General features: G+C 37.8%; 6 protein-coding genes and 1 pseudogene across 6 annotated transcripts; 3 read left to right on the top strand and 4 right to left on the bottom strand.

Annotated features, from left to right (window-relative positions):
- Nucleotides 1-17,920: 17,920 nt before the first annotated feature.
- Nucleotides 17,921-19,483, bottom strand: CHRM5 (cholinergic receptor muscarinic 5). The gene has a single exon (XM_036736836.1). It carries the CDS (start codon nucleotides 19,481-19,483, stop codon nucleotides 17,921-17,923), a length of 1,563 nt encoding a protein of 520 aa, XP_036592731.1.
- A 25,396-nt stretch (nucleotides 19,484-44,879) lies between these two features.
- AVEN (apoptosis and caspase activation inhibitor) lies at nucleotides 44,880-265,870 on the top strand. Its single transcript, XM_036736676.1, has 6 exons — nucleotides 44,880-45,164; nucleotides 69,592-69,766; nucleotides 252,124-252,194; nucleotides 261,915-262,010; nucleotides 264,088-264,433; nucleotides 265,324-265,870. The coding sequence occupies exons 1-6, from the start codon at nucleotides 44,880-44,882 to the stop codon at nucleotides 265,440-265,442; spliced, it is 1,092 nt and encodes a 363-aa protein (XP_036592571.1). The 3' UTR covers nucleotides 265,443-265,870.
- A 973-nt stretch (nucleotides 265,871-266,843) lies between these two features.
- On the bottom strand, nucleotides 266,844-900,195 carry RYR3 (ryanodine receptor 3). The gene is made up of 105 exons (XM_036736677.1): nucleotides 900,184-900,195; nucleotides 899,949-900,068; nucleotides 833,393-833,500; nucleotides 798,713-798,787; nucleotides 796,558-796,636; nucleotides 789,812-789,924; nucleotides 788,615-788,714; nucleotides 786,039-786,132; nucleotides 767,110-767,184; nucleotides 764,537-764,693; nucleotides 729,589-729,762; nucleotides 726,564-726,685; nucleotides 712,329-712,497; nucleotides 711,194-711,329; nucleotides 709,167-709,262; nucleotides 700,645-700,763; nucleotides 691,965-692,098; nucleotides 690,185-690,426; nucleotides 665,930-666,122; nucleotides 627,521-627,737; nucleotides 615,767-615,871; nucleotides 606,740-606,843; nucleotides 596,292-596,375; nucleotides 594,514-594,673; nucleotides 592,016-592,163; nucleotides 590,957-591,162; nucleotides 590,166-590,340; nucleotides 574,160-574,368; nucleotides 572,527-572,702; nucleotides 571,687-571,723; nucleotides 570,480-570,643; nucleotides 565,419-565,584; nucleotides 541,601-541,687; nucleotides 540,927-541,153; nucleotides 538,844-539,642; nucleotides 537,090-537,290; nucleotides 528,639-528,741; nucleotides 524,988-525,125; nucleotides 493,107-493,380; nucleotides 491,023-491,137; nucleotides 488,137-488,266; nucleotides 486,385-486,488; nucleotides 481,928-482,063; nucleotides 474,805-474,985; nucleotides 473,249-473,360; nucleotides 469,233-469,353; nucleotides 466,880-467,049; nucleotides 456,324-456,544; nucleotides 450,927-451,017; nucleotides 448,068-448,208; nucleotides 446,388-446,551; nucleotides 437,568-437,646; nucleotides 427,302-427,391; nucleotides 426,112-426,258; nucleotides 425,106-425,168; nucleotides 423,137-423,212; nucleotides 422,897-423,020; nucleotides 418,333-418,448; nucleotides 417,691-417,758; nucleotides 412,216-412,337; nucleotides 407,617-407,666; nucleotides 407,138-407,198; nucleotides 406,027-406,265; nucleotides 404,490-404,571; nucleotides 376,478-376,608; nucleotides 368,027-368,347; nucleotides 364,436-364,676; nucleotides 349,671-349,758; nucleotides 349,468-349,560; nucleotides 345,561-345,581; nucleotides 343,519-343,533; nucleotides 340,609-340,779; nucleotides 340,117-340,176; nucleotides 334,414-334,545; nucleotides 332,095-332,207; nucleotides 330,107-330,206; nucleotides 327,414-327,520; nucleotides 326,841-326,892; nucleotides 323,374-323,427; nucleotides 321,900-321,999; nucleotides 321,594-321,673; nucleotides 320,986-321,062; nucleotides 318,986-319,059; nucleotides 318,710-318,727; nucleotides 318,201-318,281; nucleotides 317,655-317,743; nucleotides 316,713-316,841; nucleotides 315,360-315,464; nucleotides 310,813-310,894; nucleotides 308,647-309,974; nucleotides 307,904-307,962; nucleotides 306,759-306,930; nucleotides 305,268-305,354; nucleotides 300,274-300,474; nucleotides 298,914-299,044; nucleotides 283,041-283,083; nucleotides 282,387-282,514; nucleotides 281,805-281,865; nucleotides 281,154-281,300; nucleotides 279,191-279,325; nucleotides 276,501-276,657; nucleotides 275,738-275,802; nucleotides 274,890-274,990; nucleotides 268,863-268,914; nucleotides 266,844-266,962 (listed from the first exon to the last, which is right to left on the bottom strand). The coding sequence occupies exons 1-105, from the start codon at nucleotides 900,193-900,195 to the stop codon at nucleotides 266,867-266,869; spliced, it is 14,598 nt and encodes a 4,865-aa protein (XP_036592572.1). The 3' UTR covers nucleotides 266,844-266,866.
- Nucleotides 900,196-909,493: 9,298 nt separating this feature from the next.
- On the bottom strand, nucleotides 909,494-913,097 carry LOC118829805 (splicing factor 3B subunit 2-like). The gene is made up of 2 exons (XM_036736678.1): nucleotides 912,970-913,097; nucleotides 909,494-912,035 (listed from the first exon to the last, which is right to left on the bottom strand). Exons 1-2 carry the CDS (start codon nucleotides 913,095-913,097, stop codon nucleotides 909,494-909,496), a joined length of 2,670 nt encoding a protein of 889 aa, XP_036592573.1.
- A 44,448-nt stretch (nucleotides 913,098-957,545) lies between these two features.
- On the top strand, nucleotides 957,546-958,505 carry LOC118829806 (small glutamine-rich tetratricopeptide repeat-containing protein alpha-like). Its single transcript, XM_036736680.1, has one exon. It carries the CDS (start codon nucleotides 957,579-957,581, stop codon nucleotides 958,503-958,505), a length of 927 nt encoding a protein of 308 aa, XP_036592575.1. The 5' UTR covers nucleotides 957,546-957,578.
- Nucleotides 958,506-1,012,134: 53,629 nt separating this feature from the next.
- On the top strand, nucleotides 1,012,135-1,012,401 carry LOC118829807 (annotated as a pseudogene).
- Nucleotides 1,012,402-1,111,265: 98,864 nt separating this feature from the next.
- On the bottom strand, nucleotides 1,111,266-1,112,579 carry LOC118829808 (zinc finger protein 501-like). The gene has a single exon (XM_036736681.1). It carries the CDS (start codon nucleotides 1,112,577-1,112,579, stop codon nucleotides 1,111,266-1,111,268), a length of 1,314 nt encoding a protein of 437 aa, XP_036592576.1.
- Nucleotides 1,112,580-1,141,950: the final 29,371 nt, after the last annotated feature.

Below are 1,141,950 nucleotides of genomic sequence, written 5' to 3' on the forward strand. Positions count from 1 at the left end.
CACCAGGCAGAACACCGGAATGCGACAAGCAGTTTTATTGCAATGGCGTACCAGAAATCTCACACACAAATCCCACTGACCCTCTCTGGGGAGCGCCTTATATTGGGTGTTTCGGGTTGGCTCCTCCCCAGTTCCTCCCCGAGGGTGGAGCTCCTCCAGTAAGAGCCGCCCCGGTACTGAGGTGACGAAAGCCACACAGGCATTGCCACGTCAGCAGGTCCAGACTCCCTGGCGTCTCACTACCCTCTGGGGGGGCCTAGGTCCAGAGCGCCCCTAACATTTGTTCTCTACATAGGCAACTCCACTTCCTCTATGACAGGGATGAGCTTCAGATGGATGCATTGCATCTAGTATTAAGAAGGCAATAAGCATTTATTAAGTGCTTACTATGTGCCAGGTACTTATGTTAAGTGCTGAGAATACAAATACAAGTTTATGTGGTATATGGCACAGCGGACAGAGTGCTGGGCCTGGAGTCAAGAAGATTCATCTTCCTATTTTCTAATCTGGCTTCAGACACTTATTAGCTATGTGACCCTGTGCTAGCCACTTAACCAACCTTGTTTGCCCCAGTTTCCCATTCTTCCAGCTCAATGAGCAGGAGAAGGAAATGATGAACCACTCCTGTACCCTTGCCAGGAAAACCCCAAATGGGGTCAAGAAGAGTTGGACACAACTGAAAAATGACTAAACAGAAGATTTATGACTTAAAGAGGGTAATACTAAGAAAATACTTTATAAATTGGAGATGGATGTATGATTGAAAAAAGACTGTTGATTTGATAGGAGAAATTTGAAAAGTTGTGTCTTTCTAAGTAAAAGGTGAGTCGCTAAGGGTCAAGAGGCTCTTGTTTAAGCCCTTGAACCACAACTACTTTAGGAAATGGACAAGAGAAGACCCAGCAGCAGAGGAGAAAGCTGAGAATTGAAGGCACAGCAGCAATGCTGAAAAGCCGCTCCATTGGAACTGTGACAGAGGGAGTCAGTGGAGGGAAGGCTTCAGCTGAGTGATTCCCAATTAGTCAGAGAAAATTATTTCCATTAGCCAAGAGCTCCAGGAATGGCTATTATGATCACCCTTCATTCAGTTCAAAATGGCAAAAGCTTCAGAAAGGGGAAATTTTTCAAAAGGGCTTGTTGCTCTCTGCTGTTCCCTCTGACTTGAGAAGGAAAAGCAGAGGGTAATTTGCCACTGTTTTCATAACCTGGAGAGAGAGGAGCTGTGTTACTATGAGCTCCATTCTGAAGCATCCTAGGGGAGAGAATAGCTGAATGGTCTGGTCTATATCATCAAGTCTGATGAATTGTTATTCACATTAAGAGCTAACATTTTCTAAATGTCCTTAAAAGCTCCTCCATTAGACTGTAAGCTCCTTAAGGGCTTTTTAATTTTTTTTTTATTTTCACCCTCTCTTCTGTTAGCAGAATGCCTGGCACATAATTGGTGTTTAATAAATGTTTATTGATTGATTGATGGTTAATCGAATAATGGCAATACATGGCATTTATCTAGTACTTTAAAACCATTATCTCATTTTATCCTCATAAAAGCACTGAGGGGCAGATGCTATAATTATCTCCATTTTTCAGTTTTGGAAGCTGAGGTAGACAAAGATTAGATGATTTACCCAGAGTCAACTACTAAGTGTCTCAGGACAGATTTTAAATCAGGTGTTCCTGATTACCCACTTCCTTCTTTGAAAGAGCTTTAAAGGCTTCAGGGGTGGGGAACCTGTGGCCTCGATCCCACATGTGGCCCTCTAGGTCCTCGAGTGCAACCCTTTGACTGAATCCAAAGTTCACAAAACAAATTATCAGGATTGGATTCAGTTTGAATTCAGTCAAAGGGCCGAACTTGAAGGCCAAGAGGGCCACATGTGGCCTCGAGGCCACAGGTTCCCCACCCCTAGGCTAGATTCTAGTAGAGAAGAGAAGTTTCATTCAGCTGAAGAGTAGTTAAAATTAACAGTAAAGAAGTGAGCAGAGAAGCAGTTCTGTGTGGTGCAAATGTTCCTGAATGGATCAATAACATTGAAGTCTCCAATCTAGAGATGTGAGTTGCGCTAAACACATGAGTTTTACTCTCCCATGTGTTTCCATTCTAGGTTCCCATAAGTACATGATCATTCTTCACCATGGCTATTGAATGTATTGGTGGAAAAATGTGATATGTGTGTATACCCATTTATAGTGATGCATTTTATTATTTTTGTATTTGTCTTAATATATTACTCTCTATAATATAATTATTTCTTTTGCCTTATTATTCAGTAAATGGTTATGTTCAAGATCCCAAAGTATCATTCTTTGTAAGCAGCTGGTTGTGTAACTAGAACTCTTGGGGGATGAAAGGCTAGAGGTGATGAGCAGGGGAAATACATTTTTGCTCAAAATGGGTTAGGATCTTGAGAGAGTTTAAATGTAACTGTGTGGTGGTAGTCTATCTCTGAGAACTAAAACTTGCTAGTATGAGAGCAAGTTGGAGAACTGAGCCAAACTCAGAGAGAAAGTTGGGTGTTGGGTGTCACCTAGGGGAGATGTGTAAGGCCTCAAGTTTTACACAGTGTGAGTGTTGACTATACCTCATGTAATATACTTGTCTTGTTACATTTTGGGGTCATTGAAATAGACCACATTACTACAGGCATAAAGGCATGAGATGGAAGCCCAAATTTAAGGAAGAGTAAATATAACAGGTTGGCTGGAACATAGCACATGGAGGAGAGTTATGCAAAAGTGCTTGCTGAGTTCATACTTGATCCTAGAGGCCAATGGGAAGACACTAAAGATTCTTAAGTAAGATAATGTCATGGTCATATTTGTGCTTTAGGAAGATTATTTTGGTACCTGTTTGGGCTATAAGGGGAGATACTAGGAGTGGAGAGATTAATTAGAAAGCTACTAGGATAGTCCAAAGAAGAGATGATGAAAGCCTGAACAAGGGTAGTAGTAGTCATGTGAGACAGATATAAGAGATGGCATAGAATTAAAATCATTAAGACTAGGCAACTAACTGATTGGCTGTGGAAAGTGAGAGGGAAGAGTTGAATGTATCTCTGAACTTAGGAACTTGAGTAACCAGAAGGATGGTGGTGCCCTCAGCAGAAATGGGAAGTTTGGAGGAGGAGAGGGGTTTTTTTTTTGAGGAGGTAGGAGGGGATGGATAATTGAGATACTTTTGAGACATCCAAGTGGAGATGTATAGCATGTAGCTGGTTATGTGGGATTGGAGTTTGGGAGAGATTAGGGATGGAGATATTTATATCTATATCTATGACATACACACATGTATATTATATATAATATATTTATATATATATATATATTTATGTATGTATCTGGGAGTCAGCTACAGAGATAACTAAGGAGAGTAAACTGGTATTTTTTCTTTCCCACCACTGAACCTTAACCCCCTGAGCCAATTAAACATAAGAACAGTTTCAATAATTTCTCAGAAAAAAACAAACAACCCCCCCCCACCCAAACAACTTATACTACATGGAAGATATTGCTCCTATGACAGGAATAGTGTAGACAGGTTTTGAGACATAGACTAGGGCAGAAGTAGGAAGCTTATGATAGATGGCCTTTATTTTATTAGTAATATGATGCAAGGCCCTCTCCTGAAAGGAGAGGGAAAGGAGTGGTAAGAAAAAGAAAGGTTTAGAAGTTGCTATGGAGTATGGTAATTATTCAGGAAGAATAAAAGATATAGTAATGAGGGTCCAGTTGAGATTACATCACATAACTTTGTGGTGGAATTATTCAACATAGTTATGGGACTTTCTTAATTGGCCTTCAGCAACACAAGCAGGAACAAATAAGGAAGATGATAATGGGTTTGGTTTGGCAAGGCATGAGTGGAAATAGGACAGGGGAGCAAGGGATTTGAAGGCAGAAGACAGTGTATAGTGTAATTTGTTTAGGTCTTATTGTCAGTCATTTGGTGTTTTTGCAATTCCTCACTATCATAAACAACATTTATTTGAATGTATCTGCACAAATTAGTCTTTTTTTTCATTTTTAGTCATTTCCTTGGGGTATATCCTCAGAAATAGACTCATCAAGCAAAAATAGAAATAGCTTTAAAAATCTCTTGCAACATGTTGCTAGATTTTTTTTCCAGAATGACTCAAAATATTTACAAAGTCACTAGCAAAGAATAAGTGTATCTTTTTTCCTACATCCATGTCATTGGGTTTTCTAATTTTAATTTTTCTATTTTAACACTCAGAGGCTATGCCAATGAGCTTTGATAAGTCCTATCACACTGGAAGCCTTCAAGTATGGGCTCAATGATGGACTATGTCTACCATCTTAGGACCAGACTAACTTAGTGTGGAGAGAGGTTTATCACAAGGGATTGGCCTCCAGTAATTAATTTTTTGCCATAGAAATTCAAAATATAGTCGCCCATTTCCCTACCAATTCCCCTCTCTGCCTCTTAACTCCTGTAACTCTCCTTGCCCTTCCAAAAACCAGATGTACTACCCTTTGTTCCAAAGACAGTAAACTGGAGATCATTAAGTATGTGAGCCTCATATGTGGCTTGGAACTTGTTGGAAGAAATGGGAGTCCAATAATCAGGTCTGGCATAGAATGTAATGACTTTGGAGCAATTCTGAAGCCTGGCTATTGGCTTATGTAGTAGGGAAGAACATAGGAAGGAAGTACATACATTAGTATGGTGCACCAAATAACTATGTTTGTGGGAGGTGCTTAGGATGGAACTTCTGGAGTAGTAGTTTGGACTAGATGACCACTTAGGGTTCTTTTAGCTCTCAATCCTGTAACCCTATTATCTAATTGCCTTTTCAAATGAAAATGGGTAGTCCTAGTCAGAAGGAAAACTTCCCTAAATGGAGATGGAGCAAATAGTCATACATATGAACTATTATTATGTGTATGAAGCCATACAATAATAGTCAAAGATGGATTTTGTAGTTAAAGATGGACTTTGAAGGAAGTGACCAAGGTAAAGTGGGCAGAATCCTGGGGAACCCACAAAACAGATCATGGGGCACAGACCATGCTATCTCTGTGGAAATAGGTGCAAGGAAGGGGCTTGGTTGGGTGCCCATTTTGATCAAAGAAGCCTTGCTGTGTGTCCAGACCTATCTCAGTCACTGCTGCCTTTGTTCATATACTCAGATGGGCATTTATTCTTCTGGACAAATTAATGGCCTGTCCTAGTTGGTAGGTGAAAAAAAAGAGGCTGAGGTCCCTATCCTGTGAATACGGGGCCTGAGAACTCTGTCACCATTTTTCATTCCATGAAAATAAGTGTTCCCAGGTCTGAGATCAGAACTGACTGCAATGGATTTAAGCCCTCATTCTAAGAATTTCAAATGAAGAGACAGGTTAATGAATTCTAGTTACATGATTTCATTTTCAGTTACCCCCATAATTCATGTGAACTAGTGGGGTAACCTGTGTTTTTCAGGTGGCGTCAGAGGCAACTTGTAGAAGAGGCTTCATCATCATTCTTTGCCACTTGTCTTGTTGTGATTGGAAACATACCTTTAATTGATGTTTTGTGTGTTCCTAGGCTCGTGATCTCCTGCCTGAATTTGATACATGAATTTTTGATGCTGCTTCTGTTGGTGGAGGTGGTGGTGGGGCTGAAATTCATAAGGTTCTCATGCCTGTCCTAATAAGGCAGATAGATTTGGAGTGGGTTCGTTTACTCTCTGCTTACAGATTGAAAGTCTATAGACTTTGCAACAGTTTGGGGACAGGAAAGGCAGCATGATATAGCACTGGAAAACTGGATCTGGAGTCAGAAGACCTGGATTTGAATCTTGCCTCCAACAGTTACGTGGGTGAGTAACAATCTCTCTGAGCTTTTGTTTCCTTATCTATAAAGTAGGCATAATAATATCTCCAGTATCCCTCTTGCAAGGCTGTTGTGAGGACCAATTGAGATAGCGTATATAAAGTGCTTTGTAATCCTCAAAGTGCCAGTTATTATTATCATAGAATCTTGAGTAGGAAGAGACTTTTGAGGCCATTTATACTTATCCTATTTAGAAATCTTCCCTATATAATTTCTGATGGGTAGAGTCATTCTACCTCTATTCAAGCTATTCAGTGGTAGAGAACTCACTATTTAACAAAGCAAGCCATTTCATTTTTTGGATAACTCAAGTTAGAAAGTTATTTCTATTAAATCAAAATTTTCTTCCCTATAACTACCACCCATTGGGACTAATTCTGTTGCCTAGAACCACATCAAACAAATCTTATCTCTCTTCCACTGACTGTCAGATGTGTGGAGACAGCTGTTATCTCCCTGCTAAATCTTGTCTAGGCTAAACATTCCTGGTTCCTTCAATTGCTTCTCATATGACATGGTTTCAAGTTCCCTCCTTCTCCTAGTTGCCTTCTTCTGGACATGCTCTGATTTGTTGATATTCCCCTTAAAGCGTGGTACATATTACTTAATGTAATGTTCTAGATGTGGTCTAACTAGTTCAGAAAATAGTGGAACTGTTAGCTCTTTCATTTTGGATCATATATGTCTTTTACTGTAGCTAATAGTCACATTTTGCTTAGGTCAAAAGTTGAACATGATTCTTCACACATATGGTGAAAGGGGGCATGACAAAAAGGGAACCCTGGAGGAAGGGAACCTGCCATTTTTATAGGTGGACTCTCTCTTTGTGTGTCTGCCAGAGTCTAGAAGATAGGAGATAGGTTCCCCCTTTAGTGAGGGCAGCATTTCCTGTGAGGTCTAGGAATCTTCTAACAGCTGGAGCCCTTGTGGTCATTTCACCCAAGGATACTTCTACTTTGTTTTGACTCTGCCAGTGTGTAATATCAGGGATATGTTAGAGGTTCTCCTGCCTGAAGGAGCAGTATGGAGTAGATGACCTTTCAAGGTTTCTTCCAAGCCCAGCAGTCTAATTTTTGGGAAGGGAGAATTCTATTGTGGAGCCCCAGAAAAATCCATTTCCTTCCATATTCTGGATATCTCAGAGGTTGATATGAATTCCTCCAGTGGGTGGAAGGTATCCTCTGAGATGTTGTGTATCCCATTCAAACAGCTTGGCATCCCATAGTATGGTCTGTGATTGTTACTAGAAGTTGGTCTAGAGTGTGACCACTGACTGAAGATGGTGCTGAAAGGTTAGCCTTGACTTTGACTTTGTTGGGGAGGCCCTTCTGTCTGGTATATCATCAATATACATACCACGTCACCAGCTTCCTCATCCTTTACTTTACTCCTCTTCTAGCACTGCCCCACCAACATGGCCACCCAAGCAATTGTAAATTCTGAATTAAACTCAGTGATCTTCATGCCAACGAAAAATGGGGTAGGCATGAGGCCTATTTACTGAAGATGAATACGTGGCACTGTCTCCAAGTGAGCTTGCATTAAGATATGGTTATAGATTATGAGAGGCATCATGGCATAGTGGATAAATTAGTGGATTTGGAGTAAAGAAAACTTGAATTAAAATCCTGCCTCATGTACTTACTAGCTATGTGACTTTGAGCAAATCATTTAACTTCTGTGGGATTCAGTTTCTTCATCTGTAAAAGGAGAAAGTTGGGCTCAATTGCCCCAAGGTCCTTTTTAGTTCCAAATCTGTGATTTCATGATTTTTTTTTTTGGTGGGGGGAGGCAATTGGGGTTAAGTGACTTGCCCAGGTTCACACAGCTAGTAAGTGTCTGAGGTCACAATTGAACTCAGGTCTTCTTAACTCCAGAGCCAGTGTTTCTATCCACTGGATTCCATGGTCTTATGATAAAAGATGGTATTTTATATTGCTTTAAGGTTTGCAAAGTGCTTTACGTATTATCTTGTTTGACCCTCAGAACAACCCTGTGAGGTAGGTTTGATTATATTCCCATTTTATGGATGAGGAAACCGAGACTGAGGAAGGTTAAATGACTTGTCCAGTGTCACACAGCTAGCAAGTGTCTGATTTGAACTCAGGTCTTCCTTACTCCAATTCTAACATTCTATCTACTGCACCACCTAGGTGCCTCATAATCTTATAGCCTGTATTTGACAGCCAGAAATTCACTACCAAGGACAAAGACAATGTCCTCTCCATGTAGAATCTTACCAAGCTGTAATACAAGGGCATTTCCTAAGGTAGTTGGTGGCATGATTTGGTGACATGATGGTTTCCTTTGAAGTAAATGAGCTACAAAAAGGTAATTTTTGAGGGATGATGTAGTGCTACAATGCTTACCAGTTCAAGCATGTTTGACTGATAGTTAAGTCCATTCAGCCTACTTTTTTTTTGTAGCCACAATCATAGGGTCACGCTTCCAGTAAGGACAGTACTTAGAATGAGTTCTAGTATAGACCATCCCATCTCTAGTGTGATTTTGTCCTTGTTTGTTTTGGTAGGAATGTTGGAAAGACCAGGTCTTTTTTCCTATTGACGTTCTTCTGGAATGGTTCAATCACTCCTGGCAGGTCAGCTTTGTGTACATTATCATATGCACACATCCGTCTCGGAATATGAACTTAGTAGGTCAAGGATTTATTTGTACATTTGGATGCTGAGTGTGGAGTCAAGGTGTGCCTCCAATGGTGCCAAAGTAAATGCTTACTAATGACTCAGGGTTCATTGTAAGCTTTGTGAATGGAATCTCAAGGAAGGGGGCTTTTAGAAGGGAACAGTCATCAGCCCATCAACAGCCCTTTCCAGAGTGAGGTCTCCTTTTGGACATGCTAACTCTGTTCTTTTTTTGTTCTAACTTGCTTTGCATATATTTTTTGCATGTTGTCTCTCCCATTAGATGGAGGAGAGAGTTGTTTTAACAACCCAGCTAGCAGCTTCGGTGGGGGTGTAAGATCCCTCCCCCACAGCCGGCACCCAGGGGCCTGCCGGGACCCAGGAGGCTGCCGGGAAAGCACAGGTTCTTTTTATCTGCTTAAACAAGGAAAGCACGGTGAAGGGGTTGACCAGCTTACTTTAATCCAGCATTCACTTAGCATACAGACAACATTCATTTAGCTCAGGGGAAAATGCCAGCATTCAGTTAGCATTCAGTTAGTTCAGGGGAGCATACAGACAAGCATCAAGAGACAGACCAAATACAGATTCATTGACTTACTTCAGGGGAAAAAACCAGCACCCTGAGGTTCAAAACATTCATTTAGTTCGGGGGAAAAACAAACCAGCACCCCGAACCTCAAAACCAAAATACAAACAAGTTACAAATATCAACAGACAGACCCAATACAATTCATAGTTACCAACATCTGGGCTCAGCCTGAGAGCAAGGGCTGGCCCAGAGTCACGCTTGCTTGCCGCTGCTCCCACACCAACCGGAAGAGGAAAGAGAGAGCTTCAAGCTGTCCTCTCCCCTCTTATAGGGTTTTTGACATCATCAAGCGCCGCCTGAATGACCAGGGCCGATTGGTTCTTGACTTGGCCCCTCCCCCTAGTGTAGACCAGGTTCTGGAGCTAACACCTCCCCTCAGCCAGCCTCATGCCTCATCACACAGGAAGTTGTCTGCTTCCTGGCATGCTCTTTGGGCTTCCTGCCCCGGAAGAGCAAGCCACAGTGTCCAGAGGCTCAATGAGGTAAGCTGAGTCATTCAAAGAAAACAAAGGCCATTCTGGTTACAAGAGTGAGGCTAATGACTTGGCACAGCTCACCCTCACTTAAATTCTATTCACTTGCAACTCAAGACATCACGCTCCTGATGTCATTGGTCCTCAGAGAATCAATAGAGATAACTTTGTTGGTGCCAGACATTGAGGGAAAAAAGATAGGGGTTTTTTTTAACTGCCAGAGGCATGGTCCTTGGGGATCTGGTGCCAAAGAGAGTCCTTGGGTCCTGTCCCTGTGAACTGAAGGAGGAACAACAGTCTGTAAACTCCTTGAGGGCAGGGACTGTCTTTTGCCTCTGTTTGTATCCTCAGCATTTAGCACAGTGCCTGGCTGTAGTATTAATGTGATTGAAGATCTTCCCCATGCATTCAATAGGCCTCAGGTGGGCCTAGGTGGGAAGGCTTGATTATATCTTTGTTTGTAACTAGGCCTAAAGCCCCTACTTATTAGGTGCTAAGCTAATGTGAGTGTGAAGCCCTCAGGACCCTAAGGGGAATCACTTTGGCCAGAGCCAATGGTATGTGCACTGAATTCTAGTCAATCATGAATTCAGCCAATCAGAGACCTGAGTTCTAGCCAATTAGATGCCGGCTAGGACTGTATAAAAGGAGAGTGCAGAATTGAAGAGGAGCAGAATTGAAGGGGAGAAGAACTGAGAGCAGTAGAACTGAGAGGAAGACAGTGAGGCAGCAGACATCAAGAGGGCTCTGAAGAGCAGACATTGAGAGAACCAGCATCAGCAGAGCTGCAGAAGAGAGTGTTGAGCAGAGAATTAGGATTCATGAATGATTGTTTGCAGGAAGGCCCTAGCAGGGGGGAAGGTCACAGGATGACTTGGTTCCTTGCTATAATACTATGTTATAATTTGCTTGTTACTACATTGAGGTGGGCTTACTGGTTTGGGAATATAATTGCTACTATAACAAATTGGGGGTATTGGTTCTCGGATTTGATCCTCTGGAGTCTAAATAAATGTTATACTTCCTCTGCCTTCTACATGGAGAGTTTTTCATACTTCGCAATTCTAAACCATTCAGGCATGTTCGTGGTCTTCCTCAAGGTCATGAATCTTGCCTTGCCTTACTGATATACTGGCACATGCCAGGCACTTAATAAATGCTCATTGATTAACTGATGCTGGGCCCAAATCTCAGAGCATGTGTTGTTCAGATTTTTTTTTAAGAGATCTGGATATCTCACTTGATGGTACAAGGGTGAAAACTGGGCTGGTAGATGCAGCTGATCAGTGGACAAATGGGAAAGGAATTTAATTACTTTTCTTATTTTGGTATTAAGTGCTTGAGACACAAAAAGGAGGAATAGAAGGCTAGGCCAGTCAGTTTTTTAGCTTCCCAAACAATGTTTACTCAATGTTTTAGGTTTCCCTATTAAAACATTAGACTGTTTCATTTTTGTTTATGTATCCCCAGCAGTTTGCCTGATGCCTTACACACAGTTGGTGCTTTATGAATGTGTACTGAGTTGAATTAAATATGTCTGAGAAAACAGAGTACCTACATCCTCCTTCTTATTTTTAACTTTGCAAAACAGGAGGAAATCAAGGATTTTGTAAGAATAGGGTCACCTCTGTGTATATGCTGCCCAGTACAAAGGTTGGCCAACTCCATCTCTCTCCTCTCAATTAAGAACTAAATTGTTCAGTAGATGGCAACACTGGGACTAGGGAAGTAGGCTGCATAGAGTGGTGGTTAGAATGTAGAACTGATGGGGTGCTTGTGCTCTGGCCCCAGCCCTAAGATCATGTCTCTAGAAGCCATCCAATATCTTAGTAGGCCCCTGCCCTGTGAGAAAACTTTTTCTTGTTGCAGGCCTGACTTTGTAATTCCTGTATCAGAACAGACACAGGGATACTGACCCAAGGACTCTCTTTGGCACCAGATCCCCAAAGACAATGCCTCTGGCAGTTAAAAAAAAAGCCCTATCTTTTCTTCCTCAATGTCTGGCATCAACAAAGTTATCTCTGTTGACTCCCTGAGTTTTCCCATATATTCCAGTAGCCCAGCACCCAGACTACTTGCATATGTTGACCACTCCCTAATCCTGCCCCATATCACCTAATTAGCATATTTGGCATTCTTTCACAGTCCCTTCTCCATATAAGCTTTAGTATCCCCCCCATCAGGTTGCAGCTTCCCTAAGAAACCTTGCCCACTTCTATTGGCGTCACAATAAACTTTACCAGACTAGAAAACAGTTTGAGTGTGTGAATTTGTTCCAGGCAATTCTGCCTTGTATCCTGATATTCTGGGGTCCAAGTACCCCTAAACCCTATCAGCAACCCCTAAACTGCATCAGGACCGAGTGGAATGCTGAAATAGCAAAGCCCCCTCAGTGTGCCTCTCCTACCATCCACCTCCACCCTGCACCCCTTCTATATTTTTAGAAACTGTTCTGCTGAGAAAGTAGAGATAAGAAATTACATCCATAGGGAGGGAATACCATACACAGTCAATTGGGTATCTTACCCCACAGAAAAGAAGGAGGAAGAAGATTAAAAAAGGGGGGGGGACGATAAAAGGGAGGGCAGATGGGGGAGGAGGTAATCAATAACAAACACTTTCAAAGAGGGACAGGGTCAAGGGAGAAAATTCAATAAAGGGGGATGGGATAGGAAGCAGCAAAATATAGTTAGTCTTTCACAACATGAGTGTTGTGGAAGGGTTTTACATAATGATATGCATGTGGCCTATGCTGAATTGCTTGCCTTCTTAGGGAGGGTGGGTGGGGAGGGAAGAGGGGAGAGAATTTGAAACTCAAAGTTTTAAAAACAGATGTTGGAAAACAAAATAACAAAAGTTTTTGCATGCAACTAGGAAATAAGATACACAGACAATGGGGCATAGAAATTTATCTTGCCCTACAAGAAAGTAAGGGAAAAGGGGATGGAAGGGGAGTGAGGTGACAGAAGGGAGGGCTGACTGGGGAACTGGGGAACTGGGCAACCAGAATATACGCCATCTTGGAGTGGGGGGAGGGTAGAAATGGGGAGAAAATTTGTAATTCAAACTCTTGTGAAAATCAATGCTGAAAACTAAATATATTAAATAAATTAATTAAAAAAAAAAAGAAATTACTTCAGTAGACAGACACCTGCAAGGTCCTGTTTATCTAGCTTTTAATCCCTTTTTGCTGAATACTAGTTCCTGATCTCATGCTTGTCTTTTTGTTCTTTGTTCTCTGTTGCTGAGAAAACATTCTGCTTTTGGAATGTGAGCTCCAAACCCAGTCAACGGGAAGAGGAGCCAGAAGGGGGTGGGGGAACTCTGTGTTAGGGTCTGTATAACTTGCTTTGAGCTGTATGCCACACACATACATACACACACACACACACACACACACACACACACACACACCTGCTGGGGTGTGTCATTTCTCATGAGAAAGTAACAAATTCCTTTTTGACTTTTCTCAAGAATGGTTTCTGTATATTTTTAATGTGAGTAGTGGTCTCTGACCCACACAGGACTTAAAATCAGGAAGACATAGTTTCAAATCCTTCCTCAGATGCTTGCTAGCTGTGTGACTTTGGCTCTCTGTGCCACATTTTTTCAATGAAGGAGTTGGATTCAGTATAAATCTATAATTCTTTAAGGTAGACAGCAGCCTAGTCTGTCACATGGAAGAATGTGAAACAAGGGCTGTGTTTTCATCTGACTTTTTATAAATACGTCTTACTTACAGTATTAGACAATTATATTCTCCAATGCATGTCAACATTTAATGATAAACTGTATGAATTCAAATAAAAGCTCAAAGGCTTTTGTGGTCAATAATACAATGGGGGTATAATTCTTAGACTTTTCTTAGGGCACACAAATACATTATCTTGGTTCTGCAATAAGTGGTCAGATAACTCAGGTAGGGTAATAAGAGCTTTTTCCTAGAGTATTAGCATTTAGAGGGTGCTGACAACATTTACTAGCATTCAGCAGTAGAGAAAACTTGTGGTCCACTTAAGTGCTCCCCTTCTTCTGGTGGTTACACCATAGATAAGATCCTCCTCAACCTAGCCTTTTCTCCCAAACCTCATGTCCACCTTCCAAGGTCCCCCAACCCCCGGATCCATTTCATATTTGCTTCAGGGACAAAAATTGCTAGTGAGGAAATTTAATACCATTTTATATCATTTTTGTAATTTCAATAGGACCCAGAGCCTGAACTAATAAAGCAGAGGAAGAGTCTGGACCTAAGAGCTTCTTTGTTCTCTGAGTAACTCAGAAAATGCCTTTTCTTATGTCAACATGCCCAGATGGAGCATTCCTTTCTCTGTCCATGACCATTAAGGATGAGACCTTTAGCCCCGAGAAATTATCTTGAATTATGTAACTTTTTCTTATCTCAATATTTTATGGGTATATACTATGTTATGGAATGTTTATGGCAAATCAAACACAGAGATCCTGGTTGTAATTCCAATTGACACTTTGTCAACTATCTTGACTTATTGTATTTACAACCTATTCCATTAAGGAAAATCCTTGTCTTGTATCATGGTTAAACATACATGGGCATCATAAAAGTGAGGTAATACAGACATGCTGAGTCTGTTAAAGAAAAATGTATATAAGCTTTCTCATCTCTTTGTTCGTCAGTCAGACCCTTTGTCTGACCCCATGCATGCATGTCTGCTATGCTTAAGGGAATAAATAAAGTAATATGACTTTTTCTATCACCTTGCTCTGTTTGCCTCCTTTAACCAAACTTCTCAGGTGAACACTAGCTACTGCTCAGCTGGTAATGGTGGGTGGATGAGATTCTAGTAGTGAAGAAGAGGATACAGCACACATCTCAGGGAAAGGATCAGCTTTTAAGTTAATCTTGCCCTCAAAACTGCCTGCCATACCAATGAATAGGTTGAACCACTAGTAAATGATCTCTCAAGTAAGCTCATGGACACCTTTTTTTTTTAGTGCAATCATCTACTTTGTATTTGCTTGAATTTCTCTTTTTTTCTCTCTAGAACAAACATAATGGTACAGTGTAAGAAAGCAGTTAAAAAGAATCCAAACAACTCAGATTCCTTTGCTATAATTCCAGTTATTTACAGTGGATCCCTGAGATCTGGTAAACTAAATTCCAGATCTTTAGCAGCAGAGATTTAAATACAGACATCATAGTTACACTGACCCCAAACATCAGCATGTCCTTTACAAGAAAATCACAATGAGGGACAGAGCGCAGAAGCCAAGGATGTTTACAAAGTACTTGTTAAATCAAACATTGACCAAAATGACCCCCCCCCCCACCAAAAAAAAACTACCCCAAGCAATAAACTACCAAACCTGCAACCCACATAAAAACAGAAGCCAAGACATTAGCAATTAAACAACTTCTAGCAAGGGACTGGAGGAGGTGGTACATCTTTTGCATTAAATTACAAGTAGACCAGGACGTTGGGTTTGCAATACTTAAGCTCTGAATCTAATCCCCTCCCCATTCCCTGATGTTGCTTTAATGTGGTGAAGGAAGATTACTTGTTCTAATGACTCTAACAGGGCACCTGCATCAAGAAAGTCAGGTTTCCCGTTGTTGGTTACTTTTGTTCTTTTATTTTGTTCATGCAAGTCAGCAAGTGTAGGCTTGCTGCCCTTTTGTGAGAAATTCATTGAGGCACAGAAAAAGCTCTGGATATCATAGAAAGCCACAATGGGGCTTGTGTTAAGAATCGGCTCCTTAATCTCATGAAATACATACAAAAGAAGTGCCACAGTCAGGGAAAATCTGTGAAGTAAGTGGTTTGTCTTTAGGTTCTCCTGCTAGGGAACCCTCCTTCCTTCATGCACCCAGAGTTATCAAACACACTAGCTAAACTTGTGAGAGATGTGGATCAGCATTATTAGCTTCATGGTTCTTTATTCCTTCATTAGCTTTCTGAATTCTTTGTTACTTTAATATTCTTTGACATTTGGTCTTTCATTCACACCACCTCAAACACCTTTTTCCTTTAATGCTGTTCTTTGCAGAATTGCCAACTGATGTAAGAAAGGCTAGCAGAGTATAATGGACAGAGTTTTGGTTGGAAGAAGGAGGCCTGGGTTTGAATGTCACTTTTGACACTAGTACAGGTAGCAACAGGTAGCTCTTGTGATTTTCAAAAGGTGGGTTATGCTAGCTAAGGGACTTGTCATTTAATCTTTGAGTCTCAGCTTCCTCAACCTAAAATGGGAATAGTGATACTTGTGCTACCTACTTCACAGGATTATTGTGAGGAAAGCACTTTGCAAACCTTAAATCACTCTAGAAATGAGAGCTATGATTTCTGGTGTTCAGCAGGAGATGATTTAGGGATAGTTTTGGTTTGACTTTAATAGCCTTCCAGTCTTTTAATTGAAATGTGCACATTCCTATTTTCTTTCTCTTTGTTAGTATAGGTCACCCCATTAAGAGGTGGGCTTTAGTGTAAAAGGTAAATTTTGACCTTTAAATATTAAAGATAGATTAAATGGGTCCTCATCTCTATCTTCCTCTAGATTATTAATTTTAAGACATGAACTTGGATAGGGAGGGTCAGTATCATGCCTAAGGGAGGTTCAGTGGTCACCTACATGATGTAATTCTAAGGACACCAGGAAGATTCTTGCTCACCTCAAACATCTGCCTATGTAAGTATCACACGGACTGAAATTCCACTATCAAAACCTCTTTTTTTTTAGAGATATTTGTCTTCTTCCTGCATATAAACGCTGAAAGGAAGACTAATATTTAAAAGTCATCTGCACCTTGAGAACAGAGACTGTCTTTTACTCTTTTTGAGGTGGGGGGGAGTTAGTATCTCCGGAGCTTAGCAGTATTTTTGGTGCATAGTAGGCACTTAACAAATGTTTATTGATTGATTGATGTGATCTAGTTTATCACTGCTTTCAGAGAAAAGTAGTACTCTCCTTATAAAATGGACCCCAAAAGGATCCACTAGGGGAGGCACTAAAAATAAATTTTTACTTCGAAATTTTGTCTAGGACTAGACCTGTGGGAAAGATGGCAAGCAAGACATATGAAGAAAGGCTAAAAAAACTGGGATTCTTTAGTCTGAAGAAGAGAGTTGAGGGAAGGGCTAGGAATGGTCTGCACTCAGCAAAGGGATATTTTTACAACTATTCTGCATCTTCACTAAGAGAAGAATAAGAATAAATGGTCTTAAAATGTAGCAAAAAGGTAAAAGTTCAGGGAAAAATGAAACATTTCTAACAGCAAAGGATGGTCAAAAATAATAATAGTTGACATTTGTACAGCTCTTTAAAATTTGCAAAGCACTTTACATATATAATCTCTTTTGGGCCTCACAAAACCCCAGTGAAGTAGGTAATAATAATAGATATCATTATTCCTATTTTACAGCCAGGGAAACTGAAGCTTAGGGAGGTTTAGTAACTTGCCCATAGTCACACAGTTAGTGAGAATTAGGGGCAGGATTCAAACTCATGTCTTACTTACTCCAAGGCCATCCACCACATCATGTTTCTTCATCAAACAAAACTGGGATGGGCAATCAGGGGACTTTTTAATACCAAAGAAGAGACCCTTCTCTTGATATGGCAATGACCAAGGTGGAGGCTCCTGTCAGATGTAGGATTCTGATTTCTTTTTTTAAAAGCCAGTTGTGAAGAGTTGAGGACTTGTTTGGTGGATCCAAAGAAATTAGGTGTATCATGGAACTGAGATGCAAAGTTTCATTTGGAAGATAAGAACATGAAGAAATAGCACAGTGCTAGGCACATTGTGGATGCTCAATGAATACTTGATTGATTCATAAATGAAGAAATACATTCTTTTCAGCAAGTTAAACCCCACTCCTGTTTATAAGGGACACTGACTTCTACTTAATCAGATTTCACAGGTATGAGGTACTCATGATGTATACACATTGCACATAACCCTATGGAATGACCCAAAGAAGAATGGATAGTTTCCATCTGATTCCTTTCGTCTGCAGCAGATTGTCATCTTGGCTCGATGGGTGCCCCTGAAGTCAATGGTACATATCTCAAGGGGTTCCTTCTCTTCCAAATGGCTATTCACATCAATGGCCTATCTGACAGTGGCATAAATGCCTTGGCCAGCCTTCATTATGGCCAAGAGTGATCCATAGAGAGTCCCTGCAGCTGCTGGCATTCCTTCCAATGTCAAGGCAGATACCTCTGGGGCCTTTCTTCTCCTTGAGTTAGTTTTCAGGTATATAAAGTGACAGTTTGGTTTTTGAAGTGGAAGAAAGCAAAGGCTGTAGGCCCACCCATTCCAGAAGGCCCAGTCTGCAATAGCTGCCATGAGGGGAGCTGCCACTTCATAGCAGCCTGCTGTTCCCTTGCCAATACAAGCTTCTCATCCACCTTTTTTTTTCTTCCATCGGCAGAGGAGCAGCATCTTAAAAGTTTTCCTGAAAGTTTTATTGCAGAGGGCATAGCAGATGGGGTTGACAGTGCTGTTCACATAGCATAGCCAGTAGCCCAGGTGCCACAGGGTGACAGGGATGCACTTGCTACAGAAGGTAGACACCAGCACCATGATGTTATAGGGGGTCCATGTGATGATGAAAGCCAGCAGGATGGCACTAAGAGTCTGGGCCGCTTTCCTCTCTTTAACCAGGACCATTCTCTTCCTCTTGGTCATTTGGTTGCTGAGGTTGGAATCCATGCCTTTTGTGGAAGGTTCCTTGGATACAGGGACTGAGCAAGGCATGATTTTCACCTTATGACAGCCATTGTTGGTCTCTTGGGTCCCATCAGCCTTTACTACCAACCGGAATTTGTATGCCACACATTTTTGATTTTTGGGCCTACGGATGGTAGTTGGGGACAGGAAGTATTTCTGTGTTTTATAGTTATCATTCACAGGATTTTCTTTCACAAGATCTTTTTTGGTCTCTTCAACACTAAATTCCTCCTTTGGACTTTCCTTTGCCTGGCTCTTGTAGGCCATTCGGAAGACTGGGTCAGTGGTGGGTTTCTCCTCATCCTCTGAGGAGGCATAACTGCTACAAGTGGTAAGCTGTTCTTCTTTGGCCCAGTCACTGTTTGCACCAGTGGGCTGGGAAGGCTTCCCAGTGGCAGAGGTGCTTCTGCTTGAGGATGACCAGGAAGCCTGGCACCTTTCCCTTTTGGCCAAGGTCGGCTGTTGGCAGCTGAAGCAGGACTTAAGCAGAGTCTTCCGTGTGGAGTTGCTTGTCTCAAACTCAGCCACAGAAACAGAGCCCTGGAGCTCAGCTAGGTCCTTGGTGCGCTTTTCAGTTTCCCGGTAGATACGGCAATAGAGGATAGTCATGACAGACACTGGGATATAGAAGGCAGCGATGGCGGTGCCAAAGGTGATGGTGGGCTCAGAGAGGAACTGGATTTGACACTCACCTGGTGGGACTGTTCTCTCCCCAACCAAATACTGCCAGCAGAGAATAGCTGGAGCCCAAAGGATAAAGGAGATCAACCAGGCCAGACCGATCATGATCCCTGCCCGCTTTGGAGTACGCTTGGCCCTGTAGGTCAGAGGCCTAGTAATAGAGAAGTAGCGGTCAAAGCTGATCACTAGAAGGTTCATGACAGAAGCATTACTTGCCACATAGTCCAGAGCAAGCCACAGATCACAGGCCAGGCTTCCCAGAGCCCAGTGCCCCATGAGGATATAAGTGGTATAGAGGTTCATAGAGAAGATCCCAATGATTAAGTCAGCAAAAGCCAAGCTCAGAAGGTAATAGTTGTTGACTGTCTTGAGCTGGCTATTGACTTTGAAAGACAACATGACCAAGATGTTGCCTACAATGGTGCCCAGGCTTACTATGGCTGTCACTGTTGCTATAGTGATAACTTCCCACAAACTATGTCTTGACAGAGGCTGATGATTTACTGGAGTGCCATTGGCAATGGTTTCATTGGGGTAAGGATCCTTTTCCATTCTGATTGGAATTTATGTCAGGTTCTTAGGTTCTTGACAGGCGACTTCCTAGTGTCATTCATTCTCAGCTTCTCAGATGTGACTGGGGGAGGGAAGAAGGAAGAGACAGAAAGAGAAAAAGAGAGAGAGAGGAGGGAAGGGAGAGAGAGAGAGAAAAAGAGAGAGATCATTAGCTTTATTTACCCATCAACACCAAGTTTTTGCCATTCTCAACTTAATTTTTTTTATTTTGTGACCAAATTTCTGAATTACCAAAAACCTGGATGTTAAAAGTTTCATACCCTTATTCTTTCTAGGCTGGTGGTACTTAAGCATTATAGTCATGTATGGGGCTGCTGTCCTTAAGTGGTACCAGTAGAAGATGGTATAGGAGGTGAAAGAAGATAAGGAGAAAGGCAAAGGAGCAGAAGAAAGGAAAAATGAGGAGAAGAGTGAATAACAGTGAGGGAACTTCATTATATCATATAGTCTTTTAGGGCAGAAGTCATATCTTCTCAAGTTTGGGCAAAATTCCTAGAAGAGGGTTAAATCCTGACAAAATTATGGTAGATATAAAGTTTATCTTTGGTACTTTCCTGTCTCCCCTCTTCTCTGAGATCCCCTCTCTAAGTTCTCCACCCTCTAAGTGCCTATCTTGTTCTCAGCTAATTTTCTCCTATGGCTTAATACTGCTCATGTGATCTTTGCATTTCAGTAGGGGATTTTTAAAAGACTTTCTAGTTTAAGATTCAAAGGAATGAATTTCTAATGGTGGAATTTAAGACACCTTGATACTCTTACAGGCTCTATGTGTGTATGTATGTTTGTGTGTATTTTGTCAGGAGTTTTTGGCATCCTTCAAATCACAGCACCTTGGCATCAACTTGAGGCTGATCCTGGTCATGTATATGAGGGTCCTTGTGAAGTATTCTTTGATGATGAAGATGGTGTGTAATAACTGTTAAGTTGGTGAAATGTTGCATATTCATCCTGCTCCAATCTGATAGAAATTAACTTTCTATCAGATATTTCTATGTAGATGACTTATTGGTACCCATGCTCAATATCTTTAAAACTGACCAGCTCTTCTTGATTTTCCAATTTTTGTTAATTGTATTACTTTCCTCCCAGATATCCAGGTTTAAGAGCATAGGATCACAGTTTTAGAGATGGAAGGGACCTCAGAGGTCATCTAGTCTATCTCCTCATTTTATAAATAAGAAAATTGAGCTCCAAAGAGGTAAAGTGTCTTGCTTAAGGTTGTATAAATATAAGTAGCAGTAGCTACTACAGTCTTCTGACTCAAAATCTAAGATTTTTTCCATTTTCCCATGTTGCTTCCTACTATGTAAACTAGTCGAATGGAATAAACTGTGACTAAAGCTACAGAGTTGGGAAAACTTTGAGTTATTCTTGATTGCACCATCTTTTTCTGCCTATTCCTAATCAATTACCCACAAAATGTTTCTTATGCCTGCCCCTTCCTCTCCATTCCTGCTGCCACCGCTCTAACACAGGCCTCTATCAACTCATGCCTGGCTCACTGCAACAGTCTCCTAGTTGTTCACTCTGACTTCTGGTTCTTCTTCTCCGAACCTATTCTATTTGTAGTTGTTAGATTGAACTCCCCAAAACACCACTTGCATCATGTCATACCCTTACTCAAAAATATTCAGGGGTTGTTTTACTTACAGTATGAAGTTTAATCTCTACTTATGTTTTTTACTCTCTCACATTATAAGGTTTCTATCCAACCTCCTTATCTATCCAAACCCCACCCCATCCAACCTTATTTCACAGAATTACTGAATTTGAGATAAGAAAGGAACTCAGCAACCATCTAGTCCAACCCATACAGGAAAGGAGTCCTCACTAGCTGACAAGTGGTCATCTAGGCTCTGCTTGAAGACCTCCAAGGAAAGAATTCCTGACCTGTGGAGGCTGCTCATTCCACTTTTGTAGTTTTAATTGTTAGGAAGTTTTCCTTGGCATTAAGCCCAAATTGGCCTTTTTGCAAATTCTACTCCTGGTTCTACCATATAGGACCAGTTCTGCCAAACTGCTCCTCATTCTGCCATGTAGGACCAAAAAGAGCAAGTGTAAGCATCCATAGTTCTATCTAAGGATTTCCTACTGGCCCTACTCCTCATTATTGCATGAATATTTGTCATGCTCATTACTGCCCTTATACCTTCACTGTTATGCTAAACTTTGAGGGCAAAATCTAGTCTCACCTCCTCTATGAAGTCTTCCTTGATAATTCTACCTCTTACTAACCTCTCTTTTCTCTGGCTTTTTTTGTTGCTACCAATAAACCATAACATTCATATACCATAATGTGTTCAGCTGTTCTCCCATCATTGGGCACCCACTTGGATTTAAACTGGTTTTTAATTTTGTTTTTGTTAATATAACAAATGCTGGTAAAAATATTTTGGTGCAAGATCTTTTTGCCTCCGGTCTCCTTAGCTTATATATGTAGTGAGATTTCTCAGTCAAAAGATATGAACAGTTCAGGGGCTTCTGTTGCATAATTCCAAATTATTTCTCAAAACAGAGCAATTCACAACTCCTATATGTGTACACATTCCATGTATATATGCATATATGATTATAGATTATTAGAACTGGAAGAAACCCTAGAAATCAGGGCTTATGGGATCAAAGATTTAGAGATGGAAGGGACTTTAGAGGCCATCTATTCCAGCTCTATCATGTTACAGATAAGGAAACTGAGTCCCAGAGAAATAAAATTACTTTCCCAAGTTTATATAGTCAGTAGCAGAGGTGGGACTGGAATCAGGTCTCCCAATTTTCATTGTAGGTGGTGCAGTGGATAGAGCGGCAGGCCTGGAGTCAGGAAGACCCAACTTTCTGAATTCAAATCTGGCCTCAGATGTTTACTAGCTGTGTGACCCTGGGCAAGTCACTTAATCAATTATGTTCGCCTCTGTTCCTCATCTGTAAAAATTATCTGGAGAAGGAAATGGCAAACAATTCCAGTATCTTTGTGAAGAAAACCCCAAATGGAGTCATGAAGAGTCAGGCATGATGGCAAAATAACTGAACTTTCCCTCTCAAGTTGCTTACAATCCTGGAAGATGAGTTCAGATTCCCACTTATATCACTTTCTATGAGACCACGATCAAGCCATTCTTAGTTTGCTCAAATATAAAATGGATATAACAGTACCTTTAATTTTTATCTCACAGGGTTATTGTGATACTTAAATGAGGAATTTTTTTCAGAGTGCTTTGCAAACTTTAAAATGCTACATAAATGCCAGCTGTTATTAGGGATAGGGATTGACCTGTAATTCATTGGCAACATCCAGGTGAGGAAATTCCATCTACCAGTGCAGGGTAGTACCTTCTTTGAAAATTTAGCCTTAAGTCATTGAGAGGTTAAGTAGTTTGCTCAGGGTCATACAACCATTATGTATCTGAGGCAAACCTAGATATTCCTGAATCCCTGACCAGCTCTATATTCATTATACCAAACTACTTTTCTGCTATTATTGTTGTTGTTGAAGGTATGTGGTGCTGTCCATGGTAGGAGAATCCCTTTACACTCATGAAATCATAATTACAGAACATTAGCTCTGAAAGGAACCTTGGAAATCATACAGTCCAGCAAATTGGATTGATTGATTTCCAAACTTCCTTCCCGATCTAATATGCAGAACTAGTATTCTAATCAGGAAACAAAATACCAGAGTGGTGATCTGATTTGCCCAGTGTGGTAAAATGATATTGGCGGGCACTTGTACCCAGACCTACAACGACAATACATGCCACAAAATTATTTACATTTACTACCTGTGTGACTTTGGGCAAGTCATTTATCCTCCCTTGACTTCAGTTTCCTGTACTAGTAAGTGAGGGGGTTATAAAATGGGGGGGGGGGTTGGACTAGGTGACCCCCAGGATCCTTTTAGGTCTAGATGTATGATCCCATATACTTATCTGAACTCTATTTCCTCCGGCACATAGCACAGGAATCTGAACGGAGCAGGAGCTTAATAAATGTTTATCAAATTGAATAGAATTATGTTGAGTTTCTTCTGGTCTAGCTTGGTACTTGTATTGGCAACCAAAAATGGGCTCCTTAGCACTTAGTCAACAAGTGCCCTTGACTAGTTTGGCTTTTTCCCCTGAACTGAATGCTGTTTGTATGTTGGACTGGAGTAAGCTTGTCGGCCCCTTCACCTTGCTTCCCTTGCTTAAGCTGATGGAAAGAACCTGTGCTTTCCCAGTCAACCCCTTCACCTTGCTTAAGCAGATTGAAAGAACCTGTGCTTTCCCCGGCGTACCTTACACCCCCGCAGAAGCCGGATGGTTAAAAGCAGCTCCCGTTGGAGCCAGAGGCTGCTACAGCCACAGCCACAGCTGAAGCTGAAGCAGGAGCTGCCAGTAGCAGAGCTGACCTACGGGAGGAAGCTGAACAAAGACTTCAGGCCAGTGGGTAATCTTTTTACCATAGAGGGGGAAGCATGATTTTGCTTTATGCAATCATGCTTCTCTGTAGCCTCCTGGTTACTCTTTCAAGGCGTACTTATTGGGCCTGGAAGCTTTTGATCAATATATCAAAATGGGGTTGCTGGTTCATGGGTTGGTTACTGTGGAGCCTAAATATATGTTTTGATTCTTCTGCCTTCTACTTTGAGAGTTTCTTATATCCGGCGGCTCCGAACCTTTCAGACATGTTTATGATCCTCTTTGAGATTATAAACTCTGCCCTCCTAATACAGTACTCTTCCTTCCTAGCTGGTGATTCATCTTTTAAAAACTCATAATATAATTGATGGCTGCAAATTCATTTCTAGCTTGCCTGCATTAGCAGAAAAGTAATAACCATCTCATTTTTTTCCACCATTCATCTGCCACGAAAAGACCTTGCAGAGGTGATCTTTTCTGTGCCTCTAGCCTTGGCTGATTGTTTCTTTGTTGTCAGTAAACTACTGTATGCCAAATTAATTTCTTCTCTTGTTGTTTAGCATAAGGAAACATGTGACTTCTTAGGTTGTTCATAAAATTGTGTGGTGACCTGTTTTTTTTTTGAAGGAGCTTTAATGCTTTTCTGGTTTTGAAACTCTCCTCTTCACTGCCTTCTGTAAACAATTGTTGAGGAAAACTTCAGCATCTCCCACAGCCAAGGGGCATGAGGACATTTTCGTCAGAATCAGTTTATGATGTTAGGTAGGGGATGCTGATGAGCTGTTCTCTACTGAAGGACAGACCAAAGAAAAGAATCCTAAAGTTCATTTATAGGACTTACCTCAGGTATCTGGAAGAACTGAGGGAGTACGTTATTGCCTTCCCAAGAAATCTTTAAAAAAACATGGTACAGTATTCTCTGACCAACTGTAGGCCTAGTGCTGCCTGGAGGGAGAGAAAGAGAGAGAGAGAGAGAGAATGAGAATATGAATATGAATATGAATATGAATGACCTTTGGGGGTTTCTGTATGTCACAGTATTGAATTAAATAAAATGCAACCAGTATTTATTAAATGTTAATTTTGTATATAGCACTGTGCTAGGTGCTATTAGGGACATGGTATTGTTCCTGACTGTGAGAAGTGTATAATATTTCTACAATTTTAGGAAGAAAAGACATAAAAACAGAATTGGGACTTCAGTCCTATTTCTCATGTTAGAAAGTATCTATTGTTCCTAATGACAATCAGGAGTATTCTCTTTGCAGTCCTATGGGAACTAGAGTTTATAAGGATGCAAATTCAATTCAGGTCAGTTCTATTCAACAAATATTTTCAAGTACCTATTAATATAGGGCACTACGCTTTCATGTGGGGCAGCTAGGTGGCACAGTGGATAGAGCACTGGGCTTGGAATCAGGAAGACTCATCTTCCTGAGTTCAAATCTGGCCTCAGACACTTACTATCTATGTGACCCTGGGCAAATCCAACCCTGTTTGCCTCAGTTCCTCATCTGTCAAATGAGCTGGAGAAGGAAATAGCAAACCACTCCAGTATCTTTGCCAAAAAAACCCCAAATGGAGTCACAAAGAGTTGGACATGACCGAAAATGACTGAAAAACAACAAATGCTTTCATGTGGTTGTAGAGCAGGACAATTTGAAAAGAACTTCCAAAAGTTTAGATACCGTATTTTCTGGATCTTGCTTTATAAGTTGTTAGCATTATACTCATATTCACATTAGGGACATGCAATAAAGAATGTGGAGGAAGGAGGGATACTAAAATAGCAACAGAGTTTTTAAAATGATTTTATTGATTCTTTTATCTTTACGTGACAATTATTTTACACTCAACTCCCAGCTAGATTTTTACCTTGTGAAAAAATAAAAAAAATAGTTGATACAGAAATTTTATCGACAATATAGACAATATTCAGTCCTGGTAGTTTTCCACCTCTCTATCATGAAGGAGGAAGTATGTTTATTATTTTTGCCATAGGAATTTCACTGACTTTAAAAAATTAAACATTTTTTTTACTAGATCTGTGATTTCATCAGTATAAGAAAAATACAGTGAAAAGATTCTTCTTACCAATGCAGATGAATACTTCTGTTTAACTTATGGTTTAGAGTATTTTGGGGGACACTACAAGACAAAATGACTTGCCCAGGATCATAAATTTTGTGTGTGTGTGTGTGTGTGTGTGTGTGTGTGTGTGTGTGTGAGAGAGAGAGAGAGAGAGAGAGAGAGAGAGAGAGAGAGAGAGAACAATGGGTAGAGTCTTCCTAATTCTGAAGCCAACTCTCTAACAACTATACCACATTGGGTTTTCTGGGGTTTTGGAATGTCATGTGGGACTCAAGCCCATTTGCACAAGTCTCCTTTAATTGGTAGAGAATGATATCTTGATGCTCTGTGCCAGTGTGAGGATGAAGTTGGTGAGAGTTTGGGAGAAGAGAGATCCTGATCTTCTGGCTTCCAGCTTCAAGAAAGGCTACATGTTTCCAGGTTGTCTTCAAAGAACAGTTCCTATAGGGAGATAGACTTTGGGAAAAAGCCAACATGTAGAAGAGCTGGTGCCCCAATCATGTTCCTGTTCTTACCTTATGACACTAGAGACTTTGGAGAATTTCTCCATGGGTGAGGTGAAGGCTCCTTCTGTTCCTGTCTCTGTCTATATTTCTGTCTGTTTCTGTGGAGCTGAGATAGCTCAGTCCCAGTTGGAGAGCTCATGCACTCTGCTTATTGTCTGGCATAATTTAGAATCTGTATAACTTCTCTGAATTTTATTTGTTATCAGTGTGAGTAAATGGGTTTATTTGTTATCTACTATATGTGAATGGTCTTAGCATAACTGGCATTTGGTGAGAAGGAGTCAAGCCTTCGGATATATAGCTTGTAGTACTCCTTCCTAGTTAAAAGGATAGTAACTGGGAGCGCAGCTTCCACCTAAAAATATTCTCCCTAGATTAACAATATTTAGAGGGGCAGACAGATATAATTCTCACTCAGTACTCCTCTGAGGAAAGCAGAGAGGGCAGCCTTGTGGCCCCAATCTTCTATACCCTTCCTGGCAGGCATCAAACTCTCCTTTGCATATTCATTTCTAGCTGTGTGTAGAGATAGAAATATTTATATTGGATAACTCTGCAAGTGTTCTTTTCCACTAGGCTAGCAACCAGTGGGCCAGAAGCCCAAATGTATAACCACACTTTCAAATAAACCAACAGTTACTAACCTTGATTTTAAAAAATTTTGAAAAATATACTTCAATATAATTAATTTCCCTTGTAAACCTCTGTACTTTATTTTATGAATCTAAAAACATTATTCTGAAAAGGTATCTGTGACAAAAAAGATTCTGAACCCTTGATTCAGAGTGTAACAAATATTTTCTCCATTATAAATTTGTGTGAAATCCTATCTACTGCCATATCTCTATAGACTCAATACCTTTTAGACACACAATTCCATCAGCTCTAATGTTCTCAGATTCCAAAATGAATCCTGGAATGAAAGAAAAACTGGATTGTATCTTAATCACATATAGAAGCCAAATTCTTTGTTGATTTCATTTGAGTCAGACTTGTCTGAAATATACAGAAAAAGTATAGTGTGGTATAAGAATATAATGGGATATTATTGTGCCATGAGATGATGAAATGAACAATTTCAGAGGAAACTAGAGGACCTTTATGAACTGATGCATAGTGAAGTGAGCAGAACTGGTTAAACAATCTATACAATTTAGCCATTCCCCAATAAGAGGATACCATACACATACACTTAGTTCCAATTGTTAGCTACCATGAAAAGAGTGGCTAAAATGCTTTTATACAAATAAATACCTTTCCTTATTCTTTGGTTTCTTTGGAGTATATATGCTTAATAGTGGTATAACTAGGTCAAAGGGTACCAGGAGTGGGGAACCTATGACTTTAAGGCCACATGACTTTGGGGTATCTGCATGTTAGTTAGACTAGTCATGCATAAGTCCAGCATGATATTCCCTGTCTGAGCCAAAGAACACCATAGCTCAGCCTAAGCCTTCCCCAATCTTAGCTGGAAATAGAGTCTGAAACTGACCCAATCTTAACAGCTCTGAAACTCAGCCCTAACTTAGCAGAAAGAGTAGCTCTGGGGCTTTTCAAGCAGAGTTCAGAGGGGCACCAGGAACCTCAGCCAACCTTCAAGAGAAAGATCCTAGGGCAAAATCTGGTCCAAGCAGTCCCTCAAACCTGTAGTGGAAACCCAGTAGAGGACTGGCTCTTGACCTCAGCAATATGGGAGAAGGACCCTATAATAGGAGAGGTTCCAAAAAGAATAGTAACTTCACAGCAAGTCCATGTAAAGCTTCAGAGAAAAAAATGTCCTGTTCAAAGGTACCATAAGTGTAGCTGGAAGAAATGAGAGATACAGAATGAAAAAGCTAAGGAGGAAAGAATGGCAAGAAAAACTGACAAATTAAAACAGATAGCAGAAAACCTCACTCAAGGACTGAAGGCCTTGAAAATTAGTATAGGCCATACTTAAAGTGACTCAATAATTGACAGTAAGAAATATCAAAACAAAGCCAAAAGACTGGGGAAAAAATCAGAAGAAAATCTAAGAAATATGTCAAAGAGAAACAATCTTAGAATTATTGAACTATCAGGAAATTATGATCAGAAAACATCTGGATATCATATTTCAGTACATTATAAATAAAAACCACTGAGAAGTCCTAGAACCAAAGGACAAAGTGGAAATAGAAAGAATCTACTGGTCATCCAGGAAAAAAAAGAAAACTCTCAGGCCCATCATAGCCAAAGTCCAGCATCTCTAAGTAAAAGAAAAAATACTCCAAGTAGCAGAAAAAAACGAGTTTAAATACCAAGGAGTCACAATATGGACCATACAAGATTCAGTAGCTGCCACATTAAAGAAAAAGAGAGCTTGGAACATGATACCCCCAAAGACAATGGATCAAGGTTTACCATCAAGAATAACCTGTCTTGGGGACAGCTTGATGGCTCAGTGGATAGAGGACCAGCTCTGGAGTCAGGAGAACCTTAGTTCAAATTTGGCCTCAGATACTAGCCGTGTGACCCTGGGCAAGTCACTTAACATTGATTGCTGAAAGAAAAGAGGGAAGGAAGGAAGGAAACCAGGAAGGAAGGAAGAAAAGAAAGAAGGAAGGAAGGAAGAAGAAAGAAAGAAAAAGAGGAAGAAAGAAAAAGGAAGAGAAAGAAAGAATTACCTATCTTGGCAAACTATGCATAATTCTATTGAGGAAGAATCGGGCTTTAATGGAATAGAGGATTTCCAAGTACTCATAATGAAAAGGCCAGAACTCAGGGGACATTTCGAAATGGAAATATAGGCACCAAGAGAAAGGTACATATATTAGTTTAATTGAAAGGGAATATGTCTTTTTCACAGATATATTGTTTACATGTTAATACAGGGATAATTGACAAATGCCTTTTCATATCCTTAATATTTTTAAGGGTCATAGAGAAAAGTTAAAATGATGAGAGTCATGTTCTAATAGTCTTAGAAAGAGACAAAAATGGTAGGAACATGAACTATATTGGGGAGGAGAGAGAAATTACTATTGTATCATAAAGGTATACACATGAAAAGTATATAGTTAATGAGGAAGGGGTAGAACACAGGCATCTTATGAACCTCATTTCCATCTAATTCAGATAAAGGAAAATTGAACATAGACACAGATTTTAGTATATAAATACATTAAGCTCAACAAGAAAATAGAAGGGGATTGGGATAAGGAAAAAAGTAAAAACCTGCGATTTGGGGTGGTTTAAGGACAAGAACAACACAGAGAAGAAATTGACTGTTTCACTTATAAAATCACAAGTGTCAGTTGAACTCCCTTTTCTACTACCTGCTTATTTTTAAAGAGGGAAGCAGGAACAAAATTAAACATGGGTCAGTTGAGCCAATATAATAAAAGTGACAATACTACCTAAATTAATTTACTTACTCAGTGTTATACCAAATGAATATTTTATAGAACTAGAAAAAATAAAAATGAAATTCATCTGGAGGAACAAAAGGTCAAGAATCTCAAAGGTGATAGTGAATTAAGTGGAAAAGAAAAGGGATCTATCAGTAATAAATAATACTACAAAGCAGTACTCATCATATAGTACTACAAAGCAGTAAGCATTAAAACAATTTGATACTGATTTTTAAAAAGTGAGGTTGATTGGGTAGAACAAATTAGGTATATAACCTACAGAACCAAATAAGCACAGTAGTATACTATTGAAGATGCCCAGTGGGGGAAAGAAGGGCTCACTGTTTGACAAAAGTGCTAGAGAAACTGGGAAGCAGTCTGGCAGAAAATTAGGTTTAGACTCACCTCACACCATATACCAAGATAAATTCTAAATGGATATGTGATCTAGATGTACAAAGTAATACCATAAACAAATTAGAGGGGCAAGAAAGATATTATTTTTCATCTCTAAGGATAGGGGAAAAGTTCATGAATAAACAAATTGACATCAAAGATAAGATAAACATAAAGAATAAGATAAAAACCAGATATAATGAATAATTTTGATTACATAAAATTAAAATGGTTTTGCACAAACAAATCTAATGTAGTAAAAATGAGAAGGGAAACTAGGAAAAAATCTTTGCAACAATTTTATCTGATAAGATTATCATTTCCAAGATATATAAGGAACTGATTCAAATTTATGACTAAGACCCCATTTCCCAGCAGATACATAGTCAAGGAATATGAACTGGCAGTTTTCAAAGGAAGAAATCCAAGCTTTCAACAGTCACATGAAAAAAAAAGCTCCAAATCAATGACTGGAGAAATATGAATTAAAGCAACTTTGAGATTACTCAGGTCTCACATCTATCAAACTGGCAAAGATAACAAAAGAAGTAAATGACAACTATTGGAAAGGTTATAGATAAATAGGTATGCTCATGCCCTATTGCTGGAATTGTGAATTGGTTCACCCATTCTGGAAAGCAATTTGGAATTGTGCCCAGAAAGTTATGAAACTGTCTATACCAGGGTTGAGGAACCTGCAGCCTTGAGGCTACATGTGGCCCTCTAGGTCCTCAAGTGCAGTCCTTTGACTGAATCCAAATGTCACAAAACAAATCCCCTTAATAAAAGGATTTGTTCTGTAAAAGTTGGACTCAATCAAAGGCCACACCCAAGGACCTAGAAGGCCACATGTGGCCTAAAGGTCATAAGTTCCTCACTCCTGGTACCCTTTGACTTAGTTATATCACTATTAAGCATATATATTCTAAAGAAATCAAAGAATAAGGAAAAGGATCTATTTGTATAAAAGTATTTTAGCCACTCTTTTCATGGTAGCCAACAATTGGAGCTAAGTGTATCTGTACAGTATCCTCCTATTGGAGCATGGCTAAATGAATTAAGATATAAGAATATAATGGGATTTTATTGTGCCATGAGATGATGAAATGGACAATTTCAGAGGAAACTGGAAAGACCTTTATGAACCTATGCAGAGTGAAGTGAGAAGAGCTGGGTAAATGATCTATACAATAATAGTAACATCAGAGAAAAACAACTTTGAAGCATTTTAGAACCTTCTTATTGAGAAATGAAGAACTTAAAATGCAGACAGAAACACCTTTGGACCTGGCTAACTTAGCAATTTGTCTTGGAAAATTATGAATGAATATATTCATTTATTTATAAATTTGCCCAATGGAAGAATAGAGGGATTTAAAAATAAAACTGAAAATAAAAATAAAAAAATTGGCATCTATCCCAAGGAAGTCAAAGATAAGGAGAAAGCTCCTATCTATTAAAAATGTTTATGGGGCGGCTAGGTGGTACAGTGAGTAGAGCACTGGCCCTGGAGTCAGGAGGACCTGAATTCAAATCCAGCCTCAGGCACTTGACACACTTACTAGCTATATGACCTTGGGCAGGTTACTTAACCCCAATTGCCCTCCAAAAAACCCCCCAAAATGTTTATGCCAACATTGTTTGTGGTAGCAAAGAACCAAAAGCAAAGTGGGTACCCATTTATTGGGGAACCAACAAACCAATTGTGGTTTCTCAATGTAACGATACTGTTGCACAATAAGAAAAACAAAGATGAAGATTTCAGAGAAATTTGGAAAGCCTTGTATGAATTAATGCAAAACAAAATAAGTAGACCTAAGAAAACATTTACATGATGGCTGTAATAATATAAAAGAAAACAACATTGAGACATCAGAACTCTGATCAATGTCATATCCAATCTAGAGTTCAGAGGACTGGAAGAGAACCATGATTCTCACCTTTTGCCATATGGTAGATTATAGGTGTCCAATGAAGCACATATAGCATGACTTTACTATTTTGGGGGTTAACTTAACTACATTTTGTTACAAAGAAGCATTCTATGGGGCAGAGAGTTTCACTGGGAAGTGATAGCAATGTAAAAAAGCTTCAATAAAATATTAGAAAAAGAAAGATATCAGAATTGATTAATGCTATGGCTAATCTTGCCTTCAGAGGAATTGGCTATTAAGCATGCTTTTCTCTTCCATGCCAAGAGGTGGCAGAGCCTAGCTGTAAAATGGGAGATACATTGCTAGATTTAGCCAATATGTCAGTTTTGCTTATCTATATTTGTTTTGCTTATTTGTAGCCATAAGAGAAGGTTCTATTGAGGGTGAAGGGAGTAATAGGATAGTGACAGTACAGGAAGGGTGAGAGGGTGCCTGTCAGTTAAAGAATGGCTGAACAAGTTATGGTCTATGAATGTGACAGATTACTACTGTACTGTGAGAATTGATAAAACCTGGGAATACTTGTCTGAACTGATACAGAATGAAGTGAGCAGCACCAGGAGGACAGCTTATGCAATGAAAATATTGTAAAGACATTCCAGAAGAAAAGACCCAATAAAACATTTGCTTTTTTAAAAGAAACGTGAGAAAAATTGCCAACAATTTTCATCCTTACTCTCTTCAAATGCCAAGAAACATCAACAGTCTGAGATTGGCTTGTAACTATCAGAAATCAGCCTGAAAACTCTGTCTTAGTGCCTATAGGAAGAGGAAGGCTCAAAGTCATTCCCATGTAGCTTTGTCCCTTGGAAATACTTTTGCTAGGGGGGCAGTATATTGCCCTTGGTCTTATTAGTTCTTTTTTCATCAAACACAAACAGCCCATAGAATACTAGGCGTTTAGATGCTACAGGGTTTACTAGTGGGAAAACAAAATTGTTCCTACCCTCAAGATTTTTACATTCTTTATTATCATTATATGCTCCTTCTAGTAATTCCAGGTCTTCTGGGAAATGAGAAATAGGTTCTCTTTGCAAAAAGGTTAAAAATTTTTGATTTATTGAGTTTTAGATAGATGTCATCTTTTCATCTTAGTGTTAAAAGTGACCTTATAGGTCAGTTACCTTCGTTTTAACTGTTAATCTAAAGTAACTTGTGCAAACAGCTTCCTGCTGAGGAGCAAGCGATGGTTTTCTCTGGCAATTCTCTGAATATTTAGACATCAAAGAGAAATGGAAGTGTAGAGTGGAGTAATTTCAGGGTTTGGCTGTGACATGGAAGTAGCTCTGTATCTGGCCATAAAGGTGGCTGGAAGAAGTGGGGAAGTTCTCAGGGTTAGCTCATGGCATTATCATGTGGTTGACTTGCTCCTGGGCAACTGAATGGCCCAAGAACCAGCAACATGTTGGGAGAGGGAAAGAAGGAGCAGACTAGTGGCTGTAGTGTTGGATAGCAGGTTTGGCCTGGCTGTTGGCCTGGAAATATAGTCAGTGATTACCACCAGTCACAAAAGGAGGGATGGTGAACTGGAGCTTGGTGATAAAGTTCCCCCTTTTCCCTTTGACTTTGATATTAAGAAGTATTGCTAGTGCTTCTCTACAAAGGCCTCTGAGTACCTTTGTCTCTCCTTTCCTTGTGAGAGTAAAGATTCATAATAGAAGAGAGTGCAGAAAATTGGAAATTTAGATTTTACCGGAAGCAGCTGGAACTATTTGTGCTACTCAGATGTAGGTGCTATTATGCTGTACTTCTGTACATTTGCATTTTAACTTATTTGCTGAGTTCTTTCAGCATATGCTGAAAATAGAAGTGAGACTGACTATCCAAGCCACTCAGTAGCCTAGGTGGGAGCATAAATCAAGTTAGTTATGACTTATTTTTGGAATTTATTTGTCCCCAGACTCTACCTACTCATTTGGAAATGAGGTGGTAGCTAAAGTCTGGGAGATGGCCAGGTGCATTAGTGTATGCCCAGTTGAATGAGATGACCTAGCTTAAACTTAACATGCCAATTGGCGCCTTGCATAGCTAGCCATAGTATCCTGAGCAACTGCAGTGAGTTGGAAAGATAAATCATGGATTCTCCTTGGAAAAGCAAATAAAAGAATTCACAGACTTTGCCAAAGGCAAATAGAAATATAATTTCATAGGACATTTAGTGATTTTAGCTGACGGTATTCATGATGAGCATAAGCAAAAAGGCCACTGTGAAGATAATTGATAGTGTATGTATCAACACCTATTGCAGAAGGTGAAGTACAGAAATTCTATGAAGAACTTGACAAGATTTTTTAAACCATATTAATTTATATCTTATCAATTGGTGCTGTAGATTTCTTAGTTGGCATGGGGGAGAATGGGGGGAAGATGTATGTTGGTAAATATAGTTTAGAATTAAGAAATGGAGGCCAAAGACTGGTAGACCACTCAGAAATCTCATCCCTGTATATCACGAATATTTTTTTTTTCAAAAAGAGTTGGGAGATACTTATTGAACATGGTAAGCATTGAATGATATCACTAAATTGACTAAAATGAAATCGACCTGTATCTTAGCACACAGGAAACGATTGGTTATTGATGTAGGTCATTTTCTTATCAGTGGCCATGTGTAATCACATCATCCATGAGGTAGAGCAAAAGTCAAAATCAATATCAAAGTAGAGAAGGAGAAAGATGAGAATATATATATATATATAATATATACACACATACATATATACATATATGTGTGTATATATGTCTATATATGTAAACACACACCCACATATATATTATATATAAATTACAATAGCTACACTGCAACCATTTCGAACACTGTTGATTCTGACAATGTGAAACAGATATTTGTAAATATTTATTAGCTGATTATTACTATTTCTTTAAGTTTAATGGATACCAAACTCACCAAAATGAGGCCAAAATAAACTATTTTAGTCACTAAATACTTGGTTTCTTTGCCAAATGAAGAGATATAGCAACCAAGGGTAACCATGGTTTAGAACATGGCTGTCCAAAATACAGCCCGCAGGCCGCATGCGGCCCTTAGTACAATTTTATGCAGCTGCCTGTGGGTTTTAATTTTCACGAGCAAAAAAATAAAATAATGTGCATGGAATGCGTATTAGATTTTTTAATTCCATCACTAATAAATAATCTTGTTGATGTTAATTTTCTTTGGTGTTTTTAAGCAGTATTACAGACAAAACATATCATGTGGAATTTTCAATCAATCTGTGGGATGCGTTCTGTCTGTACAATGCAGACTAGTCAGCATGCACCTACCTTTATACTGTTGTATTGTCGCTTTGTTGTTTTGTGTTTGCTTTCGCGCTTCACGCCTTCGCCTGTTGTATTGATGACATGTGTTCCCCCACTTTCTATTAGCGTGCTGTATTTTTTATTCTGGGTGCGGCCCTCCAATAATTATTTTATTTTAATGCGGCCCTAAGATGACCTAAGGTTGGATAGCCCTGGTTTAGAATATTTATTTATAAAACATCAGAGAGGCTAAAGATGTTGGATAATAATGAGCAGTATCTTCTCACAAAACATTAGAAAGCAATAGAAGAGATATTGAATCTGTAGAAAGCAGCATAGATTTATATGTTACTTTATAGCTTCATATACTGTTTCATTTGAGAGACCTTTTTTGCAAAGGTGGATTTCAAGCAGAATTTTATAGGATTTGAGCAAAAATAAATAGTAAGAGGGCAGGATGTCATAGGCCTGAAAGGCAATAAATTCCTTTAAGAAAGAGTAATAGTCAACATTTTTATTTTTATCTATTTTCCACTTTTCAGTCAACAGTTTGCTGTAAAAGCTGCATTGCAGCAAATGAAATTATATGTGCAGTGGCTTTTTATCGTTAGCCTTTCCTCCAATTTCATCTTCATCTTTCTCTCTCACTAGAATTTTGACCTCTGCCCCTGGCCTTTACTAGTGAACCTCCTGGCACTTTCTTATTATGCCACAGTACTTGTACCCTGATTTGTCTTGCTTGTATTTCCATCCAGTGCTTAGCACAATACTTGACACATAATAAACACTTAATATATGCTTCACCTATCTAATTTGATATTGGTGTTGTCTTTCCAACAATCTTTGCAACATTGGTAAAGGATTGGGGGAAGGATAGAGATGATCTCCAGCTTGACAGCCTGGAGAAAAGGATGCAGTGTTCAGGAAAAAAGTTGCAATGAATTGTTCTGAGCTATTAGAAGGCACCTTTCTTTTCCAAAAATGTCACAATTTATAGTGGAAAGTCAGTCTAGTGGCAAGGTGATCCTAAGGGTACTTCATTCAACAATGTTCTCTAGACATTTAATTCATGCTCTATGTAGGCCACTATAGTAGGTAGTAATGGAGACAGAAGAGATAAATCAGACCTTGTGCTCAGAGAACTTACAGTCTCCCTTGTGAGGCGATAAGCCACAGAGTTAACTACAATCTACCATAATGCATAAGTGTAAAGAACTGTAAAATAAAAGTTTGTGTGAGGTTAAGGTTGTTATATGCAGGAAAGGTTTTATGGGCAAAGTAGCATTTGAATTAGACTTAACAGAATAGCTAAGAATTTGACAGGTGAAGAGGGAAATGGAGGAAATTTCAGGAATAGGAAACGTGAGTAAAGGCACAGGGGCTGAACATGTTGGGGTGGGAGGTATGGGAAAGATTAGATATAAGCACAGTATTTGGAGGGAAGTGATACAAAATGAGGCTGAAAAGGAAGTGTGGCACCAGATCGATAAATTCTAGGCAAAGGAGTTTGAACTTTACTTGGTAGGCAATAGTTTTTTAATTTTCTTTTTTTGTTGTTGTTGTTACGAACTTGATAAATCTCAACATTTCCATATACAAAGAACACAAAAAGAGGATTATATGAAACTATAAGTCTTTTTTTGTATAGCTTTATACTTTGAAAAAGTACATATTAACATGATAGTACTAATACTACTTTGCTTATCTATATTCCCTTCTGAAGTTCCTCTGCTCTCATGTTTTTTAAAAATGTTTCATTTATATTCTCTTTCTTTTTTTATTATCCTTAATTCTCCTTATTCTCTGTCCCCCAAATAAAAGTCCTACCATCTAACAAATAAGTATAGTTAAGCAAAACAAATTCACACAGGGTCAAGCACAAAAAATGACTTATTTTGCACCTCTAGCCTATCACTTCTCTGGTAAGAGTTGAGAAGCATTCTTTTTCATCATTTGGCTGGAATCACGATTGGTGATGGACATTCTTAAGTCTTCCACAGTTTTTCCTTTACATTATCTTGATCACCTTATAAAGTGTTCTATTGGTTCTTCTCATTACCCTGGCCTTAGTTTATACAAAATTTCCCAGTTTTCTCTGAATCTATCCCTCTTGTCATTTCTAACAATGCAATAATATTCTATTTCATTCATATACCATACATTGTTCAGGAATTCTCCAACTGATGATGGGTACCCACTTTGACTCTAGCTCTCTAAAACAACAAAAAATGCTGTTATATCTTTGTACATATTTGTCTTTTCTTCCTGTCTTTGAACTGTTTGTGGATGGTGGTATCATGGGGTTGAACTGGGATGCAGTTAGTATCTTTTTTAGGTATAGTCAATAACCATTAAGTGCCCACTATGTTCCAGGCTTGGAATCAGGAAAACATCTTTCTGAGTTAAAATCTGGACTCAGACACTTACTAGCTGTGTGATCCTGTGTGATCCAAATGGGGTCATGAAGAGTTGGACATGACTGAAAAACATCTGAACAACATGTACCAAACACTATGCTAAGTGCTGAGGATATAAATACTAAAAAGATAGTTCCTGGCCTCAAGGAGCTTACAGTCTAATTAGAGAAGATAACACACAAAAGGAGGCTGAAAAGGGCAGTCAAGGAACCCAGTGTGGGGGAATGATGGGGAAGTCCAAAGGAGTGCGGCCCAGTTGGAAATGCAGAAATGGCTGACTTGAGCATCCTCCCTTGAATGGAGGCATTGGGAAGAGCTCTTTGCCCTGCCCTCCAATCACAGGGACAGAGAGTACTGATGAGAATTAAGTACCAAGGCTAATTGGATTGTGCAGGATGATGAGGTTCCTAGGGGCATAATGTAGCTGTTCAGAGTACAGCCAAATTGCTTTTCAGAGTGGTTGGAGCAGTTCCCAAAGCTCCTCTAACAATTATTTCCTTTTTTGTCACCTTTGCCAGTCTTATGGGTGTGAGATAGAACTTCAGACTTGTTTCATTTTGTATTTCTCTGATTATTAGTGATTTGGAGTTTTTTTTTTTCAGATGTTTGCTGATAGCTTGGTTCTTCTTTGAGAAATGTCTGCTCATATACTTTATCTGTTGAGGAATGGCTCTTGTTCTAGTATATTTGTTTCTCTACATCAGGGCTGTCCAACCTTAGGTTTTTATTGAAACAAGACAATATATATTGATTTGCCATTTTAGTGAGAGCTCTGCTTGGCTTCATTTACTAAAGTATTTATGTAAATTTTTATGCTTGTAGGTGGGCCACATAAATCGCACTGCAGGCTGCATGACTGCCGGAGCCGAATTTTGGACAGCCGTGCCCCATGTATCTTGGATATCAGAACTTTATCAGAGAAATTTGCTGCAAAGATCTTCCCCAATTAACTGCTTCCCTTCTAACTGCACTGATTTTGTGAAATACTTTTTCAATTTTATATAATCAAAATTGTCTATTTAATCTTTTATGATCACCTCTGTTCCTTGTTTGGTAAAGAATTTTCTCCCATCCATAGTTGTGAAAGGCATCCCCTTTCTTTCTCTTCTAATTTGCTTACCTTTTAAATCTAGGTCATGCACCCATTTGGAGTTTATCGAGATAAGCAACAGAGATTCTTGAGCAAAGGAGTAATACTGTGATATAAACATAAGTAAGCTTAGTGTGGCAGTGGTATAAATTAGGCTGAAGAAGAGAGGACATGGAGGCAGGAATATGAAGGTATTTTAGTGGTCCAGGTGAGTGTATTGTAATAAGCACTTGTGGTAGCAATCAGGAGAGAGGAGATAGATGCAAGGAATTTTGCTGTGATAGACTTGGTAATTAATTAGATAAGAGTGGGAGGAAGGAGAGGCAAAAATCAAAGAGAACACTAATGAAATTGATATTCTTAAAATACACGTCTAAGTCAGTCCTTTGTTCAAGAAGTTTCTTCGATGACTCGGTATATAAACTTAACACGTCCAAAACTGAACTTATTGTTTCCCTACCCTTCAACCTTCCACTCTTCCTAATTTCCCTATTACTGTTGAGGGTACCATCATCCTCCTGGTCATCCAGACTTGCAACCTAAGTATCACCCTTGACTAACTCTCTGTAACTCCCCATAGCCAATTTGTTGCCAAGGCCTGTTGATTTTACCTCCATGTGTCTTGAATATACTCCTTTCTCTCCTCTGACACTGTCAACACCCTGGTCCGGGCCCTGATCACCTGATGCCTGGATCATGGCCATAGCCTGCTTGTTGGTCTCCCTGACACAAGTCTTTCCCCATTCCATCTTCCACTCAGCTGTTAAAGTGATCTTCCTCAAGTACAAGTCCAGCTATGTCATCTCCCCTTGTCCCCAACTCTATAAAGTGCTGTTGTTGCCTATCATCACCAGGATCGCATGTGAAATCTAGTTTGGCATTCAAAGCCCTTTATAACCTGCCCCTCCCCCAATCTTTTATACCTCATACCTCCCCCTCAAAACCTCCCTCCTCCCCCATGAACTTTTCAATCCAGTGATACTTGCTTCCCTGCTATTCCTCACACAAAAACCTCCACCTGCTGACTCTGGGCATTGTCACCGACTACCCCCCCACCATGCCTAAAATGTCCTCCCTCCTTGTTTCTGCTTCTTGGCTTCCATCAAGCCCCAGCTAAAACCTCCTTTTCCATGAGAAGCCTTTTTTGATCTCCCTTAATTCTAGTGCATTCCCTCTTATTTCCCATAGCTTGTTTGTATATAGTTTTCATATCGTTTCCCCCATGAGACTGTCAGCTCCTTTAGAGCAAGGACTGACTTTTGCCCTTCTTTGTATCTCTAGTGTATAATGCTGGGCCTGGAACATAGGAGGTTTCTAATAAATGTTTATTGACTATTGCATCTAGCACAACATTTAATAAGGCCCTTCACAATATGGCTCCCTCTCACCTTTCCAAACTGGCTTCTCATTCCTTTCCCTCACATATTCTATGTTCCAGATAAATTAGTATACCTACTGTTCTTCATACATGATATTCTGTGTGTTGTCCCCATTCTTTTGTATTTGCTATCCATTTTTCAGAAAGCTCTACCTCCTTAGTTCAACCTTTTGACATCCTAGATACCATCAAAACTCAAGTGCAACATCCTATATGAGGCCTTTCCCAGATGTTGGTTCTCTCCTCTCCCAATCCCCTGAAATTATTTTGTGATTATTCTAATGGATCTGTCACAGGATGTAGGTCCAAATTCTAACTTGTGCCCATCTGATTGTGAGTACATCAGTTAGCCTCTCTGGACCTTAGTTTCCTCATCTGGAAAGTGAAAGGGTTGGACTAAATGGCCTTTGAACTCTCTTCCAAGTCTAGATCTTGGATCTTGTGATCTAGAGCTGGATGTTTCTTCCAATGATGATGATTCCAGCTGACCCATGCTTGTGTAACTATGCACCTTTTATTCATATCTTTCCATTGGTTTACCATAAGAAGCACATCCAACACTCCTTGATTTCTCCTAACTTTGAAAGAATACCTGTGGATGGCAGTGGACAAGCTAGAGATAAGAGGCCATTCACTGTGAACTTCCTTTTCTTAGAAGCTAGAGGTGGTTTAGCAGAGTACTGAGCTTGGAATCAAGACCAAGTTTGAATACTTTGTCAGTTTACTAGCTACATGACTGTCAAGCCACTCAATCTCTGTCATTTATAAAATGAGGTTAATAGTATTTACTTCAAAAGGTTGTTGTGAGGATCAAATGAGAAAGTATATGGAAAAGTGCTTTGTAAATTGTAAAGAACTATACAAATCAGCAGTTATCATTGTTATTTCCTTCTCTACACCTCACAAATCCTTGATATGATCCCCACTCTCTCCTTCTTTACTCCAGTCTCTGGTGTGATGACACCTCTTGGTCAATGCTGACTCCTATAGGTGAACCCTTGATCCCATTTCTTCCATTTTTCTCTGTAAGACATTTCCATAAACACAATTTTTTCCCCAAACTCTCTCCGGATCTAGTTTCTTTCCCCATCATTTATATAGATGCCCGACCTCAAGAAAACCTTCACTAGATCCTTTCATCCCCTCAGACTATCATCCAACTATCTCCTCCCTTTCTCAGTGAAAATTCTCAGCACTTGTTAGTTTTGCTCTCCTCCTGGATACTCTCCTTTCCTGGTTCTCCTATGCATGTAACTGCTTCTTCTCAGTCTCCTGTGCGCTCTATCACTCTCCAAATGTGGGTCTACACCAAGGTTCTGTCCTAGACTCCCTTTTCTTTTCCCTGTACACTCTTCATGTACTTTGCAGTCCAATCAGATTGACCTCCTTACTGTTCTTTATACATGACTACATCTGAAGCTTTGCACTGGCTGTTCCCCATGCCTGGAATACACACCTTCCTCACCATTGCCTTTGTTGTTGTTCAGGCATGTCCAACTCTCTGTGACCCCATTTGGGGTTTTCTTGGCAAAGATACTGGAGTAGTTTGCCATTTCCTTCTCCAGCTCATTTTACAGATAAGGAAACTGAGGCAAACAGGGTTAAGTGAATTGCCCTGGTTGAACTCAGGTTCTCCTGACTCCATGGCCAGTGCTCTATCTACTGCGCCACCTAGCTGCCCCCAGAATCCTTTTAAGAATTTTAGTTCATGTACTGCTTACTACACGAAACCTTTCTTGATCCCCACCCTCCATCCAGATGGTTGTGTTCTTCCTCCAAATAACTTTGTACTTACTTTGTATATACCTATATGTGTATTTGTTCTTTTTCTCTAAGAAAATGCCAGTTCCTTGAGAGCCGGCAGTAGTTTACTTTTCTCTGTCTCCTTAGAACATATCAGAATCCCTGGCTTATATTTCTTGGCACAAAAAATGTTTTTTGAATAAGGTAGGTGATTAATAGATGTTTTAAGAGTACCTGATGGGCTACTTCAGTTCTCCAGAGGAGCTTCCCTTCACAACACCCTAATCCTAATGAGACCTAATTCTTCCACCAGGCCTTGCAACCAGTAAAGGAAGGGTTTCTTTGTTAGGTAAAACCAGCAACAGCTGACACATTGGCTAGGCAAAAGGCAGCAGCTGTTCAGGTTGCTGATTGATACCTCAGGGTTATTACCTCCCTCCCCATATAGATATTACTTTTGTGCTTATGATGCTCTCTTTTGTCTTTTGTGAGTCTGTTTTTGCGTTCAGAAATATCATTTTCTGGACATTGGATCAAATAACTACTTATTTTCTCCACCAAGTCAAACCACAATAACTCCCCCAAGTGTCATGAAGTAGAAAGAGATAAATATCAAGTCTGATAGAAAGAAGCTGGACTTGATAAATCCTAGCAATTGCGATGATGGAATGCTACAAAAATATCTGGAAAAGAGACAGCAATCTGGAATTGACCAATAAGAAAATTCAATAAAGAGACAAAACTGAGAAAATATTAAGCAGTATCCCTTAAAATTAATTTAAAATGTCAGTAATTCTCAGGAGTAACAGTTTAAGTGAACTGAAGTGAGAGTCCTGAAGCCAGTGGAAAAAAAAGTCATTGCAGTTTTGTAGATGTTGCTGTTGTTCAGTCTTTGACCTTATTTGGGGTCTTCTTGGTAAAAACACTGGAGTGGTTTGCCATTTCTTTTCTCCAGCATATTTTGCAGATGAGGAAACTGAGGCAGAGTTAAATGACTTGTTCAGGGTCACATAGCTAGTAAATGGCTGATCTGAACTCAGAAAGATGAGTCTTCTTGACTCCAGGCCCGGTATGCTATCCAGCACTACCTAGCTGTCCCAGTTTTGTAGATAGCAGGAGTTGAAAGCATAGAAAAAGCCTTATTTTGGAAGCTGAAATATAATGAAAGGAAAATGACACCTCTAGAAAAATTTTGTGTTACTATGTTGTAAAGCCTCTTCAAATTCCTGTAGGTGGAGGTGACTGAAAACTCCTTAGTCCTTAAGGGTGCAATTCTAGGGCCAATGTTCCAGGGAACACTTGCTCTAGGGAATGTCTTTTTCTCATTTTTGGTGGTCTCTTTATGTGAGTTTTGGGGAAATGTTACAAAAGTCCTGTGGATTTGGAGGGCTTAATTTAGGGAAAAACGACTTATTCCCAAGTGCCAGTGACAGGCCTAATATATGGACAGGAAAGAAGGAAAAATTTGGGAGGCAGCTTTGTAGAGTGTTAAGAGCAGGGGACTGACCAGATTTATTTTCTTTTTGCATCCCCAGCAGTTACGACAGTATTCTTTGGAACATAACTTAGTACTTAATACATACTTTTAATTTCATTAATTCACTGCTTGGAGTTAGAGGTAGAGGTACTGGGTTCAAATTCTACCTTTGCCATGTGGCTTTTTTCAAGTCATTTTATCTTCCTGGCTCTCAGGTTTCCTCATCTGTAAAATGGGGAGGTTGGTACTAAATAGGGCAGCTAGGTGGCACAGTGGATAGTTCTAGATCTGGAGTCAGTCTACAAATTTGGCCTCAGACAGTTACTAGCTGTGTGACCCTGGCTACACAAGCAAATCACTTAACCCTGTTTGCCTCAGTTTCCTCATCTGTAAAATGAGCTGGAGAAGGAAACGACAAACCACCCTAACATCTTTGCCAAGAAAACCCCCAAATGGAGTCACAGAGTTCAACACGACTAAACGACAATAGCAACATACTAAATAGTCTCTACGGTCTCAGCTCTAGAGGAGGTGAGCAAGTTGTGCCTCAATCTATGAGGCAATGAATAGAAAGAAAGGTTGAGAATGGAGGAAAAATTGCACCGATAACATTCTGAAATGTTAAAGAGAAAGGAGAAAGGAAAGAGAGGATAATGCCTAATTAACAACGGTGCATCTCCAAAGCAACCACATCACGCAGTGGTTTGCCCTGGCTTAGTGCTCTTCTTCAAACCTCCCTCACAATTCCTGACCTTTTTACCCCTCTCCTCCCCAACCACTGGTATTTCTGTACCCAGCTTTCCACCCTCTTGGTCCTCCTGCCCTGTCTCCTACTTTCCCCTGTCCCTCATTGGCATGATACCCTCAAGCCCATTTCCTGAGAACTCCTCCATCCACCAACACCTGTCTCTCTCCCTCCCAATCTGAGGGAAGGGGAAGGGGTGGAGGAGGACCCACACCTGCCTCTGGGTCCCCCTCCACCCCTACCCCTGGGGTACTGACCTCCATCGCCAAGGGCCAACATCCCCTCTCCCCGTGGAGAATCCTCCAATGCATCCCCTTCCCTTCCCTCCCCTCCCCCCAGCTCCGGGCTCCCGTCCTAGGAGGGCTGACCCCGCGGCCCCCAGTTACTAGAGGGCGGACCCCGGGTAGGCCCGCTGCGCTCCCGGCTCCGCACGCGGTCGGTCGGTTTCCGGCAGAGGCCGCGCTCTCACAGGGCGGCGGCGCCGGGAGCGGGGCGGGCCAGGCCGCCGGATCCTCTCTCCCTCCCCGCCTCCCTCTCTTCCCAGGCCTGGGCTGCGGCGGCAGCGGGGGAAGATGCAGGCGGAACGCGGGGCCCGGGGAGGCCGGGGGCGGCGGCGACCAGAGCGGGACCGGCCAGGTCAGGGTCCTGAGCCGGGGCCCGGCGCGGCCGCGAGAGGCGGCGGTGACGGAGGCGGCGGCGGCGGCGGCCGAGGCGGCTGGGACCGGAGCCGAGGCCGAGGCCGGGGCGGCCGCGGGGGCCGAGGAGGTCGGGGAGGCGGTGGCGGCGGTGCCGCACACGGGGCCCAGCGGGGCGGCCGCCGGGAGCAGCGAGGCCGGAGCACGGGGCCCAGTGATCTGGTGAGGGAGGAGCGTGTGTGTGTATATGTATGCGCGCGCCCGATTGCCTTCCCCCGCCTGGGGTCGGGATAGTGCCCGGGGTGGGTGTGCCCGCGGACCCGCCAGACAAGATAGTTTGGGATTTTGCACGTGGAATCTGTGCGCATGGGGCGTGTGTGTGTGTGTGTGTGTGTGTGTGTGTGTGTGTCTGTGTCTGTGTGTCTGTCAGTGTCAGTATGTCTGTCAGTGTCAGTGTGTGTCCGTGTCTGTGTGAGTCTTTGGGTATGACGTATGGTAGAAGGAGGGGGTGTGAGAACACGTGTTTGCCAGTCTCTGGAGGGAGAGGAATGGGGTGAAGGAAGAGCCGCTCATCCCAGGAGGGGCAGCAAACTGCCATAGATCCCGTCCTTTCAGGGATGAGACAGCGGTGGGAGGGGTAGGGATGGGCTGGGGCACTTCTGGGAGCTGGGTATGTGTGCACAGAGAGCATCGTTCATAAAGATTGTATGTCAGAGAGGGTGAGTGATGGCTTGTTTAAAATTTAGCTAGGCTGGTCCCTTGAGGACAGACTGCAGTTTGTTCCCAGCTTTAGGGGATACGGTCTGGACCTCTGCTTTGGTAGAGAGAACTCCCAAGTGAGGAAATTCCATAGAACAGCACCTGCTCTGAAATTTATATTCTTAGAGAGTTTTCTAGGGGCACTGACAGATTAGATGACTTGTAAGGGGTCTCACTGCCAGTATGTGCCAGAGATGGGTCTTAAACTGAGGTCTAACTGGCTCTGTGGCCAGCTTTTTTACTTATTATGCCAAGTTGCCTTTATATCATTTATCAGCATTCCACTCTGAAGAGATGGATCTCTTGCACAGCCTTACTTGTGGATAAATCACTATTTAAAATCATAGCAGTTTCATTTTTCTCCCTTTTTTTCCTTATTTTTCAGACCACTAGGGAAACAGGGCACAAATTGCTGATACATAAGAGTTGGAAGGTGTCTAGAGAGATACATTTTATCCACATGCCTTTGGAATCTAAATCATACTGCATAGATTCCATTCAACAAACATTTGTTAAATATCTACTGTGTGTAAGGTTTGTGCCAAGTGTTAGACTTACAAAAAAAAATAAACCCTACCTTCAAAACTTACATTCTATTGGGGGATACATGTACAGATATTAGTAAGTACAAAGTATGTGCAAGATAATACAAAATAGTGTCAAGATGAAGAATACTGAAGTGTGGGGGATAGGGATAGGAAAAGTGGCTTCTGGTTGTGTTCTGGAAAACCTAGAGATTCTCCGCTGTAGAACTGAGTTAGAGAGTGCCTTCCAGATACAGAGGACCGTTTGTAAAAAGGCAAGGAAGTGAGAGATGGAATGCCGTTAATAGCAAACAGTAGACCAGTTTCATTGGACCTCAGCATGTGTGAGGGGTAGTAATATGAGATAAAACTTGAAGTTAGTTGGGAGACAAACTATGAAGACCTTTAAATGCCAAGCAGAGGATTTATTATTTTTTACTGGAGACCATGGAGAGCTACTGATGATTTTTGAGTAGGGAGGGAAGTAACATGGTTAGATGTGAGTTTTAGGAATATCAATTTGACAGTTGTATAGAGGATAGACTGGAGAGGAGGCTGGAAGCAGGGAGATCAATAAGGAGTCTCTCTTAATTGTAGGGGAGAAGTGATGAGTTCCTGAACTAGGGTAAAGGCTGTTAATAGTTAAAATGGGGCTGATAGAAGAGCTTGATGCTGTGGAGAGTTCAAATCTTATCTTTGCCCGTCATTATGTGACCTTGAGCAAATCACTTAACTAGCTTCTCTATCTTTCATTTTCTAAATGAAGAGGTTGGACTAACTAGATGGCTTCCCTAGTTTTTTGGAGTTGAAAATCTAGAAGCCAATAATCATTGTGTCCTGGATATTTCTGCCTCTTTATCTGTAATGCTTCAATCTGATGGGCTATCAGCATATGGTAAATGCATGAAAATCTAGAAACCTTTACTGAGCTAGTTGTTGGTATATTATTAGATTTTTCTCTCACACCTAGAGAATGCAAATATCTAGAATTTATTAGGACTGAATTGCCGATGAATTTTTCCTTTTCTTTTTGATTAGTTTCATTTTGGAGGTGTAAAGAAACACTACTAGTTAAAATATATAGTATGAATAAAAATGCTATATTTAAGAATTTTTACTAAAATTTCATAACAAGGAGAGGCAGTATGGTGAAGTGAGGAAAGATCTATTTTCAGAATCACAAAGATACGATTTCCAGTTTTGCATCTGAGAGATGCAAAGAATCCCTCCTGTAAGAATCTGAGCAAGTACCTCCTCCTAGTACTCTAGGCAACTCTCAAGACAACAGGTTGCAGAATACTTGCTGTTCTGCATTGGTAGGAGCTGTGCCACAATGAAATAACAGGTCCAATTAAAAAAAATCTAAACTTAGTGTTCTGCAAATTCCAACTTTGTGAATGTTTTTTTTTTTCCTAATTATAGCTGGCACTTGGTTTTTTGCCCCAGAGGGTCCAGACAGTGGTTCCTTTTCTTTTTCTTTACCTGATCCAAGTGATAGCTATTTACTATTAATTTAATCAGATTTCTGGTTACTAAAGACCTAACTTTTTTCTTTTTGCTAAGTAGAAATTTCTTCATCATTGCAAGCCAAGTAGAAATGGATGTGCTATTAAAGGATAGTCACAGAAAACTAAGGCTCTTCATTTCATTCTCCTCTTAAGGCTTATAGAAAGTTTGGTGACATAGTTACAGGCTAAAAGAATGAGCTTAAATACAGTAGAAGAAAATTGTTTTAGCTTAGCTTAGTAACCAGTAATATCGGCACCTTATGATAAAGTTAAGAAGATGATGTTAGGCTCTTTGAGCAATGTTTGTGAAGTCAACAAGTTTCTGAAGTCAACAAGTATTTGGTAAGTGGCTCAGATTCTTTGGAAATCGAATGGGTACAAAACTTAACTAAGTAAATAGTGGATCCATAGAAGTAGAGGGGGAAGGAGGAGAGAGCAAGCATTTATTAAATACCTGTTATATGCCAAGCACTGGTCTAAGGGCTTTACACATATCCCATCTGATCCTTCCAACAACCTGGGAGGTAAGTGCTATTATTATTCCCATTTTGCAGTCAAGGAAAGGGAGGCAGTCAACTCAATTGACTTGCTCAAGGTCACACATCTAGTAAATGTCTGAGGCCAGGTTTGAAATCATGTCTCCCTGGTTCCGTGCACTATTCATTGCTCTGTTCATTGTACTACCTAGTTATTTCAAGGATCTTTTTTCCTTTACAGATGAGGAAACCAAACCCTCATGAGAATAAGTGACTTTCTCATGGTTGTACTACTAGTTTGTGTCAGAACTGAAAATGGAATGCAGGGTCTCTTGACTCTAAGTCTTGGGCTTTTTTTTTTTTTTTTTGCTACAGCATAGATGACTTTGATAAACACACACACACACACACACACACACACACACACACATGCAAATTGTAATCACTGTGAGAGGCAGTATGAATAGAGAGCTAACTCCAGAGTCAGGAAGGTGGTCTGGGTTCAAGTTCTGCCTCTGACGTATACTTAGTCTTCCATCTTAGATAAGTCATTAACCTCTTAGGTTCCCTCTTAGTTCTCAAAGACTAAAAATTGCAGAGCAGGTACCTTCCAGGAATTGTCCTGTCTTGCACATCTGCAGTCTCAAATTGCCTGTGTATGCGTTGCTTATTCACAAAGTCTAATGGGTATTGTTTGTCATCAATTAGACCTTGCTAAGTAGTTGACACTGTAGTTGTCCTGCTCAGGGCAGACAGTCTTGGTTGAGTGAGCATATTAGCGAAGTTTAACGTGGGCATGAGATTTATAAATCTGGTCCCATCAGAGTATTTTCAATCTCAGTTTGATTTTATCCTTTGTGGATTATCTGCCGAAGTTTTAGTTTCCCTTTGTCTTCCTTCTCCTATGTAGCCTGTGTTTGAGGCACTTCACTTTGATATCATTTAAACTCTGCAGACTAATCATAATATTAACCAAGTAAAATATAAGCAGAAATGTGAATTTGCTGTGGAAATTCATATATTGCATAGAGGCCTGCACTTGTAATTTCAGTGTTTTACATACATACATACATACATACATACATATGTACCTGCCTACCTACATACATACATGCACACATTCATAAATGAAAGTTGGCATCTTCTCTGAAATTTACAGTAGTCTTAGAAAGTTGCTTAGGGCCTGAGAGGTTAGGTGATTTATTCAGGGTAACACAGTCAATGTTTGTCAGAGGCTGAACTTGAACTGAGGTCTTCCTGACTCCAAAGCTACCTCTACACTATATAATGATACTTCTTATATTCTGAAACCAAGTTATCGATGATACCTGGATTATCTGTAGTTTTGTTTGCTATACTGCTCTTCTTTTCTATCTGTGTAGGTACTTGAAAGTTGACTTTAGTTTGAAGGAACATGAATAAACTATAGAGTTGTCTTAATTGTGTGCTTACTGTATACAATATATACAGTCAAATACAGTCATCTGACATATCGTTCTGTGTCTAGTTGTTGGGTATAGACTTGGAAGTTTTTCAATATACCTACCAAGAAAGTCATGTTACTCCAAAATTTTACCTAAAATGTTTAAAAAATTTTTATTCTGATGTTAAATATCCAAAAAGACTGTTTCTATATGCAAGGCATACCGCAAAAGAGGATTCTGTATGAAGCTGTCTATCTCTATTTCATACCATTTGCTTTTTTTTTTTTAAAAAGTGCATAATAAATTCCAAACTTTATTTTCAAATATGCCCTGCTTACCTCTGCTTCCTTCTGAATTTATTTTTTTCTCTTCTTGGCCATTAAAAAAATCATTTATCAGCCCTTTTCATCAGATTTCATTAGCATGGTTATTGCTAAACCTCCCCCCTGCCCCAATTAAAATCTAGAGAAAGAGTGGTAAAAAGCAAAACAAAACCCTTATAACAAATAAGTACAGTCAGACAAAATTAATTTAGACATTTGTGTATGTCTGTTTCTGGACCCTTTGTTTGGTGCTTCATTGTAGATTTTCTGAAGACATTGTTTTTGTTGCTGTAGTGATCAGAGTTTTTAAATATTTCAAAGTGTTTTTTTTTTTTTTTTTTACTGCATTGCTAATTTTGCGTAAATAATCCTGGTTCTCTTCACTTCATTTTGTATCAATTCATGCTGCCCAGGATTTTCTGAAATTGTCTCTTTCAATATATCTTTTCTTTTTAACACAGCACAGTAATATTACATTATAATCATCTGTAGCAATTAAGTCATTTCCAAATTGACCAAATGGAAACTAAAGGCACCTCTTTAGGTTCTAGTTCTTTTCTTTCCCTGCCCTTTTTATTCCCCATTCCCCAAGGTCAGGAGGTTTATTTTGCATGAGACTATTCTTTCCCCAATATTACTCTTCCCTTTAATCCTCCCTACTCTTCATTTTTGCTTATTTTCTTGTTGCGGTTGATGTATCTCTGCACCAAACTGCATGTGTGCATTTAGTCCTCCTTTGTCTGTTTCATTGAGATTCATTTGATGCCCACTCTGCCTACACTTTCCTCCAAGTTTATTTACTCTACTCACCCACTCCAGTTTTGAAAAATATCAAGTTCTGTCTGCTTCCTTTCTACGCTAGCATATTCCTTTTTTTTACCCGCCTTTATCTTTTTCCACTTAAAATGCTCAGGACAGAACCAGTCCACCCTTGTCATTTGTTTCAGTCATGTCTGACTTGCCATGACCCCATTTGGGGTTTTCTTGGCAAAGATACTGGAGTGGTTTGCCATTTCCTTCTTCAGCTCATTTTACAGATGCGGAAACTGAGGTAAACAGGGTTAAGTGATTTGCCCAGGGTCACATAGCTAGTAAGGAAAATGTATTTCTGACTCCAGGCCTACCACTTTATCCACTGTACAACCTAGCTGCCCCAATCCACCTTTAGGACCTCCATTTTTCTTATTTAATGTCCTCAATACCCTTTGAAGTCTTTAAAGTTCTGAAGAGTTGCTTTTTCCTTTCCCTTTATCAGAGTGTTAGCTCTGTATCACACTACCATTCCTTCCCATTGCTCGAATACTACCTTTACTAGATTTCTCTTTACTTGTATTCATATTTAAGAGTTCCCATTCTGCTATATTTTCATCAGATAAATACCATTAGTGATTTCTTTCATAGTTTTCTTGGATTTCATTTCTTGGATAAGGTTTGCCACTTTCTCTTCATTTTTTTCCTCTAGAGCTTTCATTTTATTTATCTCTTGCTTCATTTCTTTAGTGATTCATATAGTCATTGTAGAAAATCTATTTTTTCCTTTTGAGTCTGTGATTTCATTTGTTATGAAATGCTACTTCTTTTTGGAGATCTCTAGATCTACAATATATTTTTTATATTGGTATGGATTTTCTTTGATTTATATATTTCCCCAAATTTAGTACCTAAACTAAGGCTTTGTGCCAGGGCTAGGTTATGTCCTTTGCTGCCTTTTTGGGGCAGAGGAGGTTGTTTGCCTTGCATAGGTTCCTTGACTCTTAGAGGTTCAGAATGCTAGACTTTAGGGCCTTCTGTGTAATCTCAGGACAGCACTAGGCACCTTAGAGCCTTATTGTGTCCCCATCTGAGTGCTGCTCTGCCATAGTGGTCACTGCAACTCTTCAGGGCTTCCAAGGTTTTTACCCTGGGATTTTCTGCTCTCGTCTGGGTCTTTCTTAATGGATTACTTAGCTTATGCTGCTTCCAGACAGAGCCTTGTAGGTTATATGTGTCTCTGGGATTCATTTCTGATTTCGCTGGGAGACTGCCAGCTCATTTGCCTGTTCTGACACTGGCTTTGTTGGGTGGCCCCCTTTCCTATTGACAGTGGGCTTCTAACTAGATTTGTATAATCCGGAGGTGAAGGAAGGCATTTGCTGTGGTTTCACATCGGATTTCTTGATCATTATTCAGTCTGGTATGAATTTCAGCTTTTTGCTAGAATAGATGTGTGGGAGTAGGGCATCTCCAGTTTAGGTTTGAAGAACCTCATACCTCTGTTATATTTACAATATTTTGTTTTTTACTTTTCAGATGGTGGCTAATATGAGATATTCACTTGGAGGAATCTGGTTTGTTTTTAATAACAGAAAAATAATTGATCATAATGTATATAGTGCCAGACAACCGTTTTAGTACTTTAATTTCTAGATTCCTTATTGTATTAGTTATAATTAGCAAGTTTATATCAGTCTTTTCCATCACTAAGCATTTTTTGTCGCAGTATCAAATTTTCATTGATCCTACTAATAGCCACCAAGATGTGTATTCAGGTCTGGGTTTGACCTTGATTGATTGTGTGCCTGTGGGCAAGTCATTTACCTTTTTTTGATATTTGTCGAGCTTTAATTTCCTTATTTACAAAATGGGGATGTTAATGATACTGTACTATTTTTTTCCACAGGGTTGTTGTGAAAAAAATACCTTGTAGATTGTAAATTCTATATAAATATGTGGGATTTTGTTTTGTTTTGTCTGGACCTGTGATTTAATTGGTGTGGTAGTTTCTCTGTTAGTGGGAATCTTCAGCTTAATCATAATTTATGATTTTAGAGAGTTGCCCTGTATACTAAATGGTTAAATGACTTAACAGTGGTATCACATCTAGTATGTTTCAGAGTCAAGACTGTAGTCTAGGTCTTCCTGATTTCAAAGTTTTATATCTATTTTGCAACATTGTCACTCCGTTATTATTGAATACCTATTAGGTTCAAAGCACATTTTTAGGTACTCTGGGAGATAGAAAATAAATAAAACTCACAGGAAATTAAGATAGGCACTAATTATTGCTTCAGGAGCACACATCTCAAAGTACTTTAAAAAGATTATGATTTTCTGACAGCAAGGCTTGATGACCAATCATAATTTAGCTTTGTTTTCTTATTTATACTCTACATTTTTTGAAAGATCTTCAGAAATCTACCCAACCATTATTAAGCTGAATTCTTCCTCCACAGATTCATTTTATTTTCTACTCCTTTAGAGATTATTGAAGAGAATTGACTCCAAATGTCGTTTCTATGTCATGACTTCTAGTATTTGACACTGTTGGTGATTCCGTCTTTCTTGAAATGGGATTTTTTGTTTTGCCAAACACTTCATCTGGCTCTCCTTCTCTCTCTCCAGCTCCATTTTCTTTTCCCATTTCATAAATGTAGACATTCCTTAAGGCTGTTATCTTTACTTTGTTTTTCTCTACCCTCTCCTTTGGTGATCTCATTCACTCTCATGGCTTCACTCATCACCTCTAAGAAGCAGTCTTTTGGTGGAAAGAGCATTGTCCTAGGATTCAGGAAAACTGGATTCTATTCTGATTCTGCCACTAAGTAGCTCTGTAATCTTGGTAAAATAATTTCTTTATTGCCCCCTCTAACATTCGGTGCCAAACTCAACCTAAAATTAGGTACCAGTTCTACTGAACGGGTGCGAAACAGCTGAATCACACCACTGTACCACAACTGTTATGAGTAATTTTGCTGAAGCATAGCTCTGGTCTTGTCATTTACCAGCTTAGAAACCTGTAGTGGTTCTCCTGTGGCCCCACAAAATAGTCCAAAGAGTTCCTTGCAAAAACGACTTGTAATAGTGAATGAGCACACAGCAAACTTGTCTGCCTCATTTTCTGCCTTCCTGGCTGCATCTGGTGTGCATATGTACTATAGCAGCTGGTTCTTAGGAATTTCCGCAAGGCTCCAATGCCTTTTTCAATCAAAGCTCCTGCCAGGGTGCTACAGTACTCTTAGAGGTAAGAGGCTCAGCTAAATGCTTTATGAGACTAGTTGGAAGCTTAATATAGCAATGGAATCATAGATTCAGAGCTGGAAGTGCTAATCTCCCCATCCATTTTATAGGATCACATAGTTAGTAAATGTCTGAGGTGGGATTTGAACACAGGACCTTGTGTTCTAGCACTTTATAGTGTCAGTGCTACTGCTGTCATCTTTCATGCCTTACTCTGGCCTGCAACTTCTGGTTCTTAAGAATAAAAACATGAAATTAGAAGAGTTTCCTTTTCTCAGGGGCTATTTATATCCTCCTGTCTTGTTGGCAGAGACCATAAAATTGGAAGCAAAAGTTGGAGATCCAGTCAGGAACTGTTGCTGTAAATCTTACCACTTTTCTGTTGCTCTACTTGGGTTATACTATCATCCTACCCCTTGGTTGCCTCACAAATTCCCATCTCCAGTTATCTACATCTCTCACAGTGAACTCCTAATCTATTCCAGTGGCTTTAGTTATTACCTTTATACAGATGATTTCCAAATTTATATTTGTGTCCCCAAATCCTTTTCCTAAGTCTTCAAGTTCCAGCTATCCGCTTAGATTGTGCTTTTTTTCCTCAAAACTATTATCACCCTTAATATTTCTATTTTTGCTTTTCTAGGAACCTTGTTTCTTCTAGGAACCTTGGAGTCTATGACTTCATAGTTCTTCATTCTATAATCCATTCAATTGGTTGTCAAACCCATCATTAATCTCTTCATAATCTCTCTCACATCTGACTCTTCATCTGATTCTCATTGCATTCACCCTGGTTGAAACTTACATTCTTTCTCTTGAAGAGACAAGACTATTGTAAATGGCCTCCTAACTAGCCTTTCTACCCTTCGTCTATTCATGTTCAGTTCCTCCTTTAGAACAAGGGTTTTTAACCTGGAGTCTGTGAACTTCTTTTTAAACTATATTTTGATATAATCAATTTCCTTTGTAATCCTACATAATTTGTTTTCTGTGTTTAAAAACATTTTTTCCCTGAGAAGAGGTTTATGGGCTTCACCAGACTGCCAAAGGGGTTCATGACACAAAAAAGGTTAAGGACCCCCACTCTAGAATTTTGCCTGAGTAATCTAATGCACTGCTTAAATCATGCCACTTCTTCATTCAAAGATTTACAGTGGGCTTCTATCTAGCAAATAAAATAGGACTGATCTTGGCATTCAAGATTCTCCATATTCTGGCTCCAGCCTACCTGATCAGCCTTATCTCATTCAAATTCATATCTATCTATCTATCTATTTTATATATATACACATATGTATATGAAAAACACACACACACACACATATATATGTATATATATATATATATACGTACATACATACACACACACACACACAGAGTTTTAACTAAATTGTACTACTCTCCATGTCTTTTGTCTTCTTTCCTTCTGCTATTCTCCATGTCTAGAATGGATTCTCCTCTCCTTCACCCAGGCTCAATCTTTTGAATTTCCTTCCTTCTTTCAAGGCTTAACTCATATGCAACCTGCTCATTGAAGCTTTCCCTGGCTGGTGAAAATGGTCTCTCTTTCCTCAAATTTCTTTTGGCACTTTGCCTGGATTTGTCACTTGCATTTATCTCGTTGTCCCTTATATGCTAGTTATTTGTTCACTTATACTCCCCTTATCCCTTTCCCATCTTTAGATTGTAAGATTCTTGAGAGGAGGACTTGTATTATATTTATTTTTGTATCACCAGTGTCTGTCTCAGTACCTTGCATATAGTAGTTTATTAATACATTTTTGCTGAGTTGCAATGAAGAGGTGGAAAAATGCATGTTCAAGGTGAGTTCAGAAAATGGAGAGTAGTTCAATTTGACAGGTTTAGGAAAACATGAAAATAAGTCTGGTAAGGTCAGTTGATAACACATCATGATAAGTGGTTCTCCTTTCTGTTCCTTTATTTTCTTTCCTTCTTTTCCCTGTCTCTGTCCCCTTTTCCCTTGGATTCCCCCATTCACTTATCCTCCTGCTCTTTTTTCCTTTCTGTATCTGGTGTCCTTCTGGGTCTTCTATTCTTCTTCCCCCACTTACATTCTCTGTAGTCTCTCCTCCTAATATCTTGTTCTTCCTCATTCCTTAAAGTATTGCAATGTAGAATTGACATTTTAATATATTATATATTTTATATATTTACATATTATATATAATATACTTATATACATTTTAATATATGCTTTACTATTTGTTATATTTGCTGAATAAAGTTTCAAGATCGTTGATTTTAATTTTAAAAGTCAAATGAATTGAACATTTCATATTTCTCTTTCAAAGAAAAGCCATCTAAATTCTGTTACTTTTTAAACACTTTTATATGGCCCTTTATAAATTATTTTCCTTAGGGTCAGTGGTTATATATGAGGGTTCTTTAACCCTTGGACCTGCAAGAGCTAGGCAATTGCTGCTATTATAGGATTCCTATTCAATTTTTTGATCATTTATGAGCATATTTACATTTTAAAACCTTGTAGAAACAATACACATTTTAAATGTCTTTTAAAAATATCCATAGGAAAAAGCATTGTGAGAGTTTTTTTCTTTAGGTATTCAACAGTGGTCTCAAGTATGCTTTACAGAAGTATAAATTGCTTGAAAGGGAATGAAACATGGTGTTGACCTATCTTTCAGTAAAAAAAAGTTCAGACCAAGGAATTTGTGCAGGGTTGGCACAACTGGGAATAATGTAGTGAATATGAGTTTGTTGTTCAGTCATTTTTAGTCATGTCTGACTCTGTGACTCCATTTGGGGTTTTCTTGGCAAAGATACTGGAGTGGTTTGCCATTTCCTTCTCCAGCTTATTTTACAAATGAGGAAACTGAGGCAAACAGTTAAGTGATTTGCCCAGGGTCACATAGCTAGTAAGTGTCTGAGGCCAGATTTGAAGTCAGGAAGATGAGTCTTCCTTGCTCTAGGCCTGGCACTTCCTCTATCCCAAATGTAGCTGCGTCAAATATGAGTTAGTGTAATAAAATCATTCCTAGACACTATACTCCTTCTAGTGCTTGTTGGGTTGATAATTGAAGCAAAACCAGCAACTCAAAACACAATCTTAAAAATGAACAGCAGGTGGGGTAGTTTGACCAATCTCTTTCTTCATTCCACTGGCATTTGACTTTCATTCATACTACAGAAATTGATTTGAATTGTGAAAATATTGCAAAACTACATAGTTTAAATCACATCTAAGGGCCTTATACGACCTTGATATAAATTAATAATTCTTTCTACCTCTTGGCTTGGGATATCAATTTGGTCAGTTCCCTGGGTTGTTGAAGTTTGTGACCATATTTCACTATAACTTTCTTTTGTGCCTCTACTCCAATTGTGAAATCAAAGAATGTAAAGACTAGAAGGGCCATCTAGATCATCTCAGGGAGTGGTCTTATTTTACATATGAAAAAACTGAAGCCCATAGAGGTAAAGAGGACAGAAATTGAGCTAAGCTGCTATTAAAGCTCAAGTCTCTTGATTCCAAATCTAGTGGACTTTCCATTACATCATTCTGCCTCTTGCCTTTGTTGCTTTAATGTCACTAATCTTTCTAATGGGGAAAAGAGAAGAAAATGGAGCTAGTCTGAAACCTGAGGGTGGAAAGCACCAATGATGATAGGGTATTAGCTTTTAGATTTGTCATTATTTCTGTGAGATGAGTCAGTGTTTTTTGTCTGTCTTTATGTATGTATGTGTATTTGGACAAACTTGTAGGTACATAAGTTAGGGAGTGCTAGCAGATCGGGCACCTTCTCTGCAGTTTATAGACTTAGAAAGTTTCCTGAGAAATTAAGTGAATCGACTAGGGTCATAGAGCCAGTTTGTGTTAGAGGGAGAACCTGAATCTAAGTCTTTCCAACTCTGTGACTAGCTCTTTACTGCACTCTGCTGCTTCTGCTTGCCTTTTTGGGTCTTGTTTCTCACCACGTATGTTTATATTCATTTATTTTGTATGTATTTGTAAAGATGTGTTTTTAGAGAGGGTCCCTACTTGTGTAATCACAAATTTAGTGACGTACTTAATTCTTTTTCTTCTTAATCTTTCAGCTCTCCCCACTCGTCTGGTGTTTATTTCATTCTCCCTGTGGGGTGGTAGCCTGCTTCTATTTTTAACTATAAAAACCTCACTTGGCTTAGAGATAAAAGGCTGCCCTGTCATAGCTTCTCTCTACCCTTGATGGGAGAAATTGGCATGTTCAGTGGAGTGGGCAGGAAATGGGCTCCAAGGTTACTGCAGTTCTTTGGTTCCTGCCTTTTCCCAGAGAATGGATGGATATTATAAAGTTTGCATCACTTGGCTCACACATAGTGGGTTTTTTTTTTAAGTCTTTGGGATATAATTGTTCTTATGTATCTACCGTTAATTGCCTCCCACATTCTTTCAAACTAAGATTGTTTGTTTGCATTGTGTTTATCCCTTCCATCTCTCCCCACCCTTTGTATTGTGTTTGTACATTTCTTTAAGGAGCCTTAGTATGTATTATGAATGTTTTCAAACGGTACCTGAACCTTAGTAGGTAGGTTGGTAGGCAAAGGCTGGTACTACTTTTTTCCATCTGTGGTACAGAAAGACTAAAAGGCTCAGTGGGCAGCTGTGTATCTCAGTGGCTAGAGCATTGGGACTGGACTCAGGAAGACGAGTTCAAATCCAAATCCAGCCTTCGATACTTAGATATTTAGATAAAGAAGACTCTGGGCAAGTCACTTAACTTATGTTTGTCTCGGTCTCCTTACCTTACCAATGCCTCATAGGGCTATTGTAAGCATTAAATGAGATAATAATAATTATAAAGCACTTAGTACATTGCCTGGTATTAGTAAGTGTTACATAGCGATTAATAGCAGAACCAAGACTGGAACCCAGGCTTTGTCATTCTCAGTGTCAGTGCCAAAATGACTCCTAGCAACAGGGATGCATAACAACGGGTGATAGCTTCCTGTTGCTATGCAGTGTTGTAAATGTGAAAGTTCCTACTGTAGGGGGGCTATATTGTGTGTTGGATCCTCTGTCACGTTGGCAGGAGACACCATAGAAACTATCATATATATTTTTTGTATCTTCTACTGCGTATCTTAAACTTGGCACTGATCTGTTGTTTTTGTGAAGGAATAGTGTGTGTGTATGTATGTATGTACGTGTAATAGAAGGGCCCTAGAGCAAAATTGTTCTTTCAGTCGCTTTTCTTTAAAGTAGAAAACTATAACATTTGGGGTTTTTCTGTAGGAAAAGCAAATATTAGATCTCTATCATCTACATATTTCTTGTGTTTACGTGTGTGTGTATGAGAGGGAGAGAGAGAGAGAGAGAGAGAGAGCGCCATCAGTTACCTCTCGTCGTTTAAGTGGTGGCTTGAATTTTTAGTTTTTATTTTCCTTTTGCCCCTTCCTCTGTTTTACAGAGCACAAGATGAGCTCTTAATTTGATAATAATGTTCTTGGTAGGGATGAAGTGGTGGGGAAGGTAAAAGAGATGGGGCTTGGCATTATATTTGTTTCTCTAGGTGGTTTTCACAATGAAATGTATGTAAGTAGAACATTTCTTCCAAGACCTTGAAATGTTTCACTTACTTTCTCTGGCAGCAGGTGTTATCCTTTTATTTTTACAGTGAGAGACATTGGAAGGTGGGAAGGTTTAATGAACTGCCTATGATAGTGGCACTACCGAAAACAGTGCAGTTATCTATTCAAATTCCTTAGTCTTTGGTATGTTATGTTACATACTCTTCATGGGAAAAAAAATGAAATCACCACCTGGCTCACTTTATGTGTATGTATTTGTTGAAACCTCAACATGAGTTCCTATTTTTGGTCACATCAGCTTAATCGTGTCAGGTAGTCTTGGGTTCATAGATCATACCTGATACACAATTTACTTGCTTAAAGATAAACTATAAGTTTTATAGCCCCCCTTTAAAAGGTGCCCTGTATTTAATAAAGAAGATAACAACAAAAACATACCATTTAAGAACAAAAATAAAAGTGTCACAAAAGAGATTTTTTTTCCCTTCTATCTCTCTCTTTAGCCCAGCAGAGAAGGAGAATTCAGATACCTTGCTTTCACAGAAGCAAGTATCCAGTGACGAGTGACTCCTAAGAGGAGAATAAAAGTAAATGTGTGTATGGCTTTAGGGGAGTGAGAGATGAAGCTTTTTTTTTTCCTGGTAGTAGGTTGCAGTGACAAAGGTTTTGGCCACTCCACTTGTATTAAAGTTGCAATTATCTGAGGCAGTTGGCAAAAGAAATCCATTTGTATCAGGCAGAGTTAAAGTTGTTGGGGAGCAATATCTCATTTTTATCTGATTCAAAAAAGGTAAGTATTTTTGAAGGCTTTGGCAAAGTTATCCTTGCCATATGAAATAACTTTGGCATTTATGCTTATATTACTAATCTTTTCCAAATGTTTAAGTGGAATTGCTTGTCTATTCCAAATAGCTTTCTTTTTTCTTTTTAAAGGGAACTGTATATTCAGATAGGTGTTAAATTAGCAGCTTTTGAAATCTGTCTCCTTCTGAAAAAGGTGTGACCTAGGAAATGATAATATTGGCTTCCTTAAGGCTGTTTCATACACGTGTGATTTTGTCTTTAGCTGGAACCAGATACAGGGCTCTGATCAGTCAGGGAATCAGGAGATTAAATTTAAAAAATTCTTTTGTGGCTATGAGGGAAAATGTCACTTGTGCCCTGGGAAGGAATGGGAAAAATATTTCCATTTTTTTTTGTTCATTCATGTACTGACTAAATATTAGACCAAATATTCTGAATAATGGAAGAAGGCTGAGCTTTTGCATTATTAGCAACAGACAAAACTATGAATCAGGATGTGTCTTTTTTTTGTAATGATCTCCCTTTCAGTTGTCCTTTCCTTCCTAGGTTCCTCTTGCTGCTGCCTGATTGCTTAGGATTTTCTGTTGTGCTTTACTCTGGTGCTTCCCTGGGCAGTTCCCCAGGTTCCAGACTTTCCCCTTTTCTTCTAATTTAAATATACCTATCCTGTGTTAGTCTTTGATAATAGGCAGTGACTTTTTAATTTTTTGTTTCCAGGTAAGATATTTACATTTTAATAGGGAGACAAATACCAAAAGAATGAATCTAAGTAGGAATTTGAGCCATCATCATAGGGTTGTCTAGTTTTTTGTTTTTTTTTAGTAGATGGGTCTTATGGTGCTCTGCAAATTATTACAAATATATGACAATCTTATTCTCTTCATAATAGAAAGAGGTAGAATTTTGGACTTGAAAGGAGACTTGACTAGTTGTCATCTAACTCACCTTCTTTAATTTATGTGTGATAAACCTGAGGCTCAAAGAGATCTTTACAAGATCATATTGTAAGTTAATGGCAGAGCTGGAACTGGGCAGAACTGAAGTCTTCTGACTTGCTATTTCAGGGCTCTTTGTACAACTTCACATTGCTTTGTCCAAGGTCTGTTGACATTGTCCTCTATTACTCAAGATTTAGTTGTTATTTTAGACAATTATGGATTTGTACATTTGAACTTAGAACTCTCCTTATTAAAGTGGCATAGATTTTAATTTTGTGCTCCTTCTTCAAAGTTGGATTTGAGGAGTACTACTTCTTCTTATAAATAAAAAAATTCCAGGATTGTCTTCTGTGGAGGATAAAATGTGTCATTTAAGTTTTTTTTTTAAAAGTAGAGAAAAGAAGTTTTAGTTCTTACAGTTTATGACACTTTAAAGAAAAGCATCCTAGTCTAGATATTGGGATTTACATGCTAGGCTTCAGCAGCATGTGAACCAAGAATTAGCAGAAAAGCAGGATAGTTTTCAAAGAGGCACAGGAACTAGAGACCAGATTGCCAAAATTTGCTGGATTATGGAGAGAGCAATGAAGTTCCAGAAAAACATCTACTTATGCTTCATTCACCACACTAAGACTTTTGACTCTGTGGATCACAACAAAATGTATCAAGTCCTCAAAGAGATGGGAGTGCCAGATCATCTTACTTGTCTTCTGAGGATAGGGTACCAAAAAGCAGAGACATCACCTTCTTGATAAAGGGCTATAGTTAAAGCTATGGTTTTTCAAGTAGCAATGTTTGGCTGTGAGAATTGGACTATAAGGAAAGCTAGTGCCACAGAACTGATGCTTTTGAATTGTGGTGCTAGTGAAGACTTTTGAGAGTTCCTTGGACAGCAAGGAGATCAAATCAGTTAATACTTAAAAAAATTAATTCAGGCTATTCACTGGAAAGTCAAATACTGGAGCTGAGCCTTAAATACTTTGGCCACAGAATGAGAAAACAGGACTCATTGAAAAGACCCTGATACTGGGAAAGATTGAAGGCAAAAGGAAAAGGGGATGTCAGAGAATGGGATGGGTAGATAGTATCATAGAGACAATGAACATGAACTTGGGCAGAATTCAAGAAATAGTGGAGAATAGAAGGGTCTGGCATACTATATAGTCCATTGGGTCATGAAGAGTCAATTGAATGACTGACCAACAATTACCTAAAGTGGATATAGAGCTTTGAGAAAATCTACTCTTTTGATGAATGCTAAAAACTTCCTATCTTTTTCAGTTCTCTTTTCTTCCTTTTCCACTAATTAAACTTTCTTTTCCTTTAAGGTTGGAGTAACTTTCTAAAAGTCACTGATAAAAAGAGACACAAAAGGGAAAACAGGGTATATACACTACACATCTTTGCAGGGTATTTTTCCATTTTGAGTGAGGTTATCTCTTTGAATTCTACCTCTAAAAAGTGTATATTATTTCTTAATTGCTTGTTATTAATGAAGTTGGCCATGGTAGTGGAAAGGCAACAGTTTTTGCTCAAAAAAAAGTGTTGTCATTCTATAGATGGATAAGATAGTGAACTTCAGTCAAAGTTCTTTAAAGTGGATTCTTTCCTTGTCTGCAAACAATCTTTTTTCTTCCATTTCTTAACACATTTTCACTTCAGATCCCAAATAATGTTTTCTCAGTAATTGTGTCATTCAGTTTCTTTAGGTTTTAAAGGTGCCATCTTACTCTGATTTCTTTTATCTTCATGTAAATGTTGTCTTTGTAAATGCTCAAAGGCAGAGATATTTTTTTCTTTAATGATAAAAATTCAGCCAGCCTACAAAATAGAAAAGTCATGTTTTGTGTACAAGTCCTATTAAGGTTCATCAAAAAAGAATAGATTAAAAATATGAAAAGCATGAGGAGGTGGAAACACACACATTAAACTGTCTCAGAAGTATATGATGAACGTTGCAGTGGAAAGGCTTTTAGAAATGCCTAGTTTCCAATGAATAATTAATGATTACTTGGTGAGTGTATGAACTCTTCCACCTTCAGGTAGGATCTTGAAAGGGGAGTAATTGTGGCAGGCACATTCATTCATCAGTATAAAAATAGCAAATGAAATTAAAAGTTTATCTAATAGTCATGATCAGGTTTCTGATTTTATTATCATCCCTTTCACTTTGGTAGTGGTGGTTGTGGTGGTGTATTATATTTTATGTCACCATTTATTTGTGGGATTTTAACTGAATAAATACAATTACACTAGCTACTGGAGTTAAGACTGTACTTCCCTTTGTGATTTCTGGTTCCTTTTGTCCGTAAAAGTGAATACATGCAAAGTTTCCAACTCTGTATCAGGGCTATCCAAAATGTGGCCCATGGGCTGCATGCTGCAGCAGTGCGATTTATGTGGCCCACCTACAAGCATAGAAATTTACATAAATGCTTTAGTAAACAAAGCCGAGCTACCACAGAGCTCTCACTAAAATGGCAAATCAAAATATATTGTCTGTTGTTTCAATAAAAACCTAAGGTTGTTCAGCCCTGATTTAGACCATATATTAATGTGGCAGAAATGGAAGTACAGATTCTTATGTCAAATTAATGCAGTTATTGTGAGGTTGTTTGAGGGGAAAGAGATCTTTTGCCAGATGGCAATATTAACACCTTCATTAGCTTCAGAATAGCTTGAGCATGACTTGGACTATCTCCTCTCTGTATTATTTCCTTTTTTCTCATATTGTCTCTTCACAGCTGATCTCATCTGAATGAGCTGTTCTACTTCAGTTTAGCTGTTAAATCTCTTTTGGTATTTAAAAAAAGTTGTTCATCTACATTTGTGGAATAGTTTTTTTTTCTCTTCAGTTTCACCAAATAAGCATTTTCTTTTTTAAACTTCTCATTTAACATATGTACGTGTGTTGTAATTGTAAATGTCCTCATCATATTCTATAGTGGGAAGAACACTGGATGTGGGGTCAAAGGACTAGAATTCAAATACTGCTTGTCATATATTATCTTGGGCACTTAAGTAGATGGTCTCTAATGTGTCTTCCTACTTTAAATCTGTTATCAGGGAGGGAGGGAATAAACATTTATTAAGTGCCTGCTGTGTGCCAGGCACTGTGCTAAGTGCCTTACAAGTAGTATCTCATTTGATCTCACAATAACCCTGTGAGATTGGTGCTGTTATTCCCATTTTATAGTTAAAGAAACTGAGACAGGCAACAGTTAAGTGATATACTCAGGGTTACACAGCTAGTAAGTATCTGAGGTCAGATTTGAGCTGAGGTCTTCTTTACTCCAGGCCAAATACGATATCCGACTGTGTACCACTTAGCTTCCTTTAAAGATAGTAAATGAAATTGAAAGTTTTTCCAATAGTCATAATTATGTTTCTAACCATTTTATCATGTTTTCACTTTGGCAGCAGTGGTGATTTAGTATTATATTTTATGCCACTGTTTATTTGTGGGGTTTTAACAAAATAATTAAATACAATTATACTAGCCCTAGGAGTTATAATTGTAAGTCTACAATTCTCTTTCTGGTTTCAGGTTCCATTTTCCCCAGCAATAGAGTTGTGCCTTCCTGATGGGTCAGTGTTTGTCATTTGGGTGGGGGGGGGTGGTAGTAGTTTTATGTGTGGGATTTTCTTCTGGGAATGATGTATATATATGTAAATGGAGGACCTAGCTATGATGTATGTGGAAGAGTTCTGAAAAACTGAAGTGCTATATAGAAGTAAAAACGTGATGCTATCCAACAGTTGCTTCTAATGTGCAAGGTATTGGCATTGAGGATACAATGACTGAAAATGAAAATAATCTGTTCCCTTAAGGAGCTTATGTTTGCCAATATTGCAGAGACCAGAAGAGAGGGAAGCAGGTGATCTTTTTAGTTTCCAGTTTCAGGGTTGCTATAGTGGTATTTCCAACCATCAAAATCCAATATTCAGGCCTTTATCATAGGATTATAGATTTAAAGCAGGAAGGAAGCTTAGTGGCCCAGGCAATTCTTCTAAAACTATAAATTGTAGAACAAATGCTGATCTTCATTGGTATAGGAAGTTTCTTCACTGGCAATTCTCTATACCAGTAAAATTAAAGGTATGGTTAAAAAAGCCATCCAATTACAAATTTAACAGTTATGATTGGTTACTTTTTTAGATGATTGTCTGATCATTAAAATACTAAGTTTTAATGAAATTCTATCTAGCTATTCCAGTGGCCCTAGAATACATTTCATTTAATTTCTTTTTCCTTTGTCTCTCCTTTGATATAATCTACATTTTGTGAGGAATAGTGGGAAGTTGTTTGAAATTCGTGAATAATTGAGCCATTTCCTTCTTGGGTTAAATACAGGACAGTTCCTTTTCTCATATCTTGACACCACTAAAATGCAGAACATAAACCTTCAAGAGATAAGGGCATACATATAAATGGCAAAAATGATCCTTTGTTTTGCTATGTGTTAATAACTTATGAAGTGGCTGACCTGAATGATAATCATTTAAAAAATCCCTTGGGGGATTGTTAAGTTTTTTTTTTTAATAAAAGGAAGAAAATTAACGAATAACATTGCCTATATAACATTCTCAGATTGCCTTATTAAAATGAAACAGATTTAGTTCTATAAAGTACTGTGGTGTAGGTTATTTCTGTGATAGTTAAAACAGATCTGAGACTTCAGTGAGTATGTCTTTTCAGTGGTTCCATTGTGCAGCTCATCTAATTTTTATGTGCTGCACCCATTTTTTACGGATGAATAATTTCAGTGGAAGTTAACTGTTTACAGACTCTTTCATAGTGACTTAGAAACTTAATAAGGAGACATAATTTCAAGATAGCAGAGTGTCTCAAGGATGTCCTTATTTGAAGTATGTCCGGAATACTTAAGTAAGTAGTTGGTGTAAGATGTTTCATTTTAAGAGGACTGAATCTTTAAAAAGGAAACTCACAGGCAGAAAAGAGTGTTAAGGTGAAATTCAAAGCGAGGGAATTTCTAAAGGACAAAGTCTGCAATTTTGACTTAAGGAAATTATTCCGAGGTTTTTCTAAGGAAATTGTTTTTTTTTTTCCAAGAAAATTGAATTGGTTCTTGTAGGACAAAACAAGGATCAAAGAATTCTTTGACCTGGAACTGCCATCTGACAGTGCTGGTCCTGGGGACATTGTTGACAAAGCCTGAAAAAAAGAAGCCAGGCTAAGCTTCTGAGTGCTGGTTTAGAAACTCATTTGGCCAAAAGCGTGAGAGTAATAAGGGGAAAATAGACTTTTAATACTTAATGAGAAGGCAGAAAGGAAGAAAAAATATCAATTACACTGACTTTTGTTACAAAGTTGTAAATGCCTTAAAGGGAAGAGGGATATATGTCAGAACTATCTTGTAGGTCAAGAAGATGGTCCTTTTTTTTTTGCTTTGTTTCACTAACAAAATCTTGGAGTGTGAGAGAGACAGACCCATTTAATCCTAAAGTCCCCTTAGGGAATAGTGCTTCAACAGCCTGATACCATCACATTTTCAACCTCAGTAGCTCCTGAAATTAATCTCTTTTCCAACAAATTTTGTCCCATCTTGAGGATTTTCGTGTCTTTTTCTATTTTTCAATGTACAGGAATTCCAATACTACTCCCTACACCTACATGTTCATTTAAAGAAACACATTTAAAATTTTTCTTCTCCTTTATTGTGACATTATAAACCTCTTTTAGTAGGACTAGTTAAGCATTTGAGAGTGTGAAAAATGCTGGTATTGTCATGATTGTGGTAATTTGGGTTTCAAGTAAGTATTCCCTGCATCTTTTTCTTTAGAGAAGTCTGATGAAATGTAAGGATAGCTGATGGATTTTTTTTTTTAGCTTTGTAAAGATGAGAAAAGGGAGCCAGGACAGGGTTCACAAAGAGGGGCTAACAATGCTGTTAAGGTTGAAAAAAATTACAGAATCTGGCTCCTTAGTGACTGGCATGTTGTCTTTGCCCATAAAAAGCACTTAGTAAATGTTGGAATTTCATTGATTTGGATATTTAGTGCCTTCTTCAACAGGAGGATTTTTGTCTTATGCTCTTGGCATCTGTGGTAAATAGTTAAAAGACTATAGTGATGCTCTATTTTATAGGTGGAAAATCCTAATGATTTGTCCAAGGTCAGATGGGGTGTTTACAAATGGCAGAATGAATATAGCTAATTCTAGATTATCTGGCCTATTTTTGTCTCTAGTCTTTAATCTCTAGTCTAATTTTTTGGTTGAATTTAGATTGGTGCCATCTCTGAGCAGTCATGTTAGGGAACAGTACCTTTCATTTTCATTCTGTGTGAGAAATTGATGCAGGGCAAAGTGAAAATCACCACTTGAATTGGATAAAACCCATAGCTCAGTGGTAGGCATCTATTTATTACATCTTTCTCTAGCCTGCCTTCATCACATTGCTCCTGCTCTGCCCCCTTCCCCTTCCATTTTGGTTATTGGAAGCCTTTAGAGAGTTGCAAAACATACTTGTATTCATTACTATGCCTTGCTTAGTCACGAAGCCCAATTTGTTTTAAGTGGGCCTTTTTGTGCCATTGGATGAGATAACAGCTTGGTAGCAGATTGAACATATTAGTGTCTAGCTTGTTTAACTTAATTGGCTGCTGTTCCTTTTAAGTGCTGCAGCCAACATCCAGGTATGAAATGTTACAATTAAAATTGCCAGACTGATTTTATAATTATGATCCGAACATAATAATACCTTGTATTTGTATAACCCTTTATGGTCTTCAAAGTACTTCACATCTATTATCTCATTTGATCCCTTTCCACCCACCAGCTTAAGGCTTTTACATTTCTTATTTTGCCCATGATCTTTGGGAAATGAGCAAAACTTTAAAAAATGTGAAGTGATATTTAACAAGTATTCTCTCTTCTTCCTCCCCTCAAGTTACTGCAACTGTCTTCAGAGCTTTTTTTCATTATTTCTCATTACACTCTTGAGGAGGAGGTTAATGACAACTAGTTGTCTTTGCAGTTGAAGGGGGAGGGGGCAGGAAATGAGACACCTGTTAAGTGATTCCTAAGGTTGGATAGTGAGTCATTCAGCTGTTCAGAGCATAGACTATTATAAGCACTTGGTAAATATCAAATGATAATGATGGTAGGGGCCATTAATTTGGATCTTTTAATTCCTATCTCAGTGCTCTGATTTTCAGTATTCTGATAATTCCTTAGCCCTTTTAGCTAGTGAACCCTTTTAGCTTTGAATGAACAATTTACAAAATTTTTATTTTTCTGATTCCCCCTAGCTATGCTTGAGGCTTTGATACTTACGTAGCATCTTTTATTTATGTGTAATACCAAGTAATGGATATTTAATTTCCTGATAATATACCTTGCTGGTGTATTTCTTTAGACTCTTATTTTCCCTACATGATTTCCACTTATAAGCACTACTCCTAGTGTCCTTCCTTTTAGAAGTTTCTGCCAGTTGTTATTTATATCAACTGATTCTTGGTAGCATCTTTTGGCTCAGGGTATATTTTCTTGAATCACGGTAGACTTTCTGGTTTTTGTAGGTCTTCACGTTCTTCAAGATACTTTAGACCATTTCTTCTCTTTTTTAATGGTTGGGGGAAAGGAGAATGTTCTAGGATCGGGTATCGAGAGGACCTTATAAGGTTATCTAGTTCATCCCTTGTCTCCACATTAGCCCTTCTTACATATATCAGAATCACATCTTTCTTATAAAACTTCCAGACATGCCATGTAAAATCTCTTGGTAATCCATCCCAGTATATAAATCCCCCATATTGACAGTGATGTCTTTATTAATCCTCAAGACTGTCCTCCAAACTCCTAAATCTTCCATTTCTCTCTTAATGTTATGGGAGCGCAGATCTGGGCATGGCATTCTAGGAAGGGTCTGAGGAGGGTTAGGGATAGTGGAAGAGTCATGTTAGGGATCCCATCTACTATACTTTGTCCATCTTCAGTGTTGTAGAGTATGTCTGAAATGTAAGATGTGGAAGTGAAAGTTTATTTCTACTTCAAAGTCCCTTTATTTCAAAACAACTGCAGCTGTGTTGCTTTGAGATGAAGCAGTTATTATAAGTTTTATTAGCATAGTTTTTAGAGGCTCGGATGTTAAATGGATATTTGGTGAATACCTTTCTGAATTTTCAGTGAGAAGTGAAAATCTCTGTCAATGTATTCTCTATAATGCCTTACAGTTGAGATGTCCCAGCATATCAAACAGCTTAGTGTGTAAATTTGTTTATTCCTAATACTTTTTGGCATTACTTGTACAATAAATGTCAAAAGAAAAAAAATCAAGATTTTTTAACTTCCTGGTGCTTATTGAATTTTCTGTAATGATTACAGGTAGAAGGTGATGATGCAGAAACCTATGAAGAAGAGAACAACGAATGGGGAAATTATTCCAGAAGAAAGATTGTCTCTAACTGGGATCGATATCAAGATTTTGAGAAAGAGGCAGAAAACGAAAGTGCAGAGTCACAAAGGGGGACGGATTTCAGTGTCCTGCTTAGCTCTGCAGGTAGGAGTGCCATCTTTGTACTTATTATTTCATTTTCTGAAGGTTGGCCAGATATTTGTATTTTAAAGTGTTTTTAGTAATCAGCATTCTATAGTTGGTTTTTTTTTTTTGGTCTTACTGAGTTGTGACTAGGTTTCAAATCCCAGTGGAGGTTGATCATAGTAGTGCTGTGAAATATCTGGCTTGTTTTTCTTTTTCTCTGTGGAGGTTTTCATGGACTAATATAGTATGATTAAAATCACTCTGAGAGATGGAGGAAAAGCTTTACATGAATAGAAAGTACTGAACACATACATTGCATATGATATTAGCCTGAGAAATGAAAATAAATTTTTCTGAAGCTATAAAGAGAGAGTCTTCCTGTGTTTTGGGAGACATAATTACAAATATTTATATAGAACTACTCTCACAAGTAAGTAGCTAGCCTAAATGTTGTAACAATAATAATAATGATAAACATTGAATAGAGCTTTATGGTTGGCAAAGCCCTATATATAGCCCATATGAGGTCTGAGGATCTCCTTCTTTCAAACAAGCCTTGGTTGTTGGAATAAGGATACCTCTCCTCTAGGGATACCCATGGGGAGTTGGAGCTGATTCTCTAGTACTATTAATGTCCCCTGTCCCCTGCTCAAGATTATCAATTGAGGATCATTTTAGCCAGACTAAGTAGCCTGTAGGAAATGTTGGTATTTAATAAGTTGGTATGTTGAAAGCAGTTGGTTCAAAATACCACCACCCCCCCAAAGTGTGTGACACTTTCCCACAAGTACATACAGATTCTCGGGGAAAGTAGCCTCAAGCTTATGGAGAACATGTGGCAAAGGTATAACACATTCTGCTTTGTGGAAATATTTTTCTTGACTTTGTGCTTTATTGAAGTTCCCTTAAACATGGTGAATGTGTCCAGTTTGCCCTTGGCTTCTTATGTAGCCATTGCCATCAGCTATGAAACTGATTAGAAGGGGTTCCTTCTCAGGGGTTTTTTGGGGATGTCATACTTGCTCCAATTTCTGGAATGACTACTCACTCACTGGAACTTTAACTTTCATTGGACTAACTTGATGCCGGACCAAAAGGGTGTAACAAATTCCCGTAGACAATTGGGACAGACCTCTCTGGCATCATTTTAATACATCCATTGACTTTGTTTTTCTCACCCCATATCGTGAGGTTACTAGTTAATCAAATGCTAAATCAATAATGTGATATAAATAAATCAATAAATACAAAATAATAATACAAATAAATAAATAAATACAAATTGATCAAAATCATGTGACTTAAAATTGGAATAAATAGCTTACTGCTCAACACACGTTCTTTGTGTGTTTAATTTAATTTAATTATCTGAACATTCTCATCATCAACTTTTGGGAACTTGGTAAGTTCTCCAGCAAGTTCCCTAAAATATTATAAAATATGGAATTCATGAATTTGTGTGCTATGCTTCTGCAGTCATTATGTTAACGTTCTCTGTATTGTTCCAGTTTTAGAATATGTGTTGTCAAAAGAAAGCCATTCAATGGCTTTCAGAGACTTTTCACACTTGGTTTAAAGCAGGGGTTAACATTTTTTGCATTGTTGATCCATCCAACAGTAGAGTGAAGCCTATGGACCCTTTCTCAGAAGAATGTTTTTAAATACATAAAATAAAATACATAGGATTACAAAGGAAACCAGTTATATTGAATGGTTATCAAAACAGTAAAAAAAAAAAAAGCTCATGGACTCTAAGTTGAGAACTCCTGGTGTAAAGCCAATGATTGATTGATTGAAATATGCCCATATCTAGTGGTATGAAGGTGGGGTGGTTTCCCTCCCACCCTTGCATGTACATTATTTCATTTGACCCTAACAGTTACCTTATGAGGTAGGTGCTGTTATCTCCATTTTAAAGACAAGGAAACTGAGGTTTTTGGAGAGGTTAAGTAATTTGCCCAGGGTCACACAGTAAGTTCTTAAAGCAGGTGTATGAGCCTAGTTTGAACCTAGGATTTTTCTGACAAGTCCAATGCACTTTCCACTATGTTATGCTACCTCTCTGTAATATGTCGCCTTTCTTCAGTGTCTAAAGAAGTTGTGTAGAGGAATGGATGTAGTGCTGGGCTAGGATTCAAGAAGACCCAACTTCAGTGTATGCCTCAAACGCTTTCTGTGTGAGCTTGGGCAATCACAACCTTTCTGAGCTTAGCTGCCTTTCTTTGTAAGATTTGGATAATAATCTCTGTATTACCTACTTAACTGGATTGTCTGAGGATCACATAATATATACACAACACTTTTCAAACCTTAAAACACTATACTAAATGCCAGTTTAAAATTGTGCATATTAATGGTATAATCTATCATGTCTATCTTGACAGAGCAGAAGAATCAAAGTTGATCATTTGTGGGGCACAGACAGACTGTTTCTTATATGGACTTGTTCTTTTCCAGACTAACTTTTCTTTTTCATTTCCTACTCCTCATTTTGAGGGAAAAGATGTGGAGTTTGGGGAGAAAGAGCCAAAATAGAGATACTGGGCTAGAAGAGGTAGAATGGAAAGTCTGGGGTTTGGGAATGGGATGAGAGAGCTTGAATGTAGGAATAAGCCTCTAGAGGTCAAGTTTGAAATGAATTTTTTTTCTTTGTTATTTTTACCTTTCCCTCTCTTATCTGTCAGATCTCTGATTACCTGTAGCAGATTAAAATAATAAGCAATTGATTATTACCCCATAGTAGGGTGCCCTAGATCTTATACAGGAAATACTAATAGGAAGATACGAATAAGAAGGCAGCACACTGTAAAAAGGAGAAGATAAGAATAAAATTCAGATGATCGGAATTCAACCTGTTGTCACTAGACAAAACATAGAGTTAGGCATCAACTTAGCCTTTCTTTGCCTTCTTTGAAAATGGCTTTCACTTTTTTTCTTCTTGTCAGGAGCTGAATTCCATGTACACACCCATAAAACCCCAACAAATTTTTAAAAAGGGATGCGTGCTTGCTTCAGAGATAGCAGAAAAGAAGAGAAGTTGGAAAAATAGATTTTTCTGCTGTGCCCTTGAGAGAAGAAAATCCAAGGGCCTTAAGGACTTGGGTGGAAGAATAGATGGTAGCAGTAGGAAGAGCAGGTAGGCTGACCTCTTGTGCCTCTGGAAGAAAATAAAGGATTCATATTCTTAGACCTAAGAAATGTCTCTGAGAGATCTTGCAGAGGTTCAGTGTATCCCCTCAGGAGTATGTTCAGTTTAACAATTCAGTTCAAGCAAAGATTTATTGAGTATTACTCTGTATAAGGCTTTGTACCAAGTGTTAGGAACACAAAAAACACCTTCCCCCACCCCCAACCAGTTTCTTTTTTCAAGGAACTTGTTATGGAGAAACAAAACTGAACCTAGATAAATAAATACAAGAGATACACTAAATTAATACAAAGTAATTTCAGGGAGGGCAGTGCAGGCTGGGGATGGTAGCTGAACTGAGTATTAAAGAGAACAAGAAAGGTGTTCAAGAGGTAGAGATGTGGAGGGAGTGAATTCTGGGCATAGGTATATGGGGAAGAGTGGGGAGGCCATTTTGACAGGAACATAGAGTTTGCGAAAGGGAGTAGTATGAAGTTAGGCTGAAAAGGTAGTTGAGACTCTGCTTGTGTGGGCCTGTGTGGGATTGTGCGTCAGTTTGTAGTTTAACTTGCAGACAAAAAGGAACTGAATGCTTTTGGGAGTGACTGGCCAGAGCTTTTTGCCTTAGAAATATTATTTTGACAGCTGTGTTGGGGAAGTATTGGAGAAAGAAGAGACTGGAAGCAGGGAGACCAAATAGGAGGCTGTAACTAACTATGGAATAGGCATAAGGTTGAGAGGACCTGAATTATGGTGGCTGTGTGAGAGGAGAGCAGAGATATATGAGGTCTGTCATGGTGATAGAATCCCACTGTTTCTTCATGTGTAACAGACATCATAGAGAGAATGCCTTTAATCAGCTGTCTGCTCAGCTGGGTTGAAATACATTTTCCCCCCTGTATGCATAAAGGCCTGGAATCATGGCTGTTTTTGTAGTTTGCCTTGAAATCCTTCTATTCACTGATTAGGTTACTCCGTCTAGTGTTGCCTTGCAGGCAGATTAGGCTGTACTTGAAATATTGATTTTCCTTTTTTAATCCTTTGAGGGGTTAGAAATGATAAACCTAGAATGAACATGTTTACGAAGCCTGATAATAGTTTCAGTGCACAAAGCTGTCTCTTGGGATTATGCTATTGATATTTGTTTGCTAATGGTAAATTTATATTTCATTTTGAATATTTTGGGTAGTGGGAATTATTAATGAACGAACCTCATTTGGTTGCTATGCAGTAGACGAGGAGAAATTGAAGATAAATATGAGGGTAGGAATGGTGTAGGGGGTAACCTGTTGGAGAAGATGGGATGAAATAGGATCACTTGTGTTTGTAGAGGGGTTTGCCTTGGTAAGGAGAAAGACCACTTCATGTGGGACAAGGGTGAAGAAGGAGAGAGTGACCAAAGGCATCTGGGTGATACAGGATGAGGAAAAGGGGAGAAGAGGGAGCTCTTGGTCAGTGGCTCAGATTTTTCCAGTACAATCTGAGGCATAATCCTTAGCTGAGGTGGGGGAGTGGGGAGCCTTGGGAGCTGTGAGGAAGGTTGAAAAGAGTTGAAAGAACCACTGTGGTAAATAGGGAAGTGAATTAATTGGGAAGGTATAAAAGGGTTGCCTTGCCATAGTGAGGACCCTGTTGAAGTTATATAGCATTGATTTATAGTGAACCCAGTCAGCATGGTTTTGTGATTTTCTCCAGCTTTGTTCAGCAGCATGTGTATAGGAGCTAAGGCAATGGATGGTAGGCGCATTTCAAGGCTGAAGTTTGGGAAGACAAAATTGTGACAAGATAAGGGGCTGGCATGTCATGATTGATAAGATAGGGAGGTGGCTGCATAGGTGTCATCCTGGACTCTCTCACTCTCCATCATCCAATTTGTTGCCAAGTCCTGTAGATTTTATCTTGGAATTGTATCTTCCATATACCCCCTTCTCTCCCCTGACCCTGCTGCCATCCCCATACAGGCTCTTATTGCCTCAAACCAAGACTCTTACAGTAGCCTGTTGGTTAGTGTTGGTACCTCAAGTTTTTCCCCATCCAGTCGATCCTCTACTCAGCTATCAAAATAATCTTCCTAAAGCGCAGATTCTACCATGTTGCCTTCCCATTCAGTAAACTCTAATGGCTTGCTATCACCTCCAGGATCAAATATAATAAAATCCTCTATTTAGTCTTTAAAGTCTTTTATGACCTGTCCTCTTCCCTCCTTTTCATTTTTTTTATACCATCTTCCTCTCTACCCCAAAGTATGCTTCAGTTTAGTGACACTGGACTCCCTGCTGTTGCTTGAACAGGAAACTGACTTCTGGCTCTGGGCATTTTTCCCTGGCTGTACCTGACATGGAATGAATGCCTCCTAATCTCTGCTTCCTGGCTTCCCAGCTTCCTTGAAGTGAGAACTAAAATCCTATCTTCTAGGAGAAGCCTTTTCCAGAGCCTCTTAATGCTAATACCTTCTCAGTTGATTAGTTCCAGTTTATCTTGTTTGTATGTAGTTTGTATGTAATTGTTTTCATGTCATCTTCCCATTAGATTGTGAGTTTCTTGAGGGCAGGAAATGTCATTTGTCTTTGTATCCCCAGCACTTAGCCTAGTACCTGGCACATAACAGATGCTTTAATAAATGCTTATTGACTGACTGACTTAAGAGCTGTGAATTGTATAGTGGCAGCACATTTATTTATCTTTGATCTAAGTGTGATGGATGTTGACCATTTCTAATAAAAGTGATTATTCTAGCTCTTAATAAGAAAAAAATACCTTTAACAAGGTTCTGGTGTATAAGAAACACTACAAATAAAAGCACATCACTCAAAAGCCATCAGAAATTCTTACAAAAATAAATTTTTGTGCTTTTTTAATGTTGAAACTTTATTTTTTTGAGTAGGATAGATTTACTATCTGGGCAGAAAAGTACATATGAAGGATAACCATGAACATTTGTTGCTATTTGTATAGGTTGGGAAAAAAATCCCTTTTCTTAATTTTACTTTATATTCTGATCTTAAAAGGAGAAGAGTAATGCTTTGTGTACCTCCCTCACAGGGCTCTTGTGAGGAAAGCACTTTGTAAATCTTAAAATAGATGTGAGCTGCTATTATTTAGTGCTAGTGGGAAAACTTGGGAATAGCCAGCCAACTGTTTTAACTGTGTTTTATTTTCCATCTATTTGGAACCTAAAACATTCTATTTCTTTAAATGAATTGGTTGTTAGGATCGGATAATCGTTATTTAGAGAGATTATTTATTTTAGTATTGAAAGTCTAAATCCTGAAAATACTGTAAGTTTCTATGTGACACTTTTCTTAGTTCAGTAAACATTTTATTAAGGGCCTAATATGACCAAGACACATGTGGGAGGCTCAGTGTAGCATGGTGGGTAGAGGGCCAGTCTTGTAATCAGGTCTGGTTTCAAATACATTTCTGAAATGGTCAGCTTATTTTTTTTTAAAGGAAGGTCCCCAGAAATGTATCTCTCTAGACCTCCATGTTGCAACTGCCTCCTGGCAAACCTTGTCTCTGGGACCTTCCCATCTTCATTGATGACTCCCTCCATAGGAGTGCCATTTTAGGAATGCCTCATCTCATTCTAAACATTTAAAATTTTTTAAAATTTTTATTTTATGGTCCTTTGATATTGCTACAAGGTGTGTGCCCAGATCAAAGAAAGAGGAAAAAGACCCATGTGTACAAAAAATATCTATAGCATCTCTTTGTAGTGGCAAAGAATTGGAAACTGAAGGTTTCATCTCACTTTAGCCTCAACCCTCCAAGCTTTTTTAGGGTAGGAACTGGCTTTCTTGCTTGTGTTATCTACTCAGTACTTAGCACACTGTCTGGCATATTTAACAAATGCTCTATCCCCTCTCTCTTTCCATTTCCCTTTTTAATGCTCCAGGCAGCAGTAAGAATGTAGGTTATTTTCAGTAATCTACGGAGAAGCAGCATGGTATAGTAGACAGAGCAGTCTCCTTGGAGTAAAGAAAGAGTATCTAGTCTCAGGATTGTAGCAGGCTATTCTAAACTGATTGAGTTAAATAATTTGTTATTTGTTTTTATAACTTTTTTTTACTATTACTTTCATGTCTTAAACTATCATTTACATTACTAATAATAACTTAAACTTATATAGTGCTTTAAGTTTTACATAATTTTCTTCACAATAATCCTCTGAGATACATATTGTAAGTTTTATTATCTGTATTTTACATATGAGAAAACTGAGTTTCAAAGTGTTTAAGTAATTTGCCTGTGGTCACACAGCTTATAAGTGGCATAGCCAGATTTTGAACCCAGGTCTTCTGATGAGAAGTCTAGTGCTTTCCCACTAGTTAAACCACATTGCTTCTCTTTGGTAATTTAGGTTAATTTTTTTTTAAAAATTGTATCTTCCAGTTTGTACAAGTGCTCTTACATGTTTTCAGGACTTGCCATGAAGTCGGACCTTTTGACATTAATACCATAAACACTAATTAGCATGGAAATGCTTTTTAAATAAAAAAGTAATGAATAGGTAAACTGGTAAACCTGTAACAAAGTTGACTTCTTATTTGGTAATGCCATACATTATCTATGAGCAAAATTTAAGGCTCACCGAACTTAGCATGGTGCCTGGCACATAGTAGACACTTCAATTATCCTTCCTTCCTTCCTCCCTTCCTTCCCATCCCTCCCCTCCCCTTCCCCCATCTCTTCCTCTTTTCCTCCCTTCTTTCTTCTCTTCTCTCCCTCACCCTAATTCCTCTTTAGATTTCCCAGTTTTTATTAATTCCATCAAGTACCCAGACTCAAAACTTTGGGTTTATTTTTGACTCCAAGTTATTCTCCTCCCCCCCACTCCTTGCCCCAATCCATTTTTAATCACACAATCCTGTTGACTCCTCTCATGCTATTCTCTTTTTTCTCATTTTGATTGCTACCATCCTATCATGGGCCCTCATCACCTTAAACCTCAGATCTGAAATAATTTCTCAGCTTATCTTCATTTTCTTTTCTGATCTCTTGAGTTTCTTTCTGTTAAAAAAAAAACGAACTATGGCCTTGTGAACTACTCAAATTATTTTGCCTGTTGTCAGATTAATTTTTTACTAAAATATAGCATTGTAATTGTTAGCTCCCTCCTCAAAAAACTTTCAGTGGCTTGTTATTACTTAAAGAATAAAGTCACAGAATTTCAGAGTTGGAAGAGACTTCATTGGCCATCTAGTCCAACCCATCCTGGAAAAAAAATTCCTACTACAACCTACCCAATAAATGGTTATTCAGCCTGTGTCTGAAGACTTTCAGTGAAGGGGATTCCCATCACCTCCTGTCAGTACTACTTTTGAATAACTCTAAATGTTAGTAAAGTCTTTCCATGTCTTTGTGACTTCTATACCTTGTTCTTAGTTCTTCCCTCTGAAGTCAAACAGAACAAGTCTAATTCCTTTTTCACTTTATAGCCTTTCAGATATTTGTAGGCAGTTAGTTCTTCTCTGAGTCTTCTCTTTTTTAGGCTAAGCATCCCAAGTTACTTTACTCATATGGCATAGACTCAAGGTCCTTCACCATCCTAGTTGTCCTACTCAAGACACTCACTAGCTTATGAATATCTTCTTTAAAATGTGGTATCCAGAACTAAACACAGTATTCTACATCTGTCTGATGAGGGCAGATTTCAATGGGGACCTTATTCCTGGAAGTTTTGCCTCTTTTCATGTAGCCCAAAATGACGTTAGCTTTTTTTGCTGTCATATATTGTTAATTTATATTGAATTTGCAATCTACTGCAGCTGCCAGATATTTCTGAAACAAACTGTTTTTTTTTTCACTTTGCTTTTCCTGTCTTGTACTTGTAAAGTTGTTTGGGGTTTTTTTTTTGCACCCAGATATAAGATTAATTTGGCCCAGAATTCTGGCTTGTCAGGATCTTTTTGTATCCTAACTCTGATATCTAGCTTGTTATTTGATACCCCACCCAGCTTTGTGTCATTTGAAAGTTTGATAAGGATACCATCATTTAAATCATGGATAAAAATGTTAAAATACTACACGACCAAGCACAGATCCTTGGGATATTCTGTTGGAGATTTCTTCCCAAGTTGATATCAGATCATTAATCAATACTTTTTAAGGCCAGGAATTCAACCAGTTCTTAATCCATCTAATTGTGCTGTCATCAAGTCCACAAAATAGCATGAGAAACTTTAATAAATGGTTTTGTTGAAATTTAGAAGACATTGTGGTACAATGGGAAGGTTGCTGAATCTGGAGTTGGAGGACCTGGGTTCAAATTCGGACCCCCTGTTTGAACTTTGGCAAGTCATAGCCTCTCCAGACTTCATTCTTCTCACATGTACAGTAAAAGAATTAGACTATATGGCTTTTAAGGTCCCTTGAGCTTTCAGTCTGTAAGCCTAATGGGCTATGATGTTAGAGAAAGAAATTATATTTACATCAAATTCCTTAGGCCAGCCCTCCGTAATCTGGTCTCTTACTTATTTTTCCTGACCTTAACTTCCATTACTCTCTTAGAGGAGCTCCCTGCTGGAGTGAGACTAGCCTGGTCATTGTTGCTGTGATGTTCAGTACGTTTTTCTACCTCTACCTCTGCACACTTGTACCTCTTCTTTTGACTGGATAAAAATCTTTTCCTTCCTTGAAAGCCCAGTTCAAGTATTACCAGCAACTTCAGTTCACTGTGATATGACACCATAGTTTCCTATAACTGCAACAGTCAGAGCAATCATCTAGTCCAACCCCTTCATATTACAGATGAAGAAGCTGAGTCCCAAAGAGGCAACATGGCTTACTTAAGATTGCATACCTAGGTAACATCACAGGCCCAAAACAAAGACAGGTCTTTCGTTGCATACTTTACCGCCTTGTCTCCTGTGACTCTTAATAGTACTTATTTTCTCTTCAACATTTTCCAAATGGTGTTTTTCAAAACCCTGATGTTCTGCAGAATGTAAATTGTGGTTCTATGAGAGAATTTTGATGATGATGATAGATGGATTTTTTTAGACTAGACCTGTGATTTCACTGGTACAGGGAATTCCTAGTAGGAAACTCCCTTCACCAATGCAGATATATGGACAAAAATACTTATATGTAGTAATTTTGGGGTATGGAAATATTTGGCTTAAATTTTCTTATTTGTACTTTACAATTTCCTTGGACTCTTTCTCCTTTTTCTGAGGGTGTTTCACACCAGCATTTGATTTTTATAAAATATATATTTCAAGGCCTAAATTATTCCATAACCAAATTAATATGGGAAACGCTGATGTAACTTATTTGATACTCAAAGTGTGTTGTTTTGTTTTGTTATTTATCTTACCTTTTTATATATATTTACCCCGTTTCCTTGAGTGGATGGCAAACTTTAAGGCAGGGGTTCTTAACTGTTTTTTTGTGTCATGAATCATGTTAGCAGTCTCGCAAAACCTGTGAACCTTTTCATGGAATAATATTTTTAAATGCATGAAGTAAAATAGAATTACAAAGGAAATCAATTATATTGAAATGCAATTATCACAATGTTAAAAAACAACAAATTCATGAACCCTAAGTTAAGAACCTCTGCTTTAAAAGGCAAATATTCACCATGTCTTAAACTTTTTGGTATTCTACTTATTTGGCACAATGCCTTGTTATGTAGTGGGTGTTCAGTAAATGTTGGCTAATGGTGATAAACTTGGTTTTAAATTATAATAAACTGTTCATTAACTTAAAATATATTTTAGTTCCTCTTATTTTTTAGGGCAAACCCTTTGTAATTTTTCTTTCATGATGGTATTTTGTTAATTTCCTATTATTAAAAGTAATTTCCAGTTTACTTTTTTGATAAGGCTTAAAACATATTGATATGGTTTTATAATCCACAAGTATTTGGCTATATGCCTTTTTTGGTCAAAATACTTTTGGAAAGATCAAAACCTTAGAAGTTTTTATCATATTACTATTACTTTTGACTGTGATATTATTGGTAGTGATCACTCTCCCAGTGTGTGGGTGTGGCGTAAGAGGCCAGTATGTGATTTGGGAGTCTTTTTCCATGCTTCAGCTATCAAAAGACACTGTTTGTATCTTACACTTTTATTCTTTGCACTCTGCCCTGTGCCTTTTATTGAAAAGATTTTCCCCCACCCCCCTTTCCTTTTCCCTCTCCCACCCCCTGCACTTCTCTCTTCTTCTCTCTTTCCCCCTCAATTTGTTTACTTCTGATTTCCCAGGAGACCCTAGCATTTGATAATGTGCTCCAGTATGTTTTTAATGCATTTCTGCTACTCTTGCTTCCTCCCCGCTCCAGCACTTATAGGTTATTTTATCACAGGACATCTTTTCCTGAGAATGCCTTCAACTATTCTCCATCTACGTTCAGTTCAGTGTTCAGTTCTGGGTTGACTAGGTGATCTAATTTTTTGATGATATCATTTTGTAATTCGATATTAAGTACAGTGCTTCTCCAATTTTGGGGTCTAGTGTAGTGGTTCTCCAATTTCAGGGTCTCAGGATCCCCCTTTATGCTCTTAAAATAATTAATAAAAAATTAATATTAAAAATAAAATAATTAATAAAAAGAACTTTTATTTACCTAGGTTATATGTTGATATGTACTATATTAGAAATTAAAACATAGCTATATTATGAAAATAGTTTGACCTTGCAGACCCCCTGAAAGAGTCTCAGGGACCCTTAGGGGTTCCCATATTTTGAGAGTTACTGGTTGAGAAGTAACTGAAGTTCCTGAAGAAGTCAGATGTGTCACTTATGCAAGACCTGGTTTCAGGACTGCTTTAAAAAAATCATACTTTAATTCTGAAAAGTTCATTTTAAAAAGACCTTTAACTCTTTAATTCTCGTGGTGGATTAGGTTATATGTTGCCCCCCCCCTTAGTTTAATTAAGTAGACTGAAGTAACCTTTTTAAGTCATTTGAGTGGCATAGATAAGACTGGGACCCAAATGTTCGTTTACCTACTACTTATCACAAACAAGAATTCATATTTGAACCCTATAGTAACAAATGCAGAAAGAAGTATGTGAGAAATATATTTTGCTGTCAGAGAGATGTCTAGTCCCATCCTCTCCTTCATTCTTGGCTCTTACTAAAAGCCTTTGACTCGTTGTTATATCCATTAGATTTTTACTAATTCTAGTTAGAAAAAAATCAAGAAGGGAATGAAGTGGCAGTGCTTGATATTATCAATGCCACATCCCAAACTCCTCACTAATTCTAGTTCAGTTTAATGTATAAACATAGTGATATCTCCATTGAGGTACTTCTTTTTCTCTATATATAGATGTTTAATTGACTAAAGACTTAGTATATTCAGATAAAATCTGTATCCATCTATTTTCTTCTGACTGCCAAATTATAATAATGGTCTTCTATACTGTGTTTATATATTCTTTCTTCTAAGAGTTTGAAGTGTTTCAAACACGTTATCTCACTGGTTGTGTTTCTTTTAATGACTGATGATTTTGTGGTTGATTGTTCCACCATTAAAGATAAGGTAAGAACAGGTTTCACAAAATTTTGAAGTAGTTTAGTTTTAAAAAAAATTTATTACATGCCCACTATGTGTAAAGCATTGTTTTTGTCCCATCTGTTCCTTGTCTTTCATGAGTCCTCTTCTACCTCAGGCTTTTGTGATAATTGTAGGAAAATGGGAGTAATAAACCAATCCTTGCTAAGACAATAACTGACAATGTATTATTCCACCCAGTGTTATTTTCATTTTAACAAAGGACCTATGAAGACCAGCAGTTGAAAGAAATCAGTCTCTAATGGTAGTTCAGGGATGACAACACATTTGAAGGGGAGATATTTTTGAATGAGATGTTTTTGCCACATCAAAAACACACTGTGTCACCATCTCTCTTGCCTAGGTATATCTGTCCATTGGTAATGATATTCCTGTTTTTGTCACTGGACAACATGGAGAGGTTAGTGGGTTTTCCCAGTCACATTGTCCTTGATAGGGTTGGGAGCTGTATTTTTAAGCTGATATATATTTGAATTCAAAGTTTTTTTATTTTTGTAAATTTACTCTTTCAATTGTATATTATATTTTGGAACCATTGGAAATGAGACAATGGTTTCAGTAACCATCAAAGTTGCAAATTTACACCTTTGAACCAAAGTCCTTTTTTGCTTTTTGGAACTGAAGTGAGGAAAAATACCAGTCAGATGTTTTTTTTACTTGTAATATATGTACTATATACTCTTATACAAATATATATGTAATATATATTCTTATTATGTAAGAATCTGCTGTATGAAGAAACAGGAATTCAGAAGGCTTGGCAGAGTAAATGCATCTCTGGAGTTATGATGGTGGAATGATTTAATTTGACAAAGACAAACAAGCAAAGTATAATATATTTTCTTGGGGAGGAAAATAATCTGAGAATTACAGAACTGGAAAGAGGTGATTTATATGTTAAGATGGTAGGAAAAAAAGTCTAGTGGTCATATTGGGTATCACACTTACTATGAACTAATAATGTAGTGTTACAATGGTAATAACTAGACAAAAACCCCAGAAACCCAAAAGAAGTGCTGGTTTGTATAAAAAGTACAGAATACATGAAACAAAATTTCATTATTCATTTTACTCTACATTAGTAGGATGTCCATTAGAGCCCTGGTGTCAAAATCACAATAGAAATGGGGCCACTAAACCATACATAAGGTAAGGATCCCTGTGGATAGCATATTGATTTAGAAGACCACATATTGACATTATCTGTGTTTTATTGTATTTTTATTTATTTTATTAGGCTCTACTGAGGAGTGTTGTAGGCTTCCATGTGTGTTTGACATTTCTTCATGAGAGTATTATGGCCAGTTCTGGGCTCCATAGCTGAAGAAGTGCTGACCTGGAGGATAGGACATGGGAAACTTGAAAGATAATTAAATGTTGGAAAATAATATCTGTGAAGAAAGGTCAAAGGAGTTTGGATTATTTATCTTGGAGAAGAGAAATCTAAGAAATGACTTAATAATAGTATTTTTAGTATATGAAGGATTTTTTTTTCTTTTTAACTGCTGGTAGACTATTTGTTTTCCATCTCTAAAGGGAACAGAACAAAGGCAAATTGCAGGTTTGAAGAATTCAGATTAGCTCTAAGAAAGAATTTCCTAGTAGAGCTTTTTAATTAGATTGCCAAGGGGAGGCTATATAATCTTGATTTTTTTAATTCTTTAAAAACAGGTTTGGATCATATCTGGCTGTAATGACTTAACAGAGGTTCTGTCTAAAGGACAAGAGGATAGAGTAAATGGCCCCTCAAAGTTCTTAATTCCTGTTATCACCCTGTAATCCTCTGATCTCCAATCTCTTAATTTTACTAACTATTCTTGATAATAAAATATTATTAAGCTAGCAAATCCAGTGTTCTAAGGAGTGTTAGGTATAATTCATACATAATATGGTAATGTGGCCTAGTGTCCCTTTTTAGGGGTCCTGCTAAATAGCCTCAAGCTAATTAACTTACTACGTTCATTGTTAGTATTTGCAGCTGTTATGTATCTTGCTCATGGAAACACAGTCATTTGAATTATTCCTGGGAAGTCTAATCTTACAAAGTCAATTGAGTATGATTGACTTAATGTTATTTTAGATAAAAATAAATATGACTATTCTATTTGAGGGAGATGAATGTTCAAAAGATTACAACCCTTCCTGGGATACTATTCTTATTTGGCATTCTTTTAGGTGAAGTCAATTCATGGAAAAACCTTGAAAGAACTTACCTAGATTCATTATTGATATAAAAATTTTGGAGGGGTTCCAGAATTTGGCCCTAGATATTTTGACTATCTTAAAACGAAATTTATTCATCAAATGTTGGAGGTGTATGGCTTAAAAATTGAAGGTGTTTATGGTGAGAATTCTTGTTAGAGTAGTCAGGGTGTTAATGTTTATTCAATTCTGTAGTCAATTTATTGCTTTTTATGATCTGTTGTTGTAGTTCCTTTCAGGAAATTAAATCACAGCCCTGTGTTCTACATGTTTGCTTAGAGCTCTTAGAAGTCACTTTTTATTAGGCCTATTTGCGCTACCTTTAATCCCTTAAAGATTGCATAATGTTCATGGGACATAGCAGTTCATTATCTTTTACAAGAGTATAGTGAATATGATTATTATTTGAATCAGTCTCATAATATTCGCTACTGTTTTTGTGTGCGTATACTACTTGGGTAACTAAAATAAAGTATATTCTGCCGTATGTTTTAATTGTCTCAGTTCTTCATAAAATTCCATTACAGGTCCATAAATTGAGAACTGGGAGGGACCTTAGAGGTATCTAGTACCCGAGGTGCCAAACTCATAACCTGTGAGCCACATGGGGTCTATAAAACTCCTCCAGTCAGATTAAAATTTAATTAGAAAGACTTTAGCAAAAGAATAGAAATTTTCTAAAACATTGATGGCAAGGACCTGTTTTTATTTAATTTGACACCAATGATTTAGTTCAGTTCCCTAATTTTATAAATGAGGAAACTGATACCTAGAGGTTGTGATTTTTTTCAAGGTAGTGGCAGAGCCAGGATAGTTGATAGTGGGTCACCATGAATTTCTTGCACAGGTTTTTAATTGAAGTGAGTTCCGTTGAAAAAAGCACCAGGCTAGGAATCAGGAGACCTAGGTTACTATCCAAGCTCTTCTGTTTATTAGCTGTATAACTTTGGTAAAATCCCTTAACTGCCTGGTCCTTGTTTTTCTTATCTGTCAAATGAGGGAGTTAGCTTTGATAATCTATCAAGTTCTTACAGTTCTAATGAGCTACAAATCTGAATTCATTTAGTAGAATTTCAAACTTGTGCAGTTTATTAATTATGTCATATATTCATTCTAAGGGACAGCACTACTCCATACTTAAAGAGTTTGAGGATATTTTGTTTTGGTTTTATCTTTGCTGAATAGGTAACTTTGTCTTCCATCTTTCCCTATTGCACAGAGGCATAAGTAGGAACTTTTTTAACCTAGGGAAAAAACAGTTGAGGACCTTCTCTTATCCTCTTCATCTCTTAAACCTGGGGAGAGAATGTGCATGGGGTTGGTTGGCAGAAGATGTGGGGCCGGGGTGATCTTTCACAAACAGGAGCTCAGCTGCTTTTAGAAGAGGAAAGGCTGAAGAGAGATCTGCACCACCTGAGAACTCGAAGCAACTGAACTGCCCCATGGAAAGGGGTGGACCTCTCAAAACATCTTTCTTTCTGGGGCAAGAGGATCCTAAAGGTACCCTAGGAGCTCCAAACACAGGGGCTAGCCTTCCTCGACTAGGAGAGTTGACTGAGCAGAAGGGACACGTCAACCTCTTGGAAGCTCCAATGATAAGGTACTTGGTGGTCTGGAGAGGAGAGCTTGGCCTGACCAGGTGTTATCCTGGCTGAACAAAATATACAGGGCATCCTGCCCTCCCACCTCTATTTCCCTTGCTCCCCAGGAGCACCTTCAGAAGAGTGGCCCATTATCTCCCTTTTTCTAATGGCCTCTTACCTTCTCTCTCTAATCCTGATTGAAAAATTTGACCAAATTGTTAATACTTAAGAGATCACTACTAGTACAGTAGGAAGAATATGTGAAGTCAGGCATATAATCAGACACCTAATGTTTCTGGCATTCTCTGGCACTATATGGTTTTACCTATAGGATGTTATTTTGAACATAGACAGTGAGGTCTTATTATATATTGGGGCCCCATTTTTTCCTAAAGAAATGTCTCTTGTTTTATAATGAAAGTCAGAGGGAAAATAGTATTCTCTTAACAAAAATTCACTTTATAGTCAACTTTTCTAAAATTCTAATAGGTAGAGGTACCAAATACCTGGAGTAAAAGAGTAGCTTAATGGTGTTAGTTGTAAGTGGTAACCTATGATGTTAAATGCCATTATGCCCCTTTTCTTTGATATAATTCATTCTGATATTTCTGATATTTAGGTTTGTTTTTTTTAGTGCTTTGAGTTTCATGGAAAAGATAGTTTGTGTTCTTGTTTTTCACAGCCGCCTACTGTAAAATAAGATTACCTCATTATTTCTGCTATTGATCATTTTGACTCAGGTTTCTCATTAAACTCTTACTATTTTATATTTTCAGTAGTGTAATGGGTTCAATTTAAAATGCCATAAAATGAAACTTGCAGAACTGGGTGGGGGATGGAGTGAATATGGAGATAGAAGGAAAGTAACTCTTCACTATGTGAAAGCAAGTAGATGCCATATTTTCTATGAGGTAAAACATTATATAATGACTAAATATCCTTTGAAATTTTTTGTTTACTATTTATTGAAGTACACATTATTTTTCAGAATTATTCCTATGTAATTTACTCTTTTGTCAGCAGTTTCTAAGTGAAGTAGAGGCATTTAATATTAGCTTGGATTAGGTTTAATGAGCTTACATTTGAAAGCAAGGTAAAGCCTCAATTAATTGTTGATTTTCATCTTTGTCTCATTAATCAGAGCTTCAAAACACTTAATTTTCTCTTTTGATACTTGCTGCTTAATAGTCATGTCAATCCACTGTGTTTTGTTTTTTATGCTAAATACAAATAATTATAAAATATGAATAATTATAGTCCCATTTGAGTTATTTTTCTATTCTATTTTTATGCGCATATACGATTTTTTTCTATGAAACGTCTAGGTAGATGAGTATACTTCCTTTTCGACATGTAATTCAGTGACTTTTAAAAATGCTATCCCTCAAAACCCCATAAGCAAAAGGAATTTCTGTTAATTTTCAGTAATATTAATAATAATAATTAATAATAATAGATAATGTAATGCTTAGTGGACAAAATAAAATTTTAATGATTTAAAACAAGGTAAGATCTTTTTCTAATGATCAAAAGATGGCACGTGTTAGTTTAAGCTAGTTGAATTTGGGAAGGTATAATTGGCAGATATGTCGTTGTTTTGCTTTTAGAAAGGACCAGATTTGTATTGAGATTCTTAGAGGTCCTGTTTCTCTTCTAGGTTTGTCAGGCACAACATTGTGCCAACCAGGGCCATGAAGAGAAAAAAGGCAAAAACAATTCCCCAAACCTATTGTATCTAACTTTGGAGGATAAAGGAATTCTACCATTCTTAGGTAAAGGTATAGAAGATATCTGAATTAGTTTGAATACGTGGCATTGTACTTTTTAAAGTGGTTCTTCACTGTTTGATGATGATGAGTTCGGGATATTTCTTTCCTTTTCAGGTTTTATTTTGAAGTACCTATAGTATTTTTTGACTGCTTTCTTTTGTAGGTCCCTCATGAAAAGGTTTATTGATTTGATCTATGCATGTGAGAAAGAATGCTAGTTCTTAATCTCAGCGCCGCTTAATTTTCTTGGCTATTTGAATTGAAAATTTGCTTTAAAAGTACATATAACTTTATTATAACCACTTATAGTTTATTCTCTCCCTAATAATACTATAAAACAAACATCTGGGAACTCTGGGAAAAAAGAACAAGATTTGTTTGATTTAGTCAGTCAGTATGCTTTTATTAAGTACCTGACATAGTGGCCTTTGCTATGTGCTGGAGATATAAAGAAAGGCAAAAGACAGCCCCTGCCCTTGAGGGGCTCAAGTCTAAGAAGAGACAAGATGCAAACAAATGTATTTCTTGTTCAGTTCAGTAGTATCTGTCTCTTTGTGACCCCACAGACTGTAGCATACACACCAGTCTCTTCTGTCCTTCACTATCTCTTGAAGTATGTCCAAGTTCCTGTTCCTTGTTTCTGTGATACTAACTATTCATTTAATCCTCGGCTGTCCCCTGCTCTATTTGCTTTCAGTCTTTCCCATCATCAGGGTCTTTTCCATTGAGTCTTGTCTGTTCATTTTATGGCCAAAGAATTTAAGTTTCAGCTTCAGTATTTGACCTTCCAGTGAATAGCCCGAATTAATTTTTTTCAAGTATTGACCAATTTGATATCCTTGCTGCCCAAGGGACTGCCAAAAAGTCTTCTCCAGCACCATATTTTGAAAGCGTTAATCCTGTGGCACTCAGCTTTCCTTATAGTCCAATTCTCACAGCCATACATTGCTAATGAAAGAAGCACAGCTTTGATTGTATGGATCTTTGTCAGCAAGGTAATGTCTCTGTTTTTTAGTATGCTGTCCAGATTTGCCATAACTTTCCTCTAAAAGAGCAAGCATCTTTTAATTTCATGGCTGCAGTTGCCATCTGCACTGATCTTTGAGCCCAAGAATATAAAATCTGATGCTGCTTCCATTTCTTCTCCTCCTGTTTGCCAGGAAGTGATAGGACCAGTTGCCAGAATCTCAGGTTTTTTTTATATTAAGCTTCAAGCCAGCTTTTTCACTCTCTTCTTTCACCCTTGTCAAAGAGGCTTCTTAATTCCTCTTCATTTTCTGCTACCATAGTGGTATCATCTGCATATCTGAAATTGTTGATATTTCTCCGGGCAACCTTAATTTTAGCTTTCGATTCATCCAGTCTGGCATTTCACATGATGTACTCTGCATATAAGTTAAATAAAGCGACAACATATAGGCTTGTCACTCCTTTTTCAATCTTAAACCAATTGTTCCATGTTCAGTTCTAACTATTACTTCTTGGTCTACATACAGGTTCCTCAGAAGACAAGTAAGATGATCTTGTATTCCCTTCTCTTTGAGGACTTGCCACATTTTGTTGTATTTCACAGTCAAAAGTTTTACTGTAGTAAGGGAAGCAAAAGTAGATGGTTTTCTGGAACTCTCTTGCTTTCTCCATAAACTAGCAAACATTGGTAATTTGGTCTCTAGTTCCTTTGCCTCTTTGAAAACCGTCTTGCACTTCTGGTAATTCTTGGTTCACATATTGCTGAATCCTAGCTTGCAGAATCTTAAGCATAACCTTGTTGGTGTGTTCAGTAATTTGAACATTCTTTACTATTGCCCTTCTTTAGGGTTGGGATGTAAATTGGTCTTTTCCAATCCAGAGGCCACTGTTATGTTTTCCAAGTTTGCTTACATGTTGAGTGTAGCACTTTAACAGCATCATCATTTAGGGTTTTTAAAATAGCTCAGATGGGATTCCATCATCTCCACTAGCCTTATTATCAGCAATGCTTCCTAAGACCCTCTTGACTTCATTCATCAGGATGTCTGACTCTAGATCATCCTTCAGGATGTCTGGCTCTAGATCAGTAACCACACCATCATGATTATTAGTGATATTAAGATCTTTCTTATATAGTCCTTTTGTGTATTCTTGCCCCATCTTCTTAATCTCTTCTACTTCTGTTAAATCACTATCATTTTTGAAACAACTATATACAAGCATGTTATATACAGGATAAATAGGAAACAACAGAGGGAGGGCATTAACATTAAGATGAATTGGGAAAGGCTACCTGTAGAAGGTGGAATTTTAGTTGGGACTTAATGGAAGCCAGGAGATAGAGATGAGGAGGGAAAGCATTCCAGGCATGGAGGACAGCCAGAGAAAATGCCCAAACCCTGGAAATGCAGCATCTTATATGTGGAACAAGAGGAGGCCATTGTCTTTGGATTGAAGAGTATGGGGGTGGGATATAAGGTGTAAGAAGACTGGAAAGTTGGTGGTGGTGGGGATAGGTGAAGGGTTTTGAATACCAAACAGAGGATTTTGTATTTGCCAGCACTCTTTTTGTCCAAGTTAAAAAATTTTTTTAGTGTTAAAGAGATAACTTGTATTACTAAAAAATCCATCTGCTCTAAATTCTCCATGGAAATTCTTCGAATACTGTTGACGATTTCTAATTTTCGCTCAATTCTTTGATAGTTTCCATAGGTACCCCTTCTTACTCTTTCAAGTGACATTGGTTGCCAAGAATGACATGAAGAAAGGTTGCAGTCTGGTGTGTAGTGAAGTCTGTGAGCCAGAGGTATTGATTGATTATGATTTTAGTGTTAACTCAGCATTGATTCTCTATACATTACTCATCTTTCTGGGCCTTTTTGTTGCTAGTTACAAAATAAAGAGAATACTTATTTCCAAAAAGCTTCTGCATACTAGGACAACAGCAGAGACTGATTATTAGTGGAAAATGCTATTTTAAAAAAATAAATTATTGTTGAAGATGCATTGGTATGGATATCAGCAGAGTATAACTTGCTTTTTAGTTTCCTTTGGAGGAGTTACATGGAAGTTGACAAGTAAAAGTCACCTTATTACTTTATCCACTTTATTCCACTTTATCAACTGTAATGTTTGGCAGGGAAAAAAGGGTTATGAACATCATTATTTCTTTAAAGTTCATAAATGTGTTTCTATCCAATACAGGCACAGGCAAGGAAAATTAAGATAATAAGGTTTCCCAACTCCCATTTCTTTTCTTTTTTTTTTTTTTAGTAACATTTCCTTCCCCTCCCCTTTCTCTTTTAGGGCTTCATTCATCTTCCTTCTTCTTTGTACTGCAAAAAAGAAAGGATCCTATTTGATTTGTACTCTGATTTATACTTGCAGAAATGTTTACTTACAGTTATTTATTTGAACCTTTAGCTATAGCTGTGAAGTGAAAAGCTTTGGCTCCTATAAACATATTTTTAGGCAGTAGCAATGAATTGAGGGGCAAGAATGAGAGATTTTTTCTTGCCTCTGAAGTCATAATAAATTTTTCATAAAGTACTTGCTTTAAGCATTTTAGGATGCCTGAGAGTATTGGGTCAGAATGAATATTAGGGAATCTAGATTTTATCTTTCTCCTTTCTTACGAACTAACCCTTTCTCTCTTAATCCTCTCCCCCAAGATTCTTAAGTACTAGGGATTCTGAACCCCTTCCCAATCTTCTCTCTGCCCTTCTGTCCTTGCCTGCTTTTTCCCTACCCCTTTTAGAATTGGTGACTATGCTGCTGTTCCTTGGCAAGACAAATCCATAGCCTATGGCAGAGGTTCTGTTGCCTCAAATATTTTAATACCTAGAATACCTGATTCATAATCTCTTATCCTCTAGGTACCATTCAGAACCAGAGAGCAGAAAAGGAGAGTGAGAGAGATTGATATGGGAATACATGGAGTATAGGGCTATTTCAGAGTAAGGCCTAAGATGTTTCTTTTTAACCCAGATAAGTGTTGCCCTATTTGATTATTAAATATATATATATATATATATACACGGATGTGTGTATATGTGTTTTATATATATATATACACACACAATACACATACATATATATGCCAGTTGTAGGCACTGGAAAACTAGTAACTTAACAAAAGAAAGTGAAAAATTTAGTTGGCTGTGTAATTTATATGAACTGCTTACCATTTATGCCTAATTGACACTCAGCAAAATAATAATTACATATATCTTCTTTCATGAAAAGATTTTCCAAACAAAGTGTTTGCCATACTGATGAAATCATAGATCAGAACAACAACAAAAAAAGAAATCGTAAATGTTTGTTTGGACTAATCAATACAATAAACTCTATAAACTCTCAGCTTCGTAGTTTGTTGTAGCATAATCATCTACTTATGTAGTGTCTGTTCTCAAACATTTTGGTGCATCCACAGTCTTATTGATGAGAGTTCCTCCTTAGCTATATAGATTATTAGCATATTTTTGCAAGTCTTGTTCATGTATTTCCATAATAGAGGATTTTTCCAATGCACATTACTTATTTTAATATTTCACTGATACCAATGCAAATTTAGGTTGTCTATTGTTATCTTCTTTAGTCTTGCTACATAACTATCTCACCTCCTTTTTCTTAAAAAGTTTATTTACTTTTAGTTTTCAACATTCACTTTCATAAGTTTTAAATTTTTTCCCGCTTCCTTCCTTCCCTCCCCTCTCTCCAAGACAGCATGCAATCTGATATAAGCTCTACATATATGTTCCTATTAAACATATTTTTCCATTAGTCATGTTGTACAGAAGAATTAGAACGAATGAGAGGAACCATGAGAGAAAAAAACAAACAAACAAACAAAAAAAGAAAATCATCTGCTTCTCTCTGCTTTCAGACTCCATAGTTCTTTCTCTGAATGTGAATGGCATTTTCCATCATGAGTCCTTTGGAATAGTTTTAGGTCCTTGCATTAAGAACCTGAAAAGACCTTAATCTAAAAGGGCCAGGGTTGCCCAATGCATCCAGGGCCATTTCTAGTGATCCTGATAAATATCAGGTCACTGGACCCAGATAGCTCTGGAGGAGAAAGTGAGGCTGGTGACCTTGCACAGCCCTCCCTCACTCAAATCAAAGTCAACTGCAAGTCATGTCATCATTTCCCTGATATCATGGTCATCTTTGAGAATGAAGGACAAACACAAGGTCCTTGCATTGCTGAGAAGGGCTAAGTCTATCAAAGTCAGCCATCATACACTGTGGCTGTTACTGTGTGCAGTGTTCTCCTGGTTCGGCTCATTTCACTCAGCATCATTCCATATACGTCTTTCCAAGGTTTTCTGAAGTCCGCCTGTTCATCATTTCTTATAGCACAGTAATATTCCATTACATTCATCTACAACAACTTGTTCAGCCATTCCCCAATTAATGGGCATCCCCTCAATTTCCAGTTCGTGGCCACCACAAAAAGAGCTGCTATAAATATTTTTGTACATGTGGGTCCTTTTCCCATTTTTATGATCTCTTAGGGATACAGCCCTAGTAGTATTGCTGCCTACCTCCTTTTCTACAATGTCTTTTACACCATTTGTAATTTGTAAATCTATCTCCATTTGCCAGTATCTATTTAGACCCACCATGCATTTTTTCCATTGCCTTTTGGGCCACCTGTAGTTTTTACTTTTTCCAGATTGTGTTTCATAGCATTGGTAGCAGAATATTGATGTTAAAACAATATGGGCTTTTGAAAGGAGGAAATAGCCTGGCATTACTGAAAGCGTCATCACGATTTCCCAAATGTAATCTCATATTTGATTCTGCCCTGGTTTATTGTCCATCTGCTCATAACTTAAAAAAAATTAAGAGAGAACACTGGCTGTATGTTACATTAGTGTTGTTTATTTAAAGGGCTGTGCTGGAACATTGTTACTTAAATATAATAACATAAAATGTAGTCACTTTTAATCAGGGCTTTCTCAGCGAGGTACTTACTAGGTTTTGTCACATTGAGAAGTTCTAGTACACTAATGTAAAGGCATTTCTCTAATGTGAAACATATTAAACCAATTTAGTGTTTGTGGTCAGTTATGTAAAGAGAGCTTTTCTTTTCTGCGTAAGAATTCTTCTTTCTTGGTATGGCTCTACATGTTTGATGTCCTTGTAATTTGTCTCTACTGGGCATGATTATTAGGAAACACACTAAATTAATATAGAATAGTTTTTCATTAGCTTCTAGCTACTTCCCTTTCTCTTAATGGTGGTTTCTTATCTCCCTATCTTCTTCCTTTTAATATTTCATAAAAAGCAGCAAGAGTTGCTTACTTTTATGTCATTATTATTATTATTATTATAAAATTATTATATATTCTTGTTGAGAAATCACATAAAATGGAGGGTTTCCCCATTAGAATTTTCCTTTCATTGAAATTCAAAGAATAAAAGACTGGAAAATGTTACATTTAAAATTAATAGTTGGAGAATAATTGAAATTTTTTATTTGACCTGTAAGACTCCTTCTAGTTCAAGGTCTATTATGATGTTATATTTATGCATTTTTGTTCCTATCTTTGTAATGTCATGTAAAACCTTATTTCCTAGATCCTTACTTTCAGGTGAAAAAGAAGCTATTCTTGGTGATTTATACATGACAAACAGTTTTTTTTCTACACTATTTTGCCTTTTCACTTCCCATCCTATTCAGATCTTGGTATCTCTTTCGCTGACTTTCTATATTGTTGTTTTCTGCTTATTGTGGTGAAAAGAGGTAAAAGTGGTGAAAAGCAAAGTATATAACTACTTTAGTTTCCATTGTTGATGATTCCTGCTATGATGGTGCCTCTTGGATGCTGAGACCATGGAAAAAGAAAAGTAGCTGAGGCTAATTTTTGAGATTACCAAATTTTTTAGGATAAAAATTCTGCAGTTCATTGGGGGATGTTTACTGTTAATTTGGTGCAGTTATGTAAAAATTACAGCATTTTAATTGATTAGAGAAATGCAGATCAAAACAACTCTTAGGTACCACATCTCTCCTGTCAGAGTGGCTAACATGACAAAACAGGAAAAAGATAAATACTGGAGAAGAGGTGGGAAAATTGGAACATTATTACATTGTTGGTGGAGTTGTGAACTGATCCAGCCATTTTGGAGAGCAATTTGGAACTATGCCCAAAGGGCTATAAAAATGTGCATCCCCTTTGACCCAGCAATACCACTTCTAGGGCTGTATCCCAAAGAGATCGCACACGTGGGAAATGGACCAGTATGTATAAAAATATTCATAGCAGCTCTTTTTGTGGTGGAAATCAAGGGGATGCCCATCAATTGGGGAATGGCTAAACAAATTGTGGTATATGAATGTAATGGAATACTATTTTGCTATAAGAAATGAGGAACAGACGGACTTCATTATAACCTGGAAAGACATATATGAAGTGATGCTGAATGAGGGGAGCAGAACCATGGGGAACATTATACATGATTTCAGACACATGGTATCTGTAAGGACTAACTTGGATAGACTTGGCTCTTCTCATCAATGCAGGGTTCAAAGACAGCTCCATAAGACTCATGATGGAAAAAGGTATACACTTCCAGAGAAAGAATTATGGACTTTGAATGCAGATTGAGGCAAACTATTTCCTCCTTTTTTTTCCTTCTTTTTGGGCTTCATTTCTTCTTTCTCATGATTCATTCCATTGGTTATAGTTCTTCTTTACAACTGGACTAATATGTAAATAAATTCAATGTGAAGGTATATGTAGAACCTGTGTTGGATTATGTGCTGTCTTGGGGGGGACGGGAGAGGAGAGGGAAAGAGAGAAAATTTGGAACCCCCAAACTTGTGGAACTGAGTGTTGTAAACTAAAAATAAAAATAAATTTATAATTAAAAATTACAGCATTTTAAATACTATAAAAATTGTCTACATCTGAGACACCCCCTGCCCAATCTACAGAGGGTTTGTTCCAGTAGCCTGCTACAGTGCCATATACTCAGTAGTAGCTCTAAAATACTGATAAATTGATGACAGTAGACGAAACATAATTAGTCTGCCAAATCAAGCTAATATGCCTTCATTGGAAGGCAAAATTTCCTTATTTCTCTTTCCCATTTTGAATCATATGACTAATCAATTTGTGCAGCTCAAATCTGTAGCATTTGTTGATAGGGCTAGGGTAACAAGAAGTATGCTTGAAAATGACTTCCTGGGCATTTATATCCATTTTGTTCAGGTTGGCCAGGTTGCATTGAGAAATTTCTAGAGAACACCTGTGGTTTTTTATGGTCATGTAATGGAAGACATAAGATTACTTGTACATGTTCATTACAGTTTAAAATAGAAATTGTACATTTAAGTCAGTTGTTTTCTATTGAAATTTTGTTACCTTCCCTATGGGAACTGGCCTAAGCCTTAAGATCGTATTATTGGAAAATTTGGATATGTAAGAGAGCATCTGATTTTTCCATTTGTAGAAATAATCAAAGAATTTCAAACCTAAACATTACAGAAAAATTTAGATATGTGACCTGAAGAAAAATTGCTTGGGTCACTTCCTTAGAAAAAATGTCCTTGAAAGTCAGTGGTTTGTATTTAAAGGCTTTCATGGATTGAGGACAGGGTATAATAGGCTGAATAGAAATGCACTCACACAACCTTAAAATAAAGCATATAAATTTACAAATGCTATTGAATTTATGAAATCAAAACTCATGATAAATTTTTTTTATGAGCTAGTGAATAATAGTAGAAGAGAATTGGGAGGGGGAAGGTCATGAGTAAAGAATTTAAGTCTGACTCATCTTTAACATTTATTGGAATGTGAAGCAGATGACCTTCCTGTGGTAGCTGTGAATAAGACACAATACTTGAGATGAGGATATTTCTGAAAGCACATTCAGTAACTTAATGGGAAAGAAAATAGAATTAATTTTCTATTGTTTCCTTAATGCCATGGCTAAGTATTTTGTAGTTTGCCTTCTTACAAAATGAAGGGAAACTTTTTTTTTATTTGAATTAAAGATTTTTTAGAAACCATGTTTGGATAAAGTAGATTTCATGTATATATGCTTTAGATGATTTTATAAAGGGATGGAATACATACTTTCAACCCTCTCTTAGTATCCCTGATGATGTGTTAGCCGTAAATTACCTTTTCTTTAATGTGGTTCTGGTCCTAATGTATTCATGGCATTGTGACTTTAAGTTTTGTTATCTGTAGTATATATATGGGGGAAATAACTATTGGGAGTTAGTTTCCCTCTGAAGACAGAGAACAGTTTTGACACCTTTACTTCAGTGTATATGAAGGAATAAAGAGTTAAGATGTCACTATGAAGCAACAGGAGACCCCAAAGTGGGGAGAAGGGATGGGAAAAGAACCTAGTTTCTTTTGACTAGGACACATGTTGGAAATGCTGGTGAAACTACAACAGCCTCCTGCTCTGAAAACAGACTGTGTTTTTTTCACTGTTTCTCTGTGGCATTTCTAGGGTCTAGGAGACTGAAGGTTCTCTGTGTGAACATAGGTATTTGTAGTTTATACCTTGCACCAATAAATTATGTCTGAGATGGCAGACATTAATTCAGTTGCAGACTCTCAAAGTCTCCCATCACTCCCATGATTTTTGAAATTTATTTTTCCCTACAAAACCAAACTTCTGACCTCAGACAGACAGACAGACAGACACAATTTGATTCTTCTGTCAGTTGGTTACTGGATTGCAGACACATTTTCCCCATGTTCCCATGTCTTTTTTTTCAACATTTCAATTGATATTTGATCAACAGTATTTATTAAGTGCCTTTTAAATATGAAGAATGAAGCAATTTCAAGTCACAAGGAGCTGACATTCCCATGGAGGAGACCATATGGACAACATATAAGGACATACAAATTAAATGTAATGAAAAGTACAGAGTAGTTAAATGTAGTTTGAGAAGGGAGTGCCTAACAGTTGAGGGAATCAGAAAAGGCTTCATATATAATGTGGTGCTTTAGTTATGGCTTGAAGAAAGAGACATTTTGTGTGTAAGTAGTAAGGAGACAGTTAATTCTGGGCATGAGGTCGTAGACGATCATAGAGACGGGAGATGGAGTGTTGTGTGTGAAGAGGAAAGAAGTCTAGTTTGACTGGATTACAGAGTGCAAGAGGGGCAAGCATGTCCTAGAAAGCTGGGAAGATAGGTTGGGACTTGGTTGTATGAAGCTCTAATAGCTAAACAGAGATCATGTTTTATCCTTGGGGCAATAGGGAACCACTGGAATTTATTGAGTAGGAAAGTGTTATGGAGAATTACTTTGGCAGCAGTTTAGAGAATGGACTGAGGTGAATAGAGACTTGAGGCAGAGAGAACAGTCAGGAAACTTTCAGTGATCTAGGTGAGAGATGATGATGAACCTAAAGCCTGAAATGAGGGTACCTTATTTTTTGTGTAGACTTTTTTGCTATGGAGTAATCTGTTTTCCCTAAGGAGCTGCTGACATTATTCCTCACCTCTACCACTGGCTGTTAGTCATGTGAGAGTGGCAAATATGTGATTCTCTGCTGTGTTGTATGTTACTTCCCTGATTGCAAACCAGTATCCTGTTACTCTATTTCACATTTTCTCCTTGAGTAGAGATAATGGACGGCTTTTGATGGACACCTCCACGCTCAGATTCATTTCCCAGGCAGAAGTAAAGGGTTCAGAACATAGATATACTAATTATAAAAGTTTCCTAACCTTTTATTTTAGTCTAATCTATATGGGGAAAAATGCCCTTTTAGGCTATTGTAATGTATTCTGTTGAGATAGCTTTAAAAATTATATGGAGACTACAGCAAGTGCATTGTTGCCTGATGATTAAACCATTCTGATGTGGATGGTCTGCATGGGGTAAGATCCAAATGTTTAAACATTAAATGAAGCTAACTGCCCCTTAGATTAAAATGTTTTGAATTGGAGGAAGTTTTGTTTGCTTTTTATTTTGAAGTGATTGATAATCCTGGAACTCTAGCTATATGCATCTTATATATTCTAATACATATTTTTTTTTTGTTGTCTTTGGGCTCTTTTGCCCACCTTCAGACCTCTTTTCTAGGGAAACATCAGACCCTCAAAGATACATAGAATTTAGACGTTTTAGCTTTGTGCCCTGATGCATGCTCTTCATAACCCCTTCATGCTTATTAGACATTGTTGTAGTGTAGTGAGACTATAACTAATTCTTTGTTTAGCATACTCTTTGTCCCATGGTTGATTAATTGTGAATTCAAGTTTAGCAAACATGTGTTGGACATTGTATTGTCTAGTTTTATGTAATTCTCTTCCTTGGATATAAACATTTAACACCCACTTATGTCATAGATTCATCAGGCAAATCAATAAGAACTTTCAAATGTTTTGAGTCTTTTGAAATAAGGACACTATTTATTACCTCACGTTTTACGTTAGCTTTTACTACGACATTCCTTTGCTATGAGGAAATATGGCCATTGCTTAAGATTGGTGTCTATTTTCGGTATGAAAAATGATTTTATTTTCTTATAGGGGTTTTAGTTGTATGCCTGTTCTGCATACTTAGTCTGACAAACTGGTAGAATGCTTTTGATATGTCTTCTGTTTCCTCCTACTGCTAAAATGGGGTGTAACTGGTGGTCTTTGATTAAGCGAAGTTTAAAATGAATTGTAAAGACCTACTCAACCTACTTAGTAGCACTGTGACCTAAAATTAGGGAGTGAAGGGAGTGGTGCTGTTCACAGAACAGTCTTTTGGAATTTCCTAGTAAAGAAAGATAAGATCCTAGGGTGTGATCAGCAAATAAAAGGGGATAAGTGATTGTATTATTAATATATATGTACATGTGTATGTATGTCTTAACCAAAGTGAAATACTTTTTCCTAAATGGAAATTTAAATGAAAAAAAGGGTTTCTACCTTTTCTAGAACTTTAATTTTGTATATAATACCATCAATCTATTTTGCTAAAGTAAAATTCCTTTTTGGATACTTGCTAGTTATTTTTCTAGGTTAATTTTAATACTTGGAGCAATTGAGGTTTCGTCTTATATACCAAAGTTTAATAATTACATTACATAGCCTTTAGTCTTGTGTATCAATATATTATTGTTAGGCTATAAGTAAAACTGTTAGGCAAGTTTATTCTTGTACTTCTCAAAATTAAACCCTTGGATAGAGTTCAAGATTTATCTGTTTTATACCAAATTCTGTTCTGCTTGTTATAACAAATTTTTAACATTTCTTTTTAGAAATTATTTTTTCATTCAAATTACACTCTTCTCTGAGATCTCTTTAAGTTTCTGAGACCTTTCCATAATTAATGTTTCTATTCATCCATATTCTAGGCAGTTTGCCCCCATCCATTGAAAGTCTTAGGATGTTGTTTGATATTCATTAATGAATTAAAATCAACAGTAATTCGGACTTGAAAGCAGCAGTATTCTGTTAGAAACCTTGCTTACCTCATATGGAAAAAGAACTAGAAAAGATATTCTTTCTTATGCACACTGGGTTTTTATTGGATTGCCGAATCTCTTGGATCTAATCTATGTGGTAGAATCATAAAATAAGGAAATTTATGAAAATCGTACTAGGGACCATGGTACCATGTAACTTCAGGATGTTATAAAATTATCATAATCCTAATTGTTTGGATTAAAGAATAGTGCTAATTGCAGATAAATTGTCTTGATAAAAGTACTTAGCAAAACCACTCTTCTTGATTGACAGCTAAAGGAGAATGAAGCTATATTCATCTTCTTCCTTGCCTCATTAGACAAAATACTCAATAGTCACTTTTATTGAAGCTCCCAAATTTGCCTGGAGTGACAGGATTGTCTGTTTTCCCTACTAAAAGCACTATTTCATTGTTATTAGTATATGCTCATCTACTTTGTTAAATAAGGATAAAGAGAAAAAAGAACAGAGATCCAGACAAACTCACCACATTTGAGAAACTCACAAATCTGAGAAACCGATCATCATGGAAGGGCTACTCTGCGTATCAGTCATTCCACAAGCGTTTAAGTACCTATTGTGTGCCAGGCATTGTGCTAAATGAAATGTTGCAAAAAAAAATGAAGCTAGAAGTGTCATTAAATATTATCTTGGAATTTCTGTGGGCAGATGATATTTTTGAGGCTTATATATTGTGAGATGTTGGAGATGGAGTTGATGATGGAGAGATGTTTGATGATTTATTGAAGTATCAGAATGCTTGTAATGCTACTAAGCCTGAGAAGACACTGGTCACATACTAGTTTGCACCAGAGATAATCTACACAAAGCCTAAAATCTTTTTGCATTTGATAATAAAGAAGGAAAGCATCACTGAATTTTTATTCATTATTACATTGATCAACAAGAAATTTTTTTTAAAAATGGAAAAGAAATCCAGCATATTATTTAGAAGGTTTGAGAGTATGGCAGAAAATTCCAGACCTTTAATTTAGCAGTACTTCTTAAGCTATGACTAATCAGTGTGAAATCTGGATTTTTAAACAATTTCATTAATGTCACCTATAACTCTTACTAAATATTGTGTGGCACAAGATCATCAATAAAGAAATTATCTAATGAGGCTAGTCTACTGTAATTGAAGGGGAACACTAATAGTACGACTCTGATTGGAGGAATATATGTTAAAAATGCAATATACCCAAGCAGCTGTCATATAGTGAGCTGACATGGGAGTAATTGTAAGCAAGGGGGACAGGAAAAAAAAAGCTTTAAGCATTCTCTGAAACACAGCCTCAAGACATATGACATAACTGAGTGACTAGAAAATATGAAGCTCTGAGAAACAGTGCTGCTCTTTTTTAAGCCTGAGTTTTTCATGCCATTTGTGAATCTAGGAGGAAGTAGCAAAAAGGGAAAAGGGTAGTTTAATTAGCTAGGAACTGTAGTTAGTAATCTAGGAAGAGGCTCCATATGTGCTCAGTATGAAGAAAATATTAGTGGGTTTTTATTTTATTTTTTTATTTTTGGTCTTTTCATTCTCATCTATGCATGTGGGTTAGATTTTATTAAGTAGTGTTGTTAAAAGAGTACCATTTTATATCAAGTGTGTGTGTATATATAAAAGGAACTCTTCTTTTGTGTTCTCTCTGGATTCTGCATATCTTCAATCATTCTGGTTACCTCTCCAGTTTTGTACAGTGATTTTAAAGAGATAGCAGTACTTCCATTATGAACCCATTTCTATTTCTCTCCTTTTCAGGTTGTAGGCTTTTGATGCCATGTTGCATCTTGTTTGCATGTTGTATACTGCCATGTGCTACTTTGCCTTTAACATTTATCTCTTTGTAGAAATCTTTATCCGTTAGTGATTAGTGATAGAATAGGGATATTTTGGTGACTTTCTTGATTCCTGAAATTTATTAACTTTTATTTGTGTGAAGAAGAAAAAATATATTTTACTCATTTCTCAGCTTTGCATTTTTTCACTGCATTTAGTGGTATTTTCAACACTTTCATTTTATTATCAATTATGACTTTAATTAACATTGTTGTTTATTCTCCCTCTAGATTACTAATGAAGTAAACTGTGAAATGGTAGTTTTTATTCTTTAATCTTTGATGCTGAAAAAAGTGACAAACGTAATGAAAACATCTTACTCTAATTCAGTTGCTGTCATGCATCTGTTTAGTGTCTATGATATGACTGGAAATGATAGTGTTCATATCTTTGCTACTGCTTCTTCATACTGAAAGGATATAATCATCTATTTGCTATCACAGCTACTTCCCTGGCAACAGATTTTGATGTCACAGACCAAAATTTTTCCCTGTCAGTGGGATTAAACTAGAGAAAAGATGGAGCTTTAGGAAGAACATTCTTCCTTTTTCCTATTTAGTTACTTCCAAAAAAAAAATTAATCATAATAAGAGACAGATTAATTGCCTTACTGAAATACCTTAAAACATTAAACTGTGACCATTTTTGGCACTTGGCAAATTCATAAAAATTAGTTTTCATAATATTCGGTAGTTAAAATATTTCATAATCACAAAGATAAGCAAATGGTCTTTTTATAGTATTTAATTTTATGCTACATGATATCCAGTATAGGCTTAGTGATCCTTAGCGTGATGTCATGAATACACAAAATCAAGAGTACACTTAAACTGATTCTCATATGTTGAGCAGTGGGCCTATATGTTTTATGTGAAAAGTACATTTTTATTTGGCATTTCTCAGATTCTTTAAGTAATTAAGCCATTTCAAATGTACTACTCCATTTAAAATGAAAAAAAATTATAGTATATAGGTAATTAAGAATTGATGTTTAGGAACTTGATAATAAACAGTATTATATAAAAATCTATCAGTTATCATTTATTCTACATGTGTTATTGATTAGCATGAGATATTATCTCCCTTTCTGCAAGAAAATAAAAATGTAAGACATTTATTTTTTAAATCCCAAGCGATAACCTCAAGACTATACAAATGCTTAAAGTTCATACTATTTTATAAGAAAAACTTATCATTTATGATTATGTTCCAAGCTTCTATTACACACCTCTTAATCACTGAGACCATCCAAGAAGAGTGTTCTCATGAATAAATTCAAGTCTTTTAGGTGCTTACATAGAACTTCTTTCCTAATAGAGAGAATAGAATCCTATGAGCTGCTGTTGTCCTGCCCATTTTCAGCCTTCAGGATGTTCACTTTAAATTAAGAAGTGATATATCCAAAAATAATATGATAAATATTCTTCTTCCATGAAAGTGAACAAATAAAAGAAAGTACACAGCCCATTTGTGTGTGTATGTGTGTGTAAAGTCGTGTTATTAAACCCTGAATAATTGTTTTTTGAAGTAAAATATTGTAAGCAGAAAAAGATTGATTTCATCATGAAAGGAAGCATGAGATTTATTCAAGGTGAAGTTGACAGATTAAATAATATAGGCAGTTAATGATATCAGTTTATTTACACATTGTCACTACCAGATAAGTGATGGAGGAAATGTCACCCAGAAGTGATAGTGGGAGATGAGTGTTTCATTTACATAAAAATTGGTAAGACAATTATTAAAAGATATAGTTTTTATAGTATGAAAAATAGTTTCTTTTTTCTCCCAGTGAGGTTTAATTGTTGAATTCAGATAGATGAGAATGTTTTTTAAAACCTTCTTTGTCTCCCAGAGAAGTTGAAACTTCTTAAAATTGTGATAGAAATATTGTTAGCGGTATTTGTCAGTGACTCTATTTATAGATTTTTCAAAGCAAAGTTTGTCTACATGTAACCTTTTTTTCTGATTAGATAACAATAATAGAGAGAAAATAGTGGAAAAGAAAAGGTAGTTAAAGAGTTGAATGGAGAAGGTGCCTTTGTAAATATCAGTGGGGGTTAAAAGGAGCTCAACTTCGGTTAGTTTATATAGAAACGAGCAATCTTTTAAAATATTTCTATGAAAAGTATGTAATTTTAAAATTACATATTAAAATGGCCATATTCTTAATGTGATGGAAAACATAATTGATTGGAACTCAGAATCCAAAACTATTACCTTTGTGATCTTTAAGTTTATCTCTAGCTTTTGCTTTTCCTGAGAAAAGTGAAAGGCTCCTGTAATTCAGTGCTTTAAATTTGTAAGAGGGAAGTAATCCAATGAAATGGAAGAATGGCTCCTGTTCAGTAATTTAAAATATGGTTGCTTTTTAGACATGTACTGATGAATGATTTCTGAAATTTCTGCTTGTATTATCTAAAAGATTTCTATAGGTAAGATGTGATTTACTTTTTCACTTACCCCTATGTTTTGTAAGATAATAGAAACAGCTTAAAAATGTGAATATTCAGAGAGTTCTTTATGAAAAGGTTAATTTTTGAGGATTTTTTTGACACCCTGACTGATGGATTCAGTTATAAAAAGTATGGGGCTAAATTTTGGACAAAGACTGCAGAGTACTCCTCCTCATCTTTCCCCACCTTTGATTTAAGTATATATATTTAGTTATTTATTCCTTTTTTTTTTAACAAAGCACAAAATGTTCTATATGAAATCTGCCATATAAAATCATTGATAGGATGTTTCTAAGACTCATAGATGCTTTGACATTCTCAGTCAGTCACTTTACCCATCTTCTGATGTGAACATTTGGTCTAAAAGCTATTGAAGCATTAATGTACCCAACCTTTTTGTTGTTGCTGTTGTCTTGAACATCTAGTAGTCGTGATAAAATTGTCTTGTTTATTCTTTAGTGTATATTAGCTTTATTCTATTGGAATAGCATATCTCAGATGGTTTTTTCATGTCAGTGAGAGTGGTATATCACCCTTTTGTTAATACTTAAACCATCATACAATCAAGGATTTGCTTTCCTTGCATTAACAGAGATAGAAAAAAAAATTAATTACACTGTTATTAAATGTTCTTTGCTTTAGTGGATTGAAAATTGAAAACAAAGTTCATTGAATGCATTTGAAAAACAGCAACTGTATCATGGCTTTTGTGCATGTTAGTACGTATTTCACATTTTTTTGGCCATTGAACACAAAATGACTTGAAATATGAAGCAATAGAGACCAAGTAAACATAGGAAAAAGTAATGAAAAGGATACACTTTCAGAAAAGATATCTGCTATAAGACCATCAGTTTGTGCAGCATAGAAAATAGCAGAAGTGTTCACCTTTTTAAGCTTAAACCAGCATACTGTTGAGGGACAGTTTTCTTGAAATTTAAATCTGTTGGCTTATTTGTCAAATTAGTAGGTACATTTTAATGAGCCAAAATGAAAATGAATATTAAAAACCTAAAACTTACCTGGAAACTGTTTGTTTGAAGCTTATTTACTGGAATTCTGGATGAGTATAGGAGAGTATCACCAGGTAGGAAGCTTCTCAGTTTGAAATGCCTTCTGCACATTAGTTTTGTGCTTTCTTTTCCCACAGTGCCTCATTTTTTGCAGCTTCTTCATTTCTCTTTTTTCATTCCTGTGTATTCCCAGCTATTCTTTTGAAGCAGCAATTGGTGATCAGCAACAGTTGTGATATTCAGTTAGGATAAAATGAGAGCAACTGGAAGATGAACTTTGATTTTCTTCATCTGATTAGAGCAGTTCTTTTGACCCCAGATGATTTAGTGTTCAGAACTTATTAAAAATTCATTGAATGCTTCAGTAAGGAGAAATTCTTAGCTGATTCTATAAATGAATTATGTTACTCCAGAAAAGTTCTATCAGAATGTCCTTTTTCTCTAAATTAAAAAATAAATCCTGTGTATTTGCCCATTCAATCAAGCATTTTCCTTCCCCCCTTCTTTTGCTTTCTGTCTCAACTTTCAGTCCAGCAGCTTTTTTAAAATAGAAGATGAAGGTATCTGTTCCTCTGTCCTTCAGTTGCTTCTGTTAGTCACAGATATGAAACAGTGTTTTTTAATGGTTGGGTGAAAATCCCAAAGGATGTAGTATTTTGTCATAGCTCAGGACACTGAACATGCATGGCATCAACGACGAGCTGATATGAGCTATTCAAGCCAAGCAGCAAACTGACAGGATGACGCTTTCTACATAATAAACCCATTAATTACCTCTCCTGATGGACAGCAGCGTCTGCTGAAAGGAGGGAAAAAGAGCAAATGATAATATTAGGTTTGATAGGTGCTCTCTGTTTGAACAGCTTATCATCAAGAAATGAATGAGGAAAAAGACTGCAGCTTTAGGTTATGATCAGGTAGAATGGACAGGAGTTGTTTTGACACACAGTAAGTGACGTATTTGGAGGAGGAACGAAAGCTCTGTTCACAATTAGTTGGAATCAAAAAAGATTCAAAATACTCCTAAAAATTATTTTTCTTACATTATGACTTTTGGTTGATAGATTTTTGTTCTTGGACATTAAGACTGAGTGTTCACAGAGATTTGGCTTGTCATGTATTTTTATCACGTATTTTGCCATTTGTTTTTCTTGTCTTTTTCCTGAGAAAGTAAAAAGCCTCTAGGTTAAAAAAATCCACAATACCGCCCCCCCATTTTTTTTCCAGTCACAGCTCCTTTTCTATGAAAAAAGATACCAGGTTTCAAACGTGTTGAGTTCATTTCTTTTAGAACAAGACATTGAGTCAGTATTTTTTTTGCTATGAATATTTAACACATTTTTCATTTTAATAGTCTCCTGAATAAGTTGCTGGGTCTCTGTGTATGTATACATATGTGTATGTATGCATACATACACATATGTAAATAAAATAAGATCTGTCTATCCTTAAGTACCATTATAGATCTTACAGGTTATATGGACTAATTTTTTCCCCTGCCTATACACATGTAATAGTATGAGTCATATAGAGTCATTTAGAACTGTGCATGCATATAATAAGGTGAGTCTAAGGATGTAAACATTGACTTAGAGGTGCACTAAAACTTGTTCATGGATTAAATTAAAATTGTTTTATTTTGTGACATCTCTTAATGGCAATCTTGTCTGTTTTCTTCTATATGTGTATTTAATAAAATACTTCATATGTGCTTCTTTTAGCATGCATTACATTAGATTTTTGGGGGGCTAAATGTTGTTTTTTTGGGGATATTAACTTTGGTTTTGGAAGGATAGCTCATTTTTGTGGATTACTAATGTTTTTTCCCTGATGCCAGTTTCAGTGACATCTCACTAGGACTTAAGGCAATCATTTCTTTCCTTTTGGAACCATATATCTCATCTTTAAGCCTCAAAGGAGATCATTCTATAGTTACATTCCCTGTAATTGCTTGCCTGTATTTCCATTTAGGGTTTCCATAATTACAGAATCTCAGAGTTGGAAGAGACTTAAGAGATTATATAGATCAACTTAATATCTGAATAAGAATTCCCAATCTATAACATACCTGACTAGTTAATTCAGCAGTTGCTTAAAGACCTCAAATGAAGGAGAATTCAATACCTCCAATCATTAGGAAAAATTTCCTTACCTCAAGCCTAAATCTGCCCATCTGCCTTTTTCATCCATTACTCCCAGTTGTGCTCTCTGAGTTCAATCTTTCTGTCACATGATAGCCATTAAAATACTTTATTGTTACTATTATGTTTTTAAAATGCTTTAAAACCAGTAGAGTAACTTGTATACATATATATGTATGTGTATGTAAAATGTTTTTATATGCGTATATTTTGTTTCTATCGAAAGAGGTGAATTAAAACCATTTCATATATGGGATGTGAAGAATGTCAAAATTTTGACCCCAGAAGTCACATTTGTAGATTCAAAGTCTTCTAGTGGCTAGAGGTGTTCATAGTCCATAGAGTGCAACTCCAAGTCATAACAGGACTGATTTGTAATCTAGTCAAATGTGATGAAATGCATTCTATAGCTCCCATGCTACATTATTAAATGGAACCTTGTAGCATGGTTACCAGGTCAAACCTAGGTTGAAATGTTATGTAGTTGTACTGTGTTTTTAGGTGATGGTTACACTACATTCCATATTTGACAAGAGTCAAGAAACTTTTTGAAGGTATGATTTTTTTTTCTTACATGGAAGAGTTATATGGATGGATGGAGGAGAAGCAAAAGTGGAGTCGTTGGGAAATGGCATCAATATTGAAAAGAACATCAATAATTTCTTTTTTAAAGCAAGCAAAGCATATGTAGCAAAGCAGCTGACCTTTGCCAGTTGTCTTCTTTTTTCTCCTATTTGTGTAAAAATGGCTTAAGCAGTCACTTCATTGCAGTCATGAATGTTTATAAGTAACAGACGTGTCTTGACTGGCAGTGACATCCTCACCTAGGATAGGGGTCGGTAGAATTTGCTCACCTTGGAGATTTAAACAGGAGTGTGCCTGTTAATGTTGGCTGTGGGACTTAAATTGTCATAGTTTTTTTTTGAAGAATTACCCCTTTTTAGTTTTATTTTAATTAATTTAGTTTTAGTTTTCAACATTCATTTCCACAAGATTTTGAGTTCCAAATTTTCTTCCCATCTCTCCCCTCCCCCCACCCCAAGATGGCATGCTTTCTGATTGCCCCTTCCCTCATTCTGCCCTCCTTTCTACCACACTCCCCCCATCCCCTTCCCCTCTACTTTCTTGTAGGGCAAGACAGAGTTCTATACTGCATTGCCTGTATATCTTATTTCCCAGTTGCATGTAAAAACAATTTTTAAGATTTGTTTTTAAAACTTTGAGTTCCAAATTCTCTCCCTTCTTCCCTCCCCACCCACCCTCATTGAGAAGGCAAGCCATTTGATATAGGTTATACGTGTGTAGTTATGCAAAACACTTCCATAATAGTCATGTTGTGAAAGACTATTTCCCTCCATCCTATCCTGTCCCCCCATTTATTCTATTCTCTCTTTTGACCCTGTCCCTTTTCACAAGTGTTTGCTTCTGATTACCTCCTCCCCCAATCTACCCTCCCTTCTATAATCCACCCCTCTCTTATCCCTTTCCCCCCCTACTTTCCTGTAGGGTAGGATAGAGTTCCATATCCAATTGAGTGTGTATGTTATTCCCTCTTTAAGCCAAATCTGATGAGAGTAAGCATTCACTCATTTACTCTCAGCTCCCCCCTCTTCACCTCTACTGTAAAAGCTTTTTCTTAGCCCTTTTATGTGAGATAATTTACCCCATTCTGCCTCTCCCTTTCTCCTTCTCCCAGTAAATTCCTCTCTCATCCCTTAATTTTATTTTTTTAGATATCATCCCTTCATATTCACCTCCCCCTGTGTCCTCTGTCTATATATACATATACCCTCCAACTACCCTACTACTGAGAAAGGTCTCATGAATTACAAATATTATATTTCCATGTAGGAATGTAAACAGTTCAACTTTAATTAAAGACCCTTATGATTTCTCTTTCCTGTTTACCTTTTCATGCTTCTCTTGAGTCTCATATTTGAAAATCATATTTTCTATTCAGCTCTGGTCTTTTCATCAAGAATGCTTAAAAGTAGGGGCAGCTAGGTGGCACAGGGAATAGAGCACCAACTTGGAGTCAGGAGGACCGGAGTTCAAATCCAGACTCAGACACTTGACACTAGCTGTGTGACCTTGGGCAAATCACTTAACCCCAATTGCCCTGCCTTCCCCCCTCCAAAAAAAAGAAAAGAAAAAAAAATGCTTGAAAGTCCTCTATTTCTTTGAATATCCATTTTTTCCCCTGAAGGATTATACTCAGTTTTGATGGATAGGTGATTCTTGGTTTTAATCCCAGCTCCTTTGACTTCTGGAATATCATATTCCAAGCCCTCCAGTCCCTTAGTGTAGAACCTGCTAAATCTTGTGTTATCCTGATTGTGTTTCCAGAGTGCTTGAATTGTTTCTTCCTGGCTGCTTGAAATATTTTCTTCTTGACCTCGGAACTCTAGAATTTGGCTACAATGTTTCTAGGAGTTTTCCTTTTGAGATCCCTTTCATGAAGTGATTGGTGGATTCTTTCAATTTCTATTTCCCCGCTCTGGTACTAGAATATCAGGGCAGTTTTCCTTGATAATTTTTTGAAAGATTATGTCTAGACTATTTTTATGATCATGGCTATCAGGTAGTCCAAAGTTTTAAAAATTATCTTTCCTGGATCTATTTTCCAGGTCAGTGGTTTTTCCAATGAGATATTTCACATTATCTTCCATTTTCTCATTCCTTTGGTTCTGTTTTATAATATCCTGATTTCTCATCAAATCACTAGCTTCCACTTGCTCCAATCTAATTTTTAAAGTAGTATTTTCTTCAGTGGTCTTTTGGACCTCCTTTTCCATTTGGCTAATTCTGCCTTTCAAGGCATTCTTCTCCTCATTGGCTTTTTGGAGCTCTTTTGCCATTTGAGTTAGTCTGTTTTTTAAGGTGTTGTTTTCTTCAGTGTATTTTTCAGTATTTTTTTGGGTCTCCTTTAGCAAGTCATTGACTTGTTTTTCATGGTTTTCTCGCATCCTTCTCATTTCTCTTCCCAATTTTTCCTCTACTTTTCTAACTTGCTTTTCCAAATCCTTTTTGAGTTCTTCTATGGCCTGGGGCCAGTTCATGTTTTTCTTGGAGGCTTTTGTTGTAGGCTCTATGACTTTGTTGTCTTCTTTAGGCTGTATGTTTTGGTCTTCTTTGTCACCAAAGAAAGAATCCAAAGTCTGAGACTGAATCTGGGCGCGTTTTCGCTGCCTGGCCATATTCCCAACCAACTAACTTGAGCCTTGAGTTTTTCAGTGGGGTATGACTGCTTGTAGACTAACGAGTTCTATGTTCCACGTTTGGGGGGGAGGTGCCAGCTCTGTCAGAGCCGCACTCCTCCTTCCCCAAGAACCCCCAGTCCAGACTGGGCTTAGATCGTCAGTAGGCTGTTGCACTCCTGCTCTTATCTGCCACTTAATTCCTCCCACCAGGTGGGCCTGGAGCTGGAAGTAACAACAGCTGTAGCTGCCCCACCTCCGCTGCCCCCGGGGCTGGAAGCCGAACCATGAACTCCTTCCACTCCCGCAGCTTCTCACTAACCTTCTCCCGCAGTCTTTGGTGTTTGTGGGTCGAGGGGTCTGGTAACTGCTGCAGCTCACATATTCAGGGTGCTAGGGCCCCCTCCGCCCGGCTTCTGGTCTGGATGGTCCACTCCGCTCAGGCTGGGCTCTGCTCCACTCCGTTCCCAGCTCCGAGCTCCGTGTGGGATAGACCTCACCCAGAGACCATCCAGGCTGTCCTGGGCTGGAGCCCTGCTTCCCTCTGCTGTTCTGTAGGTTCTGCCGTTCTAGAATTCATTCAGAGCCATTTTTTATAGGTTTTTGGAGGGATTCGGGTACGGAGCTCACTCTAGTCCGTGCTTACCAGCCGCCATCTTGGCTCCGCCCCCCCCCTCCCCCATTCTAGTTTTTAAGGAATTATTTTCTTCAAAGAGCTTTTGGACCTCCTTTTCCATTTGGCCAATTCTGCTTTTTAAGACTTTGTTCTTCTCATTGGCTTTTTGGACCTCTTTTCCCATTTAGGTTAGTCTATTTTTTTAACGATGTTATTTTCTTCAGTACTTTTTTATGTCTCTATTAGCAAGCTTGGTTTTTCATGATTTTCTTGCATCACTCTCATTTCTCTTCCCAATTTTTCCTCTACTTCTTTTACTTGATTCTCAAAATCCTTTTTGAGCTCTTCCGTGGCCTGAGACAATTCCTGTTTTTCTTGGAGGCTTTTGTTGTAGGAGCTTTGACTTTGTTTTCTTCTGGTTGTATGTTTTGATCTTCTTTGTCACCAAAGTAAGATTCTATAGTCTGAGTGTTTTTATGCTGCTTGCTTATTTTCCTGGCCAAATACTTGACTTTAAAACTCTTTATTAAGATAGGACTCTGCTTCCAGTATGGAGGGTATACTGTCCCAGGCTTCAGGGGTTTTGTGCAGCTATTTTCAGAGATACCTGTAGGGGCCTGTAAACTTTCAGTTCTTCCAAGGTGGTATGATCAAAGGAGAGGTGTTTTCTCCTCTGTTGGTCTGTGCTCTGGCTGTGTGACCACAAGCACTCTTTTCTGCCTTGGAACTGTGAGGAGGATTCCCTTTCTACCACTGCAACAAGTTCTGCCATGCCAGCACTCCTCCTCACCCCAGCACTGCCACCCAAGACTGTGACCTAGATCCAAGCAGGGCAAAGCAAGAGAATCCTGCCTCAGCACCAACAAAGAGATCCTTGCAGTCTACCTCTGATCAGCCACTGGATCCCTCCACCATCTGTGGGTCAAGAGTTCCAGAAGCAGCTGCTGCCTCCACCACCGCCACCCTGGGGCTAGGATTGGGGCCGGACCTTGCTCCTCTCTCACCCAGGTCTGACAAACCTTTCCCACCAACCTTCTAAGTTGTCTTTGATGTTTGTGGGTTGAGAAGTTTGGAAATTGCCCAGCTGCCAGTGATTCAGTCCCCTGAAGCCTGCTCCAGGTTTGCTAGGGCCCTGTCTGTGACAGTGTAGGCCATACTGGACTGTGCTCTTTCCTTAGACTGGTACAACAGACCTTTCCTGTTGACATTCCAAGTTGTCTTGGGCTGGAAATTTGTTTCACTCTGACATTTTGTGGGTTCTGCTGCCCTAGAATTTGTTTAGAGTAATTTTTTACAGGTATTTTGAGGGAAAGCTCAAGCAAGCCCCTGCTTTTACTCAGTCATCTTGGCTCCGCCCCCTTGCCAAAAGAGTTTTGAAGGTGAATGGTAGAAGGCAAGTAATGGTGACCAAACTCTTGCAGTTACCCCTGTTGTTGTGCATACTAGATTTATGGTTGTCTAATGTGAGCTGAGTGCTTACAACTTGGAACCCTTACATGCATCAAACTAGGAAGGGCTATGATACAACTATATTGGCACATCTGATGAACTCTAGGTAGTGAGAAGCTGAGATGGCTATTGATGGAACCAAGACTATAGTGCCTGATGTAGTCTCCCTGAAGAGCCTATAGTACCTTATATAATACATCAAGAGTTTGGACACTAACCCATCTGGAGGTTTTTGCTAAGAGGGGAAAAACCCTGAAGCTTTTGCGAACTTCTTGGGATGAGAACTTAGCTCAGTTTTAATCTACTTCTCTCTGGGACAATGAGGAGGATCATCTGGGTTGGGAGACATTGGTATTGGGTTCACAACTGTTATTGACTTTATTATTATTATTCTGAATTTAAGAAATAAAATAAACATTTCCATAACAAAGTAGAGTAGAAAAAAGAGGATTGTATGTGAAACAGCAAATCTATTATGTACAACTTGCTTTTATTTTTAAATATATTCTAAAGTTATTATATAACTTTCTCTTTTTTCCCTTCCTTTTCTCCCCATTCACCCTAGAAGTGGATACCATTAGACACAAATGTGTGTGTGTTTACACACATATACATATGTGTGTATATATGTATCTATGTAAAACCATACTATATATACTTCTATTAGTTCTTTTGCTGGATGCAGATACATCTTTCTTCAGAGGTCCTTTCTAGTTAATTTGGGTATTTATAATAGTCAAAATGACTTAGTTGCTCAAAATTGTTCTTAAAACAAAATTACTGTTGCTGTATACAACTTTCTCTTGGTTCTACTCATTTTGCTCCTCATTATTTCATGCAAGTCTTTCCATGTTTTTCTAAAGTCATCGAGCTCTTTGGTTCTTATAGGGCAGTAGTATTCCTACACTATCATTTACTACAACTTGTTTAGCCATTCCCCAGTTAATGGGCATCCCTATAATTTCCAGTTCTTTGCCATCTTGTGTTTTAGAACATACAAGTTCTTTTCCTTTTTCCCTAATCTTCTTGGGAAACAGACTTAATAATTGCTGGACCACAATAAAATTCTTTGGGCATAATTCCAGATTGCTCTCTAAAATGGTTAGATTAATTCACAATTCCACCAACAATGAGTTAGTGTCTCAGTTTTACCACATCCCCTCCAACATCTGTCATTTACCCCTTCTGTCATTTTAGCCAATCTGTTAGGTATAAAATGATACTTCAAGGTTGTTTTAATTTGCATCTATCTAATCAATAATAATTTAGAGCATTTTTTCATATGACTATAAATTGTTTTGATTTCTTTATAAGAAAACTGCCTGTTCATATCCTTTGACGAGTTATAAATTGGGGAATGATTCATATTCTTATAGATTTGACAAAGTTCTTTACATATTTGAGATATGAGATCTTTATCTGAGAGATTGTCTGTAAAATTGCACCCCCCCCCCCCAATTTTCTGCTTTTCTTTTGATTTTGGATACTTTGGTTTCATTTGTACAAAAACCTTTCAATTTAATGTAATCAAAATTATCCATTTTACACCTCCCAATGCTCTAGGTAATATATCCACTTTGACCTTATCTTGGTAAATGGAGTAAGATAATGGTTTATGCCCAATTTTTGCTAGACTGCTTTCCAGCATTCCCAAAATTTTTTCACTCTTTTTTTTTCAAAATTTTTTTATTTAATATATTTAGTTTTCAGAATTGATTTTTCACAAGAGTTTGAATTACAAATTTTCTCCCCATTTCTACCCTCCCCCCCACTACAAGATGGCGTATATTCTGGTTGCCCTGTTCCCCAGTCAGCCCTCCCTTCTGTCGCCCCACTCCCCTCCCATCCCCTTTTCCCTTTTTTTCTTGTAGGGCAAGATAAATTTCTATAGCCCGTTGCTTGTGTATCTTATTTTCTAGTTGCATGCAAAAACTTTTTTTTTTGTTTTTGAACATCTGTTTTTAAAACTTTGAGTTCCAAATTCTCTCCCCTCTTCCCTTCCCACCCACCCTCCCTAAGAAGTCAAGCAATTCAACATAGGCCACATGCATATCATTATGCCTAACCCTTCCACAATACTCATGTTGTGAAAGACTCACTATATTTTGCCCCCCTTTATTGAATTTTCTCCCTTGACCCTGTCCCCTTTCGAAAGTGTTTGTTTTTGATTACCTCCACCCCCATCTGCCCTCCCTTCTATCATCCCCCCTTTTTTATCTTCTTCCTCCTTTTTTCCTGTGGGGTAAGTTACCCAATTGAGTATGTATGGTATTCCCTCCTCAGGTCAAATCTGATGAGAGCAAGATTCACTCATTCCCCCTCACCTGACTTCTCTTCCCTTCCTACAGAACTCCTTTTTTCTTCCCACTTCTTTGCGAGATAATTTACCCCATTCTATCTCTCCCTATCTCCCTCTCTCAATATATTCCTCTTTCATCCCTTAATTTTATTTTATTTCTTTTAGATATCTTCCCTTAATCTTCAACTCACCCTGTGCCCCCTCTCTCTATACATATATACACATACATATATACATACATACACACTCACATATACATATATACATATACATATATATATGTATATGTATATATATGTATAAATATTCCCTTCAGCTACTCTAATACTGAGGTCTCATGAATCATACACATCATCTTTCCATGTAGGAATGTAAACAAAACAGTTCAACTTTAGTAAGTCCCTTGCAATTTCTTTTTCTTGATTACCTTTTAATGCTTCTCTTGATTCTTGTGTTTGAAAGTCAAATTTTCTATTCAGCTCTGGGCTTTTCACTGAGAAAGCTTGAAAGTCCATATTTTGCCCTGGAAATTTTTTCACTCTAAGCAACAGCTGCCCAGAGTGTCTTCAAGTCACATGACACTCTTCTAGTGAGTGAGAGCCCCAGACAAAATGCCAACCTCTGAGTTTGTGTACTCTTTTTAGGGCTTGAGGGGTTCACACCTAATCAGTAAAAGGGTGTGAGCCTGAGGCTTTACACCTAGTTAGCAAGAGGGTGTGGACCTGGGGCTTTGCACCTAGTAAGGCTTAATCAAAGGCACTTTGATTACTTTAGCATTCTAAAAGAGAAAACTGCGGGGTGGGGGGGGGAGTCCCAACCTAATTACTGTAACAGTATCAGTGTCATATTTGTTTCATAAAAGGAGTTTGGTATTTGGTTATTATTCCAAATGATTTTTTTAATATTACAAGTTGATCTTTAAATGTTTAATAGAATTCACTTGTAAATCCATCTGATCCTGGTGCTTTTTTTCTTAGGATGCTTATTTATGGCCTGTTCAATTAGGTCAAATTTAGATATTCTATTTAGATGTTCTAGTTCCTCTTCTGCTAATCTGGGCAATTTATATTTTTATAAATATTTTTCTATTTGTCTTAAATTGTTAAATATATTAGCATATAATTGGACAAAGAGACTCCTTATAATTGATTTGATTACATCTTTGTTAGTGGTATATTAATCCTTTTCATTTTTAATACTAGTGATTTTATTTTCTTCCCTCTCTCTCTTCTAATCCTATAAACCAATAATTTATTTTATTGGATTTTTTCATAAAACCAACTTCTAGTTTTATTTAATTAATTGGTTTTCTTACATTCAGTTTTATTAATCTCATCTTTAATTTTTAAGATTTCCAGTTTGGTTGTGAATTTTTAGTTTGTTCTTTTTTTAGTTTTAAAAAGTGCATACCCAGTTCATTGGTCTGCTCTTTTCTGTATTTTATTGATGTAAGCATTTAGAGATAATTTTCCTATGATTACTGCTTTTGCTGTATCTCATAGATTTTGATGTGTTGTCTGATTATTGTCATTCTCTTTAATGAAATTATTTATTGCTTCTTTGTTCTTTAACTCAGTTTTTAAGATTAGGTTGTTTAATCTCCAATTAGTTTTTATTTTATGTTTCCATGGTCCCTTATTAAATATCATTTGAGAAGGGTGCATTTAATATTTGTTTTTCTGCTTTTAAATATACAGTTTTATGCCCTAATATATAGTCAGTCTTTCAAAAGATACCATGTACCACTGAGAAAAATGTGTATTCCTTTCTATTTCCATTCCATTATCTCCAGATATCTATAATATCTAGCTTATCTAAAATTCTATTCATGTCTTTGACTTCTTAGTCATTTTTTTGGTTAGATTTATTTAGTTCTAAGAGGGGAAGATTAAAGTTCCCCACAATTATAGTACTGCTTCTATTTCCACTTATAATTCATTTAGCTTTTAAAAATTTAGATGCTATAGTATTTGGTGCATATAGATTTAGTATTGATATTGCTTCATTGTCTTTGATACCTTTTATCATAATGTAGTCTCCCTGTTTGTCTCTTTTAATTAAATCTGTTTTACCTGTGACTTTGTTTGAGATCATGATTGCTATCCCTGCTTTTTTTTTCATCAGCTGAAGCATAATAAATTCTGCTCCAGCACTTTATTTTAACTCTATATGTATCTCTCATTTTTAAATGTGTTTCTTGTATATCTAGTTAGCAAAAGGGTGTGGGCCTAGGGCTTTGCACCTAGTAAGGCTTAATCAAAGGCACTTTGATTGCTTTAGCATTCTAAAAGAGAAAACCATAAAAAAAAAAAGTCCCCTCCTAATTACTGTAACGTATCAGTGTCATATTTGTTTCATGAAAGGAGTTTGATAGGATCTCTTCTTTGGTTATTATTCCAAATAACTTTTTTAATATTACAAGTTGATCTTTAAATGTTTAATAGATTTTTAATCCACTCTGCTATCCATTTCTGTTTTATGGGTGAATTCATGCCATTCACGTTCAAAGTTAAAATTACTATTTATGCATTTTCCTTCATCCTATTTTTCCTCACTATTTCCCTTCTCAGTCCCTTTTTTTACCCTATGCCTCCAGTTTACTTCTAACCACTACCTCCCTAATCCATAACCTTTTAAAGAATCCTTTCCTTATGCTCTCCCCCTTACCTTCTTATTCCTTATTCTCTACCCATCTGTATCAGCAAGGCAATAATCACAGTATAGAAGATAATTGTCAAAGTGCCTGTGTGGTTCTGTACCACAAAATATACGAGACTCTCCACATAGAAAGTAGAAGTAAACCATTTATTCAGACACCAAATAAACAGATCCCATAACCAATAAGTCCACAACATCACAGCAAAGAACCACTCCATCCCAAAACCTCTCCTCACCCCCTGCTGGGGCCTTCCCAAAAAAATCACAGCCACTACACCTCTGTTCCCTCCCTCACTTCCAACTGTAGTAACTGCTCTCTCAGCATTTCCTGTGACACAATTTCCTTTTCCTCTCAGCAGGCTCCTCCCACCACATGTGACTTAGGCTTCCTGTGACATAATGAGGTCACATGGCCTATTAATGGGTGGGAAAGATCTTCAAATCTAAATTGCTATTACATCATCCCTCTAAGAGTTCCTCTCTTATCCTCTCCCCCATTCTCCTAACTCTTAATCTACACACCCTTCTAAAAGTCCCTCCCTTATACTACCTCCTTGCCCTCTTATTTCTTTACAAATTTAGCAGACTCTTATGCCCCTCTAGTGTATATGTTGTTCCCTCTTTAATCCAGATCCAGTGAGACCAAGATTCCAGCACTACCATCCCTCCACCCCAACCTGCTTCCTATTTATTGGTTCTTCCTTTCATGCCTTATTTGTATGAGTTAATTTCTTCTTTTTTACCTTTTCCTGCCCAGTTTTGTTTTTTAGAATCACCTCATCATACTTAGCTCAGCCTCAGCCTTTCTTTCAAACTACCCAAGTAATAATGACAGCCTTAAGAACACTGGTAACATTTTCACATTTAAGGAGTAAACAGTTTGACCATATTGAGTCCCTTATAATTAGTCTTTAATGTTTACCTCATATATTTCCTGGATCTTATATGTTGAATTTTCCACTGAATTCTGGTCTTTTTGTCACAAATACTGAAAGTCTTTCAGTTTGTTAAATGTCCTTTTGTGTTGTTATTGTTGTTGTTGTTCAGGATAATACTCAGCTTTGGAGGGTAAGTCATTTTTGGTCGCAACCTCTGCTCTATTTGCTTTTCTAAATATAATGTTCCAAGACCTATGGTCTTTTAGTATAGAAGCTGCTAGGTCTTGTGTAATCCTGATTGTAGGTCTGCAGTATTTAATTTTTTCTTTCTTGTTGCTTGTAATATTTTCTCTCTGAAACTTGGCTATGATATTCCTTTAAGTTTTGGTGGATTTTTTTCTGTTTCTACTGTACCCTCTTGTTCTAGAACTTCAGGGTGATTTTCCTAAATCATTTATTGTGATATTGTATCAGGATTCTTTTTTTTTATTGTAACTTTCAGGTAGTCCAACAATTCTTATATTGTTTCTCCTCAATCTGTTCTCAAGATCAATTGTTTTTCTAATGAGATTTTTCACATTCTCTTCTTTTTTTCATTCTTTTGATTTTTGTTTTATTATTTCTTGGTGTCTCATAACATCATTTGCTTCTCCTTGCCCAGTTCCTAGTTATAAAGGAGTTATGTCCTTTCTTAAGTTCTTGCATCTCCTTTTTTAATTGATTGATTCTCTTTTCATAATTTTCTTGGAATGCTCTTATTTTTTTCCCTAATTTTTCCACGATCTCTCTTATTTGATATTTGAAGTTCTTTTTAAGTTCTTCCAGGAACTCCTTTTGGGCATGTGACCATTTGACGTTTCTCTTTGGGGTATGAGTGGCTTTTTTCCTTCACTGTCTTCCTCTGAATATGAATCCAGATCTTCTCTATCCTCATAGTAGCTGTCTATGGTCAGGTTCTTTCTCCTTTGCTTATTCATTTTTATTTATTTGTTTTTAGCAGCTTATTATTGTAATCAGGTTCTAGTCCAGAGGTGTGGGTAATGGTTCCCCAGGCCTCAGATCCTTCTTCCTGTTATTTTCTGAACCGTGTCTGGAGGCCCAACCTTAAGACACTTCTTTTACTTCTAAGCCATGGCTAGGCACCGCCCCTCTCCCCCCCAAGTCATGTTATTTCACAAATGTTCTTGCTCCCTGTAGTCTCTTCTATAGCTGCAAGCTTCAGCTCTCTCATCTGCCCTGGAATCAAAATCAGGGACTCCACTCTCCTGCAAGTGTCCACTGCTAGCAGGGTTACTGCCCCTCTGTTACTGCACTCACCTGACATGTGCTTACTCCTTGCAGTAGCTGATCTGGTCAGCAAAGCTGTGCTTGACATCCTGAGATGGGGGAGTCCTTCAGTCTTCCCCTAATCAGCCAACTGACCCCCACACTGTCCCTGATATTAAAGTTCATGAGACAAAGGCTAGCTGCTTACAGACTCAGCTGCCCCCAAGGCTTGTTTGTTGGTTTAGTGGAGTCTGCCTGGAGATGTTTGCTCCTCACTTGGGCCAGACCTCCACCCCTAGAGGTGAGTCTTTCCTGAGGTCCTCTCAAGTTGTCTTAGGAAGACAAGTACTTTACCCTGACTTGTGTTTACTTTTGCCTCTCTATGTTCACTTTGAGGCGATGTTCTATCCTGTTTGTGGAGGAAATTTGGAGAGCCTGGAATTTTCTGACCTATTTTGCCATCTTGCCAGAATCTTCCCCCTTTTCCTGCCTATTATTATTTTTTGAAAAGAAAACTTTAATCAGCATATTAGAAGTGATTCAAGACATACCCATAGACCAAATGCAAGCCCATCAAATGGGGGCTGTTTTGACCACAAAATGCTGTGACCAATATAACATAATTTTACTTCATCTTTGTCAAATCTATATTTGTTCTACCTGTTAAATATTTTAATTGTCCTTTGTCTTCAGCCTCAATCTCTCCTAAAATTGAAAGCATTTGGCTAGATCCTTTAATAGTTTTTTGTCATTCCAAGATTGAAGTTTAATGACATTCTCTAAGGTACTGTGTGTGACTTTTTGGCCTCCCTGGTCGCAACTCCTTTTGTCTCCCAAATTGTCTTGAAGTTTGAAGACAGGGACATATTTGTAGGGCATTATAGGAAAAAGTGGGATGCAGCACTGATGCTTTTTTGTGCTCATACTGTCTGTGTGAATGTAGGCAAGTTGCTTAGTCTTTCAGTGTTCTAGGCAGCTCTTTAAGACTACAAATTGAAGAGAAGGTGCCAGTCTGCATTGGTAGAGGGAGTATGCTCAGCTGGGCATTCCCTTTATGGATGAAATCATAGGTCCCATTCTTTTCCTAGTACCAAAGTTAGGGGCCCTGTACTACAATTTATATCCTCCATTTTCTACTGGTCTATTAAAACCTTGTTGTCCCTATCCTATTCATTAACTATATCATCTTTGCTATGTTTCCTGCCATTTGTTGCATTATAGCATGGCTATTGTATAGAATCCATGAGCACTTAAGGGGAGAAGAATGCTTCATAGACCACTAGGAAATGGGGATTATAGGAGGAGTGGTTCAGGGCAGTAACTTTGGGATTGGATGAGCACAAAAGCACAAGTCCATCCCTTGATGTGTTTTCCTCTATATGTTCTACAAGGTTCCTTGACCAGGGGGAATGTGTATGTTACCTTTTGTATGACATTCCCAGAGTATATGGTTCATTTGGTATTACATACTGAGTGGTTGATGTTAATTTTATGCAACCAACTGTTTTTTGAGGGGGGAGTTGCACTAAAAGGGGGAATCAAAAAGGAAAACTTTGCTTTCTTTTCTCCACTTTATGCTTTTTCTCAAGGTGTTTCCGTTTTATTTCCTCTCTGTTTTTATTTTATTACAAACTATGAATACAAATTTTTAATGTGGAGAGTCAAATCAGGTTCTCTGAAGAATTTTGTATAGGTGACTCACCACAGAGGAGTTTTGTAGGAAGCCAAGTAATGAATTTAGGGTGAGTTTTATATTCCATTCCTCCTTGTCTTAACTTGCCAGGTAGTGCAGTTCATTTCAATTTATAATGGTATATTTTTCCACAAGCAGTTAATCATGAAATTCTAAACCAGAAGTCTGCATGCTTGACCTCTTTGCTATTTTTGTGAGTAACTTTATATTCCATAGACTAGAGGTGGGAAACCTGGGGCCTAAAGATTTTTGGGTGTGGCCTTTTGACTGAGTCCAAGTTTTACAGAACAAATCCTTTTATTCAGAGAATTTGTTCTATGAAGTTTAGATTCAGCCAAAAGGCTGCACTTGAGGACCTAGAGAACCATATGTGGCCTTGAGGCTGCAGGTTCCCCACCTCTGCCATAGACTCTTTTATGTTATGTTTTTGCCTTTGCTTAATTTGATGGAAGGCTATCTAAAGGGTTATTTTTCCTTTACAGAAGTAAAAAGCCTTGTTTGTGTGAATGCTATCTTCCTTGCATCTAGAATGAGTGTGAGGTGGTATTGTTGGGGTGCTTGGGTGCTTGTGCTTGAACCCTAATTCTAACGGCCTCTGCTTGGGTGCCTGTGCCTGAACCCCAATTCCAAAACCACATCCAGTTCTGAAATCACATCTCTCCCTAGCCTCTCTGATAGTTTTTTTCTAGTTCAAGGGCGGCATGCCCTAGCAGAATACTTATTTCTGCTCCTTTCACAGTAGCCAGCTGTGCCTACCTATAAAATTTATTGGTTAGACTCCCTATGTATTGCTAATTGGCTGTGCACTGGGACATAACAATATTTACTGCCTACTGACCTTACTGATATGTATTCTAGACATAATCAAATGTATACTCCCTTATATTAATATTGACTAACAAAACATTTGATGGAAGCAACCTGGATATCTCCAGTCAGCCCTGACTGTTAGTTGACTTAGTGACCTTTCATGGTCAAAACCACACCTCCACCTAGCCCCCATCTTGGGCTATTTCCCAGTGAACTCTGGGTAATACACCTGCGCAGTGGATACAAAAAGTGTATGTTCCTTTAAGAACTAACCACTCCTTAACCACGCTTTAACCACTCCCTAATCCCACCCCAAAACAACTAATCAAGACATTTGACACGTTCCCCCCCAAAATGCCCTATATAAGATATAATTGTGTCCCCTTTTAGATTGCAGGTTCTCTAAGAAGTCTTGCCAGCTGTAAAGTGTAACAATAAACTTTTGCCAACTTGACTTAAAGATTGCTTGGGTCCATGAATTCATTCTAGACCACCTTGCCCTGGGACCTTTAGTTTGGGATTCCTGAATCCCTGGATTTTTTACCCTCAACAGTATGTTACTTCTTATTTAGATAATAACAGATGACAGATATTCTTGCAGACTAAAATATTTTCAAGATTGCCTCTTGGTGCCTGTTATGATGTGCATCTACCCCCCCTTCAGTTATATAAGGCTTAACGCCTACTTTTTTTTAGTACCCCTTACCCTTAATTTTCATTTTCAATACTTTCATTCCTGATATAAGTTCACCAAATAATTTCTGAAGCTTCTTTGGTTTTAACACTTAAATTAATGTAAGAAATAATATTTTTCAAGTACCTTGTTCAGTGTAACTTTTAATCACTAGCTAGCAGGTCACAGCCTCTTGACAGTGTATGCCATTGCTTCTTTTCCAAAATCTTTGGAGAATTATTGCTACCAGTATGAAGAAAATATGTACAAGCTATCTTGGCTATATAGGCTCTGTGGTTATGGTGTTTATTCTTTAAAAACTACTTCTTCTCCGCTCCCCTCCCCAACAATTACTTCTTGATATGGCACTTAAGATATTTATAAGCCTGAAATGAATGTGATTACTTTTTAGTTAAAACAAATAAAGAAGGAACACAGCAATTTTCTGCAGTTATTTTAAGATTTTGTAAACTTCATTGTTTTTTAAAAATGAATCAGTATCTTAAATGCAGAAAGTCTACTGAACTTTAGTGACATCTGAATCACCCAGTTACTTTGTTTTACTAGATCATATTAATTATTTTCTTGCTATGCGAGTAAAGAGCATGTTGATTCTTATTTTTTAATGGAAAAAATTACCCCTAATCGTTTCTGTACTTCTTTAGAAAGAAAACTTGTGTGTAAGACCAAGTCATTCCATAACAGAGTCACAGGGTATAAACAAAAAGTTCTCAAAAGAAGATGTACAAATAATTAACAACCACATGAATGAATGTTTCCAATCATTAATAATGAGAGAAATGCAAAACAAAATAACCTTGAGGTTTCACCTCACACTCTGCAAATTGGCAGAGATGACAAAAATGTCAGTAGTCAATGTTGGAGGGGTTATGGGAAAACAGGCATACTAATTCATTGTTGGTGGAGCTGTGAAGTGGTATAACCATTTTGAAATTATGCAAAAAAAGTGACTAAATGTCCATGCCTTTTGATCCAGGTAGTTTGTTACTGGAATTCACCAAGGAAGCCAAGGTAAGAATCCCCATATGCCCCAAAATGTTAATAGCTGCACTTTTTGTGAAAGTAAAGAATTGGAATCAAAGTTGGTGTCCCTTGATTGGGGAATATCTAAGCAAATTGTGGTACATGAATGTAATAGAATATTCATGTGGTGTAAGAAATGGTGAATGTGATGCATACAGAGAAGTATGGAAAGATCTATTTGAACTTCTGCAGAGTGAAGTAAGTAGAACAAAAACAATGTAAAAGGAAAGTATAATAAGATGCACTCAAAATCTAAAAGGAATGTTGCAGAATTATAAAGAACAAGCTTGGCTTCAGATGTGAGAGGATACTTCTAATCCACCATCCTTCTTAGAAGTGAGAGGGCCACTGGTGTTGTACAACATACATGATTTTGGGTTTTTTATTTTTGTTCCTGTACCCTGGCTTGTTTCTAGTCTCAGTACTGATCTTTCTGAGGTTTAAAGCCCTTCACCATCTGACTCCTAGCAGTTTTCCTGTTATTACATCTTCATACATTCTGCTTTTCATCAAAATTGGCCTGTTTACTGTTCCCTGAATGCATCATCCCATTTCCCACATCTGTGTCTTTGGCATAGTCTGTTGGCAGTGCCTGGAATGCTCTCCCTCTTCACCTCTCTTATCAAATACCTAGCTTACTTTAAAGCACTGCTGGGATCTCTCAGATAGGATGTGACTGGGTTGGAATGCTGCTGTGGTGTAGGAAATGATGAGGTGGTTGATTTAGAAAAACGTGGAAATACTTGGACCTATGAAGGAGGATGCTATCCACCTTCAGAGAAACTGATGACAGGTGGAAATAAGCATAGTATGGTATTACATATATGTATAATGGGTATATATGTGTATATTCATAGGTATCTTTGTATATGTATATATATATGTGCATATATACACACTATATATACATATATATATATATATATTTGTGTATATGCTTAATTGCAGCCTTCTTCGGGAAGGGTAGAGGGAAGGGAAAAATAAGATAAAAAGTGCACAGCAGAGGACAAAAGAAAACCAACAAGGAAGGAAAGAAAAGTTGGCAGCTTTGAAAACATTATGTAGTATTTATTATATAGATTTTCTTGAAATGGAAATTTATTGTTTTATATTGAAACTTGTCCTGTGGTCTGCTGTGTCCGTGGCAATTTTTTTTTCCTTTTCTTGTCTTTTTTTTAAGATTAAAATAAAAAAAACTATTTAAAAAATAAATTAAGCCTGCTGAGGGTCCATTTCCTACAGGTCTTCCTTGATTCTCTCCTTCCCTTCCCCCAAATCACTACCTGGCTACATATTGTTTTCCCCCAGTAGAACATATGCTTCTTGAGAGTAGGGACTGTTTCATTTTTCTTTGTATCTCCAAGGTCTAGCTGTACGTGGAGCGTATGGGAGACACACAATTGAATTTTCAACGCCTATTGGATGCCTTTCCCAGACCCCTTAGATAGTGGGCATTTTCTCCAAAATTACATTATATTTATTTTGTTGTTGTTTTTATTATCCTGTAGAATATAATTGAAGGCTGGCCATTTCATTTCTGTTTTTGTATCCTCAGCACCTACCTTAGAGCTTTACACATAATAGATTATTAGATAGACAATAGACAATAAATGCTTGTTGAATTGAATTCTTGAAAATGTGGCAACCTCAAAATCAGACTCCTAGAGCTGGAAAGGACCTCAGAGCTGTCTAGTCTAATGCCCTTGTTTTTACAAGTGAGGGATGAGGGATTGAAGCCCAGAGAGGTTCAGTGATGGCAGAGTTGGTCATCAAGCCTGAATCCTTTGACTCCAAATTCAGTACATTTTCTACTGTGCCATGCGGCCTCTCCAATGAAACTAGAAAAGGTCCAGAGACATTCAACTAAAACGACCAAGGATATGAGAAGACTTCCATATTATACTTCCAATTATACTTAAAAAGATTAGGTCCCTTCAGTGTGTACAGTTAAAAATTGAGAAAAGTGTTATCATTAGACTGAAATAAGAAAGGCTGTGAAATAAAGTGAACATGAATTAAGGGATAACCCTTGAATTGGATTAAATTAGATAAATTTAGGATAAATACAAGGAATTGTTATATTATGCTATAGACAAGAAACTTACAGAACATAATAAATATAAGAGCTGATATAGGAAGAAAATATAAATGACTTAAAAAGAAATGTATTAGTAAATGGAATTCATAATGGTTAATTAAATGAAGCTAAACATTTTGGTGATATATCACTTGCCACCATCAAGGACCTTTTCATATCCCTTGGTGTCATTTTTCAGACACAGAATATTGGTGTAGTTGGGATACATATCTGACTGATTCATTCTCATTCATCCTTTCAACTATTTTAAGAATAATTAACATTTTAAAGGTACTATGTAGATACTATGGGGAATAACAAAGGTGAATATGACAGAATCTCTAGCTTTCAGGAATTTCAAGTCTATTGGTAATATTAATTCAGGATACCAGAATAATTCTTATGTTCTCAAATACTTGAAAAATCTAAATGAAAATTTTATAGCATTAAATTATGATGATTAAAATACTATCTTAAGATCTTTTCAGAATTTGTATTACACATAAGATAATTAGCACTTTGAATTTCTTTTTTTGTTTATTCATTAGATTAGAGAATTACAGTGCTATGAATGACCTTAGAGATAGCCTAGTTGAATCTCTTCATTTTTTAGATTAGTAAACTGGGTGCTTAGAAATGATAAATTATTTGTTTAGTCACTTGGCTGGTCAGTTGCAGAACTGAGACTACAGGTCAGCTCACTTTCCATTACAAGTACCTTCCCTTTGAGGTTACGTCTAGTTTACCTTGTATGTAGTATGTACATAGTTGCTTTCATGTTGGCACCTGCATGATAGTGTTATCTCCTAAAAGGTAAGGACTATTTTTGCCTTCCTTTGTATTTCCAGTACTTAGCACAGTGTCTTACATACAGGAACTGCTTAATAAATTATTGTTGACTGACCTGCAACTAAATCATTGTACAGTACCACTTAGTACTAAGGCAAGTATAACATAGTAAGTAATAAGAGTTTTTTTTAGCAGAAATTTTTGCTATGTTATTCCTATAGAGAAAGCATGTAATTATCATTGAAAAACAGTGGTAGCTTAGGCTTAATTTACTTTGTGTTTTGTGCTGTTACAGTTTTAGTGATCAGTTTTAAGAATTCTATGTGATTTGTTTTTATCCATAGAAAGAACTGATAAGTTTGTGCCCTAGAAGATGAGGATAGTTCTCAGGTTATGAATGAGACATTTTTGTAATATTTCTAAAGGCAGTTGGAAGAAAGTTACACATACACACGTATTGTCATCATCATCATCTCTTTGGCCTAAGTATCCTAGTTGCCATAACAACTTGATTATGGTAGAGCATCTACTGCTGTAGTTAAGGTTGTTTCAGAGTTTCCATTAAAAGCTGCAATTTTCAGAGGTTTAAAATTCATCTACATACTCAAACAAGTGACATAAAAATCACACATCTATCTAATGAATTGTTTTTTTTCTTCTACCCAAATTTCCAAAAGACAAAGATTTCTGATTTTTATTTATGTTAAAAGATGTGTGGGTTTCTTTTCTCAAACTGTTCCCTCAACCTAAAATTCCTTTCTTTTATCTCCTTTTGAAAAGATTCATCTCCAGCAAATGCTACCTCTTGACCAAACCATCACCCTTACCGTCTTCCTCTTCTGTGTTTCCTTAGCACTTTGCTTATAGTTCTAGTATGGCAGTTATCACTTCCTTTGTAGTATAGTTATTTGTGTCTTTATCTCCTCTACTGTATTGTAAGCTCTTTAAAAGCAGAGACTGTTAAATTTATTTGTGTATCCCAAAACACATAGCAAAATACATGGCAGGCACTTAATAAATCTCTTTTGAATTGGATTATGTGGTATGTCTCTAAATATTTGTTATATCTTTTTATTCTTAGACTATAAGCTGCTGGAGGGTAGCAAGACTTAATTAGAATTAACTTCATATAATGCCAGTAAAATACCACATTCATAGACACTTGCTTCTTGAGGATGGTATTTAGAGGAAGAGGTTCAGATCAGTAAAAGAGTACAAATGATGACAAACATGTATCAACTAGACTTTTGTATCCTTACCTAAATAATCATTTAAATACACAGCTACAAGATAGGTATGAATATCTCTCAGTACCTATAGATAAGTGGTGTGGGTCTCTACCTTTCTGTTATGGGCTAGAAAAAATTCACTGCTCTTTGTTAGTCAGTTAGCAAACATTACTTATTATGTGCAAATCAGTGTGCTAAACCTTAGAGATACCAAGAAAGCAAAACAAAAACTGAAAAAACCCAAGGCAGTCTCTGTTTTCAAGGAGGATTCATTCTAATGTATGATAACACTGTAAATATTTAAATACCAGATATATACTGAGTATATAGAAGATAATCTGAAAGGGGGAGATTAGTAGCTAGGGGACCAAGAAAGGCCTCTTGTAGAATGTGAGCTTTGGGTTGTCGTGAAAGAAGCCATGGAAACTTAAAGGCAGAGGTGAGAGGACAGAACATTCCCAGACTTGGGGGACAGTTATACAAAGGCAGAGAGCTGGGAGATGGGAGTGTTCTGTTCAAGGATCTGCAAGAAGGCCAATGTACCTGGATTGTAGGGTGCTTGGAGGGGAGGTAAGAAGGTAGGAAGTCTGGGAAGATATGAAGGGGGCCAGGTTATGAAGAACTTTAAATGGCAAGCAAAGGACTTTTTATTTGATCCTGATAGGGAGCTATTGGAGCTCACTGAATGGCAACCTTTGTGATACACTGGAGTGGGGGAAAGAAGTGACACATGGAGACCACTTAGAAAACCATTGTGATAGTCCAGGCCAGAAGTAGTGAGAGTCTGAACTAGGTCTGTGGCTATGTGAGTGGAGAAAAGGGGACCTAGACTTGTTTTTCCTTTATGTACGTATAGTAGAACTGATGTAGGTTACTAAAAAGTCTTTATTGTTGTAACAGCATTTAAAAGCTAATTAGAGCATCAGGTAAAAGTTGCTGTACTTTCTTGAAGATTAATAGTCTTAATGAAAGGATGAGGGGTTGAGTTAGCAAAGTTAGGTAGGGATAAGGGCCAGATAGTTCATTGAAAAGGCACACCAGCCATTTCTGGACACATTAAAGATATTTTAGGATAAGATTTTTATACTCTTAAGTAACCACATCAATTTTGTACCCTATGTTTTATTTTACTCCCCCCCTCTTTGTCATTAAAAATCTTTTTTTTAAAGACCAATTTTTCTCTTAGGAGAAATGAAGATCTCCCCCCACCTCCAATCCCCTTTGATGCTTAGACTAAACAGATCCAGGAATACTGAATAATATCCTAGTCTTTTAAAGTGATACAGGGTTCAGCTATCAGTACTGTTCCAGTTCCTTTCTGGATTTTTTATTCACTGTTTGAGTATATTACTTAACTGTAGTCTCTCTGGATCTCAATTTTCTCATCTGTGAACTTAGAGGGTTAGTTTAGATGATTTTTAAAGTCACTCCCAACTCTAAAATTTTATTAAGCATCATATTTCTTATGTTTATTTAGGTATCTTTTAGTTCTTTAATTAAAATACATATTAGGGGGCTTATGACCTGAAATTAACAGGTTGTAAAATGTTGAGCGCTGATGTTTTCTTCTTAATCTAGAGGTGAAGCTAGTTGGAAATCATTTCAGTCTTCGCTCTTAGGCTCCTAGGGCATCAGCTTTGTAAGAATTTTCACAAGGAATCTGTTGTCTCTTGAGTAGGATAATATGCCAATTTTCATATGTAAGGAAAAATGTTGTGATTTCATAGTTTGTAGGTAGTGAAAATTGCTTTTTTACTAAGTGAATGATCAGATTTGTGGATGATGAATACTAGACATTCTTTTTGAGATACAGTCCTTGTAATAGCTGATGATGTTGCAGTGACATTTCTAGAGAACATAAAATGGTTTTTCTTCCCTCTTGGTAAGTCTTTGAATTTCATTTAATTGTAAATGTTGTTACTTTCTTGGTTAAACTTAATAGTTCTTGGATTTGGAACCTGTCTGATTTCATTACAGTATTAGTTTCCATGGCCTTGCTTTGTGTAGATTTAATTTCTTTCCCATTAAGAGTTAACTTTCTTAGCTCCATATTAAAAACAACAGTTTTCACATTTTGAAATGCCTCTTCAAGATAAAAGGCTATTCGGATTTATTTCTAAGGAAACTCAAGGGAAAGACCCTTGTCTTAAAGCAAACAAAGCTGCTTTCCACTGAGGTATGCCCTTTACATCTTTAATCTCACCAGTTAAAAACATGCATAATTCCTGTAGTTAGGGTTAGGAAGGAATAAAATAACAATGCACTTTTAAACATGTGGAGTTACTGGATTTATTGCTCTTATTTCAAAGGGTGCATATTCATTTTTGTTATGGAAAGGGAGGAAAGTTGTATAAGCAGATGACTGATTATAGTGATCAGAATTCTGCTTACACTGTAGCATAATTTCCCCAATATGTGATTAAATTTTCATTGGTCTTAATGGGTTTGCTAAATACCAGCTAGACTAAAGGACTTTCATTCATCCAGATGTAACATGTTGAACTTGGAATATGTATCAGCCACATGACAACTATGATAAAATATCACTACTTATCCAGTAACCTCACCTAAGAGGCATGGGTGATGGGCTTGTGCTCAGATCCTACCTCTGCACATATTTGTGTTGTGTCCTTAGATGAGTCACAACCTCTCACTGTCCTGAATCAGTGGTCTTCAACTTTTTTTGATTGTCTACTCCTGTCTGTAAAAATTGTTGTTCATGTATCCACAATATGTGTATGTTTACTTATACGTTACGTACATGTGCTATGTACCAGTAATTACATATGTTATAAAACCTAAACAGAAAATTTTTTTAAAGGATAAGTTAAAGGTGAAATAATAGTTGATCCTAGAGAGTCATTAGAGAGCCGCTGGAGTTTATTGAGTAGAAGAGTGACACGGTAAGACCTGTGCTTTCGGAAAAAATCACTTTGGCAGCTGAGCAGAAGCTGCATTGTCGTGAAGAGACACTTAAAGGTAGGGAGATCAATTAGGAGGCCATTGCAGCAATCTAGGTGAGGGGCGATGAGAGCCTAAACTAGGGTGGTCATGGGGCAAGTGGAGTGAAGTGGACAGCTGTGAGGGATGCTGTGGAAGTAGAAATGATTAGATTTGGTAGCTGATTGGCTGTGTGAGGTGAGTGAAAGTGAAAAGGCAGGGATGACACACAGGTCATTACACATCAAGTCCAATTGTTTTTTCATCCTAAGTTATCAAAAAAAGGTTTGAATTGTGTTTAGTGTCCTCTACATAAGAAGGTATTATAATATGTTTATTTTTTTTAACCTCTACTGCCCAATTGTGGAAAGTTTAGAATACTTTGACTTTAGAAAACTGAGTTCTGAAGTCTTTTTGTTCAGGTGGGGAAGTTCTCTGCGGGTCAAGTACTTATCTTAGCCAAATCATTCCACTTGGGATTGCCTCTTGGAATTCTTATATTGATATTCTCATAATACCAATTTATTTCTTCCCTCAGCTCTACCCCATAGAGGTGCTCATGATTACATGTTAAAATGAATGCACTTTGGAAACACTGTGGTTGTCTCTTCCTTCATTGTAAATCTTGTGGTGACTTTTAGAAAAGTATATGTCTTTAAGGGGGATCGATCCCTTGGCAACTGGCCTGGTCTGCTATCCTTCCTACCTACCTTATAAACTCTGATTTGGAAATGGTTTTGGAAGAGTGAAGCTAACAGGTTATAAGATACATTTCTATGTTTTCCTCTGTCTGCTTTTACATACTTCCTCCACCTTCAGCCCTGAAGGCTAGTGTACTTTTTCAGCTGAGGAAAACCAAACTGATTTACTTTGCTAATTGAAGGTAACATTAATCTCCTGCTGCTGTCTATGAGCATTTGTTATCTTCCCAGCCACCTTGGCACAAATTCTGAAGCTGGACCAGACAAGAAGAACTCAATACTAAAAATACACTCATTGTGTTTCCAGTCACATAAACCCACACTCATCTAGAGGTACTATGTTGTATACCCCCTTTCAGTTGTCTTTTTTTCGCATGGCAGATATTTTAGGAAATTAGTATTTGGTATTTGACTTTTTCCTATCTGCTGCCACCATCTGACAATGATGACCTGAGTTTTAGACATGAACTCTTAAAATTTCTTTCTCCTTTTAAAAAATTAATTATTTTTATAAGTATTTATTATCTCTCCCACTGCTCCCTCCTCAATTGAACAGTGATTTTTAAAAAAGAAAAATAACAAAAAATATAAGTCTGGCAAAACACATTTCTACATTGACGTGTTCAAAAATGTATGTCTCATTCTGTTTTTGATTCCTTCACCTCTCTAGGAGTAGCATGTTTCATCTTCAGTTCTCTGGACATGGCTTATCATTGCATTGATCAGAATTTTAAGTTTTTGAGAGCCATTTTTCCTTATTGTCATTTTATAATTTTTTTCCTATTCTCCTTGTTTACTTCACTTTGCATCATTTCCTGAAAGTCTTCCTAGTTTCCTTTGAAGTTGTCCATTTCATATTTTTTATGGCAAAATCATATGAATATACCATATGAATATACCATATATTTCATATACCATAATTTGTTTAGCCATTCCCCAGCAGGTAAGCACTTCCTTAGTTTCCAGATTTTGGCTGGCTACCACAAAAAGCTGCAATAAATTTTTTTACATGTATGAGTCCCTTTCCTCCTTGATCTTTTTGGGATATGGGCCTAGTAGTGGGTCAAAGGTATACATAATTTAGTGACTTCTTAGGCATAGTTTCTAGTTGCTTTCCAGAGTGGCTGGACCACTTCATAGCTCCACAACAGATCATCAATGTGCTTATCTTCCTACAGCCTCTCTAGCATTTATCATTTTCTTGTTTTGTCTTGCCAGTCTGATGGGTGTAGGTGTATCTCAGGTTCTCAGTCCTTGGTACGTTGAAACATTGTTCAAGTCGTCAATAGCTATTTTTGTAGTAAGTTTTATTGTTAAAAGTCAAACCAAGTTGTTTTCCTTGGTATTTTTACTTTCTCTAATTAATGATTTAGACCATTTTAAAATAGCTATTGATAGATTGAATTTTTTCCTTTGAAAACTGCTTGTTTATGTCCTTCAACCATTCATCTATTGCAGCATGGCTCTTATTTTTATAAATTTAAATCACGTCCTTATATATTTTAGGTATGTGATCTTTATTATAAAAAGTTGCTGTAAATTTTTTTTCCCTGTTGCCTGTTTTCCTTCTAATTTTAATTGTATTCATTTCTGCAAAAATTTTTCATATAATAAAGACTGTCCGTTTTATCTTATCTTCTGTGATCCTTTCTATCCCTTGTTTGGTCACAAATTCTATCCATAGATCTTCCTTGCTTCTTTATTTTGTCATCTTTTATGTTTGTCATGTAGCCATTTAGAGTTTAGTTTGGTATACAGTGTAAGATGTTGATCTATACCAAATTTCTGCCAAGCTGAATCCAGATACAAGCTTTTCCATTTTAAAGTTTGTCTACCTTATGCTCCTCAATATTATTCAAATTTGCATTCAAGACATTCCTTGCAGTTGTTCAGTAAATTAGTTTTTTTTTTTTAGTGCCCACGTATGCATGACATTGTATTAATCATCTGGGAGTACTTAATAAAGAACAGAGAATTCTAGCTCTTAGGGTGCCAAAGATTCTTCCCAATTGACTGATTACGTTATGGAATCATATCCTTTTGAGGGGTTTCTGCCCTTCTTCCTTCCACCCTCAGGAATGCTTTGACCCATTCAAGAATTTTTATCATTTTGTTGAATATTTTAAAAATTATTTCCTTTAGTAAAGCATTGGAAAGAAATACTATGTGCACATAGGTATGTATGTATTTTTAACATTACAATTAAATTATATCTTGAGAGTTTTTTTAGTCAATAATTGTAGACAGGTATCAAAATAGACATGTGAAATTAACATGAACATTCATTTATGAAGTGCTTAGTCTGTACAAAATGCTGCTAAGCACTGGAGGGGATACAGTGATAAAGCATATTCTTTAGTCTCATAGAACTTAAAATATGTTAGGGGATACAGTGAATATGCATATTTAATGTGAGTATATGCAGAAATGAATGCATATATTATATATGTGTATATATATACACTGTATTGGTATAGGTTTCATGTATATCTATGTATATGTGTTATATATATGTATATTCAGATATACATGTGTGTACACACACAAAGAGGTATACACAAGATACTGATACCTGTACAGTAATTAAATGAGTTGAAGACTAGGAATGGGTTTGGAGCTATCTTGGATAGATAGGAAATGGATGGGTTAACCAGAGACTGGGTTAATCAAGAAAAACTTACTGAACGAGTTCAGCATTTAACAGTTACTTAAAAGATATGTAGAGGAGGTAAGTAGGAAGTGAGAGGTTCCTTCATTCACACATGGAGCAGTTTAGGTAAATACTTAAGAGACTGAAAGAGGTCTCAATAAATATTTATTAAACTTCTACTATGTGTAAGGAATTCTTCCATGTGTGTAGGATACAAATCAAGCTGACAATTGACAAGCATTTATTAAGAACCCTTGCCCCCTTCCCTTCTCTCTCTCTCCTTCTACTTCTCCCTCTCTTGCTTTCTCTCCCTGTCTCCCTAGCTCTTGCTTCCCCTTTCTCTCACCTCACCCCTCCCCTTCCCTTACCCTCCTAGGCACTGGGAATACAAAGACAAAAGTGAAATCTTTCCCACTCTTGAGACATTTATAGACTAGCCAGGAGGAGACAACCCGTATGTAGGTATTTCCAAAATAAGTACAAGTTGATTTTGGGGAAAAGACCATAGTAACAGGAAATCAGGAGAGGCTCCATGTAGAAGAGGTGCTTGAGTTGAGCTTTGGAAGACTTCAAAGATTCTCTTTTTTTTTTTTTTTTGGCAGGGCAATTGGGATTAAGTGACTTGCCCAAGATCACACAGCTAGCAAGTGTGTCAAGTGTCTGAGGTCACATTTGAACTCAGGTCCTCCTGACTCCAGGGCTGGTGCTCTACTCACTGCGCCACCTAGCTGCCGCGACTTCAAAGCTTCTAAGAGAGGGAAGAGAGGGAAGCTTGCATTCTAGGTGTGGGGGACAGCCAGTGCAAAGGGATGGAAATGGAAATGGAAATTGTTTATGAAGAATAGTAATGAATCTGGTTTAGCTGGTCCATACAAAAAAGTATATGCAGTCTTGTGTATTGTGAAATAAGATTGGAAAGGTATTTTGGAGTCAGGTTGAAAGGGCTTTAAAGGTCAAATCAAGGAGTTTCTTTTCATCTTAGAGGCAATAGGCAGCCATTGTCATTTGTTAAGTAGGAGAGTGACATGATCAGACCTATACTTTAGGGAACACCACTTTGACAGCTGTGTGGGGAATCAGATTAGGGGAGGAGGAAAATTGGAAGTAAAGAAGCTATTTTGGAACAAAATGGCAGAGAGTTATAGCAATATGCTTGTGTGTAGTCTGTTGTGCAGAAAACCGTTTGATTTTTATAATAATCCTAATCCCTTAAGCTACAACATTGTTCCTTAAGGGCACCTTGGTTGTAGTTTATAGAAGCAGGTACAAGGGACTACAACCAAGAATGCCTACCTATAGAGGTAGCATATAGGAAATGACAGAAATGTTACCTATATGCTGGTGAACTTTCAAGGCCCTGGCATTACAAGTATTTTTGTAGATTGTAGGATCTTTGGATTACGTTTAGTGGAATGACATGGTCAAAGTAGCAGTCAGAAAGTCATTTGAAATGTTAACGTAAATAATGTATTGGAGTAGGTAGAAGTACTGAAGCTAGCCAAAATAATCGCTGGTATTTATATGGTGTTTTAAGATTTGCAGCACTTTACATAGATTGTCTCACTTGATCCTCACAATAGTCTTCTGAAGTAAGGGCTAGTTGTAGTGCCTAATGAGCCTCTACCAGCATATTTCCCTTTTCACTAGTCATAGAGAGCACAGGTCAAAGCAGACATTTACTGTAATGGCATAGTAATCACAGTAGCAACCCGAAGCTCACTGTCTCAAAAACACATAGCATCAATGACATGGATATACATAGAGCTCCCAAGTGCAGTCACACATGTAGGTAAATACAAACAACCATGGCAACCTACACTACAAGTGACATAGGGCCTCTTTAGTGTCTTCTTGTGATGTCTTCATTGGCTCTTTATAGTCTGTGGTATCTCTGCTGGTTCTCCTGGTTCTGCTTCTGGCCTAAGTATGTGTTTCTAGTGCATGATCATGTCCAGCTTTGGGCTTAGATGACATCAGTGCATTTTGGGAAAAAAACAATATTTCACACCTAAGGACCAACCAGAGTCTTATCCCTGGACTCTTCCATCTCTTCAACAAGTTCTCAGATTCAGGTGCCAGACTTTTGATTCCTGCCAGCCCCATTGGACTTTGCAGTTGGATTCTCAGCTGTATTGGATGCTGACATGTGCTTTTGCTACAGGATGCCATTTGCTGAGAGGAGGAGGAAAGAAAGAGAAATCTCTTCCTCCTCCTTTGCTGAACTCTAAAGGATCAACAAAGAAGAAAGGGGAAGAACAAACTCAAGAGCCAAAGTTTTTCCTGCTTATTTTGTGTTTTTCTTGTTTGCAGAGTAGGGCCAGCTTCCTCCTTTTATATAGATCACAAAGGGTATGATTGGTTTGCCCAGCCAATCGCTAGAAGTTCTTTGTGTTCCAGTATTTCCCTTTTGTTGTTCATTCATTTGTTGTGTCTGACTCTTCATGACCTCATTTGGGGTTTTCTTGGTATTTCCTTTTCCAGCTCATTTTACAGATGAGGAACTGAGGCAAACAGGGTTAAGTGACTTGCCCAAAGTTACACCCTTTTTACAGTTCCTAAAACCATATACCTCTCAAGTTATTAAAAGAAGCTCTTCAATCTAATTAGCAATGAACAGTGGCCCACAACCAGATAGATGTATGCTGAAATGAGCTCATACTGGCTCTCTGTTAAATTTTCAGTCTGAGTATTTATACCTTGCAAATCCACATATGCTACAGATCAGGACTTAGTTTATTTTTTGCTGATTGCTTAGATTTTGAAAAGTGATGGAGAAAATGTTAATGATGCTAATTAAACTTTATTTTGGAGAGTTGGTTGTAAAATATTTATCATTACAATACTGTCCCAATGTATTTATTATGTTACGCCATGCTATTTACAATAAGTATTATCTCTGTTTTACAGATGATAAAACTGAGACTTAATAGAGATCAAATGATTTTCCTGAGGTCACACAAGTAGTAAGTGGCAGAGCTGGGACTTGAACCCAGATCCTCTTACCCTAAAGTGAGCACTTGTTTAAAAAAATTTAAACTTTTTTTATACTTTGTTATCCAGAACTTGACAGACACTAAAATATATGAGCATTTCCATGTACATACTTCTCTAAAAACAGAGAAAGTGAATTGTATATGAAACCATAAATCTCTATGGTGTATAAATTGTTCTTTTAAAATTTATATTGCATTTAACATGTTAGTTATAAAGCTATCCTGCTTGTTTACTTCTCTCTGAGTCTCTTGCTTTTTTCTGTGTACTTTATAAAAATGCTTTATTGATGCTCATATCATATTCATTTTCTTGTTCAACTGTGGTTATTCCCCCAATTCTCTCCTGCTCAGCAGCTCTCTCTCATTATTAGTATAGTTAAGTAAAACAAATCTGCATACTCTTGATGTCCAAAAATACATGTTAGTTCTTCCTCTCTAGTCCATCTCCTCTTTGTTAAGAAGTGGGAAACTTGTTTCATTATGGGTCTTCTGGAGTCATGGTGGGTTACTCCACTGTTCTTTTCCACTGTACTTCACAAGATATTTGTATAAAAATGAGAATAAAGGAGCTAAAATGTAAATATAACACCAAAAATTGAGTAAATAGACTTCTTTAAAAAGCAAAACATTCTTTTCGAAGATAAAAGATAGTGATATGAAAATCTGTATTAACTTTGAAACATATGACTATGCACTTAGTTTCTTTTGGCTTTTGGATTCAGAGAATCATTAAAATGTATTAGCTGCTTCTGACTTTTAGATTAATTATGAAGGTAAAGAAACTTTAAAAATGGTGATGGTTTAAGGAAGCAGAAAGCCCTTTGGTACAACATTTCACAGGGCAGGTAACTCTCTTTGTGAAGGAGTGAGTTGTTGTTTGCAATGTGAATCATCTGTTACCTGAAGTTCTGACAGAAGCAGACAGATTGGTGGGACACTGGGCAATGTCTAGAATTGAGTGCGTGCACAAAAATGTCTAGAATTGTCTCCCTTATTTCTTCTTCATATTCTCTTGAGGAAGGACTTCCTGCCACTGATATAGTAGCAGAGGATGGAGAATTGCTGTGGGTAGGCTAGGGCTTTCTACCTGCTATGCAACTTGAGTGGCCATTGATTCTGGAAATTAGACTCCTTCCATGCTAGAGCTATTTCTCATCAGCCATGGAGACAGGGAGTGGGCATCTAGGGGCAGATGTGGTAGCAGATGAAGCTACCTGCTGGCAATGGAAATTGCCTGAGTCTAATTCTGTGGGGGTGATTTCAGACTGGTCTGGAGGCTCAAGCAGCCATTGGAATCAGGTGAGTTAGATCTGCCATTAATGTTGTTATTGCCAGGCTAGTGAGGAGGTTCAGAGATAGATCCACTTCACTGCCTCTCTCTTTGTTTTTTGCTTTGCTTATAGAATTGACCCTGAAATGGGTTCCCAGACATGCATCCTTTCCCCTTGAACTTTCCCACAGCCTAAGGGAGAAGGGAGGAAGAGTGTCAGCACTTTGAAAAGCCAGGATGTTTGGGAAGTATGGCTGGAGAGCCATATAGGTACACATAAAACATTTTTTTCTTGCTTACTCATTGTTAAATCACATGTCCTCTTTATATTGATTGTCTGTGTCAGTGAATGAAGAGGATTATTTGTTCTGATAAAGGGGATTCTAAATGTGGAGCAGAAGTGCCAGGGTGAGGAAGGAAGAGATGAGAGTAGTTTGAACCTTTGTAGTTTGAGTACCCTCTGGTGGCCAGTGACGATACTGTAATTGCTTTAGGAATGTCTGTTTGTGCTGGCCCCACAGTAACTCTGAGGGGTTGTTGTCTGGTTGTTGAGTGATAGTGCCACCTGGCGAACAGTTCAGATATTGCACTACCTCTTTGGATGTTTAGTAAAGTGACACCCTGCCCTTCCTGTGGACTTAAGAAAGTACATAAACCGATTTGGGCTTCTTGTACTACTGCAGTGCTTCAGGCATCAAACACTATCAATACCTGTGTCACATATGTGAATAGAAAATATTAATTCAAGAGGATCTTAGTGTTTTAATCAATGGAGATCATAATGTTCCCAGGTCATTGCCTACTTCCTACATTATGGATATTTTTTGTATTTTTGTCATTTTTTTTCTTTCACCTTCTTATGATGTTTCCACTTTTTTCTAGTGTTTTAATTGGAGTTGTAGCAAAAAAATTCTTGGCAAATTAAAGTATCTGTAATTCTTTCATCCTTGGATACAACTGTCTCGCCTCCCTTGTGATGTTGGGATCATTCATTGTTTCCTTTCCCCCTACCACATCTAATTCAGAGAAAATATATACCTAATATTCTTCTTTTTGTAAGATGGGAGCAACTTTTAGTGTCATGGGTAAAATATTATTTACCATAGTGCTTTGTATTTTGTAGATATTCAATAAATGTTGAATAAATGAATATACTTTCTGCTGCAATTAAAGGTATATGCTTTGCTTTTTATTTCACTTTTATTTTTCTTTTATTTTAAAATTTTGTTTTAAATAAGTTTTATTGATGTTTCTGTGTCTTAAATCTTCATAGTTATCCCAACTATCCTTTCCCCCTCCAAGAGTGCCATCCCATATAACAAATAGTATTTTTTAGAGAGGAAAAAAAAAAGCACAACTGATTGATGCATTGAAAAATCTGAAAATATGTGCACTGTACAATACCTGTGAACTTCCCACCTCCATGAAAATGTGGGTTGAGGGTATCTATTTATATCTCTTCAATTGAATCCTGCTTGATCATTATAATTTTAACTCACTTTTGAATTTTTGGTGTGTAGTTCTTTGCATTTACATTGTTGGAGTCATTGAATATATTGTTTTCTTGCCTTTGCATCAATTCCTATATATCTTTCCATGCTTCTCTTTACTCTTCACACACATTATTCCTTAGAGTACCATAACATTCTACTATGTTCATGTACTGCAATTTGTTTAGCTTTTCACCAATTGATGGGCATTTGCTTTATTTCCAATTCTTTGTAATCATAAAAAGTGTTACGATAAATATTATGGTGTGTATGGTGACTTACTTCATATCAATGGCTTTCTTAGGGTAAAAGCCCAGTAATGGAGTCTCTGGCTCAAAGGGTATGGATTTGAACAGTTAGCATTCTGCCATTTTTGAGATTGTACTCCAGTATTGCTTTTCTCATCTGTTTATTGACTATGAGGGCTACTCCATTTCTTCTAATGGATTCTTGCCCACAGTAATATATATATATATATATATATATATATATATATATATATATATATATGTAATGATCACCTGACTTAAATTCACCCATTCCCATCCATTTGAGTTCACTGACATCCTAGATCCCAATGTTTAATCTTTTCATTTCCTATTTGACCGTATCCAGCTTACTTTGGTTCATAGATCTTACAATCTATGTTGTAATGCAATGTTGAAAATTTCCTTTTGTCATCAGACACATCCACAGCTGAGCTTCCTTTCAGTTTTCGCCCAGCTGCTTCATTATTACTGGATCTAGTTGTAGAAGACCCCCACTTTCCCCAAGTAGCATGTTAGATACCTTCCAATCTGAGGGGCTCATCTTCCGGTGTCATATCTTTTATCATGTTAATATTAATGATGGGGTTTTCTTGGCAAAGATACAGGAGTGGTTTGCCATTTCCTTCTCCAGTGGATCACCTTTTGTCAGACTCTCCACTATGACTTTTCCATGTTGGTTAACTCTGCATGGCATAGCTCATAGTTTCATTGAGCTACAACAAGCCCTCACTACAAGGCAGTGATCCAGGATGGGTTCTTATTATTAGAGTAAGAGAATGCCCTCCCTTCAACCTGTAGCACCACGAAAAACAAAATCAACCCTAAAGAAATGAAGCAGAACAAGTGCCTATCATTTTTTTTAAGGCCTTGGGCTCTGGGGCCATTGCGTTAGGGCCATAATTGTCAAATATCTATTTTTCAAGTAACAAGCATGTTTTTTTCCCTTTCATTGAAAACCAAAATAGAAAAACAGAGCCATTGTAATAAATGTGCCTAACAAGCAAAACAAATTAACCACCTTGACTATGTCAGAAAATGCAGATCTCATACTGTGTTCTGAATCCATTATCTTTGTCTGAACGTGGATAATATATTTCACTGGTTTCCTGGAATCATGTTAGGCCATTACATTGAAGAGAATTCTTAAGTATTTCAAAGTTATGTTGTTATTATGTTGTTACTGTATATAAATTGTCTTATTTCTATTCATTTTGTCCTGTATTAGGTCATGGAAGTCCTTTCAGGTTTTTCCGAAATCATCCCTTCGTTTCTTATGGCAGAGTAATATTTTGTGATGTTCATGTGTTTTAATTGGTTCAGGCATTCCTCAGTTCATGGGTGCTACTTATTTTTATGGCATGCGTGTGCATAAGCATGTATATTTCAGCAAAAAGATTTCTTTGTTGGACTTATTTAAATGTTTGGATTTACTTAGTTGTACTGATGAACATGTAAGGAAACTTCTGTGATTGTTGTCATGTACTATTTATATCATTAAATCTTTAAATTAAATAACCTAGAACCAATTCATCTTTAGATTATGAGTTCCTTGAGATCAGGAAATATCTTTTACCTTTCTTTGTATCTCCAGGACTTAGCACAATGCTTGGTAGGTAATAGGTACCTAATAAATATTTACTGACGGATTCCAGCCTCTGCTACTGGAGTGTAAGACTAAATTCATGGAATTTATTGCACATGTTTTCTTTTCTTGTTTTATAGATGATCATTTAACACAATTCCACATTCTCTCTTATGAAGAAATTAGATATGAAAGGCAAAAGACAGGGCCATCAAAGAATTTATAATCTAATGAGGGACAAAACTTACAAACAACTATATAAAAACAAGCTATATGCAGGATAAATGGGAAATAATTAACAGAGGGAAGGAACTAGAATTAAGAGAAAATGAGAAAGGTTTCCTGTAGAAGGTGGAATTTTAGCTGGGACTTGAAGGAAGAAGCCGGGAGGCAAAGCACTCTAGTTCTGGGGACAGCGAGTGAAAGTGCCTGGAGTAGGAAATGGAATGTCTTGTTCAAGGAATTGGTAAAGAGGCCAGTGTCCTTGGATTAAAAAGTGTAAGGTGGAAGAAAACTAGAAAGGGGTGGAGGGTAGGGGTAGTTAGGAAGGGTTTTAAAGGCCAAAAAAAAAAAAAGGAATTTGTATTTGATTTGAAGATGATAGGCAATTACTGGAGTTTATTTAGTATGGTGATGACTGGCAGGGCTGCCTTTTAGGAAAATCACTTTGGCAACTGAATGGAGGATGAACTGGAGTGGGGAGACACTTGAGGTAGATAGACCACCTAGCAGGCTGTTGTAATAGTCCAGGCATAAGGTGATGAGAGCCTGTACCAGGGTAGTTGTAGTAACAGAGGAAATAGAGGTGAACTATACAGACCTTGGGAACAGATTGGATATCTAGAATTGAGGATAACAATGATAATGATAGTAATAATAAACTCTTCTGTATCACTTGTGGTATGTAATAGATACTGTCCTAAGTGCTCCCTGGGAGGTAGGTGCTACTGTTATCTCCATTTTATAGATAAGTAAACTGAGACAGACAAGACACAGTTAGTAAGCATCTGAGACTGGATTTGAATTCAAATCTGCCTGACTCCTAGCTCAGTGCTCTATCCACTGTACTACCTAGCTGCCTGTATTGACTCATAGACTGTGAGTTTGGAGGATTGAGAGAGGATGGTGGTGCCTTGATAGTAATAAAGAAGTTTGGAAGGGGAGAGTGTTTGGGGAGAAAGATAATGAGTTCGGTCTTGGACATACTGAGTTTAAGATGTCTATATGACATCCAGTTCAAGATGTCTAATAGATTGTTGTGATGTGAGACTAGAGATCAGCAAAGAAATTAGGGTTGGATAGATTTAAGAATCATCAGCATAAAGGTGATAATTAAATACATGAAAGCTGATGAAATCACCAAATAGTAGAAGTACATATCTTGTTTGTTTGTACGTAGTTCTTTGCACGTTGCTTCCTCCATTATATTGTGAACCCTTTGAGAGCAGGGACGGTTTTTCCCTTGCTTTGTATCCCAGCAGTTAGCACAGTGCCTGGCACTCCTTGTTGAAGTAGGAGTTGTATTAGGTGGCACTCTGAGGTTCTGTGATTCTGTGAAATGATGACAGTTTTGATTTCATGGAATTTTTTTAGGGAATAAGGTGAACTTTGGGTAGAATATCCCCCCCACCCCAGAGTAATATAAACTCTATAAAGGAGTGTAATGTTAATGTGATTGAAGATCCTTCCCACCCATTAATAGGCCTTACTTGGAGTCCATTGAGGGAAGCTTGATTAGGGAAGGCTTGTTTGTAGGAAGGCCCATACCTTTTGATAATTTCTAATTAGGCACTGGGTCACTAGGGTTGTGATGCTCTCTGGCTCTAAAAAGTGTATATATACTCTGAGGTTAGCATTTTGCTTTGGGGCTCACTCATGAGAAGAATGTTCATGTGATTTGGCCAGATGAGACTCAGGGTAGCTGTTACGGAGCTGCTCCCGCCTCCCCCCTGCACCCCCATTGAAAACCCAGATGTTGGTGCTTCTCTCTCTGGTAACTATGTATGTTTAATGTTGGTCAGACGGTCAGATATGTCTGTTGCTGTGCTAGTTTCTCAGACAAAAGTCCTGTCTGTTGGTCTTTATTTCTCTGTTTGTAATTTCTACTTGTAATTTCTGTTTGTATTTTCTCTGAAGTTCAGGGTGCTGACTTTTCCCCTGAACTAAGAGAATAATATATGTATTCAATTAAAGTAAGATTGTCGACCCCTTTAAAGTTGCTTTCATTTAGGAAAGCAGATCAAAGAATCTGTGCTAGCAGCCCTTCTGTGTGCTGGTGTGTAACAACAGTGCTCCTTCTGCTACTGTGGCTGTGTAAGACCGACTACACAGGAGGGCTACTAGCACAGGTTCTTTGATCTGCTTTTCTAAGGAAAGCAACTTTAAGGGGTTTACAATCTCACTTTAATTACATATACATATATCATTCACTTAGTTCAGAGGAAAAGGTCAGTATCCTGAACTTTCAGAGCAAATACAAACAGAAATTACAAGCAGAAATGATATAAACAGAGCAAAATAACACAAATCAGCAGACAGGCTTCTACCTGTCTGTACAAGTAATACATAAACAGTTACCGGAGAGAAAAGCACCAATGTCTGGGTTTTCAAAAGAGTCTCCACACCAACACTCTTCCAATGAGTATACCACCAAAACAAAATTCCAACCTCAGAGCTTATATACACTTCTCAGGGCCCTGGCGCTTAGTACCTACTTAGCAGAAGGGTGGGAGCCTGGGGCCTGGGGCTTTCTTGTTTGTAAGTAGGTCATCAAAGACTCTAGATTCAAAGACTCAGAGGCACTTGATTGCCTCAGTACTTAGAAGCATTCAAAAACAAAAGACAACAAAAAGTCCCACTTTGCTTGCCATTACATTTGAAAGGCAAGACTCATCAAAGAGACTTGACTGCTTTAGTGCTGAGAAGTACTCCTAAACAAAAAAATAAAGGCGAGAAGTCCCACCCTGCTTGGCATTACATGGTGTTATTGTTTTTACACCTCCCCAGCATCTGGAAGTAGCTTTGCTGTTACAAGGAGTTATTTGCTTCAAAGAATATTACGTTACCCTTCCATCCCTGCAACTCAAATACTTGTTGTCAAGTGGCTTTTCTTTGCTTTATGCCTCAATTTTACTGCATTTTTAATGAACAGTTACTTCCTCAGGTAAAATACTGGACTATTTCAGAACTTCTATGAGCTCAGGTATTAGTTTTCCTATAATTAAAAAAAAGTTATAAAGGTTAACACACATAAAACAAACTCTGTTTTTCCTGGTTCAACTATCTTTGTGCTTATGTGACTTTTGAATCTCAGAAATGATTTTCTTATAGTTGCTTGGCAACTATTGCTTTGCTTGCTAGTAGCATATTTCTACCTTGATGCTTTTGTGCTTAATCTAGTCACTTAGAGCTTTTTGTCCAAGTAGGATTTGTCAAACACATTTGAAATTAGGAAGCTATTAGAAAAATAGGTACAGAATTATCGTTTTTTGTTTTGTTTTTAGGGAGGAAGGCAGGGCAATTGGGGTTAAGTGACTTGCTCAAGGTCACACAGCTAGTAAGTGTGACAAGTGTCTGAGACTGGATTTGAACTCAGGTTCTTCTGACTCCAGGGCCAGTGCAGAATTATATTTTTTTTTTACTGTAATAAATCATTATTTATTTCTTTAATATTTTTAGTTTTCAGCATTAATTTCCACAAGAGTTTGAATTACAAATTTTCTCCCCATTTCTACCCTCCCCCCCACCCCAAGATGGCATGTATTCTGATTGCCCTGTTCCCCAGTCAACCCTCCCTTCTGTCACCTCACTCCCTGCCATCCCCTTTTCCCTTACTTTCTTGTAGGGCAAGATAGATTTTTATGCCCCATTGCCTGTATATCTTACTTTCTAGTTGCATGCAAAAACTTTTGTTTTTGAACATCTGCTTTTAAAACTTTGAGTTCCAAATTCTCTCCCCTCATCCCTCCCCACCCAATCTCCCTAAGAAGGCAAGCAATTCAACATAGGCCACATGTATATCATTATGCTAAACCCTTCCACAATGCTCATGTTGTGAAAGACTGACTATATTTTGCTCCTTCCTATCCTATCCCCCTGTATTCAGTTTTATCCCTTGACCCTGTCCCTTTTCAAAAGTGTTTGCTTTTGATTACCTTCTCCCCCTATCTGCCCTCCCTTCTATGATCAACCCTTTTTTATCTCCTTCCTCCTCCTTTCCTGTGGGGTAAGGTACCCAATTGAGTGTATATGTTATTCCCTCCTCAGGTCTAATCTGATGAGAGCAAGATTCACTTATTCCCCCTCATCTGCCTCCTCTTCCCTTCCAACAGAACTGCTTTTTATTGCCACTTTTATGTGAGATAATTTACCCCATTCTATCTCTCCCTTTCTCCCTCTCTCAATATATTCCTCTCTCATCCCTTAATTTGATTTTATTTTTTTTAGATGTCATCCCTTCATATTCAACTCACCCTGTGCCCTCTGTCTATATATATACATATATATACACACACACATATATACACACAAACACATTTACACACACACACACACACACACAACACACACATATATGTATATTCCCTTCAGCTACCCTAATACTGAGATCTCATGAATCATACACATCATCTTTCCATGTAGGAATGTAAACAACACAGTTCAACTTTAGTAAATCCCTTGTGATTTCTCTTTCTTGTTTACCTTTTCATGCTTCTCTTGATTCTTGTGTTTGAAAGTCAAATTTTCTATTCAGCTCTGGTCTTTTTAGTGAGAAAGCTTGAAAGTCCTCTATTTCATTGACAATCCATATCTTGCCTTGGAGCATGATACTCAGTTTTGCTGGGTAGGTGATTCTTGGTTTTAATCCTAGCTCCCCTGACCTCCAGAATATCATATTCCAAGCCCTTCGATCCCTTAATGTAGAAGCTGCTAGATCTTGTGTTATCCTGATAGTGTTTCCACAATACTCAAATTGTTTCTTTCTGGCTGTTTGCAGTGTTTTCTCCTTGATCTGGGAGCTCTAGAATTTGGTGACAATATTCCTAGGAGTTTTCTTTTGGGGATCTTTTTCAGGAGGCGATCGGTGGATTCTTTCAATTTCTATTTTGCCCTGTGGCTCAAGAATATGAGGGCAGTTCTCCTTGATAATTTCTTGAAAGATGATATCTAGGCTCTTTTTTTTGATCATGGCTTTCAGGTAGTCCAATAATTTTTAAATTCTCTCTCCTGGATCTATTTTCCAGGTCAGTGGTTTTTCCAATGAGATATTTCACATTGTCTTCGATTTTTTCATTCCTTTGGTTCTGTTTTATAATATCTTGATTTCTCATCAAGTCACTAGATTCCACTTGCTCCAGTCTCATTTTTAAGGTAGTATTTTCTTCAGTGGTCTTTTGGACCTCCTTTTCCATTTGGGTAATTCTGCCTTTCAAGGCATTCTTCTCCTCATTGGCTTTTTGGAGCTCTTTTGCCGTTTGAGTTAGTCTATTTTTTAAGGTGTTGTTTTCTTCTGTATTTTTTGGGGTCTCCTTTAGCAAGTCTGTTTTTCATGGTTTACTTGCATCAATCTCATTTCTCTTCCTAATTTTTCCTCTACTTCTCTAACTTGCTTTTCCAAATCCTTTTTGAGCTCTTCTTGGCCTGAGACCAGTTCATGTTTTTCTTGGAGGCTTTTGATGTAGGCTCTTGTACTTTGTTGACTTCTTCTGGCTGTATGTTTTGGTCTTCTTTGTCACTAAAGAAAGATTCCAAAGTCTGAGTCTGAATCTGAGTCTGTTTTCGCTGCCTGGCCATGTTCCCAGCCAATTACTTGACCCTTGAGTTTTTTGTCTGGGTAAGACTGCTTGTAGAGTAGAGAGTACTTTGTCCCAAGCTTCAGGGTCCAAGCACTGTTGTTTTCAGAGCTATTTCTACACAGCAAGCTCTGCCATACCAGCGCTCCTCCTCCCCCAAGAACTGCCAGCTGGATCGTGACTCAGATCTAAGCAGGCTCTGCACTCCTGTTCTAATCCGCCACTTAATTCCTCCCACCAGGTGGGCCTGGGCCTGGAAGCAACTGCAGCTGTAGTTCTGTCCTCAGAGCTGCACCACCTCCGCTGCCCCTGGGGCAGTGGCCTACCACAAACTCCTTTCACTATGTCCCCGCAGCTTTTCCCACTAACCTTCTCTGTTGTCTTTGGTGTTTGTGAGTTGAGAAGTCTGGTAACTGCCACAGCTAACTGATTCAGGGCGCTAGGGCCTGTTCTGCCCGGCTCCTGGTCTGGTTGGTCCAGGCGCAACCCATGCTGGGCTGTGCTCACTCTGAGCTCTGGGGGTGGGGGGGATGGGGGGGGCAGACCTTACCCAGCAACCATCCAGGCTGTCCTGGGCTGGAGCCCTGCTTCCCTCCACTATTTCATGGGTCCTGCAGCTTTAGAATTTGTTCAGAGCCATTTTTATAGGGTTTTGTAGGGACCTGGCGGGGAGCTCACACAAGTCCCTGCTTTCTAGCCACCATCTTGGCTCCGCCCCCCAGAATTATCATTTTTAAAGTGTATATTACTAGTATCTGCTATTTGTTTAGTCCATATCCATTTTAATCACAAAGAGCAATTGATTTTGGTGATGAGGTGGTATATTCATTAAAAAGAGCATGTGCTCTGTCAGTTATGAAATCTAATTAAATTGTTGATAATTACTATAATTTTTAAATCTTAAACTTTTTTATAAAAACAAATAAAATATATCTCAGTCCCTAAGCACTTAAAAAAAAACTACTTTGAATTCCTTACTAATTAATATCTTTTTGTAGTTGGTATATATATTACTGCCTGGCAGTCAGAGTAGCAGTTGGACAATATGAGTATGGATTATGTTTTGATAAAGTATTAAGGCAAGGCAGAATATAATGAAGGCTAAAAGACAGAGTGAAATTGGAAGGAATAAATCAGTCAGTATGACCTGAATGGTTTATGGACAAACCTAGTTATTTTGTAATTTTCTACTGAATAATATTTCAGAAACGAGGAAAACAAAAACAATATCAACTGTGTCTTTCCTTTTGCCCCAATGTATGTGTCTAGTTACAAAACTTCTTGCACTGATTAATCCTAGATTTTACTTTGAATTTCTTGATACTAGTAGAAGTTTCCTTTAACTTATTTTGAACACAGTCTGATATTGCTGAGAAAATTTGTAATTGAGATTGACACTTTTCAGCCAAGTGTATATATTAAATATCTTTCTTAGGTATTCTAAATATGAAATCAGCTATTATGATTGATAGAATGGCTATGTAGTTTGTATAGGATAGTTTATTAGATGACTATGCATAGCTTTAAGAAAATCAGAAGAAGCCATGTGATGTAGTGGATAGAGAGGCAGCATAGGATTCATGTCCTTTCATGACACATCCTACTTGCGTGATGAAGGCTGTTATTTAACTTATCATTTCCTTAGTCAACTCTTTAAGACTGTAATTTAACTGACAAGTTGCAGGTTTACAGGTGTGGAGAAAGATTCTATACCTAGAGTTTCCTAAAAAAAAAAAAAATTTTTTTGAGTGAGGTACCTCCATTTCAAAAAAAAGAAAAGAAAAAAAATCATATATCTGAATAATCTGAATTTATATATAACAGATAAATTCAAGTAATTACCTATTAGAGTAGATTCACTTCTAGTCAGTCAACAAGCATAAATCAACTCCTTATTATGTTCCAGGTGCTTTGCTGAGCATTGTGAGTACAAATACAAGCTAAAAGAATCAGGCCCTGTCCTGTCTGAGCTTACCGTCTAATGGAGGAAGACAGTACATTAAAGGAAACTGAAAAAGGTTGAGGAGGGGAGCTACTCACCCTGGGATGTGATAAGGAATTTTGGCTTGAAGCCTGGTGAGAAATGAATATCAAAAACTTCCAGGTTTAAACCTTTCCCCCCCAAATTCCACGGTTCATTCACAACTGGATTTTATTGAGAACAAGTAGATGTATATAACAACTTTTCAAAAATCTAAAAGCAGGATTTGCACACTTGTTCCTGGAGAAAATTATAGCAATAGTATCATATATTTACATATTGCTGTGTAGATTACAAGTAATATTCTCATAATGTTATATCATTTGAACATTACAACAGCTCTATGAGATAGGTCCAGTATTATCTATGGAATTCATTTGATGCTTAAATGGCTTGCTTGTACAGGTATTACAGCTTAATAAGTGGACCAAGCTTCAAACCCAAGTGTTGTTAAGTCTAGTTCACTTTTTATTATACTATGCTGTGAATACTAGACTTTAATAATGTTAAAGTAACTTTTAGGTAATGATAATGTCTCAGAAGAATCATTTTATGTGTTATGATAGGAATTATTTTTCCTCTCAAGACATGTGGCTAGATTTGCAATATGCATTCAAAAGTCTACTCCCTCATTTGTGGTAGCAATACACTATAGAATTAATATTTAAAATACAGTGAAGTCCACAAAGCACTACTCTGTACACGTTGGTATGCTGCTTGTGATTACAGATATTGAGAGTACTTATATTTATATTTCACTAAGTATTATCCTGCTATTGATCTTTAAATGATCTGCTACAACACTTTGGTACTTCATTAGTTCTGTGAACTGGCTTCAGGTTACAATCCATCCAATGTCTTTTCATTCTGTGAAATTATTTTCCATGTTTTCTGGTAAATTGTCTGAGATCTTTTTTCTAGGTCTTTTAACATTATCTGTTTACATGTGTGAGTGCATAATGCTAAGAGACTTAGAATGCAGCATTGTGTGGGACTCTGGCAATTCTTATTCTATACAGTAAAATACACTATAAACTCAGATGCCGTGAGATGTAATTTATTTACATTGATGCTCCTATTTTAGTCATTGTCTTTGTAGTCTTTTAATCAGTATTGGAATTTAGACATAGTTAGGAAGGATCCTGGTTGGCTATTGAACTTGGTGTTTTGGAGTTGTCGACCTGAAAGTTTGGTTAAAGGAGGCAAACAAGCTAGGTGATATGTAAATTCATATTGTTTATTCCCTTAAAGCTAGTGAGGCAAGCTTACCAGAGCATAAGTTCTGACTGTCTGAATAAAAGAATGAGAAGGCTTAAATGCATTTCAGGACAGTCCCAACTCAGCATGTCTGCATCACTCAAAATTTATGATCTCCATGTATGTTTAATCACAGTATAAGAAAGGAATTTCTTGATTGGATAGGTTGTAAATGCAATAAGATAAGAGAGTTGACAAAATGTCCATTGAAATTATGATCCAGGACATCTGTATTTTCTTTACCATTAGCATACCGTAACAGAGTATATATCCATAAAATACGGAGATAAGGAAAAGTCCCATTATTCCAAATAGTGTTTTGGGTTAAAGGTCTCATCCTTAACGGCCATCAACAGAGGAAAGAATGTTCTTAAGTCAGCCCCATCTGGGCTTGTTGACATGGGAGGAGGTATTCTCTGAGTTTGCTCAGAGAACAAAGAAGTTGTTAGGTTCAAACTTTTCCTCTGGTTGATTAGTTCAGGCTCTGGCTCCTATTGTAATTACTAAATTGATATTAAATGATTATCAAGTGATAATAGCTTCATCTTATAAATGACTAGATCAAGGCTGATCCTGAGTTATTCAGGCAGGAACTAGATCTTACTCTTTAACAGAGAGATATGAGACTGTGAGCAATTGACAAGCGAACTCATTGCTTTGGCCATTAATTATTACACTTTTTGCAAGTATGCTAAATATCTGTCCTTTGTATATAAAGATGATATCTGCTCTACTATGAATAATATAAGGCATTCTGAAGTATTTTTCTATTGGTGATAGATTCATACTGATCCAAATACTTTTGCTCGATGTTTTTTCTTTACTACATTCTTGTCGAATGGTTGTGATGAGGTTAAAGAAAAAATGATGAGGTAGGGAACCATAGGTTCTTAGGGGTGCTCGAGCCCCCAAAATACCAACACGCCAGGTCCTGCCGAATGAATTCAACTCAAGTCTTCTCATCCCAGGAAAAAAAAAGTTTATTAAAGATTCGCCATATTGGTTGTCTTAAGAAATCTCACCCCTTGTGATGCTTGTTTTCACAAGCGGGCCAGATTGATTCTGCTGAGCTGGATTGAATCTGAGTGCCTTCATGGAGGCAAGATGGATTTTATATACATAAAGATTGTGGGAGGGATTTAGGAGTGGTCAAGTAGTCTGGGGTGACTAGAGGAGGGGTTTAGGGAGGGTCTTGAGGAGGAGTCTAAGGAGGATCTTAATGGGGCTGGGGTGACTAGAGGTCAAGACTCCAGGAAACAAGAGAATGGGATTTTGATGGGATTAAGGGTGGAAAGCAGCTGGACCATTGAGGGCTAGGCTAGGTGTTATGGCCTTAGGCAAAGGCCAGATCGAGTGGGAAGATTCAAGAACACTTCAAGGGGTTCCCAGAGACTGTATCCCATCAGTTCAAGGGAATTCCTCATCAGTTGAACATGGTTAGATGTGAGATCTTCAGCAATGCAACAGCAAAGCTAACCAACTCACAAAGCACTGAGATTATTATTTTAGTTTCCTTAGGAGAGTGTAGTAGCCAGCTGAGCTGACAAGGCATAGACAATAATACATCCTTTTAAAGTCTGAAACTAAAGTTGGGGGCCAAGATGGTGAAGTAGTGAGAAATATAGGGAAGCTTTACCACTCCCCACCCCTCCCCAAGAAAAAAAATGAAACTTCTTTATATAGATCTAGAAAATGTACTATACCGAATCCTGATTGGGAAATTCAAGAAAAAGTGGCAGTCACTTTTCCAGCCCAGATTGGCATAGAGAGACAAACAGAGAAGTTTGTGGATACTAGGGACACAGAAGCTAGCCAGGTGCAGATTACTCTAGTGTAAGGAGAGGATGGACTTCAGGGCTAGATGAAGTCCCAGATCCATGTTAGGGCATCATAATCTCATGCTGTGGGTAGAAACTGGTACCAATTAACAACTTTGTCACTCCATGGTTCAAGATCAGAGATTCAGGGTGGACTGAGGCAGGGATTGGTGGGGAGGGTGGTAACCTGAACCCAATGTGGCTTTCCTGGATGCGGATCAGTCAAGGACCTTAGCCTGTGTTTTGAGAGAGGGACATGTTTAGAAGCAAGCAGCAGCCATGTGGCTTTTACTCTGGGAGCAGAGTGTAGTCTCAGTTCCAATTTCTAGTCCAGTATGAAGCCTGTAGGAATCAAGGACCAAAGTGGAGCCTGCAGTTCTGTTCCTCAGAACCAGCAGAGCTTCCCAGCATCAGTCCACTGTTGCTCAGACCCATGTCTAGAACTAGCAGAGTTCGCATCATGGGGCAGCGATCATTGTTTGCCTTGGATCAGTCTGCTTTAGTAACAAAGAAATCTTGAAAGTTCCTAGCCTGAACTGTCCCTGAGACACTATCTGAGATATACTTAGTACCTCCAAGAAAGCAACAACAGGACCAGCCTAGACCTTTCCTCCAAAAGTGCGACAGAGTTCAGCCCTAACATCAAGGCTGAAGTTAGGAAGTAGGCTGGAAGAATGAACAAACAAAAGGGAATCCCACCATAAAGAACTATTATGATTCCAGGGATGCTCAAGATACAAACTCAGAAGAGAATGACTCCAAAATGACTACAAGTAAAGACTAAGAAAAGCACAACTTCAACAAAAATTCAACTGGAATTCTGGTAAACATGAAAAATTATAAGTCAGCAGTGGTTGTGGTTGGGGTTTGTCCTTCATTCTTGAAGAGGACCATGAAATCAGGAAGATGATGACATGACTTGCAATTGAATTGGATTTAAGTGAGGGAGGGCTGTGCAAAGTCACCAGCATCACTCACTTCTCTGGAGCCATCTGGGTCTAGTGACTAGAGATATAGATTTGGAGATGGCCCAGGATTCAGTGGGAGACCTTTTTAAGTTCAGTGATTATTAGGTCTCTTTAAGGATTAGTGAGTCAAGGGATGGCCCATTTAACTAAAAAAAAAAAAAAAAAGATCAAACTGGGAGGGGAAGACCCTCTGGGTTGTTGGCTGAAAGAGAAACAATTACAATTGCATTTATGCATTCACTTTGAAGACAGCAAAAAAAACAAACAAACAAAAAAACCAGAAAAACAAACAAGAGGCTAAGTGGTGCTTGGGCAGGAGACCTATTGTTGGCCAGTCAATGAGAGCCAGAGTGAATTTGGTTTAAGGCATGGTCTTTAAGAAAGAAATCTAGCCAGTAAACCCCAAGATAACTAGGTAGGTTTTAGCCTTCAAAATTTACCGTCCTTTGGACAGAACACCCTTAGGTACGGGCATGATGCCCCATGTGCATTGAGGAGAGGAAGAGCTGAGTTGCCCAACTGGGACTGGCCAGCTGGGTCCCCATTGGGGCAGCTTGGACTACTCACAGCATGTGGTTTGTCCATCATTCTTAAAGAGGACCATGACACCAGGAAGATGATGACAGGACTTGCAATTGAATAGGATTTAAGTGAGGCAAGGCTGTACAAAGTCACCAGCCTTACTTTCTCTGTGTCCAGTGGCCAGATTTAAATCAGGATAGCCTAAGCCTGGTGTCAGGAATTTACCTGAATTTTGAATCCAGCCTCAGGTATTTACTCAGCTTTGTGATCCTAGGCATTTTGCGTAACCTCTGTGTGCCTCAGTTTCCTTAACTGTGAAATGAAGATAATAATAGCACTTGCCTCACAGGGTTTTCTAGCCTGGGAGTTCCATATACCAATGCAACCACAGATGCACTCCCTCTGTCAATAAAACAGACAGAAGATGTAGTTCTTAAAGACACTGATAATCTGGGAAGAACCAATCCACACATGAAAAAACTGAAAAAAATTTAATGCCCCCCCCCAGCAATATGTCAGATATCAAATGACCATATATTTCATGGTTTCATCTCCATCATTTTCTTTTTATGATTCTATAATCATTATTGACAGTAATTCTTCAATTACATTGGTAAATTCTTTCCATATCTGTGGTTCATCCTGACCTGGAAACCTGAACTCATGTAAATTAGATAGACACTATTAATCTATCTCTTTATTTATCTTGAGCTTTAATTGCCTCAACCATATTTTTTCCTATCCTTTTCAGTTTGGAAGTCTTTTGTTTTTTGAGAGAGAAAATTTAGGAGCAAGATAAGAGTAGCTAAACAAGAAGTGGTTAAGCAAGATAAGACAAGTAGTTTAGCACCAAAGTGATTTTCCTAAAGTGCAGGTCCCATCATGTTTAACCCCCCACCCCCAATTCTGTTGGCTCCCAATTGTCTCCATGGTAAAATACAAAATGCTCTGTTTGGGCATTCAAAGCCCTTCATAACCTAACCCCCTCCTACCTTTTCATTCTTCTTTTATCTTATTTCCTGACATGTATTCTTCAATCTAGTGACACTGGTCTCCTGGCCATTCCATGAACAAAACACTCCATTTCTTTTCTCCTGGCATTTTGTCTGGCTGTCTCCATGCTTGGAATGCTCTCCCTCCTCTGAAGTCCTACTGACTTTTCTGGCTTCAAGTCTCATCTAAAATCCGTCTTTTTCTTAGAAGCCCTTCCCTCTCCCCACTTAATTCTAGTGTCTTCACTCTGTTATTATTTCCTATTTAATCTGCATATAGCTTGCTTTTTATATAATTGTTTGCATACTGTCTCCACCATTAGATTGTAAACTCCCTGTTTTTTGTCTTTTTTGTATTCTCTGTGCCAGCACTTAGTACTTCCTTAAAAAAATGTGTCAGATAAGCATTGTCAGATAAGCATTATAGATATGATGAGGTCAGGGAAGCATATGTTCAGGCATGCTTGAGGACCCCCCCCCCCAAATACCAACACAGGTCCTGCTCGAATGAATTTGACTCAAGCCTCCTCACAGCCAAAGAAAGACAAAGTTTATTACAGATTCGCCATAATAGGTAGTCTTAAGAAATCTCCACAGATCAGAAGGATTATGGGAAGGATCTAGGGTAGTCTTGGGGTGATGGTAGGAGTGGTTTAGGGAGGGTCTTGAGGACGAGTCTGAGGATGAGCTTGATGGGGCTGGGGTGAGGTCTGACCCCAGGAACCAAGAGAATGGGATTAAGGGTGGGAAGTAGCTGAAGGATACCTGGAGATAACAAATTTGGGCGTTTTGTAGCTAGCAGCTACTGTGGCTATGTAAGACCAACAACAACCAGCACACAAAAGGCTGCTAACACAGGCTCTTTTGATCTGCTTTACTAAGGAAAGTAACTGGGTTAACAGTCTTACTTTAATCAAACATACAAATGTCATTCACTTATTTCAGGAGCCCTGAACTTAAGAGCAAATTCAAATAAATTACAGACATCAGTAGACAGACCTTGTCTGATTCAAATCTCAATTCATAGTTACCAGGGTTTGCAAGGGTGGGGGCGGCTCTTTAACAGTGGCTGCCCAGAGTCTCTTCAAGTCACAGGACACCCTTCCAGTGAGTGAGAGCCCCAAAAGTCAAACACCAACCTTGTATCTTATATACCTGTCTCAGGGCCCTGGGGCACTTGATTACCTCAGGGCTGAGAAGCACTCAAACAAAGAACAGTGAAAAATCCCATTTTGCTGGCCATTTCATTTGAAGAGCAAGAATCATTAAAGGCACTTAAGAGAAGAACAGCAAAAAGCACAGTCCTGATTACCATTACACATAGAAATTTTGATAGATCAAAGGTGGGAAATAGCCAGACAATGGAGGGCTAGGCTAGCTGAAGAGTAACCTAGAGATTTGGGCCTAGCAATAATGAAAGACTTATGGCCTCATCAAGTGGGAAGATTCAAGGAGAGTTCAAGGGGGCTTCCACAGTCTAAGCCCCATCAGATAGGTGCTGCTAAAATTGTTTTTCATTTTAAAAAATGCCATGAACACAGATATATTAATAAACTGTATTGAAGTAAGACTTAAAAAGGAAAAAAAAAAGACATTTATAGATAGCAGGTCTATTTTCATAGTATTATAAACCATTATAATACGGTTAATAATATCATAGCTCAGTGGTACACTGAATTGAGCACTAGTCCTGGAGTTAGGAAGATCTGAGTGCTAATGTGGCCTCAGACACTTACGAATTGTGTGACCCTGGGCAAGTCACTTAACCCCTCTTTACCGCAATTCCTCATCTGTAAAAATGGGGACACACTGGAGAAGGAAATGGAAAACCACTCCTGTATTTTTGCCAAGAAAACCCCATGGACTAAGTTTATGGGGTCATGTAGAGTCAGACATGACTGCACAAATCATTATAGATCAATTAAAATATGACAGGAATAAAGATTTGTACACATAAGCAATTATTTTAAAGGAATTGTGTGTTGGAAAGGACTTTTGAGTACTTTTATAGGGCTAGTGGAAATTAAATACCCTTTTCACATATATTACCATCTCATAAACCTCTAATCCCATAACAGAAGTAACTAAGTGAAGTAATTGTAAGAACTGGTTGAGAGAAGACTTAAGGAAGACAAGATAATGATTTTCCAATATTTGAAAATCTTTTATATAAAAGAGTGATTAGACTTTTTTTGCTTGGTTTGTGAGGACAAAACTAGAAGACAAATGTAGAATTACACAGGCAAATATAGTTTTGATGCAGGGAAAAATTTGATTACGATTTACTTCCAAGTGGATGTTGTAGAAGTGATTCTTTTAAATTGGGTTAGACTAGATCAGAGGTGTCAAACTCTAAGCCACCTAGAGTGAGACCAGAATCAGATTAAAATGCAATTGGAAACAGTTTAACCAAATAAATAAAAATAGAGTGCAACATAGACAATGTTAATTTTTATTTTCTAAGTCGATATGCAGCTTCAGGGATCCATTTTTATTTGTTTCTTTCCTCTTCTCTAGTCTTCCCTCTTGTCCTCCCTTCTCCCCTGCTCTTCTCATATAATAATAGCCTTGTCTGCAGGTGCTCTGTCCAAAAAAGGGTAAATTTTGATTGCCGAACCCTTCCAAAACATCTTGGGGTTTATGCTAGATTTCTTTCTTAAGAACCAAGCCTTAAGCCCACCTCACTCTGCTCAAGCCCTACCTGTTAATTGTTTAGGCCCTGATAGCTCAGAGTGAATGTAAATAGCAACTGTTTCTGTTTTGCCCAGAAACCCTGAGGGTCTTCCCCTTCCAGATTGATTTTTTTTTTGACTTGGTAAAGAGACCATTTTCTGCCTCATTTCTTACCTAGCCTTAATCACTGAATCGCCGCAGTCAAACTGAGACTTGGGAAAGAACTTAGCTTAAAAAGGCTAAGGTATCCCACTGTGTCCAGGGCTATCTCCAGTCATCCTGATCTATTTCTTGCCACTGAGCCTAGATGGCTCTGGAAGAGAAAGTAAGGCTGGTGACTTTGCACAGCCCTCTCTCACTTAAATCTAATTCATTTGCAAGTCATGGCATCACCTCCCTGATGTCATGGTCCTCTTTGAGAATGAAGGACAAAAAACAATCTATTTGAGTTAGATACCACTGGACTAGATAACCTCTGAGGAATTCTATGGTTTTAGATCCTGTAATTCTATGATAACTGATACTTCTCATAATTATTGAAGTTTGAGATGACCAACGTTCAAAAGATGTGCCACCAGGACACTAAGAAGTTATCTTATCAAATTGTTTTCTCAGTTTATTGATCTTGGAATTGGATGAGTTAACAATATTCATCATTTATCTGTTGGGCTTTAGCAAGATGGTATTTCTATTGCAGAGACAACCCAACAAAGAAAGCTAATGCCTTTTGCTACCGTTTCATTGTGTAGGCTTGGATGGAGCTCTCCATGCTGATTTCAAGCTGGAATACTACAAGTAGCACATTTGTCGATGCTTTTACTTTTGTTTTATGTTGTTCTCCCTTGACATTGTTTAAAAAAAACTGTTCTCTGGTTTCTTGGAAGAAATACTTGAGTGTCTCTTTGGCTCCTGAAGACTCTTAATTTCTTCTATTTCATTTTGTCCCTTTGCTGATAAGTAGAATGAACCTAAACAAGGAGAAAAGAAGTACTGTGGAAACATATTATCTCTCAAGCCAAATCTTCTTCTACAATAGATTCTTATACAAAAGTACATGGTAAGCACTTAATAAATACCTTTTCAAACCAGGAGAACACTACACAGTAACAGCAACATTGTGGGATGATCAACTTTGATAGATTTAGTTCTTCTCAGCAATACAATGATCTTATTAGTTACAAAAAACACTCATGATGGAAAATGCTATCCTTATCCAGAGAAAGAACTATGGAGTGTGAATGCAGATCAAAGCAGACTGTTTTTGCCTTTTTTTTGTTTTTGTTTTTTCTTTCTCCTGGTTTTTCCCAGAGATTGTTCTGATTCTTGTTTAACAACATGACCAATGTGGAAATATGTTTAATATGATTGTACATGTATAACCTATATCAGATTGCTGTCTTGGGGAGAGGAGAAGCCTAGGGAGGAAGGGAGAAAAAATTTAGGAACTCAAAATCTTATAAAAGTAAATGTTGAAAATCATCTTTATGTGTAATTGGAAAAAATAAAATGTTACTAAGTGGAAAAAAAATAACTTTTCATATTCATTTACCTTTGTTGTACTTTTCAGTTTTCTTTTTGAGTGGATAGAAGAGAATACTAATCAAATACTACTCATTATACTCAAATTCATATAGTACTCAATTGTAAAAAATGCTTTACATATGTATTACCTCATTTAATTCTGACAATGCTTCTATGAGGTAGGGTAGTGCAATTGTTATTATTCTTGGAATTTTATAAATGAAGAAATGGGTTTAGAGATATGAGTCAGGTATATTCTAGAGCTAGGACTGAAACCCCCACAAGTCCAGTGTTCCTTCTCTTATAACTACATTTATTCCAGGGAAATTGGACCAAGCTATGTATCAGTAAGGCAATAAACACATCAGTGATACTTGTGAATATGCCTATGTAGTTCTGTATCACAAAGTGTGACTCCATAAAGAAGGTAAAAGAAGTATAACATTTATTTGGACACCAGAAAATTATAACACGTAACCAAATGTTCAGCTCCCAGAGCCAGTCAGCCCACTTTATCATAACAGCAAGGAACTCAAAGCCCATATCACAGCCTGGAGCCTCGCCATCCCAAAGCCTCTCTGACCCCCTCCTGGAGTCTTCCCCAAAACAAACTCATAGTACAGCTAGGTCAGCCTGTTCAGTTCTAACAGTCACGAGGGTGGCTATTAGCATCCATTACATCTCTCTCTCTCTCTCATATCATTTCCTGTGACATAACTTCCTTTTCCTGTCAGGAAGCTCCTCCTACCACATATGTCTTAGACTGGGGAGGGGAGGTGACTTAAGCAGGTTCACATGGCCTATTAATGGGTGGGAAAGATCTTCAAATCTAAATTGCTAATACATTTGACCCCAAGATCTTTCTTATCCTTTACATAGGGCAGTGGGAATTTTGGGATAATTGGTGTCAACAGAACTTTACACAACAATATAATAGAAATAACACAAGATAAGCATATAAAACAATGTCACCATGAATGAATGGGGCTCAAAATCTTGGGTAAGGGGTGAAGGTCTCATCCTCCAAAGCTTCTTCCTGCTGAAAATGGACATAGAACTGTCCCTGCCCCAAAAGATAAAGGGTCCTATTTGAGAGGTCAGTTCTTTAGCAAGCTGGCTTCTGAAACTCAGTTGACACCAGGTCCAGGGATGACACATCACAGTCATAGACAGGTCCAGAGATGACACGTCATAGTTGTGGACAGGTCCAGAGGTGACATCCAAACACATCAGAGAGTGACATCTGGCTTAAGCCATCAGGCATCTGCAGGTGGATGGTACTAAGCCTGCAGGAAACAAATCTCACAAACAAATTCAATAGACAAAAGCCAAAAAGAAACGTGTATTCATGATAGGATACATGAGTCAAGGGTACAATTTCATAACTATTTTCTCCTGGGTAGATTACTGTTACAGTATTGTCTTTCCTATATACTATAATTTTTGCAGCCTTTAACATCGTCCGGCTTCCGTTTTACCTGTACTTTAGCTCCCAATTTTATTCTATCAGTAGAACCAAATCCTTCCTTTCCTTGGATAGTTATTTTGGAAGGAGGGTCAGTTTTCACAAGAGATATTGTTATACAAGGAATAATAATAAATTGGACTATTCTCTCATTTTTACACAACTGTACAGTTTCTTCACCTAAATTCTGGAGTGATGCAATAATTTCTCCTTAATAACTAGACTCTATCACTTCAGCCAATACATGTATTCCCTGAGCTGCTAATCCTGGTTTAGGTAATATCTGTCCAATATGACTCTTAGGGATTCTCATACGTATCCCAGTAGAGATTTTTCTTATCTCCTTTCTATCCAACCAAAAGTTTTCTAAACAGTGCAAACCCTATCTTGCTGAACCAGATATTTCTGGATACGGTGGTGGGACATCTTCCCTCACAGTCCAATACTTAGTATTTTGGATCTTATGTGTTTGCTGTTTTCTAATTTGCAGATTTGGGGTCATCATTCTGGCTAGAGGTGTACTTCCTCCTAACAGTCTGTTATTCAAACTATGTAGGGCAGTGAACAAATTATCCTTCCAATGTTGACATGAATTATTAGAACCTAACTTTCTTAACTGTTCTTTCAACAATCCATTCTTTCTATCAATTCAGATGCTTGTGGATAATATGAAATATGATATATCCACTCTGTGTTGTTCAATACACAATATCTCTTCATCTCATTACCTTTGAAATGTGACCCATTGTCACTTTGAATCTGCATTGGGGTTCCATAATATAGACTTATAATATCTAGAGTTTTACAGGTGTTTTTCTGGGTTGCATTCTTGTAAGGACAAGCCACTAGTATACCTGGATAGATGTCAACACAAGTACATATAAATTTGCATCCTTTATCTTGGAGTAGTGGTCCAGTATAGTCTATCTGCCCAATCTGGGCTGGAACTTTTCCACTTGCTATTTCTCCAGTTACTACCCGAGGAACAGTTTGTTCCTTTTCCAATCGACGTATATGACATTCCTCTGTTACTTGCTTTAACAATGAATAAGGAATACCAATACCTCAATCTTGTGCCCATCGGTGTGTGGCCTGGACCTCTAAATAGCCGGCTGTTTGGTGGACCCATTTTGCTAGTACCAGATCATCAGCTGTCAGAGTAGGGACAACATGTTCAGTAGCAATCTTTGCTAGTCAGTCATCATGTACATTGTACTCACGTTCTGGCGTAGTGAGGGGCACATGAGCGTCTACATGAAAAACTGACAAATTAGTAACCAAAGACATGTCCCAAATATCTTCCCCTAGTTCTTTGCCCCAAGCTTGTTTACCATGAATTTCTCAATTTTGGTTTTTCCACATTGGCATCCATGTAACTAACTCATTAGCTACTGCTCACAAATCAGTGAATATATGACACTGTCCTCCTTTCTCTGTTTTAATAGCTTGATGTACTGCCATAAGTTTGGCATATTGGCTACTTCCACCTATCCCTGTACTTTCCAAAGTTCTCTTAGTACATGGGTTATATAGGCTATTGCTTTCCAATGTCTTTTATGTCCCAAATATTTTGCAGTCCCATAAGTAAACCATGCATGTTTCTTCTGTTCTTCAGTCAGTCCATCGTATCCATCATTTCATTCTACCAAGGATTGTACCAAGTGTTGCCTTGGCTCAGAGGTTCTGTTATTCCCATCAGTGTCGATGCTTGTGATAGATGCATGTAGAGCAGAAACTCCATTTTTGCCTGTTTTCGATCTATTCTGCATATACCATTTCCATTTAATTATACTAGCCTCTTGCACATGTTCAATTCTGTGAGATGCTGGGGTACTCATTACCCAAGTCATAATTGGGATTCCAGGCCTCAGTATCACTTCATGGCCCGGAGTCAGTTGTTCAGTCTCTACCAAAGCCCAGTATGCAGCTAACAACTGCTTTTCAAAAGGTGTATGTTGTAATCCAGTTGAAGGTAATTTTCTTGACCAAAATCCTAAGGGTGCATTTTGGTTTTATTGTTTCTCCCATAAACTCCGGCACACAGTCATCTTGTATGGTCACTTGTAATTCCACCAGTCCACTCTGCATAGGCCATAAATACAGAGCCAATTGTATAGCAGCTTTAGCTTCCTCTGTTCAAGTCCCCAATCAAATTCATATTTTTTTCCTGGTAACTTTATATAAAGGGTTTCAAAATTTGCCCAAGATGTGGAATGTGATGCCTCCAATATCCAAACAGTCCTATGAACTTTTGTGCCTGTTTCTTATTGGTGGGGATAGGAAAATCTTGAATCTTTGGTCGAGCTTGTGGGAGAATTTCTCACAGTCCTTTATTCCATTGTATACCCCAAATTTTTACAGTGTGAGCTGGTCCTTGAATCTTTGCAGGGTTAATTTCCCATCCTTTGCTTTTTCATGTGCTCAATTAAAAGTATCAAATTCTTTTCCACTTCTTTTACATTTTCTCCCTGTATCATAATATCATTTATGTAGTGGGTAAACTGTACACCAGGTAACTTTAGTTCATTTAAATGTTCAGTCACAATCCTATGATAAATAGGCTATGCAGATATCCTTGTGGCAAGCAAGTAAAAGTATATTGTCGGCCCTGCCATGTGAAAGCAAACTGGCCCCATTGTTTGGAGTCTATTGGGATCGCTGTGTACCAAGTCCCATCATATTTCTGGATCCTTTCTATTAAGGTAACTGTATTTGGAACATCAGCAAACAAGGGTGGAGTAACTTTATTCAGTTGTCTATTATCCACTGTCATTCTCATGTTCCATCTGACTTTCGTACTGGTCATACAGGATTATTCCATCGAGTGGTTGTAGGACTAACACTCCTGCTCCAACATACTCCTTTATAGTATTGGCAATTTCATCATGCCCACCTGGCACATGATACTGCTTCAAAGTAATTACTTTAGAAGGTTCAGGTATAGTGATCGGGTCCATCTTTACTTTTCCCAACAAAACTGCATTAATTCCTATCTTCCTTACTGCAAATTGATATCTCCCCTCAGGCAGATTCAGAGTCATACCTTTCAATATTCCAGTGATATATTTGGGAATGGGTACAATGGCCACGGTATATTCTTTCTTAGACAATTGTCTAATTTTCGTCATTAGTTTCACTTGTCTGGTTGATATTTCTGCCCCTCTTAGCCCTGTGATGGTAATAGGAGTTCCATGTTTAAATTTGTCTGGGTTTCCATAAATCAAACTGGCCTCTACCCCAGTGTCTATCAGTGCCCCCAAGCACAGTGTTGAAATGCTGTCTAGTGTTCCTAAGCATAAGAAAGTTGTGATGTGCCTTACAGAGAAAATATGTGTTAGGTAAACTTTGTTCAGGCATGAGTTGTTACTATTGGCTATGAGTTCAGTGTTAAAGAATCAACAACATGGTACATCTAGAAAAAGGAAGAGAAAATTTGTCAATGTGTGCCTGAAGCCACTCTGGAAAGTACGTAAAGTAAATGTTGTTACTAGATACTCTCCAGAACCTAACCCTATATTTCTCCTAGGAACAATGATTCAATATTCACTAATTCAGTGTTTGTAGTGACTTTAGTGACTATGACTACTGTGAATGACAAGAATCAACTGTATCTTCATTTAAGCTGGATAGGAGCTCTGATCATGTCAAGCTTCTCCAAACCTCTCTGACTGGGGCACTCATCTTTTGGGGTAAGACTTTCTGTCCAGCAGTGGAGTAGGTGACAAGTTTTTGTAGGGCTGAAGTGTGGGAGAATGCAATATTTGACCCCCAGGAGAAATCAGAATGGGGTTAGAGCTGCCTGAATCAGAATTGGAATACTATTCTCCTGTTTCCTACTAACTTAAACACTAATTGATCGTACACAAAGGTGCTTAAGGGCATCTTTATTTCCTTTGATGTGAACTGTTTGACTGATTGTTCACCTTTGAGTATAGATTTTTGGTAGTTTGCAGTTTAACCTATCTTCTTAAACTGAAGTCATTTCTTTATAATCACCTAAAAAGATATCACAGTATGTAAAAATACAAATTTTCTTATATAACTAAAATGGTTCTGATGAGGCTGACTTCTGCCCAGCAACAATGAAAGCCTTGTCTAAGTCTGCCCAGTAACTACCTGTTAATAAGACAAACCTGCTTCCCTTTTCTTGTCTCCCCTTCCCTGTTGTTAAAAGTACCCAACATACCTGCTTTCCCTTCCCTGTGGTTAACTGCCCACATAGGATTATACCTACTCCTGGCTGAGTGCCCAAGATTTGTGTATAAAAGAAAGCCCCTGTCCTTCTCCAAGCTGGTAGTGCTCCTAAGGACTAGCCTGCTGTTTTTGCATCAATAAAGGAGAATATCTGCCTCTTGAATTCTTTCTGGATCATCTGACTCCTGAATCTCATCATTCTCTTCATTCTGGTGCTGAAACCAGGGACCCCTCCATGGGTTGGATCTTCTAGCCAATAGGTAGGGGTCTCTCTCTCTTTCCCTACCCTCTTCTTTGTCTGTGTTTGGATCCCTCTGAGTACCTAGATTACCTGGAGCAGTGTTGTGGGTCTCAATGACTTTTAGGCAGTCAGGTGAGATGGTTCTTGGTTTCTTGAAGGGGACACCTCTCATTTAGTCTTCTTTTCTCATTCTCTCCCTCTTTGGGATGCTGAAGAGGCAGTGAGTAGCCGAGGGATCTTTGGCATGGGACAGGATATTTCTATTCCAAAGGATTCTCCCCTAGGTTGCCTCTTAAGGCATTGGGAAAAATTTGGAAAGGATTACTTTAAGAGAGAGCATCTCATCTTTTTCTGTAATACAGCCTGGCCAAAATATAACCTAGAGGAGCAGGAAAAAGGCCTGTCATTGGCTCCCTTAATCACAATACTATTCTACAGTTACATCTTTTTTGATGGAGGGAGGGTAAATGGATGGAAGTCCCCTATGTCCAAGCCTTTATGGCTCTTTCTCAAGACCCTGACCTCTGTGATTCTTTCAAAATGCTCCTTCCATGCCCTCAATTCAGTTCTTAACTCCCCAAATTTGACAAGGCACTGAACCCCAAACATGACATTTTAGATAATCCAATCATGTACAGGATTAAATATAAACCTCCACTCACTACCCTTAAACCTCTTTTCCCTCCTATTCCAAAGCTTCATCCCAGTTTGTCCTGCCCTTACCCAGACCCTAAAGGGGCCTCTCCAAGTCCCTTAGTTTCTCTTATACCCCCCTCTTGACCACCCAGTACTAAGTCCCTCAAATACCAGTCAGGGGACCCCCTTTTTAGTGCCCCCAACCCCAACATGTCCTTCTCAATCTGTTCTGATGCTCCCTCCAAGAGAAGTCCCTGACTCCAGAGGGGATAACACCTGAGTTCATGTAGCTTTTTCAATGTCTGACCTAGCCCAAATTAAAAAGAAATTAGGCAGCTACTTGGGGGACCCCATTAAATTTACAGAGGGATTTCACTCTGTTTCCTCACAATTTGACCTAACTGTAGTGACATCAACCTTATTTATTTCTACCTCATGTTCTATTTAGGAAAAGAGAATGATTTGGGACTATACCCAGAAATATGGTGATGATCTAGCCAGGTCTGTGACTGGCTCCTGTTATTTACCTGGTCTGGTTGCCATCCCTCTAGCCAATCCTTCCTGGCACTATCTTGATAATGTGACTCAGGAGAGAAGGGATTGTATGATCACTTGCTTCCCAGAAGGCATGAAAGGTGGCCTATTTTTCTAAGCAACTTGACTCTGTTGCAGCTGCCTGGCCTTTCTGTCTTTGGGCTGTTGCAGCCACTGCCCTTCTTGTAAGTGAAGCCTCTAAACTTACCCTTGGCCAATCCCTGGAAGTTTTGACTCCTTATCAAGTCCAGTGCCTAACAAGCAGCTGTCTTACTAAATATCAAGGACTTCTGCTAGATACCGCCCCCCCCCCCCCCCCCCCCCCCCCCCCCCCGACTCTTTGTTTATGTAACACCCTGAATCCAGCTACTTTGCTTCTTGATTCCAGTGGCTCTGAGAGCCTCACCACAATTGTGAAGAGACCCTTGATTCTGTACATTCTAGCCATCCTGATCTAAAGGACACCCCTCTTGTTAATCCTGATGAAGATGGTATACTGATGGTTATAGCTTTGTGGAAGGAGGGGTGAGGAGAGCCGGTTACACAATCATCAACCTACAGGGCACTATAGAATCCAAGATTCTTCTTTGGGAACTTTTACACAAAAGGTGGAACTTATAGTGCTCACCAGAGCTTTGGAATTAGAGGAACACAAAAGGGTAAACAACTTTACAAACTCCAAATGTGCCTTCATGTTTTACATGCCCATGGTACTATTTGGAAGGAGCAGGGATTCTTGACCACAAAAAATTCCCCTGTTAAACATATGACTGAAATTCTGCACCTTCTCCGGGTACTACCCAGGTACTACACTGTCCTAAGGATGTGGCAATCATATATTGTAAAGGCCACCAGAAAGGGGAATCTGAACAGGCTGTGGGAAACTTACTGGCAGACAAGGCTGCTCGGGAATCAGCCTTGATGATACTCCGATACCTTCCACTCCTCAATATACCATTAAGTAACAACAACATCAGGCTAGTGGATTTGAACTCTCCCCTTCTGGTTAGTATAAGTCACTCTCTGGTCAGTTAGCAATCCCAGGATCCAGAATGTGGGAACTCCTTTTTGGACTCCACCAGGCTACAACACATCTAGGAAAGCATGTACTTTACAGTCTGGTGAAACCACTCTTTACTGGACCTAAAATGCTAGAAACAATTAGGCAGGTTTGCAAGGCTTGCTCTATGTGTGCCCAAGCCGACCCTGAAGGAGCAGTAAGACTCCCATTAGTCCCTTAGCCCTGTCCAAAATTGAGGGACCTTCCCCAGTGAGGATTGGCAGCTTAGATTTTATGCATATGCCACCCTGCAGAGGTTTTAAGCTTCTCTTAATGTTAATAGTCACCTTTACAAACTGGTAGAAACCTTCCCTTGTTGCACTGAAAAACCCGTGGAAGTGACTAAGGTACTTTTGAATGAGATTATTCCCAGATTTGGGCTCCCTTAATCTTTACAAAGCGATAAAGGACCAGCATTCATTTCTCATATCACTCAGGGAGTTGCTGAGGTGTTAGACATAACCAAAATGAACTATACTCTAAAAAGGACTTTGACTAAATTGACCTTAGAAGTCTGGCGGGACTGGGTACTACTTCTCCCTATAGCCCTACTTCATGTCCGCATAACTCCTCAAACAGATATCAAACTTAGTCCCTTTGAACTCATGTATGGCAGGCCCTTCTTAACTGCTGATATTCTCAGACTCAGATTAAATTTCGCCTTGGGGCCAATTTACACCTCCCCAAGCCAGATAAAACAGTTTCTATCTTCTCTCTATCAGTTAGCCCTGGAGATATGGTTTATTTAAAATTTTGGAAGCCACAGGGTACTGACCCTTTGGGAGTAAAAGGGAAGGGGCCATTCAAGGTCATTTTAACAATCCCCACCACTGTGAAGTTTAAAGGCCTCCCTTGCTGGTCACATGTATTCCAGATAAGACATGTCTCTTCTCCTATCATAGGGCAGCCTTAGCAGTACACTTGTGAACTGATCCAGGATGTGAAACTTCTCTTCAAAAGAGACAAAAGACCATCATAACCTGCCTTTGCTTGAGTGGCTGCTTTTTGGTTGCTTTGTTTTTTATTCTGCCTTTTATTCTTCTGCTTTTGGTTCTACTTGTAAAGATATTATATTCTTTCTTTTCCTATCGATTCCCACCCTGTGCTTAGAGCTAGACCTGCTTCCCTGCAACCAAGAATCTAATGCATTGATTCAAAATGGGAACTCTGTTGGACAGGGCAGAGTGTGAGACTTGTGGGTGTGTGACCATTATCCCCAGGACATGGGCTTACTTTCTACAGCCCTTTCCTTTCCCCTGAGAACTTGGCATGGACTTTGTCTTTTGAGCATTTCCCTAAGCTATAGTGATTGGTTGTTTACTTTCAAACTTGCTTTTGGTCTGGGAGTGATCCCTCCTCCACTGGAATTGACTATATGGCCCACAAAAAGATTAGGACCAACTTAGTGGGTCCAGTAGGATCAGATGGGGTGGTCCTTATCCCCCATGGACATTTGACATTCGCATCAGGTGATCCTGCCAGCTGTAGCTGTTCTTTGAACTTTACTTCTGCCACTTGGAATAATTGTTCCGCAGGTTTGCAGCTCACCAGCATTTATGAGAGCTTACCTTGGTGTAAAGTGTTGGTGCAATTTGTGTCTTCTCCTATACAGAAACTCCATCCTGAGCTCCTGGGTGCCTGGTATAGAGTTCTCCACCCTGGATTCCACTGACAGCAAGTTCAGATGTCAATTTCCCCACCCATCTGGTTCCCCTTCTTAGGAACAGCTCTAGGCCCCCCCTTTGTTTTCTCCCCATTTCTACCCTCCCCCTACCCCAAGATGGCATATATTCTGATTGCTCCTTTCCCCAGTCTGTCCTCCCTTCTGTCACCCCACTCCCCACCCCACCCCATTCCCTTTCCCCTTACTTTCTTGTAAGGCAAGATAGATTTCTATACCCTATTGCCTGTATATCTTATTTCTCAGTTGCATGTAAAGAGAGCTTTTTTTTTTTTTTTTTGAACATTTGCTTTTAGAACTTTGAGCTCCAAATTCTCTCCCTTCTTCCCTCCCCACCCACTCTCCTTGAGAGGGCAAGCAATTCAACACAGCCACATATGTATCATTATGCAAAACACTTTCACATGTTGTGAAAGACTAACTGTATTTCCCTCCATCCTATACTGTCCCCCTTTATTCAGTATTCTCTTTTAATCCTGTCCCTTTTCAAAGTGTTTGCTCTTGACTGCCTCCTCCCCCAATCTGCCCTCCCTTCTACATTCCCCCATCTTATCCCCTTCCCCCCTACTTTACTGTAGGGTAAGATACCCAACTGAGTGCATATGTTATTCCCTCCTTAAGCCAAATCTGATGAGAACAAGATTCACTCATTCCCTTTCACCTACCGCCTTTTCTCTTCCATTATAACAGCTTTTTCTTGCCACTTTTATGTGAGATAATTTATCCCATTCTATCTCTCCCTTTCTCCTTCTCCAAATATATTCCTCTCTCATCTCTCAATTTTATTTTTTTTAGATGTCATCCCTTCGTATTCAACTCATATGTATATTCCTTTCAACTACCCTAATACTGAGAAAGGTCTCATGAGTTACAAATATCATCTTTCCATGTAGGAATGTAAACAAGATGGTTCAACTTTAGTAAGTCCCTTATGATTTCTCTTTCCTGTTTATCTTTTCATGCTTCTCTTGATTCTTGTATTTGAAAGTCAAATTTTCTGTGTAGCTCTGGTCTTTTCATTGAGAATGCTTGAAAGTCCTCTATTTTATTGAAAATCCGTACAGTTGAGGAAATGGAGGTTAAATGACTTGCCCAGGGTCATATAGCTAGAAAGTATCTGAGTCTGAATTTGAACTCAGGTCTTCCTGACTGCAGGCCACTCTATCTGCTGTGCCACCTAGCTGTCTCTGGACAATACTTTTAGGCATTGTAGTTATATTTTAAATAAATCAGATACAAGTTCTTAATTGGTTCTTATACAGAAAGAGTCAGGGGGACTCATCCTAGAGCTTGTTTTCTGAATTGTGTCTACAGTCACTGTTTACTAATGATCATGTGTGATTGCCTCATATGCTTTCCCCCACAAGTCTTGCATTTTTTACACCTGGACATATTTCATTTGTCTAATTTCACCTAATAGAATATTGGTGTTACTATAAATGGTGACCACTTTGGTCTTCAGACTTGTCTGTAAAATATGAGTACAGTAATCCCCTGAGAAGCATTCTTTTTTTCCCCATTGTCCTCCTCCTTTGTAGGAGGATTATTCTGACTGGGTGGAGCTGTTTTCTCTGTTGCAAATTCGCTTTGTCTCCTGCTGTCAGAGAAGAATATTACCAGTTAGATCTGGTCTGCTGCTTGCTGCTCCATATCTGCTACAGACTAACCTTTCTATTTTGGGGGAAATTAATGAAGTAAAATATTTTTAAAATTAAATATGTGATTTTCCTGTATCCATGTTTGTTTTTAATCAGCTTAATATTGGAAATAACCAGCACAGCTTCCTCTAAGAACAATTTAGTACCTAATTTGTTTATGTAAATCATTAGGTAAAATAATGTTTGACAAATCTCTATTAATAGGTCTATAAATGAAATTAAATATTTAAATTTTAAACATTTGAGCTACATCTAAGCGATTCAGAATTCATGGTCTGATTCAGATTCCAGCTCCTGACTTACTCATTATGTATTATTTGTGTCAATCTTGTTGACAGGCCTTTTGAAAGGACAGTATTCCTAGGAAAATAGGAATACCTCATAAGGAGTGGGTGGCAGATGTAGATGCATCCTAAACAATGAAGTCTGTCTAGAGAAGAAAGGGGAATGGGGAAAAACCATGGTTATCACTGTCAGACTTCAGTATTTATAAAAATTTTATATTAGGTTTGTAGTATTTATGAAAATGATATTTGTTATTTTTCAAGTGGCGCTTCATAAAAAAGAATACTATTTTCTAAGACACAAAGGACATTACTGTAGTATTTTAGAAAGGTTTTTAATAGAGAAATTACAGAGCAAATTTAGATTTAGTAATAGTAATTATAGATTTTTTGAACTGGAAGGTATTTTAGAAATCATTTAGGCTAGTCCTTTTCATTTTACCTCTCTGAAGCCAAGAGAAATTAAGCCATTTCCTCAAGATCCAAAGCTCGTTAATAACAGAGCTGGAATAGAGTTTAAGCCTCATCTCAAGTGTAGTACTGTTTTAGTTGCACCATTCTCACCTTTATGTCTACCTTTGCATTGTTTTTACTGAAAAGTAGGGAGAAAAATTTTAATGCATTGAAGTATTATACACAAAATATTTTTGTTTTTCATGTGGAAACCTTAGTTTTTTTTCAAATATGTGTGTATGTATTTATATTTATATATAAAAATATACATATATAATATATAATGTGTGTGTATATCTATATATAAAAATGTACATATGTGTGTATATATTTCTATATAAAATATACATATATATGTGTGCGTGTATGTATAATGTATGTACACACACATACACACACATTTTCAACCAGGAGAAATCCTCCTTCTCTGCTTCCCTTCCTATCCCCTTAATCCAGGCCTGCACAACATACAGCCCACGGGCTGCTTGCATCCCACCAAAGGATTTCAGATGGGCTATGAAAAATGTAGAAGATGTAAAAGGAAGTAAAGATGTAACGAGTGCTTTGTCCATGCCCTGCTTAACCTGCCTTCCACTAGTCACAGTTGTGCCCATCATGTAACTTGGCATCTGGGTTGCCACTGTACTCTCTCATGTTTGTCACGTTTGCGGCAACAAACCATCGTCAGTCTCTCTAGTATGAGAGGAGTGAGAGTTGTATCTTTTCATTGTGTTGAACAGGGACAAAGTGCAGCCGAGTACCAACACAATTGATGACCAACACAATTGATGCCTGCTATTCGATGAGCGGCAACAATGCTTCTTCTCTTCCCTTGCTGCGAGGCTGCCCTCCAAGTTACATGAGTGTCTGGTGCTCCCTCTAAGATCAGATGCTCATCTCAGTATTCCTTTGTATGTGAGCAGTTGCTGTGATCGAGATTTTTTGGTTCTAACATTAAAGTTTTTGGGGTGATTTGTAAAAAGAAATGGAAGATCGAATCAGAACATAGATTGTTTAATCTGTAGTGGACAATAAGATACTTGTTTACTTACATGAGAGGCAAAATATTGTGCCTTGTTTGCCGAGAAATAATAGCCATTTCAAATCAAAATATCCTGACTTGAGCAAATTGGACAACAATGAAAAACAAATTAAAGCGTACAAATTGTTGAAAAATCTCAGTGGGGAACAACAGTTTTTCAAGAAAGTAAACCCAGAAAAATGAGGCAGCTACTAAAGGTTAGTTTTCAGATTTGTATAGAAATGCTGCTGGGAAGTCTTTTACTGAAGGCGACTTCATAAAGAAGTGTTTGCTGATTGCAGTTTTTGTATTATGTCCCCATAAAAAAAGTGCTTTTGAGAAATAGTTTAATCATTAATTATACCTCTACTTGGAAAGTCAGCCACTAAAAACCTATCTGTGGCCAGAAGAAGTTTAGTCTGTTTTAATTTTGGCCCCTACCTCTTGCCAAGTTGTGCAGGTCTATATATTAGGAAGGCAGAATTTATGATTTCAAAGAGAATCTCATATGTGCCTGAAAGGTTCGGAACCGCAGGATATAAGGAATTCTCTAGGCAGAAGGCAGGAGAACTAAAGCATATATTTACACTCCACAGTAACAAGCCCACAAACCCTCGTCCCCATTTTGATATTTTCATCAAAAGCTTCCAGGCCCAATAAGTCCGCCTCACAAGGGTAACCAGGAGGCCACAGAGAAGCGTGATAGTATAAGGCAAAATCGTATACATGCTTCCCCTCTACGGTAAGAAGATTACCCACTGGCCTCCAGTCCTGACTCAGCACTCCTCGCTCCACGTGGGTCAGCTCTGCTACCAGCAGCTCAGCTTCAGCTGTAGGCATCTCTGGCTCCAACCGGAAAAGGAAAAGGGATCTTCAAGCTGTCCTCTCCCTTCTTATAGAGTTTTTGACATCATCAAGCGCCGCCTGAATGACCAGGGCCAATTGGTTCTTGACTTGGCCCCTCCCCCTAGCGTAGACCAGGTTAACACACCTCCCCTCAGCCAGCCCCATGACTCATCACACAGGAAATTCTCTGATTCCTGGCATGGTCGCTGGGCTTCCTGCCCTGGAAGAGCAAGCCCCGGTGTCCAGGGAAGCTCAATGAGGTAAGCTGAGTCATTCAAAGAAAACAAAGGCCGTTCTGGTTACAGTCTACCTTAAACCTCCTCTCCCTTCCCCCCAGTTGAAGATGAAGGAAAAACAAAACCCTTGTTTTGTTACAAACATGTATACAAACTTGCATTGGCTGTGTACCTATTTAATTAATACATACATATAAGCCATTCTGTGCTCTGAGCCCCTCACCTTTCCATCAGATGGATAGCATGTTTCATTATTAATCCTCTGGAACTATGGTTTGTACTGATCAATTCCTAATTCTTTCAAAGTTATTTGTCTTGACTGTATTGCTGTCTATGTATAAATTGTTCTCCTTGTTTTGTTCACTTCACTCTGTATCAGACTCTGTCTTTACCTTCATCATTTCTTACAGCACAATAGGATTCCACCATATTCATGTACCCCAACTTCTTCAGCCATTCTTTAATTTATGGGCCCCTACTCTTATTCCCGTACTTTGCTACCTCAAAAAGAGCTATACTTATTTTTGTACTCCCTTAGAATTTATTTTGCTTAGGACTAATTCCTTCTATAATCTGCTCACCCTCTAATTCCTCTTTTCCCCTTTCCTTCCTATTTCTTTCTTGAGTGAAATGTCTTTTTGTACCTAACTGTGAGTGAGTAGGTCAGATGAGTGAGGTTCACGTGTCAGTAGCTCCTGCTACCACCTCCACCTTGTTTGTATAGATGTCAACTTGAGTGCTTTATGTGAGATAATTTCCCCCAGCCTTCTTTTCCCTCCCTCTCTAGAATATTCCTCTTCTCCCTTTACATTCTTCTTTTAAGATCATCAAGATATAACAGAACCTCTCCCAAGCCTTAAGTCTATTTAAACTCCTTCTAAGACCCCTGATAATGACTGAGTTCATAGGGGATACATATTTAATCTCTGCATATTATATTGTTAGTAGTTTATCCTTGTTTAGTTCTTTCTCATTGTTTATTGTTGCTTACTGTTTTATGGTTCTCTTAACTCCTGTGTTTAAACTTCACTGTAGCTCTGGTCTTTTCATCAGGAATGCTTAGAAGACTTTTTCCACTAAATGTGCAGATTTCCCTCCCATAGCATTATACATTGTTTTCTTTTCTTGGAGGAAGTCCAGATTAAATGACTTAACCCGGATCATGCAGCTAATAAGTGTCTGAAGCATATTTGAATTCAGGTCTCATGACTCCAGGGCCAGTGCTCTATCCTCTGTGCTGCCTTTATACTCTGTTTTCTGGGAAATTTATTCTTGGCTATACATCCATATCCCTGCCTTTTGAAATATTCTATTCCAAATTCTCCCCTCCTTTGTAGTGGTGACTGTTAAATTATGTGTAATCTTGACTCTGGCAACTTGAATTCTGGTACTTGAATTCTTTCTTTCTGCTTGCTCTTCCTTTTCCCCTCAACACATGTGCACGCGCACGCATGTGCGCGTACACACACGTTGACATGGAAACTCTGAATTTTGTTACAATGTTCGTAGGAGTTTTCATTTAGGGGTTTCTTTCAGGAGATGACCAATTGATTCCTTCTGTTTTTACTTTGGTTCTAGCATCTCTGGGCAGTTTTCTTTTAAGATTTCTTGAAATAGGATGTGTAGGCACTTGTTTTGGTCATAGCATTTAGGTAGTCTGATAATTCTTAATTTTTTTTCTCCTCAATCTGTTTCTGTATCAGTTATTTTTTTTTCTATGAGACATTTTACATTTTCTTTCATATTTTCAATCTTTTGACTTTGATTTTTCTTGTTTTGTGGAGTGATGGGCTTCTATTTGGTTCATTTTAATTTTCTGGGGGTTTGCATGAGCAAGGTTTTATACATCTTGTACGAAGTTGTTGCTTTCCTTTCCAAATCTTTCTTGAATAGCTTTCTTTTCCATTTTCTCATGCTAGCGCTCTCATTTAAAAAATATTTTAAAGTTTTTTTCAACTCTTGTTTCTTCTCTTATTGGAATTCTAATTCAATTTGTGCCAACTTGTGCTTTTCTTTGCTTTTTTGTGCTGGTTTTTTTTTGCTTGAAAATGTTTTGGAATCATTCTTTTCTTCTGAGTGTGTGCCTTGAGCATCCCTGTCACCTTATTACCTCTTTATGGTGGGCTTCTTTTTTTGTTTGCTCATTCTTTCAGCCTACTTCCTGACTTTGAACTTGATGTTAGGACTGTGTAATACTTTGCAGGGTAGCTCTTGGCTGGCCCTCTTGATACTTTCTGGTGGTATTGAGTGTTTTGTTAATTCCAGCAGGTACAATTCAGTTTGGGAACCTGCATGTTTTTGGTGTGGTCAGAATGATCTGCTATAAGGTAAAGTCTGATCACTGCCCCCTTGGTCTGAGCTCTGCAAGTTTCTGTATGTTTCTGGGTTTGGGCCTGAGCAGCTGTTGACTGCTACTGGATTCAGTCCTCTCAGCCAGCTGGGGAGCTCCCCTTTGTGCCAAAAATCTGGCTAGCAGCTTCTGTGGGGGTGTAAGATCCACCCACAGTCAGCACCCAGAAAGCTGCTGGCACGCCGGGAAAGCACAGGTTCTTTTGATCTGCTTAACCAAGGAAAGCAAGGTAAAGGGGTTGACAAGTTTACTTTAATCCAGCACACAGACAGCATTCAGTTAGTTCAGGGGAAAAAGCCAGCACCCTGAACTTCAGAACAAATGCAAACAAATTACAAGCATCAGCAGACAAGACCAAATACAGATTCATTCACTTACTTCAGGGGAAGAGACCAGCACCCTGAACTTCAGAACATTCATTTAGTTCAGGGGAAAAAACCAGCATCCTGAACTTCAGAACAAAATACAAACACAACTTCAGAACAAATACAAACAAATTACAAACATCAACAGACAGACCCAATACAATTCATAGTTACCAACACCTAGGTTCAGCCCAGGAGCTCAGAACAAGGGCTGGCCCAGAGTCACTCGCCACCGCAAAGAGCTCCAACAGAAAAGGGATCTTCAAGCTGTCTTCTCTCCTCTTATAGAGCTTTTGACATCGTCAAGCGTCATCTGAATGACCAGAGCCCAGGCTCTGGTGATTGGTTCTTGAGTTGGCCCCTCCCCTTAGGACCCTGGGAGGTTCACATCCACATAGATTAGGTTAACATCCAATAGGGCATGGCTCTGGAGTTAACACCTCCCCTTAGCCAGCCCCAGGAATTGTCACAAAGAGGTGGACTTAAACCCACGTAGTCTAAAAGCCTCTACTGTCCCAGACATGTAAACTAGGCCCTCCCTGGAGTTAGCCCTACCTTGGGCCCCACCTTAGTTGCCAATGCACACCCACTATGGTTTTACACCTAATAGGGCTCTGGGCCTGGGGCCCAGCACCTAGTAAGCCTTAATGAGACAAACTGAGCTACTCAAAGAAAACAAAGGCCATTTTGCTTACCAACACACCCTTGTTTTAAGGCACAGAACTGTAGGTACCACTTTGGTCTGGGCTTCCTCTCCTGATTATTCCTTTACAGCGGGGGAGGCAAGATGATTATAATAATACCTAACATTTGTATAGAGCTTATTATGTGCCAAGCATTGTGCTAAGCACTTTATAATGATTTCATTTAATAATAATAACATTTATGTAGCACTTCTATGTGTCAGGTACTGTGTTAAGCGCTTTACAGTTATTATCTCATTTGATCATCACAACTACCCTGGGAATAGGTGCTATTATTATCATTTAACATATGAGGAAAATGAGGCAAAAAGGTGTTATATGGCTTGCCTAGGGTCACACAACTAGTAAATATCTGAGGTCAAATTCAACCTCTTCCTCACTCTAGGCCCAGCCTTCTAACTACTATACAACCTAGCTGCCTTAGGTCTTGGTGTTTGAACTGATGCCCTACTCTGCTTCTGGGGTCTGAGCCACATTGGTGTTATTGCTGCTGGCTTTTGGACTTCTTTGTTTCTTGATACGCAACCTGGGGACTCTTTACTCTGGAATACCACCCCTTTGTGCAAGTCTCCTTCTTGGTCTGCCCTGGAGCTGTGTAACCAGGAATTGGGTAGTGGGTGACTGAGCTGTAAGTTTGCACCTATCTCCATCACAAAGCTCAGATATGGGTCTGGATGTAATGTGGTAAAGGTCTGGGATCTCTTTTTGACCTGGTGCACAGACTCTTCCTGGACTTCCAGAGGTTCATGGATGGTGTGCTTCTGACCTTATTCCATCCTCCCTATCCACAGATCTTGTTGTGTTTTCTAGTGCAGAGCTGGGCTGGATAACTGACTCACTGTGATTTTCCATTAAGATTTTTCCATTAGGATTCAGTCTAGTACATAGATCTGTTTGGAAGGGACATTATCATGCTGCTTCCTTACTCCTCCATCATCTTGGCTCCCAACATCAGTAACTATTAACTTAATATGCCTACTCTTTCATTTATTAAAAAAAATATTTATGAGAGTTATCAAAATAAAGGCATCCTTAATAAGGGTATTAATAGGGAACAAGTAAGCTTTTGCAATTGATACTCCACAATAGACCATATTTTTTTTTTTAGCCGTTTTATGACTGACTGAGAATAAAGAGAATACAAGATCACACTGTGCTTAGTTGTTTATTATGAAAAAGCATTTGGTTTGGGGGAGAAAAATGTTGCTTTACAGGCTATTTTTCCATTCATACATTAAAATTATTCAAGATTCCTTGGACATATGATATCATAAAAATGCTATTTAATGGCCCTTTTATCTTAAACATCAGGCAAGACATTAAATGGGGAAACATATACTTGCCAAAGGTGTTTCCTACTGTTTTGGAAGATATTTGAGATAGAGTTTGATTTGAAGAAGGTTTGCTTCTCTGTGGGTAGTGGGATCTTAAAGATGCTTCTGTTGGTGAATGACAGTGTACTGATTATATCAAGCCCCGTATTATTGAAAAGCTTCTTGGAAGAGTTTTGTAATAGATCAAAAGTATTTAGCCTTGCATCTGAAATTATTTGCAGTTTTTCCTGTATATATCTTGTTCTACATAGTTGTTTATATGTTGTTTTTTCTTATTAAACTTTGATCATTTTGAGAGTAGGGACCATTTTTTGCCACTTTTTTATGTACCCACAGCCCTTAGTACAGTACCCAGATCATGGTAGACAATAAACATTTATTTGCATAATGTTTAAAATTGAGCATTCCTTCTCACCCCTTCCATCTATTTAGAATTTATGCAAGGCATCTTCCATGCCAGTGGTGCGTCTCTTTGATGAGTATATGCATTTTCCCCCTGATTTACATTAATAATCAGAAGGCCATAGAATAGAGTTCTCTCTGGTTGCAGGTTGCGGGTGTCAAGCAGTGTGTGTGTGTGTGTGTGTGTGTGTGTGTGTGTGTGTGTGTGTTTTTCATTGAGTTCATTTGTGGCTTGTTCAATTTCTTTTTCTAAGGGTTATTTAAACTTTCTGTTAATCTGGGCATATTTATATTTTTGTAGATATTCATTTAATTTAATTGGTTTATTTTATTGTCATATGGTTGAGCAAAATAGCTGCTAGTAATTGTTTTTATTTCTTCATTGGTTGTGAAGTCACTTTTTTCATTTTCTAAGCGGGTAGTTTGGTTTTCTTTTTAAAAAAGTCAAATTAGTCAATAGTTCATCCATTTTATTGTTTTTTTAAAAGCTCCACTTTCTATTTATTAGTTCAACATTTTATTTTTATTTTCAATTTTACTTACCTCTCTTGATTTTGGTGTTTAATCAGAGGCTTTTAATTTGTTAATTTTACAGTTTTTTTAGTTGCATGCCTAATTTATTGATCCACTCCTTCTCTCTTTTATTGATGCAAGCGTTTAGAGATACAAATTTCTCTGAAGTACTACTTTGGCTGTATCTTGCAAATTTTGCTATGTTATGTCATTGTTGTCATCATCCTTAATGAAATTATTGTTATTATGTTTTGATTGTTACTGTGGTTTGTTTTTTAGCCCACCCATTTTTTTAGGATCAAGGTATTTACTTTTCAATTAATTTTTAATCTGTTGTTCAAATATCCTTTATTGATTGTACTTTTTATTGCATCATGATAAAACTACATTTAATATTTCTACTTTTCTTTGTGAGGTTTTTATGTACAAGTACACAGTCAATTTTTTTTGAATGCATGGCAGAGAAATATGTATTATTTCTCTCTAGTATTCTTCAGAGGTCTGTCTTCTCTAACTTCATCTCCTCTTCTTTCTTGTTCATTTTATAATAATATTTATCAAGGTCTGAGAGGGATAAATTGAAATCCCCTACTATTCTAGTTTTACTCCTTCCTCCTGTAATTCATGTAATTTTTCCTTCAAGAATTTGGGTGCTATGTCACTTGGGGTGTGTATACATATACACATATGCATTCATGTTACTGTAATTCATTGTTAGTGGTACCTTTTAGTAACATGTAGTTTCCTTATTTATCTCTTGTACATGTATATTCATATTCACACTTATTTTACTATAATTCATTGCCAGTGGTATCTTGTAGCAAAAATGTAATTTCCTTGTTTGTTTCTTTGAATTAGATCTGTTTTTGCTGTTGCTTTATCTGAGATCACATTTACTATCCCTATCTTTTTTTTTTTTTACTTCATTTTCAAGTGTGTACTTGTAAACAACATATTGTTGGATTCTGGTTTCTAATACTTCTGTCCTTTCCTGTTTTATGGGTGAGTTTAACTCATTCACATTTATAGTTATGATTGTTAACTGTGTATTTGCCTCTATCCTATTCTCTTATACTTATTCTTCACTTTCTTACCATCCCGTCTTTAAGAGTCTGTTTTGCTTCTGACCACTATCTTTTTTTTAATCTATTCTCTATTTTATTCCCCACCCTGGTTTCTCTTAACTCCTTTCCCTCCTGTTTACTTGTTGGGTGGACATTACAAAGAGACAAGTTTAGTCTTGAGGTAGGATCATTTTCCTTAGCAATTAGAACTGCCCCAAATAGGCTGTATTGGGAGTTAGTGGGTACCCTTTCACTGGAAATCTTCAAGTGTAGTGGAATTTCTTAGGGACCTAAGAGGATCGTCAATCACTTATCTGAGTGTTTGAGGTCAGGGTTGCATAACAGCAGTAAAGAGTTAAGAGTGAAGCAAGTTGCTGTTTATTCTAGCTGGCCAGGGCATATTGCAAGATAGATAGCAGTCTACTCAAGCATGACATGAGGCTCTTCGTAAAAAGATTTTTAGGGCAGCATTCATAAGCAAAACATTCAAAGTAACATTGAGTGAAACAAAGAAAAGAAAGATGACTATTCATAAAACACAGGTGGTTATACAAAAAGAATAGAATACTTACTGGAGAAAAATGTGTATTTTTAGCTATAGGAAATAGATAAGAGTGTTATCATTTGAGTGTAGCTGGTCTCAAAGGAATCTGCCAGTTGGACTAGACAGGTAAGAGAACTTTCTTAGGACTTTGAAATCTTCCACTGTTAGTAGTTAAGTTTTATGATTCCAAGAAATGGTGCTGAAGGACAGTAATTGTTGCAGTTGTGTCCTTTAGCTCACAATAAAATAGCTGAAGTGAGTGTCTGGGGTTCATTTGGGAGGTTTGAAAGAGCCTTTGTCCGCTTCTACACAAGCAAAAGCTGGATATCTACTTTTGAATATGTTGTACAGGGAATTTTTAAAAAATATGGGTTATACTAGGTGTCAGCTGAGCTCTTTTCTAACTTTGAAATGCTGTGATTCTGATTCCAGCACAGTCTTTCTCACAGTCTTTCAAGCTATTCTTGAGGACAAAATGGAGAAAAGTTTAGGAAATGGAACCAGTTAGGTGAATTTGGAACTGGTTCAGTGACTAGACCCAAAGATTAATGAGTCAACTTGGAGAGAAGCCTTTAGTGGAGAGCCCCATGGACAAATCCTTAGTACTGTACCATTAAACACAGATGAATTGATGTTATGCTTGTCAAATTGGTATTTACTTTAGTATGAGAGGGAGAATTAGCATATTGCATGACAGAAGAAAGATGCAAAAAGATCCCAATAGCATAGAACAATAAGCTGATAAAATAAGATGAAATTTAATAGGGATAAATGTTAAGTCCTGCAGTTGATATAAACAACAACAACAAAAACTCTTTTGTTGTTTCTGAACAAGTACAGTATGGGGCCAGACATCAATAATGTGCAAAATATTCAGTGAATTGTAAGATCAATATGAGTCAACAGTGTTACTTGGCAGCCCAACGAGATAATATTTTAGATTGTGTTATGGAAGTGCTGACCTTGAAGCCAGGAAGACCTGGGTTCCGGTCTTTCTCTTGACACATTTTGGGTGTGTACCCAACAATTTTTTTTTTATCTCTAAGTGCTCTTGGACAATTCTCTAATACTGTTAAGTTTCAGAGAAAATCCTGAGAGTTTCCTATACTGGTGAAATCATAAGTCCAGTTAGTCCTTATCCATATCCTTATTTCTTTAGTTTCCAGAACAAAGGAGATAAAAGCCCTGTGGTGTGTTGCCATGGTCATACCATATCTAGAGTATTGTCTTTAGTCCTGGACACCAGATTTTTGGAAGGGCATAGACAAAGTGTGAGAGGTCCTGATCAGAATGATCAGGATGATAAGAGGACTGGAGACCATGCTATAAAAGGATGATTTGAAGGGATTAGGTTTAGTTAGCCTAGAGAAGTGAAGACTTGATTGGAGATGAGGGGAGGGAGGAGCATGATAGCTGTCTAAAAACATTTGAAAAAGAAGGGTGGATGGAAGGTTGGAGTAATGGCTAGAAGTTGCATGGAAGTCAATACTGACTCCACATAAGGAAAAAAAGTAATTAACATTAGGTTCTTTGGGAGGTTGTTGGCTCCTAGTCATTAGAGATCTTCAAACAGACTCTGAGTTATCCTTTATTGGGAATATTGTGAAGAGCCCTTCTTAGATAATCTCTGAGATCCTTAGCAGTGGTAAAATTCTATAGTTCTATGCTGCCTCATTATTTTTCCTAATTCCACCTTTTAGTATAGTTCAAGTCAGAAGAGAAATTAGTCAACTAGCTCATTATGTTGGTGTTGGGTAGGCTGTTGACATAATTACCCAGATTGGTTAGGTTGATACTGGCCTCAAATTTTATCTTGTTAACGTGAGTGACTTGATGTGACCCCCATTATATCCTGAGTCAAGTCTTTGTGGATTCTGACTGTGTTATCTAACTTTAGGACATAAAGTATTCCTTTTCCTTCCCAAAGGATTAGGACTATAATGCAGAAATAAGAAGGAAGGGAGAGGAAGGTGATTTTTTTTTAGATGATGAAAAAGGTTTACATGCAGATAGTTGTTTCCTATTGAGTTTTGCATTTGGGAAATGAAGTACCTTAGAGCCAGCACAATTTTTAAATGAGTTCTTAGAGATACTTTGATGCATTCTAATCCTGATGTGTTTTGAAAAGTAATCTAAGATATTTAAGCTTAATTATTGAAACATGTTAGCCTTGGAGTATTAATTTTCATTTAGGGTTCTCAAGTCTTCTACTGAACTTTCCAAAAGGGGGAACCAAGATGGTGGCATGAAAACAGGGACTCACTTGAACTCTCCCCCCAAATCCCTCCAAACACCTGTAAAAATGACTCTAAACAAATTCTAGAGCTACAGAACCCACAAAATGACAGAGTAAAACAGGTCTCTAGCCCAAGACGGACTGGTGGTTTCTGGAAAGGGTCTATAGCACTGTGCTGGGAGTGGAGTGTAGCCCAGCATGGGTGGCGCCAGCAGAGACCAGGCCAGAGTAGACCTGACAGAGCAGGCCTCAGGGCACTGAATTACCGGTAGCTGTGACAGTTTCTAGACTTCTCAACCTACAAGTGCCAAAGACAACTGAGCAGGTCAGTGGGAAAGCTGTTGGACCTCGGTGAGAGAAGTGCCCAGTCTGGCCCCAGCCCCAGGGCAGCAGTGGCAGCAGCAGTAGCAGCAGGGGCTGCTTCCATAGCTTCAGGTCCACAGACATTGGGGGGACTCAAGCGGCTAATCAGAGCAGGAGTGCAGGGATCTCTTTGTTGGCTCTGAGGCAGCATTCTCTTGCTTTACCCCGGTTTACTGGATTGCAGTCCTGGTTGGCAGTCCTTGAGGGAGTGCTGGTGTGGCAGAGTTTGTGGTGGATGTAGAGAGGTAGTCCTCCTGGTCGTTACATGGCAGAAAGGAGTGCTTGAGATCACTCACCAACCAGAGCACAAGCCAGGAGAGGAGTACCATATTGCCTCAGAATAGAAGTAGCTCTGAAAACAAAAGTGCAAAACCTCTGAAGTTTGGGACAGAGCACTCTTCACTCTGAAAGCAGTCATACACTGACAACTCAAAAGTCAAGTAATTGGCTGGGAAAATGAGCAGGCAGCATAAAAGGACTTAGACTATAGAATCTTTCTTTGGTGACAAAGAAGATCAAAACATACAGCCAGAAGTAGTCAACAAAGTCAAAGATCCTACATCAAAAGCTTTCCAAGAAAAATATGAATTGGTCTCAGGCCATGGAAAAGCTCAAAAATGATTTGGAAAATCAAGTAAGAGAAGTAGAGGAAAAATTGGGAAGAGAAATGAGAGTAATGCAAGAAAATCATGAAAAACAAGTTAATGACTTGCTAAAGGAAACCCCCCAAAATACTGAAGAAAATAACACCTTTAAAAAATAGACTAATTCAAATGACAAAGGAGCTTCAGAAAGCCAATGAGGAGAAGAATGCCTTATTTTAGCCAAATGGAAAAAGAGGTCCAAAAGATCCCTGAAGAAAATACTGCCTTAAAAATTAGATTGGAGCAAGTGGAAGCTAGTGACTTTAGGAGAAATCGAGATATTATAAAACAGAAACAAAAGAATGAAAAAATGGAAAACAATGTGAAGTATCTCATTGGAAAAACCACCAACCTGGAGAATAGATCCAGGAGAGAGAATTTAAATTATTGGACTACCTGAAAGCCATGATCAAAAAAAGAGCCTAGACATCATCTTTCAAGAAATCATCCAGGAAAACTTCCCTGATATTCTAGAGCCAGAGGGTAAAATAGAAATTGAAAGAATCCACCTATCACCTCTTGAAAAAGATCCCAAAAAGAAAACTCCTAGGATTATTGTAACCAAATTCCAGAGTCCTCAGGTCAAGGAGAAAATATTGCAAGCAGCCAGAAAGAAACCATTTGAGTGTTTTGGAAACACAATCAGGATAACATAAGATCTAGCAGCTTCTACATTAAAGAATTGAAAGGGCTTGGAATATGATATTCTGGAGGTCAAAAGAGCTAGGATTAAAACCAAGAATCACCTACCCAGCAAAGCTGAGTATAATCCTTCAGGGCAAAATATAGACTTTCAATGAAATAGAGGACTTCTAGCATTCTTGATGGAAAAACTAGAGCTGAATAGAAAATTTGACTTTCAAATACAAGAATCAAGAGAAGCATGAAAACATAAACAGGGAAGAGAAATCATAAAGGACTTACTAAAGTTAAACTGTTTTGTTTACCTTCCTACATGGAAAGTTGATATTTGTAACTCGTGAGACTTTTCTCAGTATTAGGGTAGCTGAAGGGAATATACATACATATATATATATATATATATAGAGAGAGAGAGAGAGAGAGAGAGAAAGAGAGAGAGAGAGAGAGAGAGACAGGTACAGGGTGAGCTGAGTATGAAAGGACGATATCTAAAAAATAAAATTAAGGGGTGAGAGAAGAATATATTTGGAGAAGGAGAAAGGGAGAGATAGAATGGAGTAAATTACCTCACATAAAAGTGGCAAGAAAAAGCAGTTATATTGGAAGAGAAGAGGCAGTAGGTGAAAGGGAATGAGTGAATCTTCTCTCGTAGAATTTGGCTTAAGGAGGGAATAACATACACATTCAATTGGGTATCTTACCCTACAGGAAAGTAGGAGGGAAGGGGGGATGATAAAAAGGAGGGCAGATTGGGGGAGGAGGTAGTCAAGAGCAAACACTTTTGGAAGGGGACAGGGTCAAGGGAGAAAGTTGAATAAAGGGGGACAGGATAGGAGGGAGCAAAATATAGTCTTTCACAGCATGAGTATTGTGGAAGGGTTTTGCATAATGATACACGTGTGACCTGTGTTGAATTGCTTGTCTTCCTAGGGAGAGTGGGTGGGGAGGAAAGAGGGTAGAGAATTTGGAACTCAAAGTTTTAAAAGCAGATGTTCAAAAAAAATGGTTGTTTATTCATGCAACTGGGAAATAAGATATACAGGCAGTGGGGCATAGAAATCTATTTTGCCCTACAAGAAAGTAAGGGAAAAGGGGATGGGGGGGGAGTGGGGTGACAGAAGGGAGGGCTGACTGGGGAATGGGGCAGTCAATATATATGCCATCTTGGAGTGGGAGGGAGGGTAGAAATGGGGAGAAAATTTGTAATTCAAAATCTTGTGGAAATCAATGCTGAAAACTAAAAATATTAAGTAAATGATAAAATATTAAGAAAAAAGAACTTAGACCTTCCATACGCTAATGATTTGATAAGAACCTTACAAGTGCATAGAGTGATAGCCTCAGAGGATAAATTTCTTCCTTTCTCTTCCATCATTTCCATCTGTCATTCTGTTCCTCCCCTTCTTAAGTATTAGAAACTCACCACACATTTTGACCTAGAAGGTAAGTTCTGCTTTGTCCAGTGCTATATTCCTGAATGTAATGGTTAAAGTAGGAAGATTTGACAGAGGTGATGATGAACCTAAAGGAAAACTTAAATATATTTAAGGTTCTGTATAACACCCTATTAGCATGATAGTTGGTATTCTGGTACTTTTTGCTATTGTAAAATAAATATATCTGTGATAGAGAATAATAGTATGAATTATATAATTACTTTTGTACTACTAATGTCACATTTGATCATGTAAGATTTTTTTTTTAAAAACATGTAAGGTCAGGCGTAGAGCTATCAAAGTTTTTATTTAAGCAGTTTTTGCATATTACCACCACTCTTTCTACTACTAACAGTGATATGCTCTTATTCCTGATTGACACATGTTTGTGAAACTCATCGAATTTTCTGAAATTGTTTTAAATGTATTCTGAAAACTTATGCCTTTTTCGCTCCCTTTTTCTTCAGGGTATGGGATAATAATTTTATATGGCTCTTTGGTAGTGTCCATGTTGTTCATTTGTTTCAATTGTATCCAACTCTTCATGACCCCATTTGGGGTTTTCTTGGCAAAGATAGTAGAGTTGTTTGCCTTTTCCTTCTCCAGCTCATTTTATAGATGAGGAAACTGAGGCAAACAGGGTTAAATGATTTGCCCAGGGTCACACAGCTAGTAAGTGACTGAGGATAGATTTGAACTCAGGGAGTTGAGTCTTCCTGATTCCAGGCCTGGCATTCTCTCCTCTTAGCCACCTAGCTGCCCTTGGTGATATCTATATCTGAAAGTTAATGATCCTTTATCTCTCTCTTTTAATCTTTACAGGGCACAAGAAGGTACTTACCTACTTCTTGTGTATTGGTGAGAACCTTTTTAATCAGCTCTTCCTGTCAGGAAGCAAGAGCTGAATCTCCTACTTTTCCATTGGTCTATGAAGGACCTGTCTACATCTCTATTTGAGAGTAACATAAGAGCAAATAAGAAACAGCATTTAAGTTTCAACTCAAGTATTCTGCAAAATTTAAGTAGATGTGTCATGGGTTGGGGCAGGGAAGTAAATAAGGCAGTTTTAATGGTGCATAGTGCACAAATGCAGTAAATAGTGTTTGCTTGTGATAACTCACTAGTGAAAATGTTTAAAAATGGTGACTGAAAAGCACTGATAACATTTCCACAGAAAATAAAAGGAAAGGCTATATAGACTTTTTGTTGCTTATTTTTAGCAGTTTTTAGATTATAATTCACACTTGTGATCCAGTATAGTTTTTTTAATGCCATATCTACCTTTTTGTTGGGTCATATTTTCCCTTCTTCCAAATGTGAAGCTTAAAATGATGAGCTTCATTGTATATTTAGGGACTCTGTGTTTCCCATTTATCACCTGCTGTTTAATCTTTAGCAATAAAATTGAATTGACATTGTTAAAAGAAAATCTTTGTTTGGGCCTTGCCCTCCATAGTGAAGGAAACTTAGGTAGAGAAAGTTAAGAAGGGTTTATTAAGCACCTCAAGGCCACAAGGCATTGAGAACAGCATGACACCAAATTCAATCCTCATGCTGTTTTTATAGATGAATTTTGCAATAAGGGAAAGATAATCCTGAGAGGTGCACAGTTCTAAAATCGGTCCCAAGGTCTCTCAGCTCCTCCCTTACAGCCTTATCATAGGGAAGTGAGATGAGAAATAAGGACATGGGATGAAAGCTCATGCAGCTATGTGCCAACAATAGGTACTACAAAGGACAAGGGGATGGGATCAAAGTACATGCCACTTTTCCCTACAGACTGTCTAGCATGAACTGGGAAGACAAGCAAGACTAGAAATGCAAACAATGGGGTCACTCAGACTGACCCAGCACAAATTCCAGTAATGTTTGAAAAGGTTAGTAAAGTGTAATTAGTCATGTTAATGTATTTTTCTCATGTGTACAAATTTTCACTTAGTAGTCAAAATAGATTTTAATTTTGCATTGTTAAGAGAGATCACATGCTTTGGATTCTAAGTTCAACAACTTAATTCTGTAGACTCTTTTTGGATATATAAACTCTATTGCCAGTAATGTCAGACTCAAAATCAGATCCCTATAGTCCACATATTAACTTAGAAAGCCACAAATTTACATCGTTCATGTTTTACTGTGTTTTTATTTCTTTTGTTAAACATTTCTCAGTTACATTTCAATCTGGTTTAATCTACACTTGGGGGTTTTGCAGGTCATGAGTTTGACAGTTAGGTCCTATGCAGTACCTTTCCTGATCTTCTCAATCATAGTGCCCACTCTCCCTAACTACCTCATATTTAACTATATTATAATAATTTTGCATTTATTCTTGATATGGTTATATATGTACATGTTGGATAGAAAGTTTGCTCCTTGAGTGCAAGTACTATTTCATTTTTGCGTTTGTATCTCCAAAATCTAGCACAGTGCCTGGTATATAGCAGGTGTTTAATAAATACTTGATAATTGATTGTTAGGCCATAAGCCGTTCCAACTATAAAGAGATTATTCTAGGTGAGGCTTCCCAACCTCTCATTCCATCACTCACAAACGCTCCCCTTTTGTAAAATTTCTATTAGCTGTGCTAGAAGGAGCCAATTTTAAATGTGTGTTTCTAATCTTTTACTGTAAGTTGAAATGAAAAAGTAAAAGACACATTTTGAACATTATTCCCTTAATTTTGATGCTGAGGAAAACACTATTGGAAATAATGAAACAATCCATATTTTTAACCATGTAGAAGACCAAGAAGTACTGACTCTCAGATGTTAAGAGGAAATTTTATAGTGCCAATTTAATTTTCTTCAATCATTAAATCGAGCAACAAGCATTTATTAAGTGCCTATTATATGCCACTGTGCTGAGCTTTGGGGATACAGTTACAAAGAATGAAACAATCTCTACTTTCAGCTGGTTTCAGTTTGGGTAGGACCTAGCAGAGTTTTCATTCATTGGCATAGCCTTCAAGAAAATTACATTCACACTACAGGCTTACATTGGGGGTACTATGGGTTTAGTTGCAGGACACCACAATAAAGCAACTATCGTAATAAAGCGAGTCACGTGAATTTTTTTTTGTTTCTCAGTGCATATAAAAATTATGTTTACACTATACTATAGTCTGTTAAGTGTACAGTAGTATTATGTCTAAAAAAACACAATGTACATGCCTTAATTAAAAAATGCTTTATTGCTAAAAATGCTAGCCCATCATCTGAACCTTCAGTGTGTTGTAATCTTTTTGCTGATGGAGGGTTTTGCCTTGATATTGATGGCTGCTGACTGATCAGGGTGGTAGCTGATGAAGGTTGGGGTGGCTATGGCAATTCCTTAAATTAGACAATGGTGAAGTTTGCCACATCGATGGACTCTTCCCTTTCACTTGAACATGGCCATTATAGGGTTATTAATTGGCCTAATTTCAATATTGTTGTGTCTTACAGAATATGGAAACCTGAGGAGAGGGAGAGAGCTGGGGAATGGCTGGTCAGTGGAGCAATCAGAACATACCATACATTTGTTGATTAAGTTCACCATTTTATAGGGGTAAGGTTCCTGGTGTCCCAAAACAATTATATTAATAACATTAAAGATCACTGATTACAGACCACTCTAACAGATGTAATAATAATAAAAATTTTGAAATATTGTGAGAATTGCCAAAATGTGACACAGAGATACGATGTGAGCACATGCTGTTGGAAAAATGGCACTGATAGACTTGCTGGATGCAGGGTTGCCACAAACCTTCAATTTGTAAAAAACACAATATCTGTGTTGTGCTGTAAAGCAGAATGCAATAAAATGAAATAAGCCTGTATGCTGAAATATCTGTATAAAATTTTAGTTGGGAGAAGTAAACCCATTAAATATAGGAATAACATTTACAGTGATTTTTGAATTTGAGACAACTATCAAAAACAAGATGAAATTTGTAAAGACTAGTGTAAGTCAGTACCCTTAAGGAAAGAAGGAAACAAGCATTTGTCAAATGCTTGCTCTGTGCCAGCATTGTGGTTACAAATATCAACAAACGGAAAGATAGTGCCTGCCTTCAAGGAGTTTATATTCCAGTGAAGGATAACCATACACCAAGAAAAAGTGGACTGAAAGGGGGAAAGAAGGTAGAGGGTAGTCATGAAGGTACCTAGTGCATGGAAGTGAGAGGAATGAAGGCTGGCTTGGTCCTCTCCACTAAATGGAGGCCTTAGGAGGAATTCACCAGTGGGAGAAAGGGTGGGCTTTGCAGAGGGATGTTCCAGGTTGAAGTCATAATCATGCGTTTTGCATAATCATGTGGGGCAACAGAATTACGAGAAGAGGACAGTGTAGAATTCAGTTATTTCTTCAAGAAGTCAAGATGGGGAAGGAAGAAGCGTGTAGCTAGTGCATAGTAGCTAGGTAAGGGCCTAAGAGAGAACTGAGGGCTTGAAAGATTGGAAGTCATGGTGAGGATGAATAATAGCATTATGGGATTCTAGGGAGATGTGGAATGATAACTGATAATGATCAGACAACAGAATATCAGAGTTCATGAAAATGGAAGTATAACACTTGTGGGTGAGATTAAAAAAAAACATCTCAGTGTGAAGCTGAGATAAAGTAAGTCACGAGAAAGGAGTAAGTTGAGGAATCTGGAAAGTTAGCTTGTTTGAAGAACTTTAAACATGTATGTTGAAGTCCCTTTACATGAAGGCAGGAGTTGGGGAAGAGAGACTGTGAGCCAGGAACTGAACTTGTTGAGGAAGGAAGGACAGTGTCCTGGAGGTCAGTAGGCCACAGCCACCAGAATCTTGATTTTTTGACAAATATGTATTGGATAAACCTCAAAGGAGAAAAGGTTACAGAGTGATTGTGGTAGAAGGCAACCTGGAAGTGGCAATGGGAGAAGCAGTAATCCAGCTCCCCCTCCCTCACAATCCCAGTCCTCATAGCCCTTAACTTTGGTTTGGGGGAAATAATATATACTTAGAAAATTAAATGCAAAATTTATGCGCGGCTGTTTTTGTGAGAGCACTAATGACTAGGTCAATCAAAATATAGATTTCTTGTAGGTAGTCACTCCTGAGATTATTTTTGAAGCAAGCTTGTGATTCAAAGAGGCAGAGGTGAGGAAGCAGTACATTCCAGGCACAGATGGATGCCAAGGCATGGAACGGGAGATTGACTATTGGGAACAGCAAGGAGAGTAGTTCAGATGCAGCACAAAGTATACAAAAGATGTTAACTGAGATATTTTCATTGATTAATCTAGTATGGGGAATGCAGAAGAATATCTTCATGAGTACCATAATGTATATGAAGAATTGTTAAATGGACATGGTGTAATGGCAAGCAAAGTGGGACTATTTGTTGTCTTTTGTTTTGGAGTGCTTCTCAGCACTAAGGCAATCAAGTGCCTTTGATTGAGTTTTGCCTTAGTGCTGAGAAGCACTCCAAAACAAAACCCAGATGTTGGTGCTTCTCTCTCTCTCCCTCTCATTCTCTCTCTCTCTCTCTCTCTCTCTCTCTCTCTCTGCCTCTGTCTCTCTCTGTCTCTCTCTCTGTCTCTCTCTCTCTCGTAACTGTGTATGTATTGCTATGGTCAGACAGATAGAAGTCTGTCTGGTGATTTTTGTTACTTTGCTCTGTTTATATAATTTCCGCTTATAATTTCTGTTTGTGTTTTCTCTGAAGTTCAGGGTGCTGACTTTTCCCCCTGTACTAAGTGAATGATATATGTATCTTTAATTAAAGTAAGATTGTTAATCTCTTAAAGTTGCTTTCATTAGAAAAGCAGATCAAAGAACTTGCTCTAGCAGCTCTCCTGTGTGCTAGTGTTGTTGGTCTTACACCCTCACAGCAGCTGCTAGCAACATTGTTGTTACAAATGGATCACTTGTTCTTTCTCAGCCAAGAGGACCAAATAAGAGAAAACAGGCTTATAAATTATGTTAAGTAAGGTTAGTTAGGAAAGAACTTAGGAAAGGTCCAAGGAAGAACTTAAATTGTCAAGATGACTTAAAGACTAGAATAGCCTACCAATAGGGTTGTGAAATTTTAATTTTCAGAGGTTTTTTTTCAATAGTAATTGGAAACCATTTGTTTGAGGTAGATGATTATATATGTTGCTCCAAGGAATTAAACTGAGTATCTTATTGAGATCTCTTCTGGTAGGATGTAAGAACCATCCTTCCCTTTCTCCCATTACACTCACACACACACACACACAGACACACACATACACTCTGAGTGATTTCTGTGGCCTGGTAAAACTTTTTTCCCCCATATACTTTCTTTGGTTATGTTTTTCTCATTCCTTGTAGTTTTATAGTTTATTATTTTTTTCAATTCTTGCCCTTCTGGATATTTGAATTACACGTAATTATATTAAAACTACTTAAAGATAACTTACTGCTTAGATTTAAAAGAAGTTTATCAATCTTGTGATCAATCAGTCAAAAACATTTATTAAACACCTATGATTCAGGGACTGGGCTAAGTGCTGCAGATACCAAGACAAAAGTTCTCAAGTAGACTTCACTCTAATGAATGCAATAAGATGTACGTATTAGAGGGAGAGGGGAGAATACGTACAAAGCAGACACAAGATAATCAGTGATGGAAAGGCAATAGCAATTGTCCAGGAACAGAAAATGTCTCACCCTGAAGGTGTTGCTTTAGTTGAGTCTTGAATGAAACAAAGATTTTTTTTGAATATTTCAAAAGATAGAGGTGTGGAATGATAGCGTGTGGATTGCAGGCATTTAGGACAGCCACTGAAAAGGCACAGAAATATGAGAAAAATAGTATATAGGTCAGTATGGCTAGACCGTGGAATCGCTGGAGGGAAAGGATTTTTAAAGAGAAGGGAGAATTGAAAAGAACCAGGTTGTGAAGAAGCTTTATAGAAGTAATAGGAAGCATTGGATTCTATTGTGTAGGGGACCTACACATAAGGAATATCATTTAAGTAGCTGTACCAGAGGATGGATTTGAGTAGTTAGAGACTTGAGGCAGCAAGAACAAACAAAAATAGCTGATACTTATGTAGTGCTTTAAGTTTTGAAAAACATTTAACATATATTAGTTTATTTAATTTTTAAAGCAATCTTGTTAAACAGGTATTATTTTTACTCCATTTTACAGATGGAGAAACTGAGGCTCAAAAAGATTAAATTACTTGTACAAAGTATATCTGTGGCAGAATTTGAACTCGGGTGTTGACTCCAACTCTAGTGCTCTATTATGCTACCTTATTGTCCAGAATAGAAGTGATAAGGGCCTGAAGCAGGGTGGTGGCTGTGTAAATGGATAGAAAAGGATGAATGTGAGAGTTGTTGTTGAGATAAAAATGTCAGGATTTGACATGAATTAAATTTATGGAGTGATTTCCTACTCCATATAAGGAATTTAAGATGGCCTCAAGGTAGTGAACCTGGGTGACTGAAAGGATGGTGGCTCTGTGGAGATTAATAAGGATGTTCAGAAGAAGAGTAGGATTAGGGGAAGGATAATGGGTTCTAGGCATAATGAGTTTGAGATGGCCGTGGAACATTCAGTTCAAAATTTCCCCTAGGCTTAGTTGGTGATATGGAATAGCTTAGGGGAGAGACTAGGGCTGGTTATGTAGATCTGGAAGTCATCTTCACAGAAATAATAATTAAACCCCTGGGAGCTGATGAAATCACCAAGTAAGTGTTTATAGAGAAAAGATCACTCCGGATGTAGTCTTGGCATACGCTCATGGTTAGTGAGTATGGCCCAGATGATGATACCACAAAGTATAGAGAAGGAACAGTCTGATTGGAGGAAGAAGAAGAGAAAGCAGTGTCGTGTCTGTTGGAGAAGATAGTATCCTAGTGGAAAGTGTGGTCATCAATGTCAAATGGTACAGAAGGATGAAGACTGACAAAAAGCATTAGATTTGACAATTAAGAGATCATTGGCAACTTTGGAGATAGAGCCATTTCAGTTGAATAATGACATTGGAAGTCAGGCAACAAAGAGTTGAGAGTGACAGGGAAGGAAATGGGACTCTAAGCTGGAAGCCCTCCCTTCATCTTCCCAAAAAACTTAAACCAGCCTGAAAAAAGTCCATAAAGCACATCACCTAGGTGCATGTATTTTCAACTGGAGTAAGTTGCTCTTCTGTTGTCGCTGAAGAAAGCACAATTCCATTAATAATTGCTTTTCTCTACAATTTGCTTTCCAGAAATACCAAAAATACGCTTTTTTCACTTTGCAACATCCTATTACCTGCCTTTCCTTCTAGTCTCCATGATTTTAATAAAATCCAAATTGCTCAGTGGGTTCCTTCTCTATATCCACATCAGTATCATTAAAGCAGTTTCTCCTTTTCCTCCTCATTGGGATTGTTTTTCTTTCTCAAAATTTTATTTTTGAGAGAATGGCTTACTTACCCTGTAGAATTTCAGGCCATAGAAATCTCACCTCTTTTTTCTGACCTCCAAATCTCTAGGGTATATACGCCAAATGATAACCTGGATTTCTGCTCCTTCCCTTTCAAAACTCTATGGTGGTGTTGTCCCTTGGGTTTCTGTGAATCGTGTAATAGCAGCCAGCTTCTTCATGTTGGTAAGAATTGGGTCCAGAGTAGCTGTTCCATTCCTGTTTACTCTACTTTTTGAAGGATGAAATTATTGTTAAAGCACGTCAATAAATAATCAGTTGCAGAGAGTTTCGGAAGGCATTTGAATAATTAGAGTTCCCCATTACTATTATGTTTTGTATCTTTGTCAGACTTGTGGTCTAGTTCTCAAGCACCTTACCTGTGTTCTCTCTCTCTCTTTTTTTTCGTACCCAGATGCTTTTTTACACTCTGGTGACTATATGACTTTTGTTTTATGCTTCTATCCAACTTCATTCAAACACCCTTCCCTCTGGTTATCCTGGATTTCCTCAGTTTTAGATTGTGAACTCTTTGAGGGCAGGGACTATTTTTGCCCTTCTTTGTATCCTTAGCACTTAGCACAGTATCTGGCACATTGAAGACATTTAATAAGTGCTTATTGATTTATTTACGTGAGTATATCTTTTAAATATACAAGGCTCTTTGTTCTTTTGGATAAGGTATGTACCCTTTCAGGGCCATAGTGCATGCATGGGTCCTGTACCATCCTGTCTCACTTATGCCTATGAAGTTGCGTTTGTCTCCTTGCATAAGGATCCTTAGTCATTAACTATTTGAGCATTTGTGAGTAGACATATGAAGTCGCAGGTTTTATTGATGGTGCCTTTCTTGGATTTTGTCTCTTTCGGTTATTGGATTATCATTAAATGCCCTTTTCTTCCTATTTTGTAGCTAAATTTTGTGGTTGATAGTGTTGTACATAGATAGTTTTCACCTACCTTTTTTAAAGACTTTTTGGTTAGATAAAATGTTTAGAAATTCCTTAATAAAAATAAAAAAACCTTTTTGTTTGATATACTTTTTCTCTAGCCAAGAACATTCTTACATGTTAACCAAATTCTTTTCTCAGACACCATTTTCTTCTTCTTTATTTAGTGTTTTGATACATTTTGGTATGACAGACACTTCTCAGTAAACACCCAAACAACTTTTCCCCTGTTCTTCACCCCCTTGTCACACTCACAAACAGTATCACTTTCCAAATCTTCATCTCCCTTCCAGAACTTTGCCTGTGATTGAAAGCAGTGAGGAAAGCATTACCTATGCCTCTGAGGGTTTGGTTTTCTTGTCTGTGACTTCATCATTCTTAGTAGTACTTGCTTGCTTTCTTTCGGGAGCATCATTTTTCTCTACGTGTATCACTAAAAGTGTATGGTAGTCATTAGGATTCATAAGACTTTGGAATATCTCTGTCAAATCTTAGATACGGTCCCAGGAAGACAACTGACCTCTTAATTGTTAATACAGGGTTGACCAATAGACTCTTCTTTACCCCTCAACAGGTGCCACCATACTCTATATCATTAGCACCTTCTCTTTGGTTAGCATTTTGACAGGAAGACCCAACTTTCTTTCCTTTATGTTTCTAAATTTCTCTCTCTTTTTGTTTTTACTCCATTGTAGACTTCTTATTTATACAGAAATGCTTGCAAGAGAGATCCTAACACAAGGTATAGCATTTTAAAATTTCAAGTTTGCTTAAGATGGTGTCAGTCACTGGGACAGCTAGGTTGTACAGTAGATAAGAGTGCTGGGCCTGGAGTCAGAAAGACTCATCTTCCTGAGTTCAAATTTGGTGTCAGATACTTACTGTATGACTCTGAGCAAGTCACTTGACCCTTTTTACCTCAGTTCTTCATCTGCAAAATGAGCTAGAGAAGGAAATGGCAAACCACTCTGGTATCTTTGCCAAGAAATCCCCAAAAAGGATCACCAAGGGTTGGACATGAATGAAACAACTGAATAACAATCGTCAGTCATTGTATTTCTTGTTTCACATAGTACAGTACCTTCATTGTCTATAATTGGTGCTTAATTTTGTTTGTTCCATTTAATTTATTGTCTATACACAGTTTAATTCAAATCAATAGGTACATTTTTGGATTCCCCTAATAAGGTGGTACTTCCCCATTGAAAGAAAAGGGGGTGGGGATAGGGAATAAACATTTTTTAAGCATCTGCAATGTTCCAGGCACTGTGCTAAGTGTACAAATATTATCTCACTTGAAAGAAACACAGTTGACCAATGACTGTTGAAAGCTAGGAAAACTGATAATTTTTCCATTCTTCTGGTTATCAACTTTCCCCATTCTGTTTAAATCACTATGGCTTAATTCAAAATCTTTCTGTGAAAAGCTTTATCGTATTTTCACATACGCCTTCCCACCTCTTTCTCTTCCTTATTATTAATTCTTTATCTTTATTTTCTTTCATTTTTTGGGGGAAGTGTATGTACGTGATCTTTATCATTTTGGTCTAGTCTTAGACTACATTAATCTATATTGAATCATATAGATTATCTATAAGGAAGGGGAAGTATCTCTGATAGATGTGTCTTTAGCAGAGAAAAAAAGAAATACTTAAAAACTATACCCACTTTGTTACTGAGTTCCTGTGATTCAATTATAGATTTAATAGAGCTTTCTGAAACCTGTTGCCCTAGAAAAGAAATATGAGCTGTTTGCTTTGCTGGGCTACCATTTACCAATGAATACTACCAATAGAAAAGGAAAGTGAGAGCCTGATTTAAAGGCTAGTCTTGGCCTTGATATTTGTCTGAACTTATGTACCAGAGCCTTTTTTTTGGTGGCATAATGAAATGTCTTTGAATTTAGTTAAGGAAACCTAAACCTAAAAAAAAATACAATCATCATTTGTTAAGCATTTATTTTGTTTATTTAGTATTTTATTTTTCCCAGTTACATGTAAAAACAATTTTTAACATTTGTTTTTAATATTTTGAGTTTCAACTTCTCTCCCTTCCTCCCTCTCACCCCACCCCCTTGCCTTGAGAAGGCAAGCAGTTTTGTATAGGTAATACATGTGTAGTCATGAGAAACATATTCATAATAGTCATGTTGTGAAAGAAAACATAGACAAAAAACCCTCAGGAAAAATAAAGTAAAAAAAAAAGTATGCTTCAATCTGTAATCAGACACCATCAGTTCTTTGAGGATGGATAGCATTCTTCATCATAAGTCCTTCAGAGTTGTCTTGCTAAGAATAGCTAAGTCATTTGCAGCTGATCATCTTACAGAATTGCTGTTGCTTTGTATACAGTACGTTTCACTTTGTGTCAGTCCATGTAAATCTTTCCAGGTTTTTCTGAGAATATCCTTTTCCTCCTTTCTTAAAGTATAATGGTATTACATAATAATCACACACCACAACTTGTTCAGCTATTCTCAAATTGATGGACATCCCCTCAATTTCTAATTCTTTCCCTCCAGAAAAGAGCTGTTATAAGTATTTTTGTGCATATAGGTCCTTTAACTTTTTATTTTTTTATCTCTTTTGGGATACAGACCTAGTACTGGTATTGCTAGGTCAAAGGATATGCATGGTTTCATAGCCCTTTGGTAAGCATTTATTTTGTACAAAACACTGTGCTAGACACTAGAGGAAATACAATATTTAGATAAAATATATTCCCTGATCTTCTCAAGGAGCTTAGAATCTAGTAGGGAGATAAGATACCAGCACAGGGAGTTCTAGAGAGTCAAGAAAGCTTCTCTTTCCCTCCTCTCCCAGCTCCTGGTAGGGAAGCAGGCCCAGAGAGGTGAAGTAATTAACTATGGTCACATAGACAATAAGTAAAAAACTGAAAAATCTCTGACTCAAGTCATCTGATTCTAGGTTACCACTATTTTTTTTCCTCAACGCATGTGGGTATGTATATGATTTCACATATTACATAATAATGAAATGTTAGAGGAGACTTTAGAAAATAGTTTGTGAAAAATTGAAGGGACTTTAGGCACAAAACATAGACCACCAAAGTTGGAGGGAACTTTAGAATGTAGTATCAGAATTGTGAGGAACCAGAATACAAGATATTTCCCAGCCGATACATGGTCAAAGGATGTGAACAGGCAGTTTTTGGATGAAAAAATTAAAGCTATCTATAGTCGTATGAAAAAAAATTCTCTAAATCACTATTAGAGAAATACAAATCAAAACAACTCTGAGTACCACATCACACCTATTAGACTAGCTAACATGACAAAACAGGAACATGATAAATGTTGGAGAAGATGTGGGAAAATTGGAACACTAATGCATTGTTGGTGGAGTTGTGAACTGATCCAACCATTCTGGAGAGCAATTGGGAACTATGCCCAAAGGGCAGTAAAACTGTGCATACTCTTTAGGTATGCATTCAAAAGAGATCATAAAAAGGGGAAAAGGACCCACATGTACAAAAGTATTTATAGCAGCTCTTTTTGTGGGGGCAAAGAATTACAAATTGAGAGGATGCCCATCAATTGGGGAATGGCTGAACAAGTTGTGGTATGCAAATGTAAAGGAATAATACATTGTATTATTATTATTAAGAAATGGTGATCAGGCAGATTTCAGAAAAACCTGAAAAGACTTGCACGAACTGATGCTGAGCAAAGTGAGCAGAACCGGGAGAACATTGTACACAGTGACATCAAACTTGTGTGACTGATTTTGATAGACTTAGCTCCTCTCAGCAATGCAAGGACCTAAGACAATTCCAAAAGACTCATGATGAAAAATGCCATCTACATCCAGAGAAAGAACTATGGAATCTGAATGCAGATGGAAGCATACTATTTTCTCTTTTTTTGTTGTTTTTTGTGGTTTTTTTGTTGTGTTTTTTCTCTGTTGTTCTTATTCTTCTTTCCAACATGACTAATGTGGAAATATGTTTAATATGATTGTACATGTATAGCTTATCAGATTGCATGCCATCTTGGGGAATGGAGAAGGTAGGGAGGGGAAAAATTAGAACTCAAAATCTTATAAAAATGGATCTTGAAAACTAATGATAAATTTTAAAAAAATAAAATGAACATTCAAAAAAGGAATTGTAAAGAACCTCTGAGATGATCCTTCATTTTGCAGTGTTTTCTCTGACCCTGCTTCCACTCTTCTAGAAGCACCTCTTGCCTGGACTACTACAATAGTCAGCTTGCTGTTCCCTCTGTCTCAATTGTCTGCCCACTCCAGTCCATCCTTCAGTCCACAAAATGATCTTCTTAAAGCATAGGTTTGACGATGTCACCCTCATATTCAATAAACTCCAAAGACTCTTCATTGCCTCCAAGATAAAATACAATTCCTGTTTAGCTTTTAAAGTCCGTCATAATCTGGTCCCTTCCTACTTTTCTGCTCTTCTTGCACTACTCCTCTCCTTACTCCACTTCCTCTGAGCTCCAGTGACACTTGTCCCTTCCTGTTCTTCACATAAGACATTCCCATCTCCTGACTCTGGGCATTTTCCACTGGTTGTCCCCATGTGCCTAGAACTCTCTCCTTCCTCATCTTTGCCTCCTTACTTCCTTCAAGTCTCAGCTAAAGTCCTACTTTTTGCAAGAACCTTTCCCCTATCCTCTTTGATCTTAGTGCCTTCCCTCTGAGATTATTTCTAATTTATCTTGTACATACATTGTTTATACATAGTTGTTTGTACATTGTCTCCACCATTAGATTATGGGGTCCTTTAGAGCAGGGCCTTTTTTTTTTTCCTTTCTTTTTATCCCTTGTGCTTAGCATAGTTCCTGGCACATAATAGGTGTTTATACTCGATGACTTGAAGAAACAGAATCAGAAAGGACAAGTAATTTATTCAAAGGTAATGGTAGAGTCAAAATATCTCCCCAAAATGGGCTAGTGCTTTTTGATTTGGTTACATCTCAACAATTTCAAAAGGTGTAATAAAGGCAAAGGAGATGAGAGCTAAAAAAAAAAATCATTAGATTTTATATTAGAAGGTCATTGGTGACCTTAGAAAATACAGTTTCCATGGAATAGTGGGTTTGGGAGCCCTATTACAAGGGGCTGAGGAGGGAAACACTTGCTTTAGATGGAAGTGTATTCTTTAGGTATGTCTTAGCTTTTTAAAGGCAGGTGGTTTCAGGTCTCTGGGATCTACAGTTCCTTTCTCCACATGGGGGAAAGTGTATTTTCCAGGTAAGCCTTGGCTCTTTAATTTATTATGTGACCTTTTAGAGCTTCATTTTCCTTATTTTTAATATAAGGATTATATCTGTATTTCAAAGAGTTATATGGGGATCTCAGATAATATATATAAAAGATTTTGTAAATTGCAAAACACAGTATTCATGTTAGTAATGATTATTATTTCCTCATATCTCATTCCATTTTCAAGACTAGGTTAAAAGCTATTCCAATTGATTTTATCAAGATTTTCCCCCTTTCCGTCCATGCTTACGTGTTAACATTGTCTCCAGAAAGATATTGGTATCTTTGATGGAGCACTGTGATCATACTGGTTCTCTCATTTACATGGATACTTTGAGAATAGGCTGCAGCTGATTCATGGCATTGTCTAGGCACAGTATGCTACCCTATGTAGTTGTACCTATTGTGCCAACTTCTAGTAATTTATTTTGAAATTGTGCTGGGTAGTTTTCCATTTTTCTTGGCAGCAGTAACCATAATTTGTATTCAGGAAAGAAGATATGGCATACAAAAGCAACTGAAAATGTGAGTTTGTTGAGAATTTATATTTGATCATAATGCACTGTTAAAAAATAGTTCAAGAACAGCTAATCCTTGGGAAAATATTACTTCTGTAATATAGGCAAGGTCAATGTTTGCATGAATTTCTGCCCATAAATTAAAGTTTCTCCAGGGAAGGATTTTTCTGCAACTTGTTAACAAGTTGGTTTGTTTTTGACTATCTCTGTCTCCCCACTCTTCTCTTGTCTCCTCCCTGCCCTTTATCTCTCCCCCAATCCCTTCATCTCAGTTTTCTCCCTCCTCTCTCACCTTCGCCTTTTTCTTTTTTCCTTTCTCCCTCCACATAGAGATCAGGGCTTATGCTTTATTCGTCATTTTTGTCATGCAATTCAGATGGTCTCTTTTTTCCTTCTTGCCTTCCTACAAACATTCCCAGATCCCTCCTTTTTTTTAAATTAAAACTTATTATCTGTTTTACATGATTGCACATGTATAGCCTATATCGGATTGCTTACCATCTCAGGGAGGGAGGGAAGGATAGAATTTGGAACTCAAAACTTAAAAAAATGACCAATATTTAAAAATTGTTTTAACATGTAATTGGTGAAAAATAAAATATTATTTAAAAAAATAATAAAGAACTTATTATCCCTGCAAACTATTGTCTTATAATTTTTCCATTTTTCAAGACAAATTCCTTAGAAAGGCAATCTGTACTCACTGACTCCACTTGCTCTCCTCCCCTACTTTTTCTTAGTTTATTATCTTTATTTTAGCTCTTCATTTCTCTCCCTTAATAGTTTTGATTTTATAGGTAATCGCTTCTGCAAAACACTGCTCTTTACCCTTGTATTCTTTGCTTTCTTTTAAACTACCATTGACCTCTTCTTTTCCCAACTCTGGTTCCCTGTCACCATCTGCTCCAATCCCAAAGTCACAAAACTGTACTGAGTCCATGATAAATTCATGCTATCAAATTTCAATTGTGCCTTCACTGATACAAGGAAATCTTTTTATTCAATTCTAATTTTAACTCCCTGAAATATTCCACAGAAGCACTGTTCCAAATCTTCTCTTGTTTCATTCTGTCTCCAACTCTACTCCATTCTTCTTTCTCCTCAACAGATGGCCTCATCACCTCCTTTACTGAGATTGACTCCATCTATCATATTCTTCCCTATGTCCCTTTCTCCATGACTCAAAACTTCTCTGTCCTCAGGTATCTATCCCTGTGTCTCCAGAGTGAGGCGCCCTCCTCCTGACTAAGGCCAATTTTTCCATTTGTGTCTTTGATATCATCCCCTCATATTTCTTCTGGAGCTTGCTTTATTGATCACTGCCCTGCTTCTGTCTCCTCACCTTCAGCCTCCATCTTCAGCTTCTCCCTTTCTGTTGGCTCTTTAAATGTTCAAATCTCTCCTGTCGTAAATAACACACAGCTTTTACCAGTTTTCTCATTTAACTAATGTTCTCTGTTTGTCTTCCCTTTCACTTTTAAGCTTCCAGAAGGAGCAATCTGTTTTTGCTATCTCTACTTCATTATCCATTCATTCCCCAGCTGTCTACAGAATTGCTTTTAATACTAGTATTCAACTCAAAGTTCCCTCCAAATTCACTAGTAACTTTCTAATTGTCAAATCAGATAGACTTTTATCCATCCTTTCTTGATCTCCTTCGCCTTTTGACAATGTTGATTATATATCTGAATACTTTCTCTTTGATTTCCATGATACTGCTGTCTCTTAGGTAGCTCTCTGTCTCTGTTCTTTTTAAACCTTCTTCACTGGTCCATTCTCCTCCCAACCCATATGTGAGGATCCTTAATCTCTTTTCTTCTCTCTCTATACTTCTTTCTTGGTGATTTCATTCACATCTATTATTTCAGTGATCAGAACTCTTGGTAGATGACTTAAAAATACATGCATACACACATATACAAACATGCATACATCCATATATGTATGTATGTATACCCAACCCAGTTCTCTTCCCTCAGCTTCATTCCATTATCTCCAACTGCCTGCTGAGCATCTTTGGATATTCCACCAATACCTCAAACCAAATATATTCATCACTAAATTCATTGACTCTTAAACTTGTCCCTCCTCCCTGCTACCAGTCTATTCATGCTTGAAATATTATTGTCCTCATTAACTCTTCCCTTTCTTTTATCCTTCTTTTCCAGTTAGTCACCAGGTTCTGTTGATTCTGCCTCAAAATTGTTTACATCTGCTTCCTCTTCTTCAGTCACGCTGGCATCACAATCTTCTCTCATACTATTTCTCCTTATAATTTACCTTCTGAAACCTATTCTTCACCTGCATCATGATCTCTCATCCTCCATACCTTAGTACTTTTGCAAGCTCTATTTTTGACTACATTTTCCCCCTTTTCCAGTCTTGACTGGTCTAGTAGTTGTCCAGATCAGTTCTACACTGTCTTTTACTCTTGATTCCCATGTTCCTCTATCTTGTTTATGTTCATCCTGGGCAGTCACTAACCTTGGATTTTTGCCACAATCTACACTTCTACTCATGTGCTGCTGAAAGGAGCTGGAAGAAATTACTTTATGTAGCGGACTGAGTACACCACACATTTGTGTTATCTGACTTCAGTTAGGCCCTCATTGAAGCAAGGCAGTTCTTTTATCCCTCCCTTACTGATTCTGTATCAGATTTCTCATAGCCAAAATCAAAATAAAAGCAGATAATATGCCTTTAACAGGTCTGGGTAAGATGAAATTTTTTAAGTAAACAAGGGATAGAGGCAATTACAAAAGATATAATAGATAATTTTAATTACATGAGATAGAAAATCTATAGAAGTAAAATGAATTAATCTAATATTTTAAGGGAAAAAATATTTGTATCTAATATCTCTGATAATTGCTTGTTATCCAAGATACAACTAACAAAAGTACATAAGACCAAAAGCCATTCCCCAATAGATATGTGGTCAAAGAATATGAACACACTTTTCTTAAATGAAGAATTGCAAAAATGCACATCAAAAAAAAAAAGAAAAACATTGAGATTCACCTTACGCCCAATAAATTGTCAAAGATGACATAAGATTGGAATGGTAGGCACAGTAATGCGTTAATAGTGGAGTTATGAGTTAGTGCAACCATTTTCTAAAGCTGTTTGGAATTATGCAAGTCAAGTGACTGAAATATCTCCATACTTCGACCTGGAGATTCCATTGCTATGCATATATTTCAAGAAAGGCACTGATAAACAGAAAGTCCCTCTGTAAACTAACATTTGTAGCAGGACTTTTTGTGGTAGCAAGGAATTGGAGAAAAAGCAGATGCTCATAATTTGGGGAATGGCTAATCATATTGTACTACATGAATATGATGAAATATTACTGTGTTGTAAGAAACAGTGGGCACAATAAATACAAATAAGCATGGAAAGATTTAACATGAGCTGAAACAAAGTGAAATAAGCAGAATCAGAAAGAAAATATATACAACGTCTACAACAGCATAAATGGAAAGAATAGGAAACAGTTGTGAAATTATAAAGTATAAAATTTGGTCTCAAAGAAGAATTAGATACTGCCTCCCCCTCTTTCCCTCCCCCCTTCTCCTTCTCTTTCGGAGAGGGGAGTAGGAATAAGGGAAATCATTGGCTTGGAACATTATATATAACATCACTTATTTTTTTTAATGTGTTTATTGGTGTTTTGGTGTTATGTGGTAAAGAACTGCAAACAAAGTAGGTTCCCATCATTGAGGAATGGCTAAACAAATTACGTTAATATGGTGGAATATGATTATGCCATGAGAAGTAACAAGAGGTGGATCCTGAGAAACTTGGGAAAACTTAAATCAACTGATATAGAGGGAAGTGAGCAGAACCAGAGTAGTGTATATGAATGGCAACAATATTGAATAGGAAAGTAACTTCGAAAGGATTAAGAACTCTAATCAAGGCTGTGACCAACTACTATCCAAGAAAACTGATGATGAAACATGGTCCCCACCTCTTGGCAGGGAGGTGATGGACTAGAGGTTAAAATGAGGCATATATTTTCAGACATTGCCAATGTGTGAATTTGTGTTGCTTGGTGATACATGTAAATTCTTTAATTTGCAGGAGTAGAGTATGGAAATTGGAGTTACTGGGAGGATAGTGATGACAATGTCCTTCTCCCTCAAAAGAAAAGAGTATCAATAAAATAGTTTAAAAAATACACAGATAAGAACAGAAAAGTTCCAGATTCTCGAGGGGTTTCCTTGCCATTTGCTGCCTTTTCATCTTTCATCTTTGAGAGATGTCACTGACCATCTATTTATTGATTGTTGGCTGGCCTAGATAATATATATATAAAATGGCTCTGCAAAGTTGAAGATGCAATGGTATTCTGCTTTGTAATAGTTATCTGTATCATATTTGCCCCTCAAAATAATAAGCTTTGCTGTCTTTGGGATTGGGGGAGGGAGGGAGAAAAAATTTGGAACTCAAAATCTTATAAAAGTGAATGTTGAAAGCTATTTTTACATGTAATTGGGAAAAAATAAAATACTATTAAGTGGAAAAAATAATAAGCTTTCTGAGGGTGGGAATGGTGTTTAATTAATTTTTGTATATTTCTTAGCACCAACAGAGCAAGACTGTATTTAATAAATGTTTGTTGAATTTAGTTTAAGAAGAAACTTAATATAAAGCTAGTGATTCTTGGAGCCATTTTGAAGAGTCTATTACAGTCATGAAGTTCTTTCCCTGAAATGGTCCTGCAGAGTCAATATGGATTCACTTCCCTCAAAAAAGTATATCCCTTTAGCTGGTTGAGCCAAGTGTCTTAGGGTATAGTTCCTCTCTTTGTAGCCTTTAAAGCTTTTTTTGTTGTTTTCTTCAAGGAAGAAGAAAAGTAGCTGCGCAGGTGAAATCCAGGAAGCTAGCTGGCAGATTGACCCTCCATTTTGATCACATATGTGCAGGTTTTAGGGGAGGATGCAGTTGCTTAAAAAGATTACAAAGTCACATCACATGTGTTTGTTCAGCTTTAACAGACTCTCATATGCACGAGTAGGAAAGGTGTTGTGTTATATCAGTTAAAAAAGGAACAGACTAATAGGCTTTCACATGAGTTATTTGCTGTTTTAAAAATTGCTTTGAGTTACCCCAAACTATAAATCACTTCAACATTTGATCAACCGCAGGAATTCCAAAGAACAAGGTGCTGACAACTCATAATAAAAGAAAACAATAGGACATCACAGTGTCATGTGACATATAGATTTAATGATACAGACTTAGATCTAAGCATCTTGAGGGTAGTAAGACGGTTGTTTTCACTTTTACATTACTTCCCCTCCTTTAGCACATTGCATATAAGCTGGAAATGTTTATCAAATGAATGTTGAATAAGATGAAAAGCCTATTATGATTTGGTTAATTTGTTCTCATAGCTAACTACAAGAATATGCATGAATCATTTGAAATCATTGTAACTAAAGAATAACAGTGGCCATGAAATGCCTATTTTTATGTTTGGGTAAATAGAATAGGTTTTGAAAAAATGTTTTCATTGCTTAGAGCTTTGAGAACAGGTGCAGAAGATAATTCAAAATAGTACAAAATAAATGTCATCAGAAAGAGTAGATAGACTTCCTTTGAATACACTGACTGTAAGATTCAAAATGTACAGGAAAAAATGTATCTTTTTACTCAAATTAATCTGTAAGAATTATAATTGGGCTTTTACCAAAATTGGAAAAGATAAAATTTCTAAAAGTAATTATCTGTGAAGAAAAACATTCATGTTCTAATTTTGCCTGACTTCTATTTGCGCTAAGACTTAAGAATGTCCTTAGGAGAAAGGGGAGCGCTACAAGCTACCAAATACTAATTAGCAAAGTGATTTATTTAGTAAATTCAGCATCTCCAATGATATTTGTAAGTGAAAAGGAATGATTTTGGAATATAGAATGTAAATATGCAGAGTTCTAAGCTAAACAGTTTACTTCTACATATTAAATTTTTTAGGTTTACAAGTATGTAAATTACTATACTTTCACTTGGGTAGTGCTAAAGGTATTAATATACCTTACCTTAAAGACAGTAACTTTACCTGTATAATACTGAACAGGCTTACACAAATTATGTGTAATTATATCTGTATTATTTTCAAAAACGAGAACAGAAATGTTGATATACAAATGAAAACTATTGCAACAGATGGCTTTTTAGTCTTCCGTGAAGATAGAAGCCTTTTTATTTTAAATCAGTTTTTTTCTGCCAATGAAATCTAAGACCTTCAGACATTTATCAAATGTGGTCAGCTTTTAGCTTGAAAATTCAAATGAGCTTTTGGAAGTCAAATGTGAAATTGGGTCCCTGATGACTATTAGGACTGAGAGAAAAGGGAGATTGGAATAATTTGCTGCTTCTCTTTCTTTTCTTTTTAAAAATATCTATAAAGGTAGAAATTACACTTAATGCTTTTTCTTTGCATTAGGTTGATGCTCTGATATATTTAAGAAGAGCTAGTTGAAAATGACAACTTTTCGCAAAGGTCAAAAATTGCTCTCTGGTAAAGAAATCTAGTCTCCCATTAGGAGAATATTGGATGGCAACTTTCACCATTCGGTTTGGTTGTCTAAACTTATAAAAATGGCCTGGTTATAAAGCATAGCATTTTAATATCTTGTACCTTTTTGGTAATTGTATTAAATGTAGGTTTTCAGGTCTGATTCAATTGAATATAGATTGTTTTTTAAAAGATGGTAGCAAGTGAATTTTAATACTGATAAGGCTTAACTGAAACAATGAGACAAAAGGATGAGTGGTGTGGAAATGAAATTGGGTTATTGAAAAATACTTTTTAATGAAGGATGAATTTTTATTTTACTGCGCAAAACTAGGAGAAATACGTGGACATTATAGGGAGGTAAATGTTCAGTCACTATAAGTAAGACTGTCAGGTTTTTATATTGGGTAGGAAGTTGTATTTGATAACACTCCGACATTCCTTTTTATTCAAAGATTTCTGTGAATGGATGAAAGAATTAATGAATGAAACAAAAATTACTAAGTGCTTACTATTTGATTCAGAATGGCACTCAGCATAGAATAGCCTCATTGGGATGTTAAACAGCTAGTTGCATGATTCAATTTAGACCTAATAATTAACTTATTTTAATTGGAAAAATAAAATAGATACACTGTTTAGCATTTAGATTTTTTCTTTATATCTAAGATAAAGAGAAAAATATAAATTTTTCTGAAGAAAATTATTTTAATATTTAGCTTCAAGCTGAAACTCTTATTGGAATCCTTCCAGTCTTTAGAATTCAATAGTGTGCTGAATCTTCCATCATTCCTACTCTTAATTTAAAGGTGCAAACTCATTAAAATTACTAGGGATCATATGAAATAATGAGTGCTCTGGTGAGATTTTCAATTTTAATCTTTCATTCAAAATGCCATTTGATAATTTTCCCCAAACAAATATGAATCATAAAAACTAGTCTTGTTCCATTTGTACTACAGTAGTTTCCTTTGCCATTTTACCCTTTTTGCCATCTTTATTCCTTATGTCCTGTGACATAGGTTCACTTTCTTTAATTTGAATTATTTCTAGTGTCAATAGAAGGTCTTGGAGTTGTGCTCTAGACCAGTGATAATTACTGTGAACCCTAAGCATGGCTTTGCAGTACTTATAGGGAAAACATTATTGCAGAACCTGAGTACCATTTTGGGTTTAACCCTAATGGATTCCATCCTTATAGTCAGATATTTCACTTTGAATTATGCTAAATGCCACTCCCAACTTTTAGCTTTCTACCCAGAATTCACTTTCCTTTTCTTTTTTAAACCATTTTTATCCTTCTTTGAAAACAAATTAATGTTGTATAGCACATTGATACTTTCTAAGCCAGAATGGTCATAGCAAAATTAGGTATTCTTTTTGAAAGCCCAGGCCTCTCTTATTTGGTTTCAACAAGCATTATATACTTACTACATGCACATCCTTACCCTCAAGAAACATTATGTTCTATTCCCTCTCTAATGCCCAGTGCTAGAAAAAGTATACTGTTCCATTTTTCTTTGACTCTGGTACCCCAAAATTTGGCATGCAATTCAGGAATGGTGACAGTACTAGTGAAAGGTTTTGTTGCTACAGAGATCTTTTAGTCCTTCTCTCATACCTCTGGATCTTCAAAATATGGGTATGTCAAGAAGAAGATGGAGGCAATTGAAGTGGATTCTGGGATCTTCTTTTAAGTTTGAAAGCAAAGCCCCTAAGACTTGAGGGTGTCATTGATAAGAAGTGAAGCTGTTTTGAAAAGTTTGGCTACCCTGAATTTGAGAAACCTGTTTTCATGACTTCCCCTCTAACCTGATTGTTCCTCATATGGTCTTGTTCTCTTTATCTTCTTATCTTTTTGACTGCATTTTTTTCAATCGAGTCACATAGAAGCTCTGTCCAGAAGACACAGCCATTCAGATATTTTTAGACCTAAAGCTTTATTATTCACGAACGTGCTTTAACTGTGACTCTTACTGGCACTATATTTTCTATGAAACTGTAATGGGCTGCTATTACTGGAAAGACAAAAAAAAAGTGTTTGCTAATTTAGTGGAGCTGTATGGGGATGTCAACAGCAACAACAATCTCCCTCCCCTCTTCATCTTTGCAATCTGCTTAATGGGTGCTTGAACCTCTAAGTTTTGTTTCTCATTAAACCTGGGATCTCCATGCTATTTAGAGTGCTAACAGAGAAGCATTTTAAGAAAAAAATACCAAAATCAGTTTTACAAAACCTAATTTAATGCATACTTAATTTACTTTACTAAAGGATTCACTACAGAGTTCTTATATTCAGCTTCCCTTATATATTATGAAATGAAAATATTAACATATTTTCTACGTATTAAATGTAAACATATTTTATATGGAGATTCACTATTACATTTAAAATTGTCTCTATTTCCAAGTTTGACTTCCTCATAGTTTTTAGGAACATAGCAATTACCTAAAATGAGAGGTCATTATTATTATAACTGGCTTTGATACTATACTTGATAGTATGTAAAGCATTTTATATACATTATCTCATTTGAGTCTTATGGCAGACCTATGTTGTAGGGACGCTAGGTGATTGAATATGAATTATGGGCTAGATTTCCTTCCCTCTTTCCTTCTTCCCCTCCCTCCCTGCCTCCCTCCTTTCCTTCCAAAATTCCATGTCTCCCAAATTGCCTTCCTATAGTTACATGTGGTTGATTGTCCTTCATTCTCAAAGAGGACCAAAGTGACATCACTGTGTTGGACTCAAGGTACAGTGTGTCCGACTGCAGCTGATCAGACAGACCAATATGAGGACCCCACTGCAGGTTGGTTACAAATAGTCCACATGAACATTTGGCATGGAGATACCTCTAAATTTGTGTCTCTCATACATCTTTTGAGCTACTGCAATTCTTCCAACAATGAGTAAGAGAGAGACCCCACCCCCACCTGTGATTGTGACAGGACAGTCTGTTTCCTTTTCCTTTATTCAGATGGAGGCATCTTTGAACTCTGGAGGGATAACCTCCTCTTACCATATAATCTAGAAGATTTCAATCACCTTCTGTATGAGCAGTGGACCCCCTACCTCATAGATCTCTACTGGGATGGCATCAGCACCAGGCACTTTGTCACAGGAGAGGAGCCTAATGGCATTCAATACCACTTCTTTAGGTGGAAGTTGGGCTAGAGAGGGACTGACTTCAGCTTGAGGTATAAAGTCAGTGGTTTCAGTATTAGTTGATGATGGTCTGTTGAGAACATGATGTAAATGTTCAGCCCACCTCTTCAGGATCATGTCCTTATCACTGATCAGTGTGGCTCCATCAATGCTGAGCAGCTGAGATGCACCACAAGTCTGTGGCCTATAAATAGCCTTCAGGGCATCATAAAAGTGCTTTCGATTGTTGCTATCATTGTAAAACTGAATCTCATCTGCCTTCTTAGTGAGCCAAGAATCCTGCATCTCTCTAAGCTTTGTTTGCACTTTACTTTGGATGGAGTTAAACACTGCCTTCTTAGAGATGGTTGAACTATTCTGATGGTAAACCCTGTGGAGTTCTCATTTTTTTGTTTAGCAGCTTCTGAATTTCCCCATCATTTTCAAAGCATATGTTTGCATGTGACATCTCAGCTGGATACCACAGTGCCAGTGGGACCTCTGACACATTCTTCTGTAGGCTTTATTTTTTTGACATACAGCTTCAGCTATTTCTTGTCCTTTTAATGTTGCAAAAAAAATCCTGTTGGCCTAAATTCAGCCAACAAGGGAATATAATTGCATGACCTCATACCTGAAAATTTTCTCCCATTTTGGTTTTATTGTTGATTTGCAACAAATACAGTGCTTTTCAACCAAAGAAGAATAACTGAAGATCATGAACAGAATCCCCAGATCCAATTTTAAATATATATTGGTTGGACTATGTAATTCTAGAATTTATCCGTGTAAGCCAAAATATAGTAATAAAGAAAATGGTGACATGAATGAAAATTCCAATCCTGTCTATTTGCTATGAAATTTTAGAGTATGAATAGTGTCTCAAACCACCCATCATTGATATCTGCAATAGGAACAGACCATAAATAACAAAAACCAAAAAAACTTAATATAGTCCTCCTACCTTTCTAGTCTTCTTAAACCTTATACTACAAACTCCTTTGATCCAGTGTCACTGGTTTTGCTATTCTTTGAACAAGATTCTCCATCTCTAACAATCAGTAAACATTTAATAAGCACCTTGTACATGAGAGGTACTGTGCTAAGCACTGGGGATACAAAAAGAGGCCAAAGACAGTCCTACTCCGAAGGGGCTCACAATCTTATGGGGGAAATAACATGTAGACAAATATATGCAGACAAAGCTATATATAGCAAATAACAGGGAAGGTATTAAAATTAAGAGGGGTTGGGAAAGTCCTCCTATAAAAGATGGGATTTTAGTAGGGACTTAAAAGGAAACCAGGGAAGTCAGTAGGTGGAATTGAGGATAGAGAATTTTTTAAGCATGAGGGACAGCCAGAGAAAATGCCCAGACCCAAAAAATGGAATGCCCTGTTTGGGGAATAGCAAGGAGGCTGCTAGCCCTGGATTGAAGAGTACATGGCAGGGAGTAAGAAGTAAGAAGACTGGAAAGGTAGGAGGGGCTTAGGTTATGAATGGCCTTGAATACCAAACAAAGGATTTCATATTTGATCCTGGAGATGATAGGGAGTCATTGGAGTTTATTGAGTAGTAGGAGGGATGACATGATCAGACCTGCACTTTAGGGAAATCCCTTTGGTGGCTGAGTACAGGATAGGTTGAAGTGGGCTGAAACTTGGGGCAGGCAGAGACCCATCATCAGTCTATTGCAGTAGTCCAATGTAAGGATTTAATGAGGGCCTGCACTAGAGTGGTGGCAGTGTCTGAGGAGAGAAGGAGACATTCAAGAGATGTTGCAAAGGCAAAATTGACAGACTTTGGTAACAAATTGAAGATGGGGAGTGTGGGTGGGGGTAGTGAGAGATAGTGAAGAGTCCAGGATGACTCTTAGCTTATAAGCCTCAGGGATGGAGAGAGTGGTGTTGCCCCCTATAGTCATAGGGAAGGGGGAAATAGGAGGGGAGAAAGGCTTATAGGGGAAAAGATAATGAGTTCTGTTTTGGCCATGTTTAGTTTAAGATGTCTATTAGACATCCACCTTGAGATGTTTAAAAGGCAATTGGAGACTTGAGACTGGAAGTGAGCAGAGAAGTTAGGGCAGGTTAGGTAGATTTGAGAATCATAAGCAAAGAGATGGTAATTAAATCCATGGGAGCTAACAAGATCACCAAAAGGGAGAAGGCTCAGGATAGAACCTTGAGGGAAACCTACGGTTAGGGGCAGTAATCTGGATGAGGATCCAACAAAGGAATGGGTAGACAGGAGGAGAACTAGGAGAGAATGGTGTCCAGAAAACCTTGAGAGAAGAGCATATTAAGGAGAAGAGGGTGACCAGCAGTGTCAAGGTGATCAAAGAGTTTATCTACTGCTATAGAGAGATCAAGGAGAATGAGAATTGAGAAAAGGCCATTGGATCTGGCATCTAAGATTTCATTAAGTTTGGAGAGAGCAATTTTGATGGAATGATAAGTTTGGAGGCTGGATTGTAAGGGGTTAAGAAGCAGGCAAGAAGAGAAAAAGTGTAGGAACCTATTATAGGTGGCCTTTTTGAGGAGTTTAGACACAAAGGGCAAAAGAGATGGCAAAAGAGATAGGATTATAGGATGTTTGAAAGATCAAGTGAGGGTTTTTTTCAGGATGGAGAGGACGGATATGTTTGTAGGCAGTAAGGAAGATGCCAGTGGAAAGGGAAAAATTGAAAATAGGTAATAGAGTGGGCATGACAAAGAGGGCAGGCTGTTGGGAGGAGAGGGGATGGATTGGGGTCACTTGAACAGGTAGAGAGGTTAGCTTTGGTGAGGAGTAAGGTCACCTTATCATATGAGAAAGGGTTGAAAGAGGAGATGGTGGCGAAAGCTTCTGAATGATAGGAAATAAAGAAGAATGGGAGAAGAAGGAGCTCACTGAAAAAGACTTCAATTTTTTTTCCCCTGTAAAATATGAGGTAAGATTCTCAACTGAGAGGGTGGGGGGAGAGGGAGCCATGGGAGGTTTGATGAAGGATGAAAAAGGTTGGAAGAGCTCCCGTGGAGAGTGGGATAATGAGTTGATAAAGCGTAGAAATTCATAAGGTATAGAAGGATTGCCTAGCAGTAGTGAGGGCCCAGTTGTGGTTGTGTAATATAAATTTGTAGTGGACTCAGAATGATTATGTGATTTTCTCCATTGGGCATGATTTCTTCATTTAGCAGCCTGTGTGTAGGAGTGAAGGAGGTAAATGATGGGAATGATCCAAGTCTGAGGCTTGGCAAGGCATAATCTGCAAAATAATAAGGGCCTGGGGATTAAAGAATGGAGGACATTATAGAGTTGAATTGGTTCATTAAGGGATCATCTCCCAACTCCAGGCATTTTCACCAGGTATCCCTCATGCATGGAATGCTCTCCCTTCTCTTTTCCCCCTCCTAGCTTCTCTGGCTTCCTTCAAGTTCCAGCTAAAGTTCTGCCTTCTACAGGAAGCCTTTCTCAAGCCCTGTTAATTCTAGTACCTTCCTCTGTTGATTATTTCTTATCTATGCCACATATAGCTTTTTTGTACATAGTCTTTGCATGTTCCCGCCTCCATTTGATTGAGGTTCTCTTGGGCAGGGACTCTTGCCTTTCTTTGTATTCCCAACACTTAATACAATGTGTAACACTTAAAAATGTGCTTTAAAAATGTTTATTGACTGACTGATTTTTGAATAGGGAAGTTTTGAATAAGATCTGAAAGGGGCTTAGGTTGATAATAATACAGAAACCTTGAATGTAGCCTTCAAAAATCACTAGTTATAAATTCAAGGATGTTCAGTGGTAATACATATTTCTTTAAATGAAAAATGCAAGTTTGAATACGTCCATATAGGTGAAAATGTATAATAACTTTATTCATGCATATGCATATTGGACCTCCTGTTTAGTTCAGAGAAGAAAAAGTGGAATATTTGACAGCCTTTGACAGTTATTGCTTTTCCTAAAAGAGTAGAGTTCTGGTTTAGAGGTGGATTACAAAGAAAAATAGATTCTCTTCCATGGTAAATGCTCAGGGATTCTACATGTAAATAACTGAAGAGATAGCATGGGAGAAAGGGAAGCATTGGATGGGAAGTCAGAACATCATCTTCCCTTTGTAGGTGATTTCCTGTGTTGATTTAATCCTTTTGGGCTTCAGTTTCCTTATCTTTATTTTTTTTTTGAATTCTATATTTTAATATTTTTTAGTTTTCAGCATTGATTTCCACAAGATTTTGAGTTACAAATTTTCTCCCCATTTCTACCCTCCCTCCCACTCCAAGATGGCGTATATTCTGATTGCCCCATTCCCCAGTCAGCCCTCCCTTCTGTCACCCCCCCATCCATTTTCCCCTTATTTTCTTGTAGGGCAAGATAGATTTCTGTGCCCCGTTGCCTGTATATCTTATTTCCCAGTTGCATGCAAAAACCAACTTTTTTTTGAACATCTGCTTTTAAAACTTTGAGTTCCAAATTCTCTCCCCTCTTCCCTCCCCACCCACACTTCCTAAGAAGGCAAGCAATTCAACATAGGCCACACATGTATCATTATGCAAAACACTCCCATAGTCATGTTGTGAAAGACTAACTATATTTCCCTCCATCCTATCCTGTCCCCCTTTATTCATTTTTCTCCCTTGACGCTGTCCCTTTTCAAAAGGTTTGCTTTTGATTACTTCTCCCGCCATCTGCCCTCCATTCTATTGTCCCCCTGCCTTTTTTGTCCCCTTCCCCCTACTTTCATGTGGGGTAAGATACCCAATTGAGTGTGTATGTTATTCCCTCCTCAAGTCAAATCCGATGAGAGCAAAATTCACTCATTTCCCCTCACCTGCCCCCTCTTCCCTTCCAACCAACTGCTTTTTCTTGCCACTTTTATGTGAGAAAATTTACCCCATTCTATCTCTCCCTTTCTCCCTCTCTCATACCATAATTTGATTTTATTTTTTTCGATATCATCCCTTCATATTCAACTCACCCTGTGCCCTCTGTCTATATATATATGCATATTCCCTTCAACTACCTTAATACTGAGAAAGGTCTCATGAATTACACATGTCATCTTTCCATGTAGGAATGTAAACAAAACAGTTCAACTTTAGTAAATCCCTTATGATTTCTCTTTCTTGTTTACCTTTTCATGCTTCTCTTGATTCTTGTGTTTGAAAGTCCAGTTTTCTATTCAGCTCTGGTCTTTTCACTGAGAAAGCTTGAAAGTCCTCTATTTTATTGAAAGTCCATATTTTGCCTTGGAGCATTATACTCAGTTTTGCTGGGTAGGTGATTTTTGGTTTTAATCCTAACTCCATTGACCTCCAGAATATCATATTCCAAGCCCTTCGATCTTTTGATGTAGAAGCTGCTAGATCTTTTGTTATCCTGATTGTGTTTCCACACCACTCGAATTGTTTCTTTCTGGCTGCTTCTACTATTTTCTCCTTGATCTGGGAACTCTGGAATCTGGCGACAACATTCCTAGGAGTTTTCTTTTTGGGATCTTTTTCAGGAGGCAATCGATGGATTCTTTCAATGTCTATTTTACCCTCTGGCTGTAGAATATCAGGGCAGTTCTCCTTGATAATTTCTTGAAAGATGATATCTAGGCTCTTTTTTTGATCATGGCTTTCAGGTAGTCCAATAATTTTTAAATTCTCTCTCCTGGATATATTTTCCAGGTCAGTGGTTTTTCCAATGAGTTATTTCACATTGCCTTCCATTTTTTCATTTCTTTGGTTCTGTTTTATAATATCTTGATTTCTTCTAAAGTCACTAGCTTCTACTTGCTCCAATCCAATTTTTAAGGTAGTATTTTCTTCAGTGGTCTTTTGGACCTCTTTTTTTCATTTGGCTAATTCTGCCTTTCAAGGCATTCTTCTCCTCATTGGCTTTTTGGAGCTCTTTTGCCATTTGAGTTAGTCTATTTTTTAAGGTGTTATTTTCTTCTGTATTTTTTGGGGTCTCCTTCAGCAAGTCATTGACTTGTTTTTCATGATTTTCTTGCATCACTCTCATTTCTCTTCCTAATTTTTCCTCTACTTCTCTTACTTGATTTTCCAAATCGTTTTTTTAATTAATTTATTTATTTTTAGTTTACCACACATGGTTCTACATAGTTTTGAGTTCCAGATTTTCTCCCCTCCCTCCCCCTTCCCTCCCCAAGACAGCATGGAAGCTCATATAACTGTCCTGTATAACTTCGCATTGAATTAATTTATGCACTAGTCAAGTTGTGGAGAAGAATTTTGACCAATGGAATGAATCATGAGAAAGAAGAAACAGAACCAAAAAAAAAACAAAAACAAAAACAAAAGAGAAACAAAAAAGGCAAGCATGTAGTGCGCCTCGTTCTGTATTCAAACTTCACAGTTCTTTCTCTGGATGAAGATAGCATTCTCCATCGTGAGTCCCCTGGAGTTGTCCTTGCCCCTTAGGTTGCTGAGAAGAGCGCAGTATGTCAGGGTTGGTCCTCACGGAATCCACATATCTGTGGCTGTGCACAACGTTCTCCTGGCTCTGCTCCGCTCACTTAGCATTAGGTTGTGTAGGTTTTTCCAGGTTGTTACGAAGTGTGCATCATCCCCATCTCTTATGGCACAGTAGTATTCCATCACCTCCATATACCACATCTTGTTAAGCCATTCCCCAATTGATGGGCATCCCTTTGATTTCCAATTCTTGACTACTGCAAAAAGAGCTGCTATAAATATCCTTGTACATATGGGTCCTTTTCCCGCTTGTGTGATGTCTTTGGGATACAATCCTAGAAGTGGTATTGCTGGGTCAAAGGGTATGAACATATCTATAGCCCTTTGGGCATAGTTCCAAACTGCTCTCCAAAATGGCTGGATCAGCTCACAACTCCACCAGCAATGCAACAATGTTCCAATTTCCCCACATCCTTTCCAGCATTTATCATTTTCCTGTTTTGTTATTTTAGCCAATCTGACAGGAGAGATGTGGTATCTAAGAGTTGTTTTGATTTGCATTTCTCTAATCAGTAGTGATCCAGAGCATTTTTTCATATGCCTATAGATAGCTTTAATTTCTTCCTCTGAAAACTGCCTCTTCATATCCTTTGACCATTTCTCAATTGGGGAATGGCTTGTATTCCTATATATTTGGCTCAGTTCCCTGTATATTTTAGAAATGAGGCCTTTATCAGAGATACTAGTTGCAAAGATTTTCTCCCAATTTTCTGCTTCCCTCCTAATTCTTGTTGCATTGGCTTTTTTTGTACAAAAACATTTCAATTTGACATAATCAAAATTATCCATTTTGCATTTTGTAATGCTCTCTATCTCTTGTTGGGTCATGAATTCTTTACTTTTCCATAAATCTGATAAGTAAACTATTACTTGCTTTCCCAAATTACTTATAGCATCAGCTTTTACTCCTAAATCATGAACGCATTTTGACTTTATTTTGGTATATGGTGTAAGATATTGGTCTATGCCCAGTTTTTGCCCTACCATTTTCCAATTTTCCCAACAGTTTTTGTGAAATAGTGAATTCTTAGCCCAGAAGCTGGCCTCTTTGGGTTTATCAAAGAGTAGATTGCTAAACTTGTTCATTTCTCCTACTTGTGTACCTATCCTGTTCCACTGATTCACACCCCTGTTTCTTAACCAGTACCAGGCAGTTTTGATGACTGCTGCTGTGTAGTACAGTTTAATATCTGGTATGGCTAAGCCACCTTCTCTAGCATGTCTTTTCATTAATACCCTAGATACTCCAGACCTCTTGTTTTTCCAAATGAATTTTGTTATTATTTTGTCCAGCTCAGTAAAATAATTTTTTGGTAGTTCAATTGGTATGGCACTGAATAGATAGATTAATTTAGGTAAAATTGTCATTTTTATTATATTAGCTCGGCCTAACCATGAGCAACTGATATTTTTCCATTTATTTAGATCTGATTTTATTCGCGTGAAAAGTGTTTCATAGTTATGTTCATATAGGCCCTGGGTTTGTCTTGGCAAATAGACTCCCAAATATTTTATCGTGCCTTCAGTAACTTTGAATGGAATTTCTCTTTCTATCTCTTGCTGTTGAGCTTTGTCCGTAATGTATAGGAATGCTGAGGATTTATGTGGGTTTATTTTGTATTCTGCAACTTTGCTAAAGTTGTTTATTATTTCAAGTAGTTTTTACTTGATTCTCTAGGATTCTCTAGATAAATCATCATATCATCTGCAAAAAGTGATAATTTAGTTTCTTCTTTTCCTATTCTAATTCCTTCAATTTCCTTTTCTTCTCTTATCGCTACAGCTAACGTTTCTAGTACCAAATTGAATAACAGGGGTGATAATGGACATCCTTGTTTCACCCCTGATCTTATTGGGAATGCATCTAGCTTATCCCCATTACAAATAATGCTTGTCCATGGTTTTAGGTAGATGCTATTTATAATTTTGAGGAAGGTTCCATTTATTCCTATGCTTTCTAGTGTTTTTAATAGGAATGGGTGTTGTACTTTGTCAAAGGCTTTTTCTGCGTCTGTTGAGATGATCGTATGGTTTCTGCTAGTTTTGTTGTTGATATGGTCAATTATGCTAATAGTTTTCCTAATATTGAACCAGCCTTGCATTCCTGGAATAAATCCTACCTGGTCATAGTGTATTATTCTCGTAATGAGTTGCTGCAGTCTTTTTGCTAATGTTTTATTTAAAATTTTTGCATCAATATTCATTAGAGAAATTGGTCTATAATTTTCTTTCCCTGTTTTGACTCTATCTGGTTTGGGTATTAGTACCATATTTGTGTCATAAAAAGAATTTGGTAGGACTCCTTCTTCACCTATTTTCCCAAATAGTCTACAAAGTATTGGAATTAGTTGTTCTTTAAATGTTTGATAGAATTCACATGTAAAACCATCTGGCCCTGGAGATTTTTTCCTAGGGAGTTCATTGATGGCATGCTCAATTTCTTTTTCTGATATGGGGTTATTAAGAAATTTCACTTCCCTCTCTGTTAGCCTGGGCAGTTTATGTTTTTGTAGATATTCATCCATATCTCTAAGGTTGTCAAATTTATGGGCATACAGTTGGGCAAAATAATTCCTAATTATTGTTTTGATTTCCTCTTCATTAGAGGTCAGCCCACCCTTTTCATTTTTGATACTGGTAATTTGATTTTCTTCTTTCTTTTTTTAAATCAAATTGGCCAAAGGTTTATCAATTTTATTGGTTTTTTCGTAAAACCAGCTCTTTGTTTTATTTATTAATTCAATAGTTTTCTTGGTTTCAATTTTATTCATCTCTCCTTTGATTTTCATTATTTCTAATTTGGTGTTTAATTGGGGGTTTTCAATTTGCTCTTTTTCTAGCTTTTTCAGCTGTATGCCCAGATCATTGATCTCCTCTTTCCCTACTTTATTCATGTAGGCATTTAGGGATATAAAACTTCCCCTAAGAACTGCTTTTGCTGCATCCCATAAGTTTTGGTATGTTGTTTCATTATTGTCATTCTCTTGAATGAAATTATTAATTGTTTCTCTGATTTGTTCTTTGGCCCACTCATTCTTTAGAATTAAATTATTTAGTTTCCAATTAGTTTTTAGCTTATTTTTCCATGGTACTTTATTAAAAGTGATTCTTATTGCATCATGATCTGAAAAGGATGCATTGACTACTTCTGCTTTTCTGCACTGGATTGTGAGGTTTTTATGCCCTAGTACATGGTCAATTTTTGAGTATGTGCCATGTACTTTTGAGAAGAAAGTATATTCCCTTTTATCCTCATTCAGTTTTCTCCAGAGGTCTATCATATATGCCTTTTCTAAAATTCTGTTTACCTCCTTAACTTTTTTCTTATTTATTTTGAGGTTAGATTTATCAAGTTCAGAAAGGGGGAGGTTGAGGTCTCCCAATATTATAGTTTTGCCATCTAATTCTTCCTGTAACTCCCTTAACCTCTCCTCTAAGAATTTGTATGCCTTACCACTTGGTGCATATATGTTAAGCAATGATATTGCTTCATTGTTTATGGTGCCTTTTAGCAGGATATAATGTCCTTCCTTATCTCTTTTAATTGAATCTATCTTTACTTTTGCTTTGTCTGAGATTAGGATTGCTACACCTGCTTTTTTTACTTTAGCTGAGGCACAATATACTTTACTCCAGCCTTTTACCTTTACCCTATGTGTATCCCCCTGTTTCAAATGCGTTTCTTGTAAACAGCATATTGTAGGATTATGGTTTTTAATCCATTCTGCTATCTGCTTCTGTTTTGTGAGAATGTTCATCCCCTGCATGTTCAGGGTTATGATTTCTATCTGTGTCTTTTTCTCCATCCTAATTCCCCCTGTTTATGCTTTTATTTCTCCCTTTCCCCTTCTCCTCCTCAACAAAGTTTTGCTTTTGACCGCCGCTTTCCTCAGTTACCCTTCCCTCTTTATTCCCCTCCCTTATCTTACTGTTACCCACTTGCTACTTCTCCTCCCCCTTCTGACCACCTCCCTCCCTTTTTCCCCCCTTACCCTCCCACTTCCCGTAGGACAAGTTAGATTTCTAAACTTATCAGAGTATGTTATTCCCTTCTTGAGCTAGATCAGATGACAGTAAAGCTCAAATACTGCTCTTCTCCCTCCCTTCTTTCCCTCTACTATAATATGTTTTTGTGCCACTTCATTTGGTGTAATGTACCCTTTTCTACTACCTCCTTGCTGCTTCCCTCATAGCCCTCCCTTTATATTTCTTACTTATATTTTATATCTTTACATCAGTTAATTTATACAGGCATTCACAACCTATGTATGTCCCTTTCAGTTGTCATAATAGCTGTACCATTCACAAGAATGACTTATATATGTGTGTGTGTGTATATATATATATATATAGATATATACCTATATATCTATATATATATATCTAGATATATATAAAAGATACATCAGATGATATAATCCCACATAAAGATGTAAACAACCTTCCCTTATTGGTTAATAAGGTTTGTGGGGTTTTTCCCCCTGGTTACCTTTTTATGTCTCTCTTGAGTTTTGTATTTGGAGATCAAATTTTCCATTGAGTTCTGGCCTTTTCATCAGGAAGGTCTGGAATTCCCTTATTTCATTGAATGTCCATCGCCTTGCCTGGAAAATTATGCTTAGTTTTGCTGGGTAGTTGATCCTTGGTTGTAGTCCCAGCTCCTTTGCCCTTCAGAATATCATATTCCAATTTCTCCTGTCTTTTAATGTGGAAGCTGAGAGATCCTGCGTGATCCTGACTGTAGTTCCACGATATTTGAATTGCTTCTTTTTGGCTGCTTGCAGTATTTTCTCCTTGAGTTTATAGCTCTGAAATTTGGCTATAATATTTCTTGGTGTTTTCAGTTTGGGATCTCTTTCAGGGGGTAATCGGTGAATTCTTTCAATGATTATTTTGCCCTCTGGTTCTAGGACCTCTGGGCAGTTGTCTTTGATAATTTCTTCGAAGATACTGTCAAGGCTCTTTTTTTCATCGTGGATTTCCGGTAGACCAATAACTCTCAAATTGTCTCTCCTGGATCTATTTTCCAGGTCAGTTGTTTTGCCAATCAGATATTTCACATTTTTTTCTATTTTTTCATTCTTTACGTTTTGTTTTATTACTTCTTGGTGCCTCATAGATTCATTAGCTTCCACTTGCTCAAGTCTAATTTTTAATGAGTTAGTGTTTACATTTTGCTTTTGAGTCTCCTTTTCCAATTGGTTGATTTTGCCTCTTAGGGTATGATTTTCTCTCTCTAGATTCTGAATCTCCGTAGCCATTTCGTCAATCTTTTTTTTCCATATTTTCTTTTAGCTCCTTAATTTGGTTTTTAAAATCTTCCTTTAGCTCTTCCAGCAGTGCTTTTTCGGCTGGAGACCAGTTCATATTACCTTTTGAGGTATCTGATGTATCTACCGTATCATTACTTTCTCCTTCCATATTTGTATTTTGATCCTGCCTGTCTCCATAAAAAGAATCTATTGTCCTCGGTTTTTTTGTGGTGTTCTTCATGTTGATTTGCCTTTTGCTGGCTTTACAACGAATTTCTATCTGTGGGCCTCAGGGCTTTCTGTCCCAGCTTTCTTATTCTGGGGGTTGTGAGTCTAGAATTATAACCTTCAGTTTCCTGAGGTGTGGGGGAGGGGTCTGGCTCCCTGGAGTCTCACTCCCTGTGGGTGCTCTCCAGCACTTGCTTTTCAGAAATGGTCTCAGCTGTTTGTTGTTTGAGCTGATGTCTGGCACTTCCCCTGGGGGAGCAAGGTTACGTCTGGGCTCCTGGCGTTGACCCCTGCCGACTCTGCCCCTATGGGACTAATGAACTTCTGCTATTTGACCACTGAAGCCCCACTACTTTCTGCTCAGTTCTAGCGTTCTTCCCCCCCCCCCCCCGCCCCAGGGATTTTCTGGGTGGGGAGGGGAGGGATTAGAGCTGTTTACCTGGACATTAAGAACTCCTGGAAGTTCAAGAAGCCGCATTTAATACGTTTGGGTTGCAAACTTCTGGAGACGGTGTTTCATGGGTGGTGTTGCGCTGCCTCTCGTCGCTTCCACAGACTGCTGTCCTGTGTTGGGAGGTCTGGGGACCTCTGCCGATTTCGGGCGCCCATCTTTCTCCCAGCCCATCTCCCACGTGGATTTCCCGGCCAGCCGCTTCTGCCTTGGTCTGGAGCAGCTCCACACCGAGCACTCTCCGAGCCTACAGGTTCGTGCCTCCGGCGTTTCAGACTGTCCCGGCTCGGAAATTTGCCCCACGCAGACTGTTCGCGGTTTCTGACTCTCTCAAATCTGCTCAAATTCACTTTTTTATGGGAATCTGACAGACCTTGTGAGAGAGCTCCGGTAAGACGCTGCCTTCATGCGGCCATCTTGGCTCCGCCCCAATCTCCAAATCGTTTTTGAGCTCTTCCATGGCCTGAGACCAGTTCATGTTTTTCTTGGAGGCTTTTGATGTAGGCTCTTTGACTTTGTTGACTTCTTCTGGCTGTATGTTTTGATCTTCTTTGTCACCAAAAAAAGATTCCAAAGTCTGAGTCTGAATCTGAGTCCATTTTCACTGCCTGGCCATGTTCCCAGCCAACCACTTGACCCTTGAGTTTTTTTGTAAGGGTATGACTGCTTGTAGATTAGAGAGTACTTTGTCCCAAGCTTTAGGGTCCAAGCACTGCTGTTTTCAGAGCTATTTATACACAGCAAGCTCTGCCACACCAGTGCTCCTTCTCCCCCAAGAACTGCCAAACAGGACTGTGACCCAGATCCAAGCAGGGTCTGCACTCCCGCTCTGATCTGCCACTTAATTCCTCCCACAGGGTGGGCCTGGGGCCAGAAGCAACTGCAGCTGGAGCTCTGGAAGCAGCCCCAGAGCTGCACTACTTCTGTGCCCCTGGAGCTAGGGCCACCCAGGCACCCCTTTCATTCCCATCTAGAAGTTTTTCCACTAATCTTCTCTGTTGTCTTTGCCATTTGTGGGTTGAGAAGTCTGTTAACTGCCACAGCTCACTGATTCAGGGCCCTACCATGTGTTCTGCCTGGCTTCTGGTCTGGTTCGTCCTGGTGCAGCCCATGCTGGGCTCTGCTCCCAGCTCTGTATGATAGACTCTTCCCAGAGACCATCCAAGCTTTTCTGGGTTGGAGCCCTGCTTCCCTCTGCTATTTCATGGGTTCTGCCACTCTAGAATTTGTTCAGAGTCATTTTTCACAGGTGTTTGGAGGTACCCGGGGTAGAACTTAAGCCAGTCCCTGCTTTCCAGCTGCCATCTTGGCTCCACCCCTAGATTCCTTATCTTTAAAAGGAAGTTGGGCTAAATGGCCTCGAAGCTTCTTTCCAGCTTGAAGCATTCTTCCCAAATGCCTAGGAACCTGCTGTGGTGTTCAAATTCTGGGAATATCATGGTGAAACTGAAGTTGCTAAAAAAGTCAAAAATATTTACAGTATTTATGTATCCACACTTTGTTAACTATCCACTTTGTTATGAGGAAAAGCCTATATTACTTATCTTTTGAATTTATCATAGAATATGGTAATTGTACATCATAGTTGTGATCATAAATTTGAATAATTGTAATTAGCATTTGTATGTTGCTTTACAGTTTATGGTAACCCTGGGAAATACGTGTAACAGATATTATTACCCCATTTTATAGAGGAGGAAGCAAATTCAAATAGGTATAATTATGTGCCCAGGTTCATGTAGCTAATTAGTGACAGCCAGAACTGGAATTCAGGCATTCTGAATTTGTTTATTGTTCTTTTTGCTATAATACTTTTCTTATAATAATAACCTACATTTGCACAGGATCTCACTATTATGATATGTTTTTCACAAACATTATTTTGTTCCTTGCAATAATCAGGTGAGGTACATAGTAAGACCAATGAGTATCTTCATTTTGTAAATGAAACTGAGGTTCAAATAGGTAAAGTAATTTGCCTATGGTCACATGGTAAGTGCTAGAGCTGGGAGTTAAACCTAGGCCTTTTGACCTCAGATGTAGTATATGATAAATGGGAAAACAAGGTGCTTTCCTACATATGCACATAGGTATTTTTCCCCAATAGAGCATAAGTTTCCTGAAGGCAGAATATGTCTTAATTGTCTTTGGATCATTCTCCAAGGCTTTAGAACCAGAAAGCATCTTGGGGGTCATTTAGTCCAGCCTCTCTACCGCCCATTTTTCAGATAAGGAAACTGAGACAGAGATCATAGCATGTTCAAGGTTACCCAGTGGTAGTAAGGCACATGACTAGGATCTGAACCTGGGTGTTTTGACTTCAAAGCTCAAGTCTTTTCCATTTAAGTAGTTTGTATCTACCTTAGTGTTTAGCCCAATTGGCAGAAATGGGGAAGTCAGAAGGAAGAATTAGTTACTTGCAAAAGGTGCCACATTTTGTTTTTTGTTGTTTTTATTTTGAGGTGCTTTATGGACATTCAAGTAAAAATGTGCAACCGGAAATAATGTTATGGGGGAGTAAAAAATGGAGATCACATATTTAGGATGATTTGAGAATGCTTCATAAAAGGGCTGACATCTGAACTGGGCCTTGAATGATCAATATGATTCTTATAGGTAGAGATGTAAAGGGGTAATGTTGCAGGCCAAGGAAATAGCATGAGGCAGGACTTAGGGGCAGGAAATAGGCGTGTTTCAGTAACAGTGATTAGTGGGGTTTGATTGGAGTATAGGATTATGTAGAGGAGTAGTGAGAGATATGAGTGGGAAAATTAGTTTGGTACTACATGGCAAAGTGTCTTGACTGTCACAAAGGAAGTATATCTTTGAGGATCTGAAGAGACAATTAATATGGCAACAGTTTGTAGGATGGCTGGGGGGAAGTGGAGATTGTTAAGAGGAGAGACAGAATTTTCAGGTCTGGCATAAACCTTGGGAAAATCACTTAATCCCCAGTTTCTTCATCTGTAAAATGAGCGGGTTAGAATTCAGGGCTTCTTAAACTTTTTCCACTTGCCAACCCCTTCAGTGTTTCTTAAACCCTATATGAGATTGTGACCCACAGTTTAAGAAGTGCTAGACTAGATGGCATCTGAGGTCCTTTCCACCTCTGGCTCTTTGTTCCTGTGAGTCTATTAATTTAGAATGAAGACATTAAGGTATTGCCCCCAAACTTTGTGAGGGAGGAGCTGAGGATTAAACATAACAAGAAGGGATATGTTAAGAGCATGTGAGCTGTTCATTGTAGAAGTAGTGGTTTGGGCTTCAGGTTGGTGTTTGGAGGGCTCTTATTGCTTCTCTCTTCTTTTTTTTTTGATGGGGAAAGGGAAATTATTTGGCTCTTCTGCTTTCTTCTAATTGCTCCATGTTGGTAATCCTCTTCAATTCTCTTTTCAAGACTATTTGTTTCTTATATCCTTAGGATTACTGTTGTAGGCACAGCTCTAAAGCCATTTCGGGTTCAATATCAGGACAAAATTAGGTACTCTTAAGTCACTGAACATTTAACAAAGAAAATTTACTTTGTCTCACAACAGCAAGAATATGAAATAGGATACAGTGACATTTAGCTGCTTCTCTGGATGTAGCAGCTCCCTCTCTCACTTCTCTCCCCGCCTCCATCCCTTCCCAGGAACCCATGAAGGCAGGGAAGCTGAGGTCAATCAGGTTGGGTGTGGGGAAGAAGTAGTGTCAGGGAAGCTGTGTCAGGAAATCACTGGTCCTATCACATAAGGTAAAATATATATGACAGTTTAAAGACCATGGCTATAAGAAAAACATAAATCAAAACTAATTTCCACAGGCTTTGTGATGTCTTCTGGAGTTCACTCTAATAAGAGCTTATTGACTAACAGATTAGTTCTTCTTGGCTTAGTTATTGTGAGCCAAGCTACCAAAGGGAGGTGTAATAAAGACCATTCTATTTACAAACAGAGGATTCTATTAAAAACTCTGTCATTAAAAAAAAAAGGCTTTAGGGGACCTAATGAATAAAAGCTGAAAGACAAGCTGTCAGGAGTTGAAGGTGTTGATATGAATGTGGATTTAGTATTAAGGAAAAAGGAAACTGCTATCACTGAAAGATCTGAAAGAATAGCCACGGTGTGCTGTGAAGAAAATGATCAGAACAGTGTTGCAAAGATAAATCCTAAAGTAAAACCAATTTACAAATCCTATAAGGCAGTATGATAGCCTTGAGAATGGTAGGACCTGGGTTCCAGCCCTGCCATTGGCACAGACTGTGTGTCTATAGATAAACACTCAACCTGTCTCTGCCCCAGGTAACTCTCTGACTGCAAGTTATAGATGAGTGGTTGATCAGCAACGGTGGAGGGCATTTCCATACTGGGAATTCCAAATAACCAGGAAATAACAGGCCCACGGGGAAAAAACAAAACAAAACAAAAAACAACAAAGTTTACAAGTTTTAACCATGACTTTAAACAGCAAAGACAGAATCTTTAAGATAATGCATATTCTTGACAGTTTCAGAAAGAGGCCACAAGTATCTACTAGCACACTATATTGACTTCTTGTTTGTCCTTCATACCTGAAAACTAAATGACATCACAGTTTTGGGCTCAAGAATATGGCTGATCAATTCAATATGAGTTTGAGCTTGGAAGACTCTACCACGGGTGGGACACAAATAATCCATTTGAATATTTGGGGTGGAAATGTTTCTAGATTTGCACATCTCACATTTCCTTTGTGCTACTATGATTCTGCTTTGCTCAGAACATAGCACCCTCCTTGATATGGGCACAGTGTGCTGGTGGTGAAGAGGTTTTTGTAAATGATGATTGTAAGGGAACCATATGTTTCTAGGGGTGACTGCCGCAGCCCCAAAATACCTACACGCCAGGTCCTGCTGAAAGAATTCTACTCAAGCCTTCTCAGCCAAGGGAAAAGACAAAGTTTATTAGGGATTCACCATAATGGGCTGTCTTAAGAAATCCCCCCACCCTGTGACGCCTGTTTTCACAAGCGGGCCAGATTCAACCTACTGAATTAGATTGAATCTGAGCACCTTCATGGAGGCAAGATGGAGATTATATACACAAAGATTGTAGGAGGGATTGAGGGGTGGTCTGGGGTGACTAGAGGAGGGGTTTAGGGAGGGTCTTGAGAGGAAGTCTAAGGAGGACCAGGTGAGGTCAGAGTCCAGGAACCAAGAGAATAGAATTAAGGGCAGGAAGTTCCTGAAGGAATATCAAAGGTTGGGAAGTAACTGAAGGCATGCATATCTAAAGTAATAATAGAGGGAGAGATCTGGGCCCAATGACAATGTGAGGCTTGTGGCCCTAGGGGAAGGCCAGATCCAGCTGGAAGACTCAGGGACAGCTCAAGGGGGCTCCCAGAGACCGCACTCCAGACTCAAGGGGGTTCCCAGAGACTGTGCCCTCATCAGTGGTCCTATGCCAGCATCTCACAATCAGTACTAAAGTTCTTCAGAGAGACTTTGAGAGTGTCCTTGTACCACTTCTTCTGACCACCTTGTGAGCTCTTGGCTTGTGTGAGTTCTTTGTAAAATGGTCTTTTAGGTAAATGTATGTTTAGTATTTAGGCTACATGGCTAGCCCATTGGAGTTGAGTTCTCTGTAGTAGTTTGAATGCTTGGTAGTTCAGCTCAAGAAAGGACTTCAGGTTCTTATCTTGCCTTGTGATCTTCAGAGTCTTCCTAAGACAATTTAAATGGAAGCAGTTCAGTTTTCTTTCATGGTGCTGGTATACTGTCCAGGTTTTACAGACATACAACAATGAAGTCAGCACAAGGGCTCTGTAGACCTTCAGTTTGGCAGGCAGTCTTGTAACTCTCCTCTCCCACACTTTCCTTCAGGGCCTCCCAAACACTGAGCTAGCTCTGGCAATATGTGTGTCTCATCATCTATGTGGACATGCTATCAAGGTAAGTGAACTTATCCATAGTATTCAGAATTTCTCCATTTGCTATAAACCAACATGGATGGTGCCATGCTGGCTGATGGAGAACTTCTGTTTTCTTGGTGTTAATTGGTAGGCCAAAATTAGTAAAAACCAGCAGAGAATTGTTCCATCTTCTGTTACATCTCATCCTCAGAGGCTGCAGGAAGTGCACAGTCTATGAAGAAAAAGCCTAGTACCAACTCTCCCTCCTTTAGTCTTGGCTTATAGTCTTTTAAGTTAGTTTACTGTTAGTGTGGTAGCTGACCCTGATGCCATTTTCCTTTTCATCCTTCTTGAAGGCTTTCTTTTGTATTCGACAAAAATGATGGCCGACAACTATCTGGAGTCTAAATTGGACATGGGTTGGGAACTTGTGGCCTTTTGACTGAGTCCAAGTTTTATAGAACAAATCCTTTTATTAAGGAGATTGTTCTGTGAAGTTTGGTTTCAGTCAAAGGGCTGTACTTGAGGACCTAGAATGCCACATGTGGCCTCAAGGCCATAGGTTCCCCCAGATTAGAGGGCTTCTCAGTGGGTGAACAGCTTATTGCTGACCTGAAGGGAAAGCTGAGTCAGTACACAGTTAGCAACAGTGGCACAGAAAAGGAATGGGCAGCTTTCAGAGAGATGTACAGCACTGCATTTGCCCATCTGGGCCAGAACACTCAGAAACATCAGAATTGGTTTTATGAAAATGATGGGGAAATTCAGAAGCTGCTAAATGAAAAATGAGAACTCCACAGGGTTTACCAGCAGGATAGTTCATCCATCTCTAAGAAGGCAGTGTTTAACTCCATCCCAAGTAAAGTGCAAGCAAAGCTTAGAGAGATGTAGAATTCTTGGCTCAGTAAGAAGGCAGACGAAATTCAGTTTTACAATGATAGCAACAATCCAAAGCACTTTTATGATGCCCTGAAGGCTATTTATGGGCCATAGACCTCTGGTGCATCTCACCTGCTCAGCACTGATGGAGCCACACTGATCAGTGATAAGGACATGATCCTGAAGAGGTGGGCTGAACATTTACATCATGTTCTCAACAGACCATTATCAATCAGCGCTGAAACCATTGACTTTATACCTCAAGCTGAAGCCAGTCGCTCTCTAGCCCAACTTCCAACTAAAGAGGAGGTATTGAATGCTGTTAGGCTTCTCTCCTGTGGCAAAATGCCTGGTGCTGATTCCATCCCAGTAGAGATCTGTGAAATAGGGGGTCTACTGCTCATACAGAAGGTGATTGAAATCTTCCAGATTATATGGCAAGAGGAGGTTATCCCTCCAGAGTTCTAAGATGCCTCCATCTCTATAAAGGAAAAGGAAACAGACTGTCCTGTGACAATCACAGTGGGAGTGGGGTCTCTCTCTCTCTCTCTTAGTCATTGTTGGCAAGATTCTTGCCAGAGTCTACCTTAATAGGCTAACCCTTCATCTAAAAGATAGTCATCTACCTAAGAGCCAGTGTGGCTTCAGAAAGGCCCAAGGAATGGTTCATGTGGTGCTTGCTGCCCACTCCAGGAGAAATGCCTGGAGTAAAACAGAGTTCTGTACACAACATTCCTCAACCTGACTAAGGCCTTGATACTGTCAATTGTGAGGGCTTGTGGAAGATCTTGGCAAAATTTGGTTACCTGGAGAAGTTCCTCAGTGTTGTATGCCAGTTTCATGATGGCATGCTCACAAGGGTTCTGGATAAAGGACAATGCTCTTATGCTTTCCCAGTCACACTATATAGAACATGATATAAGATTGTACTTTTGTCTGTCTTTTTGATGTAGGATTGCAGTGTCTGGATTCCTCTCTCCCTTCCTTCCCTGTAAAGAATTAAAAAAAAGACTAACAATGAAGCATACTATCTGTCTCCAGAGAAAGAATTGATATTTTATGAATACTAACTGAAGCATGCTATTTTTCCCTTCCTCCGTCCCTTCCTTCCTTCCTTCCTTTAAGTCTTCTTGTACAAAATAACTAATATGGAAACGTTTTACAAGATTGCACATGTATAACCTATATCTGATTGCTTACCATCTCAGGGAAGAGAGAGGGAGAGAGGGATAGAATTTGGGACTCAAAACTTTTTTTAAAAAAGTTGAAAAATTGTTTTAACATGTAATTGGGAAAAAATTTTAAAAAATTTAGAAAGCACTACCTGATTGAAGTGAGAAATAGCAGATCCAAAAGATTTGAATATGCAAAACTGGGATGGGTAGAGACTGGCTTTCGAATTAGTACCCGAGTTCTACAGTAAAAATATTTTCTCTTGAGTGAAAAAAGCGAGGCTTGGGGGGGGAAAAAGGATTAATGAAAACCCAGGATATGTAAGTAAGGGTTTTACTCATCCTGTCAGATAGGCTTCTGAGTGATTTTTGATAGGGGAGAGCTGAAGTGTTGGCATTAGAGTGTATCTGTGTCATGTGTATGTACTGGTTTTATATTTGAGGCGGATGTTCTGCACTAGTATTAGGGATGTTTGTTTTGAGTTACATTTTGCAGTAGGAGTGATAGATTTACCATGATTTATTCACATTCTCTGGCCCTGTCTGTCCTTAAAAATTAAAAAAAAATTATTAATGATTTATATGTCAAGCTAACCAGTTGCATAGTGGTGGGGGTTACAGTGGAATCTGTTGTCATAGGGCAGGACTAAGTGGTTTACACTATGAATGAAAGCTGTGACTTATGTTCATTTATATGGTACTATGATCAATTAAGCTCACCAGCTATAAATATGTCTCCCATGGTTAGCATTCTTGATGTTAAAGTAGCCTTCAAAGGCAAGATAAATGTAATCAATACACTTTTTGGCAGACTTAATTTTCAGTTAATTTAACGGAGCATACAAAGACTTCAGCAAGCAGAAGTCTATGAAACAAAATGTTGTCTCAGGCTGTTTTGGTAGGAATTCCTGTCCATTCGGCTAAATATTTTTTCATCTGTAGGTATTCCACACATTTCCAAATCATATCAAAGAGGCTTTCATTGGAATTTGAGAAGCACTTGAAATTACCTAATGATATCACCTATCATTAAAAAAAAAAGGTATTAAGTTGTTGTGGAGAAAAATATCTCCTTTCTGAGGTTATGTGGTAGATGAGCGCTACCAAATAGATATTTACTCAATGTAAAAATTATGGAGGTAAAAACCTAGGTTTTATTATTATGCTTAAGCATAAATTCAGGCCTTAGAGAAAACCTGAACAATTATTAGGATTCTGACAAGGTCTCTTAGAGGAAAAATTATGTCAGATTAGCAGAGAAATAATTTATTTACATGTTATAGTCTTTTCCATTCCTCTTAGGCCCTAAAATTAAAGGATAGATTCCTAATCCCATACTTCTTCCAGTGTCATAAAAGTTGAACAAACTTATTTAAACAGTCATAATCTCATACATCCCCTAAGGAAAGAATCCTGTCAAACAAATTCTATATGTAAGCTAAGTCAGGTTACAGATTAAACTATATTTACAGAATTCACAAATAGACTGATTGAGGAGGAGGACTTACATGTTGCCAAGGAGTTAGGGATTGTTGAGATTTTTCCTCTGGCTTCTTATCTAAGGAATGCTTAAGGCTCTTAAGTAAATTTTCACATCCCATGGGACAGGTTTTGGTCAGGTGAGGTTAATATTAACCAAAAGATAAAGGAGGAATATAAAGAAATAAAAAATTCTGAGAACAAAGCTCACTCTGGATTCTTTAAGGAACCCCTAACATAAAAATTTCTAACTGTGAGGCATCATTTTCTGTAACAGATGAGTGTTGTATTGGTTTGGTGTTTGTATATGTACATATATAACTGCTGATAATTTCTACTGGAAGTTCCACTGATTTCCCGTTGAGCTTTGGATTCTTTGTAAATTACTGTATCATTTGCCTTTTATTCACGTTCTAATTTCTCCCAGTGGAGAAGAGGGACATTTAAATAGGGAGGAAATCCTGTGGAGAAGGGGCCAGTAATACCCACCAATTGAGGAACAGCTGCCATTGATGGGGCACCCTGAGGGAGACAGGAGGTGGCAAACTACTGCTGTCATGACCAAGAACTCCACTGACTCAGATAGAGACAGCTCATGATTCCTGGAAATAGTGGCACCTCCCAGACCACTGGCCCTGCTTCTAGCCCTACCCATAGCCATTGTCAAGGAGGAGGAAGAAAGCAAGCATTTAAAAGGGCTTACTGTGTGTCAGGCATTGTGCTCAGCACTTTACAAACATCCTCACAGCAAGCCTGGAAAGTTGGTACTGTCATTATCCCTATATTACAATTGGGGTAACTGATGCAGACAGAGGTTAAGTGAGTTGCTCAGAGTCATGCAGCTAGGAAGTGTCTGAGGCCAAATTTGAGTTCAGTCTTCTTGATTCCTGGTCCAGTGCTGTGTCTGTTACACCATCTAGCAACTCTTGTAGGGAAGGAACCCAACATCCTTACCAATGCCTCTTATTTAACCAAGTGCCACTGACAGTACCTTCTAATCCCCACTTTCTCTGCTTCCAGCCCAGCTCCAACAGTTATTAGCCCGATGGCTGTTTTAGCCCCTTGCCTTCTCAGCAGCTTAGCTACTGAAGACTTGGAAAAGAAAATTCTCACTCTTAAAGTTCCCAGTGGTGTAAGGATATGGTCTTTATCATTGCAAATGACATTAAGGAATGTGGAGCCAAGATGGCAGCTGGAAAGCAGGGACTTCCTTAAGCGTCCCCCCAGGTCCCTCCAAACACCTATAAAAAAAGGCTCTAAACAAATTCTAGATCTGCAGAACCCATAAAATATCAGAGGGAAGCAGGGCTCCCTCAGGACAGCCTGGATGGTCGCTGGGTAAGATCTATCGCACTGTGCCAGGAGCGGAACAGAGCAGAGCCCAGTGTGAGCCGCGCCAGCACCAACCAGACCAGGAGCTGGGCGGAACAGGCATAGTGCCCTGAATCAGTGAGCTGTGGCAGTTCCCAGGCTTCTCAACCCGAAAATGCCAAAGACAACAGAGAAGGTTAGTGGGAAAAACTGCTGGGACAGAGTGAAAGGAGTTCGCAGTAGGCCACTGCCCGGGGGCAGGAAGGGGTGGCAGGTAGAGGAGGTGGTGCAGCTCTGATGCTGCTTCTAGAGCTCCAGCTGCAGTTGCTTCCGGCCCCAGGCCCATCCTGTGGGAGGAATTAAGCTGTGGATTAGAGTGGGAGTGCAAAGCCTGCTTTGCCCTGCCTGGATCTAGGCCACAGTCCTGTTTGGCGGTTCTTGGGGGAGAAGGAGCACTGGTGTGGCAGAGCTTGCTGTGTAGAAGTAGCTCTGAAAACAGCAGCACAGACCCTCAAGCTTGGGACAAAGTACTCTCTACAAGCAGTCATACCCTGACAGAAAAACTCAAGGGTCAAGTAGTTGGCTGGGAACATGGCCAGGCAATGAAACTACACTCATATTCAGTCTCAGACTTTGAAATCTTTCTTTGGTGACAAAGAAGATCAAAACATACAGCCAGAAGAAGTCAACAAATTCAAAGAGCCTACGTCAAAAGCCTTCAAGAAAAGTATGAATTGGTCTCAGGCCATGGTAGAGCTCAAAAAGGATTTGGAAAAGCAAGTTAGAGAAGTAGAGGAAAAATTAGGAAGAGAAATGAGATTGATGCAAGTAAACCATGAAAAACAAGTCAATGACTTGCTGAAGGAGACCCCAAAAAATACAGAAGAAAATAACACCTTAAAAAATAGACTAACTCAAATGGCAAAAGAGCTCCAAAAAACCAATGAGGAGAAGAATGCCTTGAAAGGCAGAATTACCCAAATGAAAAAAAGAGGTCCGAAAGACCACTGAAGAAAATACTACCTTAAAAATTAGATTGGAGCAAGTGGAAACTAGTGACTTTAGGAGAAATCAAGGTATTATAAAACAGAACCAAAGGAATGAAAAAATGGAAGACAATGTCAAATGTCTTATTGGAAAAACCACTGACCTGGAAAATAGATCCAGGAGAGAGAATTTAAAAATTATTGGACTACCTGAAAGCCATGATCAAAAAAAGAGCCTAGATATCATCTTTCAAGAAATTATCAAGGAGAACTGCTCTGATATTCTAGAGCCAGAGGGTAAAATAGACATTGAAAGAATCCATCAATTGCCTCCTGAAAAAGATCCCCAAAAGAAAACTCCTAGGAATATTTTTGCCAAATTCCAGGGTTTCCAGATCAAGGAGAAAGTACTGCAAGCAGCCAGAAAGAAACAATTTGAGTATTGTGGAAACACAATCAGGATAATACAAGATCTAGCAGCTTCTACATTAAGGGATTGAAGGACTTGGAATATGATATTCTGGAGGTCAGTGGAGCTAGGATTAAAACCAAGAATCACCCACCTAGCAAAACTGAGTATAATGCTCCAAGGCAAAATATGGATTTTTAATAAAATAGAGAACTTTCAAGCTTTCTCAGTGAAAAGACTGGAGCTGAATAGGAAATTGGACTTTCAAACACAAGAATCAAGAGAAGCATGAAAAGGTAAACAAGAAAGAGAAATCATAAGGGATTTACTAAAGTTGAACTGTTTTGTTTATGATCCTACATGGAAAGATGATGTGTGTAATTCATGAGACCTCAGTATTAGGGTAGCTGAAGGGAATACACACACACACACACACATATATATATATATATATATATATATATATATATATAGACAGAGGGCAGAGGGTGAGTTGAATATGAAGGGATGATATCTAAAAAAATAAAATAAAATTAAGCTATGCGAGAGGAATATATTGAGAGAGGGAGAAAGGGAGAGATAGAATGGGGTAAATTATCTCACATAAAAGTGGCAAGAAAAAGCAGTTGGTTGGAAGGGAAGAGGGGGCAGGTGAGGGGGAATGAGTGAATCTTACTGTCATCGGATTCAACTTGAAGAGGGAATAACATACACACTCAATTGGGTATTTTACCCCATAGGAAAGAAAGAGGAAGGGGATAAAAAATGGGGGATGATACAAGGAAGGGCAGATAGGGGGAGGAGGTAATCAAAAGCAAACACTTTCAAGAAGGGACAGGGTTAAGGGAGAAAATTGAATAAAGGGAGACAGGATAGGAGGGAGCAAAATATAGTTCATTTTCACAACATGAGTATTGTGGAAGGGTTTTGCATAATGATACATGTGTGACCTATGTTAAATTTCTTGCCTTCTTTGGGAGGGTGGGTGGGGAGGGAAGAGGGGAGAGAATTTGGAACTCAAAGTTTTAAAAGCAGATGTTTGAAAAAAAGTTGTTTTTGCATGCAACTGGGAAATAAGATATGCAGGCAATGGGGCATAGAAATCTATCTTCCCCTACAAGGAAGTAAGGGAAAAGGGGATGGGGGGCTGACTGGGGAATGGGGTAATCAGAATATATGCCATCTTGGAGTGGGAGGGAGGGTAGAAATGGGGAGAAAATTTGTAATTCAAAATCTTGTGGAAATCAATGCTGAAAACTAAAAATATTAAAAAAATAATAAAATATTAAAAAATTTAAATAATAAAAAAACAAACCAAAAATAGAAAATGACATTAAAAGGATACATTATTGTCCTTTTTTGCTGCTTTACCATAAGAACCATGGGGCTTTCTTACCCCTTGCTGTTGAAATCCCTTAATTGCATCATCTCCTCCATTAGAATGTGAGCTTTTTGAGAGCAATAAATGCATTACATTTAAAGCCTTTGTATCCCCAGCTCTTAGCAAGGTACTTTGCACGTGGTAAATACTGAATGAAAGCTTTTTCATTCATTTATGGAATCTAGAGCCTTTAAGTTATTTTAGTTTTACAAAGTCAAAATTGTTTTAATTTGTTAGACAAGAAAGTTAATTGCCAACAGTCCTAACTAATGGCAGATTGAGTCTAGTTGTGGTGTAGGTGGCCATTTCCCATCTTGCTTCCCTAAATGTCAGAAGCAAACCAAATGTTACCAAGTCAGAAGTAACCTATGTAGCTTTAATTTTCATGGCCTCACATTGAGCAAGTGACGTGGTTTAAACTGTAGAGATGTGATTATTTCAGGATTTGCTGAGAGAATGATATTGCTGAGAGAAATGTTGTAGAATTTGTTTGAATAACCAAAACAGGAAAATTTACCAACTTTTGGAAGAGCCAAACTATTGACAAAGAGGCTGAGTATACTATATGGGAACAACTGAAACTATCTAGAAAGAAGGAGTTCCAGGCAGAATGGTGGCTAGCACTCTAGCCACCCTAGACTCATTTCTATTTGACAGTTTCTATTTTTTCTTTCTGGAACCACATATCTCCTGAGATAGATATCCATTCCTTTTTTCTGCCTTTATTACATACAAAGAAATTATCCTGGGTTAGGACTGGGGCATTACTGTTCACAGTACATCATTGCATGATAAAATTGAAAAGTATTGGATGTGGTAAATCCTTTTAACCTCCCAGAGTCTTAGTTTTTTCCTTCCTAAAATTGGTTTTGAATCCCAGCCCTTCACTACTTACCTCCTAGGGCTCTTATAAAGAATTGCTGGGATGTACATTAAAATGTTTTATAACCATAAATTGCTATGGAAATGTAAACTGAGGTGGTATAGTAATTAGAAAACTGAACTTGGAATCTTGAAGACCTAAAGTTCAAATTTTGCTTTAGACACTGCATGGCCTTGGGCGAGTCATTTAATATCTTTGTGTCTCATTTTCCTCATTTGTCAATTGGACCTATAATAATATTTACTTCATAGAGTTCTTGTAAAATTTGTATGAGATAATATTTGTAAAGTACTTTGTATGCCTTAAAGTGACAGCTAACATTTATTATTATTATTATTATTTTATTGTTTTTGTTGTTTTTACTTTTGCTGTTACTGCTGCTACCACCACTCCCTTCTGGGTGGCCTATAGTTTTTTAAACCTGGGCCATTAGGTTCCAGACAGCAAATAAAGGTACTGACTTAAAGACGCTAACAAATCAGTGAAACAGAATCTAGTTTTTCAGACATCACTAGGATGAAAGAAAAAGAAGAGAAACCCATTTGAAAAAGAAGAATTTGTCATTTTGTGAGGACTTTCCATCCCAGCTTTGGAATTTACTATGGACACTGGTGATTTGAAGTGAAAGGAACCAGAGGTGGTGTGGTACAAAGGATTGGGAGTCACACTCCAGTTTGGTCAGCTCACTTCTTTGGGCTTCATTTTTGTCAGTTGTAAAATGAGGGCATTGGACTAAATGATCTTTTTTACCTCTAAACCTATGACCTGTGATCTAAGGTTCAAATTTTGACTCTGATATTTATTTCCTGTGTGACTTTGGATTGTCAGTTCTCTCTGGGCCTTAGCTTTCTCATTAATAAAATGAAAGGGTTGGACTTGAACTTCTTTAAAGTCCCTTCTAGCTCCAAGTCATCAGACATTCTAAGTCACTTCGCTTCTCTAACCCTCAGTTTTCCTAAATATAAATGAGGATAATAATGCTTGCAGTTAATGTCTACCCTCCTGTCTCCTCCACCATAGCCTTTCTGCCCCATCCTCCTTGGCCCTACCTTTCCATTGTGCCCCCTTCAAGTCAAACTCCTCTTCCTCTCATATTCCTTCTGTCATCTGGTGTTCACTTAAACCTAACTTTCTCTTGAAGGTGCTGCTTCTCTTGGCACTCTCTCTAGGACCACCCACTCCCTTGTGCAGAAGGCAAAGAGAAAGAACTGGTGCAGTCCTTGTACTTTAATGTCACTTCTAAGTTTCCCAACAGCCACTTCTGTTTCTTACCCATCCATTTCTGTTAAGTGCAGGGAATATAAAGAAAGGCAAAACATGGTCCCTGCTCTCAAGGAGCTCATATTCTGGCAGAGCCACATTTCAGATCCACTTCTTATAATTTTAAATCCAGTGTTTTTTCTTCCATACTCTTATGCCCCTTTAATCTTTCCTCCATTGTTGCATATGTTTTCCACCAAGAGAATCACTGTTATGGGCTTTCTCCAGGTAGGCCTCTGTTAGAATGCAATGTGGCAGGGGAGACACATGAATTCACTGTAATCTATGGTCATATTAGCGTATTGTTTTTTTTGGTTTTGTTTTAATACAAGTTAACCAGGGCACAGTGGGTAAATTTTGACCATGTATGGGGCAAAGGAGACAGGACTTAGAACTTTACTCAGGTTGTTGTTGTTGTTCATCTATATCTTAAGAAGGCCTCAGCCACCAAGGATTAAATATGGTAACTGTGTAGTTCGGCAGGGTTGACATTTGAAGTTCCAAAAGGAACAAGGGGAGACTGAGAAGAAAGGTCTATGGGTATCAGAGAAAACTTGTCCTGCCTTTCAGTTTGTCTTAGGTCTATTCTCATGAACCCTGGTTTCTACAGGTTGACCTGACAAGTGAGAAGAGGAGCAAAGTTAGATGAGTCTTTAAAATTTTTTTTTTCATGTGGCTGATGTGTATGGGTTTGAAACTACAGCACAGGGGAAATAACTATATTTTGTGAATGTTACTGTAGTGGAAAGGATTTTAGAGGACAAAATGAGCTACTAAAAACCCAAAGGTAACTGGAACTATAAACCAGAAAGATAATTATAGAGTATAAATTTCTGTGTATTACCCATCGATTTCTGTTAGTGGCATTGCTTTCAGCTTTGTGTCCTCATGCCTAATATTCTGTAATATTAAAAAAAGAGTGAATCACTAAATTTCCAACATAAAACCATGTCATTATTATCTCTGTGTTATTTGCTGTAACAACAATGTTGCTAGCAGCTGATTTGGGGGTATAAGACCAATAACACCAGCATACAGGAAAGCTGCTAGCACAGGTTCTTTGATCTGCTTTTGTAAGGAAAGCAACTTTAAGGGGTTAACAATCTTACTTTAATTAAACATAAATATATCATTCACTTAGTTCAGGGGGAAAAGCCAGTACCCTGAACTTCAGAGAGAATACAAACAGAAATTACATGCAGAAATTATACAAACAGAGCAAATAAATACAAATCAACAGGCTTCTAGCTGTCTGACCAAGACATTATATACATAGTTACCAGAGATAGAAGCACCAGCATCTGGGTTTTCCAAGCCTGGGGGCTCCAATGGCTACCCAGAGTCTTCTCTGACCAAATCACATGAACATTCTTAACATGAGTAAGCCCTCAAAGCAAAATGCCAACCTCAGAGCATGTGTACCATGTTTATGGCCCTGAGGCTTAGCATCTACTTAGCAAAAGGGTGTGGGAAAGATCTTTAATCACTAGCACCACATCATATATATTGTTTCCAGTCAATGACTTGATTCAAACACAGGCAAGACTCAAAGGCACTTGATTGCCTTAGTGCTGAGAAGCACTCTAAAACAAAAGACAACAGAAAGTCCCACTTTACTTGCCATTACATTTGCTAGTACAGTAATGTGCAGTTGACTCAATTTAACATAGCTGAACTTTTAGATTTTTAGGTACCCACGTTACCTCTGGTTCTTCCCATGCTTCATTGCAATGTAGAGGTGATCCTGAATTTTTGAAGTCTATGATAGGGAAACAAACTTGGGCAGCTTGTCCAAACAGCTTTCAGTATAGCTCCTGGAACCAGTTTGTGTGTCTGTCTCCAAGTGACCTTTAAACTGAAAGTTACCTCAGAGCTTTTTCAAAAAAACAAATTCTTCCTATCTCCCTGTTCTTTACAAATATCTAGTACAAAGTTTTATATAAAATAGTAGTCCCACAATTCTAAACTCCATAGAGTTGTGTCTCCCAGTCACAGTTGGCTTGACTTTTTAAAAAATTTTTTAAAATTTCAATTTGTTATTTATTTTAAAACATTATTTTCTTTTTAAATTCTCTCTCTCCCTACCACCCTTCCCTATCCACTAAGGACAGCAATATATAAGTTATACATGTAAAATTATGAAAAATATATTTCCATATTAACCCTATTTCAAAAAGAGCAAGAAAAATTTAAAAGTGAGAAAATTATACTTCAGCTTGCATTCAGAGTTCACCAGTTCTCTCTCTCTGGAGGTGTATAGTATTTTTTTAAAAAAGCATGACTCCTTTTGAATTGTTTTGGATCACTGTCTTGATCAGAATAGCTACAGTTGATCATCATTACAACAGTGCTGTTACTGATTTCCAGGTTCTCCTCACTTCATTTTGCATCAGTTCACATAGGTCTTGCTATGTTTTCTGAAGCTACCTTTCTCGTCATTGCTTATACTATAGTAGTACTCCATTACAATTATATGCCACAGTTTGTTCAGCCATTCCCCAGCTGATGAGCATCCCCTCAATTTCTAATTTTTTACCATCACAAAATGAGCAGCTATAAATATAGATTTCTTTTTTCTTTGATCTCTTTGAGATACAGACCTAGTAGTGATATTGCTAGGGGAAAGGATATGCACAATTTTATCACCCTTTAACATAGTTCCAAATTGTTTTCCTGAATGGTTGAACCAGTTCACTATTCCACCAGTATTCATTAGTGTACCCATTTTTCCCTCATCCCCTCCAACATTTGTCATTTCTAATAAGTTTGAGATGGTACCAAGGAGGTGTTTTAATTTGTATTTCTCTAATCAGTAGTGATTTGGAACATTTTTCATATAATTATAGTTGGCTTTGATTTCTTCTATTGAAAACTGCCTGATTATAACCTTTGACAATTTATCAATTGGGGAATGGCTCTTATTTTTATAAATTTGACTCAGTTCCCTATATACTTGAAAAATTAGGCCTTTTTCAGAGAAACTTGTAAAAAATTTTGATATTACTTCATTGTTTATGGCATCTTTTAGCAAAATGTAGTTTTCCTGATTATCTCTTTTAATTAATTTTATTTTTGCTTGTCTGAGATCATGATTGCTAACCACTTCCTTTTTAACTTCAGCTGAAGCATATTAGATTCTACTTTAGCCCCTTACTTTAACTCTGTATATGTGTGTCTGTTTCAAGTGTGTCTCTTGTGAGTAACAGATTGTTGGATCCTGGTTTCTGATTTATTCTGTTATCTACTTCTGGGTGAGCTCATTCTATTCATATTCACAGTTATGATTACTGTGTATTTCCCTCCATCTCATTTTTTTCTATTACTTCCTCTCCTTCTCTTTTTATCCTGTCCCTTCTCAAAAATCTGTTTTGCTTCTAACAACTGCCTCTCTTAATCCTCCCTTCCTGTTCCCCTCCCCCCCTCTTCTATTTTCCCCTTCCTTTCTTATTTCCCTATTAGGTAAGTTATATTTCCATACACAATTGAGTGTATGTGTGTACAGACACATATATACATTTACACATAAATATGCATATATTCTTCCTTCTTTGACCTGATTTTTAATGGGAGCACAAAGTTCAAAAATTGCCCATCCCCTTTTCTCCTCCACTGTTTGTAAAAGCTCTTTGCATACCTCTTATATGTTAGAACATTTTCTCCATTCTGCCTCTCTTTCCCCTTCTCCCAGGGCATCTTTTTTTTCAGCCCTTAATTTTTCTTGGACAGCTTTCCAACATAATAGACTCATATCCATGGCCTCTATGTAAACTCATTTTAACTGCTCTAATAAAGATAAAGTTCTTAAGAGTTACATGTGTCATCTTCCCATATAGGAATGTAAATACTTTAACTTTAATGAGTCCCTTATGGTTACTCTTTTCATGTTTACCTTTTTATACTTCTCTTGGATTGTGTTTGAATATCAGATTTTCTGTTCAACTTGGGTCTTTTCATCAGAAATGCTTGAAAGTCCTCTATTTGATTAAATATTCCTTCTCTCCCCCTCCCTGAAATATTATGCTTGGTTTTGCTGGTTATTTGCTGGTAGGTTATTCATGGTTGTAATCCTAGCTCCTTTGCCTTCCAGAATATAATTTTCTAAGCCCTCTGCTCTCTTAACATGTAAGCCACAAAATTTTGTGTGATCTTGACTGTGGTTCTATGATACTTGAATTGTTTATTTCTTGCTGTTTGAAGTATTTTCCCTTTGACTTGGTAGCTCTGGAATTTGGCTATAATCCTGAGAGTTTTCATTTTGGGATCTCTTTTAGGAGGTGATCAGTAGATTTTTTTTTTTTAGTTCCTATTTTACCCTCTAGAACTAAGATATCAGAGCAGTTTTCTTTGAAAATTTCTTGAAATATGATGTCTAGATTCTTTCTTTCATCATGACTTTGAGGTAGTACAGTAATTCTTAAATTATCTCCTATTTTCTAAGTCAGTTTTTTTCCCATTGAGATATTTCACATTTTATTGTATTTTTTTTCATTCTTTTGACTTTTATTTTATTGTTTGTTGATGTCTCGTGGAGTCGTTAGCTTCCACTTACACAATTCTAATTTTTAAGGAATTATTTTCTTCAATGAGACTTTGTACCTCCTTTTCCATTTGGCCACTTCTGCTTTTTAAGAAGTTGTTCTTTTCAGTGACTTTTTGTACTACTTTTACCATTTGGCCAATTCTCTTTTTAAAGGTGTTTTCTTCAGTATTTGTTGCGTATCAAGCTGTTAATTTTTTTGTCATAACTTTCTTGCATCACTCATTTCTTTCCTCAGTTCTGTCCTCTACCACTTTTATCTCTTTCTTTAACTTCTTCAGCAATTCTTGTATGCTTTGGGTCCAATTAGCATTTTTCTTTGAGCCTTTGCTTATAGCTGTTTTTGCATTGTTGTCTTCTGAGTTTATGCCTTGGTCTTCCCTGGCATCATAATAGCCTTTTCCTGTCAAGTTCTTTTTGTTGTTGTTGTTTGCTCATTTATCTAGCTTTTTTGACTTTGAACTTTGTGTTAAAGTTGGGCTCTGCTCACTTAGTGTGAGTGAGGAGGCACTGTCTCAAGCTTCAGACCTTTTTGTGCTGCTATTTTCAGTTAGTTCTTGGCATCTGCAAGTTTTTGGTGCTTCCAAGGTGGTTTGAACCTGGGAGAGGTATGGTCACTGTTATTCTGGTCTGTGCTATGGTCTTTACCCAGGAAGGGCCCCTGGTTTCCTGCAGCCGCAAGAGCTAGTGCTATTCCCCATGATGAGTGCCCTCTATGCCTTTGTGACTAACCACTGGAACTTTTCTCCACCCTGGAACTATGTATGGTCAATAAAGTTGCCAGTCATCACCAGCTGTACCTAGTGCCAGAAGGGTCCCTTAAAATCTCTTTTTGACTAGTTGTCTGACCTCTTTACCACCTCTGGGCTGAGAACTCCTAAAGCTGCTGTTGGTGTTGCTGCATGTGTGGGCGCTAGACAGGCCTTCACCGTGGTGCCACAGACTTCTTCTGTTGACCTCTTTAAGTTTTCTTAAGCCCGAAAAATGTCTCACCTTGACTTTTTGTTGTCTTTGCCACTCCAAAATTTGATTTGAGGTTTTAAAGTTGTTTGGAGGGGAATGTTTGGAGAGTTCAGCTGAGTGTGTATCCCTAAACCACTGTCTTCACTCTGATGGTTTGACTTCTTTTTACTTTCCCTCCTTCTGCTCTCTCAATTTAATGCTTAATGACATGCTTTAAAAAATAATTAAAATCAATTTTACCTTGAGAACTTTTAAATAATTGGGTGATAAGCCTTTGAAATAAATGTTTGCTAACCTATCAGCTAACTGCATATGGTTGGTCACTTAATTTGCAATGATTCCAGCCTTTCTTCAGGATCTTCTAGTAACTTCCTGATTTGCCAGTCAGGTCTAAGTTTTTACTGACTGCTTCTCTCTCCATCCTTGAACTGCCCTGCTCAGTTCACAGGCAAATTTGTCCATGATCTCCATTGCCTAATCACTTTGCTTTCAGTTTAGAATTTTCTGGAAGAATTTTGTACTAGTCTTATCCTGAGAACAAGTAGACTGAAATAATTTACTGTACTATCAGGTTTAACACTTCAGTTTCCATCAACAGCTTTGGGAGAAATGGATGAAGTTCCAAATTCTGGAATGGCAGGTTATTATTCTCTCATAAAGCATAGAAAATTCTTATGAATACAGTTTTTACTTCAGTAGCCAGTCAAAGTCCATGGGTGTAACTCATTGATTTCTTCCATCAAATCCATGTGATGCTTTGGGAAGATGGGTACCTGCTATTGTGCTGTGCTTGATGTGGAGATCTGATGTTTTGGAACCTTTGAGGCATCACACCTGGTGGGATTCTTATTGAGCAGCAGGAAGATTGGTTTTCCTGTTTTTTGCTTACATCATCTCTGGGTTCAGTCAAGTCTTATTTTGTCAAGTTAGTAAGTTGTACAACCCTATGCACAACCAAAAGGGTGCCAAAGCATTACTGGATGTTGGCAGTGCTTTGTTTTAGGATAAATGTCAAACCAGGTGCTGTTTGTATCTAAAAAGGAAAAGAGTCCTCTTTTTTTGGTCCTTGATTCCACAATGATTCCACAAGCATTCCTTTTGCAAAACTTAGAGTTTTATAGTGGGGAGGAATTTTGGCATCTAGTAGATTGAACTATGGATGCCCTCTGGATCAACCTTCACCTTATGCAAGACAGGTGGACTTGCCATCTACCTTGACTTTCCTCACCTTAAATCATGGCATCCTGGAATGGGTACAGACAAGTCCAGAGAGAGATGGAGAAATTCTTTTTATCTAGTAGCCATTGTGGTGACAGTTGGAGCAGCAGTGCCACATACCCCTCTTTGTCCCATGGAGACAGTGGAGGACTCCATCAAAACCCAGCCCTTTCTTCGTTTGGCCTCCCATGCAAGCAGAGTTCTTTAGTGATTTCTCAAGGACTGAGCCTTCATGCTAAAGGGCAGATTTCAGAGTCTTTGAGGAAGATGGATACTGACCATAATAAAGGTGAATTGTAAAAATGGAGCTTATCAATGAGTAATCAACTGTAATTAAATTGAATAATCAACTTGAAGCATAATGGGGGTTTTTTCTTCTTATTCTTATGGTGGTCTTTTTGCATGGGGAGTCAGATTAAAGAGCTAGAACTCATCCTGTGAGGAATAGCTTTAGATAACCAGTTTTGACCATGACTACCATAATCAAACTACTGGCAATGTCCAGTGCTAAGTTCAAAGTGGACAAGTGGACCAGACAGAATGAACTTAATTTTTCTCTTCTGTTGTCCAGGTGCACGTAGGATTGAAGTTGAATGAAATAATTATACAACACTTCCTCTGCAAAAATGAAATTTTTTTCTTCCTTAATGCTTTTCTATGGTTCTTTCGTTGAAATCTCTACCTTGTGAGTTCATTCACTCACAAAGGTGGCTGTACTGGGCAGCAATTCAATTTTTCTTGCTGATACAAGGTATGGATATAAATTTTCACACCTGTCTCAGATCTGTGACTTATTTTTGTATGTTTTCCTTCCTGGAAGTAGAGTTGCTGCGTAAAAAGGATCTGGCAGTGTAAAGCTGTAGATCTTAACCAGCGTTAGAGTATGTGTGAAGGCTATTATGAGAGTCTTTAGTCTTTTTTGAGAATGGTGGAATAGGAATCCTGGCTTATACTTAATGTTGATGATTGCATTTCTCACTTTATGAAGTAGATTTATATTCCTAACTTTTATATAAATTATATTACTTTATTGAAGCTGGCTATTTAATGGAATACCATACTGAATGTTTTTTTTTTAAACAGAAAGGATACTTTAGTTGCAAATAATACTTTTCTCTGTTATCCACTTTGCAAGTTTGTATTTTCATCTTAGTCCGAACTTCCACAAATCTGTAATATCATGGAAATTGCTCCTCCCATTAATGGTATAGATTACAACCCACACATGCTTTTTCACCTGGTATGATTCCAGTGCATGTCTGACTATAATTGCACCACAAGAGGTTCACCCAATACGCAGGGGCTTTCTTAACATGACTTGGATTTTACAACACGTAGGCTGTCTTTGTCGCTTGCTCTTCCTCTATAACAGGCTCCCCTCTTTTTCTAGACATATATTTCTTTGGTGTCTTTTAAGCTTTTGTATATAGTTTCTTGGTAATATGCTACAGCCATTTTCACTATGCAATGCTCATTTGCCCTTCGACTGAATCTTGAATTTGATTCCTTGAAGGCTAATGGCATTCAATTTGTACTCATAAAGCACCACTAGGAGAATATCAGTGTTAAAAGGCCAAATTTTTGTTTCACTTGAGAAGCTCAGAGTCATTAAAAATCTATGTGTGTTTTTTTTTTCAGTGCAATTTTGGTCTGCTTTATTTTCTTATTCAGTTTTGGGCTTATTTATCTACCTAAGGTGCATGAACGTGTGTACCAGGTTTATAGATTGTTCAGTTCCATGTTATATTCTGGATAATAGGTATTATGTTGACAATATAGTATTTTCATGTTTGCAAAATACTTTAAATTGTCAATCCTTTCAGATTATTTGAGCCCCAATTATATCTAAAGCCTCCAAACTGCTTTTGCTCTATTCTAAAAATCCCCTTTTCCTGCCTTAGCAACTTCAAAGACCGGGAATATCTTTATTGTGTGTGGTGACACAAAGTCTGGCAGCCAGAGCTGTGGGCTAGAGACATTTGCATCTTTAAGTGACCCTACCTTGTCAGTTGCCTTGTGTACCTAAGAACTTCCTTTCTTTGATATGGAGATCATAAACTGCAGTTCTGAATTGTTACTTAAACCTTCTTTCTCTTGCTCAAGTTAATCAGAAGCTTACTTCTGATTCCATGATCATGTATCCTCTAGGTTCAAGGGAATAAAACTGTATGAATTTATTTATCACCTAGTCTGTTTGCCTCCTTTAACCAAACTAAAGGTCGACAACATGCATCTCATTTGCCTCAGAAAAACCCCTAGATAGAAGTATACTATTTCGATTTTATAGGTGAGGAAATGGACTTTTTCTTTCTTTCTTTTATGTGAGTAGTGTTCTCGTGAGTATTCTGCCAAACTCTCTTGAGTGGTAGATTTCATTTAGAAGACTCTGCAATGTTTCCAGGATTCCTGCAGATTATAAGTTATATGAAAACAGAACACTTCATCATCTACAGAGTTTCCCTCTTCCATTAGGATTCTGTCTGGGACATCTACCAGTATGAAAACCTCTGCCACACATTTGTTTCCTATTTTTATTCCTCATTTGATCATTGAGCAAAGGAATCTCTTTTGTTGTGAAGAAAGGAAACCAGCATTTATTAAGTGCTTACTAAATGGACACTGTACTAAATCCTGGGAATACAAATAAATACCTGGAGGGGAAAACTAGTCTTTGCCCTCAAGGGGCTTAAATTCTAATGGAAGAAGACAGCACACAAAAGGGAGTGGAAAAAGGTGAAGGAGATGAAGAAACCTAGAGGCAGGGGGAGGACCTGGTTTTGAAGTCCAGAGGTTAGTAGGGAAATGAAAGCTGGCTTGAGCCTCTGCACAGAATGGAGGCCCCAGGAATTATTTACCAGTGGGAGAAGGGGGGCAGGCCTTGTAGATGGATATGTCAAGTTGGGAAGGCTACCAGGTATGGAGGCCTCAGGTGCTGAGGGAAATTCTAGGGTGAGACATGGTTTTGAAGCCTGAAAGTAAGGAACAGGACTTTCAATAATTTTAACATATGTATGGGATACACCTTATTGAAGGAAAGCTTTTAAAAATTCCATTTTACTTTACTTAATCAATACATTTAAAAAAATAGTATGCAACCTGTAAGCACAATAGGATTCTCATTTCTTTGTACCTTTCAGTCAGGCTTGTGTATATAAAAATGTGATCTGATGTAGAATATCATTTGTCCCCTTCTCTTATTTTCATAAAAAAAAGCCCTACATACATGTAATGGGGTATTTTTCCAAATAATTTACAGAGATGAGAAGTTTAACATTTCCTGACTTTGCATTGAAGTATTAAATTAAAATGTATTACTTTAATTTGGGAGGACCTTATGATTTCTTAGTAGAATTTCTTTACTTTATCTTCTGTATCAGATGTTGACATATAAAGCTGAAATTATTGTCATAGTAGTTGTTCTGCTCATACTCAAAATAAGATGACCCGATGTCATCTTGGTTTGGGGCACTCAAATCAACTCTGCCAACACTCCTATTTGCCTTTTCAAAGAGAACCTGTAAGTCATTTTTCCATTACCTGCAACTTCTTATATCTGTTGTACCGAGAGTGAGTAAGACACACCACAGAGTATAAGTTTTAAATGAAGAATTTATTAGCTGGCGTCTGTCCCGGGGCATAAGCAGCCCAAATCAGAAGGGCCAAGAGTAGAGGTGAAGGAGACATTTATACAGAAAAATCAAGGTGCAGTGGTTAATTATCTCTTGAAACTTACATATGTTATTTTAGCAGACCCAGCAAGCCTGTGTTACCTCACTTTTATGGCCATAATACAAGAAGAGGAACTTCCTTAATGGAATAGATTGTAAATACAACAAATTAGACAGTTGTCAAAGTGTCAACTGAAATTACAACCCAGGATCTCTGTGTCCAATTTGCCATTAACATTCCACAACATTGTATAAGTTCATAAAATATCAGGATAAGGAAAAGTCACATAATTTAAGATAATGCCTGGGGCTAAGGTTTTTACCCTTAATGGCCATAGACAGACCAAGGGATGCTCCATCTGGGTTTGTTGACATGAGATAGAGACATCTCTGAGCCTACTTAGGGAAACAAAGAGACTGTTGGGTGAGGCTTTCCTTCTGGTTAATTAGTTGACATTCCTTAGAGCAGCCACGGGGCCCAGAGACATTTGCTGAACCCAAATGGCAAGATCTAAGTCCATTTTTCTTATGCAAACTGGGGTTTTTATCAGGGGCTGGGGGCAGGGTCTTCTTAGCAATAGTACCACATATCTTTTGGTCACATTTATAGTGAGAGTATCAATATTGATATGATTCAGTCTAGTAATGTGTTCACTTAGAGAAGAATTTAACTTTTAGAGCATAAGTATTTGATGGTTATAGACATTCCAAAAATTGCGATTCTTCGAATCCTGTCAAATCCTTCCCCACTACTCTGCTTTAATTACTGTGGCTTGCATAAGATTGAGGGTGATGTTGAAATTTATCACCTAGTGGCCTGCTTCTTGGTGGTGAAACTTTCTGTATTTAGCTAGGCTTGTCCTTAGACAGTAGGATCAGTCTTTGCCAAGAATGACTCAAGGCCTTTTCCATTATCACACAACTTGTAGAGATCTTTTGTAAGTTCATTGGCATAACTTTCAAGAATCTGTCACTTACATGATAAGGTTTTGGAGTAGGACTTTTGTGGTGGATCAGTCAATGAATTGTTATTGAGTACTTAGAGTGTGTTGAGCTCTGTGCTGGGCAGAGACACAGTGCTAGACACTGGTGGGGGCAGGGGTGGGGGAGGAGGGGAGGCACTGAAGAAATGTGAAGGACAACATGGTGTATTGAGAATAACAGAAGACTGGGAGACAGGCCTGGGGTTCCCTTTGGCTATCCCCATTCCACTGTAAATAAATATTTATATGTTGGATTTTTTTTTCCCTCTTCAAATGAAGTAAAACCTGGCATCCCCCCCTAGTGATAATGCACAACTCCAATCATTATCTTTCTATCTCCTACTCAAGTAGGAGGCCAAGAGGAGGGGGCAGCATATTTCTTGCTTTCTATTTCTGTACTATTTTTCTATCATCATTCTTCAAAGAAACTTCTTTGTAGTTCTTCAGAGTGATTATGCCACCATATGCTTCTCATTATTGTCAGTCATTTACCGACTTCTAGGATATCCTTTCCAATGACTCGCACCTGGCTCATAGTCTTCCTCTCTACCTTGCCCTCTGCCATTCAGTAACTTTAAAATTCTTCTTGTTGATTATTCCAACACTCTTACCTCATGGTTTCTCAGTTACTATAAATCTTTGACTGTCTCCTACTTGAGCTATCACGGGCCACACCTCAAAAATCACTGTCCTTTGAAATGACCACTTCCAACATTTTTGAACTCTGAAATTTCCTTCTTTGCTCATAATCTCTTATCTTTCCAACTCTCCAATTCTTATTGAACTTTCTCCTCCCTCTTATCAGAGACCTGTTGTTCCTTGCCCCCTTCTAGTTCACAATTTCTGTTTTTTCATTATTTGTATTCTTTACCCAAATTAACTCGATTATTTTAATGATGTGCTTGCATTGTTTATTTTCACTTTATGTGCTCACAAATTTTTCTCCAGGAGCTCAAACAAGTGCTATGGAATTTGAATTTTGGTAATGAGCCATATATTTGAATTGAATTGAATTCCACATAGTTTGACTTTGTGGAAATGTGAGTTTTGCTTTAGGGAGAGAAAAGCAATTTATTGAACTAGAGGTGTTTCTTTAGCTTTCTTAATTGGAATTATATTTTTTGTTTTGTCTGCAGGTGACTCCTTCTCACAGTTTCGTTTTGCAGAGGAAAAAGAATGGAATACTGAAGTTTCATCTCCTAAACAAGTAGGTTGGAATTTTCTCTTCATGCAGTGTTAATGTACCCAGAGAAACATACTTGCTTAAGCTGACTCTTCATGTGGAAATAATTACTAATATTAATTTAATGCCTTAAGGTATACACCCCACTTTCTTTACAACAACAAGTAATACAAATATTATATCAGTTGTATAGTGAGAAAAGTGAGGCTCAGATTGGTTGTGACTTGCCCAAGGACACAGTTAATAAATGGCAGAGCTTGGATTAAAACCAGGTCTCGCAATTCCATCTCCAGTAGTCTTTTTTATTGTATCTTGCTGCTCACATAGCAGAAAAGTACAGATTACTTCATTAACCCTGCTTCTTTTAGAGGTGCTTGAATTATTTGGACCACTAAACCAGAAGACCTCCATTGTTTTAATAATTTGAAAGTATAGATCTGATCTCAAAGAAGTTTGGGTTGATGCGTGTGAGTGGCTCTCTTTCCAATACTTTAATGTCTTTTTTTTCTATAATATTTAAAAGCATTGCCTGAATAAAAGAATTCAGTAGCTTAAAATGCACTCCATCTCTTCTTTTGCCTATAGTCTGTAGACTTATGACATAATGTTAGCACAAAATACTATTCAGTGAATGACCCCAATTCCTGATGTGTTATAATAATCCTAATAGTGTTGTGGTTTTTTTTCTGTACTGAATTTTTCTTTCAAAGAGCTCTGATAATTTGTCAAATTGGATTTTACCAAACCTCACCATATAGGCTGTTAACAGGTATTTTCCTTTCTTTCAAATGAAGACATTAAAAGAAGAAGGTACCTCAATAATGGCTACATGGAAAATTATCAGGGGCTGCTTATCTCCTACCTCTTTCATAGGCTAGATCTTATGGATTGGACAACAATGGGTCCCTGCCTAAACACCACTTAATGGTTATTTTTTGGGCCCTCCTGGCTCAGAATGAATGTAAATAATAACTTTCTCTTTTGGTCAGCAACCCTGAGGGTCTTGCCCTCCCAGTTTGATTTTTTTTTTTAATTAAAGGGGCTATCTCTTGATCACTTCTTACAGAGGCCTACTCACTGAATGGGCATTGCCTCACCCAAAGTGAGAACTTGAAAAGACCTTAGGCTAAAAGGGCCAGGGTCTCCCACTGCATCCTGGGACATCTCCAGTTATCCTGATGAATCTCTGGCCACTGGACCCAGATGGTTCTGGAGGAGACAGTGAGGCTGGTGACCTTGCACAGCCCTCCCTCACTGAACTCAGAGTCAATTGCAAGTCATGTCATCATCTCCCTGATATCATGGTCCTCTTCCAGAACAAAGGACAAACACAACAATAGTTATCTGATAATTAGTCATAGAATTTTCTAAGAGCATTAGAAGGAGTGTACTGGTTTACTCAACAGACTGAGGAACAGAGGTGAGGGCCCCAAATTCCAGCTCTATCATGCTGCAATGCTCACCTGTCATACAGGCAGGGAGAAATAGGTCATGGAAGTGATCACATAGCCCTTTGCAGAAAGAAAATACCATATCTGGTGTAGGGGGGATGATGATGAATTATTTGGCAATGGCAAGCCATGAAAGAAAGAAAAATGTCCATCATAAAAATGTGCTTCTGCATTATGGAGGCAGAGGAACATAATAAAGGGCAGAAGCTGCTAAAAATCAGTTTTTAGAACATCTGTAAACTGAAAAGAACCAAATGAAACTGATTATATTTTAATAGAAAAAGGCTGGTTACCAATGTGCAAGTCATTTTTATCAAGCACCAAAACCCTATGGATCTTGGGTACCTATTACCAAGAAGCTAAAAAACATGGCAAGGTTAGCTGTAAGTATTGATAGACATTGACTGAGACTATCAAGAATGGCTTGAATTCTTTAAGAAAATTATGCTATCCACTAGTTAGTAGATTTAGATATATTGATAGAAAATTAATTAACAGGTATGAATGATGACATATCCTCTCTTCACTACTTAACAATCTTTTGTTGCCCACCTTTCTGTACTTAATTTCATCATATATCTGGGGTCTGCATCTCTTGCGTCCTGAACCTTACCCATATTATCCTACCTCTTGACCTTTGCTCATACTGTTCACTATGCTTGGAATATCCTTCCTCTCTCTCTTTCCTTCTTGAATTCTTATGCTTCTTTCCAAGCCCAGCTGAGATACCATCACTTCCATGAAGATTTTCCTGATCTTCTTGGTTGGGAAAGACCTCTCCTTTGATTCTCACATAGACTTTGTAATGCCATTTGTAATGTGTTTGTCATATAATATTGTGTGTTATAGTTACCATTGTCTGTTATTTCCATATTAGTGTGTAAGTTTCACGAGGATACAACTGTGTCTTGTCTAAAGTTTGAACCAGTTTCTCTACCTCTTAACATAGTGTGCTGCACTTAGTAGGTACTTACAAATAAGCATTTGTGGAATTAATATGAACAATAATTCCAGAAAAAATTTGGATTATATCTGTAGTGACTCATAAATACTAAGTATGAAACTGAAGGAAGTTGAGCATAGTAAAACATTATGGCTCTGAAAGAGAAAAGGAATATGGGAAATATACAATTGACTATATACTACACTTTATGGTTAAAAATAAGATTTTTAGGACTTGATGTATAATGTCAATAATGATGGCCTCTTGGCAAGATGGAGTACATCTCACAAAAGCTTAGAGGAATATGTTTCACAGGTAGATTGGCCACCTTGAATATTATAGTCTAGGTACCCTCTTTAGTTAACTATGTCTCCACAGGATTGACCTTTCCGGAGCCTACCTCCCTGCGTGGCTAATATTCAATGGGACGGCCAGGTCAGCTCCAAATGAGGCCAGACACATATGGTTAATGGTAATCTATCTGAAGTTATTCATGGCATGCCATCCTCCAAGTGATTCTAAATTTCCAGCTGTCATTGTTCAAACCCTATTCTCTGTCTCCCACTGCCTCTTCCCTTATTCCTATCCCCATTAATCGAACCCCTCAGACCTCCCACTCTAAAGCTCTCCAGTCTTCCTACTGTGTTCTCTAGAATGGCTGTTCCATAGGTAACAGATTTGCTTTCATCTAAAACCTTTTCCTTTCCTGTCCTCTTCATCTTCTTGCACTCACTGAAACCTCTTGAAACTAGCTCCCTCCTGATAATACAGCTTCCCTGGCTAACCTTGCTAGCCCTGATGGTACTTTTGCCCATAGTCACCCTCCCTCTCCCCTCACTGGCTGTGTTTGAGGAGTTCAAACATTCCTTGTTCCATATTGCTACTCCAGGTTCTCTCTACCACCATTACTCATTAACTTCTCCATTGAATTTCATTCAATTTGTATTTATCACCCAGTCAAGATTCTGATGTTTATTATCTAATGACCTCTAGAACGCTCTCCTTCCTTCTTCACCGAGTTCACTGTGGGACTCACGGTCGTTTTCTTCTCAATTCCTGCTGTCATACTCTAGCTTACATACCGATACTTCCTCAAACACTTCCACTTCTCAATTTACTCAATTTTTGTGACATATTCCTCCATCCCATCACAGCTATACAGAAATAATTATACTTTTTTGATCTTGCCGTATCACAGGTGTTCCATGAACTCTGAAATTCCTTTATCCAACCATAAGCTGTTATTCCTTTTCTCCTTCTGCTTTGCAACTCTAAACCTTGTCTTTGTCCTTGCCTCTTTATTCTATCAAAGGTTTTGCTCTGCTAAACCCCAGCCTTGAATTACTTCCACTATCTTCTGCTGTGGCTCCTACTCATGGACTGTTGAATGAAGCTGGAGAAAATCACAAAAACATGCTATGTACACTAAAAATTAGTTAAATGGTCTCGACTGGGGCCTCAATGCAGGAAGGCAGTCTTTGTGCATCTGTCCAATTAAGTCATGATCCCATCTACCAGAATGGCTCTGCTAAACCTTGTAATCCCTCCTCAAACTTCCTATAGTTCTCCTTCCCCCTTTTTTCTCATTTGAGAGGCTTGCCTCATATTCCATTGAAAAACTTGAGGCCATTGGCTAGGAGCTCTCTCTTCTTCCCTCCTCATCCCACATCACTCAGATGCCTTCTGAGTGCTGCCTGTTTTACATAAGGAGGTAGTCCTTCTCTTTGCCAAGGCAAATCTCTATACACGAAGAGATGATCCCATACTATTCCTTCTTCTCCAGTAGACTGTCCCCTCTGTGATCCTAATTCTCTTACTGTCTCTTACAGTCTTGCTTCAGTCTCTTCCTCTGTACTGGCTGCTCTGTTCAAAGATACCAATGATCTCTTAATTGCAAAATCTAATGACCTTTTTTCCATTCCTTTTTCTTTTTGACCATTCTGCAGCCTTTGAAACTGCAGCTCTTCTCCTTCATATTGTTTTCTTTTTTAGTTCTCCTCCAGTTTTCTATCTGCCTGTCTGACTGCTCCTTCTCAGTCTCCTTTGCTGAATCTTCCACTAAATCATACCTTCTAACTGTTTGACTCTCTATCTTATGCCCTCTTTTCTCGTTCTACATTATTTTTCTTGGAGACTTCATCAACTTTCATGGATTCAATTATCATCTCTATGTAGATGATTCTCAGATTTGTTTGTTCAGTCCTAACCTCTCTCTTGACCTCTGAGAGTCTATCATGTCCAATTGTCATTCGGACAACCCTCCCCTCTTCCTCACTTTTTTATTACTGTCAAGGGTACTGTCATTCTTCTAGTCACCCAGGCTTGCAGTCATTCTCAACTCCTCATTCTCTTTCACCCCCATATGCAGTCAGTTGTCAATTCCTGTTCTATACATCCCCTTCCCTCCTTTGACCCTGCCATCACTCTGGTGCAGGCCCTTATCACTTCATGCTTGGTCTATTGCAGTAGCTTTTTGTTTGTCTACCCACCTCAGACCTCTCACCACTACCACCTACCCTCCACCCAGCTGTCAAATTGATCTTCCTAAAATACAGATACAATATCACGCCCCACACACACCCTCCATTTAGTAAACTGCGTTGAAACTCTGTTACCTCCAGGACCAAATGAAAAAAATACTCCCTTTCAGTTTTAAAATTCATGTTTGTGGTTTAAAGCCCTTCATAATCTGTCCACTTCCTACCTCTGTAGTCTTCTTCCAACTTACTCCTGTCCACATACTTGGTCATCGAGTGATCCTGGCTTCTTTGCTGTTCCTGCCCCATGACATTCTTTCTCTAGACTCTGGGCATTTCGCTTACTGTCCTCTAGGTCTGGGACTCTCCTCCTCATCTCTGCTTTTGACTTCCCAGGCATCCTTCAGGTCTCAGGTTAGGCTTCTGTAAGAAGTCTTTTCCAGTCCTCCTTAATCTCAGTGCCCCTCTCTGAGATTGCCCCCAACTTTTTCTGTATATATTTTTTGTTGATACATATTTGTTTGCATCTTTTCTCCTCATTTTGACTATGAACTCCTTGAGAGCAGGAGCTTTTTTTTTTTTGGCCTTTCTTTGTATTTTCCAGCACTTAGCATAGTGCCTTGTACATAGTTGGCATTTAAATGCTCGTTGACGTGAACATGAAGGCTTTAAACTGAAATTTTAGGAAAGGAAGAAAATGCCCAGAGAGTAACAGAGAGCATTTTATATAGCACTTTAACTTTGCAAACTGCTTTATATATGTTAAATCATTTGATCCTCATACTAATCTTTGAAGTATGTTTTCTCACAGATGATGAACTGGAGGCTAAGAGAACTTAATTACTTGTCCAAGGTCATACAGCTGGTAAATGTCTGAGGCAGGACTTTTAATTCAGGTCTTCCAGGTTTCCAGGTCTAATAGTCCATTCACTACATCACCTAATTGCCTTCAGCTATAAGAAATAGATACTATGGAAGGTAATAGGCATGACACAGAAAGAAGAATTATAATGGAGAAATTACCAATTAATTCTCAAAAAAATAACAAAAACATGAGTGGGAATTATACTTTCGATATATCAACACAGAGTAGGAGTAATGAAATCAAATTTTGATTTTAATACTAGGAGGTAAATCATAAAGAATTTTACTAAGCATAGTGTGTGCTGAGATAAGAACTGAAAGCTGAAAGAAAAAACATAAATAGACCTTGCTCTCAAGGAGCTTATATTCTAATAAATGTTGGTATCATTGAGACTTGGGTAGTCTAAGACACATGAATGTATTGTCAAAGAAGGGTATAACCTTAATCAAAAGGAACAGATCTCATAGGAGGTTGGGAAGGTAGCATTCTTTCAAAGTATATACTATTATGGAAATCTGTGAATCATGGTGGGAAGAGTTCAAGTGAGAATACCAGAAAGAGAAACAAGAGTGATAGTATTATAGAAATGTTTTCTGTAAATCAAGGATTCCTTTTTTTTCTTTTCTTTTCTATCCCTCCTGCCGCTCTACCTTATTGGGGAAAAAAAATAACAACAAATTACTTCTAATAAATATTCCTTCTGATAAATATGCTTAGTAAAGTAAAACATTCCCTCATTAGCTGTATACACACATATACATTTATGTGAATATGTGTGTATACACACGTATATATTTATGTTTTTATGTGGGTATCTCATTCTGTACCTTATAGCTTTCAATGTTGTTAAGATTTTGTTATTAAATAATTTTTTCCTGCTTCTCTCCTCATTTCATTCTTCATCATTTTATGTCTTCAAAATTGTTTGTATAATATTGATGTTTTAGGATAAATCATTCTTCTGATTCTGTTTACTTTATTCTCTATCAGTTTATATATATATGTCTTCCCATGTCTCTTGGAAATCATCTGTTCAAAGATCTAGGAAGAAATATAATCATTTTCCTCCTAATACTGGGAGGGAATACTGTCCCCTATACCACCTTTTGACCCTGAAGAGAGCAGGTTTAAACTTAAAACAGTTTCTACATATCACTTGATTCCACCAAGTTCATACTCAAATGAGGTATTGGTGACAGATGGGCCGATGTCTTAGCTAAAGGTCATGGACTTCAATATTCTTCACCTAAAATGAAAGAACAAGTGCTGACACCAAAAACCGAGGTTTGTCTCCGTGGGCCACATGTCGGCCTTGGATGGAGAGGGCTTGAGGCCTTTCCCCACTGCAGCATTTTTTCTCTTCTCTCACCTGAGTACTGTCAGCAGGAGTCAACTAAAGAGGATGAGGTCAACTAGTGTCATTTGAATATACTCCAAGTTCTAGCTGTGCAGCTACAGTGAATTACAGAAGCTTCTATTCACCACGTGGTTAGTATACTGGAACCAGTTACAGAATGTCTCTATGTGCTTCAGAATCTACATAGGATTTACATTAGTTGATTATTCTGCTAATAAGAACTGGCCAGTCCCCCATTATATCTGCTGTGCCCTCTTGGCTTCATGCCAGCTCAGGATGAGAGGGGACCTAATTTCCCATTTGTTTTGTTGTGTCTGACTCTGTCACCTCATTTGAGATTTTCTTGGCAAAGATGCTAGAGTGATTCACCCTTTCTTTCTCTAGCTTGTTTTTACAGATGAGGAAACTGAGGCAAACAGGGTTAAGTGACTTGCCCAGGGTCACACAGCTAGTAAGAATCTGAGGCCAGACTTGAATTCAGGTCTTCTTGACTCCAAGCCTGGAGCTCTCTCCACTGGCACCTACCTGCCTAATCTCTCATTATGGGTGTTTAAGAAATGTTGAATTGTATGGAGTATAAATGCTGCATTCTGAAGGAATTAGAGTAATTGGAAGGAGTCATGGAAAATAATAAACATCTAAGTGTAAACAATATCCTAGGGCTAGGCCTTGGGTTTGGCTTTGGGCCTACAAAGCAAAAACCAGAAACTAGTCCATGCCCTCAAGGAGTTCACATTCTCCTAGGTTGATAAAACATGTAAGATAATTTGCAGATGAAGATAGTACTAATAACTGAAGGAATTAGGAAATGCTTTGAATAGGAGCTTGGTTTCTGAGTTGATCCTTGAAGACAACTTTCTCAAAACAGGAAATGAAATAAATACCACAGAGCAGAAGTCATAGCAGCATATTAAAACATTTTTTGAGGGTTTCAGTACCAAGGGCACATGGGTGATGAAGACTGAGATGTATGTAACCAGATTGCTTTATTTCTTGAATTCTCAGTGCAAAACTGGCTGGGTGAATATAGGAAGTCTTATTCAGTGGACTGTTTGATATATTTGAAGGATATCCAGATTTGCTGATGAGTGTGTGGTAGAGATGGCCTTTTAAAATCATTTAAATTCTCTTCAGTATTCTCTTTTCCCTTTCCCTATACCCCAGAGATAGAGGGATTTGGGGGGAGGATAAAGAGAGAAAAGAGAGTTAAAGTAGAAATGAGAGTTTAGCAACTAGACCCATTAAGATTCTTCAAATAGGGGATTCTTGACGAGAGAGATCTGAGCAGAGGAAATTCATGATAGGTTTGATTTCTATTAATTTCTTCTGCTGACTAATTGGGGATACAGTAGAGTCCCTGCGGTGCTTTCCACTTTCCACTATATTCCATGTGTAATGTGGTACCTTTGGATGTGGATGCTTGGGGAGTCAAAGGTTCAGGATCTTTCTTGGGATGCCCATAAAATATTATTGCATAACTTAAACCAGGAATTTTCAAATATTTCTAGGGGAAAACTTGTCTTTAAAGAAGAAAAAATGATTTATTATTTCAAATTTACTCAAATTCTTTACTCTTTTTTCATCCATTGAATATCTAAATGCTTAAATATCATATGCTCAGCACTGTGCTGGGTATTATGTGGGTTACAGATACATTACAGTTAGTCTTTGCCCTTAAAGAGCTTACAGTCTAGGTAGCAAAATAAGACATACATAAAAAAGTTAGATAACAATATGAATTAATGAATGATATGACAACAGCATAAAAGATCTTCAAGGGTAGTGTATGGTAAGTACCAAAGAAACACAGTAGTTAGTGACTGCTGTGATTTCATAGGAAGGAGAAATCATGATAGAACACTTCATGGAGGAGGTAGGATTTGAGCTGGGCCATATGGAGAAGTAAGATTCAGACAGGAGTGGGGAGGGTGTTCCAAGTAGGGGCTAGAAACAAGCCTGATAGATATAGTGGGCTTATTCATCACATATATGTTTTCATTGTAATTTGACTTTGACCATTCTAATGTTTGTGGAAGACTTTTTACAGAAGGATAGGTTATACAAAGGTTCTTTCTCAGCCCCATCTATCTGCCATCCAAACCCAGCTAGGGGAAGTATATGTAATGCTTGCTTAACAAAGTAGTGACTGATGTCTGTTCCCATCCAGGACTCAGTACATCTTTATTTATAACAACTGCCTCTGTGACCCATGTGACTTTGTGGCTTGCATGCTGAAAGGTAGTCTAGATAAAAGGGAGCTTCCAATTGACTTGATGAAGTTGTCATCTGGATTGTGATTGAGCCAGTGATGCCAGGAGGTTCCTGTACAGCCAGGGACTTTTGTCAGGACTTCCCCTGCTGCTAGAAACTGGCCTTCTCTTTTTAGTACTTTTTTCCCTGTCCTCTTTAATAAAAATTTGTTTTGTTTTGTTTTGTTGTTTGCTACCATTTTGTGGTACTCATTGTCTTGTCCATATCATAATTTGGACCTAGGTTCTCCAAGGTGACAATCATGAATTTTTGGGTATGGTAGAAAATAAGGAAGAATTCAAAACAAAATCACTCATGAGTGTTTCCTGTTACCTGCTTTCCTTTTATTTTCAGAAGGTGATTATTAATCCTCATATTCATTCTGCCACTTTCTGCTACAGATATCAGCCCTTTATGTGGACTGTGAGTCACTGGTCCGAGCCCTTCAAGAAGTGCCTTTGTCACTCCGGCTGAATGTGGCTGCTGAGTTAGTCCAGGTAACACTCCTTCAAACGTACTTAGGTTTGGGGACAGAAGAGCAGGAAAAAGGGGGCTTTATCTTTGCAGCTCTCCTGCCAAGAACAAATGCCTCACGACAGTTGTTTTGAATTCACTTTAGCCATCTCTGATGCTTGATGTTTCATCGACAAGTTATTGCGTGCATCAAAAGTTATATTATCCAGAGGCTCAGGGGACAAGAGCCTGTGATCCTTCCTGCACTGCACTTTTCTTTCTTTTTCAGTTGAGGTTCTGCAGGGAATATCATCTCTGCCACTTAACAATCGGGTTTTGAGAATGAGGGAGAAGGACCACAGGATTAGGAAGAAGAGAGTCACAGACTATTTGATCTAATAAGGCTTTAGAGTTCACTTTAACCCAAAGAAAAGCAGTTATCAGCTGAAGCCAGAGCTGATAGTAATTGGGGGTTGGGCAGAGACAGGATGAAAAGACATGCAGCGCTATGCTGCAGCAGATCTGCTTTCATTTACAAGGGACCACATTTATTAAACATTGAAGCACACCTAGATGACAAAGACGTTCCCTGAGACACAAAGGAAGTTGTTTGTGTTCTTTGAAAACATAGGCAGTTGCAATGGGGAAGGTGTTAGAATAAATGTATAGCTATGAGAACAGAACTTTGGAAACTTGGTGAAAAAAGCTCTCAGAATAAAATCCCATGACTTTGAAGGGGCACTTGAATAGTGGTCATTGTGATTGGTATAGTATCAGTTACTACATATGAAGAATCAAAACAAGGAGAATGGAGGCCGATTATGGCTTCTATTTGGAACACTGGTCAACTCTTCTTTGTATCATTCATTAAATGTACTATATTCACTTTCCAATGACTTATTATGGAGGTGACATTCAATTTTTTTTAATGACATGAAGATTTATGCATAAAGACATTATTGAGTGAACACAGATGTAATAGATACATTGGACTACCAAAGGTAGATATGGCTTTTCTCATGTAAATCTTGCACAGTGCAAGTTGCAAACCCTTTCCCTGTAAGTTATTTATAGAACCCCATTCAATCTGATTCAATAGTTGAGGTGGGAGGAATGTTTTATGGATGTATGCAGTTTAGTGTGGAAAGCCTTGACTTGAGGGGAATGTTTATTTCACATGAAAAAGATTTGTTTTACTGCAAACCCAATATATGAGCCAGCAATGTGAAATGGCTGCTAAAAAAAACCCAACAAAACAAACCTGATGCTATCTCAGCCTGCATTAAAGTGTAATGTCCAGGAAAAGGTAGAGAGTAAGTCTTGTGGAGTATTCTATTTCAGTTCTGGGCACCAAGTCTGAGGAATATATACTGGAGCTCCCCCAGAGAAAGATTAGTAGGAGTGACTAACTGTTTTTTATATGACATTTCCAGATACTGATTGCATAGGGATATTTAACTTGAAGAAGAGAAGATTTAGGTGGCACATGATACTTGTTTTCAAGTATCTGGAGGGGAGGTGGATATGGGGAAGAGGCATTATTAGTCTTACTCCTGTGGATCCAGAGGGCAAAAAGTAGGACCAGTTACAGGAAAACAGAAGCTCAATTTAAGAAAGAATTTTCTAATTGTCTAAAAGTGCTATCTGTCTGAAAGCTGTCTAAAAGTGCAGTGAGTTGTTTTCTGAGATGAACACTTACAGTGATGGGAACTCAGGGTAATGGCTGTCTCACTATGAGTTGGGGAGGAGAATTTTTGTATTAGGTGGAGAGTTTTACTAGATGAGCTTTCAGATCTCACGCTTCCTAATAAGACACCATAGGTATTAAATGAATCCTAAGGCATTTTTGCACATGGATTTGCCAAACCAGTTTTGACATTTAAACAGTCTCAGCCAATTTAAAAAAGGAACCAAACTGTGTGGAAGAGTAAATGATGGGTTTTCATAGAACTAGAGAAAATGTGATTCCCCTCAGTTGCTTTTTCTACTATGCTATTTAGCTAGGAGAGTGAGGCAGCAGGCAGCCCCTCTTGTTGTGTTCCCACTTACACAAGTATAGGCTGATTCTAGGTGGTATCACAAGTTCTCTCAGTCAACTCAGTTATCTGCTTGGTTCTTAAGGCTGCAGCTCCTCTAGAGCTTCCCCAGATGAAATCAAAGAAAATGGAAGATGGCAAGGGGCTGGGTATGCAGATGAGATGGCCCTTGGGGCCAGGCTCTGATGTGATCTCTGATGCTGCCAGCCGTCCAGTGCCCACGGGTAAAGATGGACCTAGGCCATGCACTTCAGAAGCTTTTCAGAAAACCACTCCACCACTGCAGCAAACTGTCGACCACCTAGATGAAGAACTTGATCTGTTGCTAAATTTAGATGCTCCAGTAAAAGAGGAAGATAACGCTCTAACAGCTCAGACATATCAAGATACCAAAGCTAAAAAAGATGGAAAGAGGGTCCAAGAGGAAAATGGTATGCCTTTGATTTTGTTTTTTCCTTCCCCTGTTCTCTTCTGATTCCTTTATTTTGGTTTATTAGTGCAAACAGGCAGGCTTGTCCTAATTCCATCTTGCATACGTAGTCTTAATGGCATTTGATGTTGATTCAGGGTTGTATACTGATATCTATCTTTGTGCTTACATCTCTGCTTCAGTCTGAGAGCATCCTCCCCACTATAGAGATAGCCCAAATACTGTTGCAGATTTGATTATGATCTTCAACCTAAGGCTTTAAATTAAACCCCTCTATGCTTAAAAGTGTACTAGGATACATTGAGCCCCAGGCTTATCCCTTTTGTATGTAGTCTTTTTCAGCATCGGGCCTTTTAGATATGTACCTGAGCAGACCCATCACCCACATTTCTCCATTAGAACACTCTACCAGTATCTTCTGGAAACTGTTTCCCCCTCATTGCCATGGGCTTTTTGTGGACTTGTACTTTTTATTTTGTTCATATAGAAGGTAAGAAAATAATTTGTCTCGGCTACAATGAAAATAAATGGGACAGACTCCTGGGGCAGTTTCCTCTTTTTCTCATTGAGTATCAGACACCTCATTAACTTCCAGAGTTGCTTCAAGGGAAAAGGATGAGATATCATCTGGCTATTGATTCAACAAAGGGGAATTTGTGAACCTCAGTTTTAGAATTATACAACTTTAGCCTACTTAGTCCTCATTTGCTTGGATGTTCTGTTTCAGGAGGGCAGGAATGATCTGCATCAGTAAAAAATCATTTATTTATATATACATGGCATAAAAGGCACAAAAGAGGGCCAACTTGTATCATGGAACAAACTGTAGGGAAACCTTACTAATCCTCAGATACAGATTAGTGAAATGTTATATTGTTTTTATTTCCCCAGTTCCTGAAAAACTCTCTGTGACTGAAGAAAAGAGTTTGGAATCTGAGCTACCACCATGTACATCCAAAAATGTTACTGAGGAAGAGCTTGAAGATTGGCTGGACAGCATGATTTCTTAAAGAAAAAAATGCCTGCAGAGATGGAGCTGACCTGTTACTTATGGGTGGATTAAAAGAAAACTGTGAATGAGGCAATCCTTCAGGAAGAGCTATTTATAGCACACCCCCAAATCAGTTTCCAGCATGGTTATGGTAGTATGCCTCCCTCTATATTTCAGACAACAGTTGGCATAATAAATTACAGAGGCTCATTCCAGTCATTCTTTCTGGCATAGAATTCTAATAACCCAACTTTCTTAAGCAAGTGGAATGCCATCTCCTATCCCATGGGCTTCCCATCTGCTGAGTAAAATCCGGGTTCCACCTAGTCCCCAGTGTTTGTTTACAGCAAATTAGGTGCTGCTGAATAACAGGATGTGACAAGAACAAGTTATGATTGGTACCTATATGCATTTGGGAAAAATAAATTATAAATGCTGGTAAAACTACTTTTTCCTCCTCCTGGGTGTTGGGTCTTTTCTGCCTCATGTCATTTCTCTCATTTTTCATGTTATGGCCATAGGCAGAGTAAGTGGTAAATTAGATGAGGCCATACTGGGCTTTGGTTTGTAATGTTTTATTGCAGGGGCACTTCGTTTTTATTTCAGGAAAAATGCCTAAATGTAGCAGATTCACTACTTACAAAGGACCATGAAGCATTGCTTGATTTTGGCATAAGATTTAGATTTCCAGTTTCTGATACAGTACATTTCTTCTAATAACAGCTACTGACTAGCTGCTATCAACAGGATCATATAGAATGGATAACTTTCAAGTGCAGTTTCATACATTAAAATAGAAGAGCAGTACAACTAATTAATGAAACTTTCCATCTAAAACACTAACATAAAAAACTTGCATAGCTATGTCTACAGAAATTTTAAGGCACTTAATCGATATTTCAGTGTCGATAAAGTGTTGAGTTTTCTCTATTTCTTTAACTGCTTAAAGCTTTTCGAGCTGTATCCGGATACATTCACTAGCAAATACCATGGGAAAAATTGACTGTAGTTAAAACATTTTTTAAGTTCAGACCATGAGTAACAAATGGAGACATCATCACTTGATATTCAGGTTCTTTTAAAGTTTCAGATATTGTGCATTTAAGACTAAAAATCTTCTTTAGCCCTTTTGACTGTTTCCAAACCCATAAAGGGTGATGGGATGCAAAACCATGCCAGTAACCTAACTCTGTTTACAATTCGAAAGTAAGTTTTTTGACACAGATTCTTTCCTTAAGTATAGATTTTGTAAGTCTCACAGCGGAGGTCTGTTAGGCACAAAAAGCCTAATCAATTTCAGAAGTCAAAGATTTATGACAGGTTCTTGATAAAGAAGTGTTTCTCAAACATGACTGCTGAAGTGCTATACATGGGTGTGGCACAGAATTCCTTTTGTGGAGAGTTGACCGTTTATGTAGTACCTCCTTTTATCTCATTACTCAGTTATCCGAGCTGATCTTCATATTGTTTACGAAAACAGTCACCAGCTGGAAAGAAATCCCAACATCTTTCTTGGTACATCTTCCAGACATAAGATTCCTGAAATAATTTGAACAAAGGATACCTGTTTTACATTCTTGTTCCACATACGTGCATTCCATTACCTTCATTTTTCTCTCAGCTTTATTTTCTCTTTTCACTGTGGGTGAGACTTAGACATCATAGAATTTTGTTGGAACCTGACATTCATAATGGGAAAACAGGAAAGCTATACTGGCCCCCCTTATACTTTATCCCCATCACGTGTCCACTTTGATGACCCCTATGACTTTAATTCTTCTCAGATGCCCCTACCCTACATGCCTATATGTAAGAACAATGTGAACTCAGGTTTTCCTTTTTGTGCCTACACTTACCATTAAGAATCATTTTAACTCTTTGTACAATCTAAAGTGTCCCAGCTCTCCAGGAAGTGGAAGATGTTATGTGATGGCACCCTGGGCTGATGGGAGGGTATAAGTGTGGAGAACAACCTAGCTCCTTGTTTGTGTATGTGCTAGTTTCCCATGGCTTCAGACATGGGTTTGTTTTGGTTTCTTCCCATCTTTCTTCTCGGGATTCTTCCTTCACACTTAGTCACAGATGATTCTGTCAGACACAGAATTCTTTTCCTGGATGCATCTTTTTCATGCATATACACCCACCTCTTTTCTCCCTCTCATGTTTCAATTCTTCATGTGTTCTCCTTTTCTGAATTGGGACCCCTCTGTGGTTATTGTTGATGTGATACAGGTCCACAGGCACGGCCCAGCCATGTTTTATTCTCTTCCTGTTTATGGCAAGCACCTTGCCTTTGGGTCCATACCACTCCATTTTTTAGTTTTGGAACCATAATCAAATCAGCACTGCCATTAGAACTAGAAAGGGCATGCCAGTTCACTCCCCAATGATTTCACTCACCAAATAGATAGCTTCTCTCTTTTTTCCTTAATCTTAATTTTTAATTACTTTAAAATTAAATTTTATTTATTTCAGTTCCAAATTCTATCCTACCCCTTTTCCCACCCATTGGGAAGTCAAGAAAAACAAAACCCATTACAAATACATAGTCATGCAAAACAAATTTTCACATTAGCCATGGCCAAAGAAAAAGTTGTTTCAAATTGTACTCTGAGTCCTTCAGTTATCTCTCCGGAGGTGGATAGCACGTTTCATCATGAGTCCTTTGGAACTGTAGTTATTCACTATGTTGCTATCCTTACAATATTTACTGTTACTGTATAAATTGTCCAATAATCACAACTCTCCAAACCCAAACTCCTCTATGCAGACTGGCTCCCCCGCTAGAATGTAAGCTTATTTGAGTGTACTGTCTTCACCCTTTTTTGTATCATAAAGCTTAGCACAGTGGTTAACATATGAGAAGCACTTCTATAAATATTTTCTCATTCATTCAATACCTAAGTCTGTCTCTTATTCTCTCATCCAACTTTGCTCTGATTATTATGTGATCCATTTCCTGCTTGCTCTTCTCATCCCTGATCATGGGGGACAGTTCTATCCAACTCTGGTTCTGCTACTGCTCCTTAAGGCTAAAGCACAGAAGGGGCGGATGGTGCTACTGAACCCTGAAATGAATCTTATGTCCCTTACTAGAAAAAAGCATGGGGGCAGGAAAAGGAACTAGTGAGGATTAAGAAGTTAAATACGAGTGACACTTCTTATTTTAAGACTTCTCACAGGTCTTAGTTTACAGACCCACCCAATTAAAGATAAAATAACAGAGATACATTCACAAAGAGTTCATGATTGAAAGATGAGTTTAACCAAGGAGATAAATGATAAATGAACAACCAACCTTCATTTATGCTTTAAGGGAACTGAGTAGTCTTTTCCTATTCCTCAGGAAGACTCTGCATGTGTGTGTGTGTGTGTATACACACTTACATTAGCCTAAGCAGACAATGTGAATGATATTTAAAAACATAATTTCTCTCACCTGACCTGTGTGTTCTGTTTCATCTTTATTAATCAGGTACATCAGAAAGAACCTGAAATAAGAACAAGACAAGTAGAAAAACAAAGGGAAAGAATATCAGTTGAAATTCAGGAAACCAAAGTTAGCTTAAACCAGTGTGTATATTTATATGTGTGTTTCAGCATGAACCTAAAGTCTTCTTTACCTTTTCTTTATCCCTTTCACAACTAGGGTAAGGGACAGAAAGAGGTCATAAGGTCTAAGGACTCAAGAATTTATTTTCAAATGAAAAAAAAATTATTAAACCTCAAAAATCAGAGTACTCAACTTTCTTTTGAAGAATACCTGCTTTCCATTTTCTCAAACGTTAGAGGCAATATGTGAAATGGGATACTGAAGCTCAGGATAAGGTAGGGAAGGAGATAGTTCTTGACCATAAAGATATTTCTTTCATAAAGCCTTGTTTAAAGGAGGACTTGGTCATTCTGAGATCTCAGGCCTAAGGACACCAAAGCTAAGGAGGGGAGGAGCTTATGCTTGCTCCACATACAGGATATCTTTTGGGTGTGTTCCTTTCTCCATCCTGGGATGCAGCTACAGAGTTAAAACTGAGTATTAGTTTAGTCCAGCTCTCAGGGGGTCTTTCCATTTGAAAACCTTAGAACAATCAGAGATCCCAAACCCCAGGGAGACAAAGGCCCATTGAAAGGCCTATGCTTTGGGAATTCAGAGATTGGGGGATATATATTTATTCCATTTGGGAAATGGCTTCTGGTTATGTCTCATTGTCCATCATCTTGGAATGAAACTAGCAGTAAATATGAGTTCAGTTTGGAAAACCTGAACATCAGTTATTTACTGAACCAGAGGCTTAGAACCTCCCGCCACTATCACCTTGTTGTGAGTACCAGGCCTTAGAAGCTGAAGTCACCACCCTTGTATTCCTAGGGTAGGCATAGTCCCAGCTCCTGCTCCCACTTATCTCTAACTTTGGGGTTCATGTCTATTCACTGACTTCCTAACTCTCTACCATAACCCCACTGCTCCCCAGTACTTACCCTCCTCTATTCTGTAGTCCATTGTGTCTCCTAGAACTTCTGCATGACTGTTGGCAAACTATCCTTGATCCTAGATCTCTTCACCTCGTACTCTATCCCATTTTCTGGCCCTGAGGGCAATTACTTTCTTAGGAAGAACCTGCATATCTGGCCACCTTCTCCAGTGCTGGCTGCTCTTTTCCTTAATTTCTTCTGAATGGCCATTCCAAACCCATTTTCCTTTTCCAGCTCAATCTCAGCACATCACCTTATACTTTGCTAAGAACATATAGGCCATTAGTTCCTCCTTCCATACTCTGCCTCAAACAATATCTATATTGACCCAATTTACTTTCCTTCAAATGGCCCTTGTCTTTGCCATTCAACTCTAATGTTTGGCCGCTTGATCCCCTCCCCTCCCCATTTCTTCTGGCATCTTGCCCTTTTATCATTCCCTTTCTTCTTAAGTATTAGATGCTTTCCAGCTACCTGCCAGTTTTCCAAGGTCTCCCTATACATAAAACTGACTTGGTCCCACCTTTCCCTCAAATTATCATCCTATATGTCTTCTTCACTTTACAGTCAAACTCCTAGAATAATTTATGTTTGTTTTTTGTATTACCTTATCTCTCACTCATTTTGCAGTGCTTTAAAATTTGGCTTCTGACCTTACCTCTCTACTGATAATACTTTATCTCCTCTTTGGATTTTCATGGTATTGCTCTTTCTTTGTTCTCTCCTCCTAAAGGTCTGAATGTTTCTTTTCACTCTCCTTTGCTGGATCATCATCCATCTCCCAAGAAGTATAGGTCCCTCAAAGACCTATACTAGGTTTATTTCCTAGGCTCCAATTCCTTCTTTCCCTTTAGTTAATGATCTCCCAGGGTAGGAGGAGGGAAGAAGTCAGTGGGTGAGAAGAGACTGAAGATGAGACCTGAGAGAGTGATCAAGGGGACAAACTCTCAGAGGGCAGAGATGATGAGATCAAGGGCCATAGATTCAAGTATCAACTCTACTTAAATGATGTCTGAATTTCTTTCCTGAGTTTTTTTTTTAGTTCTATATTGCTGTCACATGTCTGACTAGCATCTCAAATTTATTGCCCCCTTATCCTAAACCTCGCTATTTCTTCTGGGGGCACCATCATTTTCCCAGTCAACTGGGTCTGCAACTTCAGAATCATCCTTGATTCCTCATATTTACTACCCCTCCTCCCCGTAGCCCCCCATTATTCACTCAGTTGCCAGGTCTTGCTATTCATCTCCCTTTGCCTTCTACGTACTATAAGTTTTCATCAGCTCTTGCCTGGACTATTGCAATAGGTTCCTAACTGGTCTTTTTGTTTTCAGTCTCTCTTCTTTCTAGTACATCCTTTACCTAGCTACCAAAATAATCTTGCTAAAATGAAAGTTTCAATTCTGCCGCTCCTCTGCTCAAGGACTTCACTGGCTCCCATTTACCTCTAGGAGAAGAAGCAAACTCTTAAGCCTGGCAATTAAAACTCTTCATAATCTGGCTTTATTTTACCATTCACTTATTTTACATGCCAGCCAAACTGGCCTCCTTTTATTTATACAATCTATTTCCTCTCTCCACTTAGTATCCCCCATGCCTGTAAATGCACTCCTGCCACAATTCACTTCTTTCAAGTCTCAGCTCAGGGAGCTATAGGAAGCCTTTCCTGATTTCTCATCTCCATCCAAGTTGTTCAGTGTTTTCCAATGGAAAGAATATTGGACTTGAGTAAGGAAGATCTGAGTTTAAATCTTGTGTTAGACACTTATTTGCTGTGTGACTCTGGGCAGGTCACTTCAACTCAGTCAAACTCAGTTTCCTCATCTTGTGAAATGAGAATAAATAATAGCACCTAAGTCACACAGTTGTCTGTTATGAAGATCAGTTAGATAATGTAAAAAAGTACTTTGCAGACATCAAAACAAATAAAAGTTAGCTATTATTCCTCCTGAAATGACCTTCTATTTACTTAATCTGAGCATAGGTTGCTCTCTGTGCTCAAGTACGTCTAGTTGAGTCCCAGATATTATTTTGTTTTTGCCTTTCTATCCCTAGCACCTCTTACACAATGGCTTTCATGTAGAAGCAGCTTAATAAATATGTTTGCCCTGGAGGAAATCATATCCTAGAACAGAGGTTCTTAACCTGGGGCTTGTGATTTTTTTTTTCTTTTTCATTCTGCTTTCAGTTGCAAATTGTCTTCCCCCTCCTCCACCCACTGAGAAGGCAAAAAATATAATACTTCCTACACATGTGAAATCATGAAAAACATATTTCCCCATTAGCCTTATTGTGAAAAAAGAAACCTCAAGAAAAATAAAGAGAAAAAAAACATGCTTTAATCTGCACTCAGAGCTCATTAGTTTTCTCCCTAGAGGTAGATACATTTTTCATTATGAGTCCTTTGGAATTGTTGTGGATTGCTGTATTTGATCAGAGTAGCTAAATTTTCCACAGTTGATTATCTGTGCAATTGCTATCACTGTGTATGTTGTTGTTCTGATTCTTCTCATCCTACTTTCCATCACTTTATATAAGTCTAACCAGATTTTTCTGAAACCATCCCCTTATCATTTATTACAGCACAACAGTATTCTATCACAATTATAATTGCTTAGCTATTCCCGAATTGATGGGCACCCCCTCAGTTTCTAAGTCTTTATCAACACAAAAAGAGCTGCTTTCAGTATTTTGTTTATTTTGGTCTTCTTTCATACCTTTGGGGTATTGACCTAGTAGCAGTATTGCTGAGCCAAAAAGGGTATGCACAGTTTTATGGCCATTTGAATATAGTTCCAAATTGTTCTCCAGCATGGCTGGGCTAGTTCACAACTCCACCAACAGTATATTATTAAGTGTACCTACTCTCGCACATCCCTGCCAGCATTTCTCGCTTTCCTTTTCTGTCATCTTAACCAATTTGATAGCTGTGAGGTGGTACCTCAGAGTTGTTTTAATTTGCATTTCTCTGATTTAGAACATTTTTATGAGACTATTGATAGCTTTGATTTCTTCTGAGAACTGCCTATTCATATCCTTTGACTGGGGAACAGCCTTGAGTTTTATAAATCTGGCTCAGTTACATACATATGTAAATATATATATATACACACACATACACACATGAAATGAGATCTTTATCAGAGAAACTCACTGTATATCCCTTCCCCCAACAGTTTCTTGCTTTCCTTCTCATTTTGATTGCATTGATTTTGTTTGTGCAAAACCTTTTAAATTTTATGTAATTAAAATTATCCATTTTATCTCCTGTGTTCCTCTCTATCTTTTGTTTGGTTATGAACTCTTCCTCTATTTAAAGATCTAACAGGTAATGTTTTCTGTGCTTCCATAATTTGCTTATGCTATCACCCTATATATCTAAATCATAAATCCATCTTGAGCTTATCTTGATAGATGTTGGTCTATTCCTAGTTTTTGTCAGACCACTTTCTAATTTTCCTGGCAGCTTTTGTCAAATAGTAACTTCTTGTCCCAATCACTGGAATCTTTGGGTTGATCAAACACTAGGTTACTGTGTTCATTTGCTTCAGTATGTTGTATACTTAATATGTTCAATTGATCAGTCTGTTTCTTATCCAGGACCAAAGTATTTTGATGATTACCGCTTTGTAGAATAGTTTGAGGTCGGGTCCTGTTAGGCTTTCAAATTGTGGTACTAGAAATGACTTTTGAGAGTCCCTTGGACAGCAAGGAGATCAAATTAGTCAATAGTTAAAGATATTAGTTCAGGCTATTTGTTGGAAGGTCAAATACTGAAACTTACATACTTTGGCCATACAATAAGAAGGCAGGACTCATTGGAAAAGACCCAGATGCTGGGAAAGATTGAAGGCAAAAAGGGGAGGGCAGAGGATGAGATTGGATAGACGATGTCATGGAAACAACATAGAAGGGCCTGGTGTGCTATGGTCCATAGGGTCACTAAGAGTTGGACATGACTTAACTGTTAGGCAACACTGTTGGGCAGCTTTCCTTTATATTTTTTTTCATTAATTCCCTTGATTTGATATACTTGAGCTCTTCTTCCTCCAGATGAACTTTGTTATTATTTTTTCTAACTCTATAAAGTTTTTTTTTGTAGTTTGATTGATATAGTACTGAATAAGTAAATTAATTTAGGCAGTATTGTCATTTTTATTATACTGGCTCAGCCTATGCACAAGCAATTAATATTTCTCCAATTATTTAGATCTGTCTTTATTTGTAGTGTTTTGTAAATTGTGTTCATATACTTCCTGTGTGTGTCTTGACAGGGAGACTCAAATATTTTATATTGTCTGCAGTTATTTTAAATAGAATGTCTCTATCTTTTCCTGTTGGGTTTTTTTAAACTGATAACTGTATTTTGATATCACTGATTTTCTTTACAGTCTTATCTATTTTATTTTATGCATTTAAAAGCATTATTCTGAAAGGGGGTCCACAGGTTTCATCAGACTAATAATAGGTCCATGTTACAAAAAAGGTTAAGAACCCCTGTTCCAGAGGAATGGTAGCATACATAGAAATATCTGCACTACTCTTCTCTTGTTAGTAACAATCACATCTTTCTTAGTTAGTCAGTCACCCATCTCCATCTCTATGAGAAGCCTGGGGGTTGAGGCCATTCAGTCTGAGGAAGTGAATCCCATACCAATACCCTGCCTTCATGGGGAAAAAAAAAGGTTGGTATGCCTGTGGTTGGTTGTAAGACAGCTAATCTTTTTATCAGAAATAGAGAAACAGGATTTTCAGGCAACAGAATTTTCCTTCCTTGATTTACTAGTTGTAAAAACTTGACATTCTATAATTAGCTCTTTATCATGATACTTGATTCCAGAATGCTCCATTAGAAGGTAACCTAATTGCTTAATTCTTTATACTTTTATCCCCAGAGCCAAGTACTTAGGTGCTTAATAATATTTACTGAATAATTACTACTGTTCTAGTCCAAATTCCCCTCTATAAAAATGCCACATCTAAAAAAAGTACTCACAAGTAGTTGGCTAGGTTGTGCTCTTGTAACGTATGTGTTTCAAAACCATGGGGAGTCGTATCAAAGTAGTCATTGCCAATCCCACAAATGAAACATTTAGTCTAGAGAAAAAGGAAGAGGATATAAAAATACCAGCAATGGTGGCCCTATTGATAAGTGGTCACTACACAAAATATTTCAAGGAGGCCCTAAAATATCTCTTACAAATTTTCACTGTTTGAGGTTTAGTAAACTGCTCTTAAAATATAAATACCTCCTGGAGGATTTTAACACAGTTGGGAGGAAAAGGTGCTTTGGAACACCAGGAAGCTATCAGGGTAGGCAAACCTGGGTGGGACACTGCAGGCATCCAGAAAGTAACATGAAGACTTAGAGTCAGGAGATCTAGGTTCAGATCTTTATCACTTTAATCCTGTGTTATTTTGGGCAAATCACTTAACTTCTGTAGGTCTCAGTTTCCTCATCTGTGAAATGAGAAGGGTTGGACTACATGACTTCTAAGGTTCCTCCCTGCTCTAAATGATCCTATGAGGGCACTGGAGGATGGTAGAAGAGGGCCACTTAAAAGGACACTAAAATAAGCTTTATCTCATTCATAATTGTATATAGGGTTGGTTCTGGATAGACAAAGAAGCCTACATAGTTGAACTTGAGAGAGATAACATAAGGAAGTGAGAAGCGTATGAGTCTTAAAGTCAGAGACCAGGCTTCTAGTCCTATTCTACTCCTAGCTCACCTATGTGACTCTAGGCAATTCATTTCAGCCCTCTGTGACTAGCTTATTTTTGTGATCCTTTTCAGTTCTAAAGCTCTACTCTATACTCTAAGACTGTGTTTATAAAGCATACCTCCATATCTTCTCTCACTTGTTCTTGCTGGTCTCTTAGTTCTCCAAAGGCATCGATGATCAGACCTGGGATTTTAATTATAAAAAGAATTAAAGTCCCACAAATGATGCACATGCATTAAGTTATGCCAGAGCTGAGGAAATGGTAAAGTTCTACTTCTTTTTCATCAAAGGTCTTAGGATTACTACCATAGATGGATAAGCATGAAAATTTAAAAAAAATCCATCCATGTTTTAAAAAACAGAAACCTTGTTGCTTTATAGATGAATGCTGGATATGATTCTCACTCACTTGTACTTATCATGCAATATGAATTTATATCTAGAAAACTGTCTTCCTATTCAGCAGCTACTTGGAAATACTTCCATACAAATCAGGCTGGAGGCAAGGGATAACAAGAGTTACCCTAATACAGTAGAAAAAGGAGGCAATAAAGCCTAAATTCATCACTATTAATGTCTTGACAAAGAACTTGACTTTTTTTTGACTTTTCTTGGCCTCAGCTGCCTCATTGGTTAAGTTGGAATAATCAATAATTACCAGCACTGGGGGCATAGGGATGTTTCTAAGTGACCCATCAATGACACTGAGCATCTGTGTAGAGTCTATGGATAGAGTCTATGAATAAACCTTAAATAATATAGTAACAAATTATAATACATTCACAAGCTAAGTTCTAACAACTTATCCTTTATATACATCCAAAGATACAGTCTGAGTTTTATTAGACCCTTTCCATGTTCAAAATCATTGCCAATCCTACCTTGAATGATGGCCAGTAGGATAACAATCACAAAGAAGAAGAATGTGATATCAAAGACAATCCGATACATTTCATAAGGATCACCAGCAGGGTCTTCAATTTCATCTCCAATGCCACCCCCAGCTCTTACTCCAACATACATATGGAACAGGTAACACTAGAAAAAGAAGAGGGTTTGACAGTGTAAGCTATGATGAAAAAGGAGTATTTTTAAAAACCAAAACAGGTGATGTGCATGATTAGACTAGAAGATGGCAACATTAAGGATGAGAGCTTTCAGATAAAATTCATTATTTGAGATTTAAGCACCCTATTGAAGATAGCCAGTGAAAGAAATTGAATTTTATGTATGGCTTAAGTTGTAACTTAGGTTGTGTGCCTGTGATGATATTTATTGGTGTGAAGGTTGGCCGCCGCTTTTTCCTCTACCCAGCCACTACTCATCAGAATTGTTTCCAGATGTGCCACTCAAAGAGCAGGCTGCCATAGGGCTGAAATTCCCTCCTCCTACCCCAGTGTAATCAGATCTTGGCACAATATCCACTTTTCAAAGTCTGCCAATTCTTAGCATACATTGAGATTGTGGTGAGAAAATTACTACCCCCCACCCCATATTCAGCAAGATTTAATATGCATATTGCATTGTCTTTATGTAAAAAGTAGGGAGGTTAAAATCCCCCTAGTACTAACTAACTTAGTAGCATCTAGGTGTGATGGTGTCAGTTCCTATAGTCATTCTGTTTAAAAATTAAAACTTTATGCATGGTCAAAATCCAGAACAATGTCTCAAATTTTTAAAGTATGTGGCATTCCTTAAGGAAAATTAGCCACTAGAACTAGGCATTAAGTTTCTGAAGCATGGATATCTGTCATCTTCATGCTGAAAAAGTTGATAAAACTTCTGTAGTTATTATTAGTCTTGGTGTCTACTTACTAGTCCTAGACTGGTAATGCTGTCTTTTTCTTCAGTGGTTTTTAAAAGAGAAGGAAACTAGAAAAGTTCGATTAAAAAAAAGTAAGTATGCAGTGTTCAGGATGCCCTTGACAGGTGAGGTCTAGGCCAGAACTCAATGGATACTCTGAAATTGCCACTCAGGTGATGCATGGGGTGAATGCTCTAGAATACACTCTTTGATGTTCTTGCCAATATAACACTAGTGATTCACTGCCATTAGCTACTTAAATAGTGTTGAAGTCTAGTCAGGGTTTAAAATACATTGTTTTCAGAAGCAGATCAAATATCACTTTTAGTGGTACAACAATTTTATTTTGCCATCTGCCATCTAAGACACTATCTGGTCTTGTAGAGTCTATTCAGAGGTTAAAAAAAGGTTCTATGAAAGGATTGTCTGAAGAGATTTTTATTAATTGAATTATCCATGAAGGGGTGCACAGTAATCCCATGTTTCGTTCTGAGATTACAGAGTATCAGAAAAAAATATTACAGTATAACAGTCTCATTGAGTCCATAGTTTGACTTAGGCATTTTAAAAACAACCCTTTTGCTGACTGTAATCTTCCTATTCTGTCAGCAAGGTTGCAGCGCTTTTTTTTTCCCCCTGAAGAAAACAACTCCTGCTTAAAGAGTAGCCTTGGGTTGAGAGATAGTGAGGCTCATGGAATGAAGACTGGTCTGTGACTCCATACTTGCTTTCTAAAAAGTGGTTGGCATTATAGGGGTTAGAACCTAGAATGTTGGGTGCTATAGGAAAAGACTTTTCATCTGGTCCACTGTGTCATTTGACAAATAAGAAAACCTGAAGCCTAGAAAAGTCAAGCGATTTGTCCAAGAATAACAGCGGTGAGCATAGGGCCAAGACCAAGAAGTCTTATTGCTAGTCCAGTAAGAAATGTTAAATCTCAGAGGTTAGTGAAAATAAAGATGTGATTTTTTTTTCATATCAAAATTGATAGTCCCCTCCCCCAGTAAATCTATTTAAGAACCTCCTGAGGGCCCATGGTCTCTAGCTTAAGAACTCCAAGAACTAGATCAAGCTTCAGCTTTGTAAGACCACTTTCCCCCAAGAAAGTAAGTCTCTTCAGCTACTATCTCACTTAGGACATATACTCATAATATAGGTAAGATATACTGGAGAGGCCAGCATTATTACTTAGATCACTTCCCCATAATGGGTACATCTTTTCTTCCTTGCACTTGACTTGACGACTCCAATGATCTACTACCTCCTGGCTCAATCATGGTTTTTCCTTTTTTTCCTTTTTCCTTTTTCTCCCTTTGGGGAATATACCCTGAAACCAACCATCCCACCCTTTCATGATTGTTGCTTTTGTCATGCAAAGAACTTATCGAACTTCTTTAGAATGTCTCAGTAAGCAAAAAATGCTAAAGTCAAAAGGCTGTGCCCCCGGCACCTGGAGACCCAGGACTAAAGATTGACCACATGAACTTATTGGTTAAAATGCTCCATTTCCAGAGTTGCTTTATTTTTGTAGATAAATTTGGACTAATGACTCATCAATCTGCAGTGGTCTTCTCAGTCAGAATTTGATTAGTGGTCAAAGAAAGTTATTTATAAAATTTATGTTACCAAAATTTCTTAAGACTTTTAGTAAGACTTATAATGTGTAACTCCAAGCTCCCCCAGTTGACTCTCCAAGACACCCACCCACAGACCCTTATTTTCCAGGGAGATGGTGTAACAAGGCAGAGCCTAAGACAGTTTTGTTACCGTCATCATGTCATCACATTTCATATCTGGTTCATCTTCATCTTCACTCTTATTGTAGAACTTTCGGAAGAAGTTGAAAGCCACCACAGTGTAGAGATAAACAACAACAGCCAGAAGTCCCACAGTCAGTACCAGCTGGACATGGGAGGAGAAAAGAGGAAAAGGAACTAGACTCTTTTCTATCTTAATGGTTTTTCTTATGTCTTCTCTGACTTATTTAGGCAGAGCTCAAAGACAAATAATTGTTTCTGTCCTTGAAAGAGAGGGCAAGGAAGGACCAAAAAGAAAAAGAGATGAAAATATATAGTAATGATTTGGGTAATTGGTTCTAAGGAGAGTCAGAGAGTTTGGGGGGGAGGGGGCAGGAAAAAGAGGAAAGACCCCAAAATGGGACCATAAAGTAGAGAGGCAGATGAGGAAAAAAGAATCCATATGAATGCACATAGTAGGTACTTAATGTTTACTAAATAAATACAATTGAAAACAGTTTTCTGCAAGACTTAGGAATTTTCATGGAATATTCAAAGTTCCTTGAGTCAGCACCAAACTTCCATTCTATGGACAGTGAGGAGGATTTCACTGAGAGGAAGGAATTTTAGAGATCATCAAGTTCTGAGGACCTAAAAGATGATATAAATTGCCCAAGGTCACAGAGGCCAGGAGTGACAAAACTGAACTGAACCCTTCTGTTGACTCGTACAGGTAGTGCATTAGATGGAGCACCAGATGAAGAGTCAGGAACATTTGAGTTCAAATCCTGCTTCAGAGACTTTATAGTTGTGTGACCCTGGAAAAGTCACTTGACCTCTGCCTCAGTTTCCTCATTTGTAAAAAGGAGATGATAATAGCAAGTACCTCCCTTGGCTAGGGCAGCTAGGTGATGCAGTGGATAGAGTACCAGGCCTGAAATCAAGAAGATTCATCTTCCTGAGTTCAAATCTGGCTGTGTGACCCTGGGCAAGTCACTTAACCCTGTTTGCCTCAGTTTCCTCATCTGTAAAATGTTAGAGAAGGAAAGAGCAAACCAGTCCATTATCTTTGCCAAGAAAACCCCAAATGGGGTCACATGAAGAGTTGGGCACAACTGAAACAACTGAACAACAACAAAGCTTCTTGTAGCTGTTGTGAGGAAAGAATGAGATAATATTTGCAAATATTCAAGTGCTACATTCTGTTTATCTATTTATTATTATTATTCCACGGTATCATACTGTTTTCTTATATTCCATATCTCTTTCACCTTAAACAAATGGAAAGTCTGCTCAGCCTTAGTGTGGTCCTGCCTCACTCTTCATCCTTTCTAGGGAAGCCCACAAAACTTGGAGGATTAGTGAGTTTGGATACTTAGTCACAGGTATGGAGCTGATGGAAGGAAACAAGTTAGGTGGGCGGTTGGAACAATAAATTCTCCAAATTGGCCTCTCTGAGATTTCAAAAATAAAAGCCAACCTTGGGCTTATGGGGAAATATCCAATCTCATCAAAGTTTGAGGAGCTTTGTTAGTAGAAAGTGGATATAGTGTGAAATCACATACTTCAAGAATGTTATCTGAAGGGGGAAGAAAGGGGCAGTTACGAGGTACAGTAGTTAGAACACTGACCCTGGAGTCAGGGGGACCTGGTTCAAATTTCGCCTCACACACTAGCTGTGTGATCCTGGGCAAATCATTTAACCCCAACTGCCTCCAAAAAAATGTTGTATGATAAGGTCCTGCTTTGAATGATCGTAATTGCTGACTTTTAAATAGTGTTTTCTGGTTACTTGTACTTTGCACAGATTATTTCATATTTTCTTTAGATAATTATGAGTGTTAACTGTTTTTTTAGATTGCTTATTACATTATCCCATCACCTACTCCTCTCTCATTTGAAGATACCATATTTTCTTTGCACCCCACTCTCAGGTCCTTCATTTTTCTTTCTGTTCCACATCATTATAAACCTCATTCCTTAGTAGCTCATACCTGTTTGCCATTGTGAGTTACAGAAGATAAAATTGTCCTCAGTGTCTTGAAACCCATTGCAATGTCCAGTAAGTGAGCAGCAAAGAAGAAGTTGTTGTAGTGACCAAGGATAGACATGGTTGTGTACCAGGCCAGGTATAAGAAGGACTGTGAAAAGTGTCCAATTGAAGAAAAGTTAAGTAGTACCTCAAACCCTGTAATAATTTTTCCATGTGCTGTGATAAACCTACCGGACAAAGATATTTGAATATTATCACACCTAAACTTTAGAGACGTGATGGCAATTGTCTCATCATTAAACTAAAGAACTACATGGGCACAGATTTTGAGGTTGTGTCATTAGGTCTGGGGGTTCTCTGTATGAGATACCATAAAGAATGCCAAATAAAGCAGTTTGGGGGATTAACTTTGCCTTTCCTTGTTCTGTAAACGGAGGGGGGAAGCATCCTTGGGTGGCTTTTGGGTCCACATCCTCTGATAAGAAATCCATCCAATCTTTCCAAGTACCCTTTATTCCATTATTTGGATGCCCATTACCCCAAAGGGCTTCTTGAGCTTCTGATTTGGACTTTTTAAAAGGATGATTTCTATATATGTACTCATTGGAGTAATGAGCAGAATCTTATTTTTCTTTAAGCAATTAAAACTTACATTGTCAGTAAAAACAACTCCCAGCTTCCAGATATGGTACTTCATATCGATGGAGCTCAGCCTAAAGAGGACCAAATAATTTCAAACTCATAAATGTCAAGAGTTAGGTGTTTAATGAGGAAGTTAACCTCTTTCTCCCATGTTTAATAACTGAAACACAACTCAGAGTTTTATCAAGTTATATATTTTCCTCTGGAGATGCTGAATGATTCAGTTAGAAATCCTGTACTTTCAACTGGACTTTCAAAAATTGTAATTCCTAAACACAAAGAACCTGATATCTTTAACTTTTCCAAAGCTGTTCTTATCATGGATTCCTTCCCCTCCCCACCTTTATATATCTTACACATATAATTAACCAAAGCCTTGACAGGATACCTTAAATCAGGAAGGGGGATGAAAGGGCACGTGAAACAGGTATTAAAATTACTTATTAACCATTTTTCCCCTTTGGCTCTCCTATGATTGAAAATAATTAATGGCTACACACTAATGAAAACACCACTCAACTTTGTTGGATTGGGAGAAAAAATGGTTCAGCTTTAACCAAACTTCTTTAGTTACAGATGTTCATCTAAGTACCATGACACAAGAGAAGCCTCCTCTGGTTCTGTCTGTTCAACTGGACTAAAATCCAGGGCATTTTTATCCAAACCCAGAAGTTCAGCAATACGCTCTGCTCCATAGAGGTCACCATACTTGTTGATCACCTGAAAAAGAAAGGAAGACAAAATAAGTCTGACAGTCACACATTTACCACCCACTTTCTGCTTTAAAATGAGGCAGTGGGACTGGATGATTGTGTTTCAATATCTCTTGGGATTTTATAAAGCATGGTTGAATTTTCTATGGAGTCAGGAAAGGACTCAAAATGAAAAGGGATGAAGAGAAAAAGAAACATGATGGAAAATTAAGCTTCCACAACTTTTATATGAAAAAACTGCCATATATCCCAGCTGATATTTTCCCTTTTGTGGAGAGAGTTAAGAGGTTGTTTTGCAAAAGATGACAATGACTGTAAATAAAAATATCACAATTAAGTGTAGGCACTCTTCAGAATGTGGGTGTCTAGGAACAAAGCCATCATTTTGCACATGCAGACTCATGAACACAGTTCCTTTCATGGATTACTTTTCCCAGGAGTAATGAAATCACATCAAATTCTACCAGGTAAAAAAAATATCATCTTAGATTTCCATTATGGCAAGATAATCCATCCCTACTAATAGAGCATACCTTTCTCTTTACAAACTTGTCCCAGTAGTTGCTAGGAAAAGACCTGTAGCAGAGAGAGAAAGAGAGGAGGAAGTTCTCAACATCAGGCAAACCATCTAGATTGATGAAATGACTGTAATGACCTTTCAGGGATCTTGATCTTGGCTTTTCAATTCTGGAGCCTTCTGCCTTAGAGAGCAAAGGCTTGGTTTGTGAAGGTTGCATGTTTTGAGTGACTTTTTAGGGTTTACCTCTGGTCTGTTCATTTCTCCTCTGGTAACTCTGAACTGGCTTCTGGGTTGTTTTCCTCCATTAACTCAATGGTTAAGAATAAGTCTGCAATAGACTTGAGATAAGAATAGGTGTATGCTAGATATTTAATTCTAGTAGCAAAAGGCTTGAGAGAAATCTAGAGGATCCCCTTGAGGCACTGCAATCTGTTGGCATGTGTGTGTGTGTGTGTGTGTATATATATATATATATATATATATACATGTATGTATAGGGCACTCCAGGGGGTGTCCTAAATTTGAAGTTTGAAAAAGCTAGATTCAAATCTCAGTTCTGACAAACTGCATGATCTTGAGCAAAAAGACTTTACTTCTCTAAGCCCAGTTTCTTCATCTGTCACATGGGGATGATACTTATAGAACCAATCTCAAAAGGATTTTGTGAGGAGAGTACTTTGCAAACCTTATAGTACAATGTAAATGTGAACTGTTGTTATCTCTTTCCTCAACATAACTCATGTGGGCTCTGTTGGATTAATGGAATTGGAACCCCGTCTTTGGGTGGCACTTCTTTGAGATGCTGACCCTATTTTGTCTCTCCCATGGGAGAGAAGATGCTAGCCCAAACCATGCTGAAGATGACTTTTTTTTCCTTCAGCTCACAGAGCCCACTATTTCTTTTTTTTTTAAGTTATTTTTTATTTTGTTAATTATTTCCCATTTACATGTAAGAATTTTTAACAATCTTTTTTAAAAATTTTGAGTTCCAAATTTTCTCCCTCCCTCCCGTTCATTCCCCCTCCTTGAGAAGGCAAGCAATTTGATATAGGTTATACATGTGAAGTCATGCAAAACATGTCTATATTAGCCATGTTGCAAAAGAAAACACAAAATAAAACAATAAAAATAAAGTTTTTAAAAAGTATGCTTGGGGGGGGGGCGGAGCCAAGATGGCAGCTGGTAAGCAGGAACTAGTATGAGCTCCATACCGAGTCCCTCCAAAAACCTATAAAAAATGGCTCTGAACCAATTCTAGAACGGCAGAACCCACAAAACAGCAGAGGGAAGCAGGGCTCCAGCCCAGGACAGCCTGGATGGTCTCTGGGTGAGGTCTATCCCACACGGAGCCGGGAGCTGGGAGTGGAGCGGAGCACAGCCCAGTGTGAGCAGCGCGGACCAACTAGACCAGGAGCCGGGCGGAATGTGCCCTACCACCCTGAATCAGTGAGCTGCGGCAGTTACCAGACTCCTTAACCCACAAACACCAAAGACTGCTGAGAAGGTTAGTGGGAAAAGCTGTGGGAGTAGAAAGAGTTCGCGGTTCGGCTTCCAGCCCCGGGGGCAGCGGAGGTGGGGCAGCTACGGCTGCTGCTGCTTCCGGCTCCAGGCCCACCTGGTGGGAGGAATTAAGTGGTGGATCAGAGCAGGAGTGCAACAGCCTGCTGAAGATCTAAGCCCAGTCCGGGTTGGGGGTTGGGTAAGGAGCAGTGCTGGTGTGGCAGAGCTGGCACTTCCCCTCCAAATGTGGAACATAGAACTCTCTAGTCTACAAGCAGTCATACCCCGCTGAAAAACTCAAAGGTCAAGTTAGTTGGCTGGGAATATGGCCAGGCAGCAAAATGCACCGAGATTCAGTCTCAGACTTTGCATTCTTTTTTGGTGACAAAGAAGACCAAAACATACAGCCTAAAGAAGTCAATAAAGTGCAAGAGCCTACACCAACAGCCTCCAAGAAAAACATGAACTGGTCCCAGGCCATGGAAGAGCTCAAAAAGGATTTGGAAAAGCAAGTTAGAGAAGTAGAGGAAAAATTGGGAAGAGAAATGAGAAGGATGCGAGAAAACCATGAAAAACAAGTCAATGACTTGCTAAAGGGGACCCAAAAAAATACTGAAAAATACACTGAAGGAAACAACACCTTAAAAAACAGACTAACTCAAATGGCAAAAGAGCTCCAAAAAGCCAATGAGGAGAAGAATGCCTTGAAAGGCAGAATTAGCCAAATGGAAAAGGAGGTCCAAAAGACCACTGAAGAAAATACTACTTTAAAAATTAGATTGGAAAAAAATAAAAAATAAAAAAAAAATTAGATTGGAGCAAGTGGAAGCTAGTGACTTTATGAGAAATCAAGATATTATAAAACAGAACCAAAGGAATGAGAAAATGGAAGATAATGTGAAATATCTCATTGGAAAAACCACTGACCTGGAAAGTAGATCCAGGAGAGAGAATTTAAAAATTATTGGACTACCTGAAAACCATGATCAAAAAAAGAGCCTAGATATCATCTTTCAAGAAATTATCAAGGAGAACTGCCCTGATATTCTAGAGCCACAGGGCAAAATAGAAATTGAAAGAATCCATCGATCACCTCCTCAAGTAGATCCCAAAAAGAAATCTCCTAGGAATATTGTCTCCAAATTCCAGAGCTCCCAGATCAAGGAGAAAATACTGCAAGCAGCCAGAAAGAAACAATTTGAGTATTGTGGAAACTTAATCAGAATAACCCAAGATCTGGCAACCTCTACATTAAGAGATCGAAGGGCTTAGAATACGATATTCCGGAGGTCAATGGAGCTAGGATTAAAATCTAGAATCACCTACCCAGCAAAACTGAGTATCATGCTCCAAGCAAAATATGGATTTTCAATAAAATAGAGGACTTTCAAGCTTTCTCAGTGAAAAGACCAGAACTGAATAGAAAATTTGACTTTCAAACACAAGAATCAAGAGAAGCATGAAAAGGTAATCAAGAAACAGAAATTGCAAGGGACTTACTAAAGGTGAACTGTTTTGTTGACATTCCTACATGGAAAGATGATGTGTATGATTCATAAGACCTCAGTATTAGGGTAGCTGAATGGAATATGCATACATATATGTTTATGTATATATGTGGGTGAATGTGTATGTATGTATATATCTATGTGTGTATGTATGTATACATCTATGGTGTGTGTGTGTGTGTGTGTATATATATATATATATATATATATATATATATATATATATATATAGAAAGAGAGAGAGAGAGAGAGAGAGAGAGAGAGAGAGAGAGAGAGAGCAGACACAGAGTGAATTGAAGATGAAGGGAAGATATCTAAAAGAAATAAAATCAAATTAAGGGATGAGAGAGGAACATACTGAGAGAGGGAGATAAGGAGAGATAGAATGGGATGGATTATCTCCCATAAAGGTGGCAAGAGGAAGCAGTTCTGTGGGAGAAGGGGAGAGGGCAGATGAGGGGGGAATGAGTGAACATTGCTCTCATCAGATTTGGCCTAAGGAGGGAATACCATACATACCCAATTGGGAATCTTACCCCACAGGAAAGAAGAGGGAAGAAGATAAAAAAAATGGGGGGGATGATGGAGGGGAGGGCAGATGGGGGTGGAGGTAGTCAAAAACAAACACTTTCGAAAGGGGACAGGGTCAAGGGAGAAAATTCAATAAAGCGGGATGGGTTGGGAAGGAGCAAAATATAGTTAGTCCTTCACAACATGAGTATTGTGGAAGGGTTATACATAATGATACACATGTGGCCTATGTTGAATTGCTTGACTTCTTAGGGAGGGTGGGTGGGAAGGGAAGAGGGGAGAGAATTTGGAACTCAAAGTTTTAAAAACACATGTTCAAAAACAACAAAAATGTTTTTGCATGCAACAAGAAAATAAGATACACAGGCAATGGGGCGTAAAAATTTATCTTGCCCTACAAGAAAGGAAGGGAAAAGGGGATGGGAGGGGAGTGGGGTGACAGAGGGGAGCGCTGACTGGGGAACAGGGCAACCAGAATATATGCCATCTTGGAGTGGGGGGGAGGGTGGAAATGGGGAGAAAATTTGTAATCCAAACTCTTGTGATAATCAATGCTGAAAACTAAATATGTTAAATAAATTTTAAAAAAATAAAATAAAAAGTATGCTTCAAATAGCATTCAACATTTGTCAGTTTTCTCTCTGTTGGATAGCATTGTTCATCACGGGTCCTTTGGAATTGTCTTGGATCACTGTCTTGATCAGAGTAGCTAAGTCTTTCATAGTGTTTACAGTGTTCTTCTGGTTCTGTTCACTTCACTTGGCATGAGTTCATATAAGTCTTCTCAGGTTTTTTCTGAAACTATCCCCCAGTACAATAGTTCACAATCATATGTCAAAGCTTGTTCAGCCATTCCCCAGTTGATGGACAACCCCTCAATGTCCAATTCTTTGACACCACAAGAAGAACTGCTATAAATGTTTTTGTGCAAATAGGTCCTTTACCCTTTTACTTGATCTCTTTGGGATACAGACCTGGTAGTGTTATTGATGGGCCATAATTTTATAGTCTTTTGGGCATAGTTCCAAATTGTTCTCCAGAGTGGTTGGACTAGTTCACAACTCTACCAACAGTGCATTAGTGTCCCATTTATCCCACATTCCCTCCAGCACTTGTGATTTTCTAATGTTAGATCATCTGATAGGACATCTTTGCTTCACTCCTGATCTTACTGGGAAAGCTTCAGGTTTATTACCATTGCAAATAACCCTTGTTCTTAGTTTTAATTAGATACTATTTAACATTTTTAAAAAGGCTCCAGTGATTCCAATGCTTTCTAGTGTTTTTAATAGGAATGGGTGTTATATTTTGTAAAAGGCTTTTTTTCCATTTATTAGTGTGATGATTTTAGTTTTCCTAATATTGAACCAGCCCTGCATTCCTGGTATAAATTCCACCTGCTGGTGAGTGTATGATCTTTATAATATATTGCTGTAATCTCCTTGCTAGCATTTTATTCAAAAATTTTACAGTAATATTCATGAAGGAAATTGATCTATAGTTTTCTTTCTGTGTTTTTGCTCTCTCTAGTTTAGGTGTCAAACTCATATGTTTTAAAAGGAATTTGGTAAGATCCTTCTTTACCAATTTTTTTTCAAATATGTCATATAGTATTGGGATTAATTGTTCCTAAAATGTTTAGTAGAATTCACTTGTAAATCCATCTGTTCCTAGGAATTTTTCCTTAGGGAGCTCATTGATGACTTGTTCAATTTCTTTTTCTGGGCTAGGATTATCTGAGTATTCTATTTCCTCTTCAGTTAATCTGGGCAGCTTATATTTTTGTAAATATTCATCCATTTCACTTAGATTGTCAGTTTTACTGTCATATAATTGGGCAAAATAACTCCTAAAAATTGCTTTAATTTCATCTTCCTTTGTGGTACACATTCACCCTTGTCACTCATTACTAGTGATTTAGTTTTCTTTTTTTTTTTTGTTAAATCAACCACTGGTTGATCTATTTTATTATTTTTTTTCCCTCATAAAACCAGCTCCTAGTTTTATTTAGTAGTTCAATTTTTTTTAACTTTCAGTTTTATTAATCTCTCCTTTAATTTCAAGGATTTCTATTTTGGTGTTTAATTGGGGATTTTTAATTCTTTTTTTTTTTTAGTATTTTTAGTACATGCCCAGTTCATTGATCTGTGTCTTTTCTCATTTATTAATTTACGCATTAAGAGATATCAATTTCCCCCTAAGTACTGCTTTGGCTGCATCCCACAAATTCTGGAATGTTCTCATTGTTGTATTCTTTAACAAATTATTGCTTTTCTCTATGATTTGCTCTTTGACCCACTTATTCTTTAGAATTAGATTATTTAGTTTCCAGTGGACTTTTAACCCATGCTTCCATGGTCCTTTATTGCATTATGGTCTGAAAAGGGTGCATTTAGTATTTCTGCTTTTCTGCATTTGGTTGTGAGGCTTTTATGCCCTAGTAATTCAGTTTTTCTGAAGGTGCTATGTACAGCTGAGAAAAAGGAATATTCCTTTCTATTCCAATTCAATTTTCTCCAGAGGTTTAGTGCATCTAACTTTTCTAAGATTCTGTTGATCTCCTTGATTTCTGTCTTATTTTATGGTTAGATTTATCTAGCTTTGAGAGGGGAAAGTTGAGATACCCTACTAATATAGTTCTACTGTCTATTTCTTCCTGTAACTCATTTAACTTTTCTTTTAAAAATTTAAATGGTAGATGGGGGGCGGAGCCAAGATGGTGGCTGGTAAGCACGAACTAGAGTGAGCTCCGTACCCGAGTCCCTCCAAAAACCTATAAAAAATGGCTCTGAACCAATTCTAGAACGGCAGAACCCACAGAACAGCAGAGGGAAGCAAGGCTCCAGCCCAGGACAGCCTGGATGATCTCTGGGTGAGGTCTATTCCACACGGAGTGCAGAGCGAAGCAGAGCAGAGCCCAGCCTGAGCGGTGTGGACCATCCAGACCAGAAGCTGGGCGGAGGGGGCCCTAGCGCCCTGAATATGTGAGCTGCGGCAGTTACCAGACCCCTCGACCCACAAACACCAAAGACTGAGGAGAAGGATAGTGGGAAAAGCTGTGGGAGTGGAAGGAGCTCGCGGTTTGGCTTCCAGCCCAAGGGGCAGCGGAGGTGGGGCAGCTACGGCTGCTGCTGCTTCCGGCTCCAGGCCCACCTGGTGGGTGGAATTAAGTGGCGGATCAGAGCAGGAGTGCAACAGCCTGCTGAAGATCTAAGCCCAGTCTGGACTGGGGGTTCTTGGGGAAGGAGTAGTGCGGGTCTGACAGAGCTGGCACCTCCCCCCCAAACATGGAACATAGAACTCGTTAGTCTACAAGCAGTCATACCCCACTGAAAAACTCAAGGATCAAGTTAGTTGGTTGGGAATATGGCCAGGTAGCGAAAACACGCCCAGATTCAGTCTCAGACTTTGGATTCTTTCTTTGGTGACAAAGAAGACCAAAACATACAGCCTAAAGAAGACAACAAAGTAATAGATCCTACAACAAAAGCCTCCAAGAAAAACATGAACTGGCCCCAGGCCATAGAAGAACACAAAAAGGATTTGGAAAAGCAAGTTAGAGAAGTAGAGGAAAAATTGGGAAGAGAAATGAGAAGGATGCGAGAAAACCATGAAAAACAAGTCAATGACTTGCTAAAGGGGACCCAAAAAAATACTGAAAAATACACTGAAGAAAACAACACCTTAAAAAACAGACTAACTCAAATGGCAAAAGAGCTCCAAAAAGCCAATGAGGAGAAGAATGCCTTGAAAGGCAGAATTAGCCAAATGGAAAAGGAGGTCCAAAAGACCACTGAAGAAAATACTACTTTAAAAATTAGATTGGAGCAAGTGGAAGCTAGTGACTTTATGAGAAATCAAGATATTATAAAACAGAACCAAAGGAATGAGAAAATGGAAGATAATGTGAAATATCTCCTTGGAAAAACCACTGACCTGGAAAATAGATCCAGGAGAGAGAATTTAAAAATTATTGGACTACCTGAAAACCATGATCAAAAAAAGAGCCTAGATACCATCTTTCAAGAAATTATCAAGGAGAACTGCCCTGATATTCTAGAGCCACAGGGCAAAATAGAAATTGAAAGAATCCATCGATCGCCTCCTCAAATAGATCCCAAAAAGAAATCTCCTAGGAATATTGTTGCCAAATTCCAGAGCTCCCAGATCAAGGAGAAAATACTGCAAGCAGCCAGAAAGAAACAATTTGAGTATTGTGGAAACCCAATCAGAATAACCCAGGATCTGGCAGTTTCTACATTAAGAGATCGAAGGGCTTGGAATGCGATATTCCGGAGGTAAATGGAGCTAGGATTAAAACCTAGAATCACCTACCCAGCAAAACTGAGTATCATGTTCCAAGGCAAAATATGGATTTTCAATAAAATAGAGGACTTTCAAGCTTTTCAGTGAAAAGACCAGAACTGAATAGAAAATTTGACTTTCAAACACAAGAATCAAGAGAAGCATGAAAAGGTAATCAAGAAACGGAAATTGCAAGGGACTTACTAAAGTTGAACTGTTTTGTTGTCATTCCTACATGGAAAGATGATGTGTATGATTCATGAGACCTCAGTATTAGGGTAGTTCAAGGGAATATGCATATATATATGTGTATATATATGTTTATGTATATATATATATATATATAAGTGAATGTGTATGTATGTATATATCTATGTGTATATGTATGTATGTGTATATATATGTGTGTGTTTTTATATATATATATGTATATATATGTAAAAGAGAGAGAGCAGACACAGGGTGAGTTGAAGATGAAGGGAAGATATCTAAAAGAAATAAAATGAAATTAAGGGATGAGAGAGCAACATACTGAGAGAGGGAGATAGGGAGAGATAGAATGGGGTGGATTATCTCGCATAAAGGTGGCAAGAGGAAGCAGTTCTATGGGAGGAGGGGAGACGGCAGGTGAGGGAGGAATGAGTGAACCTTGCTCTCATCAGATTTGGCCTGAGGGGGAATACCATACATACTCAGTTGGGTATCTTACCCCACAGGAAAGAAGAGGGAGGAAGATAAAAAAAAAAAAAAGGTGGGGTGATGATGGAGGGGAGGGCAGATGGGGGTGGAGGTAATCAAAACAAACACTTTGGAAAGGGGACAGGGTCAAGGGAGAAAATTCAATAAAGCGGGATGGGTTGGGAAGGAGCAAAATGTAGTTAGCCTTTCACAACATGAGTATTGTGGAAGGGTTATACATAATAATACATGTGTGGCCTAGGTTGAATTGCTCGGCTTCTTAGGGAGGGTGGGTGGGAAGGGAAGAGGGGAGAGAATTTGGAACTGAAAGTTTTAAAATCAGATGTTCAAAAACAAAAAAAGTTTTTGTATGCAACTAAAAAATAAGATACACAGGCAATGGGGCGTAGAAATTTATCTTGCCCTACAAGAAAGGAAGGGAAAAGGGGATGAGAGGGGAGGGGGCTGATAGAGGGGAGGGCTGACTGGGGAACAGGGCAACCAGAATATAAGCCATCTTGGAGTGGGGGGGAGGGTAGAAATGGGGAGAAAATTTGTAATTCAAACTGTTGTGAAAATCAATGCTGAAAACCAAATATGTTAAAAAAGATAATAATAAAAATATTGGATCAAAAAAAAAACAAAAAAAAATAAGGAAAAAAAAATTTAAATGGTATGAAATGATATTTGGTGCATACATGGTTACTATTGATACTACTGCATTGTCTATGGTACCTTTTAAGCAATATGTAGTTTCCTTGCTATTATCTCTTTTCATTAGTTGTATTTTTGCTTTTGCTTTCTGTAAGGCTACCCCTTGCCTTTTTTACTTCAGTTGAAGCACAGTAGATTCTGCTCTAGCCCCTTATTTTAGCTGTGTGTCTCTTGTATAAAACATAATGTTGGATTCTGTTTTCTAATCCATTCTGCTGTCTGCTTCTGTTTTATAAAGTGATTTCATCCCATTTACATTCATAGTTAGGATTACTAACTGTGCGTTTCTCTCCATCTTATTTTCTTCTGTTTATCCTTCTCTCTCTTTTTTAAAATTTTTTTTAAAATTTATTTTTAGTTTTCTGCATTCACTTTTATAAGATTTTGAGTTTTGAATTTTCTCCTTATCCCAGAACCAGGACTCTTTGGGTGTATCAAAAATTAGGTTACTGGGACAGCTAGGTGGCGCAGTGGGTAGAACACTGGCCCTAGAGTCAGGAGGACCTGAGTTCAAATCTGGCCTCAGACACTTGACACACTAGCTGTGTGACCTTGGACAAGTCACTTAACCCCAATCGCCCTGCCTTCCCCTCTCCAAAAACCAAAAAAAAAAAAAAAAGATTATTGTAGTCATTGACCACTACTTTAGTCATTGACTACTGCGTCTTGTGTACCTAAGCTATTCCACTGAGCCACGACTCTTTTTCTTAGCCAGTACCAAGTAGTTTTGATGATTACTGCTTTATAATACAATTTAAGATCTGGTAAGGCTAGGCCACCTTCCCTTGCACTTCTTTTAATTAATTCCATTGATATTCTGGAACTTTTGTTCTGCCAGATGAATTTTATTATTTTTTCTAGTTCTGTATAATCATTTTTTGGTAGTTTGATTGGTATGGCACTAAATAAATAAATGGGTTTAGGTAGAATTGTCATTTTTATTATATAAGCACAGTCTACTCATGAGCAACTGATGTTTTTCCAGTTATTTAGATCTGACTTTGTGTGAAAAGTGTTTTGTAATTGTGTTCATATAGTTCCTGGGTTTGTCTTGGCAGCTAGACTCCCAAATATTCTATAGTGTCTACAGTAACTTTAAATGGAATTTTTCTTTATATCTCTTGCTGTTGGGCTTTATTAGTGATGTATAGGAATGCCGAGGATTTATGTGGGTTCACCTATTTTATCCTGTCCCTCCTCTAAAGTCTGTTTTGCTTCTGACCACTGCCTTTTATCTGCCCTCTCTTTCATCACCAACACTGCCCCCCGCCTTCCTCTTATAGCTTTTCCTTCCTTCTTCCCTGTTGGGTAAGATAGATTTCTGCTACCAATTGAGCATGCATCCATACATACCTACATATTATCTGTCTTTAAACTGAGATATTATATTCCAAGCCTTACACTCCTTTAATGTAGCTGCTAAATCTTGTGTGATACTGACTGTGGTTTCATGATGAATGGCTTCTTTCTAGCTGCTTGAGGTTTTCTTGACCTGAGAGCTCTGGAATTTGGCTATAAATATTCCTGGAAGTTTTCATTTTGGGATCTCTTTCAGGTGATTGGTGGATTCTTTCATTTTCAATTTTACCCTCTGGTTCTAGGATATCAAGGGCAATTTTCCTTGATAATTCTTGATTTTCTTGTACCACTCTCATTTCTCTTCCCAGTTTTTCCTTTACTTCTCTTACTTAACTTTCAAAATCCTTTTTCAGCCATTCTATGGCCTGACACCAATTCATATTTTTCTTGGTGGCTTTGAATGTAGGAGATTTGACTTTGTTGTCTTCCTCTGGTTGTATGTTTTGATCTTCTTTGTCATCAAATATTCTATAGTCTGATTTTTTTTCTGCTGTTTGCTCATTTTCCCAATTACTTGACTTTTCAGCTCTTTGTTAAGGTAGGACTCTGCATCCAGTATGGAGGCTGTACTGTCCCAAGCTTCATGGGTTTTGTGATGCTGTTTTCAGAGATATTTCTAGGGACTTGTAAATTTTCAGTTCTTCCAAGGTTGTATGATGAAAGGAGAGGTGTTTACTCCTCTCCTAGTCTGTGCTCTGTTCTGTGAGTGACTACAAGCACTTTTTTCTGCCTTTGTACCATGAGGAGGATTCCCTCTCTACCACTGCCACAAGCTTTGCCGTGCCAGTACTCTTCCTTGCCCCAGGACCTCCACCCAGGGCTGCAACCCAGATCCAAGCAGGGCAAAGCAAGAGAATCCTGCCTCAGCACCAGCAAAGAGATCCCTGCAATCCCCCCTCTGATCAGCCATCTGATCCCCCCACCATCTGTGGGCTGAGAGCTCTGGAAGCAGTCACTGCTGATGCTCCTCAGGCCCAGGGCTGGAGCTGTGGCTGGACCTTGCTCCTCTCTCACCTTTGGTATTTGTGGGTTGATAAGTCTGGAAACCAGCACAGATGCCAGTGATTCAGTCCCCTGAGGCCTGCTCCAGGTTTGCTAGGGTCCCATCTGTGCCATCGCAGCCCACACTGGACTGTGCTTGTCTCAGATTGGTGCAACAGACCTTTTGTGTTGACCTTCCAGGTTGTCTTGAACTGGAAATTTGTTTCACTCTGTCATTTTGTGGGTTCTGCTGCTCTAGAATTTGTTTAGAGTCATTTTTATAGGTATTTGGAAGGACTTAGGGGAGAGCTCAAGCACATCCCTGCTTTTACTCTGCCATCGTGGCTCCACCCCCTGGATAATTCTTTGAAATATCATGTCTAGGCTCTTTCTTTGATCATGGCTTTCTGGTGTTCTAGCACTTTTTAAAAATTATCTCTCCTGTATTTTCCAAGTCAATTGTTTTTCCAATGAAATTTTTCACATTTTATTCTATTTCTTCATTCTTTTGATTTTGTTTTTATTGTTTGTTGATATCTCATGGAATCATTAGCTTCTTCTACTTGCCCAATTTTAATTTTTAAGGAATTATTTTCATCAGTGTTTTTTTTGCCAAGCTATTGATTGTCTTTTCATAATTTTCTTCCTTTGCTTTCTTTACTTAATTTTTCATCTAGCACTCTTATTTTATTTCAATTTTTTTTAAGATTTTCCACCTTGTGTCAAAATTCAAATTTTTTTGAGGCTTTCCTTGTTGTTGTTTTGATTTCATTGTCTACTTCTAAGTTTGTATCTTAATCTTCCCTGTAATAGTAGCTTTTTTATGCTAAGGTTCTTTTTTCATTGTTTGCTCATTTTCCCACCCTATTTCTTGATTCGGAACTTTGTGTTAATATTGGTGCTTCCTAAGTGCTGTAATCTGTGGAGAGATGTGGTCACTGCTCTCTTGGTCTGCACCCAGGCCCTTACCAATTCTTCCTTGGGACTGGAAATAATACTTTTCCTTAGGGTCCCTGATTCCTTGGGACTGAAAAAAACTAAAAGTATATTATAGTCAAAAAATTTTAAAAAGGACTTCAAAAGGTGTAGGAAAACTGACTGGTCACTTAGTTTACTATATGTAACTAAAGGAGATTTAATATCACCTTACCACAAGAAAGAGAGGGGGGGTTATACACACCTTGAGGTTCATTGGTATCTCACTTCTTCTCCAAAGGACCCAGGATAGAGATGGGGAACTTGCAGCCTCCAGACCACGTGGCCTTCTGGGTTCTCAAGTCAGCCCTTTGACTTTGCAGAATAAATCCCCTTAATAAAAGGATTGTTCTGTAAAACTTGGATTCAGTCAAAAGGCTGTACTCAAGGACCTAGAAGGCCACATATGGCCTGGAGGCTGCAGGTTCCCCACTCCTAGGATTAGTCAACAAATAGTTCCTGAATACATATACTATGTAGGGCACAACAATGGAAGTAAAGGCATGTCTATACCTTCCAGGGATGGACAGTCCAGTTGAAGGGACAAGGCTTACAACAGTTGCAGGCCTAGGGCACACTGATAAGTTTAGTCCCTCTTCCTGGGTCTATGACTTTGGTTGAAGGCCATCTAATTCATGCACTGAGTGCTAAGGAAAAGCTGCTACTGTACTTGGTTCCATGGACTTAGTCAGATTTGCTCAGCTACTTCATGATAATATTCCTTCCAATTATTCATACAGTTTACCTTGGGTTCTATCTACTTTATTAAAGAAGTTGAAGTGGGAGTTAGTCTCAGAAGCCAAAGGGAGGTTTCTCACCATCAGTTCTCAGATATGATGCTACGTACAACAAAGACAGATCTTAGATGCTAATGAATAGTTTTGTGAAGGACTACATTTCTTAGTTGTCTGTGACTGTAAGGAGGAGAGCAATCGTAATATCCTTTCCTCTTTTCTTAACCCTACAGCCTGATTTCCAACCTCATAATTCAGCTCAAACTGTGGTTTCCAAAGTTACCAACATCTCTTGAATGGCAAATCCAGTGGCCTTTTCTCATTTTACTCAGTCTCTCTTGTAGCTTTTTACCCTGCTGATCACTCTGTTCTTGATACTCTCTTCTCTCTAGGTTCTGTTGACACTGCTCTCCCCTGGTTCTCCTTCCACCCATTTGATCATTCCTTCTCAGTTTCCTTTTGCTGAGTTTTCATCCAACTCTCATGGGCATCGCCCAAAGGAAGGTGAGAAGTCTGAATGAAATACATGGTACTGTAGTTCATAAAATATGAAGTGGAAGGCTTTCCCCAACTGTTTATAGGTACAAATACCAAATACCCAAAAAAATATCCTCTTCCCAATACACATTTGTTTTGGTCCACATGCCTTTCAGAACTCAACAAACTATGACAAATCCTAATCAGAATAATAGCTATAAATTTTTTTAGATATGTAGTTCCTATCTATTGGAGAGACATTAAAGTGGTAGACATAATATTAGACTTGGAGTCAAGAGAGTTTTGACTTAAACTTTTCCTGGGATTCTTTCATAGTGCCCCTCTCCCTAAAAGTTACCTATTGTACAAACATGAAATAGGTATGAAACAGGCAGTCTTATTCTCACACAGAAAAGGGAATGCTAAATAATAAAGAATCACAGAACATTTGCAATCAGTTGAGAGACTATTGGTATCACCAGGATATTTGAAAAAAACATTTTTGGTAGACCTGCTTGTTATCTATTATCCCCCAAAGTTCTATCCTGGACCTTTTTCTCTTCTCCCTCTATACTATAGTATCCCATCAGCACCCATGAATTGAATAATCATCTTTATGCAAATGACTCATTTATTTAACCACCTCAAACTCCCTCTTAACCTCCAGACTCATCTCCAGCTGCCCATTAGACATGTCAAACTAGAAATCTCATAGGCTTCTTAAAACTTAACATATCTCAGAGTGAGTATAAGATCTTTCCCCCCCCAAACCCTTGTTTTTTCCTATTGTTACACTGTACTCCCAGTCATCTAGTTATTATCTTCAACTTCTTAATCTCCTCATCCCCACACTCAGTCAGTTGCTAAGTCTTATCATTTCTACCTTTTCTTCTGACATTGTTGCCAGCCTTATGCAGGCCCCCTATCACTTCATGCCTGGATTATTGCAATAGCCTGCTGGTGGGTCTCCTTATTTCAAGTTCCTCCCTATTCCAGTCCATCTATAATATCAATTAAGTTGGGGCTTTCTTACTGTTTTAAAATGATTAATTAAGTGTCTTCGCTCCTAAGTTTGCCCCAAATCCCTAACTACTAGGTGCTAAGCGTATGTGGGTATGAAGCTCCCAGGGTCCTAAGGGGAGGTGCTAACTCCAGAGCCAATCATAGGACCCTAAGTTCTGGTCGCTCAGATGACGTTCGATAACATCTGAAACTATAAAAAAGGGAAGACAGAGCCATTTGCTTAGGGCTCTCGCTCTTGGCTGTGTACTGATGTGGAGACTCCAGGCAGCTGTAGCTAAGAGCCCTCCAGCTCGTAAACCCCGAGGCTGGGACTTTGTTAAACTCTGGTAACTGTGTATTGGGATTTGAAACAGACAACATCTGTCTGTTGATGTTTGTAATTTGTTTGTATTTGCTCTGAAGTTCAGGGTGCTGGCTTTTTCCCCTGAACTAAGTGAATGGTATTTGTATGCTGAATTAAAGTAAGCTTGTCAACCCCTTAACGTTGCTTTCCTTATTAAAGCAGATCAAAAGAACCTGCACTTTTGAAGCTTGCTGGCAGTGTTCTTGTTGCTGGGCTTGTGTTGGTCTTTGACCCCCACAACAGCTGCTAGCTGGATTGTTGAAACACCATCCTATGATCACCTGTCAGACTGATCTTCTTAAAGTGCAGGTCTGCCCAAATCAGCCTCCTAATTAAATAAACTCCTGTGACTCCTTTCTTCTAGAATCAAATATAAATTTCTCTCCCTCCAAGTCTCATCTAAAGTCCACAAAAAAAGTCTTTCCTAATTCTCCTTAACCTTAGTGCCTTCCTCTGAGATTTAACCAAATTTATCCTGCACATATCTTGTTTGTACATAGTTTTCATGTTGTTTCTCCATTGGATTGTGTCTTCTTAAAAGCAGAGACTTTTTTTGCCTTTCCTTGTATCCCTAGCACAGATTGTGGCAAATAGTCGGTGCTTCATAAATGCTTGTTGACTTATTTCAGTACCAGCTTAGGCTAATCTAAGGAACAGAAACTCTGCCCAAATTTGTATTTATGTTCTAAAGCATGATAAAAAAGTAGCATCAGAGACTTTATTTTTTCTTTTTCCCCCTTTTATAGATAGATACTCACGGTGTATTGATGACTAGGCGATCCCATTGCCCCTTGATGTCATCTTCTGAAGGCTGCTCAGTGATATACAAACCGTCAAACTCTAACTTTCTGGCTATTTCTTTTTCCCTTTTGAACACCACCAAAGGGACCTGAAAAATTAAAGAAGATAGGAGTCAGGGAGAGAATTCCTGATCAAAGCTACTTCTCCATTCAGTTATTTCCACAATAATCCTTCAAACATCTGGGGCAGAATTTCTTCTTTTGGAATAGTGGTATGGATGGGAATTTATGATCTGCTAATACTGGGAACTTAGTTGTTAGAAATGGGCCATCCATGTGGGATCAAAGCCCAGTAAATAGCCTTTTTCAATCTTTCTGCCATACTACTCTCAAGATATTTATCTGGCTCTGGTCTATTCCTGGGAAGTTTACATTGTTTCCAGTGGTCTCAGTCAATCAACAAGCATTTATTAAGTACCTGTTATGTGTTAGGGATATAAATATAAAGGTGAAATACAAATCTCATGCCAAACTGAACTCTTTGGCCCTGTTGCCTAGACTACTGCAAGAGTCTATCAAATGGCTTCATGTCCTGAAGTCTTACTCTTCTACACAATTGCCAAGTTGACTTTTCTAAAGTTCAGGTCTAACTGTTTACTCTTATTCAGTAAACTCCAATAGCTTTATGTTATGTCTAGAAGTGCATATAAACTCCTTGGTTTAGCATTTAAAGCCCTTCAAGACCCAACCTACCTTTCCAGACTTAATACAGGCTACACTTTTTTCAAACACTCTGCCATTTAGCCATACGGAGCTTGTTATTGTTCATCATACCCCATCATTCCATTTTTCTGTCTTCCATGTCTAGTATTCACTCTGTCCTTAGCCCTACCTCTTAGACCCTTAAGTTTCCTTCAAGACTCAGTTAAGCATCACCTTCTACATGAAATTTTTCTTGATTCTTCCTGCTGCCTCAGTTAGTTCCCCCTATACTCCCAGTCACACTATATCTATTTTGTAGACCTGTTTGTTTATGCATCTCATCTCCCCCCAGTAGACTGTAAGTTCAGAGGCAGTTTCACTTTTGTCTTGGAACACTGTACTTAGCGCCATGCCCGGCACATATTTGTCACTTAATAAATGCTTGATGATTAATTACTTGAACCTTGTCAGATGTTTGATCCAGAGTTAAGTTTTGCTTTCCCTAGATTTTACCTGAAAGAAGTGATGATTTTGAGGACAGAGCACTTTGAAGGGTAGAAGAGAAGTAGAGTGTGAAGATCTCTGTTAGCCCTTTGCAGGGCAAAGAGCTTAGGTCAAACCCCCCTCTCCCATACAAAAAAGAAGAGATTCAAAGAAAAAATGGGAAGGCACATACCTTTAAGCAGTAATAGCCCACAACACACACAAAGGAGATGATGGTGTGGATGATGGCCAGAGCCCTCAGTGTTGGTGCCATGTACCCAGTGCTCTCCTGCAGGACAAAGAACACCATCCCTTCTTCCTCCTCCTCCTCTTCATTGAAGGGAGTCCACAGGTTGGAGTCCTCTGAATCATCCTCAAAGGGCTCCTCAGTTACCTAGTCCAAGATACCCCCGCCACAGACACAGACACACACACACACATACACACACACACACTTTTGAAAGTTGTAAGGAGTCTATGGTCATTAGTATTCCCAAGTTTGCCAACTAATGTGAGGACATAGTTGTAATAATGAATTAAAGTTGATTTTATATTAACAGGTTAAAATCTGATTACATTCTACTGAAATAAACATAAATGTAGCAGACAGTGTGAATTGTGTATTTTGTTTATGATTGTTGGTTTGTTTGAAAACTATGCTTGTTACCAAATAACTTGGGTTGAAAATTGTGAAAGTCTTTTGCTGGGGCCAGCCTGAACAATAAGAAAGAGTGCATTCTATTGAGGTCATGACATCATAGAGTTCTGGGTTGACATACAAGGCCGATTCATGGAGCCAAGTCAAATGCAGATGTATCAGGTACAGTGGCTCCAAGAAATCAACACAGAAATAATTTTCACTTTGGAGAGGCTATATAGGCCCCATTTGACTAGCTGTATAAAAATGTAGGGCAATAGGCCCCACACCAGAGAAGCACTTGCCTAAGCATGTATTATCTCCTCCCTAGGGTCCTTCCCACTCCCCCTGTCACTGGCATAAGAATGTAAACAGAAGAGCAATGTGGCATAAGGAAGGCCCTGCTTCCCCCACCCCATATTATTTGGCATAGTTCTAGAAAAGCTATCTTTAGAAAAAGGATGAGGGAGAAATTAAGGGTATAAATATTGGCAAAAAGGTGATAAAATTATCTTTCTTTGCAGATGATAAAATGGTTTACTTAGAAACCCTGGCGAATCATCCATGAAACTAATCAAGATTATTAATAGCTTCAATAACCTAAGCATAATTAGGTATAATTTAGGGCAAAGTTCAGTTCTAAAAACAAATATAGTAGAAAGGTTACTATTTGATAACAATAATTATGAAAACTAAAACGTTTGGGGAGAACTTAGGTTTAGACCACCATTTAACATGATAAATTAAAACAGTTATGGGACCTATATAAAAAAGACATTTTTGTAAAATCAAAGGGAAGAACACTAAAGCTTTCATAAATATTTAGGGTGAACATTCTTAACAAAAAAAGGAAAGAGGTGATCTCAAAAAATGGACAATTTTGATTGCATGAAACAAAAAAGCTTCTGTTCAAATTAATGTGGATAGAATAGGAAGAGAAACAGTTAACTGGGAAAAAACTTTGCATCCCACATCTCTAATAATTTAAAGTCTGACGTAAGCAATTGACGAAATATATAAGATCAAGAACTACTCTAATATGGATAAGTATTCAAAGGATATTGGACTTTAAAAAAACTGATGCAAATAAAAACCAACTCCCAGCTTTCATCTTGTATTCCTAAAAGTGGCAAAGATGATAAAAAGAACAGAAAAAGTCATTTTTTGTGGTGCTATGGGAAGTCAACCATTGTAGTGGGGCTAAGAATGGCCAAATCATTATGAGAAACAATTTGGAATTATATGAGAAAAGTCATTAAACTATTCACACCCTTTGACCAAATCAACTTACCACTGGGCATATACTCCAAAGACATTAAAAAAATAAGATCCCATGTGTGCTGCAATATTCATAGAAGCACTTTTTGTAGTAGCAAAGAAAAAAAAAGACATAAAGTGGGAACCACTGATTATGGAATAGATGAACAAATTGTGACATGTGAATATAATGAAATATTGTTGTGTCATTAGAAATGAAGAATTACAAGAAATGTGGGAAGACTAATGCAGAGCAAAGTAAAAGCAGAATAGTACACATAATGACTACACTCATATCGATGAAAACAACACAGAAAACAAAATGAACTTTTAACTGTAATGACCAATCTTGGTCCTAAAGAACAGATGAAGAAATACCTCTTTCCTGTTGGAAGAGAGGTGGGAGACTACAGTTACAGAATGTTGTATACACTGTCCAACATAATTGGTTTGTCCTTTGGTTTTACTTAACTTATTTCAGGGAAAGATTCCAATAAAGATGTGTTTCAGGAAATGAATATATGGTATAAAAACAAAAGGCATCAATAAAATTGAAATAAACTGAAAGGGAAGGGAAGAAAGTAAACTGCCTATGTATATTCCCCAAATGAGCTACCATAGAGAGTTATGAAAACATAGGAAGAATAGCAATTGAGAAACCTGGAAATTCACAGGAGACACAATCTAAGAAAGAAGCCAGTAAGAAAACTCAAAATGCCTGTACACAAATAGACAAAGTATGACTAACAGGAAAAGTGAACCAGAGATCCCAAGAGCAGGTAAGAGAGGATGAATACAAAAACATAGCACAATCCTGTAAGAATAATAGAAAAGAATGCTAAAGCTCAGAAGGAGCTGAAGCTGGGGGAAAAAGCTAAGGCTAATAAAAAAGGGCTTTATTGATTTTTACTATTTGGAGGAAAAGAAGGTCAAAAAGAATATAACTACTAAATGGGTGGATGGGATAAAGATAGTTTGCCTTTGTTTTTTCCACCAAGGAGAATGATCTTTGGATTGGAAAATAAAATAAATATGGGTAAGATAGATGGTAAGAAGATGGTAAGAGCATTTGAGCAGCTAGGTGGCACAGTGGAGAGAGTGCTGAGCCTGGAGTCAGGAAGACTTATCTTTGTAAGTTCAAATCTGGCCTCAGACACTTACTAGCTGTGGGACCTTGGGCAAGTCACTTAACTCCTGCCTCAGTTTCCTCATCTGTAAAATGAGCTGCAGAAGAAAATGGCAAACCACTCCAGTCTCTTTGCCAAGAAAACCCCAATGGGTCATGAAAAGCTGGATGTGACTGAAAACAACTGAACAAGAAGACAGCACTTAATTGCTTTAGATGATATTAAGTCACCGTTCAAATGAATTACAGCCTTCAGTATAGAAGTAGTGGCCGATGTGACTACTGAGCTATAGTCAATGTCTGTGGAATAAAATCGTGGAGAATGGGAGGGCAACTCCAAGACTGGAAAAAGTCAAATGTCTCAATTGTTTTTAAAAAGAGAAGAGAACGGGGTCTGAAGACTATAAGCCAGTGAACTTGACCTGAATTTTGGCTAACATTCTAGAACATTTTTAACAAGACAGTGAACACAAAGAAATAGAAGTGATGATCATTAAAAGCTGGTATGGCTTCTTCAGGAACGGGACATGCTAGACTATCCTTATTCCTTTTGTTGGCAAAGTTACTAAACTGGTGTTTCAGGAGAATATGCTGGGTTTTTTGTTTTTTTTTTTTTGAGATTGAGTTTCCTTATCTTTCCTTGGCTAGAAGTACAGTAGCCTCCCTGGGCTTTAATCTCATTACTGATCTACTGATTGGCACAGGAGGTTTGACATGTTCTGTTTCTCACCTGGGCCAGGGGTTCAACCTCTCCTGAGGCAGCCTCATGGCCCCTGATCCCAGGGGCTCACCATCTGGGTAAGGGACTTAACATGGACACTTGATTGGCTACACTCAACTGGGTTAGCTCTCTGCAGCTCAGAACTTCTGAACTCAAGTAGTTTCCCAGCTTCAGCCTCCCCATGGTAGGGATTATAGGCTTGTACTACCCTTCCTGGACTAAGGGAATGCTACAGAAACAGTTTCCTTAGGTTTTTGAGATGGAGCTGATAAAGTCTCTCATGCTGTTCTTAAAAAGAGAGAGATGTGGGCTAGATCATAATACACTTAGATTAATTCACCATTTGTTGAACCGCCATTGTTGAATCAATAGCTTGAAAGACATCTTCAGGGAAGTTCCAAAGAATCTGTGCTTGGCTCTCAGATGTTTAATATCAGTCATTCATGCCTTGGATAAATGCATTCATAATATGCTTACCAAATTTTCAAGTGACTCAAATTTGGGAAGGCTAGCAAGCATTCCCTGAGTCAGGATTCAAAATATCTAGACAGGCTAAAAAACAGTGGGCTAAGTCAAATAAAATGAAATTCATAGTAAAAACAAAGTTTTAAGCTTCATTCAAAAATCCATTTCATAAGTCCAACATTAGGGAGCTTCAGACAGATAGAAATTCATCTAAAAAAGATCTGGATTTTTAGTAGATATAACTTCAATCAGAATAAATACTGTGAATCAATATCTAAGAAAATTAATGCTATCTCAGGCTGCATTAAGATAGGCAAAGATTCCAGGAATGAGGAGGTAATAGTGGTGTTCTGTTCTAGGGACCATATTTCAGTAAGCACACATTGCTAAGTTAGAGGGTATTCAAAAGGTGGGCAACAAAGGTTGTGAAGGCCTCAAATTCATGTTATTTGAAGATCAACTGATGGAGCTGGGGATATTAAGCTTGGAGAAGAGAACATGTGGGGAGATACTGTATGTCTCTTGCATGTGAAGAGCTGTCATATGGAAGAAGGACACTCTTCTTGGCCATGGAAGGCTGAACTCAGAACAATGGACAGAAGCTGGAAAGAGGCACATTTAGGCTTAATGTGAAGAAAAAAAAACTCCCAATAGTTAGGTAATTAAGAAGTAGTGGGCTCTGAAGACCTTATTTAAAGTTTTCAAATAAGACTGGATGCCCAGTGGTCAGACATGTTATGGAAGCGATTCTTTTATAATAAAGGGATTCATTGAATGTGATGGCCAGTAAGGCCTTCCACTTCCAAACTCTATAATTCTTTAAAACCAAGTATCAGGCCCTTTGGCAAATGACACTTTTTTTTAAGAGCTGGAAGCTTTTCAAGTCGTAGAGTGCCTGGAGGAAGGTCCCTGGCATGTCTTCATGTACTCCATGGACGTATAGCAAATAAATAACCTCTGAATGAACAAAGGAAGCTTTACCTTGTAGAAGAGCAGGATGAAGTTGATGGCAAAGGCCACAAACAGAGCAAGAAATCTCAGGTTGTAGAAATTCCTGGCCAGGTAATGCTGGAAAGAAAAGGAAAATATATGAGAACAGAGGTAGGAAGATAAGGGAAGGTGAGGAGACATTTTACTCCTTTCTCATCTCTTCTATCCATTCTTTTTCTTTCTCAAAGTCATTTAAAAAATCTCACTAGGTTAAAATCTTCACTTATCTAGTCACACCTGCATGGATTACTCTTCTAGAAGTATCCTGGTCTTCCTATCCCACATAGCTTACTTTGGAGCAGCCAGAGAGTGACTTTAGACACTGTGTTTGAAGAAACCTTGCTCTGGACTTGCCCTTTTACAGGGAAGCTAAGTGTCCAAGGCTGCTGGCAGATAGTGGGTAAACATTCTGCTATAAAGTGGTCATTGCTAATGATCGTTAAATACAAAAAGTCAGGAACACTCTGCTTATGAATGAGTAATTCTTACTCCTGAGATGAAGGTTGGAGCTGCTACCCAGGGAAGCTGTTTCCCAAGCCCCAGCTCCTCTCCCAGAAGAAGCTTTGGTTGCTAGAGTCCCCACCTCTCTTCTTCCTCTCTTTATTTTCCTCCCCAGCTTAAACCCCGGGAGCATTTATCAGTATCCCTATGAGGAGCTGTGACAGCTGAAGTGTGGAATAGTAGTAGCTCAAAGCCAAAAATATCCCTGTTTCCTTTAGGGTAAGCAGGAAAAATGTGCCGCCTCGAACCTCTAGTCAGAGCTCAAAAGTACTTTCTCATCATTACAATATTATGAAAGTTAGTTGGGTTGTAGAGAACTCTATAGATCAGCTATATTATCAGCTAACTTGGTGTTAATAGGTTAGTCTATGGGTGGGGAACCTATGGCCTCGAGGCCACATGTGGCCCTCTAGGTCCTCAAGTGCAGCCCTTTGACTGACCCCAAACTTCACAGCCCGCAGGTTCCCCACCCCTGGAAGCTTCATAACATTTTTGTATAACAAAATGTATCATTCTGAGTGATAGTTTCCAAATGAAACACAACCTACAGGGGATTTCTTTCTATGTATTAAGGTTTCCCAAATACGTAGGAAAGCATTATATACGTGAGGACTATTTCCTGTCCTCCTGGAGAGAAATGAAGCCAAAAAGGCATGGAGTTCCAAAGACAAAATCAATCACCAACAAGCAGTTATTAAATGAGTATTATGTGCCAGACATGGAAAATAGCCACTTGCTATTTTTCCCTTTTCTTGCCTTTCTTCCTTCCCCAGTGCTAAAAAAGGAAAGAGATAAAATGGGAAGAAACAAAAGAGAATGAATGGGGATAGAAGGAAGAAACGGTAACCACATGGTGAAAATGAAGTAGAGGGTAAGCACTCTGTGTTCCACTGGGTACTTCGTCCCCAGAGGAATGAGGAATCCAACTGGAATCAGATTCTGAAGCAGATGTAAATTATGTGTGTTGGGAGAAGTGCTTACCAACATTTTGGTCTGATAGATTTCTAGACCTTTGAAGAAATTGGCCATGAATGCTTCAGGTCTCTCTTCCTTTTGGCCATGACGGCGCTTCTTCTTGGTCCTTTCCCCACCCAGGCTTTCTTCTTGTTGCTCCTCTTCTTTGACCTTGTCCTGCTTTTCTCCATCTTCCATACTATAAAGGGATAATAAGAAACCAACTTAGCTCAGATTAGCTAGGAATGTGACGCTCAGAAAGATCACAAATGAGAGAAAGAGACTACCCACGAAGACAATTTAGGTTAGGTAGGAAGGAGACACACAAGTAATGTCCTTAAGGACAGAAACTCTGTTTTATACATCTCTTTATCCCATACAGCACCACCCACAGTAGGAGTTCAATAAATATTCACTGAATGAATGATGAATGAGTGTTGTGGTGATATTCTGGTATAGCTTATTATTTGCTCTTTTAATTTTAGATGGTTCATCTGTGCAGTTATACTTGAGTTACACAGCCTGTTCTCAGGAATACTGGCTCAAAAATAGTCATTTTCTTTTATTTCAAGTTGTCATTTATTCTATACCTTCTTCATCCTTTTTTTTAACCCCCTCTTCTCTCATTTACTTTGCACTTAATCTAGTATTCGGTTCTCTCAAACATTTTTCTGAAGTTGCTAAGTGCTGTACACAAGATTCATTCTTGGGCTAAACCACTGGGCATGAGAAAGTTAAGAGACGTCATGAGAAGTTGAGGCCTTTACACTCCATGCAATATGATGATTATAGCTGACACGGAGGAAGATGTGCCCCAGGTTTGAATGTCTACTTTCCTGCAGCACCAATAGCCACAGTGATACTAATTTAGGTGCATTAGAAGCTTCCAAAGTTCTTATGGAAGGAAGGCGAAGAAGTTATCTAAATATTAAGGAGAGAAAGGTAAGAAGGGATTGTAGGAAGGGGGAGGGGCGAGTGTGTAAAACCAACTAGAAAATAAAAGGGGAGGTTGTAGAACAGAAGGAAATGATCAAGAGGAGAAGAAAGCCAGAGAGGTCTTCAGTCCTAGGAAAAATGCTAGTTGATTTTTCACCACTGAGCTTGGATGTGGGATGAATTTCTTGGTTATTAGCCAATACTACTTGAACAGGAAGACATCAACCAGAACTCACTCTGCCTTCTCAGATTCGGCTTTTCCTTCTCTTTCACTTTCCGTTTTCATTTCTGCTGCCTAGAGAAAGAGTAACAGTCAAACAGGATACCTTACTTTCTCCCCTTTTCTCTGGCTGGCTGGTTTTCCATACAAGTAGAAATTTTATATTAATAATAATAGCAATTGTTCACATATAAGTAAAGTCTACAGGATTTCTGAAGCACTTAACCTACATTAGCTCACCTGAAAGATATCAGCAGTATCACAAAGGTAAAAAATGAGTCATCCTCCTCTGATGAGAATGGGGTCCTGGATGTGTTAACATATCTTGAAAGCCTAAGTCAACTGTAGTAACCATGGCTTTTTAAAAGGGAGGCATCTTCTAAGTCACTGCAGATGTACTATCTCATGGCAACAAGCCTCCTTTTGTGTCTTGCTTTGTTTCAAAATTCACTCTGTCTAAATTCTGGAATTCAATTAGAACTAAATGTGGCTTCCCACCAAAGACAGGGAAGCTGGGATAGGGTTAGGGAATACAAGGTAAACACCATAAACCATGGTGCATGATGAAAGCTCTCCGGTCAGTGGGAACTTCCTATGTTTTAGGTTTCCAGGATTTTAGTATCCCGAGATCAGTGCAGTCTAAAACATAGTTGATTTATTTAACTACTGGCTTTGGTAGGGACAGTTTGTGGTGGCTAGTAGGAGGTACATTAGCACTTCTGGGGATGAAGAAAGGTAAGAGAAATGGATTATGCCTACCTGTGCTTTCCTTTTCTTCCGAACTGTGCTTTCTAATGTGGGAGGCCCATCATTTCCAATGATCTCAGAGAGATCCCCAAGGCCAGGGTCAGGACCATGCTTTGTGCTACCCTCTTTCTTTGGGTGGAGGCCAAAGAGATCTGACATGATATCTGCCTCTCCCTTCTCGCCCTTTACCAAGTGCACTAGTTCAGCTGTGATGCTCTGCTCAGTTGCTTCTGCCCTTTCTGCTTCTATAACATCATCATGGATGCCAAACTGTGTAGGGTCAGGCATGTCACCAAGGATCTTGGTTACTCTGATGTTCTTTGCTCCTTCTACCAAGCCACCCCCAAACACAGTGTTCCAGAGGATCTGAAAGATTCCCCACACAATGGTGAAGAACAGTTGGAACAATCCCACAAAAAACATCCAAAAGAAAGAGAAAAACACTTTAACCAGTTCTTTGACAGTCATTTTCTTCACCTTCCTATACTGCTTCTTGAGGTTTCTCAAACTGGCCATTTTCAGAAAACTGGCCACATTTTTCTTCACTGAGACACAGGCTGTGGCAAATGCAGAAGCAGATTCCAATGATTTGTTTTCTTCTTCATCCTCCTCAGCTTCTACTACACAAGAAAACTGTCCTTCATCCTCCTCCTCTTCGGGCCTTTCAGCTGAGTCAGATTCAGATATCTGGGACGCCAGCTGCATTTCAAAGATTGTGTCTTCACAGAAGTTTACAAATAATTCCATCTTTTCCTGTTCCCCACCTTCATTGACAACATCGAAGATAAACTGTCGTTTGGATTCTTTAACCTGGGGTTTCTCCCACTGTGTTCGGCTAGACTCACTGATCTCAAAGTAAACACGTTCGATTTTCTTGGCTCCACCCATTATCTCGATGCGCCCCAGATATGGCTCAAAGTAATTCAGGACACTTTCAGCTGGATCCAGCAAACACTGTAGGCGGGAATCATTGGGCATATGTTCTGAAAGATTGGTTAGTAACACAGCCACATTGAACCCAATGTCCTTGGCTGGCTCGTGGAACCTGTCCACAAAATCAATGTAATTAAACATTTCATTCTCATCAGCCTCTGCACAGGAGAGGAGGAACTCAATCTCTGACTGGGGATACTGTTTCTGCCCTTCCATGGCTTTCTGGAATTCTTTCTTGGAGATAATTCCTTTCCCATCTGGGTCATATTCTTTGAAGGCATCTGAATTGGTCAAGTCCTTCAGTTTTAGGAACATATCAAAGAATTTCAGGATCATTTCTACATTGGTAGATGACTCCACAAGGGTGTCAACCATCTGCTTGCCAATGGTTCCATTTACAACATTTCCTGTGAGGCAAGATAAGCAGATACACATGCACATATGTTGTTGTAGTTGAATCATGATAGAACTGACCAGGTAAAAGTAACTATTCACATTCCCATAGTGCTATAAATATTTTCCTTACGCTAAAATTTAAAGATCAGCTCTCATAAGTCAGTATAAGCCATCTCCAATAAAACAATGCTTCTTTCCAACACGGTACATTGTCCCTCTAAGGAGCTATATATTTTCAGGAAACTTGGAGGGCAAACGAGTCAATTACTTGATTATACACTAAACTGTATGCTGGGAGTAAGCTATGGAAACATGTGGGAGTAAATCAAAGCCAGAATAGATGTTCCACTAAGAAACAAGGGAGATAGCAGCAACAGAAGAAAGAATAAATGAAATGGAGTAGCTTGGTATCTATGCCAGGCCCTCTCTTTTGGCACAGTGCCAGAGCAACTGTACCAGAGGAGTATAAAGGAATAAGTGATACTACTACCATCCCCTTGAAGCCTAAGACAGTTCCCCATTAGATGGCATGGATACAAAGTTTATTGCAGCCTAGCTGAAAACAAATGAGAAAGGAGAGGGAACAAAGGTCAGTGTTTTTTTCTGTAGATGTTTATGTATTTCCTATCGGCAGAAATCAGTTGGCTATAGTCTTCTTTCCCTTCCCTGCTTCCCCCCACTTATTCATCTATTCCCATTCATTTGCCTGAGATTGTCTTTTCAATATTTGTCATTAAGCTTGATCCAAAAGACCTGAGAGAAGGAAAATCTGAAAGAACAGTGAGACTAGTGCAATTGCTCAACCAAGACAAGAAGCTGTGAATTTATAATTATGCCCAATAGCCTCACCTTCCAGAAGAGATAGCAGCATCACCACCATGTCCTGCAAGAGATCTAAGAGTTCTTTCAGCAACGTGATCTGACTGGAATCCTAGAATAATAATTGGAGATACCCATGCATTGAGTGATCCCTTAACAAAACAGAGAGCAGTGAGCAAGCATATTGTGCTTTGGGGAAACTGGCTGAAGGCTTCCTACACCTCCAGGAACAAACTAGTATTAGGGAGGATAAAGTATCACCTGGCACAGCATGGCGAAAACCATGAGAGCGTGGCACATTTAAGCATATCAGAATATGGACATCGTACAAATGGCTTCCTGCCTTCCCTTTTTCAGAGATAGCAAAGTTCATGTAAAATATTAAGCCAACCTAAAAGAGTGAGGAGGGCCACTGGTGTCCTCTTGCAGTTTACAATCCCTATGAGTTACAAATTCTCCCCAACTTTCCCCTTCCAATCCATGAAATGATGTATCACCAGTTGTCCAAATATAAACCATGCCCCTCCCTAACCCCAAATTCCCAATGTCTCATCCCCATTCACCTCAACCCTTTTCCTCTCATGTCTCACTCCAGCTCTACCTGCCCTTTACCTGCCATTTGGAACACCCATTGCATATTTCACAAAATTCCCTTCCTTTTGGACCTCTTCCTTTTATCAACCTAAACTCAGAGAGCTATCTCTTCCCAGTGACATAGCAACCCTAATCACCCTTTGCAGAAGTCTCATACCAACTCCCAATATTGTTCCTAGCTAGGGTGTCAGAATACTCCTTAATCCTCACTGCTGGGGCCATCTCCAGTTGTCCTGATCTATATCTCGCCACTGGGCTGAGATGGCTCCAGAGGAGAAAATGAGGCTGGTGATTTTGCACAGCCTCTCCTCACTTAAATCCAATTCACTTGTAAGTCACCTTCCTGACAAATGACAAACAACAATTGGTGAGTAGTACCAGCTGCTCCACTGGGGACCCAACTGGCCAGTTCCAGTTGGGCAACACAGCTTCTTCCTCCTCACCTCTTTTATGCTCTCCTCTCCTTGTTCCTAGGAGATCCACATAGGATACAATTCCCTTACCTGCAGGTGGTCTGCTCAAAGGAATGTAAATTTTGAGCACAGAAACCTCCCAAGATATCATACCAGTTAGATTTCTTTCTTAAGGACCAGGTCTTAAACCCAAATCACTCAGGCTCTCATAGATTGGCCAACCATAGGTATCAGCCCATGACCCACCTAGTCATTGTTTGAGCCCTAATGGCTCAGAGTGAATGTAAATAGCAACTGTTTATGTTCTGGCCAGAAACCCTGAAGGTCTTCCCCTCCCAGATTGATTTTTTTTTGTACTAGGTAAAAGAGGCCATTCCTTGCCTTGTTTCTTACCTAGTCTTAATCACTGAATGGGCGGACATTGCCTCAGTCAAAGTGACACCTGGGAAAGACCTTAACTTGAAAAGACCAAGGCCCCCCACTGCATCTAGGGCCATCTCCAGTCCTCCTGATCTGTATTTTGTCACTGGGCCCAGATGCTCTGGAGGTAAAAGTGAGGCTGATGACTTTGCACAGCCCTCCCTCACTTAAATTCAATTCATTTGCAAATCATGGCATCACCTTCCTAAAGTCATGGTCTCCTTCAACAACAAAGGACAAACAAGGACTCCTCACTGCTACTTAGAAACCCTCTGATCCTTTGAGGTTCACTCTATTCAAATTTATCACCACTTTATTGATCACAATTAGAGGAGCACTTGTATGTCAGCCCTTAAAGGAGAGTATTCTTCTTCCTTCCTTAAGGAGATCAGCACCTGGGCTCACAGTCTTCCTCTCCATTTCACCTCCTGCCCTTATTCTTTTTGTTTATTTGGTTTTTCTTCAGTTGTGTCTGACTCTTCATGACCCCATTTGGGATTTTCTTGGCAATGACACTGGGGTGGTTTGTCATTTCCTTCTCCAGCTCATATTACAGATGAGGAAGCTGAGGCAAACCATATTAAGTGACTTACCCAGAGTCACATGGCTAGTAAGTGTCCGAGACCACATCTGAACTCATTTCTTCCTGACTCTAGGCCTTATATGCTATCCACTGCTCCATCTAGCTGCCCTGCCCTTATTGTAGGGGACTTCAATGTATGTGTTGATGTCCCCTCAAACATTGCAATGTTCCAGTTTCTTAATTTCTTCAACTCCTATGACTTATTCCTCCATCCCACTTCAGCTACTCATAGATGGTCATACCTTGATCTTGCTAGCATCTATAATTAATTTCCCCTCAAGAAGCAAAAGCTAAAATGCTTTTATCTTATCATAAACTTACATTGCACCCTATATGCCTCAACCCTCCTAAGAGTATTCTTTGTACTCACTAAGCCCTCTATCCTTCATTACTACCTTTACTTTCTTCCCAATCTCAATTCTATAGTTAACTGATTCAACTTTATATCATCCTGTGCTCTTGAATCTCTTGTTCAAGTTCACATGCTGTTGAATAGGCCTGGAGGAAATCATGAAACAGACCTGACTGGGTGCATTACAAATTTATGTTATCCAGTCTCAACTAGGTGCTCAACATATTAAGACAGTACTTTTTTACTCTTCTTTAATTGATGCTCTATCCATTTTCCACAGAGGCTGTTCTAAACCTTCTCTTTTTTTCCTTAAGCTTACCATGCTATTTCCTCCTCACTTGTTCTCAGCTGAGAACTCTGCCTCATACTGTATGAGAAAATAAAGATCATTTGTCATAAGCTTCCTCTTCTTCGCATTTTTTATACCTCAAAATCCTTTAACATCTCAGTCTCTCCTTTATTCCAGTCTCTGAAGAGTTGACTATTTATTTAAGACAAACCCCTCTAATATATCCTTGATCCCACCCCTCCTATATTAACCAGCAGATAGATAATCCCATCATAATCTTCCTCTCCCTTTAATCTTTAATTCCTTCTCCATACACACTGAATAAACTCCAGTGGCTCCCTATTACTTCCAGGTCCAAATATAGAATCATTTGTTGGGCTTTAAAAGCCCTTCATAACCTGCAGTCCTTCCTACCTTTCCAGTCTTCTTAAACCTTATATTTAAGTATTCTCAAATCCAGTGACTGGCCTCCTTGCTGTTCCTTGAACAAGACACTCCATCTCTCTCAACTTGGGGTATATTCAGTAGCTTTCCCTCATGCCTTGTGTGTTTTCTCTCCTCATTTCCACCTCTTAGCTCCCAGGGCTTCAAGTACCAGCTAAAATTCTACCTTATACAGAAAGTATTTCCAGAACCCCCTTAATGTTAGTACCTTCCTTCTTTTGATTATTTCAAATTTGTTCTGCATATATCTTGTTTGTACAGTTATTTAGGGCAGCTAGATGGTACAGTGGGTAAAGTTCTGGGCCTGCAGTCAGGAAGACTCTCCCTGAGTTCAAATCTGGCTTCAGACATTCATTAGCTGTGTGACCCTGGGCAAATCACTTAACCCTGAGATGGAAATGAGAAACCACTCCAGTATCTTTGCCAAGAGGGGGGCGGAGCCAAGATAGCAGCTGAAAAGCAGGGACTTGCGTGAGCTCCCTGCCAGGTCCCTCCAAAAAACTATAAAAAAATGGCTCTGAAAAAATTCTAGAACGGCAGAACCCACAAAATAGCAGAGGGAAGCAGGGATCTAGCCCAGGACAGCCTGGATGGTTGCTGGATGAGGTCTATCGAGCATGGAGCAGAGGAGAATGGAGCTCAGCGTGGGCAGTGGCAGGACCAACCAGACCAGCAGCAGGCTGGAACAGGCCCCAGCGCCCTGAATCAGTGAGCTGTGGCAGTTACCAGACTTCTTAACCCATAAACACCAAAGACAACAGAGAAGGTTAGTGGGAAAAGCTACGGGGGACAGAGTTTGCAGTTTGGCCACTGCCCCAGGGCCAGCGGGAGAGGTGCAGCTACAGAACTACAGCTGCAGTTACTGCCGGCCCCAGGCCTACGTGGTGGGAAGAATTAAGTGGTGGATCACAGCAGGAGTGCAGAGCCTGCTTAAGATTTGTGTCAGGTCCGGGTTGGTGGTTCTTGAGGAAGGAGGAGTGCTGGTGTGGCAGAGCTGGCTGTATAGAAATAGCTCTGAAATCAACAGCGCATCCCCTCAAGCTTGGAACAAAGTACTCTTTGCTCTACAAACAGTCATACCCCGACAAAAAACTCAAGGGTCAAGTAAGTTGGCTGGGAACATGGCCAGGCAGCAAAAACATACTCAGTATCTTTGCCAAGAAAACCCCAAATGGGGTCATGAAGAGTCAGACATGGCTGAAAAATGAGTAACCAACAACAACATGTTGTCTTCCCCATCAGACTCTGAGCTCCTTGAAACAAGGACTATTTTTTTTTTTACCTTTTTTGTATCCCCAGTACTTAGCATAAATGTTTATTGGCTGCTAAGAGTTCTATTTTTTCTCTGACAAAGCAATTATTTACTTTATTAGGAGAATACACCTCTGAAATATGTGAAATATCTCCTGGACTACATTTCCTTCAAATACATTTCCCTTCGGGCCATTTGCTGGGCCCTATGCTGCTTATGGGTGCCTGTACCTGAGAGAGTTTCATCTGCATGTTAGCAAACACGTGAAGGAAGCCAACAACTGCATCCCACAATCTGCTATGAGCCAGGCTCTGCTGGTTTCCAATGCAAGGGCCCTATGGAAACAAGAACAACTATCATGTAAAAGTCAAGTCATATTCCAAATCCTAATTTTCTGCCTATAAAAATCTCAAAGAAGGGGTACTTGTCTCCTATTTACTTTGTCATTCAGTAATTTAAAAATCATTTTTTATAGCTTGGACAATTTTTCTTCAAGCATTTTATCATGATATTTTCTGAACACAGAATTATTTGTATAAAAGAAACCACAAAAGTAATCTAGCCTATTCCCTTTCTTTTGGATATGCTATATACTTGCCTCCATACTTTTCCCCTAGATTGTTCCTGCTGCCTGAAATGTCCACTTTCCTCATCCTGATCCTATCTTTCTTAATTTAAAACTCAACTCAAAGTCTGCCTCCTTGATGAAGTCTTCACTGTCCATTTCGGTTCTCAGTGACCTCTTTCTTCTCTGAATTAAAACAAACAAATGTTTGTCGTTTATGACACTGATTTAGAATTTGATTGTAGACTGCTTTGTAATACCTCTTGTCTTGTTATTGGTAGACACCTTTTCCCATATCTCCTCTACTTGACTTGAAGGCAGGTATATTATACTGATTTATATCTTTCACAACAAAATAACAAAATTCTATATACATGGTTTGTGCTTTGTAATTATTTGTTGAATGAGTGACACTTTAAGACATCACCTGGTAGTGGTAATTAGGGGTTTGAAGACTCAATTTTGTTTTAGGAAAAGCTTTATATATAACACAGATATATTAAAAACCTACTTTAAAAAACCTTAATACCAAATAATACCAAATTGAAGCTACTCTACCTTTGTGCATTTTGCAGGCTTCTTCAGGAAATGTCAGGTTCTATATATATGGCATGATTCTCTGTGCAGGGTCTAGGCATTAAACCCAAAATCTACATTGTAAGTTTTAATGTTTTCTACATACAATTTATATGCTTCCAAAGAACTATCTAGAGCCCATCTTTTATAAACTCAAAAGGTCTTAAGTATTTTAGCTTTAATATGAAGATTCTGGGAAACAATTTTAAGATTTAAAGGATGAATTATGAGGGAGTTATTTTTTCCTCATTGAGAACTAGAAAGGCCCAGAATGGCTCAATGGCTTGCTCTAAGATACACAGAAAGGGAGTGAAATGATTCAGACCTTGAATTACTCAGTGTTTTATTCTGTGTACCATCAACATGTATATACCCATCATTTATGCATGTGTGACATAGAGGGAGCAATATGTTTATAAGCATGGGCTCAGTAATATGTTACCTGGATGTATTCTGTAAGGGAATTGAAAATCTGTTTGGTCACAGCCAAAGCTTTGGAGAAGTTTCGCTGTCCAGATTCATCAATGATGTCCTTCCCTGAATAGTACCAATAGAAGTCACTGATTGATTCCTATGAACAAACAACATAAATGAATTTTTTTCAGCCCTTACAGCCAAACTAAGTGTAACAGAATGGTGCAGGGGAATTTCCTATCTTCCTATTTCTGTTCAGCTCTGACACTATCTTGGGACCCCACAAAAAGGGATAAAGATTCCAGATAGCTAACATCTCCTAAGCTTAAATGCCCATATTTGTGAGACAGCACAGGGCCTAGCAAGAGCTAAGTGGCTATGAGTGGCTGTTCTTAGAAACCATTTAGTCATAATGAAAAATGCAAGGTAAGTATCAGAAAGGATTGTTTTTTCATTTTCCCTAGGAAATTTTATTGTTTGTTCCTTTTATTATTTTTATGGGATTTTCCTTAGACATGGTAAACTCCATGACCTTCACTAAATTCTTTACATTCATTTTACTCTCAAAATTCCACTCATCAATCTGTCCTCTACTAAAAATTTTTCCCCTTCACCATCCCTTAAACCTTCTGTGCCCCAGTTATTTTACAACTGCTGCTCATTATGGCTAGATTAATTATGAGTGAAGAGAAATGAAGAACAGAAAAGAATTGGACATTTGTATGTATAATTGATAATACAGATTTTGGCCTTTTCCTAAAGTATATGCTTGAGAAGTCTGAATCATCTGGAATATTATCTCAGCCTTTCTATTCACTACACCTGTATAGCTAGAGACTGAATATGTCTTAATATATTTCTAATGAATCCTGTCCCATTTCTGGTACCTTTGATGTTTCAGCCTCAGCCTCAGTTTCTAGGGCAAATGGTTACAAACTCTAGAACCCTGGCCAAGAATCTCCTTGCTTACCTGAAGACGTAGGAGGTAGTCAACAGTACTGATGATGATATTCACAGTGGTGGTGTTGCCCATTTGAGTACGAAGGAAGTTCTGAAAGTCTGAAAGAACCATCCCTGTGAATCAGTGCTGACCCACTCTGGTTACTTTCATCCTTTCCTAGCTGGGCTAAGTGGAAATACATTATATAGATAATCTTAAAGGCACTAATGTTTTTTTTAAAATACAAAGAAGACCTTACAAGTTGGTATGTCCTTACCCTGAAGACAGCTCTTTTTATTACGAGAGGAAAAAAAAAATAAAGGGCACTAAGGAGAGATAGTTGATTGGATTATATAGTTTGAATTCTGGAAACAACTTCCTTCCCTGAGAGGTGCTGAATCAATTCCCTTTAGCTATGGACCACTTATACTTGCTTTCCCTTTATAGGATTTCTCAATGAGAAGCAGATCCATATGAGTTCTAATGTTCATAATGGGAAGTTTTAAATAAAGTATACTGTCCTAGGTTTCTCTCTGTTCTCTGTTTTTCCCATGAGGATTTAATTTACTGACTTACCACTGTTATGACCTTCACAAAGTAGTTGCAGGAATCTGAAGAGATCACAGGTAAACTCATGATTCTGGAGTACCTTTTCACCTTGAAAATACATGAGATCATCTATGAGCACTGTTTGGTAGTCAATAAAGAGGATCCTTCAATGCAAATAATTATAAGAAAAAACAGGGACCTGCATAAAATGTTATTCCCCAAATGTTCTGATATTTGTGTAAATCCAATTAAATTAAAATGAAATTGAGACCACAGAACTAAAAGCTTCCAAGCAAATCCAAAATATTTAGTATTATGATGCATGTTTTATAATAAAAATAACTAGGGTGGTGGCAGTAAATGTTTCACAGTCCATAACCCATGGCCCATAGATGGCATATGTTTATTGGACTGCTGAGCAAACCTTCCCAGCCAACCACTGCAACTAAACTGAATCTGGAAAGATGTAATTAAAGATGATCTCTTTCAGCATTCACAACATATGGTAGCTACTCAAGCCAAAAACTCAAACTTACCACGCTCCCGAACGATGACTGGGGATGGGAAAAAACAAAAAGAATACAAGATAAGAAAACCAAAAGCAACATAATCAATAAGGTGAAACTCCCTATAGTAAAAACAGAATTTAAGAAGTCTATCCCAGGAGCACACTTTAACAAGATTACCTATAGAAACACTATCTTGAAACAGACTTGGCCTTTTCTTGTTGAAACAAACAAATGGTAAGAGGGAGCTTTAATTAGAAGGGATTAAGGTGAATCCTGAAATAGGTGGTTTTCATTATTACATACGTGTTCCTTCCTCAGTAACCATTCCCAGGCCTTCAGCTTTGTTCTGCCTCTCAAATGCATTCAGATCAAGGACACTTTTAAGAGAGAAAAAAAAAAAGGTGGAGGAGAAGAACAGTGTTGGGGAAAAGCATTTCTATACATGATATATCTATCAACTAAGCATATTCTAGCACAGAATTATATTCTCATGAGTAAGAGCTAGAAGACCCTTAGAAGTTATCTAGCCCAAGCCATTCATTTTACAGATGAGGAAATCTTGATCTGAGAAATGTGCCCAAGATCACCAGTGAAGCTATCATTGAATGCAGATCCTCTGACTCTAAATTCAGCATTTTTCACTGTGAAGGGCTATGCTGCCTTTCACTGTATACAAACAGTTTAACATGCTAAACTGTGACTCAGAGATGCGGAGTTGGGAGGAATCTCAATGCTGTGACCAAGGATGTTATCTCAGGACACATTTGGATTGGTGCAAGCTAGTTCTCTGCGTGGACAGTTTTATCTAACTTTATATCTCCCCCAGCACCAATCACATGTAGTGTACTTAAAAGACAATTGCTGAAATTTCTGTTTGAAGAACAACATTCACACAGTTCCACGAGTTAATTCTTATTCTGGTTTTATTCACTTTATTTCTGACGGATGAAAGTTTTTTAAAAATTACCCTTTGATAACTATCACAGACTGTGTTTTGTGAAATATTTAGAAGGAATACTAGTAGAGACAATAAAAAAAAACTGTAGAATGTAGAAACATGTAGAACAGTCTTACTCTGAGAAATACTGGAAGCTCTAGCATTCTAAGTGATGACCCTCTGCTAATGTTGGTGGATTACTGTGGGGCACTAAAGTAGGCAAGAAATACATTTTGACTGTGGTTGATTTTTGCACTAGACAGAGAAACTCTATGTAGAGGTTATCTCATTTCAAATTCTAGGAAACCAAATAGAACCAGTACAGACAGGGGTGCTACAGATAGCTGAGTAGGAGGATTACTTTCTCTCTGGTTTTTTCTCTCTGGGTTTTCCTCTCACAAGGACACATTTGCTAGATGCTTTACAATTACTGAACTCCTCAGCTAGGAGTTCCTTAAAATGTCCACAGACTATGGAGTGAGATATACCGCTATGACCATTTCTTGACCATAGACTGCTGAGACTGGGCTAAGACAGAACATTTTTACTTCCTTCTTCTACTGCTGATTCTCCAGGTCTAGCACTTGTTATCACTTATCCTTATTTTGGCAATGATACCAAGTATAGGCATCTCCTACGTGAGGCCAAGAGAATTTTCTGGCAATAATTTCAACTTAGTCTCACTTAATAATTCAAATTCATTCTCAAGCCTGAATGTTCTCCTTACTAAGCACACAGACCTTTAAGAAATATGGTTTGTAGCAGAGGTCTTATTGATCACACCTTGTATACAACTCGTCTTCCTTTTTTTTTCACTGGGTGAATAAAACTACTGTCATGTCCTTCCTCAATAATACAAAAAACTATCATCTATTTCACTTCCAGGGGTAGATGGTGTCAAATATTTATACAACTTTGAAAAAACAGCAGCAACCCATGTTGTAGCTATGGAAAGTCCAGTGAAAAGCTGGCCATGAATCTTAATGGGAAGTTTAATCTAATTTTCTGACTTTTCCACTCACTTTAGACTTGGCTTTCATTGGAACCTGTCTAGGGAGGGACTCAGTGTGTCTGCACATACTCCCTTGACCTCTGGAGGGAAAATTAAAAAAAAAGACATGAGGCCTCGAGGATGGGGAAATGTAGGTAAGCCTAATGAAGACATATATGGAAATTAAATGATGTTTGAAAACTGATCAGAAGGCTATGATTATCTGGAATTGCCCCTAACATCTCCAAAATGCTCTAAAATGCATATTCCTCTCTCACAATAATCTCCTAATAATAATTTGCCCCTTTTGTGGTCTTGATTACTTGAGTAGATTGGAGGTAGGGGAAATGTCATAATTATACTTCCCACATTTACCTGCAAGATTGCATAAGGCCAGAGAGGCTTTGAAAGAATCCAGCGTCCTTTTTCTCCTTCAGGTAGTCCAGCATTTTCTGTATGGGAGATACATTTTAAAGAGAAAAGCAATAAACATTTTTATATCATGTATTATTGGCTATCTCAGATCTTTTTTTTGAAGAAATGACAAACTCCCAGACACATAGGTGGAGAGTATTTTATTCTGGAAGAGTATTTCTTGCTTATATAGCACCTTGAATAGTAAGATCTTACCTTGTTCTGTAGTCAATGAAGGGATCCGTTCACCAAAAGAACATTTTGGTGCAATATTTCTTACCCAAGTGTTGATAAAATAAATATTCTGTTCCTTTAGTAGCAAGAGAAATACAGGCATTGACTAAACCCTAATATGTGGGACTCCCAGCCCAGTTACTTATTCGGTATTAACCACAGGTATTCTGATGTGATCAAGAAATTCAGGGGGCATCAGTGATGAGAATAGATACTAATGATTTCTGCTGTTTATATTTCTTCTCTTGGCAACAGCTTAAAGAGCCTCTCATTTCCGAAAGACCAGAGGTTTGGGAATGTTCCTGAGCTGCTGCTAGGATGTGGAGCATTATTACCTGCTGAACTCCAGGGTTGCCCCCATTCAGAATGGCAATGCCAAGCTTCAGGGTCTCTACAACCATGGGTCCCATTTCACCTGTCATACCAAAGACAGAAGATAGAATCATTACATCTTGATTCAAGGAACTGATTAACCATTAGGAAAACAGTGCATGAACTTTGCCTTATAATGACTATTTAATTGTCATTTATTACACAATCAGCACCAAGCTTTAGACAGTTTCCAGTCAGAAATTTCACATATAGTATTTCTATAATTGTGTCCAGGCTTAATAAAATACTGACTCATCACACAACATTACCTTTACTAGCACTAATCATCTGAAGGACCATCTCTGCAGCACCACGGTCATGCAAGCGAGCTTGCTGATAAAGAGTTTTCTGTTTCTCCATTTCTTTTTCCTGAATAAGAAATAGTACAGGAAAATCTTACTAGCCAGAAAATTAAGAGATGCGTGTGTGTGTGTGTGTGTGTGTGCATGTGTGACACAGAGAGACAGAGAGGGAGGGAGAATGAATGAGAATAAATACAAGTTCATAGGAGAAGGTGATAAAGACGTATATAATAATCACAATGAAAAAAAATCTTTGGAATTAATTTCCTGATCTCTTTCCCTTGTTTCAAAGCTGTTCACCCTTACTCCCTCCATGGAAGGCCAAATTCCATTCTGTGAACCTATGAGTAGAAGAGTTTCCTCCCACTTTGATTCCTAGAAAAGGAAAATTTAGCCCACAGTGTTTTTTAATGCTTCTCCATTCTTGGGGGCATGGAATGGGCTTACTATAGAGAGGTATGAGCCATTCTGATTGCCTATATATTTGGAGAAACTCTTTTTCATCCACAAAACCTTGGGGATGGATATTCTGGTTAGTAAAAGAGCTACCATATAACATACATAGATAATTAATTTTCAGAGATCAAAGGAACACATATTCAGAGTTCAAAGGGACCTTAGAGGTCATCTTGTCGAACTTTTTCCTTTTATAGATGAAAAAAAACAGAACTAGGGAGGTTACATGATTTGCTTATGGTCCCATAGGTCAGATGAGTTGTAGAGATGGGATCTGAATCCAATTCCAGTGATCTTTTGATTGCACCATGAAGAATAATAAACAGGTGAAAGAGAAAAACGAATGATAATGGATTAATGTGTTCAATTCAGCCATATTCTTGTACTTTGGGATGTATATGCATGTGTGTGTGTGTGTGTGTGTGTGTGTGTGAGAGAGAGAGAGAGAGAGAGAGAGAGAGAGAGAAAGAAAGAGACAGAGAAAGAGACAGAGACAGAGAGAGAGAAACAGACAGACAGACAGAGACAGAGAGACAGAGACACAGAGAGAGAGAGAGAGAGAGAGAGAGACAGAGAGAGAGAGAAACAGACAGACAGAGACAGAGAGAAAGATAGACCAAGATACAGAAAGAGAAAGAAAGACACAGAGGAAGAAAGGAGCAGAGAGCACTTTGATAAATGGCTTCTTAAAGCTTCAGGAGACATAGAATATGATCCATTGACCTACAGAGGGACTATTCCAAAATAGCATAAGTAACACGAAGCACAGGTAGTTTTTCTAGTTTTCTGTCCCTATCGGCTGTTGAATGTCTATAGAGCTCAGGGGTACAGGACACTTTGTAGACAGTGTTTGTAGAGTGAGTAGATGCTATATTCCCAACTTTCTCTTCATCCCAGGCAGCCATCAGAGTAGTCACTTTCCTGGGTTCCTGGTATGCTGGCTTGGAAGGGGGTTCCCAGTGTTCAAATTCTGAAGAAGACTCACTTCAAATGTCTTTTCCTTTTCTTCCTCCTCCTCTTCTTCACCATTCTGACAACTCTAGATTACATTGAATATAGAGATTGGGTGAGGAGGGGGGGAGAGAAAATAATCAAATTAAAAGGCAATCTGGTGAAAACACGAATTCCCTGTGCTGCTGTCTGGGAGCAGGGAACAGAGGATCATTCACAGGAACTTCATGATCTCTAGTCTTTTTGAAAGAAAACAACTTTTGACTAACAGAAAAACCACACTCTAAATCCCATGTTTGCAAGTATATTAAGTAGTTAAGAAAAAAGGAATCGGAGTTATTGTCAGAGCAATGAAATCACAGAATCAATGGGAGAAGTTGTCTGACACTTTCAGGCAACCTCCCCTGCCCTGGCCACATCCCTAAAAAAGCAGGGTTGGTTCTTTACTTGTTTTGTGTCACAGATTCCCTTCACAGTCTGGTAAAAACCTATGGACCACTTCTAGGAATGACATTCTTTTTTCAATTTGTAATTTTTAAAATTTTAAACTTAAATACAAAATAAGAAAAGAAAAAGACTTAAATACTAAAATTAAAATTATACAAAATAAGAAAAGAAAAAAAAGCATTGCCATGTGCACAGTAGAACATGAGAGGATTCAAAATAAAAGCCTTCTTAAATGCATAAAATAAAATGCATAGGATTACAAAGGAAACCAATGATATTTAACTACAGTTATAAAAGTACATTAAAAAACCCAACAAGGTCATGGATCCCAGGTCAAAAAACTCCTATTACAAAGTCATGGTGAGACAAATGAAAGGAAATAGAAAGTAGTTCTATCTCTTGGATATTAGTGTAGAAGCTTTGGCAGCAGCAGTGGGAGTACTCAGAGGCAGTAGACTCAGCAGTATAGCAATGTGAAAGATGAGGAACTCTGTGCCATTTTGGTACTGGGTATACAGCTTGGTAAAGCAGTAATTGCACCTATACTCCAGTTATAATTGCTGTGTATGCCTTTTCCCATCCAACCCAGAAGACCTTTCTGTTTATGAAAGAATTATCACTGGTTTGGTCAGAAATCTAGAGCCTTAAAATTATTTTGCTTTCACCATTATGGAAACCCCAGTTATGTGACCTCTTTCATAACTCAGCGTTTTCTCCTTTGTTTCCAATAATGTACTAAAAACTATGCCACATATTGATATATGAGAATTTTTTGTCTTATAGGCTCTGAACCTTGACTACTGAACACTGTTAGTCTATACTCTCAGAATCTTATTGGGTAGGTTTTAGAACAAAAGTAATAAAAGTATTTTGTACTGAGTCATCAGTACTCTGTTATAGCAAAACTCTAAAGCTGTTTTAAACAGAATATTGCAATTCTTAGAGTAAGCCCCTTTGGAAGGATAGGAATGATGGATTAAAATTGCCATTCTTGTTAATAAAGGGAACAAATGAGAGCAAAAACTCCAGCTTAGGGAACCACTCCAAAATTTGGGGTTAGAATCCCAGGCTCTTGATTCCTTGACAAACAACTTCCTGAAAAGAGATGCCTGCCTGGAGAGAAAGTGCAACAAAGTTCTGTCCTTGGTCCTCTTCTCTTAAGTAGTTTTATTTGTAACTTGGATGAAAGAGTTAAATATGTAAGAAAAAGAAAACAAAACAGAGGTCCTAGAAGTGGTGGGGGGTGGTGAGGGTAGTGATTATTTTGCTTCTGAAGGTTTAAAGAGGAGAGACAGAAGGGAAGATAAAAGGGACACACTAGTGTAAAAAGGAAGAAGAAAGGAACAGAGAGCTTGCTATATCTCCTAATTGAGGGGCAGGAAAAGAAGACTAAACAAACATGGAAGAAAGTGTGGGAGGAGTTGGCATTAGATGAACTCCACTCTTGATAGACAAAGGCAAGTCAAACACACACACACACACACACACACACACACACACACACACACACACAAAAGAGTTTGATGTAAAAATATACCAAACTCTGGAATATTATTGTGCTATAAGAAATGACAAGCAAGATAATTTCAAAAAAAACCTGGAAAGACTTATATGAACTAATGCATAGTGAAGTGAGCAGAACCAGGAGAATGCTGTACACAGTAACAGCCATACTGTATGATGAAGAGCTGTGAATGACTTAGCTATTCTCAGCAATACAATGATCCAGGACAATCCCTAAGAACTTGTGATGAAAAATGCTATCCAACTCCAGAGAAAGAACTGATGTGTGAATACAGATTTTTCTTTTCTCTTCTTTTCTTTTCTTTCTTTTGTCTTCTACAAAATGACTAATGTGGAAATGTTTTACATGATTGCATATGTATAAACTATATCAGATTGCTTACTGGCTCGGGGAAGGGAAAGGGAGGGATAGAATTTGGAACTCAAAACTTAAAAAAACCCAAATATTAAAAATTGTTTTAAAATGTAATTGAGGAAAAATATTAAAAATACATCAAACTCAACAGAAAAAAATAGTTGGTATAGAGAAAGGGAGATGGCAGAGGGAAAGTAATACACTAATCTCAAAGAGGGAATAGTTGCAAACAAAACAAACTTCCTGATCCTGATGGAGATAGGAAAAGGGGTGAAAAGGAGTTGCAATAATGATTAAAAGATGAAAAGAAAAAAAGAGGGTCATTGAAATTTTTTTAAATGTACTGAAAAAGAACAGAATAAGTTCGGAAGGGATCATGGACAAGCAGAATAGTTTTGAATGTAACATGTTGAATTTATCATACAATTTTTAAAAAGCAAGTGGAAAGAAAGAGAGATTCACATGTTCATATACAATTCTCTTTATGTATGGAAATGCCAATTTTTTGGTGGGGTGTTTGCCAAGCTCAAAATTTTAAAAAAAGGAGAAGTGGCCAGCACGAGGGAAATTATTGCTCTACTATACTCTGCCATGGTCACAGCCAATCTGGAATACTCTGTACAGTTCTGGGAATCACATTTGAGAAAGGATATTGATAGATGGAATGTACCTAGCCATGGTGACTATGACAGTGAAGGAATCTGAAACAATATCATAGCAGCATCTCTAAGAGAATCTGGGGATATTTAGCCCGGAGAAGACCTGGCAGACGGGTTTATCTTTAGAGATAGTGATAGAGCTTTATTCAAGAATTTGTATGAGGAAGACAAATTAAACCTTTTGTTGGATCCATAGTGCTAACAAGGAGCAATGGGTGGGAGCTGCAAAAAGAAAATTTTTATTGATATCAGGAAAAAAATTTCATAAAACTTTTTAGTTACCCAGGAAGTGTAATGGGCTTCCTGAGGAAAGAGTAAATATCCCTTTTCTTAGGATCTTCAAATGGTGGCTAAATGACCACTTGGTTGGGAATGTTGTAGATGGAATTCCTGAAATAGATGACTAATGAAGTCCATTTCAATTCTGAGATTCTGTGAAAAAAACCCAAATACACTAAAAATCCCCCCCAAAAACGTGAGGGACTGGGGGCTAAAAATAAGAAAACTTAGACCTACCTTGGCCATCATGCCTGAATAGGCAGTGTAAAGAGGGTCATTTTCCAAATGGCTAGGAAGAAGGGAGAAAAAAGTCATTAGATAAGACTAACACTTTGGATATGTCAGCACTAGACTACTTCTACTCTATCATTTGTCATCAGTCATTCCCAGGGAATGATTAGCTCATACGCATTACCAAATTACTAAAAAATGCCTTTATGAACTATAGAAACCATGTTGGTGAAATATGGGCAAGATGAAGGACCAGGGAATGACCTGGGCATGCTGCAGTGTTAATGACCGACGGATTCTATATAATTTTCAAAATCTGTTTCTCCCTTCTCAGGCACTCAGTCAGGAAGGCCCTATCAACATGGAGAGGGAAGGGACAGTAATATAACACAGGCCTCCAAGAGGAAAGGGCAGCAGGAAGGGATGCTGTGAGTAGAATGTTTCCTTTATACCCACCACGATTTGTCGAAGTAAGGCCTGGGATGCTCTGGCTCAGGTCACTGTTGTTCCAGATCCAAAGAGAAGGTGATAATAATGGAGTTAGGAGGAGATGTATGGAAAATATGAGGTAGAACTGACCTTTTCTCTGTGAGAGCATTCCGACTAAAATGGAGAATGATTTGATGAAGTGGATCTGGCTGCTTTTCTGCTTCTTCCTCTTCTTCTTCCTCTACCTTTGGAGGTTTCTAATCAACAATCAGGATTTAGGGGAATATGTTAGCAAAAGGTCATATTTCCCTCCCCTCCCCATCACATGCATTTGGAAAGACAGAGAAGCACAAGACACAAAGCAAATCATACTGAAAGCATAAAAAAGCCCTGTTTTAATATTTATTTCTTTCAAACTAGAATCTCTTGGGATGCAAGATTTGGGAAATATTTTAAAACCCTCAACAGAAATGTTTTAATTTTTAGGTTAAAAAGACATTAATTATAAAGAAAAGCAGGGAAGAGAAAAGAAAGCTCAACAAAGGTAAAATGCTACAGACCCTATGTAGCAGAAACCCCTTGCAGGTTTTGGCACCAGACTCCAAGATGGGCCCCATTGGAATTCAGCTGAGGGACAGAACCCCACTGGCCAATGTCAGGATAATTCCCTTGGTGAGCTAGGCTAGGGATTAGGTGGGGAAGTGATAAACCAAATGAGCCATTTGGATACAAAATACTAAGCTTGGTTTAGCCCAACAAAAATTCATATTTTCTAATTCTTCTTTCTTTCAGACACCTGATGTTCTCCTGGGATGCCACCTTGGAACTGTAAACCTGGTAGTTTATCCTCAAACCCAAACCAGGCTTCTATTTCCTTTTTGAAAGAGGATACAGGAGCTGTTGCCTAACAGAAAGTGAGTTTGTATTAGGCCCCAGAAGAAATCAGTGAAAGCACCAGCAGAAGGGTCACTAATCAGTGAATGAGTGTTTTATTGAGCATCTATTAACTATGTGCTATCATGAATGGTTCAGAAAAAAGTGACTGGCTGCACATTTTTTGTTAATTTCCAGTTTCATGCTAAAGAAGAAATGTGGACAAATTGAACAACTACCTTTTTCAGAGAGGAGGAAGTAGAAAAGGTGAGAAGAAAGAAAAAAGGGGAGAAGAGAAAATGGGAAAAAAGAAGACAGAGGAAGAAAAAAAAGAATGGTGAAAAAGACTGAGAAAATGAGGAACAGAAAAAGACAAAGAGCCCAAGGGTGAGAATAGGAAAAACAGAGTAACAGAGTAAAAAAGACCAAAGGAAAGAAAGACATGCAAACATACTCTCTTCTCCCCCTCACCACCAACACACACACACACACACACACACACACACACACACACACACACAGAGGAGAATGAGTGTGGGGGGAGAGAGAGAGGATGATGACAGACACATGTTAACCTGATAAAAGGAAAGCTTTTTTTTTTCAGAAACAGTATAAGACTCTCTGGGTCTGGCAAAGAGGTTTATCTTGCTGGGTGGTCATACATGGCATCAGAGCAGTCTTTTAGGAAGAGGACCTGTCAAACATTTCCTCCCAAAGCTCAGTCATGAAAGTGAGAATCAGTTTAAATGTTTTGGTAAGGTAATCTAGAACAACATTTCTAACAGAAGGTTGAGAATTATCTGGGAAAAGGCTGATGTCCTATTGCCAAAGGTGTTCAAAGTTTCTTGATTTAGTATGAAATCCCCATGGTACACTGATAACAGGGTTATTAAGTTCCTATTCCATAGCTAATATACCATCTGTGCACTTGAGAAATATTATTCAAGTTCTATAATGCACACACATACAGATACAAAAATTATATTCACTCACATTGATATCTGCTCCTACTTTAGTCAATACTTACAGCCAAATCCTGTACTAGTTTTTCTTCAAAGGAATACTCCTCTGTTTCTATCCAAAATCTCTGATAACCATGGAGGAAGAGGTTAATAGAGCGGTGCCTGAGCGAAGGGGTGAAAGTGAGAGCAAGAGGGGTAAATGGAACACTATATTATAGCTTTGGCGGTTAATGATTAGTAAGCCGGCTGTATTTTGTACAATTCTGATCTTCTGATTGGTCAGAGGGAGCAACAGCAAATTTATATACTAATCGAGCAGAGCCAAGCTTCCTCTTAAGTCCCCAGTTCTCTTTTAACAACCCCTTGATTTATAGCAACCCCTGAGGATGACAATTAGTCTAAAAGGCCAGAAAGGCTGTTTCATCTTTTTCCCCCAACCATTCTCAGATGATAACCACTGGATAGGATATTTTCAAATGGGCTTTCTTATACCTCAGTGTCTCAAAAAAACCCAACCCCAACTTAGATAAGGCTTTTGAGTTTCCATAAAGGAACGTATGTTTATTAGCCTATCTTTTGAATACTTCATGAATTCCAGCTACAAATATATCTACATTTATCCTTTTATGACTGCATGGAAAAAATTGTTTTCCTTTATGACATCAAATCACAAGTCTTCTAGAATAAAAACATCAAATAGCCATCCAATAGCTGCTACTTCTGAGATTCCTTGAGAGAATGTGAACCATTAAAAAGCAATATAGGAGAAGGCTGATGGAAGTGGGTTGGGGAACAAAGGAGAGGAAAGAATAGAAAAGGAAAAAACAGCATTAATATTTAATTTGTGTTTTCCAGTTGGTCCAGTCTCTAACACCTTGTTTTTCAGACTGACCAATCAGAATTTTTCCATAAATTGTACAAATTTGTGTTTCATGATAACATGAAATCATGGTCAGGAAAGGAATAGTGTGCACAAAATTGGGCAGATCTCTCCACAGGTTACATTACCGTTAACATGAGTATAAGCCTGTCATACTGAGTTTTTTCATAAACATTTTCCAGCCAAACCCGTTGGAAGGTGTTCAGGAAGAAATTATTAATTTTGTGTCTGGAGAAAAGCATATAAGGTTTTCACTTGAGAACTAAAATCAGAGAAACAATTTCCAAACAACAAAATCTATCTCTTCAGTCATTTACTTTTGAAGATGCCCAAAAGCTTAACACTGAGAAAATTAGTAAGGGGGTATTTTTTCCAATGCTAATTAATTGGATCATTCTTTGCTGTCAGGACAGAAATCCATCTTGCAAATATTCCATCCCTATATATGTGGATAAATAACTGGGGGAGGGGGAGAGAAAGACAATTAATGGGCAAGTGTTCCATCTGGCATACAGTTCAATCATTGGCATCATATTCAAGTATTATTGGTACATGAGACTAATATATGGTTACAAAATGTGAGTACCATACCAACAATTTAAGTGAATTGAAGGAAACTAATATCTTTGAAGAGATTATGCAAATTTTGTCTAGCTGATTCAACCTATGAAATATTTATCTTAAAGATCATTTTTGATACCATGAGAAAAATGTTGTGATCATGCCAATTGGGCCCTCCAAGAGGCCATTAGTAAGGCACATGGATCTCAAAGATAGAGATAGATTAATGTCTTCTGATATGTCACCATTTCTAAGAAAAAAAGTGCCATCACTTTTGCTTTTCATGTTTGGCCTTAAACACTTTTTTTCTACCAGTCTCAGTGTCCTTAATATGTACATAGGTTGTTCTGCGTCCAATCTTAGGAAGGAATGCTGCTTAGTTTTATAGATTCATTCATCTCTAGAGATCTAAGTTGCTTTTCTTGGGAGTTCTAGGAAAGTAAAAATGCTTCACAGAGGCCATAATTCTTGGCTGTTCAATCTGTTCAATCCACAAATCCACTAAGCCAAAGGAAATCTCAATTTGTCAAGCAGTTTATTCTCTCCAAAAGAATTTGTGACCAGTGTTACAATGCACTGAAGAAAAATAATGGCCGTGGATTCTTTTGAGAATCATAGCTTGATAAAAGCAAAATTTTAAGCAAAGAAATTATTCTTTATAGTATAAAATATAATTAATCTGTAATTATTATTAGTGCTTCCCCAGATAGGAAATCTGGTAAGGTCAGTATTTAGTTAACAGTTTCACTTTAATTAGAACCTAGGTCTTCATCATATAATCAATCAGAAGATGGGGTGCTTAGTTCCATGGCCAAAGATATTAAATTAGTCTCAGCAATAAACTGAGAAGGGTCCAGTTCAGCCCCTAATTATTTCCTTTTTTGATAAAATCCAGCTAAACACATTCCAGAAAACTTTGCACTCTTGTCTGTGCATTGCTGAGGGGAGAGGAGGATGAAATGCCTAGGAATAATGCTGTTATCTATCACTGGCTCCTCAAGACACCTTCAGACATTAGATGTTAAAATTAGCTCCATGTGTTGCACCAAACTAAGACCTAACACAGAACTAAAAGCTTTTTCCAGCTTTACTCAGTATCTGTGAAGGAAACACTGTGACTGAAACACTATAGAAGCAACATTCTCATTATGTCTCAGCAGAAGAAAGTGATGTGACCTGACTGGGAAATTAAGGGTAAAGCATCTTGGAAAATATCCTCCTCCTCCCACAAAGAAACCCCTTATTCTCCTCAAGACTTGCACTTTGGCAGAGAGGCAGAGACAGAAGTCTATCTGGTCTTTACTGGAGGGATTTCATGGGGAGATTGAGGACTATTATAATCTTTATGTTATTTTGATTGGGTGAATCTAGGTAAAAATGACAGTAAATCTTGATGTGGGTGGATTACTGTCATTTCATAGTTAATGTACTCCTATTACTGTTAGCTAGCTCTTTCCATTAAGAAGAAGGAAGACATTTCAGATGTGGGAGAAGGCTCAAATTCTTATTACTTATATGGCAGAAAAAAACAAAAACAAAAAACCAAGGCACATACCTGGGGAGATTATACAAGGGAGCCATCCTGAAGCAGGCTACCACTGCCCGTTTACGTTGCTTGGATAAGAGTTTGTGCCAGACAGCCTTCTTGGATCTAAGTGGTTGCTCCACCTATAGAGAAATTATCTGCAGTGTGTTCATGTCAGCTAGAAAGAGTAGCTAATAGAATGCTGGACTGGGAATTAAGTGATGTAGATTCTTGTCTATGATCTGCTATTACTAGCTATGTGACCCTGGATAAATCATGTAACTTCTCTGGGATGCTGTGTCATGATCTATAAAGTGAATAGTTGAACTAAACACTCTCTGAGGTCCTTCTAGTTCCTTTACTCTAAGATTTCTTTAAAAAGAAACATTTAAAATGGAGACTCAAACTTTGAAGAATGTCGGCTTGTCAACTATGGTCAACATAATATCCACATATTTATCATCAAACTTTTGAAATCCTACCCTTCAAAGCCCAGACTAAATTGTCCCTCCTTTACAAAACTTTTCTTGATCCTCCCAGTTGAAAACCATTTCTCCTTCCTTTGACTTTTTATATAACCCTTTACTAATGCTCTTATTGTATTATATTCTAAAGTACTTTATAGTTGTGTCTTTCTGATATCATGAGGCATATCTATGAACAAGTTATATTCCCTTTGTTAGCTTTTAATCTCAGTAAATATAGGGCCAAATAGTCCTTTTGCATAAAGGAGCTTAAAATGATGTCCAATAAAATGCATTACCTTGGGACTTGGCTTCTCCTTCTGATAGCTTAGTGTCCTGGGTGGTACAGGCCCTCATTGGCCAGTACTTCTCTAGTATTTTGGCTAGCAAATTTGTACCTCTTGCTCTTCTAATCCTCTTCTAATTTTAATATGATTCAGAATTTTCATTCCTAGAGGTGAAGACCTATTTCTTCTGCTTCCTCATCCTATACTTTTATCCCATTCAGCTCAACCTTACCACTTCCAAATCCCTTTCCTAGCTACCTTTACTCTAGAATATCTTTATCTACCCTCTTATAGGTAATACTTGTCTCTGAAGAAGAGTCTGTCCTTTGCCTTTCCAAAGTCAACTGTTCTGCTTGTGCCCTCAACTCCTCCTGTCTAGGAGCTTGCCCTATCAGTCACCATTTCTCTTTCATCTTTAGTCTTTGCCTATCTACTGTTTCCTTCCTTGCCACTTACAAGCACCTTCATTTGATCCTGCCATCCCTCAAGTCCTTTCCCTATATCTCTCCTCCTCTTCACTACCAAAATCTCATAAAAGTAGCCCGTACTTTCTGTTTCCACTTCCTTACCACCTACTTATTTCCTCTACTCTGGCTTCTAACACCACCATTTTACTGATCCTGTTTTCTCTAAGATTGCCAATGATTTCAAAGCCTAAATTTGATTTAGCCTTTTCTTATTAATCCTTCTGTACCTTCTGAGATTGCTGACACCCCCCTCCACCTCAACAATTTCTCATTCTTTGGCTTTTGTGAATAACACTAGTCTTTCCTGATTATCCTCTTGCTTGCCTGGCTATTTCTTTCCAATATTTTAGGTTATATCATTATCCATCTCCTACTCTCTTTCTGAAGCCTTCTTTACTCTTTTTCTTCTTGATTTCATTTGCATTCTTAGGTTCAAATATTATATCTACACAGATGATTCCTAAATTGATTCAGCTCTAATCTTGCTCTAGTGAACTGAATATATCTTCCTGGATGTACTATAGACACCTCGAACTCAATATGTCCAAAATGAAAATCATTATCTTCCATTCTAAATCTACCTCACCTCCAAACAGAAATAGAGTACAACCATTTTCTTAATCATTCAGCTTCATAATTTCAAAGTCAACCTCATGTCTTTTCTCTTGCCCCATTAATCCCATTTCTAATCAGTTGCCTGGTCCTGTCAATACCACCCCAAATTATCTCCTACATCCATTCCCTTCTCTCCACTTACATAGTCATCACCCTATTTCAAGTCCTCATCACTTTGGACATCTCAGTGGGTAGAAAGCAGGAGGAAGAGTGGAAGCAGCAGTAAATTCTGAGACAAGAGAACTAGGTTCAAATCCTGGCTCTGCTACTTACTACCTTCATCACTTAACCTCTCTGGGCCTCAGTTTCCTCACCTATAAAATAGTAGGTTTCACTTGACGATCATTCCATTTCATCACTAAATCCTCTGATACCTTTTTGGACAATAAGTGAATTTCATTTCTCCTTGTTTTCCTTTTTGCACAAGAGTGAAAATAATAGAATTGAAGGTTAGTTTTTTACCCCCTCCAATGTGGACATGACTTCTGACTATACAGGTCTAGAGATATTCCTCACCTGCTCCAAGTGGAAGACAGCTGCTGAGATTCTCTGCACTCGCTCCACTGTCTTCTCTGGGTCAGAGGGTTCCTCATTCTTTAGGACATCCTTATATAGGTTAAGTTGCCATTTGACAGCTGGATCATCAGACTGAAAACCAATGCATATTCCAAAAGGTGACCAACCATATTTACCCTTGCCATTGGGTTTATAAAGAGAAACAAGTGGTACTGGATTTCCAAGAGAAAAGAGACTGATAAAATGATTTTCCTCTCTGGCCTGCAGAAAACCAGCTTTGAAGGCCATACCATTTCAGTGTTTAAAGAGCCAAGAATTTCTTTTTCTCTTATCTTCCTGAGGCATTCCTGGTCTATTTCCATGAATAAATGTAAGCATATTGATTATGTTTCTATTGATCACCACCTGGGAATAACGGACTAACAGGTTGAAATAGGACTAAAAGCTGATGGAAAATGAGAAACAATTACCTGAAAAATCTCAACCATTATGGAGAGTAGGGGAAATTGTACAAGGATTTGCACCAAATGGAGAGCAGGGGAAACTGTACAAGGATTTGCACCAAATGGACAGCAGGGGAAGTTGTACAAAGATTTGCACCAAATATATGATGGTTGTATTTCTGCCACAGCTGAAGGACTGTTATTTGTATTCCAAGTGTAGGCTGATTTTCCTCCTAAAGGAGAAGGTAGAAGAATGCTTCTCCATACTCCAGTCAGGGTCATCAGAATGAAATCTAGAGGCTGTTAGGGAGGATGAAGGGTTCCTAAAGGAAACATAAGCAGAGTTTCAGTGGGAAAACTGGGTTCTGAGGTGGAGGAGGGGAGATTTGACTACAGTTAGGCTGAGGGAAAATGGAGGAATGTTAAACAGAGGAGAAAGGGAAGGAAAATGGGACCTGAACAATTAAAGCTAAAAAGACAGATCTGAGACTTTCTAAAGAGGAGAGCAGTGAATGCTTTGAGGAAAAAGAAGCTGCTCTTTGTCCTAAGAATGATACAGTGGAGTCACAGATTGGGTGAGAGAGATTACCCAGTAAGGGACAGAAAAAGAAAAAGCAGTAGTAGAAGTAGTTGGTAATTCACTGTTTAGCGTCCTGAAGCAGCTTTCTGTCAACCCGTTAACAACAAAAAAGAGTTCTGTTGTCTTCTTGGATCATACATCTAAGACATGGTAGAGAACCTCCCAAGGCCAATCAAAACTGATGACAACTACTTACTTCTTGTTAGTCTCATGGGCGCAAATGACTCTTTCAGAAGGAATATAAAAAATACAGCCAAATATGAAAACTTGGGCAAGAAACTAGACCACAGAGGCAGAAGTTATGTTTTCCTCACTTTTGCCTTTCAGAGAACTTCTCCAGAAACTCTTCATTCTGTAAAATTAAATCACCTTGGAAAATCTCACCTCCCTAGATCATTTTCTACCTTGTCTGTAGGGCCTTCATCTTGTTCCCTAGTGGGACAATCTCTCTGCACTTCCCCTCCCCCCATGCTTCTCAGCTTTTTAAAAATGTGTTGTTAGGGGCAGCTAGGTGACACAGTGAGTAGAGTACTGGCCCTGGAGTCAGGAGGACCTGAGGTCAAATTTGGCCTCAGACACTTGACACATTTACTAGCTGTGTGACCTTGGGCAAGTCAACCCCAATTGCCCTGTCTCCCCAAAAAACACATAAAATGCATTGTTTTCCCCCAATAGATTGTGAGCTCCTTGAGCTCAGGGACTGTCTTTTGCCCTTCTTTGTACTGCGGTGAAGAGAATAACTGGCTATGAAGATAGCGTGTGAGAAAAGGATTTGAATTCATGGATCATGGCTTATAGTACAAGGTTAGAAAATTTTAGGATAGAAATGGAGTATACTTAGCAAAGTTTGGTAAGAATACATTTTCCAAATCTAATAAAAATAAATAAAAATTTTAGAGTAAAAATGATAGGGGAGGGAGAAGACTGTCCATGTATATCACCCCATTTAGATATATACAGACCATCCACAAAGAATAATAGCAACTGGATCTATAAACTCATAGTAGTCAAAAAAGGGAAACTAGAGATCCTAATGCAATCAGGCAAATGATATAAGTATCACTGAGAACTGGTGGAAAGAAACCAATAATGAGACTATGGCTCTCAAAAGAAGTAAGCTAGGGAACAGGGCTGGGGTGTGTTATATTGTATATTGAAAAGGTATACTTATGAGAAATTAAGGAACCAGAAGTGGGGGAAGCAGGATGGGGCTATTTGGATGAAGGTCAATGAAAGGAGGAAAAAGTAATTTTGTCATTGGAGTGTATTACAGACCACTTGCAAAGACAGAGTGAAAATAAATGAGAATTTGGGAAACAGAGGCATGGCATAGTGGGGATGAGATGAAGTTCTTCAATTCATTCGCATTCTCTCTGCAAAAAAACCAGAACGGCTATTAATTTCTTAACTTGTCTTGGCTTCGATTTCATCTTTCAAAAGGCAGAGGAACCAACAAGGGGAAATTCTAGTCTGATCTGATTTAACTAACATAGAGGAGCTAGTTGCTGGTGTGGAAATGTTAGGAAGCTTGGGGAAAGTGAATGTTCCATTCTTGAGTTTTTGATAGAAAAGGTAAAGAAATCTGGGTAGAGGATGACATATAACCTAGATTTTGGAAAGAAGATTTCAAAGAGTTTAGGGAAAAAAATTGGTAGGTTCCTATGGAGTAAAAGGCTTCTGTTCTCAAAAGGGGAACGATTTCAATGAGGAGAAAAATTGGGATTTGTCTGAACAGAGCAGTAGCGATAAATAGGGAAATCACCAATCAACTTATGTTTTAAAAAAAACAACAACATAGAAGCTGGAAGAAAGATCAAGATGAAGATTATGAAACCATGGCATGGTCCTCTAAAAATGTTATGAGTAATGATAAAACTCAAAATGACCTGAGGTTGGTAAGGGAAATAAAGGACAATAAAAGTGTTTTTTTAAAAGCTGTATTGGGAGGACAAGGGGAAATTGAAGAAAGGATGGATAGGAGCTTTGTTTGGGATGTTTGAGACCACATAAATGATAACAGAATATAAAGATGCTTAATTTTTATGGTGTTTATATTTTCTCTGCAAAAGAGAATGATCATTTTCTAAGCACTTCAAAAATATCACATTTAACAGGGAGTTTATACGTTCAAGACAAATAGATATTCAAGAGACAGTAAGAAGGTACCTAGCTTCTTTGGATGAATTCAAGTGACTTGGACCAAATGAACTATATCCTTAGGTATTAAAAAAAATGGCAGATGTGATTGCTGATCACAGTGATATCTGAAAGTGATATCTGGAAGACCATGGAAAACAGGAGTGGTGCCATAAACTTAGAAGATAAATGTTGTCCCAATTTTTCATAAAAGAAAAAAAAGTAATCTGAAAACTATAGACTGGTAAGTTTGACTTTGATTCCTGGGAAAATTCTAGAATGAATTATTTTAAAAAGAGTTGGAGAACATCTAGAAAGGGAAACAGTGATTACAAAGAGCCAGCATGGATTCTTCAATAACTGACTGTATCCAGCTGACCACATTTCCCTTTTTTGTCAGTATTTTTAAACTAGTAGATAAGGGGAACGCTGTGAGTATTGCTTAACCAGATTTTGCCAAAACTTCTGATAAAGTATCTTATGCAATTTATGTGGAAAATAATTTGAAATATGGATTAGACAGTTAGATGGATGCAGGACTGGGTGGATGGCTGTACTAAAATAATAGTTGTTAATGGTTCATTGTCAATGTGGCAGAGAGTTTCTAGTAGAGTACCCCAGGAATCTATGGCGGCCAATTGCTATTTAACTTGTTTTTATCCATGACTTGAAAAAAGTTGTGAATGGTATGCTCATCAAATTTGTACAGGGGAGGGAAAGCTAATATACTGGATGGCAGAGTCAGAATCCAAAAGGATCTCAATGGGCTAGGACGGTGGGCTAAATGCAATAAGATAACACTCAAAAAGCCTTTCATTAGGGTACAAAATCAACTTTACATATATAAAATAGGGGAGACATTAACAGACAGCTGATGTTCTGAAGAGAATCTGAGTGTTTTAGTGGAAAGCAACCTCCAATTGTGCCAGCAGTCTAACGTGGCAGCCAATGTAATCTTGGACTTCTTTGAGAGGCATAGCTTCCAGAACAGGGAGGAGATAATCACACTGCCCTTATCATACATTATTTGGAGTACTGTGCTCAGTTTTAAGTTCCACAGTAGGTTGATAGTATATAGAGAAGGGCAACCAGGAAGGACCTAAATTCATGTTTTATGAGGATGAATTGAAGGAACTGGGCATGTTTAGTTAGGAGAAGAAAAGTCTTAGGTGGGACATGATAGCTGTCCTTGGGAATGTGAAGGGTGTCATGTGTAAGAGGGACTGGACTTGTTCCATTTGGTCCTGGAGAATAGAACTTGAATAGATGGGATTTGCAAAGAGGCCAATTTAAGCTTTACACTAGCAAAAAAAAAAACCACACCAAACTTCTCAACAATTAGAGCTATTCAAAAGAGTAAAGGACTGCATGAAGAGGTGGTGCATTGTGTGAAGAGGTGGTATATTTCCCCTCCTTTGAGTTCTTAAAACAGAGGCTGAACAACCACCTGTTGAGTATGTCATAGGGGTCTTTCCTTTTGTGTATTACTTGGACTATATGGCTGCTGAGATTCCTTCCAACTCTTAAATTCTGTGATTATTTGATTATGTGAATATTAGAAAAAGAGTTACTCTACTGTATAAATAGATAACTTTTTCTGAATGCCAAGGGTATCTTCTCTTCAATAACCCCTTAAGATAGGCATTCTCAATATTTTAACAAGGATTAGCACAATAACAACATAGGAATATAACCTTTACAAACTTTACAAACAATACTGTCACCTTCACCACATCCACTGAATTGAACTACATATGAAGTTATAAATCAATCTCTATAAAGTACTAAGGCTTGTTTTAAAAATATATTTAAAAACAAAGTTTATTAATATTTTCTGTTCTATCTTCTTTTTCTCCCCATCCTTCCAGGCTCATTTCTATTTCTTTTCCTGGTATGGCTGAGGATTCTTATCATATTATCTTCTTTTTTCCTTTCCCCCTCTCTACTATGAAAGTGATTTTCTTTTACTCTTAGGAATACAGAAAAACCAAGAACCTCTTGAAAAGAGAAGCATTAGATTGGAAAAGGTCTCATAATCTTTTCATCTATCTTACTACTTTCAGGCAGAATTACTTGCACCATTTCAGATGTGAATACATTTAGTTTCAAAATCTCTTGGGAGGAGATAACTTCTCTCAGGTAACAAAGTCAATGTCTAATCAGCCTCATTGTTAGGAAATTTACAAATTTAATCCAATGCTTCTTATTGCATTTCAACTAATTTTTTATGACTCATTTTCAGATTTGATGAAAGACACTTGGTCACCATTCTCTGAATGATCCATCCTTGGTCTTTTCTCTATACATCCTGAAATGTCACTAAAATGTCAATCAAACCCTAGATTTATTGTAGAAAAATGAAGGAATGTTTTTTAAATATAGCAAGAGAATTTGGTTAAACAAAAACTTATTGAGATTGTTTTGAGAATATTTTTTAAAACTGTGTAACTCCAAAGGGATCAGTAAAATTCTTCAATGATCAATGTTTCTGCCTGCTAAAAAGAATGGACTTAATACACGCTCAGTGTCTCCTTATGATATTACCTTTTCTTGCAAGTGCAGGTTATTCCTCAGATGATCTTTGACTTCTTCATCTGTATCCCTCTGTGGAAAGAGATTTTGAATTTTATTTCCTGTGGTCTCTGCCATCTATTGGTGTGAGTGATAAACTGGGATTGCTGGCACATTGCACAACTAAAGATAAAACTACAACAACAACAAAAGCAGGCACAGAGGTAATGAATGAGGTCCTGGGTCCTAGAGGAGTTTTAATAACTATGCTTTTACTCTTCTATGAACCTTGGTTTTTCCATTTGCAAAATGAGGCATAACAGCAGTTATTGCCGAAATGCTTGCAATGAGGGTTGAGAAGGATGATGTTTCAAAGATATTAATATATTTTTGAAAACTGCAGGCATGAGCATTATTACTATAGCATTAAAATTTAGGCAATGTCCAAAGGAGTGGAGTATTGTAATTATCACCTGTAGCAGGTTAAGTCAAGTGCATTACAAATAGCAGAGAATCATAACTTACATAACTGTATCTTATTTTTGCCAGGGAGATCAGCTCCTGATCACCTGGGGTACACATATTTAAGCCAATGGGCAACATTTTCTTCAGTGCAGCAACAATAAGAGATGTCTGGATGGAATACAAATCACCCCTCCTCTTTGTCTTCTTCCGTTCTTGGTCTTGTCCTCCAGACTGGAAATCGATGCCAAGAAAAGAAAGAAGAAAAAAGAAAGAACAAAAGAGCAGTGATTTTTTGAAGGGTTCTACTTTCCCAACAAGTAGCCTGCTTCCTTGTAGCTCATGGCTTTTTGAGATTACAAATAGAGCCCAATAACATTTCAAAGGACAATAAAAGTTGGTGGACTAAAGAAACAAAATATAATCATGTAAGCAATAAATAATTTTGCTCATTATTAAGATAAAGAAGAATATTATGAATAATGAAAGTTTTAATTATGCTTATCTAAGGCCTATCTCTCTCTCTATATCCATATCTATCTATGTAATAGATAGATATGGATGTTTCTCACATACATTCCAATACCTTCTCGATCTCAAATATTTCTGGATCAGACAGACAGTGAAAGGAGATGGCAGCATTTTCAAAATGATCTAGTTTCCTGATCAAATTTATGTTGGAAAGAAATAGTGTTCTTCATGCTTACAGAAAAATTTTAAAGGGCTATTCCAATTCCCTAAGCAAAACTGAAGAAGTTGTGCATAGTGGTGGACTAGAGTTGCTATGGTCCAACTTAACTGTCATAGGAAGCCAGTAGCAGCAGCCAATTTAACCATTCTCACACTGAGGCAATGTGAAAGCTCTCCTAGAAAAAAGGAAAATCCTCAGTGGAGTTCTGTTAAGGGGAGATGTTAATGGAGGGAAGAGCCCTAAGCAAAAAAGAAAAAAAAGTTTCTACTTTCTGCAGTTCAACTGATCCTCCTCTACTTCCTCCTTTCTTATTCCTTTCAGAGATAGTTCATTAAAAAATGTATTGAAATAGTAGTTTTAAGATAACCATCTAAATTTCTGAGTGGCGTGTAGCTGCTGGTAAATCACATTGCACTTGGCCAATGGAGAACTCACTCTACATGATACTAACTGGGTACAAGTGACAAATGGGGCTCATTTTCCTCCTAGACTCTGGATAGGAAAATAAGGAGCTGGGCTGACCAGGGTTCCAGGGAATGCACTTCAGGAAGAACAAAACCTTAGATGTGGATCAATCTCTCTCTCTGTCTCTCTCTCCCCTCCCTCCCTTCCTCTCTCTTTGCCTCAGGTAGTGGAGAGGTTTGGTAGGTAGAAGGAAGGAAGGTGGTGAGGAAAGGGTAGAATGATTTAGGGATGGTGAAGAAGAAGAAATTTATGTCCACCAAAGCTTTGCTCTCAAAAATGCCCATGGAAATGTTGAGGGCAGTGAAATGGTTAACAGCACTATGGTTTACAAAGAAACACCAACAAAGGCCCAAATACTGCTGTGTGGACTGCTGACAGACAAGATGGTTTCCCCACATTTTGTGGCTCTGGTACGCAACCTAAGTCCTAGGGTAAAGCAGGCTTTTTTTTTTTTTAAATAGGAGATAGGCTTTATGAGGATGCTAGTGGATAGAAGAAAGCTTTGTGAGTGACCTTATTCCTTCCTCCAAAGTGTTCAGTTCAATTGAATTTTGCTAGAAGGTGGTACTCTTAGAAATACAGATCTCTTTTTTAAAAAGCCTGCCATTCCCCTTCTATTAGGAAGGTTAAACAATTCCCATTTTACCTCTGACCCTGGGTAAAACCCTCCCACTCCCAACTTCCCAGTCTGTTGTAAGAGTGTCTAATTGTTTGGGACCACAGGTCAAAGAATACATATTTCTGGGGCAGCTGATATCTATAAAACAGGACACTGAAGTTGCAAGAAGTGTTCTCTGTGGTCTGATATATCTAAAGGTGGTTACATGTAGAAAAATCACCAGCAAGTCACTGGGGCCTACGTGTCCACACACTGTTAGTATTTTCAGTGGTATGGAAGACACTCAGCACTCAAGGTTCCATAAGAAACCAGGGCTAAGTGGGAGGAAGAAGCTATAAAGAGGGTAGGCAGGAAATAAGTGCCTGGTCTAGGAGGAGGAGGGTAACCAAATACTGAGTTCTCCAGAACACAGAAAAAAGTAAAAACCATTGTCCTCCAAAATAGGGTTTGGGCCATTTTTTGTCTAGGATTACTGTAAACCAGGCCCCAACTCAACATGTCTTTCTCTTCTCTGGCATAAGCACTATGTGGAGTGATCTGTAGGCTGGAAGGAATATATAGGGAGAAAGAAAAAAAGAAACTGCCTTTAGGAATAACCTGAAAATTGTTCAAGAAGAGACTTTATAACATACAATCACATCCACCACCACCAGCACCAGCATCACCACCACCAGCAAAATCCATCTTAACTGGCCTTCCTATTTCAAATGCTTAAGTGGACCCTGGGGGAAATGTTCATGGAGAACACTGGTTTTCATAAGAATCACCTTATGGTTTCTTAGAACAAGGACAATAACCAGGACTTTTCTGGTGGATATGAAAAGCCAAGGACTACCTATGGAAAACAGTGGTATCTTCAACAAGAGAGTGATAAAACTAAGTGATGGCCCAGGCTGACAGGCCTGCATGTCTCTATCTTTGCCAGACCTGTTCCTAAAAGGCACTGCTGGGGAATATCCTGGACACCATTTCCAACTAGACTAGAGTAAGGTCAGGATGGCATCCCCCATCCAAGAACCTAAATTCATTAATTCTATGGAAGAGCAACCATGTTCACTGATCCAGGGTGGTGAATTCCAGGTGGGGAAAATCCACGCCATACCACCCTCATGGCAATCACAATGAAGAGGGTAACCATAGTCTGGCGCCTCTATTACTAAGACAGAAAAGACACATCATGCACGCATTTGACCTGTACCTTTACTTGCATGGCCTGTGTGAAAAGAAAAAAAAAAGACAATAGAAGAGTCAGTTAAGGCAGGGGGCCCAAGCTACAATGTACTACATAATAATCACAGTTTCTTGATGAAAAGAATGGAAAATCAATGGTACTTTGAAATAGGTGGCATATTGTGTGATAACCAGATGGACAGTTAAGATGCAGAGTTAATGAGGTTGAATTTTTTCGTTTAGTAGAAAAAACATTCAAACCCAACAATGAACCATTAAAGTGAGCTCATTTCAGTGGTCACTATTCCCAAGTGTCTGACATTCTGGATCTGGTTAGCAATTGGCTCATTAGCTTTCATGATAAGCTCATGAAATCTAAAATCTTTCCCTCAACTAAATAAGGAAGAGAACTACTCCTCTTTTTTTCCTCTCCCCTTCAATCCTGTCTTTCAGACTAGATATCACCAAATTAGTAACTCCAACTTCAATTTCCCTTTTTTTACCACCCCACCTTCATTAGAGGGAACTAAGGCATACTCTACAGCTTCTTGGAATATCGTTCTCATTTTCAGACAATATTGTCTCGTAGACTTTTAGGTCTATTTCGAGTGAAGGGAAAACATTCATTACTTCTTTTTGCTAGTGTTAACTTACTCAATGATAGATTTTACTGTTATTGGTCCTTATGATCTGGGCTGGAATATTTTTTGTAATCTCCATAATAAACTTTAAATGTCATTTTGTTCCTCTTCTGTGCATTTATAATATTCTAATTTATATTAGAGTTATTTCCATCTTATTTTCTCAACTAGACTATAAGGTCATTGAGAAAATGCCTTACTTATCAATGAATCTTCCTGATCACTGACCACAGTAGACCTAGCCCATAAATGCATTGAATTGAACCTACCAATGTCAAAATTCCAATGAAAGTTGACTAGAAACCTCTGCTGCCTAATCACAAAAAATACGGATTTCCAAAATAACCACTCCCATGTTGTTTAACTCCCACATTTTACATTCCCATGAATCAAAGAGCAATAATCATGTGTTTTCAGAGACTGTGATGGCTTCTCAGGCAACATGTAACATAGTAATTATTGAAGTAGATATCACACTAAAAGTCTAGAGTATGGCACAGTTTTTATATAATTGCAGCCTTTCTCTGCATAAATGTGGTCTACAGGCAGACGCTGACTTACATGTGTCCTTCACATATGAATAGTGTGCTACACCAACCTCTCACAATGTTTTCCTCTTGTCCCCCACGTCTCTGCCTCTCATTTTCCATCTCCCTTCATCTCTACCTCTTATCCTACTTAAGCTCCTGCCCCAAACTATAGAAACTCCAGTAGCTTGGAACCAAAGGAGTTCTTGTTTTCACTGCCATGTAGATGGGAAGACACAAAGATAAGGAACTCATGATTCCACCATAAGAAGCATTGCAAGTTGAACTTTGGAAGCTTTTCCCACAAATTTATTACCTATGGCATGCAATTTTTATAATATTTTTAGCATATGTATATATGCACTATTTATTATTTCATTAGTGTATGGAACTCCATCGACTTAAGACTTAATAAATAAGTCTTATCCACTATACCATGAAGCTCCATTATGAACAATTAGGACAGTCCTATATTTCAGTTATATTAGGGATTAAACTGGTATTTATGACTTGGTCTGCAAATTTAACAGGCACATAAAAAGTCATTCTATGGTAAAGCAATTCCTGAATTCTAAACTGACATAAAGAAAACTTCTGTAATACTATCTGTTTATATGACTGTTTATATTTTCATTTAGTGAGAGCAAAGCAAAATTAGAGGAAAACCAATATAATTTTGGCTGTCAAGGTACATGCTGTGTTCAGGGACATCTTTTTAAGTATGTGCATATATGAATGAGAAACAGTAAATGCAATTGTGTGCTTGCTTCTTAAAAATAATTTTTAGTAATGCTCCAAGGTCAAACAATATGATACTCCCTACATATTTTGTATTACTAACCTGCTCTTTTAAACCTGGTGAAGAAACTAGTACATCTTGAGCTGAACATTTTCTAACTTACCATTCCCCTCCGAGGAAGCTGCTGCCATTTTTCCAGAAAAAAAATAAATTAAAAACAAAGAAACACTTGCTCAGCTTTAGGTATATTTAGCTTAACATATATTAGCACACTAATGTAATGTAAACAAAATATACAATGAGCATTCTACAAAATGATTTTTTCAATTTCCAGGAAAAAATACAGCTTTGGAACCAAATGTAAGTAAATCTGATTTGAATAGTCTTGCTCACGGTATATTTTCTTTATTTCAACTTTCTTTGTTTATGTAATCACATAAGGGGTAGGAATGAGCATGCAGCATTCATGTCCACATATCTTGACAGACCAGAATGTGCAGAAATACTTATGATTTATAATGCACCAGTATTCAATAAAGAGTGGAGTAAAAGCAAGCACAAGAGGAGAGGCCATGAACTGTGTTCACCAAGTCAGAGAGGGGAAATCTTATCACAGGCATATGGGGACAAATAGGGGAATCAACTGATGTTAATTAATAATACCACTTCCTAGCCCCTAAATGCTTTCCCAGATTAGAAATATCCATGGAAAGCCTGAAAGTGATAATAACATCAAGATTTGACATTTACATGGCACTTTGGTAGTTTGCAAAGCATTGTTATTTGAGCCTCACAACAGCATTGTGAAAAGGTATTGTAGGTATTATTATCCGCATTTTTACCAATGACAAAACTGAAGCTTGGAGGATGTAAGTTATTTGCCTATAGCCATACAGCTAGTCAAGTATCCCAGGAAGTATATGAATCTAGGTCTATTTACTTTGCCATATTGCTTCTAGTGAAGTATCCTTATTAAGAGGAAGATATCTCACAGAAGGCACATATTCTCTGAGCTGAGTGTGACCTTTTGATTTTAATCTGGGAATAGGACCTGATAAAGCCTTGAATCCTGATAAAGCCTTGAAAGGGGTTATTTCAGTCAAAGGGCCACACTTGAGGACCTAGAAGGCCACATATGGTCTTGAGGCCACATACACAATGCCCACCTGTCTTCAAAAAGCTAACTCTAGCAGACTGAATTTAAAGCACAACATTTTGATGAACTTTATAGAGAGAGCAAGTTAGTAGACTAATCTTCATTTTACCAGAATGAATATTAAGATACAGGAGAATTTAATGACTGGTCCCTGGTCACACAGCAAGTGAATAAAAAATTCAACTATGGACAGAAAGAAGGTCTTCTGACTAATAGTAATTAATAATAAGTTACCATTTACATAGCATTTTAAGGTTTGCAAAACATTTTATAAATATAACCTTATTTTATCCTCACAACCTCTCTGGGAGGTAGGCGCTATTATTATCCCCATTTTAAAGATGACGAGACTGAGGTAGACAGGTTAAGTGGTTTGTCCAGGGTCACACAGCTAGTAAGTGTCTGAAGCCAGATTTGAACTCAGGTTTTCCTGACTCTCTAGCATCAGCACTCTATCCAATTTGCCACCTACCTGTCTACGACTCTCAGTCTTTTGCCTCATTTCTGAAATCACACTGCCTCTCAACTCTCAAAGGAGCAATAAGAAAGATATCATCTTGAGGAATATGGTGAGTATTAGTTAACATCCAAGAAATGCTTTGTAGTATATGATAACACTGTAACATATAAAGACATGGTACCACAGTTGCCTGATCCACATAGAAAAGATTTGCAAATTATGTAAATGAAAATGAAAATGCAATGATATGACCCTGTAGTCTTATATTACAACTAGAGACTTCTCAAAAGGGAACATAGTACTTTCATTTTTTTTTGGAAAGTATGCATTCATAAGCAAGTATCTAAATGCTGTGTTATAAAGGACTTAAAATAACAATAAGAAAGTATCCACAAGGATTCTGTCTTTTTATCTCTGGTTCCTAGCATAGTTAATAATAAATACTTAATAAATGTTTAATTGAATATATTTATCTATTTAATATAATATATGCTTCATCTTCCTAAATAGTCACATGAAAGAAGCATGTTGGGTTAGTGGGTTAGTTTTGAAATGTCATCATTCATTTTCACCTGATTTGGTTAAAAATCACAAACCCAAGGAACTTGGGTCATCCCTCATCAGAAAGTTGAAACCCAGGGTCACCTGTATTGAACTTTCTGTTTCTAACCGTGAATGTTGGCCTAGCTAGGAAAAGATGGGTAAGATAGTCAAAGGTCCAAGGAAAGACCAATTGATTGGACATGCTGAAGTGACTGTAAGAAGGAAGAGAAGTTGTTCAGTGAATTGGGGACTCTGATTCAATTAAAAATAAAACTTTCCCACTGGGAACTAGAGCACAAGGCAATACCCTAAGGGTAAGACCAATAGTTGACATCAGGTCAGAATTCAGTAATGGGGACCCAAGATAGAACCCTTATTGTACCTGTGCTTCACCTTAGCAACGACAATGCTAATAACAAGATAAAATAAGTTTAAAAATTCTCTAAGAATACCTGTAAAATGGGAACACATAAAATGGAATTATTTTGTCAGGAAGTATCCTCTTATAATGTGAATAACTCCCCTGCCCCCAGTTTATTTGTTCTGTAAATTTTGACATGTACATATCATTCCCTTTTATTAAACCAGATACAAAATTACACAGTCATATCTGGTTCCCCAAAGCAGCAATCATAGCACAGTAAACTGGAGACATTATGAAATTTGGAACCAAAGGAAGAAGAAAACTCATGAATGTTAAACCAAATCTTTTGCTTCCTACACTAAGTTCAAATCTAAAACTAGCTATAATTTTTAGTTTTATAGTCTTGAGTGATCCTTTTGGTGTAATTCTAGCACTTGCTTACAATCTTAAATAGAAAAAAGGCATTATCATGACTCACTTATGAATCAATGGCTCTTTGCAGTAGTGATTTTAACTTGTTAGGGGATCCTCATGCAAAATTCACCAGCATATTCTTCAATACGCAGCACCCTTATCTCGACTGAGTGATTTATAGACAGATACATGCACTATCATGTATTATGTATTACACATACTTTTATAAATACAGTCAACTCTCAATTATTCTCACTTATGAAAGGGAGCACAGGCCCAATTAATGCATAGCAGTGAATGATACATGAGTCATTTAGAGTTGCCTTTCATTTTGTATTTACATTAGGACATAGGTATATTTAGTGATTTAGGAATCCATGTCAAACAAAATGAAACTGCACTATGAAGACCTGATGTAGGAAGAGCTAGAAAGCTTATTTCTTCTTCATGTCCCTCCTGCTTAATTCTTTCTTAACATTCCCTACTTCTGGGAAGAGGTCATCCACTTTCTGAATTGTTAAGCTATCCTTTTAAAACCTTCCAAGGAGCAGTGGAAGCATTTCAGTTTCTGTGGGCTTCTTTGCATGAAAAACTGAGGGTTCTGAGACGCCAACAAAATTGGGCATCAATGATAGGAAATGCCCCAGGTGTCAGTCAAGCAAGTATGTAAAGAAAAGCATGTACTATCAATAATCTTCAAAGCAAGATTTTCCATTTGGAGTCTATTCCCTAACAGATAATCAAGAGTTGACAGTATGTACATATGTGTTTGCATTTTTGCCATATAGTAGGTCGCTCTATTTTAAAAGCCTAAGTTATGGCTTTTAAGATAAACCTTTTAAAGCAAGAAACCTTTAAAATGTATTATGCAAGTCCTAAAACTTCATTTGTCTTTTTTTCAGTATCTACAGCAACATTTTACTCATAAAATAGGATGATTGTGTGTATTTAGGCACAGATATTTTGCTCTGAATAATTTTCAGGAAATAACAATGGATTTTTTGGTTGTTGCTTGGTCTATCTGTAGAAAAAATTGCTTGAATGCAGAATTAATCTCAGAAAAATATCAGATATCAAATTATGACTGAGTCCTGAGGTTGAATACCCCTTTAAAATGACACCTAGTGACTTACTTTTGACATCTTGCTCTTGCTGTCTCCAGTTAAAAATGCCAGATTGTTAATTTCATTCTGAATCACAAAATTTTGCTCTTCCCGTTTGAAGTTCTGGGGTTAGAGAAGGTAAATATAAAACAAACATTACTGCAAAGTTTCCAGGAAATATGCCTTTTTTTTTGACAAGGATCTTAAACACAGGGAATGAAGAGGCAGCTTACGTGTGATTTACACCAAAGGATAAAAACCTCAGCCACCATTCGGAAGAGCTCATCAGAATCAGCATCTGGGTTTTTTAGCCAATTAGATCTAGGGCAAAAAATAAACAAATTACATTATGTAAACTATAAAATTTCAAGATAGCTAAATTATGAACTACTATTCCTACCATTTACAACCAATAACCCCTCCAAATATCAAAGCTGAAAAATGAAATGAAAACTACAAGAAATAGAAAAAAACTAATATTCTTTGCTTTGTTCCAAGGGCAAAGAGTTAAATACTCTATTTGTCATGACACTGTTTTATATTAGGGACTTCACGCATATTAATGCTAATGATGATAATGAGAAGGGAGGTATAGAGGAATAAGCTTTGGACCCAGGTCAGGAGACTTTGGCTTTATCATTAGGAAAAGTAGTTGGGTGACGTTGGGCAAATCATTTCACATTTCTAGCCTTCAGATTTCTCATCTTTAAAATTGGAGGCTTAAACTAAGTTAGCTGTAAGATCCCTTTATATCAGCATATTCTACATTAAGAAGAATCTAATTAAATTTATTCTAAGTGGTAATATATAATTTATGTGTTTAGGGATATGCCCACATTCAAGGCAATATATTTTTGAAAGACCTAAATTGAACGCACTATACAAAAGATTCTGCCTTGAAGAGTACTTTGGGGGGCAGACACATATGCATATATCATATATATGTATACATATATATTCACACACACATATACACACATGCATATATATATTTGAAGAAGAAATGCTAGGCTAAAAGCAAAAAGTGGCACCTCTTTAAGGGAAACCTAGGTCACTGAGTAAAACTTGATTCTTATTGATATAAACTTCTGAAAAAGAAAATTTTAAATAAATACAAAGTAGAACTAAGCCCTGTTTTTTTAAAAGCCAGGCCAATCTATAATTGTCATACATATGGTAACCATATTTTCCATATCAAAGACAGAGTGTATGATCTGACCAAATTTTTTCTTTTTGCAAAACCTGATAAAAGTATATTTTTTCCTCATATTTGAGGAAGGATGGCAAAAATTTAGGATATGTTAGCTTATTATAGATACATATTTCTCACTAAGACATATTTCCCACTATTTCATATGTTGCAATAATTTAGGGCAGCAGTGTCCCAATGTAATTTTGAAACAACAACATATCTTGTTGAAGGACTTCCTAAAAAAAAAAAAAAAGCTTTTTTAAAAAAAAAACTACTACCTAACACAGCATCTTTTCCAACAAAATAAATAAAAGGCACGATAATTGTAGAAAGCGCAAATATACTGATTGACTAAAACAAGTAAGCAAATAAGTGTGACTTCTTCCTTGGAACTGGGCTATTCTTAAAATCACTGATTTGGAGACTTGATAAAGAGTTTGATGTGAGTAGTTCTGCTCAAGGACACTTATGTTTCAGGTAGGTGTAGGCCTAGAACAATTATGTGGTCCCCTCCAGGTACAAAACTCTGATTCTTGGGATTCAAATGTGCAGAGCTGTAATTCTTTTTTTTTCTTTTTTGTAAGTTTAATGTTTAGTTTACATCCCAATAGCTGCACTGAATCTTTTCCTGTTAAATTAAGCAATTTAGCAAAACCAACTGACAAACTGACCAGAGGTGAGGTTACATACAACATTTTGTACTAATAGTCCCCAACTTCTCTGAGAGGAATGGTGCTTCATCCTCTGTTCTCTAGGATCAACATTAATCATGGCTTTTAATCTAAGTTCATTCGCTTCTTTGTATTGTCTTTGTTTAACCACTGTGGTCACTAAATATGTTTTTCTTCTTATTCTGCTCATTCTACTTTGTACCAACTCATATAAACCTTCCTGGCCCTTTGACTGAATCCAAATTTCACAGAACAAATCCCTTTAATAAAAGGATTTGTTCTGTAAAACTTGGACTCAGTCAAAAGGCTATAACCAAGGACCTAGAAGGATACATGTGACCTTAAGGCTGCCAGTTTCCCATCCCTGACTAGATCTTTGAATCACTATAAGGCCATTTACAATCTGTGTTTCCCAGAAGAAATTTCTAGGCTTGTGAGACTATTTAAAATACACTTTTCACCAGCACTATCACTTATTGAAGACCCTTCAATTTAGTATTTTATTTGCTCTTAGGAAATGCCTGTGTATCGGAGCCTCTCCTGTATAAGTAATAGGTGTGGTACCATACTTTGATAATGTTCTGATTATGGAATCAACAGAGAATAAATACATGGAAAGATTCAGGAAGTACTACTTTTTACATATATCAGGTATGTTAGTAAGAAATGACATAATACAAAATTAAAATTTTCAATGTCAGTTTCTTAGGCTATATCATTAATGCTTAGAAAGTCTATTTCAAACTATATCATAAAGCAACAATCATCAAAACCATCTGGTGTTGTTTGGAAAATAAGAGAGGAGGATCAACGGAACAGACTAGAAATGGGAGAATAAGAAACAATGGTACTCAACAATCCAGGGTTCAATAAACCAAAAAACATAAATTACTTAGGAAAGAACTCTCTATTTGAGGGAGTTCTGGGAAAACTGGAAAGCAGGCAGAAATTAGGCTTAGACCAACACCTTACAATATATTCCAAGATATATTCTAAATGGATACATGAACTTAATATTAAAGAGCATATTACATAAAATTATAAGAAAAGCAGGTCACATACTTCTCATAACTATAGGTGGGATAAATATGAGATGGAGACAATTACAAAAGATAAAACAAATAACTGATTACATGAATCCAAAAAGTTCTGCTTAAACCTAATTAATGCACCTAGGATAAGAAGGGTAGTGGCTGAATAGGAAAAAACCATCTTTGTCACCAAATTTCTCTGATAAGGATTTGGTATCCAAGATATATCAACAATTAACGCATGCACATAATCCTGAGCAGATAAATGGTCAGAAGATATGAACAATTTTAAAAAGATTGGAAATTTATTAATAACCATCTGAAAGGATGCTCCAAATTACTAATAATAAGAGAAATGAACATCAAAATAGCCTTGAGGTTTCATCTCACACCCTGCAAACTGGCAAAGTTAACAAAAGGTGCGAATATTTGAGGGATTATAGGATGATAGGCAAACTGATGCATTATTGTTGCTGCTGTTTTGAAAGTTTTGGAAAGCAACTAGGAATTATACAAAAAAATGACTAAAATATCCATAATCTTTGCCCCAGAAATTTCATTACTGTGCTTATATCTATCTATCTATCTATCTATCTGGAAGTCATTGATAAGAAGCCAATCTCCATATACACCAAAATGTTTATAGCAGCACTATTCATTATAGCAAAGAATTGAAAATAAAGTAGATGGCCATTAGTTGGGGAATAGCTAAACAAACTGTGGTGCATGGATATAATGGAATATTGTTTTGCTGTAAGAAATGACCATTGTGATGAATATAGAGAAGCATGAAAAAAATCCACGTGAACTGATGTAGAATGAAGTAAGCTGATCCAAGAATACAGCATGTATAATGACTACAGCAATGTAAATGTAAAGAACCACAAACACACACATATAAATATCAAAACTGAATGCTGCAAAATTATAAAGAATAAATGACTCACTAAGACAAAACAAAACAATGTTCTACTGGTATTGCTATATGACTGTTAATCTCCAAATACCAAAGTCTTTCACAAATATAAAATGAGGATTATTCCTAGTAGATAGGCAAATGATATGTGCAATCAGATTACAAATAATAATATGTAAGAAACCATAAAGAAGAAATAGAATAAAATACATTAAAGAAATTTATAATCTAAAACGAACGGGCTGGTCATATAGTGACAGCAAGAAATAACTGATGGAGACTTTGCCTCCCAACCTGCCCAGTGATCCACTGGTATCCTTGTGAGGTGAGAAGAAAGTGACAGAAGCCTCCAGCACCTTACAACACCTAACCTGGACAAGAGTTGCACCAGGTATCTGGGCAGAAAAGTGTGGGTTGCAATGTGTTATCACTAGAGAGAATATCTAAATCAGTGAAATCACAGACCTATTGGAGTATTTGAGTATTTTAAAAGAGGGATTATGTAGATTACTCATAAAAATGCATATTCAATCTCAAAGGAGAAATTAGTTTCTCTTTCTTCTTTTATTATTTACATTGAATTAAATAAACATGTTCACAGATCCCGAAGTATCGTGTTATGTTCTGGACACCACATTTTAGAAATGATGTTGATAAAGTGGAGTGTTATCCACAGGAAGGTGACAAGTATGGTGAAGAATTCATGCCACACAGAGACTGGGTGAAGGAACCTGGTAAAGAAGCTTGGAGAAGAGAAGTCTGAGAGGGTTTGATAGCTATCTTTGGGTATGTGAAGTGCTGTTTTGTGGAAGAGATTACATCTGTTTTGCTTGACCTAGTGGGCAAAGTATTTACTTAGCATTTTAAGGTTTGCAAAGTGATTTAATATGTTATCCCATTCAAGCCCCACAACCCTGTCAGGTAGCTAGCACCTAGCTATTATCATCCCCATTTTACACATGAGGAAATGGAGACACAGAGAGGTTAAGTGAGTTGCCCAGTCCACAGCCAACAAAGGTCTCAGGCAGAATTTGAACTCAGGTCTTCCTAATTCCAAGTCCAGCCCAATCGAGTCTATCTACTGTGCCTCCTAGCTGTTCATAGTTAAAGTTATTAAGAGACATATTTCAATTCAATTAGAGCAAAAATAAAATGGGATATCTTGACAAGTAGTAAACTCTCCATCTCTGGAAATATTCAAGTGGAACTCAGACATCGTTAGAGATCTTTTAGAGGAGGTTCTAGCTTGGTCCCAGGGGTCAGAAGGAGGAGATACAGATGCAGATGCAGAGGCATATTTTTGGCTCAATCTAAGTACAAACATCCTCACTATTCCAGCTATGCATAAATTCAATTGGCTGACTTGGGAGGTAAAGAGCTTCTAATCCAGAAATATTCTACCAGAGGATGGATAACGACTTCCAATCGGGGATGCTGAGGGAATTTTTGCTTAGCTATGGGTTGGACTAGATAACTTCTGAAGCAGCTTTCAATTCTAGGGTTCCATTGTTCTTTTCTTACCGAATTTCTTTTCTCAGAAGGATTATTCTATCCTTCATCATTTCTTGGCTATCAAAAAAGGTTTCACATACTTTTGGGTCCCCAAACTCTGAGATTCAAAACGAAGTCCCTAGGCAGCTGGGCTATTTGGGGGCATCTGGGTCATCAGACTATAATCACTAAGCAGCTTGTGCCTTTTGCATGTGCTGTAGAATGTGCCCTGTGTTAATGAAGCCTGGGTGTCACTAAGATAATATAACCATTAAATGAAGGTGTCCTTTATTAACTCCCATCTCCTGTGTCTCCTGATTTTTGGTTCCTGTAAGTCACCTCCAACCTCACTCTCTTGTTTTCTCAACCTGCCTATATTTAGTAAGGCCTGAGGTTGGTGATGAGCTTTGGTTTCCTCCCTATTGATTTTTGTTAGAGGTCAGGTGTCAAGCATTTAACAGAGTGTTCATCTACTCACTCTTTCAAAGTTTAGTTAAGATGTGTTTTGCAGATCCTCACTGTGACCTTGAATGGGGTTGGACAAGGAAGATCTCTCCTGCACACAAAAGAAACAAAACAGATACAGGAGAGGATTCTGGGGAGATGCAAGAGTAGGTTAGAAAATTCCATGCTCTCAAGATTTTCCTCTACAAAAGAGATAAAACAGCACCTCAGGGCAAACACAGAGTGGTAAAAATAAATACGAGAAGGAAGCAGAACAGGGGTCGTCCTGGGACAATCAGAGAAAATCTGAAGAAAAATCACAGACTAGGTTTGGTCCTTGTGCAGAGTAAACATCTCCAGGCTAGGGAACACTTAACCAACAAGCCCCAAGCCCTCGGGTTAGCTGAGTCGGGAGGCTGCCTCAGCCACAGGATCTCCACCCCACCCCCACTCTGACAGTGAGGGGATTTGGGCATCTAAGCCTGGAAAAATTGAGGGAACCTCTGCTGACAAGGAATGCCAGGCCCGGCTATACTGTGGATGGTGCAGGCAAGAAGGAACCAGCACACTCTTGTTGAGTGCAGAAGCAGTGGGGAGGGGATGCTGTTGGCTGTGGGCACTTACAGGAGGCTGGAAGTCTTGCTTTGGGATCAAGGTCAGAGAGGAGAAATGAAGGAGGATCTGAGACCAGAGGCACTATCCACCATACCCCGGGAATAGAGGTGATTACAAAAAATTAAGCTATTACAAAAAAACCCCAACAACAACAACAAAAAACAAAAACAAACAAAACCAAACCCCGCGTGCAAAGGAGAAAGAATCCAACCACAGAGAGCTACTATGGGCATAGGGAAGACTGGGGTTCATCTTCAGAGGAGGATAGTGAAGCAAAGAAACCTTTTTCTACCCCAAAGAGTATTGTCAAATGGTCACCTGTCCAAAAAGAATTCATAGAAAACCTTAAAAAAAAACTTTAAAAATAAAATGAGAGACACTGAGGAAAAACTAAAAAAAAAAAAAAAAAAAGAACAATCCAAGAAAAACAAGGAGATTATGAAAAGAAAGTCAATCAATTAGAAAAAGAGATCCAGAATCTTAAGGAAAAAATGACTCCTTGAAAATCAAAAGTGGGCAAGGGGAAGCCAGCAAAGTCATAAGAGACTGAGAAATAATAAAACAAAATATAAAGAATGAAAAAGTAAAAGAGAATGTGAAACATCTCCTAAGAAAAACAACTGATCTGGAAAACAGATCAAGAAGAGAAAACATAAGAATAATTGGACTACCTGAAAGCTACCATCAAAAAAGAATCTTGATACAATAATACAAGACATAATTAAAGAAAATTGTCCTGAACAATGGGGTATAGAAATCTATCTTACCCTATAAGAAAGTAAGGGGAAAGAGGATAAGGGAGGGAGTGGAGTGATAGAAGGAATGGCAGACTGGGGAAAGGGGCAATCAGAATACATGCCATCTTGGGGTGGGGGGGGAGGGTAGAGTTGGGGAGAAAATTTGTAACTCAAAATCTTGTGGAAATGAATGTTGGAAACTAAAAATAAATTTAAAAAGATCAAAAAAAGAGAGAAAATTGTCCTGAAGCATTAGAACAAGAGGAGAAAGTAGAAACAGAAAAAAAAAATCCATCAATCACCATCTGAAAGAGATTCTATGAGGAAAATCCACAGGAATATTATAGTCAAATTCTGAAACCTCCAGCTTAATGATAAAATATTACAAGCAGAAACAACAACAACAAAAACAATTTGCATATGGCGGTGTCACAATTAGAATCACACAAGACCTAGCCTTGGCAACACCAAAAGACCACGGGTTTTATAACTCTATACATTCTTCTGAAGAGCAAAAGAACTGGGCTTCCAGCTGAAAATCTCATACCCAGAAAAGCTAAGCATAATTCTGAATGAAAACAAAATGGACATTTAATGAATTTTCAGACTTTCAGAACTTTGTTAAAAAAAAACCAAAACAACAAGAAACCTGAACTTAATAGAAGATTTAATATACAAGAGCCAAGAGAAATATAAGGTACATACCAAAGACTAAGAGACTCAATAAGGACAGACTATTTACCTTTTATGAATGTAAAATGTAAAATACATGTCTAAGATTATTATTAGTAATTGGGTAGTTCATAAGAAAGACTGAGGTAGACCTGAGCATGATATGACTTTAAAAAGTAAAACTGTTCAGAAATAGTTAAAAAGAGTAATTATCTTATACAAATGAGGTGTGAGAGGAAGAACCAACACAGAGGAATTTAGATAGGTAGTTCTGGAAACCTACTTTCATAGGGAATTAGTTCAAGAGGGAACAATACACACACACACACACACACACACACACACACACACACATACATCTAGAAGAGTATAAAAGTGTTCTAAATTTAGAAAGAAATAAAAAACTAAAGGGATAGGGAGGGGGAGAAGATAAAGGAGGATTCTTTAGAGGGGAGGGTGAGGGAATAGGTTAAAGGGGGATATAGAAGGATGTCTATATTAATGGGAATGGGAAGATAAGGGAGGGATCCTTAGGATGATAAGGGAGGACTGTTTAGAGGGGAAGGTGAGGGAATAGGTCAAAGGGGCATATAAAGGGATGTTTAGATTTACATGAATGGGAGGATAAAGGAGAGGTCTTTTGGTGGGGTAGGTTAAGTAATAGGAGGGCAAGGCAGCGGGTAGACGTAAAAAAAGTAGAGTAAGGAGGGATAGGAAATAAGAGACATGCACAAACATAAAAAGAAAGATTAGGAGTAGAATCTGTCAGGGAAAATATATGTTTATATATGCATTATATGTGTATGTATGTATATATGTGTATACATATATGTATATATCTATACGTATCAACACTTAATTGTAGCCTGGGGAGGTGGGGGCAGGAAGGGGGAAAAAGAACAAAGTAAAAAGTATACAGAAGAGAACAAAAGAAAACCTACAAGGAAGCAAAGAAAAGATGGACAGCTTTTAATACAATATATAGTATTTAATATATGGGCTTTATTGAAATGGAAATTTACTGCTATGTATTTTTAATCCTCTCTCATATGTTGCTGTACATATGTTTTTTTCCTTTTCTTATTTTAAGTTTTAATATTTAATGTTTCTTTTTCTTATTATGTATTTAGTTTTTAGTATTCAAGTCTAAAATTTAAAAAAAAGATAAAAAAGAAACAAAATAAAAGTGGCCATTCTAGTGGGCTTCTTCTACAGTGGGGGAAGATTGGTGGCTAGGAATGAGAGTAAGGGACTAGTCTGGCCATATTGGTGGTTTAATAATCTAACCAAATGATTTTCAAGCTCTTTACAACAGAAGAATCCATCATGTTAAACCAAACTTTGGCAGAATCTTGAGTAAATAAATGAAAAACCATTCTATAAACATTTACGATGTGCAAAGCACTGTGGGTAAATACAAAAGTGAGACTTCCTGCTCTTAAAGAGCTTATATTCTAATGAGGGCAAACATCTGAATGGGTCAGGCACCAAGGAAAGAAGTTCAGGTCTTTAGGGGATGGACTTCAGTAGTCAAAGGGTTGGCAAGCTGATCTATATAGAGCAACTGATCACCTTTAGAAAAGCAATGACAGTACTGATTGCTATGCCCAGAGCTGGGAATGGAAGCAGTGGATGATGGGGACTGAAAGGCTAGGAGGGTGAACATATGCCAGATGCCAAGATAGTCCACACAGACAGCTGTATGGGATATATAGCACGATCTGGCATGAGGCCAGGTAGATATAATGGGATAAGTTTGAACACTCATTCAACAAACAGGTGGGGATATTTAGGCCCATAGCCACAGGGTGGGAGTTCCACAACTCAGTGGACTGATTAACTTACCCAGGTAATGGTGACCTGGTTTCAGGGATGCATACTGTAAACCCTCTATCTTTTTAAAAGTGCTGTTGCTGAAAAATTCATCACCTGGTGGCTTTTTAAACTTAGCCTTCTTCTTAGATGACAGACACATAGTCCTTTAGCAGTTCTTCACTTAAAGTCTATCCAAAGATCTACTTGTGCACAACTGGCATAGACTTTAAGAACTCACAGGGGTCAACAACAGGCCACTAAGAGGTACTGGAGCAGAGGGTTGGTAATTAGTTGAATTTTGAACAATGGGAACAATATTGGATGACATAGCTCACTTTCACAAGAATTTTCATTTTCTTATTAATTTACATAAGGCAATGTCTTAGGGGTACTTTCATATTTCCATGTAAAAATATTGAGAGGGTTGTATTTAAATTGGTTGTTTTGTTTGTCAGTGATTTTGTAATTCTTCCAGAACCATGAAACTATTTTTGTTTTTAAATTTGAGGAACATAACACACATTGCTAGTATAACTATCACCTGTCTAGGCAGTCGATTACGTCTTTGGACATGCTATAAAGTTTTTCCTGACAACAAGTTTACATTTACCTTTTTTCAAATTTTACCCACTCTCTGGAGCTAAAGTGAACTCAGCCAATCCTTCCTACACATGACAGCCCTTCAAATACTTGAAATAAGTTATGATGTCTTTCATAAGTCTTCTCTTTAGGCTAAATATATTCAGTGCCTTCAACCAATCCTCATATGACATGGACTAAAGGCCCTTAGTTATCTTGATTTTTCCTCCTCTGTACAATCTCTAGCTTATCAATGTCCTTATTAAATCATGGAACCCAGAGCTGAATACAATACTCCAAATAGGGTATGGCAAGGAAGAGTACAGTGGGATTATCACCTCCTAATTCTAGAAACCATTCATCTCAGTGCTTCCCAAGACCATATTAACTTTTTTTTTTTTTGGCTACCACATTAGACTGCTGGAACAGCAGTAGTTCACGGAAACCCCCAGATCTTCTTCAGAACAACTGCTGCCTATTCATGCTTTCCCCATCTTATATTTGTGAAGCTGATTTTGTTATCTTAATGTAAGATTTTATATTACCCCTTTTGAACTTTGTCATCTTGCATTTAGCCCTGTGCTCTAGTCCAGAGGTGTCAGAAAAATGCAGCCTGCAACATGCGTGAGTGTGCCTGGCTAGATTAAAATGTAATTAGGAAATATTTAACAAAATAAATAAAAACACAATACAACATACAAAGTATCACATTTTAAAATGAAATCAATATGCAAATTAATGGCTGTCATTTCTATTTGAGTTTGACACGAGCTGTTGCAGTTTATTCTTGTTCATCCCTTTTAAATTGTCATTTTGCATTTAATCCAGTGTTCTAGCCTGTCAAGATCCTTTTGGATTCTGGCTCTGTCATCTAGTATATTAGCTGTCCCCTGTCCATTATATTACCTGGGCACCATCTGCAGATTTGATGAGCATACCACCTATGCTTTTATTCAAGTAATTGATAAAAAAGTTATACAGCAAAGGGCCTCCACAGGCTCCTGGGGTACTCCACTGGAAACCTGTTACATTAACAATGAATGGTTACCAACTTACTCTCTGTGTCCAGCCGTCTAATCAGTCCTGAATCCCTTTGATTTTATTATCCTGTCATCCATATGTTGTGATATTTTACATAAGAATAGTATGAGATATTTTATCAGAAGTTTTCATCAAATCTAGTTAAACCATACTCACATTACTCTCCTTATCTACTAGTTTAGAAATCCTGTCCAAAAAAAAAAACCCAACAAAAACAAACAAAAAAAACCCAAGGGTAACTCGGTCTAGCAAGATCTGCTCTTGATGAAACGGGCTCTTTGTAATCACAGCTTCCCTTTCTAGATCTTCTTCAACCATCTTTTAAATAATCCATTCTAGAACTTTCCTAGGAATCAAAGTCGAACTTACTGGCCTATGGTTTGCAGACTGTTTTCTTTTCTTTTATTAAAAAATTGGGGTAACTTTTGCCTTTCTCCAATCTTGTGGCACCTCTCTTGTCTTCCATAGTCTCAGATATCACTGCTGGTGGTGCAGCAACCGCATTTGCCAGTTCTTTTTAATACCTAAGGATGTAGTTCATTTGGGCCAAGTCACTTGGATTCATTTAGGAATTTTAGGTATCTTCTTTCTATCTCCTTTCTTATCTTAGGTATACTGGTCACCTGTATTTTGTCATTTATTTTCAGTGTCAAAATGAGTTTCTTTTGCAGAGAAAACAGAAACAAAATAAAATTTCAACAGCTCTGCCACCTCTTCATTGTCAGTTATCATCATCCTAGACATCCCAAGCACAGCTCCTTTCTATCCCTTCTTTGATTCTCCTTGTTCTCCCAATCTAGCTTTTAAAAAACCAAACCTGTTTGTTGTGTTTTATTTCCCTTGCCAACCTCAGCTATTTTGAGCTTTGTCATTACTCACAATATTTTTATAGGGTTGTGCCATATCGTCATATCCATCTTGGTCTTATTTCTAGATTCTGTATTTGTTTTTAAAATCTAAGTACATTGCTACATTTTCTGTGTATCCCCACTAGTCTCTTAATATTAAATCTTTTCTTGTTGGAACTTTTCTTCTGTGTTTTTATAAATACATTTTTTTCTATCTGTAATTCCTCCAGAGCTGATTTCCTCTGAAACATTTTAGTCCAAGGGATCCTACCTATGATTCCTTTAAACTCTTTGAAATCTGCCTTCCCCAAATCTAGGATACATGCCATGGTAGGCCCAGATTTCTTCTTTTCTATTATAAAATCTAGAGGAAGCTGTTACTTCTCCCAAGGCTCTTATAATTTCCATACTGGTAATCTGTTCCTTTCTGTTAGTATGAATCACATCCAGAACAGAATCCTCCGATTGATTCCTCCACCATTTTAAGGATGAAGTTATCACTAAGAGAAGTTAAGAAATGATTAGCTGTTCTGATTTTGACAAAGAGAGAGCTCCAGCAGATGTCTAGAGAACTAAAGTCCCTCATCCTCACTATATCCTACCTCTGTGCCAGATTTTTGTACAGAAGCTGGAAGCAAGGCAATGTAACAGAAGATGAATGAAAACATCTGTACTGCTTAGCTCACAGAGTTGTTGCAAGCAAAGCCCCTTGTAAATCTTATAGTGCTATATAAATGTGAGTTACTGTAAATATTATTATTAGACTATCTCTCCTTCCCCTAACTTATGTCTCTCTAAACCTAATAGTAAAATATGCAAGTAAAAAGTACAAAATGAAGTTGTGGACAACAGATATTATTAAATTCAGATTGGGCCCTAGAAGGGAAATGTTCTTTGTGACAATGTCATGAAGGCTCTCTTGTTTTCTAGTCTTTATTAGCATCAATTTATTAAGACCCTTTAAGCTAGAGATGGAATGAAGCAAAACTAAAAATGTCACCTAAACCAAAGAAACCCAGGAAGTGCTTTATAAATTGAGATATTTCGAATTTTACTTAGGATGTCACATATTCACTGCTGTAACCTTAATATGGGAAAGAGAAAAGTATTCTTTCTGTTTGATTTTTTTCCTTGAATATTCTTATTTCTTTGTTAAGTAAAACTTGCTTAGAGATTCTTGACTGGTTAGTTGGTGAAGCTCTTGGATTAGTCATAGAAGGTTGTCTGGGGAAAACCACTTCATATATTGCTCGTGACATCCCAGATCCATAACCAAAGAGATAATAAGGATGATAGAGAATGAGGAGGCAAAGACTCTTTAAAGGTTTTAAGCCTTGGTGATTGGTTGTACTCCTAAGAGAAGGAGAGAAATATAGCTCTGTAGGAACTTATTTGAAGAAATAAATTTGCTGGTCAAAGGAAGATGATGAATGGAGTTAACATATGATGAGTTTTAAGTACTGGTGGGACAGCTTGATGGAAATGAGCAGCAGGGAATTAGAAATGTGGGAATGGAAGACTTGGTGATTGGGGCTATAAGTAAATATTTAGGAGTCATTTTTATAGATGTGATACTTGAAGGTGAGGTAATGGATAATATTGCTAAGGGAAATCATATGTAAAGAGAAGACTAGAATGACAAGGACAGAATTTAATATAGAATGCCCACATTTAAGATGTAAGAAGACTTTATGCTTTTCATATTTAAATAGAAATAAGTGGTCTGGTTCTAAGGAACACTACTGAATGACTAAAAAGAGAAAACTAGGTCTATGTGCTTATAGTCAGGGTCATCACAGACCTATATCCCTCACTGGACTAGATCTGTCTTTGCTTCATTTTTGTAATGTTGTACTTAGAAGTAGTTCACCAATCAGTCAGATACTCACTAAGTAGAGTAACCTCTGATGTTCAACTCCCTGAGAGCTATATTCTTACCAAGGTTAAATGTTTCTGATTTCTACCAATGGAGCTTAGTAACTCTTGCATAGAAGCCTCCACACAATTCAGGTATTTGTGGGGAGAAGCACAGGTGCACTGAGTGAAACTAAGATCAACAGTTTTATAGTGATATCACTGGTGCTTCCTAGAATGTGTAGGGAAGGGCTGGATAAATTAAATAATGATGAATGAATTAATTATGATGATATCAAAGACTCTGTGACATTGCCATTTTTAGCTATTGTCAAATGTCCCATAAGTAGAACATACTCTGTTCCGGGTCTTGATCATTAATAACGACATGATTCAATTACAGAGCTATTCTAGGAGCAACCATCCCTTATCTTATGTCTGTTTTACTACCGCTAGTTTGACAAAGTCTTGCTAAAATTGTAATACAATTAGGTAATTGAGATTATTGAAATTTCAAGGTAGTATTTCTTTGGAGAAAAAGATTATATTTCCCTGTGTTTAGGTATGAATTTGTGCTGTTTGGATACATACAAATAATATATCTCTAAACTGAAAGAAGCTTATAAACTAGTTATGACTACAGCTCAGAAAAGCTCTGAAAGAAATTACATTCCTCCGCTTAGCATTTCTAATCCTTAAGTTTAAGAATGTGTGTATGTTTGAAGGCTCTCTGAACAAGAGAAGGGAGCTCAATTTAGACACTGTTTATGACTTAGAAATCTAGAATTACAGGGGACCTTAAACCATTCTGCCAACCAACATTTCAAGTGATGGGAAATTTTCTATCATTACTACCAAGTTGTCAGAAGAACATGGGTGGCACTGGTGGAATCAATTGTTCTAAAGCTTCTGAGAAGGTAGTGCCCTCATCCAAAGGTCATACATGGGCTGCAAATGGTAATGGTCATTTGTGCCCCCTTCATCTTGTTCAAAACTCTGCTCTTGACTTTGTCAGTGACATGACTGACATCCAACATAACTACTACAACAGCCCTTTGTCCAAAGTAGATGAAGAATTTTCTGCTCTCTCACCTGTTGTTGTCAACATAACGGATTAACATAGGGTAGAATGCATAGAGATCTCTGCAGAGGACAGCAAACTCATCCAGAATGAGGAGTTCAGCTTCTTGGGTATCACCTTTGCTGTCTGCTTTAAGCTGTTCCTCTTCCAATACAATCTTCACTGCCTTCTTCTTTAGTTTTTCCAGAGTTGGGATGAAGTGACTTTTAAGCAGGTCAGCTCTGGCTTTGCTTATGATAGGCTGGGCATATACTGCATTTGGAAACACAAAGCTTATCTCAATATATTATAACTGCACTTGTAGTGAATGCAATAACCACAAAATAATATTCTTTCTTTTAGCCTTCTGTACCCCCATATCGTGTATTGGTATACAGTGTGCCAGTATATGAGAAATATTCTACTTTTATATCTCTGGATATTCAGGCCTCAATGGTTTTTCTCTTCTCTGAATTACTATATTTACTATATGGATGAATGCATACTTAAATGAATACTCACATATTGTTGGGAACTGTTGGCTAATGATTTATCTATGTTGTCACATTTTTTTCAATTATCCTGTAAACTCCTTGAGGGCACTTCTGTATCCCTCACTTTCTATTGTTTGCTACAAAAGTTATCCTTAAAAAACACACATCTCTGGGAACTTGAGAGATGGGGGAAGAGTGAGTAGAAGAGGTTGTTCAAGAGATATCTGGGAGATGGGAGATAAACTAGAACAGGAGAAATGGCTGCAACGGAGAGGGAGTAGGATAGTGTGGCAGAAAATGATTGCATTGTGAGTGTTTAAGGCATAGTATCAAAAATCAGGATTGACCTTATTTTTTTAGGTTACTTCAAAGATAATCCATTCAATACTCCCTGGCCATCTTTATAATGGAAGATATCGTACTGATTCAAATTCACTATAAATATTGGAATTAAGAGTAGAGAAAATAAAACCAAGTCATCAATAACTGATTCTTCATTTTCAAGTCTTGATTTTAGAGTATACTTAGATTCAGACCATTTAAAAGGAAGCATACTTTATCTCACTAGTATAATTCTCTATTTTCCCCATTTCTGTCATTCATCCAAAAGTCATTCTTAGAAAAAGAAGGTTAAAGGAATTGATTAATGAAATATATCAAAGGGTGAACCTCTTCCTAGGGATGTGACTGACCCAGATTTCAAATGCTTCTTATCATAGAAAAAAGCAGATCAATTTGGGTTTATGAACAGAACAATTATGCCTAACATGGGTGATTTTACATTATAACTTTAATGGACCTCATTTACTCACTTGGTCCTAAATGACTAAAATTGTGTATACCTTTGATGATATTCATATCTATGCTCTTTATGTTATATTACTTGACCTCTATACACTCACAGTGATTTTTCTTAGAAGGAAAATGACTAGCTCTATTTAGAGTCAACTGCTTTTATAGTAGCACTTTATCTAACTGCCTCAGAGTAAATATCACTTTAATTTGGGTAGGCAAAAAGAAGTGTTCATTTCATTAATTGTAGCTCTATAGTACCTAGTACAATGTCTTACACATAGTATTAAGCTCTTAAATATATATTTTTTAATTTCTTCTCACTTTGTTTCAGGATCGGAAAGCGGCTGGCTAGGTGTTGTTTTTCTCCTCATCTCACCACATCGCTTAGCCCTAAACTCATTGTATTTATCTAAAGGCAAATGACCTTCATAAATGGGTCACTAGCTCCTCAAGGGGCTCTGAGGTTCTTAACATTTTGGACATTTGAAGTGGGGCGAGCTAGGTAGAACTACCACTGAATGGCTCCACTAAATAATAGTATTAACCTCACAATAGAAATACTATCTCTAGTCTTGATAATATTTCAGAATCTAGCTCTATACTGAGTACAATCTACTTTGAGTGATTTCTCACTCTGAATAATGTACACACTCTCCACATTGCCTGTGTTTTTGAAGATACTTCTTTATAAGCCAGTTAGAAATCCAATTATTTATAAAGGATCCACTGTGTTTGAAGTAATTCTAAGTGCTATAGAAGGGCATAAAAGAAACAGAAGGTACAGCCAAAACAATCATGGAGCTCAAATAATCATACACATGTACACAGATACATAACGCAGGATCCAATGCTAAGTGAGAAATGATAAGCACGTGTGAAATACAGAAAACTGAGTGATCAGAATTAGGTGAGGTTAATCCAGGTTAACCTGCAAGGGTGACTTTAGCACAAAATTCTGAAGTAAGAGTGGAACATGACTATTACTGGGGCAACATGGCAACAGGAATCATGCGTGGGAGCTATAGAAGCTGCAGGTGAGTAGATTAATAGCATCATGAAACTTTAGGCTACAAAGGACTTCAGAGATCATCTACATCCATTGGCAAGTGACCATCCGGGCTTGCAATGAGAGAAAACTTAGTGGCTAAAATGGTAGCAATCCAATTTTTGTACATCTAATAATTAGGAAGTTTCTTTTTTTTCCCTTATGTTAAGCCCTTTAACTTCCACCCCCTGGTCCTAGTTTCCCTTTAGAATAACTCAGAATAAATTTAAGTACACTCATGTGATAGGCCTTCAAATATTTGCAGAAGTATTATGTCTCCCCCTAAGTCTTCTGTTATTCAGCCTACATATCTCTACATTTTTAAGTTAGTTGTCATATGACATGATATGTGGACCCTTTACCAACTTCACCCTCTCTTCCCCTGGAAGAGGTATATTCTGTCATTGTCCCTTTTAAAATATGGCACCTAAAAATGAACACAATATTCCAAATGTGGCCCAGCCAGAGAAAAGCAAAATACAACTCTTACTTCCCTTGTTTTGGTTTTTTACACTTGTATTAATATAGCCCAAGACTGTACTAGGGTTTTTTTTAAGCAACTAGGTCATGCTCATGTTAATCTTGGAGTCAACTAAAATTCTGTTTGATATTAACTACTATTAAATGAGGCCTACCCCATTCTAAGATTGTATAGATTTCTTTACCTAAGTACAGGAAATTGCATTTATAAATGTCAAATTAATCCAATTAGTTGAGGCTATTGTTAATCCTGTCAAGAATTTGGGAATCAAATTCTGTTATCTAACATGCTAGCTATCTTTACTAGATTTGTGCTATCCATAGATTTGACAGATATGCCATCTTTGTCTTCAAGTCACTACAAAAAATGTGGAACAGGAAAAGGCCAAGGACAGAGACCTGTATATCAGGTCACTAGAGAAACCCGACTCTAATTTGACAAATGTACTTTTTGGGTACAGTTATTCAATTACCTAGCTAAAACTGCACCTACCTGTGCTGAGCTAATGTTTATCAATTGTGAACAAAGAATAAAATGAAATATTTTCAAACATCTTTATAAAATCTAAAAAGACTATGCTTACAGTGTTTCACTAATCTTTCATGTTTGGCATGCCATTCTTGGCAAACCTATGGTGGCTCTTAGAGGACAATGTTTTTCTATTTACTATTTAATATATGGGAAAAAGAAGGTCTAGGGATGGAAAGAAGTTTTCTCTACACCATTCAGGGTGTTAGCAGGAGAGACAGAAACAGAGCCCAGGCATCCCAAACCCCAGGTTGTCTAAAACATTTAGTGCCTTAGGTACCTGCGATCCGCTTCATCCAGGAGGCTTCATCAATGCCTAGGTTGTTGTTGATAATTTTCAGGATATTTCCGAGAATGATGCTGAGGTGTTCAGAAGTAACTAGGGTACAGCAGGGTCCTGCACTGAGGTGGAGATTCTCAGGCCCTCGTTCCCACCAGTATGATAGGTAATTACAGAGCATAGGTAAGATCACTTCAATGACATGAGGCATCTCTGTATATCTGGCTCCAGACTCAGCCAGATCGTTGATTTCCTTCATCAGTCCCTCCAGCTGGGGAATGTCTGGGCACATCTCTTCTACTGTATCAGGCATCCCTAGAACTAATCAAGAAAGTACAGGAAGAATAAGGCACAGGATTTAGGAAAGAGGCTTGCTGGGAAATAATCTTTCTCACTACCTGACCACTCCTTTTCTGATTAAACATCAATAAGTCAGAAGACCTGTACAAGTCTTAATCCTGCCACTTAACTAGTTGTGTGACTTTGGGTAAATCTTTACCTCTCTGGACTTGGTTTCACAAATGTAAAAATGAGGGTGTGAGTAGGAGTTGAATCATGGGATCACTAAAGCCATTTCTATCTCTAGGATGCTTCATGTAGTTTCTGCCTTACCATTCCCTTTGTTAACATTATAGTTTCAAATCCAAATGAAAATTAAAAGTAAAAAATTACAGAAATCTGGTTTATGGTATATTAGGCATTTCTTCTTATATTTCATTTTAAAATCAAATAGATTAAATGTATTGTTTCAGGAGCTAAAAATCTGAGGATGAAGAAGAAATATCTCTGTGAGTAACTTTACACTACATATTAACCTGGACTGTTGTTTTTCTCATTTTTCCATCTTATCACTCCTTAGCACCCTTACTTCAAGGTAGCTAGGAGAACAATGAAGGGAAAAGACTAAAGTCAACAGTTTTAGTTTGTCTGTTGTCATAGGTCTGGTATCAAAACCACCAAGAGATTTCTTACTAAACATAAAGGATTTCATTTTTATGATCCTCAGTTTTTTCGTCGTGTGTGTGTGTGCGCGTGCTATATAAGTTCTAAGGTCCCTTCTAGCTTTAAATCCAATGAACCTATTTCTCCATCAGTGCTACTGACACCCCTTTTGTCTGTGAGTTTTACTTTGTACTACTATTGAATTCAATACATGAAATGAATGTATAAGCAAACTAAGAGTTTGTATATTCTGCTATTATCTATTTGTAGGGCTAACCTATGTTAAGATTTTCCTTCAATAATCCACTATCTAAAGAAATATTATTTATGAAAGAAAGATTCCCTTTTTTCCCTACGCACTGAAGAAGGGAAATTGGAAAGTAGATGACATTTCATTTAGACACAGGATCAAGATATTAGGACAAGAGACTGAAGGAGGCAGTGGGATCTCTTTTCCTGGAAATCTTGGGTAGATCCACATTAGACTATGATAGATTAGGATTGGTCTTGAGGGACACAAGGCTGAGAATTGGATAGATTTTGGAATTCCTTTCAGCCAGAGAATGCTATTATCCTTCCTTAAGAAACCAGGTAAGCCAAGTTAGGAGATGTCAAAAGACATCTTGAGAGAAGTTATCAGCTTCTAGATTTTGTCAATTATACAGGATTATGTCCATTCTGTAGGCACAAACATTTCTCCAAGTCACTCTCGGCAGGATATGTAAGGAAAAACAGCTTTACGTCCTGATAATGCTATCAGGGAGATTGTTGATGGTTGTATTAGTACCCTACGATGGCCCTTAGGTGGATAAATTTCGCATTTGGACTAAGGAAAAAACAATGATTTAACTTCTCATGTTTAATTTTGGTTGCCTGAGGCAGTAAAGGAGGGGCATTTGTTCTAATGTTAATTCTAAGCTAATGTTCATCTGAGAAAAGACTGAAATGTTGCCCATAATTGCCCACATGGAACAATGGTCCATAAAAACCTGAAAATAGTGTTTCTAATAGATGTCACCATATCAAGTACTCATTACTTCCAAGCTATGTGTAATGAAAAGCTTCCAAAATATGGAGACCTAGTAGAAGAAATCATAATCATGTAGAAATAGGATTAGGTGTATATTTTTCCTGCCATCCAGTTTGCCCACAGGATAGTTGCTTGTTCCAGGATCATTTCTATACGGATTCCAAACAAAACTGTAATAAGGAGATAATAATATGTAGTATTCCCTTTCAGCTACCCACTCAACTTAAATTGATAGACTGGGTCCCTGAGGAGATGACTAACCCAGGTCATACCTTTGATCACCTAGAAATATACCACTTGCACGTTCATGAGCTGTAAAATTCCATTCAATCTGATCACGATTTGTTGTCATTTAGCCCCTCCCTTCGGCCTGCAATCCCAAATCCTGCTTTTGGTCTTCACTGTAAATTTCAATTCCTCCTCCCCTCAATTCCTGCTCTCCTTTCCTCATTTTGACTCCTTGGTGAACCAGTTAAATTTTACATTGTCCTTTTCTATCAAGTCCTTTGTTCCCTTATCCTATTGCCAATTTTGCCTTGCCAACTCCCAGCCTTTGATTATTTCCAACATCTGCTGCCTTTGCTCCTACTTACCTGCTGTTAAATGAAGTTGGTGAAAATTATGAAACTGTGCTGATTGAGTCCATTACAAATTTATGTTAAATAATCTTAATTTGGCCCTCACTGTGGCAAAACAATCCTTTTATACCTTTCTAACTGGCTCATTATCCTGCCTATCACAGTGGTTTTCCCAAGCCTTTTCATCCCAGCACAAAATTCCCATGGCTCTCTCTCCCTCCACCCTCTCAGTTGTAAAACCTGTCTCATATTTCACTGAACTTTTTTACTGTTGTTTGCTCATTTTTCAGTCTATTTCTTGACTTTTAACTCTTTGTTAAAGTGGGGCTCTGCTCCCAGGGTGGAGGACACACTGTCCCAACCTTCAGGTTTTTTGTACAGCTGTTTTCAGAGCTAGTTCTGGGGGTCTGTAAGCTTTCAGTTCTTCCAAGGTGGTATGATCTAAAGACAGGTGTAGTTATTACTCTGCTGTCCTGTCCTGTGGTCTGTGAGTGACCAAAAGGACTCTTTCCCACCCTGGAACTGTGACCAGGGTTCCTGCTCCCTGAAACCTCAAGCTCTGATGTGCTAATACTCTTCCTCTTTCTGGGACTGTGATCCAGGATTGAGACCCCAATCTGTGCACAGGTAATGCAAAAGAGTCCTGCACCCAGTGCCAGCAAAGGGATCCCTTTAATCACCTTCTGACCAGTTGTCTGATGTAGGCTGAGAGCTCTGGAAGCAGTCATTGCTGCTGCTGATTCAGTTGCCCCCAAAGGCCTGCTGCTGATTTCCTGCAGCATGTTCTGTACTGGCACAGCCTACATTGGACTGAGTTTCACTCCGACCCCTGCCTGACAGACCTTTCCTGCTGACCTTCTAAGTTGTCTTGGGCTAGAAAATTGTTTTACTGAATACTCTTGGGGGTTCTGCCACTCCAGAATTTGTTTTGAGGTGTTCTTTAAAGTTGTTCAGAAGGGAATTTGGGAGAGTTCAGGTGAGTCTCTTTTTTCCATCATCTTGGCTCTGACCCCCTTTATAGTCCAAAAGACCTTTCCTTCATTCTTCTCCTTCTTGACCTCTGCAATTTTTCACCGCATCCATCACCTTCTTCTCCTGGACACACTCTCTACATATCTATATCTATATCTATCTATCTATCTATCTATCTATCTATCTATCTATCTATCTATCCATCTACTCTTTCTATATCCTATTCTATTGTGGTTCTCCTACCTATCTGAGTACTCTCCAGACTCCTTTTCTGGATCTTCATTGAGGTCACATCCATTAAGGGTGAGTATCTTCCAGGGCTCTCCAGGATCTCTTATCTTCTTTCTGTATACTATTCATCTAGGTGATCTCATCAGTTCACTGGGATTCAATTATCATCTCCATACAGATGATTCTCAGATCTACTTATCCACCTCTAATCTATTTCCTAACCTCTAGACTTACATCTCTGTCTACTGGACATCTCAAAGTGGATATCTCATATCCCTTAAACTTAACATGTTGCAAATTGAAGTTGCTATACCAACCTCTCTTCCTAAGCTCTCTAATACCACCACCCTCAACTAGGATACCAGTCACTCAGGCTCACAACCACATGTCATCCTTGGCCCTTTAATCTCTCACCTTTCTCCCTGCACTCCAATATCCATTCTATTGTCAATTACTTTTGTAACATCTCTCCCCTTTCTCTCCTCTAACACTGCTACTACACTGGGGCAGGTCTTCATTACCTTATAACTCAACTATCACAACATTCTGGTTGGTCTCCCTGTCTCAAATCTTTTCCCTTTCCAGTCTTTCCTATATCCAAAGGTCAAAGTGATTTTCCAAAAGAACACATCTATTCATTTTATCTCTTCCCACACCCTCCAGTCCTCCCTGCTCTCTCCCTTCCATTCAATAAACTCTAATTGCTCCTTATTACATTTAGGATCAAATTTTTAAAAGGATATGTTTGGCTTTTAAAGCCCTTAATTATCTGGTCCCTTTCTATCTTTCCAGTCTTCTTATACCTTATATTCTCCTCTCCCAAATATTTTGTAACTTAGTGTCTCTGGCTTTCTTGCTGTTTCTCACACAACTATACATTTTCGCTGGTTGTCTCCTATGCCTGGAATGTTCTTCCTCCTCATCTCTATCTCTTGACTTCCCTGGCTTCCTTCAAGTTCCAGCTAAAATCCCACCTATGAGATGCCTTCCCCAGTCTCTCTTAATGCTAGTGTCTTACCTCTACTGATTATCTCCAATTTATCCTATGTAGATCTTATCTGTAGATTTTTGCATGCTGTGTTTCATTATATTGGGAGCACCTTGAGGGCAGGGAATGTCTTCTGCCTTTGTTCCCTAAGCACTTAACACAATGTCTGGCACATAGTAAGTATTTAATGAATGCTTATGACTATTATCTACCCACTAAATCTTGTAATTTCCTCAAGGGCACTGGGGAACTCAATTGATCAGGAGGTCCCTCATCAAACTCCTTCCACGAGTAAATTATTAGGTACAAGATCTGCTTAAGGTAGATGCACTGGAGGCGTTAAAAAAAAAAACAAAACAAACCTATGCTTGACCCTTGCGTGGAAAAAACAACACATTTGTGATTTTGAAATAAGCTCACAGAATGAAGTCTGCAGGCCGCTCTAACTGGAAAATAGCCTTGCCTGGATGCTATTTGAACCAAACAAAAATCATCAGCAGGGAGTCTTTGGTCTTTGCATTTAGACTTAGAATACTAGATTTTGATTTCTCTTGGGTATCTATTGCTATTGGGGAGAGATATTCTCAAGAAAAATCACCTTTTTAATCTATGTAGAAGATATAAATATGGCCTGGAGACTCTGCTGGTTTTATTACAAATGACATATGTATGTACATACAGCAAGATAAACAGAGTAAACAATTTTCTAGCATGGTCAGGAAGTGGAGCTATTTTGGTTAACCAAATGATCTAGTAAATAGAATTACCATGTATATTTCACTGAAATGATAAATTCTTGGTAACTTAGGTTATGAAATACGCACATCTAAAATTCTATTTAGTATTATCTTTTTGTGATGATTTAGAAGACACTTTAGGATATTATAGTACTATAGTATCACCCTCATGAACATTAAAATTGGCATTATTCTGACAGTACGAAATTGTCAATTAGCAAAGATCTGGGGTGGAAAGACTATGGATAAAATACTCTCTTAATGTATTTCTGATACATAGACCCAAATAGGATGCTTACCCCTCAGTCCTGAGACTGCTTAGCTTATACACACAAAGCTGTCATACATCTTTCCTAGCTTCATGACAAAGAACTATCAGCAAGGCTGGCCAATAAATATTTATAGACACATTATTTATACAGCACTGTGTTTTTTACTTTGGAAGTATCCAATACATATCTGATTGTTTTAATGTTAGTAAATTTACATCTCCCGAGAAATGGTACGCAATTTGTCTAGCATCACAGAGCAAACTTCTAGTAGAGCAGAAGTTCTATTATCTTCCCCTTCCCTTAACTCCCCCCTCATCTCCTGATCTCAAGTTCAATGATAACATGGTAGAGTACGGAAAGAGCACTGGCTCTGAAATCAGAGGACCTGGGCTCAAATACAGCTTCTGATGCTTACTATCTTTGTCAACTTGAACAAATGATTTAACTCCCATGGCTTTTGGTTTTCTCATACATAAAATGAGGGAGCCAGATGAGAGGGCCTCAGGGGTTCTTTCCAGTTCACACTTATGATAAGCCACAACTGAAAATCTTTTCCCTCTTGATAAATGTTTCTTTGTTGGATCAATGTAACAGAAGAAAGAGAGTATATTTCCTGAGTTGAAGAGGTGGGAAGGCAATGTAAATGGGAAATGTGGGAATGTATAAAGTGCTCACCTTTCCCAGTAATTACTGTGAACAACTGTGCAAATTGAACCATTCAAAAAATTTCTCTTTCTCCCTAGAAAGCATCCTTCCAGGAAGCTGGGAAATGATACAAACTAATTTCTTGATCTCATCTGAAGCATAAGAAGTACACTGCCATGCTTATGTTTCAGGTACTTATGAACTTGAGAGTAGCCATTTTACTTTCAATTTCTTGCTAGTTCCCTGACTGTGTCCTCACATTACCTGATGTCTCACTGACCTGTGGCTTTCACATACTTGACTTGTATTGCCCTGGTTTAGCTGCACAGACCAGGAGATTTATTCATACTGCTATCCAAAGGAGAAAGAAAGAGAGGTAATTCCCCCAAGTTTAAGAGTTGGAATACATTCATTAATGCCTCTTCTTCTATACTTAGTTCCACTTTTCTCCTCTTCATTCTACCCCTGGAACATAACTTCTTATTATATTGTTTAAAGTACAATAGTGATCCTTTCTCCTGACTATGACTTTTTTTATCTGGAATAATCAGAACAAAACACAAACAAATAATCTTCATAGCTCAGAGAAAAGTTGCCATGGGCTAACATTCTGGGACTTTTGCATAAAAGGAGTAGCGGTGATAGTTGGTACCATGATCATTTTCCACAGTGCTTGTCCATACACGATGCCTGGCTCAGGGCATCTTCCCTCTCTGCTCTTATCAATGATAGGAAATAAAATAAGAGGAACTCAGTACAGCCTCCTCCTAACAAATTATTTTGTGAACTGTATACCGGGAACATTTTGCACCATCAGATACTTCACCCCTTTGGCATTTCAGAGCATTTTGCAAATCACAGGCTCACATGAACTCAGTATAATATTGTTTTAGAGAATATTTTGATATTATCCAATAATTTTAGAAAATACATTTAATTTGGGCTTATAATGTCTTCATTATGTAATTCTTTTAAAAAAGGAAAAGAAATAATCCAAAACTTTGGTTAAGTTAATGGCTTAGTAAAAAAGAAAGGAACACTTGTTTCAGACTACCAAATTAACATATTTTTTCAAGTCTTTACTTGAGAAATTATTTACTCCATTACTCTGCCTTCAGAGTGGCCAATACTGTTTTGGGGGACAGAACCTGGGATTTAACTGATAGAGGGAACTCCTGAATCAGGAAATGTGCTTAGAACATAACAGTTGCTTGGGGGCACCAAGATGTTGAATGATTGACCCAGGGTCAACCATCTAGTATTTATCAGAAGTGGGACTTGACTCTAGGTCTTCCTTACTCCAAGGCCAGCGACTTTCAAAATGCCTAGCTGCTTCTCACACTTATATGACCCTGGAAATAAAAAAAATCACTCCCTTCAAAAACAAGCAATACAAAAAACCTTTTTAGGAGGCTTCCTTTAAACTGCCTTAGCTCCTGAATCTAATGTCTCATAATCCTTACTTTTAGTAAATTCCCCTTCACGTATAATCATAATCCCATCTGCTTTATTTAAAAAAAATTCCATGGATATAAAAAACATACAGCTACTATGATCTCTATGATGGTCCTTTATACATATGAAGGACATATTATGGTATTTGAAGTGTTAATGTGCTACTTGTGATTCTCAGGAGAAGAGGGCTTCAAAATATTCCTATGTCCAAAAGCAGGAATGGAAACAGAGGCCTAAAGGGTTGAAGTGGTAAAAGAAACAGAATTTTATAGTTCAAGGGATTCGTAGAGATCATCTTCTAAGTCCATTATCCACAGATAAGCAAAAACATGGGTTTGCAGCAGTTAAATGACATGTCTAACCAAGGTCACACAGCTAATCAATAGCAGAGAAAGTACTAGAACTCAAGTCTTCTGACATATCTCCATGTTTTTTTTTTCTACTAGAACATGTAGTCCCTTAGATTTCCCAACCAGGTGGAAACGAGAGGAAATGATAAATAGCCCTTAGACCTCATTCTCCAGTAAGGAGAATCCTATACCATTCTTGCTTAGAGCTGATGAGTGTGCAGACTGGGTGACCTCTATGATAGGACACTTACTAGACCTTTCCCTGGGGGTTTTGGTGTTGAAGACTGACAGCGAGTTGTAGCAGTTGAGAGAGGGCTCCAAGAATGCCACTGGCATAGCAGCTGCCAGTGCAGCGAGACATTCTCCAAGTGCTGGACGTTGCCTGGAAACAAAAAAGTCAATTTAAAGTAAACTCATCTCTATGGGTTACTGAATGGGGTATTTCTAGGTCCTGGACTCACCAAGACCAAATATATGCTACATCCCTCCCCTTCTTTTCAGACAATGATTTGATCCTTTCAGGAATTCCCACTGTCTGGCCCCACAACCTGGCACTTGCTCTTGCTGTCATGTTCCCCAGTTACGGATACCTAGTTTGGTACTCTCATCATATGTCTGAATTAGTCCTTCTGGCATCGTAGTTGCAACTGATTCTACTTGTTTGCAAAGAACAATGGTTAATTTATGTCTTTTTGTCATGGAGTGCTTTTGTTGGATTAAGGGTCTTTGTTGGTGGGGAAGAGGAAGAGAAGAAGGAGAGACGGGACATGGCTTAGAATCAGGCAAATGCTGTTAACAAGATTCAAACTACAAGGGCAGCCCTGAAAGAGAAATTACATATTTCACAAAGTAAAGAAGCAGCCTGATCCATTACACTACTTTCCTAGGCCTTTAAAGTAATTTTTGTTTGTTTTTACAAAGCTCCAAAGAAAAGTGTGGGGGAAAAGCAGTATTAGACTGCCTACTAAAAGGAAGGTCTACAGAGCCACTGTGCTGACCTCATGGTTGTATGCCTGTGAAACCTGGACAATATATCAGTGCCATGCCAGGAAACTGAATTGCTTCCATTTGAATTGTCTTAGGAAGATTCCGAAGATCACCTGGTAAGATAAAGTACCAGATGCTGAGGTCCTTTCTTGAGCTGAAATGCCAAGCATTCAAACTGCTTGAATGGCAAACTTGCAATTATACTGCAGACAGTACAACTCTCCTGGGCTGGCCACATTGTTTGAATGCTAAATGTATGTTTGCCTAAAATACTACTTTACAGAGAACTCACACAAGGCAAGTGGAAGTCAGAAGACACTCTCAAGGTCTCTCTGAAGAAGAACTCTGGGATCAGTTGTGAGAAAGGTAATACACTGGCACAGGACCACCTAGCAGGGTATGCCCACATCAAAAAAGGTGTTGTGCTCTATAAGCAAAGCAGAGTCACAGTAGCGGAAAAGAACTGTGAGATGGACAAATCTAGAGACATCTTCTCAAATGTTTACCGATCCATAAAGGGTATGGATTCCCAATTTGATTCAGCATGTTCTACTCCTCTCATAATTGTCCACTTCACACTTTAAACATAGCTCAACTGTATAAACTGAGTATGGGGCTGAAGAAATTTCCTTTCACCTCTCTGTTTGGGAATAGTCACTGAGATTATATGGTTTTTTCAAACAATTTCTTCTTGCCAAAGAAATGAGAGAATATAATTGAGAACACAAAATACTCCTCTATTGGCTGGGCAGGACACTGTCAGGGGCTGACATCTGCTGACCAATGATGAATGCAAGAAAATGGGACCATGTGTTTCCCATTAATGATAATATCATCTAAGTGATTCACTGGCATTCATTCACAGATGGATCGTCTACTTCTCATGTGCTATGCATATGTTTTCAGTGCACAGTCAGGGGACAATATCCCTTAAAATCAACCAATCAATTGAATTCTTTCTTAGCCCAAGATACACAGACAACGAGATAAAAATGTAGAAAAACTAGATGTAAAATTAGCAAATGGGTGTGAATTTCACTCACTGAACAGCACCCAGCTGTTCTTGTCTTCCTCTGTGACCCTTTGGAAAGAAAGGTGTTATTATGTCCTTAAAGCATATGACCTGAATCCTTGTGGACTGAGAGCTACAATGAAGACAAACTGGAAAATATCATGCCAAACATGGTTGTAAATACTGGCAATCCCTACCACTGGGGAGGTTGAAGGTGGTAGATTGCTTCAGCTCAGGAGTTCTGAGCTATTATGGGTAATAATAATTATTATTACACTATTGTTATTATTATATCAAGCACTTATCTAATGCTCTAAAGTTTGCAAAATATTTTACAAATATTGCATTTTATCTTTAACCTAGGTGCTATTATCTCCATTTTATAGCTGAAGACACTGAGGCAGATAGGGGTTAATTGCCTGCCTAGGAGTAAGCTGATTGGGTGTCCTAACTTCAACATAAATATGGTGATCCATTAGAAGCAAAAGGCACCAGGTTGCCTAAGGAGAGGCAAACTGACCCAGGTTAGAAATAGAGAAGGTCAAAGCTCCCAAGCCAATCAAAGTGGGATTAGACCAGGGATGTGTTAGTAAATGCTTGAAATCCAAGAAGATCATTAAATTTTCAGTGTGAGCATTTATACCTAGAAAATAAATGCTTGATTTATTATTTTGTTGATAGCGTAGACTTCAGAAAGAGGTACAGAAAATCCTAATAATGTAGATTAAACTTAGAAGTGTGTCATATGGGGTTTTGGTGCCAAAATGGCAGAATAAGGCAGGAACTCACCTAAGTGCTACCAAATCCCCTCCCAAGCAACTTTAAAATAACACCTCAAAATAAATTCTGGAGTGGCAGAACCACAAAAAAGGGCAGGGTTAAACAATTTTTCAGCCCAAGACAACTTAGAAGGTCTACAGGAAAGATATGTCTTACTGAGGTGGGAGTAGAGCACAGTCCAGTGCATGCAGCCCAGGCAAGCCAGCAACAAGTCCCACCCCAGCAAGTCAGTGTAGGCTTTGAGGGCAACAGTAACTTTAGTCCACAGATCACTGGGTGTGGGACTCTGTTGCACTACCCAAATGGGGATCTGGGTCACAGTCTCAGAGTGAAGAGGAGTACTAGCCCACTACAGTGTATGGCTGAAGGGGAGTAGGGATTGTATGACCACTTTGTGGGCACAAAGAGTACTTCTGATCACTTACAGAACAGAACACAGTCCAGGAGAGTAGTGACCACACTGCTTCTTAGATCGTACCACCCTGGAAGAAGTGAAAGCATACAGACTGCCCCCCCACCCCCCACTCCAGAATGAGCTCTGAAAACAGCAGCGTGTAAAACCTGAAGCTTGCGATAGTACCCTCTCTATGCCAGGAGGATAACCCAACTTTAAAAAATTAAAACTCAAGAAATAAATTGGAAAAAGCAAAAAAATCGCCCAAAACATACAACAACCTAATCATAGAAAGTTACTATGGTGACAAGGAAGATCAAAACACAAATTCAGAAAAGGACAACAATGTCAAAATGGCTACATGAGAAGCCTCAAAGAAAAATACGAATTGGTGTCAGGCCCGAAAAAGAATTCTTAGAAGAGCTCATTTTTTTTTTTTTTAGTTTAAGTAACAGAGGTAGGAAAAAATGGGAAAACAAATTAGAGTGATACAAGAGAATCATGAAAAAAGAGTCAACAGCTTGGTAAAGGAAGCACAAAAAATGGAAAAAGATATACAAAAATTCACTGAAGGAAAAAAAAAACCTCCTTAAAAAGAGGAACTGGCCAAATAGAAAAGGAGGTACAAAAGCTCAATGAAGAAAATAATTCTTTAAAAATTAGAAGTAGACAAGTGGAATCTAATGACCACACAAGACATCAAAACACAATTAAAAAAAGCAAAAAAATGAAAGAACAGAATAAAATGTGGAATATCTCATTGGTAAAACAACTGAACTGGAAAATAGACCCAGGAGAGAATTACTGGACTACCTGAAAATCATGACCAAAAAAAGAGCCAAGACATCATGTTTCAAGAAATTATTAAAATAAAAAACCTGCCCTAACATCCTAGATTCAAGATGGTAAATAGAAACTGAAAGAATCCAGGATGGAGCCAAGATGGCAGAGTGAAAACAGCTTCTTACTGGAGCTCTCTCACAAATTCTGTCAGGTACCTCTAAAAAGTGAATCTGAGCAGTTTTGAGAGAGTTAGAAGCCACTAGTAGACTGAGTGTGGCAAATTTCCAAGCCAGGAGAGTCTGTAGGGTTGAAAGGATAGATTTGTAGACTGGGAATGTGCCAAAGGCATGGAGCTGCACCAGACCACCAAAGTAGCAGCAGCTGCAGAACTCAGCCAGTTATCTAGGCTGGGAGAGTGCTGGGGGCACAAAACTGGTGGTGATCCTCAGGCCTCTCAGTCCAGGACAGGAGTCTGTCAGAGCTATGGGAGACAGCAGCGTAGTGCCTGCGACCCTGACAGCAACTACTCCTGAGGCTTGCAGCCCAGAGTCCAAAGGTTTGAAACTTGCCTTCTTGAACCTCTGGAAGCCATGATGATCAGGTAAAATGGCTCTCATCCCTTCCTTCCTCACCCAGATAATACTCCCTTGGAAGAAACCTTAAAATAGAAGAGGCAGAAGTGGGGCTTCAGTAGCCAAACAGCTGGAGTTCCTGAGCCCCAGGGGGGTGGAGCTAGCAAGGGTCAACACCAGGAATGCAGAGGGGCCTTCCCACAGCCAAAGGAAGTGGCAGACACCAGTGAAGACAACTGCTGAGACCACCCATGCTGTAGTGCAGCCCTGGGGGAGAGGAGACTTCCAGCAGCCAGACCACTCCACTCCCACACCTTATGAAACCAGAGGCCACAGCACACAAAGCCAGTAATGAGGCCCACAGTTCCCAGCACAAGAAGCTTGGGACAGACACCCCTGAGCCCCAGAAGCAGAGATTCACTTTAAGGCCAGGAAAAAGACAACCAACATGAAGAAGCAGTCCAGAAAACCAAGGACTACTGATTCTTTTTATGGAGACAAGGAAGACCAAAATACCAATTCAGAAGAGGACAGCATTGACACTATACCCACATATGAAACCTCAAAAGGGAATGTGAACTTGTTGCAAGCCAAAAATGCATTCCTGGAAGAGCTTAAGGAAGATTTTTAAAAAACAAATTAGAGAGGTAAAAGAAAAAAAACAGAAAAAAATTCACTAATGAGAACAAATCTTTAAAAAGTAAAATTGGCAAAATGGTTAAGGAGGTTCAGAATCTAAGTAGAGAGAATGATGCCCTGAAAAGTAAAATTAACCAAATGGAAAAGGAAGTTCAGAAGCTAAATGAAGATAACAATTCGTTAAAAATTAGAATTGGGCAAGTAGAAGTGAATGACTCTATGAGGCATCAGGAATCAGTCAAACAAAATCTAAAGAATGAAAAAACAGAAGAACATGTGAAATGTCTGGTTGGAAAAACAAGTGACCTGGAAAATAGATCCAGGAGAGACAATCTAAGAATTATTGGTCACCGGAGAGCCATGATGAAAAAAAGAGCCTGGACAGTACCTTCCAAAAAATCATCAAAGATAACTGCCCCGAGGTCCTAGAACCAGAGGGTAAAATAGTCATTGAAAGAATCCAACGATTACCTGAAAGAAATCCCAAATTGAAAACTCTGAGAAATATTGTAGCCAAATTCCAGAATTATCAGATCAAGTTAAAAATACTACAAGCAGCCAGAAAGAAACAATTCAAATATTGCAGACATACAATCAGGATCATGCAGGATCTTGCAGCTTCTATATTAAAAGACAGGAGGAATTGGAATATGATATTCCAAAAGCCAAAGGAGCTTGGACTACAACCAAGGATCAACTACTCAGCAAAACTGAGCATAATTTTTCAGGCAAGGAGATGGACATTCAATGAAATAAGGCAATTCCAGACCTTCCTGATGAAAAGGCTAGAGCTCAATGGAAAATTTGATCTTCAAATATAAAACTCAAGAGAAACATAAAAAGGTAAATATGGGGAAAAACCTTGTTATTCAATAAGGGCAAATTGTTTACATCCTTATATAGGATTATATTGTTTTATATATGTTACACATATATCAATCTTGAGAATAATACAGTTATTATGACAGTTGAAAGGGATGTACATGGAATGAGGGTGGCAGTATAAAGTAACTGATATGATGATAAAAACATAATTAAGGGGTATAAAGGGATGGTTCTGGGAGAAGAGGTAAGGAGGTGGTAGAAAAGGGTATATTACATCACATGAAGAGGCACAAAAACATATTATAGTAGAGGGAAAGAAGGGAGGGAGAAGAGCAGATTTGAGCTTTCCTCTCATTGGATTTTGTTCAAGGAGGGAATAATATACTCTGATAAGTATAGAAATCAAACTTGTCCTACAGGCAGTAGGAGGGGAAAGGGAAAGAAAAGAAAAGGGAGGGTGGTAAGAAGGGAGGGAAGAAGTAACAAGAGGAAAAGGGAGGATAAGGGAGGGTAAACTGACAAAGGCAGTGGTCAAAAGCAAAAGTCTTTTGAGGATTGGAAGGGAAAAGGGAGAAATAAAAGCATAAATGGGAGGAGGGAATAGAATGGAGAAAAAGACACAGATAATAATCATAATTGTGAATGTGAATGGGATGAACTCTCCCTTAAAATGGAGGTGGATGGCAGAATAGATTAAAAACCATAATCCTACAATATGTTGTTTACAAGAAACACATTTGAAAGAGGGGGATACACACAGGGTAAAGGTAAAAGGCTGGAGTAGAATATATTATGCATGAGCTAAAGTAAAAAAAGCAGGGGTAGCAATCCTAATCTCAGACAAAGCAAAAGCAAAGATAGATCTAATTAAAAGAGATAAATATATCCTGCTAAAAGGCACCATAGACAATGAAGCAATATCATTACTTAACATATATGCACCAAATGTTATAACACACAAATTCTTAGAGAAGAAGTTAAGGGAGTTACAGGAAGAAACAGACAGCAAAACTATAATAGTGGGGGACCTCAACCTCCCCCTCTCAGAACTTGATTAATTTAACCTCAAAATAAACAATAAAGAAGTTAAGGAGTTGAACAGAATTTTAGAAAAAGTAGATATGATAGACCTCTGGAGAAAACTGAATGGGATAAAAAGGAATATACCTTTTTCTCAGTGGTACATGGCACATACTCAAAAACATGTTTTAGGGCATAAAAACCTCATAATCCAGTGCAGAAAGGCAGAAATAGTCAATGCATCCTTTTCATATCATGATGCAATTAAACTTATTTGTAATAAAGGACCATGGAAAGGTAAACTAAAAATTAATTGGAAACTAAATAATGTAATCCTAAAGAATGAGTGGGTCAAAGAACAAATCACAGAAACAATTAATAACTTCAATCAAGAGAATGACAATAATGAGACAACATACCAAAACTTATGGGATGTAGCAAAAGCAGTTCTCAGGGGAAGCTTTATATCTCTAAATGCATACATGAATAAAATAGATAAAAAGGAGATCAATGGATTTGGCAGGCAACTGAAAAAAAGGTAGAAAAAGAACAAATTGAAAATCCCCAATTAAATACAAAATTAGAAATACTGAAAACCAAAGGAGAGATTAATAAAATTGAAATCAAGAAAACTATCGAACTATTGAAAACTATTGAAATAAAACTAAAAGCTGGTTTTATGAAAAAAACCAATAAAACTGCTAACCCTTTGGTCAATTTGATTTAAAAAAAGAAAGAAGAAAACCAAATTACCAGTATCAAAAATGAAAAGGGTGAATTCATCTCCAATTAAGAAATTAAAAGAATAATTAGCAATTATTTTGCCCAATTGTATGCCCATAAATTTGACAACCTTAGGGAAATGGATGAACATTTACAAAACATATTAATTGCCCAGCTTGACAGAAGCAGAAGCAAAATACCTAAATAACTGCATCTCAGAAAAAGAAATTGAGCAAGCCATCAATGAACTCCCTAGGAAAAATCTCCAGGGCCAGATAGTTTTACATGTGAATTCTATCAAACATTTAAAGAACAATTAATTCCCATACTTTATAGACTATTTGGGAAAATAGGCAAAGAAAGAGTCCTACCAAATTCTTTTTATGACACAAATATGGTACTAATACCTAAACCAGGAAGAGTCAAGACAGAGAAAGAAAATTATAGATCAATTTCCCTAATGAATATTTATGCAAAAAATTTAAATAAAATATTAGCAAAAAGATTGCAGCAACTTATTAGGAGAATAATACACTCTGACCAGGTAGGATTTATTCCAGGAATGCAAGGCTGGTTCAATATTAGGAAAATTATCAGCATGTGGTTTCTCCTAGTTTTGTTGTGATGATACCAACAACAAAACTAGCAGAAACCATATGATTATCTCAATATATGCAGAAAAAGCTTTTGACAAAATACAACAACCATTCCTATTAAAAACTCTAGAAAGCACGGGAATAAACAGAGACTTCCTTAAAATTATAAACAGCATCTACCTAAAACCATCAGCAAGCATTATATGCAATGGGGATAAGCTAGATGCATTCCCAGTATAATCGGGGGTGAAACAAGGATGCCCATTATCACCCCTATTATTTAATTTGGTACTACAAATGTTAGCTTTACCAATAAGAGAAGAAGAAGAAATTGAAGGAATTAGAATAGGCAAAGAAGAATCTAAGTTATCAGTCTTTGCAGATGATATGATGATTTACTTAGAGAATCCTAGAGAATGAAGTAAAAAACTACTTGAAATAATAAAAAACTTTAGCAAAGTTGCAGGATGTAAAATAAACCCATATAAATCCTCGGCATTCTTATATATTACCAATGAAGCCCAACAGCAAGAGATAGAAAGAGAAATTCCATTTAAAGTTACTGTAGACACTATAAAATATTTGGGAGTCTACCTGCCAAGACAAATACAGGGCCTATATGAACACAATTACAAAACACTTTTCACACAAATAAAGTCAGATCTAAACAAATGGAAAAACATCAGTTGCTCATGGTTAGGCCAAGCTAATAAAATAAATATGACAATTTTACCTAAATTAATATACTTATTCAGTGCCATACCAATCAAACTACCAAAAATTATTTTACAGAGCTGGATAAAATAATAACAAAATTCATCTAGAAGAACAAAAGTTCCCGAATATCAAGGGAATTAATGAAAAGAAATGCTAGGGAAGGTGACCTAGCCATACCAGATATTAAACTGTACAATAAAGCAGCAGTCATCAAAACTACTTTGTATAGGCTAAGAAACGTGGATCTGTGGAATAGGTTAGGTACACAAGACACAATAGTCAATGCCTATAGCAATCCATTCTTTGATAAACCCAAAGAATCCAGCTTCTTGGCTAAGAATTCACTATTTCATAAAAACTGCTAGGAAAATTGGAAAATGGCATGGCAGAAAGTGGGATAGACCAATATCTTATACTGTATACCAAAATAAAGTCAAAATAGTTTCATGATTTAGGAATATAGGCTGATACTATAAGCAGTTTGAGAAAGCAAGGAATAGTTTATCTGTCAGATTTATGGGAAAGGAAAGAATTCATGACTCAACAAGAAATAGAGACTGTTACAAAATGCAGAATTGATAATTTTGCCTATGTTAAATTGAAAAGTTTTTGTATAAACAAAGCCAATGCAACAAAGATTAGGAGGCAAGCAGAAAATTGGGAGAAAATCTTTACAACCAGTGTCTCTGATAAAGGCCTCATTTCTAAAATATACAGGAAACTGAACCAAATTTATAGGAATACAAGTCATTCCCCAATTAAGAAATGGTCAGAGGATATGAACAAGGAGTTTTCAGAGGAATTAAAGATATCTATAGTTACATGAAAAAATGCTCTAAGTCACTATTGATTAGAGAAATGCAAATCAAAACAACTCTTAGGTACTATATCTCTCCTGTCAGATTGGCTAACATGACAAAACAGGAAAATGATAAATGCTAGGGAGGATGTGTGAAAATCTGAACATTGCTACATTGTTGGTGGAGTTGTGAACTGATCCAGCCATTCTGTAGAGCAATTTGGAACTATGCCCAAAGGGCTATAAAAATATGCATACCTTTTGACCCAGCAATACCACTTCTATGGCTACATCCCAAAGACAGCATACAAGTAGGAAATGGACCAGTATGTACAAAAATATTTACAGCAGCTCTTTTTGCAGTGGCGAAGAATTGGAAATCAAGGGGATGCCCATGAACTGGGGAAATGGCTAAACAAATTGTGGTATATGAATGTAATCGAATACTACTGTGCAATAAGAAATGAGGAACAGATGGACTTCATTACAACCTGGAAAGACTTATATGAACTGATGCTGAGTGAGGCAAGTAGAACCAGGAGATCATTATACAAGATTATAGACACATGGTATCTGTAAGGACTAACTTTGAAAGACTTGATTCCTCTCATCAATACAAAATTCAAAGACAGCTCCAAAAGACTCATGATGGAAAAAGCTATGCACATCAGAGAAAGAATTATGGAGTTTGAATGTTGATTGAGGCAAACTATTTGCTCTCTCTCTTCTTTTCCTTCTTTTTTGGTTTCGTTTCTCCTTTCTCATGATTCATTCCATTGGTTATAATTCTTCATTACAACTGGACTACTATGTAAATAAGTTCAATGTGAAGGTAAATGTAGAATCTACCTTGGATTACATAGCATCTAGGGAGGAGGGGGAAGGAGAGGGAGGGAGAGAAAATGTGGAACCCCAAAACCTGTGGAACTGAATGCTGTAAACTAAAAATAAAAAAAATAAATTTATATAAAAAAGAAAGAATCCACCAATCACCTCCTGAAAGAGATTTCAAAATGAAAACCCCCAGGAATATTATAGCCAAATTCCAGACCTCCCAGGCAAAGGAGGAAATACTGCAAGCAGGCAGAAAGAAACAATTAAAATATTGTAGAGTCACAGTCAGTATTTCATAGGATTTAGGAGCTTTGACATGAAAGGATCAGAGGGCTTGGCGTATAAAATTCTGGAAGACAAAGGAGCTAGGAAGACAAACAAAAATCACCTACCCATAAAAAGTGAGTTTAATTCTTGAGGGGGAAAATGGATATTTAACGAAATAGAGAACTTTCAAACATTCCTGATGAAAAGATCAGAGCTGAGCAGAAAATCTGATTTTCAAATATAAGACTCAAGAGGAGCATAAAAGGTAAATGGGAAAGGGAAAACTTAAGGGGAAACTGATACAAGGGATAGCAGATTGGGGGAGGTGATAGTCAGAAGTAAAATACTTGTGGGGAGGGATAGGGTGAAAGGAGAGAGAGAGAAGGATAAATACAGGAAAAATAGGATGGAGGGAAATACAAGTTAGTAATCATAACTGTGAATGTGAATGGGATAAATTCACACACAAAAGAGAAGCAGAGAGCAGAAAGGATTAAAAAACAGAATCCTACAATATGTTGTTTACAAGAAACACACTTGAACAGAGACACACACACAGAGTAAAAGTAAGGATCTGCAGCAGAATCTATCATGCTTCAGCTGAAGTAAAAAAAGCAGGAGTCACAATCAGGATCTCAGACAAACAAAACCAAAAATAGATCTAATTAAAAGAGACAAGGAAGGAAACTCATCTTGATAAAAAGAATCACAGACAATGAAGTAATATCAATACTAAACACATACATACATACATACATACATACATACATACATACATAAATACATACATATACTGAATGGTATAGCATCTAAAATTTTAAAGTAGAAGTTAAATGAGTTACAGGAAGAAATAGAGAGTAAAACTACATGAGGGGGAAGAACCTCAACTCTCCCTTTTCAGAATTGGATAAATCTAACAAAAAATCTAAAAAAAAATCTAACAGAAAGATGTTAAGGAGATATATAGAATTTTAGAAAAATTAAACATGATAGATTTCTGGAGAAAAATGAATGTAATAGAAAGGCATATATAGCTTTTTTACAGAGGTACATGGCTCCTACACAAAGATTGACTACATGTTAGAACACTGGAAACCTCACAACCAAATGCAGAAAAGCAAAAATATTAAATGCATCCTTTTCGGATCGTAATGAAATAAAATTACATTCAATAAAGAGCTATGGAAAACTAGATTAAAATTAATTGGAAACTAAATAATCTAATCCTAAAGAAAGAGTGGGTCAAAGAACAAATCATAGAAACAATAAGTAATTTCATTAAAGAGAATGACAACAATGATAACATACCAAAATTTATGAAATGTTGCCAAAGCAGTACTTAGGGGAAATTTTATAACTCTAAACATTGACATCAATAAAAGAGAGAAAGAGCAGATCAATGAATTGGGAATGCAACTAAAAAAATGGAAAAAGAACAAATTAAAAATTCCCAATTAAATACCAAATTGGAAATTCTGAAAATCAAAGGAAAGATAAATAAAACTGGAAGTAAAAAAACTACCAAAACTACTGAACTAGTAAATCTAGGAGTAGGTTTTATGAAAAAAACCAATAAAATACATAAACCACAGATAATTTGTTTTAAAAAAAAGAAAACCAAATTACAATTATCAAAAATGAAAAGGGTAAAATCACCATAAATGAAGAAGAAAACAAAGCAATTATTAGGAGACATTTTGCCCAATTATATGCTTATAGATATGATAATCTAAGTGAAATGGATGAATATTTACAAAAAATAAATTGCCCAGATTAATAGAAGAAATAGAATACTTAAATAATCCCATTTTAGAAAAGGAAATTGAACAGTCCATCAATGAACTATCTAAGAAAATATCTCTAGGGCCAGATGGATTCACAAGTGAATTATACCCAACATTTATAGAATAATTAATTCCAATACTATATAAAGTATGTAGAAAAATTGGCAAAGGACAAAAATATGATGTTGATACCTAAACAGGAAGAGTGGAAACAGTAAAAGAAAATTATGGTCCAATTTCTCTAATGAATATTGATACAAAAATTTTAAGTAAAACACTAGCAAGGAGATTATAGCAATATAACACAAGGATCATATACTGTGACCAGGTAAGATTTATACCAGGAATGCAAGAGTTCAGTATTAGGAAAACTATCAGCATAACTGACCATATCAGTAACAAAACTAAGAGAAATCATATGATTATCTCAATAAATGCAGAAAAAGCTTTTGACAAAATATAAGACCCATTCCTATTAAAAACACTACAGAGCATAGGAATAAATAGAACTTTCCTTAAAATGATAAGTATTAACTACGTAAAACCAACAGCAAGCATTATGTGTAATGGGGATAAGCTAGAAGCCTTCCCAAGGAGATCAAGGGTGATGCAAACATGCCCATTACTACCTCTTTTATTCAATATTGTACTATAAATGTAGCTATAGCAATCAAAGAAGAAAAAGAAATTGAAGGAATTAGAATAGGCAATGAGGAAACAAAAGTATCATTCTTTTCAGATGATGTGATAAAGAATCTTAGAGAATCAACTAAAAAACTAATTGAAATAATTAAATATTTTAACAAAGTTGCAGGATATAAAATAAACCACTTAAGTCATCAGTATTTCTATATATTGCCAACAAAGTCCAGCAGTAAGAGATAGAAAGTGAAATTCCACTTAAAATAATTGTAGACCATATAAAACCTAGGAACACTATAAACACAATTATAAAACACTTTTCACAGTAATATCTAAACAATTGGAAAAAATATTAATTGCTCATGAGTAGGCTGAGACAATATAATAAATATGACAATTCTACCTAAATTAATTTATTTATTCAGTGCAATACCAAGCAAACTACCCAAAAATTATTTTATAGAACTAGAAAAAAATAAAATCCATCTGGAAGAACAAAAGGTTAAGAATATAAAAGGAATTAATGAAAAAAAATGTGAAGAAAGATGGTCTAGTTGTACCAGATCTCAAACTGTATTACAAAGTGGCAATCATCAAAACAATCTGGTACTGGCTGAGAAATAGAGTGATGAATGAAATTAGACACACAACACACAGTATTAAATGATCTTAGTAATCTAGTGATAAATCCAAAAAGCCAGCTTTTAGGATAAGAACCCACTATCGGACAAAAACTGCTGGAAAAAATAGAAAACTTGGGCAGAAATTAGGTATGGACCAATATCTCATACTGTCTATCAAGAGGTCAAAATGGATACATGATCAAGGGTGGGGAACCTTCAGGCTAGAGGCCACATGTAGCCCTGTAGGTCCTCAAGTGTGGCACTTGGACTGGATCTAAACTTCACAGAACATCTTCAGCAAAAGGGCCACACTTGAAGACCTTGCGGGACACATGTAGCCTTGAAGCCACAGGTTCCCCACCCTTGATTTAGTCATAAAGGGTGATACCATGGGAAAATTAGGGGAGCATGGAATAGCTTACCTGTCAGATCTATGGCTAAGGGAAGAATTTGTGACTAAATAAGAGACAGAAAGCATTATGAGATGTAAAATAGATAATTTGGATTAATATTAAATTTAAATGGATTTTGCACAAACAAAACCAATGCAGCCAAGATTAAAATGAAAGCAGAAAGCTGGAGGGAGGGGATTTTATAGCAAGTGTCTCTGAAGAAGACAGGAAGGGAGGGAGGGAGGGAAGGAGGGAGAGAGGGACAGGGAGAGAGAGACTCATCTTTAAAAAGAGCAAAAAAGAAGAATAACCATTTCAAGGAACTTCAGGGAGAGGAGTAACAGCTTTTGAGCTGGAAGCCTTATAAAAAGGCAATCCTTATACCACAGTAATACACTGGATAGAATTGGGAAAAATATTTAACCTGTGAGATCTATCCTCCATGTTTTAAGCCTTGCCTGATATTAATGATCAAAGAATTGTCAAATAAGTTCATTACCATTATTTTTTAAGGAATCTTACTCAATTCTTATATATAGATGGTAGACACTTCACTGGAAGAGAGCCTTTAAGATGGTTCTGAGTCAAATGCTTTTTTACAATCAATCGAACAATCTATGAATCAATAATAAGCACAATGGGATACTATATTCTCTACATCTTTCAGTCAATTTCATGATGACAAAGATGTGGTATACCGTGGAATATCATTTGTAAAAGCCTAATTCTTCCTTGTCAGTACTTCCAATAAAGGATACCTTCAATGTATGTGTAGGTTCTCACAAAATATTCACATCAGAAAGTAGGTTATATAATGGAACTTGTTGAGGTTCTCTTGGTCATCTTTTCTGGAGGGGTTGGGAGGAATGTATTATTAAGATCTGAGATTTTACCTTGCTTGTGGTTTCTTACCTTCCTCTTCAGACACTTTGTGAATCAGTTCCTCAAAGGCCTCACCTCCAGCACTGATCTCAATACGTACATATGTGTGTATATATATATATATATATGTATATATGTATATATATATGTATCTATCTATCTATATGTATATATATGTATATATATATATATATATGTATCAAATCCAGCTGCTTCTGTCACTTTTGTTTTCTTTAATGCCATTTCTACTTCATACTATAAGTACTTCTGGGATTGTGATATTAGAATTCAACAATGATGACTCTATATTCTTGACTGTCAAAAAATTTACTATAAAAATCTCTGTAGAGCTTTCCCACTTTTTCTGTTGTTTTCATCTATTTTCATCCTTAAATATCCTAAAGATGATTTTGCATAGTTATAACTCTTACCCAACTTTCTTCAAACTGGTTTTCATACTTTGCTACTTCTTCATTTGATGACATGATACTGCTAATAATCTTCCATTTTCCTTCTCTATAAGATTTTTCAAATCAATTTACCTTCTAAACCTGTGATGTCTTTGGATATCATACCTCTCCATTTGGCAAATAACTGAATTATTTACGCATTCTAAAGTGTTTTTCAGGCTCTTTGTTCTCTTTGTCAGAGCAACTGCCTTATATTAGTTAAACATCTGCATGAAATTATTACAATGCAAAAATACATTTTGCCATTAAGATCATGACTAAAATAAAAACTGTGGTTTGGGAAACAGAATCTTACACAAACACACCATTTGTGGGGAAGTGAAAGCAAAAAAGAATGAGGTACAGAAAAAAATGGAAGGAAGAAAGAGTGAGTTTTTAAGTCAAAGTGTTCAACTAACGTACTGATCTTGAGGGTAATGGGCCTTGGAATCTCTGACATTCATTACTGACAACATCCTGAGGCTTACCATCCTCAACAAGGGAATTTTCTAGAGGACACAAAAGGTGATGCTAATTAGCTGCCAGGGAAAGGGAGATAAATAATGGTACCTTTGACCTATTTATTAAAAGATTTATAAAAATAAAACCCAGATGCCTGCCAATTAGTGCTTCTGTCCTTAAAATGTCAATCCAAATGAACCCTGTTACCTAAATATTTTGGACCCACAGGTCCCACAGGTAAAAGATGATGCCTTTATTTTTTTTTTGCAAGGGGTGTGTGTTGGTATAAATGTCTAGGCTACCTCATAAAACCTTCAGTTATATTTCCTGTTTTTTAATTAGATATAACTATAGGTGCAGGCCAAGTTGGGGATCAAGGTCCTGGAATGGAAATGAACTCTAGAAACAGCTCCATTTAAATTGCTAAGTTGAAGCAGTTTATCAACAGATTTATAAAATTTTCCACAACAGGGAGTTCATTTTCTCCTTTCCTTATAACTCACATGATACCTAGGGCAGCATTTTGTCCACTGTGGGTAACTGAGCAACGTGGACTGATGGAAGAAATTTTAATTTTTGCTTCAGTAGTCTCTTGCCAAGTGGCATACTCTCTTCATTAATCTACTTCCAAACCTCCAGTCTTTAAAAATTAGCTGTGTGAAAATGTCCCTGCCTATTGCTCCAATTCTGTCACTTCTCTTCCTTGTCATGACTTTCTTCGTCTTTCAGTTTAGGTTTACATTTCTTGCACTGATATTCTATTTTCATAATTTGCTCTTGTACTCCACTTTGTTAGCTCTTCCCACTAATACGCATTTCTCTCTTCACTTTTCTCCTTTGTTCTGAAACAGACTGAAACAAAACTTACAGAAAATCCATTCTCTCCCTCTATCAAGAGGATTTTCCTCTAAGATAGCCATTTTAGTTATATTAAAAGTGAAGAAACAAATATCCAAATAACTAACATTACCATTTAAACACTAAGATCTCAGTGATGCTATATGGCTACAAATCATAGAACAATTAAATTCAACAAACATTTATTGCAACAATTATATATGTCCTTGGCACAGTACTAGGCACTGGGAACAGAAACACAAAAACCAAAGAGTCCTACCTCTCAAGAAGCTCACATTCTTTTTTTTAAAATTTATTTATTTATTTTTAGTTTACTACACATGGTTCTACATAGTTTTGAGTTCCAGATTTTCTCCCCTTCCTCCCCCCCTCCCTCCCCAAGATGGCATGGAATCTCATATAACTGTCATGTATAACTTCACATTGAATTAATTTATGCACTAGTCAAGTTGTGGAGAAGAATTTTGACCAATGGAATGAATCATGAGAAAGAAGAAACAGAACCAAAAAAAAAAACAACCCAAAAACAAAAACAAAAGAGAAGCAAAAAAGGCGAGCATGTAGTGCGCCTCGATCTGTATTCAAACTACACAGTTCTTTCTCTGGATGAAGATAGCATTCTCCATCGTGAGTCCCCTGGAATTGTCCTTGCCCCTTAGGTTGCTGAGAAGAGCGCAGTATGTCAGGGTTGGTCCTCACGGAATCCATATATCTGTGGCTGTGCACAACGTTCTCCTGGCTCTGCTCTGCTCACTCAGCATTATGTCGTGTAGGTTTTTCCAGGTTGTTACGAAGTCTGCATCATCCCCATTTCTTATGGCACAATAGTATTCCATCACCTTCATATACCACATCTTGTTCAGCCATTCCCCAATTGATGGGCATCCCTTTGATTTCCAATTCTTGGCTACCACAAAAAGAGCTGCTATAAATATCCTTGTACATATGGGTCCTTTTCCCGCTTGTGTGATTTCTTTGGGATACAACCCTAGAAGTGGTATTGCTGGGTCAAAGGGTATGAACATATCTATAGCCCTTTGGGCATAGTTCCAAACTGCTCTCCAAAATGGCTGGATCAGCTCACAACTCCACCAGCAATGCAACAATGTTCCAATTTCCCCACATCCTTTCCAGCATTTATCATTTTCCTGTTTTGTTATTTTAGCCAATCTGACAGGAGAGATGTGGTATCTAAGAGTTGTTTTGATTTGCATTTCTCTAATCAGTAGTGATCCAGAGCATTTTTTCATATGCCTATAGATAGCTTTAATTTCTTCCTCTGAAAACTGCCTGTTCATATCCTTTGATCATTTCTCAATTGGGGAATGGCTTGTATTCCTATATATTTGGCTCAGTTCCCTGTATATTTTAGAAATGAGGCCTTTATCAGAGATACTAGTTGCAAAGATTTTCTCCCAATTTTCTGCTTCCCTCCTAATTCTTGTTGCATTGGCTTTTTTTGTACAAAAACATTTCAATTTGACATAATCAAAATTATCCATTTTGCATTTTGTAATGCTCTCTATCTCTTGTTGGGTTCTTTACTTTTCCATAAATCTGATAAGTAAACTATTCCTTGCTTTCCCAAATTACTTATAGTATCAGCTTTTACTCCTAAATCATGAACCCATTTTGACTTTATTTTGGTATATGGTATAAGATATTGGTCTATGCCCAGTTTCTGCCCTACCATTTTCCAATTTTCCCAACAGTTTTTGTGAAATAGTGAATTATTAGCCCAGAAGCTGCCCTCTTTGGGTTTATCAAAGAGTAGATTGCTAAACTTGTTGATTTCTCCTACTTGTGTACCTATCCTATTCCACTAATCCACACCCCTGTTTCTTAACCAGTACCAGGCAGTTTTGATGACTGCTGCTGTGTAGTACAGTTTAATATCTGGTGTGGATAAGCCACCATCTCTAGCATGTCTTTTCATTAATACCCTAGATACTCTAGAACTCTTGTTTTTCCAAATGAATTTTGTTATTATTTTGTCCAGCTCAGTAAAAAAAAAATTTTTGGTATTTCGATTGGTATGGCACTGAATAGATAGATTAATTTAGGTAAAATTGTCATTTTTATTATATTAGCTCGGCCTAACCATGAGCAACTGATATTTTTCCATTTATTTAGATCTGATTTTATTCACGTGAAAAGTGTTTCATAGTTATGTTCATATAGGCCCTGGGTTTGTCTTGGCAAATAGACTCCCAAATATTTTATAGTGCCTTCAGTAACTTTGAATGGAATTTCTCTTTCTATCTCTTGCTGTTGGGCTTTGTCCGTAATGTATAGGAATGCTGAGGATTTATGTGGGTTTATTTTATATCCTGCAACTTTGCTAAAGTTGTTTATTATTTCAAGTAGTTTTTTACTTGATTCTCTAGGATTCTCTAGATAAATCATCATATCGTCTGCAAAAAGTGATAATTTAGTTTCTTCTTTTACTATTCTAATTCCTTCAATTTCTTTTTCTTCTCTTATTGCTACAGCTAATGTTTCTAGTACCAAATTGAATAATATGGGTGATAATGGACATCCTTGTTTCACCCCTGATCTTATTGGGAATGCATCTAGTTTATCCCCATTACAAATAATGCTTGTCGATGGTTTTAGGTAGATGCTATTTATAATTTTAAGGAAGGTTCCACTTATTCCTATGCTTTCTAGTGTTTTTAATAGGAATGGGTGTTGTACTTTGTCAAAGGCTTTTTCTGTGTCTATTGAGATGATCATATGGTTTCTGCTAGTTTTGTTGTGGATATGGTCAATTATGCTAATAGTTTTCCTAATATTGAACCAGCCGCATTCCTGGAATAAATCCTACCTGGTCATAGTGTATTATTCTTGTAATGAGTTGCTGCAATCTTTTTGCTAATATTTTATTTAAAATTTTTGCATCAATATTCATTAGAGAAATTGGTCTATAATTTTCTTTCTCTGTTTTGACTCTACCTGGTTTGGGTATTAGTACCATATTTGTGTCATAAAAAGAATTTGGTAGGACTCCTTCTTCACCTATTTTCCCAAATAGTCTACAAAGTATTGGAATTAGTTGTTCTTTAAATGTTTGATAGAATTCACATGTAAAACCATCTGGCCCTGGAGATTTTTTCCTAGGGAGTTCATTGATGGCATGCTCAATTTCTTTTTCTGATATGGGGTCATTAAGAAATTTCACTTCCTTCTCTGTTAGCCTGGGCAGTTTATGTTTTTGTAGATATACATCCATATCTCTAAGGTTGTCAAATTTATGGGCATACAGTTGGGCAAAATAATTCCTAATTATTGTTTTGATTTCCTCTTCATTAGAGGTGACTTCACCCTTTTCATTTTTGATACTGGTAATTTGATTTTCTTCTTTCTTTTTTTTAATCAAATTGGTCAAAGGTTTATCAATTTTATTGGTTTTTTCGTAAAACCAGCTCTTTTATTTATTAATTCAATAGTTTTCTTGGTTTCAATTTTATTAATCTCTCCTTTGATTTTCATTATTTCTAATTTGGTATTTAATTGGGGGTTTTCAATTTGCTCTTTTTCTAGCTTTTTCAGCTGTATGCCCAGATCATTGATCTCCTCTTTCCCTATTTTATTCATGTAGGCATTTAGGGATATAAAACTTCCCCTAAGAACTGCTTTTGCTGCATCCCAAAAGTTTTGGTATGTTGTTTCATTATTGTCATTCTCTTGAATGAAGTTATTAACTGTTTCTCTGATTTGTTCTTTGGCCCACTCATTCTTTAGGATTAAATTATTTAGTTTCCAATTAGTTTTTAGCTTATTTTTCCATGGTACTTTATTAAAAATGATTCTTATTGCATCATGATCTGAAAAGGATGCAGTGACTACTTCTGCTTTTCTGCACTGGATTGTGAGGTTTTTATGCCCTAGTACATGGTCAATTTTTGAGTATGTGCCATGTACTTTTGAGAAGAAAGTATATTCCCTTTTATCCCCATTCAGTTTTCTCCAGAGGTCTATCTTATGTGCCTTTTCTAAAATTCTGTTTACCTCCTTAACTTTTTTCTCATTTATTTTGAGGTTAGATTTATCAAGTTCAGAAAGGGGGAGGTTGAGGTCTTCCAATATTATAGTTTTGCTGTCTATTTCTTCCTGTAACTCTCTTAACCTCTCCTCTAAGAATTTGTACGCCTTACCACTTGGTGCATATATGTTAAGCAATGATATTGCTTCATTGTTTATGGTGCCTTTTAGCAGGATATAATGTCCTTCCTTATCTCTTTTAATTAAATATATCTTTACTTTTGCTTTGTCTGAGATTAGGATTGCTACACCTTCTTTTTTTACTTTAGCTGAGGCCCAATATATTTTACTCCAGCCTTTTACCTTTACCCTATGTGTATCCCCCTGTTTCAAATGCGTTTCTTGTAAACAGCATAGTGTAGGATTATGGTTTTTAATCCATTCTGCTATCTGCTTCTGTTTTGTGAGAATGTTCATCCCCTGCACGTTCAGGGTTATGATTTCTATCTGTGTCTTTTTCTCCATCCTAATTCCCCCTGTTTATGGTTTTATTTCTCCCTTTCCCCTTCTCCTCCTCAACAAAGTTTTGCTTTTGACCGCCGCTTTCCTCAGTTAACCCTCCCTCTTTATTCCCCTCCCTTATCTTACCGTTACCCACTTGCTACTTCTCCTCTCCCTTCTGACAACCCCCCTTCCTTTTTCCCCCCTTACCCTCCCACTTCCCGTAGGACAAGTTAGATTTCTAAACTTATCAGAGTATGTTATTCCCTTCTTGAACTAGATCAGATGACAGTAAAGCTCAAATACTGCTCTTCTCCCTCCCTTCTTTCCCTCTACTATAATATGTTTTTGTGCCACTTCATTTGGTGTAATTTACCCTTTTCTACTACCTCCTTACCGCTTCCCTCATAGCCCTCCCTTTATATCTCTTACTTATATTTTATATCTTTACATCAGTTAATTTATACAGGCATTCACAACCTATGTATAGCCCTTTCAATTGTCATAATAGCTGTACCATTCTCAAGAATGACTTATATATGTGTGTATATATATATATACACATATACACACATATACACACACACACACATATATATATATACATATATAAAAACATACATAAGATGATATAATCCCACATAAAGATGTAAACAACCTGCCCTTATTGGTTAATAAGGTTTGTGGGGCTTTTCCCCCTGGTTACCTTTTTATGTCTCTCTTGAATTTTGTATTTGGAGATCAAATTTTCCATTGAGTTCTGGCCTTTTCATCAGGAAGGTCTGGAATTCCCTTATTTCATTGAATGTCCATCGCCTTGCCTGGAAAATTATGCTTAGTTTTGCTGGGTAGTTGATCCTTGGTTGTAGTCCCAGCTCCTTTGCCCTTCGGAATATCATATTCCAATTTCTCCTGTCTTTTAGTGTGGAAGCTGAGAGATCCTGCGTGATCCTGACTGTAGTTCCACGATATTTGAATTGCTTCTTTTTGGCTGCTTGCAGTATTTTCTCCTTGAGTTTATAGCTCTGAAATTTGGCTATAATATTTCTTGGTGTTTTCAGTTTGGGATCTCTTTCAGGGGGTGATCGGTGAATTCTTTCAATGACTATTTTGCCCTCTGGTTCTAGGACCTCTGGGCAGTTGTCTTTGATAATTTCTTCGAAGATACTGTCAAGGCTCCTTTTTTCATCGTGGATTTCCGGTAGACCAATAACTCTTAAATTGTCTCTCCTGGATCTATTTTCCAGGTCAGTTGTTTTGCCAATCAGATATTTCACATTTTTTTCTATTTTTTCATTCTTTACGTTTTGTTTTATTACTTCTTGGTGCCTCATAGATTCATTAGCTTCCACTTGCTCAAGTCTAATTTTTAATGAGTTAGTGTTTACATTTTGTTTTTGAGTGTCCTTTTCCAATTGGTTGATTTTGCCTCTCAGGGTGTCCTTTTCTCTCTCTAGATTCTGAATCTCCGTAGCCATTTCGCCAATCTTATTCTTTAGGGACTTGATTTCATCAGTGGATTTTTTTTTCCATTTTTTCCATATTTTCTTTTAGCTCCCTAATTTGGTTTTTAAAATTCTCCTTTAGCTCTTCCAGCAGTGCTTTTTGGGCTGGAGACCAGTTCATACTATCTTTTGAGGTGTCTGATGTATCTACAGTATCGTTACTTTCCTCTTCCATATTTGTATTTTGATCCTGCCTGTCTCCATAAAAAGAATCTATTGTCCTTGGTTTTTTTGTGTTCTTCTTCATGTTGGTTTGCCTTTCGCTGGCTTTACAACGAATTCTACCTTTGGGCCTCAGGGCTTTCTGTCCCACCTTTCTTATTCTGGGGGTTGTGAGTCTAGAATTATAACCTTCAGTTTCCTGAGGTGTGGGGGAGGGGTCTGGCTCCCTGGCGTCTCACTCCCTGTGGGTGCTCTCCAGCACTTGCTTTTCAGCAATGGTCTCAGCTGTTTGTTGTTTGAGCTGATGTCTGGCACTTCCCCTGTGGGAGCAAGGTTACGTCTCGGCTCCTGGCGTTGACCCCTGCCGACTCTGCCCCTATGGGACTAATGAACTTCTGCTATTTGACCACTGAAGCCCCACTACTTTCTGCTCAGTTCCAGCGTTCTTTTTTTTCCTGAGGGATTCTCTGGGTGGGGAGGGGAGGGATTAGAGCTGTTTACCTGGCCATTAAGTGTCCCGGAAGTTCAAGAAGCCGCGTTTAATACGTTTGGGCTGCAAACTTCTGGAGACGGTATTTCACGGCCGTTGGCATTGCGCTGCCTCTCCTCACTTCCACAGACTGCCGTCCTGTGTTGGGAAGTCTGGGGACCTCCGCGGATTTCGGGCGCCCAGCTTTCTCGCAGCCCGTCTCCCACGTGGATTTCCCGGCCAGCCGCTTCCGCCTTGGTCTGGAGCAGCTCCGCACCGAGCACTCTCCGAGCCTACAGGTTCGTGCCTCCGGCCTTTCAGACTCTCCTGGCTTGGAAATTTGACCCACACAGACTGCTCGCGGTTTCTGACTCTCAAATCTGCTCAAATTCACTTTTTTATAGGAATCTGACAGACCTTGTGAGAGAGCTCCGGTAAGATGCTGCCTTCATGCGGCCATCTTGGCTCCGCCCCCGAAGCTCACATTCTAATGGGAGGGGGGCAGAGGGACAGCATATCTATATCTATATCCATATCCATATCTATAGATAGATGTAGATATATAGATATTACACACAATAAAGGGAAAATATTTTTATGGGAAGCCCTAACAACTGCTGGGATTAGGAAAGACCTGATGAAGGAGAAGTCACTTGCACTAAGCTGAGCAGGAACCATATTCCAGGTTTGGGATACCTGTGGAAAGGTATGATATTTGGAGAAGGAATATCATATGAGAAGATCAGCAAATATCAGTTTGGTTAGAACATAGGTTGTGTGAGGAAGAAGAACATGAAACCAGTGAAGGTGAAGCTATGTTCAAAATATCAAATAAAAGAGTCTGTAATTTATCCTAGTGTTAATAGAAAGCCATAGAAGTTTCTTGAGAAGGAGAATATCATGGTCATATCTTTTATTTAGGAATATCAATTCGCCATCTGTTTGAGAGAGGAGAGACTGGAGGCAGGGAGATTAAGTGCAATAAATAAGAGATAATGAGAGACTGAACTAAGGTAGTAGCTGTGTAAGTGGAGAGAGAGAGACAGATGGGAGAGATATTATGAAAGAAGAATTAGTAGGATTTGGCAAATGCTTAGTTTTGGAGGGTAAGGCAAATGAAGTCATGGATGACTCTGAGGTTGTAAATCTGGAAGATTAAGAAGGACAGTGTTATACTTAAAGGAAACTGGGAAATTAGGAAGGGGGCTGGATTATAGGGAGAAAAATAATAAGTTCTGTTTTGGACATGTTGATTCATGGCAAACACAAACATCTGTATGTGTATATATAAACATGTATATATGTATGCGCATATAAATATACATACATACATACATATTTTTGTATATATGTAGAACGGCATCTGTAGAATCTATTGGTGCTGATACAATCCCCAAGAGAAAATACATACAGAAAAGACAAAGGGGAACAGTACAGAGCCTTGAAGTATAACAATGCTTAGGGGGTAGAGCATGGATTATGATTCAGCAAAGGATTAGATAGGAGAAGAAGTAGGTGAAAGGAGTGTCATGAAATCCCAGGGAGAAAGGAGATGGTCAGCAGGGTTAAATACTATCAAACACGTCAAGAAGGATGAGACTGAGAAACGATCACTGAATTTGGCAATTAAAAATATTTCCTAACCTTGAAGAGAGCAATTTAAATAGAATGATGATTACAAGTAGTTGAGAAGTTTGTGGAATATGAATAAATGGAGGCAACTAGTGTAAATAGCAGTTTAACTGTAAAAGTGGGGAGAGAAATAGAATGATAGTTTGAAGGTATGGTTGGGTCCAGTTAAAACTGTTTAAGGATGGAGGACAGTTGAGCATTTTTGGAGGTAGTAGGTAAGGAGCTAGAACGTAAGGAGAGATTTAAGATTAGAAAGGGATAGGGCCTGATCTGGACAAGAGAGGGGTGCCAGGGGAAATGAGAAAGAAAGGGAATCAAAAATACAAGTAGAGGCGTTGTTCTTGGAGAAGGTTACCTTGTTGTCAGATATTGGAGGAAAGGAAGAGAAAAATGAGGGCGACTGAGGGAAGTTGAGATATACAGAATTGGGGAGAAGAGAGACCCTATGATCTAAGAAGAACCAGAACTGCAGGTGATCCAAAGATAATCCTCTGTGCAACAGAAAAATGCATAGTGTGTGTAAGCAAACCAAACCATATTACCAAATATGACTTGTATATAAGAAGCAACATAAAAGACATGATTAAAGAAATATATAACTGGAAAAGGAGGTGGGAGAGTTGGAGTGTGACAGTGGAAGATGGGTAAATGGCTTAAACATTGCAGTTGGCAAACACAAAATATCAAAGGAATAAGGGGGAGATCTTTAGGATGCTGGGTTAATCCTGTACAAAGGATTCATGGAAAGAGATGGATAAGAATTTCACATAAGAAGGGTCTAGATGGGTTGGGATCTATATTGGTGGAGAGAACATCCACTCTACCAGATTATGGATCTATTTAAGTAAGGAGGCATGTTTCCCAGATCAGGCAACTTTCTTCTCTCAGCACTTTTAGTGTTCTGCCTTTTAAATGATGATTGTGAGTTTGAGGGGCAGGTACCACATCTAATAGTTACTGCTTTATTTGTCTTTATAACCACAAACCCTTTATTTATATCTTAGGATCTTCCTATTTTAAAGGAGCTCCTCTTCAAAGCAATAAAAGCTCCAAATCTGAGCTCTCCTGGAGAGCTCATTCATTAGTATTTATGATAATACACTATATGACTATAGTCTTCCCCTTGGAACTCAACTAATTCATATTATGACATCTCATCCAGAGTTGCAATCCCTCTGTAAAGAAGGACAGGGGGAGATATTATTCTCATTTGAAAGAATGTGAAACAAAGTAAAATGTTTAAAAGACTTTACCTCAGTGTACAATGAACCATGAATCTGCATGGTTTCCAAAACAAAAAACAGCATTCTTCTCCAAAACCTTGCTTTATGAGTCTCATGATACCCTCTTGGACTCCCACTGCTGCCTCCATTAGGATATTTCTTACTCAGGAAATTTTAGTGACTTTTTTTTTCTTTTCCAGTCACCACTGTGGTATCTGGAATCTTCTTTAAATTCAAAGCCCACTTAAGCGCCCATTGGAGTTTTAAACATTAAGTGGTTTGCTTACTGCTCCTGAATCAATTGTTTGTAGAATTAGACTGTAACCCAGGGTTCAAAATCCTCCATTTCTCAGTTGTCATTAGCTTTGAGAGACTACCATAAAAACTAGAGCAATAAGACAGCCACTTTGTTGAGGGGAGTAAGGGTTGGGTTTCTTCAGGGCTTGAACTCAATTAGCATAAAGTAGAAATTTTTGGTACTAATAGTTCCAATGGAGTATGACATGTTCTATAGATAGCATATCTTTTCTTAGTCTGACATTTCAAAATTGACCTTTCTTCCAAGAGAAGGTATGTATTTTATTCTTTTGTGAAAAACAAACTAATACATATGTAACTATCTATCATAACACATGTACACACATATGTACAAATTCTTGGAATAGAAAGGACGCAACATAACTGTAATAATTCAAAAGCCTGTGATTTCTTAAGTGTGGTTTCTCCCTTTACCAAGGCAGATTGTAGTCCCTCAATAACTTTGAAGGTGGTCATCATTTTCTGTGGCCAAAAAAATTTTGTCACCCTGCAGACCAACCTGATGATGAACCTTATTAGATTTAGCTTAGCTGCTTCTTTCATGACAGCCAATTCATCACCAGAAAGAAAAGGCTTAGAAAATATTAAATAATAATTGGTTGAAAAGAAGGATGGAACAAACTTTTTCTAACTGCAATTCAACTTCAATTAGATATGACTTCAAGAGCAATATATGAGTTTAGTTCATCACAATTATTATATCTTTTTTCAGATATTCTCTGTTGCTTTGATCCCAGATCTCTTCTTAATTTCCTCTATTATAACAATTATTGGTATAGTTGTCCTGCCCTCCATTTGCTTATAAGTTCTTTGAGACCAAGTCCTTTGTCAAGTTTACTTCTGCCAGGCAACTTGCACATATAGATGCGTAAAATATGTTTGGTGAATTGAACAGTCATGACTTAGATGGTACTACTGCTTTGAATGTAATCTCAGGTCCAAGATTTATACAGCTTCAGGTAAGAGATTTGTTCATTTACATATAAGCCTGCTAGAAATAGATAGAAATAAGTTGAGAGCTGAAAGTGTGAAAGGTCCAGGGTGATGTCATATTGAAACTCATTAAATGCAAAAGTTAACTGCCTTATTTCCCTCGTATTTCTTCAGCAAGTTTATCTAACAAGAAGCCCAGAAGCTATTTGAAAGATATGACTGATGAGGACCTAGAAAATTTTCAAATCATTTTAGTTGAAAATATGTGATTAAGCTATGCTACAGAGTTCCTCTAGAGATGTCCACACTCAAAAGTTGTAAATCACACTAGTCTCATTTGTGGATAATATGACTAACATCCTAGGAAATTTAGATTCAAAGTCACTGTCCTGTTTTAGTGATTATTTCCATTTTCCTAAAAGGAAAAGTTTTTTTCTGAATAGAACAATAACATTTTCCCAATGTGATTCATTTGCTGCTTCTGCTCATTAATTACCTTTCCACATAGATGTTCTTTCCTGTCCCAAGGGAGTAGAGGCTGCACAGAATGTGGTAGCATGAAATCTGCACATCACTCACTGAAACAAAGAACAGCTGTCACTCGTTTGCATCAATCGTGGTGCCACCTCCTGCACATTGAATGAGTTCCATGAATAGATATAGTTGTTTTATATTGAGGGATTCAACTAAGAGCAAAAGCTCCTTAATAGCTAATTTTCCAAATCCTTTTCATTTTTTTTTAATACATCAGTTACTAAAGTCACAAGAGAAGGCATTAGACAGAAAAAATCTGAGCTGAAATTTTGGCCAGTTTCAGTTTAGGGCCAGGGGTCCCTTTATGGGGCCATAACTCTATATGGGTTCTTATGTGTGGATGCATTGGTACACTGGGAAAAGTTAAATCTAATCTGAAGCCTTCTTCATTTGTAAAACTTCTGTACCAGAGTGAGATGCCATATTGAAATTTCTTCTTTCTGAGGTTCTAACCTACAGAGGCCTGAAAAATTAGTTTACTAATTCCCAAAGTTACCTTCATCTTTCCCTACGTTCCTGGTACTTAAGCATCAATTCTTCCTCATGTTCTACTACCCTTGTAAACTTAAATTTGTACTTCTTAAAAGTGAGTCAAATCTATGATTCACATACTCTTATAATGATCACGTAGTATTTTCACAGGGAAAAATCTGATTTCTAATCATGCATTTTTTAGAGACTGTTTTTAAAAATATAAACAAACATTATATCAGCACACTATTATATCTTCAAAATGACTGCTTGCCTCTAACACTGTGTCAACATAGTATCAACAAAGCTGATAAAGAAAAAAAGAAAAGTTCATTTGTTTTGGCTACATGACCTATCTGAATTTTTTCCCAAACAAATAATTTTAGTTGTTCAGGGGTCAACTACATATTAGTTATCTGTAACTAGTCAGTTGAAACACAGCCATAATTTTGTTAGTTAAAACTTTAAAAAATGGTTGCAAAATAATATCTACACATGGCAGCTTATGAAAAATAAAATAATACCTACAACCTTCTTTCAGAACTCTGTCTCAAAAAAGTTAAAGTATCTAGACACTTTTTAACTTTTCATATTTTTGTTTTTCAAAATTTTCATCAGGGATGTAAACAGAAAACTAGAGTTGAACACCTGGCAACAAATTTGTGTTAAATTTTAGAGTCCTCATATCTCTTATGCCTATAAAATAACTTTTGAAATTAAATAACTCCATACATGGGAGAGTCTACATAAGGAATGACTAAAAGTCTGGACCAGATTGAAGATCAGTAAGCCACAGAATATAAGTTAAATATTTTCTCTACCCTATATATATTTTTTCCTTTTAATAACTTTTTATTTTTTAAAGACAGGAATAAAAACATAGAGGAACCAAACATCTTAATCAGACTTCAGACCCTTTATGTCCTAGAGTGAATGAAAGGAACATTTGCTGCCTGTGGCCATGTGAGAAGTTACAACTCTGCCAAGTCCTTGCAAATCAATAGTAAATTAAAAAGAAAAAAACTTACAGAGTAAATCCACTCCAAACTGATGCTGAGCAACATGCTCATAGATGGAGGTCAATATAGGTAAAAGAGCCACTGTGGTATAATTGATATTTTGAGAGACACCTTTAATCTGTGTTCGGGAATGGGTGAACTTCCCAAGCTTTAGGTTTTCTGAAGTCTTCTCCAAATCTTCTGCAGCATTTTCAAAGAATGCACGTAACCCAGCCTTTACAAGCTCTGATCCTGATTTCATTACGGTTCTGTAAATATAAAATGGTAAAAAGAAGAATCTTCATATGAACTTTTATTCGACTGTACTTTGATAACTAGTGTTTCAAATGATGTGTTGGAATGTGTTTTGGACCAACATTTCACTTTCTAGTCCCCAGGATATAATACATTGGGTCTGGTGAGAATAGTTAACTCTTAAGAGTGAGAGCCATAACTTCAAATTAGGCAATTCAATTCAGTGTATATTTGTGAACTGCTTACATAGTTACAGTGCAATGCCTAGATGACAACAATAAATGTTGGGATTCCCTCAAATGAATAGAATGAACAAGAAATTGACTTTGGCTATATATTTACTAGCTTAAGGAAAAGTGATATTTGTTTGCACACCTCTGGAAGCAAGGGCTGACGAAAAGATCTCATCATGAAATATTGTTATTGTCATAGTAAGAGGCCTTCTCCCTGACCAGCAAAAAATATCAATCAGAAATTGTTTTGAAGAGAATCTATACCAGTAGATTTTTATGGAGAGAACTGATGAAATGATAATAATTTTAAGCAACCTTCAGATTCAGATTTTGATGAGGCTTTAAGATTTTGGTATGTTGGGTTGTTAGAAGAAAAAATGTGACTAACTAGATTTTTTAATAGACAATCTCTTGACTGGATACATGGGTAAAAATGCATAAAACTGTCAGAAATGGTTTCAGGCCATAACAACTAGTTAAGGGATTCTGAAGTCTTTTCACTCAGTGATTTGACACATCCTCCGTCATTTCCCTTTCCTAGACTTCCCCAAGTAGGCAGTGGCATGTCTTTTGCTTCATAGATAATAAATGAAGTGAGGAGGGCAGAGAAGCAATCTTTAATAAGCTGTAAAAGAAAGATTGGGCAAATTTACCTCGTGTCAAGTGTCTGAGCTAGGATGTGCAGGCAGCTCACCATTGTAGTGGAATCACTTCCTAGAATGAGAATGTAAAGGGTTACCTGTGACTTTACGGACTTCTTTTTTTAAAAATGCATTTTATTGTAAGCAAAGTTCACACAGTATAACTGTTATAATTAAGCACCAATATATATAATGCTATGCCTCTGCTTTAAAATGATGCATTTATTCTATTACTGACAGCCTCCATTCCTATGATTGGTGTTAGAAGCAAATTTAAAAAAAAACATTCACTGATGTGGAAAATTGGAGTTGTTAAAGGGGACAAGAAGAAAATTTATCATGCTTTAGACTTATGGTAAATATGTATGACACCTAAGTCCAAAGCCTTGGGTATATTTAACAAAGCACCAAACAGAGGGAAAAAATGCTAGTTTAGGATTATTATAGGGACAAGGGCAGGGACAGCTTGATCAATACTTCACTGAACTTACCAAAGAGGGAAATCCTATGTCTAACAAGAGCAGCAAGTTTGCAGAATAGGCTAAAGCAGAAAAGAATGCAAAAGAGTAGGAAAGGCAGAGAGATTAAACAACTGTTCAGAATTAAACATTCAACAACCGGGAGAAAACAGAGTAAAGAGGTGTGCGACGGCTCCCTCAAAGGATGCTCTGCATCATACACAGAAAGACAATCTCTTTCTGTCCTGAAATGTGATTATAAAGACTATTTAAAGGATAATTATAACCTTGGTGAAAATTACATATCTGGACAAGGTGGAGATTTGTTTTGCTTAACTATGCATGTTTTTTACAAGTTTTGTTTTTCTTGCTTTCTCAGTAGAGTAAATAGGGGTGGGAGAGAGAGAATGCAGACCTGAAATAATGTAGAAATTAATTTTTTTTAAAAAAGAAATAACACATAGATGGTGATTGCTATATCTTGCAACATTTTAAATCACATTGTGCTACAGTGTGTTTTTTATAACATTCAAATGTAAAGGCATATATTATGGTCCTAGAATAAGTTAAAAGAATTTAAGGAGTAATAGACGGCAAATCATTGTATAATTTGTACATGGACACTGTGCAGTTGGGAGAGGGTGGGAGAATTTATTGGAACTATAAGGGTAGAAATGATTAAATGAGCAAAGACAAGTCACTTTGTTTTTTCTCATCTGTAAATTGAGTTTAAAATGTCTGCACGACTTATGTTATAAAAGAAAACACATTTTGAATGATAAACTGCTATATTGGAGGCCTTGATGGTGTTATTGAAAGAGTGCTGGGCTTGGAGTTAGGAAGACCCGGATTGGACTCCCACCTTTGAAACAGCAGTATGATCCTAGGCAGGTCACTTATCCTCTCTAAGCCTCAGTTTGCTTATCTGTAAAATAGGGATAATCTACCTCACAAAGGTTGTTGTAAGGATCAAATGAGTTAATCAATCAATCAATCTATCATATAATTTTGCAAAATAAGCCATTATAAAGGTAGTTCATACATGAAAGTTGTTATTTAAATACAGGGGAGTTTTATGCTACAGAAAAAGATTTACAATAAATTACTTTCCGGCCTTGTGATCCTCACTAAATTACTGGGTGAATGGATGGCCATGGTAATGGTGTCTCCCACTCTGCTTGGGATGGCTGCCATTCCTCCCAAGAAAGAGCTCTATGAAGGAAGGACAGTTATTTATTGTTTTCTTTTTTCTGTACATTTATCTCATCTCTACTTGCTGAAGCTGTACCCATCCTTCAAGGCCCTGATATTGGGGTGGAGTGGTTGGTTGGTCAAAAGACCTGACTCTAGAGTTTCAGTTCTTCCACAGACTAATAGTGCATTTTAAGCAACTTTATTTTAATAAACCTGTTTCCTCCTCTATAAAACGGCTTACAGATTTTGCTTTTTTGGTCTGGATCTGTTATTTCCTTGGTGTAGGGAACTCTACAAAGAAGAAACTCTGCCTACTAATGCACATCAGGCACTCTTCATTAACTTACAGTTTTGGAGAGTTGCATGTGGCACTGAGAGGTTAAGTGACTTGCCCAGTCACTATGTATCAGAAACAGGACTTGAATGCAGGTTTTCCTAGTATCGAGAGGTCAGGTCTCTATCTAGTCACTACTCCAGGCTACCTTTGGGCATACAGGTTATAGGAGTCTGAATTGTGTAAAAGCTAAGTTTTACAAATACAATAATAGTATTTAAAAATAATTCTTACAAAAAATAATGTTTTGGGGCCTTAAGTACATGGCTGACCTGCCTGGCTCTATGTTTTCATGGCATCCTAAGTGTTGTAAGAATTCTCAATGAAGAAGCAAGACGCAGACCTAGAACTCTGAAGTTTTTTCCTATTTACATGGAGGATGATTTAAACAGGACTGGTGCCCTAAGCCCCAAGTTGCCAGGCTCCAGAGTTCCTCCACTCTGTTTCCCCATAGCTTATCTCATAATACTTGAAGTTTTGAAGATAACAACTTAAAAGGATGCCTGGATGCTTTTCTAACTTCAAAAGTTATCTGAAGAACAGGAACCAAGAGAAAAATTTGGAAACTACTAGCCTAAAGAGAACAAGAACATAAAGAAGTATGAGGGTGAGAGTAATAAGGACTTGCAAATATAGTCTTATTTGGTATATGCATTTCAATATTCCACTGGGGTAAAATTAGTAAGAGAGAAACAAATGTTGTTTTAATGGGAAAAGTGCTAGAATTGTCAGGAGAGACCTGGATTCAAATCTACCTTTGACACTAACTGTGTGACAATGGGTAAGTCACTCAGTCACCTGTAGTAATTACCTGTAGTAATTACCTACTAAGGTCATTGGGATGCTTAGAGGAGATAATGTATGTCAAGGGTTTTTCAAACCTTAAAGTGCCATACTGTCAAGCTGTTATTTTTTAGTATACTGATAACTCAACTATTTTTTAGAAAAATCTTTGGCAAGACAATATATGTGTGTGTATGTATACTACATAGTCTCTTGTGTGTGTGTATGTGTGTGTGTACACACATGAGATAATTTCCAGTAAAGTCCTACTCTGATATCTCATTATGGTACAGAGGATAGTATGGGTTTGGGGAAGCCAGAAAGGCTTTGAGCATAGGCCTGGTGACATATGCTTTGTCTTTCTTTTTTTAAGTCCAGTTTAGCTAGGTTTGGAAAAGCTCATTACCATGAGGTTTGCAATTAGGTGATGAATAATTATGGTCACAGCAACTAATAAATTACAGCAAAAGTCTCCTAACTGGGTTCTTGGCTGTAAGGCCATCACCACTCCAGGCCATTTTACACATTGTTGCCAAAGTAATTTTCCTTAAGCATAGCCTAAAGCATATTTCCTCAACCAACTCTAATAGTTTCCTATTGCCTTAAGGACAAAAATATAAATTCCTCTGTTTATAGCCCTACGTGGCCTACCCCCAACTCGTCTTTGGAGTTTCATTGGACATTGCTTGTGCTCCTGTACTCTGCCTTTCCAGTCAAACTAGCCTTACCTTTGCTCCTCACATATTCTACTCCATCTATCTCTGGTTTCTGGGTCTTTGAACTGGCCATGCCCCATGCCTGGAATGTACTCTATCCTTAACCTCTACTTCACATGCTTTTATTAATATAAGATACAGCTTAGGCACTATCTTCTACATGAAATTTTTCCCGACACCTTCAAATACAACTGTCTTCTCCCCTAAACTACCTTGTATTTAATGACTTTGTATATATTTATTTGTAAATAAATTTATATTTTAACTGTATATATTTTGACATGTACTTGCTTCCATTAGCACGCAAGCTCATTTCAAAGAGGGATTGTTTCATGATTTGTATGTGATTTCAGTGTCTTGGACAGCACTTGACATAGAGTAGGCATTTACTAAATACTTATTGACTAATTGAAGACTACTAAGACAGTGGAGAGTTTGATGTGTGTGAGAGAATACAGACATGGATGAAATCGCAAATCTTTTGATGTGCTGAAATAATAGACTTTAGATGGAATTTCAGTAAAGGGTCAAATGGTGGCTCTCTGAGTAAAACTATTTACTTGAATTGAAAAAAAAATAAAAGAGGAGATATTTTAGGAATAGGAAAAGTCTACAAACGTACACAACTGCCCTCTGTTGGATTTGTGTGACTATGTTACTTTCCAGTTTCTACTTTGTCCCTTATATTTTCAATATTTAATTAAATAAATTTAGGCTACTTAAAATGTTTAGTAAAGTTTTAAAGTATTCATAGATTTTAAGATTCTCTTACTTTAGATTAGGGTATGCCTACCCTGTAGTTATTGAACTTAAATATTTATTTTTGTAAAGTTCTTTTTCCCCCTACATGATTAGTGATGCTGGATAGTAGGGTAGCCTTGTGGTGTGGGTACTATAGATTCAGCAGACATTCAGAAGTGCTTTGTTGCTAAAAAAAAACCCAGGGAATTTACTTTCTCCTACACCACACATGTAGAAAAATGTAGACTATGGTTAAATACGACTGTTAGGCTTGTGCCATTTATTTTTCTATTAGTTGTTAATCAGGTGTGCACACTGAGATCTAATATTAAAATATAGCTTTGGGGAAAATTTTTCTTCCCTATCACAGGCTTAAATTCCTGGCTCTTGGATCAGATATGCTGATTGGGGAAAACAGAGTGAGATGATTCCTCTTCAACTTTTAAGACATCCTAAGAATGGGATTAATTATAATGTAGCTGCCTATAGAAATCTATTCTCCCTCAAAACTAGACTCCCCTTTTCCAAAATCTGAAAATGCTAAAAGTTACAAAAGTTACAAAGTAATCTCAGGCTTTTGCTAAATATTACCTGAGGAAGAATGATGAGTACATAAAACTAACCCCTCTTGCTTCCTTGCATTTCTTTTTAATAGCCAACAGAATAAATTAATATATGCCTTTTTCTAAAAATTAAAAAAAAAGTAAGACAAGAAGACCAAAATGCAGTTAGCAACAAACTATCAAATCAACAATCTATTCTTAAATTCTTTAAAGGATTTATTCTTTGGTTTTTAAACAACTGAGTCTTAAAATAAAACAGACATACATGCACATTGTGAATTTCCCTTATACACTGACTCACCTGGCCACCATTTCTTTTTCTTTATTAGAGGCATACCCACTGCTACTGAGCGGCTTTAGGGGGGATGAAAGGAAGTAGAGGCAGTGGTTGGTGAAGTACTGGTCGACCAAGGGAAGGAGAACCTGGAAAATCAGTTATATGTTAACTTTTGGGAGTGAGGACCCACAAAGGACCTGCTTTATCTTTTTAAGAGTAGTTTGTTCTTCAACTCAACTTAATGTTAGACTCCATTAGAGCACTCCAGTAGTTGCATTTCTAGGAAGCTTTTGAGATGACATTTAGAAGATGTACTTTTGAGTCCAGGTACTCACTCATCTACCCATATAGAGCTTCTAGATGTCTCAGGCTCCTATTCTCAGAGCTGGCCCTTTGAGGCCATCTAGTCCAACTCATAATGGAAAAGGTATCCCTCCTATACATTACTTTCAAGTAGTCATCCTGTCTAGGGCCATGAGGGATCATTATAATTACACTGAATTAAATTGTTTCTTCAATTTTCATTACTGTCATCATATAAACTTTTGCCTGGTTCTCATTAATTCATTCTGCAACAATTCTAGTCTTCTCATGTTTCTCTGAATTCCTCATATTTGTCATTTTTTGTGGTGTTATATTTTGCTATATTCATGTACCACCATTTGTTTAGTCTTTCCTTTACTGATGCATACTCGCTTTGTTACAATGAAAAAATCTGCTATTAACATTTTGGTTTCCCTGCCTTAAGTCTCATCTCCCTTAAATCCATCTTCTACAATGCTGCCAAAATGGCATTCCTAAAGCACAGGTCTAACAATATCACTCCATTTCTCAGCAAGCTTCAACAGGATCCAACATAAATTCCTCTGTTTGGCATTTAAAATCCTTTATATTCTTCTTTTCTAGGCCTATTTCACATTACTATCTTCATGCATCAAATGGGCTTTCTTGCTGTTCCTCACACACAATCTTGTCTCTTTACCTCTGCAAAGAAGATTCTGCCATGCCTGAAATAGACTCTCCTCATTTCTGCTTCTTAGTATTCCTAAGTTTCCTTCAAATCTCATCTCCAGTGCCACCTTCCATGCAAGGCCTTTCCTGACTATTCTCTCAATTCCTACTATCTCTTCCCAAAATAGTCCCCTCAGAAATTATCATGCATTTATTTGGCAAATACTTGTTTATATACATGCTGTCTCTTCCATAGAAGTTAAGCTTCTTAAGGCAGGGTTTGCCTCATTTTTGTCTTTGCTTTGAACATAGAGACCCTTAATAAATGCTTCTTGGTTGAATGAGTGACAGCGTCTGTAACACAGTGGGCACTTAATAAATGTTTAGTGACTGACTGACTGGCATATTTACAACTGTTCTTTCTGATCTCCTTAGCAACATTCCATTCAGTTTCCCAGAATGCAGGAGTGTAACAATTCACACCTCCATCAACACTGTATTAGTTTGCCTGTCATCATACAGGTCCTCCAGCACTTCCTATTTCTGTCTTTTATCTTTAGTAGTTTTCTGCGTATGAGGTAAAACTTCAACGTTGTTTTACTTTACATTTCTATTATCATTATCATTTTTGATTTGGTACAATCTTTCATATATTAATAATGTACAATTCTTATTTTGAAAATTATTTCTTTCTATTCTTTGATCACTTATCTATTAGAGAATAGTTGATGGTCCTTTTTATGATGATCAGACTTTTGTCAAAGATATCTAAAAGATATTTTCCCTCATTCTAGATTCCCTTTTTAGCTTAGCTGAACTGATTTTGATTACCCAAAAGACTTTCAATTTAATATAATCAAAATTTTCTTTAATCTTTTGTGTTTTTTTTTTCTACTCATTATTTAAGAATTCTTTCCCTAGTCAGTTGTGAAAGGTACTTTTGTACATTTTCCTCTAATTTTTTTATGATGTAACTTTTTATGTGTAGGTTTAGCATCCAGTTTGAACTTACTGTATCATATGATGTAAGACTGGTTAAAATCTATTTTTTGACAAAACTGTTTTCCAATTTTCCCAGGACTCCTTTCCCTGGTAGTTTGAGTTTATAGGATATTGGGCTAATGAGTTCAAATGCAGAAAGGGACTCTTCTTATCCTAAAATGATTTCCTATATCACCCCGCAAAAAATCTTCTCTTCTCAAGCCTCCCATTCTGCCCCCCTACCTGAGACATTGCCTCTTACTTTACTGAAGCCATTTCTCTCCTTTTTTTATCTCAAAGCCCCTTAATATCATTCTTTATTCTATACTCTTTTCCCCTACTTTTTGACAATGAGAAAGCCCTTCTCCATGTCATAGCCAAACACTTTACATGTGTCATTCATCCCATCCCCTCTCATCTTCTCTAGCAGATTACTAGCTCAGTCATTCTCTCTCTCAAATCTTCAACCTCTCCCTACCAAAGGGAGTCTCCATCCAAGTCTTCCCTATCCTTAAAACACTTCCCTAAATCTTACCAGCCCAATAAGCTATTACTCTATGATGCCTGCTCCCTTTCTCTGCAAACTTCCAAAAAAACCCATCTACACTTGGTTCCTCCACTGCCTTTCCTCTCACTCTTTGCAATGTAGCTTCTAACCTCATTACTTGATGGAAACGTGTCTTTCTAAAGTTACTAATAATCTTTTTTTCTCTGGTTGTTTCTTTTAAAAATTATTATTTTATTTTTCTCAATAACACGGAAAAACAATTTTAGACATTCATTTTAAAAAATTTTGAGTTCTAAATTCCCTCCCTCCTTCCTTCTTCCCACCCTTTGAAAAGACAAGCAATTTGATATAAATGATACATGTGAAGTCATGTAAACTATATTTCTATATTAGCTAAGCTGAAAAAGAAAACACAGGCCAAAAAAACCCCTCCAAGAAAAATTTAAAAAGTTAAAAACAGTACGCTTTGATCTCCATTCAGATGCCATCCATTCTTTCTCTGGAGTATAGCATTTTTCATTCTAAGTCCTTGGGCATTGTCTTAGATCACTGTATTCCTGCGAATAGCTAAGTCATTCACAACTGATCATCATACAATATTGCAATTACTGTGTACAATGTTCTTCTGGTTCTGCTCACTTTACTTTGCATCAGTTCATATAAGTCTTCTCGGGTTTTTATGAAACCATCCTGCTCCATGGTTTCTTATAGCACAATAGTATTCTATCACAACCATATATGACAACTTGTTCAGCTACTCCCCAACTAATGGGCTTCCCCTCAGTTTCTAATTTTTTACCATCACAAAAACAGCTGCTATAAATATTTTTGTATATATAAGTCCTTTTCTTTTTTCTTTGGTATCTTTGGGACACAGACCTAGTAGTGGTATTGGTGGGTGAAAGGGTATGCATAGTTTTCGAACCCTTTGGACATCATTCCAAATTGCTTTCCCAAATGGTTGGATTCACAATTCCACCAACAGTGCATTAAATAGTGTCCCAATTTTGCCACATCCCCTCCAGTATTTGTTGTTTTTCTTTTCTGTCATATTATCCAATATGATAGGTGTGAGGTGGTACCTCAAAGTTATTTTAATTTGTATTTCTCTAATCAATAGTGGGCAGCTATGTGGTGCAGTGGATAGGGCACCCAGCCTGGAGTAAGGAAGACCTGAATTTAAATCTGGCCTTAGACACTGGCTAGCTGCTTCACCCTGGGGCAAGTCATTTAAACCCTGTTTGCTTCAGTTTCCTCACTATAAAATAAGCTGGAGGAGGAAATGGAAAACCATTCCAGCATCATTACCAAGAAAATCCTAAAAAGGGTCATGAAGAGTCAGACACGACTGAAATGACTAAACAACAAAAAACAACAGTAATTTATAACATTTTTATATGACTATAGATAGCTTTGATTTCCTCACCTGAAATGAAAACTGCCCGCTCCTATCCTTTGACCATTTATCAACTGAGGAATGACTTGTATTCTTATAAATTTGACTCAGTTCTCTATTTATAAGAGAAACAAGGTGTTTATATGAGACTCTTGCTGTAAATTTTTTTCTAGTTTCCTACTTGCCTTCTAATTGTGACTGAACTGATTTTGTTTATGCAAAAGCTTTTACTTTAATGTAATCAAAATTATCCACTTTACATCCTATGATGCTATCTTGTTTGGTCATAAATTCTTCCCTTATCCATAGATCTGACAGGTAAAATATTCCATGCTCCCCTAATTTGTTTATCATTTCACCCTTTATGTCTAAATCATGAATCCATTTTGACCTTATTTTGATATATGGTGTGAGAGGTTGGCCTATACCTAGTTTCTGTCAAACCACTTTCCAGTTTTTCCAGCAATTTTTGTCAAATAGTGAGTTTTTGTCCCAAAAGTTTGGATCTTTGCATTTTTCAAACACTAAATTACTATGGTCATTTACTACCTGTATACCTAGTCTATTCCACTGACCCACTACTCTATTTCTTAGCCAGTACTACAATGTTTTGATGATTACCACTATGTAATATAGTTTGAAATCTGAAACTTCTAGGTGGTCTACCTTCACATTTTCTAGGTCTTTTAAGTAAATAAGCTGTTGTTTAAGCATTTCTCCCCCACTGTGTGCTTATGCAGTTTATCTTTCAAATCCAGATGTTGGAGTTTACATTTATTCTCACTAAATTTCACCTTATATTTAGCCCACAGGTCCAGCCTGTTGAGATCTTTAAGGTACCAGATTCTTCCATTTGTGACCTTTTCTAGCTTTTTTTTTTTTTACCATTTATAAATTTGATAGGTATGCCACCTGCATATTTATCCTAGTAAGTTATAAAAATATTCACCAAGAGTAAAACCCCATTGCCCCCTGCTACTGAAAGCATTAACCCTGGATGGACCTTAGGATTTTAGAACTCTCAAGGTCTGACCATTCAACCATTTCCAAGTCTGACTCCTGTACTGCCATTTTGCCCAGATCTCTCCATCCTATCCCCAAGGACGTCAAGTACACTATGTTTATGAGCATTCCTCTAACCTTGGTCTAGTTGTTGTTGCATTTGTGGTGGTGGTTTAGCAACCTTGTCAACAAAGGGAATGCAGACACTCAGCATGACTAGGATGTACGTGAACAGAGATGACTACAGGATGAGGACTCATGCATATGGAAAGAGAAACACTCTGCTTTTCAAAGGTTAGCTATACTTCTAGTTAGCTCTTTAGGGGAGGCAGATAGCACGAAGAGAAAAGGCACATATTGGTTTATAAAGATACCATTATTTACTAATTTGGCTAGCAATTCTTTTATCCCAGTGCCATTAAATTGTTATCAATCAGTGTTGCAATAGAGTTAGAAGTGATTTACAAACTGAGGCTCTGGCTTGAACTCCACCTACTTTTGCCTGTGACCTTATGAGGGTCACACCCCTTTGAGGCCTGTTTTTCCATCTGTAAAATGAGGGCGGTGGACCAAATGACCTCTAATCCAGAGGTATCTGTTAAGCTCACTTAGAAATGGAGAAAAACTTTTATTAATTTTATGGGTACAGGGGATCACTTACTTTGGCAAAGAATTTAATCTCTTGGTCATGGGGAGATTTTTCTGTTTTCCCACTGCTGACGATGGCTTCTACAAAGACACAATTGACACAACTATCAGGCAGCATAAGACACAGGTATAGCGTTAAAGAAAAACTAACTTGAAAGGCTTTTCTGAGATGATTTGTGGCCCACCCCTGCAAATATACTTATTAAACACTATATATCTATAACATTTTACATTAAAAACATCTGAAAGTTTTAGTGTCATTCAAGCTCAGCAAGAATCAGTAGCATGATACAGCATGGCAAATAGACAAGCGAACAGAATTATCATGTAATCTCAGTACTCAATGCTCATTGTTGTCATCTCCCTTTGTTAAGCAAGAAAATAGACACAGAGAGGTTCAGGTATCCCTGCTTGGTCACACAGCAACAAATATAAGAGTTAAATTTAGAATTAGTAGTAACAAATGAATCAGACCTAGCAGTGGAATCAATGTTTGAGGTGCCCTTCTAGATGGGGAAAAACAAAACAAGATTTTCCCTACAACAAATTGTCAAATGTCAGTAACTGTGGAAAATGGTAACACAAAATGACTCTTATTTAAACAGCACAAAAAGAAATATCAACAACTTTGTCAATATTTCAGGATGAAACTTACCCAAATGGGCAATAAACTCTTGAGCAGAGTCAACATATTTTAGAATTTTCTTCAAAAATTTATAGGCAAATCTCTTTTCCATTGAGGAAGCATCCAATTCCATATCTTTCAGATCCCTAGTTTGGGAAATGGGGCAAAATCATCAGGAAATAACAGAGATATTATGATAACAGTAAATATCAATATTGTTTTTGTCAAACTTGTTTCCTTAAATGAAGATGGTTCTTCTACAATATTAACTTAATAATAACTCATCACTCCAATCAACAAGTCAGTCAGTCAGCAGTACCTATTACATACCAGTCACTGACCGAGACAATAGGGATAGGATACAAAGACAAAATCAAAGAGTTTCTACCTTCAAGGAGATTACATTCTATTGGGGAAACATGCACACATATAAATAGTACACATATAAATATGCATGTATATGTACACTCATATAATATATGCATATATACATACATGTATGTTTATGTGTACTTATACATAACACATACATATACGTATACACACACACACACACACACACGTATACATGAAGTAATTTCTGAAAGGAAGGCACCGACATCAGGGGAGATGAAGAAAGACTTTATAGAAGATGTGGCATTTGACCTGAAATTTGAAGAAGGTTAGGGATCCTACAGGGCACTTGCGAGGAGGGAGTATGTTATAGGCATAAAAGACAACTTGTACAAAGATATGGAGGCTCCTGCTCTTGTGAAGGTTGGCTGGAGCCAAAAATGCAGAAGTAGAAGAAACCTTAGAGATCATCTTTCTTCACCAATAAGGAGAAACAAAACCATTACATTTAATTATTTTTAATCTATAGAAAACTACATGGCTATCCTTGAATAATCTGTTCTTTTTAAAAATATATTTTGTTAAATATATACATATATATTTTTGTTGGTATTATTTGCTTTTACATTACATTACTTAAGTTTCTCATTGTATTCTGTACTCTCCCTCCTTCCAAAAAAGCACTCCTTAATTACAAAGAATTAAAAAGAAAAAAAAAGATGGAAAAATCAGCAAAACCAATCAATAAATTGAAAAAATCAGATATTATATGTAATGTTCCGTGACCAAGGACTTCCCCACTCACACAAAAGAGAAGAAAAGGTATAACATTTTGTGGTTTTTTTTTCTGTTTACAATGATGTAGTTACTGAATATATGTTTTCCTGGTATTGTTTACATCATCTCAATTCAGTTCATCTAACTCTTTCTATGCTTCTTTGTAATATTCCATTAAATTCATATACCACAAACTGTTTAGCGTTCCTTTTTTCCATTTCTTTGCTGGAACCAAAATTGTAGTTATAAATATTTTTGTGTATATGAAGCCTGTTTTGTTATTAATGACTTCCTTGGGTTATATATCTAGTACTGAGATCAGTGGATCAAAGGTTATGGTCATTTTAGCCAGATTATTTGCAAAATTCCAATTGTTTTCCAGAATGGTTAGATAACCTATTCTGAAAACAGAGCAAAAGAAATACCACCATAAATTTAAATGACATTTCTATCAATCCCAGTGTTATAAAATGTCATACCATCATTCCTGCATCTTAACTTTAAACAAATTTTCTTATGAGGCCTTGGATTAAAATGGCTTGATTCCATAAGTAATTCACCATTCTGTCATGAGATTCATGTAGCCAAAGCAATGGAGAGTTATTCACATATCTGCTGACATCATGACAAATTTATATAACCTAGTATAAAATGTAAGGTCATTGAGAGCAGAGACTGCCTTCCTTTTTTCATGGTGCCCCAGTCATTGAGAGCAGAGACTGCCTTCCTTTTTTCATGGTGCCCCAGTGCCTCGAAGACAGTAGGTGCACTTGCTGAACTGTCTAACTGAATCACCAGAAATGTAGGCAAATGCAAATTGTCCCCTAAACAGATGGCCTAGAGGAGAATTGTAAATGGTTTCAAGTTCTGAGGTCTAACATTTCTACCTTAAGGGGGAAACTGCAAGAACTTAAAAGCATAAAACATCTTACACAAGAAAGAATTTTTTTTAGGGAAGCAGATATACAAATATTGAAACAAAAGTTCAGGTTTTTGTTACATATAAGGAAGAGTGAACATGACTTACAGGGCACACCCATTATACAGTTGAAACCCAAATTTTCAACACCAAAATCTGGTATTCATACGAAGATTTAAGGTTTACAGGTGCTTTACATAAAGTATAATGCTATCCTCACAACAAGCCTAAGGCATAGGTATTACAATTATCATCCCCATTTTACACATGAGGAAGCTGAGGATCAGAGACTTCAAGTGATTTGTCTATGGTGACACAGCAGAAAATTTTCAGAAGCAGGTTTGAACCCAGATTTCTCTACTCCAAGGCCATCACGCTTTTAAATGAATCATACTGCTTTTTAAGAGGCATGTACATAAAAAAGCAAATTAAAAACCGGGAAAATTATTTGTGAAATGTAGGCATAAGCTAGAGCTCAAGATAGAAAAAATCATGAAAAATTTTGAGATTTTAAGAATTATTTTTCTTACTAGTTTTTATAGGTAGAGAGGTCTTAAAGCTGAAAACCTGAAACTAGCATTTCAGGGCTTAATGAATGCTTTCTCAAAATCCTTGGGGTAAGGAAATAGGTCAAGATAGGAGAGGAAAACAGGGAAGCATATGAATGGGAATTAGTCCTTATATCTTTAACAGCTTAATTTTTCTCCCACAAACGTAGGTATAAGAATGAAATTTCATCAACGGATAGTGGTTATATAGAGGTAAAATAGTTTCAGCTTGTGAGATAAAAGAGAGATTGGAAAGATACTATGTAGAAACAGCTTAGAACTTTGATAGGACAGCTAATTACAAATAGCAAAAAGACCTCACAGAAAGGAATCTCTAGGACAGTCAAAATGAATAATGCCCACTTTGGTTATACACAGTAAGGTGACCAACACTTTCCTCAGGCTTACAAAGTGAGTTTCTTACTCCAGAAAGGCTCCAGAAAAGGTGATACACTTTCCCCATGATTTCTTTAGATCTCTTTTTAGATATTGCAGCATCTCTTAGCTTACCTATATTCTAGGGAAGCATTTGCTAATATCTCTTACACTGATCTTGTGGAAATGACAGAAGTAGGTTAGATGGAATGCTCCAGAGATCTGTGCTAGTCCCAGTGTTATTTAATCAGTAGCTGTATAAAGGCATATAAGGAATGCTCATTAAATTTTTAAATGGCACAAAAGGAAAGGAAAGTTAACACCTCAGGTGACAGAATCAGGATCCAAAAACAATCCTGAGAGGCTACAATATTGGGCTTAACCTAAAAAAGATGAAATCTGACATGGATATTATGAGTTAAGAACCCAACTTCATATGAAAAAGAGATAGTAGATGTGAGATATATCATAGGCAGCAGTTTTTCTCAAAGATATTGAGGGAGCTTGGGGTATACTGTTAGCTCTGTTTCTGGTAACATCATGATACGGCAGACAAAAATGATAATATGATTTTAGGCTACATTAGGAGTCCAAGATCAAGAGAGAATAGTTCCACTGTACTCGGCTTTGGTCAGAACATGTCTGGAATATTGTACTCAATTCTGGGAATTACATTTCAGGAAGGACACTGATAAGCTGTAGAGCATCTAGGATCATGAAGGGTTTTGAGATTATAGGATCATAGATTTAGAGGTAGAAAGGATGAGACAGGCCATCTAATCTAACTGCCTCATTTTTCATGACTCTTCCCGAATCACGCAGATGTGGCTAACAAATCTGGGATCTGAATCCACTTACTCTAAATCAACCAAGGCAGCTTGGTGAAGTGGATAGAGCGCTGGACTTGGAGTCAAGAAAACCTGGGTTTGAATACTGCCTCAGACCTTCATTAGCTTTGTGACACTGAGCACAGCATTTAATTTCTCTTAACTTCAGCTTCCTAATTTGTAAAATAGAGATAATAAAGGCACTAACTGGTTTAACTAACAGTGTGGTTGTGAGGGTGAGGTGAGATAAAGTGCTTTGCAGTATCATCTGAAGAAAATTGAAATACTCAGCTTGCAGAAGGCCAGACTTATTGGTGGGGTGAACATAATAGGGATATTGAAGGCCCCATTCACCTAGAAAAGGGGTGAAATGCTACTTGGCCACAGGAGCAGAAGTGGGAACAATGGGTAGAAGTTGCAATGATGTAATTAGGAATGGTATAAGAAAAACGAAACCTCCTAATTGTGAGAGCTATTGAAAAATGTAACTGGATGGTTTGGAAGATGGGAGGTTCTACCTTACTGAAGGTTTTCAAACGAAGGTTGGAAGCACAATGTAATGGGGATTCTTTTTCAGATGTCAGTTGGACTAGATAGCTTCTGTGTCCTTCCAATTCTGAGACTGTTGTTCTTTCTCATGGGTTCCATTTCCTGCCTCAAGCTAAACCTACTAATCAACTCTTTTTTTTCAAAATAAATATTTTTCAATTCCAAAAGACTTAACTGTTGTTCTTTTTCCTATCAATATCAGTCAGAGATCAGGAGGGGGTGACAAACCCGACGGGGAAATAGTAACAAAGGGAATATTTACTTACCTAGATACAACAATACCATTCACTTGGAGGAATTTAAATAGCTCCTGGGCTTTGTCTCTGTCCCTGAACTTCTCCTTGGCTGTCAAAGTGTCATATGGCACTAAGAGAGGGTGACTGCCTCCACCTATGACAGATTAAGAGAACTATAATGCACATTGTATCTTCCCTTTCATTTGCAGGAAGTTAACACACCTGATGCCCAGTGTTATTTCCTCTGTATACTCTGTAAACCAGCCTTACCTTTGTTTTCCAGTTCCATCTTTTTCTTTTTGGCCCAGATATTGTGATAGTTCTCAGCCACAACCTCCACCATTCCCTGCCAAGAGAAAGCCATTGAGAATGTGAATAGGTTGGTGGCAGAAAGAAAAATGAGCTTGTCAGTCACTGGCTATTTTTGGATGAATTAGGAAAGGAACATTACTAAAAGCTTTTGGCTCAGTGCTGGGTGTTTCCTATCATTACTTAGTCTATGCTTATGTACCTCATTAATTATATAATGTCACAAAAATATCTAATCCTGTTTTTTTCAATTTATTAGTCTGTTGGAGGATATATGAAAAAATAAACATTTCAACCTGAAGCGACAAATCAGTAGTATGTCATTTTATAGTAGGATTTCAGAATCTCAGGGATGGGAAAATCCCTGAAAAGGTCATCAAGTCTAATCAGACTGGGAATGAGGAATTTAGTCACTTGTATTTTCTGGGTTAACTGCTTTTCAGGTTATCAGGGTAGGAGGACCACGAATTTATATTGGTCCAGTGGTTAGGAAAACTAGGCAAGATAACTAATAACACCTATATTTGTGAGAGACTGGCATAAGCAAAACTTTACAAATAAAATTCATTCACATAAGGACCATATCATTACAAAGGGAAAATGGATACTGAGCCATGTACAGATATCTAATTTAAAAATAAACAAATACATTGAAATGGATTATCGCTGGCCTTGTTGCCACAGCCTGCAAATGTCAAGGGAGTGAAAGGCAGAGGTTGAAATAGAAGTGGGGTGGAGAAACAGGAATTATCAGAGATATCCTAAAGATCCAGGCTGTTTCATTCTCTCCCACTGCATTTTACATTCCTCTACCTGTGTCCTCTATGCTGATATGAAACATCGGGCCTTTGTGAGGTGCCATGGAAAAGACCTAATCAGTATTCAGTGGATTTTGCAAAACCGAAGGAAGGCTGGTACAGGGGAAAGTATGCTCGATTTGGACTCAGAGGACGCAGTATTCATAGTTATCTGTGCAACCTTGGGTAAAAAAAAAAAATCATTGTGTGCCTCAGTTTCCTCATCTGTAAAATGAGGGGGTGGTTAGATGTCCTCTGAGATCTAGAGCAATGACGCAAGGAATCTAGAGAGGTGAGCTCTGGGTACACTTGTTATTGAAGCAACAGCATGTGAATGAAGTTCACATACATAGATAATTGAATAGATAATAGCCAAACAGAGGAACTTCGTGGGTTAATTGCTATTTGTTCTTGTTTTTCACTTTAGTATTATGCTTTTCTGTTCATACTTTCTCTTTACCATGCTGAATTAGGCTGAACTGAACACACAGCCCTTACTGCACTGAATTGTCAAACAGTATTAAAAATTTCAAGAGAAACTCTAAGCCTTGAACTATCTGAAAATACTTTTCCCATGTCTCTACTCAATGTGATACATTCCTAATACTCTAGTTTTGGCATTTTTAGGCCAGCAGTTCTCAAAGTGTAGTCTGTGGAGCCTGGGGTCCCTGAGACCTTTTCAGGAAGTCTCTGAGGTCAAAACTCTTTTCATAATAATACTAAGTCATTATTTGCCTATTAAAGTACTCCTCCCTTTTCCAGATACTTTCCTACAACTGTAGGAAACCTTGATAATATATGTTGCCATGTGTGTAACAGAAAGAGCAGTAGAATGGATATCAGGAAGTCTGAGTTCTAGTCTTGACTCTACCACTGACCATCTTTATAGTATTAGACAAATCATTTTACTCCTCTGGGCCTCAGTTTTATCGCCTGTAAAATGAAGGAGTTGGATTGGATGATCTTAAAGACCCTTTCTGGTGCTATATTTTCTCTATATAATATTATATATGTAATATATAACATAATATAATATGTAATGTAAAATAATATAATCTTAATTCTAAGATACACTATCAAAGGTAAATTATAGTGTTCTAAAGAATACGGACAGTAAAAACATTAGTACTGACCTGGACTTCCCTAGAAAGCACAACATTTGAGAGGTCAAGTGGAGCAGGATTGTAGCTGTTGCCCTAGAAAAAGCAAAGTAAAATCACTTGATCTGACATATCTCCCTCATTTTTATTAGTATTCCTGGCTTTTGCTATTTTTAGCTAGCACAGTAGCAAGTCTCTTCTCTTTCCTATTTTGAGTAACTGGGGAAAATGAAGAATGTCTGCCCCAAGGGAGATACAAAAACTGAGTGGGGCTGGTAACAAGGAGACCAGATGAAGAAGAAGGTCGTAAGAATGACCAAGAGGTGTCTGCCTTCATCTTGAACCAGACTTGAGGACTTTATACGGAACTGTGCTGGATGTCCTAAGAAACTGAGAAATGCAGTGGTTGGACCCTAAGAATCATGAAAAGTTGTAGAACAGACAGAAGAAGGAAAGGAAAGAAAAGGAGGAAAAGTAAAGGACAGGGAGAATGAGAGTAAGAGGTAGAGGCAGAGGGAGAGAGGTTTACTATGCTCCTTCCAAGATGGGGAGGGGAGGTGGTACTAACAGGACTTAGGGGGAAAGGGGAGGCTATACCTTACCACAGAGTCCTCAGGACTACAAGTGACTGGGGATTTACATGTACTTTGAGACTAAGAGTTGTCAATTTTCTAATTTAGATTTTGTTTACCCCTTTAAAAACAAACAATGAACTAATATTGTGAATACTGCCTATAAGTAAGGAATCTGTCTTGAAATATCAAGGATTATGATGCATGCTGTCTCAGATTTTCTTATGAGCCAAGAGAGTTAAGGACATTTCTCAAATCGGACCTGGGCCTGTTGTGTCATGAGATAATTTCTGAAATAGAGATTGCATAACAAAGATTTTTGTTTACTTGTATGATGATCAGACACATCCACCCAGTGCTATTCCTAAAGAAAATCTTATTCCATGGACACTATTCCACGGACACTATTCCAGAGTACTTATTTCCCCATAGGTTAAAGAGTCTGGTTCTAAGCAGTCCTGTCTTACCTGGCTGGCTTGGGAAATGCTGCGAAGCTTCTCATTTTCCCGCTGTTGTATGATTGCTTCACTTTCTCTGGTTCTGTCTACTGTCCAGCCCACGGCTAGCATGGTTTTCAGAGACTCTCTGACAGGCCAGCGATAAATTTCCTTTTCCTAGAAACAAATTAAAGTAAATCTGACTTGCAAAGAATAGATATTTTGATAAACCTCTCAATCCCCAAAGGGATGCAGTGTGGTGCCTATTAATTTAAATTATGATATGAATTATTTTAGTGAATTTCAGGGGCTAAAGCAAAGCCATTTGGTAAAAACATTTAATTCAAGACCCTCAAGAAGGTCTGTTGCCTTCAATTTAAATGTGTCATGCTATTAAAAAGTATTTGAAATTTTGCAAGGAAGGAGAAGGGCATGAGCAAGGGCAAAGGTAAGAAAATGATGATTGATGTTTTAATTGTAGGGAAGTGGGGGTAATATGAAAATGCCTTGTCAAGGAAAGTTCCAGTTTGGGCATTTATCATATTCTGTTGATCTCAAAATCAGTTCTGGACTTCCTTGGTATTTGGCTCAAAATTAGAAAACATGCTATTATAAGCATGAAGGTAGGGCCATGCACCTATGAATGGAACAAGAATACTTATTGAGAAAATTATGCAGAATCAGAACCAGAAAGGAATTATGTAACATATTTATCCACACAATTCTTATATAAACATAATTGGAAACATTATCCTTTTTCATACTACTTGGAAACTTTCCTTGTTTTCCTTCTTCTTGTCCTTTGTGTTCTCTGAAATAATTTTTACTGGAGAAGAATTGAGCAGCTTCCTGATTCCCCTCGGGGCTCATCTCCTTCCCCCTAATTAGAATCACTCATAATTTATTTGCAAAGGTTTTTGCAAAAAAGAATAAACTTTCTTTGGTCCCTATATGTAAATAACACCTCTTCCACAGATTTTAAGGAGCTAGAGAGTACAACACGAGATTGCATTCTGGGAATTAAATCCTGGGTATAGGACAGAGGAGGAGAAGTTGCTCACAGATAAGAAACAAGAAGAATTTATTTTGTCATAAAAAATACTCTAAATTTTGTGTGAATCCTCTGTTGGCTCTCTTATGGCTGACTGAGGAAATTTCTCTAGGATAGGAAAACATGTGTATAGAGTGAGATATTTTTTCTTACTTCCATTGTTTCTTACCTTTTCAGTTAATGTTTTAAAAGGTCTTATTAATGGATGTGTCTTCACATTTTCATCCAGAGAGATACCATATTTCCATCCGTTCTGACTCTATCAGAGGGAAAGTTTTTCAGTTTAAACAGCATTTTCTGGTCATCAAACATCCCTATTTGTGACCCAACTGATTGACTCCTATTTAGCTAAACAAATGAGCCAACTGCAAAGAAAGGACTATGTCAAATGTGCTTACAAATTCCTTGGAAATTCTCTCCTCAAACCTTAAACCTTTAGACTGTCTTCTGAATTATGAATTCTGTTTCCTTTAATATCTATTTTATCTGGTTGTCCTCTTTAGATATATACTTGCATTCCAGGTCTATGTAAACCAGGAACAAAGGGCCTGTGCACGATGCTTCCCAAAGGCTTGAGAGATATACTAAGATTTGAGCAGTTTCTCAAGGGCCACATGCCATGATGAATTGGCTACTTCAGCAAAACTGGAGTGACCTTGGTTTAAGATAATTCCAGCCCTCTTAAAGACATATATTGCCACATGGCAGTATGTTCAACTCAAATTCTCCTACTGATTATTAGTTAACCTCTTGACTTAGAAAAAGTTGAGGATGGACAGGTACTAACCATTTAGTCCTCACCAACATGTAAGATAGCATTCTAAATTTAAGAACTAGATTTTGAATCCTTAGTATGCCCCAATGAAGCACACTACCCACCTCCAAAGTCTAAACATTTACTAGAGATATTGACTTAGTATTGACTCAATATTCAGGGACAGCCAACACTAGCCAATATGAGAACTATCTGTATGGTCAATGACAGCTCTAGTCAAAAATTAGATGAATAACAACAATAAAATAACTCCACTAAAGGACAATCCATCATCCATAGTCTGGGGTGGGGGGAGCAGAGCAAAGATCAAGGGAAAAGTAAGAGAATGCTAACTAGGGGGAGGCACAGCAGGGTATGCTTTCCCTGAGATTGCTATGATAGTTTTGAAGGCTTGGCAGGAATCTTGAAACACTGGCGGATTGGGTTCCACTTGGGTTAACACACTGGCAAATATGATGAAATTTCCCCTATAAACCCAAGAAATAGATGTGACAGCAAAGGCTCATACTGCAGGCCCTACATTAAACAACTCTGAACATGTTAACACCAAAGACAAAAGAACAAGTGGTGCTCCTTTGTATTCTAGTACAATAAAAAGTTAAGAGCTGTTATCAAATCAGAAATACCAATATCCCACTTGCTGGAAATACTTTATAGTGAGATGGTGCTTAACTACTAAAACAATCAAATTAATTAACATGAAATGGACTGGAGACTGGATTACTTTCACTATATATCATTGCTATATCATTCCATGGAAACAGATGACATTAATTATAGGTAAGGGTTTGATACTGCTTTTGTCAATGACGCCTTTAATGCCAAGTTAAACAACTTATTGCTGACTAGCACGCGGCAACAAAAATGAACAAGAAAACCCTAACCCTTCATTCCTATGCCTAGAATAGATTAAATAAGAGATGAAATGGGGAAGTATTAAAATCTGAAGAAAGCATACTAAAGTCTTTGAGAGTTAAAAATATTCCCTAAATGCAAACTCCAGAAATTATATCTAATACTGAAATTGGTTATAAACAGCACCAATACAGCAAATGATCATCTTTAGCACAGGGCCACAAACCAAGAAAAACAAGATCCCTTCTATCCATGCCACTTGTCTTCCTCTTGGATCCATCTTCAGTGAAGAATATAAGGATTTGTTGTCCTGTTTTGCTGCAGAACTATTTCCAGTGTTCCAATATCCAATATCCTCTGGGGACAAGATCTAATTCATCTTCTGCCCCTCAGGGCTTTCTCCATGGAGAGCAAGGCATTCTGACCTCCTGACCATGCTTCCATCCCACTGATTGTTCCTCCCTACATGTGGAAGGCCTTGTGTGGCCTCATGGGACAAAGTCTCACTATCTGTCATCACATTGTGAACCTCAAGGGAAGATCTGCACAGTCTAATTTTAAGTCTTCCTCAACAGACTCCTTCAACTACTTACACTCTTACTCTACTCAATGCTCAATGGATAGCCACCTCCCATAAATTTATACTTGCTCCATTCCAAAGATTTTGAACCCCAGGCTGATGATACACAAACCCTGTTGCTTACCCTCTACTTATTGCTCCCCCATGCCTATCCTCCTCTAACTTATCCCCATGAGATCCCATTCCATATCTGCCAACACTCACCCCCCACATTGTGCCTTTTGGAATGCCAGATCCACAATCAACGTACTTCTTTTTACCTTAAATCTCTTCTTTTTTCATTCCTTCTATCATATCTGCTCACTGAGATGTGGCTACCTCCTGATGACACCACTTTCTTTGCCACCATTCCAGTATTTCTTACTCTTTCTCTCATATTACACTCCCCTCCTCCCTCCCACCCCCCAACTAAAAGATTACAGTGCGAGTAATTGAAATACTCCTTGCTCTCCATTGCCACTGTTAGAATCTCTCTCTATCACCTTCACCAAACAGCCTCTCCTTCTGTCAGGTTTATGCTATTTAACTTTATCACCCAATCAAAATCTTGGTGGTTTTAATATATCAACTTTCAGAGTGTTCTCCTTCATTCCTCAAAGAATTTAGTGCTTGGCTAACAGTCTTTCTCTCTTTTCTATTTCCTGATCCCATATTAGGACATCTCAAAATACATGTCGACGTTCCCTCAAATACCTTAACTTCCTATCTACTCAATTCCTATGACCTATTCTCCACTCCACCTTAGCTCCACACAGAGATGGTCTTATCTTTGATCTGGCCATTACCCACAAATATTCCACTTGCTAGTTCACAAATAGGAGCAGCTAAGTGGCACTGGGACTGCACTCAGAAAAGCCTGAGTTCAAACCCAGCCTCAGAAACTTACTAGTTGTGTGACACTGGGCACTCTGTTTACCTTGGATTGCTATACTATAAAATAGGGATAATAATAGCACCTATCTCCCAAGGTTGCTGTAAGGATCAAATGAGATAATAATTGTAAAGTGCTTAGCACAATGCCTAGCACATAGTAGGCACTATATAAATGTTGCCTATTATTATTATTAAACTCTGAAATTCCCTTACCATCATACTCTTTTATGCTTCCAACTTTCTCAATATTTTATGACTGCTTTGTTCTATGTCTTCATTGTGACCTTGATGATGTGACTCCCTCAGTTCTTTGCCAGGCCATTGTACCTGCACCGGCTAAACTCTTCTTTCCCTACATCAACCCCTTCATGAGTAACGCGACAATAAGCTAGTCTTTATTCTCATGTCCCTTGCACACTTATCCTGTAGTTGATGATGACCTTGCAAAGCCCTGACCTTGGATTACTCCCTCAATCCATCACCTCTGCATTCATATGCTGCTGAATGGAACTGGAGAAAATGATGAAAGTGTACTAATTTGGTCACTATAAATTTATGTTATTTAATCTCAACAATACCCTTTGCAGCAGACAGTTTATTCCCACCCAACTGATTTACTATACCATTCCCCATAGTGGCCGTTTTAACTTTGTCTCTCCACAAGACTTCCATGGCATAACTTCCCTCTATTTTTTTTTTTAGCTGAGGACCTTGCTTCATAAATACTGGAAGTCATTTGCTGATAATTCTCCCTTCCTCATCTCAGATCATTCATAGAACTTACCATACTATATCCTTCATTCTAATCTTGGATGAGGTGGCACTCTTCCTAGTTAAAGCAAATGTCTCTACAAGCATCCTTGATCCTACCCTCAGAGTTCTATAGTAAATTGACCCCACTATCATACCTAATTTTATAATCTCAATCTTTGCCTATCTCTGTTTCCCTACTGTCTACAAACATGTCCATGTCTTTGTAATCCTAAGAAAACCCTCATTTGATCCTACCATCCTGCTAGTTATATCTGTATCCTTCCTCCTCCTTAACTCCTTGAGACAAGTTACCTTCACTAGGCACTTTTACCTCCTTTCCCTCTATTTTCTTCTAAATGCTCTGCAAATTGTCTTTTAGACCTGCTCCCCTAAGGTCATGAAACTAAACTGTCCCTTTTAAGGAAGTTACCAGTAATCTTTGAACTAATGGCCTTTTTTTGCAATCCTGATGGTCTTGGTCTTTCTGCAGCAGACTGTGACCACTTCTGGCATCCTCTTGTCTGACTGATCTTTCTAAATATCCTTTATTGTTATTCCTCTATGTCATTCCCACTAACTTGGTGTTCCTAAAGGCTGTGTTCTAGACCATTTTCTCTCTCTTTCTATACTATCTTATTGGTGATTACATCAACGCCTATGGATTCATTTATGATCTTTATGCAGATGATAACCAGAACTACCTCTTTCCTGAGATCTATTTTTGCATCAACAATTGTCCTTTTAACATCTCAAAATGGGTGTCTCATAGGCATTTAAAACTCAATAAATCTAAATCAGAACTCATGTGCCCCCTCAAACCCTCCTTGAACTTCCCTAATACTGTCAAGGGCACTACTAGCATCCCAGTTACTGAGGCACATAACCTCAGAGTCATCCTTCACTCTCTCACTCACCACACATATTCAATCCTGTGCCAAATTTTGTGTGTTTGGGCAACACAACTGCAAACTTGTTTTTAGTTGAAGCTACAGAAAGCATCTGATGGCTTTAGATCTTGTCAACTATCTGGAAGACTCTGACAGCTCAGAGAAACAGAATGGCAGGCTCCACTGTGTTCAGAAGGTTTGGCCTGCCTGCTTGGTTGAAGGTCTCAGACAGGATAGAGGCTTAATCTGCAACCTCAATTCAAGGTCATAGTCATGCACTTACTTTCTTCTCTTCCTCCTCCTTGCCCAGTACATTGACTCAGGCCTGGTCTAAGCTGTATTTGCTGGATGGGTTACTATTCAACCAACAGAACGTACATTCTGGTCCATTATCACAGACTGAACTGTTGTCTATGACCTCCTGGACGTAACACTGATCCATAAAAACTTAAGAACATTTTTAATACATGTCATCATACCAAATATTCATACTCTCAAATAAATGGAAAGAAAATCTTACAAAATAGAGACCTATCAAAGAAGATAAAAATCACAGTGGAACAGGATTAGATACATATTTCTGTTGTCCTGTCTGTTCCTGGATTGGTACTAAGGATGATTTTAGTGAGCTTACAGAAGATGAACCTATATCCTCAAACTGTTATTTTATTTAAAAAAACCCCAATTATTTTCTCTACCTGTGTAACAGCCTTTAGGACAATAATATAAGAGAATAATGGATGGGTAACAACTTGTTTTAGGATTGTTTCTATTTAAATCCCATTGAAAGAGATAAGAAGAAAGAGAAGATGATGACAATGAGGATGACAACATCTTTTGAAATAGATTGCTTTGTTTGTACAAAGAGGGAGTTATGATGGAAAGTCAGGACCAAGTCAGTTCCACCAGAAAACACAAAAGGGTCATTCTTAGGAAACCTGGATTTAGTGATCAACAAAGATTTTGCAAGGAACTGGTGAAGGCTATATAATGTATCATTCGACTGCAAATTTAGCACCTTTTAAATATCTAGAGTAAAACACAACCTAATGGCTGTAATTAACCACAGAAACTTGTAGTAATTATTGAGATAATAACAAAAAACAATAACAACTGACATTTATATAGTACTTAGTAAGGAGTAGCTGATAGAGAGCTTTATCAGAGTCAGGAAGATCTGAGTTCCAGTACATTCTTTCATATGTATTGTCTCTGTTATTCTAGACAAGTCACCTAACTTCTCAGTGCCCAAGGAAACTCTCTAAGGGTGCAAAAAACTATAGAGAATGTGCTGATCTGCATTGTTAGGGGGAGTTCCTCACCAGGAGCTTCCTACACCAATGAAGTCACATTTTAGGAAAAAAATATACATATTTTCATGTGTATGTACATATATTTAAAATGATTTATAGTCATTATTTCATTGGATCATCACATTCACCCTCTAAAATTGTCTTATTATCCACCTTTTCTAGATAAGGAAATAGGTTGATAGAGTGTAAGTAATTTGCCCAGGCTCACACATCTAGTATATAAGATCAGAGACAGCACAGTACTTTAGTTACAACACCACATTGTCTCTCAGTCATGATTAACTACAGGAACTAGCAGAGCCCAATGAAAATGCTACTGCAGTGGAAAAGATCAGGGCTAGGTTCTGTTAATGCCTTGAATAATATAGAACTTTTCACGACTTGTTTTCCCTCTTTGTGATTCAGTTTCTTCCATCTAAAAGTGGGGATAATATTTCTTGATCCCTCCTGAGTTCACGAAATTTTCAAATGGGCACACATGAAGGCAGTTAGGAAATAAATATGTTCTAGAAATAACAAAGTGTTAGTCTATCATTATTATCTTTCTTATTGCCAATATTAGCCCCAAATAGGAAAGTAGAGAGGGGATGTACATAAAGGGATGAACAGAATTGAGAGTACTTTAGAGTAGTTAAGATTTTAAAGTGATTTCAGTCCCGAATTGTACCTAGTTAGCTTTCTATTGTCTTCATGTGAAAATAGATTAATTGTTCTGGGCCATGTAGCCCACATTTTCAAATGGATGATACATTAGAATTCTGGATTCCTTTGGCTCAACTCCTGTGGTATAATTTTCATTTGTTAATAGCTGATGAAACAGTTAAGCTTACTAAGGATTCAGTCAGTTAAAGAATTATAAATGTTAGATGCAATAACTGAATTTAAAAAATTTGTTTTAATCAGTCAGTATCCACCTCCTTGCCCTTCCATTCAATTGAGAATACAAGAAAAAAGTTCATTATGAACATGTCTAGTCAATCAAAACAAATTTCCAAAAAAATTTTTTTCTCTCATTTTGAATCCTTTATCTCTCTACCCAGAGGTGCATAGCATGTTTCATCATTAGTACTTTGGAATCTTGGTTAGTTATTACTCCGATAAGAATTCACCTCAATGGTATTCTATCACATTGACGTACTATAGTTTGTTAATAGGTTTCCCGATTTATGGGCATCTCCTAAGAATCTCATCTTTTGCCACCTCAGAAAGAATTATAAATATTTTTGTACATTCTTAGTTTGTTTTGCTCAGGACTAATCCCTCCGTTAACATACACTTCCACCCTTATTTCCCCTCCTTGCTTCTCTCCATTCCCTCCTATTTCCCTGTTGAGTGAAATGTATATCTGTACTAAACTGTGCATGTATTTTTCCTTTTTTGGACTAGTTCACATGAGAGTGAGGTTCAAGGGTCAGCTGCCTCACTCCATCCTCTCCTCGTTTGTATAGATGTCTCCTTGTGCTCCCTGATTATGTCAGATAATTTTCCCTAATCTATCTTCCTTTCCCTTCCTACTCAGTATATTCCTCTTCTCCTTTCTTTCCATTCTTTCTTAAGATCATCAAAACAGAACCTAGGCTTTACCTATCTGAATTTCCTCTATGAACCCTGGTAATAGTATAGAGCTCAGAGAAGACATAAGTATCACCCCCCATATTTTAATGTAAGTACTTTATAGTTATTTAGTCCTTTCTCATTGCTCATTCATTTTTACCTTTTTAAATGTTTTTCTTCACTTTTGTTTTTAACTTCAGGGTTTCTCTGTACCTTTGGTCTTTTCATTGGGAATATCTGGAAATTCTCTATTCTATTAAAGGTCTATTCCCCTTTCCTCTCTGCCTCTCTGCCCCCACCCCACCACACACACAGCATAATACTCAGTTTTGCTGGGTAAGATATTCTTAGCTGTAAGACCATACTCTTTGCCTTCTGGAATATAATATCCCAAGTTCTCTGTTTTACATTGGTAGCTGCTAAATCATGTGTGATCTTGACTGTATGTCCTTAGTACTTGAATGCTTTCTTTCTGGCTGCTTGCAGCATTTTTTCTTTTACCTGGAAGCTCTAGAATTTGGCTATAATGTCCCTGAGAGTTTTCATTTTGGGTGTTCTTTCAGGAAGAGACCAATGGATTCTTTCTATTTCGACTTTGCCCTCTGGTTCAAAGATTTCCGAGTAGTCTTCTTTGAAGATTTATTGAAACATGAAGCAATCTCTTTTTTTATTATGGTGTTCAATGATCCTGAAATTTTTTCTCCTTGATCTGTTTTCCCAGTCAGTTTTTTTTCTGTTATAAGTTAATTTACATTTTCTTTTCTCTCTTTTTTTCTTAGCCTTTTGCCTTTGTTTTAATATATCTTCTTCATTGCTCTGAGCATCTCTGCCACCATAATAGCTATTATAATGGGGTTATTTTTGTCCACTCTTCTAGCCTACTTCTGACTTTAGATTTATATTACTATTGAGCCCTGCCACACTTTTGAAGAGAAGGTCCTGTAGCTGATTTCTTGGGGTATGGAATGTTGTGATATTTGAGGACCTCAGAGACATGCTGGGGATCTTTAAATTTTGAGTGTTCCCAAGGTGGTCTGATCCTGCAAATTTTGATTGCCATTCCCTCCCCTGGCCTCGCCCTGGTCCCAAGCTCCACAAATTTCTGATGTGGGTTTGAGTCTGCAGAAGAGTAAACTGCTGCTGGACTGACTGCCCCATCTACAAGCTGAAAGTTCTCCTGGGTTCAGAGTGGCACAACTGCAGGCTTCCCTTTGGTTTGGGATTCCTTTGCATGCTATACTAGATGACAGATATGTGACCCTGCTCTGACTTGGGGTCTAAGCCACACCACTGCTGGTACTAGTTTCAGAACTTCTCCCTTCTCAATACGCTGCCCGGGGCCTTCCTGTCCAGGAATACCATTCTTCCACTCAAGTCCTTTTATTTGAGTACACCTTGAATCTATGACTCAGAACTGGGTAGTAGCAACAAAGCTGTCAGTTGGCATTTATCCCCCTCACAGTGCCCTTATATGGGCCTCCAGGTACCCTGTGAGAATTCTGAACCTCTTCTGGCACTGGTATACAGCCTCTCCTTGGGCCCTGCAGTGTGAGGTGAGTTCTCTCCCTTCTCCACAGGTCTCCCTTTCCTTCTCTCTTTGTCAAGTTTGTATGGACAAATGACTTACTGTGACTTTTCCTGGACTTCACCATAAGGATTCAGTCTGGTGCATTTTCTGGATGTCTGAAGAAGGATGCAGAGTGATGCTCACCACAAGGTTTCCTATCACTCAGCGATCCTGGCTCCTCTTCAATGACTCAGTTTTTAAAGGAGAGTCTAGAAGTGCTATCATGGACTACGACATAGCAACTATTATGGTTGGTTCAGTATTCTTGCCCAGAATAAAATTTTCTGGATTAGCAACAGCCTTCTATGTTGTCTCTCTGCTGCAAATTTCTTCATTCTGCAAACCATTCTCCATGGAGCTGACAAAATGATATTGCTAAAGCACAGTTACTCACTTCAATGATCTCAAGTTGTCTCTAGCATTAAATATAACCTCCTCTGTTTGTATTTTATAACCTGGCTCCAATGTACCTTTCCAGGCTTATTATACATTATTCTCCTTCATTCACTTTACATATCAGACAAACTGGCTTTGCTGTTCCTTATATACAACATTTCTACTTTTTTGTCTCTGTGTCTTTGTATAGTCTGTCCTCCATGCCTGTAATATCTTCCTCTTGGAATCCCTAGCTTCCTTCAAAACTCAGTTCAAGTGTCACCTCTATGAAACCTTTCCTAATGTACTTACGTACTAATGCCTCCTCCCAAAATTGCCTTGGATTTATGTTGTAAATATTTTGTTTTAAAATGGAAAGGAGAGAGAGAGAAGAGAGAAAGAGAGAGAGAGAGATAGACGAGAGAGACATGAGAGAGAGAGAGAGAGAGAGAGAGGGGTGGGGTGGGGGGAGAGAGGTTGTTTACCCAGACAGAAGTGATTTTTATTTCTGGCACACAGTAGACAATGAATAAATACTTGTTGATTGATTGATTTTAGTCTAAAACCAAAGGCAATAAATTTCACTTCTACTTCCCTTCCCTATTACCCCAAATCCATAGCAAGCACACATATGCAAATTCCATACTCTCTGATGCTAAGAAAAAAGTTAACATTTCTAGATGTGAGCATTTCCTTGATTGGTATAAAAAACAGTGTAGCAGCAGCTGCTGCCTCCTCTTCCACTGACCTCCACAAACCTCAGGAAATTGCTGGTCTCAAATAATGAATGTTCTTGGAATGGTAAGTCTGTCACTTAGATAAATTGGGCAGATTTTCAAGATTCAACCCTTTAATGTTCTTTGGCTCTTCTTTTCCTGACAATTGTTGGATGAAAATCCCTACCTTGTCACAAGCCCATTTGTCATGTGAATGTTCCGCATACTTGGTGACCACATATTCCAGTTTTTCAGGAAGAGAATAGCTGAAAGAGAGAGGAAAAAAAAAGTGCTATCATATCACCAGGCACAAGTGGAGATAATGGGAGCAATTCTGAACTGTCAGAATGCTTCCTCTTTGGAGAGAAATGGGGACCTGGGGTTAATATACTGGGACCATTCATATAATTTAGCAGAGTTCCCAAACATCAGGGCAAATAGCAACACTGCCCAGAAGCTTCCTATGTACCAAGGTATGGGTACAGGACAAAAAGGGAATGCCAAAGAATTAGATATAGATTCACCTGTATTTCTTTTCACTGGGCTTGTTGATAAAAGAGCTGTGCTTGGTGAAATGTATTTAGTTTTAATCAAGAGTTGTTTTGCAAAGGTGGTATTCAGAATTCCTATCTGGGGGAAAATCCATTAGGAAGATTCTTTTTGAGTGAAATTTATGTCACAGAGGTGCCTGTGATGTGCCGATCTATATACATATCTGTGTCTATAACAGAATTTCTAAGAACACATTCTTAGTAGGCTAACTTTGTACTAATCCCACCTGACTGTAGTTCTCACAGTATGCTCATTTTTAATCTGTTTAATGGTAACTGATGGCATCTTACCCTTCCATTTTCACTGACTTTTGTTCCATTTATGTTTCTCTTGTCTCCACTATTCTATTGTAAGTACCTTGAGGAGAGGACCACATGTATCTTTACATTCCTTTGCAATCTCTCCTCAAAGTCCAATGTCCCTAGTTCTTATAAGCATAAATGAATGACTACATTAGGTAATGTAAATCATACATCATGACAGGCCTAAAGAAGAAAAAAAGACCTTTCAGCATGTCTAGATATGGATTATGAGATGAAGACTTTTCACCCAAAGCACCCCATCTGTCATCCCCATGGCTCTAATCTGGAACTGTCATAAATTTCAACACATCTCAGGTGTTGAAGAATGCTAGAATTAAAAAAAAGCCCTTTGTAAAGTTCTAGTATTATAGATTCAACAGACTTGAAGTGAATTTTTTTTGTTCTCTAATACATTAATTTTTATTATTAATTTACTTTTAGTTTTCAACATTCACCTCCATAAGATTTTTACATTTTCTCCCCTCCCTCTCCTTCCCCCCTTATCCCAGATGGCATGCAATCTGATAATAGCCTCTATTTATACATTCATATTAAACATATTTTTGTATTAGTTATGATGTAAAGAAGAATTAGAACTAATGAGAGGAACCATGAGAAACAAGAAACAAAAACAAAAGAAAGGGAGAGCAAATAGTATGCTTCCAACTGCATTCAGACTCCAAAGTTCTTTCTCTGGATGCGGATATTATTTTCCATTGTTAGTCTTTTGGAGTTGTCTTAGATCCTTGCACTGCTGAGAAGAGATAAGTCTTTCAAAGTCAGTCATCGCACAATGTGGCTGTTACTATGTACAATGTTGTCTTGGTTTAATTGATGGGCATTCCCTAGATTTTCCAATTCTTTGCCACCACAAAAGAGCTGCTATAAATATTTTTGTACATACTGGTCCATTTCCCACTTGTGTGGTGCTGCTGGGTCAAAGGGTATGCACAGTCTTATAGACCTTTGGGCATAGTTACAAATTGCTCTCCAAAATGGTTGGATCAGTTCACAACTCTACCAATAATGCATTAGCATTCCAATTTTCCCACATCTTCTCCATCACTTATCATTTTCTGTTTTGGTCATGTTAGCCAATCTTTAGGTGTGAGGTGCACCTCAGAGTTGTTCTAATTTGCATTTCTCTGCCTCAATAATGATTTGGAGCAATTTTTTTTTATATTTCCTTGACTAGTATAAAAAACAGCATAGCAGCAGCTGCTGCCTCCTTTCTACTGACCTCCCCAAACTTCAGGATCGATAGCTTTAATTCTTACTCTGGAAACTGCCTGCTAAATATTCTTTGACCATCATCATTTGGGGAATGATTTGTATTCTTACAAATTTAACTCAGTTCTCTATATATTTTAGAAATGAGGCCTTTATTAGAGACACTGGCTGCAAAAAACTTTCCCAGCTTTCTGCTTTCCTTCTAATTTTGATTGCATTGGCTTTATTTATGCAAAACCTTTTCAATTTAATGTAATCAAAATCATCCATTTTGCTTTTCATCATGTTCTTTATCTCTTTTGGTCATAAATTCTTCCCTTCTCCATAGATATGACAGGTAACTATTCCTTGCTCTTCTAGTTTGCTTATAGTATTAGTCTTTATATCTAAATCATGTACCCATTTTGACTTTATCTTGGTATAGGGTGTAAGCTGTTGATCTATGCCTAGTTTCTGCCATACTATTTTCCAGTTTTCCCAGCTATTTTTGTTAAACAGTGAGTTCTTATCCCAGAAGCAGGGGTCTTTGGGCTTATCAAACAGTAGATTACCATAGTCATTGACTACTGTGTCTTCTGTAACTAACTTATTCCATTGATCCACCACTCTATTTGTTAGCCAGTACCAAGTAGTTTTGATGATTGCTGCTTTATAATACAATTTAAGATCTGGTACAGCTAGGATACCTTCCCTTGCATTTCTTTTCATTAATTTCCTTGATATTTTGGGCCTTTTCTTCTTTCAGATGAATTTGTTATTCTTTTTTTCTACCTCTATAAAATAATTCTTTGGTAGTTTGATTGGTATGGCACTAAATAAGTAATTTAATTTAGGTAGAATTGTCATTTTTATTATATTATCTCAGCCTACTGATGAGCAACTGATATTTTTCCAATTATTTAGATCTGACTTTATTTATGTGAAAAGTGTTTTGTAATTGTGTTCATATAGTTCCTGGGTTTGTTTTGGCAGGTAGACTCCCAAATATTTTATAATGTCTACAGTAACTTTAAATGGAATTTCTCTTTCTATCTCTTGCTATTGGGGATTTTTTAGTAATATACAGAAATGCTGATGATTTATGTGGGTTTATTTTATATTCTGTAACTTTGCTAAATTTGTTTATTATTTCAAGTAATTTTTTACTTGATTCTCAGGATTCTCTAAGTATACCATCATATCATCTGCAAAGAGTGATAGCTTTGTTTCTTCTTTGCTTATTCTGATTCCTTCAATTTCTTTTTCTTCTCTTTTTGCTAAGGCTAACATTTCTAGTACCACACCGAATAATAGCAGTGGTAATGGACAAACTTGTTTCACCCCTGATCTTATTAGAAATGGTTCTAGCTTATCCACATTACATATAATGCTTGATGATGGTCTTAGATAGATGTTACCTATTATTTTAAGGAAAACTCCATTTATTCCTATGTTGTCTAGTGTTTTTAATAGGAATGGGTGTTGTATTTTGTCAAACGGTTTTTCTGCATCTATTGAGATAATCATATGATTTCTGTTAGTTTTGCTGTTGATATGGTCAGTTACGCTGACAGTTTTCCTAATATTGAACCAGCCTTGCATTCCTGGTATAAATCCTACCTGGTGTATTATCCTTGAGATAAATTGCTGTAATTTCTTTGTGAATATTTTTCTTAAATTTTTTGCATCTATATTCATTAGGGAAATTGGTCTATAATTTTCTTTCTCTATTTTGGCTCTTCCCAGTTTAGGTATCAGCACAATGTTTGTATCATAAAAAGAATTTGGTAAGACTCCTTTTTCACCCATTTTCCCAGATAGTTCATATACTACTGAAATTAATGTTCTTTAAATGTTTGATAGAATTCACTTGTAAATCCATCTGGCACTGGAGATTTTCTTAGAGAATGCATTGATGGCTTGCTCAATTTCTTTTTCTGAAATGGGGCTATTTATTTTTATTTCCTCTTCCATTAATCTGGGCAATTTATATTTTTGTATTCATCCATTTCACTTAAGATTGTCAAATTTATGGGCATATAGTTGGGCAAAATAGCTCCTAATTATCATTTTGATTTCTTCTTCATTGGTGGTAAGTTCACTCTTTTCATTTTTGATGCTGTAATCTGTTTTTCTTCTTCCTTTTTTTAAAATCAAATTAACTAAAGGCTTATCTGTTTTATTATTTTTTCATAACCAGCTCTTAGCTTTATTTATTAGTTCAATAATTTTCTTAATTTCAATTTTATTAATCTCTCCTTTGGTTTTCAGAATTTCTAATTTGGTATTTAATTGGGGATTTTTAATTTGTTCTTTTCCTAAGTTGGTTGCGTGCTCATTTCATTGATCTCTTCTTTCTCTATTTTATTCATGTAAGCATTTAGAGATGTAAAACTTCCCCTAAGAGCCATTTTCACTGCATCCCATAAGTTTTGGTATGTTGTCTCATTATAGTCATTCTCTTGGATGAAGTTATTGATTGTTTCTATGACTTGTTGTTTGATCCACTCATTCTTTAGGATTAGATTATTTAGTTTCCAATTAATTTTTAATCTATCTTTCCATGGCCTTTTATTACATCATGATCTGAAAAGGATGCATTTAATATTTCTGCCTTTCTGCACTGGATTGTAGGGTTTTATGCCCTAATATGTGGTCAATTTTTGTGGAGGTGTCATGTACCACTGAGCAAAAGGTATATTCCTTTCTATCGCCATTCATTTTTTTCCAGAGGTCAACCATATCTAACTTTTCTAAAATTCTATTCATCTCCTTAACTTCTTTCTTGTTTATTTTGTAGTTAGATTTATCTAGTTCTGAGAGGGGTTGAGGTCCCCCACTGGTATAGTTTTATTATTTATTTCTTCCTGCAACTCCCTTAACTTCTCCTCTAAGAATTTGGAAGCTATACCACTTGGTACATTAGTAATGATATTACTTCATTGTCTGTGGTACTTTTTAGCAGGATGCAGTTTCCTTCCTTATCTCTTTTAATCAGGTCTATTTTTCTTCTGCTTTGTTTGAGATCAGGATTGCTACCTCTGCTTTTTTTTTATTTACTTCAGCTGAAGCATTATATATTATGCTCCAGCCTTTTACCTTTACTCTGCATTTATCCTTCTGCTTCAAATGTGTTTCTTGTAAACAACCTATTGTGGGATTATGGTTCTAAATCCACTCTGCTATCCACTTCTGGTTTTTTTGGGAGAATTCACCTCATTCACATTCACAGATATGATTACTATCTGTGACTTTCTCTCCATCCTTTCCCCACCCTGTTTATACTTTTCTCTCTCTTTTCTCCCTTTCCCTCCTCACTAGAGTTTAGCTTTTGACCACTGACTCCCTCAGTCTGCCCTCCATTCTATCAGCCCCCTCCCTTTTCTTCCCCTTTCCCCTACTACTTCCTATACGGTGAGTTGGATTTCTATACCTAACTGATTATGTTATTTCCTCTTTCAGCCAAATCTGATGAGAGTAAGTTTCGAACAATACTCATCTTCCTTCCTCCTTTCCCTCCACTGTAACAGGTTTTTGTGCCTTTTCATGTGATGTAATTTATTCTTCTCTGCCTCCTCCTTTCCTCTTCTCCCAGTACAATCCCTTTTCACCACTTAATTAGATTTTTTTCATCATCATGTCAAAGTCAATTTACACCTACACCCTCTATGTATACCCCTTTCAAATGCTGTAATAATGATATAGTTCTCAAGAGTTACAAGTGTGATCTTCCCTTGTAGGGATGGGATGTAAACAGTTTGCACTTATTAATGTTGTTTTTTTCTTTCCTGTTTACCTTTTTATGCTTCTCTTGAATTTTGTATTTGAAGATTATATGTTCTGTTGAGCTCTGGTCTTTTTAGAAGGAAGGTTTGGAAGTCCCTATTTCATTGAATATCCATCTCCTTCCTTGAAAGATTATGTTCAATTTCGCTGAGTAGTTGATCCTTGGTTGTAATTGAAGCTCCTTTGCCTTATGGAATATTAAATTCCACACTCTCCAATCTTTTAATGTAGAAGCTACAAGATCTTGTGTAATACTGACTGTGGTTTCATGATATTTAAATTGTTTCTTCTGGCTGCTTGCAGTATTTTCTCTTTGACCTGGTAATTTTGGAATTTGGCTATAATATTCCTTGGCATTTTCAATATGGGATCTCTTTTAGGAAGTGATTGGTGGATTGTTTTAATGACTATTTTACCTTCTGGTAGAACCAGGATCTTTTTTTCATCATGGCTTTCAGGTAGACCAAAAATTTTTAAATTCTCTCTCCTGGATCTATTTTCCAGATCAGTTGTTTTACCAATTAGGTATTTTATGTTTTCTTCTATTTTTTCATTCTTTTGTTTCTGTTTGATTGATGCTTGATATCTCATAGAGTCATTAGCTTCCACTTTCTCAATTCTAATTTTTAACAAATTGTTTTCTTCTATTGAATTTTTACCTCCTTTTCCATTTGGCCAATTGTGCTTATTAAGGAGTTACTTTGTTCAGTGTACTTTTTTCCATTTGGCTAATTGTATTTTTAAGGACTTATTTTCTATAGTCAATTTTTATCCTTCCTCTTCTAAGCTACTGACTCTCTCTTGCATACCTCTCATTTCTTATCCCATTTTTTCTTCTACCTCTCTTATTTGACTTTTAAAATTCTTCTTGAATTCTTCCAAGAAGGCTTTTTGGGCTTGAGACCAGTCTATATTTCCCTTTGAGGTTTCAGATGTGGGTATATTGACAATGTTGTCCTCTTATGAATTCGTGCTATCTTCCCTTTCCTCATAATAAGAGTCTATGGTCATTTTTTATTTCTGCTTTTTGCTCATGGTGTTTGCCTATTTCCTGGCTTTTAAAGTTGAGCTCTCCTGCTAGAGTGCAGAGGGCACTGACTCAAGCTTCTTGTGCTGAGAGCCTGGGAACTGGTCACTGGTTTTGTATGCTGAGGCCTCAGGTGCTGGCAGCTGGAGGCTGTAGGGGTCTGGCAGCTTACCTAGTGCTGAGCTGGGGTTATCACCACTGGAGCTCTTGGGATGGGGGTGGGAAGTCTGGCTCCTGGGGGATGCCTGCTCGCCCAGGTTTCTTTAAGTCACTTGAATATTTGGCTGCTGGAGGATGTCTGCTAGCTTGGAGCTGTGCCTCCTGGAGTTGTGCTTCCTGGAGTTCTGCTGAAGTACTGGGAGATTTGGCTGCTGGAGAATGCTGATGCATGTGGTGGTTTTCCATGCTAGTGTCTACCAGTTCCCCTGCCTGTGCTGGCACACTCGGGGGTCCTGGTGTTGGCACTCCACCACCCTGGGGCTCAGGATCTCACCCTGGTTTGCTGAGGTGGGGCTTGCTGCTGACTTGCTGAGACGCCTCCCCTCCTGTACTGCTTCTCCTCCAGAGTGAAAGGGGCCTTTGCTGTTAATCCCCCAAGTTTCCTGGGGTAAAAGACTGCTACACTCTTTCTGCTGGCTCATTTGTTCCAGGGTTTTTCCTAAAGCAATATTTTTCTGGGCTTTCAGAGATTGGTGAGAGCAACTTATTTCTTATTCCACCATCTTGGCTCCCAGAAGTAGAACATCTAATCTTCAAGTGAATTCTTTATAAATACTCTGTAAACTATTCCAATTCCCATCTTTACATAAGTAGACTTTCATGTCTTAAATGAACTCCTCTACCCTGTAGAGTTCCTAGCTTCTTTCAAAGCACAAATTAGGCACCACATCCTACCCCAGGCATCTTCTGACAAGGTTCCTACTTCCCAACCCAGTTGCCAGCACATGATCCCCCTTAAAATTATTTTGCATTATTTTACACATTTAAAATTTACTTCTCTGTATAAACGCTACCCCCATTCTACCTCTTCTTCCTCCCCTCGACCCCAAGTAGAATGCAAGCTCCTTGAGTGTAAGCACTGTTTCATTTTTGCCTTTGTCATTCCCAATGTCCAGCACAGATCCTTGAACAATTTTTTAATATGTATTAGTATTATTATTTTGGACCTATGATTTCATCAGTCCAAGAAGCAAACCTCCTCTATCAATGCCAATCAGCAGCTTACAGTTCCAGAGGGCTTACTAAATGTTTATCTAGATGGACCTCAACCTGTCTTTTGATCAACAGGCTTCAAACCATTTAGGAGGTTCAGAGTTCTCCATTTTAATATATATTTGGGTAAGTTGTACAGACTGTGTTAAACACTCTTAAAGTAGAAATATTTTGTTTGCAGCTGAATGGAAGGAGAAGGAAATTCATAGAGCATTAGTTATATTGTTCAGATAATAAAAAAGCCTGGATGGTAAAATCAGCATTAATAAGGAATACTGAAATGTTTGGAACAGAAGGAAAATGCACTTCAGGTTTGAAGGACACAATATTTTGTGGTCTAAAAGCATCTGAAAGTTGCTTAATATAACATTAATGGGCAAACAGCTTCTCAAAGAGGGAGGCTAAACTGTTCTTGCTACATTCTTCTGAGACCTCAATAAATCTGATCTAGAACACAGTGTACTACATACAGCAAATGTTTAATATGTGATTGTTGATTGGAAATTGAATTGAATGTTAATGGATTTATTTTGATTTATTATACTATTGCAACTTACAATACTAATTTATAAACTAAACAAAGGTTTTGTCAAAAACCATTAATAAACTAATTGCATCATATATCAGGGAAATTGACTTAGGGCTTTAAGCTATACTTACTCAGTGGAGAGAACTCATCTCTTCATTTTTATCATGAAGAAAACCAAAGAGTGATAATGTAGTAAATGATCAGATATAAATTAATTATATTTTAAAATAACATAAAATTTGGTGCCCTGGAAAAATGACTTATACTATTTAGGGTTGCAAGGAGAGGTACTAGCCAGAGAGATAAGCTAAATCTTGACAAGCTAGTACCTTTGGAAAAAAGAATAGCCATATGACAAAAACATTAATTTACAAAGTATTTTGGACTCACTTGATGGTACTGATAGGTTTGGGGTCAAAGTTTCCTTCTGCATCCACTGAGGTCTGCTTTTCCAATGTGGCTGTGATTCTGGTGTCTAAATAATCAGGTGGCAAGGCCCCAGCTATTGCACTGAGACAAGGTAAGGCCATTCGGAAGAGATCTGTGTCATATTTCTGTGGGAAAGATAGGAACTAGTTGGAAAATCTAATTTAAAAAACATATAACATGTTAGTAAGTGAATCACAGCCATAATGCAGAAGCATCAGAAGAAATAAGAATGATAACCAAGTTCCCTTATTTTCCAAAAAAAAGGAGTGGCCATCTGCTCCTTAATAATTTGTGGTAGATACTGTGGGGATATCATTGGAAACTGAAGTGACATGAGAAGTAAAACTATTATGTCCTTGTCCATATGGATACAACAAAATTAACTGATGGTCAAAATTTTGTAATGGCCAAGTTTTAAGCAATAGTGGATTGTAACAGCTCTTTCTTTTCCCTTGGGCTTGCCATCTCACCCAAGTCATGAGGGCCTCTATGTATTTTAGGTACTTATTGGAACTATTGCAACACAGAAGTTATGGTCACTTTTTAAAAAAGTTTTGTGAGGAATCCACTTTGAAATCTGAAAATGCGATATAAATGTGAATTACTGCTCTCACTAGTAATAGGAATAGGAATAATTCTATGGATCTTACAGTTAAATTATTAGCAAATTGCCTAGTTGTACATTTGTGTTCTGTTGGTTCCATCTAATATGGGTTGTGTTTGTCCTTCATTTTGAAGAGGACCATGACATCAGGGAAATGATGACATGGCAGGCATGAAGCTCTCAGATGGCCAAAAAATGCTAAAGGGAGGGAGGCAGTGGACAAACTATATAATCAAGCTCCAGGTTTTATCAAGGAAAACTAGGAACACTCAGCTTTATTTTCCTGAGGATGGTGATATCAAGACCCACAGCAGAGGGAAACAGTCAAGTTTGTAAACTAGAGGTCTGTCTCAATTAGCTTAGTCCCCTAAGACTGAGGAATTAGATGAATTACTGGTAAAATCTGTAAACCTAAAATTCTGTCTAAGCAGAAAAGAGATTATTATTAAATGAGGATAGTTTTCATTTCTGCTTTGAATAAAATAAGGGCTTATTAATGAGGATTGCAAAAAGGAGTAAAACTGAATAGGTAAAGGCTGTGAAATAGTTTCTCAAAGCATAGCAGTTTTGAGTGACACTGGACATGGGAGTCAGGAGAACTGAGCTCAAATCTTAACCTCTCAGGGAAATAGTTTCTTCATTTGTAAAACTGGGATAATAACATAATGATGCCTACCTCACAACGTTTGTTGTGAGCAAGGGGGTTCGCAAATATTAAAACACTATAAAAATGCAAGCTATTATTCTTGTGGGGCAGCTGAGTTATGGCATACATAGCCCAAGAAAAGGAAGAAGGGGGCAAAGGAAGCAATAGCAGCCAGTTGGGTTAATATATCCCTCTGATGACATCCAATGTATATTTTGTACGTGAGGGGAAAAAATAATTTACCAATGAAGGCTTATAGCCTCAGCAAAAAGAATGAATATGTATTTGGTCAAAGCACTAAAAACAAAGACAAAGTTCAGGAACCCTTGTCTGTCTTCTTCCTCATTAATTCCTTGCATCATTGTGTCCGTCACAATGCTAATGTCATTACCTTATGAGAGAGAGAGTCAAAAATCCCCCAGAAGAGCTTCTCCGTCAAATGTAACTCTTCTTCCACTGCCAAGCCATAGCCCCCCCATCCTGAAGGGAGGCAGTAATACTTCCAGCACTGTTCATAATGATTTGTCAAAAGCTAGGAAGTTGGAACAAAAGAGTACTGTCAGGGTGAAGCAGAGAAAATTCACCAATGCTTTGTAATACACACAAAATTACTGATGTGTGAAAATAGTAAGTCAGCATGATAAGAACAGTACTAAAGGCATGTAATAAAAGGAACAGCAGAAAGACCTTCAAAGAGTATAAGAAAAAGACATCTTTCATATTTTAACCAGCTGTGGAGTTGGTTGAATTTGCTTAACTATGACTCTACTAACATACCTATAAGTGAAAAAAACGGGGTGAATTTCTTCATTTTACTCCAAATAGTAGAGACATCTCTAGTGTTTGAAACTACTGACAAATCGGGGTGGAAGAGATGTGGCCTGAAAGCTCTGACTCTAAATGTGTTCTGTGGTTGTTTAGTCATTTCAGGTGTGTCCAACTCTTTGTGACCCCATAAACGTGTTAGTGCCTATGTAATTCTCATAATGGGGGTTTGGAAGAGTCTAAGTCAGGCCTGCACAACTTGTGGCCTGCAGACCAGTTATACCTGCATTTCCTCCACATACAAAGGATGTTTTTCCTCTACGTTTTTCCTGGGTTGCCTGAAATCCCGTGGCAAGCAACAAGCAGCCTGAGAGTCATAAGCAGCCACCACCCTAGGTTGTACAGGCCTGGTCTGGGTCTTCTTCCTGCCTCCGTTTTTGTCTAAACCACCTAACCTGCCAGTGCTAGAAGGGATCCAGGGCTGAGTAGTCCTGACATCTCCTGCCCAGGAGAGGGCAGCAGGACATTACGAATGTCTTACGAATTTATGTTGCAAGAAAAAGAGTTGACTAACACAGGACTTGTGCCTGTGTCAGAGAGCAAGGGGAGGTTTGAAGTACCGTGAACCCTAAGATGCAGCCTTCAGTGTGACTTTCTGCAGGCATGAGAAACCTATCATTTCATGTTGCAGCAGAAAACGTTTTGGGCTTAGCATCAGAGGACTGGGGCTTAAATCCTGCCTCTACCACTTCCTATTCCAAACGCTGGAAAAAAGGGAGGCCAGCTGGTGATTTGAATGAACGACAGGGAATCAAGGGGCTATGACTGCTACCTCTTCTTCTGCTAAGAACTTGTTGCGTGACAGACTATTAAAGAATGACTTTGGGCCTCAGTTTTATCATGTATAATAACACTGGGTAAAAACTGATTTCATATTAATTAACCTTTAAAAAAATGATTTAAGTGAGGGGCAAGTTAGTACCATGGATAAAATGCTATAATTAAGAAGTGAGTTCAAATAAAGGCACTAGCTGTATGACCATGGGCAAGACACTTTACCTGTAAGAGAATCAGTTTCTTATCTGTAAGTCTCAAATAAGACAATGAATATAAGATTATATATATATATGTATATATATATAATTATATATTAAATAATTATAATTGCAAACATTAAAGACCTATATAAATGTTAGCTGCTGATGAATAATAACAATAATAAAAACTAAAAAGACTATTATGAAAGGAAAAGCAGAAGGATCTTAGGTTTAGATCTTAGGGGATCTTAGATTCTCAGAGATAGTTATCTAGTCCAACTCCTTCATTTTACAGATGAGATAACTGAGACTCAGAGAGGTTTAGTGATTTGCCTAATTAGGAAAAAATACATTTAAAGTAAAAGATATGACTCTCTTGCCCTCAGTGCTTACTAAAGAAAAACAACAAAGGTGATTTTGAAATAGGAGTTGTAATGCTTCTCCCAAAGATTTGGAAATAAAGTATAAGAACACAAGGCTTAACCTCTAGAAATGAGGAAGAGGGGAAAAACCAGTATTTCACCACATAATCATAGCATATTTTCATGCCATTTTTTGCAAAAAGCAGGGTGTGACCATTATATGAAGCATTTAAAAATTGTGTTGGTATTACTTAAAAATCATTTATTACTCTTTGGTGCAAGATTAGGATGCATGGAATACTCGTGAATATATGTTAAAATTGGGAATATGCAAGTCTTATCATACCATGTGACTTATTCATGGAAGCTTCACCTGCCTGTTGTCTTCCCCTGCTCCTACAGATCTTCATTGGGTTGAGTGACATATGGTTTGTACTACAGCACTCTAAACAAATTATGCAAGTTGGCTTTTGGAAATATATTGACAATGCGCATGTGCTGAGAATTCTAGGCTCCTGGCTTGCAGTGCTCAGGAGGTAAATGCGTATTCATATGCCACTAGTGAATACATTGCTGCTCTGTTTACCTTTTAAGTGGCGTGACTAGCAGAATTAAACCATGAGACAATTACTAGATGAAAGGTTATAAACCAATTTTTGGACTGAAAAAACAGGGTGAGACAATTATGGGTAGCAACAATTATGCAGGGAAATACAGTATCAAATGCAAGAGAACCCATAGTTTAAGTGTTAACTGTAGTTTAAGTGTTAAAAGTGAGGTTAGAAGGCAAAAGCACCTTGAATTATCTCTTATATAAGAAATTATTAATGGAATTGGAATTAGCAACTAACAAAACTATTTAAAGAAAATCTAACAAGTGAATTGAATCTAGCATGTTTGTTATCCTCACTCTTAAGAATGGAGGTTCATTTTTGCTAGCAATGTCCTAGTCGCCAACTAGCAACTTAAAGGAATGAAATCAATTTCACAGATGCTTGCCTTTCTTCTGAAAATAGTGAAAAGTTTGTTTTATTGCACATTTTCTGCAGCACAGACTGGAATTTAATTGCTAGAAAGAATATTTACCTTAAGCGGCATTTTACAGTACTCGTTGAGGAGTGGTACATCAAAAACAAGACGGCGCAGGAGTTGTTGTAACATGGAAGGCCGTAAATGACTGCAGTGTGGAAAATGGTAAAAATACATTATTGGTACATTATGAGAAGCAATTAGATACAAAAATTAAAGTTCTTCGATGTATTCTAGTTTATGAGAAAGTAATAAATGACCTTTAAAAAGTACAGACTTTTAAGAACGTGAAGGGAATCTGGTTTTTGGTGCTAAACTTTTATGAAGAGTAGTTTACACTTTCTGCCTCTACTTGGTCCCCATCCATTCATTATTTAATCACTTGGCTTTCTGGCCTGACACTACTGAAACCATTCTTTTAAAGGCTACCAATGATCTAATTGTCAAATCCAACAACCTTTTCTCAATCTCATTCTTCTTGAACTTTCTGTGGCATTTGATGCCGATGACTACATGTTCTCTTAGCTTCAATGACACTGTTCTCTCAGGTGTTCTCCCTATCTGACTGCTACTTCATCTTCTTTGCTGGTTTACTGTCCTTTCACCATTTAAGTGTGAGTGTCACCTAAGACCCTATCCGCTGTCCTTTTCTCTATAAATATTTTTCTTACATTAATCTCCCACCTTCCTGTGGTTTCAATACTGTTAGGTGGATGATTTCAAAATCCATAATCCACCCCGATTCTTTTGAGCTCTCACTCCACACTTATAACTGTCTATAACTGTCACCTGGCTAACTACTCAATTCTCCCCTAGGCCACCATTCCTGCACTAGTTGCTTTTTCTTCCTTTGCCCCTTCTTAGCTGATTGAGTAAATACTACACTATCCTCCGATCTCAATTCCTTTGCACCCTTGTCTTATTGCCAATCATGCCTTGTCAAAACTCAACCCTCTTTACTCTTACCATCTTCTACCTTTGCTCTTATTCTAGTTCTGTTGAATGGAGCTAAAGATAATCATTAAACTGTGCTCACTATAAATTTATGTATTCATAACAAATTTGTTATATAACTTCAGGTGACCAACATTACCAACCTTATTTAATCCTATCATTTTTACGCAAACTACAGTTTGGATTACTATTCTCCAGTTGTGCCTGACATAAGTTTAATTTCCATACATTTTGCATTTCCCATTACTAGAACTTAATCTTTGTCCCCTTCAAGGCATAGCTCATTAGTTATTTTTCACAAAACTCCCCCAAATCCACCAGTTTTGAGCTGTCCCTCTTTGTATTTTCTTAGAGCATTTTGTTTGGATCTCTACTTTGGACAGATCACATTTTACCCTGCAGCATACTTGCCTGTGTTTGTATCAAATCTTGAAGACAGGGTCCATGTTATTTTTTACCTTCAGTCTTCTCTAGGACTAACAAAATGCCTAACACACATTTCATATTTAACACACATCTGTTGACTTGAACCAAATCCACTTATGCTATCTAGCAGAAGAATGTGCTAAAGTATGCCCAAGAAATGCTCAAATGACTTTGGATAAGTCACTTGGCCTCTTTAGGACTCAATTTTCCTCACGTGCAAATGAGTAGATTAGTTTAGGTATCTCTAAGGTTCTTTCTCAACAACCTCGCCTCCTTTGAGTGTCACTAAATTTATCATCCGATTAAGATTGTGGTGATGTTAGCTGCCAACTCCCAGTTGGATTTTTTCCTCTGATGGCTAACTGTTCATAACATTTAACCATTTATGATTGGGAAATAACTCATTCTTATATATTTGAATCAGGTCCTTATCTATCTTGGATATGAGAACCTTATCAAAGAAACTTGTAGCAAAGATTTTTCACATTTCAATGAACTCTCAATATTTTTTTTTTGTGTGTACAAAGGCTTTTTATTTTAAAATATTGAAAATTGTCCATGTGGTCTCTGTCCCCATTAAGTGTAATGCCAGACTTTGGTATTATTATAATTATTTTAAATTAACTTTTATTTTCCTCCCAAATGTCTGCCTTTCCTTCCTCTGGAACTCTTTCCATGCCCAAGTGAGGAGAAAAACACAATCCCTGGTTAAAAGACAAACAAACAAAAACATGTATAGTTAAATCCCCACATTGACCATGTCTAGAAAAAAAATCTCAATCCTCACTCTGAGTCCATCACTTCTTTATAAGGAGCTGGTAAGTATGTTTCATGAGTCCCTTGGCATTGTGGTTGGTAACAGTGTTGATTACAGTTCTGAAGACTTTCAACATTGTTTATAATATTGTTGTTATATAAATTCTTCTCCTGGTTCTTCTCACTTTACTCTGCATCAATTCATACAAGTCTTCTAGGATTCATTGAAACCACTGTCTTCATTAATTCTTACAACACAATAGTATTCTATCACATTCATATACCACAAATTATTCAGCAGTAACCCAATTGATGGGTAGCCCTTCAGTTTCTAATTCTTTGTTACTACAAAAAAAGGGCTATAAACATTTTTGTACAAATGGGTCCTCTCCTATTTGATCCTTTTAGGGTGCTGACCTAGTAGTAATATCTCTGAATCAAAGGCTATGCATGGTTTAATACCTTTTTTGGTATAGTTCCAAATTGCTTTCTGAATGATTGCACCAGATCATAGTTCTACTAATAGTACATTTATGTATATGTTTTCCCGTAGTCCTTCAGCACTTGTTTTCCCTTTTTGGAAAGCTTTATGAAAAATATATTTTTACTAAGGAAAGGTTTATTTATTGCTATATTTTCTAGTGTTTCTTCTTTTCAAGCAGATAGGGTTTACAGCTTGTCAAAAAATTTTTCTGCATCAATTGATAAAATCATATGATTTTTGTTGTTTTTGTTATTAATATGATCTATTATGCTTATTGTTTACTGATATTGAACCAACCCTGCATTGCTGGTATAAGTACAACCTGGTCATAGTATTATCTTTCTGATATGCTATATCAACTTTGCTAACACTTTATTTAAAAATTTTGAGTCAATTTTCATTAGGGATATTTTTCTATAGTTTTCTTTCTCTGTTTTTACTCTCCCTTGGTTAGATATCAATATGATACTTTTGATTGTAGAAAGAATTTGGTTGAACTTCTTGTTTTCCTATTTTTCAAATAATTTGCATAATGGAATCATTATTCTTTGAATGTTTTGTTGAATCCCTTATTAATTCATCTGGTCCTGGGATTTTTTTCTTAGGGAGTTCATTTATGGCTTGTTCAATTACTTTTTCTGAGATTGGGTTATTTATACTTTTTATTATTCTATTAATCAAAATTAGTATTTTTGTTAAAAATCCATCCATTAGGTAGTTTTACTGGCATAAATTTGGCTATCTGTTCACTTATTCAACAATTCAATAAATATTAAAACCTCTCATACGTATGAGATCACAGGAGACAGAAACATGAGTAAGATACAATCCTTGTCCTCAAAGAGTTTATAGTTTGATAGTGTGCTCAAGGCAGCCCTATAGAAAGGAAGCATGAAATTGCCTGATAATATTTCAGTTTAAAATGCAATTCTAGCTTATCTTATTTTACTTTCCTACTTAACCGAGAGAGATTTTAAAAAGGAAATAAGAGGAGGCTCTTGATATAGCCAAAACTTTAAAAAGGCTAGCATCTTTCTTTATCTTCTACTTGGAAATCAGGTTGTGGAAGACCAGCTCTAGATGAGAATTTATGAGGAATATGGTTCTGAACAAGTCATCCCTTTTAATCAACCCATACCCATTTTCAATCTCAAAACTTTTCCAATGTCTACTCTGTAGAAATCCAAGAAACTGAATATTAGCACTAAAGCCCTTATATAGTACCTGCATATGCTTAGATGTGCAATGCAAAGGAGTCTATTCTTTAATACTTTTAAATATAAACACAGTCTCAGTAAGGCATCCTATTACTGATTCTCTAGCCACACAGTAGCTACTCTAATTCTCCTACTTTTTCCTTCTTAGCATATAAATTCTATCCATTTGAATATTATGATAAGTAGATAATCATCTCCTACTTTATAGTGAAGATTGAACTCATCTGATATGAGTTTACTTAATCGCTCCCTTCCTCCCCTCTCCAAACCCCTCTATCCATTCTTTTCAACCTTTGAGTCTTTTCCCATTTTGTCTTCCTTCCCTCCTATCTTAAAGGATGAAAGAGGTGGCTCTCTTCCTTGCTAAAGTCAATACCTGCCCCTGAGGCTTTAATCTCATTTCCTCCCATTTTCATTATGACTTTGGCTCAATTTTCATTATGCTTTTGGCTCATTTTTTGTTCCCTGCTCCCTTACACATCTTCAATCTTTCCCTACCTATTGGCCCCATTCCTTCCTCCTATAGACATGCCATCTCTACCCTAAAAAAATCCTTTAATATTGTTGTGTTCTTAAGTTACTGCTCTTTTGCCTTAACTTCTTAACATCTACCTGTTCTTCAATCCATTGTAGCTTCTCTTCTCTCTAATGTATACTTTACACTGCTGGTTTGTGAAAACTATGATCCCATCATTTCTCTCTCCCTCCTCCACTCCAATTACTGATCTCCTTGGTTTTCTTTAAGTCCCAACAAAATCTCGCCTTCTACAGGAAGCCTTTCCCAACCCCTCTTGTCTTCTCTCTTTTACTTGCTTCCTATTGATTCTATATGGCTTATTTGTACATATTTATTTTTTTGTTGTATCACCCATTAGACTGTAAGCTCCCTGAGGACAGAGATTATCTTTTGCCTCTTTTTGTATCCTCAGGCACAGTGCCTGGCATATATTAGGTACTTAATAAATATTGGTTGATTAATAGAGGGATAAACTTGTACCAACATTATGGCAGATTTCATAATTTTGTACCAAAGTATTGAAGAAATTTGTGTCTTATTTCACCTGCTAGATTGTTAGTCATTCCCTAAGGGCAGAGGCTGTATCATTTCATCTTTGTACCCTTAGCCCCTAGACCACGACAAGAACTTCTTAATACATATTTGCTGAATTCAAATGAACTGCAGAGGAGCTTACTCCTATAGCTTGGAACCTTTGAGTACCTCAGCTAGTATTAGTTTTATTAACATCCAAACCACCCTAAGCAATGAAAATCTTGTGTTGGCTGAGGAGGTGGTAGTCTGACTATTCATCTTATATAATGTAGGATCTTAGGTACCTAATCCTTAGTACTCTAGTCAGCACTGACTACCATTCTGTGGTAATCAGATAACAGTAAGAGGACTGAGGTGATGGGAGGCAATTGACTGAAGAGGCAAAATGAATAGGGGATGGGGTAAAGAGAGTTTTTGGAGAAAGTATACAGTTGAGGGTCAAATTTATAGGAAGATGCCCCAGACTTCAAGTTCTCATATGTACAATTATATTCATGTGCACACTTACGTGCGATTGAATTCAAATGAACAAATATCAATGAGAAATATATAAGGATAGTACTTACTTGCAGATAGCAAGCAGGCATTCTTCTATAGTATCTCTCTGTGCTTTGGTGAGGGAGCGTCCCTTGGAGAGTCTATAGATGGTTTGAAGTGTGGAATCAATCAGAGAGGTATAATGCTCTGTTCCAGCAAACAAAGGAGCATGTCTTGTGAGGAGAGGGAGCACAGCAGAACACAGATATCTATTCAGTGCAAGGGCCACCTCTGTGGTACTCAAAGAAACCTAGGGAAAAGAGAAAGAAATAATGATTAATCATATTTGGAGATGCTCAACAAAGCATAATCACCCTCACCATATTTTCCTATGTCTTAGGTATGTCTTACACGTTTTAGTGTTTCACAGAAGATAAAGAAACAGAGAGTATGACTGTTCACTTTTTCACTAGAGGTACCATTTTGCAGGTAAAATGAAACAAATTAAGTGAAAAGTAAAAAAAAAAACCAAAAAACAAAAAAATAAAAATGAACACAAAAGGCCAATCAAACAAAAGGCTATTTGTTAGTGAATTAACTCAGAGGCAAAAACTGACAGGCTGCCTTCTTCATACTGAGTTCTACTAAAATATATATACTGTACTGAGATGAAACATAGCCACCTTATTGAAACCAGTATGAGAACTTTATTCTGTGTGTGTGTGTATGTATACATTTAACTTTGAAAGATCCTCAATTTCATCAGTGTAGGTATGTCCTCCACTAATACAAATCACAACTCCTCCGTTCTTGATGAATTTTTAAAAACATTTCTTGATGTATTTTGTTTTTACATTACATATATTTATAGATTATTCCCACTTTGTAAGAGTTCTCTTGTGACAAAGAAAAGCAGCCAAGTAAAACTAATAAGTGATTTTATCTGAAAATGCAAGCAATATTTCACATCTGTAAAATTCCCTCACCTTTTTATAGTGAACAGAAATCTATTTTTTTCTCCCTACCAACCCCTATGGAACTGAAAAAAGAGAAAAATAAATTTTTGTAACAAATATGTAGTAGAGCAAAAGAAATTACTTCGATAATTGTATAAAATATAAATATGCCTCATTTTGTATGCTAAATTTGTCACTTCTCTGTAATGGATAGTCTGTCTGACTATCTATCTATCTATCTATCTATCTATCTATCTATCTATCTATCTATCTATCATAATCAGTCTTTTGGAACCATGAATGGTATAATGTGTTGGCCAGCCTTTCCGTGATGAGCCTCTCCCCACTGAGCCAGACTGATCCTCAGATGACAAACACACAGTCCACTATTGGGCCCATATTCAAAACCTTTGCGGCTTGGGATAACAAACCTCAGTAAAACATGCAAGTATGACTTTACTTACATACTTGGATAACCTACAATTTCATTGGTGTGAGTATTCCTTTCACCAGTATAAACTGCAATTTTTACAAATATTCTGTCCTATGTGATTCATGTTTTCCTCCATAACATCTCTCATATCTGTTGTTTTCTCCCTTCTCACATAGCCATCAGCATAAGTCAGGCCCTTATTTTTTACCTGAAATGCTGCAAAACTCTTCTAATACATCTTAGATACTAACGAATCTTAATACTGTTTCAATTCATTCTCCACTTCAGTCTATCCTTCACACAGCTATAAAAGTGATTTCCCTAAAGCTCAAGCTGGACCACATCAAGCTCCAACTCAATAAACTCTAAGAACTTCCTACTGTTGACTCCGGGACAAAATATAAGCTTTTCTCTTGGGCTTTTAGAGCCATTTACAACTAGCCCCAATCTATCTTTCTTGCCTTTTTAGTCATTATTCCCCTTTCTGCAATCTATGGTCCAGCCAAATTTTCTTGATACTCTTCACATGATATTACATCTCCTATATCCATGACCGAAACACACTTCCTCTTCAATTCTGCCTCTTAGAATCCTTTGCTTTATTTAAAACAGCTTATATATCATAACATGAACCCTTTCTCAATCCTCCCCCATCTCCCAAGTTTCTAGTGGCCTTAACTCCCCATTATTTTATTTTGTGTATTTATATAAGAAATTACGTTTCCTCCAAATTAAGCTCCCTAAGGACTGGGTTTGTTTCCTCTCTATTTTGACCCCCAGCCTTTAGCATAGTGCTTGGAACATAGTAAGTGCTTCGTAAATGTTTGTTGATCAATTCTAGTCCTTTTTTGTATGTGCTTGACAGCTTCCTCTGTGTTTTAAGCATGTTTTGGGGGTACCAATGTTGCACTGAAGTGGTCCTATTGCTTCTCATTCCGATCACATATGTCCTTAAAGCTACTTTGTGTATACTTGTACAAATCATTGGTAACATACCACAATCAGACACTCATTATATACATCTCCATTGCCTCTTGGATCATTTGTAATTTTGATTATTCTTAAATCATGATGTATCATTACTTATAGCTCAACAGCATCACCAAAAGAACATGAGTGTTAAAGATATTGACTTTGCCCTTATGGATTAATTTAGATCACTGAAGGCACTTTGAACTTGGTCCATCTTATCACTCATCTATAATGGCAAGATAGCTACACTGAAGAATTAAATAAATGGGTCCTCCAATCCTCCAAGGAGGAGCATGTTATAATCTAGGAAATACGCATTTTTTCACTTGTTTTGCTAGTATGGGTGATTAAATTATGAATAAACTTATTTCATGAATCCTTTGATCTGATATTGCTAAATTATTCCTGACAAAGAAAGGTCCATGCAACATATAATACAACAAAACTGCATTTACTTACTTAGCAACATTCAAACTGCAAATGGTAAAAGGGAAGAAGGAGTTGTAGGTCTCAGGCAGTCAATAAACAGTTATAAAGCACCTACTAAGGGCCAGGCACTGTGTTAAGTGCTGGGAATACAAAAAGAGGTAAAAGTCAGTCCCTGCCCTCACAACCTAAAGTAAACAAATATGTGGCTTTGGTCCCTCTGAAATGCTCCACTCCTATTCTAGGGATACATAGGCTACAAGATGTTGGCAGGTAAGGATCTATCCTTACAAGTGCCTCGCACAGTCAAGATGGCTTCCTCCTTTTATACTTTGGACTAATTTATCTCCATCTATCATCACAGACAGATCTTCAGATACATATGGATATGTTATTTCATAATACATTTACCATTCTAGATCATTTCAGAATAAGCAGACATATTACAATATAAGTGACACACATTGATCATTCTAGAACATGCAGGGTTGTGTGACAGGCAAGGTATGTGGGTATACTTCATGGTCTTACACACTTTACCTGTGGATCACAAATTGCTATACTTATTTCTATATAGTCTAAAGTCAAACCTAATCTTTCCTTTGCAATATACAATCAGATGTTAACGGACATACAAGTTCTCCTGGTCAACAAGGCAAAGTTATATAGATAGAATAACAACAATGTAAATCAGGAAAGAAGTCCCACAACCAGGATAAATTTCCATTATTCCAGTTTGGGGCAGTGGATTCAAGGTTTCATTTTAAATTGGCTGAAGTGGTATGGGGAACAGGTAGAATTTTTTTAAAGTTTAAATATTTAAAAGTATGTCGAGAATTTTTAAAAGAATATTAAGAATTTAAGAATTACATTAATTTAGGAATTTTTAAAGTAGAATACCTTTTGGGAAAACAGTTGTTCTCTAAATCTTTCATAGTGATGCTTTGTGAGTGTGTTTTACTCTAAAACGGTGCTTCCCTTGTGTTTCGTATCTATTTACTTGACAAGGAGATGAAGCATCTTTTGAATAAGGAACTATCTCAATACTTTTGGCCTCCCCATGATAACAACGGTATTAATTAAACTCATCTAAAATGATGAAGGAACATCTTTTGGCTATTTTTTGGAATCAGCAGTTTTTTTTACATTGAAAGTCAAGCTGGAGCTACTACAGTCATATGTGGTATATGCTCATCTTTTATCCTTTCTTCCAACTTAACATTTACTTTATCCTTTGCCCTAATGATCTGATACTTCTAGAAAGCCAATTTTGAAATAGCTGTTAAATTAAGTGACCAGTTATTTCTTGTTTGTTAAGACATGTCAGGTTCATTTTGGGGGTAGCTCATTTGTTGCTTGCCACATGTAATACTTTAAAAATTTTTTCTTGAAGAGTCTTTATTTTCTTCAATCTCTTTGTCTGGAATAATATTTTCTAAAGTAGTTTTTCATTCTTTTCCCTTGAGTTCATTTTTTAAACTTAAATTAGCAAATTTCAAGGTACATGTTTTATTTTGAAGGATAGTTTAAAGTTTTTCCAAATAATTTCTCTTCTTTATTTTCTACAACACATGTTGGTACCTAAGCCGGAATCATCTTTATAATGATCTGGTTATGTATACTACGGTATACACTATAAGATGAGATGATCAACTCATCCATGAAATGGGTTTTTTTTTTTGTCTTTTAGACGAACAATAAAACAAACTTTCCCACCATCTTTATTGACCTGAAGAGAACTCATGAGTTATTTTCTTCCATTTAGTTAAAACTTCTACATGTCTTTTGCTTTTTATTTGTAGTAAGGATATCAATATGGACATGTCAACTCAGTTTGTAAACAAACATTGAAAATTAAGAATGCCAATGGATAAATTAATACTTGTGGAGTAAAAGCTGTCATTATCAGCCTTCTTCCCTATCCTTTAGCTACTGTCATTGTAGAAGTGACAAAGTGTTGTTTTACACATTTGCCTATTTAGTTTACTCTGTCCAAAATATTTATCCTGATAACCAACTCCCTAATAATGAGCTCATCCTCATAGTCTGTCAATAGGTAACACAGGACTTTCGTGAGAAACTGTTGGTTTTATTTGGTGCATAGGAAAAATAATTCAATAGAACACATGTTTATTAAATAGCCAATATGGAGAAAAGTGTGAGGCAACATGGCATAGGGAGTGGAAATAGAGGCTCAATGTAATACGAAAAATATTTACTAAGTGCCTACTATGTGCTATGTGCTAAGTGCTAGGGACACAATAAAAAAGGCACTAATTTGTCCTCAAGTAGCTTATAATCTAAAGAGGCAGACAACACATAAAAGGATTAGGAAAGGGGAGTATGTGAAAAGGGCAAGGAACACTAAGGGGTACCTGGCACAAGGGCAACTTGTTCTGTGGAACTGAAAGTAGGCAGAGCAGCAGGTGCAAAGTAGAGTAAACTAAGTCCAGTTCCTGCCTTCAATAAAGGAAGGCATTGAAGGAATTTGGTACTCCCCCCCTCCAGCCCACCATTCCAAAGGGAGAGGAGGCTGAGGGAGGTAGTTTCAACATAAGCTGAGTTAGACACATGGTGGGGAGTTTAGAATTGATGAGCTTATCTTGGCAGGTACACCTTGTTCTGTGGAGCTGAAACCAGCCAGGGCAACAAATGCAAAGCAGCTTAGACTCAGGGAGACCTTCCCCCTTTGTCATAATGATTGTAGGACCATGGGGAAATCACTTAGTCCCTGTGCTTTGGGAAACTCTCTAAGATTATGTGCTAGGCACTGTACAAGTAATGCAACATTTTGCAATGACCGACTTTGTTAGATTTAGCTCTTCTCTGCTATGCAATGATCTAAGACAATTCTAAACAACTTGTGATGGAAAATGCTATCCACACCCAGAGAAATAATTGTGGCTTCAATGCAGATTGAAGCATACTATTGTCTCTTTTCTGGATTACTTTTTGTTTTTTCTTTCTCATGGTTTTCCCTTTTGTTCTGATTCTTCTTTCATAACATGACTAATGTAGAACTATGTTTAATATGATCATACACGTATAGCCTAAGTCAGATTGTATGCCATCTGGAGGTGGGGAATTTAGAACTTAAAATCTTATAAAAGTTAATGTTGAAAACACAATTTTTTCTTAAAAGTAAAAAAAGAGATTATGTGTTATGGTATAACTTCCCATCTGAGTTAGTAGATGAAGTTTCTCACAGGAAGCTTCCTTATAACAATGAAAACTGGTTTAGTAAAAAAAAAAATCTATCTTCTATCTGTCTATTTACCTAGCTAGCTGGCTTGCTATCTCTCTATCAGTATAACTGACTCCTTGAGGAAGAGGAATATGAATGGATATATCTATTATATTATTTCTCTTATCAAATGCCTTTCCACTTTATTTCAGTCTTACTTTTTACTTCATCTCTGACAGACTTACTAAGTACTGAAGGGGCTTGCCGATTGCTCCTTGGCCTTTCCCTCTGGCAATCTTGTGATGTGACTGATCTTCACTCACATCATTTCTCAGAGAAATTGAGGCAAAGCAGGAAAGTGACTTTTTTAGAAGCACAGAGGCAATTAGTGGCAAAACACCTAAGAAATAAAGCCATTGAATCCCATATGGATGCTTTGTAGTAAGCATTTATAATCAATCTCAGAAAGTAGATCTTTGCATTCCCAAGCCCTTGGCACCCATCCCATTTGGTGCACTAATCAGCCTAACACAATAACTTCAGCATTTTAAAAGACTTCCAGCTGTAACGCTATTAATTTTCTAATGTGGCTTCAACTCTTTTCTGGCTTACTGGGAAGCTCTCAACTTGATAATCTTTTTCCCTAAAGCATTGCTGGTTATAATTAGCAATTTTGAGACAAATCAATCAATCAAACTATTTCATTCAGAGATGCACATAGGAAGCAGAACTGTATCCCACTGGTTAAATTTACAAGTGTTGAAAGCAATTTACAAGGAGTATAAATGACTTAAAGGTACACACTTCTGAAATAAGCCTCTGAAAAAAGAGAAGTGCTAAAGGTGTTGAAAACTATTAATGTCTCAAACTGTGTTTAAATTCTTATACGTGACTGTTCCGACGCTAGGCAAGGAGGTAAATTTCAGAAAACATGCTTAAAGAACTTGAATTATTGAGGTCTTTGGTAAATAACTAGTAATAATAAATAACTAATAATAATTCATGTTTACATACTGATTAAAGGTTTAGGCAAGTAGTATAAGCATCACTATTCTCCTTTTACAGACAAGAAAATTAAGGTTCTGAGAGGATAAATGATTTGCACAGGATTACATACATACCTAGGAACTGTCAGAAAAAGGAAACACGACATAGTGAATAGGATACTGGATTTGGATCCAGGAAGACTTGGGTTCAAATCTTGCCTCAAATACTAACTGTGTGACTGGGTAAACTATTTAAATTCTATGAACAACAGTTTCCTCATCTATAAAATGAGGGAGGTTGGATTTCCTGGACTTTATGGTCTGTTCCAAATATAAACCTAATTGATCCTATAAAATTTGAATTCAAGCCTTATGATTTGAACACAGGTCTCTTCTGCTACTATATATAACAGTCTTTCTACTATATCCAACTGTTTTTCATAGCACAGTGGGAAAAGTTCTGGCTCTGGAGTCAAAGGACTTGGGTTCAAATGAAATGTCTATCTGTGTTAACTTGAGCAAGTCACTTAACTTTCCTGGGCCAGTTTCCTCAGTCATAAAACAAGGAAGTTGCACTAGACAGCCTCCAAGGTCTCTCCTTTGAAAGGCAGTTAAGTGGTATGGTGAGTGCATCCTGGGCCATCTCCAGTCATCCTGATGAATATCTGGCACTGGACCCAGATGGCTCTGGAGGAGAAAGTGAGGCTGGTGACCTTGCACAGGCCTCCCTCACTCAAATCAAAGTCAACTGCAAGTCATGTCATCATTTCCCTGATGCCACGGTCCTCTTTGAGAGTGAAGGACAAACACGACAGCAACAACAAGTGGTATGGTGAATAGAGTGCTGAGCCTGGATTCGGAACTGAGTTAAAATCTGGCCCCAGATATTTATAAGCTATATCACCCTGGGCAAGTCACTTAACCTCTTTTTGCCTCACTTTCCTCAACTGTAAAATGATGAAAACAATAGCACCCACCTCTCATGGTTATTCTGAGGATCAGCATTTGTAAAGTGTTTAGCAAAGTGCCTGGTACATAGAGTGCTTAACAAATGAACTCTTTTCCTTCCTGCCTTCTCCTATGATCCCCATGCTTGGGATTATCACAACTAATACGGTAAAGTATAATTATCTAAGATAAATTCAGTATCTTTAGGATCACAGGCAAGAAGGGGTATAAAAGATACATTGCAGGAAATTGTTGATTGGGAAAGAAGGTAAGCCATGTGGTAAGAGTAATACAAAAAAGACAGCTTTAATGCTTTAACAATACCCATTCAATGTTAAAAGATTGAGAGGAAGGCCTCCAGCCCATTAAGCGGATGCTCTTTGGGGGCTCTATGGAAGGACATATATAAGGATCAGATAGGAAGAAAAGGTGTAATTGGATTGTGATCTATACCAATGGAGGAAGTAGCCCCATTAATGATATTGTAGCCACTGAAGTTTGGTTTGGGAAACCACCCTCTCTAAACTGCAGAGACATTTCTGGTGACACCTATAACTAGTAAAATTTTTGACTCTAGGTAACTGTCCGAAGGAGAAAAAATAATCAAACTCTTCAAACTTGTCATTTTAATAGGATTATTAAAATGAGATAGGACAGAGATTTAATTTTTAGTTTCTTATAAATTTCTTCATTATCAGAAATGAGATGCCATAGTTTGTTGGCTGAGGAGTTCAATATAGCACATTTCAATGTAGCACTGAGATGTTTGGATAAGTACAATGTTTGAACAACAAATACTAGAAAAGCATGTGCTTTTAGTCTGATCTATTACAAACTGTATGCTTTCCTCAGGGGCCTCAGGGGGTATTTACAAAATAATTTTTTAAGTCTGGAAATTCATTAAAAATGTTCAAAACAGAAGTAGTTCAGATGAAGGATTTTAATTATCCAATAGAATTTGCCAGCCTGAAGTATGGTTTTGGCTCCACAGCACAATAAGCTGTACTGTACATTCTTTGGGGTTCTATAAACACATCTTTACAAAATTCCTCTTCCCTTAGACCAGCACCTTATACTATATTTCACAATACATTCTACATGGATATGTGATCTTAATATTAGAGATCATACTATAAAAATATTAGAAGAGAAACATATCGTATATCTCTCACAGATATAGGTAGGAGATATATGCTTAACTTAGTAAGAGATAGAGACAATTATAAAAGGTAAAATAGATAACTTTACTTGAAACCGAAAAGCTTCTGCATGGACAACATTAATGCATCTATGATAAAAAGGGAAGTGATCAAATGGGAAAAGAATCTTTATCAAATTTCTCTGATAAGGATTCAGTATCTAAGATATATAAATGACAAATAAATGAAAATACATACATATATGTGTGTGTGTATGTGTACATGTGCGTGTGTATCTCAAACTAATAGCCATTCCCCAATAGATGAATGGTCAAAAGACATGAACAAACTGTTTTTAAAAGAAGACCTTCAAAGTATTCACAACCACATGACAAAATGCTCCAAATCAGTAATAACAGGAGAAATGCAAATCAAAATAGCCCTGAAGTTTTACCCCACACCTCGAAAATTGGCAAAAATTACAAAAATGGCTAGTCATTGTTGGAGGAATTATAGAAAGATAGGCACACTAACACACTGTTGGTGAAGTTGTGAAATAGTACAACCATTTTGCAAAGTAATTTGGAATTATGCAAATAAAGTGAATAAAATGTCCATACCCTTTGAACCAGAGACTCCATTACTGAGAGTCTCTGGAAGATCATACTATACCCAAGAAAGCTATCAATAAGAAAAAAAGTACTCATATTCTCCAAAACATTTAAAGCAGCACTTTTTGTGATAATTAAGAACTAGAAACAAAGTAGACACCCATCAATTGGGGAATGACCAAGCAAACTGTGATACATGAATGTAACGGAATATTATTTTGCTATAAGAAATGATTAAAGACAAATACAGAAAAACATACAAAGACCTACACAAACTGATGCAGAGTGAAATAAGCAGAGTCAAGACTATATTATACTAAGCAATTATAAACATGTAAATGGAAAATCAAAAGTAAATGTAACAAAATTATAATGATCAAACAGGATTCAAATGTAAAGATATGAGAGGACACCCCCAGCCAATCCCTTCATGGAAGCAGAAGGTTCACAGTTGTTATATACATTATACATGTTTTCAGACTTTTTCAATTTATCAATCAGTTGCGCTGACTTTTTTTTTGTCTCTAAAACTATTCATCAATGAGATGTCTCTTTGTGAGGAGGAGAGATACTTGACACAATGAGTGATGTAAGAAACAAAATATCAAAAAAGTTTATTTAAAATACTTATTATTTCTATGTCACAAATATCTGTCAGAATTCTCCCTCATTCTCAGTCTGAGAATGGCATATTTCTGGGTTACCAATTAAAATATAATTTATTCCAAAGGCTGGGTCACTTTTTCTCAGTATGGGGAATTAAATGCCTTGAGCTTCAGCACAGGTTAGACACTCTGCAAGTAGTCAACCTCTTTCCTCTTTGGGTTTGAAAACAAGAAGGGAGATGGAATGTTTTAAGGCCAAAGGTGGCTACTGGTCAAGCTCTTGAATAAGTACTTGTAGAATTTGGATTCCTGCAAATACTGAATTGAACTCAGCTACCAAATATAATCACAGCAGAAAAACACAGTTCTTATTTCAGTAACTTACTGTGTCCAGGGAGGCTGATGCTCTTAAGTCAGGCAAAAATCCAACCTCCAGAAGATGAAGGAGGAAAGTTTGGTCCTCAATACCATACACACGGTCCAAGAACAGTACCATAGGTGCTTTGTGGTCAGGACAAAAGTTGGCAGCCATGTCTGGCTCGTTCACTGACCCATCTGAGACAAGGAGAGAAATTTCATTAGCCCTTTAAAAAATATCACAGTTCTCGATGACAGAAGTCAAAGCTGCCCTGTGGCTTTTTACCCTTCTAAATAAAGAAATGGGAGGATTTTAAAATGATACTGCTAAATCTTTTTTGCCAAAAAGTCAGGCTTTATAACAAGTTCTCTAATTAGCTCTCATAATGAGATTAGGACAGAAGGCAAAGGGTTTGGCCAGGATTAGTGAAGAATGGAGGGGAAGAGACTATGATTTTAAAATCACTTCTGTTTAGTAGATTGTAACACTGTTAGCTAAACTGCACAATGTCACACAGCAAAGACCAGGTCTATTGATTTCCTGGCCAGGGACCATTTGATTCTGGTAGCATTTTCTTAAGAAAATTCATTATTTGGCTCTTGCTGTTAAAACACCTGCTGTTTGAGTTCTACAGAAGATATTACCCAACTTGTGAGAAAGAACTCAAATATTGATCAGAGAGGTGAATGCTGGATCAAAACTCTTCATACATTATTGATCTGATGTGTGGTTCCCTAAAGGCTTGTATCGTGATGCTGAGAACTATTTATACAGAAGGAGACATGGCTTCTGATTGGCTGAGAGAAACCTCTGAGTTCTGAGAGAGAATTTGAGAAAAATAATTAAGAAGGGCAAACACAAACTTTTGAAATATGGACTAGAGCCACACCTCCAATATGTCCCTTGATTCCTAGCACCTGGAAACCTTGACTACTAAGGGAAATTCCTTTACCCACCTCCACATCGTTCTCTCTTTTGGTGGCTGAGCTGAGATGTGGTCTCACCTACAAATAGATATTCTATCACATGTCCAATTTCTGTTTATTGTTTACTTTGATGAGATTTACTAGCTTTCTGTGATTTTCTTTTACATAACCAGCATTTGGTGAAGATGAGACGGAGCTAAACTATCAAGAATAAGCTAGGTGTTGCTCTCCCCTTAAAAGTGACTAGAGATGGTAGCTTTTATTCTTTATTTCTTTCTTTATTAATTTATTTTGCTCCCTTTCTTTATTATTTTCATATCACCAGATTATAGGTATTTGGTATGTGTTAAATAGACAGATATATTTTTAGCCTGATAGTTCTCTTGGAGAAAGGCAAGTGGAAGAGTGAGCACCCAACCATTGTCCTCCTCTTGCTCCCCAAAAAGGTGATAATCATAGTCTCCCTTGGTGATAGGGTGGACCAGATTCTTGATAGCTAACTTTGATACATGTGGGCCAGTATTATATTTATATTAGCCAGGGAGACAACATACAATCTACACATAAAATGAATACAAGGCAATTTATAGGGTGGGAATTGAGCCCTAACCATTGGGAAGATCAGGAAAATCCTCTAGAACAGAGGGGGTCAAAAACACACTGCTGAAATGTTGGGTTCAGCCCTAACCAGATTAAAGTAAAACTGGGAAATATTTAACAAAATAAATAAAAAATTAGATAGAAAATAGATAATGCTAATATGTGATTTTCAAAGTCAATATGGAGTTAGTATGGTTTAGTGGCCCTTGTTTCTATTTGAGTTTGACATCATTGCTCTAGAAGGAGGTAACATGGGAGCTGAGCCTCGAAAAATGCTACCCAAATTGTAGATACAGTGCCTGAGAAAGGCCAAGGAACTTTGAGGGAAGATGCATTGTAAATTAAACCATAAGCCACACGAGGCATTAGGCATTAGGACATAACCTATTTTTGCATGATTTTTGACAGAGAAGGACAAGGGACTATGGCATAGGCATGAAGGGAGACCTCACAGCTGATCTGTCTGTCTGCCTTGAGATGTCTGCAGTTTATTTCCTAGAATACATGGGCACTGGGACATAGAGACACTTTCTATCTCCCTTAACCCCATCAGTCTTATTACAGGTAACCTGGTATTCAGTGGGCAATGGCACCTCTATGCTAATGAAAGAAAAGAACGAGTAGCTTTTGATTTGGGGGAAAACTGGAGATGTCATAAAAGGACTAGATGTAAATTCATGTGTAACACCTAGCAGAGAAAATGTGAGAATTATAGGAACTGTCCCCAATTTTTCCCCTTTGTAATTTCTGCCAATCGAGCAAATTTCTCAAGGGAAAGCCTTAAAGAAATATTTAAGTACTACTCTCAGATTATATGCTCATAAACTTTAAAAAAGTGATCCTGATACCATTACCTTTGTTAAGGGTGGGAAGTTTCAAAGGGATACTGATAATCCCTACCAAATCTTCTGTGGGGACCAGGGAGCGAAGGATTGACCTGATTCGGATGGCTTCCCCTTTTCCTGTATGGATAAGCTGTCAAAACAGAAACCTATGTTTAAATATGCTAAATAACATATTCCCTATCTGCACCCCATAATGTTGCTCCTATTTCCTATTTTCTACACACAGGACTAAATCAAGGGATCAAACTGCTTTCTTTAAGGCATATATCTTCATGCTACACAATTACAACCTAATTTAGGATCACAGGAAAAAAGGTTTGAATTGACTGGAAATGCTTCTAAAGAGACATTCTGCCTAAGAAAATAATTTGATTTACTTGGTGGGACTATTAATCAGAAATTAGAATACAGAATTAAGGAACCAAATTTCACCTACAAATATGAGCTGTGATGGGGGAACTGAATTACTATTTGAGTATTTTATGGTTTGGAATGGGAGCAGATGTCCCATTTTCCCCTCTAAGATACAGAGATTTCTAAGAAACCATACAATGAACATTAACAATACACTGCTAGCTACACTACCATTGTCTACCTCCTGAGTATTATAGCTTTCGTGGAACTTCAGGATCAATGAAGAGAGGCAGCTTCTCATGATGATAGCAACTGCATGTACTGCCCATTGCCAAGTGACATCTGAGATGATTCTTCAATGAGTTAGGAGAATGAAGATGATAGAGGGATCTATGCATTAACCCACAGAGGTGACCTGAATATGTAGACCCTGACTCAAGTTTTAAGCTTTTTAATACTTCACGATAGACCTGAAACTGTGGGGAAAATGTAGTTTGCTGAAGTGACAGCTGTAAGGAATGGTTTATAAATGCTGAAAAGAATTGAGTGATATTTAATATTTGCCACTCAAAGACTTCAAAGAACTTCACGGTGTTTTTATTTTTATTTTTTTAAGATTAAAAAAATACAAAAATACAAACAGTGTGAAATGGAGATGAATGAATACTTTGTCTCAATTCATGTAGGGAAAGAACTAGGGTTACAGAGCATGAATTTTGCTGTTCAGTACAATCCTCTGTCCTTTGTTGTCTTTATAGCACACCTCTTTATAAGGATGATAACAACAGCTCATTTTATATACCACTTTGAGGTTTTTAAAGGCCTTTATCTCATTATCTCATCCTAACTTCCAATTTCTATAAAGTAGGTTCTTTCATTATTCCCATTTTGCAGATCAGGAAACGGAGATCTGAGAGATTAAATTTATTTGCCCCTTATCAAACAACTAGTAAACATCTGAGGTGCAATTTGAACAAAAACATTTTTCACTCAAAGTTCAATATACTACATCTTTTGCAACAACATCTCTCATTTGAAAGGTCCATGATTTGAAGAGCTTAATCAAATAATTTGAATGGGTATATAAACAATCCAGTCATAGAATCAGAAAAAATGGAATATATTGGCAGGAGGCTATTATACATGCCTACATTATTTACATACACATTATGAGTATTTGATTAAAATATAATCTGTTGATCACCCTTTCCTCCTGGATACTCTATTCTCTCTAGCTTTTTCCAGAACAACACTCCTCATTCCCCTGCTACCTATGTGATCACTTCTTCCCAGTCTCTTTTGCTGGATCCTCATCCAGAACATGTGCTCTAACTGTAGATGTCCCTCAGGGTTCTGTCCTGGGCCCTCTTCTCTTGTCCCTTTATAGAACTTCACATGCTGATCTCATCAACTTCCATTACCATCTCTATGTTGATGATTCTCAGATCTACCTGTCCTGCCCCAACCTCTTTGCTGACCTCACATCTCCAACTGCCTTTCAGACATCTCAAACTGGATGTCCATCTATCTGAAGCTAAATATATCCAAAACACAACTCATTATTTTCTCCCCCAAACCTCCCAGCCTTATTGTAGAGGGCAATAACATCATCTGAGTCCCTCAGGCTCACAACAGGCTCACATCCTTAACTCCTCACTATCTCTCATATCCAAGTTGTTGCCAAGGCCTGTCAATTTCACCTCTGCAACATCTCTCGAAAATACCTTCTTTTCTTCTTTGACATTGTTACTACTCCAGTGTAGGTCCTCATCACCTCACACCTGGATTATGACAATATCTTGCTGGTGGATCTGCCTGCCTCACGTCCCTACCCTCTTCACTCTATCCTCCATTCAACTGCCAAAGAGATTTTCCTAAAGCACATTCTCCAACATCATTCTCCAACTCAGTAAACTTCAGCAGCTCCCTGTCACCTCCAGGAACAAAATATCAAAATGCTCTATTTGGCATTCACAAAATCCTTTATAATCAAGCCCCCTCTTACCTTTCCAGTTTTATTATAGCTTACTTTCTGCTACATACTCTTTGATCCAGTAACAATGGCCTCTGGATCAGTAATAAAACACTTTATCTCTTTGCTCCAGGTATTTTCTCTGGCTGTCTCCCTTGCCTGGAATGCTTTCCCTTCTCACCTCTGCCCACTGACTCCATTGGCTTCCTTCAAGTCCCAACAAAAATCCCATTTTTAACTGAAAGGCTTTCTTATCACCTCTTAATTTTAGTGCCTTCTCTCTGTTGATTATTTCCTATTTATCCTCTACATGGCTTGCTTTATATGTATTTGTTTGCATGTTGTCTCCCCTATTATATTGTAAACTCCTTGAAGACAAAAGCTGTCTTTTGCCTCTTTTGTGTCCCCGGCACTTAGCACGGTGCCTGGCATGTAATAGGTGCCTAATAAATGTTTTTTTAAAAATTGATTAATGGGGTCTGCTTTCCATGAATATTAAGTGGGATGAAGTGGCATATTATCATATTCTTAAAATTTATACCAATCCCCAGTCCAGAATTCTAAATTCCTTTGGAAAATCCTCTACAATAATTAGAATGCACAGGGGTAAATAGACAGGAAAGTAGACACCTAGGCCCATAACGAGCAAGAAAACAATTCTCCTAGAGAATTATCAAGAAGTTTCTCTCATTTATTTGCTCCCTTTTGCTCTAATGTTTTCTTTTTATTTCATATTGCCTCATACTCTCCCAAACTAAAAAGCAAACAAACCCATAAATGGGGGTAGGGGGGTTAATTAGAGATTGCTTCCAATCTTTCAGAAATAACCCAGGGGTTATTCTTCAGACTTCCCAATTTGATGATGGCAGGGAGAACTTCTCAACTTTTTAAGCTGAAAAGCAAACATACACATATAAACAGTCCTTTCTCTTTCTTAGACTGATAAATTAAACTTATAATTTAACAGGGAAAATGAAGTAAAAAGCATACAATATGGACAGTTAATTTCCTTGATGCATTCCAAGTTACTGAAATTTATTTCTTTTTTCCAATATAAAGTAAGTACTTATAAAACAAAGACTTATAGTAGTGTCACCCTGAAAGATTTTACTCCAGGCAATATTCAGTGGCTTCCAGCATTTTTTCAGATTTTTGTGGTATATATTTGAAATTGTGTCATCAAAGGATAGATCCCAAAGAAAATCAAACAAAAACAAAACAAAGATAAAACCAGCGCATATCCCAAAGCCCCAGTCCCAAATAAAAACAAGGCACTTTGGCTGAGATATTCTATAGAATCTCCTACTAAGAAATAACTAAATATAAGGAGAATTTATTTCATGGTGCCTAACTTGGTGGTAAAAATTACTTTCCATGATGAGACTGTTTCAATAGACCCCATTTGTTACATTTTGCTAAAGCACAAGTAAGATCCTCATCATAATTCAGTGATGCTTTCCAAAAGGAAATGTATAGAAGAGATACTGAAAGAATTCTATTGAGAAACCACATAAAATATAGGGATATATTACATATAGAAATCTCCCCATAAAGCAACTAAATCAGGCAGTAGGAATGAAAAGTACACTTGATTTTAGCCATGATTCTTTAGCCAAGAACTATGAGGGAACATATTAACAGGATGAAAAAGTACACTGCTTCTTATTGTAGTTAATCTAATGGAACACCAATCACTTACGTGCATTTCAGGTGCACAGCGGCCCAGCAGGTCTATGAGTGCTGAATAAAACGACATGATCGAATTGCCCATGTGTACAATCTCCTCCTCAGTGTCATCTTCCTCTGAATTGCTGAGAGAAAACCAAATACAATGAAGGGGTGAGTCAGCCTGGGAAGCAATGGGCCATATTTTCTAAGTCAAGGGAAATAGGAAGTTTGGATGACTGCTTTCTATTAAAAAACATTTACCATGTTATACCCAGGAAGGAGCCCATGCAAAGATGAGCTAAGTTTTCAAGAACACTATTATCCAAACAGACACTAATTTCCAAATACCAGGAATGTAGGTACAGTAATTATTTTTCATACAGTTCAGGAAATTTAAATATTCACTTATGCTATATATGAACACATGACTGTTTTGAAGGGAATCAGGTCTATCATTCTAGGTTCTCAAGGATATCAAGTCACAATCAATCTGAACTAAAGCAAAATTACACATTAAAAATTCTGACCACCCAAGTAGTATAAATAGATTATCCTCAAATCTCACATTAACTATTAATATCAGTTCTTTTCCATTTTAAAGATTTATGTAGCAAAAAAATCCCTGGAGTCAGAGTCAGGACACTTGGATTCTAGCCCTAGCTCTAGTATTGACTAGCTGTGTGACCTCTGTGGTAAGTCACTTCATCTTTCTAGTGGACAATTCCTCATCTCTAAAATGAAATGGTTGGAAAAATGATTTTTAAGGTTTTTCTCAATTCTGAAATTCTATGATTTTCAAAACTGTTTTTGAAGAAAGAGAAGGAACAAAAAGAGTTTCACTACTTTTTGGATAACTGACAAGGGAGGGGAGTGGTATTTCCACAGTCTGGAGTAAGTTTTGACTAGCAGTAAAAAATAAAGGACAGACATGGGGAAAATGTAGCTAGTTCATTAATTATGTAGTCAATCTCTGAAAATCAAGAATTTATATTAACAATAATTTATGATTTTCAACATCCTCCTCCTTAAATGGGGCTCAACACATTTATCTAACTAATCCTCATACTTTTGGCATAGGAATTAATAATAGCTACATATTTTTGTAGGTTATGAGTATAGGATGAAGCCCACAAACACAAACTGCCTTAAGCCGAACAAATAATTAATTGGACTAACTTTGGCCTAGGTCATCTTGAAAACAGAAATTATAAATTAGGGAAAGTGGCCTCTAACTAAAACATTGTGAATGACTATGTGGTCCTTGAAGTGACCTTCTCCACTCTAAGTCATGTAACTCACTCTAAGCAAGTGCAGTAGTGGGTATAATGAAGAGTGGTTAAGGAAGGAGAAGAGTGGTAGGCTTATTTGCAAGGCCCATTACCTGGGTCAAGTCCCAGGATAGAATAAATGAAGATGACTAAGTGGTTGTAAAGAGTTTTCATTATACTATTGAAGGGCCAAAATTTTCCTAATTAGGATACAACTGATACTTCATAAGTCATCAATTTTATTCACAGTATGTAGGGGAATCACTATGCCAGTTCACAAGTTTTAAGCACTTAACAAAAGGCAATTCCATTTACTTACATTTCTTTCTTATATCCCTGAGAAGGAAGATCGAGGGCTGGGTTCTCAGAGATTTTAATAGCTCCTTGCATGGCTGCCAACAGACCGTTTCCTCCTTCACCCCTTAGAGCTGGTCCAAAGCATTCTGGACGTCTTATAAGAAGCTTGACAACAACACTAGCATTTTCTTCCACACTTTCACCTAAGGAAAATAAGCACTCGTGTCTACCTCATATAAAAGAATGACAGAGGAATCAGCTTTTAATTATTTGGTTTGGGGATATAAAATTTCATTAAACCTGTAACTTACTATATTAAGAGGCTGTAATGATAGAGGGAAATTTGGTCTTTGTATAAAGCAATATAGTCTGTTTATATAAAATTATAAGATTCAAACATTGACATAGTTCCATTACCTTGCTCTGAATTTAAATGAGTTTTACCTCTCCAAAGGCAAGAAATAGTTCAAGATACTAAGTGAAAACAAAAGAAAAATAAGACTGTCTTTTTTTTTTAAACTCAGTGAAGGTTTGCTGAAAGGCAAATAGTTGTAGATAGTTGCAGCTCATATTTGTGGCTGAAAATCAACATCATGATAATGGCCATGTTTAGTTGAGTTATAGTTTTCCAACAAAATCTGATTCTTAGAATTTCACTAAAATATTTATTATTTCTTCTGTTATTGTAGATCCCTTCTTGCTCGTAATCTAAGGGCAAAATTGCAGCACTCTAAAAAAGTTTTTCTATTGAATTATAATAGAACAGAGTAAATATAAGATTCTCAAAGTCATTATTTTCTGGGTTAAATATAACCAAAAGATTTTTATAGAACTAATAAATGAAATGGAAGAAGTTCTTTTAGAAACAATATTGATTAAAATGACTTAATGGATACCCTGTAAGTAACATTTGTAGTAAGTATTATCTAGAATTTCCTAATTTCATTGTTTTACATAGCAAAGTTTTTTGTTTGGTCAAAAAGGGCTTTAAAATGTTACTATCAGAGTAGAAATTAAGTAGTACATTACAATAAATTCAAAAGAAATATACAAATGTTATATATTCATTAGAGAGATAATATTGGAATGTTTGCTTATTTGCAGTTGAGTAGAGGATCCAGACTTGAGAATACCTTAGAATTTTAAAAAAATCATGGCAGCAAATGAGCCCATCTCATATAAACTTTAATAATTAGATTTGTAAAATTTTTTGAGATCCTTCAATGAAACATGATAATTACTAGTTCAGAGTCCAAGGGCTCATGTAAAAATTAGTACTACTTTATATAAGTATATGCTAAGTTAAATTCACTCAAATCTACTACAATAAATGTTGGAAGAATAAAAAGCTTTCTAAGCTGCATTAGATGTTTCATTTATTTCAAGTAATAACTACCCCAACCAAGATCCTTTATGACAAAATTATTTGAGGGATCCTTTAGAATTCATTTTAATGGGATTTGGTCTCTAACAGTAACAATGATATCTTGGATCCTTGCAGTATTTTCCCTTACGGGAGCTTTATATACTTTTACACTTATTCGCCTGACTCTAAATAATTCCTTTCAACAATAATTTTGAGAAAGCAACATTTTTTTCTTTCCAAATCCTTATGAAGCAGTTAAGGGGAAGACAATACAATTCTTATTTTGCATATGGACATATTATGGAAATACAAGGCTAGACTTGAAAAGCATAGAGACTTGACTTCATACTGATTTTCTCCTCCTTTGCTTTAGTCTCTGATGAAGAGGTGACTCAACCCAGCTAAGGCCAACTCCTCTATATGTATGTTCACTGACATTTCCTCCTGTCTTCTCTTGCAGACTGCCTCCAAAATCATACTCTCTATAACTCTAATTTCATTCTTCCTACATACTGGCTCCTTCATTGCTGCCAATACAAAGGGCCAAGTCTTTCTCATTTTGAGAAAAACAAACCAAACCAAACTGCTCATTAGATTCTGCCATGCCTTTAATATCTGTTCTCCCTTTCACAGTCAAATTACTAGAAAAAATTATCTACACTTAGTGACTTGACTTCTCTTACTTGTTTCTTAGCCCTGTGCAATATGGCCTCGAACCTCATCATTTATCTGTCATTAATTTTTTTAAGTATACAAAACCACCCGGAATACCTTTTAAATGAAACTTGTTTTCTAAGAAGTATATATTAAATTCATTATAGTATGACAGACACTACCCTGTTTATCCTTTTTAAGTTCTTTCTGTTCTCTTCTGTGTATTTTTAAAATGTTTAGAAAATGTTTTATTGATGATCCTTTCCCCTTTTTGGTCTCTCTCTCTCCAATTCTTCCTAATCATTTTCCCCCATAAAAATAAAAGCCTTTCCTTGTAACCAACAAATAGTTAAATAAAACAAATTCATACATTGGCCATGTCTGAAAACTTATGTTTCATTCTGCACCTTTAGTACATCACCTGGCTGCCAAGAGGAAGGAAGCATACTTAGTCATCACTCTTCTGAGTTGTAATTAGTTGAACATTTGTTTATTACAGTTCCTAACTCATTCAAAGTTGTTTTTCTTTACATAAAACAGTTCTCCCTGTTCTGCTCATGAGTTGTAATTAATTGGATATTGTGTTTATTACAGTTCCTAACTCATCCAAAGTTGTTTTCCTTTACATAAAACAGTTCTCCCTGTTCTGCTCACTTCGCTCTGCATCAGGTCATACACTTCCTCCCAGTGAACCCATCACTTTTGCCATTTTAGAAGGTACCATAATATTATACCAATATTCCACAGTTTGTTCAAGAACTCCTCAACTGATGAGCACCTACTGTTTCTGGTTCTTTGCTTTAAATATTTTTGCTAAAAGTGTTGCTATAAATATTTTTGTGCACATGGTTCCTTTCCTTCTTTTTTATTTCTTTGGGATGTAACACTAGTAGAGACATCATTGGGTCAAAGGGTATGGAGAAGTTAGTTACTTCTGGGGTACATTTCCAAATTGCTTTCCAGAATGGTTGGAATGATTCAAAGCTCTATCAACAGTGCAATAGTGAACCTGACCTTCCAAACTCCCTTTAACAATTATTTTCTTTTTTTATGTTTTTGCTAATAATCCAATACTTTTACACCAACATTTATTAGAGATTGGTCCATAGGCTTTTTTCCTCTGCTTTATCTCTGTTTTAGGTATCAGGAGCATATCTGTCTAATCAAAGAAGTTTGGTTCCTTCTTTCCCTATTTTTGTAAACAGTTTTCTTTGTCAGAGATTTATCAAATCTAACTTTTCTAAAATTTATCTTGGGCCTTCACTTATTCCTTATTTATATTTTTAGATAAAATACCTTTATCTTTGCAGCTAGGTGGCACAGTGGATAAAGTGTCAGACTTGAAATCTGGAAGGCCTATGCTCAAATCCACCCATAGAAACTTTTATTAGCTGTGTGACCCTGGGCAAGTCATTTGTGTTTGCCTCAGTTTACTCAACTATAAAAGGGAGATAATAATAGTACATACATGGCAGAATTGTTGTGAGAATCAAATGAGAATACTTGTAAAGTCCTTATTGCAGTGCTTGGTACATAGTAGGTGATATAGAAAAGTTTATTCCGTTCTTCTTTCCCCCTTTTTGTTACATTTGTCCAGGTGTTAAAGAAACACATCAATTTTGTTATAGTTTTGCTGGCTACTTTTCCCTGTAATTGAATGAGCATTTCCTTTAATTACTTCCGTGTTCATATACTCTTTTTTCATGCAACCTAGTTAAGAGAAATGGTAAATTCTTCACCTTTCTTAATTCTACTTCAGCATATTACATTTTTCTTTTTCTTTCTTCTTTTAAAACCAACAAAAGGAAACAAAATGATAGCTAAGCCCCATGTTTGTCTTCTTAAACTCTTTCTGGGACTCTTGAAGCCAGTGGAATTCTAAAGGGATATTTGTCTTTTCTTCCATTATTAAAATATAAGATCTTCTTAATCATCATTTAGCCCCTTCAAATTGCTCAACTGCTTCAAAATGTTCCAAAAACCTTTCTGTTTCTCTTGTCTATTTTTGTGTTTCGAAAATTCTACCCATCTCTGGTCTTTTTATCAGGAATGTTTTAAGATCCTCTATTCTTTTAAAAATCCATTATCACCCCAATAGGATTATATTAAATTTGTAAGGTAAATTATTCTTACCCGCAGTGAGATGGCATGCCTTAATTATTTTTCCCATTAGAATATCATAATCAAGATTCTCATTTAAAATAATTGTGGCATAGTTTTATATGATCTGGACTTTAATTTCTTGGTACTTGAACTCTCTTTCTGGCTACTTTCAGTATTTTTTATTCCTTGACTTGGGAATGCTAGATTTTGGCCATGACAATTTGAAATTTCTCTCAGGATGTGAATGGTGGCTTCTTTCTGTTTTCACTTTGCCACCTGGTTCCAATAACTTTGGGTAGTTTTAGAGAAATACAGTGTTGAAGTTTTGGTTTGGTCCTTATTCTTGGGGAGAGCAATGATTTTAAAATGAATTCTCCTTGACATATTTCACATGTCTAATTCAGTCTTCTGACATTTTCCCCCATTATTTCTTGCCTCACAGAATTATAGAATTCAATTCATTTCACTTTTTTTTCAGGGAGTCTGCTATTTGAATACTCCTCCCCCACCAAGTCAGCAAATATTTATTAAGCACTGCCTATGTGGATGACAAGGATATATTTGTGACTGACCTCATGACATGGGGGACGGGGAAGGGAAGGGAATGAGCATTTATGCAGTACTCACTAGGTGCCAGGCACTGTGTTCAGCTCTTTTACAAACATTACATCATTTGATCCTCACAATAACCCTGCCAGCTAGGTGCTGTTATTTTCTCCATTTTTTTCAGTTGAAGAAACTGAAGCAAAAAGGTTAAGTGATCATTTTTGCCTATTTCCTTGGTTAAAGTTTTCTATTTACTATTCTAAACTATTATTCTTTTTCCAATCTCCCACCCCCTCACCCCAATTTGATTTCCATTCTAATTTTAATTTAAAAAAATCTTTCACTCCATCTATTCCATCTACTATTGGTTCTACCTGTACTTGCTGCAGAGTTATTCTCTTCTGGGATTTATACTCTAAATTTCTTAATTTCTTCATTGTGTTCAGTGTTTTCTTCTGTTTGTTCATATCTCTCACCTCAGTTTCTGGATTGGGAATTTGTGATGGCTATGTTTTGTCTTCTCCCACACTTAGTGGGCAGATCCTGTTTGGTCCTGTCCTCTCTAACATCTTAAAGCTATCAATGCTACTGAAGTTCCAGGGGGGGTGGCTGACACTAGATCCTGACGTGCTTCAATCCCAGGTTTATTCCTCAGTATCCTGGTGGTACAACAGCATGCTGGCCTTGGCTTACCTTCTTTTTATATAAGCTGTAATCAGGAGTAGGTTCTGTCCTGTGCTGTGGCCCTAACAGGAACTGGTTACACAATGGGGATTATTCTGGCCTCAATCCTCCTGAAAGATCTTGCTAGATGTGAGGCCAGTTACTGAGTTGGCCCTTTCTCTTGCTGCAGCTCTAAGTGTGCCAAAGCATGCACTACTTTACTCCCTTGAATAGTGACTTATAGGAATTAGCTTTCTCTTCTTTTATTGCTCTGACAGGCCAGGGCTGAGATACTGCTAGTTTCAGCACCTGATCATTAGAACTTAAGCTAGCTTCAGCCTCCCCTGGAATAACTGAGCATACTCGAATGTTTCTGGCCATTTTCTTGTGCAGTCTTGGACTGGATGGAGAAATTTACCACCATTTTTCTTAGGCCTTATTAATCGTTACTCTATTTGGCATTCTTTTAGGTCTTTGCTGGCATGTGTATAGGAGGCCTTTCACATTGCCAATTAAAACCAGATATCATCAAAGATTTCTTATTTGCTAAATCAGATTTTTTTTCCTCAATCTTCATCTTCCTCAGCCTCTATAAAGCAATGAAATGGTATATCACCCTCTTTGGGAACTCTCACATTTTAGGGTTTTTGTGACACTGCACTTTCTTGGTTCTCCTCCTACTCATATAATTGCTTCTTCTTAGCCTACTTTACTAGTTCATCAATCATATAATCACCCATAACTGTGTGGGTATGTATCAGGGAGGGATTTTCCAGAACTCTGTCCTTAGCCCACTTTTCTCTCTCTACATGTGTTAAATATCATCTTTATGAGGTTGCCTCCCAAATCTAAATAACCATCTCTAGCCTCTCCCTTGAGCTCCAGATATACATCTTTAACTTCCTACTGGACATTTCAAATTTTGCTGTAGGAATCTCAAATTGAGTATGTCCAAAATAGAATTCATATTTTCCCCCAAACCTACTACTTCCCTATTTGTGTTAATTGTGCTACCATTCTTCTAGTTAACCTTTGAACCTTCCACATTCAAAACTCTTATGTTATCCATAACTCCACTCTCTCCCTCATCCCACAAATCCAAACAGTTGCCAAATACTGTTGTTTCTTCTCCATGACATCTCTCACACCAGTCTCACTCTTTGCTCACACAGTAAGCTATTTTACCAACTATATTTCTAGTCTCATTAACACATTATTCTCATTACACACACTAAGTTTTAGTCAAACTGGTCTTGCTATTCCTCATGCACAACATTCCATATCCCATATCTATGTTTTTGCATTAGCTGTTTAACATGAATGGAATGCATTTTCTCCTCACTTATGACCTTAAAACCCCTTGAAAACTCAGCTCAGATGCCACCTTCAACATGAAACCTTTCTTGATCCCTCTAGAAGTTAATTTCCCCCCCAACTATCTTTTATTTATTTGCAGATATTTTTATATTCTTAGGTATATACACTGTTTACTCCAAGAGAAAATAAGCTCCTTGAGGGAAGGAAATATCTCTTTGGGTTTTTTGCCATTTAAAATCTTTTTCATATTTATTTATTTTATTTTTAATTTATGGAATAAAACAAGCATTTCTGTAACAGTATAGTAAAAAAAAAAGATGATTGCGCATGATACTACAAATCTATTATGTACAACTTGCTATTCCTTTTAAATATATAATAAAATTATTGTATGAATTTCTTTTTTTTCCTTCCCTTCCCCCCCTCTTTGTTTTTGAATTGCCAACATGTGGCTTGGCATGGTTGTCTCTCAATAAACACTTGTTGATTGACTCACTGTTCACAAAGACAGCAAACCGGAGGAAGGACAAGTAACGCTCCCCTTCAATGGGATTCCAGCCAATGTCAGGATATCCCTTGGCCAAGAGCATGGGGCAGCTCTGCAGACCACAGCCTGCTAAGTATGTCACAACCTGCAAAGCATGATAAAATGGTAAATATATATTTAGATGTATATTTGGTTCTAGGGAGTACTATAAATAGCTGTAGAAAATATAGGAACTAGAGAAATTTCTCTTTTCCATAGGTTGAGGGGGACCCAAGCATTCTAGATGTGAAATTCAAAGTGCTTTAATCAAAGTGCCACAACTATTTTTGCTTCCAAGAAGAACTATTACTAATCAAGGAATAGATGCTTTCAGTTACCTTGCATCAAAATATAATTGATATTCAGTTCTGAGAAATATAAGAGATAGCTGTTTATTCAGCAGTCAGTTTCCAAGTCTCCTTCTGGTTCTAAGGAAGTAGGGCAAGGTAAGAAGAGGGATTCTGTACAATAATATATAGAAGTTCATTCACCTCTTAATGGAATCTAAAGGAGCTGGCGCTGAGGGGCTCTACAAGGGATTCTGTAGCTCTCTGTTTATGTCATGATGACATTGTCATTGATTCACAAACATACCCACTCTGTTTCTTCATTAACACCAGTCATCCATCAAAAGTATGCACCATTCTCAGTTTGCAATATAAGGAACAGACAAAGCAGGTTTGCAGAGCATGTCAGGCTCTGTGCTCTCTTATAACTTAATAGAAGCTTCAGTGACTGGGAATATATCCAGAGAATCTCAGATTTGGCATTATGGATATTTCAGACGCTATGCCTTTGCTTGTCATAAAGACATTGTTACAATTCTGACTGAACTCTTTTGGGAGGAAAAGAATAAAATAATAGACTTTATTGCCAGAACAACAAAAACATGGTATAATATTATAGGGAGGACTTTTTAATTCCCCCTCCCAACTTTTTTTCCTGTCCAGATTCCCACTAAAAGGAGATTAAAAAGTCATCATAAAATTTGCTAGTTTTCTAGGCATTTCCCAGGCTTCCTCTGATCCCTTATCAACACCATGAAAAAATTAATAAAGTGTAAGGCAACTCTAGAGGCCACTAGTAAGTTATCCAGTCACCCTTGCAAGTAGTCTCATTCTGAATTGCTCTTATTTGTATCTGTATGATCATCAACAAGAGTAACATGTTCTTGTTCCTTGGAATGTCTTCCTGAGGAAAATTTGTCAGGGGACTATCATGAAATCTAGTTACTAACTGACTGAAATCCATTCAGTCACAGAATTACTAAATGCCCATAGCTTAAAATGACCATAAAATGATCCAACATACTTATTTTAATAATGAGGAAATTGGGGCAGCTGGGTGGTACAGTGGATAGAGCACTGGCCCTGGAGTCAGGAGGATCTGAATTGAAATCTGGCCTCAGACACCTGACACTTAGTAGCTATGTGACCCTGGGCAAGTTACTTAACCTTGATTGCCTCACAAAACAATAATAATGATGATTAAATTGAGGCCAGAAAGATTAGGTGACTTTCCTAAGGTCACAGAGCATGAAATAAGACAAAGTCTTAATTCAAAACCAAGTCTTCGGACTCCAAGTCCAAAATTTTTTGCAAGGCTGATTCCTGTTAGCATTTAAAAACATAGAGGGAAATAAGTCCTTTATGATAATTTGAAATATACCCACTGCTATGGTAGTTTCTACAGCTACCCGCTACTCCTAATCCCATTCCAGATTTTCATTTTCAACCCAGCAAATCTGCATTTTTCTCTAACATATTAATTGAGTGGTTGTTCTCTTTAGTGCTTGAAAAGAACCAAAATGATATCACTATTTTGGGGTCAGTGTGTCTGACCGTGGCTGATCAAACCAATATGAGCTTGGAAGGCTCTACCACAGATCGGGCACAAATAGTCCACATGAACATTTGGAGTGGAGATGTCTCTAAATTTGTGCATCTCATGTTTTTCTGAGCTATTGCGATTCTGCTTTGCTCATGAAGCAAAGAACCTTCTTTGATGTGGGCATGCCATGCTGGGTGGTCCTGCCATGCTGGGTGGTCCTATGCCAGTGTCTCCCACGTCTCCCAATCGATTCCAAAGCTCTTCAGAGACCTTGATACTGTCCTTAATCACTTCTTCTGACCTCTGTGTGAGTACTTGCCTCGTGTGAATTCTGTGTAAAACAGTAATTTAGGTAAACGTATGTTTGGCACTCAAACAATGTGGCCAGCCCATCAGAGTTGCACTCTCTGCAGTAGAGTATGAACGCATGGAATTCAGCTCAAGAAAGGACCTCAGTGTCTGGTACTTTATCTTTGCAAGGTAATATTCAGAATCTTCCTAAGACAATTCAAATGGAAGCTATTCAGTTTCCTGGCATGGAACTGGTATCTTGTCCAGGTTTCACAGGCATACAACAATGAGGTCAGCAAAACAGCTCTGTAGACTTTCAGTTTGGTAGGCAGCTTAATACTTCCTTTCTCCCATACTTTCCTTTGGAGTCTCCCAAACATTTAGCTTGCTCTGGCAATGCATGTGTCAACCTCACCATCGATGTGTACATTTCTGGAAGATACACTGCCAAGGTAGGTGAACTTATTCAGAGCATTCAAAATTTGTCCATTTACCATAACCGATGGTTCCACATATGGATAATGTGGGGCTGGCTAGTGGAAAACCTCTGGTTTCTTGGTACTAATTGTTAGGCCAAAATTAGTAAAAGTGGCAGAGAATTGGTTCATACTCTTGCAAACAAAAAAAAATATGAGATGCACTTCAGAGGTTGCACTAAGTATACAATCACCTGCTAAGAAAAAATCTAGCACTAACTTATTTTCAAGTGAAATAATTTACCATCAGTGTGGTAGCTGACTTTGATGCCATTTTTTAATCTCATTGAAGGCACCTGAAAATATTGCTAAGAGGCATGGGAGCAAGCATACAGCCCTGCTTCATTCCACTGGTGACCGGGAAAGGAGCATCATCCATTATTCAGAACCCATGCAAGAATGCCATCATGGAACTATTCTGAGCTGTTGCAGGAGTGTCCTGGGTTTTCTAACATATATCTTCCAAGAGGCTGCCTAGGTCCTGGTACATTATAAGAATTGTCTGATTTTTTGGCACAGTGTCATTTCAAAGGCTAAATTGAGGTTATGAGCAATATACTATATCTGCAATAAATACTTTGTTTAAAGATCCATTACTAACTGTTTTTTTTGAGGTGAGAAGGGGAAATATGAATTGTTATCTTTCTACTAGCACTACTGGTGACCAGAAAAATCTAAGTTATTGATTTTCTTTTAGAGTTATGTACAGTAGAGCTTGACTAAGGTTAAATCTTTTGAGAATACACACTGTGGAAAAGCACAGCTCGTAACGAAAAAATAATATACATTGGTGGTAGGAATTTTCATAACAATCTGAGTCAAAATAGGTCATTCAACTCTCTAGATATAAAGTCTAGGGGACTTGCCCTTTTTGTCCAAATTCCTCTTTCTTCTCAGCTGAGAGCTTATATTTGTAACTTTAAAAGAGGGGAAGGCTGATCTATGGGTCAATTATTTTCTTAAAAGGAATTAATTGGATCCCTAGCCCCACCCCCTAAAATACTACTTGATATGATCATTTCTGATGAAAGTTGGAAATGTAATATTAATAATTTCTGGCAAAAAGTGAAGTTAACTGATGTCTTTAGGACGCTAGCCAGATCGCTCATTTGATTAGAAGACAGCATGGTACTAATGAAACCGAGGTCATTAGTTTAATCTTATAGCCAAAGACTGTACCTTTAGCCCTAGTTAGCCCTTTAGCAAATGCCCCTGGGTCACAAGAGAAGAAAAGGGAAAGGATATGACTATATCTCTGCAATATTATTTACATCAGAGGAAAAATAACTTAACATACATGAACATCAGTGCCATATTTCTATGTATGTATAAATCACATTTACATAGGCATATGTTCTTCATATATTTATTCTGAATAAAAATATCTGTCTAACCTTCCCTGTATTAGTCTAGAAATTCTTTGGGAGCAGATAATTTCTTGTCATTTCTTAGTTGACAGCTCAGTGTTATTTACCCCAATAGGTATGCAACAAGTGCTTGCTGATTGGATTTATGTATACAAATACACAAATATTTCTGATATGTGCACTTAGAAAAATAATATAGTCAGAATTACCATACCACTATTATTATATCAATACTATCACATTTTTCTTTTGAGACTGCTTAGATACATAGCTTTCTGAAAGGAACTTTCTTTGGCTTACTTTTCATTCATTCATACATACCAAATATTTAATACGTACATACTATGTGCTAAGTACTTAGGATACAAGGACAAAAGTGAAAACATCTACATGCTCAAGGATTTTAAGTTCCATTTTCCTTGCTTTTGCTGCATAAATCACATTACCATCTAAGAGTGGTTACCTTCTCAAGGTCTGGCTCCTCCAAGCCCAGTGCCAATTCATTGTTGTCCATGACTGATGAAGCTGCCACATCAAGTGGGGTGGAACCCCTCATTGCTGGCGAGGCTGCAGAAAGACAGGAAAGAACAGAGAAAGAGAAGCAACACAACATTGTCCTAATGGCTTCTGTAGGTGGAGGAGAATAACAGTTTTATTGGAATCTAGGTTAATGGTCTATTTCCTATCAAAGGGAGTCATGCTCTATTTGTCTGAGAATGGCAATTTGTCTCAGAACGGCAATTTGAATAGGATTTTGGAGGTTGAAATAAGCCAAAATTGGGAAGCGGGAGGTTGGCACTCATTCTTCTTCCTTTTCATCATCTTAAGCTGAACAAGGGGGAAAATGTATGATTCAATCACTGTAAATAAGAATGCTTTTACTGATATAAAGGGTCCCCATTGTTTAAAGCTTTTCCCCCAGCAGGAAATTTCATAGAAATTCCATTCAGTGATCACCATTATTGTCCCCATTTTACAGACACTGAAACTGAGAAATGGAGATGTCACTCTTGGTATAGTTGGAGAATGGCAGCAATCAAGTATCCTGTATCCTAATATATCATTTGACCCTTAAGTCCCACTTAATTTTGGAGAATATAGTGTTGTTGCTTTCCATATTTAAAAATTTCCCAAAGTTTTTGGTTTGTTTTGCTTTATTCTTAGACCAAAAGAAATGAGAAAATAATTTCTGTCTCTAGTAAATAATGTCAGATAAAATCATACTGCAAACTAATACAGGACAGTGGTGTTTTAGGAAGAAAATGCTGAATTAATAATGCATTTGCTAAACATAAATTTGAATTACATATGTATATGCAATCATGTATATGTATAAACAATAAATTTGATTTATATCATCTCATGGAAGTAACTCCTCAGAGGTTGTGCCAGTGGAGCATAAACTTTGGCAGGTTCCACTATATTGAAAAGGTTTCAAATAAAGATCATTAATAGACTATATGTCTAACATTCAAGGACCTGCCCAACTAAATTTGGAGAAGCTCATTCAGCAACAGTTATAATGGTGAATGAACCACAGTAACTCATGAAGACCATCTGTTAAGGTATTATTAATGGGTTATCATCTGTGTTGGTAGGAGTCCCTATACCAATGAAATCATGCATCCTTGAAATAATGAAGTATATAAAACGAATTAAAATATGCTATCATTTATATGTGAAAATTGTTTGAGACACTGCTTTCCAACAGAAGTGATGGATTTACCAAGGTCCAATCACACCCTCTCTCTATTCCAGGGTGACTAATAACTAATAGCATGCATTTGTAAGCTGGCAGGATGGGGATAGAAATGTATTCCATGACCATGGAACAGAGAAAAGGCTATCTTGTCAACTGACTGAACTCTTCACACTGTCATTGTTATCATCATGCTTTAATCAATTGAGTAGGACATGCCATACATGTACTGCCCTGACTGGACAACTCTTAAGACATGTGTCATTGGTCCCAAAGGGGATGGGTTGAAATAGGAAGAATGCATTGATGCAGATCTTTCTCTAATTCAAGAAAAATAATATGTAGCATCAGTAACCTCATGTTTGAATAGGAAGTGAAAAGTGCACATACAAACAGAAAAAGAAAGGATACATTTATATTTTCTTTTAGATCATGAATAATCTCTCCTTTAAAAAATACAAGACATTGTTACTTTATTGCTTCTACAGTGAGACTTGAAGCTCTAACATTACATACCTAGGCCAACACTGCTATTTTCAAGTAGGTAGCTTAGATGCTCAAACATGGCTTTTTGATTTTGCCTGCTGATTCGGCAAAAATAGCAAAGGAATCGGCAACAGCTAGCAACCATCTTTGGAAAAGCAATCTGAAAAGTGAATCAAAGAAAGGAATTAATCAGTATCTGCTAGAGGTTGTCACCAAATCTGCTCAAAAAACACTGACCATAAATAATCTAAGAAATAGCTCTTACAAACAGAAAGTAGCTCAGAGATGTATCCTTATGTTCTCATCCCTTCCCTGTGATTTACATCCACTCCAGAGAGAATCAGGTAAGTCGTTTATCCAGATGAGGGCTATTAGAGCTGAGAGCTAAATATAGTTTTTAGAAGCATCTTCTCTCCAAAGGAAATCCAAACCAAACATTTTTTGTCTAGCCCAGCTGCCCTCTTATTCCCCAGAGATGATGTGATATGGTATAGCTGTAGTGTTTTTCCTAGCTAGAAATAAAGTACGAATGCATTCTAAAGGAAGTTTTAGGGAGAGTAGGAGAAGAGGTGGTAAGCAATTGTGCTCATATTCAAGAATATAAGACATCAGAGTAAAGTTTGTGAAAATTAACAAGCTATTCACTGTGTACTATGCCTTTCACTGACTTATGAGGCCTTTTCACTTTTTCAGCCAATAATAAAATATACCCTTCTGTCAGTAATTATGGTACTTAGAATCTATACTGTGAAATTCAGGAATGGGCTATAAGTGGTCTTGTCTGTTTGCTTTTGCTTCATATATATTATTATTAATCTCATATTTCCAAAGAGACTGACTTGAGCACTTATAGTTTTATATGCCATACATTATGCTCTTTTAACCAGAAGCTTTTTATAATGAGTAGATACTCAAATGTTTATTGATTGTGGGTTTCAGGTCTGAGTTCCCTTCACTAGTTTTCCTCAAAGGGCCTTGGGAAGACCAGAATAGCTGACTGGGCCTTGCTTTCCCCCTTTGAAATTAAGGATGAAGTACTTCAAGAATGAACAAGTTACTAACCCCAATAGGCTGACATTAAGACAGACTGCTCCAGAGAACATTAAAGGCATTTTCTAAGGAGCTTACTAGAAAGATCAGGCTTCTGAGAGATGGAGTAAGACTAGCTGAAGTGGAGTACTATAATAGCAATTTAGATCTGAAGATCTTTCCCACCCATTAATAGGCCATGTGACCTGCTTACTTCACAGGAAGCCTAAGTTGCAAGTGGTGGGAGGAGCTTGCTGAGAGGAAAAGGAAGTTGTGTTACAGGAAATGCTGAGAGAACCCTTCTGGCTGTTAACAACAGTTAGAGCTGAGGGAGAGAGAGCTAACCTGTGATAGCTGTTCATCGTTTGGTGGGAAGGCCCCAGCAGGGGGCAGAGAGGTTTTGGGATGGCGAGGCTGCATGCTACGATATTATGTATCAAATACTTTGCTGCTGTGATGGATTGGGCAGATGGTTTATGGGATATGGCTCTCTGGTGTCTGAATAAATGGTTCTTCTACCTTTTATGTGGAGAGTCTTGTATGTTTTGTGATACAGAACCACATAGGCATTTTGACAATTATCATCTATATTGTTATTATTGCCTTACTGATACAAGTACTAAGTTTAGCATCTGCCTAGTTTTTAATTCCTCGCTCTCTAGAGATTTTGTATAGGATATTACCAATCACTGGAAGCCTGACACCCCTGAATGCTGGTCTGGGAAATTTGCTTTGTCTACTAAGTAGAGGCTGCCTAACCCTACTGAGAATCCGAGCTGAGTAGTACTGTATACTCATTTCCTTCTACAAGAGAAACAGATTTTCTTGATGCTCCTTCTAACTGCGTGGCACTCACCAGGCAGTTGGCCATAGAGTCTGATTTCATTAGAAATGCTAGACATATCAGAGATGTACATAATCCAGGTGCAATGGGACCTGGAATCATCAAGATCTCTTTCAAACAGTCAAGAAACTAAACTAAGAAGAAGTAGAGGTTGAGAAGAGTCAGTCTACAGAGGAGGAAAAGCAAACATTAGCAAGCTGATCTAGCACAGCGATGTGGCTAAGGAAGTTCTTTGGGCTTTCATAGATTCTCTAGACCCTTCAATATCTATGTCAGTGTTTTCTATATGGTATACATTTAATAATTTTTTGCTGAGGTGGAACTGAATTAAATAGTCAGGCTAGTAGCAATTGTACATGATTATGCCATGATCTCTGCTTTAGCCAGGTATCATTGAGTTCTCTACCTGCCATTATACCCAAATTTTGTAAAGTTAGAATAACTGAGACAATAGCTAAAAGGCTGTCATCAAAATAAAAAAAAACTATGGCAGCTAAACTGGGGATAGGAGAAAGAGGCAAGTAGCACTGGAGCATGACAATCTTGAGAACTAGAACTTTCTCTCCCTTACTCTAAGGCTAAATAGAAGCAACACATAAAAGTAAAGAGAAATAGAACTGCTTTCTCATTGGTTGCTTTGGCTAATTCTGGTCCATTCCATGGTAGCAGTGATTCTTTTTTAAGCCTGTGAATCTTTTCCTGATAGAGTAGTGTAGCTTTAGGGACCTGTTATTTCTGGGTATTTTCTCTGTGTATATCTATGTTTATCTGTGTTGTGTGTCCTTAGGGACTCTCAGTATGCTAAGCAGGACATGCTACAAGTTGCATATGTTCAAATAACAATGAAAGTTTTGCAGAGATCAATCTGTATCACATTAGTGTTAGCTAAGTTCTTGACAACACTTTCTGAGACTTTCCCTATTCTCTCAGAGATGCTTTTGTCAGAGTTTGAGGAAATTGACATTGTGTTAATTCTGGGGACATCCATTTCACTGCTCTCTATCATGAGGCAAATGATGACAAAACTCTCCTTGTAACAATACCTGAGATTTCTCTCCTCCAAGAACATTCACCATCACCTCCATTACAGTCTCATGCATGCCCAGGACTCTCATGAGGTTGGGATGCTGGTAAAAAACTTTGTTGTTCATTATATCCCTAGGATAAAGAGTAGAAAAGAGCTTTACTTTCTCACTTTACCATCAATACTGTTGTGTTATACTATACCAAGCATCTGTGTTCACTGAAAGGCCTGTAGGTACAAAAGACTGCGAATCATTTCATTCTACTGAGCTACCTGGGATAGTGAAAGTACAACTCTGACTTTACAAATGAAACAGAGGTTCGCTAATGTAATTTGCTAGAGGTCACACAGTAAGAGTCAGAATTGGAATCTGAGCCCAGGTTTCTTGATCCAAGTTGTGTTCTTTTCATTATACCATGCTGCATTTTGGCATAATTTGACATTAAAAACCAAAATTCATAAAGAGGCATGGGTGAATTGCAGCCTTTTAATCTTTAGATTATTCATGAGACACTGGGCTGCTGTTTCTCTTCCCTCCTACCCTCTTTTTTTAAAAAACAGAAGAATTGATAATGACAGTGGTAAAGCCGGTGAATGGCTGGTAGGAGACGCTGCTTTGGCAGGAGGAAGGGCTGCTTCTGAATTTTATCTCTTCTCTTAGTCATCCCCTACACATCAATAGTTGTCCCTGATCCCTATTCCAACATCATGTCTGGCTAGGATATTATGCTTTTTTTTTTTTCCTAAGGATTCTCTGAGACCTTTCTGGACTCTGACTTGGAGTGTAGGCTGCACCTGGAAGCTATTGATGGAGTACAATGAGAAAAGGCTTGAATTGGGTTTTGACTCTGACTGTTCCATGAATTAGCTGTGTGAATGTGGGAAAATAATTTATCTCTTACAACTTCAGTTTCCTCATTTGTAAAACAAGGAGATGAGATCATTTCTAAAGTCCTGTTCATTATTTATATTTCATGAATCTCTATGAAATACAGGGGCAGTTAGTGTTTACTGAGCAGCTAGGTAGTAGACTAGATAGAGCACCGGGTTTAGAATCAGGAAGACTCATCTTCATGAGTCCAAATCTGGCCTCCCACACTTAGTAGCTATGTGACCCTGGGCAAATCACTTAACCTTATTTGCCTCGTTTCCTCATATGTAAAATGGGATGGATAAGGAAATGGCAAACCACTTTAGAATCCCTGCCAAGGAAACCCCAAATGGGGTCAGGAAGAGTCAGACACAACTGAAAACAAATAGTAATTGCTGTTGCTGGAGAAAGTGTCCTTGGAACTGATCCTGATGATTCAAAGAATATTTTTGGAAACACAGAGGGGTTATTTTAACTGACAAATTATCCCAATGAGTCAGTTTCTTAAAAGACCTCTCAATAATAAAAAATAATCTGAATACTAAAATCTCACTTTTCATTTTCTGATTTGGAGTATTTCTCTATCCTCAAAATACTGACAGGTTCCAAAAGCTATTTTTATTGAAGTCAAACTTAATAATAATAATAGCTAGCATTTTGCGAAGCATTTTACATATGTTATTTCGTCTGATTCTCAAAACAACCATGTGAGGTAGGTGCTGCTGTTATCCCCATTTTATAGACAAGGAAGTGGAGGTAGACAGAGGTTAAATGACTTGCCCAGGGACACACAGCTAATGTCTGACACAGGATTGGAACTCAGGTGTTTTTGACTCCAAGTCCAAAAGCACTACATCACCTGCTTCTCTTGGCTTTACTATGAGTTTTCTTTGGGTTTCTTTCAACAACATACCTGAACTAGGGCCACGTTTCCATGGCCCAGTGGGTTACTTTACTTGAGGTACCACATATCCAATTATGTTGCATGTACTCATTCCAAATGAAGATGGAAATATGGAACCACTAATAACCCCTTCAATGATCTCAATGAAGAACATCCTGATATGACAACTGCAGATGGTACACCCCAAGTAGGAACTAAATAAACTCTTCTTTATCCATTTATAACACCCTTGAATAGGAACCGAATCAAGCTCCTCATAGTCAATTACACATTACTGGCCCAAAATATTATTTAGGAATGTAAAAATATTTATCTGGGAGTTACATACCCTAGTCCATTAATCATAAGCAATTCTTCTTCCTTCCCCATCCTCACACTGAGGAGGGAGCGAATCTGGCCCAAGGCAGCTAGCAGGTTGATAGTATCCTCTATGGAAGCATGGCTAATTGTATAAGTCTTCTTCATGGCTTGCAGAAGCTCTCCAATGCTGTCATACTGCCGACGGAGAAGATTGAACATTATCCGAACAAGCTCTGGGTCTTGGATTTGATCTTCTTGAGCCCAGCACACCATAGTCTGAGAGATAAGTTCCTTCAGGGTTGCTGAAAAAGCAACAAGAATTGACACAATTATTGTGTAAGTTCAGAAAGAACTTGTCATCTGCTTCTTTCAGAGCGAATTACCACATATATCATTGGTTAGCTATGGCTACTTTCAGGCTCCATTTTACAAGTAAAATAACAGGCGTAGAGAACTAGAGGCTTAAGGTTACAGTTAAGCACCAAGGAGATTAATAATCCTTAATAGAAAATATTAAATAAAATTGCTTCTAATCAATCAAAACTTTATTAAACATCTACTATGTACCAGGCATTATGTTAGGCAAGTACGACAAAAAGATGAAACAGTCCCTGCTTTCATGTAATTTAGATTGTACAAACATATGAGTATATGTGTGTGTGTGTATGTGTGTGTGTGTGTGTGTGTGTGTGTGTGACTCATGAAAGGGATAATATAGGTGGTGATACTTGAGCTTCATTTTGAAAGGAATTCTAAGAGGTAGAGGTGAGGTAAAAATGCATTGTTGGATCGGAGGATAGTTTGTGCAAAGGCAATGAGATGAGATATGGAATGTCATCTGTAAAAATAGTAAGAAGGAAGGTGTGGATAGACTGAAAAGTATATAAAGGGGAAAGATGTGTAACATGCTTGGCATGGTAGATTGGACCTAGGTTCTGAATGTTTTTAAAAGGCAGAACTATATTGTTAGATTCTAGAGGCAATGGTAAGCCATTGGAGCTTACTAAGTAGGGGAGTAATATGTTCAGACTTGTGATTTAGGAATATTATTCTGGCAGTAGTGTGGACGATGAATTGGAGGAAGGAGAGATTTGAAGTAGGGTACTCAATTAGGAGGTTATTGCAATAGTCCATGTGAGAGGTGATAGGTTCTTTCTTAACTAGGATGGTGTCATGGGAGAGAAAGGATCAAACATGAGCGATGTGGTGCCCGCAATGGCATGTATAGGTATATGTGGTGTGAGGGAAAGGTAAGGAGTCAAAGATGACCCCACAATTATAAATTATAAAGTTGGGCTCCTGGAAAGATTGTTGTACCTTCAAAAGAAATGGGGAAGTTCAAAAGAAGGATGGATTTTGGTGGAAGGATTAAAGGTTCTATTTTAGACATGTTAAATTTTAGATAACTATGGAAGATTCAGTTTGAAATACCCAACAGCTGGAGATATGAGTGTAGAGCTCAGGAAAGAGACCAGGGATGAATATGTGTGTATGAGTGTATGTGTGTGTATTTATGTATGTGTGTGTATATAAATATGCACTCCTCTCTCAGTGACTTCATCAGCTCTCATTGTTTCTGTTATCATTTCTACATAGCTAACTCTGAGATTTATACATATCTATATGTCCACATGTACCTGACAGAAGTATGAGCTCATCAATTTGCAGTTCCTTCTAATGGTACAGATCACAAGTTATCAATGCTGGCTCGTCCTGTGCAATTCTTATCCCTGCCTCTTCTAAGTTTGCTGCAGCAGGTCCCTAAAGTACTAGAAGGCTTCTTTCCTTTCTTCTGACTTTGCAAGGGTATTGTACTCTCACCATCTGATCATCTCGCCTTCTTTTCCTACCATACAAATGATAACATTTTAATCTCCTGATCTTTGAAGTATCTATTGGTTATGTGTTGCAGCCTGCTTGCACCCACTCTACTCCTTTCCATTGACCTCTGTAATATTCACTTAATTCTTCAGAGACATTTATATTCCTTTTGCTGCCATACAGAAAGATAGTATCAAAAAGTTGGGCCTTTGCTTTCATGGAAAACTTGGAGGGGGGGAGGGTCAGTTAAAAAAAATCTTCATAATTTCCTGAATGCAATCAAGTCCAAAGTCCTCTACTTGTTCAATTCTGGTTTGTTGTCTCTATGTACTATCTATTATATATGTGTGTGTATATACATATATACACATACAAACATGCATATATACATATATGTATATGTTGATGGACAAAATGTGCATATTGGTGGATATGAATTTTTCTTTTTGATATTAGGAAGCATTTGTTTCTTTATATTTGTATATTTATATTTATAAATAGATAATATTTATATATTTATAATACATTCATCCATTTGGAAGTTACCTATGTAGAGATGATAAATGAACTAATGGGAGCTGATAAGGTCATGAAGAGAGTATAAAAATATTAGAGAAGAGGGTCTAAGATGGAGTCTTAGGATATGTTCACAGTTTGGGGGAGTGGTATAGATGGTAATTCAAAGGAGAGATCAGAAAGGGAGGAGGTAAACTAAGTAAGAAGAATATCATGAAATCCCAGAGAAGAGAGATTATCTAGGAGGAAAAGATGATCAAAAGTGTCAAATGCTGCAGAGACGTGACAAAGCATGAGAAATGAGAAAAAGTCATTAAATTTAGCAATTAAAAGGCTATTGGTAATTTTATAGAGGGAAATTTCAGTTAAGTGATGAGGTTAGAAGACATATTGCAAGGGGTCAAAGAGTACAATGAAAGGAAGAAGATATAAGAAGCAGAGAAAAATTTTCTAGGAATGTGGCTGTGAAAACAAGGAGAGCTATAGAATGATAGGTTGAAGAGGTGGTAAGCCAAGTGAGGGTTTTTTAAGGACAGAGGATACCTGGGTAGGTTTTTAGATATCAGGGGAGGAACCCATAGATAGAGAAAGAGAGTTAAAAGGGGAATGAGAAGGAGAAGTAAAGGGAGAAAGAGAGAAAACGACTGCCAAGGAAGGGAGGCAATGAAATGGAAGGGACGGCCTGGATGAGGAAAAAGGCTACCTCTTTATTAGAGATTAGAATAAGTGAGGAGAAAATGGAGGAGTCAGGTCAGCAGCATTTTGAAAGCAGAGAAAGGGAGAAGAAGGACCTCATGAAAAATGACCTTTATTGTCTCATTAAAGTATGAAGTAAAGTCTTCTGCTAAGGGACAGGGAATGAGTGGTGAGACTTGAAGAGAGAAAAGAAATTCTAAAATATCTGCCGTTGGAAGTGCAACTGAAAATTAGATATGGAACAGTAAAAAGATATCCTCGCAGCAGTGAGGTGCCAGTTGCAATCAGAAAACAAATGTGTTGTACTCCACTGCAAAGGTTTCATCGCATTCATTCAAATAAACTTCAATACACTATATTTTCAAGGATAGGTGCATGCTTAGGGACATATTTTTTGAATGACTTAATCTGACCCTCCATCAAACAAATGACTGAGTTTTAAGCAATATTTCAGCAAGAAAATTGCACAACGAATATCAGTGGATTTAAGTAGTACAGAGACAAACTACAGATGGACAAGGAATAACTTCCTAAGGTTATGCAAAAGGGAAATAGCTGCCTCATGTAGTAATGAATTTCTCATCCCAGGAGATTTTAAAGGCAGAGGCTAGAAAACCACTTGTTGAGATTACTGTACAGGAAATTCGAGTCCATATTGGACTAGAGATAATATCAGAAGTCCTTTCCAACTCTGAAGTTCTATGTCTCTACTAACATTGTAGCTGCTGTGTTAAACCAGAACTCCAGAGACCATACTAAGTTACTCCCTGGGACCAAGCCTCTTTACCCCAGACATTTTCTACGCTGATGCGCCTTGCTCAAAACATCCCTTCCTTGTTTACACCTCTTGTTTTCAGAGCTATAATCAAATCATCACTAGCATGACCTTTGGAAATAGTGTGTTGGTGGGATTACCCTACAATTTCCATCATTATTTGATGACTTATCAGACCAAAACTTGCTTCCCTGGCCATAACTTTTTTCTATATATATTGTCTTCCCCATTAAGTTTCTTGAATGCAGAAAGCTTCTTGAATCCTCTAGTGTTTAGAACTATGCTTGGCACATAGTAAATGATTAATAAATACTTATTCATTCATGCACTGTAGGACTACCAAATACAAGAACTTTTTCCTATATGAAGAAATATAGGATAGTCTGTAACTTTTCTAATACACTTAAATAATTTGCCATGGGAAACTCTGATTTCTGAGGGATATCTAATTTAAGAGCATCTTGCAAAGGTCTACATCCTCTAGCACTCAACTACAGTCCTTGAACACCCATGATTAGGATCATTTTTCCAGGTAACAACATGTCTAGGAGTCTCCAGTTAAAATGCTAATATTTCTGATAACTATTATCAGCCTTTAATATCTTAGGGTGCAAATGAACCCATCACAGCTAATTGAATGCTAAAAAGAATGGGACAACGAGCAGTTAAGTTTTCATTAAAGCATGACAGATGACACAGTTCCACTAAAAGAGAAGCCAAGTGGCAGGATGAGGGCACTGGGTCCTTGGAATGATGGCAGAAAGGAAGGGGAAGAGAAGAAAGTTATAAGGGTAATTCGAAGGAACTCCAAAACAAATATTTTCATTATTTTGCCTAAATATTCCCATGAAGTAAAGAAGAGGCTGAGATTCCTGATTTAAATTTAGGGTCACAGGACACAGAATGCTAAAGGTGACTTCATTAAAATCATACAGTGAGTAGCAACCTAGGAATGAGTACAGATCTAGGGTATCTGTACTATGTACTCTATCTAGTGGCCTATTTTTTACCTACATAATACCATATGTAGCAGATGTCTGCTCTAGATAAATCTTAGCTCATCACAAGAACATAAAAATAGGACTCTACTAGAGCTCTGAAAGACATTTAGATGCAAAAGGATTAATTTAATCTCCTGATGTGTATATCAATATGGTAGGTGTTTTATGGTTCAGATTAAGGGCAGGAACTAAAAAACTAGCAAAAATACAACCAAATTAAAGGAAAACAGTTAAAGAAAGGATGCCAAGTATGGCTGAATAAGAGGGAGGAGGGATTACTGACTGTCTGTCAAGCTTGATTATCTAAGCTTTCTGGGAAGTTATTAAGGGAACAGATTTATTTGTTTCTGGGAGACTGTTCCCAAAGAGTCAACTATAACAGGGTCCTGCTTCAAAGCCAAAACATTAGATAAATCAAGTTCTTTTTCACTTCAAAAGAACAATGATCAATGACCTATGGTCTCTTCCAAAAGTGAGGGGAAGGCTGGAAATAGAAATCTTGTATTCCATAAGAATTGTGTTTAGTTGCAAAGACTGTACATTTTTCTTCTGAAGCCTAGATATCACTTGAAAGGAAAACTGCAGCTCTCAAATAAGATGTCTGAATGCATGGATGGCAGTGGTACATTATTACAGGCTTGCATACTTAAAGGAATGGTTGAACTAGATCATTTCAGAGCTCTTTAACCATTGTGATAGAATGCCTAGGTGCCGTGAAAAGGTGAGCAGCTATATTGAACCTAAGTTCAAATCCTTCCTCTGTCACTGTGTGTCCATTACAGAACTATTCTTGCCTTATTTGAGCCTCAATTTCCTCATCTGCAAAATGGGGGCAATAATGATTGTATTCCTTATGTCACAGAGTTATGAGGAAGGCATTTTACAAATTGCCTTCCTCATAACTCTGCCTAAGTGATACATAGATATAAGCTATTATTATTTCATCTCAAAGGCCATACTATAAAATTCTTTATAATATGACAACTCTCAGTCCTCAAAGGCTTGGTTAGCAGAGAACAAGTTTTGGTAGATTCAATCAAAAGCTAAAAAAGGGTAGGGCTAGTGATGAACTGTGCTGTCAAAAAACCAACTTATTAAGTTTGGAGAGGCTCTTTACATAAAGACTGGTGACTAAGTGATTACTCTTCTTTTGGCTACAACAATTTATAAAACTGTCTACTAAGATACTTATTAGGACTAATCTATTCTTTGATAAACCCAGAGACTCCAGATTCTTGGATAAGAACTTACTAATTGGCAAAAACTCCTGGGATAACTGGAAAATACTTTGGCAGAAAGTAGGCATAGACCAGTATCTCATACTCTATACCAAGATTAGGTCAAAATGGGTACATCATTTATACATAAAAGGGTGACACCATAAGAAAATTAGGAGACCAAGGAATAGTTTACCTGTCAGATCTATGGAGAAGAGAAAAATTTGTGACCAAACAAGAGAGAGAAAACATTATGAAATACAAAATGGATGATTTTGATTACATCAAATTAAAAAGCTTTTGCACAAACAAAACCAATGCAACCAAGATAAGAAGGAAAGCAGAAATCTGGGAAACAATTTTTACAGCCAGTGTTTTTGATTAAGGCCTCATCTCTCAAATATATAGAAAACTGAATCAAATTTATAAGAATACAAGTCACTATCCAACTGATAAATGGTCAAAGGATATAAACAGGCAATTTTCAGATGAAGAAATGAAAGCTATCTATATTCCTATGAAAAAATATTCTAAATCACTATGGATTAGAGAAATGTAAATTAAAACAATTCTGAGGTACCACCTCATACCTGTTGGATTGGCTAATATGTCAAAAAAGGAAAATGATAAATGTTGGAGAAAATGTGGGAAAATTGGAACACTAATGCATTGCCGAAGTCATCAACTGATCTAGCCATTCTGGAGAACAATTTGGAACTATGCCCAAAGGGCTATAAAACTGTGCATACCCTTTGATCTAACAATACAACTACTAGGTCTGTATCCCAAAGAGATCATGAAAAAGGGAAAAGGACCCACATGTACAAAATATTTATAGTAGTTCTTTTTGTGATGGCAAAGAATTGGAAATTGTGGGGATGCCCATCGGTTAGGGAATGGCTAAACAAGTTGTGGTATATGAATGTAATGGAATACCATTGCTCTCTAAGAAATGATGAGCAGGTGGATTTCAGAAAAACCTGGACTTACATGAACTGATGCTGAGTGAAGTGAGGAGAATCAGGAGAACATTGTATACAGTGATGGTAACATTGCGGAATGATCAAATATAATAGACTTAGCTCTTCTCAGCAATACAATAATTCAAGACAATTCCAAAAGACTCATGTAGGGAAATGCTATCCACATCTAGAGAAAGAACTATGGAGTCTGAATGCAGATTGAAGCATAGTATTTTCCTTTTTTTGTTTTTGTTTCCTCTTTCTTGTGGTTTTCCCCTTTTGTTCTGATTATTCTTTTCCAATATGACTAATGTGCAAATATGTTTAACATGATTGTACAAATATGCTATATTGTACGTGATTGTACATATATGCTATGCTATATAATATATACTATATTGCTTGCTGTCGGGAAAAGGGGGGCAGAAGGGAGGGAGGGAGAAAAATTTGTAACATGAAATCTTACAAAACTGAAAGATAAAAAATATCTTTACATGTAATTGGAAAAAAATACTATTAAGCACAAAAAAGATACTTATTAGGATACTAAGAAATTAAATCAGTGACAGGACTACCCACACTGATGAATTCATGATTCATTTGAAATAATACAATTGCTTGACAATGAGCATTACTTCATGATATTCAGTAGCTCCCTATTAACTTTATGATGACATAACAACTCAGGCTGTAGAAGGTGGTTCTTGAGTTGACTCTGAAAGGAAATGAGAAACTCTATGAAGTAGAAGTAAAGAGGGAGGGCATTCCAGAAATGGGGAATAGTCAGAATATAAGCCCCCAATAGGATATAAACTCTATGAGGGTGGGGACTACCAGGGACTTCCACTTTTATATCACCAAGGTCCACTACACAGCAGCTACTTAAAAATGTTTGCAAGTAGAACTGAATTAAATAAAGAGATTGTATCTTTCTCTGTCCTAGGGAAATCTATCAGGAAACTTAAACAGAATCAAGAGGAAGGAAGGTAAATAATACCGCTCTTGTTAACCTACCTGTGCTACCTCTACTACTTCAAGAGCCTGCAGGATGGTGCCACTAGAAAACCCAGACATCACCCAGGCCTGCTTCAGCTGCCTCAGCCTGATCAGGTTATGGCTGCCATTGGGCTGGGCCCAGGAGCTACAGACTACACTCTTCCAGGTGCATAGAAGCAGCAGCACTCATGTGTATGAAACTTTTGATGTGTTTCCCTTTCTGACTAGCTCTGACTTTCTGGAATTCTACATCATGCTTCATTCATGTTCTTTAACCCTGAAACGTCTTTGAACATCTAGAGCCTCCTTACCCTACAACATCAATTTCCCCCAAAACAATCTTCTCACCCTGGAATATCTATTCACCATGCTGGCCCCCATATCTCATTGGTGAGCTTCTCACGGAGCCTCCATTTTGGGAAGGGACCCAGTCCAGCTAACCCTTCATTCTCCTCCTTTGGTTCTTTCTGGATTTTGACACTACGGCCCCCTTGGAAACCTCCCTCACTCCCCCTCCTTTTCAAGCTCCCTTATATGGATTGTCTTCCCTCATTAGAATATGAAGTCTTTAAAGTCAGGGACAGACTTTGTTCTTCCTTGTCTTTGTATCCCCTGGGCTTAGCATAGTGCCTGGCACATTGTAAGTACTTAATAAATGCCTATTGCTTTGCCTTGTCTTGCTCCCAGTCCTGGCTGCTTTCTTTGCAGTGGTTACCTCTGCTTAGGTTTCTATCTCTCAGATATCTGCCCAGGTTTCTATCTCTCAGATATCTATCTATCTATCTATCTATCTATCTATCTATCTATCTATCTATCTATCTATCTATCTATGACTTCTTACAGCTTAGGGTTCTGAAGCTCCAACAGTCAGTGCTCTATTTCTCCTATCATGAGTTGAGTTCTTCAAGAAGATCTGGATTAAGTGAATTGACTTTTAAAGACTACCATGAGATGACCTACTATTCTTCTTTCTAGTATTACTATTATTCCTGATTCATACAAGAGACTGCTCACACCTCATAAAAGGGTCTTTTATAACTAGTTTGATGCTGGGGTTTTTCAATGATTAAGTCCTAGGCTTTTATTTTTCTTATTTAACATTTTATTTTTTTCCCCAATTACATGTAAAAACAATTTTAACATTCTTTTTTTTCTTCAAATTTTGAGTTCCAAATTATCTCCCTGGCCCCCCTTCCCACCTTGTGAGAAGGCAATTTGACATAGGTATATACGTGTCAACATACATTTAATATACATGTGTAGTCATGTGAAACACATTTCCATATGCTATTCTGTGAAAGAAAACAACATAGACCAAAAAAACCCCTAAGAAAAATAAAGAAAAAGTATCTTTTGATTTGCATTCAGGTTCTACCAGTCCTTTCTCTGGAGACGGACAGCACCTTTCATCATAAGTCTTACAGAACTCTCTTGGATTATTGTATTGCTAAGAATAGCTAAGTAATTCATAATAGATCATCATACATGCTGTTACTGTGTACCATGTTCTGGTTCTGCTCATTTCACTTTGAATCAATTCATTTAAGTCTTTCTAGGTTTTTGTGAGCACATCTTGCAGATTTTTCTGAGAGCATCTTGCTCATAATTTCTTCAAGCATAATAGTATTCCATAACAATCATATACAACAACTTGTTCAGCTATTTCCCAATTGATGGACATTCCCTCAATTTCTTTTATTATTTCTTCTTTTTAAAATTACTTATTGTTTTTTTATTTTTTCCCACGTAAAAGTATTCTTTCCAATTACACATACAGTCTTCAACATTCACTTTTATAAGATTTTGAGTTCCAATTTTTTTTCTCCCTCTCTCCCCTCCCCACTCCCCATCCACTCAATTTCCAATTCTTTGCCACCACTAAAAGGTCTGCTATAAATATTTTTGTACACATAAGTCCTTTTCATTTTTTATTTTTTTATCTCTTTGGTTTGCTTGATCAAAGGATATGCATAGTTGTATAGCTCTTTGGGCAGAGTTTCAAACTGCTTCACAGAATGGTTGAATCAGTATACAACTTCACTTACAGTACATTAGTGTTTTAATTTTCCCACATCCCCTCCAACATTAGTCATTTTCCTTTTCTGTCACATTAGACAATCTGAGAGGTGTGAGGTAGTAGCTCAGAGTTGTTTTAATTTGCATTTCTCTAATCAACAGTGATTTAGGGCATTTTTTTTCATATGACTATAGAAAGCTTTGATAACTTTTATCTTTGACCATTTATCAATTGAAGAATGGCTCTTATTTCTATAATTTGACTCACTTTTCTGTATGTTTGAGAAATGAAGCCAGCAGAGAAACTCACTGTAAAAGCTTTTTTTCATAGCAAGGATTACCAACTGTGTATTTCCCTCCATCTTATTTTCCTCTTATTTATCCTACACTCTCTCTCTCCTTTCACCCTGTCCATTCTACAAGGTGTTTTGCTTCTGACTTTTACCTTCCCCAAAGTGCTCTCACTTCTATCAACTCTGTCGGTCCCCCAGTTTCTCTTATCCCCTTCCCCTACTTTCCTGTATGGTAAGATAGATTTCTATACCCATATAAGTGTGTATATTATTCCCTCTTTGAGCCAATACTGATGAGAGTAAGGTTCATGTGCTCCCCTCCCCTCTTTCCCATTTTCTCCTCCACTATAAAATGTCTTTCAGGCCTCTTTTAAGTCAGATATTTTATACCATTCTACCTTTCCCTTTCCCCTTCTCCCAGTATATTCTTCTTTCTCATGTCTTAATTTTATTTTTTAGATAACCATCAATTACATTCAACTCACACATTTGCTTTCTGTCTGTGTACTCCTTCTAACTGCCCTAATAATGATAAAGTTTTTAGGAGTTAAAATATCCCTTCATCTTGTAGGAATATAAATAGTTTAACTTTATTGAATCCCTTGTAATTTCTCTTTCCTGTTTACCTTTTGTAACAACAATGTTACTTGCAGATGCTGTGGGGGATATAAGACCAATTATACCAGCACACAGGATGGCTGCTAGCACAGGTTCTTTGATCTGCTTTTCTAAAGGAAAGCAACTTTAAAGGGGTCAAAAATCTTACTTTAATCAAACACACACACAAACATATATATATATTATATATACATATATATATATATGTATATATAATATATATATGTCATTCACTTAGTTCAGGAGAAAAGTCAGCACCCTGAACTTCAGAGAAAATACAAACAAATTACAAGCAGAAATTATATAAACAGAGCAAATACAAACACCAAAGACCAACAGACAGGGCTTCCAACTGTCTGACCAAAAGCAATATATACATAGTTACCAGAGGGAGAAGCACCAACATCTGGGTTTTCAAAGCTGGGGGGCTACTTAACAGCTACCCAGAGTCTCATCTGGCTACATGACACAAATACTCTTCCCATGAGTGAGCCCCAAAGCAAAATGCTAACCTCAGAGTGTGTGTGTGTGTATTGTATGTGTACATATATACACACACAATACACACACACACACACATACACACACACGCACTTCTTCAGGGTCAGAGGGCATCACAACCCTTGTGACCCAGGCTCATGTGACTTAGGCTTCCATGTGACTTAAGCAGGTCACATGGGCCTATTAATGGATGGGAAAGATCTTCCTGTTAAGAAAAAATACACTAACAAGACACCTTTTTATGCTGCTTTTGTGTCTTGTATTTGAAAGTCTAATTTTCTTTTCAACTGGTGTTTTAATCAAGAATACTTAAAAGTCCTCTATTTCATTGAATATCATTTTTCCCCTAAAAGATTACACTTAGTTTTGCTGGATAGGTGATTATTGGTTGTAATCTCTTTTGTCCTCCAGAATATCATATTTCAAACCCTATAATCCTCTAATGTAGAAGCTGCTGAATCTTGTGTTCTCCTAACTGTGGATCCATGTTACTCTGAATTATTTCTTTTTGGCTGCTTGCAGTATTTTCTCCTTGACCCAGAAGGTCTAGAATTTGGCTAGAATGTTCCTGGAAGTTTTCGTTTTGGAATCTCTTTTAGGAAGTGATTAGTGGATTCTTTCAATTTCTATTTTATCCTCTCATTCTAGAATATCAGGGCAGTTTTCCTTAAAAAGTCCTTGAAAGATGATGCCTAGGCTCTTTTTTTTTTATCATGACTTTTAGGTAGTTCAATAATTCTTAAATCATTTCTTCTGGATATATTTTCCAGGTTAGTTGTTTTTCCAATAAGATATCTTGCATTTTCTTCTATTTTCTAATTCCTTTGGTTTTGTTTTATTGTTTCTTGATGTCTCCTAATGTCATTAGCCTCCTCTTGCCCAATTCTAACTTAAAGAATTATTTTCTTCAATGAGCTTTTGTACCTCCCTTCTCCATTTGACCAATGCTACTTTTTAAGGAATTCTTCTCTTCAGTGAATTTTTGTATATTTTCCACTTGGCCAAATCCACTTCATTGGATTTTTTTGCCTCTTTCACCATGACTGCCTATTCTGTTCTTCCATATTTTTGTGTCTCTTTACCAAGTTTTTGACTCTTTTTTCATTATTTTCTTGCATCACTTTCATTTCTCATTTCATTTTTCCCTCTATATCTCTTACTTGATTTTTGAAATGTTTTTTAATAGCAACAAGAAAAAAAACAATTTAAATATGGCGGTGCCACAGACAGAATCACACAAGACCTAGCAGTGTTGACACTAAAAGACCACAGGTCTTGGAACACTATATATTGAAGAGCAAAAGAACTGTGGTTCTGGCTGAAAATATCATACCCAGCAAAACGAAGCATAATCCTGAATAAAAAAATGGACATTTAATGAACTGTCAGACTTTCAGGACTTTGTTAAAAAAAATTTGAACTTAGTAGAAGATTTGACACATAAGAGCCAAGAGAAATTTAAGGTACATACAAAAGAGTAATTACAAGGGACTCACAAGGGATAGATTGTTTACCTTTTATGTATGTAAAATGTCAAATATATGTCTAAGATTGTTATTGGTAATTGGGTAGTCCATAAGAAAGATTGGGGTAGACTTGAATATGAAATGACTTTATAGAGTAAAACCATTTAGGAACAGATAGAAAGAGTAATTTATCTTATACAAATGAGGTGTGAGAAGAAGAATCAACACAGAGCAATTAGATAGGGGAGGAGGGCTATTAGTTCTGGAAACCTACTTTCATTGGAGTAGGTTCAAGAAGGAACAATACATATATGTCCAAAAAAGTATAAAAGTCTTCTAAATTAAGAAACAAATAAAATCCCAAGGGGATAGGGAGGGGGAGAGGATAAGGGAGGGATCTCTAGAGGTAAAGATGAAGGAATAGGTCAAAGGGGGTACAGAAGGGTAATTATATTTACGGGAATGGGAGGATAAGGGAGGGATCCTCAGAGAGGGGGTAGGTTAAGTAACAGGAGGACAAGGTAGTGAGTAGAAGTAAAGAAGAGGAATTAGGAGGGATAGGAAATATATATATATATAATATATATATGCACATATATATTTCTATGTATATATTATATATATATATATATATATATGTGCACAAATATGAAAACAAAGATCAGAAGTAGAATTTGTTAGGGAAAGTATATGTCTATAACTGTGCTTAAGTAGCCTGGGGTTAGGGGAAGAAGGGGAAAAAGGACCAAGCAAAAAGTGCACAGCAGAGAACAAAAGAAAACCTAACAAGCAAGCAAAGATGGACAGCTCTCAATACAATGTGTAGAGTTTATTACATAGGCTTTTTTGAAATGGAAATTTATTATTTATTTTTAATCCCTTACACTCTGCTATGCATATAACATCTTTTTCCTTTTCTTATTTTGTATTTAAGGTTCAATATTTAAATTTATGTTTCTTTTTTACTGTATATTTGTTTTAGTAATAAAAAAAGAAAAAATCCTTTTTGAGTTTATCCATGACCTGAGACTAATTCATATTTTTCTTGGAGACTTTGAATGTTGGAATTTTGACTTTGTTTTCTTCTTCTGACTGTGTATTTTGACCTTCCTTATCACCACAGTAACTTTCTATGGCCAGAATTTTTTTCTGTTGCTTGCTCACTTTCCCAGCCTATTTCTTGACTTTTAACTCTATGCTAAAGAGGCTCTGCTTCCCGAGTGGAGTGGGCATTGTCCCAAGCTTCAGGTTTTTTGTGTCACTGTGAACCGAAGTAAATCTGAGGAGTTGTAAGGTTTTATTTCTTCCAAGGTGGTATGCTCTAGGGAGAGGAGTGTTTATTACTGTCTTGTACTCCACAGTATTCTGTGAGCAACCACAAGCACTCTTTTCAACCTTGGAACTCTTCCTAACAATGGACTGAGACTCAGGACTGCATCAGGAATGCAACAGAGCTCTGGTGCCAGCAGAGACCCCTGTAAATCTCCTTTTGACCAGTGGTTCAACCCCGTTATGGTCTATGGGCTGAGAGGTCTGGAAACTGCCATGCTACCACTGATTTAGTTGCCCTGAGGCCTGATCCCGGTTTGCTGGGACCAGGTCTGTGCTGGAGAATCCTGGGCTGGACTCTGCTCCACTATCAGCCTGGTGCAACAGACCTTTCCTACTGACCTTCTAAGCTGCCTTGGGCTGGAAAATTGTTTCCTTCTGTCTTTTGTGGGTTCTCCTGCTCTAGAATTTGTTTACAGTTGTTATTTAAAGGTTTTTGGAGGGGTTTGAGGGAGATCTCAGGCATTTACTTTGCCATCTTGGCTTCCCCTCCTAAGTCCTAGGCTTTTAAGGACCACTCTTTTACATTTTTTTCTTTTTAAAATAGTTTACAAAAGGATATTCACTTATTCATAGCAAGAGAAGGATATTCAACAAGAATAGGCACTGAGGATCCCTCAAGTTGATTCAGCTTTATCAGAGTTGTTCATTGTTTCCCACTAGCTGAGCCTCTCAGAGCAAAGGTTTCAAACTCACATAGAAATGGGGGCACCTAAGCCATACTTACAGATACCTGTGGGTGATGCTGACTTAGAAAACCACATACTAAAATTATCTGTTTTACTGTATTTTATTTATCTTGTTAAATATTTCCCCGTTACATATTAATCTAGTTCTGGGCCTTGCTCTGGAGGGCTATGAGTCACATATGGTAGCACATTTAACGTACCTGCCTCTATCACAGCACCCTTGGAACTTCTTGTAGCTGTTTCTTAACCAGGCAACCAAGAAGTGATGTCAACAAACCTGAATTTTTAGGTCCTCAGACCAATCAAACCTCAAGGATAGTCTTCATATCCCCTTTGAAAAATTAAATTTTATTTTTTTAATCAGTAAAAATCTAACCTTTTTTCTCCCACCCTCTTTCTCCCACCACTGAGAATGAAAAACAAAACCCATGTTCCAAACATGTTTTGCCAAGCAAATCAATTTTTTGCATTGGCCATGCCCTATCTATCTGGCTAGCTAGCTATTATTATGGAATTTTTATTTCTTTTTTATTATTCAGGACTCAAGATCATTCCTCCTGTAATTTTTAGTTAACTAAAAATATATATATTAGCCTCCTGAACAAAAGTTGTCTCACGGGATGTGAAAATTTACTTAAGAGCCTTAAACATTCCTTGGACAAGAATCTGGAGGAAGAATCTAAACTGTCTTTGATTCCTGGCAACATGTGAATCCTCTTCCTCAATCAGTCTATTTGTGAATTCTCTAAATGAAGTTTAATTTGTAACCTGATTTTGTTTACCTATAGAGTTTGTTTGATGAGGTTTGTTTCATTAGGGCATGTATGAGATTATGACTGTTATACTTAATTAAACTTAATGTTAAACTTAAAGTTTATTCAACTTTTATGACATTGAAGAAAGTATAGGATCATGAATCTATCTGCTCTTTACCTTTTATGACCTAAGAGGGATGGACAAGATTGTAATACGTAAATAAATTATCTCTCTGTTACCCTGATGTAATTTTTCCTTTAAGAAACTGTGTTGGGCGGGGGTGGGAGAGGTTGGAGCCAAAATTGCAGCTGGAAAGCAGCGATGTGCTTAAGCTCCCCCCAGGTCCCTCCAAACACTTATAAAAAATGGCTCTGAACAAATTCTAGAGCTGCAGAACACACGAAATATCAAAGGGAAACAGGGCTTCAGCCCAGGACAGCTGGGATGGTCACTGGGAAGGGTCTATCGCATGGAGCTGTGAGCAGAGCTCAGCCTGGGCCATGCCAGGACCAACCAGACTGGGAGCCAGGCGGAAGAGGCCATAGCACCCTGAATCAGTGAACTGTGGCAGTTACAAGACTTCTAACCACAAATGACAAAGACAACAGAGGTTAGTGGGAAAAGCTGCTGAGACAGAGTGAAAAGAGTTCCCAGTCTGCCACTGCCCCAGGGGCAGCAGAGGTGGTGCAGCTCTGAGGCAGCTTCCAGAGCTACAGCTGCAGTTGCCTCTGGCCCCAGGCCCACCTGGTGGGAGGAATTAAGTGGCGGATTAGAGCAGGAGTGCAGAGCCTGCTTGTATCTGAGTCGTGGTCCCAGATGGCAGTTCTTGAGGGAGGAGGAGCACTGATGTGGCAGACCTTGCTGTACAGAAATAGCTCTGAAAATAGCAGTGCAGCCCCTCGAGCTTGGCACAAAGTACCCTCTACTCTACATGCAGTCATATCCCAACAAAAAACTCAAGGGTCAAGTAGTTAGCTGGGAACATGAACAGGCAGCAAAAATGGTCTCATATTCAAACTCAGACTTTGGAATCTTTCTTTGGTGACAAAGAAGACCAAAACATACAGCAAGAAGAAGTCAACAAAGTCAAAGAGTACATCAAAAGACTCCAAGAAAAACATGAACTGGTCCCAGGTCATGGAAGAGCTCAAAAAGGATTTGGAAAAGCAAGTTAGAGAAGTAGAGGAAAAATTGGGAAGAGAAATGAGAATAATGTGAGAAAACCATGAAAAACAAGTCAATGACTTGCTAAAGGAGACCCCCAAAAATACTGAAGAAAATAACACCTTAAAAAACAGACTAACTCAAATAGCAAAAGAGCTCCATAAAGCTAATGAGGAGAAGAATGCCTTGAAAGGCAGAATTAGCCAAATGGAAAAGGATTGTCCAAAACACCACTGAAGAAAATACCACCTTAAAATTTAGATTGGAGCAAGTGGAAGCTAGTGACTTGATGAGAAATCAAGATATTATAAAACAGAACCAAAGGAATGAAAAAATGGAAGACAATATGAAATATCTCATTGGAAAAACCACTGACCTGGAAAAATAGATCCAGGAGAGAAAATTTAAAAATTATTGGACTACCTGAAAGCTATGATCAAAAAAAGAGCCTAGATATCATCTTTCAAGAAATTATCAAGGAGAACTGCCCTGATATTCTAGAGCCAGAGGGCAAAACAGAAATTGAAAGAATCCACCAATCGCCTCTTGAAAAACATCCCAAAAAGAAAACTCCTAGGAATATTGTGGCCAAATTCCAGAGTTCCCAGGTCAAGGAGAAAATACTGCAAGCAGCCAGAAAGAAACAATTTGAGTATTGTTGAAACACAATCAGGATAACATAAGATCTAGCAGCTTCTACATTAAGGGATCAAAGGGCTTGGAATATGATATTCCAGAGGTCAATGGAGCTAGGATTAAAACCAAGAATCACCTACCCAGCAAAACTGAGTATCATGCTCCAAGGCAAAATATGGATTTTCAATAAAATAGAGGACTTTCAAGCTTTCTCAATGAAAAGACCAGAGCTGAATAGAAAGTTTGACTTTCGAATACAAGAATCAAGAGAAGCATGAAAAGGTAAAAAAGAAAGAGAAATCATAAGGAACTTACCAAAGTTGAACTGTTTTGTTTACATTCCTACATGGAAAGATGATGTGTATAATTCATGAGACCTCAGTATTAGGGTAGCTGAAGGGAATATACATACATACATACATACATACAGATATATATATATGTATATATATATATATGTACACACACACATACACACACACACACACACATACACACACACACATACACACACACGGCACAGGGTGAGTTGAATATGAAGGGATGACATCTAAAAAAATAAAATCAAATTAAAGGATGAGAGAGGAATATATTGAGAGAGGGAGAAAGGGAGAGATAGAATGGGGTAAATTATCTCACATGAAAGTGGCAAGAAAAGCAGTTCATTGGAAGGGAAGAGGGGGAGGTGAGGGAGAATGAGTGAATCTTGCTCTCATCAGATCTGACTTGAGGAGGAAATAACATACACACTCAATTGGGTATCTCACTCCACAGGAAAGAAGGAGGAAGGGGATAAAAAAGGGGGGATGATAGAAGGAAGAGCAGATGGGGGAGGAGGTAATCAAAAGCAAACACTTTTCAAAAGGGACAGGGCAAGGGAGAAAATTGAATAATTGGGGACAAGATAGGAGGGAGCAAAATATAGTTAGTCTTTCACAACTTAAGTATTGTGGAAGCGTTTTACATAATGATACATGTGTGGCCTATGTTAAATTGCTTGCCTTCTTAGGGAGGGTGGGTGGGGATGGAAGAGAGGAGAGAATTTCGAACTCAAAGTTTTAAAAGCAGATGTTCAAAAAAAGCTGTTTTTGAATGCAACTGGGAAATAAGATATACAGGCAACGGGGCATAGAAATCTGTCTTGCCCTACAAGAAAGTAATGAAAAAAGGGGATGGGGGGAGTGGGGTGACAGAAGGGAGGGATGACTGGAGAACGGGGCAATCAGAATATATGCCATCTTGGAGTGGGGGGGGAGGGTAGAAATGGGGAGAAAATTTGTAATTCAAAATCTTGTGTAAATCAATGTTGAAAACTAAAAATATTTTAAAAAATGTAAAAAAAAAGTACTTTGTAAATGCCAGTCATTATCTCAGGAAGGAAGTAAACAAGCATTTATTAAATGTTCTTTCTAGTTTCAAAAAAAAAAAGAAACTGTTTTAGAATTTTTGTATCTTTTTTTTGGAGGGGGCAAGGCAGGGCAATTGGGGTTAAGTGACTTGCCCAAGGTCACATAGCTAGTAAGTGTGTTAAGTGTCTGAGGCTGGATTTGAACTCAGGTCCTCCTGACTCCAAGGCTGGTGCTCTATTCACTGTGCTACCTACCTGCCTCTCTGTTTTAGAATCTTAATGATGGTTCAGATTTTCTCTGAGGGCTGAACTCCACTTGAGCATAACAGCCTTTCAACCAAGCACATAAGTTCTGCAAGGATATGCTGAGGTTAAAAATATAGAGCCAGCAAAAAGAAAGAGATGGACATACAGACTAATCAAGTAAAATGAAAGAAGAAAGATCTCCATGATAAAGTTAGGAGGAATGCTGACAGACGACAGTTGAAAAAAAAAGTTGTCAGAAATTAAAAAGATGTGTTTAAAATGAACTAAGCCATTTGCAGTGATTGGCTCACCCAATTCCTTTCTTTGAAAGAAAGTTAACTGAAGGTCACACTTTTGTATGATATATTTGAGATTGATGGAAAGGCAAGGGGAAAAGACAAATGGAAGCATTGCTCTAATATGTGACCCACCTACATTTTTCTTCTACGCAATGTTCTAATATTATGTTTATATTCTCCAGAACAATGTGACCCAGAACACTTTAGGCATAGCATCCCCCCAACAGACAGGAGGTTGATCTGGATTTACAGAAGGCCTTGTCAAAAAGGCTTGATAGATAGTCTAAGTCAGAGAATTTGATAAATAGCTGGTGGTCCTTTGAGGAATGGAAAATGAAGAAATAAATGACAAAGTAAACTTGGTTTCCAATGAAAAATGAGACATATCTTTTAATGAAATAGAATATTTTGGGGAAAGTGATCATGTGCATGTGGTTTCCTTAGATGATTATAAGTAGATTTATTTATGGGGTTATTACTATGGGGAATATTAAAAATTATCTTGATTTACTGCTTTTTAAAAAAAAACAATTGTTATAATTACATATAAATCATTGTAAAAAGAAAACCCTATAAATAGCATGTCTCCAAAGCATTGCATTTCTTAGGAGGAATTGTTGAAAGAATATCTACTTCTGTATTTAACTCTTGACTAGTTCTTGGTATCTCATGTTACCCTTCCCCACTCCTCCTAAAGACATAAGACGTTTTGGCATAGGTCTTGGAGTTGAGAAATCCATTGTGCTCTGTACTCATGGGATATCCTCCAGGGTGGCAGTTTTGCTACTCTGTTATTTCAATTAAAGACATTTTATTCCTCAACCCATAGCTTTGATTTATTTCAGAACTGGACACCTTCATATACTGTCTTGATTCATTTTCTAAAACTTTAAATCAGGGATAGAAAGTCTCAGTAAAGTTAATCACAAAGGAAGCACATCCAGAAGCCACCATGTAATTGGCACAATTTGCTGAGTTTACTTTAAGGAAACTTAAGAGCGCAACAGCAACGGTATAGTCATACTTGAAAGGACCTGACACAATTGAGTTATAGGAGGTATGGCTCAGAGAAGAGTGTCATTATAAAACCACAAGGCAACATTTAACACCAGAAATTGTTCTTAAAAGAATTATCATCATAGAACTGCTAAGAGACAAAATTACAATAGCACAGACACAATTATTTGCTGGAAGAGAATGGCAAGTTTTTTTTATCCCTTTTAAAAATCTGAGATAGAAAGTAAGTACCTATCTCTTGAACATTGAAACAATCAAGTAAAGTAAGATGATAAAGAGAGTGATGCTCATGAAGAAAAAGTGCTTATATCCTGTGCTCTGTGGATTAAGCGCAGGATTTGATAGGGAATCCTAGTTTGCTCCTGAATGTCTAGTTTGAAATGTCTAAGAGGCAACTAGTGGTGCAGGACTGATGCTCATGGGATAGTCTGGAGATAAATATATAAAACTGGTAGTCATTCACATACAGGTGATAATTAAACTTGTATGAGTGCATCTGTAAATGAGTATACTAACTATTCTGACTAGCTTGAGCTTCCCAATTATATAGGTAACCAAGAAAAGCTGTATGAGGACTGGCTGTATTAACTAAGAAGCAGAATGGTTTGACATACCAACAATCCTTTGCAGTGATCAAGAGTAAATCCACCTGGATGTGCAGAAAATCAGCAACTCTGAAGCCAATTAAGACTACCAGCTTTGAAGCAGACCCTGAGCCAATAGGTGGTTTATGGACCTTCAAGAGACATCCCAATCTTCAAAGACTTTCCTGATTAACTATGGACACATCCTGTTTTAGGGTTTTTGGAGACAGCCTTATCTCCAGAGACTCCCTTAACTTTGGTTATAAGGCTCTAAGAATATCCTGTTTTCGAAAACATCTCCATATTAAGCCTTTAACTATAGATTGCTTATCAGCAAGAATGTCTTCTGATTTGTATGTCAAAGGGTCACAGCTCTGACAACTGGAATTCTTCACTTCCCCCCCACCTTGGGGATGGGGCTCATTAATTCATTCCTTTCTAAACCCACCTTTCCCAAGTTCCTTAGCTTTCTTTGTTTAGAAGGTACATAAGTTCTTCCCATCCATTACAAGGCATCCTGTTCAGCACAGGCTGGACAGTACCAAAGCACATGCTTTTTTTTTTTCTTCCCTACTTAATAAAAGCCTTTCTTTAATTTCACAGGCATCATCTTCCCCTGGTTTTCTTCCCTTCAGGGAAAAGGGGGATTTAAATCTAGGGAACTGGACTTTGCATTCTCTGGGCATCTTCCCCTTCAGCGGAAAGAAAAATCTAAATTCCCTCAAGAAAGCATCTGCCTCAGTTTATATACTCATGAGAGCTAATGAGGTCACTAACAGAATGCATGTAAACAGTAGGGGGCCTAGGTCAGAGTACTTCTAGGGGCATTATATAGACTATCAATTAGCAAAAGAAATTTATAAGAATAGATTAGATAGGTTGGATTAGGGGAGAGAGAGAGAAAGAGAGAGAGAGAGAGAGAGAGAGAGAGAGAGAGAGAGAGAGAGAGAGAGAGAGAGAGAGAGAGAAATGTCATGAAAGTCCAGAGAGAGAAGAGTAACTATATAGTTAACAATATTAAATGCAGAAGAAGGGTCAAGAAGGATGATTCCTGAGAAAAGGCCATCACATTAATCTCTTCCTCTTTTGAATTCTTACACTGAATACTACCTACACCACACACAGGTTATGAATTAACCATCACCAAGCACTACTGATGTTTTTATATAAGGAAAATCAGCCCTACTTCTTTACCTGGACTTCTTAAGGGGAAAGTCTATGTATTTGGTTAGCTTTATACAATGAAAAGAAAAGGAATTATCTTACTTAAGAAATCAAGGGGACTGATAACTTCTAGGTATATTTGGAAAAGACCAACAAATGAGAATTTTATATAGTAAGCACTTATTAGGTCTTTACTATGTGCAAAGCATTATGCTAGGTACTGGGGATATAAAGATGAAAAATGGCATAGTCCCTGACCTCAAGCACCTTACAAACTAAAAGTGAGATAAGATAACTACACAAATAAATATACAGTCATAGCAGACTGTAACTGAAGGAAGGTCCAGACAAATTGCTATCAAATAATTTAATAGGGAAGAGATGAATTTCAGGTAGGGATGGGAAAGTCAGGATTGAGGAAAATTTTATAGAATTCTTTTTCATCATAGTTAATCTAAGGAAGAAGAGAATTCCCAGAGGCAGAAGGACATAGAGCAAAAAAAAAGTTCTGTACTTATAATCAAAGTATATTGGGTTTGAATTCTTGAATCTATCCCTCATCAATCAGATAACTTTGGGCAAGTCACACAACCTCTCTGAGTTTTAGTTTCACTATTTATAAAAACATAAGCTTCACTAAAATCATACTTCAATTCCTCACTCTTCTGTTGATTTGTCCCTGTGTTTTCAAGGGCTACATCAGTAGAGTATACTTTCCTACTAAGGTTGAAAGTCTTTCATTATAGTTTCAGTGAGGGACTGCATAGTTACTGTCTAAGTACCTGCTTTTAGACAGGCTGATCATATAAAGGCTGGACAAGCAAATTGTTTTATCCACAGTTGCTTACAAACTACTAAAGCACAGAGGAACTGTAATCAACATCAGTGGAGCATATACCAATGAAATCATGGATCCGTGAAAGTATCAGAGGATTACTTAAACTATCTATCTCATCTGGTTGTGAAGTCCAAAAGACGTAGTATGCAAAATTATCTGGCAACAGTTCTAGACTGCCATCTTGGTGGATCTGTTGGATTCTTGTTATTCACAGGATCTTGACAGACAATGCTATCTCTCCATCGAGGTCATGTATCCCTGAATAAAGGACTATACTTAGCCTCTGTGTGTGTTCTTTTCTGTTGTAGGTGAAGGGAGTAAAGTCTCAGATTTTGGGAGTTTTGAAAGATCAGGGCAGAGAAGCATAAGAATCTAGAAATCAGAATCTAGGCAAGGCTTTATGGCCAATCCAGTAAAAATGCAACAAAGGGCAAAGAGCAACATCTGAGAGTGAACTTCTGGACTGAGGCAAAGTAGAAGCAGAGATAAAGATTGACCAGGCAGGCAAAATGTGTCCAGGCATAAACTTGGTAAGAACTGAGTAAAATTTTGAGCCTATATTCCCAGAGATAGAGGTGATATAGATAAAGCAAACCCTGGAGGTGTTGAGGGAAATGTTTGCAGGTTGTTCTTGCTATATCTTTGAAGTAAATGTCCCTTTGTAAAAGCGAGATGATTTTATATGATTTAATGGAACTGGAGACTGATCACTGGCACCTAATAATGGTAGTGATGGGGGGCGGGCTGGGAGGAATGCAGCAGGTAGGTACTTGAGCTACTACAAGTAGAGAAAAGTCACCCACAAACACCTCAGGGTATCCTAGAATCCTGAAGCAGAGATGTCACCACCTTGGCTTGGGGAGAGTCACCAAATAATTGGTTATAAAACTCAATCCAGTTTTCTTTCTATTGCACCTTGCTTAGAGAAGAGAATTGTGAAAGATACTGTGATGTAGTTGAAAGAATATAGGTTTTAGAATCAGGACCTGGTTTTGAATACTAGTTCTGATGATTTTCATATTCTGACTTTGTAAACATCACTTAACCTCCATGGGGCTCAGCTAATTTCTCTAAAAATAACAGGGCTGAACTAATGATTTCAAAGTCCCTTCCAGCTATAAATCCTATAATCCTGTGACTAGCTCAGGATTACAAGGCTAGAAGACCACAGAGCTGTTTCTTGACTCTAACGCAAAAATGACTCTTACTATATCACACTGTCTCTTCCATTTTTAATACACTAAGTAGCATCTACTGCCTTACATTATGCTCACTTGTGTAAGGAGAAGAGGTTGGGACAAAGAGAGAACAGCACTTCCAGATCTTAAACTCCATCATAAACAAAAACAGGTAAGTAAAATAATTGAAAAGAAAAGCTGAGGAAGAATCAGCAACAATGGAACTCAACAACCTGATGTTTAATAAACCTGAAACATAATTTACTTAGGAAAAAACTCTCTATTTGATAAAAATTGCTAGGAAAACTGGAAAGCATTCAGGCAGAAATTAGGCTTAGATCAACCTTTACAGATTCCCAAACTTATTTGGCCTACTGCTCCCTTTAAAAAAAATCATTCATCGACCCCCTGGAAATCTGTTTTCTTTAATCCTTTAACTTTTTAAAATTTGTGTCATTTCAATACTGTTCCAGCACCACCCACAGAGGGTAGCAATTACCCACTTTGGGAACCTATGTACCATAGTCTGCAAAACATTCTAAATGAGCACATGACTTTAATATTAAAGACCATATTATAAAAGAATTAGAAGAGAAGCAAATTATATGCTTTTAATAACCATAGGTGGGAGATAGATTCTTTAACAGGGTGACAGGAAAAATTAACTATTAATATTCTTAGTATCAAATGTTATATTCCCTTTTTCTGTCAAATTGCCATCCTGACAGTAAGAAAGCCCCTCCTTTAAACAATCTTAGGAATGTCTTAGCATTCTTACTCTTTTAGGTTGAACTAGGCTCCCCTCTGGGGATCATTAGCTCTATAAACGGAACGATCTTGGGCTAACCACAGCTACCGAATCTTTCATTAAGATTTATGGCGAGTTTGAGTTTGAAGGGTAAAATAACCTTTCTTGTTCAGATTATGAAGAGCAGCTGGGGCCTCTTGACCATGCCTTGCTCCTCACATGACCACTCTGCCTCTCCCCTTGACTTTTTCCTTCTGAAAGTATAAACACTTTTCTCTAAGTTTTCTTCGGGGACATCAATGTACTCAGATATATAGGTAACCCAGGCTCATATCTTTTTAAAATCTTGATTAAAGACACCTTTTTTCTTCCACTTATGACTTTGATTTATTTCAGGACTAACAAAGAAGAGGACAGAAGAATCTTTAGGAGTATTAGTCTATAGTTTTTGTTCTTTAGAAATTTTTTTTCTGGTTTATATATTAAGATCTCATCTGTGCCACTGAAGGAATTTGGTAGAATCCTTTCTTTTGCAATTTTCAAATGGTTGATGTAATAATGGAATTAATTGCTCTTTGAATGTTTTATAGAGTTCACTTGTAAATCCATTTAGCCTTGGGAACTTTTTTTTTTTGGTGGAGGTTTGTTTATGGCTTCTTTAATTTCTTCCTCTGAAACTGGACTGCTTAAATCAGAGATGTCAAACTCCTGGACAAATAGGTAAAACTCTGCCCCAATTGGACTGAAATGTAATTGGGAAAAGTTTAACAAAATAAATAAAAATACAACTAAACATAAATAATATTAATTTGTGCTTTTCCAAGTCAATATGCAGCCTTCAATGATCTATTTGTATTTGAGTTTTATACCACTGGCTTAAATTATTAATTATTCAGTTAACGGGTATTTTATATTTTGGTAATTATTTTATTTAGTTGGGGAAAATTTTCTAACAACATACTTTATTTCTTCTTTTCTTATGAATTTTTTTTCATTTTGATACTGGTTTTGTTTCCTTCCATCTTCTTTTTAATGATACTAGCTAATGGTTTATCAATTTTGTTGTTTTGTTTTTTTTTCCAAAAAGAAAGCTCCTAGTATAAGTTACTAATTCAGTATTTTTTGTTTTCATTTCTTTATCTTTGATTTTCTGAATTTTACTTTTGGTGTTTAATTTGGGGTTTTTAATTTGTTGGTTTTCTAGTATTTTTTTGTTGTATTCCCAATACATAAGCTGTTTTTCTTTCTCTCTCCCTTTCTCTCTCTGCCCCCTTCTTTTGGTTAATGAAAGTATTTGGAGATACAAATTTTCCCTAAGGACCGCTTTGGCTACATCCCCCAAATTTTGATATGTTGTTTCAGTACTGTCATTATCTTTAATGAAATTATATATCATTTCATTGTTTGTCCTTTGGCCAATTCTTCAGGATGAAGTTAGTCTTCAGTTTATCTTGGCATATGGTATGAGATGGTAGTCTATATCTAGGTTCTGCCAACCATTTTTGAGTTTTCTCAGTAGTTTTGTTGAATGATAAGTTCTTGCCCCAACAGATGGAATATTTAGGCTACTGTGTTCATTTACTTTTTATACTGTGTACCTAATCTGCTCAACCTATTTCTAACCCATTACAAAATTATTTTAATGATTATGGCTTTGACTAGAGTTTGAGATTTGGTACTACTAGTCTTTTTTCTTTATTTTTTTTTTCATTCATTTCCTTGAAATTCTTGGATGCTCATTTCTCCAGATAAATTTTTCTATGTGTTTATTTTGAGTTCTATAAAGTAATTATTTGATAGGTTTGTTTGGTATGGCACTGAATGAGTAAATTAATTTAGGTAATATTGTCATTTTTATTATATTGTCTTAGTTTACCTGTGAGTCATTAATATTCCCTGAATCATTTAGTTATGTCGTTATTTGTGTAGAGTGCTTTATATTTGGGATCATGTAGTGCCTGTGTGTATTTTGCAAGTAGATGTCCAAGTATTTCATACTGTCTATAGATATTTAAAATGAAATTTCTTCTAACATCTTCCTCCTAGATTTTAGTAATGCACACACACACACACACACACACACACACACACACACACACAGAAATTCTGATTGATGATGATTTTATGGGATTATTTCATATTCTGTAACTTTGTTAAAGTTGTTAATTTTTTCAATTAGTTTTTAGTTGATTATGTTAGATTCTATATTATCTGCAAAAAAGGATAATTTTGTGTCCTCTTTGCCTATGCTTATTCCTTCAATTTCTTTTTTTTTCTTGCTTAAGTTAGCACTTCTAGCACTATATTGAAGAGAAATGGTGAAAATGAACATCCTAACTTTACCCCTGATCTTATTAGAAAGACCTCTAGCTTATCCACACTATAGATAATGCTGGCACTTGGTTACAGAGAGAGCAATTTAAGGAAGGATGGCTTCCTATCTTCCTTCCTATCCCTATGTTCTGGAATGTTTTTAATAGGACTGGGTGTTGTATTTTTTCAAAAGGTTTTTCTACAACTATTAGTATAATATGATTTCTGTTTCTGTTACTAGTATGGTCAATTATGTTTATAATTTTTCTAATATGGAACCAGTTCTACATTCTAGCGTAAATCCTTTCTGATCATAAGATATAACCTTTTCTCTATGTTGCTCTAGTTTCTTTGATAATATTTTATTAAAACATTTTTGCAAAAATATTCATTAGGGATACTGGTCTGTAATTTTCTTTCTCTGTTTTCATTCTATCTGGTTAAAGTATTAAGACCATATTTGTGTTACAGAAATAAATTTCGTAGGCCCTTTTTTCCCCGAAATTTTCAAGTCATTTATGTAATATTGAAATTAATTCTTCTTTAAATGTTTGATAGAATACAATGGTAAATCCATCTGTTCATGGAGACTATTTATTTGGAGGTTCATAAATACCTTATTCAACTTCTTTTTCTATGATAAGACTGGGGCAGCTAAGTGGTGCAGTGGATAGAGTGCCAGGCCTGGAGTCAGGAAGACACATCTTCCTGAGTTCAGATATGGCCTTAGAATACTGACTAGCTGTGTGATGCTAGGCAAGTCACTTAACCCTGTTTGCCTCAGTTTATTCATCTGTAAAATGAGCTGGAAAAGGAAATGACAAACCACTCTTGTATCTTTGCCAAGAAAATTACAAATGAGGCCATGAAGATTTGGATACAACTGAAAAATGACTGAAAAATGATAAAATTATTTAAATATTGTATTTCTTGCTTCATTAGTTTGGACAACTTATATCTTTATAAATATTCATTTATTTTAGATTTTCAGTTTTATTAACATATTTGGACAAAATAATTTCTAATAATTTCTTTAATTTTTGTTTACTGGTTGTGAATTCAGCATTTTCATTTTTGATCCTAGTAACTTCTTTCCTTTCTAAGATCATGTTAGCTAATGCCTTACTAATTTTGCTGTTATTTATTTTTCTTTCTTTTAAGTGTTTAGTTTTATTTATCAATTTCTTTTTTTTGTTTTTGTTTCGTTAACCTCTCTTTTGATTTTCAGGATTTCTTTTGCTGTTTAATTAAGGGTTCTTAATTTGTTGTTTCTCAAAAATTTTTAGTAACATGGACAATTTACTGATTTTAATCTTATTCTCCTTTATTGATGAAAGCATTTAAAGATGTAAAAATTTCCCTAAATACTGCTTTGGATGCATCCCTAAAATTCTGATATTTTGTCTCACTGTTTTCATTATTGTTCATGAAGTTATTTGTTTCTATGGTTTATTTTTATTTAGTTTCCAATTAATTTTTAATCTTTCCTTCAAAAATACTTGACTGAATGTAATTTTATTGCATTAAATTTACTGCACAAGTTATATATTAATATTTCTGCTTTTCTGTATTTGTGAGATTTTGTGTATTAATACATGGTCAATTTTTTGTGAAGCTACAATGCATAGCTAAAAATAGGCATACTCCTTTTCTCATTGAACATTTTCTAGAGGGCTATCATAAGTAACTTTTCTAAAATACTATTCAGGTCCTTCATTTCTTTTTTTGTTTGTTTTTGTTATTTTTCTTAGTAATCATGTATTTAATGAGAAGTTGCAGGAAACAGAAGTACAATTTCTGGCATACAATTTGTTAACCCTGAGCTATTTCACCAGAAGAGAAAGGATTTCACCCCAGATGACATCAGACAACAAAAACAAAAAGGCAAATAAAACAATCCCAAAACTCCCCCCAGATCTCCTAGAAATTGTAATCCAACCACAACTTGTTTTTATTAGTTCATCAAAGTACATTCAAGACTTAGAGAAAATATGTAAGAGAGCTTCTTTTCTCCTAAGTCAAATTACTAATAACATGAAAGAAATCTTGCTAAAAAGCTGAGTTCTAAAATGATCTTTTCTTTAACTCATTCTTCAAAGATTTTGATAAATCAAGTTATCATGCTACAACAATATTGGATTAAACATTTGATACATATGTTTACTGTTGATATTAATTCAATGTCCACTGTATCTTTTAGCAAAATGTAGTTTCACTGTTTCTCTCTTTCAATTAGATCTATTTTTGCTGTTACTTTAAGATCAGCGCTTAGAACAATGCCTGACACATACTAGGTGCTTAATATATGTTTGCTGACTGCCAGACTGAGATCATGTGGGCTTTTTTTTTTTAGTATATTTAGTAAATATATTCTGTTCTATCCTTTCATTTTAACACTGTGTTTATCTTTTTATTTCAAGGACTTAAAAAATTATACATTGTTAGATTCTGGTTTCTAATAGATTCTGCTATCCCCTTCCATTTTATGGGTGACTTCATCCCATTCATATTTACAGTTGTGATTGCTATACTTTTCCTTCTCTGTTTTCCAATCTTATCTTTAAGAGACTGTTTTGCTTCCAATACCTCCATTAATCTACCCTTCCTCATATACCCTCTATTTTCCTTAGACCTCTCCTTCTTATTTCCCTCTTGGGGTAATGTATTTCTGTACTTAACTATTTTTGTATATGTATTCTTCCTTCCTTTGACAAATTCAGATAAGAGTGAGTTTTAAAATCACCAGGATCTCCCAATTCTCTCCTTATTCTATAGACTTCTGCTTGTACATCTCAATTATGTGAGATGATTTTCACCATTTTTTCTCTCCCTGTCTTTATCTCCCAGGGTATTCTTCTTCCCCACCCTTTCCATTTGTCTTTGTATCCCCAGATTCTAGCACAATTTCTTACACAGAAGGGGCTAAATAAATTCAGGTTTATTGACTGTGATTGATTGAATGATGACAAGGATCCAAGTGGCAAAGTGATTCCACAGCAGCTACTTCTAAAACTTTCCTGTCTTCTTATATAAGTTTCAGTGCTTTTACTGATAAATGATGTCAACTCTTTCTTTGTGGGCATTTTGATAAAGAGGAAAGGTCGCTAATGGAGAAAAAGACTTATGAACCCCAGAGAAATATTTTTAGACAAACCAATATCAATAGTAGACAGTGTTTCTCTACTTTATGCTTTTGAAGGCATGTACCAAGATTGACTGGAGCAGGAAATAAGATTAAATATAACTTTATAAAATCCATGAACTTTCTTCTATTTCAAGCCAATGACAAATTTGAAAAATCTGTACAAAGATGGGCAATGATTTTATGTGTGTGTGTGTGTGTATGTGTGTAATGTTCAGACAATCTTACACTTGATGTTTTAATGGTTAAGAGAGAGGCTTAGAGACAGTCTTCTATTATATTGAACAAATTATGATCTTGTTTCAACATGAAGTAAGATAGGAGCCATATATAATATAAGGGCTGGCGAAATGAATCTGGACAAGGGTTGACAATGTTTAAAAAATAGCTGGTGGTAAATGCAATGTATTGTTTATCAAAGCTTTTACATATACCTTTTGGAATCAAGGCCCTCCTCACTGGAAAGGCAAAGTTAAAGCTGAAAATAATAACATAGCCTAAAAAGAAAATAATTTATCTTACAGGAACTTGTCTTAGAGGAACTTATTTTAATTTTCTTCTGATATAGGAAAACCTATGAGATATATGTATGTATCCATATTTTTGACATCTTATGAGGAAGCAACATGGTACATCTAAAGGAACACTTGGACCTGGGTTCAAACTACAGTTCAGCTACTAACTAACTGTAGGAGCTTTTGCAAAACTCTGCCTCTCTGAGCTCTAGTTTTCTCATCTGTTAAGTGTAGATACAACATACAACTGTTTTGCAAACCTTAAAATGTTACATAAATGTGAACTATCTTTTCCCCCTGTGGGCTCAGATACTCCTTTTCATCCTAATTTATTAGATCTGCCTTCTAGGCCCCATGTCCTTTACCACCAAAGTCTGACTCAAGGGAAATCATGTCCTATGTTTACTATCTCTTTTGACCTATTATTTGAGTTCCTCACCAAGGCAGTTTTTGGCACCATGTAAAGAAGCCAAAATGCACAGGGCCTAAAATATGTAATAATTAAAAAGAAAAAAATTAATTGGAACATTTAAGAAGGCCAAAAACAGGGTTACTGAGTGATAGGAACTACAACTGATATTTACTTAGTATGTTGAGGTTTACAAAGTCATTTGACCTTCCTTACAATATTATGAAGTAAGCATTTTAAGTATTATAATCATCCTTATTTCACAGAAGAAAAAAAGAGGGGGCTAAGTGACTTGCTCACAGTCACATAGCTAGTAAGTGATTGAGGCAGGAGTCAAACAGATCTTTCCTCACTCCAAGTCTAGCACTCTTTCTATAATGCTACAGTGCTTCTCACAGTAGATGCACTGAAAAGTAACGGACCAGAAAAGTTCTTTTAGATTTCCAAAGACCATCTGAATGGAATTTATAATTTTGGAAGAAAAGCATAACTCAAAATATACACCAACAACACCACCATTAACTGTTCTAACAATACTAAGTGTTTTTTCTAAGGCTGAGCAGCCCACATTCACTTCACACCTTTATTAAAAAGTACGTTAGCTTTCTCTTCAAAAACCTGAAGGCTGGATCACAGAGCCTTGGATAGATACTTACTTGGGCACTGTTCTTCCTCCTCCATTGGCTGTTCCTTCTCTGGCTTTGGTGGCCCTTTGATTTTATGTACCAGCGCTCTTAGTTTGCCAGTCCATGAAGTGTCCTCCTCTTCTTCTTCCTCTTCTTCCAATGGAATACCTATCAAATGACAAAAAGTGATTGAAAATGTCACTATTATCATCTTTACTTAACAGTTATCAGTAACCAATTGCCATACAGCAGAAAAACATATAAAGGATATATTTTGTCTCCATCTGACTTTAGAGACATCTGATGGTCTACCACAAACAAATCTTAATCTTCCTGTGGACTTTCTTGATTTATTCTAGATGATTTTCTGAAGCATAAAAGCATCTAGAAACCTTAAGTCTCTCCCTCTAATATACATTCATGTGGAGCAAGCTCTCACATATCAAAAACCTTGGTGCCATACAGAAAGAACAGATTCATGATACAGATTCAGTAAACAAATACCACTAATTGTATAGAAATCAACTTGCTAGAAGAGCCAATGCTGCCTTGTAAATTAAAGGATATTATAACCATTTGAAGATCACAGGATTATAACATTTAAGCAATAAGGCCAAAATGCATAAGACAGGGATGTCAGCGACTTGTCTTATCCTACGTTTGGATTTCAGATTCTGAACTTTGTAAATAGAGGGTATTGTTGTTACTATATGGACATCTGTGGATGAGTAAAGTCTCTTCAGGCTGAAGGACATTCTAGCCAGAGTAATCTAGGGGCATTAACTTTGTCTTCTCCCTATTAAAAAAATGGCAAAGACTAATAACTTCAAGCAAAGGTAATGATTTTAGATAATTTAAAGATTCCTCAAAGTTCTTTATAAATAAATTAGGAGGGCAGAGCCAAGATGACAGACAGAAGGCAGGGACTCACCTGAGCTCTCTCCCAAACCCCTCCAAAGACTTTTAAATAATGCCCTAAAACAAATCCTGGAGTGGCAGAACCCACAAAAGAACAGGGTGAAACAATTTTCCAGCCAAAGACAACTTAAAAGTTTGGCAGGAAAGGTCTACTGTATGGGGTGAAAGTAGAGCATAGTCCAGTACAAGTGACACCAGTGCAGGCCAGGGACCAGAAAACCAGGAACAGGCCTTGGGAGCAAAGGAATCAGCAGCTGCAGTGGCTGCTTCCAGAGGTCTCAGCCCAGAGATGGTAAGGGGGTTGAACTGGTCAGAAGGAGATAATGGGGGTCCCTTTGCTGGCACTGAGGGCAGAACTCTGATGCTTTGCCCATACTCAGATCCAGGTTGTAGTCCTGGGGCAGTCCCAGGGTGGGAGGAGGAGTACTAGCACATCAGGGCTTGTGGCCATAGTGGAGTGGGGACCCTCGTTAGAGTTCCAGGGCAGAGAATGTACTTGTGGTCACTCACAGACCACAGCGTGGGCCAGGAGAGTAGTAAACACACTTCTTAGATCATAACTCCTTGGAAAAACTGAAAATTTACAGGTACCTAGAAGTATCCCTGAAAACAGCTGCACAAAACCCCTGAACCTTGGGGCAATGTGTGCTCCACCCTGGAAGCAGGCCCCACTTTAACAAAGAGGAAAAGTCAACAAACAGGCTGGGAAAATGAGCAAACAACAGAAAAAAATTCTGACCATAGAAAATTACTATGGTAACAAGGAAGATCAAAACACACACTCATAAGAAGAAAGCAAAGTCAAAATTCCTACATCCAAAGCCTCCAAGAAAAATATGAATTGGTTCTCAGGCCATGGAAAGGCTCAAAAAAGTTTTTAAAAATCAAGAGACGTAGAGGATAAATTGGGAAGAGAAATAAGAGGGATGCAAGAAAATCATGAAAAAAGAGTCAATGGCTTGATAAAGGAGGTACAAAAAACAGTGAAGAGAATAGCAACTTGAAAAACAGAATAGGCCTAATGGTAAAAGAGGTACAAAAATTCAATGAGGAGAAGAATATCTGGAAAAGCAGAACTGGCTAAATGGAAAAAGATATACAAAAATTCACTGAAGAAAAGATCTAATTAAAAAATGGAATTGGCCACATGGAAAAAGAGGTACAAACCACTCTGAAGAAAATAATTCCCTAAAAATTAAAATTGAGCAAGTAAGAAGCTAATGACTCTATGAGACATTAAGAAACAATAAAATAAAATCAAAAAAATGAAAAAAAATGAAGACAATGTGAAATATTAGAAAAACAACTGACCTGGAAAAGAGATCCAGAGAGATAATTTTAAAATTATTATATTTCCTGAAAGCCATGATGAAAAAAAAAAAGCTTAGATATCATCTTTCAAGAAATCATCAGGGCAGCTAGGTGGTACAGTGAATAGAGCACCAGCCCTGGAGTCAGGAGGATCTCAGTTCAAATCTGGCCTCTGATACTTGATGCTTACTAGCTGTGTTAGGCAAGTCACTTAACCCCAGTTGCCTTGCTTTCCCCCCTCAAAAAAAAAAGAAATTATCAAGGAAAACTTTCCTGATATTCTAGAACCAGAGACTAAAATAGAAATTGAATGAATCTACTGATCACCTCCTGAAAGAGATCACAAAAAGAAAACTCTCAAGAATATTCTAGCCCAGTTCCAGAATTCCCAGGTTAAGTAGAAAGTATTGCAAGCAGTCAGAAAGAAACAATTCAAATACTGTGGAGCCATAATCAAGATAACACAAGACTTAGCAGCTTCTAAATCAAAGTATTAGAGGGCCTGGAATATGATATTCTGGAAGGCAAAGGAGCTAGGATTACAACCAAGAATCACCTACCCCACAAAACTAAGTATAATCCTTCAGGGGAAAGAATGGATACTCAAAGTCTAAATCAGTACTGATTGGAGAAATGCAAATTAAAACAATACCGAGGCATTACCTCACATCTATTAGATTGGCTAACAGTACAGAAAAACAGAATAATAAATTTCGGAGGAGATGTAGGAAAAATTGAGACACCAAAGCAGCACTGGTGGAGTCATAAACTGATTCAATCATTATATAGAACAATTTGGAACATTCATCACTCATTTGGAACAATCATTGTATAGAGTAATTTGGAACAAATATTTATAGCAGCTCTTTTCTAGTGGCAAAGAACTGGAAACTGACGGTGTGCCCATCAATTGGGGAGTTGCTGAACAATTTGTGGCATAAGATTGTAATGGAATACTATCATGATATAAGAAAATGATGAGCTAGATGTTTTCAGAAAAACCTGGAGAGGCTGGCATGAATTGATGCAAAGTGAAATGAGAAGAATGATAAGAAATACAATGATGCGAGATAACTCTGAAGAACTTATCATGAAAAATGCTCTCCATCCCCAGAGAAAAAACTGATGGAATTTGAATACAAAGTATACCTTTTTCACTTTTTAATTTTTTTGGGGTTTTTATTTTGGTTTGTTTTTTTCACAACATGACTAATATGGGAATATGTTTTGCATGATTACACACATATAACCTATATCAAATTGCTTGCCTTCTCAATGAGGGGTAAGGGGAAGGAGGGAGAAAATTTGGAACTCAATTTTAAAAATGAATGTTGAATACTGTTTTTACATGTAATTGGGGGAAATAAAATATTAAATTAAAATATTAAAAAAAGAAAATAGGAACAGAATTTATTGGGGGAATTGAGGAACAGTTTTTTCTTGGCAGCTTACCACAGTGAATAAGGAGATCATCATGGAAGTCATATAGTTCTTCTCGGATCTCCTCTGGACAGGGACAATTCTCTCCAAGTTGAAAATTTAGCAGCATATTAATCTTTGAAAAGAAAAAATTAAAATTGACTAGTTATTCCTTAATATCATTAATAAGAAATTACACACAACCATTGCTGCAGTAACAGAAACAGCTAAAATTTAAAGCAACTGGAAGGGATATACGGAAATCATCTGGGCCACCTTGAGGCAAGATAACACCTAAAGAATCCCAAACAAACAGATGTTTTCTCTGTGACAGATTCACTAGAAACTATCTTATCATTTAATAGCATTGAGAAGAATCTTACAAAAACAAATCATATTCTTCCTATTGAAGGCCGAGCCAATTTCCCCTTATGTTGTCTCTTTTAAAAATAAACAGCTGGTTACTCCTGCCTGTCAAGGCCATTTACCTTAACATTCTTGGCTATTTTTTTCTTTATTTTGAAGAAACTCAAAAGGGACCATTGGACTATCTAGTCCAACCCACCTATTTTATATTTGAGAAATGGCTTGCTTGATAAGGTCATACAACAAGTTACGCTCAGCTGAGACTAAAACTAAGGTTTCATGTCTCAGTCTACTGATCTTTTCATTAAACACTAAGTTTTCACTGGGAACAGGGCTTCCTGTTCTTCCAGGGAGAGCCTTCTTCTTCAGCTCACCATGATGAAGTACTCATATCATCTTTAAAGAATACTAATTCCTTTAGCCATTCCTAAACAACATGGTGCTGCGGAAAGAACTCTGCACTTTGAATCAGAGTCTCTGAGTTTGAATCTTGCCGCATATGCTTATCAGCTGAGTAAACATAGGCAAGTTCCTTAGTCTCAGAGAATTTTTCCCTACTTAAAAATGGGGATATTACTTGAACTACCTATTTTACAGATTTTTTTAGCAAGGAAAATGCTTTGTAAATTTCTATAAAAGTAAGAATCATTATTATATAACCTATTTTCTAATCCATCCTTCATTATTTTCTTCTTAATTTGTTCTAAATGCCACAAGTCCTTTTTTAAATGACAAAACCCCTAATTGGGTAGAAATCTCCAGTAAACATCTATTAGTTCCTTTTCCACTTCATTAAGGGAGATTTTTTAAAGTAGAGATGTTTGAAGTAAGTTTGAAATGATGGAACAGAAGAGGATCTGATAGACTAAAAGAGAAAGGTAATTTCACAAATACATTGTCATTTATAGTCAGAGTGTTTTCAAACACATCATCTGACTTGATTCTCAAAAAGATAGGGTGAGTATCCCCTTTAATAGAAAAATAGACTAAGTGGGGGTGGAGCCAAGATGGCGTGGGAAAGCAGAGGCTTGCCTAAACTCTCCCCCAGGTCCCTCCAAACACCTGGAAAAAACGGCTCTGAACAAATTCTAGAGGGGCACAACCCACGAAATAGCAGAGAGAAGCAGGGCTCCAGCCCAGGAAAGCCTGGATGGTCACTGGGAAGGGTCTACCGCATGGAGCTAGGAATGGAGCGGAGCACAGTCAAGCATGAGCTGTGCCTGGACCAACCAGACTGGGAGCCGGGCAGAACAGGTGGTAGGACCCTGGATCAGTGAGCTGTGGCAGCTACCAGACTTCTCAACTCACAAACGCCAAAGACAAGAGAGAAGGTCAGTGGGAGAAACTGCTGGAAACAGAGTGAAAAGAGTGTGCAGTCTGCCCTAGCCCATGGGGGCACAGAAGTGGTGCAGCTCTGGGACTGCTTCCAGAGCTCCAGCTGAGGTTGCTTCCGGTGCCAGGCCCACCCTGTGGGAGGAATTAAGCGGTGGATCAGAGCAGGAGTGCAGAGCCTGCTTAGATTTGGGTCACTGTCTGGGTTGGTGGTTCTTGGGGGAGGAGGAGCACTGGTGTGGCAGAGCCTGCTGTACAGAAATAGCTCTGAAAACAACAGCGCATCCCCTCAAGCTTGGAACAAAGTACTCTCTACTTTAGAAGAAGTCATACCCCAACAAAAAACTCAAGGGTCAAGTAGTTGGCTGGTAACATGGCCAGGTAACGAAAACAGACTCAGATTCAGACTTAGACTTTGGAATCTTTCTTTGGTGACAAAGAAGACCAAAACATACAGCAAGAACAATTCAACAAAGTCAAAGGGTACATCAAAAGCCTCCAAGAAAAAACCTGAACTGGTCTCAGGCCATGGAAGAGCTCAAAAAGGATTTGGAAAAGCAAGTTAGAGAAGTAGAGGAAAAATTGGGAAGAGAAATGAGAATGATGTGAGAAAACCATGAAAAACAAGTCAATGATTTCCAAAGGAGACCCCAAAAATACTGAAGAAAACAACACCTTAAAAATAGACTAACTCAAAAGGCAAAAGAGATCCATAAAACCAATGAGGAGAAGAATGCCTTGAAAGGCAGAATTAGACAAATGTAAAAGGAAGTCCAAAAGACCACTGAAGAAAATACTACCTTAAAAATGAGACTGGAGCAAGTGGAAGCTAGTGACTTTATGAGAAATCAAGATATCATAAAACAGAACCAAAGGAATGAAAAAGTGGAAGACAATGCAAAGTATCTCACTGGAAAAACCACTGACCTGGAAAATAGATCCAGGAGAGATAATTTAAAAATTATTGGACTACCTGAAAGCCATGATCAAAAAAGGAGCCTTGATATCACCTTTCAAGAAATTATCAAGGAGAACTGCCCTGATATTCTAGAGCCAGTGGGTAAAATAGAAATTGAAAGAATTCACCAATCGCCTCCTGAAAAAGATCCCAAAAAGAAAACTTCTAGGAATATTGTCTCCACATTCCAGAGCTCCCAGATCAAGGAGAAAATACTGCAAGGAGCCAGAAAGAAACAATTTGAGTATTGTTGAAACACAATCAGGATAACATAAGATCTAGCAGCTTCTACATTAAGGGATCAAAGGGTTTGGAATATGATATTCCAGAGGTCAAGGGCGCTAGGATTAAAACCCACCTACCCAGAATCACCTACCCAGCAAAACTGAGCATCATGCTTAAAGGCAAAATATGGATTTTCAATAAAATAGAGGACTCTCAAGCTTTCTCAGTAAAAAGACCAGAGCTGAATAGAAAATCTGACTTTCAAACACAAGATTCAAGAGAAGCATGAAAAGGTAAACAAGAAAGAGAAATCATAAGGGACTTACTAAAGTTGAACTGTTTTGTTTACATTCCTACATGGAAAGATGAGGTGTGTAATTTATGACACCTCAGTATTAGGGTAGCTGAAGGGAATATACATACATACATACATATATATATATATATATATATATAAATATATATATACATATATATAAAATATACACACACACACACACAGAGGGCACAGGGAGAGTTCAATATGAAGGGATGATATCTGAAAAAATAAAGTCAAATTAAGGAATGAGAGAGGAATTATAGAGAGAGGGGGAAAGGGAGAGATAGAAGGGTGTAAATTATCTCCCATGAAAGTGGCAACAAAAAGCAGTTCATTGGAAGGGAAGAGGGGGAGGTGAGGGAGAATGAGTGAATCCTGCTCTCATCAGATTTGACTTGAGGAGGGAACAACATACACACTCAATTGGGTATCTCACCCCACAGGAAAGGAGGAGGAAGGGGATAAAAAAGGGGGACGATAGAAGGGAGGGCAGATGGGGGAGGAGGTAATCATAAACAAATACTTTTGAAAAGGGACAGGCCAAGGGAGAAAATCGAATAATGGGGGACAGGATAGGAGGGAGCAAAATATAGTTAGTCTTTCACAACTTAAGTATTGTGGAAGGGTTTTACATAATGATACATGTGTGGCCTATGTTAAATTGCTTGCCTTCTTAGGGAGGGTGGGTGGGGATGGAAGAGAGGAGAGAATTTCGAAGTCAAAGTTTTAAAAGCAGATGTTCAAAAAAAGCTGTTTTTGAATGCAACTGGGAAATAAGATATACAGGCAATGGGGCAAAGAAATCTATCTTGCCCTACAAGAAAGTAAGGAAAAAGGGGGATGGGAGGAGTGGGGTGACAGAAGAGAGGGCTGACTGGAGAACGGGACAATCAGAATATATGCCATCTTGGAGTGGGAGGAAGGGTAGAAATGGGGAGAAAATTTGTAATGCAAACTCTTGTGAAAATTAATGCTAAAACTAAAAATATTAAATAAATAAATAACGATTGAAAAAAAAACATACAGCCAGAAGTCAACAAAGTCAAAGAGCCTACATCAAAAGCCTCCAAGAAAAACATGAACTGGTCTCAGGCCATGGAAGAGCTCAAAAAGGATTTGGAAAGCAAGTAAGAGAAGTAGAGGAAGAATTGGGAAGAGACATGAGAGTGATGCAAGAAAATCATGAAAAACAAGTCAATGACTTGCCAAAGGTGACCCAAAAAGATACCAAAGAAAATAACGCCTTAAAAAATAGACTAACTCAAACAGCAAAAGAGCTCCAAAAAGCCAATGAGGAAAAGAATGCCTTGAAAGGCAGAATTAGCCAATGGAAAAGGAGGTCCAAAAGACCACTGAAGAAAATACCTTAAAAAGTTGACTGGAGCAAGTGGAAGCTAGTGACTTTAGGAGAAATCATGATATTATTAAACAGAACCCAAGGAATGAAAAAAATGGAAGACAATGTGAAATATCTCATTGGGAAAACCACTGACCTGGAAAATAGATCCAGGAGAGATAATTTAAAAATTATTGGACTACCTGAAAGCCATGATCAAAAAAAGAGCCTAGACATCACTTTTCAAGAAATTATCAAGGAGAACTGTCCCGATAGTCTAGAGCCAGAGGGTAAAATAGAAATTGAAAGAATCCACCAGTCTCCTCTTGAAAAACATCCCCCCAAAATAACTCCTAGGAACATTGTGGCCAAATTCCAGAGTTCCCAGGTCAAGGAGAAAATACTGCAAGCAGCCAGAAAGAAACAATTTGAGTATTGTGGAAACACAATCAGGATAACATAAGATCTAGCAGCTTCTACATTAAGGGATCGCAGGGCTTGGAATATCATATTCCGGAGGTTAAAGGAGTTAGGATTAAAACCAAGAATCATCTACCCAGCAAAACTGAGTATCATGTTCCAAGGCAAAGTATGGATTTTCAATAAAATAGAGGACTCTCAAGTTTTCTCAGTGAAAAGACCAGAGCTGAACAGAAAATGTGACTTTCAAACAGAAGAATCAAGAGAAGCATGAAAAGGTAAACAAGAAAGAGAAATCATAAGGGACATACTAAAGTGGAACTGTTTTGCTTACACTGCTGCATGGAAAGATAATGTATGTAATTCATGAGACCTTTCTCAGTATTAGGGTAGTTGAAGGGAATATGCATATATATAGAAAGGGTGAGTTGAATATGAAGGTCTGATATCTAAAAAAATAAAATCAAATTAAGGGATGAGAGAGAAATATATTGAGAGAGGGAGAAAGGGAGAGAAAGAATGGGGTAAATTATCTCACATGAAAGTGGCAAGAAAAACAGTTCATTGGAAAGAAAGAGGGTGCAGGTGAGTGGGAATGAGTGAATCTTGCTCTCACCAGATTTGATTTGAGGAGAGAATAACATACATACCCAATTGGGTATCTTACCCCACAGGAAAGTAGGGGGAAAGGGATAAGCAAGGGGGGATGATAGAAGGGAGTGCAGATACGGGGAGGAGGTAATCAAAAACAAACACTTTTGAAAAGGGACAGGGTCAAGGGAGAAAACTGAATAAAGGGGGACAGGAAAGGAGGGAGGAAAATAGTTAGTCTTTCACAACATGACTATTTATGGGAGTGTTTTGCATAATGATACATGTGTGGCCTATGTTCAATTGCTTGTCTTCTTAGGGAGAGTGGGTGGGGAGGGAAGAGGGGAGAGAATTTGGAACTCAGAGTTTTAAAAGCAGATGCTCAAAAAAATTTGTTTTTGCATGCAACTGGGAAATAAGGTACACAGGCAATGGGGCATAGAAATCTATCTTGCCCTACAAGAAACTAAGGGGAAAGGGGATAGGGTGAGGGGGAGGGGGGTGACAGAAGGGAGGGCTGACTGGGGAATGGGGTAATCAGAATGTATGCCATCTTGGAGTGGGAGGGAAGGTAGAAATGGGGAGAAAATTTGTAACCCAAAACCTTGTGGAAATCAATGCTGAAAACAAAAATATTAAATTTAAAAAATCCTTAATAAAATAACAAAAAAAGAAAAAGAGACTAAAGAAGGTTACAAAGCTAGTTAATGACAGTGCTAGGACCTGGGAAAAGTTAGGCCTTCCAGTTTCAAGTTGCGTGATCTCTACTACATAATAGTAATGAAAGGGCATAAGAGATAGCTCATTTGACTGGAGCCTGGAGGTTAGGTGAGGGATAAAGTACATGGGGATTAATGAAAGGACAAAATCCTTAATACTGGATTTGTGAACAGTCAGTAGAGATCATAGCACCTGACTCAGTGATGTGGTGCAGGCTCCTGTCACAGATTAATTAAGGAAGATACATATGTTAATAAGGTGACTTTATCATAGGTTTAAGTTAGGGTTTCACTATCATCCAAAACAAGACAGTCAGCACTGGCCACAGCAGAGACAATGATGAATACAATCTCTGAAGTACTGTCTAAAATCAGCCTATTAGCACTTGTGAAGACTTCATGAAAGCAATGAACGTAGTTTATTTTCTGTTACATTTCCTATATTCGTGAGCCCCATCTATCTAAAGATCCTCATTATTTTGCTTCTACAGCGTGCATAGTATAAGAACAAGACCTCAAAGCTTCACAAAGGTAGAACATTCAAGAGAATTTTTTTTAAAGCAAAGATTTGTGGCTAATTCTTAAGCCAATTTAAGTGTACTTGTTAGCCACAGAATCAGGAACTTCTGAGTCTCTTCGTGCTTTAAAGGGATAATAGTATTTGTACAATCCACATTATCCAGTTACTGTAAGAAATGCGTTTCGTAAATCTTAAACTCCTATGTCAATGTCATTATTGTGGCTGTTGTCATCATCACTAAGAAATATAAATGATAATTATCATAACAAAGTATGTTGATAGCTATTTCACGATCTCTTTATTAAAAGTGAGATCAAAAGGATTGGTTTCAGGAATAGAAAACTGATGTTCTCACTGGCAACCCAATCATCTCCTGTGAACACCTGATACAGCAAGGGTAAAGCATGCTTACCAGTTCAAGTCAACAGCTGGGATGAACTGTCAGCCTCAAACATGTCATCTTATTTTAAAACCCTCACCAGCTGCTTTTTATTTCCTTTGTACCACTGTCTTCATTCTCTAATAGTAAGATTCAATTGCAAGGGAATAATTGTAACTATCTAGGGCTGATCGTATAATGATTGGGGGAAAATCTAGTTTAGGGTACCAGTACTTTTTCATATTTAATGGGTCCAGTAGCTCCTTTATTCTGATGTGACAGGGTTGGGGACAGCTTTTAGATAAGTCGGTCAATTAACATTAAATAAGCACCTATTAAGTGCCATTTTGCTAATCCCCTTGGATACAAACTAAAGCAAAAGACAATCCCTGTCCTCAAGGATCTTACAATCTAATGGGCAAGACAAAAGGAAGCTGAAAAGTGGAGGGGGGTAGAAAGGAGAATGGATATGATGGAGAAGTCCGGAAGAGTGCAGCACGGGGGACACCCTCCTTAAGGGGCTTATCAATGGCCCTTCAATCAAAGCGCAAGGGCACACATTTTGCTACAAATTTTGAACTAGTCTTTGACAATGAAGTATGTGAAGGAGGCATAAATAGCCAGGTTAGGAGTAAAATAGGGTATACAGGTAAGGGTAAGTCACTCCTCCACATATATGGCTTATATTTCCTAGGTGACACTGTGACACCTACTCATTTAAGAAGAACCGTATCTTCTGATGTACTAGTATGTTAGCCTGCTCTGACCCTCAAAGTTGCAGCACTGTTTCACGTCACTTGTAGCAGGTAGGTGGCACAGGGCATAGAGTGCTGGACTTGGAGTCAGGAAGACCTAAGTTCGAATCTTGCTACAGACACTTACTAGCTCCATGACCTGGGAAACTCACTCGACCTCTCCAGGTTTCAGTTTCTGCATCTGTAAAACGGAGATAACAAGAGCCCTTATGCCCCAAGGTTCTTGTGACATCTGTAGTGCTCTGCAGACATTAAATGTACTATATAAATGCCAGCTATTCTTCCTCATAGTCTTGCAGCTCAGTAGAAAGTGTACTCAATTTGTAGGGCATTTTAAAAATATGTGATCCTCACAATAACCCTGCATTTATCATTCCCATTTTTACAGATGAGGAAACTGAGATATGGAAAGTTTATTTCCCAGGATCATGAAGTTTGCAATTTCCAAGGAATTTTCTGTGCCAAAGTCTTCCTAACCCTAAATTAAGAACCCTGTCAGTTCATTTCCACTGCTTCTCATACTGCAGGGCCTGGGCAAAGGGCCTCTTACATGTTACCCCTTACCTGTTCTTGTGGAGGAGATCGGAACTCCCTGGTCTTTTTGGCAGTCAGGGCTGCTGACATATTCAGGGCCTGCATGAGTTCATTGTAGCGGAATTTCTGGTTTGCCTGTAGCTGGGACACATAAATGTCACCAAATGCAACAATGGCTTCTACTCGGTGCTGCAATTCACAGTCACAAAAATAGTTGAGAAGCTCACACATCTGGGAAAAAAAGATACATACAAATAAGTATCATGCTTTTTTTTTAACTTCTAAAATCCTGTATAATCTACTCTCAACTTATATTTCCAGTCTCGCTGGACATTGCTTTCCCTCCTCCACTCTTCAATTCAGCCAAACTAGTCTTTTCTCTCTTCCTCACATACAACACTCCATCTCCCATCTCTGTGCCTTTGTATTTGCTGTCTCACATTCCTAGATTATATTCTTTTTTTTCCATTTGCCTTTTACCTTACCTCTCTTCCATTAAGATATAACACAAATACTGTCTTCTACACGAGGTATTTCCTGAAGCCTTTCCCCACCCCGGTGCCCTGACTCTCCAACTACTTCATAGTTAATTACTTTGTAAGTATTTGTATTTATTCACATTATTACTGCTTTTATTTACGTACTTCATTTTGTGCCAAATACCTTTTTTTTTTGGAGGGGGAAGGCAGGGCATTTGGGGTTAAGTGATTTGCCCAAGGTCATGCAGCTCGTGTGTCAAGTGTCTGAGGCTGGATTTGAACTCAGGTCCTCCTGACTCCAGGTCTGGTGCTCTACTCACTGTGCCACCTAGCGCCCCGCCAAATATCTTTATATATGAACATGTTTTTCCTTCCATTAGAATGTAAGGTCCTTGCAAATAGGGACTGCTTTGTCTTTGAACTTGAATCTCCAGGGCCTTGGACAGGGCCTGGCATAGCAGCTGCACTTAATAAAAGCTGTCTGATTATTAACTGAGGAGTAACTGGTTGTGGAGCTTACTGGCACCAAGGAGAATCCAGCAAATAGAGAGGACAAGAGTCCTGGGAAAACTTCTACTTGAGTTCTAGGCTTACCACAACAGCAGTAGCAAAACTGCCTTTAATGTATGCTTCTCTTCCTAACATGTTCCAGTTCTATAGAATAAAAGTACATTGGTCTCTTCTCTTTCTCCTTTCTAATTGCTTCTGTTCATTGGTACCCTTATTCTGTGGTATGTGCTTTATTCATTTTAAATCACATCTCCTGAGTGCCGAAGGAGCATAAGACTCCAGCTTGTGTTCTATGGTATACAACCAGTAACCACAATCAGCTCACATCTGGGACATACATGCTATATGAAAAAACTAGAATTCCTGAAAATGAGATCCACACAGCATATTGTAAGAAATGTTCTATTTTTCAAAAACTTAACTTAAGCTGCAGTGCTCTGAAGCTGTGTGAGAGTACACATGCACAAATATATACATACACGTGTGTATACATACACACATACATATACTTGGATGTGGAAATATAGAGATATAAAACTTCTCTGGGTTTCTCATTGGGTCTTTATAACAGTGGTGACAGAACTGAGATCCAGAGAGAAAGGATAAGTCAACCTCATAGTAATTAGCTACTGTAATCCTAGCCAAAGCCTCAGGCAACTAATTAATTCTCTCTCCCTCTCTCTCTCTCTCTCTTTCTTTCTTTCTCTCTCTCTCTCTCTCTCTCTCTCACCCCTTCCTTCCCTCCCTCCTTCCATACCCATAGTATCAATCCTTCCTTTGTTACTTAGCCTTTACCTGAAGCTTTACAGATTCTGGCAATCGAGTCTGAAGCAAACCTCGAGCAGGAGCTTGGGTGTTCTTGCTGGCCTTTTCTCCAGCCTCCACTGCCTTCTCCTCCACCTGTATCACCTCCTTTTCCATGCTTTCCTGTACTTCTTCTGTATGTTCCCCAAACACAGTGGGATCAATGAGGAGTAGGATTTGCCGAACATCATCATTGTCAAATACACCCATGACCAGCAAGGTCCCAATTAGTTTCAAAACTGGTACAAATTGGAACTCCACAGATCCTCCAACAGGGTCACGGATGTGAGCCCCACTGCACTGAACTGCCTCTGTCAGCATACTCAGGGCTTTGGTCTTGAGAATCTCCAAAGGAATCTCAGGGCTTAGTTTTTGGCGCTCTTCACTGGTTACAATGAAGCAAGGGGTGGAGAAATTGAATCCTGGTTTAAGGCATGTGCTTAGGCCCACCCCTGGTAGCCCATGCCTCTTAGATTGATCTGGGTACAGTCTAATTTTCCGGGTGGTATTGGTGATGGGGATGATGAACTCATTTTTCATCATCAGTTTTCCCTCCTTTGCATGTGCTAGGTGGATGCTAATGAGTAGATCATAGAAGCCACAGCGCAGAAGACCAGGGAGGTACTGGTTATCAATCGTGTAGAAGAGCTGAGACAGTTCTACATGGCTACACAGGGCATAGGCCACCCGGTTGTTTCCTAAGGCACAGACTGCACTATAAAGTTTTAGTGTGTGATAGTGGAACTGCATCAAATCCTCCTGTTCACAGAGTTCCAAGATATCCACACACCTGGGAACATAATAAATAATCAATCCATGGTCTAAAAGAAAACAATCCTCTCTGATTCCAAAATATATTTACTTAACTAAGAGTGGGAGTCTATGTGATGAAGTAAGGTTCTCCCCTATTCATTTAATTTCGAAACACTCCTTTCTTTTAAAGAGGGAGATTCTCTCCCCACCTCCCCCAATTTTCAATCTTTACCATCTCACATCTTTAGCACACTGTTGGCAAATGTATTGATACAAACAACTACCACTTATAAAGTGCTTTAAAACTGTCAAAGTACTTTGCTTAAAAAAAAAACCAAAAAAACCAACTTTTAAAAAAAGCAGCCTAAGTATTACTCTCATTTTAAAAGCTGGGGAAACTGGAGTTAGAGAATGATTGACTTATCCAAGGTAACACAATTAGCAAGTCTGAGTGAGGATTTGAACATATATTTTTCTTAATTTTAAGTTCAACATTCTTTTTACTATGTCATGTGGTCAAGTGTTAGATTCCACCCTATCAAAACAACAACATTCTGAAACATTCAAATATAGAATAAAGGTTACATGACCCTGAGCTGCTCATTACATTTTAAAAATTAGACTAATTCTGGCCCTTTATCTTTTCTGGTATATGAACTACTTGGGAAGACTTAGCACTCTACTTCTGCTCTAACAGCTCAGGATCTACTGACACTTTCAGGGCTCTGTCTCTTCGAGTCTATGAATATACCTATGAGCCCCAACCTACCATGCACTAGAGGGAGCATAAAACCAGATTATGGAGCAGTCTTTGATCAAAGGTCACCACCCTATTTGCTAGTATTGTTCCTGATGTTGGCCAACATCTAATTGTTCCTCTTTGCTTTCTGTTGAACTTGGCAGACTTTGGTCTCTGCTTGCCTACCTGAACTCAGAATAGGCATTTGCTAGGGGTTTCCTATCTATATACAACCTGTAGAATTCCAGTATGTCTGAATCTTCAACATTTCCTTTTACCTTGTAAAATTAATCAGCCCTCTGGCTTCAATTCATAGGATCACAGATCTAGAACTGGAAAGGACCTTAGAAGCCATTAAGTTTAACCCCTATATTTTACAAATGAAGAGAATGCCTGACTAGCTCTCATATTATCTGTAGCTTGCTCCTACTTAATCAGATTCAGTCCTGGGGTCTTCTGGCCTGTCCTGTCCCAATGCTGACCACATCCAGGTATGAAACCTAGAGGAAGAGATATGAAAGCATTCTAGAGTTTCCCCACTTTAGCTTCCTAGGCCTACCCCTCTTCTCTTTTACGCAATACCTGTTCTCCTCAGGGATGTGGAGGGCCATCATTTGAAGTGGCTCCAGGCACTGTACCATCCAGCCATGGCGTTCGCTCACCCTTTCCATTTCTACCTTCAGGAAGCTGTTAGGCATACGGCTCCAGAGTACAGGCTGTATGGTCTGGACATCTAGTCGAGGGGGACACTGGGGAACAAGATTCTTCTCTTCACTCTTAAATATTGCTGCTGAGAGAGGCATTGCATTCTGGAGCAAGTGAGAGAAAAATAAGAAAAGAGAACACGTGTGCATTGGGGAACTTCTTAATTGTTGGACAATGAGCCCAGTCCAGTGGTAGCCAATACGATTTTTATAAACTAAATGGGAAATTGCATCACACCGAAAGGATCTCTGAGAAGTTTCCCAACTTTAATTTATTAAAGACCTTCAAAAAGGGGTTATAAGAGTTATAATTAACCCTCAGAACACCCTATAGGACAATGGGAGGAAAAAGCCATATGAACAGTTTCATAACTGCTTTATAAGGGCCACTGAAATCAAAAGGGAGAATAAAGTGGGTGGTGCTGGTGGCCAACATCATTATTTAGATCTCTGAGTCCCTAAGGCAACAACATCTGGCTTCTCATTATAAGACCAATTTTCCTTCCTGTTATCTCACTTTTAATTCCCAGGAAAGAAGACATAAATAAATACCTTTAGTTTGCCAAGTTCAAACTGAACCAAAGACCTGCTTGTGGGTTGCAGGAAAACGGCTGGAAACACTTTGGTGTTGGGCTCAACCTATGGGGAAATATCAAAAAATGTGATAGCATTTAGAGAATAATGGTAGACTAAGAGTTAGAAGGGTTCTTGAGATGTCACTTCAGCTCTTTTCTTGGCCTGAAGCTGGATCATGCCTAGTAACTGCTTGATAAATCTTATCAACTCTATCTCCACAACAATTCTCACAACTATCTCCTTTTTCTTTACTCCTAGAGCTACTAACCAAATGTAGGCCTTCAGATAATTATAATATCCTCTTCATGGGCCTCCCAGCTTCCATGCTGTCTCCCCCCACCCCCCCAACTTTAATCTATCCAATAAAGAGCTGTAAAAATCTTCAGTGGCTTCCTGTTGTCTCTAGCTTCTACAATTAAATGATGCCAAATCAGTTTGTATTTAAAGCCCTTTATACTCTGGCTCCAGCTTACCTTTTTAGATTTTTAACTCACATTATTCCATCTTATAATCTAGATTGCAGCCACACTTGCTTATTCAGCATTCCATTTCTCACTTCTCTGCCACTGGCAGACTTTCCCATGTCTGGAATGCACCGACTTATAAGCACTTTGTCTCTCCTCAAATTATCTGTAAATATTGTACCCCCAACAATCACCCCAGCAAATTGAAGTTCCTTGAAGTCACAGATTATATTTCTTTTTTTCTATTTTTGCACAGTGCCCAGCACAGAAATGGAAGATTAAGTGGCCAGTGTGAGGAATAGTAAATAGGCCAGTGAGCCAAAGATGTCTAACTTCTCCAAGTTCCTTCATTCACCCATAAAATAAAGGGATAGGACTAACTGCTAAAGTTCATACACCATTACTATCCATCTAAGTAAAATATAGTTAAGTAACTGGTCTATTATAATACGGCTAGTCAACAGCAGAACTAGTGTTAGAACCAAGCCCACTTATTTTGTGACATTTCCCATTTGACTTACAAAAATGTCATTTATACCCAACTTTTCAGGTATGTATCTACCATAAAAGTGAGGCAACTCTATAAAAAAAAGAGCATTTGGGGCATTTAGGTTATTCTAACTATACCTGTGAGTATAGAGTGGGAAGAAAAATGATTTCTGGTGTTATACTAAGGCATACAACTCTTTGCTGGTCTACTTTCCCTAGATTTCAGCATCATCCAGAATCTGAAATCTGGATGGGAAGGATGACCATTTAGATAATCAGGAAGAATATATTAAGTCTCCAAACTATTACCAAATGAAGATGCTTTATTTCCTGGCAAAATTCCAAAACTTATTAGAAAATTTATTCTAAGACTATTGTTATTCCATTATTATTCTATTACTATTATTAAAATTTATCCTAATATTTATTAGAAAACATCCAAGGTACTGGAAATATTACAGAGAAGAATCCTATTTATTTAAGGGTTGGTCTAGATGGTTCCTGAGATTCCTTCCAACTCAGAGACTTTTTAATGGACAGTCAGTATGGAGAAAAGTCTCTACAGAATACTCTAGGTAGCTGTCCTGAGATCCATTAAATAGTTTTATCAATAATTGAATAAAGGCAGAGATAATAATTATCAGATTTTTAGATAGCATGAAGTTGGTGAAGTTAGCTATTACAATGGATGACAAAAGTGGAATCAGAAAGGATCTTGACAGGTTATAATGATGGGCCACATTTATAAAATGATATTTAACAGGATAATTGTAAAATCTTACGTTTGGGCTAAAAATTGAATGTATGTTATAAGATGTGGCTAGATAATAATTTATGTGAAAAAGACCTGGGGTTTTTAGTTGGTTACAAGTTCAATATGAGTCAAAAGTATGAGCGGTTCCCCCCCGCCCCAGGTTTCGTTAAGAAAAACAATTGTCCAGAATGATGGTGGTAGGAGTCTTCTGAAACTCTTACCTTTATTCAGTTCTGTATACCATTTTTCAAGAATGACATTAACAAGCTGGAACATGTACTGAGAAGACCACCCAAGATTTTGAGGTGACTAGAAATCATGCAATAGGAGAGGTAGTTGAAGGAAAGTATTAGAAATTCTTAGCCTGGCCAAAAGAAGATTTAGGGAACACAATAAGTGTCTTCAAGTAAAGTGTAAATTCTTTGAGAGCAGGTACTACATTCATTTTTGCCATTATATCCTCAATACCTAGCACATTGCCTGGTACACAGTAAATATTTAATAAATATTTGTTCAATTAAACTGAATCGAAAATTATTTGAAGAGGTTCAAATTATCCAAGTGGAATTAGAAATATTTTGTAAAACTAGGAGCAATATATAAAAATTACAGGTAGGTAGATTTTACCTTGCTATAAGGAAAAGCTTCCAGAGAATAAGAACTGTTGAAAGTGGGATGAATTGCCTTGGAAGACCTTTAGGCAGAGACTGGATGACCTTTTATCAGGGATGTTGTAGAGACAATTCCTGTTGGACTAGATGTATTTCAGGTTCCTTCCAATTCTGAGATTTTTTTGATTTGGGCTTCTGTTTAGCCTGGGGCTTAAGGAGAATGAGCTTTGCAACTTTACCAAAACCAACAGCAGGGATAGTAGATTCTGATGCCAATCTAAAAGGGAATGATGGATGAATACATCCAATTGCTAGGCTGTATACATTTTTAAAATTAAATTTTATTTTTTCAATTAACAAGCATCTATTTTGCTTCTCTTACCTCCCCCTCCCCCATTGCATACAAAAAAAAGAAGAAAAACAAAATCTTTGTAACAAATAGATCCAGTCAAGCAAAACAGATTCCTACACTGTCCATGTTAAAAACTGTACCATTCTGCATTCTGTGTTGATCATTTTTCTTTCAGAAAGTGGGTAGCAGACTTCATTATAGCTTCTCCAGATTTGTGACTGGTTATTATGTTGATCAGAATTCTCAAGTCTTTCAGAAGTGTTCATTTTAAACAATGCTGATGTTGTAGAAATTTACTTCTGTTTTTGCTCACTTTATTTTGCATTAGTTCGTATAAGTCTTCCCAAGTTTCTCTGAATGCATCCATTTCATCATTTAATGCACAATGGCATTCCAATGCATTCATATACAATAATTTGTTCAGTATTTACCCAGCTGATCAGCACCGCCCCACCCCTCCATTCTCCAGTTCTTTGCCACCACTAAAAAGAGCTATTTTATTATATGTGGGTCATTTTCTTTCTTTGATTTCTTTGAGGAGAAGATATAAGCCAACAGTGATATTGCTGAGTCAAAGGGTATGGACAGTTTAGTAACTTTGGGGACATGGTTCTAAGCTCTTCTCAGGAATGGCTAATTCATAGCTCCACCAACTCCACTCATATGTCTGTTTCATTATGTAAAAATGTACCTAGAGCTCCTTGTTCATGCATATTGAAGAGCTGTCATTTGTAAAATTCATTAGAATCACAGCAAGGAAATCCATAGCAACCTGATCAAACTCTACAATTTATCAAAACCTACTCAAAGGGAGTCAATGTTCTTTAAACTCACAGGATGGGTTTCTAAGAAAGTTCTACTTCCATACTGCAGGGCATAACCCTGGCAGGTTGAATGATACAACGATACATTGATTTCCCTTAACAATCAAAACAATATTAGAAACACAAAGTATGCTCTCATTAAGAGGCACTGTTCAATGAAGAGAAGGGCAGTAAGTTGGCTTCCTTTAATAATCTGAATTGATTTTCCTTGAATTTTTAATTTTTTTTTCTGAATTTGATTAACAAAAAATAAAAGGGGCATTACCACATGCATAGCAGAATTACAAAAAATGAAGACCGTCCCTGAAACTACAGATCTCCTTTATATATAGCTTGCTTTTCCTTTTAAGCATATAAGTCTCACCTGTAGTTTTCAAAGCTGTTCAGTTGTCTTTCTGGCCTTCTATTTGTTCTGTACACAGAAAAAAAAAGGTGCCTCAAGGGCCCTCTTTTCTCTCTTTTCTTTTTACTACCCTATCCCAATCCCGCCTCATCTTGGCCATACCCCAACCTCCACTGGGGAAAAGAAAGGAAAACAAAAGTCTTGTGACAAGTATGCGTAGTCAAGCAAAATGAATTCCCACAATGCCTGTGTTTGAAAAATGATGTCTTATTCTACATCTTGGGTGTATCACCTTTCTTTATGGTGGTATATTTCATAATTAGTTCTCTAGAATTGAAATTGATCATTGCATTGATCCGAGTTCTTAAAGTATTTCAAAGTTGTTTTTCTCTTTAATGATGCTGCCTAATTATTCTCCTGGTTCTACTCCCCTCACTTTGCATCAGGACATACAAGTTTTCCCTGTTTATCTCCTTCAGTTTTTATGGTGAAAAAAATATTCCATTATATTCATATACCATAATTTATTTATCCATTCTTTAAGAAATGGGAATTCTTTAGTTTCCAGTTCTTTTCTACTTAAAAGAAGGAACTTCTATAAATAATCTGCTTTTTCTTTTGTTATTTAAATATTTTGTAAATATTCATCTCTTTATTTCAATTAATTTTTTGTCATGTAACTAGGAAAAATAATTTCCTATCATTTTCTTTTTGCCTTTTCACTTGTGAGTTTTCCTTTTTCATTTTGGGTATGAATAATTTGATTTTCCTCTCTCTTTTTAAATCAGACCAGCGAGTTATGTATTTTAATTAGGTTTTTAAAAACTGTTGCTAGTTGCATTTGTCAATTTGCTTCTGTTTTTTAAAAGTTTTTCTTTCTATTTTATTAATTTATTATTCTATGTTGGATTTTAGTCAGTGATTTCTGACTTAATTTTTTAAAAAAAATTAACATCTAATTCATTGATTTGTTCTTTCTCTTTTTTCGTTGGTGAAAGTGTTTAGAGATATAAATTTTCCCCTGAGGACTGCTTTAGCTGCTATCTGTACCTTACAAGTATGGATACAGTGTCATATCGTTGTCATTTCTGTAATTAGACTTTCTATGTTTCTTGATTTGTTCTTTGACCTACCAATTTTTAAGTGATTCAATATCTGCGTAATTATTTTTAAACAATCTTTATTAAATATAATTTTATTTCATTATGGCCAGTAAAGGATTTATTCAATTCTTCTGCTTTTTTATTTTCTGTTTTGCATTTTTATGAGGTTTGGAGCTCTAATATATAGCCTCTTTTGTATAGGTGCCATTCAGTGCTTAGAAAAATGTAAATTCCCTTCTCTTTCTATTTAGTAAATACTAGAGATATACCATCTCTCATTTTTCTAAAGTTCTACTCAGAGCCTAAATTTCTCCATTTATATATATTTTTATTTGTCTACATCTGAAAGGGATACATTATGGTCTTCCACAATTAAGGTTTTGGCCTATTTCTCCTTACCATTTGATTAACTTTTCCTTTAAGTAATTAGATGGTATTCTGTTTGGTGCAAATTTCTATTGATGTCAACTTGTCATCTATGTGGTATATAAGCATAATATAAGCATATACAAAGCTTGATGTGATTTTATGATACAAATCTGATCCTTGTAACAACATAGTGTTGGATTCTGACTTCTGATTTGTTCTGCTATCCTCTTCCTTTTTATGGGAGAATTCTGCCCATTCATATTCATGGTATTTCACTCTTCCTCTTCTCTGTCCTTTTACATTTTCTTCTCTTTTCCTCTCTTTATTCTTTGCAAAAAAAGATATAGAAAAAGGAGTCTAACACTTGTAATCCAGACATCATACAATCTGTTTCCATTTCATTGCCCTGTCCTGATCACAGGTCATTACTCTTTCTTTTCTTTTAATCTCTCCTTCTTGCTCTTCTGACCTACAGTTTTGTACCCCCCAACTCCAGACTATGGAGTTTATTTTCTTTATGACTACTCCCATCACTTCTAATGTCTGTCTCTTAAACTCCTCTCTTACCTGTAGGTAGCCTTGCCTATTCTTTCATTAGGTTTAATGCATATCTACACCATGGAGGGCAGCAGGCAGTGCACTGGATAGTGCACTGAACCTAGAATCTGGGAAGACCTGAATTCAAATCCAGCATTAGACATTTACTATTTGTGTTACTGTATGATCCTGGGCAAGACACTTAACTTGTTTGCCTCAGTTTCCTCAAGTGTAAACAGCACCTACCCTAGAGGTTTGTTATGAAGATGAAATGAGATAACATTTTTAAAATGCTTAGCATTGTCCCTGGCACATAGTGCTATATAAATGCTTATTCTCTTTCCCCTTTCTTATGTGACAATGGACAAGTCACTTAACCTCTCCTAACCCTTTACTTCATATGCAAAATAGTAGTAACAATTGCCTCTAGGGTTGTTGTAAATAAATATGAGATAATATATTTAAGTGCTCTAGAAGTAAATGCTAGTAATGATGACTATGTTTATTATATTCAACTCTCCTTTGTCTGCATAAGATAAAAGTGTGGTTCATGGGATACTCATTTTTCCAACTCTTCCTCCATGTTTGTGTACTTTTCTTCTCAAGGACCCCTATTACATGAGATTGAAACTACTTCCTTTCCCCCCAGTATATTCCCTGACCCTTCCTTCTTTACCTAGATCAGAGTTGTCCAACCTTAGGTTTTTATTGAAACAATAGACAATATATTTTGATTTGCCATTTTAGTGAGAGCTCTGAGGTACCTTGGCTTTGTTTACTAAAGCATTTATATAAATTTCTATGCTTGTAGGTGGGTCATATAAATCGCACTGCAGACAGCCCTGACCTAGATCATCAAAAAAATAAATAAATAAACCCAACTCTATGCTTTCTACTTATCATATTTAACTTTCTCCCTGACCCTTATATGTAGTAGGCTTCTGAGAAGACACTTTTTTCTTATCCCCCATTTTCCTGTAAAGAAATTACCTTCACAAGGCAGTGCCAAGATGGTGGAGAAAAAGCAATTACTTGCCTGAGCTCTCCCCAAAACTCCTCCAAACATCCTTAAATAAGGCCATAAAACAATCCCTGGGGCTACAGAAGCCACAAAAAGATGGGGTGAAATAACTTTCCAGCCAAAGACAACTTAGAAGGTTGGCAGGAAAGGTCTGTTGCACCAGGAAGAGAATGGAACACAGTCCAGCACATGATGCACCAGCACAGACCTGGCCCCAGCAAACCAGGGGCAGGCTTTGGGAACCACTGAATCAGCAGCAGCAGCAGTGTCTGCTTCTAGAGCTCTCAGCCCACAGATGGCAAGTCAAACAACTGATCAGAAGGAGATTACAGGGGAATCTTTGCTGGCAGTGGAGGCAGGACTCTGTTGCTTTGCCCATACTCAGATATTAGTTGCAATCCTGAGTGGCAATCCCTAGGACGAGCACAAGAACATCAGAGCTTGCAGCCATAGTGGAGTGTGGACCCTGATCACAACTCCAGGGCAGAAAAGAGCACTTACAGTCATTCACAGACTACAGCACAGGCCAGGAAAGTAGTAAACACATCTCTCCTTAGATCATACTACCTTGGAAAAACTGAAAATTTGCAGGTACCTAGAGATATCTCTGAAAACACTTGCACAAAACCCCTGAAGCTGGGGCAGTGTATGCTCCACCCTGGAAATAGAGCCCCACTTTAATAAAGAGTTAAAAATCAATAAATAGATTGGAAAAATAAGAAAACAACAGAAAAATTCTAACCAGAGAAAGTTACTGTGGTGACAAGAAAGATCAAGATATACACTCAGAAGACAGCAAAGTCAAAATTCCAACATCCAAAGCCTCAAGGAAAAATATGAATTGGTCTTAGGCCATGGAAGAACTCAAAAAGGATTTAGAAAATCAAGCAAGAGAAGTAAAAGAAAAAATTGGATGGTAAATGAGAGTAATGCAAAAAAAAAAAACCATGAAAAAAGAGTCAACAGCTTGGTAAAGCACAAAATAACACTGAAGAAAATAACACCTTAAAAAAGAGAATAGGCTGAATGGTAAAAGAGGTGCAGAAATCCAATGCAGAGAGGAATGCCTTGAAAAGCAGAATTAGCCAAATGGAGAAAGAAGCACAAAAATTCACTGAGGGAAAAAAAAACTTTAAAAAGTAGAATTGGCCAAATGGAAAAGGAGGTACAAAAGCTCTTTGAAGAAAATAAGTCCTTAAAAATTAGAATGGAGTAAATGGAAGCTAATGACTTTATGAGAAATCATAAACAATAAAACAAAACCAAAAGAATGAAAAAATAGAAGACAATGTGAAATATCTCACTGGAAAAGCCACTGACCTGGAAAATAGATCCAGGAGAGATAATTTAAAAATTATTGGACTTCCTGAAAGCTATGATCAAAAGAAAAGAGCCTAGACATCATCTTTTGAGAAATTATCAAGGAAAACTGCCCTGATATTCTAGAAACAGAGGGAAAAATAGAAATTGAAAGAATCTACTGATCACATCCTGAAAGAGATCTCAAAATGAAAACTCCCAGGAATACTGTAGCCAAATTCCAGAGCCCTCAGTTTAAGGAGAAAGTATTGCAAGCAGCCAGAAAGAATAATTCAAATATGGTAGAGCCACAGTCAAAATAACACAAGACTTCGCAACTTTCACATTAAAAAATGGGAAGGCTTGGAATATGATATTCTGGAGGGCAAAGGAGCTAGGATTACAACCACAAATCATCTAACAGGCAAAACTGTGTATAGTCCTGCAGGGGAAAACATGGATATTCGATGAGATAGAGGACTTTCAAGTATTCTTGGTGAAAAGACCAGAGCTAAATGGAACATCTGACTTTCAAATACAAGACTCAAGAGAAGCATAAAAAAGTAAACACAAAAGGGAAATCATAAGTCACTTAATAAGGTGTGTTGGTAAGCAAAATGGGCTCTTAGCACTCAGTTCAACCAAGTGCCCTTGAAGAGTTTGACTTTTGTTTCCTTTGATTAATTCAGTGTATTTCATTAAATCTTACTAGGTGCTAAGCCCCAGGCCCAAACCCCTATTAGGTGCTAAGCCTATGTGGGTGTGAAGCTCCCAGGGTACTAAGGGGAGGTGCTAACTCAAGAGCCAATCATAGAAGCCTAAGTTCTGCTCATTCAGATGACGTTTGATGACGTCTGAAATGGGATAAGAAGAAAAGACAGCTATTTGCTCAGGGCTCTCACTCTTGGTGGTGCGCTGATGCCGAGACTCTGGAGCTGTAGCTAAGAGCCCTCCAGCTCGTAAACCCAGATGCTGGGACTTTGTTAAACTCTGGTAACCATGTATTGGAATTTGAATCAGACAAGTTCTGTCTGTCGATGTCTGTAATTTGTTTTTAATTTGCTCTGAAGTTCAGGGTGCTGGCTTTTTCCCCTGAAGTAAATGAATGGTATTTGTATTCTGGATTAAAGTAAACTTGTTAACTCCTTAATGTTGCTTTCCTTAGTAAAGCAGATCAAAAGAATCTGGGCTTTTGCAGTGTGCTGGTAGTGTTCTTGTTGTCGGGCTTGTGTTGGTTTTTCACCCCCACAACAGCTGCTAGCTGGATTGTTGCAACATAAGGTTAAACTGTTTACATTCCTACATGTGAGGATGACACTGGTAACTCATAAAAACTTTCTCATAATTAGGGCAGTTAGGAGTATATATCGACAGAGGACAGAGGTGTGAGTTGAACATGAAGGGATGATATCTAAGAAATAAATAAGGGGGTGGAAAGAGGAATGTACTAGGAGAAATGGAAAAAGTGGTAGAATATGGTAAATTATCTCACATAAAAGAGGCGAGAAAAATCTTTTAAAGTAGAGGGGAAGATGGGGAAGGTACAAGGGGGAGGTGCATGAACCTTACTCTCATCAGAAATGGCTCCAAGAAGGAGGAACATACACCCTCAACTGAGTATAGAAATCTATCTCACCCTACAGGAAAGCAGGAGGAGAAGGGGATAAGAAAAAGGGTGGGGAAATGATGGAAGGAAGGGCATATTGGGGGTGGTGGCAGTCAGATGCAAAACACTTTTGAGGAAGGACAAGGGGAAAGGGAGGATGGAATAGAATAAATGGGGTGGGGGAACAGAACAGAGGGAAATATACAGATGTGAAAAAAAATTTTTGAAGCAAATTTCTCTAACAAAGCCCTCATTTCTCAAATATATAGAGAACTGGGTCAAATTTATAAAAATAGGAGCCATTCCCCAATTGATGAATAATCAAGAGACATGAACAGTTTTCAGATGAAATAATCAAAGTTATCTATAGCCATATGTGAAGATGCTCTAAAAATCACTATTGACTGGAGGAATACAAATTGGAACAATTCGGAGTTACTACCTCATATGACAAAGATTGGAGGGGATGTGGGAAAAATGAGACATTAATGCACTGCTAGTGGATTTGTGGACTGATTCAACCATTGTTTACAGCAATTTGGAGCAATGCCCAAAGGACTGTAAAGCCAGGCATACCTTTTGATCTAGCAATGGCACTCCTAGATCTGTATCCAAAAAGAAATAAAAAATAAAAAGCCATCTACATGTACAAAAATACTTATACCGGCTCTTTCCTGGTGGCAGGAAACTGGAAATTGGTGGGATGGCCATCAACTGGAAAATGGCTGAACATATTGTGCTATGTGATTGTGATAAAAATGCTATTGTGTTATAAGAAATAATGAGCAGGATGCTCTCAGAAAAACCTGGAAAGACTTACACAAGCTGATGCGAAGTGAAATGTACTTAGTACAAAGTAAAAGCAATTTTGTAAGATGATCAGCTATGAATGACTTACCTATTCTCAGCAATACAATGATCCAAGACAACTCTGAAGGACTTAAGATGAAGAGTGTTATCTATCCCCAAAGAACTATTGGTGTCTGAATACAGACTGAAGCATACATTTTTTTTACTTTCTTTTTCTTTCTTTCTTTTTTTTGGCCTATGTTTTCTTTCATAACATGACTATATGGAAATATGTTTTGCGTGACTACATATATAAAACCTATATCAAATTGCTTGCCTTCTCAATGAAGGAGGTGAGAAGGAAGGAATGGAAGTTATTTGGAACTCAAAGTTTTAAAAACAAATGTTAAAATTGTTTTAAAATGTAATTGGGGAATTAGTGGTGTTTGACTTTATAATTGATTTCCTTCCATTACAAAAGAATATTACAATCTTCATAAGAATAGTTCCATTTTCAGGAATGTTTAACTTGATCCCCTGTTCCATGATTCCAATGTAAACAGTTTTTGGTAGAGGTCTGCAATTGCTAGGTTCAGGGGGAAAAAACCTCCAGAAAGGTTGAGTCCATCTATTGAACTTCTACCACTCTTTCCAAGTTACCTTTGCTATTCTGCTTCCTAACTTATTTCCCTCCATGAGTCAACTGCTTAGCCAAAATGGACTGACTACTGAGTTTGTCCTCAACTTCACATTCCATTCCCCTACTCTGGACATTTGCACATACTTTTCCTGAGGCTCTGAGACACACTCTTCTCATTTCTATCTCTCAAAATCCTCCCAGGTTCAACCTCAGAGCTATCTCCTTCATGAATCCAGCCAAAATTCCCCTTAGTTGCCCATGCTCTAACCCTTTGTATGAGGCGCTGTTCATATAAGGTATAGTATCTGTCATATAGGGTACACCTAATATATAGTTGTTGATAGATTAATTGATTTATTGAGCCCAAAGTTTTGTGTCTGGAAAATCACGGGAGAAAGATTCTAAGTTCAGTGTCTGGACTCAGATTATTCTCTTACTTAGGTTAACAAATGATAAGAGGATACAGCAATATCTGAGAGTTCCTCCTCTCATTCACAATATCTGGCAACATAAAATCAATGCTTTCCAGAAAAGGTGACTGTTTTGTATCCTGAAGCAGTCATTAAAAAATGGAAAAGGACCCACAGGTACAAAAAATATTTATAGAATCTTTTTTGTCGTGGCCAAGAATTGGAAATTGAGGTGATGCCCTTCAACTGGAGCACAGCTGAACAAGTTGTGGTATATGAATGTAATGGAATAGTGTTGTGCTGTAAGAAATAATGAGTAGGTGGACTTCAAGAAATCCTGGAAAGACTTACATGAACTAATGCAGAATGAAGTCAGCAGAATAGTGTACACAATAAGAGCAACATTGTGCAATGATCAACTTTGATAGACTTAGATCTTCTCAGCAATACAATGGTCTAAGACAATTCCAAAAGACTCATGATGGACAATACTAATCACACCCAGAGAAAGAACTACAGCATCTGAATGCAGATTGAAGCATATTATTTTCTCTTTTTTCCTCCTTCTTAAGGTTTTTCCCTTTTGTTCTGATTCTTCTTTCACAACATGACTAATGTGGAAATATGTTTAATATGATTGTACATGTATAGCTTATATTAGATTGCTTGCTGTCTTGGGGAGGGGAAGGGGAAGAAATGGAGCAGCACAGAAAAAAATTGGGAACTCAAAATCTTATAAAAGTGAATGTTGAAAGCTATCTTTATATGTAATTGGAAAAAATAAAATACTTAAGCGGGAAAAAATGTAATTGGGGAAAAATAAAATACTAAGTACTAAAACAAATCACAACAATTTACCTTCACACAGTCCATTCCCACTGATCAAACATGAATATTTGATCCCTGCATGTCCATTTCAAATATTTATTTAGTTCCGACCCTTCCATCAAGAATTCTTGGAAATCATCTATTTCATTAAAGACTCATTTTTTTTTCCCTCTGTAAGATTATATACTCACATCTGCCAGATAGGCTATTCTCAGTTTTAAGAATTTCTCTTTTGGGGGCAGAGCCAAGATGGAGGCTGGAAAGCAGGGACTTGTGTAAGCTCCCTGCCAGGTCCCTCCAAAAACCTATAAAAATGGCTCTGAACAAATTCTAGACTGCAAAACCCACAAAATAGCAGAGGGAAGCAGGGCTCCAGCCCAGGACAGCCTGGATGGTCGCTGAATGAGGTCTATCATGCACGGAGCTGGGAGCGGAGCAGAGCAGAGCCCAGTGTGGGGGGTAGCAGGACCAACCAGACCAGGAGCTGGGTGGAACAGGCCCTAGCACCCTGAATCAGTGAGCTGTGGCAGTTACCAGACTGCTCAACCCACAAACACCAAAGACAACAGAGAAGGTTAGTGGGAAAAGCTGCGGGGGACAGAGTGGAAGGAGTTTGCAGTTTGGCCAATGCCTCCGAGGACAGCGGGGGAGGTGCAGCTACAGAACTACAGCTGCAATTGCTTCTTGGCTCCAGATCCACCTGGTGGGAGGAATTAAGTGGTGGATCAGAGCAGGAGTGCAGAGCCTGCTTAAGATTTGTGTCAGGTCCTGGCTGGCGGTTCTTGGGGAAGGAGGAGTGCTGGTGTGGAAGAGCTGGCTGTATAGAAATAGCTCTGAAAACAACAGTGCATCCCCTCAAGCTTGGAACAAAGTACTCTTCACTCTACAAGCAGTCATACCCTGACAAAAAACTCAAGGGTCAAGTAAGTTGGCTGGGAACATAGCCAGGCAGCGAAAACACACTCAGATTCAGTCTCAGGTTTGGAGTCTTTCTTTGGTGACAAAGAAGACCAAAATATACAGCCTGAAGAAGTCAACAAAGTCAGAGAGCCTACATCAAAAGCCTCCAAGAAAAATATGAACTGGTCTCAGGCCATGGAAGAGCTCAAAAAGGAGTTGGAAAAGCAAGTTAGAGAAGTAGAGGAAAAATTGGGAAGAGAAATGAGAATGATGTGAGAAAACCATGAAAAACAAGTCAATGACTTGCTAAAGGAGACCCAAAAAAATACGGAAAAAATATTGAGGAAAACAACACCTTAAAAAATAGACTAACTCAAATGGCAAAAGAGCTCCAAAAAGCCAATGAGGAGAAGAATGCCTTGAAAGGCAGAATTAGACAAATGGAAAAGGAGGTCCAAAAGACCACTGAAGAAAATACTACCTTAAAAATGAGATTGGAGCAAGTGGAAGCTTGTGACTTTATGAGAAATCAAGATATCATAAAACAGAACCAAAGGAATGAAAAAGTGGAAGACAATGTGAAATATCTCATTGGAAAAACCACTGACCTGGAGAATAGATCCAGGAGAGATAATTTAAAAATTATTGGACTACCTGAAAGCCATGATCAAAAAAAGAGCCTAGATATCATCTTTCAAGAAATTATCAAGGAGAACTGCCCTGATATTCTAGAGCCACAGGGCAAAATAGAAATTGAAAGAATCCACAGATCACCTCCTCAAAAAGATCCCAAAAAGAAAACTCCTAGGAATATTGTCAGCAAATTCCAGAGCTCCCAGGTCAAGGAGAAAATACTGCAAGCAGCCAGAAAGAAACAATTTGAGTATTGTGGAAACCCAATCAGGATAACACAGGATCTGGCAGCTTCCACATTAAGGGATCAAAGGGCTTGGAATACAATATTCCGGAGGTCAATGGAACTAGGATTAAAACCAAGAATTACCTACCCAGCAAAACTGAGTATCATGCTCCAAGGCAAAATATTGACTTTCAATAAAATAGAGGACTTTCAAGCTTTCTCAGTGAAAAGACCAGAGCTAAACAGAAAATGTGACTTTCAAACAGAAGAATCAAGAGAAGCATGAAAAGAAATAGAAATAGAAAGAAAAAGAAATAGAAAAAGAAAAAGAAATAGAAATCATAAGGGACTTACTAAAGTGGAACTGTTTTGTCTACATTCCTACATGGAAAGATGATTTGTATAATTCATGAGACTTCAGTATTAGAGTAGCTAAAAGGAATATGCATACATATGTATGTATATATATATACACACATATGTGTGTATGTATGTATATATGTAGGTGTATATATATATATACACACACACACACACACACGCACACACACACACACACACACACACAGAGGGCACAGGGTGAGTTGAATATGAAGGGATGATATCTAAAAAAATAAAATAAAATTAGGGAATGGGAGAGGAGTATATTGAGAGAGGGAGAAATGGAATGGGGTAAATTATCTTGCATAAAAGTGGCAAGAAAAGGCGGTTCTGTAGGAAGGGAAGAGGGGGCAGGTGAGGAGGAATGAGTAAATCTTGCTCTCATCGGATCTGACCTGAGGAGGGAAAACCATACACACTCAATTGGGTATCTTGCCCCATAGGAAAGAAGGAGGAAGAAGATAAAAAAGGGGGGACAATAGAAGGGAGGGCAGATGGGAGAAGGAGATAATCAAAAACACTTTTCAAAAGGGACAGGGTCAAGGAAGAAAATTCAATAAAGGGGGATAGGTTAGGAAGGAGTAAAACATAGGTAGTCTTTCACAACATGAGTATTGTGGAAGTGTTTTGCATAATGATACACATGTGGCCTATGTTGAATTGCTTGCCTTTTTGGGGAGGGGAGAGAATTTGGAACTCAAAGTTTTAAAAACAGACATTCAAAAACAGACAAAAAAAGGTTTTTGCATGCAACTAGGAAATAAGATGCACAGGCAATGGGGCATAGAAATTTATCTTGCCCTATAAGAGAAGAAGGGAAGGGGGGATGAGAGGGGAGTGGGGTGACAGAAGGGAGGGCTGACAGGGGAACGGGGCAATCAGAATATACACCATCTTGGAGTGGGCAGGAGGGTGAAATGGGGAGAAAATTCGTGGTTCAAACTCTTGTGAAAATCAATGCTGAAAACTAAATTAATTAAATAAATTAAATTAAAAAAAAGAAAAAAAAGAATTTCTCTTTTGCCTTTTGGAATATCATTTCCCCAAGCCTTCCTCTCCTATAAAATTCCAACTGCCAATTGTTGTGTGATTCTGAGTATGGTTCCTTGGTACTTAAATTCTATTTTGCCTGCTATGTAAGTTTTTTCTGACCTTGAAATTCATTGGCTATGATTTTCCCAGGAATTTTCATTTTGGGATTTCTTTCATGAAGTGACCAGAGTATCTTTCTGTTTTCACTTTGTCATCTGGTTCTAATATACCTTGGCAATTTTAAAAAATGTTTTCTTGAATTATGGTATCCATGCCTTTTTTTTGTCATGATTATCAGGTAGTCTGATGAGTCTTAGTTTGTCTCTCTCTGATTTGTGTTCCAGGTCAACTTTTTTGATAATACATACTTTGAATTTTTTTCTTTTTCTTCAATCTTTGGTTTTGTTTTAATATTTCTTATGGTCTCATGGATTCATTAGTGTCTGTTTGGCCCATTCTAGCATTCAGGGAGTTCAATTCTTGAGCAAAGTTTACCGCTATCTGTTTCCTACTTAGCTATTCAATTTTGCATGTCTCTTGGTTTCTTCTAAGTACTCTTACAATATTTGTGGCCAGGACATTCTTTTCTCAGAGTCTTAGATTTTTTTGTGGATTTATACCTTAGGATTATCCTTGTCTAAGATATTTCGTCACTGTCTTGTTCCTTCTAAGACTATCTCCAATTGTTCCTGAATGTATCTTGTTCATACATAGTTGTTGGCATGTTGTCCCTTTCCTCAATTTGACTATGACCTCTTTGAGACTAGGGACTAGTCTTTCTTTGCATCCCCAGCACTTAGTACAGTGTCTAGCATACAGGACGTACTTAAGAAATGCTTTTGACTTGGAAATTTGATGTTTTCTTCTGTTTATTCAATTTTCAGCCTTAATTTCTGGATCTTAAGTTTGTGTTTGGGTCAAAAATTATTCCAGTACTCCTGAATGGTGTTAGGAGATCCTGTTTGATCCTGAGTTCCATAGTTAAGACTTGACTATACCTTCTGAAGGAATTGTCTGACCTTTTCTTTTCCTTCCTTTTTTATTCCTTTTTTTTAGTAAATAGTATTTTTTTCCAATTATGTGTAAAGATAGTTTTCAACATTCATTTTTAAAAAGCTTTTGAGTTCCACATTTTTCTCCTTCCCTACTTCCCTTCCCTCCTCCCCAAGACAGCAAGCAATATGATATAGGTTATACATGTGCAATCGTGTTAAACATACTTCCATATTAGTCATGTTGTGGAAGAAGAAACAGAACAAAAGGGAAAAATCACAAAAAAAACAACAAAAAAAAAGTAAAAATAGTATGTTTCAATGTCATCCACAGTTCTTCCTCTGGATGTGGATAATAGTTTCTATCACGAGTCTTTTGGAATTGCCTTGTGTTGATGATCATAGTTCATCATCGCATAATGTTGTTGTTACCATGAACAGTGTTCTAGTTCTGCTCACTTCATTCATCATCAGTTCATGCAAGTCTTTCCAGGTTTTATTTTTTTTGAAATCTGTTCCTGGCCTTTTCTTGTGCTGTAGTTCAGCCACAGCTGCCTGGATCCTCAGTCTGATACAGGCTTCCTGGATGCTAGTCTGGCCCTATCTCATGCCATAGATGGGGCCTCTGGGTTACCTTGTGTTGAGTGTTGCTCAGGGCCTATTTTATCCTAACCTAGGAACTGGTCTGTCCTTGTATTCTGCCATCTATGGGGTCCCTGGATCACCCCACACTGGACTTATTATATAATGCTGCATTTACCCTCTCTCCTCTGTGCCTCCTACCTTACTCTATCTTGTCACCCCTTCATGCTTTTTCAGGATTCTGGCAGTCTTTTTGTGCACTAATGGACTAGAAGGACTTTATAACTGATTCTTTCTTTTTGTTCATTCTGGTCCATTTTTAGAGCTGTATGTGGGTGTTTATGGGAGATCTGGGCTCCTCTGCCTCCTAATAGGATACCTACCATCTTCCCATAATTCCTCTGTCTTCAATTAAGATGTCTCACTGATGGCTGATCTGTTTTTCCCTTGAACTAATAACTGACATTTTATTTCTAATCTTGTGTGAAGGTCAGAACACAGAGACCAGATTAGACTGAAACTGCCCTCATAAATATCTATTTTGGGTTGTGGTTCTCTTCTCTGTGTAGTGGTACTGGGGTGGCAATTAATATCTCTAGTGAAAATATATTTTATTTTTCATTTTTCAGATGATTACATTATTAAATGTGAGAAGAAGGGTTTGCAAACTGCATGGCAGTGTTTAATAGGGAAGTCTAGCATTATGATGAGAAAGAATATTTTTCTCATTATTGTGGACACCAGCTCTTTCAGAACAAAACAAAAGTGTATAAATATTGCCCTCCCTCTTCTCCTTAGATAATTAAAAAATGAAAATGGTTACAGAATTGGAATAACAATCATCTTACTGCCAGGAATCCAGCCATGTGGCTTGATCTGCTGAGTATCTATTGGGATAAGAGATAAGATCAGGGATAAGAGCCCTAATATTTTATTTCAAGATAGCAGAGAGGCCTGAATTTTCTCTCATCAGAGTATTACTCTTCAGAGGTAATATCATGAATGGGACAAGTGAAAAGAATTAATAAGACTCAGTATTAGAAATGGATGTAATCACCTTGGAAGGTTGGTACCAACAAGCACCATATAAACAAAAATAAGGAAACAAAGAGAAGGCAAACTACCAGTCATACGTCACATAGGAATCAGTGCCAGAGACTGAAAGAAAAGTTTAAAAATTTGCATTCTGACACCCATAGCTATTCCTTGAAGCAGCTATAATCTTTAGAAATATAAAGACCTTTTTATTTGGGTCCTTTTCTCTATTTGCTTCTATACGACTTACTAGAGCAGTTTATCAAAAACCTTTGAATATCTGAAATGTTTTTGGTCATACTCAAGGGCAGCAGAATTAAGACTTGGAATAGATAGCTTTTAGACAACATCTAGCCGAACCCTCTCATTTTATAAGTGAGGAAACTGAGGCTCAGATAGGTGAGGTTATCTTCCCAAAGCCAATAAGTGGTAGAGGCAGAACTTTAAGCCAAATCTTTTGACTCCAGTTTCAATGCTCTTTCTATCACTGTTTCTCAAAGGTCAGAGTTTCTGAAATATATAATATCAATCAATCAATAAACAATGTGCTAGGCACTATGCTTAGCACTAGGGATACAAAGACAGAAACATAGCCTTCTCTGCCATCAAGAAAAATCATTATGTATACATACTAGGAAATATAACGTCTACATATAAGTAGACATAAAGTAGACACGAAGCAGATACAAGGTAAATATGAAGTAAGTGGAGGATGAACTATGACTTGAGAGAACTGGGAAAAGGTTCTTGTAGGTGATGGTGATTGAGCTGAGATTTAAAGGTGTACATGATATCTAAGAGGTGAAGGTAAAGAAGGAGCATATTCTAGGAATGGGGGACAGCCACTGAAAGGGCATAGAGATAGCAGATGAAACATTGAGTGTCAGGACAGCAAAACAGCTAAAGGTCCGCTTGGCCAAAAAGAAGTGTTTGTGAAAAGTAGTGTTGTGAAATGTAGGATATAGACCAGATTGTGAAGGGCTTTAAATACCAAATAGAGGAATTTGGAGCTTAACGAGGAGGGGAATGGCATGCTCAGGTGCTTTAGGAATATCAGTTTGGCAAATGTATGGAGGATAGACTGTAAAAGAAAGAAACTTGAGACAGAGAAATCAGACAGGATTTATTCCAATACAGATTAAGAGCAAGATTAAGAGTGCCTAAAAGAAGGTGGAGGCTCGTGGGTGGAAACAAGGAAATAGAGACAAGACATGCTGTGAAGTTAGAATCAATGTTACTTGACGACTGTCTGGATAGAGAACATGAGGGAGATTAAGGAATCAAGGATGACTCCAAGGTTTCAAATGTGGGAGACTGGAAGAATGGTGTTAGTTTTGAAGAAAATAGGGAAGTATAGAAGAGGGATGGGTTTTGAGGGAAAGCTAATAACTTCTTTTGGGGGCATGGTGAGTTTGAGATATGAACAGATTTTCCAATTCAAAATGTCCAAGAGATAGCTGGTGATGTGAAATCATCAAAGCTCAGGAGAGGTGCTATCATGGGATATATAGACCTACAAAGAGATAATAATTGAGCCTATTGCAGCTGATGAGAACACCAAGAAAGGGCATATACAGAGAAGAGAATCCAGGACAGACCTTTGAAAAATATCCACAGGGAATAGGAATAGGGACTGCACCTATGATTCCATTGGTATATGGAATTTCCAGGTAAGGAAATTCTCTTTACCAATTCAAGCTGCCATATTCTCTAAAATTTGTTATTTTAGGGAATATCCTAGGACACTGAAAGGTTAAGTAAGTTACCCAGGGTCACAAAGCCATATTTGTCAGAGGCTAGACTTTTTTTTTTATAAAATCTGATTTAACATTCCCTTAATTAGCATCACATACTTTTTTATATCTATCTTCAATAATACACAAAATTTTAGGATCAGAGGCTCACAGAATTGGAGCTGGAAGGGGCCTTAGATGCCATCTAGTTCAATGTTCTTTTTTAACAATAGGATGAAATTTAATTACTTAGCAATAACAAAAATTGAACATTAAACATATAGCAGTCCAACATAAAGTTCCTTATATGTCCATTCCCCTAAATAGAAGATATTTTACTTATCTGATTTTAGAAAATGATTGCACATTAAGAGTTTATAAAGATATTTTTGGAACTCTGCAAAAATTAAATGTGCTCTCAGGAATTCAGGTGGCCTGGCTAATTCAAATGACCACCAACCACAAATCTGTATACGGAAAGGCACAATAGCTTACTTTCTTCAGAAGCTAGACTTAAACCAATTTCCTCTTGGCTCCAATGACAGCTCTGTATCTACTACACAATGGTATACTCACAGATATAGTATTTTTTTCTGGAAAAAAATCTAGGAGAGTGCTCCCCTCTGTGACTGTACTTCTAAAATTAAAATCAGATTCCTTGTTTTATGATTAGAAAAGACTCTGTCTAATCTAACCGGCAGGCTCCTATTTCCCTGGAGAGCCAAGGTACATAGGAGTATCAAAGAAATCTGGCTGAGTTGAAGGATCTGCCTTGGCAAGATATTTGGTGAATTACAGTATTGGAAAATCCATGCCTATAATCATTAATATTTTTTAAACTTATAGGCACATTAGTGACAAGAAAAAGCACTGGGAAGGGAAATGGTGATAGGCTTCTTCTATTGCAACATATTCCTGGTCTTAACTGTCACACAATTTTGTCATCCTCCCTCGGCCCAAACACCAAGAAACTGACAACCACAATTTTTTTTCAGAGAACAGAGATATTAATATTAATAGTCCAAGTTAAAAATCTGTGGCTCTGTCCCGAATGCTCTTAAAAATTGTGATTAAAGCTGGCAAATTAGGAAGGCTACGCCAGCTTCTTTTAGGTCTGCCTGCTTTTATTTTGTTATTCTACTTCTCAAAAACTTTCAATGGTTCTTCACTATTAATCAGATAAAATCTAAATTCCTTACTCTGGCATTCGGTGTCCTGTAAAACCTTAATCTCACATGTTCTTCCAATTTAGTCTCCTACTATTTTCAATGTAAAACCTTAACTTCAGCCAAACAGATCCAATTCACGGTTTACCAAAATGCCTTATATTTTTCAGGAACGCCAATTAATTAATTCAAAAAACTCTTATTAGGTACTTACTATGTCCAAGAGATTTGCAGGGAACACAAACTAATAAACAAGATATGGTCCTAGACATGAAGAAGCATAGTATGGTTCATGAGATACACAAACAACATAAAAAGCATTAAGTTCTTTGGGGAAGGTATGAAGTACACAAAAGGAAGATATCACTTATGGCTGAGGAGATCAGGAAAAAATCTAATGAAAGACACAGCATTTGATTTGGGTCTTAAAAGGTAGAGAGGATTTCAACAGTCAAAGTTCAGCATGGGGAAAAAGGAATGTCATTTCATTCAAAAGAAACAGTGTGAACAAAAGGAAAGAGCAGATGATATGTCTGGAAAGTTCATGATTAGATAGAGGAGAACCTTGAAAAACTTTAGTATTTGGAATATATTCTGTAGACAGTAGGAGGCCCAGTGCTTACAAAAATAACTGTTTTTGTTTACAAAAGTGATAACATTACTCTGGCAGTGGTATGTATCAGAGGCTTGAGTGAGAAAGTGTTAGATGTGGGAAAAGCCCTTCAAAATAGTATAGGCAAGAGGTAATGAGGATTTTAACTAAGTGATGGCAGTAGGAATAGAAAAGGAAGAATAATTTGAGACCTATTCTAGGTAAAACATCAACTGAACTTAGCAAATGACTAGATGAGGGAGACAAGGCAGAGACATGAGTCAAAGAAAATGCTATCAATTGAGGTGGAGTCGAGATGATGGAATGAAAGTTGGCATTTCTGCCCAGCTCTCCTGATAGGCCCACACCCCCCAATGTCAACAAAGAAAATGTGTCAAACCAAATTCTAATTGGCTGGAAAAATGAGCAAACAACAGATAAGAACCTCATCACAAAAAGCTACTATGGTGATAGGGAAGCTTGAAAACATCTACAAGCAAAGCCTCAAAGGAAAATACAGATTAGATAAAGCCCAACAAAAATTCCTATAAATGCTATAGCTTTAATTCTAGGTGACTAGAAGGATAATAGTTTTATTCCTAGACTCCTTCCATAAAAGTCTACTTATCATTAAGACTCGTTTCAAATCTTACTTTCTGTAATCTGTCTTTTTCTCCCCAACAAAATGACAAATTCCTTAAAGGAAAAGCCTCTGTCTCAGATTTTTTTTTTGGTATGCTGTATTATGTTTATTATGGTGTTGTCCATACAGTAGATGTGCAATAAATATATTTACTGATTGTTTTGGTTGGTCAGTAGCATTAATGATTTGCAGCCTCTGTGTTTAGCCACTAGAGGACAACATATTTACAACTACTAACAAGGTTTTCATTGCCTGTCCATTCACATGTAATCTATTCTACCATATAGTGATCTAAATCAATCAAATCAATCGTTAGTAAATAGTTTTTTTTTTAACTCTCTTTTCCATAAGGAAAAACAAGGTAGGCATAGTATAAGGAATAGCATAAGGAAAATTGGACTGGGAAGCAGGAAACCCAAATTCTAGTCTGGCTTAGAAAATAATTATACCAACACTGGCAAGTCACTTTCCTTCTCTGGGTTTCAGTTTCCTTTTCTGTAAAACGAGGATTTTATTTCTTTTAGATTCAGAATTAAAGGATTCCATGTTGAAATATCTGGCCCAAAGAAAGATTTCTTGAGTTAAAATAAAATTTGTAATAAACCTTCAAATCAATATCATTAGCTACTACTTTGAACTACTAAAGAGGTTGATGAGGACATCTGTTTTATGGAGGGAGAAACTGAGGCCCAAAGCAAGGGAACAGTCAATATAAGGCCACCCTCTAGCTAGAAAAAAAACTGTGGTATAATTCTAGTTTTGAAAGTTTATCATAATCATAGTTCAGCATTTCTAGATCTCTTAGGATATTTGTCTCTGTTTCTTCCCCTACATGTTGCAAATTCTTTTACTGATACCCATAAAATACGCAACTTACTGACTGAATAAAACTGAGAAATAGTCAGCAGGCCCCTAATGGGGCTTGTTGCCCATCAATCACAAGTTAAGTTCGTAACAGATGTGAAGATGATTTTTGGTTAAAGAGTTCATAGTATGGCTCAGTCCCAGTCTGCTTCCTTCTGTTTAACTGGTCTGCAGGCCATCTAACTGTTTACTTTCTCTTAAAAACTGTACTTATTGAAAATAGAATAGAATCATTGTAGCATGGAAATCAGATGACATAAGAAAAAAAGAACAGAAATTTAAATAGAAACAGAAAATAAGTGTATGGTAGTATACCGTATTACTTCAACTTCATCATCCTCCCTAAGTATAACTACATTCTAGAAAAGACATCATTATCAAAGTTCTCCAAGATATAAGACACATACACAAGTGATGATATTCTAGAAGCCTTTCTCCTAGTGCCACAAAGAAACTACTGCAGCTAAAACTATTTTCAATCACATAGGAGAGACATGAAACTAGAACACAGATGCTTTACAAAACGTATGTGCACTGCTACTACTCTCTACCACTTTGCTCAATTGCTGCCGATACCTGGTAGCAAGTGTCCAATTCTCTCCCATTGGCTGAGAAGGATATCATGCCTGTGGCCAAGTCAATGAGGCAGCCAATTTCTAGGTCCACATTACTTCGACTTGATCTCTGGGAACTGGCGATTACATCTCCACCCCAAACCATGTAGCAGTTGCTGCGCTTCACACTAGGAACCAAAATTTAAAAGAAAAAAAAGAGGATTAAAAGGTACTAGGTCTAGCCTCTGGGAGCTAATAACTAAACCTGAGTAATGATAATGGCTTAGGTAACATTATTTTAGATGTGTTTCCAAAATTGATCAACTTGAATGAATTTTCCTAAATAAAACCATACCTTACCACAGTTCACCAAACATAAATCAGATATAGATAAGTGGAAATTTGCAAGTTGTCCCAACAACAATTATGTGAAGAGACCATTTTTAGAGAGTCAATTTATTATCACAAAAAGGCCATGAGACAGGGTAGACTCACACTTTACAAGTGAAAAAAGTGAAACATCAACATTTTAGACATGCTTAGAGTTACACTAGGAAATGGTATAAGAACAAGAGTCCAGGCTCATAATCTAGTATTCAGGCTAATAAAGCAGGGAACAATCTAGTAATTTTGCCCACATTTTTTCTAAGATTTATCCTTATTAAGCAAAACTACAGCACACAGAATTTGTCCTTGGAGACTCTCCTAATTCTTTTGTTGGTATTCTCTCTCCCCATAATGCTCTGAGCTAATGCCAAACTACAAAGTGTTAAACAGTATGATGCTACTCCTTTCAGGGATATTTAGATTTTAATAAGAAACTCTTGAGGACCAAAAGTTCTTTAGTATCCAAAGGATTAAATCTCCAATGAGAGAATTTCAAGGCCTGAAGATTGTTGTGACAAATTTTTGAAGACTATGCCAGTGGAGACTATAGCACTGGAAAGGCTTCAAGCATGGTCCTGGTAACAAACTACATCTATTTGAGGACTAGCCTCATCTTGTGTGGGGAGGACTATCACTAGTTAGAAAGCCACTATGTGGTAAGTTTACCTTGAAGCAGTGTTATTCTGATGGCTGAGGGTCCATTACACATGTAGGTGGCTCCAGATCAGATCATGTTTCTTCACCCTAGCCAACTTTGGTTTTATTTTATTCTAATTGTTAAGAGCCAATTATATCTAGCCAGCCTCAGACTCAACCATTTATCTGTAAGATATCACTTCCTGTCCTGTCACTATCCCCATAATTCTACTGCCAGGGTCTGATTACCAAGTCTTGTTAGGGGAATTGTAAACATGTCAACAAATTACTCTGGAAGGAGCATATCAATTGACTGTCCTATTCTTCCATTCAAAGGGGACTGTTAATGGGTCCACTGGAACACATCAATTTTGATGGGGAGTTTTGGGAGAAAGACCATGAGGAGAAGGAATATCTTGAACTCATGAGAGACAGTACCTGCACAGATTCTTATGGCAACATCTATACCAGTTATCATGGGAGGAGTCAAATGGAAATCCTGGGGACAATCTAAGCTACTCTATTAACTCCAAAAAATACTGAGGCTTAGAAAGTGTGAAAACTATTTCTTTCCTAATGATATAGGTGACGGAGGCTGAAAACCTTTGTCCACCAATGCCCTTACAACAACCTTATGTGGAAGAGTAGCACCTAGAAATTTTCAATGATTTTTCATACCAACTGTTGTGGCTGTTCCTGACCTCATTAATGTAGCAGATGACCTCATTAATGTAGCCTAGGCCTTTTGTGAGTGGTAATAACATTGGCAACTTCAATGATGCTTTTTTCCCCTCTATCTATAACTGAAATTAGCCAGGAACAAGTTGCCTTCACCTGGAATGAGTCCTGCAAACCTTTCCCATCCTTCCCTAATGCTGCCTGAATTCTCCCTTATGCTGATACCATTTTGTGGGCATAAGTGTTATAATCTGTACATACAACCCTGATGATCCTAGCACTGTTCTTCTCATATCTACTGCTTTTCATCAGTTGATCCACTATGAACTTCCCCTGATATCACTAATGAAATGGATCAGAATAACATTCCTTCAGGGTCCATTACATTGTTTGTTTCCTTTTCTTTATGGTTTTTTGTTTGTTTTTAACCCACACTAAGTTGCCATTCCAATGCTAAGTTCTCTCACCTCTGAGATCAAGTTTGTCAAATAATAGCCCAAGAGGCCATCTAAAAGGTGGGAAGTCCCCTAGAATAATTTTAGTACTTTGCCACCAAAGGGTGGAAATGTTGAAGAAAAGTGCCTACTTCACATAGGCTGTATTTTTTTTTTCAAAAAAAGGCAGTGAAGCTTAACTATTTAAGAGGCTCAACTACTGCAAGTGACCAAGACTTGAACAACTGATCGATTCCTGGTTGCCTATGGCTTAAAAAGCATTTAACATAAGGAGTACCCCTTGCTTAGATTTTACGTACATCCTCTATAGTGGTACTAATCAACAGATCCAAGTGTGCCATGGTAGTATAAGTGGAGGTTATGGGAACTACAACCACCTGTACAAATATTGTATTAATGTCAAATACCTCTTTATATTAAACTGTTCAGTAAACTTCTTGTTCAATCTTAGATGGCCTACCAGTATTGCACTTAGTTCCAGTCCTAAGCCTGAACCACCAGAACGACTTGAGTAAGGAGTGCCAAAGTACATCAGCTTGTTAACGTCATACCTAAAACACTGCATCCAGAGCTGAACACGATATTCCAGATGTGGTCTACTAGGTTTGACTATAGTGTCCTTGACATTATGCACCTTTGAATGCCGCTTAAGATCACTTGAGTTGACTCATGTAGAATCTGCAATCTTACTACAACTCCATGATCTTTTTTACACAAAATGTTGTCTAATTACTCCTACTTGTGAAGTTTATTTGTTGAACCAAACTATAAGACATTACATATGTGCTTATTTAATTTAATCTCTTAAATTAGGTAAAATATTCTAGGCTTTTAACACGCTTTTGGATCCTGATTCTGTCCTCTAGATCCCACTGAGCTTTGTCAGGTACAAATTTTATACAAGCATGCCATGAAATCCATATTCTTGATTAAGGTTGTCAAACAGAAAGGGGCTAAGAATAGATCCCTCCATCAATCACCCTCCAAGCTCCACTCATTCCAAGAACTCCTTCTAAGCTGACATTGAACAATTAATGACTATACTTCGGATATGGCCATTCATCAAATTCCCAAATCTACTTAACTGTACTATCACCTAGTCCAGATATATGAAAATTTATTTGGCCTACTGCCCCCTTAAAAAAATTGCTCAATGCCACCTACCCCTGAAATCTACTTTCTTTGCCCTTTAACATTTTTTAAAAAATCTGTCATTTAAAAAAATATGAAATATTTTCTAAGAAAATGACACACCTTAAATTTAATAATTTATTGTAAATTTTGGTTTTTTACCCTGCATTGAAACTTTGATGATGCAATTTTGCATCCTATAACATATTCCTGCCAACACATGACGAACTTCCTGACAATGCATGACATGCTTGCCTGCCAATACTTGCTTGTCAAGACCTGTCAACAGACTTGGTCACTGATTGATTATAACTTGCATTTTTATGCTTATTCAGAAAATAACATAATCACTACAACTTTAACGCTGTTACACAACAGACGAAACATGTATGAGCATTTTTTGAAATTTTCTTGTCTTCTCTTCTTACCTTATGCTTCCACCACCGCCTTAATTTTATTCAATGTCCCCCAATTACACCTGAGGCTACCACTCCCTGGGTCATTCCAGCACCCCCTCCCAGGGGTGGTATTTGCCTACTTTGGGAACCTATGCCCACATCTCTCCCTTTTGCCTATAGAAACAGTGCAAGACCATCAAAACCTTTTCTAAATTCTTGGTTAATCTATATCTATAGGATCCCCCAATCTACCCATCTACTTGATTTATAAGGAAAGGAAATTAATCAGTTCAGGTACTTAAATTGTAGCTAAAGGTGCTTCCTACAACTCAAGTGTGCACCATCTTGGAGGAAAAGATGATCAGCAACAGGAGTTATGCATGTATGACTGACTAGAAGGTACAGAACTTGATAGAGTTTCTTGGATAGTGCAAATTTGCTGTGAAAGTGAAATCTGCCTATTCAGCAGTCCCACACATCTCCTGGGAGTCTTTAACTCCCAGAAGAATGTTATTGGAGTAATGTATTAATGTTTCATGCTTTAAGTATTTGACAAAATGCATTTATGAATCTTTTTGCATTCTAATAATTTCTTTGTGGTGGAGGGAAAAAAATGGACTTCCTATGCCTAAAAAATAAAGAGGTGAGGAACTAATAAAATAGTAAGGCATTAAGGTAAGAAGGTACTAAAAGTCATCATTTTTAGACCATCCACAAGAGTTAACTTAGTTACTAGTACTGCAAATATGCAATCTTTGTTCAATGTCCAATAAATCGCTATACTAATAGAAGCACATAACCATACAGATATTTACATCTATTATAAATAAAAACAAGATATAAAAAGTTTGCTACTAAATGAAAAGATGATTTTTAGGTTCTCTTTAGTGAGGCAGAGGAAAGAGCTGGTAGAGTTGCTTTCATCACATCCCCAAATGCAAAAAAAAATATTATTTCAGGGGATATTTGGTAATTTTGTTTTGCTGGTTTCTTTATTTGCATAAGCAAAAAACCACATGAATATAGCATATATTATGTAATAAAAACTGTTGAAGAAGACAAGAAGATAGAAAAAAGACTTGATAAAATCCTCCAGTGTCACATAAAACACGATTAACTAATCAAAGACTTTAATGTAAAGGTGAGTACAAAGGAAGACAGAAAAAACATGCTGGAAAGTTTGGTTTAGGATTAAGAAACTCAAGAGGCTAAAAATTTTAAAACCATACAGAAATTTCACTTTGATAAAATTGCCCTCAGTATCACATCCAATATAGGTGGGGGTGATTCAATGGAAGGTAGGAGCAAATGAGTTTCTGGGAATGAGTTACAAAAGGGGAAAGGATCTGTGAAGAAACCTGTGATGGACCCCTGACTTTTGAGGGGAACCCCATTTACCTTTCATGGACCCGGCCTCTTTCATCTCCCAGAGTCACGGTCACTGTGCAGTTTTTATTCAAGTCAAACTTCTCACTGTATAAGTGGTAGTCTGGTGTCACCCACCCAACCCAGGTGTAGGAAGGGTCCTGGCCAGCAAATATGCGCACAGAATAATAGCACTGCTGTAGAGAAAATATGAAGGGTTAATGGATTGCAGTACAAGTTCTAGAGCATCAATGTTGGTTGAAAACAAGAGCAATAAGATGGCAAAGCATTTGGGGCTTTCTCTGTAGAGTTTTGCTATGTGTTGATTCTCTCTCTCAGTGGTCATATTGGGTTCCCAAGATGCACTAGGTGACTACATATGTGAAATAAGGGTTGATCAGAGAGTGTGGCTTTCTAGTTGTTGATTTCTTGTCCATCCTTTAGTAGCTTGCGAAAGTACCAGTGTTCCCTCCCCTTTGCTATAAAATAATAAAGACAGACTAAAGAGCAGAAACAGTCATTCAGAATGGTGTTATATACACAGAAGAAACTAGTGACAAAGTACATTATTGTAAAATGCTAAAAAATAATTTTAACATTCACAATGGCTGAAAGATTTAATGACTGATAGAGTTTTTACTCTGGTGTGCTAACCACATAGCTACTAAAGAGAAAAAAAGCAAACCTTTTAGTCAAACATCAATATTTGCTTTATATGTATGTTCTGTTAGTAGTCATTAAACTTTACTGAAGTTAGACTCCCCTCTGCACAATGGATTCCTATGTAACTCTAGGGAATCTATGTTCCTAAAATGCAGAGAGGTGAGTATTCAATTCCTTTCAAAGGATTTTTTCAAACCACTGAAAAATACCTATGATTGAGAGTAAAGAATTAAGAGGCATTACTTTCCTTTTTATAATATAATAATTATAATGTAATTTATAATAAAATTATTATATATGATGCAGTTATTCATTTATATATACTTATATATGTTGAGTATTTTACATGTGATGAAATAACCCTTTTTCTTTGGACTGGCTTCTTACTGCTTCTCCCCACTTTATCATTTTCACCATCTTACCTGTTTGGGGGGGAAGGGTTCTGAGTAACTAATACATGAAAGTATAAACAAAAGGGTTTCATGAAATTCTAATATAATGGGTGATTCAATCAAAAAGGTAATATTGAAACAAATAACTCAATAATGTAAATCTTAACTGAGCAAATATTACTTACTGTTGTTGTATGAGCAACTATTTCTTGTATTTGTTTCCTGGGGGTTGTGGGGGTGGGGTGGGGAAGGAAGAGAAATAATCATCCTTTAGTTATTCACCAGTTTAGAGAATCCATTTGATTTAACAGCCAGTTGACCTTCTTTTAACATTTTGTTAAGATTTAGAAAACTGAAACACGAGTCTTGATAATGCTAGCTGGTCCTTGGACTTTGCTCTAAACATGTCTCTGCCCACCCTCCCTCGTTCACCCACCTATGGCTTCGTAATATCTAGTATATAATGAGTTTTTATAAGAAAATAAAATAAGCCAATTAGAGGCAGTTCTATAAGAAAAAATATATGCATGACCACTATTAAAAATGTGGACCAGGTTGGGGCAATATTTCCAATACATCAAACTGAAGCCAAGCTTAGTTTAATATTGATGTTCTCTGTCCATATGTGTCTGTCCTAGGAATTGTTTCTTAGTTTAGCTAAAAATGTAGTCTCTGCTGCCCTCTATGAGTTTATAGTATCACAAAAGGGCAAAAGAGATGAGAAACTTACTTGATATTTTTCTCTAAACAAAAGGTAAATGGTATGTTAGAGCTCTAGGAAATAAGTGAGATGAAAAATAAGTAGAAATCCCACCACCAGAGATATATCTTTTATAGTTTTCAATTGATCCTTTTAATTAAGACACCTAAAAAAAGTCTCTCAAACTTCACAAATACATGCATGCATTTCATTATTTCATTCCCTTCATTTCAATATACATTCCATACACATACATGCACATATGTGCATGTGCACACATTTTTCTTTTCATAGCTGTTGGAGTGAAGTAAAGGACACATCTTACCTTTTCTGAAAAATGTCACTTTCCAAACCTGTACTGTGGTGGAAGGAAGAATAGCATTCCACAGGCATGCTCAGGCGACAATAGACCATTTCAGCACTGCTATTCTGTGTGCCAAATGTCTTGTGGGTGACCTTAAGGCATGGTGGGGTATCCATTGTCCCATCAATCCTTGTGACCTGAAAACACAAACTTCACAATGGAGCAGTTGGGGGTCCTGGGCCTTATTTTTTCTCTCCATTACTCATTTTGAATTTTTCTTGTTTACTTATAATTAAAAAGAAATGGTGATTCTCCAAATACAATCACTAAAGTCACTGTGACTTTTCACTGTTTTATGAGTTTGTCTGACCCAAAGTTTATATTCTGCAGAGTTAAGCAGGAAGGAGTAAAGTTAGCGCCAAAGTGGCAGCACTCCAAATTATGCTACCTAAAAGACTGAATGACACTGACCTAAGTTGGAGCAAGCAGACATAGCAGGAAAATTTTTTATTTTTCATGACTCTTTCATTTGGCTTCTTATAGAGATGAACAGATAGCTTCAGAAATCTTATGTACCCAGCTACTTATGTATGCACTTCAAATGCAATTTCATATCTATGCCATCAACGTCAAAGTTATGGATCAGTGACTTACAAAAGATTCAATAAAAGAGCAGGCATTTCATGGAAGAAGCAAGGGAGGAAAAAACTGAATTGCATCCTAGGAAGACAGGAGAATTAGGCTGTGTCTAGTGATACTTATTTTAAATTTTGTTATTTTCACCTTCTCTACACTTAAATAATGATCAGTGAAAGGCTCACAGAGGACAGTATGATGAAGACAATGATATAGGATTAGGTGGTTAAGAAATAATGTGCTCAAAATTAAAAAAGAAAAAAATGGTAGAACTTAAAATGAGCAAGAAACAAGAACACTTAGAATCAATATCATAGTAGAACTGTTTGGTTCCCTTTATATCACAAAACTGTGGCCAACTTAGGCCAGATGGGTATAATTTAAGGGTATAGTTAGATTGGGCAGTTAGAATGAATTTCCCTCATTTTAATTTAAATCAATAAATATTCACTGAAAAGCCTACTCTGTGCAAGGTACCATTTTTAAAATTAAGGTGGAAGTTTCACAACTTCTAGAACTTTTATATTTTCGAAATAAAGGGAGCTGTGAGGACATGTGTCATCTCTTAACTTACAAACCTGGAAAGACATTATCACAGTGTCACAGTGTTATCGAAATCAAGTTAGGCCTGAGAGCTTAGGTTTTAAGCATATAAGGACAAAAACCCTAGAATTATAACACTCAGTCCTGGTTATTCCTGTGAGTGACTGATACTCTTGATTATTGCATATAACATCACCATTACAGAGCAGACTTAGAAAGGACTGTTCATAGCTATGAGCAGTCTGTTCACAAGATTATGCAGCTATCAACTAAAAACAACCAGCGAGTCATTAAGATAGAGCTTCATAGCCCTGCATAGAATACTTACAACTGTTACCAACAATCAAAAAGGAAAATGATGAGGAAGAATTATGGTAATATTATATGGCTTTATGCAAGAGGCTAGCTGATCACAGGGATTAGTGTCTTGGCACATCAGGCTCCACTAGGGCATCCCTTGAATATGTAATCCTACCTCTATGTGAGGATGATCCTTTGGCACATTGACAAATGTAGGGAGGCGTTTGCTGAACCACATAGCAACATCTCGGTTCATGTTGACAGCAAAAGGCTCAAAGCCCTCCTGGAGGCCACACATGGTGTAATACTTGAAGGTACTGGCATCCATTCCAAGGTTCATACGGCCAATCTGAGACAAACCAAGTGAGCATATGGGGACAAAACCTACAGAACAGTAGAAAGATGGCCCAATTTAGCCAGCACACTCTAGTCCTTTGAGGCTAGTGAGAAAATCTAACCTTTATACATACTTACCAACAATGGAACCCAGGGAGAAGCTGGTGTTTTGGCAACTTAACATTTTCTCCATAACACACAATGTTAACAATAGAACCAGTGGCTGATTGCAAAATGATATGGGAAAAGCATTTCTTAGCAATGAAAACAAAGACAAAGTAAGAAAGATGAAACCAAATACAGAAGAAAAAGCAGGCTTCTCCTGCTATCTCTTTTTTTAAAGAACATTTTTATTTGTTTGGGTTTTTTTGGAGGGGGAGGGCAGGGCAATTGGGGTTAAGTGACTTGCCCAAGGTCACACAGCTAGTGTGTCAAGTGTTTGAGGCTGGATTTGAACTCAGGTCCTCCTGACTACAGGGCTGGTGCTCTACTGACTGCACCACCTAATGGCCCCTCTCCTGCTATCTCTTATGGGTAAAAGGTTATATAAGTGCCCAGTTAGTGGGAAAAGATAAATTCTTTAAAACCACTAAATACTAAATTATAGGAGATGACAAAAAAAAAGTTAGGGGAATAGGATCCTTTCTCCCCTTAAAGAACTGGTGACATACATGATGATGTCATCACTAATCTACTTCTTTGTACAGGAAAAAAAGAGTTAAGGGAAGGTATGGGAAAACTCCTAAAAATATTCCTTTTCCTTCCTGCAGCTATCTAATTATCTCACCAAGCTAGCTTTTGAATCCTTACCCACACTCAAAATTACCATTCGTAAAAAGACCAAAGAAGAAGTTCAGTCTATTTGGCTCTCACTTACGTTAAATCTATAAATCATAACTGCGGCCAATTAAACAGACCATGGAGGGAAAGCCATACTTATCTGGGCACTAGAACAATCTAGATGAAAGGTTATGGAGTAGGGAGGAAGAGAAGGAAAGAAGCAGAGAAAGATGTGGATTTTTTGGTTTGATGGCTAAAGGAAAATTTATCCTAAGGATTTAAAGGATGTTTAAAGCTTACATTTCATAATGAACATTATCTTTCACTGAGATTAAAATCCAAAATATAGTCTTTCTGGAATAATTTACACAGCATATTCTACTTGAAGCATTCAAACTAGAATTCAAAATTGAGTCAGATATAATTGGATAAACAAATCACTCCAGAGGGTAGATTGGATACTTTCAGAGATGCAATTATTGTTTCCAGACAAGTGGACCATTTAGAAAAGGGTAATGGCAGGAGATTAAGTGAGTGGTCGGGGTAGATCATTCCCAAATTTCCATAAGCACCCTACATTGTCAGGAAGACCTGGGTTATGTCTCTCACCCATACTAGCTGTATAAGCAGGTCACTTAATCTGTCCAGTGCTACCTGGCTACACTCTAAAGTTACAAATTATAAGTGAATTGTACATCTGCATGAGCAGAAGGAAATTTCACAGTCTCCTACCTAGATGAAATAACAATTATGCTCAAACAAACCATATTCATAGGTAACTGTATAATGGTGAGTTACAAAGTCTATTATTGGGCTAGGGCACACACGGATGTACCAACAGAAGCTGTCACCACAACCAAATCAAATGTATGAGCTTCTACTAATGGTGGGCAATCCAACTTAAAAAAAAAAGCAAACCCAGTGGCTTCTCTTGGAATATAGTTATGGTGTAAGCAGAAACTGTGACCTTACAAAAACAATTCTTTCCTTTTTTGTCCATTGATATGACTGGATTAAAGGCAGCAGTTGGCAGAAGTAAAAGATTTTTTTTAAGAAGCAGCAATTACAACTAAATGTATAGTAAAATATTTCTTCCAGCCTATTTAATTGGGTGAACTGATAATGCTTGAGAAAGAAGTGCATGATCCTACATGTAATTTATTTTTTCTAAGGAAATTACAGCTTTTCTCAGATTCTTATCTCAGCATTAATAAAAATTAAGTGGATGGCTGCATTTTATTAAAGAGAAAATTGATGTGCAAAGGGGTAAAAGGACTTAAGCAAGGTCATTATGTGGATTCCTAACAAAGATAGTAAGAAATATTACATTTTCTGACATAAACAATATGACAAGTCTTCACGAGATCATCTGAATTCTATATTCATTCATTCATCCATGCATTGTTCCATAACAAAATGACATTTTTCCAATTTTAACAGCAGTTGTGCCTCTGGAAGTAAAGAAAAGGAATATTACAAAGGAAAATAGTACCAGTCCTGATGGCAGTGGAGAGGTGAGACAACAAAAAGTTATGGAAGAGAATAAATAGAAAGAAAATGGTTTAAGGGACACCTCAGTGGATGGCGGAGTAATATTTGCAAGTAGAAGATAAGCCAAAATCAAATATCTGATTCAGAGCAGGGAGAAAGTAGAATGGGTTCCAGAAAAAAAAAGCCCAAATGAATACCATAAGAAGGGTGGGAAGGGAGGGGAGGGGGAGAAAGGGAGCGAGGGGGAGAAGGGAGGGAGGGAGGGGGGGGAGAGAGAGAGAGAGAGAGAGAGAGAGAGAGAGAGAGATAGAGAGAGCGAGCGCAGTAATGCCAATACAAGATCACAGAATCTTATGGGTAGAAGGAATCTTGGAGGCCATGTACTTTAATCAGTAACTGAAAAGGAATCCTCTCTTCAATATCCATGATAAGCAGGCAACCAGTTTCTACCAGAAGAATACCAATGCCAGAGAATTCACTACTGCCCAAGGAAACAATCCATGACACTTTTGGACATCTCTAATTGTTAGTTTTCCCCCCTTTCATTGAGTCAAAATATGCTTCTCTGTAACTTCTATCCATTGTATCGCATTCTGCCTCCTAAGAACAAAGAGAACAAGACTAATCTCTCTTCCACAGGTCAGCCTTTCAGACAACTGAAGAAAGCTATATCATGTGTTCCTTAAGGCTTCTCTTCTCCAAGTTAAAACACTCCCAGTTCTTTCAACTGATTCTTTGGCTTATTGTACAATAGAGCTTGCCTCTAATGGGATTATATCTCAGTAGTCACATTCATTAATTTGCTTCTTTTCAGTGAATGAAAAGTAGAAGCTTATGACACCATCTCCATAATGCTATTTATTCAAAGCATCAAAATGCTATGTAAATCTTTAGAACATTGCTCTGGTATGGGCAATTACATAAATAAAAGTCAACAAGCATTTACTATGCACCTACTACCAGGCACTGCGCTAAGTGCTGGGAATACAAAGAAAAGGAAAAACAAAACAAAACGAGTCCCTGCTTGCAAGGCACAGTGTGGAGGAAAGGGAAATGAAGGCATGGAGAGCAGAACAGAGAGGGAAATAGAGAAGCAGGGCAGTGCTTGAATTGAATTCTAGCTAGAACAAGAGTATATATTTTCTAATTCTTGATCACTAATTATTGTGTATATCAACTATACCTCTTCTCACATGTAATTTCCTCAACCACTGAACATTAAGTTATATTGCTTATGGCTGTGGAAGATAGAAGAGCAGGACAACAATTTCGGGCTCTGTAAAAGAAGAGAGTCCTATGCAGGTATATTAGATTAAAAAAAAAAAAGAAACCCCTTACAGTAAGCTACAATATTCAAAGCAGCTAGGTGGTTCAGTGGATAGAGTGCTGCCTGGAGTCAAGAAGACCTGGGTTCAAATCCAGCCTCAGAAACATACTAGCTATGTTACTCAGAGCAAGAGAATTAATCCTGTTTGTCTCAGTTTCCTCATCTGCAAAATGAGCTAGAGAAGGAAATGGCAAACCACTTCAGTATCTTTGCCAAGAAAACCCTAGAAAGGATCATGAAGGGTCAGACATAACTGAAATGACTGAACAACAACAGCAAGCCACCATATATCATTATGGCAAATAGTGATCTTTCTCAACATCATCTATCACTTTTTCACTCAGTAACTTCTGAAGAGTACTGGGGAACAAAGAGTAAAACAAAAAGAAATATCAAAAAAGTGAAACTCTCCTTTCTCCTCCTCTTGCTTCTCTCTCTCTCCATTCCCTTCCTGAAATGGCACAAAGAAGTGCTACAGTCCAGGCAGCTGAGAGTCAAAGAAATAAATTCTACAGAAAGAGATAAAAAGAAATCAACTAGGACAGGGCTGTCCAAAACGCAGCCCGCAGTGTGATTTTATGTGGCCCGCCTGTAGATTTTAATTTTCACGAGTGAAAAAATAAAATAATAATTTGCATGAAATGTGTATTAGGTTTTTTAATTCCATCACTAATAAATAGTCCCATTGATGTTAATTTTCTTTGGTATTTTTAAGCAGTATTATGGACAAAACATATTGCATGGAATTTTCGATCGATCTGTGGGATGTGTTCCATCTGTGCAATGCAGACTAGTCAGTATGCACCTACCTTTATACTGTTGTGTTGTCACTTTGTTGTTTTGTGTTTGCCTTCACACTTCCTGCCTTCACCTGTTGTACCGATGAAGCGCATTCCCCCACTTTCTATTAGTGTACTGTGTTTTTTATTCTGGGTGTGGCCCTCTAATAATTATTTTATTTTAATGCAGCCCTAAGATAACCTAAGGTTGGACAGCCCTGATCTAGGATATTGATAGGAATAAGGATTTATGAATAACAGAAGAAAAGCCACATCAGAATTTTAAATGTTTGTCCCTGCTCTTCCCTGAAGAGTACCAATTTCATTTCACCTACACAAAAATTTCCATGGTGGACAGCTCTTTTCCTCAAATATCTAAGCATGGTAGGCTGATGACAGGAAGAATAAAAATTGAGAGATTTACATTTTTATTAAAACCATATTTATGTGATGATTTATTTTTAAATAATGTTGGTTTTAAAAGCTCAAGACAAAACTTATTCTCTGGCTCAACGTTTTTTCCACTTAATAAAGAGCACAGAGACTCTGAATAGTATGGACAACTGGAGTACTAAATGCTGGAAAAACAGCATGACTACTCCTCTCTTTTTTTGAACTTCAATTTATATTTTGTAATCTAAAAATAAGAAATTAAGCTTTACTAATATTTAATATATAGTAGGACACTGATATCTTCACTCAGTCTTTATATAAGATGATTACATGTCATAGAAGGTAAACAAGATATCCAGAGGGGAAACGGGGGTATTTTATTGCAGCAGGGTTGTCTGGGATAGCCTTTTTTATTAACTCATACACTTAAAATTATTCTGAATTTAAGAAATACCAAATAAAATTATCATTTCTATATATGAAGTAGAACAAATAATAAGGATTGTACATGAAACTGTATTACTAATCTCTTGCTTGTCTCTTTAAGTATAAATCTAACTTGTTACTTTCAAAGTCGTCCTGCTTGTTTTCCCTTTTTATTTCTTTTAACAGGATTACTATTCTCAAATACCTCTCACAACAACAAAAAAATAACCTTTGTAACATATATGTTTAGTCAAATTTAAAAACATTTTACATTGACCTTGTTAAAAAATATGTCTTATTCTGGATAATTTTATTTACATTTTATTAAACATTAATTTTAATTACATTATCTTAATAATGTAGTTTAATTTTAATTACAGCAAATTAAAAAGGTGTTGTACAAATAAAGCCAATGTAATGAAGATTAGAAGGGAAGCAAAAAGCTGGGAAACATTTTTTACAGCAAGTGTCTCTGATAAAGGCCTCATTTCCAAAATATATAGAGAACTGAGTAAAATTTATAAGAATACAAGTTGTTCCCCAACTGATAAAGGGTCAAAGTATATGAACAGGCCATTTGCAGAAGAAGAAATTAAAGCTATCTATAGTCATATGAAAAAACGCTCTAAATCACTACTGATTAGTGAAATGTAAAATCAAAACAACTCTGAGGTACCATGTCGCACCTATCAGATTGGCTAACATGACAAAACAGGAAAATGATAAATGCTAGAGATGTGGGAAAATTGGAACACTAATGCATTGTTGGTGGAGTTGTGAATCGATCCAACCATTCTGAAGAGCAATTTGGAACTATGCTATAAAACTGTGCATACCTTTTGATTCATTAACACCATTTCTAGGTCTATATCTCAAGGAGATCATAAAAAAGGGGAAAGGACCCACGTGTACAAAAAGATTCACAGCTGCTCTTTTTGTGGTGGCAAAGAATTGGAAATTGAGGGGATATCCACCAATTGGGGAATGGCTGAACAAGCTGTGGTATATGAATGTAATGGAATATTATTGTTCCATAAGAAATGAGGAGCAAGCAGACTTCAGAAAAACTTGGAAAGACTTGCATGAACTGAGGCTGAGTGAAGTGAACTGAACCAGAAAAACACTGTACACAGGAACAGCCAAATTGTGTCATGACCAACTTTGATAGACTTAGCTCTTCTCAACAATGCAATGATCTAAGACAATTCCAAAAGACTCATGATGGAAAATGCTATCCACATACAGAGAAAGAACTATGCAGTCTGAATGCAGATCAAAGCATACTATTTTTCCTTTTATTTTTTGTTTTTCTCTTTCTCATGATTTTTCCCTTTGTGTTCTAATTCTTCTTTACAACATGACTAATGTGGAAATATATTTAATATCATTGTACATGTATGGCCTTCATCAGATTCCATGCCATCTTGGGGAGGGGAGAGGGGAAGGAAGGGGAGAAAATTTAAAACCTAAAATCTTATAGAAGTGAATGTTGAAAACTAATGAATAAATAAATAAATATTTTTAAAATATGTCTCATTCTGCATTTTGAGACCATCATATTTCCTTTAGGAAGTGAGAAGCATTGCTTTTTTTCAAATTAATTAATTTATTTTTAGTTTTTATCATTCAGTTCCACAAGCTTTTAAATTTTAAATTTTCTACACTTCCCCCCCTCCTCCCTCCCCAAGACAGCATGCAATCTGATATAGGATCCATACATACATTAATATTAAACATATTTTCACATTAGTCATGTTGTAAAGAGGAATTATAACCAATGGGATGAACCACAAGAAAAGAGAAACAAAACACAAAAGAGAAAGAAAGAGAGCAAATAGTATGCTTCTATCTGCATTCAGATTCTGTATTTCTTTCTCTGGATGTGGATAGTATCTTCAATCATGAGTCTTTTGGAGTTGTCTTAGAATCTTGTATGATGAGAAGAGCTAAGTTTATCAAAGTTAGTCTTCACACAATGTGGCTGTAACTGTGTACAGTGTTCTCCTGGTTCTGCTCATCTCATTCAGCATCATTTTATATAAATCTTTCCAAGTTTTTTCTGAAGTCCACCTGCTCATAATTTCTTTTTTCTTTTACAAGTTAATTTATTTTTAGTTTCCAATATTCACTTCCATAAGTTTTAAATTTTCTCTACCTCCAATCTTTCCCCCCTCCTCAAGATGGTGTGCAATCCGATGCGGGCTCTACATATACATTCTTATTAACACATTTTCACATTAGTCATGTTGTATAGAAGAATTAGAACATATGGTAGGAACCATGAGAAAGAAAAAAAACAAAACAAAAAACAAGAGCAAATAGCATGCTTCCATCTGCATTCAGACTTCATAGTTCTTTGTCTGGATGTGGACAGCATTTTCCATCATGAGTCTTTTGGAATTAATTTAGGTCCTTGCATTGCTGAGAAGAGCTAAGTCTATCAAAGTCAGTCATAGCACAATGTGGCTGTTATTGTGTACAATGTTCTCCCGGTTCTGCTCACTTCACTCAGCATCATTTCATGTAAGTCTTTCCAGGTTTTTCAGAAGTCAACCTGCTCATCATTTCTTATTGCACAACAGTATTCCATTACATTCATATACCACAACTTGTTCAGCCATTCCCCATTTGATGGACATCCCTTCCATTTCCAGTTCTTGGCCCCACAAAAAGAGCAGCAAAAAATACTTATAAGTATTTTTGTACATGTGGGTCCTTTCCCCTTTTTTATGATCTCTTTGGGATACAGCCCTAGAAGTGGTACTGCTGGGGCAAAGGCTATGCATATTTTTATAGTCTTTTGGACATAGTTCCAAATTGCTGTCCAAAATGACTGGATCAGTTCATAACTCCACCAACAATGCATTAGTGTTTCAATTTCCCCACATCTTCTCCAGCATTTGTAATTGTCCTGTTTGGTCATGTTAGCCAATCTGACAGGTGCGAGGTGGTACCTCAGAGTTGTTTTGATTTGCATTTCTCTAATCAAGGGATTTAGAGCATTTTTTTCATATGACTATAGATAACTTTAATTTCTTCTTCTGAAAACTGTCTGTTCATATTCTTTTGACCATTTATCAACTGAGGAATGACTCATGTTCTCATAAATTCGACTCAGTTCTCTATATATTTTAGAAATGAGGCTTTTATCAGAGATGTTGATTGTAAGAATTATTTCCCAAGAGAAGCATTGTTTACCATGGATCCTCTGGACACTGCCATGAAATTTCCTAAGTGTTTCAGAGTTGTTCTTCTTTATAATGCTGTTGTTACTAGACAATGAATTATCTTGGCTCTTCTTACTTCACTCTGCATCAGTTTATATAAATATTAGTAGTTTTCCCTTAAACTACCCCTTCCTTATAGCATAATAATATTCCATTACATGTATATGCCATATATTGTCCAGCTCTTTCTCAGTTGAGGGATAACCCTTAGTTTCCAGTTCATTGTTGCAACAAGTAGAGGTCCTATAAATATTTTTGTACATATGGGTCTTTTCCTTCTCTTTTTATCTCTTTGGTATATATGAATAGCAGAATTATTGCTGGGCCAAAAGGTAAGCACAATTTAGAGATTTGGGGGGGGGGATTCCCATTCCTAGGCCCTCATTTTGTATAACTGCACATATGATCATTAAAGACATTAAGGTTCTAAGCGGACACTATTTTCTTCTCCTGCTAAAATTCAAATATTTTCTCTTTTTACAGTCCCTTCCAATTGCTCCAATACATTTAATGCTCTAAGTTCTTCTTTCAAAGAATCTGATATTTTCATCATGAATGTTTGGAAGTCTTTACTGTAGATGTGTCAAATTTGGGGCCTGTAAAGCTCCAAAGTGTGGCCCCAACCTGATTAAAATGGAACTGGGATATAATAAACATACAATATAATAGAGATGTTAATTTGTGGTCTTCTAAGTCAATATGAGGCCTACATGGATCTGTTTCTATTTTAGTTTGCCACCATTGCTCCAGTGGATCCCCTGTCGGATGATATTTATTTTTTCTATTTAAGTTATGCTTGGATGTATGCCTTTTTATTTTTTGTCTTTTGGAATATAATATTCTAAGTTCTCCTGTCCTAGATACTGTTAGCCATTAAGTCTTTTGGGATCATAACTGAAGTTTCATGATATTTGAATTCTGACTTACAGTATTTTTTTCATCATTCTAGAAGTTCTAGATTTTGTCTCTGGTGATTTTGGGAGTTTTCATTTTGGGGTTTCTTTTAAGATGTGACTAGTAGATTCTTTCTATTTTTATTCTGTCCTCTGGTTTTAAGAGATTTAGGGAATTTTCTCTCAGAATTTCTTCAAATATAGCATCCACGCATTTTTGAAGGTAGGAGAGGAGGAAGCAATCATGGTTTTCTTAAAATTTTGATATTTCTTAGATTATTTCTTTTACCTGTTTTCTAAATCAATTCTTTTTGATAGATATCTTAACTTTTTTTCCTATTTTTTTCCAGTTTATTGATTTTGCTTTAATGTGTCTTCTTGTCTCATGAAATCAATGATTTATGTGTGGTGAATTTTAATTTTCAGGAGGCCTATAACTCAGGAGAGATCTTTGTAACTCCCATATGAAACTATTTATTCCCTTTCCAATTATTTATCCTAGAGCCCTCATTTCATTTACATTATCCTTTTTAATCTCTCTTTTCATTCCTTCTAATTATTCTAATAGAACTAAGCCATATCTTTGTCTGAAGCTCTACCTCTAATCACTGTGGGAATTTCTCTAGGTTTCTGCCCTGAATGTACCTAGACATAAAAAAGTGTTTTTTTTTCTTAATTAATCGTGGACGTCTTCTCTTGTTTAATTTATTTTTTAAAGATTTTCTTTCCAAACTGGAGCTTTTTTTCAGGTTCAAATTTTGACTGCTTTTACAATCACTAGATGGAATTGTGGGTCTGTCTGTTTGATCTTGACTTTATATTGTCTGAGGTCCTGTCTCAGGCTCCCCCCTTTTTTTGAAGGGGGGAGTCAGGGCAATTGGGATTAAGTGACTTGCCCAAGGTCACACAGCTAGTAAGTGTGTCAAGTGTCTGAGGCCTGATTTGAACTCAGGTCCTCCTGACTCCAGGGCTGGTGCTTTACTCATTGTACCACCTAGCTGCCCCACAGGGTCTCTCTTGATGGTATTTGCTGTGCAAAAAGTTTTGGTAGGTTTCAGCATCACCTTTACTTTCTGGTTATGGAGTATTAAATTCTTCAAGGCTATTAGGTGGCACGGTGGACAGAGCACTGGGCTTGAAATCAGGAAGATTCACCTTCATGAGTTCAAATCTGGCCTCAGAAACTTACTAAGCTGTGTGATCCTGGGCAATCACTTAATCCTGTTTGCCTCAGTTCCTCATCTGTAAAATGAGCTGGAGAAGGAAATGGGAAAAAATACCTCAAAATGCCAAAAAAATACCTCAAGTGGAGTCAAAAAGAGTCAGGCACAACCGAAATGACTCAACAACAAAATCAGGTGTGGCTCATATTCCTGGCTATAAAACTTCAGAATCCCTCAGGTATGTGGACTGATAGCTGTCTTCTCTGTAGGGGCTTTGCCCATTAGCCTTGCTCTTGTTGTAGTAGCAATTTAGATTTGAAGATCTTTCCCACCCTGTGACCTGCTTATGTCACAGGAAGCCTAAATCACATGTGGTGGGAGGAGCTTTCTGACAGGAAAAGGAAGTTATGTCACAGAAAATGCTGAGAGAGAGAGAAAGAGAGAGCAGTTATGGCTACTAAAGGCCGCCATCGTGACAGTTAGAGCTGAACAGGCTGACTTAGCTGTACTGAGAGTTTGTCTTTGGAAAGACCCCAGCAAGGAGTCAGAGAGGTTTTGGGATGGCAAGGCTCCATGTTGTGATATTGTGTATTGAATATTTTACTGCTCTGATAGATTGGATAAATGGTTTGTGGGATATGTTTCTCTGGTGTCTGAATAAATGGTTTACTTCTTCTACCTTCTATGTGGAGAGTCTCATATACTTTGTGATACAGAATCACATAGGCATTTTGACAATTATCATCTACACTGTTATTATTGCCTTACTGATACACTTGTCCACGTCTGGACCTCGTCTCCAGAACCAGGCCTTTCTAGATCTCCCTGGGGTGTCCTGGCTGGTATGCTTTGAAGTTGTGGGATCTAGAAGGACCTACAAGATGCCGTGTGTCCCCTTTTACCAACATAAGCTGGATGAAGGTATTCATTGTGATTTCCCTATTTCTAAATCATTATTTGATTTAATGATCTTTTGTTTTATTATTTCTGGAGCACATGCATGGAAATTGGGCTGTTCTATTTACTCTTCCATCTTGCACAGAAGTGATGACTACTTTCATTCAACTCCCCTTCTCTCCCAAACCAAATTTCTAAGCCATGATTGAATGTACAGAATTGCTGTTTGTAACTGAAAAAATCCATTTACTTGTTTAATATATCTGAAAGTAGATATTAAGTCTCTCTTCATTTCATACAGGGCAATGCCCCAACTCCTCAGTCTTGTATTCAATATCTACCACAATCTGGTCATACTTACCTGCCAGTCTCATCTACCAAAATTCCCATGCTATGAATCAATTTGCTCTAATTAAATTGCTCTTTCATTGTTCTTCAATATGTCATGGGCTTAAATCTTTGCATCTCTTTCCATAGGAACAGTATGAAATATTTTATTAATTATTTTGCTAAAATGTAAGGAAACTATATTTTCAGCATTCCTCTGAGTGGCTAGCTTAGTAACCTTGTAAAAAATAAGTTTTTTTTTGCAATGATATATTCTTGACTAAGCCATGTGGCACTTTGTAGTCACTGATTTCTTCAATAGACTTTCAATAACCCTCTCCTTGAAGATCCATTCTAAAATTTCCCCAGGAATCAAAGTCAAATTCATTGCCTTACTGTTCTCTTCCATTTTAAATGAGGATATTTATCCCTCTCTAAGCTGATATCCCTTCCATTCTTCAAGACTTTTCATATACTAAATTAGATTGCAGACAGTGACTTAGCAATCACACCTGCTGGCTCTTTAAGTATTTGGAGATGTAATTCTTGGGCTTAATATACTTGAATTCATTGGGAGAAAAAAGATGCAAGAGTATTTGACTTCACCTAAACCATATGATCCTGCGCAAATCACTTAACTTCTCTCAGTCTCAGTTATGTTATATAGAAAATGGGGATAATAATAGCACCTACACTTCAGAATGCTATTTTGAGGCTATTCAAATGAGAAAGTATATGCAAACCATAATTTGCTATATTGGCTATCATCTCCTTATTTTTATTCTTTCTAATCCAAAAGTCATTTTCCTTAACAGGGAAAAAAGGAAGCAAAATAAGAGCGGAGCACCTCAACTTTCTCTGTTGTCATTTATCAGTATTCCATGCACTCCAAGTCATGCTCCTATCCCTTCTTTGATCCTCTTTTTTCCCCAAATAGAGCTTTCAAAATATTTCTATTATCCTTGTCTTCTCTCATTAGCCTCATTTCACTCTGAGATTGAGCACTGCTCACACTGTTCTATAGGACTCTGCTATAGTTTTACATTCATCATGTCACTAGTTTTTCCTTCCATCTTTACCTAACTTTATAAAATCTAAGTTTCTTGGGGAGTTCTCTATGCTTTGTTAGACAATTCCCACTGTTTGTCCCCACTGTAACTTTCCCTTAATCACACATGTTAAAGAGAAATGGCCATTCCCCACAAGATTTCCATCACTTAAATTTTTTGTGTAACTTTTAAAGTCTTTTGCAACCTGATCTCAATCTATTTTTCTAGCTTCAGGGTACATCCTTCTCCTCTCAACTCTCCCAACTCTCTTAACTGGCCTCTCTATTCTTCTCTCTTTATTCTTCACCCATAGCACCCCATCGCCAGCCTTCTCTCTGTTGTTCTTCACCCATGGCACTCCTCTCCAGTACTGCTGTCTCTACACCATTGCATTGGCTTTCTCCCAGTCTGAAATGAACTCCTTCTTTACCTTGACTTCACAGACTCCTCACCTTCTTCAAGGCATCTCTTAAATACCACCAACTGTATGAAATCTTTCTTGACTCCTCCAGCTATTAGCACTTTCTCCTCCCAAACTACCTTTTATATAACTACTTTTTATTTGTATTTATTTCCTCTTTTTTCCATATATCTTATCGTCTTCCCCATTAGAATATAAGCTCCTTATTAGCAGGTTTTTTCCCCTTCATCTTCCATCCTTGTATCCACAGTGCACAGCACATAGATGCTGAATAAATACTTTTTTTGCTTGACTGACTGATTACAAACCAGCAACTAGTTCCTTTCTATTAATGAGAATAAATTCATCAGAGGGTTCCACATTTTTGGTTCCTCCACTTTTTGAAGGATGAAATTATCATTAAGACAAGTCTCAAAATTATTAGTTGTTCTACTTTCCCTGAGTAAGGAGAATCAACAAACATTGAGACAGATGAAGTCTCTCGTCATTACTACATCAGTTCTCAGTGCCAGGCTTGTGATTTCTTTCTTACACTTCCCATCCATTACCTTTTTATGGCCAAGTGGTCTAAAACAGGGCTTCTTAAACTTTTTCCACTTGCTATACCTGGTTGGGTTTTAGCACCTTTCATTGGCATTGCATGGCCTGAGGGCATATGCAGTGCAAAGTGCACATGCTTTGTGCTCAGAACCAAGGCTGCAATAAAGTTGTCTAATGCGTGACAGGCAAGTGCTACCAGAAACACCTCAGATTCATTATGTGTTTGATTTTTAATTAATTTTTGGTCACTGTGCATTCAGAAACCTTTTACTGTTGTCAAATTTTTCACGACCCCGTATAGGGTCATGACCCAGGGTTTAAGAAGCACTGGAAGTATACACAACTCCTTCAGTGATACTTCTTTGAGAACTCTGCCAGAATCCAAAGCCAATAGTTTGCAAACTACATTATCTTTCTCTTTTTTCCAAAAGCAAGGACACTTACTTTACCCCTTTATTTCTGCTGCCCTATGTTCATTTCATGGCAATTTGGAAATCTGGAGAGTCTGGAAATTTCAGACCTACTCCTCCGTCTTCCCAGAATGCAAACACCTCTTCTTTTCACAGCTTACAAAATGGAAGATCAGGAAACTGAAGTGACTTATATAAGGTTTACAGGTATTAAGAATCAGAGGTAAAATTTTAGCTTAGCTCCTCTGACTCAAGTCTGTGCTCCTTCCACTATACCAAGCTACCTTGCTGAGATTCATGATGCTTTATACTTTCTTTCAGCACTAAGGTTAGAACTAGTAGTGGACGTCCAGTTAATTTTCATTGAATTACACATTTAGAACTGGAAAGACAGTGACATATCCATTCCAATTCGCTCATTCTTTTTTTAATCAAGAGAAATAAAGCCCAGAGAGGTTAAGTATTTTGCCAAAAGTCACACAACAAGAAACAGAGACAGGACTAAAATTAAGGTCTTTTGGCCATTAGAGCAATATTGACTGACCTGATTAATGAGATGTAGTCAATTGGTATAAGCTAATTATTTTCTTTGTTTATTTAAGAATTCCATGAAGTATATTCAAGTCAAAATTAGTAAGTAAATGGTATCTGGATTTCACAAGTATGAAAATGAATTATACTTCTTTCCATGAAACTAACTTCAGTCAAACTTTCATACATATCTCTGATCAACTTATGATCAAAGCATAGAGATTGTTAAAACTAATAATTAACATTAAAATAACTAAAACCAAACAAAATAACTAAACAGAGTCATCATCCTGAATTTGACTAATATGTATAGATACAGTTCTTGGCAAAACATTGTCTGAGTCACTGGTAAGCCAAAGGAGGAGGGCAAGGCAGTGGGCTAGGGCATGGCCTTTTCACAAAATTCATAACTTAAAATATTTATGTCAATGGATACATCACATATCACTATTATTATTTACTAATATAAATGGTAATTTTTATAAATAGCAAAAATAACTATTATAACTAAATCCAGTCTCTGCCCTTAGAATATATATCCTAAAAAAAGAAATACCTTAACCATAAGAAGGAAGGCCAGAAGAAACCTCAGAGACAGGTGACAAAGAGAATTGTCCAGAGGACAAGAAGAATAGTCCTAGAAGTTCTAAATATTTTGATTTCCAGAAGAGAAATAGTCCTTTGCAAATTAAGAGGCTCTTAAAAATCAGAAAGCACTATATATGAATATGATTATAGATATCTAAGTGTATGTATGTGTATGCATGCGTATATACATTTGTGTATATACATCTTTGTGTGTATAGATATATGTATGTCCATGTTTAATTGTAGCCTTCTTGGGGGAGTGGAGGAGGAAGGGAGAAAAAAAGAAGAAAGTAAAAAGTACACAGCAGAGAACAAAGTATTTATTATATAGGCTTCTTGAAATGGAAATCTATTGCTGCATATTTTGAATCCTCTCTTACGTTCTGCTGTGCACACAGCAATGCTTTTTTTTTTCTTTTGCATTTAAGTTTAAAATGTTTCTTTTTCTTTTCTTATTGTATAATTCAGCTTTAGTATTTAAGTTTAAATTGATTAAAAAACCAAAATAAATCAGAAAGCAAATGCTCAGTCCAACTCTAAACAATACTTGCTCACTATTTCATTTCATCTAGTACTATGTATGGATAGGGTAAAGGGACATACCATTCTCAATCTCATAGTCAGCAAAGGCAAGTTCTGAACCTTTATTGGTGATCAACAGTTCCCCATTCAGAGTGAAGATCATTGATGCATCATCTAAGTTAATCATACAGCCAACAACATCCCCTGGTTGCCAGTTGCGCCCAAAATATCCACTCCCTTGATGCCAGCGCTGGCCCTAGGGAAAAAAATAAATGAATAGATACGAGGAAAATGGGTTTCTTAGCACTACCCTGTAGTTGGTGAGATGCCCAGACCAATAATACTTATTCTTGATGAGTAGTAATACATGCTTTCTATTGGACACTCAATTTTCTATAAAGGAGAAACTGAAGGAACAATGAGCTGAATGATAGCCAACAGATACAATGACATTTGGTCAGGGAGCAGGGACCCAGTTCCCCTGACTCTCAGTCTTCTATAATAATGAGAAGATTACACTTCCCTTTTATGGATATTTGTGATGCTTCTCTAATACATACTTTCACTAAAGCTAGGCCTAGGATGGGGGTGGAAGGCAAAGCTATAATGTAAAAGCTGTTGCTATAGTCAATGTGGGGCTTTGTCTTACACCTCACATATCCAACAAAGGAATCATACACTCTTTTGTCTCTATTGTAACTGTGTGACATAGCTGGTACTAAGAAGCATTTGGTCCTTAAACCACAGTATCTAGTCTTTAAACCGAAGATACCCAAATCTTCAATCATTTAAGTTTCTATGAAGTAGTTATGCATTTATGAGGAAGAGCACCTAAAATCAGGAGTGCAGATAGTACCAGTGAATTGACTCACCTTGCTGCCTTCGAATACAAAAGCTTGATCATCAGCCCCTAGCTCAATATCAGGCCGACAGCCTGGCCTGGCCCAGCCAACACGCATATCTCCTCCTGTTACCACCTCAAATTCAAAATACCACTTTCCAGATTTCACTGCATAAGACCGTTCCACTCGGAAAAACCGTATCTTGTCCACACTGACTTTTTCCATAGTTTGGTCAGCTGTTGAAAATCAAGGAAAGAAACAGGGCAAGGCACAAGGGCTCTTAATCACTGGGTGGTATTTCCTCAAACAACAAAAACTATCAGTGACACAACCACAGAATCCAGTTCTCCCACCTCTCAAAACAATTAAAAATTAATTAATCTATAATATTGCCTGGTGTTATGGGGATGACTATAGCATACTGGTATTCATCAGCATTGTTGCAGATTTAAAATATTCCTAGAATTTTATTTGTGGATTAGTATAAGTACCCTGTCACCAAATAAAGTTAAGTCCAAGGGACTGAGATCTAAATAAAATAAAGTTAGGCTGGACTTATTAGTAAGGCTTCTTCTCCAATTTCTCACAAAATAGTGTCTAATGTATAGAGAGTGCTTAATAAATGTTTTTTTCATTCATTTTAATTGCCTGAAAGGATCCAGTCAGAAGAGAATACATTGTGACATTAAAGCACTTATCACATAGTAATGTATTTCATATTAAATATTCTTTCCAATCCTGTTTTGATGCAATAAAATTTTTCTATAGCAAGACATTAAGCTGTTATAAATCTACTTTTGGTCCTTACTGGGTTTTTTTAAAATGTCAACTCAACAAATTTTTATTAAATGCATACTATCTGCCAGTCCTTGTGTTGGGTATCGGGCATATAAGGACAGAAATGAAACTGCCTCTGATCTGAAGAAGGCTACATTTTATTGTGTGGGTATATTACAAACATACATATGGCATTCTGAAGAGTACACTAACTGCATTAATTTATATGTTAGACCTATGGTTTGGCATTTATTTCTTTTTTAAAAAGACTGTCTTATATTGGGGCTAAGATGAATACTCTGATCTCAATACCTAATTCTTGGTCTGAAGGCTCAACATTATACCCATAACCAATAAATGTTCGAACTGCTTCACGAAGACTGTCTCTGTTTGACTTCTTTGTACGTTCATCTAGTAATGCATATGGCACCAAACGAGGATTCCTTTTATTCTTCAGATCCTAGATGAAGCCATGGGAAGTAATGCAAAAAATCCATAGTTAACTTTTATACATAGGATGCTACATGCACAAATACACACACACACACACACACACACACATATACACATGCACACAGCACATACGCCCTCTAGCCACAACTCTGGCCTCCCAGAAGGCTCATGTAAAGCTATAAATTTTAAAGTCCTTGTCAGCAGAATTTCTTGGGCTTTCAAAGAAACCATTTGTTTGAAAATTTACTTCAGGCTAACATTTGTTGATATGCAAAAATTTGCATTAAAAAAGTTGAATTTACTTGAGTCAGGCAACAAAATGAAATGGCGCAAAATTATTTGCACCCTGCTATGCCCAAAGCAGGATGAATGTAGTTTCAAATAACTTTCATTTTAAAATAAGAACTCATTCCCTGCCTTATATTGTGATAGCTTTACTTGCTTACAACTATTCCTTAACACACACTTGGCTCAACAAAGAGATGGACCAGTAAAATGGCTACAAAGGGTACATTTCAGTGCACTGAGTACATGGCTCTACTAGGTTTTCCTCCCAAAGATGGTGACAACTACTGTGCAGTGTCAAACCACTGCAGAATGGCATATGCTCTATTATGTTTTGAACTGTCATAGAACCCATGGCTATATTCTCTCCCCACTGTACATCTGCAGGATGTTAGGGGCATAGGTGAGAATTCATACATTTCAATGATGAGAAAAGAGATTGGGGAGAAGCTTCAAGGAAGGTGTGCCAGCCTTTAGGGAAGCAGGTAAATTCACCTGTCTGTCCACCCATCTGCTAAGAGACTCATGGATGGAGGCTCAAGAGATAGAGGAAGGAAAGAAGAAGAACAGAGGGGGATGAACTAAAGCTCTGGATTTAGCTGCTTTTCTTCAGGATGGTGTCTTATTCCATTGAATCAGGCTCCCTGTCCTCTGTGTTTTTATGAGGCATGAGCCCTATCAGTCTGCCCCAGAAATACTATAGCTATGTACCTTTGGTTTGATTTGAACACCTACCCAATCTTAGTATGGATAATAGAGGCAGCTGAAGGCAAATATTGCGTGGTGCAACAAGACATGAAGAATGACAACATGCTTTCAAAGCAAAACATGCTAAAAATAAATCAGACATAACAAAGACATAAAATAAGAACACTATCTTTTTAGGAAAGTCACATCAGAATTGTGCCTCTTCAGCCTTATTATCCTATGAAAGATGAATTAACTCAGCTATGACATTTTGATAGATATTCAACTTTTTCAAATACAGCTGGTTCTTCATTTCCTTTGCTAGATTCTCATCCAGATCATGCCTTCTAGCATAGATATCCTATATTCTATTCTGGGCCCTCATCTCTTCCTTCCCCTCTACACTACGTCACTTGGTGAAGTATCCATCAGATCCCATAGATTTAATTGCCATCTCTATACTTATGATTCTCGATTGTACATGTCCTGTACTAACTTTTTTGCTTATCTCCAATCTTACATGTACACCTACCTTTAGAATATGTTAAACTAGATGTCCACTAGACATCTTAAACTCAACATGTCCAAAATGTAGCTTATTGTTCCCTCAAACCCTATTTCCCATTTTACTTCCCTATTACTGCTGAAGGCAACCATCCTAGTCCCCCAGGTTCAAAACCTAGGTGTCATACTTGACTCCTTAATAGTGCTCCCACACTCCCAGCCTTCCATATCTAATCTGTTGCCAAGTCCTATTGATTTTACCTTTGCAACATCTCTTGAATACACTTCTGTCTCTCCTCTGACACTGCCATCACTCTGGCTCAGGCCCTCAATAGCTCACATCTGGACTACTGCAATATCCTGCTGGTAGGCCTGCTTATCTCAAGTTTCTCCCCACTCTTACCTATCTTCCATTCAGCCACCAAAGTGATTTTCCTAAAGCACAGGTCTGACCATGTCAACTACTCCTCTCCCCGCTTGCATCCACTCTACAAACTCCAGTGACTCCCTATCACCTCCAGGATCAAGTACATAACCTAGATCCCTTTTACCCCTGGCCATTTCCTCTGGCTGTCCCCCATGCCTGGAATGCTCTCTCTTTTTATCTTCAGCTACTGACTTCCCTGGCTTGCACCAAGTCCCAACTAAAATTCTATCTTCTACAGGAAGCCTTTCCTAATCCCTCTTACTTCTACTGCTTGCTTTCTTTCAGTTATTTCCCATTTATCCTATATGTAGCATATGTTTATTGGCTTGTTATCTCCCCCATTAGACTGTACTTACATGAGGACAGAAACTATCTTTTACCTCTTTTTTTATCCCCAATATTTAGCAAAGTGACGGGCACAGTCCTTAAAGTTTGCTGACTATGGACTTCTTACCTGTTGGATGCCATAGGTCCATCCTTGTTTTATTCTATCTTTTGCCCAGACATTGTGTGCATTCTCTGCAAGTTTATCAACTAAAATTTCTTGAGGAGGCAATAGTTTCACATCAGATAGATCCAAAGGGGCGGGCTTATAGCCATTTGACATCATATAGCTACAAATCAAGGTAAATGCAAAAACAAAACAGCAGAATTATGAATATTTTCAATAGACTTACATGGCTCTTCAAATCCAACCTGTGATTAGTTAGCTCATGGTTAGAGCACTGTACTAATACAGCCAAAATCACAGGCTCCATTTTGGTGTAGGAGAAGTAGCTTTGCTACATATACATTGAGGCCATAAGCTATTCACCTAACTGACCAATCATTTCATGAATTTGTCACAAAGGGAAGATAAGAGAAGGAGTATGAATGAGTCAGGCTACATACATTCCTACTACTGGAAACAATAGCTATTCAAAAGTTCAAGCTTTAACGATGGTAAGCCAAGGATATCATCTGTACACAGGTGGAATTATTATTGAAAATTTTTTATCCAATGTTGAAAAATAACAAATTTCAGAAAAACTGGTACTAACTGGGTTCTTATAAGTCAGTATTAATGATCACAGAATGTTCATATTATTTCAAACAGTTACTGTCTCCTTTGTCAGTTATCTTATTACTCCAGTAACTAAAACTGATCTAGTCAAAGAATTTTAGGACTGAAGGGGGAATTAAAGATCTTTTAGTTCAACCTCTTTATTTCATAGATGAAGAAACTGAGGTGACGTTCAAACCAATTTTTTTTTTAAAAAAAGCGATCCTATGGGCAAGGTACTATACTAGCCACTGGGAGAAAAAAAAGTGAACAAAAAAGATAGTTCAAGGTAAATCCTCAGAAGGGTAAGAATTCATTTCTCCTCACACCTTGCCCAATGCTCTATTTACACGGCAACTTTTGGATAGGAAGTCATGAAGATCTTGCTGGAAAGAGGAAGCATGATTTGAGCCCAGTACTGAATCATAATGAATGTAACCTTAGAAAGAATATCTGTCTTTGGGTCCTAAAAATTAGGCCCTGAATGAAACTTCAATTCCAATTCCTCACTTTCAATCCCAATTCCAATTTACCACAGAGGTAAGGTAAGGAAGGTCTGAAAGCTCTGGAGTTATACAGTGAGGGAAAGTATTAGAAGAATTTCATAGAATTTGGTATAGGAATGAAGCTGCTTATGCTCATAGCCTATAATTAAAGATAACCATGTGTGTATTTTATGTGTGTCTAAGTGTTTAGGAACATGAACCTGTGTGACTAGAGGAAGTAAACCGTGCATACATAAATTCAGTGGGCCAAAGTGAATGTTGGCAGGCTTAACCACATCCAAAAAGTATTGGGAAGCTGGACTAGTACCAAGAAAAGTGATTATTTAGTATGGCTATTACCCATTTTGAAGGCATTACTGCCAAATGGAATTTTTACAAGCCAGACCAAACATCCTGATCTAGAATGCCTGTTCCCCCTGGTTAAAAGTCAAGGACAAGGGAAAATATGCTGATGTAAGGGAGGAATGGGAAGGAAAGAAAATCTGAAGTGTTTCTTAGAAAATAACTTATTTAGAGTTATAACATACCCAACTTCATTGAAGTCAATCCAATAAACTACCAGACCTACTACTGTAGCTGTATCTATCTGCATTATCATCAGGTTCCCTAATGTACTCTTCCCATGTCACTGGCCTTAAAATGCAGGTTACAACCAAAGCATTGAGATATTTAAAAACCACCTACTTTTTGGGAAGTTTTACTTTCTTCAGATCTTCCTCAGCAGCCAGATTAACATGAACAATGTGACATCCCAGGGCTAGAAGGGTTCTGTGACATTTAAAAATACACACAATGAATACAGGTAAATAAAGGAAATGATAATGTCCTGGTTTTACTCCTACCTACATATCAGCAAAATTACCTGCCTGCTATGAATTGTTATAATTTTACTGGGCATTTTATTCTTTGCTCTTTACATTCTCTCTCTCTTGGTGATCTCACCACCTACCATAAGTTCAAATATCATCTACAGGCAGATGATTTCCAAACATACATAGATATAGACACATATACACATAGTCCTAATTTATCAATGGGTTATGCTCCAAATGTTCACATATGTGTATGTATGATGTGTGGATATATGAGCACATGTAGAAATGTACACACATGTATACATCTACATACACATGTGCATACATACATATATGTTGTGTGTACGTATATATGTATGTATATCTATCTATATTCACACACATGAATAATCTTTCCCTACCACCCATATCTCTCTCCTTAGCTCTAGCTCTATATCATCAACTGGCATGTCTACCATCTGGATGTCCTGTAGGAATCTCGAACTCAACATGCCCAAAATTGAACTCATTATTTGTCTCTCACCCTGCCTCCCCACGAAAGCCAAAAAACTCCTAATTTCTTTTTTTCTGTCAAGGGTACCAACATCCAGTTACCCAGGATTGCAATCGCAGAGTCATCCTCATTCTCTCTCACCCCAAATGGTAAATTTACTTCCATATCTTCTCTTACATTTGTCCTATTCTCTCCTCTCACATATTCAATATCCTACTTTCAGGTCCTCATCATTTTTTTCTATTTATTTTTTTAAATTTAATTTATTTAATACATTTAGTTTTCAGCATAGATTTTCACTAGAGTTTGAATTACAAATTTTCTCCCCATTTCTACCCTCCCCCCCCACTCCAAGACAGCGTATATTCTGGTTGCCTTGTTCCCCAGTCAGCCCTCCCTTCTGTCATCCCACTCCCCTCCCAACCCCTTTTCCCTTCCTTTCTTGTAGGGCAAGATAAATTTCTACGCCCCATTGCCTCTGTATCTTATTTTCTAGTTGCATGCAAAAAAATTTTTTTTTGTTTTTGAACATCTGTTTTTAAAATTTTGAGTTCCAAATTTTCTTCCCTCTTCCCTTCCCACCCACCCTCCCTAAGAAGTCAAGCAATTCAACATAGGCCACATGTGTATCATTATGTATAACCCTTCTACAATACTCATGTTGTGAAAGACTAACTATATTTTGCTCCTTCCTAACCTATCCCCCTTTATCCATTTTTCTCCCTTGACTCTGTCTCTTTTCATAAGTGTTTGTTTTTGATTACCTCCTCCCCCATCTGCCCTCCCTTCTATCATCCCCCCTTTTTTATCTTCTTCCTCCTTCTTTCCTTGGGGTAAGATACCCAATTGAGTGTGTATGGTATTCCCTCCTCTGGTCAAATCTGATGAGAGCAAGATTCACTCATTCCCCCTCACCTGCCTTCTCTTCTCTTCCTACAGAACTGCTTTTTCTTGTCACTTTTATGCAAGATAATTTTCCCTATTCTATCTCTCCCTTTCTCTCTCTCTCTCTCAATATATTCCTCTCTCATCCCTTAATTTCATTTTATTTCTTTCAGATATCATCCCTTCATCTTCGACTCACCCTGTGCACTCTCTCTCTATATATATATATACACATACATATATACATACATATACATATATATATGTATATATATGCATATTCCCTTCAGCTACCCTAATACTGAGGTCTCATGAATCATACACATCATCTTTCCATGTAGAAATGTAAACAAAACAGTTCAACTTTAGTAAGTCCCTTGCAATTTCTCTTTCTTGTTCTTTTTCTTGATTAACTTTTCATGCTTCTCTTGATTCTTCTGTTTGAAAGTCAAATTTTCTATTCAACTCTGGTCTTTTCACAGAGAAAGCTTGAAAGTCCTCTATTTTATTGAAAGTCCATACTTTGCCTTGGAGCATGATACTCAGTTTTGCTGGGTAGGTGATTCTTGGTTTTAATTCTAGCTCCATTGACCTCCAGAATATCGTATTCCAAGCCCTTCGATCCTTTAATGTAGAAGCTGCTAGATCTTGGGTTATTCCGATTGTGTTTCCACAATACTCAAATTGTTTCTTTCTGGCTGCTTGCAGTATTTTCTCCTTGATCTGGGAGCTCTGGAATTTGGCGACAATATTCCTAAGAGATTTCTTTTTGGGATCTACTTGAGGAGGCAATCGATGGATTCTTTCAATTTCTATTTTGCCCTGTGGCTCTAGAATATCAGGGCAGTTCTCCTTGATAATTTCTTGAAAGATGATATCTAGGCTCTTTTTTTGATCATGGCTTTCAGGTAGTCCAATAATTTTTAAATTATCTCTCCTGGATCTATTTTCCAGGTCAGTGGTTTTTCCAATGAGATACTTCACATTGTCTTCCATTTTTTCATTCCTTTGGTTCTGTTTTAGAATATCTTGATTTTTCCTAAAGTCACTAGCTTCCACTTGCTCCAGCTAATTTTTGAGGTAGCATTTTCTTCAGTGGTCTTTTGGACCTCCTTTTCCATTTGGGTCATTCTGCCTTTCAAGGCATTCTTCTCTTCGTTGGCTTTTTGGAGCTCTTTTGCCATTTGAGTTAGTCTATTTTTTAAGGTGTTGTTTTCTTCAGTATTTTTTTTCCGTATTTTTTTGGGTCTCCTTTAGCAAGTCATTGACTTGTTTTTCATGGTTTTCTCACATCCTTCTCATTTCTCTTCCCAATTTTTCTTCTATTTCTCTAACTTGCTTTTCCGAATCCTTTTTGAGCTCTTCCATGGCCTGAGACCAGTTCATGTTTTTCTTGGAGGCTTTAGTTGTAGTCTGACTTTGTTGACTTCTTCTGTCTGTATGTTTTGGTCTTCTTTGTCACCAAAGAAACAATCCAAAGTCTGAGACTGAATCTGGGTGCATTTTCGCTGCCTGGCCATGTTCCCAGCCAACTTACCTGACCCTTGAGTTTTTCAGCGGGGTACGACTGCTTGTAAAGAGTACTATGTTTCAAGCTTGGGGGGGATGCACTGTTGATTTCAGAGTTATTACAGCCAGCTCTGCCACACCAGCACTCCTCCTTCCCCAAGAACCCCCAACCCAGACTGGACTCAGATCTTTAGCAGGCTCTGCACTCCTGCTCTGATCCGCCACTTAATTCCTCCCACCAGGTGGGCCTGGGGCTGGAAGCAACTGCAGCTCTAGTTCTGTAGCTGCCCCACCTCCGCTGCCCCTGGGGTGGTGGCTGAACCATGAATTCTATCCTCCTGTCCCCATCAGCTTTTCCCACTAACCTTCTCTGTTTTCTTTGGTATTTGTGGGTTGAGAAGTCTGGTAACTGCTGCAGCTCACTGATTCAGGGCACTAGGGCCCACTCCGCCCGGCTAATGGTCTGGTTGGTCCGCACCGCCCATGCTGGGCTCTGCTCTGCTCCGCTCCCAGCTCCGTATTCGAAAGACCTCACCCAGCAACCATCCAGGCTGTCCTGGGCTGGAGCCCTGCTTCCCTCTGCTATTTTGTGAGTTCTACAGTTCTAGAATTGGTTCAGAGCCATTTTTTATAGGTTTTTGGAGGGACCTGGCAGGGAACTCATGCTAGTCCCTGCTTTCCAGCTGCCATCTTGGCTCCGCCCCCCTCATCATTTTTTTCTGTTATTAAAAACCTTTCTAATTGGTCTCTTTGCCTGTAGTCTCTTCCCTTCCCTAATACATCCTCTAAAGAAACTTCAAAGTGATAGCTCTAAAGTCTAGGTTTGAACATGTCAGTTCAAGAAGCTTCAATAGCTTCCTATTGCTTCTAGGATAAAATCCAAACTCTTTTTTTGGGGGGGCATGCAAATTAGCAACAAGGGCCCAACTTATCTTTAGAATGTTTTCACGTTACTTTTTGGCATAAAAGCACGATGACTGTTAACCAATGCACTCTATATTCTAGCCATACTAGCCCACTTCTCTGTATATGACAATCCATCTCCTGCCTCTCTGTATTTGCACAGGTTATCCCCTATTTCTGGAATGCGTTCCCTTTTCACCTACAACTCTTAAAGCTTCTAGTTCCCTTTCAAATCTCAGCTCAAGTGCCACCTCCTATATCAATCATTTCCTGATTATCCAAAATCATTAGTACTTTCTTTTACGTCTCCCCAGAAAAATTACTTTGTTTCATTTTGCATATATTTTGTACTTACTTATCTGTGTGTGTGCTGCTCCCCCCTCTCCAGAAGAAAATAAACTCCTTGAGAGGAGAAACTATTTCGTTTCTGTCACTGATTACCCAGCATCTAGCATACTACTTTGGAAATATAGACAATTAATTGTTGAATTGAGCATGTGAATATACTCAACATTAAAGAAAACTATGTCAAGAGCTCTTAATAATAATATCAATAGTTCTAGGTACTAACGTTCCTCTAAGAAAATACATTCAAAATGTCATATTAATTTTAGCATCATCTTCCTCTTCTCTGGAACCACAGCTAAAATGGATGCATTTGGCTCCTCACTTTATTGACAGCCCCCTGGGTGCTAAACAAAGACCTGCCCTTGGCCCTCTTCTCTTCTCTTGCTACACTCTTTTGGAAATCTCCTTGGCCACAATTATCAGTTCTACAGAGATGACTTCCATATCTTTCACTCCATTCCTGATCTTTGTTCTGACCACCATAATGGTCTCTCCAAATGCATGTCACACTGGTACCTCAACATGTCACAAACTAAGTTCTTTAACCTTCCCATTAAACCTGCTCATTCTGATCTCACTATTTTTTTCTCTATTATCATCATTGACTCATGTTCCTATAACACTGGGGATATCTTTGACTCTTCTCTTTTCTTTACCTTAAATAGCCATTCAATCAACTGCTGGCTCCGGTCAATTCCCCCAAACAGAATCTTATATCTAGTCCAGTTCAGACTCTTATGACCAGCTGCCTAGTCTACTACAGTAGCCTCCTTACTAGTTTTCCTACCTCTACTGTTTCTCTTCTCCAGACCATGCTTCACATTGTTGCCAGAACAATATGGTTTTTTTTTAATATATCTTGTCATTTCTCTTCTCAAATATTTTCAGGGATTCCCTATTGCTACCACGAGTGGCTTGTTGTGTAGCAGAAAGATTATGAACAAAAGGAATTTTAGAAGACCGAGCTAAGTCTAGGCAGGAGGGAAGATTTCACAGAGGAAATAGAACTTGAGCTGAACAGTGAAAGATATGGAGGAATTTGAGTTATAAACTCAAAACAACTTGTATGCCATTTAAGGAAATTTATAACCTGACAGCACAATACCTTTCCAGCCTTATCTCATATTTCTCTTTTCTACGTTATCTAAAGCCATATGAGCCAACTCTATGGTTTCTTAACCTACAACAAACTCTCATACCTTTCTGCTTTTGTGTGTCTAATATACCTGGAACTACTTCCCACTCTTTACTTTTACTTGTCAAATGCCTACTTCTCTTTTAAAATACCATGTCCTTAGGGAATCGTTTTCTTTTTTTAATTTAGTATTTATTTTTCCCCAGTTACATGTAAAAAAAATTTTTAACATTCATTTTTAAAAATCTGAGTTCCAAATTCTCTGCCTTCCTCCTGCCCCACAACCCTATTGAGAAGGCAAACAATTGAAGATAGATTATGTATGTATAGTCAGGCAAAACACTTCTATAATAGTCATGTTGTGAAAGAAAACATAGACAAAAATAACCCTCCAGACAAATTGTGATCATTTATAAATTGGGGAATGGCCCTTATTTTTATAAACTTGACTCAGTTCTCTGTTTGAGAAATGAGGCCTTTATGAGAGAAACTTGCTTCAATTTTTTTCCACAATTACTGTTGCTAACTGTATTTCCCTCCATCCTATTCCTCCCCCACTAATTCTATTCTCTCTCCTTTCACCCTATCCCTCCTCAAAGGTATTTTGCTTCTGACTATCCCCTTCCCTAATCTGTCCTCCTTTCTAATACTCCCTCACCCCGCTTTTCTTATTCCCTTACCTCCTACTTTCCTGTAGGGTAAGATAGATTTCGATACCTGAGTGTGTGTATTATTCCCTCTGAGCCAATTCTAATGAGAGTAAGGGCCACTCACAACCCCTCACCTCCCCCATCTTCCAATTCCTTATAAAAGCTTTTTTCCCATTTTTATGTGAGATAATTTGCTCCATTTTACCTCTGCCATTCTCTTTCTCCCAGTACATTCCTCTCTCAATATCTTAATTTAAATTTTTAGATATCATTCCTTCATATTCAACTCACACTTGTGCCCTCTATCTATAAATACTCCTTCTAACTACTCTAATAATGAGACAAGTCTTATGAGTTATAAATATCATCTTCCCAAGTAGGAATGTTAACAGTTTAAATTTATCAAGTCTCTATGATTTTCCTTTCCTGTTTACCTTTTTATGCTTCTCTTGAGTCTTGTATTTGAAAGTCAAATGTTCTATTCATCTCTGGACTTTTCTCAAAAATGCCTGAAATTGCTCTATCTCACTGAATATCCATTTTCCTCCCATGGATTATATTCAGTTTTGCTGGGTAGGTGACACTTGGTTGTAATCCTACCTCATTTGCCCTCCAGAATATCATATTCCAAGCCCTCCCCTCCTTTAATGTAGAAAGTGCTAAATCCCATGTTATCCTGATTGTGGCTCCACCATACTTGAATTGTTTCTTTCTGGTGGCTTGCAATATTTTCTCCTTGACCTGGGAACTCTGGAATTTGGCTATGATATTCCTGGTAGTTTTCATTTGGGGATCTCTTTCAGGAGATGTTCAGTGGATTCTTTCAATTTCTATTTTACCCTCTGGTTCAAGAATTTCAGTGGAGTTTTCCTTGATAATTTCTTGAAAGATGGTGTCTAGGGTCTTCTTTTGGTCATGGCTTTCAGAGAGTGCAATACTTTTTAAATGATCTCTCTTGGATCTATTTTCTAGGTCAGTTGTTTTTCCAATGAGATATTTCACATTGTCTTCTATTTTTTCATTCTTTTGGTTTTGTTTCAATGTTTTTTGATTTCTCATAAAGTCATTAGCTTCCATTTACTCCATTTTAATTTTTAAGGAATTATTTTCTTTTAGTTAGCTTTTTGGACCGCCTCCTCCACTTGGCCAGTTCTGGTTTTTAAGGCATTCTTCTTGGCTTTTGAACCTATTTTACCATTTGGCCTACTCTGTTTTTTAAGGTGTTACTTTCTTCAGCATTTTTGGGGTCTCCTTTACCAAGCTGTTGACTCCTTTTCCATGATTTCATTGCATCCCTCTCATTTCTCTTCCCAATTTTTCTTCTACTTCTCTTACTTGATTTTCAAAATCTGTTTTGAGCCCTTCCATGGCCTAAGACCAAGTCGTATTTTTCTCAGAGGTTTTGTATGTAGGAGCTCTGATTCTGTTGTCTTCTTCTGAGTGTATTTTGATCTTCGTTCTCACCACAGTAACTTTCTATGGTGTGAATATTTTTCTGTTGCTTGCTCACTTTCCCAGCCTATTACTTGACCTTTTAACTCTTTGTTTAGATAGGGCTCTGTTTCCAGGATAGAAGGCAAACTCTCAAGCTTCATGGTTTTGTGCAGCTGTTTTCAAAGATACTTCTAGGGACCGGTAAGTTTTCAGTTCTTCTAAGGTAGTATGATTTAAGGAGAGGTGTTTACTATTCTCCTGGCCTGTGCTCTGGTCTTTTGAGTGACCACAAACACTGTTTTATGCCCTCAGACTATGAAAAGGGTAACCCCCTCCACTGCGGCTGCAAGCTCTGGCATGCTCCTCCTCACCCTGGGACTTCCACCCAGGACTGTGACCAGGATCCAAGTATGGGCAAAGCAAGTGAGTCCTGCCTCAGTGCCAGGAAAAAGAATTCTGTAATCTCCTTCTGACCCCCCTTATCACCTGTGGGCTGATAGCTCCAGAAGCAGCTCCTGCTATGGCCACTGCTAATTCAGTCACTCCCAAGGCCAGCTCCTGGTTTGCTGGGGCTGGGATTGTACTGGCAGGGGCTTTGCTGGACTGCTTTCCACTCTCACCCAGGTGTGACAGACCTTTCCTGCTAACCTTCTAAGTTGTCTTTAGTATCTGTGGGCTGAGAGGTCTGGAAACTGCCACTGCTGCCAGTGTTTCAGTTGCCCTGAGGTCTGCTCCAGGATTGTCAGGCAGGGTCTGTGCTGACACTGCCTGTGCTGGACTGTACTCCTCTCACCCTGGTGCAAAAGACCTTTCCTACTGTCCTTCCAAGTTGTCTTGGCCTGGAAATTTGTTTGGTTCCATCTTTTTGTGAGTTCTGATGCTCTAGAATTTGTTTAGACTCATTTTTAAAGGTATCTGGAAGGGTTTGGGGAGTGCTCAGATGAGTCCCTGCCTTTACTCTGCTATCTTGGCTCCATCTGGGGAATTGTTTTCTAATCCTCAACTGGCAACAATCTTTCCCCTCATAACTCATAATATAGCAGTTAAAAAATTTCTTGAATTTAGTAGTGATGTAATATTGTGTATTATCTGTTTTGGTATGGAAACTACTAAGACTGCTAGCTCAAGGCCAAGGAACTTGTCTTATCAAGACATAAGTCTCCCACACACACATTATTTTATACACAATAGTACTTAAAAATGATTGTTGATTAGTTGAAAGTGACAGTCACTGTAACAATATCAGTAGAACTTATATTTTGGAGCAGTTATGCTGCTGATGACTCAAACACCAGGTATGTAGTGAGTATTTACTATGTGCCAGGACTCTATTAGTCTCTGATCTATAAAAGAAGTACCCAGAAGGAGTCTGCAATTATGAATCAAGTCTTACAAAAGACATTGTAACATGTGCCCATTTATATATAGTGAAAAAATTTAACACTAAATTATACATTATAGATAAGTGAAAATCAGGAGAATACATAGTGGCGTGCTTGTTGAATAGAACAGGCATTAAGTACAAAAGGAGTTAGAGAAGAGAGAGCTAAGCCTGTGCTGTAGTGATTAGGGAAGATGCCACTGTGAAGTAGGACTTGAGCTGCACTGTGAAAGGTAGGGAAAGTATAGATAGGTAGAGGAAATTAAGGAAAGTAATGTTTGCATTTGTGAGATTTTTGTAAAGTACATCATATTTTCTATGGACTTTTAAATTTGGAAATGTTTCATTTCCCTTTTTGATTGATCTCCAGAAACAAGTGGGTGGTTTCCTAATACTTTTCCTTCTAACTTTCCCCATAAACATTCTAATTTAAGAAATATTCATTAAGCATTATTATGTCCAGGGCATACAAAGAGGAGATATCATTATTTCCTGTGCTTAAGGAGTTTACCTTTTATTAAGGGGATAAAATTCAGTAAGTCAATAGTATTTGTTATGCACCTGCCATGTGCCAAGCACTGGACTAAAGTGCTGGGGGACCCGAAGAAAAGAAAAAAAACCCCTAACTCCACCAGAGTCTGCTCTCAAGGAGCTTACTGTCTAAAGAGGGAGACAGACAACATATAAACAAGATGTACAAAACAAGATGTATATAGAATAAATTGGAGATAATCAAGAGAGAGACTAATCAAAAGAGGTATACAAATACCTACGATATTAGTTAGAAAGTGGTAAACACACTAGAAAATGTCAAATGGGGGAAAAAAAGACTGAAGAGGGTATAGCTCTCTTCTAACTGAGGAAGGGAAGCAGTGAAGTTTTCATGAGGAAGTGGCATGAGATGAATCTTGAGAATTTTTAAGAAATGAAATTCGTGAGTGGTTGGAGGGAGGAGGAGAAATTTCAGATATAGATAATGGAAAATATATGGCAGTAGGAGTGGGTGGGCCAAGTAAGTCAGGTGAGTGCAGTTTCTCAGGAACACAGAGTGAAAAGCAGTAGTGTGAAATAAGGCTGAAAAGCTAGGTGGAAATTTGATTGTCAGGTGCCTTACTTGTTAATATAAAGAGTTTTTAATTTTATTCTGTAGTTGATGGGGAACCCATGAAAGTCTGTGAGAAGAAAGATAACTGATTAGAAATATTTGGCAATAGTTTAAAGGACACTAGAGAAAAGTTGGACTAGAGTAGGAAGATCATTTAGTTAGAAGACTATAGTTTATAGTGAAAGGTAATCAAATTCCGAATTAGGGTAATGATAGTAGATGAGGAAAGGAGGGGATAGATGTGTCAGATGGACTCATAAGGACTTTGTTCTTTGGAACTGGAGAAACTGCTAGTTAACAGGGCCTAAAATAGAATGTTTTATATTATAAATTATCATCTTTTTCTTCCCCCCACCCCTAATTCATCGATATATGTTTTCTTAGAATGGTACATATATACCCATAATACTTGACTACATGTCATTAGATTATTCATACTTGAGAAATCTTAATTCTATTTAGTTTTAAACTCACTTCAAAGTTTCTGTTGACATTTGCAGGTTATAATTCTTCTCAGTTTCAGGTAGCTTTGAGAATTCCACAAGACAGGGGTGTTGCCTTTTGTTGTCATCTCGGATCTATACGACACCATTAAAAATAATAATTTGAGTTATGATAAGAGTCAATTACACCTTGGCAAAAGTTTAAAAAAAGATAAAAGGTAAAACACATATCACAAATCCTGAGGGAAGTTATTTGGTGATAGATAAGTGATACTCTCTCTAGTCATCTTTGACTCTTTCCTGTCCCTTATCACACAGATCAAATCAATTGTCATGTTCTGCTGATTGTGCCATCACAACATCTCTTACAGCTGTCACTTTCTATCAATTCATTTTTCCAATATGCTATTTCAAGCTAAGATTTTTAACATGTCTCAGTTTGACTTGGTAAGCCCATTCAGCAATTAAGCCTTAATAAAAATGAGGCAAAGAATGGCCTCTTTACCTAGTCCAAAAAAAAAAAATGATCAGGGAGGGGAAGACACTCAGGGTTTCTGGTCAAAACAGAAACAACTGCTATTTACATTTATTCTGAGCTAATCAGAGCCCAAACAATGACCAAGTACGGATTGATCTAAGACCAATCAATAAGAGCCAGAGTGATTTAAGGTTAAGGCTGATCTTTAAGAAAAAAAAAGTTTCAGAGAGGAAAAATTGGAGAAAGAAATGAGTAATGCAAGAAAATAATGAAAAAAGAGTCAGTAACTTCGGAAAGGAGGCACAAAAAACACTGACATCTTAAAAAAACAGAATAGGCCAAATGGTAAAAGAGACACAAAAATTCACTGAAGAATTAAAAAACAGAACTGACCAAGTATAAAAAGATGTACAGAAATTCACTGAAGAAAAGAACTCCTTAAAAAGTATATCTGACCAAATGGAAAAGGAGGTACAGAAAATCATTAAAGGAATTAATTCCTTAAAAATTAGAATTGGGGCAGAACCCACAAAACAGCAGAGGGAAGCAGAGCTCCAGCCCAGGACAGCCTGGATGGTCTCTGGGTGAGGTCTACCCCACACAGAGCTGGGAGCTGGGAGCGGAGCAGAGCACAGCCCAGTGTGAGCAGCGCGGACCAACTAGACCAGGAGCCGGGCGGAATGTGCCCTACCACCCTGAATCAGTGAGCTGCGGCAGTTACCAGACTTCTCAACCCACAAACACCAAAGACAACAGAGAAGGTTAGTGGGAAAAGCTGCGGGAGTGGAAGGAGTTCGCAGTTCCTCTTCCAGCCCTGGGGGCAGCTGAGGTGGGGCAGCTACAGCTGCTGCTGCTTCTGGCCCCAGGCTCACCTGGTGGGAGGAATTACGTGGCGGATCAGAGCAGGAGTGCACAGCCTGCTGAAGATCTAAGCCCAGTCCGGGTTGGGGGTTCTTGGGGAAGGAGGAGTGCTGGTGTGACAGAGCTGGCATCTCCCCCCCAAACGTGGAACATAGAACTCTTTTAGTCTACAAGCAGTCATACCCCACTGAAAAACTCAAGGGTCAAGTTAGTTGGTTGGGAATATGGCCAGGCAGCGAAAACCAGATTCAGTCTCAGACTTTGCATTCTTTCTTCGGTGACAAAGAACACCAAAACATACAAACAGAAGAAGTTAACAAAGTCAAAGAGCCTACAACAGAAACCCCCAAGAAAAACATGAACTGGTCCCAGGCCATGGAAGAGCTCAAAAAGGATTCGGAAAAGCAAGTTAGAGAAGTAGAGGAAAAATTGGGAAGAGAAATGAGAAGGATGTGAGAAAACCATGAAAAACAAGTCAATGACTTGCTAAAGGAGACCCAAAAAACACTGAAAAATACACTGAAGAAAACAACACCTTAAAAAGTAGACTAACTCAAATGGCAAAAGAGCTCCAAAAAGCCAATGAGGAGAAGAATGCCTTGAAAGGCAGAATGACCCAAATGGAAAAGGAGGTCCAAAAGACCACTGAAGAAAATACTACCTTAAAAATTAGATTGGAGCAAGTGGAAGCTAGTGACTTGATGAGAAATCAAGATATTATAAAACAGAACCAAAGGAATGAAAAAATGGAAGAAAATGTGAAATATCTCATTGGAAAAACCACTGACCTGGAAAATAGATCCAGGAGAGAGAATTTAAAAATTATTGGACTACCTGAAAACCATGATCAAAAAAAGAGCCTAGATATCATCTTTCAAGAAATTATCAAGAACTGCCCTGATATTCAAGAGCCACAGGGCAAAATAGAAATTGAAAGAATCCATCGATCACCTCCTCAAATAGATCCCCAAAAGAAATCTCCCAGGAATATTGTCTCCAAATTCCAGAGCTCCCAGATCAAGGAGAAAATACTGCAAGCAGCCAGAAAGAAACAATTTGAGTACTGTGGAAACACAATCAGAATAATCCAAGATCTGGCAGCTTCTACATTAAGAGATCGAAGGGTTTGGAATATGATATGCCGGAGGTCAATGGAGCTAGGATTAAAACCTAGAATCACCTACCCTGCAAAACTGAGTATCATGCTCCAAGGCAAAATATGGACTTTCAATAAAATAGAGGACTTTCAAACTTTCTCAGTGAAAAGACCAGAACTGAATAGAAAATTTGACTTTCAAACACAAGAATCAAGAGAAGCATGAAAAGGTAATCAAGAAACAGAAATTGTAAGGGACTTACTAAAGTTGAACTGTTTTGTTTACATTCCTACATGGAAAGATGACATGTATGATTCATGAGTATTAGGGTAGCTGAAGGGAATATGCATATATATATATATATATATATATATATATATATATATGTTTATGTATACATATAAGTGAATATGTATGTATGTATATATCTATGTGTGTGTGTATATATATGTATGTATATATAATATATATACATACATATATATGTAAAAGAAAGAGAGAGCAGACACAGGGTGAGTTGAAGATGAAGGGAAGATATCTAAAAGAAATAAATTCAAATTAAGGGATGAGAGAGGAACATACTGAGAGAGGGAGATAGGGAGAGATAGAATGGGGTGGATTATCTCGCATAAAGGTGGCAAGAGGAAGCAGTTCTGTGGGAGGAGGGGAGAGGGCAGGTGAGGGGGGAATGAGTGAACCTTGCTCTCATCAGATTTGGCCTGAGGAGGGAATACTATACATACCCAATTGGGTATCTTACCCCACAGGAAAGAAGAGGGAGGAAGATGAAAAAAAAGGGGGGAGGATGATGGAGAGGAGGGCAGATGGGGGTGGAGGTAATCCAAAACAAACACTTTCGAAAGGGGACAGGGTCAAGAGAGAAAATTCAATAAAGGGGGATGGGTTGGGAAGGAGCAAAATATAATTAGTATTTCACAACATGAGTACTGTGGAAGGGTTATACATAATGTTACACATGTGGCCTATGTTGAATTGCTTGACTTCTTAGGGAGGGTGGGTGAGAAGGGAAGAGGGGAGAGAATCTGGAACTCAAAGTTTTAAAAACAGATGTTCAAAAACAAAAAAAAAAAAGTTTTTGCATGCAACTAGAAAATAAGATACAGAGGCAATGGGGCGTAGAAATTTATCTTGCCCTACAAGAAAGGAAAGGAAAAGGGGATGGGAGGGGAGTGGGATGATAGAGGGGAGGGCTGACTGGGGAACAGGGCAACAAGAATATATGCCATCTTGGAGTGGGGGGGAGGGTAGAAATGGGGAGAAAATTTGTAATTCAAACTCTTGTGAAAATCAATGCTGAAAACGAAATATGTTAAATAAATAAATTTAAATAAAAAAATTAGAATTGAGCAAGTGGAAGCTAATGACTCTGTGAGGCATCAAGAAACAATATAATAAAATCAAAAGAATAAAAAAAGTACAAGAAAATGTGGAATATCTTGTTGGAAAAACAACTGATTCGTAAAACAGTTCTAGGATACATAATTATTGGACTACCTGAAAGCTACATCAAAAAAAGAGCCTGGACATCATATTTCAAGAAATTATCAAGGAAAACTGTCACAGTATCTTAGATCCAGAGGGTGAAATAGAAATTGAAAGAATTCACCCATCACCTCCTCCAAAATGAAAATTCCCAGAAATATGATAGCCAAATTCCCAAGTTCTCAGATCAAGGACAAAATACTGCAAGCAGCCAGAAAGAACCAATTCAAATGTCAGTGAGCCAGAGCCAGGAATACACAGGATTTAGCAGCTTTCAAATGAAAGGAGCAGAGGGATGGGAATGTGATATTTCAGTAGGCAATGGAGCTAGGATTGCAACCAAGAATCACTTACACAGCAAAACTTAGTATACTCCTTCAGGGGAAAAAATGGTACTTAATGAAATAGAGGACTTTTAAGCATTCCTAATGAAAAAAGAGAGCAATGCTTACACTTCTCCTTTGATCATACCACCTTGGAAGAATGACAAACCTACCGACCCCAAGAGCTGACTTTCAAGACTCAGGAGAAGCATAAAAAGGTAAACAGGAAAGAGAAATCATAAGAGATTAAATAAGGTTAAATTGTTTACATTCCTATATGGGAAGATGATGCTTGCAACTCCTAAGAACTTTATATTAGGGCAGTCAGAAGGAGTATATATAGACAGAGGGTAGGAATATAAGTTGACTATGATGAGATGACATCCAAAAAAATAAAATTAAGGGGTGAGAAGAGGCATGTATTGGGAGAAAGGGGAAGGGAAAGGTAGAATGGGATAAATTATCTCACATGAAAGAGCTTTTACAGTGGAGGGTAAGATAGGGAAGGGCGGCAGCCAATGCTTGAACATTATTTTCACTGGAAATAGCTCAAAGAGAGAATAATATACATATTCAATTGGGTGTAAAATCTATCTTACTCTACAGGGGAGAGGGAGAAAAGAAGGTAGAAGTGTGCTGATAGAAGGGAGGGCAGATTGCAGGGAGTGGTGGTCAGAAGCAAATCAACTTTGAGGAGAAACAGGGTGAAAGGAGACAGAACAAGATAAATGGGAAAAACATAGGATGGAAGGAAATAGTTATCCTTTGCTCTCAAAGAAGACCAAAATGACATCACTATGGTGAAGTCAAGGTACAGTGTATCCAACTGTGGCTAATCAGATCAATATGAGCTTGGAAGGCTCTACCAGAGTTTGGGCACAAATAATCCACATGAACATTTGGAGTAGATATGTTTCTAACTTTGTGTATTTCACGTGAATTTTGAGCTACTCGCAATTTTGCTTTACTTGTAAAGCACAATGCCTTCTTTGATAAGAGCACACCATGGTGAGCGGTCTTTTGCCAGTGTTTACCAAAATTCATGCAATCGATTCTAAAATTCTTCAGAGAGATCTTGAATGTCCATGTACCATTTCTTCTGACCTCCATGTGAGCAACCCAGTTAGTAATCATAATTGTGAATGTGAATGGGATGAACTTACCCATAAAATGGAAGTGGATAGCAGAGTGATTATGTGATTTAGGCAAAGTGATACTATAAGCAAATTGGAGGATCATGGAATAGTTTACCTTTCAGATCTATGAATAAGAGAAGAATTTATGACCAAACAACAGACAGCTTTACAGGACATACAACTGATAATTTTCATTACGTTACATTAAAAAAAATGTTTTGCACAAACAAAATCAATGCAGCCAAGATTAGAAGGAAAGTAGGAAACTGGGGAATTTTTTTTTACAGCAAGTTTCTCTGATAAAGGCTTCATTTCTCAAACATATAGAGAAATAAGTCAAATTTATGAAAAGATAAGTCATTCTCTAGTTGATAAATGGTCAAGGGATATGAATAGTTAGTTTTCAGAAGAAATCAAAGCTATCTATAGTCACATGAAAAATGCTTTAAATCACTATTTATTAGAGAAAGGCAAATTGAAACAAGTCTGAGAAACTACCTCACACCTATCTATCAGATTGGCTAATATGACAGAAAAGTAAAATTATAAGTGTTGGAAAGGATTTGGGAAAATGGGGACACCAAAGCACTGTTGGTGGACTTGTGAACTAATCCAACCATTCTGGAGAGCAATTTGGAGCTATGTCCAAAGGGCTATAAAATTGTGCATATTTTTTGATCCAGCAATACCACTACTTGGCCTGTTTCCAAAAGAGACTGAAAAAAGAAAAAGGACCTGGAGGTGCAAAAGCGGCTCATTTTGTGGTGGCAAAGAATTAGAAATTGAGGTTATATCTATCAATTGGGGAATGGCTAAACAAACTGTGGTATATGACTGTGATGAAATACTACTGTGCTATAAGAAATGATGAGCAGGATACTCTCAGAAAAACCTGGGAAGTATTATAGGAACTGATGCAAAGTGAAGCAAGCAGAACCACCGCACCTAGTAACAGCAGTATTGTGTGATCAATGACTCAGTTATTCTCAGCAATACAATGATTTAAGATAGTTGCAAAGAACTTATAATGAAAAAACTGCTGGAGTTTGAATGCAGATCAAAGCAAACTTTATTTTCTTTTACTTTTATTCATGCTTTGTTTTTCTTTGGTTTTGAGATTTTTTTGTTTGTGTTTTTTTCACAACAAAATTAATATAGAAATGTTTTATATGACTGCATATACATAATCTATTTGAAATTTCTTGCCTTATCAATGAGGGGGAATGGGAGAGAGGAAGAGAATTTGGAACTCAAATTTTAAAAAAAAAATGTAAAAATTGCTTTTACATGTAATTGGAAAAAACTGAAAATGAAAAAAAATCCTGTATAATGTAAAAGCTTCAAGAACCTGGAGCCACTCTTTCTTTCTGGTTCTTTCTACCAAATGGCCTAATAAATTTCTCTCTAAAACTTAAAAAAATGCAGAGGGAATAGCCATGTGGACAAACCATGTATCCCAAAAGCACTAAAATATCTAACATAAAATTATGTAAAAACAGTACCACAGAATCAATCCCTCAATATTCAATGTTTCTGTAGGAAAATACAATGGCATATCTCAGAGATAACTGCATTTTCAAGTTACTGGTAGCACCTCTCTTGTTCTGAAGTAGGGTCTCCAGCAAATTGGGGTAAGGGTGCAGTCCAAGTCAATTTGTCTCCCCCCTTTCTTCTTCTGAGGGCCTAGGAACAAGCATGGCTTTCACTGACAACACATGCTGTTTCTTATCAGGTTTCCTCTCCTTTTCTATGGCAATAGAGAACAGAATTCAGTTTCATGTCTTAGAAGAAAGAACACTGTCCTTTTGAGATTTTCTAAGTGTTTTGTTTGCTAACAATGGAGGTATAAAGTTTCCCTCTGCTATTCTTGATTTAAAACAGATTTAAATAAGATTTATCTAAATTCAGACAAAAAGCCAGATACAGGCTGTGCATTCATAACAGTACCTATGCAGAATTCTGTAATGGAAAGTCATTTAGAGCTTTAAATTCATCATGGAATCTACAATCATACATATTCAGACTCTAGATTGCTGATGTAGAGAGGAAAGGTACCTCAGAGACTATCTAGTCCAACCTCTAATTTTATAGATGAGTAAACTGAAGCCCAAGATTAGACTGTGAGCTCCTTGAAGCTAGGGACTATCTCTTGCCTCTTTGTGTATCCCCAGCACTTAGCACAGTGCCTAAAACATAACAGGCACTTAGTAAAATATTTACTAATTGACTGATAAGCAATTTTTCCACGTTATAAAGTAGTAAGCATGAGTCAGGATTCAAATCTATATATATGAAGAGATACAGTACTCTGAATTCTGCCCAGAAAATCCAGTGCAAGGGTTGGGAGAGCAAAAGAGTAAGAAAGAGACAGAGGAATGGCCACAGGATTTTACTCTCCTCTTCCTCCTTACCAGAGAATATCCAACTACTATTGACCCAATTCTGGGATGACAATGAGGAGAGCTAAAAAACCAAGCAACTGGAGCTAGGGAAAAGATCCCAGGAAATAGTGAGATCTGCAGCCAAATAGGGGAAAGGAAGGGAGGCAGAGAAGCAAATTCTAAGCAGTGGCAGCAGAAAAGTAAAGGAAAAGGACTGCTTCCCACCAAGATGCAAGTCAGTTACTATCTTTGAATAGTTCATAAAGCAAGATAAATGCTAAATCACATGAAAATCTTGATGGACTATTCATCAGTGGACATTGAAACAAATTTTAGAGTTCTTGGACTAGTAGTGAGCTTCAGAATTTATTTAATCTTTCAGGTATGACCTACTACAGACTTTCCTCCAAATCAATATCTTTATTAACTTCTTACCTTTGAATCTTCTTTAAAAAGGTTTCTAGAGAAGGAGATTCTATAGGTTCTCTTAGTCATCTACTTATCTTACTGGATTATCTGAAAACTCTAACTAAACTTCTAAAAAGTGTAATTTCCCTCTCTGTAGTTTTTAATAATAGTAACAACTCATATTTATATAGTGCTTTAAGGTTTGCAAAGTGCTTTTCATGTGGAGTAGGTGCTATTATTCTCCAGATTTTACAGATTTTGAGAGCGTTGCTCAGAGAAGTTAAATGGTTCACACAGCTAGGAATTATCAGAGACTGCATTTGAAGCCAGGTCTCACTGACTCCAAGATGAATGCTCTATTTACTATCCTATTACTTTGGCAGAACACTTAGAGTAAAATTCTCCAAAATCACTATTTTAGTGCACATTAACAAATAACATTTCATTTAATAACAAATAACAGTTCATTTAAAAACAACCCAAAAACTTTGAGTGGGGGGTGGCGCTTCTGGGTTCTTTGCGGTACAATTTGAGAAACACTGCTTCAAGTCTCAAGTCACATCAAATCACGGATATTTGAAATATTAACGTATTAAATACAAAGACATTTTGTTCAAGGATTAAGTCAAATATTGGGTGAAATAATCTTTAAAGCCTCTAAAAGAATGAAGATGTAATTCATACTTAGTGTAATTATGAGTAAGAGGATAAAACAGAGGGTGCTGTTGAACAGAACCAAGGCTAGTGGCTAGAAAAAGAAAGAATAATCAAATTTCTCTTCCTCCTCATCCTATCATTCTTAGAATTTCTCTTTCATACAGATAAAGCATCTCAACCACCACCTGTACCCTAAATCATAGTCATTACATACCTTGCCAAAGGTCCATCCTAATTCTATTTTATTCATTCCCCATAGCTCATGGATATTTTCAGCCAGTCTGTCTCGGATCTTTTCTAGATGGGGAGGCAAAACAATCTAAAGGGAAAGATGTAAAAGACAAGTGAGAATTGATTACCATAAATGAATTAAGTGTAAGAAACCGCAGGTCCTAGCATTTACTATATCCACCATCCCACCTTCCTTATTTAAGCCAAATTCTCATCCCAAGAGATCATATAAGAGGAGCTATAGGCCTTAACATAGAACATAGAGGAAACAGCTTATAATGACTATCGAACGAATATATGTGAAAGTACTTTGAAGCTAAAAGGCAGAGGAGATTAAGAAGGAGTACATAACAGAAATGAGCAATGTTCTGGGAGGATGCACCGAGGAAGGTAGAAGACGAAATGTCAAGTTTGGGAAATATATAGTAGTTTGGTTTGTCTCTAATAAAGAGTATGTGAAGAAAAGTGATGTGAAAGATCATTTCCTTTTTCAAAATTTGTAGACTGCTAACAATGTGCTTTGGCAGACAAAGTTCCTCCTCCTCAGGAGCTCTCTACATTGATAAAATCACAAGTATGATGCTCCATTCTCCCAAAAGGGTTAAATACCCAGTCTAGTACAAGTATTGCAATTATTTTGTCAAACAAGTATGGCAGCATTAACAAAGTGGTTCCACTGTCACTCCTTGCACTTTGATGTACTCTTCATTAAAAATGGCTATTCTCTTAGATGAAGAAAATGCACTTATTAGTCCTTAGACTTTAAATGTCAAATTATAGCATTAACTTTGTGCAGTTTTCATCTACTCAGCATTATGCTAAGCAATGCTGCATGAAGTTAATGATGTAATTAAATTTTTTAAAAAAATATTTAAAATGTATTTTAGTTTTCAACATTCGATTCCATAAGATTTTGAGTTACAAATCTTCTCCCCATCTCTGTTCTCCACCCCACCCCAAGATGGCATGTATTCTGATTGCCCCTTTTCCTAGTCTGCCCTCCCTTCTATCACCCCACTCCTACCCACCATCCCCTTCCCCCTTACTTTCTTGTAGGGCCAGATAGATTTCTATACCCCATTGCCTGTATATCTTATTTCCCAGTTGCATTTAGAAACAATTTTTAAACATTTGTTTATAGAACTCTGAGCTCCAAATTCACTCCCCCGCTCCCTCCCCAACCACCCTCTCCAAGAAGGCAAGCAATTCAATATAGGTTAAACAGGTATCATTAGGCAAAACACTTCCATATTAGTCATGTTGTGAAAGACTAACTATATTTCCCTCCATCCTATCCTGTCCCCCTTTATTCAATTATCTCCTTTGACCCTGTCCCCTTTCAAAAGTGTTTACTTTTGACTACCCCCTCCCCCAATCTGCCCTACCTTCTATCACCCCCCCCCCATCTTATTCCCTTTCCTCCTACTTTCCTGCAGGGTAAGATACCCAATAGAGTGTATATGTTATTCCCTCCCTAAGCCAAATCCAATGAGGTTAAGGTTCACTCATTCCCTTTCAACTACCCCCTCTTCCCTTCCATTATAACAGCTTTTTCTTGCCACTTTTATGTGACATAATTTACCTCATTCTAACTCTCCCTTTCTCCTCCCAATATATTCCTCTCTCACCTCTTAATTTTATTTTTTTAGATATCATTCCTTCATATTCAACTCATCCTGTGCTGTGTGTGTGTGTGTGTATACACACATATATATGAATATTTCCTTCAACTACCCTAATACTGAGAAAGGTCTCATGAGTTACAAACATCATCTTTCCATGTAGGAATGTATACAGATCAACTTTAGTAAGTCCCTTATGATTTCTCTTTCCTGTTTATCTTTTCATGCTTTTTTGATTCTTGTATTTGAAAGTCAAGTTTTCTATTCAGCTTTGGTCTTTCCATCAAGAATGTTTGAAAGTTCTCCATTTTATTGAAAATGCATTTTTTTGCGCTGAAGTATTGAGGTAAGAAAAAACCAAAAGAAATTAGTATCTTGAAAAAGCAGAGAAAAAGTGTATCCAGGAGCAAAGGGTGGTCCAAGGGTGTCAGATGCAAAAGAAAGATTGAGCAGGATGAGGACTAGGAAATGACTATCAGATTTGGCAATTAAGAGATAGTTGGTAATTTTAAAGAAAATAATTTCAATTTAGTGACAAAGTGGGAAACCAGTTTGCAAAGCGCTAAGACTGAGTGAGAGGAAGGAAAGTGAAATCAGTGAGGATGGACAGATTTTTTCAAGTATTTTGGATGAGAAAGGGAAGAAAGATATAGGAAAATAGCTTGAGGAGGTGGTAGAGTTGAGCAAAGTTTTCTGTTTTTGCTTTTGTTTTTAGAATGAAGTCTTGAACATATCTGAAAGTAACAGGGAAGGAACTTACAGATGTAAGTTGTAGGTTTGAGGGAGATGGAGAGATGACTGAAATTGTAATCTGTTGGAGGAGACAGGAGGAGATAGAATCAAGGACCCATGCAGAACAGGTGGCTTTGGTAAGGAGAAGAGCTACCTCATTCTACAATACTGGGCAAAAGAGGACAAGAGAAATGAATGATATCAAGTGATTTGAAGATGAAGAGAATGAGAGAAGAGGGAATTCAAATCATTCCATCATTCCCTAATCCTCACTCCCCCAAACCTCTTTGTCTTCATCATGAGGAGTGTCCCCCACTCTTTAGTACTTTTGTAGGCCATTAGCCCTGTTCTGATGAAGGAAAATTCTGGAAATGGTAGTGGAAAACAGGATATTAGACTCCACATGCAGGATGAGTGTGTTGGGGGTGTCTGAGAGAAAAGATATATCCATTTCTAAAGAGGATGGCTGGGGATGCACCGTTATCAGGAGGAAGCCAGGTCTCAGTGAAGACTGTTAGGTAGAAGGTATGTGACAGAAAAGACTCCATAATGTAGGGAAGCTTGTTCGCTACGAAATGGGACGTCTAGAGGACAGAGTAGGAATGCGTAGAGTTGCAGTGGGATATAGTTTATGTCCTGGCTTTACCACTCATTATCTGGTTGCTACACTTATTTTACCCTTTTTTTTTTGCATTTCTGTTGTTTGAAGTGTTTAAAAAACAAATCATTTCTTCAGATCTGATTTTCTTTCTAGCACTGTTCCAAAACCTCTTTCTTTAATTGAATGTTCATTTTTTTTTTCCATTAATGGTTAGGCTCAGATTTGTAGTATAGGTCACTTGGTCAATTTGAACTCCTTTGCTCTATGGAAGACATTATTCTACTCCCTTCTGTGGTTCCTAGGGTATAGAATAACCTTGTGTTATCTGAATTTCCTTTCTTTGATATTTGAAGGTCTTTTTCTTGGTCACTTGAAGGATTTATTGTTGTCTTTGAATTCTTAAATTGCAGCATAGGTTTTTTTTTCTTTTTCTGGAGGTAATGGATAGATTCAGCTGAAAATTTGTTTTCTGTGTTCAAAATTTCTGGGCAGTTTTTTTTTTGTATTTTTTTTTTGCATTATGTTAGTACTTTTTGACTTGTATTGTCCTTGGAGAACTATAATCCTTAAGTTGTCTCCATGCAAACTGTTGTCAATACTGATATGTTTTGCTTATATGGTCACGTTTCTTTTAAAGGCATTGGTTTTTGATTCTTGTCTTCCAGTTTGTTCTTCACTTTTAATTTTTTTTCATTCCCATTAAGTTATTTTCTTTCATTTCTTTGGTGAGACTTGCCGCCTTGGATTCAAATTTTTCCATTTTGCCAATCATTTCTGCTCTAAAGGCCATGAATTTTGCTTTCATAATTCTTATTTCTCTTCCAAACTATTTGGGGAAATCCCGATGTGGTCAACAGGGTCCTTCAACTTATCAAATGTTGATTTTCTTTTGTCATGCAATATTTTTTTTCATAGAAATCTGAACTATTATTTTTGATGTGGTGGCCACACTCCTTTTTGTTATTAATATTTTCCATATTGGTTGATCTGCTTATGCTCAAGGTCTTTGAGTTTTCTTCCTCACTCCACCATCTTCCTTATCTTTGGTAATTTCGGTCTTTTTTTCTTATACTCCTCCATCACTCACTTTCTGACTTCTCCTTTGAATGTGGATTCTGTGAAGACAGGAAGCCATTTTGTTCTTTTTCCATGCTGGGAAATTCAGTTTGCTAGCCTCAATTTCTGCCCAAAGCAATTTCTTAGAGGATAGACTTAATCTTAGCTGAAAACTGGGCTTTTCCCCTCAGGCTTAATGGCATACCAACAGATTCATACACATGTCCTGTACAAGTTATTGTTTCTCACTTTTCTCATTGAACTCTGATGTTCCACAGAGCACTGACACATTGCTAACCCAGCCTAACCAAGCTTGTCATCTGGTTTTCTTTTCTTTTTTAAAGAAAGTGAAAAAGTTATATTTCAATCTGCACCGAGAGTTCATCAGTTTGCTCTTTGGAGGTGGACAGCACTTTTTTCACCATGAGTCCCTTGCAATTGTTTTGATCATTGAATTGATCAGAGTCGTTTGGTTGATAATCATTGCAATATTGCTATTACTATGCACAATGATCTCTCAGTTCTTTTCAATTCACTTTGCATCACTTCTCATAGGTAGGATTTACCACGTTTTTCTGAAACCACCTCCCTTGTCATTTCTTATAGCACAACACTATTCCATTACAATCATATGCCACAACTTGTTCAGCCATTCCACAGCTGACAAACATCCTCTCAATTTCTAATTCTTTGCAACCACAAAAAGAGCTGCTATATTTTTGTACACATATTTCCTTTTCCTTTGCTCTCTTTGGGGTACAGACCTAGTAGAGCTATTGCTGGATCAAAGGGTATTCATGGTTTTATAGCCCTTTGGACATAATTTAAAATTGTCCTCCATAATGGTTTTACCAATTCCCAACTCTATCAGCAGTTTATTATTGTACATATTTTCTCTCATCTCCTCCAGCATTCATCATTTCTGGTAGGTGTCGGGTAGTACCTCAGAGTTGTTTTTATTTGCCTTTCTCTAATCAGTAGTGATTTAGAGCATTTTTTCATTTGACTATACAAAACTTTGATTTCTTTTTCTGAAAATTGTTTATATCCTTTGACCGTTTATCAATTGGGGAATGGCTCTTATTTTTCTAGATTTGACTCAGTTCCCTATACATTTGAGAAAAGAAGCCTTTATCAGTGAAATGATATAAAAATTTTTGATATTGCTTCATTATTTATGTTATCTTGCAGCAAAATGTAGTTTCCCTGATTATCTCTTTTAATTAGGTCTCTTGTTGCTTCTGCTTTGTCTGAAATCATGATTGCCTTTTTTTAACTTCAGCAGAAGCATAATAAATTTTGCCTCAACTCTTTAACTCTGTGTGTTTCTTTTTCAAGTGTGCATCCTGTTAACAACATATTGTTGGATTCTGGTTTCTAATCCACTGTGCTATCTTCTTCCATTTTATGGGTAAGCCTATCCCATTCACTTTCACAATAATGATTACTGTGTATTTTCCTTTATCCTATTTTCTTCTGCTTATCCTCCTCTCTTTCTTTTTAGCCTGACCCTCCAGAAAAGTCTGTTTTGTTTCTGTCTACTGCCTCCCTTAATTCACTCTCCCTTTTGTCATTTCCCCCAGTACTTATCCCTTTCCCCATCTACTTTTCTATTTGGTAGGAAAAATTTTTATTCCTAAGTATGTCTATATATATTCTTCGCTCGCTGAACAAATTCCAATGAGAGTGAGGTTCAAGTTTTGCCCGTCACTTTCCATTTTCCCTTCCACTATAAAAGCTTTTCTTTATATGCCTCTTTTATGTGAGAAAATTTTTCCCATTCCACCTCTTCTTTTCCTCTTCTCCCACTGCATCTCTCTTTCTCATCTCTTCATTTCTTTTTGCAGATTATTCGATCATAGTCAACTCACATTCATGCCTTCTTTCGATGTAGACCCCTTCTAACTGCCTTAATGATTAAAAAGTTCTGGGATGTTGCATGTATAATTTTCCCATAATGGAATGTAAGCAGTTTAACTTCATTGAATTCCTTACCTCTCTTATACCTACCATTTTATGCTTCTCTTCAGTGTTCTGTTTGAATGTCAAATTTCTATTCAGCTTTGGTCTTTTCATCAGGAATGCTTGAAAGTCCTCTATTTTATTAAATATCCAATTTTTTTCCCTGAAAGATCATGCTAAGTTTGCCTGGGTAGGTGATTCTTGGTTGTAATCCTAGCTCCTTTGCCTTCTGGAATATCACATTTCAGGCCCTTTGATCCCTTTAATGTGGAAGCTGCTAATCTTATATGATCCTGGTTGTGGCTCCATGATGTCTAAACTGCTCTTTCTGGCTATTTACAATATTTTTTCCTTGACCTGGAAGCTTGGGGGTTTTAGGGAGTTTTCATTTTAGGAATTCTTTCAGGAGGTGATAAGTGGATTCTTTCCATTTCTATTTCACTCTCTGTATCTAAGATATTGTAACAGTTTTCCTTTAAAGTTTCTTGAAATATGAAGTCCAGGCTCTTTTTTTGATCATGGCTTTCAGGAAGGTCAATAATTCTTAAATTCTCTCTCCTCAATTTATTTTCTTGATTAGTTGTTTTTTCCAATGAGATGTTTCACATTGTCTTTTTTTTTCATTCTTTTGGCTTTAATTGTTTCTCGATGTTTCATGGAGCCACTTGCCCAATTCTCAATTTTAAGGAATTATTTTCTTCAGTGAGCTTTTGTACCTTTCTTCCATTTGGCCAATTCTGCTTTCTAAGGAGTTCCTTTTGAGTTTTTGTATCTCGTTTTCCATTTGGCCCATTCTGCTTTTAAGCAGGTCATTTTTTTTTTCAGTGAATTAATGTGCCTCTTTTACCAAGCTGTTAATTCTCTTTTCCTAATTCTCTTGCATCAGTCTCATTTTTTCCCCCATTTTCTCTCTACCACTCTTATCTCTTTCTTTAACTCTTCCAGAAATTCTTGTTGGACTTGGGTCTCATTAGCATTTTTCTTTGAGGCTTTGGTTGTAGCAATTTTCACACTGTTGTCTTCTGAGTCTTCATCCTGGTTTTCCCTACCACTTTAGAAGCTTTTATGGACAAGGTCTTTTTTTGTTGTTTCCTTATTTTTCTAGCCTACTTCCTGACTTTGAGCTTTATGTTAAGTTTGGTCTCTGCTCACCTGGGGGTGGGGAGGCAGTGTTCTAAGCTTCAGGTTGTGTTTTCAGAGCTAGTTCTGGAGGTCTGCAGTTTTCAATGCTTCCAAGGTGGCGTGATCTAGGGAGAGGCGTAGTTACTGCTCACATGGTTTGCACTATAGTGTTTACCCAGGAAGGGCCTGTGCTCTCTTGCAACCACAAGTATTAGGACTTCTTTTGGCACTGGAACTGTAACCACATCCCCTGTTCTCCAGGAGTCACAAACATTTGTGCTCCTCTTGGCCTTGGAACTTGCGGTGTTGATATGGTTAAAGATCTTCCCCACCCATTACTCCCCTTAACAGGTCTCAGGTAGACATAGCTAAAGGAAGCTTGATTAAGGGAGGCTTGTTCGTAGGAAGTTCCACACCCTTTTTCTAAGTAGGTGTAAAGGTCTAGGCCCATTTGCTAAGTAGGTGCTAAGCCCCAGGGCCCACCCTTTTGCTGATTAGATATGAACCCCTTCAACTCTAAACATGGTATATATACCCTGAGGGTAGCCATTAAGCTCAGAGTAGAGAGAACTGAGAAGAAGAAGAGAGAACTGCAAGAGAGATGGAGAAGAAGAGACAGAGAGAATTGGAAGGGCTGAGAGAGAGTACTGCAGAGATGCAGAGATGGAAAGATGCAGAGACAGGAAGAGGGAGAATTGGAAGAGCTCTGAGAACTGCAGGGGCTTTCAAAACTTCAGGAGGAGAGGACACAGACAAGGAGACAGCTAGGGTTTGTGAGTGAGTGTTTGAGAAGGTCGCAGCAAAGAAGGTTACAGGATGGCTTGGCTCCTTGTTGTGATATTGTGTTTTAATTTCCTTGCTGTTATAATGAAGTGGACTTCCTGGTTTTGGGACACAATTACTCCTATGTCGAATTGGGGGTTATTGGTTTTGGAATTTGATCCTCTGATATTGGAATAAATGTTTTACTTCTTCTGCCTTCTATATAGAGAGTCTCTTATATTTTGCGGAACTATACAGACATATTTATGGTCACCATCGATAATGTGAATGTTGCCTTACTGATACAGAACTGTATCCAGGGCCTTTGCTCTCTTGTAACCTATAAGAAGTATTCTGTTCCACCCTGAAACTGAGACTCAGATGTTTATGGGCAACAGAGTTACAAATCAATCAGCGTCAGCTGCATCCAGTGCCAGCAAAAGATCCTCTATAACCTCTATCTGACCAGCTGCGCCCCCCCCCCCCACACTCCCCCTTCACCATATTTGGACTGATAGCTCCCAAAGCTGCTGCTGCTTTTGTTGTAGCCAGCCCCATTGCTGGTGCTTCCATACTGCACTCTTTGCTGACACCTATCCAGTGTCACTGACCTTTTCTCTTGACCTCCTAAGTTGTCTTAGGCTGGAAAAATACCTTACTCTGACCTCTTGTTGGATGTGCAGCTCTAAAATTTGATTTGAGGAGTTTTTTTTTGTTTTTCTTATTAATTTACTTTTTATTTTTAGTTTACAGCACTCAGTTCCACAAGTTTGTGAGTTCCAAATTTTCTCTCCCTCCCTCTTCCCCCCTCCTCCCCAAGACAACATATAATCTGATATAGGTTCTACATATACCTTCACATCGAACTTATTTACATAATAGTCCAGTTGTAAAGAAGAATTATAACCAGTGGAATGAATCATGAGAAAGGAGAAATGAAACCAAAAAAGGAGGAAAAAAAAAGAGAGCAAATAGTTTGCCTTAATCTGCATTCAGACTCTGTATTTCTTTCTCTGGATGTGCAAAGCTTTTTCCATCATGAGTCTTTTGGAGCTATCTTTGAACCTTGCATTGATGAGAAGAGCCAAGTCTATCAAAGTTAGTCCTTACAGATACTGTGTGTCTGTAATTGTGTCTAATGTTTTCCTGGTTCTGCTCCTTTCACTCAGCACCAGTTCATATAAGTCTTTCCAAGTTACAACGAAGTCTGTCTGCTCCTCATTTCTTATAGCACAATAGTATTCCATTACATTCATATACCACAATTTGTTTAGCCATTCCCCAGTTGATGGGCATTCCCTTGATTTCCAATTCTTTGTTACCACAAAAAGAGCTGCTATAAATATTTTTGTACATACTGGTCCATTTCCCACTTGTGTGATTTCTTTGGGATATAGCCCTAGAAGGGGTATGGCTGGGTCAAAGGGTATGCACATTTTTATAGCCCTTTGAACATAGTTCCAAATTGCTCTCCAGGATAGCCAGACCAGTTCACAACTCCACCAACAATGCATTAGTGTTCCAATTTTCCCACATCCTCTCCAGCATTTATCATTTTCCTGTTTTGTCATGTTAGCCAATCTGACAGGAGAGATGTGGTACCTATGAGTTGTTTTGATTTTCATTTCTCTAATCAATAGTGATTTAGAGCATTTTTTTTCATATGACTATAGATATCTTTAATTTCTTTTGAGGAGTTCTTTTAAAGTTTTTTGGAGGGGAATGTTGAATTCAGCTGCGTTGCTACTCGTACTCTGCCATCTTGGCTCCACCCCTTTGTTGTTTAGTTTTCTAAAGCAATGGGAGGAAGAAAGTAGTATAGAGCAGAATTCTGTTGCAGGGCTATGGGTTGGCTTGTACAGCACTGTTACTGAAGCATGGTAGGTGGTGGGAGAAGAGGTGCTGAGGGAATATGTTAGAGGCTAATGATTAATCTTTTCTGTCCTTAGTTCATTTAACTGTTACTTCATTTGGATTCTTGGCATCCTAGACAGTGGAGACAGCTGAGATTGCTTTATCTCATGCACATAATTCTTATTCTGAAGAGGTTTCAAGGGTTATGAAGATCAGAGAAAATTTCTAGTCCTCTTTGTTGGTCACATGAGAAAGAGAGTTGAAAAGACACAAGAGAACAGAGTTGAGTATTATTTGTGAGAATTTTCAAGAAAGCCAGTATTAATGGACTATAGAGTACGGGGAGAGGAGAAAAGTATAAGAAGAATGGAAATATATGAAGAGGCCAGGTTGTGAATGGCTTTAAGAGCCAAACAGAGTTTTATATTTGATCTTGGAGTTTGTTTGTTTGGTTGTTGTCCTTCATTCTCAAAGAGGACGAAAACGGCATCACTATATTGGGGTCAAAGTACAGTGTGTCCTACAGTTGCTGATCAGACCAATACAAGCTTGGAATGCTCTATGACAGGTGGGACACAAATAATCCATTTGAACATCAGGAGTGGAGATGTCTCTAAATTTGCTCATCTCACATTTCTGTGGAGCTACTACAATTCTGCTTTGCTGATAGAGCACAGTGCCTTCTGCGATGCAGGCACAACATGTTGGGCAGTTCTTTGCCAGCATCTTCTATGTCACACAACTGATTTTAAAGGTATTCAGAGGAACCTTGAGAGTTTCTCTTGGAGGTAATAGGGATCCATTGGAGTTTACTGAGTAAGGTCCCAACATGTCAGATTTACGCTTTAGCAAAATCACTTTGGCAGCTGAAAGGAAGACAGGGTAAGATTTCAGGTAGGGACACCAATCTGACAGGTACTCTGTAGTGATTGTGTGAGTAGAGAGAAGAAAACTTACATGAGTAATGTCACGAAAATAGAAAGGTAAGGCTCTGGAACAGATTGGCTATTTGGGATGTGTGAGAATGAAGAGTTGAGAAAGACACTGAGATTGTGAGCCTGTGTGACTGGGACAATGGTACTACTTTTAATAGTAAAAGGGAATTTCAGAAGAGGGGAGATTTTAGGAGAAGAATAATGAGTTCTGTTAGTTCTGGTTTTTATATTTTGAGTTTTAGTTGTCCAAAAAGTAATTGGTAATGTAGGCCTCGAATTGAGGGAAGGAACTAGGACTGGAGATACAGATCTTGGATTCATCTGAAATGAGATGATAATTGATCCTAGCAGAGCAAATGGTATCACAAATAGATTTAGAAAAAGAGACTAAGACAAAACCTTGAGGGACCTAAAGGAAGATCAAGCAAAAGAGACTGAGAAAGAGCGATCAGACAGTTATGAGGAGACTCAAGAAAGATCAGTGTCATGAAATCCTAGAGAGGAGAGAGTGCATGGCAGGTGAGGGTGATCAACAGTGTCTAAAGTTGTAGGGAGATCAAGAGGAGGCCTTATGTAAATGTGACCTACACTTAGTTATAGTGTTAGAGACAGTTTGCATCTTAATGAGCAACATAAATTAAACTTGTTATTTAGTCTCAGGTACCAGAGCTCAACAAAGGCTTGGCTATGTCCACCCTGGTAGCAAGTTCATACTCCCGGGAGTATGAAATCCCCCTACTCTTACTAGACAGGCATTGTCAATCTCTGCAACACCTTCTAGTTATATTTCCCTTTTCAATAACTGGCAAAGAAAACTATACTCCAACTAAATTGGTTTATTCCTCCTCTCCACTCAAACATGCCTTGCTTTTTCCTACCTCTGATCCATGACTGTGCTATCTAGCTCCATTCCACAAAACCATAGCAGGTGTATATAGTGAAAACACAAATAACACTAATTAACGATAACACATCATACGATAACAATATGAGTAAAGTCAAAATACCTGAGATTATTCCCAAACATAACCAGAATTAGAACAAAGATCTTGCCTATATATATAGATTGCCACCAAATAATTTTAACCTACCTGACTGGTGTCTATGGGGCATGGGATGAAGGAGGCTTGAGAGAGGAACCGTGTAGTGCCCAACAAATCCCTAATTCCTTCAGAATCACGCTTATATTCTTTGACAGGTTCCAATATCATCTTCTCTTTTGGAAGCAAGGCTTCATAGCAGGGAGCATAACCAGATGGAGGCAAAAACTTAAATTCCCCATGACGTCCACCCAGAAGGAAACGTATTCTGTATTATTTGGAAAGACAAGACAGAAAATAGTGAAAAGCACCAAGCATATATGAAAGAAATAAAGAAGAATCTGCAAATAACTCTTTGATTGACAGTCACTAAGGCCATAAATTTTAAGCAACCAACATTCCAGAATGTACAATAAAATACTTGTGAAATGCATCTTCAATTAGTAGAAAGAGAACAGAACCAAAAGAGGAAGGCAACACAGAAGAGTGGAAGAAATGATGGAGTTAGAGTCAAAGGACCTTATGACCTTGGGCAAATCACTTAAACTCTCTGGGCTTAAACTTGCTCATTTTTCTTTTCTTTTCTTTTCTTTTTTTTGGAAGGGGAAGGCAGGGCAATTGGGATTAAGTGAGTTGCCCAAGGTCACACAGCTGGCAAGTGTGTCAAGTGTCTGAGGCCGTATTTGAACTCAGGTTCTCCTGATTCCAGGGCCGGTGCTCTACTCACTGTGCCACCCAGCTGCCCCCAACCTGCTCATTTTTCAAATGAGAAGTTTGGCTGTGAAATTACAGTGATCAATTTTGAACCCAGAGAAAAGTTGAGAAAATTCATCTAGCTGTTAGTAGAAGTTAAAGACACAGATGAAGAATATGGGATATACACTCTCAGATATGTTGATGTGCTAAGTCAGTTTGCTTAACTGCATTTTTTCCCTCTTGGCTCATGGAATATGGGAACATAGAAAGTATATTTAGAAACAAAAAATGATATAAAGAATTGAAACAAAGTTTGAAAACAAAATTAGTCTATAAACATAGGATTTTACAAATCATAAGAACTTAAATGTGACATACAGTTACTATTAATTAATACAATTGGCAACCTAATAGAATAAAGGTAACAAAGATTTACCAGATTTTTAAAACCTCTTCTGGGATACAAAAGTTGTACCACAGAAGTTCACATCATTGACAACAATTGTAATGAGTGAATTATTCTTAACAACATGAAATTATTGAAACTGTAATACAGGTTTCCTACAATCAATGTATTAGTCATACAGAAATTAAAGAAAAACTGCTGGAAATATATCTGGAGAAAAATTTAGAGACTTATCTTAAGATTGTAGGCAATAATACTAAGGTGAAAAATTGCTTGGATGACAATTTTTAATGTACTCATTCGATAAAAAATAGTTCAAACTTGAAGTTATCAGGAAGTGATATGTGTTAAAGTCAAAATGCTATATATGTTATCTGAATGTTGCAACTGAAAGGACCTCTCTATCACTCAAAGAAGCTGGAATCAAACTAATGAGCATCAATAAATAACACGGGTTCGAAAATCTGAAAATCAAGGAAGCAAATATTTATAAAGTACCTATATGATAGGGGGCCTAAGTCTACTTGCTATTTCCTGGCCCACTCTTTTCAGACCATCAACTCTACCACTTCCCCTTCGGTAATCTAGATTCCACCTTAGGTCCATCAGCTCTCATAGGGGAGTTTTTGCCTTACATTGCAAGGGCCCAGGCTTTCTTGATACTGCTCTGTGGCTCTAAGCCATGGCTTCTTTACAGAACTATAAACTCCACCTGTTCCCTGCTAATAGTCTGGACTCCATCTCTGAATTCCTTTGCTCTAATGGATGAGTTTTGCCAGCACTCTCCCCCTCTCCCTGCTTCAACTTCTGCTTTTATGTGTTGGGTCTCCATTAGAAAGTAAGCTCCTTCTTGCTTGCCTGTGTTTGCATCTCTATCATTTAGCACAGTGCCTGGAACATAGCATTTAGTAAATTTTCCACCCTCCTTCCCTCCCTTCTTTTCTTCCTATCTACCTATCTTATCTACCTATCATCTATCTATCAGTCTAGGGTAGGTGTGAGTAAAGTTGGGTATTGAGGAAGGAGGGCAATTTGGTTCATTCCACAGAAGCAAGGGCTATATACGCAAGGATTAGAATCTATGGCATTACTGTTAGTAGGTATGGTAGTATACCTTAAGTGCTTATACTGTAAGTAGCATACCTGTGACCAGCAGGTCAAAGAAGTTACATAATGATTAGTTAAATAACTGGTGAACAGCTATAAAACACACCATGTTGTCTGTTGTGTATTATAACAGAAGGCATAAAAATATCACTAGTATTATATAACAGTAATTAAAATGTTATAAATGTGGGTTGGTAAATAAATTAACAAAGTACTATTCTGGATGGACTGGTTGTCGATATACCACAATACAGCTATGACAGTATTGAGACATATTCTTTTAGTTGTTCTATTTGGTAAATACCTTCCTGAAGAAGACTAATAAGCATGTAGCTGTGGAAGAAACACTAAGGCAAATACAGAAACTGGAATATATAACACTTATTATTTCTTCTACCCAGGTGATTTCATGTAAGGTAGCTGATATTTTAGATGAAGTTAGGTGGCATAAATCCCTGGATTTGGAGTCAGGCAGACCTGAGTTTGAATCTCGCCTTAGACACTTACTAGCTGTGTAATCCTGGACAAGTAGCTAAACTCTGTCAGCCTTAATTTTCTCAACTGTTAAAAACAAAAGACTAGATAAATGCTAGCTCTTAATATTTTTATCATCTTGATTTAAGGGTTCTAATCAATTGAAATTTTACTTTTAAGTCTTGTACTTATTTTTTAAAGCTACTTAAGCATATTTTTATATTTAGTATTTTAAAAAATTTATCCCAAAAGTTATTCAGATGGTAAATGGAAAAAGTTTAATGACGATTTTACAGGGGAGGATAATGAAAGGCATGGTGGAAAGGGTGCTGGATTTGGAGCCAGAGGACCTAGGCTTAAATCCTCGCTCTATTACTTTCTAGCTGTGTGACCATATGAAAATTGTTTCCTTTCTCTGAGTATTAGTAGTCTCTGTAAAACAATAGGATTGAACTCTATGATCTTTAAGATACTTTTTTAGCTCTAAGTCCCATCATCCTATAAATACTTCCAAGGGTTCAGAGCTCCTTTTTTGATAATGTCTAGACTAGAAATACCTGCAGACTACCAGCCTGAGACGACACTTGATCTTTCTATTTCTTCTACTCTAACTGCAGCTACTCTAGCTAATTTAAAGTCTCATTAACTTTCACTGAGGCTATTGCAAAAAATATTTTTCTGTTTTTATAATTACATTTTTTCTTTATTGATACCTTTTACTTTTTCATCACATTCATTTCTAAATATATTCTCTACCCAGTGAGACATACCTTTTAACAAAGACCAAAAACGCAAAGAAAAAAAATTCTGCTAAACTAATTCATTGGCAGTGTCTGACAGCACATACAATATCCTACCAGATGTGGAAAAAATATTGCAACAATGAAACGGAGGTACCTTTCTCAACACTTCTCCAGGGTGCCAATTATTATAATTATGAAAAATCCAGTTTTCTTTGTATGTTCTTTTTATTTATGTTGTTGTTGTCACTGTACATCTTGTTTTCTTGGTTCTGCTTACTCAGCGTTAATTTCTATAAACATTCCTATACTTCTTTTGCTTCCTCATATACAGTATATAATTCTTTTTGATGTAATAATATTTTATTACTTCCATGTACTGCATTTTGCTTAGACATTCTGTGATGGGCATCTACTTTGTTTCCATTTCTTTGATGTCACAAAAAGTACTGTTTTTTGTCAAATAAGTAAGAAATTTTTTCCTATTATTGGTCTCCTGGAAGATACAAAACTAGGAGTGAGATTTCTAGGTCATGGGGCATACATGGGTATTTTAGTCACTTGACTTTTTAGCATAATCCCAAACTGCTTTCCAGAATGACTAGAACAACTCATAGCTCCACCAGTTTTATCCCTTAGAGCAGGGGTTGGGAACCTTCAGCCTCAAGGCCATATGTGGCCCTTTAGTTCCCTAAGTGTGGCCCTTTGACTGAATCCAAACTTCACAGAATGAATCTTTTAATTAAGGATTCCCCACAGGTTCCCCACCCCTGCCTTAGAGTACCCCCTCTAATGCGGACTACTCCCATTTTTTGTCATAGCCAATTTTACAGGTATGAGATGAAGCCTGAGTTATTTATCTCTTATTATTAGTGATTTGGAACAATCTTTCATGTATTTGTTAATAGTCTGTAATTCTTTTGCACTTTGCTCATTCATATCTTTTGACAACTTATCTACTGAAGAATAGCTATTGGTTTGATATACTTGCTTTAATTTCCTATATGTCAGACTTATAAGCAATATTTGATGCAAAGATTTCCCAAATGATGGCTTTCCTTCTTATTCTAGATACGTAGATTTTTTTTTTCATTCAAAAGCTTTTAAATTCAAAATTACCTATTTTATGTTTTAGAATCTCCTCTATCACTTTTTTTGGGCTAAGAATTCCCTTCTGGCATAATGTGAAAGGTACTTGATTTCATTTTCTTCTAAGCTTTCCATGATATGACCTGTTATTGGAATAATCTTTCAATTGTTATACCCTTTTCAATCCTCCACTCTTCATATCACTGCCAAAATAATAATTTTAAACCATCATTCTCACATCACCCCTTTTAAAGAATTTCAACAGTTCTACAATGCCTACTGAATAAAGTATAAACTCTGGTCCCTGGCATTCAAAATCTTTTAAAATATGTTCTTAAGTGATCTATGTTTAAAGGTTTATTTCATATGATTCTGTATGATGTTCCATACACTTTAGCCTAATTGGACTATTCTCCAACTCCCACTGTCACCTTGCCTTATTCCATCTATACTCTCATTAACACTGCTGGAATGGATTCTAGATCTGCAAGTTAATCTTTCTCTTTCCTTCCTTTCTTTGAGTACAACTCTGAGGCTATCTATTCCATGAATCCTGGCCCTTTCTCACCACCCTATCCCTAGCTGAAAATAATATTTTTCTTCACAAATTCCTCATAAACTTTTATTTAGATGTTTTCTTTGTACTAAGGTTATACAGGGGAAGATATTTCAAATTGGCTTGGATGCTCTCAAGAATGAAGTTCCAATATGAAAACATAAATATTCCAATTAAGAAAAAAGGGAAAAACAGTCAAGACACTGACATTTGAACTCACTGACCAATTAAGACTTATATAAGATATACAAAAAGATGAGGTTAGAATACTGAGGATAAATACAAAAGAGTGGCATGATATTATAAGAAGAGCAAAATAAATTCTCAAGCTCAGAAGCTAATATGTGTAATCAATTTTGAGGCCAGCTTCTTTTTTCTGAAACCTAAATTGGGGAAAAGGAAGAAGATCAAAGCAGGGTCAGGACCTCCAATTTGTTTTTGGAGAATGAAATGTAATGCATAGCTTCCTAAAAATTAGGACTGTTGAAGAGGAATGCTCACTTTGAGTGATGGTGAATACCTTATCACTAAATGACTTCCTGTCAAGAATGCTGTAGAGGTCATTCTTGCTTAAGTTTAGATTGGAATAGATGACCACTGGTATTTTTGCATCTGAGATTTTATAATTCTTTCAAGCTTTAAGATTATTAAAAACATTCTTGGTTTGACATTTTCATGGTAGCTTCTATGTGTACATGGAAAATGCCTTTTGGACTTAACTAATAGTCTAGAAGACTGAAATAAGAAAACTAGACAAATTAAATTTAGAGAGGATGTTTGCTTTGAACTGAAAAAAGCTGGTTATCGTTCTCATTAGATGACTACAAATATCTCAAAATGGAAGATTAACACTATGAGGGATCGGTACTCACAGATGCTTTCCCATTCTTACTGAAATACCTTTACAAGCATTTTAGTGACAGGAAAAAAAAAAGGTCCTGGATTGCCTTCACTGTCCATTTTCTTAACAGTAACTGTAGACAAGAATGAAACAAATCAGATATTCGTATGATATTGTTTTCCCTTTCCATTAAACAAAAGTTGTTCGGAGATCTTGTGAGAGCTGACCTGATTTGAACCTCTGTCTTTATTTCTGAGTCACTAAACTATACAAATCAAGGCATCACTTTTTCCAGGCAACTAAGATTGATGATGGTAAAGGAAAATAACTGGAAGCAACAGCTACATGCCTGAAAACAATACAATTGACAAACAAGTCCTGAAAGAATACTATGGAGGAAAATATTAAACTCATTGGATCCAATTATGATGTAGATAATTCCTCCATTCTGCTCTTAAATACATTTTATCTTCTCTTCTAGGTGCTTATACCCTTGATTATCCATTATTTTTTTTTCTCATCTTCAATTTCTCCTTAAACACCATCTTCTCCCTATCTAAAAACATATCCAGATGTCTGCATCCTTAAAACAAAACAAAACAAATAAACAAAGAACTTCTTTACAAAAACCCTTACATTACCTCAAGCTATTGAGGGAATAGTCTGCCTTTTCCAGCCAAACTTCAAGAAAAGATTGCCTAAAACGTTTTATATGAATTGTGGGCATTTCCTCACCTAAATTCTTAGCCTGTCTCAGTGTCAACTCCAAACACACTACTTTACTAAAACTGCTCTCTCCAACCTTACCAATGATTTTTACTGCTAAAACTCTTTCCTAGTCTTTATTCTATTTGTTCTCTGTATCTTTTAAAAACTACCTTATTTTTATGGTTCCTCATGATACTTCTGCTATGTTCTTAGTGTTTGTGGCTGGATCAGCCTCCTTCCCCTGACTACAAAAGAGTGGGCCTCACAGGTTCTCTGTCCACATGGATTCAATTTTCAAATCTTGGCTGATGGCTCTGAAATTTATATATCCATCCCTAATCTTTATCCTGAACTCCAATATCACATTACACTGTTTATCTCCATCAGGTTATCCAAAGGCACATTAAACTCAATATACCTGACATAGAACTCAACATAATTTCTTCAAAACTTATCTCCAAACTCCCCTGTTTCTAATGATGGCACCACCATTTTTCTGGCTGCCCATACTAAAAAGTTTGAAGACATCTTTTGCATTCCCCTTCCCTTAAATTTCCATATCTAATCAATTGTCAAGTCTTGTCTATCTTACCTCTATACAATTTCTCACTCCTGTCTCCTCTCCACTAACATAGCCAATAATCTTGTTTGAAGCCTCATTACTTTTCATCTGGACTACTGCAGTATACTCCTAACTGCTCTCCTTATGTCTGGTCTCTCTCCTCTTTAATCCATTATTCACACAATGGCCAAATGGATATTCCTAAAACATAAATCTGACCATATAACTTCTCTACCCAACTTCAATGGTTTGTTCCTCACATGTTACATTCTATCTCCAACCTCCATGCCAAGACTGTCCAGCATAACTGGAAAGGGCTCCCTCCTTATTTGTAGAATTCTTTCAACACCCAGCTCCTATGCCATTTCCTATCCTAATTGCTCCCTCCCCACTCCACCTTCAGTCATTAACACTTGAAATTGCTTTGCTGATACTTTGTATTCACCCCCACCCCAATACAATGTGAACTACTCGAAGGCAGAGATTTTTCGATTTGTCTTAATATTCCTAGGTCCTAAAATCCTGAATTGCACAAAGTAGGTACCTAATAAATGTTTTATAAGTTATTGTGCTGTTCATATTTTAATCACTGCTATATCTAAATATTTCCATTACCTCTCTAAAGAAAATCCACTTTTCTCTTTGGAAGTGTTTACTGTAAATAATTTTATTATGTGGCTCCCTAACCACCCCCCTCCACTCACAGTGATAGCACTAGAACCAGTAAATTTTTCACTGCTATAGAGTAAAATCTTTTTGATTTATTCAATCAACTTTGAAACTCTGAATCTATTTATATGGAAACTTCCTCTTAACATTTTTAAACCTACCTTTAAGCCAAATGAGACTTACTCATTTGTTTATAATGAGAGGCAGTATGGTATGATGGAAAGAGAATTTTTTTTTGGAGTTGGAAAACCTAGGCCTAAATCCTAGCTCTGCTACTAACTTGCTTTATTTTTAAATTCTCTACCTCTTACCTAATTTTGAAAGTGAAAAGGGTGTACTAAATGATCTCTGAAGTATCTTTCCAGGCTTAAATATTATCTTATGTTTGCTAAGAGACTTTTGTCTCCTAATGTTCTCTGCAAAATTTACTATTTCAGAGGTTGAACCACAGTTACGATTCTTTAAAATCTAAATAAACCGCTGACCCAACAATCTCACTTCCCAAGGAGGTTTAAAGTCCTATTTTATACCCAAAGATTTATTTTTATGGCAATAAAACTTGGTAAAGAAGTGGATGCTTACTGGGTGGGGAAAGACTAAAAATGTCATACTACATGACATACTAATAATTGTGCCACAAGAGACGATGGAAAAATTCAGAGAAAAGTGGGATGATGTGTATAAATTATTGCAAGGCCAAATAAACAGAGTCAAAATAATTGTATACAAGGTCTACAATACTGTAAATGAAAACAATAATAAGAGGCAGCTGAACTCTGGCTAATTATAATAATCAAGCCTAGTCTCAGAGAACCAGTGAAGAGATACACTCTGCTCCTACAGCAGAGAGGTGGAGGATTACATATGTGACCTATTGCATGCACCATCAAATGAAGTCTCTTTGCTGGTTTTGCTTTTGTTGTTGTTGTTACAAAGGAGTGTACAATGGAGGTAACAGAAGAAGATTAAGGGAAAAGGTCTATGTTGTAGACAGAAAAGTCATCAACAAAACTTAAATAAAAACCAAAATCATATTGTGCCTGCTACTACTTCAATAAAATGTTGTACTTTTAGTGGAAGTGTAGTATTATTATTCATAGCCTATTAGCATATGAAATCACTTCTATTCTTTTTTCTGAGTTGTCTCATTACCCTTATATGTCAGCAAAACTTCTCCAGGGGCTAAGACAGATCCAAGGAAATGCACATAGTCTTTGATTCAATAACTAAAGAATTAAAAAAGCTTTCTTTGTTTTGAATTCAGCTTTCATTTTAAATGCCTGATTCATAACTATACCTTTGGTCCAAACAGGTATGACTAAAGTTATCTGAATTATGTCTATTACCAAAGTTATATTTCTTTCTGGTCAAGGTTTGCTAAAAGCCTGATATAATCCAGCCAATACTCATCACATTATCTTCAGAGGTATACTTATCTGAACAGTAATTTTCATGAGCTGGAAAAAACTAAGCTTTTGATTACCTGACTTCTAGCCAAATCTGGTGAACAAAAACGGAATATTAACAACAACCACAAATATCAGTCAACTGAAGGATGTGGTTATGCTTACAAATGGAAAGAACTAGAAAATTGTTTCCTAAGATGATCAATTATATGTATAATTGTTCTACAAAATTTAACTGTAGCTAAATAATAAATGAGAGTTTAGCAACCAACATTAATTTCCAAAAAATCAAACAAAGTAGTACAAGAATTTTATCTGGAGTCAACTTTATGATCCCAGCCTTCGGTTCTATGCTATAAAACCAACTTGCAGGCAAGATCATTTGGTAACATGTGGAACTTAAACAACTAAATCTTTTTAGATAAATTTCTAGATAGAGTACATATGTCTAGATCTTTTTAATAGTTGTCTCTGCCTCCAGCTTCTCTCTCTTTAATCTATTCTTCACATCTGTTCTCACATAATGTATTTTCTGACATAAGCCCCTCCTGTGGCTCACTGAACCCTCCTTTGTAACCAAGAAAAATAAGTGGGCAGAATGGACCAACAAATTGACCAAGTCTCAAAGCATACATGATAGGAGGCAGCTGGTAGCGTAATGGATAGAGTGCTGGGTCTAAAGTTAGGGAGACATGAGTTCAAATGTGACCTCAGGCATAAACTAGTTGAGTGAACCTGTGTAATGGTAATTTAAATTTGAAGATCTTTCCCACCCATTAATAGGCCCATGTGACCTGCTTACATCACAGGAAGCCACAGGAGGAGCTGGCTAAGAGGAAAAGGAAACTGTGTCACAGGAAATACTGAGAGAGCAAGTTAGAACTAACAGAGAGAACAGAAGCAGGAAAGCTAGCTGTGCAGAAAAGCTAGTGTTTGTGGGAAGGCCCCAGCAGGGGGGTGGGTGGCTTTGGGATGGAGTGGTTCTCTGCTGTGATATCATGTATTGAATTCTTTGTTGCTATGATGGATTGGGCTTATTAGTTTTGGGATCTGGTTTTCTGGCGTCTGAATAAATGGTTTACTTCTACCTTCTATATGGAGACTCTCTTATATTTTGTGATATAGAATTACATAGGCATATTGACAATTATCGTCTATATTGTGATTACTGCCTTGCTAATACACCCCGGCAAGTCACAATTTATTTTTGCCTCAGTTTTCTTAACTGTAAAATAGAGATAATAATAACACCTACCTCATATGGTTGTTGAGTGAATCGAATGAGATATTTAGAAAAAGTGTTTAGCATAGTGCCTGGCACAGAGTAGGCATCATAGAAATGTCTATTCCTTCCCTTACTTTCTTTCTCCTTCCATACTCTCATTTCCCTACCTCTCTGTCAAAAAAAAACCTGTTTTATTATCTGTTTTACAGAACCAAGATTAGTAATCATATTCTTAATGTAGCCTTTTAGTGTTGTTTAAATTTACATTATTGTAATCATTTTCCCAATTCACTTACTTCACTCTTCAATAGTTTATACATGTGCTTCCCATGTCTTTCTAAATTCTTTACCTTCATCTCTTCTTATGGCACAGTAATGTTCCACACATTCATATACTACAGTTGTTTCCTATTTTGGCTACCACAAAAAGTGATGGTAAGAGAATTTCCCACTTCTATAATTTTTCTAATAGTTTCTTCATCTATAAAATGGGAATATAATACAGCCAGGGTATCTATCTCAAAGATTTGTTCTTCTATTCAAATGAGATACGGTTTGTAAAATGTTTTGCAAACCTTAAAGGACAATATAAAAGTCAATTTATTGTTATCAATATACTTTTCTTATTAAACTAATGGCATTTACTCAGTGCCTACATATATCCATATATTTATTGTTCAGTCATTTCAGTAGCATCCAACTCTCATAATCCCATTTGGGGTATTCTTGGTAAAGATACTGGAGTGGTTTGCTGTTTCCTTCTCCAGTTCATTTTGTAGATGAGGAAACAAAGGCAAACAAAGTAAAGTTATTTGCCCAGGGTCACACAGCTACTAAGCGTTTAAGGTTAGATTTGAACTCAGGAAGATGAGTCTTTGTGACTCCAGGTCCAGAGTTCTATCCATTGCCATGTAGCTGCTCCAATATATCTGTATCTGTATCTCTATGTAACCATAAGGTAATATTTTTTTTGTGGGGGAGGCTTTCTTCAATCCCTTATGTTAAAACTGCCAGTGGTTCCCCAATTCATACCAATCTACAGATTCAGTCTGGCATTCAAAGGCCTCTATAATTTTACTTCAGTTAACCTTTCCAATCCATAGTCCACACTGCTAGTCTTCACAAAGTATGACTTCCAGTTAATGTGTACACTCACTTTCCTCTATTCTTTCTCTTATCATCCCTCATCTCTAGAATGGCCTTTCCTGCCACTTTCTTATCTCTAACTGGTGAAAGCCTACTTTTCCTTCAAGACACAGATCAAGGATCCCTTCCTCCATTAAGTCTATCCTGATATCCTGCAGCTGGAAAAGATCTACAAATCCTCAAATATATCACTAATTTGGAAGTCTTGCTTTAATTTATTCCATTGTAATTCATACAAATTTATATATGTGCACATGTCATATTCCTTCTACTGCAAAGTGAGCTCCCTGAGGGTAAGCACCATAGAGTAGTGACAAAAGCACCAGACCTGAATTAGAAGACACAAATTTGAATCCAGTCTCAGCTAGTGGATAACAGCCATACAACTGTGACTGCCTCATGTAATCTTTATGAAACTCATTTTCCTCAGCTGTAAAATATTAATAATAATATTCACATTACCTAAGACACCAAATTATTATGATTCTCAAATGGGAATAATATATGTAAAAGAGCATGTAAACCCTAAATAATACATGAATACAAATAATGATTGTATCATCACTAACCCTGGTACTTTGCAAACACTAGTTAATCTAGTTTACTGCCTTTCCATAATAGCTATATAATGTTAATTAACTTAAAATATATCAAATTCTCCCCAAAATTATTGCTATCAAGGATGTTCATGGACTGTACAGGTCTGTGATTTTTTTGGGGGGGGTCATACTCGGCATTTATTATTTAAGTTGAAGAACAGGTTATGAAGGGGTGGGGGGCCCTGGGGAGAGGGTGAGACAGGGAGACCAGAGCCTCTCATCTGCATCTGCTCTAGACGAGGTTGATCCTCATTTCTGAGCCTCGGTCCAGGGCACACAACAAAGCACACAATAAGAGGAGGGTCCGGGGGTACGGGTTTAGGAAAACATCGAGGGTGGCCAGAGTTACACATCCAACCAGAGGTGGGGGCTGGGAGTCTCCTTGGATCAGCAGCACCGCTTCTTTTTAGGAACCGAAGCATAGTGGTAAGTTCCACCCCACTTATTTCAGCTTTTATAAAACATTCTTGTAGTTAAAGTCTTTGTGCTAAAGAATTCTTTCATCGCCTCTCTAACTCCTTGTATTTCGCTTCTAGTTTCTTTGAATACATGTCCAGCTTGTAAGCTGCCTGCTCAAGAGCCGCCACTTGCTCCTCAATTAAAGTGGTCTGATCCAGGTAAGGCTGAAGTGCTGCATATTTCTGGTTGAAGTCCTTTACTTACATTTACTGCAATATCTTTCATTTCAAGATATTTCAAGCTAGTCGGTATGTTCACATTTTCCAAAAGTTTATAGTCTTCACTGGTGGCTGTCGGCTCGCCGGTCGGGTACATGGTCATTTTGGAGAACATGCCCTGGCACAGCCCCGTGACGTCCGCCGGGGGGGGGGGGGGAAGGAGGGGCTCCTTGGCTTCCTCAGCCAGCCGTCTCCACTAAGGCACCCTCTCGTTTCAGACCCTGCCGCTGGGCTGCAGGGACGCCCTAGGAAGTGGCCGCCACCCAGGTCTGTGATTTTTATAGTGAAGGTCTAGTTCATTCTTATCTGAAATATGATGCAATCTAGAAACAAGTCCTATTTAGAACAAGAAGAAGGAACTTCTGTGCTACATGGAAAAATATTGATTTATAGATTTTAATACTTAACTTACCTCTGACTTTACTATGGTTAATTTTAATTGAGAAATAGTCTTTGCCCCCAAGTTCTGCTCCAAGAACTGGCTTTTTCTCACCCCATCCTAGGATAATTATGCATTATTACTCCCTTCCAATATACCAGATGGCCCATCCATACTGTATTCACACAGAATTCCATATCCCCATTCCATGCCTTTGCAAGGACTATGCCCATACCTAGAATATATCTCCTCCTTAGCTCCTCTTCTTAGATCCCTAGCTTCCCTCAAGGTCCTGGAGCACCATATTCTATAAGAAATCTTTCTTGATTTTTCAGGTGCTGGTGCCTTCTCCTCAAAATTATCTTGTGTCTATTTTGTATAACTTTACATGCACGCCTGTTGTCTTTTCTTGCTAGATTAAAAATTCAAGGACAACTTCTGTCTTTGTATCCCCACTGCCTAGCATAGTATCTATAGCACATTGCAGACATTTAATACATGTTTATTGACTAATTGATGGAATGGCTGGCAGTAAGATCAAAGTTTGTATCATCAAAGTCCTTATCTGTGAAAATGAATTCAAGGTCATGAATTGAGCTTTGAACTTGGCAGAAAGATCATTAAATAGGAGTTATGAAACAGTAACCTTCTTTGGAACCATATATATATATATATATATACACACACACATACACATATATGTTGTGTGTGTGTGTGTGTGTGTATTAAGCATAAAGAGAAGTAACTGAAAATCTTCCTTGAGGGGATAACATTCACTTAGATACATTCTCCTACTTGTGATGATAGTAAGAACAAAACAAAAACAGGCAATTAGATGGGTCAGTCCTATAACTTTTTTGAATATCTACAATTACATATTTTCCTTTTCAGTAAGACATATTTTAATTAACTGGAAATTATTATACTAGTTGCCTTTTGGACTTTTAAGTCACCAAATTAGTCCATACTCAAGTAAGAGGGCCTTTTGAGACTTAACAATGTACCATATTTTAATGGGTGATTTAAAAATAAGTATGCACTTATTTAGTACATTTGCTCAATAAGCTAAAATTGAACCAATGATAAATCTTCAGCACAAGATCAGAATTGAACCTGAGAGAGCTCATCTTTGGAACAAAGTAGAGAGACTTTTTAATGAAACATTTACTCAGTTCTAATCTCAGTTATATCCACAGTACATCATTTTCCAAACATCAGAGGCTAGAATATGTCAAAGAGTCAAAGAGTTAGTATTTCAGAGAGGAGCCCTGAGAAACAGCATGTCCCATGGTATCATTGCTTAACCACCAATTCACTTACTTAAAGTAAGAAGCACTCATCTAAACTGTTGACTCTTCATCTAACACATCTGATTCCTTCAGGTTCTTGAATTCTCTTAGCAATTGTGCTCTAAAAACTGCTAATATTAGAAAGCAAATTTTTTTTCTTTAGTGATACACTTTTTAAAAGAACTGTAGAATTTACTTAGTCATGCTAAAATGGAAGACTACATAAATTCTATATTACTACTTCTCAAATCTCAACAAAATAAGAATTATGCACAAGAAGTAAAGTAACTGCAGCTTTCTCCACAGTCTAAGACACCAAGAACTCTAAGAAGATAACAACCCAATGAACTCACAGCAGAGAAGACTAATCCATAAATCTGCTCACTCATCATTTTGTCTACCATCAGCCCCAACACTTCTGCAGAGTCAAAACTTAACCCACAACCTTGTATTCCACCCACCATTATACACAGGAGAAGTGAAGATTTGGGAAAGTAGAAAGCTTACTTTGCCTGAGATGTTAGTGTCCCTGCTGGAGTATAGCAGTACTCAGCAAGAAAACTAATGGACAGAAGAAATGGAACAGAGCACCAGCATCTTTGCAGTTTTACAAACCCAATGGAAAGGGGACTGGCATACAGATAATATTATGTAGCCCTCGACATCTCTTTGGGCAAAGCTTGAGGCCAGTTAAAAGTGAATTCCCACGCATGGGAGGATGCTGAGACATCTTTAAGGTCTAGACCAGCCCTGTACAGCATGGGCTGCTTGTGGCCTGCCAAAAGATTTCAGGCGGCCACAAAAACATAGGTTGCCACTGCACACTCGTTTGTTTTTCATGTGACCTGCAGCAACCAGCCATCGTTAGTCTGTCCCTAGTCTAACCTGAAGAACTGTTGCCTATTTTAATTTTGGCTCCTACCTACCACCAAGATGTGCAGGTCTGTTCTAAACCTTTGGGGAATTACCATGCTAGAAGAAGGAGTCAGAAAAGGGAATAAGAAAAAAAATGAAATTTCCACCAATCTCAGGAAGGAGAAAATTAATTTAAAAACTTGAACATAAGCAGATTAACAGGGAAAGTATTAACAGAAGAGAATGCGGCCTTCAGATCATGTAAATGGTTTGAAATATCTCTGAAGAAATAGTGTAAGACAAAAGAAATGAATCAACATTTGATGAGAGAGGACCCTATAAATTTCCAAGAGAGCACCATTCCAAAATGGTTCAAGAGAGAAAAATTGTGAAAGCAGAATTTGGGACCTTCACAGCAGAAATAATAGGCAGGATGGAAAAATTTGAATGCACAGTGCCAAACCTCACTGAACAAACAAAAGGGAAAATAACTGGGAATGTAAATACACAGACATGAAGGACAATTTGATAGAAGGGAAACAAAAACAATAAAGTTAAAAGAACAAATGATTTCTATATAAGTAAAACATTTTGATCTAAAAGACAGGATACAAGGAGGAAACTTAAGGATTGTAGGACTCCCAACAGAATACAGCAAATAAAAAAAAATCTGAACACCAAAATGAAAGAAACAATACAAGAAAATTACTCAGAAATTCTGAACATAAAATACGAAGTACCAATCAAAAGAATCTACAGATCTTCTTTGGGACTGTAGGAGGGGGCAAATTTGCTACAAACTCTAACCACATAGTTGTTAAACTTAACAATTATAAATGAGAAATTCTGCCTGCAACAAAGAGAAAGACTTTCAGATTTAAAGGAAAGGGAATTCAAGCAATATAATACTATTCTGCATCCATGAGAGATCTCAGAAGGGAACAGAATCTGTTCTAAAAAGCAAAGGAGTTTACGATGCAATCCAATGTGACATTCTCTACAAATCTGAGCCTAATGATTGATGAAAAAAAAATGGTAGTAAAAGAAAAAAGAGGCAGCTGAAGCATTTCCACAAAGAAAACAAAAAAGAAGAAAGCAGTTTATTGGCTTTACAAATGAAGAAATTGAGGGAATTAGGACAGCAAGTGGTTAATTCTGCGAACTGAGTGAACTACACTAACTCCATCTTGTGACTCGATTTTGGAGCTAGCTGAGTCTCCTTTCTATTTAATTATGGGTCTAGTCCAACTTCTATCCTGTGAGAAAACTTTATTCAATTGTGGGAAGTGAGAGAAAACCTTATTGCATTGTTTGAACCCAGCCCTGCATGGCTGGGAAACTTAACCATCTGACACTGTTAACCCTTCCTCATTTCAGATCAGATTCCCAAATAAAGGTGCTGAACAACAACAACAAATCTAAGTTACATTCAGATCTCAGAAAATATATTAGCTGTGTGATCTTAAGCAAGTTAATCTTCTCTCTGTTTGCCTTAGTTTTTTGTTCTGTAAAGAGAAAAATAATGGTACCCACCTCCCAGGGTTATTGTGAAGAACAAAGTGATGTATATTGTGAAGTGCTTAATGCCCTGACTGGCATACAGTAAGCACTATATAAATGTTCATTAGTGTTGTTATGATTATTTCTTTAATTGAATATGAATGCATACTAGGTTTTAGATGTGATTAGTATAAAATACCAAAGGTAACAAGATTAATGATTTTTATATGGGATCATTTGGAAATATATTTGTCTGAATTAATGTCATCTGACTGGTAATAAGTTTTGTTTCATATTTTCATGATATAGTATATGTTGTTGTATTTCTAAATTCTCTTATACTATGAAATTTAGGAAATCATTGTATCAGAAATGTTAACTTTTTTAAAAAAATCTGGATGCTGTTAAATTATAAATTGAGCTTTTAAAACAAGATATTAAAATGGATATTTGAAAACAAATATTTAATGGGGCATATTTTGATTTAAAACAATAATAATATTTACTATAATAGTGAGTTTTCATTTGAAAAATTTTGGCTATCACTTATAAAAATTATGAAAATGTATAGAGTGGTTTAAAGATGTAACTTAGATATATTAATATGAGTAAACTATCAGGAATCTGCTGTGTGTCTGAAACACCAGAATGTGATTAATTTACTTTCATAAGTAAAGGAAAAATTAAATGTAACTGTTAGGGAAATATGAGAAATAAATTATATTCAAGCCCTACGTTGTGATTAGTGAATCTTTGCTATTTGAGCAAAAAATTCTTGGTTTAGAGATGTAACTTAAATATATTAATATGAGTCAACTATCAGGAATCTGCTGTGTGTCTGAAACACCAGAATGCGATTAATTTACTTTTATAAGTAAAAGAAAAATTAAATGTAACTGTTAGGGAAATATGAGAAATTATATTCAAGACCTAAGTTGTGATTAGTGAATCTTTGCTATTTGAGCAAAAAACTCTTGGGACTATACTTTACTATTTTTTTGAGTTAACTATTTGGGATGGTTGTCTGAATTGTCATGAAGTCAGTAATAGAAAATTGCATCTGAAAAGTGAGATAGGTGGATGTTTGTCCCTGGGAAAAAAGTTGAAGGGACTGCCTTGGCATCTCAGACAACAGAAACCAAGGGAAACCAATTCAGCAATCAACTAAGCACAAATAATGAGATAAATTCTCCTGGAGGGAGGGTGGAGATAGAAAGAGAAAGATGTGTATAAAGTTAAAAGTAATACAAATAATAACAAAATAACAAAAGAGGGACTATTAAGAAAAATCAGAACTCTTTGTAAAAGTACACGAGGAGTAAAAGATGAAAGCAGAATTTTAATGGAAGAAATGATGATGGAGGAACAGGTCTGAAACCATGCACTGAATCACATAACACTCTGCCTACACAGGTGAAGTAATGGGGTTTTTTTTGTGGTATTTAACTGTAGAATTGGAGAGCACACAAACAGGAATAGTAGAGAAAAAAGATAGAGCAGAATGTGTGATGTAATACAATTGATAAAGAACAAGAGGAAAATGAGTTCTGTGGTCTCCAAGAAAGAAATAGGTCTATTGGAGACTGGGTGAAATGGCACAGGTTTGGATAGAAACAGGAAGCAACAGAGGAGCATTATTTGTAAGTGATTAATTTATAGCTTTTTAAAAATTTTTGAGTTCCAAATTCTTTCCCTACTTTCAGGCCCCTGTCCCATTCTTTGAGAAGTCAAGCAATATTATATCAATTATACATGTGAAATCATGCAAAACATATTTCCATATTAGCAAGAAAAAATACAGAAAGCGAAAAAACATAAACTTCAATTTGCACTCAGACTTTAAAGTTCTCTCTCTAGAGGTGTATACAATTTTTCATTATGATTCCTTTGAAATTATCTTGGATCACTGTATTAATCAGCGTAGCTATATCTTTGATCATTGTTACAATATTGCTCTTATCTTGTACAATGATCTCCTGGTTCTGCTCATTCCACTCTGCATCGATTCATATAGGTTTTCTCAGGTTTCTGAAAGTATTCTGTTCATCATTTCTTATAGCACAATAGTATTCCATCAAAAACATATACCACAATTTGTTCAGTCATTCTCCAATTGATGGTCATCCTCTCAACTTCCACTTTTTTGCCACCAGAAAAAGAGCTGCTATAAATGTTTTTGTTCATTAGGTCCTTTTCCTTTTTCTTTTATCACTTTGGGAATCCAGATCTGGTAGTAGTATTTCTGGCTCAAAGGATATACACAGTTTTATATCCTTTTGGTCATAGTTCCAAATTGTTCTTCAGAATGGTTGGACCAGTTCACAACCCTATCAACTGTACATTAGTGTCTCCACATTTCCACGTCCCCTCTAATATTTGTCATTTTCCTTTTCTGTTATGTTAGCCAATCTGATAGGCATGTGGTGATATCTTAGAGTTGTTTTCATTTGCATTTCTCTAACAAAGTGATTTAGAGTATTTTTCCATATGATTATAGCTGGCTTTTATTTCTTCTGAAAACTCCTGTTCCTATCCTGTAACCATTTGTTAACTGGAGAATTGCTCTTATTTTTATAAAATTGACGCAGTTCCCTAGAGATTTTTGAGAAATGAGGCCTTGATCCAAGAAACTTGCCATAAAATTTTTTCTGTTTTTGAACATCTATTTTTAAAACTTTGAGTTCCAAATTCTCTCCCCTCTTCCCTTCCCACCCACCCTCCCTAAGAAGTCAAGCAATTCAACATAGGCCACATGTGTATCATTATGTATAACCCTTCCACAATACGCATGTTATGAAAGACTAACTATATTTTGCTCCTTCCCAACCCATCCCCCTTTATTGAGTTTTCTCCCTTGACCCTGTCCCCTTTCCAGTGTTTTTGATTTCCTCCATCCCCATCTGCCCTCCCCTCCATCATCCCCCCCCTTTTTTTATCTTCTTCCCTCTTCTTGCCTGTGGGGTAAGATACCCAATTGAGTATGTATGGTATTCCCTCCTCGGGCCAAATTTGATGAGAGCAAGATTCACTCTTCCCCCCTCACCTGCCCTCTCCCCTCCTCCCACAGAACTGCTTCCTCTTGCCACCTTTATGCGAGATAATCCACCCCCATTCTATCTCTCCCTATCTCCCTCTCTCAGTATGTTCCTCTCTCATCCCTTAATTTGATTTTATTTCTTTTAGATATCTTCCTTCAACTTACCCTGTGTGCGCTGTCTGTTTGTCTGTCTGTCTGTCTGTCTGTCTCTCTCTCTCTCTTTATATATATATATATATACACACACATACATACATATATATGTACATACACATTCAATTATATATATATATATGTGTGTGTATATATATATATGTGTGTGTGTATATATATATGTATATATATATACACACATACATACATATATATGTACATACACATTCAATTATATATATGTGTGTGTGTATATATATATGTGTGTGTGTGTGTGTATATATATATATATATGCATATATATATGCATATTCCCTTCAGCTACCCTAATAGTGAGGTCTCATGAATCATACACATCATCTTTCCATGTAGGAATGTAAACAAAACAGTTCAACTTTAGTAAGTCCCTTGCAATTTCTTTTTCTTGTTCTTTTTCTTGATTACCTTTTCATGCTTCTCTTGATTCTTGTGTTTGAAAGTCAAATTTTCTATTCAGCTCTGGTCTTTTCACTGAGAAAGCTTGAAAGTCCTCTATTTTATTGAAAATCCATATTTTGCCTTGGAGCATGATACTCAGTTTTGCTGGGTAGGTGATTCTAGGTTTTAATCCTAGCTCCATTGACCTCCAGAATATTGTATTCCAAGCCCTTCGATCTCTTAATGGAGAAGCTGACAGATCTTGGATTATTCTGATTGGGTTTCCACAATACTCAAATTGTTTCTTTCTGGCTGCTTGCAGTATTTTCTCCTTGATCTGGGAGCTCTGGAATTTGGCGACAATATTCCTAAGAGATTTCTTTTTGGGATCTACTTGAGGAGGCAATCGATGGATTCTTTCAATTTCTATTTTGCCCTGTGGCTCTAGAATATCAGGGCAGTTCTCCTTGATAATTTCTTGAAAGATGATATCTAGGCTCTTTTTTTGATCATGGCTTTCAGGTAGTCCAATAATTTTTAAATTATCTCTCCTGGATCTATTTTCCAGGTCAGTGGTTTTTCTAATGAGATATTTCACATTGTCTTCCATTTTTTCATTCCTTTGGTTCTGTTTTATAATATCTTCATTTCTCATAAAGTCACTAGCTTCCACTTGCTCCAATCTAATTTTTAAGGTAGTATTTTCTTCAGTGGTCTTTTGGACCTCCTTTTCCATTTGGGTCATTCTGCCTTTCAAGGCATTCTTCTCCTCATTGGCTTTTTGGAGCTCTTTTGCCATTTGAGTTAGTCTATTTTTTAAGGTGTTGTTTTCTTCAGTGTATTTTTCAGTATTTTTTTGGGTCTCCTTTAGCAAGTCATTGACTTGTTTTTCATGGTTTTCTTGCATTCTTCTCATTTCTCTTCCCAATTTTTCCTCTACTTCTCTAACTTGCTTTTCCAAATCCTTTTTGAGCTCTTCCATGGACTGGGACCAGTGCATATTTTTCTTGGAGGCTTTTGGTGTAGGCTCTTGCACTTTGTTGACTTCTTTAGGCTGTATGTTTTGGTCTTCTTTGTCACCAAAGAAAGAATCCAAAGTCTGAGACTGAATCTGGTTTTCGCTGCCTGGCCATATTCCCAACCAACTAACTTGAACCTTGAGTTTTTCAGTGGGGTATGACTGCTTGTAGACTAAAGAGTTCTATGTTCCACGTTTGGGGGGGATGTGCCAGCTCTGCCACACCAGCATTCCTCCTTCCCTAAGAACCCCCAACCCGGACTGGGCTTAGATCTTCAGCAGGCTGTGCAATCCTGCTCTGATCCGCCACTTAATTCCTCCCACCAGGTGGGCCTGGGGCTGGAAGCAACTTCAGCTGTAGCTGCCCCACCTCAGCTGCCCCGGGGGCGGTGGCCAAAGGGAACTCCTTCCACTCCCGCAGCTTTTCCCACTAACCTTCTCTGCTGTCTTTGGTGTTTGTGGGCTGAGAAGACTGGTAATTGCCGCAGCTCACTGATTCATGGTGCTAGGGCCCGCTCCGCCGGGCTCCTGGTCTGGTTGGTCCGCGCCGCTCCCAGCTCCCAGCTCCGTGTGGGATAGACCTCACCCAGAGACCATCCAGGCTGTCCTGGGCTGGAGCCCTGCTTCCCTCTGCTGTTTTGTGGGTTCTGCAGTTCTAGAATTGGTTCAGAGCCATTTTTTATAGGTTTTTGGAGGGACTCGGCGGGGAGCTCACTGCTAGTCCCTGCTTTCCAGCCGCCCATTTGCTATAAAATTTGTTGGTGATACTTCATTGTTTATGATACCTTTTAGAAAAATGTAGTTTCCCTGATTAAGTCTTTCAATGGTTTATTACTGCTTTTTTTCTGTCTGACATCATGATTGCTACCCCTGCCTTTTTCACCTCAGCTATATCATAATAGATTCTGCTCTAGGAGAATTATTGATTCAGTGGCTAGAGGGGATCCCAGTGAAGAAGGTACCCATGATGGGAGAAAGATTCTGTAGTGGGAGAAGGGAACATTACAGTGGGTATAATATGCAGGGATTTGATACTTAGAGAGACCATTACATCTGAGACAATGGTGTGCTTTCATGGAGAACATAATACCTGAAGAGAAGGGAAACCAAAGCTCCTTGGGGCAACTTGTTAGGGGCCGAGTAGAGCTGAGCCCCGTCCTCCTCAGACCTCCAGGCCCAGGGGCCTGCTGAGATAAACTCAGGGCTTTGGGATGTGGGTAGAGACAGGAGGAGGGGTCTCGCCTTTGTTGTCTCCCTGGCAATTCCAGTCTTTGCCCGTGCCCGGACCTGCCTGACCACGTGGAACTTCCAGCTGCCTGACCACGTGGAGTTTCCGGTTCTTTGCCTGGACTGCCTGCCCGCAGGGAGCTTTGGGTAGTGCAGGAAGAGAAGGGGAGGAGAGTAGGCGGAGTCACGGTGCTCCCAGTCCCCAGGTGAATTGAATTTTACCTGTCCTTCACCCACGTAACCAAAGAATGTACCTACGTCACTAAAGATATAAATGTGCTGCTTGCTGAAATAATAAATGGAGTCCTTCACCATCTTTCGGCTCCCGCCCCATACACTGTCCACGAGATCAGGTCCTTTGCTTAGGCAGAGGCCTTGCGCTTGGGGGGAACCCCGAGCATAGTTACAAGGCTTTGGAAGCCCGTAACAGCAACTGATACCAAGAAAGCTGGGAAGACATGAACCCAGAAAAATTTCATGATTAAAGTGGGGAAAAACCATGGGGAGAGCAAGGAATAATAATGACCACACAATCAAGAACACAGGAAAATTCCTGCCAAGGGGCAATATTTCTATTCTTTCTACCTACTGCAGGAATTTGTACTTCTGAGAGCGAGGTACAACGTGACAAAGGGGATGAGGAAATAGTATCTCCAAGGTAATAATACGAAAACTGTTAAGAAGAGGGAAATCAAAATAAATATGTTTTAATTCCATGAATGATAAAGAGCCTAAAGAAGGAATACATATGAATCAAAGAAAAAAATTTAGAATAGGCATAAAAAGAGCAAAGGAAAAATCCTTTTTGGAAAAAAGATAAAAAAGTAACAAATGAAAGAAGTAGAAGAGGAGGAGAGGAAGGGGAATTTTATTTGACTACTTAACTGAGAAAAAAAAGGGGGAAAGAATTAGAAGAAAGAGAAAAGAGTTCATATTAAGCAAAACTCCAAAACTAGGGAAAAGGGTGACAAATAGAGTAAGCAGACTTGAGGTTAAGGAAATAGAACTATTTAGAACATAGTTACCTTAAAGAAGATGAAGCAAAAATAACAGAGGAAATATCCCCCCCTGCACTTTCTCCTCTCCCTGTAGCAACAATCTGCTAGGAGCTACTGTGGCTGTGTAAAACCAACAACAACCAGCAAACAGAAAGCTGCCAACGCAGGTCCTTTGATCTGCTTTTCTAAGGAAAGTAACTTTAAGGGGTTAACAATCTCAGTTTAATCAAACATATATATGTCAATCACTGAGTTCAGGGGGAAAAGATCAGCTCCCTGAACTTCAAGGCAAATACAAACATATCACAAACATCAACAGACAGACCTTTTCTGATTCAAATTAGAATTCATAGTTACCAGAGAAGCGCCAACATCTGGTCTCTACCTGGGTTACAAAGCCAACCTGGGGGCAGTTATGGCTTGCCCAGAGTCTCAACACTCCCTCCATGAGTGTGCCCAAAAGTCAAATGCTAAGCTCCCCTCAATTATATCCTGTTCAGAGCCCTGAGGGCTCTGACCTCACCCAGGCTAGGTGTGTGAAAGTTCCCCATCCCCACTATCACATCATATACAAGTCAATGACTTCTGATTGTCTTAATGCTGAGAAATAGCTGAGAAATATTCCAAGACAAAGACAGCAAAAGGTTTCCCACCAATTCAAACAAAGGGGAGACTTGATAGTCTTAGTATCCGAAAAGGGGAGAACAGGGAAAAGTCTGATTGCCTTAACATTTGCCCTCGGGCCCTAAAAAGAACATATACACCCAGAAGGAAACTATTGAGAACCGAGAATTCAGAAGTCAGAAGAGAAGCCAGACTTCAGAATTCAGCCCAAGGAGAAGGAGTAAGACCACGTTGAGTCCACAAAGCTGCAGAAGAGAGTGCTGAGGGGAGAGTGGAGACCAGAGAGCTGCAGACCAGAGGACTGGGATGGGGGGGTGGGGGAGGTGGGGGGGTGGGGGGGGTGGGGGTGAGTGATTGTTTATGGGAAGGCCTTAGCAGGGGGGAAGGTTACAGGCTATAATACTGTGTTTAATCTCCTTGTTGCTACATCAACGTGGATTTACTGGTTCTGGAACACAATTACTGCTATATTGAATTGGAATTACTGGTTCTAGGATTTGATTCTTTGATGCCTAAATAAATGTCATACTTCCTCTGCCTTCTACCTAGAGAGTTTTTCATACTTCGCAATTGTGAACCATACAGGCATGTTCATGGTCATCCTCCAGGTCATGAATCTTGCCTTACTGATATACCCCCCCCATAAAAAAACCTAATAAACATTATTAGAGACAAATGGAGGAAAATATAAACATAAACATAACTCTCATAACTTCAAATATTAATGGCTTAAACAATCTAAAAAAAAAGAAAAAGTGCCAGGTTATAAATGAAAACAAAATCTCACAGTCTATTGCTTACAAGAATTATATCTAAAAAACAAAGACATGTATAGACTAAAAATTAGGAGCTGCAACAAAATTTACTATGTATTAAGTGAATTCTAAAAACCAGGAATTATAATCATGCTATCATACAAAGCAAAACTTAAAAAAATCCATAACATAAAAAGAAAAACGAAGAAACTACCTTATGCTGAAAGGAATCACAGAGTAAAACAAATATCAATATTAAACTTACATGCTTCACATACTTTAGCATCTAAATTGATAAAGAAAAAACTAACTGAATTACAAGAAGACAGAATTACAATGGTGGCAGGAGACCATAATAGTTTTAGATAAATCTAACAGGATGGTAAACATAAAGAAATACATAGCATTCAACAGATTGCTGGAGTAATTAGAATTGAAAGACTAATGGCCTCTTCCAAATAGGATTATTAAATGCAATACAAATTTTTCAGCACAAAGATGTTAACAAATAATTGTAAAAGACAGAAATAATAAACATATCCTTTACAGATCATAACAAAATAAAATTGTAATCAGTTGAGAGAGTAGGAACAAAAGACAGAGATCTGAATGGAGACTTAATAATGAAATACTAATAATGAGTGGATCAAAGGACAAATCGTAGAATTGATGAATAATTATCTGAAAGAAAATAAGTCATAAAACAACATACTAACATTTCTGGTATACAGCTATAGAAGTCCACAAGGGAAAATTAAATAAAACATACACTTACCAAAAAGAAAAAGAAGGAATTAATGGAGTGAATATACAATAAAATTAGAAAGCCAACACAACCCAAAATAAGAACAACAGGTCTTAAAAATTAGAGGAGAAATAGATAAATTGAAAACAAAAAAGTCTGTCAAAATGATAAACATAAAAGCTGATTCTTTAAAAAGATAAACAAAATTGATAAACCTTCAGCCAATCTGATTAAAAAGAAAAAGGCAAAAAAAAAAATCAACGAAAAAGCAAAAGAAAAAGCTGAAATCACAAAAAACTAAAAGAATTTTAAAAAATTATCGGAACTGATTATGCAATTATATACCAAGAAAACTAAAATTTGAGTGAACTAAAGAAATACTTCAAAAATAAAAAAATACCCAAACTACCCAAAGATCAAATAAAGATTTTAAATAATTCAGTTTTAGAAAAAAAAGAAAAAGTACAATAAGCTGTAGAGGAACTACAAAAAGTGAGGGACAACACCTTGTCCTGATGGATTCATAGAAAAGTTCTATGAAACTTTTAAAGAACAATTAAGTACCAATACTACCCAAATTACAAAAATTTAGAAAACATTCTACTGAACTCTTTTTATCAAATATAGTACTAATGCCTAAACCAGGTAAGGATAAAGCAATATAATTCAGTATCACTAAGGAATAATGATTCAAAAATTTTAAACAAAATCTTGTCAAAGACTATAGTGATTCATTGAAGAGATCATTCAGTATGATTGGGTTGGATTTATTGAAGGGATGTAGGAACACTGCATCATTAGGATAACGGTGAATATAACTGATCATATTTTTTAAAAAATTCAAAATCACATAATTATCTCAGGTGCAGAAAAAGCCTTGACAAAGTGTAACATTTATTTATCCTATTTAAGATATATCCTCCAAGAAGTCTATGACCAAAAGCATCATATAGAATAGGGATATACTAGATTTCCCAATCAATGAGGAAAAAAAAGATATTCATTTTCCCCACCATTGTCTGATATAGTTCTGGAAATTCTAGCAATGGTAATGAGACGAGAGAAATAAAGGCAGAAAGATAGGTAAAGAGTAAATAAAACTGTGCCTATTTGCTAATAATATTATAGCATACTTGGAAAATTCTAGGAAAATAGTGAAGATACTATAACAATAGCTTCAGGAAAATTGCAGGCCAACGCTCCTTCTACCAAAAAAAAAATCAACAGCATTTCTATGTGATAATAAAATAAAATCCAAGAAGAAAACATATAAAATGAAATATCATTCAAAATAACAAAAAATGCATAAAATACTTAGGGATTAATCTTCCAAAGCATATTAATTATAGAGTCAATCATAAATAACTGAATTACAGAAATAAAGAAAACTTAAAATAGCAGGAAGAGTCTCCCATGCTCATGGTTAGGCAATGCCAATATAATAAAATGACAATACCACCAAAGTTAATTTATAATTCTAATGCTATACCAATCAAATATCATTCTAAGAGATACTTTACAGAACTGGATAAAATAAGAACACAATCTGGAGAAACAAAATATCTAGAGGATAAAGGGAAATAAAGATGTGGGAATGAAGGGGGAACAGCACCTCCAGACCACAAACTGTATTGTAAAGTAGTAGTCATCAAATGAAACCAATTTGCTATTGGTTTAAAAAATAGAGGAGACTAGTGGAATAGACTAGACAAGGGAGAACCAGAAATAATGGAACTCAATAACGCAGTGTGCAATAAACCAGAAAACCTAAGTTACTTAGGAAAGAACTTCTATTTGAGAAAAACTACCAGGAAAACTGGAAATTACTCTGGTAGAAATTGGGTTTAGATCAATGGGCCTTATACCACATACCATAATAAATTCTAAATTGATGTATAAGCTCAATATTAATGACCATAGTATAAGAAAGTAGAAGGGAAGCAGATCACATACTTTTCACAACTATGGGTAGGTAATATACTCTTAACTAAAAAAAATAGGAATAATTACAAAAGATAAAATAGGTAACTTTCATTATATGAAATGGAAAGGTTTTGACACAAAAAATTAATGCATCTATAACAAAAAAGGAAGGAATTGAATGGGAAAAATATTTATATGAAATTTCTCATATAAGAATTTGATATAAAAGACTTACATATATATATACATGTATTTATAAAATCTGAAAGATAACTAAAAGAAATATATAAGACCAAAAGCTGTTACTCGATAAACAGCCAAAGGATATGAACAAAGAGTTCTCAAAGAAAAATAGTAAATGGTAAGCAATCATATGAAAGGATACTCAAAATAACTAGTAAAAAGAGAAATGATAATCAAAATAATTCTGAAGTTTCAGGTCATACCTTGTAAACTGGCAAATGTATCAAAAAATGGCAATAGTTATTGTTGGAGGAGCTGTGGGAAGATAGGCACACTAATATATTGTGGATATATCTATGAATCAGTACAATAATTTTGAAAAATGTCTGAAAATTACAGAAATCATTTGACTCAGAGATTACATTGCTGGCTAATACCTTAAGGAAGTCAATGAAAAGAAGAAAGCCACCAAAATATTGGTGGCATCACCTCTTTTGTGATAGAAAAGTATCAGAAACAAGCTAGATACCTATCTACTGGGGAATGTCTAAACAAAACTTTGTACATGAACATAATGGGATATTATTGTACTGTAAGAAATGATCAATACAAAGAAGCATGGAAATTTATGTGATCGGCTGCAGGATGAAGTTAACAGAATATATACATACACACACACACACACATATATATATATGTATATGTATGTATATGTATATATACATACATATGTATATAGTGACAACAGCATAAATTGAAAGAACTACCACAAAACAAAATTGAATATTGAAATATTAAATGAGAAAAAAAAACATTATTCTAAAAAAGAGATGAGAAGACACTCTCACGTCTTTGAAGAGGTGGGAGGCCCATAGGTGTGGTATTGTTCTTGTAATGGTTTAGTCAATTAGTACCATCTGTGGGACAGCTAGGTGGCACAGTAGACAGAGCGCTGGGCTAGGAATCAGGAAGACTCGTCCATGAGTTCAAATTTGGCCTCAGACACTTACCAACTGAATGATCCTGGACAAGTCACTAAACCCTGTTTGCCTCAGTTTCCTCATCTGCAAAATGAGCTAGAGAAGGAAATGGCAAATTATGCCAGTATCTTTGCCAAGAAAACCCCAAAGAAGAGTCAGACAGGACTAAAATAACTGAACAACAACAACGTACCCAGGTCTGACTTTTTATGACCCTATTTGGGGTTTTCTTGGCAAGGACATTGAGTGGTTTGCCATTTGCTTCTTCAGCTCATTTTACAGATGAGGAAATTGAGGCAAACAGGGTTCAGTGATTGCCCAGGGTTACACAGTTAGTAAGCGTCTGAGTTCATATTTGAACTCAGGTCCTCCTGACTCTAGGGCAGGCGTTCTATCCACATATCCTATCAACAAAATTATTTTAAAACTAGGCACTCAAATGTCCATAACATGAGTGATTTAGCCAGCAAACAGCTTTGTGCTATCCTGTTTCAGTCTAGGCCACCCAACACTGGACTCTTGGTTTCAGAGCTTTTCCAGAGAGTCCTGCTTCAGCCCTGATCCAGTCCACCCTCCTTTGACTTCTTCGCCCTGGATTCAGTCCAACTCCTTCTAGCCTCTTTACTCCACAGTCTTCTAATGCGGCCTTCCATCAGCTTTAACTTTACCTCAGGGCCTTTTCCAAAGTACCACAAGCCATTCAAGGATCAGAGTTGCCTCAAACTGTCAGCTCTAGATTCCTGTTCAGATTCCCCTAAAGTCATACTTTCTTTTGATTCTGTCTTTTGGGAAGGGGGCTTCACATAACTATCTGCTACAAGATTGGGCCTTGAAAGACGGCCCTGAATGGTCAAATTAGCTGCCTCCCTCAATGGACCTCTCTCTAGCCACTAATATATTGCCTGAACTCATTCCTCAATGGTTACCATATTCCAGCCCTCTCACAATCACCCTATCCCAGTGATTCTGAACAACCTGGATATCTACCTGCTCATTTACTCCCATATCCCATATCATCACCCTCTTCTTTACTCCCCTCCCATCTGTTCCATTGTCCTCTCTGGAATTTTTGTTCCATAATAAACAAACTTGCTTTCGATTTAAAATTTTTCTTTTCTCACCCCCTCTATCTTCTGGCTCTTATTGAGATCTGGCTCCTTCATGTTAATACTGCATTTCTCTCTACCCTTTCTAGTACTGCTTGTGCTTTGACTCATACACTTGACTCACTCCTTGTGTTAAGTGAGTTGGAATATTCTTTGCTTCTTTGCTGTTTTCAGACTCACCTTCTATCACCATTATTAAGTAACTTTGCCTCCTTTGGGGTTCAATCCACATTTATCACTAAATCAAAATTCTGGTAGCTTTTATCTACTAAAGCCCTGGGCTTTCTTTCACCTTTCCTCAATGAATTCAATAACTGGCTTAGAGTTTCTCTATTCTCCCCCCATGTCCAATTCTTGTCCTCACAGGGGACTTCACCACATATATTGACACTCTCTCAAGTACACCTAATTTCCTAATTCCTCCGTCTACTCAATTCTTGTGATGCCCCTCCACTACCCTTTCCCTTGAAGATATTGCTTCATACTTCATTAAGAAATTGAGGCCATCATTTCTAAAATATACAGGGAACTGAGCCAAATATATAGGAACACAAGCCATTCCCCAATTGAGAAATGGTCAAAGGATATGAACAGGCAGTTTTCAGAGGAAGAAATTAAAGCTATCTATAGGCATATGAAAAAATGCTCTGGATCACTACTGATTAGAGAAATGCAAATCAAAACAACTCTTAGATACCACATCTCTCCTGTCAGATTGGCTAAAATAACAAAACAGGAAAATGATAAATGCTGGAAAAAAGGATGTGGGGAGATTGGAACATTGTTACATTGCTGGTGGAGTTGTGAGCTGATCCAGCCATCTTGGAGAGCAATTTGGAACTATGCCCAAAGGGCTATAAAAATGTTCATACCCTTTGACCCAGCATTATCAATTCTAGGGTTGTATCCCAAAGAAATCACACAAGCGGGAAAAGGACCCATATGTACAAGGATATTTATAGCAGCTCTTTTTGTGGTAGCCAAGAATTGGAAATCAAAGGGATGCCCATCAATTGGGGAATGGCTGAACAAGCTGTGGTATATGAAGGTAATGGAATACTATTGTGCCATAAGAAATGGGAATGATACGGACTTCGTAACAACCTGGAAAAACCTACACGACATAATGCTGAGTGAGCGGAGCAGAGCCAGGAGAACATTGTACACAACCACAGATATATGGATTATGTGAGGACCAACCCTGACATACTTCACTCTTCTCAGCAACGTAAGGTGCAAGGACAACTCCAGGGGACTCACGATGGAGAATGCTATCTTCATCCAGAGAAAGAACTGTGAAGTTTGAATACAGATTGAGGTGCACTGCATGCTTGCCTTTTTTGCTTCTCTTTTGTTTTTGGTTTTGGTTTTTTTGTTTGTTTGTTTGTTTGTTTGTTTGTTTGTTTTGGTTATGTCTCTTCTTTCTCATGATTCATTCCATTGGTCATAATTCTTCTCCACAACTTGACTAGTGTATAAATTAATTCAATGCGAAGTTATACATGGTAGTTATATGAGATTCCAGGCCGTCTTGGGGTGGGAGGAGGGAGGGAGGGGAGAAAATCTGGAACTCAAAATTATGTAGAACTGTGTGTGGTAAACTAAAAATAAATAAATAAATTTGAAAAAAAAAAAAAAAGAAATTGAGGCCAGGTCTACTCAGTGCAGCAGCAGCTCTTCTTCCTCCATGGTGGTCAGCTATAATTCCCAACTCCCCAGAAACCATGACAAAGGGACCTGCAGGTGGCACTGATTTTGGTACCACTTACTCCTGTATGGGAGTCTTCCAACATGGGAAAGTGGAGATCATTGCTAATGACCAAGGAAACAGGACCACCCTAAGCTACGTTGCCTTCACTGACACAGAATGCTTAATTGGTGATGCTGCAAAGAATCAAGTTGCAATGAGCCCCACCAACACAGTTTTTGATGCCAAACATCTTATTTGGTAGCAGTTTTGATGATGCGGTTGTACAGTAGGACATGAAGCATTGGCCTTTTACGGTGATGAATGATGCAGGCAAGCCTAAGGTCCAAGTAGAGCACAAAGGGGAGACCAAAAGTTTCTATCCAGAACAAGTATCTTCTATGGTCTTGACCAAGATGAAAGAAATTGCTGAAGCTTACCTTAGGAAGACTGTCACAAATGCTGTGGTCACAGTACCAGCATATTTCAACGATTCCCAATGTCAGGCCACCAAAGATGCTGGAACCATCACTGGTCTCAATGTGCTCCAAATCATCAGTGAGCCAACTGCTGCTGCTATTGCATACGGCTTGGACAAAAAGGTTGGTACCAAGAGAAGTGTGTTGATCTTTGGCCTTGGAGGTGGTACTTTTTTTTGAGGGGGGAAGGCAGGGCAATTGGGGTTAAGTGACTTGCCCAAGGTCACGCAGCTAGTAAGCTTAAGTGTGTCAAGTGTCCTGATTTGAGGCCGGATTTAAACTCAGGTCCTCCTGACACCAGGGCCAGTGCTCTACTCACTAGCTGTCCCAGAGGTGGTACTTTCAATGTCTCCATTCTTACCATTGAAGATGGCATCTCTGAGGTCAAGTCCACGGCTGGGAAGACACACTTGGGTGGGTTTGACAACCTAATGGTCAACCATTTCATTGCTGAGTTCAAGCAAAAGCACAAGAAGGACATCAGTGAGAACAACAGGACTGTTCACCATCTTCACACCACTTGTGAATGTGCAAAGCGTACCCTCTCTTCCAGTACCTAGGCCAGTATTGAGAGTGACTCCCTCTATGATGGTATCGACTTTCTATACATCAATCACCTGAGCCTATTTTAAAGAGCTGAATGCTGATCTCTTCCATGGCACACTGGATGCTGTGGAAAAGGCCTTAAAAGATGCCAAGCTAGATAAATCACAGATTTGGGACATCATTCTGGTGGGTGGTTCCACTCGAATCCCTGAAATCCAGAAGCTTCTGCAAGACTTCTTCAATGGCAAGGACCTCAACAAGACTATCAATCCTTATGAGGCTGTTGCTTATGGTACAGCTGTCCAGGCTGCCATTTTGTCTGGAGATAAATCTGAGAAAGTGCAGGACTCGCTGCTGTTGGATGTCACTTCTCTTTCCCTTGGAACTGAAACTGCTGGTGGAGTTACGACAGTTCTTATCAAATGCAATACCACCATCCCCAACAAGCAGACACAGACCTTTACCACCTATATGGACAACCAGCCTGGTGTGCTTATTCAGGTTTATGAAGGTGAGGGAGCAATGACAAAGGATAACAACCTGCTTGGCAAATTTGAGCTCACAGGAATCCCCTCAGTACCCAGGGGTGTTCCTCAAATTGAAGTAACATTTGACATTGATACAAATGGCATCCTCAGTGTTTCTGCTATGGATAAGCGCACAGGCAAGGGGAACAAGATCACCATCACCAAAGACAAAGGACGTCTGGGCAAAGAAGACATTGAGCGTATGGTCCTATTAACATGCCTAAATTTCCCCAATTCTTAAAAATTCTCATTTGATATGACCATCCCTGCTAGTAATCATCCTACTTTGCATTTGAGAAAGCATTCTACACTCAATGTCTCCACTTCATCTCTTTTTATTCCTTTAATAACTCCTTGAAATCTGGATTCTGACTTTATCATTCAACTGGAACTGCTACCCATTATATCTTAAGTACCAAATTTAATGTCCTTTTCTCTATCCTCATCCTTGTCTTTTGGTAGCATTTGAAAATGATGATCACTCTCTTCTAAGATACTATCTGCTCTCTTAGTTTTTAATGACTGTGCTCTTTACTGGTTCTTCTCGTACCTACCAGACCACCCCTTCTCAGTCTCTTTTGCTGATTCTTCATTCAAGTTATGCCCTAGGTGTCCCCCAATGCTCTATTCTGAGGACCTTCTCTCTTCTTCCTCTATAGTGTTTCATTTGTTGATCTCATAAGCTCCCACTAGATTTGATTCCAATCTTCCTATACTTTTCTCTCTTCCATGTATTCTACAATTCAGATACACTGGCTTGCTTTCTGTCCCTCCCACATGCCACTCCATCTCCTGATTCTATTCTTTGTCCACTTTCCCTCATGCCTGGAATGCTCTTCCTCTTTACCTCCATCTTTTAGTTTCCTTCAGGACTTAGCTCTCAAATCTCACCTTCTGTAAGAGTCCTTTCCCAGTCCACATGCTTTCCCTCCTCTACTACCTCCTTCTCAGATTAACTATCATTTATTAGATAGATTGATAGATAGATATAGATAGATATGCATATTCTCTCCCTCATTAGAGATGTGCTTCTTGAGGCAAGGGACTATGTTTTTGCCTTTTTTTAAATTACGAACTTGATGAACATCAACAAACATGAACATTTCCATACACAAAAAAGAACAAAAAAAGACTGTACAGAAAACACAAATATCTCAATTATAATATTTTAAATAAAAGTATCAATTCTGCCTTGCTTGCCTATGTTGCCTTCTATACTTCTTTCTTCTCTCTTATGTGAATTTTAAAAAATATTTTGTTGACATCGTATTCTTACTTTTCTTATTATTTCTTTACCACTCCTTTTACAACTATCTTTGTGCTCTTGTTTTCTATATGCATAGCACACAGTAAGCACTTAATTCTTCCTGACTTAATTGATGACATTAGGGTAACTGTGCAGTTGTTAAACAAGACATCAGGAAGGTGATGTCATGACTTCCAAGTGAATTGGATTTAAGTGAGGTCAGGCTGTGCAAAGTCACCAGTCTTACTTTCTCCTCTGGAGCCAGCTCCAGTGGCAAGATATATCTCAGGATGACTGGAGATGGTAAACTGCCTTGTACCTCCAAAAAACCCAACTTCTCCAAACATATCTCAAAAATGCATCAGACCAAATCCTGATAGGGAAATCCAAGAAAAAAATCACAATGAATCATTTTTTGAGGCCAGATCAGCAAAGAAGGCAGAAATGTCTGTATACTGGGAACAGTGTAAGTCAAGGAGGGTGTCAACAAAGTATTCCATTGCATAGAGAGGCTATGTACCAGGGCAAGGGGAAGTTCTTGATCCAACATAGAAGGGCTTAAACTTGTGTAGAGTAGATAAACAGGTGCCAACTGGCTATTTTGCTGATCATTACTAGTTCTGAGTAGTGTGGATTTAGGAGAGATATACCCCTAGGGGTAGTATTTCAGGTTGCAGAGAAAGGAATAAGATCAGAAGTGAGCAGCGGCTGTGTATCTCAGCTCCGAGGAATCAGGTCTGGAATTCCAGATCAAATGGAAGCCTAGAGTCCTATCACTTTGAAATAACAGAGTTTTACCACTAGCTAATAGTGGCTGAGTCTAGCAGTAGTCTACTGAAACTCTAAATAGAGAAAGACTACTAGCCTGTTGTTCAGACCCAAACCTAGGTTAGAAATTTGCAGAGCCAATACTAGGTAGGAAACAATCTGACCACTTTGAATCAAATCACTTGGGGAGCAATGAAAGCTTGCAGGTTTCCTGAGATCCTAGAATAACAACACTCAATAGCCCCAAAGAATGCAAAAGCAGAACCATCCTAAGACATTCTGTCCAGAAGTGTACAGAGCCTTGTCCTATCATAAAGTCCAAAGTTCAGAAGTAGGCTGGAACAAAGAGCAAACAAAAAAATGGCATAAAAAAGTTATTGTGACAAGACTCTTCCAGGACACACAGCAAGAAGAGAATGGCTCCAAAACATGTACACAGAGCTGGGTACAGAAATACATTTCACTGGTGAAAGTGATTATTAATAACCAATATCCTGGGGAGAGTCAGAGTTCCTCCTTCCCACCCTTCTTCCAAAGTCCTTTTTCTTCAGAAGAACATTACTGGTAGTGAGATTGCATTGACTCTCCTTATCCTGGTCAAACCCCAACCAAACTTGGCAAGGAGTTTAAAATAAAGTGGGAAGCCCATTGTGCTCTATTCAGGATTGGATGGAGACAGACTGTTTTGTTTTGTTTAGATGGCCCAAGACTGAGAGTGGTTTGGGTGGAGACAAATTCTTTTTGTCTAGATAGCCTAAGGCTGTGAGTAATATGCTTTAACTGGGGGTGGTCTAATGTAGAGATATTTTCTGGGTCCAGGGATGAAATGATGATGGACTGACATCACCCCCTGTTGGAAGGGTATATAAACTGTGCAGCATAACCCCAAAAGTGAGCTCAGTTGCCAACTGCTGCTCCCATGCATTCACATGCATGCCTTCCTGCTTTGAGAGAAATGAAAAATAAATACACATACAGCCTAATTCTGTTTGTCTTCCTTAAACCTAACTCTGGAGGTTGACACATTCAACCCGGAAATAGGAGGAACCTTGATTCCAGTTGACTAAAACAGGCTTCCCACCTTCTGATAGGGAAATGAAAGACTCAGAGTACAGAATAAGAATACTTTTTTTGAAGGGAGAGTGGAGGGGAATATGGCCAATGCAAAAAGTTCCTTTGTTTGACTATATATGTTTGGAACATGGGATTGATTTTCTTTCTTTCTCAATCAGAGAGATTGAGATAAAGAAAAGGTAGCTCTCTGCTAATTGAAAAAAATATTAAAAAAGCTAATACAAAGTTAAGTGAGCAGAATTAGAAAAACAAACATAATGACTACAATAATGTAAATGTCACAAACAGAAAACCGAAACAGAAATCTGTGAAATTCTACTGACCAAGCTTGGATGTAGAAAGCAATTGAGAAAATATATCCCCCTTCCTATATTGCAAGGGGGCAGCAAGAGATTAGTACTAGCAATATAGTCAGTGTATTGATTCATTCTTCTGAACTGCTTTTTCCCCCTTTCTTTTTTAACATCTTTGTTACAGGAAATGGCTTTTTGGGTAGGGGACGTAGGAGGTTTATATTAAGAAATGAATTCTTCATAATCGTAAAAGTTATCAATATTTTCTTAAGCCACACAACAAAATAAGAGTAATTTTAATTCCAATGGAAGAAAAAACCCCATTAAAAAGCACTTTTTAGAAAGTGGGGCAGGGTGAGGTTTGGGATGTCCTCATTTTAAAGACTGATGTGGTACAGCAATGCTCAAAGTCAAGCTATCACTTACCTCAGGTTAAATGCCTCCATTCCATGGTAAGCCTGCTTGTCTCAGTCTCTGTAATGTTAATGGAATAGGAAGATCTTCCCCGTCCATTAGTAGGTTAATGTGACCACAGGTGTTTAATCACAGATATTTTGCTGCTCCCGCTCACAGCTGTGATACATCCTGAGCACAGGGAGCCTACTGGGGAAGGAACTTGCTTAAAGGGGGAGCTTGCTTATGGGGAGGCTTGCTTGCTTGAAGGCTTTCACACCTTTTGGTAATTGGGCACTGAAGCATGAGGCTGTGATGCCTTCTGGCTGTATATATATTCTGAGGTTAGCATTTTGCCTCGGGCCTCACTCATGGGAAGAATGTTCGAGTGATTTGGCCAGATGAGACTCTGGGGAGCTGTTAGGGAACTCCCCAGCTTTGAAAACCCAGATGTTGGTGCTTTCCTCTCTGGTCAGACAGTTGGAAGCCCTGTCTGTTGATCTTTGTGCTAATTTCTCAGACAGTTGGAAACCCTCTCTGTTGACCTGTGCTATTTTCTCTGCTTGTTTTTCTCTTCATTTAGGGTGCTGACCTCCCCTTTGAACTAAGTGAATGATATATTTGTTTAAGATTGTTGACCCCTTTAAAAGCTATTTTTTCTTTAAAAGCAGATCAAAGAACCTGTGCTAGCAGGCCATCCTGGGTATGCTAGGGTGTTTGCTGTTATAGTCTCTTGTGCACAGGCCGAATGATATGGGACTAAATTCACTTCTCATGAGGAGAAAAATTTTTTCTTTGAATTTTTAAGCCATAGGATCATGTTCCTTCTTGAATTCTCATAACAACTAGTATTTCTCACTATGTCCCTCCAGGGAAAGGGTACAACTCTACCTAGTGACTCTAAAATAGTTAATAGACCCTATAAGATCACTGGATTTAGAGCTAGAGGGGACCTTAGAAGTCATCTAAGGTAATTTTATTGCTGAGCCCAGCGAAGTAAAGTAACAATCCAGATTACATAGTCAGTAAGCAGCATTCAGGAATCAAACCCAGATCCTTTTATTTCAAATACAATGCTGCACTTAGCACTCTCCTATATCTATTATGGTGCCACTCTGGAGAATTTTTTAGTTAATAATACAGTTGCTGTTCCCATATTTTTCATTGCATTATTCAAAAGGACAGGATTACACTCCATTTCCTATCCACACTTTCTGAATAATTCATACTGAAAATTGTCAAAAGGCCTGAAGAAATCTGATAAATGTGAACAATATGGACTTTAACTCACAGTGATCAGGGTAGGGAAAGTAGGGTTGGCCATGATAACCTCCAGGAACAGACAATATTAACTTACTTGATGCCTGCTGAAAAGCTCACCACAGGGAAGAAGAGCCCATCAGTGTTGAAGTTCTCAAACATTCCCTGCACAGGCTGCCCATTGATTCGGAATGAAATGCTGGGTACACCAAGGTCAAGGCAGCAACTCACCACATCGTCAGACTTTAACAAATGCTGGTTGACAGAAGCCACTGCTCTTGGAACTCGGCCTGGTTGAAAAAAGCAGGCAAAGACAATGAGGAGTAGTGGCAGACTCTTGAAAATCTCACCACAAGAGTCAGATTTACCAATAGAACATAGGGTCATAAGAGAATATGGAAAGGCTTTGAGATCAACATAATGATGAGTGAATAGAAAGACAGTGACAGATTGATCTTATGTGAGGATTTTCTAACTCAAGTCTGTCTTTGAGGCATAAATTTATTTTCCTTTTAAGTGATAAATGATAAGACATAAATCGTCAAGGTTTAAGTGGGCAGACACAGGGCCCAAGATGAAGAAGCTGCCATGAATAAGAATGAACAAGTTTTCAAATTGTATAGCATGTTTTCAGACTCTGGCCAGTATCCAACATATTGGAAAAACTTTGGCCTTTGCTGTTCTGAAGTAGGGAAGAATGTGTGGGAACCCATATTTGCTGTAATCACTTCTGAGAGAAATGACTATTCTAGAATTATGAACAGAGATCACTTCTTCTTGGAAAAAAAATCAGAATGAAAAGTAGCAAGACCAACCAGCTATCAGATGACCTAGTGTGATAATTTTAAAAAGTGTTATAGTGCTACAGAAAGGTAGGGAAACCCTTATCTATTTCTGTAACATTTGCATATCATGATCTTTATAAAGAATGGAATTACTTTTCTATTCTGAGTTTTATAAACTTGATTCTGAGTAAGAAAATCAATTCTATTTTATTTCTACACATTTATCCCGTTTCACTCCAGAAGCTAAAGTAAATCAAAATAATCACCACCTATAATGAAAATCTTGGTGGTAATCTAGTCATTGGGATGAATTACTTTGCTTTCTATATATCAGAAGCTGTAATAGTATCTGATGTTTCTTTTTTATGCTCTCTCCCCTTTGGATAGAGGAAGGAAAGATACCTATTAGTTAAGTGATTACATAAGTGTTTACATCAAAAACCCATGAGTAAACTGAAGGCTTTCTGACTGGCTGAGAATTGGGAATATGAATTTACAATAAACTATGTGCCAACTAGCCAGGTAGGCTCCTCCCAAAACAGTGGAAAGTATTCTGTGAACAAAGATGTAATTCTCACTTAGAGAAATAACACCTAGATGGTGGAAACAGGGTAGAATCCAGAATGGCACAATCATGGACCAGGTAGGCAATGAGAACTTCAAACTAGAAAACAGCAAGCAAGCTAGAGGAAGAGAAGGGAGGGAAGGGAAAAGCATTCATTAAGTGCCTACTCTGTGCCAGGAACTATGCTAAGGGCTTTACAAATATCTTATTTGATCCTTACAATAACCCTGGGAAGTAAGTACTATTTTTACAGGTGAGGAAATGGAAGGACATAGAGGTAAAGTAACCCGCCCAGGGTGACACAGCAAGTAAGTACCTGAAGCCTGATTTGAACTCATGTCTTCCTGACTTCAGGTCTAGTGCTCTATCCACTTCACCACTTAGCTGCCTCATTTGTCCTACATTAACCACTTAGGATTGGTATAAACCTCATATGCACTTTTCTTACCTTCTCAATATAATTATGTAAATATATTTTATATTAATTTATAATGCTCTTTTTCCTTGCCCTAGAACTCTTATATTTATGGCTTGGTGGGGATGATGGTGATAGTGAAGAAAATGGAAAGAGGGAGTGGGTGTTAGAACCAAGCATAAAGAGATAATGGCAATGATCAGAGGGGGTTTGTATACAATCATTTTGAATGGATATGACCTATTCTGTACCTTAAACCTGGGGCAGCTATTCTCAGCATCTGTGGGTGGGTGGGTGTGGGGGTGGGTGTGGGTGTGGATGTATGAGTGCTACATATCAATAGAATATCTTCAATAGACTCCAAAGATGAATTTTCCTCCCCGCAGAGGAGTATTTCTGGAGTACAATAAGACACTAATAGTCAACATTTTCTTAGCCCTAGGCACCTCAGAGGTTCATACAATAAACAACGTATTGTCAGATTGGGTAGAAGAATGTAGGACCTGACAAATAAGCCTGGTCTAGACTCTAGAGTATCCATGGGGGCTGATTCCATATTAGTAGAAAGTATTGTGGAAACCAAGATGTCATTTTCATTTGGGGACCACCAAGAAAAGCAATATGCTAAACTATGTGCTGGGGGTTAGAAGAAAATTGTGCCAAGTTTGGACAGGAGAACTTTAGTTAGTAAAAGAACAAGCTAGTCCCAACCACCTAGGCAGAAATTGTATGTATACATACACACATACATACACACACATATATATGTCCCTAGTCTTTACATTTAAATATTCTGCTTCAATATATTTCCTTATGTGGTCATAAAGGGAATGAAACCTAGGAACTGACATCTTGCCTCTTGGAGTGTATGGTGGCAAGACACAGAAGAGTAGCGGTAAGGAAGGGGGATGACAGGTAATATAGAAGAAGTTATATGTTAATAGCCATCTGAGGTACTCATTAACTTCCTATATCAATGATATGAATTATATCTTAAAGTGAAATTACTAATTTCATGTAATGTGGTTAGAAGTGATTCACTTAGGAATGTATGCTTATTAAAATTATTTCACATAAGCATTTATGGAATAGGTAGGAAAGCATAAAGGAAGGAATCAAGTTCTGGAATATATATGTGTGTGCATACATATGTATGCTCACACACACACACACACACACATATATATGTATATATGTTCTTGGAATTAATAAATCAACAAGCATTTTTAAAGTATGCATTATGTGCCGGGCACTATGAGCTATAAAGAAAGGAAAAAAAAACCCTCTGACCTCACGGGGCTCACATTCTAATAGGGGAAACAACATGTTAATAACTATATACAGAGAGGTATAAGATATAGAGAGAGTAGATGAAAGACAATCTCATAGGAGAAGGCACGAGCAGTAGGGGAACTAGAGAAGGCCTCCTACAGAAGGTGGGACTTCAGTTGAGTTTGGAAGTTGGGGAAACTAAGGGATTGAGGTGAGAAGGGAAGAGAGTGTTAACATAGAGGACAACCGGTGCAATGAGAGAGAAAGTGCATGTAAGGAAATGCAAGTAGATCATTGTTACTGTATCACTAAGTATGCGGAGGGAAGTAAAGTTTTAAGAAAACCAGAAATATAGAAACAGGCCAGGTTGTGAAGGGCTTTAAGAAACAGAGATTGACATTTGATCCTAGAGATCATACTGAACCATGGAAATTAACTGAATAAGAGGGTGATTTGGTCAGATCCGTGCTTTAGAAAAATCACTTTGGAAACTGAGTGAAGGTTGGAATGGAGGAGGGAGAAACCTAAGGCAGGGAAACCAACTATCAGGCTACTGCAATGGTCCTGGGAGTAGTCAAGAGATAAGGATCTCAACTAGGGTGGGGTTGTGTGAGTGGAGAGAAGGGGACATATACAAGAGGTGCTACAGGAACAGGAATATTTGGCCATGGATTGGCTATGTAATCTTGATGTGAGTGAGGAGTCCAGATGACAAAGAGGTTGTAAGCTTGGGTAAACTGGAAGAATGGTGGTTTTCTTGAAAGTAAAAGGAAAGTTTGTGGGAGAGGAGATTTGGAGGGAAAGATAATGCCTTATGTTTTGGACATGTGCTTGAGATGTCTATGTGACATCCAATTCAAGATGTCCAAAAGGCAAGTGGTGATAGAGACCTGGAGTTTAGGAGAGAGATTAGATCTGGAGATGTTATATCTATGAATAATCTACATAGAGATTATATTTGAACCAATGAGAGTTGATGAGATCAGCAAGTGATATGGTATAAAGGGGGAAGAGAAGAGGGTCCTGGAAGGAGCCTTGAGGAACACCCCTGGTCAGAAGGTAGGCCATGAATGAAGACCTAGCAAAGAAGACTAAAGTAGAATAATCATACAGGCAGGAGAAAAACCAAGAGAAAGAAGTGTTACCAAAATTTAGAGAAGGAAAAACATTTAAGAGAAGGTTATCTCCATTGTCAAATGCCGCAGAAGGTCCAAGAACTATAAAGATAGGGAAAAGTCCTTTAGGTTTGGCAATCAAGATATCACTGGGAACTTTGGAGGGCATTTTCAGTTGAAAGATAAAGTCAGAAGCCAGAACACAGATGGTTATGGAGGTCAGAAGGAGATGAAGTGGAGACACTTTATGTTAACAGTTTTCTCAAGGAGTTTAGCCAGAAAGAGAAGGTAAGGTATAGGATGATAACTAATGGGGAGAGTCAGATCAAGCAACTATTTTGTAAGAATGGGGGATGTGTTTGTAGACAGCAAGAAAGGAGCCAGTAGATAGAAAGGGAATGAATAATACAGAGAATAAGGATGATGGGGAGGGGTACAATCTTCTGGAGAAGAGAACTGATTTGATCAAAAATGGATGTATAGGGGCTGACTCTGGTAAAGAGAAGAGCCAATTCTTCTTTCAAGACAGGAATGACAGAGAAATTAGGAAGATATATCAAAGTCATGTAAGATAAGGGGGTAGGAAAGAAAGAGCTAGCTCCTAGTAAATGGAATAAATATTTCCAGTGAAGTAGAAAGCTAAGTCCCCAGGTAAGATGGTAGAAAATGGGGTGTCTTGAGAGATTTGAGGAGAAATGAAAAGTTTTGGAACAATTTCTGTGCAATTCCTGTGGAGAGTGGGGTAGCAAATCAATTAGGAAAGAATGTCTTGCTGCAATGAAAACACAATTAACATCAGACAATGTGAATATGTATTAGGCTGATTCATCATGATTTCTTGATTTTCTCCAGCCCCATTCAGCAGCATTTGAATAGAAGTAAAAAAAGCAGATGATGGGAGTGATCTATACTTGGAATTTGCCAAGGTGTGAATGGGGACTGAACTTGAAGGCAACAGATCAAGATAATAGAGGTTGGACTAGTTTACCAAAAGATCAAACTGTGGAAGGGAGGAGGGTGGATCCAGCGCAAAAGCAAAAAAAACTGAGTGGAGGTATTGGAAATCATGCAGAGGATAAAGAACAAGGTTATATGTAAGAGGGAATGATCAAAGATTATAATTAAAGGAATTCCAGAGTTCATGAACATGGAAGTAGAACATTTGTGGTATCATGACAGAAAATTCAAGTGTATGACCATATCTGTGTGTAGCTGAAGTAGAGTGCATGAATAGGCCATGGGAATTGAGAAGACTGAAAAATGTATGAAGTTAGGATGTTTGAGCATACATTAATACGTATACTAAAGTTCCCTACTAAGAGGGCAGGAATTGGAGGGAAAAGAAATTCTGAATCAGGCACTGAATTCACTGAGGGAAGGAAAGAATCTTTTCTGGAGCCACTTCCTGGTGGTTGGTAGAAGCTGCTGACTGAGCATAGTGGAAGGAGAGTCTGAAGGTATCAAAAAGGGTAAAAAGTTTTCATTCTCATCACTAGTTCTAAGGCCCTAGATGATGATCCCATGATTATGCCTTCTTGGTTGTCAACAACATATTGATCTCAGCAATACTAGAAGGAGAGCATCATGAAGCAACCCGAGTTAAGCTAAATAGAGCAAAATCCTCAAAAAAGTCAAACCTTCAAAATTGCATATATCAAAATTGCAACAGACAACGTTTAATATACAGGTTGACCCTGGCAATGGAATTCTGTCAAAATATTAAAGGAAGATTCAGATTCATCAATTATTTCCTTTTGGTAATATCACCAAAGGACAAGACAAAATGATGGAGGTAGGAGAAAAAAGAAAAATCTACATTTAGCGAAAAAAAATCCCTTCTTGAATGCCCACCCTCAAACATGCACAGAGTACTTGATACTTTCAGAACAACAAAGAGATTTATAATGATATATAATGGAAATATCATGATGAGAAGATTGTGTATAAGAAACCATTCTTTCTTTCCAGGTAATAAGTTTTCAACGACTACAGAGACTTTAAAAAAATTTAAACTTGAATACAAAATAAGAAAAGAAAAAAGAAACAAATACTAAAACTAAAATACAAAATAAGAAAAAAAAAAGCATTGCCACATGCACAGCAGAACATGAGAGAGGAATCAAAATATACAGCAATAAATTTTCATTTAAAGAAAGCCTATATAATACTACACATTTTGTTCAGAGCTGTCCTTCTTTTGTTTGCTTCTTTGTAAGTTTTCTTTTGTTCTCTGCTGTGCACTTTTTACTTAGCTCTTTTTTTCCCTGCCCTCATGCTACATTCCCCCACTTCCCTCACTCCAGAAGGCTACAATTAAGCACAGAGATATACATACACATATATAGACATATACATACAAAAGATATATATATTCATACATATATCCGTACATACATATACTTACACATACATATACTTTGATATCTATAATCATATTTACATATAAACATATACATTCATATGCATCTATATAAGACTGTACCATACTTATTTGTCCTCTGTTTCTCTGAGAGTGGATAACCTCTTCCTTCATAAGTCCAAGTCTTTCCATTCTAAGTACATCAACTCATCATTTCCTACACCATAGCAATATTCCAAACTTATGTTATTTAGTTGTTTTAAATAGTTCAAAATAATATTGATGAATATGGCTGACACATAGTGGAGTTTTCTTATTTTTCTCTTTTGATTATATTTTAGCCTTAACTTTGTCCAAGATCATGATTACCACCCCTGCTCCTTTTCTCCTAACAAATTCTAATCTTGATCTTTATTTTATGTTTGTGCCTATTCTTATTTCCTATCCGTCCCAACTCCTCTACTTTACTTTTACTCACTGAATAGGCCTTCCTTGGCCTCCTATTACTTAACCTACCCCCTCTCCAAGGACCCCTCTCTCATCCTCCCATTCCCATTAATCTAAACACCCTTCTATTACCTCCCCCTTATCCTATTTCCTCACCCTCCCCTCTAAAAATCCCTCCCTTATCCTCTCACCCCTCCCTATCCCCTTAGCATTTTCTTTCCTAATTTAAAAGACTTTTATACTCTCCTAGACATATATGTGTTGTTCCCTTTTGAACCCATTCCCAATGAAAGTAGGTTTTCAGAGCTACCAGCACTCCTTGCCCATCTAATTCCTCTATGTTGCTTTTTCCTCTCATACCTCATGTGTATAAGATAATTCCTCTTTTTAGCTGTTCCTAAATAGCTTCACTTGTAAAAAATATCATACTCAGGTCTACCCCAGTCTTTCTTATGAACTACCTGATTACTAATAACAATCTTAGACATACATTTTATATTTCCTCATAAAAAAAGGTAAATAGTCTGTCCTTATTAAGTTCTTTGTAATTAGTCTTTGGGATATAACTTATATTTCTCTTGGCTCTTGTATATCAAATCTTCTACTAAGTTCAGGTTTTAAAAAAAGAAATCCTGAAAGTCTGATAATTAATTAAATATCCATTTTCTTCATTTAGGACTATGCTTAGCTTTACTGTGTATGATATTTTTGGTTGGAACCTGAGCTATTTTGCTCTTCAATATATAGTGTTCTAAGACCTACACTCTTTTAGTGTTGCTGCTGCTAGGTCTTATGTGATTCTAATTGTGGCACCGCTTTGTTTTTTTCTTGTTGCTTGTAATATTTCATCCTTGAGCTGGGGGTTTCAGAATTTGACTATAATATTCTGGTAATATTTCCTTGTAGGATCTCTTTCAGGTGGTGATTGGTAGATTTTTTTCTATTTCTGCTTTCCCCTCTTGTTCTAATCCTTCGGGACAATTTTCTTTAAATATTTCTTGTGTTATTGTATCAAGATTCTTTTTTTTTTATCATAGCTTTCAAGTAGTCCAATTATTCTTATATTTCTTCTTCTTGGCCTATTCTCCAGATCAGTTGTTTTTCTTACAAGATGTTTCACACATTCTCTTCTATTTTTTCATTTGTTATACTTTGTTTTATTATTTCTTGGTCTCTTATGACTTCACTGGCTTCCTCTTGCCCAATTCTGATTTTTCAAGGACATATTTTCTTCCTTAAGATTCTGGCTTTCCTTTTCTAATTGGTTGATTTTTGTGAGAGATGGGTAAAAGTTAGGGAAAGTTAGGTTTCCACAGAAGAGTTAATTGAGTTCCACAGAATAATTAATGAAGTGTCAGCTTGAACAAAGAAGGAGTAAAAATTAACCAGGATGAGAGTCCTCAGCCAATGGGAATAGAGTTTGTAGTTTTGCAGAAACCACAGTTTCAGGATATAGGCAAAACTGGTCTAAACTGGCCAGATAACGGTCAGAGCTGAAGAGAGAACTGGGTCAAATGGCTACCATGCATGCTTAATTGGCTAATTGAATATTACCTCACACACCCACAGGGAGGAGTTTCCACCCTTTTGAACATGGGACATATGTTGAGGAGGGAAGAATATGCCAAGGAGTTGCATGTTGGGGGATTATAGGGAAGATTGTGACCTAGAAGGGAGTGGACCAATCCGTTCTCTGAAGGGAGGTACTGAGCTGATGGTGCATCAATCTATGTCAGTCTAACAGAATAAAGTTGGTCTCACTCCTGTACTCTTCACTTCCCCTTCCTAAAGAAGGGTGGAGTCCGCTCCTGGTCAGGAACATTTACCAATTCCTTTCAATTCCTCAATAATAATAAATTGCCCTTGATACCTGAATTTCAGTGTCAAGCTTATTTCAAACATTTTCTTTTCATAATCTTCTTGTTTTTCTTGCATTATTCTTTTCCCCCTCGATCTCTCATTTGATTTTTAGAGTCTTTTTAAAATTCTTCTCTGAATTCTTTTTGTGCAGACAACCTTTGAAGTAAAAGGGAGTTTCTTTGCTTTGGTATCCTCATCTGAAAATGAATCCTGTTCTTCTCTATTCCCATAGTAACTTTCTATGGTTGAATTCTTTCTCCTTTGCCTTCACAAGCTTAGCTTCAGTCTGCTAGGGTAAACTGACAGTCTTAAATTGGCTCCCCATTAGAATATAAGCTCCACGACAGCAACAGCAGGGACTATATTGCTTTTCTATTTGCATCCCCACCTTTTAACACAGTGCTTTGTATTCTGTAAACCTTTAATAAATGTTTTCTCATTCATACATTCATTCCTAGCTTCATGCCCAGCTAACAAAATCTATTCATAGTAACCTCAGGCTAAGTTTAAGTCTTTGTTTTTCCAACCCTGAGGAGATCAAAGATTTCTGTTTTAGGGAATTATTTTGCTTAGGATGCAAACAATCTGATACAGTCCCTTAGATGCAAATGAATTTAAGCAAGAACAAAAGACAGGCTAAAGAGTCAACATCAGTGTTCTTTATTCAGCTAGCCAGAATTCCTTTCTTTTATTATGCACATCTGCGAGTAGCAAAATATTGAGTGCTTTGGGGCTCTGTTTTGGCCCCTGCAAACTTCAAACACCCTATATAGTAAAAATATGTTTTTCTTTACATTATTCTTTATAAAAGCCAACATTTAGAAATAAACTTCTGTATTACATGTCTTCTTCACGATAGAGACACCGTAGCTTTTAAATCACTGTAAGAAATGGTGGGAGCAGTTTTGTTTCCACAGAGTTGAAAGTATCCCTCTCCTTCCAGCTTTAGCAGAATATAAATCTGGTAACTGATAAGAACTAATCTAATCAAAGCTGTGATCTAGCAGAGACCAGGCTTCTGGTCCGGTGAAAGGTTAGAGGCTTGTACCCATGCTTAAATGAGTCATTTGAGGGCATAATGTAGGCAGTCAGGGATTTGCATCTGGCCAATGAAGAACCTGGCAGGAGATTCAAAGTGGGAGTTAATAAAAGGACTGGTGTCCCTCTGAGTCCTTGTACTCTCCTGTACTCTGTTCAAAGGGACGTACTCATTTATTCAGACTGAATAAATGTAAAATATAATTAAAATGTTCCTGACTTCCCAATGAGTATTATTTATTCCTAGACAATGTGAGTATTTTTATAACAATAATTTGGAGGCTTGTCATTGGGATAAGTATAGCTTCAAAGGAAAGGAATATTTTGCCCCAGAGAATGGGAAGGCACCCCCACTGGTTTACAGTGGGCTCTAGTATCTGCAGGTAAAAATTTCCTTTCTTCAGACTGCTAACTTCCCGGGAGTATTTTTCTGGAATACTTGGGAACTCAGGAACATGAGTAAAGGGAAAAAGTGAAGGAAAATGGCCACAGACAGCATAAGTCAGGTACTTGAGCAAGGTAGGAAAGATTCAGGATCTAAAGTACTGCTTTGTCATGTCTGGATTTGTTCTAAGTTGAGAAATAAGATTTGCTTAGAATGGGGAAAAGAACTCTCAGAATATTTGACTGAGGTGGGGGAGAATGGATTTCTCCTAGCATTTTTCCACACAGCCCATGAAGAAAAATACTGGCAAACTGGGACCACAGTGGGTTGACACAGGAAAAAGATTCGGTGGTCTGAATTTGAATTCTAAATTGTTCATGTGCAATGTCTTGTCTAATGTCTTGTCTGTGTGTTTAAGAAAAGTTTTATGTTCCTATAAAAGTTTTTAACTCTAGGAAAAGAGAGGTTAAAAGGAATTAATTAGCAAAAGAAAGAGATTTCTGGAAGGCTGTGGAGAAAGAAAACTGAGGTTGGGGAATGGAGATAAGCTCCTTTAGTATGCAAACTGTTAGGCATTTAACTTAACTTCAGGTTTTAAGATTGGGAAAGAAGTTCCATTTTTTTTTAGGCTTTTAGTGGGAGATTAAGATTCTTTTTGGTTCCAACACTGGCCAAGTTGGAATATCAGACTAGAAATTGAATTGCAAAAAGCCAGCAGCCTTTAAAACTGATAAGGGATCAGAGCTAAGCCAGCCTAGAGGAAGAGAGGGCTGATAAGGAGAAGAAAGCTCAGGGCTCTGAATTAAGGTTTAATTAGGTCCTAAAGTTTAAAAAAAACATCTGTATGTTTGCATTAACTCAATGTATCTGACATCAAGCAAAGTGTTTTAAAACTGCAGAAATAAAGGGGATCTTCTGTATGATAATGGGATGATCACTTTAGGGGTTCAGTGGTCTGTTTGGAATGTGATTAAATTGTTAGACATTTAACTTTAAGTTTTAAGGTAAAAACAGCTGGAGAAGAAGCTTGGTGAGTATAATTTTTGTTTTAATTTGTTTGAAATGTTTGAGGTAGTTTGAGTCAAGATTAGGAAAGAAAGAGATTGAAATTGGAGCGAGAATATGAGCGTAAAATGTTTGAGTAAAGATTGGGAAAGAAAGAGCCATAGAAGCTGGAGGTAAGGGATTTGGGTGGGGGTGAAACAACAGCTAAGTCCACATGGCTCTGGGTCCATGTGCTCTTAGTCACCCCCTCCCCCACCACACATTGGAAGACTGGATGGGTCAATCAGGGGCTGAAGCTAAAAGAAACTTGTAGCCTGATTGGAAAATAAGGCTGATTAGTTAGTAATACAAGGTTTTATATTAAAGATATTGGCTTGTATAGTTATAAAATAAGCTTTGCCTGTGTAAGGCATGATTGAATTTTGTTTCCACAGAGATTATATAAAATTGATTTGAAGCTATATACTAGTGCATAGGGATAGGAAATTAAGCTAGCCCCCTGAAAATTAGCATATCTAAAAGGTCTAGCTCCTTTGTTCTTAGAAGGGCCTCTCAAAGGGCTGCCAGGCCCAAAGTAGTTCACCTACAGATAAGGTCTTTGTTGATAATCCTGGGCTCCCAATCCATTCTCTTTAGCAACTGAAAGGGATCCCCTTCCCATCCTATCTGAGGCCAAAAAACAGAGGGGAAAGTGAAAATATTTTAACTTGGAATAAAGAATTGGTGTGTATGAAGATGAGAGGGGTGCGGGAGCAGTAAACCCCTGTGCTCTAAAGAGTCCAAAGCTTTTTGCTTGGAAGGGAGGTGGCCACACCTCCTTCAAATTCCTTAGGCCTTCTGTTAATTAGGAGTAAGGAATTGGAATGCCTAAGATGAGGTTTGCAAAAAGTTGACCAATGAGGGTCAGGGTGCCAACTTCAAATCTGGATGAATTGATAGGAATCTGGAAATGTAACTGAGGTCATCATATTTCTAAATTGTATTTTTAGAGCTCTCTTAGATTGTAAAATTTGAGAGACCTTTGTGAGGTCTGAAATTTGTTATATAATATATATATATATATGTGTGTGATGTGTGTGTGTGTGTGTGTGTATGCTATATATATATACATATATATATATATATTAAAAAGGGGGTGTGATTAAAATGTGATAGTTTGAAACTGTTATATTTGGTTATAAACAAGTAATATTACAGCAGATTTTCCTTTTGAAATCTGAGCTATTTATAAAAATGTATACAGTGGTTCAGGGTGTTAATCTCTACATGTTGGTAATGAGATGAATGACTTCCTGTGTAAGGAGACTTAGAAATGCATTCACATAACCTGATGCATACTTTCAAGTTATAAATATATAAAAATGTTTAAGATATTATGCCATTTGTATGGTTTCAATATTGTTAAGAATTGTACTGTCAGAGAAAAAATGATGAAAGGGTTAAAAAGCTGTTATTGAATTATTGCTGAAATTATAAACTTCCAAGTTTTGGTCTTTGAAAATTTATGAAAAGCAATTCCTCTTATAATCTAGATGTTGTTAGATTAAGAATTGTACTTAATCAAGAATTGAGGCTGTTAACTAAAACAAGGATTTTTGGCATAAATTCTTATCAATCCTGTGTAAAATCTTGAATTTTATGAGTCTATGGTTGGGACCAGATGCCTCACAGAGATACCTAGACAGGTCTGGGCAAATGTTAACACCCCTCCCCCACCATTGTTAAGTGGGGTGGAAATTGATGTCTCTTTGATCAGGATCCAGTAACCTAGGTGTACCCCAGAACTCGTTTTAATATAGCTCCCCTCCCAGAATGTAGGCCCATTAATTGGCATCCCTTGAGAAGACCTACTTTTTGAAGGGTATATGTTTTATAACGGCCACTTAGGACCTTTTTTCAACCTGGCAGAGGGGAAAGGGGGGAGGGGCAGCAGTTACTGGGATGTACTGAAAGAGAGAAAACAGCAGGGGTCAGAAACAAGCTGACCTCCAAACCTGGTTTTTTAAAATGATCAGAACTGATTTCTAGTGATTGGTTTTTAGGATAAGATTAGAATTTGAGATGTGGGTCCTGGTAAAGATTTGATTAGTGAAACTTGCCATCTGCTTGCCACCCTCTGGGGAAGATGCCATTAGTTACAGCAGGTAAATACAATGCTTTTTTTTTTAATGGCAGGCCTCTGTAAGTAGTTACTAACAAAAGGAAAGGTATTTGTCAGAATCTGTTAGTATTGTGAAGTTGTGGTACCTAAAGACCTAGAAAGTTTTATGGGGAAAAATGGAAAATTTGATTAATGAAAATATGTGAAATCCTGCTGTTTTTAGTCAAATGACTGGGTAAATTGGTACTCTTGTATAGTCATATGAAAGATAACATTCTTTCTAAATATTAATGGGAATAATTAGACAAAGGGAAAAAGAAGTTTATGAAATAAAGATACAAATACAATGTTGGATCATAATCCCACAGACTAAGGCTGGGATTTAAAGTTACTTTGTATCTATGTAAAATAAGGTCCTTAAATGTTTCAAAGTGATGTAAGAGCAATTGGATACTAATACAAATGGTATAATTAATTACTGGAATTAAATCAGACATTTTCAGTTTGGGGAAAAGAATTTCAATGTCAGTTTCTTAAAGAGAGATAAGCTGTAGAATACTTTTGCATTGATGGGAAAAAGTTAAATGTGGTTGTTTGGATTTGAATTCATTCCATGGTCCAAAACGTAAAGATAAAGTTAGTGTTTGAACCTATCATATTTGTATGGTTCAATTATTGTAGTACATCTCATTCTTTCAGATCAGGCATAGTTAGAGAAGAACAGAAAAGCCTGGGAAACTGATGCAAATGAATTAGAGCAATAACTTATGATCTTAATGGGAAGATTATATGAACAAGGGTGGAAGTACATGCAAGCTACTTAAGGCTCACTTTAAAGACATTCCTTAAGCAATGTGAGATTATAGTCATATCTTAAACTGATTATTGGAACTTGCTATTCAAAGACTTAACAGGACTGTTAACTGACTGTTTCTGAGTGTAACTCCAGGTGTGAATATCAAGGAAGGCTGTCTGAGCCACTGATTCATGATGCCAGCAGCCCTGTGAGGGGCAAGTATGAACTGCAGGTATGATTTCATGGGAAAGTTGTGAGGGCAACTCACATGTGCTGAGGTGGGACTCTCTTGACTTGATTCCTTAACTGAAACCTGGCAGACTTTAAGCCTGGCTCAATGCAGTTTGCGTTTGACATAATTTCTGCCTGGAGTTGACAGGAAGTTGGGGAAATATTGTTCCCTTACTATAAGTCCCTAATCTCTTAGTGGAAAATTTCTATAATCAGAATGTTTTGTAAGTACAGTAAAAAATCTATTAAAATAATTGATTATGGAACATCTTAGGTTACTATAGGACTGGGACTAGTGTTCCTGTGAGTGTTTCTGTATAAATTAGGGTCCTTTATAATGGCCCTGTATAGGGTCATGTATAAGTTAGGTTCCTTTAATTCTTGGTAATGTTATGGAGACAATTAGGTCAAGGGCTTGTGAGATTATTATTTTGTTATGTGGTTAATATCATGCTTGTCTAAAGTTTTGTTACAATTAGTAATGTTAAAAGAAGAACGGCTTGTGGATTATTTTGTAAATGCCATCAAAGAAACATGGCATGACTAAAAAGTTTATGATTTTATATGTACTGTGTTAAAAATTGATTATTTAATGCATTTATGTATGTACTGGAGCCTGTTAATTCCTTAGTGAAATTTCATCTTCTTCGTGAGGAAATTAATAATGGATTAATGTAAAGTATAAGAAACTGAATTCTGATGTGAATTTCTTAGACATTACAATTGGTCAAGGTTTCAATTTTGAATTTGTAAAAATGATCAGGGTTATAAGGATTAGAAATGGTAATTTAAAATTGTGCTAAGGTCACTTTTGTAGGAGAATGGAAAGAAAGTTGGTTCCTACAAGAAGACCAGAAGAAGATGGCCGAGATGCTGTGCTGGAGATGGCTGGAACAAATACCAAGGACCAGAGGAATTCATTGATGGTGTTCCCTGCCAAGACAGCTGTTTGGAAAGAGACTTTTGAATCTTAAAAGGGACAATTGCATTATTGTTTTCTTTTGGGTCTCTGTATCTGTATTTATTAAAGGGGACTGCCCCCTTTGATTTGTCCATGCATTGATCAACCTTTACCTCTTCCCATATTTATTGAAATGGGTGATGGTTAAGGGGAAAACTTCAAATGAGAAAAAGAGTAAGGGAGTATTAAAGATGTAGAAACAAAAATTTGAATAAAAGAAGAGGGGGAAATTGTAAGAAATGGTGGGAGTAGTTTTGTTTCCACAGAGTTGAAAGTATCCCTCTCCCCCTAGCTTTAGCAGAATGTAAGTCAGGTGACTGATTAGAACTAGTTCTAATCAAAGCTATGATCTAGCAGAGACCAGGCTTCTGGTCTGGTGAAAGGTTAGAGGCTTGTACCCATGCTTAAATGTGCCATTTGAGGAGGGCACGATGTAGGCAGTTAGGCAGTTGCATCTGGCCATGAAGAGCCTGGTGGGAGATTCAAAGTGGGAATCAATAAAAGGACTGGTGTCCCTCTTGAGTCCTTGCACTCTCCTGTACTCTATTCAAGGGACATACCCATTTATTCAGACCGAATAAATGTAAAATATAATTAAAATGTTCCTGGTTTCCCAATGAGTATTGTTTATTCCTAGACAATGTGAGCATTTTTATAACAATCACCAAAAAAACTCTTTCCTTTTTTTAAAAAAGTTATCCAGAGAAAGAGAAATTCCAGCTACTCTTAATAGTCAGTCTCAGAGAAGATTCCGGGAAGATGGCAAGTAGGTCAGAAAATTCCAAGCTCTCCAGATTTCTCCCACAAATGAGATAAAATAGTGCCTCAGAGCTAACATGGAGCAGTAAAAATAAAGGGTAGGGGCAGAACAGTGGGCCTCCCGGGACAATCCCAGAAATTCTGAAGAAAAATCCTAGCATGAGGTTTGATCCCTGTAAAGAATCAACACCTCCAGGCTAGTTATGCTTAAACAACACTCTGTGAGCCCTGGGGTTAGCTGGGTTGGGAGGCTGCCTTGGCCCCAGCCACAGGAACTTCCCTTCCCCCACAGTGAGCCCCCCCCCTTTTTTCTTTCTTTTTAAAAAATTTATTTATTTTTACTTTTCAACATTTGCTTTTATAAGATTTTGAATTCTAAATTTTCCCTGCCTCCCTCCACTCCTCTCTCCCCAAGACAGCATGCAATCTGATATAGGCTCTACATGTATGATCATATTAAACATATTTCCACATTAGTCATGTTATGAAAGAAGAATCGGAGCAAATGGGAAAAACCATGAGAAAGAAAAAAGAAAAATATAACAAAAAAGAAAAAATAGAATGCTTTGGTCTGCATTCAGACTCAATAGTTCTTTCTCTGGATAGCATTTTCCATCATGAGTCTTTTGGAATTGTCTTAGATCATTACATTGCTCAGAAAAGCTAAGTCTAACAAAGTCAGTGATTGCACAATGTTGCTGTTACTGTGTACCGTGTTCTCCTGGTTTTCCTCACTTCACTCAGCATCAGTTCGTGCAAATCTTTCCAGGTTTTTCTGAAGTATACCTGCCAACCATTTCTCATGGAACAATTGTATTTCTTGAGCCCCTTTGAAATGATCTCTGAGTGAACCCCAAAATTAAGCTAACTGGGATCATTCTCCTATTTATGAATGATAAGGACCAGGTGCCTTGAACTGGACACTACCATAATTAATGGAATTTCTTTTACCTTGCTGTTTTATGGACATGTGTGTGTGTATGTTTGCTGGAGCATAGAGAATGTACTATTGCAAATCTTACTATGTTATTGTATTAAATGTCTTTGCTTTGGACTAATTGCATTGTAGAAACAAAGGCAGTAAGAGATATTGTTTTTAGTGGATGTGGATACCACATAATACCTTGAGCTTGGAGTAGCTATTCTAAGGACCCTACATGTGAGAGATGGGTGCCTCAAGTACTACATATAAGAGAGTATCTTGAATTGTGCCTGTGTAGAGAAATAACCCAAATATATAAAAATCTAGGTAGCAAGGAGACATATTTAGAACCCTTTTACCTGCATGGCAGAGGAAAGTGCCAAGTCAAGTCAAGTCAAAGCTAGAGGCATTTATTAAATACTTACTATAGTTTAGTAATGAGCTATGTTATGGAATCTGAAGAAAAGCAAAAACAGTCCCTACTCCCAATAAGCTTACATTCTAATACATGAGATAATATATAGGGTGTTCCTAAAGTCTGGACACATAGGCAAAACTGCATATTTTCAGAAATGAAATGAATGAAATTTTCAACAACATTTTATTTAATTGGAATATTAACAAACAACATCTTCAATATGATTTCCATCATTTGTGATGCAAAGGTTGATGTGCTTTGTAAGATTCATGTGAACTTGATGCAATAACTCCACACTGCCATTAATTTTAGCACATTCACTCTTTATGTGTTCAATCAAGTGTGTTGCATCTGTGATTTTCATTGAGTACACCTTCTCCTTTAGCATATCCCAGGAAAAGGAGTCAAGGGGGCTAAGGTCTGTTAATATTCCAAATATTTCAAAATATGCATTTTCCTATGTGTCCACACTTTAGGGACACTCTGTATAAATAACTACGAATATGCAAAAAATATGCAGAATAGATGGAAGGCAATTTTAGAGGGGAAGACATTAGTACCTCACAGGGACCAGGAAAGGCATGCTACAGATCACGTAATTTTAAGCTGAGTGTTCAAGGAAGTTAGGGAAATTAAGAGGCAGAGCATTCAAGGCCTGGGTAACAGTAAGTTCAAAGGCATAGAGACAGGAGATGATGATGATAATAATAATAGCTAACATTTATATATCATCCACAATGTGCTGCAAAAGGTGCTAAGTGTTTTACAAAGATTATCTCATTTGATCCTCATACTCTGTTCCCCAACTACAATGGCCTACTTTCAGTTCCTCATACATTATCCTTTTCACCTAGGTAGCAAAGTAAATGAAGCACTGGGGCTGAAATCAGGATGAGAGGAGTTCACATCCAGCCACAGATACTTCCTGTGTGACCTTAGGCAAGTTTGGCTCAGTTTGCCTCAATTTCCTCATTTGTAAATGGGGATAATAATAACACCTATCTCCCAGGGTAGTTGTGAGGATCGAATGACTTAAAAATTGTAGTACTCATCACATAGTAAGTGCTATATGTTAGCTATTATTATTATTAATGTGACATGCTTATCCAATAACCAATGAGCAGACATGCCACTAGAGCAAGGCTTCATTACTTTTTTCATATTACGGACTCTTGGAAATCTAGTGAGGACTATGGACCTAATCTCAAAATAATGTTTTAAAAGAATAAAAATATATATAATGGAAATCAACTGAATTGCAGTTACCAAAATATGTTTTTTAAAAAACAAATTCATAGATCCCCCCCTAGGTTAAGAACCCCTGTACTAAAGAAACTAAACTGGATAAATCATGACATTCTCACTATTTGAAAATAAAAAAGAACTCAACAAAACAAAAACAAAAGAATGAAGTTGTGGCAAAAAGGCTGGTTCATAGGTTTTACTAGGAAAGTCTACAGACTTTGTTGATCAATATATAATTATAAGGAAATGGCAGAGTTCATTTTATCATGCGTACAAAAGCAAGGAGAAATATCATTTCAAGGGATATTTGGTCATCTAATCATAGTACTTAATATCTGAAAAAAGACCATCCTAAAAAATTACTATTTATGCATTATCAACTGGAAAGGATAAATAGATAGAGAAATTATGCAAAGAATTTGATAAGTAACTACTAAGAAAAGCTAGGAAATCTATCTCTGGAGTATCTAACAACTTCCCATTAGGTGTTGTGTGTGTTATTTTAATCTCATTTTGTCATTATATACTTATTTCTTCATCATCTGAACTCTAAAGTATTGTGAAATTCATTTAGATTCTGATGGGAGTCATTAATGATGAATTTTCTTTAGATGGAGCAACTCAGACATATTTTCTCCTATAATAAAGATTTAAAAAGATATTCTGTAATGAGGAAAACATTTGGGATTTGATGGTAGTAAAATGTGTAAAACTTGCATATGATTTTGTCTATACTTCTCATTAGAATCTTGAAACAATGAGGACTTCCCTCAACTTACTGCATAGAGCTAAAGCAAGTCCAGAGCAAATTTCAGAGACTGGCAACCAACTTCTTAAAAACTGAGTCAATCAACTTCTTAAAAACTGAGTCATATATCCCAATGGGAAGAACAAGCTAATTAAAGTCAATGGTTATATATCTTCTTGGTACAAAGTGGCATGACACCAAAAATTCTATTTTGGAGGAGAAATGTTGAGTGAAATAGTATACTACCAGTTTCCACTGTAATGACACTTAATTGGACAGAATGAGGAAAAGCATTGGTAGACATATGCAAGAGACTTTTCTGGGGCCATGAAAAGTAGGTCTTAAAAAATAAAATAAAATAAAAGTAGGTCTTTTGGGGAGCTTTGCATAAGGAGACGTTAGAAAATTTTTATCCTTTTAGGCATTCCCAGGATGGTCTTTAGGTATCTGTAGTCTCTCTTATCTATTGAGGGACTTAATAGTAACCCCATGTAATTAAGAGACATGGTACAAAAATGTGTCTGCTTAATGATTTGGAGAGAAGAGAAGATAAACAGAAATACAATGGGAGGGAAGATGACACATACCTTTTTCAATTCAGCTTACATCCTCAGAGATTCAATATTACAAAACAGGGTATCTATGAAGCTTACATACTAGCTTTCTCTTCTTAAATCACTTCCCAAAGTATAGTTTTCTGAGGATCATGTGACATTTGGCATAGTATTTGGCAAAGTTTTTAGCTTTGACCAGATACCTCTGAGTTTTCTGGAACAATCTCCAGTAAACTCAGAGGCATCTAGATAAGTTAAAAACTTTAATATACTATGCTAGACTACAGTCTATGAAAAGACTTTCAGGAACAGAGAAAGGGAAACTCAATCACAATGAAAACGATTCTAAAACTGGACTATGGAACAAGAAGTTGGGAGAACAACAGGGAGATAAAAATTAAAACTTTAAATTGTATTTTCATTTATGTTTTAATTTTTATTAATCCTACTGCCCTTTACAAAGTCCTATTCTAATATTTTATTTTGGTATGGAGAGAACATGGGCTCTTAGAAGCTATGACATTAAATGCAAGCTCTGCTTGGATCTACCATGATAAAAAAAAAAGCTTCTAGTATGGCCCTGGCAAAAGAATAAATGTCTTTTCCAAAGATCTGCCTAGCTAAGTATAGGGAACACATCACCAATAGGCCAGTCATCTTGTGAGGACTTCTTTGGTCAAGACAAGTGATAAAGTTAAAAAAAAAAAGGCAAAATGGGACTTAGTCCTGTGTGACCTCCTTCTGCTTCTACAGTGACTGTGGCTGAGAGTTGTTAAGAAGTATAGTTTTTAGGCTTTCTATAAATTTTAACTTAACTCTTGGTACCTTGAATGTTAGGTATCCGATAACCAATTATATCACTGGAGGTAATGTATTATATCAGTCTTGAAATTCTTACTACAAATGAAGTCAGAAGACAAAAGGAAGTTATCTTTAATGGGAAAGATAACACAAGCAAATTAAGGATCAGATAGAAGTGGTTTTCTTATGCATTCAGAAGCTATGAAAAAAAATTCATGGGGCATTTGATCGAGATGATCAAGATATTGTAGAAATAAATAAATGCTTGCCAAAGACAATCAGGAAAATAATTTCAACTTATGTGCCAACACTGGTTGCAGAGGATGAGGCAGAGAAATTTCATGAAGAATTCCCTCCAAATTACATTACTTTGATACTCAATGATTTCAATGGAAAGATATACACAGAGAAGACGGTGAAAAATCTGTTGAAAACTTTAGATCAGTAATAAAGAATCAAGGAAGCCAAAGGCTTATATACTCATAGAAAATACACTGCTTTAGACAATAAATATTTTCTTCAAGCAAAGATTATGGGGTGCTAACCAAAGCAAGCACCAAAAATAACGAAAAATGCTACTGACTATATGTAATGAACAGGAAATGACTCCTTGCTCATGTAGAAATTATTCTTGAAACAGCAATTCATAAAGAACAAAATGAATGATTTGTGAAGGTAAAGATTAAAATAAGTTACAATTATAGATGAGAAAATAAGAATGAGAAAAATATATCACTCAGTTAAAACATCTCTATCCTGAACTAAGTTATAGATGATGAAAAAATAGAAAAGGAATGGATATAAAGATTGTGACACAGATTTTAACATATAAAAATTATTTTATTATATAGAAGTTTAACCAATTACAACCATTACCAAAGTTAGACCAAAAGATCTTAAAACAGATTTGGTCAGCAAACCCCTGATTCCTTGGCCCAGTGTATAGCTGAAGGAGCCAAGGACAATGTCATTTTAGAATGCAAAATGCTTCTCTTGGAAACAAAGGCCCATCTTTGCAACAGTAGTATTCTTCCACTTATGTTGCACAGCTATAAGTTATATAATTCTATGATTCTATGAACGTTTCCCAAAGGGTAATGGGAGGCAGAGTACAATACCTTACAAATGAGGAATTATGAAGAAAGAGTATAATGGATAATTTAATTGAAAGTTATGACTAGATAAAAAGGATGGGGTGGTCACATGAGAGTGAGGGACAACAGATAGAAAGGTCTATATGCTCAGTTACTATCCCTGCAATGCAAAAAAGATGAAAAAAGCCCATGATAAATTCAGTAGAACCCATATGATGAATTTATGGGAGGACATAGATGAGAGTCATACCATATGGGAAGGTATGGATGGGTGATTATTTGCATTATTAAAGGAATTCCCACATCTATAAGCAGACAGAATCATATATTCAATTATTCTTTAGGAAGCTCAGAACAATAAAGACCTCATTCATATCCCAAACACCCTTGGGAGAAGAGAATCGCAGAACATTAGAATCAGGAAGAATATCAGAAATTATCTAGTCCTATCCCTTGATTTTAAAGATGAGGGAATTTAGGCTTAGAAAATTGAAATCATATTACCACAGCGATAAGAACCAGCAAATGGCAAAATAAGTAGCAGAGATCAGAACATTTGATTCTCAGTTCAACATTCTCTTCATTATACTTATTTGGTACTTATGCCCTGCCTACTTCCAAAAAGGTTATCAAGTAATTTGCAATATTATACACGATATAAAACAAGATAATTTTAAAATAAAAACAAAAAAAATCAATGGGAAGAATATAAAAATTATATTACCAGACACCTGAGATGAATTAATTATTGTAGTTAGACATTGGATTTAGCTCTGAATTTCCTGGCAACTAAGGGAAAAAGGGAAATATGGTGGGTTATATGGTTCTCATTATCTTGTTATAGGAAATATACACAAATTAACCCACATAGGCAAACTTTTTCATTGTATTAACCCATACTCCCCTGTGGGACTCCCTCTCTCCATTGTGAAAGTTCCCAATCTCCCCACTTCTGAGCTAAGCAATAGTCCTGAAGGGGAGTTATAATCTAACTGCTATCCAGAAACTCAGAGCAGCTGCACATGTTCCACTGGGAAAATTTCCTTCTTGCCTTAGTGTGGTAACTACATGTCCCTCAGATCAACTTTTGGCTGAGGTAAACAACTCTCAGAGGGTGTATTCTACCCTCGAAACAGTAATTTACCAGTAAAAATAGGATGGACTGAATCACAAAGGATGAGCAAATACGGATGGGTTATGATCTTCATCACAGATCTACATTATCTTTCCCTCCAAACCCAACTCTCCTCCAAACATTCCTGTTGCACCTACTAGGTTGAGGACCTAGACGTCATTTTCAAATCCTCATTCTCTCTCACCAATTATATCTAGTCAGTTGTCAAACCTTGTCATCTCTCCACAAGATTTATATTATCTGTTCCTTCTCTTTACACACATCATAGCCACTACCCTAGCATGGGCCTTATCACCTTTTACTTAGAGAACAGCTTCCAAATTGGTCTCCCAGCCTCAATCTATTCTCCAGAGAGCTGCCAAAACAATTTTCCTTAAGAACAGGTCTGACCATATCACTCTCCAACTGAAACTTCAGTGAGTCCCTACTACTCTAGGATTAAATGTTACTACATCTTTATCTCATCCTTTTAAAATATAAATTTTACATGAATTTTTAACTCACATAATTATTAATTCAATAGTATATGTACATAATTTATAAATAAAATAAATTCATGCTATTGGGAGTATTTTTTATAAAATATATATTATATATATAATATAAATAAAAATAATTTCATTTTGTTCTTTATTCATGGGATGTGTGATAAATAAAAAAGCCTGGAGATAATTGCATTAAATGATTTCTCTCAAATATCAGTTCTCTTTAAAAAGCTTTTTGCAAATTCTAGATCATGTCAATTCATGGCTGAATTCTCAGATAAGTGCCTAAAGTGTAGATATTCTATGCTGTTGGTTGAAGTAGGATCCATATGTTTTTAATTCTGGACACAAGGGAGGTAGAACTGTTACTCTTTCACAGAATTTAAAGTGACTGATTTATATACCCTTACCTAGATGAAAGCCTGGACCTATTTGAATATTGATAAAGGTTATAGAGGGCCTCTAGGGTAAGACCAATATAAACCTCAAAACAGAAGTATGGGTTTGATTAATCATTTGAACATGTACCTGGTTGAGACCTCAGAACAGATTGCCATATAACATGGAAAATTTAAAAATTTTAAGCATAAATTCTATTAACTGTCTTGGCCATATCCTCAGGAGTTATGAGAAAGAAAGCAGAGGTAAATTTCTTCATTTAGACAGAAAAAGTCATGGAAAAATAACTTGTCCAGTCTCAGTGAGTTAGTGGTAAAGTTGAAAAGGAAATCCATGTTTCCTGACTTCCTGTTGATTACAGCAGCGACCTTCAGAAAGGGCATGAAAACTATGGGAGAGACTCCTTAACTCAATGTGAGGAAAAATAACTGAATGCAACTTTGGAAAGTATACTTACCAGACCACAGATGGAGCCCATCAAAGCCATAGGAGTACAGGTCATCACCAACGCCGTTGCCTCCCCAACCTTCTCCACCACCAGGGTAAGGAGCATAGCCTGGTGAAGAAGCCCAGCCTACCCGCAGGTGTGTGGGTTCTGCTGTTATGAAAGGATCCACCTGATCTATTATAAGCTCAAAGTACCATTTCCTGTACTGAGCTGAGCCTTCAGCAACTCCCAGGAAAATATTTGGTCGGATGCTGAAATGGAATGTAAAAATCAGGTAACACCCACAGACCCTGCAGGACAATGAAGTACAGATAGTCAGGGAATAGGAAGGGAAGGGCTGGTCATTTTATACTTATAAAAGGGATGTGTATTTTTTGTTATTATTACTGAAAAGTAGGAGTTGTAGGTACTTTGGGACTTAGCAGTTAGTAATACCTTCTCCAATTGGGAATATAAAATAAAGATGAATATTGACTCTCTGCACCACCACAAACTTCCTCATTTCTGCTATAAAAGGAAAGTGATAGTTTATATCTACACCCAAACTGTACATTATTAAATGGAGATTATTTTGTGATTATTAGGAGTAGCCCCTAGAAATCAGTTATGACTGAAGAAGGTTCTTGGCAATGGCTTTACAATTTTGAGGTTACTATTGTAATACTTTGTGTATTATAATTTGTCTATTTGTGTAAAGTCTACTCTGGGCTAAAGGCTGACTTGAAGAAGAGTTTAATTTTAAAGGTCCAGTTCCTTTCAACTGAGGACAGTCAAATCCTCTACATGTTCCAGGTCTTTTCTGGAAAATTGGATAACTAACTGGTGACAATGGAAAAACCTGTTTTTGAAAACCATGGCCCAGTAAAATCACAGTTTTGTCTTCCCCTATTTTAAAATGTTTTATGTGTTGCTTCTAGAAGGTAGAGGTGTAATAAGGACAGAAGAAAGGGTATTTAAATTTCTTTCATCTTAGGGGAAAATAATAATTTGTCTAAGTAATAATTTTCTTTAGCTGGAGATGTCTGAAATGAATCTGCATAATATTCCTTCACTCTTAAGTCAGCTTGTCTGGTTTGTCCTCTACATGTAACTGGGTAACTTTATCCTTTCAGTGTCATTAGGTTGGAATTTTTTTTTTCTGGTCCTTGCCTAACAAAAGAAGGAGGAAAAAAGCATGACTATTTAATCAGGAGTGGTCAGGGTTAGATAAGGCCTGGGGCTAAACTATAAAGTGACCCAAGTACATAGAATATAAAGTTACTGATAATCAAGTAGCCTGTTGCTGGATTTCATAATTTTGTCAAGCATTTAAAACTCTTGTTATTATTTACAGACACTTAATGTTTATAAATTGCTACAATAACTAGTTTTTACAGATTTCCATATAGTTTATTCATATAAATGATTTGCAAAATGGATTTGCTTTGTAGTTGTGCAGTCTTTAATTCCTGGGAACTCTAAAGGATAAATTTGTACACCTATGTCACGTCTCTTAAAATCCCAGGGTTTTAAATAGGCTATTTTGCTTCAGTTTTTCATCCCAAAGAGGATTTATAAACAGTCAACACAAAATGGTCAAGCTAGAAGAAGCCAGAAACATGCTCAGGAGCACTACAGGATGCTGTACTTATCACCTTTTGTGATCTGCAGTTGGAGCACAGAGGAAGACTGAGAATGCTCTGCCATCCTAAAGAAATTTCAAGAAAGGAGGGGCCATGTATATTTTTCCCTCCCTTTATGGTCCAGACAAGGTCAAGTAAGGTTCTTAGCAACGCAGTAATAACCCTACCTTGTCACATCATTAATCAGCCGGGTCTGGAGAAGCAAGTCTCTACGGGGCAGCAGGTTGTCACAGATAAGATTCTGGTTGGCTCTTACTGCGACCCCATTACAGAGACAGAGAGAGCAAAGTACATCAAGAACCTGCAATGATACAGACGATAAAAATCACCAGGCAGTGTACATGGAAAAGAAACCTAAAATCCATGATAAGTTCCAGAAATGAACCACTACGATACTTTACTACCAAGGGAGAGGATGTGCTAAGAAGTCCCAGAATTAGGCCCCCAGTAAGTGATGAAAATATATATGTGTCAAGGCTATTAATTCACTCACTTTTCTACCCTCAGCCACATTACTGTGCCTCCTGTCTCCCTCCTTCAGAGCTATATTGGTTTTGCAGGAAAAGATTATATTTTCCTTCTAAGCTTAAGGACTTAGATTGATTAGCAGTGTGTCTGGATTAAGTTGTATAGAGTCATAAACTAATGGTAAATAAAAAACATGCAAGGACCATATTTGGAGCTGGAGCCTTCTAGCATAGCTAAGAATTTTGATGACCTAAACGTGACTTCTAGAATCACAGGATGTTAGAGTTGAAAAGGATCTTAAAAACCATTTAGTCAGTTAACCAATAAACATTTATTAAGCACCTGCTATGTACCTGACACTGTGTTAAGTGCTGGGGACACCAAAAAAAGGTAAAAGATAGTTCCTGCTCTTATGGAACTCATAATCTAAAGGAGGAGACAGCATGCAAATTAACTAGGTACAAACAAGAAATATACAGAATAAATTGGAAGCAATTAATAGGGGGAAAGTATTTATTAGGAATTTTTAAAAATTTTATATATTTATTTTTATATTCACTTTTACAAGAGTTTGAGTTGTAAGTTTTTCCCCCTCCCTCCCTTCCCCCTTCCCCTATGTTTTGCCTGTGAAGGAGGGAACAAAAAAATTTTGCTTTGCTGGAAGGCATTTTCTTTTAAATTGACTAGAGAATGAGTACAAATTCTTCCCTACCTCCCTCGCACCCCACCCCCAAACCACCACCACAAAAAACCCCCAAAACCTGGTCTTTGGAAGACAAGGTCATTCTATCCTAAAAAGAAAACGAAAAATTAACTAGAGAGAAGGAATAGCATTCGCTGGAACTCTGACTAATAGCCTAACATATTAATCTGCCTGGGTTGTTTCTTTGGAATTGATTTAATCATGGGTATGAATCTGCCAGGGAAGAAGTGCAGTGTCCTAGACTTCTGGTCAGCCATCCCATCATAACCCTTTGGGTCACTCTAGACAGGCTCTTAGAATTCTACCTCCAATAGCTGCCTCACCTTAGTCTCTCCTCCACCTCCAGTTTTCCTGCTAACACACTGCTGACTACCTAGGACTCCATCTTGAGACAGAACTCCTATGGATAATGAGAGCCAGAGTGATTTGTGTTTAATAATAGGCCCAAGCCCAAGGCACAGGATTTTATGTGATGATAGCAATAGCAAATGAAGAGGATGAGGAACAAACTGGAAATCTGGCAGTCAATAAGCAAAATTTATTAAATACCTACTCTGTGCCAGGAATTGTATGAAGTATTTTGTCTCTTACTAGAACGGCCTCAAGAGACTTTCAATGTGTCTACAAAAGATCACCTTATTTGGTAAATTTTTTAACTTAGGAAAAGCAGGTATTTTATCGATCTGTTTACCTCTACAGACTATAAAATATAAAAGAATACCAGCAAAATAGGAACTTGTCACAGGACTATTTATATCTGAATAGGATTTATACATGTATGTATATGTCTGTATGTATATATATATATATATATATATATATATATATATATATATATATATATATATATCTTTTATAGTCTGGACTTGTGATCAATGTAAACTAGCATCTGCTACACACAGTCTTAGAGTATTGCCATGGGTACAGAAAGGTTAAATGATTTACCCATGATGACAGAGCTATGATGTATTAGAGACAAGAATTGAATCTGGTCTTCCTGACTTCAAGCTGCTCCCTCTAGTCAGCATTCCATGTTGCCTCATATAACAGCAGTTAACATGTATCACTTTACATTTTATGAAGCACTTAGTATATTATATCACATCTGACCTCACTACAATACTGAGGCATCAAGGTGATTTCACCAACTAAAAAAATATTTGCTGGGCCTTTGATACTGCTTAGCAATTCTTCTACTCCATACTTACTGGTACTTTATTTCATTTTTTTATTTAAAAAAAATTGAATTTAAACACCAAAACATGAGCACTTCCATATTTACAACAGAACACAGAATAAGGATTGTATGTAAAATAATGAATCTCAATTTCACAGTGCTTCTTTCATTTTGTATGTGTATACATATATATACATACACACATACTATGTGTATATTTCCATATTTAAAATATATATACATGTATATATGTATATGTATATGTGTGTATATATATACACATGTATATATGTGTATATATGTATGTGTGTATACACATACATACATATACATATATATACATATATATATGTACACACACATACATATACACATAAATATGTTACTTTCAAAACTGTCCTATTGGGGACTTCCTTCTGGGCCTTTTAAAAATGTTTCAATGGTGCTCTTTGGGTGGAGCATGTTAACTTCCCCTTCTCTTCCCATTCCAATTTTTAAAAAGTAAGGGGGAAGCTTGAAACAAGCACAGTAAAGCAAAGCAAATCCACACAGTGGGCCCATCTAAAAATATATGCTTTTGTTTATTCATTGGTTTGATCAGTTTTCTGTTAGGAGGTGGGTAACATCCTTTATCATAATAAGACCTTTGAATTGGTCATCACATTGATTGGAGTTTTTAAGTCTTTAAAAATTATTTTTCTTTGCTTTCCCCCCCAAAAGTGTTTTTAAATTTTTTTTTAATTTAATTTCATATTATTTTCAGTTCCAGATTCCTGCCTCACCTCTCTCCTCCCCACTTGCCCATTATTGAGAAGGCAAGAAATACAAAACTCATTACAAATATGAACTCATGGAAAACAAATGTCTACATTATCCATGTTCAGGGTAGGGTGGGATAGTAGGGAGGAAAGAAAGAGGAAGAAAAAGAAGGGAGGAAGAGGAGGAAGGAAGAGAAGGAAGTGAGTGGAATGCTGAAATAGTGAAGCCCCCTCAGTGTGTGACAAGACCTTCCCTTTCCTACCATCCACCTTCACCCTGCACCCCTTCTATATTTTTAGAAACTGCTCTGCTGAGAAAGTAGAAATAAGAAATTACATTAGTAGACAGACACCTGCAAAGTCCTGTTTATCTAGCTTTTAATCCCTTTTTACTGAACACTAGTCCCTGGTCTCACATCTGTCTTTTTGTTCTTTGTTCTCTGTTGCTGGGAGATTCCACGTTTAGAATGTGTGCTCCACATCCCCTCCAATTATTTGTCATTCTCCTTTTCTGTTATGTTAGCCAAGCTGATAGGTATAGGGTAGTACCTATGAGTTGTTTTAATTTTCATTTCTCTAATCAACAGTGATTTAGAGCATTTTTTCATATGACTAGAGACAGTTTTAATATCTTTTTCTGAAAATTGCTTGTTAATATCCTTTGACTATCAATTGGGGAATGACTTGTATTCTTATAAATTTGACTTAGTTGTCTATATATGTAAGAAACGAGACCTTTATCAGAGAAACTTGCTGTAAGTTTTTTCACAGTTATGATTACTGTGTATTTCCCTTCATTCTATTCTCCCCACCTGTTTATCCTTTTCTCTCTCTCCTTTCACACTGTTCATCCTCAAAAGTGTTTTGTTTCTGACTATGATATTCCTCATTTGCCCTCCTGTCTATCAGCCCCACCCCTTCTTTTATTCCCTTCCTCTCCTCTTTCCTATTGATTTAGATTTAAATATATTATTATAATGTGATTATAATAATATATTTAATTAAATATAGATTTCTATATGCAACTGAGTGTGTATATAATTCCCCCTTTGAGCCAATTCCAGTGAGAAGTAAGTACAAGTGCTTCCTTGCAACTCCCCCATCTTACACTCCACTGCAAAAGCTCTTTTGTGCCCCTTTTATGTGAGTTAATTTATCTCATTCTCTCCCTCCTTCTCCCAGTGCATTCTTCTTTCTCACCTTTAATTTTTTAGATATTATCTGATCATATTCAATTTATACCTGTGACCTCCATCTATGTACACTCTTTTTAATTGCCCTAATCATTATAAAGCTCTTAGAAGTGACAGGTATCATCTTCCCATGTAGGAATACACAGTTTAAACTTAATGAATCCCTTATGATTTCTCTGTTTACCTTTTTATGCTTGAGTCTTGTATTTGAAAATTGAATGTTCTATTCAGCTCTGGTCTTTTCATCAGGAATGTCTGAAAGTCCTCTATTTCATAATATCCATTTTTCCACCTGAAGGATTATAATTAGTTTTGCTGGGTAGGTTATTCTTGATTGTAATCCTAGTTCCTTTGCCCTTTAGAATATCCTATTCTAAGCTCTTAGTTCCTTTAACATAGAAACTGCTAAATATTGTGGCTCTATGACATCTGAATGGTTTCTTTCTGGCTGCTTGTAATACTTTCTCCTTGACTTGGGAACTCTGGAGTTCGGCTATAATAATTCTGAGAGTCTTCATTTTGGGATCTCCTTCAGGAGGTGCTTGGTAGATTCTTTCAACTTCTAGTTTACTTTATGATTCTAGACTATCAGGGCAGTTTTCCTTGACAAATTCTTGCAAGATGATGTCTAGGCTCTTTCTTTGGTCATGGCTTTCAGGTAGTCCAATAATTCTTAAATTATCTCTCCTCAATCTATTTTCCAGGTCAGTTGTTTTTTCAATGAGATTCTATTTGTTCATTCTTTTGACTTTGTTTTATTTTATCTTGATGTCTCATGCAGGCATTAGCTTCCACTTGCCTGATTCTAATTTTTAAGGAATTATTTTCTTCAGTGAACTTCTGTAACTCCTTTTCCATTTGGCCAATTCTGCTTTAAGTCATTATTTTCTTCAGTGGATTTTTGTGCCTCTTTTACTGTTCAGCCTATTCTGTTTTTAAGGTGCTATTTTCTTCAGTGTTTTCTGTGCCTCCTTTACACCAAGTTACTGACTCTTTTTTCATGATTTTCTTACATCACTCATTTCTTTCGCCAGCTTTTCCTCTACCCCTTTTATTTGATTTTTAAAAATTCTTTTGAATTTCTTCCAGGAATTCTTTTTGGTCCTCACACCATGTCACATTTTTCTTTGAGGCTTCTGATGTAGCAGTTTTGACTTTGCTGTTGTCTTCTGAGTTTGCGTTTTGAGCTTTCCTGTCAACATAGTAACTCTCGATGGTCAAGTTCCTTTTCTGTTGTTTGCTCCTTTTCCAGCCTATTTCTAGACTTTTAACCTTATGTTATAGTTGGGCTCTCTTTTCAGGGTCAAAGGGGCACTGTCCTAAGCTTCAGGTTTTTGGTGCAACTATTTTCAGAATTAATTCTGGAAGTTTGTAAGTCTTTGGTTCTTCCTAAGTGATATGATCTAAGGAGAAGTGTGTTTACTACTCTCCTGGCCTGTGCTCTGGTCTGTGTGTGCCTACAAGCACTCTTTTCAACCCTAGAACTGTGACCAGGTTCCCTGCTTCCCTACAGCCAGAAGTTCTAGTGTGCTAGTTCTCCTCCTTACCCTGGTACTGTGACCCAAGACAGCAACCCAGATCTGCATATGGGCAATGCAATGTAGTCCTGTACCCAGTTTCAGCAAAGGGACCCCATAATCTCCTGACCAATTGTCTGATCCCCTTACTCTCTATGTGCTGAGAGCTCCAGAAGCCCTTGTTGCCAATTGCCTCTATGGCCTGTGGGTATCTTGCCAGGGCACTGCCTGTGCTGAACTGTGTTCCACTTTGACTCTGGCTTGACAGAACTTTCCTACTGACTTCTGAAGTTATCTTGGGCCAGAAAATTGTTTCACCCCATCCTTTGGTGTGCTGTGTTGCTTCAGTATTTGTTTTAAGGGATCATTATTAAGATGTTTGGAGGGGAATTTGGGAGTGCTCAGGAATCCCTGCCTTCTCTCCATCATTTTGGTTCTGTCTCCTCTGTATAATAATTTCATACTAGACTATAAACTCTATGAAGGTAGGTAATGTGTCACAGTTAATCTTTGTATCGTGCCTAGAACATGGCTCTGCGCACAACAGGCACTTAAATATTTGTCACATAAGTGAAGAAATGAGATAAGCAGGACATTTGTTATAGTCCCATTTAACATATGAAGAAAATGAAGATGAAAAAGTGAAATGACTTTCTTAAGGTTATAGAGCCAGTTAGTGGTAGAACTAGCACTTAAATCTGGGTCCTCTAATTCCAAACCCATCACTCTTTGAACGAACCTCTCTCACCACTCTGCACTACTTCCCCATTTACAAGTTTGAAGATACAAAAGTATACCAATGTGACATTAATGAATAGCTTCCGGCTCTCTAAAGGTCCAATAGAACTTTGCTTCCCCACTTAAGAGTCTTTCAGTCTTAATGGTACCTTTATGCTCAACCACATAATTTCAAATTTAACAATAATTTGGAGGAAGCAACAGTGATTTCCATGGGAAGGCAGAAAAACTCTGTCCAGAGAGACCACTAGGATTTGACATCTATAGACCTAAATATCTTTGGCACTGAACCACAAAATAATCAGTGAAAATTTAAGACTTAAGTCACAGAGACTCTTGGGAGTCTCTAAGAGGGAAAAGCAGTACAACAGATACTCAAGTTTTGGGTCATGCCTAGTTAGTTCTGTGTTACTCTTAAAAAACAAGAGATACGCATGAATGTGTATTCACACATTTATGCAGAGATAGTATGGCAGAAATAATCCTTTTTATACATCACATATTAGGTTGAAAAGCTGTCAAAACTATTTGGCCTGGTGTGGTGATCCCATACCAATCTTTACTACCTAGGATTCTAAGATAGCTACCACAATACCATTATGACAACCTGGGATTACATTTCACTTTGAAACTTAAATTATACTATGACATAATTTTTCTTTTAAAAGGGCCTTCAATCATACCTTCTACTCCAAATCTATTAAGAAAAAAATCAAATTATAATCTTCATATCCATGAGTACAATTTCTAATACAAAGATAAATTTGGCTGAGGTTTCACCAAGTATCTGGAAATTTTCAAAAAGAAATTAGAACTGAAAGGTTAAAAGCAACAAAGCCTAAGCTAAGCACCAACTCTCTAAGTGTATTTCAGCACTTTGACTTGGGGCTGTGGGTGATTTTCTTTTTCTTTAAAATGGGAAGGATGATGAACAAGCTTGCTTATAAATAATATCTATTAAATATTTTTGTGGCTTCTGGTTGAAAGAACTGATAATACAGATTACACAGTATAATTAAAAATTCCCCGTGGAGAAACATTGATTAGAGTAAGCACTCTATCAATAGACTTCAAAGATGTTTGTATGTAGCTATTGGCTTATGCTTCTGGGTTACTTTGAGTACATATCGATTATTTCTATTACAGTTAGCAGGAAGGAAGGAACATGTTGGCATGCAGAGAAAAATGGTTCTAAAAACTAAGCTTCATGCCTATTTTTGATTTATTGTAGTTGGGAAAGTAATTTGAGATCCCACATATTGCTTTTTATTCCTTGCCAAATCATGTTGCAGGTGTTCAAGTCCATGACTTGCATACTTTCTAAGGATATTGTGTATCATCTAAACAATACTGCAGAGAGAAGCTCATTTTCCTTTCCTCAAAAATTCATTTGTGATTTATGGCATCAAAGGCTGATGGAAGATTAGAAAATGTGGGCTTATAAGCACAAAGCAACTTCAGTTCCCTTAGAGGGAAACAACTGCTTACCCGGATCTTTACTCCAACTGTTCATCCTAGATGTTAAAAATGAAGTGACTCTTATCTACAAGTATCATGCTGACCATCAAATCTTGGTAGGAAATCTCTTACCTTCTAGAGTTGTAATGGATCTCATCCATTGTTGGGTTACATTTGTATACTGACAAGCTAGTTTTATAATGAGGTGCTATTTTATTCATTTTCTGCTCTATGCTTCTCTATATGTGTATAATAAGTCTTTCTATAAACAAATCCCTGGCCTAGAGGACAGGAAAAAGTACTGAGTCAATGTATTTGGCCTTGTATGATACCTAGAGCTTTATTAAGAATTTGATAATTATATTAACAATTGATACAAAACAGTTTAAGTTTGTCAAGCATTTCATATAGTTTCTATGAATTTCAAAACAGTCCTATGTAGTAGCTGGTATAGATATTGTTATCTTAGTTTTATAGGAGAGGAAACTGAGGCTCAGAGAAGTTAAGTGTCTTGCTTAGAGTCACACAGTTAAATAGAACAGTAGTGGGATTTGAACCCCAGGCTTTCTAACTCTACATCCATCACTTTCTACACTGATGAGAAAATCTTAGGTCTGGAGAAGAAATTGGGAACCATGATCTCAAATAAAGCTTGGCTGTTTTGCTGGTCTTGCTGTGCATCAGTATTACTGGACAGCCTGTGAAACCAAGAAAGAATCTTGCCAACTTATCTTTTTGTGGAACCAAGAGACAATTCTTACAAAGTGTTCCAAACCCCTGGAAGGAAGGCACCATATCAACTCAAATTGCTCTTTGTTATTCTTCCCACACCCACCTTGTGATTGCGGCCATGTTTATCCAGAAGAGAAATGATGGACTTTATGTGTCCCTCTGATATCAAATTTAAGGCTTCTGGGCTTTCAATCAAGATGCAATGCAATACCTCCAAAATACCTAGATGAAAATTATAAAAATCATTTGGACAATTAGTAACCTGCAGTCCATGATAAAATTTAGAAAGCAAAGAATGAAAATAACATCCTGAGGGAAAATAAATATCATCAACTTATCAAATCTGTTTAATGTCTTAAGATGAAGGATGAAGTTATCTATGATGGACTCTAAATCTCCTGGGCCTAACCAGCCTGTGGCATATAGTTAAGTGTAATTAATCACTTAATAAAAAGCAATCAATGCCTTAAAACATGAAAAGGTAACTGGAGAGTGTAATTCTTATTGGTTTAAACCAAGACAATTCTTGATTAAAAGTAAGCACAGGAACAGTTCTACAGCTTATTATAAGTGCTACAAGTTCTAGAGATTATTATAATTGCTATGAATTAAAGAAGTTATCTTTTTTAGAAAGAACCTGAATTGAGACCTTTTGTCATTAACTTCACAGTAAATGACAGGCAGGTAGAACTGCTTAAAAAATTCTAACAAGCTCTAAATTTACTGAAAACAGATACTATCTTCTCTTCCCTTTGTTCTGGTACCTAGGGTAGTTCCTTGAATAGAGAGGCACTTGTTAAACATAAGCTATCTAATGAACATGTTCTTATTAAACTTTCAGATCATAATCTCATAAAGAAAGTCTTTTGGAGATCAATTACTTAAGCGTCTCGGTTCCTCAATACCCCGTCCATTTTGGATTTCTTAGGATTCATTTCTGTTGCATCAATTACCTAGTGGATGTCTTGCAGACATATTAAACTGAACATACCCAAAACTGATTTCATTTTCCCTCCCCTAAAACTCTCCCTTCTTCCCAATTTTGCTATTATTATTGAGTATACCACCATTTTCCAAGTCACCTAGGTGTCACCTATATTCATCATACACACCCAATATGTTGTCAAGTTCTGTCATTTCTACCTTTGCAACATCACTCATTTCTGTACAGGGTGTTCCTAAAGTCTGGACACATAGGCAATTGATGGCAATGTGGAGCTATTCACATGAATCTTGCAAAGCGCATCAATCTTTGCATCACAAATTAATTGAAGATGTTATTTGTTAATATTCCAATTAAATAAAATGTTGTTGAAAATTTCATTCATTTCATTTCTTGAAAATACGCAATTTTTGCCTCTGTGTCCAGACTTTAGGAACACCCTGTATATTAACTTCTCTCCTCTGACACAGCTGCCAACCTAGTTTAAGCCCTTATCACCTCACACTTGGACTATTTGCAATGGCCTGCTGCTTGGTTTGCCTGCCATAAGTCTTATATCTTTCCAGTTAATCATCTACTTAGCTGTCAAAGTGATCTTCCTAAAATGAAGGTCTGACCATATCACTCTCCTACTCAATAAACTTCAGTGGCTCCCTATAATCTTCAGGACCAATTATAAAATGATCTGGTTTTCAAAGCCCTTCCTTCCCCCGTCATACTTTACCAGTCTTCTTCTACCTTACTTTCTTCTACATACAACAGCCTCCTTTCTATTGCTTGCACACAACACTCCATCTCCTCACTCTAAACATCTTTCCTGGCTCCTCTCCCCATGTTTAGAGTTCTCTATCTCATCTTTATCTCCTGGCTTTTGCTGCTCCCTTCAGGTCCTAGCTAAAATCCCATCTTGTACAATAAGCCTTTCCATATTTCCCTGAATGCTAGTACCTTCCCTCTAATATCATTTCCAATTTACCTTGTGTACATTTTATATGTACAAAATTGTCTACATGTTGGTTTCCCCTCTCCCCTGCTTCTCTTTCATTAGAACATAAGCTCCCTGAGAACAGGTACTCTTTTTGCCTCACTTTGTATCTCCAGAGAGCTTAGTGCAGTACATGGCACACAGTAAACATTTAACATGCATATTGATGTTAAAACATTTGAAAAACATTTGGACATGACACAGAGCAAGGCAGAAGAAATGGAAAGGCACAAGGCAGAGAAGAGACTTAGCCCATGAGGACTGTCCCCTAGATATAACTGCTAAAATATCATCCACATACTAAGGATTAAATGAGGACGAACAAAGCCTTTCCAACTTGCAGAGAAGTTAGTAGTATCTATCATATAGCTACTCACATTCATGGTTTAGAATTTAGAGACCCGCAGTATGATCTACTAGTGATATAGAGACCCGCAGTATGATCTAGTGATGATCTGTACTGCGGTTCACCAATAAGGGCTATGACAAAGACATTTTAGGAAATGAATTAGAATGATTCACTTCTTATTTCAGGCCAAAATTGTTTCATAACACTGTTTGAGTAGAAAATGAACAAAAAACCCCAAAGGGACCAAAGGAAGAGGATTGCCAGAACTAATAAAAGAGTGAAAGCAATAAGTGAGATGAGGATATACTAGAAAAAAAGAAAAGGACACAAGAAAGAAAAAAGTGGAAAAAAGAATGCAAGATAAACACAAACATGCACAACAGAAGAGGAAGGAGAAAACTAGTTGTAGCTTAAGGAGGGGGGGAAGGAGGGAAGGAAGGAAGGAAGGAAGGAAGGAAGGGGAGACCAAAAAAGTTAGCAGAGTAGAAAGAAGCAGTCAACTATCTCTCCTACAACTACTTAAAGATCAAATCTGGCCAAGTGGTGAGCAAGAAATCCAAGGAGAAAAAAAATCAAACAAATAGTTGTTCACTTTTTCCAGGTCTGGTAAACACAAGGAGATAGTCACAGGCCTGTAGATTGGAGTCCATCCAAGAAAATGCCTGCACAGAGCCTTTCCCCAGGGGACCTGAGATTGGGCCTACAGTTGTTGAAGGAGATAGAACAGAAAGAGGAGTGAATTGGCAACAATAGCACCCTAACCCTGCCTCAGGGCCACGTATCCAGTGCAGACTAATGTTGGGACTTGCAGTTGAATGGTAAAACCCAGGTCTAAGCAGTGGGGTTACAGTTCAGTTGGTTGCTCTAATCAAAGAGCAGGATATTGGATTCAGTTCACAAACTCAAGCTGAGACCTGGAGCTGAGTAACCATGGCAGGGAATGTGGACCCAATGGGAGCTTATAGCTCTGCTGCTCTCACCTAGGAGCAAGATAGATTCAGTCCACAGATTTGGGCTGGGGCTTGAAGGTGAGGAACCGGGGCAAGAACTCTGTAGGGGGGCAAGTCTATATTATATTGATCCATGGTTTTAGCTCATAGACATGGAGTAGGGCTTACAGGTAAGTAACTGGGTCAAGGAATGAAGAAGAGGGAGTTGGTCTACAACTTTATTGCTCTGAACCTACAAAGTTTTCTGACTAGCTGACAAAGTCTAGGCCCATATCATCTACTAGGGCTCTGATCAGGGGAAAGCTTGCAGTTATTCTTCATAGTCTCAAACTGGGATTGGGAAACTACAAAGTTCAGACCAGGAGGGCTTAGTTGAGATTGTACCCTACTTTAGACTGCTTACAATCTGTTGAAAGTTTGAAGCTCTTGGCCAACCCTTGATATCCTTGAAAAAGAAAGCATTCAATAATCAGAAAAAGCAGTGGCAGAACTCCAGATAATACAGATCATAGTCATATAAGTCTCCAACATTCCTTCCAAAAGTGCACAAAGCCTAACCCTGTCATAAAATCCCAATTCAGGATATAAGGCTAGAAAAATGAATAAATGAAGAAAAAAGGTCATTCATGATCAAGAATTATTGTGGAACAAGGGATGCCAAAGATAGAAATAAAAAAGAAAAGAATAACTCCACAACCTCTACAAGTAAAGGCCTAAAGTGAATCACAGCTTGTCTACAAAGTCCACTAGAATTCCTGGAAGAAATGAAGAGTTAAAAAATGACATTAAAAATATGTGGAGTCTAAGTGAAAGAACTGGAAAAGAAAAGTAATAGCATGGCACAAAGAGGTACAAAACCTTAACAATGTAACAGACTCTATGAAAATTAGAATGGATCAAACAGAAATTATTAACTTCATGAGAAACAAAAACCACTAAAGTAAAGCCAAAAGATGTTTAAAAAAATAAAAGAAAATGTATAGACTCTCATAAAAGATTTAGCCTGGAAAAGAGATGGGGGGTGAGGGGGGCAGAAATCTAAGGATCACTAATCTATCTGAAACAAAGACTATAGAAAAGACCCTGCATCTGATGTTTTAATAATGAATGAAAACTGCCCAGATATATTAGAATCAGAGGGCAAAGTGAAATTGGGAAGAATCTTAGGAAGAAATTAGAAGAATCTAATTCCTAATAACATAAAAGAAACCACAAAATGAAGACTCTCAGGTACATTGCAATAAATCTAGATCTTCAAAATTAAGTAATTGGAATAGACTACAAAAGATATAAACATGTAATAGAGAAAAACTAGAGGATATGAACAACGATTGAGTATTTAGATTCTAATAAAACAACTGTCCGCTAACACCATCAAAAGTCAGGGAGAGAATTAAATGAGATAGAGGACCTGAGACTGGTTTTATTATGTTTTGATTATTTGAAACAACAAAGGAATGGGGGCAGAGTATGACATGCTAATGAAGAAAAGAGGAGGATGAGCAGGGGAACTTTCTATATCACATAACTGAGATGGTTAAGAAGAAGTCTGTACAAAGAAAGAGGAAGGGAACAGGCAGCATTTGAAGCTCATTTTCATCTAATCTGGTCAAAGAAGGACAGAGGACACACACAAATGGTTTGGTATAGCAATACTCAACTCAACAGAGGAGGAGGATGTAAGAGGAAGAGCAGATTCATTAATGGTTTGGTTATAACAAAAATAAACTCTAACCTCGAAGAGTGAATGGTGAAGAGGAGTTTAAAAGTAAAGAAAGAATAAGAAACTGTTACTGAGGTTGGGGTGAGGGAAAGGGAAGGTCAGGAGGGTGGAATTAGTGTAAGTACATAAAATGTCATTATATACTTGGTTTCACTCTGGTTCTCATCAATTCATAGGCTTTCCAAAGTTGTTCAGAAACTGTCCCCTTCAACATATCGTATGAAGATCACACCAGTAGCATTCCATTGTAATCATATACCATCATTTATTCAGCCATTCTGCAGTTCACCTCCACAAAAAAGCTGTTATAAAAGGCTTTTGTATATACAAGTCCATTTCCTTTTACTTCGATTTCTTTGGAGGTGTAGAACTAGTAGTGTTATCACTGTACCAAAGAGTATGTATAGTTTAGTAAACGTGGGGCCATAGTTCCACTTTGCTTTCAAAAAATGGCTGTACTAATTCACAGCCCTACCAACAATGCATTAAATGTATTTGCTTTCTTTCCAACATCTGTCCCTCCAACATTTGTCATTTTCCCTTTTTGTCAACTTTATCAAACTGCTGGGTATAAGATGGAACTGCAGAGTGGTTTTAATTCGGATTTTTCTACTTATTAGTGATTTAGAGCATTTTCTCAGGTTACTTTTGGGAGCTGTGATTTTTTTTCCTCTGAAAACTGCCTGTTCTTATCACTTGACCATTTACCAATTGGGGAATGACTTTATTCTTATAAATGTGTCTTAGTTCCCTATATATGTAAGAAATGAGACCTTTATCAGAGAATATTGCTGCATATTTTCCCCCAGTTATCTATTTTCTTCCTTTAATGTTGGTTGTATTGGTTTTGTGGGAGTGATTTTCTCTATCCTTCACTCTGATTGTGAATTCTTCCCCCATCCATAGATCTGAATGGTAATTACTTTGTTGGTTCCGCTAACTTGCTTATAATAGAACCCTTTATTTATATCACTTATTTGGAGCTTATGCTTGGTATATAGTATCAGATGTTTGTCATTACCTAGTTTCTTTCACGCTGCTTTGTAGTTTTCCCAGTAATTTTTATCAAATAGTATATTTTTAACTCTGAGGATCATTAGGTTTATCAAACACTAGGCTATTGTGCTTGTTTTCTTTTGCATATTGTGTACCTACTCCACTGATTGCTCTATTTTATAACCTATATCAAACAATTTTGATCATTACCGTTTTGTAATTTGAGATTTGGTACTACTATACTCCTTTCCTTTCCCCTTTTCTCATTATTTCCCTTGAGATTTTTGACCATTTGTGCCTCCAGAGGAATTTCTTTATTATGTTTTCTAAATCTAAAAAGTTATCCTTTAGTAGACTAATTGGTATGGCACTAAATATGCATTCACATTCATATTTATATGTTTTGATAGGTAAAAAACCCAAGTATTTTATAGACTCTGAAATGACTTTGAATGAAATTTCTCTATCTCTTCCTGCTGAGTGTTTTTGGTAATATAGAGAAATATTTGGTGATCTGTATGGGTACATTTCATACTTAAAACTTAGCTTAAGTTATTTTTAATTATTTTGACTGTGTAGTTTTCCTTAAGTGAAACATCATATGATCCACAACAAGCAATAATTTTGTTTCCTCTTGGATATGGTTATTCCATCTATTTCATTTTCTTATTGCTACATTTAACATATCTAGCATTACATAAAACCGTAATGGTAATAATAATGGAATCCTTATTTTGTCCCTAGTCTTACTGGAAAGGCCCTAGTCTTTCTCTATTACATATAATGCTGGCTTTTGGATTTAGACAGATACTACTTATTATATTATGGAAAGATACGTTAAATCTCATGCCTTCTAGTAGTTTGTTTTTCTTTTAGACAGAGTGCGATAACAAGCAAGGTGGAACTTTTGGTTGTCTTTTGTTTTGGAGTTCTTCTCAGTGCTCTCAGCACTAAGGCAATCAAGTGCCTTTGAGTCTTGCCTTTGTTTGAATCAAGTTGAATCAAGAGTCATTGATTTAAAACAATAAATATGATGTGGTGCTAGTTGTGATTAGAGATCTTTCCCATACCCTTTTGCTAAGTAAATGCTAAGCCTCAGGCCTACACCCTTTTGCTAAGTAGGCACTAGGCCCCAGGGCCCTAAACGGGTTACGTATGCTCTGAGGTTGGCATTTTTCTTTGGGGGCTTACTCATGGGAAGAGTGTGTGATTTGGCCAGATAAGACTCTGGGTAGCTGATAAGGAGCCCTCCAGCTTTGAAAAACCCAGATGGGGGCACCTAGGTGGTCCAATGAATAGAGCACTGGAGTCAGGAGGACCTGAGTTCAAATCTGGCCTCAGACACTTGACACACTTACTAGCTGTGTGACCTTGGCAAATCACTTAACCCCAATTGCCCTGTCTTCCCCCTAAAAAATTAAAAAAAAGAAAAACCCAGATGTTGGTGCGTCTCTCTCTGTGTATATATATTGTCTTGGTCAGACAGCCTGTCTATTGATTTGTATTATTTTGCTCTGTTTATATAATTTCTGCTTGTAATTTCTATGTGTTTTCTCTGAAGTTCAGGGTGCTGACTTTTCTCCCTGAACTAAATGAATGATATATGTATGTTTAATTAAAATAAGACTGTTAATCCCTTAAAGTTGCTTTCCTTAGAAAAGTGGATCAAAGAACCTGTCCTAGCAGCCCTCCTGTGTGCTGGTGTTATTGGTCTTACACCCCCACAGCAGCTGCTAACAACATTATTGTTACACAGGAATGGGTATCGTATCTTATCAAAAACATTTTTGCCATCAATTGATACAGTCATATGATTTTCTATGTATTTGTGCCCAATATAGTCTTTGACCCAGCATTGCCATTAGAAGGTCAACTATAACCCCCAGAGAAATCAAGGAAGAAAAAGAGACTCAGTACAAAAATATTTATGTCAGCTCTTTTTGTACTGGCAAAGAATTGAAAACTAAGAAGAATGGCTGAACAAATCATGCTATATTAATATGATGGCATATTACTGCTTTGTAAGGAAAGAAAGATTTCAGAGAAGCTTAAGACTTGTTTTTTTTTACAAGTTGAGATGAGTAGAATCAGTAGAAGAATTTATAAAACAGCACAACAATGTAAAGTCAAACAACTTTGAAAAACTTAAGAATTATGATCAATGTAATGACCAAACACAGTTTCAAGAAGACCAAAAATCCAGCATCCTACTGATCTAGCAGAATAGTGATCGATTCAAGATGCTGAAAGAGATATGCATTTTTGGCCACGGTCAACTGAGGTATATGCTTTCCTTTACTATGACTATTTATTATAATTTTTTTCATTTTTCCCATTGAAAGTAGGGGAAATGGAAGAAATAAAAAATAAATGCTTATTAATTAAGGTAAAATCAAAGTTTTAAAAAGATGGAGAACTTCATAGAATCTACAAGCTGATAAATGACAAATGAAAATTTGAGACTAACAAATGAAAATAGTTTTGTGAAATGCAACCTTATCTGTGAGAAATTCAGTACTTTGTTTTTACCTATTAAGGTTAACATATTTTTAGTACTTTGTAATCCATTACAAATTGACCAGTTGCAAGAATCCATCATGATGTCCTCCACAAGAAAAAAGAAGAAAAAACATTTTGTCTTACACAATCATAGGTTTTCTATCATAACCTATTTCTTACCTGAGGAAGATTCCAGCCTGTCTAATTTACTAATCAGCCAATCAAGGTTATTGGAGAACTGAGCGCAGTTATTTCTGTTACCACGAATGAGGGCAGCTGAAAACAAGATAAAATTTAATCACATAGATAAGAAATGACCAGTGACAGTAGCAGACCTGTGAACCTGCTGAATAAACATCTTTAAGAAGATTCCTTGACATTTAAATTAGAGAAAACAATCCTTCTCCCTTCATACCTTTGAGAAGATTACATTTTGTATTAGAAATAAAAATATGCAACTTGTTTCCAAAAGAGAGAGCACTGAGAATCAGGAATGTCCTGGACTTTGATTTTGATGACTAGGACTGAAGTTCTAGCTTCAAAACTTAGTGTATGACTATGGGCAAGTAACTTCCCATATCTAAGTTTCTTTATTCATCTGCACTATCTATCCTATTTACTTCACAGAATATTCTCAAGGAAAATGTTTGATAAACTTGAAAGAGCTACATCATTATATTATTTTACAAAACTAACATTGAAAAAGGTTTAAATGTTGTTTTTCATACAGTTACCCACTTTGATTCTTCTTTAAACTGTATGAGGAATATATGAAAGGAGTGTTGCTGACTTATGTTTTCTATTCCTAGGTGTTAAACTAAAGAGGAAGTATCCCTATACAGAAGGAGTATAACTATTGCCACTTTAGAACAGCTATGAAGACTGATGGTCCAAGGCTGGCAAAATGATCAGCCTCCGAGTAACCTGGGACTTTATACTGCCTGGCAATATATAGTATGAGCTTGTGGAAGAATGGTAAGCACGTAAGGTGAAAATCCATGCCTTACAGTCTGCTTTCAGACCTATGCTTCCTACTTCAGGAGCCACAGGAGGGCAGGATCCAAATTAAGATCTCATATCCATTTCTAACCCAGGGAACTAATCAGTCAATCAATCAACAGGTATTTTATTGAATCCAAGTCCCACTTAATCCTGGCCATTCATGAAGAAAAAACAAGCTTATTTCTTTGTGCTCTGATTCACACAAATAGCACACTGACTCTTAGAGTAACCTCTAGATGGGAGTTGGTCAGCTTGTCTTTCACTAAAAGATGCTACCAATGTAGTAGTACTACCAGAGTAGTACCAATGGATTTTACTGGAGAAAGTGGACAGACTATGCCAATTGGCTGGATAATTTTCCTTGAATCCTCTCTCCTGCAAAATTTCATTATGATGAACCCCTGAATTTGTATTGTTGTATATTAACATAGAAACAAACTCCATACCACAATTTCAGCCTTTGACTTTAACAACTAGCAAAAAGAAAAAAAAAAGGAGTAGTACTGGTACATGCTTAAGTCCATGTGTGAGATTAACCCTCTCTCTCATTAATACACTCTATTTGTACAGTGCTTACAGTTTGTAAAGTCTTTCACATACATAAAACTTTACATCAGGCCCAGGAAATATTTAAAGCAGTTAGTATTATCCGCATTTTATAGATGAACAAACTTATTCTCAAAGAGATGAAGTAAATTATTCATGGCCATATGGCTAATAAACAGGAGAACCACTTTTTATTCAGGTCATTTCATTCCTACTTCAGTGTTCTTTCCGCTAACAGAATAATCACATTGGCAAGTCAGCAGAAAATGGCCACAAAGTAGAAAATGAAAAGACAGTTTCAGATTTTAAAACAGTAATCTTTGAAATGAGCACAACTCAAGGAATCATAGTGTTATAATCTGTTTGTCCAAACAACTTGAGAAACTGATAAAATGCTTCATTCTAAGACACATCCAATTAGTTGCAGAGATTAGACCATAATATAGATATCCAGACACTCAGTCCAGGGCTCTATTATACTACACTGCTTTACCTTGATGATGCCAAAGCACCAGAATTACCACTCATCAACATAATTCATTGCTGGGTATAAAATAAAAAGGCCTGCCAGGTAGCTAGCCTTTGAAATAGGAAGGGAGTATTTGTCCTTTAACCCACTTTGAATCTCTTTCAATTGAAGAAATTTCCTCTGTACTCACCTAGCAATTGGTAGAGGAGGTTCAGAATTTCTTTCCAAGCTGTACCACTTTCTTCCCTTGCAAACCCAGTAAAATGTGCTACACTGTTGTAGGCATTTAAACGGTCAATGCAATTTAACACAAGGGCTAACATTCCCTAAAAAAGAAGATGAGGAAAGGAAAAATTCCTGCTTAGAAAATCTGTATCCTTATTTCTTTTCACAGCTTTCCCTTAAACACTTCAAAGTTTAAAGCTTATAGTGCTAATATGCAAATGTATCCATTGTGTGTGTGTGTGTGTGTGTGCTTTTAAAAAATATATGCATTGCTATGCATCAGAGACTTAAATAGCATACATTTTGGGGATGAGTCAGCAATCTCTCTTGATTTGTTTGTCCCCATGTGTTTAACTCAATCCAAAGACATACTGAAGAGGAAAGGGTGTGAATGAATCTCACAAAAGTCTGTTTTCCATTTGATGTAAAATGACTCACTTAGAAAAAGTGTTAGATACAGTACTTTGCAATTTAAAAAAAATGAATAAACTCAAGTAATTCCATTCGAACACAGCAAAGGACATCCATAATTCCTATAAATAAGGGGACTGGTTAGTGAAAAGATCAAAAAAGAATTTTGCAGTTACACTCTACTACATGTATAATAGCTGCATTCTGCATTTATTCCTGAATATTAAATAGAAACACCAAATGTATGCTTCAGCAGCCAACATGACATGCAAAATTTCCCTGCGGCCTTTGTCTTGGCACTAACTTCGGAAGCAAGAAGGTGATAAGGAAGCGCAACACAATTCAGTGGTATAGAAGTAGTACTCAGCTACTAGTTATTTTGAAAAGGGAGGTTCATTCTAAATGAGCTTTGAGTAGTATACATACTACTAAAGCATTAAATACAATATTATTTGCATGTACCATTTTGATTTTTTAAAAAAGGGTCTGTGTAATTAGAAATAGCAAGTAACCTGGATCTTGAGAATTCCTGTGATCTCATTTCATCCTTTCTCCCTACTATTCTCAACTCTCCTCCTCATGCAATGCTTCCTTAGAACTATAAATCTGAAGAGCAAATTCAATTAACATATTTTGGGTTCTAAGGGCAAAGCACAAAGACGGTCAAAAACTTTACTCTTAAAACTCACCTCTTCTTTAAACAGATTCTGCCTATTTTTGAGTGACCTGAGCTTGTTTTGCTTGTCTTCATGTTGCATCTCTTCCTCTGGAGGCTGAAAATAGGTGATCAGATCTTGCAAAGTCTGAAGGACTTCTTCTATAGGCAGAATGATGGGTGCAGCAGTTCGATTGTTTCCACTAATAAAACATGAATTCAGCCTGGTTCAGGGGTTAGTCATGAAACAATGGAGCTAACCAATATCTTCGGTAAACTGGAAAAATCCTTACTTCTCTGTACCTTACCTTTCCCAGGGAAAAGATAATCATTTTTCTCAGGATTATTAGTAGGCCTCTGACTAATAAAAACAATTCCATTTGGGAACCAAAGGTTAATCAGAAATAAATATTCACATTTGGTTTATAAGATATTTTATCCTACCTGTGTAAATTATAATCAATATACTCAACAGTCAATAACATAGCTGTGATTTTTCAGTGCTTCATACACACTAGTTGCTTAATAAAATTTGAAAGATGATTACTGTAGCGCATTACAAGACAGTGACATTCAACTAAGAGATTAAGGTAAAACTCAGTTTTCAGAGGTACCATTTCATTAACCCTTGAAATTCTATTATTTTAATAGAAGTAAACCTAAGTTATCTTTTTCCTTTTAAAGGATCAGCTTATAATTTTTTCTTTCAATTTTATTAATGTCTCCTTTGAATTTCAGAATTTCCATTTTGGTGTTTAATTGGGGATTTTTAATTTGTTATTTTTCCAATTTTCTTAGTTGCATGCCCAATTCATAGATCTTTCTTTCTTTCACTGATGTGCACATTTTGAGATATAAATTTAAATTTTACACTAAGTACTATTTTGGCTGCATCCTACAAATTTTGGAATGTTGTCTCATTGTCATTCTCTTTAAAGAAATTATTGTTTCTGTGATTATTCTTTGACCCACTCAATCTTTAGGATTGGATTAATTTCCAATTAGCTTTTAATCGATGCTTTCACAATCCTTTATTAAATGTAACTGTTATTGCATTATGGTCTGAAAAGGGTACATTTAATATTTCTGGCTTTCTGTACTTGATTGTGAGGTTTTTAATGCCCTAATACATGATCAATCCCTGTGAAGGAATGGATAGCTGAGAGAAAAGGTATAATCCTTTCTGTTCCCATTCAGATTTCTCCAAAGATCTATCATATCTAACTTTTCTAGGATTTATTCATCTTTTCGACTTTTTTTATTTTATGGTTAGATTTATCTAGTTCTTCAAGGCAAAAGTTGAGTTCTCCATTATTATAGTTTTATTGTCTATTTCTCTCTGTAATTTTGTTTTTGCTTTAAGCATTTGTTTGCTATGCCATTTAGTGCATGTATGTTTAGTATAATATTACTTCAATGTCTATGATTCTTTTCAGCAAGACGTAGTTACCCTGCTTATCCCTTTTAATTAGATCTATTTTTGCTATTGCTTTGTCTGAGATCATGATTGCTACCCCAGCACTTTTAACTTCAGCTGAAGCATGATAGATTTTGCTCCAGCCCCTTATTTTAACTCTGTGTCTCTCTCTGTTTCAAATTTTTTCCTTGTAAGCAACATATTGTTGGATTCTGGTTTCTAATCCACTTTGCTCCCTAATTTTGTCTTACGGGTGTGTTCATTACATTTACATTCACAGTTATGATTACTAACTGTGCATTCCTCTCCATCCTATTTTCTTCTGCTTATCCTTTTTCTTTTTTCATCCTGTCCCTCCTCTCAAGTCTGTTCTGCTTCTGACTACTGCCTTCTTTTATCTGCTCTCCCTTTTATCACTCCCCTTATCTCTTATCCCCTTGCCCTCCTATTTTCTTGTCAGGTAAGATAGATTTCTATTACTAACTGAGTATGTTTGAATCAATTTAGATGTGAGGTTCAGGCATTGCCTGATCCCCAACCCCTCACCATTTTAGATGAGATAATTTTCCCTACTCTTCCTTTCCATTTCCCCTTCTTTTTTAAATTTATTTATTATATTTAGTTTTCAGCATTGATTTTCACAAGAGTTTGAATTACAAATTTTCTCCCCATTTCTACCCTCCCACCCACTCCAAGATGGCATATATTCTGGTTGCCCTATTCCCCAGTCAGCCCTCCCTTCTGTCACCCCACTCCCCTCCCATCCCCTTTTCCCTTCCTTTCTTGTAGGGCAAGATAAATTTCTATGCCCTGTTACCTGTGTATCTTATTTTCTAGTTGCATGCAAAAACTTTTTTTTCTTGTTTTTGAACATCTGTTTTTAAAACTTTAAGTTCCAAATTCTCTCCCCTCTTCCCTTCCCACCCATCCTCCCTATGAAGTCAAGCAATTCAACATAGGCCACATGCGTATCATTATGTAAAATCCTTCCACAATACTCATGTTGTGAAAGGCTAACTATATTTTGCTCCTTCTTAACCTATCCCCCTTTATCCAATTTTCTCCCTTGACCCTGTCCCTTTTCAAAAGTGTGTTTTGGATTACCTCCTCCCCCATCTGCCCTCCCTTCTATCATCCACCCCCTTTTTTTTATCTTCTTCCTCCTTCTTTCCTGTGGGGTAAGATACCCAATTGAGTGTGTATGGTATTCCCTCCTCAGGTCAAATCTGATGAGAGCAAGATTCACTCATTCCCCCTCACCTGCCTTCTCTTCCCTTCCTACAGAAGTGCTTTCTCTTGCCACTTTTATGCGAGGAAATTTACCCCACTCTATCTCTCCCTTTCTCCCTCTCTCAATATATTCCTCTCTCATCCCTTAATTTGATTTTATTTCTTTTACATATCATCCCTTCATATTCAACTCACCCTGTGCCCTCTCTCTCTCTCTATATATATATATATATACACACGCATACATATATACACATAGACACACATATATATAATATACATACACACACACACACACACATATATATATATGTATACATATATATATATATATATATGTATACATATATATCTGCATATTCCCTTCAGCTACCCTAATACTGAGGTCTCATGAATCATACATGTCATCTTTCCATGTAGGAATGTAAACAAAACAGTTCAACTTTAGTAAGTCCCTTGCGATTTCTTTTTCTTGTTCTTTTTCTTGATTACTTTTTCATGCTTCTCTTGATTCTTGTGTTTGAAAGTCAAATTTTCTATTCAGCTCTGGTCTTTTCACTGAGAAAGCTTGAAAGTCCTCTATTTTATTCAAAATCCATATTTTGCCTTGGAGCATGATACTCAGTTTTGCTGGGTAGGTTTTAATCCTAACTCCACTGACCTCCGGAATATCATATTTCAAGCCCTTCGATCTCTTAATGTAGAAGCTGCTAGATCTTGGGTTATTCTGATTGTGTTTCCACAATACTCAAATTGTTTCTTTCTGGCTGCTTGCAATATTTTCTCCTTGATCTGGGGCCTCTGGAATTTGGAGACAATATTCCTAGGAGATTTCTTTTTGGGATCTATTTGAAGAGGTGATCTGTGGATTCTTTCAATTTCTATTTTGCCCTGTGGCTCTAGAATATCAGGGCAGTTCTCTTTGATAATTTCTTGAAAGATGATACCTAGGCTCTTTTTTGATCATGGCTTTCAGGTAGTCCAATAATTTTTAAATTATCTCTCCTGGATCTATCTTCTAGGTCAGTGGTTTTTCCAACGGGATATTTGACATTGTCTTCCACTTTTTAATTCCTTTGGTTCTGTTTTTGGTTCTGTTTCTCTTGATTTCTCATAAAGTCACTAGCTTCCACTTGCTCCAATCTCATTTTTAAGGTAGCATTTTCTTCAGTGGTCTTTTGGACCACTTGGGTAATTCTGCCCTTCAAGGCATTCTTCTCCTCATTGACTTTTTGGAGCTCTTTTGCCATTTGAATTAGTCTATTTTTAAGGTGTTGTTTTCTTCAGTATTTTTTTCAGTATTTTTTTGGGTCTCCTTTAGCAAGTCATTGACTTGTTTTTCATGGTTTTCTCACATCATTCTCATTTCTCTTCCCAATTTTTCCTCTACTTCTCTAATTTGCTTTTCCAAATCCTTTTTGAGGTCTTCCATGGCCTGAGACCAGTTCATGTTTTTCTTGGAGGCTTTTGATGTAGGCTCATTGACTTTGTTGACTTCTGGCTGTATGTTTTGGTCTTCTTTGTCACCAAAGAAAGATTCCAAAGTCTGAGACTGAATCTGAGTGCGTTTTCGCTGCCTGGCCATGTTCCCAGTCAACTTATTTGACCGTTTTTTCAGCAGGGTATGACTGCTTGTAAAGAGTACTTTGTTCCAAACTTGAGGGGATGCGCCGTTGTTTTCAGAGCTATTTCTATACAGCCAGCTCTGCCACACCAGCACTCCTCCTTCTCCAAGAACCCCCAACCCAGACTGGACTCAGATCTTCAGCAGGCTCTGCACTCCTGCTCTGATCCACCACTTAATTCCTCCCACCAGGTGGGCCTGGGACTGGAAGCAACTGCAGCTCTAGTTCTGTAGCTGCCCCACCTCTGCTGCCCCTCCAGAATGGTGGCTGAACCATGAACTCTATCCCCCTGTCCCCAGCAGCTTTTCTCACTAACCTTTGTTGTCTGGTGTTTGTGCATTGAGAAGTCTGGTAACTGCCGCAGCTCACTGATTTAGGGCACTAGGGCCTGCTCTGCCCGGCTCCTGGTCTGGTTGGTCTGCACCGCCCACGCTGGGCCCTGCTCTGCTCCGCACCCAGCTCTGTGCATGACAGAGCTCACCCAGCAACCATCCAGGCTTTCCTGGGCTAGAGCCCTGCTTCCCTCTGGTATTTGGTGGGTTTGGCAGTTGTAGAATTGGTTCAGAGCCATTTTTTGTAGGTTTTTGGAGGAACTTGGCTGGGAACTCACGCTAGTCCCTGCTTTCCAGCTGCCATCTTGGCTCCGCCCCCTCCATTCCTCCTTCTTACAAGGCATCCCTGTTTCTCACTTATCAATTTTTTTACAGCATATCAACATAATCAACTCACTTCTATACCCTTTTCACAGGGATTGATCATGTAATAGGGCATTAAAAACCTCATAATCAAGTACAGAAAGACAGAAATATGAAATGTACCCTTTTCAGACCATAATGCAATAACAGTTACATTTAATAAAGGGCTGTGGAAGCATAGAAATAGAATCCTTTTAACTGTCCTTACAATGATAAAATTCTCAGAAGACACATGTGCCATTTTCCCATATGGGAAGGTAAAGAGTTTAAGCTTACAAAGGACCTTATGATTTCTCTTTCCGTTTACCTTTTTATACTTCTTTTGAGTTTTATATTTGAAAGTCAAATTTTCTATTCAGTGCTGGTCTTTTTATCAAGAATGCTTGAAAGTCCTCTATTTCATTAAAGTTTATTTTTTCCCACTGAATGATTATATTCAGTTTTTCCTGATTAGGTTATTCTTGGTTGTAATCTCAGCTCTTTTGCTTTATGGAATATCATTCCTAGCTCTCCACTCCTTTAATGGGGTAGCTGCTAAGTCTCCTGTGATCCTGACTGTTACTCTACAATATTTAAATGGTTTCTTTCTTGCTACTTGAAGTATTTTCTTTTTGACCTGGGACCTCTGGAATTTGGCTATAATATTCCTACTAGTTTTCATTTTAGGATCATCTCATTCAGGTGGTGATCAATGGATTCTTTCAATTTCTGTTTTACCCTTTTGTTTCTGGGAATTTAGGGCATTTTCCTTGATAATTTCTTGAAATATGTTATATAGGCTTTTTCTTTGATAATTGTTTTCAAGTAGTGCATTCATTATTAAATTACTTTTCCTTGGTCTGTTTTCTAGCTCAGTTGGTTTTCTGATGAAATATTTCATTTTTTCTTCTATTTGTTCATTCTTTTGACTTTGTATTATTGTTTCTTGTTGTCTCATGTAGTCAATAACTTCCACTTGCCCAAATCAATTTTTAAGCAATTATTTTCTCCAGTGAGCTTTTGTACCTCTTTTCCCATTTGGCCAATTCTGCTTTTTTAAGAGTTATTTTGATCAGTGAAGTTTTGTAACTCCTTTTCTATTTGGCCAATTATATTTTTAAGTTGTTAATTTCTTCAGTATTTTGGGATGCCTCTTTTACCAAGTTGTTAATTGCTTTTTCATAATTTTCTTCTTTTGCTTTAATTTCTTTACCTAATTTTTCTTCTTCTACTCTTCTTTGATTTTGAAAATCATTTTTTTAGTTTTTATAGGAATTCTTGTTGGGCTTGTATACAATTCCCTTTTTTTTTTAAAAAAAGAGGTTTTGTTTATACTTGTTTTGGCTTCATTGTCTTCTTCTGAGTTTGTGTCTTGATCTTCTCTGTCATCACAGTATGTTTTTATAGACAGGTTCTTTTTGCTCATCTCCTGTCCCCCTGCTCCTTTTTTCACTTGGAACTTTATGTTAATGCTGGGCGCTCTGTTCCCAGTATAAGAGGAGGAAGAGCTCTGTCTCAAGCTTCAGGCTTTTTCACACTACTGTTTTCAGAGCTAATTCTGGGGGTTTGGAAGTTTTCAGTGCTTCTAAAGTGTGTGAACTGCAAGGAGGAGGGGTCACTCCCCTCTTTATCTGTACTTCATTCCTTATCCAGGAAGGGCCCCCAATTCCTTGAGATGGCAACTGATACCACTCCTAACAGTCCTTCCTCCTTTGGAATAGGAAATGATATTGTTTCGCAGGGTCCCTGATCCCTTGCAGCCTCTCAGGCCTCTTATTCCCTCTTGACTGGAAGTGCTACCTGACCTTGATCCATGATGTGGAAGTGGGTATAGGCAATGGAGTTGCCAAACAGAGTCTGGTCTAGTGTCTAGTGCTAGCCTTGTGTACCCTATAATCTCTTTCTGACCAGTTGCCAGATCCCCTTACTCTTTGGCTTGAGAGCTCCCGAAGCTGCTGTTGCTTCACTATCATCACTGTCTAGTCCCTTAACTGGTGTTTCATCCACATGGGCAGCAGGCCAGCCTTCTCCACCAAGTCACAGATTTCTCCTCTCAATCTCCTATGCTGAAAGCTGGAAGTATGTCTCACTCTGACCTTTCATTGGCTCTGACACTCCAGACTTTGGTTTCAGGCATTATTTTAAAGTAAATTTTAGGCATCATTGTTTAGAGGGGAATGTTAGGAGAGCTCAGTTGAATATATTCTCTACTCTGCCATCTTGGCTCCACCCCCTATGATTTTTTCAAACTATACTGTACTCCCCTCAACATGAGTTAACAGAAGTGTAAAGATCTTGTTCTGCTTGTTCCCTCTCTTTCCAAACTTCATTGTAATGTGGAGATGATCTTGAGTTTTTGGTGTTCTTAACAATGAAGCACAAACTGTAGATCTTCTTTCCAAGCTAAAAATGGTTCAATTACACTCTGATGCAGCTTACCTAAATACAGGGAGGCTTAATGACAAGATAATGTACTTTTTAGACTACAGCAAGTCCTTAAAACCCTCTAAAAAGACATGGAAGGGGTGAATTCTATATGTCAGTGGAGAGAGTTGCAGAATTGAATAAGAATTCTTTCCAAATGTTCTGAAATTATTCATTTCAATTCAAAGACTTCAAAAACTCAAAATTTAGCCAAAAAATTTCCTTCCCTAAATAAAACTTTTTTGTTGTTGTTTTTAATATGGAGCTGGTCACAAACAGCAAAGTAAACAATTTTCAACTTCATTTTCCTTCCCTTCCTCTGACTACTTTCAGGTAGTAATATAGCTAGGGAGTACAGATTATTTAAGAATAAAGAGAAAAGGGGTTTACTAACTGTGAGACCATCAATAAGTCACTTAACTTCTCTGGGGCTCATGTCCTCATCTGTAAAAAAAAAAAATGAGGTTTGGATTAAATAACCTCTGAGGCCCCTTCCAGTTTTAAATCTGATTCTATAATGTCTAACATCTCTCCCATCTTCAATTTTCTAAAGTGTTATGGTTGGATTTGAACTTAGATTTCCTAACTCTGAATCCAAGTATCTCTCCTCATCCATCTCATCCAATCCCCACTAAGGACTAGTATGTACAGGGGTAGGGTTGGGGGGCAGAGGGAGGAATAACACTCAAATCACTATTTTCCTTCTTTCTACTAAAGCAGGGCTGTCCAACCGTAGGTATTTATTGAAACAATAGACAATATATTTTGATTTGCCACTTTAGTGAGAGCTCTCCGGTAGTTTGGCTTAGTTTACTAAAGCATTTATATAAATTTCTATGCTTGTAGGCATGTCACATAAATCTAACTGAATGCGGCCCACAGGCTGCATTTTGGACAGCCCTGCACTAAAGTATTGTACCATTGCTAGAAGAATTAAAAGGCTGTTCCACTGTCCAACAGAGAACTTCTTAGGTCTTCAGAAGAACCTTTATGAACAGAGGCTAAAAGGAGTCTAAAGACACAGATCTCTCTCATCCCTGAGGCTGACACCAGCTCCCATCAAATATGACTGTTAATAGTGACGTTAATACACCTAGTATTTGTAGAAAACATCTATGTCTCTTTTTTATTTTTGTAAGTTTTTTGATAATCAATTTATTTTTAGTTTTCAATATTCACTTCCATAAGATTTTGAGTTTTTAATTTTCTCCCCCTTCCTCTCCTCCACTCTCCCCAAGATGGCTTGCAATCTGATATAGGCTCTACTTATACATTCATATTAAACATATCTTCACATTAGTTATAATGTAAAGAAGAATTCGAACTAATGGGAGGAACCATGAGAAAGAGGAAACAAAATAACAAAAGAAAAGGAGAGAAAATAGTATGCTTCCATCTGCATTCAGACTCCACAGTTCCTTCTCTGGATGTGGATAGCATTTCGCACGATGAGTCTTTTGGAGTTGTCTTAGATCCTTGCATTGCTGAGAAAAGCTAAATTATCACAAAATGTGGCTGTTACTATGTACAATGTTCTCTTGGTTCTACTCATTTCACTCAGCATCAGTTCAAATCAGTCTTTCCAGTTCTTCCTGAAGTCTGCCTGCTCATCATTTCTTCTGGCACAATAGTATTCCATTACATTCTTATACCATAACTTGTTCAGCCATTCCCCAAGTGATGACATCCCCTCAATTTCCAATTATTAGCCACCACAAAAAGAGTTGCTATAAATATTTTTGTACATGTGGGTCCTTTTCCCATTTGTATGATCTCTCTGGCACACAGACCTAGTAGTGGTATCACAGGGTCAAAATGTATGCACAGTTTTATAGCCTTTTGGGCATAGTTCCAAATTGCTCTCCAGAATGGTTGGGTCAGTTCACAACTCCACTAACAATGCATCAGTGTTCCAATTTTCCCACATCTTCTCCAATATTTTTCATTTTCCTGTTTTGTCATGTTAGCCAATCTGATAGGTGTGAGGTGGTACCTCAGAGTTGTTTCGATTTGCATTTCTCTAATCAATAGTGATTTAGAGCATTTTTTCATATGACCATAGATGGCTTTAACTGCTTCCTCTGAAAACTGACTTTTCATATCCTTTGACCATTTATCAATTGGGGAATGCTTTGTATCCTTATAAATTTGACTCAGTTCTCCATATATTTTAGAAATGAGGACATTATAAGAGATACTGGTTATAAAAATTGATTCCCAGCTTTCTGCTTCCCTTCTAATTTTGGTTGCATTGGCTTTGTTTGTGCTAAAACTTTTCAATTTAATGTAATCAAAATCATCTGTTTTGCATTTCACAATGTTCTCCATCTCTCGTTTGTTCATAAATTCTTCTCTTCTCCATAGATCTGACAGGTAAACTATTCCTTGCTCTCCCAGTTTGCTTATAGTATCAGCTTTTACATCTAAATCATGTACCCATTTTGACTTTATCTTGGTATAGGGTATAAGATGTTAGTCTATATCTAGTTTCTGCCATACTATTTTCCAGTTTTCCCAACAGTTTTTGTTAAATAGTGAGTTTTTATCCCAGAAGCTGAAGTCTTTGGATTTATCAAATAGTAGATTACTATAGTCACTGACTATTGTCTCTTGTGTACCTAACCTATTCCACTGATCCATCACCCTATTTCTTAGACATTATCAAGTAGTTTTGATGATTACTATTTTATAATACGATTTAAGATCTGGTACAGCTAGGACACCTTCCCTTGGATTTCTTTTCATTAATTCCCTTGATATTCTGGACCTTTTGTTCTTCCAGATGAATTTTGTTATTGTTTTTTCTAGCTCTGTAAAATCATTTTTTGGTAGTTTGATTGGTATGGTACTGAATAAGTAAATTAATTTAGGTAGAATTGTCATTTTTATTATATTAACTCAGCCTACCCATGAGCAATTGATATTTTTCCAATTACTTAGATCTGACTTTATTTGTGTGAAGTGTTTTGTAATTGTGTTCATTTAGTTCATATAGGTTTGTTTTGGCAGGTAGACTCCCAAATATTTTATAATGTCTAAATGACTTTAAATGGAAGGAAACATCTGTATCTCAAAAAGATATCTATAAAATGTCCTTCTCTGTCCCCTACTTAGAAAGTAGAGGAAACTAGTCTCATACTTCCTACTGACAGAGATGCTAAGGTATGGGGAGAGGGGACATTTGACCAGGGCCATCAAAGGAGAGAGTAGCAAAGCAAAAGTGAAGTGAGGCATTCTAACTCTAAGCTTTTAGTTCCATTCCTGTGACTATACTACTTCATTAAAGAGAAGATTAAAGAAATGAAAAGAATTTTTTATTCCACATATGTGTGAATGCACTAACATGTACACAGATTCCCCCTAAAGCTTCCTTGAGGAAAAAAAAATATTTTTGGGAACCAACAACTCTTGGTTTCAAGGAAGATGAATTTACCACAAGACAAGGAAATAAAATAGTTATATTCTTTGGCAGCATCTCCCAGTCCAGTGATTGAGAGTAGACAGTTCAGTTACTAACTCCATGAAATCTCAGCATTACTCTGGCAATGTAAAATTTACAGTGCTAATCTAATTTAATCCCAAGTTATTCAATAATTATGAATGTTCTAGCAGTTCTCTGCAAATCCATCAGCTACGGCATATTAGAGCTTTCTCCTCTGTAACATAAAACAAAATAAGTTCAGTGAGATCTGAATTAAGTAAGACTAGAGCCAGGGCGGAGCCAAGATGGCAGCTGAAAAGCAGTGAGCTCCCCACTAAGTCCCTATAAAAACCTACAAAAAATGGCTCTGAACCAATTCGAGAACTGCAGAACCGACAAAACAGCAGAGGGAAGCAGGGCTCCAGCCCAGGACAGCCAGGATGGTCTCTGGGTGAGGTCTATCCCACACGGAGTTGGGAGCTGGGAACGGAGCAGAGCAGAGCCCAGCGTGAGCTGCTCGGACCAACCAGACCAGGAGCCAGGTGGAGCGGGCCCTAGCGCCCTGAATCAGTGAGCTGCAGAAGTTACGAGACTTCTCAACCCACAAACACCAAAGACAGCAGAGAAGGTTAGTGGGAAAAGCTGCGGGAGTGGAAGGAGTCCACAGTTCGGCCACCGCCCTGGGGCAGCGGAGGTGGGACAGCTACAGCTGTTGTTGCTTCTGGCCCCAGGCCCACCTGGTGGGAGGAATTAAGTGGTAGATCAGAGCAGGAGTGCACGGCCTGCTGAAGATCTAAGCCCAGTCTGGGTTGGGGGTTCTTGGGGAAGGAGGAGTGCTGGTGTGGCAGAGCTGGCACATCCCCCCCAAACATGGAACATAGAACTCTTTAGTCTACAAGCAGTCATACCCTGCTGAAAAACTCAAGGGTCAAGTTAGCTGGTTGGGAATATGGCCAGGCAGCGAAAACACACCCAGATTTAGTCTCAGACTTTGGATTCTTTCTTTGGTGACAAAGAACACCAAAACACACAGCCTAAAGAAGTCAACAAAGTGCAAGAGCCGACACCAAAAGCGTCCAAGAAAAACATGAACTGGTCCCAGACCATGGAAGAGCTCAAAAAGGATTTGGAAAAGCAAGTTAGAGAAGTAGAGAAAAAATTGGGATGAGAAATGAGAAGGATGTGAGAAAACCATGAAAAACAAGTCAATGACTTGCTAAAGGAGACCCCAAAAAATACTGAAAAATACACTGAAGAAAACAACACCTTAAAAAACAGACTAACTCAAATGGCAAAAGAGCTCCAAAAAGCCAATGAGGAGAAGAATGCCTTGAAAGGCAGAATTAGCCAAATGGAAAGGAGGTCCAACGGACCACTGAAGAAAACACTACCTTAAAAATTAGATTGGAGCAAGTGGAAGCTAGTGACTTGATGAGAAATGAAGATATTATAAAACAGAACCAAAGAAATGAAAAAATGGAAGACAATGTGAAATACCTCCTTGGAAAAACCACTGACCTGGAAAATAGATCCAGGAGAGATAATTTAAAAATTATTGGACTACCTGAAAGCCATGATCAAAAAAAGAGCCCAGATGTCATCTTTCAAGAAATTATCAAGGAGAACTGCCCTGATATTCTAGAGCCACAGGGCAAAATAGAAATTGAAAGAATCCACAGATCGCCTCCTCAAATAGATCCCAAAAAGAAATCTCCTAGGAATATTGTCTCTAAATTCCAGAGCTCCCAGATCAAGGAGAAAATATTGCAAGCAGCCAGAAAGAAACAATTTGAGTATTGTGGAAACCCAATCAGAATAACCCAAGATCTGGCAGCTTCTACATTAAGAGATCAGAGGGCTTGGAATGCGATATTCCAGAGGTCAATGGAGCTAGGATTAAAACCTAGAATCACCTACCCAGCAAAACTTAGTATCATGCTCCAAGGCAAAATATGGATTTTTCAATAAAATAGAGGACTTTCAAGCTTTCTCAGTGAAAAGACCAGAGCTGAATAGAAAATTTGACTTTCAAACACAAGAATCAAGAGAAGCATGTAAAGGTAAACAAGAAAGAGAAATCATAAGGGACTTACTAAAGTTGAACTGTTTTGTTTACATTCCTACATAGAAAGATGATGTGTATGATTCATGAGACCTCAATATCATAGTAGCTGAAAGGAATATGCATATATATATATATGTTTATGTATATATATATAAGTGAATGTGCATGTATGTATATATATAAAGAGAGAGAGAGCGGACACAGGGTGAGTTGAAGATGAAGGGATGATATCTAAAAGAAATAAAATCAAATTAAGGGATGAGAGAGGAATATATCGAGAGAGGGAGATAGGGAGAGATAGAACGGGGTGGATTATCTTGCATAAAGGTGGCAAGAGGAAGCAGTTCTGTGGGAGGAGGGGAGAGGGCAGGTGAGGGGGGAATGAGTGAATCTTGCTCTCATCAAATTTGGCCTGAGGAGGGAATACCATACATACTCAATTGGGTATCTTACCCCACAGGAAAGAAGAGGGAAGAAGATAAAAAAGGGGGGGGGAGGATGGAGGGGAGGGCAGATGGGGGTGGAGGTAATCAAAAACAAACACTTTGGAAAGGGAACAGGGTCAAGGGAGAAAATTCAATAAAGGGGGATGGGTTGGGAAGGAGCAAAATATAGTTAGTGTTTCACAACATGAGTATTATGGAAGGGTTATACATAATGATACACATGTGGCCTATGTTGAATTGCTTGACTTCGTAGGGAGGGTGGGTGAGAAGGGAAGAGGGGAGAGAATTTGGAACTCAAAGTTTTAAAAACAGATGTTCAAAAACAAAAAAAAAAAGTTTTTGCATGCAACTAGAAAATAAGATACAGAGGCAATGGGGCGTAGAAATTTATCTTGCCCTACAAGAAAGGAAGGGAAAAAGGGATGGGAGGGGAGTGGGGTGACAGAAGGGAGGGCTGACTGGGGAACAGGGCAACCAGAATATATGTCATCTTGGAGTGGGGGGGAGGGTAGAAATGGGGAGAAGATTTGTAATTCAAACTCTTGTGAAAATCAATGCTGAAAGCTAAATATGTTAAATAAATAAATTTAAAAAAAAGAAAAAAAAAGAAACACCTATTGACTGGAGGAATGGTTAAAAAAAAGAAAAAAGTAAGACTGGAGCCAAAGTCCACTTAGTTTCATTTGCAAGTGAAAACATATTAGGCAGGAGAATATCTCACATCTTGATTGACCCTGCTTATTAAAAAGCAGGCAGTTGTGAGGGAAAAGAGTGGTGCCAAAGGGAAGGTCCCAAATGTGAAAAAGAAAATTCACTGATCCAGCTTTCTGTTGTAGGTTAGCTCTACTGGTGCTTAGTTGTTTCCTGTCTTGCTTTATACAATAAAATAAAAGTGAATGATAAAAGAATGCCATGAGACCCACATCAACGGGATTAACAGGGAGACATACAAAAACTATTCATTTACCTTATAAATTGGCTAAATAAGGATGTTGTGTTCCGGATGATCCGAGCAGCCTGGGACTCCTCATGCTGACATCTCTGAAGTGTTAAGCCATCATCCATGTGGCCCTCTTGATGGAGTATTACCTGTATAGAGAGGTAAATGCAAGGCAAGTCTTCTGTCATACACCATCCCCTAAACTGACCAGCAAATGTCATTTGCATAACTCTCTCTCCTTTATCACTTCCTACCAAATTTTAGAGACAGTTTTCAAACCTAAAGCGTTAACACAGTTGGTTTGGGTCTATCTACCCACTCACTCACTTCTGATCCTCAGTGCTCTGACTGCAAATGAAATATAATGGGACAGCTTAAATTGGAGTTGTTGGACTTATTAGGTAAATTGGAAAAAGGAAAAACATATCTCACAAATACATAGATTTTTCTTTTAAACTGGATATAAAACCTCTGCAAACCTTAAAGCCCTCTGTGAATTATTGCTGTTGTTGTTGATAATAATCATTATTACTTTTCCTGGCAATTGGAATATCAGAACTTTACCCCCCAGATATATAGCATTAGAATCAAAAAGAAAATTTAAAACAAAACTCTTTACTAGTTGGATTATGCTGACTAAAGAGAGGCTGTAAATCTTAGATATAATCATACTCTGAGTCAGATAACCTAAGTAGCAGCAGAAGACAGACACGAGAATATCCATTTTAACAGTACTGAAGGACGGTACAAAGATGAAGTCATAGAGGCCAAATTTTTGTTACTATAAATAAAGAGCTGTTATGTGATATTTTTACCTTTTTGTGGGGCTAGAAATGAGGTGGAGGTCAGCAGCTGACTACCTCTGCTCTCCTTGGAGAAAAAACAGTCTAACCACATACCCTTTGTAAGGCTGTTCAACCAACAGACACAGTGGTGCTTCTTGGCATTTAACTTCTTTTAACAGTAACAAAAGGAAAAAAAGTGAACTAATATAGATCTCAAAGTACATGTGCCAATGTCTAAAGAAGAGAGTTGCCTTACAAATAAACTTCATTTAAAAAGAAGTGTCTCTGCTCTGTCTTGTCTTAGGAACATAAGAAATATTATACTAGATCAGACCTTATAAAACTCCACTTCTCTATTTTTTCAAAGGCATGACCAACTGCAATAAATCCCAGAAAAGAAAATACTGCTTTGCAAAGTCTTGTGCCTCTTACTTAACCTAAGAGCCTAGGCTCTTTCTTGCTTTGAGGTTCAGGTAAGAATGTGCTCTTAATCATCTGATTGACTAAGTGCTACAACACATTATTCTGCTTAGCACCTCCCAGCAACTGCTTAACGATGTTGCAGTCAGAATTTGAAAAACATTGCTAGTGTATGTACACTAGTGGATTTCTTTTGGCTTCTGTCCCAGATCTCTGGTCCCTAAGGACCAGAGCTTCTTAAGTTTTGCTTGTTCAGTTAATGCATTCAAACCAACTAGCAAAACAAGACTATAACAGGCACAGGGGAAAAGTCAGTTCTTTGAACTATTATAAGTCCTATGATCTCAGAGGCAAAGTTTATGCATACGTGTGTGTGTGTGTGTGTGTGTGTGTGTGTATATATACATATATATACACATATGCATGTGTATATATACATAGACATATACATATGTACATATACACATGTGTATTGCTCTCTAGAAGGGGCTATATGACTCAAGCTTAAATCTCATCTTTAGAGAGAAAGGGCCAACATGAACTCATAGCAGTTAAGACATCACTCCCCCAGTTTTACCTCAGTTATCTTCTGACTACGTAGGCTAAGTGAATGTTTGGTTTAGTGTGATCTATTCAGATTCCCTGCTCTTCATTAAAAAATGCTTCATATGCATACTGATATGTCCCACCATTTAGAAGAATTTACAAAAAGGCAGAGCATACATATGATCCATTATTGTGATTCTATAATTTTATAGTTTTATCTACTTTTAGTTCTTTCTTTTTGGTGTTTTGGTTTTTGGGAGGTTTTTTTGGTCTCTTCTAAAGAAGAGACTTAAGCCACTTCATCATCTTAACAATTCTCTGCATCTTCCCACCTTCATTATGTCTTTCTTGAAATGTAGGAACCAGAATTTCAGATAGCTTTAGAAATATAAGCACATAATTCTTTTACCTGTGATATATGTGTATGTAGGTATGTATATGTATATACACACATACACATATACATGTAGGTACACACATGTGTATATATGTGTATATATTTTATGTGTATCAGTATCTATATTTGCAACCCTCTTTTGGTTCTCAATTGGTCTTCCAAAGATGAAACCTCAAATACTTAGTATTTGTTCCTTGCTGCAAATCAAAAGATGGTCTAAGACAGAAAATAACTGCCTAAAGAAGATGCTCACACTTGAATCCAGGCCATTTTCCCTACTGTTGGCAGACTAAAACAAAATATTCAAACATGGGGGAAAAGTTTAGTAATATATCACTACCCCACCTCATTGAAAGTCTATACCTTATTCAAAATGGATTTTATTTTTCTTGCTTTCTCAATGGGGGGAGATGGGAAGAGAATTCGGAGCTGAAAATAAACAAAAAATTTTAAAAGAAAACCTATGCTTATGGATTTATGTTATTACATAATCTATGTTTTCTATGTGTGTGTCCTATTTAACCTCTATTTTTTGTTTAAACAAATGAAAAAGTCAAGTTTAATCACAAAAGTAATGGGGTATATGATTCTAAAATAGTAGTGAACTTTTAAATCATTTACACTAGGCTTTTGAAAGAATTATATGATTTTTGGTGGTGGGATTAGGGACAGGGATAGATGCTTTATATTCTTAAAAGTGTTTTAAGGTGAAAATGAAATCATTTTGAATTCCTTAGGAAATACCAACTGATAGTGTAAATAGTTCAGAAAATTAGGCAAACATTCTAGACTAAGTGTAGTTCACATTGCAAGAGTCCCCTTGACGCCAATTAATTTCTATTACTCAAATATTTCTAAGGTGAAGTAACACAGGTATAGATGTACAGATGGTGAAACTGCTCACCTTTCTTTTCAGTGGGCCAAGGCGCGATGTTTTGGCATCTTGTGCTTTGTACGTCACCCACAGACCACTAGCTATGTGCTGGACAAAGCATATGGAGTCTCCGTACTTTATTTCTGCAATTCCCATGCCTTCAATATCCCGCTTATGACTGGAATCCAATTTTTCCTTACTCTCCTATTAACAACCCCCCCCCAAAAGCATACTGTTATTTTTTTCAGTATATAGAAAATGAACATTAAAATCATTATTAGATAATTCATGAATCTAGAAATGGATTAGATTGTGACTAGCTGGAAATAATGAATCCCAAAGCAAAAAATTTCAGAAACGATTATTTTACCATTTAACTCCTCAGTCCTTGAAAGTCCTTGTTGCAACCTGAGCAAAAAAGGTTGCTCCCAAATTAAGAAAAAAAAAACAAACATGTGTATGTGTGTGTTTTAACTGATTTCAACTTAGCTGTTTAGAAGTCATAATGTGTTGTCCCAGAAAAATGGTTAGACTCACTAATCAATCAAGTCATTGATTTATTCATTCAAACAAACAATCATTATGCATGTGGCAGAGTAGTACAATTGAAAGAGCACTGGCTTTGGAGTAGGAGGACCTGGGTTCAGATCCCAACTCTTCCACTTACGAATTATGTGACCTGTGGTAAGATATTTAGTATCAACGGATCTCAGTTTTCACACCTGTAATAGGAGGGAGTTAAATGACCTCTAAAATGCTTGATATATAGTAAGCTCTTAATAAATGTGTTTCATTCATTTGCTCATATGCAATACATTTTATCATGGGTTTACAATCTAGCAGGTAGAAGTATGGCATTATACAGATAAATAAAACATAAATTGGCACATGATCAGTGCTACTAGGTAAATGGGAAGGAGGAAATAAGCATTTATATAATACCTACTTTATGTCAGATGCTATGCTAAGTGCTTCACAAATGCTGTCTCATTTGATCCTAAAAATAACCCTTTGAGGTAGGTGCTATTATTAACTTCATTTTACAGATTAGGAAATAATCTATAATGAGGCAAACAGGTCAAGTGACTTACCTAGGTCACCTAGCTAGTAAGTATCTGAGATGAGATTAGAACTCAGGTCTTCTTGACTCCAGACCCAGCACTCTATTCGCATATCCTCTAAATAATAAATATGTAAGTATAAAATGCCATGTAAGTAAAAAAATCAATTCACTACTAGGCAGAAGGGGGAAATCACCTACAAACTCTAACAACCAGAGTTAACATTGTTTCTATGAGAAAAATTCATTCCAAATTTAAACTTGGGATTCCAAGAACATGTTTCCCCTTAATACTAGGAACTCCTCATCATGGAGAATGCCTACATGTGGTGGGTAGAAGAAGAGGCACTAGCAAAGTAGAGAAAGAAGGAATAGCTCAAGAAGTAAGAGGAGAATCTAGATCCTGAAATACCAAGAAATTGAGAGGAATCTAAAGAGCTTTAGGAAGGAAGAAATGGTCAACTAATTGTGTCAACTACTACAGAGAGATAAAATGAAATGAAAATTGTCTTAGTCTTTCCCTGATTCAGACTGGTGTGGGTTGAGGAACTACTGTTGGAGATTGGGAGGTGGGGAGGGGGGAAGAGAAGGGAAAGATCTCAAGTGAAGATAAATGCACAGGGAGATTTTTCTGTCTGGGCTTACTCCTTGTCACACCATTTTTCCCCCTTAGAGGTCTCAGGCAGCTTGGCCTGCCAGCTTCTCATCTCTCCTCCTTTGAACCAGATCTAATGCAAAGGAAAACCCAATCCTGAAATAAGCATTTTTAAAAATTTTCTAAGAGTTTTTACTATTATCAACGATAGGAAACAGGGAAAGAATAGAAATGGCTTTCTCCCATTCAGTCCGTTGAGAAGCATTTATTATGTTCCCACTACGTGCCAGGCCCTGTCGCTACACGCATTTTTCATTCCAGCCAAACTGAACTACTCTAATCCCCTAAACATACACTAGGTCTGCTGTTGAGGAGCCATTTTTCACCTTCTTCCCTATGCTTAAAATGTCTTCTCTCTTTCTTAATCTGTTGAATTTCTACCCATCTTTTAAGCCAAACTTAAATTCTATCCCCTCTAGTAATCCTTTCTAGACTATATAATTCCCCTACATACACACACATGCACGCACACACACACACAGACACACACACACCCCTTGTCCCACATGATAAATACCTTCCCCCTTGGATTTCACACAACACTTTGACAACTGGAATACACTTAGGTATTACTGAGTATCGCAGTGGTGTGTGTGTATTATCCTAAACTTCATCAGGATAAGGACCAAATCTCTACATCTCCCAAGTACTTAGCACAGTGATCTGAATCAAATAGGCATTTAGCTTTTTTAATGTTAAACAAAGCCTCCCTTGCCATTTTTTACTTATACCCCAAGAGGTAAAGAGGTAATTATGGTATATTTCATATTCAGAAAGAAGTAAGATTCATCTATATTTCAGGGAGATGCCCAGGATTAGGCACTTCCTCATACAAATGAGAGCAAGGGATCTCAGGTGAGAAACAGGACCCAACATGGCAGAAGCAAGGTTGAAACAGGACATGCTGGGGCTTGGGGAACAGAAGCAGTTGATGGATGGAAAAAGACCCCCAAATTTATTTTCCTTTCCTTTCTCTCTTTCAACTTTACTACTATGTTTAAGTATAATGTGAAGGAAAAGTGTGAGGGCTGAGGATAGGGTTGTAGGCATCAGTGCAGCCTGGTGCTTCAAGAAGGAAAGGGAAAGAGGATCAAAGGAAAGGTATCATCTTGCCCAATCCCTTCATTTTAACTGAGATTCAGACCTTAGGTGACTTGCAAAAGTAGTGAAAGTAGCTGATGTGGGATTCAATTTCTAGTCCAAATTCAAGGGAAAAAAGGTAAATCAGTTGTGGCTGTGAAAATCAGATTAAAAAAGTAGAAACCTATGAAAAGAGGAAAATGCACATGGCTGAAGGGTAGATTGTAAGCTCCTTAAGGGCAGGAGCTATGTTTTACCTCTTTTTTGTATCCCCAGCACTTAGTACATGCCTGGCATAGTAAGTGCCTAAGACATGTTTACTGACTGAAGCTCTCTTTTTCTGGTCATAGTTAGTTCTCTATTGTTTTTGTTTGTTTGTTTTCACTTTCTTTATACAATCACTTGAGAAACAGATCTTAAAAGGGCTATGAAATCTGTAGCAGATAGGTTGGAACTCTTACAAGTTTGGAGGGTTTAGGTAAAATGGATATTATAGAGATACCTCTAAAAAAAGTGAATCTGAGCATATCTGAGGGAGTTAGAAGCCACTAGTAGACTGAGGGGGGCAAATTTCCAAGCCAGAAGAGTCCAAAAGGTCAACGGGACAGCTCTGTAGGCTGGGAGAGCGCCTGGCGCTTGGAGCTGCACCAGAGAGCACCAAAGCAAAAGCAGCTGCAGAAACCAGCCAATAATCCAGGCTGGGAGAAAGCTGGGCACCGGTGGAAAACCCCAGGCCTCCCAGCACGGGATGGGAGTCTGTCAAAGCAACTGGAGGCAGCAGCAGCACAATGGCCTGTGGCCATGAGACATCTTCGCCTGAGGCTTGAAGCCCAAAGATTTGAAACCTGCCTTCTTGAACGTCCAGGAGACATAATGACCAGGTAAGTGTCTCTCATCCCTCCCTCCCTCCCTCACTGACCTAGACAATTCCTCGGGGGGAGGGGGAACACCAGAACAGAGGAGACAGAAGTGGGGCTTCAGTAACCAAAGAGTGGGAACTCCTGAGTCCCAGAAGGGCAGAGCCAGCAGGGGTCAACACCTGGAACCCAGATGTCCCTTTGCACAACCGGTGGAAGTGGCAGACACCAGCACAGACAATAGCTGAGACCCCTGGGGCTAGAGAACAACCCCAGGGGAAGAAGACACTTTTGGCATCCAGACAACCCCTCCCCCACACCTTAAGAAACCCAAGGCCATAATATACAAAGCCAGCAACTAGGCTTACAATTCCCAGAACAAGAAACCTAGGACAGAGATCCCTGAGCCTCAAAAGCAAAAATCCACCGTAAAGTCAGGAAAAACATATACAATACGAAGAAGAACACGAAAAACCGAGGACCATTGATTCTTTCTATGGAGACAGGGAAGATCAAAATACGAATTCGGAAGAGGACAGCACTGACCATATACCCACATCTCATACCTCAAAAGGGAATGTGAACTGGTCTCAAGCCGAAAAAGCATTCCTGGAAGAACTAAAGGAGGAATTTAAAAACCAAGTTAGGGAGATAAAAGAAAAAATGGAAAGAAAAAATTGGCAAAATGGTTAAGGAGATTCAGAATCTAAATAGAGAAAATGACACCTTGAAAGGTAAAATCATCCAACTGGAAAAGGAGACTCAAAAGCAAAATGAAGACAGCAACTTCTTAAAAATTAGAATTGAGCAAGTAGAAGCTAACGACTCTATGAGGCATCAAGAACTAGACAAACAAAATGCAAACAATGAAAAAATAGAAGAAAACATGAAATATCTGATTGGAAAAACAACTGACCTGGAAAATAGATCCAGAAGAGATAATTTAAGAATTATTGGTCTACCGGAAAACCATGATGAAAAAAAGAGCCTGGGCAGTATCTTTGAAGAAATTATCAAAGATAATTGCCCAGAGATCCTAGAACCAGAGGGGAAAATAATCACTAAAAGAATCCACCAATCACCCCCCTGAAAGAGATCCCAAATTGAAAACTCCAAGAAACCTTACAGCCAAATTTCAGAATTACAAAATCAAGGAGAAAATACTGCAAGCAGCCAAAAACAAACAATTCAAATATCATGGAACTACAGTCAGGATCACACAGGATCTTTCAGCTTCTACATTAAATGACAGGAGAAATTGGAATAAGATATTCCGAAGGGCAAAGAAACTTGGACTACAACCAAAGACCAACCACCCACCAAAGTTGAGCATAATTTTTCAGGCAAGGAGATGGACATTCAAGGAAATAAGGGAATTCCAGACCTTCCTGATGAAAAGGCCAGTTCAATGAAAAATCTGATTTCCAAATACGAAACTCAAGAGTCACAAAAAGATGAACAGGGGGGAAAACCCACAAACCTTGTCAATCAATAAGGGCAAATTCTTTACATCCTTATATAGGATTATATTGTTTTATATATGTTACATATATATGTGTGTGTATGTGTATGTACATATATATATGTGTGTGTGTGTGTGTGTGTGTGTGTGTGTGTATGCATGTATATATATATGCCAATCTTGAGTATAGTACAGTTATTATGACAATTGAAAGGGATACACACAGACTGTGGGTGCCAGTATAAAATAACTGATATAAGGATAAAAAACATGATTGGGAGATGTAGAGGGAGGGTTCTGGGAGAAGAGGTGAGGAGGTAGTAGAAAAGGGCAAATTGCATCAAGTGGGGAGGCACAAAAACACATTGTGGTGGAGCGAAAGATGGGAGGGAGAAGAGTAGTATATGAGCTTTACTTGCATCAGATTTGGTTCAGGAAGAGAATAACACACTCTGAGAAGTATAGAGATTAAACTTGTCCTACAAGCAGTAAGCAGGGAGGGGGGAAAGGAAAAGGGGGATAGTCAGAAGGGAGGGAAGAAGTAGCAAGGGGAAAAGGGTAAGATAAGGGAGGGAAATCAAGAGGGAGGGCAAACTGAGAAAGGTGGTGGTCAAAAGCAAAACTTTGTTGAAGAGTGGAAGGGGAAAGGGAGAAATAAAAGCATAAACAGGGGGGACATAGGATGGAGAATAAGACACAGATAGTAATTATAACTGTAAATGTGAATGGGATGAATTCTCCCATAAAACGGAAACGGATAGCAGAATGGATTAAAAACCACAATCCTACAATATGTTGTTTACAAGAAACACATTTGAAAAAGGGGGATACACACAGGGTAAAAGTAAAAGGATGGAGTAGAATATATTGTGCTTCAGCTAAAGTAAGAAAAGCAGGAGTAGCAATCCTAATCTCAGACAAAGCAAAAGCAAAGATAGATTTAATTAAAAGAGATAAGGAAGGACACCATATCCTGCTAAAAGGCATATATGCACCAAGTGGTATAGCATGCACATTCTTAGAGGAGAAGTTAAGGGAGTTATAGGAAGAAATAGACAGCAAAACTATAATAATGGGAGACCTCAACCTCCACCTCTCTGAACTTGATAAATCTAACCTCAAAATAAATAAGAAAGAAATTAAGGAGGTGAATACAATTTTAGAAAAGGCAGATATGATAGACTTCTGGAGAAAACTGAATGGGGATAAAAAGGAATATACTTTTTTCTCAGTGGTACATGGCACATACTCAAAAATTGACCATGTACTAGGGCATAAAAACCTCACAATCTAATACAGAAAGGCTGAAATCGTCAATGCATCCTTCTCAGATCATCACACGATAAAAATTATTTGCAATAAAGGACCACGGAAAGATAAACTAAAAATTAATTGGAAACTAAATAATCTAATCCTAAAGAATGAGTGGGTCAAAGAACAAATCATAGAAACAATAAATAACTTCAGGAAAGAGAATGACAATAATGAGACAACATACCAAAACTCACGGGATGCAGCAAAAGCAGTTCTTAGGGGAAGTTTTAAAGCTCTAAATGATTACATAGATAAAATAGAGAAAAAGGAGATCAATGAATTGGGCATGCAACTGAAAAAACTAGAAAAAGAATAAATTGAAAATCCTCAATCAGATACCAAAGTAGAAATACTGAAAATCAAATGAGAGATTAATAAAATTGAAATCAAGAAAACTATTGAACTAATGAATAAAACTAAGAGCTGGTTTTATGAAAAAACCAATAAAATTGATAAACCTTTGGTCAATTTGATTAAAAAAAGAAAGAAAACCAAATTACCAGTATTAAAAATGAAAAGGGTGAATTCACCTCCAATGAAGAGGAAATTAAAACAATAATTAGGAATTATTTTGCCCAACTGTATGCTCATAAATTTGATAACCTCAGGGAAATAGATGAAAATTTACAAAAATACAAATTGCCCAAGCTAACAGAAGCAGAAGTAAATTACCTAAATAACCCCATCTCAGAAAAAGAAATTGAGCAAGCCATCAATGAACTCCCTAGGAAAAAATCTCCAGGGCCAGATGGTTTTAAATGTAAATTCCATCAAACCTTTAAAGAACAATTAATTCCTATACTTTATAGACTATTTGGGAAAATAGGTGAAGAAGGAGTCCTACCAAATTCTTTTTATGACACAAATATAGTACCAATACCTAAACCAGAAAGAATCAAAACAGAGAAAGAAAATTATAGACCAATTTCCCTAATGACTATTGATGCAAAACTTTTAACTAAAATATTAGAAAAAAGACTGCAGCAACTTATCATGAGAATAATACATTACAACCAGGTAGGATTTATTCCAGGAATTCAAGGCTGGTTCAATATTAGGAAAACTATCAGCATAATTGATCATATCAATAACAAAACTAGCAGAAACCATATGATTATCTCAAAAGATGCAGAAAAAGCTTTTGACAAAATACAAGACACATTCATATTAAAAATACTAGAAAGCATGGGAATAAGTGGAGTCTTCCTTAAAATTATAAATAGCATCTACCTAAAACCATTGGCAAGCATTATATGTAATGGGGATTACCTAGATGCATTCCCAATAACATCAGGGGTGAAAAAAGGATGTTCATTATCACCCCTATTATTCAATTTGGTACTAGAAATGTTAGCTTTAGCATTAAGAGAAGAAAAAGAAATTGAAGGAATTAGAATAGGCAAAGAAGAAATTAAATTATCACTTTTTGCAGATGACATGATGATTTACTTAGAGAATCCTAGAGAATCAAGTAAAAAACTACTTGAAATAATAAACAACCTTAGCAAAGTTGCAGGATATAAAATAAACCCACATAAATCCTCAGCATTCCTATAAATTACTAACAAAGCCCAACAGCAAGAGATAGAAAGAGAAATTCCATTTAAAGTAACTGTAGACACTATAAAATATTTGGGAATCTACCTGCCAAGACAAACCCAAGGCCTATATAAACACAATTATGAAACACTTCTCACACAAATAAAGTCAGATCCAAATAAATGGAATAACATCAATTGCTCATGGTTAGGCCTAACTAATATAATAAAAATGACAATTTTACCTAAATTATTTTATCTATTCAGTGCCATACCAACTGAACTACCAAAATATTATTTTACAGAGCTGGATAAAATAATAACAAAATTCATCTGGAAGAACAAAAAGTCCAAAATATCAAGGGAATTAATGAAAGAAATGCTAGGGAAGGTGGCCTAGCTATATCAGATATCAAACTGTACTATATAGCAGCAGTCCTCAAAACTATCTGATATTGGCTAAGAAGCAGAGTGGTAGATCAGTGGAATAGGTTAGGTACACAAGACACAGAAGTCACCTACTACAGCAATCTACTCTTTGATAAACCCAAAGAATCCAGCTTCTGAGTTAATAATTCACTATTTCATAAAAACTGCTATGATAATTGGAAAATAGTATGGCAGAAACTGGGCACAGACCCATATCTCACACCGTATAAGAAAATAAAGTCAAAATTGGTACATGATTTAGGAATAAAGGCTGATACTATAAGAAATTTGGGAGAGCAAGGAATAGTTTACCTGTCAGATTTATGGGAAAGGGAAGAATTCATGACCCAACAAAAGATACAGAGCATTATAAACTGCAAAATGGATAATTTTGATTATACTAAACTGAAAAATTTTTGTAAAAACAAAGTCAATGCAACAAAGATTAGGAGGGAAGCAGAAAACTGAGAGAAAATCTTTACACCCAGTGTCTCTGATAAAGGCCTCATCTCTAAAATATACAGGGAAATGAGCCAAATTTATAAGAATATAAGTCATTCCCCAATTGAGAAATGGTCAAAGGATATGAACAGGCAGTTTTCAGAGGAAGAAATTAAAGATATCTATAGGCATATGAGAAAATGCTCTAAATCAGTACTGGCTAGAGAAATGCAAATCAAAACAACTCTTGCGAACCACATCTCTCCTGTCAGATTGGCTAAAATGACAAAACAGGAAAATGATAAATGCTGGAGAGGATGTGGGAAAACTGGAATACTGTTTCATTGCTGGTGGAGTTGTGAACTGATCCAGCCATTCTGTAAAGCAATTTGGAACTACGCCCAAAGGGCTATAAAAATGTTCATACCTTTTCACCCAGCAATACCACTTCTAGGGCTGTATCCCAAAGACGTCCCACAAGTGGGAAAAAGACCCATATGCACAAAAATATTTATAGCGGCTCTTTTTGTAGTAGCAAAGAACTGGAAATCAAGGGGATGCCCATCAATTGGGGAATAGCTGAACAAGTTGTGGTATATGAATGTAATGGAATACTATTGTGCTATAAGAAATGGGGAAGATACGGACTTCATAATAACCTATAAAAACCTATACAATATAATGCTGAGTGAACGGAGCAGAACCGGGAGAACATTATACACAACCACTGATATATGGATTATGTGATGACTAACCTTGATAGACTTTGCTCTTCTCAGCAACACAAAGGACTCATGATGGAGAAAGCTCTCTATATCCAGAGAAAGAACTATGGAGTCTGAATGCAAATTGAGGCAAACTATTTGCTCTCCTTTTTTTTCCTCTTTTGTTTTTGGTACTTTTGGTTTTGTTTCTTCTTTCTCATGATTCATTCCATTGGTCATAATTCTTCTTTGAAACTTGACTATTGTGTAAATAAGTTTAATGCAAAAGTTTATGTAGAATCTCTATCGGACTGCATGCCGTCTTGGGGGGAGGGTGGAGGGGAGAGAATGGAAGAAAATTTGCAACTCAACAACATCTAAAACTAAGTGTTGTAAACTAAGAATAAAAAATGTAATTAAAAAAAGAAACAAAAAAATGGATATTATATACAAAAATAGTATTATGGGAGCCTAGTACCTACTCATTGTACTATTTAAATATCCATTGCTAAATTGACAGACCCTCTGGTGAAGGGAAGAATGAATTGCAGTAGTGTGTGAATTACTAAATGTGTTTTCATTTTATGACAGTAATGGTTGTATGTGTGCTTCTGCTGACATTAGGCTGGCTCAGAATATCTGACTTTGAACAGGTAAAACCAGATCAAGCTGACTTCTTCATGTTTAGTTATTTTTGTATCAGGAAAACTGCCTTTTATATTAAATGCTGTGTTTCATTCATCTCTTTTGTTACATTTTTAATTCTGTGACTTTTAGAAATGAATATTATTCCAAAGAAATGTGTAAAAGTTGTAGTTCTTCATAAACACATTTCAATAACTATTAGAGATATTGCAGTGGCTGTAATAGTGTGGGGAAAGTCAATCATTTCAAGAATCATTTAAGCCCACAATGAAATAGGATCAAGTGCACCAAAGTGATAAAGAAATTGTGGCTGAAAATGAAAAGGAATTCTTAGAACTGACAAACTACTACAGTTATCTCTTTCACATGGCAAGGGTTAGGAGTATGGCTCCCCTGTGATCTGGAAAATCTGTGTAAAATATTTTGGCCCTCCCTTCACACCAGAGAAGTCTGAATTTTTTCTTTTTCTGTTAAGGGGTGTTTATACTACCTTACTATAAAATTTGGGTTAAATTTTTGGTCATAGGCTCTACATTATCTGCTGGCCTTCACATGTCATCTGTGGCTTCCGCAAAATGGCCTTAAAATTGCCATATAATTTCTTATGCTGACTTGTGCTATATTGAAACCATGATGAGGAAAGTCACAATGTGGAAGGGATAACTGTACTCTGAAATAGCTTAAGTAATCCTCAGAAAACAAAGACCTTCAAAGGAATATGGCAGCTATTATCAATTCCTTTAAGATATAATAAAGGCTTCTTGAAGTTTTAAGAAAAAGAAGAGCATTTAAAAATAGTTACTGGCTATCACTACAACGAAAAAAAAATGACATGGGTAAGCCAATATAAAAATTGAAGTACTGAGGAAGATTGGAAAAAAGTAATTTTTACCATAAGAGCAGCTAGGTATTGCAGTGGATAGAGTGCTGGGCCTCGATTCAGGAAGATAGTCTTTCTGAATTCAACTCTGGCCTCAAACACTATCTGTGTGACTGAGAATAAGTCACTTAACTGTTTGCCTCAGTTCCTTATTTGTGAAAGGAGATGCAGAAGGAAATGTCAAATCAGTCCAGTATCTTTGCCAAGAAAACTTCAAATGTGGTCACAAAGAGTCAAACACGATAGAAAAAAAAAAAACTAAACAACAACAACAACAAATTTTTACCATCCTTTTCAATCAAAGTAATACCAAAACTATTGGCAGATGTCCAGCAGAGGGAGGCGGAGCCAGGATGGTGGGGTAAAAGCATAGACTTGCTTAAGCTCTTCCCCCAAACCCTCCAAATATCTGTAAAAATGAGTCTAAATAAATTCTAGAGCTACAGAACCCACAAAATGACAGAGCGAAGCAAATCTCCAGGCCAAGGCAACCTTGAAAGTCAACAGGAAAGATCTATCACATTGGGCTGGAAGCGGACCACTGTCCAGTGTGGGCCATGCCAGCATAGACCAGGCCAGAGCAGCCTCAGGGGATTGAATCACTGGCAGCTGTGGAGGTTTCCCAACTTTTCAACCCACAAATTCCAAAGATGAAGTAGAAGGTCAGTGGGGAAACTTTGTCAGACCTGGGTAAGAGAAGAGTGTAGCCTGGCCCCAGCCCTGGTAGAACAGGCTGCGGCAGCAGCAACTGCTTCCAGAGTTTCAGGCCCACAGACAGTGGCGGAATCGAGCAGCTGATCAGAGTGGGAGTGCAGGGATCTCTTTGCTGGCAGTGAGGCCAGATTCTCTTGCTTTGCCCTGGTTGGATCTGGGTTGCAGTCCTGGGTGGCAGTCCTGGGGTGAGAAGCACTGGTATGGCAGAGCTTGTAGCAGTTGTGGAGAGTGAATCCTCCTCACAGTTCCAAGGCAGAAAAGAGTGCTTGTGGTGACTCACAGACCAGAGCACAGACAAGGAGAAGAGTAAACACCTCTCCTTTCATCATATGAACTTAGAAGAACTGAAAATTTACATGTGCCTAGAAGTATCTCTGACAACAGCTGCACAAAAACTCTGGGACAGAGCACTCTTCATTCTGGAAGCAGAGTTCTACACTCAAAAAGAGCTCAAAAGTCAAGTAATTGTCTCAGAAAATGAGCAAACAGCACAAAAAAAATTGGACTACAAAATCTTACTTCGGTGACAAAGAAAATCAAAACATACAGCCAGATGTAGTCAACAAAGTCAAAGATCCTACGTCAAAAGCCTCCAAAAAAAACATGAATTGGTCACAGGCCATGGAAGAGCTCAAAAAGCATTTTGAAAATCAAGTAAGAGAAGTAGAGGAAAAATTGGGAAGAGAAATGAGAGTGATGCAAAAAAATCATGAAAAACAAGTCAACAACTTGCTAAAGGAGACCCAAAAAATAGTGAAGAAAATAACACCTTAAAAAATAGACTAACCCAAATGGCAAAAGAGGTCCTAAAAGCCCAATTAGGAGAAGAATGCCTTAAAACGCGGAATTGTCCAAATGGAAAAGGAGGTCCAAAAGCTCACTGAAGAAAACAGTTCCTTAAAAATCAGAATGGAGCAAATGGCAGCTAATGACTTTATAAAACAGAACCAAAAGAATGAAATAACAGGAGACAATGTGAAATATCTCATTAGAAAAACCACTGACCTGGAAAATAGATGCAGGAGAGATAATTTAAAAATTATTGGATTACCTGAAAGCCATTATCAAAAAAAGAGCCAAGATAATTTCAAGAAATTATCAAGGAAAACTTCTCTGATATTCTAAAACTAGAGGGTAAAATAGAAATGGAAAGAATCCACCCGTCACCTCTTGAAAAAGATCCCAAAAACAAAACTCCTAGGAATATTGCAGCAAAATTCCGGAGGTCCCAGGCCAAGGAGAAAATATTGCAAGCAGCCAGAAACAAACAATTCAAGTATTCTGGAAACACAATCAGGATAACACAAGACCTAGCGGCTTCTACATTAAATAATTGAAGGGCTTGGAATATGATATTCTGGAGGTCAAAGAAACTAGGATTAAAACCAAAAATCACCTACACAGCAAAACTAAGTAGGGGAAAAATGGACATTCAATGAAATAGAGGACTCTCAAGCATTCTTGATGAAAAGACCAGATCTGAACAGAAAATGTGACTTTCAAATACAAGAATCAAAAGAAGCATGAAAAGGTAAACCGGGAAGAGAAATCATAAGGAACTTATTAAAGTTGACCTGCTTACATTCCTACATGGAAAGATGATATTTATAACCCATGAGACCTTTCTCAGTATTAAGGTAATTGAAGAGAACAAATATATGTATATATAGACAGAGGGCACAGGGTAAGTTGAATATGAAGGGATGATATCTAAAAAATAAAATTAAGAGGTGAGAGAGGAATATGTTGGGAAGAGAAAGGGAGAAATGGAATAGGATAAATTATCTCACATAAAAAAGGCAGGATAAAGCTGTTACAATAAAGGGGAAGAGGGGGAAGGTTAAAGGGAATGAGTTAACCTTGCTCTCATTGGATTTGGCTGAAGGAGGGAATAACTAACATACATACTCAGTTGGGTATCTTACCCTTCAGGAAAGCAGGAGAGAAGGGGATAAGAGGGGATGATGACAGAAGGCAGGGCAGATTGGGGGAGGGGGTAGTCAGAAACAAACACTTTTGAAAAGAGACAGGGTCAAAGGAGAAAATAGAATAAATGGGTGGTGGGATAGGATGGAGGGAAATATAGTCTTTCACAATATGACTATTATGGAAATGTTTTGCATAACTACACATGTATAACCTATATTGAGTTGCTTGTCTTCTCAATGAGAGTGGGTGGGGAGGGAAGAAAGGAGAGAATCTGGAACTAAAAGTTTTAAAAACAAATGTTAAAAATTGTTTTTATGTGCATCTGGGAAATAAGATATACAGGCAATGCGGTATAGAAATCTATCTTGCCCTATAAGAAAGTAAGGGGGAAGGGCATAAGAGGGTGGGGGAATGATAGAAGGGAGGGTAGACTTAGGGAAGGGGTAATAAGAATGCACACCATCTTGGGGTAGGTGGTAGGGGAGAGATGGGGAGAAAATTTGGAACTCAAAATCTTGCGGAAATGAATGCTGAAAATTAAAAATAAATTAATAAATTAATAAAATAAAAGAAGTTCAACAGAGCCTATAAGAACTCTAGGAATTTTTTTTTTTACTTCCAGTAAGCCTGAAAATATTGTCTCCCACAATGGGGAATCACTTTATAATTACAGAAATTACAAAAAGGATCTAGGATACTGCAACTTGATTTTGTATTCTGTCACATAACCAAAAAAAAAATTAAGACATTTATTAGGGAAAACTTCTGGCTAAGATGGCTGCATGATATGCCACTAAATCTCCTTTTATTCTAGCAATGATCTAAACACGGCACTAGATGGAACAATCACACACACACACACACACACACACACACACACACACACACACAAACACTCCTAAGTGAAACTTCATTGTGCATAGCACAAAAGCACAGCCAGAAATTGTAGACAGTGGAAGAGGAATTCCTCCAGGGAAGCAAACATAAGTATAGGAAAACAGATTAGAAAACCTCAGCAATAGCACAAAATGGGAAGCCCAAGATAATGTCCTGATTAGGAAACTTCAGGCCACGCAGAGACCACAAATCCCCCTGATATAGGAAAACCCAGGGAGACAGAAGGGAGACAAAAGGGTTACCCTCTGACTTGAGAAATCCCAAGGGAGCACAGAAGATTACTCAACACCCTGACTAAGGAAGCACAAAGTGGGGACAGGAGACCATCCAGTGCTCTGACAGGAAAAATCTTAGGGAGTAAAGAGACCACCAAGGTGTTATGATCAATGAATTCCCAATGTGGACAGAGACCATCTTGCACTGTGATCAAGAATGCCCTAGAAGACTAACCAGAACTCTGATCAAGAAAGACTCAGGGAGACAACAACAATGCCATCCCCAAAACCTTAATCCTGGAATCTTTATGGGGAACAGACGACCACATCATACAATGAATAGGAACAGTCAGCCACTGAAGTCTGCCAACATTTTTGATATATCAAATTTGAAACAAGCAAAAGGAAATCAGGAGAGCAAGGTCAGTATTAAATAGAGTCTTAACATAACACCCAAAATTAAAAGAAGAAAATTAGAAAATGTAAGGTACCATCAAAAATAACCAAACTGGAAAATAGATCAAGGAGAGATAATCAAAGAATCATCAGATTACCATTGAATACTGATATTGAATCATTGAATTTTTTTAAGTTATTGAATATTTTTTAAGTAGGTATTATGTTTCAGGAAATCATGAATAAATAGTGCACAGAACTATTAAAATCAAAGGGCCAAGTGAAAACAAAGAACCCACTAATTAGATCCTAAAGGAAACCCTAAAATCAAAACTTAAAAAAATACCAAAGTAAAAACCTATTTAAAATACATTAAATATCTAAAAAGAAAGAGTTCAAATAGTAAGGAGCCACAGTTAGGATCAGACAAGACTCAGCATCTACCAATGTAAAAAGGAGAAAAGCTTAGAATACAATGTTCTAAATGACAAGAGGTAAAAGTTTATAAGAACAACTTACTTGTCAGAAGTGAGTATAATCTTACAGTGGGAAATATATATATATATATATATATATATATATATATATATATATATATATATATATATATATATATATATATATCTTTAATGAAATAGAAGACTTACTAGTATTCCTGATAAAGAGACCAGAGCTGAGTGGATACTTTGAAATGTAAACACGGAACTTAAGAGAAATGTAGGGATAATAGAAAGAGACAATAGGATTATTAAGTGTTTATATATTAAAAGGGGGAAAAGAAACCATTTTCACTTAATATCATAATATCTCCAAGGATCACAAAGATTGTAAATATGGCAGAAAATATAGAAACAGGTTTTTTTTATATTTTGATGATTTTAGGAGAAAAAAAGAAAAGTATAAAAATATTAGGAGAAAAAGAGGGAAATTTGTTATCTCACATAACTTGTGTATAAGAGAAGACTATAAAACATGGAGGAAGGTAAAGGAGTGGGCTACATAGGAACCCCACTTTGATTTGAACTAGACAAAGGGAATTTAAATATACATGTGCACACTCACTCACACACACACACACACACAAAGAACACATTGTATAAATCCATTAAACCAAACAACCAATTAAGCAGGAACAAGGAAAGAAAAGAGGAAGGTTATAAGAAAGTATAAAAGTCATAATAGGAAGGGATAAGTCATAAGTGAAACAAAGTGGATCCTTGCAGTGTAGATCATGAATCAATGAATAAATGGAAAGAAATAAAGGGTAAGAACCTATAACCAGGATATATCTAAAGTGAAGAGAAGAGATATAGTGAAACAGAAGCAGAGTGTGTGAAATACAGATATTGGTGCTGAGTACAATCTTTCTTTCTCAGTACCTTATTCTTCACTATACAAAGGGGGATGGGAAGCAAAGAGACAGAAAGTATAAAAGGATAAGATGGAGAGAAATACACAATTAGGAATTGTAACTATAAACATAAATGCAATAAACTTACCCATAAAATATAGGATAGTAACAGAATGGATTAAAAAGCAGAATCCAACAATATGTAATTTACAAGAAATACATTTGAAAGAAAGATTCACATGGAGTTAAAATAAAGGACTAGGGCAAAATTTATTATGCTTCAGGTAAACAAATAAAGAGAAAAATAATGGTAATAATAATTACCTGAGACAAAACAACAGTACAAAACAGAATCAACTAAAAGATATAAGCAGGAAAATACATTATGCTTAAAAGCACCACAATGAATAAAAATATTTCTTAAAAAATGTGCACCAAATGGCAGTTTGCGAATACAAAAAGTTAATAGACTTACAGAAATAGACAACAAAACTATCACACATTGTTATTGTGTACCCCTCTCAGACTATAAAAATCTACCCCAAATACAAAAAAAGAATAAGTAAATGAGCTAAAAAGAATCTTAGAAAAAAGAGTTATGATAGGTCTTTGGCTATGACCCAAATGAGAAAAGGAAGGAATATATAAATTATTTTCAGACCAGCATCTCACACCATGTATCAAGATAAGTTCCAAATGGATACATGACCCAGATATAAAAGGTCACATAAACATCATAAACAAATTAGAAGAGTGAAGAAGAAAATAGTATTTGCAATTATGCATAAGGTAAGATTTTCATGACAATACAAAGACAGCGATAACCATAGAAGATGAAAATGGACAATTTTGATTATATAAAATTGAAAAGATTTTACACAAACCAAATCAATAAAGTCTAAATTAAAAGCAAAATAGTTTACTAGGGAAAAATTTGCATCAAGTTTCTCTGATAGGTGTCTAATAGCCAAGATAATAAAATATATAGAAATGATAGCCATTCCCAAATGGATAAATGGCTAAGAATCTGACCTAGTAGTTCTCAAAGGAAGAAATCCATGTTATCAACAACAATGTGAAAAAATGCTCTAAATCATAATTAATTAGACAAATGCAAATTGAAACACCACCAAAAGTCTATCCAACACCAATCAGAAAGGCAAAGATGACAAAAAAGGGGAGATAACAATTGTTAGAGGGGCCATGTGTAGTATACTGGTTGAGCTGGCAACTAGTCCAGAGAGTCTGCTAAGAAGCTTGTAACTATGCTCCTAAAGACACTAAATTGTGTATATACCTTAATCCTCCCTTGCTCCACTCCCAAGTAATACCAGTATTGGGACTAGACACCAAAGTAATAAAAAAAAGTACTCATATTTACAAAAATACTTATAGCAGCTATTTTTGTTAAATCAAAGAACTAGAAACACAGGTATTCTTCATCAACTGAGGGATAGGAGAAAAAATTATAAGTGAATTTAATGGAATATTATTGCTCCATAAGAAATTACCCTAGGGATGGTTTCAGAGAAACCTAGGAACATTTGTACAGCTCATTCAGAGTGAAATAAGCAAAGCCAAAGAGAAAAATTTCACAAGTAACAACTACATTGTAAAGAAAAACAACTCTGACATAAGAAATTTTGTTAACGAAATTACCAACTAAAAATCCAGTTAATCAATGATAAAGTATAGAATTCTCCTCCTTACATAGGTATAGAATAGGTATACATTTTTGGACATGGCAAAAGTGTGAATTTATTTTGCTTGAATATGCTTATTTTTCAAAAGGAAGTTTTCCCTCTTATTATTTGATGGAGGGGGAGCTATTGAGTGCTGCCAAAAGAAAAAAGAAATAGAAAGGAAATAGAAGGGCATCATTGAAGTGTCTTAAAAAGACATAGAAACAACTGAGGGAAGTTCAGAGAGGAACACAAAAGAACTTTGAAAGTAATATTTATATACACACATATATACACAGATAAAAATAAGATGTATGTGACAGAGTCATGGTTTCACATATAATTTTCTTTTCTGTCATATACACACATATACATATGCACATACATATGTGCATATATATCCAGAAAAATAAGATATATTGAAAGTTTTTAAACTGTAAAAATTTGTGAGTTTCATCATGTGTCAATAAATTGTTTTTTTCCCAGCTACTTTGCACACAACTGTAGGTCTTAAAAATGATATCATGACTTATCATTTACTCCTGTGGGGTCTTAGAGAATCTGGATCCCAAAGGCTAGAAGAGTCTGCTTGGGTGGTAGTGAGAACCACAAAATCTATGTCATCATTTTTATACTGATAATTCCTCAATCTACAAAGTCATTCTAACTCTCTTTCCATAATTTCAGTCTTGAATTGCAAACTGCCTGCTGCATATCCCTAATCAGACTGAGTTCCCTTACTTGTTGGTTTCACTGTATGTGGCCCTTTACATTTTTGTTACTTACATGCTTTATACCTTTTAGTAAATGTATTCTGTACTGTGTTATTTATAGTTTCATTGTAAATATTTCTTTGTATTATGCTTCTATTCAATGAGTATTAACTACTTTATTCATTTAAAAAATTAACTAGGCTAAGAAAACAAGAGAGGTTTTCTAGATGCAGAGTATTGGAGAAGATAACCAATAGGTGCTCAGTAATTTTACTTTTGTCTCTGCATTTCATCATCCATTCATCATTCTCCATTCATCACAACATTTATGTTACAGATTTGGGTGCTATTGTTTCAATCATAAAAACAATCCAAGCTATGTTATATTCATATTTTGTGAGTTATTTTGGATGTTTCAGAACTAATTTTTTTCAAAAGAAACACATTTCAAAAATTAAAATTAAATTATATAGGAAAATCAATCTATCAACCAACACACATTTATTAAGCAGTTACTATGTGCCAGATACCTTGGTCAAGGCCAAGGAAACAAAGTCAAAAGTGAAGCAGTCCTTTCCTTCAAGAAGCTTATATCCTAGCAGGGAGATTACATATAAAGACATACATATATACATATGCGCAGGCACAAGCATGTGTGTGTGCATGCAAGTGCACATACAAACACACACACACACACACCTTGAATACAAGTTAACCTTGGGAGGGAGGATATTACCAAGTGGGGGGGATCAGGAAAGCCTTCATATAGAAGGTGGTAGTTGAGCCGAGACTTGAAGAATACAAGGGGTTCCAAGTTCTGGTGGTGAGGTAGGAGTGCCCCCTAGGTGTCAGGTAAAAGGTGTGAATACCAAAGAAAGAACATTTGGAACAGCAAATAAGCTGGTATGCTTTTGTCTTGGAATGTGCAGAGGAAAGCAATGTGTATATAAGATGACTGTAAAAGAAGGGACCAGTCTGCGAGGAGATTTACATACATACCCCCAAAGAAATATTTATATAATCAGTCCTGAAGGCAATAGGGAGTCACTGGAGCTTACTGAATAGGGAGTGCCATGCACTTTAGGAAAATGACTTTGGTAATGGTGTTGAGAGATGGAATGGAATAGGTGAGGAGGAGGGGAGAAAAGTGAGAATATACACACACACACACACACACACACACACACACATATATATACATATATATATGTGTGTACATATATATATATATATGTATATTGCAGTAGTCCAGGCAAGGGTTTATATGGTACTGAAGGAGTATAGTGGCCTTATCAGTGGAGGGAGGGGTATGGAATTAGAAATTTGGCAATGAAGTATAATGCCAAGCAAAGTGGGACTTTTTGTTGTCTTTGGTTTTGGAGTGTTTCTCAGCACTAAGGCAATCAAGTGCCTTTGAGTCTTGCCTTTGTTTCAATCAAGAGTCTTTCATTGAATCAGGAGTCTTTGATGACCTCCTTAAGTCAGTAGAAGGCCTAGGTCACATGGATTTGAGTGGCATGGTTGTGACACTCTCTGACCCTGAAGAAGTGTACATACTCTCTGAGGTTAGCATTCTGTTTGGGGCACATTCACTGGAAGAGTGTTGGTGTGGAGATTCTGGGTAGCCGTCAAAGAGCCACCCCCCCACCCCCGCCCTCCAGCTTTGAAAACCCAGATGTTGCTGCTTCTGTCTCTGGTAACTTTGTATTGTGATTTGGTCAGACAGACAGAAGCCTGTCTGTTGATTTCTGTTATTGTCTCTGCTCGTAATTCCTGTTTGTAATTTCTGTTTGTATTTTCTCTGAAAGTTCAGGGTGCTGACTTTTCCCTCTGAACTAAGTGAATGATACACATATGTTTAATGAAAGTAAGATTGTTAACCCTTTAAAGTTGCTTTCCTCAGAAAAGCAGATCAAAGAACCTGTGCTAGTAGCCCTCCTGTGTGGTGGTGTTGTTGGTCTTACACAGCCACAGTAGTAGCAAGTAGCATTGTTGTTACATAGAGTGAGAGTGGAGTTGGGGATAACAGCAAGCTTGCAAACCTAGATGACTAGAAACATGGTAGTGCACTGATAGTGACAGTTCAGGAGAGGGATAGGTTTGGGGAAAAGTCACTTACTTTGCCTGGGCCTTATTTTCTTCATTTGAGCAAGATGACCTGTTGGTCTTATACTTTATTATGCTTTGATTTTCTTCTGAAGTCAATCTTCTCTAGCGTGTCACTGTATTTTTATTTTACCACCACCCTGATCACTTAACACATTATCTGGATATTGAAAGAAAATTGATATGTTCTGTACACTGTGCACTACAAAGGTACTTTGTAAACTTTAAATTAGGAGACAAATATGAGTTATCTGCCTCAGTGTTGTCCACCTGTTGTAAACTATTATAGCTGTAGTGAAGATAGGCACTGTTTCAAGTTTAATCTGCCAAATAACTCACATTATACAGAATTTTAAATTCAGAGGTAGGAAAAAAATGTAAGTCAAATAACCCTTCTAAGTTTTATTCTATTTAAGTTTGTATGTATATCAGCATATGGACAATGTAAATGGTAATGCCACTATGTCAATTTTGTATACTTTTGAAGGGCTAAATTTTATATAAAATAATCAGTGAAATGGAAGAATAGATATTTTTGCAACAGTGTGCAATTTCAAAAATTTTCTTCATGTTTAATTACTCCCTGCAATTCTTTACAGTAGTCTATTTGCTTAAGGTAAATGTGAACAAAGCAAGGCAAGATGACCACAAGCTTCCCGTAAAAAGATGTTTCTTGTTACCTTACATACTGTATTCACCATACTAAATAGTTATCACAAAATCATCTAACAATAGAACTAGGAGGGGTTTTAAAGTTCATTTACTCTAGCACTCTCATTTTACTGATCATAACATCATTATTATAGTTTTACAGATAAAGAAACTGCAACTCAAAGAAGTTTTTCACTTCAAAGCAGGGCTGTCTAAAATGTGGCCTTGCAGCGTGATTTTATGTGGCCCGCCTGGTTTTAATTTTCACAAGTGAAAAAAATAAAATAATAATTTGCATGGAATGTGTATTAGATTTTTTAATTCTATCACTAATAAATAATCTCATTGATGTTAATTTTCTTTGGTGTTTTTAAGCAGTATTACAGATGGAACATACCACACGGAATTTTCAATTGATCTGTGGGATGCGTTCTGTCTGTGCAATGCAGACTAGTCAGTATGCACCTACTGTTATACTGTTGTGTTGTCACTTTGTTGTTTTGTGTTTGCTTTCGTGCTTCCCACCTTCGCCTGTCATACTGATGACGCAGGTTCCCCCACTTTCTACTAGTGTACTGTATTTTTTATTCTGGGTGCAGCCCTCAAATAATTATTTTATTTTAATGCAGCCCTAAGATAACCTAAGGCTGGACAGCCCTGCTTTAAAGGATAGCAATCTGGCAAGTAAGAAATATTATTTGAATGTACTTTATATACATGAATAGAACTAAATTGTAGTGGTTCCTACAATTTTTTGCATGTCCTCTTCTCCCCTTTCAATTTTAAGAGGGAGAAAAGGATGGCAGATGAGAGTCCAGCCCTTATGATCTTCGGCAGGGCACTTGACTTTAGGCAATCCCTTATGTGGACCTTCAGTACGTGCAGGGATTCTTTCCAGACAGAAAATCATGTGATAAAGGACAGACTTTTGAATAATTGCCTAGCCAGAACTGGAAATACATATAAAAGATTCCTTCAGGGACGGTTTGGCCCTTTGTTCTTCTCTGGTAGTGAGCAAAGCCTGGCTACCGTCCTTAAGAAGGAGGAATCTTGGACCATGGCCTTGCTGTTGCTAAGAGAAGTAGCAGTGGTAGCAACAGCAGATCCTTTTGCCAAGTGCTAATCTCCCCGATAGGGCCAATATGTGTCTTGTACCTTCTTTTCCTCACTGAAACTTCTCAGTAAATATCTCTTTGTTAAAAATGAATTGATATTAATTGGTTAACTGATACTAAGGCTGTAATTGAGGATATTAACAATAATGGAGATATGAACTGTAACTAATGATTAATACTGGGGAGATCACATAAGGATGGGGACTTGTCTGATGGTGTTAGAGAATCATCCCGATGCCTCACTGATACCCTTAGAATCCTGAGGAAAAGATAGATATAGCCTTACTCCGAAGAAAGTCACATCACCTAGAGCTGTCAGCTTCTTGATGGTTTTGAGTGAGTAAAGATCCAAGGCCCATCTCCCACACAGAGGAGGACCACAACAGCTGGTCTTTTTTGTTCTCTACCAGAGAAGGAAAAAGGGCCAAGCTACACCATGAAAATCTCTCATATGCACTTTCAGTTCTAGCTCAACAGTCAATCAAAAGTCTAACTCTTCATCAAGTAGTTAGCAGACCAGAGAGTACCAGTGCCTGCTCAAAAGACAACATAAGGGATTGCCTGAAGTCATGCAAACTGAGCAGTCTCATAAAGGCTGGGCTATCATTAGCCATTTCCTCCTACCCTCCTTGTAATGGCTACCAATTTTTTTTCCCCACTCCTCAATAAAGATCCTCTTAAACTGAGAATTTGGTTAAAGCACAGAGGATATGATTAGCATCTTTTCCTGCTCAGAGGATCACTGAATTTTTGAGCTGGAAGAGAGCTTAGAGATCTCTAGTTTAGGGGTTCTTAACCTTTTTGTTTCATGGATCTCTTTTGCAGTGCGGTAAAACTTGTGGAATGTTTCTTAGTAGCAGCTCTTTTTGTGGTGGTAAAGAATTGCAAACTGAGGAGATGCCCATCAACTGGGGAATGGCTCAACAAGTTGTGGGATATGATTGTGATGAAATACTATTGTTCTATAAGAAATGATTAGCAGGCCTATTTCAGAAAAACCTGAAAAGACTTACATGAACTGACGCTGAATGAAGTGAGCAGAACCAGGAGAACATTGTACACAGCAAGAGCAACATTGTGCAATGATTAATCATGATAGACTCCGCTCTTCTCAGCAATACAATGATCTTGGATAATTCCAAAAGACTCTTGACAGAAAATGCTAACCACATACAAAGAAAGAACTATGGAGTGTGAATGCAGATCAAAGCATACTATTTTCACTATTTTTGTTTTTTCTTTCTCATGGTTTTTCCCTTTTGTTCTGATTCTTCTTTTGCAACATGACTAATGTGGAAATATGTTTAACATGATTGTACATGTATAATCTATATCAGATTGCTTGCTGTATTGAGGAGGGAGGGAAAAAAATGTGGAACTCAAAATTTTACAAAAATGAATGTTGAAAACTATCTCTACGTGTAATTGGAAAAAATAAAATACTATTAAGAAAAAAAAGAATAATGTTTTTGAGTGACTAAAATAAAATAGGACTACAAATAAAAGAAATTATATTGAAATACAGTCTTATAACTCTCAAGAAATCTATCTACAGATAAGAATATGTGAAAACCAGGCTAAAAACTCCTTTCCTACTTGAACTTTTAGAGTTTAAAAATGATAAAAATGTGGGCTAGAACAAGATCAAATAGACAAGTTACTTGCAGAGCTACAAACTGGGATTCTAGCCTCCTAATGCTGCCTCCTCTTCCTATCCTCTGAAGTAAGCATGCTTACCCCCCTGGAGTCTACAGGCTCCCAGAACCACCCTCATGTTGATATTAATTTGATAAAACAATGGCATTGACACAGGGCCCCTCAGAGTTTTCTCTTTTAAGACTTAAAAAGGTGTACATTATAATTTAAATTCAATTCGACAAGTATATAAATCACCAAGTTCCATTACATTATAAATACGCTGAGAGAGTTCACTAAAGGAAAAATTACTTCTGAATAATAACCCTTTATCTCTACTCCAAAAAGCTGAATTGGAAATCAGACCTGTGTTCTACACCTGAGTCTGCTAATAAGTAGTCATGTTAACTTGATCAAATTATTTCATATCTCTGGGCCTCAGTTTCCTCATCTTTGAAATGTGAAAAGGAATAAGTTTGACAGTAGAGTGGAGGATGGGGTGGAGGGAGAAAAGACCACTCAGGGAGATCAAACAGCAGGCTATTGCAATTATATTGTAACAATTTTAAATAGGCAGTATTGCAATGTCAAAGCAAAAGCAAAATTTAATTCTCCTTGTAAATGACATTGCATTGTCAGGATCATAGGAAAATAATGCAAAATTAAGTTTATGGCAATTGCACCAGCACATCCACATGATATGAAATTATCTCTTTGTAGGTGTATGGGGATGACCTAATGGTAGCAAAATGATGATAGAATAAGTCTATGAAGAAAAGTGAGATTCAGATGAGCTACTATTTTAATATAAGACTAAAAGTGTGGTTGTGACAATAAAGTTATCCCTTTTCTAGTGTAAATGGAATATATTACGGTTCTTCAGTCAAATCGCATTAACATAATGAAAAAAAAAGTGACCAAAATCACCGTTTTGTCTAAAATTTCATGCAACATGCAGACACAGACATTCTATGAAAGCCATTAATTCCAAAAAATGGGGCCAGGCAAAAACTCCCCCTAGCACTTGGTTTTCACCATGTTCCAATATATTCTTGGCTGCCTGACTTACCACCCTTTAGGCATATATATTCCTACAAGTGACTGTCAGTCTTAGCAATTAGCACTAAAGCCATTACTTGTGAGGTCAGTCCTATTTAAAAGTGTTCACTAACATGCTATTTGCAGCTGCTCCAAGTCTCCTTGATTTAGAAATCTTGGCTACCACTGCCTCCTAAGGTCTCCAATGGAAGCAGTAAAAACTCTCCCTGGATGCTTACCTCTTAAAACCAGTCCAGAGAATCACAGAGTACTAGCTGCTTTTAAAGGTAAAGGAAATAAGGCTGCTATTTTGTATTTCAGAAAAAAAGAATTAGTAGACTATGGATATGGTTGCCATATGTCAGGGATTTTTCTGGGGCAGTCCTGATGTCAAATATTCATAGCATCATGGGATTTAGAACTAGAAGAGACCCTAGAGATCATCTAATAAGTCCAACTCTCTCGCTTTATAGATTTCTATGACATTGTTCCCATAAAGTTTCAAAATGCCCCAGAAATAACAATATTTTAATAAATAATAATTGAATGAATTAATTCAGTTGGCATTACAATGGAAACATAGATTTCCCAGAAGTCTTAGTGCAGTCTTAAACAGCTTAAAACTGGAAGTAGTTTTAACCTATTTAAAACTGAACTAGGACTTCTGGGATGCCTTGTATGTTAATACTAAAGGATCCTCCTGTAGGAACTCTCGCCACCAATGCAGATCAATCTATGACTTAGTAGATAAGTCTTAGAGAGTTGCCTGAGGCTTAGGGTAGTTGTTTTCCCAAGGTTACTAAGCTATTATGCGTCAGTGTCAGGATTCTGAACTCATCATAAAGGGACTCTAGGTGCTAAATCTAGAGTCAGGAGGCCTGGGTTTTTGACGCCCAGCTTTTTCTCTATGTGACCTTGTGGCAAGTTTGGACCTCAGTCTTCTAATCCATAAAATAAAAAAAAGATACATACATAATACTATTACTTATACTACCTCACAGGGTTGTTATAAGGAACCTACAAAGTGTTTGGTCCTTATGCACCCCTGCTTGGCATTGAGTTAACCCCATTCAGTTGCTTACTGGTAATGGTAGTGAGGCATCATTTTCATCCCTAAGAGTATTTATTAACTCAACCAAACAAATGCTTATTAAGTGACAAATTTATATTAGAAACTATTCTGGAAACCATAAACACAAGGATGAGTAATGATGTAGTTGCTATCCTCCAAGGGTTTGCATTCTATTGGCTGGGGGAGGAGGGATGTATAATGTACAGCTATATACACAAGTAAGAAATACAAGAAAACATTCCTTGACACATAGTAGGTGCTTAATAAATGCTTCTTGTCTGGATGGGTCAAAAGAGAGATCCAGGTGGTCTGAGAGTATTTGAGAAAAGAGATAACCCTTTCGGAGTGGAGACAATCAGGGGAGGCTATGCAGAGAGCAGGGAGTACCCAAGCCTTGGAGAAAGAGAAGGATTTTAGGAGAGGCAGCTAAGGGGGAAGGGCATTCCCACAGGAGGGAAAGGAGGTAGGAGAGAACAAGTGGTAAGCAGCTGAAAGTTGGGTTTGACTAGAATGTAGAAAGTGGTAAGAAGAGTGAGGAGAAAACAGGGTTAAGGAGAAATTACATTCAGAGGGCCTTGAACACCAGGCATCCTAGGTAAGGACAACAGGGAGACTCTAAATATGTTTGAATAGGAGAGTTGTGACAGAAATGATTATTAATAACCAATGATTTGGGGATATTCAAATTTTCCCCTCTTTCTATTACTCTCATTTCAAGACCTCAGTCTGTGAAGGTTGAGTGAACTTTTGCTACCCAGATGGGGGAGATACTGTAATGGCAAGCAGGGTAGGACTCTTCCCTGTTTTTTCTTTTGTAGTGCTTCTCAGCTCTCAGGCAATCAAGTGCCTTTGATTGAGTCTGGCCTTTGTTTCAATCAAGAGTTGTCGATTGAATGAAGAATCTTTGATGATCAGCTTAAGTCACAAAAAAGCCTGAGTCACATGGCTGTGATGCCCTCTGACCCCGAAGAAGTGTATATATACTCTGAGGTTAGAATTTTGCTTTGGGGGCTCACTCATTGGAAGAGTGTTTCTGTGATTTCGCCAGACAAGACTTTGGATAGCCATTAAGAAGTCCACCAGCTTTGAAAACCCAGATGTTGGTGCTTCTCTCTCTCTGGTAACTATGTATGTATTGCTATGGACAGACAGAAGCCCTGTCTGCTGATTTGTGTTATTTGCTCTGTTTATATAATTTCTGCTTGTAACATCTGTTTGTGTTTTCTCTGAAGTTCAGGGTGCTGACTTAAGTGAATGATATATGTATGTTTAATTAAAGTGAGATTGTAAAACCCTTAAAGTTGCTTTCCTTGCAAAAGCAGACCAAAGAACCCATGCTGGCAGCCCTCCTGTGTGCTGGTGTTATTGGTCTTATACCTCTAGAGCAGCTGCAAGCAGCATTGTTGTTACAGATACCCACTCAGATGGGGCAGCTATTGTGTTCTACTCAAGTCTGGGTGGGGATAAATGCTTTGAATAGATTGCCAAAGGCTGGGGCTAATTTAGAAGTGAAGGACATAATCAAGGTTCAGGTCCAACTCCTCATTGTAATATTCATTCTTTCATTATTTGTTAGTCAGAGTTGATTGCCATGCTGGGGAAAATGCCTCTTCCAAAATAGCATATGAGTGATGAGCCCACAGCCATGATTGTCTTTTTTTTATGGCTCTAATTTTCTCTTTTGGAGGGGGGAAGGGCAATTGGGTTTAAGTGACTTGCCCAAGGTCACACAGCTAGTAAGTGTCAATTGTCTGAGGCCGGATGTGATTGTCTTTTGTCTAAGAGAAAGAAGGCCAAATGACCATCCTTCTATTAAAATGCTGGCATTGTTAATAAAATAATTGAACCGCCCAGAAATTATGTCTCTCAAACCTTTTTAAACACCATAGTGATATGATCAGACCTTTCCATTAGGAAGGTTATTTTAGCAGCTGTGTGATGAATTTATTGGAGTAGAGAGAAACTGGAGGCAGGGAGCCCAATTAGAAGGCTATTATTATCCAGGTGAGAGATAATGAGGGCCTGAACTAAGATGTTTGTCCTGGAGTGGAGAGGTGATCATGGACAGCAGTTAATGGATGTGGGAGGGAGGTGAGGGAGAGAAAAGAACCAAGAATGACTGTAAGGTTTTTATTCAGGTTTGGAAAGTCTTCATGCATATAATCATAGTACTGACTGGAAGGAATCTTAGAGGCCATCAAATGCAACCCCATCATTTTTATACATGAACTTACATGCATCTAGCAAGTATTTGAGGTGCTTAGCATAGTGTCTGGCACATAGACATTTAATAAATATCTATCGATTGATTACTGAGGCAAGCCTGGAACTCTGATCTTCCTGATTCCACTAAATAAATAAATAAATAGATAGGTAAGTAAATAAATAAATAGGTAAATAAATAAATAAATAGATGATTTTTTTTTTGAAAGAAAAGAAAGAAATCTTAGCTGACAATGTAGGCAAACATGACTTCAGAGAAAATGTGCAATAGGAAGTCCAGAATTATAAAAGGATAAACATAATCTAGCCTAACACAGAGATCCTCTTGGGCAGTGATATCAAACTCAAATAGAAACAGAAGCTACCCAATCCTGATCTCAGACAAAGTAAAAGCAAAAATCGATATAATTAAAGAGATAAGGAAAGAAACTATATTCTGCTAAAAGGCACAATAGATAATGAAGTAATATCATTATTAATCATATATAAACCAAGTGGTATAGCATCCACATTCTTGGAGGAGAAGTTAAGGGAGTTACAGGAAGAAATAGACAGAAAAACTATACTCGTGGAGGACCTCAACCTCCCCCTCTCAGAACCAGATAAATCTAAACACAAAATAAACAAGAAAGAAGTTAAGGATGTTAATAGAATTTTACAAAAGTGAGATATGGTAAACATCAGGAGAAAACTGAATGGGGACAGAAAGGAGTAAATCTTTTTCTCAGCAGTACATAGCACATACACAAACACTGACCATGTACCAGGGCATAAAAACCTCACAATTCAATGCAGAAAGGCAGAAATATTAAATGGATCCCTTTCATATCATGATGCTTTAAAAATTGTATGTAATAAAGGGACATGGAAAGATAGACTCAAAATGAATTGGAAACTAAATAATTTAATCCTAAAGAATGAGTGGGTCAAAGAACAAATCATAGAAAGAATAAATAACTTCACCCAAGAGAATGACAACATACCAAAACTTATGGGATGCAGCGAAAGCAGTTCTTAGGGGAAATTTTATATCTCTGAATGCTTACACGAATAAAATAAAGAAAGAGGAGATCAATGAATTAGACATGCAACTAAAAAAAAACTAGAAAAAGAACAAATTTAAAATCCCCAATTAAATACCAAATTAGAAATACTGAAAACCAAAGGAGAGATTAAGAATTTGTAAGTTAAGGAAACTATTGAAATAATAAATAAAACTAGGAACTGGTTTTATGAAAAAATCAATAAAATAGATATACCTTTGGTTAACTTGATTAAAAAAAGAAAACCAAATTACCAGTACAAAAAATGAAAAGGGTGAATTCACTACCAATGAAGAGGAAATTAAAACAATAAAGGGAACTATTTTGCCCAACTTTTTTGCCCAACTTTATTTGCCAATAAATTTGACAATCCTAGTGAAATGGATGAATATTTACAAAAATATAAATTGCCCAGATTAACAGAAGAGGAAATAAAATATTTAAATAACCCCATCTCAGAAAAAAAAATTAAACAAGCGATCAATGAACTCCCTAGGAAAAAATCTCTAGGGCCAAATGGATTTACAAGTGAATTCTATCAAACATTTAAAGAACAATTAATTCCAATACTATAAAGACTATATGGGAAAATAAGTGGAGTCTTACCAAATTCTTTTTATGATACAAATATAGTATTGATACCTAAACCACAAAGAACTAAAACAGAGAAGGAAAATTATAGGCCAATTTCCTTAATGAATATAGATGCAAAAATTTTAAATAAACTATTAGCTAATGAGAATAATACACTAAGACCAGGTAGAATTTATACCAGGAATGCAGGGATAGTGTAGTGGTAATCATGGCAGTGCTTTTTGCTGTTCTTCTCTTAAGTGCCTTTAATGATTCTGGCCTTTGAATGGGGCAGGTAAAATGAGATCTTTTTGTTTTGAAGTGCTTCTCAGCACTAAGACAATGTAATGGTAATAAGGGCAGGACATTTTGTTGTCTTCTCCTTAAGAACGCTGAGGTAACTAAGTACCTTTTCATTTTGCCTTTCAAATGTAATAGCCAGCAAAATGGGATTTTTCACTGTTCTTTCTTTGAGTGCTTTTCAGCACTGAAGTAATCAAGTGCCCCAGGGCCCTGAGAAGGGTATACAAGGTCTCACACTGGTGTTTGACTTTTGGGGCTCACTCATGGAAGGAGTGTTGAGACTCTGGGAAAGCTGCTGTAACTGCCCCCTGGCTTTGCTGACCCAGACTGATATTGGTGCTTCTTTGGTAACTATGAATTGTGATTTGGATCACACAAGGTCTGTCTGTTGATGTTTATAATTTCTGTTTTGTATTTGCCCTGAAGTTCAGGGGGCTGATCTTTTCCTCCTGAACTAAGTGAATGATATTTTTATGTTGGATTAAAGTGAGAGAGAAAGTTACTTTCCTTAGTCAAGCAGATCAAAGAACCTGTGCGAGTAGCTCTTGTTGCTGGTTTTGTTGGGTCTTATGCCCCTACAGCTGCTGCTAGCCAAATTGTTACAGATAGTTCAGTATTAGGAAAACTATCAGCATAATTGACCATATCAACAACAAAACTAACAGAAATCATATGACTATCTCAATACATGCAGAAAAAGCTTCTGATAAAATACAACACCAATCTCCTATTAACAACACTAGAAAGCACAGGAATAAATGGAACCTTCTTTAAAATGATAAGTAACATCTATCTAAAACCTTCAGCAAGCATTATATTTAATGGAGATAAGCTAGACGCATTTCCATTAAGACTGAGGGTGAATCAAGGATGTCCATTGTCACCACTGTTATTTAATATGGTACTAGAAACGTTGGCTTTAGCAATAAAAGAAAAAGAAATTAAAGGAATTAGAATAGGCAAAGAAGAAACTAAACTATCACTTTTTGCAGATGATATGATGATATACTTAGAGAATCCTAAAGAATCAAGTAAAAAACTACTTGAAATAAGAAACAGCTTTAGCAAAGTTGCAGGATATAAAACAAACCCACATATATCATTGGCATTTCTATATATTACCAACAAAACCCAACAACAAGAGGTAGAAAGAGAAATTTGGGGCAGCTAGGTGGCACAGTGTGTAGAGCACCAGCCCTGGAGTCAGGAGGACCTGAGTTCAAATCCACCCTCAGACAATTGAGACACTTACTAGCTGTGTGACCTTGGGCAAGTCACTTAACCCCAATTGCCCTGCCCTCCCAATGCCCTCCCCCCAAAAAGAGAAATTCCATTTAAAGTTACTGTAGACATTATAAAATATTTGGGAGTCTACCTGCCAAAACAAACCCAGGACCTATATGAACACAATTACAAAACATTTTTCCACACAAATAAAGTCATATCTAAATCAGGGCTGTCCAAACTACAGGTTGCATGCAGCCCACAGTGTGATATATGTGGCCTGCCTACAAGCATAGAAATTTACATAAATGCTTTAGTAAAAGAAGCTGAGCTACCACAGAGCTCTCACTAAAATGGCAAATCCAAATATACTGTCTATTATTTCAATAAAAATCTAAGGTTGGACAGCCCGGATCTAAATAATTGGAAAAACATCAGTTGCTCCTAGGTAGGCTGAACTAATATAATAAAAATGACAATTCTACCTAAATTAAATTACTTATTTAGTGCCATACCAATTAAACTACCAAAAATTATTTTATGGAGCTAAAAAAAGTAATAAGAAAATTCATCTGGAAGAACAAAAGGTCCAGAATATCAAGGGAATTAATGAAAAGAAATCCTAGCTAATGTGGCCTGGCCATACTGGATCTTAAATTTTATTATAAAGCAGCAATCATCAAAACTACTTGGTCCTGGCTAAGAAATAGAGTGGTGGATCAGTGGAATTGGTTAGGTACAGAAGACATGGTAGTCAGTGACTATAGTAATCTACTATTTGATAAACCCAAAGAGTCCAGCTTCAGGGATAAGAACTCAGTATCTGACAAAAACTGCTGGGAAAACTGGAAGGTAGTATGGCAGAAAATGGGCATAGATCAATGTCTAACACTGTACACCAAGATAAAATCAAAATGGGTACACAATTTTGATGTAAAGACTGATACTATAAACAAATTTGGGGAGCAAGGAATAGTTTATCTGTCAGATTTATGGAGAATGGAGGAATCTATGACCAAACAAGAGATAGAGAACATTATGAAATGCAAAATGGATAATTTTGATTACATTAAATTGAAAAGTTTTTTGCAAAACAAAGCCAATGCAACCAAGATTAGGAGGCAAGCAGAAAAATGAGAAAAATTTTTACAACTAGTGTCTCTGATAAAGGCCTCATTTCTAAAATATATGGAGAACTGAGTTAAATTTACAAGAATATAAGTCACTCCCCAATTGATAAATGGTCAAAGTATATGAACAGGCAATTTTCAGATGAAGACATTAAAGCTCTCTATAGTAATATGAAAAAATTCTCTAAATCACTACTGATTAGAGAAATGTAAATCAAAACAACTCTGAGGTACTACCTCATACCTATCAGATTGGTTAACATGACAAAACAGGAAAAAGATAAATGTTGGCAAGGATATGAGAAAATTGGAACACTAATGCATTGTTGGTAGAGTTGTGAACTGATCCAACCATTCTGGAGAGCAATTTGGAACTATGCCCAAAGGGATATAAAAATGTGCATAACCTTTGTCCCAGTAATAATACTTCTAAGGCTATATCCCAAAGAGATAATACAAATGGGAAAAGGAGCCATGTAAAAATATTTATAAGCAGCTTTTTTGTGGTGACAAAGAACTGGAAATTGAAGGGATGCCCATCAGCTGGGGAATGGCTGAACAAGTTGCGGTAAATGAATGTAATGGAATACTATTGTGCCATAAGAAATGATGAGCAGGCAGACTTCAGAAAACCTGAGAAGACTTGATGCTGAGTGAAATGAGTAGAACCAAGAGAACATTGTACACAGTAACAGCCACACTGTGTAATGACTGACTCTGATAGACTTAGCTCTTCTCAGCAATGCAAGAATCTTAGACAACTCCAAAAGACTCATGATAAAAATGTTATGCATATCAGAAAAAGAACTATCGAGTCTGAATGCAGACAGAAGCATACTATTTGCTCTCCTTTTCTTTTGTTATTTTCTTTAGTTTCTTCCCTCTTGTGATTCCTTCTATTGGTTCTAATTCTTCTTTACAATATGACTAATGTGAAAGTATTTTTAATAAGAATTTTTATGTAGAGCCTATATCAGATTGTATGTCATCTTGGGAAGGCAGGAGGGGAGAGAGGTGGAGAAAATTTAAAACTCAAAAGCTAATGGAAGTGAATGTTGAAACGAAAAAAAAACAGAAACTAGTAAAGAAAAAAAAGAATAAAAAGAATGGAATCTAATATAAAGCTGACAAAACTGTTCAACTGGTCTCTTTGGAGCACTATAACTTCTGAATGTAACATCTGAACATACTCTCTGTCTAAAACATTGTTTGAGTGATTTTGCTAAAAAAAAATTATAAAGTAGAATGGTGGCATGGCATTCACCTGTTAGTCCAGTATCCAAATTTGGCCATCTAAGTGGACTTGGCTAAGGTTTAAAAACAAAACCAACATTGTTTATGTGAATTATGAGAACAAAACTATAATTTCCTAGCATGACTTAGGAGGAAATCTTCATCATTTATGGAAAGGGGGGAAGAAGGGATGGAGAAATAAAGAGAGAGAGAGAGAGAGGAGAAGAGAAATGAACGTGCAAGTAGCTAGCAATACTTCAAAATGTAAATGACATTGGGATTCTACCATGTCTGGAGTCAAAAATATATTCTGACTCTCTTTTTCTGCAATGTTCTTCAGAGAGGCATTTTTGCCATCCTGTACCAGGTATTGTGCTACTTACAAAAAGCAGTCTTGAAAGTTGCTTTAAAAATTCACATTAAAAGTATCAGTTAAAATACTCAACTTCTACCACTCCACAAGATCCAGTTTTCTATTTAGCCTCAAACCAAAGATAATGGAATATAAAGGCAAAAATTACAGCATTTCTTTCAGGTTCACTGCCTGATTTCACTTAGTTCAGTCTTATTTCTTCTCACATTGGGTATATGTCTCATATTTATTTGTTGTACATATTTCAAAACTTTCACTATGGAAAGAGGCCCCAAACCTTCCCTTACCAATATTTACCTTTGATGCCCGGAAACAAAAGGCTGTGGACTTGGTGTCTGATTTCCCTCTATCTTGCAAGATAAGGCCTTGATCTTCTGTCAGAGCCAGGTAATGGCCAGTAGTAATGTGCCGAAGTCGGAAGGCCTGGCCCCACCTGATGTTACTGCCGCTCCAGCTAAGTCAATCAGAAGGAAACATTTGTGGTTATATACTAACAAAGAGCCCTAATTAGTACTTTTAAAAAACTTCAGTACTTTAGTATTTTAGGAGTTTTCTCATAATGTCTCTGAGGGCCAATTTACAAAACCACGGTACAGCAATCCTTTTACTTCTCCAATGCTAATGATTTTATTAGGAGCCAAGTTGGTGTGCAATTCATGGATATCTAATTTTTCCTTTAGACTACAATTTAGGAGCAAAAACAAGGAAATAGTGTTTCTAATAGTTAAGGTAATTGTGCTACTTATAGGTCACTTGAAGCCTCCAAGCTCCACTTTAGAGAAATTGTGTGTCTTCAGTGATTCAGCTCCTCCTTTCATGCAAATGGCTTTATCGACCAGAAGAGAAAGGGAAAATAATGGAAATGGGTTCATTTAAAGGCAAATTTATTTCTGACTATAAAAGCATTCACAGCATGAACCGGAACTCTAACATTTTAATGTCATGGAGAGTATTTCTATGATATTTCTAGCTTCAAAGTGAACAGTGAAGAGTGTTCTTTCGTTTGGTTATTATTGAAAAAAAGTGAACAATATACAGAAAAATAAATTAGGCCATTGATCACCCTGTGGAGGCCTCATATGTAATGCCTTGTGTCAGAGAAAAAAATGACCACACATGGTACTTAAAACATAACCTCATTTGAAACTCTCTTAAAGAATGTCTGAAAGAAATGACCCTTGAGGAGCACTATAAATTGTATTCTAAGGCAAATGCAAACACAATTTATTCCATGAAAATTGTGATGGAGGCCAGGCTTGGAGGAAAACTTAGCTCTTATGCTTTTAGATGATTTTTAACTGAGAAAGCAGTTCAATTACAAGTTTTAAGGAAAGAGTTTGGGATCTAGTTGAGAAATAGCAAGCTTTTAGTGGTTTAGTTTATGATAAGCACCAAGTCTTGGCATCCATCAAAGTGGTTGGATGGTTGGTAGCACAAAATAGAGTACTTCAAAGAACTTCACTTGAAGCCTAAGTTGGAGATGTGGAAGCACTGGGCATATATAACAAAGGGTCTCCAGGGTAGGTCTTTATTCATCCAGGTTTTAGAAGAAGAATAATTCCATTTTATGTATTTCTTCTGCTAGAGTCCATTGTAATAATCACAGCGAGGCTTATGGACAAAGGGCAAATGGACAAATAAACACACAGACTTCCACTTCTAATATGTACATGGTTCCTAGAATATAGTAGGCACTTAATAAAGCTTCTTGATAGTTTGATTGATAGTCAAGATGGTAGAATTAGAGGTTTTGAGGAAATCTGCATCATCCCATTCCCTACTGAACAAATATCAATATGAGAGCAAAAAAAAGGATAATGGTTAAAAACTGAAAAAGATAGTTAAATTTAGCAAAAAGAAAATGAACATGGCAAAACAAATTAAATATCAAAAGTACCAGAAATGATGCAGATGGAAACAGAAACACACAAGCTATTCCCAAGACATATTCTCATATGGGTAAATGATACATTTAAGGAATATAAGCAAGAATTAACACTGGTTGTAGAACTATAAGAGGAAATAAAAGTAGAACTAGAAATTATTTTTTAAAATCATAGGAGGAAAAGAAGCAAATATTTTAAAATTACTAATGTAGAGAATGGGCAGCTAGGCAGCACAGTAGATAGAGTGCAGGGCCTGAAGTCGGGAAGACTCATCTTCCTGAACTCAAATTCAGCCTCAGACACTAGTTGTGTGACCCTGGGCAAGTCACGTAACCCTGTTTGCCTCAATTGTAAAATGAGATGGAGAAGGAAATGGCAAACCACTCTGTTATCTTTACTAAGAAAACCCCAAACAGGGTCACAAAGAGTATGACATGACTGGAAAACAACTGACCAACAAAAGAATATAATGGCAGTTCTGAAAGATCATTAGAAGCAACCAAAAATGGACTTATTACAGATAAAAGCAAGTACACAAATAAAAATGAAATTTAAAGAATAATTTTTTAAAGGGAAAAAAATCCTAGCAAGGCCTGAGAGTAAAAGAAAGATGGTACAGAATCCTAGAGTTAACTTCCCATAGTATTATGTGACTTAGGGAAAAACAGGAAACTTACTATTTCCTAGGAATTAGCAAAAAAAAAAAATTTGAGAAAGAAATTTGGAAGTCCAAAGCATTCCCTGGTAATGTTTTGAGATAACCCTGGGATTTAACCCAATAGGATGGCTTCTAGAAGTGCTGTGGCTGAGCTTAGGGTACCAAAGCTGTCCTGAAAGTTAGAAAAAGGGAAAATACAATTATGCACTAATCACAGAGGGATTAGAATATAACAATGAAGAAGAGAATAAAATAAGGGTCATACAAATAAGAGGAGGGAAGGAACTTAAATTTGAGAATGCATAGTACCCAGGCACTTGTATTACCTTATACGAAGGGGTTCCACTCTCCACAGTGACCTGGCTCGGCTCCCAGCTCCTCCAGTTTCATAGAATATCCTCCTGTAAATAAGTGTTAAAGGAATAGGATAACACTTCTGACTCATGACAAATGTAATAAATAAAACAGAATCCAAGAAGTGCTCTCCCAGCATAGTACAGAGAGTAATATCTAAAAGATATGGCTCCCTGCAAAGAATCAACTTAATCTATGCAAGCTGTTTGTAAACTTCAAGGTTTAATAACAATAACTGTGACTGCATATATCTTTAAAGTTTACAAACTTTTACAAATGTTATCTCATTTGAGTGTCCTAACAATCCTACCCCAATAGGTATTATTAAGCCTATTTGAGGTTTAAGTAGAATTATTTGCACTACATTAGAAGCATTAGGAATAAAATTTAAACCCAGGTCTTCTTCCTGATTTCAAACCTAGTATTCTATTTACTATATCATACAACTTCTCATGAAGGAAAAGTCAATATACAATTTTAAAAAGCCACAACTTTCCAATCTCATTTTCTCAAAAAAAAAAAAAAAGTATGAGCTCCTAAAAGGAAGGCAATAAAGTGTGTCTTTGAATTTGAAGGAGTGGATGACAAAGAGGAGAGAGGAAGATAAGGGAGAATTCTGTAGAAAATGGAGCATACTATGGATCATTACTAATTATTATACAATGATAATCACAAAATTAATAATATTATTTCCATTGTCATATGAGTACCCAGAGCAGGGGAAAATGTCTTTTTTTTAAAAAAACTTGTATGAGTACCAGGAAAAGCACATGATACAGACTAAAGCTCTAATTTAGTCAGGAAAACTTCTTTAGAGCAGAGGGAAATGTCTTGTCTTTATAAAACAGAAGGAGGCCTTATGGACATCCAACATGCTACAGTGGAGAGAGCCTGGGATTTACATGGTAAAACACTGGTTTGAATCCCAGCTTTGTTCTTTATTATAACTATGGCTTTGAACCTCATTTTCCTCATCTACAAAATGAGGTGGTTGTATTAAATGATCTCTAAGGCTCCTCCCAGCTCTAAATTCTCTCATCTCAGCCCAGTATAAAATATGAAGGATAGTAATAATAAAAATAAATAATAATAAATAATAAAATTATAACAAAAGTCAACATTTATTTAATACTTGAAAAATTACACATCCCATTTTAGTGCCAGAATGGACCTTAAATAATCTAATAACACAGTGCCTGGCACATAGTATGCAGTAAATAAAGTTTTTAAATTCATTCTATATCATGTGGTATTGTTTTATCCTCCCATTATCATACAATTAGAAAGGGAAATAGAATGTGTGAAAAATGATTATTAATAACCAATATCTTGGAGATTCAGAGCTTTCCCTCTACCCCATCCCCTTTCTTCCAAAGTTCAGACTTTAAGTTCAGGTTTTCTTCAGAAGGACACTACTGCTAATGAGACTACATTGACACTCCTTATCCTGGTCAGACCACACCCAAACTTGCAAGTAATTTAATCAAAAGTAGGGAAGCCCATTAAGTTCTACCCAAGATTAGGTGGAAACAGATTCTTTTGTTTAGGTGGCCCAAGGCTAGGAGTGGTCTGGTATAGCTGGAGGTAATGTTTTCTCTGTCCAGGGGTGAAATGATGGTGGAGTGCCAACAGCCCCTGTTGGACAGGTATATAAACTGTGCACCCTAACCCCAAAGTGAGTGGAAAATTGGTAATTACAGAAAGAAAAGACCTTGTAAAATAGCCTTTGTAAACCTACAAGGATTTTTGGAACCACCCAGTCATAAATTCTTCTAAATCTACAAGGATTTTTGGAACCATCTAGTTATAAATTCTTATCAACCCTGTGCAACAGTTTTCTGTGCTGTAGAATTCCTACTGAGTAAAGGAATCCTTGCACAAAATAGGGGCGTGATTTTCAAATCTGCTTCATCTAATGATATACATACATACATGTGTGTGTTTGCATACATATATGTGTATGTATGTACGTTAAATGTGGAGGTTTGCGAATTACCACATTCACAATTTATGTGAGATTCCAGAATGTAATTATTTTCTTAATTTCTAGTGATATTTTGGGGAAATTTTTAAAGGCCTGGCAAACTTTGTCATTGTGATAAGGCTAATTTAATTGGGTATGTTCTTGGCTTATAAAAACTGAATCTCCTCCCCACTACAAATACCTTTTTGACTAGACTTTAAGTAATTAGGAATTTGGTTTTCAGTTCTTCCAAGGTGGTATGATCTAAAGAGAGATGTTTACTCCTCTTCTGGCCTGCACCCTGGTCTGTGAGCAACCACAAGCATTCTTTTCTGCCCTGGCATTGTAAGGAGGGTTCTCCTCTCCACTGTGGCCACAAGCTTTGATGTGCTAGTGCTCCTCCTTGACCTGGGACTCCCATCCAAGACTATGACCCAGATCTGAGTGTGGACAAAGCAACCAAGTCCTGGCTCAGTGCTAGAAAAAGGTCCATGTAATCTCCTTGACCCCCTTACCATCTGTGGGCTGAGAGCTCCAGAAGCAGCTGCTGCCGCTGCCACTGCTGATTCAGTTACTCCCAAGACCTGCTCCTGGTTTGCTGTGGACAGGGCTATGCTGGCAAGGAGTGATAGACCTTTCCTGCTGACCTGTCTTTGGCACTTGTGGGCCAAAGGACTGGAAACCACCACTGCTGTCAGTGATACAGGTACCCTGAGGTCTGCTCCAGCTTTGCCGGGGCCTGGTCTGCACTGGCGTGGCCTATGTTGGACTCCTCTCTCACCCTAGTGCAATAGACCTTTCCTGCCAACCTTCCAAGTTGTCTTGGGCTGGAAATTTGACTCCATCTTTGTGTGAGTTCCACTGCTCTAGAATTTCTTTGGATTCATTTTTTAAAGGCATTTGGGGAGGGGTTTTGGGGGGAGCTTAGGTGAGTCCCTGCCTTTACTCTGCCATCTTGGCTCCACCTCTAACTGATATTATTCTGAGTCTGACTCCAGGTATGATCAAAGAATGCTATTGAGCCAATGATACATGATGCCACCAATCCTATGGGGTTTTACATCTATGAACTACAGGGGATGTTCTCATGGGAAAGGCTGGGAGCATGACTATTTGTATGAACTGAGGCAGGATTCTCCTGACTAAATTTTCTCAATATGAGAAAATCTGGAATGGAAAATATGCCACCTGGCTTACTTTAAGCCTGGCTCAATGCAATTGGCCATCTACACAACTTTTGCCTGGAATTGACATAAAGCTAGTGAATCATTATTTCCTTACAGCACAGTTATGTCCCTATTCTTCTTTTGTGGCAAATTCTATAATCATGTCAGATGATTAGTATGAACACAATATTAAATCCTTATCTTATAAGCTAATACTGGAGCATATCTGAGTTACTATAGTAACATGTAAGTACAAGATTTGAGCTCGTTGGCCTAGAATTTTAGTCCTTTCTATATCCAAATAACTAAGTTTTTAGCCTTGACATCTGTTACTAGTTATGTATTCCTGTATAAGTTAGGGTCCTTTAATTCCTCATAATAGTACGGAGATAATTAGGTCAAAGACTTGTGAAACCATGATATTTAGTTAATATGTATTTACTTAGTTAATATCATAACTGTCTCAGTTCTGTTACACTTAGTTATCTTAGAAGAAGAATGGCTTGCGGTCTATGTTGCAAATGCCTTAAAAGAAACATCCACTTTAATTAGGGGTTATTTATTTGAACATAGCTAGAAGTCAGAAATGTTTAATTATAAATGGCTTACTTGATATGGACTGTTTTAAAATGTATTACTCAATGTATTTATGTATACCATCCCTGTCATAATTGTAGTCACAATCGTAGACTACAATTGTAGTCAATCTGACAACTTTTAAATGAATTCATTTATGTATTGAGTCCATCTTCTTATAAAAGGTGTTCTGTTATTAATTCCTTAGTGGAATCTCATCTTCCTAATGGGGGAATGAATAATGAAAAGTACAAAGATTAAGTTCTAATTTTTCTGTTTTTATCTGAGTTTCTTAGATGTATCAATATGACAATTGGCCAACCTAAAAATGCAAGTTCCCTGATCTACAAGTTTCCAAATTTGTAAGGGCTGAGTTAACTTTATTCTAAGTAATTCAAAATTATTTAAAGACCATTTTTGTGGGAGATTTTTAACAAAGAAAGAGAATCTCAACAAATAACCTGAGTCTAAGAAGATAGTCAGCTGGAAACTACTTAGACCATTCCCAGACCAGAGAAATTCATCAGATGGTGTCTGACAACCAGGTAGCTGTATGAGATAAGACTTTTGAGCTTTAAATGGACAATTTTATTCACTGCTTACTTTTTCCCTTTGTGTCTTTTTTTGTAAGGTCTACTTACTAAAGAGGACTGCCCCCTTTGGTTTTGACAATTCGTCAATCACTCACCTTCTTCAAAAACTTCCTCACATTCAGTGTGCCATACACTTCTTATTTAAGCTAACTGATCTTTTATCCACAAGGATTTGGGAAAGATTACCCCATCCATACAGTTTCGAAGGTAGCATTCAGGCCTGCCTCATCCTGACTTTTTGGGTTATACGCCCCAACACTTAGTGTACTGCACTCTAAGTATGAGATCTGCTTGTCCATTCCTTATAAAGGTAAAGCCACTCACAAGGCATGTCCATTGAATACCAAATGAAGCAACATATGATAACTTCTACTCTGACAAGTTACTTGCTACCTTAGTGAAGGAAACCATTATCATGGCTACCACTTTAGGAGCAGTAAAGGAAAAAAAAAGAAGAAAAGGATAGAAGTACTTCATTATGTGAAACCATAGAGAAAGAAGAGTCTGCAAATTACTTAAAAAGCTTCACTTCTTTTACAACTTACAAATCTGTGGATGGCTAAAAAAATTAGCCATTATTTAGCAAAATCCTATTCTGAAATTTCACAACGAGCAAATTGGCAAAGATAAAAAGATGAGAATAATTAATATTGTAGTAGTTATACCAAGACAGGAATACTAGCAAACTGTCTATGGCATTCTGAATTAGTCAAGCCATTTTGAAAAAAAAATATGAAATTATACTAAGAATAATTATACTATACCCTTTGCTAGACATATTCTTTAAGGATATTAAAGACAGAAGAAGTCTCATATTCATCAAAATATTCATAGTAAAACTTTTTGTGATAGCAAAGAACTAAAAGTAAGTCAGTCAACTAGGGAATTACTAAACAAAATGTTTATGTAAAGTTGTCCATGAATGTGATGGAATCCTAATAAAGCTGCTCCCAGACCCAATATTCTAACTTCCTTATAGGCCCCACTGAACAGCGGGCCCACTGCCCCTACCTAGCTACTCACTCCCTGCCCCTCACCCCCACTCAACATCCTAACTTCTTTGTATATGCCTCACTGCTCACTAGAACAGATGTGTCCATGACCTCATGTCTCATTGAAACAGTAGGCGTGTCCATGTGATGGGATCCCAGCCACTGCCTCTAGCTAGCCACTGCCCCCAGACCCATTCCTCATATTTCCCACAGAAAGAGCAGATGTGTCCATGTACTCAACTACAACCACATCCATCTAGTCTCAGACAGGACCACAATACTCAGCCAATCAGAGAGCAGCACCAGCAGGATGCCCAAGCAAGATGTGGACCCCAAAACAATAGAAGGGGCTTTCCCTAAGTAGGCACCTGCGCAGTAATAGCAAAAGCTGTCCTTTAGGTGAAATTATGATGTAGAGAGGCTTATTATAATATCATTATCATACATACATATTCCTCAAATGTGTTTTTCTGTATGCATTGTGGGTAATTGCAAGCACAATTTCACTGAGGCAGGGACCCCTCCCCTACTGCCTAATCTCTTAACAAACCTTTCCTGCCTTTTTAATATTTATAATTTCTGTTATGTAATTGCATTTTTATCCTATAAAAATCTATCTTGCTTTCTCTGAAGTTGCTAGTTAGCCCGCTGCATGAGAGGCGTCAATCTCAATAAAAACCTATATTTGGATTAGAGGTGGTGCAACTCTGAATTCTTTGAGACAGTTATATCACCAATATGATACCCACTGTGGCTGCTATGAATATGCAGACATTTTCCCAGGTTTGAATCGAAAGATATAACAGACTCTCTTCATGGAAGATGAAACCAAAACATTTCTAACACCAGAAAGCCAAATCCCTCATAGCAACAAAGAAATCTATACACATTATCAACGCAGGGGGCACCACCATTCCCAAGTCTTCCCTTGTCAGAGCCTCAACACAAAAAAGCTCCCTTAAGCACAATCCCTCCTTCTCTGCCTCCTCTTTCTCTCCAAGCTCCGACTCATCCCAACTTCTTGCTCTACCCGTTCAGCAAGCTCCTCCCACCACAGGCTCCATGTGACTCAGGCTTGCATGTGACTCAAGCAGATCACACAGGCCTATTAACGGATGGGAAAGATCTTCAAATTCCATTAACAATACATTAACAATAAAACGGTTCTACCACATCATGAAACCACAACAAATGTGATTATAGTACCTGTTCCTCATTAAGTTTCCAGATGCCCTAGGAAACACCACTTCAGAGAACCCTGGGAACCAACATCTTCTGGAGATCTCTGGTATACAATCCCACCAGGGCCTACTCACTCTTGCTGTGAGAATAGGCAGTTGACAAGCAGTGCTGAGACATTCAGGGTCAGGGCCCAGGAGAGATGGTGAACCTTCCAATTACCTGTCTTCATTTGCACAATTACTTCCATTCATCACCATTCTGCCCGGACACAATTTTCAGTTTAGCATACTCCTACCCCTTTATTCTCCCTGTCCCCATGATACTCAGAACTGCCAAAGAATAACCTCAAATCTGAACTATCTGCTCCTTTATTCCCATATACCTTAACATGACCCACACCAATGACCCCCACCAAATTTTCTCACCTCTCTCCCTGTGCTCTTTCATTCTAGAATGAACAAAGTTCCTTTCATTTGAAATGTTTTCCTCTCTTAATCTTTGTCATCTTGCAATGGAATATTCCCTCACTAAGCCTGGTGAAGGAGTCAGAAAACTCCTTATTTCCCACTGACACCTCAGGCTGCATTGCTGCACTGCCACTGCTCAGTAACTTCTCATTTAAATTTCAACACACATTAATCACCCAGTGAAGATTCTGGTGTATATGCCTATAAAATACACATGTACTATGTATGTATATTTATATATGTAGATATGAAATTACATATGTAGGCACATATACACATATGGCATGCATACACACACACATACACATATATATACATGCATAGAGAGAGGGAGGGAGAGGGAAAGAGAGAGGGAAAGAAGGAGAGAAGTGGTGGGGAGGGCGGGGGGGGAGAGAGAGAGAGAGAGAGAGAGAGAGAGAGAGAGAGAGAGAGAGAGAGAGAGAGAGGTTTTTTTTTTTGGAGATTTTTCTTTTTTAGTTTACAACACTCGGTTCCACATAATTTTGAGTTCCAGATTTTCTTCCCTCCCTCCCCCTCTCCCTCCCCAAGACTGCATGGAATCGGATATATTTTCTACATATAACTTCACATTGAACTTATTTACACAATAGTCAAGTTGTAAAGAAGAATTATGGCCAATGGTATGAATCATGAGAAAGAAGAAACAAAACCAAAAAAACCCAAAAAACAAAAACAAAAATGAAAGAGAAAAAAAAACAAAAGAAAAAAAAAAGGTGAGCATTAAGTGTGCTTTGATCTGCTTTCAGAATCCATAGTTCTTTCTCTGGATGTAGATAGCTCTCTCCATCATGAGTCCTTTGGAGTTGTCTTTGCACCTTGTATTGCTGAGAAGAGTGAAGTCTATCAGGGTTGGTCATCAGAGAATCCAAATATCTGTGGTTGTGTATAATGTTTTCCTGGTTCTGCTCTGCTTGCTCAGCATTATATCGTGTAAGTTTTTCCAGGTTATTATGAAGTCCGTATCTTCCCCAATAGCACAATAGTATTCCATTACTTACATTCATATACCACAACTTGTTCAGCCATTCCCCAATTGATGGGCATCCTCTTGATTTCCAATTCTTTGCTACTGCTTTCACTCCCAAAAGGAGCCGCTATAAATATTTTTGTACATATGGGTCTTTTTCCCGCTTGTGTGATCTCTTTGGGATACAACCCTAGAAGTGGTATTGCTGGGTCAAAGGGTATGAACATTTTTTATATCCCTTTGGACATAGTTCCAAATTGCTCTCCAGAATGACTGGATCAGTTCGCAACTCCACCAGCAATGTAACAGTGTTCCAATTTTCCCACATCCTCTCCAGCATTTATCATTTTCCCGTTTTGTCATTTTAGCCAATCTGACAGAAGAGATGTGGTACCTAAGAGTTGTTCTGATTTGCATTTCTCTAATCAGAAGTGATTTCAAGCACTTTTTCATATGTCTATAGATATCTTTAATTTCTTCCTCTAAAAACTGCCTGTTCATATCCTTTGACCATTTCTCAATTAGGGAATGACTTGTATTCCTATAAATTTGACTGAGTTCTGGGTATATTGTACAGATGAGGCCTTTATCAGAGACACTGGGTGTAAAGATTTTCTCCCAATTTTTTTCTTCCCTCCTAAATCTGTGTTGCATTGGCTTTTTTACACAAAAACCTTTCAATTTAACATAACCAAAATTATCTATTTTGCATTTTGTAATGCTCTCTATCTCTTGTTTTGTCATGAATTCTTTGCTTTTCCGTAAATCTGATAGGCAAACTATTCCTTGCTCTCCCAAATTGCTTATAGCCTTTATTCCTAAATCATGAGCCCATTCTGACTTTGTTTTGGTATATGGTATAAGATATTGGTCTATGCCCAGTTTATGTCCTCCCATTTTCCAATTTTCCCAGCAGTTTTTGTGAAATAGTGAATTCTTAGCCCAGAAGCTGGATTCTTTGGGTTTATCAAAGAGTAGGTTGCTATAGTCATTGACTACTGCATCTTGTGTACCTATCCTATTCCACTGATCTACCACCCTGTTTCTTAGCCAGTATCAGGTAGTTTTGATGACTGCTGCTGTATAGTACAGTTTAATATCTGGTATGGTTAGGCCACCTTCCCTAGCATTTCTTTTCATTAATTCCCTAGATATTCTAGACCTCTTGTTCTTCCAGATGAATTTTGTTAATCTCAATTCTTTTGAATGAAGTTATTAATTGTTTCTATAATTTTTTCTTTGACCCACTCATTCTTTAGAATTAGATTATTTAGTTTCCAATTAACTTTTAGCTTATTTTTCCATGGTTCTTTATTACAAATAATTTTTATTGTATCGTGATCTGAAAAGTATTCTTTGACTACTTCTGCCTTTCTGCACTGGATTGTGAAGTTTTTATGCCTTAGTACATGGTCAATTTTTGAGTATGTACCATGTACCTCCTAGAAAAGAGGATATTCCTTTTTATCCCCATTCAGTTTTCTCCAGAGGTCTATCATATCTGTCTTTTCTAAAATTCTGTTCACCTCCTTAACTTCTTTCCTGTTTATTTTGAGGTTAGATTTATTAAGTTTAGAGAGGGGAAGGTTGAGGTCTCCCATTATTATAGTTTTGCTGTCTATTTCTTCCTGGAACTCCCTTAAACTCTCCTCTAAGAATCTGCATGCTATACCACTTGGTGCATATATGTTAAACAATGATATTGCTTCATTGTTTATGGTGCCTTTTAGCAGGACGTAGTGTCCTTCCTTATCTCTTTTAATTAGATCTATCTTTACTTTTGCTTTGTCTGAGATTAGGATTGCTACCCCTGCTTTTTTACTTTAGCTGAAGCACAATATATTTTACTCCAACCTTTTACCTTTACCCTGTGTGTATTCCCCATTTCAAATGTGTTTCTTGTAAACAGCATATTGTAGGATTATGGTTTTTAATCCATTCTGCTATCCATTTCCATTTTATGGGAGAGTTCATCCCATTCACCTTTCCTATTTCCCCCCAGTTTATGCTTTTATTTCTCCCTTTCCCCTTCCACTCCTCAACAAAGTTTTGCTATTGACTGCCACCTTCCTCAGTATACCCTCCCTCTTGCTTCCCCTCCCTTATCTTACCGTTTTCTACTTGCTACTTCTTCCCTCCCTTCTAACCACCCCCATCCCTTTTTTCCCCTTTCTCCTCCTACTGACTGTAGGACAAGTTAGAGTTCTATACTTATTAGGGTATGTTATTCACTTCTTGAACCAAATCCAATGAGAGTAAATCTCAAATGCTGCTCTTCTCCCTCCCTTCTTTCCCTCTACTATAATTTTCTGCCTCTTCATTTGATGTAATTTACCCTTTTCTACTACCTCCTTACCTCTTCTCCCAGAACCCTCCCTTTACATCTCTTATGTTTTTTATCCTTATATCAGTTACTTTATACAGACATCCCCAGTCTATGTGTATCCCTTTCAATTGTCATAATAACTGTACTATTGTCAAGATTGACATATATATATACATATATGCATATATATGTGTGTGTGTGTGTGTATATATATATATATAAAAACATACATAAGATGATATAATCCTATGTAAAGATGCAGATAATTTGGCCTTATTGATTGATAAAGTTTGTGGGGGGGGTTTCCCCCAGTTTACCTTTTTATGTCTCTCTTGAGTTTTGTATTTGGAGATCAAATTTTCCATTGAGTTCTGGCATTTTCATCAGGAAGGTCTGGAATTCCCTTATTTCCTTGAATGTCCATCTCCTTGCCTGAAAAATTATGCTCAATTTTGCTGGGTAGTTAATCCTTGGTTGTAGTCCAAGCTCCTTTGCCCTTTGGGAATTTCATATTCCAATTTCTCCTGTCATTTAACGTAGAAACTGAAAGATCCTGTGTGATCCTGACTATAGTTCCATGATATTTGAATTGTTTCTTTTTGGCTGCTTGCAATATTTTCTCCTTGACTTTGTAATTCTGAAATTTGGCTGTAAGGTTTCTTGGAGTTTTCAATTTGGGATCTCTTTCTGGGGGTGATCGGTGGATTCTTTCAATGACTATTTTACCCTCTGGTTCTAGGACCTCTGGGTGGTTATCTTTGATAATTTCTTCGAAGATACTGTCAAGGCTCTTTTTCTCATTGTGGATTTCTGGTAGACCAGTAATTCTTAAATTGTCTCTCCTGGATCTATTTTCCAGGTCAGTTGTTTTTCCAATCAGATATTTCACATTTTCTTCTATTTTTTCATTCTTTATATTTTGTTTTACTACTTCTTGATGCCTCATAGAGTAATTAGCTTCCACTTGCTCAATTCTAATTTTTAATGAGTTGCTGTCTTCATTTTGATTTTGAGTCTCCTTTTCCAGTTGGATGATTTTACCTTTCAGGGTGTCATTTTCTCTATTTAGATTCTGAATCTCTGTAGACATTTCACCGATCTTATTTTTTAAAGACTTGATTTTGTCAGTGTTTTTTTTTTCCATTTTTTTCTTTTACCTCCCTAATTTGTTTTTTAAATCCTCCTTTAGCTCTTCTAGTAATGCTTTTGGGGCTTGAGACTAGTTCACATTCCCTTTTGAGGTATCAGATGTGGGTATAGTGTAAATGCTATCCTCTTCTGAATTAGTATTTTGATCATCCCTTTCTCCATAAAAAGAATCAATGGTCCTCAGTTTTTCAGTGTTCTTCTTCATATTGGTTAGCTTTTTCCTGGCTTTACAATGGATATCTGTTTTTGGGGCTCAGGGCTCTCTGTCCCCTCTTTCTTATTCTGGGGATTGTGAGTCTAGTTACTGGCTTTGCATATTATAGCCTTCAGTTTCCTCAGGTGTGGGGGAGCGGTCTGGCTGCCTAAAGTCTCCTTTTCCCCTGGGGCTGCTCTCCAGCACTGTTGCTCTTCAGCAATGGTCTCAGCTGTTTCTTGTCTGTGCTGGTGCCTGCCACTTCCCCAGGCCGTGCAAAGGAACGTCTTGGCTCCTGGTGTTGACCCCGGCTGGCTCTGCTCCTCTGCGACTCAGGAACTCCCACTGCTCAGCCACTGAAGCCCCACTTCTGTCTCCTCTATTCCAGCGTTTTCCCGAGGAATTATCTGGGTCAGGGAGGGAGCGATGAGAGCCGTTTACCTGGCCATTATGTCTCCCGGAAGTTCAAGAAGGTGTATTTCAAACCTTTGGGCCGCAAGCCTTAGGAGTAGATGTCTCATGGCCAGAGGTGTTGCGCTGCTGCCTCTCGTCGCTTTGACAGACTCCCATCCTGTGTTGAGAGGCCTGGGGTTTTCTGCCGGTTTCGGGCACCCAGCTTTCTCCCAGCCTGGATCACTGGCTGGTTTCTGCAGCTGCTTCTGCTTTGGTGCTGTCTGGTGCAGCTCTGCACGCTGAGCATTCTCCTAGCCTATATAGGTCCTTCCCCTTGATCTTTCGGACTCTCCTGGCTTGGAAATTTGCCCCATTCAGACTGCTAGTGGTTTCTAACTCTCTCGAATCTGTTCAGATTCACTTTTTTAGAGGTATCTGACAGAACTTGTGAGAGAGATCCTGTAAGACGCTGCTTTCATGCAGCCATCTTGGCTCCGCTCCGAAAGATGTTATTTAATGACACTGAACCTTTTAACTTTGTTAATCGTTTAAATTTTTAAAAAGGTAACTGTGAATAAGGAACCAACAGGTATAAGAGCAACCTAATATAGCTGTCAAGGCAATTTTCCTAAGGTATAAGTGTGACCATATCACTCCTCTCATAAAATTTTAGTGGCTCCTAATAACTTCTAGAATCAAATATTAGCTTCTCTGGCATAGAAAGTTCTTTTCAAGCTCATTCCATCCTACTTTTCTAGCATTTACACATTACTTTCTTATATGCACTCTATAATTCAGTCTAACTGGCCTTATTTCTATCCCTCACATGTAGCAATCCATCTCTTATCACCATGACTTTGTACTGGTGGTTCCCCCATGCCTAGAATACTCTCACTTCTTGACATCATCTCTTAGAATTGCTGCTTTCCTTCCAGACTCAGTTCACGAATCACCTTCTACATGAGATCTTTCCTAGTCTCTCAGTGCCTGGAACAAAGTAGACTCTTAATAAATGCTTGCTGATTGATTAAATGAACAACAACAACAACAAAAAACAGTTTCTAACCTCCAGGAATCAACATTCTACTATGGGAAAACAATACAAAGGTCAGTCAAAAAAATTCTTTTTTTGACCTGGTATGGTTTCACTGGTGTATAGATCTTCTACAGAACTTCTACTAGACCTTCTTTTGCCCTCTTTGAAACTTAATAGTCTTAAAGAGTTGGGACACTGAGGAGTTAAGTGATAAAGTTAAAATATTTCTAAGTAGCTTCCTAGCTCATTTCAAGCTTCACCTTAAGTGTAGACTCCAATACCAACCCTTTCTTCATCTTCCTCCCTGTGGTTAGTACTATCTTCTCCAAATTACTTTATATTTATTTATTAACTAAATATAAAATGTATATAAACAAATACAAAGTAAATTTTTTTCCAGTGGGAGTGGACTCAATCACACCAGGGACAATGCTTATATATAGGAAATTGTGCTTGACTTGAGCCTTAAAGGGAGCCAGGAAAGTCCAAGCAAAAGGGAGGGAGAAAGAATAACATTCTAGGAAGAAAGTACTACTTATGCAATGACTTGAAAGTATGCGAAGAAATATTGTATAAGGTCCAGGCAATAAGCCATTTTAGATGGAATGAAAAGTTTGTGAAGAAAAATAATGTGAAATGAACCTAGAAAAATAGGCTGGAGGCAGACAGTGAGAAGAATTGTGTGACAGAAATGTATAACTGATACTAAGGAAAATGGCAGGCAATTGAAGTGATGCGACTAGGGGAGTGACATGGTTTACTCTGTGCTTTAGGAATATCAATTTGGCAGTGGTAAGATGGCAAGTTTGGTGAGGAGAATACTCAGGGAGCCTGAGTAGGGAGAGGTTATTCTATGGAGAGGTGGTGAGGTCTTCACTTAGATGCCAAATTAAATTAAGAAAAGAAGTTGAAAAGAGGTCTTTTGAAGGCAGAATTCATGACATTTAGTAACGTAGTACCTACGAGAAGTGAAAAAGAGTGAAGCTTGTGTGACTAGAAAGATAGTAGCAGCCACAAGAGGAATAAAAGAATTTAGAAGAAGGGTTTATGAGGGACATAATGAGGTACCACTATCCCTTTAAGGGACATTGAGGAAACAAAGAGAAAAAAGAGAAGAAGAGGAAGAAACTTGAAACTTCCTGAACTTAAATCAACACAAGTGAAATTAATCAAACAAATGATTGAGGAAAGAGGGAAGAGGTATCTAACAAACCATATTCTTATATGCATCAACAAGGAAAAGTTTTAAAAAGAAAGATTACGGTAGTAGAAGCAAAGAAATCTTAAGAAGAGGCTTGGGGGGAAAGGAAGGGAAGGAGGATAGTTGTCTGAGATGAGGGGTACAATAGGAAAAATGGCTCCAAGGAAAACACAATAGAGCTCTAGAGAAAAGACTGTAAGAAAGAGAAATGATCTACTGATTTTAATTTGAGCAGAATGGGAGGGGGAAAGGAAACACAGATTAGATGGTCTCAAGTCATATGACTGCAGATACCTAGTGCTGATTTATTATTGCATTCAAAAATATATTTAAAACACAAAAGATTTTGTATGGAGTTAAAATTGTGGATTGGAATGGAATTTATTACGACTCAGTTGAATCTATGAAATCAAAAAGTCGTAATCATCATCACAGCCAAGGCAAATATATGATTTAAAAAGGAAGAAAGAGGTTTCACGCTACCAGAGCCCAAACCATACTACAAAGCAGCTAATTCTAAAAACTGTCACAGTGCTTGGCCCATAGTAAACACTTAACAAATGCTTGTTGACTACCTGGTACTGCATAAAAAGTAGAAAATAGATCAATGGAATAAATTAGATAAGCAAATCCTAGAAACAAATGAACAAAGAAGTCTAGTCTCTATCAAACCTAAAAGCACAAACTGGTAAGGAAGGAACTTTTTATTTGACAAGATTCAATGGGAAACTGGAAAACTCTCTGGTGAAAAATTGATTTAAGTCAGTATCTTATGCCATATCTTTCAAATTGTGAATAATGTATAATCAAAAAGAAGAAACTATAAATTACAAAACAGACAACCTATATTACATAAGACGTAAAAGTTTTTATACACATAAAATTGATTCAGCTAGAACCACAAGAAACAGTCTGGCATTATGCCAGACATGTTATTAAGTTATTCATACCCTCTGTCCCAGAAATCCTACTACTGGACTTGGACCCCAATGAGGTCATAGCAGCATTTTGTTTTTCTCCTGTATCAATGTAAACCAAACTTCTAAGGGCTAAGAATACTGACTCAAAGATGATTAAAGAAATCAAGAATTCAACATGGTAAATCTAAAACCTAACCAAAGAATTTTTGTTTTAGACTATAGACTAAATAAACAAAGGACTAAATAAGATGCTTGCCACAGATGCCTGTTAAAGGGGTTTAAGTATGCCATGATTATGTGCCCCCAAAAGCAGTTACCCTGGCATCATCCTTTAAATGTGGTTCACCTATATTTGGCACACATCACCATTCTATACAATGTACAGAATACTGATATATGGTAGCTCTGGCCCTATTTAATTATAAACAAAAGCAAATCACTGAACTCTATTCAAATGACTAAGCACACATAAAGGGAATTCAGGACTTCCTGACCCTTTAGTCTTGTAAATCATTAGGATAATAAGGATGCCTGTTCTAGTCTCTATCAATGAAAAATGAATGCTTCTTATTCCAAAATGAGTCAAACAATCTGGGATGAAAGGTAACCCAGGAAATACGAGATATAATCAAGACACATTATGCAATTATTTTTTTTCAAGTCAACAAACATTTATTAAGCACCTGTTATCACCAGGCACAGTTTAGGGCAGGAAATGCAAAGGAAGGCAAAAATAGTCCTTACCCTCAGAGAGCTTACAATCTAATGGGGGAAACAGCATGTAAACAACTACATATAAGCAAGATATATATACGCAAAACATTTATCAATATATAATATTGATATTATATGTATTATGTTATTTTTATATTATTAACATATAATTGTATAATTATATTATGTAATAAAATATAATATTAAAATAGACAGATGGACCGATAGATTTATACTGGGAAGTGTAGGCTATCCCTCATGTGGTCCCTGTTACAGATAGGCACTAGAAGTATCATCAGGTGAGGAAATTAGAGTTTGAGAGAGGTGGTGACTTGCTCATGGTAATACACAAAGTGTATAAGGGAGAATTTAGAATCAAGGTCTCCCCTTTCCCTAGGTCCACCACTCTTCTAACTACCCTAGATTTTTCTCCTAAACTCCTGGCCGAAGGGTTGTTTTTTGGCTTTGTACTAACCAGTACTTAGCAGAATACTTTTAATGTTTGTCAAATTAAATGAAATCTGACTCTACCACTAGTTTGCTGCATGTCCTTGGGCAAATCCCTGTCCCTCAGTTTCCTTATGTGTCAAGTAAGGGATATGATCACATGACCCTTCTAACTCTAAATCTGGTAAACAATGGCAATCTCTCCATCCCAAAGCAGCAGATCCCAATCCTACTATGTTATTCTGACTCTAACATCACTCAGAAATTGCTAACTCATTCCCCTCCCTTCACCACTCTAAGGATGGTCCTGGTTAGCAGTCAAGGAGACACAGTTGTTGATCTGTTGGGATAGAAAGCACTAACTGTTGCCAGCAGCCCTCAAGTAAACAGCAAGCTATTTCCCATTCTGAGTCTACCTTGCAGGTAGCAGCTAAAATCAAGTTGAGCCAAGGGCCTTGGGCTAATGAAGAAGAATCATAGCCATAGGATCATGAACAAGAGAGTCAGGTATGACCTCTTTATGGCAGCTCAGGCATTCCTCAGAGGCTTGCTTTGTATCATGTATCCCTGGGAAAGGTATGTAAGCAAGGCTATGCTTAAAAGTTGACTGAGATCTTGGGCACAGAGAAGTCAAAAAGTCTGGGTGATGTTTCTGAATAGTGATATCTGCACCTTTGATTACACCTTCCGGTACTTTCCCTATTCTTTTAGACAGATTTGTGTCATAGGTCTTGGGATCCTGACAATACTGAAGAAATGAAATCAAATTAATTGACTTGGTTTGATTGAGGGGGAAATGACAAATGAAGACAGAAAATGTTTCAACAGGTGAAGTCCATTCTGAGTAGTGTGCTCAAAGACCTGGAGGCAGGAAAGGGTGAGATAAGATTAGGGAAAAGCTAATAATCCAGTTTAGCTGGAAACATAATATGATGGAAAAAGATTAGATAAGAAATAGGGTTGAAAAGGTAGGATGCCACTAAATTGTGCACAGCCTTGAATGCCAGGATGAATTCCTAGTTTATCCTTAAGCTAGAGGCAGCCATTTATCTTAGAGAAGAGGAAACAACATCATCACACTTGGTCATGTGGAAGAAGTAATGCAGAAGGGAAGGACAAAAACAGGGAGCTCAATCAGGCAGCTCTATTATTACAATGCAGTTGAGAGATAAGGATTGAACCAGGTCATGGGGAAGAGAAAAGGAATAAGAATTTTACACACACACAATCCATGGGAATGAAAAGAAGGGGATGGATGGAAGAGATATGTTTCAACTTTATTATGAACCTGGCAATGATCAACAAAAACAAGCATTTCAATATACAAAGAATAAAAAAAGGATTGCGCATGAAACTGTGAACTTCTTTTATAGTTTGTTTTTAAGTGTATGTTAAACTTAATGCAAAAGGAACAAAACTCCCTCACTCGTCTGTGTTCTCTTCTGAGCTTCTGCTCTCATTTTGTAATGTTTCATTTATTGAATGTATTCATTTAGAGATGTTTCATAAGGCAAACTGACAGGACATCTCAGGCAAAATAACAGTATGAGGCAGAGACACAGAGATGGGGTGCTTGGGGAATAAGAAGTAGTCCGATTTAGCTGGAGAAGAGCAGACCTGAAGGAGATTAGTCCGAGGTAAGGCTGGAGAGATAGACTCGAGCACATCATGGAGGAGCTAGCTTATAGAGCCCCTGAGGAATGTGAACAGTGATATTCTGTGTCTTAGGAAAATTATTTAGATAACTTGTGAGGATGGATTGGACAGGAGAGATAAGAGGTAGGGAGACCAATTCAGAGGCTATCAGACCTCATGAGAGGTGGTTAAGGGCCTGACCTAAGGAAGAACCGTAGTAATTTGGCCTGGAGAAGGGTAAAGGGTAAACCAATGATCAACTTTAAATGTACAATGGATTTTTAATTCCTACAAGCTCACCATTTGAAACTCATCACCTCTCTCCCTAAAACCTGTCCCCATGTTTCTATTTCTATTAATAGTACTAAGTTCCTTCCAGTACCAGGCTTAAAACTTCCATCATATTCATTTTATGATATGGCCATTGTGGAAATGTTTTGCGATTAATTTTTTTTTACTTGGGAGGGTAGATATTAATGAAAAAAACAAATCCTTCAGTCATCTTTGAATTTTTGCTATTCTTTGTCTTCTACATTTAGTCAGTTTCATATCTGAGAACTCTCTGCTTGTTTTCTATTCTCTCATTCAGGTCTTTTATAACCTTTTACCTGAATTATGTGCCAATAACTTATTGTTCCAAGTTTTATCTCTCACTACTTGTCTCCATAAATCCTATCTTCCAGCTAATTGTAATGCATTTACTTTCTATTTACATTGGCTTATTCTCCCCTAAGTAATATATGTATATATATATATATATATATATATATATATATATATGTATATATATGAAAAGTTAATATCACTTCTATTCTCACTTTACAGATCAGAAAATTAAAGCCTGAGAAAGTTGAATAGCTTGACCAGCAACTAAGAAGTTGATATGAAGTGAAGTCCAAGTTAGAACTCTTCTTTTGATGTTTTCAGTCATATAACAAGAGATGAAAGCCACCAGCTTACCTGTGCTGGGAATCATTCTGGTCTGTAGATAGGGTTGTCAAACACTCATCATGGCCATGGAAAAAACGTACTACATGCCCACCAAGTAGGTATCCTGTAGGAGAACCACATCTCACCATTATAATGTTGAAACACTGACAGAATGACTACAGTTGGTTTAGTTACTATAATTTGTCTGTGGTAAAGAAGTCAAATGCATGCAAGACTTAGCAACTAATATAAAAGACTTAGGGGTATGGATGTAAGGTATAGATTCAGTCAACGAATTCGGGAGACAGGGAGAAAATAGGGGGAATATGAAACAGACATTTTAGCTGAGAGTCAAGCAGTATAAAAGATAATAAACGAGCAGAATATTTCATTAAATCTGGGTTAATAATAGCTTCAATGCTATAGCTAGAGAACGATGAGGGAGTCAGTATTGATAGAATAGTATATTTAAATGGCTAAAATATCTAATACTTAGATAAGCTAAGACATTCACAAAGTGTATATTTTGCGTAAAAATGCAAACCAACCAGCAATTACGAGAAAAGAAAGAATCATGGGGAAGGAAAAGAGGAAGCTATTTTTTAGATATTAACTTTAATATACATTAACTTTTTAACTCATTTAACATATTGCAGGTCAAACTTTGAACATTTCTACTGTAACAAAAGAAAAGGAAGGTAAAGTATTTCACCCATTCCTGAAGTGAATTAACTCAGATTCTTCTAATTCATGGGTTTTAGTTTTGGGAACTGAATTTTAACAAGTATAATTCAGGCAATAATGTAAAAAGAATACTGATCATCTTCCAACAAACTATAACGCTGGTTCATAAAAGGATTAAAAGGGTAGCTACCCTACCATGAACCTTACATTGAAAAAGCCTTCTACAGATAGAACATTAGCTGTCCCTCTAAGTTCCAAAATCCTTTAGTCGAACGTCCAAATAATACTTGTAAACTCAGCATGCCAATTATGTATAGCTTCAATTTTTCTTTAATCATATAGATGAATCCTTTTTAGGGACTGGCTTCAATTATTCTAGGAATTTGATTAGATCCCTGAAAGTAAGCAGCTTCTGATAACGTGTAACCAATCCCTGGGAAGATTTACCTTTAGTTCATCACATAAAGCAGGAGTCATTGTAACACCTTGCCATTTATCTCTGCCCTTTCTTCACCTGAGCAAGTAAAGATTTCCTTAAATAACAATAACACCCCAAAGTCCAGCTCCATTTTCCTGCCTTGTTGCACTGATGCCTCCATCTGCATCAGAACATTTTTGGCATTTAGGAATAATTCATGGTACATCTCATTAGAACAATAATGGTCTAGCTTAATAAAAAATTAAATGCCTTCCATGATCATTGCCTTGATTAAACAGTCCATTATTTTATGATAGCAGAACCATGCTTCCTTCTGAGTCTCTCATTTACATTAATTAGGTGTCCTTCAATTAATACTCTGTTCACATGGAGAAAACTGCCAAGAGATAGAGTATCTCAATTTTTCTTAATTTGTATATAATGTGGCAATATTTGGAAAATAAAGGGAAGTGACATGGATCACTTATGTTTTCATTGTCTTAAAATGGAATTTGTACCAGTGAATGCTGTGAAGATATTTTCAGCTGGACAAAGATAAATCAGGCAATTTACACATTAAGTCATTTTCTTAACACATTAAGCAGATCTCTAAGTATTTTCTTTGATACCATAAACAATGTCTAATTGATCCAAGCTCTCTATGAGAGCTGAAGACCAGTTCAAAGTTGCATTAGAGTAGTAAAGATTTGTATCTACATCTTCCTGGTTCCAACAAGGAAGCTTTAGAGAGAATCAGAGACCAAATATTTAGAGTAGGAAGGGACCAGAGAAGACCTATTCAAAGATCTATTTTTTAGAAAGAGAAACTTTAGGTTAAACAACTTGTTCAAGATCACACAAGTAGAAAGCAGCAGAGTCAGAATTTGAACCCAGGTCCTCTGACTCCAAATCCAGTCTTTTTGTTACACCATACTGCCTTCATTAAAATGTAGGATAAAATATTAAAATAGGCTATTTCTTAAAGAAAAGCATAACACATGGGGCATATCATTTGCAAGGGTCATTATTTTTAAGTGAAGCTCACATCAACACGAGTAATAATGACCAATGAGAGTCTCAGTTTAGAAAGTAGAGCTCTTTTGACTTCCATGGAAAGGCATTTTTGGAGTAAATGTTACCAATTAAAATTGTTTGCAAATAAATTAATATTGAATGTATTCAGCAATCAATCCCAAATTATCATAAATACTAAGGGAATGACACTCGAAATCCTAAAAGAATGGTTGTATGACCATAAAGAAAATTAAAATATGACAAAAATTCATGCTCATGGGAATCAAAGTCAAATAGAATAGTTCTCATGTGATATTTTCATAACTCCTACTGGCTTTAAGGAGAGAAATTCATGTAACCACAAATCATGCTACCTTTTTACCAGGTTATTCTGGTATACTGTAAAAGTGAAATACATGCATTGCAAAAAAGAATTTTTTTCTGTGTCCTGTGACATGGTAGGGAGTGAATGCATGTTATCAGAGCAAACCTTCTTCGATGCTACTTCCTGAGCATGTAGGATGTACATTCCAGAGTGTTTGCATAAAAGAGGCATCCACTTGTATGTTGCCATTCGATATGGAGAGATGCTGCAACAGAGACAAAAATAAGACATTCTTCCCCAGTGCTATCCTACAGGAAGCAGCTCACGTGAGGCAACCAATTCTTTGAACTACATAAATGGTTTTTCTAGCTTCACAATTTCCCCAAAAGCCATTCTAGAATTACAGGGTTTAAGTCAAGCAGTGCTACAACTATTGGGCTGGACGTTTGCCTGTGGCAAATTATTCTAATCAACCCCAAATCTTCAAAATGGGATAATTTATTCTAGAAGTATTCAGCAAGAGGAAGGCAAGTGTTTATCTTTTCTCCTCATCTATTTCACAGTGTCTGCTCAATTGCAGTAGTGGCACAAATAACAGAAAAAACTTCAGGCATAGGGCTAGATCTATGACAAACTGTGAAATAGGTTGAGTTTATGTTGACATTCCTACTCCTTTCAATAATCCTTACCTCAATTGCCCCAGTTATGTTAGTATCCTCAAATGAAATTTTACTCCATCTAGGCCTTCCCTTCTCTATAGAACTCCATGCTCTGGACTTTTTTTCTGAATTCTTCATCACTGAATAAAAACTTAGTTTTCCTGTGTCTTTCAAAGTCTTGCTCTCAACTAAGAGAAAGATAGCTACTTTGATAAACAAATTTGTGACAGTCGGGTAAAAGATGCTAAAAACAGTGAATGAATATTTACCCTATCTGGCAATTTCCATTTTTTTTGGAAGGGGGAAGGCAGGGCAATTGGGGTTAAGTGACTTGCTCAAGGTCACACAACTAGTAAGTGTGTCAAATGTCTGAGGCCAGATTTGAACCTAGGTCCTCTTGACTCCAGGGCCAGTGCTCTACTCACTGAGCTACCTAGCTGCCCCACACAATTTCCATTTTTAAAAAGGATTTCTGAAGAGAATGCTAAGTTCTCAAAGAGTGGTTATAAGAGTTAGAAATTCAGGCACCAAGACAAACTTGTCAGAGAAACTCTTTAAGGCAGGGAAATTATACTTATATCTAATTCATCTTCACACAGGTCTGGCTCCATCCAGCTGACTGTGGAGATCAGATCATGCTCAGCAACTTATCCCTAAAAAGATGATGCTGAGCAGAAACAGCCCCAAAACACACACCACTTACAAGATATCTTTCCGAAGACACGCTGACAAGGATGAGGTCATCACCGATTCGCACCTTCTCTCCTTCAGATCTCTGTTTGGACGCAGGGTGTATGGTCCACCAGCATGCTTCCCCTACACAGAGGCTGCTTGAGTTAGTAATTTCAGTACCTCCTTGTAATAAGAGCCTCTCTCAAATAATAAATAGCATCTATACATACCTGACCAAAAAAAAAAACCCTTGTTTTTTAGTAGTTTGGTCTCTCCTCCAACTTTTCTTTCTTTTAATGAACACATTGCTTTTTCCTTCAGTTCCCACTCTATTTTTTAATCACTGTGAACTCTAGAGTTGGAACTAGGGACAGACAAGATATAGCTATCTGTGATGAGCCACAGGCACACAAGGAGAACCACCTAGATATAGTTTTTAATATTCATTAATCCATTAATTTGATTATCTTATTTATTCATTTACTCATTTATTTTTTCAAATGCATATATTCTTGATATCAGGAATTCCACTGTCATAGCAGACAGGCATTTATTTTGTGGCATGGCAAGTGGTATGTGTTTCAATGAAGACTCAGTACATACAGGGAACAGTAACATGTTGGGAAATATCTTTCAAATCTTAGCTATATCACATAGTTTGTCCCAGCTCTGCTCTCAAAGCTACATAGCCTTCATTCTCCTGTCTCTGTACTCAGGCAGGGATATCTAAACTTTAGAGTTCCCACATCTTCCAAACTGTGGGAGACTGAAGAATTATTGTAGGAAGTGTTCAAATCTACACACAAATCCGTAATTAAGCAATCTTACCTTCTGGAGATAAAATCTTACATGTTGGGTATATACTATATATTACCATTTTAAAATGTATGTCACTGTTGTTGTGATCAATAAAATGTAAATTCATCAGAAACTACTAATATTGTATGTACAACATCATATGGGGAGCTACAAAAAAATCTGTTAAATGGGGAATCTTCATACTCGGAAAGGCTGGGAAACACTAAACACTATACAATGATCTCATTTTACAGATGAGGAAATTGAATCCCAAAGAAGATAAATCATTTGCCTTAGTTAGTAATAACAGAATGAGTTTTTCTGATTCTCAATAAAGGAGATTAACAGGACTTGGGATAACAAATAGTAATAATATAATGTCAATATCCAGCAATTACATATTACTTAAAGGTTTGCTAAGTGCTTTACAACTATCTCATTTTATACTCACAACAATCCTGGGAGGGTGCTATTGTTGAGGAAACTGAGGTAGACAAAAGTTAAGGGACTTTCCCAAGATCACAGAGCTACTAAGAAGATGAGGCCAGATCTGAAGTCAAATCTTCTTGACTACAGGTCTAGTGCTCTATCTGCTGCGTCACCTAGCTGCTCATTAAGGTACCTGGTAAGTATCTTTAGAAAAAAAAAAGTTGTTTCCTCATGATGCCCTCCAAAGCTTTGTCTTAAAATTTCTGTGGTCAGGATGATCATGATGTGAGCATGTCATACAAGTAACAATTGAGAATGTTTAGCAGAAAGAAGACTTGAGTAAAAACATGATCACTGTCTTAAAGTACCTAGAAGCCTAAAGAAGACAAAGCAGGATTCTCTTTAGCTCCAGAAGAGATAGATAGAAGTAACAGGTGAAACTTACAGAGAAATTACTTTTTTTACCTATATAAGCAAAAACTTTCTAGAAATCATGGATTACTGAAAATTAATAATGAGTTCTTTGCCAATAGGTATATTCAAGTTGAAGGTAGATGACCACTTGTTTGGGGTAGTCATACATGCATCAGGGATGATCTTGGATAAAACGACCTCTAAGATCTCTTTCAATTCTCTTTTTCTGTGAAAATCTGGACTTTTTTCATCAAAGAAGAAAAAAAAATTGTGTGAGATGATAAACACTGAAAGAGTATTTTACCAGGTTAAGTAAATGATTTCTTAGTTCAAATTTGAAAAGGATGCAAGATACCAGATGTAGTTGTTCTGAAAGGGTTCTAGTTAAAATTTTGTGATTCATCTTCTCTGCTTTTTCATCTATAGGCAAAGATTCTCCGATCTTGTGAAACCCAAAACTTTGCAAAAAAGAGAACTAGCTACAGAATGGATAAACCTGGACCAAAACACCTAATTGGGAAAAACAGCCATATATTGGTACATCCCAACCCACTACATGATCTTTTGAAGAAGTCTAAAGGAAACTGTATAGAATCAACCTTGGCAAAGGCACAAGTAGGAACTTCTAGAAACTGATCAAAACTCTGAAGCTCCTTGATAGGAGTAGCTCTCTTGTATCTGTGTCAAGAGGTAAAATGAATAGCCAACCAGAGGAAAGCTGTAAGATGACCTTCAAGACGGATAAGACTATTCTGAACAAGTTACTAGGATTTTCCTTTTTTTAACTCACCCATGATACTCAAATTCTGACAGCATGTTTTGTTTATGTCAGTAAGATAACTGTCAACGAAGGAAGAAATGCACAATAAGTGAAATAATAGGTAGATGGAGCAAATTTTAGGGCTAAGACACAAGTCTTATGACTTACCAGGCTTTTAGAGAAAAAAAAAACCCCACAAAATGGTGCAGATCCCTTCTCTCTTCCAACAACATTCCTTTCTCTTATCCTTTAAAATACCAACTCAACATTTACAATTAAAAAAAAAAACAAACACGCTTCTATCCTTGGTGGGATGGCAAGCCTTAAGTCCAATTGTGGGGAGGAACTGGTTCACGAGGTCACTTGAGTTGGATTCCTGGATACTAATGATAACATTCTAAGCAAGTTCCTCCCAATCATCTGAAATTTGGTGGAGCTGTTTTTAGTGACACTTAACAGTCCTTTATTAGAGTTATAAACATCTTTACTTTCTTCTCCCATATAAATACTGATTTAGTCTTAAGAAAATTGAAAAAGAACATATGTGTATTCAAACTGAAGAACTGAAAAGAAGATGCTTTAACCTTGTATTTTATCCATATATAATCCTATTCAACCCCATCACTTGCCTATATTAGCTGAATGGTTTTCATCTCATCAATTTTCAATCACTCTCAAACAAGACTATTTTAATTCAGACTGGATCATCAAAACTCTTTAGTTAAGCAGATAGGAGCCTCTTTTGAGCCTCTTTATAATCCTGTGAGATAGGAAAAATAAGTACTAGTTTCTTCATTTTCTGATGAGGAAACTAAGGCTCCAAAAGTTTATGTAATTTGACTAAGGTCACAACAAAGCTATGGTTCAGCGGGGAAAAAAATGTTGAATTTGGAGTCAAAGGAGCTGGATTCAAAGCCTAATTAATTCTGCCCTTTACTAGCTAAGTGACCTTGGAAAAGTCTCAAGTTCCGCTGGTTCTCAGTTTCCTCATCTATAAAATGACAGCTAGAATAGATGAACTCTATGATCTAGGGATCAGTTATACTATGATCCCTACCAGCTTTAAATCTATGTTCTATGAATTATTATCTAAATTTTTTGACACCACATCTAGCCATGGACAAGGACAAGATTGAAAAGAAGTGCCATGCAAAGAACATTAGATCTGTAGTCAGAGGACCTGAGTTTGAATTTAGACCTGCTATTTACTACCTATGCAACCTTGGGCAAATTACTTTACCTTAATGAGCTACAGATTCCTTATTTGTAAAATGGGAATTGAGGAACAGGTGAGCTGGCCTCTAAGGTCACTTATAACTTGGGGTGCTGTGAGGAAACCTCTTCAATGGAAAGAGTAGAATTCTCTCCTCTTAACTTTAAAAAATTCAGAGATCTTTGGTAAATCTTCTTGAATAAACAATGTTTCATAAATTTATTTTTAAACTTATCTCCTATGTTCCAATATTAAATCACATTTTAATGACATAAAAACAATCTTATATCCCTTTTTCTTTAATGTCTTCCAAAGTTTAAGGCCTGACTTATAGATAGGAGTTAATATATTCAGAAAACATAGGTATGCTCCTTGAGTCAATATTTACTAAATCACAAACTATCAGAGGAAATGGTATTTGAAAAGGAATATGAATTCAGGTGAATACAAAGAAAGGTCAAACCACAAAATAGAAATCTTATTTGCAAACTGAGGAAGTAGATCAGGTACTGTCATACAACCTTTTGTCCCACAGATAAATGGTGAGGGTATAAAGGGCAATCTCTTCAGCCTTGATTAGTACCTCTTGTAATGCTGTTGGGTAAGATGCACAATATGAATTCCATTTCAATCAAGATGCAGGCAGGACAAATTCTTACCAGGTGATCTGCAAAATTTCATTTATATGTATTTTTGACACTTTTATAAGCAGATCTCCCTTAGTCTTAGCCCATTTGTATTGAATCTGCCATGGATTTACTTATATGTCATCCATTTATTGAAACATTTCACAATTTAAATGTTCTCTTAACTTCTAAATTTGAGAGATCTTTCTCAGTTCTCATTCTTCTCAACCTCCAATTCCCTAGTTTGCTTCAAGGCTAAGTTCATGTACCACCTCCTATGGGAAGCCTTTTGTAATGTCCCTAGATATTAGGGCTCTCATCTTCCTCAAACTATCATGTATATATGTTCACATGTTGTATCCCACAGGAGAACATAAGTTCCTTTAGTCTGGGGATAATTTTTTTTTGTTTTGTATCTCCAGCATCTAGAAAATAGTAGATGTTTAATAAATGCTTATTTGTTGACTCAATTATTAAAGCTCAGGTCCCTTCTCCTTCCCCCAAAATTCGAAGAAAAGAAGTTCAGGTACTTTCCACAGCTCTGGTGATTGGGAAAATTACAACAAAACAAGGGATAAAGGTGATCATAGAAAATAAAATAGATAATTTGGTTATATGAACTTGAAAGTGTTTTACACAAATAAAAATAAAGCGGGAAGCATAAGGAAGCTGTCAATAGAGAAAAATAATAGTTTTCCAAATATTTCAAAAAAGGATTTGTTATCCAAGATATGCATGGAAATAATGCAAATAGACAAGATAAAGGGCCATTTCTTAGTAGAATGTGGCCAAAGAATTATGAGCAAAGAGTTCTCAAAAAAAAAAATTTAAAACTATTAGCAACCATGTTTCAATGCTGCGAATCATAAATAAGGGAAATGTAAATCAAAACTGCTCTGAGGTTCCATCCCAGATGCAGAAGATTGACATACATAACTGAAAAAATGGGAATTGGTAATATGTTGGAGAGGCTGAGACATTATACTGCTGGTGGTGCTATGAATTGGTCCAATCATTCTGGGAAACAATTTGGAATTAAGCAAAGAAAATTACAAAAATGTCCATACCCTTTGACCCAGACATTCTGCAACTTAACGTTATCCCCAAGGGAGTCAAAGATAAAAAAGAAAGACCTCTTATACACTGAAATACTTATAGCAGCATTTTTTTTTGGTAATAGTTCAAAGAACTAGAAACAAAATTGATGTTCATCAAATGAGCAACATTTAAATATATTGTAGTACATGAATATAATGTAGAATTGCTTGTGCTTTAAGAAATGTTGAATATGATGAATACTGAAAAGCATGAGAAGATTTACCTACACTGATGGAAAATGAAGTATATAGAATGAGGAAAACAATATACAGAATACATTGTAAATGTAAAGAACAATAGAACAAATTCAAATGAATTCTACAAAATTATAAGGACCAAGTTCTGCCCCAAAGAAAAGATATGAAAAGATAACTCCACACTTTTTCTGCAGAAGTTAGAGGCTATGTGTGTGGAAAACTCCATATAATGTCAAACTTCTATGATGTTTGTAAATTTTGCTGAAGCATTTTTTCCTTCTTTGTTATACTTTGATATAAGGGATGACTCTCTGGAAGGGAGAGAGGAGATGACATACTTTGGGAAATGAAGGTAATGTAAAATCAAAAGGTGTTAATTTTTTAAAAATTAATTAAAATAAAGATGAAAAAGACATATTGGATTGGATTGCTTGAATACCTCCTATGATAGGGAGCTCACTATAGTATTTCACAAACCAACAACAGATCACTGTTGGACAAATATAGTTGTTGAAACTAGAGGTTTTTTTCCCCATACTGAGATGATATCTGCCTACTTATATCTTCCAAACATTGGTTCTGGTCTTTCTATCTGGAAAAGCAAATCTGTTTCCACTCCTACATGATGGGTTCTGAAAATATTTTAAGGTCACTATCATATCACACCTTGTTTTTTTGTCAGAATATATTTCCCCAAGTTCTTCAATGATTCCTCATATGACATAGTTTCTAGACACTTCATCTTCCTGATCATGTTCCCTAAGTAAATTCTATTACGTTACTATCTCTAATATTTGGCAGTTGAATTTTACCACAGTCCTCTAGAGGTGATTTGATCAATGAAATGGCAGTACCATAAAAGTACTATTTCTTAAGATGTATATGCCATATTCTATTAATACAGTCTGAAATAGCTTTTTCTTTTCTTTTTAGCAGACACTTGTTGGGCATAATAAAGATTACACATATGGATAATTATTTATCTACTTACCTGAGGTACCTAAGACCCAGAGATAAATAAGTTACTTTTCCTAGGGATATGCATGACTATTTGGTATAGTAGGAATTAAAACAACACTCTCTTCCATCTTAGCTGCCTTTTGCATTCTTTCACCTCTTCCTTAACACCTACTCCAGATCAGAAAGTACCATTCAGCATCAGAAGTGACAGAATTGCAGGTGAATGACATGGGTCATAGTAGACTATGGCAACTAAGCAGTTACCAGAGGACACTGGCATACCTGTGGCATGTTCCCGTAGTCCCACATCAAAGGCAAGTTTATCTGTCTGAGATCTTGATGTGGTCAAACATGTCAGATACTACAAAACACAAAGAATAACCACTGGTGATTTGGCAATCTTCCTTCCTTTCTTTGAAATTCATCAGTGTTTGGCTTCCAGGGATCAGTTTCTGCTGCCTGTCTTGCATGATGACAGACAAAAATGATGTTAGATTTAGAACCCAAACTCTGGAAAATGCACAGAGGCATTCATTATGGACCTTACATCCAGCTTCAAATAACAGTAAGAGCTCTTCAACTTAATACAACTACTAAGTTTACACGGCACATTAAAAATGACAAAAGCATACAACAATCCTGTAAAATAGGCAGCATATATGGTATCATCCATTTAAAGATGAGGAAACAGGTTCAGAAAAGTAAAGTGATTAGGAAGATTCAGATCTGGAATTTGAACCTAGGTTTTCAGACTACAAATCCGCTCATGATACCTCTCAATATGATGCAGTGTCATATTGTTTATGACTATATCTACATGATTGCTCTCATTGATTCATGAATAAACACAACCTAGGCTTTCTATATTTCAACTCTCGAAAAATTATACTCAACAAAAAAGTCAGGTTTTGTAATGTTGTCATGATGCTACTGTGAACTTTTGAAGCCAAGGCAGGTCCAGAGGCAATGGCCACACTTATTCGATAAAGTTAAAGAATGGGGGATGGACCCCTTTTACATAATTATTGCTGTTGTTCAGTTGTTCAGTCATGCCTGACTCTTCATGACCCTGTGAACCAAGTGTCCATGGGGTTTTCTTGACAAAGATACTGGAGTAGTTTGCCACTTCCTTCTCCAGTTTTATGTAAGCAGTGCTTAAGTGACCTGCCCAGACCACACAGTAAGTATCTGAAGTCAAATTTGGACTATGGTCTTTGCAACTGCAGGCCATTGCTCTATCTATTACACCACCTAGCTGCCCCATCATAATAACCTAATTTAATTCAGATTAAAATCCTGTGGGGTAGATAGTACATGCATTATTTATCTCCGATTTGCAGGAGAGTCTCAAGGAGGATAGGTAATTTGCTCAAGCTTACATAACTACTAAATAACAGAACAGGACTCAAATCAAAGTTTTCTGACTAAGTGCTTCACAAAGAAATGTAATTTACCAAACAGGCAAATTCTTTATTTTAAACGGGGAGAATTATCACATCTCTGTCTAAGATTAAGCATAGTGTAGTTAGGATTTCTTGAAATCTACAACTCCCAATAAACCCTCAAACTGATTGCTTGTTATTTAGCCAAACTTCTCTGTGCCTTGAAGGTTCAAGATGGAAAGATCAGCTTCTCTCTGTAGCTACAGAAAAATGCTATCGCAAACAGAATTATTTAAAATGAAGCTTTGAAAGGCACTTCATAGCATTCTGCAAATGTATGTAAATTCTATTTGAAAATAAGGTCCTGAATTGAAATGCATGCCATTGCCACAGGGTGTCAGAAAGAGGCTACTTTTTAGGACTTGCAGCAAAAGTGAAAACACTATTAGAAACTGAAAGTCAAAGTCCTGCCTGGAAAAATCACAAACTTTTCATAATTGTGATATATTACCAATGTTGGTTTGATTTCAAAGACAGTAAGCCTAGTAAATAAAGTAGGGTGGTCTATATTTTAAAATGAATTAAAATTAACAGTCAGAATTTTACAGTCCTCCTTAATATGAATGGTGATCTACCCAGTTATGGAGTCTTTGATTTGGTATCTTCTATCTAGTCCTAGCTCCCCGACTGGCAAGGGCTTCTGCCAACTATCTTCAATACTTCTGGGTTAATGAAATATCTCAAAATCCCTTTACCACCCATTAGAATTTATGTCAGTTGATTGTATCTGGGTTCTTCCTAAGATTAATTTTCAGAGAATGAGAAATCCTACTCCAATTCTATATATTTATCTTATGCCTGCTTAGGTTATAAACCAGAGAGGCGTTACTCCATGGTCATTACATTATTTTCCTCCAACTATATCTAGGTTCTAGGTCCATACCATCATTCATTTTCTTTCTCCTTTTCATTTTCTCTTGTACTCATGTATTGCTGTACTCATCCTTTCTATTAGCCAAACACAATCCCCAGGGAAGCATTGTAGACATGCTTACCATTCTACTAAACGAATGCCGAAGGAGAATTGCATGTCCATACAACAGTGTCCGGTGACCACCTCCTTGTGCTACCTGTAAAAGCAAAGAAGAAAAAGTCAATGTTCCTTTTTTCACATTAACTCTGAGCTATGAGGAAAAAAAAAACATCACCCACAAGATTATTAATGTAGGTGCAAGAATGTTAAGACCAGCTGAAGGATAGTGGTTTGTTTTGTTTTAACCATACCCATGCAACACACTCAAAAGATGTACTAGGGAGGGCTATAATCCTTTCTTAAAGAAGTGATCCCTTAGGATAAATTAAAATCTAGCATTTTAAAAACAAATTCATGGAAACAAGACAGATGCCTCTTACCTTCCTTTGAAACTTCTCAGAAGCATTTAGGGTAAGGGAAAGAAAGAGAAGTAATATAACTAAAGCCTAGAAACACGAATGTGTTTCAGAAGGCTTGTGGTTATTTTCAATATCTTGCCAATTCTTTCCCTTTTGGGCAGTGGCGTCTTCTGCCCATTCACTAAATTATTCCTAAATACACAATTTTCTTAGCTAAGAGATTGCTTTGAATATAAAGACTTAAAACAAGTACCAAACAAAATCATGCAGGGATTCAGCTTGGGAACAGACTGATTTTCTGGCTTACTTTATTTTAACATCTGGTCTCACTTGAGAGAAAACTGAGAGTGTCAGGGACAGAGATATGCAAATCCACTGGTTTCCAATATTTGCACATCACTCATATGCTGATTCTGAACTGGGTATTTCATGGATTATGATTAACCATCCATAAGCAGGAGGGAATGAGACATCATGGATAAATGAAAGCTTTGAAAAGTATTCAAAGTTCATTTTTACTAACATTTTCAATGAAGAAATCTTTTGTTAGAACTACAGACTGGCATGCAAATGGATTGGTCTGAGTTTAGGTCCATTCTTTTCTCTTGCCCATCCTTTGTGCAGATGTTAATGGTAATGAACATGTGACCAGACAGCTAAGCAGAAAGCCTTGGGTCTGGACTATATACTAATCAGATAATTTACTTTGACTTTGACTACTGGAAACTTCTAAAACAGAAAAGCTAGTTTTATCAAATGACAATAAAAACTTTTACATTAAGCACCTATTATAGGCACTATGTTAGGTGGTAGGGATAAACATGTTAAAGTTAAAAAAAAATCCTTGTTCTCAAGGAGCTTAGCCTATTGTGGGAATACATGTAGACATTTATGTAAATATAGGAAATATGTGTGTATACGTATGTATATATGCCTGTGTATATATATGCATATGTATTTGTATATGTGTTACTATGGAGAATGATTGTGGTGGAGAAGAAAAGGGAGGATGGGGACTAACAACTAGAGGAATCAAGAAAGTCCTAATTTTTAAGGCAGTGGAACTTAAGTTGATCCCTGTAGAGAGCTAGTAGTTTCCTGAGATGATCATTCTAGACATAGGGAACAGGCTGTGCAAAGGCATGGAAACTGGAGATGGAATCACAAGGAGAATCACAAGGTTAGTTTGGCTAAAGCAGAAAGTATATGAGGAGGAGGGGGGGCAGGAATCACCGAAAGACAGGATAGAGCCAGACTGTAAAGAGTCTTAGATGCTAGGTAGAGGAGTTTGCATTTTATTCTCGAAGAAACAAGGAGCCATAAAAGTTTCTTGAGCAAGGAAGTATTATAGTCACCTCTGTGTCTTAGAAATACCAATTTGGAAGCTCTCTGGAGGATATATTAGAAAGGACAGAAAGTAGAGGAAGGAAAACCAATTAGGAAGTTATTGCAATAGTCCAGATAGGAGGTAATGAGGACCTGATCCAGGCAAAAGGAAATGAGAGCTATGGTGTCAGCAGAGGGAAGGAGATAGATGCAAGAGACAGTGAGAAGGCAGAATCAAGAATTAACTAGTAATTGGATATGGAGGGTGAGGGAGAGTAAAAAAGTCAAAGATGATTCCAAGGGAATGTGGAAAAATTGGGACACTAATGCACTATGGGTGAAGTTGTGAAATGATCCAACCATTCTGGAGAAATATTTGGAACTATGCCCAAAGGGCTATAAAACTCTGCATACCCTTTGACCCTGCAATACCACTACTAGGTCTGTATCCCAAAGAGATAAAAGAAAAGGGAAAATACCTATTCGTACAAAAATATTAATAGTAGCTTTTTGTGATGGCAAAGAATTGGAAATTGAGGGGATACCCACCAATTGGGGAGTGGATGAATAAGCTGTTGCATAGGATTGTGATGGAATACTCTTGTGCTATAAGATATGACAAGCAGGATGGTTTCAGTAAAACCTGAGAAGACTTCTACGAACTAATACAAAGTGAACTGGGCAGAACCAGGAGAACATTGGATACAGTAAAAACAATATTATGAGAAGATCAACTATGAAAGACTTGGTTGCTATGATCAAGACAATAATCCAAGACAATCCTGAAGGACCCATGATGAAAAATGCTGTCTACTTCTTGAGAGAGAACTCATGAACTCTGAGTGCAGACTGAAGCATACTTTTTAAACTTTCTGTATTTTCCTTGTTTTGTGTTTCTTGGTTTGTGTGTGTGTTTTCTTTTCAAACATGGCTAATATGGAAATTTTTTTTGCATTACTTCACAAGTATAATTGATACCATATTGCTGGCTTTCTCAAGGGGTAGGGGAGGGGCAAGAGGGAGGAAGAGAATTTGGAACTCAAAATTTTTAAAAAAGTGAAAGTTAAAAATTTTTACATGTAATTTGGAAATATTTCACAAAATAAATAAAAAATATTCTTAAAAAAGATAACTCCAAGGTTGTGAATGACTAGAAGAAAGGTGATGCTCTTGACATGTATGCGTGTGTATCTGACAAGGATCTTTGGGATAAGGGAAGTAAATTATTATAATTTTGCCTGGCATATGTCCTGGGTTCCACTCTGATCCTTGACATTAGTTTATAATATGATCTCAGTTGAGTTATTTTATTCTTTTTAGGAGTCATTCTAAGATTAAACATACTAGAATTTAATAAATCACTTCTCTGATGTATCTTGCAGGCTGTTCTTTATCTCATATAGAACTGAAGTTATTACTATTTTAAAATGCATATGGATTTTTGAGATGCCCTGTATTTTATATATTCCTTTGCATATACATCATTTCCACCAACAGAACGTAAGCTACTTGAGAGCAAGGACTATTTCATTTCTGTGTTTTTATTCCATGTCTAAACTACAGCAGCTGTTTCATAAATGCTTCCCATGAAATTTATATAGTGGGAAGGTCACCTTTTCTTTTGTCAATTTAATGTGGAAATGTTGTTCAACACAGAGCAATGGTGGGAGGGGGAATGATCTCTGTCTTTGATCCCTTTCTAGTATTTTCACCTCATCTCCCAAAGTCCTATAATGAACTACAAAAAGAATAGACAGTGGTGATGGTAATAGCCTAGAGGAGAGGTGAAGGAAGTGAGCAATGCCTGTACATTTTGCAATGGAAAGTTGAATTTAGTTTCAGAAGATCATAAGTCATCCACAGAGGATTTAGTGGGTCCAGAGGATCTGTTTGCTTTCTCAAGATATCTGTGGGTAGAAGCTGTCTATATTTTGAGGCAGTTATAGAATAGAATACAGTGGGGCCTAGGAATGGAAATAGGGTTACACTGTATTTGTTCTCTTTTTCTAAGTTGTCTATTGTTTAATCTTAGAATTGTTAAGTATCAACAGGTTCACTGTCATCACATACACAAAACACAGTGTAGTTCTACAGTTCCATGTTGGAATTCATTGTATCAATCAGATACTGTAGCACAAAGTTCTTTTGAAATGAGAGGTTTTGAAGAATATACTTTAATTTTGACATCTGCCCACAGTTGTAAATTTTCTTCTAGATAATGTTACAGAGTTAAACTCAGTTAACCAGAGAATATTATCCACTTTTTATCTCTTTACTACATGTCCTAGATTGTTTTTAGCTTCTACAGGACAGAAGTTATTAATATTTTAAACTATACATAGACTTTAGCGACACCTAAAACAAATACAGAGTAATTAGAAGGGGAGGTACTAGCAGCTAGGGAGATCAGTTCAGCTTCACGAATGAGGTAGCACTTGAGCTGAACTTGGAAGGAAGCTGGGGATTTTGAAAGGTGGAAGAAGGGAATGCATTCCTATTTCAACTCTTTCACACTGCAGATGAGGGAACTAAGGCACGGAGAGGTTAAATGTCTTGCTTGAGGTCACACAGTTGCTAAGTATCAGATCTGGCATATGAACCCAGAAGGTTTCCAATTCAAAGTCAAGTTTGTTTCCACTCTATTACACAGACTTACTTATATTTTATTTCCCCCAAGGGTGCCCTAAACCCTTGATCAATACCTTGGTATTGGCAGCTTTAGGACAATTCCACATTCTAGGTTCAAATTCTATTCATAACAGCAGTTGGGGTACCAGAGGGTCAGGGAGAAAAAAAAGGAGTAGGAAAAGTGCTGAGATCTTCAGCCAAGACCAGGACAGGGTTACCTAAGACCTTCTTCACAATTAGTAACTCATTGTCAACCAGGGGACAACTGAAGGTCTTTGGTAAAAATCTATACCTTCCACACCATGATGCAGACATTTTCTCCAAACTAAGTGCTAGCTAAATAGATTTAGATTTTACTAACAGTAATATTCTACATTCATACCAGACTTTTAAATTTTTCAAAGAGACTTAACACTCAGTAGCTCATCTGATCCTCAATTCTATAAAGTAAGTAGGGCAAGTATTATCACCCGCAATTTATAGATAAGGAAAATGAAACAAAGAGAAATGAAGTTACTTGCCAGTATCACACAGAAAACTATTAACCAAGTATTCTTCTCACCGTAACACAATTGTTTTCTTCCTTTACTTTTCATCCATATGCTTTTTGTTAGATTTTAGACTGTTTGTAGTTATCATACAGTACAGTTATCATAGTCTCACAGAACTTTATAGTTGGAAAAGACCTTAGTGGTCATCTAGTCCAATACATACTTAAAAGTAATCCCCACTTTAACATAACTAACAAGTGGTAACCCAATTTCTGCTTGAAGATATCCAGTGAAGATACACTGCTTTCCAATTCTGAAGAGGTCTATTAGGAAATTTTTCCTAACATCAAATCTAAATTTACTTCTTTTTCAACTTTTGCCACACTGCTTCTTGTTCTGCTTTATTCTTAACATATTGGTACTTTGCTCTGCCTTTTATTCAATCTGTTCCATTTAAATAAGATAGACTGTTATACTATGTTACAGCTATAAGTTAAGTACCATAAAATCTTAACGAAAATCATGAGATCTTATTTATCTCCATATGTTAAGATCTGCATACCTTTCACTCAGTTATATGACCTTAAGATGCAGTCTATTGTAGAATCATTTATAAAAGTCTTCCTGTTCTTTTATATTTTCCTTAAGAATACTCTAAATACATGCATAGAGATGATAAAGTAGACACACTGCTAAAAAAGTGGGGGTATGGAATGTTAAATTGCTGTCAGACATAGTTGGTGTGTTGGTTGGTTTTCCTGAACTTTTTAGCTTAATTCAGTTATGTAGAAAAGCTCCCTGGGTAAAGATATATTCAGAAATGAGCTGAACATAAAACCAAAAGGCTTAAATATTTTTTAAAAAATAAAAAGTAGGCATATTGATTTATAGTAGTTGATATTCTTTTTTTCATTAATAATTTTTTTTCAATCATTTGGAATTTTTGTCCCTTTCAAAAAGTATAAAAATCAATTTATTGTGACCTTCAAGATTACGTTTCCTTTAGCAAGGACTTCCTCTATGTGTACATGGTCTGAGCTAGCGGATCATTTTTGTTTTCTTTAGTACCATTTCTACTTCTTTATGCAGCAATCTAATACTCTGGTGTTAAAGCCCAGTTGTGGTGGTCCCACTGTCATTAATGAAGAGAAAATATTTTTCTATAGCAATCTTGACAGATCTTTTCTATTTTTCTTTTGTTTGTATACAGCAGCACACAAAATATCATCAAAGAGATAACGCAACAACAAAACAAGGTAGACTCAAGAGTGATTACAAATGGACAGCTTGCATGATTGATAACTATGTAATTGTCAAGAAACCTATAGGAACATCCCAAGAACATTAGTTAGGTTCCCTGTATATATAAAAAATATATAAAAGAATATATATACATATATATACATACATACTATATATATATATATATATATATATATACATACATATATGAATGAAAGAAAACAAAAAATAGATTCGGGATGAGAAATTGCAGGTGGTATAGAAGCAAAATTTTAGAATTTTAAATTTATGAGTAAAATTAAATTTTTTCAGGGCATTAATACTGCAGTTGAATTAACAAGGCCTCTAACTTTAAGCCAGAATTTGTTGCTATGGTTAATTACCTACCTTCAAATAAGAGCATATGTTGAAAGTTACCAGAAAATACTAACATTCACTGCAATATGACCAGATACACTTGGACTGTTCTTGTTACTGAATGTTTCTGATCTTTATCACACCTTGGAATCTTGAAGCTATAGGTTACTGTCATAATCAAACTTCAAAAATAGATCTTTGTCTTTTTCTGTTAGATAAATGCTCTCTTCTTAATTTGTTATAGTAATGCAAGCATTGTAGTCTGAAGTAATTTCTAAAACTTTTCTAGCAACTGCTCTAATGAGTATTTAGATTTCTTATGTCAAGTAGGGTATCTCCTTTGTAAAAGAGAATCAATGAGAGTCAACAAAATCTTTAAATACTTACTTTGATAAGCTAATAAACCTATATTTCTAATAATCCTGAACCTTGAGCACAATGCTGGATAACTCAGTTTATGTGCTTTTTCATTGGGTTACCATCTGTACTCCAGTTCACTTTATTATCTTTATTATTCACAATGTCAAATTGAAATCTTAAGTTATAGATATAATTTCTTCTTTACTTGATTGTTATAGTTATATGTGATTCCTGGACATCCTCTGTCATTCTCATTTTTATCTCAGATCAATTACTCTACGGTTAATCTGGATCATCACTCAACAACTACTTTGAAATTCATGCCATCTGACTATAACACTATTTCCCTACCCTTGTTGCTGTCACACACTGCTCTCCTAAATATTCTTCCACCTTTCTCCAAAACTGGCATACAAAAGCTATAAAATTACAGAAAAATCTAGTGGGGCAGGAAGAAGTAATACAGCAAATTTCTCCCCTACAACTACTTGAACAAAGATTCAAGAAAAACACCAGACCAACTAGTGACAAAAAATACAAGCTTAAGGATCCTGCCTAGACTGAGGAGGGAAACTGAAGATGTATATCAAAACAAAGAATGTTTGAGGATTTAGCTCAGACCAGACCTACAACTGTACGCTGGGCAAGAAGCAGGAACAGATATGAGCAGTAGCTGTGTTGCACGGTTAGCTGATTAACAAAGGCTGAGCCCTGAAGCTGAGCAACCAGGGCAGGGAGCTCAGACCATAAGGGAGCCTACAGTAGTGTTGTTCTAAACCAGCAGAGCTGAGATGGATTGGGACCATCAGAAGTCCACTGGAGCTCCAATCAGGGGCAAGCCTATTTTTGTGTTGCCTAGACTCAAAAAGGGGTCAGAAACTTGATATGAGTCAGACCTGTGAACACAGAATGGACTTTGTTTTCTTTGAATGACTCAGCTCGCCTCGTTGAGCTTCCCTGGACGCTGGGGCTTGCTCTTCCGGGGCAGGACCAGAGCTTCCTGTGTGATGAGTCGTGGCGCTGGCTGAGGGGAGGTGTGTTAACGTGGTCTACGCTGGGGGAGGGGCCAAGTCAAGAACCAATCGGCCCTGGTCATTCAGGCGGCGCTTGATGATGTCAAAAACTCTATAAGAGGGGAGAGGACAGCTTGAAGATCCTCCTTTCCTTTTTCGGTTGGAGCCAGAGACACCTACAGCTGAAGCTGAGCTGCCGGTAGCAGAGCTGACTAGAGGCTAGTGGGTAATCTTCTTACCGTAGAGGGGAAGCATGTATACGATTTTGCCTTATACCATCTCGCTTCTCTGTGGCCTTCTGATTACTCTTGTAAGGCGGACTTATTGGGCCTGGAAGCTTTTGATGAAAATATCAAAATGGGGACGCTGGTTTGTGGGCTTGTTATTGTGGAATGTAAATACATGCTTTAGTTCTCCTGCCTTCTGCCTAGAGAATTCCTTATATCCTGCGGTTCCGGACCTTTTAGGCACATATGAGATTCTCTTTGAAATCATAAATTCTGCCTTCCTAATATAACCTGAAAAGAAGCAATTACACATCAACCAAGATCAGACCAATTAGGGTACACTGAAATTACGTAGTCTCCCAGAGTGAAGCACCCCTGAGATCCTTGGAGAACATAAACATAGCAATCAATATCTAGGTAAAAGCATCAACAGGAACAAGAGAATACTAGTTAGGACCAAAAAAGGACCAAGGAGAGATAAAATCATTGGGTTAGCTGAAAACCATGACCAAAAGAGTCTGGACATCATATTTCAAGAAATCATGAAAGAAAACTAAGATCTATTAGAATCAGAGGGCAGAGTGAAAAATAGAATCTACCCGTCATTTCCTGAAAGAAACTCCAAAATGAAAATTTCCAGGAATGTTATAGACAAATTTCAGAGCTTACAGATTAAAGAAAAAAGGTGCCAACAAAAAAGAATTCAAAGTCAGAACTATTATAAAGGAAAGGAGAGCTTAAAATATTGTATTCCAAAATGTAAAAGATGAAGGTTTATAATTTAAAAAATAGTTTACAGCAAAACTGATTATAATAAGAGAGGACCTTCCAAGCATTCCTAATGGGAATATTACAGTTGAATACAAACTTTGAAATACAAACACAGGAGGGAGGATGGGAAGGGAGGGAATAAGCATTTATATAGTACCTATTACATGTTAGGCATTGTGCTAGCACTTCTATAAATATTATCTCATTTGATACTCACAATTAAGCTAAAAGATAGGTACTTTTATTATGCCCATTTTACAGTTGATGAAATTGAGACAAACAGAAGTTAGATGATTTGCCCAGGTCACACAGCTCATAAGTGTCTGAAGGCGAATTTGAACTCAGATTTTTCTGACTCCATGCTCAGTGCTGCATCCACTGAAACACCTAGCTACCTCTTGATGGGAGTCAAGAGAGATAGAGCAAAGGAAATACAAGTGAGAAATCAAAAGTAATCATACAAGTATTTATAGTCTAAAAGAGAGACAAGATGCAAGTGTCACCTCAGAACCCTAATGTGATCAAGGGTAACAGCAAAAAGACAGAGGGCCTGGAATGGTTCTATTTTGTTGTGGTTTGACAATACTAAAGGAAGAAAGGAATGGGAAGGAAAAAAGAATATACTAGGGAAAACAGTGGGAGGAAGACTAGGGGAATTTATCTTATATAACAAGTGAACACAAGTAAAAGACTATAACAAGCAAGGAAAATGGATAGGGGAAAAGGGATAGTTCAATCTTCTGGTCATATGAAGTGGTGAAAGGAAGGTAGAACGCACAAGAGAGTTTGTTATACAAATATAGTCTACTCAACAGTGAAAGAGAAGAGAACAGGGATAGGGGAAGAAGAGAGTAAGAGAGTTCGTTCAGAGCGGGATTAGTCATAAGCAAAACAAAGTGTAACTTTAAAGGGTATAAGACAAAGATATGTGTAAAGCAAAACAGTGCAAGAAAGGATGATTAGAGTCTGGGTGAGGGGAAGAGAAGAGGCGTAAGGGAGCAGAAAAAGAATTCATCAAACAAATCAATGGTGCTGAGCAGACTCCTTGTCCCTGAAATAAGTAGAACCAAGAGACAGTACACACAAAGTTGAAAACAGTGTAAATTTAAAAAAATCACTAAGAGGAAGGTGAATTCCATTAAATTAAAAATTCCTTTAAATGAAAAACCAATAAAGGTTTCAAACAGTTATCATCCACACACACACACACACACACACACACACACACACACACACACACACCACATACCCCTATATCTCATATCAGCAAAGAACACTATCCAATATTTTTGCTTTGTCGCTTTTCTATATCACAACGAAGGGATCCATTCTGGGGTAGGGTAAGGGTAAGATGGAAATGACTACATTGTAAAGACAAAAAGCATCGATAAAACATTTTTAAAATGAAAAATTATATAGTTTGAATTTCTCTGACTAATTAGAAGCAACTTTGTAGTGTCCCGATTTTTCTCAATAATTACATGACTAGCCTTCCCACTTTTCCATTATGCCCCACACAATTAAGAGGGCACAATAGTAGGAATTTTTTGACTCCAAAAACTCCTCACCAGTAGTATCCTAACTCAGTAGCGATATGTCCAGTGGAAGTGATATCTTCCCCAAGAAGGATCTTGACTTGGTAAAAGCTTCTGGACTATATCTGAGATGACAAATAGGAAAAATAAATGTAAAGTCTTTGTACATAGAGACAAAAAAAGCCTCCTTAAAAGTATGAGACTAGGAAGACATAGGTATACATCACTTGTTACGAAAAAAAGATCTTGGGGTTTTAGTCGAGTGCAAGCTCAATATGAATAAGCAATGTGAAGTGGCAGCCAGTAAGCTAATTATTAGACTGTAGCATTAACAGGGCAACAATTTCTAGGAACAGGGAAGTGATAGTCCTACTATACCCTGCCCTACTCTGACCTCAACTAAAGTATTGTGGTCAATTCAGGAAGCCATTTTTAAAATGTGTGTGTGTGCAATCATGTGCGCACACATACACAAATATTTTCCAATTACCTGTAAAAATTAACATTCACTTTTTAAAAATTTTTTGAGTTCCAAATTCTCTTCCTTCCTCCTGCCCTTTCCCCACTCCTTGAGAAAGCAAACAATACATCAATTATACATGTGAAGTCATGCAAAAGAACATCTCCACATTAGCCATGTTGTAAAAGAAAAAGCACACACAAGGACAATTTTAAAAAGGAAAAAAAAGTGTGCTTAAGTCTGCACTCAGAGTTCATGAATTCTCTCTCTGGAGGTGGATAACATTTTTTATCATGGTTCCTTCAGAATTCTCTTGGATTATTGTCTTGATCAGAGAAGCTAAGTACTTCACAGTTGATCATACTTACAATATTGTTGTCACTATGTACAATGTTTTCCTGGTTCTGCTCACTTCACTTTGCATTAGTTCAAATAAGTCTTCTCAGATTTTATCAAAACCATCCTGCTTGTCATTTCTTACAGCACAATAGTATTCAATCACAATCCTATACAATAGCTTGTCAGACCATCCCTCAAATGATGGGCATCCCATCAATTTCCAATTCTTTGCCAATACAAAGAGAGCTGTTACAAGTATTTTTGTATAAATAGGCACTTTACCCTTTTCTTTGATCTTTCTGGGATACAGACCTAATAGTGGTATTGTTAGGTCAAAATTTATGCACAGTTTTATTCCCCTTTGAGCATAGTTCCAAATTGTTTTCCAGAATGGTTGGAGTAGTTCACAACTCTACCAGCAGTAAATGACTGTCCTAATTATTCCACAGCCCCTCTAGCATTTGTCATTTTCCTTTTACGTCATATTAGACAATCTAATAGGTGTGAGGGGTTATCTTAGAGTTGTTTTAATTTGCATTTCTATAATCAACAGTGATTTAGAGCATTTTTACATGCAATTATTGATCGTTTTGATTTCTTCTGAGATTGTCTTTTTATATCCTTTGACCATTTGTAAACTGGAGAATTGGGTGTATTTTCATAATTTTGGTTTAGCTCCCTATATATTGAGTAATGATCATTTTCCCTCAGTTTCCTGTTTTTCTTCTAATTTTGGCTGTATTAGTTTGTGCAAAACCCTTTTGATTTCATGTAATCAAAATGATCTACTTTACTTCCTGTGATCCTCTCTATTTCTTGTTTGATCATAAAATCTTCTATTATCCACAGCTCTGACAGGTACTTTTTCCCCATTCTCCTAATTTGCTTACAATATCACCTTTTATGTCTAAGTCAGGTACCCATTTTAACCTTATCATGGCATACGGTGTAAGATATTAGCTTACACCTAGTTTCTTACAAACTGCTTTCCAGTTTTCCTAGCAATTTTTGTTAGATAGTGAGTTCTTATTCCAAAAGTTTGGGTCTTTGAGTTTATCAAATACTAGATTACTATAGTCATTTACTATCATGTACCTAATCTAGTCCACTGATTCACCATTCTACTTCTTGGTCAGTACCAACTTGTTTTGATGATTACCATTTTGTAATATGGTTTGAAATCCGGAAATGTCAGATAGTCTTCCTTCATATTTTCGATTCCCTTTATATTCTTGACCTTTTGTTCTTTTAGATGAATTGTTATTTTTTCTAGCTCTATAAAGTAATTCTTTGGTGGTTTATTGATATGGCACTGAAAAGTAAATTAACTTAAGAATTGTTATTTTTTAAATTTTTTTTATTTAAATTTCTTTTTTAACATATTTGGTTTTCAGCAGTGATTTTCACAACAGTTTGAATTACAAATTTTCTCCCCATTTCCACCCTCCCCCCCACTCCAAGATGGCATATATTCTGGTTGCCCTGTTCCCCAGTCAGCGCTCCCCTCTATCATCCCCCTCCCCTCTCATCCCCTTTTCCCTTCCTTTCTTGTAGGGCAAGATAAATTTCTACGCCCCATTGCCTGTGTATCTTATTTTTTAATTGCATGCAAAAACTTTTTTTTTTGTTTTTGAACATCTGTTTTTAAAACTTTGAGTTCCAAATTCTCTCCCCTCTTACCTTCCCACCCACCCTCCCCAAGAAGTCGAGCAATTCAACCTAGGCCACACATGTATCATTATGTATAACCCTTCCACAATACTCATGCTGTGAAAGGCTAACTACATTTTACTCCCTCCCAACCCATCCCGTTTTATTGAATTTTCTCCCTTGACCCTGTCCCCCTTTCAAAGTGTTTGTTTTGATTACCTCCACCCCCATCTGCCCTCCCCTCCATCATCCCCCCCTTTTATTTTTTTTTCTTCCTCCCTCTTCTTTCCTGTGGGGTAAGACACCCAAGTGAGTATGTATGGTATTCCCTCCTTAGGCCAAATCCGATGACAGCAAGGTTCACTCATTCCCCCCTCACCTGCCCTCTCCCCTCCTCCCACAGAACTGCTTCCTCTTGCCACCTTTATGCGAGATAATCCACCCCATTCTATCTCTCCCTATCTCCCTCTCTCAGTATGTTCCTCTCTCATCCCTTAATTTCATTTTATTTCTTTTAGATATCTTCCCTTCATCTTCAACTCACCCTGTGTCTGCTCTCTCTCTTTTACATATATATATATATGTATGTATATATATACATGTATATAAAAACACACACATATATATACACATACATACATATACACATAGATATATACATACATACACATTCACTTATATATATACAGAAACATATATATATGCATATTCCCTTCAACTACCCTAATACTGAGGTCTCATGAATCATACACATCATCTTTCCATGTAGGAATGTAAACAAAACAGTTCAACTTTAGTAAGTCCCTTACAATTTCCGTTTCTTGATTACCTTTTCATGCTTCTCTTGAGTCTTGTGTTTGAAAGTCAATTTTTCTATTCAGTTCTGGTCTTTTCACTGAGAAAGCTTGAAAGTCCTCTATTTTATTGAAACTCCATATTTTGCCTTGGAGCATGATACTCAGTTTTGCTGGGTAGGTGATTCTAGGTTTTAATCCTAGCTCCATTGACCTCCGGAATATCGCATTCCAAGCCCTTCGATCTCTTAATGTAGAAGCTGCCAGATCTTGGGTTATTCTGATTGGGTTTCCACAATACTCAAATTGTTTCTTTCTGGCTGCTTGAAGTATTTTCTCCTTGATCTGGGAGCTCTGGAATTTGGCGACAATATTCCTAGGAGATTTCTTTTTGGGATCTATTTGAGGAGGCGATCTATGGATTCTTTCAATTTCTATTTTGTCCTGTGGCTCTAGAATATCAGGGCAGTTCTCCTTGATAATTTCTTGAAAGATGGTATCTAGGCTCTTTTTTTGATCATGGCTTTCAGGTAGTCCAATAATTTTAAAATTATCTCTCCTGGATCTATTTTCCAGGTCAGTGGTTTTTCCAAGGAGATATTTCACATTGTCTTCCATTTTTTCATTCCTTTGGTTCTGTTTTATAATATCCTGATTTCTCATAAAGTCACTAGCTTCCACTTGCTCCAATCTAATTTTTAAAGTAGTATTTTCTTCAGTGGTCTTTCGGACCTCCTTTTTCATTTGGCTAATTCTGCCTTTAGAGGCATTCTTCTCCTCATTGGCTTTTTGGAGCTCTTTTGCCATTTGAGTTAGTCTGTTTTTTAAGGTGTTGTTTTCTTCAGTGTATTTTTCAGTATTTTTTTGGGTCTCCTTTAGCAAGTCATTGACTTGTTTTTCATGGTTTTCTTGCATCCTTCTCATTTCTCTTCCCAATTTTTCCTCTACTTCTCTAACTTGCTTTTCCAAATCCTTTTTGAGTTCTTCTATGGCCTGGGGCCAGTTCATGTTTTTCTTGGAGGCTTTTGGTGTAGGCTCTATGACTTTGTTGTCTTCTTTAGGCTGTATGTTTTGGTCTTCTTTGTCACCAAAGAAAGAATCCAAAGTCTGAGACTGAATCTGGGTGTGCTTTCACTGCCTGGCCATATTCCCAACCAATTAACTTGACCCTTGAGTTTTTCAGTGGGGTATGACTGCTTGTAGACTAACGAGTTCTATGTTCCACGTTTGGCGGGGAGGTGCCAGCTCTGCCACACCAGCACTGCTCCTTCCCCAACCCCCAACCCGAACTGGGCTTAGATCTTCAGCAGGCTGTTGCACTCCTGCTCTGATCCGCCACTTAATTCCTCCCACCAGGTGGGGCTGGAGCCGGAAGTAACAACACCTGTAGCTGCCCCACCTCCGCTGCCCCCGGGCCTGGAAGCCGAACCGTGAACTCCTTCCACTCCCGCAGCTTTTCCCACTAACCTCCGCAGTCTTTGGTGTTGTGGGTCGAGGGGTCTGGTAACTGCCGCAGTTCATGTATTCAGGGCGCTAGGGGCCCCATCCGCCCGACTCCAAGTTTGGTTGTTCCACGCCGCTCAGGCTGGGCTCTGCTCCACTCCGTTCCCAACTCCTAGCTCCGTGTGGGATAGACCTCACCCAGAGACCATCCAGGCTGTCCTGGGCTGGAGCCCTGCTTCCCTCTGCTGTTCTGTGGGTTCTGCCGTTCTAGAATTGGTTCAGAGCCATTTTTTATAGGTTTTGGGAGGGACTCGGTACGGAGCTCACTCTAGTCCCTGCTTACCCGCCGCCATCTTGGCTCCACCCCCCCAAGAATTGTTATTTTGATTGTATTGGCTCATCCCACCCACGAACAATTAAATTTTCCAGTTGTTTAGGTCTGTCTTTATATGATTGTGTGTATTTATTTGTGTTTTGTAATTGTGCTCACATAGTCGCTGGGTTTCTCTTGGCAGGTAGACTTCGAAGTATTTTATATTGTCTGCAGTTATTTAAATGGAATTTCTCTTTATATCTCATTGCCGCATTTTACAAGTATATAAAAATCCTGATGATTTATATTAGCTTATTTTTATGTCCTGCAATTTTGTTAAAGTTGTTAATTGTTTCAACTAGCTTTTTAGTTGATTCTCTAGGGTTCTCTAAATATACTGTCATATCATCTGGAAGGAGCGATAGTTTTGTTTCCTTATTGCCTATTTTTATTCCTTCAATTTGTTTTTCTTGTCTTCTTGCTATGCCTATCATTTCTTATACAATACTGAATAACAGTAGTGATAATGGACATCCTTGGTTAATTCCTGATCTTACTGGGAAGGCTTCAATTTAATATCTGTTACAGATAATGTGTGTTCTTTGCTTTAGATAGCTACTTCTTATTTTTAGAAAGGCTCCATTTATTCTGATGCTTTCTAGAATTTTTAATAGGAATGGGTGTTACATTTTGTCAAAGGCTTCTTTTGCATCTGCTGATATAATCATGATTTTTGTTGTTTTTCTTATTTGTGTGGTCAATTATGCTGAGTTTTCCAAATATTTAAACAGCCCTGAATTCCTGGTCCCATCTGGTCATAGGTGTATGATATATTGTTATAATCTTCTTGCTAATACTTTATTTAAAAATTTTCCACCAATATTAAGAAAGTTGGTCTATAGTTTTCTTTCTCTATTTTGGCTCTCCCAGGATGAAGTATCAAACCATATTTGTGACATAAAAGGAATTTGGTAGCTTCTTATTAACCTATTTTTTCAAACAGTTTATATAATATTGGGATTAATTGTTGCTTAAATATTTGGTCGAATTGACTTATAAATTAATCTGGTCCTGGAATTTTTTCTTAGGGAGTTTATTTATGGCTTGTTAAATTTCTTTTTCTAAGATAGGATTAAATAGTCTATTTCCTCGTCTATTAATCTGGGCAGTTTATATTTCTGTAAATGTTCATCCATCTCATGTACATCCAGTTTAACTGGTATATAATTGGGAAAAACAACTAATAATTCATTTAATTTCATCTTCATTGGTAGTATATTCAGTCTTTTCATTTTTAAGACTATAATTTGTTTTTCTTCTTTCTTTTTTAAATAAAATTCACCAATAGCATATAATTTTTATTAATTTTATTTATTAGTTAATGTTTTATTTTGTATTTTTTTCATCTCTTTGATTTTTCAGGATTTCCATTTTGGTGTTTAATTGGATATTTTTAATTTGTTTTTTTCTAGTTTTTTTAAGATGCCTGCCCAATTTACTGATTTGCTCTTCTCTTTTATTGATTGTCATTGAATATAAAATTTCCCCTAAGTACTGCTTTGGCTGCATCCCACAAATTTTGGCATGTTGTCACATTGTTGCCATCCTCTTTAATGAAATTATTTATTGTTTCTATGACATGTTATTTGACCTACTCATTCTTTAGGATAAGATTAGGATGAGATCAGTTGCCAATTAATTTTTAATCTATGCTTCCCTGGCCCTTTAGTGTGTGTGTGTGTGTGTGTGTGTGTGTGTATCTTGCATTATGGTCTGAAAAGGATATGTTCAATATCTCTGCTTTTCTGCAGCTGGTTGTGAGGTTTTATGCCCTAATACATGGTCAATTTTGTCAAGATACCATGAACACCTAAGAAAAAGGTATATTCTTACTATTCCTATTCAGTTTTCTCCAGCTGTCCATCATATCTAACTTTTCTAAGATTCTAACTTCTTACTTATTATACAGTTAGATTTATCTATCTCTGAGACAGGAAAATTGAGGTCCCTCACTACTATGGTTTTACTATTTCCTCCTGTAATTCCTTTAAGAATTTGGATTTTATGTCATTTAGTGCGGATATGTTTAGTATTAATATTACTTCATTATCTATGGTGCCTTTTAGCAAAATGTAGTTTCTCTGCTTGTCTGTTTTAATTAGATCTGTTTTGGCTTTTGCTTTGTCTGAAATCTGATTGCTACCCCTGCCTTTTTCACTTCAGCTAAAGCATAATAGAGTCTACTCCATCCCTTTAACTCTGTGTTTCTGCTTCAAGTATGTGTCTTGTAAACAACATATTGTTGGATTCTGTTTTCTAACCTATTCTATTATCTGCTTCCATTTTGTGAGTTCATCCCATTCATACTCACAGTTGTGACTATTAACTGTGCATTTCTCTCCATCCTATTTTCTTCTTTCAATCCTGTCTCTCCTCTAAAATCTGTTTTTACTTCTGATCACTGACTTCCTTTATCCATCTTCTCTTTGATCAACTCCCCTTTCCATTATCCTCTTCCCCTTCCACTTGTTGGGCAAGATAGATTTCTATACCCATTTAGTGAGTATGTGTGTGCGTGTAGGGGGTGTATTTACCCATTGTCTGTCTTTGAACCAACTAAGATGAGAATTAGGTTCAAGTGTTGCCTGATTCCCTACCATTTCCACTACACCATAAAAACTCTTCCTTGTGTGCCTCTTTTACGTGAGATAATTTTCCCCATTCTTTTCCCTTTCCTCTTCTCCTAGGTCATCCATAACTTTTTTTTACATCCTCCCAACATATTCAACTCACTCTTGCATTCACTGTATAGAATCCTTCTAACTGCACTTATTAATAGACAAAATTCTTAGACTTACATATGTCATCTTCCCACACAGAAATGTACAGTATGATCTTGAGTCCCTCTTGATTTCTCTTTTATGTCTACCATTTTATACTTTGAGTCTTGTATTTGAAAGTCAAATTTTTCATTCAACTCTGGTCTTTTCATCAGGAATGTTTGAAAGTCCCTTTTTTTCATTAAAGATCCATTTTTTTTCCCTTGAAGGAGTATACTGAGTTTTGCTGGGTGGGTTATTTTAGCACTTTTGCCTTCTAGAATGTCAAATTCCAAGCCCTCTGGTCTTTTAACATGGTAGCTGCCAAATCCTTTGTGATCGTAATTGTGGTTCCACAATATTTCAATGGTTTCTTTCTGTCTACTTGAAGTATCTTTTCTTTCACCTGAAAGCTCTGGAACTCGGTTATGATATGTCTGGGAGTTTTCATTTCAGCATCTCTTTCACGTAATGATCAGTATTTTCCTTCAATTTCTATTTTAGCCTATTGTTTTAGGAATCAAGGCAGTTTTCTTTGATTATTCCTGGAGATATAATGTCTAAGCTCTTTCTTTGAACATGATCTTCATGTAGTCCAATAATTTTTAAATTATCTCTCCTGGATCTGTTTTCATGTTAGGTTTTTATGAAATGGTATTTCACATTTTCTATTTTTTTCATTCTTTTAAATTTGTTTCATTGTTTCTTGATATCTCATAGAGTCATTGCCATCCACTTGCCCAATTCTCATTTTTAAGGAATGATTTTCTTCTATGAGCTTTTTAAAAACCTCTTTTACCATTTGGCTAATTCTGTTTTCAAGGTTTTATTTTCTTCAGAATTTTTATTCTGCCTCTTTTACCAAGCTATTAATTTTATTTTCATAATTCTCTTCCCTTATTCTCATTTCTTTATCTAATTTTTCCTCTACCACTCCTATTTGATTTTGAAAACAATTTTCTAGGTCTTCCAGGAAGTCTTATTAAGTTTATGTCCAATTCACATTTCCCCCTTTGAGGTTTTGCTTATAGCTGTTTTGACTTCATTGTTTTCTGCGTTTGTGTCTTGATCGTCTCTGTGACCATAGTAGATTTTTATGGTCAAGTTCTTTTTTTTTTTTTTTTGCTCATTTTTCCCACCCTATTTCTTGACTTTGAAAATATGTTAAACTTGGGCTCTGTTCCTGGTATGGGAGCGAGTTGTGGAGAAGGGTACTGACCCAAGTTTCAGGTTTTTTCCTACTGCTATTGTCAGAACTAGTTCTGGGTATTTGGAAGTTAACAGTGCTTCCAAAATGGTATGATCTGGAGAGAGGTGTGGTCATTGATCTTCTGGTCTGGCCTCCTGTCCTTGCTCAAGAAAGGCCCCTGATCTCTTGAAATTGCAATTGGTACTGCTTCTCAGGGTCTCTGCTCCCTTGGGATAGCCAGTGATACTGTTCCTTGAGGTTCCTGAATACCTTGTAGATAGAAAGTACTCCTCTCCACCCTTGAATTGTGACCCAGAAAGTGAGTAGACAATGGAGTTGCCAAAAACAGAGTCTGGTTCTGCATCCAGTGCTAGTACAGGGTACCCTGTAATCTCTTTCAGATCAACTGCCCCTTACCATCTCTGATTCAAGAGCTCCCAAAGTTGCTTCTGCTTCTGTTGCCACTACCTAGTCCCACCACTGGTGTATCATCTACCTGGGCTCCAGGCCAGCTTTCACCCTTGTCTTATAGATCTCTCTCTCCAAACTCCTAAGTTGTACTGGGCTAGAAGGATGTCACAGCCTGACTTTCTCTTGGCTCCGTCACTCTAGATTTTGATTTGAGGATTTATCTTAACGATCTGTGGAGGAGAATTTGGCAGAGGTCAGCTGAGTGCTTCCTCTACTCCACCATCTTGGCTCTGCCCCTGAGGCAGTCATTTTTTAAGAAGGACACTGATAAAAATGGAATACATCCAGAAAACAGCAACTAGGCTAAATGAATAGGGCATGTTGAGCCTAGAGAAGAAAAGACTTGTGGAACATATGATAGCTGTCTTCTAGTATCTGATGGGCTGTCATGTGGAAAGGGGACAGCAGTTTTTCAATTTGGCCCCAGAGGACAGAATTGGTAGCAATGGGTCAAAATCATGAGGCAGAAATATGCTCAATATCAGGAAAAAAATGTCCTAAAGTGGTTGAATTACCTGGTAGAGGGGCAGTTTCTCACTTGTTTCAGGTCAACAAGAAGCTAGATGATCACTTGTTAATTATGTGAGACAGTCAACAAACATTTATTAAAAATTTACTATGTACCAGGCACTGTGCTAAAAGCTGAGGATATAAACAAGCAAAAATAAAAATAAACTCTACTCTCAAGGAGCTGACATTCTGTGGGGAAGACCACAAATAAAATGGGGGTAGGGAGAAGGAGGGATAAAGAGTATTTAACATTAGAGACATGATGAAGAGGTCCACAGGAGTGCGGAAAGGAAGATATGGCCTGAATGGTCACCCTCTTTAAATGAATGTTCTGGGGAAAGGCATCCCAATCAGATGGGAAGGCTCTTGGGGCAGAGGGTACTACTGGTTGTGAACTCTAGGGCTAGAGGGAACTTCTAGAATGAAGAAGTTTCTGGGACATGATGAGGAAGTTCAGGGAAATATAGATCCTGGTAGGAAATGTTGTAGTATGCCATAGTGGAAATTCCTATTGTATATGAGTTGTCTGTTGAGTACCCTTCCAGTTCTTCTACTGGGTCATCTGTGAAATAATTCACACCATTCAGATGGGGGACGGAAAGAAAGTCAGGGCATAATTTTTCTGTTTTTAGCTTCCTCCCTCCATCCAAGCAACAATACTTTTCCTTCTGTTCCCTGACCATTTTTGGGGGGGCAGGGCAATTGGGGTTAAATGACTTGCCCAAGGTCACACAGCTAGTACATGTGTCAAGTGTCTGAGGCCAAATTTGAACTCAGGTCCTCCTGACTCCAGGACTGGTGTTCTACTCACTGCGCCACCTAGCTGCCCCATTCCCTGACCTTTTTTCAAGAATAACGCAGACTAATGAAGAACAGACTCAGACCAGATGATATTGACTCAAGGTTCATCTTCTGGATATATACATACAACAAAGAAAAGTTAAGGAGACAAATCACAGACAGCTAAGTAGTTTACTGGATAGAGCTCTGGACTTGGAGTTAGGAAGATCGGAGTTTGAATCCTGCCTCTGACACTTACAAGCTGTGGGACCTTCAGCAAGTCACTGAACTTCTTCCAGCCTCATTTTCCTCATCAGTAAAGTAGAGACAATAGCAGCACATCTATGTACCTAATAACAGTAAAATACAGAATTGTTGTGAGGATCCAATGAGATAATATATGTGAAACAATTCACAAACCTTAAAGTGCTAATATAAGTGTTAGCTCTGGTTATCAGCATAACATTTCGCATTGGCTTATTATTTTTATGTGTTTCCCAGGAGTTGTGACTTGATCTCAACCAATCCTAAGATATGTGTCATCTGCTTTTCATGCAATGGCTAAAACCCTGAAGGTCTTCCATTTAAGGTTTACCTATGCCTTGTTTATACTTTTGATTGAATGCTTGATTTGATTGAATGCTGATGACTCTGAGCCTTTTCTAATTACACTGGGTGTGGAGTTTTGCCCTTACATTTCATCACAAGATCAGAGTTGGCACAGTCAAGGAGACAAATCACAAGAAGAGACTATGTTCCAGGAATTGTTGTGTTTGTTCTTCATTTTCGAAGAGTGCCATGACATGACTTGCAGTTGACTTTGATTTGAGGGAGGGAGGGCTGTGCAAAGTCACCAGCCTCACTTTATCCTCCAGAGCCATCTGGGTCCAGTGACCAGATATTCATCAGGACAATTGGAGATGGCTCAGGATGCAATCTGCCCCTTTTAGGCTAAGGCCTTTTCAGGTTCTCACTTTGAGTGAGGTAGCACCCATTCAGGAATTAGGCCCCTTTAAGAAGTGAGTCAAAGGATGGCCCCTTTAATTAAAAAAAAGTCAAACTGGGAGGGGAAGACTCTCAGGGTCACAACCTGCGGGCAGTCTAACTCAGCTCATCCTCTCCCTCTCTCCTCTCCAAAGGAAGGTGCCCAGTAAACTTGGAATTTACTGTCTAGATTCCTTCCTTTCTTCCTTTTTTCCTTCCTTCCTTCCTCTTCCCTCTTTCCCCCTCCCTCCCTCCTTTCTTTCCTTCCTTCCTTCCTGTCTCTTTCTTTCTCCTTTCTCAAAGACCAACCCTTAAACCCATTTCACTCTGGAGCTCATAGGGTGGACCACAATGGGTCCCTGCCCAAGCTCCACTTAATGGCTATATTTTGGGCCCTCCTGGCTCAGAGTAAATGTCAAAAGTAACTGTTTCTCTTATGTTCCAGGAATAAATAAGCAGGCTGTGAGGACACTCCTACACTGCATTCCATTGGCTTCAGCTTGGAGGGATTCTTTTCTTGGAACAAAGATATACGTGTAGACTGTACAGATACAGCAAGACACTTATTAAGGATGTACAAGTCTAATAGAGGGGCAGGGCAGATTCTAGAATACCTAAATTATGTTGTTTTTCAGTCATTTCAGTTGTGTTCAATTCTTCATGACCCCATTTGGGATTTTCTTGGCAGAGATACTGGAGTGGTTTGCCATTTCCTTCTCCAGCTCATTTTACAGATAAGGAAACTGAGGCAAATAGGTTTAAGTGACTTGCCCGGAGTTACACAGCTAGTAAGTGTCTGAGGCCAAATTTGAACTCATGAATATGAGTCTTCCTGACTCTAGGCCTAGTGCTCTCTCCCCTGTGCCACCTAGCTGCTCCCAGAATAACACTTATGAATATCTATCTAGTAATATCCATTGTACAAACATAAACTTCAGCAGTTATATGGTACTTCAATCTTCATTCTTATTTGTCCCTTCAAAATGTAATTATAGCACTTTGGGTCCTAAAAAGACAAAAAGTCATTGGAAAAAGAAAAACCACGTAGAAAAGAAATGTTTGCTCTCACTTTCTCTAAATTTCTAAACAACTCATTTTCATGATTCTTTCTCTGCTGAACTGCCTTTGGCCAACATTATGTCTCAGGGTTAAATGTATAAAATATCTAGGAATTCACCTATTAAGACACAAACAAGAATTACATAAATTTGCTTATAAAATAATACATAAATTCTCACACTGTAAGATCCAAATAGATACATAGCCACAAAAGAATTACAAAAGGGAAGGAAGTACCTTTGATAACCGTGTATAGAATGAGAGTTCTTTACTAAATAAAGCACAGAGATAATTATAAAAGATAAAGTAGTGTATTTTATTATATAACAGGGAAAAGGTTTTGCACAAAATCAATGCATCTGGAATTGGAAGGAAAATAATTAACTGGAAAATATCTTTGTAGCAAATTTGTCTGAAAAAGATATACAGAGAATGATACAAATATATAAGTAAAAGAGCTATTCCTCAATAGGTGTATGGTAAAGGATATAAACAGGCAGTGTTCAAAAGAATAAAAGATACTAATGACAACTGAATTAAAAAAACCCATCAGTTCCTGATCACTAACCTGAGAAACACAAATTAGAACTACCCTTAGGTTCTACCTCACACTCACTGGATTAGCCAAGATGACAAAAAAAGAAATGACTATTTTTGAAGGGTTTAGGGAAGAACAAAAACACTAATATATTGTGCTTTTGGAGCTATGAAGTGAGTGTACTGTATTGGAAAGTGATTTATAATTATATACAAAAAATCACTAAACTTTGCACACTCTTTGGCACCACTACTAGGCATTTAATCCAGAGGTAAAAGACAAAAGGAAAGGGCTGTTATGGACAGAAACGTAGCATCATTTTATGTTGTAGCAAAGAACTGGAAACAAAGCAAGCATTCATCAACTGGAAAGCAGCTGAGTTATGGTATACAAATGTAATTACAAAATTATTGTCCCATAAGAAACGACTGATAGATTCAGAAAAACCTAGAAAGACTTATATGAACTTTTGCAGAATGAAGTGAGAGGAATAAGGAGAACAATTTATACAATGGATACAATAATGTAAAGGAAAACAACTTTGAAAGACATAAGAATTCTGAACGATGAAATGACGAATCACAACTCCAAAAGAATGATGTTGAAGCTGAGGGAGGAGGCAGTCAGATGGTGAATTTTACGCACATACACACACAGAAATAATGTGTCACTTGTATTGCTTGACCAAAGTATATTTGTTTGTTAAAAGAGAGACTTTAATTTTACAGGAGGAAAATGATTGACTCATTTGTTACAAGGGAGGGGGAAGTTGTGGGGAGAGTGACAGTGATACACAAAAAAAGAAAAGTATATTGTATATTTAAAAATACACAGAAGACAACAGAAATTCAGAAAACAGATGAACAGGTTATTGTTGGTACTATTGTGTTAAATTTAATATGTATTTTAAAAATAACCAGCACATATAAATTCATTGTTTCATATGAAATTTATGTCAAGTATATTGTCCAGTATATATATATACACACACATATGTATATGTAATTATTTTTTAAAATCTCTGACACTTTTGACACTTTTTCTGGTGGCCCCTAGCCTTACAGCTTACTTACACCCATTCAGAATTCCTGCTCTATTTTCTTGTCTTGTTCTGTTCTCTTGACTTTTGAAGGATTCCGGCTCTGTGTTCCACACATTTTGAAAGTATCAAGTATTTTTTATGTATGGCTCTTTCCAAAGTCAAGCTTCCAGAAGCTCTGTTTTGGTCCCACCCCAATATCTTCTGGTGAATGCGAAAAGGAAGAAAAAGCAAAAAAAAGACCTACTGTAGGTCTCTCCAAATAGAGACCTGCTGCTGGATGGAACTTACAAGAAACATCAGAATCTATTTCCTTCCCATTTTCACTGCAGCAAATTCATCAGGCTAACATCAATGGGATAACCTATAGAAGACAACAATAAACTTCACTTCCTCTGAGCTAAAAAGCCACCATATAAATATTCCTCAAGCTTTTAGCAAAAATGATAACAATGTATTAAAACCAGTATCTATAACCTGTGGGAGTAGGATGAGGAGGAAGGAAAAAGAAATTAGTTCATGAGCACTGAATTTGGCTTTTGCTTTAAAAAAGAAAAAAAAGTATTAAAATAAGCTTAAGATATCATCTGTGCTGACATTTGGCTTCTTGGAGGATTAGAAAAATAAATCAATTATTTCGCAGCTGTCTCAGTAGCTACAATTAACATAACAGGATGACAAGACAAAAAGGAGAAAGCAGCTGAGCCTTGCTCTTTACAATGGTGGAGATCCCTGTTTGACCACAAGTGATCTTCACATGTCTGGAAACACGGGTCCAAGGGACTAAGGCTTGAACTGTAGGTGTGATTTCCATGCCCCTCAAAGGAAAACCAATCCAGCCTCTGTAAAACAGAAGCTGTTCTTAGCACTGATGCACAGTCATTCCCACCCCCTCTATTCATCAAACCTTCCATATTATTTCTCTCAGCACCTAGTTTCTTCTTCTCCTTGTTAATAAAATCAGGTCCTGAATAGCAAATTCCCCTCACTGTTATAATTTTGGTAATATTGGAAATGAGTCTCTGAGGACAGTACACTCCAGCACATCTCCAAAAAAATGAACTCCCAGGTTTGGTTCTTTTTCCTAAACTCATCTTCCATTTCTTCCTTTTGTCCAGGTTTTCTGTAGTATATACTAAAGACAATATTGTTTCTCTTCTTCTTCCTTTCTTCTTTACCCAAATGATCTCCACCATAATTCTCCTCAACTGTTTATTAGCAGCAGTGTGACATGGTGGATAGAATGTTAGACTTACAGTCAAGAAGACCAGGGTTCAAATCCTGTTTCTGAGACTTGCTAGTTATGTGACAACAGTTAAGTCACTTAGCTTCCCTAACCTTTAATTTTTTGATTGGTAAAATGAGGTAATACCTGTAGTACCTACCTCAAAGGGTTGCAATGAGGCTCAAAAGAAATAATGTAAAGCACTTTGTAAACTTTAACATATTATATAAATTACAAGATATTAATTTCAAGATTTTTTACACAAATTTTTTCTTACAATACAATGTTACTCCTCCCCTTCCCAGCCCACTTTATCCATATTTCTTTTGAATAAACTATACCCTTCTAGATAGACATGCTAGTGACAAGTAAATGCTAATGAAGGAATTCCTCAATTTCTACAGACAAGAGACCAAAATATATGTTTCAAAAGTCTCGAATAAAGTTATTAAGTCCAGTCATATATTTAGACTTAAATAAAAAACGGCTGTTTATGTGTATCTGCTGCTATATGCCTGACTATATTTATAAGTTTCTATAATTTTGGGAACTGGGCTGGTTGTACTGGGTTTCTATGATGAACTAAGCCTTTGTTTCTTACCACATAACAATATTTAGGCTACCATGTCTTCAGCTTAGTTCTATGTAAAGTAAAATGAGTGGCTCAGAAGAGAGTGAAACATATTTAGAAGTTGATTTCCTTTTGGATAATATTGGGGTCCTCCCAACAATAGTATGTGGAAAATTGGACACAAACGAAGATTTGGGCATTCATGAGGAGTTACCCAACTTCCACTATAGGGTGAAATCTTAGATTTTAAGAATCAAGATTATATGCCCGCATTTATTAACTAAAATGTCAGACAGAAAACTCAATAGGACTGCAATATATACCTACCAATGTAACAAAAAGGAAGGTCTTTATATTCCAGTATATTAATTTTAAGTGGGTACTCCTCAATTCAAAACACAGATCTCAGAGTTTAACAGCTATAAGAAGATCTTCCAAATAACCCAGCAGAAGGTCAAGTGGACCGACCAACCTACCTGTCTAATGTATTATCAGTGTTGTACAGTGGAAAGAGCACTGGCTCTGGAGTGAGAGGACCAAAGTATGAATCTGTAAAATGTGGGGAGTTAGATCATGTGACCTCTAAGGTCTCATCCAGTTTCAGGTCTATGATCTTATAATCCTTGTACATGCATTATCAAACACAAGGAGAAAATACCAATACTTGACTCTAAGCACATCCATTAAATATCCTTCTTAGAACACTTTATGGTTCACAAAGCATTTTACATATAAAAGCATTATCCCTCACATTAATCCTATAAGGTAGATAGTGCAAGTATTATCATCCCCAATATACAGATTAGGAAACTGAGGTTGAGAGAGGTTAAATGACTTGCCGGAGGTCACACAGGTAATAGGTAGCAGAATTGGGACTCTAACCCAGGTCCTTTGACTCTAAATCCAGTGTTCTTTCCACTAGGCCATACTGTCTTCTGTTAGAACAAAGAATGAGCAGCAAAAAAAAAAATGGAGTTGGGTTAGTTGTAGTCTTCAGTCCTGTTTTAATTAATGAGACTGCAGCAGATGACACTCATTGATACACTGATACAAATATATGTTCTCTCAATGGCAACTACAAGAAACACAAATACTAATTGCTAAGTTAGATATACGTCAGCATACTTCTCCCAGCCAATAATGTTAAAACAATAGTAAGGCCCTGTCTAGGTGGTCTCATAGAGCAATGAGAGAGCCACCGAGGACACAAAGACAACATAGTTTACAAACTTTTCTCAGTGAGTAAAAATATTAGAGCAAAAACACACATATGATTATCGTAGCTGTGATAGAGAATAATAGAATGCTGGAACTGGAAGGGATAAGAAATCTTTAATCAAACATGTGATGACCACTTGTCACATACAGTATAAGGGGAATTCTTTTTTAGGTATGGGTTGAACTAGTTGGCTACTAAAGTCTCTTCAGATTGAAATTCTATGACCTTAAAAATCAACCGGGCCAATCTCTCCATTTTAGAGATCAAGGAAGTGATTAAGAATCAAGTGATTAAGTAACTTGCCCAAGGTCACACAGCTAGTTAGTGGCAAAGCCTGGGCTTGAACTCAGGGTCCTTGACTACAATTCCAGAGCTCTTTCTATTACGCCATTTTGCCCTTTAGTATTTCAGGACCCAGAAATGAGCCTTAGCATTGATGCAATGGTATTTGGTAGAATTAGGAGAGAAATGGATAAAATGAACACATGACTCTAATGGATGGAAGGATCCCACAATTTCACACATTCTTTCTCCCATACCATTTTTCCACAATTTCAAACTGCCTCTTCTTTTTCTTAATTCTTACTCATCCATTCCCCTATCTTAACTGCACATCTTCTTACTTTCAAAGGACAATATACCATCATTCTAGTACTCTACCTTGGTATGGGGAAAGGATTGGATCAGTGGTGGTTGTGTTTTGACTCAAGAGTAGAATAAAACTCTCTGAGGACACAATCAATTCAGTGTTGCATTTGCATAATGTTAATCACTCTCTACCACTATACCTAAATTTGATGTTTTGGAATAAATTTTCATGAAAAGCAATAAATAAGTTGATATTTTCTATAGTTCATTTAATACTTCTACAAAACAGTATTTCTGAAGCAATATAGATAAAAAAGCAAAGGTTTAACAGCCTCCAAGAAACACAAGTAAATTAGCTTAAAGGGGCTCAATTCTAAAATTCCATGCATTTTGAACATTTTCCATCCTTCAAATAAAAACAATCACATTTTTGAAAAAAAAAATTTCCCTTGATTCAGACATGCAAAAATTCAGGGTTAACGAATACCCCCTGAAAATTCAGTGAGAGTTATAGCAACTCCCCAATAAATAACATATTCTTTATAGGATTTTCTATCAAAAAGTTAACAAATATTGCCATAGGACCTCTACATGTTATTTTCCTTTACAAGTCATGTCAGAGAAAGCTTAAACTACCTGGAAAACGTTGTAAAGGAGCCTCTTTGCAATCAGAACAACAAATAACCATTTTTGGTCTAGCATACCGGAGGAAGCTCAGGTAGCATTCTAAGAAGATGTGAGCAATCATTACTACATGACAAATGCTCCAACAGTACATTAAAACATCTACAGCAAGAATGAAGAGACTCCAGTGTATGTAAAATGATAACAATGCTAATTGCCACCATTACTGAACCAGTATAAAAAAAATCACTTTTGAATTTTATGAGTCAAACTCAAATGAGCCAATTTCAGTAAAAAGACAAGTTTCCCTAACAAGGAGACATATTATTCAGAAAGTTAATGCTTCAAAAGAGGCAAGGGATAGCTTTAAAATCTGACTGTAAAGGTTCTTTCACTTGAAAATGCCTCTAGTCAGAATATGACGAAATGTAAAAAGCTAGTTTGGTCACAATGCTTATTTTTTAATTGCTGAAATTACTGTTGGCTTAATTTGCGGTTTATTCTAGAGACAGTGATTGTGAAATATATGAGCAAAAGACAAAATTTTGTACTAGCTTTTTTCATTCATATTATGAACTCCAGCCTTAATGGAAAAATAAAACTGCAGTTGCATAATAACATCAGAAGTGCATTAAAGCTCCTAATATCTCAAATTAAGAAAAACCTGCATGCTTCTGACATTCATGCCAAGCTGAAACCACTGGACTGTGCTGCCCAAACCACATCCTCAGAACGAATATTTTAAAAACAATTGTCAATGTCTTAAAGAAAAAAATAATAAGTACATATTTAAAGAGCCATTCTGTGAAAAGCTTAAAAGTATGTAGGCACTTTTAATTCCACAAAATTTTAGAGTGTGGTATAGCAGTGTTTTCTAACTTACTTAGGCACATAGAATGGAAACTATCCTAGACACTTAACAAGTGAAAGGCCTCAGTTCATTACAAACACAGCTGGAGTCAGTCGTTCATGCAAAATACATACATAATTAAAGGAAGGAATAACATACCCATTCAGAGAGATCATTGGACTAGCAAAAATTTAAAAAACAAAACAGTAAATGGATACTTTAGTGTATGCAGGTCATTTGGTTATGCAAGCCATTCCAAAACTTTTGAGTAATTTGAGAAAATTACAGTGATATTTTATTAAAGTCAACCCAATGAGAACAGCAAAAGTGGTTTTACCCACTGGACAACATTTAGTAACCAGGCCTAAAAATAAACAACAATATTGTATGTACAATTTATTATTTTTTCCAACACATATTGGCACATGACACAATACAGTCACAAGGTAATATAATTTCCGACATAGTTCTATAGGGCTTTTTTGTAATTATATCTACAAGAATAAGTTCACTTAAGGAAAGTGGTCGGTACAGCAGTTAAATAATTTGCAATTTGCTGTCTAGGAAATAATGAAAACAACGTGATTTTTCATACACAAAGAAAGATGCTTCTTTACTCTCTCATTCTGCCATGGCACAGAGATGGCAAACTGGAACAACACTAGAAACAAAGCTGCTAAACTTGCTGATTTTGACAAAAAGTTGAAAGACTAATACAATATTATAATTTACATGTCCTATTATTTGCAAAAATTTGCATCAACTTCAGTTTATGGAATAATACATAAAAATACCTTCTGCCATTGTAAGGCCTTGAAATGGGGAAAAGAGGAGGTGGTAATGAGAAGTGATTTCAGCCTACTAATAATCTTTGCAGAAACAAAGGTTCCAAAATGTTGGCCTGGAGGCCCATCACATTTCAGAATTAATCTATCTGCTGTTTGAAGGAAGCTGTAAAAACCATAGGTTTAAAAGTCCCTAGGGGCTTGAGTTTCATCCCAACTAATGCAGAAAAAAAGAGAGAATGAGGATAATGCCTCAATTTAAACTAATACTACCACTAATTAATGTTTTTAAGACCCAATTCTTGGACAGTTCTTTACAGTACTCACCAGTGCAGAAAGAGAACAAGCACTGTTGTTTCATTTTAAAGCAGAGGGATCAAAAGTCTAGTGAAGTTGGAAAACAGGTCAAATTTGTTAAAATAAATAATAAGTAAAGAACAAAGGCCTAATTCACAATCCGATGTTACAGCCAATAAACAACATGGACTCCTGGAAGTAATTTAGCTTTTTAGGATATATGTTAATTTTTTTTTCTTTCTTAATTGTGTATACTATATTAATAGTCAACAGCTATTACAGGCACCTATACGGGCACAGAGATTCAGTATCATTTTAGCATCATGATCAATGATAAAAAAGAACTATGTGATTTTAGAAGCCCTTTAGGTCAGTTAGTCTAATCCCTTCATATTACAAATGAGTAAACCAAGGCCTAGGAAGAAGTAACTTGGTTTACAGTTGCAGAATCTGGATCACATCTCCTGAATTTTAGGAAAATATTCTGTCTAATGTACTATTATGTCTCCAATAAATAAGCCCACAAATATAATGCATACAATTTTACATACAAACAATCTTTTACTTCTCTTATTTTTAGTAATCAAATAGGAAAATGGGCAAAAGGAAGCTATAGCTAGAAGGGAATAAAGGAAAGCAGGGACTGATTCTTAATCTTGGCACAGTCATTTCTACATACCTAAGGCTTAATAATAAGTGTTTGTTAAATTTGAAATTACATGAAAATAAAATGCTAAGTAACATCCATTTCCCTTCCATTCAAGAATAACCATAAATGTCAGGTGTCTCTTATAGAATAATCATGAATGGGCTCCAGATGTTACTGCCAATCTCCTCCATTTACGAGCACACACACATGCATACACATGTATGCGTGCATGCACACTCACCCTTCCTATTCTAAAAGTGTTTGGAAGATGAAAATCCCACTGTCTCTGTCTCCATTTCTTTTATATGACACAGAAATGGTGGCTGAATCAAAGGGTTCAGAAAGGGAAAACTGTCTACCCATATTCAGGCTAAATCAGGGGTTAGTCACCCTTTTCTATGTCTTGGACAAGCCCGGTAAAACCTACAAACTCCTCAGAACAATGGTTTTAAATGCATAAAATAAAACACACAGGATTTCAAAGGAAACTCATGACATTAAAAAACAGTTATCAAAGTATTTTTTTAAATAAGTTCATGGTCTCCATGTTAAGAACTTCTGACCTATATAATGGAAAGTTCTGTTGTAAACTTGGGCTAAGCAAGAACATGATAATTCTAGAGCTTTTAGGACCAATTCCACTTCTGCCAGTAACCTACTGTGTTTAACAGATGATTTTTAGGCATAATCTCTTGAGAACAGAGTCAGATTTGATTTATTCAACTCAATTCAATAAATACATATATTGGATGCCTGCTATGTGCAATGCACTATCCTAGGCTTCAAGGAGATACAAAGAAAAAAACAAACTATGGTTGCTGCCCTTAAGAAACTAGTAATGGAGAGTAAGACTTGTGCAGAAGAGCACTTAAATTGTATTTAGTGATTATATTACCTTTCTGTAACTCTGATCCTTCATATTACAAGACAGGCAAACTTCCTGACTATCTCATGAGGAGCTGTAAGGAAAATAACTAATGAAATGGACTTTTGAAAGTTTACAAGTATGAAATATATATCAGAATATTTAACATTATCCATTCAAAAGGTTATATATTTATCGTTAGATAATTCTTTGTTGGTTTCTTGTTTCATATAATTTTTTGAGAGTTTGGTAAATGAAATTTAATTTATTTGGTTCTACTGCCCAATTCTCATACTCTCCTCCTCTGAAGCATATATCACACCCAGAGAACTACATACATATGCCAAACTATGCATATTTCTCCAGCAGGACATACAATTCACAGATATAAAATTCCCAACTGCTGACAGTGTTTTTCATTCTAACAGCATGTCTATATGCATATCTAATTCCTCAGCACTTGCTGAATTCTCAGAACTGCTTTTAAAATTATGGGAGAATCACAAAATGAACACGGGAAGATGACAGCCAGATTAGATGCTCAGGATGACTTCTTAGTATCCCAAATTTTTCTAAGTAATATAAAGACATTACTAGGTGAGGGCAACCAGTTCTTTATACCAGGATGACAAATTTAGAGGGCATAGTGACATAATTTTCAATCCTTTAGCAATGAATAAATAATAGAATTTAACACCTAGTAAGACTAATTAATGAAAATGGTAATATTACCAGATGGCAGTCTGAGGGGACCTTCTCCCCTGACACTCTGCTCTTTCTAATCCCCTGATCAGTTTCCTCCCTCCCCAAGGTTGTTAGAGACTTTAGGAGATCATAGAATAGGAAAATTTTCTAAAAAAAATACACTAAGATAAACTGGAATTAATACATGCATGCATACACCCCCTCCCATACCACTCACACAGTGAATCACCATGGGATCGGGGGAACCGGGAGGGAGATAATTTTCCTATGGATAATAAAACATAAGGCAGTAATAAATAGGTTCTATACTTTGATAGGATCAGGATAAGGTATTCCCAACAAGAAATGTTCCTGGAAAAACAACCCTCCTGATTTTTTGTTATCAGAAATAACTCTAAATTGGATGTTTCACCTGTTAAAATTTATCTTAGTTCATACAAAAATATGGAGGGACTGAGATTTACCACTGAGGCAAACAGGAACCACATCCTTTAGGGTTCTTTAGATTGACATTAAGATATATTGGTATTGGAGAATAGATAAGCAAATAATTAGGAAATGTGTCCTTGACCAGTTCATATCAAACTGTAGTACTATACTGCTGGTATCTAAATATGACCATTTTTCTGTGTGTTTTGAGGGAAGGAGAAATAAAAGGGGGAGGGGGAATTTCAGGGTGACTAGGTACACTGAGTAGGACCAATTAATGGAAACTAAGTTAGAAAGCAAATGGCCTAAGGAAGAAAAAAAAACAAAACAAAACCTCAAATCTTCAGAGAACAATACAGATAATAATTTCAGTAACTGATTAAAGTCCATCAGTGCAGACCTAGAGAACAAAGGTACCCAAGTACACACAAGCTAGTTGGAAAGGACCTCCTCATTTATAGGTGAGAAAACCGAACCCTAAAGATTTTAAATCAGGTTAGTATAAGGGTTATACAACTATTTGGTGGCAGATCCAGAACTAGAACTTGAGTCTTCTGACTCCTATTTCCAGTGATTCTTTTATTGCAACAAAGAGGTATTTGGTACTGAGGCTCTGATATATGGCCTGTCATGAGAGATACTACGAGGCACCATTCCTTTGCTAAATGATTTAGCACAATTTCGGTGACAATAATAACTTAAAATTGCATTCAGAAGTGAAATGGGATTACTCTAAAACCATCCCAAAGACCTTACCTTCCACCCAGATTTCTCCAATGACTGCAACAAAGCTAGAAGATTATAGTGACTACACAGAGTTGCTAACCACATTTATTCTACTGATGAAATGGCGAGGAAAGTTCCCTTAATTTCTAACCAGGTTTCTTATAGTGATGGTCAAAATTTTAATAATTTGATCCTGAAACAGCCTTGTAGTGTCCTAGATAACTAGTCTCATTTATCTTGAGTAGGGGCTGATCAATGCAAAGGAAGAAGGAATGAGACCCAAAGTGAGAGAAATACAAGGAAATACAAACCTAACATGGAGGCCAGATTTTATCATCCCCATTTGGATCAACTCAAAGTTTTTAAAGTCTTCCAATTAAAGATCAGGAAGATGAGTTAAAAAAAAAACACCTCATGCTTAGGAGATATAGTACATGTGACCTCACTCTAAGAATATAAATCACATACTTACCCCTTCAGTGGCATTTTCACCTGTGTTGGCAAGCATTTCCTGTAGAGCTCTTACAGAGAGAGATTGTTCCAGTACAAAATTGCAGATGCAGAGATCTGGAGGAACATACTGTTGAAATAAAACAAAGAAAATGACAAAAGTAAGGTTGTAAGCTGCCTCGCTGGCCCAAATCAGGACCAAATATAAGGGAAGGGGAGGAAAAGGAATGAAAGGGGAGAGAATAAGAGTTTATGTAGTGCCTACTATGTGCCAGGCACTGTGCTAGGTAGTTTACAAGTCTCATTTGATCCTCACTACAAACCTGGGAGGGAGATGCTGTTATTAGCGCCATTTTACAGTTGAACAAACAGAGGTTAAATAACTTGTCCAGGGTCACACAGCAAGTAATAAGGCTTGCTAAAAGTACACACAGCCTGGTCACAATAAAAAGTCCCCATTCAGGAAGTCTGTTAGAAAGAGTTAAAAAAAAAAAAAGACTGGGACCATGAGGAACTACTATGGTGATAAGGATAAGGAAACAGAGGAAAAGAATGACTCCCAAACATCTATATCTATAAGCTTCAAAAGAAAATAACATCTTGAACATGTTTATGAGGATTAGCCTATTACTAGACCTTAAATGACAGATATAACTTATGTTTAATCACTATGTACTGGGCAGTTCGTATGTACCCAATAGTTGGCTTGGTTAGCTACCATTAGGGTTTTGAATGCAAAATTAGGAAACTATAAACTTAGCCAACTTCAGCTAATCCCAGCATACAATGTTAGCAAATCTTCCTAATCACAATGTCCTTATATTCAGTGGGTGTGGCATTGGGGGTAGTCCTGACTCACTGACTTGACTGTCACTAAAGTACTTCTTGCACGCTGTCTCTGTGAATCTGCCCTGCAACAATCAGATAAGGGTAGATACCTATGGGATCTGGGATCTCTATTGGTACATATAACCCATTGAATGCCTAAGTCAGTGTTGTATGCCCATGGACTGTAGAGTGAGAGGGCCACATGCTTGCATGCCTGTGAGTAATAAACAACATGATTCATGATCCTATGAAAACTTATATTCCTTCTCAGTACTTCCTTATGTACAATCCCTTCAAAATTTCAATAAGAATTCCTGGAAAAAATAGAGCAAGAGGCTTTTTGTTTCTTAAGGGTTTAAAATTATTTTATAAACAAAATGAGAGTCCTTGAGAAAAGAAATGCATAAAAATGAAAGCTTTGGAAGTGACACTTGAATGGAGAATTAATACCTTAGTATAAGAAATATAGAAACTTATCCAAGTAATATGCTTCTTAGAAATTAAGATTGCCCAAACGAAGTAAATGACTCTTAAAACTATGACTAAAAAATAAGAAGAAAATGTAAGGAACCTCAAATATCAAAAACAATTATCTTTTAAAAGATCAGGAGAGAGAATTTTAAAATCACTGCACTACAAGAAAGTCATGGCCAAAAAAGAGTTTAGACCTCATATTTCAGAAAATATTAGCAAAGAAAATTATCCCAGATCTATCAAAACAAGAGGACAAAGCAAAAACATAAATAATCCATCGGTCACCTCCTCTAAAGGAAACTTAAAAATGAAAATTCCTGGGGCAGCTAGGTGGCACAGTGAATAGAGCACCAGCCTTGGTGTTGGGAGGACCTGAGTTCAAATTTGACATTAAACACTTGACACTTACCAGCTGTGTGACCTTGGGCAAGTCATTTAACCCCAATTGCCTTGCCTTCCCCCCTCCAAGGAGTAAACCTCTGACTATAGTATGGGCAAAAGAAAAAGAAGGGTACAGGACCAGAACCAGAGTGCATCAAACAGAACATTGTTTCCAAGCACACTCCCCTTCAAACACTAATTTTCTCTGTAAAGGAGGGCAGAAAGAAGGGAAAGCAAAGAAAGTCACATTAAATCAAGTCAAACCAACACACATATAGTAAGTGTATACTATGTTGAAGGCAATATGCTAAAGACTAGAGAAAAAACCAGGCTCTACTTTTAAAAAGCCTACAGTAAACAACTACTTGTAACAAAATATATACAGGACAAATTGAAGATAATCTTACAGAGGAGGCAATATGATGAAGGGAATCAGGAAAGGCTTCTTACTGAGGGTGGGATTTTAACTAGAGCTTAAAGAAAGTCAGGAAGGAGAGATAAGGAAGAAAATTCTAGGCATTGGGGATAGTCAGTGAAAATGCATGGGAGATGGAAGCACTCTATGCCTGCCCAGCAAGGAGGCCAGTGTCACTGGCTCAGGGTGCTTGGAAGGGATTAAGGTGTAATGCAGAGCTTGTAAAGTCAAACAGAGGATTTGCATTTGATTCTATAAGTAGTAAGGGACTAATTGGATTTCCTGAGTAGGAAGTGACATGGTCAGACTTTAATTTTAAGAAATTCAATTTAATAGATGAGTGGAGGATGGACTGAAGTGGGGAGACTTGAGGCAGGGATAGCAAAGAGCAGAATGGCAGGCTAACTGCAAAAGTCCAGGTGTGAGGTGATGAACACCTGCAGCAAGGTAGTGATAGTGTTAGAGGAGAGAAGCATTTGTATAGAAGATTTGTTACAAGGGTAGGATCAACTGATTGACTACATATCTGGGGGAGAAAAGAAGGGTGAAAGAGTCAAGGATCACAAAATCATGCTTAAGTCTGTATTCAGACGCCATCAGTTCTTTCTTTGGGGATGGACAGGATTTTTCGTATGTCCTTCAGAGTTGTCTTAGACTGTTGTGTTACTGAGAATAGCTAAATAATTCACAGCTAATCATCTTACAATACTGTCATTACTTTATACACAGTACATTTCACTTTTAGCATCACCCATACAAGTCTTCCCAGGTTTTTCTGAGAATATCCTGCTCTTCATTTCTTACAGTACAATAGTATTCCATGATAATTACATATCACAACTTCTATTTCTTTACCCCAAGAGAAGAGCTGCTATGAATATTTTTGTACACATAGGTCCTTTGCCTTTTTGTTTTATTGTCTCTTTTGCGATACAGACCTAGTAATGACATTTCTAGGTTGAAGGGTATGCATGGTTTTATAGCCCTTTGGGCATAGTTTCAAATTGCTCTACAGAATGGTTGAATCAGTTCACAAATTCACCACCAGTGCATTAAACTCTCATTTTCCCCACATCCCCTCCAACATTTGTCATCTACATTTTCTGTCCTATTGGCCAATCTAATAGGTGTTAGGTAGTACCTCAGAATTGTTTTAATTTGCATTTCTTCAATCAATAGTAAGCTGGAGTTTTTTTTTTCAGATGATATAAATAGCTTTGATTACTTCATCTGAAAACTGATCATATCTTTTCATCAACTATCAGTTGAGGAATACCTCTTATTTTTATAAATTTGACTCCATTCTCTATATGTTTGAAAAATGAGACCTTTATCAGAGGAACTTGCTTCAAAAATTTTTTCACAGTTACTATTGCTAACTGTAGTTCCCTCCATCCTATCCCTGCATCTTATCCTATTTTTGCTCTCCTTTCTCATTAATTCTTTCTCTTTTCTCCTCAAAAGTGTTTTGCTTCTGAATGCCCCCTCCTCCAATCTGCCCTCCCTTCTATCACCCCACCCCCTTCTCTTATCCCCTTCCCTTCCCACTTTCCTGTGGGGTAAGATAGATTTCTATATCCAATTGAGTTTTTATGTTACTCCCTCTTTGAGCCAATTCTGATGTGATTAAGGCTCACTCACACACAGTCCCTCAGCTCTCCTACCTCTTCCCCTCCACTGTAAAAGCTTTTTGTTGCCTCTTTTATGTGGGACAGTTTACCCCATTCTACCTCCCCCTTTCTCTTTCTCCCAATATATTCCTCTCTCATCCCTTAATTTTTTTAGATATCATCCCTTCATAATGAACTCAGATTTGTGCCCTCTGTCTATATATACTCCTTCTAACTACCCTAATAAAAGGTCTTATGAGTTACAATATCTTCCCATGTAAGAATGTAAACAGTTTAAATTTATTAAGTCCATTATGATTTCCCTTTCCTGTTTACCTTTGTATGCCTCTCTTGAGTCTTGTATTTCAAAGTCAAATTTTCTATTTAGCTCTGGTCTTTTCCTCAAGGATCCAAAGTCCTTTAAAGCCCTCTATCTCACTGAATATCCATTTTTCCCCAGAAGGATTATACTCAGTTTTGCTGGGTGGGTGATTCTTAGTGGTAATTCTAGCTCCTTTGCCCTCTGAAATATATTCCAAGCCCTCTGATCCTTTCATGTAGAAGCTGCTAAATCTTGTATTATCCTGACTGTGGCTCCACCATACTTGAATTGTTTCTTTCTGGCTGCTTGCTATAGTTTCTCCTTGACCTGGGAACTCCAGAATTTGGCTACGATATTCCCAGCAGTTTTCATTTTGGGATCTCTTTCAGGAGGTAAAAAGTTATCTATTCCTTCTTTTGTAATTCCCTCTATTCCCTATTTGGTTAAGAATACATCGACCTGGGAAACTTCCCAGAGCCAAGATGGTGGAATAAGCAGCAAACTGTTATAGCTCCCCCATACTCACCTCCAAACAACCATAAAATAGCACCCCAGAACAAATCCTGGAACTGCTGAGCCAGTAGAAAGTCGGGGTAGAGTGGTATTTTAGCCTGAGAGACCTGGAGGATCAGCAATAAAGGTCCATCTCACTCAGGTAAAAGGAGAGCTCATTCCAGGAAGGGAGAGTCCCAGCAAGGCTGCAACAAGCCCCACCTCAGCAAACCAGCAGGAGGTCCTGAGCCCCAGTGTGGTGGAATGGGCCAATGCCAATACCAGGAACTCCATGTGCTTTAGCATAGCCAGGGAAATTGGTAGACTCCAGCTCTGAAAACTACCACATGCTTCAGTGCACCCCAAGTGGGCAGATGTCCTATACAGTTAGACCTCCATGTGCTTCACTGCAGCCCCAGGCAGGTAGACATTTTGCAGTGGCCTGACCTCCTCTGCTTCAGAGCAGCCCAGGGCAAAAAGGCATCCTCCAGGGAACAGATCTCATCTTTCAGCACAGCCCCAGGTAAATGCCGAAAAACCCCACCTGGCCTCAGCACACACCAGACACCTACACTAGGAGCCCAGCTCAGCACCAGGTGAGCTGCCAGATCCTTACACCCTGCAGTAGTGCCAGTTCACCACCCCCCCCATCACACCCACTCAACACAACACCAGACCGAAGGTCCCCCCAGGAGCCTCAAGGCAACATCAGCTCAGCACCAGGTAAACAGCCAGGGCCTGTAGCCATTGGTACAAGAAGCCTAAGATTGAGCCCTATCTACCCTGGAAACAGAGATCATATTTAAAAGAAAGGAAAAAGGCAAAAAAAAGAATGAACAAAAAAACAACAAAAAAAGAATCTGACCACAGAAAGTTATTACAATGACAGAGAAGACCAAGACACAAACTCAGAAGAGGACAATAATGTCAAAATACCTATAGACAAAACTCCAGAGAAATCAGAAAGTAGCTTCAAGCCCAGAAAGAACTCATGAAAGAGCTCAAGGGGGAGCTTAAGAATCATATAAGAGAGAAAGAAGAAAAATAGGAAAAGAAATGAGAATGATGCAAGAGAATTGTGAAAAAGAATCAACAGCTTGGAAAAGTGCTTAAAAAGGAAATTAAAAAATCCACTAAAGAAAACTCATAAAAGAATACAAATGGACAAATGGAAAAGAAAGTACAAAAGCTAACTGAGGAAAACAACACCTTAAAAGTTAGAATTGGGCAAGTGGAAGCTAATGATACTATGAGACATCAAGGATCAAATTCAAAAGAATGAAAAAATGAAAGAAAATGTAAAATACCTCATGGGAAAAACAACTGACCTAGAAAACAGATCCAAGAGAGACAATATCAGGATCACTGCACTACCTAAAAGCCATAATCAAAAGGAGAACCTGGACAGTATCTTTCAAGAAATTATCAAGGAAAACTGCCAGGATGTCCTGGAACCAGAAGGCAAAATAGGCACTAAAGAATCCACCAATCACCTCAGGAAAGAGATCCCAAAATAAAACTCCCAAGGAACATTATAGCCAAATTTTAGAACTATCAGGTCAAGGAAAAAATACAAGTGGCCAGAAAGAAATATCTCAAAAGTCAGGGAGTCATAATAAGGATCACACAGGCCCTGGCAGCTGCAACATTAAAGGATCAGAGGTCTTGGAAGATGATATTCCAGATTGCAAAGGAGCTACACTACAAACAAGAATTACTTACCTGGCAAAATTAAGCAGAATATATCAAGGAAAAAATGGTCATTCAACAAAATAGAATGATTTCAAGCCTTCATAAGAAGACCAGAACTAAACCAAAAATCTGACTGCCAAAATCAAGACCCAAGAGAAGCATAAGGGATTCAATATATCTCAACTATTTACATCCCTACACAGGAAGATGATAATAGTAATTCTTAAAAGTCGTATCACTAACAGTACAGATAGAAGGAATGTGTGTGTGTGTGTGTGTGTGTGTGTGTGTGTGTGTGTGTGTGTAGACAGAATGTATGGGTATAAGGGAAATTTGAGGGAATGACATGAAAAAACAAGGGATGAGAAAGAGGAGTACAACAGGTGCAGAAGGAAAGGAGAGGTAGTATGAGGTAAAGTATCTCATATGAAGAGGTGAGAAAGACCTATTACAGTAGGGGGAAGATGGGGGAGGAGGGAGAGACAGGCATTGCTTGAACTTTACTCTCATCAGTATTGGGTCAAACAGGGAATAATACACACAAACAGATCAACATAGAAATCTATCTTACCCAACAAGGAAGCAGGAAGTTAAGTAAAGGGTGGGAGGCAGGGAAGGGAGGGGGACTGACAGATGGGAGGGCAGATCAGGGAAGGTGGTAGACAGAAGAAAAACACTGGTAAAGTAGGAAAGGGTGAAAGGAGAGACAGTACAAATAGGAGGAAGGATAGGACGGAGGGAAATACACATGTAGTAATCATAACTGTGAATGTGAATGGGATGAACTCTCCCATAAAATGGAAGCAGATAGCAAAGTGGATCAAAAACCAGAATCCTATAATACGTTGCTTACAAGAAACACACTTGAAGCAGAGAGACATACACAGAGTAAAGTTAAGGGGTTGGAGCATTATCTATTATGCTTCAGCTGAAGTTAAAAAAAAGCAGGGGTAGCACTCCTCATCTTAGACAAAGTAAAAGGAAAAATAGATTAATTAAAAGAGAGATAAGGGAGGAAACTACAACTTGCTAAAAAGCACCATAGATAATGAAGCAATCAAATCAGAAGAGCAAGGAATAGTCTACCTGTCAGATCTATGGGGAGGGGAAGAATCCATGACCAAACAAGATAGAGAACAGCATGAAATACAGAATAGATAATTTTGATCACATTAGCTTCTGTACAAGCAAAACCAATGCAAACAAAATTAGAAGGAAAGCAGAAAACTAGGAAACAATCTTTGCAGCAAGTATCTCTGATAAAGGCCTTATTTCTCAAATATATAAAGAACTGAGTCAAATTTATAAGAATACAAGCCATCCTCCAATTGATAAATGGTCAAAGGATATGAAAAGGCAATTTTCAGAGGAAGAAATCAAAGAAATCTAAAGATTTGCTCCAAATCACTTTTGATTAGAGAAATGCAAATTAAAACAACCCTGAAATACCACTTCACATCAATCATATTGGCTAATAATACAAAAAAGGGAAAATGATAAATATTGGAGAGGATGTGGGAAAATTGAGACACTGATGCACTGTTGGTGGAGTTGAGAACTGATCCGACCATTCTGGAAAGCAATTTGGAACTACGCACAAAGGGCAACCAAACTGGGTATACCCTTTGATCCAACAAGACCATTACTGTGATGAGTATGGAATATGTATAAACCATATCAAACTGCTGAACATTTTCAGAAAAGGGAAGAGGAAGGAGAGAGGGAGGAAGGGAGAAAGGAAAAAAATTTGGAACTCAAAATCTTGTAAAAACAAATGCTAAAAATTTTCTTGATATGTAATCGTTGGAAAAAATAAAATACTATTTAAAAGGGGATAAAAGAATACATCAACCTATAACTGTGAGCGGCTTATGATCTACTTATCTTTTAATTTTTAATAGTACTATTTTTAATATTATGGATCCATTTAGAATGTATCGTAGAATACGGGGTAAGATGTTAGTCTAAGCCTAATTTCTTCCAGACTGACTTTCAAGACAGTTTTCCCTAGAAGTTTCTGTCAAAGTTCTTTCCTAAAAAATTTGTTTTCAGGTTTAGTAAAAATGGAAATATTGAGTATCATTGTTTCTAATTCTCTCTTATGCAGTCTATTTCATTCATCAATCTTCCAATCAATACCATATTCTTTTGATGACTGCTACTGTATAATATATTTTGAGGCCTAGAATTAGAGTCTCTCTACCTCTTTTTATTCTCTTCCTTGATAGTCTAGGTATGTCATTTCTCCAAACTAATTTGGTTATTATTTTATCAAATTAAATAAAGTATTTCTTCAATTATTTCATTATAGTGTAACATTAAAACTATAAATAACTATGGCAGAATTCTCATTTTGATTATATTTGCATGGAATGAGCACTGAATTTCGTCCAGCTATTTAATTCACTATTTTTTTAAGCAACATTTTGTTTTTGAATCTATACTAGTATATTCTGTGTTTTGGTAGATTGATCCCAGATATTTTATAGGTTTTGTACCTATATGAAATGAGATTTCCATTTTTATTATTGACTCTTTAATTTTGTTGTTAATATATACAAAGTCAATTTTTCAAGTTTTATTTTGTAGTCTACAATCTTGCTGAAGTTATTGTCTCAATGAGTGTCTCTGAGATTCTCATGGATCTTCCATCATATTATCAGCAAAGAGATAGTCTTATCTCATCTTGTCTTCCCTCTGTGCCTCCAATTCCTTCCTCTTGCCTTGTTGTTGCAAGCATTTCTAGAAATATCTGATAATATAAAATATTAATGGAATGAGTATCTTTGCTTTAATCCTACATTCACTGGAAAAGCTTCTAGCATACCAATTGCATATGATACTTACTTTTGGTTTTAGACATTTTTGGTAACAATTTTAAAAGGTCACCCTGTGCCTACACTCCACTGAATCTTTTAACATAAATGAGTGTTAGACTTCATCTCAGGATTTTTTCACATCTGTTGAAACAATCATTCGGTTTTAGATGTCTTTGTTTTTAATATGATTGTGTTGACCATTTTCCTAATAAACAACCTTGCATCCCTGGAATAAATCCAACTTAGACATTAAAATGATTTCTTAGACGAGTTATTGTAGTCTGTTTAACTGGATTTTATTTAAGATTTTTGAATCAGTATCAGTATTGCTTCATCTTTGTCTAGCTTAAGTATCAGAACTATATTTGTCTCATAAAAGGATTCTGGAAGGGTACTTTCTCAATTTTTGAGAATTATTTGTGCAATATTGGTACTAATTGGTTTTTTTTTAGAAGCTTAATGGGATTCTCCCGTTAATCCAACAAAAACAGAAGTCTCTCCCCCTTCCCACCCCACCCCCACTAGTTCCTTTACAGCTTATTCTATTTCTTTTTCAGAGTTTGGATTATTTCCGAGCTCTATTTGGCCCAATATTAGTTTGGTTATTTTTTATTTTTGAAAGCATTCTTCTATTTCTTTTGAGTGCTCAATTTTGGTGGCATACAACTGCAGAGCAGGACCTGATAATTGTTATTTCTTCTGGTTCTGTTGTGTTCACTTTACATACTTGCTATTGACAAAAGGCTTATCAATTTTATTAGTCATTTCAAAGAATCAATTCTTTTATTCAACAATACTACAAGTTTTTGAAGGGGGTTCTAGTTTATCTGTTTGCTCTGATTTTTAATATCTCTTCTGCTTATCTTAGGTTTATTTGTTGTGTTTCTAATTTTAAAGGCTTATTCAGTTAATTAATCCTCCCATTTTCTATTTGTTTAATGTATGTCTGTAGTGATAGAATATTTTCACTGAGAAGTGCTTTAGATGCATCCCAGAAATTAGATGTGTTGTTTCCCTATTATAATTTATTTCATATAATTATTGTTTTGGGGATTTGTTCTTTGAACCACTTATTATTATTTAGGGGTTCATTATTAACTCTCCATTTGGATATGTGTTTTTTGTTTGTGCTACCTGAACTGAACACTCTTTTCATAGTATTACAATCTGTAAAGAATATTTTCAGTATTTCTGCCTTTTTATATTTGTTTGCAGTATCTCTGAGCCCTAATGCATGGTCAATTATTGTAAAGTTCCATGTAGTGCTGAGAAATAGCTCTGCCTTCCACATCACAACTTTCCCCACTGCTGGTCAGTCAGCATGAGAAATTAAATGGGAATTTGGGGGGAGTTTTGCAGAAGCTGCAGACAACATGAGAAGGCCAGGAGATAACACAGAAAAAGTTTAGAAACTCAGAAATGAATAAGTGTATGAGTAGTATTGTATAATATCAACATATTTTATCTTTTAATAACATAATATACATAATTTCTTCCTCTCTGGTACGAAGGGAGGGCAAAACACCTTACATGGATTTTCCAGATAGCAGAGGCACTGCGTCCTTAACCTCGGCAATGTGGAAGGGATAGCTACATTTTCTACGAGGCTGTACTCCTATGCCCTAGGAACTCCTTCACCCTAGAAGATGACTTCAGTATTGGAACTCATGTTTCCTCTGCCCCTGGAGCTCTACATGGGGCCTAGTCTGGTCATCCCTTCATTTCCTACCAGGCTATGCTCCTTTGGACTTCATCATGCCTCTGTGATGGGTACTTTCTTTCACCTCCTCTCCCCCTTTTATATTTTGACTTCCCTGTTAGAATATAAGCTCTTTGAGGGAAGAGACTATCTTTCTTTTTGCTTGTATTTGGATTCCCAGTGCTTAGCTTGGTGACTGAAACACAGTAAATGTGTAACAAATGATTGTTGATTGTTTAACTAACATTTTCACTTAGAAGTCACCATAAATCTTTTAGCACTAGTTTCAGCAGCAATTTGTTCAATTCTCTATTTTCCCATTTGCTTATTTTTCTGTTAGCTTTGTTCAAAACTGAAAAACATCAAATTCCTTGTCATTATTGCATTAATATGTATGTCTTATAATTCAGGGTTTTTTTCCCTTTATGAATTTAGATACTAAGGCATTTGAAGTATATTATGTTGTGTTGTTGTTCAATGTTGTTCTGACTCCTCATAACCCCATTTGGAGTTTTCCTGGCAAAGATACTGTAAAGGTTAGCCATTTCCTTCTCCAGCTAATTTACAGATAAGGACCTGAGGTAAACAGAATTAAGTGATTTGCCTAGAGTCACACATCTAGTAAGTGACTGAGGCCAGGTTAGATCTTACCAATATCTTCCTGACTCCAGGCCTAGCACTCTATCCACTGTGTCACCTAACTGGCTAAATTTAATATTGATACTAATTTGCTTCCTTACAGCATAATGTAGTTTCCTCACTTATCCCCTTTTATGTTGTGAATGTTTTTTTGATAGTGATTTCAATTTCCGCTTTTGTAGGTTTGCCTATTGCATAGTCCTTCCCCGCCCCATATCCTCATTTTCATTCTTCGTATGTTTTTAGGTGTGTTTCTTGAAAGCAATAGATTGTGAACTTTTTTTATCCAATCTGTCAATTTTTTGTTTTATTGGATTATTTAATCGAGTCATATTTAGAATTATGAGTTAAGTTTATATTTTCCTCCATTTGTCTCTATTATTTTTTCCTCAATTAGAATTTTTCCTTCTTTCTCCATAATAATAGTACTTAGCCTCTTCTGCAATTTTAACATAAGCTATTTTAAGGCACATTCCCACAGCTGTCTTCCCCCTTATCTCCATGCCTCCTCCTCACTTCCTGTTTGTTATCCTTTCCTTAGTTTTGCTTAATATATTATTTCCATTTTTTCTTCCTTTTATCTTGTTATCTATTTCTTCTCGTCTCTTTTTTCCTCAGTTAAGTAGTCAAATAAATCCCCTCACCTTGCCTTCATGTTGTTTTAAAATGTCATTTTCTGCATCTTTTTTCTCAAAAGGATTTTTCTCATTCTCTTCAATATTTATCTTCATTTTCTATCTGTGCTAGATTTTAATTCTTTGATTTATGGCCTTTATTTATCCCTCTTCAGTATTTATATTCCTCAGGATATATTCCTTAGGATTTATATTCTAAGGTACCTATTTTTCATTCTGTGTGACATGGATAGTGAGTGAAGTCTCCTGAAGGGTTAATAGCTATCTGGACAATTTTAGCAGTTAGATTAGTAGACCAGCACTAGAGTGGGGGTATGGAAAGATTGCTACATAACCTCCAGGCACACCTGACCAGTTTGACCACAGATATCCTGTTTTTCACAAAGACCTTTGTCCTTAAGGAATTTGCACAAACTGTTGCAGAAAACATTAAGACCATCTTTAGATTGTGCACCCTAAATCCCAGCCAACGGCAGGAAGGGGGAGAAGTGGGGAGGGGGCTTGCGCTAAGATCATAAGTACAGGCTTTTTCCTGCTCGGGGTGCCCCAACCTCCATGGCTTGGGTGACGACGCCCTTTTTCGTGAGAAAAAATAAACACCTTTTCTGATTTCTGGCTCCAACTCCAGACTCTTCATCGTGGTGTTGCACACAATTGTTTCTTCTAAAGAGCTTCCATGTTATGGCCTGGAGATTTTGCTCTATGGACTGCCTTTTGTCTATTGTATCTTCACACTAAAACTTGGAAATACCAATTCTGGAAACTAACAAGGAAGACAGAAGTATTACCCTATTGTAGGAATCATCCTATGTCCCTAATTGTGTAATTTATTAAGCTTAATCTTTTATCCCTCCATTTGCTATGAAATCTCTCTGCATCCATACCCTCCCACTCTTCTGTAAATAGAAAACAGATTTCATGAAAAATGGGAAAAATGATCATAGGGAACAGCAAACAGTGGTAAGTGGTATCAGTTGCCCCAAGAGCTGTAATTCTCCTTTTCCTTAGGAATGATAAATTGTTTCTCTGAGCTACAATTTTAAAGATCTCCATCTCCCATTATAATTATCTCTTTCCATAGGACCCCCTTTTGTCATGGAAGCTTTCTTTGGTGAGATCCCTACTCACCACTGAAACAGGACTTCCCACCTTTTCCTCCTGGTTCAATCCCTCTCTTGAGAGTCCACAAGAGTAATTTTACTTTATTGTTAACCTTTGACTTAATTAGGGCCATCACATATTGCCCTCTAACTTTTTCCTCCCATTTCCCCTTCTATGTACCTTTCCATTCTGTAATTTAGTCCCCCTAAAAAACCAACAACATCAATTCACCTGTAGGCAGGGTTTTGTGAGGTTTATAGATCCTCATGTTTCAAGTCTATACTTCATCGTCATTTGTAACCTCCTCTTTATCCTTTGTTTCCTTTAGAAAGAAATCTCTTAATGGTGTCACTCTTATTATTTTGTTGTTGTTATTAACATCATTGGTTTCCTTCTCTTTTTAACTTTGGGGTTTTTTTCCTGTGTGTTTTTTCTGGGGTTACTTGCTTTACCTTTCTTGAAATTTCTACAAGATTTAATTTTTTCGTATTATCTGTAGTATCTGAGGAGCAAATGATTTATTCACATTTTTAATAGGAATGCTATGAATCAATCTTTTTATCGAATGTCCATCATTTTTTCATTAAGGGTTAGGCTCAGATTTGCAAAGTATGTCACTTTGGGTTGCATCTTGAGTTTCTTTGCTATGCAGAACACATTACTCCAATTCCTCCTACAGGTTCTGGTGGGTGTAGCATAGTCCTGTTATTCAAATTTCCTTTCTTTAATATGTGAAGGTCTTTCTTCGGTTCTCATGAAGGATTTGTTGTCATTGGAATTTAGCCACCATATGTATTAGAGTTTGTAGCATAGCATAGGCTGTTTTATGTTGGTTTTTTCTTTTTTTTTTTTCCTGGAGGCAATTGGTGGATTATTTTATTTGGCACTTTGTTTTCTGTGTTCCAAATTTCTGGACAGTTTTCTTGTATTATTTCTTGCATTTTGGCGACCAGACTTTTTGATTTGTATTCTTCTGGGAGACTTATAATATTTAAATTGTCTCTACAAATCCAGACTTTGAGATCAATATTATGCTTATGTGGAGATCATAACCTCTCTTGCTTTTTCCTTTTCTTTGTCAATATTGACCTTCACTATTACATGCATTCAATTAAATGCTGTCTCGTCATTCTCCCATGCTGGGGATTTCACATCTCACTGGCTTCAGCAGCTATACCCAAGTCATTTTGGAGAGAAACAACTGACTCCCACTTGATGTCAGTCCCATTTCCCACAGCCTCAGTGGACTGCCACATATGCTGGTGTCCTGACCTAGTTCCCTCTATTCCTCAGTTCTCTGACCAAGTACCGTTTCAGGAAATATTACTGCTACAATTAAGTTCAAGGCAAAGCAAGCTTCTGCCTTTTGGTTTTTCATGGCATGGGGAGTCAGGACTGGCATGGAAACAGTGTTTTAGTTCCACTGAAAGCTCTGCAATTGGTTTGTACACTTTTGTCTCGGTGTGGTGGATGGTGGAGAAAGACATGCTTATTACATTAGAAGTTAGTGATAAGTGTTATCTACTGTTAGATCTGATAATCATTTAACACCAATTTAATAACTTCAATAAGGTCCAGAGCCTGAACTAATAATCAACCAGAAGAAGAGCCTGGATCTAACAGCTTCTCTGCTCTCTGAGTAAACTCAGAAAATACCTCTTCTTAGGTCAAGAAGACCAGATGCGGCTAATTTAAAAGCATTCTTTCCTCTCTCTATGGCCATTAAGGATGAGACCCTTAACCAGAGACCCTATCATGAATAATGGGACTTTTTCTTATCTTAATATTTTATGGACATATACTATGTCATGGCATGTTAACAGTAAATTAAACACAGAGATGCTGGGTTCTAATTTCAATTGATACTTTATCAACTCTCTTATCTTATTGTATTTACAACCTATTCAATTTAGAAAAGTTCTTTTCTTGTATCATGGTTAAACATACATGGAGATCATAAATTTGAGTAACGCAGACATGAGTTGTGACTGTTCTAAAAATGTATTTAAACCTTCTCATTCTTTTGTTCAAACAGCCAGATTTTATCTGGCTCCATACATGTATGTGTGCTGCTAGCTTTAAGGGAATAAACAATATGAATTTACAGATCACCTAATTTGTTTGCCTCCTTTAGCCAAACTTCCAGGTACACAGATCACAATTAGGTTTTTGCATCATTAAATTTCAAAGTATCTTAAAGCATGGAGATAGCTAAAATTGTTTTATTTCCTGGCATCATTCTTATTTTGAAGAGGTATAAGTGATTGTGAGGATAGAAGAAAGTGTCTAGTCTTCCATATCATTGGTCTCATGAACCAGAAGTTGGGTCATGCTGAATTTAAGTCATCTATTGGATAATACACTTAGAGATATACAACAAATAGTTGAAGATTGGAGACTGAAGGTAAGAGTAGAGGTTAAAAAAGAAAAAAAGGATAAGACAATAATCATAACTTTAAATGAGAATTAGATGAAACTACCTCCTAAATGTTAGAGGATAAAATAATAAATTTTAAAACAGAATCCAAAAATATGTTGTTGAAAGAAATACACTTAAAATATAAAGATTCACACAGAATAAAAATAAGAGAATGTAGCAAATTCTATTATGCTCCAGTTTAACTTAAATAAGCAGGTATAGCAATCTGAACTCAGATAAGATACAAAAACCCCCACAATCAACAGAGACAAAAAAATATGCTAAAAGGTATCAAACATATTGAGATAATTGATTCTGTATCATTTATTTATTGATCCTATCTATAAGTAATTGATTTTTTCCTGTAATCACTTTTGTTTTGTAACTGTTGAAGCCATGCTTCATTGTCTCTGAACTTAGTTCAGTTCAGTGGGCCTATAATGGGTTAAGTTTAAAAATCCAGCTCCTGCCTCAAGGAATTTTTCTTACCTTAGTTTTTCACCATGTCTCTTACAAAAAGATCAAGAAAACGTACCAGACCAAAGCCTGATCAGGAAAGCCATGAAAAACTCAAAGTGAATGTTTTTTTCCTGTGCACCATGGTTTAGGAAGGCAGACATCTCTATGTCTTCAGATACTGGACTTGGGGTTTAGACAGGAGCTTATATGTTGTGGAACATTCCAGCACCCAGACACTGAAAGAAAGCTGAGACAAGGCATCAGGACAGAAAGCACCTAGACAAGAAGAGCTTTCAGAGGCTCTCTGAACTAGCAAAGCAGGCAGGATAAGGTGCCATCTGGCAAGTCTGTTACTCACTGATTCATAGTGCCAGTCACAGATCCAGGGTAGATATGAAAGAAAGAGAAAATGGGCTCTTGTGCACTGAGCAAAGAACAAGCTCCTAAAGGAAAGGAAAATCTAACTGCATAGCTCTTATCTCAGGAAGAGAATTAGGGACTCAGTTCTAGTATCCAACCCAGCATGGAAGCCTGAAGTAAAATAAGCAAGGCAGAAGTCCTGTAGCTGAAGAAAAACCTGGTGATCAGTCCCTCTGAATTTGCGAAGTCTCCAAGGAGCAAATGGTAGATGCAACAGATTACTGAAACTTCCAACCAGAGATAAACCAGAATTAATAGTGTTCAGATCAGGAGTGCAGTGAGCAGACTTCACTCAGAACCATATCATTTGGGGATCATGGAAAGCTTGCAGGCCCTGAACCTGAGTTGTGAAAGCAGTAGAAGGACAAAAAAAGACAAGCTCAGGCCAGATATTCTCATGCACACACATACACATACCGGCATACACAAAACTCACCTCTAACAAAAAGTTCAAAGTCAAGAAGTAGGCTACAAAAATGAGCCAAAAGAAAAAAAATAATCCCACCATAAAGATTATGGTGACAGGGAAGCTCAAGAAGCAAACCCAGAAGAAGAAAATTATTGAAACTATAACCAAAGCTTCAAAAAAATAAAACAGGCATGAGTCTAACCAGAATTCCTGGAATAGCTAAAGCAAGAATTTAAACAGAGAGTGAAAATATGATTTTAAAAACTAAATGAGAGATATGGAAGAAGCACCTTGCAACAAGAGAAACAAAGCATTACCCAAGAAAATAACTCTCAAAATTAGAATTGACCAAATAGAAGTTGATGACTCCGTGAGACATCAATAAATATCAAAAGAAAGTAAAGAGACTGGAAAAAAGGAAAATAAGAGCTATCTTACAGTAAAAACAACTGACCTGCAAGATGGCGGCAGGAAAGCAGGGACTAGCATGAGCTCCGTACCGAGTCCCTCCAAAAACCTATAAAAAATGGCTCTGAACCAATTCTAGAACTGCAGAACCCACAAAACAGCAGAGGGAAGCAGGGCTCCAGCCCAGGACAGCCTAGATGGTCTCTGGGTGAGGTCTATCCCACACGGAGCTGGGCGCTGGGAACGGAGTGGAGCAAAACCCAGACTGAGCGGCGTGGACCAACCAGAACAGAATCCGGGCGGAGGGGTCCCTAGCGCCCTGAATCAGTGAGCTGCCGCAGTTACAAGACTCCTCAAACCACAAACACCAAAGACTGCGGAGAAGGTTAATGGGAAAAGCTGCGGGAGTGAAAGGAGTTCATGGTTCCGTTTCCAGCCCCGGGGGCAGTGGAGGTGGGGCAGCTGCTGCTGCCCCTTCCGGCCCCAGGCCCACCTGGTGGGAGGAATTAAGTGGCGCATCAGAGCAGGAGTGCACAGCCTGCTAAAGATCTAAGCCCAGTCCGGGTTGGGGTTCTTGGGGAAGGAGGAGTGCTGGTGTGACAGAGCTGGCACCTCCCCCCCAAACGTGGAACATAGAACTCCTAAGTCTACAAGCAGTCATACCCCACTGAAAAACTCAAGGGTCAAGTTAGTTGGTTGGGAATATGGCCAGGCAGCGAAAACACACCGAGATTCAGTCTCAGACTTTGGATTCTTTCTTTGGAGACAAAGAAGACCAAAACATACAGCCTACAACAAAAGCCTCCAAGAAAAACATGAACTGGTCGCAGGCCATGGAAGACCTCAAAAAGGATTTGGAAAAGCAAGTTAGAGAAGTAGAGGGAAAATTGGGAAGAGAAATGAGAAGGATGCGAGAAAACCATGAAAAACAAGTCAATGACTTGCTAAAGGAGACCCCAAAAATACTGAAAAATACACTGAAGAAAACAACACCTTAAAAAAATAGATTAACTCAAATGGCAAAAGAGCTCCAAAAAGCCAATGAGGAGAAGAATGCCTTGAAAGGCAGAATTAGCCAAATGGAAAAGGAGGTCCAAAAGACCACTGAAGAAAATACTACTTTAAAAATTAGATTGGAGCAAGTGGAAGCTAGTGACTTGATGAGAAATTAAGATATTATAAAACAGAACCAAAGGAATGAAAAAATAGAAGACAATGTGAAATATCACATTGGAAAAACCACTGACCTGGAAAATAGATCCATGAGAGATAATTTAAAAATTATTGGACTACCTGAAAACCATGATCAAAAAAAGAGCCTAGATACCATCTTTCAAGAAATTATCAAGGAGAACTGCCCTGATATTCTAGAGCCACAGGGCAAAATAGAAATTGAAAGAATCCACAGATCGCCTCCTCAAATAGATCCCAAAAAGAAATCTCCTAGGAATATTGTCACCAAATTCCAGAGCTCCCAGATCAAGGAGAAAATACTTCAAGCAGCCAGAAAGAAACAATTTGAGTATTGTGGAAACCCAATCAGAATAACCCAAGATCTGGCAGCTTCTACATTAAGAGATCGAAGGGCTTGGAATGCGATATTCCGGAGGTCAATGGAGCTAGGATTAAAACCTAGAATCACCTACCCAGCAAAACTGAGTATCATTCTCCAAGGCAAAATATAGATTTTCAATAAAATAGAGGACTTTCAAGCTTTCTCAGTGAAAAGACCAGAACTGAATAGAAAATTTGACTTTCAAACACAAGATTCAAGAGAAGCATGAAAAGGTAATCAAGAAACAGAATTTGCAAGGGACTTACTAAAGTTGAGCTGTTTTATTTACATTCCTACATGGAAAGATGACATGTATGATTCATGAGACCTCAGTATTAGGGTAGCTGAAGGGAATATGCATATATATATATATATATACACACACATATTTATGTATATATAAGTGAATGTGTATGTATGTATATATCTGTGTGTGTATATATATATGTGTATGTGTATATGTGTGTGTGTGTGTGTATATATATATATATATATATATGTAAAGAGAGAGAGCAGACACAGGGAGAGTTGAAGATGAAGGAAAGATATCTAAAAGAAATAAAATCAAATTAAGGGATGAGAGAGCAACATATTGAGAGAGGGAGATAGGGAGAGATAGAATGGGGTGGATTATCTCGCATAAAGGTGGCAAGAAGAAGCAGTTCTGTGGGAGGAGGGGAGAGGGTGGATGAGGGGTGAATAAGTGAACCTTGCTCTCATCAGATTTGGCCTGAGGAAGGAATACCATACATACTCAATTGGGTATCTTACCCCACAGGAAAGAAGAGGGAGGAAGATAAAAAAGGGGGGGGATGATGGAGGGGAGGGCAGATGGGGGTGGAGGTAATCAAAAACAAACACTTTCAAAAGGGGACAGGGTCAAGGGAGAAAATTCAGTAAAGCGGGATGGGTTGGGAAGGAGCAAAATATAGTTAGTCTTTCACAACATGAGTATTGTGGAAGGGTTATACATAATGATACACATGTGGCCTATGTTGAATTGCTTGACTTCTTAGGGAGGGTGAGTGAGAAGGAAAGAGGGGAGAGAATTTGGAACTCAAAGTTTTAAAAACAGATGTTCACAAACAAAAAAAAGTTTTTGCATGCAAGTAGAAAATAAGATATGCAGGCAATGGGGCATAGAAATTTATCTTGCCCTACAAGAAAGGAAGGGAAAAGGGGATGAGAGGGGAGGGGGGTGATAGAGGGGAGGGCTGACTCGGGAACAGGGCAACCAGAATATATGCCATCTTGGAGTGGGGGGGAGGGTAGAAATGGGGAGAAAATTTGTAATTCAAACTCTTGTGAAAATCAATGCTGAAAACTAAATATGCTAAATAAATAAATTTAAATTAAAAAAAACTGACCTGGAAAGCAGATTGAGGAGAGATAAGTTAAGAATCAATGGACCATCTGAAAACCACGACCCAAAAAAAGAGCCTAGACACTAAATTTCAAGAAGTCATTAAGAAGAAAACTGCTCAAAGTTCTCATTTTAAGATATGTAGAGAACTGGGTCAAATTTATGAGAATAAACCATCCCTCAACTGATAAATTGTCAAATGATATGAACAAGTTTCACAAGAAGAAATGTAAGCTATCAATACGCATACGTAAAATACTCTAAATCTGTAACAATTAGATAAATACAAATTTAAATAACTCTGAAGTGCTGCCTTATACCCATCAGATTGTCTAAGGTGACAAAAAAGGGAAATGATGAATGCTTGAGGAAATAAAGGAAAATAGGTACTTGGAAGTATTACTAATGGAGCTCTGAACTAGTCAGGGCACTCTGAAAAATAATTTAAAATTATGTTCCCAAAGAAATTAAATCCCAAAGATAAGTATTCTCTTACTGAGAAATAACCATTGCTACCTCAAAGAAAGCAAAGAGAAAAAGGACCCATGGGTGCAAAAGTATTTATAGCAGCAATTTTCATGGTGGCAAAGAATTAGAAAGCAAAGGATGCTAATTCATTGGTGAATGGCTGAACAACTTGAATCTGATGGAATACTGTGCTATGAAAAATTATGAAAGAGGGCTTGGAAGAACTGATGGAGAGTAAAGTGATCAAAACCAGCAGATCAATTTATACAATAACAATAATATTGGGAAGATAAACAACTTTGAAGAACTCACTATCTCTGATCAACAATATCAATGACCAACCACAGTTCCAAAGGATTTATGATGAAACTTGCTATCTAACTTGAGATAGAGAACTGATGGACACAGAGTAAAAACTGACACATTTATTGTTTTTTCCATTTTATTTTTTGAACATAGCTAATGCAATAATTTGTTTTGCTTGATTATCCATACTTGCAAAGGGTTTTTCTTTCTTTTTCAATGAATAGGGGAAGGGAAGGTGAGGGAGAGGGAGGGAATTCAGAACTGAAAATATAACTGAATTTTTAAAAATAAAATTCTATTGCCTAATTTTATTTTTAACCAATAAGCGAAATAAAACAGTTGAATATTTACAAAAACATAAATTGCCCAGATTAATAGAAGAAAATTTTAATTAATCTCAAAAAAAGGAAAAAGCCATAAATGAGATCCCACAGGAAAAAAAATAAACTCAAGACCACATGGATTTGCAAATAAATCATACCAAGCATTCAAAGGAAAATTATTTCAAAAATTACATAAACTCTGAAAACTTATAAAATAAGGGGTTTTATGAAAGTCTTCCTATGATACATAGATGATCTTGACACCTACAAGAGAGTGAAAAAAAGAAAACTATAGGACAATTTGCATAATGAACACTGACACAAAATTTTTAAATAAAATATTAGAAAATCAAATACAACAACATATCATAAAATTATACACTATGACCTGTAGAATTTGTAACAGAAATACATGGTTGGTTTGATTTTGGGAATTATTAAGATAATAGACAATATCAATAAAAAAAACAACAAAATTCATAAGATTATATCAAAAAGGCAGAACTCACAAAATAGCAGAGGGAAACAGGGCTCCAGCCCAGGACAGCTTGGATGGTTGCTGGGTGAGGTCTTTCGTGCACGGAGCTGGGAGTGGAGCAGAGCAGAGCTCAGCGTGGGCTGCACGGAGTATGTCCTAGTGCCCTGAATCAGTGAGCTGTGGCAGTTGCCAGACTTCTCAACCCACAAACACCAAAGACAACAGAGAAGAACTACGGAACCCACAAAATAGCAGAGGGAAGCGGGGCTCTAGCCCAGGACAGCCTGGATGGTCTCTGGGTAAGGTCTATTCTTTAGCAAGTTGTTGACTTGTTTTTCATGGTTTTCTCGCATCATTCTCATTTCTCTTCCCAGTTTTTCCTCTACTCCTCTAACTTGCTTTTCCAAATTCTTTTTGAGGTCTTCCACGGCCTGAGACCAGTTCATGTTTTTCTTGGAGGCTTTTGTTGTAGTCTCTTTGACTTTGTTGACTTCTTCTGGCTGTATGTTTTGGTCTTCTTTGTCACCAAAGAAAGATTCCAAAGTCTGAGACTGAATCTTGGTGCGTTTGCGCTGCCTGGCCATGTTCCCAGCCAACTTACTTTACCCTTGAGTTTTTTGTCAGGGTATGACTGCTTGTAGAGTGAAGAGTTCTATGTTCCAAGCTTGGGGGAATGCGCTGTTGATTTCAGAGCTATTACAGCTAGCTCTGCCACACCAGCACTCCTCCTTCCCCAAGAACCCCCAACCCAGACTGGACTTAGATCTTCAGCAGGCTCCGTGCTCCTGCTCTGATCTGCCACTTAATTCCTCACACCAGGTGGGCCTGGGGCCACAAGCAACTGCAGCTGCAGTTCTGTAGCTGCCCCACCTCCTCTACCCCCGGGGCTGTGGCTGAACCTCGAACTCTATCACCTGGTCCCCAGCAGCTTTTCCCACTCACCTTCTTTGTTGTCTTTGGTGTTTGTGGGTCGAGAAGTCTGGTAACTGCCACAGCTCACTGATTCAGGGCGCTAGGACACGCTCCGCCTGGCTCCTGGTCTGGTTGGTCCGAGCGGCCCATGCTGGGCTCTGCTCCGCTCCCAGCTCCATACATGAAAGACCTCACCCAGCAACCATCCAGGCTGTCCTGGGCTGGAGCCCTGCTTCCCTCTGCTATTTTGTGGGTTCTGCAGTTCTAGAATTGGTTCAGAGCCACTTTTTATAGGTTTTTGGAGGGACTTGGTGGGGAGCTCACACTAGTACTTGCTTTCCAGCCACCATCTTGGCTCCACCCCCAGTCAACTAAAATCTTAACTGAAGGAATTAACAATTTGAATAAAGTTGCAAGTTATGAAATAAAACCACATAAATGTCAGCATTTCTGTGTATTACCAACAAAATCCAATATAAAGAAATTTTTAAAAATTTCAAGAACAGAGTACATAAAAAACTTGTGAGTCTATTTCCCAAGGATCACAGAGGAACTATATGAATTTGCCTTAGAAGAAAACTACAAAAATGATGACAAACATAAATAATTGCAAAATAATTAATTGCTCATAAGTAAGCCAAGCATGTATAATAAAAGTGACAGCACTACCTAAATAAATTTACTTCTTCAGTGCCACATTAATCAAACAGCCAAAAGATTATGTAGAGCTAGAAAAAAATTAAAAGCAAAGTCATCTAAAGGGACAAAAAGTCAAAAATCTCAAAGGAAAATAATGAATAAAGGGGGGGGGGGGAAGGACCCAGCAGTACCAGATACTATACTATACTAGAAAGTAATAATCTTCAAAATGATTTGATACTGGTTAGGATATAGAGAAGTTGATCTGTGGAACTGATATGATAGAGAAGCAAAGGAATACAGTAGGCTAGTGTTTGATAAATGTGGAGTCAAGCTTCTGTATAAGGACTCACTGTTCAATAAAAATTGCTGGAAAAAAACATACAATACCATTCCTAGGCCTATATGCCAAAAGAGATCCAAGAAACCGAGAAGAAATCTATATGTATAAAATTATTTATAGAAGTTCTTGTGGTGGTGGTGGCAAAGAACTGAAAGCTAAGGGGGTTCCCATCAACTGGAAGATCACTGCACAAACTATGGTATAGTATGCAATTGAATCCTTTTTTTATCATTTTTATTTAATATTTTAGTTTTCCATATTGATTTCCACAAGATTTTGAGTTATAAATTTTCTCCCCATTTCTACCCTCCCCCCCATTCCAAGATGGCATATATTCTGATTGCTCGTTCCCCAGTCAGCCCTCACTTCTTTCACCCCACTCCCCTCCCCAATCCTCTTTCCCCTTACTTTCTTGTAGGGCAGGATAGATGTTTATACCCCATTCCCTATATATCTTGTTTCCCAGCTGCATGCTTAAAAGAACTTTTTTTAAGCATCTGCTTTTAAAACTTTGAGTTCCAAATTCTCTCCCCTCTTCCCTTCCCACCCACCCTCCCTAGGAAGGTGGGCAATTCAACATAGATCACACATGTATTATTATGTAAAACATTTCCACAATGCTCATATTGTGAAAGGCTAACTATATTTTCTTCCATCCTATCCTGTCCCCCTTTATTCAATTTTCTCCCTTGACCCTGACCCTTTTCAAAAGTGTTTGCTTTTGATTACCTCCTCCCCCATCTGTCCTCCCTTCTATCATCCACCTCCCCTTATTTTTTATCCCCTTTCCTTTATTTTCCTGGGGAGTAAGATACCCAATTGAATATGTATGTTATTCCCTCCTCAAGTTGAATCCAATGACAGTAAGATTCACTCACTCCCCCTCACCTGCCCCCTTCCAACAGAACTGCTTCTTTTTGCCAATTTTATGTGAGATAATTTACCCCATTCTATCTCTAGCATTCTCCTTCTCTCAATATATTCCTCTCTCACCCCTCAAATTTATTTCATTTTTTTAGATATCATCCCTTCATATTCAACTCATCCTGTGCCCTCTGTCTATATTCCCTTCAACTCCCCTAATACTGAGAAAGGTCTCATAAATTACACACATCATTTTTCCATGTAGGAATGTAAACATAACAGTTCAACTTTATTAAGTCCCTTATGATTTCTCTTTCCTGTTTATCTTTTCATGCTTCTCTTGATTCTTGTATTTGAAAGTCAAATTTTCTATTCAGCTTTGGTCTTTCCGTCAAGAATGTCTGGAAGTCCTCTATTTCACTGCAAGTCAATTTTGTTTCCTTGAAGCATTATACTCAGTTTTGCTGGGTAGGTGATTCTTGGTTTTAATTCTAGCTCCTTTGACCTCTGGAATATCATATTCCAACCCCTTCGATCCCTTAATGTGGAAGCTCCTAGATCTTGGGTCATTCTGATTGTGTTTCTACAATATTCAAATTGTTTCTTTCTGGCTGCTTAAAGTATTTTCTCCTTGACCTGAAAACTCTGCAATTTGGTGATAATATTCCTGGGAGTTTTCTTTTTGGGATCTTTTTCAAGAAGCAACGGGTGGATTCTTTCAATTTCTATTTTACCCTCTGGCTCTAGAATATCAGGGCAGTTTTCCTTGATAATTTCTTGAAAGATGATATCTAGGCTCTTTTTTTGATCATGGCTTTCAGGTAGTCCAATAATTTTTAAATTATCTCTCCTGGATCTATTTTCCAGATTAGTGGTTTTTCCAATGAGATATTTCACACTGTCTTCCATTTATTCATACCTTTGGTTCTGTTTTATAATATCTTGATTTCTCATAAATTCACTAGCTTCCACTTGCTCCAATCTAATTTTTTAGGTAGTATTTTCTTCAGTGGTATTTTGGACTTCCTTTTGCATTTGGCTAATTCTGCCTTTGAAGGCATTCTTCTCCTCATTGGCTTTTTGGAGCTCTTCTGCCATTTAAGTTAGTCTATTTTTTAAGTTGTTTTCTTCAATATTTTTTTCAGTATTTTTTGGGGTCTCCTTTAGCAAGTCATTGACTTGTTTTTCATGGTTTTCTCACATCATTCTCATTTCTTGTCCCAATTTTTCCTCTACTTCTCTAACTTGCTTTTCCAAATCCTTTTTGAGGTCTTCCATGGCCTGAGACCAGTTCATGCTTTTCTTGGAGGCTTTTGATGTAGGCTCTCTGACTTTGTTGACTTCTTCTGGCTGTATGTTTTGGTCTTCTTTGTCACTAAAGAAAGATTCCAAAGTCTGAGACTGAATCTGAGTGCATTTTCGCTGCCTGGCCATGTTCCCAGCCAACTTACTTGACCCTTGAGTTTTTTGTCAGGGTATGACTGCTTGTAGAGCAAAGAGTACTTTGTTCCAAGCTTGAGGGGATGCACCATTGATTTCAGAGCTATTTCTATACAGCCAGCTCTGCCACACCAGCCCTCCTCTTTCCCCAAGAACCGCCAACCTGGAATGGACTCAGACATTAAGCAGGCTCTGCACTCCTGCTCTGATGCACCACTTAATTCCTCCCACCAGGTGGGCCTGGGGCCAGAAGCAACTGCAGCTATAGTTCTGTAGCTGCACCACCCCTGCTACCCCTGGGGTGGTGGCTGAACCGCAAACTCTTTTCACTCTGTCCCCTGTAGCTTTTCCCGCTAACCTTCTCTGTTGTCTTTGGTGTTTGTGGGTCGAGAAGTCTGGTAACGGCCACAGCTCACTGATTCAGGGCACTAGGGCTTGTTCCACCCGGTTCCTGGTCTGGTTGGTCCTTTCGCAGCCCACGCTGAGCTCTCCTCCCCTCTGCTCTGTGTGCAATAGACCTCATCCAGCGACCATCCAGGCTGTCCTGGGCTGGATCCCTGCTTCCCTCTGCTATTTTGTGGGTTCTGCAGTTCTAGAATTTCTTCAGAGCCATTTTTATAGGTTTTTGGAGGGACCTGGTGGGGAGCTCACGCAAGTCCCTGCTTTTCAGCCGACATGCTTTCATTTCATTTAGCTCTTAATTTCTTCTAGATATTCAAGTTGTTCGTATGGAAAATCTTATCTTTGAGTCTGCTTAGAATAGTTACAAAATTCCTCTCTCCTAGGCTAGATTCTTGGGCAACTCTGGATCTAGAATAATTTTTATAGTGATTAGTATGATTTCTTTGGTTTATCTAGTCTTAGGCCCTGAACAAGAGCTTTGTGCCAGGCCCAAGATCTGTTCCATAATATACTCCTTAGTGGGAGTATTGGCCCTGCCTGGTCTCAAGCTGGATCAACTTAGTTTCTGTACTATGTTCCTCCTCCTCAGCTTAGACCACTCCTAGATATCTGAGATTCAGAATGCTGGATCTTTAGTATTCTCTAAAGTATCATAGGACAGGGTGCTGGGGATCTTGAAGCCCTTGGATATTACAATCTAAGTGCTGAAGCTTCTACTCCTGATTATTTCCAAAGTCTGTATTTCTGGGGACCATCTATTTCTTCTGCCTCTGGGTACAAAGCCTGGAAGAATGCCAGCTTGTTTGTTTGTGTTTATGCTGGCTTTGCTGGTGCCTCCTCTTCCTGTTGTCCATGGATTTCTGGTTGAGTTTGTGGTTCCATTCAAGGGTGGAATAAGTCCCTTAATGAAGTTTCTCATTGGAATTCTTGATCATTATTTGGTCTAGTGAAATTTTCAGGGTTTTGCTGGGATATCTCCAATGGATAAATTTCTTAATCTTTCATGATGTGTGCCATGTTATAAGGCCATGTTGTAATGTTTAATCTTTAGTTGGGAATTTGTAAGTCCACAATATGTCTGCTTCTCAGTTTGTCAATACTTTCCTTCCAGGGAGACACGACTTTAAGGCGAACCGTAAGTAAAAACATCCCCAAAACGTTTGTGGGTGTATGTTTTACAGTCTGATGAAAATTACCAGATCTTAAAGACTCACTTGAGTTTCTTCTCATGACAGACTGGGAATAGCCTTAAATTAAAAAAGTGAGCTTTTCATCAATTAAGAAAAATTATATGCAGATTTGCCATTATTCCTTTCATCAGTCATTTGACCTTTCTTGACCTCAGCTTCTTCATATGTAAGATAAAGAAGCTGAATTAAACAGCCTCTAAGATCCCTTCTAGTCCTCAATCTAGGGTCATATCATCCTTACATAGTTGATCTTAGTTAAGAGCAGGGAGGAGTGAGGCAAAGATAATGTACCACAGAAGTCTAGAGAAAAATAATAAATGCAACTAAGAGCATGTGTCAAAAAATGGAAAATGATTATCTGACCCACTCTCCTCAATGTCATTCTTAATTAAACTCTAAATAGGCCCCAGGTCCTCTCTGCCCTAGGTCCTAAAAACCAGCAAAAGCCACTTGTCCCTCAAAATTAATTTGTTTGCAACTCTGAGTACCCTACCTCCTACCCCTAGGAAACCATTTCATTGTTTCTAAGGTCTGGTGTTTTTATCCCAATCCCTTCTGCCTAGGAAACTCTGGTGAATAAGCTTAGTGATTTTCAACATGAGAATAAGGATTCTGTTGACATCCATGCTGAAACGATTTCTCTCTTCCCTCCTCCACAGTATCCTTGGTATTTAGAAACGTCGTATTTCCAAGTTTTCTGCAAAAAAAAACCTTGATATGCCAAAGGACTTCAGTATTGAGTGTACTAATCTTTCAAAGTAGTTCACTCAGCACAAATAGAAGATGCACACAGGTTCAGTGACTATTTCTACATGTTCTCCACAATCAAATCCTTCAAAGCATTTAGAATATTGCCCTGTACAATCAATAAATCAATAAACATTTATTAAATAACTACTATGTGTTGAGTATTGTGCAGAAAAACTAATGTAGAAATCTTGATAAGGGTAACATTCATGCTTTCTGTGGGTGTACAGGGTATTCAGGGAAGACTGGTATCTCTTATGTGAGCTGTTGAGCCCCTTTTTCAGGGCTCCTTTCCACCTTTGGTGACCATCTGCCACACAGCTCTCACCTGTGGCTCCAAAAATCTGTAGGATGTGTAGCAGCCAAACCCCAGTAAAAACATCTTAGCAGATGGGTTACCCCAGGCTGAGGTAACCAACAGACCTCAAACCCATCAGTGAGTCAGGGAGATGTCTACTCCACTATGTGAAGACTTCTCCCAAAAAAATGGGTGGATGACAACAATTTGTTCCAACAGCTAACGAGGCAGCTAAAGCAGGAGTTATGGAGTGCTTAGAAGGTGGATGGACATTGAAGATGCCAAGGTCATCCACTGCACCTTGGGCCGCTGCCAATCATTTTGACTTTTGTTTTGGACTTCAACGAATCTGGAAGAGAGTGAGGCTGACAACTTCACACACCTCTGCCTCACTTAAATCCAATTTATGCATGACTCAAAAGACATCACCCACACCATTTGTACTTTACATTTTACTATTTCATTATTTATTTTACTCTTACCTCAAAGTCTTGTGACAGGCAAGTGACAAAGAAGCAGATGTAGATACACCAAGAGCTATAGTCACAACCCTGCACACAGGCAGCCCAGGACACGGGGTCATCTCATTGGATGGAAGCAGTAGTGGGATCCATCAGCCCCTTGGGTGTCTGAACAGCCTTTTCTAAAGACCACATTGTTTACCTCCTGGCATGAGGAAGGGGCTAGAAAAGGTGCCCTAAAAATTGTCTGCTTCACCTAACCTAGCCCTGGCATCCTTACTACTATAGGAGGGAATCCCACTTTGCAGTCAAAACACACAAAAAATGTACAAAAACTTTTGCAAGGATGATTCCATGTACCAATTATACATGACTATGGACAACACAAAATCCAGCAGACCTGAAAGACAAATAGCTCTTGTTGCAGGAGAACTCAGAAGGTACTGTATCCAAACAGCAGCCCTAAGTGAAATAAGGCTGGCAAATGAAGACCAGCTTACTGAAATCAGATCTGGATACACATTTTTCTGGAGCAATTACCATAAAGAGGAGCACCACGAAGGTGGTGTAGACTTTGCAATCAAATCAAAGCTTATATGCCTCCCCAAAGTAGTGAATGACAGGCTCATGACAATGTGATTGCCACTTATGGCAAAGTGCCATGTCACCATTGTCAGTGTATATGCTCCCACCGTGACAAACCATGATGAGGTCAAAGAAAAATTTTATGAAGACCTGGAGACCCTTATCATCAATGTGCCAAAAGAAGACAAGCTTGTAATTCTGGGTGACTTTAATGCTAGAATAGGCTCAGACTATTAGACGTGGCAAGGAGGAGTCTTTGGAAGAAATGAAGTCAGAAACAGTAACAATCACTTTCTACTAAAGACTCGTATGTTTTGTGGCTTTCAACACCAACACTGTCTTCTATTTATTTTAATGTAATAAAACTGTGGATTCACTCTTGCAGCAAATACTGTCACTTAACAGACTATGTCATTGTAAGGAGAAGAGACAGACAGGATGTGAGAATGACAGAGGTGATGTGTGGAGCAGAGTGCTGGACAGATCACAGATATATCTTCTCCAAGCTAAACATTTCATATTCAACAAAAGCAGCAGCCCCAAGGCAAGATGACTACCAGAAGACTTACCATCAACAGATTAGTGCTTCTCTGTGTGGGAACAGTTTGTTGCTGACTTGGAGGAAAAGCTGGGCCACCATGGTTGTCAACAGCGGAGCAGAAAAGGAGTAGGCAGCTTTCAGAGACTTGATATACAGCACTTAATTTAACTCATCTAGGTTGGAACACTTGCAAACATCAAGATTGGATTGACAAAAATGATAGGAAAATCCAAAAGCTACTAAAAGGAAAAAATGAGAACTCCACATCATTTATCAACAGGATAATTCATCCATGTCTAAGAAGGCAGTATTTAACTCCATCAAAACTAAAGTACAAGCAAAGCTTAGAGAGATGCAGGATTCTTGGCTCAGGAAGAAAGTGGATGAAATTCAGTCTTATGCTGATAGTAACAATTCAAAGCGTTTTTATGATGGCCTAAAGGCTATTTATGGCCCAAAGACCTCTAGTGCACCTCAACTACTTAGCGCTGATGGATCTACAGTGATCCTGGAGAAATGGGCTGAACACTTCCATCGTATTCTCAAAAGACTATTACCAACCAATGCTGAAGCCACTGACCTTTACCTCAGGTTGAAGTCAATCCCTCTCTAGCCAATATTCCAACAGAAGAAGAGGTATTCAATGCCATTGGGCTCCTCTCATGTGACAAAGTACCTGGTGCTGATTCCATTCCAGCAGAGATTTACAAGGCAGGGGATATTGCTCATACAAAAGCTGACTGAAATCTTCTGGGTTATAAGGCAAGAGAAGGAGATGAAAGATGCCTCCATTTACCATCTTTATAAAGGAAAAGGAAATAACTTGTTCTGTAACAATCACATGGGGAGGTTTCTCTCAGTCATTGCTGGAAAGATTCTTGGCAGAATACCCCTTAAAAGGCTGATTATTCACCTAGAAGATAGTCATCTAATCAAGAGCCAGTGTGGCTTCAGAAAGGGCTGAGGAACTCCAGAAGAAATACCCAGGAGTAGAATAGAGGTCTGCATAGAATGTTGGTTGATTTGGCCAAGGCCTTTGATACTGTCAGTCGTGAGGCCTTGTGGGGGATCATGGTAAAATTTGGTTGCCCAAAAAGGTTCATCAGTATTGTATGACAGTTTCATTATGACGTGCTTACACAGGTTCTAAATAATAAATCATACTCTCAGCCTTTCCCAGTCAATAATAGAGTGAAGCAGGGCAGTGTGTGCTTGCTCCCATACTTTTTATCATGACGTTTTCAAGTGATGTTTTGGGGCACCTTCAATGAGGATGAAAAAGACATCAATGTCAGCTACCACACTAACAGTAAATTATTTAACTTGAAAAGGCTACAAGCCAAGACTAAAGCAGAGGGAGAGATCGTTCGTGACTGTTTGTTCTCAGATGATTGTGCACTCCACGCAGCCTCTGAGGCTGAGATGCAACAGAAAATGGATCAATTCTCTGCCACTTGTGCTAATTTTGGCCTAACAATTAACACCAAAAAAAAAATGTTCTCCACCAGCCAGCATCACATCATTCATACATTGTTATACAGGTTATAGCAAATGGAGAAATTGTGAATGCTGTGGGTAAGTTCACTTACCTTGGCAGTATACTTTCCAGGCATGCACATCCAGGGATGTACACATAGACGATGAGGTGCATGCACACATTACCAGAGCTAGCTCAGTATTTGAGAGGCTCCAAAGGAAAGTGTCAGAGAAGAGGTATTACTCTACCTACCAAACTGAAGGTCTAAATAGTGATTGTGCTGGCATCATTGTATGCCTGTGATACCTGGACAGTACAGCAGTGCCATGCCAAGAAACTTAATTGGTTCCATTTGAATTGTCTTAGGAAGATTCTGAAGATCACCTGGCAAGATAAGGTCCTTTCACTGATAAAGACACAGAGGTTCTTTCTCCAGCTGAGCTGCCAAGCATTCAGACCCTATTGCAGAGAGCACAACTCCAGTGGGTTGGCCATGTTGCTTGAATGCCAAAGGCACATTTGCCTAGAAGACTATTTTATGGATAACTCCCACAAGGCAAGTCCTTACATAGAGGTAAGAAGAAGCAATGGAAGGACACTCTAAAGGTCTCTCTGAAGAACTCTGGTATCTATTGTGAAACATGGGAAACACTGGCAAAGAATTGTCCAGCATGGCATGCCTGCATCAAAGAAGGCACTGTGCTTTATGAGCAGAGCAGAACTGCAGTAGCTCAGAAGAAATGTAAGATGAACAAATTTAGAGACATCTCCATCCCAAATGTTCTTAGGAGCTATTTGAGCCTGACATGGTAGAACCTTCTAAGCTCATATTGGTCTCATCAACCACAGCTGGACACAGTATACATTGACCCCAACAGAGATGTCATTTTGGTCCTCTTCAAATATGAAGGCCAACAAACAACCAACCAGTAATTCAGGAACACTCATCTAGCACCTGTTGTTTGTGGAATTCTGCGTGCTGTAAGCAGCTAATTACAAAGAGAAGACAGACATATCTGAAACTTCACGGAACACAGCAACTATTTGTTACTATTTCATGCTGACAGCTGCAGTAGCAAAATGCTTCCAAACCATTCCCAATTGTTCCTCATTTGCTCTGCTCTCCTTTCTTCAGTTGACCTTCTGACTTCTGCACAGCTATTTAGCCTAGAAAATTGTATCATGTTTTAGTGACATGTGACTTAAATGCCATGCAGGTGTAGATAAAACAAAACAGAATAACTGAAAAATAAATGCACAGCAAATCCTGCACACCAATGCCTCTGTTCTCCCATTTTCAGAATGTAGCCTACTTAATGAATGGAATAATCATGACTCTGAGCCTTAGATGAATGGGCTCAGCTAAGGCAGCAAGTAGCTGCTAAATGCATATAAGAAATAATGAAATTAACAAAAGCAGCAGAAGCAAAGTATTCTTATATATAGTAACAATCCCAATAGTCAAGAAAAACACTGATTCTACAAGTTGGATGGTCAGATAGGTAAAACAGGAAACTTCTTCGCCACAGGAAAAAAAGATGAGCAAAACTTGAGAATGGATATTCCTGCAGAAATCAATAGGAACAAGCCCAGGAAAAAGAAACAAATTCAATTCAATTCCATTGATCAGGGACACAAAATAGGGGAACTGTAGTGTATTTGTAAAAATTATGTTTTATTTTTTCAATAAGCCTTTTCTCTTCCCCCACTCCCCAGGCCTTGTGCTCTACTCTCACTCCCACTGAGAATAAAAAGGTAAACACCTATATAAATCATTAGCATTTCTATACCAACAAAACCTAAACAGCAAGAAATAGAAAGAGAAATTCCATTTAAAATAATTGAGGACAATATCAAATACCCAGGTGTCTACCTGCCAAGACAAACACAGAGACCATATGAACACAATTACAAAATACTTTTCGCACAAAGACAGATCTAAACAACTGGAGAAATATTAATTGCTCATAGGAAGACTAAGCCAATATAAATAAAATGACACTTCTACCCAAGTTAATTTATACTTATTCAGTGCCATACCAATCAAACCACCAAAGAACTATTTTAAGAGAAAGAAAAATAATAACAAAATCATTTGGAAAAATAAGAAGTCAAGAATATCAAGGGAATCAGTAAAAAAAAACCCACGAAGGAAGGTGGCCTGCCAGTACCAGATTTCAAACTGTATTTCAAAGCAGCAATCATCAAAAGAATCTGGTACCGCCTAAGAAATAGAGTGGTAGACCAGTGGCATAGATTAAGAAATAATACACAGTAGTAAATTACCATAGTAATCTAGTATTTGGTAAACCCAAAGATCCAAGATTTGGAGGTAAGAACTTACCATTTGACAAAAAATTTTTGGGAAAAGTTTGGAAGAAACTAGGCACAGACTAATATCTCACACCATATAACAAGATAAGGTCAAAATGGATAAATGATTTAAACATAAAGGGTGATGTCATAAGTAAAGTAGGGAAGAGTTTATGACCAAACAAGAAATAGAGAGGATCATGGAAAGTAAAATGGATACTTCTGATTACATGAAACTAAAAAAGCTTTTGCACAAACAAAAATAATGCTGTTAAAATTAGAACAGGAAACTAAGAAAAAAATTTACAAGTTTCTCTGATAAAGACTTCATTTCTCAAATACATAGGGAACAGAGTCAGATTTATAAAAATACGATGCAGTCCCCAGTTGACAAATGGTCAAAGATATGAATAGGCAGTTTTCAGAAGAAATCAAAACTCAATAATCACGTGAAAGTTTTGGGCTGAATCATAATTGATTAAAGAAATATAAATTAAAACAGCTCTGAGACACCACCTCACATCTGTCAGATTGGTTAACATGACACAAAAGAAAAATGACAAATGCTGAAAAGGATGTGAAAAACTGGGACAGTAGTTCACTGCTGGTAGAGTTGTGTCCAACTCCACTAATCCATCCATTCTGGAGAACAATTTGGAACTACACCCAAAGGGCTATAAAACTATATACAGTCTTTGACTCAGCAATATAACTACTAGGTCTGTAACCCAAAGAGATCAAAGAAAAAGAATAGGGACCTATTTAAACAAAAATAGTTTTAGCAGCTTTCTTTGTATTGACAAAGAGCTGGAAATTGAGGGGATGCCCATCAGTTAGGGAAAGGCTGAACCAATGATTGTGATGGAATACTATTGTGCTATAAGAAATGACAAGCAGGATGGTTTAAAAAAAACCTGAGAAGACTTACATGAATTCATACAGAATGAAGTGAGCGGAACCAGGAGAACACCGTACACCATAACAACAACACTGTGAGGATGATCAACTGTGAAAGACTTAGCTACTCTGATCAAGACAATGACCCAAGACAATTTCAAAGGACTTATGATGAAAAATGCTCTCAACTTCCAGAGAAAGAACTGGTGAACTCTGAATGCAGATTGAGGCATACTTATTACTATAGCATTAATATTATTAACACTCACTGATGTTAATAATTATTCATTTTAACAAGGATATTTGTATAGTGCTTTAATATTTGCAAAGTACTTTACATATATGATCTCGTTTGATCCTCACAGCAACCCTCAGAGGTAAATGCTCTTATTATTCCCATTCTCCAGGTGAGGAAACTGAGGCTAAGAGTAGAAATTCCAATTATAACACTTAGAACATTTGAAATCATTTTTGAAATGTAAGTAATATATTTAACTCCTAATCCTTGTATTCAAATTCCTTTATAATCTGTCCCAACATAAATTTCCTCACTATTTCTAAAATCTCTCATTATTTCTCAACATGAAGCTCTCCATATCATCCAAATAGGCTGACATCCTGAATACTGCTACATGTCTTAGGCATTGCTGCTCCAGAACTTTTATATATGTTGTTTCCTGGTTCCCCTAGCCCCATCATTTCTCCATTGGCTAACTTAGCCAACTGCTGCCTATTCTTTTTATAATGTTGTTTATTTTTATTTTTTCTCAATTACATGCAAATGAAATTTTAAACTTTTTTTAAAGTTCTGAATTTCAAATTCTGTGCCTCCCTCCTTCCCCTTCCCCTGAAGTCAAGCAATTTGATACAGATTATATATGTGCAGTCATGCAAAATATTTCCACATAGCCACGTTACAAAAGAAAACACAGATCCAAAAAATAAAGTTTAAAAAGGAAGCATACATTTTAAAACTTTATTTTTCTTGTTTTTTTAATTGTCTGTTTTCTTTTGTAACATGGCTAAGGTGGAAATATATTTTGCATGATATCACATGTATAATTCATATCCAATTGCTTGACATTTCATGGAGGAGGGATGAATGGGAGGAAGGAAGGGAATATGGAACTTGAATTTTTTAAAAAGCTAAAAAATTTTACACATAATTGGGAAATATTCAATTAAATAAATAAAATATTTTTTTTAAAAACAAAGAGGATGAGGAAATGTAGTGTTAATGCTACTTGCAGCTGCTGTGGAGATGTAAGACCAATAACACTAGCACACAAGAGGGCTGCTAGCACAGGTTCTTTGATCTATTTTTCTAAAGGAAAAACAACTTTTAAAGGGGTCAACAATCTTAATTTAATTACAGATAAGTAGAAAATACAAGCAGAGAAATTAGCACAGAGATTCAATAGACAGGGATCCAACTGTCTAAACAAAGTGATACAACCACCTACATACAGCGCCAGATCAGGGGAACATCGACATCTGAGTAGTCGGGATGGTGGGGGGGGTGGCTCTTAACAAAGGGCTACACAGTCCTGTCCAGGGAATCAAAAGGTCCTTCTCATGAGCAAGCCCCCAAAGCAAAATAACAACCTCAGAATATATATACACTTTCGGCTAATAGGTTCAGAGCCAGAAGGCATCACAACCCTTGTGACTCAGTGCCTAATTAGCTTACTACCAAAAGGTATGAAAGCCTTTCTACAAGCAATCCTCCCAGTAAACAAGCCTCTCCCTAAGCAAGCTCCTCCTTAGGCAAGTTCTCCCCCAATGGGCTCTATGTAACTCAGGACGTACCACAGCAGGGCCAGAGTTCAAAGCAGCAAGACATTCGTGATTGAACACATGTGGTCACATAGGGCTTTTAGTGGGCAGGGAATATTTTCATATTCCATTAACATTACAGGGGAGAATCTTGTTACAAACATGAACAGTCAAGTAAAAACAAATTTCCATATTGGCCATGTCCAAAATAACATGTCTTATTCTGTGTCCTGAGTCCTTCACCTCTCTATCAGGATTTGCATACCATGCTTCATCATTAGTCCTCTGGAATCATGGTTAGTCAGTACACTAATCAGAGTTCCTAATTCATTCAAAATTGTTATTTTTTTTTACTTTTTTGCTGCATAAATTGTTCTAGTTCTGTATACTTCTTCATACATGAACTGCATCAATTAATATAAATCTTGCCAGGTTTCTCTGAAATCAACATCCATCATTTCCTATAGCACAACAGTATTCCATTTATAAAACATAACTTGTGCAACCATTATGGGCCCAACTCATGGACACCTCTTCAGATTCCCATACTTTAATACCTCTCAAAAAGAGCTATAAATATATTTGTACATCCTTAGGATTTATTTTGCTTGGGACTAAACCCTCTCTTAACTTTCCTCTCTCTAATTTCCCTTTTTTCCTTTCTCCCTTTTCCCATCTATTTTTCTCTGAAGTAAAATATATTTTTGTATCCACTGTATACATTTGTGTATTTTTCCCTCTTCTGACCAGTTCAGAGAAGTGAGATTCATGGGTCAGCTGTTCCCTTCTCCTTCTTCCTCCTTGCTTGTGTGTGTGTGTGTGTGTGTGTGTGTGTGTGTGTGAATGCTCATACACCATTAGTATGCGAGATAATTTCCCCTAACCATCCTCTCCCTCCACATCTCCCTCCCTACCCATGGTATATTACTCTTTACCTCCCTTTCCATTCTTCTTTTAAGATCGTTGAGACATAACCAAACTACTCCAAGGTGTTCTGTCTAATTAGACTCCCTCTTTTACCCTTGATGATGATAGGGTACAGATAATACACATGTATTATCTCTGCACACTAGAAAGTGAACAGTTTATCTTTTTGTTTTTTTTAATTCTTCCTTGTGTTTACATTTTTTGTGTTGCTCTTAACTCCTGTGCTTAACTTCAAAGTTTCTACATAGGCCTTGTCTTTTTTCCTGCCAGAAGCCATGAAATTAAGGTATGAAAGGTTTGCAATCTGCACTGGTGGATATAGTAGACACAGCAGGGAAATCCCAAATGCCTTGAACTATTGAATTAAGTATTGCGTATTAAGTGCCATCCTACTCCCTATTTAGCAATCCTGTGGGATTCCTTATTGTACCTGTGACTATATGATCCATTGTTAGCCTTATGTAAACAGCATTTACCTTTTTTACCTCAATATCTAAGTTTTTTAACTCATGGTAGGAAATGTTTGGGAAATTTTGTCCCATAGATGAGTACGCCTGTTCCTTGAACCTGTGCCTCAGATCAAATGTCTTAGCTTTGTGTCTGCGACCAGTGAGCCACCAACCAACTCAAGCAAGTATCTGCTGTTTGAATCCTTTGCCACCAAAGTGAGGGAATCCACCTAAATAAAAGATACGTTTCATGTTTCTCTTGATTCTTGTATTTGAAAGTCAAATTTTCTACTCAGTTCTGGTCTTTTCACTGAGAAAGCTTGAAAGTCCTCTACTTTATTGAAAATCCATATTTTGCCTTGGAGCTCAGTTTTGCTGTGTAGGTGATTCTTGGTTTAGTCCTAGCTTCTTTGACCTCTGGAATATCATATTCCAACCCCTTCAATCCCTTAATGCAGAAGCTGCTAGATCTTGTGTTATTCTGATTGTGTTTCCACAATATTCAAATTGTTTCTTTCTGGCTGCTTGCAATATTTTCTCCTTGACCTGGAAACTCTGAAATTAGGCGACAATATTCCTATGAGTTTTCTTTTTGGGATCTTTTTCAAGAGGCGATCAGTGGATTCTTTCGATTTCTATTTTACCCTCTGGCTCTAGAGTATCAGGGCAGTTCTCCTTGATAATTTCTTGAAAGGTGACATCTAGGCTCTTTTTTTGATCATGGCTTTCAGGTAGTCCAATAATTTTTAAATTATCTCACCTGGATCTATTCTCCAGGTCAGTGGTTTTTCCAATGAGATATTTCACACTGTCTTCCATTTATTCATACCTTTGGTTCTGTTTTATAATATCTTGATTTCTCATAAAGTCAGTAGCTTCCACTTGCTCCAATCTACTTTTTAAGGTAGTACTTTCTTCAGTGGTCTTTTTGGACCTGCTTTTCCATTTGGCTAATTCTGCCTTTCAAGGCATTCTTCTCATTGGTTTTTTGGAGCTCTTTTGCCATTTATTTGGGTTAGTCTATTCTTTAAGATGTTATTTTCTTCAGTATTTTTGGGGGTCTCCTTTAGCAAGTCATTGACTTGTTTTTCATGGTTTTCTTGCATCACTCTCATTTCCCTTCCCAATTTTTCCTCTACTTCTCTTACTTGCTTTTCCAAATGCTTTTTGAGTTCTTCCATGGCCTGAGACCAATTCATATTTTTCTTGGAGGCTTTTGACGTAGGCTCTTTGACTTTGTTGATTTTTTTGACTGTATGTTTTGATCATCTTTGTCACCAAAAAGGAATCTAGAGTCTGAGTTTGAGTCTGAGTCCGTTTTCACTGCCTGTTCATGCTCCCAGCCAACTACTTGACCCTTGAGCTTTTTGTCAGTGTATGACTGCTTGTAGAGTACAGAGTACTTTGTCCCAAGTTTTAGGGTCCAAACGCTGCTGTTTTCGGAGTTACTTCTACTCCACCATCAGCCCAGGCTCTGTCACAGCAGTGTTCCTCCTCCCCGAGAACCGCCTACCAGGACTGCAATGCAGATCCTAGCAGGGCGCAGCAAGAGAACCTGCCTTTGTGTCCACAAAGCGCTCCTTGCATTCCCACTCTGATCCACTGCTAGATTTCTCCCACCGTGTGAGCCAGGGACTCGGGAAGCAGCTGATGCTGGAGCTCTGGAAGGAGCCTCAGGAGTTTCCTGCTGCTGCTGCCACCGCCATCCCTGCACCACCTCTGCCACCCCCAGGGCTGGTGATCAGACAGCTCTGAACTGGATTCCACTGTTTCCCCCTAACCTGCTCTTTGGCGTTTGTGGGTTGAGAAGTCTGGTAACTGCCACAACTCAATGATTCATCACCCTAAGGCTGTTTCGGCCGACTGACTCCTGGTCTCTAGGCCTTGTGTCTTTTTGTGAAGAATATTTGGCAGTCCTCTTTTTTATCAAAGGCCTATTTTTTACCTGATATAATGCTATACTCAGTTTTGATGAATAAGTTATTCTTGGCTTTAAGCATATATTCTTTGCCTTTTGTAATATTTTATTCTAAGCTCTTCATTCCTTTATAATGATGACTGCTAAGTCATGTGTGATCCTGACTATGGTTCCTTGGTACTTGAATTTATTTCTGCCTGCCTGTAATATTCTTCTTGGCTTAGAAGCTCTGGATTCCTAAGAGTTTCATTTTGAGGTTTCTTCCAGGACGTAACTGATGGATTCTTTCTATTACTCCTTTGCCTTCTGGTTCTAAGAGATTTCTTAAAATAGGAAGTTTAGGGGGTTTTTGTGCATAGAATTCATTCATTTAGGTTGTCCACTGAGTCTTGTTTTCTCCTCAATCTGTTTTCCAGGTCAATAGTTTATGAGATACTGCATGTTTTCTTCTATATTTAGTCTTTGGCCTCTGTTTTGATACTTCTTGTTGTCCCATGAAGTCATTGGGTTCTATTTGATCCACTCTCATTTTCAGGAAGTTTGTTGCTTGGGTAAGATTTTATACCTCTTGTACCAAGCTGTTAATTCCCTTTCTAATTCTGTCTTTCATAGTTCTCATTTCTTTTCCAATTATTTCTTTCTAGCACTCTCATTTCATTGACAGAATTTTTTTAAACTTTTTTCAACTCTAGCTTTTTCTCTTCCAGAAATCCAAGATGAATTTATGTCCAAGCTGTGGTTTTCTTTGGTATGTTGTTTGTAGCCTGATTGCTATCCATTCTAATCTAAGCTCTATAAGTTCCTGATCTGGATTTGAGTCTGAGTACCTGAGGAATGTTTCTGGATTCAACCATTCTCAATAAACTGGGAAGTTCTGCTAGTTTATTGTCACAGAACTGCAGGCTTCCCTTTGGTCTGAGTTTCCTGCTTTGATTATTCTTTGGTAGGCTTCAGACTGGGCTGGAGGTTGGAACTGCTGTTGGTGTCTAGGTCACACCTCTCCTGCTTGCTTCGAACTTTTCTCTTTAAGTATATTGCCTACTGACATTGTTGGGGGAAGGGATGCTGTGGGTATGTGGAGAAATGTGGAAAATTAAGTCCCCTCATCAGTTGACCCTGGATCTATGATCTGGAAATGGGTAGTATCCTTGGGTGCCAAAGTGCTCTGCACCATTCCAGTTCCCCACGTCCTGACCTCTCTGTCTTCCAATGTAGATGTAGCCTGGAAAAATGTCTAATTGTGACTTTTTCTTAAATTTCTCCATCAGAACTTGGTGTGCTGAGTTTTCTAGATCCATTTGAAGAGTTTTTGTTGGGAAGTCATTGCATTGCTTCCTAATACTCTTCCACCTTGGTTTCACCTCCCCAGATGTCTTCATGTATGCATTTTCAACTTACCATGAATAAGTATATCCTTACCAGCATTTGCTAGGTATACTCCATCTCTGGCTAAATATTTGTTACTCTGAAATTCCCTTATCTGAGCATAGTATTTTGGTGTTTCAACTTTGCCTTTCCCTTAAAAACCCTAACCGTTTTCTTCATCCTTGCTATTACCTCCATTCTACCCCTCAGTTCTATCAAAGGCCATGATCACTGTACTATAACATTCTCCACTCTCCAATATCTCAACTCCTTGGTAAATCATTTCAGCTCCATATTATCCTTTACACTAAAATCCTGTGACTTCTTTTCAAGGGATCACCAATCAGACTTACAATCACCAATCACACCACACCAAAACCTAACTTGGATTACTCCTACAATAGTATGTGATTAACAAACGTTATTGATTGATTTGTTTCCCTACAGTGGGGACTAGAATTCAAGACTGCAGACTTCAGTCTAATATTTTTTCATTGTACAATTTTGTCTCTACTTTGATATTTTAGGCCCCAGGAACAATCTCTATTAGAAAATTAAAATCTTTTCCTGTTTTTCTCATGTACATTTCCATTGTGGAACCTTTTCCTGTCATTGCTAGATTTATATCCCTTCAGATGATGCAATTTTTTGAGTCATTCTGCCTTAAGTTTTAAAACTAAATAAGTATGAAATTCATGCCCATTGACCATGATTCAGACAAATATGCTCTTCAAATCCTATAGTTTCCATTTATTCTCAGTTTCTACTGTCTCAGTTCATAGGTTTGCGTTCAAAGCTTTTAGCAACCACATGCGTTCAAATTCACAGTACTACTTCAGGCCTGATCAAGAGATAATCTTCAACATCCTAGTTTTTGGTTGCAATTAAGGTAATAAATGTTAAAGAAAAAGTATGTTTAATCCTTAAGTCATTGTGAACATGGAAAATACATTACCATAATTATCTTATAAATAGGTAAACTGAGAAAAACTAGGATCAAGTAGTTAAATTTATACAGTAAACTGATGAGTCAAAGAATAAATCTAGTTCTTACATTGATGTATTCCATCCCTTCCTCAAGGTCCCATAAGTCAAAGATTCACAGATTACTAAATCTGGAAGGGACTTTAGAGAGCATCTAATACAATCCTAACATTTTGTAAATGATAAAATTGAGATCTGGGAAAGTCAGATGCTAAGAAAAATAGTTATAGTTATAGTTATTGACAGAACTGGACCTAAATCTTTTGACTCTTGACCTGCTACACAACTTTTCCTTCTCAAAACAGTCTCTAGTTGCTTGACTTATCAAGGACTGGCAGAGGACCATGGAAGAGGAAGAGAATTTGGAACATTTTTTTAAACAAATGTTAAAAGATTTAATTGCAATCAGGAAATATTTCATGAATTAAAAAAAAAATGTTTAAAATTCCAGGAAGTAAGGGAAGTCAGTAATTGGGGAGGGGAGGGGAGGGGGGGGGAGAGAGGGAGAGAGGGAGAGAGAGAGAGAGAGAGAGAGAGAGAGAGAGCATTCTGAGGGTTGGGGGGAATTGCCCAGCATTGAGAGAGAGATTGAGTTTCTTGTTGATAGAAGAGTCAAGAGCCCAGTATCAATGTAGCAAAGAGTTTGTGTTAAGTATGGGAGGACTGGGAAGGCGGGAGGGTTCTGTTATGAAGGATTTTAAATGTGAAACAGAGCATTTTGTATTTGCTCCTGGAGGAGGTGGGAGGCCATTGGACTTCATTGAGAAAGGAAAGCGGTATTGTGATCAAATCTCTGGCTGAGGCAAAAAACTTTTGTGATTAAATGCAGAATAAATTGGAAATGGGAGAGATGTGAGACAGGCAGAACCATCAACAGATTACTTGAATAATCAAGGTGTGAGGTGATGAGGGCCTACACTAGAGTGGTTTGTAGTATCCGAAGAGAGAAAGGGAAGGAGTCAAGATATATTGCAATGGTGAAATAGTCAGGCTATCATACTTCTCTCTTATTTATATAGTTGGCTCCAATTTTTTTGAAATAATTTAATAAGAAATGTTATTTCTAGAAATTTCTGAATTAAACTTGCTCAGATATTTTTACCTATCCATCCTATTATTTTTTCTAAGTAATTTCAATGAATGAACTTGGACCTATCACTCCATGTGCCATCTCAATTTCCACTTTTCCAAACACATCAATCAGTCTAACCTAACTGTGCATTTTACCTTCATCCTTATTTCACTTGAGACATTTGATCCCAAATTTTACTCATCTTCTATCTTGTGATTTCTTATGACAGGACAACCTGTTATGAGCCCATTGGTCTGTTCCAACAAGTATCATTTGTGGTGGATATTGGGATTGATGAATAATGCTTCACTTCACATGTTTTGAAATTTTGTACCTGTTAAACTTATTGAAAGATCTCAAAGAATAAAAAGTGAAATTGATATAAAAAAAAACAGTCTCTAGGCTATTATAGAATCACCATTAAAAAAGAAATATGGAAAGTTGGCATAAATTTATGAACTGAAAGTTATGAAATGAGAGCAACCACTATATAAAATGATTTCCCAATCCCTTTGCCATCACCAACCCTTACTCAATGCCTGGCACAACTCTCTGTGAGGTGTTTAATCAACGTTACTAACAAATCTACAAAAACCAGGCCTGTCCTAGAGAAATAATACTAGCATCCATTCTGTAGAACCAATACCATCAATCTTTCTTCCTTGGTGATATGTAGATATTTCTTAAGCATGCTAATGAATACCTATTGCATCACTCTGGGGGCTATTATGTAGGTAACAACATCAAATAAACTGCTTCGAGGGTCACCTGTCAAGAGGGTTGCCTGTCAGAACCAGAACCGGCAACAAGAAAAATGACCTGGTACTTTTAAAAACTCCACATTTGGTTTTTTGAGTTTTTTTCCCTATCCTATCTGTTAAAATACTAAGCAAATACTGCAGCTATGCCCTAAACATTCTTACCCTATAAACATTAGTTGCTATTGGTGCAGTTAGTAGGGATGTTATTAAAAGCCAGAAGAAGTCAGTGCTGCTCAGTATGTATTCTATAATATCAGAGAAGGGGAAGCCAAGAAATCTGAGACAAAAAGTTGGACATATGGCTTGCAAAACTGCCTGCTGGGGAAAGCAAAATTGACAGGTTGGACTATCAATTTGGTTCTAGATTGAGCCAAGTTTTTCTCTTTCTCTGGTAGCTTGTTGCTTAGCATGATTACTGTGATGCCCATAGGAAGTAACTTTTAACTGTTAGTACCTGGTATAAGCATCTAGATTTGCAAGTGAACCGTTTTCAGTGCCTACTACTTCTTGTCAAAAATACACTTAGCATATGGACTGAACAAAGCAGTCACAGTCTCTTTATCCTCAGATGACGAAGAAGAATAACATGGGATTCTAGAAAGATCAAATTATAGTACTCCATCTTGATTAAAAGTAATATGAATGATGAAAAAGGGATTCTGAGGAAGGAAAAGGGCCTCAGAATTCTGGGGATTCAGGCGTTGACAACAGTTCCTATATGGTAGGATTGGAACAATAATAATTGCTGACATTTGTACAGTCTTGTAAGGTTTGAAAAGCATCATACATGTGTGTGTCTCTATATATATATGCGTATATATATATATATATATATGGATGTGTGTGTATATATATATATGGGGGGTATATAGCTATATGTATGTGTGTGTATATATATGTATATATGTATATGTGTGTGTATATATATATACATATATATATATATACACACACACACACACACACAAACACATCTCACATTATTTATACCTGTTTTTACAAATAAGAAAACTGGGATCAAGATAAATTAAGTGGTTTGCCAAGGAACAAATAGCTAATAAGTATATGAAACAGGATTCTTACTCGTAGTCTGGCATTATCTGGCTCACAGTACACCACTGACTCAGCAACAGTGCCTCTGAAGATACTGTGATCAAGCACTTACACTAGAATGAAGGGGTTGGGGGAAAGTAGTCAGTCAACAAGCATTATATTAAGTGCCTGTCATGTGCCAGGCACTGTGATAAGTTCTAGGCTTAAAAAGAAAGGCAAAACTAGCTTTCAAGAAGCTCACAATCTAATGGGGGAAAGCAACATTAAAACAAGTATGTACAAATAAGATATATATGTATGTATTGTGTGTGTGTGTGTGTGTGTGTGTAATGATAAATTAGAGCGAATCAACAAAGGGGAGCATTAGCATTAAGAAAAATCAGGACAGGCTTACTGTCGAAGAGAAGATTTTGGCTGGTACTTGAAGGAAGCCAGGGAAGCTAGGAGGTGGAGAAGAAGAGGAAGAGAATTCCAGGCCTGGGGAACAGCCAGTGAATTGCCCAGAACTGGAGCTAGAATGTTTTGTTCAAGGAATAGTAAGGAGATGAGTATCACTGGATCTCAGAATACATGAAGGAGAGTAAGGTTCAAGAAGAGCAGAAAGGTAGGAAAGGACTAGGTTATAAAGGGCTTTGAAAGTCAAAGAATTTTATATTTGATCCTGGAAGTAATAGGAAACCACTGGAGATTACTGAATCCAGAAAGGTGATATGGATATGGTCAGACATTAACTTTAGGAAAACTCATTTGACAACTGAGTGAAAGATATACTGGAGTGAAGACAGCCTTACAGCAAGAAGCCCCACCATCAAGCTACTTCAATAGTCTAGTCATGAGGTGCTAAAATCCTGCACCAAGGTAGCTGCAGTGTAAGAAGAGAGAAGTGAGCTTTGAGGAGGAATGAAAAAGTTTGGAAAAGTAACTATGGTGAATGGAATAGTGAATAAATTTTGGGTGGGGTGTAAAAGATTGCTTTGCTTCAGTAAGGATTCAGTTGAGATTATGTGACATGAACTTGTAATGAACTTGTAGTGGACTATACAGTTTCATGATTTTCTCTGGTTTCGTTCAGCAATATGTGAGTAGGTGTATTGGGGATCCTTGAAAAGTTTCGCCTTTGTTTCCTTTGATTAATTCAGTGTCTTTGATTGAGTCTTACTAGGTACTAAGCCACAGGCCCAAACCCCTATTAGGTGCTAAGCCTATGTGGGTGTGAATTGGTAACTAAGGTGGGGCTCCAGGTGGGGCCAATTAAGGGAGGTGCTAACACCAGAGACAATTGAAGGAGACTAAGTTCTGGTCACTCAGATGATGTTTGATGATGTCCGAAACTGCATAAAAAGGTAAGACAGAGCTATTTGCTCAGGGCTCTCACCCTTGGTGGCGTGCTGTTGTGGAGACTCAGGGCAGCTGTAATTAAGAGCCCTCCAGCTTTCCTGGATGTCCGGACTTGGTTAAACTCTGGTAACTATGAATTGGGATTTGAATCAGACAAGGTCTGTCTGTTGATGTTTGTCATTTGTTTATATTTGCTTTGAAGTTCAGGGTGCTGGCATTTTCCCCCAAACTAAGTGAATGCTATTTGTATGCTGGATTAAAGTAAGCTTGTAACCCTTAACATTGCTTTCCTTGGTAAAGCAGATCAAAAGAATCTGGGCTTGCAGCATTCTGTGAGTTGGATGTTGTTGGTTTTACACCCCCCACAGCAGCTGCTAGCCGGACTGTTGAAACAGTAGGAACAGAGGCAGTGGGTAGTGGAAGTAAACTAAAGCTGGGGTTTTTCTTCAATAGGATAAAGATGCAAGGGACCCAAGAAAAGAGGACAGTGTAAAGTTGAATTGGTTCATGAGGGGATAAAGTTGGGGAAGGGGAAAGAGTGTACCAGTGCAAATTACAAAACGCTTTTCATACAAATAAAATCAGATCTAAGTAATTGGAAAAACATCAGTTACTCATGGGTAAGCCAAATTAATATAATAAATAGACAATTCTACCTAAATTAATTTACTTATTCAGTGCCATACCAATCAAGCTACCAAAAAAAATATTTTACAGGGCTAGAAAAAAGAATAACAAAATTCATCTGAAAAACACAAGGTCCAGAATATCAAGGGAACTAATGAAAAGAAATGCTAGGGAAGGTGGCCTTGCCATACCAGATCTTAAATTTTATTAAAGCAGCAATCATCAAAATTACTTGTTACTGGCTAAGAAATAGAGTGGTGGGGATCAGTGGAATAGGTTAGGTATACAAGATACAGTAGTCAATGAATATAGTAATCTGCTGTTTGACAAACCCAAAGAGTCCAGCTTCTGGGACAAGAACTCAGTATTCAACAAAAATTGCTGGGAAAACTGGAAAACAGTATTGCAGAAACTAGGCATAGATGAACATCTTACTCCTATACCAAAATAAAGTCCAAATAGGTACACAATTTAGATATAAAGGCTGATACTACTATAAGCAAACTGGGAGAGCAAGGAATAGTTTACCTGTCAGATTTATGGAGAACAGAGGAATTTGTGACCAAACAAGAGTTAGAGAACATTATGAAATGCAAAATGGATAATCTTGATTACATTAAATTGAAAAGTTTTTGTACAAACAAGCCAGTGCAACCAAGATTAGGAGGGAAGCAGAAAACTGGGAAAGAATCTTTACAACTAGTGTCTCTGATAAAGGCCTCATTTCTAAATTATATAGAGAACTGAGTCAAATTTGTAAGAAATGGTCAAAGGATATAAACAGGTAGTTTTGGGATGAAAAAATTAAAGCTATCTGTAGTCATATGAAAAAATGCTCTAAATCACTACTGATTAGAGAAATGCAAATCCAAACAACTCTGAGGTACCAAATCACACCTGTCAGATTGGCTAACATGACAAAACAGGAAGATTATAAATGCTGGAGAAGATGTGGGAAAATTGGAACACTAATGCATTGTTGGTGCAGTTGTGAACTGATCCAACCGTTCTGGAGAGCAATTTGGAACTATGCCCAAAGGGCTATAAAATTTGCATACCTCTTGACACTGCAATACCATTTCTAGGGCTGTATCCCAAAGAGATTATACAAATGGGAAAAGAAACTACATGTACAAAAATATTTATAGCAGCTCTTTTTGTGGTGGCAAAGAACTGGAAATTGAGGGGATGTCTACCAATTGGGGAATAGCTGAACAAATTGTGGTATATGAATATAATGGAATACTATTGTGCCATAAGAAACGATGAGCAGGCAGACTTCAGAAAAACCTGGGAAGACTTAAATGAACTGATGTGAGTGAAGGCAGCAGAACCAGGAGAACATTGTACACAGTTACAGCAATATTGTGTGATGACTAACTTTGATAGACTTGGCTCTTCTCAGCAATGCAAGGTTCTAAGACAATTCCAAAAGGTTCATGATGGAAAATGCTATCTACATGCAGAGAAAGAATTACGGAGTCTGAAAGCAGATCAATGCATACTATTTGCTCTCTCTGTTTTTTTGTTTTGTTTCTTCTTTCTTGTGGTTCATTCCATTGGTTGCAATTCTACCTTGCAACATGACTAATGTGAATGTATATGTAGAGCCTATATCAGGTTGCATGTCATCTTGGGGAGGGGGAAGGGAAGGGAAGGGAGGGGAGGGGAGAGGGAAAGAGAGAGAGAGAGAGAGAGAGAGAGAGAGAGAGAGAGAGAGAGAGAGAGAGAGAGTGAGAGGGGGGGGGGGAGGGAGAGAGAGAGAGAGAGAGAGAGAATTGTAAGAAAGAAAGGCAGGGAGAATAACAACAGACTGTGATCAGAAAAAGGAATTTCAGAGTTCTTTAACGTGGTTAAAGAACACTTGTGGGAGATGGCAAGATCAAAGGTAGCTGTGTAATTGAGGCAGAGTGAAGAAGCAGGTCATAAGAAATTAGTAAGTTGAAGAATTCAGAGGTTTGGGTGTCTAAGGAAGTATCTATATGTATGTTCAAGTCCCCTAGTATGAAGGAAGGGGTTGAGAAGAAGATAAAAAACCAAAACAAAACAAAACCTGTGAGTCAGGAACTGAGCTCAATAAAGAAGGAAGGAAGGAAGGAAGGAAGGAAGGAAGGAAGGAAGGAAGGAAGAAACATGTTCTAGAAGTCTGTAGATAATAGCTACCAGAATCTTGATTGGGTAATAGATATGGATTCAGTGAACCTCAAAGGAGGAGAAGTTACTGAGTGACAGAGATAAAGGGAGAGACTGGAAGTAACAGTGGGATGCAAGGATTAATCCAACTCCCCAACCATAACCAGTGAGTCTAGGCATGTAAGTGCAACCAGTGCAGGAAAGGGAAGGTTTGCCATCATAAGGTAGCCAAGTGTAACAGCAAGCACCCTGGCACACCCAAGATGGCCTACTAGCACAGGTTCTTTGATCTGCTTTCCTAAAGGAAAGCAACTTTTAAGGGGTCAACAATCTTACTTTAATTACATTCACTAGTTCAGGGGAAAGGTCAGCACCCTGAATGTAGAGAAAACACAAGCAAAGAAATTAGCACAAAGATCAATGGACAGGGCTCCAACTGTCCAAACAAATTAATACAACCACCTACATACACCATGGATGGAGGAAGCATTTACATCTGAGTAGTGGGGAGCGGGGGGGAGGTGTGGGGTTCTTAACAAAAAGGCTACTCAGAGTCCCGTCCAGAGAATCGAAAGTTGTTTCTCATGAGCAAGCCCCAAAGCAAAATACCATGCCTGTGTGTGTGTGTGTGTGTGTGTGTGTGTGTGTGTATGAAGGCATCACAACTCTTGTGATTCAATGGCTAATTAGCTTAGTACCAAAAGGTGTGAAAGCCTTCCTACAAGCAAGCTTCCCCTAAGCAAGCTCCTCCTTAGGAAAGTTCCTCCCGCAATGGGCTCTACGTGGCTCAGGATGTATCACAGCTGTGATTGAACACATGTAGTCACACAGGCCCATTAATGGACAGGGAAGATTTCCTATTTCATTAACATTACACCAAGTGCCAGTGAGTGCAAGAAGATGGAGGAAGCAAGAAAGGAAAAAAACAGTTTAAGTTGAAATCCAGTTTGTTACCTTTGAGTACAGAGTACACAGTGGAAGGGTTCAACGGCTTTAAAGTGGAAGGTTGGGGAAGTTTAGGGAGATGGTAACAAGGGAGCAGTCAGTGGAGGACAGGATTTCAAAATCACTGGGATGGGGTGAGTATGAAGGGACTGAGATACATTAATCATTGAGGAATGAATTCACAAAGGTTACCATTGTCCACAAGTGTTTTCTTCTCCATTGGGATTGTCCCAGCCAGTTGTGTGTGGCTAGGAAGCAAAGGGGGAGGGGACATTAGTGTGTCTGGAGGGTTCCCAGGAAAGGGCAACCTGTACCTGTGGAGCTGTAGGTAGATACAGAGGATGTTTGCTTGAAGTACAACAGAAGAGCAAAGGAAAGAAAAGAGAATAACATAGTGGAATACAAGATTCAGAAATAGCCTCTGTATTCCTAGGATCTTACTATTAGGGTAAGGAATAAAATGGGAAAGATCACATGCGCCAGCTTGAGGTGGAAAGAGAAAGACAAATAGTTTAGAGAACAGTGGAGCTGATGGAATTTTGGTGACAAGAGGACTGGATGAGGGACAAAGGTAAACAGGTCAAGGGAAGAGAGTAAGGTAGCCCAGCATCAAACAAACACTTTTGAGAAAGGAAATGGGGGAGATAACATTGTTTCTGCAATACATAATCTGATATTCCACCAAGACTCCTTTTTTCAAGTGCTGATGTGGTAATCACACAGATTGGAAGACTTGGGCTTGAATAACAATCAAGCATAGCCAGCAGCTGCACAACTGGAAAACGTATGCCTGCTAGTCTTTTGTGTAAATGGAATAGAAAGATTGGAAAGAAGATTTATAAGGCATCCTTGAGAACCAAAGAAATCACAATCTGTAACTGAAGGGATAACAGCAAGAACAAACAAACCAGAAGTCAAAATGCTGTCCTTTCTTTTCAAGATGTCATTGTCATTAGCATTGTTTAGCCTTTATGAGCACCAAAAATGAAAGTTCTGCAAAATTATAGAATATAAGCTCATGAGCTCAGAATGTGAATCAGAAAGAAAGGAGAGTAAGGAAATAGAAAAAGCCCTCAGCTTTTTAATGTTTGGGTGTTTCCCCACTTTGTTTTTAAAATACCGCCTTCTTATTCTCAACTGAAATTCAAATGCCAACATAGCAAACTAACACTGGGTTTCTGCTACAAGAAAAATAAAACACATCATTATAAACTGAGATAAGTCATTTTCTCATACTTTTGGCAGAGATAAGTATAGATGTTTACAAATGTTGCTATTTAAAAAGCTTTTGTGGATGTGAACAGCGATGAATATCACTCTCCTAGATGGAATCCTGCCTTCTGCCCCACAAAGACCCTATCAGTTCTAAATATTTCCTATTGAGTTGTCAAGATATTAGGAAGATACCCTGTTTTCCAGAGGTGAGGCCCCAGCAAGAAAGCTGTGCCCTGAGTTTGGCATAACAACAATCCTTTGCGCTCACCTTCTAGAACTGATGGTGTCTGAGCTCAGGAAAGCACCAAGTCCAGACATGAAGCCCTGCTATGAATGGACTTTTTGTCACTAGACAACCTTGACTTGCTGCTGCTTTTGTGCCTCACTACTGTTGCTACACTACACCGTCTGACTCTGCCTAGCTATGAGTGTATCAATGTGTGTATACATGTGTATATATCTCTATCTCAAAGTTCATTAAAGCCGGTCCCCCCACTAGGAGTGGGGCCCTAGCACGTCTAATATGCCTCCTTGCTTGCAAGCTGCTTCCCTCGCTTTGAAATTAAACTTTTGTTTGATTCCTGATTCTTCCATCTCTAGCCTTCTCTGTTCAGCTCCAGCCACCCACAGATTAGATGCCGCTTTCATCCAGTGGACAGCGTCCAACTAAGATGACCACTTAATGGGTGTATTGAAATTGAGATATTTCTATAGCATCTCTTAGTCTTCAAAGGGTGATAAAAGTGCTTATCACAGAACTTTTTAAAAAAATATATGTTGGGAGGAAATTAAGCACTGTTATAAGTTATCCAGCAACTGTGGAAATGGAGAATCTAAATCCTCTCACCTCTTAGCCATTCAATAAACATAAGAGTCAAAAAGGAATAATGGAGGTACAGTAAAACCTCCTAGCATGTATCCCTATCATTACCAATGATACATTCTTAGTGCGTAATAAAGATTTATACTGAATGTGGGACATAGGCTAGGATCATTTTGTTCATCGACCAGTGGGAAAAATATTGAAACAAGTTAGTTAATAGTTTAATTTTCCTTGATGCTGCTATACCCACTTCAGGCATACCAATATCACCTCTTCCTATTCACTGCTAGACTTTTAGGAGTATTCTACCTTTGCTGCCCACACCTCCTAAATAGCCACTCACTCTTCATTACTCTTCAATTTAGCTTCTGTCCAGATCACGCTACCTAAACTGCTCTGACGCTGTAACTGCCATATCCAGTAATCTTTTTAAAATTCATCTATCTTGACCTTTTTACAGTACTTCTGACACTGATGAACTCTTCATCCTAACTGATAGGTTCTTCTCCCTTGTCTTCTTTGACACTTGTCTGTCTGACCACACCTGTATCTTTCACTGGTTTATCTTCACAGAATCACAGTATTTTCAAGTTAGAAAGAGACCCCATCAGTCATCTATCAAACCTATGTGAGAAAAATATACTCACTACAATATACCCATTAAGTGGTCATCTAGTTTCTGCCTGTAAACATCTGATGAAGGAAAACGTCTTACCTCTAAGGAACCCATTACATTTTCAGATACGTTGTTTTCTCTAACATCAATCTTAAATCTGCCTATTTGTGATTTCCAGCAATTCCTTCTGGTTCTTCCTTCTAGGGCCAAAGAGAACACATCTAATCCCCCTTTAAATGACAACTCATCAAATATTTGTCCTACCTTGAGTATTCCCTTCTCCAGCCTAAACATCTCCGTTTCCTTTTACTCCACCTTCATATGGCATCAACTCAAGGCCTTTCACCATCCTGACCCCCTCCTCTGAATACTCTCATGATTATCTTCCTCCTCCATTGAGATGAGTATCCCTTAAAGTTCTGTCCTAAACCTTTTATTCTTCTCATTACCTGTGATTTCATTACCTCATTACCTAGTGATTTCAAACATTCATTCAGATGGCTTCGATTTTCCCCTGTGCAGATGACTCTCAAATCTATAAATCTAGCTTTAATCACTCCTGCACTCCACTCCTAAATTTCCAATGGCTTACTATGTATCAATGCCTGGGTCTCACTCCAGCACCTCAAATAAATGTACTAAACTTAATTTATTCATAGGACTTAAGGTGAGACAGATACTTAGAATTCATCTAGTATAATTTCTTCATTTTATAGATGAGGAAATTGAAGTTCTTCTACCTAAGACTTGTTCTTCTCAACTCCTCTATCTCCTCTGAGGGTAGCAGCATATTTCGGCTACCTACACTCATGAATTCAGTCATTTTTTACTTTTCTCTCTCCTTTACCCCCAACATCCAACCTGTCAAATTCCACCTCTTCAACCTTTGTCATATCCATCTTCTTCATCACATTTAACCTGTATGACTCAAGGTCCCTGTCATCAGAAACAAAAGGGTAGAGACATAACAATAAGAGTTTACTTTTTCTTCTTGATGTACCACAAGATCATCTCTAAAGAACAAGGTTATGATAGCCAACACCATTGGTCAAAAGAACACTTTACAGCAAGAAATTGATACAGAGATTCCCCCCTCAATAATAGATAAGTTTTGCTTGTGCAAGAACTATCAGATCCCACGAAGATAAATTCCTCAAATTTGGCAAGTCCCTCTCTGGCAGCATTCCTTCTTAAGTTCATTCTGAATAAGGTGGGGAGCAAAGAGAATTTTGGCTTACTATGAAAATCATACGAGCTTTGGAAAAAGTAAATTCGTTTATTACCATGACATCTGGGAAACCTGCCCAAGATTAGTTTGTTTGCTTAGGTTGTAATAGAGTGTTAACAAAGACAAGGTCATAGCTTTATTTTGTTTCCTGACCACAGAATTAATCCCTAACCCTAGCCAGATGCCTGAAAAATAGGAACTGCTGTTCAGAGGGAACATCAGATGAGAGAGTTGGCATAGAAAATGCAAATTTATCCCAACTACTAAAAAAAAACCCCAAACCTCAAAGCATATACTCTGGGTATACAGTATCATCTTTTTTATCTGGAAAATTTAAAACAATGAACAAAGAAACAAGACTAATTTTTTGAAGTGGAAAGATGATGGAGCAAAGGATCTTAGGGAAACTGAAGATTTAAATATCTTTATCTAATATGGGAGGGGTGTGGTTAAGCAATGCCCTAAAATCAATCAATCAAATATTTATTAAGTTCCTACTTTGTGTTAAGCACTTGGAATATATATAAAAATGGGGCAACCCCTGTCATCTGTGAGCTTACATTGTAATAGGGGATTTGATATCTATATGAAAGTGTCGGCCAGGGAAAATGATTGGATGCCTATGTTAGGTATGCCGTGGTGTCCTGGTGGATGGCTGAATGGGAAATAAAGCATTGTCTGGGGCCAACTAGACATAATGAGTTCAGATGAGTTTTTCAACTGAACTGTAGACAGACCCTTTTTGAATTCCAAGGATCCTGCCAATTAACCATTTTGCAAAGTCACTCTATCAGAATTGAAATTATAAGGTTATAAGGTCAACAAAAGACTTCTGACAAGCAAGGAGCTTAACACCTAATTAAATTAAGCAAAATGAAACCTGTTTATGAGACAACAGCTTTGGATAACATCATAAGATACAAGCTTTACTCATCATCTCACTTTAGAACAGATGATGAAATGTAAACCTAGCTTTCACATTTGAAAATCAACTCAATTCAAAAGATCACCTATAGTGCTTCAGAGGTCACCTCATTAATCTTCCTATCTCCAGGATATATAGCACTCAAGCCATCAGTTCTGTTTTGAAAATTTTGTTAAAACTGGCAAATTTAGTCAGATGCTTAAAAAGAAGGCTTTTGGTGGAATAAAGTGGTATAAAGGTCAGAGTTAAAAACTGAATATCAGATCTAGGTTTTTAAATTTTACCACTAACTGACTGAGTAGGGGGTGAAAAACTAGTCCCAAGGAAGGTCTTTAAAAGGCATTCATGAACCAATGGTTTTTTATCTCTAATGAAGACAGATAGAAATGAATTGGGTTTATCTGGAACAGAAGAATGTAGGTCAGATAAAAAGAATTTACTAATGACATGTACTGCTAAATACTGAATATACCAAAGCATTCCATAATATCTTGGACTGCTAAATATTAAAATGAGTGATCTAGAGCATCTGAGCACATCACTTTCCCTAGGGAGTTTTAAATTAAGAAAACCAAATTAATCCCTCCCTTAACTCTAAAACCTGTGATCTTACAATTCCATTATTAAGTCAATTTAAAAATCACCACTCCCAAGTAGGAGGGGAAGAGGTCAAGTTAAGGGGGCAGGGGTTTCACATGAAGAGGTGTAAAGACTTGTTTTTTTTCAAATATGTATCTTTTCCAATTACATGTAAATTTTTTAAATTTATTTTTTATTTTTAGTTTACAACACTTAGTTCCACAAGTTTTTGAATTCCAAATTTTCTCTCCCTCCCTCTCCTCTCCCCTTCCCTCCAGGACAGCATGTAATCTGATATAGGTTCTACACATGCCTTCGCATTGAACTTATTTACATAATAGTCCAGTTGAATTATAACCAATGGAATGAATCATAAGAAAGAAGAGACAAAACCAAAAAAGAAGGGGAAAAAAAGAGCAAATAGTTTGCCTCAGTCTGCATTCAGGCTGTACTTCTTTCTCTGGATGTGCACAGCTTTTTCCATCATGAGTCTTTTGGAACTGTCTTTGAACCTTGCTTTGATGAGAAGTGCCAAGTCTATCAAAGTTAGTCTTTAGAGCTACTATGTGTCTGTAATCACATATAATGTTCTCCTGGTTCTGCTCCCCTCACTCGGAATCAGTTCATATACATCTTTCCAGGTTATAATGAAGTCCATCTGCTCCCCATTTCTTAAAGCACAATAGCATTCCATTACATTCATATACCACAATTTGTTTATCCATTCCCCAATTGATGGGCATCCCCTTGATTTCTACTTCCTTGCCACCACAAAAAGAGCTGCTATACATATTTTTATACATATGGGTCCCTTTCCCACTTGTATGATCTTTTTGGGATGTAACCCTAGAAGTGGTATTGCTGGGTTAAAGGGTATGCACATTTTTATAGCCCTTTGAACATAGTTCCAAATTGCTCTCCAGAACGGCTGGACCAGTTCACAACTCCACCAACAATGTAACAATGTTCCAATTTTCCCACATCCTCTCAAGCATTTATCATTTTCCTGTTTTGTCATGTTAGCCAATCTTACAGGAGAGATGTGGTTCCCAAGAGTTGTTTTGATTTGCATTTCTCTAGCCAGTACTGATTTAGAGCATTTTCTCATATGCCTATAGATATCTTTAATTTCTTCCTCTGAAAACTGCCTGTTCATATCCTTTGACCATTTCTCAACTGGGGAATGACTTGTATTCCTATAAATTTGACTCAGTTCCCTGCATATTTTAGATATGGGGCCTTTATCAGAGACACTGGTTGTAAAGATTCTTTCCCAATTTTCTACCTCTTCCTAATCTTTGTTACATTGCAAAAAACCTATTACAGAGGAGGGAAAGCTGGGAAGGTGGGAGATGAGCATCACTTGAACCTTACTCTCAACAGTATTGGTTCAAGAGGGAATAATATACACAATCAGTTGAATATAGAAATCTCTTACCCAACAGGGAAGCAAGGAAGGGAGGAGAGTAAGTAAAGGGGAGGGAGGACAGATTGGGGAGGTGATATAGAGAAGCAAAACAATGGTGATGAGGGAAAGAGTGAAAGGAGAGAGAGGACAAACAGGAGGAAGAACAGGATAGAGGGTAATACACAGGTAGTAATCATAACTTTCAATGTGAATGGGATGAACTCTCCCATAAAATAAGTAGATGGCAGAGTGGATCAAAAATCAGAATCCTACATTATGCTGTTTAAAAGAAACATGCTTGAAGCAGAGACACACATAGAGTAAAGGTAAGGAGCTAGAGCAAAATCTATTATGCTTCAGCTGAAGTTAAAAAAAAAAAAAGCAAGGGTAGCAATCCTGATCTCAGACAAAGTAAAAGCAAAAAATAGACCTTTATTAGGTAGATAATTAAGAGATAAGGAAGGAAACTACATCTTGCTAGAAGGTGCCATAGACAATGAAGCAATACTAAACATACATGTACCAAGTAGCATAGCATCCAAATACTTAAAGTTAAGTGAGTTACAGGAAGAAATAGACAGCAAAACTATACTAGTGGGGGATCTCAACTGTCCCCTCTCAGAACTTGACAAATCCTACCAAAAATAAACAAGAAAGATACTAAGGAGGTAAATAGAATATTATTAAAGTTAGATATGACAGATTTTTTGGAGAAAACTGAATGAGAACAGAAAGGAATATACCTTTTTTTCAGTAGCATATGGCACCTATAAAAACTGACCACATAATAGGGCATATAAACCTCAAAGTCAAACATAAAAAGTCACAAACAGTAAATGTATTCTTTTCAGATCATAATGCAATAAAATTTACATTAGACAAAGGAAACATAGTGGAAACACAGATAAAAAACAATTGAAAACTAAAGAATAAGTGGGTCAAAGAACAAAAAGTAGAAATAATAAATAATTTCACTAAAGAGAATGACAACAATGAGAGACTACATATCAAAATTTATGGGATGCAGCCACAGCAGCACTTAGGGGAAAATTTGTTTCTCTAAATTCTTACATCAACAAAATGGAAAAAGAACAGATCAATGAATTGGGTATGCAACTAAAAAAAAAAACAGGAAAAAGAACAAATTACAAATCCTCAATTGACCAATAAATTGGAAATCTTAAAAATTAAAGGTGAGATTAACAAGATTGAAAATTTTTTTAAAAATCTATTGAGCCAATAAATCTAGGAGCTAGTTTTATGAAAAAAATCAATTAGATAAACAATTGGTTAATTTGATTTAAAAAAAAAAGAAAGAAAACCAAAAAGCCAGTATCAAAAATGAAATTGGTGAAATCATCACCAATGAAGAAGAAATTAAAGCAATCATTAGAAAATATTTTGCCCAATTATATGTCAATAAATCTGACAATCTGAGTAAAGCAGATAAATATTTATGAAAATATAAATTACCCAAATTAACAGATCAGGAAAAAGAATGCCTAAACAATCCCATCTAAGAAAAAGAAATTGAATAAATCATTAATGAATTCCTTAGGAAAAAATCCCCATGGCCAGGTGGGATTACAAGTGAATTCTACCAAACATTTAAAGAACAATTAATTTTAATACTATGTAAACTATTTTCAAAAATAGGCAAAGAAGGATTCCTACAAGACTCCTGTTATGACACAAATATGGTGCTCCTACCTAAACCAGGAAGAGCTAAAACAGAGAAAGAAAATTATAGACCAATTTCCCTGATGAATATAGATGCAAAAATTTTGAACAAAATACTAGCAAGTAACGCAATATATCACAAGGATTAAACACTATGATCAGGTGAGATTTATACCAGGAATGTAGGGCTGGTTCAATATTAGGAAAACTATCATTATAATTGACCATATCAATAACAGAACCAACAGAAATCACATGATTATCTCAATAGCGGCTGAAAAAACATTCAACACCCATTCCTATTTAAAAAAAAAACTGGGGAGCATAAGAATAAAGGGAATGTTCCTTAAAATGATAAGTAGTATCTATCTAAAACCATCAGCAAGCATTATCTCTAATGGGGATAAGCTAGAAGTCTTCCCAATAAGATCATAGGTGAAGCAAGGATGCACATTAAGACCACTACTATAGTACTAGAAATATTAGCTATAGCAATAAAAGAAAAAGAAATTGAAGAAGTTAGAAGAGGTGATGAAGAAACAAAACCATCACTCTTCGCAGACGATATAATGGCATACTTAGCGAACTCTAGAACATCAACTACAAACTTACTTGAAATAATTAACAACTTTAGTAAAGTTGCAGGATAGAAGATAAACCCACATAAATTATCAGCATTTCTTTATATGACCAATAAAGCCCAGTGGCAAAAGACAGAAAGAGAAATTCCACTTAAAGTAACTGTAAACAATATAAAATACTTAGGAGTCTACTTGTCAAGACAAACCCAGGAACTATATGAACACAATTATAAAACACTTTTCACACAAATCAAGTCAGATCTAAACAACTGGAAAAATGTCAATTGCACACAAGCAGGCTGAGCTAATATAATAAAAATGACAATTCTGCCTAAGCTAATTTACCTATTCAGTGCATACCAATCAAATTGCCAAAAAATTATTTGATAGAGCTAGAAAAAAATAACAAAATTCGTCTGGTAGTGCAAAGAGTCAAGAATATTAAGGAAATTAATGAAATAAATACAAAGAAAGGAGGTCTAGCAATACCTGATCTCAAACTATACTATAAAGCAGTAATCATCAAAACTATCTAGTACTGGCTAAGAAATAGAGTGGTAGATCAGTGGAATAGATTAGGTATACAAGACACAGTAGTAAATGACCATAATAACCTAGTGTTTGAGAAATCCAAAAACCTCAAATTTTGGAATAAGAACTCACTATCTGACAAAAACTACTGGGAAAACTGGAAAACAATAGGACACAAACTAGGTATAGACCAACATCTCACACCCTATACCAAGATAAGGTCAAAATGGATGCACGATTTAGACAATAAAGGGTGACACCATAAGCAAATTAGAAGAGCAAAGAATAGTCTACCTGTCAGATCTACAGGGGGGAGAAGAATTCATGACCAAACAAGAGATAGAGAGCATTTTGATTATATTAAAAAGGTTCTGTACAAACAAAAGCAAAGCAAACAAGATTAGAAGAAAAGCACAAAGATGGGAAACAATTCTTACTACAAGTGTCTCTGATAAAGCCTCATTTCTAAAATATATAGAAAACTAAGTCAAATTTATAAGAATACAAGCCATTCCCCAATTGATAAATGGTCAAAGGATATGAACAGGCAGTTTTCAGATGAAGAAATCAAAGCTATCTAAAGGCATATGATGATGTGCTCTGAATCACTTTTGATTAGAGAAATGCAAATTAAAACAACCCTGAAATACCACTATAAAAGTATGTTTAATTCTTCAGCTGAAATGCATGACTTGAGACTTGAAGGAACTGAGACTTGAAGGAACCCAAGGGAGATGGGAGGCAGAGATGAGGAAGGAGAATACTCAGATGATTTTATATTTTAAACTGGAGGTAACAAGGAGAGCCACTAGAGTTTACTGAGTTGAGGGAGGGGATTTGGAAAGGGGTGACATGGAAAGTCACAGCTGAGTCGAGCATGGACTAGAGTAGGGAGAGGTTTGAGGTAAGAATCAATCTTATTAGTAGGTCCAGGAGTTTGTTACAGGGGGAAAATTCACTGAGACACTACAGCATTTATTAGGACCAGAGAGTAAGATAGCAAGATCTGCAGCATATCTGAACTCAAGTAATACCTGATTTTAGTACATTTGGGTTTACTTACCAGCTTTCATCTAGTAAAATGATAAATGGACAGTAGATATGGTATTACTCTGCACAATTAATTAATTCATTATTAAAATAAAATACCTACGACTGGGATCAGATTGTCCTTAACTAAGAAGGAAGGGGATGCTATAATTCTGAGCTGATAAATTACCAAGGCAATATTTCAAGGGCATAGCCAATCTATCTTATAGATTGTCCAAGAGATGACCCTTGAAACTATCTAGTCCAACTTTCACCTCACCAAGAATTGACTCTTCAACAATACTGACAAGTGGTCATCTGAACTACTGTTTATGAAAACTGGAAAAGACATTTTAAATACAGCTTTTCCCAAAATAACTAGGAATACCCCAGTTAAAATACAACTGAACAAGCAAAGGAAATAATTTCTTATATTGTAGCTGTGGCTCAAATAAACTCTAGAAATGACTATTGTTCCTAACTTGAGCAAGTTCCTAATTTGTTTCTAGACTGTCATTTAGAACAAGTCACTTCACCTCTGTCTAGACACCTTAATTTTCCCATGTATAAAACAGAAATTTTAAACTTCCATTCATGTGTACATATGTTGTGAGAGAGACAATGAAACATCAAAATAATGGACCACAGGAATATTAAACCAAGGTAATAATAATAGAGATCAAGTAAGGGAAGAGTTTTCACACATTATGAAAATTGGCTTTGGCCTGTATGCCAGATGAAGGAAGGAAATGAAGGTATGTTGCTGTAACAACAATGTTGCTATAGTTACTGCGGCTGTGTAAGACCAATAACAAGGGCACACAGAAGGGCTGCCAACCCATGTTCTTTGATCTGCTTTTCTAAGGAAAGCAACTTTAAGGGGTTAACAATCTCAATTTAATTAAATGTACATATATCATTTGCTTAGTTCAGGGAGAAAAGATCAGCCCCCTGAACTTCAGGGCAAATACAAACAGAAATTACAAGCATACATTATAAACTGAGCAAATAACACAAACCAGTCTATCCATAGCAATACATAGTTACCAGAGAAGCACCAACATCTGGGTTTTCTATCAAAGCGGGGGTGGGGGGGAGGTGTTCTTTCAACGACTTGCCCAGAGTTTCATCACTCTTTCAATGAGTATACCCCCAAAAGCAAAACACTAACCTTCCAGTACATATACCCTGCTCAGAACCCTGAGGGCTCAAGGCTCACCAATTAGGGTGTGAGAAATCACTAAAACCAGGGTGTGGGATAGTTAATCACTAGTACCACCACATACATTGTTTCCAATGACTCCCAACTGTCTTAGTGCTGAGAAACATTCCAAGACAAAAGATCCCACTTTACTTGCCCCATTCAAAGGCCAGACTCATTAAAGTCATGTGGTTGCCTTAGCATTCCAAAAGAGAAGAACAGAAAAAAATCCTGCCCTGATTACCATTACAGTTGTTCACCTGACAACATATATTAGATGGAACCTACTTTTTACTGGTGCCATTTTGAGGTCATTGAGCAATTAGGATTCAGAAAATTTCTAGAAGTTTCAGGACTATTTGACAAGTTCCAGGAGTAATTAACTGGAATCATCAGTGGAAAAACAATGTTGGATATAAATGGTAAAATGTGAAGCACTGGAAAAACATCAATATCCATTTTTCAACAAATCACTCTTGTTAAATGGGCCCAGTGGGTACTTAGTAATCTTCAATGATGTTATATTATAAAACTCCCTCTATGGCCCAGTTCCTAGTGATAGTGCTCAGTAACTATTAAGGAAGGAAGGGTTTCCTTTAGATCTGCGCCCATTTATTTTGAATGGTAATGTTTTGTTAACTAACATCATAATTTCATGGGACCTAAGTAGCCTGTAGTCCATAGATGCAAAGTATAAGATGGAAGGAGGGAAAGGGTGGTCTGAATATCTTCTAGGTTAGGGCTGTCCAAAATGAAGCTCACAGTGTGATTTATGTTGCCCGCTGACAAGCATAGAAATTTACATAAATGCTTCAGTAAATGAAGCCAAGCTACCTCAGAGCTCTCACTAAAATGTCAAATCAAAACATATCATCTATTGTTTCAATAAAAACCTAAGGTTGGATAGCCCTATTCTAGGCATAAGAGATAAATGTCACGAGAAAATCCAAACTGCTTCCTGAGCAGATCAAGCTTCCATCACCTGGTCAGCTCATGTTTTCCTCACTGCTGCTCTCATTTTGCTTAGACAGTTCATGATCTACTGCACTGAATTCTGACCATGCCCAAACTCTGTCCCATTGAAGAATGTTTCTCCACCACAGTTCAGATAGCCTTATACATATCAAGTATGTTAATAAAGTTTCTAGATTTGCTATTCTGTCTTTGGTCACCACCCTATACAAGCCAGGCAAGAAAGGAAACCCTTGTGCTTCCAGGGTCAAGGGTTAAGATATGATGGCAAATCAACATTTAGAAGAAAGTCTTAGATTCTCTCAGTCACTATGTGCTTCATGTTCCTGTGTCATGCATCTAATACTTGCGTTCTTTTTTAGATTCAATTCAACAAATGTTTAGTAAGCTCCTATTTTGTGCATGACATACTTTGAGACTGCTTAGAATGAGAGGTAGCTGTGGCCAAGCAATTTCATAGTCACAAAGCTATAAGTTAATATTAAGACATGGACCAAAAAGAATTTTAGGCATGAGAGGACTAAGGATAGTATGAAAGAATCTTTTAATATGTTGAAGGACCAGGAGTCAGGTATAAGAATAGTTATTAACTATGGACTATGAATCTTGTCATCCATTATTGCAACAATTCCCTGCCCTACAGTGCTTCATAATAAATAAATTTTAACTACTTTAGAAAATGGTGTGTTGATATTAGGTAGTGGAAGGAGTGGAGTAAAAGAAACTCATGGCCTTCAAGTCACAAGAGAACTTAAGGTTTGGTCCCGGCAAGTAAGGCTTCATGTTAAAAGTCTGAAATTTTTTTTAAAAAAGGCATCCATGAGGCAAGATCTGGACTCAGTGGTAGAGAAAACAACAGTGGGGTTAACAAAAGATAAGAGGGCTGCCATATAAACCCTATGGTACCACATCTTCTTGGTCCCCTCCTTCCAACAGCTTTCTTTCTCTATTTTACTTGATTCCCCTACTGGTCCTCCTCAATGTTTCTTGAGTTTACTTACACGGGTGATAATCATTTTAATCCTTAACTGATTTGACATTTCCTAGATAAAGATTCTAATGGTTTCTAGGGTTTCCTGTTTGATTTACAATCTGCAGACTGAATGGAATAATTTCTGCTGTCTATAACCTAATGCTTACTACCTATATCTGAAATATGGATTTTTACCTTATAAATTATTTCTGTTGATACTGTGGAACTGAACGCTAAAGAAGTTCAGAGAATTTTTTCATAGGGCTGAAAGTGTGGTGTGTTTTGCTCTAATTGATAAAAATTTTGCAGTTCTAAGTAGGTGATCATATTTAGAAGGAGGGGCTCAGAATTCACATCTAGGAACTCTGCAATTCCCTGCCCTGTCATGGACTTGACAGTATTACTTAGTATAAGTCTCCCTATGATTCAGTTTCCTCAAACATAAAATGAAGGCAATCATTTAGCCAAGGAGCCATATATAATTATTTCCACCAAAATTTAAATGTAATTTGTAAAATATGAATCTTTGGGTTCAAATTCCACATCTGCTACACACTAGTTGTTAAGGGGTCCCCTGAATTTGTCTTTTTGCGTTGCCATATTTTCCAGAAACACTGGACCTGAACTGTGCAAAAGCCCCTGAACAAGTCAAGGATGAAGCCCACCCTCACCCCAAGCTGACACATAATTTGTTATTTGCATCTCAAGCTGAACTCCCTGTGTGTCCTTTGGGAGTCAAGACAGGCACCAATCAGTCTGTATCAAAGAAACTGTTGTGTAGCTGGAACCCTTGTAGATAAGCAGGCCATCTTATCTTCATAGTCTAGCAGTTCCTAAGAGAAAAGAATGTTGCTTTTGCCATCTTATTCATGGTTTCATCTCCCCTTGGGAGGGTGGGGAATTAGTCCTTTCCCCATCCCTATTGTTCTTTTCCTCCTGCTGTGCCACGCCCATTTAGGAGGGGATTGGTGTCTCTCTTCCCTGCTTGGTTGTAATCACATAAATATGCAAGTTTCTGTTTGGACTGTGAACTCCTTGCTTGCACCTGGAGTCCCACATGCATGTTCATGTCTCTTGTAATAAATCCAGCTGCAATGCATATCTTCTGGACTTGTGAAATTTTTTTGGTTAAAATGTACCAGGCAACAATCTAAGACTACAGATTTTGGTACAGATGCTGGTCTGCACTGGCAGAGGAGTTTCTTCATTAGGATCCCCTATATAAATTAAATAATGATTCAGACAAAACAAAATAGTACAGAAAATACAAAAACCTGGTTTCCGCCCTTGAAAGGTTTATAGAAGAGTTCAGATAGCAGAGTTCAAAAGATACAGACAAGAGTAATGGTTTTATAAAGGAAATTAGGCAATAGACTTTTAACAGGATATAGTGTGGTCTATTTCTTCCTCTTTAATTTTATTTAATATGTTCTGTGTGAGTGCTATGACTATAGACAGATATCAATGTATTCATAGGATAATAAGCCATCATGCACAACAAAGAAACAAAGCTATTGGGGGGCAGCATTATTTAGAAATATGAATCACATAAATTCACGCAGGCAGGTGTTCCATTTTTTGCAAACTTTCTTAAGTGATAAACAAATAAATACATGTATATACATATTTGCCTAAGAGAAGAGTTTGTTAGTCAGCTTAGACATGGTAAGGTGTTTCACCTCTTCCACAGCCCAAGAAATGCTTGTAGAGGAAATAGGCACTCAGCTGGGCTTTCAAGGTACACAGGAATGGGAGTATCATGAAAATGTAGACTACTTACATCCACCTCAAACTGTAATAACAAAAGCTAAATTATACACAAAAGACAGATGATGGAAAAGTTCAGTAAAAAAAATAAACAACAGAAGTATAAGTCATCAAAAAAAATTCTTGTATTTTCTTCCCATCAGGTATACAAGGCAGATAACTACCACACCATTAGCATATCAAATATCATAATGATATACATTTGCAAATAACCATATCAAAAATTTTACACCTGAAAGTAGAGATAGGAACTAGTCCTGTGATGTAATTAGTATAAGGAACTCCCTCTGGCAATGTAGTTTGGAATCTTCTCTGCAATTTACAATCTTAGAGAGTTGCCTAGAATAGCAAGGGGTCAAGTGACTTGCCTGGTAACACAACCAGAGGCAGAATTTGAACCTGGTTCCTGGCTTCAAGGCTAATTCTCTATCCACTATGCAACTGCTTCTCATATCTGAAAGTAGAGAACATTATAATCCACAGTTCTGCAAATTAACCAAAAAGGGATGGAGAGAAGGAAAAGTAAAGTGGGGACATGTTTGGGGGCAGAGTGATTAATAAGAATAAGCCCAGAGTGATTATTTCTTCATCTAGAAAAGGGGTTATTTGGTGCCTTCCAGTTCAAAAAATCCAAGATTCTATGAATAACTTCCTAGAAAGTCACTGGTGTACTACTGAATGCTGGACGGACCAAGAGTACCTCCCATACTTCACACTGCTGTGTCCACATTCCTGCTTCCATCGCTAACCAAGAGACAAAGCCATTTTCTAGTATCTCATTTTCAAATCTGAAAAAGAAACCATTCTTTTCTGGTACATAATGTGGGCACTCTCTGAGAAGGGAGGAGAAAGGATAGGAGGAGGGTGGTAAACCTTACTTTAGCTTCAGAAGTTGGTTCCAAGAAACACAGGCGGTTCCCAAGTCCTTCAGCAGCCAAACAGAACTTTCTTTGCTCCTTGTGGATGTTGGCAACACACTGGAGAACCACTTCATCTTCCTGTTAGGAAAAACATAAGAACCCACATGAGTGGTGTGGGGATGAACCTGGCTATTCCAAATCATGCCCCAGGTTATGCTGTCTCACTCAACTCTGATGATTTAGCAGCCTCAACAAAGGGCCCCATGCTCTGGGATATCTTTAGGGAATAAGAACAATGGCGTCGTTATTTCCCAGCCTCACAGGTAGCTAGAGCACTGGGCCTGGAGTCAGGAAGACCCAAGTTCAAATCCAGCCTCAGATTCTTACCTGGGTAAGTCACCTAACCTCTATCCGTCTTAGTTTCCTCAACTGTAAAATGGGGATGATAATATCACCTAACTCCCAAGGTTGTTATAAGGATTAAATGAGATATTTGTAAAGCACATAGCACAATGCTGGCACATAGTAGGTACCTCACAAATGCTAGTTTCCTTCTGCCATCTTTTAATCACCAGGCACAAATTTAACACCTATGGTATACGAGTGCTACGCCAATGCTGAGGTGCTTTGCGGGGAGAAGGTAGTGCCATAAAGAGAGGGAAAATAAGAATATGTGACATGGTCCCTGATCTAAAGGAGCTTACAATATAGATATGGAAATAATATAAATACTTGAAAAAATGTAAGACAAAATTGAAGTTGTATATCCTAAGTGTTCTGATAATAATGTAGAAAGTGGTCACTTGAGTATCAAGAGGGAAGGAGAATGAATAAAAATAATGTAGGGTTAGAGAAAGAAAGCTTCCCAGGCTGGGCAAGTAAGCTATACATACAGTAAAAGAGGAGAAAGAATAAAGGAATGAGTGGAGGCAGGAAAATGAACAAAATAGTTGAAAAAGATAGTAAGATTATCACAGCCAGCGTGAAGTAAACATTTAGAAAGTCAAAAGAAGTGAGATTGTAGAGAAAAGGAAGAGAGTTAGAAAGGGAGATCTTGAAAGTCAAGGAGGAAGGTGGGGGATTGAGACACTGTAGATTCTTGAGGAGGTACAAGGCTATTCTTTTTTATTTATTTTTAATATTCATTTTAAAAATATTCAGTTCTGAATTCTCCCCTTCCCTCACCCCCCCCACTCATTGAGAAGGCAAGAAATGTGATATCAATTATACATGTGAAATCATGCAAAACATTTCCATATTAGCAATGTTGAAAAAAAAGCAAGAAAAATAAAGTGAAAAAAAATTATGCTTCAGTCTTCACTCAGACTTCATTAGTTCTCTCTCTGGAGAATATAAGTCCTTAAGAACTGTCTTGGATCACTACTGTCTTAATCAGAGAAGCTAAGTAAGTCATTTAGTTGATCATCATACAATATTGCTGTTACTGTGTACAATGGCCTTCTGGTTTTGCTCACTTCACTTTGCATCAGTTTTTAGAAGTCTTCCCAGGTTTTTCTGAAACTATCCTGCTTGTCATGTCTTGCAACACAATAGTATTCCATTACATTTGTAAATGACAATTTGTTTGGTCATCCCCAATTGATGGGCACCCCCTCAATTTCCAATTCTTCGCCACCACAAAAAGAGTTACCATAAATATTTTTGTACATATAGGCCCTTTTCTTTTTTCTTTGAACTCTTTGGGATACAGACCTAGTAGTGTTATTGCTGGGTCAAATGGTATACACAGTCTTATAGCCAGTGGTGGAATTCTGCCGGTTCAGTACCTAATTTCAGATTTAGTTCTGAGAACAAGTTGTTGGGGCGGGGAGGTCTGCGCCAGCCATGTCAGCGGTGGGGGCAGAGCGTAGGCTCAGTTCCGGGGAGAACAGGTTGTTAATTCATTTGAATCCCACCACTGCTTAGCCTTTTTGACTATAAAAGCCCACAGACCTGTGATTTAGGAAGATCATTTTGGTGGCTGAATGGATTAGAGTGGAGAGAGACTTGAGGAAGGCAGACGCCTCAGCAAGCTATTGCAATAGTCCAGGTATGAGGTGATGAAGGCCTGCCAAAATGGTAGTAGTGTCAGAGAAGAAATGAGGTCATATTCAAGAGATGTTGCAAAGGCAAAATAGGTCTTAGAAACATATTGGATTGGGGCAGGGCAGATAGTGAAGAGTCCAGGATGACTCCTAGCTTGTGAGCTTGAGGGATGAGAGGATGATGTTGCTCTCTATAGTATACGGAAGGGAGGAGAAGGGTGAGTTTATGAAGGGAAGATCATGAGTTTAGTTTTAGACATTTTAAACCATCTATATCATCATGCTCACTAACTGTTAAGTAAGCCCCTAAGTCTGCCCTGGGCCTTCTTTCTTTTCCCTCTCTATTCTCTCATCAGCATCCATGAGTTCACTTATCAGCTCTATACAAATGATTCCAATATCAACTTATCCAGCTTCTCTTCTGAGCTCCAGTGTCACATCACAGAATTCATGTTGGACACTTCAAACTGGATATCCTATAAGCATTTCGAAGTCAACATATGTCCAAAAGGGAATTAGTTATCTTTCTATATTCTCCCCTCTTCTAAATTTCTCCATCACCCAGATTTGGAACCTGTTATCCTTGATCATTCCACTGATCATTCCATACATATTTAATCAATTGCAAAAATCTTGTAATTTCTTTCTCTTCAGCATCTTTCTCTCCACTCATATGGACCCAATCACACTGCTGGGTTATTTTCCTAAAGTGTCAGGTCTAACCATGTCAGCCCTCTCGCTTCAATAATCTCTCGTAACTCCTTTATCATCCAGGATAAAATATAAAATTCTTTGTTTGGCAGAGCTCTTCACAACCTGACCCTGTCCTAACTTTCCTATCTTTTTACACTATACTTCCTTCAATTCACTCTATGATACAGCCACATTGGCCTAAGACATCAATGCTTTTGCACTGGCTGGAATGCTCCCATGCTTAGAATGTTCTTCCCACATAAGCCTCTTTTAGAATTTCTGAGTTCCTTTAAAGCCTTAACTCATGTACTATATCCTCCAGGAGGCATTTTCTGGTCTCTTTAGTGGATAGTGACATCCCTTCTAAGGTTATTGGGCATGTACTCTACAGTTATCTGGTATGGTCAGATATACATACATGTATACATATATGTATGTGTACAGGTGTGCTGTATGCATATATATGTGTATATATATGTATATATGTGTGTATAATACACACACACATATATATGTATATATATAATATACATACACACACACACACACAGTATACATGTATCTATCCCTAGGGATAACCAGGGGAAACAAAGCTATGTTTTCCTCATATAAGATTACTAATATCACTAAGACTAGGAGTGACCTTAAATAAAATTGTGAAATAAAAGTTGTTTGCCTCTAGCACCACCCTTCTAACCCTTGGGGGCCCCTTTTTATTTTCCATTCATCTCTCCCCTACTTTCCCTTCCCCCTATGGCAGGGGTTCGAAGCTTAGGGTCCATGGACCCTCAAGAGGTCTATGGATAGATTTCAGGTGGTCCATGAACTTTGACAAGGAAAAAAAAATTACATCTTTATTTTTAATAATATCTAACTATAATTTAGAGTTTCCTTCCATTTATTTTACATAATTAAGAATGTAGGTATTCTAAGAAAGGGTCTATAGACTTCAGACTGCTAAAGGGTCCCATGACATAAAAAAGATTTTAGAAACCCTGCCCTAAAGTATCCCATCCCTCTCAACTTCCCCTTTCCTATTTCTTTATCTATCCCTCTTATGCCCAATAAATCCACATTTGTATACATATATACACACACACATACGTACATATATGTGTGTGTACATATCTATACACACATACAGACACACACACATATACATATACCATTATAAATTTGGAATTTTGGAGCTGTAAGGACATTAAAGAACATCTAATCGAGAACACTCATTTTGCAGTTAAAAGAACAGAAGCCCAACCTGCATGAGATCATGTAGCTAATTCATTAAAGGAGAGGGTAGGACAAGCACCCAGGTTTCTTCATTCTCAATTAGGTGATATATCCAAGCCATGTTTGAAACAGGCTAGTCAAATTCCTATGATGGGAAGCTACCAGGTAGACCTGACATATTTCTGCCTTTGTATACCCAGCACCTAGCAAGCACAGCACCTAATATGCAATAGGTGCTTAGTAGATACTTGATCATTCAATCATTTTTAAAAGTACAAAAAAAAAACCCCAAAAACCAACAGGTAATTCAATAGGCCACTTAACAAATGTTCCATTTCATTTTGCTAACAACTACCACAGAATAAGGTACCTAACAACTAGTTCAGTACATATGGCCTTCTTCCACTCCCTACTCACTTCCATTTGGTTTGTTTTCTTTGTTTCTCTAATTTCTTTGTAACTCTAATTTCACTGAAAATAATTATGGCATCTCTCTTATAAAGTACCCTCTACTACCATTTAGACAATGAAAAGCATACTACACATCCACAAAAGGTAAAAAGTACAAAATAGGGGGTGGTGAGGTTGAGAACTGCAAGTGTAATTGGTAGCCCTAACAATAAATAGAAGAACTGGTGATTAGGTTTGCTAAAATCTAGAAGCAATCTTAAACTATTTCTGCTCAGAAATCTACTGCCTCAAGTCTAAACTGCTCTGTTTAATTTTCAAAGCCCTTTCTAGCGAAAGCCAGTCTGCTGCCTGCATTCGTGCCTCTGTGTGTCTGTGGATGTGTATATACATGTGTGTATATAGTATAGCATATATATGTTTAAATATATGCGTGTGTGTGTGTGTGTGTGTGTATGTGTGTGTGTGTAGTAAGCAAGGGCACATAAGTGAGTGCACTAGAAGTAAACTTGCAGATAAGGAAACTGAGGCCCAAGGTAGATAATACAACTACAAATCCATCTGATTTTCCACTGCGCCCAGCATGCACCTTCTGCACTCTCAGGACATAATTCATGTACATCCCTTACCTCTATTCTTTTAACTTATACTGTTCTGCTTGCTTAGAATGCCCTCCCTCTTTCCCTCTGCCAAGCCAAATCCTTATCATCCTTCACAATGAAGATCATCCCAAGTTGCAATTCTTCCACCAAAACACTTCCAGGAAATCTTCGGCCCACAATGGACTTTGCCTTAACTGAATTCTTTTTGTATTTATGTTCAGTACTAAGGGTGGGGAACCTGCCTGTGGCCTCGAAGCCACATGTGGCCCTCTAGGTCCTCAAGTGTGGCCCTGTGACTCAATCTAAACTTCACAGAACAAATCCCCTTAAAAAAGGATTTGTTCTGTAAAACCTGGACTCAGTCAAAAGGCTAAAAGGCTGCACCCAAAGACCAGAAGGCCACATGTAGTCTCAAGGCCACAGGTTCCCCACTCCTACATATGTTCTAATTGTTATATGTTAGTCTTATATCGTCAACCATGACACAAATTTCTTGAAGACAGGGAGTTTGCCTAATACCTCTTCACAGCCCTCAAAGTACTTTGCAACTCACTGATATATAACAGGAAATTGATAAATACCTATTGGTGGTTGTGTGAGAACCACAAAGAGAAAAGAAAACCATTTTCCTATACTCTATTCTAGTACGAAAGTCTCAGGGCATTACAAAAAAGGAGGACTGAATAACAGTTAACAGAGCATGAGCTAAGTAATCTGATAAAAAAAAGCCAACTTTAGAGTCAAAAGTTAGTAAGACATATTATCTATGATGTGTCTTGGGACCCCATATTCTAACATTTTAATAGTTTCGTTTATTTTATAAAACAGGAGCAATATACCATTCTACCTCTTGGGGGTGTCTGCAAAGGTAAACACTGGCTACGAAACCTTCTTCTATATCCTTAATAACCTTTGTAACATGAGCCTATGCACAAACTATCTTTCTAGTCTCCCCATCTATTCTGTAACCCAGAGACAGTGGACTTCCTTGCAGTTCCTCAACAGCTCCATCTCCAGACTGCACATTTTCATTGGCTGCACAGAATGCCCCCTTTCCTGATCTCCCCCTTCCTTCTTCCTTTACTTCTTTCAAATCTCAGCTAAAATCCAATCTTCTACAGGAAGCCTTTACGATACCATTTAATTCTAGCGCCTTCCCTCTGTTAATTGTTTCCATTTCATCCAGTCTATAGTTTGCGTATAATTCTTTAAACATTGTTTCCGCCATTAGATTGTGAGTTCCTTGAGAACAGGTATTGTCTTTGGCCTTTCTTTGTGTCCCCAGCAATTAGCAGAGTGGCTGGCACATAGGAGGCACTCAGAAAATGTGTATTGACTGACTTACTGACTTTTATGTAAACTGAATCGCAGAAAACCAATGCCAAGAGGATGGCAAGTGCTAGAGGTAAGTAGCTAAGAATCAATGAAACAAGGCATTATATGACTTCAGATCACACTAAAAAGCTTGTAAATAGAATTAAGAATCCAGTAGATTTCATAGTTAACATAGATGGCCACTACTGGCATCTCTCAAAATACCCCATGGGATGTCAGCAATGTAAGGTCATTTATAGTTCCACACTCCTTATGCCTTCTGTAATGAAAGAACAGCTTTCCTTTCAGAGCTTCAGTGCTGACTTGGACTGAACCTCCTTCAACCAAACTCTCACTTCACTTAATTTCTTTTTTTCAAACACAGAATCTCAGAGGTAAAAGTAACTTCCGAGGCCAATTAGTATAATTCATACCTGAACCTATACTTCTCTACATCAGCTTTAATAAACAGTCATAGTCATTCAATCTCTGCTTAAAGTCTTCTAGTGAGGGAAAGGACTACAGTCAATTCTACTTTTGGAGAGCTCTAATTGTTAAGAAATTTTTCCTCAGAGCGAACCAAAATCTTCTCCACAAATCCACTGCTGCTCTTTCTGCCAAATAGAGGCTGGTCACATTTCCAGGGTTCTTCGGATTGTTGAGCAAAATAGGATACAAGGATCAGACTAGAGGAAGTGGCTAAAATAAAACAGACAGCTCCATCTGCAGATTAGCCATGAAACTTGTCTCCCTAATAATATGTAAACTCCTTGATAGCAGTGACTACGTAGTTTTTTTTTTTTAATCTTTTCCTTGCTTGTACAAGTCTGCCTCTGTTTCAACAATCCAGTTAGCAGTTGTTGTGGGGGTGAAAGACTAACACAAGCCCAATAAGAACGCTGCCAAAGCCCACGTTCTTTTGATCTGATTTACTAAGGGAAGCAACGTTAAGGGGTTGACAAGTTTACTTTAATTCAGCATACAAATACCATTCACTTAGTTCAGGGGAAAAAGCCAGCACCCTGAACTTCAGAGCAAAATACGAACAAATTACAGACAACGACAGATAGACCAAATACAATTCATAGTTACCAACATCTAAGTTCAGCCCAGGAGCTCATAACAAGAGCTGGCCCAGAATCATGAGTGCCCCCACTGCTGTGGGTAAGAGCTCCAAAAAAAAGAAAGCCAACCCCTGGTTTAATATCTTTTTCAGGGTCAAAGGTGAGTCACACATGTGACTCACCCACGTGACCTGAAATCGTCACAAATAGGCGAATTAAACCCACGTGTTCTAAAAGCCTCTGATGTCCCAAACATGTCACTCAAACTCATGTGTAAACTAGGCCTTCCCTTAGTTAGCCCCACCTGGGGCCCCACCTTGGTTACCAATTCACACCCACATAGGTTTAGCACCTAATTTGGGTTTGGGCTTGGGGCTTAGCACCTAGTAAGACTCAAAGATACTTAATCATTTTAAAACGGTAAGAAAGTCCCAACTCAATTGATATTACAGCCTCCACTCCAATCCATTAATCTTCCTAAAGTATAGTGGCTATCACCTCCAGAACCAAATATAAAATCCATTTGGCAATCAAAGCCCTTCACAGTCTGACCCCCTCCTTCCTTTCCAGTCTTCTTATATCTTACTCCCCTCCATGTACTTTGTGATCCATTGACATTGGCCTCTTGGTTCTTTTTCTAACAAGATAACTTTATCTCCAGACTCCAGGCATTTTCACTGGCTGTTCCTCATGCCAGGAATACTCTCTCTCATCTCTGCTTCCCTGCCTTCCTTCCCAGCTAAAATCCCATACTACCTTCTATAAAAAAACCTTTCCTGATCCCCATTAATGTTAGTGCCTTCCCTCTATCAAATGTCCCCCATTTATCCTCTCTGTGTATGTGTATCTATATTTACAGATATTAACATCTATATATAGATACGTACATCTATCGATATGTAGAGATCAATAGATGTATCTCATTTGTACACAGTTATTTACATGTTGTCTCCTCTTTAGACTGCAAGCTGCTTGAGAATGGGGATTGTCTTTTGCCCTTTTTTTGTATCCCTAGCACTTAGCACAGTGACTGGTATATTGTAGCTTAAAAAATGTTTACCAATTAACTGACTTGGTACTGAATATTTTTAAGATACTGTTAAACATTTTGCCAAAGTGTGCTTGTCCCTTATGAACACCCACATTTTAAGATTCCACAATTAAATGCAAATTTTATTTCAAGAGAAAACTCTATAACCATATGTTGCTTTATATGATTGGACTAAACCATTTTAAGGAACTGATAAAACTTCTATCTTCACTTCTACCCTTATAATGTGAATAACAATCTTTGCAACCACTTCCCTACCAATAATGTTTTTTGATAAAGCTACCTTATTTCCTTCATACAGGGTACAATTATCAATCATCTTTCTTCTTTTATCATTTATTCAGTTATTAATCATGCAGGAAGTTTATTTTATACAAAAGGATTTGTAGTCCTAAATTTAATTTCTAATAAAAACAAATAATTGCATCTATATAGCACTTAAAGGTTTACAGAAACATTTTCTTTATAAATAGTGAAACTGATGGGGGAGAAGGTCCCACAATCATTTAGAGCTAAGCTTCAACACCTAACATTATACGTAGCACACTAAGTAACACTTAGTGTTTGCAAAATGGTTAGTTCTCTAATATTTCTCCTTGTGCTTTTCGAATGTTGTTCTCCCTATTATCCCTTATATTCCCTCTACTTCCTCCCCCCAAAATGTATATACATAAAACACATATTTGCTATTGGCTCCCTTCCTCCTCAATTTTGATGGTCAGAAAGAATCAAGAGTGCAGAAATAAATCATAATGATCACTGTTCTAATGAGAAATTGCATGAAACCATGATTCATGAATTTCAGGATTCTGGGTTCCTACAATTTGGGGGATTTAACCAGGATATTTCACCTTTCCATGTCTTAACTACAAATCCCTATGATTTTTTTAATTTGAAATTTTTGTTTTCAATACCACCTACACTTTCCAAAATGTTATACCCCTCTTGCCTTTCCAGAGAATCATTCATTGTAGCATTTTTTTTTGTTGTTTTTTGTTTTTGTATCCAGTCATCCTTTCCCTGGGAGGGAAGAGAGCTTTATTTACAAAACAGGTCTGAAATACCAGCGTGGAAATGAACAAGAGTCCTTGAATCAGGAGGGATCTGGGCCCCAGGAACTAAGTTAGGCAGAAAGATGAGCCAGGTGTCTTCAGGGTTAAAACTTGAATTCTTTGTACTTCTTACTGCCCTCTTGGCTGTGCTGGGGCTGAGCCTTCCGTTTCTTTTGCTTCTGCTTGGCAGCATGTTCGGCCACCATGTCACTGAAGTCCTCCTTCTCCACTTGGGCCTGCTGCTCGCGCATGTGCTCCTCGTATTTCTGGGTCATGGCCATGGGGTCCAGCTCCAACTCCTCTGGGGCCAAGGCCACTTCCACTCCTTGGAGTTTAGGGGCTGGGGCCTTCTGGCTCATCACCGTAGACATGTCATAGATATGGGTGGAACCCATCATGGCACCTCCCACCGTAGCTGTTCTCTTCTCAGGCAGCACAGCAAACAGCTGGGGGGTCTCACTGCCATCCATGGCCTCTTCAATCTTCTTTTTTCTTAGTTCAATCAGCTCAGGCGTCTCCATCCCAGCTGGCACTGATGAAAAGCCTCCAGGGGTGATGAGACCACTGTCTGCAGGGGTAATGAAGCCCGTTTCATCAGGCTTATCTTCACCACTCTCTTCTTCTTCCTCCTCCTCCTCCTCCTCTGAGGATTCCTCCTCTGAAGGCTCCAGCTCCCCCCAAGGTGTCCGGTCAACCTCCTCTTCCTCTGTCTTAGTCTGGAATTCTGCTGCATTGGTTCCAAACACATCTCCGTAGAGAGGCTTCCCAGTCTCATCCACAGGAGGTTTGCCCCAGCCCCCTGCGTGGTAACCGAAGGAACAGCTCTCAGGAATGGGAGAGTTCAGTCCTGGGATCTTCAGGTTGGGGTAGGAAGGGGGAGGTCCGTAACGCTGCATGGCAATCAGCCACGGGAAAGGAACTTTGTGGGCATTTGGTCCCACTGGCATCCCCAGCAAAATCCTCAACTCATCAGACAAATCTCCTGGCTTCTTCTCCTTCAACCGGGTCTCAAACTCTTTCCCCTCATAGTAAAGGTCCCCATGAATCGTCAGCTTTGGCTTGGTCTGCCATTTGAAGAAGGCATCATGTAGCTTCTGGTAGTCAATGTCAATCTTCCCCATCTTGGGTCGAACCTTCTCTCGCATTTTGGACTTCATGGTCTTCTGTTCTTCCTTCTCTTGCAGAGCCTCACGCATCTCCTGAATCCCTGTTCGTTTGATAAAGTCTGGCAATTCAAAAGGGGGCTTCTCAATCCCCCGCTTGCCCTGCAGGTATTTGCGCTTAAAGCACCAGTGCCGTGGAACTGGCACTGAGTTCCTTGTGGCCTTCAGGTGCACCAAAAGCTTGGGGTCCTGGGCTGTCACATCGTGCATCTCCACCACATCTGGCCGGGCCACCAGCTGTTTTAGTTCAGCCACAGTAAATCGGCTCATCCTTCGCAGTTTCTTCTTGGAGAGCCTGGGAGCCTCGGGTTTCTTCTCCTGCTCATCATCACCGCTGTCATTGTCACTGTCTTTTCGCTCCTCCTCAAAGCCCTTCTTCTTGGGGGCTGCAGAGTTTTCTAGCTTGTCTAATTTCTCTGGCTCCTTCTCTTTCTTCACATCAGTCAGCTTGAAAGCTTCAAAAATCCTTTTAAAGAAGATGAAGTTGGGTTCATAGATCTCAGGCTCCTCAGTCACATACTCAATCTCTACTGCGGCAGCAGGAGAGTCTGTGCCTCCAGGGCACGATGCCTCTTTCTCGTGGCCCCCTGGACTCCCAGAGGTGGTAGTACGGCTTGACGCTGAACGCTGGGGCTTCTTCTTCTTCTTGCGGTTCCGTCGCTTTTGGTTTTTCACTTTCTTGGATAAAGATGCTGTGTCTTCCTCAGTCTCAGAAGCTGAGACCCCTAGGGATGATCTTGTGTCTGTCTCCATGTCCTCTTCATCATGCGCTGATATCAGCTCTTCCTGTCGAGTCTCCTTCAGCTGCAGGATCTTCTCTAGTGCCTGGGGGATCTTGGGCCCCCCACTGGGGTCATCTGTCTCTCTGTTTTCTTCTCCTGGAGGAGGCAGGGGGTCCCGAGGATGGGGGCCTGGAGCCCCAGTGAGGACACCAGGGGGTGGGAGACCTACAAGAGCTGCAACTCGAGGAGCCACTGGGGGCCGAGCCCCGAGGAGACCTATGTCTTGAGAGGGCCGAGGGACCATGGAACCCATCTTGGCCATCTCCTGTCGTTCCTGTTCCAGTAACACAGCTGCTTGCTTTTCCCGCACCATCTTGGCCTCTTGCTGCATCAGCATGGCGGCCTGCTGCTGGGCCAGCTTCAGCTGCTCCTCTTCTGACAGGGCCACGGGGTCACCTACCCGCATGGGGGGTGGGGGCCCCAAATTCGGTGGGTATGGTCCTGCTCCCATGGGTAAACCAAGCCCTAGACCTGGTGGTGGCGGCCGTGATGGCGGATGCAGCGGGGAGAGTCCCATAGGTGGAAGAGGCAGGGGGATTCCAGAGAGCTGTGCTGCCACGGGGGGTGGGGGGGCGGTTTTGTCTCCATCCTCGATTCTCAAAACTGGTCGATCCAGCACAACGCCTGTCTGCCGGGTATAGGCCTGCAGTCTCTCCACCAGCTCCTCTTGGCTTCCTTGCAGCTCGGGCGTGGCCCAGGCCCTGGAAGAGACCGAAGAGCCACAGTCTCCGGCTTTTTTTTTTTTTAAAAGAAAACAATTCAGCAAAAACAAGCAATACGTTGCAGTATAGCAGAAATAGTAATAGCTCTTGAGTAACAACACCTGGGTTGCCCTCTGGTGCTTATGACCTTAAGCAAGTCACTTAACTGGGCCTCAGTTCTTCATCAGTAGAATGAAGGGCATTGACTATTAGTCCTTTGAGGTTCCTTTCAGTTCTATGGAGCTACAGCAACCAAGTTTGGCATTATTTGTAGTATTCCACATTTATAATCTCTCAACTTGCTAAGAAGGGAGGGAGGAGCTTGGTTACTACAATTTCACATAGTTCAATAACAATTGTGTTCTTCTTTCCATTTACGTAAGTTGTACACAATGTGCATACTATTTTTACTGGTTCTGCTTACTTTACTTTGCATTAGTTATGTCTTCCTGTACTTCCCTCCATTAATTATACATGTCATTTGCCATTTATTTAGGCTTTCCCTAATCACAGAATCTACTTTGTTATTACAAAAATCAATCAATCCACACTTATTAGGCACTTTTAGGTGCCAGGTGCTGTTCTTGGAGCTAGTGATTCAAATACAAAAAAAATGAAACAACCACTGGTCTCAGCAAGCTTACATTTTATCAGAGGAGATAACACATACAACTTAGAAGTAAGACCCCAAAGATCATCCAGTCTAACCCCCTCATTTTGATGAGGTAATTGTCACCTAAAAAGGTTAAGTGACTTGCCCACTGGTTAACAGGTACTAAGTACCAGCGTCAAAAGTCAAACCCTAGTCTTTAAACTCCAGACCTGGTGGAATTTCCACCACGAGCTAGTGGAAGGTTCTGGGGCTAAGTTTTCAGGAAACCAACAGTGGTCTTGGACAAGTCAATCAACTGCATTTTTAAATGCAAAATGTCACTGGGTCATGGCCATGGGGTCCAGCTCCAACTCCTCTGGGGACAAGGCCACTTCCACTCCTTGGAGTTTAGGGGCTGGGGCCTTCCGGCTCATCACCGTAGACATGTCATAGATATGGGTGGAACCCATCATGGCGCCTCCCACCGTAGCTGTTCTCTTCTCAGGCAGCACATTTCTAAGTAAATATTGGTCTTTGGATCCCAAGGTTATATATGCTCAGATATGCTCAGCTCTTAACTTACAATTCAAATCCCCTATGTCAGAAAATTATCTTCATGGGCCATATAATTCATTACCATGCACATTCAACATAATTTTTTAAAAAAACCACTTACTGAATGCTTACTATGTGGAAGCCACTGTGCTAGGTATTAGATACACAGAGACACTCAAAATGCTTACATTTGGGGTGGGGGGCCGGCGTTGGGCAGGGTATGCAGCTAAGTAAATACAAGGTAATGTGAGGAGGGACAGGAAAGGGTAAAAAATACCTACCTGAGTCAGGACAAAAGAAAAGATCCTGCAGCACGAAGGGCATTTCAAAGTAGGGGCGGCAAGCTCGCGCAAGTGTTCAGAGGAAGGAAATAACAAGCAGTTTAGGGACAAGCCAGGGATAGTCTCGCTCTAACGAGGACCTTAAATGGAAATACTCAGCTCGCTCCTCCTTAGGACGACGCCGTCCTCCCGCAGCCTCCGCGGCACAGTTGTTGTCGGGTCGTTTCAGTCCTGTCTGACTCTGTGACCCAATTTGGGCGGTAGAGTAGCGGCTCCGAGCCCGTCCTTTGAGGACACAGGCAATGAAGGTCTCGTCTGGTTCAAGTCCTCCAGCCTCAATATGAGAGGAGGAGACGCCGCGGCTCCTCCTCCGGATTCCCTCACGAGCCACGCCTCGGGCCGCCCTCGGCCCCGCCCCTAGGGGCGTGGCCCGGGTGGACTTCCGCCTTGCATCCCCAGCCCAGGAATAGTCCTATTCCAAGCGCCCCTGGGACTGGCTGGAAACCACGTACCTACTATTTCTGACCTTGCCTCTAGTTGCATGGGTTTTTGACTTACGTGTGTCCCCTTTTTTAGCCTGTTGAAGCCTGTGGAACCCTTCTCAGAAAAATTATAATACAAAGGAAATCAATAATACTGACATGGCCATCAAAATATTTTTTTAATCAAGTGCACAGACCAGAGATGAAGAACCTGTGTTCTAAAAGCATTTCTATTCATCTCATGTTGGGGTGTGCCATAGAACTGTGTGATTTACATTTCATCGATCAGGGTACATATACAGTGTATTCATTCTGTTGATCAATTAATTATTTATAATAAAAAATAGCACTTTCAAAAACATTTTCAAAGCATTTTACATATGTCATTTGATCCTTACTACAACCCCATGAAATAGGTTCTCACACTATCTCATACTATCTACATTTTACAGATTGAGAGAGGTTAGGTCGCTTTGTTTAACCTCTTAAGGTTAACGTCTTAAGGTTGCTTCACCTTAACCAAGGTCACACACGCAGACAGTTCTCTGAAGTAGGATTAGAACTTGGATTTTCCTCACTCCAGATACACCTCTCTATCACTACTATAACTACCTGACTTCTATGGGGGCAGGAGTACCAGGTGAGGAACACAAGTAACTGAGAGGATCACAAAAGGCCCCATGTGGAAGGTGGCATTTGACCTGAGCGTTGAAGGAAGCTAGGGATTCTGAGAGGCAGTGGTGAAGGAGTACATTCCAGGTATGGAGGACATGCTTGTAAAAGTGTAGAGGCAGGCAGCAGATAAAATGTTGCACACAACCAATTTTAGGCATTGAAGCCTGCTGAAAGTATGGTGCTATTTCAGTCACATAAAGAGCAAATCAAATCAAAATAAATAGATAAATATGTGCCAGATATATGTTTATATTATGTGATGGGTATAGATAAAGTGGCAATCTGCTTTAGCGGAAAGGACAATAGAGTTGGAGTCACAGGACTTCAATCATTCAAGAGCATTTGTGAAACGTAAGTGTGCCAGGCACACACAGTTGTTAGAGATATAAATACAAGAAAAAAAAACTAAACAGTTATGGTCGTCAAAGCATTGCCATGGATGAAAGAGTAGGGGGAAAGGAGCGCAACATCTACCTAGGTAAGGAATTTAAAAATATAATCAAAGTAACAGTTATGAGAATCAAAATGGGCCTCCTGTAGGAGGAGGCACTTGAGCTGTCTTGAAGGAAGATAGGATATCCCTGCTCAGATACTTAGTACCTGTGTGACTTGGCTTAAGTCATTCGACTTCTCTGGGTCTCAGTATCTATATCTGTAAAACTGGGAGATTAGAGTAGGTGATCTCTAAGGTCCCTTCCATTTCTGACAATCTGCTGTCTATATGTGGGTAATAATTCCACTTTGCCAACAGAGATTCAAAAAAGTTAAAAAAAAAAGATAAGAACAAACTAGGCAGAGATTAACTTGTAAAGTTAAATAGCTAGAAGACAGCATATTTTCCAACGGCCTGTTTGAAGCTCAATTTGGTGGAGAGGGTGGTTTTAATTAAAGTCGTAGCCTGGCCCATATGGGTAGTCCTTTGAAAATATGAAAATGTCTTTTAATGACATAAAAATATCATCATCTTTGGGTAGTATAACTCTCCAAGTTAGTCCCTGGACTTTCCTTCAGGATCTAATCTGAAATCAACTGTAGCCACAATTACAGAAGTGAAAGGAACCTAAGTGATAATTTAATACAATTGCTCTCCAAAATATCTCCTCTGTAACATTCCCAACGGGGAAAATCCACTATCTGCTAGGGTACTTCCAGTGTTTTGGGGCAATTCAATTGATGTGGGGTCATTCCTAACTTTTAGTATTTTCCTTACATTGAGTGGAAACTCACCTGTGACTTCTACTTATTGGTCCTAGTTCTGCTCTCTTCTCTTCAAAAAGTTTAAGCCTCTTCTATATATCTCTTCAAATATCTGAAGACACCTTTTATGTCTACCTCTCACCCTCTTCCCTGTTCCCAAGTCCTCTCTTCCCTAGGATAAATATCCCTCCTACTTCAACTGGGAAAAAAAGTCTGGTATATTCATAGCCTTATTATCAGGGTTAAATATTGTCACACTGGGCCTTATAAAGCAGGGTGGTAACATAAAGATCATGTTTGAATCAAAGACCAAGAAAGCCAGGGTAGAAGCTGGAACCTAAAAAACATAGAAAGCACATGAAGGCCAGAGAGATCAGTAGAATATCATAGGAAAATGACAAAAAATAAACAAAACAAAACAAATTATAGCCAGTTGTGATCAAGGAAGATGAAAACTCAGGGTTCAGATAAATAGTAGGTAAAAGACTCAAAGAATTTGTAGGTCAAAACAAGGCACTGGATCAATGCCAAGCACAGAATCAGGAGACATGTTAGACAAAGAGCCTGTGAAACTGAGGCAGAGGCTGCCTCAGACAGAAAAGTACTTATAGTATTTTGCCAAAGTGGGACTCAATGACTAGATTCCACATGTAGGTCCAAGCCAGGCTTCGAAGACCACTGCAGTGCAGAAATTAGGCACACCTGGAAGCTTCTGATGAGGCTCAAATACCGCTTAATGCAGCAACTCTCTGCAGCTGACAGTTCCTGATACAGATGGATTCAAACTATCCTTAGGAAAATCAAAATCAGCAAGTATTCACTAAGCACCTGCTATATTCAAGACACTTTTTTCACTTGTTCATAAAATGTACATTGCCTATCCCCCTACTTACCAATATTAGTCCAACTCCTTGTCCTATTCACAACTTCAGAAAATACAAGTGACTCCTTAAAGCAAAAGCACTTTTTTGTGGGTTTTTTTTTGGTCAAACCTAGATAAGATTAAAACCTAATAAAGAGTGAATAGGAATGAACTGTCAATTTTTATTATGCTAGTTTTCATTACTTGTCTGCTTTCCAAGAAATACTTATAGGACACATTCAGTTTACAGGTGAAGGTCTGCTGAGTAAGAAATGCCAAGAGAAATGGAAAAACTCAATGGAGAAACCCAAAGTCCAAAAGTTTCTAAGCAGGGCCATACACTAGATCTTAGGACTGAAGACTCTCGGTGAGGTCACACTATTTTTGCACAGTTTTCCACTGAGGAACTTCTAATGGACCAGAAGAGTTTTCATCAGCATTTACTACTTTACCACTGAACTCATTCCTGAATATCTCTTTCTAGACTAGGGGCTAAGTTTCTTTTTCAAGGCAATACCAATGGCCATAAGTGATTTCCCCTCTTAAAGGAAAATATCTGTTTCAAGTAGATTGAATTATCCTGAAATACCCAATGTCTACTTAATATCCTCCTTGCCTTCCTTTCCTCACTTTCACACTTTAGGGAACTTTCCCTCATTTAAGATTGATTTACTTAAATGGTCTTGTTACGACAGCCCTGAATCCCTGGTAATTTTTTTTTGGCCTTTTTCATGTCTCTAGCACTTAGTATGGTGACTGGCATCATCATTTTCCACTTGGCTGAATTCCTGGATTTCATCATGGTCTCCAGAAACTCATCATCCTACAAGATTATATCAATTCTGAAATTCACAACTCCTTAATACCCTTGCCTGGGTCATTTCATCATTTCCTACCCAGCTGCAGTCCTCTGGACTTTATCATGCCCCTCTGATAAGTACCATCATTTGCTACCTCCATTTCAGCTTCATGCCGTGTGTGTGTGTGTGTGTGTGTGTGTGTGTGTGTGTGTCTGTGTGTGTGTGTGTCTGTGTCTGTGTGTCTGTGTGTCTGTGTTGTCTTCCCCAATTAGACTGTAAGATCCTTTCAGGAAAGGACTGTCCTTTACATTTCTTTCTCTCTCTAAAGCTTAACATGGTGCCTGAAGTAGGTGCTTACTAAGTAGGTGCTTAATCAATGTGTATTGACTGCTTGACTGGCACATTACAGATGTATAATAAAAACTTGCCAAATAAAAATAATACTTTTAATGAATCATACAGCTTCTCACTCAAAGTAATTCATAATGATTTTATCATTCACCTCCCAGTTTCACAGAGGGAAAAAAGCAAGAGATAGGTAGCTCCATTATAGAAATGGGAAATTGGGGCACAGAGAGAGTAAGTCATGATTGTATAGTGATTGAATTTAAATTAGTAACTTGATATCTTTATCTCTTCATAGCAATACCCTGTCTTAGTTAGAAGAGGAGTGTGAAAATTTGAACTACATTCCAACGTATAACCTTGCTTTAGCCAAATACTTTTCTAGGGTGAAGTTTTATCATTTGTAAATATAGAAAATGATGTCAACTTTCCTTCTCATAGTATGAGAAAGATGAATGATAAAGAACCCCAAAGTGCTAAATAACATGTTTGTCTCAGAACTGGATTTATATTCAAAACAAATTTCCCAAATCACATCTTGCATCTGTAGTTGGCTGTTTTGCGTGTTGAAGGCAAACAGAATTCTGGTTACAATGCAATATTTATGGTCACAGGGATTGGGATTCTTTGCTTTCATAATTTTAGACTGGAAGTCCCTGAGTCAGCTGAGAATGAACCACTGACATACACTCCTACAGAAAACAGATCAATGATTTAGAAAGCCCCCATTTCTTCCTCCAGCTGCAAGGAACTGTTGCTCTGATCTATGCTGTAATTGAACAGCATTGCTGCTAGTGAAACAATATACAACAGCAGGAGACTACCAGCCAATGCAAATCAAAAGAGAGACCTCTAACAACAGAGTAGCAGAAAAGAGATTCAGGCCTGTAATACACTCCCTCTTCATCTCCATCTGTTGGCATCCTTCTTTTGTTTCAAGGTTCAGCTCCAGTGGCATGCCCACTATCATGTTTTTCCTGGAAATTTTCTGCCGGTCCTGGTTACCTCCTTCTCTAAACTGCTTTGACAACAACTGAGCTAAAGCTGCAGAGGACAGAGTGAACTGTGATAGGAAATTTAGACGTTTTGCCAGGTATTGGCGTAATTTAAATTGAGGAATACTAATTCAAGGTAATGTTAATAGGCTCTCCTATCATAGAGACTAGTATGATCAAACCATTTTCTTCTCCCTATCTGCCTCCTTCTCTCCCCCCCCGCCCCACCCCCCAGAGATAAATGGTATCAAAACCATAGTCCACTCATTAAACATCATATAGTCAATGTTTTCAACCTTTCAAACTCTAAAGTAAAGAGCAACATAGTGAAGTTCAGGGCTAAGAGCCTAAGTCAGAACTTAGCATTTCACCTCAAACTACTCATAACTGAATTCTTTGCTAACAGAATGGCAGCAATACCAACATACTGGTCTAACGGTAGAGGATGGAGAAAGATGGCAGACGTCAAAAGCTGCAGAAATGATAGCTGACAAATGAGGCCACACAAGAAATTGTTCTTCCCAGTGGAAATGTAACTTCTTGCAACTTTTCCTAAATCTCATCTCCCCAACTAGACTGCAAGTGTTTTGGGGGCAAGGGACATGATTTATATTTCTCTGTGTCTTTCACAATCCATAACATTCTGAGAAGTATATATTATAGGTTCAATAAATACTGGTTGTGTGGTTGAAGTACAAGGTCAGCATTAGGGAATGAACTTCAGAGTAAACTTCTGGATCCAGATCATTTTCCCTTTGTGTTAGTAGCTTGGATTTTGAGCTATTATCAGCTCCCAGTAGAAATATTACTCTCCTGACCTAGGCTACTTAGGTAGGATCTGGGAGATTTCAGCTTGTCATGAGAATAGCAACTCCCAATGCAATCTGCTTGGTGCTGGCAACTTAGTTAATGAGTTCTCCAAGGAAATTCTGTGGTTCGGCATACTGTTCCCAGTAAATTGGATTACAAAGGTTTTTTTGTTTTTATTATTCATTTTAAGAGGTATTTGTGTGTAAATTGATAATATGGTTTCCCTCCTAAAGTCAAAGCTTCTCTCATAAACAGAATCCTAATTTCTTTTTCATTTGATAGAAATTCATGAACTGAAGATAGTGTTCTGATGTAGTGCAGAACCTAATGACACTAAAACACCAGCTACTCATTTTGCATGCTAAAGAATGCTTGTGGTATAGTAATAGCATTGTTACTATTTGCATATAGATTTGCCCATCACGGAGGTTAAAAATGCATTTTATGATTTTCACAAGCAATATCACACAAGCAGGACTTCATGTGTTGGTAATCAAAATGGGCTCCTAGCACTCAGTTCAACCAAGTGCCCTTGAAGAGTTTGGCCTTTGTTTCCATGATTAGATTGGGGTCCTTGATGACCTCCTTGCCTCAGGGGAGAGCCTAGTTTATATAGGTTTGAGTGGCATGTTTGGGACATTAGAGGCTTTTAGACCATGTGGGTTTAAGTCACCTCTTTGTGACAATTTCAGGTCACATGGGTGAGTCGCATGTGTGACTCACCCTTGACCCTGAAAAAGATATAAAACCAGGGGTTGGCTTTCTCTTTTTCGGAGCTCTGAGCCACAGTCATGGTGGCGCACAAGACTCTGGGCCAGCTCTTGTTATGAGCTCCTGGGCTGAACTTAGATGTTGGTAGCTATGAATTGTATTTGGCCTGTCTGTCGATGTTTATAATTTGTTTGTATTTGCTCTGAAGTTCAGAGTGCTGGCTTTTTCCCCTGAACTAAGTGAATGGCATTTGTATGCTGAATTAAAGTAAGCTTGTTAACCCCTTAACGTTGCTTTCCTTAGTAAAGCAGATCAAAAGAACGTGGGCTTTGACAGCGTTCTTGTTGTTGGGCTTGTGTTGGTCTTTCACCCACACAACAACTGCTAGCCGGATTGCTGAAACACTTCCTTGGATTGAATCTATAGAACCTTTATATATTACCTACTTTATAAATAAGACAAGATCTACAGAGAAATTACCCAGTAAGTTTAGAATCCAGAACACTTCATTTCAGGAAGCAAACAGTAATTATTCCTGTCTTTTCCTATGTGCGACTTCTACTGTTGCTGTTCCTTCTAGACCACTGGGTTTTGACATCCATCCTGCACCTAAACTTTTCAATATGAATTGTTTTCCTCTACTACAACTTAAATTCTTTGAGGGAAAGAACTATATTACTTTTGTTTTTCTACCACTAGGACTAAGCATAGTGCTAGGCATATAGTAAGTTTGCTTACTATAAATGCTCCTTTCTTCCTTTCTTTACAAATATTCTTGCTTTATGAATATTATCTAATTTTATACTCATTCCAACCCTGGGAGGTAGGTTCTATTATTATTCCCACTTAACAGCTGAAGAAACTAAGGGAGAATTAGAGGTTAAGTGACTTGTCCACACGGCTACTAAGTGTCTGAGGCAGGATTTGAACTCATGTGTTCCTGACTTCAGGCCCAATGAGTGAGTATTCTATCCACTTCACCACCTAGATGCATCTCAAAGCCTTTGGCTCCTGTCAAATTACATTTTCACTACTGGTACTCTACATCTGCTGATTATAACCCCCATCTAAATTCTGGTCTCTTCTTACAATCACCTTCCTACCCTAGATTATTACTGAACTGTTCTTCCTAATTCAACCTGGTTTGCTTGCCTAGACCTAGTCCTCATAAAATAAGCACTTAATACACATTGGTTAATTGATTTATCTATTGATTCCCTGCATTTGATGACTTGTCTGGATTCAACCTGTGACCACATATACCAGCCCTACGCAAACTTCCAGTTCTGGCCACTCCTGGTCCATCCCAGGCTGCCCACGCAGCATGACACTAAAGAAAGTAATAAATAATCAAAGCTTACAATTATTGAATGCTTTATGGTTTATGAAGTGCCATTATAACAACAACTGTGAAGAAGACCAAAACATATTATTGCTATTTGATAGATGAAGAAAATAAGGCTCATAGAAACTAAGTGATTTACATGCTTCCTATATGTAGTAGTTGTCAGATTTAGGGCTCAAACTCAGGTTTTCTGACTCTAAGCCAAGTCTTCTTTTTATTATGCCATCCTACCACCAATAACCCTAATCAAATATAACCTGTATCCCCCACTATAAATTCTATCATCCATCTATCTCTATCATCTACCTCTCTGCCTCCACCTATCTCTCTGTCTCTATGTGTATGTGTGTGTGTGTGTGTGTGTGTGTGTAAAATCTCTCTGTCTTTCTATCCATCTATATCTATCTCTATCTACCTGTCAAATCCCACCTCTCCCATTCCCCATATGACTTTTGTCAAGTCATTTGACCTCTTTTTTTTTTGTTGTTTCTCAGGGGCAAAACAAGGGTATTAATTTAGATGAACTCTCAATCCTTTCTAGCTCACATTATCAGAATCTATGAGCAGGAAGTAAAATTCAGTGTCTAAAGTTGCCCCCAACCCAGTCCTTCCATGAAAGACAATTAAGGTTCTGAGGAAATTCAGATTAGGACACCATGTGGTTAATTGTGGAAATTGAGTGAAACATACTGATTCCATCTTGTGACTCAATTCTGGAGCTAGCTTAGTTTCTTTTTCAATTATGGGTCTCATCCAATTTCTGTCTTATGAGAAACTTTACTCAATTGTGGGAATTGGGAGAAAACCTCATTGCATTGTTTGAACCTAGCCTTGCATGGCTGGGAAACTGGACCACCTCCCCCTAGCTTAGAGATCCTTAGCTAAGGACCTAGGTTATGCTGACCAAAAACCCAGTCAGATCCAAAGACTGATGCAAGGAGTTTTCTCACAATTGTACATCTCAAGCAACCCATATGTCTTATCTGAAAACTGGCCCATACTGATCAATCAGTTATTGTTTCCACGTTCCCTTGATTGTTTACAGATACTTAGGGAGTTGGGACACTTCCTTTTCTGAATTCAGTGAATTGCGCCTTTTCACTCTCCCCCTCCCACTTTGGAAAGTTCTTAATTTTTCATCCAATTAGAAATCAGATTGCCTATTTTGCATCGTTTCTTTTTAATTATTTGGCCTTAGTTGATTGTTTTTGATGTATAAAAGTTTGTCTCTCCCTGTATTCAGAGTTCAGGCCTAAGCTGAGGAGGCCTGGTCTCCCGTTTTGTTGGGTAATTGGCATGCATTACTTAGTAAGTCGATATGCTTTGAAGATTGAACCTTTTTTTTTTACTTCAGTCATTTCATCTTTCACCTGCCACAGTTCTGAAGAATAATTAGCAGAGAAGATAAAAGTTACTGTTGCATTTCCTATGGCAGTATACAAGTGCTCTGGATTTTTACTTCCTTTTCTGGAATCATTATATCCATCTAGATTAAGTATAATTTAAATTTCTCTTTACTTAGTATGAAGGATCAGAAAGGTTTTAATGCTGCTTGTGCAAAGATATGGATCCTGCTGGACTTGCAATCTAAATAAAGGCTTCATATGTATTCTATAAACTGACATTACATTGACAAAACAAACACAATCCTTCCAACTCAGATTAAGGAACGGTTTGTACTAGAGCTCTTTCCCCAATAAAACATTCATTCCTTCAGTGATAAGGAATGGGAAAACAATCTGAACCACAGAAAAGCCTCAGGATTCTGAACCCCAACACAGTGATAGCATGTGTTAGTTGTAGGTTCAGAACAGAATTGTCATATTAATATTGTTTCACATACTCTTCTAAAGTATGATTCTTGGTGTGTCCTACTTGCTTCTTTGACCCTGTTTCTGTCCTCTTGACTGTTCCAGTTCCAGTGGCTGTTGGATATTTTAAAAGCGCCTCTTAGGCTTTTCTCTGCCTGATTGTCTTATCAGAGAGAGGATATATCCTGTGACTCTGATTCCTAATGGACCCAAGAATCAGATTACTGAGATGAGCTATCTTTTTCTTTCCTTCTTGCTACTTCTATCAGTACCTAAAAGGAACTTCTAGGATAAAAATTCCTCTGTTCTTGAGTCATTTCAGTTGTGTTTTCTGGCCAAAGATACTGGAGTTGTTTGCCATTTCCTTCTGTAGCTCATTTTATAGATGAGGAAACTGAGGCAAACAGGGTTAAGTGACTTGCCCCAGGGTCACATAACTAGTGTCTGAGGCAGAATTTGAATTTAGGCCCTCTTACCTCCAGGGCCTGGGCTCTATCCCCTACTGCATTAGCAAATACCTACTCCTTGCTTTGAGTCACTTGCTTGGGAAATAAGCCTGTAAGCTTAAGTGAAAGTTGTTAAAGAGAGCTGTTAACTAGGACCTTTAAGTTCCCTCTGAACTTAAATTGAGGTTTTGTTTCTTTTTTTCCCTTTAGAAATCTTTATTATTAGTATTCTTTGATTTCTGTATCTCAAATGGGTCCTCCTAGGGAAGAGATTCTACGATCCAGGTGAAATTGATTGTTTGTCCTTTCTTCAGTTGAGAAGTAGGCGAATCAATTTATCCTCATTGCCGCAGCATTTAGAAGATGCTATTTTGAACTTGATGGGGAATACTGGGAGTATGACTGTAAGGGAAGCTTAAGACCAGGTCATGGAAAGCATAGGGTGTCAGATCCACAAATTTAGGGTTTTTTCTCTCAAGTGATAGGAAGTCATTAAAAGTTTCTGAGCAGCGGAGTGATATGGTAAGAGCTGCTCATTAGAAGGAATAAGTTGGCAGTAGGAGCTGTAGAATTAATTTGGAATCTTTTTATTCATTCATTCAACTCAAGCCAGGCTCAAAGAAAAAAAAATGCAAACATTTCTATTCAATAGCAAATTTGCTAAAGTTTAATACTGGTGAAACCAGTCTGTATCTTCTTGCCAGTGGACACATGCTTATGCAAAAAAAGAGATTTGCATTTATTTTAGAACCTCCGTACCTGGGAAAGGAAAACCTCAGTAGTCCAAGTCCTCCAACTCAGACTTCTCTTTGAGTTCTTTTTAGCCTCATCTCTGTAAATAGATAGCTGATTTGAGTTATTAGATGAGGAAAATAAAAGGAAGTAAGGGTATTAACGATGAAAAGAACTTCCTCCAGGATATACAGCAAGTCAATGGAAGATGCTTATCTCCCACTGCAGATCTCTCCTACTCAGGAAATTATAGTTTTAAAGGGAATGACCAAGGAATGATACTGGGGTCATTGATCCTATCCCCCTGCCTCCAAGCAAACCATCAAAAAGATGATGCAACCTCCTCTGAAAAAATTCCCAGAAAAGAAACATTCATAAATTTTTATTCCCCAGGGTCTCTTTCAGTTTTAAAAATCTCTCATAACTCAAAGTTCTAAAAACAAATGTTTAGAAAAAAGTTGTTTTTACATGCAACTGGAAAATAAGATATACAGGCAATGGGGTATAGAAATCGATCTTGCCCTACAAGAAAGTAAGGGGAAAAGGGATAAGGGGGGGAGTGGGGTGATGGAAGGGAAGGCAGACTGGGGAAAGGGGCAATCAGAATATATGCCATCTTGGGGTGGGGGGAGGGTAGAAATGGGGAGAAAATTTGTAACTCAAAATCTTGTGGAAATCAATGTTGAAATATTAAATAATAAAAAATAAATTAAAAAATCTCTCATATATCTAACTTAAATCTTTTCTAATTTAGAACATTTCCTTCTATATTTCATGGGGTGGGGGGGGCAGAACCTTTACCTTCAGTTTTTCCTTTGCCTCTGTTACGTGGGCCCAAATCAATAATAAAATATAAGGTCATTTTTAATCCTTATAATCCTAAAGGTATTATTTACTTAAAATGGAACTCGGTTTCTATAGGATGTTTCTTCTGTGTCAGTAAAACAATAATCACCCCCAGTCAATATCTCAATTTCATGTTGAGATAGGGAGGGACAGAAATTTGTATTTCCCCTTTTTACAGACAGATGAACTGAGGCAGAGCACAGGCAGGGCAAATTAAGGGAAAAGCTGGAACTAGAGCTCAGGCCTACTGAGTGTTGACTCTTTCTCAAAATATTTTGACACTGAAGTCATTCACAATTCACAGTAACAAGAAATAAGTGGCACATTCTTGGCACTTATTTCCTTACTGTTATAAAAGGTAGAAAGCAGGACAGTAAAATGAGAATCACCCTTAGAAACTTCTTATTCTCAGAAAACAAATTAAAATGCCAAGGCAAAGACATAACACCTAGTGCAAAGACAGCTTCCTTCTCTGATAAATTTCCTGCTCTCAGAGAAAAACGAATAATGTCATTTGGCAATCTACAGCAGGCCTATGATATTCTCCTGACTCCAGCTCTGGACACTGACCGTGTTATAAAGCAATGAATTACAAAAAAAAAAAAAAACAAAACTACAAAAATTTCCAATTCTTCAAACTAAATTTCAATTTAGCTTTCCTGACTTTAAAAAAATGCAATCATATAAGGTACTAACTACATAATCTTGAAATTTATTCAGGTTCATAAAGGAGCATGAAGTTATCAATTCCAGTAGAATCCCCACCAGATTTCCATGCCAACAGTAAGGTTTTATTCCAGTGCTGTCTTTTCTACTCTCTGTGGCATACTGACATGGTGCATTCTGGGATCTGTCTAAGACAATGGTTTTAAAACTATTCCACAGAACCCCAGGTGAGTTGTCAATGTCAATGTTGAAGTTGCCAAGCCTTATAAGAGAAGACAAGGTAAAGAGGAAAAATGTGAGGGGGAAGAAAATGCAATAGAGATTTTTCAATTATTTTATGCATATGACTGAGGAAAGAACAGGGTTCCATGAGGCATTTCTAAGGACCTTTTGGAAGAATGATCAGAGTAGATATGTTTAATCTGTGTCTGCCCTGTCACCTCCAAACTCCAACCCAAAATTACCAGTAGAAATCAGATTTTTTTTTAAAAAATGCAGAAGGATTTCATAACCATGTATTCTGAAAAATCATCGGTCTGAACAATGCTTAAACGTAAGATTTCACCACTTCTAGCAAGTAATAATTTTAACATAATAGCACCACATTTATCTGTAATTGTCAGAGAATATGACATTATGTTTAATGAATCTGTCAAATAGCTTGAAGCTGATCCCTTTAAGCCTCAAAGCATTTTTAGTTTAATCATTTTATAAAAAAGCTACATGGATGCCCTTTGTTTTTTACATCATTGTCATTTCCAGTTCTCCCCAATTTTAATTGTTTTAATGAAAATAACTTAATGATATTTCCCCATCTCAAATAGAGTATAAAGAACATATTTTAATATTTTCCTTGTTATTTGGGGTTACCATTATGAGGATTAGTGATTTTACTATGCTATAACATAATGATGGCTTTGGGAGCAATTGAGATATGTTAAAATTATTTGATTCTACACAAAATGGCCCCAGATAGCTATCGTTTTTAGTAATATTAGTGGAGATGTTTTGATTTGTTTTTCTTTCTCTTTCAATACTGTCAGATTGTCGTCTTTTCCTGCTGTGAACATGCCCCTCTGGCATCTACTCTGATTCTAATTTCTGTTTCTAATGTCCTATATGGACTAGGAAAACCAGATAACCAAGCTTGTTGGAACTGTTAAAAAAAAAAAAAGGTAATAGTCTTGGGTTGAAGGCCTTTCCTGAGAATAAAGTACTTGAGATTTAGTCCATAAATTATTTTTATATCAGTTTTGGCTTTAGAGCTCCTTATTCGCCTTCTTCCTCCTTAGTTTCTGGCTTTTCTAGATACTAAAGGTAAAATTCCAGAGAAGCAATGAATGACAGTAATTTTCATTAAAAGTCATTTGCAATTTCCGGAATGGTCAGTAGGATTATAACATCACAAATTTTGGAGCTGGATGGAACCCATTAAGCAATGAAATCCAGTACTCTCATTCTAGAAGTGAAAAAACTGAGGGCCAGAGCAGTCAAGGAACTAGCCCAAGGTCACATAGGCCATCAGAAAAATGAATTGGGTGTCAACATTCAATAATATCATGTTGTGAGGATTTCCAGGGGTGGAGCCAGAATGGCAGAGTAGAGAAAGCACTCAGTCGACCTTTCCCAACATTTGTCTCCAAACAGCTTTAAAATAATGCCTCAAATTGAATTCTGGAGTAGTAAAGACAACAAAAGTTCAGGGTGCAACATTTTTCCAGCCCAAAACAACTTAGGAGATTAGGAGAGATCTGGGACATGGAGGTAGAGGCAGGCCCAGAGGCCACATGGATGAAATACTAGTAGTGGCACTAAGTGGTAGTGACAGAAACAGCAGGAGCTTTGGGAGCACTCATGCCAGAGACAGTAAGGGGACATAACAACTGCTCAGAAAGAGATTACGAGGGATACCTCTGCTAGCCCTGGACACAGAACTGGAAGCTATTTGGCAATTCCATTGTGACTTCTGGGTTACAGTTCAAGAGTGGAAAGGAACACTTTCAGTCAAGTGAGAACAAGGACCATGAGGAGCAATACTGATTTTAGTTGCAAGGGATCAGAGATGCTGAGAAAAATTATCACTTCCAGTCCCAAGAAGGGAGGAGCCCTGAGGAACAGTATCACTTCTGGTTCCGAGGGGGCAGGGGCCCTTCTTGGGTAAGGACCAGAAGGCAGACCAGGAAAGCAATGACCATAACCCTCCCCAGATCACACTACCTTGGAAGCACCAAAAACCTTTAAAACACCCAGAACAAGTTCTGAAAAAAAAAATTTCCCCCTGGAGGAACATACTTTTGCTGTGTATGTTATTCTTGGTTGTAATCCCACTTCTGCGTTCCAGAATATCATATTCCAAGCCTTCCCTTCCTTTTATGTGGCAGCTGCTACATCCTGACTGTGGCTCCATAATATCTGAGTAGTTTCTTTCTGGCTACTTGAAGTATTTTCTCTTTGGCCTGAGAGCTTTGGAATTTGGCTATAATATTCCTAGGAGTTTTCATTTTGGGATCTCTTCCAGGAGGAGATTGGTGAATTCCTTCAATTTCTATTTTACCCTTTGGTTCTAAGATATCAGTGTAGTTTTCCTTGATGGTTTCTAGAATTATGATGTCTAGGTTCTTTCTTTGATCATAGCTTTTGAGTAGTTTGGTACTTTTAAAATTCTAAGACCTTCATCTGATGAAATATTTCACATTTTCTTCTATTTTTTCATTCTTTTGACTTTGTTTTATTGTTTATTGATGTCTCACAGAGCCATTAACTTCCACTTACCGAATTCTAATTTTTAAGGAATTATTTTCTTCTCTGCCAAGAGAAACCCAGGGATTATATGAACACAATTACAAAACACTCTTCATACAAGTAAGGACAGAGCTAAACAATTAGAGAAATATTAATTTTTCATGGGTAGGCTGAGCCAATATAACAGACATGACAATTCTACACGTGTTAATTTAATTGTTCGGTGGCATAGTAATCAAACTACCAAAAATATTTTGTAAAGCTAGAAGAAATAATAACAAAACTCATCTGGAAAAAAAAGTCAAGAATATGAAGTGACTCAATTTAAAAAATGTGAAGGAAGGTGGCCTAGGAGTATATATTATATTACAATCAAGAGAAGCATGAAAAGGTGATCGAGAAAAAGAAATTGCAAGGGACTTAACTAAAGTTGAACTGTTTTGTTTACATTCCTACATGGAAAGATGACACGTATGATTCAAGAGACCTCAGTATTAGGGTAGCTGAAGGGAATATGCATACTATAAATATATATATATATATGTCATATGATGTCAATATGAAAATATTCTGGTACTGGCTTAGAAATAGAGTATTGGATCAGTGGAATAGATTAGATACTCAATAGACAGTAGTAAATGACTATAGTAATCTAGTGTTTGATAAACCCAAAGATCCAAATTTTTAAGGAAAGAACTCACCATATGACAAAACTTTTTTGGGAAAACTGAAAAGAAATTTATAAGAACCTAGGTACAGACTAATATCTCAAACTGTAATATCAATTAAGTTGGGACTTTCTTACTGTTTTAAAATGATTAAGTGTCTTTGAGTCTTACTAGGTGCTAAGCCCCAGGCCCAAACCATAGGTTCTAAACCTATGTGGGTGTGAACTGGTAACTAAGTTGGGGCCCCAGGTGTGGCTAACTAAGGGAGGCCTGATTAGATTTTTGCTCCTAGTGGGGCAGAGCCAAGATGGTGGCTGGAAAGCAGGGACTAGCATGAGCTCCCAGCCAAGTCCCTCCAAAAACCTATAAAAAATGGCTCTGAACCAATTCTAGAACTGCAGAAACCACAAAATAGCAGGGCTGCAGCCCAGGACAGCCTGGATGGTCTCTGGGTAAGGTCTATCCTGCACAGAGCTGAGAGCAAAGCAGAGCCCAGCCTGGGCAGCGCTGACCAACCAGACCAGGAGCCGGGCGGAGCATGCCCTAGCACCCTGAATCAGTGAGCTGTGGCAGTTACCAGACTTTTCAACCCACAAACACCAAAGACAACAGAGAAGGTTAGTGGTAAAAACTGAGGGGAGTGGAAGGAGTTTGTGGTTCAGCCACTGCCCTGGTGGCAGCAGAGGTGGGGCAGCTACAGAACTACAGCTGCAGTTGCTTCTAGCTCCAGGCCCACCTGGTGGGAGGAATTAAGTGGCGGATCAGTACAGGAGTGCAGAGCCTGCTGACAATCTAAGTCCAGTCCGGGTTGGGGGTTCTTGGGGAAGGAGGAATGCTGGTGTGGCAGAGCTGGCTGTAATACCTCTGAAATCAACAGCGCATCCCCCCCAAGCTTGGAACATAGTACTCTTCACTCTACAAGCAGTCATATCCCACTGAAAAACGCAAGGGTCAAGTAAGTTGGCTGGGAACATGGCCAGGCAGCAAAAACGCACCCAGATTCAGTCTCAGACTTTGGAATCTTTCTTTGGTGACAAAGAAGACCAAAACATAAAGCCAGAAGAAGTCAACAAAGTCAAAGAGCCTACATCAAAAGCCTCCAAGAAAAACATGAACTGGTCTCAGGCCATGGAAGAGCTCAAAAAGGATTTGGAAAAGCAAGTTAGAGAAGTAGAGGGAAAATTGGGAAGAGAAATGAGAAGGATGCAAGAAAACCATGAAAAACAAGTCAATGACTTGCTAAAGGAGACCCAAAAAAATACTGAAGAAAATAACACCTTAAAAAATAGACTAACTCAAATGGCAAAAGAGCTCCAAAAAGCTAATGAGGAGAAGAATGCCTTCAAAGGCAAAATTAGCCAAATGGAAAAGGAAGTTCAAAAGACCACTGAAGAAAATACTACCTTAAAAATGAGACTGGAGGAAGTGGAAGCTAGTGACTTTATGAGAAATCAAGATATTATAAAACAGAACCAAAGGAATGAAAAAGTGGAAGACAATGTCAAATATCTCATTGGAAAAACTACTGACCTGGAAAATAGATCCAGGAGAGATAATTTAGAAATTATTGGACTACCTGAAAGTCATAATCAAAAAAAGAGCCTAGATATCATCTTTCAAGAAATTATCAAGGAGGACTGCCCTGATATTCTAGAGCCACAGGGCAAAACAGAAATTGAAAGAATCCACAGATCACCTCTTCAAATAGATCCAAAAAAAAGAAATCTCCTAGGAATATTGTCACCAAATTCCAGAGCTCCCAGATCAAGGAGAAAATACTGCAAGCAGCCAGAAAGAAACAATTTGAGTATTGTGGAAACACAATCAGAATAACCCAAGATCTAGCAGCTTCTACATTAAGAGATCGAAGGGCTTGGAATACGATATTCCGGAGGTCAATGGAGCTAGGATTAAAACCAAGAATCACCTACCTAGCAAAACTGAGTATAATGCTCCAAGGCAAAATATGGATTTTCAATAAAATAGAGGACTTTCAAGCTTTCTCAGTGAAAAGACCAGAGCTGAATAGAAAATTTGACTTTCAAACACAAGAATCAAGAGAAGCATGAAAAGGTGATCAAGTAAAAGAACAAGAAAAAGAAATTGCAAGGGACTTACTAAAGTTGAACTGTTTTGTTTACATTCCTACATGGAAAGATGATGTGTATGATTCATGAGACTCAATTTTAGGGTAGCTGAAGGGAAAATGCGTATTATATATATATATATATATATATTGTATATATTATATATATATTATATATATGTGTGTGTGGTGTGTGTGTGTATGTATATATATGTATATGTGTGTCTATGTATATATATATATATATATGTTTATGTGTATATATATTTATAGAGAGAGAGAGGGCACAGGGTGAGTTGAAGATGATATCTAAAAGAAATAAAATCAAATTAAGGGACGAGAGAGGAATATATTGAGAGAGGGAGAAAGGAATAGATAGAATGGGGTAAATTATTCTCACATCAAAGTGGCAAGGAAAAGCAGTTTTGTAGGAAGAGAAGAGGAGGCAGGTGAAGGGGAATGAGTAAATCTTGCTCTCATCAGATTTGACCTGAGGAAGGAATACCATACACACTCAATTGGGTATCTTATCCCACAGGAAAGAAGGAGGAAGAAGATAAAAAAGGGGGGATGATAGAAGGGAGGGCAGTTGGGGGAGGAGGTAATCAAAAACAAACACTTTCAAAAAGGGACAGGGTCAAGGGAGAAAATTGGATAAAGGGGGACAGGAAGGAGCAAAATATAGTCTTTCACAACATGAGTATTGTGGAAGGGTTATACATAATGATACACATGTGGCCTATGTTGAATTGCTTGACTTCTTAGGGAGGGTGGGTGGGAAGGGAAGAGGGAAAAGAATTTGGAACTCAAAGTCTTAAAAACAGATGTTAAAAACAAAAAAAAAAACGTTTTTGCATGCAACTAGAAAATAAGATACAGAGTCAATAGGGCGTAGAAATTTATCTTACCCTACAAGAAAGGAAGGGAAAAGGGGATAGGAGGGGAGTGGGGTGACAGAAGGGAGGGCTGACTGGGGAACAGGGCAACCAGAATATATGCCATCTTGGAGTGGGGGGGGGAGGGTAGAAATGGCGAGAAAATTTGTAATTCAAACTTGTGAAAATCAATGCTGAAAACTAAATATATTAAATAAATTAAATCAAAAAAAAAGAAAGAAAAGAAGGCACCAAGGCGAGATTGTGAAGCTCTCCTAAAATCACTGTGAGGTAGCTTAACATGGAACATTTAGAAGAGGCTTTATAGAATTAACAGGAGACTTGGAGGGCATACTAGTCGTAAACTATGCCCTGGAACTCAAGATCAGAGAAGGTGATGAGAATCCATTGGTGGGTCATTGTATCATGAAATCAAGGAATGACAATGGAGTGATCCCTTTCCTTTTAGAATCAAGAATATTTTTGTTGACCTTGAGTCTCAGTTGGATTCTAGGGGGTGTGAAGTGGGTGTGAAGCTCCCAGGGTCCTAAGGGGAGGTGCTAACTCTGGAGCCAGTCATGGCAGTCTAAGTTCTGGTCGTTCAGATGATGTCTGATGATGGCTGAAACTGTATAAAAAAGGGAAGACAGAGCCATTTGCTTAGGGCTCTCACTCTTGGTGGTGTGCTGATGTGAAGACTCTGGGCAGCTGTAGCTAAGAGCCCTCCAGCTCATAAACCCTGATGCTGGGACTTTGTTAAACTCAGGTAACTATGTTTTGGGATTTGAAACAGACAAGGTCTGTCTGTTTATGTCTGTAATTTGTTTGTATTTGCTCTGAAGTTCAAGGTGCTGGCTTTTTGCCTTGAACTAAGTGAATGATATTTGTATGCTGAATTAAAGTAAGATTGTTAGCCCCTTAACGTTGCTTTCCTTAGTAAAGCAGATCAAAAGAACTTGGGCTTGCAGCATTCTGTGAGCTGGTTGTTGTTGGTTTTACACCCCCACAGCAGCTGCTAGCCGGATTGTTGAAACATATACCAAGATAGGATTCAAATGGGTACCTAATTTAAACATAAAGGGAGATATCATAAGTAAGTTAGAGGAGCATGGAAAAAAAGAACCTGTCAGATCTATAGATAAAGGAAGAGTTAATGGATAATTTTGATTGTATGAAATTAAAAAAGATTTTGCACAAACAAAACTAATGCAGCCAAAATTAGAACGAGAACAGGAAACTAGGGGATAAATTTTAATAGCAAGTTTCTTTGATCAAGGCCTCATTTCTCAAATATATTTGGAGAACCAAGTCAAATTTATAAGACTATGAGTCATTTCTCAATTGAGAAATGGTCAAAGGATAAGAACAGGCAGTTTTCAGAAGAGGAAATCAAAGCTACCTATAGTCACACTTAAAAACACTCTAAATTACTATTGATTAGACAAATACAAATTAAACCAACTCTGAGATACTACCTCACACCTATCAAATTGTCTAACATGACAAAAAAGGCAAATTATAAATGTTGGATGGGATGTGGTAAAAAAAAAATAGGTACACTAATGCATTGTTGGTGGAATTGCAACTGGTTTTAGCTGTTCTGGAGAACTATTTATACCAAAGGGCAATAAAACTCTTCGAAACCTTTGATTCAGTAATACCATTACTAGGTGTATATCCCAAAGAGATCAAAATAAAAAGAAAGGAACCTATATGTACAAAAATATTTACAGCAGCTCTTTTATGGTGGCAAAGAATTAGAAATTGAGGGGATACCCAACAATAGGAGAATGGCCAAACAAGTTTTGATATATGATTCTGATGAAATACTATTGTGCATGAAATGATAAGCAGGATGGCTTCAGAAAAACCTGGGAAGAGTTATATGAACTCATGCAAAATGAAGTGAGTAGAATGAGCAAAATATTGTACACAGCAACTGCAATATTGTACAATGATCAGTTGTGAATGACTTAGCTGTTATGATCAAGACAACAATTCAAGACAATTCCAAAGGGCCCATGATGAAAAATACTATAAGAACTCATGAATTCTGGGTATAGACTGAAGCATGCTTTTTAAACTTTATTTTTCTTGGTGTGTGTGTGTGTGTGTGTGTGTGTGTATGTCTGTGTTTTCTTTTGCAACATGACAAATATGGAAATGTTTTGCACAACTTCACATATATGATCGATATCATATTGCTTGCTTTCTCAAGAGGTGAGGGAAGGGGTTTGGAGCTCAAAATTCTAAAAAATGAATGTTAAAATTTGTTTACACATAATTGGGAAATATTTAATGAAATGAATAAAATATATTTTAAAATAATGTGATGTTGATAATATTGCTATATTTGTGGTTTTTCTCCCACAGTCTTTATTCTGTTTATTTCTTCTAAAAATACTGTGCCAGATTGTATTATGTAGATATTCCCACATGCAAAATTGCTTACTTATAAATTGTTCATTTTAAAGTTGAAAGCAAGGAAAAGGTCACTACAAAACATATAATTAAACTTTAAAGCTACTTAAAATTGCTCATAAATGCAAAGAGAGAATTTTAAGCAAAAAAACACTTGAAAAATTTGTGGCATCAATTTTCTAAACTGGCTTCCCACAAAAATGTTTAAATGAGGCAGAATTAAAAACAACAACACCTAATTGATTGCTTATGGAAAATTAAGACATCTGACTAAAAATTGCTATCACAACAATTCTTTAAACACATTTTCCCCTTGGATGGGAAGGCCAATAATAAGAAACTCTAACATATTCATTACTATATTATTATTATTTCCAATTCTCAATTAGCCATGTAAATGGAGGGAAAAAAATCATATACTGGTGATCTCTCAAACTCATCTCTATTTGGCTTTAGAATGCAATTAAAGATACACAACCATAAATCTGGTTTTATACAGAAAAAGCCTCGACCCTTTCCTAGTTTAACTCCAAGGAAAGTTAGATCTAAAGATCTAACTTTAGATCACTGTAGTGTATACTGCAGAATATCTCTATGAATAATTAAGAGTTAATTTTCTAAATGATTACCCAAGAAGTAAAGTCAAGCTGGTTTTTTTTTACTCTAAAGTCATCTATCCCTTTTGGGTAAAACATTCGTGGTTTCTTATTTCCATTTTTTGAGGAGAGAATAATCTAGATCAATGCAGTAGACGCATTTGTTTAAAACAAAGCAGAGTGAAAATATGAAAAACTTAGGTAAACGCTAATGATTTTACATTCAGCAACTCTACATTCAGCAACTCTAAAATTATCAGGATTCTAGTAAGAGCACCAAACTGCTAAACTACAACGTTGGCATACCCAGCTTTAAGTAAATCTGCTATAGAAAAATCCAGATTTGTAAAACAGATAATTTAAATTGCAAAGAGGTCACCAGAGAGAGATGAGGCTGTGATCTATTGCTTGAGAGAGGTGTGAAAAATGTCACTAGCCTTTTTCTGCCTTCCTCAGATAGCACAGTCCATGTGGATTTGCAGAGAACAGAAGAACATGATGGTGACAGAGAAGAGGAGGGCAAAAATTGAGAGCAATTTTCTCACCACAGTCTCACTTAATTTTTTTCCTTTTGAGAAAATATATTTCTGAGGAATATTTTACCCCAACAGGGAGTATGATAAGATATAAGAACTAAGGTAAGTTTCTGATCATAGGTCAGATGAAACATGAGTTGAGGGAATTAGAGGAGACAGTAAAAGAGAAAATAGTTTAAAGAGATAACCTGATCTTTGCCTGTGCATCCACTGACTTTTGTTGCAGCCTGATTGAGGGAAAAGAGTTCATAGCCCTTGACTAAAAGAGCCAACTGAAAAACATATATCTTACACTGCCAGAGAGAGGCTTATCAATCAAAGCATCCCAGAGAATGGTCTATAGAGTAGCAGGGAGCCATGCAGATAGCTGGACAGCTGAGAAACTGAAATGGAGAAACTTCATGTAACAGGAAGACACATGGAGGTGACACCTGGTAGGAAGCAGGCCTAGCAGGACAGCACAAAGATATCACTAGAAGACAACACCAGCTCTATAGCTCTGTGAATTGGCCCTCCACTCCTTTGGCTTGCCACATGTTCCTTGTATGTATACCTCTCAAAAGAAGTACACTGACCACAATTTTTTCCTGTGACTATGCCCTTAATACAAATCTATTCATGTTTACTCTTTACAGAGCATGCATATATTAATAATGGTAGAGTGAGCCCAAGATTTATGAAAAGAATGTTCTGTTGTTAATTTCATTACTATACTATTTCATAATAAAAGAAATACACATCAGTGGGATAAGGTTTAAGAAGAATTCTGACTCACAAAGGACCTTGAATCTGGGGAAGCTTTCTATGGGCTCATGGACAGAGATGGGGGTTCTAGGGACTGCAAGAAGATGGCTGTTCTCTTTACCAAGACATTCCACATGACAGTCCTTTAAATAGCAAAGCTCTTTCAACCATTTAAAGTATAGTTCAAGTTATAAATTTTGATGTTTATGGAAGATGGAGCACTATCAGCCTCAGGTTTAATAGAGAAGAATTCTGCATCAGGTTGGAAGTTGGGGCAAGAGACCTCTGAGATACCTTCCAACTCCAACATTCTATCCAATTTAATTCAATTGAATAAGCATTCATTTAATGCCTATTATGAATCAGGCACTAGAGATAGAAAGACAAAAATAAAAAATTCCTTAAAGAGCTTATATTCTATTATGGGGAAAATGCACAAAAATAGATAAGTACAAAATGTATACAAAATAAATGCTAAGTAATTTGGGGGCTAAATCTAGCTAATAACTTGGGGACTCAGAGAAGGACTTTCAGAAGGTGGCATTTGAATTGAGTTTTTAAGGGAGCTAGAGGTTCCCAGAGATCAAGGTGAGGAGGAAGAATATTCAAGGTATAGGCTACAGCCTGAGAACAAGTACGGGAGGTACATTGTCATGGAGGAGGAACAGCAAATAGGGCAGCTTGACTGGGCCGTAAGACACAAGAGAATCAGTAGTATTCAATCAGTATGGAAAGATAGGCTAGAGACAGACTATGAAGAGCTTTACATTTTCAAACAGAGGAATGTTTTTCACCCTAGAGATTACAGGGAGCCACTAAAGTTTCTTGAGCAGAGGAGTGGCAGTCAGACCTGTGCTTTAGGAATATCAATTAATAATGATTACAGAATTTTCAGAAATCCACCTATTACTTAAATTGAGCTATAGTGAAGTTGTATATGCACTTCTTTATTTTGAAGTTATATATATATATATTTTATTTGAAGAGAAATGAAGTCATACATGTATTTCTTTGTCATAAAAGTATTATTGCTAACTAATATTGCAACTGAAACATCTAAATTATTCGATAACTTGACAGGAGACAGAAGTCAGAACATGCCATTCCCTCTAGTCATTCTGAAACCTAACTTTAAATAAGAGTCAAGTATGAGAATCCTTGTGAATCGTACTGTAAATTTCTCCCTTTGAGTTCAATCCTATTTACAGCTTGACTAGAATGATGGCAGATTCTCACCACAGAAGTGACCCTGAACATGTGGCTGACTGAGCATGAGGTGCTGGGGTAATGACAGAGGAAGATTCAGCTATTTTATGTAGCTAACAGAGGCAAGTGACCGCTGCTACACAGTGGCAAATGACTTGTGAAATCACTGTCACAGCCAGCAAAATGCCAGCTTTAGAGTCAGGCAACTCCAAGGTTACAGAATTTTGAACAACCACATTACTATTACTCCTCAAGGCCACCTTATTTTTAGGTACCTAATCTGGGTCTGGCAAGTATAGTCATAAAAAGTGTCCTTGTTTTGAGACTAGGTTTTGGCATCAGATACCCTACCCTTAAATGTAAAGGCAAATCAATATGTAGACCTCATCATAATGAATATGAAAATTATATTATAGGCCTGCTTACTTAGATCTTTTTATTGTAATGAAAGGAAGACTAGTGTATAAGTGATAAAGCCCTAGATTCCAAGTCAAGGAAGATTTGAGTCCTAGCTTTGCTTCCTACTATTTGTGTGATCTTGGACAAGTCATGTAACTTTTGGGGGCTTCATTTTTCTCTTCTGTAAACATGGGAGCTGGACTAAAGGCGGACATCCTGCAAGGTCTTGCTCTTGAACTCTAGATCTGTGAATTTATAAACATTATAGAAATACAAGCATCTCTAGATACATCGTATACTCCTTATCTAGTGACTCACACCATTAAATGAGAGCAAAATATCCTTCTTAAGCTAATTAGCAAAGACTATGGTCTGGTGCAAAAAGAATTGAATCTGAAGTCTGAGAACTTGGGTTCATACCCTTGCTGTGTGACCTTTAAGAGGTCATGTAATCTTTCAAGGCCTCAGTTTCTTCATTTGTAAAATGAGAGGATTAGCTCTCTAAAGTCCTTCCCAGCTCTTAATCCATGATCTTCTGATTGGTCTTTCAGTAACATTGGCTTTTTTGCTGTTCCTTCCATAAGACATTCTGACTCCCAACTCTAGATATTCTTATTGCCTGTTCCACTTATCTGGAACTCTACCCCTCCTCATCTCTACCTACCTACCTACCTCAGCCTACCTGGCTTCCTTCAAGTTTCCCATAAAATCCCACCTTACAAGAAGTCTTATCCAGGCTCCCTTAATGCTAGTACCTTTCTTCTGTTGATTGTTTCCCACTTATCCTGTATATAGCTGTTTTTGTACCTAATTGTTTGCATTTTATTTCCCTTGTTACACTGTGAGCTTCTTGAGGGCAGACACTTCTTATTTTTGCCGTTTTTGGATTCCTAGTGCTTAGCACAAAGTAAGTGCTTAATAAATACTTTCTGACTGACCGACTACAAGCTCCATTATTCACATTTTCCATTTAAAGTATCAATTTTCTTTGGATTAAAAAACTAAAACACACCTATTTAAGCATATATCCCATTGAGATAAGTCATTACAGGATGTATAAGTGCAAATATGAGATACATATGTCCACACTGGTTGACTAAATTTATAGACATAGGAGGTATGAGTAGATGCCTCTGGGATGTGGCCTACTCCTCTCCAAGGAAGACTGTGATTTTTGGCTTGAGGGAAGCAGAAGAGCTATAGCTGTGCATTTTATCCTTCTTTCACATATTTCCAAGACAATGAATTATATCTATCTTCTCCCTTCCAAATATTGCTAATATAGGTGACAATTTTAAAGGGCTGAAAACAAAAACTGTTTTTTGCGGTTTGATCTCAAGGGAAAGTGTAGTCCCAGTTTTATACCCACTGTCTTGGTCCTCCTCACCAAATGTTGATGATGCAAAAGACAATCACAAATAGCAGACAGAAATTGTGAGAGTTATCTAGATTAGAATATACTAGAAAATACACAAGAATGAATGAACTCTTCAGTTCAGAGCAAAATACCTCTGATCAAACCAAGTAAGACACCCCAATCTCACCCAAGGGGAAAGTCTCTCTAAAGTTTCTAGGGAAGTAAGCCAGGAATCAGGGATATGTTGAAATGCCAGCTTCCCTTATACGTCTGCAGTTTCCAAACCTAGGTCTCTCCTGAAGATAGTCTAGAACCACACATCGGTCTTCCATAAATCTCTGTAGCACCCCTGTCCCTTACTCAGGTCTGTAGTGTTATGTCAGCATTCTCTCCACCAGTTAGGAATCATCTCTCCTTTTAACTACACAATACACAAAATTCCCCACACTTTGGCAGCTTCCAGTATTTTTATATAAAGAAATCAAGTTTAGATTACTATAGTTCTTTCAAGGAGTGGTATTAAATATTTATTAAGATTCAGAGAGATTAATGAATACAATTTATTACATTTTCAAAATACATTTGACAAGATTGAAAAATAATATGAATATACAACAAATATCATCGGCCTGGGGATATTCATCATGGCTAGGGAACTCTTAAGGATAGGATGAAGGGTAGAAATAAATAGGGACTTAGAATGTAAAGATGAGTCATGTACTTTTTGTAAATTATTGACAAGAGGTTGTACAGAAGAAAATCTCAAAGTCAGAAAATTATGCTTTTGGGAGCAAACAAAAATCTAATGAAGAGAAAACAAACTGTAGATATCTTGGGAAGTTACAACAATGTTCAGAAAAATGGCAGATATGGCATAATGTGGACCATTCAACACCTCTCTCTTGTTAATCTAATCAGCTCCTATGGCTTCTATTATCATCTCTATACAGGCAACGCTAAAATTATATCTAGTCCTAAACTTTCTCTTGAGCTTTAATCATGCACCATTGGACATCTGCACCTGAATGTTCTGCATTTCAAACTGAATACGTTAAGACAAAACTCATCATCTATCCCCTCAATCCCACTCCTCTGAACTTCCCTCCTTCTGGTGGGGATACTCTCTTCTGCTCACCTATATTTGAAACCTTGGAGTGATCCTCAACTTTTCACTATCTTTTACCACCACTCCCTATATTCAATAAGTTACCAAGTCTTCTTGATACCTTTGCACCATATCTATCATATGCCTCCTTCCCCCACTACTCCATGCCACCATTTCCGAATATAACTGTTCTATCACCAACCTAGTCCATACTTCTCCATGTTTTCTACAAGCATAGCCTGAGAGATTTTTGCAAATGTTTTGATAAAATGTAGGTAAATTATATCTGCAGAATTTCCCTGATCTACAATATCACTTTAATACTCTTGTAAAAAAATTAAATAAGATTAGTCTGTTATGACCTACTTTTGGTGAATTCGTATTGGTTCTTTTTAATCACCACTTTTTTTTCCCTAGATAGTTGATTACCATTTGATACTAAGTCTCACAATTTTTCCAGGAATCAAAGTCGAGCTCACTGGCCTATAGTTTTCAGACTCCATTCTCTTCACATTTTAAAAAAACCCTGGCATACTCTCCAGTCCTATGACAACTCTCCTCTTCTCCAGGATCTTTTAAACACCACAGATATTGGCTTACCAATTGGCTGGTTCTGTCAGTACCATGAGAGATATGTTCATCTGGTCCAGGTGAACCGAGTTCATTAAAAATAGCTAGATATTCTTTTACTATCTCCTTTCTTATCTTTGGTATCAGCTCTCTCTTAGCCATTTTTGTATTATTCTTTCTAATTACTAACTAGCATTTACATAGCTCTTCAAGGTTTGCAAAGCACTATATGTATGTATATACACATGTATTTTAGATACATATATGTATAATTTTATCCTCACAATAATCCTAGAAGCTTAAGTGGCTTATCTTCATTTTATAGATGAGGAAACTGAGGCACCTAGAGGTTAAATGACTTGCCCAAGGTCACATAGCTAGTGAATGTCTAAGACTGGAATCAGATTTAGGTCATCCTGCCTCCAGTTCTGGCACTCTCTTCACTGAGATACTGCTAATTCAAAGATCATTCTTTGCAGATAAAATAGAAGAACATAAAGATTAGATAGCTCTACCTTGTCTCCATTTTAAGTTATCATCATCTCGTTTGCCCTGAAGAGCAGCGCAATGATTTATTTTATCCTTTTCTTGCATTCATCTATCCCAGACATATTGGAACATCATACTATATGCTCTCATACTGCACCAACATTCCCCCCCCATCTGGAATATCACTCTCCTCTAACCCTGAGACTATAACTCCCTTCCTAGATGGCCCTAGCCCATAGTTCACATCTACCCACACTGGACATCTTGGGCCATCTTGATATCCACATGGATGCCACTTAAATACCGCACCCCCTTTTCACTTCCTGCTCTTGGAACAACAATCAATATTACTACTACTTCTGGAAAGGGTATAACAATCATAGCCTGCCTATGGCTTCACTCTACATTCCTGGAATTCCCCAGATAAAAAAATTCCCTTTCCTGACCAGTGCTACTTATATGTGTGATCTGCTCCTATAGGAATGTAAGTTCCTCATGAGGATAGGCACTGAGTACCTGGCACATTGTAGGTGCTTAATAAATTCCTTTTCATTCATTCATCTTCATCTTTTCCAAAATATGACTTAAAAAAACCTTTTTTTCTATCCTTAGCTTTCATAGTCAGTCTCAGCTCATTCTTATTGTTGATACTTCTGACCTTCTTATACATCCATACATTCCATTTATATTCATCCCCCATTGCCTATTTGTGTTTCCATTCTCTGAAGATATTTTTTTTTCAAAATTTATGTTGGTCAGTGAGTTCTCTATGTATCCAAATTGGTCTTCTTAGATAACTTATCTTCTTCCTCTTCTTCACAATTTTGTTCTTGCAAGCTTCCTATACCTCTTTGGATAACTTCTTATGAATAATTTTAGACTAATGGTTAAGCAAAGGCTATCTAGGCACTTGCTAGTATATTATAGAGGAAGGCATTCTTTGTCATATACAGGTTGGGAACTAGACAGTCTCTGAGGTTCCTTCTGACTCCGAGGTTCTGCTATTATGTTGTTACTGGCAGAAAGCAGAATGCTAGATGAAGGGAAGGCATCCTTAACTTTCAAAATTGATTAATGGAAAGATAACCATGCCCTCTTACTACTCCAACATCAATGGTTGACTGAGACAAAGGCTGGACTAGGCAGACCATAGATTTGAGTTAAAATAATCAATCTACCAATAAGCATTTATTAAGAGTCTCTCACATGCCAGGCACTTTGTTAGGCACACAAGGCAGAAATACAAAGAAAGCAACAATTCTTATTCTCAAGGAGCTTATATTCTAACATAAAATAATACTTCTTAATGGTCTTATATAAACATAGCTGGAAATAAATTACTTACTTTAATACCTCGAGAATATTCATCCTTGTGCATACACCTTTCCCCAAATGCAGGTCTCAATTTCTCTACGCCTTAGAAGATGCCCACATCATTTCTCATCTCTTCTATTGTAAAGGCCTTCTAATTAGTTTCCTTGCCTTACTAAAGCATCTCTTTGCTCTAATACATCTTTTAGTCACCAAAATTATTTTGCTTAAGTGTACATCTCCAGCTATGTCTCTCCCCTACTCAACAAATTCAAATGGTTCACCATTGGTTCTAGGCATCTAGGTATTATAGTTAGTAGAGTACTGGGCCTGGAGTCAGGAAGATGTGATTTCAGCTATGGCTTGACTTACTAGCTGTGTGACCCTATGGCCATCCTCCACATCTCTAATGTATGTTCTCCTCACCTCGATATCATAGAATCCCTCACTTCTTCCAAGACCCAGGTAAAGCATTACATTCAATGTGAAGCCTTTCCTGATTCCCTCAACTGTTAGTGCCCTCCTTGTATTCAACTACCTTACTTGTATCTTGTATTCAACTACTTTATATTTATTTTGTATATGCTACTTATACATATACATGTCATCTCCTCCATCCCCCATAAAATATAAGCTTGAGAGCAGGGACTGTCATTTTTTGTCTTCATAACCCTAGCACCTAGTGCAGTGCCTAAAACACAATAGACGTTTAATAAATCCTCGTTGACTGATTGTTCTAAAAAAATTATCACCTAGTGGCCAACCCCCTGGTGATGAGCCTTTATTATTGACTAGGTTCATCCTCATACAACATGATGTTGAGCCTGTACTCTCATCCCTTCCAGTTTTGTAGGACTTGCCACACTTGGGCCCTGCCACTATTGCCTTTGAGAATTCAAAGTCCTCTTCAGGCCAAGATGAATAACCTAATTTTAGGAAAAACATTTACTTTAAGAAAATTCAACACAAAAGATAGCTAGAGAGTGTACAACAATGGATGGCATGGCATGGCCCTCTACATAGCTTCCACTAACATGTCCATGAAACAAAGGTTGAAAAAGAAAAAAGACAAACAACTGCCCCAGAGGTACTGCTAATTGATCTATTCCACTTTTAGAGAGATGACCCTTATTATTTCCCATTACGGGGTGAAAGAAGATAGGAATTTGAGGCTGACTGGGCCTGTGGCCTCTGCAAGGGATTAGGTAAGGAATAAAGGAGATAGAGTGAATTTAAAGCCTACCCAGTTGGTGTATTTCCAACAATAAAGTCATTCAAAGCAAATAGTTCTCTCTCTTCTTCTTTTTTTCCCCATGCTGGCTCAAAAATTCTTCCAGGTACAATCACTTTTCATCCTTGCATTTGTACCGATCTTTTAACCAGCTGAGACACACTTGTAGACCACCAGAGGTCCTTTGAGGATCACTGATCTGTTGTATACTTTGAATTGACGTAATTCCTTATTCCTGCTGATCATTCCTTATTCCAAAAGAAAGCCCACTAGCCACTTTCTAAAATTAAATCTCCTTTGTTATATGTCCCACAATATTTAATAAATCCCTATTAAAAATACAATTGCCAGTTCTGTACGCATTCATTTTTAAATAGCTTGCTAAATTATTGGTTGTATTTCTGTGAATTTCAACATTCTAACAGCAAAAGACTCATTCAGCAAAACATACAGAGGCAAAGCTGCACAAATACAAATAAGGAAAATCTTTTTCTGAGGGGAGAGAGGAATGTGGGAAAGAGGAAGATCAACTACATTTTAAGCCTCGACCAAATTAAATCTTCTTTCTTTTCCAGAATCTTGATTAAGACACAATTTTTAAAAAATTAGAAACAGCAATAGAAAAATTAACTAGTGAATTAGCATAGACTCAGTTCTGCTATTCAGTACACGGCATTCAGGTAGCAGAGAGGAATTCTATTCTATTAGCTACCTCTCTCTGATTTCAAACATGTCTAAAATTAATCTGCCTTCCTTTCAGCTTCATGACCAATCAATCACTAGGGGCTGCTGTTAACATCCTCCAGCTTCATTTAAGTCATTACGACAACAATAAGAAGTATTTAAGGTAACTGTGGTAAACATAGATGACAACTCCCCTTGACTCCCACTCTTCATTAATTTGGTTTGGCTACTTGCCTACATACTCTCAGAAATGTACATGCCAGATGAAAACTCTTGAAGTGAGATTCTCTGGGAGCCATCATGATATTAACTCTTAAAATATGTACCTGCATTAAATGGTCCCCCCCCCAGACTCAATTACATTCCTATAATTTTTATACTCTGATGGATCTGTGACCTCCTCAATGTGGGTCCTCCTTATAGGGGTGCAGTTCTCAACTCCTTCATATTCTGTTTGACACTTATACACCCTTCAAAGGGGCTACACACAGTATGCTAGGAACCTTCCTAAGTTTTAATAAGCTTAAAGCTGCACTAAGACTTTTGGGATGCCCTGTATATTGGCATTGCCTGAGTACCGATACAGCTCAGGAGTTATCCATAGATTATTCCTTTAATCTCACCACATGTCCAGCTCACATTTTTCTTTTCTGCCAATTCTTTCTCTGAAAACATATATTTATATCAATTTTCCTTTGCAGTCTTTTTGGTAGTATACTACAGCCACCTCACACACATCATACCTCTTTATTATCCTTTAAGGGACCTGCAACTTTAATTTTTTGGTATTCTGTGCATCATAACAATAGAAAATCACCAGAAGAATACTGGGCCTGAGTTTCAGTAAGAAAACTGACATCACTAAAAGCCCTGCACAGTTGCTCAAATGCAATATAACCTTCTCTCCTCCTATTCAACTCTGAGTCCAGGCCATTTTCCCTCTGTGATAACTGCTGAAGAGATATGCACTAATAGACCAGGTTTATAATCCTTCTCAGCCTCTGCAGCTCACTTCCTGATGGTCTTTTTATAAGTGTTCCTCTTGAACCCTGACATATAAGATTATCAAATGTCCCAGAAAATGATGGGTTTTGTTGCTTTTATATAAATTAACTTTGTTAGCTCCTTTATTTGCTTCTCCATGGCTGCGATTTCCTTTAATATTGCAATTTCATTTATAGAAAGAATATTAATATTTATATCATTCATTTCAACCAGTTTTATGGTCACTAAGTGGTCAATGGGCAAGTATTTCATATTTATACTACCAATGGTTAATATGATGTTTTATAGATACTCTAAAAACTTCGTGATTCTTAGATCCCTCTATCTCTTTTTCTGCCATAATTCTACCTTCTGTTTTAAAGGGGAGAGGGAAGGAGAACCACTTAGAACTAAGGGCTTGATTACTTTTTTGTTTTGTTTTGTGGGTGGCCATGGCTGTAGAATACATCACCTAGTGGCCAGCCTACAAGTGATGGGCTTCTCCATACTTAGCTAGGTTGGTCCTCAGAAAGCAGAAATAGTCTGTTATTAGAGGCTTATCTGGCATAATAGAACCTGTCAGACCTTATGCTACACTGGCATGGCTGTCAAGAATTCAGTCATTTTAATAGCTTCATGAGGCATCAGAGGAGGATGTGGTGGATAGTGTTTCTAATGTTACTCAACAATAATTCCATGCATAGTTGTAAAACATTTTATATAGCTACAAAAACATTATCTTACATAACTTTGATGATCAAAATAAGCCGTTGAATGCAAGTATCATTGCCCCATTTTACAAATGTAGTAACTAAGATTCAGAGAGTTTGTACACAGGTTCATGCAGCTAATAAGTATAGCAACCAGGAGTGGAGTCTCAAGATCAGTGTTCTTCCTTTTCTTTCTACTATACTTTCTTTTCTTGGAGTATGTAAAAAAAATAGAGAAAGAGGGTAGGAGAAAATGAAACTAACTCCACTGGATGTTCTCTCATTGTCTTTCACCAGGTAATAAATGACTTAAACATAAGTCAACTTAGCCACTGGCATTAGGTTACCTCTTTACTTAAACAAAGTCCTATGGATTTTGGAATTCCTTAGCTTGAACATTAAAACAGTACATTGGCATAATGGGCTTCAGGTAATCTTTTGTATTTCATATTTTGTTGCTATCTTCTGTTTTTCTATCACCTTGATTTCTAAATAAATTCTTCCCTCTCCTACTCAGAGAGCTGTCCCTTGTAGAAAGAATAAAAAAGAAAGAGAAAAGAACAAAAGCAGTTACAAAAAGGAAACAAGCACATTTACTGATAGTATATGCAATGTTCCATGCCTTGCCAACAAATGGAGCTACATTTTCTTATCTTTTTTTTTTATTTCAAAGCTCTATCATTATATTCATGCGGTATTCCATTCCTTCTTTTTGTTGTCCTTTCCATTTCCATTTTTGTAGTCATTGTGGATATTGTTTTCCTGGTTCTGCTTACTTCATTTTGCATCAGTTCCCATAAGTCTTTCCATGCTTTTCTGTATTAATAGTACTTCCTAAGGTGCCATAATATTCCATCATATTCATGTACCACAATTTGTTTAGTCATTTCTCAGTTCATAGGCATCAGTTCTTTGATACACATAAAAAAGTACTGCTATAAATAATTTTCTTCATATAGTACCCTTTTTCTTTCTTTGATATTCTTAAGGTATCTAACTAGTAGTAGGATCTCTTGACCAAAGGGTATAGACATTCTAGTCACTTTCTTACCATAATTAAAAACTTGAATCCAAAATGAATGGACCAATTCAAAGTTCTACCAACAATGTATTAGTGTGGCTATCTTTTCACAATGCCTCCAACCAACAATGATTGTTCTCATATTTGGTCATTTCTATCAATTTGCTAAGTGTGAGGTGCAATCTCAGATTTGCTTTGATTTGTTTTTCTCATTTTATTAATGATTTGGAGCAATCTTTCATATTGTTGGCAGCATGTTTCTAATTTTTATTTTGAGAATTTTTTAATCATTTGACTACAACCCTTAGGAAATGGCTTTTAGCCTTATATATTTGTATTTGTTCCCAAAACTCAAGTCATTTGATATTAAAATTGTGTTGAAGAATTAACTTAAACTCATCTATTTATAGGATTTTAATCATAAATCTATAATTTTACAAATTATATAGAAATTAAATTGAAATCAATAATTTTACAAATTATAGATATGTAATTTAGTGATTTGTTTGCTATTCCTTGAAGATTTCCTCAGAAGTGCTAATCTCCTATATGAGGCACTTTCACTGACTAGTCTTTCCTAAAATAATTTTATATTTGCCTTTTATACTTTGTATTTACTTGTATGTGTTTTCCCCAATGGAATGCAAGCTCTTTTAAGGGAAGAGATTGTTGCTTTTTTAATTCATATCCCTAGAGCAAGGATTTTTGATCTTTCTTGTGTCATGAATCTCTTTGACAGCCAGATAAAATCTGTGAACTCGTCAGAATACTTTAAATGCATAAAAGAAAATACACAGAACTACAAAGGAAAACAATTATACTGAGAAAATTAACAAAATATTTTTTAGATATAAATTCACAGACTTGAAATTAAGAGTTTGTGCCTTTGACCCTAGAACAATACCTTATCCATGGTGGTGCTTAATAAATTCTTGTTGATTAACTTATGGGTTCAATATTGGTTCAGCTATCAGTTTTTCTTCATCCCATATATCTAATCAGTCACCAGAATTTTGCCATTTATGCCTTCATACCATCTTTCTCCTCTCACCACTTCCTTTATTCGCATAAGTATAACTTTAATTTAGGCCCCCAACACCTCTCTCTCAGATTATTGCAACAGCCTCCTAATTGGTCTTTGGCCTCAATTTTCTCTGCAGCCGTCTTATATACTACTGTCAAAATAATTTTCCTTAAGCATAGATCTGACAATGTGACTCCCTTATTCAACCAATTTCAATTGTTTCTTACTTTTAGGATAAAAATAAAACCCTTCATTTGGATTTTAAAGCACTTTGCCACTTGGCCTGAATGTACTTCTACACTCTACAATCTAGCCAAATTGGCCTTCTCTCTGTCCCCCACCCCACAATACAACACTCTATTTCCAATCTCCAGGCTTTTGCACTGGCTGTCCCAAATTCTTGGAATGGAATTCCTCCTTATGTCTGCCTCATAGAGTTCCTCTCTTCCTTCAAGATGCAGGTTAGAAACCTTGTGACATATGAAGCCTTTTCTGAACCCTTACCTGCTAGTTAGTCCACTTCCAAATTACCTTGTATTTAACTACTTTATATTTGTATTCATTAAGTTTATATTTACGATATATACATATATGTGTGTGTATATATATATATATATATATATATATGTACCTGTCTCCTCCATTTGAATATAAGCTCACTGAGAGTAGGCATTGCTCCTTTCTTTGCCCTTGTCCACTTCATAAATATCTGCTAGTTGATTATCATTTACTTCTGTTATAGTCTTTCCCTAAACTACTACATTTGATCTGTCTTTATGTTATTATTTCTATTATCATTTTTAATCCTCCCCGGACATTTCTGTTTTAGTTGGTAAAATATGAATATTGGAAAATAGCTAAAAGGAACCTTAGAAGTGATTAACTTTGAGTTCTTATCTGAAGGATAGAAGAATCTTGGAACAATCTATTCAGATTAAAGATTTCTTTATGTGACTTTGATGGGCATTTCTGTTTGATTTGGATGGCTGATATTTGTATGAAGACCTTAACACATGGGCTTGGTGGGGTTATTTTTGGTTAATTAGATAGAGGAATTTTGTTTTGTCAAATTATCATTAAATTAGAAAATTTCAAATTATTAAAACATTTTATTTTTATTTAAACTATGAAGTATAACTGATTTTATAAAGTATAAATACATAACTTGACCATCTGCTATTTCTACATCTAGAATTTACTTCTATTACAATGCTTTTCATAAACAGCTTAAGTTGATTTTTCTGATTATTATTGTTGTGTTGGTTTTTTTTTATAAAGGAAAAATAAGGGAGAATAAAAACAAGGGACTAATATAATAATAAAATTCTTCTCTATGTGATGAAAAGAACAACTAACCAAAGATTTAACAATAGCTGAGTGCTCTTATGCATGCACAATTAAAATATAAGAGACGAGACATACACAGAAGGAGGCCATCAACAAAGCAGATGTCAAGAATGGACAGTACTGCTGAATCAACTTCAGTCACCACAAAGAGGGCTCTGAGCTGACTCACGGTAGATTTCATCAACAAAATTGCTTGGAAAGGGTTTTCAAGGAAGCTAGAGGAAAGGGTGAACAGATGGGCAGGGTAAGGCTCCCCCAGACCCGTTGAAAGTATGCATGTAAAAAGTGAAATAGTAGCATTATAAATTTATTTGGCAACTCTCAAATGCACCTATTAAATAAATTGCTAGTCTTGTTGAATTGAGTTTTAATTCCATACTAGACTTGCTCCATAAGAGCAAGTCTTGTCTCAATTTTGCACCTGAGCAAATTCCTAGCACAGTACTTTGCACACAGTAGACTCTTATAAATGTTTTCTTCGTGAAATAATGAACAATAAGATATATTTGACTGGTGTACAGGGATAGAGTTGAGATATACTAAAGGACTACTGGAGGAAGTAGATGAACCTGGATATTATTTGGGGGAAAACACATTTCTCCCAAGAAAAAACAACCTCTGAAACCAAGGAAACAGAACTGTGGGATTTGAACTTTACTTCCCTCTCTATCAGAGATAACAAGATGAACAAGAATGATTTTATTTTTAAAGGGGCCTCCACCATCTTGGAGATTTCCTATCAATACAAGGAACTGTGATAACAGCAACCACAAGTAATGTATTTCCCACAGGAACAAATATAATCTTTAGCAAGCTCATGTGAGCCCAAGACTTGAACCCTTCTCCATTTCCTTTCTGCCAAAGAATGCTGATGATTGACTATGTACGGCAAAGGAGCCTTAAAAAGTTATTGCAACTCAACTAACATCCTAAGAAACCAAAACTGCTACTAGCCCAAGCAGTTTTTCTTAACCTTTCAGTCGACTATCATTTTTTGACCTCTAGGTTTATAGACAAGATAGTGGGTATGTTCCCTGGGCTCTCAAGGAAGCCAGGTTGGGAAATTCTCACAACAGACCAAAGTGGTAGATGAAGAGTAGGACAAATTTATGTTTGGACTAGGATTCAATGAGATGGTGAAGTAGATAGTCCTGGACTAAGAAGACCTAGTTTTGAATTGTACTACAGATCCTTTCTCATTGTGTGACCTAGTTGCCCCTGAAATAAAAACAAAAGACAATCCCTGCTCTCAAGGAGCTCACAGTCTATACATGTGTATGTATATATACATATACAATGTGCATATATATATATATGTAGGTGTATCTATGTAATAAATCAGAGATAATCAATAGAGGGAAGGCACTAGCACTAAGGGGGACCAGAAGAGGCTCCTCCTTTTAGTTGGGACTTGAAAGAAGGAGGAAATAAGAAAGGACAGCATCCCAGGCACAGTGAACAAAAACTGAAAATTCCTGGAGACTGGAGATGGAGTACTGTATATTGTTTAAGGAAAGCAAAAAGGCCAATGGCACTGGATTGCAGTGTAAGTGGAAGGGACTCAGGTATAAAAGACTGGAAAGATAGGAGGGCACCAGGTAGTGAAGAGCTTTGAATACTATGAGAGGGAGTCAATGGAATTTATTACACAGGACAGCGATATGGTCAGAGCTATGTTTCAGGAAGAATCATTTAATGAGGATGGACTGAAATGGAAGGAGAATTGGGGAAGGGAGACCAACCAGCAGACTACTGCAATGGTCCAGGTGCAAGGTGACAAGGACTTGCATCAGGTTGATAAAGAAGTGGCCAAAGTTACAATGTAAGATAATAAAAGGATGAACGTGTAGTTTAGTAGTGAAAATGCAGAGTATTGATTGATTATAAGTGAATATGGAGAGAAAATGGTATCATTTCTTAAGATGTTGGGAACAGGGAAGAAGAAGGGACTTAAAGACAAACTTGAGGCTTGGCACATGATAAATTCAATAAGGGATGGTGCTCCAGCAGGAAGACAGGAGTCTCAGAAATTGTAACCCTTAAAAGAAAGATACGAGCACCTCTGGTTGCATATGAGTTTGCATAGTTGTATATGGTTGCATAGTATTGATTGAATCTTTCCCAGTTTGGGGAGTAGGGTCAAGGTAATAATAAAAATAATGTCATTTGACAATTACATAGCATTTGAAGGTTTACAAAGCATTTAACATCTCATTTGACCCTCTTAAGAACCCTCTAAAGTATATACTATAGGTATTTTTAGTACCATTTTACAGACATGAGGATCTTTCTAATAACAAATTTCAATTATTCTAAACATGAAGATAGATGATAACCTATATTTGTCAGATCTTACTGGACTTCTCTAGATAGTCCCCCTCACCCCTCCTGCCCATTTGGAACAAGCCCAATATTCCAGTATGAAATAAGACTGGCCAAGAAGGATAAGGTCACTATACTCCAGAGCTATGTATGACCTCTGCTTTTTAATGTCAGATTTTAGCTTCAACATGTGAATATAAACCTGCCCCTACACACATCATAGTTTTCCTCCCAGTGCCTTTGAATGGTGATTAACATGGCTGTGAGACTGAAGAAAGAAGAGCTTTGAAAAGGCATAAAACCTTTCATTTCAGAAACCTATAAATAGTCTCTCACTCAACTCAACCATAGTCAGGAAACGGGTTAAAACACACTGAAAAGTGTTTCTCCTGGGAAAAGACTAGCCACAAATTAAAGCACATATAAAACACTTACAAAACAGGAAATCTTTCTTTGGTGAGACAAATGTCTTTTAATTAACTATCAGTTATTATCATTTGAATCAATTTTAACCAGTCTTCACAAAAGATTTCAGAGATAAGTTTAATTATGTGGAAAAGGGCCTAGGGGTAGGGCATACCCCAGGGACAGAGCAAACACCAAACTGTTAGGCAGTTGTAGCTTTAGAATACACAAGAACTGGTCATACTCATATGTCTCTGAAGCTTCTAATCAGCCTATAGATATGGGCCTCAATAACTAAGATTCCATCACTCTGTACTAATAATGGCCAAGGAAAAAGGAGGGAGAACGAATATCCAGAATTCACACAAAAACACTTCCAGGGAGTGGCAGCATGAGAAAGTGGAAAGAATCAATCAACAAGCATTGCTGTTTACTATGTGCTGGGGCACCCTGCTAGGTAAGAACAAAATTCAATAGGATTCAAATAAAGGCAAAAACATGGTTCCTGCCCTCAAGGAGCTCACATTCTAAGAGGGAGATAACATGTAATTACCTATACTCAAACAAAGACATAGACTTTTCAAACAGAAAATAAGTTCATAGGAAAGGCATTGAAGGGTATGTGTGTGGTTACATAAGGGAAATAACAACCAAAGGCCTCCTGCAGAAGGTATGATTTTGAGCTATGTCTTGAAGGAACCTAGGAAAGCTAGGAGTTGGAGGTAAGGAGACAGATTATTCTAAACAAGGCATGTGGAGTATCCTCTACAAGAAATGGAACATTTTGTGGGAGGCACAGCAAGCAGGCCTGTGTATTTGGATTGCAAATTTCTTGAAGGGAAGTAAAGTATCAGGAAACTGGAAAGGTAGAAAGGGGCCGGGTGGTGAAGGGTTTTAAATGCCAAAGGATTCTGTATTTGATTGTGCAGGTAATAGAAAGCCACTGGAGTTTATTGAGTATGATATCAGATCAGCACTTTAGGAAAATTGGTTTGGAAAGACGAGACCAATGAGAATCCTATTGCAACAGTGCATGTGACAGATGATGAGTAGTGGGTGTGTAAGTGAAAAGAAGGGGATATACAGGAGAAATGTGAAGCTAAAGAAAACAAGATTTGACAAAAAACTGGAGATGTATTGTAAGTACAAGTAAGAAGTGGATTATACCAAGGGTGTGACCATGAGTGAGTGACTGGGAAGATGGTGGTATCCTAGTTAGTAATGGGAAAGTTGGGAAAGAGAGAGAGTTTTAGCGAAGAGATAATGAGCTCTATTTTGGATATGCTGAGTTTGAGATGCCTAAGAGTAAAGAGATGGTTGAGGAAAAAAAGAAGAGGGCCCAGGACTGAAGACTAGATCCGTACTCTTGAAAAGCTGGGTTGGAATATAGTCTCAGCTATTTAATAATGAAGTGATCTTGGGAAAGTTGAGTTAAATCCCTAAAGCTATTCAAGAATAGAAGTTCTTCCATTAGAATGTGAGCCTTCCAGTGATTTTGCACATTGTAAACACTTAACAAACGCTTATTTACTGATATAATTTTTTCTAAGCCTCAGTTTTCTCCTTTGTAAAATAAGGGGAAGGGACTAGATCAAGGGTTCTTAACCTTTTTTCGTATAATGGATCACTTTGGCAGTGTAACAAAGCTTGTGGGCCCTTAATTAAAATGCTAATTTTAAATTTATAAAGTAAAATACATAAGATTAGCAAAGAAACCAATTATATTGAAATACAGTTATAAATTAAAAAAAACCAAGTTAATGGACACCAGGTTAAGAGTCCCTGGACTAGATGATCCCTAAGGTCTCTTCCAACTATAAGTTTTAGGATTACAACCTAATTTGACAGTAAAACTCTTATTAGTCCACAGCCTAATTTCTTTAAGGTTCAGGAAGAGAGGGCCTGTGCTTACTTACAGAGAGAAAATATAACTCTTAGATCCAATATCATAGAGTAAATAGAGTTGACATCCTGAAACTAATAATAGGCTGCAATGACAGACTTAGAGCTAATGTGTTGCCCTTCCACAACCTTCCATTTGTGGATTTCAAAGGTTCACAAGGATTATCTCTATGGTCAGAGGCTCACATTAACATCAATTTAAGAACCTACTATGTTCCAGACACTATAATGAGAAAGGAGATTGTAATATCAATTAAGTTGGGACTTTCTTACTGTTTTAAAATGATTAATTAATTAATTAAATGATAGAGCCTTACTAGGTGCTAAGCCCCAGGCCCAAACCCCTATTAGGTGCTAAGCCTATGTGGGTGTGAATTGGTAACTAAGGTGGGGCCCCAGGTGGAGCCAACTAAGGGAGGCCTGATTAGATCTTTGCTCCTAAGTTTGCCCCAAACCCTTAATTACTAGGTGCTAAGCCTATGTGGTTGTGAAGCTTCCAGGGTCCTAAGGGGAGGTGCTAACTCCAGAGCCAATCGTAGCAGCCTAGGTTCTGGTCATTCAGATGATGTTTGATGCCTTCTGAAACTATAAAAAAGGGAAGACAGAGCCATTTGCTTAAGGCTCTCACTCTTGGTGGTGTGCTGATGAGGAGACTCCAGGCAGCTGTAGCTAAGAGCCCTCCAGCTCATAAACCCAGATGCTGGGACTTTGTTAAACTCTGGTAACTGTGTATTGGAATTTGAAACAGGCAAGGTCTGTCTGTTGATGTTTGTAATTTGTATTTGCTCTGAAGTTCAGGGTGCTGGCTTTTTCCCCTGAACTAAGTGAATGATGTCTGTATGCTGAATTAAAGTAAGCCTGTCAACCTCTTAATGTTGCTTTTCTTAGTAAAGCAGATCAAAAGAACCTGGGCTTTGGCAGCATTCTTGTTGTTGGGCTTGTGTTGGTCTTTCACCCCCACAACAGCTGCTAACCAGATTGTTGAAACAAGGATATGAAGTCAGAAAGAATATAGTCCTTGCCCTTATACAGCTTAAAGACTATTTGAAAGAAACAGTAGGTACAACAGGTATGGGTGAAGTGGATAAAGTGCTAAACCTGGAGTTAGGAAGATTGACCTTCAAATTCAGCCTCAGACACTTAGGAGTTATTCATTTAACCTCTCTCAGACTCAGTTTTCTCATGTACAAAATGATGATCACAATAGTACCTACTTCATAAGATTGTTGAGAGAATTGACTGAGACAATATTTGTAAACCTTAAAGCACTATAAGTTATTAAAATAGATACAGAAATAACACAAAGTAATTTTGGTGGAGGAAGGGTAAGGGGAGCATTAACAACTGCAGAATTCTGAAAAGGCCTCTGACAGGTGGGTGATACTTGGGTTGAGCCTTAAAAGGGAGCTTGGAGTTAAGAGTTTAAAGGAAGCAGAGGTGAGCAGTAAGGATGGGGGACAATCTGTTCATAGGCACAGACAAGAGGCAGGAGATGGAATGTCCAGTATAGTGTCCAGCAAGTATGTCAATTTGGCTGGAACACAGAGTATGTTCAGGATGAATAACACGAAATAATCGCAAATCAATCCAAACAAATTGAAACCAGATGATGAAGAGCTTAAAATGCTGATCATAAGAGTGTGCATTTTATCCTAGTGGCTCCAGTGAAACTTCTTGAATAGAAGAGTGACATTGTGAGGCTGTCGATTTAGCAGTTGTATGGAAGATGAGTTGGGCAGGGGGTAAACTGGAAGCAGGCAGGGATTCCAATTAAGGGGTTGCCGCTATAATCCAGGCAAGAGATAATAAGCGTCTGAACCAGAGTGGTTGCCATATGAATGTACAAAAAAAAAGGACTAGAGAATTCATTTCCTAATATTCTCCGGCAGATGTGTGTCAGGTTGTCATCTTTTCACTTCTAAATACTCCTCTCTCTAAAAGCCACCACAGGGGTCATATTAAATCTGTTCTAAGTCCTGGAGTGACAAGCAAATATTTACAAGGTTTCTCTATCTCCCTTCCTCTGCATTTTACGACTCGGCTCAGTTAATTCCACTTCACACCAATTCCCACAAGTATAAATAGTCTTCTTTAACCCATTTTGGCTTTTGTTGATCTTTTCCGACCCTCGCTCAGCTGCTTCAGAACAATTTCTTGAATTCTGCCTCGCTTCTCTCGCTCACCTCCTCTTTCTTCCACGTGTGAGCCGAAGGCAACTTTAACTCTGGCTGATGAGCTCGAGAGTAATCCTAGCGACACAGCCGTAGAGTGAAAACGAAAAGTATTATTTGGAAAGGAAGTTAGGCTTCAGAACAACAGTCATCAAGAGCATAAAACTGGGACTCTGCCGGGAGCCTGCGCATTTTATGTCGGTCCCAAGGACTCGAAGATTGATAGAACTCACTTCTATTGGTTAGACTTATCCCCGCCTACTCCAGGACCCCGTAATCATCATCTGCGCCTGCGCGCAGGTCAGTCGGGCCGCCCGCGAGAACGGCGTGGGGGCGGAGCCGGGGACGGCCTCCGCGCCATCACCATGGCAGAGGGGAAAGAGGCATCAGCGCAGGCGCAGTAGGAGACAGAGTCGGGGGGCGGGGGAGGCTCAGCAGCATCATCAAATCCTGAAAATCACAAGATCCATCTTCAGACCCATAAAGATGGAGAAGAAAAAGCGCCTTGTTTATTCCATCATCCAGTATCTGCATGACCAGCTGCAGCATGGAGGCCTCTCTCCCGATGCCCAGCAGAGTTTGGAAGCTTCAATCCAGTGCCTGGAGACAGCTTTTGAGGTGACTGTTGAAGACAGAGATCTAGCTGTGTCACAGACTCTGTCAGAAATATTTCAAGCTTTTACAGGAAAAAAAGAGATGCCCTCCATCCGTAGGAATTGTGATCCCGTCCCCCACCATGGTGAAGCTATAACTGAAGCTGAGAGACTCAAGGCTGAAGGGAATGAACAAATGAAAATAGAAAACTTTGAAGCAGCAGTCTCTTTCTACGGAAAAGCAATTGAATTAAATCCAGCTAATGCAGTGTATTTTTGCAACAGAGCTGCCGCCTACAGCAAACTTGGAAATTATGCAGGTGCCGTGGAAGACTGTAAAAGAGCCATTGGCATAGACCCCTACTACAGCAAAGCCTATGGCAGGATGGGTGTAGCGCTTTCAAGTTTGAAGAAGCACAAAGAAGCTGTAGGCTACTATAAGAAGGCCCTGAAGTTTGACCCAGACAATGTTACGTACAAATCAAACCTCATGATCGCTGAGCAGAAAATGAAAGAAAGGCCCAGCACTACAAGAGGCCCTGTAGGTTGTAACCTAGCTGGCCTGCTGCATAACTCAAGCTTCAGGAGTGTGGCATCAAACCTCATGAATAATCCTCAAATACAAGAAATCATGGCTGGGGTGATGGCAGGTGGCTACAATCCTTCGGCAGCTGCCAGAGCCAGCCGTTCTTCAAATGTGGGCCCCGGCTTGGTCGGGAGAGGCCAGCACATGCAGCAACAAAATCCAGAGTGGATAGAACAGCTCAGAAGCCAGGTTAGGAATTGCAACTCCACTGTCAGCAAAAATAACCAGGAGTAATGAAACTCAAAGGTTAGCACCATTGAGCATTGAGTCCAGACTGGAAGCCTTGTGTTCTGCCATTTCTCCAGTTGGAATTTCCACGAGAGAAAAAAAAAAATTATTGGACTTGCATGTTAAGATGGATTCTTCTTTTCCTTTTCTTTCCTTCTTTCCTCCATTCCCCAGGTTCTAACCCCCCCCCCCAAAAAAAAGAGCCACCAAGCTATAAATACAAACCTGCCATCCTCCCTCTTACTAGCTCTCAGAAAGTCAGTTGCAGAAGTATAGTGGGGCCTATGGGTGGTTCTCAGTTCCATTTACTAGGTGTTTCAAGTTTTCTATAAAGAAGCCTCACTCATCTCTTGTGTTTGTGATCCACATACAGTGGATACCTGGTGCTTTGGGGGTTGTTCACCTCTTTATTTTTTTTAAAGAGGAAAAAAATACTTTATTTCATGATTAGAAGTCAGTTTCTAAACACACATCCTCTAAGGTTGCCTGGTGTTCCCAGTGATCCTCCAGCTGAGTGTCCTGCTCTAATAATACCCATCAGCATTTACAACCTGGGGCATAAAGATACAGTCTGTGCAGTTTGGGAAAAAGTTCACTTGTGGATGTGTATAGAAGCTTTTGTTAACCTGAACTTTTTAGGGGGACTGGACAGTTTTATTGAGGTGCATAAGACCAATTTCTATGACATTCTTCAAAATGAGCATTTTGATAGGAACTTTTTTTTCCCTCAGATCCTTTTTGCCAGTTGCCTCACAAACATCTTGTCACATAATCATGATTTATATCTGATGCCCACTGGTTCCTCATTCTCCAGGTGGAGAGATTTGAGCTTCAAGCATCAGTCTTCTCACCCATCTGTTGCTTATCTCACAGACCCTTTGCACACAGGTGACACCAGCACTTGGGTTTCTACTGGAGGAGTATCTGCACAATTTCTCCCTTACTATGCAAGGAGGGTGGGACTGTTAAGGGACAACAGAGCTAGCTTCCTGCATTGGTCAGCTGCTGGTCTCATGAAGGTGGCAAACAACATTTTATAGGAACTTGGCAGGGAGAGGAGGCTGCAGTTGCCCATGTGGCAATGGGATTATCTACCATACTCAGTAGTAGTTTGGATGCCTCGTTGAAAATACTGGAGCCCTTCACTCACCATTATCAGATAGAATTTGGTAAAGGTGTAAGGGGGAAGAAAAGAAGACATATATATGAGTCAGGGAACTTATGATCTGGGACAAGTTGACAGTGTCTCAGTCTTGTATCAGATAACTGAACGGAAGGTTCCATTGTCTGAAAGGGCAGATGTCCCCCCTGTTGCTTTCAGAGACCCTCTTGCTTTTGAGTGTTCTAGATTAGGGCTTCTTAAACCTTTTCAACTCCCTTTTCCCACTTCAGCAAGGTTAGTTGGCCTGAGGGCATACACAGTGCAAAGTGCCCAAGCTTTGTGTTCAGAACCAAGGCTGTAGTGAAGTTGCCTGATGCAACACAGGCAAGAGCTGCCAGAAACACTGGCATTATGAGTTTGATTTTTAATTAATCTTTGGTCATTGGTGCGTTCATAAACTTTTTACTGTTGCCAAATTTTTTGGCAACTCCATATGGGGTCGTGACCCACAGTTTAAGAAGCGCTGAAGGAGTCAGGGTGGAAAAAGTTTAAGAAGCCCTCTTCGAGATGACTAGCAGGAAACACAATGATGATCACCTGTAACCTATCATCACACACAATATTTTTTAACTCTTCGGTTTTAACTGTGGTGAAGAATATAATGTGTGCGGAATAAATATCCATTGTGACCTTAAAAAAAAGAACAGTCATCAACTCCTGAAGTCCTTCAAAGTACCAAAGAGTACCCTCCAGAAGTGAACAAAAATTCTCCATTTATATATCTGCGTTATTTAATGAAACCTGCTTTTTCTGAAGTACCAGCATTCAAAGTAGTTTATAAAGAATAAAAACACCACAGAACTATTTCTTATTTAATTTAATGGTTTAGGCATTCATAACTAGCAACACACAGAATTGGCATTTCCTATTTTAAAAGCAACCAATATTTCAGTAGCAGTGGATATTAGTTTTATGGGCTAACCTGGGTCCTCTATTTTCCCATCTAGAAGAAAAGATGTGTGTTTCTATTGAAAAATGTATTTGTAGTCCCGAAGAAACAACTCACAAATGAGCTGTATTCCTTATGTTCCATAGTCTGTGATGGGGCTTATTTGTACTTAGCTCAGGGCTCCTGGGGTAACTTTATAGCACTCAATATTTGCGATAATAATAACAACTCACATTTATGCAATACTTTATAAGACGTTCAAAGTACTTTCCTTAGAACAACGCAGTAAAGAAAGGAGTATTATTTTCCCCATTTTATAGGTGAGAGAATAAAGTTATTTGTCTATTGTCATATACCTACTAAAGAGCTAATACTCAAATCGGTATCCTATTTTGGGGTGCAGAGCTCTTTCTACCACATCATAGCCTTGATTGCTTAATTTCTACTTCCTGTCTTGTTCTATACCCAGCCTATATTGCCATACCTGTCCCTCTCTCCTAATATTCTCCAAACTTCACTTTCAATTGTGTCTGATATTTTGTGACCCCTTTTGGAGATTTCTTGGCAAAGGTATTGGAATGGTTTGCCATTTCCTTCTCCAGCTCATTTTACAGTTTAGGAACTAAGGCAAATAGTTACTTGCCAAGGGTTACACAGATAGTAAGTGTCTGAGGCAGCATTTGAACTCATAAAGATGAGTCTTTCTGATTCCAAGCCTAGTTGCTCTATCCATTAGGCCACCCAGCTGCCCAGATCCCCAACTTTACCCTGTTAAAAAGTATCACTTCCTTTTTCAGGAGCATCCACTAATATGACACATGTTATGGAATCATACACAAAAATATAATAAGCACACACAAACACACACTCTCTCTCTCTCTTTCCCTCTCTCTCTCTCTCTCTCTCTCTCTTCCTCTCTTCTCATCAACAGCAAACCAAGAGGAAGAGAGAGTCACTGTTCCTCTGGGATAGTGGCTTCCTGCCAGCCCCCAGGAAATATTTGGCACTTGGGGGTCTGCCCATGAGACAACCATTTGATACCAGCAAAGAAGGTCTTATTTAACCTTTAGCCACATTCCAGAAGGAAACAGAGTTGATCCTATCTGAAGTCATTCCCCAGTGTTTTAGTCTAGACTATTTAACCTTTAACTGAAAGTTGCACCATACTTCTTTGTAATTTCACAGATGCTTTTGGGCTGAACATTTTGGAAAGATGTGGGTTGGCTTGTTGTAAATGGAGAGAAGCAGAGAGGAGTCTTACGCATCTTGAGAGATGAGAGGAGTCAGAATTCCTGGATTTTGACCTTGACTCCCTTGTTCATTTCCTAATGTGAACTTGAACATGCCATTCACTCTTCCAAGGCCCAGTTTTTCATCCAGAAAACAAAGAACACTTGCTAACAAGCATAAAGCCCTTAGATAAATTTGAACGTGTTCAGTAGGTGTTTATGTTTGTAAATAATAATATCAAAAGCAATTATAGTCCTAAAAAGATGGGTAATGACAACCATAAAGTATGTTACAGACCTAAGACCTTCACCTTCTATGTGCCAGTCTGCAAAAACATAGTAGTACTTGTACTCTTTCTTTTGCCTAGCAGTTCATTAAGCAACTAGCACTGCCCCCATATTCTTTTCTCCTCTATTTATAATCCCTTGGTTTATTCCTTCAGGAAAATTAGAGCAAAGAGAAGGAAAGGAAGACACTGGCTCCCTACCTCAATGGAGATGTGGGAAGGTTGAGGGCTAAAACCTGGTCCATATAATCTATAATGGAAATAAATTTCTGGACTTGAGTCATAGAATTTAAAATAATCATTCTACAAGCATAAATTGTATTTATTCTATGGATATGGGGGGGGTTGAATGGGGATAATATTACTATCTCAAAGTTATGATGAAAAATATTAAGGAGAACAACTAGATCCATGATTTCACTGATATAAGTAATTTCCAAATGAAGGAACTTCCTCTACCTAGGTAAAGGACCATATTTTCTTCAGTTTGTCTTAAAGAATTACAAAGAACACTGAGTAACTGACTTGCTCAAGGTCACACAGCCAGTGTGTCTCAGGAGCATTATTTGAACCCACTTCTTGGCTCTGAGACCAGTGCTCTATCCACTCTACCAAGGTTGCCTCTAAATAAAAAAAATAATTTTAAACCCTGGAAACCTCTGGATCTATACATTATGGTTGTTCTGCACTTACTGTAGCAAGGAAAGCACTTTTAAAATCTTGCTGTTTGTAAATGAATTATCCTTTACAATTTTTTTTTAAAACAGATCTAATTCATTTAAGTGTAAGCATAAACCTCTAAGAATAGGTATTCTTTTGGGAAAGGATTGGGCGACTACCTTCCTTTGCAGAGAACTTTGTGATTGTTACCCAAAGGCCTAAAGCAAACTGTTTAAAACCGAGACCAATCTTTTCCAGTTGTCTTATAGGTGAGTTACTCACTAGACCTTCATGGCCCCTGAGAATTGGGCCCTATCTACGCAGGTTCATACAAAAAAGACTGCCAGTTTACCTAACAGATGATAAAGAAAAGGACCAAAATTTGAATGTGGAGCCTCTGACTCCTTCCAGTGCATCATATTTCTCTCTTAGAGCATTCAGGATGGTATATTGGATAGAGTAGGGCCCCAAAGTCATGAAGAATTTGGTTCACACCCCCTACTTCAGACACAGATGACTAACAATATAATCATGGTCAAGTCATTTAACCTCTCAGTATCCCAGGAGACTATGACTAAATTGCAGAAAATATGTGGATCTGTAACATTCTGTAAAGAGAATTTCTTCTCTGGGAGCTCCCTATGCCAATGGAAGGCATGTTCCTTCTTTTTTCCTACTACACCCTCCTTACAATACTTTATCCCTACCCCTTCTTACCAAAACAAAAGTACTACTCTTCTCATTTTGGTTCCAAGAAAAAAACTACTTAATTACTTATTGGGGATATTGTAGAGGGGACTTATGTCTATGAGGTCTATGAGGTCCCTTCCAAGCTAGAGATTAAATAAATTCTGGAATGGGAGTCCAGAAGTGTAAGGTCTGCTGCTAAGCCAAGAACTGAATTAGACTCCAACAGAATCATGGTGATACCAGGACTTTTCCATTGCAAAATTACAGATAATAGGGAAATCAAATTAGGTTTCCTTCCTAGAATTTCCTGGATGAGTGAGACATGCAGTTCCTCTCCTTCCCTTCCTAACAACTCCCCTTATCCCCTCCCCCCCAAACATACATGCTTTCTAGAAGAGATTTTTTTTAAATTTAAAGTTGAAAGTATTATCATGATAACATATTGAGGATGGCTGTAAAAAGTTACCTATTGTCTGATAACTTCATAATTATGGGTTCTGTCTCAGTCTCATTGAGGCACCAAAACAATCTCTGGGTTTCTAATTCTACTGAAAGAGAGGAAGACTTTAAATCATTTAGAGAGCCAGCTGTGTTGTGCTTCAGCTGTGGATACAGTTCTGAAGTGTACTTGGCATATATTCTGGGACAGGACCTAGACTGCTTATGCGAGCTAAATTTCCTAGTGATATAGAGGTTAAAAAAAGAATCTCATAGTGATTTTATATGCATTATATACATATATCTCTATATGCCTATAGAGATATATGGATATATTGTGTAATATACATGCATATTTATGTATCTATATGGTTATCTAGAGACAGATAGAAAGATACATTGCTGTGAAACAAGATACAGAGATGGAAGGGATATTAGGTATTTTCTCCTCTAACCCCATTATTTTGTAGGTGAGAAAACTGAGATCCAATGCTAATATCAATTTGCACAAAGACACATTGTAGCAGATCTGGGGAAATAATAAAAACAGTAAGCACCACAATAATAATGATGATACCAAGCATTTAAAAGCTCTTTTGTAAATCACCTTATAAATATTATTTCATTTTATCATCTCAACAACCTAAGGAGGTAGGTGCTATAATTATCCCCTCAGTTTATAGATGAAGAAACTGAGACAGGCAGAGGTGAAGTGACTTACCCAGGGTGACACAGCCAGCAAGTGTCTGAGGCTGAATTTGTACTCAGGTCTTCTTGACTCTAGGTCCAGAACTCTACCCACTGTGCCACTTAGCTGTTGTTGCTTGTTAACTGATTGAATGAATGATTTGAATTCTATTCTTTCGATTTTATTCAGCTAGTGTTCTTTCTATTGCTATGTTGCTTTGCAGATATTATATATCTGCATATATATGAAATATATATATGCACATAGTAGATACATGTATGCATACATATATACGTACATATTTGTCATTTCTTCCACTTTTTCCCTGTTTCGTATCTCATATAAACACTAGTTCAATTTGGAATCATAGAAGCTTAGAGCTAAAGGGGACCTTAGAAATCATGCCAACTGATGAGGAGAGAAGTAAAAAGTGGACAGCTCAAGGCCACACAGATAGTGGCACCATTTTCTTTAAGTCTTAAAAACTCCATTCCAGAAAGATACTTCTCTTTCTCTTCTATCTCCAAACCCTTACCTTCAGGCCCCATCTAAAATCTAAAGGATGCAAATAAAAAGACAGGAGCCAACAGTAAATATTTAGAGATAATAGAGCTCCACTGATTGCTTCATGGAACTGTGCCCACCTCCAATATTGAATGTGAACTTTCCTACTTGAAATTATGCCCTTTTCCTTTCCAGGAGGTTAAACGGCAACCAGAATCAGAGATGAACACCACTGACATGCAAGTCACCTGAAAATTTTACCTAGACTCTTAATTCCAAATGATATCATTTCACCCCAACTTTTGCCATTTGAATATGTGGTGTCCTACTTCTCCATCATCTTCTTTGGGGGATATTTTGAAATGGAATTCTTAAAGGGACAGAAAAAGAGGATGGAGGGTGTGCAAGTTGTATATGTGTGTGTGTGTGTGTGTAACAGATGAAATAAATATTGATTAGGCTAGGAAAAATGTTTTTTTGATTCTCTTGATTTCCTTATAAGTCAAGGCTCCCCAGTAGCACTGTTTCAAAGCTAGGTATTGAGCAGGCTATGGTCACTACTATCTCCATTGAGCTTGGTGAGACCATTCTTCTGAGTAGAAGGGCTGGAAACATTTTTAAGTTTTAAGACAAGTTGCTTCAATACACTTCTAGGGCTCAGTTTTATCTGTTAGAGAGAGTTCTGTACCTTCTCCTATCACCAATTCTTTTCCCAAGTGTATGAATCAATGTCCTTCCTCCTGACCACTTTTTTTTCTTCTCAGCAGGCCTTCCCTAATTAGTCCAGTTCATTTTCTATTCATCAACAAAATTTCTGACCCACACTTCCCCCTTTAATCCAATTATTTAATTAATTTTTTTTCTTTATCTTTGTTCTCAAGAGATTAAATTTCTAAAGGCCTAGGATTATATTTACTCTTTAAATATCATACAACATCTAGGCATTAGGCAAGTCCTCACTGGCAGACTACTGGTTGCTTTTGTTTTTAGACCCAAGAGCCTTAGAACTAATTAATTAACCAACTAATCAATCAAACAAGTATTTGTTAAGCATTCACATTATGTGCCCGGCAATGTGTTAAGAAGTGTACATCATGATACTAAATTTGGATTCATAGGCAAATCTCAGCTCAATAATTCACTATGTGATCTTGGGCAAGTCTATTACCCTTTCTGAGCTTAAATTTCCTCATCCCTAACATGGAGGGATTGGACTGCAATGGTATCTATGGTATCTTCCAGCTTTAAACTTATTATTTTATAATCCTAGTTTACTGGAAAGAGCACCAAACTAAGAATTAAAAAGAAAAGGAAAATATATCCCAAATTCTAAGAAGTCCTGGCTGTGCCATATGACTATGGAAAAAAAAATCCCCTAAGCTCTCTTAACCACAGTTTTCTCATCTTCAAAAGTCAGAATTTGGAACAGATGCCCTCTGAGATTTTTTTTCCAACTCTAAATTTCTATTAATATGTGCCTCTGAATGAAAGACGAGAAATTGTACTTTGAAACAGTTTTGTGAGTGGCAGCCTTAGTGCGGACAAAAAGAAAGCCAAGGGAAGGAATCGAAACTATAGTGTAAATGGGAAGGAGGATGATATACAAATTAAATGGTAAACTCCGTTCTCTGGGCAATGTTCCTTAAGGGGGACTTCCTCTAGAGGCAGCTAGATGGTAGTGGATAAAGTGCTGGGCCTTGATTCAGGAAGACCTGTGTTCAATTCCAGGCTCTGACGCTGACTGTGGGACCCTGGGGAAGTCATTTAACCTCTCTCTACCTCAGTTTCTGCAACTGTAAAATGGGGATAATAACAGCATCTACCTCCAAGAGTTGTCATAAGGAACAAATAAGATAAGATTTGCAAAGTGCTTAGCACAGTTTGTAACACATAGCAGGTAATTAATAAATACTTGTTTCCTTCCTTACTTCCCTAAATGTAGAATGCAGGTAAATCATAGTAGGTAGATAGGTACCTCTGTGAAGAGGTCTTTTAAATTTTCACTGTCTCTTTTGGATCTTAGGAATTTAAACCTCAAATGCTATCTATTCCAAATCATGAATCCTCCATCTAGTGCCTCCGACAAGTATTCTAGACTGTTGCTTGTAAATCTCTACTGGTGAGGAATTCACTATTTTCCCAGGCAACCCATTCTGCTTTTGATGAGATCTAATTTTTGGGAAGCGATTTTCCTTTATTAATCCAAAACTCTCTTCTTTATAGTATTACCTTGGACTAAGTGAAACAAGTTTCACACCTCTTGTCATGATAGCTTTTCAATTTTTTTTAAAAAAAGATAGCTACCATATCTTTCCTAAACTTTTTCTTCTCCAGGCTAAACCCCCTTCATATAACATGGCTTTGAATCTCTTTACCATCCTAACTGCCCACATTCTGTCACCCAATATCTTACTTATCACACGTAGCATCATATATATCTTCATACAAGTCACTGATTTTGTGAGGATTGGGCCAAATACAGAACTCCACCGTGGTGCTCCCTAAACAGCTACTCCTGGGTTGATGTGAATCTTTTAATCACTGTTTGGGTAGAGTTATACAACCAGTTCTGAATTCACATAACTGTCCAGTCCTCTTGTCCACAAGAATATAAAAGAGGCTATCAAAAGCCTACTGAAATCCAGGTCTGCTAATTCTGTAGTATTATTCCAATCATCCAATTTCTTAATATAATTATTAAGAAGAAGAATTATTATTGTTATAAGAGCCTTTATATAGTACTTTAAAGTTTGCAAATAGCTTTACAAATATTTCATCTTATCATCACAACAACCCTGGGAGGTCGATGAGGAAACCAAGGCAGACAATGGTAAAGTGACTTGCCCAGGGTCACACTGCTAGTAAGGATATAAGATATAGGATGCTGGATGTAAAATCAGGTCTTCCTGATTCCATGTCCGGCACTCTATTCACTGAGCCACCTGGTATCAGTATAACTGGCAAAATAGAAACTAAAGTTATTGCCATATTAGCATTGAAGTGATAACATTGAAAGCCTTTAGATATTCTGGGGGATAGTTATTCCTTGGTAAGGTATAAAACAACCACCCATTCATATTTTAGCTGTAATTATTTTTATTTGATTAGTGTAAGATTCTTCAGAGTAGAGGTCATTTCACTGAGGCAGCTAAATCAGACAGTAGATATAGCACTGGATCTGAAGTGAGAAAGATTCAAATCAACCTCAGACACTCCTGGCTTCAAAACCCTGGGAAATAGTTTAATCTTACTATGCCTCATTTTCCTTATCTATAAAAGGGGGATAACAATTGCATTCCCCCCCCCCCAGGGTTGTTGTGAGGATAAAATATTTGTAAAGTTCTTTGTAAACTTTTAATTGCTAGCCAATATTTTTTTAAAAATCATATCCTAGTACCTGGCATATAATAAGGATTTAATAATTGTTTGCTCATTGGCTGACCAGCCAACAGAGAAAGCCTAGAGACAAGTTTAGATTGATGGAGACAAAAAAGGAAAGATAAAGGCTGGACATATAGGACATTAATGGAGGAGGGCAGATTCATGTGGGAGCACTGAAGTGTTTCTTTCTTTCATCTTTTATAGAGAATTCTGCTCTGGACATCCAGGGGCAAACAAATACCTGCTTCCTTACTGAACCTCCCCAGTACCAGTAGGACTCACTCCCTTTACATCCTACTTGGCTTGCTTTTACACACGCGCGCGCGCGCACACACACACACACACACCTGTTTTATAAGTAAGTTTGTTTGCAAACAGGAAGCTGCAGAAGTGGGAGGGTGTGAAGATAGGCGATCTGGAGGACAACTTTGCAAACGCAAGAGCACAGCCAGAAACTCATTTAGAAATGCAGTCCACTTTGGGAGAGCCATAGACCAAGGCAGGTGGGCACCTAGTAGGCAAAAAAGGGGTTGAGGTTTAACCACTCAAACCAACTGTTGATTATAAACAGTCTTGGCCATGCAGAGACACAACTGAGCCCTCCTTTCCCAGGGGAGCAGAAGAACTTCTGCCAAGAAATGCTGTCAATACAGCTGCAAAGTGATCCTGCTGGTGATAACAGTTATTTGATGGAAATCCACACACAACACCTGATGACTCTCCAAAGGGCCTATAAATAGAGCTGGGGTTTCCGTTGTCAGCTTACTCCCCCCAGGGAGAGCTGGATCAAAGCCTCGCCTCATCTTGGGAACATACCTCTGGCACTTGTAACAGGTCACCAGCAAGTCAGCCATCAGGGCACTCCACAGCCTTCCCAGACACAGAGGAAAGGGCTATTACTATAAAAAGTTGAGCTCCGCCTCCCCAAATCACTGAACCCAAGCAGGCCATACATAACCATATCAGGGAAGAAAAGAAGGCCCATTAGCACTCTTCATTTCAACTGCGATGTCTGTCATCTGCTTCATTTGTTTAACTATCTCTTTTCCTCTGCAAGGAGATTCATGAATGGCAACAACAGGTGAGGTAGATTTGTGAGAAATGCACACATGATCCTTACATTCACAGTAATTTTAGATTTCTTAACAGACTATTGTGACAAATACTTTCCTGGTGCTTGTTTGGCCAGAAAAAAATGCCCTGGAGAGCCAAGCTACTGTGGAATGTACTCCAAATTTTACAGTAGAAAACTTTCTCCTTTTCCCTTAATGACAAACATTTGTTGCGAGCTGTGTGCAAGGCACTGTGCTAGAAGCTGGTGGTACAAAAATAAAAAATTACAGTCTAAGCCCATAGACCTTTACAGAGCATCTAAGGGGTTTTGTTCCACTTCGGGCTTCCTATGGAGTGTTGTGGTCACAAATGCTAATGACAGATGAAGGCTGCCATCATTCTGTGAACCAAAGGAGGAACAATGTCCATATTCAATCATTTTTTAAAATTAAAATCCAGATCACTAACATAGTCAGAAGGATCCCTTCTATGTAGGTAGTAGAAAAAAAGAGTCTCAGAGTTGCGGGTGAAGTTTTAGGTAGGAAGCAGAGGTTGGTTTCATGGTTTGGATGTGATATACAGGTTTCAGGGTGCAACAGATTAGTGGAAAGAATGTCATGGTCCCAGAGTAAAAAACTATGGGTTCAAATCTATCTCTGATATTTTCTATCTGCGTTACCTTCGATATGTCATTTTTAGTTCCCTGAGCCTCAGTTTCCTCATCTGTAAGTTGAGGCATTTAGCAGCCCTATTTCTACTTGAGTTTGGCACTACTGCTGTAGAGAATGAATCAGAGTCAATTGGTCAACAAGTATTAAACACAAACTACGTGTGTCACTGTGCTAAGCATTAGTTATACAAAGACAGAGGGGTAGCACGGTGGGTAGAATACTAGGCTTAGAATCAGGAAGACTCATCTCCGTGAGACTGAATCACGACTCAGACGTTTACTAGCTGTGTAACCCTGGGCAAGTCACATAACCCTGTTTGCCTTAGTTTCTTGTCTGTAAAATGAACTGGAGAAGGAAATGCAAACCATTACAGTATCTTTGCCAAGAAAACCTCAAATTTGGTCACAAAGAGTCAGACATGACTGAAACGACTGAACAACGATGTACAGAGAAAGAAAAAAAAACAGTCCCTGTTATCAAAGAGCTCACAGTTCTCTCTAATGAGGGAAACAACATGCAAACAACTATATATATATATATGTGTGTGTGTGTGTGTGTGTGTGTATATATGTATATATGTATACACACACACACACACACACATATATATATATATATATATATATATATATATATATATATATATATATATATATATATATATATAAGATTTATACAGGATAAATTTGGATTAATCTCAGAGAGGTGGGACTAAGATTAAGAATGTGGCATTTTCGCTTCAACCTGAAGGAATCCGAAAGTGGAGACAAAGTATGATGTGCAACAGTCCAGTGGAGAGGTAATAACGGCCTCAACAAGGATGGCAGCAATGTGAGCGGAGAGAAAGAAGTGTACATGAGATGTTGTGGAAATAGAATAGAAAGCACTTGGGAAAGAAATGGATGATTAAGTAAAGAGATGAGGATGATGTCATAGTTTCATGTCTTGGTGAGGGAAATATAGCAGTAACCTTGACAGAATTAGGAAATTTAGGAAAATGAATGACATAAAAGGAACTCTTAGTCTATCAAAGGCTATGCTAGTAAAGCACAATTTTCCTGCTACTAGGCAGGAAAGGCTTTGGATATAAACTCAGTGATGAACTGTAGGTTTGTCACCCAAGAATCAGCCTAGCTAAATGTAGAGAGGCTTATCACTGCAAGATTGGCTTTCAGGTGATAAATGTTCCAGTCATGCGTCATGACAACCTATGAGAGGAATACAAATGCATAGTGGTCTTGAGTACTACATAGCCCCCTTCTAAGTCTGCAGTATAGGCAGTACCTTGTAGAAAAAGAGGGTTAAGAGTACTAGGCATCACTAATGGTATAACGCCATCAAATTTTAAATCAATGCTCTTGATGGTCAGTCTTTGTCCAATGACCATTGTGGTGACACACTACTGGAGGAACTGAACCCTCTATCCACATCTGCCTTTTTGTTCCAAATGAAATTAGAAGAAAGCAAAATAAATGTAAAAATATCTTGCAGAGTATTCTCAAGGTTTGAACAAAGGTGTCACCATGTATCAAAAGATAACAAGAAACATTACTTAATGGCTCACTTGATCACATTTCCTTACAATGTTTACGATGAGTATAAGCAAGCAGACTGCTATGAATATAATAATAATAATAATTACTGACATTTATATAGCACTTTAAGGTTTACAAAGTATTACAGATAAAGATATATACACATACATGTAATCTTGCTTGATCATCATAACAACCTTATGAGATAAGTATTCTTATTATTCCCATCATACAGAAGAGAAAGTTTGGGCTGAGAGAAATTAAATGACTTACCCAAGATCACACCACTAATAAATGTCTGGAATACAAGTTAGATTGCAACATCTATTATAGATAATGAAGAGGTAGGAAATTCTACAATGAACATGATGAGATACTCCAAATGAAGTATTTGGAAGACCATGATCTTCCTAGTTTAGAATATAAACTTGTTCATAAATATTCTCCCAGTGATGCCATATGTCTACAAATCATGGAAGACAATGATCTCAGAAGAATTAAAATTAAAAACAGCCCAGAGGGCAATGGAAAGACACATGATAAGTATAAACTGGGCACTACGTTTTACCAATGACAAGTGGTATATAAGAAGCAGAGCGAAAGACATTACCAAGGATATAGATGATCATTAAAAGAGGCGGGCTGACCACATCGTGAAATGAAGGACAACAGGTGGACAACTCCAATGATACAGTAGAACCCTCAAGACATAAATAGAACAAGAGTAAGCACTTTGCAATCAAATAAATGCAACAACAGGGCAAGATACATAAATGTGTGTGTGTGTGTGTGTGTGTGTGTGTGTGTGTGTGTGTGTACACACACACACATACATTTTCAGACTTGGCCAATGTGGAATTTTTTTAACTATTCATATTTACCATACTAATTTTTCTAGGGGAGCACTGGGAGGAAGAAGGGGGTCAATAATAAGGTTTTCAAAAGAAAAAAAAGGAAAAAAGAAAAGATCATTAAAAGAAAAATCTTTTATTTTGTCCCAGTTCTGTAACAACAATGTTGCTAGCAGCTGCTGTGGAGGTGTAAGATCAACAACACCAGCACACAGGAGGGCTGCTAGCACAAGTTCTTTGATGTGCTTTTCTAAGGAAAGCAACTTTAAGGCATTTACAATCTCACTTTAATTAAACATACATACATCATTAACTTGGTTCAGGGGAAAAAGTCAGCACCCTGAACTTCAAAGAAAACATAAATAGAAATTATAAAAACAGAGCAAATAACACAAATCAGCAGACAGGGCTTCTAACCATCTGTCCATAGCAATACATACATAGTTACCAGAGAGAGAAGCACCAATATCTGGGTTTTCAAAGCCGGGGCAGGGAGGCTCCTTAATGGTTACTCAGAGTCTCCACACAAACACTCTTCCAATGAGTGAGCCCCCAAAGCAAAATGCTAATCTCCGAGTATATATACACTTCTTCAGGGTTAGAGGGTGTCACAACTATGTGACTCAAACTCATGTGACTTAGGCTTTCTTGTGACTTAAGCAGGTCATCAAAGACTCTTGATTCAATCAAAGACTCTTGATTAGAACAAAGGCAAGGCTCAAAGGCACTTGATTACCTTAGTGCTGAGAAGCACTCCAAAACCAAAGACAACAAGTCCCACTTTGCTTGCCATTACAAGTTCTAGAGAAAAGAAGATCATTTAAAAATGCATAGGAGAGAACAGAAAGACCAGAAGGAAACACAGAGATACTGAATAGCTTTCAAAGTTACATGTTGAATTTATTATATGCTTAAAGGAAAAACGAGTTGCAGCTAATAAAGATTTGTGTGCAATCAATTCTATTTTTCTGTTCTACTCTGTATATGGAAAAGCTTATTTATTTGGTGTCTTAAAAATAAAAAAATTAAAGAGAAAAAAGATGCATATAGAAAATATATCATGTAGGCAAAAGTCTCACAGGATAAGAATGCATCCAAAAGTTGTAATATCTCTCCATGCCTTTGCTTATATTTATTGGCTTCTCTCCACCTACCTCCTTCCCATCCCACACTGTTCTCCCTCCCTCAAATATATGGAGCTCCTTCATTGGAGGCCAAAATCAAGTGTCATCTTCTCTTTATGAAACTCACTTGACTCCCCCTCTACAGGTAAAAGTGATCTCTCCATAAATCTCTCACTGAACCTCTCCTTTCTATGTTTCTGACTTTCCTTCCTATCAGTTACCTATATACCTGCCTTATCCTTCCCTACAAGACTACCAGTTCCTTGAAAATCCTACCTGTGTCATTTCTCATCTTTGTATCTATAACACCTGGCATAATACCTTGCATATTTGTTGCTGTTCGGTCATTTCAGTCATGTCCGATTCTTTGTGACCTTGTATGTGATATATGCTTAATAAATGTTTGTTGAATTGACTTGAACTCTATTGGTGGAGGAATAGACATTCTGTCCGATGGAATAACAAATCACTCAAAGTATCATAAAAGTACATGAATATATAGCACACCTGAGTGTATTGAAATGGGCGCACTGATTTGTTCATTCTTTGTTTGGACCTAGTCATGTTTTCCTTATCTCTCCTTGAAAGAGGATACTGTGTCTTCAGTGTTACTTGTAATCCCCCAAGGTGCCAAACACAGTACATACTCAATAAATGTTTATGTTTATACACAGTGAGAATAATATGTTATTGAAATAACAGATGGTATCTTGGGCAGCTAGGTGGTACAGAACCTAGAGTGCTAGTCTCATAGTCAGGAAGACCCATGTCAAGTCCTGTCTTAGACACTTTCCAGCTGTGTGAGCATATGCAAGTGATATAACCTCTCTTAGCTGCAAGAGACTAATGGTCTTCTGACTGCTCCTAGCCTCAGTTTCCTTATCTAAAATGGGATTAATAAGTAGCACCTACCTCCCCGGGTTGTTGTGAAGATCAAATAAGGTAACATGTAAAGAATGCTAGTTATTGTCATTATCACCATCATCACAATCATCATCATCATCATCATCATCATGCCTCTCAGCTTCAGTCTTAGGTGGCAACGGTTCTAGAGTGCTACACATATCAAAAGCAACCCCAGTAGGACATCTGGGAAACAGACAGACTGGCATAGGAAGAAGGAGACTGGGTAGCCACTAGAAAGTTACTGAGCTGGTGTCTGAGCAAAGGGTTATGCATCCTGCTTCCTGAATGCAACAATTTACCAATGGGAGAAAGGATTCTACTCTGAGAAATGTTTACATTTCACTTTCAGCTTGGCACGACAATTAGATAAAAATAAGGCAGGCAAAAACACATGGTGATTGCTCATCCCTTCCACTAATACAAGATCTCTTCACACCTCAGTCTTTTCTTCTTGAATCTATTATGGATGTTTGGTCTTGCGTTTGAATAATGAGGATGAACTTTCGTGACTAAAAGTGTGTCTAAACATGTAACGAATCATTTTTAATATCCTGACGTGGTGAATTATTAATTTCCATAGTGTGAGCTATCTGCTTTTACATTTTAGTTCATCTAAAAACAATTCCCAAATATGATGCTGTGGACATGTCAAGGCAGTTTATTTTAAACATATACATGATTTATTTTATACATATATATATATATATGTATCAGGAAGGATACCACTAACAGAGATAAGTTAGCAAATCAGCCCCAAATATGTAACTATACAGTCCTACAACATTCATCTAATGTATACATGGCCATTCATATCCTTGTCCTATCATGTGTCACTGAATACTGAAACTATTGAAAAACTTTAGCACTGGGAAAAAAATAAAAGACTCACACTTATACAGTGGTTCATGATTAAATCTCATTTATGCTCATACTAATCCTATGAAGTAGGTACTAAAATGTTCCTTTTCAACCAGTAATGTTCTTTTTTAACAGAAAGGAAACAAAACAGGAAGTTTCTTTGACTTGACTCCTCGGTCCTTTTAGATCTACACCTATGGATGTATACTTACTTAAGACTACTCCAATGTGGTTACATAGTAGATAGGGCACTAGATGTAGAGGTGGGAAGGTTCCTGGATTCAAATCCTATCTCAGACACTCATTAGTTGTATGACTGTAGGAAATTTATTTAACCTCTATGTATAGTCAGTTTCACATTCATGGTTCTTATGGGTTGGCCATCAATAATTAAATGGGAATTTTTGAAGATTTGCAGCATACTGCAGAAAATCACAGTGTTCTTACGTAAAGAAAACAAAAAAACTGGAAAGTCATAAATGCATAAATACTGTATATTATTAATCTATTTTATCAGTTATTACCATAAGTATACATACTTAAATTTATTGTAAACAGTTAAACTTTGTTTAAAGTTTCAGTGCACTAAAGAACTATTGGCTATGCCCTCTCATTGGCAATACCTCCTTGTCTCTGCTAGCCAGATCCAGTCACCTGATTTTCTCCCTTAGTGATTTTGTATCTTGAGCTTTGGTAGGAGGAAATTCGGGAAGCAGTTGCTGCAGCTACACCTGCAAGGCTGCACATAGTGTGTGAAATACTAATATCTCTTGGGTAGAAATTGCAACTTTTTTAGGGGTGCAGTGTGTTGTTTTACTTGGTTTTTGTGTTAAATAAATATGATCAGAATTATTAAAAATAAAGGTTTAAGGTAGCACCTAGAGTTATGCATGGTTTTTCCACATTCACGGTGGTCCTGCGCCCCTAACCCCTGTGAATGTCAAGGGATGAATGTATTTCAGTTTTCCTAGCCATAAAATCAGAGGGTTGGAACTGATGGCCTCTAAAGATCCTTCTGGGCAGCTAGGTGGTACAGGGAATAGGGTTCAGCATTTTGAATCAGGATATCTTCCTGAGTTCAAATCCAGCCTCAGACACCCACTAGATGGTGGGCAATTCCCAGTGACACTATTTGCCTCAGTTTCCTCATCTGTAAAATGAGCTGGAAAAGGAAATGGCAAACCACTCTAAGATCTTTGCCAAGAAAACCTTAAATAGGGTCAAGAATTGTTGGACACAACTGAACAAGGTCCTTCTAAATCTAAATTCATCATCCTGTGATCCATGACCCTGAAAGTTCAGGGACCACTGAACATAGACTCTCTAAAAAAGCTCTCGCATTAGCAATGACAGTCTAGACAGTTATTTAAAAATGTGTAGGACATTCCTCCACCATGCCAGCCCCTTTCTCCCATTAGTGAGTTCATTCCATGGAGCCTCCATTTTTCCCTTGCCCCTAAGTATCAGTCCCTCCCACCATCATTCCACTATCATGATTTCATTCCTTTGGATTTTAAAGGATTGTCTTTAAGACATTCCTAAGTTAAAAGATTCCCTGAAAGAGAATCTCTTAATGTGTTAGCACCTCAGTTATCAGCTAACAGAACAAGCATCTGGTGGACAGCCCGATGAGATCAGGGTTTGTAGGGAATGGGATACAACACAGAAAGTTGTGTGTGTGTGTGCATCCAAATGTGGAGTAGAGGATAGAGAAAAGGTGGAAGAGGAGAGGATGGAAGAGAAGTAGTACTAGTGGAGATAGAATTTTTTTTATCAAAGACAAAATTCAACTACTTTATGGTTTTGCTTAATACCTTCTTGTATGGCCCAAGGACTTAACCAAGGTCTATCACTAGTTTGGTCTGTGGCCTCTTCTGGGCCTAAAGAACCTAATAATAAATTTTGTCCTATGTGACTATTTCTAACAGAACCCAGGTAATTCTGAACATGAGTTGTAATTGGGGAAACTCCTTACGATCCAACTTCTGATCTTATCATTCCACCAAAACTACTCTCTCCAAAGTTACTAATGTTCTCTGTTGGCAAATACAATGGCCTTTTCTTAATCCTCATTCTCTTTGACTTAATGGTGAATCATTCTCTTCCTCCTGATACTCTCTTCTCTCTACGTTTTTTGGACACCATTCTCCTGGTTTTCCTCCTACCTATCTGACTGCTTCTCTGTCTCCTTCATCTAATCCTCTTCTAGATGATGACCTATAACCATAGGTGTCCCTCATGATTCTGGTCTGGGCCCTCATCTCTTCTTTCTCTATACTACGTCATTTTGTGATCTCATCAGCTTCCAAGGACTTAATAACCATCTCCATGCTGATGATTCTCACATCTATCTATCCTGCCCCAAATTCTGCTGACGTCCAATCTCACATCTCCCACTAACTACCAACATTTTGAACTGGATTTCCAATAGACATCTTAAACTCAATATGTCTAAAACAGAACTCATTATCTTTCTCCTTAAGCACTTCTTCCTCCTTCTACCTTCCCTTTTGCTATAAAGGACAACACCATCCTCCCAGTCAGTCAGGCTCTCAGCCTAGGAGTCCTCCTGGACTCCTCACTGTCTCTCATTCTTATATCCAAGCTTTTGGCAAGGTCTATAAATTTCACTTTTGCAATATATGTCTTCTCTCCTCTGACACTGCCAGCACTCCAGTGCAGGCCCTTATCATCTCATGCTTAGATCACTGCAATAGCCTGCTGGTGGATCTGTCTATCTATCCCAAGTCTCTCCCCACACCAATTCGTCTTCTATTCACCACTAAAGTGATTTCCCTAACATGCAGGTCTGATCATCTCATTCTTCCCCTCCATCCCATACCTCTACTCAGTGGCTCCCTATTGCTTCAGTATCAAATAAAAAATTTCTGTGGCATTCAAATCTCCTATTTTTTCCAGTCTTCTTATACCTTACTCCTCAACATGAACTCTTTAATCCAGTGACACTGCTCTTCTTGCTCTTCCAGCAGTAAAACACACAATCTTTTGACTCTGGGCATTCTCTCTAGCTGTCCCCCATGCCTGGAATTTTTTCCCTCATCCACTCCACCTACTGATCTCCCTGGCTTTCTTTAAGTCCCAACTAAAATCCCACCTTCTACAGTAGGCAGCCATCCCCAACCTCTCTAAATTTCAATGTCATCCTTCAGTCTATTATTTCCTATTTATCCTGTACGTAGCTTGCTTCCTATGTATTTGTTTGCACCCTCTCTCCCCCAATCAGACTGGAGGCTTCTTAAGGGTAGGGATTGTCTTTTGCATCCTCAGCCCTTAGCACACTTCCTGGCCATAGTAGGCACTTAATAAATATTTATTCATTGATTGATTTTCAGTCCTATTCCCCATATGCTTTAGAGTCCTTGCAGTAGTAAAAAACTAATATCCTTAAAGATACTCAGGGAACACAATGGAGAGCTAGTAGTGAGGAATATTAACTTCATTTGCTTTCTAAATCAGAGATTCTCACCTAGGATCAACTAAGGGCCCCATGGCTAGATTTCACAAGGTCTGTGAACCTGGACAGGAAAAAAAATTACACTTTAATTTCTACTAACCTCTAACTGAAATTTAGCATTTCCTTTAATTACGAATGTGGGCAACAAAACATCATTCAGAGAATGAGTCCATAGGTTTCATGCATGCGGCACACACACACACACACACAGAGCTAAGAACTTCTTCTCTAAAGGGAAAACACATGAAGAAATTATAATAGAGGATGAATTGATTGATCTAATACGTCTCTTGATCAAAATATTAAATATATTTCCCATTAGGCCTTACTACATATCTTGGGGAAAATGGTAGGAATCCATTACTAATTTCATGTCCTCATAAGATTCTTCCTCACACTCCAGGCTTAAACAAAAAGGAGAACATCTCAATACAAGTTCATCAGCATGCCAACCTGACATCATAATGGCAACAGCTCATATTTACATAGCTCTTTTCAATTTACGAAGTGCATTCCTTAAAACAACCCAGTAAAGTAAGTGTTGTTTATTGTTTATCCCTCAGTTTACTGATGAGGAGTTAGGTGCCTTGCCTTAGAAATGTGGCTGTTGGTCTTTGTTCATCATAAAACCATTGGCACCTGTTGGGCTTATGGGTCTATAATTATCAGTGAGATATTCATCCTTAAATATACTTACTTCCAAAGAAGGATGACTTCCATCAAGCAGACAAGACAGATTCACATGATGCCAGGCCACGGGGCAGGCTTTCTAGGGATGGCCGGCCTCTGCTCCCTCCTCCTTAAAAAATCATGCAAAAACTATAGACTGCCCCACAGCCAAATGCCTCCTGATCCTCTGGAAAAGGGTAGCCCTTTTCTCTACTACCCACCAAGGATAAGATAGATGTCCAGCTAGCCCTGGGGGTATTCAACTGAGACCTTCAAACCTGGCCAAATACTTCAGTAGAATGTCTCCTGAGGGATGAGGAAAACTGAAGTTTATAAGGTCACATCCCAACCCAATAAATTCTAAACCACTACCCTTCTGACATGTCAGTTAAGTAAAGGGCTTGGAGTTGAAATCAGTGCTGCCAGGACTGTCGCCAGAGGCCTGAAGGAATTAAAATCAACCATGAATGCTGGCTTAGACCACTAAACCACCTCCTACATAAAAAGCTCAATTCACTAAGAACTCTTACCAAGAAAAGGCCATGACCTCCTTTTAAATGTTCAATTCCCTAATAGGTATTACTATTTTTAATTTGACAGCTGCTGATAAAGAGCAGATTTTAAGCAAATTAGTTAGGTGGTTTTATATATAGGGATAGCTAGGTGGAGCAGTGGATAGAGTGCTGTACCTGGAGCCAGAAAGACTTGAGTTTAAATCTGAACTTAGATACTTATTAGCTATGACCCTGAGAAGTCGCTTAACCTCTCTCTGCATCAGTTTCCCCATATGTAAAATGGTTATTACAATAGCACTTGCCTCCCTAGGTTATTGTGAGAATAAAATGAGATAGTATTGATAAAAGCACTTTGCAAACTTTAAAGTGCCATATAAATTTTATTATTTTAATAATATAATAATTATATTTATGTCATAATATAATTATTATAATAATAATACATGTATATATTCTTAACCTTTCTGTGTCATGGCAAAGCTTAAGGACCTCTTTTTAGAATAATGTTTTTAAATGCATGAAAATAAAATAAATAAGATTACAAAGGAAACCAATTATATTGAAATAGCTATCAAAACACACACACACACACACACACACACACACACACACACACACACACACACACATTATGGATTCTAGGGAAAGAACCCCAAAGAGGAAAAAAAAAAGCTAGTACTCATTTCAGGGAAGACAATTCCAGTCCTGTTTAAATTTTGGTTATGGAATCTGATCATTTGGATTAAGGTCTCTTGTATTCATCATAATAATTTGGGCCTATCAGTCAATGATAATTTGCTTAAATTTCACCCTCTGAATAGATATTGGAACTCATATACTGTCTAATAATGGGAGTCATAATAACAAATAGAATTCTACTTCAAGTAACAATTGATTATCCTTCACAAGAAAAACAAACTAGGCTGTAATTCATGCATTTGTTAATCAACTTCTATTCACCCTTTAAGCATAGCGTGACCTGGGAGCAATGAAGTCAGTAATATTAGCTGTTCAGTAAACCTCCATCTACCTAGTAACAACTCACCACCCCTAAGGCTCTTCCATATGCATCACCATTTATTGTCATCATCACCAGCCCCAAAACAACAATGCAATCCATATTCTAATTTTATGGCACTGTCATCATGACTACCAATAAAAGGCACTATTCTAGATAACACTTAACAGTTATTTTACTATCTTTTCCATCACTAAAAAAGGCAAGCAAAACACTCCATCTGAAAGAACAGTAACATGTGGCTTACTATTATGAGAAGGAAATATCCATCTGAAACAACTGTTTGTCTCCGAGGCGACAAAATATTCCATATGCTTTTTGGCAAACTGCATTTTTTACATCTCCTCTAAAATTATGGCTGGATAAAATTGCTTTCTTTTCTTTGTAATTTGAATGCTATCCAGGATTTTAAAAGGAAACTCTCAGCCAAACCAACTACATAGAGAAAAAACGCTACTCTAAGAGTGTGAGTGACCTGAGAAATTAATACATTTGATTAATCAAAATTGACACTTAACTAGTTAAGAAACCGTACTACCACAAATTAACGTATCTGCCACAAATACTTGGATTCTGAAATGCTAGCCAAAAGGAAGCTACTACGAGACAAGCCTATGGTATCTTTACTACAGAGAAGAAAAAAAATACAATTCATTCATATGTGCTCAATCTCTCTAACTGCACCATTTCAATTAAATTTATCATATCTGTCCAGAGGGGCTCATAGAACTATATCATTCCAGACCTGGAAAGGACCTTGCAAGTCATCTAACTACCAAAGTGCTATCCCTATTTCATGTTACATATGCAAAACTTTGCATATATATACCAGACATTAAATGCACATATTTCTAATGACCAGCATGCACACATATTTTTTATATTGAAAGAGATTTAAACCAATTTCCAATCTCATTACCAAGAACATCTGATACCAACCAATAAAGATAAAGCAAACACTACCATCTCTTGAAATGGTCTTCATATGCATCTGCAGGGTAATGAATTAAACATATGCCTTATGTCTAAGAGTACAAATCCTCCCTTTACCCTATCTCACAAAAGCATACAGTTCTGAACATACAATTATTGGGTTTCTTTAAATGGAAATATTGATCTGCTTTAAAAAGAGCATCAAACCATCAATCTGATCAAATTTGCTCATGATTATATAGCACTGCTGCAGTAGTCAATACCCAACACAGATATTTAAGAGCTAAAGAAATCTTTCATTAGTCACAAACCTCTTTGTATGATCCTGGTTCAGAGCTAAAGTCTGTAAGATTTTTCATCCCCAAATCAGTCATCTCACCCACTCATCAAATTCAGTGCAGATTCTTAATAAAGATGTGAATTGAGATGATGGGCCAAATGAATTCCCATTAAGTGCTCATTTAAATCATTCCTGCTGTAGCCATTTTATCAGTGGACACTTGCCCCTGTTGGTTAGATCTTAACTGAGGCCGAGAGTCCAATGTTCTCATATCTATAGTAAGTACATCATGCCTACCCAATCCTTTCAGTTGACCCAATGTCCAACCTAATTACATCCAGCCCTCTCAGGCATATGATTTCATGACAGCAAATAGCACTGAATCCTACTGAGACCTGACAAAATGCAAATTTGATACCCTTACAGTGAGAGTTTGAGGGTATTTGAGAAACCTCTAGCCAACTGCTCAGTGGTAGCTATGAAGTGCAATTAGGTTGTAGCACAACACTTGAGTTTCCTGGATCATATTCAAAGTCAGTGGTGTTCATCTAGTAGGACTGTTTGATATATAAAATACAGTCAGAAAATAACTCTGTGGTTCTTGTTATCCCTCTATATACTTGACCTGCTCATTCCTACCTCTAAGCTTTCACTCAGACTCCACTGGAAACCAGGCTATAAATAGATTTCTGAAATAAGTTGTTAAAAAAAATAATGGGAGCAGGTTGTGAATGAGTGACAGGAATCACATGAAGCTCTGGAGCGTGACTTTTCACACATCCCCATCGTGCTTACAAAGGTTCTTCTGTAATAATATATCTTAGATGCATAGTATTGATGCTTATTTATTTCCTATTAGCATAGTGCTAATTAGAAGCTATTATATGGCCCTGTTTATATTTCTATTGTGAAAGAAATCATTTGTTACTGGTTGTGAAACCTGGGTTCTAATCTTCCAGCTCTGCCACTAACCAATGGTGTGATCCTACTGAATCAATTAAACTCCCCATGCCTCAGTATTCCTCCTCTGTCAAGTGGAGATAAGGTTGTCTATAGGGTTTTGCGAAGATAAGCAGTAGCTTAAAACAATAATTCACAGTTCTGTAGAGTTTTAGAGATTACACGGTACTTTCTTAACAATGGTGAGGTAGATAACATAAGTGTTATTATTGTCCCCATTTTGCAGACCAGAAACTGTAGGTGCAAAGGGGTAAACCAACTTCAAGAAGTCAGCTCCCAAAGGATGAGTGATCTCAAGAACAAAATTCTGATCACACAAAGTCAAATGATTCTAATGAGGGAGAAGAAAAGAGAGAACTGTCCGAAGAAACAGAGCTAGGGCTTGAATCCAAGTCTTCTATCAATCAGTATTAAAAGCCTACCCTGTGCCAGGCACTACTATGCCTGAGAATATAAGGAAGCAAAAGACAGTCCTTGTCTTAAAGGAGCTTACAATCTAATGGAGGAGACAGCATGCAAAAAAAAAAATGTATACAAAGCAAGCTTATATACAAGATAAATAGGAAAAATCAACAGAGAGAAGATATTTTATTATCTTTTCCATCACTAAAATTAAAATTAAGAGGGGTTGGAGAAGGTTTCTAGTAAAAGATAGGATTGGAATTGGAATTTAAAAGAAGCCAGAGAGGTCAGTTGGTGGATCAGAGGAGAGAGAGTGTTCCAGGAATGGGGATAACCAATGAAAATGCCCAGAGCAAAGAGATGGAGTGTCTTGTTCATGGAACAAACAAGAGCCCAGTTTCACTGGATCAAAGAGTAGGAGTTGGGCAGTAAAACTGGAAAGGTAGGTGGGGCTAAGTTATGACAGGCTTTGTTACTAAACAGAGCATTTTGTATTTGATTCTAGAAGCAATAGGAGCCACGGGATTTTACTGAGTAGGGGCTGGGGTGACATTGTAGAACATGAACTTTAGGAAAATCACTTTAGTGGCTGAATGGAACAGGAATTAGAATGGGGAGATGAGGCAGACATATCCACCAGTGGACTTTTATAGTAGCCCAGGCATGAGGTGATGAATATTTGCAATAGAGTAGTAGCCATATCAGAGGAGAAAAGAGGACATATAGCAGAGATAATGCAGAGGCGAAATCAATATGCCTTGGAAATGGATTGGATATGGGAGTGAGAGATAGCCAGGCATCCAGGGTAATTCCTAGGTTTTGAGCTTAACAGACAGGGAAGATGGTGTTGTTGTCTACAGTAATAGGGAAGGTAGGAGTGGAAGAAGTTTCCAAGGAAAGATAATGTGTTCTGTTTTGGACATGTTGAGTTTCTGGTGTCTACTAGAGATCAAGATGTCTAAAAGGGAATTGAAGATGCTCTCTTTGGCATTCAAAGCCCTTCATAACCTAGCTCCCTCCTCCCTTTACAATCTTCTTACATATTATTCCGCAACATGTACTCTTCAATCCAGTGACACTGGTTTCCTAACTGTTCCATAAATAAGATGCTCCATCTCTCAGCTTCCTCAAATTCTCTCTGGCTGTCCCCCATTCCTGGAATGCTCTCCCTCCTGCACTTTGACTGCTGGCTTCCCTGGTTTCCCTTAAGTTTCAACTAAAAAAGCCCACCTCTTATAGGAATCCTGCCCCAGCCCCTCTTCATTCCAGTGTCTTCCTTTTGTTAATTACTTCCTGTTTATCCTGTATAAGCCTTTCTTTGTATATATTTGTTTACATATTGTCTTCTCTCCTTCCCCATTAGATTGTAAGCTCCTTGGGGGCAGGGACTGCCTTTTGCCTCTTTTTGTATCCCTAACTCATAGCACAGTGCCTGACACATCATATGTGCTTAATAAATGTTTCGTGAATTCATTGTTGAATTAAATGTGTAAGATTAGAAGTCAGCAGAAAGTTTGGGATAGGATATGTAGATTTGAGAATCATCAGTGTAGAGGTGGTTATTGAATCAATGACAGCTGATGAGATCACCAAGTAAAGTAGAATAGAGGGAGAATGGAAGAGGGACAACTACAGTTAGAGGACATGATCTGAAAGAGGATTCAACAAAGGAGACAGAGAAGGAGTGGTCTGGTAGGTAGTGGTCTGTCTGGAAAACCTAGCGAGAAGAGAGTATCAAGGGGAAGAGAATGATTTACACCAAGGCCAAGGAAAATGAGAATTAAGAAGAGACCACTGTATCTGGCAACAAAGGGAACATTAGCAACTTTGGAGATAGCCGTTTTAGTGACATGATAAGGCTGGAAGCCCCATTATAAGGAGGTAAGAAGAGAGTGAGAGAAGAGAAAATAGAGGCACTTATTGAAGACAGTCTCTTTTGAGGAGTTTAGCTACAAAGGGCAGAAGAGAACTAGGAAAATAGTTAGCAGGGACAGAAAGATAAAGAGTGGATTTCTTCAGAATGGGGGAGAGAGGGACATATTTGTAGGTACCAGGAAATGTATCAAAATAGACAGGGAGAGATTAAAAATAAGGGATAGCGTAGAGATGACAGAGGAGGTAATCTGTTGGAGGAAATAGGATAGAATGATATCACTTGCACCAGTAGAGGGGTTAGCCCAGAAGTTTCCAAACTTATTTGGCCTACTGCCCCCTTTAAAAAAATTACTCAGTGCCCCCCTAGAAATCTGCTTTCTTTAACCCTTTAACATTTTTGTTTTGGAAATTTGTGTGATTTCCAAAAAAAAATTTTCTTTAAAAAAAATGACACATCTTAAATTTAATAATTTATTGTCAATTTGTGGGGTTTTTTCCCTGGATTAAAATTTTGATTATGCAATGTTATGTCATGTAACCATATTGTATTGTAAACAAGTCATTACACAGCACATCTTGCCAATACATGCTGGACTTCTCAACAATGCAAGACACGCTTACCTGCCAACACTTGCTTGACCACAGATCAGTTATAATTTGTATTTTGTGTGTTTATTTGGAAAATAATGTAATCACTACAACTTTAACTGTTAAACAACAGATGAAACATGTACAAATGGTTTTTAAAATTTTTTTTAAATTTTCTTACCTTCTCTTCTTTCCTTATGCTTCCACTGCCCCCTTATTTTATCAATGCCCCCAATTGCAGCTGAGGCTACTACTGCCCCCCTGCATCATTCCAGTGCCCCTCAGGGGGGTGGTATTGCCCACTTTGGGAATCTACCTTAGCCTTCGTAAAGAATAAGGTCACTTCATCATCCAAGGTTGAAGGTTGGCTGGAGTAATTAGTGATATGATAAAGGGGTTAGGCATTCAAGAAAGGAGGACAATGTAGAGTTGAATTAGTTCACCAAGGGGTTAAGATGAAGGAACCCACAAATTTACGATGAATTATTAAAAAGCAGTGGCTCAGTGGTAGTGCAGTGTGGAAGAGAATAGTCAAAGTATTAGAGGTCACAGTGTGAACAAAGGGTATGGTTTTGTAAGGGAAGGCAGAAGGAGAGGTGAAAAACCAAGATTATGGTCAGATAAAGGGATTTCAGAATTCTTGAATAAAAAATGGTGCATTTTTAAACGATGATAAGATAAAAGGTATGACGATCTTTGTGTGTGGCTGAGGGTGTGTGTGTGTGTGTGTGTGTGTGTGTGTGTGTGTGTAAGAGTAGTTCATGGGAAGTGAGTAGGTTGAGGAACTAAATGATTAGGGTATTTGAGGAAGTGTCACTACGTATGATAAAGTCCCCTAGTGTTAGGGCAGGAGTTGGGGAGGACAGAAAAATTGTGAGCCAGGTGTCAAATTCATTGAAGAAGGAAGATTAGTAACCTGGAATGGAGGTGTGGCATGGTGGGGTGGGGTGAGGAGCGTCTGTAGATAATAGCTACCAGAAATTTGATTGGGTAGGTACAGTTTGAACCTCAAAGGAAAGAGAGTTTGCTGGGTGATGAAAGTAGGAGAACTTGGAAATGTCAGTGGAGAGCAAGGAATATTCCAACTCCCCTACCTCCTTGACCAGTGAGCTGAAGAGAATGAATGACAGATTTAAAGTTCTGTTACACTGGGCTGCCTTTAACATGAACACATGAAAACCAATTAGCAAAAGTTTGAAAATCACTGCCTTCACTACTGCTCTCCTCTCATTCAAATATTCATAAAAGCATGCAAGGCATTCTTCAAGCCCTTCTCACAGTTAACTTTCTTAGGGCCTTGCTTCTATTGTCCATGTGCTAAATTCCATCATTCTTCCCAAAGGTTTTAGTAACCCCATCTAGTTTTGTTCACATTCATAAAATGAAAGAGAGATAAATGAAATCAAGTATGACTTCCCTCATTTTAGTAGGGGAAACATAAAGAGATAATTTGCTCATGAATCTGTGCTGCATTACTGGGTCACTTGAATCATTCAGTCTTTTAGTCAACGAGTCAGGTGAATAACATTCATTAAGTGACTACTTTGTGCCAGGAACTATGCTAAATACAGGGAATACAAAGAAAGCCAAAAATAATCTCTGCTCCAGGGGAGAAAACATGCAAACAGCTATGTGCAAACAAAATATATACAGGATAAATTGGAGATAAACTCAGGGGGAAAACATTAATAGGGTTCAGGAAAGACTTTAACAAATATTTATCATATGCCCTGTATGGGTAACACGAAAACAAATGACATGGGAAATGCCATATAAGTAGAGGTACTCTGTGCCAGGCACTATGCAAATATTCAGAAGTCCAACATATAATAATGTATATTACAGAGTGATGCAGAAAGCACACAATATATTGAGGAATTCAAATAAAGAAAATAAAATATAAGATGAAATTAGATAATCCTTCATGAAAATGAGCTAATTCAATTTAAAGTCATTTATCATTTACTAAGCACTTAAAAAGATTAAAAATAAGATGCAACATCTAGCCTTGAGAAACTTAAAATTTAATTTGGGGAATAAGATATTTACATAAATAATTATAATACAAGGCAGAGTATGAAAAGAACAAGAAAGAGATAAAAAGTCCTAGGAGAACACTGAGAAAGGGAGTAATTACTCCTCACTCAGGGAATCAGGGAGTAGGTGGCACCCAAGTTGGGTCTTGGAGGAAGGGAGTGATTTCAACAGGTGGAGATGGGGGAGAAGAACAATCTATTCTAGGCAGTTGGATGGCCTAAGCAAATTCAGAAAGGCAGAAGATAGCAGTCATGGATAGGTGGCAGTGAGCAGTCTGGTTAAGCAGCAAAATGGGTAAAGGAGCATAGTAAGAATAAGGCTGGGAAGTTAGATTGAAGCTATATTGTGGAGAACACCAAATAAAAGGATAAGGAGTTTTTACTTAGTCAGGAAACAATAGAAAGCCAATGAAGGATGCTGAGTGGAGGAGTGATCAGAAAGATGCTTAGGAATCTAGAGCTGAAATCTGAAGAACTTGTAAATTGTAGATTGGTAGAGATAGAGAAAATGACATTCCGAGTAGGATAAACCCACCGATGGAGGGCCTAGTGATAAGAAAGAGCCAATCACATGGCTGAAAAGATGACATGAAAGATGTCAAGAGGACATATTTGAATGGAATGGAAGGGCTAGGTTAGGAAATAGTGAAATATAAGGTGGACCTTGAATGATAAAAAGTATAGATTGGATCCAATGAAGAATATTTGAAAATTTCGTTAGAGAAATGAACTTCCTAGGTATAATAGAATTGTCACTAATAATTGGAATATAGTGAAAAAAGGGACCACCTCATTCAAAGGGATCAGACAAGATTAAAAGGGTATGACAGGCCAAAATCAGGTCACAGACAAACATATGGCCCCAGCCATTGAGGAGCTGCCCCTAGGTGGATGATCTGAGGAATATATGCACAGACCCTCATGAGAGTAAACATCTGGAGGACAGATGTCTATCTAAAAAGCTAATAGGGCTTTCCTTTGGCTACTTAGACCAAGAAAAACAAACAAATAAACCAACCAACCAACCAATCAACCAACCCTGTGCAGGTCATTTTTACCCCAGGACTATTAAGCAGGCTTTGGAATGCTAGGGGAAGCCAGGTTCAATAAAATTACAAAAGTAAGATAACTGAAAATCATAAGGGACCTCTGCAGACATTTAGTCCAACTCACACATAAAAGGAATCCTCACTCTAACAACTAGGAGATGATGATAATAGTAATAATAATAGCTAGCATTTTTATAGGGCTTAAAGGTTTATAAAACCCTTTATGTGTTATCTCATATGATCCTCACAACAACCTGGTAAGGTGGGTGCTACTATTATCCCCAATTTGCAGATGAAGAAACTGAGACTGCAAAAAGGTTAAATGACTTGCTCAGGGTCCAGGCTGGTTTTGAATTCAGGTCTTTTTCACACTAGGTCCAGCAGTCTACCTGCCATACCATCTAGCTATTTCTATTTGAATATCCAAAGGGGAAGAAATCCATTTTCCCTGGAGGTGCCCATTTTAATTTTGCATTGCTTTATGTGTTAGGAAGTTGTTATTGCTGTTGCTTCTGGGTTGTTTTTTTTTCCTTTTCTTTTTAACATTAAGCCTATATTTGCCTCTTTGCAATTTCCACTTATTCTTCCCAGTTTGGTCCTCTTGGGTCAAGTAACAAAAACAAGAAAACAAAAAACTGAAGTCCAACCCCTCCTCCAAAGGATAGCACTTCAAATACTTGAAAATAGCCATTATATTCCTCTGCCTCTTCTTTTCTCTAGATTAAATATGCTCAGTTCCTTCAATACATGGACTCAAGGCACTGCATTAACCATCCTGACTACCCAATTTCTTTTTTAAAATGGCACACACAATTTAATATAATACTGCAGATGAGGTTTGAGGAGGACACAGTGTCCTGCTTTCTACCAGCGTGTCATGTTGATAGTTATCAGTTTTCTATTGTAGGTGTTTTTTTTCTTAACAAATGTCAAGATTATTTTATTTTTCATGCTTTTTTTCCCGCTCCAATTATCCATATCATCATTCTTCATATTTTTTCCATTCTTCTCATCATTCCCATTCCTTCTCATGGCTTTGATCAAACCACAAAGTTCTTTGGCCATGAGGTCACCAAACACAACCAAATAATTTTACATAGCTAATTAAAGTCTTAAAGACTACAAAGTAAGGGACAGATATACTTTGTCTATAACCATGTGGTCTGCATTTATTCTAACACCAGTATAATCAGAGCTGGCCATGGAAACTGAGGAGAAAGGCTACCATGTGGGTTCCCTTTGACAAAAAGCAGCTGTAATCAAGTTTTTCTTTTAGCAATGACTCTACAAAACCTGTATGATTGTGAAAGAATGAGGGAGGTTATTGGACAAATAGGTAGTATCCCATCTTACAAAGCAGGATGAGGATTATGCTCCTCATAAGGACTGTTATTTAATATTACCTTGAATTTTTATATAATTAATTTATGCTCAAGATGACACATGTAGCACCCTGGAGGTGACCATGAAACCCTTTGGATAATCCATTTGTAGGGACTGGTGTCTCCTACAGCCTAGTATGCGGTGAGTTGCTACATAAAGAAGACTGATACCTTTGGGCCATTTTCCTGGCTTTAGGCCAAGACTATGTGGGGAAAGGGACAATCATGGAAACCAGGAGTGGCACTAAGGAAAAATCACCAACATTAAATGGAAATTTTTTGGTGTCCCTGAATTAAGAGATTTTCTTTTACTTCAGAGTCACTTATGCTTCTTATATCCTGGAGGGCAAAGGAATTAGAGGACATATAGTATTTAATTTCAAGACCTCCAACCCAACCAGTTGAACTACATAAAAACACATCGAGGATTTGAATAGGCAAGATTCTCAGATGCAATTAATGTCTACACTCACCACTTCACATGGCAGTCAGAAATTTACTTGAAATACTGAGAAACATGGGTCTCTCAACTAAACTGAAAAGTATTCATCACTAGGAAGGTGAATTATATTCCTAGCACACTCATTTATGGAACCAACCATTTGGAATCTCTCTTTTGGTCTAACTTTATGCTGTACTCTTTTCTCTTTCTTTTTTTGTAAATCTTCTGACAGTCAATTTGACCACCTTCAAAGACCATTGATTAAGAGTTCTTACTATTTTCATGTCTTTATTTCACAGGTTGCTGTTTAATGATACCAAAGTTCTTCCAAAAACAAAGCTTCATCTTTTTTGTACCAGTATTCTTAGGATGATGTTGCATGGTTAAGGGTCATGGAACACAATAACCTCTAAAGAACCTAAGTTGAGAAACACCCAAAGGGCAAAAGACAGGTGCACTGTGGGTGTGAGTAGATCACAACAAATAACAAACATTATTAGGAGAAGCAGAATAGAAAGGAAGTCATCAAACAAATGCAGGATTTAAAAAGAAGATGGGCATGTTCCAATGAGAGTGAGTGATAATTAGTGGAGAGTTTGCATACTCCATTGGTATCCTTAAAATTTTAGGAATACTTGAGGGAGATCTCAAGTTCAGCACATTGTTTGGGCCTCCTTATGGTAAACAGAGACAAGGATCACAAAGAGAGGTTGACAGGATGGACGGACATGGAGTGGTTTTGATCTCTATCACTGGAAGAGACACCCACACCTATGAGATTACAAATTCATTGGAATATATTTGTAAGACATTATGCTAAGTGCTGGAGACAGAATGACATATGTAAGACAAGTCTTACCCTCAAAAAATTTAACAATCTAAAGAAAGGGAAGACACATATACAAATAACTGTATCTAAGCTGAAATTCAGGAATGTCTAGAATATCAAACAATAAGGAAGAGAGAAGTTCCATGTAAACTTAAGGTCCCTCTGTGTATCTCATGATGTAACAGGTGATCTGCAACAAAATAATTTCAATTTAGCAAGTTTTTTTTAGCAAATACTATGTAACTAGCACTATACTTGGAGTTATGAGTGTTGAACAATTAGTAAAAAGACAAGACAAAACAAACCCATGTTTCCCTGCCCTGCAACAGCTTATCTGTCTCACAGGGGATAAATTCTTTCCATTTTGACTGCAGCCCCATGTCTGTCAGTAATCCTGGAAATCAAACCTGATTGTTATGTTCAGTGATGAACATGGACATTATTCACTCTGAGAATCTTATCTCAGTGACTCTTTAAATCTTCTGTGCACAGTTGAACGAATTGCTTTGTCTGTCCTTTAAAATACCCCCTAACATTGAAGCCCTCAGAAATAAGAAAACATCCTTTATTCTACCACAATGCAATTCTCCCATCCCTACAAATTCCAAACACCATCTCATAAATTGCAAATTTTTTGCAGTCACTGTCAAGACTTGCCTTTCAAAATCAATTTTCCTTCTGCCTTGTATCAGCCTAACAGGTTGCTATATCATTTAAAAATTAGCTGGACTCATGATTAACAGAATCGAGGCACATTTGGAAGGTCAGAGCCCCAGAGATTCAAGGAGACACTTTTATTTGCAGCATCAATGCAGGAGCAAATTAGTTTGTTGCTTCAGCCAGCATCTCTTAGAAATGGAGAGGGGAGGGAGCAGGGAGTGAGAGACAGAGAAAAAAAATGTTCTTCTGAAATTACACTTCCCTTCACAAGCTAACACTCAACCCAGCAGCCCAGGTGACAACTTGTGACTTCATATGGCAAAAAAAAATCCATTTTGGGTGACTTGAGAACAAAAAAGTGTCTCACACCCTTCTTTGAACCTGGTGGCCTGAAAATCAGAAATATCTGCACCAGGGACATATAATCAGACAATACCACAGATTGCAGCATCCAACTTGGTGACTAATTAACTGGGAGTGTAAAAGCTGTCTTTGTTGCTTCTCTGGCTGCTGGGTACAGATGGATGAATACACATCCTGGCACTCAGCTTTCTTTGGTGTCTCCTAAGGAAATACTCATTTTAACTTCTCTTTCAAACCCTCTTTCGAGCTGGATGTTTCATAGAAAAGCATCCTTCCTTTTCCACCATTTCCTTTCACCTTGAAACTGAACTGTACTAGTAGAAAATGACTGCCCTTCCCCACAATGGAGTTAAGATGCAGTTCTTGGGCCAAAAGGCCCTACATTGTAAATCTTCCTTATCCTTATAGAGCATAGTTAGCCTAGCTGTGACAATGTTGGAGAAGTTAAAATTTCCTCTCTCTTCACCCTTGTAACATCTCAAGTTTAGAATAACAACAGAGATCATAGTCTACTAATGCCTTAGGTTGGGTAGACCTGGACAAAAATGACAACAACACGAACAAAAATATCCATAAAACTCTATTTTTTCATGGATGTGGCCATAACAAATTCTCATAATCTTAAAGTTACACGGAAGGAAAAGCTTTCAAAATACAGAAACCTAATGGAAGAGAGCAAAATCATGCCGAAATAGGATGATTTGAATGTTGTCTTGTTTGCTATTAGAATTGTACTGAGGATGCTTTGAAGGATGAACTTACATCTTAATATTTTTATTTAACAAAAGTAGCTATTTTGTCCACCTATTCAACAGTTTGCAGAATATTAAATATAAAAGAATACTAGCCAGATAGAGACTTGTCCTATTCTCCCTGAACTTCATCCAAAAAGATGAAGAAAATGAAATAATAATAACTAATTTACGAAATACTTTCCTCACATTCACCCTAGGAAGTAGGTGGTACCAGTATCATCCCGATTTTATAGGGTAAAAAGCCTGAGGCTCAAAAGGAAGAGAATTTAGTCTAACCTCATTTTACAGATGAGAAAACTGAGGCCCAAAAAGATTCAATCTTTTACCCAGAGTCATTTAGGTACTAAAAGGCAAAAATGGGATTTAAACTTAGGTCCTAGCACCCTAAGGTTAATACCTTGTTCACTATAACATGACACTTCCTTGCTTACAGTTTCAAAAATAGGGCTCAAGCTCCTATCTTCTGATTCTAAGATGAATATTCTCTCAACTACATCACATTGCCTCTCCTACGTATTTCATATTTATTATCTGGACTCTCAAGTCAACTAATTTTTTTTAATCTCACAAAATATACTTTCATTTTCTTTAGTTTTTTTAATTTGGTTTCTTCTCCCCTGCTGATCTATTTGACACTTAGATTTTTATGTAATCATCATACCTTTTGCACAAATACAACCACAAAGAACTTATGTCTCACCTCTTGCTTTTCCAACACAGATACTACCAGGCAAGGATTTTGCCTGGCAAAGGTCCAAATTTCCCTTTAAGATCAGAGCTATTCTATGACATAATCTGAAGTACAAAACCAGTTGGCGTAAGTATGCTGGCCAAAAAAAGTTCTGAGAAGATGGTCAGAGGTCAATTTTTGTGACTCCAAGAAGAAGAAAGCAAGTAGTATAAAGTGGTAATAGTCACTTTATAATGTAGGCTCCATCCTAGGATCTGCTACCTTAGGGACCTTTGCTTCCATTTCTGGTGGAGAAGACAAAGATACAAAGAAGACAAAGACACAAAATCAAGGAAAGTATCATCAACCTGAAGTCTTAACCTTTGTTGACAGACTCTGGTTCCAAATCTGAACATTTATTTAATGGAAGGGGGAAGGAAAGTACCTATTATGTGCCAGGGACAGTGCTAAGCACTTTACAAATATTACCTCATTTGATTTTATGCTGGGTACCAGAACAAAGATAAAAATGAAATTCTTCTTACTCTCAGGGAAGTTATATTCTTCAGGGGAGGAAGATATAACACTTTGACAGATAAGCAAATACCACAACAATTAGAAGGTATTTTCAAAAAGGAGAGACACTAGTAACTAGGGGTGTGGTAGATCAGGAAAGGCTTTCAGCAGGAAGTAGATCCAAATTTTGAAGGAAGCTAGACTTGTCAAGGGGTGGAGATGAGGGCAGAGTAAATTCTGGAAACGTGCAGTCTGTGCAAAGGAATGGAGATGAGACAGAATGTCAAATGTGAGACACAGTGAATCAACCAGTTCTGCTGGATTATAGAGGGTGAAAAGGGGAGTCATGTTAAATAAGTCTGGAGATGTAGACTTGTCTGTTTTTTTGTTTTGTTTTGTTTCTATTCAGAGGAGAATGGGAGGAGAGGCAAAGGATATCCCAGAGGTAGGATAAGCATTATGACAGGCAGGGAAAGGCTCAGAGGTTGGAATGAACTGGATTTAATGGTCCTTACCCAATGAAGATGTTAATTTGAGAAGGAGAAGGGCAGAAGAGAAAGAAAATAAATTCTCTTGATCTGAAGTAGTACATATTAATCTTATTTGGCTATAGCTGAAGTCAGAAAATCAAGAGATATTTGTTCCTGACTATATACTACTGAAGAAATAGCTGAGCATTCTATTCCCTAAGCAGTTTCCTTTCTTGAAAATGAATATTGATTATTCTTCTATGCAGAAGGATTTCAACCAATCAAATCATAGAGAAGGACAAAAGCTCAGTCTTTGACTAGTGAGTCATGGAGAAGTACAAGGATGGAGTGTGTGTGTGTGTGTGTGTGTGTCTGTTATTTGAGGGGAGAATTATGTGTCAGAAAAAGGGTTTGGCCAGGTGACTTCTATGTTTCTTACAATTTCGAGATTCAGTGATTCTCCTGATTCGCATATGCTATGCCTAGTCATCTCCTAGAATGGTAAGATGCAATGGCAATGAATGATAAATATTTTTATCAACATCATTCTAAGGTCTACCTCTGGGTCAAGTACAGAGGCAGTGGTACATTCCCATTATGTTAGTGGCCTCAGCTTATCTTATCTTCTCTCTTCCCTCACTGCCCTCCATATCCATCCAGAATCTAAGATTTTCAAATTATATTATCGGTGTCCTCTCTTGTTTCTCTTGTATCACTTTCTACCTCTTGTATCCCTTTCTATCCACCTACATATTCACTATCCTATTTCAAGGTTTACTAATCACTTCTCACTGAGAATATTGAGATAATCTGCTAATTGGCCTTTCCCCTCTTCAATATATCTACCTTCTAGATGGCTATTAAATTAATATTCCCAATATAGATGCCTGACCATGTCACTCTCTTACTAAAAAATCTTCAATGTTCATTGCTAGTCTAGGATAGAAGGCAAACTCCTTGAATATTTAATGTCCTCCACAACAGGACGCCCACTGATTTTTTTTTTCTGGGCAGATTCCATATTTTCCTCTTTCATTTGCTCTGTTTCAGGAAAGCTGGTCTACTAATTTTTCCCTTTCCTTAAGATATCGTCCCATCTTTATGCCTTTGCGCAGGCTGTCCCCCATGCCTGGAATGCGCTCTCACCAAAAATCTCTTCAAAGTTCAGTTCGAGCACAATCCCTTCCTCAGTTCTTAGAGTTTTCTTCCTACGGAAGCTACCTTGCATTTCACTTATTTATGAACATGTTGATCTTATTTCCTTGATAGCAGGGACAGTTTCAGTTTTGCTTTTATTTTCCCAGGTATTTCCTAGGGCCTATCACAGTGACTTGAACATGAGAAGGCACCTAATATTTGTTTTGGGATCTTACTCTTAGGCATCTTTAGAAGAATGAATGCATTGAGGCTGGTATGCTACTTACAGCAAGGGTTCTTAACCTGGGGTGGATAAACTCATTTAAAATTTCAGTAGCTATTTCAGCATAATTATTTTCCTTGATAATATTACATACTTTATGGATTTAAAAACATTATTCTGGCTTTACCAGAGTTTCTTAGAGCATTGAAAGATTATGACTTATCTGTCATTCTACAGCCAATATGTTTTAAACATAGTACTCAAACCCTCAACTTCTTCACTCCAAGATTGGCCCTCTATTTACTAGACCAGTCTCTCTTGCAGTTTTAGACATTTCCATGTAATTCTCAAATAAGCAAAGGGCTTCAAATTCCCTAGAGCTAAAATTCTCTATCTGCACAGAAAATAAAGCCTCAACAGAAGTTCCACCAGTCCCTAGTCGGGCTTTCAACCATTAACTAGGGAAATTACTTCTGTTCCAACTCACTCACCGTTTGATCCAGGGGATTTGATGGCATCTACTCCCACCCCATCAATGTGATCAGCCAGAGACTGAGCATAATGAGCAACAAATAGTCCAAAAAGCTGTTTCTAGCTTCATAGGACCAATAAGTAAAAGGAAGGTTGTTTAGTTTTGAGTTGTAGTGTACGTTGATTTCAGTATACTCTCTGGGCTAGTTTAGAAAATAAGTAAAAAAGGTCATCCAGTATACAGTAGTTCGACTGAAGGTCAGACAGGTACCAAATCTTAGAGCACCGTCTGAATCTATCCAAGGGAAAAAGCCAACAAAGAAGCATCTCTTTATGAGGATATGACAAGCAAGCCAAGTGTTCTATACCTAATGATTGCTTTCATTTGGAAAACACATTAAGAATCTGAGCTTTCAGCCTCTTATTTTTCCCCTAACAGCATGAATTTGCTGGGAATGAAAGTGCAGATTTACTAGCAATGAAGCAGACTCATCCACTGACATAAAATCCATTTACCACAGATATAAAACATGTTTTCAGCAAGAATTTACATATTTGGGATGGAAGAAGTTGAAAGCAGATCAACACAGGCTTAACAAATGGTTCTTTTCATTATAACCACTTTATAGTCAAAGTGACCTTTCTTTTTTGCCAAAGCTGTATATTTATAATGTGTTTACTTGCTATTATAATTTGCTGTTGTATTATATTTCCGTAAATATTTCATAACCATCCAGATATAAATAATCATTTTCAATATTAGTACATTTCATTTCTATAAGCATCTATTTCTGAATAGGTATAAAAGACCTACTTTCTTCAAGACACTTTTCCAATTCCCCCTTAATGCTTAATGTTTCCTTCCTGAGATTATCTCTGATCCATCATCTATGGATCTATGTTGTACCCTCCTAAGACTGTGAACTCCTTGAGAGAAGCATTATTTTTGAAACATAGTAGGTCCTTAATAAATGCATGCTGGCTTTACTTGGGATGAAAAAGACCCTGTATGGATGGTTCACATTCGAGTCTCTGTAGGGAAACGGAAGCACTGAAATGTTTAAGACCTAGCTAAAGGAAACTGAGCATGGACCCCAGTTTAAAGCTATGTTCTCCAGAGATTCGTTTGCATAACTTTTGTTTAAGTAGGTAAGAGGCTGCTTCTAAGCAACATATAGTTCACATCTATTTCCTATTTTCCTGTGCTTTTTCCTTTTGTCTTTCAAGTCAATACAACAATTAAAAAAATTATTAATGCCCAAGGCACTGTTGTCAAATACAGACAAAAACAAAATACAAAACCTTCTCTGTCCTCAGGGAGCTTACATTCTTCTAGGGTTGAGAAATACAAAACACACAAATATATTCACACCATTTATACAAATTGATTTCAGGAAAGAGAGGGTACTAACACTCTTCCTATATTATCAGAATCCTTCACCCCTTCCCACTCTCCAATCCAATATACTCTGTTTTCTAAAGAGCCCAAACTCTTAGCACACAGAACATATATTTCCTACCCCATATGGACATAAAATAATATGGATATAAATTTGGATCAAATTTATTTTCCTCTCTATTTCTTCCATTTGTGTGAAATGAAAAAAAAAAACCTATCCTACTTTCTCCCTACTCCAGATTATATGGTAAAAATAAATAAGTTAATGCATGGAATATTTGAAGTTAAATAAACTTGAATGCCTCTAAAGAAAGCACAAGGTGATCTCTTAAAATTATATGTGCTTGTGAAGTGGGGAGAAGATTGGGATAGGAAATGGGAAGAACACAGTTGGGAGAAACTAGAATGGAAAAAGACAAATGTGATGTAAGTTACACTAGATGAAGAAGATGACCGTGATGAAGTTACTACTAACAAACTCAAGACTTCTAGGTTGTGCTTCTTTCTGAAGGTAAATTCTACCTATTTTTTCTTGATATTCATAATCTTTTTGGAAGGTTTATCTTAAAGAGTCCATAGTCAGCCTAATATTAAGAATAAAGTAAAGGGCTAGGCCTGTAATTTTCTACATGGTCCTCTCAAATGAGCAAACTCCCTCTACCAATGCAGATCAGCATCTTCTCTGAAATGTATAATGTTAAGAGAGTTGCCTAGAACACAAAGAGTATAAGTGATTTGTTTGGGGTCACATAGCCAGTATTTGTCCCAACAAGGGACAAATCTAGGTCTTCTTCATTCTATCATGGCTGTCTCTCAGTTCAGTCTTACTGGAAACCAAATTTTCTAAAAGGACTGGAGAGACTGACAAATGAAGAAATTGCAATTTTCTGAAGCTTTCAGTCCACTGAAACCCATCAATTCTCTCTCCTTAGCATGTGTCCAGTGTGATGATCTCTAAATTGATCAAGGCAGATGCAAACACTGGTGCTGTCAGCTCTAGTTACTACAAAGCTAAATGATGAAATGATGCATTCCTATTCTAAGTTAATAATATTTTTTCTTTGACTAGCTCTATGATTTCATCAGCATTGGGAACTTACAATGAGGAAACTCTACTTATGCAAAGAGGCAATTGCTTTGCTCTTAGTCTTGAAGAATTGCCTGGACCAATGAGAGGCTAAGTAAGTGATTTACCCAGTATCGTGCAGCCATTGTGTATCAGGTCAGAATTAAACTCAGATCTCCCTGACTCTGAGGCAAATTTTCCATCTACTACATCATGCTGCCTTTTGTGGCAATTTATACAATGATAACTTTTTACTTTGCTAATTCGTATTTTAGATTCTCTGTAAGTTCTATGGCACTCTGGTCTACCCAGTACTTTTTAACTTTTAGGATTCTGAGAGTATAGAGAGAAAAGGCCCACTCAAGATCACACAAGAAAGTGGTTTGAATTGTGCCTCTCATCATTCAACTAGAAGCAATCAGCCTAGCTTAATTGCCTGATGTTTACAGGCAAAAGGAAGCAAATTTTCAATGCTATTTACTCTCAGAAAGAATATATATTCTCTTTCTTTCTCTAAGTCTAATTTCTCTTTATCTCTGGAGAGAGCTGTACAACAATAGCAGTAACAGAGGAAATTGTGGTGTAGCAAAAAGGGCAAGGAAATTGGAAGGCAGAAGACCTGGGTTTGATTCCCAGCATTGCTTACCATCTGTGTGAATAACTTTTCTGGGCCTCAATTTTCTTCTATAAAGTAACCAGGCTGGTGGAGGTGATCTCTATGATTCCTTCTAGTTTCAATGTCCTAATGATTCTAATTAGTTAATAAGCATTGATTGATCACCTGTGGTTTCCTTGACAGAAATGAACCTGGACCAATTGTCCTCCCTCTCTCCCTCATGTTGGTTAGGTATCTCTTGAATAGCCAGCATGGAAAATAGAGGGAGCATACCTTGGCCCTGGTTCAATTCTACCAAGAAAAGCACAATGAACAAGAAATGCTTTTTAACCAACTAATGCACATCTATTTTCCATATATTAAAGGAATGATGGGAAATGATGAAGGTACCAATATAGGCCAAAAAATGCTGGAGTTTTTTTTATGGTTTTTTGAGGTGGGGGGGGAGTTTGCTTGAAATAACAGAATTACATCAATCAACTTCTTCTAGGCAATGGCTCAGGTCTCCTTTTCACTGTGCAAGTGTAGGCACAGAGTGGGAAGTAGGAAAAAAAAATCAAGGCTAATACATCAAAGTAATAGTCATGCTTAGCTGTTGGGATACCACTCAGTTGCAATTACTTGTGATTGAGCCTTAGAAATCATGTATTAATATAAGTCAGGCTAAGGAAATTAGAGGAGCAGAGAAGTACAAAGGATACACAGATCGTGCCTCCATTCTCTGATACAGTAAAAGTTACTTGATTTTACTGATTTAGTTCAACAAACATTTAAGCATGAGTTTAAATGATCTTCTTTCTATTACTCATATATGACATTTCAGATGTGATTTCTGTGACTTTGTACAGATTGTCCTCCATACCTGCAAGGCCGTTCCTCCTTACTTCCACTCCTTAGAATCCCTATTTTCCTTTAAAACTAAGCTCAAGCACCGTGTCCTATGTGACAGACATTTCCTGATCCTTTTCTCACTGCTAATGCCTCCCCTCAAATTATTTCGCATTTCTTTTATACATACTCATTGTGCACACCCTTCTTAGTCATTCAACCAATAAGCATTTATTCTTCTTTTTCTAAGAAAAGGGTTTTTTAAATTTATTTTTAACTTTCACTTAAAAAAATTTTTGAGTTCCAAATTCTCTCCCTTCCTCCCACGCCTTCCCCATCCATTGAAAAGGCAAGAAATGTAATATCAATTATACATGTGAAATCATGCAAAAAATTCATATTAGCCATGTTGCAAAGAAGAAAGCAAGAAAGACAAAGTGAAAAAAAATATGCTTCAATCTGCACTCAAACTCCATCAATTCTTTCTTTATAAGTGGATAGCATTTTTCATCATAAATCCTTTGGAATTATCTTAGATCACTATATAGATCAGAATAGCTCAGTTATTCACAGTTGATTATTCTTACAATATTGCTGTTACTGTGTACAATGATCTCCTGGTTCTTCTCACTTCACTTTACGTTAAGTTCATATAAGTCTTCCCAGGTTTTTCTGAAACCATCCTTCACATCATTTTTATAGCACAATAGTATTCCATCACACTCATACATTAAACCTTGTTCAGCCATTCCCCGATTGATGGACATCCCTTCAATTTCCAAGTCTTTGCTATCACAAAAGAACTGCTATTGATATATTTGTCCATATTGGTCCTTTTCCTTTTTCTTTGATCTCTTTAGGACTCAGACCTAGCAGTGATGCTAAGTCAAAGAGTATGCTGAGTTTTATAGCCCTTTAGGCATAATTCCAAATTGCTCTCCAGAATGGTTGGATCAATTCACAACTCCTGTCAACAACGTATTAGTGTCCCAGTTTTTCCACATCCCCTTCAGCATTGGCCATTTTCCTTTTCATAGGGTGGTTTTAATTTGCATTTCTCTAATCAATAGAGATTTAGAGTATTTTTTCACATGATCATAGATAGCTTTGATTTCTTCTTCTGAAAACTGCCTGTTCATATCCTTTGACGATTTATCAATTGGGGAATGACTTGTATTCTTATAAATTTGACTCAATTCTCTATATATTCAAAAAATGAGTCCTTTATCAGAGAAACTGTCAAAAATTTTTCTAGTTTCCTGTTTTACTTTTAATTTTAGCTGTATTGGGGTTTTTTGTTAAAAAAACTTTTAAATTTAATGTAATCAAAATTATCCACTTTATTTCCCAGGACCCTCTCCATTTCTTGTTTGGTATAATAAGCATTTATTAAGCACCCACTATGTACCAGGCATTGTGCTAAATTCTGGGATATAGAATAAGACAGTCCTGCTCTCAAAGAGTTCACAGTTTATGGAAATCCTCCATATGTAAGCTTCTTGGGGGCATTTTTTTCTTTGTATCCCCAATACCCAGTACAGTGTCTGGCACACAATAGACACTTAATAAATGCTTGTGGATTTATTGATTGACGGCTTGCTATGTAAAGTATTGGGTTAAGTGCAGGACATATGAAGACAAAAATCAGTTTCTGCCCTCAATGAGGTGCTTACATTCTACCTTTATGGGTCCTATTTACCAAAACACACTTCAACTTCTCCACTCTTTATTATAAGTTTCAGCAGCCAAAAAGATTTATTGCTTGGTGACTAACTTTCTGTCAGTAATCCTCTAAGCACTTAACTAAGTTGGCCATTGGAAAATAGATATATGGACAATCATTGTCTTTCACTGAAATCTTTCCATCTTAGTAAAACTTACCAGAGCATGTGCTCCACTGACATACCTATGAGACTCCCAGATCCCCTCCATGCTACAACAAGGAATCACAATTGATTGAGTTCTTTCTTTTGCAGAAATTAAGTTGTGGAGACATGGCCTTTGTCCATCAGGACTTAAGTCTAAATCTCTGGATGGACAGAGGCCATGTTTCCACATGTTATTCTATCCAAATGAACAGAACAGTTGTAAGGTCAATGGGGAGTAAGATCTTCCCTGCCCACCAACAGGCCTCATGTGGAGGCCATTAAGGAAAGCTTGCTTGCTTGTAGGAAGGCTTACACACCTTCTGTTAATTTCTAATCAGGTGCTGAGTCAGGAGGGTTCCAGCTCTGAGCCTATTAGCTGAAAGAGTATATATTCTGAGAGGTAAGCTTTTTGCTTTGGGGACCCTCTTATGAGAAAGATGTTGTGATTCCCTGGTTGAGACTCTGATTAACCATATGTTCAGAGCTCTCCCACTGCTCAGAGGTAAAGGCTCTCGATTTAGTGGTGAATGTAAAGAGTGTGTGTGTGTGTGTGTGTGTGGCAGTTTTGCTTTGATTCAAGCAGTAGAACCCTGTCTGTTGGTCTTTATCTCTCTTCTCTGCATTTTTTGTTTAATTAAAGAAAATCATTGACCCGTTTTGAATTGCTTCCCTAGTAAAGCAGATAAAAGAACCTGTACTAGAAGCCATATTGGGTGTGCCAGTGTGGTTGCCATTACAACAGTAAAGAAGTATTTTTTTTCTTCAGCCTAATCCAACTAATCAATTAATCTTTAAGCATTTATTAAGTGCCTATTATGTAGCAGACAGTTATCAAAGGGCTTACAAAGACAAAAATAAAGCACTCCCTTCTGTCAAGGAGTTTACATTTTACCAAATAAAAGAGTGATCCTGACATGACCATATTCCCCTTGTCACTGCTTAATGGGAGACTAAGATGGGAACATGTGGCTTGGGGAAGAGATACTATTAACTTTACTTCAAAGGGGGATGATGCCCCCATGTCTGGGATGGGATGTAACATACTAAGTATTTTGGAAAATGTTCCATCTGATTCCACCAAGCACTTCCAACTCTCCCGCTCTTCTTAGTTAACCTGAGCACATTCAGTCCAGTTAACCAAAGCTATCAATTTAATGTTGTAACCATGTGGCATGTATGCCTGGGTGGCTGAGTTACTCAAAGGCTTTGTGGTTTCTTTGAGGGCTTGGGCATGGTTCCTGAACAAGCTGGGGATTCCCAATTTTACTTTAACAATTTTATTTTACTTCAGAGTCATGGACTTGTGGGAAGGATCCTTTATATTTCCTATACTTTTATTTCTTTCCTACTTACAACATCAACAAATACTTGTTTCCTAATAGGGAGTGTTAACAGAGATCACACAACAATGCCAAATAGCATAGTCCTTTAGGACCTATAGGGCATGCAGAGAATCATAGATTTAGAGCTGAAAGGGACTTTAGTCCAGCGAGCCTAACTTCCTCATCTTGTACATGATGAGACTGAGGCCAAGAGGTTAAATGAATTGCCTCAAGTCACATAGGGAGTGACAGAGGAAAGATTCAAACCTAGGTTTTCTCACTCCAAATCTAATGCTCATTCTATAGTACTATGAAGAGAAAGCAAATTAAATAAAAATTGACAATATACTTTTATTATCACCACCAACAAAAAAATTATTGATAATCTTCTATGAACAACATTCTGTGCCAAGTGCTGGGCATAGCATGAAATACAAAATATGGTCCTTACTCTAACTAGAGTAAAAGGAAGGATTTATAATAGATAAGAATACACATAACATAAGGGGGAGTGTAAAAATGATTATAGGAATTATAGGAATTCAGCAGCCATGGAGAGAGCAGAAGGCAGAGGCAGAACATCTCATGGTCTCATTTTCTTCATCTATAAAGTGGCATGGTTGAATGATAGTCCATGGTTCTAAGACTTTAAGGAGGACACAGATGTTAACTGAGACTTGAGAAGAGGAACTTAGATAAGAGAAGAGGAAGAGGAGGAGGGAAAAAGAAATCCCACTATTGGAGAAGACCCTCAGTAGAAATAGGGAAGCAGAAATGCACATGGCATGTTTGAAAAGGTGAGTTTGGCCATTCTGTAGAACACGGTTGGGAGCTGAATGTGGAGAAAGGTAGATGGGAGATTGTGGAAAGACTTGAATCCTAGACTAAGAACTTTTGACTTTATATCATAGACAATATTGAACTATGGAAGGTTTTGAAAAAGTAGGTGGTGTGTTCAAAGCAGCACTTTAGGAATATTAATCTGCTAGAAATTTGTCAGGATTGGAAGGAGGAGAGATGGGAAGGATGGGAGGCAGGACAAACAATTTAGAAACTCTTGCAATATTAAATCATTTGTTGCTTTCAATAGAATCTAGGCTTCTTGAAGGAAAGAACTGTTTTATTTTGGTTTGGTTTTGTCTTTGTATCCCCAGTTCCTTGTGCAGTGCCTTGCACATGGTAGGCACTTAATAGATGCTAGCTGGATTTGATTGGATTACAAGCATGAAGGAAAAAGGACCCAGACTAAGATGATCAGGATAAAACAGTGTCTTGAACCAAATGAATAATAAAAAACTGGAATGAATTTTCCAATTTTTATAATTTATTGAGCCACCAATTAAAACTATGTTCTTCCCTGTACCATGCCCCCCCATCATGCTCCCTCACCTTTAACTAAACCCCAAAGGTTTAATTAAAGGGACTGCTTAAATTACAGAGGCTTTGTTACTATGATACTGATTAGGGTAGAGAAAACTAGGAAAGTTTGTTGGAGGCTAAATGAGTCTTTAGGCCTTTGTGCAAGACTAGGATCATGTGTCATTGTGCTCTTCTATGTGCCTCAGAAGAAATGCCCTGTATACCAGAGGAATGCCACACACTGTGTACCAGCTGCAAGAGTGTGCACTATGTCCTGGGCATGTAGCAAACCTGTTGATTATGTACATAAAATATGCTGGGCTATATTCTGAAGATGAATGAGGCCTGTGTAATAGGAGGAGACATCAGGGCATTTCATGCAGGGTGTGGAATTTGCTACAGAAAATTCTAGAGTGCTTATCACCATAGTAGCTAATCACTTAGCTGTCTCAATTTAGCCTTTCCACTCCTAAGGAACTTTAAAAGTCACTCAAAGATAAATGTCCTCTACCAGGAAACATTTCAGGAGAGAATTCTCTAAGAGGGCTTCCCTGGAGCAGCTAAGTGGCAGCTACTTAAATCCTCTAGAATAGAAAACTGGTTGTCCATCATTCTTGGCTGATGTGCTTATGGTCCCATTGGAATATCTATTAGAATAGTGTTCCTAAGGGCAATGACATATCTGGGTATCTGTACCTGGTGGGCAGTAATAGTGATGGAGAGGAGAAATGACACATTAAAAAATGAACAGAAGGGAGCAAAATGAGGAAAACAATAGAAGGACATAGGGCAGTGTTGGCACTACTGTGTTAAATTCAATATATATTTAAAGCTGAACATTATAGAGGTTCACATTTCATATGTTTATGGATTTTATATACTAAAATATGTGTGTTTATGGTTAACTTCATAATACAAAAAGAAAACCTCATACAAATCTATCCTTTTCTTAATCTATTGGATATTGTCAGGAAGCAGAGCAAGAGATTTGAGACCTAGTCCCTGGGTCATCTCAGCAAGTGACTCTGACATTACCCCTAGAAGAAACTGCTCAGCCCTTCCATTAGTTCTGCCTTTTCTATTTTGATGACGGATGGAATATTCACATTAAAATCTCCACATATCTCTAGCTATATTTGGGAGAGTCCTAGAAAAAAACTGTAAATGCCTTAGGAGAAGGTTTGAGAGTGGAGTATAGTACTTTCAAATCTAGTTCTACTTTACATGACTTATATAGTGTGGTCACTATGTTAAGGGACTTTTTCTGTTGAGGAACAATGAGAACAGTCAGAGATCCTGGATCCAAATTCTGGCTTTTTCCAGGTACTGATATGACCTTTGCCAAATGATAGGACTGTACTCTATGACATCTGAGGTCCCTTCCAATTCAAAATCTATGACACTAACAGAGTTTACTATAGTTTCATAACTGAAAGAATTCTGGTGTGGTAGGTCTATGGACCAAAGTGAAATAAGAACAGCAACTATGATCAGTTGAGACAATAGAGAAAGCCAATTCAACATCAACTACATATTTTTAATCATTGAATCACCTATCCTGTGTAGTTTCTTCATACCGTTGCTGAGACCTTACTTGAATCTACAGCATGACAACCAAACCAGGCAGTGTCATCGATGGTCTGTGTGATCAGATATACTGAACCCTAAAGTTATCACCACTGTCCTTATTTTACAAGTCTTTCGTACGCTATAGAAACCAGAGTATCAACACAGAATCCTTTTGAATTGTACCTATCGCCAGAGCTGCTTGATATCCCCATCCTTATGTCTACTCAGAAGCCTATATGTATTTCTATGACTCATTCCTTACAATATCTATCATCGCCACTCTCATTTTACAAGGTGGGGTGGGTGGGAGAAGACTGAGATTTAGATATCTGCAATGACTCATCTGTCCTTACATAGTAGAGAGAGATGATAGCTATAATCCTGGCAAGGCTTCCCCTTAGAAGATTTTTGCAGTCTAAAGCAAATTTTGTGCTTCTCTACAAGACCGGAATTGTGCAAATAGGTTGCTATTTGGTCACGGTTTCTGGTTACCAAAATGATGCTTCTAGTCCAATTGATATTAGCCTCTGGAAAGAAAAACACATTTCTAACACACATGTTTGTACTCTAAGAGGTCTTCATCTTATCACTTGTAACTATAAGCTCAGGTTCTATTAAGTGCAAACCACATCTTTGAGAATAATGGGTTCAGTGTTAAAGGGTGTACCACAAAAGAGGCTACAAAGTCATTTTTATTTAAAACATCTTTCTCAGATCTATCAATCACACTAGGTTAATACACATGCTTTACATCCCAGCAAAGTATAGTATAAAGTGGCTGGAATACTAAAGTTTAATCCCAGGCTTTGTAATTTACTACCTGTGTGACCCAGGGCAAATCACTGAACTACTCTGGGTCTTAGTTTCCTCATCTGTTGAAGGAAGGGAATTGAACTAGACCAGTAGTTCTCTAACTTTTCCTGACTGTTTAAAGAAAATTTTGGCAGAAACTTTAAATAAATCCTCTAAAATCATTATTTTTAATGCCAATTAATAAGCAACATATAAGGTCAAACTAATAAACACCCTTTGAGGTCCACAAAAAATAATAAAATTGGGGTATTCTAGTGTTTCTTGCAGCACAATTTGAGAAATACTGAACTAGATGAACCTTAAAGACCCTTCCATCTTTAAATCTATGACCCATTGTTTCTCTGGATAGAAATGTTCTTAACCTTTGTTTGTGTGTGTGTCATAGACCCTTTGAGCTGTCTGGTAAAGACTATGCACCCCTTTTCAGAATAATGCTTTTAAGTGCATAAAATAAAACGCATAGAGTTACAATGTAAACCAAATATATTGAAGTATAGTTACCCAGGCTTAGAACCCAACCTAGTAGAAACTATTATACTTTCCTGACCTAGTAGAATCCATTACACGTTCCAGTATAACCAAATCAGGCAAGATGGAGACCCAGTCAAATTCCCAGAAGCCATTAGATGTTCTTGTGTTCAAACCCTCCCTCAAACATTTCTCTATTCATTGAGGCCTCTTACAACTCTCATCAGCAATTTTTCCTGTGGGGTGCAATTAATTGCCTCTCTGCTCAGTTGTAGTTACTCTTCTTTACTGCTTCTCTTCTCACAGACCATATCAGTCCCTTATGATATGGCCTCAAGCCAAGCCTATCTCTCCTGAATTCCTTTGGATCAGCTCTCCAGACAACTGCAGCATAGCTGCAAAAAACAGTTACTGCTCCTGTGGGATTCTCTCCCACTCCAGAGATGACTTCTATTGCAATTGGAACCTAAATCCTAATTAAGCACCTCTTGGGGCCATGGGGCCCGAGAGATGAGCAGTCTCTATAAAAGGGGTAGATTTTCTTAACCAAGCCTAAGAAGCTTTAACAAAAATGCAATCCTACCCATCTACTAACGTTCATTGCTTTCCCCTTTCACTGCCACCACTCTACTGCAGGTCCTCCTACTTATTTTTCCCTTTGACAATTGTAATCACCTCCTATCTAGTCTTTTCCATATCATCAGTATGCTATAGTCTGAAAATCAAAACAAAACAAAAACAAAAACATCCAATTTGGAGTCAGGAAAAGTCAGCTTGAAACACAGCTCCGACACCTACTAGTGTGCCTTTGGGCACATTTATATGGTGTACAGAAGACCTGGGGGTCAAATTTTGCCTCTGATAATGATTACCTATGTGATACTTGAGCAAATCATCGAACAGTCATAATCCTTAGCTTCCTCAAGTGTAAAACGAGGTTACTGGACTAGACAGCTTCTGAGATCCCTTCTAGCCATCAACCTATCATCAGGAGTCACATTACCTGTCTGAACCTCAGTTTCTCTATCTGTACAATGGGCATATTAATACTTAAAATCCTATCCTCAAAAGGTTATTATCAAGAAATTGCTTTGTAGGGGCTAAATAAAGTACTATGTAAAAGTAAATGGATACTATTATTAATGCACAGGGCTGGTCATGTCACTCCCTGGCTTTTTAAAACCTCTAGAGACTCCCCATTGCTCACCAAACAAAATCCAAATTCCTTAGACTGACATGTGGGGATCTCTGGTTTCAACTTAAGATACTTCTCCTATACCACTTCTCTCCAAACATCATTCTATCCAAATTCTCTGAGTTTGTCCTTGTCTAGTCCGTACTTTTGCATATGTGATTCCCCAAGACTGGAATATACAAACATGGACACCAGTTGTGATTTTTCCACTCCTTTAGAGTCAAATTCAGGTATCACTTCTTTCCAGAAGCTTTCCTACTCACTTTCCCTCACCACTCTCCTCCAGCATTGTAAGGCCAATCAGTAAGTGTAAGATCCCCCACCCCCTCCCCCCTCCATTGAATAAGCCTCAGGTGGGGCCAGCAAAGGGAGGCCTAATTAGAGGCAGGCCCACACCCTTTCACTAACTGTGTGTGAGGCCCCATGCCCATACCCTTTTGCTAGTTAAGCTGATGTGGGCATGAAGCCCTCAGGGCCCTAAGGGGTGTTGCTAAGACTAGAGCCAATGGTATATGCACTTAGTTCTAGTAAATCAGATGGTGGCTAGGACTGTATAAAAAGAGAGCCCAGAACTGAAAGCAGCAGAACTGAGAGCGGCACAATTCAGAAGCAGACACTGAGAGGACATTGAGGCAGCACACACTGAGGGAGAGCCAGCATCGATAGAGAGACTGCAGAATGGAGAATGCAGTACAAGAGAGAGTTGCAGAGATCAAGGAACTGGGAGTCAGCATTGCCGCAGGAGAGAGTGCTGAGTGGAGAGTTAGGATTTGTGAGTGATTGTTTACAGGAAGGCCTTGGGTGGGGGGGGGGGCAGGGAGGTTGCAGGATGGCTTGGCTCCTTGATATAATACTTTGTTATAATTTCCTTGTTGCTACATTGAGGTGGGCTTACTGGTTCTGGAATATAAGTGCTAAAGTACAGAATTGGAATTACTGGTCCTGGGATTGGATTCTCTCATGTCTAAATAAATGTTATACTTCCTCTGCCTTTTACTTAGAGAATTTCTTATACTTTGTGATTTGGAACCATACAGACATGTTCATGGTCATGCTCAAGGTCATGAATCTTGCCTTACTGATATAAGCATCTGTAAGTGAGCTCTCCCTTCTCAAGTGTTTTTTATCACACTTGGACTGGAATGATATAATATATGACATTTGTTATATTCTTTCTTTTGGTATAATTATTTTGTCTTATTCTTCCTCTATTAGACTGTGAACCCCTTGAATGTAGGGACTACACCTTATTGCATGTTTTGCAAGTTCAGATCACCTCTAGGACATAGTCCTATGTGTTATGTGTAGTAAATATATGTTAGAATTGATGTGAGGATCAAATGAGATAATATTTGTAAAACACTTAGCATAGTCCTGCCACAAATAGGTACTTAATAAATATTTGTTTCCTTTCCCCTTTCTCCTTGAAAGGGGCACAAAGTAGAGTAAGAGTTGAGTTAAATTTTATTCCCTTGGCCCTCTGCCCCCTGGACCAATATCAAGTAAAACTTGGTACTGGAGAGCTCTCTCTCCCTCCTCCCTACACCCTCTGTTCTTCTCTCTCTTACAAAAGCTAAAAGTTCTTGATTTGCTTTCATCTTTCAAAAGATAGGAAGCAATTAAGGAAATTTGCTCTGTTGAAGGTGATTCTGACCAAAAAGTATGTCAAAGTAGAACTGATCTGAATCTTGGAAAGCAGTAAATACAGCATTATAGAGTTCATGATAGATATGGAGGAGAATACTGGCATGGTCAGATGCTTGCCCTAGGCTTTGGGAGGAGAGATTTTTGAGAAGAAGAAAATATAGAATCTTGTGGAATGAAATTGACTCAAGAGCAACTTGATAGCCAACTCATATTTTTAAAAGATATATAAATGATGGAAATAAATATCAACTTTAAAACAAACTGAGACTCAAAACAGCTAACAGTCAATTTGAATAATTAAAACAACATACTTTTTAGCTATGTTGGAGGCAAAAGAAGAGAAAAAAATTAAAGCCGTCTGCTGCTTAGGGTAGAAGGGAAGATAACAAAAGGCAAGAAAGCAGAAGTACTCAACTCCTTTTTTGCATATGTTTCCTCCAATAGTAAATGTTTTTCAGGCTGGGAGGACAGGAAACAAATGATTAACAGGGATTTGATAGAAAATGGTAAAGAGAACACTTAGTAGGCATCACTGAGTTCAGATCACCAACTGTGGGAAAACTGCAAACCAGAGCTTGAAAGGAAATTGCAGATGTAGTTCCCGAGCTGCTGGCAGTGAAAAAGTCATGATTTGCAAAATCATGAAAAAGAAGAGAGACATTGTAGGGCTCGGAATATGCAAATTGGAACCTCATTTTTCAAAATGGGAAGAAAGATGCCTATCAATTAAATACCATTTCAGCAGCAAGATCAGCAAGGCTGGAGTGCCCAAACCTTGCCTCCTCTAGTCCTTCCTACTGGGATAGGTGGAATCCACCAGCTCCCCTGTCCTCAGGTAACCATGTAGGACTGCAGGGCCATAATAAAAACTATGTATATATCAGAGGAGATTTATTAGGACTCTATGGAATGTACTGCTCAGGCCCTACTAAAGTATGACATTAGAAGACATAGCTAACTACATCAAGAAGGAGTTTGACAAGAAGTACAAACTACACATTGCATTGCATTATGGGGAGGAACTTTGGGCAATTATATAAAGCATGAGACTAAGCACTCCGACTCCTACACAGACCAAGTTGTCATTCTTTTGTTCAAGTCTACTTAGAGCATGGGCTATGCTACCTACCCAGTAATCCTTACCACTAACAAGGAAGGCAGCCTAAATTCCAAATATTACATACTAAAATCTTCATCCTTGCCATGGAAATACCGTAATATTTAAGGCTTTATTGTTTTGTTCTTTTATAGAGCACCCTATGTTCTAGTTTATTGTGCATCTAAAACAATTAGCAAAACAGTTTATATTCGCGTTGATTTTCTATTCTAAATAATAAATGGTATCAAACTCAAATAGAAGATGGGTGTGGACTTAGGGATCTCCATGGGCTAAATATTGACCTAGAAAACTGCAAATTATATTATCTATGTTTTGTTGTATTTTTATTTATTTTTGTTAAGTATTTCCCACTTCCATTTTAATCTGTTCCTGGCAATATGTTTGACACCTCTGCTATGCATCATCATTCTTCACCTTAAAATTGTTTCTCTTCTAAAAAATAAACCTGTGAGAGATGTGTGTATGTGTTTAAAAAAATAGACAGTGGATTCATCCAACTAAAGGCTAGTGAGTTTGACTCTTATTCCTGGCAAAATTCAATAATGCACTATTAAAAGGACGGTTTATAAGCGCTTAGAAAGGGAAGTGCCTGTGATAAACATGTATTCATCAAGGACACGTCATGACAGATTAGCCTCATTTCCTGTTTTAACATGGTTTCTAGACTGATAGATCAGAGCAGTTCTGCAGAAATAGTCTACAGAATATTGCATACATAGTCATATTGTTGATATGTTGGTTGGTTTTGCTGAATAGCCTTTTTCCTCTCTCTCTCTGTATATATATATATATGTGTGTGTGTGTGTGTGTGTGTGTGTATGTATGTGTATATATATATATATATATATATATAAATATATAGAGAGGATATAGTCAGAAAAAAGGTTATGTTAAAAGATTTTGTTAAAAACAAAAAGATACTGATAATTTTAAAAATAATGCAGTAAAGAGTCTACATATAAGGACTTTGTAATAATCTCTCTAGATTTGTTGATGGAGAGATGAGTGATGGACAGTAGTTAGTTATCTGGATTTATACTAGGTTGAATGATCAGAACAATTTAGTAGATTAATGCTGATTAGGAGAGAATCTCTAAAGGGATGTTCTTTCCTTAGCCATTTTCTGCTTAACATTTTTTTTAAATCAGCAAACTAGAAGATGCGACAAATAGTATGTTTATCACATTTGTGGGTGGTATACCCCTGCAAAAGACAGCTAACTCACTGGAAGACAGATGATCCATAAGCTTTTTTTCTGGCTGGAACAATTGGCCCAATCTAATAGGGTGAAATTCCATACTGATAAATGTAAAGTCCTAAACTTGGGTTCAGCAAGTAAATTGTAGTCAGTGGGAGGAAGGATAGCTAAATAGCAATTCTACAAAGAAGATAATACTGCAAGTTCAATATGAGACAACAGTATTGTAAAGCACCAAAAAAGGCTAAGGCAATTAACCTGCATTAATAAGGATACTATATACAACCCGGAAGGTTATATGGTGCACTACTCTGCCTTTAGAACACATCAAGGATATTGTATTTCATTCTGAGCATTATATTTAAAGAAGAACATTGGAAAATGGAATCCTATCTACTGGGGATCAAAGAGGTTAAGTGATTTGACCAGAGTCACACACTAGGATGTGAGTCAGAATTTTAATTCAGGTCTTCCTGATTCTAACCCCAGCATTCTATCTACAGCACCACTTAGCTACCTTAGAGGAATTATTGGGCTGCTTGGCCACAGAGGGAAGAGCTAAGAGTAATGGGTCAAAATTGTACAAAAGCCTATTTTGGCTATAACGAAGGGAAAGCCTTAGTGTGTTAGATAGTGTGTTCCTCATCACTGGAGGTATTCAAGTGGAGATTGGATGACCACTTATCAGTGGATGTACTAGCAAATCTTGCTACCATACAGGCTGCACTATATCACTTCTCATAGCCCCTCCAGCTCTAAGATTCTGTGACTACCAATTCCATTCTTTGGGAAGACCGACCTTGCCATCTCTGCAGTGAAACCAAATAAGTATACAAGAATCTGCCCTATCCAAAATCTTCAGGATAGTAGATAGATGAATGGAGTAATGTATCCTACATTGACTCTAGATAAGGCCAATTCCAGGATGTGAAGATTATCATTTGTTGTCCCAAAAAATGGCCTAGCAAGGCTAGAAGGATTAAATGTAAGAAGCAAATGACAATAATTTTAGTAATAGTTTACATGTATATAGTACTCTATGATCTGAAAGCATTTTACATACATTATCTCATTTGAAATCTGTAAGGAACCTATAATGTAAGTATTGGAAGTATTAATATCTGCATATTATAGATAAGGAAACTGAGCTTCACATTAGTTAAGAAACTTTCCCAAGATCATACAGCTGGTAACACATCAAGCCAAGATTTTGAGGCCAAGTCCGCCCACTAAAATCCATTGCCCTTCACACTATTCCCCCATTTCTTCTCCAGGGCATTCAGGGACACTGCTGATTCTATCGGCATTTCCTATACTTGCTAAGAATTCTGGAATAACACGGTAGTGGTAAGCCCCTTTGGCTGGATGAGACCTGGGCCAGAGATCATCTTTTAATAAAGTCTTATTTGCCCACAGACTCACTTCCTTCAGGCAGGTCTTGATCTCTTTCAGGCCTTACTTCATTACCTTCATATCTGCCTCTGACCCAGTGCTTTTCCTTGCTTCCTTTAAGTCACTAAATCATCTACCAGATACAAGGAAAAAGCAGATTGCAGCAGATTTCCTTCAATAACAGCTACCCTGATGTCTAGTTATCTCCAGAAAGCATGACACTATTGTTTGAATTAAAGGAGGACAGGTAGGTTTTGTTTGTTTTTTTACCTTACTGTCCCACCTGTGCGGGATAAGGGAGATGATCTGTAGGGCATAAAGTCCATATTACAAACACAGTGAGGTCTTCCCTGGCAGTTGCTGACAGAACATAACCAAAATATGTCTCCTGCTGAGTTGTCACGTTTAAGTTCCAGGGAGGGTCTTAGATCATTATGTCATTCTCTGAGACAATTCGAAAATGTTCCAATGTATGATGTTACTATAAGATTTCTGCTTATTATATTTTGAATACAATTCACTTTGAGCTCATAAAATGGGTTTTTGCAGCACCAGTGATTCTTTTATTGATGGAACAGGCCTTAATGTGGCTTTTGGAAGTTACAGGGAAAACAAAGCAGTAGAAGGAGATTGTTGCCCCTTGTGATTAGGGTTTTTTTTAATTAGAAGGAAAAAAATGAAAGAAAAAAATCTTGCGTAATTAATAGTTGCAATTTCATGGGACCCCTGCTCTGTCTCCATGGGGATAAAAATTGGCTCCCTGAGGATCTCACTTTACTTAGATGACAGAGAAGCTCCTGATTGGTCCCTGTGTGTCCTTGTGCCTGGCAATTGTATCAAAGAAGATTGTTCACTGAGCCTCATGGGGAACAGACTCATGTGGAGGAATCTTAACGCCTCCATAGAATATAAGAGCTACAGAAAAGCTCTACCCCATCTCTCTTTCTCTAGATGTGGACCTAACACTAGCCCAATTCTCCCTTGGACTTTAAGCAAGGGACCAGAGTACATCCCCCATAGAAAGGGACTGGAATACATGACCCACTCTGTGGGAGGTGCACCAGTCCATCCCTGTTCACCTAAAAACTGGAATTGATTTTAAATACAGCATCCAAACAAAAACAAATGCATGAGTTTGTGAGTAACAACATGATAAGGAAGTCATTCTCAACAATTAGGTAAAAAAAAATATGACAGAAAGAAAAGCAGCATGTTCAAAGAATAGGTGCTTCACACAGGTGTTTCAAAAACCAGCCATCATAATTAACCTGTGAAAGTGGGACCTTGGGGAGGGCAGGAAGCCTTTGGTGCTTATTCTGCTTCCCCCAAGATAATCTAAGAGCATCTTGTGAATCACTCAATGATTCTGTTTCTTTTACAAAATACCTCCAATAATGGGGGTTATCTTCCCACTCTAGGAGAATGTGCCAAAATTTAATAGGTTCATTTGCTTTCAATGCTTTGAACAGGCTAGGCCACCCACTCCAGTCTGAAATTGCCTCAAAGGGCAGGTATTCCAGGTGGTGGCCATCTGTGAAGGTTTAATAAACTACTAGGTAGGATCCCCTTGACCCATACAATCTCCTCACTCCTGATACTCTAATGTAGTTTTCCTTAAGTCAGGGTTAGTCCTAGGCAAAAATTATTAAGTAGGCAAAATTTATCCTTAGCAAGGCACCCCTCCCTTGATGCTTCCTGTGATCTTGAATCATTATCTTACCAGCATTATTATTATGCCTTTCAGCAGTCTCCCCTCTCTTAGAACCTTTTCCTTTGAAAATTTTCTTTTGGCAGTCTTTCTCCCCATCAACACTACCTAGACACCCCATTGTCTGATGCCTGCTCTCTGCAGTCAATGCCCCATGGCTTGTCAGTGCCATGTTCCCTCCCTTCTCTTCTCCAGTGAAATTTATCTATTTATCTTCCCTTTATATGATCCTCTAAAACCAGATTACCTTCTAGAATGAAATTAGTTAAGCTGGATAAACTCTGTTGGCTTGTGGACTAACAGGAAAAGTCTAAGGGAGATCGCTAGACCTTTTCTTCCTTCCTATATTTCATATTTGCATATTTCTTCCTTCCTATATTTCATATTTGCATTTTACTAGAGACTTCTGGAAGACCAACCTTTGTTGTCTAAACCAAAGGAATGATTCTGATGATGAGAATATCAGATCCAGTAGATGAGGATAGCAGCAGAATGGCAAGTCAATGAGGCTACTTTGAGGGGAGAGATGTGACGTTGCAGGACTCCTTCCATCAACCTACATGGGTCTGCTCTTCTATATACATGCTCAGCCCTAGCCACCTCCTAGATTCCAGGTCAGAAAATAGTCTTCCCCTGGATGATCTGGTCCCAAGCCAAACTGTAGGTAAACCCTGGGTGCTCTGTATCTTTGGTTTCCATTCAGTATATTCTAGCACTTGGGCTCTTTAAGTAAACATCTTGAATGTCTCATGTCTCAGGCATCCTTACTATCCTGTGATACTGCTTGATTAAAGGATGGGGGGAGGGGTGGGTTGGAGGTAGTAGTGACTGGTTGAGAGGGGAGAGGAAAAACTGGATGTATGTGTGTTTGTATGGATATATATATATATATATATATATGTATAATATGTGTGTGTATATATATGTAAATATATATCCAGATTTATGGTCATACTGATATAAGGAACTTCCAGTGGAAGTAATTTTCTCTACCAACAGAGATCTACTTATACTTTGCAACTTATTATCTTAGAAAGTTGCCTGAGGCACTGAAAAATTAAATGACTTGCCCAGAGTCACACAGCTAGTATGCGTCAGAAGTGGGCTTAGAATTCTGGTCTGCATGACTCCAAGGCTGATTTTCTATCCACTAAGCTATAATGACTTTCTTGTCTCTTATGTGCATATATACATGCATCCATACATATATACAGTGTGTCCCAAAAGTCTGAGCAGCTAATGAAGCTTAAAATTGCACTAAGATAGGACAATGAGTGTGCATCTCTGCATATATACATATCAATATATACATACATATGTGTATTGCATATATGTACATACTTATACATAAGGTATTCCATAAGTCTTTACGTGGCTATTAAGCTTAACACTGCTACTACATGTGTGTGAATGTGTAAATAAAATATGGTGGGTATGGTATAGAGGGGCAGATAGACCCAGCCCAGCCACAGGATGTGTCCAAGCCATGAGGGAGCAAAATGCCTTCCATTGAATTGATTGTAGCTTTAAGGGACATGGTACTTGTGGTTCAAGGACAGACAGACTGGCTAGTGAATAACAAGGTCAGATGCAGGGATTCTATGGTAGGGATTTGCCTTCAGTGAGAGAGTAGATACCACGTCTGTTAAGTCTAAGGGTAATGGATGGACCTATACAAGGCAGAGATGATAAATACTACATTTTCATCAGAGTGAGGTTTGAGGAAAGTGGTATATTTGTAAACCAAATCCCATGCTGGGAATAGCAATAAAATGATGGAATTCAAGGGCAGAGAGTCACACAGCTTAGGAATTAAGTAGAGGCCTGAAAAAACATTAATAGGTCAAAAGTAGGGTCCAAAGTGGGCAGTATAATAAGCCAGGCAGGGCACATCCTTTGGAAGGCTCTGGGTGATCTCCAGATCCTTCTTAAAGGGAAACAGCAGTTCCAGAAATGGCTGTAGACAACATGGCTGGGCAGGAGGATGGACTTTCTCTAGTATGTCCTGCCTAGCGAGTCAGGCAATCAGTCAGTTACAGACATACCGCGCCCCCCTCCCTGCCCCGCCCCAACCAAAGGTTGGAAAATACTATTCTAAGGGTTCCAGAAATACCTAAGGTTTAGAATAAGTCTTATTCTAAAAAGAAACTTCAGCAAAGGGGGGAAGAAGATTTAAACACCAGGCTGGGAAATCTCTAATTTTTTGTTAAAAGCAATAGAGATTCTAGTCTATATACAATGAAAGCTCTTTACATTACAGTTAGAGAAACTAAACTTCGGAGAACATTTGTCACTTCCACTCCCTCCTGCTGGATATTGTCTCTTTCCTTGGTTTTTGGGACATATCATTCTCCTGGTTTTCTTCTTTCCTGTCTCTGGCCATTCCTTCTCAGTTGATTTTTCTGGACCATCATCCCTTTCCTGCCTCCTAAGCATGAGTGTCTACCAAAAGTCTGACCTGGGCACTCTTCTCTCTCCATTCCCTCTCAGTAATCTTCTCAACTCTTACAAGTTCAATTATTTTCTCTACGCAGCTGACCCCCCAAATTTAGATATCCATCCCTAATCTCTCTTGCTAAATATTTCCATCTGAATATCATATTGCTGGACAGCTACATCAGGATATGCCTATTGACATCTTAAACTTAATCTGTCCATATCAGAACTGATCATCTTTTCCCCTAAACCTGCCCTTCCTCCTCACTTTCCTATTGCTATTGAAAGTACCACCATCCTTATAGTCACTCAAGTTTCTAATGCATCATTCTTGAATCTCTCTTGTGCCTCTCATCACTTCCCCATTTTCAATTACTTGCCAAATCTTGTGCATTCTACCTTTACGGCATCTCTCAAATTCATCTCTTTCTATTTTCACATGCCCACCACCCTAGTTCAGGCTCCCATCACCTCTCACTAAGATTATTGTAACAGTCCCCTAATTGGTCTCCCTGCTTCTGGTGTCTTATCTCTCTAATCCATTCTCCAAACAGTTGGGAAAATAATCTTCCCAAGACAGAGATCTGATTGACTGTCATTCCCCAGCTCAGTAGTTCTCTATTGCTTCTAATAAAAATTAGAAATTTCTTGGTCTGGTGTCTAAACCTTCTCCCCCTCTCCACCCCCAAAATATGGCTCCAACCTCTCTTTCAAGACTCATTTAATATTATTTCCCTTCACATACTATAATGCAATGAATTGGACTACTGTGCATTTGCAAAATGGTCTGACATATTTGCAATTCACTGCCTCTTTACTTCTGCCCCTAAGAGTATTTATCTTGCTATCTTTCTCCAGAACTCTCCTCACTGGCTACTTGCTTGCTAAAGCCTTCCCAGTCCTCAAGTGTTCCCCCCTCCCAACCGTGAATCATTTTGTATTTACCCATTTGTGTGTATTGACAGACAGACAGATAGCTAACTAGCTGGCTAGCTAGCTAGCTAGAATAAATAGTGCTTCCACCAAATAGAATATAAGATCCTTGAAGATTCTGATTAACTTTTGTCTTCTAGCTTTAGAAACTAACATAATGCTTTGCAGGTAGTTGGTGCTTAATAAATATTCATTGAAGTTGCTTAACTTTTTTAAAAAAAGATCATTCAAAACAAGTTTATGTATTTCCATGATGACTCATTCCAATCGCTGATGGAGTGGAGGCACATAATTAAAGGGGATGAGGGAGCAAGGTCCAGTATGATTCATTCTAATGGAGCTAGAATTTCAGGGCAGTGGCAATTACATGCCAATCAAGCTGGGAAGATTGCTATAGTTAACATTTAGTCATTGATAGGCAGTTAAGTTGCGCAGTAGATAGAGTGCTAGACCTGGAGTTAGGAAGACTTGAGTTCAGACCTTGCCTAAAATAGCTAGCTGTGTGACCCTGGGTAAAAAGATAAACTTGTCTAAATTTGTTATTTCATTTCTAAAATGGGAATGATAATAATAGTGTGTAATACGTACATATAAAATCAGAGATAATACATATATGCAAATTATATAAATGTATATAATAAGCACATGCATATTATATATACATGCGTATATGATATGCACACATATGCATTATCTCACTTGATCCACATGATAATTCCATACATAAATGTGCACAATATATATTTATACATATAAATACATTAAATACATATAAATGTACATACACACACATACACACACACAAAGCTTATAACATGATATAAATTCTATCTATTATTCAGAAGCTGATTTTCTACATAGATTAGCTATACTCTTTCTTTTCCTCCTTAAAAAAATCTTTGTTGCGTACTTGCCATTCTATTATGGATTAGAAAAGGCAACAAAAAAGGGACTAATTTAAATCAATTAATTTTGCTTCCTTAGGGCAGCTCTGTCACAAAGCTTAGTAAGAGGGTTGATGGAATCTATCAGTGACAATTATAACCTGGGACTAAAGTATTATATTATCTATGACTGGCAGTTATTCCTGTGTGCTCTATGTCTTCTTACCACACAATATAAAGAATTGGTTTTACCCTTCTTACTTGACTTGGACTTACTTGAGAAGAAACAAACAAAAACCCTAAGGGACAATGTATTAAGGCTTTGGGAATTTAAAATTGACCCTGTATGGGACCAAGTCACCTGCCAGGAAACAGTTGTCAGAATCTATTGAGCTGTGTGTTGCACTTTTAAAAAGTTGTTATGTAAGAACTATGAGCTATTTCTTTAATGAAACAGTGCATTTTCAGCACCACATACCACTTAAATAGCTCATAAATTAAGCCATTAGGGTGCTTCACAATGTACTTTTCTCTGTAAGTGACTGATAACACCACTGCTAATTTAGCACCAAACAAATCACAGGTGATTGTTTGCTTAGATACTAACCTATGTGTTTGCCAGCTCTGCCTGTTCTGAGCTCTACATAAACCTGAAACACAATGCACTTTCATTTAAATTGCCAGATTGTGAAACACATTATTCAAGGCTCTGCCTTTTGTTTTCTCTATGGTCATCATTTCCAAAGGCCCTAAGTTAAATTACTTTGAAGCCATTATTAGATAGCAGGAAATTCTAATTGTTGTAGGTCCGCATTAAAAATGAGCATTGTAATGCTTGTTAGTAAGTAATATGCAATCAAAAACACATTAGAGCATTTTAAACAAGTATTGGAAGATTGCCATGGGCAAAGACCTTGAAGTATTTACAGTGGTGATATCTGAAAATACCTGGAGACTTACATGGGAAGAGGCCCTAGTGTACCACCATGAATAAACAGTAAATCTCTTGGAATTGTAGGATAGCACTCAGAATCACATTCCAGAGATCTTGCTTTGTCCTGACTCTACATTCTCAATTCCCTGAAATGTATGTGCAGGAGGGAGGTTAGGCAGCAAGAAGAGCATCTAAAGACCCCTCAATGAAATGTATTTTCATTTTATATGTTGTTTCCTATAGCCCTGCCACTATGTCCTCTGGACCAGAAATTATGCCTCAAAGGATGGGGATAGGGATAGGGACTGGGCTTGTGATTTCATTGGTAGAGGGAACTCATGAGGAGAAAACACCTTCTACCATTGCAGGCTGGCCCCATCTCTGCAAAACTGCCTAGAGTAATGAAGTCAAACTCAAATAGAAATGGGGATCACTAAACTATACCTGTGGGCTGTATACTGACTTAGAAAAGCATATATGTTTATATATTTCTTTTTTTTATTCATACAGCAACACATTAAAATCAAATAGGAGCTACATTTTAACCTGATTTGGGACCCATTCAGGACTGTCACGGGCCATCTGTTTCGATGGGTAGAGCTCTGAAAGGGTCAAGTAGCTAGTGTCAAAGATAGAACTAGAAACCAAGTTTTCTTGAATTTGAAGACAGTTGTTAATTCCCTACACCATGGTGGGGGGATTCTATCTTTCAGTTCTAGAATGACCATCCTGGGTCTTGCATTGTTCTAATTGAGGAATGCCTCACAATATCTAGATCTAACACTTTATATCCCAGCTATCTTCTTGCCTGTGGCAATGTACAATATCCTCTCCTCTCCTCTTCTAGCTCTGGAACCATAATCAAATCGAGATTGTATGCCATATCTATGACTTTCCAAACCAAAATATCCTTCTCTGTCCACCACTCTTCTATATGTATTGTCTCTCCCTATTAAAATGTAAATTCCTTGAGGGCAAGGTCTGTCTCCCTATTGCAAATTACTTCCGCACAGTGCACAGTGCTTAGCACATAGTAAACATTTAATAAATACTTTTTCATCATTTATGCAGAATTCATTCTTATCTCTAGCCAACTATCTTGCAGCTGTATGTTTGTCCTAATGAGAAAGATGTACAAATCTATGGGTGGGTAAGCACAAAGCTGCCGCCACTATGCCTCCCCACCCCAAAAAAACCTCCAAACACCACCACTAAACATCTGGAAGGAAATCAATCTGTTTCTTAGTCAACAAGCACTCACTGAAGGTCTACTATGTTCTCACCACTATACTAGTCACATGGGGACAGGAGGGTTCCAGGATGATGAGGGGATTTGAAACCATGTTATGTGGGAAAATGATGAAGGAAGTGAGGATGTTTAGCTTGGAAAAAAGAAGGTTTAGTTCATCTACAAGATAGATGTAGTTAAGAATTTGAAAGGGAATAGTAAATAGACTTGCTCCAGCTGGCAGAAGCAGGACCATGTGGCAGAAGTTAGAGGGAGGAAGATTGTGGTTTAATGGGATGTATAATCATAATACCTGACATTTACAAAGCACTTTAAGATTTAAAAGCACTTCATATCCATCATCAAATTTCATAACCACAATGTCCCAATGTATTATCCCCCTTTTCTATATGAAACTGAGGCTCAGACAAGTTAGGTGATTTGCCTACATTTGTACAGCTAGTAAACGTTAAGAGGCAGGATATGAGCCCAAACCTCAGCTTCTAGCTTCTACCACACTGCTTCTAGCAACTAGAGAAGTGTAAAAATGGAATGGCCTGCCTGATGAGCTAGTGAGCACCCCATTACTGGATGAATTAAAGCAGAGGCTACATTATTACTTATCAGGAATGCTGAATAGATAATTTACACATTGGATAGGGTATTGGGACTGGCTAACTTGTAAGGTTCTTTCCAGCTCTTAAGATCCTAAGATTCTATGATTCTGACTCCTCTGGCTTCACACAACTACAGCAATTCAGTCTCTACAACTGCAGATCAGCCTTTCCCCAGACACCAAGATTAATCCCAATATTGAAACCAACTCAGCTCCTAGGCAGGGGAAATACAAGGGTTCCTAGATCCATCTCTCTAAGTCCTAGCATGAAATCAACTTTGCTGTTGAGTCCTCCTTGTTTTGACCATGTATCTCATTTCTAGAACTGCATCCTCGTCTTGTTCTTTGTCTGCCTTAGACACGAATGGGTCCTTGTTTTGTCTATTCTACTTAATGTCTGCTGCAGCCAGATTCTTCTGCTGTATTGCTCTATATTAGCTATAAGAATATTTCCCTGCTGCCCACTGTTGAACCTTCTGCTACCAAATGGCCAAGTCCAGCAATTGATGTTTTGCCTATCGTTAAAGCATGCTCTGTTTGCCTTCCCCTTTCCTGGTCTCAAACAAAGTGTTGCCAATTCAGTTCTAGTACCAATAGAATAGTGGTGAAGGCATGGTTCTTTCCTTCAAGGAGCTTATGATCTAATTAGAGAAGCAAATATTAATCATATGAAAAATTTAATGCCTAATAAAGAAGCAAATGGGGTATAATAGTCAGAAGGCTGCACGGAAGAGCTGAGATTTGAGTTTGAACATTGAAAGATACATAGAATTTGGATAAGAGGAGAAGAGGAGAAAAAAACATTCCATGAAAAGAGGATAGCATTAGCAAAAGCATAGAGCTGAGTATGAGCAAAGCAGGTAATAGGGAACAGTGGGGAAATTGACTAAAGTGAAACATTTTCATTTAGGGAAGTAATGCAAGAAGTTTGGTTGGGTAAGGTCCCCACCAAATTATGAAGACATTAAATGTCTGGCTAAAACGTTTGAACTTCGTGGGATAATCAGTAGGGAGTGATGGTAGACCATCAACATGGGAATGAAGTAATGAAAATGCTGTTCTAGGACAGTCTGAAAGGAATGTACAAATGGTTTGGAGCCAAAGTAAGGTTGGGAGGTTAAGACTAGAGATAGGAAGATCAGTTGGAAAGTTTCTATGATATTACAACTAAAGTTGGTATGACCCAGGTTAGTTGGTAGAGGCCTGCAATTGTGGTAGAATGATGGCAACTGTTAGGAACCTAACTACAAAGCTGTCTTTGGCAATGTCATAACTGTCAACTGTTATGCCTTCTAACTGCTTGTGCTGGTAGGCTGTAAGACCAGAAACAACGAAGAACTTTGATGAAGAATGGGAGTAATAGATGTATCATCAAGGAGGGTATGATGGGATGAACAGTTGGGCTGGTATATGTTTGAGGGCAAGGAACAGGCTGACAGCCTGACAGCTCAACAGGTACCCTATCCGTATCAGGAGAAATCCAGGAAGGCCTCTAGTATGCTTGGTGCACCTCCTTCGAAAAGTACAAAATCTACACAGATGAATAGGCATGAAGGGACTGCCATCTTCACTGTGTACTGAACTACTGAATTGAGATTCCAGATCCACTTGAGTATTTTCATATATCTTCTAGCTATTTCAAATGAGAGGTGTAATAGCTTGGCCTTCACCCACTCAGTTGTAGCTGGAACAACTGGTCTCTAGAGAATTGGCAGGAATGAGGCATGTTCCATCCAGTCACAGTGAGGAGGTGGCTTTCTGCAGTTTAATGACTTCTCTTTATTCAGGATTTACTTATAAAAGGACAACACTTCTTCCAGCCCTCAGATATGGTGCAGAGATTAGAACGCAGAGGTATCATATATCTTCAATTCTTAGGAAGAGAAACAAGTTATAGAGACAAGGAGGAAGATATTTACTACCCCGACACAATTTAGTTGATTAGCCAGAAGTGATCTTTCCAATCCCTCTCTCTTTCCTCCCTTCCTGGCAGGCAGAAGCTCTACCCTTCATTACTTCCTGGAAGAAGTTGGTAGGAGCACTCTTTTCTCTTTCCCTTTAGGTCTTTTCCTATGGTGGCCACAATGGAGGCCCAGCTGGGTTTAGAACAGGCTGGCAATCTGGTTTTATTGTCTCTGCAGTAATGCTTTGCTTTTTTGCCTTTAGGGTTACTGTTAAGAATTATATCTTTAATCTATAGAAGTCATTTTTGATGGTTTTGCATATTTTTACTGAGATAGAGAACAATTCCTTCAAAGTCCAAACCCTTGTGAGACTTCATTAAATATTTCTTCCTTTCTCTTTCAAATAAAATTATCTGCTTTAGGCAGTGGGGTTTAGCCAGCCAAGCATTATATTGTTTACTAAAGAAAGACACCAAGTTACTGGCTGGGAAGAGAGCTGTAATCTTAAATCTCTTCCTAGGGACCTTAACAACCTCTGTACCCAGAATCACCCCTTCCATAATCATTGCAAAGGCCGTTATAAGACAGTTTTCTGGAGTGCTGAAAATAACTACACATAGGATCGTAGATCTAGAACCTGGAAAGGACCACAAACACCATGTAGGTCAACCCACCCACATTTTATAGATGAAGAAATAGAGATAGGATAAATGACATGCCAACATCAGACAGGCATTAAGAATCAGAGACAGGATTTGAACCCAGGTCCTGCGGCTCCAAAGTGAGTGATCTTTCCATGGTACCATATTGCTTCCTTTTCTATTTCTTCCCCCCAACCAAGAATAACAACAACTACAACCACAACAAAAACAACAAAAGATGTCCTCTCGTCTTTCGGTTCAATTCAATCCAACAAGTATTTTAAAATGACTTTTGTGTGCCAGACACTTTAAAAAAGCAAGAATATGGCAGAGGAGTCCACTAGGTGGCTTCTTTGTTGTGAAGGTCGCTGAAATCAGGAAAGTCACTTTCTCTTTTGGGGTATTACTCTCCTCATTTGTGAAATAAAGGACTAGATAATTTCTAAGGTTCCTTTAAGAACTAACATGTTATAATTCTAAGGATCCCTTGTAGGATGATTGAGCTGGGGGAATAGGGAGTAGGAAGAAGAGGCAAGCAAGGAAGGGTAGGGGCACTGGAGCTGGCCTGGAGAAAAGAGAAATCTGGTTTTTGCTTCTGAAACAGAATCCAGCTACTTGTCTACTACTTAGCAATAGAAAAAGAAGCCCTCAGAACCTAATTGAGGTTGTTTCCTCCTATTCCCTGTGTCTTTAGGGATGATAGTTTTTAAATTGTGTACTTAGGTTTTTCTTGAGGAGCGAATTAATATGTTAAAAATAGAATCAGGAAGCTAGTGAGGCACCTGCTTCTTAATGACAGAACAAAACAAATCTTTGAACATCTCATCTGTAGATCACCTCAAGTCTTTCACAGACCTACTCACCTAACCTCAGCAAAGCCACTTACTATTCTATGGACAAAGATCAGAGAAATCATTTATACTGAGATTGTTGGTGTCATTACTTCATCATCATCATTTCATTAACAGCCACTGATTTACTATGTATATTATATTAGGCACTGGGAGAGATAGAGATAAACATTAGACCTGTGATTTCCTTTGCAAAGGGGACTCCCAGGTGAGGAAACTACCCCTACCAAGGCAAGTCAGCACCTTTTCTGTAACTTATGGTCAGAGAGAGAGACATCTAGAGCACTGGGCACACAGTCACACACACAAACTCTATGTATCAGAGATGGGACATGAACCCAGTTCTTCTAGGTTGGCTCTTTACATTCTTTTGTTGTTGTTCATTCATTTCAGTTGTGTCTGACTTTGACTTCATTTGGGGTTTTCTTGGCAGAGATACTGTAGGCGTTTGCCATTTCCTTCTTTAACTCATTTTACAGATAAGGAAACTGAGGCAAACAAGTTAAGTGATTGCCCAGGGTCATACAGCTAGTAAGTGTCTGAAGCCAAATTTGAACTCAGGTCTTCCTGACTCCAAGCTGGTCTTCTATCTTTCTTATCTGCCCTCTCTACACACTATGCCAGATGAATAAGACACGGTCCCTATCTTATTTAATATTTAACAACTATAGAGAATTTGTTATAAATAAGATAACCACCAAAGAGCCTGAGAACTAGGAGAAAAAAAAACAACCTTGGAGATGATTACTTTGTACATTCTTTGTTTTCACTTTCACGTGTACCAGTTGCTTCACCCAGTAGACCATAAGCAAATCAAAGGCGGAGACTATATCATTTTAGTATTTCCAGGCCTTGTGTACAGTAAGCATCTAATAATAAACATACTCAGTTTGAAATAATCTCTTCACAATTCCAATTGTTTTGTCCTGCAGCAACAACTTACTAAGTTACCGGAGGACAGAAGCATAGCCACAGGCATCTACAACAGTTGTACTGCCCAACCCACTCATCTTCTTCCCTCCTGGCCCAAGATGAATTATCTGACTTTCTCCTCCCAGAAACATCCAAAGCAAAGTTCAAAGTGAGGTGACCGAACTGGTGAACTCTGGGCAGAGTCTTTTTTCCACATCTGAAATCTGACATCTCTATAGCAACAGTCTCTTGGAGAGGAGCCCGGGAACCCAGAATTACAACGGTAATAGAATAACCCCCTTTTCAAAATGTTGTATTACTCAGATTTTTCATTAGTTCAGATGGACTTCGTCCGCCAGTCAGGCAAAAAAAAACGTAGAAACTTAAAGGATGTCAGAATAATATACACAGTTTCGACAGGCACCTTCAGTAAAGAGGGATGTAGTATGGAAAGATGAAAGAAAGAGAGGTACTTAAAGGAATGAAATGGCAGAGGACAAGAGAAAGATGGTAGGGAGAGAGAGAAGACTATTGTCTTTTTTATGAGGATATTGGGGTTGAAATTCCAGCTCTGACAAATCTTAGCTGTGTGATCATGGACAAGTCACTTCATCTGTAAAATAGAACTGACAATATCTGTACTACTTACCCTCAAGGCTGATATAAGGAAACTGTTTAAGGGAACCTTAAAACATTAGGAAAATGTGTTATATTATAAAAAATAAAGCTATGTTGCATTTATTTTTCCTTAACATATTTGTTTTTGTTCAGTCATTTTGGTCATGTCCAACTCTTCGTGACCTCATTTGGGGTTTTCTTGGCAAAGATGCTGTAGTGATTTGCCATTTCCTTCTCCAACTCATTTTACAGATGAGGAAACTGAGGCAAACAGGGTTAAGTGACTTGTGCAGGGTCACACATCTAGTAAGTGTCTGAGGCCAGATGTGAGCTCAGGAAAATGAGTCTTACTGACTCCAGGCCCAGCACCATATCCACTGCACCACCTAGGTTAAGAAAATACTATGTAATAGGGGTACCAGAGAAAAAAAGTTACTTATTTCACCAATTTTATTCAATGTCCTATAGACCTTTGACTTTGTAGGACTCAAGATTAAATACACAGTGCAGGTATAATAAGTCATCCATTCAGTGTGATTTCAGATATTCTGACAAGAAGCTTCCCTGATCAATTATATCCTGCATTGGTTTGCTACCTGTGAATGCATTTTTTTTTCTTTTTTCTTTTTTTTTTTTGGTTGGCAGGGCAATTGGGGTTACTTGCCCAAGGTCACACAGCTAGTACATGTGTCAAAGTGTCTGAGGTCAGTGAATGCATTCTTAACATGAGAGATGTGTGCCACTGGGTTAAGGAACAGTGTCTCCACAAGTCCCAGTTATACATATACATACATACATATATATATATATATATATATATATATATATATATATTTTCAAACTGGCCTCTTAACTACGGTGTGAGGATATAGGAGTGATAACGTCCACTAGGAAGCTGGGATTGTAATGGAGGAAATGGGGATGACTGGGACTAGAGTATAAAAGAAAGACAGAGACAGTGGAGTTACAGAGAGAGAGAGAGAGGCAAAAAATGTTATTTTGCCGAGGACTGGTCCTGGCACACATGGACACACTTATGATATTAATTCTATTAATATTTATGTGCAATATTTATAGTTACATGCATAAACAAAATCCTGGTAGGATATTTGCTCTGAAAATTATCTAAATACATATTATATTCACATATATCTATAATATGTATGTATATATACATATGGTGTCCCAAATGTCTTAGTGCAGTTTGTTCTTTAAAAAATATATTTTAAATATATTCTCTCTCCTATATATAGTTATATGTGTGTATGTGTGTGTGTAACATAGTAACCTCAGTATTTAATCGAAATGGTTCAAGTCCGTCAACAATCCTTTTTGACATTCCTCTACTTGAATTAGCCCTGCCACTAGGGGTGTTCAATAAAGGCTGAATGTCATTTGATGATATTACAGAGAGGATTCATACCACATGCAAACAATTAAAATAAATGTCCTATCAGGATTTTTTCCAATTCTAAAATGGTATGATTCTATGAAATTCACCTGCTCCATGTTTAGCTTTTTCCTCACCTACAAAATGAGGGAGTTGGACTATATGACCTCTAAAGTCCCTTCCAGATCTAAAAGTCTATGATTGTGCCCATAAGTTATTTTTACTTTCTATTGATTTGTTCTACCATGCCATGTCATCTATCTGCACATGTGCTGTGAAGAGTGAACTCAAGTCAACTAAGGGTTGAGTTGTACCAGCAATGTGACAGAATTAGTAAAGCAAATGGCTTCTGAACAGCTGGGTATAACCATCGGTGGGGGTAGAATGACCTCGGAATTTTATTCAGGATATGTCCTACACTTGGAATGCTGGGTCAAGTTCTGTTAATGTCACCCAGTCTCTGTAAAGGACAAGACTCACTTAAAAGGCCTGGTGAGAAGGGTAGCAAAAAATAATCAGGCATTTGAAATGGAAAGAACCCATATGAGGAGAGAGTAGAATGACCAGGGCTGTTCAGACTGAAACAGAGAAGAGCAAGAGGAAACAGAAGACAGGAATACCAAACAATGAATGTCATAACACAGGCCAATGGGGAGATCTTATTTACAGGAGTCAGACACAGAGCACTTGATACAAAAATAAATATATAAGAGACAACACATTGTGGGATGCAAGAGGTGATGTGTTTATAAATAACACAGCATTAACCTGTCGGACTCACCCTTGTGGGAGACCGAGAAGATGTTTTGAAGGGAGGTTTGGCCTAGCTAAGAAAAACCTGTCTAGCTAAGGAGGCACACAGTTCTCCTGCTAATTGCCCAGAACATTAATCAGTCATCAGCTGGACAGAGAAGTAAGTTACCTTCCTTAAGTTAATTCCTTAAGTCCTAAGATCATGAGCTTAAATTCTGCCCAAGCAACTTGTGCACTGAAATATATTTACAAAATCAAAGAGCCCCTCTTTGCTACTACAGAGCTGTTTATTCTGCGGATAGGATGATGAGAGAAATCTTTCAGAAATGCTTGGCCTAGAATTTAAATTTATAATACTGCCTGAGGCCAAAATTCTAAAATCCCTAGGAACTTTACTTTCTTCTCCACATACTATACAGATTATTCCTCATGTAGGGGGCAGCCAACGTCACTGAAATTCATTTCTTAAAGCCCCCAGGACCCATTTCTAAGCCCTCCTCCTTCAAGAAGGCTTTTTTAATCAATACACAAATATTTAATATCTCGAAGTCGTTCCAGTACTTCCAAGCACTGTTGTGTATCACATGTATACAGATTTTGATACTAATGATGTCCTTACCCATGTAAATGTTAAATTTATCTGTCCATTTTATTTTTTATTAGAACACGAGTTTAGTTCAATTCAATTCATTGAAATTCAACAGAAAGGAAACATTTATTGAGCACGTAAATATGAAGCAAGCTGGTAGGCTGAGGGAGGTACACAGGTGAACATAGTTCCAGGGGTGGGGAATCTTCAGCCTCGAGGCCATGTGTGTCCCTCTAGGTCCTCAAGTGCAGCCCTTTGACTGAATCCAAACTTCACAGAACAAAAATTTGGACTCAGTCAAAAGGCTGCACCCAAGTATACTATACCCTCAGGGAACTTATCTAGAAGGTGACATAAGACAGGTTCACAAATACAATACAATAGAGAGAGAGGAAAAAAACATTAGCTTTGAAGTTGAAAACCTGAGTCTAAGTTTTGGCCCGGATACTAGTTGTGTGATTCTGACACTTCAGTTTCTTCATCTATGAAATGGAAATAATAATACTTTCATCATTCACCTTACATAGTTGTTACGATTAATATGCTTGGTAATATATGAATTTGAGTTATTGTTACTGAGGACAGATTCTTTACAGAGAAAGTGGCATTTGAGCTCAAACTTGAAAGATACGTATTATTTCTTTTCTTTGCTGGCAAAGAACAGCTCCTTACTTCCTCCACTATACAACAAAATGGTTCAAAAACCTCATAAGTACATGTTGACTAAGAGTCATGATTCAGTAACTTCTAACTCCTGATACACTTTTCTTAGAGGCTGATAGTTAAAACATTAAAACACGGAGCACTAGTGAGACTACTGAATTATTATTTTACGCTTAATCAACAAACATTTATCAAGTACTCCCTATGTGCTAGTCATTGTGCTAGGTTACAAATGCTGAAGTTACAAGTATAAGAAAGAAATAATCTCTCTGTGGAAAGAGCTTCACCTCAGCTCTGAACTGTCTAAATAACCACTTCAAAGTCCATGTCTTCAAGTCAGATCAGGAATTGGGCTAATGGATGGGTATTATTTCTACAAGTAGAGAGGGAGTGAGAGCAGCTAGGTGGTGCAGTGGATAAAGCAGCAGGCCTGAAGTCAGGAAGATTTCAAATCTAGCCTCAGACACTTACTAGCTGTGTGACTCCAGGTACTTAATCCTGTTTGCCTCAGTTTCCTCATCTGTAAAATAAGCTAGAGAAGGAAATGGAAATCCACTCCAGTATCTTTGCCAAGAAAACCCCAAATGAGGTCACAAAATGTTGGACATGACTGAAATGACAGAACAACAACCACAGAGATGGGATCGGGGGAAGAGACTTCAGGAAGATGGGATAGCATGAAGGCAGGAATCACAGGCCATATTTGAAGAATGCTGAATAGTCTAAGGTTGTATGGAGAAGAGAGTACATGAATGAAAGTAAAAGGAGATAATACTCTAAATACCAAAAAAAGACTCCAAAGGAGTCACAAAGAGTTGGACATGACTGAAAAACAACAAATCCTTGTAATTTCCAGTTATTTACTACTATAAATATACTATCCCAAAAGTCTCCTTGTAATTTTAAGCTTTTATACCTTAAAAGTACATTAGACTTTTAGTGGTAGAGAGATGCCTAAGGGTAAATTAATGCCCAATAAAACCAATAAAATAGGCAAACTCGATTAATTTGATTTAAAAAGAGAAAGAAAACCGAATTACCAGTGTCAAAAATGAAAAGGGTGAATGTACCACAAAGGAAGAGGAAAATAAAGCAATTATTAGGAGTTATTTTGCCCAATTATATGCTAGTAAAACTGACAATCTAAGTAAAATGGCTGAATATTTACAAATGTATAAATTGCCCAGATTAACAGAAGAGGAAATGGAAAAATAAGCCTATCTTAGAAAAAGAAACTGAATACGCCACAAATGAGCTCCCTAACAAAAAATCCCCAGGGCCAAATGGATTCACAAGTCAATTCTATCAAACATTTAAGAAACAATTAATCCCAACACTATATAAACTATTAGAAAAAAAGGGTAAATAAGGAGTCCTACCATTTCTTGTATGACACAAATGTGATTTTGATACCTAACAGGGAGAGCACAAACAGAGAAGGAAAACTATAGTTAAATAAAATACTAGCAGGGAGATTACAGCAATATATCACATTGTATGCCGTGATCAGGTAGGATTTATACCAGGAAAGCAGGGCTAGTTTCATATTAGGAAAACTATCATCGTAATTGACCATATCAATAACAAAAACAACACCAATTATATAAATATATAATTAAATGCAGAAAAAGCCTTTGACAAAATATAACACACATTCCTACTAAAACCACTAGAAAGTATAGGAATCAATGGAACCTTTCTTATAAAGATAAGAAGTATTTATCCAAAACCAAGAGCAAGCATTATCTCTAATGGGGAAAAACTTGAAGCCTTCCCAATAAGATCAAGGTGAAGTAAGGATGTCTATTATTATTCAATATTCTACTAGAAATGCTAGCTGTAGCAATAAGACAAGAAAAACTGAAGGAATAAAAATAGGCAATGAAGAAACAAAACTCTCTCTTTGCAGATGATAGGGTCATATACGTGGGGAACCTTAGAGAATCAAGTGAAAACTACCTGAAATAATTAACAACTTAGACAAAGTTGCAGGATATAAAATAAACCCATATGAATTATCAGTATTTCTGTATATTGCCAACAAAGTCCAGCAGCAAGTGATAGAAAGAGAAATTCCATTTAAAATAACTGCAGACAATATAGAATACTTGGGAATCTACCTGCCAAAACAAAACTCAGAGACTATATGAACAAAATTACAAAACACTTTTCACATAAATAAAGTCAGATCTAAAAAACTAGAGTTGTTAATTTACTTATTCAGTGCTATACCAATTAAACTACCAAAGAATTATTTTATAGAGCTAGACAAGATAATAAAAAATACATCTGGAAGATCAAAAGATCAAAAATATCAAGTGAATCAACGGAAAAAAATATAAAGGAAGGTAGTCTAGTAGTTCCAGATTTCAAACTGTGTTAAAAGCAATAATCATTAAAATAACTAGTACTGGCTAAGAAATAGAGTGATGGCTCAGTGGAATAGATTAGGTACCCAGCAGACAGTAATAAATGATCATAGTAATCTAGTATTTGATAAACCTAAAGATCTAAGCTTTTGGAGTAAGATCTCACCGTTTGACAAAAATTTCTGGGAAAACTGGAAAGCAGTTTGACAGAAACTAGGCATAGACTAATAGCTCGCAAAACATACCAAGATAAGGTCAAAATGGAAAAATGATTTAGACATAAAACATAATATTGCAAGTAAATTGAGGGACCATGGAAAAATGTACCTATCAGATCCATAGATAAGAGAAGAGTTTATGACCAAACAAGACACAGAGACATGAAACTAAAAAGCCTTTGCACAAACAAAAATAATGCAGCTGAAACTAGAAGGAAAATAGGAAAACAGGAAACCAGGAGAAAATTTTTAAGCAAGTTTCTCTGATAAAGACCTCACTTCTCAAACACAAACTGAGGCATATTTATAAAAATAAGAGCCTTTCCCCAGCTGATTAGTAGTCAAAGTATATTAACATGCAGTTTTTAGAAGAAATCAAAGTTATCAATAGTCACATGAACAAATGATTTAAATCACTACTGATTAGAGAGAAAGGCAAATTAAAACAACTCCGAGATACCACCTCACACATATCAGATTGTCTGACATGACAGAAAAGGAAAATGACAAATTCCACAGAGGATGTGGAAAATTGGAACACTAATGCCCTGTTTGTATAATTGTGAACTAGTCCAATCATTCTGGAGAACAATTTGAAATCCTTTTGCCCACCAATACCACTACTAAGTCTGTGTTCCAAAGAGATTAAAGGAAAGGGAAAAAGACCTATTTTTACAAAAAAAAATATTTACAGCAGCTCCTTTTGTGTTGGCAAAGAATTAGAAATAGAGGAAATGTCAATCAATTGGGGAATAGCTGAACAAGTTGTAGCATATGATTGTCATGGAATACTACTGTGCTATAAGAAATGACAAGTAGAATGGTTTTCAGAACAACCTTGGAAGACTTATATGAACTGATACAAAGTGAAGTGAGCAGAACCAGGAGACCATTGCACATGACAAGAGCAATATTGTAAGGATGATCAGTTAGCTACTCTGATCAAGACAATGATTCCAGACAATTCCAATGGAACCCTGATGAAAAATGCTATCCACCTTCAGAGAGAGAAATATGAACTCTGAATACAGATTGAAGCATACCTTTTTTACTTTATTATCCTTTTTTCTGTGTTTTCTTTGGCAATATGGCTAATTTGAAAATATGTTTTGGATGACTTCACATGTATAACCAATATCAAATTACTTATCTTCTGAAGGAGGGGGGAGGGGTAGGAGGCAGGGAAACTATTTGTAATTCAAAACTTTTAAAAATGATTGTTAAAAAATTTTACATGTAATTGGGAAATATTTAACAGAATAAACTTTATATATATATATATATATTTGTTTAAAAAGAGAGAAGAACCTTTCCACAATTTTCCAAATGAATCAAAGCAGGTCACTGTGGATAATCCTTATCTGATAGTCTGTACCTAGTAGTATGTTACTTCTTTAAAACAGATTAGGGTTAGCAATCTTAAAATATATTTCCCATTTATTCTTAGTCTGGCAAATTAATTTCACACACTTAATTTTTAAAAGTTTCTTGATTAAAATACAACAAAGCAGAACCAAAAAAAAAAAATCTCCCAAACTCACTCCCAGATCTGCTGCATGTGATTACCCAAAACAAGACAGCCTTATTGTTACTTACACAATGTGGACAACTACCAAAGCCTTTTTATCTAATGCCATAACAGAGTCTTCTAAACTTAAATTACTATGGATGCCACAACTGTAAATTATCTTTGATGAGCTATGACTCACTTATTACAATGCATCATTCTAATTGTTGTTTTGGAGTTAACAGCTTTTGCTGTTGACAGCCTAACTACAGCACTTATGGAAGTTAATGAATCCATAAGCCTGCAAATATATTATTGTTTTTCTGTTTTGTCCTTTCAAGTAAATTAAATGTACCCATATTCCTATGTAGTGTATATCTTCAGGCTTTAAAAGAGCAGATGTGCAGCAAATTCACTACTGTTGCTTTGTAGACAGTGTTAAAATCTTGTCCCAAGCTGGGGACAGCTTCAGGGTACAGCAATGGGCCACACATCCCTACTGCCTTACTGACTACTAAGAAGCCTATAAGCATCCACTTCTGGTCGAAAAGTAGATTTGAATGCCTTGTAGGTAGGATAATTAGCTTAAGGAGAGGGTGAGCCATTCAAAGAAGGGATAGGATTTCCTTTCCTTTTGTTTTAGAATCTCCCCTAGCTTTTGTAATTTGTATAGAAGGTGAGGTGATCAGGGTTGTGACCAGGGAATTGATGGTAGCTGATATGGGAGGGCATATGCTACACAAACATACATGCACACACACACACAGTAGCACAAACACATAGACACAGACACACGGACACACACACATTCTGGTAATGGGCCTTGTGGTGTGATCACCTCTGCTCTCTTGCCTGGACCAACTAGCCACAAAACATAGTTTCCCTCATCACATCACTTCCCCCACCTTCTGTCAGTACTTTGTATCTGACTAGGGATGATTGACTTCCCCTCCCAACTCTTGCTCAACTGTCTAGTTGCTGGAGTTCCTAGTTCTCTCTCTCTCTCTCTCTCTCTCTCTCTCTCTCTCTCTCTCTCTCACACTCACTCTCTCTCCCTATCCCCTCTCCCTCTTCTTTTCTTCTATCTCTTCTTTTCCCTCTCTTTATTTATTTATATTTATGTATAGATATAGATGAAGACATTCCTTTGCATAGGTTGCCTCTCGTGTCTGGTTTGCATTCTTTCCTCACCTTTACCTAATAGAACTCCTACCTTCCTTCAAAGCACAGCTCATGTCAGTTGCTAATCAAGACTGAACACTCCATTTGTTGTCTCTTCCTCTTGAAATTAGTCTGTATTACTTTGTGTACTTTTTAATAATTTTACCTGCATTTACATTATATTCTCTTGGTATAACATAAGATCCATGAAGGAAGGGTCTTTGATTTTGGGTCTTTAGATACTCAGTCCCTAACATAGCGCTTTACATACAGCAGGAGATTAATAAATGTTTGTTGAGTTGAATTAAAGGAAATAACACTTGACTAATAAAAGACATGAGTTCCAATCCTCTATCATTGACTAAATCATGTGATCTTAGGTAAACTACTTATCCTTTTGGGCTTCAGTTGCCTCTCCTGTGAAGTGAAGAGCACAATTCCTTATTTGCCCAAAGGAAGAGAACTATACCGTATGATTCCATGGGATCTCTTCAAGCTCTAAGATTTATGTATTCTGGCAAGGTAGTTGTGGAATAGTGGTAAAGGCACCTCACTTGGAGTCAGAAGTTAAGTTCAAATCTCAGCTCTTTTATTTACTATCTGTGTGACCTCAGACAAATCCCTTCCAGTCTCTGGGCCTGGGTTCCCTCATCTATAAAAAGAAGGTATTATAGTAAATGGATTTGAGTCCTTTCCCTTTCTAATGGCATTTGAGTGTTGGATTTGAGTGTATTCAAATCCTGGCTCTGATATTTATTATCGAGGTGACCCTGGGAAAAATCACTTAGCTTCTCTTAGTCTCAGTTTCCTCATCTATAAAATGCGGATAATAATAGCACCTACCTCACAGGGTTATTGTTTAAATGATATAACATATGTATAGTTTAAATGCTAGCTATTCTTATTAAATCCTTTGATCCTAAAGCTGGATTTTGACTCCCTACAGCAAGTGTGAGCCATTAGCCCATGTTACATATATCTTCCAGGTTAGCCCCTTCCTTAAGGGGTTTGCTAGTCCTGTCATGGATATATGGAAAACATTCATTTTTTCTTGTAAATTACTAGAGTCTGGGGATCCCAGGGCATCTAGGTGGCACAGTGGATAGAGCGCCAAGCCTGGAGTCAGAAAGATTCATCTTTCTGAGTTCAGATCTGGCCTCAGACAATTACTAGCTGTGTGATCCTGGGCAAGTCAGTTAACCCTGTTTGTCTCAGTTCCTCATCTGTAAAATGAGCTGGAGAAGGAAATGGCAGACCACTCCAGTATCTTTGCCAAGAAAACTCCAAATGCGGTCATGGAGAGTGGGACATGACTGAAATGACTGAACAACGACAGCAAACTGGGGGTCCCACCAATGAGAAAAAAATTCTATGGGTACCTTATGGAATACCTAGTAAGTTATCTTCCTGGTAACTTTCCAGTGGGTTTCGAGAGAACCCTTATCCCTTCCCAGTTATAGATAGAGCTAATGACAGGGCATGTTTGTGAAACAGAGAAAAGAAAAAATTGTGCTTGAATGATAATGAATCTAAAATAGCATTATGGAGTGATCTCTAACAGAAATTTTCAGCAAATGAAACTGGCACAGTTATATTGAGGCTTCTGGCATTTCTCCACTAGAATCCAAATCCTTTCAAGTGACATTAAACTGGTTTTTACTGGGCTATGCAATGCAACCAGTAGAAAGAAATGTACAATTTTAGGCAAGGAGGTATCTTTGAAATTTTGTAGCTCACTCTCCAAAAAGAGGACTGCAACTTGAAAAAGACCTTCTGTTGTCTTGTCTGCAAGGGACTTGAAAGCAGTAATGATGTAAGGCAGAACAGACAGCCAGTCATACTGGGAGCTTTCTTTGAGTAAGTGCTGAGCAGCTGAAGGATTTGAGAAGCTGCTGCCGGGAAGCCACAAGATTTAACAGGCACAGGGTGTGATGGATGAAGTGAGAGGTTTCTACAGCATCAATACTACCTCTGTCTTCTATTATCCCCTGTCTTGGGTCATCTGTTTCTTCAGTAAAGCAAGATACTAAACATTCATTTTGTGACCTCCAGGGACTGTAAGCACTTATTAAGCTTTTTGCCTCACAACTAGCATTAACTACAGCATAGCAAAGCCATAGCAAAATAGAAAGAACTTTGATTCTGGAGTTGGAAGACCTGGGTTCAAATTCCGTGACTGACCTTACTTATCACTTAATCTCCCTGGAACTCAGTTTCTTCATCTGTAAAAGGAAGGTATCAAACTAGATTGTCTTTTGAGGTCTTTTCCAGCTCTAGATCGATGATACTGAAAAAGATGTAATGAATGCATGAACATGGTTGCCCCTTCCAATGATGTATGCTAGAGGTGTAACCCTGGGCAATGCCGGGGATAAATGGTAGTAACCACCTCTCAGGGTTGTTTTGAAATAATGAGATTAAAACTCTTCCAAAATAAGATATACAGGCAATGGGGTATAGAAATCTATCTTGCCCTACAAGAAAGTAAGGGGGAAAGGGATAAGGGGGCAGTGTGGGGTGATAGAAGGGAGGGCAGATTAAGGGAAGGGGTAATCAGAACGCGTGCCATCTTAGGGTAGGGGAGGGGTGGAAAGAAAATTTGAAACTCAAAATCTTGTGGAAATAAATGTTGAAAGCTAAACACAAATGAATTAAATAAAAAAGAAAAAAAAAAAACTCTTCCCAGTCTGCCCGCCCATTCTTTCCTTCTACAAATTAACTTTTGGGGGTCCACGCAGTATACTTGGGACCATACTGCGGACCTTCCATTATTTCTTTTGAAATCAGAGCATACCAGTGACTCATATTACTGGTTATCCTGTGTTTTCCCACAGGACTAGCTCGTCTTTTTCATTTATACATTTCTTCAATAATATCCTTCAGACTACTTCTCTTGCGTATTTCCTTAACTCTAGGATGTGGCAAATTAAAAAACCACAAGTGAACTCAAGTGGTTCTTGCTTTCATTTGCTAGGACAGGCTTCACCTAAACCACTCCAGATGGGTGAATGTCTGTCCTGTTCTTGAATCATCTCTTCAAAAGGAAAGCTAAATTGTCGGCAAGTTCTTCCTTGTATATTACCTAAGTTTCTCATGTTGAAATACTTCTAATAAGCAAAATAAGTGCCCCCCATCCTGATACGATTATTTTTTATTTTAATTTCTTAGTTAATTAACATCAAACACAAGCATTACCAAACATTGAACAAAAAATAAAAGTGATACATGAAACCACAAATTTCTATTATGTAGATTTCATTTTAAAGGAATATGATAAATTCAAAATGTTACTTTCAAAGCTTGGTCCTGCATGTCCCTACTTCCTTTCACCACTAGTGTCAAATATAACATCCTTTGATATTCAAAGCCCTTCGTAACCTGGCCATCTCCTACCTTTGCATTTTTCTTACCTCTTACCCCCCTCCGTGTACTCTTCAACTCAGTGACAACGGCTTCCTTGCTGTTCCTAACACAAGACACTTCAGCTCCCAACTTTGGGCATTTTCACTGGCTGTCACCCATGACTGGTCTCCCAATGCATCCTGGGCTATCTCCAGTCTCCCTGGTGACTATCAGGCCACTGGACCCAGATGGCTCTGGAGGAGAAAGTGAGGCTAGTGACCTTGCACAGCCTTCCCTCACTAAAATCAAAGTCAAGTGCAAGTCATGTCATCATTTCCCTGATGTCATGGTCCTCTTGGAGAGCGAAGGACAAACACAACAACAACTCCCATGCCTGGAATTTTCTCCTTCCTTATCAACATTTCCTGGTCTCCTTTGCTTCCTTCAGGTGCTAGCCATAATCTTACTTTCTACAAGAAACTATTACCAATTCCCCTTAATGCTAGTGCCTTCCCTTTGTTGATTATCTCCAATCTATGCTCTAGATATCTTATTTGTAGACAGTTGTTTGCATGTTGTCTCCCCTATTAGACTGTGAGCTCCTTGAGAGCAAGGACTGTTTTTTTTACCCTTTCTTTATATCCCCATTACTTAATTTAGCACAATATCTGGCACATGGTAGGCACTTAATAAATGTTCATTGGCTGCCTGTGTCTCCTTCTGGACCTGCTTCTGTTCTCTTTAGTGCATTTTAAAAAATGCTATGACTTTTTTCTTTTTCTTTCTTCCTTTCTTCCTGTCTTCCTTTCTTTTTCTGTTTCCTTCCTTCCTTCCTCCTCCTTTATTCTCCTCCTCTTCATCCTCATCTTCTTCCTCAATCTCTTTATCTTCCTTTCTTTTCCTCTTCCTCCACCTCCTCCTTCTCCTATTCTTTCTCCTTTCTCCCTTCCTCCCCCTTCTTTGGCATGCTTATTGCTACTCTTCCTTTCTCTTCCAAATCTTCCCACCAATTAAAAAAAACACTCCTTTGAAACACATAAGCAAAATCTAGCAAAACAGATCCACATATTGACCATATTCAATAACACACATCTTATTTTACACTCCACCTCTCTTTCAGGTTCCATCCTGATATGATAATCGTGAAACAGAGCTCCAGGAAGCAAGCCATGTTATAAAAGTAGATGGCACCTACTCCTGAAGTACATAAATCAGCTGTGGTTAAAATGATCATTTGGAACATGCTATGAGATGGTTTAGATAAAGACTGTTTTGGTTAATATTTTTCAAAATGCATTCATTGTTATTCAAAATATATTCATTTGTGTTGATGGACCTCAAGAATAAAATATGAAAATGTAATCTGAAATTAATATCATTAGCCAAATAGGTCCTGTTCAGTGCAAAATTTTTATCAATGCCTTGGATGAAGGCACAGATGGCATGCTTATCAAATTTGTGAATAGTGTGAAGCTGAGAGGGCAGCTGTTAAATAACAAGATGGCGATCCAAAAAGATCTAGACAAGATGGAATGAGATCTGGAGGGCTGAAATAGCAAGATAAAACTGAATAGGGATTATTGTACTCCTGTGTGCTATACTAGACACTTGTGGAAAGGGCATTAAATCTATCACCCCGCTGGGGCATTTAGTACATTGAAATAGAGACATAAGAAGAGTAAATACAGCTTCCAAAGCCAGTCCAGGGAGTAACTTTAAATACTGAGAGAATGTGATTTGTGAGGTCAATAATTTTCCCTTCTCTGAACACATTAATTGAAGCTCGAACACTTATTATAGCTGTTGGTGGACATATTTCACGTCCCCTGCCAGACTGTAAGTACCCTGAGGACAGGAACTATGTTATTTTTCTTTGTGTCTCCCTCAGCACAAGGACTAATTAACAATGATGATGATGATGTTAGCTGACTATATAAATACACACACATATATACAGACAGAGAGAGAGAGAGAGAGAGAGAGAGAGAGAGAGAGGGAGGGAGGGAGGGAGGGAGGGAGAGGGAGGGAGGGAGAAAGAGAGAGGGAGGGAGGGAGAGAGAGGGAAGGAGAGAGAGAGAGGAGCCCTTAAACATCTCCAAAGAGATATATTTATGAGATCTCATTATCTCACAATAATCCTGTGAGCTGGCTGCTTTTATTTATTGCCTAATTTGCCTAGGGTCACACAGCTAGTAAGTGCCTGAGCTGGGATTTGAACCTAGGTCTTTCTAATACCAAGTCTGGAACTCTATACATTATACTACACAGATCTTATTTTGTTAAATGAATGAGAGAAAAAAAAATAGATGATGCAAATAGTTTCTCTCCTCCTCTATTTTCAGTCCCTTAACCTCTTTACATTTTGTATCTTGGTAATCTTGACAGAGGGGCACTTAAAGACTTGCAGCATCTAACCATTAGACTGTGAGTGCCATGAGAACAAGAATTGTTTTTATACCTTTCTTCGTTTCTCCAGTACTTAGTATAGTGCCTTGCCACACCATAGGTGCTAAGTAAGTGCTTGTTAACCGCTGAATTGCCTGTCTCCAGCCTAATTTTTCAGCATATATTATTTTCCTTCATATAGTCCAGGCAAAATGATACCTTTGTTGTCCTTCACATTCTTGACGGGGTAAATGTGGTCATTATAACCACAGGTGTCACTCCTAAAGAGCATTTGGTCATTAAGGTAGTTCCCCTTGGAGGATTCACAATTCATTACTACTCATCCTCACACACTAGAGAATAGAGTCTGTAGGATTTGATGAAGGAAAATAATAGATGATTCAGTGCTTTATACACTTTAATTACAACCCTGTGTGATAAATATGAGTCTCTTCAAGAGCTTTGAGTAGTCAGAGAACCCTGGCTACCTAGATGCCAAGAGGATGCTAAAAGGAGGCATCAGAAGATAAACTTGGTCTTCCTTAATAATTAGACTCAGGCCTGGCCCTAGCAATACTCGCCATTATTGCAAAATTCAGTCTCTTCTCTGTGTTTAGTTGGGTGTGCAAAGGACAGAAGTACCCTGACGCTATGCTTACACGCCTGCAGAATGTGCTTGGTGTCCCAGACCCACCCTGCAAAGAGAAATCCCATTGGTCCTTCCCCTGAGGGAGACAAAAGGAAAAGCCTACGAGAAATCTCTCCCGGTGTGGGCCAGCTCACATTCTCTAAAGCCTATGACTGTGTTCTTTGATTCTTAGAATCAGGGAGAAAGAAACACTTCTAGATAAAGGCCCTGACACTTTGTGGTACCCGCGACACTTCCCGGCATTTCTACTTGATATGACATAACATCAGATGTAGACTCTTAGGATGGAAAATTACTAATATCCTCCCATCTCCGTTTTAATAGGAACATTTTCAAAAGGTTTGTTGATGGCAGGTCCTAGGAACATTTCAAACTCCTGCACTAAATAAAGAACAGAAAGGAAGCACAGCCATTAAAAGACTGTGCCCTGTTGTGCCCTCTGAGGAGCCTGGGATTGACAGAGCCCACTCCTTCCAACCTCCCCTTCAATCCATTACAGCTTATCTAAAGGATCCCAGGCAGACTATAGCAGGAGGTCGACTCTGCTTTGAAACACCAATATAATACTTACGTTTGAGTAAGATGTGTGGCAACTGTTGCCTGGAACTTTGGCTGTAAAATCATTGCCCTTGAAATAGTAAATCACAGAAAAATAAGATCATAAAATGTGAGCAGTACTAGTGAGCAACTTGGAGACTATTAAGTCCCTTCGCCCCCATCCCTCCCACCCCAACCTTGTCCCCTGGAGAATCTAAGACATTTGTCCAAGGCCACATAGTCATACTCATTGGCAGAGCCAAGACTAAAACTCAGACCTCTTGACTCCCCTTCAAGGCTCTTTCCATGACATCACAGTCTCAATTAAGACTGAGAAGGATGGATGAGGGTGATATCAATGTAATAGGCTGCATCAGGGAAGGGTCTATGCTTATTTTTATTTTCAACAATTTTCAGTTGTGTTCTATGATAAAGAAAATTGATAACAGAATAGGCTATGGTCAGTTTTCAAGTATGTATAATAATGGTGACATTGAGACATTGTGGTGTAATGTTGGACTTGGAATCAGGAAAACCAGCCCAGACTTATTAGCTCTATGACCCTGGACAAATCACTTAATCTCTCTTACACTCAGTTTCTCATTTGCAAAATGAAGGGGTCAGATGGCCTTCCAGCTCTAAATCTTTGATCTATGAACTCTATTTCTTTGAGACTCAGTTTTCTCATGTGAAAAATGGGTATTATAATATTAGCACCTAGCCCTCAGGTTTATTATAAGAGTTGATTGAGGTAGTGCATAAAAATCGCTTTGCGAATCTTAAAGTGCTAACATTAAAATGTTAGTTATTATTGTTATACAATGCACAGGTGAAATCTGGATAAATGAAATACATACATCGCCTAGAATTTTAACTTAAATGAATGGACTGAATCACTTCAGAGCCTCTGCAAAACTTCCTGTGAGAAAATTCCACTTTGTTTTAGAAGAACTCAAGCATTTAGTATTCCCCTTTAATATTTATTTCAATTTTATAATCATATTTGTAGATAGAAATAGAGGTGAAAAGAGAGAGGAAGAGAGAGATAAGTGGATGGATGAATAGATAAATAGATGGGTAGATGATGGATGGACAGAGAGAAAGATAGATAAATGGATGGATAGATAGATTGCAGGTGCTAAGAGGGAGATGCAAATACAAGCAAACAAGATAGCCCTACATTCAAAGAGCTTACATTCTCACGAAGGAAGACAATTCATAAAAGGGAATTGTAAAGGGTAGAGAAGGAGAGGATACCTGTGTTGGAATGAGGCTGTTGTCAAAAAAGGTGAAGTTCAGAGAGTCAGTTGAGCTGGAAGTGAATATCTTCATGAATGCCTCCATGAAATAGTGGTATAGGTTAAAAACAAGCTGATTAGGAGATCAGACCAGTTGAAACAGGCTTTCCAGGATGGGAAGGTTTCTGGTGGGGAGGTGATATCCAGAGATTGAGTTGAGCTGAGAGTGTATGTGGTTGACCTTGTTAATAAAACATAAACCCCTAGAGGGCAGAAATGCAATGTTGCCCCTCTTTTTTTATGCCCACCAGCTAGGGGCTTGATAAATGTTTCTTGAATTCTACTTTTTTTCTCAGTAATGAACTTCTACGTAAAAGAGGTTGCCAAGACCTGCTATTGGCTGAATGGATTGTTATTAGTTCACTAAAGTGAATCCTTCCAGGGCAAATACTTGGTTAGTTAGCAGATGGGGCTGATGCTTCTCTAAAGTGTAGGCTGCAGAACAGCTGCCAACTATATAGTAACACAACCCTCAGCTTGGTATCTCATTTACTTCCATATCCCAAATAGCTGGAGAAAAATTAACCTGGGGGAAGAATGTCATGGGAATCAGGGCCTGTGTTGCTCAGTCTTTTTTGTTTTTGTCCCACTCTTCTTGACTCCATTTGGGGTTTTCTTGGCAAAGACACTGGAGTGGCTTGCCATTTCCTTCTCCAGTTGATTTTACAGATGAAGAACTGAGGCAAACAGGATTAAGTGACTTGCCCAGGATCACACAGCTAGTAAGTATTTGAGGGTGGACTTGAACTCAGGAAGATGAGTTTTCCTGACTCCAGGCCCAAGATGCTATCCACTGTGCCACCTAGCATACTGTCTTCCATGCAGCTTCTGTAATAACCTGAGTATAGTGACTGTCTCATTCCTCCTCTTTCATTTGTCTTGATAGAAGAGCAAAGGGCTGATCTGTCTCCTACCTCTTCAGTTATCAATTCTGACTAATAATACATGACAAGGTAAATTGAGCAAAGAGGAAAGTTTAAAAAACAGTGAGGTTCTAAGGCAATTACAGTGAAGTGATTGCTTACAACTTAGATCAACACCTATAAAGGCAGAAGTGTGGCCTTCCTACCTTTTGAATGCATTTGCAGTTTATGTTATTCTAAGCATGGCTTCAAATTCTAGCTTTGAAATAACCAGATCTAGTAGCTCTATCAATCAGCTGTTTAGTAATTTAAGTCTCAAATTTGTGGCACAAGGCTTATTCCTTACATCTTGAAACCAGGAGTAATCATTACTATCAGACATTTAGATGGTGTTTTGAGGTTTTCAAAATATTTTCAAGATAGCTTCTAAAATTTTTGATCCTTGCAACGACCCTTTGAGGAATTATTATCTCCACTTTACAAGTGAGTAAACTGAGACTGAGAGGTTGTGAATTGCTGATGGTCATACAACTAGTCAGTCAGAGGCAGGATTAGAAAGCAAGCCTCTCTCCTAACTACAAGTCCAACCACTACACACCATTGCTTTCAAGGAAGTAGCTGGTAGTTCTTCACTTGTTTTTATAGCCTTGCTTTGAAAATACTGTTGTTGATATTTAAGAATAATAGGAAAGTCACAATGTTCTCTCTAAGGAAATTACAACCACTTTCCTTATGTTTGATCCATTATTATGTCTAAATCCATCAATAAACATCTGACACTGGCCATTTCAAGGAATATTTTTATCTGTCATTCAACAAGTGTTTAGCAATTGTTAAATGACAACCTCACTCCAGTCGTGAGTGTTTCTGCCCAAATTACCTTTTAATTGATTTATATATTTTTTGCATTTACTTAGCTGTATCCACATCGGATACATGCACATGTTGTATACTAAAAGTTATTTGTCCCCCTCACCCCAGTAGAACTTTTAGCTTGCTACTGGGTAAGGACTATTTGTTTTTTGTCTTTGCACTTAGAATAGTATCTTTTATTACATACTGTAGATGTTTAAAAATGAATGTGCTTGCTACTAGGGACTGGGAGATACAGACACTTGCAAATTCTGAGAGTTAATATTTCCTAGTTTTTCCTTATTTTAGAGACTGCTAGGTCATGCAGTGGATGGAATATTAGTCCTGGAGTTAGGAAGACCTGAGTTCAAATCTGATTTCAGACACTCAGTAGCTGTGTGACACTAGGTAAGTCACTTAATCTCTGTCTACCTCCCTCAGTTTCCCAAATGTAAAACAGTAGCTACCTCCCAGGATTTTATTGAGGATAAGTTTAGAATGAAGTAACATTTGTAAAGTGCTTGGCATGGTGCCTGGCATATAGTAGTTGCTTAATAAATCCTTGTTTCTTTCCTCAGAGGAAAAAAAAAAGTTGGATAATCCTCCAGAAATTGTCTGTAGGACCTAGGTCATTATATAGTGTTTAGGAACTCTTTTGGATTTTCCTACCTTTGAAAACTCAATTGCAAAGGGGGTGGGTGGTGGGTGGGCAAGGAGTGGAAGGGAATCTGCTTTCAACAAGAGATATTTCTTTGCTAATGATGGCCCTTAAAAAAGCTACTTTACTTGGTCTTTATGGAGCTTCTTTTATGTATAACTGATAAATATGGATGTTCACCTGTCCAGGATGTGAGCAATGTCAAAGAAATAGGATTAGTGTCTTTGTTTTGTAAATAGCAAAAGGAAAAAATGGTCTTTTTACTTACTCTTGGTTAGCACTTTCTATTTCTCCAGTGCATTTACAAAGTTGTAGTTTACATAAGGATTATTGGTGTCCCTTTCTTAACTCTACAAGATTGTGAGCTGGGCGGAGGAAGGTAGAAGGGGGACTTATCACTTCTCCCCTGGACTTTTGCTTTCTTGCTTCTAACCCACCCTTTCTCTAGTACACCCTTTATGTTGCAAGTGAAGTTCCTACTATATTGGACAGACCAAGTCTTTCCTCTAATCAAAAGTTGTCAATGCCTTCTACTGAATAAAATGCAAACTCCTGATCTTGGCATTCACAGACTAAAATCTGGCTCCAATCAAACATCCCAGCTTTATCTTGTATTGCTGTCTTTTCCCCCAAACTTGACTGATTTCTCTGTTCCTGTTCTTCCCCCTGGGGTTTTTGCATTTTTGCTTATATCAGGAATGTGTACTCCCTGTCCCATCCCTGTTTGTAGAACTTAAGCTTCGTGCAGGCAAAAACTGTTTCATTTTTGCATGTGTATATCCTGTGCCTGTGGCACACAGTGCCACATGATAGGTGTTTAATAAATGCTTGTTGGTTGGTTGATTGTAGAAGTCTTTTCCTTCCTTCCAAGACCAATTCAGGAGCCAACTTCTCTATGGTGCCCTACTTCTCCCTACCCACTCATCCCAATTACAGGTGGAAGTGATCTTTCCCTTTTTAAATTTCTCACAGTACTTTGCTTAGAGCTCTCCTTTGCATGTAACTCACTATAGGACTGTATCCCTCCTTCCCTTAGATTGTAAACTCCTTGAGAGCAGGGACTGTGTCAACATCTATCTTTATTTCTAGAGAATATCATAGTCCCTTGCACATACTAGGGGCTTAATAAAAGTTTAGGATCAAGTACAAATGCTCTGTCTGGCATTCAAAGACCTTCCCAACCTAGCTCCCTCCCACCTCTCCAGTTGTTACGGGCAGAGTTAGAGCCAAGCCCTGTCCTCCTCAGACCTCCAGGCCCAGGGGCCTGCTGACATAAACTCAGGGCTTTGGGATGTGGGTGGAGCCAGGAGGAGGGGTCTCGCCTTTGTTGCCTCCCTAGGGATTCCAGGTCGGACCTGCCTGACCACGTGGAACTTCCAGCTCTCTGGCAGAGCATGTGGAACTTGGACCACGTGGAGTTTCCGGTCTTTGCCTGGACTGCCTGCCCGCAGGGAGCTTTGGGTAGTGTGGGAGGAGAGTAGGCGGAGTCAGGGCGGTCCTAGGACCCAGGTGTATTAGCTTTACCTGTCTTTCACCCACGTAACCAAAGAGTGTACCTACGTCACTAAAGGTACAAATGTGCTGCTTGCTGAAATAATAAACGGAGTCATTCACCATCTTGTTCGGCTCCCGCCCCGTACATTGTCCGCGAGATCAGGCCCTTTGCTTAGGCAGAGGCCTGGGGCTTGGGGGGGAACCCCGAGCGTAGTCACGAGGCTTCGGAAGTCCGTGACATCCAGTCTTCTTACACCTTACTCTCCAACAGGTACTCTTCAATTTTTTGACACTAGCCTCCTGGTTGTTCCACAAGCAAGACACTGAACCTCTGAGCTCCTGTCATTCTCTCTAGCTGTTCCTCGTGCCTGGAATGTCCTCCCTCCTTGACTCCAACTACCGATCTCTCTAGCTTCCTTTAAATCCCAACTAAAATCCTACCTTCTATATCAAGCCTCCCCCAGTTTCTCTTATTTCCAGTGCCTTCCCTCTTCTAATTATCTCCTATTCATCTTGAATATAGCTTGCTTTGTTATATTTGTTTGCCTGTTGTCTCCCCCATTAGACTGTAAACCCCTCAAGGGCAAGGACAATCTTTTGCTCCTTTTTGAATGCTCAATGCTTAGCACAGTGTCTGGCACATAACAGGCATTTAATAAATGTTGATAGATTGACTAATGATTGGGAGTGTATTACCTTTATCTGCAATACCTATCACACTTGGCCTTCAACATAGTATACTAGGTGGTTATTTAACTTGACTGGATGGAAAGTTGCACATTTTCCAGTTGGAGCCATATAGGCTTGGCATACTAGAGGCAGAGTTTGAATTTATGAACGTCTTCCCTTAGCTTAGACCTAGTCTTTGGAAATATACTGCCTTTTGTAGGCTGGGTTTACATTGACAATTATACTGTTGCAGGGCCAGGCAAACATTTGCATCATGGCTGTTGAAAAAAAAAATAAAATGTTTGCAATAATGAGCTATCTTCCATCCAGGAAGTCTTCCAACTAAAACTGAAGAGTAGAAATCAATTTAGAAAGGTTTTTTTTTTGAGTTGTCATAATAGCTCCTGAGAAATGTGAGATTTGCTTATAATGAAGGAATTTCGGAGTGGTTTACATTAAAGGTAATGTTTTATATTGGAAGCAAATAGTTTTGTTCCTAAGATAGCATAAAATAAAATAATTGATGAAAGAAAATGTCTTATTAGGCAACACCAGTGCAGACAGAGCTATATGTAGTAAAACCTAATTTTCCTATCTTAAATCCTAAGTCATAAAGTGGTTAGTCATTGCAAATATTGTCTAGGAAGAAGTTTCCTAAAAGAGAAAAGAATCCATATGTGTATGAAAATATGTATGGCATTATTTATCATAGCAGAGAACTGGACATAACACAATCACCCATCAAACAGATAATGGCTGAACAAAAATGTGGTAAATGAATGTAATGGAATATTGTTGCACCATAATAATGACAATTCTGAGGGATTCATATGTAGGAAGACTTAAATGGACTTTTACAAAGTGAAATGAGTGGAAGCAGGAGAACAATTTACATAATAACCACCATAGCATATAGGAAGTCACCTCTGAAAGACTCTAGGATTTCAATAATTTAGAACTCAATGACAAATCACAACTTCAAAACACCAGTGATGAAGCAGATGTCCTGAATCTTGGCAGAGGGGTGATGGAAGTGCACAATGAGATGTACATTTTCCAATGTTCCCAATATGCTGATGTGGTTTTGCTTGACTATACTTATGTGTTTTGTAACCCATTTGGGTGGTGAAGGAGGATAGTGTCAATGAGACAGAACAGAGTTGCCAAAAAAAAGGGAGGGGGACAGAACGTAAATCAACAAAATATAAAAATACACAAAAGCAAAAAAGTTCAGAAGAGACACAAAAAGAGTAATTTCATTACTATGCTGCTTAATCTAATACATGCTTTAAAAAACAAAATGCATATAGCAGAAATTCACAGATTCTTTTTGTTTATTTTTTTTGTTCCTTGTATGCTTACATACTGGAATGTTTGCTGATTATTGCTAAGTTTATGAAAAAAAAGAACATTTAGGAAAAAAAGTTACCTGACATTACTTGTCTCCATTACACACACACACACACACACACACACACACACACACAGAGAGAGAGAGAGAGAGAGAGAGAGAGAGCCAATAAGGGAGTTTTCCTTTATTTATGTTTACTTCTTGTTGTTCAGTTGTTTCACTCATGTTCAATTCTTTTTGACCCCATTTGGTGTTTTCTTGGCAAAGATACTGAAGTGGTTTGCCATTTCCTTCTCCAGCTCATTTTACAAATAAGGAAAACTGAGGCAAACAGGGTTAAGTGACTTGCCCAGGGTCACAGATCAAATGTCTGAGGCCAGATTTGAACCCAGGAAGAAGAGTCTTCCTGACTTCAGGACCAGCACTTTATCCACCATGCCACCTAGCTGCCCTTATGTTTATTTAGAGAGAGTTAAAACTCAAATAGCTTCAATGAGTGCTTTCAGTATTAATATTTCTTTCCTTTGGCTGTGTTACAAGTAACGTTTTAATATTCTTCAGTAATACTGCTTTGAAAAAACCCCCAGAGATTCCAGGAAGGGAATATATGCTTTCTGTCTTTTAAATCTAAGCTTGTGACAACATTTCAGGACTCTTTCTTTGGCAGAACATTTTCTCAAATTTAAAATGAAATTGTAAGTACCTGCTGTCTTAACATTTCTGGGTTCCATGAATCATTGTTTTAAGAGAGAACAGCTGGAGAGTATGTATTTTCACCAGTTCTAGACATTGTGGTGGTAGATAAAGCATGGTGCTATTAGTGTTCTGAGGTTCAGCTGTCCACACATGATCCAGAAAATAAGAAAGTGAGGCAAAAGACTTTTGTCATCCTTTAGACAAAACACCTGCCTCTTATGTCACTTAGTTCATTTGCAAAATGGAGATGGTACAGTAATGAACAGAGGCTGGCAAGCCATTTTGAAAATATAAAATGGTTTTTACTAGAAATGATAATGCTAAGGAATAATGTGTTCCACTGCTAGGAAAAATCTTTGTTTTTCAGAGACAGTGGAAAAAATCGACATTGTGATCACAAAGCATTCTGAAAAAAGAAAGGGTGATAGCAATTAGAAAAAAAGCAAGAGAAAGGTCTAAGGAGCACAGTTAAGGGGGCCAGACAATAGCCCTATAATGAATACTCACTTGGCAACAATGGGCTATACCGTACCATACAACAAAGTAAGTTAAAAATAGCAGAGCCTTTGCCTACAAAAGAATTACAATTGATCAAGGAAGCAATGGACATGTAAACACAAAGTTAAATGTTTTACTAAAATATAAGAAAACGGACAACTGTGATACAGTCTAGAATTAGCCTTGGCCCTGTAGTAAGACCTGGATTCATAACTTGGCTCTACTGCATCCTGGTGTATAACTTTAGTCCTATCACTCAACTTCTCTCACCTTCAGTTTCCTCATCTTTAAAATGCGGATAATAATACCCTACCCATAGAATTTTTTCTATACGGTTGTTCTGAGGATCTAATGAGATACGATACGTAAAACACTTTCTAAACTATATTATAGTTCACTATTACTAAAAGGTTAAGCATTTAAAAAAACGTTTTATACAAGTTTTCGATTTAAAAAGGGCACACATATGTCTATATATGTATTTACATGAAATGCATGTGTATATGATGTACATATACATGTGTATGTGTGTATATATAATATATGGAAGATATTGGAGTGATGGATAATGGGGTGGGGGGGGTAGGGATGAAAGGGCACAAACAAAGGAGAAAAGGCCTACTCCTGTACTCAAAGAGTTGAGAACCACTACAATAATACTGGAAAGAGATTCTCTTTACCTACACCATAAAGATACTGTAAATATTATACTGCTGGCAAAGAGTGCTTCATGCAGTTCAATGACTGGATTTTATTGAGTAAAGCTCCAGGTAGAATGAATTCACATTCATGCCTCCTGTTGCCCTTCCTTCATTTCCATTATTAAGGCTTTAAAAAAATAAAAAGTTTTAATTAACTGAAGAAAGATGTAACATTAACAGAGGGAAAAAGTATCTCTATCCTATTGTAAATATTTTCTTTCGGCCGGCAGTTAATAGTAATATAGAAATTGACCGTGTGAGCTTGATTTTTACCCTGCTCGCACGATGCTTTTGGCAGAATTTAATTTAAATCATAGACTCCTAGAACTAGAAGGGATCATCTAGTTTAATATCATTTAACAAAGAAGAAAACTGAGGCCCAGAGAGAATAAATATTTAGGGTTACACAGCTATTTAAGGATAGAGTAAAATTGGGACATAGCTCAGTATATTGCCCAGTATATTGCATTGCCTTTTTATTTGATTTTTTAAAAAATAAGATGCATTTTTTAACACATGAAGAGATAGCCTCTTTCTTAATCAAGCTATTGCAGGTGTGAACATTCTACCTATTAGTATATCTTCACTAGTGAATTAATGGCTATTACTTCATCATGAAGACAGATTTTTAGAAAAAAAATGCACAAAAGATTGTTATTCTAGTATAAGGAACTAGATATAAATTTCAGCTACATTCTATTAGGAGATAAAAATGGCTTGCTTTCAGCAGTCATAGATTTTTTTAGTGGGTATGACTTCCATCATCTATTTTTATTCTTAATTTTTAAAGAAAGTTGAACATTTTATCCAATATATCAAATTGATACATATCTAAAATCTTGAGATGGAAATTTGTGGAAGCCTGGATCCAGGAGTAAATGAAAAGAAACCAGCAGGACTATTTACACATTAACACAGAATTTTTCAAACTGTGCTGCATGAAACCCTGGTCTTTCATGAGACGTGACTAGGGATTCTATAAGTAAATTGTTATGATAGAAATATTTTTACTATCCAATATTGAATATGAAATTATGTGTATGTGAAAATATGTCATATAACTTTACTAAAACTAATCAATCTATGAGTATTTATCAAGTGTCAGGCACTGTGCCCATAAAACAACTATCATCTGTGACCATAACTGAAGCATTTCAGCCAAAGCTTGCTGCCTGCAAGTACAGCCTTTGAGAACCAAAGGTCATCTCCACATCCTGCTGAGGCATCTGAGTAGGATTGTATCATATAGTCTACTGAAAGGTGTAAAGAATATAATATCTCATTGTGCTTATTATTCGCTGACTTTTAAAAAGTGTTTGCAACTGGAGGACAAATTGCCTCCCTCCCAAAGGTTTTCTTCCAACAAGGTGACTTCCAATGCAGATGTCAAAATCATACACTATGCCTTGAAAGATAGAACGACAAAGATATATTTGTTTAACAAACTTCTTACCAATAAGATCAGGTGAGGTATAACATAGCAAAAGGTAAGTTTGTCAAAGGTTTTTGTCACTATCGTGTCAGAGGTCCAGCACAGAATACAAGGAAGAACACAAAGAAGAGGAATTTCTTATTGATGGTGAGGTCCTCTAGAAGCTCCAATGGTCTATGACCTTTTAATGATGGTATCAAGCTCCAGAACATTGCAGTCTCCTAAATGAGATTCATAATCTCTCAAAAAAGAAGTTTTGCTTAACCATCTATACTGTAAAAGCGGATAAAGAATGACTAATCTTGGGACTCAGTTTCCATTAGTACTTTATCTGAGACAGACACTGAAAATAGACAACAGACCTAGCTAAGGATTAGACAGGAAGAGAAAGAATGATATGGTGAGGTAATTAAAACCATGCCATAAAAGTATGACTTGAAGTTACAAAGGTGTTTAGCCTAGAGAAGTAAAGGTAAGGGTGAAGGATAAGGGAAGGAAAAGGAAGGACAAGCAACAGCTTCGTCTACTCTTTGGACAGTTGTCATATGGAAGGATTAAAGTTGCTTTGCTGAACACTAAATGGTGGGACCAAATGGTGAAAGTTATAGGGAGATAGATTTCTGCCCAATATAAGGGGGGAAAACTTGCTAACCATTAGAGCTGACTAAAAAATATTGTACATTAGGCTGGCTGCCTCCATTGAAGAATGGCTTTCCCATCACTGTAGGTATTGCAAAGGCTGAAGATAGGGACTATGTCTTATTCATCTTTGTAATCACCTTAGTAGCTGACACTGTAGCTTGAGCATATTAAGCCTTCCATAAATATTTTTGAGTGCATAAATAAATAAGTAAATGAACCCCCAAGGTTAAGTTCAGCTTTCACCAATTTCTGGATATATAGTTTTTCATGCTTCAGAGGACAGCAAATTGAAGTACTGTCATTTTCTGGTGAAAGATGGGAGCTGTCAATTCCTAGTTTTATCACTGCCAGGCTGTTTGACTCAGGCTACTTATCACACCAGTCTATACTTCGAATTACTCAAATAAGAAGTAGCTTTCAAATTGTGACTTGCCCAACAAAGGGTATTAATAGATTTAACTAACTGGCCCCTATAAAAAATGTTAAGATTAAAGGTGGAGGGGTAGGTGAATATGTTATTTTGTCTTTTTATTCACGTAAATACACCATATGGTTCTGGAATATGAAGGATATCTTTATAAAGAACATTTGAAAGAATGAATATGACATAGAAAAAAGAATATATATATATACATATATATATGTATGGAGAGAGAAATATCTTTATCTCTCTCCATCTCTCTATCTGTCTCTCTATCTCTGTCTCTGTCTCTCTCTCACTCACACACACACACACACACACACACACACACACACACACACACGTATTTTGCTAGGAAACCTTTCATCCTGATCCAAGCATGAGGAAGAGTTAAAAAGACCATTCAGTTTAGATTACTGGGTTCAAATTTTAGCTTTCCCATGTAAGACCAGTGCGACTTTGGGCAAATCACTTCAATTCTCTAGGTCTTAAATTCCTCCTTTGTAAAATGAGGAAATTCGATTAACATGATCCTCCACTGATCAAGGTTGGGAATCCCCAACCTTCCAGTCACCCAGACTAATGTCTCCCACCTCTCTCACATCCTATGTATCAGTCGGTTGACAAACCTTGTCATTTCTACCTCCATAACTTCTCTCACACTCCTCTCTTCTCTCTACTCATTTTGCTGTCCACCCCAATTCAGGTCCTAGTGACCTCTCACCTGGACTATTGCAACAGCATCCTAATTTATCTCCCTGCCTCAAATCTGTCACTGCTCCAAAATTTAATTCACATAGCCACCGAAGTGTTTTTCCCCCTAAAGTGCAGGTATGACTATGTCACTCCTCCCATTTACATACTTGAAAAATTTCAATGATCCCCTATTACCTCCAGGATCAAATATGACTTTTGCTATTTGGCATTTAAAACTTTTCACAAGCTGATCCTCTCCTATTTAGACTGTTCTCATATTACTCTCCTATACACACATTCTGTGGTCCATGAAAATTGGCTTTCTTACAGTTATCCACACATGATGCTGTCTCTCCCATCTCCATGCTTTTGCACTACTCCATGCCTGGAACATGCTCCTTCTTTACCATCACCTCTTGGAATTCTTTGTTTCCTTCAACACTCAGCTCAAGTGTTTTCTTATGGATGAATCGCTCTTGCTTCAAATATCACCCCTCACCAAGGGTACCTTGTAAGTGGTTTGTATATACTCACATATGTGGATGTTGTCTCACCATTAAAGTGTAACCTCCTTGAGGGCAGGGACTGCTTCATGTTTATTTTTGTGTCCCCATTAGTTAGCATAATGTCTGGCACATCATAAGCGCTCAATAAATATCTATTGCTTGATTGATCATCTACTCCTAAGTCTATAATACAACATCTTCAATTCTGTCAGAAACATTGATAAGGTTGATAAGGTTCTACCCTGAAAACCTACCTTGGAAATGAGTTTCTTGTACCTCTAGCATGCTAAGAGGCTATAGTATACCACTTGAATACAAGTACTGCTGGGGAAAAATAGTTGTCTGAAATGGATAACTTCCACTTATACATAGGAATTTCATATCTCTCTAAATACAAGGCAGGTATCTTGAATCAGCATCAATAAAATTTAAAAGTCCCCAGGGTACAGGCAAGCACAATGAATGCCCAAACACATATTTGCATGTACTATTTATCTGGGCTCTGCCAAACGTTCTCTTTTAGAGAATAACTGAATGTTAACTGCAATAAAGCTTAAAGACAGACATACAGATAGATAGAAAGACAGACAGAGCATTTAGTAAGCACTTACTATGTGCAAGGCACCATGCTATGTTCTGGGAATACAAATAAGCAGACAGATCCTGCCCTCAAGGAGCTCATAGACTAGTGAGGGAAAATAATATACAAAAAGAAGCCGGAGAAGTTCATAGTTCCTATCTTGTCCAACCCATAAACAAATCATGAATCGCATCTACAATATCCCCAACAAGTAGTTATCTATCCTCTCTATTTGAAAGCCTACAGGACTGGAGAACTCACCACTCCCTTAGGCAACCCATTCTTGGTTTTGGAAAGCTCTAAAAAGGAATGTTTGATTATTATGAGATGAAATCTGTAATTCCCTTATAATTTCCACCCATTGGTCCTAGCTCTGCTATCTAGGGCCAAACAGAGAATGTGGAATGGCTCCTCCAAATGACTTTGATTTTCATGCTGTCATCCCTGGGAGTATTCCAGCCACCAATTAAACGCTTCCGTGCCTTCACTCTTCATGAGTTCTGGTAGACAACACCGCTTACTGATCATAAACCTTCTGGTAATAAGCATCTCTCATCTTAGCTAGGCTGATTCTCCAACAATTGACACGGAGTCTTTAACTGAAGCTTTTCCTGCTTTAAGACCTTCCTGAGCTTTTGTTCCATGAGCAAAGACTTTAAGGGTCATCTCCACACAACGATAAAGCATCAGAATGGAACCTCAAGGGTTCAAAGGACAACCCTTTAATTTTCTGAAGTGTTCCCTCACTAAAGTTATCTCTTTTCTGGGCTAAGTCACCTCATTTGTGGATGAGGAAACTGGGGCACAAAAGAAGCTGCCTGAAGTCATAACATCACATATTTGGAACTAGAATATGTTCAAATGCTCCATTTTCCTCAGTAGAAAACAGAGGCCCAGTGAGGTTAAAGACTTTCCCAAGGTCACATACCTAGCTAGTGACAGAGCTAGGATTAGAATTCAGGTTTCCAAGTGGAAAAGCTCATAATGCCATTATATCTGATGAAACTGCATGTTTAAAAGTAAACCCTAAGGTACTGGGAAAAGGGACGGATTTCCCTGGTGCTGGTATAGCAGCAGAGGCCTTGTGCTATGGGTACCTGGCAGGATATGATGCGATCATCTTTATGCATTTGGTGTTAAGAGGTATAGAAATGGCCCTCTTTTACATGACAGCATAATGGAGATTTAAAGTTCCCCTTCTAGCCTAGCCAGAGACCTGAAATTCCCTTACTGCTCACCCCTTCGAATTAGCATATTAAAGGCCATTAAAATTGAAATAGTTATTTGAGGGCTCAAATTGGTCTTTAACACCTAGTTTTAAATTAGTAGATAGACTAGTGCTTTGAGGGTAGAGGGCACAGGACAGTTAAAGTGCTGATTGGGAGGGAAAATGAGGAAACGTTTGGATCTCAGTTCATTATTATGACACAGACCTGGATGGCCTTGGATAGTAAGGGAACAGCATGAGTACCTCTATCCTGAAGATAGAGGTGCTATTTTCAAATGGGAGGGTATAGTTCCTAAAGGGAATAGTAAACCAAGAAAGAGGCATGCAAGGGCCTGGATAACAAAATTAAATTTCAGCTTTGTCAAAGGCTTGCTCTGGTATAGTATAATTAAAATAGTAGATTGCAATTATATATATATATACATATATATATATACATATATATATATATACATATATATATATATGTATCCTCTCTGATTTGATCCTTCCTCAAGGGGGTGAGTTCAGTAGTGCAAATATTATTATCTCATTTGTACAGAACAAGAAGATGAAGCTCAGAGAGGTTGAAAGGTTTGCCCAAGGTCAAACAGCTGGTAAGAATCAGTGTTACTCAGTAGAATATAAATTCCTTAAGATGAAACTATTTTCAGGTTTATGGCTATGTTTCTAGTATGCAGTGTTTAATAGGAAGCACTTTTAAAAAGCTTGTTGTATTGAATTTGCTTTACTTATCCCATAGGCAAGACAGAAATCAAGTCTTTTGACTCCACATCTAGAGCTCTTCCTATTCTGCACTGCCGCCTTGCTAATAAGTAGATGGAGGGATATCCTGGTTCAAAAACAGAGTTCCAGAATCTGAGGATGAGGTCAGGGCATATCAATCTCTGAAAATGAAATTATCAGGAATCAACACACAGCGGATAGGGGTTGTTGTAAGCCAATCCTATTTGGAGAAAGCTAATTCATGAAATTAAGGTACCAGGATGAATTTTCCATAAAACGTACCAATAAACTGTTATCAGACAATTATTATTTGAGGTATTATAAGGACTGAAGCTTTTTGGTGAGTGATAAGAAATATTTAAAAAAGGAGATTAAGAAGAATGCTAATGTAATTCTGGCTCTGTCCAAGGAAGAGAACAAGACCAACATCAGTTCTTTGGACAGAAATATCACTAAAATGGAGCAATACAGTATATTAGTCTCATTAACTTAATGCGTGCACCATTCTGGTAAATCCCAGTTCTGTTTTTTTTTTCTGATTTTTTGACCAATAAGCATTCTTTAGATCTATGTTACTTTCTCTAGGGTCTCTAACTTCAAGAAGGAGAACAATGGGCAGATAGTTAGTGCTGGTTTTCAGGCTGGGTATAACCAACATTACAAATTAATGCATCGCTGTTTCGGTTTATAATTCGGTTTTTACTTGTGTTACCCCTAGAGAAACAAGAAAAAAATGTTTCTGAACCTGAAAACATGAAGACAAGACCCCTAGATCATGTTGTAGATGATAAAAGACAGAAAAAGTCACATTGGTGACATATTAGGAAGTTAGGCACGCTAATAAATTATTGATAGAGCAGCAATTGGTACAACCCTTCTACAAAATAATTTGTAATTAGATATAAAAAGTCAAGAAATAATTCACATGCTTTGACTCAGCTTAATGGACATACATCCCAATGAGGCCAATGACTGAAAGAAAGGTCCTATATATAACAAAATATTAATTTTTGGCAGTAAAAAAAAAGACTTGAAAGAAACTAAGTGTACATAAATTGTAGAGTGGCAAAAAACCCTCAAAACAACAGAAAAACACCAACATTGTAGTATGTGAATGAAAATAATGGGATATTATTGCAATTTAAGAAATGATAAATATAAGGAACTTAGAGAAACATAGGAAGATGTTTATAAAGGGAAGCTGAATAAAGAAGAAAGAAAACAATATACATCATTACCATAAAATATAAATGAAAACAACACTAAATATCTGAATTGAACTCAGATTAATTATGACAGATCTTGATTTAGAGGAGAGTTGCCAAACACACAGCCCATGGCCCACATGCAACCTCAAACACTCTCAAGTGTGGTCAGAATCAGATTAAGATGTAGTTCCTATCTCATTGTAATGTGTTGGTGTATTAATAAAAGATTAATATAGAAACGTGTGGTTTTCTAAGTCAATATGCAGCCCACAGGGATTCCGATGTATGGTTTTGTGGCCCCTGTTTCTATTTGAGTTTGATACCACTGATCTAGAGAATAGAGAATGAAATATATTCAATAGTTTGGTGGGGCCCTAAAGGTGTGGAATTTTGCGCTTTGTTGATTGGCTTTGCTTAAGTGTTTTTCTTTATTACAAGGGAAAAAAATAATGAAAAAAGTAGAAAACATATCTATAAATGACGGTGACATTAAAAAGTAGTAATTTATTCTGAAAGAATGAAAAAAACATTTTATGGCCATTAAAGGTTAATACAAGTGTGTGCTATTATCCTCTTCAGAGAGACAGAAAGAGAGAAAAATGGAGAAAAGATGAAATAGAGGAGAGGAAAAAGAAAATGGAGAATAAATAAAGGAAAAAGAGAGGAAAGGAAAGGGTGCTAGTGAAAGGAGTGAATGAGTCTAGAGAAAAAAGGAGAAAGGGAAAACAACTGTGCACATTTGAACGTAATTAACAGATCAGCTGTTAAGTCTGAATTGATCAAAAAGGTGCGATGTGACTGAGGTATCTGAACAGAAATATTTGACCAGAAACCAAAGTCCCAGGTAGTAACAACTCTATAATATTTTGTAAGCAAGTTGGTGAGTTTCATTATTCTGGCATCCTTTTAGGGTAAACAAGGGATTTTTTTTAAAGTCAAAGTGGTGTTTGTCAGTGGTAAAACTGCAAGAAATAATAAGCATTTTTACTATGAGCAAAGAGGTATTATCTGGTCATTCTCTTTGCTGACATCATCTGGGTCAGTGACTGGAGAGGAGCTCGTTTTGCAGACATGCAAATTAACGCAAGACGTTAGGCTGGAAAGAAACCGGGCCTTAAAGAAATTGGGCTAGAGGTAGGTGATGATCTGGCTAAAAACTGATGCTATGACTCATGATACCTTCAGGCATGGAAAAGGTAGAAAGGGCTAGGGAAAGTTTTCCAGGCAGATAAAGATTTTTTTGTGCAATAATTGATCTGGTGAATGTTTTTGCTGTGATATACTACAAAGTAGTGAAGTGAAAGCACGTTGAATTTAGGATCTGAAGATGTGTGTTCAAATCTAGGCTTTTCCTAGCTACCGGGTCCAAGCTGTGTAAATTTGGGCAAGTCAATATGTAAAGTGGGGATAATAACACCTACCTCACAGGGTTGTTGTAGAGAATGTTCTTTGTAAAACTCAAAGCTATACACAGGGTGTCCCAAAAGTTTTAATGCAGTTTTGAGCACCGTTTTGCAGAAAGCACTTTAATATGTTCTCTCATTTGATCCTTATTTACAACAACCCTCATAATACCTATGCTAACAAATATTATTGTTTCTATTTTCCAGAACAGGAAACTGAAGGTCAGAGAAATTAAGAGACTTTTCCTAGCAAGTAAGTTACTGGGATAGGATTTGAATTCATGTCTTCCTGAATACATATTCAATACTAGCCACTATATAATAACATAAATATAACAAACCAATTAACAGGTGTTTGTTAAGCACCGATATTGGGCTAGAGTCTAGACTAAAAGGAATATAAGAGAAGAATGCATTCTTGACCCTGTGCTAAAAAGATATTGTTAAAAGAAAAAGATAATAATAACAGATTATATACATATATATATGACAAAATGTCTGATTTGCCAAGAGATGAGATCCTTGCAGTAATCTTGGGATTACTTAGATCAATCCTGAGGTTAAATTTCCGTGCTTGATTGAAACAAGAAAATACACTGAAATACAGTGAGAGTTGCTGACACAGATAGCTTTTTGGTTTGTCACACATGGTGATCATCACAACAATACTGTGAGACAGTTAGTTAAAATATTATAATCCCTATTTTACAAAAGAGGAAACAAAGCAATTGAGAGATAAGTGAATTGCAGAAAGTCTAACCCAGGCAGGAAGGAGCACAGTAAGGAATGCTTATAGTCAGGTCTCTTGACTCCAAGGCCAGTCACAGTTTCTTTCCCCTATACCATTGAAGCATCTGAATTATGTATTGTCAAATGACTGATTATGTGGTCATGCCAAAAATAATCCTCACATTGCATTTTAGCTGGTCTTTTCCAACTATGTTATCCACAAAACCTTTCTGAAGAGCTATAACAAATTCACAAAGAACGTTGATTTCTCTTCCCTGCTGCTAGTAATACAGCATCCATATGGCAGAAGACAAGAATAGGGGGCTCTTGATATCCGCAGATTGGATTACTGGTCCTTAAATAATGAAGAGTTGGCTGTAATTAAGCCACCCTAAATACACAACTGTATTCTAGAGGCGTTAGAGGGATCATGGGATCCTTCAACTAGGGAACAGCCTCCTGGCGTGGGTATAGGAGACAATAAAAATTTAATAGGACAGAGGTGTAAGAGACTTTGCTGATGTTAACTTTTAACAGCCAGTTTCTTAAATACGTTGTCTTTAATAGGGCTGTAGTCATGCACTGTTAATCATTCTCTAGTCCCAACTTCAATTTCACTCCTATTAAACCAAATACCACTTGCTTTGGCTCATGTTGCTCCTAAACCAAACTGACTGGGTAACAGCAGTTATGGGACTGTCCCAGTTTATGAAGTGAGATTTGGGGGTGTAATGTATGAAGTCTCCTGCATTTCAACGGCAATCCCATTAGGGAGAAGCCCTACCTCCACTCTAAGATTTCTCTTAGATTGTTTGTACACAATTTTTCAGATGAATTATGTGGATAATCGCTGTTCTTCTGCCCTTAACTATCTCTATCTGCCCTCAGAGTACCTCAGTACACAAATATGAGTTAACATTTATTTTCCAAAATTACTGGTGTCAAAATAGAGAAAGCTCATGATACAGGTATTCCTTATTCTAAATTCCATTGTTGTTGTTGTTGAGTCATTCAATCATGTTTTACTCTTCAGGATCCCATGGACCACAGCACACCAGGCCCTTTTATCCTCCACTATCTCTCATGGACTTTTCAAGTTCATGTTCATTGTTTCCATGACGCTATCTATCCATTCCATCCTCTGCCATCCTGTTTACCTTTTGCCTTCAATCTTTCCCAAGGTCTTTTCCAATGAGTCCTGTTTTCTCATTATATAGCCAGTGTATGTAAACTTCAGGCTCAACATTTTTCCTTCCAGTGAATAGCCTGAATTAATTTCTTTGCATATTGACTGATCTGATCTCCTTGCTATCCAAGGGATTCTCAAGTCTTCTTAAGCACTACAATTTGAAAGCATCGATTCGGAGGCACTCAGCTTTCCTTATACAGAAATTAAACTTGCCAAAATGGCAAACTTTCCATATCTTTGGAACTTATGGGATTTCCATGCTAAAGCAAATCATATTCTTGATAACTCTTCCTCTTTGCATCCTGTTAGTAAAAGAAGTAGACAAAAAAGCCTGAGTTTTTAAGTGATAGCTAAGAATCCTTAAAATTATGAAATTCTAGGATTTTATTTATCATATGGTTCAGATCTATTCTATATCATAAAAACCTAACCAGTAGGACATAGGGAACTGCCATGTACTGGGCCAATGATCCACTTGGGCTTAGAATCTCTCTACTTGTTTTGTCAAATATATGGCCTAAATGAAATTTGAATTACTATGCCATCCTTTTGAATGTCCATCTCCTAATTCTGGGCAGGTACCTCAGAGAGTTGATGGAAAGTAGGGGGATGGTAGACAGAGACTCTTGCTGCATTAGCAATATGGATGAAGTGTATATAAGTGACTGTACACAGGTGGGAAAGCCCTGGGTCACTCTTACCCCAAATGTATCACTTTCAGCTTTGCTTAAGATTTATTTAAGCCTCTCTCTGTCTCTGTCTCTATCTCTGTGTGTGTCTCTCTCTGTATTTTTGTCTCTCTCTGTCTTTTAAGACTGGGTCTCCCTGTGTTGTTCAGACTAGAAATTCAGAGATTATGCGATCCTGATACTATTACTGACTGGTACTGGAGCCTTGACCTTCTCTGTTTCCAACCCAGACCAATTCACCCCTCCTTTGGCAACCTGGTGGCCCCTTGCTCCCAGGGGCCCAATACAGTAATGCTAAACTTAGTGAGGACACCCAATCAGCATAGATCACTGCAGCTCAGAACGCCTAAGCTCAAGATATTGGTCAGCCTTAGCCTCCTCAGTAAATATAGGCATATACTACCATATGATGTCCCTCCTTCATATATTATGTGTATGCATATATGTGAGTGTGTGTGTGTACACATGTGTATATATCTACCCATCTATATCTATATATCTATATATTTCCCCTCCTGGATCACTGCCTCCTCTTCTGAATCACTGCTTTGTTGTGGCAGAGGGGCTTGCATAGCTCAATGAAACTATGAGCTATGTTACCCAAGATGGACAGGTCTTAATGGACAAAAGGTGATCCATTGGAGACGGAAAGGAAAAAACCACTCTAGAATCTTTGCCAAGAAAACCCCATGGCCAGTATTAAAATGTTAAAAGATATGACATTGGAAGATGAACCCCTTAGGTTGGAAAGTAGAGGACAGAAGAGTCTGGTGTGGTCCATGCATGGAGTCATGAAAATCAGACATGACTGAACAACTGAAGAACAACAGTGACATGACAATGACACACACATATACATATATATTTATAAATCCAAGCCCTCCCAAATCCAAATGTCCCACAGGCAAAAGGACTATAGCCAGTTTTATATCTACTGGCAACAGCAATGGTTCTCCACGCTCCTCAAATATCAGCCTTGGTACATTGGCAAATGTAATACATTTACTGGTGAATCAGTCTTACTCAATTCAGTGCAGCAAACATTTATTATTTACCCACTGGGTGCAAGATTCTATACTAGGCACTCAGGATGCAAAGGCAAAGATAAAGTAGCTTCATCTGTTTCCTCTCCTTTTGTGCCTGAACATCTCAAAGAAAGCAATGTGGTAGAGTAGGAGATAGTAGGTTGCAGTGGAAAAAGCGCTGACTCTAGAGTCAGAAGACATTCATTCAAATCCTGCCTCTGAAGGTTATTACCTCAAAGACTTTGGAAAAGTCATTTAGCCTCTTGAGAATTCATGTGTAAAATAAGGAAGTTGGATAAGATGGCATCCAAAGTGCCTTCAAGTTCTAAATCATTCATTTATGAACCGGTAAATCTTCCATAGACTTTCACGGTACCAGCTGTACTCTCTTCTCCAAACCCTATAGGGTTCCAGTTCTCTTTACAATATTAAGACAGAGCAATTAAGGGGAAACCAAACATCCAGAGAAGGTAGCCTAAATACCTTCTCCCCAAAGAAATTAAAATGAACAGACTTGAAAACTTCTATAGGTCCTAGGTGGATGAAGACAGTCTCTGTAACAGCGAACTAAAACTTCTTTTAAAAGGTTCTGTACCTTAAAAAAATTTTTAAAGGACTTTTCTTGAGCTGGAGTTGGCCAGCCTGTCTCTGAAAAAAGAACCTCATTCATTTCAGATCCAAGTTGAAGCAAATAGCTGTTAGGCTATGGGGATTCCAAACTTGAAAGGCAGACAGCTATGCAGGGAAGGCAAAAAAGGCTTACTGTTACCTATAATTGGTAATTCCTCCATGGGCTATAAAACATACTCATGATCATAGTTTCTTTTGATACTGGTGATCATTATTTGGTATGGCAGTAGAAATCTGGCTCCTGGGTTTGAAGTACCAAATGTATAGAGAACAAAGTATCCATGGAAAATTAGTGGTTGGAGTGATTACTGGTTAAGAGAAGACAGAGAAAAAAAATTATACTGAGTGTATTAGTGGTAGTGAATCAGGACATTTCTAGGTAAGAAACCCTGGGGTACAATGTTAGTTTGGAGTCTGCCTGCTTAGCCAACCTTGATAATATTTGTAATTGCAAATGACACTAAATTTCCTTCTAGCTTTTTGGAATGGGGTTGAGGTAGTGTTGGAAGCAATAATAATTATCCATTTCTCAACTTATTTCTAGCCTGAAGGTCTCAGGAAAGTGAGGCAATTTGACTGAAAAAGACAGCCTTTCTGTTGTTAACAGGGAAGGACTTCCTTGAAAAGGCATAGCCTGACAAGTGTGGTGGTATGTGTTTGTAATCCCAGCTAATGGGGCATCTAAGGGCTGGCAGATCTCTTTATTTGAGGAGTTCTAAGCTGCAGTGGGCTATGCCAATTGGGTTCACCCAAACTAAGTTCAACATCATTATAGTGAGCCCTCTGGAGTAGAGGGCTACCAGGTATCCTAAGGAGTGAATGTATACAGGTTGGAAATGGAACAGGTCAAAGTTCTTATGCTTTCAGTAGTGGAATGGAGCACATAAGTAGCCCCTGTCCTTTCAGACTAGGTGAGTTGAGAAGACCTAATATTTTTAAAAGATCTAAAATTCTTTAAAAATCTAAAAAAAGAAGATCTAATCTTAAAAAAAGAAAAGGAAGCAGAGAAGAAAAAGAAAATGGACACCCCTACTGAGTTTTAGTTCCATCATAGGGCTTGAAATATAATAGGACCCATCTTGCTTCCAGTTATTATCAGTGCCATGTGTTGGGAATGGGAGGATGGGCTAAGGAGCAGATCTGTGACCAGAAAAAATAGGTAGGGCTTAAAGACAGTTCCATCTCTCTTTTGTCTTCTCAAGGGCAGAGTGACAGATATCATCAAGGTTCTTTTATTCCTTTTTGGCAGCCAAATGGAAGGCCCTGTTGGGCATAAAGCAGTTATCCCAGGTTCCAAGTTATCCATAGACTTAGGGTTAGAAGAGACCCGAAAAATCAGCTGAGGAGATTGAGCCCTCTCATTTGGCAGATAAGGAAATAGTGTTTCAGAAAGGCTCTGTGGTCTGCTTGAAGTCATCTTGGTAATGAATGAAATAAGTAAAGTTCTTGAGAATTTGAGTCCATATCCAGAACTCTTTAATCCACTTCCATTGATGCTTTAGCTCTGAGGTTCAGTGACCTCTCATGGAGTGACGTCATCATGTTTAAAACTGAACTTCCCTATTTCTGTGGAAGGCTGCCACGCTCCCAGTCTCTCAGGGTTGCAATCTTGGAGTTATGATAGACTCCTCACTTTCCCCAGATGGCTAATCAGTGGCCAGATCTTTCTGTTTCTATCTTTATAACACCTTTCCAACCCTTTTTCTCCAATCACACAGCCATCACAGTAGTCTAAACCCTCATCATCTCTCAACCAGATTTCTGTAACAACCTCTGGATGAGTGACCCTGCCTCAAGTCTCTTATCACTCCAGTCCATGCTATATACTGCTGCTAAGTGATTTTCCTGAAGACCAGCTCTGACCATGTGTCACCTCTGTTCAACTAATCCAATGGCTTCCTATTCCCTCTAGGATCAAATACGAACTCTTCTGTTTGGCTTTTAAAGCCCTAACCTGGCCCCAACCTATCTTTCCAATCTCATTAGATATTATTCTTTCTCCCATTCAGCCAAACTGGTCATTCTCTATTCCATATATGTAACACCCCATATCCTTTTCTTGCCTTTGCACCAGTCATCCCAAATGCCTGCAATGTATTCCTTCCTTACTTCCACCTCATAGAATTGCTCTCTTCCATTAAGTTGCAGCTCAAACTGCAAACTCAATCATCTTTTGCATGAAGCCTTTTTGATTCCTCATCCCTCCCTCACTGTTGGTGCCATCCCTCCCAAATTACCTTGCATTTAACTACTTTGTATATATTTGCATTTATTTATAATATATGTGTGTATATACATATATACACATAAATGTACTTGTCTCTCCCATTAAAATATAAGCTGCTTGTGAGTTGGGAATGTTTTATTTTTATTACTTATATTCCCAGTGCCTAGCTCTCAGTGCCTGACACATACTAGGTGCTTTATAAATACTTGTTGATTGATCAATAATTACTTGGGGAGCCATGAAGAGAGAGCCCTAACAGATGCTACACCTGCATGGCACAGTCCTGGTCTGTAAGAGTCTCCTCACAGAAAAATGGAATGACTAGACTTTAGAGAGTGAATGAGATCAGCGGGAACAGTCTGTAACATTAGCTTCTCTTAACATTATCTAGTGTCCCAGAAAATGAGATTGTGGTCCCTGGCCCTAGTTGTCCTCTCTACCTCTCAATTCTACCATTATGAGAATTTAGCTCTAATTTTATCATAGGAGTTGGTAGAAAAACTATGGTTTGTTCACTTTAAATGTCCTATAGCTGAACTTGAAAATCTCCAACACACACACACACACATACACACACAGATATATACACACATACATGCATACACACAAAAAAAATAAACTCCTGAATTTACCCTAGATGCTGCTTATAGTTCTGCAGTAGGGTCACCTCCCATGGAGATAGGCACTTATGCTAAGGATCTTGGAATAGTAATACTTCAATAAGCCTGTTGGCTTTTAATGTTTACTCTAGGGAGCCTAAACAAGGCCTGCTGGTAAACTCGTGGCTTTGTGGGTCATTTGCACTGTCATGTGCATTCTGGAGGTGAAAGTCCACGCAAGATTTTAAAATGAGTCACATACTAATAACATAGTCAGGGACTAAGGGAAAGTGCCAGGCTGAGCCACTCTATCTGTCATCACTCATCAAACAGCAGGGAGATCATGTATACATTCCCACCATTCACTACAAGCATGACTTGGGACAACAGCCTGGGCTTCATGAGGCTGGAAGAATCAAGCATGAACACATGCCTAGCCAAGGTTTTCCATGTGGCTTATGACTACAAGGAGCAGGTGGGAGAGCTATTTAGATTCCTTTTAAGTAATTGGTCTAAAAAGTGGAGTGAAGAATAATGGAGCTACATCTCAGTGTGGTGGAAAGAACTCTCAATTTGGAGTCAGAGGACCTAGGTTTGCATACTGTCTCTGTGACTTACTAGAATTATTTACTAGCACTGTGACACTGGACAAATCACTTATCCTCCCCAGTTTTTGGCTTCCTCATTTGTAAAATAAAGAGACTGAAACAGATTATCTTTAAGGTCTCATCTAGTTCCAAATCTATGGTCTTATAAGGAATGTTATCCTATCACATTTTAAAGTTGATAGTAGTAATACTATTTAGTGCCACAATTTTATTTCTTCAAAGCATGGCCCTTTTTTAAGGCTCATAAGGACAAGGTCAGGTAGGAGGACAAAAGGTATTCATGCTCTCATTTTACATATGAGGGACAAAGCAGTAAACCTGGTCTCCCTGGGGCTTCTTGTTCCCAAGCTTAGATGTGACTTCTTGTAACAGTAAAGAGAAGAATTTATCCAGGTGAGAGGAAAACCAGGCCAATGGAAATCATTGCCAGCAACAGCTCAAGTTAATAGTGACAAATAATTAGTTATCGGCAAGCTATCAAACAAATTATAAAATAACAAAAACAAAAAGTAGTAAAATAACTTTGAAGTAGTATACAGAGAGCTCTCTTCAAAACCCTGTGCTGCCACTTACTACCTCTGTAACCAGGGACAAACCATTTGAAGTCTCTGCGCTTTAGCTTCCTCATCTATAAAATAAAGATGCTGGACTAGGACAGATATTCTTAATCTTTTTTTGTGTGTGTGGCAGAGACCTCTTTGGAAGTCTGGTATAGCCTGTGGACTCCCTTGTCAGAATATTTTTAATACATAGGATTACAAAATCCTATGTATAATAGGATTAATAATCCAATCAATTTAATTATCAATAATTGTAATTATTAGTCATATAACAGGGTTAATGTATAATAGGATTAATAAAATACATAAGACGACAAAGAAAACAATTGTACTGAAATATAACTATCATTTTTTTAAATGTACAGATGCCAGATTTAGAACCCCTGGATTAGATAGAGATCATCTCTGAGATTTCTTCCAGCTCTAAATCCCATGATCCTGTGAAAATGATTTGCGTAAGGTCACTCAGAACACAGGACTAAAACTTAATCCCATATTTTTGTCACTAACCAGGATCAATCTATTGTTTGTCCAATCCATCCTCTTCCTTTTACTAAACAGGGTTAGAGTATCTTTCCAGAAATCAGGAGCTATAGAAGACTAAGAGTTTTTGATTCTTCAGGAAATATAAAGAGGGAGGGGACTGTTCTAGTGACCCACAAGGGTTATGATCTTGTTGAGTTTCTTCCAGACTAATTTGATAACTTCGTGGGTACAAAATGTAGGTGGGGCTCCTTGTGGGAGGATAAGGTAAAAGGGCAAGAGGAAGCCCTTTCTACTGATTCATTGGCCTATCGTGCAAGACAATGCCCAAATGTTTAAGTGTATTTTTACTGTAAAGCTGGTTAAAGAAACATTAAAGCAAAGGATAATTGTGGTAGAATCACCCTACTGGATTTTAAAATGTATTGCAAAGTAGCATTTATTAAAACTCTATGGTATTGGACTGAATAGAGAAAGAAGTCAGTGCAATATAACAGTGTTTTCCACAAAAAATTGATGTCCCCAAACTGACCAAAGCCATAAATGCTGGACCTACATTCTGGTAGGTACATACCTATACCAACCTTATAACCACGCCCTCTGACACAAGCTTAGACTCTTTGTTTCTTCTTTCTTATTTCCTTTTTCTCTATATGTCTATAATCTCTCACCACTACAGGCAAATGTCTGAATATGTTATAGAAGAGATATTGACTTGCATTGGTAGAGGGATTTTCCTGACTTGGGAGTTTTCTCTATCAATAAAGTTGCAGGTCAAATCCCTATTCCCTATTCAGTAATATTAACAGCAACAAAATGGGAGTAAACATATAGAAGGAAAAGAGTTTGTAAGAAGATAAGAGTGAACAGAATGTTTGCTAATGAGGATGATGATGATGATGATATATATACATATGTATATATACAGTTAAATGATGTAAATAACTTAGTCTTATTGTTTCACATACAATCATTTTTCTTCTTGCTTTTGTAGTTGAATGCACTGTTTTTGTTGACAGTTACTAAATTTAGAATAAAAACACATGTGGCACCAGGGAAAACTGTTAACATTGAGATTGTGGATATTAGAGAACAAAACAAAAAGACAAAAAAAAGCAAAAATGGCAGTGTAAAATTAGTACGAATAATAGTATAATGGGATTGCTGGCCGAAGGGGATGCAGTCTTTTGAGCATGAACACTCTACTCTGCCTGGTGTCATCTCATGAGGTGCCTTAGGGAGCCTGCTTTCAGAAATGTATGTTGGTGTATAAGGGAGGGTTCTATCCCTCTGCTTCACAGGAAGCACAGATATTCTGTGGCTATTTCTTATCTATTTACTGCTTAGTGAAGCTTACTGATTGGCTGCTGCCTGGAATTGAGAGTGTATGCAAAGGCTGCTATGGAGGAGCTCCATCTTTTTCTCTTTTCTTGGTGGTGATCAAGGGAAGAACTACTATAAGCCTTCAGGTATCCACAGTCTACCTCCTCTACCCTGACTGGCACATGGCCATGAAGACATGGCATTTCTGTTTCTTTGCCACGTTCTCTTTCTTTTCCATTGTTCTTAGGTGAATGAGTGTCACAATGGAACAGACCACGCTGTGACCTTGTGAGCATCAAAAGGTCAGAAGACTCACCTGATTCCAACGATGGGAGTCCATTGCAGAGATTGCCATGGTCATTGCGGCTGCCCTGGGTGAGGAGCCAGTGCAGCCCTGCATGACCTAATTCAGCGATGAATCTACTCAGTAGCATGTCCTAGAGGAAATGTGTGACATTTCCAGCAGCTGTGACACACCCAAAAGCGAACTTAGTAGGATAAATGTTTTGTAGCAATCACTTAGTGATTTCAGCCCACCTTTCTCAGGGACTGAGGAGTTAAAAGGGAAAGTGTGCCCTGGTTCAGGGAAATGTGCTTAAACTTCTATTTTTGCTATATCTTTTCAGTAAATATCCCTTTGTAAAAGCTAGTTGGTGTTAATTGCTTATCAAGATATCAGTTGGTTAAATGATACTGGGGAGATACTAAATGCCATTGGAAAATGATATTATAGCAGTAATCACTGGTGATAAAAAGAGGAAAATACCAGAATGGGAGCTTGACAGTTGATACCATTAGAAAGATACCTGGGGCAGCTAGGTGGCACAGTGAGTAGAGCACTGGCCTTGGAGTCAGGAGGACCTGAGTTCAAATCCAGCCCCAGACACTTGACACACTTACTAGTTGTGTGACCTTGGGTAAGTCACTTAACCCCAATTGCCCTGCCTTCCCCCTCTACCAAAAAAAAGAAAGAAAGATACCCACAAACCCTTAGGGCTATCCCTAGAACTGTTAGAGGAGATGGAACAGTAGCCAAGTTCTGAGGACCCAACCTGACACTGGGGTTGAATTGGGGTTGGGAGAATAAATACAGATCATTGCTATAATAGTCACTTATTTGACCTATTTATCATTTGTGCCTAACTATCTATAACATAAAACCAATTACATGTCATTAAATGTTAGATTAGCCTTGTTATAAGTTCTGAGGAGAGTAATAAGTGTAATACAAATATTTCTGTCTCCAACTTAATTCAATAAGCATAAGCACAATGCTAGGCACTGAGGAAGGTGTAAAGATTAAATAAAATTTGGCATTTGCCCTCAGGGAACTAAAAATTTTTGCTCATACAACATGGTCCTCTGCTTATAACTTTAAAAATAGAAGGGAAATGGCTGTATTTAGCATCCAGCAATAAGCAGAAATGCCCTACTTCTTTGATGAAAAAGGAATAAACTTTGAACTCTTTAATTTAGGTAAATCTTACTTTTAATTTCTTACTAAGGGGCAGGATAGTATCATGGCTACTGTACCAGACTTGACATTGGAAGACCTGGTTCTAAATGCTCCACTAAAAACTTACTAGCTATATTATCATGAGCAAGCCTTTTAAACTTTTAGATCCCCAGTTTCTTCATCTGGAATATTTCTACTGCCTATCTTACAGAACTGTATGGAAAGTGCTTTGCATACTTTAAAACCTATACAAACATAGATTATTAGGGACTTTCTCACCTACTCAGTTGTATATTCTGAGTAACAAGGCAGAGACTACAGAATATGATCTCACTAGGCCAAAAACATCTCCTCTCCCAGCCCACAGGTCATGTGCCTAGAATCTAAAGTATCATCACAAAAAAAAACTCATGCTTTAAGTAGGTTAAGGCACAAAGTTTTCTGGGGAGGATAACATTTTTTAATAAAAAGATTAATTAATGCGACTAACTCATCAATATCCCACACCACTAACAGAAAGTCCTTGGGAGAAAGAGACACAGTTATTAATTCAAATACAAATATTCCATTCATAAGCAACAGATTTATGAGGAAGGAGGATATAGAGAAAATTCGGTGAGGTCATTATGGAACGCTGGAAGCAGACAATGAAAATGGAACTCTTGATACAAGCATTATAGTGGTGTTTCCTCATTTTATTTTGTTAATAGGAATAGCTTTTTAAAAAATATATCAAAACAAAAGCTTAATGCAGAACATGCTATATTTAATAAAAAGGACAGTGTAATCATGAAAGATAGGAAGCAACCTAAAATCCTGGGGTTGAAAATGGCTAAAATACTGGTGCTACATTGAATGAAATACTCCGTCTCACTGTAAAGAATAACATATACAAAGACTATGGAAGACTGGAAAGATCTATAGGAAATAATGGAACTAGGATTATGTTATACTCACTGGTTATAACTGTGGAAATAAACACACACACAAACATATACATAGATGAAAATATAATTTTAAGGATTAAAAGAGATACTGTCAGTTATTGAAAGTCTCTATTTGTGACTAAATGCATTTCACTGTAAAGTTGATTTAAAAAACACCCAGACAAGAAGGTAATTGCAGTGGACTCACCCTACCAGATTTTAAAATATTCTGAAAAATAGCATATGTTAATACTGTATGGTGTTAGATTGAATAGAGAAAAAGTGACCAATGAAGATGATAACAGTGTTTCCCACTCAAATTTGGCCTACTATTTAGGCTTGAAATTGACCATATCCATAAATGTTGACCCAGTGGGGTATTCACAAAAGGAACTTAGATTGTTCTTGTTATCCTTGTCTGATTGGTTCTCATGTTTAGAAAAACACAGCATTCTTCCAAAAAGTTGCCTTTTTTGAAGGCCATTTTTGACAATTTATTCTATTTTTTTGCTGTGGAATATCTCTAATAGTCTCCTTTTTTGTCTTTATAAAGAAGGCTCCTCCTTAATTGACCTATAACTCTTGGGATTACGCTTGAGAAATAGGAAGAAGATATGACCATTGTCCTCATGTGTACTGCTTCTGTTTAACTGGCTCCCAATTGACATTTGCCTTCCATTTTCCTGACCACTTAGTTGTCCACAAAGACTAACTCACTCAGGGTCTTCTTCTCATTCCTCTCTCATTTCCCCCAGTCAAACAAGCTCCAGTGCATATCTCATGTACCTGGTCATCTTTTGATATGTGCACACATAGCATCTGAAGTCCCGTTACGACATGAGTCCCCAGAAAGCTACTCTAGATTTGAAGCAAATCATGGTTCAGCATTCGCTCAAGTCACTTTCACTGATGCATTTAATTTACATAGAGGACATGTTAACTTCTAGCAAAAGATACTTAACCAAATAAGCAATTAGTTGAGAAAACCCAAGCTCTGCCTTAGGTCCAACATTTCTATAGAGATGATGCAATCCATTTATAGTATGGAAAGCAAAACAAATGACAGTCAGTGGAATATATACAATGACCTAAATTCTTTCACAGGTTATCACTGCCATTTATAGGAAAGCTAACCTAGTTGAAGCAATAAGGATCTCTGAAGGAGAAATAGGAACTAGCTTAAGTCAAAGGAATACCACCACCTTGACTGCCATCTTACCCAAGAACCAAATAAAGTTAGCTCTGGTCCCTGAACACAAGAACCTTGGGAATAGCAGTGCTCCCCAAAAAATGGGTCCTATTTCTACCCTGGACCCCACAGCCATCACCAAGGAAAGAAATCATTGTGGAATAGGGTCCTTCACTACCACAGATGCCAACTACTGATCAAGTGTCATCAACAGGCAGATATGCTCAACAGCATTAGGAGAATCAGCATTCCCTCCTGGCCCACAGAGCATCTGGCTTGCTTCTAGGCCAGCCCTTGCAGCCATCATCTTCGGGAGCAATCCTCATGGAGATGTAGCTTGGCGACTGTTCTGCTGGTGCTACTGCTATAGCTACTGAGTACCCAGAAAAGAACGTTCTTGTCACCAGAGTCCTTGGCACATTCTAATGATTCAATAACAGAAATGAATCTGACTGCATTAGTACAAATGACATAAAAGATAATGAATTGCCATCTGCTTTGCCACAGCATCCTAAGGACCGTGGGACCTTTCCATCTGCCTTGAAGATGGAACCTCCTATGTCTTCTCTCCCACATTAGAATGTGAGCTCCTTGAGAACAGAGACTATCTTACTTTCGTATTTGTTTTGCAAGTGTTTAGCATAACGCTTTGTACATAGTAAGCACTTAATAAATGCTTTTGCATAGATTCATCCATTCATAAGAGCAGGAGGGGGCACATGTCAGGAACACACATGATCAAAGAATATCCATGGAAGTGAACTCATCTAGGGAATACACAGGAAGGTAACATGTGACCGGAGCAATGTTGCTCAGGGCAGTTCGTGTTTCTTGTCACTGTGGATGTGCTGATATTCTCTACTGATGTTATTGGGCTGCTCTCTAGTTCTTGCTGACCCACATTTCTGCTGAGCTGCTCCCTGCTTACTCCCTTCCCTCCCAGCACCTCCCCTCCTCCCACCTCTCCCACCCTACACCCATTAGCAACTGCTTTGGAGCATGTATGCTGAACTGCTGCTGCTCTTTGCTCTCATCTGCTGGACTTAAGATGTAGTGCAACTTCTTTGCTAACTGATGCTGCTCTCTGCTGTCACCTGCTGGTCTTTAATTTTTTAATGTAATTTCTTCCTAATGGCAGGATTTTGGCAGCTTTTGGTCTTTTAGCTCTTTTGTGGTGCTTTCCACAGCCAAATGCACCCAGCCAGCTAGATAGAGAAACTTTCAGTTATCTTTAAATCTTTTTTGAGCTGCTCTTTCCTCTGTTGTCACTAAGACTTTCTCAGTATTAACTTTTAGCTGAGTTAAAATTTGAAATTCCTTTTAATGCCCATTATACCCTCAGTTTGCCAGCCTGAGTACTTTTCAAATAATCCCAGGGACTCTTATCAGCAAAACTGCAAGTGAGCTGGGGTGAGGAGCTTCTGTTCACCTTCCATAATTTGCACCTTCCATGCAAACTTAGGAGAAAGGTCAAAAGAGGCAAGATGGAGCTGATGATGCTATTGGCCTACCATCAATGCTGTCTGTCTGCTTCTTTCTCCTAGCAACCCAAATCTCCTATACATAATTTCATGTTCAGTGCTTTAGAGAGAAAAAATATCTGACATTGAAGACAGCTATCATGTCCCCTCTAAACTCTCTTTTCTTCAGTTAATTTATATAATGGCATGTTTTCTAGACCTTTCACCAAACTAGTTTCTATCCTCTAAACATATTTCAACTTGTCAATGTCTTTTCCAAAATGTAGTGCTCGCAAAAGAGCACAAAAGTACAGGTATCATTTCTTTCAGTCTGGATACTAAATTTCTATTTACCTAAGGTAGTAACAGATTTTTTTTGGTTACCATATCACACTGTTGACTCTTTCTGAACTGACAATCCACTAAAACCCTTAGGTCTTTTGTATAAAGGATTTTGTACTTTAATGACTTGTGCTGCTGGCCAATTATCATCCCTTAATCTAACATTTAATGAAAATATATTGGTATTTTTGATATATAGATATAGGTATATTTATTTTGCTTTGAGATTGCCTACATTTCTTTCTATATTTTCTCCCTCCTCCTTCAATACAGGAGAAAGCCCTCCCAATATAACAAAATTAAAAAAGAAGAATAAAAGGAAAAAAAGATGAAAAAAATCAATTCCAATGTTATCTTTAGGGGCAAATTTGGTAATAATTTTCCAATTGTTTAGTTGTTCTTTCCATGTGTTATTTTAGTCATTGTTTACATAGTTTTCCTGGTTTTGCTTATTTAACTTTTTATCAGTCCATATGTCTTCTTAAGTTTCTCTATTTTCATCACATTCATTATTTCTTATAGCACACTCATGTTCCATTGCATGCATGTATCATAATTTGTTTAGTCATCCCCTAGTAAATGGATCCCTATGGTGCTTCCAATTCGTTGCTATTCCAAAAAAATATTGCAGGTATAAATTTTTTTGTGTATATTGAGACTTTCTGTCCCTGACCTCTTTGGGTTTATAAACCCAGTAATGAAATCTCTGGGTCATTTTATTTACATAATTTCAAATTGCTTTCCAGAATGGTTGTTCCAAACCACAGCTCTGCCAACAATGAATTTGTGTGCCTGTCTTTTTATAAAGCTTCTAACATTGAGTATTCCTATCTTCTGTTATATTTGCCCATTTGTGAGGTAAGCTGGAATATCAGAGCTATTTTATTTTATATTTCTCTTATTATTAGTAATTTGAAGAATTCTTTCATGTGGTTATCAGTAGTTTACAATTCTTTTAAAAACTGTTTGTTCCTCTGCTTTCACCATTTATCCATTGAGAAATGGCTTTTGATCTTGCATATTTCCATTATTTATATGTCTTGGATACCAAATTCTTATCTGAAAAATCTGATGCAGATTTTTTCCCCATTTAATTACTTCCCTTCTTATTCTAGGTGCATTAATTTTTTTTTTTATCCAAAAGCTTTTTGGTTTAATATAATCAAAGTCATCCATTTTATGTTTTATAATTGCTTCTATACCTTTCTTTAGTTAAAAATTCACTCTCTACCTATAGTTATGAAACTTACACGATCTGCTTCTCTTCTAATTGTCTTATGGTATAATGTTTACTATTCAGGAAATGCAGCCATTTAAATTTATTGTGAAATAAGTTGTAAGATGTTGTTTTAAGCCCATTTTTTGCTAGACTGCTTTCTACTTTTCCCAGTTCTTCGCAAATAGGGAGTTCTTTTCTAGGTAATTTACTTTGAAGGTCAATAAAGTTATTAAGTTCAATTATTTCTTATTGCTCCTTGCCTAGCATATTCTATTGATCTACTTTTCCATTTTTTAAATGAATGACAAACTGTTTTGATGATTGCTGCTTTATAATATAGCTTGAAGTCTTACTTTTGTTTATTATTTCCCTTGTTATTCTAGATTTTGTTTTTACAAATGAATTTATATTAAGTCTAGCTCTGAAAAGTATCCCTTTGGTAGTTTGACTGACTCTGCAAAGTCCACCCTGCTATCAAAGAAACCCAATGTGGTCTAGACCTGGAAAATCACAGCTTGACACCAAAAGGTATTGCCGTATAGAGGAAAGAGGACTGTACCTAGAGTAAGGAAGGTCTAGCTTGAAACAACACCTCTGACACTTAGTAGTGATGTACAGCAAGAAAGTCACTTCCCCTCTATGAGATCATTTGTAAAATGGAGACAATAATACCCACAGTACCTACCTCACAGGGTTGCTATGAGCTTCAAACCAGATGATGATGTAAAAGCATTTTCCCAAAGTACAGTACTATATAATGTCAGTTATTATTACTTTTGAGGTAAAGGTTGAAGACTTTAGTTTTTTTTTGAGACCATAAACTCAACAAGCAATAATAGATATTTTCCATTAAATAGCTTTGTGACCTTGGTCATGTGACTTTACATCTTGGAGCTTAATAAGAAGATGGACCAGATGATCTTCAACTCTGATATTCTAGAGTTCTTTGATTCTAGTCCATAGAAACCAAGGGAGGTAATAGTCCCTTATACAAATCTCCTATTGGAGATGGTTTCTTTGAACCATGTTCCTTGAACAGCTTTGCATATTCCCTCTCCTCAATTCACTGCTACCTTCTGGGATGTCCACTCTACTTCTCTCCCCCTGTCCAAATCCTATCTGTCCTTCAAGTCTCAACTTAAGTCCCATCTCAACTCTGAGACTTTCCCCAACCATTCAGTCCAAACTATCTCTGAGCCCCTGTAGCAATCAGAAAGTCTATACTGATCATTTGGTTTTTAGTATTAGACACTTCTTATCCAAGAAGCGTCAATGGAATAGATAATGGATAGGACAGTGGAACTGTAGTCAGAAGACCTGGATTTGAATGCTGCCCAACATATTTATAAACTATATAATAATGTGCAAATTATTTAACCTTTTGCAATCTCAGCTTTTAAAAATGGGCAAAATAATACTTTACTATCCAATTCAGATGGTTAGTGCTAGTCAAGTGCTTTGAAAACCTTAAAAAGCTACACCAATGTGAATGACTACAATCATGTTCTGTGTCTCTAACAATGAAAGCTACATCTTCCCTTCCACCACCAGTGTTAATACACCGTACCCTCCCACCTCCCAAACTCCATGTAGTGTAGGGCTCTAGTTCTACTGGTAGTAGTAGTTCTACCGCTGCCCTTTATCTTGTGAAAGCTATGAAGCAGTCTGGAGTCATTGTTTTACTTGCTAGCACAAAGATATAAATTCTGTTTAATTTAAATCTCAGTTGTATTTCTGAAGAAATTTATAAGCCATTCTAAAAAGGTGCTAAAAGGTTATTCATACTCAATAGATTTGGGTGGTGATATTTATTATTGCTTCCAGAGGAAGGTCTCCAAAGAGTTAGGTTAAATTCTCCATGGAGTATCTATAAAAAACCTCATACAAGAATCCTGTAAGATGAAAAGGCATAGATGAGCCACATGTGGGAAAGAAGCATAGATGGAATCACAAATCTATCCAAGTATTTGTTATTAGTTAAGCCCAGTCTGCTAGTAACTCTGCCTGTCATCTCAAACACTGCAACAATAGAGCATTTATCCAAGGGTTTTGTGGACATAATGCATTTAAAGTATTTTGCAAATCTATAAATGTAAGTCGCTGCTGCTACTGTTGTTAATGAGAAGCAGTTTGGTATAGTGGACAGAGAGCTCACCTTGTACCTTGTAGTTAGCAAGACCTGAATTTATGTTCTGCTTCTATGACATGCTGGCTTTCGATCCTGGACAAGTCACTTAAACTCTCAAATCTCTAAAACTCTAAGTTTCTGAGAAGGTGCCATTCTGAATTGGTAGAGGAAGTCCCTCACCAAGAGCTCCCTCCATTGATGAAATCTCAGGGGTGTGTGTGTTGTGGGGGGCAATAGAGGAGGTTAAATGACTTGCCCAGGGTCACAAAGCTAGTAAGTGCCTGAGGCTGGATTTGAACTCAGATCCTCCTGACCTCAGGGCCAGTGCTCTATCCACTGTGCCACCTATCAGCATTTGTTTATTTTTTAAGGTATTATATCAATCAATGAATGGGAATTTATTAAACTCATGTGCTAGTGTTTCAACAATCCAGCTAGCAGTTGTCATGGGGGTAAAAAACCAACACAAGCCCAACAACAAGCATGCTACCAGCACGCTGCAAAAGCCCAGGTTCTTTTGATCTGCTTTACTTAGGAAAGCAACATTAAGGGGTTAATAAGCTTATTTTAATCCAGCATACAAATATCACTCACTTAGTTCAGGGGAAAAAACCAGTACCCTGAACTTCAGAGCAAAGTACAAACATCGACAGACAGACCTTGTCTGATTCAAATCCCAATACATAGTTACCAGAGTTTAACAAAGTCCCAGCATCAGGGTTTACGAGCTGGAGGGCTCTTAGCTACAGCTGCCTAGAGTCTCCACATCAGCATGCCACCAAGAGTGAGAGTCCTGAGCAAATAGCTCTGTCTTCTCTTCTTATACCATTTCAGACGTCATCAAACGTCATCTGAATGACCAGAACTTAGGCTCCTATGATTGGCTCTTGAGTTAGCACCTCCCCTTAGTGCCCTCAGAGCTTCACATCCACATAGGCTTAGTACTTAATAGAGGTTTGGGCCTGGGGCTTAGCACCTAGTAAGACTCAATGAAATACACTGAATTAATCAAAGGAAACAAAAGTCAAACTCTTCAAGGGCACTTGGTTGAACTGAGTGCTAGGAGCCCATTTTGCTTACCAACACAGCTGGGCACTGTGCTACATGCTGGGGATACAAAGAAATAGCAGAAACAGTTCTTGCTCTCAAGGCTCTTACATTCTAATGGAGGAGACAACATACGTAAATAGGAACACAAAGAAGAGAAGACAGAAGGTGACAGAGGAGGTGGCACCAGCAGCTAGGGACATTAGGAAAGGCCTCCTGGAGAAAATGGAGCTTGATCTGAATCTTAAAGGAGACCAAGTAATCTAGGAGTCAAAGATTGAGAGCAAGAAAACCAGCCTGATCCTCTTAAAAGGGAGTAAAAATTCATTAACTCATTTTAATACCCATTGTAATCTGTTATATGAGGTGCTATTAAGAGATCTCATATTAAGACTATGATACACAGCTGTTGTTCCCAAAAAACTTAGGCTCTATTGTTGATGTTGTGGAAGTTTAAGGATTTCAAGCAACTCTAGTCAGATATAATTCCAGAACATTCAGTCATGCTCTCAAGGGTCTAAAAGAGTCTTTCTATCTTTCAGAGAGTAACCTTCACAAATAGGATTGCATTCAGGGGTGGGGAAGCTGTGAGTTTGAGGCCACAAGTGGCCCTCTAAGTCCTCAAGTCTGACCTTTTGACTGTTGGGCTGCACTTGAGGACCTCAAGGGACACATGCGGACTCAAGCCCGCAGCTTCTCCATCCATGTTAGGGTACACACAAGGGTTACACTTAGCCACATATAGCTGATGATTTTGTCTTTCTTTGCCTTCTAGGGTCTTGTGCTTGGTTCAGTGTGGCCAACTGGGGCTATGCATTTCCAGAGTCTTTTTTTTATTTACAATCTGGATTAGAGCCATGGCACAGGGTACAAGAGTTCAATCAAAACTTTTTACATTGTGAATATTTAAATGCAAATGACAGAGAACTTTTTCTTTCTTCCCAGGGTTTCTATGCATTCTCTGCATAGCATTATCAAAAAGTATCAAATGTTTATTACATGCCAGTCACCAGGTTAAGCATTGGGGTTACAAAGAAAAAGCACAAACAATCCTTACACTCAAGGAGCTTACATTTAAAGAGGGTTTTATATATATACATATGTATGTGTGTACACACACACACATAAATCAAAACACAAAATGAAAACAATAGACAAGCAAAGGGATTATATATTCTTATAAGGTTAATTTTTTTTTAAATTTCCCATATATTGAGGAAAGAGTCAACTACCCAGTCTCTCTGTGACCTCCCTTTGTTGGGGAGCAGAGTTCAAGGTTCTGGTGCTATGACTTAGAAGTGATATAAGCTGGCAGATGATGAAGACGCTCAGGAATTGGGTTTTGTGATCTTAGAACTTCACCTCAGTGACAGCAAAGATATCCTAGTACTTTAGTTTTTGCCTTCATGCTAAACTGCCTCTTGTGGAAGGTTGAAATCTTATTTTTTTCCTCGAGGTTCTAATTCAGAATTTTTTTAAAAGTCAAGCACAAATAAATATCTCATCTAGTTAATAAAGTTTTCTTCATTTAGCCTTTGGTGAAGCTGCCTCCCTTCTCTATCTAGCATATATATATATATATATACATATAAATGTATTATATATTATATATATACATACATATATTTTTAAATTAAAATTTTTTTTTATTTTTAGTTTACAACACTCAGTTCTGCATGATTTTGAGTTCCAGATTTTCTTCCTCCCCCCCCTCCTCCCCCAGATGGCATGGAATCCGGTATATCTTCTGCATATAACTTCACATTGAACTTACTTACACAATAGTCAAGTTGTAAAGAAGAATTATGACCAATGGAATGAATCATGAGAAAGAAGAAACAAAACCAAAACAAAAAGCCAAAAAGTTTTCAGAGGAAGAAATTAAAGATATCTATAGGCATACTGACAAAGATACTGGAGTGGGTTTCCACTTCCTTCTCCAGCTCATTTTATAGATAAGGAAACTGAGGCAAACAGGGTTAAGTGATTTGCCCAGAGTCACACAGCTAGTAAGTGGCTGAGGTCAAATTTGAACTCAGGTCTTTCTGAATCTAATCCCAGTAGTCTAGCAACTGTACCACCTAGCTGCCCATCTTTACAGATAAGGAAATTGATGTGTAGGCAGGTTAAGTAACTTGCCTAAGCTTACACAGGTTAGAAAAGATCACTGTGGCGAGGATATAGATTTGAGTTCTAGTCTCGCAAAGCCAGATCTCTTTCCACTGCATCACTCTAAGCATCTCATTCCTGAGCCAGGACTGCTCTGCCTCTGTTATAATTATTGCTGAAAGTCACCAGGCGGCAGATACTTTTCAGTTCATATCTGAATCTCTTCTATGCAGGATTGTAGTGTGAGCTAGATGGAGAATGGAGTTGGCATGGCAAAGGCAGTGTTAGTTTCCTTGTTTTTGAGGGTTGCATAATCAGCTGGAGCTAAGCTGATCTGCCCTTTATTTTCTAACAATTCTGAACCATAAATGACATTGAGCAAAAAAAGATCCTGGCTGCCCAAGCAGTTCAACCCCATAGCGAGACCAAGGCTGAGGTGCCAGCAGTTTTTCTTCTTCTCTCTCTAAGGTGGAGAGGTGCTGCGGTGGCAAAACCCACTGGACCAAAGGAAACTGCAGTGCCTTGAAATGTTCCCCTCCCAATTACACCCTCCCAGTTTCTAGGCAGTAAAAAGGTTGAATTCATTCAGCTAGAGCCTAGAAGACTTAACTTGCCTCCCTGGGGACACCTGGCATACCACAGGTGGGTGCATTTGTACTGCAGTCTCAGCATTGGCGATGTTCCCTCAGCACATCACCACTGCCCTTATCCAGGTCTTGCTAAGAGAAACCTTTGAAAGCATCTGACATATCAGGTACATTTCTCTATCCAGAGAACATTGATCCTGGCTGAAGCAGCAAAAGCCTAGTTGGGCCTCAGTTTCCACATCTATAAAATAAAAGGATTGGATGAAATGATGTCTAAGGTCCCCTCTGGTGATAGATCTATGATTCTATGATTTTCTGGTCCTAAGTAAGGTTACCTGAGGAGAGCAAGGAATGAGGTGTAGAACCTCAAGATACAGTGGTAGTCTGACAGAGAGGTGATGGATTCAATGTGCAAAATGAGACATAATTTTGGACGTGAACAATGTGGGAATGTGTTTTGCTTGACTATGCAAATTTGTTGCAAGTATTTTTTTCTTTCTTGTTTTAAATTTGAAGCTAGGTGGGAGGGAGAGAAAATAAGTGCTTGTTAATTGAAAAATAAAATAAAACAAAAAATTTTAAAAAGAGACGATGGTAGGAGGCAACGAGAGGTGATTTTTTAAAAATATGGAATGTTGTAAAAAGCACTAATAGTTCTTTAAGCATAGGGACTTTTATAGTTTTCTGAGAGAGGGAGAGGAGGAGAACAACGACCAAGCTTAGAAATCAAGGTACCTAAGACTGTCAACAGAAAGTCATTTGAGTAGCCTAGAAGGCCTTAAAATCAACTATAAAGGATAGGAGAAATTGATTTTAAAAAATTTTCAAAAAACACACAAAACCAAAAATTATTTGAACAATAAGTTTGGAAGAAGAAAAAACAATTTCCGAAATAATATGAAATATTAGTTGATGAAGAGAAGTAAAATAACATAAAATAAATTTAGAGAAAATAATAATTTACTTTTCTGTACCTTGTAAAATACATAGTACCAATATTGCTATCCCTATTTTACAAGCAAGAAGGGTTAAATATGTCTTGTTCACCATCAGTAAGCTAGTATTTGATTAGAGATAAACAAAATAAAACTGTTTATGAACAAGTTTGCCAACTTATACATCTAAGGAACATATTCTCAGACTTGTTAGCTTCTCCTTTCCCTTACTATATTGCAACCTCAGAACTATCCTGAAAAGCTTTGTTAAGCACACATGCTCATTATTACTATATCCAATAACCATATTTGCAAGGAATTAAAGATGATTTGCAATCAAGTTATCACATTTACGTTTAATAATAAATATTGGCATTAAGGTAAATGTGTGGGGAAAATAAAAACACCTCATTTGACTGCAAACCAATTTTTTGGTGCAATTTCCTGCACAGTTGGCTAAAAACACAGCCCAAGTCTTTTCCAAGTTAGATGGCTTTCACCACCATCTTCTCCCTGGAGCTCTGCAGCTTCCAAATACACCCTTTTGCTGATGTGCAACTTAACAAACCTATGAGCTATCACCCTCTTATATGCTGCTGAGGTGGCCTTTTCCACCTTAAGTTTAAAATAAAGACCTAGCAAAGATTAGCATGTGACCCACCCTTCTAGGACATTTCATTATGAAGTATAAAAGGTTGGGTGTCCAGCAAGGTACAGTGCTTTGATTGGCTAGAATCTGAGCTCAGATAATTCTATTTGATAGGCTGAGGGAGATAGAACTGAGAAGCAAGACATGACCTTGGGATCCTTAGAGGGCAGGCAGCTTTGGTATACTTTCTTAAACTATTAAACTCTAATCCAGAGCAGAAGAAAGTCATCAGGCTGCCTCCTGCACCAAGCACTGGACTGGATATCAGGAGGTCTGCATAGTAATTCCAACTCTCATAACAACTCAAGTAAACTGGTTCTGGGCTGCAAGTGCCCCAGTGCCTCTGTGATTTGAAGATATCAGTGTCTCCCCTCCTCTCCTTCACCAACCCCTTGCCTCTGATAGGAACAGCTGCTGAAAGCATTATACCAGCAAATTGCAGGAGCTATTAAAATGGGCTGTGTTGAATGAAAAGCAAGAATTTCTCTTTGCACTTCCAAGTGAAAACCTCCATCATTCCTACCTGGAATGAGGGAGACAGGTTCTGTGCTCTTACTGGAACTGCTAGATTCATACCTGAGATGCCTCTCGCCACACTGGGAGCAAAAGAACAATACAATGGGAGAATACTTCATTCCTCACAAGCATCTCAACTCCCAAAGTCCACAATCTTTTCGCTGTTAACTGAAAATCAGGAACAGGTGATAGACTGAAGAGAGGTTTGTATTAAGTATGGATACCCACTAATATTTAATTGAAGTTAATTTTGATATACTTGCATTGGTTCTATTGTTGGTCCTTGTAGTTTTGGGGGTGAGCAAGGCTGGTTGTTAAAAACCAAAACAGAAGCCTTTAAGTCTGTTCGGTGTGGATGCTGCAGTCTGAGAAAAAAACCACAGGGGGAAAAATCATCTGCTTTCTGGCATTCTCTAAATATGATGCAGTGCCAGCTACTGAACTAACTGTCTGAGATGGGGCAATTGCCATTCTTCTCACCATAAGTTCTGACTCTCAGGTTGGCTGCTGCCAGGTTTATCTATCTGCTTCTGAGCAGCTTTCAAGTTACGTCAGTGACACTGCATACGTCAGTGAGAACAGTCAGAAGGGGAGAGAGAGCACCATGGCCAAAAGTGGCAGGAGGGGGGAAATTAAGTGTTTTTTGTTTTAAATATGAAGGGCATTATCTTCCCTTTCTCTCTCTTTGACTAGTATGGACGCCGGCTGTCACTTTCAGAAGACCAAAAGAAGGGCGACATGTACATGTGTGTGTTTTCTGTATGTACGTGTATGTCCATGTATATAATTTTCTGGCTTAAGTGTTGAGACGTAGAAAAATATAATTACTGAAGCCTTCTGGGGCTTCCAAAGTTAGTGTTAGGATCTGCTTGTCATTCACTAGAGGGTGAGCTTAGAATTTTTCATGGCACAGAATCAAGTGAAACATTAATGCCCAGCACATTGTGTCCTGCCCATTCACTTCTAAAATCCAGCCCTCCCCCACCGCATGGTAAGCCTGTAACATGATTCTAGTCCATCTTACTCCAGGGATAGCTTTAGACACTATCATTTTCATCATTGTGATCATAATCATGACCACAATCATTTTCAGCATCAACAGCAAACAGAATTTATAAAGGGTCCTCCTGAATGTGGAACTGTGCAGTACTAAAGGACAGAACTGAAACGGCCACTGTCTCTGCCCTTCAGGAGGGAGATTTCTAAGAGCCACAGTTGAAAAATGATGATTTCCACCTTTTGGATCAAGTAACCAGCATCCAATCCCAGCAGTGAGGAATGTTGCTAGGTCAAAGGGGCAACATCTGGTCAAAATGCCTTTAAAAGATATTATTTGAGGGAAGGTTATTAATGCCCCAGAGTAGAAATGTGGTGAGTGTTAATAATGTTCTACCTTCATTGACCCAGTCATGGCCAATGATGTGAGTCCATGTTTTTAAATCACAATCGCAGGATACTCCAGAGATCCCTAACATTCCTATGGTCAATGAGCTGAAAGTCAGAAAGACTTACAGGGATTAAATGTTTGTGGTTATTTAGATTGAAAAATCACTTTGCCTTATATATACATAAAGAAAGAGAATGATTTAAGGGACTAAGTTTAGACACCCCCAGTTCTCAATTTAGTGCATTCTTAAGACTAAGCTCCTAAGGAGCAAAGAATTTGTCTCCTTTTCATTACTCTGCAGAGTGTCCATCACAATACCCTACTCCAGAGGGAGCTTAATAAATATTAAGTGATGACAACTGCCAGTGACTTGCTATATGAGCCTGGCTAAGTCATTTGACCTCTTTTGTGTTTCAGTTTCCTCATCTGTCAATTTTCTCTCTGTGAACCAAAGATGAAGATATAGACTTCCCTCAAAGGATCTCTGGCAGAATATTTAATAATTTGCAATATATTTCTAATAATTCCAGAAGGGAAAAAGATGTAACAATCACACAAATGCTACAATTAAAAGCAACATACCTCCCTATAGCCTTTAACCAACTATCTCTTTAACCATCACTAAGATGCACCAATCTCTACAATGAGCTTTGGCTGCAGATGAATATAGAGTACAGCTTTGGAAAGTCACTGAAGGTGGAGGCTGAGGCCAAGGGAGAAATAAAAGGTGGACATTTAAAAAATGCAGATATGATCCCATTGAAAATCAATCTCAGGTTAAAGCTCTGGCTCCTCAAAGCTATTCATCCATTCAGCATTGACCCCAGCAGAAAGGAGGGAAATTCTTACACACTACTAGGGACCAGGAAAAGTATTAAATCACTACTTTTCCTGGTCACTAGTCCAGTTTAGGTGGGAGTTATACATAAACCGATGGCTGTACTACAGGGGACAGACACCTTTGGGAAAGAAAACCAAAAGATTTTATGAGTAAGTGCTCTTAGGGGTTTGAAGGGGTATCGAGAGTCTCAACTCTGTGTTTGGAGGGCAAGAAAATCTTAGTGCAAATGATGCCAGACATAAGGCTGTGAGATCTAGCTTTGGCACCTTTAGAATCGCAAGGAACCAGAAACCCCCTCCAGAATGTTAGGTTAAAATGATTCTTCAATCTTCTTAAGACAAAGCCCTGAGAGGCTCTGGTGAAGGGAGAGAAAGCATATGGAAGCTCGGTCTAAGAATGACCAAGAGAGAGAGAGAGAGAGAGAGAGAGAGAGAGAGAGAGAGAGAGAGAGAGAGAGAGAGGATAGCTGAAAGTAGGGACCCTGGCCAGTTGTCTTTAAGGGTGGATCAGTTGGATAGTAGAGGCTTAGTTAGGGGGGAGGCTCAGCCTAATTCCTGGATCCAGTCAGTGGATATAGAAGCCCCCATCTTCCTGCCCCATTGCTAAGAGAAGGAGTCTCTGGATTTCCTCCTACACCAACTTCTGAGAGACAAGGGTTATGTAGATGCCAAAGTCATTTGTTCCCTCCTCCTAAGAATTAGTGCACACACAGAAGCACCCTCAGGTGCCAGGGAGATGACGTGGGGTAACATGGAGTTTAACCCGGGGACTATCCCAAGCTCATAGGACCCTGGGTTAAGGCAGAGAGCCGAGGAACGTACTTCTCCCTTTAGGTCCAAGTACCTAAGTTAACACTAAAACAGCAACCGCCAGCGGTGAGACGACTGCCCTGGGAATCCGCTCACTTCCAGGACCAGGGAAAGAGGTATCTGTACCTCTTCTTCCTGTCTCAGCCTTGGTCCCTCCAATCTGCCCCATCCGCCCGCCGGCACAGCTGGCGCGTCCCCAGTTTGCACAGCTTCCCTGTCTGATGAGACAAAGCTGAAGGAAATGGGAGGGGGGTGGGGGGCTTTAACAGGAGATGAAATGCTAGGTAGTAAAGGCAAGGGTGGAGTCCTCTCTCCCCTACCTGCTTAAGGCAATGCCTGGGCAAAAGCTGTCAGGAAGTTTGGCCAGTCCATGGTTTTTAACCCAAGTATCAAGTTGACCGAATAAACTGGCAGTTTAGGATTGGGGTAAGGGGAAGAGGTTCATAGGAATGTTGCAAATGAGAGATGTCCCTCAAGAGTCAACCCTCAGTGTCTCCGGATCAGGCTAGCCAGTTCCTCCCTGCAGCCTGAGGGTGCGGATAAAGCGCTGGGCACCACGGCGGGAGCCCGGAGACACAGCACAGACCCTGCTCTCGGGGTTCCCCAAACCCCAAATCCCCTCCCTGATCCCACCAATCCCTTCCCACCCTAGTCAGTTCTGGTATTACTCACAGTCCGCAGGAACTGGATCTCGTCCTCTCCTCCTTCTCCCCCTTCGGCCATGGTTCTTAAGGCGCTGGCGGTGCCCCAGCTTCCAGCGTCTTTGCCTCCCCAGGCAGCAGCTCGATGTGCGCTCCTGCTCCTCTCTCCCTCCCTACCTCCCCACCTTCCTTCTCCTTCTCTTTCTTGTCTACCTCCTCCTCCTCCTCTTCCTGGCTCAGCCTCAGCAGCACCGAGCTAATCCTCGACCATATAGGGAGCCTGGGCTAACACTCCACTGCACTGCAGAGCGCCAGCCAGCCAACCCACCCACCAACCCCCTCTGCTTTTCTGAAGCCAACTGCTTGCGCAGCCGACCCCTGGCCCCTCCGCCAAGAGCGCAGCGTCCTGCGCCCGGAGCGGGTGGGGGAGCAGCTGGGGGTCAGTAGCTGGGAAATGCCTCCCTACACCACACATATGCACCCACGCGCGCACGGGGGCGCGCAAACACCACACGCGCGAACACACGCACACACACACTCACACACTCAGGAGCTCACGACTCTCCCTACTTCTCTCCGAGTCAATAACAATGGCTAGTTCCGGTGCACCCGAGTGAGATTAGGGAATGCCCACTCGGGTTCATTTTTATTTTTTCTTTTTATTCATTTTAGTATTCAGACTCAGATTCCTGCAGCCCCACTGCTGTTTTAGTCTGCCCCCATCTCCCAGGGGTCTTTTCTGTAGCTTAAGCTGAAGACCCCAGAGCCCGATCCATTTTTTCCCCAGTAAGTCCTAAACCACCTTTTGCTCCAGTGTCACGGTAATGTCACTTCGAATTCCCACGGAGAATGAAAGTGTATTAGAACCCATCCCAAACTCGGAAGCCAAAGTAGTCAGATGCTACGGGAAAATGTTACTACCCCCCACCCCATTCCCTCCTTCCCCTTTCCTCCTTTCTTTAGTACATTAGAATTTCCATTCCATGGAATGGGGTGAAATGGAGTAAACCTGAAACAGGTTTTCCTATTTTCCTTCAAGAGTGCTAGGGCAGTGAAAGTCCAGCCGCAGTCCACTTAGGCTGGCGATTTGCTTGGTTCCTCTGCCTGACATAGGAGCTAAGATGATGCAGCGAGCCACCTTCTGTCTGCTTGCCAGGGAGCGCTCCGGGGAAGGGATATGTTCTGGACAAAATAGGAGAGGAACTCCTCTTGCCCAGGATTGATGCGGAAAGGAAGGAAATATAGGACAGACCTAAATAATGTGTGGCAAAGAGAAAGGAGATCTTTGGGCATGGGTTAAATTTAGAGCTCACGGAGAGACAGTGCACTGATCAAGCTGGCTATCCCCAAGAGGAAGAGGATGAGGTAGATGGAAAACTGTGAATTGGAGTTTCAAGATTATTCCCATGAAAGAAGCCCTGGAGTGGCTCAACCCACTTTTGTGGTGTTATTTTTCAGTCGTGTTCAACTCTTCATAACCCCATTTGGAGTTGTCTTCACGAAGATATGGAGTGGATTTCCATTTCCTTCTATGGCTCATTTTACAGTTGAGGAAACTGTGGCAAACAGAATTAAGTGATTTCCCCAGGGTCACACAGCTAGTAAGTGTCTGAGTTAGGATTTGAACTCAGGAAGATGAGTTGGCTGATTCCAGGCCCTGCATTCTATCCACTGTATCCTCCCAGCTGCCTCACCTGGTACATGAATAATCACATAATCAGAGAATGTTAAAACAGGGAGAAATCTTAGATCACCTAGTCTGACCTCTTATTGCTACACATGAGGAAAACAGAGAGGTGAAATAAGATATCCAAGGCCATGCAACCATCAAGTGATGGAGCCAGGGCTTAGAGCCCAGATACAAACTCCAAAACCACTGCTGTGTGCATTATATCTCAGCTGGGTGAATGGTAGGGCCTAATAGAAGGCCTTATCCTCTAAAAGTGATAAGAAGCAGAGAAGATAGCTGAACAAGAAAGGCCTGAAGTAAAGCCAAACACTAACTCCGAGGGTACAGGACAGAGCTCAGTTTGGAGACAGCACTTGGAGAGAGTTAGGAAAGATAAGTGGAGGTTATGTATGTGTCTAGGGTGGTGTGTAAAGGGGTATGCGAGTGTGTGTGTGTGTGTGTGTGTGTATTATATGTATAAAGAAACATGGGAGAATCCTATTTGAAAACTCAGAAGAATTGAAAATTACCTCAACAGCCACCTTGGTCCAACCTGTACCTAGCCAAGGATCCCTCCTACTACAACCCAGGAAGTGGTCATCCAGACTGTACTAGAAGACTTAAATGACAACTAGGGTAGGGCATCCAGAGCTTTGTCCATGGTGCATACATCTAAAGGAGCAGCTGTCTTATCTGGAGGTACTTGCATCCTTTACTCTGTAGTAAAGACTGTTTTTCCTGGGCTAGTTATCCACTAGCTCTACCCCCATAGGAATTAGGATAAAGACGACCTCTGGCAGCCTCCTGAGAGGTTGAGGGACGTCTGGAGACAGAGAAGGCTGTCTCCAACTCACTGTTACTGCACTGCACCCTATCCCATATCTCTCGGGAGGGAATGGAGCTTTGAAGAGAGAGTGACAGAAAGGGGTTTACTGGCAGAGGAAGTCGGGGGAAGAAGGAGGTAAGACAGGACTTCAGGAAATTGGGGATGGCCAGTTCAGGGAAATGAAAAGATTTGTATCCATCAGGTACTGCCTGAATTGAAAGGCAAAGAAAGAATCTCCTCAGCAGCCTAGAGCCTGGGGAGTGGTTTTCTACTCATGATGAGCTCTCAAAGCATATTCTGCCCCAGGGATTAAGAGAAATACCTCAGGAATGGCAGGGCAAGGGAGGGAAATAGCACTACCAAGCTATTCACTTTCCTGTAGACTGAATCTTAAGAGGAGGATAGGACTGAAAATATGGAAAGATCAATGCCCTGTGAGCTGAGAGGGAGTGATTTAGCTGGAGGTCAGGGTCTTTAAAGGGAGCATTAGCGTGTCTCTTGTACTCTCCAATTATGAAGGCAGAGTTTGGGATGGAGAGGAAAATTGTGAGCCATGTGAAAGGAGGAAGACTCAGAATCAGAGATCAGTTTTAAATCTCATCTCAGAAACTTAGCTATGAGAACATGGACAACTCTCTTGACCTTTCTCAGCCTCAGGGTGCTCATCTGTTAAAAGAATATAATAATATCGATAAGATCAAATGAGACAATGTATGCGAAGTGTTTCACAAACCTTAAAGAGTTATATATGTATCAGATATTTTTGTTATTATTTGGAACACTCTGGATAGCTGGAATTTCAGAGGAGAGGTTGCTGAGTAGTGTCAGTAGAGGGAGGATCTGAAAGTCATCAGGGAGAAAGGTATGCTCCCTTCCTTCTGCCCTATTGTGTCAGGGGACATAAGAGAAAATGTTCCTGCTACTGGAGATGGTGGCCTGGGACACAGTGTCTTGAGGCAGAGGGGAGAGAAGTGTATGGGGCAAGAGGTGGGAATGGAGCCTGGTCATCATAAGTGCGAGAAGATGAAGGGATAATGAATGGACATAAGGAAGCTTAATAATGATAGAATCTCAGTTCTAGCTGGCACAATGAAAGGAAAAACTAGAGTAGGATAAAGACTACTAGGGAGAGAGAAGGTTAGGTAAATAAGGATGAAGTGAAGGATCAGAAAATAGGAACCAGGAAGTGGTGTTTTTACTTGGGCACCCAGCAACTCTGAATCACTAGGACTGGAAGAAGAGAAGTGAGTTCTCTAAGTATGGGACAGTGGCATTTTTCCCCTTTCCCTCCTAACCCCTTCTCCCCAACCAACTCAATTGAGTTTGCCCCAAATTCTGGAATCCTTAGGTTTTCGTCATGATTGAAGATGTCTAGTTCAGAAGAAACTACTTACTATCCCTCCCACTCTCCATAAAACAGCTCATCCTGCTTTTGAATAACTCTAATAGTTAGAAAATATTTTTTTCCTTTACATGGAACCTAAGCCTTCTTTTCTCCAAGCTAATGACCATCAGTTCTTTAAGCAACACTCATATGGAATATCCCCCATTCCTGTAACCATTCATTTTGGTGACTCTTCTAGGCAACTTTCAGCTTGTCTATGTACTTCTTAAAATGTGATACTCTTTATCGAACATAGTACTCCAGATGAACTAGGTCCAGGATAGGTTATAGTAGAACTATTACCTCACTTTCTTCATATAGTCTTGCATAATTTTGAGGGGGTGTTGTTCAGGAAACTCCCAGGGTGGAAGTATTCTCCACTTAGGTAGATTTAGGGAATTGTCTGGAGTCACTGAGAAGTATTTGTGGTTACAAAGATAGTAAGTTTCAGGGATAGGACTTGAATTCAGTCTTACTGAGTCCAAGGCTGGTTTTCTGCCCACTATCCTACACTGCCTCCAGGTTAGCATTGGATTGTTTCGACTATCATTTACTCCTCCTCCTCCTCCCCCTGATATTCTGCACAAGAACTGCTGTCTAGTGACAAAGATTTTTGTAGGCTGGTGATGGTGAAAACAAGACAGAGACAGAAAGGCAGAGAAAAAGAGATAGTGAGACTGACAGAAACAGACAGAGATGGACAGAGACAGTCAGAGAAAGAGATAGAGACAAATAGAAACAAGGAGAAAGAAAAAGAGAGAGAGAGAGCGCTGAGGAGTGATGGAGAATTGAGAAATATATGGGTTCAAAGAGAGGGAGTAGGGTGCTTCTTATGTGGGAATAGGCTGTGTGGGAGCAGAGGAAGAAATGGGATGAAAAGGATTTAACAGAAGCTAAACATGAGATCAGAACAAGTCCTGTGTTTTTGCCTTTCGTGTATGTATGTGTCCCTAGAGTTTAGCACAATTCCTGAAACATAGTAAGCACTTAATAAGTGCCTGTTGACTGACTGACTGATTTACATAGGTTAGAATTATCCCTATAAGGCTGAGACTCCTGCAGGTGCATGGAAGTGACAATTTTTGCTTTCCCTCTTTGGTCCTAGCTGAACACTAGAGTGGCAGTTCCATCGTGTTCACAATGTATTTCTTAACATTTTAAAATTTGGTTTGATCTGCCCCTCAGCAGGAATTGAGAGCCCTAGAGGACTATTAGAAGACCTAGCATTCCCAATTTAACACTCCATAGACTTCCATCCTTTCCAGGGGCTGCTTAAGTGGAGGAAATGGCAGGCAGTCTTCCCTAGAAAATGCAGACTTAACTATTTGATTATTTTTTCTAAATTCAACTTCTCCTTGTGAAATACAGTTCAGGATTTCCAGAAGATGAGCTATCCAAATTTCCTTGGGCTAAATCACCTCTGCCTATCAGGACAGTAGATTTTGGTGGAATACAAAGGAACCAAGGCAAGTTGCCTCCTCTTTGATACTTGCCATATTGACAGTTAAGCAGTGACTGTTAAGCAGTTGATCTAATGAGAAATGGAATATCTCAGTTCTCTTTTCTTCTTTCCTCTTCCCTTTCTTTTTTCTACTTTATTTGGTTTTTGATTTTGAATTTAATCTCTCCCTCCTACCCTCTCCTCAGTTAAAAGAAAAAGAGAAACAGAACCCATGTAACAATATGCATAATCAAGTAAAATAGATCCCTACATTGTCAGTGTCCAAAAATGCACGTCTCAATCACATTGCATCTTGAATCCATCAACTCTCTGTTAGGAGGTGGGTAGCATAGCTTATCATCAGTTCTGTGGAACCATGTTTGGTCACTGCATTGTCTTACTGATGTTGTTATTGCATGAATTATTCTCCTGGTTCCATTCACTTCACTCTGAGTCAATTCATATGTCTTTCCCAGTTTCTCTGAACCCATCCCTTTCATAATTTCTTGTGACATTCCATTACAACTGTATACCATAATTTTTTAGCTATTCTTTCATTGATGGGAGCTCTCTTGGTTTCCAGATCTTTGCCTTCACGGTTTTTCATGGTTTTTTTCAATGGGAAAATTAAAGTGTGTTTCTTCCAGGCTGGTATATGTTTTCTAGAGCTGGCCAGATAAGGATTAAAGGATAGCTAACAGAAGGGGTAGGAAAGGGACGTAGGAAATGTGAATGAGGTCAATACAGATTTTTGTGGATCCAACAGAAATGTTGAATAATGTTTATGAAAACTATTTGTGGTTCCAGGGAGGTCAAAGTCAGAGAGGTGTCATGCACATTCAAATATTTTGTGATAACAAAGAGCTAGAAGCAAAGGAGAATGCCCTTCAATCTGACAATGGCTAAACAAACTGTGGTACAAGGATAGAAATGGAAAATTACTGGGCTGTTAAAAAGTTAAAATAAAGAATGTAGAGAGGCAGGGGAAGATTTACATGAACGGATTCAGAGGAAGCCTCATAGGATCATCATAGGATAGTAGGATCTAGATTTAGAACTGAAAGGAACCTTGGAACCCCCATAGTTCAACCCCTTCATTTGAGGCAACTGAGGTACAAAAAGGTTAATTGACTTGCCCATGGTCACACAGCTGGTATTTGAGGTGGGATTTGAACCCAGGTCTTCCTGGCTCCAAGTTCAGTACCGCTTCATGATATCATGTCGCCCTAATTTTCTGATCTGAAACAGGAAAGGATTGTATTAAATCACTTCTGAGGTACCTTCCAGCTCCATATCTATAATGCTAATATGTGCAATGATTATGATAATGTAAATAGACAGAAGGGGAAAAAAGAAACTGAATACTACATACCTGTAATGACCATGGCTGGTTTTGAAGGAGAGAAAAGAAAATGCACCTCTCACACTTTTCAGAGGTGGGGGACTATGGGTGTTGAACATTGCATATACTGTCTGAATCAGTTGGTTAATTTTTCTGAAGTGCTGTTTTTTTCTCTTTTTCATTCTTTGTTATAGGGGATGGTTCTCTTGGTAGGAAAGAAGTGAGGGATATATTTAGAAATGAAGGCAATATAAGAACAAAATATATCATACAAATTTAAAAAGCAAAAGAAAAATATTTGCAGGACTCACCTGTTTGGCAAAAACATGCCTCAGTGGGATGAATGGCTTTCTCCCAGTGTAAGAAATTTAAACGGTGCAGAGGACCTCATCCTAGAGATGTTTTCTCCTTTGCTTAGTCTAGTGGCAGCAATTTCAATGGCCTGGATACTTCCTTCTCTATACCTGTTCAGGTTCCAACACTATTGAGGAATCTGCCCCTTATTTGTCCCAGGTTCAACATTTCTAGTTATCGCTTTGCTGTTAGCCCCAAAGACATCTTACCTAAGACTTAGATGAATTTGAAGACTAATGGAGTATGTAACTGCTCTTGCATCCTGAAAAGATTGTCCCTGTGCCCAAATTGCTAAAAGCAATCAGTCATTATTAGAACATCAGCCAAGGATCCCATATCTTGGTGAAACCTCATTCAGGTGTGAGTACAGTTGAAAGCCAGTCCCTAAAGACACCCACAGAACACAAATGACCCTTGTAGCCATCATCAGCAATCAACTGAAAAGTCTTTTTGTCTTTTTCCTTTTAGTATTTAACATTCACTTTTATAAGATTTTGAGCTCCAATTTTTTTTTCTCCCTCCCTCCCTGCTCTCCCCCTCCCCAAGATGGCAAGCAAGGCTTTACAAGTACAATATTAAACATTATTAAACTTATTTCCACATTAACTGAAAAGTCTTTAGCAATACTCATGAAGCTTCTATACTTGATTTAGCAATAAAAGAAGTTTGACTTTCTGCCAAGTATTGTAAATGACTCTTTAAACAAAATTTTAAAATCACGTATATTTTTAAAGCCTTGATGAAAGCTTAGTACCTCTTGGTGCAAAGACATACACACATTTACCTGCTCTGAGAGCTTTGTGAGTGAAGCTATATCAGTGATGGATCTAACTGTTTTCTGCTATCAGGGCTGCTTATGTATATTTTACAAGCAGGATTGATGTGTCTTTATAATCCCAGTGAAAAATGGTCTCAGCCATTAAAGTTCAGTATCTCTCACATTCACTCTGTTATTCCTGGTGGTCACTATGCTTGAAGCATAGTGTTAATAAGGCCAAGGATTCAATTCCAGAAAGACTAGTTGTCGGGCAACAGACTGTCCCTTTCATCCTGACAAATAGCCTCAGAAATGCATAGCATAAGTCATAGGTATAAACGTAGCTAGACAATATGAATAATTGAAGAGTTTTCTGTAAGGAGGTAACTCTTGCACTTAGAAAACAGCCGAAATAAGCATTGTATATAAATGTCATGCTGCATATATACACAAACACAAACACACACACACACACACACACACACACACACACACATATATATATATATATTCACACATAAATATGTGTGTATGTGTATGGTATATGTGTGTATATATGCGTAGATTTGTCTCTCCCATTTAAGAAAAAAAATTATTTCTAGATATAAACAATGTATTGCATTTATTCAGTGCTTTCTGTCCATGGATTTCCAGAGCATGTTTCTCTGTCTCTGTTTCTGCTTCAGTCTGTATTTCTGTTTCTTTCTCTCTGTCTGTCTAGGGGTATAATAAGTACACACATATATCACATATATACACACACATACCATATACACATCTGATAACTATAAATACCCCCTGACTGAAGTAGAGTCAGAAGGATAACTCCATCGTAGCTAACATGTTGGTTTCACACTCCTAGGGTTCATTCTGAGCTTTCAAGCATTACCAAGGTTGCTGGAGTGCTGTGTTTATATCAGCCTTCAAGAATCCAGGGTCACTTCTACACCACACGTAGGACCTTAGTGAAGGAGCCAGAATGATATGAATAATAATAAGTTATAGCAGGGTTGTCATCAATGACAGGAAGGAAAGAAGAATTTATTAAGCACTTACTATATACCAGGCACTGTGTGAAGTAACAGAATAATATAGTTTGGACGTGAAGACCAAACCCTACTTTTGAAAATCATCAATTAGCGATATCACTTTCATTAGGGACAAAAATATGTTAAATTGTTTTCTTGTGTCTCTTCCATTTAAGAAAAAATATTTTTCTCCAAACGTTGTAAACAATATACGTAGTTTATTCAATGTTTTCTGTCCCTAAATTCCCAGAGCATGAGTCTCTCTATCTCCATTTCTGTCTTTCTGTCTCTGTCTTTGCTTATCTCTCTGTCTCTGTTTCTGTCCCTTTCTCTGTTTCTGTCTTACTGTCTCCAGCAATAATGTCCACTCTCTCTGTCTTTCTGTTTCTATCTCTGTTTTTGCTTCTGTCTTTGACTGTCTCTCTGTTTCTGTCTCTTTGTGTGTCTGTTAGTCTCTGTCTCTATCTCTTTCTCTGTCTCTCTGCCTCTGTCTCTGTGTCTCTCTGTGTGTGTGTCTCTGTATCTGTCTCTGTGTCTGTCTCTGTGTCTCTGTCTGTCTCTCTGTCTGTCTCTGTTTCTCTATGTCTCTCTCTCTCTCTCTCTCTCTCTCTCTCTCTCTCTCTCTCTCTCATACACACATAGTTGGAAGGAACCTCTGGTGTTATCTAGTCTCCACACCTGGCAAACTACAATATCACTAACAAGTAGTCATGCAGCCTCTGCTTGAAGACTTCCAGTGATGGGGAACTTACCACTGCTTATTACACTTTCAAAAGCTCTATTTAGAAGATTTTTCCTTACATGAGCCGAATTCGGCCTCTCATCAACTTCTACCCATTGTACTTGGTTCTGTCTTCTGATGTCAATTAAAATAAGTTTAATGCCTCTTCTATATGACAATCCTTCTAATGCTTCAAGACAGCTATCATATCCAGTTTCTTTAACTGATCTTCATATGGCATGAAATTAAGGCCCCTATTCATAATCCTATTCATCCCCTTCTGGACATGCTCTAGGTTGTCAGTGTCTATGTCCCATCTAGCCAGCCATTATGACACTGGAGCCTCACGAGGACAGATATCTATCTATTGGCCTTGTCACCATGTGCGTACCCTTTTCCTTCAATAATAAACAAAAATCAAACCATCATTGCCATTATTATTGGAAAGGACTTGACAATCTAGCCCTTTGGCTAAACTAACAACCCCTGTGACTGCCCAAACCAAAGCTCCTCTCCCCTTACTACAACTCCCCTAAATATGTGTGTTCTCCAATTGAATGGAAGCTCTTTGAAGGTAGAGACTGTCTCACTTTTATATTTCTATCCCTAGCACCTAGCACAGTGTTGTTTGTTGTTCAGTCATTTTGAGTCTTGTCCAACTCCCTGGCAAAGATACTGGAGTGGATTTTCATTTCCTTCTTCAGTTCATTTTATAGGGTTAAGTGACTTGTCCAGTATCACACAGCTAGGAAGTATCTGGGGCCAGATTTGAACCCAAGAAAAGGAGTCTTCCTGACACCAAGCCTGGTGTTCTATCCACTGTACCAACTACCTGCCTTGCTTAACATGGTGCCTGGCAGAGAATACATAGGAATAGAGGAAAGAAACAAGCATTTATTAAGTGCCTACTCTGTGCCAGGCCCTGTGCTAAATGCTTTATAAATATCATCTCATTTGGCCCTGATGTCCAAACACTAGGAGGGGTGCTATTATTCTATGCATTTTACAGTTGAGGAACCTAAACAGAAAGAGGTTAGGTAGTAGTAGTAGTAGTGGCAACTAACATTTATATAGCATTTACCATGTGCCAGCCACTGTGCCAAGGGCTTTACAATTATTATCTCATTTGATCATCACAAAAACCCTGTGGGGGTAGGTGCTATTATTATCCCGATTTTACAGATGAGGAAACTGAGACAGACAGAGGTTAAGTGACTTGCCCAGGGTCACACAGGTAATAAGTGTCTGAGGACGTATTTGAACTCCACTCTTCTGACTACGCACCCAAAACTCTAATCCTTATATCACCCAGCTGCCTATATTTATAAATAATTATTGATTGATCAGTTTTCTAAAATGTGGTATCCCAAACTGAAGGAAATAAATATTCAGGATATTATTTGACCAGGGCAGAGAATGGTGGCATTATCACTATCACTTTCATTCTGGATACCACAATCCTATTAATAAAACCAATATCCCATTAGTCTTTCTTGGCTTCTTCATGAAACTGTCAACTCATACTAAGCCTGTAGTCTACTAAAACTTTCATACTGCTATTGCTGTTGTATTTTTTCATTCACATCGACTGTTGACTAGCCACATTTCTCCCATCTTATACTTATGTAGTTAATTTTCTGAGTCTATATACAGTTATCCCTTCCATATCATAGGAGTTAGGAGTGGAGCACCCCTGTGATTTGGAAAATCTGTGCAAATTTTTTTGGTTCTCCCTTTGTACCAGAGAAGAAGTCTGAATTTTTTCTTTCCCTTTTATGGAGTGTTTACAGTACCTTATTGTAAAGTTTGGGTCAATATTATATAACGCTCTACATATATTTTATGTATTTCTGGTTTTCTAAACTTTTTCTATGTCTGTTGGCCTTTGCATGTCATCTATGACTTCTGCAAAACTCCCGCAAAATTTTCCTTTAATTTCTTATGCTGACCTGTGATATGTCAAAACTGTGATGGGGAAAGTCATGATATGGAAAGGATAACTGTATAGAGCAACATACAAATACACACATATGCACACATGTTATATGGTTTGTCCTTCGTTCTCAAAGAGGACCATGACATCAGGGAGATGATAGCATGACTTGCAATTAAATTTAAGTGAGGGAGGGCTGTGCGAAATCACCATCCTCAGTTTCTCCCCCATATCCATCTGGGTCCGGAGGCCAGATATCAATCAGGATGACTGGAGAGGGCCCAGGATGCAGTGGGCGACCTTGGCCTTTTTAAGCTAAGGTCTTTTCTAGTTCTCACTTTGAGTGAGGCAACACCCATTCAATGAATAGGCCTCTTTAAGAAGTGAGTTAAGGAATGGCCCCTTTAACAAAAAAAAAATCATACTGGGAGGGGAAAATCCCCAGGGTTGCTGGCCAAAAGAGAAACAGTTATTATATATACATATATATGTATATGTGTGTGTATTTGTACATGTATATATACACATCACTATTACATTTCAACTTCCTTTAAAAAAATCCTATTCCAATGTAACATTATGACCTAGAGATGACTCTGGGTTATCAAAGTCTGTTTTGACAGAGTATAAACTTTGGCATGCTCTACTATGGTGGAAAAGTATAAAGTACAGATCTGGCAATAGACTCAAGCTGCTGTCTGAGGACCAACCTAGCTATGTACAGAAAGGATCATTTCTGGTAGGTTGGCTACTAGTCAATGAGTCCTTTGTTGATGTCAATCCATGCAACAAAGAAAAAAATAAAAATGGTCCTTGGTGAATATACATAGACCAAAAGGAGGCAAAATTATCTCTAATGGTTTTTTTTTTAATTTTTTAATTTTTTTTTTTTTTATAAATTTCCTTATTTATTTTTAGTTTACCACACACGGTTCTACATAGTTTTGAATTCCAGTTTTTCTCCCCTCCCTCCCCCCTCCCTCCCCAAGATGGCATGGAGTCTCATATAACTGTCATGTATGACTTTGCATTGAATTAATTTATGCACTAGTCAAGTCGTGGAGGAGACTTTTGACCAATGGAATGAATCATGAGAAAGAAGAAACAGAACCAAAAAAAAAAAACAAACCCAAAAACAAAAACAAAAGAGAAGCAAAAAAGGCAAGCATGTAGTGTGCCTCAGTCTGTATTCAAACTTCGCAGTTCTTTGTCTCGATGAAGATAGCATTCTCCATCGTGAGTCCCCTGGAGTTGTCCTTGCCCCTTAGGTTGCTGAGAAAAGCGCAGTATGTCAGGGTTGGTCCTCACGGAATCCATATATCTGTGGCTGTGCACAACGTTCTCCTGGCTCTGCTCCGCTCACTCAGCATTATGTCGTGTAGGTTTTTCCAGGTTGTTATGAAGTCTGCATCATCTCCATTTCTTATGGCACAATAGTATTCCATCACCTTCATATACCACAGCTTGTTCAGCCATTCCCCAATTGATGGGCATCCCTTTGATTTCCAATTCTTGGCTACCACAAAGAGAGCTGCTATAAATATTTTTGTACATATGGGTCCTTTTCCCGCTTGTGTGATTTCTTTGGGATACAACCCTAGAAGTGGTATTGCTGGGTCAAAGGGTATGAACATTTCTATAGCCCTTTGGGCATATTTCCAAACTGCTCTCCAAAATGGCTGGATCAGCTCACAACTCCACCAGCAATGCAACAATGTTCCAATTTCCCCACATCCTTTCCAGCATTTATCATTTTCCTGTTTTGTTATTTTAGCCAATCTGACAGGAGAGATGTGGTATCTAAGAGTTGTTTTGATTTGCATTTCTCTAATCAGTAGTGATCCAGAGCATTTTTCCGTATGCCTGTAGATAGCTTTAATTTCTTCCTCTGAAAACTGCCTGTTCATATCCTTTGACCATTTCTCAATTGGGGAATGGCTTGTATTCCTATATATTTGGCTCAGCTCCCTGTATATTTTAGAGATGAGGCCTTTATCAGAGATACTAGTTGCAAAGATTTTCTCCCAATTTTCTGCTTCCCTCCTAATTCTTGTTGCATTGGCTTTTTTTGTACAAAAACATTTCAATTTGACATAATCAAAATTATCCATTTCGCATTTTGTAATGCTCTCTATCTCTTGTTGGGTCATGAATTCTTTACTTTTCCACAAATCTGATAAGTAAACTATTCCTTGCTTTCCCAAATTACTTAGAATATCAACTTTTACTCCTAAATCATGAACCCATTTTGACTTTATTTTGGTATATGGTGTAAGATATTGGTCTATGCCCAGTTTTTGCCCTACCATTTTCCAATTTTCCTAACAGTTTTTGTGAAATAGTGAATTATTAGCCCAGAAGCTGGCCTCTTTGGGTTTATCAAAGAGTAGATTGCTAAACTTGTTGATTTCACCTACTTGTGTACCTATCCTATTCCACTGATCCACACCCCTGTTTCTTAACCAGTACCAGGCAGTTTTGATGACTGCTGCTGTGTAGTACAGTTTAATATCTGGTGTGGCTAAGCTACCATCTCTAGCATGTCTTTTCATTAATATCCTAGATACTCTAGACCTCTTGTTTTTCCAAATGAATTTTGTTATTATTTTGTCCAGCTCAGTAAAAAAAATTTTTTGGTAGTTCGATTGGTATGGCACTGAATAGATAGATTAATTTAGGTAAAATTGTCATTTTTATTATATTAGCTCGGCCTAACCATGAGCAACTGATATTTCTCCATTTATTTAGATCTGATTTTATTCGCGTGAAAAGTGTTTCATAGTTATGTTCATATAGGCCCGGGGTTTGTCTTGGCAAATAGACTCCCAAATATTTTATAGTGCCTTCAGTAACTTTGAATGGAATTTCTCTTTCTATCTCTTGCTGTTGGGCTTTGTCAGTAATGTATAGGAATGCTGAGGATTTATGTGGGTTTATTTTAAATCCTGCAACTTTGCTAAAGTTGTTTATTATTTCAAGTAGTTTTTTACTTGATTCTCTAGGATTCTCTAGATAAATCATCATATCATCTGCAAAAAGTGATAATTTAGTTTCTTCTTTTCCTATTCTAATTCCTTCAATTTCTTTTTCTTCTCTTATTGCTACAGCTAATGTTTCTAGTACCAAATTGAATAATAGGGGTGATAATGGACATCCTTGTTTCACCCCTGATCTTATTGGGAATGCATCTAGTTTATCTCCATTACAAATAATGCTTGTCGATGGTTTTAGGTAGATGCTATTTATAATTTTGAGGAAGGTTCCACTTATTCCTATGCTTTCTAGTGTTTTTAATAGGAATGGGTGTTGTACTTTGTCAAAGGCTTTTTCTGTGTCTATTGAGATGATCATATGGTTTCTGCTAGTTTTTTTGTTGATATGGTCAATTATGCTAATAGTTTTCCTAATATTGAACCAGCCTTGCATTCCTGGAATAAATCCTACCTGGTCATAGTGTATTATTCTCGTAATGAGTTGCTGCAATCTTTTTGCTAATATTTTATTTAAAATTTTTGCATCAATATTCATTAGAGAAATTGGTCTATAATTTTCTTTCTCTGTTTTAACTCTACCTGGTTTGGGTATTAGTACCATATTTGTGTCATAAAAAGAATTTGGTAGGACTCCTTCTTCACCTATTTTCCCAAATAGTCTACAAAGTATTGGAATTAGTTGTTCTTTAAATGTTTGATAGAGTTCACATGTAAAACCATCTGGCCCTGGAGATTTTTTCCTAGGGAGTTCATTGATGGCCTGCTCAATTTCTTTTTCTGATATGGGGTCATTAAGAAATTTCACTTCCTTCTCTGTTAGTCTGGGCAGTTTATGTTTTTGTAGATATTCATCCATATCTCTAAGGTTGTCAAATTTATGGGCATACAGTTGGGCAAAATAATTTCTAATTATTGTTTTGATTTCCTCTTCATTAGAGGTGACCTCACCCTTTTCATTTTTTATACTGGTAATTTGATTTTCTTCTTTCTTTTTTTTAATCAAATTGACCAAAGGTTTATCAATTTTATTGGTTTTTTCATAAAACCAGCTCTTTGTTTTATTTATTAATTCAATAGTTTTCTTGGTTTCAATTTTATTAATCTCTCCTTTGATTTTCAGTATTTCTAATTTGGTATTTAATTGGGGGTTTTCAATTTGCTCTTTTCTAGCTTTTTCAGCTGTATGCCCAGATCATTGATCTCCTCTTTCCCTATTTTATTCATGTAGGCATTTAGAGATATAAAACTTCCCCTAAGAACTGCTTTTGCTGCATCCCACAAGTTTTGGTATGTTGTTTCATTATTGTCATTCTCTTGAATGAAATTATTAATTGTTTCTCTGATTTGTTCTTTGGCCCACTCACTCTTTAGAATTAAATTATTTAGTTTCCAATTAGTTTTTAGCTTATTTTTCCATGGTACTTTATTAAAAATGATTCTTATTGCATCATGATCTGAAAAGGATGCATTGACTACTTCTGCTTTTCTGCACTGGATTGTGAGGTTTTTATGCCCTAGTACATGGTCAATTTTTGAGTATGTGCCATGTACTTTTGAGAAGAAAGTATATTCCTTTTTATCCCCATTCAGTTTTCTCCAGAGGTCTATCATATGTGCCTTTTCTAAAATTCTGTTTACCTCCTTAACTTTTTCCTTATTTATTTTGAGGTTAGATTTATCAAGTTCAGAAAGGTGGAGGTTGAGGTCTCCCAATATTATAGTTTTGCTGTCTATTTCTTCCTGTAACTCCCTTAACCTCTCCTCTAAGAATTTGTATGCCTTACCACTTGGTGCATATATGTTAAGTAATGATATTGCTTCATTGTTTACGGTGCCTTTTAGCAGGATATAATGTCCTTCCTTATATCTTTTAATTAGATCTATCTTTACTTTTGCTTTGTCTGAGATTAGGATTGCTACACCTGCTTTTTTTACTTTAGCTGAGGCACAATATATTTTACTGCAGCCTTTTACCTTAACCCTATGTGTATCCCCCTGTTTCAGATGCGTTTCTTGTAAACAGCATATTGTAGGATTATGGTTTTTAATCCATTCTGCTATCTGCTTCTGTTTTGTGAGAATGTTCATCCCCTGCACGTCCAGGGTTATGATTTCTATCTGTGTCTTTTTCTCCATCCTAATTCCCCCTGTTTATGCTTTTATTTCTCCCTTTCCCCTTCTCCTCCTCAACAAAGTTTTGCTTTTGACCGCCGCTTTCCTCAGTTAACCCTCCCTCTTTATTCCCCTCCCTTATCTTACCGTTACCCACTTGCTACTTCTCCTCTTCCTTCTGCCCACCCCCCTCCCTTTTTCCCCCCTTACCCTCCCACTTCCCGTAGGACAAGTTAGATTTCTAAACTTATCAGAGTATGTTCTTCCCTTCTTGAACTAGATCAGATGACAGTAAAGCTCAAATACTGCTCTTCTCCCTCCCTTCTTTCCCTCTACTATAATATGTTTTTGTGCCACTTCCTTTGGTGTAATTTACCCTTTTCTACTACCTCCTTACCACTTCCCTCATAGCCCTCCCTTATATATCTCTTATTTATATTTTATATCTTTACATCAGTTAATTTATACAGGCATTCACAACCTATGTATATCCCTTTCATTTGTCATAATAGTTGTACCATTCACAAGAATGACTTATATATGTATATGTATATATATATGTATATATATATATATACATAAAAAACATACATAAGATGATATAATCCCACATAAAGATGTAAACAACCTGCCCTTATTGGTTAATAAGGTTTGTGGGGTTTTTCCCCCTGGTTACCTTTCTATGTCTCTCTTGAGTTTTGTATTTGGAGATCAAATTTTCCATTGAGTTCTGGCCTTTTCATCAGGAAGGTCTGGAATTCCCTTATTTCATTGAATGTCCATCGCCTTGCCTGGAAAATTATGCTTAGTTTTGCTGCGTAGTTGATCCTTGGTTGTAGTCCCAGCTCCTTTGCCCTTCGGAATATCATATTCCAATTTCTCCTGTCTTTTAATGTGGAAGCTGAGAGATCCTGCGTGATCCTGACTGTAGTTCCACGATATTTGAATTGCTTCCTTTTGGCTGCTTGCAGTATTTTCTCCTTGAGTTTATAGCTCTGAAATTTGGCTATAATATTTCTTGGTGTTTTCAGTTTGGGATCTCTTTCAGGGGGTGATCGGTGAATTCTTTCAATGACTATTTTGCCCTCTGGTTCTAGGACCTCTGGGCAGTTGTCTTTGATAATTTCTTCGAAGATACTGTCAAGGCTCCTTTTTTCATCGTGGATTTCCGGTAGACCAATAACTCTCAAATTGTCTCTCCTGGATCTATTTTCCAGGTCAGTTGTTTTGCCAATCAGATGTTTCACATTTTTTTCTATTTTTTTCATTCTTTACGTTTTGTTTTATTACTTCTTGATGCCTCATAGATTCATTAGCTTCCACTTGCTCAAGTCTAATTTTGAATGAGTTAGTGTTTACATTTTGCTTTTGAGCCTCCATTTTCAATTGGTTGATTTCGCCTCTCAGGGTGTCCTTTTCTCTCTCTAGATTCTGAATCTCCGTAGCCATTTCGCCAATCTTATTCTTTAGGGACTTGATTTCATCAGTGGATTTTTTCTCCCTTTTTTCCATTTTTTCCATATTTTCTTTTAGCTCCCTAATTTGGTTTTTAAAATCCTCTTTTAGCTCTTCCAGCAGTGCTTTTTGGGCTGGAGACCAGTTCATATTAGCTTTTGAGGTATCTGATGTATCTACCGTGTCATTGCTATCCTCTTCTATGTTGATATTTTGATCCTGCCTGTCTCCATAAAAAGAATCTATTGTCCTCGGTTTTTTTGTGTTCTTCTTCATGTTGGTTTGCCTTTTGCTGGCTTTACAACGAATTTCTATCTGTGGGTCTCAGGGCTTTCTGTCCCAGCTTTCTTATTCTGGGGGTTGTGAGTCTAGAATTATAACCTTCAGTTTCCTGAGGTGTGGGGGAGGGGTCTGGCTCCCTGGCATCTCACTCCCTGTGGGTGCTCTCCAGCACTTGCTTTTCAGCAATGGTCTCAGCTGTTTGTTGTTTGAGCTGATGTCTGGCACTTCCCCTGGGGGAGCAAGCTTACGTCTGGGCTCCTGGCGTTGACCCCTGCCGACTCTGCCCCTATGGGACTAATGAACTTCTGCTATTTAAGCACTGAAGCCCCACTACTTTCTGCTCAGTTCCAGGGTTCTTTTTTTTTTTTCCCGAGGGATTCTCTGGGTGGGGAGGGGAGGGATTAGAGCCGTTTACCTGGCCATTGAGTCTTCCGGAAGTTCAAGAAGCCGAGTTCCTGGGTTTTGCAAGCGTCAGGAGTGGGTGTTTTCACGGCCGGTGGCGTTGCGCTGCCTCTCGTCGCTCCCACAGACTGCCGTCCTGTGTTGGGAGGCCTGGGGATCTCCGCTGGTTTCGGGCGCCCAGCTTTCTCCCCGTCTGTCTCCCACGTGGATTTCCCCGCCCGGCCGCTTCCACTTTGGTCTGGAGCAGCTCCCCACCGAGCACTCTCCGAGCCTGCAGGTTCGTGTCTTCAGCCTTTCAGACTCTCCCGGCTCGGAAATTTGCCCCACGCAGACTGCCCGCGGTTTCTGACTCTCTCAAATCTGTTCAAATTCACTTTTTTACGGGAATCTGACAGACCTTGTGAGAGAGCTCCGGTAAGACGCTGCCTTCACACGGCCATCTTGGCTCCGCCCCTCCTCGGGTGTGTCCAATTATCTCTAATTGTAAATGATACTATAGTTTACTTAGAGATTCCCCTAAATCCAACAAAATAAATGTTTCTGTAAAGTAGTAAGGTAGAAAATAAACTCACAAAATAATCAGAACATATAAATAAAGCTTTCAAAAATAAATTGAAACTGCAACAACTGTTTGACTCAGGTTCTACCTTTCACCCAATAAATGGAAAGTACAATAAAAGGTGGAAATAGTCAATGTTGAAGGAGCTGTAGGAAGATAGACACTCTAATACACTGTTATTGAGTTGCAAATTATTTCAAACATTATGGAAACCAATTTGGAACTGTGGTAGAAAAGTGACTAAACTGTTTGTTTCTCCCCCACCCCCCAGCTTACCCCAGGGAGGTAAATGACAAAGGTAAAGAATATGAAACACAATATTCAAAACAACACTTGTTACATAAAAAATTTGAATTGCAAAACAAGATGCAACCTGAATGTAACAAAATATTGTACTGTAAGAAACAACAAATATTAGACATTCAGAGAAATTCAGAAAGACTTAAGGAACTGATCCAAGTAAGCAGAATAGGTGAACAGTATATACAAATAATAGGAAAACAGCATTAGAAGATATTAAAATTCAAATTAAGGCAATTACCCATTTTTATTCCAGAAGATAGATGAAGAAACATATCTCATTGTTCTCCACAGAGAGGTGGTAGACTACAAGTCTAGAATGAGGCATCTCTATTAGCAATGGTAAATGTGTTACTTTGTTTCACTTAACTGTACTTTGTTACAAGGAAGACCTACATTAATAAAAGTGAATTATTAATAAAATGACAACAAAACAACAAATATATGAGGAAAAGATTAAGGAAAAACAACAAAATTTTCCTCGGTTTTGAGCAGCACTCTTCTCTATCCTTTATGACAGTAATAAAGTAGCATTTGTAGATTGCCCATAAATATTATTTGTCTGGGGTGTGTCTTAAATTTTAGTTCTTTGTCCAATGACCAATGGATTTACATATTATTAAAAGAGTTGAACCACATCAATATGGACATTTTCACAGTAAATGAAACCGGAATAACTCACATATGCACCGTGCTTTAAGGTATTTGAAACATTTTCCTCACAACAGTCCTGTGAGATAGGTATTGCAGTTATCATCATCCTTGGTTTACAGAGATTAGGTGATTTCTTCAAGGTCATGAATAAGTGAGCAACATTTAGTAAGCACCTACTATGTGCTAGACACTGTGTTAGGTGGTAGGGATACGAAGACAAAAGTAAGACAATTCCTACCCTCAAAGAGCTTATGTTCTTTATTTTTTTCATCAAAGAGGAAAGCAAGATATTTATTCAGACACCAGAAAGCCAAATCCACTATGGTAACAGAGAAGTTGGTACACATCACCAATGCAGGGAGTACTGCCATTCCGAAGCCTTCCCTCCATCAGGCCTCCCCACAAACAAGCTCCCTTAAGCAAAATACCCTTCTATTTACTCCTCCAGCAGCTCTATCTCTCTGCCTGCTCTCTCCCAGCTATACCCCACCCACTCTTACTGCTCCACTTGTTTGGCAAGCTCCTACCACCACAGGCTCATGTGACTCAGACTCAAAGCAGGTCACATAGGTCTACTAATGGATGGGAAAGATCCTCCTATTCCATTAACAGTACAAAAGGTTCCTCTCCAGTGTGAATTCTCTGATGTATGGTAAGATGGACCCTCTGTCTAAAACCCTTCCCACACTGATTACATTCATAAGGTTTTTCTCCAGTGTGGATTCTCTGATGTTCAGCTAGACTGGAGCTGACTCTAAAAGCCTTTCCACACTGAATACATTCATAAGTTTTGTCTCCAGTGTGGATTCTCTGATGTTTGGTAAGACAGGCCCTCAGTGTAAAGGCCTTCCCACACTGATTACATTCATAAGGTTTCTCTCCAGTGTGGATTCTCTGATGTTCCATAAGACAGGCCCTCAGTGTAAAGGCTTTCCCACACTGCTTACATTCATAAGGTTTCTCTCCAGTGTGGATTCTCTGATGTTTGGTAAGATGGGCCCTCTGTCTAAAACCCTTTCCACATTGATTACATTCATAAGGTTTCTCTCCAGTGTGTATTCTCTGATGTTTGGTAAGAGAGGACCTCAGTGTAAAGGCCTTCCCACACTGATTACATTCATAAGGTTTTTCTCCAGTGTGGATACTCTGATGTTCAGCTAGACTGGAGCTGACTCTAAAAGCCTTTCCACACTGAATACATTCATAAGGTTTCTCTCCAGTGTGGATTCTCTGGTGTTTGGTAAGATGGGCCCTCTGTCTAAAACTCTTTCTGCACTGATTACATTCATAAGGTTTCTCTCCAGTGTGGATTCTCTGATGTTTGGTAAGACAGGCCCTCAGTGTAAAGGCCTTCCCACACTGATTACAAGCATAAGGTTTCTCTCCAGTGTGGATTCTCTGATGTTCCATAAGACAGGCCCTCAGTGTAAAGACTTTCCCACACTGCTTACATTCATAAGGTTTCTCTCCAGTGTGGATTCTCTGATGTTTGGTAAGATGGGCCCTCTGTCTAAAACTCTTTCTGCACTGATTACATTCATGAGGTTTCTCTCCAGTGTGGATTCTCTGATGTTTGGTAAGATGGGCCCTCTGTCTAAAACTCTTTCTGCACTGATTACATTCATAAGTTTTCTCCCCAGTGTGGATTCCCAGATGAAGCGAACAGATTTCTGTCCAAGTGAAGTCACAGGGACCATCCCCCAGGAATCTTTGCTCCTGACTTTCTTCCACAGAAAGGCTTAACTCTGCAGGAGTCTCCTTCACTTCAAGTCTGATCTCTCCTTCTGGACAGCAGCTCTTCAGGTCTTCTTGCTCCAGCATCCATGGTGCTTCCCTTTGCTCAAAATAGATCACATCTTCTCTGGGAACTGGAAGCCCCAGGGAGAGCAGGTTCTGGGCATTCTCCACCATGACCTCCTTGTACAACTCCTTCTGAGGATGGTCCAAGAGGCCCCACTCCTCCTGGGTAAAGTCCACAGCCACATCCTTAAATGTCACTGTTTCCTGGGTTTGGCTACTCCCAGGGGCCATTCCCTCTGAATCCAGGCTCCCTGTGTAAGCAGCAAAGGAATCAAAGTGAATCCATTTTGTAAAGTTTCTCCATCCTCTCCCTGAACCTCATCTACCTCGGGGACCTGCTTCCCCACCCTTTGTGGCCCCACAACTGGAGCAACAGCCAAAGTTCTTCTTCACAGATGTCTCAACTAATCATGGAGTGTCCTAATTCTAAGTCTTTCTGATAACCATGAGACAGGCTGGAACCACCTGGAAAGTCCTTCCTTTCTTTACCTCTACACAAAAAAAGCCCATCTGCCCCACCTGTAATCTTAATCCCAGAATGACGGCCTTGGTGCTCATACTGTGATTGCTATTTATTGTACCTTATAATAAATCTTCTATTTTTCTCTCCTGCTTTGGTGTCTGGATTTGACCAAGTACCTTCTTGGGCCAGTCCTTGATCTTCTGCAGATTGATCTGGGAAGGGAGAAGGATCCCAGACAGGGAGAGCTCCTTCCCCTCTCCTCCTAGGGAGTAGGCTGCCCAACTGGGATTTACCCAGGGCCAGGTCCTGCCCTCAGAGGAAAGACTCCAACCTGTAGAATGAGAGAGGCAGCAGGGAGGGTCAGGCTCAGAAATGAAGAGCGTCTGAATTGGAAGACTACTCTGTACACTCTGGATGCTGGTCCTCTGCTTCTGAATCCTGATGCTCTCTACTATGCTGCTTCCAGTTTCCTTGTGTCCGGTTCCACTCTCGGTCCTCAGTCCTCAGTTTCTGCTGCACTCCAAGTTCTGTTCTCTTTTTTTATACAGTCTTAGATGTCATCTGATTGAATAGAACTCAGGCACATACCATCGGCTCCTCTTAGGGCCCTGAGGGCTTCACACCTCTTACAAACTAGGAAGGTGAAAGGGTGTGGGCCTAATCAGATCTCCCTTTGTTGACCCCACCTGAAGCCCCACCTGAAACCCATTCAATGGGCAGGAAAGATCTTTCACTTACTGTTCGGCTTTACTCTGGTGTCAGAGCCCTATAGGGCAGGCTCCAGAAGGGAGCCACCAGGGAATGACCAAAGAAGTCTGAGACTTGGCGAGAAAGCCCAGACTGGGATTCTGCCCTCTGCATGGGATCTGAGGGCTCTGAGAGGAGTCTGGGCAGGGAAGCAGGAGACCTGGGGTCTGAGAGGCAAGACAGTCTAACATAGTTCATGGCAGGGAGGTCAGGGTCCCCTGAGTGACAGATTGGTTCCAGGTGGACAGTCTGGAAAAGCCAGAAGACTGCATTCTGAGGTCTAACTGGGAGCCAGGGAGGACTCCTGGGACCCCCTGGTAAAGCTTAGGCTCAGAATCCCAAAAGGGAAAGTGGAGACAGGGAGCCATATGCCTGGGATATGAGAGGGAAGCAGCCCAACAGCTGTGGGTCTAGATAAGGGGCCAGGAAAGAGCTTTGCTTCCTGCAGCCAGGGAGGGGCCCTCAGGGTAGGCAGAACTCCTGAATCCTTACAGTGTCCTGGGTTTGAAGCCAGGAGCTGGAGGCAGGGAGACAGGACACCTGGGTCTGATGGGGTGCTTGGTTGCCTCTGCTTGGACCCCAAATGCCAAAATCTTATCTCTCCCTAGCTTCTACACAGTATCCCTGGCAGTTTCTCTGCCTCCCAAGGACAGCAAGCCCTAGCAAACACTCCTGTGTCTTCCTTACACAGTGGCCTGCTGCGCCTGTGAGATTCATTAGTCTGAACTGGCCATGCACTGGCCCATTGAGGTATTTCCTTTCACTGATCTTTTACACATCTCCTGAACTCCTCATTCTTTGTCTCCTAGCCTTAGACACGTGCACACTCCCTACACTACCTTGTCTAAGTGGACATTGATGAGGGCACCCTGGGCAGTCCTCTGTCAGCCCTGACCCTTAGTGATTTAGTGACATTTCTGGCCTAAAACCACCTCCCCCCACATAGTCTCACCTGAGCTAAGGGGTGTGGTTCTTGTCCTCATAATCTCCTTGCCAGATTTGTCTCTTCTGCACTTTGTGCCCTCCAACTACAGATGACTGCTCAGGCTGGGTACCAACCTCTGTCTGAGACCATGACCGCTCACCCCCTGGACCTGGCATCAATCAAGTTCTGGACACTGGCTACAGACCCAACCTGTGGAATGGGGGGACCCTATGAGGCAAGGACAGTTTGAAGTCCTCTCTCAGCTGAAGCAGTTTCAGAATCCTAGACCTTCATCCCTTATCCCAAATGGTTTTTGGTCCTATCTGTTTAAGAGGGGGGAATGATGGGGTGCTTGGGTGCTTGTGCCTGCATCCCAATTCCAGTTCCCAAGTCACATTATCACACTAACTCACAAATCCTAACTGTCTGCTTACCTGTTCCCTCTCCTTCCACAGTTCTGAGAAACTGCAGTTCTGAAAGCCCTTGCAGTTCTCTATCTCTCTGCCTCTCTCTCAGTCCTTCTAGTTCTCTCTGGCTCTTCCGGTTCTCTTTCTCTCTGTCTCTGCAGTCCTCTCTCTCAGCTGTTCCAGTCCTCTCTGAGCTCAATGGCTACCCTGAGGGTATATATGCCCTTCTTAGGGCCTGAGGGTTTCACACCTAATCAGCAAAAAGGTGTGGACCTGGGGCTTCACACCTAGTAACCAAAAGTTGAGGTCCTTGGGTTTAACTCCAAGTTAGCAATAGGGTGTGGGCCTGGGATTTAACACCTAATTAGAAAAGGGTGTGGGCCTGGGGATTAACAGCTATTTAGCAAAAGGGTGTGGGCTTGCCTACAAACAAGCCTCCCCTAATCAAGCTTTCCTTAACTAGCTCCAGCTGAAGCCTATGAAATAGGCAGGGAAGATCTTTAGGCGCATTAACACCATACCAGGGTGCAAAAAGAGCCTGGATATGATCTTTCTTTTTTTTCTAGGTGGCAGATTAATCATTTTATTAAAAATACCTGCATTTTAAAAATTATTTTATTTGGTATGTTTTAGTTTGCAGCATTGATTTCCACAAGATTTTGAGTTACAAATTTTCTCCCCATTTCTACCCTCCCGCCACTCCAAGATGGCATATATTATGATTGCCCTGTTCCCAAGTCAGCCCTCCCTTCTGTCACCCCACTCCCCCTCACCCCCCGTCACTTTTCCCCTTACTTTCTTGCAGGGCAAGATAGATTTCTATGCCCCAATGCTTGTATATCTTATTTCCCAGTTGCATGCAAAGACAACCTTTTTTAAAGCATCTGCTTTTAAAACTTTGAGTTCCAAATTCTCTCTCCTCTTCCCTCCTCACCCACTCTCCCTAAGAAGGCAAGCAATTCAACATAGGCCACACATGTATCATTATGCAAAACACTCCCATAAATAGTCAGGTTGTGAGAGACTAACTATATTTCCTTCCCTCCTATCCTGTCCCCCTTTATTCAATTTTCTCCCTTGACCCTGTGCCTTTTCAAAAGTGTTTGCTTTTGATTACTTCTTCCCCCTATCTGCCCTCCCTTCTATCATCCCCCCTTGTTTATCCCCTTCCTCCTTCTTTCAGGTGGGGTAAGATGCCCAATTGGGTGTGTATGTTATTCCCTCCTCAAGTCAAATCTAATGAGAGCAAGATTCACTCATTCCCCCTCACCTGCACCCTCTTCCCTTCCAATGAACTGCTTCTTTCATGTGAGATAGTTTACCCCATTCTATCTCTCCCTTTCTCCCTCTCTCAATATATTCCTCTCTCATCCTTTAATTTAATTTAATTTTTTTAGATATCATCCCTTCATATTCAACTCACCCTGTCACCCTGTACCCTCTGCCTATATATATATATGTATATTCCCTTCAACTACCTTAATACTGAGAAATGTCTCATGAATTACACACATCATCTTTCCATGTAGGAATGTAAGCAAAACAGTTCCACTTTAGTAAGTCCTTTATGATTTCTCTTTCGTGTTTACCTTTTCATGCTTTTCTTGATTCTTGTGTTTGAAAGTCAAATTTTCTATTCAGCTCTGTCTTTTCACTGAGAAAGCTTGAAAGTCCTCTATTTTATTGAAAATCCATATTTTGCCTTGGAGCATGATACTCAGTTTTGCTGGGTAGGTGATTCTTGGTTTTAATCCTAGGTCCATTGACCTCCGAAATATCATATTACAAGCCCTTCAATCCCTTAATGTAGAAGCTGCTAGATCTTGAATTATTCTTATTGTGTTTCCACAATACTCAAATTGTTTCTTTCTGGCTGCTTGCAGTATTTTCTCCTTGATCTGGGAGCTCTGGAATTTGGTGACAATATTCCTAGGAGATTTCTTTTTGGGATCTATTTGAGGAGGTGATTGGTGGATTCTTTCAATTTCTATAGAGCCCTGTGGCTCTAGAATATCAGGGCAGTTCTCCTTGATAATTTCTTGAAAGATGATATCTAGGCTCTTTTTTGATCATGGTTTTCAGGTAGTCCAATGATTTTTAAATTATCTCTCCTGGATCTATTTTCCAGGTCAGTGGTTTTTCCAATGAGATATTTGACTATTGTCTTCCATTTTTTCATTCCTTTGGTTCTGTTTCATAATATCTTGATTTCTCATAAAGTCACTAGCTTCCACTTGCTCCAATCTGCTTTTTAAAGTAGTATTTTCTTCAGTGGTCTTTTGGACCTCCTTTTCCATTTGGGTCATTCTGCCTTTCAAGGCATTCTTCTCCTCATTAGCTTTTCAGAGCTCTTTTGCCATTTGAGTTAGTCTATTTTTAAGGTGTTAATTTTCTGCAGTATTTTTTGGGTCTCCTTTAGCAAGTCAATGAGTGGTTTTTCATGATTTTCTTGCATCACTCTCATTTCTCTTCCCAATTTTTCCTCTACTTCTCTAACTTGCTTTTCCAAATCCTTTTTGAGCTCTTCCATGGCCTGAGACCAATTCATATTTTTCTTGGAGGCTTTTGATGTTGGCTCTTTGACTTTGTTGACTTCTTCTGGCTGTATTTTTTGGTCTTCTTTGTCACCAAAAAAGATTCCAAAGTCTGAGTCTGAATCTGAGTCTGTTTTCACTGCCTGTTCATGTTCCCAGCCAACTACTTGACCCTTGAGCTTTTTGTCAAGGTATGACTGCCTTTAACACATAGAGTACATTGTCCCAAGCTTGAGGGGCTGCACTGCTGTTTTCAGAGCTACTTCTACACAGCAAGCTCTGCCACACCAGCACTCCTCCTCCCCCAAGAACTGCCAACTCAGATCTCAACTCAGATCCAAGCAGGCTCTGCACTCCCGCTCTGATCTGCCACTTAATTCCTCCCACCAGGTGGGCCTGGGGCCTGGATACAACTGGAGCTGGAGCTCTGGAAGAAGGAGAATACTCTAGGAAGTCACGGGAATGGTGAATGAAGCCACGTGCTAGTCCATTGTTAGTAGTATTTGATTACTGGTTCAGAATAAGAGCTGGAAAGTAGGGGGCAGAAGAAGGTACATGCACAATGGCAGGAGAGATGATAAGATGTCCACAGTGAACGTATATGTGAACCATCCTCTGGTGCCAGCCAGGTATAGTCGGTTAGGGCAGTTTACACTCATTCACCAGTCAGGACAGCTCAGCTCCAAACTGAATGGATTGATTCCCAAAGGGGAGAGAACAGTCTCTGGAGAGCTGGTCTACTGGGTCTTGGGGAGAGGAGAGCAGCAGCACTCTAGATAGCAAGATGTCCAGGGTAGATGGATGTCCGTGGTGGACAGGATGAGAAGCATGTGAAGGCCTACTCAATACAATGGTTTAAATTAATCTGTACTTACAACCTAAACCTAAATTCTGCTCCCTTCTGAATGGGACTTATAGGATACCCTGAGTGCTTTGTTTATGGGCTCTAAATTAGGCATATTCTTCATTTTCTATTGGGAAGAAATAATGGATGTCCACTCCCCAATATACATTTGTTAACTTGAGTATAGTATCTGTTACCTGTATTTTGTGGAAACCTAGATAGAAACTATATCTGTAGATTTTCCAAAACTCTGGGTGGGGAAATGAGCCAAAATGAAAATGATGCTTTTTGATCAATCTTTTAGACTTAACTTGGTTTGAATGTTCAATACTTTGTGGGTCGGTGAGCAAAAGTTCTTAGCCTATGAGTTCTATTTTTATCCTGATTTTACAGGTGATAAAAAGGCTTGGAGATGAAATTATTTGCCTGTGGTTATATAACTAGGAAGTGTGAGGTGGGATTTCCACCCATGTATCTCCTGACCACACACTGCCTAATCACATCACTAAACACCTCCCTCAAGTTTGACATATGTACATTAGCAAGTATTCTTTGAGTCTCCTCATTCAGCTTGTTCCAAATCTATTTGTGTAATCATTAAGCCCATATTTCTTCATCTTATCCAGTAGGAGATTATGAGAGACTTTCAAATGCCTTCCTGAATTCTAGACATGCTATATCTGTGTCATTCCTTGATCTACCATTCTAATAACATTTTTAAAAAAGGAATCAAAATATTTCTGTCACAATAAGCCATTCTAGCATTCTATGTCCATTCTAAATGCTCATAACCCACCCTGTTAAAATGCAGTTTTTTCCAGGAATCAAAGTCAAGCTTACTGGCTTATAGTTTAAAGAATATATACTTCTTTTTGGGTATATTATTTTTTTATTTTCCCCAGTTACACATAAAAACAATTTTCAACACTTGTTTTTAAAACTTTGAGTTCCGAATTCTCTACATCCATCTCTTCCCCACCCCACCACCTTCATTGAGAAGGCAAGCAGTTAGATATAGGTTATACATGTATAGTAATGCAAAACAGATCCATAACAGTAATGTTGTGAAAGAAAACAAATTCAAAAAAACTCAAGAAAAATAAAGTAAAAAAAAGTATGCTTCAATATGTATTCAGATACCATCAATTCTTTCTCTGAGGATGGATAGCATTTTTTGTCACAAGTCCTTCAGAGTTGTCTTGGATCACTGTATTGCTGAGAATAGCTAAGTCATTCACAACTCATCATCTCACAATGTTGCTGTTACTTTGTATGTAGTGCATTTCACTTTGCGTCAGCCCATGCAAGTCTTTCCAGGTTTTTCTGAGAGCATGCTACTCATCATTTCTCATAGTACAACAGTATTCCATCATAATCACATACTACAACTTGTTCAGCCATTCCCCAATTGATGGGCATCCCCTCAATTTCTAATTATTTGCACCCAGAAATGAGCTGCTATAGATATTTTTGTACAGATTAGTCCTTTCCCTTTTTGTTTTTTTTTTTAAATCTCTTTTAGGATACAGACCTAGTAGTGGTATTGCTAGGTCAAAAGATATGCATGGTTTTATAGCCCTTTAGGCATAGTCCCAAATCACTCTACAGAATGGTTAAATCAGTTCACAACTCCACCAACAATGCATTCAAGTCTCATTTTTCCCACATCCCCTCCAACATTTGTCATTTACCTTTTCTGTCCTACTAGACAGTCTAATAGGTATTAGGTAGTACCTCAGAATTGTTTCAATTTACATTTCTCCAATCAATAGTGAGTTAGAGTATTTTTTCATATGGTTATACATAGCTTTAATTACTTCATCTGAAAACTGGTCCTATCTTTTGAACATTTTTCATTTGAGGAATGACTCTTACTTATATAAATTCGACTCAGTTCTCTGTATGTTTGAGAAATGGGGCCTTTATCAGAGAAACTTGCTTTAATGTTTTTTTACAGTTACTATTGCTAACTGTATTTCCCTCCATCCTATCTCCACCCCCATTTATTCTATTCTATCTCTTTTACCCTGTCCCTCCTCAAAAGTGTTTCGCTTCTAACCACCCTCTCCCCCAATCTGCCCTCCTTTCTATTACCTCCTACCCTCTCTTATCCTCTTCCCCTCCTACTTTCTATAGGGTAAGAGATATTTTTATACCCAATTTTGTGTGTATGTTATTTCTTCTTTGAGCCAATTCTGATGAGAGTAAGATTCACTTGCTCCCCCTCACCTCCTTCTTCCCCTCCACTGTAAAAGTTTGTTCATGCCTCTTTGATGTGAGATAATTTACCTCATTCTACCTCTCCCTTTCTCTTTCTCCTAGAACATTCCTCTCTCACCCCTTAATTTTATTTTTAGATATCATCCCTTCAGAGTCAACTCACACCTGTGCTCTCTGTCTATATATGCTCCTTCTGACTACCCTAATAATGACAAATGTCTTATGAGTTACAAATATCGCCTTCTCACATAGGAATGTAAGCAGTTTAAACTTATTAAGTCCCTTCCTGTTTGCTTTTTTATGCTTTTCTTGAGTCTTATATTTGAAAATCAAATTTTCTATTTAGTTCTAGTCCTTTCCTCAAGAGTGCTTGAAAGTCCTCTATTTCATTGACTATCAATTTTTTCCCCTGAAGGATTATACTCAGTTTTGCTGGGTAGGTGATTCTTGGTTGTAATTCTAGCTCCTTTGTCCTCTGTAATATAATATTCCAGGCCCTCTAATCCTTTAATGTAGAAGCTGCTAAATCTTGTATTATCCTGACTGTGGTTGTACCATACTTGAATTGTTTCTTTCTGGCTGCTTGCAATATTTTCTCCTTGACCTGGGAACTCTAGAACTTGGCTGTGATATTTCTGGCAATTTTCATTTTGGGATCTCTTTAGGAGATGATTGGCAGGTTCTTTCAATTTCTATTTTACCTTCTGGTTCTAGAATATCAAGGCAGATTTTCCCTGATAATTTCTTGAAAGATGATGTCTAGGCTTTTTTTATCATGGCTTTCAGGTAGTCCAATAATTTTTAAATGATCTCTCCTAAATCTATTTTCCAAGTCAGTTGTTTTTCCAATGAGATATCTCACATTGTCTTCTACTTTTTAAATTCTTTTGGCTTTGTTTTGTCGTTTTTAGATTTCTTATAAAGTCATTAGCTTCCATTTACTTCATTCTAATTTTTAAGTAATTATTTCCTTCAGTGATCTTTTGCACCTCCTTTTCCATTTAGCCAATTCTACTTTTTAAGATATCTTTCTCCTCATTGGCTTTTTGAACCTCTTTTACCATTTGGCCTAGTCTTTTCTTCAGTATTTTTTATGTCTTCTTTACCAAGCCATTAAGTTGTTTTCATGATTTTCTTGCACAACTCTCCTTTATCTTCCCAATCCTTCCTCTACCTATCTTATTTGATTTTCAAAATCCTTTTAGAGCTCTTCCATAGCCTGAGACCAATTTATATTTTTCTTGGAGGATTTGGATGTAGAAACTTTGACTTTGTTGTCTTCTTCTGAGTGTGTGTTTTGAGCTTCTTTGTTACCATAGTAACTTTCTATAGTCAGTGTTTTTTTTCTGTTGTTTGCTCATTTTCCCAGTCTATAACTTGACTTTTAACTCTTTGTTAAACTAGGGCTCTTCTTCCAGGGTGGAGAGTGCACTGAGCCAAGCTTCAGGGGTTTTGTGTAGCTGTTTCCAGAGATATCTCTAGGGACCTGTAAGTTTTCAGTTCTTCCAAGGTAGTATGATTTAAGGAGAGATGTTTACTATTCTGCTGTCCTATGCTCTGATCTGTGAGTGACCACAAGCACTCTTTTCTGCCCTGGAAATGTGAGTAGGGTCCTCCCCTCACTGGCTGCAAGCTCTGCTATGATAGTGTTCCTCCTCGAAACTCAGACTGCCACCCAGGACTGCTACCTGGACCCAAGTATCGGTAAAGCAACAGAGTCCAGCCTCAGTGCTAGCAAAAAGATCCCTGTAATCTCCTTCTGACCCATTGTAGGACCTCCTTACCTTCTGTGGGCTGAGAGCTCTGGAGACAGTCACTGTTGCTACTGCTGATTTTAGTCATTCCTAAGGCCTGCTCCTGGTCTGCTGTGGCTGGGGCTATGCTGGTTCAGCCTGTGCTAGACTATACTCCACTCTCACCCAGACCCTTCCTGCTGATCTTACAAGTTGTCTTTGGCATCAGTGGGCTGAGAGATCTAGAAACAGCCACTGCTGCCACTGGGTCAGTCACCCCTAGCCCTGCTCTGTGTTTGTTGGGGCCTAGTCTGCACTGGCAGTGGCCTGTGCTGGACTACGTTTTTCTCTCACCCTCATGCAACAGAACTTTCCTGCTGACCTCCCAAATTTTCTTGGGCTGGAAATTTGTTTCAATCTGTCTTTATGTGGGTTCTACTGATCTAGAATTTGTTTATAGTCATAAGGTATTTGGAGGGATTTGGGGGAGATTTCAGGTGAGTCCCTGCCTTTACTCTGCCATCTTGGCTGGTCCCACAAATCTGGTCTTTAAAATTGGAGTAATACTTTCCCCATCTCTGGTCTTATAGTGCTTCTCCCATTCTGTGTTATTTTCAAAGATTAAAGACAGCAATTTAATAATCCCAGCCACAATTCTTTCAGTATTCTTCAATGTCACTCATTTGTGTCTTTTTATCTAATAATCTCCTCATTTTCCCCAGGTTTCATCTCCTTGTCAACTGTTTTGATCTAGCTTTGCTAATATGAAAATCATTCTCTTTGGCACGGAAAACAAAAGCCAAATGAGTTATATGCAGATAAAATGCTTTCATATACCTGAGCACTGTTTCTATCCCTTCTTTAGTCTTGGCCCCAACATATCTAAATGAGCCTTTTAAATTTGTTTCAATCAGAAAGGTAATAAGTCTAGCTAGGTCATGGAGTTTTTTTTCCAGGTATAATCGTTTAATAATCCCCTTGCTCAATAAAGTTCTTGTAGTTAGAATTGGAAGCAACTTAGATATCGTCTAGCACAGTTCCCTTATTTTGTAGAGCAGGAAATGGATAACCAGAGGTTAGGCAACTTGCCCTAGGCTACAACAGATAATAAGCATTAGAGACAGATGCAAACCCAAATCTTCTTACTCTATTCCAATGCTTGTTCTACTATACCACATTAAATGCCATAATCCTCATAGCTCTTTAATAACTACATAATAGTCAAGGGCCTAGTGACTCTACCTCATGTAGCTGAACACAAAGTGAACATCTCTTCTCTACCCCTTATCTTCCAACTATCTTTCACTTACCTACTTATTCTACTTCCTCAAAGATAGAGAAGATTGGGTCAGAATTAACACATGGTCCCTCGTCAGAGATTCCTGAAATCAAAATATTCAGTGAATGTGAACCATTCACTTTTAGGTGATTTTAAAGCATTACCAATCCATCTATCCATCCATCCACCTATCCATCTAAGTAGATAGATAGATAGATAGATCCAGTCATATAGTCATTCCTTTTAGCTACACCTACTATACGCAATGCACTGTGTTGGATCTGGAGAAGAAAGAAAAAGGTCAAAGGTCTCAAAGAGAGAAAGCATGGCAGAGTGGTTAGAGGGCTGACTTTGAAGCTAAGAAGACATGGGTTCAGGTGTCATCCATGATACATACTGGCTGTCTGACCCTGGGCAAATCCTTTAATCTCTCAATCTTCTATGAAGCTTTCTAAGACTGTAAGTTGCAGAGAAGGTGGTATCCTACATTGGTAGGAATAATTTTCACCCCTGAGATTTCCCTGTACCAGTGTAATTATAGGAGCAGTCTTGATTGCTATCTTTAGATAGAGCTCCAGCCTACATGGACCTTACCCTCTAGTAACAATGATAATCTCCTTGCAGAAACTTTACGTCTGGTCCTTTCAAGTTGCACCTCAAACTATGCCACTACCCAGAATGCTTTTGGGCCAGCTAGAATGTTTTGTGGAGAGAAATAAAACTAAGATAGGAGCACTAGTGTAGCACTACAGTTTATACTTTTGTATATTGTACATTGGCAGAATAGAAAAATTTCTAACTTTTATATCAGATTTACTCTTAGGAATCTTTCACCCTGAAGATACACTTCATGTAAAATAATTGTCATATTAATGCTTGAGAGCTGCCAAATGGATCTTATCTCCCTCTCCCCACTCATTTGTCATTTCCAGTCCAACTCTGGCTTTGTGATGGTTTTCAGTGCCAGCTTTCCATTTCGGTTTTTGTTTCTGTCTGATTTGTTTCTGTCTGGTCAAAAGTTCCATGCTCATTCGACTTTACATGAAGCCAGTACACCAAAAAAAAAGTACAAGCACATCTAATTTCAGGAATCAATTTCCTGCTTCAGTAAGCAAAACATTTTGGTCAAATCTCATGTTTCGAAACTTGATGGGAGCCCACCAATACCACTTTTGAGAGTTGGAATCCTGGGGAGTCTTCTTGTGCTTGGTATTATGTCTACATCTTTAATGAGACATATACTCAGTTGCCCAGGAATAATGAAATTTATAGTCTCCTTTGAAAGGCAGAACTGTCAGGGTTTTTTGTTTTTGTTTTTTTGCCTTCCCTGCCCCCTTCTTCAGGTTTTATCCTGGGTTTTATGAGATTGAGATCTAGGAGTTTATGAAGCTATACTTAATCAGATAAGTCCCACTTACACTAAACACAATGCCTTTGATTTCTAATTTCTGCATTTTAATTCTTCCTGCAACTCAGCTGTGCAGATTTATTGAAGCTGTTACTAGGGACAATTTGCTCTGACTTGCTGCAGTTTTAATAGTTCCTGCTGAAATGGCCAAGTGCACAGCTGGGAGGAGATAGATGGAGCCATGCTGTCGTTTATTTCAGGTGCCATGGTAATGCTCGAATTTTAGCAAGCAAAAACTCAAGCAAGGAATTTCTTTAATAAAGCTCCAAATGCCCCAGTTCTATTGCAGCCGTTGCTGGAGCAAATACTCCTATTAGACCTATCCCTACTGTGTCTTCTGAAAAGATCTAACTGCCAGTATACCTCCACTGAAGGAATGTGCTTATAAAAGGATTCATGGAAGAATTCACAGGATTTAACAAAGAAATCCTTTCTATACACACCATGGGACACACTTATCTCACCTGGCCTTAGAGATTCCAATGCCCAATGCTGCAATTTTTATATAGACTTTTAATATGCCTAGCCACTTCTGCTGCCAACTTTTAAATCATCATTTTTCCAGACTTGCCATCATTTACCCTTTTTAATCTTGGAAAAGAGGGGCTATGTAGAGCTGCTGGTGTGCCCTTTTTAATCTCAATGGAGGAAAGAATAAGAGTACAGAAAAATCTCTATTATGTGCTATTTCCACGCTTAATCATAAAATCTAGAGCTTGAATGTATTCCTTAAATACTGGTACCTGCCCCCACACTTTCTTGCTTTGGTGCTTTTGCTCACGCTATTCCCTATGCCTGAAATGTGCTTCTCTTATCTCTCTGCCTATTGAATTTCTAACCATCCTTTCTCTTCTACCCATCCCTTAGAGCCCAACTCAAATGTCATCTCTTCCAAGAACCTCCTTTGGTCCTTCCTGCTTCCTCCACCCCAGCTAGTAATAACATCTTCTTCTATTAAATGTGTACCTCTCATATGAATTTATGTAATGCTTTGTATTAGGTGTAATACTATATAATGTACTATCTAAATATTTTGTACCAACATAACTTTCTTAAGATTTAGAGCTGGAAGGGGTTTAGAGTTTACCTAATCCAACTCCTTCATTTTACAGACAAGGCCTAGAGCAGATGTGAGTGAACTGTAGTGAAAGGAAGAGGTAGAACTTGATGGCTTCTGTGGAATGAATTCCTAAGACTTACCCCAGCCCCCTACAAGACTATATACCTCTTGAGGGAAGGGACTGGATCTTATTCAACTCAATTCAATTTAACAAATACTTATCAAGTATATATTAGGTACAAGGAATATCTATAGTACACATTATACCCTATTTAGCACCTACCATAGTGCTATGCGCATAATAAGATAAACAAGTCATATTTATACAGCATTCTAAAATATTTGCTAAGCATGTTTCTTACCACAACCATGGGATGTATATAGCACAAGTATTATCTCCATTTAGCAAAATTCATACATAATTCCTTGACACAGTGGTAACATTGCTTAATAATTCTCTGATAGTTCATATAACCTGAAGTGTGTCACAGCATGTATGAACAAAGGTATTTACCATTTTCACTGACTCCAAATAGGAGAGAAATTTCCCATAGGTAGTGTGGTCTTCCAGGTGCTCCTGATTTGTGCCATGGTACTGATTGCACCAAGCCCCAGAATGTTACAAGGTGTATTAGGAGGGCAGAGTTTATAATCTCAAAGAGGATCATATATATGTCTGAAAGGTTCGGAATTGCCGGATATAAGAAACTCTCAAAGTAGGAGGCAGAAGAATCAAAGCATATATTTAGGCTCCACAGTAACCAACCCATGAACCAGCATCCCCATTTTGACATATTGATCAAAAGCTTCCAGGCCCAATAAGTACGCCTAACAAGAGTAACCAGGAGGCCACAGAGAAGCATGATGGTGTACAGCAAAATCATATACATGCTTCCCCTCTATGGTAAAAAGATTACCCGCTGGCCTCAAGTCCTTGTTCAGCTTCCTCCCGTAGGCCAGCTCTGCTACTGGCAGCTCCTGCTTCAGCTTCGGCTGTGGCCGTGGCCGTGGCTGTGGCTGTGGCTGTGGCTGTGGCCGTGGCCGTGACCGTGGCTGTGGCTATAGCAGCCTCTGGCTCCAATGGAAGCTGTTTTTAACCATCCAGCTTCTGCGGGGGTGTAAGGTACACTGGGGAAAGCACAGGTTCTTTCCATCAGCTTAAGCAAGGTGAAGGGGTTGACCGGGGAAAGCACAGGTTCTTTCCATCAGTTTAAGCAAGGGAAGCAAGTTGAAGGGGCCGACAAGCTTACTCCAGTCCAACATACAAACAGCATTCAGTTCAGGGGAAAAAGCCAAACTAGTCAAGGCCACTTGTTGACTAAGTGCTAAGGAGCCCATTTTTGGTTGCCAACACACAAGGATTTGTCAGCGAGATTTATAGCCCTTAAAAAGAGATTGGCCCAACCATCCACACGGGAGAAAACAAATGAAAAATGTCTGTTATTTAGACAATGAGATAGTTGGGTGGAAGGCTCATTCAGCAAGTCCCTCAGTATATGTAATATGAACAGACACTGCAGATAGTCATCAAGCTGGGTTGCATTTGTGAAACTGCCCTTAGCCTTCAATAATCCCAAATTGCTCCATGATACAAAGAATCCTATCTTTCTAACATCAAAATTATTATGGTATAACACAATAGTTTAGATTTAAGGAAGAGAGGAACAGTTCAAACTCAGAGGTAACTTACCTGACAGAGGTAAATTATAATTCATTAAAGTTCAAATAAAGGATATAGCGGGATGTCTGTGATATCTCTGTGACATATTTGCCTGTGTTATTTTTGTCCTGATCTGAGATGTACCAAAGCACATGTGAAGTTCATACAGCAGTAGGTCATCCCTACCAGACTGACCTGAGCATCTTTTTAATGTTAGGGTTTCAATTGCTTTACACCCAGGAGTTTAAAGGTAACTAGAGATCTTTATAAATGTATCAGTTCAGGCAGGAGTGGGGAACCTGAGGCCCTCTAGGTCTTCAAGTGAGGCTCTTTGACTGAATCCAAGCTTCATAAAACAAATCCCCTTACTAAAAGGATTTCTTCTGTAAAACCTCGACTCAGTTAAAAGGCTGTACCCAAGGACTGAGAAGGCCGCATGTGGCCTCGAGGCTGCAGGTTCCCTACCCCCTGGGACTCTGGGGTTAGCAGAGCCCAGGCACTTTTGAATATACCAATCATAAAAAAGGGAAATAAAGACGCAAACACAAATTACTTTGTTACTCAATAATTGCCCTGATTGACTCATTATAGGATCATAGGTATAGAGTTGAGAGGGATCTTTATAAGTAGCTACATGGTACAATAGTCCTCTTTCAACAGTGCTTCTTAAACTGTGGGTCATGACCCCGTATGTGGTTGTGAAAAATTTGGCAACAATAAAAGATTTCTGAATATGCAGCGACCAAAGGTTAATTAAAAATCAAATGTGTAATGAACCCAAGGTGTTTCTGGCAGCGCTTGCCCATATTGCATCACACAAGTTCACTGCAGCCTTGGTTCTGAAGACACAGCATGGACACTTTGCACTGCGCGTGCTGTCATACCACACAATATCAATGAACGCTGCCGAAATGTGAAAAGGGGTTGAGAGTGGTAAAAGTTTAAGAGGCCCTGTGTCTAGTCAGGAAGACCTCAATTTGAATCTCGTCTCAGACCCTTTCTAGCCATGTTGACTACAAGCAGCAATTTAACCTCAATTTCCTCAACTGTACAATGGGGATTACTATGGCATCTATTTCCTAGGGTTGTTACGAAGATCAAATGTAACACTTATAAAGTATATAAAGTGCTTTGCAAACCTTAAAGCACTATAAAAATGCTAGCTTTTATTATTATCTTAGAGATTACCTAATCCAACTACTTTATTTTCAAGTAAGGAATCTGAGGGCCAGCAAATAATTTGCTCAACGTCACACAAAATGTATTGTGAGACACAGAGCCAGGATGCGAACACAGGTCTTCTGCTTACAAATCCATCAGCTGTTCCATTATATCACACTGACTTGGTCTTGATTATTCCGGCTGTTTCTTTCCATGGGTCTTCCCTTTTCTCACCCCATCCCTATCCCTGACTTGGGGAAAGGGGTCTAGTCTGACCAGGCTACGTAATATAGTGATGCCATAAGGCATCAAATCATAGAATACCACAATCTGCTGAAAATATTATTATTACAGGTGGTCCAAAGGGGAATGGGGAGACAACATGTGGGCCAAAATAAGCTGATGTATATTTTCAGCAATGATTTATATGCCATAACGTATGTCATCCAAGAAACATGATGTGCACGGCCTGGTTGTGTAGCAAGAACCAGAGGAACAGATGTACAGCTCTATTTGTCATACTTATATTCACAAAATGGTTAAAAGACCCAGAAGTCTGCTAGGTCAATTCTTTCCAGAGCAATTATGAGAGGACAGGGACAAGAATTTCACAGGATGAGAAATGAGTGTGCAATTCTTGTCCATCTTTGTACATCCAAGGTCATGCAGAGAGTTGGTGGCAGAAGGAGAAGAACACAGCCCTCCTGTTTCCTAGTGCAATGCTTTTTCTACTCCTTTATATACCTCTTTTGTACAAGGATCATTTATTTTCATCCTATGATCCTATGATGAATACCCTGAAGCAATACAAAATCCTGAAGTGGCTTCTGAATCATCAAGGAAAGATTATATTTAGTTTTTTTTTCTTAATTCTCTCACTTTGCTCTTCTTCCTTACCTTTTCCTTCCCTCCCCCTGCCCTATCTCACTCCCAAAGGTAAAAGTACAGATTCACCCTTCCTTAGCAGAGGTGGCCCTCTGCTCCCAGGGGCTCACCACACTGGTACCAGACTTGGTATACCACATCTTTTTAGCCCACTGTAGTTCAGAACTCAGAGGATCTGTCTTGCCTCACCCTCCCCAATAGCATGGATTATGGGCATGTATCACATACACTTAATTTAAATTCTATCTCTTAAAACATGATATAGGAGATAAGAGCCAGGATCATGACACAAAGAGGGGAAAAAGGAAGGAACAAATATTTATTAAGTACTTACTCTGTGCAAGGCACTTCACTAAGTGCTTTACAAATATATCAGTGGATCCTCACAACAACCCTGTGAGGTCAGTGCTGTTATCATCCCCATTTTACAGTTGAGGAAACTGAGGCAGACAGGGATTAAGTGACTTTCCCAAGGTCACACAGCTAGTAAATGTCTAAGACCAAATTTGAACTCAGGTCTTCCAGGCTCCAGGCTCAGTATGCTCTATCTGGGCAAGTCTTTTAACCTCTCAGGATTCCCTGGGGACTTTTCCAAGACCATAAATTGCTGAGCAATTTCAGATCTATATTGTTAGAGGGAGTTTCCAAAACAGCAATTCCTACACACCAGAGAAATCACAGATGCAGTCCTTATCCCTATCTTCCTGCAAAGCCCAAGCTCCAGCAGAGGTTTAATCTTTCTTTTCTTAGTAGTCCAGCCTAAAATTCTACTGGGGATGGGTATGCTTTATTTTAGTTTTTCTTAAAGGTAGAGGAGGTCTAGGAGTTTCATAGGTGTAGCAATATCCCCCAAGGGGGTTAGCAGGAGGCTTGGTGGGCCCAGCAAAACATAACTCCGCTCCCAGGTGATCTCCTATTTATTTCAATCCATTCTGCAACTTGTAGCCTTGAGGTGGACAGGGAATTCAGCTCCTGGCAACTAGGCTACTAAATCTCTCCTCTCCAAGGTCACCAATGATCTCCAAGTTCAAATTCAGTAATATGACTACTATGTGCAACATATTTGCGATACACAGATAGATATAATGCAGACCTAGCTCTTACGGGCTTTTGGGGGAAGAAATGACATGTAAACAGGAGATAGTGATGTAAGATGGAGTATGATTAACTACCAAGAATAGGTGGAGGCAAATTGCCCCTGGAAATTTGAGGAGAAAGCTATCATTTTCAGCTAGGGAGTGAGGGTTGGGGTAGGAGCAGGGTAGTGTAAGGCCGTGGTGTCAAACTCAAGTGGAAAAGGGGGGGGTGATCTAAACCATACATAACGATCCTTGCAGCTATATATTGACTTTAAAAAACCCACATATTATTGTTATCTTTGTTCTATTGTATTTTTTTCATTATTTTCAATTACATTTTAATCTGATTCAGGCAGCACTGGGGAGCATTGTAGGTTGCAATTTTGCCAGGCTTTGCATTTCACAGCTTTGGTGTAAGGAAAGGCTTCATGGAAGAGGTAACAGCTGTGTTGGGCTTTAAAGAAGTGATTTTAATAGATGAAGATGGGAACGAGTAGGGGTCATTAGAAAAGGCATAGAGACAAGAAAGATAGACTGTGGAGTTCATGAAAGGGAATGGTATGAGATAAACCCCACAATAATTTATGAGAATCAAATCATGGAAGGCCTTAAATGTAAAGATCAGAAATTTGTACTTTATTTGGTAGGTGATAGGGAGACACCAAATATTTTTAGTAAGTTAAGAGTTTTGTGATCAAAGCCATGTCAAGCAGCAATTTGAGATTGGAAATGGAATAAACTGGTGGTCAGAAAACAAGGCAGAAGGCTATTAAAATAGTCCACAAAAAGAGATAATAAGAGCTTAAATGAGAATGATTATAGTGTAAATAGGGAGAAAGGAATGGAGCTAAGAGATTTTGCCAAATCTAATGATCTTTTCTCTTTTTTTAATTCTTTCTGGCCTTTCTGCAACATTTGAAACCATTGCCTGCCACCTGCTTTCTTTCCTCCACAAGTTCTCTCCCAATTCTCCCACCTCAGACTACTACTTCTCTGTCTTCTTGGAAGGTTCCTCCACTTTCTGATATCATAGGTAAAAAGCAAACAGAAGTATTTTTTTTTTGTAGATGATATGATAGTCTACTTAGTGATCCCTAGAGATTAAAAAATTAATTAAAATATTTAATAATCAGCACAGTAGCACATAAATAATCAACTTTTCTATATATTACTAACAAAACTCAGCAGGAGAGGCAGTTTGGGGGTAGTGAATAAAGGGCAGGCCTTAGAATCAGGAAGACCCGGGGTCAAGTCCCACCTGAATGTACTATTTGTGTGACTCTGGACAAGTTATTTAACTTGCAGTGCCAAAATAACTCTCTAAGACTGTAAGTTGCAGACTAGTTCATGATTGTATTGCTCAAGGAATTCTCCTTCCCAAGAATTCCCTATACTAAAGAAATAAGAGATCAGGACCAAAAACAAACAAAAAAAAACCATAAACAAACCTGTAGGAAGGGAGAAAAAGAGAAATTCCATTTAAAATTAGTAAAGAATATATCAAATATTTGGGAATCTACCTATTAAGACATTCATAGGAATTACAAAACATTCTTTACAGACATAAAGACAGACCTGGAAGGGTATTCATTATTCATGGTTGGACTGTTCTAATATAACAAAAATGACAATAATACTTAAATTAGTTTACTTTTTCAGTAACATACCCAACTTCCATACTGGGGCAGACTCAAACTCTTATCACTTGCATCTCCATAGTGCTCAGGTCTACAGCAACATTCTGTTCAATATAAGGCACAGGCGTACAGGCCCCAGAAGCATCAATTACTGGGCACTGGTGAGGTGGTCAGCAGGCACAGATACAGGGCTCTAATGACATTGACCTAGGGATAGGGAACAGGGGGTTCAGATATGGGCCTCAGAGGCATCGGATGGTAGCAGGCAGTGGCAAATGATTAGAGACTGGCACCAGAAGAAGCAGAGAAAGATCTCAGCAGCAGCAGACAACACTGAGTAGTGGACAGTCCCCTATGGCAGTGGACAGCAGATCAGCTTCCAGCAGCAGTGTCAGCCCAGTGGCAAAAGAATGGGCACTGGTGGATACAATGGCAAAAGGCAGACCACTCAATCCCACTGCTTACTGTAATATAAAATTGATTAACCTCTCTACACCACTCCTAATATAGCACCCAATGATTATTGTATAACTCTTCCTCAGGAAGGGCTTAGAGAACCAAGGGCTGGTAGTATTGGGAAAAAACTTGCTTTATGACAACAAGGAGGAGGTCAGAGTGTCTAACCGGCCCCTACAAAGGAAAAAGAGCAGTTTGCTTAGAGGCTTTTCATAAGGCAAAGCAACCTATCCCCATGGGGCTCCCTCAGAGGTAGTAGACCTGGTTGGTGGGCCAGAAAACAGACAGCAAGTGAGTGACAGCAGAGAGCAATTCCCTCTGACCTAAGAGGATCAGTTATTAGGCATAAAGTGTCATTATCTTTGCCACAGTCCCAATGTTCCTGGTGCTGCTCCTGTTTATGGTCACCTTTTTACACTAATAAACTATTAGGAATCAAGATGGGCTCTTGGCACTTACTCAATCAAGTGCCCTTGAAGAGTTTGGCCTTTGTTTCCTTGATTAAATTAGGAGTCCTTGATGACCTCCTTGTCTCAAGGGAAAGCCTAGTTTACATGGGTTTGAGGGACATGTTTGTGACATCAGACGCTTTTAGACCTAGTGGGTTTAAGTTGCATTTTTGTGACGATTATAGGTCACGTGGGTGAGTGTGACTCACCTTTGATCCTGAACAAGATATATAAACGATGAGGTTGGCTTTCTCTTTTGGAGCTCTGAGCTGCAGCAGGAGTGGTGTGTGACTCTAGGCCAGCCGTTGTTATTATCTTCCGGGCTTTGATGTTGATGCTTCTCTGGTAACTGTATATTGTGATTTTGTCAGACAGAAATATGTCTGTTGATTCGTGTTTATTTGCTCTGTTCATATTTTCTCTGAAGTTCAGGGTGCTGGCTTTTCCCCCTGAACTGAGTGAATGATATTCGTATGTTGGATTAAAGTAAGATTGTTAACCCCTTAACATTGCTTTCCTTAGTAAAGCAGATTAAAAGAACCTGGGCTTACAGCATTGTTGCTGGGCTTGTGTTAGTTTTTCACCCCACCCCCTCAAAACAGCTGCTAGCTGAATTGTTGAAACAGAGATCCATCATGAACTGCAAAGACTGGGCATCGTGCACCATATGGACCTGATCATTTAGACACAGAAATTGATCCTTCTTGGGACTCCTCCACATCTTGTTTTCGTTTGTATTTCTGCTTTAATTTTTCTCTTCTTCCTTTAATGTTGTATGTATCTGACTTCTTGAATACAAGAGGTCAAGGTTGGCCATTAACAGCCTTAAAGTTCATTTAGATGGTAGAAGGTCCTCTAGATAACCTTAAGAACCTTGCTACCAAGAGATGGATTGTGGTAGGAACTAACTAACCCTTCTACTACATGCAGGTTAGGTGAATTTTTTCCATAAAAAGTTTTGAGATGTTCCTCTAAATAGTAGTTTATTTTTCCAATTACATATAAAGATAATTTTCAGCATTCAATTTTAAAAGATTTTGAGTTCTAAATTTTTTTCCCTCCCTCCCCTCCTCCCTCCCCAAGATGGCAAGCAATTGGATAAAGACTACACATGCACGATCATGAGATTTGCCTGAAGCCTTGATTGGTTCAGTGGACTAAGGGGTCAGACTGTTAGAGTCATTTCCTCACCACCTGAATACAAACAACCGCAAGGAGCTAGAGGGTCTCTCAGATGCTTGGTTGGTGAATTGTGGCAGGAGCTTCAGTCGAACCAATCAGTTCAAGGGGATTGCAAAGCTTATGCTTGTTGAATAATTTCCTACTAGGGCTAAGTAAATCTTTTGTTAATTATTGAATAACCTATGAGTGCCTCGTTTTGTTCTAATACCAAACCTAAACTGCCAGGTGTCTGGCCTGAGTCAGGCCCAGCCTGGAAGGAGTATGTGTTGAAAGGCAATGTGATGACATCACTGGACATCATCAGTGTCCCTATAGTCAGAGGCTAGTTTGAAGCTATAACCCAGAACATCAATCCCTTTGTCCCAAATTTCTGTCCTCATGCAAGTGTTGAGGGAACAAACCCAGCAGACTTTGAACCACTGCCCTACAGACCTAAAATCATAGTTCTAGAACATAACCCTGACCTTCAACTCCTCTCTCGCTCTATTTCTATATTATCCTCCATCCAAAATGTTTTCACTCACTTCAGCACCTCTGACAAAGAGAAATAATACTTTGTACCATTATTACCCTGCATTCGGGACAATCAAAATGGATCTCACCAAAGCAGATGGTTTGGATTCAAATTCTATACATAATTAAGCTACTTTGGCAACCATTATAGAGATGACTACTAAGGATATAGCTATACCAGGAGTTAATGCACTGGAGGGATGACATAGGATGAGAAAACGAGACTAAAGAAAATAATCTGGATTCAAGTCTGCTTAGGTGACAGCCTTCACAGACTGTTGTGGTGCTGCCAACAGATGGTGCATTCATGGCATCCTTGTACCTCTAGGAGTGGATTAATTGCTTGAGATCTGAGTGGAGCTACATCTCTGTGAAGTTACAATGCCCTATCTAGCTAGTGCTTAAAATGCCATCTGTTACCTTTTGACAGTTTATTTTTTTTTCCTTTTTTTAATCAAGGCCACTCATTACCTGGTGCTTCCCTTTACCCTAATGGATACGACAAAGATACCATTCATCCCCTTCTGATAAGGGCTGCTTATGGAAATGAGAAAGTGAGATGATGGCAGTGATTTATAGCAGAGTAGGGGTGGGGAAACTGACTATTAGCTTCATTCTTTTTCATTCCATCTTTAATGTGGCTTTTCCATTTTGCAGCTCCCCTAGATCTAACCCAGGACAACTAAAAGACACTGTTCACTTCTGCCAGGGAAAGGGAAAAGGTCATCCCATGTGTAAGAATTTTATTTTAGTTCTGGCTCATCCAGCCTCTGTGGACAGAAGCCCTAGCCATTTCTGCAGTTGTTGACCCCATGATTTACGTGCTGAAAATCCTTGGGTAAAGACATGGCATGACAAATGGGACCAAACATGAAAGGATGTATGCTTACTATGTCTCATAGATATTTCAGAAGTCTTGGTGTATATTCTGGGATTAATGATACATAGGGATCCCTTGGGACACCTAACGAGGCAGCCAAATCAGTCCAAGTTTAGAAGGACTATAGTGGGTTGAGGCCTGGGGAAATAGAGATGAAAATTCATTAACTGCCTTAGGCAAAGACTATGTCTAGGAGTTCTTGGTCTTGAACGTCCTGGCCTTTTCCTGGTGCTTTTCTTCTGTAGATGTTGGGCAAAATCCCTTTTCTAAAATTTAAATGAGAGAAAAGTAGTCATGAGTTTGCCTTGTGATCACACCCTAAAAAATTAAAAAATCCTTCAGAAGAAAGAGACAGAATAAAAGTAGGAAAATCTAACCCAAAGGACAGATATTATTAGCCTATAGGTTTGGGGTTGCAGTGATCAGTGCATTTCATCAAGAATTGGGACTGACTTCTGGTGCCAACAAAGTAGAGTGAGGAAGGAACCATCTGAAGCCCTCCCAAATTCTTCTCCAAACAACTAGAAGCTATCCCAGAATTGATCTAGGAACAGGGAAGCAGCTTACCAGACCAACAGGAAAAGTCTGTCTCACTGGGGTGAGAAGGGAGTGAGGTCAAAGAACAGCAGCAGCAGCAGCAGCAGCAGCCAGCCTCACAGCAGCGGACCTGCATCAAGGCTCCAAGCGTGGGGCAATCCACCAGCAAGACCCTGCCTTCCTGTAAGCCAGCAGCCTTCTAGGCAAGTGCAGAACAGCAAGGCCCCATCTCAGCGAACCTACCCCCAGCATAAGCTACCACTGAGGCCTTGACCCCATTGCTAACCAGTAGTGAAGCTCCACCCCACAGCTGGCCAACAGCAAGACACTGGCCCTCCTAAAGTCTAGCAGCAAAGAGACCCTGTTTCTGTAGCAACCTAGCAGCAAGGCCCCACCCCTGAAGCGGGCCAGCAGTTGAACCCCATACCAAGGGGAGGCCAGCAGGGGCCCTATCCCCTCCCCAGTACAAGGCAGAAGGGAAGCCTACCCTCCAGAGAAAGCAAGCAGCTAAGTACTGAAGCCCAGTGAAAGCCAGCAGTGAGACCCAGAAGCCTAGCGCAAAAAGCTTGTTACAGTATAGGACTAGAGCACAACTCTCACATAAAAATGCCAAAACACAAAAAAGGCAGAAAAAATGAGCAAAAAAACAAAAAAAAAAGGTTACTATGGTGATAGGTAGGAATAAGACATAAACTTAGAAGAGGACAATAGTATCAAAATGGCTACATATGAAGCCTCAGAGAAAAATGTAATTTAGTCTCAGGCTCAAAAAGAATTCCTGGAAGAGCTTAAAAAGGATTTTAAAAATCAAATTAGAGAAGTAGAGAAAAATTGGGAAAATAAATGAAAGTAATGCAAAAAAAAGAGTCAATAGCATGGGAAAAGATATACAAAAATTTTCTGAGGAAAATAACTCCCTAAAAATATAGAATTGGCCAAATGGAAAAGGAAATGCAAAAACTCAATGAAGAAAACAATTCCTTAAAAATTAGAATTGAATAAGTGGAAATTAATGACTCTATGAGAAATCAAGATATGATAAAACAAAATTTAAAAAGTAAAAAAAAATAGAAGAAAATGTGAAATTTGTCATGGGAAAAATGACTGATCTAGAAAGTAGATCCGGGAGATAAAATACAAGAATTATTGGACTACCTGAAAGCCCTAATCAAAAAAAAAAGTCTGGACAACATCTTTCAAGAAATTATCTTTAAAAAAATTTTTTGGAAGGGGCTAGGCAGGTCAATTGGGGTTAAGTGACTTGCCCAAGGTCACAGAGCTAATAAATGTGTCAGATGTCTAAGGCCAGATTTGAACTCGGGTCCTCTTGACTCCAGGGCCAGTGCTCTACTCACTGCACCACCCAGCTACCCCATTTCAAGAAATTATCAAAGAAAACTGCCCTGATATATTAGAACCAGAGGGCAAAATAGAAATTGAAAGTCTCCACTGATCACCACCTGAAAGAGATCCCAAAATAAAAACTCCCAGGAACATCATATCCAAGTTCCAGAGCTCACAGATCAAGAAAAAAGTATTGCACACAGACAAAAAAGAAACAATTCAAATATCATAGAGCTACATACAGGATTACACAGGATTTGGCAGCTTCCACATTAAAGAACTGGAAGGCTTGGAATATGATATAACAGAAGTCAAAGGAGTTAGGATTACAACCAAGAATCATCTACCAGGCAGAACTAAATATAATCTTTCAGGGAAAAAATGGACATGTAAGAACATAGAGGACTTTCAAGCATTTCTAATTGAAAGACCAGAGCTGAATAAAAAATTTACCTCCAAATACAAGACTAAAGGGAAACATAAAAAGGTAGAAAAGAAATGATAATAAGAAAACATAACAAATTCAATAAGGTTAAACTTCTTTTATTTTTATATGGCAAGATAATATTTGTAATTCAACAATTTTATTAGCAATTAGGAGTATATGTAGACAGAGGGTGTGGATGTAAGGTGACATGGATGGGATGATGTCCCCAAAAACACAATAAAGGGGTGAGAAAGAAAATTGCACTGGAAGAAGAAGTGGGGAGAGACTGAATGGGATAAATTATCTCACATAACAGATGCATGAAAGAACTATTCTAATGGAAGAGAAGATGTGGGGGGGGGGTGGCAGGTAAAGCTTAAACCTTACTCTTATGAAAGATGGCTCAAAGAGGGAATAACATACATACTACTTTTGATATAGAAATCTGTCTTGCCCTATAAGGAAGTAAAAAGAGATGGGGATAATAGAAGGGGTGGGGGTATTGATAAAAGGGACGGTATATTGGGGAAGGTGGTGATCAGAAGTAAAACATTTATGAAGAGGCATAGGGTGGGGGTTAAGATAGAAAGGGGGATAAACAAGAGAAAATAGCATGGAAGGAGATACACAATTATCTCAACTATAAATGTGAATGGGAAGAAATCACTCATAAAACGAAAGCAAAGAGCAAAATGGATTTAAAAACAGAATCCTGGAGGCGGAGCCAAGATGGTGGCTGGAAAGCAGGGACCAGCCTGAGCTCCCTGCCGAGCCCCTCCAAAAACCTATAAAAAATGGCTCTGAACCAATTCTAGAACGGCAGAACCCACAGAACAGCAGAGGGAAGCAGGGCTCCAGCCCAGGACAGCCTGGATGGTTTCTGGGTGAGGTCTATCCCACACGGAGCTCCGAGCTGGGAGCTGGGAACAGAGTGGAGCAGAGCCCAGCTTGAGCGGCGTGGACCATCCAGACCAGAAGCCGGGCGGAGGGGGCCCTAGCGCCCTGATTCAGTGAGCTGCGGCAGTTACGAGACTTCTCAACCCACAAACACCAAAGACTGCTGAGAAGGTTAGTGGGAAAAGCTGCAGGAGTGGAAGGAGTTCGAGGTTCGGCTCACAGCCCCGGGGGCAGCGGAGGTGGGGCAGCTATGGCTGCTGCTGCTTCCGGCTCCAGGCCCACCTGGTGGGAGGAATTAAGTGGCGGATCAGAGCAGGGGTGCACAGCCTGCCGAAGATCTGAGCCCAGTTCGGGTTGGGGGTCCTTGGGGAAGGAGCAGTGCTGGTGCGGCAGAGCTGGCACCTCCCCCCCAAACGTGGAACATAGAACTCTGTAGTCTACAAGCAGTCATACCCCACTGAAAAACTCAAAGGTCAAGTTAGTTGGCTGGGATTATGGCCAGGCAGCGAAAACGCACCGAGATTCAGTCTCAGACTCTGCATTCTTTCTTTGCTGACAAAGAAGACCAAAACATACAGACAGAAGAAATTAATAAAGTCAAAGAGCCTACAACAGATACCTCCAAGAAAAATATGAACTGGTCCCAGGCCATGGAAGAGCTCAAAAAGGATTTGGAAAAGCAAGTTAGAGAAGTAGAGGAAAAATTGGGAAGAGAAATGAGAAGGATGCGAGAAAACCATGAAAAACAAGTCAATGACTTGTTAAAGGAGACCCAAAAAAATACTGAAAAATACACTGAAGAAAACAACATCTTAAAAAATAGATTAACTCAAATGGCAAAAGAGCTCCAAAAAGCCAATGAGGAGAAGAATGCCTTGAAAGGCAGAATTAGCCAAATGGAAAAGGAGGTCCAAAAGACCACTGAAGAAAATATTACTTTAAAAAGCAGATTGGAGCAAGTGGAAGCTAGTGACTTTATGAGAAATCAGGATATTATAAAACAGAACCAAAGGAATGAAAAAATGGAAGACAATGTGAAATATCTCCTTGGAAAAACCACTGACCTGGAAAATAGATCCAGGAGAGATAATTTAAAAATTATTGGACTACCTGAAAGCCATGATCAATAAAAGAGCCTAGATATCATCTTTCAAGAAATTATCAAGGAGGACTGCCCTGATATTCTAGAGCCACGGGGCAAAATAGAAATTGAAAGAATCCATCGATCGCCTCCTCAAATAGATCTAAAAAAGAAATCTCCTAGGAATATTGTCGCCAAATTCCAGAGCTCCCAGATCAAGGAGAAAATACTGCAAGCAGCCAGAAAGAAACAATTTGAGTACTGTGGAAACCCAATCAGAATAACCCAGGATTTGGCAGCTTCTACATTAAGAGATCGAAGGGCTCGGAATGCGATATTCCGGAGGTCAATGGAGCTAGGATTAAAACCTCGAATCACCTACCCAGCAAAACTGAGTATCATGCTCCAAGGCAAAATATGGATTTTCAATAAAATAGAGGACTTTCAAGCTTTCTCAGTGAAAAGACCAGAACTGAATAGAAAATTTGACTTTCAAACATAAGAATCAAGAGAAGCATGAAAAGGTAATCAAGAAACAGAAATTGCAAGGGACTTACTAAAGTTGAACTGTTTTGTTTACATTCCTACATGGAAAGATGACAAGTATGATTCATGAGACCTCAGTATTAGGGTAGCTGAAGGGAATATGCATATATATATATATGTTTATGTATATATGTAAGTGAATGTGTATGTATGTATATATATCTATGCGTATATATATATGTGTGACACAGGGTGAGTTGAAGATGAAGGGAAGATATCTAAAAGAAATAAAATGAAATTAAGGGATGAGAGAGCATCATACTGAGAGAGGGAGATAGGGAGAGATAGAATGGGGTGGATTATCTCACATAAAGGTGGCAAGAGGAAGCAGTTTTGTGGGAGGAGGGGAGAGGGCAGGTGAGGGGGGAATGAGTGAACCTTCACTCATCAGATTTGGCCTGAGGAGGGAATACCATACATACTCAGTTGTGTATCTTACCCCACAGGAAAGAAGAGGGAGGAAGATAAAAAAAATAAAAGGGGGGGAATGATGGAGGGGAGGGCAGATGGGGGTGAAGGTAATCAAAAACAAACACTTTGGAAAGGAGACAGGATGAAGGGAGAAAATTCAATAAAGCGGGATGGGTTGGGAAGGAGTAAAAGGTAGTTAGTCTTTCACAACATGAGTATTGTGGAAGGGTTATACATAATGATACACATGTGGCCTATGTTGAATTGCTCGACTTCTTAGGGAGGGTGGGTGGGAAGGGAAGAGGGGAGAGAATTTGGAACTCAAAGGTTTAAAATTAGATGTTCAAAAACAAAAAAAAAAGTTTTCGCATGCAATTAAAAAATAAGATACACAGGCAATGGGGCAGAGAAATTTATCTTGCCCTACAAGAAAGGAAGGGAAAAGGGGATGAGAGGGGAGGGGGGTGATAGAGGGGAGGGCTGACTGGGGAACAGGGCAACCAGAATATACGCCATCTTGGAGTGGGGGGGAGGGTAGAAATGGGGAGAAAATTTGTAATTCAAACTATTGTGAAAATCAATGCTGAAAACTAAATATGTCAAATAAATAAATTTAAAAAAAAATAAAAAATAAATTTCTAAAAAAAAAAACACAGAATCCTACAATATATTGTTTGCAAGAAACACATTTAAAACAGAGAGATACACACAGGTGTA

Source organism: Trichosurus vulpecula, chromosome 8 (genome assembly GCF_011100635.1).
Source record: "Trichosurus vulpecula isolate mTriVul1 chromosome 8, mTriVul1.pri, whole genome shotgun sequence".
Lineage (NCBI taxonomy): Eukaryota > Metazoa > Chordata > Mammalia > Diprotodontia > Phalangeridae > Trichosurus > Trichosurus vulpecula.

Bases quoted from the DNA above. Each gene is read 5' to 3' on its own strand.
- CHRM5 (XM_036736836.1), bottom strand. From the start codon at position 19,483: ATGGAAAAGGATCCTTACCCCAATGAAACCATTGCCAATGGCACTCCA.
- AVEN (XM_036736676.1), top strand. From the start codon at position 44,880: ATGCAGGCGGAACGCGGGGCCCGGGGAGGCCGGGGGCGGCGGCGACCA. The intron at 45,165-69,591 runs GTGAGGGAGGAG...TAATGATTACAG, and splicing joins GCACGGGGCCCAGTGATCTG to GTAGAAGGTGATGATGCAGA. The intron at 252,195-261,914 runs GTAGGTTGGAAT...TTTCTGCTACAG, and splicing joins AAGTTTCATCTCCTAAACAA to ATATCAGCCCTTTATGTGGA.
- RYR3 (XM_036736677.1), bottom strand. The intron at 537,291-538,843 runs GTAAAGGCTAAG...TTTTTTTCCCAG, and splicing joins CAGAATCTGTAAAGCTTCAG to ATGTGTGAGCTTCTCAACTA. The intron at 283,084-298,913 runs GTGAGTATCTAT...TCTCTGCTACAG, and splicing joins CGCCTAGTCATCAATACACC to GTCTTTTCCTAGCAACTACT.
- LOC118829805 (XM_036736678.1), bottom strand. From the start codon at position 913,097: ATGGGTTCCACCCATATCTATGACATGTCTACGGTGATGAGCCGGAAG. The intron at 912,036-912,969 runs GTGACATTTTGC...GGTCTCTTCCAG, and splicing joins GACCCCATGGCCATGACCCA to GGCCTGGGCCACGCCCGAGC.
- LOC118829806 (XM_036736680.1), top strand. From the start codon at position 957,579: ATGGAGAAGAAAAAGCGCCTTGTTTATTCCATCATCCAGTATCTGCAT.
- LOC118829808 (XM_036736681.1), bottom strand. From the start codon at position 1,112,579: ATGGTGGAGAATGCCCAGAACCTGCTCTCCCTGGGGCTTCCAGTTCCC.